We start from the raw sequence: 1,153,433 nt of genomic DNA, 5'->3' as shown, positions 1-1,153,433 counted from the left end.
ATTAAATTGATGTTACATGGAATTATGCTGGAAAGGAAGGTATGTATATTCAACTATGCAAACGATCTACATTTATTGTTACACACCTGACTCGGTATCCATATTCCAAGCTACCATGCTGCACATCAGCAATTCGATGAACAGCAACCATTTAAAACTTAATCCGGACAAGACTGAACTTATTCTGACAGGGGTTATGCATAACCCAATGAGGTCACACTTCTGGCCAGTTGAGCTGGGTTCTTCCCCATTTTATCCCCCTCCGCCAAGAGTCTTGTGGTGACAATCAATTGTGACCTTACGATAAAAACTCTAATTGGATCAGTAATCTCTACTTGCTTCTTTCAGATAAGGAAAATAAGGAAGATCAGCAGACTCCTCACTAGGAAAGGAATTATTCAGGTTGTTTTAGCCATGGTTATATCGCACATAGACTATACCAATTCCCTATACTTCGGCACACCACTGTATCTAACTAAAAGACTGCAACTGGTGCAGAACCAGGCTTCCTGATTGATCTTCCAACAGCCCTTATGGAAACACGTCTCCCCTCTCATGAGGAAGTTGCATTGGCTTCACATACCACAACGATGCCCCTCTTTAAAGGCATATAACTACCTGCAACCTGCGCTCAGCCAACATGAACCTTCTGGTCACTCCCTCCTACAAACTGTAGCAGCAGAGCGGATGCAGGTTTGCAGTGCTGGCACCTAGATTCTGGAACACCCTTCCACTGGACATCAGATCGCGCACTGACCTTTTGAGATTCAGATGACTTCTTAAGACATGGTTATTCACTCAGTCATACAAATAAATCAATGGGGCTCCGGCATTTCCTAGAACAGCGCCAAGAAGCCAATTGGTGTACGTGCTTTCTATAAGAAATTTTAACATAAAATAACATAACAAACAGTACCACGCACGGCAACAAACACTAATTTTGCTCAGCAGATATAGTCGTGAATAGTGACTACAAACATACCGACCTACAATATTGAAGTCAAAATAGAGGCAAACATTATATTGACAATCTAATACTTATAATTAAAATAACACAAATATCGAAAACCACAATATAGAGTAAACAATGGCTAAAATATAGAAAAATCAAATATATTACATTTAAATTTATTTAAAATTTTGAAAAATTCCAACACTTCAAAACTATTTTTAATATCATTACAATGTATTTATTTTGTGACTATTGTTTTGGTTAGTCATGTTGACCTTGTAAAAAAAATTACAAGTTCCTGAAAATGTTTTAAATGAAAAAATATGTATATAAAAGGTTTTTTCTCTGAACTACACAAATATCTCAAACAATAAAGATCTTCTACTAATCTTAACCATTCTTTCCGGTATCAGAAATTCTAAAGTGAAATTAATATAGAGATAAGTGTAAGGTAAGTTAAAAATGGGCCTTTATGGTAGCTTCAGAGCAGATGGTAAATTACTAATAGACCACTTTAGTGATATATGATAGTTTTTAAAAACATATAACAAAAAGTCAATCTAGTTTTCTATACTTTTTCATTATCATGTTTCCACAAATGCGTGCAATTTGTACCTTATCCATGGCAGCCACATCTTCGGTATCAATACTTGGTTGTCTAAGTGGGACAGCAGTCCTGGAAATAGAAGTATTATTAGACGATAGAGTATTGCGTTGAATGTTTGCATTAATATAGTTTCCTTCTTCTGTTTTCTGATTGAGCATTTGTTAGTATGTCTGAAATTCATAAAAATCGATACATCTTCATATCATTTGAATGGACCTTTACATTCTTCTACTTTGCACGTGGTTTTAAATAGTTGAAAAAGTGCTAAGTAGTAAAATTCTGGGCCCGATTCACAGAACTAACACCAAATCCTAAATGTACTACCATTTTGGTTTTCACAGAAGGCACTTACTCATTTTGGTATTCATAGAAGGCACTTACTCATTTGAGTAAGTGCACTTACTCATGTTGGTATTCACAGAAGGAATTTACTAATCAATGAATAAGTGCCTTCTGTGAATACCAAAATATGTAAGTGCCTTCTGTGAATACCAAAATGAGTAAATGGCAGTAAGTTTAGGATTTTGTCTTAAGACAGTTCTTTTCTCCTGTTTCATAACTTAGTTTACAACAATTAATAAGAGCAGGTTTAGTATGACGTATAGAACAACCATTGGTACCTTCTACATGAAATTTACTACTGTTGATATCTTCCAAGAAAGTGTTGGGTGATCCATCAAGTGAGGGCCGAGAAAAAGGCAGGGTACCCAAAACATATTTTCCCCATTTATTTTCCATAGAGAAATCCAACAGCGTTGCAGCAAAAACTGCTGAATGGATTTACACCAAACTGGGCAAAAAGCTATATCTTGCTGCAGAAAATGTAATTTCTGTGGTTTTGTGGAAATCTGTTCAGTATTTCCTGAACAATTCAAGCTCAAAAACATTGTATATTTCCTACCGCGGTGGCTCAGGAGAACAGACAGATCTCAAGCTGTGATCTGATTGGCTGCCACTAAATCAAGAAGGATGTTGTGCCAGCCAAGTCCTATAAAAAAAATAGAAGGGCATAGGGTAGGAATACCCTGCCCCCCTAGGCCTGATTGAGGGGACCTAGAGGAAGCTACCCTGTCCCCATTCATACCAGGGCCAAAAACATTTTTTTTGTAATATTTCAGCACATTCACAACATTGTTACCCTTGGGCACAGTGTTCCCACAACTGATGCTATTTGAGAAGTCATGATTCTTGTTATGAATGTTAAGATTTAACGGGGGCGTGGCTGAGCACGTAATGGTGGTGGACGTGCCGGGGTAGAGCTCCAGGAGAAGCTCCCCTACCGCGGGACATTTCTCCGCTTCCAGCGCCCCAAACCCGCTGATATTTTCGGCGAGGGCGCAGGAAGCTCATTTACTCGTGCTGGCGAAGTTTGAAACCGGCAGCTTGTTCCTAGCCGCTCCGCCAGACGCGGCTTCTGCGTGCCCCGCTGGCGGACTCCTCCGGTTGGCGCCTGTGGCCAATTGAGGCCGGGGACGCGTCAGGCCTACTAGGACCCGGGGCAGGAAGTTAATACACGCGCCATCGGATGCCCTGATACTGTCGCCGATCCCCCCTGGCTGCATCTGCAACGCCACCGGAGCGGAGATTGGACCCCTGGGCGGCGCGGAGCAACGAGACGGCTGGAGAGCTGTGTGCAGAGGGGTAACGTCGTACGCTGGCAGAGATCGCCTCCCCCCCCAGCCACGGTGAGCCATATAGACTTTGAGTGAGAGCAGATGGGCCCGACGGTGAACTGCCCTAGATGTCATGATTGAGCCCTCAGGCGATTAATCCAGAGCCTTTCTGTTCACTGGGACAGCTCTTCACTGGCGCGGCCTGTTGTGCCCCAGCTCCCCCCTCCCTGGGCTATTGCGCAATCGTTACCAACACTCTGGGCTGGTACTGACGGGGCCTGTGTGCCTTGGGACACGTGTGAGATTCCTACCCAACCTCGGCGCTGCCAAAGCGAAAGAGAGACGCGCCTACAGTTGCTGGCTGCACTAGATCGCCGACTACGGACGCCTGGGGTGAGGAGAGGGCCATACCCGTCTGCCTGACATCTGCCCTACCCTGCAATTCATGGAGGGGGTTACGCTAGCGGATGCGCCAGCTTAGGGAGCCCCTGCCGCTAAGATCAACTTTGGAAGCCCCTCTAGATCCACCAACTGACATTGGAGGGGGCCGGAGAGGATGCGGGCCGTGCAGATTTAACACTGTCCCTCAGTGAAGCCTCTTTTCCTACTGGGAGACTTTTCCGGGACCCCAGGGGGTGGATGACCTGCGTTCCCCCACATTCGCCTTGCGTAGCCCTGGAGCTACGCAGTCTTTGTCCGCTACTGTGGAGTGTCCCGCCCCATCACACTGTCTTTGGAACACTAGTGCGACTTTCATGTCTGGGGGGCCCAAGACGAGAGCTGGTGCAGGCGGCACTCTGGTGAAAGGGAGAATGGCGAAACAGACGGAACATGACCAGACTGCCTCCAAACTGGACACGATGTTAGCAGCGATGGAGAGGCTGGAGGAATCGCTGCAGCAGACCCGCACGTCCCTAGAGACTAAAATTGATAAAGTAGCAATTGATCTGACGCACCTCCGTGCTGACCATAAGAAACTATCGCATCGGACGGCGGATCTTGAACATACCGTGGCGGATATGAACAGAGTGGAATTTCTGGAGGACCGGGCAGAGGAGGCGCAGGGACTTGCCCGGAGAAACAACGTTCACATAGTGGGTCTGCCGGAACGATGGGAGGGGAGAGAACCGGCGGAACACATGGAATATTGGCTCAAGACCTTACTCCCGGAAGGTACCCTCCCACAACAATTTGTGGTGGAGCGCGCCCACCGTGTACCAACGCGCCCTCCTCCTGAAGGCTCCAATCCGAGGCCTATGCTTATTCGCATCTTGAACTACAGAGACCGAGATACCATACTGCGTGAGCCTCGGAAACTGTCTGACGTCAAAGTTGAAAACGGCAGAATCATTTTCTTTCTTGATTACACTGTACAAGTACAACGCCAGTGCCACTCTTTCTTGGCGGTAAAACAACGCCTTCGATGCCTGGCTCTGAAGTATTCTCTACTCTTCCCGGCTCGCTTGCGTGTGATGGCGCAAGAGAAGACGCACTTCTTCAATACTCCGGAAGCAGTTGAGGCTTGGCTTGACTCCAGTGTCGATACGGAACCTAGAGAAATGCCGCCGAAGCCACGATGCGAACGTGGCTCCCGAAGACGGAGCCGCAGAAGACCCTCCCCAATGCACTCGTCACACACGGAAGTGGGTCCCACACCTGAACGCATGCAGAGCGAGCAACAGGAAGCCCTTCGCATGGCGGGTGAAATCAGCGGCTCACGCACGGAGGATCCCGTCATGGAAGCTAGTCCTGAGGCCCTTGCGAGCGACGATGAATACATCTACGGCTTACCGGACTCCCAAGTATCGCTGGACCTCCCAGATGTCACACCGCAAACTGCAGATATGTTCCACTGATAATATCCTGGGATACTTGCTTCATTACTTGGTCGCTGAGAGACCCGCAGGGGCAATGCTTACACAGAGTCCGGACACAGAGATGGATCTTACTACCTGGCTCTGTCACACTAGGGGTGCCCCCCCCTGCTTGCCTTGGACACGTATACTGCACTCTGCACTCCTGTTGCGCCATGGGGGCGATCACTGTAGGTGAGGCGTGGGACTATGCCAAGGGGTGGACGACTCCCCTTGAGGTGAGTGCCTTGCAGCAGACTGAGTCGCGGTGCCTTTGAGCAGCGGGTCCTTGGACACGCTGGAAAACTTTCCACTGACTTTGCCAAGCTTTGCCGGAACTGAACTAGTAATCACTACCTGCCTGTAGTGGGGGACAGAGCTTTTGTCTTCCTCGCATGTATACTCTGTAAAGTAAAAAATCACAACTTAGTGACCCCCCTTGAACTTACGTACTTTTAATGCTCATTAGAGCGTTTGGACGACAACATGTTATGCTGTTGACTTTGTGGTATTATGTTGATTTTTTTTTTTCTTGTTTGCAAGACAGGTGGTGTTTCTTTTTCTTCCCTATTTCCTAAATGTGTGTTCGTGGGACGCCAGCCGGGGACCAATGATATTTCAGAATTGTTGTGGATATCTAACCTGTAATGTACCTAAACTGTGTGCTGGGGGGAGGTGGCCGAGAGGGGCTATGGATGAAGGGACACACGATGACCATGGTTAAATTCTGTACTTGGAACGTGCGTGGTATGCATACACCCTCACGTTTATTCATATCTTAAACGACACCAAATACACATCGCATTGTTGCAAGAGACCCATTTGACAGACCTAGATGTGGCCACACTGCGCCGCAGGTGGAGGGGACAAATTTATGCCACGGGATTCTTGGCATTTGCACGAGGAGCTTTAATTTGGATTCGCCCGGTGGTCCCCTTTGCACTAGCTCATAGCACAATAGATATTGAGGGCAGATATGTACTTTTGCAGGGCAAGCTAGGTGGACAGCAAGTGATTATGGTTTCCATTTACGCACCTAATTTGGAGCACGGGAGTTTTTTTTCTTGACTGTCGTCGGCGATGGCGCCATGGCCGGGTGTCCCGCTTCTAATCGGAGGCAATTTTAACTGTGTGCTAGATGTTGCGCTTGATCGCTCGTTCCCCCCCTTAGCCACTGCTCCGACGCATGGAGCGCAGAGGGCACTTACTAGCTGGGCATCACAGTGGGACCTGCATGATGTTTGGCGTTCCTGACACCCCAATGTGAGGATTTATTCGTATTACTCGGGTGCCCATGCCTTACATGTTAGACTAGACAGATTTATGCTCACAAGCGACTTACTCCCCCATGTTACTGGCACTGAATATTTGGGGCGCACTCACTCTGACCACAACCCGCACACACTAGACTTTGCCTGGGAGCGCCCCCATCCGCCGGCGCCCATGTGGCGTCTTCAACCGGATGTTTTATTAGATGCCGCATATAGGGAGGCGCTCTCACATTGCATTTTGCCCTACTTTGAGGACAATACTGACACTGCAACTACCCCGCAAATAGAGTGGAATGCATTCAAGGTAGTTACGAGAGGCGACTATTTAGGCATGCAAGCGAGTATGCGACGCCAGGTGGAAAGAGACTTGACGTGTGTACAATCTGCCTTACTAGATGGCGAATGAGAGGCAGCTGAGGGTGATAACACGAGATTAATGGTGGTCCGTGAGCAACATGTGCGCCTTTTGGACAGATTAAAAAACCTGAATTATGCAGCCCATTCGGCACGCACACATAATACTGGGGACAAACCGGGCAAATTATTATCTTGGTTAATACGACGGGACACTCAAACGGCGCCAGTTCTAGCGATTAGTACCACTCCCGACTCCACAGTCTACACAAAGAGAGCCATACACGAGGCATTCACGAACCACTACGAGGGCCTTTATCGCTCCGGGCTGCGGGTTGCTGAAGATGAAATATCGGAATACCTATCTCTGCTTCCCCTACCAATCGCCACCAATGCACAAAGAGAGGAACTGGGAGTGCCACTTGCGGCAGAAGAGCTCAGGGCGGTCATTTTTTTCCTTTCCAATGGCAAGACCCCAGGACCAGACGGGTTGCCTGCGGAGTTCTATAAGGCCTACTCCGCTATCCTTATACCCGAACTATTGCGGATGTATAAGGCAGCAATAGACAATTCTGCTCTTTCCCCAACGCTGAATGAGGCGCACGTAATATCCCTTTTGAAGCCTGGTAGAGATGGCCTCAATCTGGGGTCATACCGACCACTCGCGCTCCTTAACACAGATTACAAGATCCTGGCGGCTACCCTTGCTCAGAGGTTGGCTCCCTTAGTGCCTGACCTAGTACACCCTGACCAAAACGGTTTTGTGCCGACCCGGAGTACGTCCTATAAATTCAGACGCCTCTTTAGAATACAAAACCTAGCCAAGTCTAAGTGGCCTCGCTCGGGGTGTTTGGTTCTTGACCTGGAGAAAGCATTTGACTTCGTGGAATGGACGTACCTGATGCAAGTGATGCAAGTTCCAATACACAGAGGCACTAGACAGGGGTGCCCTCTTTCCCCCTTGATCTTTGCTCTGATGATGGAGCCCTTGGCGACATTGCTCCGCGACTCTGGTGCCGCTTGGGGCATCCCTTTGGCTGATGGGATACACTCGGTGTCGCTCTATGCGGATGATCTACTGATCTATGTCAGAGACCTGACTCGCTTCCCACGTGAACTCACCTCCATATTCCGCGACTTTGGAAGTATATCAGGCCTTCGGGTCAATTGGGCAAAATCAGGAGTGTATTTTTTTGCCGCAGACACGCCGGAGCGTGATATTATAGTAATGGGTGAAAAACTCGTCTGTTACCCGACCGTCTTTCGTTATTTGGGGATCCATATTTATCGAGACCCAGCTGACTTACTAGAGGGTAACCTCACGAGAGCCATTTTGTCGCTCACAGCGCAGGTGGCCTTTTTTACACCCTTCCGTTAACTGTCCGGGTCGGATTACCCTTGCCAAGATGATTATGCTGCCGAAACTCTTGTACTTTTATGCTAACTTGCCAGTGTATGTTCCGACTAAAACTTTCTGAGAACTGGAATCATTGACTAGGCGGCTGATCTGGAATACATGGCGCCCCAGAGTTGCGCTGAAAACGCTCTATGCGGCAACCGAGTCAGGGGGGGTTATCTGTCCCAAACCAGAAGCTCTACTACCTGGCAGCGCAGCTGCAGTGGGTCGTCTACTGGCTGAGCGGTAAGAACCTCTGCGATACGACTTCGGATGACACCGTCATGTCGGTGGCTCAGATACTTGCGTTATTTCACCCCCTGACTAAGAAACGCTGCCCAGACCAGTTGCACCTTGCGGTGGCGAGGAGGTGTTATGGGAGGAGCCTAAAACTTACGAGCTCGGTCACACCTTATGCCCCAATCTACCGTTGCTGGAAACACCTTGGGAGAGTGGCATGTTCACGGAGGCGGCACTAGGCAGTTGGACAAATGTTGACTTGGAAACTTTGGGAGACCTTTTTGCAGACGGCACTTTACTCCCGTTTACTTCCCTGACAGCCAACACGGGACTATCACCTGGACAATTTCTAACACACGCGGCACTGCTTCATCTACTGACTCAGGCTTGGGGCGACCTCGCAGTGGAACTACCTCCTCACTTACTGATTCAATACTTGTATGTGATAGGAAACGGCTCTCATATAGTACACTGGCTTGCCCAAGCACTGCACACACACACACAATTTTCGCCACAACGCTTACGAGACAAATGGGCTGCAGACAAAGGCCGTGCCTGGACCGACAAGGAATGGACAGTGATACTGGCTGGGGTGACTAATATTCCGCGTTTCAAATTATACAGTATTACATAGTGCACCGCGCGTATTTGTCCCCGGACAAAATCAATCGATACTTCGGCCTAGACTCATCAGCGTGCCCCAGATGCGGACTTGTAGACGCGCACCTACTCCACATGCTCTGGCCGTGCCCTCTCCTGCACAATCACTGGACACTGATTTCGACCTCTTTGGCGGTGGCGACTGGGGGTAATTTGTCCCTCACCTAGGAGGCTTGCTTGCTGGGCCTGTTCAAGAGAACGAAGCAGAACAAGGTGCAGGCTAGATTCTGGGATCTGGGGCTGATAACTGCGAAGCGCCTCATCATCAAGCGCTTCACAACCCACAAATTGGCGCACCTCATTTGATAACTGGGCGAGGGCAGAAAGCGTGGCACTACACAGGGAGGAGACGGCTGGACTGCGCAAGTTCCCCATGGCGCAAGACTGGGACAACATCCTGGCTGCTTATCACCAAGTGTACCTGCAGAAAGGCAATATCTAACTTCGGGTACGCAGCAGTCAACTCACCCAGTCACCCCTACCTTTCCCCCCACCCCTTCCCTCCAACTTCCCCCCTCTTCCCCTCCTCCACTCCCCTTCAACCCTCTCCCCCTCTCTTTCCCCTCTCCTACCCCTACACACCAGTCTCACACCTTTGCACGCTCCAGATTAGCTCCCTGATCAGCCCTCCTGCCTCCCCCCCTCCAGTTCATTGTTAAGCCCACTGCGTTTTGCATCCATTGGCCCTCTCTGCGGCCGTGGTACTACTCACACCCGTTCCTGACTGCCCTGATTGAATCACACATCCCTAGTTTACCTTTGCCTAGTCTTGCAAACCCCCCCCGATCCCAGGTTGTTGTTCATGGTTTCCAGTTTAAAGCAAAAGATTTGAATACCTACGACATGTATGCCACGACTACTAATACATGATACCACAGGAATTATATAGCTGATACCCCTACCTACTCATTCCATTGGTATAGAGTTGGGAATTGTTTGGCGTTTTCAGCACACTGCTGTTGTTGATTTGTGACTTACCAACTGTTCAGTGCACTATACGAGCTTATGGCCGAGTCGCGATATGTACATTGCTTTACTCTTCATATACCGTTTATTTTTACCTGTAACCTACATTGTATCAATACGATGGGTAAGATGTGCACTGATGATGCTATGCCAACAATATGTACCTCTTTCATATATGTGTACGAATTGAACGTCACCTAACAACATAACTAATAAAAGATATTCAAACAAAATGAATGTTAAGATTTAACATGCTATAAGTGATGTAACATGAAAGGAGATAAACAGTGCATGGAGAAGGTGCGACTTATAGTTAGCATAGTCCACACCTAGCGAGTTGACAACACTGTGTATGGAGGTGCACAAGTTAAAATAAGTTTGGGGTGGGGCGTATATTATAACTTTAAGTTATAAATATAGAGTTAGAACTATAACTTTTGGATGTCTATGGTTTGTGTAGTTTAAGTTGTTTTTCTATAGAAATAACAAATACAATGTTCTTAACTATAACTAAATGTAATACTTTGTTATTCCATTGAATTTGTATGTTTTTTTGTTTTTTAAGTTGCTTTTTATCATATAATGTTTTCTATGATATTAATTTTTTGTCTTTTGGTACTGTGGTCAAAGTTAATTATAAAGGTTAGTGTCATCTGCGTGATCATCTTGCTTTTCACTTGTGCATCCTCGAATGTGCCACAGTATCTCAGCACATTTTGATGCATCAATTCTGTTTATTAGGTTTAAACAGCCAAAAGAACACATTCATCTTACATAGATCTGTCACTTGCAACCAAAGGTCCAGCAACTCAATGGCATAGTATAACTGATAAATAAAGCTTAAACCATATCCCAAAAACTTCTCCCCACCTGACCCTCCCGGTCACTCGTTTTTAAAATTGAGCATACAAGCTGGTCACCACTAAGCCTGTTGATTGGCCCCTGCGCATGTCTGTGATATGCACTTAGCTTCAAGCTTCACCCAAGGATGTTACTGGCAAGTGTTAGTGGGTCCTGCCAGGTGTGGCAGCAGGTTCATCAACTTAAGGTATTTAGGACAGGTCAGTTTGTTGAATTCTGCAGATAGGATTTCTATAAATGGGGTAAAGAGTTTTCGGCAGGTGTCCTTTTTGAGCTTGGCTGAGAGCGTAAGTTTCTCCATAACTAGTATGACCCTTGCTCACTGCTCCATCAGGATTCAAGCAAGCCGGGCCGACGACGCCTGAAATGGCAAGAACCGGTCCCCGGAAGCTTGTCTCCTTTCTGGTGAAGAATTGGCTTGGTAGTTTGGTCTGCCCTGTTCCCATGATGCACTGGGCCAGGGACAGACTAATTTGCATATAGCCAGGTTCTGAGCTGGTATGGGGCAGTGAGCTAAATAACGGTGATGGATCAAGCCCTGATCTTTGGACTGGGTAAGAGTGGTCTGCTTAATTCAGACACTCTGTTCATCACCACCCCCTTTTCTGAATCATTTTGTCCACCATAAGCGTGGAAGGGTATACTCAGACATGAGTCCCTTGCTCACTGCTCCATCAGGATTCAAGCAAGCCGGGCCGACGACGCCTTAAAATTGCAGAAACCGGTCCCCGGAAGCTTGTCTCCTTTCTGGTGAAGAATTGGCTTGGTAGTTTGGTCTTCCCTGTTCCCATGATGCACTGGGCCAGGGACAGACTAATTTGCATATAGCCAGGTTCTGAGCTGGGATGGGGGAGTGAGCTAAATAACGGTGATGGATCAAGCCCTGATCTTTGGACTGGGTAAGAGTGGTCTGCTTAATTCAGCCACTCTGTTCATCACCACCCCCTTTTCTGAATCATTTTGTCCACCATAAGCGTGGAAGGGTATACTCAGACATGAGTCCCTTGCTCACTGCTCCATCAGGATTCAAGCAAGCCGGGCCGACGACGCCTGAAATGGCAAAAACCGGTCCCCGGAAGCTTGTCTCCTTTCTGGTGAAGAATTGGCTTGGTAGTTTGGTCTGCCCTGTTCCCATGATGCACTGGGCCAGGGACAGACTAATTTGCATATAGCCAGGTTCTGAGCTGGGATGGGGCAGTGAGCTAAATAACAGTGATGGATCAAGCCCTGATCTTTGGACTGGGTAAGAGTGGTCTGCTTAATTCAGCCACTCTGTTCATCACCACCCCCTTTTCTGAATCATTTTGTCCACCATAAGCGTGGAAGGGTATACTCAGACATGAGTCCCTTGCTCACTGCTCCATCAGGATTCAAGCAAGCCGGGCCGACGACGCCTGAAATGGCAGAAACTGGTCCCCGGAAGCTTGTCTCTTTTCTGGTGAAGAATTGGCTTGGTAGTTTGGTCTGCCCTGTTCCCATGATGCACTGGGCCAGGGACAGACTAATTTGCATATAGCCAGGTTCTGAGCTGGGATGGGGCAGTGAGCTAAATAACGGTGATGGATCAAGCCCTGATCTTTGGACTGGGTAAGAGTGGTCTGCTTAATTCAGACACTCTGTTCATCACCACCCCCTTTTCTGAATCATTTTGTCCACCATAAGCGTGGAATGGTATACTCAGACATGAGTCCCTTGCTCACTGCTCCATCAGGATTCAAGCAAGCCGGGCCGACAGCGCCTGAAATGGCAGAAACCGGTCCCCGTAAGCTTGTCTCCTTTCTGGTGAAGAATTGGCTTGGTAGTTTGGTCTGCCCTGTTCCCATGATGCACTGGGCCAGGGACAGACTAATTTGCATATAGCCAGGTTCTGAGCTGGGATGGGGCAGTGAGCTAAATAACGGTGATGGATCAAGCCCTGATCTTTGGACTGGGTAAGAGTGGTCTGCTTAATTCAGACACTCTGTTCATCACCACCCCCTTTTCTGAATCATTTTGTCCACCATATACGTGGAAGGGTATACTCAGACATGAGTCCCTTGCTCACTGCTCCATCAGGATTCAAGCAAGCCGGGCCGACGATGCCTGAAATGGCAGAAACAGGTCCCCGGAAGCTTGTCTCCTTTCTGGTGAAGAATTGGCTTGGTAGTTTGGTCTGCCCTGTTCCCATGATGCACTGGGCCAGGGACAGACTAATTTGCATATAGCCAGGTTCTGAGCTGGGATGGGGCAGTGAGCTAAATAACGGTGATGGATCAAGCCCTGATCTTTGGACTGGGTAAGAGTGGTCTGCTTAATTCAGACACTCTGTTCATCACCAACCCCCATAATTTATGTAGCCATGCTGTATAGTCTGGTACCCTATTGGTGCCCCTTGACTTCGTTCCACCCACTGTCCTTTATAGCTAGTATGTTGTCTTGATGTGTATTGGACCTCAGGCAGTGTTCCAGCATCCATCCACATCTATTGCTCCCTATATAAAACATACAGTTGAGATGCATCAGGACATATTCTGCCTTTCTAGAGCTTAAGTTGTCTACATGCTTAAGTTGGCTACATGCTTTGTCAACTCGTGCCAGACCTTGAGGGCACCAGTAGATGGTTTCTAATTCCTTTACTGTCCCCTCTAACTGTTTCTGTTTGTCTCTCCAGTCGGTTATTAGCTGCCGATAGGGCAATCAGTTGCCTGTGACCGAGTGTTGACATAGGTGTCTCCTCTGTGCCATTATTTTGGGGGTATGCAGAAATCATGGCGTCCAAAGCAGCTTTGTTTCTTGGGTTCTGGATGAGGCTGTCTCGCAGTCTTCACATTCTTGGGGCTGCTTGTGGTCTGTCCAATTTCAGCACTAGTGTGAGAGTTGCATGATCAGATAATGACGTAGGGTTGATGCACTCTTCTTTGACTAAGGCCTGTACAATTGGCGTGGCTAAGAAATAGTATATGCAAACATATGTTTTGTGTGCTGTAGAGGAGTGTATAGTCCTTAACATTAGGGTGAGACTACCTCCATATATCCTCTAGGCCACACTGGCAGCCAAGTAAGGCCTTTTGCCGAGAAGGCTCTGGACTGGGCAAACCACTGGCCCGAATGGTCAAGATCATTGCTCATAACAAGGTTTATGTCACCTCCCGTAAGATGGTAGCATCGGGGATTGTAAGACCAGAAACAGAGCCTCCTCAATAGCGTGTTCCTGCTGTAAATTAAGACAGTACAGTCAGGCCATTGTTCTATGAAGGTGCCCTATATGTAGGCGATATGCCAGCAGGTGACCTCTATGTTCATGTAGTTTTCAAAACCCCTCCCCCTGAAGCACAGAGACAAAATATAACCACCCGCCCTTATTCGCTGCTCCAGATGACTTTTGTTTGTGGGATAACCAATGGAACCTCATCCTGTGCTCCCCCTTATTAGCGAATGTGTCTCCTGGAGTACTCATATATCACTACTGCTACGCTCCAGGAGACACAAAATGGCGGCCCTTTTTGTCGGCTCATTCAGGCCACTGACATTGAGGTAGGTTATCTTAATGTTCATAGTGGTATCTTAATGTGGTGGTGATTGTGATGACTCTTAGGGATAGCGTTCTGAGGAGGGGCCTGCGTCATCTCTCTCTATGTGACTCATAGGCCCTAACATTAGTGTACTGTACAGTGTGAGTGACCGGAATAGCAAGAGTAAAATTCAAAAGTAATCCCGAAACATTAACCAAAACACCATTCAGGTGAGGGAATCTAGGCCTCACGATATCTTTGGACACTCCCAAACTGCAACTACAACCTCGACTGAATTGGATTTAGCAAACCATTACACTAAAGGCGCATGAAAATCAACCCGCTGACAGACACATCTTAAGCTTCAGGTATCTGTCACAAAAGACATCAGTAAAGATTCACTTGGAAAGTATGTGGGATTAGTCAGGATATTGAAGGAGACTGGGACATGAACAGGTGGTAGAATACTAGGCTAGGTATGCTTTCATAGGGATATTGCATAGGTAGAAGGCAGATAGTCAAGGTAGCAAAGATATATATGTGGTCACTTCACCAAAGGACTCAACCCCATTGGGCAGCACTCACCCGGATAATCAATTACTCCCTCAATCCACTAACCAGATTACTCTCTAAACCATAAAGAACTCTGCCAGCAGGGTCACCCTCAACCCCATCATACATAGACTCTGCACCCCAGAGAGCTTCACTGGCTTCCCAGGATGCTCTCTTCAAACTCCTGAGACACATATTTAATGTCTTACAGAACACTGACCCAGCATATCTATATGACTTGAGACGAAACACGTGTTGGCGGCTAGATTTGCTACGAAGAATGACATCATAATAAATTACAAGACAATCACCTCAGATTTCAGAAATCTTCTAGACATGTCTGCTAAGCCAAACTCATACTCATACACACACCCCATGCATATGTAGCACCAAAACAGGCAATAGTGCTGTCTACCTCGTTCCGAAAGCCTAGAATACCCTGCCCCTCCAGATCTAGGTCCCCTCTAAGATTCTTGGATTCTTCAAGAATCTGAAGTCTTGGATCTTCAACAAGGTGAGTCTATGGATCAAAAAAGCAAAATATATCCTGAGCTAGTAGCAATAATCAATCAGGTCCTTTAATAAATCACAATCAAGATAGTCTTTGTCTTGTAATTTATTATGATGTCATTCTTCGTAGCAAATCTAGCCGCCAACACGTGTTTCGTCTCAAGTCATATAGACCACAGACTTCTTCAGGACTAGAACATCATAATAATCACAATAAAAACATCATATCAACCAAGTTTGACAATTTTCATCAAAGTGAATTGAATACAAAAGTGGCTGAAAAAACCAAGGTAAGTAGGTAAGAATCTAAAGTCAAAAGCAAAAACCCAAAATTTTAAAAATCACAAAAGAAACACCAATCATTTCCTAGTGTTAGCGAAAACAAAAGGATCTATGTGATCAAAGTTTAGAGCAAACTGTAAAAACCAAGTCAACCAACACCACACCAACAAATACAGTGCTAAAGACAGGAAAAAAGTGCAGTGACTGGAGTCAACCTGGCATTAGTTGCCCAAAGTTATATATCACAAAAAGTGATACACTCTAATTTATATCAGAGAGAAAGAGGAAAAAGGAAAAGGTAGAAGGAAGATGTACCCAGAGCAAACACTCACCTATTGCTATTCTAACAAGTTGTCGTTGAGAGGAGAAATCTTATCAACCTCTAAATAATGTATTGTCACAATCTGTAAGGAATCCAACCAAAACAAATAGTGTAAGTATAACAACCAAGTTCTCAGTGTTGAAGTCACCTAGTATAATCATAATGTGATGTCACTCACTATAGGATCAGGAGACTCTTGAAAAGCAGATCACGAATCTGGTAAATCTTCACAGTCACAAAAGAGCCCCTACCTAATGTTCATAACGAGAGAAACAAAACTCTCCATGAGTTATTGTCCTATCTGACCCCATGGACAAAATATATCCAATATTCCGTATTCAACTTAGCCTTAAAAAGTGACATTAGTCAAAATCTCCGACCTCATAGATAATAGGGTTGTGATTCACCCGAAGGTTAAAATATACATAAAAGTCTTGACGTAGAGACCACTATCCTGTCCCAAATATGTTAACTGTGCTGATAATTCTAGTGAATGATACCATCTGGCGAGTTCGACAAATTTCTTAAACAGAGAATTAATTATGTTAGAATATTGGTGATCTCAGGCTTAAAATTCTACCGTAAAATGTCCCGATAGAGCAGCAGCCTCATATTACATCGGATCAAAAACCCAGACTCACCTCGGAGACGTTATAGTCCGTCACATCTATCAGCAAACGGCGGGTAGCGTGGGCGCCATGTGGAATTGCAATTTATAGTGTCATGATCAAAAACATCAAAATAGGACTGAGTAGCTACAAACCATCACATCTATCAGCCACAAGGACTGCCTAAAATCCACGCCATCTTTAAATGAGGAAATATTCAGCGGTCACACTTACGAAAATAGCCATATCGTTAACAGAGTATATTTTGTATAGAATTATAAAAAGAGACATATATATAAAGTCACGTCAGGTATACATCTATGAAAACCTCGTAGTCATTTAAATAGTATTAATTCAAAAGGGAAAACGTGTCAGCTGTGTGTTATGTTGTATAATTCATGTAATATCACTTTAACAATGTTCATTCCATATTCTAATCTTAGAGTTCTTACCTATGTAATTCTAATGTATTCAGTTGCTACTGACTGCTAACCTGTCTGGCTGTGTACCTGCTCTGTCTTGTATTAAACTCGGATTCAACCTAATTGAAGAGTCATTCATCAATGTAACAACTGGCGACGATGGGGATAATTTTTTATCGTTTTGAGAAACCTGGAAACCGCTTTACTTAATTTTTTTTTCAAAACGAACTGACATGGAGCAGAGACGACGTTAGTGGTGTTTGAACAGCGCGCTGAGGACTACATACATGACGTGCGACCTATTCTGGTGAGCGACACCTTGTCTCAAGAAAAATATTTAATTTTGGATAAATTATCAGCATATATCAACGCTAGAGACATTAACGCTCGAGCGCTTACCGTTGCATTCTTTAATGAGAAGATTGAATGCGCGCGTCTTCTTGTGACGTCCTCAAGCTTGAAGATTCCTTACTGAAGCATCGCTGCTATTCCACTGACGTCAGACGTTCATTGTGAACGTGGTGCATCACGTGATGCGTGGCAGCCATTTTGAATTGGGCAGGCCTACTCGTAGTTTCTGAAACAACACGAAGGACGTTTTAATACCGATTTTGACAACCAGAAGTCGGCTTTTCATAGCGGTTGCAGGTACTTTTCTTGAACGCTTTAAACTATGCTATTGGATTTATACAACTGACACTTTGAAGAATTTCGACATTTACATGGAAATTGGTGGTGAAGATTGGACAGTGTAGAAAAAAGATTGCTACTTCCTTCTTAGTGGCTCACTGAACAATTCCACCATAAACAGCTTTACTGTCAACTGTAGCTTATTTTACCTCAACAACATCATTATTAATTTTTATTTTTAAATTTTTTAAATTTTATAACTCAACATGAGTCAACAAACATTTTCATTAAGTAACCCTCAAGAATTCTGGTGTAAAGGTTCTGAACCAAATTTAAAATGGTTGGAGTGGAAAGACTATTTTTTAAATTACATCGAGACTGTAGATTCAGATGGTAAAATGTCTGCTGATCAAAAGAAACGTATTCTTTTACACTCTTTGGGTCCGCAAGGTCTCAAATGCTATAACCAGATGAACAAACCCATTGTTGGGGGAGGGGATAGTAATGTTTTCACAGTAGCTCTGTCTAATTTAGATAAGTACTTCTCCCCAAAGGTATGTATAGGCATTACGCGATACAAATTCTTCCAAAGAAAACAATCTAAAAGTGAATCTGTTGACGACTACGTTGGGGAATTAAAAAAAATGGGTAATGATTGCGCTTTTGGTGGGTTACTGGAAGATTTAGTTCGAGATCAGGTTGTAATGCATGCTAACAATCCTGCCATTCAGGAACGTCTTTGGATGAATGGCGATGCTTGTTTGGAAGACATTCTAGCATTAGTCCGTAAAGCTGAGTCATCTAGCAGATGTGCTAGTGCTTTGAAATCTGACAGTGTTAACAAAGATGTAGTAGCTAAAATAAATTCCAATTCAAGAAAGAACAGTAATTTTAAACAAAAGAAAGAAACATGGGCGAAGCCAAGGTCTAGCGACGAATCTCCCAAATGTTATAGGTGTGGGAGTTCCGAACATTTAGCTTTTGCCAAGTCATGTCCTGCTAAAAAGAGTAAATGTGGTGCCTGTGGACTGTACGGTCATTATACTAAAGCATGCAGAAGAAGGACAAAGACTGTTAAATGTATTCAAGAGGAGGTTGCCTCTGATGAGAACACTTCTAGTGGTGATGACCAAGCTTCAGAATGTGCTGTAGTTTTGAAGAAGAAACTTCTTCTCAACATCAGGGATGGTTGTTTACTTGTTGACAACAAACCTGAATGTTGGATACACATAGGAGGTGTGCGTGTTAGGGTATATGCTGATTCTGGTTCACCCTATACAATTGTAAATGAAGATATATGGCGTAATACTTTTGTTGACAAGGTAGGTCCAAAACTGTCTTCTCCTGATATTGACCCAGAGGGTTATAATGGCGGGAAGATTGATATTGTTGGTTTTCGTTGGCTGAAATTTGAGTTTAAGAATCGCAATTCATATGGCAAGTTGTACGTATCAAAAAAAGGTCCATCAGTATTGGGATGGAAAGACCAAGGGGATTTACATATAATTCTTGATCCCAATTCAGAGGAAAAAGTGTTAGTGATGGATGAAGGCACTAAGACTGGTGGAGAACTTTAAAAAAAATTCCCTGCTGTATTTAAAAAAAAAACAATTGGCAAATTAAAGGATTTTGAACATAAAATAATTTTAAAAGATTCAGCGGTACCAAAAATCCACAAGGTTAGAAGTATACCAATTGCTTTAAGAAAAGACGTTGCATCTGAACTTGAAAAATTGGTCTCCTCTGACATAATTGAACCAATTGAGGCATCAGCTTGGGTTTCTCCTTTAGTGGTAGTAAAACGTACCAACGGTAAATTGAGATTATGTGTTGATCTACGCCATTTAAATGATAATATAATAGTAGATCAATTTCCTCTACCAAAAATTAATGAAATGTTAGCCTTGCTTGATGGTGCTAAGTGGTTCACCACAATAGATCTATCTGCCGCTTACCACCAGATTCCTCTGTTTAAAGACAGCAAACAATACACTGCTTTCATAACCCCCCAAGGATGTTTTCAATTCAAGAGAATGCCTTTTGGCTTAGCTTCGGCTGCAGCTGTTTTCCAGCGTTTAATGCACAGATTGTTTTCCACAGTTAAGAACACAAAGTTTTTCCAGGATGACATTCTCATTTTTGGTAAGGAAAAGGCAGATCACGACAGTACCTTGAACGAAGTTTTAAGCATACTAAATGAGAAAGGTTTGACAGTTGAATATACCAAATGTACTTTTGCTAGTGATCATGTCACTTATTTAGGCCATGTCATAGATTGCAACGGTATTAGACCAAAAGCTAATTTAATTGATGCAATCAAATGTGCTCCTTCTCCCAAAGGGAAAGATGATGTTAGATCCTTTATTGGTCTAGCTGAATTTTGTTCTAAATACATTCCAAATTTTGCAACCAGAACATATAATATTAGACAGCTGTTAAAAAACAAAACAAAGTTTGTTTGGTCTATAGAATGTGAACAGGATTTTGAAGACATAAAAAGCTGCATCACTAATATTGCTTCTTTAAAAAGTTTTAATCCTGAAGCTCAAACTATCATCACCACAGATGCCAGCATTAAAGGTTTGGGTTCTGTCTTATCTCAGGTTAGTTTGAATGGTAAGGAACAAATTGTGGCATATGCTTCCAGGTCACTCTCGCCTACAGAGGAAAAATATTCTACCATTGAAAAGGAAACTTTGGCATGTGTATGGGCGGTTAATCACTTTAGAGCTTTTGTATGGGGTACAAAGTTTATTTAGCGCTGTGATCACAAGCCATTACTCAGAGTCCTAACCACTGAAGGTACTGTGAATACTTCTGCGAGAGTTGCCAGACTTGCTATCAAACTGCAAGATTTTTGTTATAAAATGCAATATGTGCCAGGCAAAGAAAATTGTATAGCTGATTTCCTTTCAAGAATGCCAAAACAACTTGAGGAATGTGAGGATGAATTATGGAATTCTTTCCAAGTAGCCTATGTTCAAGACATGGAAGGTGCAGGCATTCTGAAGGAGAAATGGGATGATGAATATCTAAAAGATGAAGAATTATCTTTAGTGAAATCTCATCTAGCTGGGTCCTGGCCAAAGAAGGTAGATAGCCGGCATCCTTTGAAATCTTTTTGGGAGGTTAGATTAGATTTAAGTGTCCGAGATGGAAGCATCTGGTTTGGTGAGAGAGTCATACCTCCAAAGACTTTGCGTTTGCACATCATGGCTTTATGCCATGAGGGTCATTTCGGCATTGTCCGTTCTAAACGCACAGTTAAAACCTCATTTTGGTGGCCCGGTATGGATGTAGACATTGATAAATTTGTAAGGAGTTGTAAATCTTGTAAAACAGCTGATAAATCTTTGATTATGTGTAAGCCTTCTATGGGTAACATGACTGCACCTACTTCTCCCTGGGAACACACAGCTATAGACATTATGGGTCCCATTGGTAATGAGCAAAAATATATTTTGGTATTAATGGATTTGTTTTCAAGGTGGCCTTTTGTAAAAATTGTAAGTAAGGCTGATACAGAAACTGTTTTACAATTTTTGGATAAATCCTTCACTTTGGAAGGCATTCCTTCTATGTTGTTAAGTGACAACGGTGTCCAGTTTACTTCAATTAAGGCAAAAGAGTACTTCAATAGATTAGGAATCAAGCATAAGACCACAGCTCTATACAACCCAAACAGCAATGGAATGGTTGAGCGTTTTAACCGTGTTATCAAAAGTACCATCCAAATGTCAGGAAAGAATAAAGATTGGGAAGCTCAAGTTTTGAAGATGGTTTGGTCTTACAGAACTTCGATTTGTGAGGCTACAGGTTTTCCTCCTTTTGTACTTATGCGTGGTAGAAATCCACGAACAAAGTTTACACCAGGGTGGTTGTTCAAATCTAATGTGGTGAATTGGTCTGAGAATTTTGTGAAAGAAAAAAGCCAAGGTTCACATCTCAAGAGCAAGATGTGGTATGATTCAAAACATAAGGTAAAGGATGTTGATATGGTTGTTGGCCAGTGGGTGAGAGTCAAAAAACCTGGGAAATCTCCAAAAGAGGAAAGTAGTTTTTATGAACCTATGCAAGTTGTAGAAGTTTTAAATAATTCTGTTCGCCTTTCTGACGGACGTGTTTGGAACCTCAAGAGGATCGCTAAATGTTCTCCTCCTCAAGTAAATTCTTCCTTTCAAATATCTTCAGAGAAATCTTCTGATTTATTTGATTTAGAGGATTTGTTAAATACTAATTCACCTGATGCCATTAGTCAAGATATAGTTTCTAATGCTCCCACTTTTCCTATCTCGGATGTCTCAGATTTGCATAATTATGGTAAATCTTCTTATTTGGGCGCATCTACTTCTTCAAATAGGGTCAATAAAGATGAAATGAATGTTTTTAGGAACCCTAGACGTGAAAAAAGGCCTCCTGTATGGTTAGCTGATTACATCTCTGAAAGTTTTCCCCTGTGAAGTTTTTTTTTTTTTCCCTTTTTTTCTCATTGTTTTGCAAAAGTGGGAGGTGGTATCGGTTACAAGTTATAGTTTTTTATATTATATTGCAAGGGGGATGTGTTATGTTGTATAATTCATGTAATATCACTTTAACAATGTTCATTCCATATTCTAATCTTAGAGTTCTTACCTATGTAATTCTAATGTATTCAGTTGCTACTGACTGCTAACCTGTCTGGCTGTGTACCTGCTCTGTCTTGTATTAAACTCGGATTCAACCTAATTGAAGAGTCATTCATCAATGTAACACTGTGCCTGATGATTAAACCAAAGAACAATCAAAATATCGAAAAGGAAAGAGCGCAACAGTCAGAACTCATGAAACTCCAAGTAATTGGGTCAGACAGTAATATTTGCTTCAAAGAGAAAATATAGTCCTGCAGGTGAGTTGTTAGTTAAAAATAAAAAGTGACAGAGAACAACAAGTGTGGTTTATACCATATTAGTATACCCCAAATCTAACCTATCTTAAACATGTAGATTTACATGGAGAAAATTGCAAATGAAGTACTGTGTTTAGTAACAAGGTCAACAGTAAAGATGTTATATCATAAACACTAACAAGTATGTCATGAATACAGTGATTATGAAAAAACGAACATAATCAAACATCAGTAGCATCACTCACTCATTCACGGTCATAATAAGACCACTCTAGATACATCCAGGTGTATATTTAATGTGCCAACAAGTCAAAACAGAATTTAGTCAATATCAGACTGGGAAATATGCCCACTTTAGGATTAACACGGTAGTCATAGGAAAAGGAAGAGAGTGCTGGCATTAATTTGGCTTGTCAAGAGATGTACTGGTGGCATAACCTAATGTCAAACTGCTTATTACTGTATAATCACATGTCCAAAAACAGACAATCAAAAAAACACAAGAACAACACAAAACAAACTATATCATACAGACTGCAGTGAAAACGAACGCCACCATGTCCATATAGTCAGAGTTATGTGAGCAATTATTTCTAACATGAACCATACAATCATTATCAGTTCTCAATCAGTCAAAGGTAGTCACAGTCATGAATCAAATAATACATGAGACAAAGCACATGTTTTAATGACCAAGAAAATATTGTAATTCATCATCGAAATTAAGACCCCTTTCTACCGCATGCACTTGCATAATCCATCGTGCTTCTTTTTGTCTTAGTTTTAATTCGCGGTTTCCACTCCTAACATCTGCGTCTATGGATCACCCCAGACTGCTCTTGCATTGACGGGAGGATACCCTCCCTGGTGATAGTGCATTTTACAAATACACATAACACTACCCAGAATCTGCACCCAAAACTACACATATGGGTCATATCTGAGGCCTGCTTGCCATGTTCATCCTCTGTCTGAACGTAGTAGATGTTCAGTCTGCCATATGACAACTTCAAGACAGTCACCGCAGTGGATATATTGGTGAACTTGACACACGCCATGTTGTCACTGATTACTTAGTGTAATTAAAACTAACATCCGTAGTAGTTTTGGAGGTTCTCTTTAGAAACTTAGAACAGTCTACCCAAGCATGTTTACAATAGTTTCTTGGATATGTCCCTCAGTTGGAGTGGAGAAATCTAGGCCATGCGGCATCCTCAGACATCCCCAACTCACATCCACAAACTGGAATGAGTACGATTTAGCACAGAAAGTGTGCTAAAGGCGCGTGAAAGGCATGTCTTCCTGAGTCTCATGTGGCTCTCAGGGAAGCCATTAATAAAGGTTTACTAAGCAAGAATTTGGTAACGTTCAGAACGTTGACAGAGGTAAATACTTGACAGGTAGTAAAACCTTAGTCAAAGTGTCAAAGTGTTTTTTTTTGTGAAGCTTGGTGAGGCACCAACCATCTACGTGTCTGGCCATATGTATGTAGAGGTTTGTTTGTGGTTTGCTTATATGCAAGTTGCTTGATGACTGAGTGAGAGGTGGTTTGGTTGGTGACTCTGTCCTATGGCGTATGACTGTTATAGGCCCTTAAATGGTGGTACTATGTTGATGTGAGGGCACTGCCTTGGTACATTTGGCCCTTGGCTGGCACTATGGAAGACTTATGTGTGGTGTGGGAATGCCATGTGAATGGCCCATAAAGTGGTTGGTGCCACGTCGAGGCTTTACGACTAACCCTTAATAGACTTAGAGGTAGATTTACAAACATTTTTGGCTGGGTTGTCTTCATAAAAGTTACACAAACCAGTGCAAAATATTTTTTTACTCATTTACTTTCAAGGGCAAAACTTGTTTTGCACTGGAATGAAGTCTGAAAGTAAGTGTAACCAGTGTAAAATGCTGCCTTAGGTGGTACATGGGTATTCACATGCAACCACCCATAGTTTTTGATGCAAAACCTTATCTACAAACAACAGTGGACAGGGTTCTGCGCCAAAAATTAACACCATTTGAAAGCAGGCATTAAAATGCGAAATTATTTCATTTCTCCTTTCTTTTCCGACTCTGCGTGTGTGCTGCACTGTACAGCACACAGACATACTAAGAAAGTTGTCTTGGCATGGTATTTTGTACTGGAAGGAAACCCTTCCAGTACAAAACCTTTGCTAGACTCATGCTCAAACCCTTGCACGATGACGCAAATGCATGTGCATGGCGCTCAGCAGCAAAATTATGCGCTGGCACTAGGGAGAGGGGCAGAGAGTGTCATAACTCTGTAAATATGGCACTCTCCTGCTCTCCCTGTTACGTAGCGCAGCAGTATTATAGTATGAAATATGATTTCAATATTCTGATACTATGATTAGCATTTGTTCTTTAAAGCTAGCACTTCTGGAGGTCCAAAACCAGCCTGCATGAACCGTAGTTTCATTTCGAAAGCTGAGTGCAGGGGTACCTATGGCCCCATGTCTGAGGGTCATGAGGTAAGGAGGGTCTGCCACGGGCCCCCAATGTCCCTTGCTGCCAGCCTTTTCATGGCGGGTAAACCGACGTAAAAAGCTGGTGGGTAAGGACATCAATATCCCGACAGCTGTGCCTGGCAGGCAACGTCACCATTGTAGGGATTGTGGCTCCCTCTTACACACCAAAGGTCCGTTGGATGTGTGACAGTCGGTCTTTCTGACCGCCATCCATCGCCTGCCATTGTAATATGACAAGAGGTAAACTGTGTTACTAAGAAGGGGTCTGTATTACGGTCTTAATAAGGCCCTGATTTACAAGCCCCTTGCGCCGCTGGTTCATCAATCTACATATATAGGAAAAAGTGATGCACCTGCGGCGTAAGGGGCTTGTAGGTAAGCCCCCTTTTACTTGGTAGAGATGCCCAACCTGATTCTTTTATCCTTGCACAGCACCCTCAGGTAATTGATCCTCAGTGTGGGCAGGGTGGCCCAAGTCAATTTCCCTGTTCTCCAAACTTTTTGTTACTTCACAAACATTTACCAATCTTTTTCAAACGTTTGCAACCTTTGGCAAAGTTTTCTAAACGTTGGTAAAAACAGAACTTGACAGACTTTAAAAACTTTTTCTTGGTGTGAACTTTGCAGATTTTTCAGTGGTTACAATTTTATTAATTGCCTGGTACTGCTAAACACAAGTTGTGGGTCCCACCGCTAGGCACCAATGTGAGGAGAGTGGTGCATTATATGGTGAGGTTGTGTGACCTCACCGTGTAATACTCTCACGATACCGGCTTGGGTTCAGTCAGGCATGCTTGTTAAGCCTTAGCTCTACCCTGGGCAGCTGTGGCATTAAGCAGTCATGCTTAACCACATAAACTAGTGTAAAGCATTTAGCAGTACCAAAATAAGAAAGTCACACAACACAAAAGAAATGCAACATCAATTTATAAAATTAGACCTTATTTTGTATTAACTTTTAAAGTTCCCACATGTCTCCTCATAACAAAAGTATCCTACTTGTGTAGGTGGGCCAAGAGGCAGAGACACTAAAGACCTTAAAGTGTTGGGTGCAGAGATCAGCGATAAAGGTACTATGCAGTATTTGGGGCCCGAGTTCGCCCACCACCTTTGACACCTACCAACAATAAAAAAAAATTTCAACTAGACACGCAGGGAGATCCAAGGTGGTGTACCTTGCGTGAATCCCACAAAGCTTTCTTACACACTATGCCCGGCAAACTTCAATTTTTGCCTAAAATTATGCATTTTCCATCCATGATGGAAACATTCAGAATCTTCAGGAATCCACAAAATTCCTACCACCCAGGGAAACCACACTTATCCCGATAAAAAACGCTCCCCCCCTTGTGTGTCTGGACCTAGTGCCTTCGACAGGAACGGATCAAGCCAAGGTAAATTTGAGTCCCGTGGGCAATTTGTAGACCCCCGCAGATTCCGGAACAATCCCCCCCAAAAATGTGAGGAAAATGTGTGTTTTTAGCCAAAGTTTGTGGTTTGCTGGGGCTTCCAGATAAGACAAACTCATCAGATCCATATAAGTCACACCATCCTGGAATTGCCTATGTGTCTAGTTTTCAGAAATGTGCAGTTTGGTAGGTTTTCCGGGCTGCTGTGTAAGCTAGGGCCCTAAAGCTACAGAGAACCGAATTACAAAAAAATGGTTGGTTTCCAGTGGAAAACTTTTGATGTGTCCTTGTTCCATTTTGTGCCATTTGCTATTTGAGGTGCTAAGCCCACCCACAAAAATTGGGTTCCACTTTTATTGGAAAACTAGGCGGAATGCTGTGTGGCAGGAAATGTGTGTGTCCCTGCAGATTTTAGAACTTTCCATTAAGAGAAATGAGAGGAAAATTTTCCATTTTTAGACAATCTTTGAGGTTTGCAAGGCCTTCTGGGAAATCACCTGGTGAAAGTCATGCAAGTAATGTCACCTTGGACTCTCCTGGGAGTATAGTTTTCAGAAATGTGCAGGTTGGTTTGTTTCCTTAGGTGCCAGCTAAGATAGTGCTAACCAAATTGCAAAACAATTGTGTTTCGAAAGAAAAAGTTGATGGGTATGTGTTGCATTTTGGGCCTTTTCCTGTTGTCTGGGCCCACATACACAAGTGAGGTAACATTTTTATCAGGAGACTTTAAGAAACGCTGGGTGCTTGGAAATGTGTGCCTTCCCACAGATACAATAACTTTCCATCACAGAAATGTGATTAAAACCTCTGTTTTAGCCAAAGTTTGAGATTTGCACAGGCTTCTGGGCAAATAACCTGGCGAAAGCCATGCAAGCCTCACCAGCCTCAACTCTCCTGAGTGTCTAGTTTTCTGAAAGGTGCAGATTTTGTAGGCTTCTAGGTGCCGGCTGAACTGGGACTCAAAATCCACAGCTAACCAAATTGTTATTATTATTATTATTAAGGGTAGCTTATAAAGCGCTTGGTTACGCAGATGCGTGTCCCCGCGCTACAACTGAAGAACTCTGTGCGAGGTTGGAGACCAGTGATCAGTTATCTAGAGAACAGGTATGTTTTTAGGTTCTTGCGGAAGCTGGCTTCGGATCCAGACGGAGATGGAGAGGGAGGGAATTCCAGCTCTTCGCTGCCAGATGACGGAAGGAGCGTCCGCCCATACGGGCCCTTTTGACCCTAGGAACCTGAAGTAGGCCCCCATAAGAGGAGCGCAAATCGCGTGCAGGTGTATACCTTGTCACTAAGTTCAGGAGTGGGATAGGTGATTTCTTCGCTAGGATGCGGTGGCATGTGCAGAGGGCTTTGAATTCTACTCTGCTTTTTACTGGCAACCAGTGGAGGGTTTTGAGAGCGGCTTTGGTGTCTGATCGTTTAGGAATTTTTAGGATGAGACGGGCTGCCGCGTTCTGTATTATCTGAAGGCGCCTCATAGATTTGCAGGTGGTACCCAGGTAGAGTAGATTGCCGTAGTCTAGGCGTGATGTCACAAGGGCGTGTACAAGTGTTTTCCGTGCTGACATAGGAAGGAGGTCAAGAACCTTCCTTATGATTTTTAGGACACCAAAACAGACACCTGCAACTCGGTCTATTTGGGGTCCAAAAGATAGGTCAGCGTCGAGCCATACGCCAAGGTTTTTTACTCCCTGGCGAGGTATGGGAGCTTCACCCAGGCATGGTGGCCACCACGCCGATGACCATGCAGATGGGTTCCTCCCCACAACGAGCACCTCGGTCTTGTTGCCGTTTAATTTAAGGCAGTTGGTGGACATCCAGGTTGCAAGTTCTTGCATGCAATCCCTGAAACTGTCCATCGCAAGGCCGGTTGCACGCGATAGGGAGATAGCCAGCTGCGTGTCATCGGCGTATGACACGATGCTCAATCCGTGACTCACGGCAATTGTGGCCACTGGAGAGACATAGAGATTAAACAAGGTTGGGCTCAGAGACGAACCCTGGGGAACGCCCTGTCCCAAACCTATGTCTCTCGAGTAGTGGTCACCCTGGCGAACCTGGAAGCTTCTTCCTGTCAGGAAGGATTGTAACCATTGGAGTGCAGCTTCGGATATTCCTCCGTTGTTCAGACACTGTAGCAAGTTGTCGTGCGCCACAGTGTCGAAAGCTGCACTCAGGTCCAATAGGATGAGGGCCATGGTATGTCCCTCATCCACCCCCTGACGTAGGGTCTCAACTGCAGTCAGCAGTGCGGACTCTGTAGAGTGGCGGGGGCGGAATCCGAATTGGGTGTCATGCAATAGGGCAGCCTTTTCCACGAAGTCCATTAGTTGTATATTGACCGTTTTTTCAGCCACCTTGGCCAGGTAGGGCAGGAGTGAGATAGGGCGGAGATTGTCAAGTTTCTCAAAACTGATGGTAGGTTTCTTCCTGAGGGGCAGAACAACCGCCTTTTTCCAATCCCTAGGTACTGTCCTGGTGCTAAAAGATACATCAAGTAAATGTCTGATGTATGGTTCTAGTACCCTTAGACTGTCCGTCAGGCGTTTGGGTGTGGTTGGGTCTCGAGGAGAGCCCGACTTCACCGACCTACAGATTTTTAGAAGATCTTCCGTGGGAGGGGTAACAAAGTAGGTAAGTCTTGGTTTATCTCCCCACTCCCTTGGGCTTTCAACAAAGTCTGCCCCGGTTTTAGGCTGCGTAGGGAATGCTGAGTAGATTTTTGTTATTTTTTCAGAGAAAAAATCAGCGATTTTGTCACACAATTCTGGCGAGCAGTCATCGGGGTCAGTAGCTGAGTTTCCGCTTGAAAGAGTTTTGTAGAGTGAAAACAGCTCTTTCGTCGAGTTACCAGCCTCACTGATCCTAGTCGTATAGTATGCTGTTTTCATCTTTCTGATTAGTCTATGGTAGGTTCGTCTCTCGGTTAGATAATTGGTTCTGGTTTCTTCAGAGAAAGTCTTGCGCCATTCTCTTTCAGTTCTTTTCAGTGCGGTTTTCTGAACTCTTAGTTCCGCGTTGAACCACGGGGCAGTTTTGTTTATGCGTCCCCCAGGTGTGGTTTTTCGCAAAGGGGCTGTGCAGTCCAGTGCCTGATTAATGCGTGTGTAGAGGTTAGCATTGGCCGTGTCAGCATCCTTCCCTCCTGGGCTTCCTCCTTTCGTTAGTTCTGCACAGAATTTAGACTGAGAGAATGTAGCCCATTTCCGTTTGAGATGGTACATGACTGGTGGCTGTGGGGGTCTGCTTCCAGGGATTCGTATGGAAAAAGGGACCAAATAGTGGTCCGACCAGGGAATGGGAATTGGGGTCATAGCTTCAGCTTCCCCCCAGTTGAAAAATATGTGGTCCAGCAAATGACCCAGTTGATGGGTAGGGCCTCTTACAATTTGGGTAAGTTGGAGGGCTTTCAGTGCCTGACCAAAATTCTTACTGACGTTGTCTGAGGGGTTATCGAGATGTAGATTGAGATCCCCGAGTACCAGAAACTTGTCATTGCACAGTGCGGTTTCTATGATTCCTTCAACCAGACTCTCCTCGAACCTGGCTATGGGGCCTGGGGGTCTGTAAATTAGTATGCCCTTTAGCGTGTAGTTATTGTTCACTTTGATAGTGAAGCTCCCTGCTTCACTGTCCAGGATGGGAGAGCTGTCTAGCTGGCATCGTAGATTTCCGCGGGCTATAATTGCGATTCCACCTCCTCTGCCTGTGGGTCTATCCTGTCTATGTATTGTGTACCCTCCTGGAATTGCCTCAAGGGCGTAGGGTGTAGACTCATTATCTAGCCATGTCGCTGTAAGAAACACAAGATCCCATTGGTTCTCAGTAAGTAGATCATATAGGTCTAGCCTGTGTTTTCTCAGTGAGCGTACATTAAGCAGTCCGCAGTGCAAGGTATAGCCCATATTGATTGTATTCTTACCATGGTCAAATGAGAAATGACAGTGTTCGCAGCCCATGTCGTTTTCCACGCATAAACTATGCTTGCAGGAATCGTTGATATTGTGGCATAAGTTCAGTAGATCCTGCTTGCTCCACCGTATGTGGCCATCTGGTGGAGCAGGGGTTGTGGCCCTGGACCGCGTACGACCGCGGACGGGCGCAGATGGGCTTGCCCTAGGCGCTCCCGCTGCGCTCGTCCGCTGCGCTCGTCCGCTGCGCTTGCGTAGGAAGCACATTTATGGAGAGGAAGGGTGGGCGTGGCCTAACGAGTGGGCGTGGACTCGCGCTAGCGATGGCGGCCGTGTAATCTGGTGCAAGGAGCAGCGCTCGATCCGCTGTAAGTGCTTACAGGAGTTTTTAAAACGCAGAGGAGATCTCTGAATGGGCACAAGTTTTAACAAATGAGAAATAATCACAGAAAAGCAATTTTAAAAACACGATTCACACCACCTCCGGCTTCCGCCTCAGAGGTCTTCTGTTTCTGTGGGCGCGCTTGTAATCAGCGCTTTTAATAGGCTGGGAGGGTGGGCGTGGCCTAACGAGTGGACGTGGCCTCGCGCTAGCGATGGCGGCCGTGTAATCTGGTGCAAGGAGCAGCGCTCGATCCGCTGTAAGTGCTTACAGGAGTTTTTAAAAAGCAGAGGAGATCTCTGAATGGGCACAAGTTTTAACAAATGAGAAATAATCACAGAAAAGCAATTTTAAAAACACGATTCACACCACCTCCGGCTTCCGCCTCAGAGGTCTTCTGTTTCTGTGGGCGCGCTTGTAATCAGCGCTTTTAATAGGCTTTGCAAAAAGGGATTGGTTTTGAGTAGAAAAAGTTGATTTGTCCATATTGCATTTTGGTCCCTTTCCTGTTGCAGGAGCTTAGCATCCTCACAAGTGTGGTACCATTTTCATTAGGAGACATGAGACTTGGGGGATGCTGGGTGGTAGGATATGTTTGTGTCTCCTTGCAGAGTCAAGAACTATTAGAGAAACATGAGGAAAATGTGTTTTTCGACCCGAAGTTTGATGTTTGCATGGGCTTCTGGGTAAAATAACCTGGTGAGACAAATGTAACTCATACCACCCTGGTGTGTCCTGGGTGTCTGGTTTTCAGTCATTTGCAGGTTTGATAGGTACCGGCTGAGCTATGGCCCAAAATCTGCATCTAACCAAATTGCAAACATTTGGTTGGCTTTCAATAGAAAAAGTTGATGTTGCAATGTTACATTGTGGTCCCTTTCCTGTTGAAGGCCCCCTACACAGGTGAGGTACCATGTTTATTGGGAGACTTGGAGGCTTCTGGGTTAAAACTCTTTGTTAGAATCACAAAAGTCTCATCAGCATGGACACCCCTGCATGTCCAGTTTTCAGTAATGTCTGGATAGTGTAGGTTTTCCTGGGTTGCGACTGAGGTAGGGCCCAAAGTTCATAGCTACCCTCATAAAAAAAGGATGGATACTGCTGGGTAAAATATGCTGCTTCCAGGTTATATTTTGAGGTCTACTGGGCCATATTGCTATGTTAAGTCACACAAGTGGGTTACCATGTTTGTTGAGAGAAGTCTGAGAACACGGAATAGTGGAACATTTGTTATTACCAATTAGATTTTGTTGCATTTCTGCTAGTATATAAGAAAGTTTTTTGTTTTTGTTTTTGTAAAATGCCCTCTCAGTTGCATGCTAGTATGGGTACCCACAAATCCAGAGTTGTCCAAATAACCACTGCTCCTAAACTCGGTATCTGGTGTACATTTCAGATATATACAGGTTTGCATTATACACATTTTCACATTTTATATTGTATCCTATGAATTGCTCTATACTTGATACACAATGAAAGCCATTGTAAGGTGGAGCTCATATGGTGGGTCTGGGTACCTAAGGTTCTTGGAAAATCTGCAAACTCTATATAGCCCCGGAAAGAAAAGAGTCTAGCAAGCATACTGTTGTATTGCTTTTTAAAATCAGTTATTGTGACAAGAAGTTACAGATGAAAGCATTGCAGATATACCTAGAGTCCTCACTAATAAAGGGGATAACCGAGGAATTCTATGGTATTTTTAGATTGTCTGGATCCCGTCTTTGTCCAGTAGTTTTATTCAAGACCTCCCTCCTTCTGCCAAGTCCCCGAGGAGGTTTACTCTGTCCTGGTGATACCACCTTACTAGGGTGGGGAGAGGATGCTGATGATGAAGCATGTCACTATTATGTGTGTGAGGTATCCTCTTAAATAAAGAATGGCTTTCCTACTCACTTAAACAGAAATCCTGACACATATATAAAATAAATCATATACAAATACTGTGAACTTTCCTGAAATTTAGCAACCGGTTTCCCTTGAAAATCTTTTGCGTTCTCTGATGTATGGTGACTCCCTGTACCTTTTAAAATACCGAATCGGTAAATTTACCGAATCGGTAAATCCAGATGTAGGTGGCACTTCAAACAGTGCCACAGGCCATTACCGATTTGTTATTTACCATGTAATTCAATTGCATGGTAAATAACAAATTCCTGTGTACATGCACATCTGTGCATGTACACCTGTTCCATGTGGCACACATACATGCCCTAAGGGGTGCAAGCCAAAATCAGGGGTGCAACAGGGTGTCAAAGTGACACCCTGTTCCCCTTGCAAAATCGGTAATTTTACCGAATCGGTATTTACCGATTCGGTAATTGACATTGATTCCTATGGGCCTGTAGGCCCATAGGAATCAATGGCAATTACCGAATCGGTAAATACCGATTAGGTAATTACCAAATCATACAGATTCGGTAAAAATTACCGATTTTTTACCTACATCTGATTTACTGAATCTAGAATACCGAATCGGTAAAATTCGGTATTCTAGAGTCGGTAAATCAGATTTACCTACATCTGGGCCTAAAACCCTTGCCTACTTTGGTAATCCTTGAGATTCCATATAACAAAGTACATATCTGTAGGTTTTAATACAGAGTAATAACAATCTAGCCTTAAATGCCTATTGACTAGAATTTAAGCATTTCAAAATCAATATGTCAGGCCTACTGCTTTTATCATAACTTTTCATTATAAACAATCATAACCTTTATCATTGGCTTACCCATACAAACTCAGACCTACAGTGTTTGTTCCTAAGCCATCCCAAAATGCAAAAATCAGGTATACTGTAATACAACTACAAATATGTTTAAAATAAAGTTATCAAAATGATTTTAAATCCCTCTACAGCCTAATAAGGATTACAATACTGTAAATCGTATTCCTATGGTTTGTTCAGGTGAGGCGCTAACACTCTTGCCTATCACAGAGAGATTCCATAGAAATATCTGCCCACCTTGAACAGTGTAATAACAATGCACCCTTAATAGCCTATTGCCTTTAGCACATCCTTTTCACAATAGGAAAGTAGTGCCTACTTGCTTTATCATAGTTTTTTCATTATAAATCAATGGCTTGATAGAACCCAGGCTGATCATGGTGCACATAAACTGGCAACCATCCGGCATACATTTATACAACTACTAATGTGTACAAAATTACAGTTGACAAAACAGCATACAACCTCTCTCATTGATACCTAACAAGAATCATCAGTCAATTTGTCTCCCAGGATTTGAGTGGGTGATCAACACCTTAGTCCTTGCCTACTATGGTAATCTGTGAGAGATTACATGTAATCAAATGCCTTTATACAGCCTGTAACATAACATGATAACCATCCACTGTTAGAGTCCTACTGGCAAATGTATGTACAAATGTATGTTACAAAAAACTCTACGTAGTTCCGCGAGTGGCGGAGTGCCATGGGAACTGCAGTTTGTGTTTGTATTCCTGCCGCTCGGGTAGAAATTCTACCAGAGCGGCAGGAATACAAGCACAAACTGCTCGTGATCGTGAACTTACCGTTCACGATCGCGAACTCACCGTTCGAACTCTCAAACTTACCATTCGCGATGGCGAGTGGGGAAAAAATTCTGCTGCACATCGCGAAGCTAGTGGAGTGCGGAGTGCAGAAAATTCTGCAAACTATTAGATCGGAGCGAAGTTCACATTTAATCTGTATTTTTGAATAAACAATTTATTTGTAAGTTGAACTGTATATGTTTAGTGTAGACTAATTTTTTCTTTTCCCTTTTCTTTTCGACTAGATTTTACTTTCCTTTTTTAAAGGTGAATCCCTCTCTCGCACAGCAATGGTGTCCCTACCTGTAATGCAATGGTGGTGGCTACCTTTCTATCTGCGATTGGCACTATGACTTTTTTCAACAGGAGCGTAATATAAATGGAATATGTATGTAGTTTGCTCTACATCATGAGTGAAAATTTCTGCAATAAGTAGATTGCTGGTCACCCGTTAGTGGCATATGTATGTTCGTATTGGGTCCAATCATATCAAAATGATAAGATGCTTCCTTATTTAAGAATCATGTTGCTTTGTATAGATACAAAGTGTCTTCTCTATGTATTTATAGATTCCCTGATAATTGCAAGTTTGAAGTGGTTATGTGGATAGGTCCTGAGGAAGGTGGTCTTAACATCTCAACCCCACCGAAACACGCGTCGACCCTGCGTGGAACCCCGTGCTGTGTACTGTGGTTCTAGTGGTGGCAGGGGTTCTCCTTGCCATACATTATAGTCAACTGTGTACAGATATTGTATGTATGTGGTTGGTGTGAAAGTGGATGAATTTGAATGATTGTAGTATGGTTGTATTTCTTAGTTTCCAACCAGGGATATTGTGTGTTTTTTTCTGAAAAATAATTTCTTTGGTGTGTCCTTTTATGTAATCTCTTGATCTGAAGACTTACCAATCAATAAGGATGGATTTATAATCATGTAAAACTAAGAAATAACTATGTATAATATGCTCTTATAAAGAATTTAAAAAAAGAAAGAAATATCTTATAAAAAGAGAAGAAAGGTCTGATAAAATAAAAATAACAATGAGATGGTCACATGTGTCACTGTTGTATTGTGATGTTTGTTTAAATCAATATGAACAATGTTCAAATGAAAATGAGGTATAGGCTATGAGGGAAATATCTAGTATTGTCAGCTGGGGTAACCAACATCAAAACCGTTGCCTACTAATGTAATCTATGAGAATATATGTAACAAAATCCATACCTGGAATAATATTCCACTTTTAACTACCTATTGACTTTAACATTTGCTTTTCACAATCAATATGCCTGGTCTTCTGCCTTTATTATTACTTTTAACAACAAATAATGAGGCATATTGCCTTTATCTTTGGCTTGTCATTATAACTAACTCAAGCTTACTGTAGTGAGTGTAAACTTTCCAAAAGGCAACTAGCCGGCATGAAGTCATAAAAGTACAAATGTATACAAAATTACAGTTAGCAAAGCAAAATAGTATCTTTCCTACGAGAGACTATGAAGGACTATCGTAGTGCATATGTATCTCCACAGTTTTTTGGTAGATGAGTACAAATCTGCCTACTTAAGTAATTTATGAAATTCCATGCAACAAAATACGTGCCTATAGGCTTTAGCAAAGTGTAATAAGAATCCATCCTTAAAAGACTACTGCTTTAATGCATGCTTTTCGCAATAAGTAGGCCAGCCTTACTGGCTTTGTCACAAAGTTTTATAACAAATATATCAAACCTATCTAATCCTCATGACTTCTCCTGATCAACCTATGAAGCCTTTAACCTTTAACATTGGCTTTACAGTTTACCCAACACTGGCCTATTCAAGTGTACATAAACTGACAACCATCATGCATACATTTTGAAAATTACAAATATATAGAAAAAATGCAGCTTGTAAAACATTACACACCCATCTCAATAATGCCGGACAAGAATCATCATAGAGAAAATTCCCAGCGTTTGTCAGAGTGGGTGACCAATGCCAAAACACTTGCCTACTACAGTAATCTTTGAGATTAAATGTAACAAAATCCCTGCCTCTAGCCTGTGTGATAGCAATCTACTGTTAAAGGCTTACTGTCTTAAACAAAAGCTTCTCACAATTATTAAGCTAGAGTCTAGACCAACTGCCTTTGTCAGAATGTTTAATAATAATCAGGCTAGACCTATGACACCAGACATAGCATTTCCAGTGCACCAAACATGCACGTAACTTGTCGCCATAACCAACTCAGCCCTACAGTTTTGAGTGTAAGCTTTTCCACAAGGCAACCATCAGATACAAAGTCATACAATTTGAAATATCTGCAAAATTAAAGTTGGCTAAACAAAATACTGTCTCTCCCAAAATGGCCCAACATGGATTCTCATGGAGAAAACCTTCTATATCGTTGCTTTGTCACAGCGGATGATCAACACCAAATCCATTGCCTACTACAGTGATCTATGAGATTCCATTTAACAACTACATAGCAGTAGTATCTATAGGCCTGGGCGTAGATCAGAGAGTTTTGCAACACAGAACTCCGCAGAGTTACAAAAAACCATGCAAGTGGCAGAATGCCATGCGAACTGCAGTTCGTGTTTGTATTCCTGCCGCTCGGGTAGAAATTCTACCCGAGCAGCAGGAACACAAGCACAAACTGCTTGTGATCGTGAACTTACTGTTCACGATCGCGCACTCACCGTTCGCACTCTCAAACTTACCATTCGTGATCGCGAGTGGGGTACAAACTCTGCTGCACATCGCGAAGCTGAGTCTTCTGCACTCCGCAAGCTCCACAGAGAGCAGAGTGCAGAAAGTTCTGCAAACTATTACATCGGAGCGAAGTTCACCTCCCAGGCCTAATCTAATATAGAGTAATATCAATCCTCACTTAAAGGCCTCTTGACTTTAACATGTATTTTTCACAATACATATGTCAGTGGAGCCTAAGCCCCTGTCTCAGTAGGAATCTAAAAGCTCTTTTTTGTTGACCACATATGGTCAATTGACAGTTTCACTGTCTAGCCATACCTAATCATCTATGTAGATATATGTAGCCCTGGGCTCTCAAACATAAAACTGCATTCCGAAGTTTAAAGTTAATGACTGCTCTCCTTCCCTCTATGCTGCTGACACTGAACAACCAACACTGTAAATTATCTAGTTATTTAATTCACTTTAAAAGATTTACAGTGTCATGTATGTGCCCTTGAAAGTTCAAGCGCGGGTTTACAGCTTGTGGCTCAGGCGGGTGTATAAATTAACAAAATGATCACATTTGTGTGGACGGCAAGCACTTTATTGTTGAACCACACAACCACTGCCCAATCAAAACATATACTCCTGACTACCAATATGTGGGTGGAGTCAAATAAAACCTCCGGGTAGTGTTCTTAAAGCTTGTTTTTTAGATTTAATCACATAATGTCTGGTGACAGGTCCACTGGCAAGCAGAACTAAAAACAGAACTTTTGAAACTTTTTTTTAAGGGGAAGGAAGCGCTCCAGAGTCTCCAACTTCCTGTTCCTGTCCAGCTGGCTCCTCCCAGTGCTTTGTACTAAGGGTGGGCATAGTGAGCTACGTGGAGCATCACGAAGTAGGGGGGGATCTACGCACACCCACAAACTTCGCGTAGCTCCTCTACGCCCCACCCGTCTCTCTCCCGCCCTCTTTTAAATGACCTTATAATCTCTAAAAGCATAATAAAAGTAATTAAAAAGACTTACCAGAGATGCGGCATCCCGGGGCTCCCTCTTCCTGCTTTATATCCAACTTCTTCCTGACAAATGCGCGGGCGTTCGCGCATGTGCATTTCTCTCAAGTCTTTTTAATTTCTTTTATTATGCTTTTAGAGATTATAGGGCATTTAAAAGAGGGCGGGCGGGAGGCGGGTGGCGGGCAACTTTGCTCCCCCACGGTGTGTGCGCAGCCTGCCTACTACGCCTACTTTGCAGATCGCGAAGTAGGCAACACTACGCACACTCCGTGGACGGAGCGGAGCACTGCGCCCACATTTACTTTGTACATATCCAGTTCACTTTTCATTTGGATTTGGAGCTGGAAGGATCACTCTTTGTGGCTGCTGCATCATATATAATTGGATTTGAGGACTTTTGAATCTGAGATTTCACAAGTAATGTTGGAAAATTGGTGTTGTTTGCTTGACTGGGGCATTGCACCCATATTTTTTTGTACTTTTTATTGTTTTATTAACATTTATTGTAGTGGGTGGCCTGTAGTTTAGTAGGATCCTAATTGTGTCTTTGTAAGTAATTTTTTTACCTTTTATAAAGGAAACATGATTCACAATTCACTTCATTTTCTCCAAATTTTGAAATTAATTAATCTGCAATATTTATTCAATTCACTAGCCCAGTAGTCTTTCATCCAGTAGTCCCATAGCTAATCATGGGTGCATCAAAAACTGTTTCTGTGGTGTCTGTTGAATTTACAACCAAAAAATCAGGGGAGGTAGAGGTTAAGGCTGGGGTTTACCCTCCTTAATGTATATAGTTTCACAAAATTCGAGTATATCGAAAAAACTAACCTAGGATTCAATGAAAGTTCGTTGTAATCACCTTACTAGAAAAAAGACTCTTTTTCTAGAGACCCCTCAGTGTGGAGTGAAAGTGTCACACTCAGTTCAGTTCAAAATCTTTATTCGATTTGTAAGACAAACCATATAAGCAGAACAAATGTACATATATAACATACATTTCTAAAATTACATCAAAATCACTAAGTCTAAAAACTATCTAAAAACCGTCATAGGCATAGTGTATATTATTCTAAAAACACAATTTGATCGGTAAAATTTAGGATTTGGACGATACACATTCTTTTACCCGATAAAAACAAAATTCATTTATAGTAAATACATATATACAGACAAATATACAGACAGGAAGCCAAAATTAAAACAGAGCACAGTCAGATGTATCAAATGACTATGGCTTTCCTGGCAGCTGTACATTTTAGTATAAATGATGCTACAAAAAAACAGGTATCCAAATCCTTTAAGGAGTATAATAGAGTGTCACACTCAATGCTAGTGAAAACACTCTTAATGAAAACTAGTGAGAAAAGACACCACGAGACAAACAACATGTAGCATACAATGACACGTACTTCTATTTAGGCAATACTATTGCCTCATGGTCAACAACAGGGGTAGAGAGGCTTGTAGTCACACCCTAGAATTAGAAATATGCCACCTATTTAGCCGTTTTGTTCTAGAGCTATAAAGATAAAAACCGGAGGATGGCAATTCCTCAACAGAGTACAGTAAGGCCCCCTTCTCTTTGTACTTACTTCATAAAAGCACGCCTCTCGGTCCGTTACCTACTTCTGTCCCTGAAGACCGCATACTAATTTGTGTGTCTGCCTGGTTGCTATTTGAAGCAGTCGGCGTGAAAGTGCCTTTTCATCCTGCTGAACTACTAGACCGTGTGCTATCAAACACATTTTTGAATTTAAACATCATTTAGGGCCTGGATGGCATTGTATTGAATGGGAAAAATGTGTTTTTTCGGGGTATTTCACTTTTTTCGGGTGTGTTTGTCAAGAGGACTGTACCTGAACTCTGATATTCTGTGGGGACGACTTGGAGAGGGTCTTCAGAAGATTATTTCCCAACTCCCCGTCACCCCTGCTCCCAGAGGACTCTGAGCTCAGGAATGAAAGGGGAAGTGGATAACAAACAAGAGAGACTGCCACACCCAGGTGCCTTCACGATTAGTTGCTGCTTTGAAGACCTGTAAGAATTAGCACATCATTAATACATTCCCACAAGAACTGGCGTTGCTTCACTAATTTTAAACCACTCAATGAATACCTGCATTGGGTATGGATTTAGCCTCTCTCTGTATAGCTGGTAATAAGCTATTTTGGTAATAGTTGAAACACAATTCCAGAGATGAAGTAACACTGCTGAAGTTCAATTTTCAAACCACCAATAATGAATAGAGATATAAACTATATGCGCATATATTATACCCCTAGACAATACAATAAAGGTCTGCCAGGCAATTGATAGAAGGAGGAACTGAACTTCAATTATATATCACTGGACTCTTGGTTTGCTGCATTCCAACTGATAGTTCTCACACAAGAATGTAGATACTGTAGACTGCGCTGCTCGCCTTCTCTTGAATTGTCCCTTGAAATGACTTGTGTGCTAAGAGTTCGTAATTTAAGGGAACAATGTCTTTAGTTCGAAAAGGACAATAGAGTCCCTCTGAAATTACTTCAAAATATCAGATAGCCTTTTAATTCTCCAAAGAGAGTTGTACCTTCAGACTCAGTTCGGACTCAGGAACCATAATGGATTTCTGCAACAAGTTCCCAAACTAAAATGTCTATTTTCGATAAGACATCTTAGCGAAGCAAATTCACAGTTCAAGCACTGATAAAGGATACACTCTGAAGACCTCTGCTGCAGCTGCTGAAAAGCTCGATAGGGAATTCGAGCTCAGGAACTTCTTACCTCGACTCCGGAAAGAAAACTAACACCGGAGGAGATTCACCACAATGCCGAAAATACCTCTCGCCGCTACCAGGACGCTGATACAGATTCGGAACTCTTCTTAAGACGAAAATGAAGAACCAAGCTGATACGGTTGACAGGAATTGAGACGTCTCAACGGAGACTCCCAGGAACAACCGCTATCTCCAAAATCGGCAGTTGAAGTGCGCAGCGCTCAGGAAGCGCGCGCACGAAATGGCCGCTGCAAACTCAAAAGACTAGAACGCCAACCTCCATGCTAGCGTGGAACAAATACTGAAGGTCTTTTCCTACATAGTTTATGCCAAAAACTTCTTTCTCAAAGGATGAGAACAGTGGAACCAGGGAAACTTCTTCAGTCTTATACCTGGTAGAGGGGCAAAAGGTGATGGCACCAGGGTGGACTTGACAGTACCCCCCACCAAAGCCCCCTCTCCAGGTTTCTGCGGGAAAGATTTGTGAAAAGCTGTCACTAGCCGGGGGGCATGAACATTACAACTAGGCTCCCAAGATCTCTCCTCAGGACCGTACCCCTTCCAGTCCACCAAATAGAACAATCTTCCTTTTTTAAACTTGGAATCTAAAATTCTTTTGACCTCAAACTCTTCTGAGGACTGAACTATAACAGGAGCAGGTGGGGCTTCCTGCCTTAGCTGAGGTGGACTCTTTCTCACCAAGGAAACATGAAAAGTAGGATGGATCTTCATAGAACTTGGAAGAGTGACTCTCACACTAACGGGATTCACCATCTTTTCAACAGGGAAAGGGCCCACAAACCTGGGTTGGAACTTTCTATTCCCACGCAATCTCATGTGTTTAGTGGAAATCCAAACCAACTCACCAGATTCAAACTGAGGACTTTCCTTTCTCTTTCGATCAGTTGACCTCTTATAACACGCCTTGGCCTTAGAAAGATTAGAAAAAGCCAACTGATAGGACTGCTGTAAACTGAAAAGAACCTCTTGAGCTGCCGGAACCTCTACCTCAATCTTACCCACCATCATATTTGGATGCCTTCCCGAATTTAAAAAGAAGGGGGAGAAACCAGTGGCTGAGTGAATGGAATTATTGTAAGCAAACTCCGCTGTACTAAGTAAGGATGGCCACTCGCCCTCCTGATCCATTAGATACAGACGGAGATATTGCTCCAGGTCCTGACTTACACGCTCAGTCTGACCATCCGTTTCCGGATGAAAACTGGTGGACAGACGAGAATCCATTCCCATCCCCTTCAAAAAGGATCTCCAAAAGCGAGACACAAATTGTGGACCGCGATCAGAGATCACAATCTTGGGAATACCATGAAGCTTAACCACATGCTGAACAAACAAGTCGGCAAGTTGAGGGGCAGTAGGAAGGGACTTTAAAGGAATAAAGTGGCTCATCTTTGTAAACTGATCCACCACCACCCAAATCACGGTGCTCCCCTGACTGGAGGGTAAGTCGACAATGAAATCCATTGAAATGGTATGCCAGGGAGATGGGGCCACTGGCAACGGTTGAAGTAACCCCTGTGGGAGCTGTCTAATGGTTTTTCCTTTGACACATTGCTCACAAGTGGCTATGTACTGCTTAACCTGAGCTTCCATGCCCGGCCAAATAAATTCTCTCTTTACCAACTCCAAGGTCTTTGCAACTCCCTTGTGACCAGCCAATAAATTATCATGAAACTGCTGTATAACTTTGACTCGGAGCTCTTCACTGGGAGCAAATATCTTTCCAGATTGATAAGGTTTTCCTTCCTTTATCAAACGATCAGGACCTTCCTTAACCCAATTTTCAAACTTCTGTTGAGCAAACTCCGTACAAATTCTGTTGCCCAAATCATCCTCCACAGAAATAGCTACAATCTTCTCTTCCCGGATGACATGACGTTCCACCTGGTGCTCAGCTTCACTTCCTAAATCCAACCGAGATAAGGCATCCGCCTTTGCATTAACTGCCCCTGGCTTATAAGTGAGAACAAAGTCATAGTCTGCAAAGAAAAGGGACCACCTTAGTTGACGAGGAGACAAAGTTCGAGCAGACTTCAGAAATTGCAGATTCCGATGATCTGTGAAGACTGTAATTGTATGCCTGGCACCTAGCAAATAATGTCGCCAGACCTGAAAAGTATCCTTCACAGCCAATAATTCTTTATCAGCAATTGAGTAATTTATCTCTGCTGGAGTCAACTTTCGAGAATGATAGGCTACTGGATGCAACTGGCCAGTGTCCTTTTGTCTCTGTGACAAAATTCCTCCAATAGCTAAATTTGAAGCATCAGCCTCCACATAAAAGGGTTCATGCAAATCTGGATGTTGCAGGACTGGCGCAGTGGTGAACGCCTCTTTCAATGATTGAAAAGCTTCCTCCGTAACTGTTTCCCAAACAAATTTTTCATTCTTCCGAAGCAACCTGGTTATGGGACTCACTTTGCTTGAAAAATTATGAATGAACCGTCTGTAGAAATTGGCAAATCCTAAAAAACTTTGTATCTCTTTTACTGATCGGGGGGCTGGCCAATTCTTAATTGCTAGAAGTTTGGTGTCATCCATTGACACCCCATCTGGAGACAGAATAAAACCCAAAAACTCTACTTTGGAGGAATGAAATACACACTTTTCCAGCTTCACATATAACTGATGTTCAAGAAGTCTTTCTAGAATGATTCGCACATTGGTCACATGTTCTTCCCGACTGTTGGAAAAAATCAAAATATCGTCGATATACACAACTGCAAATCGATCCAAAAACTCGCGAAGAATATCATTCACAAAGTGCTGGAACGCAGCAGGGGCATTGCAGAGCCCAAAGGGCATCACTTGGTATTCAAATAATCCCAATCTGGTGCAAAAAGCTGTCTTCCATTCTTCTCCCTCAGCCATACGAACCAAATGATATGCTCCTCGGAGGTCTAATTTTGTATAGATATGAGCCTCCTTAACCTGGTCCAAAAGTTCTGAAATGAGTGGCAAAGGATAACGATTCTTTTTGGTGACCAGATTAAGCGCTCTATAATCAATACAAGTTCTTAGAGTTCCATCCTTCTTAGGGATAAAAAAGAGAGGAGATGAAACTGGGGACTTAGATGGGCGTATAAAACCGTTGGCTAAGTTCTGTTCAATGTACTCTTTTAAGTGCAGATTCTCCGGTTCAGATAATGCATAAATGCGACTGCAAGGAAGAGAGGCTCCAGGTTCCAATTCAATGCGACAGTCGTAAGCTCGATGAGGTGGCAATTTTCGAGCCTCCTGTTCGTTAAATACCTCTGCCAAGTCGTGATATTCTTCAGGGATCTCAGGAACTTCCAATGCGCAGATAATTTGAACTTGATCCGCTAAAGTAGACGACAATGTCTGATGAGGAATTTCCGAATGAGGATGAAAACAATGATCTTGACAAAACTTGGATGTCATGTCCAAGGTACGCTTGGCCCAGTCAATTTTCGGATTATGCTCCATTAGCCATGGTAATCCCAAAATCAATTGAAACTGGGGAGCATCAATTAAATTAAATCGAACAAAACTCTGATGATCTCCTGGGCCGTATATTGTAATTACTTCCGTGTCAGCCACTATTGGTCCAGAAGACAGATTCGTACCATCCACTGCCCGAACTGGCTCCGGTCTAGGCTTCCTTACAAACTGAATTCCCAAAGACTTAGCAAATTGGATATCACAAAAATTGCCTGTGGCTCCGGAATCAATCATGATGGAAATATTTTCATGAGTCGCCTCACCAAACTGAATTTTGCTGGACAAAATGAGATGAGGAGCCGAAGATTGCAAAGTATTTGCAAGAGACTGTGACTTTGGAGCTGACTCTTGTGCTGCTCCCACCAGAGCAACTCCGTCTACTGGTGGAGCCGATCTTTTACCCAAGCAGACTGCTTTGGCTTCTTTGGACATTCTCGAACAAAATGGCCCGATTGACCACAATACATACAAAGCTTGCCAGCTCGCCTTTTTTGTCTCTCCTCTTTGCTAAGTGGGCCCCGTACTGATCCTATCTGCATGGGTTCCTCGACTAGACTTCCCTCAATACTTTTACTTGCTTCTGGCCGAGCCCGATCCAATCTGGGTGGTATTACCCGATAATCCTTACGACGTTCACTCCGCCTTTCTGATTGTCGTTGATCAATGTGCAACACTAAATCAATTAGTTCAGACACATCAGTAGGTCTCTTCGGAATTTGAGCCAGCCCATCCTTAAGCTCGTCCTTCAACCCTCTATAGAAAATCGCTGCTCTCTTTGTCGTGGGCCAATTGGTTTTCACAATGAGTTTGTTAAACTGAGCAATATATGCCACCAGCTCTCGATTTCCCTGCTTTAAGTCTAACAACTCATTGTCTGTGGTTTGCGAAATTGTTCTTCTGTCAAATATTCGTAAAAATTCTGCTTTAAAGTCTTCAAATTTGTAGAGCACCGGATCATTAACTGATACCAAGGGTAAAGACCAAGCCGCTGCATCCCCACTCAGGTAAGACAGAACAAATGCCACTTTGGACTGATCCTCCTTAAACAAAATTGGTTTGCACAAAAAGTGCAAAGAGCACTGTGTCAGGAAAATTTGAGCCTTATGGGGATCTCCCTGAAATCTCTCAGGTGGGGCCAAAGGAATGGTGGGTGACATAGCATGCACCACTTGAGTTGTTAACTCTGTGGGGGACGAGGATGGTGCAAAACCCTGAAACTTGGATCTTTCAAAACTTGGATTGGGACTAATGGCTAACTCATCTAATCTCTGACGTAAATAACTAGTCTCCCTATTGGACTTCTTAATCTCTTCCTGAGTCTCACTCAGCTGTTTTTGCATGCCTTCAAGAATAGAGGTCAAGGCCTTGACATCCCAACCCTCCGCCATCTCGCCCAGACAGAAGGCACTTAGTAGGCACTTCAATCTGTCAAGAGGACTGTACCTGAACTCTGATATTCTGTGGGGACGACTTGGAGAGGGTCTTCAGAAGATTATTTCCCAACTCCCCGTCACCCCTGCTCCCAGAGGACTCTGAGCTCAGGAATGAAAGGGAAAGGGGAAGTGGATAACAAACAAGAGAGACTGCCACACCCAGGTGCCTTCACGATTAGTTGCTGCTTTGAAGACCTGTAAGAATTAGCACATCATTAATACATTCCCACAAGAACTGGCGTTGCTTCACTAATTTTAAACCACTCAATGAATACCTGCATTAGGTATGGATTTAGCCTCTCTCTGTATAGCTGGTAATAAGCTATTTTGGTAATAGTTGAAACACAATTCCAGAGATGAAGTAACACTGCTGAAGTTCAATTTTCAAACCACCAATAATGAATAGAGATATAAACTATATGCGCATATATTATACCCCTAGACAATACAATAAAGGTCTGCCAGGCAATTGATAGAAGGAGGAACTGAACTTCAATTATATATCACTGGACTCTTGGTTTGCTGCATTCCAACTGATAGTTCTCACACAAGAATGTAGATACTGTAGACTGCGCTGCTCGCCTTCTCTTGAATTGTCCCTTGAAATGACTCGTGTGCTAAGAGTTCGTAATTTAAGGGAACAATGTCTTTAGTTCGAAAAGGACAATAGAGTCCCTCTGAAATTACTTCAAAATATCAGATAGCCTTTTAATTCTCCAAAGAGAGTTGTACCTTCAGACTCAGTTCGGACTCAGGAACCATAATGGATTTCTGCAACAAGTTCCTAAACTAAAATGTCTATTTTCGATAAGACATCTTAGCGAAGCAAATTCACAGTTCAAGCACTGATAAAGGATACACTCTGAAGACCTCTGCTGCAGCTGCTGAAAAGCTCGATAGGGAATTCGAGCTCAGGAACTTCTTACCTCGACTCCGGAAAGAAAACTAACACCGGAGGAGATTCACCACAATGCCGAAAATACCTCTCGCCGCTACCAAGACGCTGATACAGATTCGGAACTCTTCTTAAGACGAAAATGAAGAACCAAGCTGATACGGTTGACAGGAATTGAGACGTCTCAACGGAGACTCCCAGGAACAACCCCTATCTCCAAAATCGGCAGTTGAAGTGCGCAGCGCTCAGGAAGCGCGCGCACGAAATGGCCGCTGCAAACTCGAAAGACTAGAACGCCAACCTCCATGCTAGCATGGAACAAATACTGAAGGTCTTTTCCTACATAGTTTATGCCAACAACTTCTTTCTCAAAGGATGAGAACAGTGGAACTAGGGAAACTTCTTCAGTCTTATACCTGGTAGAGGGGCAAAAGGTGATGGCACCAGGGTGGACTTGACAGTGTTCAATAAATGCCTTTGTTGGCTTTGTGTGGTGTGGTTGTTGTGTAACTTACAAACCTTTTTTAGCCCTTTTTAGTTTTTTTTGTTTTTCCATTGTTGCATTAAAGTTGTGTTGTTTAGCATGCCTCCTTTGTCTGGATATATGGGGCCTGCTTCTCATTGTTTTCCAGAACCCCTGATTGTTGTGACTGTGAGTGACCATGTGGCTGGTGGCCATTTTGTGGTGGTACTTAGTGTGCTGCTTTTTCCATAGCCCTGCATATCTTTCCTTTGTTCCTCTTGGCTTACTTCTTCTTGTTGTTATGGCTGGCCGTGTGGCTTGCGGCCATTTTGTGCAGGCAGCCAGTGTGCTTTGGCCATAGCACTGCATTGTCTGTCTTCCCTTTCTTGTTGTTGTGGCCTGGCCATGTGACTGGTGGCCATTTTGTGAAGGCAGCCAGTGTTCTTCTGCATTAGGCCTGCAAGCCTTCTTTCTGGTGCCCATGCCTTGTTGTTGTATTGCAAGCAATTTTTTCTTCTTTTACCCAGCAAAAATGCATCACAGTTCACTACACTTTCTAATACATTTGCAATATTATTGATTTGAATTGATTCACTATGTGACCAAGTCTGCCAACGAGTTTTCCAACCAATGGGCCAGAGCTCCTCATGGGCACATGAAGCAAATATTTCTGTGGTGTCTTTTGAAGGTAAACATAATTTAGGGCATGGATGGCACTGGAGTGAATTGCAAAATGTGTTTTTAAGAAGTATTTACATTTTTTCATGGGTGTTCAATAGATGCCTTTGTTGGATGTGTGTGGTGTGGTTGTTGTGTAACTTGAAAACCTTTTGAGGCCCTGTGCTTTTTTATTTTGTATTGTTGCATTAAAGCTGTGTTGTTTAGCATGCCTCCTTTGTCTGGCCATATGGGGCCTGCTTGAGTTCATTGTTTTCTAGGCCCCCTGCTTGTTGTAACTGTGACTGACCATGTGGCTGGTGGCCATTTTCTGGTGGTAGTACTAGTTAGTGTGCTGCTTTTGCAATAGGCCTGCATGTCTTTCCTTTGTTCCTTTTGGCTTACTGCTTCCATACTCATTGCCCGCTGCAGCTCCATGAATACTGCATCCCACGTGATGCATAATGCCAAACAGGTTCCATTACATTTGTGTTTTGTTTTGTTCTTCTTTCCTATCCTTCCTGACTGTACACAGTACACCATGGAAGCCCTTGTTGTCAAAGTCTCACAAATGGCTACACTGTTGTTATGTTTTGTTAATAACTAAACTGAGTTAATAAAATGTAATAATAATTAATAATAACACTAACAAGTGTGACAACACACTAAGTTATATATGTTTGTTTGTACTAGTAGGAATTGAACCACAACAACAAATGCCACGTGTCACTGGTGTTCTTCTGGCTTCTTTGCTTTTGGGTGCACAAATGACTGAGGAGGAGGTGTCATTATCACCTGTTGTCCTGCCAGACAGAAGTCCTGCTGTGCACAATGTCATGTGACGTGTGACCACAGACAGACATCTCTTCAACTTGTGCCACTGCGTGCTGCTGGCATCTGAAGAAGATGGGCCCAAAGAAAGGTACCAGGTCATCCTATACCAAGAAAGTTACCACTGAGAAGAAGGCACTGCCACTTACCAAGACTTGTGTGCCACCCAAGATGTTTTTGGCAAATAAAAAACTGTGCCTGAAGCAGCAGTGTCTGGGGAGCAAGCTGGGAGCAGCACTCCCGCATCAGTGGACCCATCCCTTAAACCTAGGCCGAAGCCCATGTCTGTCGCAGAGGCAGCCAGTCTAATCACCACAAAACACAGACGAGCAGTGATGTTGAAATTGACTTATTATCATCGCAAAGCAGTACCCAATCAATGCAGGAAACTCAGATAAGTGGACAACAACAGCTGCAACCATTGCCCACAATAGTAGTTGTTCCTCCTAAAGTAGGGGCAGTTCAGGAGATAGAGCTTCCTGCACAGGAAGAAGAGCAAGCCACTCTTTCAGAAGATCCATTGTCTTCTGGATCCACAGCAAGGAAAAGGAGGGTTAGTCCATCAGGTTCTTCTGCAATCCCCTTCTGATGGTCTGGATGCCAATTTGATGCAACCACCTCAGTCTGAGAGTGAGACACACCACAAGAGAAGGCTGGGGAAAATGAAGGTTCCAGAAAGTCTTAGAGTTATGGAGGTAGATGTAGATGAGGAGGATGATGATGAGCCAGTCATCATGGACATTAGTCCTACCACAGTGGAGACTGACAATAATACCCCATCCCAAATTGCTGTGAAGAATGTGGCATGGATACCACCAACACAGATAACACCAACACCACCTGCAGCCTCCTTATTTGCATTTGCAAAGGCCTTGCAGCAACCTACATCCAGCACAATTACCTCAGTAGAAGTAGATACAGCGTCTGCAGAGAATCAAACTCCACCATGCCCACCTTCCAGTTCATCCAGCATTGCAAGTGGCACCTCTAGCAGCATCAGAAAGTATACTTCCCCAGTTTGGGACTTCTTTGCGGTTATCAGTAAGGAGGAGAATGCTGCTATATGCTTCATTTGTGGATAAGGTGTTTGTCGGGGTAAGCTTGGTACAAACTATAGTAACGGAGGCCAAACAACCCATCTGAAAAAACACCATTTGATCCAGTGGGAGGCGTACCTTAAAGGCCAAAAAAACTACACACATTGCTGTTGGTGGTGATGAAGAAGTAGAAGAAGATACGATCGCGGTGGAAAGCGAACAAGAGGGAGACATTTTCTCTGGATCACAAAGTAGCCCTGTCCCTAGGAGTGCAGGGGTACTGCCCATATCCTCATCAACCTCAGCAACGTCTCATCATGCAGCGTTGAGCCTAACAACATCTGGCACCAAGAAGTCACCTGCATCATTGGCACCAGAAAAGAAAAAAATCCAGCCTACCATTCTCAGCATGTTTAGGTCAGGGGGGCAATACGAACTCAATGGAATGTTTTTACAATGCAAAGCTGGCTAAAATGCTACTGCTGGACCTCCTCCCTTTTTTGTGGAAGGAGTTGGTTTTCTTGAATTTGTCACAGCCATCTGCCCAAAATGGAAGGTTCCCATGCGGCCTATTTTGCCAGAGTTGCTGTTCCAGCACTACATCATGTTGTGCTGGAATTGCTTGGCCAAGCTTTGCAGCAGAGTGCTGTTCACACTATCTACCTGACAACAGATCAATGGACCAATTGCCAAGCCACTGATTACATGTGCATCACTGCACACTGGATCTCTTTTGTGGGTGTTAGAGTAAAGATATCCAAAGGTGTTGACACTGCTGATATTTCTAATGCCACTTGGAAACATGCAACTGTAGCCATGTTCGACATTGAGAAATCTCATACTGCTGCAAACATTTTAGAAGAGTTTAACGGAAAGTCTTTGATTGGCTGAACCCAAGAGGGCTTAACATTGGTTTTATTGCCACGGACAATGGGTATTTCAGGGTCCTCTGTTTGGTGCACTTCATTAACATTATTGTTCAAGACTATCTGAAAAAAGAAGACCGAGTCAGCAACTTACTGACCACCTGCAGAAGAATCTGTACACATTTCAGCTATTCTTGTAAAGCCCGGAAGCAGCTGAGGATCATTCAACCACTCATTCAGGAGGTGCCCACATGTTGGAACTCAACTTTACATGCTTGAACATCTGTTTGAGCAGAACAGACCAATCAATGAATATGTCATGCAAAGTGGGGATACTACTGTGAAAGGCATAACCATCAAGATGGACCAATGGGGCCTAGTTAAATGCCTGACGGAAATGCTACTTTCTTTTGAGCTGTTCATATGTGAAGTCAGCAAGGCAGACTGTGCTATGGGCAAAGCTATCCCATTGTTGCACATGCTACAGGAACAGCTGAAAGGGGTGTCTGCAATGTACGCAGACACTCCAGGTGTGGAGGAAAAAAAGAAGCATTTGAGTTGGTGGAGAGCTTAACCCTTCACATATCTGAAAATACAAGGGTGCAAAGAGAAATTGTGTCATCCAATCATTACATTTCTGCCACAATTCTGGATCCATGGTACAAATTAGTACTGAACACTGATTCCTTTCTCAGAAGTGGATGTTGCCAAGTAAAAAACTTGGATAGCTGTGGAAGCCATTCACTTAGAAAAAGAACGTCCCGCAATTAGAGGCTCGCTACTCCAGGCCACAGCAAGTACTGCAAGGCAGCCAGCATCAAGTTCAACTCAGAGCCTGAGGGCAGTGTGGTTGGCTCACAGCAGCCAAAACCACCAACAACACCAAAAACAACATCAACAATAACACAAACAGGAGCTTCGGCCCCACCAAAATCAGCCCAGGAATGGTTTCCGTAGCAAGGGCTTGTTACGTCCAGTGCTGAAGCTAAGGCAAAAGAGGCCAGGCAAAGCCGAGCACCCCTGAGCATTGAGCGGATAGCCCAGGCCTATCTGGATGACCCAACAGAGGTCTACATTGATCAATTCAATCTGGCCTGGCTGATGACGGCTGATTAGTTAGAAACCGGTCCCAGGATGCTTGTTTCCAGTCAAGGGAAGATTTGGCTTGGCAGTTTGGACTGGACTGTTCCCATGAGGCACAGGGTGAGACTGATTTGCATTAGGCCATGTCTGAAATGGGGTAGCGGGATGAGCTAAAGAATGATGATGGATTAAACCCAGATCAGTTGACTGGGGGTGAATGCTTGCAATGTTTAACACTCCGTCCATCATTCCCTTTGGTTCTACATTGATCAAAACCCATTGCTGTATTGGTATGGAAAAGGTGCCACTGGCCAGTGCTCAGCATGCTGGCAATACACTATCTGGCTTGCCCTGTCGCAACTGTCTCTTCTGAGCATGTTTTCAGTGCTGCTGGTGCCCTTATAACAGTGAAAAGGACCAGTCTTGAGCCCCAAAACTTGGAGAGGTTCATCATGATCAAAATGAATCAGCACTTTATACCACCGGATTATACCATACTTAAAGTTGCACAGCAGGATGATGATGGCGACTTAGGTCATGGAAGTAGTATGTTAGATGACCTACTTCTGGGTGAACCATACTTCTACAAAAAACTAGTGGACGACGTAGGGTGTACATGGGTGCACTAAAAGGGTTATTGTCAGTAAATATTTTAAGGTGCACTTCTACCAGCTACCAGCTACTAGGGTATCGTCCAACCCCCAAACTACCAAACTTCTTTGAGTATTCTGGGTGAACCACCAGAGTTTGAGGTCGAGCTCTACTTTCCTGACAGTGACAAGTAGGCTTTCATTTCAACTTGTGACTTTCTTCCTTATTTACTTTCATTATTTGTGTGTGTGTCTGTCTTTCTGGTTCCAATCACAATAAATCCATCACCACCATCTTACTCTTTTTATTGCCGTATTGGAGTTGCATCTGTGTGCATTTATTCAAGAAGTAAGTCCACTCCTCCAAGTCCTGCTTCATCCTGACTCACCCTAAATCCATTTCCCTCAAGCCTGACATTTGGATGGAGAATAGTACAAGAAATGTGTGCTTGCCTCGTCGAGTCCCTCCAAAGACCATGACTATAGCTATCCTCCTTTCCGAGATGAGAGGGACTACTCTATAAGAACAACAGGTAATGATGGATGGCATGCATTGGGCGCTGACACTGAGTGATTGGTGTTTGTGTTGTTTATGTTTTGCATGAAGTATAAAAGTATTATTTTATCTACACACAAAAGGTAACTCAAGTCATTGTTTCCCTTATTGTTGTTTAATAACAAAATTGCACTTCTGCTGCAGGCCGATCCATTGCATTTTTTAATTCGGAATGTATTCTGGACTCACTCTGTACACTACAGATTTGGACACCATGATGATGATGACGATACTATACTCATCGTAGTCAGTCAGTAGGATCGGAAATGATTGATGGAATAACTCAGGCGTTTCATAAAGTGGCCTAAAAGGTAAACAAGTCAACAGTCACAGCAGACCTACATGTCTGTGTAGTGGTGGAGGCGAATGAAGTGGTATGACTGACAGCAGTGCATTGATTTAGTTACTTAATTTGGAAAATGCTATTTTTCTGTATATGTGTGCTCTGTTTGGTTTGATACCTAAGCTAAGTTGAGGTTGGGTGGGCGCTGTAGGCCTGCTCTGTCCTGTTGTTGTTGTAGGTTAATGCTGGAAACATAGTAGTAGACATGATTTAACCAAGCCGCCTCTGAAAGTGTTCTTGTTGCACTCTTCCATAATTTATGCATTTTTTTACTCCTTGATTTTTCAATATCCCTTTGGTTTTTCTATCTACACTTACAGGCGGGCTTTTACCCTGTGCTATACTGGGAAAAACATCTCACACTACCTTACCAATCAGCATCCACCAGGCAGGCAGTGGCACCCCATAAATTGACACGGATGGAGCGTCCATGGAAGTGAGGACCAAGAGGAATGCTGAGATGCAACTCCCCAATTTGACCATGATAAAATACAGTAACTTAGTATCATTCATCATCTTTTAATTAATTTTATTCATTTTTCTCTTCAATCATTACGACTGCGTGTTGTTGTTTATTATGTTTGCTCTTGGTCTTTGCTTATAATTAGGGCTCCCGGTTTTATGGTATTTATTTTTTTGCCATTTCCGTCTGTATTTATCCATATTTATTTTTTGGGCATTTTTTCTGTATTTATCCACATTTATTTTTGCCACAAGCAAAAGACGCCGCTACAGCTAGTATTTTTCCGCATTTATTTAAATTGACAATGCACACCAGCGCCCGGTTGTTATTGGTCAAAACAATACATTCCTCTGAAAACTTTGCCATTGTACACATCTCTTCCGGAACTTTCCAAAGCTTCTGCCATAGTTGTCATCTGTACTTAGCAGAAGCAACACAATATTCCACACATACATCCCCATTCCCAGGCGGACTACCCAAATCACTCACACTGCGCTCGCACCAAGAGAGGGACGTCCCAGGCCCTCACTGCGGCTACGCATGCTATTTTAGCGCTGTGTGGCAGAGACACCGTTCCAGATAATGGAGCATGGCTACACTGTCTTTGAAATCTTCTGGGTGCCTCTCGAGTTTGTGTTTGTATCAGGCGGGCAGGCTCACCACGGCTGTGGTGATCCTCCAGCAGATGTCGCAGTGGCGGCTGCACTGGTGTCTAAGTAGCCCTTAATATTGATCGGATTCATGAAATGCCATTTATGACACCACACTCTGGACTCCCGACTTTTGGTTGTGCATGTCACTTCCTATCAATATGTCCCATCTTCCCCCGCGCTATTCCCAACTCCTAAAAAGGAAGGGACAGAGCAGGCCATTGTGAAGGGTTTGGCTACTGTCAAGGCTTTCAAATCATAGTTTGGGGAGCTTACACCCTCCTGAAATGGTTTCAAGAATTTGGCAGTGTTTAAAAAAATCCACAGCTTTGAATTAGTATGTATATAAGCAACTATAAAAGCATAGTTGTGCCAAGTGGTCACGGCCCATTTCAAAACCCTGGCATGTCATATCTCTCGGTTGTGAAACTGCTGTAAAGCAGAAGTTGTATTTTGTGTCCCCGAATGTGTTACAGACCTAGACTTGCTCGTAGTGCATCGGTCTGTTCCCGTGTCCTAGTTTTGTTTAAAACGTCAAATTAAGTTCGGAGTAATCTATTTGTCTAGTAAAACCTTTCCTCTTTTTTTAGTAAAAACATTGACATGGTTTTGGAAGCTCCATCGAAGGAGAAATGTTTTTTGGCGTGAGAAGTCTTGTGTTTTAGAAGTACTGTGACCCTTGAGTGACCCATAGCTTGGAAGAGTCCCTGTGGTCGGGAGACCTGCATCAAAGTCACACATGAACAGTTTTAACCTGTGAGGGAAAGCAGGAAACTTTTTTTCCACCCTAGGGGAATTCTGTTCACAAAACATTCTGTGTGAAGTTGGATCGCTTCAGCAACCCCCAATAAAAGAGAATTGTTTAAATGTGGTTCTATTAGGGGGCCGGTATGTGACACACTGCAGCATGAAAACTGCAATTACGTTCTAATCGCGCCATTCCCTGTTCACTTCAAAGAAGGGATCCATATTGTGTTGACTGTCACCCCAGCCGTCTTTTTGTTATGTGTGTGCAGAGAGCCACAGGGTGCCTTAGTTTATGGCGGTGGTGGAGGGAAAGGGCCCGCCGTCGCGCCATTCCACGATTGATGGCCTACTTAGCATTAACCTCATGCTAAGTAGGCCATCAATCGTGGAATGGCGCGACGGCGGGCCCTTTCCCTCCACCACCGCCATAAACTAAGGCACCCTGTGGCTCTCAGCACACACTGTAATTTCAAAATAAACAACAGCCCCCGCCTCCCCCTCACCCACATGATGACTGAACATGGATCCTCGGCTGTACTTCAAAGACCCTGTGCCAATTTGTCCACACGAGGGCGCCAAAAGACTGAATGGAAGGGATTAAAATGAATTCAGGCAGCGGCAGCGCGGCAACATTTGCCAGTGTTTTGCCGTTTCTATATATAAATACAGACAAAGGAAATATAGATTTCCGTCTGTATTTATATGTAAATATCCGTAAAAACGGAAAACCGGGAGCCCTACTTATAATGAATCCCTATAGCAATTTTTAATTTTCTTTGCTAGCTTTAAAAGGAAGCCCGGTACAACAGAACATGGCCATGTGGGTGGAGGTCTAGGGGCCATTTTGAAGCCAGGCTGTGTGCTTTGTTGTGCTGTAGCCCTGCACCCAGTCTGCCATGCTTTCATCCATTATGCCCAGGGGTACTCAGTGGTGCATGGACTGAGTCTTTCTGTCGGGTGTCTTGAATTTCAACATGATTGAGGGCATGGATGGCATTGGATTGTGGTGATTTTTGTGTGTTTTTCAATTTTTGGCTCTTGTTGGGCCTTTTGCCCAGGGGTACTCAGTGGTGCATGGATTGAGTCTTTCTGTCGGGTCTCTTTAATGTAAACATCATGGAGGGCATCGACGGCATTGGATTGTGGTGTTTGTTGTGTGTTTTTTGATTTTTTGTGGTGTTGATGGGGCATGGCCAAGTGGGTGGGGGCCATTTTGAGGACTGGTACAGGCAGGGCCTGGCCATGTGGTGGGGGGTCAAGGGGCCATTTTGAATCCAGGCAGTGTGCTTTGTGCCATAGGCCTGCATCCAATGTGCCTTGCTTTCACCCATTATGCCCAGGGGTACCCAGTGGTGCATGGGCCTAGTCTTTCTGTGGGGTCTCTTTAATGTAAACATCATGGAGGGCATGGAGGGCATTGGATTATGGTGATTTTTGTGTGGTTTTCGATATTTTGTGGTGTTGATGGGGCATGGCCATGTGGGTGGGGGACATTTTGAGGACTGGTACTGGCAGGGCCTGTCCATGTGGGTGGGGGATCTAGGGGCCATTTGGAAGCCAGGCAGTGTGCTTTGTTGTGCCATAAGCCTGCACCCAGTCTGCCATGCTTTCATCCATTATGCCCAGGGGTACTCAGTGGTGCATGTGCCTAGTTTTTCTGTGGGGTGTCTTGAATGTATACATCATTGAGGGCATGGATGGCATTGGATTGTGGTGATTTTGATGTGTTTTTCGATTTTTTGGCTGTTGTTGGAGCCTTTTGCCCAGGGGTACTCAGTGGTGCATGGACTGAGTCTTTCTGTGGGGTCTCTTTAATGTAAACATCATGAAGGGCATGGATGGCATTGGATTGTGGTGATTTGTGTGTGTTTTTTTGACTTTTTGGGGTGGTGTTGGGGCCTGTCCATGTGGGCGGGGGCCATTTTGAGGCCTGGTCCAGGCAGGGCCTAGCCATGTGGGTGGGGGTCTAGGGGCCATTTTGAAGCCAGGCAGTGTGCTTTGTTGTGCCATAGGCCTGCACCCAGTCTGCCATGCTTTCATCCATTATGCCCAGGGGTACTCAGTGGTGCATGGGCCGAGCCTTTCTGTGGGGTGTCTGGAATTTCAACATGATTGAGGGCATGGATGGCATTGGATTGTGGTGATTTTTGTGTGTTTTTCAATTTTTGGGCTGTTGTTGGGCCTTTTGCCAAGGGGTACTCAGTGGTGCATGGACTGAGTCTTTCTGTGGGGTCTCTTTAATGTAAACATCATGGAGGGCATGGATGGCATTGGATTGTGGTGATTTTTGTGTGTTTTTTGATTTTTTTCGTGGTGTTGATGGGGCATGGCCATGTGGGTGGGGGCCATTTTGAGGACTGATACAGGCAGGGCCTGGCCATGTGGTGGGGGTCAAGTGCCATTTTGAATCCAGGCAGTGTGCTTTGTTGGCCATAGGCCTGCACCCAGTCTGCCATGCTTTCATCCATTATGCCCAGGGGTACTCAGTGGTGCATGGACCGAGTCTTTCTGTGGGGTGTCTTGAATTTCAACGTGATTGAGGGCATGGATGGCATTGGATTGTGGTGATTTTTGTGTGTTTTTTTATTTTTGGGCTGTTGTTGGGGCCTTTTGCCCAGGGGTACTCAGTGGTGCATGGGCCTAGTCTTTCTGTGAGGTCTCTTGAATGTAAACATCATTGAGGGCATGGATGGCATTGGATTGTGGTGATTTTTGTGTGTTTTTCGATTTTTTTGTCTGTTGTTGGGCCTTTTGCCCAGGGGTACTCAGTGGTGCATGGACTGAGTCATTCTGTGGGGTCTCTTTAATGTACACATCATGGAGGGCATGGATGGCATTGGATTGTGGTGATTTTTGTGTGTTTTTCGACTTTTTGGGGTTGTGTTTGGGCCTGTCCATGTGGGTGGGGGCCATTTTGAGGCCTGGTCCATGCAGGGCCTGGCCATGTGGGTGGGGGTCTAGGGGCCATTTTGAAGCCAGGCAGTGTGCTTTGTTGTGCCATAGGCCTGCACCCAGTCTGCCATGCTTTCATCCATTATGCCCAGGGGTACTCAGTGGTGCATGGACTGAGTCTTTCTGTGGGGTGTCTTGAATTTCAACATGATTGAGGGCATGGATGGCATTGGATTGTGGTGATTTTTGTGTGTTTTTCAATTTTTGGCTCTTGTTGGGCCTTTTGCCCAGGGGTACTCAGTGGTGCATGGATTGAGTCTTTCTGTGGGGTCTCTTTAATGTAAACATCATGGAGGGCATCGACGGCATTGGATTGTGGTGTTTTTTGTGTGTTTTTTGATTTTTTGTGGTGTTGATGGGGCATGGCCAAGTGGGTGGGGGCCATTTTGAGGACTGGTACAGGCAGGGTCTGGCCATGTGGTGGGGGTCAAGGGGCCATTTTGAATCCAGGCAGTGTGCTTTGTGCCATAGGCCTGCATCCAATGTGCCTTGCTTTCATCCATTATGCCCAGGAGTACCCAGTGGTGCATGGGCCTAGTCTTTCTGTGGGGTCTCTTTAATGTAAACATCATGGAGGGCATGGATGGCATTGGATTCTGGTGATTTTTGTGTGTTTTTCGATATTTAGTGGTGTTGATGGGGCATGGCCATGTGGGTGGGGGCCATTTTGAGGACTGGTACAGGCAGGGCCTGGCCAATTGGGTGGGGGTCTAGGGGCCATTTTGAAGCCAGGCAGTGTGCTTTGTTGTGCCATAGGCCTGCACCCAGTCTGCCATGCTTTCATCCATTATGCCCAGGGGTACTCAGTGATGCATGGGCCTAGTCTTTCTGTGGGGTGTCTTGAATGTATACATCATTGAGGGCATGGATGGCATTGGATTGTGGGGATTTTTATGTGTTTTTTGATTTTTTGCCTGTTGTTGGGGCCTTTTGCCCAGGGGTACTCAGTGGTGCATGGACTGAGTCTTTCTGTGGGGGTCTCTTTAATGTAAACATCATGGAGGGCCGGGATGGCATTGGATTGTGATGATTTATGTGTGTTTTACGACTTTTTGGGGTGGTGTTGGGACCTGTCCATGTGGGTGGGGGCCATTTTGAGGCCTGGTCCAGGCAGGGCATGGCCATGTGGGAGGGGGTCTAGGGGCAATTTTGAAGCCAGGCAGTGTGCTTTGTTGTGCCATAGGCCTGCACCCAGTCTGCCATGCTTTCATCCATTATGCCCAGGGGTACTCTGTCAGCGGTGCATTTTATTGGTCTTTCCATTTTGGGGGGTGGGTATAATAAAAATGCTTACTTGCAAGCTATTAATTGAAGCGCTACATATGCAACATTTATTTAACTGATGTTCCTCTGGCTTCGTTTGCTTTTAGGAGCAGAAAGACGAATCATCAGCCTCATCGTTCCTCATCAGTGCCAGGAAGAAGTCCTGCTGCGGGGTGTGCAGCACAACGTCACGTGTGGCCACAGACAACTCTGCAACTTGTGCAACTGCGGCCTGCTGTTCTGACATCTGAAGAAGAGGGCCCCCAAAAAAGTTGCCCGTAGCTCCTCTAGCAAGAAAGTTGCCAGTAATGAGCAGATGAAGCAAGTGGCGCCACTTACCAAGGAGACTGGTGTGCCGACCGCCGCATTTTTTGGGGAAAAAAAGTACGCCTGCAGCAGCAGCGGGGTCTGCTGGGAACCAAGCTGGGAGCAGCATCTCCGCTCCATTGGGCTCAGTGCCGCCACCACCACGCCAACTTAGGTCCAAGCCCTTGAGTGCTGCAGAGGCAGCCAGAATAGTTGTTCAATCACCATCGAGCAGTGATGTTGGCTCATCGCAAGAAAGTAGCAGCATCCCTCAATCAACACAGGTTGTTGTAACTCATCTGACGAGTGTTCAACAACCACAGCCGCAACAACAACCACATGTGCAAGTACAAGCCCAAGTACATGTGGAAGGAGAGGCGGCGCAAGGAGAGGCGCAAGGAGAGGCGCATGGAGCGGCACAAGTGCCCACAATAGTTGTTCCTCCCGAAGTAGGGGCACATCAGGAAATCGACATTCAAGCCGAGGTATCATATGAGGAAGCCACTCCTACTGATGATTCATTGTCTTCCAGATCCCCAGCAAAGAAAAGATCAAGGATGGTGTCTACATCTTCTTCAAGCCCCCTTCCTTCTGATGATATGGATGAATATTGGGAACCACCAGTGCTGTCTGAGAGTGAGGCACACCATGATCTGGCAAAGGTAGCTAAGCGTAAAAGGAAGGTCCCCGAAAGTCTCAGAGTTATGGAGTGTGATGATGACGCTGAACAAGAAGTGGCGTATACTCCTGCTGAATGTGCTGATGAAGACTCACGACGACGACGCTGTCATCATAGATGTCACTCCAGCCTCAGCGGGCATGCAGCAAACAGACATTTTTACCCTATCCCGAAATGCTGCTGAGCGTGATGCTGGTGACGTGTCAATGGGACCACCACCAATGCAGTTAACTAGTACACCACCACCTACAGCTTCCATATTTTCTCGCCAGAAGGGACCTCCATCCACCTCGACCTCCATTTCCTCAATTAGTGGTGCTGTAAGTGCACAACGTACTAAATTTCGGCAACACACATCCTCCACTTCATCTGGCATTAGCAGCATTCCCAGTATCGCCTCCTCCGCCCCCCACAGACATTTGAAGTCCGCAGTTTGGGACTTCTTTAGTGTTAGCCCAACAAGGGAAAACATAGCCATTAGTACCATTTGTAAGGTTCGAGTTAGTCGTGGTAAGCTTGGTACCAACTATGGTACCGGAGGCCAGAGAGGTCATCTTGAGAGACAGCACACTGTCAAATGGCATGCGCACCTAAGGGAGATCAAGGCAGCTCGAATTGCAAGTCAACAAATTGTATCCGTTGATGTTTCATCTGCTGATGACCAGGAGGAAGAAGCGTCAAACATTTCTTCAGTTACACCCAGTACCCCTGTCAGCAGCACACCCGCTGGAAGATATATGAGCCAAACTAAGAGTGTGGGAGAGAGTGAGACACCAATGCGAAAAAGTTCATCATCACTGAGCGTAACTGGGTCGAAGAAGTCATCATCATCCCGTAAAATGGTCCAGCCTACCATTAGAAGCATGTTGTTTTCAGATGCGCCATTTGAACGCAACCACCCAATGGCGCGTCTGTATAACACTAAGCTGGCTAAAATGCTAGCGCTGGGCCTTCTCTCTTTTTCTTTTGTGGAAGGGGTGGGTTTTCTTGAAATGGTGGCAACGCTCTGCCCTAAATGGAAGGTTCCTAGCCGGTTCTATTTTGCCAGAGTTGCGGTTAAAGCACTACATGAAGATGTGCTGGAGGTGATTGGGGCAGCTTTGCAGAAGAGTGCTGTTCACACTATACATCTGACAACAGACATGTGGACCAGTTGCGCAGCCACTGATTACATGTGCTTCACTGCACACTGGGTCTCTTTTTCAGGGGTTAAATCAAAGCTAAACGCAGGTGTTGACACGGACAAAGTTTTTAAAGCTGCTCGGAAACATGCAACAATAGCCATGTTTGCCATGGAGAAAACTCATACAGGAGAAAACATTTAGCATGAGTTTAACACAAAGGTCTTTGAATGGCTGTCCCCAAGAAAACGCATGATTGGTTATGTTTCCACGGATAATGGCGCCAATGTAGTTAAGGCCATGGATAAGGGTAACTATTTCAGAGTGCCGTGTTTGGCGCACTGTATAAACCTGGTTGTTAAAAAATTCTTGAGTGAAGAAAGTCCAGTCTCCGAGTTACTGACCACCTGCCGAAGAATGTGCACACATTTCAACCATTCTTTTAAGGCCCGGAAGCAGCTGAGGTGCCTGCAACATGAACGTAAAGTGCCAGTGAAAGCACTCATCCAGGAGGTGGCAACACGTTGGAACTCAACCTTCTACATGCTTGAGCGTCTGTATGAGCAGTATGCGGTAGTCGATCAGTATTTCTTTAAACTGGGTATACCTATGATAGACATGAGGATACAGGTGGAGCAATGAGAGCTAGTTAAAAGCCTGACAGACATGCTTCGTCCTTTTGAGGTCTTCACGCGTGCAGTCAGCAGGGAGGACTGTCATTTGGGAAAAGCTATCCCATTGTTGCGCATGCTAGAGCACCAACTGAAGGCGGTGACTTCTAGGTTTGAAAAAGATGGAAAGGAAGAAGCATTTGAGTTGGCGGAAAAGTTATTACAGCGCCTACTTCGCGATGAACGTCTTGAAAAGATCCAGACAGAACAGCATAACATTTCTGCTACTATTCTGGATCCACGGGTCAAAAAGGCAGTGGCAGGTAGAGTATTCTTTCCTTTTGATGACGCAGATGTTACAAAGTACAAACATTGTCTAGCTGTGTCAGCCACTCGGTTTGAAAGAGAACGGCAGGAAATTGAAGGAGAAGGCAGTACATCAGCAGGCCATCCGCAGTCAAAAACATCCACTTTTGCATCTGTGGCTGTGGCAAAAGTGAGTGATTTTCCCTCTCAGCCGTTAACGACACCAGCAACCATATCATATGCACCAGACACAACAGTAATATTGTGTGAAGAAGAGGATTGGCTAACTGAGCTTGGGTTTGCTTCTCAAATGGTCTCAGAAAAAAGTAAGCAAAGTGGAGGAACCCTGGAGAACCTTGAGTCGATGGTGCAGGCCTATCTGAATGACTCAACAGAGGTCTATCTTTCTCATGACCCATTGGCGTATTGGCATGGGAAAACAGATGTGTGGCCAGAGATCACCAACCTGGCTATAAATTACTTGTCTTGCCCACTCGCAAGCGTGTCTTCTGAACGGGTTTTCAGTGCTGTGGGTGACATTGTAACTTCCAAAAGGACCCGCCTCTCGCCCAAAAATGTGGAGAGGTTAACAATGATCAAGATGAATCAGCACTTCATACCACCAGATTACAAAATACGAGAATGCACGCAGGAAGAAGACGAGGAGGACACCAACTTAGATGAGGGAAGTTCTTCCCTGTTAACTGACCTACTCCCGTCTGAATTAGCAGAGTTTGAGAACGAGCTCTTCTTCCCTGACACCGAGCCCTGAAAATGAGTCAATGAATCACTAACTTTCTTTTTCGTCCTTATTCACTTTTATTCCTTTGTGTCTGTCTTTCTTTGTTTTGCAAAATCTATCTAAAAAAAACTTTAATCACCTAATCACAAAAACAAGCCCATCAGCAGAACTGTCTTCACTTATTTGCTTATTGATTTGAAGGTGCCGCAGTCTGCATTCCTCAGGTTCACAAGTTCACAAGAACATGCTCCTCTATCCTCCTCCTCCAGACTCCTATTTCCCTCAAAGCAGATGGCTGGATTACGCCCAATGAAGAAAGACTCTGCACTTGTGGGGGGGTTCTACTTCTTTGCGGGTGAGTTGACGGGTCTGGGGCATTGCTATGAAGGTCTAATACCGGCTAAAAGTGGTTTGGAGAAAATCGGAGCAGAAAAAGTTTTTGCGCTTTTGATCACTTGCCTGTCTTTGGGGTGCTGTTTGGGTGGCTTTTAGGTTGTTGGGGGTGGGTTTTGGGGTCGGTGAGCACTGCTGGCACATTCTAATGTTGATTGCATTTGTTTTACAGGAAATCCATGGTGGAAAAGGGGAGTTAGGGCATAGCTGCAGAACTCATTTGGACTGCATTCAAGGTAGGCCCACAGTTTCCTAAGTGTGGCTTTTCCCGGTTTTGCTTTTCGGCTTTTTGGGGGGGGTGAAACTTGTTTTTGCCTGGGTTCACGGGTCTGGGGGCCTTGCTTGGAAGGTGTAATACCGGCCAAAAGTGGTTTGGAGAAAATCGGAGCAGAAAAAATGTTTGCGCTTTTGATCACTTGCCAGTCTTTGGGGTGCTGTTTGGGGGGCTTTTAGGTTGTTGGGGGTGGGTTTTGGGGTCTGTGAGCACTGCTGGCACATTCTAATGTTGATTGCATTTGTTTTACAGGAAATCCATGGTGGAAAAGGGGAGTTAGGGCCTAGCTGCAGAGCGCATTTGGCCTGAATTCCAGGTAGGCCCAAAGTTTTCTAAGTGTGGCTTTTCCCGGGTTTTGCCTTTTGGCTTGTTGGAGGTGTTAAACTTGTTTTCACCCGGGTTGACAGTTCTGGGGCTATTGCTGGGAAGGTCTAATACCCGAAAGAAAGTGTTTTGGAGACAATCCCTGAGGAAAAAAGTTTTTGCATTTTCTGAGATTTCGCTGACTCTACCGTTTTCGGGGGGCTGTTTGTGGGGGTTCCTGGTGTTTGTGGGGGGGGGTTAGCGAGTCTTGGAGCAATGCTGGGTATGGATACTTTTGCTTGCTTGCAAGTGGTTTGAATACAATCCATGGTGGGTAAGGGAGGATTTGGGCCTACTTTACTTTCAAAGTACGTTTGGTCACCATTTTCTACTAGGCCTCTGACAGGTAGCAGTATCGCACGTTTTTGAGATCTGATTGGGGGTCTTCTACATTTTTGCGACTGGGTTTAGTAAGGGTCTGGGAGCACTGCTGGGAAGGTCTAATTTTGTTCTTAAAGACAGTTTACAGTACACCTAGCTTGAGGGGAAAGATCCGCTAAATTAATTCACCCATACTTATTTATCCTTCAAAAGGAGACTCAGACAGAGTACACACTTTCAAAAATATTGTACTGTCTATTAGGAAACTCAAAGTGTGACTTTTTGCACTACACAGCGTACATACCTTATATTTATTTGTCAGTGGTGTTCTAATATCACTTCCTGTTTTTCCATCAATAATTACAGGCCGGGTTTCAGCCTGTGCAATGGGAAAAAAAGGATGAAGTCAGGCTTCACATTAGCGAGCCGCAATTCAGCATCTGCTAAGGCAGGCAGTGGACAGGGTGTCTTCTGGTCACCAACATTGATGGACGGAGCGTCAGATGGAATGGAGGAGTCCCGCTAATAAGAGGAATGATTGGATGCATGCAACTTACCAAATTCAACAGGACAACTACAACAACATACAGATACAGAATCCGTTCTTTTCTAATTATCTTTTAAGTAATGTTATTGCTGTGAACTTCTATGAGTGTGACTCTGCATTTCTTTGATCTCTGCTTCTAAATTCATCCCTACAGCCATTCTATAGGTTTTACTTCTGCTATTTTTTAAGCCTAATTTAATGTAAGAAGTGTTTCTCTGCGTGCAGAGATAGGCAAGTGAAAACGCATAATTATTACTGCAGCCCTGTACTGTCGCATTCTTTCATTCACGGTTGTCGAAAGTACTACTTACTTTTCAGTAACCATGCATGCAGTAGTGCATGCACTTCCTTTATGTCACTTAAAAGATTTATGGATAGCTTTGTACCCAAAGATTTGTTTATCTTCAATTATTGTTTGTCCATGCTGTGCTTTTTTTTCTTCTCTCAACAAAACTTTCCCAAAAAACCCCATTCCCATCCATCTTCCAAACCCTAACCCTCTTCCCCCGGGCTGTGTGGTTTTGATTGATGTGTGACTAAATGACAGCAATAATTCTACACACTTGCTGGGGAGGATAAGGTCATAGCAACAGGCTGGTGAAGGAATCCGAGGATATATTCTTACTCAGCTTGACACTGAGTCACTATTGGCAAATGGAAGCAGATTTTCATGTGCGCCATCAACTTGATTGGTCATCAAGAACATCCTCCTCCTAGACGTGGCAAATTATTATGCTGCTGTGTCCTTCACCTTCAGTACTATTTCTAGTAGTAGTAGCCAATGTCAAAGAAATTCAACGCAAGTACTAGTTATACTTTCAATACTTTACCATTTGTTAGGCTACATTGTGGCACTGTTCTAGTGTACTGTCACCTGCTATATTCTCTATCGTACCGTTCTAATGCTACGGTAAGGACAAACAAGGTTTCATTTTCTTTTTTTTCAGATGCTGCAACTGCCACTGTGTAACACCACAAGTACCACCGCAATGATGACATTTCATCCGCCCAGGATTGCCAACCTTAATCGCCATTTCCCGTGCAGCCAGTCCTGTGCCTAGCCCTATTTCCAAACACAAATTACAGGTAAGATAAGCGTTTGGGGGGAGGTAGTATAATGGAGTATTAGGAGAGACGAGAGACTGAAGGTCCTAGGACTATTGAATTCACTTACTCTGTGACAGGCACTTAGTTTTGAAAACATTTTGGCAATTACTAGTACTTACACTACTTCAATCAAGATGCCACTTAAGTTTCAGGAAAACAAACTTACTGTTAAACCCCCACCCACCAGCCTCAAAAGCAATAAAAAACATGTATGCTAAGATAAAGTATATTTATATATCCCTAACATAAATAATCTCCCGCAAGACCCAACCCACCCCCTCCCGAACCCCAACGAATGTCCGTGAAAACTAAGTCCAAAAAAGTAGAAAACCCAACTCCCAATTCCCACCCCCCCAGAAGTCTTTAAAAAAGGGGCAAGGGACAGTCTCCTCCTACTGCTGGCTGCTGTTGACTTTTCGGGCCAGGTCGGCATGCTCCTTGCGCAGGGTCTCGAGCAGGGATTTGGTGTTGAGGAGCTCCTGCTCGAGGTAGGACACCCTAAGTGAAAGGCGGTGCACACGTGCCTTGCACCTGCTGTGGGGGGCAGCTGATTTCTTTGCTGCTCGGCGGTGGCGGGTGGCTGCGGTACCCCGGCTCCGTACCGCTGGAAACCTGCTGCGCTGACTGGCTGACCCAGGGAGCGTGGAGGAGGATGCAGATGTCGCCGTGGATGTTGTCAACGTACTCTGCGTGTCCCCCTCCTCCTGGGCCACCAGCCGCCGATATTCGGCGACAGTGGCCTCCAGCCTCCGTTGCTGGGCATTTTTAGCCAGCTCCTTCCGTGTTGGTTTGGAAGGAGCATCTATATGAAGAAAGAAAGACATAGTCTGTAACCAATGCTCTTTAAGATCAACACAAAATGATTCAGCAGAAAGTTGTGTCACAGTAGAACTAGCAACTTGCAAGCGCAGTACATAACTATTGTGGCCAGTATCTGTCTAACCTCCCACTTCTTCATCCTTGCTCTAACATTAGTGGGAGTTTAAGGAATCAATTCTACGAGCACTATGGACTCACTCCATTAGAGTCGACTATGACAGTACACCAGTCTTATTCTTCTTCTTCTCTCTTGTTTAGCAAAATTGGTACGTTAACTTCTGCAAGCCGGCATAATGCCAGCGCAGTCAACTTGCACCCGAGAAAAACAGACGCCCGCCATGATGAGTGAGACAGACTTGCGTTACTGTACCAGTCCAGTACATGCAGATGGTGATGCTCTTACTTTTCTATTATGGGTGGCACTGAGAATACTCTGTTACAAGGGCTACTGCTTAATTAATTTAACTTTCACCCTACAGTGCCAATGAATACTAGAAAAGGAAAATGAAGAAGATAAATAATCTGATTATCTATCACTGCACATGGTATGTATTTGCTTACATATGGGATGACTTTAGGTGCTTTGCTTTTTATTGAGTCAACAGTGATACATCCACACATGAATGACCGAGTTCTACTAAACTTATTAAGAGAGGTAGTGAGTGGCCATCGTAATAGCCGGATATATGCTGTGCTTGCAATACAAACTACTGCTACTATTTATGGTAGTATTCAGACAAAATTACAACTTCTTTTCCTTGCCTTTCCTACACTTGAACGGACGTGCGGGTGCGGTGTTACATATTCTTCAAAGTAACACTTAGTTCATCCAGTGACCGTCTACTCTCTCTAGATACACATATGCTATCTAAGAGTCAGATAGTACCATGATCCAGGCATCCATCCATTCAAACTATATGTCAATCATTCTTCTTCATGTCTCTCATCTGGACAAACCTTACGTTTTCTCACGGGAAAACAACCTTTTCATTTTATTTGGGAAACTGCAAGCCATACATCTGTGCTTGACTTGCATTTGAATTTCAACCAAAGCATATATTGCGCACACATACAGTTTCTGTTTCACCCACCCAGGCTGTTCTCCTTTCACCCATCCTTGCTTCATCCTTCACCCAGCCATGCATCATATTCCTTCCCAGCCATCTCGGGCACCAATCAAACACGTATCATTCTTCTTAGTCAGTCATCATTATTTTTACCTTGCTCGTCCTTCCACACTTACTTACACCCTTATTCGCTTTTCGTTCATCCCATCCATCAAGTTCATCTCAGATCTGATTTGGATTCTTGGAAAAAAATTCACCGCTGAGTTGAAGTAAATTTAGAGGAGGCTACTACCTGGTTGATAAAAACTTTGTTCTAAATTTGAAAGTCTGCTTAACAGTATAGTAACTTAACTGTAGAACATATATACCACACCCGTGCAGAGAGCACACTATGCAGTCTGCAATCTCAATAAGTAAGGAATATAAGAGCTTACCACTGCCCGCCACTACCGTGGCAACCCGCACAGCAGTTTCGTCCGGCACTTGCACCGCCTCCTTCCCAGAAGTGTTCTCCTCCACCTCCGCGCTGGGCCCAGCACCAGATGTTCCACCTACAAAGTACATTTAAGAATGTTAGATGTCATAGACATACACCACTCACTAGTATTTTGTCTAGGAATGAAGAAATGTGAATACAGAAACCAATCTAATAATTTGTGACTGTCTACTCTAAAGTAAAAATGTCCCTTTTTCCAGGGAAGGGTGTTGTCTTGCTGCACTTTTTGGCACAACTGATGAATGCTTGCTTTTTAACACGCACCATTTTTCTCATAATAGACAGAAGCTTCACTTCTAAGAACAAATCATCATCACTAGGACGGAGTGAACAACGATTCAGCACCAAAAAGAAAAATTAAAGTTCAAACCAGGTGAGGGCTCGGCTCGCCCACAATAAATGTGTGAAATAAATCACTAAGCACTTTTCCATTTTTAATCAACCGTTTATGTTTTATGACAAGCTTGATTTTAATAAATATTTTTACTTTTAATAAAGCTTTAAAACTTAAATAGACTCTGTGGTTTTTGGTCAAGAGTGAATGAGCAAAAGGTTTTGCAATTTGCAAGCATGAGTCCGTGCCTCTGACACTTCTGGACTCTGACTCCGTACTCTTGTCCTGCGTTGAATATTCATCATTGGGGATCAATCATCGATGAATTCGGGAGCTAAATGACTCTGCCACACTATCTAGTCAGTAAGGAGATTGGGGGTTCTTCAAAGTCTGATAACACTGAGGTATGTGGAAAGTCTACCTGCGCCTATTGTAATTGATAAACAATGTACTATTTAGTGTCCATAGTTATGTTTGTGCAGATTTGTCCCTGCAACAGTAGTAGTATGGATTGTCCTCCTATCCAAACCAAAAGTAAAGTAGTATCTTATTCTTTCTTGGTGGTCATTCACCTTTTTATTGTTGGTAATTGTCAAAGCAAAAACATTTAGAAGACTTGAAAAGACATTATGGACAATCCCAGAGGACTGCACTCAGTGCATAGAGCTATTGCTGACTAGAATGGGAGTTTCGTTTAACACCTTTTGCCAAATGTTCAATCTTAGTTAGCTACACAGACAGACTAATAAGAAAAATCTAGTAATACACAGGGAGTCATAGTAGAGGCAGGATAAGAATTTAGATACAGTCTACAAGAAGATCAAAGACGATTTAGAAAAAATCGAATGAGGAACGCTAGGAAAAAATAGGTACTCTATATTAAAATTAAAACTTACCGGGGCCAGCAAAGGAGCCCTCGCCTGACCGATCCTGGCCTTGAACAGCAGCAGCAGCCGATAACCCCTCCTCCTCTGTCCTCTTGCCCCTGGGGGCAGCTGATGTACAACATGAAAGAAAGAAAGACCCGAAAACATGGATGATTGTTGTCAACCAAATCAAACATTTCAAAAGAACAATAACAAAATATTTTGGCGAAATAGCAAATAGACAACTATTCCACGGGGTATATTATTGACCTATCTCATGTGGTCTACTACGATATTAGTATTGCTTGATTTGCGGACCGTCGACTTGGAAAGTTATGTAACTCACTAAACAAACTACTAAAAAGGTTCGCCTAGGACTGGCAGGCAGCAGTCCGCAGCACGCGAAGTGACAGACAAACTCCATCGTGATTGCAGATCAGCGACAACACTAAAAAGTTTCCTACTACATTAAGCAGTCAATAAAATACTCAAACTATCAATCCACCACCACTATTTCTTCTTATTGTCAGGTGTACAAAGGAAGGACTGGACTTGAGTCTGTAGGGGTAGATTTACAAGCCCCTTGCGGCTCTTTTGCTCCATTGTTGAGTGACTTTTGTGACGCAACGGCAGAACAAAAGAGGCGCCATGGTGCGGCGTATATTAACAACGTGACGCATATGGGAGATGCATCACGTTGTAAAGCCCTGCGCCATCAGGGGGCGTTCCGGCGCAAGGGAGGGCGTTCCTGCACAGGAACGCATCCTAAAAGTGGCTGAGGGAAATCTACAAGATTTCAATCAGTCACTTTTAGGACAATGATGCGTCACTCAAACCCTGCGCCTGCTTGAAGCAGATGTACGGCTTGATGCAGCATTGGGGAGATAGGGCACCCCAGAGTATTGCTGGAGCTGCGCCATCGTTGCGACGCAACTCCAGCAATGCGCCGCCTTTACGGCACAGATGCGTAACGCTTCGGTGACGTTTTGGGCCCATGGTGCACCACATTGTAAATACGGCGCACCATGGGTGGTGGTGGCGTGGCGCACAATTACTGGCGCATCCCTGCTACTTTGCAGGGATGCGCCGGTAATTGAAAATCTGACCCTTAGTGTCTAGCATTACGCTGTTCTTTAAACTACACTCATACATCATTTCTCAGGCCAATGAAATGAACACAAAATCGAAAACAAATAAGCATAGAAGCAACGCTACTGAGAAGGAGAGCAGTGTACCTGAAATGCACAGAAGATTTTGAAATATAATTTACCTACAATGTAATCGGCAGCATTATTGCTCTTGGTAAAAAACAAAAATTTGCAATATAATAACACACAGAGCAGGAGAAAACAGAGTATTGATGAAATAGCTACTACTACTCACCAAGGCCGGGGATCTCGATGCCGAGCAGGTCGAGCAAGTCGCGTTCCCGGTCCAGGAGATCCGTCCAACGGTGGGTGGCCTGGTTGTAGGTGCGCCGGACCCGAGAGTGTTAATACATGGCCCGGCACACTTTCTCCCACCGCTTCCGGCGCTCCCAGAGCCTGTAGCCGCTAGCGATCTTGCCGCCTGCCATGATGGTCCTGGGGAGGCGGCGCTGGACATAATACACTAGTGCGGCCACCTCCTCTGCGCTAAAGATCTCCCGTGGCATCACTAGCTCCCCCCTCAAACGCCCGCACAGGAGCCGGGCACGGGGTGCGGGACCCTTCCCCTTCTCGGGCTGCTTCCCGGCTCCCTTTACCATGGTCTGGGCAGAAAGGAAGGTAAATAATAAATAAGAAATAGAATAGGGAAGAAGAAAAGAAAAGAGTTTAAAAAAGTAGTTTAAAATTAACCAAAAGTAGCAGAAAACACAAAAATATAGAGCTAGAAAAATAGAGGGATAGATAATAAGTAACTTAGATAAAAAAAACTTCAAACAAGCAAAGGATGGCAGAGATTGACAAAGGATACAGAAAGTATGCCCAGAATCATAGCAATGAATGAAAAACAAGATGGCCGCGCCCGTTCACGACCGCGTGGGTAAGTTCGCGCAAGATTTCCCTCGCAATCACACACGAACTTGTACTAGCGAGCCGCACACTTTGCGAGATTACACATAGCGCCCGGAAACGGAAATACATCACGCAAACAAGATGGCCGCGCCCATGTACGACCGCTAGGGTATCTTCACAACGTTGCGCTACAAGCGGCTTGCGAAAACGCAAAAATCACGCGAACTAACACGCCGCAAAAAGGACAAATCGTATATTCGCACGAATTCGCGGCTTCCGAATTAAATCTCGCGCGAATTCGCGCCCCGCGAATCGTGCGAAATTGCAGAAAAACGATTTTTGCAAAACTGAAAGCACTCAGCAGGTGCAAAAGTTCAATCTTATCATTAGTAACCATTCCCTGTAGTGCTTCCTGAGGGGCCCCTCCAGAGTTCAGTTGCCTACTTGTAACTATTCTATGACCCTGCACTGACCCTCACAGCAGGCTCAGAGAATAGCTACAAGTATGCCACAAAGGTCCTGTTAAAAAAAATTACACTGCAACAGAAAGCAATTACAGATAAGGAAGCAGGTGCCAGACTGGAAGTTCAAATTCAGTGACACTTTAATCAGCCCCTAATTCATTCATGTCAGTTGAGGCAGGGCAGGTGTGCTAACGAATTTTACAAAACTGAAAGCACTTAGCAGGTGCAAAAGTTCAAGCTCATCATTAATAGGAAGCACTTACAGCTAAGGAAGCAGGTGCCAGCTCAAATTCAGTGACACATTCATCAGCCCCAAATTAATTCATGTCAGTTGAGGCAGGGCAGGTGTGCTTTTCCCCCCATAATCTGCAGTGATGAACCAGAGGGTGGCATGGGTGAGCCAGAGGGTGGCAGTGGTGAAACAGAGGGTGGCAGTGGTGAAACAGAGGGTGCTGTGATGAACCAGACGTAGAAACAACATGGTCGCGACCGTTGCTACCCGACAAGTAAGTCCGCGTTTGCGAACTGGTAAAAAACCCTTGCGAAATGGCAGAAACACTTGCGAACACAAAAAAAATCCGCAAAATTCACGAGAATTGCGAATTTGCAAAATTCGCCCATACTTAATAATATACTGCTGCCCTGTACTGTCTACTAGTCTAGTTAGTACTACTTATCATTAACCTTCAAGTCATCATCATGCATGCATTTCCTTTTTCTCCTTTAACAGATTTATGAATATCATGGTCGTCTGCCACGATTGTGTGCTGTCCATGTGTAGTGTTTGTCTTTGTCAAACCTTTCCCTCAAATCCCCCTCCCCAACCATTCATCAAACCCTAACCCTCTTCCCCCGGGGTGTGTGATTTATATTGAGGTGTGATTAAATTAAATTTACACCAATAATTGATCACACACTTGCTGGGGTGGATGTGATGAAAGCAACATTAATTCAAGGTAGGGCGAGCATCTTCCTCTGCTCTAAGTATATATATATAAAATGTATATGTATAAAAGAGTGCTGGTGCAAAGGTGGTTTATTCAAATAAAGCCAGCGCTGCCACCATGACGCGTTTCGCCTTCGAAGAGGCTTGATCACATGACAATTATATATATCACCAAAAGACTCCTCCAATCAAAAAAAAATATATATATATGTCAAAGTTTGTTTTGACAGTGGAGCAAAAATATATATAAGCAAGATTAATGTGGTGCAGGTGGGCCAACCACCACTTGGAAAGGAGGAGCCAGCCAATATAAATTAGTAGGAGAAAAACGCGCTGCTTGAGAGATGCATATGATAAAGGCATCGCGCCGAAACCGGTCATGCAGCCTCAAAAATAAATCTACATCAAAGCCCTGCTGTGTCCTGTGGTTCTCTGTACACATATATATATGTGTCAAAGTTTGTTTTGACAGTGGAGCAAAAAAAAAAAAAAAAAAAAATTATATATGTATATATATATATATATATTATAGCTCCAGTCCTTTTAAACCTTTACCCAGCCGGGTCAGGAACAAAGACACAGCACTCCCGGGCTCAATTCAAACAGCGGAGGTATTTTATTCAGGCAAACGCGTTTCGGGACAGCGTTCCTTCGTCAGTGGTTCAACCATGAATCACGCAGTTACATCTTTTTAAATGAGACGCCAAAATTAGTAATAGACATTGAAAACGGACTATAGCGTCCATAATAATATGGCGCCATCTTAGACTGGTTTCAAACTGTGTTTTCTTCATGTTAAATCACAGTGTTTGCTAGTAATTACATTTTAACATTTTGCCGTGTATCGGCCTAAGCATGAGAAAAGCCCGATTTCATAATTCCATTCATGTATGGGAATTTACTTTCGCGGCAATGGTGTAAAGTATAAATTATTCAATAGTCTCAATGACAGTCAAGGCCCATCGACCTTGATACAGTTTCAACTGGAATTTACCTCAGACTAAATCTGGCCGTGTATCGGCAATGGCAGCCTTCTTGGCTGCATATACTTATACCATTATCCCGAGTCTTACCCAAACAATTATATCTAATCAAATTTGTTAAATGATAAAAGTCTCATTCTTGCATAATTCCCACCACCCACCCCAAATGTTCAATATATCATAAATATACAATCATTTCAAATTTTCTCAGTTCATATTTTCATTTCATCACAGTTTCTCAGTATTAGAAATTCCAGCTAACACAACCTTTACAGTCCATCACTCCCCTTTATCCAAGGTGAGTTGCCATCTCCTCTCCCATGTTCAGACCCCCTGGTGCCTTAGTTTCCAAATCAATAATGTAGCGCGATTCAAGCCTTCTAAGGATCTGCAGTCTGTTACCTCCCCTTATATTTTCCGGTACACAGTCTAAGCAGAAGAACCTAAGTAAATCTCTGTTACTATTGTGCTTGATCGCAAAATGTCTAGCGACAGGGTATGTAAAATCTTTGTTCATAATCGCTCTCATATGTTCTAAAATTCTTAATTTTACAGAATTGATTGCGCTGCCAATGTATTTCAGTAGGCAGGGGCACTGTAAACAATAAACTACATGATCCGTCTGACAGGTCATGAATTTGTTGATTTTCTTTTCACCTCGACAGCCTCTTACTTTATAGGTGAGTGTGCGTTTGCTGAAAGCACACGCTTTGCACTTCCCACATGGAAAGAAACCTTTAGCTTCCTTCAGCGTACCTTTGGTATTTCGTATAGGGTCTAGATGGCTGTGGACCATATGGTCCCTTAGGGATCTTGCCTTCCTAAAAGTGAATTGAGGGGTGGCAGGTATGTCCGACCCCACAATCTGATCTGTCTTTAGAATATGCCAATGTTTCGACATGATTGTCCTTAATTTAAAGGAGTTTTCTGAGTAAGTTGTTACCATGCGAAACTTCCCTTCCACTTTAGGCCTTTCTTTCTTTTGGAATAGTGTATCGCGTGGCAGGGCCTTTACACGATTGAGGGTGTCCTGTAAAAGTTTTGGTCTGTAACCCCTTTCCTCAAATCTGTCCATACTCTCTCTGACTGCTAGATCAAAATCCTCCTCATTGGTACAGTTTCGTTTCAATCTAAGAAACTCCCCATAGGGGATACTATTGATCAGTTTTCGGGGATGACTACTGGTGGCAAACAGCACACTGTTCCCGGCTGTTGGTTTCCGGTACAGGGAAGTTGATATTTTCCCACCCTTTATAGATACCTGTAAATCCAAGTAATTAACTTGTGATTCACTGATGTCTCCCGTGAACCTAAGGTTGCAGTCATTGTGGTTTAACGACCCAATATACTCTCGTGCTTCGTCTATGGACCCATCCCATACCAGGAACAGGTCGTCAATGTACCTGTGCCAGGTTACCACTTTGTTGTTCCATGTGGCCTTGCCCGGACCCCAGGCTTCCTGCTCCTCCCACCAGCCCACGAATAAATTCGCGTAGCTGGGGGCGAAGCAGGAACCCATCGCCGTGCCCGATCTCTGTCTATATAGAGTGTCCTGGAAAAGGAATATGTTGTTATTTAAACAAAAATCCACTAGTTCAAGTATCATCTTGTTATGCATAGCAAATTTCAGTGATCTCTTTCCCAAAAAATATGCGATGGCATTTATTCCCTGGCCATGCTCTATGCACGTGTACAGACTTGTTATGTCCAATGTTATCATTACATAGGAGGGTTGCCATGTCAGACTTTCAATCTTCTCAATGAAGTCTGTCGTATCTCGAATGTAAGACTTAAGTTCCAAAACAAATTCGAAGAGATAGAGGTTTAAAAACTTTGAAAGGTTTTCTGTTAAACCTCCTATGGAGGAAATAATGGGTCGTCCCGGTGGTTTATCCATACTTTTATGGACCTTGGGTAGGTGGTAAAAGGTTGGTATGGTGGGGTTAGTGGTCTTCAAGAATAGGTACTCTTCTAAGTCCAGCATTTGTTTGCCATGCCATTTTTTCAAAAGTTCATGGAGAGTTACAATGCTTGTTAGATATTCTTTTTTATCAATTTGACTGTAACATTTGATGTCTTGTAGCTGACGTGTTGCTTCCTCGATGTAGTCATTGCGTGACATGATGACAACATTCCCTCCTTTGTCGGAGGGTTTGCAAACTATAGTTTTGTCTTCCGCCAATGTCTTTATTGCTATTCTCTGGTCCTTCGTGATGTTAAATGTATTGGGTCCATTATTTATAGTTCTCATGGCCATCAGGTCCCTGATGACCGCCTCAGAGAATATGTCAATGGCATCCGTTGCAGTTTGAGGTACAAATTTCGACGATAGCTTAAATCCACTTGTCGGAGCCTTTTGGTCAATATCTACATTTATTAATCTCTGTGTGAGAGAGTTATCCGAAATGTTTTCATGTTCATTACCCTCTCGCAGATTTTCCAAGAGTTCACATGTGGTTAAGTCATTAACACTCAACAAATCAGTCCCCTTCTTGTTGCCCCGTAGGTACTTCATCTCTTTGGCTGTTGGTTTCACCTTAAAGTATTTGTGCAGCTTGATCTTCCTGACAAATTTGTAGAGGTCGATCCTCGTTTGTGTATATTCCATCTGCGTGTTCGGGCAGAAGGTCAATCCCAATTTTAAGACTGATTCCTCACTTGAGGATAGAGCTCTATTTGACAAGTTGACAATTGTTAGGGAATCCTTCTGTGTTACCATTTTTGGCCTCTCTTGCTTCTTGTTGGTCGCGAAGTTGTGTCGGCCTTTCCTCTGCCCCTTCCTCTTCCAGCCACCTCTTCTTGTTTGTCTGCCTCTTCCGGTGGCTTGTTTTTTCCACCCCTTAACCAGCTGTGTCGGATGACTTTGAATTCTTGGTGAAAAGGAGTTTTCTTTTGTGGAGTGGGTGAACTTATTGTTTCATCCCCAGAGGCTTCACTCAGATTAATATCTGATTCCGATGTTTCAACTCTAGATTCAGGTGGCTTTTGATCTTTCTTGGCCAATTCTTTTCGTGGCTGATCATATTTTTTAGCAAAGGTGAGTACTCTGCCCATGGCATAATCCCGCTCATCTCGATCAAATTTTTCCTGCTTTCTCATTTTGATTTTTAATTCATATTTTTGCAGTCTCTTTTTCATGGATGCTCGGAGTCGTTCTTGTTCATCCTTGTCGGTGTTTTTCTGTAGTTCTTCCTCCATTGCTTCAATCTCCTTGACCGTCCTATCCCGGTCACTCCATGCAAACTGCACAAGGATTTCAAGCATTCCTTTGCAGGATGAGGCGATGTGAGCAGCCCAAGCTTCCAGTAGGAGAGGGTCGGGATTTTCATAGGCAGGTATGGTAAATATTCGTAATCCCCTAGGTACACGTTGCACTTCAATATACCCTTGGAGTGATGTACCCTCCCACCACTTTCTCAGTTCTCTTTCGTAAAGTTTTTCTAACTTCTGGAACTGTGTGGCCAGGATGTTAGTGGCCACACAGTTCCAGAAGTTAGAAGGAATGCTTGAAATCCTTGTGCAGTTTGCATGGAGTGACCGGGATAGGACGGTCAAGGAGATTGAAGCAATGGAGGAAGAACTACAGAAAAACACCGACAAGGATGAACAAGAACGACTCCGAGCATCCATGAAAAAGAGACTGCAAAAATATGAATTAAAAATCAAAATGAGAAAGCAGGAAAAATTTGATCGAGATGAGCGGGATTATGCCATGGGCAGAGTACTCACCTTTGCTAAAAAATATGATCAGCCACGAAAAGAATTGGCCAAGAAAGATCAAAAGCCACCTGAATCTAGAGTTGAAACATCGGAATCAGATATTAATCTGAGTGAAGCCTCTGGGGATGAAACAATAAGTTCACCCACTCCACAAAAGAAAACTCCTTTTCACCAAGAATTCAAAGTCATCCGACACAGCTGGTTAAGGGGTGGAAAAAACAAGCCACCGGAAGAGGCAGACAAACAAGAAGAGGTGGCTGGAAGAGGAAGGGGCAGAGGAAAGGCCGACACAACTTCGCGACCAACAAGAAGCAAGAGAGGCCAAAAATGGTAACACAGAAGGATTCCCTAACAATTGTCAACTTGTCAAATAGAGCTCTATCCTCAAGTGAGGAATCAGTCTTAAAATTGGGATTGACCTTCTGCCCGAACACGCAGATGGAATATACACAAACGAGGATCGACCTCTACAAATTTGTCAGGAAGATCAAGCTGCACAAATACTTTAAGGTGAAACCAACAGCCAAAGAGATGAAGTACCTACGGGGCAACAAGAAGGGGACTGATTTGTTGAGTGTTAATGACTTAACCACATGTGAACTCTTGGAAAATCTGCGAGAGGGTAATGAACATGAAAACATTTCGGATAACTCTCTCACACAGAGATTAATAAATGTAGATATTGACCAAGAGGCTCCGACAAGTGGATTTAAGCTATCGTCGAAATTTGTACCTCAACCTGCAACGGATGCCATTGACATATTCTCTGAGGCGGTCATCAGGGACCTGATGGCCATGAGAACTATAAATAATGGACCCAATACATTTAACATCACGAAGGACCAGAGAATAGCAATAAAGACATTGGCGGAAGACAAAACTATAGTTTGCAAACCCTCCGACAAAGGAGGGAATGTTGTCATCATGTCACGCAATGACTACATCGAGGAAGCAACACGTCAGCTACAAGACATCAAATGTTACACTCAAATTGGTGGTATAAATCTTTATTCGGTAAAATTGATCACCATAAAAGACAACAATATACATTTTAAAATACATTTCATCAAGATATACTAGCAACAACAAGGGTTGACCATAATTAAAATACGACTGAACACTATCACAATAATAAGACCACGGACAAAAATACTCCGGGCACTCAGAGTAGGCGGCTTCAGATAGCTCCACTCTGGGTAGATAGTGTCCTTGCAATCATTCCCAAAGATCTTGATCTAGTAATCCAGGCACTACTTAAAAACGTTGCCACCCCGCATATCAATGAGGTAGATGATAAATCCGTTGTAATCACTCGTAGGGCCGAGCGATGGCACCTCATCCCCAGTCCTTTACAAACTGGTTTCAGCCAGTTTTTCCGAGCCACTTTATACGCGGGACAGGCAAAAAGAAGATGGGCCACAGACTCTTTAGGGGCCGCACAGCCGGGACAAGATCGTGAAGGGCCGTCCTGATTGGACCATTTTGAAGTAAATTTGTGTACCGGGAGGGTGCCGTACCTTAATTTTACATAGAGGGCCCTGTCTAGTGGCTTGGTTATCAAGTCAAGGAAGGGTTCAAGTTTCCTTACCCACTTACACTCAAGAAAAAACTCTGTAAGTGAGCCCCCTGTTATACTGCGTGATGCTTCGGCCTGTACCCACTCCCAATATAGTTTCTTGATCACCATTTTGGGCGGGGGCGCTTGGGACTCCCATATATCTCTCAAACCCAATTGGGAGACTAATAGCCTCAGATTTTTCAACCAGCCAATTTTGAACCCAGAATCTAGTAAAATTAGCTCGTCCAGACCTTCGGCGTATTTGGCTAGCTCCTTAGTCCTTCTCAGGCGGACCCAAAAGAGCAGTGGGCGCAGCCTCACTATATCCTTTAAGGCACGTCTACCAAGGTCTAACCGCAGGGGGATCAGCGGGGTGGAAACAGGCAGGGCCACCACATCTCTAAAAAACGTATTTTCTGCTAAGGTTAGCTCATTAACATTGTCGAACCCCCATAATTCGGAGCCGTACAATGCAGCCGGGAGTATCTGGCCATCATAGATGGCCATTACCGGAGACACTGGTTTACTAATTGATGCCCGGTACTCTCGTAAGGTCACCCCCGACACTCTTTTGTGGCCCAATAGCATTTTAGCCAAGTGATCCTTCCAGGTCATTCGGCTGTTTATCCGGACCCCTAAATAGTCGAATGCCTCGACCAACTCCAAGGGCGTCCCATTAAGCAGAAAATTATTTTTAACATTTTTGGCGGGCGAAAAGGCCATCAGTTTGGTTTTGGAGGTATTGATTGTTAAGCCTCTCTCTGTACAAAAAGAGGTGAATCGCTGCAGAAGTTTTTGCAGGCCTATCGGGGATTTAGCTATCAGTAAGGTGTCGTCAGCAAAGAGCAGAGTCTGAATCTTTTCCCCCGCCAGGGTTGGGGCATCCGTCTCTTCTCCCCTCAGATGGTCCACCACTCCATTCACAAACAAGGAGAAGAGAGTCGGAGCCATGACACACCCTTGGCGGACTCCACTCCTCACAGGTACCCTGTCTGTCAGTTGGCCCTGTGTACCCCATCTGATCCTAGCGTATGTCCCCTCATGGAGTCTTACAATTAATCTCAAGAGTGAGCCAGGAAAGCCCATACTTTTCAGAACCTCCCACAGTTTAGCACGGGGGACCAGGTCAAAGGCCGTTTTGAGATCTATGAAGGCCATATATAGGCTGCCCTTCTTTTTTTTTTTTTTTTTTTTTTTTTTTTAAAACCTTTATTGAAAAAAGAAAGCTCACAAATACGGGCCTACAACCCCACGGGCTGGCCACAACAGAATGGGCAAAAAAAAACGCAGCACATGAGAAGAAGATCTGCACAGGATATGACATCAGGAGCACAGGTGAAGCAATAAAAGGCATCGAGCGTTCTGCAAGAACAGGATAATAAAGGTTAATTTTCTAATACGGGTTGGGGAACAAAGGAATAACGGGCCGTATATGAGACCACAAGGGAGGGACCGCGGCAAGCCGCCATTTTATAAACACAGCGTAAGGAAATGAGGCCATATAATCAAATCTGGCAAAGGACATTAACAGAATCAGACCATCAAGTAGCGACAGTGGCATCAGTCAACCGCGCCCACTCACCACCGCCCCTACCCGAACAGAGAAGACGAGGTCAAAAAGCCCCATCACAAAAGCAATACAATATGCACCCCAACGGAAGAAAGGGACCTCCATAAAGGAGGAAGGGGAAGAGGGAGAAAGGAACGACAAAAGGGACTCCCGCCAAATCATGCACCCCCAGGGGGAAAAACAGGACAATAAAACCGGCATGCGATGTAACAGAAACATGATACCAAAAGAAGCAGCGAGCCACAATCAGTCACACACCGGGAGAAAAACAGGAAACCCCCGGGGGAGATACGAGGTGACAGAGTCCCGAAAAAGTGAATATACAAGAGCCATAGAACAAAAAGGGAAATTAAGGGGGGAAAAGACCCCCCGACACAAACAGACCCCCCCCACCCTCCCCTAAGCCCACCCTGCACCCCTGCAGAAGGCTACGGCCTACCCCCCCGCAGCGTGCCTGTCGCCCTAATTAGAACCCGAAATATAGTGGAGCAAGAAAAGTCGGAATTAAAAGACAAAAAAAAAAAAAAAAAGGGGGGGGAGAAGGAAGGGAAGAAGGAAGGGATCAGAGACATACATACATACACACGGGGGAGGGCCGGAGACAGGAGTAAACGCACCCATCCACCCGCCTGGGTTAAAGGTCCAAGTCCTCGGGAAGCCAAAGAGTATCAGGCCAAAGCCCAGGAGCACAAACCAATTACACAGAACCATATCAGGACACAAAGATCATCCAACCATTCATGAACTACCGCATAGAAAAGTCAGTGTTTATCAGCCCTGTCCCTTTTTATCCAAAGCAGAAAAGGTCCGATCCGACGAGGACCCCGCCACAAAGAACAGAAGGCAGACAGCAGGAAAGTCCAATGGCAGTCCAAAAAGTTCACAGGAGGAAAAGCACGGAAGATCCAGGAAAGTCTCAGAATGTAGCAAACGATGCAGGCACAGTTCCGAGGATATATCCAAAGAAACCAACCCATCCGGGCCGGCACAGGAGACATCACCGGGCAGTGGTGATTGAGAGGGACCAGGAGAATCATGGAGGTCCGGCAAGACAAGATCCAGCTCCCGGGCCAGGGGCAGAGGAGGCGGCACAGAAGGAGAAGGTGCCATCAGGTTGCGCACCTCCGGGGTTGCAGCCGGGGCCGAGTCCGCCAGGAGAATTCCAGCCACACCCCGCGACATCAATGCCTCATCCGGCCGTGGGGGCCCGGGAGGCCCGCAGTGAGGAATCATCTCCAAAGCCATGAGAGGCGTGGCCACCGAGAGCCGCCAGGAGAGCAGGATGTTTAAGATCCCCTTAAGTGCAGGAAAACCTTTACAGTATCCGACACCCGGGCCTTGCGGCGGGCCCCCAGCGCTCGTCCAGGCCCGGCCCAGGCAAATGGGGTTGGCCGCCATCTTGAAAGCCCAAACAGGCCGCGCGGCTAACAGCCTCCGCCGGGGCGGCAGTCAAGCAAATGAAGTCCCGCCGACAGGCAGTAGAACACCCCGGACAGGAAGGGGGGCCACCAGAAGAAGGGGATTCGCCGGCCCCCCAATGTCGCCGGTCCCGTTCTCCGAGTCCGGGCGGTAAAAACAAAATGGCCGGACCGGGGAACAAAGGGGGGGCAAGCCGGACATACAAGGAACCCCTACAATGAAAGGCAGCGCCACCATCCAAGGCCGCCGCCACACAGGAGTCTCTCAGCCAGGAACCTCCGGCTCACACGAACAGCGGTCCTCCGATCACCTCCAGCGCGCCCCGAAGGGCAAGCCCGCGGGCTGCATCCGGCCCAGGAGCCGGGAAGAAGAACCAGGCCAGTCCGTTCTCGAGTCCCCGGAATGAGCGGGGGCACTGCACCGGATCCACAGCAGCCAGGACAACCGGAACAAGTGGTAAGTGCCTGCAGTGCGCCGTAGTAGTACCACACAGCAAGGAGGGCTTCCCGTGGCAGGATAAATGCAGGATAAATGTGAAAAACACAGGCGGGCGAACGGAGCCGAGCTAAAGCGCGGCCATCCCGGTCGCGAGCTAGGCTCCTCCCTAGGCTGCCCTTCTTGATGGTAACTGCCTTCCAGTAGATCCCAAACAGCCGAAAGACCTGGTCCATCGTGCCCACCCTCTGGCGAAATCCGGCCTGCAGATGAGAGAGAATACATTCCTCCTCCATCCAGTCACCCACCCTGGCGATAATGACCCTGCCAACCACTTTCTGGATTATGTCTATCAGACTAATCGGTCTGTAGTTGGCAGGGTCGTCTCTTGCCCCCTTCTTGTACACTGTAACCACCTCGGCACCCTTCCATGAATCTGGCACGGGGTGTCCCTTTACTAACAAATTCATTATGGTGGCTATTAGATTTGCCCAGGCTAGGGGTTCAGCGATCAAGAGGTCCCCAGGGATCCCATCCGGCCCAGCTGCCTTTTTAGGGGTCAAATGTTTAATTGCTGCCACTACTTCAGAGGCCACAAACAAGCACTCAGTCTCCCCGCCAGGATCCCTTCCCTCCCCACAAGTAACCAAGGGGCCAGTTGTATCTTCACTGCCGCCATACAGAGATGAGAAGTGATTGAACCATTGCAGGCTGGTTATATGGGTTGCTAAAGGCTGGGTTTTACCCTGCCTAGCTCTATTAATTAAATCCCAAAATAACGTCGAATCCCTCCTGCTGACAGCGTCTGTTATTTCCCTCCAGTGCTCCTCCTCCCAATTGCGCTTAGCCAGTGCAATTGCTCTCAAGTACTCCCTCCTGGCCGCTCTAACCAGAGTAGGATTCCTTGAGCAAGGCTACTGACAAACTTTTCCTCTTCCCCTTGCAGTCCGCTGAATACCATGGATTGCTGGAAATGGGGGGGGGTCCTATTTAGTCTAGGGGTTTTCCCTTTAGAGGTGAAATAAAGACTCACTTGGTCTATCGTGCCTTTGTATGCAGAATCGAGTTTTGAAGAAAGGCAAGGAGAGCTAGCAGCCACCCGATCCATTGCCTCCAAGTCCCTATACAGGTCTTCAATGGTAGATTTAATGGTCCCTAGTTGGTCTACATTTAACTGGGCCTTATCCCACTTCAATCTACGATTGTTTTCGTAAGGGATGATCTCTTTGGTTAATTTCAACGGCGCACTCATCCCTTTCTCTTTAATTTTGCCCCATTTAAAATTGCAACAAAGCGGGTTATGGTCGCTATCCTGGGTGGGTACCACCTCCATATCAATGAGGTCAAGCCACATACTAACACTCATTAAAATGTAATCAATTCTGGACGGGGCCGATAGCCTGTTAAAAGTCATTGCGCCTAATGTATCAGACCGGGTCCTGCCATTAAGGGCTCTTAATTTGTGCTCCCTGGTAAGGGCATTCAGTTGGACTGCCCTAGCAGACCATTTCCGAATGGGGGGTACCGTCAGGGGGGGGATAGACCACCTGGAGTCGTCCTCCTCAGAACCTAGTGGATCATCACCAAGAAGGGGTTCGAACGTACAATTAAAATCGCCACCCACCATAATTCTGGCTGAGGGAGGGCAATTAGCTAGAGCAGAATCAAGGCTCGATATGGTTGCTGAAGTGTTATCCCCCGCAGCCCCTCTAGCGTACACATTAAAAAGTTCAAGCCTAATCCCCTCGATGTGACCCCTAGAAGAAAGGTGCATTAAGTCATTACACTGAGTGTCATTTGAAACCATGTCCCAATCTAAGTCAATTCTTAACCAGACTAAAAGACCTCCTGCTGGTCTACCCTTTCCTCTACTTATCGCTGGGGAAAAAAAGGTAGTATAGCCAGATTTATCAATTGGTAACAGGCACCAAGTTTCCTGAAACAGGCAGACATCGAACTTCTCGATGAATGCATGCCATTCAGGAATGTCTAACTTCCTTTTTAGCCCAGCTACATTCCAGGAAATAAGGTTTATTACCCTAGGACCCTTGTGCACTAAAGAGGGCCCATCCGTGATCACCCCCCCCAGCTCCAAACCCGCACAACTAGATTGGTGGCTATTACTCACACAACAAGATTGCCTGTCAGGTTCAGAACAATCAACAGCAATAGACATACCCGGGGCAGCAAAAAGAGGCATATTCGAGTGGATGACATTAGAGACATCTGTGGTTACCTCCTGGGAATTGTCAGAAATAATTCTTCCTTGCTGGGGATCCACTCCGTGTCGACAGCATCCCTCCTCCTTAGGCTGTAAACATCAATCGCAGTCCTCCATGCCAGTAAGCTGCGAAAACCTATTGAAGGTATCTAAGGGGGTGAAGGGTCTAAGATGCTCCATTGCACTATTGTGACTTAGGTGATGTCTCTGCGGAATCGTGGACCAACCAGACTGACCATTAGGCTGAAACTGATGCTGACCAAGTACCTGATAAGTACTATTGTAACCAAAGTGCTTGGGCCATGGGGCATAAGACTCTTCCCAATGTTTGGGGGGGTAAGGAACCGGCCTCGGGTAAAAATAGGTTAAGGGCCTAGGTGTAATAGAGTTTCCTCCTCCTGCATATGGCCAGTTTAAAATGTAGTCTACTGCCCGAGGATCTCTAAAATTGACCACCACTAGATCCCCTTCAATATCTTTCCTTGTGTTACCCAACCAAGGGATCCGTCTGACATGTACAATATCTCCATCCACATTTGGGGCTATGGGCCTGAAGGTCCTCAACCAATGAATTATTTTATTTTTCAATTGGACGTAACCTTCCTTCTTATTGTCTGCTAATGGGGGAACCCCGGTCATGACTACTACATAGGGCACCGCCTGAGGTGGAATTTCCACCTGTGGTACCCTAGTTAAGGGGCCTCTGGTGCGCACCCCTTCCCCCTGTCTCTCACTTCTGTTAACTGGGGGAGCCTTTGTCGTTGGCCTTTGAGGGCCACCTTCTGTCCCAGATACAGAAATATTCGAGTTCTTTGTGGGGTTTTCTTTATGAATAGCAGGCACCACGTTTCCCTGATGCTGAGACGACTGTTTAGACAGCTGGAGAGGAGCAGAGGGGGTATCTACTGGGGATTTTACAATCTGGTTAGACGAAACCCCGGTGCAAGGTGTTGGTTGTATACCCCCACTCCCCTGGGCCTTGGTCACCGTGGCCATACTATTTATGGCAGCCTCTACTAAGGTCAATCTATTTTCGACTTTCCTGAGACTCTCAATCACGGGTAGCAGCAGAGACCTCAGTAAAAGTTCAAAATCCCCTACAGATGGAGAAGAGATCAATGTGTTTGTAGATAAGGGCCCATGACTGTTATCTAATACTGCTATATTGGGGACCTCAACAAGCGGAGTAACCACCAGTGGTGATGCCTCAGATGTTACTGTGGTTGCACCTACCATGGTAGCCCTTACATGGGGTGAGGGTAATTTAGGGCTTTTGCCAAAGTCTAGATGGGAAATTTTAACTTTGCCTTGTCCCGCCCTTGTTTTCCTCCTTTTTTTATTTGGAGGTGGCCCGTGTATCTGTGCAACCACTAGTTGCTTAGATTTATTTGTTTTAAGCTTCGGGGGAACAGCAGTGTGGCATGGAATCTGGGAAGGGGGGTCACTCACGATAGAATCAAGGGGCATACCAGGGGAAGAGGTGCAGTCACGCAGTAAAAGTGGGAAGCCTTCTTGGCTAACGGTTTCCCCCCCAAGGTCAATTAAGTCCCCCTCAGTGAACAAAGAAGCAGGCGCAGAGTCAATAAAGGATCTGGTTTTCAAACTTTCGATTGAACGCCGCCGTTCAGCCCTGCGTTCGGCCATGGTCAATTCCTTCTCCCCCTCGGACAGTACCTTGGGGAAATAATTGTCTAGTGACCCATTACGAAGTTTGGCCTTCTTCCCAGGTGACCCCCCATCCCGTAGGGTAGCCATTAACTAACCTGTGACACAAGCCCACGAAGTAAATTTTAGAGAATGGGCCCAGCCCGGCCTACTCTGGCCTACGAGGGCCTCAGAGGGCCCGCCCTTTGCCCGGGCTTCGCCCCGGGCGCTCCCGCGCAGCGTGAATCGATGGATTAAATGGGCCTAAGACTGGAATAAGCTGGGCGGGGCGGTCAGGGAGAGCGGGCCAGGTGACAGGCCGGAGGATTGCCGGGACTCCTGGGAAAGCGAGTCCCGGTTCCTTCGCTCGCAGCCCTGTCTCTCGCTCTCACGCCCAGCTGGCTCCTGTGACTCCTGGGCTCCGGTGGCGGCAACAGCGCAGCGGGACCCGCAAAGCGGGTTCCGCAAGTAGTAAAATAACCTCCCAGCGGCAACAGGAACAAAGTACAACAAACGACCCCAATGTCAATGGAGGGCGGGGATTTTTAAAAAGGTGAGCTGGGCGGGGCGGTCAGGGAGAGCGGGCCAGGTGACAGGCCGGAGGATTGCCGGGACTCCTGGTAAAGCGAGTCCCGGTTCCTTCGCTCGCAGCCCTGTCTCTCGCTCTCACGCCCAGCTGGCTCCTGTGACTCCTGGGCTCCGGTGGCGGCAACAGCGCAGCGGGACCCGCGAAGCGGGTTCCGCAAGTAGTAAAATAACCTCCCAGCGGCAACAGGAACAAAGTACAACAAACGACCCCAATGTCAATGGAGGGCGGGGATTTTTAAAAAGGTGAGCTGGGCGGGGCGGTCAGGGAGAGCGGGCCAGGTGACAGGCCGGAGGATTGCCGGGACTCCTGGGAAAGCGAGTCCCGGTTCCTTCGCTCGCAGCCCTGTCTCTCGCTCTCACGCCCAGCTGGCTCCTGTGACTCCTGGGCTCCGGTGGCGGCAACAGCGCAGCGGGACCCGCGAAGCGGGTTCCGCAAGTAGTAAAATAACCTCCAAGCGGCAACAGGAACAAAGTACAACAAACGACCCCAATGTCAATGGAGGGCGGGGATTTTTAAAAAGGTGAGCTGGGCGGGGCGGTCAGGGAGAGCGGGCCAGGTGACAGGCCGGAGGATTGCCGGGACTCCTGGGAAAGCGAGTCCCGGTTCCTTCGCTCGCAGCCCTGTCTCTCGCTCTCACGCCCAGCTGGCTCCTGTGACTCCTGGGCTCCGGTGGCGGCAACAGCGCAGCGGGACCCGCGAAGCGGGTTCCGCAAGTAGTAAAATAACCTCCCAGCGGCAACAGGAACAAAGTACAACAAACGACCACTCAAATTGATAAAAAAGAATATCTAACAAGCATTGTAACTCTCCATGAACTTTTGAAAAAATGGCGAAGCGGGTTCCGCAAGTAGTAAAATAACCTCCCAGCGGCAACAGGAACAAAGTACAACAAACGACCCCAATGTCAATGGAGGGCGGGGATTTTTAAAAAGGTGAGCTGGGCGGGGCGGTCAGGGAGAGCGGGCCAGGTGACAGGCCGGAGGATTGCCGGGACTCCTGGGAAAGCGAGTCCCGGTTCCTTCGCTCGCAGCCCTGTCTCTCGCTCTCACGCCCAGCTGGCTCCTGTGACTCCTGGGCTCCGGTGGCGGCAACAGCGCAGCGGGACCCGCGAAGCGGGTTCCGCAAGTAGTAAAATAACCTCCCAGCGGCAACAGGAACAAAGTACAACAAACGACCACTCAAATTGATAAAAAAGAATATCTAACAAGCATTGTAACTCTCCATGAACTTTTGAAAAAATGGCATGGCAAACAAATGCTGGACTTAGAAGAGTACCTATTCTTGAAGACCACTAACCCCACCATACCAACCTTTTACCACCTACCCAAGGTCCATAAAAGTATGGATAAACCACCGGGACGACCCATTATTTCCTCCATAGGAGGTTTAACCGCATGCGTGCGGGCGGAATTCCGCTCGTACGCTGAGATTTTCTAAAGCGCACTTTACGTGACGAGCTGGGCTCGTCATGAGCGTGCGAGGAGGCTACGCGTCATCAGTGTCGAAGGGGTTAACAGAAAACCTTTCAAAGTTTTTAAACCTCTATCTCTTCGAATTTGTTTTGGAACTTAAGTCTTACATTCGAGATACGACAGACTTCATTGAGAAGATTGAAAGTCTGACATGGCAACCCTCCTATGTAATGATAACATTGGACATAGCAAGTCTGTACACGTGCATAGAGCATGGCCAGGGAATAAATGCCATCGCATATTTTTTGGGAAAGAGATCACTGAAATTTGCTATGCATAACAAGATGATACTTGAACTAGTGGATTTTTGTTTAAATAACAACATATTCCTTTTCCAGGACACTCTATATAGACAGAGATCGGGCACGGCGATGGGTTCCTGCTTCGCTCCCAGCTACGCGAATTTATTCGTGGGCTGGTGGGAGGAGCAGGAAGCCTGGGGTCCGGGCAAGGCCACATGGAACAACAAAGTGGTAACCTGGCACAGGTACATTGACGACCTGTTCCTGGTATGGGATGGGTCCATAGACGAAGCACGAGAGTATATTGGGTCGTTAAACCACAATGACTGCAACCTTAGGTTCACGGGAGACATCAGTGAATCACAAGTTAATTACTTGGATTTACAGGTATCTATAAAGGGTGGGAAAATATCAACTTCCCTGTACCGGAAACCAACAGCCGGGAACAGTGTGCTGTTTGCCACCAGTAGTCATCCCCGAAAACTGATCAATAGTATCCCCTATGGGGAGTTTCTTATATTGAAACGAAACTGTACCCATGAGGAGGATTTTGATCTAGCAGTCAGAGAGAGTATGGACAGATTTGAGGAAAGGGGTGACAGACCAAAACTTTTACAGGACACCCTCAATCGTGTAAAGGCCCTGCCACGCGATACACTATTCCAAAAGAAAGAAAGGCCTAAAGTGGAAGGGAAGTTTCGCATGGTAACAACTTACTCAGAAAACTCCTTTAAATTAAGGACAATCATGTCGAAACATTGGCATATTCTAAAGACAGATCAGATTGTGGGGTCGGACATACCTGCCACCCCTCAATTCACTTTTAGGAAGGCAAGATCCCTAAGGGACCATATGGTCCACAGCCATCTAGACCCTATACGAAATACCAAAGGTACGCTGAAGGAAGCTAAAGGTTTCTTTCCATGTGGGAAGTGCAAAGCGTGTGCTTTCAGCAAACGCACACTCACCTATAAAGTAAGAGGCTGTCGAGGTGAAAAGAAAATCAACAAATTCATGACCTGTCAGATGGATCATGTAGTTTATTGTTTACAGTGCCCCTGCCTACTGAAATACATTGGCAGCACAATCAATTCTGTAAAATTAAGAATTTTAGAACATATGAGAGCGATTATGAACAAAGATTTTACATACCCTGTCGCTAGACATTTTGCGATCAAGCACAATAGTAACAGAGATTTACTTAGGTTCTTCTGCTTAGACTGTGTACCGGAAAATATAAGGGGAGGTAACAGACTGCAGATCCTTAGAAGGCTTGAATCGCGCTACATTATTGATTTGGAAACTAAGGCACCAGGGGGTCTGAACATGGGAGAGGAGATGGCAACTCACCTTGGATAAAGGGGAGTGATGGACTGTAAAGGTTGTGTTAACTGGAATTTCTAATACTGAGAAACTGTGATGAAATGAAAATATGAACTGAGAAAATTTGAAATGATTGTATATTTATGATATATTGAACATTTGGGGTGGGTGGTGGGAATTATGCAAGAATGAGACTTTTATCATTTAACAAATTTGATTAGATATAATTGTTTGGGTAAGACTCGGGATAATGGTATAAGTATATGCAGCCAAGAAGGCTGCCATTGCCGATACACGGCAAGATTTAGTCTGAGGTAAATTCCAGTTGAAACTGTATCAAGGTCGATGGGCCTTGACTGTCATTGAGACTATTGAATAATTTATACTTTACACCATTGCCGCGAAAGTAAATTCCCATACATGAATGGAATTATGAAATCGGGCTTTTCTCATGCTTAGGCCGATACACGGCAAAATGTTAAAATGTAATTACTAGCAAACACTGTGATTTAACATGAAGAAAACACAGTTTGAAACCAGTCTAAGATGGCGCCATATTATTATGGACGCTATAGTCCGTTTTCAATGTCTATTACTAATTTTGGCGTCTCATTTAAAAAGATGTAACTGCGTGATTCATGGTTGAACCACTGACGAAGGGACGCTGTCCCGAAACGCGTTTGCCTGAATAAAATACCTCCGCTGTTTGAATTGAGCCCGGGAGTGCTGTGTCTTTGTTCCTGACCCGGCTGGGTAAAGGTTTAAAAGGACTGGAGCTATAATTTTAAACGCGACGCACTGGCGCTTTTTTTCGGCACCCGACACAAAGAGTGACCCTCGCAACGGTGCAAACTGGAGCCAGAATATATATATATATATATATATATATATATATATATATTTATATATATACACCTAATCTGCATAAAACTGCATACATTTCAGAAATATGTTTATTTGAAAACAGCTTGTTACTTATAGCACTTTATGTGGATGTTTTTTAGGCATTACTAGTCTGTTTATCATATCTATGCTAAAATGGGAGGAGCATGTTACATGATGAAATGTATTTAATCACTTAAGCGGTCACGACATGTCATGTGATCAAGACCGGGTTTCCCGGTCGAAACGCGTCATGTCTGCTTAAGGAGGAATAAAGCACTGAATTATTTACTTCACCGTCTGTGGTCAGTTTCCTGATTGGTGCCTGTGGGAGAGAGAGGTGCTCCGCAGTCGGGAGCTGTATGTTCATGAAAATTCGGTGGTTGTCTGATGCAGCTATCATTTAACGGACCCCTCCTCGCAAATTGGCTGGCTCGAGTGCAGTGGATACTGCTTTGTGGTGAATAGACTAACTCAGAAGGAGTAAGAGTGAGCCAGCCCCCCGGATGATACGTGAAGCAGAGACAGCTGGAAGTGATGTTGTCAGTGTGAACCGCAGGAAGATAGTGCGGGAGCCAGGAAGGATCGGAGGATCAAACCGGGCAGCCGCCGTTGTTTCCGAGGTGAGCCGAGGCGTTATCACTGCTGACTGCTAAGTAAAACTTTGTTTTAACAATACCAGGAGAGGAGTCACGGAGGAATATAAGAACTAGAAACTAAGCTAGTAAAATTCGTGTGTGTGAGTGAAATACAAACATACTCGTCTTAAAGGTGCATATCAGTTTTCCTGCATTCCAAGACGCTGTAATGGCAGAAGCAGCTGACATACTTCGTGATGGTGAGGCAATTGCGGACGCATTGTTCTCTAACTTACCTGAAACTACAGCAAGCAAAGAAAGTGGCGATGCAGTTGCAATTGATAAGCAAGTAAACTTGAAAACTTTATTGAAAAAATTAGAAAAATTACAGAGAACAGAACTGACTAAATGGTGGGAAAATAAGTCCCTACAAAAATACAAAGAAGCCGAGAGAGTTCCCAGGGGACTTAGGGTGTTAATTGCTCCATCTTTTGAAAACCCCAACCCTTTAATGCTGCAGGAATGGGCCACCAAAAATTTGGATGCATCCATGAATATGGTATGCATCCTCATAAAATATGCTGAAATCGACAGAGCAGAGGTGGTAAAACAGATTGCCAAGGTTAACCAAGAATTAGACACCATGGAACCACAAGACAGTATTAAAAAATAAAAATAAAATATCAAAAAACGACTGGAGAAACATGAAAATACAATTAAGGAGCGTAAAGTGTTTAAATTCGCCAGGGATAAAAGAGATTATGAGACTGGGAGAATTTTTACATTTTCTAAAAAATTTGAAAGTGTAAAAAGGAAAGCTATGATGCCTAGAACAACGGCCATAACAACATCAACACATGATATCAGCAATCTGACTGACACGGAGGCAAGCTCTTCAGTCAGCAGTGTGGAATCAGATGATGGCAATTTGGCAAATGAAGGGACTGGCCAGTCCTCCAGCTTTACTCCATCCGAAGAATTGGGGTTTATGATCGAAGATCGGAGACAAACCCTAAGACCCAGGATACCAGGGAAAATCAAAGAACCAAACGTAATAACCGCCGTCACCAAAGGCGCAAACGCAAGAGGCAACTGGCAAGGGAAAAGAGGAAAAGGGAAATCCCAACCGGATCAGTAAATGCAGAAAGTAAAGCTGGAAACAATACTGTAATCAATTTGACCGACCTCGACCTTGATACGGCAGAAATCCAACTTTTGTCGCTAGGTCTCTCTTTTTGTCCAAAATCCGGCTTTAAGTATGTACAGTCAAAAATAGATGTTTTTAAATTCATACGTAAACTCAAATTGGTCAAATTTCACAAATTGAATAAAGCAAACAAAACAGCAATAGCAATTACAACTGATGATCGACCAAGGGTTAAATTTCAAGTATTGGATATGCCAACACTGAGAGAGGCACACTCATTAGCTGGTTTGACTGAGGATGATGAGGAAAACACACAACAAGAACTGGGTGGAATGGGTATTTCAAGCACTTGTGCGGCTACTAGTCCGTTCAGGCCTACATCCATCTTTTATTCCAGTCATGCCACGAGACGCTATTGACATTTTCAGTGATTGTATCATAGAGGATTTGAAAAAATTAAACAGAGTTGTTGCAAACAAGAAACATAATAGGAGATATAGAGAACAATAATATACTAAACTCATGAAAAAGATCAATGAGAAGGGTAACATCATTGTCAAGAGTGCTGATAAAGAGGGAAATATTGTTTTATGGCCCCAAGATGCCTACATGGAAGAAGCTTGTAGACATTTGAATGATGAATCATGTTACAAAAAGGTCTCATTCAATGAGTTACGTGTAGTTAAAGATCTGGTGTTCAAAGAACTTGCCCAGTGGAAAAGAGAGGGTCTGATCAACAAGGAAGAATTTAACTTTCTAAAGACTAATCATCCCATAACCCCTACCTTGTATTTTATACCTAAGGTTCATAAGCAGATCAACCCTGTACCTGGACGTCCAATTATATCTGCACAGGGAGGACTACTTGAACCTATGTCTAAATATGTGGATTTTTTCATCAGGGGATATGTGGAGACCCTCCCATCATATATTAAGGACACCGGCCATTTTTTTAGAAAAGCTCAGTACAATCACATGGAGTAAAAATTATTGTTTCATTGTTATGGACATATGTGCGTTATATACCAGCATTGATCATGAACAGGGTTTAGAAGCTACCAAATGGTATCTCTCATATAGGGATATCAAGTTTTACGAACATAATAAGATGCTGCTAAACATGATTAACATTTGTCTTAAAAACAACTATTTTTTATTCAACTCTATGGTATATCAACAACTCCGGGGCGTGGCGATGGGGGCATGTTTTTCCCCCAGTTTTGCATGTTTAGATATAGGTTGGTGGGAGGAGCATGTCCTTCGCCATGTCCTGGAGAAAGATTTTACTGATAATGTCATTGCATGGTGGCGTTTCATTGACGATGTCTGTGTGATTTGGCAGGGCTCTGTCGAATCAGCACGCAGATTTACTGACATCATCAATGATAACAATTTGAACCTGAAATTTACTTCAAACAATAATAAGGAGAAGGTCGAGTTTCTAGATGTAGAGATCTATATCCTCAATGATGTTATCAACACCAAACTACATAAAAAGGAAACCGCGGGGAACTCGATCCTCCATGCAAGCAGTACGCACCCTAGGCACCTTGTCAAGAGTATCCCTTATGGGGAATTCTTGCGTATTAAGAGAATTTGCAGCAATAGAGAGGATCTGACTATCTGTCTTGAGGAGGCGGTACAGATATTTCTAGCAAGGGGATACAGTATGGCAGACTTGAAGATGGCTTTATCCAAATTAGACAGCTCTGAAAACACGGAAATTACAAACGACAACCATGCACCTAGTTTGAGAGTACAGGGTGAAGTGACTGGAACTGATAAGGCACCTATCAGACTTATAACACCATATAATTGTCAACATAACAAGGTCAGACAAATTATAACTAAAAACTGGCCTATTTTAAAGTCTGATATAACAATGGCACCTAAAATTGAGGACTCTCCTAGTATAACTTTCAGGCGAGCGCACTCTATGAGGGATTCTCTAGATAGACCATGTCCTGAAGTTCGTAAGAGAGAGGATTGGTTGTCAAAGAGAACTGGTTTTGTAAAGTGTAGCTCTTGCAGAGCGTGTAAATTTGGTATCAACAAAAGGGAAATACAAGATGCATTTTCCTTAGAGCCTTTCAAATTAAAAGGCTTCTTTACATGCAAAACTGAGTTTGCCGTGTACATCCTGGAATGTACTTGCTAACTGAAATATATAGGCAGTACAAAATTACCAGTTTTTAATCGCATTTTACAACATCTCCGTGCGATTGTCAATTCTGACCCCAGCTACCCCGTAGCGTGGCATTTTAAATGTGTACATCAAAATAATCTTAAGGATTTAACTTATTTTGTGATTGATGCCGTACCCAAATCCATGAGAGGGGGTAATAGAGAAAAAAGATTACGTCAGCTGGAAAGTCAATATATAGTACAGTTTGACACAAAAATGCCGAATGGTCTTAATACAGGAGAAGACTTATATAACTTTTATGAATAATATTTTTTATCTAAGAAACCTATTTATGTATTTATGGTCATTCTTGAATCTTGTTTAGAGTTCTCTGTGCTGCTATTTACAAAAGAAAATTTAATAATAAATGAATTGTTTGCTGTTCAAATTATAAAGAATGATTTTTTGCTTGTGCGGAGAGTTTTATGTGGGCTTTTTTACCTTATGTATACTGGATTTTAACTGGTTTTACTGGTCCCTTGGTTTTTCTAGTTTTTATCTGGTGTCTATGGGTGGAGGGGCTGCATATTGCTGTTTGCACAAGTTCATTAAATCAAGATTTATATGTGTTATACATTAATTGGTACCGTTTTGAGTACTATGAATTGTTTACAGGTCTTATTGCACTTTTTTTCTGCACATGTCACTTTATAAGCACTTTAATGAATATGTACAATAATGATTGATTTGTGGTTATTCAAAACCATTTATTATTGATATATAGGAATTCATTTGATAATGCAGGTTGTGCTTTACAACCAATAGATGAATATAAGGTCATTTTTTTGTTTATTTTATTAATTGTTTTGCACAAATTGGGTTCAACACCATGAAAATTGAATGTAAGTTCATCATTGATAACATGCCATCAGCAATGAAATAGGAGACAGCAGACGTATAATGAGATCTAACTATATAACAGACCATAGGGGCACTTGCCCAGTATACCTAATCTGCATAAATTTCAGAAATATGTTTATTTGAAAACAGCTTGTTACTTATAGCACATTATGTGCATGTTTTTTAACTCATTACTAGTCTGTTTACCATATCTGTGCTAAAATGGGAGGAGCATGTTACATGATGAAATGTATTTAATCACTTAAGGGGTCACGACATGTCATGTGATCAAGACCGGGTTCCCCGGTCGAAACGCGTCATGTCTGCTTAAGGAGGAATAAAGCACTGAAGTATTTACTTCACTGTCTGTGGTCCATTTCCTGATTGGTGCCTGTGGGAGAGAGAGGTGCTGCGCAGTCGGGAGCTGTGTGTTCATATATATATATATATATATATATATATATATATATATTACCTACTGGCGGTCGCCAGTAGGTAGTTATAGTTAGGATTGGCTACCATAGGAAATCCGCAACATTCTATTGGGAATAACTCTGGCGCCGCTTGAGGAATTTGCGTGTAATTTTCAAACATTTTGGCCAGCTCCGCTCCACTCCTTCCCTAGACGTTTCGGGGGGATTCGTCATGCGGGGGCCGAGAAAAAAGGGGGGTCCCAAAACGGGTTTTCCCCATGTTAATTTCCATAGGACAGTCTGACGAGTCTACAGCCCGAACCGCTGAACGGAATTACGCCAAACTTGGCAAAATTGTAGGGACAGGTATGCAGATGTGCCTTTGCTATGTTTGCTGAAAATTGCTCCAGTGGTTTTTTGAAAATTAACTTAAAAAACACATATATATCTATAAGCGCTCTCCGAGCGATCACAGGTGCGCGTACCGGGGAGCGCACCGGGCGCACTACGGGAGTGCGCGAGCGGAAAGCTGATTGGCTGTCGGGTGTCTGTCAACATTCTAAACAGTCCAGAGAGTCCGCCATCTTGTGTCTCGGTAGAATCGAGACACAAGAGGTGAAAAAGAAAGGGGGAAATAATTAAAAGGGGGCAGGGTAGACATCCCCAGACCCCCTAGGTTTTCTGAGGGGGGCCTAGAAGGACCCTGAAGGGCAAAAAAATGTTTTGTTTTTACATTTTTGCGGGGTAAGCGCTGGGTGCGCTCTCCGGTACGCGCATCCTGAGCGCACCACGGGGAAAATAGTGTAAAAAAATAGAGTAAAAAAATAATGTAGAGTGTTTAGAGGTAAGTTAGCTCTGAAAAGAGCTGTTGTGTTAAGTGGGTGTTTTTTGTACCTACAAGTAGGTACCAATGCAGAGTCTTATATTCAAGAGGAAAACTCTATTCCCCTCATCTGTAAAATGCACACCATCTCTCCTATAGATGTCTTGCATGTTGTAACGCAAGTTGTTGTGGTAAATGGAACCCATACCATAGTCTCTGAGGTAAGCAGAAACAGATTTATTCACATGTTTCCTTGCTTTCTCAATCTGTGGACAAAATTGGTTAAACCAGTTCCATTTTTGCCTTTGGCATATATTAGAAAATACCAAGGCAGTTTTTGGAAAAATTGCCCAAAGATGTCCTTTAAAAGCATTTCCAGACCTACACCAGTCAAAGTGCCTAAGTCATTTCCACCACAGTGCACTATTAAAAGGTCAGGGTGTGGTAAATGCATAAAGGATTTTACCAATGGTATCAATTGGTAACTCCTCAATCCTCTCTGTCCAAACCATACAATGTCTACATTTGGCAAATCAAGATTGTAAATACCTCTGTTAGCTGCGTATTTTTGACTCCAGTGGACATAGCTTTGACCCACAAACCAGACTTTTGTCATTGTGAAGGTAGATGTGCTTCAAGTCAGATGAGTTGTGGAAATGAAATGGCAGTTTGATTATGAAAAAAGTGGTTGTGAATCAGTGCAGTTGAATAACCATAAATGATTGGAGCTTTGTAAAAAATCTCCACTGAAAATTAGGGTGCATGCTTTTTTTTTGTAAGAAGTCATTTCAATGGTTGAGAAAAAGTCATTTAAAGAAACATTGCATTTCATTAGCTAGTAGATTGAGCGGTCAAACAGCCTTGAAGGATTGTTTTGCAACATAGTATGATGAACTTGTGAACTGTGTGCTGGTTTAAGAGGGAGTTACCATGGTTACAGGGTAAATGAGAACTGGGGGGATGGGTGAATGTTATGTGAGTTTCAAAGGCTTGAAATGTACAACCAATTAAAATGTGCAGTTTGGTTTTGAATTTGTGTGGGAACAATTTTTATTGGCTATGTACAAGAATATGGGTCTGAAATGAAAAAGAATCTGTGCCATTATTGAAAGGCTCCAGTGAAGGTAGCATTATTCAGAGATTCTGCTTAAGAATATCTGTTGACTGTGACTGACACTGTTTTACATCTTCCAAAGCATTTTTAAAGGTGAGTAATGATTATTTTAAAAAAGATAGAGAGCTTAAAGATTTTTGACAAGTATCATAGTGAGTGTCTGTGTGAATTAAGGAATTATATTTTTACCTTTTTCCATAATGTTAGCTGTGTGTTTATAAGGTAGACTTCTTTATAAATTGTTTTTTATGCTTGGATTCAATGCTGGTTTAGAAATTGTGTTATGGTTTCATTGGACTTGTAAATATGCTCTTTTTTTGAAGCGCCTTCTGCAACCTTTAGCATGGGTGGAAGAAGTGAATGTATGGAGAGGGATAGGAATAGCAGATAGAAAACCATATGAAATGGTGTGGGAGATGCATAAAGTATTTCAGTAATGGTATCAATTGAGATGGAATTTAAGATAAAGAGGGGCATATTTACAAGACTTTTGCGCAAAGTTTCACATGGGTGCAAGCAGAAAATGCATGCAGAATAATAAAATTGGCACCCAGACAAGAATATGAAATGCCATGAGAGATGTTTAAAGGTTTCTTTTAATGGCATAAATTGAGATAGAATATACAAAAAAAAGACAAGCATATTTACAAGCTGCGTGCACAATCTTTGACATAGCTGTGTGTTTAAAAGGTAGTCTTCTTTATAAACAGTTTTTTATGCTTGGATTCAATGCTGGTTTAGAAATTGTGTTATGGTTTCATTGGACTTGTAAATATGCTCTTTTTTTTAAGCGCCTTCTGCAACCTTTAGCATGGGTGGAAGCAGTGAATGTATGGAGAAGGATAGGAATAGTAGATAGAAAACCATATGAAATGGTGTGGGAGATGCATAAAGTATTTCAGTAATGGTATCAATTGAGATGGAATATAAGATAAAGAGGGGCCTATTTACAAGACTTTTGCGCAAAGTTTCACATGGGTGCAAGCAGAAAATGCATGCAGAATAATAAAATTGTCACCCAGACAAGAATATGAAATGCCGTGAGAGATGTTTAAAGGTTTCTTTTAATGGCATAAATTGAGATAGAGTATACAAAAAAAGACAAGCATATTTACCAGCTGCGTGCGCAATCTTTGACATAGCTGTGTGTTTAAAAGGTAGACTTCTTTATAAATTGTTTATTATACTTGGATTCAATGCTGGTTTAGACATTGTGTAATGGTTTCATTGGACTTGTCAATATGCTCCTTTTTTTCAAGCGCCTTGTGTAACTTTTAGTATGGGTGGAAGCAGTGAATCTATGGAGAGGGATAGGAATAGCAGATAGAAAACCATATGAAATGGTGTGGGAGATGCATAAAGTATTTCAGTAATGGTATCAATTGAGATGGAATATAAGATAAAGAGGGTCATATTTACAAGACTCTTGCGCAATGTTTCACATGGGTGCAAGCAGAAAATGCATGCAGAATAATAAAATTGGCACCCAGACAAGAATATGAAATGCCGTGAGAGATGTTTAAAGGTTTCTTTTAATGGCATAAATTGAGATAGAATATACAAAAAAAGAGAAGCATATTTACAAGCTGCGTGCGCAATCTTTGACATAGCTGTGTGTTTATAAGGTAGACTTCTTTATAAATTGTTTTTTATGCTTGGATTCAATGCTGGTTTAGAAATTGTGCAATGGTTTTATTGGACTTGTAAATATGCTCCTTTTTTTGTAAAGCGCCTTCTGCAACCTTTAGCATGGGTGGAAGCAGTGAATGTATGGAGAGGGATAGGAATAGCAGATAGAAAACCATATGAAATGGTGTGGGAGATGCATAAAGTGTTTCAGTAATGGTATCAATTGAGATGGAATATAGGATAAAGAGGAGCATATTTACAAGACTCTTGTGCAATTTATAAAGAAGTCTACCTTATAAACACACAGCTATGTCAAAGATTGCGCACGCAGCTTGTAATGCTGGTTCAGAGATATGTTTAAAGGTTTCTTTTAATGGCAAATTTATAAATTAAAAAATTAAAAAAGATAAAAAATGCAATAGATCTCGCCCTCGGTGTCAGACATACTGTTGGCAGAGACAGACATGGTACATTATATCTAAAATCCTATTAATTCACCTAAGATCATACTGTAAATGAAGCTTGATTCACCCATCATTGTAATCTTAGGCAGAGTAACACATACTGTTGGCAGAGACACAAATGGTACATTATATCTAACATTCTGATCATGTGCCTAAGATCACACTGTGACTGAAGCTTGATTCACCCATCACTGTGATCTTAGGGAGAGTCACACATACTGTCGGCAGGGACAGATATGGTACATTATATCCAAAATCTTATTAATCTGCCTAAGATAACACTGTGAGTGCAGCTTGATATAATGAGCAACTAGAGTGCTAACATTCAGAATTTATGGCAAATGTGTGACACATCTGAATGCCTTGTTGATGCAACTAAAGTAAACAAGCATTGAAAATGCAATAGATCTCGCCCTCGGTGTCACACATATTGTTGGCAGAGACAGACATGGTACATTATATTTAATATTGCGCACACGGCTTGTATATATACTAATGAAACCATTACATTATCTTTGGACCAGCATTAATGTCAAAGATTGCGCACGCAGCTTGTAAATATGCCTGTCTTTTTTTTGTATATTCGATCTCAATTTATGCCATTAAAGAAAACCTTTAAACATCTCTCACGGCATTTCATATTCTTGTCTGGGTGCCAATTTTATTATTCTGCATGCATTTTCTGCTTGCACCTATGTGAAACATTGCATCAAGAAGGCATTCAGATGTGTCACACATATTTCTAAAATCCTATTAATCTGCCTAAGATCACACTGTGAGTGAAGCTTGATATAATGACCAACTAGAATGCTATCATTCAGAATTTTTGGCCTCCAAGCGGCAACAGGAACAAAGTACAACAAACGACCCCAATGTCAATGGAGGGCGGGGATTTTTAAAAAGGTGAGCTGGGCGGGGCGGTCAGGGAGAGCGGGCCAGGTGACAGGCCGGAGGATTGCCGGGACTCCTGGGAAAGCAAGTCCCGGTTCCTTCGCTCGCAGCCCTGTCTCTCGCTCTCACGCCCAGCTGGCTCCTGTGACTCCTGGGCTCCGGTGGCGGCAACAGCGCAGCGGGACCCGCGAAGCGGGTTCCGCAGGTAGTAAAATAACCTCCCAGCGGCAACAGGAACAAAGTACAACAAACGACCACTCAAATTGATAAAAAAGAATATCTAACCAGCATTCTAACTCTCCATGAACTTTTGAAAAAATGGCGAAGCGGGTTCCGCAAGTAGTAAAATAACCTCCCAGCGGCAACAGGAACAAAGTACAACAAACCACCCCAATGTCAATGGAGGGCGGGGATTTTTAAAAAGGTGAGCTGGGCGGGGCGGTCAGGGAGAGCGGGCCAGGTGACAGGCCGGAGGATTGCCGGGACTCCTGGGAAAGCGAGTCCCGGTTCCTTCGCTCGCAGCCCTGTCTCTCGCTCTCACGCCCAGCTGGCTCCTGTGACTCCTGGGCTCCGGTGGCGGCAACAGCGCAGCGGGACCCGCGAAGCGGGTTCCGCAAGTAGTAAAATAACCTCCCAGCGGCAACAGGAACAAAGTACAACAAACGACCACTCAAATTGATAAAAAAGAATATCTAACAAGCATTGTAACTCTCCATGAACTTTTGAAAAAATGGCATGGCAAACAAATGCTGGACTTAGAAGAGTACCTATTCTTGAAGACCACTAACCCCACCATACCAACCTTTTACCACCTACCCAAGGTCCATAAAAGTATGGATAAACCACCGGGACGACCCATTATTTCCTCCATAGGAGGTTTAACCGCATGCGTGCGGGCGGAATTCCGCTCGTACGCTGAGATTTTCTAAAGCGCACTTTACGTGACGAGCTGGGCTCGTCATGAGCGTGCGAGGAGGCTACGCGTCATCAGTGTCGAAGGGGTTAACAGAAAACCTTTCAAAGTTTTTAAACCTCTATCTCTTCGAATTTGTTTTGGAACTTAAGTCTTACATTCGAGATACGACAGACTTCATTGAGAAGATTGAAAGTCTGACATGGCAACCCTCCTATGTAATGATAACATTGGACATAGCAAGTCTGTACACGTGCATAGAGCATGGCCAGGGAATAAATGCCATCGCATATTTTTTGGGAAAGAGATCACTGAAATTTGCTATGCATAACAAGATGATACTTGAACTAGTGGATTTTTGTTTAAATAACAACATATTCCTTTTCCAGGACACTCTATATAGACAGAGATCGGGCACGGCGATGGGTTCCTGCTTCGCCCCCAGCTACGCAAATTTATTCGTGGGCTGGTGGGAGGAGCAGGAAGCCTGGGGTCCGGGCAAGGCCACATGGAACAACAAAGTGGTAACCTGGCACAGGTACATTGACGACCTGTTCCTGGTATGGGATGGGTCCATAGACGAAGCACGAGAGTATATTGGGTCGTTAAACCACAATGACTGCAACCTTAGGTTCACGGGAGACATCAGTGAATCACAAGTTAATTACTTGGATTTACAGGTATCTATAAAGGGTGGGAAAATATCAACTTCCCTGTACCGGAAACCAACAGCCGGGAACAGTGTGCTGTTTGCCACCAGTAGTCATCCCCGAAAACTGATCAATAGTATCCCCTATGGGGAGTTTCTTATATTGAAACGAAACTGTACCCATGAGGAGGATTTTGATCTAGCAGTCAGAGAGAGTATGGACAGATTTGAGGAAAGGGGTGACAGACCAAAACTTTTACAGGACACCCTCAATCGTGTAAAGGCCCTGCCACGCGATACACTATTCCAAAAGAAAGAAAGGCCTAAAGTGGAAGGGAAGTTTCGCATGGTAACAACTTACTCAGAAAACTACTTTAAATTAAGGACAATCATGTCGAAACATTGGCATATTCTAAAGACAGATCAGATTGTGGGGTCGGACATACCTGCCACCCCTCAATTCACTTTTAGGAAGGCAAGATCCCTAAGGGACCATATGGTCCACAGCCATCTAGACCCTATACGAAATACCAAAGGTACGCTGAAGGAAGCTAAAGGTTTCTTTCCATGTGGGAAGTGCAAAGCGTGTGCTTTCAGCAAACGCACACTCACCTATAAAGTAAGAGGCTGTCGAGGTGAAAAGAAAATCAACAAATTCATGACCTGTCAGATGGATCATGTAGTTTATTGTTTACAGTGCCCCTGCCTACTGAAATACATTGGCAGCACAATCAATTCTGTAAAATTAAGAATTTTAGAACATATGAGAGCGATTATGAACAAAGATTTTACATACCCTGTCGCTAGACATTTTGCGATCAAGCACAATAGTAACAGAGATTTACTTAGGTTCTTCTGCTTAGACTGTGTACCGGAAAATATAAGGGGAGGTAACAGACTGCAGATCCTTAGAAGGCTTGAATCGCGCTACATTATTGATTTGGAAACTAAGGCACCAGGGGGTCTGAACATGGGAGAGGAGATGGCAACTCACCTTGGATAAAGGGGAGTGATGGACTGTAAAGGTTGTGTTAACTGGAATTTCTAATACTGAGAAACTGTGATGAAATGAAAATATGAACTGAGAAAATTTGAAATGATTGTATATTTATGATATATTGAACATTTGGGGTGGGTGGTGGGAATTATGCAAGAATGAGACTTTTATCATTTAACAAATTTGATTAGATATAATTGTTTGGGTAAGACTCGGGATAATGGTATAAGTATATGCAGCCAAGAAGGCTGCCATTGCCGATACACGGCAAGATTTAGTCTGAGGTAAATTCCAGTTGAAACTGTATCAAGGTCGATGGGCCTTGACTGTCATTGAGACTATTGAATAATTTATACTTTACACCATTGCCGCGAAAGTAAATTCCCATACATGAATGGAATTATGAAATCGGGCTTTTCTCATGCTTAGGCCGATACACGGCAAAATGTTAAAATGTAATTACTAGCAAACACTGTGATTTAACATGAAGAAAACACAGTTTGAAACCAGTCTAAGATGGCGCCATATTATTATGGACGCTATAGTCCGTTTTCAATGTCTATTACTAATTTTGGCGTCTCATTTAAAAAGATGTAACTGCGTGATTCATGGTTGAACCACTGACGAAGGGACGCTGTCCCGAAACGCGTTTGCCTGAATAAAATACCTCCGCTGTTTGAATTGAGCCCGGGAGTGCTGTGTCTTTGTTCCTGACCCGGCTGGGTAAAGGTTTAAAAGGACTGGAGCTATAATTTTAAACGCGACGCACTGGCGCGTTTTTTCGGCACCCGACACAAAGAGTGACCCTCGCAACGGTGCAAACTGGAGCCAGAATATATATATATATATATATATATATATATATATTTATATATATACACCTAATCTGCATAAAACTGCATACATTTCAGAAATATGTTTATTTGAAAACAGCTTGTTACTTATAGCACTTTATGTGGATGTTTTTTAGGCATTACTAGTCTGTTTATCATATCTATGCTAAAATGGGAGGAGCATGTTACATGATGAAATGTATTTAATCACTTAAGCGGTCACGACATGTCATGTGATCAAGACCGGGTTTCCCGGTCGAAACGCGTCATGTCTGCTTAAGGAGGAATAAAGCACTGAATTATTTACTTCACCGTCTGTGGTCAGTTTCCTGATTGGTGCCTGTGGGAGAGAGAGGTGCTCCGCAGTCGGGAGCTGTGTGTTCATGAAAATTCGGTGGTTGTCTGATGCAGCTATCATTTAACGGACCCCTCCTCGCAAATTGGCTGGCTCGAGTGCAGTGGATACTGCTTTGCGGTGAATAGACTAACTCAGAAGGAGTAAGAGTGAGCCAGCCCCCCGGATGATACGTGAAGCAGAGACAGCTGGAAGTGATGTTGTCAGTGTGAACCGCAGGAAGATAGTGCGGGAGCCAGGAAGGATCGGAGGATCAAACCGGGCAGCCGCCGTTGTTTCCGAGGTGAGCCGAGGCGTTATCACTGCTGACTGCTAAGTAAAACTTTGTTTTAACAATACCAGGAGAGGAGTCACGGAGGAATATAAGAACTAGAAACTAAGCTAGTAAAATTCGTGTGTGTGAGTGAAATACAAACATACTCGTCTTAAAGGTGCATATCAGTTTTCCTGCATTCCAAGACGCTGTAATGGCAGAAGCAGCTGACATACTTCGTGATGGTGAGGCAATTGCGGACGCATTGTTCTCTAACTTACCTGAAACTACAGCAAGCAAAGAAAGTGGCGATGCAGTTGCAATTGATAAGCAAGTAAACTTGAAAACTTTATTGAAAAAATTAGAAAAATTACAGAGAACAGAACTGACTAAATGGTGGGAAAATAAGTCCCTACAAAAATACAAAGAAGCCGAGAGAGTTCCCAGGGGACTTAGGGTGTTAATTGCTCCATCTTTTGAAAACCCCAACCCTTTAATGCTGCAGGAATGGGCCACCAAAAATTTGGATGCATCCATGAATATGGTATGCATCCTCATAAAATATGCTGAAATCGACAGAGCAGAGGTGGTAAAACAGATTGCCAAGGTTAACCAAGAATTAGACACCATGGAACCACAAGACAGTATTAAAAAATAAAAATAAAATATCAAAAAACGACTGGAGAAACATGAAAATACAATTAAGGACCGTAAAGTGTTTAAATTCGCCAGGGATAAAAGAGATTATGAGACTGGGAGAATTTTTACATTTTCTAAAAAATTTGAAAGTGTAAAAAGGAAAGCTATGATGCCTAGAACAACGGCCATAACAACATCAACACATGATATCAGCAATCTGACTGACACGGAGGCAAGCTCTTCAGTCAGCAGTGTGGAATCAGATGATGGCAATTTGGCAAATGAAGGGACTGGCCAGTCCTCCAGCTTTACTCCATCCGAAGAATTGGGGTTTATGATCGAAGATCGGAGACAAACCCTAAGACCCAGGATACCAGGGAAAATCAAAGAACCAAACGTAATAACCGCCATCACCAAAGGCGCAAACGGAAGAGGCAACTGGCAAGGGAAAAGAGGAAAAGGGAAATCCCAACCGGATCAGTAAATGCAGAAAGTAAAGCTGGAAACAATACTGTAATCAATTTGACCGACCTCGACCTTGATACGGCAGAAATCCAACTTTTGTCGCTAGGTCTCTCTTTTTGTCCAAAATCCGGCTTTAAGTATGTACAGTCAAAAATAGATGTTTTTAAATTCATACGTAAACTCAAATTGGTCAAATTTCACAAATTGAATAAAGCAAACAAAACAGCAATAGCAATTACAACTGATGATCGACCAAGGGTTAAATTTCAAGTATTGGATATGCCAACACTGAGAGAGGCACACTCATTAGCTGGTTTGACTGAGGATGATGAGGAAAACACACAACAAGAACTGGGTGGAATGGGTATTTCAAGCACTTGTGCGGCTACTAGTCCGTTCAGGCCTACATCCATCTTTTATTCCAGTCATGCCACGAGACGCTATTGACATTTTCAGTGATTGTATCATAGAGGATTTGAAAAAATTAAACAGAGTTGTTGCAAACAAGAAACATAATAGGAGCTATAGAGAACAATAATATACTAAACTCATGAAAAAGATCAATGAGAAGGGTAACATCATTGTCAAGAGTGCTGATAAAGAGGGAAATATTGTTTTATGGCCCCAAGATGCCTACATGGAAGAAGCTTGTAGACATTTGAATGATGAATCATGTTACAAAAAGGTCTCATTCAATGAGTTACGTGTAGTTAAAGATCTGGTGTTCAAAGAACTTGCCCAGTGGAAAAGAGAGGGTCTGATCAACAAGGAAGAATTTAACTTTCTAAAGACTAATCATCCCATAACCCCTACCTTGTATTTTATACCTAAGGTTCATAAGCAGATCAACCCTGTACCTGGACGTCCAATTATATCTGCACAGGGAGGACTACTTGAACCTATGTCTAAATATGTGGATTTTTTCATCAGGGGATATGTGGAGACCCTCCCATCATATATTAAGGACACCGGCCATTTTTTTAGAAAAGCTCAGTACAATCACATGGAGTAAAAATTATTGTTTCATTGTTATGGACATATGTGCGTTATATACCAGCATTGATCATGAACAGGGTTTAGAAGCTACCAAATGGTATCTCTCATATAGGGATATCAAGTTTTACGAACATAATAAGATGCTGCTAAACATGATTAACATTTGTCTTAAAAACAACTATTTTTTATTCAACTCTATGGTATATCAACAACTCCGGGGCGTGGCGATGGGGGCATGTTTTTCCCCCAGTTTTGCATGTTTAGATATAGGTTGGTGGGAGGAGCATGTCCTTCGCCATGTCCTGGAGAAAGATTTTACTGATAATGTCATTGCATGGTGGCGTTTCATTGACGATGTCTGTGTGATTTGGCAGGGCTCTGTCGAATCAGCACGCAGATTTACTGACATCATCAATGATAACAATTTGAACCTGAAATTTACTTCAAACAATAATAAGGAGAAGGTCGAGTTTCTAGATGTAGAGATCTATATCCTCAATGATGTTATCAACACCAAACTACATAAAAAGGAAACCGCGGGGAACTCGATCCTCCATGCAAGCAGTACGCACCCTAGGCACCTTGTCAAGAGTATCCCTTATGGGGAATTCTTGCGTATTAAGAGAATTTGCAGCAATAGAGAGGATCTGACTATCTGTCTTGAGGAGGCGGTACAGATATTTCTAGCAAGGGGATACAGTATGGCAGACTTGAAGATGGCTTTATCCAAATTAGACAGCTCTGAAAACACGGAAATTACAAACGACAACCATGCACCTAGTTTGAGAGTACAGGGTGAAGTGACTGGAACTGATAAGGCACCTATCAGACTTATAACACCATATAATTGTCAACATAACAAGGTCAGACAAATTATAACTAAAAACTGGCCTATTTTAAAGTCTGATATAACAATGGCACCTAAAATTGAGGACTCTCCTAGTATAACTTTCAGGCGAGCGCACTCTATGAGGGATTCTCTAGATAGACCATGTCCTGAAGTTCGTAAGAGAGAGGATTGGTTGTCAAAGAGAACTGGTTTTGTAAAGTGTAGCTCTTGCAGAGCGTGTAAATTTGGTATCAACAAAAGGGAAATACAAGATGCATTTTCCTTAGAGCCTTTCAAATTAAAAGGCTTCTTTACATGCAAAACTGAGTTTGCCGTGTACATCCTGGAATGTACTTGCTAACTGAAATATATAGGCAGTACAAAATTACCAGTTTTTAATCGCATTTTACAACATCTCCGTGCGATTGTCAATTCTGACCCCAGCTACCCCGTAGCGTGGCATTTTAAATGTGTACATCAAAATAATCTTAAGGATTTAACTTATTTTGTGATTGATGCCGTACCCAAATCCATGAGAGGGGGTAATAGAGAAAAAAGATTACGTCAGCTGGAAAGTCAATATATAGTACAGTTTGACACAAAAACTTAATACAGGAGAAGACTTATATAACTTTTATGAATAATATTTTTTATCTAAGAAACCTATTTATGTATTTATGGTCATTCTTGAATCTTGTTTAGAGTTCTCTGTGCTGCTATTTACAAAAGAAAATTTAATAATAAATGAATTGTTTGCTGTTCAAATTATAAAGAATGATTTTTTGCTTGTGCGGAGAGTTTTATGTGGGCTTTTTTACCTTATGTATACTGGATTTTAACTGGTTTTACTGGTCCCTTGGTTTTTCTAGTTTTTATCTGGTGTCTATGGGTGGAGGGGCTGCATATTGCTGTTTGCACAAGTTCATTAAATCAAGATTTATATGTGTTATACATTAATTGGTACCGTTTTGAGTACTATGAATTGTTTACAGGTCTTATTGCACTTTTTTTCTGCACATGTCACTTTATAAGCACTTTAATGAATATGTACAATAATGATTGATTTGTGGTTATTCAAAACCATTTATTATTGATATATAGGAATTCATTTGATAATGCAGGTTGTGCTTTACAACCAATAGATGAATATAAGGTCATTTTTTTGTTTATTTTATTAATTGTTTTGCACAAATTGGGTTCAACACCATGAAAATTGAATGTAAGTTCATCATTGATAACATGCCATCAGCAATGAAATAGGAGACAGCAGACGTATAATGAGATCTAACTATATAACAGACCATAGGGGCACTTGCCCAGTATACCTAATCTGCATAAATTTCAGAAATATGTTTATTTGAAAACAGCTTGTTACTTATAGCACATTATGTGCATGTTTTTTAACTCATTACTAGTCTGTTTACCATATCTGTGCTAAAATGGGAGGAGCATGTTACATGATGAAATGTATTTAATCACTTAAGGGGTCACGACATGTCATGTGATCAAGACCGGGTTCCCCGGTCGAAACGCGTCATGTCTGCTTAAGGAGGAATAAAGCACTGAAGTATTTACTTCACTGTCTGTGGTCCATTTCCTGATTGGTGCCTGTGGGAGAGAGAGGTGCTGCGCAGTCGGGAGCTGTGTGTTCATATATATATATATATATATATATATATATATATTACCTACTGGCGGTCGCCAGTAGGTAGTTATAGTTAGGATTGGCTACCATAGGAAATCCGCAACATTCTATTGGGAATAACTCTGGCGCCGCTTGAGGAATTTGCGTGTAATTTTCAAACATTTTGGCCAGCTCCGCTCCACTCCTTTCCTAGACGTTTCGGGGGGATTCGTCATGCGGGGGCCGAGAAAAAAGGGGGGTCCCAAAACGGGTTTTCCCCATGTTAATTTCCATAGGACAGTCTGACGAGTCTACAGCCCGAACCGCTGAACGGAATTACGCCAAACTTGGCAAAATTGTAGGGACAGGTATGCAGATGTGCCTTTGCTATGTTTGCTGAAAATTGCTCCAGTGGTTTTTTGAAAATTAACTTAAAAAACACATATATATCTATAAGCGCTCTCCGAGCGATCACAGGTGCGCGTACCGGGGAGCGCACCGGGCGCACTACGGGAGTGCGCGAGCGGAAAGCTGATTGGCTGTCGGGTGTCTGTCAACATTCTAAACAGTCCAGAGAGTCCGCCATCTTGTGTCTCGGTAGAATCGAGACACAAGAGGTGAAAAAGAAAGGGGGAAATAATTAAAAGGGGGCAGGGTAGACATCCCCAGACCCCCTAGGTTTTCTGAGGGGGGCCTAGAAGGACCCTGAAGGGCAAAAAAATGTTTTGTTTTGTTTTTACATTTTTGCGGGGTAAGCGCTGGGTGCGCTCTCCGGTACGCGCATCCTGAGCGCACCACGGGGAAAATAGTGTAAAAAAATAGAGTAAAAAAATAATGTAGAGTGTTTAGAGGTAAGTTAGCTCTGAAAAGAGCTGTTGTGTTAAGTGGGTGTTTTTTGTACCTACAAGTAGGTACCAATGCAGAGTCTTATATTCAAGAGGAAAACTCTATTCCCCTCATCTGTAAAATGCACACCATCTCTCCTATAGATGTCTTGCATGTTGTAACGCAAGTTGTTGTGGTAAATGGAACCCATACCATAGTCTCTGAGGTAAGCAGAAACAGATTTATTCACATGTTTCCTTGCTTTCTCAATCTGTGGACAAAATTGGTTAAACCAGTTCCATTTTTGCCTTTGGCATATATTAGAAAATACCAAGGCAGTTTTTGGAAAAATTGCCCAAAGATGTCCTTTAAAAGCATTTCCAGGCCTACACCAGTCAAAGTGCCTAAGTCATTTCCACCACAGTGCACTATTAAAAGGTCAGGGTGTGGTAAATGCATAAAGGATTTTACCAATGGTATCAATTGGTAACTCCTCAATCCTCTCTGTCCAAACCATACAATGTCTACATTTGGCAAATCAAGATTGTAAATACCTCTGTTAGCTGCGTATTTTTGACTCCAGTGGACATAGCTTTGACCCACAAACCAGACTTTTGTCATTGTGAAGGTAGATGTGCTTCAAGTCAGATGAGTTGTGGAAATGAAATGGCAGTTTGATTATGAAAAAAGTGGTTGTGAATCAGTGCAGTTGAATAACCATAAATGATTGGAGCTTTGTAAAAAATCTCCACTGAAAATTAGGGTGCATGCTTTTTTTTTGTAAGAAGTCATTTCAATGGTTGAGAAAAAGTCATTTAAAGAAACATTGCATTTCATTAGCTAGTAGATTGAGCGGTCAAACAGCCTTGAAGGATTGTTTTGCAACATAGTATGATGAACTTGTGAACTGTGTGCTGGTTTAAGAGGGAGTTACCATGGTTACAGGGTAAATGAGAACTGGGGGGATGGGTGAATGTTATGTGAGTTTCAAAGGCTTGAAATGTACAACCAATTAAAATGTGCAGTTTGGTTTTGAATTTGTGTGGGAACAATTTTTATTGGCTATGTACAAGAATATGGGTCTGAAATGAAAAAGAATCTGTGCCATTATTGAAAGGCTCCAGTGAAGGTAGCATTATTCAGAGATTCTGCTTAAGAATATCTGTTGACTGTGACTGACACTGTTTTACATCTTCCAAAGCATTTTTAAAGGTGAGTAATGATTATTTAAAAAAAGATAGAGAGCTTAAAGATTTTTGACAAGTATCATAGTGAGTGTCTGTGTGAATTAAGGAATTATATTTTTACCTTTTTCCATAATGTTAGCTGTGTGTTTATAAGGTAGACTTCTTTATAAATTGTTTTTTATGCTTGGATTCAATGCTGGTTTAGAAATTGTGTTATGGTTTCATTGGACTTGTAAATATGCTCTTTTTTTGAAGCGCCTTCTGCAACCTTTAGCATGGGTGGAAGAAGTGAATGTATGGAGAGGGATAGGAATAGCAGATAGAAAACCATATGAAATGGTGTGGGAGATGCATAAAGTATTTCAGTAATGGTATCAATTGAGATGGAATTTAAGATAAAGAGGGGCATATTTACAAGACTTTTGCGCAAAGTTTCACATGGGTGCAAGCAGAAAATGCATGCAGAATAATAAAATTGGCACCCAGACAAGAATATGAAATGCCATGAGAGATGTTTAAAGGTTTCTTTTAATGGCATAAATTGAGATAGAATATACAAAAAAAGACAAGCATATTTACAAGCTGCGTGCACAATCTTTGACATAGCTGTGTGTTTAAAAGGTAGTCTTCTTTATAAACAGTTTTTTATGCTTGGATTCAATGCTGGTTTAGAAATTGTGTTATGGTTTCATTGGACTTGTAAATATGCTCTTTTTTTTAAGCGCCTTCTGCAACCTTTAGCATGGGTGGAAGCAGTGAATGTATGGAGAAGGATAGGAATAGTAGATAGAAAACCATATGAAATGGTGTGGGAGATGCATAAAGTATTTCAGTAATGGTATCAATTGAGATGGAATATAAGATAAAGAGGGGCCTATTTACAAGACTTTTGCGCAAAGTTTCACATGGGTGCAAGCAGAAAATGCATGCAGAATAATAAAATTGTCACCCAGACAAGAATATGAAATGCCGTGAGAGATGTTTAAAGGTTTCTTTTAATGGCATAAATTGAGATAGAATATACAAAAAAAGACAAGCATATTTACCAGCTGCGTGCGCAATCTTTGACATAGCTGTGTGTTTAAAAGGTAGACTTCTTTATAAATTGTTTATTATACTTGGATTCAATGCTGGTTTAGACATTGTGTAATGGTCTCATTGGACTTGTCAATATGCTCCTTTTTTTCAAGCGCCTTGTGTAACTTTTAGTATGGGTGGAAGCAGTGAATCTATGGAGAGGGATAGGAATAGCAGATAGAAAACCATATGAAATGGTGTGGGAGATGCATAAAGTATTTCAGTAATGGTATCAATTGAGATGGAATATAAGATAAAGAGGGTCATATTTACAAGACTCTTGCGCAATGTTTCACATGGGTGCAAGCAGAAAATGCATGCAGAATAATAAAATTGGCACCCAGACAAGAATATGAAATGCCGTGAGAGATGTTTAAAGGTTTCTTTTAATGGCATAAATTGAGATAGAATATACAAAAAAAGAGAAGCATATTTACAAGCTGCGTGCGCAATCTTTGACATAGCTGTGTGTTTATAAGGTAGACTTCTTTATAAATTGTTTTTTATGCTTGGATTCAATGCTGGTTTAGAAATTGTGCAATGGTTTTATTGGACTTGTAAATATGCTCCTTTTTTTGTAAAGCGCCTTCTGCAACCTTTAGCATGGGTGGAAGCAGTGAATGTATGGAGAGGGATAGGAATAGCAGATAGAAAACCATATGAAATGGTGTGGGAGATGCATAAAGTGTTTCAGTAATGGTATCAATTGAGATGGAATATAGGATAAAGAGGAGCATATTTACAAGACTCTTGTGCAATTTATAAAGAAGTCTACCTTATAAACACACAGCTATGTCAAAGATTGCGCACGCAGCTTGTAATGCTGGTTCAGAGATATGTTTAAAGGTTTCTTTTAATGGCAAATTTATAAATTAAAAAATTAAAAAAGATAAAAAATGCAATAGATCTCGCCCTCGGTGTCAGACATACTGTTGGCAGAGACAGACATGGTACATTATATCTAAAATCCTATTAATTCACCTAAGATCATACTGTAAATGAAGCTTGATTCACCCATCATTGTAATCTTAGGCAGAGTAACACATACTGTTGGCAGAGACACAAATGGTACATTATATCTAACATTCTGATCATGTGCCTAAGATCACACTGTGACTGAAGCTTGATTCACCCATCACTGTGATCTTAGGGAGAGTCACACATACTGTCGGCAGGGACAGATATGGTACATTATATCCAAAATCTTATTAATCTGCCTAAGATAACACTGTGAGTGCAGCTTGATATAATGAGCAACTAGAGTGCTAACATTCAGAATTTATGGCAAATGTGTGACACATCTGAATGCCTTGTTGATGCAACTAAAGTAAACAAGCATTGAAAATGCAATAGATCTCGCCCTCGGTGTCACACATATTGTTGGCAGAGACAGACATGGTACATTATATTTAATATTGCGCACACGGCTTGTATATATACTAATGAAACCATTACATTATCTTTGGACCAGCATTAATGTCAAAGATTGCGCACGCAGCTTGTAAATATGCCTGTCTTTTTTTTGTATATTCGATCTCAATTTATGCCATTAAAGAAAACCTTTAAACATCTCTCACGGCATTTCATATTCTTGTCTGGGTGCCAATTTTATTATTCTGCATGCATTTTCTGCTTGCACCTATGTGAAACATTGCATCAAGAAGGCATTCAGATGTGTCACACATATTTCTAAAATCCTATTAATCTGCCTAAGATCACACTGTGAGTGAAGCTTGATATAATGACCAACTAGAATGCTATCATTCAGAATTTTTGGCAAATGTGTGACATATCTGAATGCCTTCTTGATGGAACCAAAGTAAACAAGCATTGAAAATGCAATAGATCTCGCCCTTGGTGTGATACATACTGTTGGCAGAGACAGACATGGTACATTATATCTAAAATCCTACTAATCTGCCTAAGATCACACTGTAAGTGAAGCTTGCTTCACCCATCATTGTAATCTTAGGCAGAGTCACACATACTGTTGGCAGAGACACACATGGTAAATTATATTTAAAATCCTATTTATGTGCCTAAGATCACACTGTGACTGAAGCTTGATATAATGAGCAACTCGAGTGCTAACATTTAGATTTTATGGCAAATGTGTGACACATCTAAATGCCTTCTTGATGGAGCCAAAGTAAACAAGCATTGAAAATGCAATAGATTTGGTGTGATGTTAGGCACATGTCCACCATATTACATGTAATCTACCATCTCTTTCTCTGCAAGCAGTATGTGTGTCTCTGCTCATATTATTTATGTACAGGCCGAAAACAGACCACCTATATATAAACAAGATATAAAAATTAATTAGTTAATCGTTTTTTACAGAAAAGAAAGCACATGTAATGTAAATGAGCCTTTTGTTGTATACTAGTGTTCATATTGTTTACTTATTGTAACTGATGTGTAATATGTTTGTAGTGGTCTATAATATGTTATTTTTTTCTTTACTGCAGATTATAGTGATCTATACAGACAAACTAAAAGATGCCTTCTAAAGAAAGAAGAGAAAAAATTCATAAAAGAAAATGAAGGACTAAGGGGAAAGAAAATCAACAACCAACCAAAATAAAATCTTCAGAGAAAAAGAAAAATGCTCCTGGTAAGCAAACTAAACATTTTCTCAGGAAGTTATTGAAATGCCAAGAATTTTTTTTTTTAAGAAAGAACAATGAAATACCTGTAATTTCGAAGAAAACAGGATGTCCTTCTAAAAATGTTATATCTGTACAAGGACATGACATTTTGCATACCAAACGAAGTAGCAAGCAGTTTTCTGAAATACGTAGACGAATGTTTTATAACAGAATAGTAACAAATGTATTAAAAAATGTAAAAAGGTATAAAAAAGACTGCTTTTTATAAGGAAAAAAAAACATAGTTAAGATCGTGGATGAAGCATTTAAAGTGAAAAATAAATTGTTTTGTTTAGTAATGAATAGAGTTCGTACACTTGATAAGATAATCAATGTGTTCAAATCAAAATGTAAGTGAAGGAGAGTAATTAATCAAACTAATTTCTGTGATGTTTTTTCTGGAGAATGGAAGCATAGTTCAAGTTCTGAGCCATTTTTTAATGAAGAAAGTTACTTTCAAGATAATGATTTTGGTGCATGCAGTTGACACCAGTGGTCGAGCATATGAGGTGAAGGACGGTTGTCCGGTTGAAAAAGAAGAGATTGTGCCTAGAAATACAGAAGAGGTGTTAGCTAATGAAGTTTTAGGGCGATGTCTTAAGGCTCCAGTATATACATGGAATTGTAGTAGTATTTGTAGTGTCCGACAGGAATCAATTGATTTGTTTTGCAATTTCTTACGGACATATACTAAAAAAAGCGCGAAACAAAAAATGAAAATTTTACAAGAGTTAGATCCTTGTAGAGTGAGAGAAAAAACAGGTTTGCAAGGGCATTCACTGGCTTGTCTTTCAAGAAAAGTATGTCAGAGTGTTTTTCACCATTTTAGGATGTTAACAGTGCATCATAATAAAGTGAGGAAATTAGTGAGAAGGTTGTACTATGCAAAAAGTCCAGCACTTAAACTAAAACAGTTAAACCGTGCTCTTTTGCATGGAACTGAATTACATGTCAAAAACATTTGTGATGAAATTGAGTTTTGTTACTTTGGTGAAAAAGAGGTTAGTGCAGAAATTGATACAGTAATAGAAGGTAATGTAGAAGAGAATGTAGATAATTTAAGTACAGAAAATTTTGAAAATGAAATTATAAAGTTTAAGGTCAATTCAAGTGAAAGGCCTAATTTTTCTTGTGTTTGTTGTTGACGGACTCATTATAAGCATCAGACTAGATTAGTTGATTTATATGTAAAAAGCGAAAAGATAAATAATAATGAGTGGAAGGAATTTGCAACTTATTTGTTGGTTGAAAATTGTTTTTATCTGGGCTCTGATCAACGTATTTGTACATATTGCTATAATAAATTAATTGAAAACAGAATGCCTGCTAGAGCTGTTCATAATAATATGGAGTTGGTAGACATTCCTTCTGAATTTGATGGATTTAAATACCTATGAGTCCATTCTGATTCAATGTGTGCATCCTTTTCAGGCTATTGTTCGCATGGAGCCTAAAACAGGGAAATTGACTCCTTCAGATTTACAGAGAGGATTAAAGGGAAGAATTGTTTATTTGCCTCTAGATTTTAAGAAAAATATTGATACAATTGGTGTCGAAAAAGTAGAAGAGGAACCTCTGTTTATTCTAGTTAATGGTGTTCAGACAAAAAGTAAGAAAATCTGGCAAGAATTAGAAAATGTTAGGAAAGTCAAGAAGGCAACGTTGTATTTGGTAAAAAATAATCAGTACTATAGAAATGTGTATGTGGGAGATGAGGAAACAACTGCACAAGACGACACAGATGTTTCTGCTGGACAAATAGAAAACGTTGATGTCTCTAGAAGTGAAGAAATTTACGAACATTATAGTGTTCATCCATTGCATTCCAAAGAAGTAATGGGGAATGCTATTGACTTGTTTCAGATGAAAAAAGCCGAAGGAAGTCCCATTAGTGTATGGGAAGAAAGTGTAGAAGCTCGTTGTTTTCCACAGTTATTTCCAACAGGTGAAGGTGGACGATATGACGACCGATCTGTTTAAATTCCTGCATCCGAATACCGGACTTCAAGATTATATGCAGAAGATCCAAGGTTTCGTCAATGCATTCCATATTTGTTCCATCTACTGTTTGAGAGTGACTTGTCCGGACTTTCCTATGCAGTAAACCATATACTGAAAAGTGGAGCACATCTACAAAATGTTTCGGCAAGGGATTTTATGGATAAAGTCAAACTGCAAGACAGTGTTTTGGAATCTCAGCTAATTAATCTCATGGCATGTCAGCGTGGTACTAACGAGTATTGGTACCGTCGTCATGGGGAATTGAAATGTATGCTAAGACACTTAGGAACTCCTACATGGTTCCTCACTCTTAGCTGTGCTGAGTATGCTTGGGAAGACTTACTTGAATTTCTACGAGAGGCAAATAAAAACATTCAAAATATTGAATACAAGACACCTGGAGAACTGTGCTCTTTGGATCCAGTTAATGTATGCAGGTATTTCAATCATAGGTTTGAAGCTATGATGTCTTTTATTGCAAACAAACAAAATCCTCCGCTTGGAGAGGTGTTGGATTTCTTATGGAGAAAGGAGTATCAAGCAAGAGGTGCTCCTCATATACATATGCTGCTATGGATTAAAGATGCACCTAAATTTGGAACAGATTCAGATGAGAAAGTGATGAGTTTCATTGAGCAGTATTCTACATGTGCTGTTCTGAAAAGTACAGAAGAAAACAATTTAAGACACAAAGTTATACGCTTTCAAAGTCATCGTTGTGGGAAATACTGTCGTCGAAAATACAAATCCAAGGACAAGTTCTACACGAAATGTCGTTTTGCATTTCCACGTCCAGTAACATCGAAAGGAAGAGTCAACAATTTTATTTCTTCTCTGCAACATACTGTGACAAGAAAATCACCCAAAAATACATACAACCTAAGAAGAAATGAGGAATCCAAATTCATAAATTACTACAACCCAGTCCTTTTGTCCATGTGGAATGCTAACATGGATATTCAATATGTGGCTGACAACTCTATTGCTGTGGCTTGATATGTGACGTCTTACATCACAAAATCAGAAAAGACGGAACTGAAGGAAATGTGGGAGGAAATTCCACATGAAAAGAGTCTAAGCAAGAAATTATACAGTTACAGTCTGAAGATATTGTGGCATCGAGAAATTGGAGCGTATGAATGTTTCGATCGGTTGTCATCAGCAAGTCTATATGCCAAATCTAGAACCATCATTTGGGTGCGTCTAGGTCTTGCTGCAACACGAAACCGAGTTTTGAAATCTGTACAAGAAATAGAGTATTGGGCAGGGAAAGAACTAGACAGTACAGATATTTTGAAGACAAACATGTTGGATACATACTATCCAAATAGAAGTACTCACCTTGAGAACGCTTGTCTCAATGAAGTTCTGCAAACCTACATTTTTAAAAAGAACGTCACAGAAGACATCAATAAAGGTGTATATGCTGTAATTGGATGTGAAGGCTGTCTAGTAAAACAAAGAAAAGGCCATTTGAATAATCAACGAAAAATGAGTTGTGATTCTCCAGACAAAAGGGAATGTTATTACTTAGCTCTTTTGCAACTCTTTCAGCCTTGGCGTAGAGAAGAGGAACTACTTAGAGATTTTCTTTCTTATGAAGATTCGTTCAATGCAACCAAGGATACGATAGAATGTCCTGTTTTTTCAAATTATCTGCAAATGTTGAACGAGGAAATACAGCAAGAAGCTACAATTGCAGCAGAGATTGCTAGAGACAGTTCTCAAGACAGTCAGAGTTCTGCTTCATTGAGTCAGGATCCACTAGGAGGACCAATTATACAAAATGAAGCTGCCACTGCCATGGATGAAGTTGAAAGAGCCATGGAACAAGCTCAGGAGGATGGAGTTGACTTAGAAGATTTGGAAAAAGAGACAAATATATGACCAAGTCACAGAACAAATTGAGCATGGTTTATCTCATGAGAAAAAAGAGTGCTCATGTACATCATTTGTACCTATCCGAGTGAATGTGAGTGGAGAAGCAGGAACTGGGAAAAGTTTCCTGATTAAAGCGATTGCAACATATTTGCAGAAAACAACGGAGTCATCGCTTTCTTGTGTTGTTACTGCTCCAACTGGGTTGGCAGCACACAACATTAAAGGGATTACATTACATCGCTTATTGATGCTGCCAGTGGAGCATGATAACAAATTACAATACCACAAGCTATCTGGAAAAGCTTGTTGTGAAGTTTCAAGAGTCCTAAAGAAAATGAAAATTCTTATCATTGATGAAGTAAGCATGGTATCACATGTAATGCTTGCTTTTGTGCATTTAAGAATGCAAGAAATTCTTAAAACAGACTATGATGTGTTATTTGGAGGCAAACACATCATTGTTTTGGGAGATTTACTGCAATTAACTCCAGTAAAAGGACAGCCAGTGTTTAAAATGCTTACGCATGAAGATACCAGGAAGTGCTTAGGAAGCATTGGAAAAGTTAACATATGGCTAAATTTCAAATATGCAGAACTACTTCAAAATATGCGACAGGCAAAGGATGAAGATTATAAAAATATTCTACAAAATGTAAGAATTGGAAAACTAACTGAGCATGGCAAAGAAGCTTTACATGGACGAATAATTTCAAATTTGTTTCCAAAGGAAAATATTGTCCCAGAGAATATTTTTAAGAAAATTCCTGAAAACAAATCTGTCATATGCTTGATGCCAACTCTGCAAGAATGTTCAATCTTCAACACCAAAATGTTAAAGTTGGAAAATCAAGAGATTGTGAAACTGGAAGCTATTGATAAAATAGAACATGAAGGAGCCACTATTATTTTGTCAGAAAAGTTGAAAACAAAATTGGATTCTTTAGAGAAGACAATATCTAAAACTGCTGGTATGGAAAAGACTTTGTATGCATCTTTAAATTGTCGTATAATTTTACGACGTAATTTACATGTGGAAAGAGGTTTAGTAAATGGAGCAATGGGTCAAGTTGTGGGTTTTGTGAATTACCAAAATAGAGATGGAATTGAAATTATAAAAATTAAATTTGATGGTATTGAAGAAGTACAACAAATCAGTCGTTGTTCTGCTCGCTTTTTGCTAGTGAAAGATGTATATGTCCACAGAAAACAGTTTCCTGTTTCTTTGGCATATGCAGTAACTATTCATAAATCTTAAGGATTAAGTGTTGATAGTGCGTTGGTGAATATTGGAAATTCTGTGTTCAAGGAGGGCATGGCATATGTTGCTTTATCTCGAGTCAGAACTTTATCTGGATTGTACATGATTGATTTTGATGAGACAAAGATTAATGCAGATCTAAATTGTGTAAAAGAATATAATAGGTTAAGAAGAGAGTATGCTCCAAATTTACCTCAATATCCTCTGTTTGAAAAGCGTGTGGTAGACCGAAAAAGATGAAATGAGAAAAATTGTAGTGAAGTTGTAGCAAAAAGAAAAAAAGTAGATGAAACAGTAATTGTAAGCAGAAAGGAAATGGATTCAGTTAAAGATGTTGTTGGATTTCAGTTTGAAAATAGTTCTGGTGTCAACTGCTATGCTAATGTAGTGGTTAATGTTTTTTTTTTCTCCAAACTGTAAAAACAGATTGCTGAAAATCGTGATCAAACACTTTGTTGTTTATTAAATTCTGTATTAGAGAAATGTAGCAGTGATAGAACAAAAATACAAAGTGTTTCTGAAATTCGGAAGGTTTTAGACATATGTTCTGGTCTAAATCAATTTTCACAGAATATTCAGCAAGATTGTCAGGAATTTCTAATGTATATGCTTGTTGTTTTGCAAGATGAAGGAGTAGATTTAGAAAATCTTTTTGACCTTTCTTATAAATGGCAACATGACTGTGACAATTGCTCCTTTTCAAGTAGTACTACAGTAGACACTGAAAGATTTATATATTTGACTTTACCAGACTGCAAATCAGTGTCTTTTAATAATCTAGTTAGAGCAGCAAATCAAAATATGGTCTGTAGTCAATGTAAATCTGAAATGCTATCAACTTTATTTTTAATAAGATATGGACAGTGTGTTATTTTAATGTTCCAACGATGTAGACCTGATGGAACTAAATTGACAACATTAATTAAAAATCTTGTGGCTTCTCAATTATCAATTTCAGGAAGAACCTTTACAACTGCAGCAATTATTTACCATGATGGTCCTTCAACAACATCAGGACATTACACATGTTATTTAAAATGTCAAAAAGGTTGGAAGCTCTGTAATGATACTCAATTGACTTTCAAACAACGTTTGCCTTCTGACTTACTAAATTCTTACCTAGTGTTCTTACAACCAAAATTTTAGGGAAGGTAATTGGCCTCTGAAGATTGCAGCAGTTAATATAACTTAGTTTGCTCTTCAAAATTACTTTCTGAATGAGAGTGATGAAGGTGATATAAATACATGTAGTTCTCATAGAGATAGTATATGTTTATCATATAGTGTGTGCTGTGAGTATTATAGAAATTATTTATAAAAAGTAAGCTAGAGGTGGAAGTAAAAGTCTTGTTTCATAATGTAAAAGATGTTGGAGCTTTTCTTTCAGAAAGTCGGGTAAATGAGACATTAAGAATACTCTGGACTAATTTCCATAGAAAAGGACTTTCCATATACTATTTGGCCTCGTGGAAAAATGGATGGATCAAAAGTGAGTTTTGATATGGTTTTTAAAACTTTACATTATTTAAGAAATTATTCAATGGGTTTTTTAAACACAATCATTTTGATTGTGTTTTTTTTTGCCCGCTGTTATATGATGAGTACTATTGAAGTCACTGTTTTAAGTAACATTCAATATATTCTGAGAACAGCAAAAATAAACCATTTAACATGTTGTTGAAATTATTTGGTATTTTCTATTATTAAATATATATTATTCTCCCATTCTCTTATGCTCACTTACCTATTTCCACCCTCTATCACTCCTCTTAACTCACCCTCACTGGTCTTTTTTCACTCTCCCTCACCTCCCTTCCCTTATTCCATTTTCCTCACTTATTCTCATTAACCACTCCTTCACGACCCTTTCTCTCTCTCCCATCCACCACTTTCCAGCTGTCAGTCACTCTACTTCACTCCCCTTCCCCTTGTTTCCTTTCTTTGTTCCCTCAATAATTCCCCCTCTCTCACTCACCTTATTACACTTCACTCACTCTTTCTCTCACTTCCTCTGTCCTCTCACATCCTCACTCCCTTTCCCTCACACCCTGTCTCTTAGCTTCAGTCTCTGGATCCTCTCACTGTCTCACTCCTCTTCCATCATGCTTACTCCCTAAAACTCACCCACACTCCCTAACTTACCTTTCTTTGCTCTCTTACTCAGTTCCTTTCTGTCACTCTTTCCTCCACTACCTCTATATTCTCACCTCTTCACTTCCTTTGTCTCAAGCTCACTTGCTTTTATCCTCTCTTTATTTTCCCTTTTTCCTCAACCTCCCTGCCCTTCACTCACCCTCCCTCACCCTTGTTAATCTCCTACTTTGTCTCTTGTATTGTAAAATATATAATATAAATATTGTAACTTATTTTGTTTTGTCTTTAACAGATATAAATTTAAACGCAAATATAAAACTAAGTTGACATTACTTATAAGGTAAGTTTGATGTACAATATTTATTGTCTCTATACTGTTTTCCATAACCTCACTACTCTTCTTTGATATTCCCACACCTCTGTTCCCTTATTGCGCTTGCCTCACTTATTCTGAATCCCCACATTTACTCTCTTTTTTCACACTCTTCTTTGTTTTATTTTTTCCCTTCCTTTACTCTCCTTACTCCACTTCATGAACTCTTTCTCTTAGTCCCTCTGTCCTCTTACTTCTACACTCCCCTTCCCTCAATCTCTTTCTGTTAGCTTTATTCTCTCCATCCCCTTAGTCTCTCAATGCTCTTCTCTCACGCTCACTGCCAATAACTCAGCCATACTCCCACACTCACCTTCTTTCAGACCTTCTTCTTTAGTTTGCTTCTTCAATCTTTCCTTCCTTACCTCCTTCACTCTTTTGTCTTCCCTTACTTTCTTATTCCACTGTACTAACTCCTTCTCTTACTCCTTCTGTCCTCTTAATTGTACACTCCCCTACCTCATTCTCTCTCTGTTAGCATCATTCTCTCTGTCCTCTTATTCTCACTCCTTTTCTATCATGCTCACTCCCTATAATTCAGCCATACTCCTACACTCACCTTGTTTCAGATCTTTCCTTTACTTTCCTTCCTCTGTCTTTCCATCATTCGCTCCTTCACTGTTTTCCCTTCCCTTACTCTCCTTACTCCACTTCACTAATTCCTTGTATTTCTCCCCCTGTCCTCTTCCTTCTACACTCCTCTTACCTCATTCTCTCTCTGTTAGCCTCATTCTCTCCGTCTCTTTAGTCTCTCACTCCTCTTCTGTCACGCTCACTCCCTATAACTCAGCCATACTCCCACACTCACCTTTTTTGAAACCTTCTCCTTTACTTACCTTCCTCTCTCTTCCCATCCTTTGCTCTTCCATTCTTTTGCTTTCCCTTACTCTTCTTACTCCACTTCACTAACTCCTTCTCTCAAACCCTCTGTCCTCTAATTTACTCCTGTTTTCTCACTCTTTCTCTATTACCCACAAATAATTTCCAGCGATGCATCCTTTCACATGGGGCAAATCCCATGTGAAAGGGCCTGCATCAGTCTTACGCCTGCTGTGAGGCAGACGCAAGATTTTGACGCAACGGTGTCCTAAAAGTGACGCAGTGAAATCTCATAGATTTCACTGCGTCACTTCTACGACCTTTCCTTGCGTCAATACGCCCCCTTTGCATACATTATACGTGGCACAGGTATAATGTGGCACAGGGGTTTACAAAGTGACGCATCTACCTAGATGTGTCACTTTTTAAATATGACTCAACAAGGTGCAATTTTTACACCACTGGTGCGTCACAAAACGTGACGCACTGGCGGCGTAAAAATGACGCATGGCCTCATAAATGAGGCCCTGAAGCGCACCACAGAGAAAAACAGTGTGAAAAATTATAGTAAAAAAATAATTTCTAGCAATGCATCCTTTCACATGGGGTAAGCCCCATGTGAAAGGGCCTGCGTCAGTCTTAGGCCTGCTGTGAGGCAGGCGCAAGATTTTGACACAACGGCATCCTGAAAGTGACGCAGTGAAATCTCCTCACTCCTCTTCACTCCTTTACTCACCTTGTCTCACACTCAATTGTCTTTATCCAGTCTGTATCTCCACTCTTTCCTAAACATCACTGCTCTTTTCTTACCCTTCCACACCACCGTTCTTTTACTACATTTTCTTCACTTATCCACATTCCCCATGTTCACTCTCCTTCTCCTCACTCTCCTTCCCCACGCTCACCTTCTTTCAGTCCCCCTACTTCACTTTCCTTCCCCTCTCGTCCCTTTCTTTGCTTTCTCACTCATTTTCCTCTCCTCTCTCACTGCACTCCTCCTCAGTTACTCTTTTTCATTTTTTTGAGAATACAGCTCTTTGATGAGAATTGGAGGTAGTTCCGAAAAGAACTTTTTTTTGTTTCTTATTTTTTTCCTTTTTTTGAACAAAAACAGGGAATGGGAAACTGCGCAACAGGAGCAAAAAAAATAATCAAAATTAGGACTGGGGACGGCAGCAGTGGTTCTCTATTGCTCGAACCATGAGCATAACACTTTGTTCCCCATAACAAAGTAGCTGATCACATTGTCTGCATTTAATTACGGCTTCATTAAAAGCAGGCTGAATATTAGGGATCAGCTCTTCTGGTCGCCCCCTCACCGATGTAGTTTGTCCTCCGGTTGAAGTAGAGGCACCATCCCTGGGAGCCTCTCGTGCCAGAGCCCTGACACTCTCCCGGGCACAGTTCTGGGGATGCCTTCTCTGCACGTGGCGAATCATGGTAGAATTACCAAAGCTGTACTTCTTTGTGGGGTCTCCTCTAACCCTGGGCGGGCGGCTACGTTCCGTGCACGGAGTGTGCGTAGTGCAGGCTTCTACGCATTTTGCGTAGCAGGCGTAGAATCCGGCACTATGCACGCTCCGCAGACGGAGCGTAGCTGGCCGCCGCCCTCCCTAAATACTTTAAATTAAAAGTGTAAAAGAATTAAAAGGCACTTACCTTGCCCGCCGCTGCCCGCCGCGTCCCCGGGGCTCGCTATCTTCATGGCTTCCGTCTTGTGTATCTAATGCGCATGCGCGAGCGGCCGCGCATGCGCATTTCTCACGAGAAATGCGCATGCGCGGTCGCCCGCGCATGCGCATTAGATACACAAGACGGAAGCCATGAAGATAGCGAGCCCCGGGGACGCGGCGGGCAGCGGCGGGCAAGGTAAGTGCCTTTTAATTCTTTTACACTTTTAATTTAAAGTATTTAGGGAGGGCGGGAGGGAGGCCTGCGGTGCGTAGTGGGGCTACGCGGAGTGCGGAGGTGGGCGTAGTTTCTCGCCCACTTCACGTAGCTCCACGAAGCCCCACTACGCCCACTACGCCCAGGGTTAGTCTCCTCTGGAAAGCACAGTATGGCAGATCTTACATTCCACCTTTGAAACATTTACTTTCTTACGTCCCTCAGGTACATCAAAAAATTTCCAGATAAAATGCTCCTTAACTCTAGGCTGAGGAACCTCTTCATCTATAAATCCCTCTGTGTCATCACTGCTGCTGGATGCTCTGGCAGCCATGATAATCCAACAAAGATTCAAGAGCAAAAAGACAGGTCTTGCAGTCACAAAAGTGAAAGAAGAAGTGAAGGAAATGGGTGGGGATTTCATTCTTTGTAAAAAAAAACTTAGCAACCAATGAAAAGTGTTATTTTAAGGTCACATGACTTGACGCACTTACGCTGCGCGCACCGGAGCGCTTCCGGGGGCGCTTACGCGGCGCGAACGTAGGCGCTTCCGGGGACATTTTGGTAGCTTAACGGAAATGCAAAATCATTTTCATTTCGTAAATCAAAAATATTGCTTTTATAAGTATGGTACTGAATGTCTTGAATTATTATTTACTTTTCATACATATTTTTTTTTACGAACGCACAAATAGCGCTCTCGCTGCGCTCTCGGGAGAGCTTACCGGTGCGCGCACCAGGAAAAAATGTTAAAAAAAATATATACATTGAACAAATAATTTTTTATTAAAAAAAATATAATTAATACTTATAAAAAACAGCTAATAAAAAAAAATCGTAGGTTACAAAGTCGATATACAAAGGAATTTGCTTTTTAAAAAACAATGAAATTCACTGCAAAAACATAGGTTTCACAATCATTATAGTTAGGAATTAGCTTTTAAAAAACCTTTGAAATTCACTAAAAAAACCATAGGCTTCACACTCGTTATAGTTAGGAATTAGCATTTAAAAAACCTTTCAAATTCACTGAAAAAACCATAGGTTTCACACCAGTTATAGTTAGCTGAACATTTTACTCATACAAAACCATTGAAATTCCCACGCTATAGTTAGTTGGACTCACTATAACTCGCGCGCCCGCAATCCACTGCTGATGATGTCACATATTACATCATTCATGACATGGTCAGTGACATCACTGATGACATCACTGATGACATCTCAAATGACATCACTGATGACATCACTGATGACATCATCCATGTAATAATACGATGCACCTCCTCACACTCTAATCTAACCTTTGATACACCCAGCGTAAAATACAAACTACCATTCCTGAAATTATTGACACACCAATACCCGTAACTACATACGCACTCACTGATTCCTAGGTCTACACACACACATCCACTCATTCACCCATTCAGTCACTCATACATACAGTCACTCATCAATAGAACACTATTATATCCACTCATACACCTATACAAACACTCACACGCTGACACTCATCCACAGAGTTACTAACACACCTAGTCAGTAATGCAATGAATCAATCACACTCCCATTTCCTCAACTACACAGTTTTACACACTAAACCTTACTTATTCAAACATATACTAACACATACTTACTCTCTTTTACAATCACTGATACAAGTACACATTGATCCATACAGTCACTTACGCAATCACAGGCTCTCATGTATAGTTATTTATATATGCCTACTCTCACATGCACTGTGTTTTACATATGTACTTACTTGGACATGGAGCACTGAGATCGCCATTCACTCACCAACACACCCATGCACACAGTTAACCACCCATACAGCTCTTTACACATGCACTCTTGAACCCATATACCAAGTGAATCAACTGCTCACACATATATGCACAGAGTCACACACCTCCCAGCCGCCCACACACACACTCACCCTCATATACAAATATTTGTACAAACAATCAATAACACATATAACCACTCATATAGTTACTGATCAACACATGCAGCAGCTTACACAACAACAGACATACTGATGCACACATTCAGACAGTTTAGTTACTAACCAATGCATTCAGTAAGACACATTTAATCACTCACTCATACAGTCAGTCACGCATCTACTAAATTCTTCATCCAGACACTCATACATACACTCATTCTTCAATATATAAAACATATTTTTACTTTTCAGAAACACACATTCACTGGATGATGTCACCAGTGATGTCATCAGTGATATCATTTGAGATGTCATCAGTGATGTCATCAGTGATGTCATTTGAGATGTCATCAGTGATGTCATCAGTGATGTCACTGACCATGTCATGAATGATGTAATATGTGACATCATCAGCAGTGGATTGCGGGCGCGCGAGTTATAGTGAGTCCAACTAACTATAACATGGGAATTTCAATGGTTTTGTATGAATAAAATGTTCAGCTAACTATAACTGGTGTGAAACCTATGGGTTTTTCAGTGAATTTGAAAGGTTTTTTAAATGCTAATTCCTAACTATAACGCGTGTGAAACCTATGATTTTTTCAGTGAATATATATATATTGCTTCAGAGAGGATTCTGCTCATATATATATATATATATATATATATATATATATATATATATTTTTTTTTTTTTTTTTCACCTGAATTCCCCTTCCTGGGGAGGTTCAACAGAGCACACTCGCAGAAAAGTTTTTCAAAAATTAGTTCAGCCTGTATTAAACACGGGCAATTCATCACAGCACAATAACCAACACGTTTCAATCTCCCTGAGACCTTGGTCACGGTTAGGTTTCGGCAATTCACCCGACTTACTTATTTTTAAAATTTTAGTCACATTACTTCCTGTTACTAAAACCCCTGGGCATTCTGGTACATGTAGTTTGGTCAGCAACAAACGGATTAACTCATCCAAAATTAAGACACTAAAGGTAGCAATTCCGCCACCATGAGTTACACATAAAATGACTTCAATATTCAATTAACTATGTTCCAGTACGTTAATTATTTTCAGCAAAACACACTTTTATATCTATGTATTTTCAAGACTTTTTTAGACTTTTCATGTTGGAAGATACACCTTATGGAAATAACACACAATCTACCCTTCCAGTGAAGTTATGACCTCATATCATGATTAGAGGCTAACATTTTCCCTTTGCTCTGTCCCTTCTTTCCCGATGGTTTTTTAATCAAAAGTAAAACCTTACTATTTTTTCTTATTCTGATTAGTAGTAAATCTGCATCTCTCCTTTTTCCTCTACAAATTATTAGTTGCTGACTTTACCAGTATTACCAGTACAAAAACAATAATAAAATTAAATTTCAAAACTTTACATTAAAAACTGATAAAACAGATAAATTGGGAAGCTTTTGAATGGATTATATTTTTCATAAATGTACATACAGTTCTTTATCCTGATAGAGGCAGTATGGGGTATGAGTTCGTAATGCCAGTATCTGCCTTGATTCTCTCTTTCACTTTTTTGTTCTTGGTTCCCTTCTCTTTCCTGTTCCACTGTTTCAATGCCTTAGAATTTCAACTGTTTCCAATCACTGCTATGCTCCAGTTCCATGTGTTTGGCCACACCATTGTTCCGATCTTTAACTATGGTAGCTCTTACATGTTCGAGAATTATTTTCTTCAATTCACAGATTGTGCTTCCGATGTACTTCAGGGTGCATGGGCACTCTATAACATATACTACAAACTGCGTTTTACAGGTTATTAGCTTCTGAATTTTCCACACCTTTTTGTTTGCCCATGTAACTTCCTTGGTATTCCGTGTAATTTGGCAAATCTTGCAGCTATGGCATTTTACAAATCCTGTTTTCTGTAGCCATTGAGATGTTCTATTTCTTCATTGCCAAAAATGGCTTTGGACTAGAGTGTCCTTCAAGTCTTTTGCCCTTCTGTTTTAAAAAAAAAATCTTTATTAAAGCATTTTCATCATTGTATCCCCTCCATAGTTTTACAAAATAATAAAATAATAAAAAACAACAAAAAAAAACGATCCACATAACAAAATTAGACCTATTATTAATAACCGCAACCCCCCTCACCTCAAGCTTGAGTATATACATAAGCAAGATAACAATAAGAACACGGTACATGGGACCTGACTGTTTTTATGTTCAAATTATAGTAAACATTATATGCATTTTCTGGATATATGATGGCAAACAAACTAAATTAAATAATTATCCACCCGGATTCTGTATCCAACATGTCAGTGGGTCCCACATTTTCAGCCCCATCTTTTGTTTCTTTCTGCCTTTCTTTTGATATATAGCCTTTTCTAGATTATATGTGGCTAAGAGTCTGGTCCGCTATTGTTCAAAACCCGGAGGGTTATGGTCTAAGCCGAAGCCAAACATAATCTGAATACAGCCGCAGAAATAAAGATAAGCCCTTGAGTTTCCTTTGGCCGGGTATCTCCATCTATACCAAGTATTAACTCTGTGGTCGTTATTTCAATTTGTAGGTTAAAGATTTTGGAGAGAAAAGTGGATATTTCCCTGTGTATTGTGCCCAGTGCGACACATGTTGCAAATATGTGTACGATATCTGCCTTGTGCTGCTTACATTGAGGGCATCCTGTACCTCTGCCCGATCCCCATTTGGCGATCTTGTTCAGGGTATAATATGACTGGAAAAAAGTTTTATAATATTGGACTTGTCGGTTGGCCGACATTAGCCATAATTGAGATGCATTAATTGATTTCTCGGAGGTGTCTTGTATCACGTCTAATTTTTCATGCCAATTTGATATATATTTTGCCATGTCATCTGGTAGAGCAGTTATAAGGTTATTATATATACCATGTATTCTTATTGTGTGGGTACCAATTATTGTGCCTATTGAGTGAATTTTTCTAAATTGTGCCGGGCCTCCCCCTTTCTTCATTAAGAAATCTCTCATTTGTAGAAATTTTAAAAAATCGGTTGGCTTAGTCCAAATTCAGATTTCAGTGCATCAAATGATTGGAATCCAGTGTTGGAATAAAGATTACCACACTGGGTGATCCCAGCCCTTTGCCACCTTTTCATGCACGCGTCATTAAATGTATCTGGTAGATTGGTATTTCCCTCTAGCTCTGTGTAGTATGAAAATCTACCAATCCCATATAGCTTTCGAACATTGTTCCAGGCTGAGTATACACCCCTTAGGGATTTAAATCATACTTTTTTGTAGTTGCAATTGTAAGTTAATCGCCAGAGATGTGCTTTTGTTTCATTACCTAATATTAAACCCTGTGGTGTCGAAATCGTTCCTTCGCATTCTACGTGGTTGTTCGAGGTCAGCAGTATTTTGCTATACTGCATGATTGTCGCCTACCAATATATTTTAAAGTTCGGTAGTGAGAGCCCGCCCCTGTCTTTCGGGAGTATAATATATTTGAGTGCCCTACGTGGTTTTTTATAATTCCATATAAACTGTGAAAATAAGTTATCTATGTCCTGGAATATTTGTATGGTGAAATCTAGACAAATGGTCCAGAAAAAATATAGAAATTTTGGGAGATATATCATTTTGATGGCATAACATCTTCCCACTAAGGTCAGATGAAGATTATGAATTCTCCGGAGGTTTTTGCTTGTTTGATTTATGAGGGGTTCCAGGTTACTTTTGACCAGATTGTCTAGGTCTGATGTTATATTTACTCCTAGATATATGGCGTTGGTGACTACCCGATCATCCAGAAATGTAATCTTATTATTGACGACTATCTGGGTTTTTCCCTGATTAAGTTTGTATCCTGAGACCTCCCCGAATTGTTTGGCATCCTCTTCCATTGCTTTCACTGCTGTGCTAGGGTATCCGGTAACTATTGCTATGTCGTCCGCATAGGCTAGCGTCTTAGTATTGCCGTTAGTTGTTTTGATTGCTGGTATTGCCAAATTGGATTCTAGTTTCAGAATTAAAGGATTAATGAAGATAGCAAACAATAAGGGAGAGCACAGAAAAACCTGTTTTGTCCCTCTGGTGATTCGGTCATCTCTCCGTTAATTGTGCTAACCGCTTCGGGGTTTGTGTATAACATACGGGTAGCTTGGATGAATCGGTTACCGATATCGCACTTCGACATTGCTGTCCACAGATATTGCCAGGAGACCCTATCGAAGGCCTTCTCAGCATCTAACAGTATTAGGGCCATAGGGTCTCCTGCCACTTCTGTAATGTCGAAGAGTGTGATGACCCTCTGAACGTGATCAATGGTTGATCGGCCCGGAATGAAGCTGTGTTGTCGTGGGGAGGTGATTTTGTGTATATATTGTGCCAGTCTTGTTGCAAGTAGTTTCGAGTATATTTTAGAGTCGCAGTTAATTAATGTGATTTTGGCGATAAGATCCCAATTGTGCAGGATCTTTTTTCTTTTTTGGGAAAACTACAATTTTAGCCTTGGCCCATGAGTTTGGTGTTTGCCCCCCGTTAAAAATATGCGTCTTTAAAGTTGTTATAATTTCCTTCATAGGTTTATAAAAATTAGCATAGAATTCGACGGGGATCCCATCCAGGCCAGCTGCTTTTCCCAGGGGTAGGCTAATAATTGATAGTAAAATTTCGACCCATTCAGGGCTTTTCGCCAAACTTTCTTGGTCTTCCATAGATAGTCGTGGGTTATTAGATTGTTCTAGATATCGTTCAATTTTATCTTGATTTTTATCAGTTTCTTTGTACAGATCCTGATAGTAATCGTGAAATGCATTTCTTATTTCTAGTTGATTTTGTGTAAGACCGTTTTTAGGATCATTAATTTCTTTGATTGTGTTTGCCATAGTTTCTTGTCTAATTCGCATCATCAGATGATGTCCTACTTTTTCGCTCAGTTCGTATATGCGTTCTTTATTCGCCATAGCTTTTTCTATGGCTTTTTTGGTAAAAATATCTGCCACTTTATTTTTAGCGATAGCTACCTTAGCCATGTTTCTTCTATTTTGTGACCCGCTTGTACTGCTCTCATCAGATCTTCCTCTGTATTGACTAATTTATCCTGTTGCATTTTCATATGTCTTTTTGCTTCCCGGAGAATCTTAGCGTCTCGCCCCTTATTCCTGCTTTCAGGGTGTCCCATACTATTTCGACTGGGGCGGTCCCCATATTGTGCTCTAGGAACTCTGGGATCCACTTGTTTAGACAATGACAATATTCCTCATTCGAAAGTAAAGCCCGCTCAAAAGTCCATTGATTCTGGCTATGGCCCGACCCTTCTATATCTAAATTGAGAATGAGGGGATTGTGATCAGATAATACTCAGGGGAGTTTCTCTATTGAGCATTTAGATGAGATTGTATTGGAGATCAGCATATAATCTAACCTTGTCAATTTATTGTGTGGGAGGGAGAAGAATGTATAGCCCGGATCTGTGGGGTGTTTCGCTTGCCAGCAATCCCCTAACCCGTGTGTGGTGCATATTACTTGTAATGTACTGCATACCCCTGGCTTCTTTCCTTTATATTTGAAGTCTGGCCTTGATTGCTAGTCCGGGGGTAGATTCAGGTTAAAATCGCCACATATGATGAGGGGTGGTGACCAGTGTGCTAGTTCATTTAAAATGAATATCCATAATTCTGGGTCATCTGATAATGTCCCATATATATAACAAATTGTGGCTTTCTTCCCTTGACCATAAAGGCATTCTGTTATTGCCCAACGCCCTAATTTATCGGCTCTAGACCTAGTGAACTCAATCCCCCCACCGGTTGCAAGGATCGCTAGCCCCCTTGTCTTTGTTGCCTGCGATGTTGAAATAATCAATCTGTAGCCCATGTTTTTCAATAGTTGTTGCTGAGACCCTTCCACATGTGTCTCCTGCATGCATATGATATTAGGACCTATTGCCTTGAGCCAGATTGCCACCCTTTGTCTTTTTTTACATCATTGAGACCGCAGATATTGATAGTTAAAATCCTTAATTTGGCCTTGTTTTTTGTGGTTTCTGGGTCAACCTTGTACTAGTATTTGTCTTGTTATCTTCATTTGTGTTTGCAATTTTATAGTGTTGATGTGTCATTATTTATTTTTCCCCTTTTCCCTATTTTTGGATCCTGGTTTACCTGTAATTACCCGTGTTTTATTTGCTTGTGTGCTCTTCCTGCCCTCCCTCCCCCTCCCTTCCTGCCCCCCCTAACCACCCCTTGAGGCTTCCTGAATCCGGAGGGATCCAGGTGTGGGCGTCGGTCTGGTCAGAGTGCCCCTGTCCGCCCCGCCTCCCGAACCCTGATGTGCTGGACAAAAAAAATACAATTTACATGTGCCAAAATAAAGTTCCTTGAAATATTAGCGGATATCCTTATATTACATCATTTGCCTTCCGAGTCTTGTCTAGCCGCTGGTTTTTGTTGTCTTTCTGTTTTGGAGTTGCTTGAGAGAGAAATTTATTTGAGGTACGCCTGAGCCTGATTTTCGCTCGTGAAGCTTCGCGAGGACCCGTTCATAATAATTTTTAGTCTGGCTGGTTCTTGTAAGAAGACGGTGGCTCCTATTTGCTCAAATGGTGTAATCAATTGCCGCAGCCTCCACCTCCGTTCCACTGTGACATGAGGGTAGTCAGGACGAGCAAAGAACTTAAACCCCTTATATTCTTTCTTTCTGTGGGGCCGTGCTAGATCATATATGGCTTCACGAAGCAGAAAATTCCCAAAGTATATCAGAACTGCTCTTGGGTATTGTGAGTGGTTGTTGACTCGCTTGTAAAGAGTTAGTGGAAAGCGGTGCACACGCTGTATGTCCCTCTCCATTTCCCACGACTGGAGTTCAGGGATAGATGTGTTAAGAAGGGAGATCATGAAGGCCCTTATGTCTTTTCCTTCTACACATTCGGGAATTCCTAGGAAACGGAGGATGTTTCGTCTCGCTCGGTTTACATGATCTTCAACCTTTTGCATTAGATCTTGTATAATACCATCTTGATCTTTGCCTTGCGTTTGGAGGTTAGCAACGTCTATTTCCAAGTTTTCAGTACGCGTTTCCACAGAGACCTTTTTGTTGTCTGTTTTCACTTCTTCATGCAAGCTTTTGATTGAGCTGAGTATTTCGCTTTGACAAAGTTATGTTTGTTTGCCCGTCTGCCTTGTGTGTCCCTGTTGGTTATGTCCACTCCCTGTAGTCTCATTCGTGGTTGTTTGGTGGCCGTCTGATTCTAATGAATATTTGGGAATTGGGCAATTTTCGTGTATTTTGGTTGTTCTGTATTACTCCCTGGGTCTGCAGTTTCTTCATATATTACTTTGTGGTGTCTTTTTTGTCTATCTCTCTTTTTCCCCAGTTTTTTTCTTATTATATTGTCAAAACCGGATTCGTTCACTTTCTTGAACTTTGCGCCAGCGATATCTGATAATTCTGAAAGATATGGGCTTGAAGGATCAAGGCTGTGATTATCGCTGGAGTGACTAATTTCACTAGACGTCGAGGCCCCGGTTTCATAAATATCTAAATCAGAATCATCACTAGCCACTTGAGTTTCAGAATGTTGTGCTATAGTTTTTGTTTTTGTTGGGGGAGAAGGGTAATTAGGAATTTGGCTTAGTATTTGACCTTTTAGGCCTGTTATCCAGACAATCAAGATGAATCTTGGCATTATTTCCCATTTTGTTTCCCGGAGCGTTGTCAGGTATTAGAGATCCAGAATCGGACATTAGACTTGTGACGTGGTTCCTTATTTTACCACCTTCAGCTTCTGCTCCAGGAGCTGCAATATCCTCCCTATTATGCCCATTGGTCTCACTGACTTGACCCTCAAGGTCCCCGAGTCGGACTCTTGGATTTGCTCTTGTATTTTGCTGGATTGGGTGAGTCGCTTATCCTATCTTTGGGTAGCGGGGCAAAAAAGTTTGAGATCTTTGGTTGAACCGCGAATGGCTGACCAGTGATTTTAGCAGAAGCTTTCAAATTCTTGATTGCTTGTAGTCGTTTTGCCTTTTTTGCCAATAGTTCCAGATTGTCATGGTCGCTACCTTCTGCATCCTTAACTTTATCCTTCCCTTCAGATGACCCTTTCCCCTTTTCTTTTACTTGCTTTCCTTGTTTTGTAGGCTCCTTTCAGAGTTTTTCTCACTGTATGTGTCTTTCTTATCTTTGTTCTTTTCTTTATCCTTGTCCTTCTCTTTATGGTTGTCCTTAGCTTTATCTTTTTCTTTATCTTTGTCTTTATCTTGATTTTTATTCTCTTTTGTTTTGGCCCCTCTAGTTTCGGGTCTTCTATGAGCTTCCGTAGATCCCAGAGAGCTTCCCGAGTTCTGGATGGTTTGGGCAACCTCTGTCTGATTCTTGAGCGTCTTGCATGTCTTGCATGAGTGCTCCTTCTGTATCTTCATACGGGGGTTGTTCAGCTTGATCAGCTTGATCTGACTTCCTCGAGCAGTGTTCGGACTCTATCTCCCCAATTTCAATCATTCTGCTCTTTCTTAAGTTTTTAGGTTTCTTAATTTCCTGTGGACTAAGCTTGAATCCACTGGCGTAGAGATATTTATTTTCCAGGGCTCTGTTGATTGATCTTGATCGCGGGTGCCACTGTTCTCCGGGAGCTCTGGGGGGTTTTGGAGCTTTTGGTACTTTTGGTAGCTAAATAAATATGGCTTTAGCCTGCTTTTTTTATTTCTCAGGGGCATCTTTTCGCTTCCCCACGCTAGAGACACCTGGAGGTACACAGGTACTTCCATTACAGCCCCCCCTGTCTCCCTTAAGTCAGCTTTTGCCAGGTTCCCTGCTCTCGTTAATCAGATCAGGTCAGATCAGGTCAGATCAGATGTCTGTCTAGAGCTTTGGGCCTTAGCCAGACCCTTAAGCCCTGGTGCCCTTAACTCTCAAGCCCTCAAGCCCTGAAGCCCTGATGCCCTGATGCCCTGATGCCCTCGTGCATTGATGCTTTTTTGTGCCGGCTCTCATTTGCAGACCTCCGTTCCTGCACTGTATCCCCGGGTCTCCTTGACGGCGGCCTGTCTGAATCAATTACCAATTTTGCTACGGGACCACGAGGGGATGCAGAAGCTGTCAGAGTAGGACGGAGCAGGTCGAAGGAAGATCGAGCAGCTCAGCAGCTCAGTGAGTGGTTCTGCGGCACAGCAGGAGAGCAGTGACTGAACGGGTCAGGATATTCGGGAGACTCACAGGAGACTCTCGGCGGAGACTCTTGGCAGATTTAATAGTGATTAATCAACTGTCGGCTAGCAGCGGTCAGGTTGGGTCAGGCCCGACAAGTCATTGAATCATGTTAGTGCCTTGTCAGACTGTGAGACCGTGATATTTACCGGCCGTTCCCCCTTAATGCTCCCTTAGCACCGCAAACTATAAATTGCGAGACAAAAAGCTGCGTGAGACTGTATCTTAGGCTGTACTTGCAAAAAGAAGCTCTGCTGTCACGATCGAGCAACAACCGGAACGCCGAACAACAAGTATTTGAGGTATTTCAGGTATTCAAGTTAATTACTGGGTCGATTGTCGCTCTCCTTCCCTTCCTTTATCTTCAGTCGGCACATCCCTCCTCTGTCAGTGCATTATATAACTATATATATATATATATATATATATATATATATATATATATATATATATATATATATATACATATATATATATAACGCCATTCACCCGTACTTGTAGTTTTTTGACTAGTGTCTTTGTGTCTTTGTGTCTTTGTCTTATCTTTATCTAGTCTTTGTCTTGAGTCAGATTAAGTTGTGTCAATTACAGCCAGCTTGATCACTGAAACCACTCCGATTGATTGATTGACTGACAATTTTTTTTTTAAATCTATTTTTCGAGCTACTGCGAGCTGTCGTGTTATCAAAGGAAGGTCTCCTTGACAGTCAAATTATGCTTTAGCTGTCCACACTACCACTTCTGCGTACAACTCTACTCACAGTGACGCCGATCACAGCATGCTCAGTTCCACTCAGTTTGTCCCGTCTCCGTTCTTTTTTTCCAGCTGCTACCTCACAGCGTTTCGCGGCATCTGTGCGTCACTCCTGCCTTTCTCAGTTTTCACTTTCACCTCCCAGTATATGGTTCAACGCCACAAAACCAGCATAATCCTCCGAGGATAGATAGGATGTGGTTAACCCATAACGGCACACTGGAATTGGCATTGGCGGCGTCTACCAGCACTTTAGGTGCGGGCTGGCGGGGGTGTTTTGCCCTTCTGAAGGTTATGATTGCCGATAAGTGTTGCTACTGTCGGATCCAAGCGTAGGATTTTCCAGTTCTTTTTCAGAATATTTTTAATTTGTTTAACTTCCTGCAAGTACAATGTTATCAGTTGGATCGTGTCAGGTTTCTCCACCGGTGTTTTTTCCTTGATGATTTCCTTTCTCTCCTTTGTTTCAGCTCTAGCGCAACATTTCTTTAATAGTTCCTTCAGTGTATCCTCTACATTTGAATCTTTGAGTTGTCTAATTTTGATGTTTACGCCACTCTTCCTTTTCTGAGCAAATTCTTTTAATTCTTAAGAATTCCCCATATGGGATGTTCTGAATCAATGAGTTCTGATGGAAACTATTGGCATGCAGTACTGCATTTGTTGCCGTCTTTTTCCTATGCAGAGTTGTTTGTATGCTTCCTTTTTTCACATATATCTCTGTCTCTAGGAAGGTTACTTTTTGCCCAGCTGATTTTATATGTGAACCTTAAATTTGCTTCAGTTTTGTTCAAAGTTTCAAAGTAACTTTGAAATTCACTCCCCGTACAATCCCAGATTATTAGAAGACTGTCAATAAATCTGAACCAGCTAGCAGTTTTGTTGACATATTGATCGTTGTTTGGGTGCCAGGCAAGGTGCTGGTCCCACCAGCATATTGTCAGGCACGTGTAGCTGGGACTTAATGAAAAACCTTTTCCAGTGCCTTTTGTTTGTATATATACATTTCCTCTCCAAATAGAAATACATTCTTTGTTAGACAATTTTTAATCATTTGTAACAACATCCAATTATGTTGGTAATATTGGATATTCCGTTTCCTCAAAAAGTACTCACATGTTGCCATTCAATTTGATTTTCAATAATGGTGTAGAATGAGACCACACCTATTGTGATCAATTCATAAAAATCCTGCCATGGTGTATTTTACAGAGGTTTTATTCCTAATCTTCTTCACCCTTGGCTTTGGTACTTTGGCATGGTTTAATTTTCTTTTACATTCTCTTCATCCAGTCTGACTCTGTTTTTACCTACTATATGATACCATCCAGGCATCCATCTATCCAAAAATGGCTATCATATACCGGCTTTCACCAACAACATATATTTTTCATAGATATAACCAACTACCACCTATGCCATGCGTCCTTGCTTGCCTTAGAGATTGACCCCTCAATCCCCCCAGAGGATTCCTTTCACACATACAGTTTCACCCACCCAGACAGGCATCCTTTCTGCTTTCTCTTTCACCTTCCACCCTTCAACTACCCATGCATCCTATTCCTATCATCTTCATCCGCCTCCTATGCATCCCGGGGCCCGTTCCTTTACCCACGCATCCTTCTCTGCTAGTCATACATGTCATCTGACTGTTTGTCTTCGTTATAAAACTGTCTTTGAAGATAGAATATGACATTATGACCCCGCCGCTAATGCTAATGTTTAAGTAAAGGGTGTCTTCTTCAACTGTTCAGTGTTCACAACAACTTAGCCTCAGCAGAAGTACAGTATACTAGTACTGAGTGTACACCCTTGCAGCATGCATATGTATTCATCATTCTCAATAAGTAAGGAATATGGCTTACCATCACCCGCCAATTCTGCTGGCTTACCCCCTGTGGCTGCTGCATCCATTCCCTCCAGAGTGGCATGGTGCCCTCAACACTGGCCCCAGCATTGGTGATCGGTACGCAGGGGAAAAAGAATAATTTTTTTTAGATGGCATATACGCATCCCCTATTTATTTTTTTCATTAGCAAGATTGAAAATACTTCATTAATAATACATATACACCACATACATCACTATCTACAATTTTGGTACTAGAGTACAGTAGACAGTATGTCCTATCAAAAATAACTAAATAATATTTGGTTGGGCATTTTGTTGGTGGCAATTTTTGAGAAGCCTCTCAAGAAGAGGACAACCGAGAGGACTGGACTCAGTGACTAGAGGTATTGGTGCATTTCTTTTTTTTTTTAAAGAAGAAAGAGTGGCCAACTGGGCGGACATAAGGTCTCTCTTAGTTGGAAAATAATGGTGCGGACCTACTACTCCTCATACTTCCTTCCAGCCATGGTGAATGGTAACCGTTGTTCAGTGTTCACCATCAATTGCTGCTACTATAAAAAGTACTAGGCCTGGATTAGAAAAAGTAAAATACACCCCTTTGGGGTGTCCTGTCCAACGTGAGTGACCACCATTACTGATTGAGCATGATGAGACAGTAAAATAAACTAAAGCCTTCTCATCTCACAATTCACAAACCTATGGATATCCCTTACTTGGGCATGTAATCTGCACAGCACATTAGTGCTACTGGTAGTAGTAAGGAGTCCTTACTAGTACCATTAGTAGCCTAGGACCATAGGTTCTCTGTCTTACAGTACCACTTCTAGTAAATCCACATAAGGGGAGAGAGAAAGCTCAGTGAAACCCAGAAGAAAGCAAGCTAAAGGCAGGCTGTCTAATATAGAATCAGAGCAGAGGTTAGTCAGATGCAATTTGATTTGTTGTTAAAAAAAAAACCAGATACTAGAAAAAACAATGTAAGTAGTAATACTAGAACGTAGTAGTAGTTAATGGAGCAAAAATAAGCATTTACAAACAGATAAAGGCTTTTGGAAAAATTAGAATTAGGAAATGGAAATAATAGAGCGGTAAACGTTGGGGAAATATTAATATATTACAACACCAGGAGGACTTACTGGGACCAGCAGCAAAACCATCTGCGCCTGAGGCCACTTTCTGCTGCTCCTGGGAGGCCCCTCCAGCTACCGCACCCGCTGCACTGCCAGCTGACCCAGTCTTCTTCTTGCCTCTGGATGCTGATCATCTAAAGAGACAAAAAATGATTTGTGTTAAATATATCCATATAATTGCTCTAAAAATATTTTTAGACAGGAAACGGCAATTGCAATAACATTGACCTATGCTAAATCAATGAGATCAAATTATTCGACTAGTAGTAGTCGACTAGTATGTATCGCAGTCGAGTACCATCAGCAGAGAACGAACTATATAGTAAACTACTTGCTTGGAAGAGTATGGGTTTAATCAATCAAGATGAACTTAATTTGACTACCCAATATTACCTGTGATATATTTTATCCCAAATATGCACAAGGATATTTTACGACCACCAGGCAGACCCATTATTTCTGCAAAATCAAAGCCTGAATGAAAATGTTTCTATATACATCGATTCGATTTTACAAGAACACGTAAAGTCTCTCCCATCATATATACAGGACCCCACAGATTTTTTAAAACAGATGAATGGCGTTCAGTCGCAAAGTGACTATTTGTTAATATCAATGGATGTTTGCAATTTGTATACATCAATCCATCATCATGATGGCACTTGAACATTTTCTAGGCATGAGACCGACAGAATTCCACTCCCATAACAAAATGTTGATAGATCTAACGAAATTTGTCTTGAATAATAATTATTTTTTATTACAGCAACAGATTTATCACCATCTGGCACATGCATCAAGGTAGGCTTTGCGATTCCTTAATTGCGATTATTAAGGAATCCCAATTAAGGAATCGCAAAAGCCTATGCATGTAGGAATCACTATAAAAATAGCGATTCCTAAACATTCCTTAATTGTGACTCGCAAATTGCGAGTCGCAATTAAGGAATGCCTTCCCATTAATTCCTATAGGCCTACAGACCCATAGGAGTGAATGGGAGGTGGCATGCGCTATTTGAGAGTACCAGTAGGTACTCGCAAATTACTCATGCAATTTCAAGGGTGTCAAAATGACAACCTGTTGCACCCCTGAAATTGTGATGTGCACCCATGTTGCGCCCCAAGGGCATGTGTGTGTAACCTAAAACTTAAAAAAAATGCATTTTAGTGCATTTTTCAAAGTTTTTGCAAATTACAGACAAGTTTGATTTGTCTGTAATTTGAAGTCCCATATAGCAAAATTGCTATTTGAAAGTGCTTCTAGCATTGCATTTAAGGAATCGCAAATTGTGAATCCTTAAATGCAATTGCAATTTAGGAATTCGCAAATAATTGCGAATTCTTAAATTGCGCATAGGAAACACTTTCATGCATCTCCAAAGGCCAATTTCCGATCATAAACGGCCGATTTTTGCAAATCGCACCAATTGTGATCGCAAAAACCTTTAATGCATGTACCCCCAAGTGATAGGCGTAGCTATGGGTGCAAGTTTTTCACCCTGGTACGTCTGTCTCCACATGGGGTGGTGGGAGGAGAAGGTCATAAAATCAAAATATGCAGATATATTGGCAAAAAATGTAGTAAAGTGGGTTCGTTACATAGATGACCTGTTTGTGATATGGCATGTGACAAACTGAGTGCAGAGGAGTTTATCATTATGCTGAATAACAATGACATCCATCTGCTACCTAGAAGTAGAGGTTTATGCACTTAACAACAAAATTGAAATAAGACTGCACCGAAAAATCACAGTTGGCAATACCATCCTACATTCATCAGTTTTCACCCTAAATATACAATCCATAGCATACCATATGGCAAAATGGTGAGGATACAGCATATCTGTAGTAGGGAGACAGAATTAGTAAAAGCACACGAAGAATGTAAATCTCGCTTCTTGTCCAGGGGTTACTCAGAACGAACGGTAAATGAGGCTATCCGCCAAACCATAGCCCGACTGCGTGATGACCTTTTGTCCAAACCATCAGCAAGCAAAATAAAGAAAACATCATCCATAGCAACAACTGAAAGTAGCCCCTGATTAATTCTCACATACAAAAAGCAAAGAGACAGCCTACGAAAAATAGTAAAAAAGAATTGGCATCTAGTGCAAAGTGACCCCGTTATTGGGATGAGAATGCCATCAACCCCTTCAATAACATATAGGAAGGCTCTGAGCACAGGGGATTGCTTAGTAAGTAGCAGCTCAGAAGTGAAAAAGAATGCCAATTGGTTGTCTGACTGCAAATATGGGAAAAGCAAGACTTCTTATCTAACATCGTTCAATGATAGCCCTACTTTTATTGAAAAAATGTTAACATGCAAAACAGAGTTTGCCGTGTATGTGCTGGAGGGCTCTTGTGGACTGGGTATGTGGGAAGCACTAAACTGCAGGTCCACAAGAGACTACTACAGCACATACGGGCCATAACGAACAATGATACTACGTATCCAGTGGCCCAACATTTTAGAGAGGCCCATGCAAAGAACTTAGACCATCTGAAATATTATGTAATAAATGTGTGTTCCCCCGTTGAGACGAGGAGGGAACAGAGATGCTGTACACCAAGGCGACTAGAAACTCTGCTTATCATTGAATTGGTTAATAAGAGCCCACATGGGTTAAACACCACAGAAGATTTGAATACTTGGCTCTATCAGCAGTTTTTTAATCACCCTGATTCTATACAAAAAAACTGAAAAACAGAGAAAAATACCATAAGGTTTTAATATTCTGAGCCTCTCACCCTTGTGAAAACTCTTTTCCCCTTTTTTGTCTGTTTTATGACATGGGCTTATGTCACAATAAATATTTTTTGGCTGGCACATTATTGAAGTGTTCACACTCTGGGAGTATGAGTAACACAGAATATTATCTTATTTGCACTGTCTTGTATTATTATTTGCACTGTATAAATAACAAAAAATATAGCTATATTTACATCAACAATCAATTTTGAATGTTGTCTAATATTGTCTAGGGTTGATTAGGTTTGGTTGGGTTGATGCAAGTGATAAAACCATGTCAGGAAATAACCGAGACATGATATTAAGAAATGCCTTTCTTTATGTGTAATTTAATTAAATGTATTTATACAGCCATATAAGAATTGCGTATTTTGCACATAACTTAAGTGTCGTGATTTAAATTTTATAAATTTTATAATTTTATATGGACATGTAATAGTAATAAACTTTATTCGGATTATTACAATCCATAAAAGCAGTACAATTTAAAAAATCTTCAAAGAGATCTAGTTATCAGTTACTTAAAAGGATCGCAAAAAAGGAATTTCATTAATATATACAGTACAAATATATTTTCTTAAAGGTTTTTCCTATGTCTGCATATACATTTCAGAAAATTAAGGACATGGTAACATGTGGCTTCGGTATCCAAAAGCTGCAGGCTCAACATGGCTACTCTGCATTGTCTGAGACCCCACGATTTTAAGAGGGTCAGTAGCCAGAGTTTGCGGTGTTCCTGATAAAATTTACAGAACAGAACTGTATGAAGCGTGGATTGACCTGATATCCCATCACATGGGCATGGAGGTGAATTTAGGTCCCAAACGTTTGGTGTTGGGAAAACCACCAGTTTGTGAAATAAGTTCAGTCTGAATCTTATCAGGAGGAATCGTTCAAAAGTACCAATGTCAAGATTTAAATAGGGCTGCATTGAAGGGGTAGATTGAACCAGCATGGCGTGCTGCGCCGACTGTTTCCCAGCCTCAGCCTGAAGTCTCAGTTTAGTCAAATGGTCCAACGCTCGCTTTTTTAGGTTCTCATTTGCGAGTTCTCCAATTTTTTCGGGATTAAGATAATATTTTTCCATTCCAAGCTCGCGAAGAAAGGTCCGAATGTAGGCCAGCCATTTAATTTTTAAAACATAGTCCAGAGACATTGCGTCCGCCACTATCGTTTTTGTGAGGGCATTTTTATCTGATGTCCAGATACGTCGCCAAAGTAAAAGTGGTTGTAACTTGGCAAGGTCTTCGATATATGGTGCCCCTAATTCCAAGTGGCAGGCGTAAGTGGAGGAAGTTTTGGGGGCAGATAGGATAAATCTGAAAAATTTATTTTCTGCGATTTGCAGAGAGGTGACGTCCGTATGTCCCCATAGTCCTGCTCCATATAAAGCTGTGGATTGGCACTTGGCTTTATATATAGTTATCAGTTCTCTGGGTGGGCGTTTTCCTAATTTTTGAGAGAACGATACCAAAGCGGCTAGTGCTCTTTTAAAACAATGGCTTCTGGCTTCTACTGCTGGTTTCCAGGAGAGTTTATTGTCTATCATGACCCCCAGATAAGAGTATTCTTTGGTTGAGTCAATTTTTTGACTGTCGAGGAAAATAGAGTTTTGCTGTTTTTTCCCAACCCCAGCATTCATTACAAAAGTTTTTTTCACATTTATGTGGAGGTCAAGAGTTCTCATAAACTGGGAATATCTATTAAGGGACCTTTGGAGTTCACGGGGAGTTTGTGCGAGAAGGACGGCGTCATCCGCATACAGCAGAGCGGGGATCGGGCGATGTTTTGCCAAGGGGAGATCACGGGCACCCTTTAGTAGCTCAACCTCCAAGTTGTTGGTATAGAGGGAGAAAAGGAAGGGTGCCAGGACACACCCTTGTCTGACCCCACGCTCTACTGCGAAGGACGCCGTCAATTCTCCCTTTATTCCGTAACGGACTCTTGCAGATGGGTTGGAATAGAGTTCCCTTAAAAAATTCAGGAGTGGAGGATCTACCCCCATCTGTGCCAAGAGGGACCACAATTTTGTATGGGCGACGCAGTCGAACGCCGCGGACAAATCTACATAAGTCATATAAAGTTTTGCTTTCTTTGCATGCACATATTTTCCGAAGATTAATGATAAATTTAGGGCTTGTTCCACGGTACCTAATCCTTTTCTGAATCCGAATTGAAGGTCGGATAAGATACCTCTTTCTTCTGCCCAGTCCTGAAGTCTTTCTAAAATCACTCTTCCTGCTATTTTTCCCAATGAGTCCAACAAGGAAATTGGGCGATAGCAGGCGGGGTCCATGCGATTACCTTTTTTAAAAATCGGCACCATAATGGACCTAGTCCAAGACTCCAAGATTCCTATTTTTGCTGTAGCGGTACAGACTCTTGTTAAAATTGGTGCCTAGAGATCTGTTTGATGTTTAAAAAGATCTGCCGGGACACCATCCGGCCCTGGAGCTTTCCCTTTTTTGGTGGAGTTCAATGCCGCAAGAATTTCAGGAATATCAAAGCTTATATCTATTGGGTATGGTGGGAGTGTTTTTTCCTCTTCTTCCAGGTCTTGGTCGTGGGTTGGTTTTCGGAAGATACTGGTGAAATGTGATACCCAAGTTACAGCGTCTATGGCAGCTTCGATTTTTGGGCAAATGTCGTCTGCCAAAAAGGGAGTTCTTATAATTTTCCAGAAGGCTTTAGAGTTTTTTTCCTGGGCGCTAATGTGGAGTTCATGCCACAGCTCTCGCTTCAGTTCCTCTTTCCTCCTTTTTCTTGTTTTTTGATATTCACTTCTAAGAGTGGCTATTGTACTGGGATCCCTTTCTTTTTTATTTAGGGCTAACTTTAGTTTTGTATGAGCCTTGGTGCACTCTTGATTGAACCAGCCATTAGGCTTAGATGAGCCAGGTTTTTGTTTTCTTGTTAGTAACACCTTAGTTTTTTCCATGATTTGGGCGAAGTTAGTTAGAAGATCCATATCATTGGTAGCTGTATCCAAACAAATTTCAATTTGGGGATGGACTAATCTTATTAACTCTTTAGTGAGTTCCTCTGGATTTATCCTCTCCCATTTTATAGTATACCCATTTACTTTATCCATGTTAATATCTTCCTGAGTCAGTGCGTTAGCTATTATTTCTGGAGAACATTTCTGGTGAGTTAATGAGACTTCCAGAGTTAGAATTGCATGGTCGCTTTGGGAATTTGGTATTACTTCAAAGTTCTTTACTCTTAGTTGTAAGGATGCTGATATAATTATAAAGTCTACCGTAGTTTGGTAGCCTCTTCCGATATAGGTGGGTGCAAGTGAGTTTTCCCCATAGTCCGAGGTGTTTACTATCTGGAGATCCAGATCGGATAGGAGATCATTCATTTGCCTTCCCATTTTGTTGTGGGAGAAATGGGTAAGTAAGAGGCCTTCTTCTGTCACCATGCCGGGGCATTTTCTTTTTGATTTGGTACAGGCGTGCAGATTGAAATCGCCTGCCCATAGTATGGTTACCGGGCCTCCTTCTCCTTGTTTCATTCTTAAATTAATTAGTTTTTCGTGGAGGTGGGCCAAGACTCTCTCGAAGTCCAATTCGTCCAGATTGTTATAAAAATTGATGATGATCATTGACTCTCTTTTCTGGAAGTAAAGACCAAGGATCTGCAAATTTTGTGCCAATTCGATAGCCTTTATTTTAACGTTTTGGATAGTGTTGGCTATAAAAATGCAGAGACCTCCCTTTGGTCTACCTGTGTGTCCCGACTGCGCGAGGGACGAGTACGTTTTGAACCCTTGCAGGTGATATTCTTGTAGGGACCATGTCTCCTGCAAGCATAGTACTTGATGGTTAAGCGTGTGATACAGGATTGTCCCATCCTCTATTTTTGTCCTTAATCCCGCAATGTTCCACGAGATCAAACTCAGGATTATTAAGCTGTCCCTTGAGCTTTTTGTTCTTTTTAATTCATTTAGGATCTCGGGAGCTGGTGGAGTCTCTAAGTCTGGGGAGACTGACGGGAATTCTATTTGAGGTTGGGAGTATTCCTGGGGTTGTGATTGTGGTAGTCAATCAACGCACTCCAGGGGACTGTATCTATTTACTAATTGGAGGCCATTCCAGCTATCCCAACGTGTGGAATCGTTGCACTTTATCCGATGGTCCTGGCCACTCCATTCGTCCCTATTTCTGCCATGATGATTTGGGCCTAGTGGGTTGAATGGGGGAAACCATCCTTGCCGCGGCTGTTGCCACGGGTGGATACTATAATGCATTGGTTGCTGAGGTTGCTGAGGTTGCCACCCTTGTTGGGTGGTGTGATATGGATATTGAGGTGGGTTGATGGGAGGTTGGGTGGCGTGGTGTGCAGATTGGGGAAATAAGGCAGGTGGTTGCCACTGAAAGGCTGATTGTTGTAAGTTTTGTGGGAAACAAGGCCTATCTGAATGGTGTTGGGGATGATATATGTTATTTTCAGGGGGATTCACAGGGCCGGGGTTTGGTGGGTATGCATAAAAGGGAAAATTTTGCCTTGAAGGTGAGGATAAAAAATAAGACAAAGGGAGGGGATTTATTTTTGTGGCAGGACCTCTGTTGGGCGAGTTACAGATATAATTTGATGCCCCTATCTCCCTGAATTTGATACTGATGACGTCCCCCGCTATTGCCTTCGAGGTTCTACCAACCCAGTCTCCTCTACGTACAGAGAAGATGTCACCCCTAATATGGGCGGGTAATGGTCTGTGGAGTTGGAGCCACTGGGCACATTTGTTCCTCAGCTCTGCAAAAGTTTCTCTTGTGCCCTCCTTCAGTGGGGGCACTGCTGTTAACACCACCACGAAGGGAGAGGCTTCCGGGGGTAAGTTAATTATTTTGGGCCGAGGTTGCTTTGTCTTCAGATCTGATGGTTTTTCCTGAGAGGGGGTCTCTGCTGGGATAGTGAAATTCCCTTTTGTTTGTCTATTATTTGTTTTTGATTGACCTGCTAAACCTGTTTGTGTGGCAGAAGGAAGAGCTACCACCTCCGGAGTATTTTGGGAGACTTCCAAATTGCTCCCTTTTTTTGCTAAAGGAAGTGTTTCTGCCGCTTTTTTGATTTGCGAAATGTTAGGATTATCTGTTTTACATGGACATGTGTATATCTATATGAATGCAAGGACCAATGTGCCGCAAATCCTTGCAGAAAGATTAATGGGACTACAATGCCCACAAGGCTATGTTGCAGACGCTTATTGGGGTGGGACCTTAATTTGAATAAATACTTGTTTACCGAACACGCCAGCTCCCTTCTTTCATTAAGCCAGTGATCAAGAGCATTTGGTGTGCTCGAAACGCGTTTGGCAGCCGATTTGCGGAACGTGATGGCATGCTGATATCTCTTCCGCCGCTGGTGTATGTGCACTTCTCCCCCCCCCTCCTCCCCCCCCCCCGAGAGTGGCGTCTTCAATGGGGCAACCTTGGTTTTGTGATTTATAGCGGCTTGTCCAGCCGCAAAGATGCCCCACTGCTATGGCGGGTCCTTGGTGCGTGGAACCACTCGCACCTGCTGGAACGTAGGGGCCGTGCCTGCGGTATATATTGGAGGGGAAGCAGCACAGACCTTCACGCTTCCTAAAAGTATGGACATTTTTTGAATACACTCACCCACTGTGGAGCAGAATATTTTTAATGAGGAGGCACAGGCATCCATTGGGGTTTCATTTGCGGCACATTGGTCCTTGCAGAAAGATTAATGGGACTACAATACCCACAAGGCTATGTTGCAGACTCCTATTGGGGCGGAACCTTAATTTGAATAAATACTTAGAAACCACTGCAATGGAGCGCACACCGCTAGCCCCTCCTCCGGATCGCCCCTCGGGACTCTGGTACTTGTAGTTCAATAGTGGATCACCCAGGTGGGTGCAAGTCGGTACTTGTTGGACTGATGAATCTCTAGACCCGATACATGTCCCGGGTTTTTGGGTATCACCCGAGACATGGCTCGGGTTTCGGGATAACTTCCCTCATCAGTAGAGAAATGGTTAGGGGTGGAGGAGAAGGCCGCCAAACAACCGTCAATGGCCTCGATGCCCGAACCGGCACGCAGGGCAGCATCCAGGAGCCTGTCGGCTCAAAGCTCAAGGGAGCCAATTAGTAGAAACCACTGCAATGGAGCGCACACCGCTAGCCCCTCCTCCGGATCGCCCCTCGGGACTCTGGTACTTGTAGTTCAATAGTGGATCACCCAGGTGGGTGCAAGTCGGTACTTGTTGGACTGATGAATCTCTAGACCCGATACATGTCCCGGGTTTTTGGGTATCGCCCGAGACATGGCTCGGGCGATACCCAAAAACCCGGGACATGTATCGGGTCTAGAGATTCATCAGTCCAACAAGTACCGACTTGCACCCACCTGGGTGATCCACTATTGAACTACAAGTGCCAGAGTCCCGAGGGGCGATCCGGAGGAGGGGCTAGCGGTGTGCGCTCCATTGCAGTGGTTTCTTTGAATAAATACTTGTTTGCCGAACACGCCATCTTCAAACTCATCACTGCCTGAAGGCAAACGCCGGCAGATACGCATAACTCACCGCTGCCCCGATGGCATAATAGCCTCGGCAAGCACCCAAACCTCAACACTAACAGAAGGTTCTAGACGGACAAAGACGAGACTCTCTGAGGAAACATGCTGACATATCTACGAACTCTACTGACCGCTACCAGCGGCCCATCACTTAGCTGACCATGTGATACAACCTCAACTGTGACAAAGCGTCACACACCAATAAGACAACCTAAACAGCGACTACAAAAATCTAAATGAATATGGAGTAATGAGGCTACTGCCTCGGTATCCAAAAACTCATCACTGTCAGAAGGTATCTGACAGGAGAAGACATGACTCAGACGCCATCTTCCTTCTTTCATTAAGCCACCTTAATTTGAATAAATACTTGTTTACCGAACACGCCAGCTCCCTTCTTTCATTAAGCCAGTGATCAAGAGCACGTGGTGTGCTCGGAACGCGTTTGGCAGCCGATTTGGGGAACGTGATGGCATGCTGATATCTCTTCCGCCCCTGGTGTATGTGCGCTTCTCCCCCCTGTGAGTGGCGTCTTCAATGGGGCAACCTTTGTTTTGTGATATATATATATATTTTTTTTAATTCTTTTTATTTAGTGTTTTCAAATAACATACAACCGCCTTCCATATTCATCTTACATTACAATATCGTATCGGTCCAAGTGCCCAATACAATGTCTCACAATGTAATAAGAACACAATACATGTGCAGGTCATCAACAATATCATATCAGTGGGATATCAGCGTAGCGGCTTCAACCCCCCATGCCCACTTCACAGTGTCCAAGCTCCACGAATCTTCTGGCATGTGAACGATCGAGCCTTCCAAGAGTTTATATATACACTTGCTAAACCACCAACCTCGAACAACAAAAACATGTCTGTGGCAATGTTACAGTATTCTTTGAATTCTGGAGGTCTAGAGCGCCACCACATACCCTCCATCTGTATCCAATGTTATACTCTCATGACCCCACATCTGCAGCGACCGAATCTCCGTTACCTAGGTCAGCTGTCTCCCTAGCAAGTAGATAGCACATGAGGGGGGTCCAGATATCATTCCGCCTAGAAGTCACCGTTAGTAATTCCGCATATGTGGCAAGCCTTTCTTGACAAGTAATTAGATCATCCATCCACATCTTAAATTTAGGCGCATGTCCCCTCCCCCATCTGCTGGCGACCCTTCGTTTGGCCATGAGAAGTGCCATAGCAACAAACCGTCTGTGTTCCGCCTTCACCGGAGTAAAAAACCCCAACAATGCCAATAAGGGGTCTGGTTCCAGTGTCGCGCCTATCATTTGCTGCAGTGCCTCAAAAACCCTATTGCAATAGTCCCTAACGCTTGGACAGTCCCATGCCAAGTGCAAAAAATCCGCACCAGGGGCACAACATCTGTCACACCTATCGTCCTCCCTCAGTTTAAATCTGTGCATCTTCGCAGGTGTGTAGTATAATCTATGGAGGAACTTGTAGTCTATAATGCGGAGTCTGCTGCTCGCTGAAACCCTCTCAGTGTGCAGGCTGCAGGTCTCCCATTGTGAATCTGTAAGAGGACGCCCTAATTCTACTTCCCATTTCACCCGCGCCTGAGACGTAGGTCTCTCTCTTTGTGCATGCACTGTGTTATAAATCAGTGATACTAGTCGTATGGGTTTGGTCCTATCAAGCATTGAATGCAACGGAGTCAGCCTTACTGGTTCTTCCGGAAACGTCAGGGTGATTGCTTTTACACTCTGCCTTAGTCGAATATACAGAAACACATCTAACGGCGTCTGCAGCTCTTCTGGACACATAGGTGCAAGGGCACGGAGCTTACTCTCATGGTACATATCTCCCCAAGTAGCCATGCCATATTTTCCCCTGAATCTCTGAAATACTTCCTCTTGAAGCAGTGGAATGTCCGGGTGATAAGTAAGGGGCATCAGCGGAGTATATGCCAATGGCACTCCTAACATCCCCATAATCTTGTGCCACTCTATGAGCGAACTGTAGAGTGCGTTCGGTTGTTGTTCTCTTTTCCCTATCTTGCTATATATTGCTCCTTCTAGTGGGACAGGGTGAGCTAGCCAATGCTCCGCCGCCACTTGTGGCATATAGCGAGGTTGTTTAATCCAATACCACACAAAGTGGGCCTGCGCCGCTATAAAATATAATTCAAAATCAGGGATCCCGAATCCTCCTTGGAATAAGGTCTAGTCAACACTTCCCATTGTAGTCGAGGCTGTTTACCTCCCCATACCAGTCGTATTAACTCCGATTTCAGGGCTTTAAAGAAGTAGGATCCCAGGTAGTACGGTATATTCGGAAATAAATATAACACATGTGGGAGTATCACCATTTTAATTAAGAAAGCCCGCCCCGCCATAGACAGGCGGCAGCTTGGACATGATAGTACCATAGTTTGCCCTCATCAGTTCCTCCCTATTCCTTGTAACTTTGGGGCATATTACCAACAACTAGCGATAATTATCGCTATGTTGGCTTAGCGGCAATAATTTTATCGCCGTGTTGTGGCGATTTTTATCGCTTAGGAGCCTTGATATTATCAAGGTTTATCTCCTAAGCGATAAAAATCGTCCGAAATGCATGAATATCGCAGTAAAGTCAGCGATATTCATGCATTACTGAGCTATTGCTCTTAGCCATGTTATCCACCTCCCATTGGATAATATGGCTAAGAACTGCTCAGGGCAGGTGTTAGCTTTTGGAGATATTTGCGCTTAGCGCGAATATCTCCAAAAGTTGGTAATAGGAGATAGCGATGTTAGCGACTGTTTCCAGTCGCTAACATCTTGGCACGCCCACTTTGCATGTCATTAGTGATAAATATCTCTGACATGCAAAGCGGGGCCCAAGATACTCGCTATCTCCTACTAGCTGTCGCTAACTGGTGTTAGCGACAGCTAGGTAATAGGGAGATAATTTTATCTCCGCTTTCTTGGCTTTTAAAGCCAAAAAAGCGGAGATAAATCCCTTGATAATATGCCCCTTTAACTCCTCAATATTTGAGCTCATCTGTACACCATTCTAAGGGTAATCCATCTCAAATCGTTCAACCGCCCCCGTGAGTGGAAAAAAGCTAGATTTGGCCCAGTTAATTTGTATACCGGACAGTCTCCCAAATACAATGAATTCCCGCAGTACCGGGTTCAGATTCTGTTGTGGGTCACGGATATATAAGGTAATGTCGTCCGCGTATAACAATATAAGTATCTGGTGCTGAAAGCACCGCAATGCCTTATCATTGTGACTTTGCCGCAGTTTTGCCGCAAGCGGTTCCACTGCCAGCGCGAATAGCAGCGGCGACAGAGGACACCCCTGTCTGGCTCCCCTCGTTATCTCAAACGTCCGGGAAGTGTGGCCATTGATCAAGACCTTGGCCACTGGTTTGGTATAGAGCAGTTCAATCCAAGCCAAGAACAAGGGTGGGAAGCCCATCCATTTCATCACCCCGAATAAATACCCCCATTTCAGCGAATCAAACGCCTTAGTAGCGTCAAAAAAGAAAGCAGCCATCGGGAGGTCTGGGGAGGTGGTGTGCAAGATCGCAAATAGCGTCCTCAAGTTATGAGAGGTCGCTCTGCCAGGCACAAACTCAGATTGGTCTGGCAGTATCAAATGTTCCAGCAAGAGAATCAATCTCGTCGCTATCAGCTTAGCTAGTATTTTTGCGTCGCAGTTAAACATCGATAGTGGCCTATAGGAGTTGCAGAGGTCAAGGGGCTTACCAGGCTTTGGCAATGACAGTATCAACGCTTCCCTCATCGACTGGGGCAAATGCCCCACTTCCAATGCGTCTTCTTAAACGTCCCTAAGTACCGGAGCCATGATCTCTATATATGTTTTATGAAATTCCACCGGGATACCTTCGGTGCCCGTGGCCTTGCCCGACTGCATGCTCATAATGGCATCCCACACCTCATCTAGCTCAAATAGCGCACACAAGAAGGTCCTCTGCGTATCGCTAAGCCACCCCAGTGCTACATCACCTAGGAAGTCATTCAGTCGCACATCCACGGTGCCTGTTGTGGTATACAATGAGCTGTAGTGTTCTAGGAACGCGCTAAGTATATAGTGTGTATCCTGGTTTATGACGCCTCCCGAGTCCTTTAATTCCGTAATGTAGTTGGCACATCGCGGTCTTTTCACCTTTTGGGCCAGCACTCTTCCAGGCCTGTCTCCCTCTCCGTAACTTCTGGCTACCCAATACTTGCTTTTGAATTTCGCTTCCCTCTGTGCTTCTTCCATGTACAGGGACAGTTTTTCCCGAAAGGCTATTTATGCTTCCGCACTTTGGGTCTCTGCAAGTTCAGCCCCAGTCTTTTAAGGTCCTTATCAAGAGCCCTGATCGCAGCCTGGATATCTTTAAGCACCTCGTTCCTTTACCTATACAATATCCACGTATTGTTACTTTAAAATCCTCCCAGATCAACTCCACGCTTGTCACAGTCTTTGTTTCGTTAATCTCCAAGGGCTACGCGGAACATTAAAGTCCGTGGATGAGAGCGCTAACAACACTCGGGCATGGTCAGAATAGGTTCTAGCAAGATGCCTCGTGTTTGTTATTGCGGGTGCGAGTCCTCTAGACACTAAAAAATAATCCAGTCTGGCCTATGAGTTTGCCTGCGCTGTAACGTGCGTGCCCTCCCTTTTCTGTGGGTGCCTATGCCTCCAAGCATCTATCAAATGGTAAGTCACCTTGATGTCCTTGACCACTGCCTGTACTTTATTGTAGTGGTGCGGTGCCGAGTGGGATCTGTCTGTGCCTGGATTGTACGTGACATTGAAATCGCCTCCCCAAACTATGTGTGTGGCCTCTATTTAAAAAATCTTGGCCCATAGACCTTCAAAATACCGGGGGTCGTCCACATTTGGTCTATCAAAACAGGCAAAAATGACAGACTGGGAACCCAATCTACCCAATGTCATACAGTATATCCCCTCTACATCGCATAAAGTGCCTGCCATTTGGAAAGGCACCTGTCTCTTGACCAGTATTGCAGTCTCACGGGCATAACTTGAATAGGAAGAAAAAAGTCTAGTCTCTGCCCATTTGCTTCCAAAGGTGATCGGCCTATTACGTTGGCAATGAGTTTCCTGTAACATAGCAATGTGTACATTATGTCTATCCAAATCAGATAATACCTGTCTCTTCTTTCGGGGATCCCCCATTCCTCTCACATTCCAAGTAAGTATATTAAGGTCAGAGCTAGGTGTCCCAGTCATCACCTCTACATAGCAACAGCGTAATCAATGGGAAACAGGATCGGCTCCACCACCCAGCCAGCATCCCACTGTTCAATCTCACAATACAATAGACCTCTTGAACCCGCTTGTACCACTGGACCTTCATGTGTTGTACCTCACAACTCGTAAACGTTAAACTCCCAAACAACACCCCCGTATTCCCCACCCCTTCCTCCCCCCACCCAGTGAAGCAACCCAAATTTGCCAGCACCCTTCACCCTCCCCCCCCTCCTCCCCAACCATCATGCCCATGCAAAGTCTAGTTCTATGGCAGCTTGACAGCCGCCAAACATTAGTGGGTTATACCCTCCGGGTGCCGACTCTAGAGGGCCTCACAATCTCTCCTCTCCCATTGAGGACCTCTTCGATGAACCTACAAGGTCCTCTGCTTTCGGGGGAGGTGGTCCGGAGTTCTATAGTATCTAACAACTGGTGCGTATCCGAAATTACTTCACAGTATCTATATACTTTGTCGACCTTATACTTGCCACCTGCGCATCTTCTATCTCGTTGTGTCCCCTGGATACTCAGTGTGGGTGACCATCTTCTCTGGCAGGAGAGGATCTCTGAGACCCATTGCGACTCTCTCGATCTCGGTTTTGCCTTTTCACCGACCTTAAGTAGTCTTCCACTTGACCAGGGTTAGTAAAGAATTTCTGTTTGCCCTGATGCGTCACTCGCAGACGAGCTGGATATAGCAGGGCGTAGTCGATCTGTGCTTCTCGTAGTTTTTTCTTGACATCTGTGAATTTTCTGCGCTCTTCTTGCACCATAGGCGTAAAATCAGGATAAATTGAAAAGTTATTTCCCTCGTAGGACAAAGTTTGCTTATTTCTGGCCGCTCGTAGAGCCACATCTCTATCACGATAGTTAAGTAGCCGTGCAATGTTGGGTCTGGGTGTCGCTCTAGGTCCAGGCCGCAGGCCTAGCGATCTATGTGCCCGCTCAACAATACATTGCGGGGAGAAGGCTTCCTTCCCCACTGCTGAAAGCAACATCTTCTCTACATATTCCTCCATTTTGCCAGTGTTTGTAGATTCCGGAAACCCCACCATGCGTATATTATTGCGCCGACTGCGCGCTTCCAAGTCCTCATTCTTGGCCGCTATAGTCCTCAGGATGTTATCCATTCATGCCAGTTGAGTCGAATGTCCTGCTGTGACGTTGTCATTGTCAGAGATGCGCCTTTCTACTTCCACGATACGTTCTTCATGCGCATCCAGCTTGTGCGCAATTGCATCCATTCTCGACGACATGCGGTCCACCTTTTCAACTACAGTCGCGAAACCTTGTCTCATTTCTTGCAATATGTGCCCCATATCTGCTCCCTGTTATCCAGCGGCACGCTCCTCCTCCATAGCTCCCGTCTCGGGCTGCTTACTTTTGGACCCCGATTTAGCGTTCTAAAAGGTGAGTTTCGGCTGTCTGGTGTCTGGCTTACCAATCGTTTCATTGGTCGTCGCACTTTGTGTGGAGTGGGAGCACTGTGCGGCTCTATCCTCCCCCTACTCGCTTCACCACACCACTATGCGCAGGGCCGTCGGTGAGTCCTGTCAGGATGCAGGATCTCCTTCGGGTTTGCCTCTTCTACCAGCTGGTTCTTGGGTCGAGGTACAGTCACCTAGACACTCCCACAAATCTATCCCGTGCCTGTTCTGTAGGGATAGCCCCCCTGTGTCACTCCCAGTCCTCTTCTCAAGCGTTTGAAGTGTCTGTGCCCCGCAGGGTGCCCCCAAAAGTCTATACCGTGGGACAGCTGCACCTCTGCAGTGTCCCCAATTGATAGTCCACCATTTTCGCCAGCACACAGCCCGCTTCTCACTTGGAGCTCGGCATACCACCTTGTTATCCAGAGCAGCAGGCGGGGGGGAGCTTCTGAACACTGGCACAGGTCGCAGCAGTCTACCTCAGGCACTAGTAGTCTCCCCCGCCAGTCGAGGTACAGAGGCGGCTCAGGTTTGCTGGACCAAACGTAGACGGAGGGGTTCCCGGTTCACAGCGTGGGGTATCGGGCATTCAGTCCCAGGGCAATCTATGCACAATCGCGGTCCGTTTCTCCCCGGGTCTACCCTCACATTTGGCCAGGCCTTTGTAGTTATTCCTGTTAGTAATGAGGCCTGCGCATACAGTCCCAAGCGCTATGGCGGCAGTCCTGGTACCGAGGCACCGGATCAATTCAGGCCGACTCAATGTGGTGCCGCGGCAGTCTAGTGCAGCTCCTCAGGCTTCCCCACCCCGCCGTGGATGGCGCAGTGAGCCCAAATGCCCCCCGGCGCACCAGGAGAGGCTTCCCTTTCACCGTGCGCCTGAGTCTCATCGCCTCGAGTTTTGCTGCACAGCGGTATCCACGTTGTCTTCCGTGTATGGCCTCAGCGTTGCCTCTTCCACTCCGGATCGCTGGTAGCCGGCAAAGCGCCTCGGTCCTCCCAGGATAACTGCCCCTCACGACACGATGCATTGCGGCTCCCGCATCACTCCACAACGGACCGGGCAGGCCGCAGCACCACAAAGGGTCCCCGCCGTCTCCGTGCTCACCTCACTACCTCGGGGCCTGACTTCCGCCTTCAAAGCCACGGGCTTTCCCAGTTTTTCCTGCCGTCAAGCTCTTCCGTCAGCTCTTACATCTGCACTCGGCCAAGTTTCAGTCGGCTCCCGTTGTCCCGTGCCTCACCCGTTCCGCACCAAACTTACTTTGGGTGCTCTTCAAGCAGCAAGGTACACCTCGCTTGTATTTTGAATGTCCGCACCAAGCCGTTAGCTGGATAAATATAGGATAATTATTACGGCCCTCAGGAGCCTCACGTGAGTGCAGTCATTTGTTGTGCGCCCTCTAGCGCCCCATATATATATATATAGGTGCACGTCAGGATTTTGCAGCATCTCCGAGCAATTGTGAATAACGACAATGCCTACCCGGTGGCGAGACATTTTAAAAATGTGCACAGTAACAACTTGGAATGTCTCAGCTACTATGTTCTTACCTCTGTACCCCGTCCCCGTAGAGGAGGAGACAGAGATAAGTTACTTCGCCAACTGGAATCTAGAATGATACTAGAGCTCGACACTAAGGTCCCGAATGGTCTGAATACCACTGAGGACCTATATCACTTTCTATAAGTCACTATATCATGTATATAGCAGCCTTGATCTGACATCTGTTCTGATTTGTACTAATATATGTCTATTGGTTTATAAATTCAGTCCGCCTCCCATCTTATGTCAACATACTGATTTACTTAGTAAATTTAATTTAGTTATTTCACACCCCCTTTTCTGTTCATTAGTAATAATTTTTTCTTTTCCCTCATTTTGCCCCATGTATATATTTCACGTTTTGAACTTTGAATTAAACCTACCATCATTCTTTTTAGATGAGCCAGGTTATATATATAAATATCACATTTAAAATGAAACATTATTTAACGAATTCGTTCGTCCATGTTTCATTTGTATAATTTACTCACTAGATGTTGGGCACACAATCCAATATTTTGGGAAGATGTACTATTAGACGTAGGAAATTTGTTCGGGAAACTAGGGGTTGCCATCGCATCTCAGATGTCCCCTCATTGAGTGCACCCAGGTGGGGTTGCCATCAATATATAAAGATGTCCCCACCAATATGCAAACAGGGTAAAAATTGATTTTTTGTATTTTTGTATATTTGTATAGTATTTATTGAGTATGAAGTTGGTATCTACTGAATATAGTATCTCCAACATACATGTACATGGTATATGATCTCCAGAACATATGTTCATAGTAATAATAGACAGTAACATTATGTATATACATGAGTGATATTTATATTTATGTATATATAATGACTATATTCTGTATTTATGTATTATTTAGAGTATGTTTAAAGTTCAGTATGTGACGATAACATAGCCTGTATATCACTCAATCAACTTATTCATCAAATATATGTACAGATGAAGATTATCATCATTCTTGCCCTTTTAACATTTGTAAATATGTGTCACTAAGCATTTATGCGGACAGATTTTTGCCACAAATTTACATGAATTTATTCAGCTATTTATTTGTGTCCGGGAAGCTTAAGTCACATTGTTATTATGTGTCTTTTTTTTCCCTCATCCCGAACTCATGCCATCATACACGTAATCAAAGTATGTTTTCAGTGTTTATAGGTGTCACATGGTATGCACAAGCAGTTTAAAAGTTCAGGTGTGAGGGGTTTACAATTGACTGTGATCAAGGGCATCCGCCCGAAACGCGTCAGTTTTCACTTTTTGTTAAGCGCTGCTTAATAAATAATCCTTTGCCTGATATTGGAATCGTGGAGTCTTCTGTTCTTCCTGGGGACCCGGGACGGCAGTGTGGCTTCCTCTTGTTTCTGAGATATATATATATATATATATATATATATATATATATATATATATATATATATATATATATCTTCGCTTCCCAATGTTGCCAGGTCGTGCACTCTTGCCACGGGTGCTTGTGCGCGGGTGACAACACCCCGCTATAATCCAGGCTTCCACTTTCTCACCTTCCAAGAAAGCACAGCACTCGCAGGAGGAGGGTGTAGATCTATTATTTCCCTCAGAGAACCAGACGCGTTTCGGCTACTGCCTTAGTCTTTGGTACAATAGCGCGCCATTTTTTTATTATTTAAATACCCTTCACGTGCATGTCATGGAGATAGACAAGGGACAAATCCATGGTCGCCATCTTATAATGGTTTGTTTGACATTTTTGACATATCAGTTTTGCCCTGAATGGACCTTCCCATTTTCCATATGCAATATATACAATACATTTTGGTTGTATATTCACAACACCACTTGACATTGGTTGATGATGTACATTACATTACGCCCTGGATGGGCCTTTTACGTTCGTCAAACATTTATTCACATTTTGCCCTGAATGGGCTATTGTTCCCTCCATCTATTATCTCCTTTCCCCAAAATACCATTATTCACATTTTCATCACCCACTGTGTGCCCCTCTATCATTTCCCTCTTCTATTTACAAAACTTAAAATTTCAACAGGTACTGTTATCAACATCGAACATTCTCACAGAGCAGGGAGCCCCCTACCCTAGATGTACTGTCATCTCTTCATGGCTATTCAACCCTCCAGGCACCTTTGTTCCAATGTCTATTATGTATCTGGATTCCAGCCTCCTTAATTTCTTCAGCCTATCCCCACCTCTGGGGCTCGCCGCAACATGATCCACACCAAAATATGTTATCAGGTCACTGTTATTTTTATGATACTGTTTAAAGTGCCTAGCCACTGGGTATGTGGGATCACAATTCGTTATCGCCCTTAGATGTTCCAGGATGCGTAATTTCATGGGGTTTACCGTACTGCCAATATAACGTAGTCCACACGGACATACCAGGCAGTATACTGCAAAGGGAGTAGAGCATGTAAGGAATACTTTTATTTTACGTTTCTGTCCCCTGACATCATAGAATAGTACTTTTTTACTTTGTTTGCACGCCTTGCACCTTCCACATGGAAAGAATCCCGGCTTATGTTCTCCAAATGGTCGGTCTACTATGCGTGCCCGATAACTCTGTGTCAGTGTATTCCGTAGTGCCATAGCCCTTCTATAGGTCACCATAGGTTGTTTGGGCATATCTGCACCAATGACTGGATCAGTAGTTAAAAGTGTCCAGTTCTTCCTCAAAATTTGTCTTAGGCTCCCAGCCCCCTCAGAGAAGGTGGTAATGAATCTAAACCTCCCCTCCTTTTCCGATTCTTTTGGTTTTATTTTCAACATCTCCTTTCGGGGCATTGCATCCACTTTTCTTTGGGCATTTTCTAGACATCTGTCATTGTATCCTCTTGTTTTAAACCTGTCTATGCTTGCTTGTGCATTTCTTTTGTAATCTTCCTCTAAGGTACAATTCCTTTTAATGCGAAGCAATTCTCCGTATGGGATACTGTAGATTAATTTGGGCGGGTGGCTGCTGCTGGAATGTAATATGGAATTTCCTGCCGTGGGTTTCCTGAATAGCTGTGTGTAAACTTTACCTTGTTCCTTTCTAATTTCTAAGTCAAGGAAATTTATTTGCTTATCACTTATTTCTGCCGTGAAGTGTAGATTATACTCATTCTGGTTCAACATGTCTATGTACTCTTCTGCTTTGCCTTTGGAACCCCGCCACACAAGTAGTAAATCATCTATGTACCGGTACCACACCAGTACATGTTGAGACCATTCTGTGTATTTCTCATGCCATGCCACATTTTCCTCCCACCACCCCACAAATATGTTAGCGAAACTGGGAGAATAACTCGTGCCCATGGCTACTCCAACTAATTGGCGATAGTACTGGTCTTCATACAAAAAAATATTGTTACTCAAGCTGAAATTTAGGAATTCCAATAGCATTGCATTATGATCTGCGAAATTCGCTTCTCTTGTAGACAACATTTCATTTATCGCAAGCATACCCTCCCCATGGCCTATGCTTGTGTACAGACTAGTAATGTCCATCACTATGAGCAAGTCTCCTTCTCTTAGTGTGATTTGTTCCAACTTTGTCAACAGATCTTTCGTGTCTTTGATATAACTACGTAAGTTCTTCACATGATCAATTAAAAAGTAATCAATGTACATAGATAAATGTTCTAACAGGCTTCCCTGTGCACTTACGATTGGTCGTCCTGGGGGTTTGGAACTGTTCTTATGTACCTTGGGAAGGTGGTAAAAACAAGGTGTCACCGGATTCAGATTTCTTAAGTAAAGATATTCCTCCGTTGCAATTATCCCCTTCGTATGCCATTTTTGCAACATCTCATGGCATTCCGTGATTCTTGGAAGGTGAGAAAGTGGAAGCCTGGATATATATATATATATATATATATATATATATATATATATATATATATATATATATATATATATATCCCACTCCCAGCATTCCCTCTAGACTTCCAATTCTGGTGTAAAAGAGAGAGCTGGGCCACAAGGTTCTGGCAGGAAGGTAATTTATTTAATCCTCCACTCTGCAACGCGTTTCGAGCACAGCCGTGCTCTTGATCACACACCTATATATATATATATATATATATATATATATTTATATATATATATATATATATATATATATCCTTTCAAAGATGCCCCAGGTCTTCGAAACGCCACTCCACCTGAAATGATTTTCACAAATCTTTATTCGCAGAGCCACGAACACAACCCCAGCTGGTGTCTGTCCCTACGTGTTTCGGTGCACCTGCACTTTATCCATGGGAGAGGGAGACAGGTAAAATCTGGATTGGAACAACACGCCATTTTCCCAAATGGCATTCACTCTCCAGTGAGTGGTATGCCGGGAAATGAAGTCTATAATTTATCCTTCCGGTAGGTTCCGTGATTTTTACCCCATTGCTTTAACTCCCGCTTTATTTACAGTGTTCCAAGCCCTCCAGTGGGCTTCAGGGCTGTCTTTATCAATGGTAAAAAAATTGAGTGTGTAACATTTTTTTCCTACTTAGGGATACATTTTGATCAGAACAATACCTGGCCAGCTGCAATATTAGCCCGGAAAACTATGTTTCTAAAAGCTACCGGGGCATTAGTCAGCATGTCAAGAAAATTGGGCTCTCGACCAGTCCCTGAATTGCTTGCAATTTATAAAACTAAATGTGTCTCTACAGCCACTTACGGCGCTGGGATATGGGGCTTTACCAACGCACAATGTATACAGAGCTGTGAAAATAATTTCTTGCGCTATCTATTAGCTGTGCCCATTTCAACTGCTACATATATATGTCATTCTGAGGTAGCCTTAAAGCACATTGTAGATATTATAAAGTCTGGCCCTTTACTATTATGGCACAAGATATGGAAACCCCCGAAGCAGTTTTTAACCGGGATGTCATCATCGACTGTTTAAAATTGGACAATGTATATTGCATTCCATGGTTACGACATATTAAGGATATTGCGGACGAAATTGGACATCCAGATTTATTTACAAATCCAGATTGTATGAATATTACCTCCAGGAAGCTATTAAAAAATGAATACTTGTCCTATCTGCAGGAAAAGCGATGGCTTGTGGAGAAAACGAAACATTCAGTTATGGAAAACCACACTATGCTGTCTTGCACTGGGATTCAGCCATATTTGTCATATGTGACGAGTCCCTTTGATCGGATGTTATTGACACGTTTTAGGCTGGGTATTGTGCACAGGGTCAGTACATTTCCTTGATGAATGATTGGTCACGTACTCTTACATTGTGTCCTTGCGATAGTAGCTCGACACAAACGACATTGCATGTAACTCTTTTTTGTAGGTTTTATACGTCACCGAGGAGGGTGTTTTTATTACCAATTTTAAAACAATACGGTCTAAGACATTGTAGAGCGTCATACTTAAAGTTACAATGTATGGAAGATTAATTGACAATGGATAGTATAATAAGATTATTTAAAATGTGTGATCAGATTAAGAAAGACAATTAGGTTGTAAAACTACTGTATTGCATTATTTATCTTCCTGGAAATGCTTTTTTATCTGTACTTTTATGTTTTTCAAATGAAATACGAATAAAGTAATTTGACTTGACTTAACTATATATATATATATATATATATATGCACGAATGCAGCTCTCTCACCAAACCAGCGCAGCAGCCGCCACAGCAATGATGGAAAAGAAAGCCACGCCACTCCAACGTCCGTTATGGGCTAAAAACGATTTATTAAGCGCTCAAGGCCACCAGATCTTACGCGTTTCGGGCGTCCGCCCTTGTTCACAGATCGTTAGTCAGTAAGTTCACAATGGCTTAAGTACAAAAAGTTTTTCCCGGGCATTTTTTTCTTCACAACCACGTGATAAATTGACATAAAAGACACACTACCTAGCTTAGGCTGAGGCAGTCTTTCCTCTAAATCAGTGCCATGATGGATATATACATAAGTAGAATAACAACATGAATGCGTTTTTTAAAATTACAATCAAAATACAATTCATTTTATAATTAGAAAAATAAATATATTGGAATCTATAAAAATATATATACATTTTTATAAAAAACATGTAATTTGAGACACTGTGCAAATATCGCAATTTTAGTAGTGGTAGCAATTGGTCACTGATACATAAATGGCATGTTATGTATAAAGAGAAAATAATGTCAAATCATTAAAATCTAATGCCAGTATGTGACCCCAATGCAGTCTCAAATCTATCTGACAATAGATTTGTTTTTCAAATGAAATACGAATAAAGTAATTTGACTTGACTTAACTATATATATATATATATATATATATATATATATATATATATATATATATATATATATATATATATATATACGTTTATATAGATATATATATCCAGGTTCCACTCTCCTCGCTACCACTCTCGCAGCGCTCGCCAGAAAATGAGAGAGACAGTCTCTTACTTTGTGCCGCAGCCGCTGGTATTTTTTATTGGTCAAATCTTCTGTGCATTGCTGTGGCAAAAAACCAAACGCGTTTCGGCGTACCCTGACGCCTTGTTCGCTGGTATTCCCAGATATATATATATATATATATATATATATATATATATATACACACACGAAATTTTAGCTGGTCCCTAGCCTCTGTTTCGGCGGGCTCACGGCAGGGGTAGCCACCCCCTTTAACATCTACACATTCAACCAGCGTGTTCCTCCCTGCGATCCCAGAAAAGAACAACACAGGAGCCGTGGCCTCTGTTCGTGGTGCAGTTTAATTCAGACACAACGTCCTACGCGTTTCGGAGTCAACTACTCCTTCATCACGGGCCTATATATATATATATACTTGTTGCCTTATTAACTGTACTTTATTCGTTTAAAAGTAAACATAAATTAGAAGCTCATTAGTCCGAGATGGTGGCCTTTGAATAGGTCTCGCATTTACAAGACTTTCAGCTATTGGCATTGTAAATGACAATGCCTTTTATTTAATGGTTAATTAACAAAACAGATAAATAAAAGGCATTGTCATTTAGAATGCTAATAGCTTAAACTCTTGCAAATGCGAGACCTATTGCATTGCAAATGCGTGTCATGCTAATGCTTTGTTTTTACCTCTTTGTGCAGTTTTCTGCAAGTTTTTATTTAGTGTGACCTCGACCTAGAGGTATTGAAGTGATTTACATGAACACCAGTTACATTACATAAGGTCACATTCATTTCTTTTGGCACTGGAAATGTACCCAGAATCTCAGGATGTTGAGCCATCTCTAAGATTTGAATCTAGCTTGTTCAGTTCCAACGTTGGAAGCTCTCGCAATAATGCCCTTCCTAGTTGAAATGAGTGTGGCAGGCAGAAGGTACATGAAAGCTCGGCTTGTATGGACTCAAACTTTCAAGATCACCTAAAACTGATCCACAGCCAGGGTTCAGGCACAAGCACTGATCAAGCTTTCAGTGGGTCTCCGATCTCTAGTTGGGAGAGTAGGGACAGAGGTTTACCTGCCAATGATGCAGCAGGTACAGTGACTCTGGGGTGACAGCCTATGAACAGCCTTCTGCACCTTCATCATGATCTGTGTAGGGGTTCTGAGAGTGTTTATGCATTTTAACTTGTGTAAGATGCATGCAGTAATATGCTACAGGTTGGGGCATGTATTATACCATTAGGATAGTAGCAGTGCATGCGTCAGTGTACGAGCAGCCACCAGGGCGAGGCACTCATAAACATACCCCTAGAATGAATGTGAAATTACAATGCCTAATAGAGTAACGGCTTGATTCACAAAGGTAAACGTACACTTTTGTGTAAGTTTTCTATTTTTTTGTATTCACAAACTATGACTTTATTGTTACTAACAGAAATTTTCTGACTCTGGAGATTCAGCAGTTGGAATGGAGAGCTCCACACATAAAAAGATAGGACACACCTTCATTTTTATAGTAACTGCTACGAGTGGGGATCTCCACAGTAATAAAATGACTATTCTTTAAATTAAACTTGTAGTTTGTGAATTCCAAAAAATAGTGAAATTACCAAAATTTTTGTTTACCTTTTCAATCAGGCGCTAAGCGTGTCAGTCTGTTTTCTGCCAGACGCTACAGTGAAGTAAATAACTGTGTTATCTCAAGTAAGATATTGTGTTTGGCTGAATTTGTTCTCAACAGTATGGCAGTGTTACAAATTGAGAGCATTTCATATTCTGATATCTTGTTACAATACATTGCACATTCTCAAATTATAGTTAATGGCACTGGAATTATGTAATTTTATGGCTGTGGTGTTGTCTACACATTTATGAATTTGCCACACAATCTATCATCTGCTGTGTATGTTTTAGATTTAAAAGAAAATGTTCTTAGCTCAGAGATCAAAAGTCACTAAAATTCTGCAATACATGTGTGGCGCAAAGGTAGACTGTTCCCTTTTCAGTTGCTTATTGCTATACTTGGGTATTAAACTTGTATGAATGAGATGCAACCTAGGCCAAGACAGTGTATGTGTATGAAAATAGCAAAATAATGAAGTAATACTATCACAACTTGTCCCCACATTACGCCACATAATTTGCCTTTTCTTGTTGCATGCTTTAGTCAACTCTGTTGCATAATTTGTTGCTCCCTACCAGATAACTTCAGCGGCCCTGGTGACTGATCATAAATCATTTCAATAAAGGGCCACCATGGGCTATGCAATGTGGGAAGATATACACAAGGTGGCATTAATGCTATTATCTAGATGTACTCAGAACTAAATAACCCTCGCCAAGAACCTTCGTCTCATTTTTGACTGCAAACTCAACACCACAGCCCAAGTGAACACCATCAGTCCCTTATGAGCTACACTGGCTACCTGTACTCAAACAAGCACATTTCAAATCCTCACTCAAACTTTAAGGCACTCTGGTTCAGCGTACCACAACAATATAATCTACTTTCTAAACCTTTCATACACCTTAGTTCCGCAAGGCTCCAACTTGCTGACACCCCTCACATATAGAAAACCAGTTCCGGCAGTTGAAACTTCTCCTACATCTCTCCTAAAGCATGAAATGATGTGCCGTTACACATCCAAAGCCACTCATCATTTCTTGAATTCCACAAGAAGCTGAAGACCTCCCTTTTCGAGTAACCACATTAGGCCCCAGGTTTGGCTGATCTCACACCTGCTCAGCACCAGGACACCCCCCTGGTTGAGAATGCTCTTTACAAAACCGACATAACATGACATGACGCAAGAGAAGCAAATGCAGTGTATGGATCTTTCAGTTCAAACGGGTACAAAACTCAACCATGGCTGTAGTATTCTGTTAGTGTGGATGATTGCTTTTGTTTTCCATGTTGTGTGTCTGTTTGCCTTTGCGCCTACATCCTTAATATGGATGGGCTAAGAGACAAAACATTTCCCTAGTGTGCGTGGGTCACGCCCTATTCAAATGAGGGAACATCCTATGAATATAGCACTGACCATACATACGGGCCAGCGGTTTAGTATTTAGTATACGGAGGGACTGCACAAACATATGTGGCCCCTTCTGTAACCATGGCACTGTGGAATACGGCACCGAAGGTTACTTGTTTGACTGCAGTTAAAGGTTTTACACATCTCAGGCATGAAAACTGCTCTTAGTGGTCAACAATACTGCTTTCTTTTTTTCCAAATGTGTTGCTGTCTTTTTTTTCTTTTTTATCAATGAAAGTACACCACAAGAGAATGACATGAAAATAAACAATGACAAAGTTCATAGTATGCAAAGAAATAAGTGTTGGGAAAATTGCAAGGAGTCCGTGGCCAGGCTTCCTAATGTGATATGTCAAGGCTTAGGTGTGGTAACAGGGACCTCCTTTACCTTGAACTACTAGTACAATCTGTTTGGAATCGAGGTGCTTCTTTTGAAGCGTGACCTGCTGAAATTAGAAAGGGTTGGGGCTGTTGAATATAGACATCAGCTCTTATCAAATAACTCTCTAGATGTACTGTGCACTGTATGCCTGTTTGGAAGAAGATATAATGTAATCTTGGGTTTGTAGGCTACCTCCAGAATTGACAAAAACAGGGATCACATTGGCCCACCCCAACTTGTCCTTGGCCCATCCAGACAAAAATTCCTGAAACCCGAATTGAGGGGAAAAGTTACAAGGATTAAGGAAAAGTCAGACCTGGGAGATAAAGAAGCAGCTAAAGGCAAAGGCATAAGGACTGTGGACAGAAATAATATGTCTGATTATAAAACGATTAGAAGAGGAGGAGTGAGGAAGAAGACTCGAGTCTTGGCTCCACGCACCGTTAGTCCACAGCCCAGTGGTTTGGGTAGAGTACCAGCACTTACTTTTTCTCCATTTACAGCTCTGAGGATGGCTGTTTTAAATGGTCAAGTCTGAAAAGAACTGGAACTTCGCATGCTTAGAAAAAAAGAGATTATTTCTCCCGTACAAGGCGGCATCTGCGAGACTGCAGTCTCGTGATAATACTTGCAAGAGTCGAGAGCCTGGAGCTTAGATAGTTGTCCCCGGAAGCCACTGAGTACTTCTCTGCGCTATGAATCCATCTCCCGCTGACACTGTTATCATTTTGCATACCTGAAATATGCACTGCTCATAAATCATTCTGTCTGAGAATCAAACAGAAGTCGGTGACATCGATAGCGCAGAGCTCCACGAGACAGAAAGGGCGCGAGTACGTGTGAGGATCCTGGACACGTTCTGAGAGGGGGAGGGAGGATAGGGGGGGAGGAGGGTTGTGGCAAGAGGAGCCTGGAGGTAGAATTCTGAAGTCATTTGGATTAAGACGCTTCAGAAACTCCACATAAGAGAACACATCAGGTGCCTAACTGAAAGCAAAGCGGTGCTCCCAGAGCCTGAAGCCTCTTGGCAGTCTGGAGAAAGATAGTGTGACAAGCAACCCACTCATGTATAGGACCTCAAGACCACTGGAACGTAGCCCGTACATTCATTGCATAACCCTAACGGAGCTACCATTTTCTCAATAATTTAAAACTGGAATTTCTAAACTGCTTTACTTCAAGTCTCACTGACATGAAATTTTGCACAGAGAAGAGACTTCAAGACACACGGGCTATAATCCTATGATAGAACGTAAAAATGTTCAACGATATGAAGCTTGCAAAGCATATTTTATGATGTGAAATAGAAGTGAAACAACAGTCAGGTTCACTTAAAAACATACACACTCCGTCCCTCTCAGCGACATTATAAGGGTATCATGTCACCGTAGATCCAACGCGCGCTCTGAATCATTCAACAAAAATGGTTGCGGCCCGGGGCTGGTTTCATTTTTCTCACTGTCAAATATGGCGGAAGGTGCAACAATCATTTGAGTGACTATTTTGTGCTAATAATAACTATGTAAGAGATCTTAAGAATATCAAGCTAGAAGCAGACAACCGAAGACGTGTGTTGCTCCGGCACTGTCAGAATTCAGAGATTGTTTGAGAGTCAAAGACTTGAGCCAAACATGCCCGTGCAGGGACAGGCTGGGCTCCATGGTTCTGCCGCGGAGTCTATGGGGACAGGCTGGGGTTCATGGTCCTGCCACAGCTTATATGGGGACAGGCTGGGGTCCATGGTCCTGCCGCGGTGTCTATGGGGACAGGCTGGGGTCCATGGTCCTGACGCGGCGTCTATGGGAACAGGCCGGGGTTCAAGGCCCTGCCGCGGCTTCTATGGGGACAGGCTGGGGTCCATGGTCCTGCCACGGCGTCTATGGGGACAGGCCGGGGTTCAAGGCCCTGCCGCGGCGTGTATGGGGACAGGCTGGGGTTCATGGTCCTACTGCGGCGGCTATGGGGACAGGCTGGGGTTCATGGTCCTGCCACGGCATCTATGGGGACAGGCTGGGGTTCATGGCCCTGCCGCGGCGTCTATGGGGACAGGCTGAGATTCATGATCCTGCCGCGGCGTCTATGGGGACAGGCTGGGGTCCATGGTCCTGCCGCGGTGTCTATGGGGACAGGCCGGAGTTCAAGGCCCTGCCGCGTCATCTATGGGGACAGGCTGGGATCCATGGTCCTGCCGCGGCGTCTATGGGGACAGGCCGGGGTTCAAGGCCCTGCCGTGGCGTGTATGGGGGCAGGCTGAGATTCATGGTCCTGCCGCGGCATCTATGGGGACAGGCTGGGGTCCATGGTCCTGCCCCGGCGTCTATGGGGACAGGCCGGGGTTCAAGGCCCTGCCGCGTCATCTATGGGGACAGGCTGGGATCCATGGTCCTGCCGCGGCGTCAATGAGAACCCAGCTCCGCTTTGCTCAGATTTAGCAGAAATGCTTACCAGTCCATGTATAGTCTGGGAGCAAGGACCACGGTACCAACTGAACAAGTGCAAAAGATGTAGCCCATGACTGTCTGAGAAAGAAAGAGTTGTCAGATTGTTACAACATTTCTAACCACGGGTGAAGACAATTCGCCTTCTTGCTCATGTAGGAGGACAAAGCCAAGCAGCCAATAACGACTACTGGCTGGTAACTGGACATCTAATCACCCCAGAATGTTTACTTAGTTTAACAGGAATCTGATTCTGAGGGGAGATGGTTACTCTTTTGTCTTTCAAGTAACAATGTTTCTGTTTATTTTTTTAACCTTAATGGACCTACCAATCCTGACAGTCACTTTTGGTCTGGTATCACACAAAAACGTTTACAATATCCAGACTATCTTTTTATTTTTGCAGGAGACTGTAATCCGATTGTTGACGCGTTTATCGATAGAGTTTCTACTTCTACATATGTACCTCATAAATCTCAGAACATTTTCTTACAAGCAATTTCACAGTGCACTCTGATTAATGCTTGGAGACTTTCCAATCCAACTCTGCGGGAGAGCACTTTCTATTCTCCCACACACCGTTCTCAATCAAGGATCAATTATATATTTATGTCAAACTCCTGATCACAAATCTTACATTCCGCTGACCTAGGTTCCATTTTAATTTCAGATCACCCCCCCCAGATCAATTCACTTAGTTATTTTACCCAATACTAATAAAACTGACGCTATCGAACATTTTTCCTTCTATTGCACTCACTGGAGTGGGAATAGTATTTTAGTCCCTCTGATATCCAACACTTTTCCTACTGTTGCACTAGCTAGAGCCGGAATAGTAAGTTTCACTCCTCCGCTATCCAACACTTTCTCTACTGTTGCAGGAGTGGGAATAGTAATGTTTTACCTTCTGCTATCCAACACTTTCTCTACTGTTGCTACCACAGGAGTGGGAATCGTAATTTATTCCCATCTGTTATCCAACACTTTCCCTACTGTTGCACTCACTGGAGTGTGAATAGTAATTTTATCTCCTATGATATCTAACACTTTCCCTACTGTTGCACTCGCTGGAGTGGTGATAGTAATTTCATCCCCTCAGTTAAACAAAGCTTTCACTTCTGTTGCACTAGCTGGTGTGGGAAAAGTAATTTTTACTCCTCCGCTGTCCAACACCTTCCCTAATGTTGCACTTGTTGGAGCGGGAATAGTAAATGCTTTCCCTCCACTATCCAACACTTTCCCTACTATTATATTCACTGGAGTGGGATTATAATGTTTACCTCTCCGTTATCCTACACTTTCTCTACTGTTGCACTAGCTAGAGTTGGAATAGTAACTTTTACCCCTCCGGTATTCAACACTTTCCCTACTGCTGCATTTGCAGGAGTGGGAATAGTAATTTATCCCCCTTTGCTATCCAACACTTTCCCTACTGTTGCACTCACTGGAGTGAGATTAGTAATGTTTTCCCCTCTGCTATCCAACACTTTCTCTGCTGTTGCTCTTGCAGGAGTGGTAATAGTATTTTTTTCCCTTGTGCTATCCAACACTTTCCCTACTGTTGCACTCACTGGAGTGGGAATAGTTATTTTATCTATAAACAATATACAATGGAGGGAAGGTTCAAGGGACAGTTTAACGACCTGTGCACAGTTATTATCCCCCTAATAAGCTTACTACAAAACAACGGATAACTGTGGGTCTTACAACAAGAAACCAAACTATGTGTGTGGAGGCTGGCTATGTGTCTACTTCAGAATTTAATTAGAAGACAACCTATTGGACATATACCCACTATGAAAAAATGTCCATCAGTTACTCGTTCTGTGTCACCCAGTACATCATTTGGTCTACTTCACAGTAGGTAGTCCATTTTATTGTCTCCATAAGTAGAGGAGATAGTTCTTGAAAATAGATGTCTGGTGGGTGTTATTTACTAGTAACTGAAAGCAGTGCATGAGTGATTAGTGAGAAAAAGAAGGTAAAGGTGTTTTAATAAAATTGGATAATGCATACAATATAACTTTATTCTGGAGTCATGCACATCCAAGACTAAAAACATTAAAGTGCAAAAAAGTCAGCTGGTTCAAACAAATAACTTCTGACTGGGTAATCTGGTCGACATGTTTCTGCGGACTCTAGAGGTCAAAAATAGTACCTGCCGCTTCCTCAGGACCCATTAACTTAATTGCTACTGCTTGTGTATGAAAAAATTACTTATAACAAAAGAGTGTATATTACAAGAAAGGACATAAGTGAACAAAAATGCTAAATGTCACCTGTTCACATTCAGTTTTCCTCCTTCTTGGGTCAGGAAATCCAATTGTCAATTCGCCAGAATGTCCACACACAGATAGAGGGTTTAAAATATGACAACACCATCATTAGTACGGGTTATGATTAGACATTGCTAAACTGTTCTTAGCATATAAGGGTCCATTGACCTTAGTATGCACCCCATTGTTCAGGAAATAACAAGGGCTCACCTTATATTGTAAGGGGAAAGTGCCTCGCCTCACCTGGCAAACAGCTCAGGAAACTGAAGCACCGCTCTGTGGTACAGAAAATATTAAAAATTGTGACGAAACATATAACTACTGGACAGTGTATGACCTAATTCCTACATATACTCACTAGCTTAATAGGTGTGTTAAAAGGCACCTCATGCTGTCAGTTTATTCTGATGCAGGTTTATTTTTGGCCAACTAGTATTTTTTCTGTTCAAATTCAAGTTGCTAATCCTCATTTTACACGCTAAGCGCAGATGGAATATAGCTCAATAGCTTAGACATCCTCTAGTTCCTGCCCCATCATTAGTGTGCAAGGGACTCAGCTTATGCATATAGCCATGGCTGTGGACCTAGATTCTCGAACAACGAGAAAGGGTCCAATGTCAGTCAATTTCACTTTGTTTATTGGTTGATCTCACTCTGACCTCGTTAAGCATGGAGACCGGGTGCTTTGACTATTTTAAACTTCACCACACACATCGCTTGTGATTATTTATACAGCGCGCATGTATCAGTGGGTTGGTCTTAATACGCCCGTTAGTCAGTGTCACTTTAGTTACTGGTTGATCACACTTTGACCGCACTACGCACGGAGACCGGGCGCTTTAACTATTTATAAACTAGGACCCGACAGCGCGTCTCTCTGTTCAACAGACACATACAGCACGCTAGCATAAGTGGGTTAATCTCAGTACGCCCCCTTGACCAAGCACCCTTACCTGTCCGTCGGTACTCCTTGCAGCCTACCGGGCTGTTTGGGGAGGTGCCGCGGTGCAGGCAAACTGCTTCCTTATTGTTTCTTGTCTGTCCGTGATTGGACCGCAAGTTTTCAATAGAACTACCATGACTCATGGGAAGTGTAGTTCTGTGTTATCGCGCATAACTAGATGTCGATTCTCCTTTATTCTAGCTTGATCTACACCAGTATAGTCAATGTCGATAATATCATATATCTGCATTAATCACCGGTTAACAGCAAGTAAATGCCTTCTTGTTTATGATAAACTTCTCATGTAGTCATGGTGGAATAATTATCGATCTCATGCCGGATGTCAATTACAATATGCATAACGGACTCCTCGGTGTCCGGCTAGGGATAACCTGACGTATTCTGTGATGTGTAGTCCACAATTGAGTTTAGTTGACGTTCGAAACTGTCATATGTGTACTCCTAAATATTCTTTATATTAGTAAACATTAAACACATATTCTCTAATTTATATTGCTACCTCGTCAAGATACCAATAGATGGCCAAAGATTCCATTGTTACAACAGGACGCCCTGCTCAATTGTGAGTCTTTTTAAGGGGTTGTTCAGATGTTGTATAGTCATAAAGTGACCTACCTCATTATTCATACATGAGGCAACTTATGCTTGTGGGCGGATCTACAGTGCCATCCACGGAATGTCTTCGTTGAGCCCGGCTTTGTCACAGTTAAGTTTGTACACCCACTTTTGTTCTATTTTGAAAAGATATTTGGGCACATCAGTGATGTGTGCTGGGATGTTGGGTTGTTCTAGCACAGTCCATTCAAAATCCGTATGTTTATGGCCCACCTGAATGTAGTGGTTCGTTAGACGGGTCGCTTGTTTTTTGTATCTTATTGTGCTTTTGTGTTCGGAAATTCGTGTTCTTATTTTCCGGGTGGTCATTCCGACGTACCTTAGTGTGCACGGACAAGTGATAAGGTAGATCAAGTTGTTGCTGTTGCAATTCGTGAATCGTTTTTGTACCCAATGACGAGTAGTCCCAATGTCTATCGATGTCGTGTGTTTGGTCTGGCGGCATGCAGCACAGTTTCCGCACGGGTGATGCCCTGTTACTGGTGGCATATTCCATAGTGTGCCAACTTGGCGAATCTCTCTCGCTACAGGTCTGGTGTGAATCAGTTGGTCTCTTAAGCTAGTTGCTCGTTTGAAAGCAAATAGTGGTTGCTCCAGAGAATCATGCCCAGTATTCAGAATCTTCCAGTGCTTGCGAACTATGCGTTGGATCGCATTCGACCTCGTACTGAAAGTATTAACGCAAGTCAATCTTTTGGTTTTTTCTTTGGGGACCGGCGGTTCTAATAGGGCTTCCCGGTTGTTGTTCGCGGCTCTTTTCACTGAGCGCTTGATGAGCCTCTTGGGGTAACTCCTATCGCCTAGTTGTTGAGCTAGGTCCTCAGAATGTTTCTTGAAGTCCTCTTTGGACGAACAGTTACGTTGTACACGTAAAAACTGTCCGTATGGTAAATTGTCTCGTAGAGACTTCGGATGACAGCTGGTGTAATGTAGCAGTGAATTTCGGGCCATAGGCTTCCTGTACAGTTCTGTTTTAAGACCCTGGGGTGTAGCTGTAATCAGTAAGTCCAGAAAAGCCAAAGAATGTTTGTTGCTTTCTATAGTAAAACGCAAGAACTCATTTTGATTGTTCAGCCACATGTGGAAGGACTGGAGAGAGTCTTCGTCCCCACGCCAGATCACTAAAATATCATCAATATATCTCCTCCACGTACATATTGATGATATATAAGGATTGTCAATGTTAAGGACGTGATCCTGTTCGAATTTGTGCATGTATAGATTTGCCAGGCTCGGCGCAAAAACGCTCCCCATGCTCGTCCCTGATGTTTGTAGGTAGCACTGGCCTTCAAACTCGAAAAAGTTCTCTTTCATTGCTATTGTGGCTATATTCATAATCATAGAGACCGGTGTTATAGAGTCGTCGAGGTCACGTTCACCCAGTAGGGTTTCAATCACTTCCAGCGTTTCATTTTGGGGGATGGAGGTATATAGTGCCTCTACGTCAAAGGATACTAGAAGATCCGTTGCGGGATCGAATTCTATATCGGGCAGAATTCTAAGTAGATCCTTCGTGTCCTGAAGGTAGGTTGGCATCAGTTTGACCATTGGTCTCAGAAAAATGTCGACAAACGTTGATAGGGGTTCTAATATCGATCCGATCCCCGAAATGATCGGGCGACCGGGTGGGGGTCTCTGCGCCTTGTGAATCTTTGGCAGGACATAGAAGTATGGCCTTATGGGATGTGGAGTTGTCAGATAGGCTGCTTCCTTAGTTGTAATCCATCCTTCTGTCAAAGCCTCCTCTACAATATGTCCAATCGTTGTTACTAATCTAGGAGTAGGGTCCTCTGTCAGTAGTTGGTAAGAACGTGCATCTCCTAGTTGACGTAAACATTCCTCTCTGTAGGTTGATGTGTCCAAAAGTACCGTAGCTCCGCCCTTGTCGGCTGGTTTGATCGTAATTGAATCGTCCTTCATTAGCTCTTTCAAGGCCTCTTGTTCAGATTTCGGGATGTTAATGAATGGTTTATGTGTTTGTTTAAATAACTGCTGCACATCATGCTGTACGGCTTCTTCGAAAGTAAGAACCTTGGCTGGCACCGTGCCTGTTGGAGGACTGAAAGTGGATGGTTTTTTCAGTCCGGTGTTCTGGAAATTCGTCTCAGTTTGGTCATTTTTGGAGAAGAAAAACTGAAGTCTCACCTTCCGAAAAAATTTGGATATTTCGATCTGTGTTTGGAATGGATCACCTACATTAGTGCCCACGAAGCCCAGGCCTCTATTGAGTACCTTCTCTTCAAGTGGTGTCAAAATCCGTGAGCTTAAATTGACTATGAGGCTGGACCCACGCTCGTCCCTGCCTGTTCTTGTGGGATCTGTTTGCCGCTCCGGAGCCCCATCCCTTGCTGGGGGAGGTTCCATTGTACTTGCCCCTGTGTCCGGCGTCTTCCGCGCGATCTCCCTCTGCCAAACCCTAAAAAAGGCACATTGTGGTTCGGTAGATATGGTCCTGGTCCAAAAGGACCCGTGTTTTGAGGGAATTGTGGTGGGCCTTGCGTCCAAGGATTGGGTGGCCACCAGGGATTAAATTGCCCTTGATTATAATGCTGTAAACCTCTTTGTTTCCACTGGCCTCTCCCTCTTTTGGTAGTTGTTGAGTTGTTCTGATTGGAGGAGTCAGAGTCGGAGGAGTTGTCTTCAGAGGAAGAAGTCCCATAGGTAGAGCCCCCTGTCCTTCCATTGCGATTGAATGGCATTGGAACATAGTTGGCACTCGTATACGGGTAGATCTTCTCTTTAGAGAATTTTGCTAGATCTTTCTTGCATTTCTCTAATTTTGTAAACAGGATGTTATCTTTAAAATCCTTATTCGTTTTATTGTTTTCATCCTGTTGTTTCGTGAATAATTTGCCCGATATAGTGGCTTTTATTTGTCCTTCCAGTAGTTGGATCTCTTTCATGATTTTATCTGCAGCTTTCTTTGCAGTCTTTATGATTAAGACTAGCCAGTCTCTTGTACACTTCCAGGCAATGAGGTACCAGTCTCTTATGAAATCCGGATCATCCAAAAAGAGTCTCGGTGAATTAACGACAATTAATCAAGAGGGTGCACCATTCCCTCTGAGATATTCTGCCATACTGATTCCATGTATACACGTTCGGGAATGACTTTTCTTTAACATCAAAATCTTTGGCCACCCATCCTGACTAGTATCTTGAGGTTTGGGTAGGTTTTCTAACATGCTCGGATTGTCATCCAGTATTGACTGTATTTCCGCCTCGTCATAGGCTAAACCTAGATTGGAAGCCATCGAGGTACAGTGACAGAAAAATTTAAGGTTCTTTTGGTTAGAGGTCAGCTAACATGTGGTGTTTGAACAGATATGTGTGTATCGTTGTCTTATGGTTATAAGCACTGAGCAGCTATCAACATGAATCTACACAACCCTCAATCCACATATACCTTAAAGAGTGGACCGTGATAATGTACATTTACCACTTTTCTTAAAAATGAACCCGCAGCCTTAGCTGCTCTAGAACTATAAACAATATACAATGGAGGGAGGGTTCAAGGGACAGTTTAACGACCTGTGCACAGTTATTATCCCCCTAATAAGCTTACTACAAAACAACGGATAACTGTGGGTCTTACAACAAGAAACCAAACTATGTGTGTGGAGGCTGGCTATGTGTCTACTTCAGAATTTAATTAGAAGACAACCTATTGGACATATACCCACTATGAAAAAATGTCCATCAGTTACTCGTTCTGTGTCACCCAGTACATCATTTGGTCTACTTCACAGTAGGTAGTCCATTTCATTGTCTCCATAAGTAGAGGAGATAGTTCTTGAAAATAGATGTCTGGTGGGTGTTATTTACTAGTAACTGAAAGCAGTGCATGAGTGATTAGTGAGAAAAAGAAGGTAAAGGTGTTCATAAAATTGGATAATGCATACAATATAACTTTATTCTGGAGTCATGCACATCCAAGACTAAAAACATTAAAGTGCAAAAAGGTCAGCTGGTTCAAACAAATAACTTCTGACTGGGTAATCTGGTCGACATGTTTCTGCGGACTCTAGAGGTCAAAAATAGTACCTGCCGCTTCCTCAGGACCCATTAACTTAATTGCTACTGCTTGTGTATGAAAAAATTACTTATAACAAAAGAGTATATATTACAAGAAAGGACATAAGTGAACAAAAATGCTAAATGTCACCTGTTCACATTCAGTTTTCCTCCTTATTGGGTCAGGAAATCCAATTGTCAATTCACCAGAATGTCCACACACAGATAGAGGGTTTAAAATATGACAACACCATCATTAGTACGGGTTATGATTAGACATTGCTAAACTGTTCTTAGCATATAAGGGTCCATTGACCTTAGTATGCACCCCATTGTTCAGGAAATAACAGTCACAACTCTCCCTCTGTCAGTCCCAGTTAGGAGGGAAAAGTAAAAAGGGCAGAAAAAAACTTCTGGGCCATATGGGCAGTACTTGATTGACGATAAAGAGCTTTACTAAAGTTGTGAAGCAAGGCGCCAAAACTAGACTCAGAGTGTAGAAAGAGCCTATTGTAATCTGTCTGGAAGTAAAATGCAATGGAGAAAAACAGCTGCAAATAAAGGAGCAAAAATAAGGAATAAAGAATTCATAGTGTAGTATCATAATGGATAATGATGGGGCCCTTCTGCAGAATGTGATGAGGTCCTCATGAGTCTTCCACATCTCACAGGTATTCATTGGCCTTTAGCCAAAGGAGCTCCTTGAGGGGTTATGGCACACTGCATCATCCTGCGCACTAGCATACTCCTACTCCAAAATTCTCAGCCTGACAGTCTAGACCTTGCGCATGGCCACCAGCATGCCAACGCCCAGGCGGCAGGTTTGGCTAAGCAGACAGGGAAACCTTTGTGCACACCAAGCGTGCCAACTCCAAAGGGCTGCAAGTTTCTGTGGCAAACATTTAACTAAGGGCCACATGTACCAACATTTGTAATAGCGATTACCTAATTGTGATTTTCTGCAAATCACAATTAGGCAATCGTTATTACAAATATTTGAAACTCATAAAGTTTCATTTACCAATTCCTAGGGGGTCACAAATTAACATATCTCATTAATGTAATAAGGTAGATCGCAATTTGCGACCCCCTAGGGATCACTAAAATCACAGGGATAATGGCCTGCTAGGGTCAGTAGACCACCGTGTCCGTCATGGCTTTTCAATGAAGCAATATATTTTTTTTAAAAGCAGAACTTTTTCCTTAAAAGAAAACGGGTTGTGTTTAAAAGAAAAAAATGTAATGCTTTCTTTTCATTTTTTAAGTGCAGGCAGTGGTTCGTGTGACCACTGCCCACCATTCCCAGAGCGGAAGGGGTCCCATGGGGAACCCATCCCTTTTGCCAATGGTTTACCACTAACTTGAAGTAGGTGGTAAAATGCGAATGTTTTGCAACCACATTCATGGTCACAAAACATACCGCTCCTATTCGGTATTTGGAATGGACGCCCTCAACACGCCACTTAAAAATACCAAATTCCAAATCTATTTTGCGATTGGGTAACAGGCTACCAAATCACAAAATAGGGTCTGTGACATGGGAAAAGCCATTTTTGCGTTCAGCCTGTTTGTGAATGCAAAATAGCTACATACAGGTGGTTCTAAATGAGCCGGCATGTCAGCTTACAAAAGTATTTGATATTTTTGGCACCATTAACACTAAAATGTGTTTAAGCAGTATTTTTGTAAGAATAGATCGACTTGAATGCACCAGCAAATTGTTAACAGCTTCACCAAAACACAAAGAGCTACTTACCAGGTTTACAAGTTGTGACCTATGGGATGTCTGTAACAAACCACATTAACCCATAGTGACATATTAGATTTTGCATTTATATGTTTGTATTTATCAATGTATTTTAGATTTTCTATACTTTTATGATTTACAGTGTTTACATTGAATAAAGTAGTTTTTTGATTTCATTTGACCTATGGTATGTCTGTAACAAACCATATTAACCAACAGAGACATTATGCATTGAGTTAAAAAATTTAACAGATCAGTCGCACAGACTGTTTTGCTCTTGATTTCTTAACTTACATCTTTTCAGCATGTGTCCAAAGTTTAACAACACATGAGCTATGGTAATAATATTATACTACAAGCCTTGCACAATATATATAACTGTCTGGAGAAGGTGCCTTAACATTCCTGATATATCTTGAATGCAGTCTTTCTCAAATTAAATAAGTCAAGATAGCTTTGTTAAAGCATTTTCCTTTTTCATAAAATAAATGCATATGTACTGCCATGCCACGGCCTACAATGTCATTGACAGTCGTAACTTGCGTGTAGGCGGACCCTCAAATGCCTCAGGACAAGTGCTACTGGCCCTGCTGGTAGTGAGACAAAATATCGAAATTAAAATATCGATATACAATAATATCGATGTTTTAATTTCGATGGTATAGAATATCGATGTCCAAAATATCGACAGACAGAATATCGTTTTTTTAAGGTATGTATGTTACTAATATCGAAATGTACTAATATCGAAATTTTGTTTAGTGTTATGTATTTTATTATGTTGTTTATATGTTTGTTAAATATGTTTTGTAATGTATGTTTGAAAATTAGTAAATTTGTTTACATTTTGCGTTTTAGTATCAGAGCGGGTTGTGGGTTTATAGGGGAATAGGGTGGGAAGTAATTTAATAATAATTAATTAATTAATATATTTTTGTAAATATTTTAATTAATAATTATTGGTAATTAATTAATATTAATTAGTTAATTACATTAATTAGAGTTAATGTTTTAATATATATATATATATAAAAATTATTGTTAATTAATTAATAGGTAATTAAATAATATTAATTAGTAAATTAACTTAATTAGAGTTAATTTGCTAATATATTTAATTTTTTGTTATTGTTAATTAATAAGTAATTGGTAATTAAATAATATTAATTATTTAATTAAATTAATTAGAGTTAATGTGCTAATATATTTAATGTTTTTGTTATTGTTAATTAATAATTAATTGGTAATTAATAATTATTAAGTGATTAAATGATGTGATTTATTTATGTGTAGTGGGTTGTGTGTTTATAGGGGGATAGGGTGTGATATAATTAAATGTAATTAATTAAAGAGATTGTATTTATTTGTTGGTATTTATTGTTAATTAATTAGTAATTAATATGTTAATTAGCTCATTTATAATTACATCAATTTAGTAATATTAATTGTTATTAATTGATTAATAGAAATTTATAAAAATTGTTTTTTTTGTATGTGTAGTGTGTTGTGTGTTAAAGGGGGAGTAGTGTGGGAAGTAATTTTTACCCCCATGCTATCCAACGCTTTCCCTACTGTTGCACCCTCTGGAGTGGGAATAGTAAATTTTACCCCTACGCTATCCAACGCTTTCCCTACTGTTGCACCCTTTGGAGTGGGAATAGTAATTTTTACCCCTACGCTATCCAACGCTTTCCCTAGTGTTGCACCCTTTGGAGTGGGAATAGTAATTTTTACCCCTACGCTATCCAACGCTTTCCCTACTGTTGCACCCTCTGGAGTGGGAATAGTAACTTTTTACCGCTACGCTATCCTACGCTTTTCCTACTGTTGCACCCTCTGGAGTGGGAATAGTAATTTTTACCCCTACGCTATCCAACGCTTTCCCTACTGTTGCACTCTCTGGAGTGGGAATAGTAATTTTTACCCCTACGTTATCCAACGCTTTCCCTACTGTTGCACCCTCTGGAGTGGGAATAGTAATTTTTACCCCTACGCTATCCAACTCTTTCCCTACTGTTGCACCCTCTGGAGTGGGAATAGTAATTTTTACCCCTACGCTATCCAACGCTTTCCCTACTGTTGCACCCTCTGGAGTGGGAATAGTAATTTTTACCACTACGCTATCCAACGCTTTCCCTACTGTTGCACCCTCTGGAGTGGGAATAGTAATTTAAAGCCCTACGCTATCCAATGCTTTCCCTACTGTTGCACCCTCTGGAGTGGGAATAGTAATTTAAACCCCTACGCTATCCAACGCTTTCCCTACTGTTGCACCCTCTGGAGTGGGAATAGTAATTTTTACCACTACGCTATCCAACGCTTTCCCTACTGTTGCACCCTCTGGAGTGGGAATAGTAATTTAAACCCCTACGCTATCCAACGCTTTCCCTACTGTTGCACCCTCTGGAGTGGGAATAGTAATTTTTACCCCTACGCTATCCAACGCTTTCCCTACTGTTGCACCCTCTGGAGTGGGAATAGTAATTTTTACCACTACGCTATCCAACGCTTTCCCTACTGTTGCACCCTCTGGAGTGGGAATAGTAATTTAAACCCCTACGCTATCCAACGCTTTCCCTACTGTTGCACCCTCTGGAGTGGGAATAGTAATTTTTACCCCTACGCTATCCAACGCTTTTCCTACTGTTGCACCCTCTGGAGTGGGAATAGTAATTTTTACCCCTACGCTAACCAACGCTTTCCCTACTGTTACACCCTCTGGAGTGGGAATAGTAATTTAAACCCCTACGCTATCCAACGCTTTCCCTACTGTTGCACCCTCTGGAGTGGGAATAGTAATTTTTACCCCTACGCTATCCAACGCTTTCCCTACTGTTGCACCCTCTGGAGTGGGAATAGTAATTTTTACCCCTACGCTAACCAACGCTTTCCCTACTGTTGCACCCTCTGGAGTGGGAATAGTAATTTAAACCCCTACGCTATCCAACGCTTTCCCTACTGTTGCACCCTCTGGAGTGGGAATAGTAATTTTTACCCCTACGCTATCCAACGATTTTCCTACTGTTGCAATATGTGGAGTACGTATATCTATTAATTTATATGTAGAGTTTTTAATTTATTTTAAATGTATATGTATTAGTTATCATTTTTTAAATATGTTTTAATGTTTTTATTTAATATTTGTAAAATTATATGTATTTTTAAATTATTTTTACATTATTATTAATACATTTAAAAAAACGATATTTTTAATTTCGATATTTTTGTACTACGATATTCAATTTTCGATATTTTTGTACTTACCTTTATGAAGATATAACTCAGATATTTTTGACTCCGATATTTTTGTGTCGATATTATTGTATGTAGATATTCTGTCTGTCGATATTATGTCATAGATTCGTCCCTGCTGCATGTAATCTCAACTCTCCATCCTTTTGACAGAGAGCAGACCTTAAATTGACTAATAGTGCACTTTTCATTAACAACGCTTGGAGGCGGCAGGAAAGCAGCTTTGTGCTCTATATCAAAGGAAATATGTCATGATTAAAATGCTAAAGTGATCAAGAAATGAGGGCCCTAAAGTTAAAAAAATGGAGAGTCACTAACCAGTTTGCGACGCAAACAGGCCTTATTGGCCACATGTATAAAAATATCATTTTGTGATCAACAAAAGCGAACCATGGGGCAATGCTGTAGCCATCCCCTTCAGTATTTCAGGGGCATACGGGTGCGGCACTCCCACTCTACGCTGGCTCAGATTCCAGCATAATCTCAATGTTTTCTCTTCCAGAGAGAGATCTCTAAGGTCAAGCCTTTGTTGTAATATTATAAAGGATAGGATGTGTATCTGTATTCCTTTACCTCTCAAGTTCTCAGGGCCCCTAAATTCTATTGCGACTGCCTGCGTAAGGACCTGTAGTTGGGCTGCTATATAGTAAAGCTCCAGGTCAGGAACCGCTAGCCCGCCCTCAGCTTTCGGTCTCAACAACGTTTTTAGGGCCACTCTTCGCCTTCCAGATCCCCATAGGAATCCTAGTATCATGGAATTCAGCAACTTAAACATGGAACTCGGTATCCATATGGGTAATGTTCTAAACAAATACAGTAGCCTAGGAAGTGCCACCATCTTTATTAAGGCAATCCTTCCCGTCACTGACAACGGAAGCCTACTCCAGAATGCCATGCTACCCTTCAGTGCTCGTACACATCTCCCAATGTTCCCTTCCAGAATAGCACTGGCCTTGTGGTAAATATGCACACCAAGGTATGCTAGACAAGCCGGCTCCCAGCGTATATTCCGTGGTGTCGTAGGTGCCGCTCCCCTGGGTTTCACTGGAAACAGGGATGTCTTAGCCCAATTTACCCTTAATCCTGAGATGTCTCCAAATTCTGAGAGCAATCCTGTCGCCCCCTCCAGTGTTCTTTCAGCGTACGCCAGAAACATCAGTAAATCATCCGCATATTACGAGATATATTGCTGTTCCCCTCTGAACGTCAAACCCTCATATCTCTGTCCCAACCGAGCTCGTGCTGCCAGAGGTTCTATTGCCAAGCAAATAATAATGGGGAGAGTGGGCAGCCCTGTCTCGTCCCGCGTCTTACTTGATAGCGTGGGGAAATCATCGCTCCCACCTTACTCTAGCCACTGCAGAGGTATACAACACTTTCGTCCATCCTACGAATGCCTCTCCCAACCCAAAACATCCCATTGTTTAATACAGGTAGGGCCATTCTAGACTATCCAAGGCCTACTCTATGTCCACTGAAAGTACCGTGGCCATAGGCGAATCAAGGTGGTCCTCTCCCAAAACCCTCATCAATCTCCATATGTTTGTGGCTGTATTTCTAGTTGGGATAAACCCAGCCTGATCCCCATGAACCAATCCAGTCATATGCTGTTGCAGGCGCGACGCCAAGATCCGACTTAAGATCTTATAACCCGTCAACATCAATGACAATGGGCGACAAGCTACCTTGTCTGTACTCTCTCTCCCTGGCTTCAGCAATGGGATAATGAGTGCCTCTCGCATAGTCATAGGGAGATGGCCAAGTTCTCGCGCTTCCCTATAGACCTCCAGCAGCCTCGGGGCCAACAAATCTATATACTGCGAGTAAAACTCTATCAGCAATCCGTCTACTCCTGGAGTCTTATTGCGAGCCATGTGTTTAATTGCGCTCCTAATTTCTTCAATTGTTATATCTCGACCCAATTGCTTCACTTGCACCTCCTCTAGCTGCGGGAGAGGCACGTTCTCTAAAAAGGAGTCGATGTCTACCTCCCCCGCCACCAGTGTGCTCTCATAATACTCCAAGAACCAAGTCATAATCTCTCTTTGAGTATACATTGGACTACCATCCCGCACCTTCAGTGCCATGTGGCGAGGGTTTGTCCAACCACGCCAACAACGTCCCTGCTTTGTCTCCTTCCACGTGAGCCTTCACAACATATTTCTTATAATCGAAGCACTGTAGTCTCTTTAATTCTGTAGCTACTGCTTCCTCAGCCTCCACTACCTCTTTTTGTACTTCTGGGCGCTCAGGTCTCACTCGCTCGGCCGATCGTAACCTGCGTTCTGCTCTTTCGACATCCTGCAGTAATACTTCTTACCACCACCTTAAAGGCGTCCTACTCCATTGCCCTAATGGAAGCCGTCCGTGCATTTTCATTAAAATAATGCACTATCCCTTCTCCGACTTCTCTTTGGAATACCGGGCTGTCCAGCGTTTTAGGACGCAATCTCCAAGTAGGGATTTCGGGCTTTTCCAGCATCCAATGCATAGTAATCAACAACGGGTTGTGGTCGGACAATGTCCTAGCAAGAGTGGGTTATGGAAGGCACTATTGACGTTGAACATAATATTGCAACTAGTCAAACATGGAGTTCATGCAATGGGCCTTAATGCAACCATGGATGGTACCCTAGACCGCCACCCAGCGAAGACACATGCACCTGGCATATCTCGCCTTGGGGGCTTTATGGAGGCACTTGGGCTTACTGACGTGTGGAGATGGCACAACCCCACGACGCAACAATTTACCTTCCATTCTGGGACACACAACAGCTTATCCCGGAGAGATTACTTCCTAGCTTCATCGGATTGCCTAAAAAACATTGACAGTATAGAAATAAGGCCCAGAGGTATCTCCGACCATTCCCCAGTGCTATTGTTATATACATATCATGAGAAGACTAGGCGACGCACTTACCCCATTTATTCTGGCTATTTACAGATCCCAAAAATTAAAAAAGCCATTCTCGCGGCGACAAAACACTACTTTCAGGAGAATGTTACGTCAGTTGACTCCCCCACTACTCTGTGGGAGGCGTACAAAACGGTCCTCAGGGGGCAGGCCATTGTCTCTATCACGGGGCATAAACAGGAGAAGCAGCAGGACTTACATGATATAGAACTAGTATTACACGACACTGAGGCTCAACACTCCAGAGACCCAATGCCAAATACAACCCAGAAATTGCACCTTACATAGCAACAGCATAGGAAATATCTTGAAGACCTGACCAGGTCGCGTCTGACGGCCACCCGACACAAGATATACAAAACTGGGGATAAAGCGGGAAGCTTCTGGCATGGCTAGACAAACGGGAACAGAGTAATAAATGGATAGCGAGGATTCTGCGGCAGAAGGGAAAATTACAACGGACCCGCATACAATAGTACACACATTGGCACATAATTTTCAGCAGGTGTATGCGTCGTCCTCCAAGATGCCAGTAGAAGAGGCGCTATCCCACATTGAAGATATTGCCATGCCCGGGCTCACCCCGGACGCAGCTCTCACACTTGAGGCGGACCTCACGATAGAGGAGCGGCAAGTGGCTATCGGATAATTACAATAAGGCAAAGCGACGGGACCTAATGGCATCCCTGTTGAACTATATAAAAAGACAAATGCAAAAACAACAGTTGATGGACAGAATGCAGAACAATGTCATACATTCACCCCAGTACAGAGATCTGGGCCTAAATCCATCGTTTTTTTGCTCACCATGCCATTCCAGTTTGAACCCAGCCATATGCAAATCGGTCTTGACCCTATGCCCCATGGGAACAGTCCAGCCCGAACTGCCAAGCCAGGTCCTCCCTGGACTGGAAACCAGCACCCAAGGACCGGATTCAGGCTTTCAGCCCTCATCCGCCTGGATAGCTTGATTCCAGCGGCATGGAGAGCACGGGACTCACGTCTGAGCATACCCGTCCCACTCGGGGTGACAAATGCAATAACAACAGTTGATGAACAGAATGCAGAACAATGTCATACATTCACCCCAGTACAGAGATCTGGGCCTAAATCCATCTTTTTTTTGCTCACCATGCCATTCCAGTTTGAACCCAGCCATATGCAAATCAATCTTGACCCTGTGCCCCATGGGAACAGTCCAGCCCGAACTGCCAAGCCAGGTCCTCCCTGGACTGGAAACAAGCATCCAAGGACCGGTTTCAGGCTTTCAGCCCTCATCAGCCTGGATAGCTTGATTCCAGTGGCATGGCGAGCAGGGGACTCACGTCTGAGCATACCCGTCCCACTCGGGGTGACAAATGCAAAAACAACAGTTGATGGACAGAATGCAGAACAATGTCATACATTCACTCCAGTACATAGATCTGGGCCTAAATCCATCGTTTTTTTGCTCACCATGCCATTCCAGTTTGAACCCAGCCATATGCAAATCAGTCTTGACCCTGTGCCCCATGGGAACAGTCCAGCCCGAACTGCCAAGCCAGGTCCTCCCTGGACTGGAAACAAGCATCCAAGGACCGGTTTCAGGCTTTCAGCCCTCATCAGCCTGGATAGCTTGATTCCAGCGGCATGGAGAGCACGGGACTCACGTCTGAGCATACCCGTCCCACTCTGGGTGACAAATGCAAAAAAAACAGTTGATGGACAGAATGCAGAACAATGTCATACATTCACCCCAGTAGAGAGATCTGGGCCTAAATCCATCGTTTTTTTGCTCACCATGCCATTCCAGTTTGAACCCAGCCATATGCAAATCAGTCTTGACCCTGTGCCCCATGGGAACAGTCCAGCCCGAACTGCCAAGCCAGGTCCTCCCTGGAATGGAAACAAGCATCCTAGGACCGGTTTCAGGCTTTCAGCCCTCATCAGCCTGGATAGCTTGATTCCAGCGGCATGGAGAGCACGGGACTCACGTCTGAGCATACCCGTCCCACTCAGGGTGACAAATGCAAAAACAACAGTGGATGGACAGAATGCACCCCAGTACAGAGATCTTGGCCTAAATCCATCATTTTTTTGCTCACCATGCCATTCCAGTTTGAACCCAGCCATATGAAAATCAGTCTTGACCCTGTGCCCCAAGGGAACAGTCCAGCCCGAACTGCCAAGCCAAGAATAGTGATGAATTAAACCCAGATCAGTTGACTGGGGGTGAGTGCTTGTATTGTCAACGCTCCGTCCATGACCACCTTTAGTTTTGCTCTATATAAAAAGACGGCGGGGACTATTGCCCCACACCTGCTGCACATGTATACCGAATGCTTACAGATAGGAGAGTTACCGCTGGATCAGAGAATAGCCACAATAGTGGCGATACCCAAACCAGGAAAGCCTGCCGTTGACTGTACCTCGTACCACCCAATTTCATTGATCAATGCGGAGGCTAAAATTCTTGCAAAACTGCTGGCGATCAGGCTGGCGCCGCCCCTTGCAACCTTGATACACCCGGATCAGTCCAGCTTTATGCCAGGCAGAAATACAGTGCTAAATTTGAGGCGCCTGCATGGAGTGATGGAGCATATCCCAGAGCGGTTATACTCTCCCTGGACGCTAGAATAGCATTTGATATGGTGGAGTGGCCATTCTTGTTTGCGGTGCTCCGTCACTTGGGTTTCGGCCCTAAATTCTGTGCATGGGTCCCCCTTTTATACACCAAACTGGTAGCCCACGTGACAGCTAATGGGCACATCTCCGATGACTTTCCTCTGGCGCAGGGCACCCGCCAAGGCTGTCCCCTGTCTCCGCTGCTTTTCGCATTGGTACTCGAGCCATTGGCGGCGTGGATTCGATGGGAACCAATGATACGGGGAATCAGATGGACGGAAGAGTGGGAAGACTGCATCTCTTTGTATGTGGACGATGTCCTATTATTTATGGCGTCTCCCAGGCGCTCCATACTGGTCCTCCTGAATATATGTGAACTCTTCGGGCGGGCATCGGGATATACTATAAATTGGTCCAAATCTATTTAATATGTACTACACGGCCCTCCACCGCAGCTTCCCAAAGACTGTCCACTCGTGATCACGGACGATACGTTCAAATATTTAGGGATCTATATCACAGCTAACTCAGATGACTTTTTCAAGAAAAACCAGTTGCCCCCCTGGGTCGCCTTAGACAGGACACAACACACTGGGGGATGTTACCAATCACACTGTTGGGAAGGGCAGTGCTTTTTAAAATGATGGCGCTTCCTCGTTTTTTGTATGTGCTGGAAAATATGCCATTCCTGGTGCCTCCAAGCTACTTTAAGGCGATAGCGGCCCAGGTTTCCAGCCTGTTGTGGGGACACAAGCCGGCGCACATAGTTCAGGCCAAGCTGGTTCGCAACTGGAACGATGGGGGGATAGCGCTCCAGAATATACAGTTATATTACTGGGCGGCGCAATTAAAAGTGATCAATCAGTGGATACATGCTCCTCAGGCAGACCCTGCGTTTAAGGCAGACAGGTTTTGTTTTGGTAACAGGAAGTATGTTGTCTCCTCTGTACAATAAGAAGCAAGCCAAAGCACTAATAGGATCCACGAAACAGACGGTTGCCATATGGCACGCTGCACAGGTTAAACTGGGCTGGCAAGGGATCATAACCCAACTCACTCCCCTTTGGGACATGAAACAGCTGGGACGGCTTAGAAATAGCAAGGGCTTTGCTCAGTGGGACGCAATTGGCATTTCCACGGTGGGGGATATGTGGCACAAGAGGGAGGTAGTAACATTTGAGCACCTCCAGCAACAGTACGAGTTAGCGCCCACAGAAATCTTTAGATACACACAGATAAAGAATGCTCTGGCGGCGGCCCCACCGCTAAGTACTGAGGTCCCAGAAGGTTCACCTCTCAAGGACAGGTTGCTGACAGACTGCATGCATGAGCCGGCCACGTCATTCACTTACGGGAAATTAATTAACAATCTTTCGGTCCCCACAACATTGCTTAGGGGAAAATGGTCTCGCGATGTAGGTGACATTGACGACACAGAATGGCAGGAGGCACTAGCCTCGCCAAAGGAGGTGGGAATACCCTCACGACTTAGGTTGGTGCAACTTAAAATTCTGCACTATAGTCCACTATACCAGACTCACCCTGCATACAATAGGTAAAACATACTATATGGCAATGCCCAAAAATTATGGAATGCTTGGCAAAAGTAATAAGAACGATATCGCAAGCAGAGAAGGTGTCGTTGATACCATAGCCCAAGAGATGCTTGTTAAATGTGTGGGAACTGAATGACCTTACTCATGCCTGGCAAGACTGGGCCACGCTGGGTATAATGGTTTCTAAGCGCAACATTGCGCAGAAATGGGGGGGCAGCAGAAGTACCTACACTCACCGCATGGTGTCACGACATGGACATGGCAATGATAACAGAGAGAACGGTGTTCGTTAATCGCGGGTGTCCCCGAAAATGGAGCAAGATCTGGGGGGCATGGAATACATTCAGGGGAAATATCTGTGAACCACCGCAGGAACACGCAGATGAAGGTTTGGAAGATGGACTTTAGAAAGGGTGGCATATGTGACAAGTGGGATACTGTTTGTGAACTTGATGTATTGCTTATCACATTAACAATGTACTGGAAATGTATTTTGCTGGTTTTTTAATGAGTATGTATACCATCTGGAAGAACTTTGCCTTGTTAATGCTGATTACAATAAAGAGTTTAAAAAATAAAAACATCCAAATTGGATATGCAAATTACCATAAACTGGAAGCAGGTGGAAACAAGGTGGAAGTTGTATCCCACACAAAGGGCTAATTAGCCCCTACCGACAGTCTGGCAGACATGACTGGGATGAAAGTGGGCCTGTGCACTTCAAGGGCCTGCTTTGAAGTCACCCCCACCTCAAGGACACATTTTGGTATAAGCACTGGGGCTCTGGCTCTAACAAGACAGAGACTACTAGATGTGTAACTCACTCTCTGCCAGAAGAACTACTGTGCTGCTTAAAGAACTCATCTGGACTGCTGATCTTCTCGCTCTCTGACTCTGCTAAAGAAAAGCTGGATTCTGCTTTCATTCCAAGTGATCTTCGAGGACTTGTTGACTTGCATCCTGTTGCTTGAGACTCAGAGATATTAAAGTCTCTGCACCTGTTCATGTGCCTGCCTCACTGGAAGAGGCCTAGATACTTGCAACATGGATTTCAATGCATCTCTTGTCTGCGTGTAGCAGACCTGGTGCAATGACACGGTTGCGGGAGAAAATTTGGCACATTGCCTTATTACCAGTGCTTTGACTGCAGAGATCGATTAAACGGACAACGTTTTGCCACCGCTGCAGCTTGGTGAGAGTGACGCATCCCCTCGACTGCGTGGCAGAATCTGGCACACTGCCCAACTCCTCTTGGCTCCGGCACACGTCTTCAGAACTGACTTATAACCTTCACTACATGGGGAAAATTGGCACATCCTGCACCTGCAGGCCTCGACATTAATGCATCTAGCTGTTTGCAACCAGTAAAAGTACTTTGTTCACCGGGGCCTGCGTGGGTCCTGTAGCCAGCCGGCGCTCCATCATGGTGGCCTGAACTTTAACTTTGCCCCGGTCCAGCACGACCTAAAGTAACCGTTTTAGCCCTACTTACTTTTAAGCGTTTTCCTGCATTTATTCCTTTAAAATTCCACATCTCATATTCTATACAGTGGAGTTTTGTCATTTGGGTCTTGTTTTGTTCAGAATATAATAATCTAGTTTTCTAAACCTGTGTGGAGTCTTTTTGTTGTGTATTCATTGTGTTACAGTGTGTTTTGCACAACTACTTTAGATAAGCCAGACTGTTCCATGCCAAGCTACAAGAGGGTCAGCACGGGTTTTCTTTTAGTGTGTATCTAACTTACCCTGACTAAAGTGGTGGTTCCTTCCTGACCTGGGTGCATATTTCAACCAACCAGGGATCCCATTTCTAACACATATCATTCATACCTATATCTGTATGTTTTGGTAAACAATGTGTATGCCATGCTCACACCATGTCTACATCCACAAACAAGGAGAACCACAACCACACAGCACACAGCCAGACAAGAGCAATCATTAAAGGAGCCTTTAGGTTTCTGTAACAATCTTTTGTGGGTTTTTATGTTGAAAAATTAAACACTTGAGGAGTAAAAACATGCGGATCATCACATTATACATTATTCCAGACAGTCATTATTAAACAGAGGTACTCTTGGTGGTGTGCAACGGACACCACATTTTGGAACTTTCCTCTTGTGTGGCCAATGTGCAGGGTCAGTCTTTTGGATCCCACCTGAGTTGGTCAATCTCCATGGTTGTAATCTGGAGCCCTGACAACTCTAGCAAACTTAATTCTAGGTCATGTATCTTGCACCATTTAACCCTTACTTTTTCGCATTCCCTTGGGCACTTCCAGCTCGTATAGATTTCTTTCTCAGTGATCATCTGCCAATCCATGTCTCTGGAGAACACACAGCCTTATATCTGTGCTGTAGAATCAGTTTGATGTGGCAAAAGAGATAGGTCAGAATCGTTCGCATTATCCAAAATTGCCCAATCCATGACATTGAATCGCATCGGACACGCCTTCTGCATCCTTCAGCTATTCACCATCATGACACCATTGACTTTGAAACATTGTTGCAGTGAGCCAACGGAATCTGTCTTCGCATGGGTGCGTACGTCTTGGTTCGAAAGTGTCCAACGCGTTTTTTGAATTGTCAACCGTGTCAGTCACCATTGCATTCAATGCCAATGCTTGCGTATGCTTGGGTTGAAAGTGTCCAAAGTGTCTTTTGAATTGTCAATCGCGTCAGTCATCATTACATTCAATAGCCAATGCGTGCGTATGTCTTGGTTCAAAAGTGTCTGACGCGTCTTTTGAATTGTCACCCGCGTCAGTCACCATTACATTCAATGGCCAATGAGTGCGTACTTCTTGGGCCCGGAGGGAGGACACGCTTGATACCGCACTCGGTTTTGAAAGAGTTTGGGCGTCCTCATTACTGATAAAGTCGCACTCGACTGGAGGCTCTAGAGTGTCTGAATATACACTCGTTGTTTTGGTTCCAATGCTTAACCAAGGAACCACTCGGACTGAAACATTGCAAAGTTACTGGAAGTATCTCCTCACGTCTATCACATATCGGGTGTGGAGACCAGTTTCTGATATTTTCCTCATTGATGGTCACGGGCACGGCTAGGTCGGAATTATCACCAGCTGTGCGACCTACTAGTATTTATACAGCCCTATTATCCCTTAGGATTCGCAAAAGCAATGAAACACGTGTCGGCTGGCTGTTTGACACAATAAAGGACTCCTACGGACAACTCTCCCTCTGGAGATTCCTAGAAACCTTCTGTTGCTTTGTGTTTTGTATAGATTCATGATTTGTTACTTAACAAATGTTTCACTGTTTTGAGTGCATTGGGTAACCCCGTTATTTCTGCAGTTGGTAGTTTTGACTACTCACTTTGAGTGGTCTCAAGGGCTCTCCACTCACCCTTTGCACCACCAGATACAAGCTTACTAAATATCAAGTGTGTTGATTGTTAGGCAGTGCACCTTTTCCTTTGACTACAAGCCCTTTGGTATTCTCACTACCAAGATGTGCCCTGTTACATGGTGACAAAAAGCATTGAGTGTGATGCACCTCACTACTGTGAGTGGGAACTTTGCTGATCAACATCCATGGCCTGGACACAGTTAGAGGGGCACATCGATTGACATGTTACAGACACCCTATATTGCACATGAAACATACTGTGTGTCACAGGGTGTTCCTGGGCCACCACTGTGGGGTACATCCCGACTATTTGCGTTTAGTGCTAGCACATGTATCTAATTGTATTTTGTTAATGTGAATCCCTTCCAACATCCATCTGATTTGGGCATGTGAGTTGCTGTTGTGTCTGAGTGTCACAGACATCCATGTATGCCCTGCAAACAAGGCTGTTAGCACATCATGTGTGTTTAATGTTTGTGTTGGTACGTGTACTTCAGACGTTACATAATGACTGTGTCCATGTGGCAATACATGATCCCTGTGTGTGCAACTTACAAACACCTGTCATTTTGCCAATACATCTATCCACACTAGTCACTGAGGTGTGTGTTTTGTATGTGACATTGGTTCAGATGTACTGTGACAGAGCCCATAGATTGTCGACAGCATAGCATAGCACTTGTTGTCTCACCATGTTTAGCTGAAATGTTAGTTGAAGGGCCCATAGCTGGCATATATGGCCATGCAGAATTGCACACACCTGACTCAATTGTGTCTTGATATGAAGTAGAATGTGCTATTTAGCATGGTCCTTGCCACATATTTAGGGGAACTGACAATCTTTCTTTGATTACCTAGATACTGCAGGAGGGCAAATGTCCACAGACCCTTCCCAGACCTTGCAAACATGGTTGAACGTGACTGCATCCGACGTTACCGCTTCACAAGACTGCTGATTGAGGATTTGGCGGAGCAGTTGGCCCCACATTTACAACCTGGACAGGCGTATCCTACTGCGCTGACCCCCAATGTGAAGATGATGGCAGCCCCACATTTCTTTGCCATGGGAACCTTCCAATACACTGTGGCTGGTGGGATGTCACAGACCATGTTCAGCCGTGTGTTACGTGATGTTTTGAAGGCAATGTTGTGTCATATGAACAGATACATCAAATTTCCAATTCCACAACAAATGCCTGGCATTAAGGGTGACTTCTATGCACTGGGAAGGATGTCAAATGTTATAGGCTCAATTGATGGTACACATGTTGCTTTCGTACCACCACAAGTACATGAGCAGACATACAGAAACAGAAAACATTACCACTCCATTAATGCCCTGGTGGTATGTCTTCCGGACATAAGAATATCACATGTCTGTTCCCGTTTTCCTAGTTCCGCACACAACGCCTACATCATGAGGAATACCAGGATCCCTGAGGTGATGTCACAGTTCCAGAACAATTGTGCCTGGCTTATTGGTGTGTTATTTCTGTTTACCTTGTGTGGTTTTAGTATCCTGGAATTTAACACTCTTTCCTGACCTATGACATGTTTGTTTATTTGTATGTAGGTAACTCCAGATACCCCAACATGCCGTGGTAGCTGACACCTCTTAGAAACCCAGTCCCACCAGTGCATCTACGTTTCAATGAGGCACATGGGCGGACCAGGCGAGTGATAGAGCAGACATTTAGACTCCTGAAAAGCATATTCTGCTGCCTGGACTGGACAGGAGCAACATGCCCCTGAAAAGGTGTGCAAGAAATGTATTGTGTTTTGCATGCTACACAACATGGCAGTGAGGAGAAGTTGCCTCTCATTGAAGATGATGACGACCATCAACCCCCAGCAGCGGAGGATCCAGACCTAGGTCATGTAGCGAGTGACGATGAGGGTGAGGGGGATGTCCGGACTCAACTCATCAACAACTTTTTCTCATAATTGTGACTATACAGTGATGAGTTGCCTACATTTTTGCTTTGCCTGAAATGTGTTTTTGTAGTGCAATTTGGGTGCATATGTGTGGCTGATTGTTACTTGACATGGTTGTTGTATTAATGTGTCCTTTGAGTTAGTATGTTCTCCCAAACAGTGTTGACATGATTCATAGGATGTTTTCACAACTCTTGGGGATTGTGTATGTAATGTGTATTGTAGATTTATGCAGTCATTTAGTAAGTTCAATACTGTTGTATGTCTGCCCTTCACATGGTTCTTTGGCTGTTGTCTGGTGACATGTGACCTCCAAAACACATAATCCAGTTACAGAGTGCAACCTTTCATGGAAGCCAGATGCATCATCCCACACACCCCAGTACTGGCATTTCTGATCCTCTAGGTCACTTTGTACTCACTGTCATGCGAGGATACCTTGCAAATGTTGTTTAGTTCACTAGTTGTGTATGTGTAATGAAGGTGTGCACCACTTTGTGAGGTGTTCCTCTGTATCCACACATCTGACATTCTTTAGCATACTGTACCTGTGGCATGATTACCACTGTCTTTGCATGAGTGTTGTGCATTTCTGTGTATTTTCAGTTCGCAATGTTGGGGTCAATGAGTATAATGGTCATAGTAAATTAGTGTTGTGTTGACCTAGTATTATGTATCTCTCATATGTGTCACATCAACATGACTCACATGACTGTGTTTACATTGCTGTAGTAGTTTCCATGCACAGTCTTTCTATAGCATATCATCATCACTGTGTGACAAACATAGTTTAATTTACAACAGAGTCAAGTCTTGTGTGATTATGAATTTATTTACATACATGTGTGAGAATAGTATACTTAATAGAAGGTGCTGTAAAGTGCAATATGAATACAAAATTCACAGAGGAGTTGGTAGTGTTGGTAGATGAAAATTCCTGAGTGAAGTCCACGGTCATTTGATTCATTGTTCCAACTTAGACCCTCCATCACATGTGGGAGAGTTCAGTGACAATCAACAAGGTGAACGGTTTGCACACAATGGAGGATATCAGGAGCAGGTGTTCACTTCCTGGGGAATGTGCATGGCCAGCTGGCTCTCACTTGTCCTTCTTTGGACGACTCCTCTTCTTCTTTGTAGGAGAACCCTCAGGTGCAGGCTGGGGTGGTTCGGTGGACTCTTCGCCAGAGTCCTCATCCCTCCCTGTGGCAGTTGCAGATGCTGTGACAACAGATGTAGTGGGCACACAGGGAGGTGTGGACATGTTGGTTGCAATCTGGCGGAGGGATGTGAGTATGTCCCTATGTACAGCCGTGAATTTGTCTAATTTGTCCATTTTGGACTTCATGCAGGACATGTGTGTCTCCACCCGGGACATGTGGGAGTCCAATCTGGCATGATGTTCAGCCTGCTGTTGTTTAATGTCCCTGAGGATCCCCACTACCTGGCCAAAGTCTCCGGTGCCTTCCTGGTAGGCTTGTATGATGCATCCCAACTGTGGGTCAGCTTGCAGTGAAGCGCCTTGTTCAGGCTATGGCCTTAGCCGGCCCCATTCCCACCAGCTGTACCCACACAAGTACGACATGCAGTTGCAGGCACAGATGACACTGGCCTTCCTTCTGTGTTGGCACTGGTGGCATTGTCTGCTACATCCAAGGTGCCCTGTGTTGCTGTTCCCTCAATGTTATGTTGACTGGTCTGTCTGTGTTGGTAGGGGTCATCCGGGTGTTCGCAAATGTAGCAGGAGTGGTGGCAGAGTGTGCTGTTGTTTCAACTGCTGGTGCTGCATGCTGATCCACACCGGAGGGGCCAGGTAATTTGTAGTCATCCGAGGAGGACTGAGAGGCAACCACACCAGGAAGTTCAGGGTCAACAAGAGTCTGAAACTGGGATTCTTCTTCTTCTGTACCTGCAGTTTCCCCAGCTGCCCCTGTAAGTGGAAGAGACACACAATGTATGTTGTGGTTGAGCACACATCAACGTATCACACACATTGAAGTTGCTACTGTGCTTCATTATTATTTATTATAATTAAGATTTGTATCGCGCAGCAAATCATCCCGGCGGGGATCTCTCGGCGCTTGTGGCAGGACAGTGCTAACGGCAAAAACAGGGTAACGACTTTAAAACAACAAGGTCTTTAACCGCTTCTTAAACTGTTCCAGACTGGAGCAGGTGCCCAGTTCTTCATGAAGACGGTTCCAATGAAGAAGGGCTAGATGAGAAAAAGCTTTTCCTCCCATTTTAACTTTCCTAATTTTACATGGGAGGAGGAGATTCCGGTTGCTAGGAAGCTTACAGGTGTATAAGCTATTATCTTCCTCCTTAGGTAGAGTGGGTCAGTCCCCTGCCGAGCTCTAAACACCATTACCAGAAGCCTAAACATTGCTCACTTCCTTATAGGTAGCCAATGCAGCTGTTGCAAGAGAGGGCACAAGGGGGTACGCACTGGTTTATTAAGAACCAGCCATGCCGCCATATTTTGCACTATTTGTAGCCTCGCCGCTAGGTCCTCCCTGATTCCTACTAGTAGCGCATTGCCATAATCTAGTCTACTGACGAGTAAGGCCTGTACTAATGTCTTTCTAGCCTCCACCGGGATCCAGGGAAAGATCTTCCACAGCATCCGCATGATGCAGAAGCATGTTCCTGATACTAATTTCACATGTTCTTCCAACGAGATCTTGTTGTCAATCAAGATACCCAAGTTCTGTGCTTGTGTGGTTGGATTTGGTGCCCCCCCTAGTTCCGATGGCCACCAATCAGAGGACCACATTTCGGTAGCCTTCCCAAATAGGAGGATCTCCGTTGTATTGGAGTTTAACTGCAGAAGTTCTCGCTCATCCAGGTAGCGATTTTCAACATACAGGCCTTGAACTTGGCTCTGGTTTCCTCTGGGTCCATCTCGATGGGGATTATCACCTGCATGTCATCCGCATACGAGAGTGTCTCAAAGTCACAAGATTTAATGATAGAGGCTAGCGGAGAACATAGATGTTGAATAAGGTGGGACTTAAGATGGAGCCCTGCTGGATCCCCTTATCCACTGCTGTGGTCTGAGAGACGAATGAGTTTAACTGGACCCACTGAGTTCTAATGTTAAGAAAGCTCTGCAGCCAGGTCAAGGGCTTGGCCTTTGACACCAATCTCCCACTGCCTATTTAACAAGACACGATGGGAGATGGTGTTGAAGGCTGCTGAGAGATCCAGAAGCACCAGCATAGTGGGAATCCCCCTATCTAGTGACATCCTGACAGTGTTCATGACTTCCACCAGTGCTGCTTCCGTGCCATGGAGTGCACAGAATCCTGATTGTAATGGCTCGAGTAGACCATGCTTTTCTAGGTATCCCGTTAGTTGATTGTTGACGACCAGAGTCTCCATGACCTTCGAGCTGCAACTCTGTCGGGTCTGCCTGCACCTTTTTAAGCAGAGGTTTTATATGTGCTTTTTCCATTTCCTTGGAAAAGTGGCCGTGGCCAAGGATATGTTGCATACCTCAGCTCTTGAGGGGCTAAGATCTGGGCTAGTTCAGTCATTATAAAAGGTACAGCGGGATCTGTGGGTGCTCGTGATTTTGTTTGTGCCACTAGAATTTCCACTTGTTCTATGGTGATGGGTGAGAAGGAGTCTAGTTTGGGTAGTGGGGGGTCTCTTCAACAGGGGCTGGCCGCTTCGAAGCTTCCCCTCTATCCAGGGAGCTATAGATCTTGTCAATCTTATCCTTGAAATGATTTGCTAGATCATTGCATAATGTTTGTGTCGGGATAGTGGGGGAGGTGTTTGCCTTGGGGTTTGTAAATTCCTTAAGTATTTTAAAGAGCTCCTTAGAAGAGTTCTTTGCTTCCCGTATTCGTGAGCCTAAATGATCTCGTTTCGTTGTATTGCAGTTTATTAAGTAAGCTTTATGTGACTCTGAAAAGGTCTGTTTATGCTCTGGCTGCTTGGTTTTCCTTCATGCTTGAGTCTATGTGCATTGCATTGTCCTCAATTGTCACAGGCAGATTTCAATGTTGGTTTAGAACATTGTCATGAAAACCTGATGAGGTTTTATGTGCACGTAGAGCTGTGTGCATGGATAGCTCATGTATTGATTAATTGATTTACATGTCCATTGCGACACAAGTGCACTCCCGTGCCTTACACAGGTGTGTAGTATGGTGGTGGTAGGAGTGGTATATGTGACAGGGCATGCTGGTGGATGTAGTCTGAGCTAGCACTCCTCCTCCCCCTTGGACCAGATAAGCCCCCATGGACCATGCTTCCATGACAGTGAGTCAAAGCTCATGTTCAAGTTGTCTGACACTGTTGTCTTGTTGTTTGTTGGAGCCCAAGTCCCAACAGGGCCTTGTGCTCCCCACAGCAGAGACCAGTGTCAGCCATTTTGGCAGTACTTTTCCACTCCCTGTGAGGTGAGCATGGTATATGGTGGTATTCCTGGGCCATGTAGGATGAGGACTATTGACTGTGACTTTGACTTCCATCATGCTTTTGGCTACACCCACCTTCCCAGCAAACCCAACCTTCCTTCCTGGGACTCTTCTTCCCTGTGAGTGAGTGATGCAGTGCTGGCAAGAAGGCTGACAGTGTTGTCCTGTTGTTTGTTGGAGCCCAAGTCCCAACAGAGTCTAGTGCTCTCCACAGCAGAGGCCAGTGCCAGCCATCTTGGCAGTACTTTTCCATTCCCGGTGAGATGGGCATAGTTTAAGGTATGCTTGATGGGCCATGTGGGTGGAGGATTGTTAGTTGTGACTACGACTCCCATCATGCTTTCGGCTACACACACCATCCCAGCATACCCAAACTTCCTTTCTGTGACTCAGCTTTCCTGGTAGTGAATGTGTGCAAAAAGATGGCTGCTGCATGTGACTGGTGTTTGGATCACATTGCCTTACTGTGAGTGTGTGATAAGTTTTGTGACATTTGTGAATGGTGAGCTTTCCTGTTACATTGCAGGTATGTTGTTAGTTACGATCTGAATTTGAACACATATCCCACCATGGATTGGTGTTCCTCACCCCAGGGCCCAGTGTCTGTCATCTTGGTAGTAGATTTACCATGAGTTTCAGGTTGTGCTTGGTCCCAGGTGTGGTGTTTGGTGTTGGTGGGAGGGGTGTGCATGTGACAGGGCCTGTTGGTATATGTGGTCTGAGCTAGCATTCCTCCTCTCCCACAGCCCAGATACGCCTTCACGTACCATGCTTCTATGACACTGAATCAAACTTCACATTCAAGGTGTCAGACAGTGGTGCCTGGTGTTTGTTTGAGCACTACTTCCAGCAGGGCCTTGTGCTCCCCACACCAGAGGCCAGTGTCAGCCATCTTGCCAGTACTTTTCTACTCCCTGTGAGGTGAGCATTGTGCATGGGGGTATTCCTGGACCATGGGGAGGAGGACTGTTGACTGTGACTACGACTCCCATCATGCTTTTGGCTACACCCACCTTCCCTTCAAACCCAGCCTTCCTTCCTGGGACTCTGCTTCCGTGGGAGTGGATGTAACTGTGCTAGCAAGATGGCTGACAGTGTTTGTAAGTGTTTGGAGCCAAATCCTTGCTTTATTTGTCAGTACGTTTGTACATGTATTGACATAGTTACACGTTTGTGAGACATCGCAGGTATTGTGTTTATCTAACTGCTATACACATCACAGGATATTTATGTTTGGTTGATGTGGCTTGATGACAGTGAATGGTTTCACTGACCCCCTGATATTAATGTCTGTGCGTGTGGATTGCTATTGCCTCACAATTTAGATTAGTTGTTTGTGTACTCACCAGGCTCTGGTATTCTGGATAATCCATGGCTGCCCACCAGTGGGAAGATGTCCCACACCTTCTCCTCCCAGGAGTGAAATGCGTAGGTTTGGCTGGAGGGCCACCGCCAGTACGCTGGCTCAGGACATGGTCTTTACCGATGAGCTTCTTGACCCTCCTGCATATGTCGTACCACCTGTTCCTGATGTCGTCCATTGTGCGCAGGCAAGCTGCCTTTGCATTCGCCTTGTTCACAATCCTCTCCCACATCTTTGTTTTCTGGGACGGGGGGGTGTCTGTTGGACCAATGTGCCAAACAACTGTGGCTCTACTCTGAGAATTTCATCGACCATCACTTCTAACTCATTATCTGTGAGCTTTAGATTCTTTTTTGGGGGCATGGTGATGGGTGGTGGTGGAGATTAATGTGTGTGTGAGGGTGGAAGTGAGGGCAAGTGGGTGTGAGTTTAGCTGGGTGTTGGTGTGTGTGGTTTTAGTGAGGTGCTAATGGTGTAAATGTTGTGTGTTATGTGAGTTGTGAGTGTGTCTGTTAGTGCAGTGTGTTGTGTTCCCTGCTGGCAGCTCTATGGAATTTGCAAAGGATCATGGTATGGATTTTAGCCCTTTATATAGGTGGGGTGGTGGGTGTGTCTTAGTTTGAAAAAAACATTCTATGGGCAATGCTTGTTTGTCTTTTTTCTATCTATTTTTGCTGATGTATTTTGAGCATGATGGAGACGTTCAGTTGCCGGAACAGACGCTTACAGCGTCAATTGTGGGGTGATAAGAGTCGGTCTCACAAACATTGTGCTATGTTGCAGCATTCGCCTACACATCGGGCGCAAAGGACTCTTTTCATAGCTATTCCCCATTTTCCGTACATTTCTGTTCTACGTCTTGTTCTCTGTGCGAGTCGGTTTCATTTCACACGCATTGCATCGTACTTCGCAAGCCGTACGGTGGATGTTCATGTCAGTCGGAACTATTCCCGGTACGTGTCAGTCATAAGGGTTCCGGGTCAGTTTACGAGCAAGCCAATGTTTTCCGTATATGTTTCAGTCAGACTGAATATACTCCCTGTGAGTCATTTGTATCTTTTACGAAACGCATCGTACTTCGCAGGTCATATGTCTCTTGTGTGCGTCGGTCAGAATTCTGTCCTGGTGCGTGTCGGTCGGTACGGTTTCTGGACCGGATCAGAATCGGCGCCCAAGAATTGAATAGGCTGTGTCCCATCTCCACACAAAGAGCTACATACCCCCTGTAGTTAGTCTGGAGCCATGAAGGCAGGGCATCTGTGCACTTCAGAGACCTGCCTCCAGAAGCTCCTACCCACTTCATAGGCATAGCTGGATATAAATACTGGACCTCAAACACCAAATCTTCAGTACACCTCTGGACCTCTGGATACTCTGCCAGGAAGAAGGACTGCATTGTTGCTGAATGGACTGCCACACTCCTGTATGCTGCTCTGAAGGACTGCTGCCTTGCCAAAGGGACACAACAGGTTTCCAACAACCTTGCACCTGCACCTGACCATCTGTGAGTCTACCCTGTCGATTGGTGCCCCCCCAATCCTGGACCCTTAGAAATTACAGCTACTGTGAATCCAGCAAAACTGATACATCTCTTCTGCTGCACTGTGCAACCCTGAGCAGAACCGATGCATCGCCAACGATGTATGGTTTGGACCCATCGTAAAGACACACATCGCCTCCGCAGCCTCATCAGAACCACTATGTGCAATGCATTCTCGGTGCAGGCCCTCGCAATACCTCAACAGCATTCTCAACAGTGACGCCAAACTCCACATTGCAGCTCCTTGGAACTGATGCAGTGTCCTGACTGTGTGCCACATCCCAGGTGCCAGAGTTCACATCCAGCGATCCATCTATGGGATCCTCGACTACGACATCGGTCCTTCACAGCACACTGCATCTGGAAAGTGATGCATCAATTCAATGTGGATCTTTGCAAAGCTCCGCAAACCAGGATTTAAGGTACTCTGTTCAGCAGGCCCAAAGGGTCATGGTAACCGGGCCGCACTCAATCGCGGTTGGCTGAACTTGTGACTTTGTCCCAGTTTGGAGCGACCAGATATCCACAGTTGACGCTTTGCGGTGCTATTTTCACTAAAATCTTCAAAACTGCATATCTCCAGTTCTTCTGATAGAATATTCGACATTTTGATCTTGCTTTATTTATTAAAGAAAGTCCTAGTTTTCGAACTTGGTGTGGGATCCTTTTTGTGTGGTGGTTTTCACTTAATTACTGTTTGAAGTGTATCGCAAATACTTTACACATTGCCTCAAAGTTAAGCCTGGCTACTCTGCGCCAAGTTACCAGAGGGTTGAGCACAGGTTAATCTAGAGTTGGCTTGTGCCTTACCCTCACAGTAATTGTGGTTGCTACTTGACCAGGCCTTACACCCCTGTCAACCAACAGACCATTTTTATACAGGGAACATTCCTCACACAGAGCAATGTATGGTATTATGTTGGTCATTGTTTGCCCTATGTACCTTGTACCTAGAAACATAATTTTGGTGCCCTACTACATCTGTATCTTTATAGCTTCAGTCAAATGTGGACCAATTTCATACCAGTATTTAGAGATGTTGTGGCATCCCAATCAAGTGTATAAGAAGGTTCCTTGTTTGTCACACTCCCTCAAACAGAGTCCTACTCTAAATTGGACCCTAGTGTGGTGTCCATTGTGGGGTACAGTGAAATATCTTAATCCCTATTAGAACATAGGAATGTTGGTAGCCCCATTTAAAACAATGGAGTGCTCCGGGTTTCTAATGGCTGGTAGAAGCCCGGAGCTCCAACATTGCAATGTTTGTTCAGACCTGTTGCTGTTAGCAAAAGGCTTCATGGAGCCCAAGGGAATTTTACTCCCCTCACGCTTCTTACAAATAAGAACGAACATTCTGCCTTCTAGGGATGGAATGTTCTAATAGCCTTAGAGCACTCCGTAGCGGGCTCTCCCAGCCATTATAGGGCAGCTCCCATGTTAAAGACCTCATCTCCCGCTCATGCCTTAATGCTGGATTGGTCCCCGCTGGACCTGAAACAAGCGTTTTGGGGTGTCATTACTACATGACTTGATTTTGCAAGACTCTGTTTGTGCCTTTCACATGAGAACAATCTGATTTCTGCGTTCTCTGCCTATTCCTGGAGTTTAGGCTGAAAATGGTGTACAATGTCCCTTGCTATTCTGTTCTGGTCAGTCCCTAGCACCCAGACAAAACATGCTAACACAGCTGCTACTACTGGAAACTCATGCTTTGATATTGTGGGGATGCATGTTGTTATAACACACCCTTGTAGAGGGACCTTTCCGGGGAGAAGAGCTATGCTGTTCCTATGATATAAAAATACCATCTAGGCACTAAGGTATGGGGTCTGCTTATAAAGCCCAGAGCTCTTCTTTTATATAATACTAGCAGCCTGTCCCGACGTTGTCCGGATATGAAATAGAATGTGTGCAAAGTGTGTATTTGGCAAGGGCAATTTATTTTAAAATCTCGCGGTAGACAACATTTTTTGTTTCATTTGAATCTGGACTGAGAATAAATTGGTTTTGAACGTTGCCGGACCTAGAGAGTGCGACATATAACTGTCCATGAGTGAGAACGTATAACAATTAGAATTGTGTGAGCCTTGAAAGTTTTTCCCCGCTCTTATTATTTGTTTAGGACCCACACCGACGGTCTTCGGCCCCAAGTATTTTTGATACGCACCCAGGGCACGTCCCACACTGCATTCGGGCCTTTCAGACGCACCCAGGCAAAGGCACCCACTACATTTGGCCCTTTGAGACGCACCCAGGCCAAGGCACACACTGCATTCGTCCCCAGTATGTGTGAGACAATGGGCAGTCCCCCAAGGGAGTTGAGCGAACGGTTACTTTCCACGCCTCCAGGTGAACGCAGACGCCCATTGAAGGCATACGACCAGGTGCGCAATTGGTATCCTATTTTTAGAATGTGTGGTGATTGGTGGCTGCCGATTGCTGCGCACATTGTGTACGCCCCTTGCACCCGTGCAATCCGCAATTGCCTTGCCCACTGTCGTTTGTGACGCCCATTGATGCGACACAATTACGTAATTGGCGCGCCTCCAGCTGAACCCAGACGCCCATTGAACGCTCTTGCTCCCGTGCATTTTTTGGTCGCTGTGTGTAAATTAATTTATGCACACAGTTGAGTGACAGCGCACCGGAGATGCTGCAGTAATTTTCCCCGCAGACACGCTCATTCGCGTGTGGTCTCGCTTGAGGTCCGGCGCAAGCTGCGAATGTGAGCCTTTGTATTATGTTTCCGATATGATTATTTTGTATGTTCGACCCACATGGCATGAAGGGCGGAACGTAGCACACGCCCCCAGCATTTGTCATGCCCCCAGCAGACGCCCAAAGCACACGATATGATTATTTTGTATGTACGACCCACATAGCATGAAGGGTGGAACGTAGCACACGCCCCCAGCGTTTGTCACGCCGCCAGCACACGCCCACAGCACAATGCAGACATGCCCACAAGGGACTACTTTGCTGGCACGGTTCTTTTACCTTTTAAATGTATATGGTGGGCGTCTGCATAGCCTATGTCCTTCTGCTGCAACGGCCCTTTCCAATGCTGTATTGGGTGTTGTGATTGGTGCTGTGGTTACTGAGATTACCCGCCTCAAAGGTTTGGGCTGTCTCTTTATAATATTAGTATGGAAACTTCTTCTAGCCAAGGGGAGGGTGGTTATAGTCCTTTATCCACTGCCTGTATACGAAGACATCCCCCTTTATAATCTATGGAATTGCAACAATTCTAACTGTTTTAGGTTTATGCGTTTTGCTGCTGGTAGTGGCTCATATACTGCGTAATAGAGCACTATAATTAAAATAAATATTTTGAACTATAACAGTGACTCTGTCAATTCTTATTGTGGACACGTACGAGTGAGTGAGCAAAAGGATATGTCTTGTTACCGCAATTCCTGAGAGAGTCTGGAGTGTTGTAATCTGGGTTGTCTAATCATGTGTAGCTTTGTGATTATGTAGGAGAGCGAATGAGAAACTATAGCTAGTTGGTTCTGGGATTTTGGTTACTGAGGTGGTAGAAAGGCTCAGCTCCTACACACTGAGGTTCTGTTTTCCTGCGCATAGTTCTGTGTATATGCAGAATCCCTGCAACAATCCTGGGACCGGTTTCGGGGTTTCTTCCCTCATCACCCAGGCTAGTGGTTTTTGTCAAATTAACATAAATAGTTGGAGGCTTAGTCCCTCCATCTAGTGCCTCTATACCCATTGCCATGCTTGTATGACTTCCCAGATATGGTGTGGGGTGTGGACTGTGCACTGTCCCTGGCCTGACCTCATGTGTCTCTACATCGAAACTCTGTGTAGACAGTTCTGTGTGGAGAGAGTTGTAATGGTCAGTGATGCCCTTTTTCAAATTGCATTTGACGTCATTATCTGTATACGTAAATACATTAACAATACAAATTACAAAATTGTCATGATTTAAAGGTCTAAACTTGAGTATGACTTGCAAGACGTCCAAGGCATTTAAATATAGTTTATGAAATATAGTCTATTTTGTTCTTTAATTTGACATTTGAATTAAAAGGATGGTTATGTCAGCACATTAAGTCCCATGATGTATTGTGTATTCCAGGTATATATGAAAATTTGAGATATAAGTTTCTATAAATGTGTGTATTCACAGGTGTGAGTTGTTTCACATATGCTTGAGTTTATTTGCTCTTCATACTTTATCCCCCATACTTGCCTACCTGTTTTGGTGGCCTCTAAGGTTGAAGTGTTATTGTTATTGATACCTGAGCTGAAATGTTCCAGTAATAATGTTTTCCTTTGGCGTGGGGGAGACTTCAGTTCTTGGGCCACATCCAGTGCCAGTAACCTCCACTCTTCTTGCTGCCAATCTTGAAACACATTCTAGTTTCTTCTATTGTGGATTTATTAATCCCACAGCATTATGGTAGTCACAAGTACCTTTTTAAATGTCAATTTATTTTTGGGTGGTTTTTGGGACATTGAATAGTGAGCTAAAGAGCTAGTCACTCTCAGGAACACACTCCTCCACCAGGATTTCCAAATCAGCATCACTGAACTTCCACTTTCATTTTTATGACCCATTCTCTTATGAGTCATGACTTGCCATATTTAAAGTTTTGTGCTGGCTCAATGACATTCTCAGAACTTCTGGTACTCTCCACTCTTCTCTAAAACAGTGTGACATTCACAATTTGCAACTTTTCTGAATCACTAAAGGTGATTCAGTATTTTTTTATTGAGAATAATCAGGTATTACAGTACATGCTACATATGTACATCTAAATTAAGGATTCCCATTTTGCACTTCACAAATTACGAATCGTTAACTTATACTTTGATACATTAGTGATAAATAGGGCTCTTCAGAGGAATGTTCTATTGGACATATGTTTTCCTGGAATCTTGATTGATTCACAGTAGAATTAAAATCCGATGGGATAGCCGTAAAATCAACTTCCTAAGACGAAAAACATTTCTGATGGAGAGATTTTGCACAGCCTGCATCTTTGCTACCAATTTATAAGAGAGGAACAGGTAGATTACAACACAATAAAATAACTTTGAAAATGCCACAAACTGAATCAATAGGCTCAAGGATGATGAATTCAGAATGGGGGCAATTTAAGACAGGTTACAGGACAGGAAATGTGCAGTTTTTTACAACAGCAAAAACCTGAGACTCAAAACGTATTTCGGAGCCAAATATAACCATAGATGTCTTGTAGACTGAAAAGCTAATGAGATGTTTCCAAAGATGATGGACAATCAAACTTTGATGAAGGGTATCTTTACTTAACCAGAAGATCTCCATATTTCCTGCATTTAGTTATAGATAGAAGTGATCCCGTTTTTCACTTCCTGCAGACAAGACATAACAGAGTAGCAGTCAAACATGGATTTACTAACATCCAACAAGATCAACAGCATATATTTGAAATTGCATACCACAAGCCACAATTAGTTGTGCTGGTGGGTTCATGTAGATATTAAATAGTAAAAGGGATTTTGCAGATCCCTGGGGGACGCCACAAGATACACAATAAGTGGGCTAAGAAAATATCTACCAGATCAACTCATTGAGTATGTGTCCCCTGAACCGGTGATTCCCAGCTGCTGAAAAGACCTTCTCAGGCAACACTGTTCGGCCACTCCTAAAATATTATCCAAATGAACACAGAGAAGGCGGTAGTCTACAGTATCAAATTACATCAAAAAACCTAAAAGAATAAGAGAGAGCTGCTGGACGTTTTTGACCACCCTGAGTTGATGAAGCTGTTCACATATGTCCAAAACAACTGCCTCACTGCTATTACAGTTCACAGAAGTGCTCAAACATAAACACACATACGGAGCAGCCCCATACATAGAATGACCTAATTATTAATGACTAGTGTAAGCTAAGATATATATGTATTAGCTGAACCTGTGTCATATGTACACCCTGAAGAGAAATTCTGCTGTATGAGCCTGCAAGACGTACACAAAAAAAGCATTCTCAATCTAATTACCTAGGATATGGAATCATATCCCAGCATACACAAGGAGCAAATCAGTCTCACCATTCAACTCTCAGTACATTTGAGTCAAGGGTATTGGCTGATTACTTATCCTCAACAGCGGGACATCCACTAAAAGCTACCCCATTTGTGGCATCAGGATCTGCTTTCTATTGGGCAGTTTAAAGAAATTGTCAGCACAATTACGTCTGGTTCTCTTCTAGCCCGATTCCTTCTAGGATTTGGAAAAAATCTTCTCAGAACTAGCTGAGCCTCTCTAAGTTTTGTGCAACAGTTTCTTAACTAATGCCCGGGTTCCTTAGAAATCAAAAAAAGACTTGATTCTTCCCATTGTTCAAGAAATTTAATGCTGATCCTTTCAAAATGTTGATGTTTGTGTTGCTTACCTTTAAAAATCCTTGAAAAGCATGGTAGTTTGATTTCTGCCTTTCTGGAGGTACCTCAGATTCAAGAGAGCAGACAGTGTGGCTTTTGACCAGCACAGAGTATGAAAACATCACTGGTGTCGGTTCTTGATGAGTAAGGATATTGGCAGATAAAGGAAATTCTGTATCCCTGGCGTTATTAGATCTATCTGCCACATTCAATATGGTATCATACTCTATTTTGCTTACCAGACTGGCAGAGGCTGGGATAAGTGGGTCTGTACTGCAATGGTGTGAACCTTAATTAAAGGGCAGATGTCAGGCAGTGCATTTGCCACCTTTCTAATTGGAATATAAGGTAATGAATCAGGGCATACCTCACGGATCGGCACTTAGCGGCACTCTTTTCAACACTGGCCAATTTCATTAAATCTATTAAGAATTAGCTGCATAAACTTTGCTGATGACACCCAACCCGATTAGAATTTTTTTTTCATCTCTCCTTTTCATCTGGATATCTGACCCTCGTCCTAGTCAAAATCCTAGTCAAAACCGCCTTGCCCAGCTGAAAGGTTTAAGGATGTTGGATTCCTTTTGGGTTGGAAATTTGTCTCTTGTGAAACAGGTAAACCAACTCTATTGCACGCTTCTTCTTACTCCAGGTGTTGAGGAACATTCTCCTACTTCTGCCATTCTCTGTGTGACATGTGGTGGTACAGACAACTATTCTGAGTCTCTCTACACTTTTGTAATGCATTTTATTTGAATCCCCCCTCTGGATTGCTGACAAGCCTCCAGCTGATTCAAAATGCGGCTGCAGAGATAGCCCTAGGTTTGCCATGCAACTCATCAATTTGCAGTGCCGGACGCCTTACTTTGGCTACCAGTGATTAACGGTAATAAGCTGTAAAGCCTTGTGTCTTATTTACAGAGTGTTTTATGGCACAGGGCCTAGCTGTCTTGAAAATAAATAATCTCAATATGCCCCTAGTAGTAATTTAATATCTTCCAATGTTTCTCAAGTAGTGGCCCCAAGATTTAAGTAGGCACGAAAAGCCCTTACAGTATTATTGCACCCGGGCAATGTCTAAGTATAATTGTGTAACAATACATTGTCATCATAAATACACATATCATCAGATCATTGAATCCAACTCAATATAAATAGAAATTATGATGACAACACATAGTATGTTGTAATAGGCAAACATGTTCTTCTCTGAACTGAGTAACACTACTTTCAGAAGAGACATCTGTTGTGGATGTGGATTCCAGGTAGATGGATGATAAGCAGACCAGAACTAATAAGCAGTTCTCATACTTGTGCCTTCAAGTAAATAGGTTACAAATACAGATGCTAAAAAAGAAAATGGATGAAGGAAAGGTTGTGTGCTTGTTAAAAGAAAATTGAGACCAAATATTAAAGAATAGCAAGTAAGTATGTGTGCCAATAACTACCTGCTCTCATGGAAAAAAGTAATCAGAATAAAGATATCTAATATTAAAAATAAAGAAAACTTTCTCGAGGAACATTTTTTAAATTCCCACTTTAAGTATGCAAAGAGAGAGATCAAGTATCCAAGAAATGTATTTGAACTTATGGGTCAAAACCAAAGCACCATGCAAGATATACTAATTTGGAAGGTGATCCGAACATCTTGTTTTAGTTTATTTGTAGGAACCTCAACAAATATAATATACAAACATAGGCAGGTGTGAGTCTGCAGTACTTCTGAGCATATGAATATATCTCAGACTTCAAGAAATCAGGAATATATTAGTACATGAATAATTGAAAAACATGTAGAATTCATTAATTTTTATAATGCTCTCTGTATTGTATAGTGTTTCTTAAAAAAACTCATTACTTTTATGTATTTTTGGTATAATAGGAACATATAAAAACAAATTCATCCAATTATAAGCCTGAGATGCTCTGAGATGCTCTCACACGATTAACTCTCAAATGGGACCCACCAGCAATAGATTTGCATAAAGAATAATAGGTACATACCATTATTCTATCAAAAGGCTTACACCGAATAACCATGGTTGACCTTATGAAAGTGCAGAATTTCACCCCTTGTTATCAAAACATGAACACGTTGCAGCAAATGTCCACTTCTTCTGCCTATCAACTTTGGGAAACCTTTTGAGAGAATTGATTCCCATCTCCCCGGAATGCTTTCACACTACCAACCCTAAAACTAGACTTTACTTTTCAATATTAGGTTAAAATAAAGAATAAAACATGTACACTGCTAATTCTGTAAAAGGACTTAAAGTGAAAAACCAAGATTGAACCTTCAAAGTGCCAGGGTGTATTAGATATGATCAAAACATGATTATATTATATCCAGTTTATTGTAATCATTTCCATGCAGCATGATAAAAGTGTCTTTATTGTAAACTGGCAGTGACTGCCTATATACATTGGTCTGAGCCCTGCTCTCACACCTGCCCAGGCCCCTTAAGGCCTTGCTGGGTGCACCCCAAATCATTCTCCTCCATCTTGTGAGTTGCAGCCTACATGTGCCCCAGATTGCAGTGAACAGAGTCCAGGAAGTGGTAAGGAGACAGAATAGTGCTGTCTCTTCCCAAGACAAACAGTTGTTTAAAAAACGATTTTCACTTTCTGTGTTTACTGTCTATGCCTGTGGTTGTTACAGTAAAAAATTGTAGTTTTAGTCGGCCTGTAATTGCACATTTTATCACCTGTGTTATGTTTTAAATTTGTGGTTTTCCCTGCCCATGATTGCCTTCATTTAGTGTGTTGAATTGTGGGATTTGCAGTCCAACCTTTGTAGTTTGTCCCTCTCATTCCTTGGTGACAAATCTGTTTTCCCTCCAAATTTCTCCTTTGCTCTGTGCTTAGGCCTGTGTGCTCAAACAGTGCACCCCCAGCCACCATTTTGTGTTCACAAGCCAGTGAGGCTAGCCCCCCTGCCTCCCCTCCCCCCCCAGCAACAGGGGTTTTCTACATCAGAGGGTGCTTCTGTGAGCTGTTTAAACTGTATTTACTGGGGCCTGTGCACTTCGTTTTTTGGCAGCAGGGGGAGCAAAGCTATGTAGCTAAAAGTATTGTTAGATTTCGAGTTAGTGAAGCCTTTACCTGCAGAAGTCCAAAGTTGTGGATTGAGCCTGTCTGTCTCCTAGGAGATTCTGAACAGGAGCACGCAGCTGCCCAGACCCCACCCCCAGGCTAGCAGACCATTGGCTATTCAGCTACCAGGAAAGTCTGAGCCCTCCTCTCACACCTGCCCAGGCCCCTTAAGGCCTTGCTGGGTGCAACCCAAATCATTCTCCTCCATCTTGTGAGTTGCAGCCTACATGGGCCCCAGATTGCAGTGAGCAGAGTCCAGGAAGTGGTAAGGAGACAGACTAGTGCTGTCTCTTCCCAAGACAAAAAGGTGTTTAAAAAATGATTTTCACTTTCTGTGTTTACTCTCTATGCCTGTGGTTGTTACAGTTAAAAATTGTAGTTTTAGCCTGCCTGTAATTGCATATTTTATCACCTGTGTTTTGTTTTAAATTTGTGGTTTTCCCTGCCCATGATTGCCTTCATTTAATGTGTTGAATTGTGGGATTTGCAGTCCAACCTCTGTAGTTGGTCCCTCTAATTCCTTGGTGACAAATCTGTTTTCCCTCCACATTTCACCTTTGCTCTGTGCTTAGGCCTGTGTGCTCAAACAGTGTACCCCCAGCCACCATTTTGTGTTCACAAGCCAGTGAGGCCAACCCCCTGCACCCCCCCCCCCCCCCAGCAACAGGGATTTTCTACATTAGAGGGTGCTTCTGTGAGCTGTTTAAACTGTATTTACTGGGGCCTGTGCACTTCGTTTTTTGGCCAGCAGGTGGAGTAAAGCTTTATTCAAACAGTATTGTTAGATTTCGAGTTAGTGAAGCCGTTACCTGCAGAAGTCCAAAGTTGTGGATTGAGCCTGTCTGTCTCCTAGGAGATTCTGAACAGGAGCAAGCAGCTGCCCAGACCCCACCCCCAGGCCAGGAGACCATTGGCTATTCAGCTACCAGGCAAGTCTGAGCCCTCCTCTCACACCTGCCCTGCCCCTTAAGGCCTTGCTGGGTGCACCCCAAATCATTCTCCTCCATCTTGTGAGTTGCAGCCTACATGTGCCCCAGATTGCAGTGAGCAGAGTCCCGGAAGTGGTAAGGAGACAGACTAGTGCTGTCTCTTCCCAAGACAAAAAGTTGTTTAAAAAACGATTTTCACTTTCTGTGTTTACTGTCTATGCCTGTGGTTGTTACAGTTAAAAATTGCAGTTTTAGCCTGCCTGTAATTGCATATTTTATCACCTGTGTTGTGTTTTAAATTTGTGGTTTTCCCTGCCCATGATTGCCTTCATTTAGTGTGTTGAATTGTGGGATTTGCAGTCCAGCCTCTGTAGTTTGTCCCTCTCATTCCTTGGTGACAAATCTGTTTTCCCTCCGAATTTCTCCTTTGCTCTGTGCTTAGGCCTGTGTGCTCAAACAGTGCACCCCCAGCCACCATTTCGTGTTCACAAGCCAGTGAGGCCAGCCCCCCTGCCTCCCCCCAGCAACAGGGATTTTCTACATCAGAGGGTGCTTCTGTGAGCTGTTTAAACTATATTTACTGGGGCCTGTGCACTTCGTTTTTTGGCCAGCAGTGGAGTAAAGCTTTATTCAAACAGTATTGTTAGATTTCGAGTTAGTGAAGCCTTTACCTGCAGCTTCCAACTCCCTGGCCAGCATACCCTGTCTGAGGTTGCTGGGACCTTATGTGGTGTGCTAGTGCTTGGCACATGTGTACACTGATTGGTGGTTGTATTTTGGTGTTTCTATTGGGTTAGGGTTAATGTCCTCATTGGTTGGGTATTTGAGGGTTCTGATTGGTTTCTCGGTCTGTGATTCAATCATTGCAGGTTTGGGCATAGGGCTAGGGTTAGGATTTCTATTGGAAGTAGGGACTAGGGCTTCCTATGTTATTGGTTGTTGGGAGTAGGGTGGGACTAGGGCTAGGGTTAGACCTTTAATTGGAAGTAGCTATTTAGGGCTTCTGGTGTGATTGGTTGTTGGACCAGTTGTGGGACTAATAGTAGGGTTAGGCTTTCTATTCGAAGTAGGGACTAGGGGTACCTGTACCATTGGCTGCTTGGACTTGGGTTGGGACTAGTGGTAGGGCTAAGGCCTTTATTGGACGTAGAGATCAGGGTTTTGTAACTGATTGGGTGCTTGGACTAGGGTTAAGATTGGCTGCAAGGTCCTGGTCTCCTATTGGTTCTAGATGTTAGGGCTAGTGTTGTGATTGGATAGTGTTAGGGCTAGGGTTCCCATTGGCTGAAGGGGTCACCTGATTACTAGGGCTACAAAAAAGGCCAGCCCGGGCGTCGAGGCGAAGGGCGAGAGGACAAGGGTAATTGCCTGTTTGAGCCTGTTAAGGGCAGAGAGGACAAGGGTAGTTGCCTGTTTGAGCCTGTTCGAGACTGGTCGGTACTAGGGCCAGAAATACTGCCCTTTTTCGCATTTAACAATACGCAGCCCACACCATCCACAACCACAAACAGAGCAACACACTCACACCAAATATACACCACGCACAACACTATGCACAGATTAATGTACCAGCATGCATCACCAACCCAACCAAACCACATCTACACACCCTACTATCCTAACTACCACACATATCCACCATTACCCACAAACAGTACACAACTCTATCCTATACCACTAACTAATACACTCATTACTAACACTCCAATCAACACCATACATAACTACATCCCACTCAGACACACTCTCCCTGTTGTATTTACACCTAACAGTCCACCTTTTATCACTAACAAATATATAATGATCCTTCCATCAGTTGTCCAACAAACACCCTCCTCTCCCTTCTACCATAATAACACTAACACACAACACACACACTGGACACCACCACACTTTGTAACTCTTGAAACAAACCAGTCTAAGATAAACACTCTCGCCTTTACTTCATTCCCTCCTACACACAACATACACTTTACACATAAACACATCACCACCCCCTCTACGTCACAACCTCCTCTCACAAACAATACTACACAACCAAATCAGGTGCATCAGCACCCCTTTTCAGCACACCACAAAAGCAAAACATATCACACACACCAGCCCAACAAGATCTTCAGAGCGCAACACCTCATAAATACTTACCATCACAAAATACATACATATACCCACCTTTCAAACCACACAAAGGAACAAACTCCAATGCCAAGCTTTCACTCTTCTACCACACCTAACACAGATACAGCAATACAGCACCTCTCTTCTAACCGCCTCTCATCCATTGGACAATTTAGAACATTACGACATGACCCACATGCTGCACCACCTTCCCTGACTCATACACCTTCCACCTTTAAAACACGCAAAAAATATAAGCAACATGCCACACCTCACAACTTTGCTTTCCCAAGTCTACCGCACAACAATGTTACACCACAAAAGCAACACAGCACTCCAACTCATTCTCAAACACCATCTCCAACACATAAACATGCAGACCCATCAAAATGTCTTCTTAGCATGCTGGAACACAATAAAGAACAGCTACACAATTGCTATCCTAATACAGCTAATACCAGCACTAAAAACACCCCTGCAACACACCCACACAATACTGATCACTCTTCTACAAAACAAAGTCCCACTATCACCAAAGGCCACTCTCTACACTGTCTACTAATAAATGCTCGATCCCTCTCTAAAAACAAGCATCACATCTACGACCTTCTCACCGATGCAAAACCAGACCAGAAATACTATTCATAACCGAATCATGGTTGGGAGAGGATATGGCTGCAGTCCTGCATGAAGCCATTCCTCTAGGCTATCAAATAATCACCCAAAATCGTATAGCCAAAAAAGGAGGTGGTCTAGCTGTTGTATTCAGGCAAACAATACATATCACTAAAGTTGACAACATCTCCATAAAGAATTGTGAGGCTCTTCTAACAAGATGCAATCCTACACCGTCTTCCACCTGTAACTTCCTGTTCCTTTACAGATCTCCACCTAGCAAGGCAACATTCCCAGATGCACTTCTAGACACAGTTTCAAACCTGATAACAATACACTCCAACCTATGCGTTCTGGGTGACCTTAAGATTTGGTTTGATAAAACCAATATGAGCCATCCGAAAACAATAATCACCGACCTAGACACATTGAACCTACATCAGATTGTCCCCAATCCGACACACATCGCTGGACATATCCTAGATGTCATTTTTGCTAATACTGAACTAGTTACCTTTCAAACTATAACTCCAGTCACATGGTCAGACCACCACTTGCTTGCTTTCCAACATAAAACAACACTAAGCGACTCACCTAAAACTACCTTACATCCTTCCACCTATCGGCCGTGGAACACTTGGGAACACTTGGGAACACAACTAACATCCAGTATAAATCTGGAAACCATAAATGTTCAGAATCTATATGAGTGGCTACAGAAAGCTTTTGACATCCTGATACCACTCAAAACCACACAACAGAACAGAAGAAAAAAAGCGCCTTGGAGAAACATAGAAATAAAATAAATAAAACAACAAATTAGAAAGCTGAAACGTACCTGGCTCAAAACAAACGCCAAACAAGACAAACTTCACCTACAAAAAATTTGCAGATTATATAAGTCGGTTATCAGAAAAGCTAAGAAAAGGTACTATTCAGACAGAATTCAAAACGCTAAATGTGCAAATAAAGAGTTCTATAAAATACTCAATGAATTTCGAAAACCAAATTGCCTAGAAGGAACTCATCCTGTTACTCAAGATTTCACAGAAAAACTGGCAAATCATTACACGAACAAAGCAGACACGCTGGACTCGTACTTACAACAGAAACAAAGTACCAGCACTAACCCTTGTACAAAACAACTATCCAAGAATGCTCTAATCAAGCCTCTCCGTTCCTTCCAACACAGCTCACACGATGAATTTATGGACCTGGTCAAAGCAAGCAGGCCTGCCGGCAGCCCTTCTGACCCCTGTCCGCCACAAAACTTCCAGACAATTCTTTTAACAACCTCTGCTGCCATTCCAGAAAGAAGAATCATCAACGATTCCTTAACTACTGGAATATTACCAGAAGAACTCAAAAAGTCATACATACGCCCTTTACTGAAGAAAACACACTTGGACCCGCTGAACCCCGACAACTACAGACCCATTACAAATGGACCTTTCCTGGGCAATCTGATAGAAAGAGCAGCGTTCGCCCAGATGTCACTATTCATTGAAGAGAATGACATACTTTCAGATTTCCAAACAGGATTCTGTCCGGGAAGAGGCACTGAATCTGCCCTCCTTGCCATCTGGGATGACCTAAAGAGTACAGTTCACCGCAACGGGGTTGCTGCGCTACTCCTCTTGGACCTCTCAGCTGCCTTTGACACGGTTGACCATGACACTCTGAAACAAAGACTTTATGAAGCCGGCATAGAGGGAACTGCTCTGGACTGGATCGCGTCCTACCTTCAAAACAGAACTAATGTCATCCACACCACACCTTTCTCGTCCAAACCGTACTCCACAAAAGCAGGGGTCCCTCAAGGTTCTATCATCTTGCCCATGCTCTTCAACATCTACATGAAGTCTTTACCAGTACTGATCAATAAATTTCACCTCACGTGCTACAACTATGCAGATGACACGCAAATACTCCTTCAAGTGGAATGCCCCAAAGACATTGGAAAATCACCAATTATCAGTTGTCTCAGAGCCGTGGATCAGTGGATGACTTGGAGCCATCTCAAATTGAATGCTTCAAAAACTGAAATACTCACGTGTGGCGATTGGAAAAATTACAACCCGCTTGCCGCATGGCCTGATGAACTGGGATCACTGCCTAAAGTATCGAAGGAAGTAAGAAACCTCGGAATGACCATGGACTCCAAGCTGTCGATGAATGTCCAAGTGAATAAACTAGCAGGATCAAGCTTTGCTACTATAAAAATGCTGCAACAAATTTTCCCTCATTTGGGACTTCCACACAAGGTCCAAGCAACCATCTCCCTTGTTCTATCCAAACTCGATTACGCCAATAGCCTCTACCATGGATCACCTTTAACGACCATGAAAAGACTACAACGGATTCAGAACTCGGCTGCCAGACTACTCTTGCATATCAAACCACGAGACCACATCTCCCCTGCCTTGAAAGCCCCGCATTGGTTACCGGTTGCCAGAAGATCCACGTTCAAGCCTCTTTGTATTACCCACAAAGCAATACATGGAATAGGACCACTCTTCATCAGGAATAAAATTACCAAACACATTCAACAAAGGAACCTCGCTCTAAAGGAGCATCTCGCCTCAAAATCCCACCATACAAGAAAAAAAACATAGGTGGCACATCCTTCTCTGTTCAAGCAGCCAAACTATGGAACTCTTTACCCCCAACATAAGATCCACCGACAACCACCTCATCTTCAGAAAACTACTCAAGATCTTCCCCACATAAGTTCCATACGGAAATAGAAATTTACAGCATATCCCTCTGTATATAAGCATTTGTTTTCACTATAGATATGTACCTATCTTTGTGTATTACTTTATAAAACATGTAAAACAATTATGTTGTTAAGAGAAGAAAAAAAAAATAATAATAATAATATTCATCAATAAATAAAAATCATCTTTGGTCTACATGTACATACTTCCATTGTACATCTATGCACCTTCTATGTACTTGGATCTGTGTGTCTGTTACTTTTCTCCTGAAAAAGCATATCCAATGCACTACCCTATTTCTCATCCTGTGCCTCTATCAATATATTTAGTCTAACTATACTTACTTCCTTTATGTATCTATATACTTTCAATGTACTTATGGATCTATATATTTATCACTTTCTTCTAATTTAGCATTTCCAATGCACTAGCCTATTTCTCAGCCTATACTTCGCTCAATATATCTTCTAGCCCAACTTCTGACTCATCTCAAACTTCTTTCTACTACTCCTTCTAATGCACTACCCTATCTCTCATCCTATAGATCTATCAATATATCCTCTACATCCACTCTCTCATTTATCCCAAACCCCATACCACTACTATGATCGCCAAAATAACCTTTTCTAGACTCTCTCCTGCTCTACCCCCTCCTTGCATCATCTAACACCTCTTTTTACTACACCGATCCCCTAAAACAAACATTTCTAAACTCTCCCTTCTGACTCCTTCCCTCCAAAACTCCTTTTTACTCATCCAAAAGCTTCTTCCTACTGCTAAGACTTAAAAAAAATTCCTTCACTCTTTTATCCCTCCACTATCCTTCTTCAATCAAAATTACCAGACCAACATGTCCACTTCTCAAATTCCATTTTCCATTTTTCAACTATACTAATATACTGCCCAAATAACTGAATAACATATCTACTACTCAAATTACTTCATATTTATACTATACTAATTTTCAACACTAATCCTTTATGGGTTCCGGAGTGGTGTGCTACTCGCCAGAAAAGCGCTTCAACACACATCAGGGGTAACAAGTGCTATATAAATGCAAATCTTTCTTCACCTTTTATCCATCCGCAATCCTTCTCACTCCAAGTAACAGACTAATATCCACCACTGAAATGACCTTATATTTCACCATATTAATTCACCACTAATCCTTTATAGGTTCCCTGAATAGCATGTGTCAACAAGCGAGCGATAAATAAATACAAACCTTTCTCCTACTCTATCCTTCTGCTATCATTCCAAATCCAAATAACTGACTAACCTATCCACCACTTAAAATGTACTTGCATGTTTCACTATACTAATTCAACACTAATCCTCTATGGGTCCCGGAGTAGCGTGTTACCCGCCGAAAAAGCGCTTTGATGCCTCGTCTGGGGTAGTAAGCGCTATATAAATGCAATTACAATACAATACAATACAATACTTCATGAGCAGTGCTGCATGTGTTTACACACTGTGGGCTTACAGACCACTCATTGCTTTCCATTTGTTATTCTGAGTGTCATTTGTAAATGTTTGCTTGTATGTGGTTATTCTCTTGGAAATGTCCCTCCTTATCATGTATTGTTCCGTCTCACAGAGATTGCCCAATTACTTGTAGTCTTACACCTTTTTGCTCGTAGGTTATTTTTGGGCACAACTTTTTTCTTTGCTTTCTGCAAGTGTTTCTTGAAGCTAGCCTTTGTTAGTGTCTAATTAGTAAAGCTTTAAAACCTCTTGCTGTTTTTTGCTGTTGGTCTGTCACTGCATGACTTGCTCGAGTGTCACCAGTAAAGCTTTAACATTTCTTGTTAATTTTTTTTTCTTTGCTTTGGTCGCACTACAAGGCTTGGGTGTGTGTTGTCTATAAAGTTTTACAACCTCGTGTCTATTAATTTGCTGTTAGTTTATCATCGGTAACCAATTCTCCCAGAATATTGGGACTTGTTCTAAACAATTTTTATTTGCTGGAGTTTATGTGTTTAACATCCATTTTCCTATGAGATAAGAAAATGTGCTTCCAATGCTGTCTTCAGTCGCAATGTTATGGGGAAATGTTGTTAATCTTTTTTAGCGGACTTTTGCAGGTTCCCGAATTCGAAGGCCCCTGATCTGCTGATAAGGAGGAGACCCACGTTGCTATGTGTTTTGTTATGTGCAGCGCTGTAGATGCAGGGATAACAAGAATTTAGAAACAGATAGTCTAGATCGAAGAAGATTTAGTAAAAATAGAATTAGGAAACCAAAATAACAGTTCGGAAAAAATAAGGTGCAGTAAAAGTTAGGTAAATATAATTATTAATATTAATCACTGGAGGGCTTAATTGGGCCAGCAGCAGTGCCCTCAGTAGAGGAGCGGTCATGGCCCTGGAAGGCATCTTGTTCTTGTCCCGCCAACTCTGACCCCATTCTTCTTGCCTCTGGGTGCTTATCATGTAAGATTTAATAAAGAAAGAGACAAACATTAATAATTGGTGTAAAACAAATAAAATATTTTTAAAAACTGTCAAAATACATTTTTGGGGACAACAATTGCAATGACCTATCTAATCGGATCGACTAGTAGTATTGTAAGATTCACAGACCGTCTAGTTATTATTTATGAACACTAATCCAGTGTATCATTCTGATTTCAGAATACTAACTAAGCCTAAGTACCACCTGACCTAGCCCACCTATTCCAGACGGGCCAATTGTTCACTAAGGGCCATATGTAGGTGGCCAAATACCGGTCGGTAAAGTCGAAATTCTGTAAATTTCGGCTTTACCAACCACTATTCAGCCCTGTGCGATGTACGTATTACCGAATGCCATTAGTAATAACGAATCGGTAAATAATTACCGATTCCTTATTTACCGATCGGTGAACACCAAAACAAACAATACCGAATCGGTAAAAATCCCAAAATGCGATGTAGCAAAAGTCGGTAATACCGATTTTGACCACATTCAGTATTGATGATTCAGTATTTACGACTGATCCTGAGCAGGTGGTAATCAGGTGCAGTGCTTAAAACCAGCCCCAAAATGCAACAGTATGAACACAATGGCGGGCCTCTACCTCATAGCAAGGCGGCTACATTTGAGAGCAGCAGGAGTGAGGATTTGGAGACGGGAATTGCGGGTGTACAGACTGCGCTTCACATTGTTCCAATTGACTGAACCAGAAATCCATGAGAGGTACAGGCTGCACCCACACACCATCCTTGACCTCATACGGGACCTGAAACCATATCTTGAGCATCAGACACCAAGGGCGCTCGCAATACCCACCCATGTACAGGTGCTCTATTGCCTGCACCTCCTGGCCTCAGGAAGTTACCAGGGTGTGATAGCCGCTGTAGGTGGTGTGTCACAGAGCTGCCTATCCAGATTTTTCAACACCTTCCTGGACGCCATGATGGACCGAATGCATCATTACATAACCTTCCCCAGTACAAAGGTGGAGCTGCAGAAGAACAAGCTGGATTTCTACCAAATGGCGCAGTTCACACACGTCATTGGCTGCGTCGATGGGACCCACATACCAATCTGCCCACCTGCAGCAACAGAATACATTTATCGCAACTGCAAATCCACTCACTCCATAAATGTGCAGGTGATATGGGATGCAAAATTCATCATAACTGACATTGTAGCAAAATTCCCTGGGAGTACCCACGGCTCGTGCATATTTAGGAACAGTGGGATCCATACACGTCTGGCTGCTGGTGAATTCGGAGAAGGATACCTAATAGGTAAATCAATGTGACACACCCTGATGTATTCTTTGGCTCGACCTATTGGTGACACAAATTAATGGCACTTTCATTTGCATTTAGGTGACAGCGTATATGCCCTCTGGTCTTACCTACTCACACCATACCTCAACCCAACCACACCAAGGGAGGGGAGATACAATGTGGCACATAAGAGCACATGGAACGTGATGGAGCGCACCTTTGGACTGTTTAAAAGCAGATTCTGTTGCCTCCACAAAAGTGGAGGTGCACGTCAGTACTGCCCCATCAAATGCTGCAAAATAATTGCAACATGTGTAATGCTCCATATTCTAGCCACAAAAAAAGGAATAGCAGTGGAACTCACTGACTCTGAGGACGAGGGCGAGGACAATCCCCAGCCAGAGCCCTGCGCAGCTGGTGTTGCAGTAGAACAGGATGGAAGACACAGACGGGCAGAGATAACGTCCAACTATTTCTGAGTGAGTAACGAGACAGAGCCAGTAACAGTTTTTGTGCAATGGTGTTTAATCAGCACACCACCAGGATTGAAAGCAGTGTCCAGAAAGACATGGGTTACATCACCCATCTAATGACTGCCAAATAGAAGTAGGACCTATTTTCTGCGCCCACGCGCTGCATGTCCACGTTCCCTGGCCACATTGTCTGTAGTGTCAGATTGTTCCTGGGCAGCGCTGTGGCGTTCGCTGCGCCTCCTGCCCTCGGTGGGAGAGGGCGTAATGCTACCATGGTTGGTAGCCTCCTCACTGTCCTCCCCCTTCCATTGTGGCCGTCTTCACGTTCTGCAGCAGTTCCAATGCAGAGGTCATCGAGACCATGCCCCTGGCCACGTCCCTGCTACAATGCGCCATCTCCTCCTGCATGGCGATAGACCTGCGACACATGAGGGAGGTAGCAGTGGCCGGCCGGTTCACTGCCTTGGTATAGGCCTCGAGTCTCTGCCTCTCCCTGCGCCTACAATGACGGTCCTGCTCCAACTGGCTGCATAGGTTGTCTACAGAGTTTGCAATTCCCATCATTCCCTCACACATGTTGTCGCCCATTAAACGAATGCCCTTTTCAATCCTGCACATGTGTTTGTTCATGTGGGCCACCTCTCTGTTCAATGTTCGCATCTCCCTCCATTGCAGACGCTGGACCTTGAGCATGTTGCCTTCCAGTCCAGCAAAGACACTTTCTTTCTGTTCGAAGCCTTGAGGACTGGCTGGCCTTGCCCTGCGGCGTCTTGATGAAGTGTGGGTGCCCTCAGATGGAGTACCAGCCCTCACTATGTTGCCCTCCTCATGGACTGGAGACTGTTGGCCCCCTGTGCCCTCCTCCTCCGACTCCTCCATCTGCTGGAGGGTGGCCACGGCATGCCTCCTACCTGACTGTGGTGGTGGTGGTGATTGTTGCAGTGGTGATTGCGTATGAGGAGATGGTGGCGTTCCCTGGTGCTGTGGTGATGTCGGTGAAGGAGTAGTTGGTGGTGATGGTTGTTGTGCGGAGCTTGTGTGCCCTGCAGGCATACTCTATTCATCATGTTGCCTCCCCTCTGGCCTGGCTGTCTTTGTTCTGCTCCCCTCTGCAGCACTGCGAGATGTCTCGCCTGTAATGACAGAATGTACATGTACTCACTTATCTGGCTGCATTTGCATTGCATTAAACATCATGCCTAAAGATCTCAGTAACTGTCCTGAGCTTGCCAAATTCTTTCACATGCTATTGTTTTTGCTAGGCTGACTGTCCTATACATCTGTTACCTAGGACTTCATCTCACACAATGCATAGCAGGTAATGAGTAAGACATGAAGTGGAGTGGGAGCCCCTATGCCACTATGGGGATTGGGGTTGGGGAGGGGGTAGCACCGCATGCTGGGCAGGCATCTTACCTTGTTTCCTTGCAGCTCTGGCAGAGTTGTTTGCGTCTCCCATGCCACTCCCACTCTCCAAGCTGGAGGGTGGGCTCTACCATCAGTTCCAGTGGTGTTGGTGCAGGTGCTTTGTTCTTCCCTCCGCCAGTTTTTGCCAGCCTGCCTCGTCCTCTCAGCCATCCTTGCCTTCGCCGTCTTCCTGAGGTCGTACCACCTCTTTTTAGTGTCCTCAATGGAACGCTGGGTGACACCAATTGCATTTTTCTTGCTCTGTATCCCACTCCAGATCTGTCTCTTCTAAGACTCGGGCACATGGAGGGACTGCTTCTCAAAAAGCTTGTCATGGTCCTGACTGACATCCTGAATTAGAACCTCCAGCTCCTTCTCGCTGAACTTCATCTTCCTTTTCCTTTCAGTTGACTCCTTCTCTCCCTCCTGGCTTGCCATTTCAAAAGTTTTTGGGGATTTTTTTGTAGCTGTGAGGCTACGTAGCTCCTGGATCCTCAGCTCACCTTCCTGCCTCACAGTCAGCTCCAGGTTCAGTGCAGCTGCCTGGGTGTGGCCACTTCCTGTTTGGGAGGTAATTGGATGACACAGGATTGGCTGATTCATCAAATTACGAATTTTTGAATTACCGAATCGGTATTTACCGAATCGGTAATGGATTCGGTAATTCCGATTCGGTATTGCTGTTTCAGTTTTCACCGATTTTTACCGAATTTTAGCGAATCGGTAAATTTTACCGATTTTTTACGTACATCGCATTTTCCGATTCCTTAATACCGAATTGGTAATATTCGGTATTAAGGAATCGGTATTCATAGTTTACCTACTTATGGCCCTAAGTTTGCATTTCGATTATTAGCACTCACTAAGCAAACTACAAAAGGTTCTACTAAAGACTGTGGTAAGCAGCACTCAGCAGCACGTGACGTGACAGAGGATGCGTCACGCAGGCCACTTAAAAATGACCAACTAATACTAATAAGTAACTAAACCTATCAATCCACCACTATCTCTTCTTATTGGCAGGAGGACAAAGGAAGGACTAGAGTCTCTCTAGCATTACCTAACTGAAGTTTTCTAAAGTAAACTCTTACATAATCAGTTTAAATTAGTAGCGCCAAGCACCTCTGTCATAACAATCACAAAAGATTTTTCAACGTAATTTACCTGCAATGTAAGCAGCAGCATTCTTGCTGTTCAGAAAAAATATATATTTGCAATATAAAACACAGAGTAGAAGAACACAAAGTAGTAATATTAAATAGCTACTCACCAAGCCCCAGGACCTCCACTCCTAGCAGGTCCAGCAGGTCCTGCTCCCGGTTCAGGATATGGGACCACCGGTACGTCAGCTGGTTATTGGTGTGCTGGACACCAGAGCAGCTAAACACTGCCCGGCACACCTTTCCCCACCGCTGCCGATGCTCCCTGGGCCCGTACCCAGACCCAGGCCTGCTGCCTGCTACCAGGGTTAAGGGGAGGTGGCGCTGGACAAAAAAAGCAAGTGCGGCCACCTACGCCTCACTAAACTAGGCCCATGGCTGTACCCCATGTGGGTCGCGGCTGTGAGCAGTCTTGCCCTTGGCCATGGTTCTGGGACTCGCAGAAAAGAAAATGGAGAAATTCGAAAAGTAAGTAAAAGAAATGAAAAAAGCAAGTTATAGAAAAAGAGTGAAAAAGTACTAGATAAAGTCACATTAAGTGGGAAAAACTAAAAATCATGAAAATATAGAGTTGGATAATAAATTAAAAAGATTTTTTTAAAAGTGTATAGAAACAAAGATAGAGGGAGGATAGCAAAGCAGGCACAGAACCATAGCAATAGAGTGAAAAACAAGATGGCCGAGCCCATTGTGACCGCATGGGTAAGTTTGCACGATATTTCCCCCCCAAGCACGCAAAAAGCATCTCGAACACGTAATTCGATTTCCCAAACAGGAAATACTCATCGCCAACGGGGGCACGCAATATGCGACCTGGAACAGGAAATAAGCATTGCGAGCGGGCGGTACAAGTGAAAAACAAGATGGCGGCGCCCATTAGCGATATATTTCCCCATTAGCACGCAAAAACACATCGCAAATGGACGGGACAAGCAATTCCGCGTGTTCACGGAATTTCCGCGTGCTCGCTGAGATTTTTTACAGTTTTGCTGAATTTTGCGTAAAGCGACTACTCAAATTCCCCCTACCCCTAAACAATATAACAAATGAATTAAAGAACCATTGCATGAGAAGCAGGACCATCATAATGAGGAAGTAGATGAGTCAAATTTAGAAATGAATTGTGTAGTAATGATAGCTCTATTGTAAATAAAAAAAATAAGGATTGCGTTCTACGAGCAGCTTTGTAGGTATTGAATGTTTTGACCCAAATTGTGTTCCAGAATTGAGCAGAAAATTAGATCAGCTTCCCATAATAGCACAAGAGAGCTTTTTATTCTAAAAGTAGTAGGTGACATTAATATTTTTTTTAGCTATACGAGCAGCTTTAGAAATAGAATGATGTTGAACCATATCTAAAGGTGTGAAAGTATTGGTGTAATTGTGGAAGGATGAAATTGGTTATTTAAAAAAAAAAAGAATAGAGAGATGAGAAAATTAACTGACATTCCTTCAAAAGGGAATCAAGTAAGATATGTTGTAATTTTACGTGCGTAAAAGGAACAATAGAATTATCTTTCATAAGTTGGTGAAAAAACATGATACCCTACTAGTTCCAGCGTTTAAAATAAAAAGATTTATGACAACATTTAAGAAACGTATTGTATCAAATTGAATAAGACAAAAAACATTGTTGAAAATCAGGATTAGTTGAGGATAATGTACAGGGTAAACGATGGGGGTATTTTTAAATGGGATTTTTGGATATAAGTACAGTTGAAATATGAATGATTTAAGGGAAAAACATTCAGTAAGGATCATTCAAATGTAATCCATCTTGGAAGGGGTGAATCTCGTGAATTGTTAATGAGAGCATAAAATTATTGAATCAAAAAAGCAATCATCATATTAATGGTATCAAGTCTACCCCACCATGATAAAAGCAGAGGAAACCAGCATGAAATTACTGTTTGTAATTCGGATTTTAATGTAACAACGTTATGGCTAAGTGTGTTAGGTATGTTAGGGAAAAATCAAACACCAAGAGATTTAATTTTGGTGGAACACCCTGAGAAGTCATCTGCAGGCGACCTAAGAAGTCACCTGCAGGCTACTTAAGAAGGATACAGCTGAGCTTTGTCCTTATATTGATTACAGTGTATTAAATCAGATGGAAATCAAGGATAAGAATCTTTTGCCTCTAATCTCGGACATCCTGGAAGCTGTTAGATAAGCTAAGAGTTCTATGAAATTAGATCTCTAGGGTGGATATTATCTATTTGGAAAAAAGGGGATGAATGGAAGTCTGCTTTTAGGACACCATTGGGACACTTTTATATGCAGGACTGGTGCAGTGCTCCATCAGGTTTTCAGGGATTTATGGATACAACCTTTTTCTGATCTTCTCTAGAAGACCATGGGAATATATTTAGATGATATTTTGATATTCACAGAAAATCTCGAAACACATGAGAAATATATGAAGGAGGTTCTAAGGCACCTGAAAAAGAATCATCCTCAAGCTAAGACTTAGAAATGTGCATTTGATAAGACTCTGTGGTCTACCCTGGGTTTACCTTGTCTGCTAATGGTCTGGTTATGGAAGATATGAAGGTTCAAGCTATCCTCAAATGAAAGAAACCCACTTTGCCCAAGGACACCCACATTTTAATTTGAGTGGTAAATTATTTCTGAGGTTAGTTAAAGACTTTTAAAAGACTCTGCTCCGGGACGTGGCCGCGCCAGCGGCAAAGATGGCTGCCAGCAAGTGAAGCTCCAGATATTTGCCGGCCTCAAGAGCGATATCTCCTGAATAGCGCCCACATTCAGCCCTCCAACGCTGTGCACCAGGCGGCATAAACAATGCTGCATACGGCGTTCTGAGCGCCGGACGCCTGCACCCATCTTCAGCAGAGATCCATCCATCCAATTGTGATGTGGTTCTGGCCGAGTTTGGCGCTTCCGGGCACAGCGTGAAGCGTCTGCCCATCACTGCTGGTGATCTTCGCTGGACCACGACTCGTCAGGATGGGTGAGTCGGGCCCGCGATTGTAGCGCTTCTTCCCCCTCCTCTGCTGTCCCGGTCTGCTGCGGCAGCTGGGCTGGCTGCTCCGCCCCTACTGCCTCGTTCTCCTGATCCCGTGAGGGGGATAGGGCCCTCCGGACTCTCTCATTGGCGGTTGGGCACTGGCCTGGCACTGCGGCAGCCGTGGCAGGGACGGATGTGCGCCCCCACAGCCTCAAGGCTGCAGGGGCGCCTGGAGGAATAACGTGACCACCAGGGGCGCAATATATAATGGAACCACCCGCATTTCACATTTACTGCAGCTTGACCTGAAGTGCTGGAAGGAGATCCATTGCTCTGTGCAGCCCCACCATACACAAACCTATAGCTGGTCCACCCTCATTTCATGGTTACCGCAAATCTGCTTGAGGGAGGCTGGTAACTCTGTGTAACCCACCTATTTGCACCTGAGATTTGGTCATTCACACGCCACCTGCACTGGGACGCCTTCTTAATGTAGCTTTGACTTTCATATCACCAGGGTGTTCTGCCACCATATTCCCTTGTCCTGGCCTGCAGAACTTCGCTCTCCTCCAGTTTTTGCTTTGTCTGGATTCTGTTCCACTGCGCTCTATAGGACCTGCTGCCTGCACAAATAGACATATTTACCACCAGCTGTGTGCTACTCATCACTAGCAGGAACCCCCCCCTTTGTTCCTCCACTCTTCATCCCCGGAATGGGACGCAAGAACCCCAGACAGCTAACCCTGCCTTTCGAACCAGTGAGCGACAGCACGACATCGCACAGCACAAGCATGGCTGAGAAGGGTCCTGCCACGGCGCCTCCTGAGGCCTCATAGGCCTCCGTCGCCTCATTGCTGTTGGAAATGAAGGCGGGATTTAAGGCGCTAGACTCCCGCTTTGACTCCCTAGACCAGACAATTGCATCATTGGGCGCCAAAGTGCAGGGTCACAACAGACGACTAGACGTGGCGGAGGCCCGTGTCTCCGATTTGGAAGACAGGACAGCACCATCACTAAAGCGGTTGGAGAGGACGGAACGTCTACTCAAAGATGTGGCTATAAAGAATGAGGATTTGGAGGCACGCGGACGTCGCAACAACGTCCGCATAATTGGGGTTCTGGAGACGACGTTGACAGGCAGAATGGACCTCTTTTTCGAGAAATTTCTTACGGACTTGTTTGGGAGTGAAGCATTTACACCTGGCTTTTTTGTTGAGCTGGCTCATAGGTCATTGGGTCCTCGGCTGAATCCGGGCCTCTCCCCTAGATCCATCAAGCGCACCTATTGAATTTTAGGGATCGGGACACCGCGCTCCAACTGGCCGAGAACGCGGCACGACTGAATGGCAGGGGTCCAAACTGGCATTCTACCCAGACTTCACTCCAATGGTTCAGGAAGCGCAACGCAAATTCCTGGTAGTTAAGGCTATGTTGCCGAACATTGAACTCAAATACGGCATGCTGTACCCCGTGAGGCTGAAGGTGGATGTGGGTGGCAGATCGAGAATATTTGATACCCCTACGGAGGCCCAGGAATTTTGCCGCACTCACAAGACGCGGAACTCATAGAACTCGGCAGGAAGTGCGATGGCTTCCCCACATCATAGTGGCTCTGACGCTAGTGCGGACCTATTTTCGAACGCTGGTGCTGAATGAGGGTACCTTGCACAATTATATGTGATTTACATTGGCCACTTGAGAAACTGCGTTATTTGATTTGATGTTTCATACTGATACGGCATTAGGCCGGCTTGATTCTGGGCTTTCACCCCCCTCTGGCGTATCCACAAGGTTGGTTTCTTACCTTTTGTGGCCCACGTCTTGGACCAAATCAGTTGCCCGGCGATCGTTATGAATCTCGAGCATGTTATTTTGCTAGGAGTGGGCCACCTTAGGGCTGGTAGGTGGCTGGGTGGGGGGTTCTGGGTAAGTTTGCCGATCACAAATGTTCTAATCTACACTTTTATTTCACATTGATTGCTGAGTTTATGTCACATTACAGCCATGACAGGAATGTTTTCTCGCAGACTCTTGATGTCTCGATTGGGTAACGTGCAGGGGCCATCAGCCCTTACCCTTATGACCTGGAATGTCCGGGGCCTTAATAATACTCGTAAACGGCGCCAGGTGATTCACTACCTCCTCCGACATAAGATCAACATAATCTACTTACAGGAGACACACCTCCCCCCGGCTCAATTTGGCACCAGCTGGGGCACACACAGATACTTTGCCAATTATAGTAATTATGCTAGAGGCACGGCTATATTGATACACAAGAGTATCCCTTTTACTCGCATTGATGTGACCCGTGATTGATTGGGTAGATTTGTGATAGTCACGGGAGCCCTGTACGGTCATAAAGTTACTTTGGCTAATATATACGCTTCTAATATTGACGCGCCAGATTTATTTCACAACCTCAATGCCTGGATTGCGAAGCATGATCTTCAGGCATTGCTCCTGGTGGGGACCTAAATTTATTAATGGACTCAACTCTAGATAGTTCATCCAACGCACCAGACGCTAAACCGTGGGTGAGGTGGGCCCTTATGGCTCTCGGTGCACAATACTCACTGATTGACATTTGGCGACAGTTCAATGCCACTCTCACTAACTACACTCATTACTACGGCCCACACGGTACCTGGTCAAGGATAGATTACTGGCTCCACTCTGCCTGCGTTGTAGATTGGTACAGTTTTTTCGCCACATTCCCCAGCACATATTCGGGCCACTCCCCAGTGACCCTGCACTTACTGCTCCCGCGCCCAGAGGGGTATGAAAGACAATGGCGATTCCCCAGTAGGGCCCTACTGGATGAAGTGTTTAAAGCGGAGGTGCGTGAAACAATAGAGGATTATTTTTAAATAAACACTGGCTCGGTGGACACAGCGGCGGTACTGTGGGAGGGTTTCAAGGCAGTCATTAGGAGGGTTTGCATCTCCAAACAAGCTGGAGTACTCCGGGTTCTCCGTAACATGTTGGCCCGGATTGAACAAGATATTGCCAGACTAGATGCAAGTCTCTCTTCCCTCCCCGATCCTTCCGACAGGGTGGAAAGACTCGCCCTACTGACAGAATACAGAGATACGGCAGAAAGGGAGATACTATATATGGGGAAATACCAGGCAGCCCGCAGGTACGGCGAGGGCGAATGTCCTGGCAGAGTACTGGGACAAATGCTGAGACCACCCTACAGCAAATCCTACATTACTGAATTACACTCTGCCTCCGGTGCCACGCTGTCCACTACCTCGGCCATTAGAGATGAGTTCCTGGACCTCTACACCACACTATACTCCTCCGGGGCTGACTCTGATGGCACTGCCCAGGCTGCTTATCTAGATGAGATCGGGCTGGTGTTCGACTTTATGGCAGAGCCCATTTCAGTCACAGAAGTCACACTGGCCATAGACACCCTACAAAGTTCCTCTGCCCTCGGGCTTGACGGCTTCACTTGGGACTTTTATAAAGAATTTAAGGACTTATTGGCCCCTCAGTTAATCAAGGTTTACGCGGAGGCACTGGAGAAGCAAGTTCTCCCCCCACGCTATGGGAGGCCGTAATCATACTGCTTCCGAAACCCAGCAAAGACGACAAACAATGCGGTTCATATCGACCACTGTCCCTCCTAAACCTGGACTACAAAATCCCAGCCAAAGTACTAGCCAATAAACTTTCACAACTAATGGAATATATAATTTCCCCTATGCAGTCTGGTTTCATTCCCCGGCGTTCTACATCCCTGAATCTCCGCACGTTGTTCGCTGTTCTGCACAGAATACAGCCCGAGGTCCCTGCGGCTGCGGTGTTATTGGATGCCGAAAAGCCATTCGATTCTTTAGAATGGCCTTTCCTCGTAGAAGTGATGCAGCGCATGGGTCTGCCTTATGGATTCATCTCTATGGTCTCCTTGCTATATTGTCAGCCAACGGCCCGTCTCCGCCTGAACGGCACCCTGTCCAAGCCATTTCAGCTATATTGCGGGACCAGACAGGGCTGCCTCCTGTCCCTGCTCCTGTTTAACCTAGCCAAGGACCCACTGGTCAGACATCCCCAGGAACGCCATTTACATAGGGGGCTTCAGTTTAACACTGGCCTCTTACTCGCCTCTCTAAATGCCGACGATACCATCCTTTACGTCCGGGAGCCACACATCAACCTGTCCCCTCTTATCCGGGAAATCATCCATTTTGGGCGGTTTTCAGGACTTGGTATGAATTGGCACAAATCAATCATATTCCCACTTACAACAAGCACTGCCTGATGGGAATGCAAATTTCCTCCAGAATGGTGCCAGGATTCGGTAAAGTATGTTGGTATACATATTCATCTAGACACCACTCAAATAATTCGCTTGAACTATGGGCAGACTTTTCAAAAGTTGGAGGAACAGGTCGAACGATGGCTGCGTTTGCCACTGTCACTGGCTGGCCGGGTGGCCATTTTGAAAATGGTGGTGCTTCCCAAATTTGTATACCTCTTCAATAACATCCCGATCCCCCTCTCTGGTGGTCTCTTCCGCACCTTGCAGACACTCATGACCAGACTGGTGTGGGGTGGGAGGAGACTGTGTGTTCGCTGGACTACAATGACACTACCATACGACAGGGGCGGGTTCAATGTGCCGGACTTCCATTTCTATTATTTGGTAGCGCAATGTCACTACGCATTTGCTTGGTTCCACTCTGATGCACGCATACCCTTCCTATGGCCAGAGGTGGACCTGGTACTCCCTGACAAATTAAGCAAGGGGCTTCCCGGGGGCTTTCGGAGTGACAAACATGACATACAAACAGTGTCCACTACTGCCTGTGCATGGAGTAAGCTGAAAAAGCATACGGGCACCCCATACTTATATTCCTCTGCTCTGCCCTTACCCAATGCCAGATGGTTCCCAATCACAGGGGAGAGACTAGTGCAGAACACACTGACTATGCTGGATATTACAAAAATGGGTGATTTGTTTCCAGCGGGCCACGTGTTCACAATAGACGAGGACGCCCGGTTCACCGATTGCAATTTCATGACGAGATTCCTGCTGAGCCGCATGAAATCTTCGCTGCTCGCTGCCTTCCCCACATTCCCGGCTGAGCCTGATTCTTTCCCTCTACTCACACTGGTGTTTGAGACTCCCGGTGGAAAACACCTTATTTCTAAAATGTAGAGTGTCTGCGCTGGAATCCTACCGGCGGACAACTCCAGCCTTAGACGGGCCTGGGAGGCAGACATGGGGTGCACCATAACGGACGAGCAGTGGGACAAATGCTGCGAGGCCACCAAGGACATTTCACTTAATAGTCGCCATAAGCTGTTACAATTTAAATTTCTCCGCCGGGCTTACTTTACCCCAGCCTTGGCACACAGAATAGACGCTGAACGCCCACACACTTGTATGAAATGTAACACACCACAGGCTGATTTTATGCATTTGGCATGGTCATGCCCCCGCTTGAAATCCTATTAGTCTGAGGTGCACGTGACCCATGGGAAGATAATCGGACTTCCAGTCATCCCAATTCCCGAGATAGCCCTGTTAGGGTACACTATACAGATTCCCAAGAAAGTCAGGAAGCTTGCATCACTGTGGCTGTTGTTAGCTAAGTGGGAGATGGCCTTACACTGGGGCAGAAAGTCTACTCCTAAGCTGCAGGATTGTCTGGGAAGCCTGGCACACTGCAACACCAACACTGAAATATTCACAGGTCTTATGCCGGCCACATCGCGGCCACGTGACATTTTGGGGCCGCTAAGCTCATACTTTGAGAGTGCCAGGCAGGCCTCTGACACACAGGTGGATGCTGGATTGGTGCCTGATGGGGTGAGCTCAAGGTTTCTTTGTATTTGTGACAAGACTTCCCTTTCAGACTCAGAAGATTTGCTTATGCCGTCTTTCATTGCTGCATATGGGAAATGCCGCTAGTTGGGACCCTTATACCTGATACGGGTGGCGAGGGGTGGGTGGTGGGGCTGGACTAAACCGGCGCTGGTCTGGACCAGGATGTAGAACACTATAATGTTCATCACCGTGTATGCACCTGTCAGGCACAATTTTATTGATATGCAAGTAGACTGTTTGCAAAGCAATGTGACTACTATTTCTAAAACTGAAAAATAAAGTGTTAAAAAAAGACTCTGCTCCCTTTACCCGGCTTATTAAGGAAAGGTAAGCGTTTTGTTAGGAGCCCTGAGGCTGTCCATGTCTTTGTGGAAATCAAACAAAGACTGACTGAAGAACCGCTACTTCAAACTCAGGATACTAGTATACAATTCACAGTCAAAATATATGCCACAGATTTAGCATTAGAGGAAGCATTTATCCAAGCAATTAAAGACCAGGAAGAACATCCCTCTACCTACTACTCTTGTGTTAACTCATTTACAGTTTGATAACTCAGTCCTTGAAAAAGAATTATTGACCAAAAAACCAGCTTTTTAGGAGTGGAGAATTTCTTTACTCTGGGTGCAACATGCTGTGATTGTTCAGACTGATTGCGAAAACACAGGCGTTCTTCAGCATGCAGATAGTCAAAATTGCAGATAAACCTTAGGCCTCTTTCCAGCAGCAGCATTTCACCATCACTTACGTTGCAGATTCTCAAAATATTGTGACAGTATGTCTTTCAAGAATATAAGAGATGAAAAATTCCTGCAAACAAAGATATTATGACATAAAGAAGTTATATTGTCCTTATCAAAGTCAAAAGCATTCTTAGATCTTGTCTGACAGGTAATCTTAATCCATAACACTATAAGTGGTCACATAAAAAGAATGCTCAATCCAAAGTAGTTATTTTACAAGTGAATAACTGATTGTTTAAACCAACAAACGGTCTACAAATAATAATCTTACAGGCTAATCACAAATTTAAGGGTCATATTTATCATTTTCCCCGTTTGCAAATGGGCAGATTCTCAGAATCTGCCGTTTACGAATAGGAAAAAGCCTTTTGGGATGTATCATCCCGAATAGGCCATCGCAAAATAGAGAATCGCAAAATTTGTGATTCTCTATTTTGCAAATGCAATTAAGGAATTGCAAATTGCGATTCCTTAAATGCAATTCTGGAAGCAACAGTAATTTGCTATTTGGCCTTAAGGAATTGCAAATTACCACCAACTTCAAGTTGGTGGTAATTTGGTATTTTCTTTAAAAAAGCACTTTTTTGATTTTTTAAAAGTGCCATATGTCGCACATAGTGTGCAAAATGTGCACACATGCATATTTCAGGGCTGAAACAGGGTGTCCTTTTGGCACCCTTGCAACCTTGAAATTGCATTCTCAATTTGAGATTCTCTAATTGGTAATCGCAAATTGAGAATGTCTTCCCATTCATTCCTATGGGCCTCCTAGCCCATAGGATTGAATGGGAAGGTATTCCTTATTTGCGAATCTCAATTTGCGATTCGCAAATATGGAATATGTACGATTCGCAAGATTTTTAGCAAATCCTACATACATTACATTTTGCGATTCTCTAATTGCGATTCGCTAAAAATAACAATTTGAGAATTGCAAAACTCTTTTTTGATGCATATGGCCCCAAGTCCGCAGGATATCGAGGTCAGAAACTAACTGAATAATTTATCTCTGGGATATTTTAGTGGCCATCCCTTAAAAAAGCTATCAAAGAATTTGTTAATTTGTGTGAAGTCTGTGTCCAGTTAAATTAAACTACTGAGGCCAAGTCATACAACCAAATGAAATTTCTAGTCGTCCTTGGGAATTCATCTCTAAGAAACGTGTTTCTGATAGAGGAGTTCAGTTTGTCTACAAATTTTGGTCTCAGATGAACAAGGAGTTGGAGGTTCATCACACCTGAGACCGCTCAGGTTAGATCCTCACTCTCTCATTCACCTGAGGCGGAAGCCGGGTGTGGGCGAGTTTGAATACTATTGCGCTGATTACTAGCTGTTTTTAAACATTTGTATAACTTTTTTAATCGTGTATTGATTGGATAAAATGTACCTATTTTAAAAGCTGACTACTAGCTTTGTTCTTGTCTCTGCGGCTGGCATTTGCACTTTGCACATTGCACCTTCTACTCCTTCAGGCACCTGAGGCGTAAAGCCGGGTGGTCTTAGGCCCCTCTACACTTATTTCTCTTACCTTTCCTATCCTTGGGTGTGCCGCGCTGCTCTGCCTGAACTGCTCCTACCCTTCCAGCTGGCACATCGAGGTGCGGGGGGGATACTTGTCAGGCGCGCATTTCGGTGGTGGCCATCTTGGGGGTAGGTAGGCTCGAGGGCGGCAGTCTAGTGGTGCTGACTCTCACCGGACGGCCAGCGACGCCTTAAAACTAGGACCACTCCTCTCCGCGCTGCGGGCGCACGCTGCGGAAGCGCCTAAGGAGCGCCAAAGGAAAGTGCCCGTCAGCGTCCCGGAGGCGCACGGGTGCAGGGCAGGCTGGCTCTTAGACGCTGGGATGCCCAGGTATACCCATGGTGAGCTTCTCGATCTCAAAGACCTTAGAAGCAACTGCTGTACGGTCTTTCCCACACCTCCCAAGGGGAATAGACGCTGCCCAGGGTGTGGATGGTCACCTGGCAATAGAGGCATCTCACTCCCTAAACTCCCCTCCACCAAAAGTAACTGTCTGCTACTTAACTAGATCCCTGGGAAAGCATGCCCTGGACTTACACGACTTACTTTGTGACAAATCTCCCACATGTCTTTTCTTGACTGAAACATGGCTCGGAGATAGCTCTGGTCCAGATATTGCCACCGCGATTCCCGCCAGTCATGTGATCTACAGGAAAGACAGAGCTAGCGGGCGGGGGGGGTCGCGATGGTGGTCGATAAGCGAACGGATTGTTCTATCATACCCATAGATGACATTCAGGGTTGTGAAACCCTGGGCTTCTCGCTTACCCTAACACCTAATCAATCATGCACAGGGCTTTTAGTATATAGACCCCCTGGCCCCCTGGGTCTCTTCTTTGAAGAACTCCATTCGGTTATCTCCACACTCTGTCTTAGGTCCAATCATTGTCTACTACTAGGAGACTTCAATATCCATATGGATATTGAAGATGCTATAGATAGCATCAAGCTGCTGGAAATTACCTCCTCTCTCGGCCTCATCCCGTATCTTTCTCATTGTAAAGGTCATACACTTGACCAGGTATTCTCCACGACCCCGATAGAGCTATCTTCCCTCGAACCAGTTCTTTGGTCCGACCATTATCTAGTGGACTTTCAGATTACACACTCCAAGAAAGCGCCGCCTAGTGGGCCTGTCCGCCAAGCGCAGAGTTTTAGGGCCTTTCATAGGGTCTCCTCTGAAATGCTGGTGCAGGCCTTATGCTCTCACCCTTGCCAGTTGACAGGAACCCTCGAAACTGATTTGGAGCTTCTCCAGTCCTGGCTCGCCCAACAACTTGATGAACTTGCTCCTATCCGTGTCCCTAAGACCAATCAGTCTAGAGTGTCTGCACCTTGGTTTTCTTCAGCGTTGGCGGAGAAACGGCGGCAATGCAAAAAAGCTGAAAGAGCATGGCGTAAGCATTATGACGCCAACTCTAAAGAAACCTATAGAGCTCTGCTGAGGGTCTATCACCAGGACATTAACGCCAGTAAGAAATCCTACTATGCTTCAAGAATTGAAGCTGCTTCCAACTCTTGCAAAGAGATTTTTAGAATAGTCAAGGATTTTACCTCCCCCTCCTGGTGCACCCCCAGGAATACTCACTCTGAGCTTTGGATCACTGAGCTAGCTAACTTTTTTGTGAATAAAATCCAGTCTATTCAAGCCTCTTTCGTTGTAGCTGCCGCTCCGGCTATCAGCGATTTGCCGGTGTCTCCTCTCTCTCCTAACCAAATGAGCCCCTCTTTTAGGGTTTTTCCACCTATTACCCACCAAGCCTCTTTTAATTTAGTGTCCAACCTAAAATCTGGCTCCCCCCTAGATCCCTGTCCGGCAAAAGTGATGATTGCACGATTGGCACATGTGCTCAACCCCCTAATTAACCCTGTGCTTAACCTTTCCTTGAGCACAGGAACTGTACTTTGCGGCGGAAACAAGCCCTTATACTCCCTCTTTTAAAAAAAACTAATCTCGATCCTAAAGAACATGCAAATTACAGACCTATTTCGCTTCTGCCCGCCCTAGCGAAAGTTGTTGAGAAGCATGTGCTTCTCACTCTGGCCAATTTTCTTGAATCCAACAATATCCTGCATCCTTCACAGTCCGGGTTTCGATCCAACATGAGTACCGAGACTGCGTTGCTTGAAGTCACTGAGGTCATAAGAGAAACTCTGGATGCGGGGGGAAGAGCCATGTTGGTGATGCTTGACCTATCGGCGGCCTTCGACACCGTCCCCCACGACTGTCTCCTTCTTAGACTCTGGGAGATTGGTCTAAGGGGGTCGGTGTTCGGTTGGTTTAAATATTTCCTTGCCGATCGCCAACAAACGGTCTGGGCTCCCCCTTTCTCTGCCATGATGCCGCCTCTGGAAGTGGGAGTGCCTCAGGGCTCTATACTAAGCCCCATGCTTTTTAACATCTATATGTCCTCACTCGCGGCTCTGGCAGAGACCTTCGGAGCTCAGATTGTGTCGTACGCTGATGATACTCAGCTTCTTTTCACGTGCGACAAAGGCGCCGACTACATCAGAGATTGCCTTGAGGCAGTTTTCGTCTGGTTTCAGCTGAACTGCCTCAAGTGCAACTCCGCTAAGTCAGAAATACTTTTTTTTGGCAGCCCCCCTGATCCCAGCTGGAAGGCGTGGTGGCCTTCCGCCATGTTTCCTCCGGCGAGTGACTCGGTTGTCGCCAAAAATCTCGGGATTCATGTTGATAACTGCCTGTCGTTCAAACCCCATATATCGGGCTTGGTGGGCAAATGTTATGCCATCTTAAAGATGCTTCGGAAATTTTTGCCCCTTCTCTCAATCGACCATAGAAGAGTCATGATACAGGCACTGATCGGTGCTCGCCTTGACTATGCTAACGCACTTTATCTGGGTCTTCCGGACTTCCTTTTATCTCGCCTCCAAGTTGTTCAAAACTCGGCAGCACGTGCCATTTTTGGTCTGACAAGGAGGGCCTGTGCCAGTGCTCTTCTCACCACTCTTCACTGGCTTCCAATAAAAAAACGGATTATCTTTAAAGCAATGACGTTGGCTTTCAAGGCATTGCACGGCCTGGGAGCCTTCTATCTCCGGAAACGGGTGAACTTTTACCTGCCTTCCAGGTCACTTAGATCGGCCTCCCTAGCCCTGGCCTTGGTCCCTACCACAAGGCGGGCCAGGTGTTGCGGTCGCTCCTTCAAACTCCTCGCCCTGCAGATATGGAACACTCTTCTTGTGTTCCTCAGAACCACAGGTAGTCTACTCATTTTCAGGAAGTGTTTAAAGACCTGGTTGTTCACCCAATTAAGTTATCCGGCCCTCCCACACCGCTGTCTAGTGTTGGATCTTAAGCGCCGGGACACTCTTCGGAGTATCCGAGCGCTATAGAAAACCCCCCACATAACATAACATAACATAACACCTTTTGTTTAGGGTATCACCCCCAAACGAATGGAGAGACTGACTAAATATGATCTTGGAGGAATATCTGCGATGTTTTATCAACTCTGCTCAGTCACATTGTAATACTTTCTTACCATTCCAGTCATTTCTCTATTGGATTCAGTCCCTTTTGTGCAATTTCTGATTATAGTTTGCATATCTTTCTGTTTTCTCCTGACCCTGACACTTGACTTGCAGCATCAGAGAATTACCAAAATACTCTGGGGCACATGTACAAGGACTTAATGCCACAGTAGCGTAATATTTTTGTAGTTACGGCGGCTTTTTTTTATTGCCTTATTTACAAGTTGCCGCTAACCTCAGATAGCTGCAGTTCACTGTTGAAAACATTCATTTCAAAGATCATCACTTCTGTTAGCTGTACTTAACAAAAATGAGATGCAAGGTAGGCTTTCCCATGCAAAAACAGCTGTTAACTCAACTTCGCGATATTTACAATGATTTACCAGTCCGGCGAAACTTCCCAAAAACTGCCTCAAAGGCCTGTTAGCAGCTGATTTTTATGACCAAAACAAATCTGGTCTAAAAAATTGAGAAAAAAACACCTGCAGATAAGGGAGACCAACCCAGACCCTCATTTACTTAGCGAATGACATCATGGAGGTGCTACTCTTGCAGCTTGGAGCTCCAAGAAGACCACAACCACTGCCACCAGCACCACCATAAAGGAAGCGCCAAATAAAAGATTGGGTCTACCGCAAATGCATCACCCTGATAGACCTCATGCCAGAGGATGTGATAGCCCACTACAGGCTGAAAAGGACCTCCATCCTATGCATATTCACCGAGATAGCCCCCAGGCTATAGGCACCATCACAGAGGTACACAACATCCCGTGGAAGACAAAGCTACTTACAGTGCTGCACATGTTGGATGCTGGTATCTTCCAACCAACCGCTGCCAGAGTAGATTGAGTCTCGCAGTCAGCCCTCTCAAGGTTCCTCCCAAATGTCTTGGATGCCATCATCAGCTTGACGCCCTAGCACCTACGCTTCCCCAACACTGTGCAATAGCAAATTGACAGCAAGCAAGGCTTCTTTGACATTGCTGGCTTTCCACTTGTGTTGGGGCAATTGACTGCACCTATGTCCTACTTGTGCCACCTGTGGACACTGCACACATATACAGGAACAGGAAGCACACAAACTCAATGAATGTGCAGGCAATTGTGGACCACCTGGGCCTGTTCATCAATGTTGTTGCCAAGTTTCCTGGGAGTGTGCATGACTCCTACATCTTTTGACAATCCATCATCGACCAGAGGTTTGAAAATTGCACATATGGAAATGGTCTGCTAGTTGGTAAATACAAAATGAACACACCACACACCTCAAGAATACAAGCATGTAGCCCAAATACGTGAGAATGCACATGTAGCTAATGTAACATGACATACCTTGGAACTGGTACCAGCATCATACACAAGCACACAATTAAAAATAACCAAGGCATATGTCAGACAGCACAACAAGGAAGTAGCCTACTAAATCACACACAAATCAATATGGCACACATAGAATATAGATTTTGCCGTACACATCAGATGACTGGTGAAAAACAGCGCAGCACATGACAAAGAACATATGCTTCTGCTGTGGTACATACATGTTGAAACCAACACATGTGCCATATGTACAAGAAGATGACTGATCCCCTCGGCACACATGTGATGGGGCAGAGCTAGCTGTCATGCAAAAACATAGATAGCCATGCACCATGCAGCATGTGTCCCTGCATCCTGGGATTACAAGTAGTGCTGATTGAGGGTAGCAACAACTGAAAATAAATATTCCCAAAAATATATTAAACATCACTCTGTGTCGTTGCAGAATGGAGCATGCATCGGAATAGCATGTAAACAATACAAATCCCAATCTCACTACATGTTGTGCATGCAGATGACAATCCTGGTGAGGTGTAGCAATATGATGCTCTAAATCTTATATTTCAATGTGTACCGTTTGAAAAATGACACACACAGAAATATCTATGGGTATAACTCAAACAAGCATAGAGTCAAAGTCAACTCATGCACAAAGACATCAATGCATATGTACGTTGTCATCACATGTTCCAGTAAGTTGACTGCACCAGATAGCAGTGCCGCTATCACTGAAACACTGACACACCTTGGGGGCAAGGTGGATGTAATTAGCCCACAATCAGTTCAGAATTTAGCTGACAAGGAATCTCTCCCACAGCTGCCCTCAGCACAATCATTCCCAATGAGGTATCTAGATGATGTTCAAACATAGTAAACGTCATAAACTTAAGGTGGATGTGTCAGCAGGCACATGTGCAATGGTGCACCCGATAAAATATGTGCACATGAGAGGATCAGTATGTGCAATGGACCTGTAAAGAAACTGTAATCTCTTTCCTAGTGACACCTACATCCTCACAGTCACAACATGGAGGTAATACACTGGATCCAGACAATGACATTATAGTGTCGTGTAGCCTGTAAAGTATAGGCCATTCAATTTACACTGATGCTGGTCAATTGTCTGAAGCAACAAATGACAAAACCAAAAGACCAAATTTGCACAATGCACACACAGCAAAATGGACACTCTGCAAACATAGCAGGCACAAATACTAATGTACACATTTCCCCATTATCTGTTTCAGGTGATCAAGAATATGCACTATCGCCATGGCTGATGATGCCCATCAAAGTGACACGCACACAGGCACAGAAAGACTACAACGTTGCACTGGGACGCACAAGGGCCATTGTTGAACGGACATTTGGAGTCCTCAAATCCAGGTCCCGGTGCCTAGACATATCGGATGGCAGACTCCTGTACAGACCAGAATTGGTTTGCAAGATCATAATGGCATGTTGCATTCTGCACAATATTTGTGTACCCACAAACACGCCAATTGGATGAAGACCAGGAGGAGCAAGACAATCCAGAGTATGGCCAGGACGAAGAGGCAGATGTCAGACACACCACAGCATGCTGCTGGAACTACAAGAAGGGATCAAATAATCAGGAATTTTTTCACGTAATCACAATTATCAAAGATCGCATCACATGGATTTTGCACACCAAAAATTCACAGAATGCCACTATGTCCAATAAAATATATTTTTAAAATAGAACTATTGTATGTTTGGTTCATTTCCTCAGAAGTTCATATATCTGTCAATTCAAAGGTAAATAACAAACAGTGACACACAGCTCTCATGACTAAGAAGAACTCGTTTGTGCAGCAGCCTGATACTGCTTTCTAGCGCTGTATTGCTAGCACGTAGCGTCTTTTTAATATTCCCTTTTGGGGCTACTTTATTTTATTTACGTTCCCTTAGTCCCTGTTTTTAACTTGGATTACTGGCCCTTACCTGCACCTTAGAGGAAATTGCACCGCTCTTTTAGCGGGTCCGGGTCTGGGGGTGCATCTTCGTGCTTCGAGCGTGGGCGCCATTTTGGTAGGGGCTCTTGACGCTTTCTGGGCGCCATCTTGGGTGTCCTAGTGGTGGCGGCTCACGTGGGAGGGCCCTATTTAAACCCTCTCTAACCGCGCAGCGGTACGCGCAGTAGGTTCGCCTGACTCGCGCCTGTGTCGAGCCAGAGTCCTGCCCGTCTGCGCCCGTCAGCGTCCCGGAGGCTGTCGGGGTGGCGGGTGGGCTCTGGTACCAGGCATGAGTATTCCCGGGTTACCCATGCTGCGATATACTTCTGAGGAGCTTCGCTCTTTATACAATCTAAAGAGCGGCTGTTGCACTGTCTTTCCTGGCCGCTACAGAGGGAAGTCATGCTGCCCTTGCTGCGGCTGGCGCCCCAATCGCGCTTTATTATCATCTCCCAACAATAACATCATCTGTGCTGGATATCCCTGCATGCTGTTAAATACTAGATCTGCGTGCAGACACGCACAAGATATTTTCGAGCTTCTCGATACGGAGAAGCCACTATGTCTCATGCTCACTGAGACGTGGTGGGGAGAGTTCTCTAACCCGGACGTCACCATGGCTATTCCGCCTGATTATAATATCTTCAGGAAGGATAGAGCTAAGGGAAGGGGCGGTGGAGTGGCACTGGTGGTGAAGAAGGGCACAGCATGCGCTATTTTGCCAGTGGACGATATCAGCGGCTCTGAGACCCTTGCGTTTGCGATCACTCTGGCTCCGCACCAATCAGTTAAAGGACTACTAGTATATCGACCACCTGGCCCTTTTGGAACTTTTTTTGAGGACCTTGATTCGGTTCTGCTGGGACTGGCCCTGAAGGCAGAGCACTGCATAGTAGCCGGAGATTTCAACTTCCGGTTGGATGATTCGTCGGACCCGGCCGCTACTAAGTTATTAGAGGCTATGGCCCCGCTGGGCCTTATTCCTTACCTTCAGGGGCCCACGCATGATAAGGGACATACCCTTGACCAGGTCTTCTCAACATCCCCGCTTGAGGTGAAAGAGATTCTTCCGGTGCTATGGTCGGACCACTGGCTCGCTAAATTCTCGATTAGGGGCACAGCTAAATCATCTACTTTTGTGCCACTGCAGCGGGGCCGAGAGCCTAGGGCTTACCATCGAGTGACACCTGCGATGCTGGCCCAGGCCGCCCTGGATCATCCCTGCCCTCTCACAGGTGACCTGGAGAAGGATTTGGAGTCCCTGCAAGCATGGCTCTTAGACAGGCTTAACGATCTCGCTCCGGTGTTGGCCCCCCGCTTGACATCGAAACGGGTTTCGGCTCCTTGGTTCACCGCAGCACTGTGGGCTATGCGGCAGCAGTGTAAGGTGGCCGAAAGAGCCTGGCGGGCACAATACGACGATGCGGATAGGCTGACCTATAAGTCGGTGGTTAAGGCCTATCACCGGGACATTCGTCTTGGAAAAAGAGCCTACCTTGCAGGGAGGATAGAAGCCGCCTCCAACTCCTGTAAGGAGATTTTCACCATAGTGAGAGAATTCATGGCCCCTCGGTCCACTACATCTGAAGAGAGGCCCTCTGAATCCTGGGCTTCGGATCTTGCTGATTTTTTCACTAGCAAGATCAGACTTATACAAGACTCTTTTCCACCGGGAGCATCGGCGGGGCCGATCAACTCTGAGGATGCTATGTTCCCTCTGGCCCCCCCAGATGTGACGTTGGCTGTGTTTCCACCTATTTCAGCCCCTGCTTCCTTAGTGCTTATGGGCAATCTTAAATCTGGGTCGCCTTTGGACCCGTGCCCTGCCAAATTCTTGGCGAAAATTGCGGAAGTGATCAATCCGCTGGCGAACCCTCTCCTGAATCTCTCGTTGAGCCAGGGAGTGGTTCCGCCGGCCTGGAAGCAGGCAATGGTTATCCCTCTGCTTAAGAAGCCCGGTCTTGACCCGAAGGCCCCAGTTAACTTTAGGCCTATCTCTCTGTTGCCAGCCCTCACGAAGATTCTGGAGAAGCACGTCCAGACGGTGCTCTCCAGTTTTTTAGAGACACACGAGATTCTGCACGCTACCCAGTCTGGCTTTCGTCCAAATCTCAGCACAGAGACCGCACTCCTAGAGGTTTCAGAAACCATTAAAGGGGTTCTGGACACTGGGGGCAAAGCCATGCTGGTGATGTTGGACTTGTTGGCGGCTTTTGACACCGTCCCCCATGATGGCCTTCTCGCAAGACTCTATGAGATTGGCCTACGAGGGACGGTGCTCAGCTGGTTTTCTTCCTTTCTTGCCGGCCGTCGGCAAACGGTCTGGGCCTCCCCAGATTCCGCCGTGATGCCGCCTTTGGGAGTCGGGGTCCCACAGGGCTCTATATTGAGCCCGACCCTTTTCAACATCTTTATGGCCCCTTTGGCGGCGTTGGCGGAGTCATTTGGGGCCCAGATCGTATCCTATGCAGACGACACCCAGCTCCTCTTCTCTTGTAAGAGTGGAGGAGACTTTGATGGGGAGAGTATCCGGGACTGCCTTGGGGCTGTTTTTAACTGGTTCCATCTGAACAGCCTCAAGTGCAATTCCGATAAGTCCGAGGTACTCTTCTTTGGGTGTGATACGGAGCCAGACTGGCAGGCCTGGTGGCCCATTAATATGTTTCCCCCGTCTTGTTCCTCCCAAATTGCTAAGAACTTGGGGGTCAAGATAGACAAGGGGCTAACGTTGAAAGCCCAGATCCTCGGTGTGACGGGTACGTGCTTCGGCCTCCTAAAGATGCTGCGGAGGTTTCTGCCCTTTTTGTCAGAGGAGCACAGGAAGATGACTGTGCAGGCTTTGGTCGGCTCTAGGTTAGATTATTCTAACGTTCTTTACCTGGGCCTACCAGAGTACCTGCTACAGCGGCTCCAAGTCGTGCAGAACGCTGCCGCTAGGGCGATTTTTGGATTGAACAGACGAGTAAGTGCTGCGGGTTTGCTGCAGACATTGCACTGGCTTCCCATCCGCAAATGGATTGCCTTTAAGGCATTGACTTTGGCCTATAAAGCGCTCCATGCGGTGGGAGCGAAGTATCTCCAAAAGAGACTTGCCTTTTACCATCCGGCTCGTTCTCTGAGGTCAGAATCTTTGTTCCTGGCGGCTGTCCCGCATGTGAAGAGAGCCCGCCTGGGAGGCCGCTCCTTTGGATTGCTGGCACCACAGATGTGGAATTCATTGCCGCTCACACTCCGGGGGGCCACCAGTTTACTTGCCTTTAGGAAAGGCCTCAAAACCTGGCTGTTTACTCAGTAGGCCGTTCCGCTGTTTTCTCTTTCTGTGCTTTTTTTTCCTCTCCTTTTTTTTAATGTGGTATGTTATTGTGCTGCAGTTCTTCTTACTTAAAGCGCCGGGACACTCTTTTTGAGTAGCCGTGCGCTATACAAAAAAATAAATAACATAACATAACATAACATAACATGTATAGCAGTGGACAGAACATCAATCCAACAAAGTATAGGGATGGAACAACAGATCGGGCCTATGACCTGAGTAATGTGTATGGTCCCACAGTGAACAGAGAACAGACACACACATGAAGGAAGTGCTACAGGAAAACTAATTATCAGAGAGAAAATTTCCCAGAAACATGCTGACAACCATATCACGAGTGGACAATATTTTGGGTGAGAGGAACATGACGACAAACAGTACCACAATGACATTGTCAAAAATGTCTGTGTTTTTTCAATACAAGTCTACCAATGGCAATTGCATGATGTGTGTCATGAACTAATTAAACCCAACTTCACAAATATACACACACACCAGCAGTCACATTTGAACACATAGACAAACATACAAATAAAAAAATGTGGCAATGTCATATTTTGATGTATCACTCCAGGAATGTACAACAGATTCTCTAGAATACAAGGTTGGTCAAGATGGCCAGAAACCATAAATGGAATGTGTTGCAGTCCTGTGTGGGCTACCCCAAAGCCTATCTCCGGACAAAACCAAGGCAAATCTACTATACACACAAGAGAATCATAACATGTGACGATGAAAAACTGACACACATGGTTTTGTCCTGGATGACAACTTAAGAAAACAATTCACATGTGAGACATATCGCCTCTAAGTCATGGTTGTACAAGAAGTGTGAACATGTATCTGGTGATCATGCCATTGCTGTGGCTCATCTCCTCGACACAAAACCATCTCACAAACATGGACAACAACACAAGTCCTCCAAACACAATGCAGTTTAGTGATCAGTGAGTGAACAAACACAATTCTTGCTCAACCGGGAGTACGGAAGCTTGAGTACAGCTGGGCACTCTGAGTCTGCTGGTAGAAAACACATGTGCTGGGAATGCAAATATGCCCACAGAGTTGCACAGTCACCGATACCCTGACATAAAAGCTGTTCCAAAGTCATGTGCCTCCCCTTTACCAGCTAATGGTCGGCACAACAACAACATGCCTAAAACAACACATTAAAAACCTATCCTGGGCATTGTACATGAGGTATAAGTATGGCTCCATTCCGTCAGTGCATTTGACCAGACTATGGGCACTCACAATTTTTTTAGACCCTTCAACCTCTGCTCTTTGTTTTGTTTTCTGGGCTAAAAAGGCTCTCTTTACGATCACTTTATCCTGGGGTACAATTGTAGCCGGATCGACAAAGAGATTCTTATAGTCCAGCGTTTCTAGGGTGGCCTTTACATAGTTGAGTCATGGAATGCTCATACATTTATCTCTTCCTAGGCAGTCACTTAAAATTTCCCTACTTAGGGCCGCCTCAGAATTTGTGCAGATCTTCAACCAAGCCAAGATGGGTCTGAGCTTCACCATATCTTCAAGATATGGCCTCCCTAATTCCCTGTGTGCTATAACAGCGGGGATACTTTGTGGAATTTTGAAAATGGATCATAAATATTTATTTTCTTCCCGCTGAAGTTGCGTAATCTTAGCAAAGCCCCATACCTCTGCCCCATAGATGACTCTGGAGCAGCACATAGAGCCATAGAGGTTCATCACCTGTTCGGGGCACCATCTGCCTACCCTCCGCCCATAGCTTGCAATAGCGCCATTAGTGGCAGTCATTTTACAGCAACGCTCCTCCACCAGGGAATTAAATTGTAGAGACCCATCGAATAGTAGGCCTAGGTAAGAGAATGCTTTAACCTTTTCTATTTTATGGCTTCCCATCCTGAATGAGGCTTTGGTGCAAGGTTTATTGCCTGCCAAGAGCACGTAAGACTTACCTAGGTTGACGGACAGTTCTAAGGATTCCATAAATTTAACAAATCGTCAATTAAAATTTGTAGGCTCTTTGGCGTGCGCGCGAGCAGGACCGCGTCATCTGCGTAAAGTAACACGGGGATGTAACAAGACCCTACTCTTGGGCAGTCTGTCTTCAAATTTAACAAAAACTGCTCTAAACTATTTATATATAGAGAGAATAAAAAGGGGGCGAGAATACAGCCTTGCCGTACCCCGCTCCTACATGGAAAAGATTCTGTCAGCCCACCCTCCTTATTGTACCGGACTTTTGCTGAAGTGTCACTATGAATTTCCCTTAGGATGTTAATCAGGCCAACATCAATCCCCATAAGAGTCATCATGGCCCAGAGCTTGTCCCTATTCACATGGTTGAATGCAGCTGCCAAATCCATGAACCCCACATATATAACTTTCTTTGTTGCTGGCCTTGGTGTATTTGGCAGTCAGCATATAGAGGTTCAGGCATTGGTCGCTCGTGGACCTCCCAATCCTAAAGCCGTACTGAGTGTCCGAGATGATATTATTTTCCTCGGTCCACTCAGCTAGGAGATTAAGGATTTCTCGACCCAAAAGTTTCGCAGACACATCGATCAGTGAAATCGGGCGATAGCACTGGGGATTGTCCCTATTGCCCTTTTTAAAAATAGGGACAATTATGGCCGTTGACTATGAAGATGGCAATCCATAGCTAATAGTTGCATTTCTAATTCTAGTCATTATGGGGGCCCACAGTTCCACACAGCTCAAAAACAAATCAGGCGGGATCCCATCTGGGCCGGGGGCTTTATTTTTTTACCCTCAATTCCGGCAATAATTTCCTTCATGGAGAAAACTACAGGCTGACCCTGCTGACCCTGCTGCACCGTCCCTACCTTCTCTTCAATCGTTCCTGCTTTATAGTTGTACAGTCCCTTAAAATGTGTAACCCACTGTTCCAGTAAAATATTTGTCCCTATTTCTGGGGCATTTTCCTCCTGGAAGCTTGGTCTATTAATGATTCTCCAGAATTCAGACAAGTCCTTTTTTTCTCCAGCCTCTCTTAAATCAGCCCATGCTTCCCCCTGTAGGGCTAGTTTTCTCCTCTTAGTCTCACGCTTGTAATTTAATCTGCACATTGCTACTAGTTGACTGTTCCTGGGCCTAGTTTTAAGGCTACTTTTGAGCTCCCTTAGTGTGTGGGAACAATCACTGTCAAACCATCTTGGTTGACAGTTGTTCCTCATCGGCGCCCTTGTTTTTAGCAACCCATCTATTAAGCTAGCGATCTGACCAAATGCTGAGAGTAACACCAAACCTTCTACTGACATATCTAAACAGTCATCAACAGCGGGTTTCCCAGTGTCCATCAAGGATTTGTAAAAGGTTTCCCCGTCTATTTTAGACCACCTCAGCCGTCTACCCTGGTCCGTTACCTTCTCAATGATCATACCCGGCTGTCTGCACCTGGGCCGAGCCAAGTAGGAGAACTTCAGTACTAAAGGGTTATGATCACTAAAAGAGCTCCATTTTATCCCTACACTTAAAATTCTGTTTATTAAGGCTCTAGAAGCTAGGATGTAGTCAATGTATGAGGAACACCTTCTGCCCTTAAATGTCGGGGGTAAACTACCATCCCTCTCAGCAACCATCATATTAATGGTGTGCTCTATATCATGAATATGTAGGAGTTTACTAAAGGCTAAACCTTCTGGTGTGTGATCAAAATGTGGCCCGTCCTCCACGGGGCAATATGACCATTACGCATCTATAGGAACTAGGGCCGGGCATAAGTGGCAGTTAAAATCTCCCATAATGAGTATAGTAGGGGCATAAGCCCCTTCCCTGACTGTAGTTTCTTGTCTCAATGTATCATCCAGTTCCCTAATAAATGTGTTATGATCTCCACTAGCCCCATTATTATAAAAATTAAACATGGTCAACCTTAGACCTTTGCCCCTAAACCGTACTGCCTGTAGAGCATGCGACCACCAGTCCGTATTGGACCATGTGCCCTGGAGGTTCAGGTCTACATAGATAGAAAGTCCTCCCATCGCTCTACCTGATCGTGATTTCAGTGCCTGGATAAAAAAACATTTGTACCCCTGGATGTGAAAGGGGCTGTTGTCAACCACCCATGTCTCCTGGAGGCTGATTATCTGGTACCTGGTGATGTATTGTCGCCACTCAAAGTTGTTAAATTTAGATGCCAGGCCAGCTATATTCCAAGAGATAACTCTCACTACTTCCGCTGCTTCCCCTGTTCCGCTAATAGTCCATGTTCCATCAAAGGTTCCGGCATACCCTGGGACCGACCCTCTGTCCCCCATAGGTTGTTCAGTGATTCTGTTCTCTATCTCTATTATTTCTGGACCCCCCTTCCCAGTGGTGATTATTGGTTGTGCTGATGGAATTTGAAACCCTGTTTCTACTGGAGAACACACTCTATCTACATCAACTGGACACACCCTTCTCTGATTCTTAATGATATCATCCTTGAGTCAGTCATTTGTATCCAGTGAGCTCAATGCCTCATATCTGTTACTTAATGTAACTGGGTCAATATAGGTAGCTATTTGAGGACTGGGCTGTCCCTTAACAAAAACTCCGAAGTTATGGTGGGGGGGGGGTAAAAAAACCTCAATGGGACCACGTTTACATAGTCATGGTGAATTCTAGATGATCCTGCCTCAAGATATCATCCACCAATCTGGGGGAGCCAAAACTCATCACGACACAATCGCCTTCCATACTTTTATTGGACTTGCCCACCCATGGTACCCTTCTCACCATTTTAAAATTATTGTGCAAGTGTTCACCCAGCACAGTTTTGGTGGTCAGGAAATGAAGGGCTTTATTCTTTAATGTAGTCCAATGTTCTTCACGACCATCCTGGGTTTTCGGGACATTTGCCAAAATTACTGTGTATGGGGATGCCTCCCGGGGGAGGTGCAATGAAAACTCTTTTTTGGGAGGCTTTGTCAGTGGACTTAATCTCCCCACAGGGCCTCGAGGGCCATGTTTTACTCCCTCTCTAGCTCCTGAAGCAGGAGATAATGTAGTAGATACTACTGCTTGGGTTGTAACTTGAGGCAGAGGGATCATAGAGTCCACCAAATCATTTACTCTGGTAGTAATTGTACTCAAAGTATGAGCTACAGATGGATCATTCCCAGGTGTTGGACTTTTTGGAGCTCGGAAGTGTTTTTTGATGACACTTAATCTTGCGTCTATTAGCTCGAGTTTGGCCATAAGTTGAGAAATAAAGGACCTAAGCCGTTCGTCCATGAGCCTAATAAACTCAGACATACCACATCCCTCATTAGCCCCTACTTCTTGCACAGTCTGTTCAATTTTACCTGGCACTCTGCATTCAGTGGCCAAGGGTGGGACTTTATCTTGCTGACCACCCCGCCCAGATGAGGAATTTACATTCCTCGGTTGTTTAGCTTGTTGCCGGCTTCCTTTGGGAGCATTACAGGCCTTTCTTTTACCCAGTATAGTTTTAGCATTACTCACCGGCATTGCCCGATGTTGCCTAGTGCGTGTTGCCGGGGGTGACGGAGGTAAGCTGGTAACAGAAGAAGGAACCGAGCTGATAGACAAGCTGTCGTCTAGAACTGACCCGTTAGAAACCTGCGGGAGATTTATGGGACCAGATAAAACAATAGGACAATCCAACGACTCTGGCATTAAAATAGGGGGAACAATATGACATGATGGGTTCGAGGACCACCTCCTTTCTACAAGTTCAATTTCCTTGGCCACAGCAGATTCAGCCCGTTTAAGGAAGGCATCCAAAGTCCCAACAGTTCCCCCCCCGAGCACACTTTAGGGTTAGCTTTGGCCATGTCAATGCAATAGAGTACACCAGAACGTTGATAAACCAAAATCTTAACCCAGGTCTATCAGAGCTAAAGCCCTAGTGTACCACTATCTAACAGTGTCTCGCACCTTACTTGTTAATGTCACTATTATTAGTCAACCGTGGATGTAAGAGGTGTGGCCCGGCCCGGACTCCTTTGGCCCCGGATGGCCACAGATGGTCTCGCCCTTGTCCCGGGCTTCTCCCGGCGCGCACCCGCGCGCGTCCCGCGGGACAAGGGACCGAGGGAGCCTTTATGCGCCTCCTGGTGCTTGCATGTGACGTCCTGGCCACTGGTGGGGCTGCTGGGAGTAGTAGTCTCAGGGGATGCAAGGGGCCCGGCGGAGCCAAGACCGGCCGAAGGAACGGGCGGAGCGAGGCCCGGCCCACAGGTGCTGGCAGAGGAGAGCTCGGTGGAGCCAAGCCCGGCCGAAGGAACGAGCGGAGCAAGGCCCGGCCCTCAGGATCGAAGACAAGTAGCAGGTGAAGTTCCCACCGGACTCTGCACCGAGGGAGCCTTTATGCGCCTCCTGGCGCTTGCATGTGACGTCCTGGCCACTGGTGGGCTGCTGGGAGAAGTAGTCTCAGGGGGTACAAGGGGCCCGGTGGAGCCAAGCCCGGCCGAAGGAACGAGCGGAGCAAGGCCCGGCCCACAGGTGCTGCCACAGGAGAGCTCGGCGGACCCAAGCCCGGCCGAAGGAACGAGCGGAGCAAGGCCCGGCCCTCAGGAGTGAAGACAAGTAGCAGGTGAAGTTACCCCCGGACTCTGCACCGAGGGAGCCTTTATGCGCCTCCTGGCGCTTGCATGTGACGTCCTGGCCACTGGTGGGGCTGCTGGGAGTAGTAGTCTCAGGGGATGCAAGGGGCCCGGCGGAGCCAATGTCGTGTTTTGGCAGCTCCTGAGTTAGCGTTTAGCACAGCTACACGGTCTTTTCTGTTAACTTGACCAAAACGAACGGGGGCCATTTTTGAATCCCTCTGACTTCCGTTTCCTATGAACGTTGCCTCATGGTCAGTGTGCCCTTTCGTCCTTTCTCGATACCCATGGTCACTAGTCTGCTCGGCAACAGGCTATTTTTAGTACTGGTCAAGCGCACATGCGCACTACGCACCAATTGGTCACTCTTTAGGAATGTTCACACTAACTGACCAGTGCTGTTGAAACTCCTCCCACATATTGGCTGTGTTCCAAAAATGACCTTATATGTACCTAAAATGTGTAACTTGTACCCGCCTATCTTTTTATTGCTATTAAACTGTATAAAAGAGGTCGCGCATCGATGTTCGGTGTGCTACTTCTTACATTGCCGAAGGGTGCTGTAGGAATGTATCACCACCCCATGGGGTCTTAATAAACTTGTCTTTTACCTTTTCCAGTGTCCGTGCCAACTTCTATACTAAGGTGTTCGAGAGTTTAGCAGAGTATGTAGGCCTGATTTGAACCCTATTACCACAATTGGCGACCACGAAGGGACTCATCGGCGACTCGGATGCCCGAAGGAGAGGTCGTGACGAAGGTCAGGGAACTCGCCATGGACGCGTACGCTGCCACTGAGTGACCCGAGTCTCGGCACCCACGGTGTGTTTTCCCGTCCTTCCGATCTGACCTTCCAGGTGGCGCCGGTCTTCGACTGAGATTCTGATCTTGGATTGTCGTGATGTGCCGTTTTGGCTGATTTGACCACAGAACTTGGCAGTTGGACTTTGGACGTTTGAAAAGAAAATTGGTAAGCTTTTGATTGGTGAGGTAGTCTACTGACACTTACTGTGGCTTTTTGAAACTTTGAATTTGAATTTGAATTTGTTAGCTAACGTTTTGAATCTTTGAATTTGAATTTGAATATGTGAAGTGCACCTCACATAGGCAGGCATGTAGGGATATTTCTCTGATTTATTTGATTTGAACAGTGCACCGTGTTAGGTGGCATTTTTGTAGTATCGCGTTTTCGTGGTACTTTTTGAAACATGCCTGTTTTTAGCACACTCCGTAGGATGTGCTGTTCTGAAAATGGTACCAATTATCGATTAAGTGCAAAACAGCCGGCTCCCCCAGAGGGGACTCTAAATCGTGAAATGTATGTCAAATTCGGTATTCCACCAATAATGTATAGTACATTATGGCATAAGTATACTAAAACTGATCGTGAATTACAGTGGCCACTATATGGGTCGTTTGACCTTCGAAAGGTACAGTATGTAGAACAGTGTTTGTTTCAGCGAAGGTCTAGGCAAGATATGTTTGATTGTGTGCGTATGTGGGAGAAAGAGGTGCGTGAACGAGCGAAGCGTGAGGTAGCCTTGGCGGAGAAAGTGCAGCAGAAGGCTGCACATGACAAAGCTTTACAGCTGCAGGAGAAGGAATTACAGGAAAAGAAAGAGAGGGAGAGACGAGAACGAAATTTACAGGTTAATGGTCAATTCCCTATCAGGCGTCCTCTTTATCCGGTCCTTACTAATGAAATAGATGATTTTTCCTTACTAGATCGTTGTCCGCCTCCGTACGTCGTACCTACGGCTCCGAACGAGGACTCGGACGAGGATAGTGATCGAACACAGCGTACCAGGTTACATGCGGAACGAGCTGCGGAATTACGCTCATTTGCACGAAAGCTAAATATTAATACTGTTACTGTTTCTGATGTTACTAAACAAATGGAACAGTGGCCTGATAAGGAACGACTGTATTTTCTAGATCATTTTGGAGATGAAGTTGTTGAGCGGTATAGAAAATATTCTCTCGAGTTAGAACCAAAGGAGATATCCAAGAGTCGTGAGAATTTTCGTAAAGGTCTTTTTGTTCTTTCAGATGCGGACGACTTCTTCAAGCGTTTGATTGAACTACGTAATGAGGCGACACGACTACGGGAGGTGGCAAAGTCGAAGAATTCGTCTGCGTCCGGAGCGACGGGGATATCCAAAGAATGCCCTATCTTTGAAACAGATAAGATCGCTGCGATTAATGTTAGACCTATGCGAGAAGCTGCGCCTTTATATGTCCCTCATAAAGGGGATGGCACAGATGATGATAAAAGATCCAAAGACGCGAAAGGGTATTTTGTATATAATTGGGTTTATACGCCTTGGAATAGAGCAGATGTCATGGCGCTTAAGAATGCTTTACCTGATCCCCGTAAAAACCCTGCGGCTTTTTATGAAAATGTTGAAAGTGCAATTTCTTCGTGTATCATGACGTTAGTTGATATTGATCTATTTTTCGGGTTGATATTGCCCCCTGATATGTGGAGAGCGATTCGTAGGTTTGATGACCTCACGACTCTCGGGGCCACTTGGAAAGATCTTGTTCAGGCTGATTTAGATAGAGAACCAGCATGTAAGCCGTGTCAATTAATATTAGACCTTCCAGGGGCCATACTGACAAAACTAAAAACTCTTGCCCCCGCTAAAAAGATTGATTGGACTATATTAGCCTCTTGTAAGCAGAAAGCGGATGAATCAGTTTCCGATTTTTTCTCTCGCTTCGAGGAAGCGTTCCATGATTACAGTGGTCAATTATTGACAGAAGATACTGGCAGGCATCTATTCGTTGATAAGTATGTAGCTAATCTCATACCGGAGATTGTGAAACGATTAAAAGCGAGTGAAAGTTCATGGACCACAGCAACCCCTGCTTCTTTATTGACTATGGCTCAATATTATGAAAGACAGGAATTGGAGGCGAAAGAAAGTAGTGAAAAGAAGGCGAAGGAATTGAAAACGAAGGTAATGTTAGCTCAGGTTCAGGTTACGAGAGGGAACAATAGAGGGGGGCGAGGATCGTACAGTAATGCTCCTCCCCCTCGTTCTGACATTTCTGTGAATCAATGTGCATACTGCAAACAGTTTGGGCATTGGATTGCAGACTGTCCGGTGTTTCGAGAGCAGCGTAATTTGAGGGGACGAGGAAGTGGAAGGTCTAGAAGTTATTATGGAGGGTCAAGAGGAGGTTATGGCACGAATGATCGTGGGGGATATGGAGCAAGGGGTCGTGGTCAGTCAGATTATAATACGTTTGATAATAGCAATCAATATCAGATAAATGAGGGTGGTCCTGCTGAACTACGGGATGAGCATTACGCATAGGATTGCGTAGGATGGGGTGTGGAATCGGTTGAGGTACCAGTTGATCAAAGGGGTCCATACATAGAAGCACATGTTCTGGGTTCCACTGATCAATTTCTGGTCGATACAGGAGCTACTCGTAGCGCTTTGTCCAAATACTTGGTTCCAAGGGCTCCCCTGTCTGGCGAGGTAATTACAGCAATAGGGTTCGATGGAACACCTACTTCTAGCCCACTGTCTCAACCAGTTACATTTCATGTTGATAAATTTGCTGCCCCTTGTCCCTTTTTGTTGTCTCCAAATACACCAGATAATATTATTGGACTCGATATGTTAAAACACTTTCGAGCTACTATTCGCTGTGCCCCAGAAGGAGTGCGAGTTGTGTTGAATGAGAATTACCCAGAATTAGAGCGAGTGTGTTTTCTCCATGAATCTGAAGTTCTGGCCTCCTTACCGAAAACGTTGTGGGCCACTTCCGATACGGATGTAGGGCAGATGATAATTCCTCCAGTGCGTATTACTGTAAACGAGGGAGTATCTCTGCCACGTGTCCCACAATATAAGATTTCTAGAGAAGGTGAACTTGCTTTGATACACATTGTAGATGATTTAATTTCGGCAGGAGTAGTTGAGGAAGTCCCCTACAATGTTTGTAATAGCCCAATTTTACCAATCCTTAAAAGAGATACAGATGCTAAGGTTTACCGTTTCATTATTGATTTGAGGGAAATAAACAAGATAGTAGTGCCTCAGTATCCGGTGGCGTCTGACATCACCACATTGCTTACGTTGGTTCCACCGACGGCAACTACTTTTACAGTCATCGATTTGAAGAATGCCTTCTTTTCGATCCCTGTACATCCTGACAGTCGATATCTATTCGGCTTTACATTAAATAATAAATCGTACAGATTCTGTCGAGTTCCTCAAGGCTATACTGAAAGTCCTAGCATTTATAGTCAGGCATTAAAAAGACAGCTTGATTCCTTTGACTTACAGGAGGGAGTGGTTCTCATTCAATATGTAGATGATATCTTACTTGCTGCAGACACGCCAGAACAATGTGAGAAGAGTACCTTTTCCTTGCTTTCCTTCCTGGCCAAACATAATCATAAAGTTTCGAAGAAAAAGCTGCAATATTGTAGACCAAAGGTGACCTACCTCGGTCATCTTTTGTCTAAGGAGGGCCGTGCATTGACACCAGATCGAATTCAAGCAATTCTAGATACTCCAGTCCCTCGCACTCAGAAGGATGTTCGCGCCTTTATAGGTTTGACGTCTTTTTGTAGGCAATGGATATTGGGGTTTTCACATATTGTTAAACCATTGTTAGCATTGTTGTCTAAAGATACACCGATTCCAATTGAATGGACAGATGAATGTCACAATGCTTTTGAACAATTGAGACAAGCTCTTTGTTCTGCACCAGTGTTAGGTACACCTGATTACACGAAGGTTTTCACATTATATGTACACGAGAAGGATGGGTGCGCATTGTCAGTCTTAGTGCAGACACACGGAGACAAACAGAGGCCTTGTGCATACTTCTCGGCGGTACTCGACCCTGTGGCTCGAGGATTGCCTGGATGTTTTCGAGCAGTTGCAGCAACAGCAGTTGCGATACGACAAAGTGAGGGAATAGTTTTGACGCACAAATTGTTGGTGCTAGTTCCCCATGCGGTAGATGCGTTACTGAATCAAACGAAAACGCAGCATCTAACCAGTGCCCGTCTCACAGGATATGAGCTAACGTTGTTGGCGCCTCACATCACACTAAAACGATGTGCAACACTAAATCCTGCTACTTTATTGCCGGACCCTGTTGCTGAGACCCAGAAGGAAGAACAACATGATTGTGTTTTTCTGACTGAGGAACAGACAAAGGGTCGTATCGACTTACAGGATACGCCATTTCCAGATGTAGATGGGGAACTGTGGGTTGATGGATCGTGCGTGAGGTTACCAGATGGTACGACTTCCGCAGCTTATGCGATCACGACACTTAAGACTGTGGTAGAAGCAGCACGGATACCCCAAAAATCGGCTCAAGCAGCTGAGTTGATAGCCTTAACGAAGGCATGTGAGTTAAGTGCTGGACTATGTGTGAACATTTACACGGATAGTCGTTACGCTTTTGGAGTAGTGCATGATTTTGGCCTACTTTGGAAGGAACGAGGATTCCTGACTTCACACGGAGTACACATCATGCATGGAGAATTGGTACGCGATCTCCTTAATGCACTGTTATGCCCAGAGAAAGTTGCAATAGCAAGTGCAGTGCACACAAAAAGGTGACGGACAAAATAGGACAAGGCAATGCTTTTGCAGACCGTATTGCAAGAGAGACCGCTATGCTGCAAAATAATTTCCCCATGTATGTGGTGAAGTCACAAGCTGAACGGTGGCATGATGCTAGAGAAGAAATATTAGATATACAGAAGTCAGCATCAGAGGCAGAACTTGTGAAATGGGCCACTGAAGGAGTATTGGATGATGAGGGTTGCTGGCGTAGTAAAGATATGGAGAGATGGAAACTACCCATGGCCTATTTACAAACAATGGTGCAAATGACACACGGGCTGGCACACATTGGAGCTCTCGCAATTACTAAATTGCTTACACGAGTTTGGGAAAATGCTGACATTGCTAGCACGGCTAAGAGAGTAGTGCAGACCTGTCTGATATGTTTGCAGCACAATCCTGGACAAGGGACTCATACTCCTAAAGGTGGGTTTGTTCCACCTACTGCACCATTCGAAGTACTACAAATGGATTATATCCAGCTGGAGCGCTGTAATAATCTCAAGTATGTCCTAGTAGTGGTGTGTGCCTTCAGCAAATGGATTGAGGCTTACCCTACGAAAGACAATACAGCATTGACAACAGCTAAGGTGTTACTCAAGGAATACTTCCCGCGCTACGGAGTTTGTAAACTTATGTGGAGTGATAATGGCCCTCATTTCATTGGAAAAGTAGTGGAATATGTCCTGAAGGGATTGGGAATCAAGCAACGATTCCATGCTGTCTTTCATCCGCAATCAGCAGGTTTAGTAGAACGATACAATGCAACTCTGAAGCTGAAGTTAGCAAAGATAGTGGCATCGACATCTCTGAAATGGCCGGACGCTTTGCCTCTGGCATTGCTGTCCATTCGGTCAGTGCCACATTCTCGATCTGGCCTCACACCCTACGAAGTGGTGTTTGGAAGGCCTATGAATATTTGGGGGGTTCCAAAGCCTCGTTTGATACATGATATGCCTTGTATAATGATGAACGATTATCTGGCACGATTAACAAATGATTTGCTTTCTATTCATCAACAGGTTCGAGAGGCGCTCCCTGATAACTCCACTGGTGAGGCTCACGATCTCCGCCCTGGAGACCACGTGATGGTCAAAGTATTTGAGCGATCCAGCAGTTTGGAACCGAGATGGCATGGCCCTGAGCAAGTGCTGCTGGCTACGCGAACTGCTGTGAGAGTCACCAACAAGAAGCGGTGGATACATTCAACGCATTGCCGACGTGTCTCTCCGGATCTGGTGAGCCCTGTGGTGCTATCCGACTACAGAAAGATTTTGGATACAGAAAAGAGCCCAGCTGTCACGCCTGATGAATTGGAGGGAGCCTTCCCGGACCACGTTGTTTCAGATAAAGTGAAGTACAATCTACGCCCCAGGAAATAAGATTCCTTTTGTGTTTTTGAAACTGGTTGGTAACCGCTCTGAGGTTTGTGAAACGGAAGCCGGGAATATCAAGGGGGGGGGATCAGTTCTGCCCAGTGTAGCGACACCCGTCTTGAATCCCGGAGAACAAATCAACGGCAGCCTCGGTTCAGAACCATCGTTTTATTTTTTTTCGCTTAGTGTTGCTTGTGAAGAGTATTGTTTTGTGAACTATAGCATCTCCTTCGACACAAAAAGGAAGAATTCTTGGTGCTGTTTTGTTTGTCTTGACCGTAGTGGTGATCGCAGTATTAGCCTGGACTATAGAACTATTGTTTCCTGTACGAGAACATTTGCTGCCCACCACTCCAAGTCCATCTGAACATTTTCATTTCACTCTGCCTTTTCACGAAGAAAGACATAGGCAGACTTATTTGAACAACAGCTTTATTAAGATTTTGCATCATACTCATAATATGACCAACACGTCCAATTGTTGGGTATGTGGAATGTTGCCCGGACACCAGAAGAAGGGAGGAACACCACTCATTCCTCTCCCGTTTTCTCATAATGGTTCTTGTCATGCTTGGTACACTCTTCTTTTTACTCTGCGATGGCCAACGAAAGGTGGATTACTTTTTCGGTTGAATAAAATATGCTATAACGATAAAGATGGCTATCCACACGCTGAAGGAACTAAATTCGAATGGGCAGAATATCGTCCGGACAATGTTTCTACACCTCGTGTATATACGAATCAAAGACTTATAAATGTGACGAGCATGCATATAATAACCGTTATCGATACAAAAGCAGATTTGTGTATTAGAAATAAAGGTACAATCCCTGTAGGCCGCAGTGAATGTAATATTACACTTACCTTTGATACACCAACTGGAATTGCATTTGTAGCTTCACGTAACACATATTTCATTTGTGGAAATAAGGGATACCATCGTCTACCGTTGGGATGGTTAGGAACGTGTTATATAGCTTTTGTATTACCACCTGTATTTATTGCTCCTCCCATGTACCACAATGATTATGTTCTGTACCATGATTTCATACTGAACAGAGTAAAACGAACAATAGATCTTGATGAAATAGACCAGACTGATACCACATTACAACAATATGTAGATTTCAATTTGGGGTTATTTTCATTCGTAGGAGCTGCACTGAATAGCAGGAAGATAAGGCGGCTTACACGTGTGGTGGAAGTCGTCGCTAATGAAACTGCCTCTGCTTTAGGGAATATTACTGAGGAATTACAAATTACCAGAATTGTGGCGCTCCAGAATCGAATGGTTCTAGATGTGATACTAGCTGATAGGGGTGGAGCATGCCGCGTCATCGGAAGTAGTTGTTGCGTTTACGTACCAGATAACTCACCTTCTGTATATGATTCGATTACAAAATTACATAAGATAGCTGCTGAGATCCACCCAGAAAATGGAACATGGACCTTTTCTGGTTGGTTCTGGACCCTGCTTAGTACTTGGGGTTGGAAATTATTAACGATTCTCTGTGTTTTTATTGGAGTACTATTTTTCCTTTGTTTAGTATTCAATGTGGCCCTACATTATGTTCTGTATGTATCACAGCCTGTATTCCGTCCAAACGAGCTATTGTCAAGCAAGAGAAAATGATCAATGATGAAGTATTGAAAATAATGGCTATTGACATTGAGGATGAACATTCCGACTACGTTCACTATGAGGTAGCTTTTGCTAAACGCTAAAAGGGCCGTCTGTCGTGTTTTGGCAGCTCCTGAGTTAGCGTTTAGCACAGCTACACGGTCTTTTCTGTTAACTTGACCAAAACGAACGGGGGCCATTTTTGAATCCCTCTGACTTCCGTTTCCTATGAACGTTGCCTCATGGTCAGTGTGCCCTTTCGTCCTTTCTCGATACCCATGGTCACTAGTCTGCTCGGCAACAGGCTATTTTTAGTACTGGTCAAGCGCACATGCGCACTACGCACCAATTGGTCACTCTTTAGGAATGTTCACACTAACTGACCAGTGCTGTTGAAACTCCTCCCACATATTGGCTGTGTTCCAAAAATGACCTTATATGTACCTAAAATGTGTAACTTGTACCCGCCTATCTTTTTATTGCTATTAAACTGTATAAAAGAGGTCGCGCATCGATGTTCGGTGTGCTACTTCTTACATTGCCGAAGGGTGCTGTAGGAATGTATCACCACCCCATGGGGTCTTAATAAACTTGTCTTTTACCTTTTCCAGTGTCCGTGCCAACTTCTATACTAAGGTGTTCGAGAGTTTAGCAGAGTATGTAGGCCTGATTTGAACCCTATTACCACACCAAGCCCGGCCGAAGGAACGAGCGGAGCAAGGCCCGGCCCTCAGGAGCGAAGACAAGTAGCGGGTGAAGTAAATTGACAGTCACTTCTGTTGTCACACATAATATGTCAAACACAATGACAAGCACTGATGCATGCATGTATAATCACACATGAATCAATGTAGATAGGCTGCAATGTGTGATTCAAGGGCATGTAGACAGCTATGTATGACTGCAATATAGACATTGCAGATAGAGTTAAGTGACCTACCTAACGCAGATCACATCCCACAAATAGTGTCAGCAGTAATGCAATTCCATGAAATCCTGCTCATCGGAGGAACAACTTGTACTTAGCGTCCAAAAATCTGCTGCTTTAACACCAAAGCGATCATTTTTTCATTACCACCATAGAAATTAATCACAAAATACATGTAACAACACTGATTTTTACCCCTACAGCCAATGTGTTTGCATTATCTTACTACATAGTCAAAAAATGGGCCGCAAAGACACAGGAAATGATGTCCGCATGCATCCTGTGTACTGTAGGAGTACTGTACACGTTTCTTTTCTCTGTTGAGCACACTGTTAGTAAATGTGGAGAGTGTTGGAGGTGTTTGGAGTTGCGTGCTGGTGTTTTTGGTAATAGAGAGTATTGTTGTGTCCTGTGAACTGTCCCTAGTGTGTCTGTGAAGTCCTGTGTACTTGCACTTATGTGTTTTTCTGCTTATTGTACCAAACCTTGTTGGGTGTCTGTCCAAGGTGTAGTTTACCATTATTAATAGTTCCTGTGGTATATATTTGGGCTTACCATTATTACAAGTGGGTTTAGGTGTGTTTTGAAAGATGGTGTTTGCTGGTAGGGAGGGCAGGATTATATCAAAGAAGATGGACAAGGCTGTTTCTAGAAGAAAGGTTGTGTGCTGGTCACAAGAAGGAGGAAAGGTGGTGGTTAGTGTGTGTAAACCTACCACTGAGTATCCATTGTGTTGGAAATAATTGCCTCACACACCTTTGCAGCAGTGCTCCTCGTTGGGTAGGCGGTGCAACACCCAACTGGCACACCTCAAAGAGGGGCTCTTTATCGGAGATCTTTTAATCCAACTGCCTATGGGTGAAGTGCGGGTGTGGGGCTAGAAAGTTGTAGACAGCACTGTGAATTAAAATGGAGACAAGGGTACCTGAGACTACTTTATTCTGGTGGTCCCTTGCTTCAATTAAAAGTGAAGCTAGTCTGGGCTAACTGGAAATTAATGTTCCCTTGCTCTAGACTAGACTAGAAAGTGTTTAAAAATCGGTCAACATGTTTCTCGCATCGGTACATTGACATGCGATTCTTCAGGACCTCTATGGTGTAGTCTACAAATGAATATTCTATATTAGAATTATGCGCTCATTACCAGTTGGATTGGGCGTTGAACCTCTGTTGCTCTGTTCCTTGCCTGAGATGGGGAACAAAAGGGGCTTGTTATGAGCAAGTATGGCATATTATCTTCAACAATAGTGACCAGGTGTACACACAGTGACATGCTAGATTGTGGATTTAAGCTAGCATGCGTGAGGCTAATGGGTGGACCGGGTGGCATGCTCTCGTGCGGTCCAGCGCATGTATTAAGAGCACGCAGTGAAGAAATAAGTGCTTGTAAAAGTCTTAAAAACAAAGTAGCAGCATTCTGGTTGTTCCCAAAACCTTGGGAACCAAACTCACCTATTGGTCAAGAACTATGTACAACATCAATACCCGGCGGGTCGTATATCAGGGATGAGGCCTCTGTGTATAAGGCAAGGCATTTGGGAATTAAAAGACAAACAAGGAGTACATGGTAAAATATGATCTCCTCCAAACTGTTGTATGTCAGAGTCCCGCCTATAGTAAGATAGTTACATAGAGGGGTTAGGAAACATTGTTCCAGTAAGTGGAGCCAACTCACTAGGTGGCAGACATGTCTCCTATACGTGAGTGGGGGATTGTACACACATAAGAACCACAAGGAGTATGTGCCATGAGTAATCGGAAGACACAAAGGATCAGAGAGGGCCTCAGACCCGGTAGTAAACATGGCCTCGTGTTATATTCAGATAAGGTATAAATGTCGGAAGCCACCCGATCTCATTAGAACAACATGCCTAGCTCAAAGGTTGTGCTGCAGCCCTCTCTGAACAATATACAGTTTTACTGTGTGAATGATCGCCTTTTAGTTATTCATTTTTTTAAATGTAATAATAGTTCAGATGTGGATCACTCCCGCTCCCCTGCCGCTATCGCTTCTAAAACTGTCAGAGGGGGCGAATGGTGGAGGAAGCTAAACGCTTGGCTGAGTGGAAGTGTGGAGAGGAGGAGGCGCGGGTAGTGGTGCTCGCGGATGCTCAGAGCGGTAAAGACCATGTCTCGTCTCATCTAGTGGGGGATGGCTTACCTCGAATCTCCCGTGTAGTGGACGATCGTCCTACCCCTCTCCGCCGGGATCGGGTAGATGCGGATGATCGCGCCCGGCTGCCATTATAGTAAACCTAAGGCGTGGCCCAAGGGTGGGGAGGCAGTGATCTAGTGTGTCACATGGCTTTTGGTCGGGAACGTGGCGGCCATCTTAAAGTGGTGGTGCTCATCTTTGCAGTGTAAGACTACTGGGGTTGCAATGTTATTTAGTATCATGAAGCTGATGAAGTAGTCTGTAGGAATTGAGTATGTTGAACACAAATACCATTGGGACGCTCCAATACAATTGAGACGCTCGCCGATATTGCAATACGAACCCAGCAGGTATAGCTGAAATGAAGATTAAGGCATCGCTGTGTGAAAATGGCAAAGATCTACCTCTAGCAATAAGGTGATTGTGTACAGTATGGTGGTGGCTGTAGGAGGGGTTTTACCAAGTCGTCTAATGGTGACTCTCTCGTGGTATTAGTAGTGATCTAGAAGGTCACATGGTTAGGATAGTTCTCGGGGTGGCCATTTTGTGGTGTCTTAAAACGTTGAACATCAGAACCCCTGTACACAGTGGCAACAACTGAGTTCCAAGGTCTAGTACCCATGACCAGTACATGCAAGGTGGGTCTCCCTGGCAACATATCAGTGTTGGGTGCGAGAGTAAATGTACGGCCCTATTTACAGTGAACTCCAAGGAATATCTTCGTTTAGCCCCCCTCTGTCCGTGGCCAATCTGTGTATCCACCGTTGTTCCTTATGGAAGAGGTTCTGTTTCGAACAGTGTGGGCTAGCTTCCAATATTAGCCACTTCAATGAGTCAGCAGTGTGGTTATGTTCAATGAAGTGTCTACACATTTTGGTGTTGTTCTTTTTGCAGCGAAAGGTGCTGCGGTGTTCAGTAATGCGTGTTCTGATAGGACGTAAGGACATTCCAACATATTGGAGTTCACATGGGCATCTTATTAGATATATGCAGTGTGAAGTATTGAAATTGGTGTGTCCCCTCAGTTCCCACAGGAAAGACTCTGTTAACTGTATTGTCTTGTGTACAGAGGTGTATGGGCAAACACTGCAGAACCCACAAGGATAGTGTCCTTTCACCGGTGGTAGGTGCCATAGGGTAGACTGCGAGGTTTTCTTCTGTGTACTTGGTCTGGTCTTGATCAGTATATCCTTCACATTTTTTGATCTTTTGAAGGCAAACCATGGGACTTCGAGAGATAGATCACCAGTATTCAAGATCTGCCAATGGCGTTTAATGATGTTTTTGACTTTAGATGAGACTGGTGTGTAAGTGGTTACACAAGTCATTGGTTCATTCTCTTCGGGGATTTTCACCCTATGTTCAAGAAGGGCCTCTCTGTGATTGTTTTTGGCTCTTTTTTGTGCTTTAGCTATATCTCTACAAGGGTAACCTCTCTCAGCCAGGTTCCTCGATAAGATGGCAGATCGGTTCTTGTACTCAGGGAGGCTACTGCAATTACGCCTTACTCTCAGGAACTGTCCAAAAGGCAGATTTGTACGTAGGGCTTTAGGGTGGTGACTGGAGAAATGGAATAGGCTATTGTGGTCAGTAGGCTTTCTGAACATGGTGGTACTCAGCTGGCCTTCCGTTAGTAGGATTGTCAGGTCCAGGAAGGGAATCTGTGTTGCAGAAACTGTCATGGTAAACCGCAAGTAGGGGTTGAGAGTGTTCATCCAGTCAAAAAATGCTTTGTAAGAATCACTGGTGCCTGTCCAGAACACCAGGATATCGTCGATGAATCTCTTCCACAATTTGATGTTGTTGTGGTAAGGGTTCATCTGATGGTGTATGAATTTCTCTTCGAAATCCGCCATGTATAGACAGGCTAGCGAAGGGGCAAAAGTGCTGCCCATCGAGGTGCCCTGTGTCTGATGGTAAAATTTCCCCTTAAATTCGAAGTAATTCTCTGTTAAGGCTAGAGTAGCGCATTCCATTAAGAATGCAGGCGGTGCATTTGACCCCCAGATTTCGTTGTTGAGAATTTCTTCTATCACCCCTAGTGTGGCCCTCTGTGGGATGTTAGTGTAGAGGGCCTCCACGTCCAGGGTGATGAGGAAGTTGACCTGACTGCTTTCCTGAAAGGTGTCCAGAAGGCGTAGTACATCTGTGGTGTCCTGTAAGTAAAATGGTATGCGCTTGACCAAAGGTTGGAAGAAGTGGTCACAAAATTGTGAAAGAGGTTCGAGTATAGAGTCAATACCCAAAACAATTGGACGTCCGGGTCCTGGGGTGGTCTCCTTGTGGATCTTAGGGAGTACATAGAAGTAAGGGACCCAGGGGTTCTATTTAGCTAGGAACTCAGCTTCTTTTTTACTGATCCACTCCTCACATTCTGCCACCTCGATCAAGCCTGCGATAGTACATTTCAGGTGGTCAGTGGGATCGGTCAGGATGGGGGTATAATATCGCTCATCCCCTAAATGTCTGAGGCACTCTGCATCGTAATCTATGGTGTTCATGAGTACAGTTGCACCTCCCTTGTCAGCTTGTTTGATCGTGATCGTAGGGTCATTGGCAAGGGACTCTAATATCAGCATTTCGGTTTTCGAAATGTTACTGTGATTGTGCTGATAATTAATGGTCTTGATTTCTTTAGGGGATGAGCGATATTATACCCCCATCCCGACCGATCCCACTGACCGGATCAGTAAAAAAGAAGCTTACCGTTTACCTTCCTCCACCATTCGCCCCCTCTGACAGTTTTAGGAGCGATAGCGGCAGGGGAGCGGGAGTGATCCACATCTGAACTATTATTAAATGTTAAAAAATTAATAACTAAAAGGCAATCATTTACACAGTAAAACTGTATATTGTTCAGAGAGGGCTGCAGCACAACCTTTGAGCTAGGCATGTTGTTCTAATGAGATCGGGTGGCTTCCGGCATTTATACCTTATGTGATCATAACACGAGGCCATGTTTACTACCGGGTCTGAGGCCCCCTCTGATCCTTTGTGCCTTCCGATTACTCATGGCACATACTCCTTGTGGTCATTATGTATATACAATCCCCCCCTCACGTATAGGAGACATGTCTGCCACCTAGTGAGTTGGCTCCACTTACTGGAACAATGTTTCCTAACCCCTCTATGTAACTACCTTACTATAGGCGGGACTCTGACCTACAACAGTTTGGAGGAGATCATATTTTACCATGTACTCCTTGTTTGTCTTTTAATTCCCAAATGCCCAGCCTTATACACAGAGGCCTCATCCCTGATGTACGACCCGCCGGGTATTGATGTTGTATATAGTTCTTGACCAATAGGTGAGTTTGGTTCCCAAGGTTTTGGGAACAACCAGAATGCTGCTACTTTGTTTTTAAGACTTTTACAAGCACTTATTTCTTCACTGCGCGCTCTTAATACATGCGCTGGACCGCACAAGAGCATGCCACCCGGTCCACCCATTAGCCTCACGCATGCTAGTTTAAATCCACAATCTAGCATGTCACTGTGTGTACACCTGGTCACTATTGTTGAAGATAATATGCCATACTTGCTCATAACCAGCCCCTTTTGTTCCCCATCTCAGGCAAGGAATAGAGCAACAGAGGTTCAACGCCCAATCCAACTGGTAATGAGCGCATAATTCTAATATAGAATATTCGTTTGTAGACTACACCATAGAGGTCCTGAAGAATCGTGTGTCAATGTACCGATGCGAGAAACATGTTGACCGATTTTTAAACACTTTCTAGTCTAGTCTAGAGCAAGGGAACATTAATTTCCAGTTAGCCCAGACTAGCTTCACTTTTAATTGAAGCAAGGGACCACCAGAATAAAGTAGTCTCAGGTACCCTTGTCTCCATTTTAATTCACAGTTCTGTCTACAACTTTCTGGCCCCACACCCGCACTTCACCCATAGGCAGTTGGATTAAAAGATCTCCGATAAAGAGCCCCTCTTTGACGTATGCCCGTTGGGTGTTGCACCGCCTACCCAACGAGGAGCACTGCCTATGATGAAGCATGACACCTGCAAAGGTGTGTGAGGCAATTATTTCCAACACAATGGATACCCAGTGGTAGGTTTACACACACTAACCACCACCTTTCCTCCTTCTTGTGACCAGCACACAACCTTTCTTCTAGGAACAGCCTTGTCCATCTTCTTTGATATAAACTTGCGCAGGGCACGGACTGCGGCTGGACCTTCCACTCCCCGTTAGTGGTACTTTCGCCCTCTCTGATCCCACCGGATCACTCTCCCCCATTTTTGTTTACAGGGAGGGCAGGGTGCCAGAGGAGGCATTGGGGGGCTTCCTCTGACTGGTTAAATTCCACCCTCCCTTGATGTTTTAGAGTGGAGTAAGGATACTTCAGGGATATTCCATACATGTACGAAAGGTGAGGTGGGAGCATGTGTGCAGTCAAATGCTGAGGATCTGCGGGGTGGAATGGACTGTCCGACAATGGAAGCAGGATTGCATGGGCCTTGAGGGTGACATGTTGGACCACCTGGGAGTCATCATTCGCCTACAAGATGGTAAGTACAACCTCAAAAATTAATAAATGAACACTTTTGTAACCAAGTCAGAAATACAGTCTGGGAACACAATGTGAGAAGTGCTACAGGATGATGTCAGTCATTCATGTTGTATGAAGATGCCAGCTTCCACACAATTACACTTGTACCATTGTACAAGTGAGACAGAGATCATGATGAGGTATGATTATGTGCAGGAATGGGTACACTCTGAAACACATGAAATGAAGTGCTGTGTCAAGGTACAAGGTGGGCTGTGCAGTGCATTCTATGAAGAGAGTGTATGAGGAAATATGTGTGTGTACCATTAATGTGACTGAGTTGGCCATGTGATACATGACATAACACACTGCCTCATGTACAAACATGTCTGGCACCACTGTGCAAGGGTCCAATCTCATGTTGACACTTCACTGTCTCACAATCACAATTGCACCATCAGGTGGCTGAGTTTGTGTAATGTATGATGAGATTAGAAAAATTGTTTTTTACAAAATAACCCATCTCCGGAGTGTCAGTCTGCCACGTGCAAAAAGTGTGATCATACAACATCAATAGTTGTTACACACCCTTGTGAGATTGGCAGCAATGATATTGGCCACGGACCATGGAGAACATGATGTTGATGGGAGAAATGTGGCCTTGGGAACGTGTCACACAAGTAGTGTGTGTAAAAAGTGCAAAGTTGCTAGCTGGATTGTCTTGTGTTGCCAAACTCATCATTGGGCATGTCTTGTGGGAACAACAGGCAAAGTAGACAAAATAATGTATACAACCCAAACTGCAACAGTACAATTATATGGCATTGTCATTGACATTGATAAATCTGAGGATGAATAGGACATGTGTGAATTCACTTCTGATACCAACACACGCTTCTTTTCATTTCTCACAGCTGGACGACCATTGATCACTCAGGGGGACATCTACACCTTCAGGGACCCACACCCCACTGGCGAGTTCATTCATTAAATATTGTCATTGTGAGATGTGATGAATGTCTGGGTACAAACCTATATGTAGTAGTATGCAGGCTGGGTGTGCATATTGCCTCCAGTGTGATGATATTTTGAAAAAGGGCAAAGTGTGAAGAAATCAGTAAGTACAGATGGTGCAATGCATATGTCTTCCGGATGTAATTTTGCACATCCCCAGTCAGTGATACCCATGAAAGAAATATCAATGGGTTATGTCCCTCCAGCACATGCATGTGGATTACGCAACATACACACAGGATAGGAGACATGTAAAGTGATGTTGGTGATGACTATGACCAGACATGGAATGCGTGTACATCCTTGAATGAGATGACTGTCAATGATGTCCAAATCTTTGTTGTACCAGGTGTCATTCACAGAAACCAGTACAAAGATTAAGTCACATCCACAAAATGTAAGCTTGTGTCCTTGATTACAAATGTATATCTGCATGATCCAGAGTCACACATCCTTTGTATGTGTCAACATCTCTGTAATGTAAAGTTAGGTCACAACCTAGGATTTCTGCCAATATTGTTTGTCTTTCATCTGAAGTGTCATATCTTTGCCATGTTGGTGCATATCACATGCACACCATTTAATCATCAATGTTACATTGTACAGCATTGTGGGAGCATGATTGCCTTAGCCTGAGTCACAGTGCTGCGTTTAGCTGGCTGCCTGAGAATGAAGCACAATAGGGCTCAAAACCACCTTTTCGCATCATAGCTTGTGTGCCAAGTTTGGGAGCTGAATACATGCACAAACATAACTTTAGAGGTCTGGACACTTTCTCCAAGGCCAGCTAGAATGTGTTGGAGTGCGTAATGTGTGATAACCGTGGCTTTTTGTAACAGAATATGCACAGTGGTGAGTTTTTTTAATTGGTTCACAAACATGCTGATCGAATGTGTTCTGTGTTGTGCGGTACACATGGATACCTTTAATTGTTCAATTGCATGAAGGTACGCCTCACATCACATGAACAATCACTGCTGAGAATGTCATCATGTAACTTCAATATGAGCTGCATGAAGCAGCACACCTTGAATAGTCTGCAGATATTGTAAGGAATGGTCATTTGCAGGAAGGGGTACTCCGTGGCCCATTCTAATCTTCCACATTAACGCAGAGAAACTTGCAGCATTGTGCATGTGGGCCTGAATATGCCCATGGAGGCAGCATTTCTCAGGCATCTCGGGGTCAGACACAGGTCTGCACAGTACTATTGTAGGTATGCTGCAAACCAGATTGCAGGGTGTATCGTTAAGCCCAGGATACGAATGGCAAGCTACCCAGCCACCTTGCACAGATGGCCCTAAGTATTTCATTGCCATGTTTTGGCTCAACAATGGTGTTGTCAAACTGCCTCCTTGGGCTCATTCCCCTGGTAGACTCAGGGGCAAATGTTCAAGATCTTCTCGCAACCACAACGTTACCTGTTGTGAAGTTGTTGTGGTGAGAGGGGCTGTGCCTTATGTACAAGTCAGCGTTCAGCCACCTAACATTGTTTTTCCATGTGTGCTGCCTTGTGCAGCACACATTGAAGAAGCACAATTTTTAGTTTCTATACAGGAAGGTGTCCTTTCCAGTCCATGTATAAATGAAGAAAAAATGCTATTTAATCGCTTCCATGTGTGCTGCATGAAGCAGTACGCATGGCAGTGACAGAAGGCCATTTCTAGGATTGTTCATGTGCAGGAAGAGACACCTTCCTACACATAAACAATAATCCCCTACACGTGGACACCCTTGCACTCTCTTGCAAGGGTGCCAGCGTTGGCGCTGAGTTGATAAACTTAGCACCATTGCAGGGGGACACACAGGGCTGCACCACATTCTTGCACATATGGTGCAGCCTTGTGTTTTAGAAGTGGAGGAGCAAGGCATTACCCCCGAAAGGCTAATGCCTTTCTCCTCCACTTCCTTGTATGCATCCCCTTCAGTCAGGGCATGTGACAGCACCATCATTTGACGCTGACTATCTCATTGTGTTGTGAGACTACATGTCACATGCCATGCACTGTCATGTCAGTGTCACCATCATGTTGTAACTGATCTTTCATTCTACATTGCATTGTCCATGTCACTTTTGAACTTCACAATCTTTCGTTAGAGTATAGGGTCCCATGTTTTACTGCCCTTGTGTTTCTGAGTTAAATGAAGAACATTGCCAGAGTTATCTAGACTCACACATGGTCATTGCTCCTATTTTACATACGCATTCCAGGTCCGTAAAGAGCGATATTAGCACATACGCTGAGTGGCCAAGGTATATTGTACTATGGCCAGGTGGTACAGAGATGACCAGGCAGCTGGGAGATGGAAGTCTCCACCTGAAGTTGGGCTGCAAAGACTGGTGTGGGACCCGGGGCCATACATGGCCCTTCTAATGTCAGGCGTGGGTCCAGACATGCCCAAAAAATCTGCCCCTAAAAATCAGACACCACACAGCTAATATGCTGCTACAGGATCAGGCTCACAAGCAGGACTGCCACAATGCCATCTGCAGCACAGACACGTGAAGTAGGGTTCATAAACAGGGACTGTCGGTGCATGATGGACATGAATGTCCAACTGGCCCAAATAGCAAGGGAAATGTCGGAGCAGAGCACGCACCACCAGGACATCGCAGCTGCCCTGGGTCTCCCATATGGAGTTGGACAAGTTGTGACCCTTCCTCTTTTTCGCTAGTCCCCCAATGTTTAATTCTCTAAAGAATTTGTATTAGTGTAGGTTTTTAAGTGTTAGGTAGTGTAGTTGTAGTGTAGGAATAGTTAGTGTAATATTTGCTACATTTTTTTGATTTTTTATTCTCATATTTTAGTATTCTGGTCTAAGTTCCTTCTCCTTTGGGTGGGGGGTTGATGTATTTGTTGTCATATGAATATATATATATATATATATATATATATATATATATATATATATATATATATATATATATATATATATATATATATATATATATATATATGAGCACAAAAACTCCGGTTCTGAAAGAAGCCGTCTTACAGGGCGGTCCGTGATCAGGGCACCGGCTGCCCTGTAAATATCGTATCCCAACGCTTCCCCACTTCGGAAGAATCACCACGGACACCTCGCATGTATTGCAGGTAATTTATTCAAATATTCGACTGCACCGCAACGCGTTTCCCCTTTCGGCTTGATCACGCTAAAGAAGCATTACAGTTTACACATTTAAATACACGTCAGTGATAACATAAACAAAGGACTTAACCACAGTGAATGTAAAAAACAAATCTACGGAAGTTCCGCCATTTTGACCTAGTCAGTGATAACATAAACAAAGGACTTAACCACAGTGAATGTAAAAAACAAATCTACGGAAGTTCCGCCATTTTGACCTAGTCAATATCGTCTTTCAGTGCACATAAGAAAGTACCACAAGTTGCTCATTCCTGATATGCTTTTTGCAAAAAAGATTATTTCATTAAATTCGGCATTGTAATTCGAAAACAGCCTTAAAGTTACCCAAGTCGGACAAAAATCACATAATCAGAGGGGTGCCGCCCAAGTGGGCTATCCATCTCTAAAGCAGTGCATATACAAATTTATACAAATCAAAAAAGGGGTTATATGCACCAGTGGGCTGAATCCATACCACATTCTAATGCCTAAATGAGAGAAAAGGCAGGAAAGTCTTGCCCCAGTGGGCCGGAGCACTCAGAGTTATTTCATGTTAAGAAGGTACAAATATTTACAGATCAAGGAAGGTCCAATTAGCGTAATTCACCATCACCAATAATGTGCCATCACCTAAAGAATGAAAATAGAATGAAATAATCAAACATACACTAGAAATTCATAAAATTCATAACATTCAAACGGCCGCAAAAATAAAACACATCATCTATATTTACACAGGTACATCGCAACCACATTTCCACGATCCTTAGTTGTGCTAATATGGCTACCTCAAGATATCTAGGTTCCCAATTTTTAATGCAAGTGGATTGACAACTCTTCGCTCGAGTTAAGACCCAGCGGGATGATGGTTTCCATGTCAATAATATATTTAGACTCAAGCTTCCGAAGTGCCAGCTTGCGATTGCCTCCACGAATATTATTAGGGACTTCATCAATGACCACCATTCTCAATAATTTTTCATTTTGGAAATGTTGTTCAAAGAAGTGTCGGGCAACAGGGTACTGTCTATTGTTGTGTCGAATAGCTCTAACGTGTTCAAGGACCCGTTTTTTGGCACAGTGAATCGTACTGCCAATATAGGCCTTGTTGCAAGGACACAGTAAAGCATATACACAATACACGATGTTACAATTCAATTTCTTTTTGATGGTCAGTTTCTTTTCAGTACCTGCAATTGACAGAATTCTGCAATCAGAGCTGTTACTGCAAGCCTTGCATTTCCTGCACCTAGTGAAGCCTCCAAGTACTACACTGTCACTCTTTTGCTTAGTAGTAATTAAGCTAGGACTTAACTCATCTCTAAGAGAGTTGCATTTCTGAAATGTAATCTGTGGTTTCACACTTAGGTGCTTCTCTAGGTTAGCATCAGTTAGCAACACATGCCAATGTTTATGTAATATCTTGCGGAGTTGTGATGCCTGTCCTGAAAATTTAGTTATAAACCGCAAGGTATTTTTCTCTGGGGCCTCAATGTCAGGGTAAAGTAATTTCGTTCTGGTTACCATATCCACTTTAGCACAAGCCTCCAAGATGTTCTTGTTACTGTAACCTCTTTCCAGAAAGCGGCTAATCATAATTTGTTTCTCTGATTGGTAGTTTTCATCCGAGCTACAGTTGCGTCTGGCCCGTAATAGCTCACCCTAGGGGATGCTATGCACTAACTGTCTCGGATGAGAACTAGCGGCATTGAGAATACTATTGCCAGCTGTACTTTTGCGAAATAGTTTCGTCTGCATGGTACTGTCTACAATCTCCACCAGGACATCCAAAAATTCAATTTTGGTTTCGCTCATATGTTCTGTGAATCTAAGATTGTACTCATTCTCATTGAGTCGTTTTACGAAGTCCTGTGCAGATTCCATGTCTCCATCCCAAATCAAAAAAATTTCGTCTATGTACCTCAGCCACAGGACACAACGATCGTGATCTTTCAACTGGGCGGCCACCCGCTCCTCCCACCAGCCCATCACCAAATTGGCGTAGCTGGGGGCAAAGCAGGGGCCCATCGCCGTGCCCTGTGACTGGTGGTAGACAACCTCATCAAAAAGAAAGAAATTATTTTCCAAACAGAATTTCATCATACTTAGAATCCTTTTGGAGTGGGACAGAAAGGCAATCGGGCGTCTCCTCGGGAAGTGTTCCACCGCTTTCAAACCCAAATCGTGTCTTATGGACGTGTACAAACTACACTCGTCCAGTGTAACCATGATATAATTGGGTTCCCAGTGGATTCCTTCAATAATGGTAAGGAAGTGGGTGGTATCTTTAAGATAGGCGGGCAGGCTGACAACATAAGGCCTCAGATAATGATCTATAAATCTAGATGTCATTTCTAAGAGGGACCCAATGGATGACACAATGGGTCTCCCTGGTGGGTTCGTGGGGTCCTTGTGTACTTTAGGTAACAAATACAAGACAGGAATACGAAGATGTAAACATTTAAGATAATTGAGCTCCTCCCACTCTAGGAGCCCCTGTTCCTGCCATTCGCCTAACATTTCACCATAAACCTCTGATTATGTGATATTTGTCCGACTTGGGTAACTTTAAGGCTGTTTTCGAATTACAATGCCGAATTTAATGAAATAATCTTTTTCGCAAAAAGCATATCAGGAATGAGCAACTTGTGGTACTTTCTTATGTGCACTGAAAGATGATATTGACTAGGTCAAAATGGCGGAACTTCCGTAGATTTGTTTTTTACATTCACTGTGGTTAAGTCCTTTGTTTATGTTATCACTGACTAGGTCAAAATGGCGGAACTTCCGTAGATTTGTTTTTTACATTTACTGTGGTTAAGTCCTTTGTTTATGTTATCACTGACGTGTATTTAAATGTGTAAACTGTAATGCTTCTTTAGCTTGATCAAGCCGAAAGGTGAAACGCGTTACGGTGCAGTCGAATATTTGAATAAATTACCTGCAATACATGCGAGGTGTCCGTGGTAATTCTTCCGAAGTGGGGAAGCGTTGGGATACGATATTTACAGGGCAGCCGGTGCCCTGATCACGGACCGCCCTGTAAGACGGCTTCTTTCAGAACCGGAGTTTGTGTGCTCATGTAAATTGGAAAAGGAAGCTGACCGCGTAGTGCCCCTGTCATCGGCATCCGAAGGAGCAGGAAGTGTTCTCACTCCTTGATGGGACCGCTGGATGTGAATCAGCAAGCCAGCAGGATTACCGATTAGACATTGTAACGGATTGCCGGGACGCGAACCTTGTGGCGTGACTCGTGAGTACCTGGGATACCGCTGTACTCCCGTCCGTTTGGCGGAGGAACGCGGCGCTCCATTGTTGCTCTTGGGTTCGGGTACACTAGCTCGTGATACCGGCTGGGCACTAACGCGAAGGGACCCACTAGTGCATTCTGGACTACGTAGTCCGAGTGGTGGCATCGCATGGTATTAGCAGGGATTAAACCAAAGAATGGCTGCAGCTTTGGAAGCGAGAAGAAAAACGGCAGCAGACAAATTGTTTTTCGCACAAGTAGGTACTATCGCTGAAAACACCACGGCAGAAGGCACCAATAGAAATATCTCAGATGAGATCAAAATTCAGGAACTGTTTATGAAATTGGAGAAGCTTCATTGTAAGGAGTTGGCTAAATGGTGGGAAGCTGAATCCCTCCAACGCTACATTGAGGCATCACGAGTACCACGTGGGCTGAGAATCTTTACGATCCCGACATACGAGGGTCCAGACCCCGAAATGTTGGACGATTGGTCAAAAAACTCCAATGCGTGCTCAAAGACAATGATGAAGATTCTTGTGAAATTTGCCCTAAAAGATCGAAAGAAGTTATTGGCGGCCATCGACGAAGTAATTAATGAGCTGGAGAAAGTAACTACAAAAGAAGCGATTGACGGCTTTATGGTGACCTTATCTAAGCGTTTGGAGGCTCTTGAGGCTGAAATCACCGCGAAAAAGCAAACAAAATTCATGAGGGACTACAAGGATTATGAGTCCGGGCGCACACTCACATTCCACAAAAAATATGACCACCTCTTTGAGAAAAATGGAGGGGGGTTGAAGAAATCATTTGTGAAGGATAATAGCATCACTGTCTCTGAGAGTGATGTATCTGACGGAAATATCTCTGATGGTTCTGCAAAGTCAACACCTGTTACACTTAAACAGAAGAAGATGCCGAATTTTTTAGATCAGTTCCAGATGATCTATCAGGGAAGGACAGAACAACACTCTCAACAACAGGGTCAAAACTTTCAGAGGGGAGGTGGACGAGGAGGCAGAGGCAAAAGCAGAGGAACAAACAAGCCAAAACACGACGAAAGAAAAGATGCAACAACCCCAGTGGGAATCGTAACAAGGGGCAAGAAAGCTCAAGTATGACGGTGATGAATCTATCTAAGCGGGAGCTATCAGCGGAAGAGACTGAACTACTGGGACTAGGTTTGTCTTTTTGCCCTACCTCTAACTTTAATTTTACCCAAACTCGTATTGACTTGTTTTATTTTTCACGGAAATTGAAGTTAAAGAAATGGTTTGACACTAAGCATCATTCAAATGTGGTTAAAGAAATTGAAACACACAGTAACTTGAATAGAAATGATGTTGAATTGTTAAATGTACTGACATCGCAGGAGGATGCGAACAATGATTATGTTGATTTGTTGCAGTATAATTTAAGTGGTGATAAAAACCCTTGCAGTGGATTTAAACCTAAGTCAACATTCTTACCTTTAGTGGAATGTGATGCAATCGATGTCTTTGAAAGAGGAGTATTGAAAGATTTGAAAAGAATGAGATACTGTAGAACATCAGGGGGTGAGAAGAATCTTTCGCTAGGACAGTGGCAGGCTCTGGACAATTTGAAATCAGATACATCCATTGTGATACGTCCTTCTGATAAGGGAGGTAATGTTGTGGTCCTCGACAAAGATACCTATTTAAAGGAAGGGCTCAGGCAATTATCGGACACTACATGTTATACTATATCCGACAGATCTAGTATCATTCAATCTAATAAGATTTATGGTGAAATGTTAGGCGAATGGCAGGAACAGGGGCTCCTAGAGTGGTAGGAGCTCAATTATCTTAAATGTTTACATCCTCGTATTCCTGTCTTGTATTTGTTACGTAAAGTACACTAGGACCCCACGAACCCACCAGGGAGACCCATTGTGTCATCCATTGGGTCCCTCTTAGAAATGACATCTAGATTTATAGATCATTATCTGAGGCCTTATGTTGTCAGCCTGCCCGCCTATCTTAAAGATACCACCCACTTCCTTACCATTATTGAAGGAATCCACTGGGAACCCAATTATATCATGGTTACACTGGACGTGTGTAGTTTGTACACGTCCATAAGACACGATTTGGGTTTGAAAGCGGTGGAACACTTCCTGAGGAGACGCTCGATTGCCTTCCTGTCCCACTCCAAAAGGATTCTAAGTATGATGAAATTCTGTTTGGAAAATAATTTCTTTCTTTTTGATGAGGTTGTCTACCACCAGTCACAGGGCACGGCGATGGGCACCTGCTTTGCCCCCAGCTACGCCAATTTGGTGATGGGCTGGTGGGAGGAGCGGGTGGCCGCCCAGTTGAAAGATCACGATCGTTGTGTCCTGTGGCTGAGGTACATAGACGACATTTTTTTGATTTGGGATGGAGACATGGAATCTGCACAGGACTTCGTAAAACGACTCAATGAGAATGAGTATAATCTTAGATTCACAGAACATATGAGCGAAACCAAAATTGAATTTTTGGATGTCCTGGTGGAGATTGTAGACAGTACCATGCAGACGAAACTATTTCGCAAAAGTACAGCTGGCAATAGTATTCTCAATGCCGCTAGTTCTCATCCGAGACAGTTAGTGCATAGCATCCCCTATGGTGAGCTATTACGGGCCAGACGCAACTGTAGCTCGGATGAAAACTACCAATCAGAGAAACAAATTATGATTAGCCGCTTTCTGGAAAGAGGTTACAGTAACAAGAACATCTTGGAGGCTGGTGCTAAAGTGGATATGGTAACCAGAACGAAATTACTTTACCCTGACATTGAGGCCCCAGAGAAAAATACCTTGCGGTTTATAACTAAATTTTCAGGACAGGCATCACAACTCCGCAAGATATTACATAAACATTGGCATGTGTTGCTAACTGATGCTAACCTAGAGAAGCACCTAAGTGTGAAACCACAGATTACATTTCAGAAATGCAACTCTCTTAGAGATGAGTTAAGTCCTAGCTTAATTACTACTAAGCAAAAGAGTGACAGTGTAGTACTTGGAGGCTTCACTAGGTGCAGGAAATGCAAGGCTTGCAGTAACAGCTCTGATTGCACAATTCTGTCAATTGCAGGTACTGAAAAGAAACTGACCATCAAAAAGAAATTGAATTGTAACACCGTGTATTGTGTATATGCTTTACTGTGTCCTAGCAACAAGGCCTATATTGGCAGTACGATTCACTGTGCCAAAAAACGGGTCCTTGAACACGTTAGAGCTATTCGACACAACAATAGACAGTACCCTGTTGCCCGACACTTCTTTGAACAACATTTCCAAAATGAAAAATTATTGAGAATGGTGGTCATTGATGAAGTCCCTAATAATATTCGTGGAGGCAATCGCAAGCTGGCACTTCGGAAGCTTGAGTCTAAATATATTATTGACATGGAAACCATCATCCCGCTGGGTCTTAACTCGAGCGAAGAGTTGTCAATCCACTTGCATTAAAAATTGGGAACCTAGATATCTTGAGGTAGCCATATTAGCACAACTAAGGATCGTGGAAATGTGGTTGCGATGTACCTGTGTAAATATAGATGATGTCTTTTATTTTTGCGGCCGTTTGAACTTTATGAATTTTATGAATTTCTAGTGTATGTTTGATTATTTCATTCTATTTTCATTCTTTAGGTGATGGCACATTATTGGTGATGGTGAATTACGCTAATTGGACCTTCCTTGATCTGTAAATATTTGTACCTTCTTAACATGAAATAACTCTGAGTGCTCCGGCCCACTGGGGCAAGACTTTCCTGCCTTTTCTCTCATTTAGGCATTAGAATGTGGTATGGATTCAGCCCACTGGTGCATATAACCCCTTTTTTGATTTGTATAAATTTGTATATGCACTGCTTTAGAGATGGATAGCCCACTTGGGCGGCACCCCTCTGATTATGTGATATTTGTCCGACTTGGGTAACTTTAAGGCTGTTTTCGAATTACAATGCCGAATTTAATGAAATAATCTTTTTTGCAAAAAGAATATCAGGAATGAGCAACTTGTGGTACTTTCTTATGTGCACTGAAAGACGATATTGACTAGGTCAAAATGGCGGAACTTCCGTAGATTTGTTTTTTACATTCACTGTGGTTAAGTCCTTTGTTTATGTTATCACTGACTAGGTCAAAATGGCGGAACTTCCGTAGATTTGTTTTTTACATTCACTGTGGTTAAGTCCTTTGTTTATGTTATCACTGACGTGTATTTAAATGTGTAAACTGTAATGCTTCTTTAGCGTGATCAAGCCGAAAGGTGAAACGCGTTGCGGTGCAGTCGAATATTTGAATAAATTACCTGCAATACATGCGAGGTGTCCGTGGTAATTCTTCCGAAGTGGGGAAGCGTTGGGATACGATATATATATATATATATATATATATATTACCTACTGGCAGTCGCCAGTAGGTAGTTATAGTTAGGTAGTTAGGACCTAGTTTCCATAGGAAATCCGAAACATTCTATTTGGAATAACTTTGGCGCTTTGCGAAATTCTCCAAGAAGATGGTTTGCTCCGGTCCGCTCCTTCCCAGTTTGGAGGTGATTCGTGAAGCGGGGGCCGAGAAAAAAGGGGGGTCCCAAAACGTGTTTTCCCCATGCAATTTTCCATAAGGACCTTTAAGACGGGCTACAGCCCGAACTGCTGAACGGAATTACATCAAATTTGGCAGAGAGGTAGAGTTTGGTTCGCAGATGACGCTTTTTGTTAAGTGGTGTAAATCCGTGCAGTAGTTCCTGAGAAAATCAAAAGGAAAATCATAGATATATATATATATGGACGAAGTACTGTCCGAGGATGATACGCGTACCCTTACGAGCATGAGCTGCATGCTAATTGGCTTTCAATTGTTTGTCAACACTCCAAACCAGGCAGTGTTGGCACCCATCTTGTGTGTCGGAAAACTGAAATATAAGTGCGCAAAAGACACAAAGGGGGCAGGGTAGAAACACTCTGACCCCCTAGGCGTGTTCAGGGGGTCCCAAAAGGATCCCCAAGTCCCAAATAAAAGTATTTTTTATTTTTAAAAATTGCGAGATTATGAGTCGTGTATCTAGGGCGTGCACAACAGGGGTCCGCACTGAGCTTGGTGCACAACTTTTACTTTTTCCGTTAAATAATTAGCCCCTATCAGAAGTTTCTAATATTCCTGGGGATCATATCCTCTGGGTCTTATAAAATATGTTGGGGACTGTGAGGGGAGCCATTATGCCCCCAGGGTCCGGCTGGCTTCCCGCGTTCTTCGGGAGCCGGCATTGCTTTTACACATGGGGAGATGCTAACTTGCATGTGGAAATGCAATATTGTTTGGATTTTGAAAGTGAGAACAGATTTCACTGCTTTGTCTTTCAAAATGCAAACTAAGTTTGCTATGGGAGGGCGGGAGCTGCAAGACTTCTGCCTTCTCATAGCAAACAGCAGTGTCCCGGGAATAGGCACCCCGGGACACTGCAGGGACCGGCTCTAGGCGTGGCGGTCTCCAGGGCCCTTGAGGGCACCTGGTGGAGGGTCAAGCAGCCTGCCTCCCACAATACACAAATCTCCGGGGGATGGTCGTTCCCGTGGTTTGAGGGGCGTCATTGAAGCCCACACACTTTTAATTTTGTAGGGGGGTCTTGGACGCGAAAGTGGCGCAAGGGGGTTGTAAATCTGGTACACAGTGTTTTGTTTTAATTTGCTTTCCTTTCTGTCTTGTAGAGGATCCAGGGTAAATATAATGGTTTTTGAACAGCCAGTGCCTTTTAACTCTACCTTCAAATGGTTTTCTGCCTGTTACCATAGTACTTCAAATTATAAATATTATTTTTATTGGGGACAGCTACCCTCCCAAAAAATAAAGACGTATATAGTTTTTTTAATTAACTTTTATTAAAACAATAAATAACTGGAAACGTAACTTAAAGATAACAATAAAATAAAGAACTAGAAACATAACTTTAATAAAACAATATAATAAACAAAATGTGCTGTGGACTTCAATAGACGTATGGTAGGTAATCTGCAAAACAGAAAAGAAAATTAGTGTTTAAAATTAGATCGATGTGACTAAATGAGGTGAAACATTACAAGACAAGGTACCACTAGGATTTTACGAGTACAGTGAGTCTGGTATATTTTACTTGTGTTATAGGCCCGCGTTGAAGCGGTGTCTGTATGAAAGTGCCTACTGCGTTAGTGACGCAAAAGTGGCGCAACGGGTTTGAAAATAAGTTCTTTTATTTCTAATGCATTTAATTGGAGGCTTTGTATATCTAGGCCGCTCTGCTTACCTTGTGTAAACACTGTGACCAGCAGAATTTACCAATTGAATTCAGCTTTGGTTCTACACGGCAGAGTGGACAGCAGCGTCCATTATTTTAAAAGTGAAACTATGTGAGAGAGAGAGTGAGAAAGAGAAATGGAGAAAAAACGACATTAAAACGCTGGAGAGAGAAAGTTATAGATGGAGCAGTTAAAACTGGAGAAAATACTCATAGCTCACCTTTTGCCTCCGTTGTGTGTCCAAGCACGTGCTGCTTCAGAGTGCACCCTCCAGTTTAGTGATCTGAAAGATAGAATAAAGAGCTAGTAATAGGTGCATGTTTTTGTCTTTATTTTTTTGTACACTCAGGATACTATATTACAACAAGTTCCACTGTAAGGAGGTGTCTGTGCGCTGTTTTTCTTCCAAAGTAGTATATCCCATGCATTCCCACTGCATAGCGGCAAGTTCTCAATATTGCATACCTAGATTGTTGCACCCCATTGACTTGCAGAATCTGGAGGTGAGTGTTTTTCTTGAGAAGTCAATTGCAGATTTACAAGCTCCTTGCTCCACTTTTCCCATGTTAAAAGTGACACAAAAGTGGCGCATGAAGCTTGTAGATCTGTTCCTCAGACTGTTTTAACCTATCTATTCTCACTGCCCGGAGGTAATTGTATATTTCTGCGCAGTGAAGCTGCTGCGAACCAGGCGGGCAACTAGAGTCAAATTTTGGGGGGGCTGAAAAATATTTGGGGGGGGGCTAATTTTTCCAACCATAGACAGAGTGGCTGTAAGAAGGTGTGAACACACAACAAAAGCCTCGTTTACAAGTAAATAGTATTTTAAAGACCTGTTAAGTACGGCTGCAATTAGATGCTCGCCAGTCTGCGAAGCTGTCTCCGCCCGTGCTGACACACACGACGGGGGGGGGGGGGTCTGAAGCCGTGTGAGCACAATTAGTGTTGCGTGTCTGGTGCACAATACCCACTCTCTTCTTTCACAGATAACTTGTTGTTGTTTCGGAAACAAGCTTGTTTGTTCACCTTGTGCCATTGGCTTGATTCAAAAAGGGTGCACTACGTGTCGAAGCAGTCTTTTCAGACGTTGTTACAATGGCCACGCTTCATCGCAGAATACACGAACGTAGAGCTTTGTAGGTTTTTTTTGGGGAGGTGACACCAATTTGTGAAACACAACCTGTAAGATAAAAAGTAAGTTAACATTGTGTGTAAGTTTTTTAATCGAAGGAGAGAGGAAGTGAGAGATTGACTAAAAAGAATACTCACAGCTCAACTTTTTGTCACCAGTGTGTTTTACACTACATGTCGGGACATAATGCACCCTGAAGCTCTACATCTAAAAGATAGTAAAAGAAAGATGTTATGATTGGTAATTGTTACTATCTTAATGTGGAGTTGAATAACATCGCCCTTTCGCACACGTTCCTCCTCACATTCAAAATAACTAATTGTATAGTTTATATTCCGGACGTTTGAGCGATTATGAAAACGTCCCTGCTATTGAAAAAAATACATATACATGTAATTTGATACACTATATAGCACTACGTTCGACTAAATCGCTGCGTCGGTTTTATGTATTCAGTCTGGTACAGCCCTTCGACTCCCTCCGATGCGCACCCATTCCTCACTGCTCACCTTTTTGTCGACAGGACACCTTCTACATCATGTACTCCCGATCTGTCACCAAGAAATCTGACATATGGTGCCAAGTCTTGATGTCGGTATGGCTAATGACATACTCGTGCACCCATCATCGCAGGTTCTTCACCCGTTCAGTGCTTCAGGTACTACTAACTCAGTGACCAAAGAGGCCAGGTACATGGTAGTGGGCCCCCTTGTTCGGTAGCTTGGGCCTACATGAGACGTCCGAAAAACTAAGACGGAGCATCACAGTGGTGCGGATGGTAGCAACTCTAAAATGGCGTAGAGCACGTGCGCCCTGTCTTTTTTATAGGTAGGGTCATGTGTGTTGTGACGCATCTGCTGGATGGATGTGGTGTGGGTGTATACTAGCCATGAGGGAGTGTGTGTGCCGTTCTGACAACTAGACCTGGAACTAAGAAATCACTACAATGGAAATCTGGGCCACGTAGTGTTGTTGTGTCTTCCTGGTCTTCCTGGTAGCATAAGCGGAGTGGGCTGGCGTGACGTACACTAGTGCTGCGCAATGCTTTGAAGCATGATTCCGGAGTTATGGGCGTAGTCACGTTGTGAGCTATATGAGAAATCATGTGATTCGGGTGACATGACATATTTCTGCGATTATGAATGTTTTTTGTACATTCAGTGGAGTGTTGTAGTTGTAGTAATATAGGGCTGTGAAAGGTTTAAGTTGTAGTTTTTGGCCCATGAAGGGCAGCTAATTTATATACGTATGTTCTCATTCAGGGACACTGTACAACTTGATTGTGGAAATGTTTGAGTGTCGGAGTTGCATGCACTTCCTGTTATTGTAGAGTAATCACTTAATGTATGCGTACCCCATTAAAAAGACCAAAAAAAAACGAAGCTCGCTTTATTGTTAATTATCCTCGGGGGGGCCAAATCCCGTGAGCAATGTAGTTATTTCTAATGGGGGGCTCAGAGGGGCACCAGGGGACCGCCACCCTCCGGGGCTTCTTTTTTTAATAATAATGGAGGGCGTAGAGGGACCCCCAGCCCCGGGGACTGCCACCCCCCGAGGCTTTGACATTATGTATGCAGCGGGGTCACCCCCCCCGCAAATCCGGGGACCACCACCCCCAGGGCACTAAATTTATAAATTGGGTAGTCCGTGACAGACCCCCCAGACCTGGGGACCACCACCCTTCGGGGCTTTTAAATATTGGGAGGGGGCCGTGTGACCCCCCTCTTGGAGGCTTGTGGTGGCCCTGGGAACCTCTGGTGAGCACGCGTTGGGTACACGTACCGTACCCTGTATGGTACTTGGTTTACAAGGCGTCCCATACGTGTACGCAAGCAACAAAGAGAAAAGTATTTTTCAGATATCTATCACGTTTATGTGTTTAGATGTTGGGTGGCTCTAAAAAGAGCCCTTGTGTTTATTGAGAGATTTTAGTACCTACAAGTAAGTACCGATGCAGAGTCTAAAGTTCAAGAGGAAGACTCTGTTCCCTTCATCTGTAAAATGTACACCATCTCTCTTATGGATGCCATGCATATTGAAACGCAGATTGTTGTGGTAATTGGACCCCATTCTATAGTCTCGTAGAAAAGTAGAAACAGATTTATTCACATGTTTTCTAAAAGGATTTAACCAATGGCAATAATTGCTGCCATTTTAACCCTCTCTGTCCAATCCATTAAATGTCTACATTTGGTAAACCTAGGTCTTTGTAAATTCCTTTCTGTTCTGCGTACCTTTGGCTCCGGAAAATATAGCGGTGTCCTACAATCCACACTCTAAGCATGTTAAAGAGAGGTCTGAATGCAGTCAGATGGTCTCTGAAAATGAAGTGGCAGTTTGAAAACTAAGAATTTTCTAAAATGTTGAATAAGATGCAGTTTTGAAAAAAGATAAGAAATTATTGGTTGTTTGAGAACATTCTACACTGAAAATTACGGTGCATGTTTCTGTTTTTTAAAAGCATGTTTCGTATTGGTTGGCGAAAACCTATTGAAAGGTACATTACATAAGATAAGCTGGTATGTTGAAAAGTCAAGCATACTTGCTGTTTTGATTAGTAACATAGTGTGATGAACTTTTGACCTGTGTGCTCAGTTAAGTGTTTTTATGGTAACAGTCAGAAGGCAGAATGGGGGTAGAGTTGAAAGTTATGTCAGTTGGTTAGGGTTAAAAATTAAACCAATAGAAATGTGTGTTTGCTTTTGAGTTAATGTGTGAAGAAATGTCATTTATTATTTACAAGTATATGTGAGTAGTATGAGAGGGAAATCTTGCCACTTTTTGGTTTTCTTAAGAACAGAGAAGTATAGAGATTTTGTATAAGAATATCTGCTGTGCGATTGACATTCTTCTTAATCTACAAATCATTTTGAAAGGCGAGTTGTTAACTTGTAAGGGGATGTATGTGGTGCATTTTCTTTTTAATAAGAGTAATGTGTTTATCGTTCTAAATTGCAAGTAGGAAGTTTAGTTGTGTTGAATGCCATTCTGTGTTTGTCTGCATTTCGATAACCATTGTGATAAAAGCATTTGGTATGTTAATGTGTTTGGTAAGTCACCTTTGTACAGTAAAGTGCAGTAGTAAAAAATGTAGAATGTGTGCAGTTACTTTTCTAGTTGAAGGGTCATTCAGCATTTTCTGGCTGGGTATTCACCCATGTGCTTTGTTGGGCATAGTGTTTCTAACTTACATGTGTCGTTCAGCACCCTGCATCTTCTGACTGAATCTGGTTTAAATGGTCTGGTTTGTTTTCTTTGGTGTAAGGTTTTTGTTAGTGTATAGGGTTACATTTCCTAAGTATTTTGGGATATGCACCCATGTGCTTTGATGGGTATAGTGTTTAACCGCTTCCGTGCAGCGCCGATTCCGACCCTGAGCTGGACATTCCAGAACAGGGTGTGGTCGTGACGGAACCGTTCCGTCATCAGCACAGCTCAGCCGTGACTGATGACGGAACGGTTCCGTCACAAGCATCGAAGGGGTTAATTGATGTTGTTACAGATCCGTAGTGTACTGGCCCGATTGGAGCCAGTGCTTGAGAATGATAGATGATGCTGGATACAGAAGTTTACAGATGACAGATGCAGCGTGGATGAATGATGGATGGATGGATGGATGGATTGATGAAAGGCTGGATGGATGAAGAATGTATGTAAGGATGGGAGGATGAAAGGGTGGATGAATGAAGGACGGATGGATCGAAGGTTGCAAGGATGTATGGATGTAGGATGATGGATGTGTGAAAGGGTGGGTGGATGAATGATGGATGAAAGAGTGGATAGATGAAGGATGGATGTATGGATGGAAGGATGAAAGGGTGTATGGATGAAGTATCGAAGTATGGATGGAAGGATGAAAGGGTGGATGGATGAAGGATGGATGGATGTGTGAAAGGGTGGGCGGATGAATGATAGATGGATGGATGAAAGGGTGGATGGATGAAGGATGTATAGATGGAAGGATGAAAGGGAGGATGGATGAAGGACATATGGATGGAAGGATGAAAGGGTGGATGGATGTGTGAAAGAGTGGGTGGATGAATGATAGATGGATGGATGGATGAAAGGGTGGATGGATGAAGAAAGTATGTATGGATTGAACGATGAAAGGGTGGATGGATGAAGGTTGGATGGAAGGATGCAAGGGTGGATGGATGCAGGATGGATGTATAGATGAGGCATTGGATGGATGTAGGGATTGCGCATTGGCTATCATAATGCGCATTCAAATATTTTCACTGTGCGGGATAAGTCCCTCTTTATCAGTTTATAAGAATAATTAAGTACTCATATAATCATATACACTGCGATCTTTTAGCTTTTCTGTGCCTATAGTGAAGACGTTGTTTCTGAGTTTTGAGTTCGGGTTTAGGGGGACGGACTTAGGGGGTGGGCTCGTGCTGGGTGTAGTGTGTGTTATTTCAGGGAAAAAATGAGATGTTAAAGTATGCGGGGTGTTTGTGTGCGTACTGGTTGTGTTTTGTATGCATTTTAATGGTGGAGCGAAGTAATGGGTTGCGTTGTGTCAGTGTGCTTTGTGAATGTGTGTGCGATGTAAAGACGGCGATGTGAATGTTTGCGATGAAAACGTACGTGGTGTAGTATTATAAATCCACAGTTTCTAGAGTAGTAAATGTGTTTTGGTAAAATGCAAGGTCTAATATTTTTTGTCTAGCATAACACTTAATCTGAGAGAAGCATTTTTGTATGTTTTGTGTTTGCAGCCATGCAACTGCTTAAAAATCTAACCTTTTTTCTAGTTTTCATAGAATTAGAAATTATTTACTGCTTTTGGATTTGGAAAATGACTCATGGTTGTACAGTAAAATGCAGTATTTATATTTCTGGAATGTGTGCAGTCATATTAGCCATGCAAGGGTAATTTTGTTGTTTGTCTAGAATGAGACTTGTGTTTCAAATCTACAATTCCCCAGTCAGTATACATACACTGCTGCAGACAGTCTGGGGCAGATTTACAAGCCCCTTGCGCCTCTTTGTGGTTGTATTGTGTCACTTTTTTGATGTAATATTGGTGGAAATAGTGCAACAAATTGCTTATGTATTTGCAAAATTAGTTAGGGTTGTACAGTAAAATACAGTAGTTAGATATATAGTAGGCCTTAGGGTATGGACTGCTTCAAATCCCTATGCACTATGTATGCAGTCTTGCATCTCCCTGCACACTTGTGTTTCACATCTTCAATTCTCCACTCTGTATCCTTACACTTTCTACAAACACTCTGTCACAGCTGTTGCACTATTGTAGTGACCCATTCAGCAGTATGTGCTTATCCATTCACTGTGTTAAAACTGAAGCACTTTTAAATTCAGTCAGGCACTCTCCTTGTAGAACTGTAATCATTCAGTCAGTACCCAAGTACTCATGCAGCAAAGTAGACCTTAGGGCATGGACTGGTTCAAATCTCTATGCGCTATGCATGCAGTGTTCTATCCACTTGCAAATTTGTCTTTTATACCTTCAATTCCCCAGTCTGTATCCTTACACTTTCACCAAATACTCTGTCACTGCTGTTGCACTATTGTAGAGACCCATTCAGCAGTATGTGCTTATCTATTCACTGTGCTAAAACTCAAGCATTTATAAATTTAGTCAGGCACTTTCCTTGCAGAAGTGTAATCATTCAGTCAGTATTCTAGTACTCATGCAGCAAAGTAGGCCTTAGGGCATAAAGCGCTTTAAATCCCTATGCACAATGCATGTAATTTTGTATGTACGCGTACACTTGTACTTTGACACTTCAATTCCCCAGTCTGTATCCTTACACTTCCAGTAAACATTCTGTCATTGCTCTTACACTGTTGTAGTGACCCATTTAGCGGTATGTACTGATTATTCAGTGCACTAGAACTCAAACATCTATAGTTTCACTCAGACACTCTCCTTACAGTACTGCAATTATTCATTCAGTACCCAAGTACTCTTGTAGCGAAGTAGGCCTCAGGACAAGGACTACTTCAAACCCGTATGCTGTATGCATGCACTCTTCTATCCACGTGCACATTTGTCTTTCATACCTTCAATTCCCCAGTTAGTTACCATGATGTTGCAGCAAATACTCTGTGTCTCACCTTGTACTGTTCTAGTGATGCATTAAGCACCGTGTACTAATCCATTCATTGTTCCAAAATCCAACCATTTATAAATTCATTCAGGTACCCTTCTTGCAGATGTAGTTCTTAAAACTCATATGCAGTATGTATGCACTTCTGTTATCAGTTACACATTTGTTTTTTATACTTAGTCATTGTAGATTGTATTTGTTTAGTAATAGAATAGTATATTTTATAGATTTATTTGTATAACATATATATTTTTATAACAGATTCTATTTATCAACTCTAAGAGAAATTCATCATGCCTAGAAAAAGTGAAAAGAGGAAAAAACGTAATAAAGCTTATTATTTCAAGAGAAGTCATCCACAAGATTTATCTGATCAACAGTCTGTGGTGAAAAAGAAAAAATCTCCTGGTAAGGATTTTTAAAAAACATTATCAAACACTAGGAGTAGTGTGCAGAATGTGAAAAATAAAAACACTGTATCTGCAACAAAAAAGAAAAACAAGACAAAACACAAAAATGATGGTAAATCATGTTCTAAAGAAACAATGAATACCAAAAGGAGAAAGAATCAATTTCAGGAAATTATAAAAAGAAGGTTTTACAATAGAGTTGTTTTAAACTTAATGAAGGATATGAAGAAATGTAAAAGAAAATCAGCATTTTACAAGAAGAAGAAATATATTGAAAGTATTGTTGAGAAGTCTTTTGAATTAAAGAAAAATGTATTTATTTTAGTAATCAATAGAATTCGATCACTAGATAAACCAATCCATTTAATGAAGTCCAAAAGTAAGTGGAGGAGACTAATTAACCGAATTAATTTCTCTGATGTTTTTTTGGGTGAATGGAAACACAGTTCAAGTTCTGAGCCTTTTTTTAATGAAGAGAGTTATCTTCAGAGTAATGATTTGTTGCATGCAGTTGACACCAGTGGTCGAGCTTATGAGATTAGAAATGGTTGTCCTATTGAGAAAGACAAAATTGTTCCCAGAAATGCAGAAGAGGTGTTAGCTGATGAAGTTTTAGGGAGACGTCCTAAAGCTCCAGTGTACACTTGGAATTGCAGTAGTATTGTTATTGTACGACAGAAATCTCATGATTTTTTACACAATATCTTACTTGACTATACTAAGAAAAGTGTTAAACAAAAGATTAAGATGTTGCAAGCACTAGACCCTTGCAGAGTGAGAGAAAATACTGGTTTGCAAGGTCATTCTCTGGCTTATCTTTTCTAAAAAAGTATGTTGAAGTGTTTTTCACCATTTCAGGATGTTAGCAGTACATCATACTCAAATGAGGAAATTAGTGAGGACATTGTATTATGCAAAAAGTCCAGCAGTAATCTTAAAAAAGTTGAACAGTGCTCTTTTGCGTGGATCCATATCAGATGTATTGAACGTTTGTGAAGAAATTGAGGGTAGTTACTTTGGTCCTGAGGAAGAAAGTGCAGAAACTGATACATTAATAGAAGGAAATGTGGAAGAGAATGTACAACATTCTCGTACAGAAAATTTTGAGCAAGAAATTACGAAGTTTAAAGTGATTTCAGGTGAAAGGCCAAATTATTCTTGTATTTGTTGTCGACGAACTCATTATAAAAATCAGACCAGGACTGTTGATCTGTATTTAAAAAGTGAAAGAGAAAATAATAATGAGTGGAAGGAATTTGGAACTTAGTTGTTGGTAAAGAATTGTTTTGATGTGGGTTCGGATCAACGTATTTGTAAATATTGTTATAACAAATTAGACAAGAACAAAATGCCTGCTAGGGCTGTGCATAATAATCTTGAGTTGGTAAATATTCCTTCTGAACTGATGGATTTATATACCTATGAGTCTATTCTTATTCAATGTGTGCATCCATTTCAGGCTAGTGTTCGTATGGAGCCTAAGACAGGAAAATTGCCTCCTTCAGATTTACAGAGAGGATTAAAGGGAAGAGTTGTATATTTGCCTCTAGATTTAAAGAAAAATATTGAAACAATTGGTGTAAAAAATGTAGAAGTTGAACCTCTAGTTATTCTTGTTAATGGCGTTCCTACTAGGAGTAAGAAAATCTGGCAAGAGTTAGTGGACGTCAGGAAAGTGAAAAAGGCAACGTTGTATCTGGTAAAAAATAATCAGTACTATAAAAATGTGCATGTGGGAGAAGAAGAAATAACTGTAGAAGAAGATACTGACTCGTCAACTGGACAAATTGAAAAAGTGGACATATCCAGAACTGAAGAAATGTATGAACATTACAGTGTTCATCCACTTCATTCCAAAGAAGTGATGGGGAATACTATTGAGTTGTTCCAAATGAAAGAAGCAAAGGGAAGTCCCATGAGTGTATGGGAAGAAAGCTTGGAAGCTCGTTTCCCTCAGTTGTTTTCAACAGGAAAAGGAGGACGATATGATGAACGACCTATGCAGGTTCCTGCATCTGAATACCAGATATCAATATTGTATGCAGAAGATCCAAGATTTCAACAATGTATTCCGTATTTGTTTCATCTTTTGTTTGAGAGTGAATTGTCTGGCCTTTCTTATGCAGTCAATCATATATTGAAAACAGATGTACATCTGCAAAATGTTTTGACAAAGGAATTTATGGATAAAGTACACCAGAAAGATAATGTTTTGGAATTTCAGCTGATTAATCTCATGACATGTCAGCGTGGTACTAATGAGTACTGGTACAATCGTCATGGAGAACTTAAATGTATGCTAAGGAACTTAGGAACTCCTACATGGTTCCTTACTCTAAGCTGTGCTGGATATGCTAGGGATGATTTACTTGAATTTCTTCGAGAGGCAAATCCAAATATAGTAAATATTGAATACAAGACACCTGGAGAATTGTGCTCTTTGGATCCAGTTAATGTATGCAGATATTTCAATCATAGATTTGAAGCTATGATGTCTTTTATCACCAATAAAAAAATCCTCCTCTTGAAGAGGTTGTGGATTTCTTTTGGCAAAAGGAATATCAAGCAAGAGGTGCTCCTCACATACATATGCTAATATGGATCAAAGATGCTCCCAAATTCGGAACAGATTAGGATGATACTGTGTTTGTCTTTTATTAAAGAATATGCTACATGTGCTATACCCAAAAGCACAGAAGAAAAGAACTTAAGACAACAAGTCTTACGATTCCAAAGCCATCGTTGTGGGAAATACTGTTGTCGAAAGTACAAGTTTAGGTTAGGTTAGGTTAATCGGAATTTATTTAGCGCACGGGCACCCAAGGGTTTCATGGCGCTGACAGTGAGGAAAAATTGATGACAGCTGATCTATCTGGAAACTTCCTTAAATAGCCAAGTCTTCAAGGCTCTCCGATATTCCATGAGATTAGTGCAACTCCTGATCGTCAGAGGTAGAGTATTCCAAACCTTCGGGGCGAGGTATGCAAATCGGCACCCACCCTGACGCTTCCGTTTGAAGGAGGGTAAGGTGAGAAGGGAGAGATGAGCTGAGCGAAGGTTGCAGGTAGGCTCATGCTTGACAATCAGGTTGTTTATGAACATGGGGCTTTTTCCGTGCAGGGCCTTAAAAGCCAAGCACCCTACTTTAACGATTACCCTTTGGGCCATAGGTAACCAATGGAGGGCGGCGAGCAATGGTCTAGCCAAACTCCCATTACGATGTTTAAAGATGAGTCTGGCCGCTTGATTCTGAACAATTTGTAGGCGTTTGGACAAAAATATGGGCAAGCCTAGGTAAATAGAGTTGGAAAAATCCAGTCGGGACAAAACCAAGGCGAGCACCACTTGTACAAGCGCAGAATGGGTGAGCAGATGAGCGATTTTTTTTATTTTACGCAATTGATGGAAACTGGAGGAGATTACCGCTCCCACCTGTCCTTTAAGGGAAAGATCAGAATTAATGGAGGCTTTTCACCGATAAAGAGGGAGAGGGAGGTGACCCCATAGTCAACGGCCAGAAGTGGGGACCCCAACTAGCCGCACTTTTGCCTGGGAGTAACAGCTCTGTCTTCCCTGGGTTAAGTTTTAGATGGTTCAACTCCATCCACCGCTGAATATGCAACATGGTGGCCTGGAATTCTGTGACAGAATCTGAGGAGTCCAGTGGGAATATTAACTGCAGATCATCGGCGTAATTAAAAATAGTGACCTTCCTGTTTTTTAGAGAGTGTAGTAGGGGTTTGAGATATAAGTTAAACAGGAGAGGAGACAATGACGATCCTTGCGGGACACCGCAGGTAGTAGCCAGTTTGGGCGCAGTGAAGTTCCCGAGCCTAACTGCCTGAGTACGATCGCTCAGAAAAGAGTTCAACCAGCTGAGAGCGGAACCCCGCAGGCCAGCCTGTTCGACACGGTGCAATAAGATGGTGTGATCCACCGTGTCGAACGCCGCCGATAAGTCCAGGAGCACCAGAGCCTGATGGATACTTCTGTCAGCGTTAAATCTCATGGTGTCAAGGACTGCAAGGATCACGGACTCAGTTGAGTGCGCTGGACGAAACCCGGCTTGATTAGGCTCCAGGTAGTCCAACGATTCGATGAAATTAGAGATGCATCTAGCCACATGAGCCTCTAGGATCTTTGCTCCAAAAGGAAGGAGGGATATAGGCCGATAATTAGAGAGATTGGAAGGCTCGGCCCCAGGTTTTTTTATGAGCAGAACCAGCGTCGCATTTTTAAAAGTGGTGGGAACCCTACCTTGTGCTAATGACTCATTAAGGAGGGGAAGTATGCAGAGTGGAAGTGCCGAGAAGACGTCCTTAAAGACGTGAGGGGGGGAACAATCGTTTGGTGAGCCAGATTTCACCGAGTCATCAATTCAGCTAGCTTAGGATAGTCAATCGGGGCGATAGCATCCAGTACGGAAGGGTTCCTAGGGGAATCTTCAGTAGAGACCATACTAGGTCTTTCCGGTACGCTTTCTTTTATGGTGACTATTTTATCCATAAAGAAGTCGTTATGCGAGTTGCAGAGCACTTGCGTTGGGACTTGGGGAGGAGATGTTCTTACATCGTTACTAAGGAAAGTCAAAGGAAAAGTTTTATACCAAATGTCATTTTGGTTTTCCACATCCTGTAATATCCAAAGGAAGAGTAAACAGTTTTATGTCAGCTATGAGACATACCATCAGAAGAAAGTCTCCAAAGAATATCTATAATTTCAGAAGAAGTGCAGAGTCAAAATATATAAATGATTATAATCCAGTTATACTGTCCATGTGGAATGCTAACATGGATATTCAATACATTGCAGACAATTCCATTGCTGTTGCTCGATATGTAACATCGTACATAACAAAATCAGAAAAGACGGAATTGAAGAAAATGTGGGAAGAGATTTCCCACGAGAAGAGTCTAAGTAAGAAATTATACAGTTACAGTTTGAAGATGTTATCTCATTTAGAAATCGGAGCGTATGAATGCTCAGATCGCTTATCATCTGCAAGGCTACACTCCAAATCTAAAATAATCATTTGGGTGAGTCTAGGTCTTGCTACAACACGAAATCGAGTACTTAAATCTGTACAATAAATTGAATACTTAGCTGAAAAAGATCCAGAAAGTACAGATATTGTGAAAACAAATATGTTGGATACATATTATCCAAATAGAAGTCATCATCTTGAGAACATTTGTCTGTATGAAGTGCTGCAAAACTATACTTTTAAACGGAATATTACAGAAAACATCAGTAATGGAATATATGCTGTGATTGGTTCTGAAGGATGTTTGGTGAAACAAAGAAAAGGACATTTGATTAATTATCGAAAACTGAGTTGCGATACTCCTGACAAAAGGGAATTTTACTATTTAGCTCTTTTGCAACTCTTTAAGCCGTGGCGTTCAGAATTGAAATTACTTGGAGATTTTCAGAACTACGAAGTTTCGTTCAACGCTACTAAAGATACTATAGAATGTCCAGTTTTTGCTAATTACGTGAAAATGTTGAATGATGAAATTGAGCAAGAAGCTACAATTGCAGCTGAGATTGCTAGAGACAGTCCTCAAGACAGTCAAACTTCTGCTCCGTTGAGTCAGGATCCACTAGGAGAACCCATTGTTCAAAATGAAGCAGCAATTGCCATGGATGAGGTGGAAACAGCAATGTATTAATCTCAAGAAGATGTAACAAATTTAGGAAACTTGGAAGAACAACTAAATGTTGAGCAAAAACAAATATATGAGCAAGTCAGAGAACAGACTGACCATGGATTACTTCATGAAAAGAAAGAGTGCTCATGCACGTCATTTCAACCTATCCGAATGTACGTGAGTGGACAAGCTGGAACAGGAAAACTTTTTTTAATTAAAGTAATTACAACTTTTCTACAGGAAAGAACTGAGTCTCATTTGTCTTGTGTTGTCACTGCTCCAACTGGGTTGGCAGCTCACAATATTAAAGGAATTACTTTACATCATTTACTAATGCTACCAGTAGAGCATGAAAACCAATTGGAATACCACAAGCTGTCTGGAGAAGCTTGTTGTGAAGTTTCAAGAGTCTTAAAGAAAATTAAACTTCTCATTATTGAAGAGGTAAGCATGGTATCAAACTTAATGCTTGCCTTTGTGCATTTAAGAATGCAGCAAATTCTTAAAACAGAGTAGGGCGTGTTATTTGGAGGAAAACACGTCATATTTTTGGGAGATCTACTACAACTTACTCCTGTAAAATGACAACCAGTATTTAAAACACTTGCACATGAAGATACGATAAAGTCTTTGGGTAGTATTGGAAATGTTAACATTTGGTCATATTATAGATATAAGAATTGGAAAACTGACTGAACATGGAAAACAAGCTTTACAGAGACGCTTACTTTCCAATTTATTTCCAAATGAAAATATTGTTCCTGAAAAAATATATATGAGAATTGCAGTAAACAAATCTGTAATCTGCTTAATGCCAACACTACGTGAATGTTCTATATTTATTGAAGACATTTTAAAGTTGGAAAATAAAGAAATTATAAAATTGGAAGCTATTGATAAAAATGAGCATGAAGGAATCACTATTATTTTGACAGAAAAGTTGAAGACAAAATTGGATTCTTTAGAGAAATCGATATGTAAATCTGCTGGTTTAGAAATGAATCTATATGCATGTATAAACTGTTGGGTAATTTTACAACGTAATTTGAATGTGGAAAAATGTTTAGTAAATGGAGCAATGGGTAAAGTTGTTGATTTCTTTAATATTCCAAATAGAGATGGTATTGAATTTTTGAAAATCAAATTTGATCAAATTGAAGAAGTACAACAATTCAGTCGTTGTTAAGCTCAGTTTTTGCTTGTAAAAGATTTATATGTTCACAGAAAAGAGTTTCCTGTTTCTTTGGCGTATGTAGTGACCATTCATAAATCTCAAGGTTTAAGTGTAGATAGTGCTTTGGTGAATATTGGAAGTACTGTGTTTAAAGAGGGTATGGCATATGTTGCTTTGTCTCGGGTCAGAACATTATCTGTATTGTACTTGATTGATTTTGATGAGAGAAAAATGAGTGCAGATGCAATTTGTGTGAAAGAGTATAATAGGTTAAGAAGAAAATATGCTTCCAATTTAGGCCAATATCCAGTATTTGAAAAGCGTGTGGTAGGTCAAAAAAGAAGATATGAGAATATCTGTTTTGAAGGTATAGAGAAACAAAAAAAACAAGATAAAGTTGTGATTGCAAGCAAAAAGAAAAAGGACACTGTTGAAGAGATTGTTGGTTATGAATTTGAAAATAGTTCTGGTGTCAACTGCTATGCTAATGTAGTTGTTAATGTTGGTTTTTTTCTTGAAAGTTTGCAACAGCAAATTGTTGAAAATCGGGAAAAAAGACGTTGTTTGTTGTTGTGTTCTGTTTATGAGAAAGGTAGTAGTGATAAAGTGAAATACAAACTATTTCTGATATTCGAAATCTATTGGACATATGTTCTGGCTGTACTCAATTTACACAGAATATTCAGCAAGATTGTCAGGACTTTTTTATATATATGCTTGTTGTATTAGAAAATGAAGGTATAGATATTGAAAATCTTTTTGGCCTTTCTTATAAATGGGAACATTATTGTGAAAATTGTTTGTTTACATGTAGCACTAACATAGACACTGAAAGATTAATGTATTTGACTTTACCAGACTGTGAATTAGTTTCTTTTAACAACCTAGTTAGAGGAGCAAGTCAAAACATGGAGTGTAGCCAATGTAAATCAGAAATATCATCAAGATTATTTATACAAAGATATGGACAGTATATCATTTTAATGATGCAATGTGTAAAGCTGAAGAAAATTGGAAACTTTAATTAAAAATGTTGTAGCTACTCAAGTATCAATATCAGGAAGAACTTGTGTAGCTGTAGCAATTATTTTTCATGATGGTCCTTCTACAACATTTGGACATTACACTGCTTGTTTAAAATGTGAGAAAGGTTGGATACATTGCAATGATAGTCAATTGGTTTTTAAACAACGTTTGCCTAAAGAATTACCAAATTCTTACCTAAAATTTTTAAAGCCAAAGTTTTAGGAACAAAATTTGGCCTTTCAGGATTACTGCTGTTAAGGTAGGCTGGTCTGGTATTGTGGAGTGCTTTGTGAGCGTGGGTGAGGAGCTTGAAGGTGATCCTCTTGTCGACATGGAGCCAGTGTAGGTCTCTCAGGTGGGGGCTAATGTGGCTGTGGCAGGGGACATCAGGCGGGCGGATGTGTTTTGGATTTGTTGTAGTCGTTGTAGGTGTTTGGCTGGGATTCCTGCAAAGAGTGTGTTGCCATAGTCCAGTCGGCTGCTGACGAGGGCCTGTGTCACTGTTCTTCTTCTTTCGGTCAGGATCCACTTGTAAATCCTGCGGGGCGTGCGGAGGGTGTTGTAGCAGTAGGAGGAGATGGCGTTGACTTGCTTACACATGGAGAGGGAGGAGTTGAGGATGAATCCTAGGTTGTGTGCATGGTCGGTGGGTGTTGGTACTGTTCCCAATGTAGTTGGCCACCAGGAGTTGTCCCAGGCTGAGGGGGACAACTTCTTGTCCGAGTTCAGCTTCAGACAGCTGCTCCTTATGCAGTCGGCGATGGCCTTCATTCCCTCATGGAGGTTGGTTTTGACGGTGTGTGGCTCCTTGGTGAGGGAGAGGATGAGCTGGGTATCGTCAGCGTAGGAGATGTTGTTGAGGTGGTGATGGTGGGCCACTTGTGTGAGGGTGGCCATGCAGATGTTGAATAGCGTCGAGCTGAAGGGGTGAGCCCTGGGGGACGCCGCAGATGATGTCGGTGGTTTCAGATCAGAAGGCTGGTTAGGTTGTTCTAACTGGTATTGGTATCTCCATAGTTTTGAAAATGTTAGTTTCTATTTTTCAATGTGTGTATCAAAGGTTATATTAGGGTGAGAGGAGGTCTGCCACTCTTTCACAAGGATGATGTCATCATTGATGTCATCAGTCAAGTAATTTGAGATGTCATCAGTGATGCCATGAGTGATGTCACTGACCATGTCATGAGTGATGTAATATGTGATGTCATCAGCAGTGGATTGCGGGCGCGCAAGTTAGTTAGCTGAACAAACTATAACGGACAAATTTCAATTGTTTTGTATGATTGAAATGTCCAGCTAACTATAACATATGTGAAACCTATGGTTTTTTCAGTGAATTTCTAAGGGTTTTTAAATGCTAATTCCTAACTATAACGTGGCTGAAACCTATGGTTTTTTCAGTGAATATATATATATATATGTTTAGCTAAGATGTATTTGTCCATCTTGGCTGATGTGCTTCAACGGTGGTAGGGTGGTTGATGTCTCAGATATGTTGTTGTGTGTTTACTATTAGTTAAGGTAGATAGTTTAGAGCAGCATTTAGTTAGTACCAGTTATTTAAGATTAGGCTAGTTATAGTGATTAGTGTTAGTTTAGGCTAGGTAATTTTGTGAGATATGAATAAATGGTTACTGGTTTGGAATTGTGGTTGCACTTATGTCAGACGTGAATTGGTGGAGTGGCGCTTTTTACCTAGTATGCAACTTTTTCAATCACAGAACAATCTTTTGAATGTGTACATGTGGTCATGAGATGTAATTTAGCTGGACGTATAGTCTCAGGATCCAGTTGATTTGTGCACAGGAAACTTGCATAGATTTCAGGATGGCAAGTAAGAGTTATGCCCCAGGCTATGGACACTCTTTTGTAAAGTTTGACATCTTATGTGTGACTCACAGAGCTGAAGACTAATTGTTGCCCGTATATGACACAATGTAGAAACATGCACTTAAGCAAACATTGACATTGCAATGCTTATCCATCATGAAAATGGATGTTTGCTCTGTGTTCCCAAGATAATGGCCCCACCATACATTTCACATGAGCCTGGTGCAGAGTACATCTGCCTTTGCACAGACGCAGGCACACTTGCTACATAGTGCAAGTGTGTCAGCAGTAGTGATACTGGATATTTATGTGCAGGGAGGCTCACCTTCTTACACATACAGAATGTTGTCATTTGGAGGATCAAATGTGCGCTGACCAAGGCAGGACTCAGGTCAACAGCATACAGGAGGGAAAATTAAGCATTTATACCTGTAGTGCCAGTGTTATATACCCACTTTTCCCAGCTATTTCTTTGGTATTGCCTCATGGTGATGCCACTCTTGAAATAGTGGTACATCATCTCACTCAATGCTAATTGCAATGCACTACACACAACTAGACAAATTGCCCTCCCCTTTCACAGTGAGCACAGCATGAGAGGGTTCCTTATTTTCAAGGCATTGTTAAGCCACGGTAAGTGGCTGACTGAGGACTTGCACTTTAGGAGAAGTCTCTATTGCCAACACAACTTCACTGAAACAGAGATTGTGGTTCCAATAGCAGCATGTAAGTATATGTCATTATGCGTCATCATCTATGAGAATATGGTGTTTGCTCTATCTTGAAATGTGACAAGCCATGTAACCCATCACAACAAGCCTTGTCCACCCCGAGTGTGAGTAGATCTGCTAAATAAGACTTGCCAGTCAGTCAAATCCACTTTATTCAGTTAATAAAAAAACATAAAAGTGCACAACATATACCATATACAACATCATCTAAAAAAGTCATGTTAAAATAATCTTAGGCACAGTAAAATTGAAATTAATTAGTTTAAATTTGAGTAAAAAATCTTTGTAAATTCTTACAAACAAAGGAGCAATCACAGAAAAGTGGAAGTTCTTCTTTACTCAATTCAGTAAAGATACATCTCAGTTAAAAATAGCAAACATTTAATCATCTTTCAACCTAATTCTAAAAGGACTGCTGCGTTACTGTGCCTGCTATTTCTTCTGTTCCTTTCCCTGACGACAGTGACTAATAACTAGCAGTATTACAAATTTCCCAAGTGTCATTCAACATCTGAAGTTACACTAATGCCTGCTGTACATGGGTAAAACCTTTTCCCTTTAAAATTGGCAGTAAAAACTTCCTACAGATTTCATGGAAATGATCACAGAACATAGAGTGCATAGTATCTTGGGTGGAAAAGTTGTCACAAGTGCAAGGACCTAGATCTTTCACCTTGCTCCAACCCTCTGGCTAGGCCAGTAAACAATCAAGAAAATGAAAACGAAATCTTGTTAAAAGATAGCGATGGTGTGGCTTTATTACTACTTTCAAGTAAAGTTCTGTTGATGGTGATATTTTTAACAAAAGGTAGGCTCGTACCATGGGTTTTATTATCTCATTGCCCTCTCTCTCCATGTACGTCATGTGCAAAAAACTTTTTGGGACCAACTGTAGATCCTCTTTCCTGACCTTATCTGGAGAGTCAAAGAGGTAGGACAACCTAGTTTTCTAGTCATCATCCTTACACACTGTAACCATGGGATGCAACCAATTCTGCCCAAGGATAAAAAATCCCGAGCAATCGCTCTGTTCATCAACAATTCAGTGTTAATCCAACATACAAGGGGGGCCAGCCCTATCAGATCGGATACAAAACCATGACCTAATTCCTGATGAATGATCCTCTGTGGCCTTCTCCATCATCCTCATCAATCGGGCATGCTGAAACTCCTTTAATAATAATAATAATAAAAACATTTATTAAGCGCCTGGTTACACAGAGGAACAGTGCGTCCCCGCGCTGTGGATGCATACCAAAACAGAAACTCCAGAACAGAAAGACCCGCCGCCCGGGGAAAGGGATAGAGGAAAAAGGTAACTAGGCCTTGGGAGATAAGTACGTTTTTAGTTTCAGCCTAAAGCGCGATTCTGAAGGTTCCACCCGAAATTCCAGCGGAAGTTCGTTCCAGTATTTGCTGGCAAGGAACCTAAAGGATCTCCCACCCATCCGCACACGACGGATGCGGGGGACCACCATCTGCATGCTCCCCATGGATCTCAGTAAGCGATTAGGACGGTATATGGACATCATCTTCTGTAAATAGATGGGGCCACGGCCATAAGCAATGCGATGGGTGAGGCACAAGATTTTAAACTGAATGCGCTCCCGCATGGGTAGCCAGTGCAAGATATGAAGTGCCCGCTTACCCGATGACCTCCTAGGTATTTTTAGAACTAGCCTGGCCGCCGCATTCTGGACGCATTGCAGTTGGCTAAGGTCCTTTCTGCTGAGACCACAGAGCAGGGAATTCCCATTATCGAGATGTGGGGTGACAAGGGCGTGTACTAGGGATTTCCTAGCTTTACACGGAAGAAGATCCAAGATCTTACGAATTACCTTGAGTGTGCCATAAGATTTCCCGACTACATTCCTCACATGTTGGGAATAAGAGAGGTTTGAGTCGAGAGTGACCCCCAGGTTTTTCACAGTGGCAGATGGAGAGGGCACAGCACCCAAGTCCGCCGGCCACCATGCTGAGGTCCAGACGGAAGGAGATGGGCCGATGATAAGGAGCTCCGTCTTATTGCCATTGAGGTGCAAACAATTACCCTTCATCCAACTAGTGAGTGCTACAAGACAAGAGGAAAAGTTCTCTGCAGCCCCAACTGGATTGTGAGATAACGTGATCACCAGTTGGGTATCATCTACATACGAGACAATATCCACCCCATAGGACTCCACTAGTCTTGCCAGGGGCTCCATATATAAATTAAACAACGTAGGGCTTAATATGGAGCCCTGCGGAACCCCCTGTCTAAGAGATCTTGGTCTGGATTTAAATGGGGGGCAATGAACTTGAAATTTCCTGTCCGCCATAAAGGAGCTCATCCAGTCGTGGGCTTGGCCCAGTACTCCCATCTCACTGAGGCGAGCGAGAAGACCCGAGTGCGACACGGTGTCAAAAGCCGCACTCAGGTCCAATAAGATTAACGCTGCAGTGTGACCATCATAAGCTTTGCGGCGGAGCAATTCGGTGGAAAAGAGGAGAGCAGTTTCCGTGGAATACTTCGCCCTAAAGCCGGATTGAGAGGGATGGAGAAGAGAATTATCCTCCACAAAGCTGACCAGCTGGTTATTCACTAATTTCTCAACTACCTTTTCACAAAAAGGCAGAAGGGATATGGGACGGAGGTTGTCCAACTGAATCATGCTCAGATGTATTTTCTTTTTAATCGGCACAACTTGGGCCAACTTCCATTCCTCAAGCACCCGGCTTTCGCAAAATGATAAAGCGGCCAGATTACCAATGTGGTCACACAGGAGCTGAAGATGATTTCTGAGAATCTTAGTGGGGGGCCACGTCTATTGGAGATCCAGATTGGATGTCTGAAATGATCTTCAACAATTCTTCCTGCGGGGGAACCCTGAATTCCTCAAGGGTGCAGCTCACCCTGGGTCCTTCCCAGACGGCCATAACTGGGGTATCGGATGGTATATTCTGTAGAAAGGACTCATATATTTTTTCCACCATGCATACAAAATAATCAGCTATATTTTCGCACGTCTCTGAGGTGGGGGAGTCTTGAGGCATAATCGCCGAGAGGGAGGTGAGCTCCTTGTATATACGAGAGAGCTCTCTGGATGAATTACCCGAGTTCTCAATCCGCTCTTTGATATGATTCCTCTTAGCCTTTCTGATCGATTTATGGTATGCTCTAAGGCCGTTCCTGTAAGATTCTTTATCAGCCAAGGTGTAGGTTTTTCGCCATTGGCGCTCAAGAGCCTTACAACTTGCCTTAGCAGCACACAGCTCCTCATTATACCATGGGCCGATCGGGACCCACGTACCGGAGCTTTTTGGGTCCAGGGTGCAACCTTGTCTAAGGCCCTCGTTATCCAATCCTCAAATTCTTTCCAGGCTTCCCTGAGAGTATGATTCAGAGGAAGTATTTCCTGATTAAGGGCCGCACCAAATGACTCCTGGTCAAATTTTCTCCAGTTCCTACGTATGGGAAACGGTAAACGTTTAGGTTTGTCCCCTCTGTGTAGGCCCAGCACACTAAACGGGACAAGATAATGGTCTGACCATATTATCTTAACTGGGGTATATACTTTAATATCATCCCAGTTCGCAAAGATGGGATCAAGCAAATGCCCAGCTTGGTGGGTAGGCCTTTCGTCCAATAACCTAAACGTCATAGCTTTTAAGGAGCTAATGACAGATTGTGCCTCAGTGCAGCCAAGATCCTCAAAGTGTAAATTAAGATCCCCTACTATGAGGAATCTATTATACCTAAGGGAAGGCTGCATCACCGCTTCGAGGAGACTCTCCACAAATTGTGAAGACCCCCCTGGAGGGCGGTAAATAAGGTAGCCTGTAATAGTACACTCCGGGGAGACTTTGATGGAGAAGAGGCCCGCCTCACAAGAGCTAATCGATACTTGCTGTAAGGAGCAATCCAGGTCGATTGTATACACGATCACTATGCCCCCACCTATCTGGAGACCTCTATCAATTCTGATGAGACCATATGATGGTGGAAGGGCCTCCCGGATATCAGGGGCAGAGGCCACATCAAGCCACGTTTCAGTAAGAAATAATACGTCAGGACGGTAATCGATTAAGAGATCATAGATATTCAGACAGTGTTTTTTGAGTGAGCGGCAATTCAATAGGTACATGGGCTGGATTTAAATGGGGGGCAATGAACTTGAAATTTCCTGTCCGCCAGAAAGGAGCTCATCCAGTCGTGGGCTTGGCCCAGTACTCCCATCTCACTGAGGCGAGCGAGAAGACCCGAGTGCGACACGGTGTCAAAAGCCGCACTCAGGTCCAATAAGATTAACGCTGCAGTGTGACCATCATAATCTTTGCGGCGGAGCAATTCGGTGGAAAAGAGGAGAGCAGTTTCCGTGGAATACTTCACCCTAAAGCCGGATTGAGAGGGATGGAGAAGAGAATTATCCTCCACAAAGCTGACCAGCTGGTTATTCACCAATTTCTCAACTACCTTTGCACAAAAAGGCAGAAGGGATATGGGACGGAGGTTGTCCAACTGAATCATGCTCAGATGTATTTTCTTTTTAATCGGCACAACCTGGGCCAACTTCCATTCCTCAAGCACCCGGCTTTCGCAAAATGATAAAGCGGCCAGATTACCAATGTGGTCACACAGGAGCTGAAGATGATTTCTGAGAATCTTAGTGGGGGCCACGTCTATTGGAGATCCAGATTGGATGTCTGAAATGATCTTTAAAAATTCTTCCTGCGGGGGAACCCTGAATTCCTCAAGGGTGCAGCTCACCCTGGGTCCTTCCCAGACGGCCATAACTGGGGTATCGGATGGTATATTCTGTAGAAGGGCTCATATATTTTTTCCACCTTGCATACAAAATAATCCTCTATATTTTTGCACGTCTCTGCGGTGGGGGGGTCTTGAGGCATAATCGCAGAGAGGGAGGTGAGCTCCTTGTATATACGAGAGAGCTCTCTGGATGAATTACCCGAGTTCTCAATCCGCTCTTTGATATGATTCCTCTTAGCCTTTCTGATCGATTTATGGTATGCTCTAAGGCCGTTCCTGTAAGATTCTTTATCAGCCAAGGTGTAGGTTTTTCGCCATTGGCGCTTGTAAGACCTGGCATCATTGGCATGAGTCTCTCCTCCATTTTTTCTGTTTGCCTCCTCTGTTTACGATGTTTTTGCTGGTAAATGCTTTGGGCACTGTGCCACTGCTGATCAGTGCCACAGTGCAAGTGCTCCCTATGTGAAATTGCTGTATTGATTGAATTCCATGTTTGGCTTATTTGGTTTACTGTCAGTCCCTAGTAGAGTGCACCAGGAGTGCCAGGGCTTGTAAATACAAATGCTGCTAGTGGGCCTGCAGCACGTGTTGTGCCACCCACAAGAGCGGCCTAGTAAAAGTATGTCTGAAGGTCTACCATTGCTAGACCACGTGCAGTCTGGTACTGTCACGCAGACTGCGCAAGTACACCTACTTGCCAGTCCCTAAACCTTCCCTTAACTTCATGTTAGTCACTCCTATGGTAGGCCCACGGGCAGGGTGCATTGTAAGCATAAGGTAGGACAAGCCTGACAAGGTTGGCATGTCCTAATAGTGAATTACAGCCATATTAGTTTTTCACTAGTGTAAGGTAACCTGCTCTCCATCAGTTAGAATGGGCTGCCAGGATTATTAATGCTATAATCCTAGCGGGCTCGGGGAGCATGGTGCAATGTCGAGTTTGGTATCCCTGACTCAGGGTTTAATAACGCATCCGTTTGGGTGGATGGTTTTTGGACTCTGTGTTTGAAAATAGCACTTTTAGAAAGTAGCTATTTTCTTGTCTAACTGTCTACCGGTCTCTGCTGGTTCTGGTGTGCGTGTGACAGGAGCTGGGTGGCTCCAGAGGTCTGAATGAGTCAGTGTGGGATGAGTGGGGCATTTGCATTGAGAGTAGGGGAAGAGTAGCTCCTGATAGCCTGCCCTGCCTGATACAATGCTGGCTTCGCCCCCCTGCCAGGCGACTGATGACTCTGTGCCTGCCTGGGACTTTCCTGGCCCACCTCCTGCCGGTCAACTGATGGCCCTGCCCCTGCCAGTGACAATGCTGGCTCCGCTCCTGCTGGGCGGCTGAAGACTCTGCCCTGCACAGTGAATAGGCCAGGTGCTTCGGCCTGGCAACACCCACAACAAACCCAAGATGGGGGGAAATTCCCCTGTATGGACAAAGGGATCAAAGCCAAAAAGGGGTATAAGAGAAGGACCCCTGAACCAAGAATTTAGATCACTTCTGACAAGGAAACCTGAACCAAGGACAAGAAGCCTGCTGATCTAAGGACTGCCTACCCCTTCTGCCAGAGTGCTGTTTGTTGGGGGAATCCTGCATTGCTTCTTTATTTTTGCCAAGGAACCAGGAGAGAGGAACTGTGTGTGTACTCTCAATCTTTGCTAAGAAAATCTCCAAGGGCTGGAAGAGTGCCAGTCTCCTGTTGAAGTCACAGGGCTAAAGGACTTCATCTGCTTAAAGTGCTGTTTGCTGGAACTTGTGAATCCAGCACCTCTGAAAGAATCCAGCAATCTCCACGCCGACGGACGCCGCCGAATCCAGCTCGACATCGTGAGTAACGGCTCCAGTGTCCCGCTTTCTCGACGCCGGCCGCCGGGCCCGATCGACGCCAGCAACAACGCCAGTGAGTAGTGAGTTCGGCTCCAGCTCCAAGTGACCTCGTGTCTGCACCGCTGCTGATCGCATCGACTTCGAGCCCTCTCGACGCCGTGAGCGCTGCTCACTCTTGCAACATCGACATCGACGACGCCGTATCCTGCTTCATCTCGTGAGCGCTGCTCCCGCCTGACTTCGGTCGACGCCGCTGCAGATCGCCCCGACTCCGAGGCCCGATCGACGCCGAAGACGCGACGCCGGACATCTCGACGCCGCTGATCATCGAGTGCTTCACTTTTCCAAGGTACTGTGTTGTTGGGGTGTGTGCGACTCCGGGCTCAACGTAGCGCTCCTCGCGGTCGACGCCGAACCTTTGGATTAACTTTGCCTCGACGTCGTGTGACTCCCGTGTGGGTTACATTGTTGCCAAGAACTGTGTTTTAGAGAAGAAGAGTTGCTTTTGATACTAAAGACTTTGTGCTAAGAAGAAACCGTGCTTGAATTATTATTTTTCCTTCCAAGAGTATTTTAAGATTGTGGTATATTTTTGTGGTTATTTGGTCTTGTGCTAAGCCTTATATAAAAATCCTTATTTTTATAATACTACTGTGTCGTGTCCATTTGTAGTGTATTCACTTTATTACTGTATGTGGTCATAAATGCTTAACGCACTGCCTCTGAGATAAGCCTGTCTGCTTTGCCAAGCTACCAAGGGGGTGAGCTGGGGTTATCTAAGTGTGTGATCCCCTTGCCCTGACTAGAAAAGGTGTGTCGCTATTTGTCAGAAGTGTATACCTCTGCCAACTAGAGACAGCCGCTTCTAACATTGGTGGGTCAGCAGTGAGGATTTGAACTTTGCATTTATGACCCATGTGCAGTGATTAGTGTGCGCTACATAGTGAAAGCAGACCATAGCGCAGCCACAATCTACTTGGTTGGATATTCTATTTTTGTTCTCCGCTTTCCTGGAACTTGATTTTTGAAACTGCCAGTTTTGACCATGAGTGATGCCGGAGTCACTACCCCTGCTGTTATTGTGGAGGAATTTGATTGGAGTAAGATCAACGACTATCAGTTAAAGGATCTGAAATCCTTTTGCAAGCAATTTAAAGTTCCTACCACAGGCTGCAAAAACAAACCAGAATATCTCAAAGCATTGCAGGTCTGGGTAGAGGCCAGAGATCCCTCTGATGCGGTGGTGGTACCGCCAGGGGAAGGGGAAGAGGAGGTGCCAGTGAATGGGCCCACATCCCCTCCCGGCAGCAGTGTTTCCTCCAAAGGCCTTTCTCCTGAAGAAAGGGAAGAAAGGGCGAAAGAGCGAGCTTACAACATGGAAATGGCAAAACTTAAGATAAATGGGCAGTTGGAGATAGAGAATGCAAGAGGCAGGAGAGAAGCTGATCTGGAGATCAAAAGGATGGAGTTTGAAAGGGAAAAGTTAGCTTTGGAGCATGATACCAAGTTGAGGGAGTTGGAGCTCAAAGCTAAAAAGTTAGAATTGAATCCCTCTGGTGGCAGCATCCCATCTGTGCCTGCAGAAAGTAGGTTTTATTTTCCTAAAGATGTGATCAAAGATTTTCAGAAGAATGAAGATATTGGTCAATGGTTTAAAGCATATGAGTTAGCATTGTTGGCCCACCGGGTCCCTGAGAAGGATTGGGGAGCGGGGTTGTGGGGTCGCTTTGTGAATGAGGGAAGAGATACCCTGTTAGACATGCCTGTTGAGGATAGGATGTCTTATGCTCATATGAAAGATGCTTTAATGTTAAGGTATGACCTAACCCCAGAAAAGTACAGACAGGCCTTTAGAGAATGTAAGAAATTGCCTGGTACGACGTGGGTGGAATATGTGTCATATTTTGCAGAGCCATGGATGGTTGGGTAAAGGGCAGCAAAGTGGAAAGTTATGATGCTCTTTATGATTTGTTTGCTTGGGAGCACTTGTCTAATAACTGTTTTCCAGAGCTGCGCCAGCACCTTATTGATAGCAAGATATCTAACCCTAGAAAACTTGCTGAAGAGGCGGACCGCTGGGTCAGTACCAGGGTCCACAAGGGTCCAGTGGGAGACTCAGCCAAGGGTGGGCAGGGTCCCCAGCAGAAGAGTGGGGGGGACAAGGGTAAACAGAGGGAGTTCCAGAAAGGGCCCCAAAGTAATCCCCAAGGGAACCAAGGGAAGGGTTCCCAGCCTCCCCCAGATAAGAAATCAGAGGCCCCGACAGGTAAACCTGTTCGTAGGGGCCCCATGACCTGCTTCGCTTGTAAGCAGGTGGGACACCGTTTTTATGATCCTCAGTGTCCCTTGAAGAACTCTAGTGCACCACCCAGTGCACCACCACGTGCCGTCCTCCGTCAGTTGGCGAGTGTAGCCCTGGGAGGGGAGGAGATGGTTGCCCATGGAGGGGAGGGTCCCGCAGAGATGTCCCTGGTCTCTCTAGGAGACATGGAATTGGTCCCTCCACCCCCTCTGCCTAGTAACACTAAGAAATATAGGCAGTGGGTGACCATTAATGGCCATAGAGTGGAAACTCTCAGAGACACCGGAGCGAGTGTGACAGCTGTCAAGTGTCACTTGGTGTCCAGAGAGCAGGTTGTTCCCCACGCATTCTACCCTGTGATGGCTGCTGACAACTCCCAGAGAGAGTGTGAGGTGGCTTAAGTTTCCTTTGAATGGGGGGGAGTTTCAGGTACTCTTCAAATTGCTGTAAGGCCCGCCATGCCTGTTGATTGTCTCCTGGGCAATGATTTGGAAGACTCCCCTTGGGCTAAGGTGGAGAGGGAGACACATTTGAAAATGTTGGGTGTGCCAGAGTGGGTGTGTGCAACCACTCGATCCATGACAGCAAGTAAGGGTGTTGATGGGGTTCTGGAGCCTGAAAGTATGGCCCAGGACCCAGCTGTGAAGAGAAGAGGCAGGGGGCGCGGGAAACCGTCCCCCGTAGTTCCCGTGGTCCAAGAGGAGGCAGACCTTGAGGGGTATGCCCTGGAACCCACAGGTGAACAAGTTGCTGAACTGGGAGACCTGCCCGAGCTGACCCATTGGCAGCAGGATGGTGGTCCCTCCAGGGAGGAATTCTGTGCAGAACAGAAAGTGTGCCCTTCTCTTGTGGGTATGAGGCAGCAGGCCTCCACCCAAACCTCAGGTGATCAGTCAGGGTCACATTTTGTTTACTGGGAGAACGACCTCCTGTATAGCGAGCCTAAGGCTGCTGAGCCTGGGTCAGCCCGTGTGCTGGTGGTACCCCAGCGCTTCAGAGCCTTCCTACTGGGTTTGGCTCATGACGTACCTTTAGCTGGACATCTGGGGCAGGACAAGACCTATGACAGGCTTGTCACCCATTTTTATTGGCCTCAGATGAGAAGGGATACAGATATCCATTGCAAGACCTGTCAAACTTGCCAGGCAAGTGGGAAAAGCGGGCGGAAGCAGAAGGCTCCCCTCCAACCTTTTCCCGTGGTCAGTACCCCCTTTGACCGGGTGGGGATTGACATTGTTGGGCCCCTGGACCCCAAGACAGCCCTGGGCAACAGGTTCATCCTGGTCTTGGTGGACCATGCCACACGGTACCCGGAAGCCATCCCTCTCAGAACAGTGACGGCCCCCGTGGTGGGACGGGCACTGATGGGTGTTTTCTCCCGAATGGGGTTCCCCAGAGAGGTGGTGTCAGACCGGGGCACCAACTTCATTTCCAACTATATGAAGTCTTTGTGGAAGGAGTGTGGGGTAACCTACAAGTTCACCACTCCTTACCACCCTCAAGGTAATGGGTTGGTTGAAAGATTCAACCGTACCCTTAAAGGCATGATTATGGGTCTTGAAGAACCAATGAGGCGTAAATGGGACGTCCTCTTGCCATGCCTGTTGTTTGCTTACCGTGAGGTGCCACAGAAGTCTCTAGGGTTCAGCCCCTTTGAGCTTTTGTATGGTCACCCGGTAAGAGGACCTTTGAGTCTGGTCAAAGAAGGCTGGGAGCAATCTCCCAGGAAACCTCCCCAGGATGTATACAGTTACCAGACTAGGCGCTTCAGAGATCTTGCTCAGGCAAATCTGGAGGCCAGCCAGGAGGAGATGAAGCGGTGGTACGACCAGAAGGCCACTCTGGTAGAGCTTCAGCCTGGACAAAAAGTTTGGGTCATGTCCCCTGTGGAACCTTGTGCGCTCAAGGACAGATGGACTGGACCATTTAAGGTTGTGGAGAAAAAGAGCGATGTCACCTACATGGTGGACTTGGAATCTCCCAGGAACCCCTTGCGGGTCCTGCATGTCAACCGTTTAAAGCCCCACTTAGAAAGGTCCGAAGTGGGCATGCTCCTAGCTACAGATGCTGGAATGGAGGAGGAGAGTGAGCCTCTTCCTGACCTCCTGTCTTCAAAAGAGCAAGATGGGTCAGTGGATGGTGTTGTCCTCTCTGACACCCTGACCCCTGAACAGCAGCAGGATTGTCGCCAATTGTTGGGACAATTCCCTGATCTGTTCTCCTTGATTCCTGGTGTCACTCAGTGGTGTGTCCATGATGTGGACACCGGGGACAGCACTCCTGTGAAGCACAAGGCTTACAGAGTGACTGACAAGGTCAGAGCATACATCAAGGAGGAGGTCTCCAAAATGTTTGCCTTAGGGGTGGTTGAGTCCTCTAGCAGTCCTTGGGCCAGCCCAGTGGTCTTGGTCCCAAAGGCCGCAGCGCCTGGTGCTTCACCGGAACTTCGGTTCTGTGTGGATTACCGAGGACTCAATTCAGTCACCAAGACTGACGCGCACCCCATCCCCAGAGCTGATGAGCTCATAGATCGGTTGGGGGCTGCCCGGTACCTTAGTACGTTTGATCTAACGTCTGGGTACTGGCAGATCGCCTTGACTGATGGGGCAAAAGAGAGGTCAGCATTCTCCACACCAGATGGGCACTACCAGTTCCGGGTTATGCCCTTTGGGATGAAGAATGCCCCTGCCACCTTCCAGAGGTTGGTCAACCAGGTCTTGGCTGGACTGGAGGATTTCAGTGCTGCCTACCTGGACGACATCGCAGTGTTCAGCGCCAGCTGGGAGGAACACTTGCGCCACCTCCAGGAAGTGTTGTTGGCCCTGCGCAGAGCAGGCCTCACAATCAAAGCCAGTAAGTGCCAGATTGGGCCGGGTTCAGTGGTGTACTTGGGGCACCAAGTAGGGAGCGGCAAGGTGGCCCCCCTGCAACCCAAGATTGATACCATCCTGGCATGGGCACCGCCCAAAACCCAGACTCAGGTGAGAGCCTTCTTGGGTCTCACGGGTTATTACTGGAGGTTTGTCAAGGATTATGGTAACATTGTGCACCCCTTGACTTCGCTGACTTCCAGGAAGCAGCCACGACTTGTGATCTGGACTGACGCCTGTCAGACGGCCTTTGACACCTTGAAAACTGCAATGTGCACAGCACCCATACTCCAGGCACCCGACTTTTCTAAAGAATTTGTTGTCCAGACGGACACTTCAGAGCATGGCGTGGGGGCTGTTCTAGCTCAGGTGAATGAAGAGGGCCGAGACTTACCTGTAGCCTTCATCAGTAGGAGGTTACTTCCCAGGGAACAGAGGTGGAGTGCGATAGAGAGAGAAGCATTTGCTGTGGTCTGGGCGCTGAAGAAGCTAAGACCCTACCTGTTTGGGACTCACTTCCGGGTTCAGACAGACCACAGGCCCCTCAGATGGTTGATGCAGATGAGGGGTGAGAATCCAAAGCTGTTGAGGTGGTCCATTTCCCTACAGGGGATGGACTTCACGGTGGAACACCGCCCTGGCACAGATCACGCCAATGCTGATGGTCTGTCCAGATTTTTCCGCCTTAGTGATGAGGACTCCCTAGGGTAAGGGTAGTTCTCCCCACATTTCAGCTGGAGGGGACACGTGTTAGACCTGGCACGATTGGCATGAGTCTCTCCTCCATTTTTTCTGTTTGCCTCCTCTGTTTACGATGTTTTTGCTGGTAAATGCTTTGGGCACTGTGCCACTGCTGATCAGTGCCACAGTGCAAGTGCTCCCTATGTGAAATTGCTGTATTGATTGAATTCCATGTTTGGCTTATTTGGTTTACTGTCAGTCCCTAGTAGAGTGCACCAGGAGTGCCAGGGCTTGTAAATACAAATGCTGCTAGTGGGCCTGCAGCACGTGTTGTGCCACCCACAAGAGCGGCCTAGTAAAAGTATGTCTGAAGGTCAACCATTGCTAGACCACGTGCAGTCTGGTACTGTCACGCAGACTGCGCAAGTACACCTACTTGCCAGTCCCTAAACCTTCCCTTAACTTCATGTTAGTCACCCCTATGGTAGGCCCACGGGCAGGGTGCATTGTAAGCATAAGGTAGGACAAGCCTGACAAGGTTGGCATGTCCTAATAGTGAATTACAGCCATATTCGTTTTTCACTAGTGTAAGGTAACCTGCTCTCCATCAGTTAGAATGGGCTGCCAGGATTATTAATGCTATAATCCTAGCGGGCTCGGGGAGCATGGTGCAATGTCGAGTTTGGTATCCCTGAACTCAGGGTTTAATAACGCATCCGTTTGGGTGGATGGTTTTTGGACTCTGTGTTTGAAAATAGCACTTTTAGAAAGTAGCTATTTTCTTGTCTAACTGTCTACCGGTCTCTGCTGGTTCTGGTGTGCGTGTGACAGGAGCTGGGTGGCTCCAGAGGTCTGAATGAGTCAGTGTGGGATGAGTGGGGCATTTGCACTGAGAGTAGGGGAAGAGTAGCTCCTGATAGCCTGCCCTGCCTGATACAATGCTGGCTCCGCCCCCCTGCCAGGCGACTGATGACTCTGTGCCTGCCTGGGACTTTCCTGGCCCACCTCCTGCCGGGCAACTGATGGCCCTGCCCCTGCCAGTGACAATGATGGCTCCGCTCCTGCTGGGCGGCTGAAGACTCTGCCCTGCACAGTGAATAGGCCAGGTGCTTCGGCCTGGCAACACCCACAACAAACCCAAGATGGGGGAAATTCCCCTGCATGGACAAAGGGATCAAAGCCAAAAAGGGGTATAAGAGAAGGAACCCTGAACCAAGAATTTAGATCACTTCTGACAAGGAAACCTGAACCAAGGACAAGAAGCCTGCTGATCTAAGGACTGCCTACCCCTTCTGCCAGAGTGCTGTTTGTTGGGGAATCCTGCATTGCTTCTTTATTTTTGCCAAGGAACCAGGAGAGAGGAACTGTGTGTGTACTCTCAATCTTTGCTAAGAAAATCTCCAAGGGCTGGAAGAGTGCCAGTCTTCTGTTGAAGTCACAGGGCTAAAGGACTTCATCTGCTTAAAGTGCTGTTTGCTGGAACTTGTGAATCCAGCACCTCTGAAAGAATCCAGCAATCTCGACGCCGACGGACGCCGCCGAATCCAGCTCGACATCGTGAGTAACGGCTCCAGTGTCCCGCTTTCTCGACGCCGGCCGCCGGGCCCGATCGACGCCAGCAACAACGCCAGTGAGTAGTGAGTTCGGCTCCAGCTCCAAGTGACCTCGTGTCTGCACCGCTGCTGATCGCATCGACTTCGAGCCCTCTCGACGCCGTGAGCGCTGCTCACTCTTGCAACATCGACATCGACGACGCCGTATCCTGCTTCATCTCGTGAGCGCTGCTCCCGCCTGACTTCGGTCGACGCCGCTGCAGATCGCCCCGACTCCGAGGCCCGATCGACGCCGAAGACGCGACGCCGGACATCTCGACGCCGCTGATCATCGAGTGCTTCACTTTTCCAAGGTACTGTGTTGTTGGGGTGTGTGCGACTCCAGGCTCGACGTAGCGCTCCTCGCGGTCGACGCCGAACCTTTGGATTAACTTTGCCTCGACGTCGTGTGACTCCCGTGTGGGTTACATTGTTGCCAAGAACTGTGTTTTAGAGAAGAAGAGTTGCTTTTGATACTAAACACTTTGTGCTAAGAAGAAACCATGCTTGAATTATTATTTTTCCTTCCAAGAGTATTTTAAGATTGTGGTATATTTTTGTGGTTATTTGGTCTTGTGCTAAGCCTTATATAAAAATCCTTATTTTTATAATACTACTGTGTCGTGTCCATTTGTAGTGTATTCACTTTATTACTGTATGTGGTCATAAATGCTTAACGCACTGCCTCTGAGATAAGCCTGTCTGCTTTGCCAAGCTACCAAGGGGGTGAGCAGGGGTTATCTAAGTGTGTGATCCCTTGCCCTGACTAGAAAAGGTGTGTCCCTATTTGTCAGAAGTGTATTCCTCTGCCAACTAGAGACAGCCGCTTCTAACAGCGCTCAAGAGCCTTACAACTTGCCTTAGCAGCACACAGCTCCTCATTATACCATGGGCCGATCGGGACCCACGTACAGGAGCTTTTTGGGTCCAGGGTGCAACCTTGTCTAAGGCCCTCGTTATCCAATCCTCAAATTCTTTCCAGGCTTCCCTGAGAATATGATTCAGAGGAAGTATTTCCTGATTAAGGGCCGCACCAAATGACTCCTGGTCAAATTTTCTCCAGTTCCTACGTATGGGAAACGGTAACCGTTTAGGTTTGTCCCCTCTGTGTAGGCCCAGCACACTAAACGGGACAAGATAATGGTCTGACCATATTATCTTAACTGGGGTATATACTTTAATATCATCCCAGTTCGCAAAGATGGGATCAAGCAAATGCCCAGCTTGGTGGGTAGGCCTTTCGTCCAATAACCTAAACGTCATAGCTTTTAAGGAGCTAATGACAGATTGTGCCTCAGTGCAGCCAAGATCCTCAAAGTGTAAATTAAGATCCCCTACTATGAGGAATCTATTATACCTAAGGGAAGGCTGCATCACCGCTTCGAGGAGACTCTCCACAAATTGTGAAGACCCCCCTGGAGGGCGGTAAATAAGGTAGCCTGTAATAGTACACTCCGGGGAGACTTTGATGGAGAAGAGGCCCGCCTCACAAGAGCTAATCGATACTTGCTGTAAGGAGCAATCCAGGTCGATTTTATACACGATCACTATGCCCCCACCTATCTGGAGACCTCTATCAATTCTGATGAGACCATATGATGGTGGAAGGGCCTCCCGGATATCAGGGGCAGAGGCCACATCAAGCCACGTTTCAGTAAGAAATAATACGTCAGGACGGTAATCGATTAAGAGATCATAGATATTCAGACAGTGTTTTTTGAGTGAGCGGCAATTCAATAGGTACATGGTCTGGATTTAAATGGGGGGCAATGAACTTGAAATTTCCTGTCCGCCAGAAAGGAGCTCATCCAGTCGTGGGCTTGGCCCAGTACTCCCATCTCACTGAGGCGAGCGAGAAGACCCGAGTGCGACACGGTGTCAAAAGCCGCACTCAGGTCCAATAAGATTAACGCTGCAGTGTGACCATCATAATCTTTGCGGCGGAGCAATTCGGTGGAAAAGAGGAGAGCAGTTTCCGTGGAATACTTCACCCTAAAGCCGGATTGAGAGGGATGGAGAAGAGAATTATCCTCCACAAAGCTGACCAGCTGGTTATTCACCAATTTCTCAACTACCTTTGCACAAAAAGGCAGAAGGGATATGGGACGGAGGTTGTCCAACTGAATCATGCTCAAATGTATTTTCTTTTTAATCGGCACAACCTGGGCCAACTTCCATTCCTCAAGCACCCGGCTTTCGCAAAATGATAAAGCGGCCAGGTTACCAATGTGGTCACACAGGAGATGAAGATGATTTCTGAGAATCTTAGTGGGGGCCACGTCTATTGGAGATCCAGATTGGATGTCTGAAATGATCTTCATCAATTCTTCCTGCGGGGAACCCTGAATTCCTCAAGGGTGCAGCTCACCCTGGGTCCTTCCCAGACGGCCATAACTGGGGTATCGGATGGTATATTCTGTAGAAAGGACTCATATATTTTTCCCACCTTGCATACAAAATAATCCGCTATATTTTCGCACGTCTCTGCGGTGGGAGGGTCTTGAGGCATAATCGCCGAGAGGGAGGTGAGCTCCTTGTATATACGAGAGAGCTCTCTGGATGAATTACCCGAGTTCTCAATCCGCTCTTTGATATGATTCCTCTTAGCCTTTCTGATCGATTTATGGTATGCTCTAAGGCCGTTCCTGTAAGATTCTTTATCAGCCAAGGCATAGGTTTTTCGCCATTGGCGCTCAAGAGCCTTACAACTTGCCTTAGCAGGGAGGCGCTAGGGGGCGCACAGCGGTATGGCTGTGTGATTCACAGCTCCGTCGGGCGATCACCAACGATGTGAGCTGTCCTCGCCATTACCCCCGCCAAGTTGCCCACCAAACGGCCCAATGTGCGTGGGAAGGTAGGGTGCGCCCACAGGTATAATACGGTGCACGTTCCCCTTGTAGCAGTGGAGATAATTTGCAGCGATCACGGAGTGACACGGCTCGCCTGACGAAATGGCGGACTGCCGGCTCACCGACCGACTGGAGACCGCAGCGACTGCCTGATCGGTGAACGGCATGCAGCGACTGGGCAGACTAAATGCGGGTAAGAAAAGTCCTTCCGGACCTCGGTCAACAAAATAAAGCGCATTTCAACGCTAGCCTTGCCACCCGCTTTAGACGCTGCTCCGGACCACAAGCCTGACCAAATGGCGGCGCCCATGACGACAGCGTTATTATCCGCACCCTTGCGCTCCTGAAAGCGGACCCGGATTGCCAGTGGCGTCCTGCCGGCCCCGCATGCCTCACTGAGAGACACCGCATCACAGGCACTGTAACCGCGACGGCTCGCAACCAAGCAGTCCTGTGCAGCACCACACAGACGCACGGGAGATAAGGCGGACTGGGGGAAAAACGGCAAAAACGGACTTCTGCAGAGCAACCCCTGTCAGAGACTGCAGAACGAGGAGGGCTGGGTATCGATGACCGGCGACAAATAGCGGACTGTGTACTTGTACCTTCTCGAGGCATGAGACCGGACCCCCTGTGACAGCGGACTACTACAGGAGGTGGGTGGATGCCGTTTCTGCGTTGACCGCCGAGGTGCGTTGCCTAGCTTGCACGATTGCAGCTGATAGCCTCCATGAACACACCGGAAGAGTGCCTGACAAGATGGCCGCCCGGGGAGCCGGAGTTGGGTTGTAGCTGACATCGCGCCTAAGTACACAGACTGCACGGGACTAGACTCTCTAACTGGTGGGTCAGTAAGCGTGCTGCTGCTGGGTAGTAAACGATTGCAGCTGAACTGGAACGGCCGGCGGTTGACTCCTGCGGAGATTAATTAGCGGAGATCCGCAGTGACAGAGCGTGTAGCGTGTCCAACGCAGGCGACGTGGGACTCCTGTTACCGGAAGGGGGGAACTGATTCATACAACAGGTACTGCCTGGCCGTGCTGCACAGCATTGCTGAAGAGTTGGCCTGCCCACGCATCCCCACTCACAACAAAGACTGGCATGAGGTCATCGCAGTCCTAATCCTTGCGATCTGTGGCAGAGGCGAGTGAGAAGATTGGGCACCCTGGGAGCTGCATCACGACGACGGCGGTACGAGTAACAAGGGCGTCTGTGCCCATTTGCAGGAAACCAGCGTCCCCATCCAACAACATGGGGAAACCAGATAGGCAGTAGCCTAAGATCTCCTTTGATAATAGGAAGACGGCAAAATCCACGGAGGACGTGGTAGAAAGTGGAGACGCGGCTGCGTCCGTCCCTAACAGCAACATGGAGAAGATCCTACTAGCGATTCAATCAAACTTGCAGGACATCAACGGCAAGCTTGACAACCTGACATGCAGGATGGACAGCATGGCCGCCCGGCAAGAAAAACATGGCGAAAGGTTGGATGAAGCCGAGACCAGGATTGCAGCCGTTGAGGATGAGGCGCGAGCCTCCACCTCCAAATGCGCAGGCATGGAAAAAATCCTGGAAGTGATCAGAGCGAAGGAGGAGGATTTGGAAGCGCGCTCAAGGCGCAACAACGTTCGGATCACAGGCGTGCCGGAGACGACCAACACGGGGCGGATGGAGACCTATATTGAAAACCTGTGTAAGGATCTTTTTGGGGCAGAGGCCCTATCGCCAATCTTCATAGTGGAGCGAGCTCACAGGTCGTTGGCCCCCAAACCACCACCCGGCGCCACACCTAGACCAATCGTGGCGAGGATCCTGAACTATCGAGACAGGGATACAATTCTCCGGCTGGCACGTGAGAAGGGTAAAATTCAACATCAAGGCAACTCTCTGGAGTTCTACCCAGACCACACGGTAGCAGTTCAGCAGGCCCGGAAGGAATATGCCACAGTGAAAGCTAAATTGCGTGATTTGAACGTGGTGTACTCAATGTTGTATCCGGCACGACTCCGAGTGGTGTGGAAGGAGAAGGCGATTGTACTGGCTACACCTAGGGCGGCTCAGGACTTCATCAAAAAGGTACAACGTGAGGCGCGAGAGGCTGCGCAGAATGAACAACAGAGGGACTCAGACTGAAGCCATTGTACATAGCCTCGTCAGCCGGCGGTGAGTGATATAATGCTGTTGACAAATGAGTACTGTCACGTAGCCGCTAACGGTTGCAATAGGCGAGCTTGCTGGGTGCGCAGATCCACAGGGCGAACAATGGTAATAATACTGCGCTAACTATCTCTTTGCAAGGCTACCTTTCACCGGGGTACACGGATTTACTAGACTTCTTTAAGATTGTGCGCTGACTGGGGCCTGTAGCTGAAGTTTGCGATTGGACTCACCTTGTGCTGTGATTACATTAGATAACAAGCAGCGTAGAGGTGCTTGTGGGGCACTTGGACAATTTGGTGTGATCCTGCCCCGAGTATTCACTGACACGTTAAGAACTTGTGCACGAAGGTAAGCAGCAGGTGGGCGGCCACATTGTACTGAGTGAGACACGGACATACGTAATGGACTGGGGCGATTCTATACCAGCTGCTAAATGTCTCAATTATAAGACCCACTGTCAGTTCACTGCCTGCGATTGGATACGCTCCGAACATTAAAAGTGGGGTGGATGGGCAAATACGGCTGCCGTATGATGTTGTGGAGGGGATATACGGGCCCTAAATAACTGCAGTTGCTTATGTCATATTAGGATGTACTTGGAGAGTGGAGGGGTGGGCGGTGGATGATCACGTATTTAACGCATTTAAACAATTTATGTAATGTCGCCTGCACCCTTAATATGGGTGTAGTAGTGTGCTCCTGGCGGACCTCCGTAAGGGTAATACCCACTGTGAGTCTTAATAGGGGCACTGAGTTGATGGTTTTTTATTGTTTGTGGGACTGGTGCTCTGAAGGGATATGGCTTCGGCAGGTTGGGGTTGCTGGAGTGGGCGGGAAGAGGGGAGGGGGGATGTTTGTATGTTTGCATAGACCGACAGCTCTGCATATGGATATGTTCCTAGTTTCTCCACCGAAACTGCATGACAAGTATCTGACTGTTCATTGTGCCATGGGCGGGCGCGCATCAATTGCAGCACGGGATTGTATGAACATGTTATGTCTTAAATTATCTACTGTTAATGGGTTCTAGAGATACGGACAGGCGAGGCTTGAACGTTCTTACCTGGAACATACGGGGCTTCTCGAGGCCTCAGAAAATCAGACAGATTTTTGCCAGTCTTACCAGATGGAATGTAGATATCGCGTTTCTGCAGGAAACACACATTGCACCACATACTCACGCATCACTGGGAGCGAAGTGGGCTGGATTTATATACAGGGCATCTTACTCCTCCTACTCCCGTGGGGTGATGATATTGATTAGGAAGGGGGTCAGCTTTGAGGCACAACAGGTCACACAGGATCCCTCTGGTAGGTACGTGCTGGTCACGGGCACACTGAGGGGCCAGCGAGTAACTCTCCTTAACGTATACGGACCGAACACAGATGCCCCAGACTTCTACAGGGAAGTGTGGGACCACTTGCAAAAACATGCTAACACGTACATATTGTGCGGGGGGGACTGGAATGTTACACTGCAGGACGGAGTAGACCGATCCGCTGGTTCATTAGAGCAACATAAGCAATCAAGACAAATGGTAGGCCACATGATGTCAGACTTGGCATTAGCGGATCTCTGGAGGATACAACACACTGACACGCCAGGCGCCACGCACATAACAGCATCTCACAATAGCTGGTCCAGGCTGGATTACTGGTTGGGTTCAAGGGACTGGGCCTTATGGGTGCATCATATACAGGTACTGCCCCGCACACTGTCGGACCACAATCCGGTGCTGTTAAGCGTGGCCGTTCCACACTACACCCCTCCCCCCTTCCAGTGGCGGTTTAATTCTCGGGCCCTATCGGACATAGTGTATGCAGATACCATTAAAACAGCGATAAAGGACTATTTTGATATCAACACACAGGCAACAGACGACCCGTGCCTACTGTGGGAGGCATTCAAAGCCACGATTAGGGGGGTCTGCATTGGCACCACCATAGGGGTACTCAAAGACATTAGAAACCAGATCCGCCGTTGTGAACAGCAGATGAGGGACCTAGAATTGCGATATGAGACCACGCAGGATGTTTCATTACTGTCTGGGCTACGTGAAGTGCATACTGAACATGCAGGCTTCCTGGAGTCTGAAATGAAATACCTAGATCGCCCACAGGTAGCTAGAACCTTTGGAGAGGGGGGAAGGCCGGGGGCACTACTGGCTCGGAAAATTTGTGAGGGGCGGGGTCGGGCAGAGATACTTAGAGTTAAAACAAAGGAGGGGGTGATACAGACACACCCTGAGGACATACTGAAATGCTTTGTAGACGCCTTTGGCTCCCTCTATCAATCACAACCCACAGCGCCAGCGGAGGACACATATGATTATCTGCATGATGTAGCGATTGGGTGGCTATCAGATGCCCAAAGGGAATATCTAGCTAGGCCAATTACGGTGGAAGAGGTTACTGAAGTGATCGGCTCTTTGCAAAATGGCAAAGCTCCGGGCCCGGACGGATTCACCACCGAATTCTATAAGCAGTTCACGGACAGTCTAGCTCCTCATCTAGTGGCAATGTATGGCGCCTCCTTTGAAAAAGCATTGCTTCCCCCTTCGCTACGAGAAGCAATGATTATAGCTCTTCTGAAACCATCCAAGAACCCAGAGGACTGCGACTCCTATCGACCCCTATCCCTGATAAATGTGGATTCGAAAATCCTCGCTAAACTCATGGCAGGACGACTATCCCCCTTGATGACCCGACTGGTCCTTCCGGATCAATCTGGGTTTGTGCCCACCAGGTCCACCGCCCATAATACTAGGTCCTTATTCGCGCTATCACATTACTTACAACCCTCGGTTAAAGCAGTGGCAGTCCTGCTGGACGCCGCTAAAGCATTTGATTCAATTGAATGGCGCTACATGATTACAGTCCTAAATAGAATGGGGTTTCCGAAACGGTATGTGCAATGGGTCTCTTTACTTTATACACAACCGCACGCAAGAGTCAAGATAAATGGCTATGTTTCAGATCAGTTTAATATTGAGCGTGGTACACGGCAGGGCTGTCCTCTGTCACCGCTACTGTTTGCGCTGGCACTGGAGCCACTAGCTTGCATAGTGCGACAGAACTATAAAGAATCGGCGCTGAAATTCGTGGCCAGACCTCTCCACATATCACTCTACGCGGACGATATGTTGCTCTACGTCCGCGATCCGGAAACCAACTTGAACCCGCTGCTTAGGGAATACATCAGATTCGGCGGGCATTCAGGGCTAGCGATTAATTGGGCTAAGTCCTCTATAATACCTCTCACTGACACTACATCGACCTTTGAAGTAGACTTCCCATTGGAATGGCAACGAGAACCGATTCGGTACCTAGGGGTCATGTATCATAGAGATCCGGATGAGGTCCTAAGAGCGAATTATGGTGTGGTACTCTCTACACTGGAGGACAAAATCCAACGGTGGATCCACTTGCCGTTGTCACTGGCTGATAGAATAGCTATCGTAAAAATGAACGTGTTACCCAAGTTGTTGTACTTGTTTAACAACATACCGATCACACCACCACAAGCCATATTCCGCCGTATTGGTTCCCTGGTGCGGACTTTGATATGGGGGGGAAAGCAGGCTCGTATTGATTTGCAGACACTTACGTTACCATTTGCACTTGGGGGGTTCGGTGTGCCTGATTTCCTCCTCTATTATCTTTGTGCGCAGGCGCAATATGCGGCGTATTGGTACCACGCGGTCCCGTATCTCACGCACACGGCCATTGAAGAGGATGATGCCTATCCTGTCCCCCTCTCCGCAATCGTCACGCACACACGACCACCACTACATGCACAGGATATCAACACGGTGGACACAACGGTTAAAGCGTGGCAAAGACTTGGGCAATTGGCCCACAAGACACCGCTGTATGCACCAGCCATGCCTTTGCTGCACCATCAGGCTTTATCCGTAACTAAGGAAAAGGTAGGCATGTCTTTGCTGAGCAGGGCTGGTATTGACAGACTGGGTGATGTGTTTCAGGGGGGCACGTTCATTGGCCTAGACCAATTAAGCTATATTCAAAATCAAACTCCCATGTTTAGATTCACATACTACAGATTGACCAGGGCGTTGAGGGAACACTACCCGACATTCCCAACAGAGCCAGAAGGCTTAGCGCCGCTGCAACTGCTGATTACCACTACGGATCTTTCACATCTGGTGTCCAGATTATATACAGCTGCGCAATCGGAACTGGCGGGACACACACAGAAGGCTAGGGGGAGGTGGGATGCGTTAATGGACACGCCACTGACAGATGAGGAGTGGAGTAGCACCTGCGCTCTGACACAGATACTGACACCCAACGGCAATTTAAGAATTATCCATTTTAAATTTCTTCACCAAGTCTACTATACACCGGCAAAAATGCTTAGGTTTGGATTGCAGGAAGAAGACAAGTGTAAGAGATGTGGTGGGGAGGGTGCGGACTTTGCGCATCTAGCCTGGAACTGCGCTAGGGTGGCGAGGTATTGGAAGGAGGTGACTGACACGTTAACGGTGATGTTGGAAGAGGAGGTGCAGTGCACACCCAAAATCTGTCTACTGGGTATAGTGCCACAATTCAGGGCATTAAAGCGCAGGCTCTGTGCCATTGCCTTGCTGTTAGCAAAGAGGCAGGTGGCACAATGTTGGCACAGCCGTAAAGTGCCGACGAAGGAAACATGGCTTCATGACATGAGCATCTGCCGAGACAAACTGCAAACATATGAGGAGCAACTGCCAGCAAAATCTAGACCGAAGGACATTTGGTGTTTCCTCACAGACTACCTTACCTCAATGCGGGAAAGTGAGGAGGAGTAGTTCATATTGTGCAGCTCTACCGAGGGTAATGTATGGTGCACAAGCCCGAGGCTGATGGTGGAGGCACTAGGCTGACACGGGTACTGTTGGCACAATTGATGTCTAGGCTGTGTGGGGGGAGCTGTGAGGTCTTAGTTGGGGTATGTTGAATTTCTGTTTTCCTTTCTATAAAATGTGAAAATGTAAGGCTCACGTCATTTTTTCGGTTAAGAGACCTACGAATGTTATACGAGGTGGCTCGAATCTAAAATACTGTGCTGTTCTTCATAACACGTTTGAATACTGCCAGAGGATGGTACCAACGTAGCGGGCCGGCCCCAGGGTTGTAGGCTCATGCTGTGTACATTGCTTGGTGTTAATAAAGGTCTTACAAAAAAAAAAAAAACTTGCCTTAGCAGCACACAGCTCCTCATTATACCATGGGCCGATCGGGACCCACGTACCGGAGCTTTTTGGGTCCAGGGTGCACCCTTGTCTAAGGCCCTCATTATCCATTCCTCAAATTCTTTCCAGGCTTCCCTGAGAGTATGATTCAGAGGAGGTATTTCCTGATTAAGGGCCGCACCAAATGACTCCTGGTTAAATTTTCTCCAGTTCCTACGTATGGGAAATGGTAAACGTTTAGGTTTGTCCCCTCTGTGTAGGCCCAGCACACTAAACGGGACAAGATAATGGTCTGACCATATTATCTTAACTGGGGTATATACTTTAATATCATCCCAGTTCGCAAAGATGGGATCAAGCAAATGCCCAGCTTGGTGGGTAGGCCTTTCGTCCAATAACCTAAACGTCATAGCTTTTAAGGAGCTAATGACAGATTGTGCCTCAGTGCAGCCAAGATCCTCAAAGTGTAAATTAAGATCCCCTACTATGAGGAATCTATTATACCTAAGGGAAGGCTGCATCACCGCTTCGAGGAGACTCTCCACAAATTGTGAAGACCCCCCTGGAGGGCGGTAAATAAGGTAGCCTGTAATAGTACACTCCGGGGAGACTTTGATGGAGAAGAGGCCCGCCTCACAAGAGCTAATCGATACTTGCTGTAAGGAGCAATCCAGGTCGATTTTATACACGATCACTATGCCCCCACCTATCTGGAGACCTCTATCAATTCTGATGAGACCATATGATGGTGGAAGGGCCTCCCGGATATCAGGGGCGGAGGCCACATCAAGCCACGTTTCAGTAAGAAATAATACGTCAGGACGGTAATCGATTAAGAGATCATAGATATTCAGACAGTGTTTTTTGAGTGAGCGGCAATTCAATAGGTACATGGTCTGGATTTAAATGGGGGGCAATGAACTTGAAACTTGGCCCAGTACTCCCATCTCACTGAGGCGAGCGAGAAGACCCGAGTGCGACACGGTGTCCTGCCTACAAACAGAAAGTCATCCAGGTAGTGCAGCAGTTGTTTTCACTTCAAAACCCATCACGGGAAATAGCTGATTGTTTCAAACACTGTACATGCAACTGAGCAGCCCATAGGTATTGCCATTCCCCCAAAGTAGTTCCACTGAAATTGTATTCCCAACAATGGAAAGTATTCCGTGTGCACAGGTAAAAGCCTCAAGGCTGGCTGTATTGCAGTTTTTCCAATTCCAGCTACAATCCCAACAACCTATCACTAAAGCTATGGCTTCATCAATGCCTATTCATATAGAGCACCCTCCTTCTACTATCTGGTAATTTACAGAGTACCCTCCGGCCAAAATGGGTGATGTATTAACCTTAATTCAACTTGCATTTTTAAATACCACCTCTTGTGGGTACGAACCCATAACAAATCCTTTTACGAACGGGAAGCTTACGAAAATGTCATTCCATCCTGTCTGCCCCAACTTCCTTTGACAACTTGCCTCATACCACTTTTCCTTTTACCATTTTCAAATTGTCATCCTAACATCTCAAACCCAGCACACTTCTTCAAACTCCTTCCTCAACTTCTCGGCCACCTCCCTGAGTTTGTAGCTACCAGTGCCTGCAATGTCATCAGCATGCTGGCTCTCCAAATTTCCCTTTGCTCCTACCCTACCCTTACCTCCAATATTACCTTGATGTCCTGGGAAACATTGTTCCAATGGGTGCTGACCTCCACAGTTGGAGCACTTGTGTAGAAACGGACAATGAGCTCTACAAAAGGTTCCCTTGCTGAAGTTCACTGCAACGTTTTTGGCATAATTACCACTGAAGCCATTGTCCATCTTTGCTTTTTGCTTTCTATTCTCCTAGCTGGCTGTACTCTTGTGCACTTCGTTTTTTGGCCAGCAGGGGGAGTAAAGCTTTGTTCAAACAGTATTGTTAGATTTCGAGTTAGTGAAGCCTTTACCTGCAGAAGTCCGAAGTTGTGGATTGAGCCTTTCTGTCTCCTATGAGATTCTGAACAGGAGCAAGCAGCTGCCCAGACCCCACCCCTAGGTCAGCAGACCATTGGCTATTCAGCTACCAGGCAAGTCTGAGCCCTCCTCTCACACCTGCCCAGGCACCTTAAGGCCTTGCTGGGTGCACCCCAAATCATTCTCCTCCATCTTGTGAGTTGTAGCCTACATGTGCCCCAGATTGCAGTGAGCAGAGTCCAGGAAGTGGTAAGGAGACAGACTAGTGCTGTCTCTTCCCAAGACAAAAAGTTGTTTAAAAAACGATTTTCACTTTCTGTGTTTACTGTCTATGCCTGTGGTTGTTACAGTTAAAAATTGTAGTTTTACCGTGCCTGTAATTGCATATTTTATCACCTGTGTTGTGTTTTAAATTTGTGGTTTTCCCTGCCCATGATTGCCTTCATTTAGTGTGTTGAATTGTGGGATTTGCAGTCCAACCTCTGTAGTTTGTCCCTCTCATTCCTTGGTGACAAATCTGTTTTCCCTCCAAATTTCTCATTTGCTCTGTGCTTAGGCCTGTGTGCTCAAAAAGTGCACCCCCAGCCACCGGGAAACATCCTTTACAACGAAACTTTTACAACGTAGTGCTATTACAACGCAGGTTTTACAACGAAAACCATTACAACGCATTGCACTGGGGGGCGCTCTAGGATAGGGAATAGATTTAATTTACTATCCAACACCTTCCCTACTATCCACGGGGACTGGAGTTGGAATAGTAAATTAAACTATTCACTATCCAGCACCCCAAAGAGCTATGCGTTGTAACAGCATGCGTTGTAAAAACTGCGTTGTAACAGCATGTGTGGTAAAAGCATGCGTTGTAGTGTCATACATCCCCAGCCACCATTTTGTGTTCACAAGCCAGTGAGGCCAGCCCCCCTGCCTTCCCCCCCCCAGCAACAGGGATGTTCTACATCAGAGGGTGCTTCTGTGAGCTATTTAAACTGTATTTACTGGGGCCTGTGCACTTCGTTTTTTGGCCAGCAGGGGGAGTAAAGCTTTATTCAAACAATATTGTTAGATTTCGAGTTAGTGAAGCCTTTCCCTGCAGAAGTCCAAAGTTGTGGATTGAGCCTGTCTGTCTCCTAGGAGATTCTGAACAGGAGCAAGCAGCTTCCAACTCCCTGGCCAGCAAACCCTGTGTGAGGTTGCTGGGACCTTATATGGTGTGCTAGTGGTTGGCACATGTGTACACTGATTGGTGGTTGTATCTGGTGTTTCTATTGGGTATGGGTTAATGACCTCATTGGTTGGGTATTTGAGGGTTCTGATTGGTTTCTCGGTCTGTGATTCAATCATTGCAGGACTAGGGCTAGGGTTAGGATTTCTATTGGAAGTAGGGACTAGGGCGTCCTATGTTATTGGTTGTTGGGAGTAGGGTGGGACTAGGGCTAGGGTTAGACCTTTAATTGGAAGTAGCTATTTAGGGCTTCTGGTGTGATTGGTTGTTGGACCAGTTGTGGGACTAAGAGAAGGGTTAGGCTTTCAATTCGAAGTAGGGACTAGGGCTACCTGTACCATTGGCTGCTTGGACTTGGGTTGGGACTAGTGGTAGGGCTAAGGCCTTTATTGGATGTAGAGATCAGGGTTTTTGAACTGATTGGGTGCTTGGACTATGGTTAAGATTGACTGCAAGGTCCTGGTCTCCTATTGGTTCTAGATGTTAGGGCTAGTGTTGTGATTGGATAGTGTTAGGGCTAGGGTTCCCATTGGCTGAAGGGGTCACCTGATTACTAGGGCTACAAAAAAGGCCAGGCATAGGGCGTCTCAGCCCGGGCATCGAGGCGAAGGGCGGAGAGGACAAGGGTAGTTGCCTGTTTGAGCCTGTTAAGGGCAGAGAGGACAAGTGTAGTTGCCTGTTTGAGCCTGTTAAGGGCGGAGAGGACAAGGGTAGTTGCCTGTTTGAGCCTGTTCGAGACTGGTTGGTACTAGGGCCAGAAATGCTGCCCTTTTTCTCATTTAACAATACCCAACTTACACCATCCACAACCACAAACAGAGCAACACACTCACACCAAATATACACCACGCACAACACTATGCACAGATTAACCCTTTAAGTGCTGCCGTCGGCCAACGGTCGTCACGGGCACTACCTCCCCAGTGCTGCGTGCGACCGCTGGACGTCCAGTTCAGCACTGGATAATGGACAGCGCAGCACTGGGGAGGTTTATTTACAAGCTCCTAAGGTGTTAATGTACCAGCATGCACCACCAACCCAACCAAACCACATCTACACACCCTACCATCCCAACTACCACACATATCCACCATCACCCACAAACAGTACACAACTCTATCCTATACCACTAACCAATACACTCATTACTAACACAACGCCAATCAACACCATACATAACTACATACCACTCAGAGACACTCTCCCTGCTGTAATTACACCTAACAGTCCACCTTTTATCACTAACAAATATATAATGATCCTTCCATCAGTTGTCCAACAAACACCCTCCTCTCCCTTCTACCATAATGACACTAACACACAACACACACACTGCACACCACCACACTTTGAAACTCTTGAAACAAACCAGTCTAAGATAAACACTCTCACCTCTACTTCATTCCCTCCTACACACAACATACACTTTACACATAAACACATCACCACCCCCTCTACGTCACAACCTCCTCTCACAAACAATACTACACAACCAAATCAGGTGCATGAAACATATACATTTCTAAACTCTCCCCTCTGGCTCCTTCCATCCAAAACTCCTTTTTACTCATCCAAAAGCCTCTTCCTACTGCTAAGACTTAAAAAAAAAAATCGTTCACTCTTTTATCCCTCCTCTATCCTTTTTCAATCAAAATTAACAGACTAACGTGTTCACTTCTCAAATTCCATATTCCATATTCAACTATACTAATATACTGCCCAAATAACTGAATAACATATCTACTACTCAAATTACTTCATATTTATACTATACTAATTTTCAACACTAATCCTTTATGGGTTCCGGAGTGGCTTGCTACTCGCCAGAAAAGCGCTTCAACACCCATCAGGGGTAACAAGTGCTATATGAATGCAAATCTCGCTTCCCCTTTTATCCATCCGCTATCCTTCTCACTCCAAGTAACAGACTAATATCTACCACTGAAATTACCTCATATTTCACCACTAATCCTTTATAGGCTCCCTGAATAGAATGCGTCAACAAGCAAGCGATAAATGAATACAAACCTTTGTCCTACTCTATCCTTCTGCTATCATTCCGAATCCAAATAACTGACTAACCTATCCACCACTTAAAATGTACTTGCATGTTTCACTATACTAATTCAACACTAATCCTCTATGGGTCCCGGAGTAGCGTGCTACCCACCGAAAAAGCGCTTCGACGCCTCGTCAGGGGTAGTAAGCGCTATATAAATGCAATTACAATCCAATCCCATCTGGTACACTGACAGATGTCTATCCTCCACACATTCTTCCCTTTTTAATCTGTCCTTGGAACTTGGATCTGTGCCACCAGCCTGTTAAAGGGCCTTGGTGTTGCCACTTTTCAAAAATGTTATCCTGGACCCATTTCCTTACTCCCTGCACTACAGAAAATATTGCAAACACTGGTTAACCTTTAGATCACCAGACACATCAAAAACTGTATTCTGTATCCGTCTCAATCTGGGTTTCGCACAGGATTCAGCACAGAATAAGCCCTTTTGGAGGGTATTGATTTTAGCATATATAATCTACTGTTTACTTCTTAATTTGTCCGCCACTTTTAGTACGGTGTCTCACAACATCATTTTGCAGTGATTGGAAAAAGTGAGCATATTGGACAAGGAATAGAATTGGTCAGAATCTTATTTCCTCAATAGGAAACACGCTTGTTTTTCGACCTCCCTATACTTCATGCCATAGAGAATTGAGTTGTAGTGTTCCGTAGGGGTATGCCGCAGCTGGCTATTATTGTACAACCATGGCGCTTCAATAGTGTGTCTCATACTGATGATTCACAGCTGATGCTTGCATTTTACTCACTGAATGATACAATGACTAGCAGTTATCAGGTCTGTCTGTTGACAGTGGCAAATTGGATGCACGGCAGTTGTCTGAAACTCAATTTGAATAAATCAGAAATATTAGTCTTTTGAGATTCCTCTCCTTAGGATACTAAGAGAATATGGCCAACTGAGTTGGGTGCCCCCTTCCCAACATCAGTTGCAAAAAAATCCTAGGGGTGAAAGTAGACACAGCCTGATCATTGAAACCACATGTGAAGCCCCATGCAGCCATTTGTTTTTCTCTTCTCAAATTGTTGAGAAAGACTATCAAACACCTCCCAGCAGTCACTCGGAAAGACATTATACATGATTTGATTACATCATGACTGGATTATGCCGATATCCTTTATGTGGGTGCAGCACTGGAATTGACTAACTGGTTGCAATGTATGCAGAATACAGCAGCTTGGCTGGTATCAAATATCCCTAAATGAAAGTCCCCTCAGCACGGGTTGAAACAACTGCACTTGCTGCCTATTGAGCAGAGAAAAAAGTTCAAAGTTCTTATCTCTCATAGGGCTGTCCAAATATTCAGGAAACTGTCAAAAATACACGCCCTTTAGAGCCTCCGCTCATCTAATCAATAATTTTTATGCATTCATAGGGAGCATAAAGTGAGAGGAGGAGAAAGATCTTTCTCCTTTTGGGCACCCAGTTTGAGGAATTCCCTGCCAGAACATCTTTGGGTAATCCCTCTGGAACCCGTTTTTAAGGCCGTTTCTCTGTTTAGCGAGGCGTAAATAGGCCCTGCTTACTATCTTCAGCCTAGCTTTGAGATTCTCTTGTGGGAGCAGCTGTCACGGTTCAGAAATTTGTGTTCATTTATTTATTCATTCAAGTGCATTTATGGCATCACAGAAATTATAGCAATAGGCTTTTTAAGCCTTTCTCTGCTGAGCTATGTGCACACCTGTGTACTGGAGCTCTTTTAAAAGAAAAACATGTGTATTAGGTTGTGTAAACATATGTACCTCTTTGGTGTTGGGACAGATGTGGTTGAATAGGGCCATGCTCCGGTGGGTCAAATCTTCTATGCTAGCCCTGTTGCCAGAATTAAATAAACAGTCAACTATCCTCCCAAACTGAATTAAGCAGCAGCATTACTCATATGTATGTAACAATTATCATCATGATCCAAATCAATTGTACCTACTAATTAGTGTATTGTGGTATGCATAGCATTAGTATTGTTTGAATGATATAGAGATGTTGTCTCATAAACTGACATTTTTAGGCATGTGATATTTTTACTTCTTGCTTGAAAACAGTGTCAATAAAAATTGTATGCATCAGATCATATATTACATTCGGTGATTTGTTTGTCACTTAATTATACATATAATATTTTGCTAGAGTTGTTGTGGTGACCTTTTTCTCTTAGATGATCTCAGTCGACATGTGTTTCGTCCTTAAAGAACTTTCTCTAGGCTGATGAATGTGGTATATAAAAACAATATTTAGAATATACACCTCAGACAGGACTGTCCCTTAAGGCCGATCTTGTCTGCTTACCCATGAACCTCTCGCCTGCATCCTTAGTGAGTTCTACCATACTCGTGGTATAAGGTTCGACTGCTAGTTAAGGACCCTGTAGTAAATATGAACCCAATAATTAGAGAAATTGTGGCATTTGGAAAATGATCTGGTCTATTGATAAATTGGTCCATATCTGGAAACTGACAACATACTGACAAAGAACTACAGTTCACAGCAAGCCGTGATCTCTAGCATATGTTGGAGACATGTTGGCCATCTAGGATACTGGGACATAACTTCCTTCGCAATCCATAGCATCTTTGATAGGTAATCGTGACATAATGTTATTGCATCTGGGACCTCACTATATGAAAATTGCATTTCTTTGTCAAGAACTAACTGATGCAACAAACTTTGAATTACTTTTTGAATATTTATATGAACTCTTCTAGGACTGAGGGTTGTTACATTTACTAAATATTACCTGTGATAGAAAAGAAAGGATTCTTAGACTGAGCAATATTTCTCATGCTTTGTACAAATGCTAATGTATTGAAAGGTTTTACAATTCTAATATGTTTATACAGCTTTCTGAATTAGGCAGTAGCAGAACCGTGGCTCAGATAACTTTGAATATGTCCAGAATGTTGCTAGATGTTTTTGAAAGTGCAGATGTTGAAGGCCTTAATGACCCTCTTGAGTTCAGTGCCTTCATTAAAGGAAGCTTGAGCTATACTGTATACTGTATACTCTGTGCTTTTCAGCTATATGTGTATTTTTAAATTTTCTTCGCAGTTTTATTATAGCTCGAGCTAGACTGAATGATATTAGAGCACTTTACAACAACTAAAACTTTACAACTAATTACACATATTTTTTGCTTTGTTTAGCCTTGGGGAGCTCAAGTGATCTGACCAGAACTTCAGGATGTTGAGCCAAGATTGGGATTTAAACTTGATTCCAAGGTCAGCAGGTCACATCTACTCCCATCCTAGAGTCACATAATTTCTGTAAACTAACTCATTGAGCACAAGGCTAGATTGATGATCATTGGTTTGTTTTGCTTCTTTTATAGTGCTCTTGACCAGAACTGTTGTGATTGTGTTGCAGCAATGCACCCTAGCTACAATTGATCTTTACACCTTAAATGGGGCACATTTTGACTAGTGAAACCACATTGTTCGATAATGGACTGGGCGCACCTGCCTTTACGTCAGTAACAACTGTGATGCTGGAGGCAAAGGTGACCAGCATTGTTGCCAGATTGGCCATCTTCCCTCACAGATGTTTATGTTTTTTGCCAGTTGCGCAACCAAAAAAACAACAGGTGGGCCCATTTTGCATGATTTTTCCTGGTGAGGCACTGCCTCTTCCGAATGCACTGATAAACAACTTCAAGACACTACTGCTAGGCAGTCAGCCTGGGGATCACTCATACTGAACATGTCGTGCATGGGCTAGTATTTATGTATTTATGCGTTTTTATATAGCGCAAACTTTACCCGAAGGTGTCAGATCGCTGTACAATAGAACCAGTTACATTCCATGAGGACTTCAGGGTACATGAATTACATAAACAATACAAAACATATAAACTCTAAACCCACGGGGGCTGGCCGTCAGGGGGGACCCAGGGAGAGCCAGGCGCGAGCTGGTCTTTCCCTGGGTGCGTTCGCACGAGCAATCTGGGAAGAGCAGGTGAGGTTGATTAGGGGAGTTTATAAGGGGCGGTTAGGCAGGCGGTTGGGAAGTGCGTAGCGGGAGGCAAGGGAAGGGAGGTTCTTTTTGCTAGCCTTGCTCTTGTTTACCTACTCGGTGGGCCATGGAGGAGGCGTTGGAGGTGCGAAGGGCTGTACAGTTGCTTTGCGCTGCCGGGCGCGAGGACCTTCTGAGGCCCGGCGTGCCGGTGGAGGCGTGGGTAGGGTTGGCCCGCCCCCCTCGCAAGGCTGCCGAGGGCGTGTCGCGGGCGGTGACTGCCTCCTTGTCACCCGACCCGGAAGAAGACGAGGACGGAGAGGCTGCCATGCCGGCGGTTTTGTTGCTGTCGGCTCCGGTTCCCTCAGCCTTGGGGCCCCCGCCGGTTGACCCGAGCGCCCACCAGCAGGTATGTTTATTACCATTGGGGAGTGCTGGCTTGCGTGGGGCGCCCGTGGGAGGCGGGGGCGCTCTGTGGGCCGGCAGGCCCAGCGCTTGGGCGGGCCCCCTCCGGGCAAGGCCAAGAAGTCTTCTGTGTGTCCTGGCGGCTAAGCGGGGGAGGAGCCTCGATCCTCAGTGCCCCCCCGGGCCCCTTTTACTGCCCCTGTGCACGGGGGTCCCCCCTCCTGTGCCTGTGTTGCCTGATGGGGCTTCGCCCTATTTATGGGTTAATGGGCAGTGTTACCTGCTGTCTCCTGCCACCCCTGTGCTGGGACACGCCCCCCCCTTTACCCAGTGATGTAGTTCAAGGCTGCCCAGATTTTGCCCCCCCCCCCCTGTTGCGTTGCCTGTTTTTTCCCTCTCGGGGGCCCCCTCGGCCACTGACTTTGACCGTTCAGGTGATGTGTCCTCCGCTCCACCCCCCCTGGCACCCGGGTCCACGGCTCCTGGGAACGTTGGCCTTCCTTCTGCTTCGCAGCAGCCCCAGGCTTCTGGTGGGTTGGGTTTGGACCTCAGGGGGCGCCCCCTGCTTCCGCCCAGGTGCTGTTCCCGGTTCCTCGTGGGATGCCCGGTGTTTCCCAGGGTGGCTTGGCGGAAGGGTCAGGTGGTGACTCTGGGTTTGCGCCTGTTGCTGGATCTTCGGTGGGTGTTTCCCTTGGCTCTGTGGGGGGGGGGCATTCTTGTTAGTTCTTCACAGCCTGGCTTGAGCGGCCGCAGTTTTCGTGTTGTTCCTCCAGCTGGGCGGCTGTTGACTGGTTCTACGGGATTGGGGACTGTCCCTACGGCTGTTTCCAGTGGTGGGATCGCGGGAGAGTAGTCTGGAGCGGATCTCTCTTCTGCAGCTTTGCGCGCGCGGCACTTTAATGACATTGATTGGCAGTTTTATGATGGGGGAATTGGCGATGGGGCTCTGCCAAGTGGCAGTGCACAAGTTTCATTTTCTGGAGATGCTTTACATTTGGATATACAAGATGATCATTTGGAAGAGGGGGAATTGAGGGAGAAGGATGTTGGGCTTTTGGCAGCACGGGCCCAGGGGGGTGGGCTGGGGCAACTCCCTGTTTCTCGTATCTTGCAGGAGTCATGTGCGGACCACGCAGCGGTACGTGAGGCAGCAAGGAGTAGACCACCTCGAGGGGATCATGTTGATTTTCAGCAGAAGTCGGCACAGTTGCCAAGAGGTAAGGATGGATGGTGGGCTGTGTGGAATCCAGGGGAGAGTCTCCCGGCTAAGCGTACCAGATCAATCGGTACGGGTAATGGGGTTATTGGTGAGCGAGTCGCTCTGGCTCCGAGGCTTGAGCGGCCGGTGAGTTTGAATGTTTCTAATGTGCAAAATACAGGGGAAGTTTCTACCATTGGGGCTGGGGTGGCTGCTACAAAACCTGTTACGGAGGATAGATACTGCCTAAAAAATTGCCTTATTCTGGGGTGGGGATGCCTTTGGGGTCACATTTGTCTGAGAAAACTAAAACTCACATCTGGAGTGGTGAATTTGTGGATGTGTTTCGGCTTCTCCATAGAGATGTCCAAGCTAAGGAAGGGTCGAAGGAGGAGGAAGTGGAATTGGCTCGGAGGCCTCGAGTCCCGAAGTCTATTGAGAACTGGACTTCGGCCTTTTTAATTTATGCCAGCGTTTATTGCCAGCGTCATCCGAGTAAGGCGGTCGACATGTTTAAATATGCTGATGTCATACGTAAAGCTCATAGTTATTTTGGAGGTTTTGCCTGGTTGTCGTACGACGAGGAGTTCCGGGCCCGTATGAGCGTTTTTCCAGAGCGTTCCTGGGGTGAGGTTGATGCGGAATTGTGGCTACAGTGGATGGCATCTGCTCACCCGCCCGCTACGACCCACACGGCTAGCGGACAACCGGTGCATTATCGGCCCTTTCCGTTTCGCCCCGCTCTTTCTGGGGCGGGGGTTTGGGGCAGAGGGCAGTCCTCCTCCTCTGGCGCGTGCTGGCATTTTAACAGGGGTTCGTGTAACCGTCCAGCATGCAGATATAAGCATGAGTGTGCGCAGTGCGGGGGGCGACATGCTCTCACCCAGTGTTTTCCCGGACAGCGTTTTGGAGACCAAGGGAGGGGTTCTGGGGGCAGGGGACAACCTGGGGTTTCAGAGTTGGTTTCAGGATTGGGTATCAGGGCCCCCGGTTGGGCAGGTGGTCTGACAATCTAAAGTCTGCGAAGGAGTGCCCCCAGGTTGTGCAGAAGAAGTTGGATGCTGAGCTTGCAGCGGGCAGGATTGCTGGTCCTTTTCTTAGCTGTCCTCTCCCTGATTTGATAGTCTCTCCGCTGGGTGTGGTACCAAAAAAGGCGGCTGGGGAGTTTCGCCTCCTTCATCATCTGTCTTGGCCTGAGGGTGCCTCCATCAACGATTTCATTGACCCGGCTGATTCTACAGTGACATATGCTTCCGTGGACGACGCCTTGCGGCTCGTTCGCGCAGCAGGTATTGGTGCCTTGCTGGCGAAGAGTGACATTCAGTCGGCTTTCCGGCTTCTGCCCATTCATCCTTGGGATTTTGGTCTCTTGGGTATGCATTTTGGTGGCTATTTTTATGTGGATAAGGTGTTGCCAATGGGCTGCTCGGTGTCATGTTCCCTCTTCGAAACCTTCAGTACATTTCTGCAGTGGCGCTTCACTTTCGTCAGCGGCCACGCCCTGGTCTGTCATTACCTTGATGACTTTCTTTTCATTGGTGAGGGTCAGTCTGGGCAGTGTCAGTTAGCTTTGGAAATCTTTCAGGCTATGTCCAAGGAGCTGGGCGTTTCTTTGGCGCCGGGTAAGACCGAGGGTCCGTGTACATCTCTGACGTTTCTGGGGATTGAAATCGATACCCTGGCTATGATGGCACGTCTGCCTGCTGATAAAGTGCGGGAGATGTCTGATTTCATCAGGTTGGTGTTGGGTGAACGCAAATTGGAACTGCGGAAGGTTCAGAAGCTTTTGGGGTATCTGAATTTTGCGTGTCGGGTTGTTCGGGCGGGTAGGACGTTTTGTAGACGTCTTGGCCTCTCGATGTCCGGCGCCAGCCTTCCTCATCATCGTGTGCGCATTACAACAGCTGTTCGTGCCGATTTGAGTATCTGGTTGCGTTTCCTGCAAGATTTCCACGGCGTGTCCTTGTTTTTTGCGGATGAGGACATTGTGTGGCAGGTGCAGCTTTTCACGGATGCATCAGGTGCTAATGGCTTCGGCATCTTTTGGGACGGCCGTTGGTGCGCGGCTGGCTGGCCAGTGCATTGGTGGGACCAGGGTCGCAGCATTGCGTTTTTGGAGCTCTTCCCGTTGTTGGTCGCTCTGTACATCTGGGGGGCGGAGTTTCAGAATCGTTCTGTATTGTTCCACGTGGACAATATGGCTGTAGTTAACCTCGTTAATAAACAGAGGGCCCGTGATTTGCGTGTATTGAAGCTCTTGCGCACTTTCATGTTGCGGTGTCTACAACTGAATATTGTCTTTAAAGCTCGGCATGTTCCAGGAGCCACTAATTGCATCGCTGATTCTTTATCTCGATTTCAGTGGTCAGAATTCCACAAATTGGCTCCCGGGCGGACCTAGAACCGACGGCGATCCCACAGTACGTATGGGCATTGGGGGATTGAGGGTACACCATTTGGTCGAGAATTCAGTGGCTGCCTCCACCCGTCGGAGTTATTTGAAGGCCTGGCATGAGTTTTTGCAGTTTGGTGAGGAGATGGCGGGTCCAGCACGGGCTGTGTTATCTGATGAACAATTCTTATTGCAGTTTGTTTTGCATTTGGCGGACAAAGGCCTCTCCCACACGACCATTTCGGGCAAATTGGCTGGGGTGTCTTTTTACGGGCTGCTTTGGTGGGGGAGGGATCCTGTTGGGGGGGTGTTGGTACGGAAAGTTTTAAAAGGTTTGGGTAGGCTTCAGGCTGGTGCGCAGAAGCTACGGCAGCCGGTGATCTTTGATTTGCTTCAGCTGCTTTTATCGCAATTGGAGGTGTGCTGTTATGATGCATTTGAGTGCCAGAAATTTCGTTTGTATTTTGTGTGGTTATTCTTTGGGGCGTTTTGTGCCTCTGAACTGCTGTGTTTGAGGGATAGAGTAGGTATGACCAGCAGTGAGGTAGTGGTGGAGCATGACAGGGTGCGTATGTGGTTGTGTATGTCCAAGACTGATCAGATGGGGAGGGGTAAGTGGGTGTTTTTGGGAAGGAGCGGTGTGTCTTCTTGCTGCCCTGTTGGGGAATGGGAGGTTTTTGTGTCATCCCCTCACTTTGCTCCGGGGGCAATTTTTTGTCATGCTGATGGCAGCCCCATTATTGTTTCTCAGTTGTTGGCTGTCCTTCGCAAGGTTTTGTTGGGTCTGGGGCGGGATCCTTCTCAATTTGGTACCCATTCCTTCAGGATTGGGGCAGCGACAGAGGCCGCCAGGTTGGGGTGGGATTGGTCCCAAATTCGGCGTATTGGGCGTTGGCGCTCGAGATGTTGTGAGAAGTATGTGAGAAAATAGATCGCCTTTGCTTTGCCTAACATTTCTTTTTCTCCTAGGTCCTTGGCCCTTGGTCGCTGGAGCAAAAAGGAGGGTGTGGATTCTTGGTCACTCTTTTGTTAAAAGGGCTGCTGTAGCCGCTGCACGTCAGCTTTGTGGTAGATCCCTTGGTTTGAGCAGTCTGACCCATGAAGTCTCCTGGCATGGCACAGGGGGCATGCGTTGGGGCGGACTCTTTCCCGCCTTGGCTTCTCTGGTCTCAGGGGGTTGGGGGGGTCCACCGGATCTCCTGGTGTTGCACCTTTGGGAAAATGACTTAGTTTCTCTATCAGGTTTGACTTTGCTAAAGTTAATGAAACAGGACCTCGAAGTCATCAAGACCACCTGGGTGAGCACCATGGTGATATGGACTGAGTTGGTGCCTCGACTGAGATGGAATGGGGCGAGGAGTTATTCAGCCATGGAGAAAGCCAGACGCAAAGTGAATCGAACCATGAGACTTTTTTGTAACCATTTATGTATATACAGTTTGGCTCATCATCATTTGCAAGTTTCAGAGACGCATTTATTCTGTGAGGACGGTGTCCACCTGTCCAAATTGGGCATTTCATTTTACCTTTTGGAGCTCCGGGACTTGATAGCTAAAGTTCTTCAGGTGCAGTTGTGGTGTGCTCCTTCCCTTCCTCCTTGTCTTTGAGTGGGGCAGGAAAACGCTAAAGGTTTTCCTGGGTGGCGGTTTTTGCTAGTGGGGTGGGCAGCCTGGAGCGGGTTGGCCATCCTGAAGGGTAGCTCATTGGGGAATCCAGGGGGTATTCGGCAAGAGTTAGTTTCGGGTTCAGTTAGGTAGGGATGTTTAGGCATACTGTGCAGATTGGAATTTTATGAAAGAAATAAATAATTAATGTGTTAAAGAAATGTATTATGCACCTGTCTTAAAATAAAGTGTCCTTTCTTGCTCCTAGAAGAAGTGTGGACAGTGATTTCTTGCGCGAGGGGGGACCCAGGGAGAGCCAGGCGCGAGCTGGTCTTTCCCTGGTTGCGTTCGCGCGAGCAATCTGGGAAGAGCAGGTGAGGTTGATTAGGGGAGTTTATAAGGGGCGGTTAGGCAGGCGGTTGGGAAGTGCGTAGCGGGAGGCAAGGGAAGGGAGGTTCTTTTTGCCCCGCCCACCCTCCCCCTTTTTCTATTAGTTAGGTTTTTTCCTCTGCGGTGCTCTAGGCGCTGCTCTGGTCTTCGGGCCTTGCCACTGTTAGGACAGGTGTCTTGGTTCTTTCAGGAGGCGGTTTTTGCTAGTGGGGTGGGCAGCCTGGAGCGGGTTGGCCATCCTGAAGGGTAGCTCATTGGGGAATCCAGGGGGTATTCGGCAAGAGTTAGTTTCGGGTTCAGTTAGGTAGGGATGTTTAGGCATACTGTGCAGATTGGAATTTTATGAAATAAATAAATAATTAATGTGTTAAAGAAATGTATTATGCACCTGTCTTAAAATAAAGTGGCCTTTCTTGCTCCTAGAAGAAGTGTGGACAGTGATTTCTTGCGCGATCCGAACATGGCGGATGCTTGCTGAAGGAGCTCCGGACCCGAGCCCACATAATCCTGAGAAAAACCGGGCATACGCCCCATGCAGGCGGCTATAGCTGCAGTGTACTAATACTGATGCGGTGGTGGATACTCGACACCGCTCTGCGCCGAACACCGACGTGTAGGCTCTGGGGAAACGGCTGAGGAGACCCTCCGGCGCCCACGAGGGAGAAAACCACAAACGGGCCTGTATTTGCAGGGAGCTTATTATCGCTATGAGAACAGGTGGCGAGTGACAAACGGGTGGTGGAAAAGCGCTGTGCCCCGATAACGTAATGTGACCCGGCGGAGGAGACAACCGCTGCATTAAGAGACGCGCTGCTGGTGGGGGAGGCCCGATGCAGCTGAAGCTGGGGAGAGATTCTACGCGAGCCCGGGGTCGCGAGGCCTATGAATGCGGAGGAGGTCTACCGCTGGCACAAAGGACGGCGGACTGCGAAGGGCCTAGCTGCCCCTGGCCACAAGTGAATGAGGTATAAGTACATTTCTGTGCTGCACGGTCACAGCTGGCTTGGGAGTCGGAGCTCGACCTGGGAACATAGCCGGAGGGCCCCCCATTGAGCAGAAGAATTGATGCCCCGACTGTGAGAAGTTGGCCTGGTATATGATGCTCACTAGTTCTAGTGATCACCTTGTACCATGCCAAGCAACCCTTATGGTGGAGGTTGTAAAGTCAACCTTATAGACAAGCTATCATAGGGGTAGCATGGACTAAGCAGTCTTAGGCTAAACTCTGTAAAGGCATGTGAAGCAAGCTGTTTTACCATACACAATCCCCTTGAATACCAAATGAAAGGACACCACACAGATATATATTGAAAATATATAGGGGAGGAGCTTCGCGCGATTCCAAGATGGACGCGTGAGCTAAGGGCTCCCGATACCCCTTCCGCCTCCCGCGACTATCCTGTGCAAGATCCTGACTTTGACGATGGGTGCTCTTTATTGAAGCCCTGCTGATGCCAGCATTCTTTTCAGAAATCGATTTGGCCGTCGGATACTGGACCTGCTGCGCTTTGAACTTTGAGGCCTATATCGTATGCCAGCCGGGGGCTTGAGTCCCCGAGGTACCCAGGTGGCAATCGAACAACAACGGCGGATAAGCCACGCCCGCTGCCCCTGGTGTACTTTCGGTTTCGTTTCTTCTCTTTGTTGTGAACGCTCGCTTCCAGATCCGAGTTCCGATTCTGCTACCGTTGCCAGCCTGCTGCTTATGCTGCGCCCTTCTCCACTCGCAGTTCAGAGCCTGCCACGACGGAGTTCGCTTTGCCTTGATTCTACAATTCCCGTTGGAGCTCCTTCCGCGACATGACGGGCAGAACAGTCGTTGAGAGGCGCGGCGATAGAGGCTCGTCCCGAGGGGGGGTCACCCAATCTCAGACCATTGATCGATTTACTCGACCACGGGGCTCCCCGGGCGGATTGAGTGGTGCCCTGGAAGAAGCTGGGGATGGTGCTCCTGATGACGAGGAGCCAACGTTGAAGGACGTTATGGGCGCTATTGCGAGTGTCCAATCCGCCATGGGTCAGCAATATGAAACTCTAGCAGCTAAGATTGATACGGTGGCGATTGATGTCACCCTCATCAGAGCGGACCTTGGGAAAACGAATGAGCGTCTCAAATCTCTCGATCTCAAGACTGCTAGTTTGACCACGGATGTCTCGGACCTTCAGACCACGGTCCGCCATCTTAGGACTACTTGTGACCTGTTTGCCAATCGGTTGGAAGATTTCGAGGGCCGGGCCAGGCGCAATAACGTCCGCATTGTGGGTGTCCCGGAGACTTCTGCCGACATGCCTGTTGATATCCTGGTGGAGGACCTCGTGTTGCAGCATCTGGTGCCGAAAGGCCTCAGTAAATTCTTCGCTGTGGAGCGCGCCCACCGTGTTCCGGGTGGCAAGCCAAAGTCGGGAGCCGCTCCGCGGCCCATAATTGCTAGACTTTTCAACTTTCGTGATAGGGACGCTATCCTGCAAGTTTCGCGCACCAATGGGCCCACTAAATTTGAGAACGTTTCAATTAGTTTTTACCCTGACTTTACTCAGGCAGTTCAGAAACAGAGGTTGGGCTTTACGGGTGTGAAAAGACGACTCAGGGACCTGGGACTGAAATATGCTATGCTCTTCCCGGCCCGCCTGAGAATTGAACATGCTGATCGTGCATTCTTCTTTGACCGCCCTGAGGTGGTTAGTGAATGGTTGGGCACTTTGTCGACGCATCATGAGGGCCCGGAGGACTCGGGAGGCGCTGAGGGAGGCGTGGAGGGCCAGGAGCAGTGAGTCTACATCGGCGAGCCATCATCCGCTGCAGTGGCTTAGAGACTTTGTTTCAAGCATTGTGTGAATGCCCGGGGGTGGGGGGGGTTCGGGGATCTTCCTCCTCTGGGGACTTTTTCTCTCTTTCTGTAGGTTAGTTCAATGGGGCGACAGGCACACTGCAAGTTGGGGTGGCTATTAGGTCTACAGCAGGGGTGCAGGGAGGGGGGTTTGAATTTGATGGGTTCCTTGGGGGTGGTGGTGGGGTTATTTTCTCTTTGTTGGTTTCGAGGCTGTGCTTTGCTTTACAATTGCTTTCATGTGTCTGTTTCGGGATGGGGGGGGGGCGGTCGGTCTTCTTCCGGGATGGGGGGTAGGGGACTCAGGGTGTTGAGCTGGAATGTTAACGGTCTTGGGGACAGGATAAAACGTGGGATTGTGCTACAATATTTGAAGAGACACACCCCAGATGTGGTCTTGCTTCAGGAGACCCACTTGGTGGGCAATACATGTCATGCATTGGACAGAAGAGGCAATCGTTTAGTGGCACATTCCGGCTTTACTTCGGGATCAAGAGGGGTTGGTATCCTGGTCAGGAATTCCCTTCCCCTGGAGATAGATAGCACGGTGCTGGATGACAGGGGCCGCTATGCTGGCATTACGGGGAGATGGGAGGGGAAACTGATTTCCATACTGTCTATTTATGTCCCGCCTGGGCTGCAATCTACCACATTCACCGACTTGGGTGAGGTTGTCCTTGGTTTGCCCGAAGGCTTACTGGTGTTGGGTGGGGACTTTAACTCTGTGGCGAATGGAGAGTGATTGTAGCCCCCCAGGCTCCTCCCTGCCTCGCAGTTGTGGTTGGGGAAATTCTTGGATGCCTTTGGTTTGGCCGACTGCTGGAGGCAGCTGCACCCTGGCCGGCTTCAGTACACTTTCCACTCGGGGGCTCATGGCAGTCTCTCGAGAATTGACTATTTCCTCGTGCCGGTGGTGCAGTTGCTCTCTGTGCGTGAAATTAAACACTTGGCTAGAGGGATCTCAGACCACTCCCCGATATGGATCCACTTGGATATCTGTTTGGGGAATGGGGGCCGAATTGCCCCGATAAATCCATGGCATTTTCAGGACCCTAAGCTCAGAGCAGAGGTGGTCAAATGCATGAATTTTTATTTTGCTGAAAATGAGGGATCGGTGTCTCCCCAGTCTCCTTATGGGAGGCCTATAAAACTGTTATCCGTGGTCAGACTTTATCCCTAATTGCTGACAAGAAGCGGTGCACACAAGAAGAGGTGGTGCGATTGGAGTCTGAGATTATTGTGTTGGAGGAGCGGTTGGAAGCTGAGGTTACGCCTGAGACGCTGCATGTTTTGGCTCTTAAGCAATCTGATTACAGAGCCTTGGTTACCACCTCGGCTGAGGCACTGCATCGTATGCAACAGGGGCGTCTGTACGACGTGGGTGACAAAGCAGGGAAGTTGATCGCATGGCTGGATAAGCGAGACAGACTGAATCGTGTGGTGCCTGTGGTTGAGAGAATTGATGGAGTGCGAGTCGTGGACCCGGTTGAGATAGTTGAGGTGTTTGCCCAGCACTTTCGGGTTGTGTATGCGCCGGTTTCGGGCTTGCCGGAGGAGGACTCGCGCTTGCTACTTCACGATCTTGAGCTGCCCAGTCTCTCGGAATCGGACGGGGTTTTAATGGAGGCTGATTTCTCCATCGATGAGGTCGCGCTCGCTATTCGCTCACTTCATTCAGGAAAGGCTTCGGGCCCTAACGGCATACCGGTCGAGCTGTATAAGCTATGCCTGGATAAAATGGCGCCGTATCTGCTGTGTATGTTTGCGGCGTCGCGTGACCTCGGCTGTCTTCCTAGAGACCAGAGGCTGGCCTCTATTGTGGTCATTCATAAAGACGGCAAACCCCGTGAGTGCTGTTCCTCGTATCGCCCGATTTCGCTTTTGAACGCGGAACCCAAGATATTGGCGAAACTACTGGCAAACCGACTAGCCACGGTGATTGGCGGACTGGTTCACCCTGATCAGTCCGGTTTTATCCCCCAGCGTAATACTGCACTCAATCTTCGTCGACTGCATGGCGTCATAGCGAGGGCGGGATCTCTTGGTGAGCCGGCCATCTTGGTTTCTCTTGATGCTTCGATGGCTTTTGATACGGTTGAGTGGCCATACTTGTGGGCTACTCTCGCCAAGTTTGGTTTTGGCCCGAAATTTATTGCATGGGTTAAACTCCTGTATGAGCAACCGTTGGCGCAGGTGGTGGTAAATGGTAGAGCTTCAAGGCCCTTCACTCTTGGGCGCGGCACGAGGCAGGGATGTCCTTTGTCACCGCTGTTCTTCGCCCTCGCGCTCGAGCCGCTGGCCGCCTGGCTCCGGTGGGAACCCTCCTTGAAGGGTATTCGGTGGTCCCCTGATTTTGAAGACCGTGTTTCATTATATGCCGACGACATTTTGTTGTATTTGACGTCCCCCCGTAAGTCATTGGGAGTCCTCTTTGATGTCCTGCGTTCCTTTGGACGTAACTCCGGGTTGGTTATTAATTGGTCCAAATCCTGTATTTTCCCGCTTACCGGTGACCCTCTCTCTTTGCCCCGAGTGTGCCCGATCCCGGTCCGCACCGAGGGTTTTAAGTATTTGGGTATTTATATTTCACTTGACCCTGTGTTGCGCTATGATCGGAATCTGTTGCCTCCACTCGCCCGACTTCGGTCGGACGTCGCGGCTTGGTGTAATCTGCCCTTATCCCCCCTGGGACGGGCGGCCCTGTTTAAAATGATGTCTCTTCCCCGGTTCTTATATGCTGTGCAAAATACACTTGACCTAGTGCCAGCTAGCTATTTCCGCGAAATTGAGGGCCTCCAAAGGAAGCTGGTATGGGCTGGCCGGCCTCGTATTGCGTTGGCTAAGCTCACGTTACCCTGGTACGATGGGGGCATTGCGTTACCTGATATACGACGGTATTATTGGGCATCTCAACTGAGTGCTGTGAATCATGCTATGTATGGTCCAGTTCCGAACCCTGCTTACGAAATGGACCGGTGGCTCTTGCCCGGGGGAAATCATTACAGGGCGTTCTATTCTCGGGGTGCTAGGAAGAACTTGACGGGACCCACTGGAGTGGCGGTGCGGGTATGGGGCAGCGCGACCGCGGCTACCGGATGGACAGATAGGCTGACCAGAGCGACCCCTCTATTTGCCGCGGAGAGGCTGGGTGAGTTGTGGACCTCAAAAGGGTTTGATAGATGGGACCTCATCGGGATCAGTAAGTTGGATGACCTCTGGGTTAAGGACAGGGTCAAGTCCTTTGCTGAATTGCAACAGGAATATGGTTTGACTGATTCTGAGTTTTTCCGGTACCTTCAGGTTCGTCATGCCATTGGGTCGGTTTTTCCGGCTGGGTCTGCCATCCCGGAGAGCTCCCCCCTGGAAGACAGGGTGCTGGACGGACATGTGCCGGACAGCACTATCCCTCTTATATATAAGAAGCTTATTAATACTCGGTCGGATTTGATCTTCATCTGCGTACTTCCTGGACTGATGACGGACTGGAGCTGGATGATGAGGATTGGCAGGCCGCGATATCCTCTCCTAAGGAGGTTGCGATTCTGGCGCGTCTGTGACTCGTTCAGCTGAAAATTCTACACCGGGTCTATGTCACGGGTCCCAGACTGATGCATATGGGTTTTTCTGAGGATGGATTGTGTCGGCGGGGCTGTGGTATGCTTGCTACCTTTCTCCATATTATATGGGAGTGTCCGGAGGTTGTATCTTTTTGGAATGGAGTGTATGCAGTGATGAGTGAAGTTACGCATGTTCAGTTGCTGCCTGAAGCCCGGCGTTGTCTTTTGAATGTATGGGAGCCGACTGACTGTAATGTTGCTCAGACTCAATGGGTGACGCTGGGGAACATGGTTGCATAGAGGGACATTGCACAATTGTGGGGATCCCGGAGGGCTCCATCAGTCTCCGGGTGGGAAGATAGTATGGACTGGTGCATGTTCAAGGAAAAGATTGTGTATGTCTCCCGTGGCAGGCCCAAAAAATGGGGTAGGATATGGGGCCAATGGAACTCGTTCCGTGGGGATGTCTGCGACCCCCCTTTCACTGATCCCCCTGATATTCCTTGTTCCCCTTAGCTATGTGTTTCGGCTCTTTCCCGTGCTGTATTTTTGTTAGACCACTGGCGCTGGGTCCCCCCTGTCCCCCCTCCCTTTTTCTTTTATCCTCTGAAAATTCTCCTGTCTTTCCCTATTGTTCTAGGTCTGACTCGCCCCGCATCTCACGAAACGGACGTAACAACTCAGGCATAGCCTTGTCTTTTTCTTCTTCGTTTGTTTAGATGTTTTAAAAATGAAACCTTTTTATATCCTGTCGTTTTGTGATTGATCGATGTCATGCACCATGGCTGCCGGACCCCTGGTTGTCGGCTGATGAGCTGTGTACCTTAACGTTGTTTTGAGATGCTGCACCGGCCGGCCCAGAGGGTTGTAAGCAAATCTTTGTTTCTATTTGTCTCTTGCAAATAAAGTTTTTTTTTAAAAAAAAAAAAAAAAAAAAAAAAAAAGAAAATATATATAGATTTATTTCTACAAATATCCCCTATACTCTTTATGAGCACAGAAGCAAATGCGTTAAAACAAAACACAGGTTAAATATACAAAAGTTGCACAAATATGGATGAGCCCTAGGGGCCACCTAAACCATATACTAAAATAGTGGTATAAGAACCACTATGGGGAAAGGGAAGAGGCCTAGGGCCTGGGGAATCGCTGGAGCTGTTCAGGACTAACAGTGATGAAGTCGGGAAAGGCCCACGGGACTCGGGTGCAGTGCTTACAGTGCACGCATACACCAATGCAATGTCAATGGTGCGTAAAAGTTACAAAGTTAGTGTTTAAGGAACCTTCCGATGGACCTACAAGGATAAAACTTTAGACACAGGCACTAGAGGTGTACACCAGTGTGGGAACACTGGCGTTGCTGAGTTACCACACCCACAGGAAGCGGGTGCACAGGTGCGAAGTAGTGTCGGGTTTCGTCACGCAGGTCGATGGTGCTTGGAGCTGAAGATGCTGCAGGCGGGTCGTCGTGAAGAGTTCCGGTGGATCCAAGGGTGGATCTGTAGAGGTGAAGACCTGAAAGCAGAGGGGACATTGTTCACGCGTGGCAAGTGACCGGGATGGCACGTCGAGTGGCAAAGTGCAAAAGGGCCCCACGCAGATCGTGGAGATGCTGGGGGGCTGATCTTCGGTGCAAATGCTGCTCGGTGGTATGGCTTCTCAAACCCCAAAGGACAGCATCGAGGGAGCCTCGGGTGCTGCGCAGTCAGCTCTTCGGGGGTCTTCGAAGATGTCCGGTCCCACGTCTCTCGGTGCCTCCACGGGTCTCTTCTTTTCAGGGACTGTGGATCGGGCTCTGAGATGTCTGGGAGTCTGGGTCTTGTCAGGCTCTGGGCTCGGGCTCAGGCGGGAGGCGGCGGCAAAGCAGACGTCGAGTTGCTGGTTGGTGCCTGTATTCACAGGGTGGTCACTCCTTGGCCACAAGGGAGATTCTCTTCAGTCTTCTGTGCAGCAGAATGTCGAAGTCCAGTCTTCTTCTTAGTTTCAAGTCGAGTTCAGGATGATCTGAAGTCTAAGGACACAGCTCCTACTCTTATTCCAAATCTGGGGGCCGGATCACCTACTAGGTCCCTCCTCTGGGTGGGACCAGGAAGGGGGGTGGTTACACCCCCTTTCCTTTGTCCAGCTTCGCGCCAAGACTGGGGCTGGAAAGCCCCAGCACCGGTTTGAACTGGCATATGCACAGGGACACCTTGTGTGCCCCAGGCATGTCTGATTCTATTCAGCCCTGTCCTACCCAATACACCAAATCCTGTCTGGGGTGGTGCTAGCACCTCCCAAGGCAGGAAACCCTTTGTCCAAGCTGCCCTCGCTGGAAGGCCTCCCAGCAGCAGGAGGTCAGACTTGTGTCTGTGGTGGCAGCATCCATTTTGTGATGCTGAGGCTCTATTTAACTTTAACCGGGGTTCAGGCTAGGTACATGTCGTGTCCCTCTAGAAGGGTGGAATGCTACCCCCGTCGCCAGAACTGGCGAGGGGGTAGTATTCCAATTTGTATGACACCTTACTCAACATGTTTTGATAAAGCCAAACCAAAGATAGCATTTGACCGCGAGGTTCATAATGCACTTAAGAGTATATGGTATGGCAGTATCATGAAACAGCGCAAAGGACATGGTTCCGAAAGCTGCAGACAGGCTCAGCTCATGCCAGAGCACCATCTCACATATTTCCAAGCACTCTGCCTCCAGGATTGATGAGGCCTTCCATAGGAGTGGCTGATAGGAACATAGGTGTCCATTTTAGGTTAGGCATAGGCATACTACACCTAAGTAAGGGGTGGTTACACCGACTTACCCCAGCTGAGTGATCAGCCAGTTGTGTCAAATATGGAGGCCAGGCCAGGGGTGGCACAATACATGCTGCAGCCCCTGGTAGGCCTTGGAACCACCTATGCCCTGGGTACCTAGGGTACACTGTTACAGGGGCCAATAAGGTGAACCAGTTCCAATTGGTAATGTACCTAAGGTACATGGAGTCCATTTTAAGGAGAGAGCAATTAGCCTGAGGCCCTGAATAGCAGGATCCCAGGCCAACTAAGTCAAAAACCAGCTAAACACTAGGCAAAAAGTTTGGGGGTAACCATAGTCAGATATCCACCTTCCTACACCGACATTGACGCTGCTGAGCTGCGAAGCAGTGATAGGGTAACCAGTCTGCCCCCATGCTGTACGGAGATTCATCAATTATAACCGAGGCAACCCCAACAAGGACGTGGACCTCCCCCCCCAGGCATAGAAGAGTGGGGTGGCTCTACATCCTACGCGAAGCGCGAGGTGGGGCAGAGGCTGCATACAGCGTAACTTTGACGATACCTGCAGTGTCACGGATATAGGGTGGAAACCATGTGTAGGCGAAACCATTGCAACCCTCCCTCTCCTAGCCACGCAGAGACGGAACGTGGGGCAGCAAGCAGTAACCGGGAGGCGAGCAGTACAGGACCGTGTGCCTACCAATCTGCGACACGGGATTACGTTAGAATCAGCAGGAAGTGGACTATGCCAGTTAACAAAGAGTCAAGTTGTCCGCACCCCACCATACAGGTACCTTTACTGAACATGGTGAGATCTGCTAACCCGGCGCTTGCTCCTCCAATGCCCTGTGTGAGCGGCCTAGTGAGACTGCGTACTGCACAGACTGCATAAAATGGGGCACAACAGACCGAAGCAGCAGGGACAAACCGGAGTAGACCCCACGCACGATGAACAGGACAGTGCGGACAACACGCCAGTGACTAGTTGTGTCCCCCCCACAATGGCGCCTGCTCAAGACAACAAACTAGATCTTATCATGAAGGAAGTGCAAGACTCCAGGAAGGCGATTGAACAACAGATTGGAACCCTGACCACGGGCCTGAACCTGCTGAGGGCGGACCACGCGAAGACAGCGGACAAGGTGACAGACCAAGAGAAGACTCTAGCGTAGGTACTCCCACGGCACAAACAAACTGAAACTGATGTAAAACTACTACAAAAGCAGGTGACTACCTTAATGGACCGCGCGGAGGATGCGGAAGGGAGAGGGCGACGGAACAACATCCGGGTGATCGGCCTGCCAGAGAAAAGTGAAGGGCCCGACGCGTCTGGCTACATGGAGCAGTGGTTCATGGACCACGTCACGATGGAGGGACTCTCCTCACAATTTTGCATCGAACGGGCACACAGGATACCTACTGGTAGACCAAAGCCGGGTGCACCGCCGAGGCCCCGCATAGTGAAACTACTAAACTTCCGAGACAGGGCCACTTTATTGCAAAAAGCTCGAGAGGCAGCGCCAATAACGTTTGAGAATACGAGGGTCTCCCTATACCCAGACTATACGATGCTGGTCCAGCGACAACGATCCTCCTTTGTGATGGTAAAGAGACGCCTGCGACACCTGAACATACAGTATGCGCTATTGTTCCCGGAACGTCTAAAAATACTGCATGAACAGAAAACCTATGCCTTGCTTACTTTTGCTGAACTCACTGCGAGCACAGGCTTACCGGCCGGGCAGTTCTTACTGCATGCGTCGCTGATATGCACGCTGGCGGATGCCTGGGGGGACATGTCGGAGGAACCGCCGATGCACCACTTCATGCAGTACTTGCATGTCATGGGCAACGGCACCCACATAGTGCACTGGCTCACACAAGCCCTCTTGTTACATACACAGCCCTCCACCCTACAGCTGAAAGACAAATGGGCGGCGGACAGAGGGAGGGACTGGACGGACAAAGAATGGGCAATGGTGTTGAGCGGTCTGATCAATATCTCACGCAACCCCCGCTTCAAGATCATACAGTTCTATAACTTGCACCGCGCCTACCTGTCGCCGGATAAGATCAACCGGTACTTCATGGTCACCGACGCTGCCTGCCAGAGATGCTCCCTAGTGGGAGCAGACTTCCTACACATGCTCTGGCTGTGCCCCAGCATCCAGTCCTACTGGGACGCGATCACGACACTGCTAACGCAATGCACTGGCGAAAATGTACCGCATACATGGAAGGCCTGCATCCTGGGGCTCTATAAAAGGACCAAACTGAACAAGGTACCGACTAGGTTTTGGGACCTGGGACTCATAACAGCCAAACGCCTGCTCAACAAGCGCTGGAAGAGCAGCGAACCTCTACACATTCGACACTGGTATACTTCTTTTACTAACTGGGCACGGACGGAAGGCACCGTCCTATGCCGAGAGGAGACAGCGGGGCTCAGGAAGTTGCCCATCGCACAGCTTTGGGATGATACTCTGAAATCCTTCCAGCAAACAAGCCTGGATCACTTAAACTAGGACCCTCTTTCGACACAACCTGTGGACAAGTGTCACAAAGATGGCCGCATGCGCCCACCGTCCCCTTCCCTATCTGCACAAGGCACATGCCACAGCATACGCAGTCCTCATGAAGCACCAATGCGTGGATGTACACCACACCGTGCCTACCGTTCCGCATGCCCACGGGCGCTACCGCTTAGCTACATGCTACACGCAGTTACGCTGTCTTTTCACCTCTCCTATTTCCTGACACTAGGAGACCCCACCCCACCCCACCCCACCCTACCACGCGCTTTAAACATAGCCGGCGACTGTGCCGCAACCTGATGATATTACTCTAGCGTCTATACGCTGGCCCTCCTCGCGGCTCCTCCGCGCTCCCCCTCGCTCTCATCATGACTAGCCCTATCCTCAGTAGCAAAGCCCTCTCCTTATCTATACGCACACAGACATCCTAAACTGTTATTTGTCTTTCTCCCTATCTCTTCCCCCCTGATTTGTTTCGCATTCTTGTTCATATATCGGTTATGTTTATAAAACCAGAGTTCTTTCGCCGTTGACTCGACTCCACAAAATTTGCGTATATGATAATGGTAACTACACTTCGTCTGGTATTCTATAGTTCCTTTGCACTACCATGACACACGGTGTGCTGCAAGTAGACTGCGGAGAATGACCAGGGTACATGTTGCCCTGCACTGCGACGACACCCTATTACTGCTACCATAGACACGCTAACCCCCCTTGCAATCTCGTCAATATCGGGCGGCGACACACATACTAGGATACGAGGCACGCCGATAGCGGCTTCACCTGTCAGCTCACATGTTGGCACTGTCCACGACTACTCTCCTATCTTCACATCTATCACTGTTGCTCTATGCGGTCACTGTGTCGCATTTTAACTGCAAGTGATGTATGGTTTCTGTAATGTTGCATCCACCGCCTCTTGCTGACATATGTAACACGCATTACTACCTATGATGCCGAGATGCCAGTAGCATATATTCAACCCAAAAACAGCGAAAAAACATGAAAAACCATAGACCTGTAATTTATCTGATATGTAAACTATTTGATCAGTGCACGCTCTTCTCTATCACGCCGCCGGACCCCAGGGTTGTCGGCTGAACGGCTGTGTTCACCCACCATTGTTGAACAGAAACTGCACTCAACGCGGCCAGCCCCCTGAGGGTTGTAGGCTACTTGCTGTGTCACCTCAGAACTGTGCAATAAAGGTCTTATAAAAAAACAAAAACAAAAAAAAAGAACAGAAAACCTATTTCTTTGAGAGCCCCGGCGATGTGAAGGACTGGCTTGAGGTGATGGAATTAACCAGTGCTATGGAAAATGCGAGGTACATGGGCAGCAGGCTAGAATCCCAGGATAATGAAGCGACAATCCGCAGAGGAGACGGAGCGCGGCGACCTATTGCGAGTGGGCGAGTAAAATCACAGCAAATTAAGCAATCTAAGAAACAGGCGATCATCGCAACGGCAACTTTCACGAACGCCCTGCGAACGGAGGCTAAATCCTCTACTAACGATGAGGCGTCACAAGGATCGGACTCAGAGGGCAGCGTGGCCCTGTTCCCCTCTGCCACACCGCAGCTGATCACAGAACTGTTTGGCTGATGACATTGTGCAAGTATATCAAGTGTTTTTTTTGTTGTTTTTTTTGTTTCTTAACTGTAAGCTGTAGCATGCCTGCTTTCACCCTAGCTACCGCTACATATGTCATGAAAGGCACACAATGCATGGGTTCGGGTACCGTAGTAGCTCTAGTCTAAAGGACTGAAGTGTCACATATCCACCTGCGAAGTGCAGGTGCCGCCCCCCATATGGCGAAGGCCCTTGTTATGTTCTTTATGTTACATTTGATCCAATGTTATGTTATGGTCTGGTATGGTTCTGATTCCAGACCGTGTGTTGGGGAAGTTGGGGGGTGGGTTGGTCATTTTTTTAATGTACCTTTAGTCACATTGGCTTTCTTGCGACTCATGTTAGCACCCGTATGGCCTCAAAGAATGGACCGAGGCATGTGTTGGATAAATACACCGTAATTAACTGAAATATACGAGGTATGGGCACGATACATAAAAGGCATAGGATACACGCACACCTGTTACGCCGCAAAGCACAAATAGCCTATCTACAAGAAACACATATGGTGGAAAGTGAGGTGGTAAAACTTAAAAAGAAATGGAGGGGTCAAATTTTCTCTACCTCTTACTCGAACTACGCAAGGGGTTTCACGATTTGGGTGCGACATGGGGTTCCATTTGTAGCACATGAACAGAAAATTGATAAATGGGGCAGATATGTCTTTGTGCGAGGGGCCTTAGATGGGCAATTGGCAGTCTTGGGATCCATCTATGCCCCTAATGTTGACCAGGACAAATACTGGCACATGATAAGCGGAGCACTAGTGCGATGGAATACATGCCCATGGATCATTGGGGGGGACTGCAATGCGGTTATGGATGTGTCCTTAGACAGGTCACATCCACCACTACAAGGTGCGGGGGTGTTTAAACAGACTGAGGCATTGATAAGATGGACTGCAGGGTGGAGATTGTGTGATGTGTGGAGGATGCGACACCCCGGACACCGAGAATACTCATTCTACTCAGCAGTCCACGACCTGCACACTAGAATAGACAGAATCCTCTGCTCTGATAGCATAGCAATGCAGGTCCTCCAGTCTACATACCTACCCAAAACTTTCTCCGATCACAACCCACAAGAGATAAGCATTACATGGGGTAAAGTACCCACCCCGGTCCCGACATGGCGACTGTGGCCACTATTATTAGAAGACTCTGTGCTACGTAGTGACCTCTCACACACCATAGATTGCTATTCCGCGGAAAACAGTAACACAGCAACGAGTAGGCTAGTCGAGTGGGACGCCTTCAAGGCATGATTATGGGCAAGGCAATAAGTGTAACAGTGGGTGCCAGACAGGAACTCTATAGGTCCCTAATGGACACTGAAACTAAAATGGGCAGGCTAGAACAATTGGCCGCGACTGACGACACCCACAAAGGACCCCTTCAGGAGATAAGAATTAAGCACACTGAACTCCTAGAATCCCTTAGGGTGATAGATTACCAGGAATACACACGACGAACGCATGTGGAAGCGGACAGGGCTGGGACTCTGCTAGCTAGATTAATTTGCGACACCCCTCCCACAATAGTGATTCATGAAATCAGGACAGGGGGAGGAACAAAGGCCTCCACACAGGGCGATATTAATGAGGCATTCAGGACATACTACGCTTCACTATATAGCGCACCCATGGGAGTACCCACGGAGCAGACGGAAGCCTTCCTGTCTGCCTTGACATTCCCAGTGTTAGCGCCTTCGGCTCAAAAGGACCTGACAGGACCCATAACATCACAAGAAATAAAAATTGCTATAAAAGGGCTCACCCGTAATAAGACCCCCGGTATAAATGGCCTTCCCATCGAATTTTATGCTACATACGCGGAAACATTAGTGCCCAGATTAATGGACTTGTATAATGCAATATGGGAGGAGGGCTTTCTACCTCTTACCACTGCTCAAGCGATGGTAATATCATTGCCTAAGCCCGGTAGAGACCATACGGACATGGCCAATTACCGTCCACTGTCGCTGCTACCCACCGAGTACAAAATACTGAGTAAAGTACTGGCCAACAGGCTGCTGCCATTCCTGTCACGCTTGGTACATATGGACCAGACCGGATTCCTACCTGCGCGTAGTACTTCTCTAAACATCAGGAAATTGCACTATTTAATGACGGAAGCGCCCAAGCGGTTCCCCCACGCGGGCTGTCTCTCTTTAGACCTCAGGCAAGCGTTTGACTCGATCAATTGGGAGTATATGTTTCAGGCACTGCCGCACTTTGGGATACCGGAGGGTTACATGGCATGGCTACGGCTGCTGTACAAAACCCCAACAGCACGCACGAGAACAGGCAGACACATATCGGGTGAATATAAGATTCATAGAGGGACAAGGCAGGGTTGTCCGCTATCACCCCTGATCTTTATTCTGGCTCTAGAACCCCTGGCAATAGCAATGAGACAGAACCTCTTAGATCTGGGTATACCGGTAGGATGTACGACCCACCTCTTCTCAGCATATGCAGATGATATTATTATATATATCTGCGAGATCTTCGCCAACCCTTAAGACCACTCCATGAACTGTATGAGCGATTTGAAATTATATCCGGCCTCGCTGTAAACACCGCAAAATCGCATGCCTTTTTCTTCAGGGACCAAGCTGAGGACGCGAACATAAGCTTCGGGGACACACTACTCCAGGTAGCACCAACTACTTTTAAATACTTGGGTATCCAGATTTATAGAGCACATGCAGACATGCTGCAGGGTAAACTTGACAGAACAATACGATCTTTACGTTCCAGTGTTGTCTTTTGGACCTCATTGCCTTTGTCAGTTATGGGGAGAGCTGCAATAGCCAAAATGGTGCTCCTGCCACGCCTGTTATATTATTTCTCTAACCTGCCATTAATAGTGCCCTTATCCACCTTCAAAACACTGAATACCCTACTAATAGATCTTATCTGGGGTACGGGACGAAGACGCATCAGTTTGAAAAGGCTTCAAGTGGGCACCCATATGGGGGGACTGGGAGCCCCAGACGTTTGCGCGTATTATTTCGCCTGCCAGTTGCAATGGTTATCGTACTGGACGGCAGGTTGTAATCTCCAGGAAATAGGATACACTGATGCAGACATTAGCAATGGCACCCTACACGCCCTATTGTCACCAGGACACAAAACCCCGAGAGATCTGCCCCCATTGTTGAGTACTGCGATCGCGTGTTGGAAGGCGGCGTTGCGATACACAGGTGCGGCCTCCACATATGCTGGCAACATACCATTGCTGGGTATCCCGCTGACTGTTGGCATGCTCACCAAACGCACACTAATGCCCTGGACCGAGGTCAGTGTCACCACGGTCGCCGACCTCTTCGGACACGAGACGTTATTGGACCATGACACCTTTATTAACGAGATGGGTGCCCCAGCACACCTATATATAACACATGCTGCATTGGTACACTATATCAAAAAGCACTGGGCGGCACAAAGGCGCGAACCTGAACATAATGAATTGGTCAAGATGGTACACCATATGGGGAGGGGGAGACATTTGGTCCGCTGGATATATACTGGGCTCAGTACACACACTTGTGTTTCCCTAGACACGTTGAAAACTATTTGGATAGAAGAGATAGACAGAGACCTGTCGGAAAAGGAATGGGCGGTAATATTGGAGCATCCCAGGAAGGTGTCAAGGAACTCGAAATTTAAGTTAATCCAAACTATGATACTGCACCGGGCCTATTTGACTCCAGGTAGGCTGGACAAAATGTTCCCGCAAACACAACACTCATGCCCTAGATGCAAGGTGGAGGTGCATTACATATGCTGTGGTCATGCCTAATAATATTAGCATACTGGACCGCGGTTCGGGAGGTTACCGGTGAGGCAGCACATCATATGGTTCTAGACACAGTGGAAGAATGTCTGCTAGGTCTACATAAAAATAGGTCTAAACACAAGTTCAATACCGATTCATAGATCTGGCCATAATACTGGCTATCAGGAATATTACTATGCGATGGAAATCATGTAAACCTCCTAGGGTGTCCAGCTGGCTTGCGGAAATGTTGAGATGGGGCAGCGCAGAAGGCACAGCACTGCGCAGAGAGGAGGCGGGGGTCTGCGTAAGACGCCGATAGCAATGGAGTGGGAAGCTATGATGGAGGGGCTGAAGTCAGCGGAAATTAATCTAGATGTTTAAGTATGCCACATGTTTGACAGTGATATATGCTGCCTATGCCTTATCATCCAATGTACTGTACAGATACGGTGTATTACAACGCAAATACTTTGAATGAATCTCTGGTGCGCATGGTTCGATAATATTGATATGCAAAGGAAAAGTGACCAAGTTTGACGGGGAGGGGGGATTCATTTAAGGGAAGCTATTTGGTTTGTTGTTCTCTAAGATGGATAATATACTTCTCCATATACATATAATACATGTAACTGACGACTGTATATGTGGCACAGCGACGACTCTGCTGGTACCTTCGGACACACTTTCATGATGTAAGATATAGACCAATTATTATGTGTTCATGATGGCCTATGTTCATACATGTTTGCTGTTTTAATGGAATCATGATATGTAAGTAACATTGTGCGAATGTATATGGAACTTTGAAATTTGAAAATCAATATAAATATGTTTAAAAAAAAACTCTAAACCCACGTGAGAATGGGAATAATTACATATGCATACTATAGATACTAGTGGTTAGATTTACATATATACAATTTGCAAATTTCTCAAGATTACATTATAAGAAAGTTAAAGCGGTTATGGTTGGATAAAAATATATTACTTATTTACAGAGCATGATCTTCTCACAATTGCTGGGGTTCTTATGGTGCTTGTTCAGTCAGGCCTTCAGGGTGTTTTTGCGCTCAGGTGCAATAATCTTGGGCCTGGAGGGATCCCTGAGCCAGAGATAGCCAGATGTCCTCCATGCTAGTAATTCATTGGACCCACGCACTGAAGGGCTGTTAATCTGCATAGCATGCAAAAACAGTACACATGACGGCCCTGCTACATGCTGCTATCGGTCTGACCCTTGGTGACTAGACAATTGCTTTTAAATCATCTATTAGGAGCCAGACCTTTGTCTTATGAACAATGGAGTAGATAACATGACTTACAGCAGCTGCAGAGTGTCACAGATGAGGCCGCCCAGCCTCCATCACCCAACCACTGTCCAGACACACCAGAAGTTCTCGCGGTCAGGCTGGGCTCTCTGAGGAGATTCAAGTTCGGTATGGCAGGTCGACCGACCTTGCTTGCAGCAAAACCTGAGTCTTTGACTGCCAGCCCCACCCATCACCAACAATTGATCTTAAGTTTATAACTAAAATGGAGCACATTTTGGCTATTGGAACCAAACTGTTCGATGAAGGATTAGGCGCCCCCCATTACGTCAGTCAAAATTGTGATGCTGGAGGCAAAAACGACCCACATTGTTGCCAGATTGGACTTCCTCCTGCACAAATGGGAAATAGATTGGTGTAGTAGTGGGTAGGTATGACTTGTTCATTGTTCTCTTTAAATGGAACATTCTGAAGGTTTGGAATGTTAAAAGTGTTTCAGTATGTATTGGAATGTTATGAAATGTGGGGGAGGACTGGGAGAGAAGGTGCAGAACTGAGGAGCTGGTGTATATGTTTGTATGAAGAATGATACAATAAACATCTTCAAACTACTATGTTTGGTAGACATTGTTACTGTAGTTAGTTAACAGTGGGCCCATTTGTGCCCTGTGTTTGAATTTTTTTCTGGTGAGGCACTGCCCGCTCCACATGCACTGATAAGCAACTTCAAGGCACTATTTGCAAGCTTCATCACACATATGTTGCATAAAGACGCTCCAATTCCAGTCGCACAGCCAAAACACTGTTTGCGAAACTTTCTTTGGTCCATATTTATTCCATGTAATCAATGCTGCAACCAATTCTTTTCTTTATAATTCACTGTAAAGCTGATGAAAGTTCCAATTTTTCAAATGACACAATTATGCCCATCCGGGCCTTTTACAGCATCAAGCATCACGTGGGTACATGTTATTCACGATCAGAGACTCAGAATAGAATAATATCCCAATGCATTTCGGGCCTTCTTAGTGCCCTTCTTCAGGGGAGGCTGTCAAATTGAAATAACAAGCCGTTGTTAAGCCATATCTCAACCTATGGTATTTAAACATCCATACGTGCTGTGCACAAACCATGTATCCATACAATGAATCGTGAAAATAACCAAATTCCTTCAAACAATTTGCTTTTTTGTCCCTATATTTACCTTTGCGTCTCCTCAACCACCTTTAATAATAAATCCCCGTAAGGACTACGTGCAATGCAGTAACATCCCCTACGTCCATCCTTGATTTTATACCTGCCAGGCCCTACAACTGCTCACTACCTCTCCATACTGCCTACTTAAACTCATCCTGTGATGCATAGTCTGTTGTTAAGGTGGGATACAGGTAATGGGAATCAGGTGATTTGTGGCGGTTACATCACGGGATGAGTTTAAGTAGGCAGTATAGAGAGGTAGTGAGCAGTTGTACGGCCTCACAGCCACGTTGCAAGGAGTCATTGGAATCGTTATAAGTAAAGATGAAGGAGAAGCAGGTATATGGGGTTTCTGAGTGTGAAGTAGATCGTATAAATGAATGGGGAGCAAGAGTACAGTTTGGGAGGTTTAACATCAGGTGGAACATACAGTTTGGGTTTGTTTAATGGGAGGTGAATGAGCACAGTGGGTGGATAGGACTTTGTTTCGTAACGCGGTCGAAATTGGCAGGTATAAAATCGAGGATGGATGTAGGGGAGGTTACTGCATTGCACGTAATCCTTACAGGGATTTAATATTATTAAAGGCATTTGAAGTTATTCTGATTGTTCCTTTACATCCTGTCCTGCGACCAACGTGTCTCACGGTTATCCCTATAACTTTCCACCATTTCTATGTGGCAGTCACTGTAGTAATATGGATCCTCCCGGACCAGCTTATTCTAAATCCCCTTTTGTTGATTTTAGGAATTTCGCCCCTCATCCCAACCCTTGTCCTGAGTAAGACCCTCCTAGTAAGGTTGCATTACTACCTACCATGTCGTGGGGTCCAAACGTCGACAACCTTCCTGCCTACCATCTTCTACCCCAAGCATGATAACTACTATAGTTTAGAAGCATGGTACATGTACTTTGAACGTTGCATACATTTGTGTTTTGTGTCTCTGGCTCATTCCAGTAGCCAGAAGTGTAATTTGTCTAATGAGGTCGGTTTGACCTTTACTTTGTCACTTCCCTAAACCTTGCACTACTCCTTCCACTGACACCTTCCCTTCCTCTCCCTCTGGGGCACTCATGTTTATGATGTTTACATGCATTTTGTGTATAATGAATTTTGGACGACGTATTGTGATTAAATAACAATACGTCTTAGAAAATTTACTACATCTGTTTTTCATGTTTATCTATTTCTTGCATATAAACCAGTGTTCTGGGACCCCTCTCTCTTTTTGTACTGATATAACACCCAGGTCCCAGTGACTTTTCTTGGGTATACCCTTTTCCGTAACGTTTCTTGCTGCTTGCAGCATCCTCGAAGGAGGTGATAGGGGGTCACAGTTCATTCATAACATCTATTACAAACAAGTATTTGCAATGCAATAGGTTTTGCATTCACGCAAGTTTGAGCTATTGGCATTAAACTCTCACAAATGTAAGACCTATTGCATTGCAATAAAGGGCCTTCTTGACCACTTGTTAGATTGTAAATATCAGATGAAGAAACTGGCCTGCGATGTCTTCAAAGTAGTGAAAAATAGTGCAGTGAAGAAGAAGTGTAAGTGTTGTAAAACACACAGACACACAAAGCGTGAAGTGAGAGTTACATATGATCCGAGCTATAAACACTAACAAAGCGCTCCAACACCTTTCGCTCTGTGATTACACTGTCGCTGCTCAGGAGGAAGAGCGAGAGGGGGCTATTTCCTGCTATCTCTGTGATTAAGTGTGCAGTGTGGCATTGCGTAATGTCATTACTATCTTTCGCCTAATAAAAAACACTCCAGCTGTAGTAGGGCCCTGGCTTCACCTCCAGGTGCAGGGCGGGTTGTACTTTTTGGCAGGCATGGAGGGAGAGAGAGATGGTCTCGGCTACAGCTCTAGCTCCAGCCATGTACAGTGCCCCTGCTATTACTAGTGAGTGAGAGGCACTGAGGTGGTGGTATTGGTATTGGTGGTATTGATGGTGGTGGTGGTGGTATTGGTAGTGGTGATATTGGTGGTGCTGGTACTGGTGGTGCTGGTATTCGTGGTAATTGTGGTGGTGGTATTGGTGGTGCTGGTATTGGTGGTATTGGTGGTGGTGGTATTGGTGGTGGTATTAGTAGTGGTGAAGGTGGCATTAGTGGTGGTATTGGTGGCAGTATTGGGGGTATTGGTGGTATTGTTGGTATCGGTGGTGGAGGTTGTATTGGTGGTGGTATTGGTGGTGGTGGGGTATTAGGGTGGTGGTGGTGGTATTGCTGGTGGTGGTGTTGGTATTGGCGGTGGCATTGGTGGTGGTTGTAATTTTACTGGTTGTGGTGGTATTGGTAATGGTAGTATTGGTGGTGGTGGTATTGGTGGTGGTGGTATTGGTGGTGGTATTGGTGGTGGTGTTATTGGTGGTGGTGTTATTGGTGGTGGTGGTGTTGATGTTGGTGTTGGTGATGATCGTATTGGTGGTGGTGGTGGTATTGGTATTGGTGGTATTGGTGGTGGTGGTGGTATTGGTGGTGGTATTGGTGGTAGTGGTATTAGTTTTGGTGGTATTGGTGGTGGTGTTGATGTTAATAAAAAAGGCTTTTGAAAACAACCCATCAGGTGGCTTTAGTACAGATGCCATGTAACATAGATGTGCTCTTGTCAGCTTCAGCCCATTCACACAGGAATATGTGCTAGCTGGAATTCACATGACTTAATTCGCTAATCATTTCTAAATCCATTTTTCTTGGGTGGGGAGGGTTGATACAGATATGATATAATGCTGGGTTAAAGTGATTGAAAGCAGGCCCCACTGTTATGGGGGCGGCTGTGCTGCTTATAAAAACATAAGTGGCTTCAGCTAAAGCAGCGCATGTCCGGCCTGCAGGGAAACTCAATAAAGTAAATAGTGTTTACAGACTAAATACGGGGGCATGCGAGAAATATAAGTGAGCTGCCAAAGACAGAACAATCAAAAATATTTTGCTGACGGTATGGAAATTTCTGCTGGAGGTTAAGGTACATGCAGCGCACTCTTTTTAAAAAAAAAAAGCAAATATAATTGACAAGAATGATACCTTTCTCCCACAAAAAATAGGAACTGTCCATCGAATGTCGAGACAGGTGGTAACAAGCTGAGCAAATGCCCTGCGAAAAAAAGCATCAATAGTTGTTAGTTTAAGCATACGACGACAATCCAACACACTCCTATCATATCTCATAAAGTGGAGTTTATTTATTCATGTACGATCAAATAAAAACTATGCCTCCCATTTAATTATTAAATAAAAACAATTACATCTCTGTTGATGCTTTTCTCTAAATTCGCAATAGAAATGACATTGATGATCCTTCTGTAAAACCGGTTTCAGCACCACAATAAAGCTGATCAACAATAAAAATGTTGTCAAATTATCAGGACCCCCAAGGTGATATAAATCTCTTCTGGCAGAAAATGAAAAGGTCTCCTTTCTGGGTGTGTGGGTGGAGTGAAATTGTGTGGTGTGGGTTGGAGGCAGGGGTGTCACAGGTGAATTTTAAGTTTTACATACCAAGGGAATAAAAAATAAAATCCTGAAACGCGTAAGGGGCAGAAGTCTACATGCAACGGAAGTGGGGGCTCCTTTGCTCAGAGACAGGCTGTGCCATGTGAAGGGGGTACCCACAGGCTTCCAGAACAGCTCTAATTTCTGAGAGGTTTTTGTTTCCACACCTCAGATTCCTACCTAAAGCTCTGTGTCAATCATTGGTCTGCCATTTGGGAAGCTGTGCCCGAAGATGATTGCTTTGTCCTCTACGCACACCGTTCCTATCCGTGAAATAAGGTAGCGCTCCACAAATGACACCATGTTCCCATGTTGCAGCTTCTCCGGCACTCTGAGGAGCGGAGAAAAGGAAAACCTTGCTCAGAGCCTCCTGCCTTCATGTTTCTGTCGCTTAACTAAATAATTATTTACAATGGCATAGGTCTCGCATTTAAATGCAAGACTTATGGCATTGCAAACTGACGGCAGCCATTGTCCCTGCTTTGAAAGTGACAGCGGGCATGGCGCGCTAAATGTAAGCTGAGTACGTTATCGTGGCTAATGTAGGAGAAGCTCAATAAAGAGAATAAAGTACTGTGTAACAACCAAGTAAAGGGGGCAGGAGCGATGAGTGGATTCAAATGACAATAAAAATAAACAAAAGAAGAGAGGTTGAAATATCAAAAAAGCCACATAGATGGAGCGAAACAACTAGTGGAACTCACACCCTATTTGGGTGGAGAAGAAAGCCCTCACACACCGACCTAGTCAGTGTCATGCTTCATCATTGGGCCCCACCAAAGAGGCCGAGTGCCTCTTTGGTGTGCTGCGACGCCAGAAGACTGCAGAGCTGGTTGTGTGAAGTGGGCATGTTGTGAGATTAACTAAAAGTAAAAAGTGTCTAAAGGGTATCTACAAAAAGTTTTAATGAATGATCCCTAGGACACGGATAAAAGGTTTAAGTGTCTGAATTTTATTGCCAAAGGTAATGGATGGGTAATTCAGAGTTAAGTATTAAGTCAGTCAACATGTTTCAGCCTTACGGGAGGTTTCAATTTACCTAGGCATTCGTCAGGACAGAAAATAAACCCCGGCGGTATGGACTCTCTAATCGTCCACCCTGACCTGGGGGCGTGAAAGTGAAAAATTAACAAAAAGTGATAAAGTGCATAAAAAAGTGGAAGAGCACAATGCTCATTCCAAAAATACTCCTAATTCTGGAGTGTATCTGCACCTGCGGAGCACAAAAACAAACAAACACATAAGACATACAAACAATTAGTTGTAACGCTGTGTCATCACGTTTTTTTGACCATGGTGCTCCATAGTAGTGGCATAGAATGTGTTTCCCAAGTAAACACTAGAATTAACACCATCCGCACACCCTATGGGGATGATACCTCTAGCTCTGGGAAGTGAGGTGAAAATGGTGTTTATATTAAAAGCCAAATGAAGGGTTAAAACACGATATGGGTGCTTCAAGGGATCAATGGACCAAAGGTCTGTGACCCCCAATGAAAGGTTGCATAAATACCAACATATCTCACTTTAAAATATGGCGCTAATTGCTCCATGGGTCTCAAGAGGGGGGTAGGAGCGTCCCTGGCACATCCTAAAAATAAAATGGAAAGGCTAGAAATGCACAGAATCGGAGTTAGACTTAGCTCGAAAAAGTAGTTCATGTCCGGTCATCCTGGTGAAGTTACTCACGCCCTCAGCGCTCGCTGCCCACTTGAACACCTAGTATTCCCTCAAACCGGACCCCGTCGATGGAGAGCGGGGCTGGTAAATGAGTTTAAATGCTTGTTTCTTCCCTTCGGCGCTCTTCCGGGTGGGCGTGGCCTCGCGGGAGCGAGGCCTGGGAGCGCGCCACTCCGGAAATGGGGCGGAGTGCATCTCCACAACGAGGCTTGGATATTATAGCCTATGGGAGAGCTAGCTTCTAAACTAGTAAACAGAAGTAAAGTCAAGCAGCGAAACGAAGCCTGCATTCAGAGATCGTTTAGAGATGTGAAAATCTCACAGCATGTGTGTTTCAAGTTAATTCAATACAGATGGTAGACAAAGTGGAGTTATTCACTCAAGTGAATATATGCTGCTACAAACCTTAACTATATATCATTCATGCTAGGAAGAATTACAGTATCCATCGGAGTTACTACTATCGAAAAGTAAAATTCAGAAGACAAAGTAATGTCGCATATTTTGCAAAAAGATTTGCAAAAAGATTTCCGGGTCACTAGGTGTAAGAGAGAAGTATAGGTGATACATAGGTGGGGACTATCAACACAGAACCGTATTCCATGGAATATCATCATTGAGCCCAATGATGTTGGTCCCCAAGCGATACACCCAGCGCTGCTCTTTTTCAAAAAGCCTGTTGGCGACATTTGTGGTACCAGTGATTATCTCAATTATTGTCCATTTCATAGCATTGGTGGTATGATTGGACTCCAAAAAATGCCTGCTTAGTTTAGTAGTTGCTTTTTTGCACCTTATGTTACTCCGGTGTTCGCCAATACGCTGTTTCACTTTGCGTGTGGTCATGCCAACATAACGAAGGGAACAGGGACAAGTGATTAGATATACTGCATTGGTGGAATTACAATTGGTATGCGCAGTCTGTGTCCAGGTTTTTCCTTGTTCCAGCGAGAGTGTTTTCTAGGCTTCCGTTAGGTGGCAGACGCTGCAGTCTGAACATGGGTAGTGCCCTATGATCGGAGGCAAACCCCACGTTGTAGTGACTGAAGAGATTTTTGGGGTTATTTTCTCTTTAGGGCGGATGTGAACTAACGCATCTTTTAGGCTATGACCCTTTTTGAAGGAAAAAAGAGGTTTTTCCCAATCCTTCTTTACTGACGTTATAATGCTCCAATGCTTATTTATTGTTTTCTTCATGTGGTTGGAGAGACCATTGAATGTAGTTACACAGGTGAGTGGTACACCCTCTTGATTGTTGGTTTTTTCTTTTAGCAGGGCTTCTCTCGGCTGGTTTCTTGCTCTCTTATAGCCTTTACTGAGGGTTGATGATGGATATCCCCTCTCTCTTAGTTTGTCAGTTAGGCCTGAGGCTTGTTCCTTGAAGTCGGTTATTGTACTACAGTTCCGTCTCAACCTCAGGTACTGTCCATAAGGGAGATTCTCCTTTAGGGGGCGGGGATGAAAACTGTTAAAGTCAAGTAGATTGTTTTTAGCTGTAGGTTTGTGGTGAGTTTTTGTGGTTAGGCATGTGTCCGTTACCGAAATTACTACATCCAGAAAAACGATATCTGTTTTGCTTGTGGTGTTAGTGAACCTCAGATTGTGGTCAAGGACGTTAATCCACAGCAAAAAGGAATTAAGGTCATCGTCACTGCCTGTCCATAGAAGCAGAATATCGTCGATGTAGCGCTTCCATAGAAGCATGGAAGATCTGAATTCCGCGGTTTGTGGCAGGATGTGTTGTTCTTCAAAATCAGCCACATAGAGCCCTGCCACACTCGGGGCAAAAGTATTGCCCATGGAAGTCCCCGAGCATTGGAGAAACATCTTGTTCTTAAAGGAGAAAAAATTCTCCTTGAGTGCTATTGTTGCACATTCGATAATGAACTCCTTCGGTGTTTGATATTGCCATTCAATGGAGTCTAGTGCCTTAACCAGGACTTCGATGGTATCGTTCTGGGGGATGCTTGTGTATAAACTTTCAACATCCAAAGTCACCAGAGTGACTGAGTTTGCTTCGAATGTGATGTCTGCGAGGAGACGTAATAGACTCTTCGTGTCTTTTAGATAAGAAGGGGTTGCTTGTACTAGTGGCTTTAGGAATTGGTCACAAAAGCGCTATAGGAGCTCCAAAAGGGAGCCTATCCCTGACACTATGGGACGTCCAGGTGGCGGCAAACGATTTTTATGCATTTTGGGCAATGTGTAAAAATATGGAACAATGTTACTGTTGGTGTTGAGAAATTCCGCTTCATTTTTGGAAAGATGTCCCCTTTCTTCGGCCTGCCTGACCAGGGTGGTGATCCTTTTGGTAAGGGCAGCAGAGGGATCAGTCATCAGAGGAGTGTAGTTCCTGTTGTCTTTTAGAAGATCTTCACAGGTTTTGTTCGTAATCAATGGTACTTTGTATGACAATACCTCCACCTTTGTCCGCTGGCTTGATGGTTATTGAGGTGTCATTCTGTAATAGTTGAAGTGCTTGATATTCAGCAGTGGTGAAATTGCCAAACGTTTTAGGATTTTGGCTGGACTCTAGGTCTTTGAACACTGCCTGTTCAAAGGCAGTGATAGCTGCTGGTACAGCATATGGAGGGGGAATGAATGTTGAGTTGGGTCTTAACCCAGTGTCACCCCTCCTAATAGATTCATTGGGGTCTGGTTTTCCTTCAAAGAAGGCTTTCAGTTTTAGCTTGCGGAAGAATCCGGCAAGTTCGCAATGTAGTCTAAACTTATCGGGTCGTGCCGTCGGGACAAAGCCGAGGCCTTTCTCTAAGACCTGGCACTCAATTGGTGACAAGACTCTTTCCGACAGGTTAGTGACCAGGCTCACACTCCGCTCGTTCCTGGCTGTTGAATGCTGCTGCGAGTGTGGTTCGCTACAGAGTCGTCCTCTGTCCAGGAGACCCTGCTGTTGCCTCTCCTCTTGCCCCGTCCTCTCCGGCCGCTCTCTAAAAAAGGCGGTCTGTATTGGTTGTGGAAGTGGACCGGGGGCACAAATCCTGGATTCCAACCCATGAAGGGGTACTGGGGTTGTTGGTAAGGGTAGGGAGGTGGGCCCATCTCCATTTGCGGTAGCTGCCATTGCGGGTGGTGATTCGAGTTGCCCGGTCTCCCTCTGTTGTTCCTATTGCCAAGATTACCTCTTCTCCTTGGTTTTTTAAAGGAACCATTACTTGATCCGCTGGTGTTGGAGGAGTCATCATCAGATTGGTCTGATTTACTCGCATTTCTAACTGGGGGGACAAAGTCTGCTGCGGAGTAAGGATATACTGTTTCAAAAGCAAATTTCTTTTGATCCTTTTGAAATTTAGTTGCTTTCGATTGCATTAGATTATCCTTATACTCATTCATTTCTTTATTGAGTTCGTCCAACCTTTTCTTATACCCAGTTATTGTGGCCTTAAAATGAGACTCAGTCTCTCTGATTTCAATCATCAGTGCCTCTGATAGTCTGAGTGCAGTTTTTATAATTAGAACGAGCCAATCTCGCGTGCAATGCCACGCGATCATGGCCCAGTCTTTTCTGAAAGTCGCATCATTGAGGAAGATGCGAAGGGCGTTAGTGACTAGTAGGCCCCTCGGTGCTGTGTTTGAAATGAGGTACTGTTTCAGGATGGTACGGTGTAGAATAGTGCGGATATGATCGCGCTTTTTTTCGGTGAGATTCTCCCACTCTGTCGTATTTGCTATTGCTTGGGATATATGAGGGTCAGCGAATAAAGTGGGATCAGACATAAGCGCCTCCACTTCAGATTCTGAGTAAGTCAAGCCTAGGTTCGCCATGGTGAGACCAAAAGGGAGATAACAGTAAAACAGGCAACGGTACGGAAAAGTTACCTTGCCTGAAGTAAAAACAAACTCTCACAGCTGTGCGCTGCTAAGGTACAAAAGTAACAATGGGAGAGACAGGGAAAATCAGGAACACTCTCTTGATCCCCGGTTTCATGCAAATAAACAAAAGAAGAGAGGTTGAAATATCAAAAAAGCCACATAGATGGAGCGAAACAACTAGTGGAACTCACACCCTATTTGGGTGGAGAAGAAAGCCCTCACACACCGACCTAGTCAGTGTCATGCTTCATCATTGGGCCCCACCAAAGAGGCCGAGTGCCTCTTTGGTGTGCTGCGACGCCAGAAGACTGCAGAGCTGGTTGTGTGAAGTGGGCGTGTTGTGAGATTAACTAAAAGTAAAAAGTGTCTAAAGGGTATCTACAAAAAGTTTTAATGAATGATCCCTAGGACACGGATAAAAGGTTTAAGTGTCTGAATTTTATTGCCAAAGGTAATGGATGGTTAATTCAGAGTTAAGTATTAAGTCAGTCAATATGTTTCAGCCTTACGGGAGGTTTCAATTTACCTAGTCATTCGTCAGGACAGAAAATAAACCCCGGCGGTATGGACTCTCTAATCGTCCACCCTGACCTGGGGGCGTGAAAGTGAAAAATTAACAAAAAGTGATAAAGTGCATAAAAAAATGGAAGAGCACAATGCACATTCCAAAAATACTCCTAATTCTGGAGTGTATCTGCACCTGCGGAGCAACAAAACAAACGAACACATAAGACATACAAACAATTAGTTGTAACGCTGTGTCATCACGTTTTTTTGACCATGGTGCTCCATAGTAGTGGCATAGAATGTGTTTCCCAAGTAAACGCTAGAATTAACACCATCCGCACACCCTATGGGGATGATACCTCTAGCTCTGGGAAGTGAGGTGAAAATGGTGTTTATATTAAAAGCCAAATGAAGGGTTAAAACACAATATGGGTGCTTCAAGGGATCAATGGACCAAAGGTCTGTGACCCCCAATGAAAGGTTGCATAAATACCAACATATCTCACTTTAAAATATGGCGCTAATTGCTCCATGGGTCTCAGGAGGGGGGTAGGAGCGTCCCTGGCACATCCTAAAAATAAAATGGAAAGGCTAGAAATGCACAGAATCGGAGTTAGACTTAGCTCGAAAAAGTAGTTCATGTCCGGTCATCCTGGTGAAGTTACTCACTCCCTCAGCGCTCGCTGCCCACTTGAACACCTAGTATTCCCTCAAACCGGACCCCGAAGATGGAGAGCGGGGCCGGTAAATGAGTTTAAATGCGCGTTTCTTCCCTTTGGCGCTCTTCCGGGTGGGCGTGGCCTCGCGGAAGCGAGGCCTGGGAGCGCGCCACTCCGGAAATGGGGCGGAGTGCATCTCCACAACGAGGCTTGGATACTATAGCCTATGGGGGAGCTAGCTTCTAAACTAGTAAACAGAAGTAAAGTCAAGCAGCGAAACGAAGCCTGCATTCAGAGATCGTTTAGAGATGTGAAAATCTCACAGCATGTGTGTTTCAAGTTAATTCAATACAGATGGTAGACAAAGTGGAGTTATTCACTCGAGTGAATATATGCTGCTACAAACCTTAACTATATATCATTCATGCTAGGAAGAATTACAGTATCCATCGGAGTTACTACTATCGAAAAGTAAAATTCAGAAGACAAAGTAATGTCGCATATTTTGCAAAAAGATTTGCAAAAAGATTTCCGGGTCACTAGGTGTAAGAGAGAAGTATAGGTGATACATAGGTGGGGACTATCAACACAGAACCGTATTCCATGGAATATCATCATTGAGCCCAATGATGTTGGTCCCCAAGCGATACACCCAGCGCTGCTCTTTTTCAAAAAGCCTGTTGGCGACATTTGTGGTACCAGTGATTATCTCAATTATTGTCCATTTCATAGCATTGGTGGTATGATTGGACTCCAAAAAATGCCTGCTTAGTTTAGTAGTTGCTTTTTTGCACCTTATGTTACTCCGGTGTTCGCCAATACGCTGTTTCACTTTGCGTGTGGTCATGCCAACATAACGAAGGGAACAGGGATAAGTGATTAGATATACTGCATTGGTGGAATTACAATTGGTATGCGCAGTCTGTGTCCAGGTTTTTCCTTGTTCCAGCGAGAGTGTTTTCGAGGCTTCCGTTAGGTGGCAGACGCTGCAGTCTGAACATGGGTAGTGCCCTATGATCGGAGGCAAACCCCACGTTGTAGTGACTGAAGAGATTTTTGGGGTTATTTTCTCTTTAGGGCGGATGTGAACTAACGCATCTTTTAGGCTATGACCCTTTTTGAAGGAAAAAAGAGGTTTTTCCCAATCCTTCTTTACTGACGTTATAATGCTCCAATGCTTATTTATTGTTTTCTTCATGTGGTTGGAGAGACCATTGAATGTAGTTACACAGGTGAGTGGTACACCCTCTTGATTGTTGGTTTTTTCTTTTAGCAGGGCTTCTCTCGGCTGGTTTCTTGCTCTCTTATAGCCTTTACTGAGGGTTGATGATGGATATCCCCTCACTCTTAGTTTGTCAGTTAGGCCTGAGGCTTGTTCCTTGAAGTCGGTTATTGTACTACAGTTCCGTCTCAACCTCAGGTACTGTCCATAAGGGAGATTCTCCTTTAGGGGGCGGGGATGAAAACTGTTAAAGTCAAGTAGATTGTTTTTAGCTGTAGGTTTGTGGTGAGGTTTTGTGGTTAGGCATGTGTCCGTTACCGAAATTACTACATCCAGAAAAACGATATCTGTTTTGCTTGTGGTGTTAGTGAACCTCAGATTGTGGTCAAGGACGTTAATCCACAGCAAAAAGGAATTAAGGTCATCGTCACTGCCTGTCCATAGAAGCAGAATATCGTCGATGTAGCGCTTCCATTAAGCATGGAAGATCTGAATTCCGCGGTTTGTGGCAGGATGTGTTGTTCTTCAAAATCAGCCACATAGAGCCCTGCCACACTCGGGGCAAAAGTATTGCCCATGGAAGTCCCCGAGCATTGGAGAAACATCTTGTTCTTAAAGGAGAAAAAATTCTCCTTGAGTGCTATTGTTGCACATTCGATAATGAACTCCTTCGGTGTTTGATATTGCCATTCAATGGAGTCTAGTGCCTTAACCAGGACTTCGATGGTATCGTTCTGGGGGATGCTTGTGTATAAACTTTCAACATCCAAAGTCACCAGAGTGACTGAGTTTGCTTCGAATGTGATGTCTGCGAGGAGACGTAATAGACTCTTCGTGTCTTTTAGATAAGAAGGGGTTGCTTGTACTAGTGGCTTTAGGAATTGGTCACAAAAGCGCTATAGGGGCTCCAAAAGGGAGCCTATCCCTGACACTATGGGACGTCCAGGTGGCGGCAAACGATTTTTATGCATTTTGGGCAATGTGTAAAAATATGGAACAATGTTACTGTTGGTGTTGAGAAATTCCGCTTCATTTTTGGAAAGATGTCCCCTTTCTTCGGCCTGCCTGACCAGGGTGGTGATCCTTTTGGTAAGGGCAGCAGAGGGATCAGTCATCAGAGGAGTGTAGTTCCTGTTGTCTTTTAGAAGATCTTCACAGGTTTTGTTCGTAATCAATGGTACTTTGTATGACAATACCTCCACCTTTGTCCGCTGGCTTGATGGTTATTGAGGTGTCATTCTGTAATAGTTGAAGTGCTTGATATTCAGCAGTGGTGAAATTGCCAAACGTTTTAGGATTTTGGCTGGACTCTAGGTCTTTGAACACTGCCTGTTCAAAGGCAGTGATAGCTGCTGGTACAGCATATGGAGGGGGAATGAATGTTGAGTTGGGTCTTAACCCAGTGTCACCCCTCCTAATAGATTCATTGGGGTCTGGTTTTCCTTCAAAGAAGGCTTTCAGTTTTAGCTTGCGGAAGAATCCGGCAAGTTCGCAATGTAGTCTAAACTTATCGGGTCGTGCCGTCGGGACAAAGCCGAGGCCTTACTCTAAGACCTGGCACTCAATTGGTGACAAGACTCTTTCCGACAGGTTAGTGACCAGGCTCACACTCCGCTCGTTCCTGGCTGTTGAATGCTGCTGCGAGTGTGGTTCGCTACAGAGTCGTCCTCTGTCCAGGAGACCCTGCTGTTGCCTCTCCTCTTGCCCCGTCCTCTCCGGCCGCTCTCTAAAAAAGGCGGTCTGTATTGGTTGTGGAAGTGGACCGGGGGCACAAATCCTGGATTCCAACCCATGAAGGGGTACTGGGGTTGTTGGTAAGGGTAGGGAGGTGGGCCCATCTCCATTTGCGGTAGCTGCCATTGCGGGTGGTGATTCGAGTTGCCCGGTCTCCCTCTGTTGTTCCTATTGCCAAGATTACCTCTTCTCCTTGGTTTTTTAAAGGAACCATTACTTGATCCGCTGGTGTTGGAGGAGTCATCATCAGATTGGTCTGATTTACTCGCATTTCTAACTGGGGGGACAAAGTCTGCTGCGGAGTAAGGATATACTGTTTCAAAAGCAAATTTCTTTTGATCCTTTTGAAATTTAGTTGCTTTCGATTGCATTAGATTATCCTTATACTCATTCATTTCTTTATTGAGTTCGTCCAACCTTTTCTTATACCCAGTTATTGTGGCCTTAAAATGAGACTCAGTCTCTCTGATTTCAATCATCAGTGCCTCTGATAGTCTGAGTGCAGTTTTTATAATTAGAACGAGCCAATCTCGCGTGCAATGCCACGCGATCATGGCCCAGTCTTTTCTGAAAGTCGCATCATTGAGGAAGATGCGAAGGGCGTTAGTGACTAGTAGGCCCCTCGGTGCTGTGTTTGAAATGAGGTACTGTTTCAGGATGGTACGGTGTAGAATAGTGCGGATATGATCGCGCTTTTTTTCGGTGAGATTCTCCCACTCTGTCGTATTTGCTATTGCTTGGGATATATGAGGGTCAGCGAATAAAGTGGGATCAGACATAAGCGCCTCCACTTCAGATTCTGAGTAAGTCAAGCCTAGGTTCGCCATGGTGAGACCAAAAGGGAGATAACAGTAAAACAGGCAACGGTACGGAAAAGTTACCTTGCCTGAAGTAAAAACAAACTCTCACAGCTGTGCGCTGCTAAGGTACAAAAGTAACAATGGGAGAGACAGGGAAAATCAGGAACACTCTCTTGATCCCCGGTTTCATGCAAATAAACAAAAGAAGAGAGGTTGAAATATCAAAAAAGCCACATAGATGGAGCGAAACAACTAGTGGAACTCACACCCTATTTGGGTGGAGAAGAAAGCCCTCACACACCGACCTAGTCAGTGTCATGCTTCATCATTGGGCCCCACCAAAGAGGCCGAGTGCCTCTTTGGTGTGCTGCGACGCCAGAAGACTGCAGAGCTGGTTGTGTGAAGTGGGCGTGTTGTGAGATTAACTAAAAGTAAAAAGTGTCTAAAGGGTATCTACAAAAAGTTTTAATGAATGATCCCTAGGACACGGATAAAAGGTTTAAGTGTCTGAATTTTATTGCCAAAGGTAATGGATGGTTAATTCAGAGTTAAGTATTAAGTCAGTCAATATGTTTCAGCCTTACGGGAGGTTTCAATTTACCTAGTCATTCGTCAGGACAGAAAATAAACCCCGGCGGTATGGACTCTCTAATCGTCCACCCTGACCTGGGGGCGTGAAAGTGAAAAATTAACAAAAAGTGATAAAGTGCATAAAAAAATGGAAGAGCACAATGCACATTCCAAAAATACTCCTAATTCTGGAGTGTATCTGCACCTGCGGAGCAACAAAACAAACGAACACATAAGACATACAAACAATTAGTTGTAACGCTGTGTCATCACGTTTTTTTGACCATGGTGCTCCATAGTAGTGGCATAGAATGTGTTTCCCAAGTAAACGCTAGAATTAACACCATCCGCACACCCTATGGGGATGATACCTCTAGCTCTGGGAAGTGAGGTGAAAATGGTGTTTATATTAAAAGCCAAATGAAGGGTTAAAACACAATATGGGTGCTTCAAGGGATCAATGGACCAAAGGTCTGTGACCCCCAATGAAAGGTTGCATAAATACCAACATATCTCACTTTAAAATATGGCGCTAATTGCTCCATGGGTCTCAGGAGGGGGGTAGGAGCGTCCCTGGCACATCCTAAAAATAAAATGGAAAGGCTAGAAATGCACAGAATCGGAGTTAGACTTAGCTCGAAAAAGTAGTTCATGTCCGGTCATCCTGGTGAAGTTACTCACTCCCTCAGCGCTCGCTGCCCACTTGAACACCTAGTATTCCCTCAAACCGGACCCCGAAGATGGAGAGCGGGGCCGGTAAATGAGTTTAAATGCGCGTTTCTTCCCTTTGGCGCTCTTCCGGGTGGGCGTGGCCTCGCGGAAGCGAGGCCTGGGAGCGCGCCACTCCGGAAATGGGGCGGAGTGCATCTCCACAACGAGGCTTGGATACTATAGCCTATGGGGGAGCTAGCTTCTAAACTAGTAAACAGAAGTAAAGTCAAGCAGCGAAACGAAGCCTGCATTCAGAGATCGTTTAGAGATGTGAAAATCTCACAGCATGTGTGTTTCAAGTTAATTCAATACAGATGGTAGACAAAGTGGAGTTATTCACTCGAGTGAATATATGCTGCTACAAACCTTAACTATATATCATTCATGCTAGGAAGAATTACAGTATCCATCGGAGTTACTACTATCGAAAAGTAAAATTCAGAAGACAAAGTAATGTCGCATATTTTGCAAAAAGATTTGCAAAAAGATTTCCGGGTCACTAGGTGTAAGAGAGAAGTATAGGTGATACATAGGTGGGGACTATCAACACAGAACCGTATTCCATGGAATATCATCATTGAGCCCAATGATCTTGGTCCCCAAGCGATACACCCAGCGCTGCTCTTTTTCAAAAAGCCTGTTGGCGACATTTGTGGTACCAGTGATTATCTCAATTATTGTCCATTTCATATCATTGGTGGTATGATTGGACTCCAAAAAATGCCTGCTTAGTTTAGTAGTTGCTTTTTTGCACCTTATGTTACTCCGGTGTTCGCCAATACGCTGTTTCACTTTGCGTGTGGTCATGCCAACATAACGAAGGGAACAGGGACAAGTGATTAGATATACTGCATTGGTGGAATTACAATTGGTATGCGCAGTCTGTGTCCAGGTTTTTCCTTGTTCCAGCGAGAGTGTTTTCGAGGCTTCCGTTAGGTGGCAGACGACATGGCCACACTAAGGAGGGACTAACAAGCCTATTAAGGAATTAAACGCCAGCATTTACGAAGGACAAAGACGCAAGCCAATGGAAAATATGGGTGGGGCTTCTCCTCTGTACTCTACCTACAACAGATTGCGTGAGCAGCACTTGCGCCTGGCTCAAGCTCGACCTAAAAACCCACAGTGGCTCTAATTATGCAAGGCAGTGTGCTGAACTCATCACCTTTGTTTTAAGAGAGACAATGCTTACCCATTAACGCTTGTATGAGAGACCACAGCTGCACTTTAAAGCCAATCTCTGCCATCTTCCTGTGCTTCCAAGCAAACAAAACTGAAATTCCAAATTGTCTTGATTAGTAATTGCATTTATATATTTTTACTACTCATGTGAGGGGTAATAAGCGCCAGTGCTTACTTTAATCCAGTGGTTTCCAGTGCCCAGCACTGGCCCTTAATCAGCAACACCAGAGCTTTTCATGAGAACCAGTTAAGGACACATATATTTATGGTAGGCATGGGAAGATTAAGGTATTTGCCCAGAATCACAGGATTTTGAACCAATGCTGAAACTCAAACCTGGTTCCCTAGCTCCAAAGTCAGCAGCTCTGGCCATTACGCCACACACCCTCCCCACTTTTATGTTTATTAGCTGGTTCTGTTTTAGGCGGAGCAAGCTGCCTTCTCACGAGAGTCCGTCACTTTTTCCTTACAAATTAACAACTGATTAGCGCTAAATAAATAATAATAAAAAGAGAAGAAATAGTTTTTTGTTTTTTAAACACACAGCAGTCCAGACTTTTCTGTCAATAGCAAGGGAGAATCGGCTGGCTTTAGTTCTAAAAGTTCCAAGTGCTGACTTAAACATAAGAACATGCAAAATGGGCTATAGATAGTAAAGAGGGTCCGTGGGTAGCAGTCCTGAACCTCTGGGTAAAACTTTCTTGGTTGCCTATCATTTTTTTCATCTGTGAAGTTCTGTGAAGTTTTATATAGACACGGGGAGATTATGAGATCTGCCCAGGAAGTTAAACTGACAGTGAGTTTCAAACTTTGTTCCCAGAAACAAAGTTGTGTGCTCAGGCCATTTGGGCAAATCTCATCAGTGAGTATTGGCGTCAGTGGCAGCTGGAGAACTTTGAGAGTGGTGGGTGCACTACCACCCAGGAGTTAAACCATTTTTTTTTAAAGTGCCTCAGACCCAGATTAACAACCATTTTGTGCTGGGTTTGCATCACAAAAGTGAAGCAAATCTGCTCAAAATTTTCTATTTAATTTACTTTCCAGTACAAAACCTGTTTTTCACTCAAAAGATATCTAAAAGTACCACAAAGCATTGCAAATTGCTCCTTTGTGTTACTCTGCATCAGGGAGGCATTCCATGGGTAGTACATGGTCATTCCCTTGCCACAACCGATGGTTTTTTACATATACCCATATCTACTGACAATAGTAGACAGTATTTTGCATCAAAAAATAAACAACACATGAAAGCAGGCACTAAAATAGAAAAACACGTTTATTTCTCCTAACGTTTCTCACTTTGCATGTATACTGAACTGCAGATCACAAATCCAAGGTAGGAAAAGTTTTAAAATTATTCAAAATATAGTATTTTGTACTGAATGGCACTCTTCAATACAATATCTATGCTAGACTCACTCAGACACCTTTGCCCAACTGCGCAAAGGTGTGTGTGGTGCTCGTTAGCCTAATATTGTGCCAGTGCTAGGGAGCCATATCTTTGTAGATATGGTGCTTTCCTGCTCTCTCCCTCTCATGCAACCCAGCATTTTGGAGTGCTGTGCTGCGTTGTGCGAATGTTTTTATAATCTGGGCCTTAGTCCCCTTTCCCTTGCTCACTGTAACTCTCATTCCATCACTTGTTCTTTCTCCCTCATACTCCCTCCTAATCACTTCTACGTAAACACAAATGTACACCTTCTCACTGATTCTCATTCTCACTTACTAAAACACTTACCCCAAGTCACAAACTTGGGCCCTGGTGTAACTGAATCCGCTGCACTATTGATAGCTACCCTCACAATTCACTTCCACTTCCTCTCACAAGCTACAATCAATAACATGTTTGAACTCACTCATATCCTTAAATTGCTCCCTTGTACTCCCTTTCACTTGTTAATGCACAATCTTAAACTCTGATTCTGACTTTCACTCTCATTGACACTCACAAACTCATACACTTTCACTCAATCCTATTCACATTCAATCACTCACAAACACATACATAAGCGCATAGATAAATAACATTTGCTTTTACGTACCTTGCTTATGTAGCTGTTAACTTTGGAGGCTCCATAACAGCAGCAGAGCAGCAATTCGGTTCTGGGCATTTGAACCAGTGAGCCATGATTCCCAATGAGCAGCCAAGAGGAGGAGCGAGTGCAGGATTGAAAAGGGGAAGACCCAAATCAATTCCCCTATCAGCTTCTTGATAGGCAGAGTTACTGGAAGAATGCATCAGGGTGAGGGCCAAACTATGCAACAGGGTTGAGTAAATCATGTGGCAAGAAAAGCCACATTAAGCAGGGTAATGCGGCACATTATGTGATAGTATAATTTCATAATGTTTACATTTTTACACTTAACACTTTCTTGGCATAGGTTGCATCTCATTTGTACTAATGTAACACCTAAATATAGCAACAAGTAGCATAAATAACCAGTTAAGCTTTGCAAATAGACTTCAGTTATGCAGCAACATGTTGTTGGTTTTTAATAATTTTTGAATTATTTGAGTTAAACAATTCTTTTGTTAAAATATGGAGATTATGCAGCAGATGATGGATTATGTGACCACGTCACACCACTAGACAGGTTATAAATTCACCCTGTCTTGGCTATTTTTTAATATTGGTGCTAGGAGTTATACCTCATTAAATTAGTTTTTGCTCCTTAAAACCAATTTTATTCACCCCCTTATACTTTTCCTGGTTTTTTCTTGCACTGCACACTACACTTTTGTCAACCCTGTCAGTCACTTTACCAACACATATGGTTTCAACCATAACAATAACACTTACTGACTAACAGGAAGATTTACCCCTTTCTGCTAGAACACCAAGATCTGGTATAGTGTTGGTCCTCGGAGCCCCAAATGATGAAGGGCGGTTCCGAATGGTGACTGATGGGAGCCAGAGACCAGATACTGATCTTGATCTGGCACATTTTATAACCCTTGCCCCTCAGTCATATGGCCAGTGGGAGCGCCGCACCTGTTCTGTCTTTGACAATTCAGCCTGTCTCACTCTTGTCCCTCTGATACTCTCTTGTGATTACAAAGGTAGCAAAACCACAATCATGCAAAAAATTCTGCAACCGCACAACCGCTTAATTTCAGTGGGCCTGTCGATAGGTCTTCAAGCATAGGCCTACATCAAGCTGAGATAGTGCTGGGGATCTTGCCTTGCTGCACTTCGTGGCTTTTCATTGGCCTCATGGATGTACTGATATGTGCTCTGACAGCCCCGAAGCAGCTATACTGTGCTGCATGATGCACGCACAGTATGTGTGCTAAATAAAATGTATTATTCCTGTATGAGGGGAGCATAGTTAAACTACGACCCTTAGATATCTCACAGTCCACCTCCCAGAAAGTCCTTGTGTGCTACTTGCCCTTTTTTCTTTGGTGGATAGACACATAAAAGACTGAATAGGTGGATCAGAATGATACTGTGGATAAACATCTGGCACTTCTACCACAAAAGCTTTCTGCCATAGCAGCATGATTTTTCCCAGATTGTTCTGCGCTCACGTGTTCTACCTCTCTTGATCATCCTTACCATCTCCACAAGTGGCAGTTGGTGGTTGAAAAACCTTGAGCCAAAGGGAAAATGGTTCCAGCTCCAAAACCAAGACACATTCACATTTTAAAGGATCCAAACCAATAAGGGTAGACCCATGGGTTAATACACCTACTTCAGAGACATGGTCCACCTGGCTCCCCTCTTTTCAGAGTCAACCTATTTTAAAGCTCACACTTGGTGCTCATAGACAAGACTTCAAAGTTTATGTTTTTTCTTTAACTTTGCAACTCTTTCCTTCCTATGTGTTATAGTGCAGTTTAATGTATATTACATTTCCCATAGGTTGCCACATGGACCTCAGCATTGTTCATCCTAACCTTTGTCCCTCTTGTCGCTCAACATGTCACTGCCATCTCTCTTGCTCCGTGTAATCCTTCCTTTTCATTTTTATCAACCTGCCCCTTTTCACCCCATAAATTCCTTTTTATTTTTTTATTTTTTTCATTTATCTCAAGGAGTAAACATATAAGCCATATATCAAGAGAATAAATTAATATCTGTACATTGAGTAAATAAACTTGTAAAGGGAAGCCAAGAAATAAAGAAAAAAGAAAGTACAAAAAAGAAAAAAAATATTTTTTAAAGGTACATTGATATCGGACATTTTTACAATTCTAATTTTAACATAGGCACCCAAGTTCGATGAAACTTCTTTCCAGAACATGCACTCCTGCTCTTAGTTATAGCCATCTCTCTTTCGAAGGTCTCCCCTAGCATTACCCAGCATTCCAGAGCCCTCGGTGGTATTTTAAATATCCAAGCACAGGCAACTGCATAGTCGTGCTGTTGTTATAGTAATCGATAGAAAGGATCTTAATCCTAGGACAGCATCTGATTTGTAGCCAAACATAAGCTCTTTTTCCATCAATTGTGTATTAATCTTCAAACGATCAGCTATTGTATGCAAAACATCTTTCCAAAAAACAGCCAGACCTGGACAGGTGACAAACATATGCAGACTATCTGCAGCAACCAATCCACATTTTGCCCATTTTCATTTATCATTCATATTTATATCATTAGAATCTATCCATCTAGCTATTCGTTTGGGAGTATAATAGAGCATACATACTGTTTTAAACTGTTGTAACTTTAGATTAACAGAATATACTGCAGCATCTAAAGTCTCTAAAGCCTGTCCAATATCTTCAGGACTAATATCCTGTCCCAATAGCACAATCCACTTTGATGCTAACTTTGAGCTATCATTCTCCCAAGATTGAGAGAATAGCTGCTATGCCATGCTAATAGTCAATTTTGCCTCTGAGTGTACATAAGTCAATAAGTCTGATCCCATTGATTGTCTTATATCTCTATGTCCTAATAAACAGTCTCTAAACTGAAGATATTTATAAAACATATTCCTTGTGATACCGGAAATCATCTGTAAATCTGAGAACGTACGAAACCCAGTGCCATTATATAAATGGACCAGTTGACTAACACCGTATCTGTCCCAAGATTTAGCTTACATATCATGAAAAATCGCCGGAAGTATAGGGTTGTACCATAACGCCATGCTAAGATGCATCAAAGGCAAAGAGCATTTATCATTAATCTCACGCCAAATACACACTATATCCTTAAGAGACTTGAACCCTACTCTTTTGAAATAGTTTGGATCATTAATCCTATATAAAAACATGGTATTTTCACTACAAGAGACTATAACAACAGTGCTGTCTACTAGGAGATAAAAGATCTCGAAAATGACCAACAAAGGCAGCCCAGAAATATAGTTTAAAATCAGGTAACTGAAATCCTCTATATCTGTATGGAAGTTTTAGATATCTTATTGCACATCTCGCTTGTTTATAACTACATAAAAACTGCTTATAGCTCCCTCAGGTTTTTGGAAGAAATAGTTCGGGACTTGCAGAGGTATTGCCCTAAATAAGTAAAGAAATGTCAGCAAAGCAATCATTTTTATAAAATTGAAGTGTCCCATAATACTAATAGGCAGTCCCTCATCTTCAAAATCATTGTTGAGGTAAAAGATCATAATTCAATTTTATAATCTGTCCCAGGTCTGCAGTAATCCATACACCTAGATAAGTAGCTGATGTACATGCGCCAGTTACCACACTATCAGCTTGAAAATTATGAATGGTCTGTGTCTTGTTGACATTCAATTTGTATCCCGAGAAATTCCCATATGTACTACCTTCAGTTTGGATAGCCTCTATAGCTCTGACTGGATCTGTAAAGAAAACAATTATATCATCGGCATAAGCCTTAATTTTCAGTTCTTCTGAGCCTATTAGTAGGGATGGAATGGATAAGTTAGCAAGCAGTGATCTAATAAATGGCTCTATATATAAAGCGAAGAATAAAGGTGATAGAGGACACCCTTGTCGGGTACCCCTTAGTACCATAAAGGATGCAGACTGGTAGATAAGGTAGACTAACTTTGCTCTTGGACACTGGTATAATGCTTTGATTGTTTTTTAAAAAGAAAACTATATTTGTCTTATCCCACGAGCTAGATACCATCCCACTCACACATATATGATTCACGATCCTGGACATAGGAGTGATTAAACTGTCCTTGGATATCTTACAGAATTCTGCCAGTATTGTATCCTCACCAGTTGCTTTTCCAGGAGTGAGAGTGCCAATCGCATCAGATATTTCATCTGCCGTAATATCTAGGTTAAGAGAGTGTGTCTGATCTGTTTCACATCTATGAATACTTACACAAAATTTGCACTTTTCTATATAGTGGATGAATTTTAAATACGGGCGAAATTTGCAAATTCGCTGTCCGCGAATTCATGTGAAATTGCAAAAAAAGTCAGCGAGTTCGTGAATTTTCCCGCGAACTTGCGGATTTTTGTGCCATTTGCACAAATATGTGACCACGTGTGCCTGTAACTTTGCGGGCGTGCCAAAAGGCGCCGAAGTCCCTTGAGTGAGCTGGCCATTATAGTGGGGACGGGCGGCAAGACGTTTCATACCGCTAATGTGTGGTGGATGGGGCCTAACGGGCGGGGCTTCTATGCGAGTTCACATGCATCTTGTTTATAAAGGGTCAGAGACTGAGCAGAGCAGCAGATGAGGAGAAAGCATCCTCCTGGTCACAGGAGCTACACGGGGATGGCGCTCGGGAAACTCATGGATGCAAAAATACGTTTGGCACAGGACCCCAGAATCCTTCAGATGTCCAAGATAGCTCTGCTGCGTGTGTTGGTACAAAGCCATTCTGATCCTGCTCAGTGGGTTCAGGCGCCTGCAGCTGCTGCTGTTGGACAATGTCCCATCTCATACTAAACTGCCCCGTACAGGCATATGCTGGGCAGTAGGGTGCAGTGGCATGCGGGTGCTCCACGCCTGGTACATGCGCATACCGGTGCCAGGGGAGACACGTGTTTATTGGTGCTGTGTAGCAAGTTATGACTTTACATTTTGACTGCACCAGACGGTGGTACCACCTACATGGATCAGGAGCAGCCAGGCACCAGACTTCATGGTGCAAGAGAATAATGGTGCTGTGCGGTACGGGTATATATGTCCTGGGGGCAGGGGGACACTTAGCACAATGTGTGCTCACACCGAGAGGGCTCCCAGGCAATTGAGCACAAATGATTTTCACACTGAGAGGGCTCTGGGGCAGTTCAGCAGCACAGGGGCTCACACCCACTGGGCGCTGGGGCAGTTCAGTAGCGCGTGGGCTCACAGTCCCTGGGCAGCTCAGCAGCGCAGGGGCTCACACCCACAGGGCTCCTGGGCAGTTTAGCAGCGCCACCCTCTGGTTCATTCCTGCCACACCTCTGGTCCATCACTGCCACCTTCTGGTTCACCACTGCCACCTTCTGGTTCATCACTGCCACCCTCTGGTTCACCACTGCCACCCTCTGGTTCACCACTGTCACCCTCTGGTTCATCACTGTCACCATCTGGTTCATCACTGCCACCCTATGGTTCATCACAGCACCCTCTGGTTCACCACTGCCACCCTCTGGTTCATCACTGTCACCCTTTGGTTCATCAATGCCACCCTCTGGTTCATCACAGCACCCTCTGGTTCACCACTGCCACCCCCTGGTTCATCACTGCCACCCTCTGGTTCATGACTGTCACCCTCTGGTTCATAACTGTAACCCTCTGGTTCATCACTGTCACCCTCTGGTTCATCACTGCCACCCTCTGGTTCACCACTGCCACCCTTTGGTTCATCACTGTCACCCTCTGGTTCATCACTGCCACCCTCTGGTTCTTCACAGTACCCTCTGGTTCACCACTGCCACCCTCTGGTTCATTACTGCCACCCTCTGGTTCACCACTGCCACCCTCTGGATGATCACTGCCACCCTCTGGTTCATCACTGCCACCCTCTGGTTTGCCACTGCCACCCTCTGGATCATCACTGTCACCCTCTGGTTCATCACTGCCACCCTTTGGTTCATCACAGCACCCTCTGGTTCACCCCTGCCACCCTCTGGTTCATCACTGCCACCCTCTGGTTCATCACAGCACCCTCTGTTTCACCACTGCCACCCTCTGGTTCACCACTGCCACCCTCTGGTTCATCACAGCACCCTCTGGTTCACAACTGCACCTTCTGGTTCATCACAGCACCCTCTGGTTCACCACTGTAGATTATGGGGAGAAAGCACACCTGCCTAGCCTCAACCGGGGGCTGGTTAATGTGTTACTGAATTTGAGCTTCAAGTCCGGCACCTGCTTCCTTATCTGTAAGTGCTTCCTGTTGTGGTTTAATTTTTGTGACAGCCTGTAGCATTGTGCCATACTTGTAACTATTCTCTGACCCTGCTTCGAGGGTCAGAGCAGGGTCAGAGAATAGTTGCAAGTAGGCAACCACTCTGGAGGCGCCTTGGAAGCACTTACAGGGTTACAGCAGGTGCCCAAGTTGAAGCTAATTTCTTTGTAACCATTTACAAAATGGTTACAAAGAAATTAACTTCAACTTCAAGTTAATTTCTTTGTAACCATTTTGTAAATGAATACAAAGAAATTATCTTCAACTTGGGCACCTGCTGTAACCCTGTAAGTGCTTCATGTACTTCAGTTTTTGAAAATCCGTCCCGAACGCGATTTTGCGGATTTTTCTGCAATTTCGCGAGATTCGCGGACCGCGAAATTGCAGAAAATCCGCAAATTCCGCGAACGGAACGGATTTTACGCCCATGCTTAATGAATTTATCTTTATCAAATTCATTAGGGTTACTATATAATGACTGATAAAAAACCAAAGATTTGTTCTACTATCTGTTCAGGCTGAGTATATAGTAGTACCCCACCCCTCTTATTCCCTTTTATTTCTCGCTCCGCTCCTTTGTCCGAAAGTTGATGAGCGAGGACTTTACCTACTTGCTCACTATACTCGTATTGAAGAGATCGATTTTTATTGGAACTAGCTGCCATCTTACCTTTTATGGACCGTCCTAATGCAGCGCGTTTCTCAACTAAAAGTAGATATGTTTGTGAATATATTGGGGTTGCCATCTGCTGAGTAATACCATTTCTAATTTCATTCACATGTGCTATTTCTAATTGTCGAACGTCTTCTGTAATAGCCTTACTTGCCAGATGTTTTATACGATTTAATCTAAAAAGATTGCTGTGTAGCTCCTCTTATGTCGGATTTAAATGAACCACAGATAGAAAAAAGAGAAGCGGAGCCTTCATTATCTAAAAGAAAATTACTAATACTCTTTTTCATAAAAACTTGAAACTCTATATCCATCAACAAATAACGAGGGAACGAGAGTTGGCGTCTTTCTTAATTTAGTGGATGTGCTAAACGCAAGTTCCTACAATAAGGGATTATGGTCTGCAACTATCTTTGGACACACTTCGCACTTAGCAATATTAAGAATAGCGTTATTAGCAAAAAACATATCAATCCATGAATATTGCCGGTGTGGTGCACTATAAAAGGTGTAACCAGGTTGAAGAGGATGTAATGACCGCCAAACATCTTTCAGGCTGTGTAATCGAACCATTTCTGTAATGGTGGCCGAAACTTTCCTCATTCTAACTGAAGCACCTGGGTTAGTTGAATCTACACATGAATTGATAGTACAATTGAAATCTCCCATGATGATTAAGTCTCCTTGCCAATCGAAAAGATCTAAGGATAAAGTATCAAAAATGCATGGCTCATCCAGATTCGGACAGTAAAGAGCACATAGTACACATTTATGACCTTCTATAAGTAACTGTATAATTATCCATCTGCCACAATTATCATGAGAGGCTCTGAGCAAAGTATAGTCAACCGTTTGTCTATTAAAATAGCCACCCCTCTAATTTAGACCATCTGGGAAGTACATGCAATTATCTTATAATCCAATTGTTTTAATAGGTGTCTGTCTTTGTATGCTAAATGTGTTTCCACCAGGGCCACAACATGAGGTTTATAGCTTTGGAGTACTGCTCGTACCATCTGACGTTTGCTTACAGAGTTTAATCCAGCAAAGTTCCAATTTCCTTTATTATATAATCCTAATCTGCACATATTGCTAAAATTAGCATGGCTCATATCAAAAATAAATCTTCTGTTTGCTTCTTTTGATATTTTTAATTTAACCCCCACCACCAAAACAACCCAAGGCCTCTCCCAGCCATTCCAAAACCCTCCCTGAGAAGAACCCACCGACCCCACCCTGTTTCCTAGAGAAGGAATCACCCCAACCAGGCTGTCAATGGACCTAACACCCACTAGAGAGTTTATGCATCCCCCAGATGCTATCCGCTCAGTGTTAACCCTTCATAACCTAAGTCATACATGTAAGAAATAAAGAAAAGAGAAGTGAGAGATAACAAGTGAAATATCCCCGTACACAAAATATGTCATCATATAGTCATAAGAACTGTCATAGGTGGAATTGAGCCTATATTGCACAAAAGGCAATGGAATTGAACCCACATATTTATAATGAACCGGGGAATATGGAAAATATTTCACAATTATGTGGGAAATACAGATTTTGTCTAGACCTGGGCAGTGAACTCTGCTCCGTTCGCAGAGTTTGTGAGTTTTCTGCACTCCGTGCTCCTTGGAGCTCGCAGAGTGCAAAAAACTCCACTTTGCATAGTGTAGCGGAGTTTTCTTCCGAGTGGTAAGTTTACGAGCTCATTCTGCCGCTTGGGCAGAATTCCTACCCAAGCAGCAGGAAGTCCACTGTGAACGGCAGTTCGCAATGCACTCCGCCAGTTGCAGAACTCCGCAGAGTTTTTTTGTAACTTTGCGGAGTTTCGCGTAGCAAAGACCCGCGAACTACGCACAGGTCTGATTTTGTCGCCACTGTGCAAAGGTTTTACATTGTCCAGGCTGCTAGAATTATGCAGCTTGGAGGTTCAAGGTAACCGAAACTATGTGACAAAAAATGCAAATTATGTGGCCTTTGTCAGACAGTATTATTTCCATTCGTCTTGGCTGGAAACAACACTATTGGTAAATTCTGCATATTTTGGAAATTATGTGACAAATTCAGTAAATCAATATTTAGCTGTACACTCTGCATCCACAGAGTCCCATAAATCCACTGATCGCACCATTGTCTATTGTTTTATCAAGGTTTTATTTGTGAAAGGTAAACAAAACTTCAACATTTTAATTCCAGTCAATGCCCATTGTTAGCTACGCTTTGAATAAAACAGCATGTCATATAAAAAATACATAGCAGGTACTTTGACATTGCCATCTCAGACGCCGGATGATATCACCACAACTCTTCAATGGTAATATTGGAACAGATTACACAGTTACGTATTATGCATGCTCTGCATGTACTTACCTTTAAATAATTGTGTATATACAAATAGATAAACCTCAACCTTAAACAAGAGACAGCTCATTTAGGTGCTGCCCATGTATAAAACATAACTACCAAAATAATTTGCATTTGGTCCACTCACTAGACAGCATGGGGAATGTGGCCTAATGCCTATGCTAAAACATCAACAGACCATGAGTGTTCACAAGGAGTGGTGAAATTGATTGTTTGAAGCTCTTTTGAAAGTTATATTACATCCACTAAGGGAGGAAATGTATAGCAGCTAAGATGTCGATCTGAGGATTTTGATTTCAATCCAGCCTGGCATTGACTGAAAATTGTGCAGTTCTTGAAAATCACTTAATCACAATCTGCCTAAAATGTAAGATGTGTTAGATACTAGTGTGAGTGTGTGTAACAAAAAGATATAAGCCACCACTTGATGAATAAAATCTTGCATCCTTTTCCATCACTTACCATAATGGGCAATGCTCTGTTGCTCTTGGATTAAGTCCATGCTATAGAAATACCAACACGTGCATGCTTTTACATTGAGAACAGGTACCTAGCTGTGGATACCCCTTCTGAGCCCACCTTATATTGTGACAACCAAATAGAAGATCCCAAGATTTTATTTATTCCAGTTTATTCTTCAAACCTCAAGTCTATTCCTCAAGGTCTGTGGGAGCACTTTATTTGACACATTGGGAGATTCCTCCAAACACATCTTTTTCCCTGGAAGTATGTTATCATTATGCAGTTCATGCTATGTTTTATCCAAAAAGACACTTTCCCAGTAAGCCATCAGTGCTTTTATTTCTGACATGCACAGGACTCGCTTGGTACTAACCATCTTGAAGACACCTGATGCTCGCAGGTCTGGTGGCCACTCTCAGAGCTCCAGCAGTGCTCTAAGCTTCAGGGGAATGCAATGGCAAAGACAAACGATCTGGCTATAATGTGCCTCTCTAATGAAAGAGTAGGCATGGAGATATGCCTTTTCCTTGGGTTAGCATACTAATCCCGGACCTATTGGCCTTTCAAGCGTGTTGTTTAATCCTCGTTTGGTACCCAGTGTGTGAAATGGTAGTCCCACCAACACTGTTTAGTGTTTGTCACCCCCTCGAAGTTTGGATCTAGTTTTGCCAATGGTTGCTACCTAATTTTATGGCAAGACCCAAGGCTCTTATTATGCTCTTCTTATCTTGCTTTCTTACCACAGCAGCCAAGATAAGTGAAAAAAACTACAGTTCCCAGGGGCCCAGGTAAACAAACTGGCCAATGGGAACACCTAAAACACGAAACCTTATAGCCAATCAGTGCATACTAGCCTAGATAACGTCACTACTGATTGCGGAGCTCCCTCTTTTCTTGCTGCTCGCAGTCAGATAAGTGACTTATCTTCGTTGCTCTATCGTTATATGCTTTTATGCCTATCATTGTTTGTTTATATAGTATATTTGCAACCATTTACACTGTTATTGTGGTTATGTGCTTAGGGCTTTGCCTTTCAGCGCTTTCTCCGCTGCCGCTTTCACACCCTCTGTGTTCCCCCCCCTTGCGGGCTCGACTCCGCTTGGACTCTTCCGTTGCGCAGTGTCTTTTCCTTCCCTTAGTGCTCCCTGTCTTTTGCCCGCTTATCAGAGCTCGCGTAGGCGTGTATGTCCCTTTGCTCACCTCTCACTGAACTGTGTTTTGTTCCACTAATTTCTACTGAGTTCTGCAGCACTCTCGTCCCTGCCTCCCAGCTGCTTGACGGAGCTCCTGTGTGCTCAGGGGTTTGTGGCACGCCCCTAAAGGGAGTGTTCTCCTCGTGTACCTTCCTCCAGTAGCACAGTTAACCCTTGGTTCCCTCTTTTCGCCTTCACTTTGCTGAAAAATGGAGATTGATAGTTCTCCTGACCCAGAACAGCTTCATGAGTAAGGCGAAGCCTTCAGGCATGATTTGAACAGGTTTATAAATCCTTCTGTGGAGAATGCTGTGGAGGTGTCCATGAAGTTAGCTGTACTTTGAATAAAACAGCATGTCCTATAAAAAATACATTACAGGTACTTTGACATTGCCATCTCAGATGCCGGATGATATCACCACAACCTCTCAATGGTAATATTGGAACAGATTACACAGTTACCTATTACGCATGCTCTGCATGTACTTACCTTTAAATAATTGAGTATATTCAAATAGATAAACCTCAACCTTAAACAAAAGACAGCTCATTTAGGTGCGACCCATGTATAAAACATAACTACCAAAATAATTTGCATTTGGTCTATTTACTAGACAGCATTTGAAAGGGGAAACTGGGGCTGAGTTTTCGAGTGGGCACCGAAAACAGATTTTCAGAGTATCAAGGTGTCCATGAAGCGCATGTCTAAAGGCATGGAAAATTCTATGTTGAGTCTCTTGTCCAAAGCACTGGCCCAGTCTGCGGGGGGATGGTTTCCTCTGCTTCTTTACATGCTTCCAATTCTGCGTCACTTCTGAATAGCGAGGTTTCCTCGCGCTTGATTGAGGACCAAGTGCTTCCCAGGCCTCCTTCGAAGGAGGGGTTATTAGGTTCCGAGGGCAATCACAAATCTAAGTCGAAGCATACAGAGGTTCCCAAAAAGTTGGTTATTTCCACCTTTATGGATACAGATGACGACATGGATGACGCAGATGAACTGTTTGATGTTCCTTACCCTCCCTCCCTCCCCTCCTTCAAAAAAATTCAAGTCTAATTGCTTTTCTTATGAGCCAGTCATGGATTCAGAAGGCATGCTTATGTTTGATCCTTCCTCCATTCGCCACCCTAATTCCACCGAATGGTTTCCTGCCTCTCATGTTGGTGATTGTATATCGGCCAGACTGCGCCTTCCCTCGGATTCTTCTGTCAGGTCGAGGTTGAAGTCCGAGTGTCCTCAACCCTCTCTGGCTGAGAAGGTTGCCATGGTCCCTACCGCTGATCAGCCCTTACTTAACTTTTTCTCTAAATTTGACAAATACCCACGTAAAGGGGTGGACAAGGCTTGATCCACCTGTCAAGATAAACTGCTTAATGTGGTGGGTCCTTTGGCACGTATTTTTGACTTGGCAGAATCTGCCCATCTGGATGGCTCTGAGTTGTCGGTGGAAGACATCTCGAAGTGGGTCCAATGAGCTTTTTGTCTACTTGAGAACGCCAACGCCGCCATCACACATGAGCGCCGCAAAGGGCTTCTCATCAAGCTAGACCTCAAGTTGGCTAATTTAGCCCCACAAGATCCAGGTATTAAGGCTAATGGACTTCTCTTTGGCGATTCTCTGGTCAAAGATCTCAGCAGGTTTGTGTCTACCTACGCCTCTTTTGATAAGTCACAACAATCTATGAAGAAAGTGTTTTCGCCCCGGGTTTTTGGACGGGCCGACAGAGGCAGGAGCCGCTCTTCCGGCCGTCCCTATCACAACCAAGGCTCCAGAGGGTCCTTCAACTCCAGCTCCCAGGACTACAAGCCTCAATTCTACCCACAAAGGGGGCAAGGATTCAGAGGTCGAAGCCAGAAGAACTATCCCAACAACAACCAACAAGGTATGTCTATCTCCCCCTTCCCCTGTGGGAGGACGTCTAAAACTGTTTCTTACAAAATGGCAAACTATCAATACAAATCCTTGGGTCCTAAATACCGTTCAAGGTCATCTTATAGAGCTTTATTTGCTGCCTTCTCAAACTGTGTTCCCTCCTCCTCTGTTTTTTTCAAAGGAAATGTCTCAACTGATCTCGTTGGAGGTCCAGAACCTTCTTCAAAAACAGGCCATCCAGATTGCTCCCTTCTATCCCACAGGGTTTCTATGTTCAATTTTCCTAGTTCAGAAAAAGAACAGAAAGATGCGTCCTGTGATAAATCTAAAATGGTTCAACCAGTTCGTAGTGTATCGCTACTTCAAGATGGAGACTATTCTTCACTTAAGATATACCCTTTGTCCAAACAATTGGATGATAAGATTGGATTTAAAGTACGCATACCTCACCGTTCCCATTCATCCTTCTCATTCCAAATTTCTTCAATTCCAGTGGTTGGGCGTAATGTATCGCTTCACCTCTCTTCCTTTCGGCCTGTCTTCAGCACCATGGTGCTTTACGAAACTCATGAAGCCAGTGGTGGCCTTTCTGCATTCCCTCAGGATCCGACTTATCATCTACTTGGACGACATTTTGATCATGAACACGGACAAACAGCTCCTTCTGTCCGATCTCAACACCACTCAATCCCTGCTTCTGGATCTAGGTTTCCTTCTCAATCTTGAGAAATCGATGCTTCTTCCTTCCCAGAGCATCGAGTTCTTGGGTTTCCTGGTGGATTCCTCCTTGGCTTCCCTGCTACTCCCTCAATCAAAGGTCTCGACCATCAAGTCAGAGATTTCTCTCGTCCTTTGGATCTCCCTCATTTCTCTCAGATCTATTGCAAGAATAGTCGGCCTGCTCTCCGCTTCCATTCAAGCCATCTTTCCAGGTCCCCTCCAATATCGGGCCCTTCAACGTCTAAAAATCAGACATTTGCGTCAAAGATTGTCCTATGCCGACCTTATCGCCTTAGATCAGGAATCTCGAGACAAACTTCAATGATGGATCGACCATTTAGATGCTTGGAACGGGCAAACTATCTTTGCTTCTGCCCCAGATCTTGTATTAGAATCAGTTGCAAGCCTGTTGGGTTGGGGCACCGTTGTGGACCAATATCAACTGGCGGTACATGGTCTTGCGAGGAGTCGAAATTGCACATCAATTGTTTAGAGATGCTTGCAGGCTACTTTGCGATTCAAAGCCTTTCAAAGAACAGAGTGCGGTGTTCCATTCTTCTGCGTATGGACAATGTTTCTGCGGTCCACTATATCAACCATTTCGGCGGTACCAAATCCAAACCCCTGGCAGAATTGGCAAAGAGCATCTCGGTGTATTGTCTGTCAAACAAAATATCCCTGACAGCGCAATATCTTCTGGGAGACCTCAATTCTATGGCAGATTGGCTATCGCTATCTTCGAGATACCAGCGACTGGAAGCTTCTTCCATCCGTCTTTCAATCCCTTTCTCAAAAATGGTGTCCTTTCTATATCGATGTCTTTGCCTCCTGTCTCAATGCTCAGTTGCCTCGATTCTTCAGTTGGCGCCCAGATCATTTGGCCATTGCAACGGATGCTTTCCTCCAAGACTGGTCCCTTTACCTCAACTATGCATTTCCTCCTTTTCTCATGATCAGCAGGGTGCTTTCTCAGGTTTGTCGTCAGTCGACGTCCCTGGTCATTGTGGCCCCCTTTTGGCAATCTCAAATTTGGTTTCCATCCCTGTTGGAAATGGTGATGGATTGTCCAGTGCTTCTCCCAGCACGCGAGGACTTACTTCTGAACCCACTAGGCCTTCCACACAGTCTCATCCTGAACAACTCCCTGGTCCTATCCGCTTGGAAAGTTTCCAGCCTGTCCCTCCTAACCTCCTCCTTTCGCAAGAGGCTTCTCTCTTCATCAGCAAGGCCTGTGCCCCCGGGACCTCAAAAGCTTACAAATCCGCTTGGTCTCTTTGAGCAAGCTGGTGTATGGAAAGGCATGTCGATCCCTTTTCAGCCCCTCTGAATTTTGTGGTCAACTTCTTGGCCTCTGAGGCTAGTGCAGGCAAGTCGTACAGGACAGTCAACTTGTACAGATCTGTCATTTCTCTTAACTACTCACCAATCGACAGCAAGCCAGTGGGCGTTCATCCTTTGATCTGCCGTCTTCTGAAAGGAGTTCGGTTTTCCAAACCTCCGTTGGCTAAGTATTCTAGTTTATGGGATGTTAATGTTGTTCTCAAATTGTTTTCTGATTGACCAGATAATTCTGCTCTTTCTCTAAAGATGTTGTCTGTTAAGCTTACCATGCTTTTGTGTCTGGTTTCTATTAAACGTGTTTCAGATGTTAAGGCTTTGGATATTTTTTCTTGTCAATTTTCTCCTACAGGTGTTTTGTTTCAAATTAATAGGCGAACTAAGACAAATTTGAATTCTGTGTTTTATCCTTATTTTCCCTCACATCCTAAATTATGTGTAGGCCAATGTTTGAAAATGTATGAACAAAGGACTTCTGATCTCAGGGCGCCCTCTCATTCCCAACTCCTTATTTCTTTCCGTAAACCGCACCTTCCTGTCTTTTCCGGTACCCTGGCCCATTGGGTTAATTGTGTTATGTACCTTGCGGGTATTGATGTCTCCGTTTTCGGACCTCATTCCACCAGTGGAGCCATGGCTTCTAAAGCCTTTTGGGCTGGCTCCCGCCTTGAGGACATTCTGAGATCAGCAGACTGGACTAATGACAATGTTTTTCGTATGTTTTACTGCAAACCTGTTGATACTGTGGCTTCGTTGGTGATTGATATGCTTTAAACAAGCATAATAGGAGCCTCCGGTCTTGCCATAAAATGTAGATTTTCCTAGTAGTTATGACGGAAAGTCTTAATTTTATTAAAGACAAGGAGGCGAGTATTATCCCACTGCTACACTACTAATCTGTGTTCTCCCTCCCTTCAGCGACTCTGGTTTTGCCGCCTGCATCTTTATGATGGTTCTGCTCAGCACCGGATATGGTCTTCTCCTCGTCAGATCATCTCGCCTTCCCATTTGGAGTCTTCTACGGCGAGTCCTGCTGTTGTTTTCTCCTGGATGGATTTTACTCAAGAAGTTTGTTCCTGGACATTAGCTCTTTCTATTGTTTTGGCGATTGTTCCACTGTTCTTTGACTGTATCTGAGCTGCTCGCCAGCGAAAAGAGGAAGCTCCGCAGTCAGTAGTGATGTTATCTTGGCTAGTATGCACTGATTAGCTATAAGGTTTCGTGTTTTAGGTGTTCCCATTGGCCAGTTTGTTTACCTGGGCCCCTGGGAAATGTAGTCTTTTACTTCTCGTTGCTGCTGTGATAATAAACCATGATAGAAAAAGCATAATACTCACCTCCGTGTCTTTAATAAAATGAAGACGTTCCGTCATAACTACTACAAAAATATACATTCTGCTCCATGATTATGGGATCAGTATCCATTCCAGAAAAAAAATATTGTCTGGAGATTTGATCTGACAAGCAGAGGCTCTGTATTAATGTCCAAATCAGTAAGTGTTTAAGTCTGAAATTAGTAAAACCTTTATTAAGATTACAGTACGGAACTGGCAATAAGGGGAGCGACCTGCACAGTAAACATATGTGTACCTGGTGAAAGATTTGATCTGGGAACATACCATCATATTTTGGATTGATTATTCTGATTAATCTAATTGTGGAACATCAGTCATGACTTGCACGTACAGAGACGATCAGTTGGAGACTTTGTATGGTGACGTCGGAGTGCAGTGGGCCTTATGGTTTGAAGTGGCTTGAGCATTGCAGTTAAAGGAAGGCAATGGTTTTCAAACGTTCCGGCGACCAGCCCTGGCTGCTGCAGGTAAGAGCGGTGGAGCTGGCTGGGGGGAGATATCAAGAGACGACCACGAGGGAAAATTAAATAAATATTTCATTTTCTCTCATGGTCGCCTCTCGAAATCCCCCCAGCCGGCCCCACCGTCCCACCGCTCTTACCTGCAGCGGCTGCCGGCAACTTCTGTTTGTGGAGCATGAGTTTACTTCCTTGTGTTACAGTCATGTAAGGTGAGTGCACTGCATCACGTTCTACATGACTTGATGCGTCCACCATATTGAGAAAGGCATATCCAAGTCAAGAGCTCTCAGAGTCTAATTGGGATCATTTTTACTTCCTTACACAAAAACTGAGGATTTCCAGATTTTTTAATTTTTTTTACCTATTGCTCTGTTAGATTTAAGGTACAGTTCCTTTTTGATATTTACCAATGGTTATTTTTACAGTTACATTCTGGAAGTTCTTGTCTCCAAGATATCTTTTAATACACTTTTTATAGTTGATATTAATGGGTTACATCTGGTTATGAGTGGCTAACTAGAAACTTCCTATATGGAAAAGAATGGACAGTGAACCAGTCGTTTTTCTTGGATGGGACAAGGACACTGAACTAATCCAATCGGTTATTCAATTATGGCTTCACAACGTTTCTCAATTTACCCATCTGAAGCATTCTGGCTAGCTTGCACAGATCTTTGTATGAAGTGGAGTTGAAAGTTTTGTTTTCACTTACTTTGATACTGTGGAGGAAGGGAATGTCATGTCTGCTGAACAGAGAAAAAAAACTTGCATCCCATTGGTCCTGTAGGTTTAAAGGTTTACAACACAAGGACTAAAGAGTGTCAGGATGGTGACAGCAATGTGTTTAACAAAGCTATTGCTGATTTTGATAATTACTTTGTGCCAACAGAATGCATGTTGATCACATGATACAAATTCTTTCACAGGAAACAAATAAAAGAAGAGTCAATTGATGAGTACATTTCATCTCTAACAGCCTTCATTGGATTGCAGATTTCGTAATCTACAGGAAAGGAAGAATTATTAAAAGATCAAGCTGGAATGCATACCTATGACCCCAGAATTCAGAAAAAGATTATGGAGAATTGGAGATTCACACTTAAAACACATTTTTAAATATTTTTAGAAAAGCTGTTTTGAAAGAATCAAGAACTAGCCTGAACTAGCGTGAATGACTCTGTAGTCACTGAGAAGGTGAAAGAGACAGAAAATGGCAAACACTTTAAACCTATAAAAAGTACAATGGCTGTGAGAATTAAATTAGGAACGATGTGAGGTGTTGCATACATGACTGTAGAAAATATCGTGCCTACTGCAAGATCCGTCCAGCTTTGAAACTGAAAAATGCACACGTTGTTTGGTGAGCCGGTTTACAAATATTCGTAGAAAGAAAGTTCAGTATTTAGAGCAGAAGAAGAGGGCAGAAGATAGAGGCAGTGTAGTAAGGGGTGAGACTAATGTTGAAAATAATACATTTGTTTTAATCTGTGTGGCAGGAAAAATAAGTACATTTGCAATATGAGCCTGGAAGTGTATGTTTATAAACCATGATAAATGAGGAAGTATGGAGAAATAAATTCATAAGGAACAATGGACAAATACTACATAAGCCACATATGCAGCCAGAAGTGTATAGTGGTGAAAAGATTGATATGTAAGGTTTCAGAACGTATATATTTAGGTTAAAAAATAGAAAGTCTGTAGCGAAGCTTAGTGTAGCTAAGAAAGGAACATCAATTTTAAGGGGAAATCGGAGCTAAAACTTCATATAGTTCTAGATCCTAGAGACGAAAAGGATTTTAAAAAGAATGTTAGAAAATGTTCCCAGAGATTTTAGTTCAGTGGTTAAATTGTCAGGTTTTGAACACCGTCATTTTAAAAGAGACTGCTGTGCCGAAAGTTCATAAACTTCAGAATGTTCCTTATCAGTTTGGAATTAATTTTCTAAAGAGCTAGAAAGATTAGTGGAGTCTAATATTATTAAAGCTGTGGAAACCTCCGATTGGATTCGTCCTTTCTGTAGTGGCTCACCAGAGTATTGAAAAAGTTAAGCTTTGCATAAATCTTCGCCATTTGAACAACAACGTTTTTGTGAACTAGTTTCCTCTTCCAAAACCTTCTGAGATTATAAATGTATCCAAGGTTGCCAAATAGTATTCAAAGATTGAGCTGTCTTCCATTTAGCACCAAATTACATTGGTGAGACTAAATTGTTTATTGCCTGATGCAAAATGTGAATCACACTTTCTATGAGCAATGCCTGAAGGTAGCTGACCTATTTAAACCAACGACATGAAAGGCGCTGACCTAGAGCACCTCTCTGGTATGTTTTTGGTGTTGATGTGAAAGCACTGTACTGTCATTGGGTCATGCCAGAAGGGCACGGAAGTAACATGGAGGGTCCCCCAAAGAGCAATACATTGTTGTGAAGTACTCCACCATCCTCTCAAGCACAAGATTATTGGATCTGAGGTGCTATACACATAATTGCGTCATTTTGATGGCTGGAGGGGTTTTCTTGTTGAACTGCAGTGCTGGGATGTAGAGTTGAGCAACAGGCAGATATTGAGTTATTGGCTGTTAAAGTTGCTGTGGAAACATGGGGGCATGACAACACTTAATGGGTATTTGATAATGTCTAGTGGAAATGTATTCAACAGGTTATTTGGCATACACTAAAAGGATCCTGCTGTGGGTTAGAGACGGGTTCCCTTTTAAGGCTAACACAGTGAAGGTAGATAATGAGGGGGATATCTCCTAGTGGAAGGCAAATTGGAAGGCATCCAATTGGTATTTTGTTCCATAGTTCCATATGTGCTTGGAATGTAGGCCAACACGAATTGTATGCACTACTTTCCAGACACTTCACAAAGTGAACAGATATTCTGTTGATGTTGGGTGGGCATCTTTAATAGTGTGTTTGACATACAGGTGGATTATCTCTACTCTCCACTTTGAAACACATCCATTAGTAAAACGTTTAGTGCATAGAAGAACTGGTTGACAGGTTTGTCCCTTATGGATGCTTGGCCCTGCAGGAAATTCTTTGGTAGAAAACAGGAATACTTCTTCTACTCAGCAGTCCAGACGTTAAATATATGATTGGACCAAACAGTGAGCTTCAAAGTGCTACTAGCAGCAGTATGCCACACAATATATTAAGGTAAAACATTCTGAAACTACAATCCACTATCACTAGGAATCTGGTTCCGTAGCTACATACCGTTGATCCCTTTGTAGAGATTGCAAAGTTATATGATGGAAGACCCACATTTCAAGGTACCTGTCAGAGGCATCAGAAACATACTTTCAATAGAACTCAGGGACAGATTACCCTCCATTGGTTGAATGAGAGACCTTCATGGTTGTGATTAGGGGGCATTTTATAAAAATAACAGGGGGTGTGTCGAAGGATTACTTCCTGGGTGTAAAACGTCCATGAAGAATGTTGGGCACGGTTGGAATGTGAAGAGATACAGCACTCTAATAAGAGGGAGAGATTAGTCGGCGCTATGAAGGAGCACACCATCCTAACGCAAAGGATACATTACCTAGGCTATAATACATAAAGGTATCACACAGGCATACTGAGGGGGATCGGGAAGGGAGACTACTTGCTTGGTTGATCAAATCTCATAACAATCATACTTCTAGTATGGAGATTAGAGATGAGCAGGGCAATACCTCGCACTTGCAGGAAGCATCAATAGAGCATTTTTGGAATACTATCTAACTATAACTCCACAATCTGATAATTGCCCTAATAAACATCACAAATTATTTCTCTAAGACAACGCTGCAAGGAAAATAAATGGTTTGGGACCAAGTTAGACAAATAAAGGAGTCCATTTTGGAGATGGCACTTGGTAAAATGGCAAGATTGGATGGCCATACTTCAAATATTTTGTGAAGCTTCATGTGCAACATTACGTTGCAGCTCGAGGCTGTTAATGCAGTTTTAGAAGTGAGCCAGTTGTTTCCCTACATTCAGAGGCACAGGTGTAGTTTTTGCTTAAGCTTTTGGTATTAGCTAGGAGACTTTTAGCATTACTGCTGGATTTGGTCCATTCTGACCAGAATAGTTTACACTAATCATAAAACCACTTTAAATATTAGGAGAATGTTTTGTGTAATAGAAAAGACTCCAGCAACATGTTCTGACTCTGTTTTAAAGCACTTCATCTAAAGCAAAGGTTATTGATTACCTGAGTTGTCAATATTTGCTCCAAGCCCTCGAGAAGTTTGGTCATGGAACAACTATGATCATATGGATCTCTATATTGCACATTAAGCTGATGGTTAGGGTTCTAGTGAGGAGGCTCATACCTGCAACATGAGACAGGGCTGGCTTTTGTCTTGGGTGTTATTCGCTATGGCAGTCGAATCCTTTGTGACAAACCATGAGCCAATGTGGACAGTGGGATATTACTTTACATGATGGAGTTCAACGCAATTTCGTAATACGCAAACAAAATATTTTATATTTGTAACAGATATAGGAACAGACTGAACAACTATTTCTGCAGCTATGTGTCATTTTGAGATCACTAAATTGAAAGATAGTTGGGCAAAATCCTGTATTTACCCCACCTGACAGGGTCTGTACCCAGGTATCTTTGGGCTACACTATCCACACTGTAAATGGGAACCATGCTTGTTTCTGTATCTGGTTGTCAGCTTTTTTGATTCAGACTTGGACATATGGGGTGGAATCTACCAGTTCTTTTGCCAATAACTACATTTAGGGAGCTAAATATGTTAGTGGGTGGCATGATATGGTGCTTGGATAGGCATAGAATGGTGATGTCCAATCTCAAGCTACTAGTGACACAGAGGGGACTCGGAGCCCTTGAACTCGAATTACAATTATAAAGGCATATCATAAGTCAATCTTCATGAAGTCATGAGGCACAATTAATTCATTAGAATCTCCAATACATTTAGGTCCTTCGCCGTTTACTGAGATAAACTCTGGGGTGTCAGAGATCATTCCATAGAACACAACAAGTGAAGCCCTACCTCCGAAAATGCCCCATAGATTGCTTCCTAGGCACAACAAGGGGTATCAACCATCACAACAACTAGGTAGCAGTGTAAATTAAAAAGTAGGTAACATGTTTGAGGGTGGTTCCATGATGAATTTTGAGTCTTTTATGACAGATTATAGGCTCCACGGAGGATCATTTATGGCTTATAGAGGAAATTCAAGGCATGTGGGTATTCAGAGACAATGAGCCTCAAAAACAAAGTGCATCTGTTGTAAGTGTTTAGGGACGGAAGGTGAATTGCTAAACTGGGCATTACTGGACATCTCTGTTACCTCCGTAGATAAATCCAAGGATTTATGGGAGACAGGCCTATGGAGAGAGTTCAAAGACATGTAATGGACCTGTGTACTGGAATATCACCAGTGTTCAGGAACACTAAATTAAATATATACAATTTAAAATAGTACACAGAGTCCTTATGCCACCATAGAAACTGAATAAAATATTCCCCACAGCGACCTCAGATTGTGCCCATTACGGTCAGTCACATGCGGGTTAATGGCACATCTTATAGGAGTGCTCAGTAATAGCTAGAGACTGGAGGGAGGTAACTGAAGGTCTGGCAAAATGGAAACAATCAGTTACGCAAAGAGCAGTTTCAGAGAGCCAAGCACTCTATAGGAAAGAAAATAGAGGTCTGAGTAAGTAAGTGATAGCACTATCAAGGGATGAACTGCTTGTAAAAGTTACAAGCGCAAATAGGAAAGAGGCTAGAATAGGGACCAATGTGATCGTAGAGCATTACAGCCCGAGTGCCCGCAAACGTCCCTCTGGCAAAGAGGATAAAAAGAGTTCAATGAAAGCCTCCTACCTGTAGAAGTTATTATGGTTCTCCTGTTCATCTTTTGGGGTTTTGTTGATAATAGTAACTTAAAATAGAGGCTACAAATTTGAGGTTAACTGTACACATAAAAAAAATCCCTGGCCGCAACCTGAGCAGGGAGTTGTGGCTGCCATTTTAGAAAATGGGACACGGTCCTGGGGATGAAAATTGTGGTTTAAGGGGGTCAGGGTATAGGTACCCTGATCTCATTTTCTATATATAGGGGTGTTAACGAGACAAGCTATGTGTCAAAAATGTTTTTTTTTCCACACACGATATTCGCAAAGTCGTCACAACCGTCAGTAAAGCCCCACATGTAATGGCACAACAAACTAGTGATATGGGTGTGTGAATGGGTTTGAGAATCGTAGTGTGGAATTTGGTGTGTGTGTACGAAAGATTGTATAGAGTGTGAGTGGGTTTGTCAAATATTCTATAGATGTCATCAGTGATGTCATTAGTGATATCATTTCAGATGTCATCAGTGATGTCACTGACCATGTCATGAGTGATGTAATGTGTGAGGTCATTAGCAGTGCATTGTGGAGGTGTGAGTTATAGTTAGCTCAGCTAACTATAACTGCTGAATTTCTCTGGTTTTGTACGGGTGAAATGCCAGGCTAACTATAACATCTCTGTAACCTTTGTTTTTTTCTGTACATTTCTAAGGTTTTTCAAAATATATTTCCTAACTCTAACATCCCAGTAACCTTTGTTTTTTTCAGTGAATTTCTGTGTTTTTTTTTTAATTTGCTAGCTGTAACCTTTGAGAGTGAGTGTGCACTGTAGTGGCAATGAACTAGGCACATTAACTGGAGTAGGACTGGAAATCCTAATGAAGGATACCTTTGCTGAATTGATCATGCTTTTCCCTTACACTGTCTTGGTGTACTTTAACATATGCCAAAGATTGAAATGGAAGTGGTCTAACCAATTTTGTCTAATGATTGACAAAGCCAGGACACATGTTAACAAAACTGTTTCTGCTTTCCTCTGAGATCATAATATTTACTCAATCTAAAATGAAAACCTGCGCTTTAACATGCATGTTAATCTAGAGAAGTGATGGAGTTCACTTTACAGACTATGGGAATAGGGCGTTTCTAAGCAACCTGAAACTCTGCACACAGTTTTATCTGTAGCTGTCTTAAACACACTCTCAAGACAAAGGCTCATGTCAGAGGCACCCAAAAGGCCAAAGGTTTGTTCATTTTGTTGTTAAAAAAGATAAGGGGGAAATTTTTTGAAATTCGTAATGATGTTGTGATGATCCGGACCACGTCTCAAAATCATAAGGAAAAAACAGACATTCAACGATCACCACCACATTTAAATATTTTAATTTAAAAAATCATTCTTAGTATTACAAAACACATTACTCACTACATTACTGCGCAAAAACATGCTTGTACACATATTCTTTTAGTACGTTTTTTGAAAAACTGTGTTTGAACCCAGCATTCCAGCTTCTCAATGACGTTGATAGTTATGATGCCTTCCGTAACTGCAACAATCGTGTCTTTTTAAGAGGTGTAAAACACATATATGCACACATTTTACTGAATTTTAGATACAATGGGTTTATTACTGTACTGTTTACAATCATATTTTTGTAGGTAGTTTGTATAAAAACAATCTTTGAAACCGATTTTTCTGTTTTTGCAATGATGCCGTCGCTTCGATGATATCGGTAGCCGTAATCATCCAATGCGAATACTTCACGAAATGGCAAAACAAAAGCTGACATTCAATAGCCGCCACCAAATACAAAACTTATAACAGCCAAAATGTATTATAACCAACACACTAAGCACATTACTTTCTAAAAGACTCTGTAATATCTCCATAACACAGCGTATAACTCTTTCAGTGGGATCTGTGACTGCATACTTCACTGTATCAATAGGTCTCTCATTCAATATATAGGTATTTCAGTGGATTTGTGAGATGGTGCATCAGTCTATCAATGTTTCCATAATGAACTGTGTGAGTGTTTCAGTTCATCTATGATGAGGTATCAGTGTCTCAATGGGTCAGTGATTGAGTGTATGTGTATCACAGTCAATCTGTGAGTAGGTACATGAGTGTGTTTGTGCATTTAAACTAAGTATACAACTGTCTAACTAGATCTGTGACTCAATACATGAGTGTCTAAGTGGGTGTCTGAGACGGTGAGTGAGTGGGTGCATGATTGGCCTGGGTGGTGATCTCTGCTCCTTCAGCTTGGTTTGTGCAGTTTTCTGCACTCCGTGGAGCTCGCGGAGTGCAGAAAACTCTGCTCTGTATAGTGAAGGGGAGTTTTTCCCCTACTCGCGCTCGCGAAAAGTAAGTTGGCGACCATGAGCTGCTGCTCCGGTAGAGTTTCTACCTGATAGGCAGGAAGATCTGTGCAAACTGCAGTTCGCACTGCACTCTGCCACTTGCTGAACTCCGTTGAGTTTTTTGTCACTTTGCAGAGTTCCGCATAGGGAAACTCCGTGAACTATGCCCAGGCCTGGTGCATGACTGTCTGAGTGGGTCTGTGAGTAAGTGCATGAATCTCTCAGTGGGTCAATGACTGGGAGCATGAGTGTCTAAGTGGTTCTGTGAATGGGTCCTTGGGTCTTTGAGTGGGACTGTGAGTGGGTGCATCAGTCTCTGAGTGTGCCAGTGAATGTGTGCATTTATCTCTGAGTAGGTCTGTGAGTGGGTGTATGAGTGTCTCAATGGGCCTGTAAGTGAGAGCATAAGTGAGTGAATGGGTGCATGCAGGAGTGTCTGAGTAGGTCTGTGACTGGGAGGGCGAGTGATGGGGTGGGTCTGTGAGCAGATGCATAAGTCTTGGAGAGGGTGAGTGGGTGCTTGTATATCTGAATGAGTCTGTGAGTGGGTATGTGAGTCAGAGTGTATGAGTGAGTGACTGAGTACAGAAGTCTTCCAGAGGGTCTATGACTAAGTATGTGAGTGACTGTATGGGTGTATGGGTGGATCTATGAGTGGGTGTATGAGTGTCTCAGTAGGTCTGTTAGTGGGTGTGAGTGTCTCAGTGGCTCTGTGAGTACATATGTGAGTGTGTGAGCGGGTCTGTGAGCGGGTCTGTAAGTGGGTATCTGAGTCTCTGACTGGGTCTGTACATGGGTGTGTGACTCTCTGACTGAGTCTGCAATTGGGTGCGTGAGTTTCTGAGTGGGTCTGTGAGTGGGTGCATGAGTGGCCAGATGGGTCTGTAAGTGGGTATAAGAGTGTCTAAGTATGTATGAGACTGTGCACATAAGTCTATGAGTGGGTCTCTAAGTAGGTGTGTGAGTCTCTTAGTGGTACATGGGTGCATCACTCTCCAAGTGAGTCTGTAGGCTGCATGAGCACCTGAATGGGTATGTGAGTGGGTCCACGAGTATCTAAGTAGGTATGTGACTGGATATATAAGTGTATGAATGGGTATGTGACTGGGTATATAAGTGTCAGAGTGAGTCTGTGGGTGCATACATGAGTCTGTGACAGTGACCGGCAAGTGTGTACAAATATATAGATATATTTGATATTTTTCACCAATATTCGCGATGATGTAGCGATATTCGCACTGCCCCTGCGATGCTACACAGGGGGGCTGTGTAGGTGGTCGTGACATTGGCGCTAATATCGTGTGTGATTGAAAAAATCTATTTTAGACACATAACTTGTGCCACTACCACCCCATTTCTTAAACATGAGGTGAGAGTACCTCCACCTTGACTCCTTATGTTAGCTATAATACAATAATTTTCAGCCCCAGGAACCATTCGTGAATGATAACGTGGCAACCACAGCCTACTGTTCAGGTTGAGTCAAGCCAATCACAATATTTCTGTTGGCACACACAATTTACCTTAATGTCTCCGCGAAATATCGACAATCATTGCGAAATATCCTTGGCCATAGATTTCACTATATGGTTCAGTTTTATTCTCAAATACTACTGAATGGATTTGCACCAAATAAGAAAAAGCACGATCTGCGTAACAACATCTACCTTTCTGTCAAATTTGGTGTAATTCCGTCCAACGGTTCAGGCTGTAGGTTCAACAACACCCTCCTACGGGAATTAACATTACAAATGCCCCCTTATTTCACACCCCTATTTCTCATTCCCCACTGCACAGAACACCCCCAAACTTTCCGCGACACACAGAACCTACTTTACTCTTTTGTGGGAACATTTCATTAAGATTGATCAAACTACGCCAAAGTTAAAGCCAAGTCAAAAAATGCTTTTCCTACAGAAACTAGGTCCTTCTGGTAAATGCTAGTAGGTAATATATATATATATTCACAGAGTTTGCTGCTTCGGCAGTTCCCTTCCTCTCAGAGTTGGCGCCACATGTGGTAACAGCAACCACCAAATATTCCAGCAGTTTCTTAATCCACAAACAAAATTCGGCCAAGAATGAAGAGATAGCACACCAGGAGATGGCACAATAGTTTATTGTGCACTCAAAATCCAAGGATGACGCGTTTCGGTGTTAGCCTTTGTCAAGTTGCTTCCTGATCCCCTAATTCCAATAGAAATAGACTACAATGTTGCCAAACATAGAAAAAATACTTCACGACTTCCGTGCACTGCAATTTCAACATTGCCTAAGCAGCAATAATAAATAACAAATAACCATATTTACAGTCATTGACATTATTATACAAAGAAATTACTTTGAATTGATTCACTGCAACCACAATCACTTTTGGCAATTAGCGCGCCACTATTGCGTGATGCGATGCCTGAATTATCTTGCTTGTATGCCATATTAGTTTACAGGTGAAACAGTCTGCTTCACAAAAGCCAAAAGTAAACTAGTTTACAATTTTATGGCATTGACAGAATTCCCAAACATATACGAGGAGGGGACCGTGAGAAACGTCTCAGGATTCTAGAATCAAGATTCATTATTGAAATGGACAGTAATGTCCCTAAAGGACTAAACAGTGGTGAGGAATTGGCTACACATATAGGCCGTTAATTTCCCCTTACTTGAATAGCTGTAACACAATTTTCCTCTTAAAAATGATGTGAATTTTTAATGAATTTAAATTTTTGTTAATGTCTCAAATGGGGATCACTAGTGATCCTGATTGCTATGATCATAGGCGTATAACTGTTCCCTAACAAGCACTATTGCATTCTGATCAAAATATGCACTATTGCACTTTTCTTGCACCACCTTCTCTGATAAAATCTCCTAAGGATGCGTTCCATTCCCCGCCTATTCCCTATTGATGTACAATGCCGATAATTAATATTTAGTACGCATTGCACTATGCGCATGAATCACAGCATGGATTTGCGTATTGCTGAAGGCCTTCTCTCTGTGCTGTGTCCATCATGGTATGATGCCGATATTAATTTGAATGTTTGGTATTGTCTGTAATAAATTCTTGATGGACTCATAGCAAGCGCCAAAATGCGGAGTCCTTGGATTTTGAGTGCACAATAAACTATTGTGCCGTCTCCTGGTGAGCCGCCTCTTCATGTGTGGCCGAATTTTGGTTGTGGATTAAGGAACTGTTGATATATATATATATATATATATATTTCTTGGATTCTTCTCACCTCGCTCCCGGCGATTGAAGTCACGGCACAGCAACAGGTAGATTTTTGAACAAAAGTATATTTATTTACACACCATGTGCAAAAGAACGTGCAACGATTAGGACGGCCTACGCGTTTCGGCTACTTCAAGCCTTCCACTGGACCATAGAGTCCTTGATGTCTAGACCCTTTTTAAAGTGCTATGTGCAGTACAAAAATTAAGTCCCCTTTTCCATTTCAATTAAACGTCTAGACTGTCAACCTTGTATTAACTTTTAGAAACAGAAATTGTCGCCATTTTGTAGATGGTTTGAAAGTGCATTGTACTAACGCTTTACAAATCAAATCAAACATTGCTGTGAAGTACTTGTTGTTAGATTGTTGCATTATATATATATTGCACTTGCATATTTACAATCTATATACAGTGTATAATTTTCTATTTATGGGGTGGTTGTTTTTTACGCAACATTTGGTTCTAATAACCAGTTGAGTGCTGTAACCCTTCCCTTTGTTAAAGTGCGAGAGACAAAACTAGGTGTAAAGTACACTTAAACTGTACATATTTCACATTATTTACAAGACGATTCAGTCATTTTTCATTACCAATTCCCTGATGTGTTCATTGCAATCTACCCTCTCAGATAAATATCACAGTTCAATATTTTACCTGGTATTTGTAATTTTAAATTTTGTGAAGTACATTTAAAGTTAAATCATAGTACGGGGTACTTTGGATTTTGAATTTCACTGAATTGTAATCTTTCTCTATGTACAGATTATAGTTTTGTCCAAAAAAATAGTATATAGATTGAACAAACTTAATCTAATATGGCGATCTTTCTTATTGAATAATTTCACAATATTGCAGATGTTAAAATCAAGATATAGAAGGGCTCTTGGATCAGCAAGGCATTTAGTGATTTCATACTTATTTCACAGATGTACGTGTAGTTCGGCATCCAAGTTGTGCCCAAAGGGATGTTCTGTGCCCATTGCTAATATCATTCGTGACTCAAGTTTGCTTAACATTAGTGTTTGGTCTCCCCCTCCTTCAGATAATTTGCATAGTTTTATTCCAGCATATCTCAGCAAACTTGGATTAGATTGATGGCACTTAGCAAAATGTGTTTTGCCATAGGGTAACTCGTGTCCACATTCTTTATCGCTCTCAGGTGTTGCAAGACTCTGAGTTTAAGTTTGTTGATTGTACTCCCTATGTAGAGTTTTTCGCAAGGGCACGACAGTCTATATACCACACATTTAGATTCACATGTTATGTGGTCCCTTATTTTTTCAATCCGCCCGCACTGTAATCTGTATTCTGTTAAATTCGTGCCATGTTCACAGGCCTTGCATTTGGAACATTTCCAGAACCCCGGTGTTGTAAGCCATGCTGTTTTCTTGGGGATTTTTAGCTGTAGATGACTTTGAGTTAAGATGTCGCCTAGTGATGAGGTTTTCTGTAACAAATGCTGGGATAAGAGGTCAAATTTTCTTTCAATGTTTCATCAAGCATTAAGATGTTCCAGTTTCTTTTCAAAGCTTTTTTGAGTTCCTGACTCTGGTTGTTGTAGTCGACAATTATTCTTGTTACATTTTCCTTCTCCTTTCTGTCTGGGTTGTGCTTCTTGTCATTGTTTTTATTCTCCTTAGGTAGAAGAAGATCTTTTCTTTCCTTCAGGTTCATCCTTTCTTTTGCTGCTGTAATTACTTCTATAGGATAACCCCGTTCTTGGAATCGCTTGCTCAGTTCCTCAATTTCCTTTACCAGATCAACATCTTCTGAGCAATTCCTTTTGGCTCGAAGCATTTGGCCATAGGGAATGCTCCATTCGAGTTTACTTGGATGTCCACTGTTCGCATGCAACAAACTGTTGCAGGACGTTGGCTTTCTATGAATTTCTGTACATAAAGTTTAATTTCTGATAAAAACTTCAACGTCAAGGAAGATCAGAGTAGTTGCACTGATTGATGAAGTAAAGTGGATGTTAAGATCATTCCTCTCCAATGAATTTATGAACCTTTGCAAGTCATTGATGTTACCTTCCCAGATTATGAATAAGTCGTCTATGAAACGACACCAGAATTTGATTCTTGCTTTGTGCTTCTTCTCTTCTTCCAGCACTCCAGTCTCCCACATGGCCATCAGAAGGTTCGCATACGTGGGCGCAAATGATGTACCCATTGCGGTACCCTGTTTCTGTAGGTATAAATTGCCCAAAAATAGAAATGCATTATGCGTTAAGCAATACGTAAGCATTTCTATCAGCATTGCCGAATGTTCCAAATGACTGATAGATCTTGTCTCCAGAACTTTCTTAATGGCCTTAATCCCGTCTACATGGCATATTGACGTGTACAGTGATGTTACATCTATACTCGCCATTAGGTAACTAGATTTCCAATTGATCCCTGCGATTTTATTGAGGAGGTCCATTGTGTCTCTTAAATAGGACGGTAACGTCATTACATAATTCATAAGAAAAATGTCAATAAACCTTGATGTCGTTTCGAGTAATGAACCAATCGAGCTCACAATCGGTCTACCTGGAGGTTTTATAAGTGCTTTATGTACTTTTGGTAGAAAGTAAATTGTGGCTGTGATGGGATTGTCCGTTTTTAGATAGGAATATTCATCAAAGTCAATTAGACCTTTTTCTTTCCATGCCAACAAAAGAGAGTGGTATTCATTCTTCCAAGTTTCTAATGGGTTATTCTTTAGTGGCTCATAGTGATCTTTATTTCCCAATTGTCTATTTGCTTCTGCAATGTAATCTGTTGTGTTTTGTACCACGATGTTTCCACCCTTGTTGAATGACTTTATTATGACTGTCGGGTCATTCTTCAATTCAGATATTGCACGATATTCCTCCGGTGTTATATTGTTCTTTTTGTTATTGTTCTTTTTCAAATTCAACGGTTTCCCTGAGATTTTTGTGATTTCCTCAATCATTACTTCGTGAAAAAGGTTGATTTTGTTCCCAGGTGGGAGTTGTGGACAACATCTGGATTGTCTCTTTAGGCCACTTTCTCCACCTCTGTTTGTGCTTGTGCCCATTTGTTTACAGAATTCAATGTCACTTGAGAGTGAGTTTGTGGTGTCTGTTTGATCCAGCGATGGTGTTTCTTCAATTGATGCTAATGTCATTATTGCTGGTAGATCCCTGTGTGTTATTGGGGATATTTCTTCCACACATTTAGTCGTCAAGGGTTATATATTCACTGAAAAAACCATAGGTTTCACACCAGTTATAGTTAGCTGGACATTTTACTCATACAAGACCATTGAAATTCCCCCGTTATAGTTAGTTGTACTCACTATAACTCGCGCGCCCGCAATCCACTGCTGATGATGTCACATATTACATCATTCATGACATGGTCAGTGACATCACTGATGACATCACTTATGACATCTCAAATTACATCACTGATGACATCATCCATGTAACAATCAAATACACCTCATCACACACTAGTATAATCTTTCATCACTCACTGTAAAATAGAAAGTACCATATTTGAAACCATTGACACACCAATAGAAATTTCTAAACACCCACTCAGTTATTCATAGAACTATACACACATCTAATCACTTACCTATAGATTCAGTGTTATATACAGTGAATAATCAACAGAACACTATCAAATATACTTATACGCCTATTTCAACATTACACACCAGCACACACTGTATTCACTTATACTTATGCAAACAATTGATTATACTTACATTTACTCACCTACACACTTATACAAACACCACTTCATCTATTTATATAGATAGTAACTCACACTTAGTGTGTTATAAAATCACTATTACAAGTATACAGTTATCCATATAGTGACTCATACAATCACTAAGTCATAGGCACACTTAATTAGATATAACTGTCACATACACTGCCTTTTTTTTCAAGTTTAATGGAGATGTACCATTGAGGAAAATATTTCATCACCACCACACCCATAAACATATACACTCACTGAAACAACTGTTATAACATGTAGTCTTAACCTCATATACCTACTGAATGAACTATTCACACATTTTTTGGCAATCACACACCCCCCACCAAACCACATAGACATTCATTTGCCCATACTAATACTAATACTCAGTTAAGAAACCAATAACAAATATATAGTCTTTAACATAGCAATTAAGACAAAGCAATAAAGACTTTCACACAGTTTAGTAACTATACATTATATATACTGAGACTCTACAAATTAGTCAAGGAAACAATCAATGACACTGTTACTAAATCCACCATCCACACATTTATATTTATATATCCACTCATTCTTCAATGCAAAGTAGTGTATTTATAATACATATTTAAATATCAAAGCAAACCACATTCACTGGATGAAGTGATCAGTGATGTCATCAGTGATGTCATGAATGATGTAATATTTGACATCATCAGCAGTGGATTGCGGGCGCGCGAGTTATAGTGAGTACAACTAACTATAACGAGGAATTTCATTGGTTTTGTATGAGTAAAATGTCCAGCTAACTATAACTGGTGGGAAACCTATGTTTTTTTCTGTGAATTTCAAAGGTTTTTTAAAAGCTAATTCCTAACTATAACGAGTGTGAAACCGATGGGGCCTTATTTACGAGCCCCTTGCGCCTCCGGACCGTCACTTTTTGTGATGTTCCGGTGGCGCAGAAGACTGAGTGATATTTATCAGGCAGGACAAAGCCACTTTTTGTGGCGTAATCCTGCCTGATAAATATCAGTCCCTTTTACGCAGTGTCCTGCGTTAAAGGGGCGTGTAATGGGTGTTGCTGGAGGCGTTCCCAGCAGCATCCATGGACTTGAGTAATTTATAGCATCCTCAAAGTCAGTCTTTCAAAAATTCCAAAGTATAGGACATGATAATGCAAATCCAAATGTTTCTCAAGAAAAGTCATAAACCGTGTCCGTGGGTCCTATCTGCCCAAACGCCGATATTCCGAACGATTGAAAATGACTTTTCTTGGAAAACATTTGGATTTAGATTATCATGTCCTATACTTTGGAATTTTTGAAAGACTGACTTTGAGGATGCTATAAATTACTCAAGTCTGCCCGAATTGTGTGGGTAAAATTGATACCTAGTCACTTTGAATAAGAATGTACTTACGACTCGTCTAACATTTGGAAGAAATATCTAGTTATATGACAACAGGATACCGACATAACTTGAAGCAAATAAGAACGCCCTGAAGAAGTTCTGTTGTACAGAACGAAACGCGTCGGCTGGCTGTGGTACATAAACGTAAGGAAAATAAAAGCATTTGAATATACACCAAGTTTCAGCGCTTCAATAAGGACTCTGAGTGACATGATTTGATTGGACTTGTTGTGCAAGTGGTGCTGTGCCAAACTTTGGAATATTCTCCACTATTCTCTACTACTCACTCTCTACTACTCCACTACTCTCTAATACTCACTCTCTACTACTCATTCTCTACTACTCTACTACTCTCTCTACTACTCATTCCCTACTACTCACTATCTACTACTCTTTACTACTCACTCTCTACTACTCTCTACTACTCACTCTCTACTACTCGCTCTCTACTACTCACTCTTTACTACTCACTCTCTACTACTATCTACTACTCACTCTCTACTTCTCACTCTCTACTACTCTCTACTACTCACTCTCTACTACTCACTCTCTACTACTCTCTACTACTCACTATCTACTACTCACTCTGCTACTCACTCTACTACTCACTCTCTACTACTCACTCTCTACTACTCTCTACTACTCACTCTCTACTACTCTCTCTCTACTACTCTCTACTACTCACTCTACTACTCACTCTCTACTACTCTCTACTATTCTCTCTCTCTGCTACTCACTCTCTACTACTCCCTCTCTACTACTCACTCTCTACTACTCACTCTCTACTACTCACTCTCTACTACTCACTCGCTACTACTCTCTACTACTCACTATTTACTACTCTCTACCACTCACTCTCTACTGCTCTCTACTACTCACTCTACTACTTACTCTCCACTACTCTCTACTACTCACTCTCTACTACTCACTCTCTACTACTCACTCTACTATTCACTCTACTACTCTCTACTACTCACTCTCTGCTACTCTCTCTACTGCTCTCTACTACTCTCTACTACAAACTCTCTACTCTCTATTACTCACTCTCTACGCTCTACCTCTCTCTACCTCTCTCTACTTCTCTCTGTACTAGTCTCTACCTCTCTACCACTACCTCTCTACCTCTACCTCTCTACCTCTACACCTCTACCTCTACACCTCTACCTCTCTACCTCTCTCTACACGCACACATATACCCATATATATATGCATATATATGCATATGCATTTATATATATGTATGTGTATATATATATATACATACATATATAAACATATATAATCTGCATATCTATATAAATACAAATATAAATGCATGCATACATATACATATCTGCATACATATGCATGTTATTTACATGAAAGTTTGAAAAACACTAATAAAAGCAAAGCTAAAAAGCCACCTCATTACAAACAGAATGGCTTTAACTTAAACGAGGGCGAGATCTATTGCATTATCAATGCTTGTTTACTTCAGTTCCATCAAGAAGGCATTCAGATATGTCACACATTTGCCATAAATTCTGAATGTTAGCACTCTAGTTGCTCATTAGATCACTGTAGTAAATCTATGCTCACCAGGGAAGTCTGCTGCTGGTATTCAAAGTGCATGTTTCAGTCTGCATGTCAGAATTTTTTTAATGAAATAGAAGAGGATTTGAGAAGTCAAAATGTGCCCTAATTTTTCTTTCTTCAGCACTAATCATAATTTTTATGGCAAAATTAACCCCCTCATTTTGTTCCTTTGCAAATTAAATGTTTTAAGTGTTACCACTTTATTCCAATCAAGGTGACTTCAGGTGTGCCATACTTTTGTCATAAGTAAGACTGTTAGCGCTCTAGTTGTTCTTTAGAACACTCTGGGACATTCTGTCATTGGGCTATACTTGGGCTACATCTGGGGGATATTTGTGCTACATTTGGGCTCTTTTGTCTCTGGTGGCCATCTTGGGAGACTTATTTGTTATGAAGTTTCCTAATTTCCTCATTTACTACAGTCTCCTCAGTAGGAAATACTTTCAGTTTTCTACTTTGATTCCATCAAGAAGGTATTCAGATGTGACACACATTTGCCAAAAATTCAGAATGTTAGCACGCTAGTTGCTTATTAGATCACTGTAGTAAAGCTACTGCTCACCAGGGAAGTCTGCTGATGGTATTGAAAGTGCATGTTTCAGTCTGCATGTCAGAATGTTTTAATGAAATAGAAGAGGATTTGAGAAGTCACTCAAAATGTGCCATAATGTTTCTTTCCGAAGCACTAATCATACTTTCTATGGCAAAATGAACCCCCTCATTTTGTTCCTTTTTAAATTAAATATTTTCAGACTCACCACTTTATTCCAATCAAGATGGCTTCTGGTGTGCCATACTTTTGTCATAAGTAAGACTGTTAGCGCTCTAGTTGTTCTTTAGACACACTCTGGGGCATTCTGTCATTGGGCTATACTTGGGCTACATCTGGGTGATATTTGGGCTACATTTCGGCTCTTTTGTCTCTGGAGGCCATCTTGGGAGACTGCATGTCAGAATTTTTTAATGAAATAGTAGAGGATTTGAGAAGTCACTCAAAGTGTGCCCTGATTTTTCTTTCTGCAGCACTAATCATATTTTTTTCTATGGAAAAATATACCCCCTCATTTTGTTCCTTTTTAAATTAAATGATTTAAGAGTTACCACTTTATTCCAATCAAGATGGCTTCAGGTGTGCCATACCTTTGTAATACGTAGGACTGTTAGTGCTCTAGTTGTTCTTTAGAACACTCTGGGAAGCTGCAGTAGAACACAAAGGAATCAACTGACAGTCTCTGTCCTTGTTGGATGTACATGTTTTACTGAGAATGTCAGACTTCATTCTCACATGACTGAGAAAGATAATGTGAATTTACAGAAAATATGCTTTCAGTTTAGCTTATAGATCCCCTTCCAAAGCACTGTGGGAAAAGCATGAGATAATAGTTTTCTTTCAAACATGATTCATGATATCCCAACAGAAGGCTTTTTCACATGGTAAAATCACCTTAGAACACACCACAATTCCTAAAATGAGTATGGTACCATCAACAAATGATTTATAATGTAACTAAAGTCCTAAAACCTTCTATTAACTGTAATGCTTTTTAATGAGGTGCTATCATGTATATTGGTCCCAAGATGGCTGCCAACACTTCTTGGATGAAGTTCTGACAGCCAATCAGATCTCACGATGAGATGTGTGGTTAGGCTCCGCCCAGATATATAATTTTTTTCACATTTGATTTTCTCAACAACTACTGGAGGGATTTACACCGTTTAAACAAAAGGGCGATCTGCGAATCAGACTCTACCATTTTGCCAAATTTCTTGGAATTCCGTTCAGCCGTTCGGGCTGTAGCAGTGTCTAATCGTCCTATGGAAATTAACATGGGGAAAACACGTTTTGGGACCCCCTTTTTCTCGGCCCCCGCTTGACGAATCTTCCCAAGACTTTCAGGGAAGGAGCGGAGTGGAGCGGGCCATCTTCTTTGAGAAATTTGTGAAGATTCAACAACCGGTGCCAAAGTTGTTCCCAATAGAATGATGCAGATTTCCTATGGAAACCAGGTTCTAACTATAACTACCTACTGGCGACCGCCAGTAGGTAATATATATATATATATAGATATATATATATATATATATATATACATATTCACTACACAACAGGAAACCCAATTCGAATGAAGCCACCACAGGAGTTTGCTGAATATGCTCGTCTCTTTATTTCATCTTGCTGGAAGGCCCCCGATCCAGAGCCCACACCCAAAGTTCATAAACGCCAGACGCGTTTCAGGAAATGAATCCCTTCATCAGCGGCGAATGTTCAGAGGAAACTGCAAGCGCCATCGGATTTGCACACCTTTATGTTGAACGCATCCGCCCCAGTGGGCGTGGCCATACCTGTTGGCTTCTGGGATGCGTAGTGTAAGTTCCTTTCCCCTCGTGGGTGCACTGCAATGTCCTCAATAAATGAAAAATTATAGTAAAATCCCCAGTGGGTTGATGTGAGATACTGGTAGGGTGCCCACCTTGCTTTATAGATGAAAATCGAGCGTCAGGCTGACACCCCCTGCAAGGCATCAGCTTGTCTCCCGTCGTTGTGCAAACACCGGGTGATGCCTGCACCGATCCGCCACAGCGGCGGGCTTCATTCACGACCCGGGGAGGCCGTCTTTAAATTCACTACACAACAGGAAACCCAATTCGAATGAAGCCACCACAGGAGTTTGCTGAATATGCTCGTCTCTTTATTTCATCTTGCTGGAAGGCCCCCGATCCAGAGCCCACACCCAAAGTTCATAAACGCCAGACGCGTTTCAGGAAATGAATCCCTTCATCAGCGGCGAATGTTCAGAGGAAACTGCAAGCGTCATCGGATTTGCACACCTTTATGTTGAACGCATCCGCCCCAGTGGGCGTGGCCATACCTGTTGGCTTCTGGGATGCGTAGTGTAAGTTCCTTTGCCCTCGTGGGTGCACTGCAATGTCCTCAATAAATGAAAAATTATAGTAAAATCCCCAGTGGGTTGATGTGAGATGCTGGTAGGGTGCCCACCTTGCTTTATAGATGAAAATAGAGCGTCAGGCTGACACCCCCTGCAAGGCATCAGCTTGTCTCCCGTCGTTGTGCAAACACCGGGTGATGCCTGCACCGATCCGCCACAGCGGCGGGCTTCATTCAAGGAACTTACACTACGCATCCCAGAAGCCAACAGGTATGGCCACGCCCACTGGGGCGGATGCGTTCAACATAAAGGTGTGCAAATCCGATGGCGCTTGCAGTTTCCTCTGAACATTCGCCGCTGATGAAGGGATTCATTTCCTGAAACGCGTCTGGCGTTTATGAACTTTGGGTGTGGGCTCTGGATCGGGGGCCTTCCAGCAAGATGAAATAAAGAGACGAGCATATTCAGCAAACTCCTGTGGTGGCTTCATTCGAATTGGGTTTCCTGTTGTGTAGTGAATATATATATATATATATATATATACATATGTTGATTAAATCAAATCAATCTGTTGCAATGCGCTTCCCTGAATTGAGCACAGAACGCTAACGATGCGCCACAAATTTTTATGGAATTTACATGATTGCCTTTAAGCGTTTTGCATCACATGAACATATATATTACCTACTGGCGATCACCAGTAGGTAGTTATAGTTAGGACCATGTTTCCCTAGGAAAAGGGATTTTGATTTGGCTATATCTTTGACGCTGTTTGACGAATCTTCACAAATGTTTCCGAAAAAAAGTGGCCTGGTGAACCGTGTTATGCATGGTAAGTTTTGGTTTGATCTCTCAAGCTGGGTTGGAAAAAAAGTGCATTTACAATGGTAATTCCCATAAGACCTTTAGTCGAAGCAGGAGCCCGAAGCACTGGATGGAATTACATCAAATTTGTCAGAAAGTAAGATTTGTTTACACATATCACGCTTGCAGCTATTTGGTGTGAATCCATTCAGTAGTTGTTGGGAAATTTAAGAAAATAAAGAGTGATATCTGTGGCCACGGCTAATTCGCAACTGCTTTGCGATTATTCACGAAGGCGCACGCCAACAGAAAAGCTGTGATTGGCTGGCCTCAATCAGACCAGAAAATTGCGGCCACCATTTTAGAAAACGGGACAGCTATGTGTCCCAAAAAATGTTTTTCCACACACAATATTCGCAAAGTCGTCACGACCGGTTGTGCAGCCCCCTGTGTAATAGCACAACAAATTCGCAAATATGGCTGAAAAGTTTTTGAAAATACATTCACAGACCCTTTCAGACAATAATACATTCATTCAAACAAGCACTCAGAGAGTCATGCACCCAGTCAGAGACCCACTCAGAGACTCATGCACCTACTCACAGACCGACTAAAAGACACATGCACCCTCACACAGAAGCACACGACTCATGTACTTATTCACAAACCTACACAGAGGCTCCTGCCCCTCTTACAGACCCACTCAGACAGTCATGTAGTCACTCAAGACTCACTGATATTCACAAACACCCACTGACAGACCTACTGAGAGACTCATGTACCCACTCAGAGTCCCCCTCAGAGACTCATGCACCCAATCACAGACTCATTCTGAGGCTCATGTACCCACTCCCAGACCCACTGAGAGACTCATGCACCCATTCACAGATACATTCAAGCCCTCATTTACCCACTCACAGACCCACTGAGAGACTCACATATATACTCACAGAACTACTTAGAGACTCACAAACCCACTCACTGACCCACACTGAGACACACTGAGAGTCACACATCCACTCACAGTCTCACTCAGACAATCACATCCCCACTCACAGATTTACTCAGACACTCATGCACCCATTTGCTGATCCACACAGAGACTCCACTACCCACTCACAGTGTGGATGAGTCCCATTCAAACACTCATGTTCCCATTTATTGATCCACTCTAAGACTCAAAAAATCCACTCAAAGACCCACTCAGAGGCTCAAGCACCCAAGGCCTGACCCACACAGACTCAGTCATCCACTCACAGAACTACTCGGAAACTCACCCAACTAATCACAGACCCACTCAGAAAGTCACACACCTACTCACTCACCCACTCAGGTACTCATCCATCCACTCACAGACCTTCAAAGACACTCATGCACCCTGTCATGGACCCACTCAGATACTCATGTACCCACTCACAGACCCACTCAGATACTCATACACCGACTCACAGATCCACACAGGCACTCCAACACCCACTCACACATGCATGTACACACCCATACAGTCACTCACATACCCACTTAGAGACCCATGCAGTCACTCACACACCCACTCACCTACCTACACAGTCACTCACACACCCACTCTCAAAGGATACAGGTTACAGTTAGGAAATAAAAAAAATTGAAATTCACTGAAAAAACAAGTGTTACAGGGATATTACAGTTAGGAAATATATATATATATATATTTTAAATGTAGAAATTCACTGAAAAAATAAAGGTTTCACTGACATTATAGTTAGGAAATAGAATAAAAAAATCTTAGAAATCCACTTAGGCTGAGATGTCACGCACACAAAATCAGTGAAATTCAGCAATTTTAGTTTCCTGAGCTAACTATAACTTACGCTCCACAAATCACTGCTTATGTACTCACATATTACATACCTCATGACATAGTCAGTGACATCACTGATGATGACACTGATGACATCTCAAATGACATCACTGATGACAACATCCACAGAACTACTCACACATCCACTCAGACCCCTACATAACCTCTCATACACCCACTCATACAACCAAGCACATATCCATACATAGACCCATACCCCTACTCACACACGCTCACTCTCTCATACAAATGCAAAAAGAACAATTGATGGACAGAATGCAGAACAATGTCTTACATTCACCCCAGTACAGAGATCTGGGCCTAAATCCATCGCTTTTTGGCTCACCATGCCATTCCAGTTTGGACCCAGCCATATGCAAATCAGTCTTGACCCTGCACCCAATGGTAACAGTCCAGCCTGAACTTCAAGGCCCGGTCCTCCCTGGACTGGAAACAAGAATACTAGGACCGGTTTTGGCCTTTCAGCCCTCATCAGCCAGGAAAGCTCGATTCCGTTGGCATGGAGAGCACAAAACCCAAGTCTGGGCATACCCGTCCTACTTGGGGTCACACATACAAAAAGAACAATTGATGGACAGAATGCAGAACAGTGTCATACATTCACCCCAGTACAAAGATCTGGGCATAAATCCATTGTTTTTTTGCTCACCATGCCATTCCAGTTTGGACCCAGCCATATGCAAATCAGTCTTGACCCTGCGCCCAATGGGAACACTCCAGCTCGAACTGACAGGCCAGGTCCTCCCTGGACTGGAAACAAGCATCCTAGGAACGGTTTTAGGGTTTCACCCCTGTTAAGCCAGGATAGTTTGATTCCAGTGGCACAGTGCGCCCAGGACCCACATCTAGGCATATCTGGCACACTTAGAGCGAGAAAGCAAAAGACACACAATTGATGGACGGAATGCAGAACAAATCAAAACATTCTGCCTCAGTCAAGAGATCTGGGTTAAATCCATCATTCTTTTGCTTGACGGTACACCACAAAACTTTCAAGACAGCAGCTGAAATGAGCATCAACTAGCTTTGAAAATGTCGCTAAGATTCATCAAATGACACCAAAGCTATTGGCAAAGCAAAAAACGCTCTTCCTATGGAAACTATATCCTAACTATAACTACCTACTAGCCCCCACCAGTAGGTAATATATGGTGTTATTCGCCTCTTCTGCATTTGGTGATGAAAGAACAACATTTACATTTTAAAGAGTGATAACTGAGAGACAGTAGACATCAATGCTATTTTAAAAACAGCAATGAATTCAAGTTGGTGGATGTTTGTATGTTGCAAAATCAACCACAAAAATACTGTGATGCTAAAATATCATTGAATAAACACTCGCTACCTAACTATCAAACTTTCTTAAACACCAATGAAATTATCATTAATATTGACTACAAAAATATGGCACTCAAAAATGTAAAAACAGCAATACCTAGATCAAAAATATTAAAGCAACCAAAAAATGTATACTCAAATTACCAATGTCTAAACCATCATTTTAAATTACTAAAAGGTATTAAACATGGTGGTGCGGCTTAACTGCAAACATGGTGGACGAGCTTTAGGAGAGCTTCCGACAGTCACCAAATTATCCTTCCTAATCCTCTCCACACTCCCAGGGACAACCCAGGTGCATCTAGGGATCTGCCACAACTCGGAGACCACATCAATTATCCACGTAGCCACCTGCCGTAAGAGGATCACCTGGACCAATGAGACTGAGTGGTCGAGCCTCACTCAAAATTGCAGCACCACCCAAGAGAGTCGAGCATGGATCTGGGGTTCGACACCTACCCCCTACTCCCGGACATGTGCATCACTCAATAGACTGGCAGGAGAAGTGAGGGAAGGTGCCACCACCAGAACATTTGCCCCATCTGGATTCACGCCCAGAATGTGAGCTCAGGATCACTGTGGCAAGGAAGGCTCGAGAGTCCTGCCCGGCCTCTGGAGATTGCGGCGCATCACTGCATTCAAACCACGGCAGCGGGAATCAGTGCCCCAATCTAAAGGTATGAAAAGGCTTGTATAGGCATATAGCGATCATTGACTTCTCTGGGGGCCAAGCCAGATGGAGCATCGGTTCAGTGACAAAGGCTTAGAGCCATGCATGCATTTCAAGGGCCACACTCTCAAACTTGACTAATTCTCCATGCCCCACACTGGTCATTGCTGTGCTATGTGAGAAGATGGAAGGTTTGCTCCCCCCTCTTGCCCTACCCTCCCTCCTCTCAGGGGATCTCCAGCCAGCTGCGGGGAAGCTGACCTATGTTTACTATCGGGATAGTGGGAGACTGAGGAGGCTAGCAACAGTTCCTGGATATAAGTGCATTGGGGCATGCCATGCCTGGCCCTGGGGGTTCTTCATACGACAGTGGCATCTTGGGGCCCTCAGAGGGCTGTTGCAGTGCATAAACAAATAGGAGCGGGTGCCGATGGCCTTAACACACCCGCTTTTCATGTACTCTTTAACACGGACATGCCGCTTTCAGGGATGTCCCCCGCGTGCCTCCCTTAGGGATCCACACATACTGTGGGCGTCGATGCCGTGGAGGAAGACAGACTAGGTACTGGTCAGGTTTGTGATAAGGTGCCCAGTGTGATCTAGGGAGTTAACCCTGGCCCAACTGTTGTTTGCAATCCTACCCATCAGCACAGTCTGAGGCTCTACCACAAGCTGTCGACTGAATGTGCCACCTCTTACAACCTCCTGGGGAGTCTGGCGGGTTGAGCCGGGTGCCTGGCCAGAACATGAGCCTTGTAAATACCACAGCGACCATAGCTGAAAACAAACAACCAGTCGGTACGAAACAGAGCACCATGAATAAATGTACACAGCCTGGAGGCACTGCACAGTCCCCAAGTGTCAATGAAACATCAACTTCAACTCCAGGTAATACAACAGTCTTGGCAGCCATAAAACAATCACACAACATGTTCAATGCCAGAATTGGGGCAGTTGACTCAGACATTGCATTGCTCCGTCAAGATCTCAGGAAAGCAGTGCAGAACATAACGGAGGCCAAAACTAGTGTTTTGGGGTACAAGATTCGGTAACTACTCTCCAATAGAAGGTGACTAAACTTGAAGCAGTGACCAAAGAACTAGTTCTATGAGTCGAGGACGCTGAGGGAGGAGCCCACCGGAACAACCTATAAGATTTGTCGGCTTCCCTGAGGACTATACGGGCCAATCTATGGACACCTTCTTGACACAAAGGCTGAGCTCTGTGGTCCCTGCAGAGGCCCTCTTCTTTTGCTTCATGGTTCAGCACGCCCACAGAGCGCTGGTCAAGGAACCCCCTCCAGAGGTATGACCAATACCAGTGATTGCCAGAATCCTAAGTTACATGGAAAGGACACTTTAATTACATTTGCATGCCCACAAGATAAGATCACCTACCAAGTCTCTTCCATCATGATTTTTCCTGAATATACAAAGGTGGTACATCAGCAGCGCCAGTTCTTTGTTGCTGCCAAACAACGCCTTTGCAGACTTAAGTTGCAATACATGCTGCTGTACCCAGCCTGTCCAAGAGTGGTCTTAGATTAAGAGAGACTAAGCTCACAATAGCACTGTTGGGGCTCCAGTTGGCCAAGGCCTGGGGCACAAATGGGCTCCCAGGTGAATTTTTTAAAGCCTTTATGCCTAAACCTGGGAAACATTTTCTAGACGCGATTCACACCACCATGGATGCGGTGAAACTACCTTCAGGTTTGCGTCATGCCGAAATAGTGGTCTACCTCAAGCTGGGCTGGCCACCAGATGAATATTCCTCCTATTGCCCGATATCTCTCCTGATTGTGGACCTGAAGCTCCTCGCCAAAGCTCTGGCTAATAGACTGCTTCCTTATATCTCAGATTTGATCCACCCGTATTAAGAGGGCTTCATACCAGGCCGAGCCACACAACAAAATGTCCGGCTTCTCTCAAACACCCTTGCCGGACACCTGGGGAGGCCAGCAGTGGTGCTCCTAGAAGATATGGACAAGGTGTTTGATACCGTTAGTTAGGACTACCTGTTTGCCCTTCACTGGAGACTAAATATTGGTCCCAGTTTCCTTTCCTTTATCAAACTGTTATATATTGATTTGACGGCAACTGTGTGAGTAGCAGGTGACATGCCTGGTGTGCCCTCTCTTTAGTTGTTTGCATTGGTTGTCGTGCCCCTGGCAGTATGGGTCAGATTGAATTCCCAGGTGTGGGGTTCCAAGTGGAGCCCAGAGTGTTTAGACCAGATGGCCTTATATGCAGATTACATTCTGTTTTTTATGACAGATCCGGGGGCCTCGGGACCATGTCTACCCCAGATTATGCAAATCTTTGGTAAATGATCTGGCCTCTGGATGAACAATTTGAAATCTGTGATCTTTCCCCTGAATGGATATGCAGGACCTACCACCTGGGCATCAGACTTATAGGCAGTGATTGGAGGTATTAAATATCTGGGGGTATATCTATCACCGGGTGACGGAAGAGGTGAGAACATGGTCTTTTCTTCAGCTATCCCTAATGGACAGATTGGCCATAGTCAAAATGGTCTCCCTGCCAGACTATTGTACCAGCTACAAAATTATCTACATACCATCCCCCTATGCTGTTTCAGACAGCTCAACTACATCCTTTCTGGGTTCCTCTGGAATGGAGGTACCCTTCATATTGCACTTGCCGGATGTTTTCAATCTACCTATAGTGGGGGTATCACAACTGCGGACGTATACTTCTACTACTCTGCCTCACAATTAATCATAATCAACGAGTGGTGGTATGATTTCCATGGGGCCCTGTCATATGTGGTCGAAGAGTGGGCAATGGTTGCTACGCGCTTGTTGGACTACCTCTATGGGAAAGCGAAGGTTGATTCTTCCCCCCAACGAGACAAGTGATCCTAAAAGCATGCCACAGATCCCTGTGGCATATGGGGGTGTGGAGGAAGCTAAGTAGACGCCACTGGGGCACGAAACGGTGTTGCAGCAGGTGGCCTGATTGGAAGGTTTTGGGAAATGGGATGTTATAGCTATCTCAACCTTAGGTAATGTAATGAGCATTGAGGTTCTGAAATCATTTCAAGACCTGCAACTTGAATATCAATTACACCATAGCCAATTCCATTGCTGCTTATAGCTTCAACATGACATTTCCCCTTACATTAAACACCTTAAAACACTTTCAGAATTCAACCTGCTGGAAGGCACAAAATCACCGAGACATATTGCTCATTAGTGTTACACAACATGCACACACACTCTGCTGTTAGTTCATGGTAGATGGATATCAGCACTTTAGATGACAATGACTGGTCAATAGCTTTGAGATCATCCCGGGAGGCGGCTATATTGGCTCGTCTCTGCCTTATCCAACTCAACTACCTCTATAAGGCTTACTAACTAAGATATTGCGTATGGCACAGGGAGATGCTGAACTCTCCATTATGTCTACGTTGCCTGATGGGAGATGGCATGTTCCTACACATTTTGGAGCTGTACAATATTGAACCGCTTTTGGTCAGGAGTTGCCTCTTGCCTTGACGAGGTTCACTCCTGTACCATTCCACTAGACCTGAGACTGATTAACTTTGGCAAAGGGAGATATAGCTAAGGCATGGAAAGCAGACCATGTCCCTTCCCTGACCGTGTGGAAGCAGGGATTAGACCATTGCATGGGGCTGGATATTGTTGTGTACCAGGTGCGATATGCCCCAGAAACATCCCAAAATCTGGCAGAAGTGGGTAGGCTATAGGGTAAATTACTCTAGAGCTGGCCATCATCATTAACTCTTGTGATGAAGATGAGATTTTAACCTAGTAGGACAAAAGATGTGGACACAGGGAGCAAACATAAACTCTCTTTCACTGAGAATTCTGGGAATTACTGTTGAGTGGTGGGGTGGAATGGTCGGAGCTTTCTGTGCATGTTTTATGCTAATGTTTATGATTATTTGGTATGCTTTTTTTTCTTGCATTCATTGGTTTAAGGGGTTCTGTTTTCTCAGAAAACTCTAATAAAATCTTTATGAGAAGAAATGCATTACACACACATGAAATAATGTATTGAAACATTAAAAAACATACATCTCCCAAAAATGTGCTCTAGGGCATGGCCAGCCATGAATGGAGCCAGCCGCATGAGTCTGAGCTCCGGCACCAAGCCCCATGGAGGACTTCTCGGGGGGCCCCAGAGCTCCAAACAGAGACAGTGATCCACAGGGGGAGCCCCCAGCTACCCTGGCAAGCATCAGGGATAGGCTGGGTGGAGACCGGAGGCGTTCACTGCATTTACGGTGGCCCCATGGTGAACGCAGCCACAGCTCCAAAATGGCGGAGGCTCCAGTGGCCTGAGTAGAGAGGACCTGGCCTGGTATTTCAGGCTGGATTGTTGCCATGTGGAGCAGGATCAGGGCTGATTTGCATGATTGCTGATTTGCATGCAGCAGGGTCCAAACTGGAATGGTGTAGTGAGCAAAAAACAATGTATTTAGGCCCAGATCTCTGAGTGGGGGTGAGTGGTTGGCATTGTTCAGAATTGCGTCCATCGTTTGTTCTTATATTCTTTTTACATTTGTCACCCCCAAGTGGGATGAGTATGCCCAGACGTAGGTCCTGTGCTTACCATGCCACTGGCTTCAAGCTGTCCTGTCTGATAAGGGGTGATACCATGAAACCGGTCATATGATTTTTGTTCCCAGTCCAGGGAGGACCTGGCCTAGCAGTTCGGGCTGCACTGTTCCTATGGGGAGTAGGGTCAATATTGAGTTGCATATGGATGGGTCCATACTGGAATGGTGTGGTTCTTTTTGCTGAGTAGGGCCGACACCACAGGCAGCAGCCGGGCTGAAAACAGACCAGAGGGCTCTGAGCAGTGACTGAGGAGCCCCTCCTAAGGAAAGAAGGGCCAAACTGGCAAACAGATACACAGAGGTGGGAAGATAACTGCTGCATTGGCCGGGTGAGACTACCTGAACGAACAAGGGCACCTGCATGCCCCTAGTTGTGTACAAGAGGGGTCCCCCTCCCCACAGGTGACTGGAGACCTACAATTCTGGAAGATTGCGCCCAGTAAGCTGCCCTGGGGATTTGCGCTAGGGTGGCAGAATAATGGCACTGAAAGACAACTTGGGTAGAGATTAAAGGGCCCTATCGAAGCAGTGAGCTGGGTGCTTGTGCCTGTTTATGTCACCTATGCCTAGTCCACTCGACCTCTTGGGTCTTGCCTCTGGGTAGACCATCTGGTTGGCTATCAGAGGCCAGGGTAAGGGGGGCTGGTGTCCTCAGGGGCACAGCACCCAGTGTAAGGTGGCCATGAGCAAGGAGATAGCGTGGTGATTGGAAACCCTATTTATATGACGCAGGCAACAAGGGAGCCACAGGCATCGGAGAGACCATTGCAACCATTGTTAGGCGCAAATCACAGAAAATTGGAGTGATGATGGACAACCCTAGACCTGGGCAGGATTTGTGGGGCCATGCCTCGGCAGAGGAGTGCATGGGCTGGCGGCCCACACCATGGCAATACTGGAGGTGATCTGCAATAATAAAACAGCCGGGAACACAAAATCAATTTGGTGGCCCGTGACCTGGGGTCCTTCATGCTGACCATAAAAAACTCACAGAGCATTTGAATGAGACAGAATTCTCACTGGCCTGTTGACCATCTCTAGTCTCAAGAGTACCTTGAGAGAACTGTGGGCCTCATTACGAATTTGGCACAGTTGCGCCGGTTCTCTGCCGGCACCGCTGCACCAAAGCCACACAATGACTGCCTTATTATGAGTTGAACTTGTGTTCCCATAGCGGTGGCTGAAAAGCAGGCACTGCAACGGCAAAAAAGTTCCAGTACGGCATGGAGAGTGACATCCATGCCGTGCTAGGACTTTGGGGGAATAAACACAGGAGAGCACATGTGGTTCCCCCCTTAATGTATCTCCCATGGCAGTGGCAGAACTCGTAATATAAGAGAACTGTTTAAGGGAAGTTGGAGTATGAATATAGTAATTGAAGAGAAGTAAACACAATGTTCCCTGCATCAGACAGCTCTTCAGATAATGGCCGCCACCCTGATTTATCTCTGATACTTGAACAGGAACCTTTCTATGCAATCTTTTACCTTACCCATGCATGTGGCACCACATTGTGTGAAAATATTGGCAAACCTTTTACTGCATTACGTGGTAAATGTTTAAAAATAAAGAGGTTAGAAATAAATTACTGAAAAGGATAGTTGTTCACAGTGGTAGTGCAAGCTGCATGTACCGTTTACTTCTCATGATGTACTGTAAATAAAAAAATTTAAACCATGAATACATTTATGTTTATATATGAATTTACCACACTGGATAGTAGTTTTGGATTTATTTTTGTTTCTGGTTTTCTTGAACGTGCTTGCAGATGTTTATATATTTTATGAATCCTATACTGCACTTACTGGAGGTATTGGAAACCTCTGCACTTACATCCCATTGGCATGTGTCACATAATATTAAATCCATTTTGAAGCAAATTCTCCATCCAACATCTCTCCAAGTTTCTCTATTGCATTCTCTCCCACATCCAACCCCTCCTCATTTTTCCATCCATGCTGACTTTGACCTGGACCCCACTCTCTGCTCTTTAGAAGACGGTTAATAGCATTCACGTGTCATTCCTAACTCCATTCAACTCAGATAAGAGAGGAATAGAATTTCCTGTGCATTATGTTATGGAAAAGGTGGAGCTGGGTGAAATGTGATGGAATAAAAAAGATGTGGCCTTGTTATCCATATTGTATTGTATTGTAATTACATTTATATAGTGCTCACTACCCCTGGCACGGCTTCAAAGCGCTTGTTGGGCAGGTAGCACACTACTCGGGGACCCATTAAGGATTAGTAGTGAATTAGTATAGTGAAATATGAAAGTAATTTGAGTGGTGGATATGTTAATCAGTTATATGGATTGAGAAGGATAGTGGAGGGATAGAAGAGAGAACAGGTTTGCATTTATATAGCTCTTACCACCCCTGATGAGGTGTTGAAGCACTTTTTTGGTGGGTAGCTACTTTGGAACCCATAAAGGATTAGTGGTGAATTAGTATAGTAAATATGAAAGTAATTTGAGTGGTGGATATGTTAGTCTGTTATTTGGATTGAGAAGGATAGTGGTGGGATAGAAGAGGGAAATGGTTTGCATTTATTTAGCGATTGCTACCCATGATGAGGTGTTTAAGTGCTTTTCGGTGAGTAGCACACTACTCCGGAACCCAAAGAGGATTAGTTGGGATTAGTATAGGGAAATATGCCATTAATTTGAGTGGTGGACATATTAGTCTGGTATTTGGATTGAAAAGGAAATAGCAGAGAGAAGAAAAGACGGAAGGATATAGACTTTCATTGTTTTAGACCCATGACAATCTGTAAACTTGAATATCTAATTATAAATCCAATACTCCCCACAGCAACACACATATATATTATATATAAATATATTTAATAATGTAATTATATTAGTGATGTCATTGTGCCCTACAGCATGAAAGGGTTTTTAAACAAGTCACAGACTACTCGTTTCATTGAGGGCACATTTTGAGCTGATTTGCCTGTATGACATAGAGAAAAATCGGTCGCAAGCAAAAAAGGATTGGGGGACTTGATGAATAAAATCCTTTTCGGGCTATTTCAGACAGCCTGTCATTTGGTTCTCAAGAGTCAGTGAGGGTCGAAAAGAACATCTGTAGTAGTAGGCCTTGAAAAGCAGACATAAGAAAAAAATATCTAGCTTTGTCCACGGCCAGCAAAAAGTAGTGGAAGTGCTGCTCTCTCAGCGGCACCAAAGCCTCAAACTCCCAAAATTTATAAGAGCAAGTTCTGGGCAGGACACTTCAAACAAGGGTGGATCTAAAAGTGCTCTGAATTCAGTACATGACCCTTTTTGTAGGACTTCTTCCAAGTCAAGCTAGGAACCAAGGGGCATATTCACAACAAAAGTGGTGGAGCGTGGATTAACTCCAAAATAGCTAACTTTGCGCTCTGTCATTTTAGAACTGCAAGGATGCACTGTATTTACAAAAATACAGTGCACCCCTGATTTTCTCCCAACACTGGGGCTAAATTCAGCTTCTTAGCACCAACGCAGGCACCCTTGTACCATGGTGCAAGGGTGCCTGCACAGACGACACCCAACTAATCCTCTTCCTATCCAACGAACCGAACACCACCAGACACAACTTTCGAGAAGGCATCGAAGCCGTTGCCAAATGGATGAAAAACAGCTGCCTACAGTTAAACACAAACAAAATGGAAGTACTCATCATGGGCCCAAACCCAGATGCCTGGAATGACACCTGGTGGCCCCCTGCCCTCGGAAGCACGCCTACCCCCACGGACCACGCACGCAACCTGGGAATCATCCTGGACTCAGAGCTCAAAATGGACCGCCAGATCAACTCCATCTCGTCCTCATGCTTCCACAACCTGTGCCTCCTAAGTAAGACCTCCAAATGGATCCCCTCGAACACAGAAAGACCTTCACTCACGCCCTGGTCACCAGCAGGCTGGACTACGGCAACGCACTCTATGCCGGAATAAACAAAAACCTCACCCGCAAGCTACAGAACATTCAAAACGCCAACGCAAGACTGGTCCTCAACCTGCCAAGCAACAGCCACATCTCCCAGCACCTGCGCACACTCCACTGGCTCCCCATCAAAGCTACAGTCACCTTCAAGATGCTAACCCACGCTCAGAAGGCTCTTCAAGACACCGGACCAGCATACCTGAACAGCCGACTCAAATTTCAAGCACCACAAAGGACCCTACGATCAGCCCAGCTCTCCTACGCCATAGTCCCCCCAACCAGAAAGACCAGGTCGGCAGGCCGATCATTCTCATTCCGCACGGCCAGTGCCTGGAACGACCTTCCGCTCCCCCTCAGACAGATAACATCGCTACCCATCTTCACAAAAAACCTCAAAACCTGGATCTTCGACATACCCCCTTCTTGATGGACTAGAACCTGTGAAACCCCCCAGCCACTCTCAGTCCCTTGAGACCCTTACGGGTGAGTAGTCGCTCTTAACAAACACCTGATTTGATTTGATTGTTTATGTGCAGGAAGCTGTTCCTTTTTTGCACATAAACAATCCAGAATGGCAAATTGTAACTTCAATGTGTGCTGCTTTGTGCAGCACACATAAAAGTTGCATATCGTCATTTTTTTTAAATTAAGGGACACCTTCATGCACATAAACAATCATTCATGGTGTTTTGCTGTTTCTATGTGTGCTGCACAATGTAGCACACATAGAAACAGCAAAAACAAGGAGAAATAAAGCATTTCTCCACATTTCGCCATGTTAAGACCAGGTTTTCCCTGGTCTTAATTTTGATGCTGCCTCCTATTTATGCCAGGAACTTCCATAAAAGTGACGTTCCTCTGCGATAGAGGCTTGTAATTATGCCCCGTAACATGGGAGATTGTGCGCCTTTCTGGCCAAGGCATGACTCCCCTCGGAAGCTTCTGCATAGTTTGGCAGTCCTTTACTTTGCTGTGCTAGTATTTGCTGAGGTATTTCTGCAGGATGACACCAATGCACTAGGATAAATAGGCAGATTTACAACTATTACTAAGTCCACCTCTTGGGGGAAACACTTTGCACAAAGAATTACCATGCTACAATTGCATATGGATAATGAGCAACGAAAGACCAAGACGAAGAAAAGGCACAGAAAAACCTAACACTAAATCTCTCCCCAAACAGGTAAGGCCAAGAGCTGCCCCATTACCCAAGCCTGCCTGGGCGGGGCAGGCTGATTTCATCGCCTCATCACTCATCGAGGAGGAGTACTATTACAATGAGCCACCTTTTGTGCTTCACAGGGAGGGACGGCTCTGAGGTTCAGCAGACTACTAATTACATGATTCAGTCTTCCTTCGCATTAATTGCTTCTAAATTATTTAATCTAACGTTGGCTTGGAGATATTCCAGTTACATTCTGAACGATTTTTCCTATCATTAACTTGTTTATTTAATAGCATGCACAGTACATGACAAAAAGGGCACGTGACAAGAAAAAGCTGGAATAATATATGATTTTATTTTACTGCCTTATTGAACATTAACTTGTTTTATTATTAACGCACAATGTATGACTAAAACGGCACGTGACAAGAAGAAGCTGAAAAATAAAAATATTTTGTTACTTATTTATTGAACACTCTATAACACATGTAAACTCTCTTGCCAATGTGTGAGGTCTGAATACACCATTTGAGTAAATACATAAAAACTAAGAACATAATATTATGTTGTGTGTATTAATATAGCGCACAACTCACCTGGGAGGGTACCCTGGCGCTGCATTACGGAGAGAGAACCAGGGGACTCTAGCAACTGCATAAAGTAGCATCTTTATAACCGCTTTTCTAAAACATCGCATCTTAGTAACCAGTGGGTGTGGGTCCTGGCAGCACAACCTTGTTTGTCCAGCTAGAAGTAGGCCTTGATTAGAAATTCCCCAGAGGGCTTGAAGAAGATTACCGCAACCCATAAAATCCAGTACCCAGGAGTTCTATGTTTATCTGGCGTGATAATTATCGCCCATTGAAAGTCTAGCTTTTAAATATGCTAACTACACTAAAATTCCCATGTTCAGATATTTATCAGCCATTTAGCTAGTGTATTTGTAAAGAGCACTGTAACCTATAAGGCTATTCTGGTGCAGAGCAGGTGTGTGGGCCTAGTCCTGACTATGGTAGGTTGGTTAATTGAAAAGCAAGGGTTTCAGCTTCTTATAGAATTCAAGAAGAGAGGAGAAGGCTCTAATGTGGAGTGGGAGGCCATTCCATGCTTTAGGAGCAATGTAAAAGAATGCCTGACCGCCTGAACTGGTTCTCTGTATACACGCGGGATGTGTGCGAGTAGAACTCCTGCCGAGGAAAGGTGTTTGTTGGAGTGGTTGGTGGAAAGAGATGCACCTCTTCAAGTGGGTGAGGCCCAAGTTATGTAGTGCCTTGAATGTGTGAGTGAGGAGTTTGAAATGAAGGCATTTGTGTATGGGAGGCCAATGGAGCTCAAGGAGGTGTGGTGTGATGTGTGTGTTCTGTTTGGTTGGTTGAGAATGAGTCTGACTGCCAAACTCTGAATGGTTTGTGGTCTTCTAGTGAGTTGCTTGGTGATACTGGTATAGAGGGTGTTCCTGTATGTCAACTTGATGGTGATGAGGGCATAAGTAACAGTTCTACTTGTGTTGCTTGAGAGCCATTTGAAGATATTCCTAAGCTTCTTCAGGGTGTGGAGCAGGATGCATTGATGGCATTGCCTTATGTGGTTGTTTCCAGTTTGCTGTCGATGATTATTCCAAGGTTCTTGGTTTACTTGTTGGGTATGGGTGAGAGTTTAGCCAGCCACCAGTTAGTGTCTCATTGTGAGGTGTTCTCGCCGAAGATCACTACTTCTGTCTTGTTTGTTTTGATTTTGAGACAGTTGATGCTCATTCAGTTAGTGATTTAGTCATGCAGGCAGTGAACTTGTTTCTTGTGTTGGGGGTCTAACCTGAGAGGGAGAATACAAGTTGTGTGTCATTGACATAAGAATGGATGTTGATGTGTGCACAGATTGTGTTAGCCAGAGGGATCATGTATGCATGGGGGATGAGCGACGAACCATGAACCATTCCACAGATGAGTTTGCAGGCTTTGAGTAGGAAGGTGCCAGGCTAATAGACTGTGTTTTATCCGATCCGTTAAGAAGGAACAGATGCAGCATGGAGCAGGTCCTTAGAAGCCAATCTCATGCAGGCGCCTGATGAGGATGGGGTGTGAAACTGTGTCAAATGCCGTGAGGAGGTCCAGGAGAATGAGGGTTGCTGTATCTCTTCTGTCAAGGATCATGCAGATGTCATCTGTGGCAGCGATGAGTGCTGTGTCTGTACTGTAGTTGATTCCAAAACAATTGAGGAAGTGCAGAGGTATTGACAGAATCACCCTCCAAACTGATTTTCATAAACAAAGAGATTCTATCAATGTGTAGTGATATATTTGTATTATTTGTTTTTTGGTGATGAAATAAATAGTGAAAATACTCTCTCTTAGGGTGGTAAAGATGAGAGCGCAATGTGCTTTTTAAAATACCCCTCACACACTAAAAAAATCCAGTAGTGTCATGCTTCATCATTGGGGTCTTCCCGTCCCTCTACGGGGCGGGGCGTGCTACGACCTGACCGACTACGCGGGAGCACTAGTATGGTGACAGGACTATGTGATGGTGCAGGGTGGGTGGTGTCAGTGAAGTGTAGGGACCTAACGATGTGTGGGAATAAAAAAGTTAAAAATCCTCTGGCTAGTGGAAAAAAACAATGTATTCACTTCCCTAGCTGGGGACGTTAAGAAGGGGGTTTTGGGGTTGAGCAGATCGCTACAACCTGGTCTACATGTTTCGTAGGCAGTCCCCTACTGCCTACTCATCAGGACCTTCTAATGGTCCCTACTGGAACAAAGCTCAGTTGCTAAGTGTTGTCAGCCTGTCTTCCTAAAAACTAGCAGCAAAAATCCGCTGTTAGTTTATGCTTCAGGGCATGAGCTGGCCCCAGGGAAGCAAAAATATCAAAAATGATGACCTGAATGCGGTCTCTGTAAAGAAATAAAGAAAAATACAGATATTTACATTTATAGCTGTTGTTTTTTTCTTTTTTGCGCTTTCATCATTGTTTGCGCCACAATTCCACTCATCATATTCATTTACCCATTACATAAAGAATAAACTTAAGACTTTATGGACAGAATGATGGTCCAATCTGCCATCCCCTGGTTGTTCGTGAATATTGCCGAACATAGGAGAAAAACACAGGAGTTTGCATCGGTAGCTGTGGTTATTCTCAGCGCTTTCATTATTGTTTGCGCCACAATTCCACTCATCATGTTTCATTTGCCCATTGCATAAAGCCTAAACTCAAGACTTTATGGACAGAGTGATGGTTCAATCTGCCATCCCCTGACCGTTCGTGAAGAATCCCCGAACATAGTGGTGCCCCTTATAATTAGGACCGTGTCAATCTCCACACACACACACTCTCATAACTCAATGCATACAGCGACACTTCACAGGGTTAAAAACGAGGATCCCGATTTCTTATACTGGTCTTGGAACTTGTCATTGAATCAATAAAAATCCCCAAAACGGGGCACACCCCAACTTCTAAATGTTTGACAATACATACTGCTGTGGCAATCGTGATAAGCCCCATGAGCTGACAATCTGTAGGAAATCACCGCGGCGCTCTGAAAGAAAGAGAACCACGCCCTTAGCGTCATAAACAAACACACTCTGCGAGGAGTGAAACTCATATTTCAAAAACCCAATTGTTTTGAGACCTTGGTGAAAGTCTATGACTTACATTGTCCGCATAGTCCAAAAATCTTACTTCTACCCGTGTTGCCGCTCTGTAGAGTGCTCGCGTGTGGGGAGCGGTGGAATATTTAAGCTGCACTGCGCGCTGGTGAAATCTTTGCTGAAACACTAGCGCGCTAACCCAAAATGGCCGCCCGCAATGGAACGCGGGTGTACTGTTGTGGGAGTCTTGCTTCTGTGTCCATTATTGCTCACCATTGGCCCACACCTCAGGGATTAGATAGCATTTAAATATCAGTGAGTGTTTCAAAGGAAGAACGACAAGCGCTCCGTGAACTAAGTAATAACAAACAATTGGTCATTAAACCAGCGGACAAGGGGGGTGCAACTGTACTAATGAACAGAGAGCAATATGACAAGGAGTGTACCAGGCTGTTACAAGACAAAAGGAACTATGAAATACTTCCATCAGATCCAACTGAGAGAATTTCAATCAAAATCAAGACAATGGTAGAGGAGGCACTGTCGCACAACTGGATTACCAACAAAGAAGGGGATTTTCTGTGTCAAAAGAACCCAAGGACCCCTTACCTGTACATCCTACCCAAGATCCACAAGGACCTTGAGAATCCACCGGGCAGACCGATCGTATCGGGTATTGGGTCAGTCCTCGAACCAGTCTCTAGGTTTGCGGACGCATTCCTAAGGCCCATGGTACAAAGCACATCAACATACCTTAGAGACACAAAGGATGTGTTAAATCTACTAGAGGAGGTGTCATTTGATCCCAATACACAGCTACTAATCAGCTGTGATGTGGAAAGCTTATATACGAGCTTGCCTCACAACGAAACGCTGGCAATAATTGAAGATGTCCTCTTCGCAGACGATTGGGAGTACCAAACCCCACGAAATGTGGTGATGGAATGCTGTGCTTTGGCCCTCAAGGAGAATTTCTTTGAGTACAATGGCACTCTGTACCTCCAAAAACATGGGACCAGCATGGGAAGCACATTTGCTCCAAGCATAGCTGGTCTCTATGTTCACCACCTTGAGGCAACGAAGATACTGAGCACTAGCAACCCATTCCGGCAAAAGATCTTGACCTGGAAGAGGTACATTGATGACATCCTTATCATCTGGGATGGAGATGATAAGACCGCCCAACAGTTCCTGACATGGCTGAACTATCAGGATGAATTCCTTAAATTTACCAGTGTCACAACAAAAACCAATCTGGTATTTCTGGATCTGAACATCTTCCCCAAGAATGGCAGACTGATGACAACAACCCATTTTAAGAGCACCTCTAAGAATTGTCTCTTGATGTACCAGAGCTTTCATCCGAGACACCTGAGGGACAATCTACCCTACGGTCAGTTCTTGCGACTCCGTAGGAACTGCACGGAAGTTGTCAATTTCAAATCACAGTCAGACGATCTACGGAAAAAGTTGAAAATGAGGAATTACCCTCCAAAAATCATCGATCAAGCCTACAAGAGAGCAAGGAACAATTGTAGAGAGAGCCTCCTGGAAGAAAAGGTAAAAAAAGTGGAAGTGCAGAGACCAATATGTGTCACCACGTATAACACCAACTCTGATCAAGTGAGTAAAATCATTAACAAGAATTGGAAGATCCTAAATAGCGGGGGTCTGGAAATTCCAAAACCTATGTTTTCGCACAAAAGAGCACAGAGTGTCAGAGACATATTGGTACACACCAGACCCAAGGACAATAGAGTCAACAACCTAAGCAATCCAAACTTTGTACAAGGGCACTACCCGTGCGGCGGATGCAAGGTATGCTGTCTGACCAGAAAAAGTAAGAAACTGACCTTTAACAACGGGACCACATGGGAACAAAGAACATTCAGTAACTGTAACAGTTCCAATGTCGTGTATCTCATCACCTGCCCCTGCAAGCTCGAATATGTTGGTATGACGAGCAGGGCGGTAAAGTTGAGAATAGGCGAACACAAAAGCACAATCAAGTGTAAGAAGTCCAGCACTAAATTAACAAACCATTTCTTAGAGAGTGGCCACAAACCTGAAGACATATTGTGGACCATAATCGAACAGATTGACAACGAAAAACATCTCCTGGAAAAGGAACAGAGATGGGTTTTTCGTGTCCAGTCCAACAAACATGGGTTGAACGATGAAATCCCATGGGGTCAGTTATAGAATACCTGTACCTATCCCCCCCCCTCTCAAAGGCACCCCCACAGCCGTGGCTGATCTAAAGACATATGTCCCCAACACGATACTATAACTATCTGCCGGCGGAGACTACACCCCTCAAAACGAGTGTGACTGTGGTATAACTACTGGGACATAATTCTCCAAGTGGTCATACTCTAAAACCCCAACCAACTATGTCTACCGCAGCTCATGCTATTAGCTAACCCCCGCTGTCCATCCTAGATACCCAATACTGTTTTTTTCAACATACAGGAGTAAACCGGCAACATAAATAGGGCAGGGGTCCTAGTACTAGATATACTAGATATATTGTTCCCGGGATTTGGCCACCCAACCTAACGCAGTTCAGGCCCTTTTACATCAAAATGGCTTTTTCATCAGTCTAAGAATATAGGAATATTACTATCATTGTGGGCTCAACAAGTCATTTTATAGCGATCCCAGCACTGATAACCTAAGCTATCAAATGGCCCTTTCACAATTCTAAGGATATAGGATTATCATTATTATTGTTGGCTCCATCAGTCATTTTATAGCGATCTCATCACTGATATTTAAATGCTATCTAATCCCTGAGGTGCGGGCCAATGGTGAGCAATAATGGACACAGAAGCAAGACTCCCACAACAGTACACCCGCGTTCCATTGCGGGCGGCCATTTTGGGTTAGCGCGCTAGTGTTTCAGCAAAGATTTCACCAGCGCGCAGTGCAGCTTAAATATTCCACCGCTCCCCACACGCGAGCACTCTACAGAGCGGCAACACGGGTAGAAGTAAGATTTTTGGACTATGCGGACAATGTAAGTCATAGACTTTCACCAAGGTCTCAAAACAATTGGGTTTTTGAAATATGAGTTTCACTCCTCGCAGAGTGTGTTTGTTTATGACGCTAAGGGCGTGGTTCTCTTTCTTTCAGAGCGCCGCGGTGATTTCCTACCGATTGTCAGCTCATGGGGCTTATCACGATTGCCACAGCAGTATGTATTGTCAAACATTTAGAAGTTGGGGTGTGCCCCGTTTTGGGGATTTTTATTGATTCAATGACAAGTTCCAAGACCAGTATAAGAAATCGGGATCCTCGTTTTTAACCCTGTGAAGTGTCGCTGTATGCATTGAGTTATGAGAGTGTGTGTGTGTGGAGATTGACACGGTCCTAATTATAAGGGGCACCACTATGTTCGGGGATTCTTCACGAACGGTCAGGGGATGGCAGATTGAACCATCACTCTGTCCATAAAGTCTTGAGTTTAGGCTTTATGCAATGGGCAAATGAAACATGATGAGTGGAATTGTGGCGCAAACAATAATGAAAGCGCTGAGAATAACCACAGCTACCGATGCAAACTCCTGTGTTTTTCTCCTATGTTCGGAAATATTCACGAACAACCAGGGGATGGCAGATTGGACCATCATTCTGTCCATAAAGTCTTAAGTTTATTCTTTATGTAATGGGTAAATGAATATGATGAGTGGAATTGTGGCGCAAACAATGATGAAAGCGCAAAAAAGAAAAAAACAACAGCTATAAATGTAAATATCTGTATTTTTCTTTATTTCTTTACAGAGACCGCATTCAGGTCATCATTTTTGATATTTTTGCTTCCCTGGGGCCAGCTCATGCCCTGAAGCATAAACTAACAGCGGATTTTTGCTGCTAGTTTTTAGGAAGACAGGCTGACAACACTTAGCAACTGAGCTTTGTTCCAGTAGGGACCATTAGAAGGTCCTGATGAGTAGGCAGTAGGGGACTGCCTACGAAACATGTAGACCAGGTTGTAGCGATCTGCTCAACCCCAAAACCCCCTTCTTAACGTCCCCAGCTAGGGAAGTGAATAAATTGTTTTTTTCCACTAGCCAGAGGATTTTTAACTTTTTTATTCCCACACATCGTTAGGTCCCTACACTTCACTGACACCACCCACCCTGCACCATCACATAGTCCTGTCACCATACTAGTGCTCCCGCGTAGTCGGTCAGGTCGTAGCACGCCCCGCCCCGTAGAGGGACGGGAAGACCCGAATGATGAAGCATGACACTACTGGATTTTTTTAGTGTGTGAGGGGTATTTTAAAAAGCACATTGCGCTCTCATCTGTACTGTAGTTGAGCCTGAATACGGACTGCATGGCTTTCAAGGATTTGGTGGTTGCTGAGGTGGTCTGTAATGTTTTGGTTGATTAGTTTCTTTAAGACGTTTGCCAGCTACGGCAGGAGGGAGATGGATCTGTAATTGGAAAGTGTGGCTGGGTCAGCATATAGGGCCAGATGTGTTCTAGTATTATCACTCGAGAGTCTATTTTTGAGGAATCCCACTTGTGAAGGGTGTATCAGTCGGGGTAAGACTAGTTGGATCCTTTTTGCCAAAACCGCTGCGTAGATCTTACAGTCAAGGTTGATCAGAGATATGGGCCTATAATTCTTCGGGGCAGACGGGTCTTTCCCGTCTTTGGGTAGGACCGCAATAATGGCTTCTGCCGGCGTGCCAAGGACCTGACCACTGGTACTGAAGTGTTCATAGAAGTCCTTGAGTGGTTCCGTTAGAACATTCGAGAAATTCTTATAAAATGAAGCACTGAACCCGTCGGGGCCCGGAGCTTTCCCTGTATTGAGGGACCTAACGGCCTCTAAAATTTCTGGTTCGGATATGAGACGGTTGAGTGCAACTTGATCTTGAGCTGAGAGAGTTGGGAGTTTGCATTTATCAAGGTATGTCTTAACCTTGGAGCTGTCAATATCTTTGTTTTTGCTGTATAGATCTTTGTAGAATTCTTTAAACAATTCGGCTATTTTGTTGGGATCTGAGTGCGATGTGCCTAATTTGTCTACTATGCATTTGATATTTGATTGCTGTAGTTTAAATTTCAGATAGGCAGCAAGACTTTTATCCGCTTTATTAGTTTGGCACAACCTAAAATTTTTATGATGTTGAAGCCAGACACCTGCTCTCACTAATGATTTTATTATATTCATATTTTTTATTCATTAAGGCATTAAGGACTGAAGGCTCTTTGGATAATATATGTTTTTTATCCAGGGCAGTTATCTCTTCTTCTAGTCGTGACAGGTTGGAGTTTGCGTCTTTGTTCATGGCCGCACGAATTTTGATTATTACCCCTCTAATCGTTGATTTAAGCGCTTCCCACCTTGTGAGGTCTGAGGTGTCTCCTTTTTTGTTGTGGCTAAGGTAGTCAGTGATTGCTGCTTCTATGGCTGACCTGTTTGTTTCTTTTTTTAAAACCGCATCATTGAATCTCCACAAGGTCGTTTTCCTACCCGCTTTGTGCAATGTCAGAGTCATTGGAACGCATGAGTGATCGGAGATTACTCGCGCTTCTATAGATGTGTGTTCAATATCTCCCTTTGAGTGAGCTGATGTGAGCAGGTAATCTATACGTGAGTATGAGCCATGCGGTGGGGAGAAGAAGGTATAGTCTCTGCCTGTTGGGTTCCTCAGCCTCCAAGAATCTACTAGATTAAATCGGGTACAGAGATTGAGAAGTGCTTTATGTGAGTTGCTTGGTCTGAATTGACATTTTGAGTCTCTGTCTAGGAGGGGGGGTAACTGCAATGTTTAAGGGCGGGGCATAGAACTCCGCTACGCCAGAAGAGTGTGCAGAGATTTTCCTGCTCCGCGTTCCGCGGAGAACGTAGAGTATAGGGCAAAACTCCCACTCTGCAGTGGAACAGAGTTGGCCAGCCCTCGCCTCCACCCCCCAAAACAAATTTGTACAAATTAATGTCAAAAGAAATAAAACACACTTACCTGTACTGCAGCGTACCCGGGCTGCCATCCTCCATCTCACCATCTCTCTCCTACATCAGACTTACATCTTGCAAGAACTACGCAAAAACTAAGATATGGGGTAATATTTTTTTTAAGATTTTCAAATGGGCCTACGACCAGGTCTGATTTTTGGTAAATGTATTATGTATTAGGTTTCAAATTTTAGTAAGGCTCTTGCTGTATCTTTTTCGGCATGTAGCATATTATATGCTCACCTAATTGTATTGCCAAGTGAGATTGTATACGCACTTGTCAGAGACAATTCAGATTGAAGAGCCTGAACTGCAGTAGCCTGACTAGTATTCGATATTTTCCATAAAAGTTTCCCTTCACATTTATGCAAAAAATGCCATTTTGTTCCTGGAAAATATTCTAAAGCATATGTCCAGGTAGGTGGGATCTTTATTTGATAGATTTCTAAGAGGGCTGGGAAATGTCTCTTTCCTGAATAGGTGTACAATAAGTGTACACATTTTTTAAAGCACTTACATGGGATGTAGCTTTTGATTCTAAGTGGCAGGGATGAGAGTTATTTTCCAATCTCTGAGAAAATATTCTCCTTAAGTATACATACTCCTTTACCTTCTGTACTGGTTTACCACCTAGTTTCCAATTAAAGTGGATATTATGCTTCTTTCCCCTAAAAGGGATCACTTTTGTCTTTGAAATATTAATTTTCAAGAAGTTTTTTTCAGTGTAAGCGAAAAGAGCATCTAAATTATGTTGTAGAAAAGGTAGAAAATGACAATATCGTCTGCATACATTAAAGTATGTTTTTCATAAGAAACTATTTTAGGCAGGAAATTCTTTATACCTACTATGCATTTTGGTAAATCAATTACATACAGGGAAAAGAGTAAGGGGGCTAACAAACAGCCTTGCCTAAGACCGCTCAAGGTAAGGATCCTATCAACTAGGCACTTTTCTCCTCCCATCTATACTCTACACTACATAGCAGTATGTAGGGCCACAATTAATCTTAATAAGGCAAAAGGGATCCCTATTTTCACCAGCTTCCTCCTCTATTATGCTTCTTTGAGCTCGTTGCTCACATTTATTTTGCCTCTTCCTGCTCATTGCTGACTTTTATTTGGCCTCTCTCTGCTCATTGCTGACCTTTGTTCTGACTCTTTCTGCTCATTTCTGACATTTATTCTGTGTTTTTCTGCTCGTGTATGACCTTTAATTTTCCTCTTTTACATCTGGAAACATGGGAACCTTAAGGCCCCCATGGTCCCAGCTAGCTCCACACCTCGTGCAGAAACCAGCATTGCTCTCACAGACAGAGAGTTGCTAAACATGAAGCTCTGTGAGAGCAATCATTTCATCTATTTTCCTGGCCGCTTGTCAGCGGGCAGGGAAACAGATGGAAACTCTGCTCTCAGCAAGCAGGAGTGGTTTCACAGCTCTCACTTCGTGTGCATGAAGTTCGTGTTTGCTCTGACTCTGCTGGATCTGTCAAAGCTCACACCAAGTCAGAGCAAACAGGTTGGCACCCTGGGACATAGCAGGAGCCGGCCAAGGGTGGTGGCGGTCCCCAGGGCCATATATGGCTCCAGAAGAGAAGGCCGCTTGGTATTTCCTTTGCTCTGCAGGGCCGCCCCGAGGAGGTGGTGGTCTCTGGGGCCGTATAGGGCCTTGGAGATGGGCTGTGTGGCCCCCCTTCCAGTTTTAATTATATTATAGGCTCGGGAAGGTGTTGGACTCTAGGGACCAGGGTGTCCGTGCAGCCACACCCCCATTGTTTTAATTTAGCCTCCGGGAGCTGGTGGTCCCTGGGGCTTCAATCCATATGGCCTCCTTCCAAATTTAAAATAAAGCCCCAGGGAGGTGGTGGTCACCGGGGTTCAAAAGAGCCCATGGAGGGGAGTCTGCACTGCCCCTCTCCATTATACTATAAAATCCCTGGGAGGTGGTGGTCCCCAGGGCTTAAAAGAGCCTCAGGAGGGGGGCTGTGAGCCCCCCCCCCATTTGTTTTACTTGCATGCCCCTGGGTTCTGCCCACCCGGGGGCTAAACAGTGGAGAAGCACAAGAGCTTGCACTTCTTTTTGGGAGATTTTTCGGGGGGAGCTGTAGATCCAGCGTGACTCCCATTGAAAAACAAAGTCATGCTTTTTTGCCCTGCAGGGTCCCTTTGATGATTGCCAACACTTCCTGGTGGAAATGTTGGTAGCCAGTCAGATCTCAGCACGAGAGCAGAAGTTTAAAAAAAAAAATCTGTTTATTCACGTTATGAAGCAGTACAAAGTAGCAGTAGCAGTAAGGCAGGATAATATCTACATATTCCACAACACTTACACCTGTCAGGCTCACTTCATATGAGAAACTTGGTATCAGAATTTATGTTCATCACTGATTTCTTGTATTGACTTAACTTAGAACAGTAAGTACGGAGAATCCAGAGGAAAAGACAGTCTCTGAAAGGAAGACGTGAACAAAAAAGGGGGTGGAAGGGAGCTGCATCAAAGCATAAGTCATTCAGAGAGATCTACAAAGCTGAAAATCGTTCCACCTATCATCCGAAAGTCACGCATATTAGGGGGGGCTCCCCTACATCTCTCTCCAGCTAGTTATCACCTGTGCTCAGGGAAGAAGGGCTATTCATCTACCGCCCAGAAAGTGGACTGACTCCTGTCCTGCCCCCACAGTAGCAAGTAATCTTGGAGCAGGCCTGAATGTCTTTTGGGCTATCTGGTCTGCAGTAACTCCCAGTATGTCTCAAGCTGACCTTGGCAATATATCATTTATTTAAGCCAATCCTCCAGTCAGGGGTCCATGCGACGCGCTAGTACATCACCACCCGTTGCTTGCCAAGCAGTAATAATAATGAAATCAGCTTCCGTCTCTCCAGGGGGACCTCCTTAACATATCCCAACAGAGCAGTCGGGGAGACGCTCTAGCTGCAATTCCTCATCTCCTCTATCGCATTAAAAACAGACCTCCAATATTGTTATATATCAGGGCTCTCCCTGGACAGAAGCAAAAAACATATGCAAGGGGATTAGCATCGGATGCAGTGCCATTTTTCTATTGAGCCCACCTTTTCAGCATCTGGTACAATCTATGCAGGAATTGAAAATGTATCAGGCGAAGTCTGTAATTGGGTGATAGTGTCCATGCTGTATCTAGCAGCCTTCTTTACCTTTTCCAATAGTACAGGAATTAACGGGCGCGGATAGCGGTTTTTCACGGTGATGTTATTCAACGCTCTAAAGTCAATACAAGCTCTGAGCTCGCCATTCTTCTTTGGAATAAAAAATATTGGATAGGCAGCAGGGGATTTCGACAGTCTAATGAATACCGTTTCTAGGTGTTTGTCAAGATACAAGCGAAGGTGTTGGTTTTCAGGTTCCGTTAAAGCATAGATCCTCCCACACGGTACCACCGCTCCAGAAATCAAATCGATTTGACAATTGTATTGTCTGTGTGGAGGAAGAACTTCTGCTTGTACATCGTCAAACACCTCAGCATATTCCTGGTATTAAAGGGGTAGCTGCAAATCTTTTTCTGCTGTGGTGGCAATACATAGTCCTGAGGCAAGAGCTGCTGCAGATTTTTCTGGACACTTGATACAATGTGCCTGACAATATGACGATGTCAAGAAAACTTCTTTGGTAACCCAATTGATTTCGGGGTTATGCTTTTGCAACCACGGAAGTCCAAGTATGATACCATATTGAGGTGCCTGTATAATATTTTCTGTTGCGCAATCAGTCATGGTGTTCCGGTTGTTTCCTTCTTGAAGTTGTAAGGTCCCAATTCCCCCATGAACCAATTAGCCCAACAAGGAAGTGAACACTTGGTGGACCGGTTGATCCACAAGGGAAAGGGGAAGTGGAGAGAGAAACAAACAAACACTGTATCTTCATCTAAAGGAATACCTATGGTTTCTCTTGCTGAAGTGCTCTGGACCTTCCTTGATCAATCTATCGGCGAAGCAAATTTTGACCTATTGAAACAACACACACCAAATACAAACAGCATTGTAATGACTTCTCAGTTTTTTAAATACATTCTTTTGTTATTCCTCATTTCTCTATATCATACCTCATGTCTGAAGGCCCATGCTAACACTTCTACAGTTTTCTGGTGATTCGATAGACTTTACCACCTTAAATGACACAAAACAACTGTAGTCTCAGTAAACACTCTCAAGTACTGAACAGTTTAATAAAGGTTAGTCAGGAAAACGGTTTAACACCCACACTAATATTCATACCTTTCTAACTGTACGTAGAGTCCTCAAAAATGGGGTTCTGTGAACATAAATGTAGGGAAAGAGGAAAAAACAACAATACCCAAAAACAGATTCGGTAATTAAGCACACTCTGCTTTGGCTTATTATCCCAATCTCTATGAGCAGTTCCACGTGGTTGATATTTCTTTTAGCGTTTAAACTTCTATTAAATACATCACAATTACAATGATCACCAAGCTTTTCCTATACTGCAGCAATATCCAAGTGGCAACTATATTTAACAACACGATGTTTATAATAAGTATTATCCAATCACATTAAGGTCTCTGTGACTAAATACAACAAATGTTCGGTATTTCAACAAAGGTCAAAAGACTCTTCAAAGTCTGCTCATCAAAAGCATGGCGCACGTTATTTCAAAAACTTTTGAAAGTCTATTTAAAATCTGCCCATTAAAAGCATGGCATATTATCCTTGTTCTTAAAAGTCTTACCAGAGTGTTTGCACTTTGGTTTTAGTGTCCGGTTACCTGGTAACAAGAAATCTGTTTGTTTTCCTTTAGATCATGCAGGAAGTCGTCATGACCGCGATCGGAACAAGAAGAACCTGAAGGAAGTTCCGATTCTCCAGGAAATGAGAACCGGAGTCCGGAGTACCAGGAAAAAGGTAAGAGGGAGCCGGTGAAGGGAGGAGGGAAGGGGAGATACTCGCTGGTCTCAAGATAGTTGTTTTGCTGAAGGAACGGGTCTCACTGGTGGAGGTATAAAGCCGGCTGTCAGCTGGTTTCTCACCTCGGGACCGCAACGCTCGTGGTGATATGTATCAGAGAAAGTGAAGCGCCGTCAAGTTCCTAGGCACGCCTTTTATAGTCACAGTACGTCGTGCCCAGGAACATTTGCATGCGTCTCACGTGGGTTTTACTAAGCCGTTAGGCGGTATACTCACGTGAGGCAAGCAGTTGAATTCTCAAAGGGTAACAAGCACTGCTAACCACAAATAAGCATTGCTGACCATAAATATTCACAAGAAGGCAATAAGCATTTGTTTTGTTACAAGAATTCTTATGGCAACTTTAATGAATACAAATAAACCAAGCTGATGTCTAAGGAGAAAACCATAACACTGTCTATGAGGGGTCACACTTAGGTGATTGCGGCAAATAAACCCTTAACAATTCTCTGCCAGTGAGAGGGTCCGAGCATGATTTCTAGCCTCTCTGACAGGTATTCTAAGGGTCTGGTGTTGAGCTTTCTTCCATCTACGGCAAACACCTACTCTGGAGTGTCTTCATAACAGGAACCGGAACTCGCTCAAGCTGGAGTAGTAACTTAAATTCATCAAACAAGTGGCCCTGGTTCTGGGTATTTCCGTCGTTCAATGAAGGGATATAAGTCTGACTCCAAGAATCCCTTTTTCGATCCTTGAGTGAGTTAGTTTTCTGACTGTTTGTTAGTGTAAGTCTTCCCAAACTGGTTGGTTTTATGTTTCACTAGGCATTCTTTTGCAAAATGCCCTCTTTTACTGCAATAGAGACAGAGGCCTTAGTTCCAACAGGTCTCCTTTTCAGCGAGAGTTAGCGTGGCTCGTACTGTACCAATTTCCATGGCTTCAGGGGCGGGCATCTAGGGATGTGTTCTGAGGATTTGGGTTTGTCAACTCGATACCAATTTCTTTGTCTTCTTTTGTATGCTCCCTTTCATTCACTCAACCTGTGATCAAGTTTTAGCGCCAGGTTGATGAGACCTTCGCAAGAGGTAGGTTGTGGATCAATTTGCATGATCGCATCCTTTAGTTCTTCTCGGAGTCCCTGATGAAAGAGCGCAGCTTGCTTGGCTTCCGGCCATTTGGTCTCGGCATCCAGCTGCCGAAAGGAATTGAGGTACACCAGCAAATACTTGTTCCCCTGTCTCAACTCCAGGAGTTCTCGATCTGCAGTGAAGGATTCTGCCCGTCTATTAAACACTCTGAGAAATTCCTCCTTAAATGCATCCCAGTCATGAATCAGAGGGTCGTCTCTATTCACTAGAGGTATAGCCCATTGTGCAGCATCCCCAGTTAGGTATGATATGAGGAAAGCCACCCTAGCCTGGTTAGTGGGAAAAGATCTTTGCTTACAGGAAAAATGTAACAATATTTGCATCAGGAATACTTGTACTTTATCAGATTTCCCATGGCATTTCAACTACCACTGTGCTAGAAGGGACAACTGGCGTGCTACTTATGTCAAATGGATTTCTTTGGAGATGTTCTACACGCGCCCTTAAATCTGCGGTTTCCTGACGCGATGCCGCCAGTTCCGCCTGTACTCCTGCAAGGACTGTTATCACATCCTCAAGAGTGGCCATTCTCATACAATCCGACCGGGAGGATAGGTATTGGTGGGTAGGAAATTCTGTCACGGTTGTATATCCTCAGGATCGGCTTGCAGCTGAGAATGGTCCACCTCTTGATAGCCCCAAGCCAGAAGAGCCGTAAAGGCACTGGACAGCGAGGTGATCAAGCGATGGAAGGAAAAGAAGGGAACTGCGGGGAGGGAGACCTGAGGAGACAAGAACACACTTCAGCTTCCCAACCACGCTAAAAGATCCTTCCAACAATCTAGCGCTCAATATGTATATATATATATACAGCAAATTGATGCATTGATTAGTTCATATGTAACAATCATAGCGAGTGCACTGTCGCTCTTTTCTGTTCTTGGTATTTTGCAAATTGGATTATCCAATTAAATGTATGTGCAATTCCGAGTAACAGTTTATCGAATTTCAATATCATGTTTTCAAGAATTATGAAAAATTTCTGATGCCCAATGATAACGCACAAAGTCATTTTGATGAATTAATGATATTTTCATTGGATTAACCAGTGATTCACAACGTGTTAACAGTCTGTCTTCGATATCTTTCTTGAGGACTAAGTGGTGTCCAATCAGATGTTGTTGAATACTAGCACTAACACTTTAAATTTTGATCGCGCTCTCTGTATGTCATGTGACCAAGGCCTTTCGGAGGCCGAAACGTTATGTTTGACGAAGGTGCCAATTAAAATCTTCTCACCTGAACTTTGGGTCTCGTGTTCCCTGCTGCAGCGGCTTCCAGGAGTGTTTGGAAGTGCCCTCCAATTTTGAGCGTTTTTCGTAATTTTGTTAGCCGGTTGTGCGTTTCTCCGGCGTGAGAGACCCCTCCTCTCGAAGTGGCAGAACGGCAGGAAGCTGTGACCCCTGGTGACCCGGAGGTCGTTTGTTGCTCCCGCTGGGGAGAGACTGTTCGAGCCCCTGGACCCTCGAAGGAACGCTGAATACTGAAATCTGGCTGGGAGCGGTGGGACGGCTGTCCAAGACCGAGTCCGTTGCCCGTTGCAGTTCGGCGTGCTAAGGAAAGTCCGGACGAGGAGTGCTGTTCGTGTTTGGCGGTTCTTCCATTTGGTGCTTGTAACCGTCTCACAAGTGAGTACGCAAATACGCGTTTATATCTATTGAAGGCACCATGTCAACTGGCGCAAGGAGAGGGAGGGAGGTGACTGCCCTCGATGTATTTGACGATTCCCCGGCCGGGGGATCGACTGCAATTGCTTCTACAGAGCCGACTGTAAGCGCTGGTTCAACTGCTCGTGACAAGTTCAAATTACTGGAGAAACTCACAAAACGTGAGCAGTCCAAATGGTGGGAGCATCGCTCTTTGAGTCGATACTTGGAAGTTAACCGCATCCCACGAGGGCTGAGAATTATGCTGGCTCCCAGCTACGAACAACCAGACCCAGAAATGTTAAGGGAGTGGGCCGAATGTAACCTTGACTCATCTCGCAGACTTGTAGAAATTCTAATTTGCTATGCAGAATCTGACCGCAAAAAAATTCAAACGCTAATTGATGAACTTAATGAGGAGATAGACAATCTGGGGGCGGATCTATTAACGGAATGCACTAAACTTAGAGAGGAAATGTTGGTGCGGGTCCAGAAGGAGGAAGACATTATCATCAATAGGAAACAGTATAAGTTTCAAAGAGACAAAAATGACTATCTACAGGGGCGCATTTTCACGTGTGCGCAAAAATACGATGCAATTAAGGCAGCTAAACCCACTGTGTCTCAAGTAACCTCCGATAACCATTTAACCCTATCCTCCAGGCTGTCTCAGAGCTCGTCAAATGCGGATTTAAGTTCAAACATAGACAGTGGTTCAGAATCAGAAGCTGGCGCAAATAGGTCTCAGTTGGGGTTTACCCGGCTTACCCTGGCACAGGAACTGGACTGTGTTCGACAGGACAGACGCGACACTCTACGTCCCAGGGTCAAGCCTCAACCAAAAACAAAAACCTCAACTACAAGCGCAGAGAGCGGAGGAAAGCCAACGCAAGACGCCAAACCAAAATGGAAAAAACAAAACAACAAAAAATGGAGCAACAAGAAGTAATGGGTGATGTACCAGCCTGGGATTGTGGTCTCTCAGTGTTAAATCTTACCCCTACAAAACTTTCAAATTCGGATTTACGCACTCTGTCAATGGGCCTATCATTCTGCCCACCAAGAGATTTCAACTATGCTTGGACACGTATAGATCTGTTCAAGTTTACACGTAAGTTGAAACTAAGGAAACATTTTTCCAGCAGTAAGTCACGTAAGGGGCAGGAGATACAAGACAGCACCACACTAAGAGTGGGATTAACCGTTAATGATGCACCTCTTTTGCAAGATTTGGAGGAATTGAGAGTTGAACAATCAATCTCACAAAGCACACAAGACTTGCCCATCACTAATTTGAACTGTCAATCTAAATTTAAACCACGGTCAACTTTTACACCTCTGATGACCTTTGACAATATTGACATTTTTCACGAGGCTACTACCAAGGAGATCAAAGATCCATATGTCAAAACACTCAAAACCAATAAGCACAAGAATAGGCAGAACCATATGTACTCTGATCTCGTAAAGAAAATCCAGAAAGATGGAAACATGATTGTCCGCCAATCAGACAAGGGCGGGAATGTGGTGTTGTGGCCAAGAAGTTTATATTTGGAGGAAGCCCTCCAGCAACTGAATGACAGCAACTGCTACAGACACTGTGACGTGGGAGTGGTCAGGAAAGCTCAATTTGAGTTCTATTCCATGCTAATGGACTGGCGATCATCAGGCCTTATTAGCATGGATGAGTTAAAATTCTTGAAAAATGACCACCCTGTTACCCCAGTCCTTTATCTCATCCCCAAAATCCACAAAGACGCTTTTAAGCCTCCGGGGAGACCCATTATATCAGCTTGCGGTAGATTGTTAGAAAAGACTACAATCTACGTGGACTCCTTTCTTCAGGAGTACGTCTGTGGGCTTCCATCATGTATTCAGGACTCGAGTGACTTCTTAAGAAAGATCAAAGAGGTGGAATGGAGTTCTGAATACTTGTTGGTAACATTAGATGTTACATCGCTATATACCAGCATAGTTCATGTGGATGGGATACGGGCGGTGCAATTTTATCTGGGGCAAAGGCCGATGGAACTGTTGGAACATAACAAGATGCTTATTTCTATGATTAGCTTCTGTCTTCATAACAATTACTTCATGTTCCACAAACAACATTACCAACAAGAGAGGGGTGTCGCCATGGGGGCCTGTTTTTCTCCCAGTTATGCCTGCCTGCACATGGGCTACTGGGAGAGACAGGTCCTCTTTGGCGAACACCATGAGATCTGCATGAAGAACATCATACGATGGTACAGATACATCGATGATGTTTTCCTAATATGGCAGGGAACTGAGACAGAAGCCAACCAGTTCATCGAGGCACTAAATTGTAACAAGTACAATCTATCATTTACCTCAGAAGTGAGTCACAATAAAGCACACTTTCTGGATGTAACTATCGAAGTGAATGAGGGTCAGTTAGAAACCACCATGTACAGGAAACCTACTGCGGGTAATACTGTCCTGCACGCAAGGAGTCATCATCCTCCCCACTTGATAAGGAGCATCCCCTATGGGGAAATGCTCCGAATCAGGCGTGTGTGCAGCACGGATAACCAATGCAAGCTGGTTCAAGAAGCCAGTAAGCAAAGGTTCCTGGCCAGAGGATATAGCGTTAACATTATAGATGCTGCTATGAACAAGGCGAACGCTATATCCAGAGATACTGCCCTCTTCCACAAGAAAACCCTGAAACCCATTAATGATACAAACGAACAACCCACCAGATTGATCTGGACCTACAACAGGCAGCATGGGGCTTTGAGAAAGATAATCAACAAACACTGGGATCTTGTGAGATTCGATCTGGTGATTGGAGAACGCATGCCCAGGGAACCTGTAATCACTTATAGGAAGGCACATTCCCTGCAGGACGCACTAGTAAATTCTAGTCCTGAAGTGATTGTGCCAAATAATTGGATGTCAGGTAGTAAGGGCTTCAGGAAATGCTCTAGCTGCAAAGCTTGCTTGCATGGAGTGAGCAAAACTGAATATACCACTCCGTTCTCAGTAACGCCCCGTAAAATCTTGAAGCAGCTAACCTGTAAAAGTGAGTACGTGGTATATGTGCTGGAGTGCCCTTGTGGACTGCGTTATGTTGGCAGTACCAAACTGCAGGTTCACAAGAGGGTGCTCCAGCACATCAGAGCTATCAATACGAATGATGCTGCGTACCCAGTTGCTAGGCACTTTAAGGAGTATCACAGTAACAACAGTGCACTCCTTAGGTACTTTGCAATTGACACAGTGGGTCCTCTCAGAAGAGGTGGCAATAGGGAGGGTATCCTCAGAGCATTGGAGACAAAGTACATCATTGAGTTGAATAGTAAATCCCCTTGGGGATTGAACTCCATAGAAGATCTGTATACATGTCTTTAAATATACCATGACATAACAAGATCAGTGATGTCTTTCTAACGTTCTAACTGTATAGTTCTTGGTGCCAGGTATTGGTCATGACACTATCCCCCGCTATATATCCATTACACTTGTAGCATATAAATGATTTATTTTGATAGGATTGGGGATTCTTATTGACCTTTGCTAACAACCGTCTCTGGAGGCAAATGCAAATCAATAACATCTAATCATAGGTTGGGATCAGCCTATGAAATAGGATTTAACTAATTTTAATTCACATACATACAATTTCTTTGTTTGTATGGGTTCTCACATTCACTGTTTTGCTATTTAAATTTTTACACAATCAATTGAACATTTCATATGTGACCTTTTGGGTATGTTTGCTCCTTTACTTTTGGAATACTTGATACATTTTTGACTTGCTTTACTGTATTTATACAGCAAATTGATGGATTGATTAGTTCATATGTAACAATCATAGCGAGTGCACTGTCGCTCTTTTCTGTTCTTGGTATTTTGCAAATTGGACTATCCAATTAAATGTATGTGCAATTCCGAGTAACAGTTTATCGAATTTCAATATCATGTTTTCAAGAATTATGAAAAATGTCTGATGCCAATGATAACGCACAAAGTAATTTTGATGAAATAATGATATTTTCATTGGATTAACCAGTGATTTACAACGTGTTAACAGTCTGTCTTCGATATCATTCTTGAAGACTAAGTGGTGTCCAATCAGATGTTGTTGAATACTAGCACTAGCACTTTAAATTTTGATCGCGCTCTCTGTGTGTCATGTGACCAAGGCCTTTCGGAGGCCGAAACGTTATGTTTGACGAAGGTGCCGATTAAAATCTTCTCACCTGAACTTTGGGTCTCGTGTTCCCTGCTGCAGCGGCGTCCAGGAGTGTTTGGAAGTGCCCTCCAGTTTTGAGCGTTTTTCGTAAATATATATATATATATATATTGACACATCTATATTCGTAAACATATATAATGTACCTGTAAAGCAAAATAATACAAAGCAAAGCGAGGTTCATAAGAAGGTCATTCAACTATGTTTTCTTATGAGTAGAGGGAGCGCTGAAACAAGCCACATGAAACCATCTGCATCATTAAACATACGCATTCATGATTACACCCACATTGCATTTTATGAAAATACATTCTATTCTACACCGTAACACACATATCCTTCTAATGACTCCTAACTGCTTCACAGGGAAACGAGGCTAGTCCATACCTCACACGTGAACCCCTGTTAATGAGAGTCAAAGAAAACAGCATACCAAAACATCAGAACAACATCATGTAGAGCAGAACATCAATAAAGTAACTAGCGCAGAACATTCGATTCATGGTCCTGTTTTTTCTCCAATTGATTATCTATACAGAGCGATATGTAAGTCTCCGCCGAGCCGGCAAGATGCTAAGATCCAAAGTAACAAGACCTTTAAAAGTCCCAATCATGAGCAAAGACAATACTATCCAATGGAAAGGAATACCAGGTCTCTGTTCTCCCTGGATGAGAGAACCGTTGCTGTAAAAAACAAAGACTAGAGCAAGAGCCCCTGCCAAGGGGGCAGACAAAGTCTATGAGTATGGTAGTCCTACCACATGGGCAAAACCAAGGCGGGAGTCTGGGGAAGAACACAGAGATAAAGCAGGGCAGGAAAAAACCCGGTGAGGGGTGCCAAGCACCCCTACCTCACCGGAGCTGGAATCACGGCATCCTCCTTCCGCAGCTTCACAAGAAAGAATGGCCGACGTGGTATCTTGGGCCGTCCTCTTTTTCTAGCCATCCCGGAAGCACGTCACGTTTAGGACTAGAGGCTCATGGGGGTTGTAGTTTTGGGTCCTGCCGTTGGCCTGCTATGCCGAAATACTTTCTGTATACGCTATTAATCCTATGGACATGAAGCGCACAAGTGGTTTTCAACAGTGGGAGGTGGAGGTGAAGATTTAGAAGAAGAGGGCCTCCACAAAAGTGAGCCAATGTAGCATGGGATTTTTTCAAAATCCGATCTGAGGAATCTAAAATTGCTACAAAACTAGTGCGATGCACAATCTGTGACAAGACACTCTCTAGAGGGACAAACAAACATTATTCATGTGGAATGACGTCCATGTTATACCACCTTAAAATCAATCATAGAAAACGTCTCCAACTGGCAATCAAGCAGAGGGTAGCTGAAGGACCATCTACATCAGTGGCAGCAGCAACAACTGCCATCCAGAAAGACTCTCAGAGGTGCAGACTACTAAAACAGATATCACTCCAGAGTTTTCAAGAATGGCTAACTACTGCATGTACTGTAGTATTGGTGTAAATGCTGGTGAGTAGTGTGTTACAGCTATTCGCAATGCTGCAAAACATCATACATGCTAAAAAAAATCCCCTTTTATATTTTTTGCACATTTTTCAGTGCACACTTTAGAATTCCTCCTGTTCCAAATGCCAATTTTGTTATTATAAAAATACTTTTTTTAAACTTTACAAAGTTGCTAAAAAAATCAAAAGCACAAAAAGTTTCCTGTTGGAATTGCCTTTTACAGTGTAAAAAAGATAAAATATGTATATATGTTGGAATGTGTGTATGACTGGTACATGGATGATTTACTAAGCGCAGCAGTGGTGCCTGAGTGGATTAGTGCATGGGTAGTGCTTGGGTAATTGGATGACTGCAAGGGTACTTCCTGGGTAATTGAGTGAGTGCATGGATAGTGATTAGATGAGTGCATGCATAGTGCCTGAGTGATTGGATGAGTGCATGGGTAGTGCCTGCAGGAATGGATGAGTGCAAGGGTAGTGCCTGAGTGAATGGATGAGTGCATGGATAATGGCTGGGTGAATGAATGAGTGCATGGGTAGCGCCTGGGTGATTGTATGAGTGCATGGGTACTGCTTGGATGAATAGATGAGTACATTGGTAGTGCCTGGGTGAATGGATGAGTGCATGGGTAGTGTGTGAGTGAATGGATGAGTGGAAGGATCATGCCTGGATCATTGGATGGGTGCATGGCTAGTGCCTGAGTGAATAGATGAGCATGTGTAAAGAGCCTGAGTGAATGGATGAGTGCAAGGGTAGTGCCTGGGTGATTGGATGTGTGCATGGGTAGTGCCTGGGTGCATGGATGAGTACATGGGTAGTACCTGGGTGAATGGATGAGTGCAAGGATGATGCCTGAGTGAAGGCATGAGTGCAAGGGTTGATCCTGTGTGATTGGATGTGTGCAAGGTAGTGCCTGGTTAATTGGATGAATGCAAGGGTAGTGCCTGGGTGGCTGGTGAGTACATGGATAGTGTCTAGGACATTGGGTTAATACATGGATAGTGCCTGTGTGAATGGATGAGTATATGGGTATGCCTGGGTTGTTGTATGAGTGCATAGATAGTCTCTGGGTGATTGAATGAGTCCATTGGTAGTGCCTCAGTGAATGGATGAGTGCAAGGATAGTGCTGGGGTGATTAGATGAGTGAATGGGTAGTGCCTGGGTGTTTGGGTGAGTGGGTGACTAGATGAGTGCATGGGTAGTGTATGGGTGATTTGATGAGTGTGAGACTAGCACCTGGGTGATTTGATGAGTGCATGGGTAGCACCCAATTGAATGGATGAGTGGAATGGTAGGGCCTGGGTGTTTAGATGAGTGTATTGGTAGTGTTGGGGTGATTAGATGAGTGCATGATTAGTGTGTGAGTGAATGGATTAGTGTAAGGGTAGTACCTGAGTGATTGGATGAGTGCATAGGTAGTGCATGAGTGAATGGATGAGTGCAAAGGTAGTGGCTGGGTGATTGGATGTGTGCATTGATAGTGCCTGGGCGAATGGATGAGTGCATGAGTAGTGCCTGAGTGAATGGATGAGTGCATGGTGAATGCCTGAGTGAATGGATGAGTGTGCAAAGGAGTGCCTGAGTGCATGGATAATAGCTGGGTGAATGAATGAGTGCATGGGTAGTACTTGATTGATTGGATGCTTGCATGGGGTTAGATTTGGGGCTCTCTAGTTGGCACAGGTAGGTACTTGTGACAAATAGGGACCCTTGGCTCTAGTCAGGGTAAGGGGGTACACTCCTAATATAACCCCTGCTCACCCCCTTGGTAGCTTGGCACGAGCAGACAGGCTTATCTCAGAGGCAGTGTGTAAAGCATTTGTGACCACATACAGTAATCAAGTGACAACACTACAGATGGACACCACACAGGCTTTATATAAAAAATAAGTATACTTTATATAGACTTATCACAAGACCACAACCGACAAAAAACCACAATACTGTACTTAAAATGGTAGTTTTGCGTTAGTTCTGTTTAGTTCTTAAATTGTGACACTGAGTCAATGTACCTTACAATGCGTTATGCTTCCACAACAAAAGTGTTGCAGTCATGGAAATGCGGCAAAGTTCCAGTGCAAAGAAATAAAGACTTGAAGATCTTCCAGATGTGGCACGCTTCTCCGATGATGCGAGAAGTCTCGATTTGATGCATCAGCTGCAGCGGGGACACCCTTGTTCTGCGATGCGACAACAACAGCTTCGGTTGAGACACTCTTGTCCGACGTTAAGAGACACTTCGGCACAATGCGACAACAGCAAGATGCGACGGCAGCAGCTCCGAAAGCGGTGCGCTTCTCCGTGGATGCGAGGCGCTTTTCTTGATGCTGTGCAATACGGCAGCTACAGCAGCGACATCCAAGATGCAAGGGCAGCAGCAGAGACGGCGACACGCTTTCCCTTTATTGCAAGACGCTTCTCTCGATGCGGTGCAATACGACAGCTACAGCTGTGACATCCAAGATGCGACGGCAGTGTCAGCGACTGTGACACACTTCCTCTTCATTGTGAGACGCTTCTCTCGATGCGGTGCAATACGACAGCTACAGTGGCGACATCCACGATGCGACGGCAGCAGCAGTGATGGTGACACGCTTCTTCCTCTTGAGTCACGCTTCCAGCTCCTTACAATGCACAGTCCCTCAGAAGGCCCAAAACAGCAACATGCACTTCCAAAGAACTCTGGGGAGCTGGGGGTTGAAGTCTGTTGTCCCTGAGACTTCAGCAAGAGGCAAGCTCTGTTCCAAACCCTTGGAGATCCTTACAAGTTGATGAAAGTACACAAAGTCCCTTTCTCCTCTCTTTGGCAGTCAGGCAACCACTGCAGGCCAATCCCCCAAGCAGTACTTCAGCTTAGGGATAGTCTCTCTTCAGTTTCTTCTGGTTCCACTCCTCAGCTAAGGTTTCTTCTTGTTTGTCCAAAAGTGATCTAATTTCTTGGGATCAGGGTCCCAATATTTATACCTCAAAATCATTTGTCCTCTCAGGGCAGATGGGCCTTTGCCTAGTCCAAACCAGTTCTGGAGCACTCTGTTTACATGACTCCTTTTTTCCTTTCACAGTGCAGAGCAGAAACATCAGACGCCCCGCAGGAGGTGGAGCCAGTATTGTGGAGGAAAGCCACAGTTCTGGAGCACTCTGTTGACATGATTCCTTCTTTCCTTTCACAGTGCAGGGCAGAGGCATCAGATGCACCACAGGGGGTGGAGCCAACACTGTGGGGGGCAGGCACAGTCCTATTCAGGTCCCAGGTGCAACTCCTCCCTCCCATCTACATGCAGATCTTTCTATTCACCACTGGGCAGACTCACCCTGTCTTCTGGAATCCCCCAGCCCTGTCACTCAAAGTCCAGGCAGGGAATACACAACCTAGCAGAGGCAGGCTTGAATAGTTAGACAAGAAAATTCCTCCTTTCTAAAAGTGGTATTTTCAAACACAGAATGTTAAAATCAACTTCACTAAAAGATGTATTTTATGATTCTGAGTTCAGGCATACTAAACTCGAATTTCTACCAAGTTCTCTGAGTCAGTTAGGATTATAAAATGTAATAATATAACTGCCCATTCTGGCCTATGAAAAATAGGTAGCCTTGCAATAGTGAAAAACGAAAATGACTGTAATTCTCTATTAGGACATGCCACACACACCAGGGCATGTCCTACCTTATACCTATAATGCACCCTGCTGTTGGGCCTACCATAGGGGTGTCTGATATGAAGAAAAGGGAAGGTTTAGGGACTGGCAAGTGGGTGCACTTGCCCAGTCAACATGGCAGTACCAGACTGCACATAGGCTCTCCAATGGCAGGCCTTAGGCACATTTTAAAAGGCTGCTTATGTGGGTGGCACAACCAGTGCTGCAAGACCACCAGCTGCATTTGAATTTACAAGCCCTGGACACACTCAGTGCACTGTACTAGGGTCTGACAAGGAAACCAAACAAGCCAATCATGGAATCACTAATCCATACATCAATTTCAATAGGGAGAGCATATGCACTTTAGCACTGATCAGCAGTGGTAAAGTGCCCAGAGTCATAAAACAGCCAGCAACAGGTCAGACAAAATAGAGGAGGAAGGCAAAAAGTTCAGGGATGACCCTGCAAAAAGGGCCAAGTCCAACACATAGGTACTTCTTGGGTGAATGTATAAATGCAAGTGTAGTGCCTGGGTGATTGGAGATGTGCATGAGTAGTGCCTGGGTGAATGGATGAGTGAATGGGTAGTGCCTGATTAAATTGATGAGTGCATGGGTAGTGCATGAGTAAATGAATGAGTGGAAGGGTCATGCTTGGGTCATTGGATGAGTGCAAGGGTAGTGCCTGAGTGAATGGATGAGCGTATGCATAGTGCCTCAGTGAATAGATGAGTGTAAAGGTAGCGCCTGGGTGATTGGATGTGTGTATGGGTAGTCCCTGGGTAAATGGATAACCGCAATTGTAGTGCCTGGGTGATTGCATGACTGCATGGGTACTGCCTGAGGAAATGCATGACTCCATGGGTACTACCTGGGTGATTGGAGACTGCAAGTGTAGTGCCTGGGTGAATGGATGAGTGCAAGTGGAGTGCCTGGATGAATGAAGGAGTGAAAGTATATTGCCTAGGTGATTCCCTAGCTGCATTAGTAGTGACTAAGTGAAGGGATGACTCCATGGTTACCGCCTGGGTGATTGGATGAGCACCTGAGTAGTGGCTGGTAGATTGGATGAATGGAAGCACAGTACCTAAGTGATTGGATGACTGCCTAGGTAGGGGATGATTGGATTAGTGGAACTGTAGTGCTTGGGAGATGGGATGAATATATGAGTAGTTACTAGATAAATCCAACAATACATTAGTGATTTGACACACGTAATATATCCCAACCTGCAACCCAACCTGCAATGTATGAAGCATCATCATTTAACAGTAGAAAAAAAAAACAATCAATGGATTGTAAAAAAATAAAAACTAATGTGCACAGTACATCGTTACAACTATGACATACTGTTCACTGCCCTCACTATAAGTTTTTTTAATATTGGCTTGATGATAGATGAATACCTTAATGAAAGCAACTATATGTTAAAAGTGTTTCTGATATTTTTATATCTGGTACAAAATGTCCAACAATTATGAAGCAGTCTTCATTTTTGGATATCCTTTTGTAAACATCATCCCTGTTAGGCTAAATGATATCTAAAATGTTCTAGGTCCATGTACGAAAATCATGTCCATTCCACTTTACCTTTTACCTCTTCAAAAACAAAATTCTGATCTGCATTCAATTGCTGTATTAATAGTTCTAGATCCACAGTTTCCTGCCTTACTTGCTGCATTGCATTCTCCACCTCACTCATAGCTATTGAAGCTTCCTTTTCTATGATTGGCTGTCCAAGCAGGTATTGACTTTGACTGCTATGAGAACTCTCTGTTGCTACCTCAGCAGCAATTGTTTCTTCTTGTTCAATCTCTACTTTCAAAATGTGAAGATACACTACAAACACAAAGCACTCAATGCTGTCTTTCATTAAATGACTCTTCATAACAGTCATATTCTCCAAGTAGCTCACTATCAGTTTGCCATGGCTTAAACAACTGCAACAAGGCTAAATCGAAACACCCTTTTTGTCAGCATTTGGCAACTTAGCTCTCAATGGCTGATTACGTTTCCTTTGTTCTCTAATGCTCTAATCTCTAATCTCAACTTAATCTCTAATGCTCAACTTACAATCATTGGCCCCATCGCATCAATTAGGGCATCTCCTGGACCCTGTTTTTGCTAATTGGGATGGTATTAAGGTCTACACTCCGATTAGAATCACTTGGTCTGACCATTACATTATTCCCTTTGTGGTAAATGGTACTCCTCAGGAAATCAGGAATACTAAGCCCAACTCCCACAAACGCAGAAATTGGAAAAACTTTAGCCTAGATTCTTTTAATCTTGCCCTGCTAAAGGAACCCCCTCCCCGTGGTGACACCCTTCTGGAAGCATGGCATAACTATGAGAGTCGGATTTCCAAAGCCCTGGATACAGTAGCGCCTTGGACACTGAAACCCCCCGTAAGAAATACTAAAACCGCTCCTTGGTTCTCCAATGAGCTCAAGGAGGTCAAAGCGAAATGTAAAAAGCTTGAACGCTCCTGGAGAAAAAACTATGATTCAGAAAGCAAGCTTAATTACAGAGCAGAACAACAAAAATATCATAAACTCTTGAGAGCTACTAAAGGCAATTATCTCAGGGAAAGAATAGAACTGGCAGACAACCCCACCAAAGAACTCTTCTCAGTATATAAAGAACTTACGGTACCCACTAGACTAGAGGCCCAGGACATCTACTCCAATGAGCTATGTGACTCTATTGCAGACTACTTTGTAAGCAAAGTTGAAAAAATACACACCACCTTTACGAGTGGCACTGAGACACCGTCTGATCACGGTGCGACAATGGATATTTCAGATAATAAACCTTGCCTGTCGTGTTTTAAAGTCCCTGACAGACAAGACCTGCTTAGCATCGCTAATAGCATTCAGTCCGGCTCACCCATGGACGTCATCCCTCCAAAACGTTGTAAGGGAATTTTAGAGAGCACTATTGATCATATTGGTCATATGATAACTCTATCCTTCCAAGAGTGCCATGTGCTGGATGCATGGAAAATGGCCCAAGTCATCCCATTAAAAAAGAAACCCAATGTGCAAATTTCCCAGTTTCAGAATCTCTGCCCTATCTCCCTCCTCCCCTTCTGTATGAAAGTGGTGGAGAAGATAGCCAACATTCAACTCATGAAACATCTTGAAGATGAGTCTCTCCTTCACTCCACACAGTCAGGGTTCAGAGCCTGTTACTCTACTGAGTCAGCCCTTCTCTTCTCTACAGAATGTCTGAGGCAAATGGCGGATGAGGGGCAGACAGCAGCGTTGGTACTTCTAGATCTTAGTGCAGCTTTTGACACCGTGCTGCACACAACGCTGCTGTCTCGCCTCTCGGATATGAGAGTGGTAGGATCTGCCTTTGAATGGATTAAATCTTTTCTTGAAAACAGGAGTTTTCAAATGCATTGTCCTCCATTCAAATCCTCCCCCAGGAAGCTGAGACATGGGGTTCCACAGGGCTCCAGTTTGAGCCCTACCTTGTTCAATCTCTATATGGAACCCCTGGCCCACATTGTGCAATCTTTCGGAGTGGATATTGTCACGTATGCTGACGATACCCAACTCATGATTGAACTCACGCACAATCAGGAAGATGCCACCAATTTCTCCAACTGCCTTCTGTCAGTAGCAGGTTGGATGAATAACAACTGCCTACGCCTTAATGGCGACAAGACGGAGCTTTTAGTCATCGGTAAATCCTTTTGTGACTGGTCACCTGAGTGGTGGCCAACTGAACTGGGCGCAATTCCTTCTCCATCGGAATCAGTCAGGAACCTCGGAGTTATGCTTGATGCTGATCTCTCTTTTAAACACCAGGTCAGCAAAGTCACGGGTAGATGCTACAGCATACTCAAAACTCTTTGCAAAATCCTCGACCTTCTTCCCATCAACGCTAGGAGAAGCCTCATCCACGCATTAGTCACACCTCATCTTGACTACGGTAATGCCCTGCTTTTAGGTTTAAGTAAGAAAGGCTTACACCAACTGCAGTGTGTACAAAACGCTGCTGCACGCCTGGTTCTCAATCTGCCCCGCAGAGCATCTGGGAAGTTGGCTCTGTCAAGACTTCACTGGCTCTCCATCAGGGAGCGTATTAAGTTCAAAGCGCTTTGCTTTGCCCACCGCATTGCCCAAGGAAAGGGCCCAAGATACCTGCAAAAGCTCCTTACCGTCCATCGCCCCATCCGGAACCTGAGATCGGCCGGAGCAATGCTGTTTAAACTCCCTCGCATTCGCAAGGCCAGGATGGGAGGCCGTTCCTTTAGGTTTTTGGCAAGTAAACACTGGAACGAACTGCCCATAGATCTTCATATGGAGCCCTCAGAAACAAGATTCCGTTCAAAACTTAAAACCCATCTTTTCCCTGCCAATTACAATTAGTGTTTCGAGCTTAATTTTCCCCCTCCCTCCGGTCTTCTGCCTTCTAGGGTCTTACAGCAATTTATAGCGCGGGGACACACTGTTTTAGTGTAACCAGGCGCTCTAGAAATGGCTATATTATTATTATTATTATTTTTGTTATGTCTCACCAAACATCCTTCATATCCAGCCACAGCAAATTTACATTCATCTATGTTTTCACTCACATTACTTCTGAAAGGTTAATGTTGAAGTATTTCATAGAGATACATCCTTTCCAGATGAGGAGTTCTTGGATAGTGTGTATCAAACATGTTACTCTTCAGAATATCTGTACTGTGTGGCTAAAATTATGCAAGATATTAAATTTCAGGAACCAAGACTTCAGTACTCTGTTACGATTATTAGCAAGCCTAAACTCACCCATGGAACTCCTCTAGATTTAGAAAACAAACTAGCTGTTCTTAACCGGTTTACACATTCATAGGAGCCTATCTCTCTGTGAGAAAGCATTTGCAAACTGAAACTGTACAATTTCTACGTACGACTCTTTTCTGCTAAAATGTCCTCCCATATCTCCTTCATCTCAATTTTTTCTGACTTTGTTTTATGAGATGTAACATACCAAGAATTAGCAATTGAGTTTTTGTGAGCCGCCTGTGGAACAATATATTTAATCTCACCTGCAGCCTCAGCTCACCGCCCGACTTGCAACCGGGGCCATAGTGCCGGTTTCAACGCTGCCACTGGTGCCCGGACGCCACAATCTTGCCACCATTGCCGGGGCCGCCGGAAAGGAACCACATCACCCAGTAGCCCACGCGGCAACCTCGTCGCCTATCGCAAGAGCACCAGGAGGTGCTCAAAAGGGTACCAGGGCTCCGGCAGCGCGGGAGTCGGTTTTTGCGAGCCGCCTGTGGAACAATATATTTAATCTCACCTGCAGCCTCAGCTCACAGCCCGACTTGCAACCGGGGCCATAGAGCCGGTTTCAACGCTGCCACTGGTGCCCGGACGCCACAATCTTGCCGCCATTGCCGGGGCTGCCGGAAAGGAACCACATCACCCAGCAGCCAACGCGGCAACCTCGCTGCCTATCACGAGAGCACCAGGAGGTGCTCAAAAGGGTTCCAGGGCTCCCGCAGCGCGGGAGTCCGTTTGTGCGAGCCGCCTGTGGAACAATATATTTAATCTCACCTGCAGTCTCAGCTCACCGCCCGACTTGCAACCGGGGCGATAGAGCTGGTTTCAACGCTGCCACTGGTGCCGGGACGCCACAATCTTGCCGCCATTGCCAGGGCCACCGGAAAGGAACCACATCACCCAGCAGCTCACGCGGCAACCTTGCCGCCTATCGCGAGAGCACCAGGAGGTGCTCAAAAGGGTTCCAGGGCTCCCGCAGCGGAGGCGTGACCGGGCAAAGCCCGGGCCAAGGGCGGGTCCATCCACACCCATCAGAGGCCGGAAGAGGCTGGGCTGGGACACCTCTCTAAGACTCTGGATTGAGTATGGTGTATACGCTTTGTGGTATTGTATATTTTTGCAACATTTGTTAGGTAGCTGTTATATCTCCTAATGGTTTAAGTATGAGTAAGGGCAATACTCTCAAAGGCAGGTCTGTGGCAGGGACCCTAGATGCCTTTTTGCTAAGAGCAGAATCTGCCCTTATCCATGAAATTCAGCTCACGGAGCGAAGACTGTCCCTTGAACCTTCCCACAGTAGACTCTCTTTGACCCCTATGATTTCGGCATCGAGTGTGATAGTTAACAATGAAGTCCCCTCTTCACTCACTGGTACTCCGGTACAAGTGGGATTAGATTCCCCCATGAACACTGTTTTATTATCATCATCAGGACATAACACTATAGGCTCACATGTAATAACTAGAGGACAAGAAGCAAAATGCAAACATAATCATATACATAATGAGGAACTTCCCTCAACCCCTTTTAAAGGGAAGTGTAAAAATAATACAAAACAGCGTAAAGCTGCTATTAATCCCACAGGGAGGAAAGGGAAAAGGGCTACAGGTGTAGGTAGTAGCTAGTAACATCGAGCAAAATAAATTAGGTACACCTGAAGAGGACGAGAATTTTTGGGTCAGACTTGAGTCACTGATGTCGACTCTTTTAGAACCTATTCACTTAAAAATGACTATTATTGAAGCCCGTCTAGCAAAAATGGAGGAGTTGGTGCATAACACTTGTCAAACTGCACCGACGGTTTCTACTAACACTCTAACAGATCTACCCCTTTGTAAAACGATAGACAATGCCAAGAGTTTGATCTCCAACCCTGCAAATGTTGGTCAATTGAAGAGCAGGGAGGCGAGTACTACAATAGAACACAATAACCCTGCCCGTATAATAAACGGATCCAGTAAAGCAAACTCAGGAGGTATGAACAGGGGAAGTAATGACGTAGGCGAATATGGTATAAACCATCAAGGCCTAAGGGATAATTCCTACAATCCTTCGTCAAACCTAAATCTACCTCTGGAAGCCACACCGTATACGGTTGTTTTGGCTAATGTTCCAGCTTCAGCCCCTAATGATTTCGAACACTGGTCAACGCTAAGTAACAAGTCACTTCATTTCCTTACTAAAAGGACAGGGTTTAAAAACTCTCTGTTCTCTGATTTTAAAATGGCCAGAAGGATTAGCTGGGTTGACACATCACCTAAATCTTTAAACGGAGATTGTGTTGTTTTAATTTTTAGGGCACCACACTTGGTCCGCACTATCATTGAGAGGGGCTTTAACGGGCCTGTCAATGCTGATTACAATAATATCCTACCTTTAGGCTTTTTCTATCACCTTTTGGAATCTGTAATGAATCCAGGACCCCAGCGTCTAGCGGAAAATTATTTGGGTTTCAGGCAATCCAGATATTGTATTCTCGCATTCAACCATTTTGAAGCCTTGAGCGGTTCGGAAAATAATGATTGACTGCACCGCGAGACGCGGGTAAATTCATCCTGTGAAATAGGTCGGCGTAATAATGTTTTTAACTACATCCAACCCATGGGCAGAGGAATACGTCCTACATCTAAACGTATTAAGCAATGTATAGGGCCATTGATTAGCGGGAATAGAACCCCCACAGCTGGTTACCAAGGAGAAGCCTAGAGGTCTCGCATCTGAGTGCCCCTTTTAAAGTTGTTCTAATAAGGCCTTGGGGGACCTTGGGAGTGAGAGGGTGGATGGATCCAGAACCGTTGGTACTAAGAGTCCAATTAATGAGCAGGCTGTCCCTGAGGTCTCTTTTTCGACAGTGCAACTTAATAGGACCTCATTGGAAGGTGTTAATACCCCTGTTCCTGCCCCAACCACATTATGGTGGGATTTTGTTCAAAACCAAGAGCTACTTTGTTTTCAGGAGACCTGGACCAAGGAAGCAGTCCACTTAAACGGGTATAGGACTCATCATACCCCTTCAGTTGAGGGTTTGAGTGGGAAAGCAAAGGGAGGGCTGTGTGTATACCTCTCAAATAACTTAAATCTAAAACTAATTACAGAGCCTGTCAAGGATATCTATTACCAACTTCTTGTGATTGATTTGGATTCTGTTTTTTCTATTGTTTTGGTCAATTTTTACAATAATATCCCGCTAGGAGCAGTATGTAATGTTATTAAGAATATGTCTCATGCACTGACCCACCTAGGTAAAAGCAAAAGGAAAGACATGATGATACTTTGGCAGGGGATTTTAATTGTACACTATGTGGAAATGCAGAAGATAACTTATGTGGAGCATTGTGGGAAGAGGGTACGTGTTCCTCTAATTTTAGTCATACTGTTTTGGGTGACCAATTAAATGAATGTATTAATAGTTTTGACCTTGGTTTTGTAAATGAAATATGTGCACTGCCATCTTCGCAACCTACAACATTCAATGGTAGAGGTTGCTCCTCTACCATGGATTATGATCTTGCTACTAGTAATCATGCCCATAGAATCTGTTCTTTCCATGTCTCTGATAACCCGCTAAGTGATCATTTTCCTCTCTGCCTGGCTGTCACACTGCCAACGAAGAAAAGTATAGGGATAAATAAAAGAGACCGAGTCTTAGAAAGCCTATCAATTGGTAGTGTTAATGGTTATTCCCTACGATGGGCCATGGTTGATCAATCGGAAATACTTATATTAGTAATTAGTAAATGTATGTTAGAGTTTGCAAATTGTCTGAGTGAAGATACCACCCCTGCAACTCTTTTAGCCTCTTTCTAAATAATTACAAACACAATAAGGAATTCCCTTATTAGGCAACATAAAAGTAATAGAGTTCAGAAAGGATGGTTTGACTCTAGATGCACTCAAGCTTACGCACTTTTAAAGAAAGAATTACACGAAAACCCTAGAAGTGTCTCTGAGGTGAGGAGAGTCAGGAACTTATATAAATTAGCGGGTCAGAGACAGGAAGAACACGATAAAGCAAGAGGCCTGGCAGGCCTTGCACTTAGCCTCAGTAACTAACGACAGTGCAGGCTTCTGGAAGATTATTAGAACTCCCTTTTTAGTCGAGGAAAGTGGTCCTAAAATTGAGATAGCTACCCCAGAAACTGACTGGATTAACCATTTTGTGCAGGTATATGAGGGAGATGAATCCTCAGCTGCTCCTTGCCCCATTAACTATCCTCTTAACTCAAGGGATCTTGCGTTTACCTTGGAGGAGGTTGAAAGGGCCCTTCATGCCAGTCAGGGTGGTAAGTCTCCTGGCCCAAATGGTGTCCCCATAGATATATTTAAGGCAAGTGTCCCCCTGTGGGGGCCTCTTCTGGTCCAGGTGCTTAATGCAAGCTGCAACACTGGTTTCTAATCCACCTGGGTAGAGTCCATTATCGTGCCTATCTTCAGAAAGGGGGATAGACATGATCCGGGATGCTACAGAGCGATTTCCTTGTTGGACTCTTTTACAAAGGTAGCTGGTAGGATTATTTTGGAACGTCTCCTGGAATGGGCTGACAAAAACTCCATTTTATCTGATTTGCAATATGGATTTAGGGCCGGTCTAGGAACAGTAGAAGAATGTTTAAATCTTTTATTGTTGGTGGGGAAATACATGAGGGCCAAGAAAGGAAACTTGTTTTTAGCTTTTGTGGACCTCTCGGCCGCATATGACTGTGTGGTCCACTCTAAACTATGGAAATTGCTGGGTGACTTAGGGGTTGATGAAAATATTATTTATTTTCTTAAGCGTTTTTATAGTGACTTCTCGATTCTGGTTCGTTATGGCATGAAGGGTGAACGCATGGCCGCAATCCCGATCAGGAGTGGTGTCAGGCAGGGATGCGTCCTGGCTCCATTCCTTTTTAATTTGTATATCAATGGGTTGGAGGCTGCTCTGTGTAGAGATAACTTAGATTCCCCTTATGTATCAGGCCGTTCAATTCCAGCTCTTTCATATGGAGACAATGCCGAGTTGATGTCACGTACTCAAGTGGGCCTACAACGCCTTGTGGATAGTTTTACCCTCTTCATGAAAGATCTTGGATTAAGGGTAAACTCCTCAAAAACTTTTATTATGCGCTGTGGCAGGGGTTTTAAGGTTAAGAGAGCTATTTTTATTGCAGGACAGAAGCTTGAGGCCACGAAGAAATTCTCTTATTTGGGCATACTGTTTGCAGAGAACGACCCCTGGGTTTAAGCTGTAGCAGCAAAGAAATTGGCGCTATTACGCTCTACATCCGCCTCACCATTTATGCCAAAAAACTGGGTAAAAGATCACCCGTAGAATTAATAAAAATATAAAAGGCAAAATGTGTATCTGCTGCCCTTTATGGGAGTGGGGTATGTGGGTTTGCTGACTCTACACATATCCAGTCAGTTGAAAATACCTTCTTATAATATATTTTAGCTGTCCCAAGTAGCACCTCTGGTTATATCTGCCATGCAGAATTAGGCCTTCCATTTATATCTGATTTAATTAAGCTTGAACCTGTGCTATCATGGCACAGGCTTTGGACAAAAGAGGAAACTAAACTGAATAGGGATATCACTCTCAGATATTTTGAAACTGGAAGGAGTAATGAGAATTCCCTGGTTGAGTTATGTGTATAAATTCTGTAAGGATCTCGGTAAACCAGAGTATTTTTTAAATCCTCTTACTATTTTGGCAGTATCCAGAAAGGACTTGAGGAAAGAGGGCTTGTTACTGTTGGATACTCTAAGAATGTCAACAGAGTTCATTAAGCCCACTGTCCTGCATCATCAAATGTTATTAATCACTTGTAATGTTCAACCTTACTTAACTTTTTTTGCCGGAAATTATGATAGATTTTTATTAACTCGTTTCAGGCTGGGGGTCTTTCATAGACTAGTCAGTTTTCCGGTTATTAATGATTGGTCGCGAGATCTCCAGCCTTGTCCCTGTGATAATGTGTCTCCACAAACTACGATACATGTTATTTTATTCTGTAAATGTTATGCTACTGTTAGACGATGGTTGCTGGTGCCTTTTCTAAAACAGTTGGGACTACGTCAATGTCGCCCAGCTTTATTATGTTTATAATTTTTGGACAACGAAAGAGGCGTTCTAATAATCACAGCCTTCTTGAAAAAAGTGGTATATTGGAGGAAATGTATGTTTACTTAATTGCACTTTTGTACAGTGATGATGATATTATGTAATATGGAATCAGTTAATAATGTAATATTGAATACGTTTTTATAATGTGTTCTCTTTTGTGATTTTAGAATATGAAATTAATTGTGGATATCTTAATTGTATGCTTTTATGATTGCTATTTAACAATCGAATAAAGCTATTTTTGATTGATTGATTGATTGAGTTGTCTGCAACAAACTGTACATCCATCTTTGCATTCCACATCTTCAGAATCACAAGTTTGTTGTCATTAATGTACTTGAATGCCTCTGTTCTTCTAAGGTTGTATGTATTTTACAGTGATTTTCTTTTAAATGTATGTCTGCCTGCAGACAAAAAGCTCTGGACTCTTCCTTGTGAGATGACAGGTTATAGGAATCCGAAACGACATCTTGTAAAATATTTCACTTTTGCTCTGTATGTTCGCTGACAGTATTTTCAGCATCTGTGATTTTGAAATCATAGAACTTGTTGTCTTAATATGTTGTCACCACTCTCCTTTGGGGTAGAGCAAGTTATATACTGCTCAATAAAAGACAACACAGACTCATCACTGTTTGTTCCAAACTTTGGGGCATCTTTTACCCACAACAGCATGTGAATATGGGGAGCACCTCCAGCTTGGTACTCTTTACATCAAAAGAAATCAATCACTTCATCAAGAGGAGGTTTTGTTTTGTTCAAGATGAAAGATATCACTGCTTGAAATACATGATTAAAATATCTGCAAATATTTTTAGGGTCTAGTGAGCAAAGTTCTACTAGCGTTTTCAAATGAATGCCTTTTATATTTGAATTTCCCTCTTGCAAGATTTCTAGCAGGTCATCCCATGCATATTCAGCACCATTCAGTTTCAGGAACCAAGTAGGTGCTCCAAGGTTCCTTAATGTGCACTTGAGTTCACCATGATGCCAATACCAATATTCATTAGTCCCATGCTGACATGCCATTAGGTTTGTTAAATTGCATTCCAAGTGTTCATCTTTTCTTTGAACTTTCTCCAAATGTTCTCTTGCTGATATATTCTGCAAATTAACTCCTGTTCCTAGAAAATGATTTACAGCATTTGAGAGACCAGACAAGTCACTTTCAAATAATGGGTGAAATATATATATATATGGAATACACTAATGAAATCCAGGGTCTTCTGAATTTAGTCTAGTATTTCTGTACTAAACTGCCGATATCTGTACAGGCCACTCGTAATACCTGCCACCTCAAGTAGGAAAATTATGTGGGGAAACACTGAGTTTCTAAACTTTTTTCCCACACACTTAATGGAGCTCCTTTTGCCTCCTTTATTTCAAACAGCTCAACGGCATCACCAATAACCTCTGTATAATGCAAAGGGTGGATGTTGTAATGTTCATAATATTCTTTTGTTCTGGACTGATCCCCTTTCTCATTCTGGCCTGTTGATGGAAATGTCTGATCCTCCATATGTTTGATATCTTGCAGGCTTTACACAATTCTATAGCAAAAATTGCTTTCTACCAACTCCTGCCACATCTTCTTTTTCTTGGTAGGCACACCGTTAACAAGAATTCCAGTCCTGCCTCTAATTCTCTATTAACCTCTACAGTTTTAATGTTTTTCTTGACTTCTGATGGCAAATATACCACTCTACCTTTTAGCTCTTCCTACAGCTCTGTTGGGGGTAACTTGCTTGTCTTTGTCTCCATATGTACTATAGCCTGACATGCATGTACAGCTCGCATTGAGAAACTGTCTTTTTGTGTTGCGAAAGCTGCAGCTCAAGCAAAAATCTACTCCAGCGGCAGAAAGGAAAAAGCGCCCACTCGCGCTGTGCATTGTGCCATTTGCGATGATTGCACAGTGCAGACAAGCATCTGACACTGAAAATCTCCATGAACGGCATTTATTTAACGCTCTCTGCTTGCGGAGCTCCGTGTAGGGCGGCGGAGTTGTTTTCGTGCTATGCATAGTTCTGCGTAGAGTAACTCCACAAACTCTGCCCAGGCTTAGTCACAGCGTTCTTCTACAAATAAGTACAGTGCACACTTTTACCAGTTACATATATCCACATATATTACAATATTTTACCCACTACAGGTTTCTTACTATATTCTCTAAAATCATGTTTTTCTAGAGAGGTTCTATAAAAATCATTCCTAAAACCTATTTTCTGTGTTCGGAGTGATGCCGGAAATTGCGATGACGTCAGTAATCACGATCCCCACGGATACATCATGAAAATACAAAGCAAAAGCAGGAATTGAATAGCCACCACCACATTCAACAATTATAACTATCTTTCTCATTCTAACCGTCAAACTAGATAAATCACTATCTAATTAACTCTATAAAAACAATTATCAATATCTCTATAACACTGTATTAATGATTCACTCGCTTATGTGACTGCATGCATAAGTCTCAGAGTGGGTCTGTCACTGCATATATAAGTCTTGGAGTGGACATCAGATTAGACTCATGAGACTTTCAGTAAGTGTGTCACTGACTGCATAAGTCTCTGAGTGCATCTTTCTACGAGTGAATGGATGAGTGGAAGTATAAGTCTCTCAGTGGCTCTATGAGTCAGTACATGATTGTCCGACTGGCTCTGTGACTGAGTGAATTAATGTCTCAGACTGTGTTTGTGGAATTATAAGTCTCTCAGTGGGTCTGTGAGTTGATGCATGAATGTCAGAGTGAGTATCTGACTGGGTAGGTGAGTGTCTGAGTGGGTTTCTGAGTGTGTGTCTGAGTTTCTGAATACATTTGTGAGTGGGTATGAGTCTCTGACAACAAATGTGAATGTGTACATGAGCCTACAAACTATCACTTAGTGTACTATTGTTTGTCTGCTTCGTACCTCCTATCGTCTTCCCTTTGTTTACTGTACTGCATTTGTGATGTATTTTTAGATTTGTCTTTTGCAAGCACATTCCCGCTTTTTCCAAGTTTTCAGATCCTAGTTAGTTCCAACTAGCTGCAGGCTTCAGCTTGTGTCCTTCCCTTCTCCTTCCAGGTTTTAGGTACTCCCTTGTATATGCTATAGCTCTCCGTCCAAATTCCCATAACCATGCAGAGAACAGTTATATACTTTCCGGGGTATTGTCCAGCAACAAGCTGGTGTACATATGCCAGAGTGGCAACCTGTAGCTGGTTTGTTTATTCAGGGGACTTGTACATATTCTTGCTATGTCTCCAGATACTTGGGCTTCTTTCCAATGCAGTAGAATATGTCTTAACCCTTCAATGAAACTGTCATCAAAGACTGGGCTGCTCCTAGTCCAGTCTAGTCTGCTGGGCTGTGATATTGCTGGCTCACAGAATGTTTTCCTCCAAATCACAAAAGTCTGCTTCAGAACCTATGGCTGAGTAACTAGTGTTGGCTTTGGGGAGAATGGTTAATGCATTGATGTCATGTTTTTCTGGCAGAGTCAGGAGGGCCTCAATAGGCAATATCGCCTTTGCCTTAACAAGGGTAGTGCCTAACTGGAAACAGTCCTCGTGGCCAGCTTTGTAGGCATTAGTGGGTGTCTGAGTCAGTGTTTAGTTGTCTCAACCTTTGTCTCTTGCGAGAATACACACCCAAAAATGGATCCCTATTAGACTCATCCCTCCACGAGGCACAGCTGGAGTTTGTGGTACTCAAGTGTGGACCGACAGCTGGATTGGGACTCACAGTGGTCGGTGCAGCTATTACGTTTGTGTTTTGGGCTAATCCACTAGTCTCAGGAATTTGGTGGAGATGCACATGCCTGTGTCTGAGCTGCTCTGGGACTTGAGGTTGAGGGAGTGGGGATATGGCTAACCTTCATTTTTGTGCTTAAGGTTTCTGGGAAGAAGTATAAGCTGACTAAGAAGGACAGCAAGTAGGAAAAACCTACAGCTAGATCTAAACAGAACTGTCAGACTTTAGTAACTTCTCAGCCTTTGCTAGGCTGAAGGATCAGTTAACAAATCTATCCACTTTAGGATTAACAACCCATTAAGTGGAACAGTGGGAGGAATGTTTGTAAGGGACCCAGTCTTAAGGACCTTGACCACCGATACCAGGAAAGCCTTGTTAGAGTCATGCATCTCTGCAGTATAAAATTATGCCAGCTATTGATACTACAGGTAATCGATCACCTGAAAAGGTGGCAAAGAGAAGATACTCTTTGTAGTGCCACAGTCTGATAATGAAAGGGGAGAGGTATGTGGGGGTAGTAACTTCGAAATACAGCAGCTTGAGAAGTAAAATCATCTTTAAAATAGCTGTGCGCTCAATAATGCGCTGTAGCAGGGATTCTGCTCATACACAGAACTGTGCATAGAGACTTGGAACCTCAGTGAATTAGGGTGTACCAAAACTCACCTTAGTAGCCAAAATCCCCTACCAGACTAGCAATCAGTGTCTCATTGGTTCTTCCATAACCCCAATAATTAGACAACCCAGAACATGGAACTTAGAATACCTCAGGCAATGTGGAACACATCAACACTCTTTCGTTATACTCTCATACCAGTCCAAAACAGGGAGTAAATGGAGACACAAACAAGTTTGAAATATTTATTTCTAATGCGGTGTTCTCATGCGCAGTATCTTAGCTAATACAAGAAAAAATATTATAAGCAACAAGATTATCAGCATAGTTACTATTCCATAAAATACAAAGGGAGAAAGCATATTACAATGCTAAATTGAAACGGGTTAGAATACACCTATATCTGACCCTCCCTTGCTAGTAGGTTATTTTATATCTATAGAATTTCTCTTGGGATTACAAGGGCGGCCCCATACCTTTGGTCCTAGCAAAAATGGATCACATCAGTTTCTGCCACTGCTCTCTGCATGCGAATGTTCTCCAAGTGTGTGTGATCATGCCTACGCAGTGCATTATTACACGCGCCAAATTCAGAGGTGGCCACAGCTGCATATAGGTTATGTCTAGAACGTGCGCTGATCAGTCCGAACAACAACTGTGTTGAAATAATCTTGAAGGCCTCGGCACTCACTGTTCAGACAAAGCTTACCAAGCAAGGCTGCTAATATAGAAAAACATATTATTCTCGTGTGAAGCAAAACACTCTGCTAAACTCTAAACATTTATAATAATGTGTGCCGTGTGCAAAGGCAGCAGAAAGGAAAAATGGCATTTAAACTTCTAATAAGCTCATGCCAACTTAACACAGTGTAAAAGCAAGGCTCCTCCCCATGACACCCTCCCTTGAATCGAGCACGGATAAGAAAAAGGGGGCAATTTTGGAAAGCAGAGTTCAAATACGATAGTCAGAACCAAGTTCAAATTGCCGCAGTGAAAAAAAATGGGAAGAAATTCCCAAAATTTTCAATTTTAGCAACTGAAATACGGAAGGCTGGGTGGAAAAAAGTGAAATCGAAAAAAACTTTTTACAAAAAAATATCCGAAGTCCAACATGTGACATCGGTCATGTGAGAGAGAGAGAAGCGATAAAACATCTCACTACAACAATGTATATGCAAAATATGCAGCAGCAGCCTCCAATAGGAAGTCACTGTCCTCATCTGAAAACAGTTCAGCCATCCAATTCAGAAAAAGGAAAAGAACAAACATGTTCCTTAATTACCGGAGCCTCTAGCACCATCAGAGGACAACTCAGTGTTTCTTCAATGAAGCTGCGTACCAAGAAATCTTGCGCCGCTGCGAAAACATTCCAACATCCCAGGACTCAATGCATCGCTGCAAAGGCCATAATCCCTCCGCCAGAACAAAGCAATTCATGAGCAACTAAGGAGCTCATAAGTTGATCATAATCCACATTGGGAGACACCGTATTGCAGAGACACAAATCCAGGGCCCAGTCGAAATCGCAACTCAGGCAATGAAAGACAGGCTGGACGCATCTGAAAAAGGAAAATCGAAACGATAATCCATAAGCCACACTCAAGGTAGCAAGAGGCAGCGCTCTATAATATTCAAGCATTCGGTTGCGGAGCAGCAACAGTCGTAACAGATCTTCTCGCAACACAGGACGTGCATCCATTTTGAAACAACAAAACAACAGAAGTACGCCTGTGCACCGAGCTAGCATTAAGGGAAATCCACCAAACAGGCCGGAAAAGATCGAATGAAAGAATGCCGGGAACACACCAAATATAGTTTGAAAAGAAGTCACAAGGCCACTGCTAACAACTTAAAAAAAGTGAGCCAGCCCTGTGGTGGAGGATGCATTAAAGATAGCGTGAATTAATTCACCAAAATGCAAGGGCAAATCCGTATTTAATAAAGCATGCACTTCGGTGCGGGTGTTTACCACGTGAAGGACAAATGTTTCACGAGCAGATAATAGGGCGACTTCTTTCTGGGACAATAGAGCTCTTATACGACTCATCTTGTTGAACTCTGCTTTCAAGGTCGGAATCAAGTTTCCCATGCGAAGGAGGAAACATTACATTTTTACAACAAACTACATGCTCACTGACCGTAACCACGTAAGAAATTCCGGCTACCATCCCACAACAATCTTCATTATTTAAAAGTAAATAACTCTCGTTTGCCAGTAATGTTAATTATGAGTATGATATCAGGTGCCGGTGTACCTTTCAAAATACAGGCTAAATTAGGCTTGTTCTGGTTACAAGAGCCATGTAATTGGATATTCCTACACATTAATGGGTGATCTGGCATTGTAGTGCAATCTTCACCATTCAAGTAAAACTTTTTTCCCTCCCTGAGGCACCTATAGGTAAATGGTAGTGACCAAGCTTCATGAAGATAAGCGGTGCCCAGAGATTCATATCTGCCTATTGTGTAGTACTTCATACAGGCCTCGAACTTGAAAAGGGGAAAAGGCAAAGTGATCAATTCATGGATAAGCCACATTGCAGAATTTGTTTTGGCCACAGTAAAAGGTAATGGATCTAACTTTTCAATGTGTAGCATAGAAAATGTTGCATCCTTCATTGACATAAAACGTTGCATGTCAGTCAAATTAAACGGGGCAAATAATGACGAAGTATTGCTGTAGTGCCATGGCACTTTCCCAGATTTTAAGGTCTGCAAGGTCCAGGCAAACTGCATAACAGAAGGCAATTGATTTTTACCATGGTACAAAACAGACACATCTTCTTGCAAAATATCAACAACAGATGAAACAATATTATCCAAGGTGTAAATGCGGGAAGAAAGCGTGTTAATTCTGTTATCTACAACTGCTAGCACTTTTTCTAAATTTGCTTGATCTATAGCTCTAATGCGGGAAGCCCCATCAATTTAGGACAGTTTCCAAACTTCGTTGTAAATAGCATATATCCATCTTTTAGATCTTCCGGAAGCCGGGCCCTTCACAAAATCATTCAGATCAACATCGTCAATCAATTTAGATAAATGCAGCTTAACTGACGCCAAAGTGGAATGTTTGAGCCAACTCTGACATAATTTGCCTACAGAATAGGTAGTCACAGAATGGCCACTTTCAAAACGGGGATCCACCCTGACCTATGTGTAGCTTGTAGCTAAACTCAGAAGACGATGCTGTCAAGAATCAGCACTTTTGTGCCAAAGCAACCAACCCTTAGGATCCAAACTGGATATGTTAAAGGTAGAATTCAGTAACAGAGTCTGTAATTCTCTGATGAAAAACCTGGTATTATTATTCCAACCCGTATATTCTTCTAACTCAGGAAAAGAAGGAGCATTTAATTTTTTAGTAGTAGCCAATCCAAAGCAAGTTGCTTGCGAAATTGTAGAATTAAAAAACAACATATGGTTCGGGATGAGGTATGCACGATGCAAAACCTCAGTGCCTTGAACTTGCCAAGTTTTAGAACCCCAAACAGATTTAAGATCAATAGTATCTTTCCACATCTCGTAGCCCCCACCCGCCAACTGTCTAAAAAGGACTTTGAATACAAACATTTTGTGTGGGTAAGTCTAACTTTGGAAGTGGATTTTTCGGTCATTGTAAAATAAAATGCATTGGGATTTGACTGATTAAAATCAGTAAAATTAGTGAACCTCTTTAAAAGTGATGTGGAACTGCCTTGTACAGGAGCGGGACAATGTTCCCATTGTGTATAATTAACCATATTCCTCCTGGTGTTAGCCTTATGCAAGTAGTGATTGCCAAAGTGTTGATAACAAAACAAATCATCATAATTTGCAGAATCCAGATACAAATCTTCAGCATCAAAGGCAGCATAATATTTCAAATCAGAAAACAAAGCTTCTACGGCCTGATAATCCCAATCATCAGAACGTATATTTTGTTTAATCACATCCCCCATAGAAACCCTTAGGATATTTGGGACATTAATAACCTCTGTGGGTCAGTGAATTTGAAATCTAATAGCATCCCACACAATCCCATCTAAGACGGGCCAAGCAGTCATATTAACAAAAGCCAGGTCCCTCTTGAATCTGTGTGATGAGGAATGAGGAGCCAATGTTTCATTAATATGTCTAATGCATGTTCTCTCTTCAACATAGTGTCCGTTGACAAGGCGGAAAAAATAGACCATAAATCCAATAGACATGAATAGGTAAATCAAAAAAAGCACCAACCAAATGTAGGTCCAAGGAGGAATCAAAAAATGTTTTTTAAACCATGCTGCAAAAATGGAGCTTTTTGAAGGGGTCTTCGATGTGTGAGAATCAGTGTCAAAGGAAAATCTGGACTCTGTAGCCAAACAGGTTTGCAAATCAGGCATCAATAAGTCAGTGGGGTAAGTATATTCGGTCTTATCAAGGTGAGCATCAGATGGAGAACTTAACAAAAGACTTGAAACTGCAGGCATCTCGAAGGCAACGTCAAAGCGATGGACATGAAACCGCAGGAGTCATACTAAGAAGAATCAGCCACTCTGTGTAGTTTGACATTGTCAATGGAGATGTACCTTTGTTCTTTACAACCTGGAAGTGGTGGTAAAATGACTGTTCTTGTGCCCTTCACTCCAAGCACAGGAACTGTAGCTCTATATGAGGGACCAAATTCTTTCTTGTTTTCGATCTTCTCTCGAACCAGTTCTCCAGCTTTGGGTAGCCAGCCAACTACCGGAATCTGCAACGCAGCATCAGATGTGGAGGGCAAGTGTTCCTTTGTAAGATTGTCTCTCGACTCTTGTAGATTGTGTACAACATGACAATGTTCATCTACGTCAAAGGGGGCAGCAACCGCCGCCTGCTCTAGACCATCAAGGTCCGGGACGAACATTTTGATACCAAAGAGCATTTCGTATGGGGTCCGCCCACCCAGAGGCCTTCTAGGGAGATTATTAAGGGCACGCTGCACACTATTGAGGTGGGCCAGAGAGTTCCTCCCAGTGCCTATAACCCTAGCTGTCAAAGACTGCTTTAAATCTCGGTTCATTCGTTCCACAACACTATTACCCTCAGGTCTGTATGGAGACGAAAATTTGACTTAGACCCCCAGCGAAGTCATGGCATCCTTATACGTCTAAGAGGCAAAAGCAGGACCCTGATCCGAATGGAAGGTGCCACAGGCAAATATCCCTACAAAGATACGCAAGTCAATCAATCAAAAAAGACTTTATTTGATTGTTGAATAGCAATCATAAAAGCATACAATTAAAATATCTAAATTTCATTTCATATTATAAAATCACAAAAGTATAGAGGAAACACATAAACAGTATTTCAGTATTTCATTATAAACTAGTTTCTGCTCAAATCATCATCACTATACAAAAAGTTCAACTAAGTGAACATGCTTTTTCTCCAGTATACCCGTTTTTCAAGAGAGCTGTAGTTATTAAAATATTGTAAACATAACAAAGTTGGGCGACATTGACGTAGTCCCATCTGTTTCAGAAAAGGCACCAGTATCCAACGCCTAATGGTAGCATAACATTTACAAAATAAAATAACATGAATCGTGGTTTGGGAAGACACATTATCACAGGGACAAGGCTGGAGATCACGCGACCAATCATTAATAACTGGAAAACTAACTAATCTATGAAAGATCCCCACCCTGAAACGAGTCAATGAAAATCTATCATAATTGTCTGGAACAAGAATCAAATAGAGTTGAATATTAAAAGTGGCTAATAACATTTGATGTTGCAGGACAGTTGGCTTTCCAATCTCTGTTGACATTCTTAAGGTATCCAACAATGTCAAGCCCTCTTTCCTCAGGTCCTTTCTGGTTACTGCCGAGATAGTAAGAGGATTTAGAAAGTACTCTGGTTTACCGAGATCCTTACAGAATTTATACACGTATCTCAACCAGGGAATCCTCATTATTCCTTCCAGCTTCAAGATATCTGAGAGGATAACCCTATTCAGCTTTGTTTCCTCTTTTGTCCATAGCCTGTGCCATAATAGCACAGGCTCAAGCTTAATTAGATCAGATATGAATGGAAGCCCTAATTCTGCATGGCAGATATATCCTGAGGTACTGCTTGGGACAGCTAAAATATACTTTAAAAAGGAGTTTTCGACTACCTGGATTGGTGTAGAGTCGGCAAACCCCCATACCCCACTCCCATAGGTAGCAGCAGATACACATTTTGCCTTGTATATTTTGATTAGCTCAACGGGTGGTCTTTTGCCCAATTTTTTGTCAAAAATGGAGAGGGCAGAAGTAGAGTGTAATATCGCCAAATTCTTCGCTGCTACAGCTTGGGCCCAAGAGTCATTCTGTGCAAACAGTATGCCTAAATAAGAAAATTGTTTGGTAGCCTCAAGCTTCTGTCCTGCAATAAAACAGCTCTATTAGCCTTAAAACCCCTGCCACAGCGTATAATGAATGTTTTGAAAGAGTTTACCCTTAATCCAAGATCTTTCATGAAAAGGGTAAAACTATCCACCACGCGTTGGAGGCCCAGTTGTGCACATGACATCGGCACGGCATTGTCAGCGTATAAAAGTGCTGGAATCGGACGGCTTGATAGATACGGGGAATCTAAATTATTTCTGCACAGGGCCGCCTCCAACCCATTTATGAATAATTTAAAAAGGAATGGACCCAGGACACACCCCTGCCTGACTCCACTCCTAATCGGAATTGTGGCCGTGCGTTCACCCTTCAGGCCATAGCGGACCCGAGCTGAAGCGTCACTATAAAAACGCTTAAGAAAATAAATAATATTTTCATCAACCCCTAAGTCTCCCAGCAAACTCCATAATTTAGAGTGGACCGCGCACTCAAATGAGGCCGAGAGGTCCACAAAAGCTAAAAACAGGTTTCCTTTCTTAGCCCTCGTGTATTTCCCCACCAGCATTAAAAGATTTAGGCCTTGCTCTACAGTTCCTAGACCGACCCGGAATCCATATTGTATATCAAATAAGATGGAATTTTTGTCGGCCCAATCCAGAAGGTGTTCCAAGATTATCCGCCTTTGTAAAACAAGGAGATCGGTCTATAGCATCCCGGATCATGTCTCAATTTTAGGACCAATCTCCTCGACTAGGAGGGGAGTTCTAATGGCCTTCCAGAAGCCTGCACTATCGTTATTTACTGAGGCTACGTGCAAGGCCTCCCAAGCCTCTTGTTTTATTGTGTTCTTGCTGTCTCTGACCGCTAGTTTATATAGATTCCTCAGTCTCCTCACCTCAGAAGTACTTTTTGGATTTTTTTGTAGTTCTTTCGTTAAGAGTGCATAAGCTTGGGTGCATCTAGAGTCAAACCATCCTCCTTGAACTCTATTATTTTTATGTTGCCTAATAAGGGAATTCCTTATTGTATTTGTAATTGATAAAAACGATGCTAGGAGAGTTACAGGGTCGGTATCTTCACTAAAACAAATTGCAAACTCTGACTTACATTTACCAATTACTAGTTTAAGTATTTCTGATTGCTCAACCTTGGCCCATCGTAAGGAATAACCATTAGTACTGCCAATAGATACATTCTCTAGAACTCGATCTCTTTTATTACTCCTTATAGTATTCTTCATTGGCAGTATGATGGCCAGGCGAAGTGGAAAATGATCACTGAGTGAATTATCAGAGACTTTGAAAGAACGGATTCTATGAGCATAATTACTAGTAGCAAGAACATAATCAATAGTAGAGCGACAACCCCTACCATTAAATGTTGGAGGGAGGGGGGATGACAGTGCACATAATTCATTTACAAAACCAAGATCAAAACTACTGAGTAATTCATTTAATTGTTCACCCAAGGCAGTATGACTAAAATGAGAGGGACACGTACTCTCTTCCCACAAAGCACCGCATCGGTTATCTTCAGCATTTCATCCATAATGTACAATTAAAACCACCTGCCAATAGAATCATCATATCTTTCCTCCTACTTTTAACAAGGCAGGACAATGCGTTAGACATATTATTAATAACATTCCATACTGCGCCCAAAGGGATATTATTATAAAAATTAACCAAGGCAATAGAGGAAACAGAGTCCAAATCAAGCACAAGAAGTTGATAATAGACATCTTTGACAGGCTCTGTAACCAGTTTTAAATTCAGGTTGTTAGAAAGATATACACACAGCCTCCCCTTTGCTCTCCCGCGCACACCCTCAACAGCTTGGGTATGAAACGTCCTATACCCATTTAAATGGACCACTTCCTTGGTCCAAGTTTCCTGAAAACAAAGCAACTCGTGATGTTGAATAAAATCCCACCATAGTGGATTATTAATTTTTGATTTGATTCCGGCAAGGTTCCAGAGACAATGTGGCATAATGAAGATTCAACAAAAGTTGAGGCATAAACAGGAGTATTAACGCCTTCCAATGATGTCCCATTACTTTGCACTGTCTGAGAAGCGGTATCAGAAACAGCCTGCTCAATATTTGTGCCCTCAATCGCAACGATCCTGGGCCCCTCCACCCTCTCACTCACTAAATCCCCCTGCTTGGGGTGCTTTTATGCTGACCTGTTTCACTAGGTAGCTTTACATACGACTCGAACTTCAGTCAGTCGTTCTTTTCCAGGCCACTCAAAACCTCAAAGTGGTTTGATGTCGGTATACGATATCTTAATTGTCTAGCTCCCAGATGATTTTTAGCTAGACGCTGAGGGCCTGGGTGCATTACAGGTTCCGAGGGGTGATAAAAAAAAAACTAAAGGTAGAATATTAATATCATGAGCATTGACAGGCCCGTTAAAACCCCTCTCAATGATGGTGCACACCAAATGTGGGGCCCTAAAGGTTAAAACAACACAATCTCCATTTAGGGATTTAGAGGATGTACCAACCCAGCTAATCCTTCTGGCCATTTTGAAATCAGAGAACAGAGAGTTTTTAAATCCTGTCCTAGTTAGGAAAGGAAGAGATTGGTTCCTTAATGTTGACCAGTGTTCGAAAACATTAGGAGGCAAAACTGGGACATTAGCCAAGACAACCGTGTACGGGGTGGCTTCTGGTGGTAAGTTTAGAATTAGTGAAGGGTTATGTGAGTTATCCCTTTGGCCTAGTTGGTTTCTGCCATTTTCACTTACATCGTTATCTCCCCTGTTTAACCCTCCTAAGTTTGCTTCACTGGTTCCGTTTATACGGGCAGGATTATTATGTTCTAATGTAGTATTAACCTCCATGCTCTTTCGTTGACCGGCATTAGCAGGATCAGAGATCAGCCTCTTGGGATTTTCTGTCATTTTACAGGGGGTTGGGTGTGCTAGTGCCTTAGTAGGAGCCGTCTGGGCAGATTGACAGATGTTATGCATCATCTCCTCCATTTTAGCTTACCGGACTTCAATAGTAGTAGTGCATAGGCTCTAAAAGAGTCAACATCAATGTCTCCATTCTGCCCCAGAAGTTCTCATCCTCTTCAGGTTTACCTGAATTATTTCGCTCTGAGTTGCTAGCTACTTGCCCCTTAGGTTCGCCTGCATTTATGGTCCTTTTCCCTTTCCTTCCTGGGGGACTGGCAGCAGCTTTGCGTTGTTTTGTGTTATTAAGAGGTGTTGCGGGGAGTTCCTCAATATGTGTGATTGCGTTTACATTTTGCATTTTGTCCTCTAGTTATTACATGCAGACTCCCAGTGTTATGCCCGGATGATGATACTAAAACAGTACTCGAAGAGGAATCTAATCCAACATGTTCTGGAGAACAAGTAATTAAAGAGAGGGTCTCATCAATGCCCTTCACATTTGATGCCAATATCGTGGGGGTCAGAGAGAGTCTACTGGGAGGGAGGGGGGGTTCAAGGGACAGTCTTCGGTCAGTGAGCTGGATTTCGTAGATAAGGACAGATTCTGCCCTTAGCAGAAAAGCATCTAAGGTCCGTGCCACGGACCTGCCTTTAATAGTATTGCCCTTGTTCATACTTTAACCAGTAGAGTACAAAACAACAACCAGTAAATTATACAATACCATGAAACGTGTACAGAGTACTGAGTCCAGCTTGTTAGAGGGATGGCCCAGTCCAGCCTCTTCCGGCCTATGACGGGCACGGACAGGCCCGCCCTTGGCCCGGGCAAAGCGCCCGCACGCGTCACGCGCAGCGGGAGCCCGAGCGTCCTTTTGTGCACCGCCTGGCGCTGTGTGGTGCTGTCAGCAGCGAGCACGGCGCAGGGGATGCTGGGAGGTGTAGTTCTCCTCCCCTCCGGCGTCTGTCTGCATGGAAAATGACCCCTGGTGTCTCTCAGCGGTGGCGGCTGTTTGCCCGCAATGCCCCCAAGTTCAAAGAACAGGTAACTGACTCTTGTTGGTGGTGGCAAATCCTTAACAAGCTCCTGCACCGTGGGAGTCCGAGCATCCTTTTGTGCGCTTCATGGCGCTGTATGGTGCCATCAGAGGCGTGTGTGGCACAGTGGACGCTGGGAGGTGTAGTTCTCCTCCCCTACGGCATCCGTCTGCGCAGAAAATGAACCCCGGTGACTCTCGTCCGCGGCGGCTGTTTGCCCGCAATGCCCCCAAGTTCAAAGAACAGGTAACTGACTCTTGGCGGTGGCGGCAAATCTTTAAAGAGTTCCTGTGCCTTGGGAGCCCGAGTGTCCTTTCGTGCGCCTCCTGGCACTGTGTGGTGCCGTCAGCGGCGTCCGCGGCACAGGGGACGCTGGGAGGTGTAGTTCTCCTCCCCTACGGCGTCCGTCTGCGCGGAAAATGACCCACGGTGACTCTCGGCAGTGGCAACAGTTTGCCCGCAATGCCTCCAAGTTCAAAGAACAGGTAACTAACTCTTGGCGGTGGTGGCAAATCCTTAACAAGCTCCCGCGCCACGGGAGCCCGAGTGTCCTTTTGTGCCCCTCCTGGCACAAAAGGACACTCGGGACCCCGTCAGCGGGGTGCGCGGCTCAGGGGACACTGGGAGGTGTAGTTCTCCTCCCATCTAGCGTCCGTCTGCGCGGAAAATGACCACTGGTGACTCTCGGGGGTGGCGGCTGTTTGCCCGCAATGCCCCCAAGATCAAAGAACAAGTAACTGACTCTTGGCGGTGGCGGCAAATCTTTAATGACGCAAATCTCTTATGACAGTTCGCGAATCAGCGCTGCAGTGTGGCCACACCTACATAAAGCGTGTGCATGAATCAACTGCAACTATACGCAGTATCAGAGAAAAAAGGACCGCAGTGATCTAAGTAAACACAACCAAGTGGTCTATTAGAAATATACAACTGTGTCTGGGACGGGCGCGCAGCAGTTGAAGGCTTAATCTGCTAGCAAATGTCACATTGAAGGACATAATCACGCGTCTGTTTGTACAGTCCCCGCCACCAGAAACTCTGTTGCAACTGAGATACAGTAGTTGAAACGTCCGCATGCGCAGACGCAACACCTTCGTGGGCAGCGGTAATCAGTGTGGACCTGCGGTCCGTGTTGGGAATCAGTCTTTCACCAACGTCCGGTATTTTCACATAAGGAACTTTATCAGGACTTAAGTGATATGAATACTTCGAAGGGAAACCCTTAGGATATTTACTTCCCTTCTCAGTAGCGGCTAAAGCCGCCAAGATGTCATCATCAATCTTACTTTTGGAACGTGTAACTGCTGCAACCAAATATGTAGATACTGCTGTTTTTGCGGGCTCATCGGCCAAACTATTGCCGACAGCTTGAACTCCCACGCGCTGATGACCGAGAGTGTGAATTACATACACAAGTGCCAACTGCTCTTTAAGCTCAGCCACTCGAATCCAGGTCATTTTATGTTTTATCATGCTACCTTTGGAATCACAAAAATCATTCTGAACCCAAAAGAACAGGTTTTCATTGTAAGACTGGACACAGTAGTAAGAATCCCTCACAATAAGAGTCACACTAGGATCAGCGTACTCTAATGCAAGCATCAGAGCACAGAGCTCTGCCAATTGTGCGGTACAGTCCCCTAATGTCTGTGTATGCACGACATCGGACTTGAATTCATCATTCACCATGGTACCTACCACAATGGCACAAGCTGAGACGTATGCGTGTTTAGACCCATGCACAACTTGCGCTGAACCATCAGTGTAAATGGTACAATAGAAATCCTCCAAAGGCCGCATAGTCAATGGCGCTGGATGAACAAACTCATACTGCAAAAACTCTTGCGACTGTAAGGAGGCATCAAAAATAAACGTGACATCCGCAGATGTCAATGATGCTGCCCATTGTATCCACCGTGGGTGCAAAACTTTAGAATTCGGTACACTGGCTTTCGTCACTGCCTCTAGGGCAGGATACGGCGTAACAACCAACATGCGTTTTCCCTGCGACAGTGCACGCTCCTTAAGAATTGCCATTTGTACTGCTGTCAAAACTTTATCCACAGTGGAAAACTGCATTTCAGCGGAAGTGTACAAGTATGACTTGTAAGCGATAGGTACTGTGTCACCTTCGTTAAAAGTAAGGTAAGTGAAACCCACCGCCCCAGGGATGATTCTAATCACCAGGTCAGTGTGGTTATCACGAGTCAGTAAGAATTTAGATTCTAGAAGATCAGCCTGCAAAGATTGCAAAATGGCTGAATGTTCAGGCAGCCAGCATGATTTGGTAAAAGTAGGTTGTATCAAAGCATACAAAGGCTTGATACCCTGGGCATATTCGGGAATATAGGTACGCCCGAAAGTTGTAGGAGCACGCAGCTGTGTGCATTTCTCCAAGAAGTGAGGAGCCAACCCTCGACCTTCATTGTTGAGCTTGTAGCCCAGGAACAACACTGTGTACTCGGCAATGTGATACTTTGCAAAGTTGAATTTGTAACCGAAGTCCGCAAAATTACAAATTATGCGGTCAACGCGATTCAGATGCGCCCAAATTTTGTCGTCTGTGAGATAAATGTCATCCACATACGAACACGCATCTGGGTCTACTCTCTCCAAGAGAGAGACAATGCGGGCAGCAAACACACCTGGATTATTCTTATAGCCTATGGCGAGGCGTTTAATTTGGCGTTCTTTGCCGCCACTGGTAAAACTGGTCCATTGGGAACTTAGACCAGACAGATTGTGGGCAAAAAAAACGTTGGATATGTCAAGTGTGGTTTTAAACCTTTTTTGCACAAGACCATCCACTAAAGCAGAGCCGTGGGTATTTTGTACTGCACAAGTACGGCAAAGCAAGTTTAAATGCCGATAGTCCAATACCAAACGGTACGAACCGTCTGGCTTGGTCACAGTAAAAAGTGGGTTATTCATCGGTGACCCGCAAGTTTCAATCACTCCTTGATATTCCAATTGTTCAAGGATTTCGCAACGGAAGCCTTAGCCTCACGCCGGATGGGATATTGAGGTTGAGGCTGTGGCATAGACCGTAAGGGAATCTCGTGGTGCGGGGAAAATTTATCCCAACCACAGTGCGCACAGTACAGAGCCGGCGCAAGGGCCTTAGCCCACTCTTCTGCAAAATTAAGCACATGCTCCTTAGACACTGTGTGCGTGAAACTAGGGAGGATCACCTCCTCCCCTTTTGGAGCTGCGAGAACAAAAGGTGGGGTCAGTCAGCCTCCACTAACAAAATGTCATAGGTAGTTGTAAGATTTTTCCAAAATACCCCTTTTATTGTACTTTGTATGTCACCTTCAATTAAAAGGACTATTTCATAAAGTCTATTAGGCAGGAGCTACTCTGGTATCAGCTGTCTCTACAACAACATATTGGTCAGTCGCTGTCACTTTCAGTAGTGATTGCAGGGCCTCTCGCACAGTGATAATCTCCGCCGCGCTGTCCAACAACGTCAGCGCCCATGTCTGATTCCGAAGCTGCCTTCTCACTATCGGTGGCATATCTCGCTGTTAAAGCGGCAACTTTCTTTTTCTGAAACTGGGGTCTTTTCTGTGAAGAATCATCCTGTTTGCCTTTGCCGTTTTTCGGGCGTGGCTGGTCGCGACTCTGCGGGCCACCCCAACCTCTGCCACCGCCTCCACCACCGGATGATGAGGCCGATGTGTCCTGTAAAGAACGAGGAGAGCATTGATCAGGAACCTGAAAGTGATCAGGCGACTTAATCGTAGTGCGGTCGCGCAATTCATAAACGCGTTCAGTAGACGCAGGCACTGGTGATGGGGGACGGGACTCCTGTTTCTGTTGCTGTTTCCCCCATTTTTTATTTCTGTTCCAATTTTTCTTTGGAGCTGTGGGTTGAACGTCCGATTCAGACTTTGAACCTTGAGCTTGTTTTTTATCTTTAGCAGAAAGAGCTTGACACCTAAACTATTGCGGCCAATGGTTTTATAAGCGCCGTAATCGGGGACATCGGGTAAGGCATTAGCCACTTGAAAGTTCACCGCATCTCCCTTAACATTAGAAAGGACGAGATCGGTGACTACGTCAAATGTGCCAACGAGTCTCATTCCCAATTCAACCGCAGCCTCAGGTCCGTGTTCATCCTGAACACGTTTAATGACCATCGGAAGGACAGCCATTGATGGAGTGCTGCAAAAATTCTCCCCCATGACTCGCAGTCACCGGCTTCTGGTACCAAGTCCTTGGGTAAACTAATTGTAAGAATCCTGTGTTTTTCTACGGGAGTCGAATTAGGAAACACTGCTTCCAGCTGGTCAAACTTCTCGGCAAGCCAAAAAGGCATATCATCCTTATCTTGGGGACGCTTGCCCATTACCGCATTGACCATCGCGGGAATAAGCTACATTTTGCTCGGTCCAGCTGGAAGGGCCGCAACACCAGGGGCCCGCCCTGGAAATTGCAGGTAATATATTGAACTAGGGCCCGAATAACACTAATAGAAGAGACATATAGGGTCCGTAACTCAGCAACGGGGACTTGCCGCGCACGAGGATGCGGGGTGAATCCAGCCAAAACCGGCCAAGAAGCACCTGGAATGGACAAAGGACCCAATCTAATCACCGTTACACAGAGGGGAAGGGCGCCATCAAACCAAACACGGTGCTGCCATGCAGAAATCGGAATCTCCTGTGTCCTATAAGGGACGTATTCCCCGGGCACGGCTGTGTGAGTGTAAGTGTGAAAAACCTGCATAGCCGCATCCACTGCAGGAAACGTCACCCAAGAGTAGAAAATCTCAAACGGGTAAGCAATCTCAGCACTCACTACCAAAATCACTGCCATTCCCTCCAAACCAACATTATAAGCTTGCAAATGATTGTGAACCGCAATGCGACTATGTTGCAGTATAACAATGTTAGCCATAGTGACACAGAGAGGAAAAGGTACAATGTAAAACAAAGTAGCACAACTGGGTAGCAATTTAAAAGGAAACCGTTTTGAAAGATTCAAGCTTGAAAAGACCTATGTAACTGTAGGTAGGTTTGTCCAACACCACTGTTATCTGGAAACAATAGTGAAGGTGCAAAGGACTGAATGAAGTACTACTCAAGCGTCATGTAATAAGACCACCAGCGTTGGGCGCCATGTAGCAGGGATTCTGCTCATACACAGAACTGTGCATAGAGACTTGGAACCTCAGTGAATTAGGGTGTACCAAAACTCACCTTAGTAGCCAAAATCCTCTATGAGACTAGCAATCAGTGTCTCATTAGTTCTTTCATAACCCCAATGATTAGACAATCCAGAACATCTAACTTAGAATACCTCAGGCAATGTGGAACACATGAACACTCTTTCGTTATACTCTCATACCAGTCCAAAACAGGGAATAAATGGAGACACGAACAAGTTTGAAATATTTATTTCTAATTCCGTGTTCTCATGCGCAGTATCTTAGCTAATACAAGCAAACATATTATAAGCAACACGATTATCAGCATAGTTACTATTCCATAAAATACTAAGGGAGAAAGCATATTACAATCCTAAATGGAAACGGGTTAGAATGCACCTACATCTCACCCTCCCTTGCTAGTAGGTTATTTTATATCTACAGAAGGTCTCTTGGGATAACAAGGGAGGCCCCATACCTCTGGTCCTAGCAGAAATGGATCACATCAGTTTCTGCCACTGCTCTCTGCATGCGAATGTTCTCCACGTGTGTGTGATCATGCCTACGCAGTGCATCATTAAACGCGCCAAATTCAGAGTTGGCCACAGCTGCATATATGTTATGTCTAGAATGTGCGCTGATCAGTTCGAACAAAAAACACTGTGTTGAAATAACCTTGTAGGCCTCGGCACTCACTGTTCAGACAAAGCTTAGCAAGCAAGGCTACTAATATAGAAAAACATATTATTCTTGTGTGAAGCAAAACACTCTGCTAAACTCTAAACATTTATAATAATGTGTGCCGTGTGCAACGACAGCAGAAAGGAAAAATGGCGTTTAAACTTCTAATAAGCTCATGCCAACTTAACACAGTGTAAAAGCAAGGCTCATTCCCATGACAGCGCAACAAAAGAGGGTTCTATTGAGCCAAGTTGTGTCTCATCACATATAGCATCAGGATAATAATGCCTAAGTGCCTGGGCCTTCCAATGTAGGTCCATAGCCGAGCCTTAGAGACACATCGCTGTAGCGGGAACACTACAGACATTGACCAGTAAAGTAGTAGCTAAGAATCCACAAGGAAAGAATTGACGAGCCACATAACTTGGCCATTGTGGTCAGGGTGACGAGAAAATAATACAAGGTTAACTGTGTAGTGTAAGGCCAGGTCCTCAAGGCCATGGGCCCAATTGAACTCCTGGACTGTCCTATCTACAGGAAAATGTGATGTGAGTGGCTTGATTGCCAGTTCAAACAATAAAGTTATATATATTATATAGTAGGCTTGCATAATGGATAATGCGAGACTCTAGACCCTTCTTCCTCAGGAGTCCAAGCCTACTAAATTGAAGGCCTTCTCAAAATTGACCTTGAGAATCACTAGAGGGCCTTTTTTTATTTTTTTTTGTCAAATGCTAATGCACTGTGGAAAACTGAATATTGTGGCATGTAAAACTGCAGTCCACTTTGTTCCATTAACAAGATACTGCACAACAGTCTTCAGCTGGTTGGCCAAGGCTTTTGTCTGTATTTGAATCTCAATGTTAAGGGCTATAAAAATAGCACTGATCGGTGCATACGTTATATATGAGGAGAATTGTGTGATTATCATTTTGCTGAAATCTAATGCAAGGATTGCATCTTCCAAGGGACTCAAGACCATCTTATGTACATTTTGGGTTAGGTGCAAGGCAAAACCTTTGAATAACTCAGCTGGAAACCCATTATGACGAGGGGCTTTCTGTGCCCCAATCTGGGCCATGGCCTGCCTCAACTCATCAACCAAGATTTAATTCTCCAGCTGGGCACTTACTAGGGGAGATAACTGTTGAACCCTAGTAGTGTTTAGGAAAGCACACAATGTCTCTAGGTATAGATGCTGACATTCGCAGTATAGAGAATACTATTGAACAAAAACCTTAACCAGTGTAAAACAATCAGTGACAAGTTCCCCACACTTAGTTTAGATCCCCCCTTACCCTAGATGTACCTTTTATGACTTGCTCTACTGCCCAACCAACGAAGCTGCCTATTTTCTTCAACCCTACCTTTGTGTAACTTGATTTTAGAGGTCTCTCCTGGTTTCCTAGATTCGCCAATCAGAAGATGTTCCAGAGTACCGGAGGGCACCCTAAAGCGCACAGTACTGGCTGATCCCTAGAAACATGTAGACGTAGCAAGGAAATCAGCCAAATTTGCCTCCAGATGGGCACATGACAATTCTGCCAAAATATTGAATTAAAAATACTGCAAAGAAATGGGGTTTCCATTATAATCTGATGTCAAAATATTGTTGACTTTAATATCGCAGGTAAGAATATTGCTTTTAAAGGTTTTTTTAAATATTGTTATAAATAATATGAGTGTTAAAAATGTTACTGCGCTTAATAGTGTTTTACGCTATGTTTTTTATGTATACATGAAGAAAAGAACTCAAACGTATTTTCTATTCTCCGGCATTACATCACTTTGAAATGTATTAGACTTGAAACAGTCCTTGATGGATTATCCCAATAAATCTAGACCATAGTAAAAACCATTGTAAAAAAGTATTTATTGTTTCATTTGGCTTTTACTCTATTTAATATCAACATATCAGCCCAGCCAACGCATTTCATACATGTAAGGACTGCATCAGGACAGTAAGAAAATACATACGCAAATAATATAAATGCTCATATTTACTATTAAAAAGAAAACAGAAAGAAACAAATCATCAATTCTCAAACTTTCAAAAAAGTGGATAACAAAACATCTATATTTTTGCATGTTATTCATTAAGTTACAAAATCCTATTTGCCACGTCACTATTGATCCACATTGTACACATGATTATCATCAAACATATTTGTACTGCACAATAATACACAATTCAACAGAGAACCCCATCTCAACATATATATTTGTCCATGGAAATTGCCAAGCTACCTAATCCCATTCGTCGCAACATACCTGTTGCACATTACATAAATGATTACCATGGAACCTAATGTATCACAACATCATATACAACTCTACGGAGGATCCCATCATTTGATATATATTGAAACATTTAAATATTCTCTTGTTTGAAAATGTTCATGTTGGAACATAAAAGCTACATAAAACCATTATTTAACAGTGCAATTTAAATTAACCTACACTAAAGTACCATTTAGAACTGTTCAGTTCAAATCATATTTTGAATACTATAAGCAAATTGAAAAGATTTAAATAGGAATTGTGTGTGGGTTGGTTTAAATTGGGCTGTTCCACTATGGATAGTGTCAATCGAGAGATAATTATAATTTTCAAATAAAGAGATGTGTATGATTTTGTACTACATTAATTGTGGAGGGGAGTGGGTCTTCCTGACAGGATGGCTGGTGGAAGGACTGAGACCCTGCCATTGATTGCACTTCAGAGACAACTAACCTGGGGGCTGTACCCATCACTTCCTGAGTTGAAAAGAAGTCTACACTTTCACTTGCAAGATCAGTTCACACCTGGGTACGCCTGCCCTTTGTTTCACTAGCGAGGCTGGAGCTAAAGCCAAGGGAAAAGGAAGAACTGACCAGAACCAGTTTAGGTTTAGACAAACATGGTGCCCCCGCCCACATGTTGTCACTGGGCATAAAATTGGCATTCCCGGAATCTGTGGTCAAAGCACTCCTGGACCTATGGAGATCAGAAGAACTGCCCTGAAGAAGACTGGACCTGCTTGCCTTGAAACCAGGACCGCAGAAGTGACTCCAAGGATCAGTTGGCTCACCACCTGTTTGAGCTATAGGGACAGAACAAGCTTACTGTCAGGTCTGTTCAATGTGAAACACCACTGACCTGCGTAGTCGTCTATTGGGGATGATAGAAGGCTGTGATTTCCCTAATTCCCCTATCCGCTGTCACATAGGGAGTGCAGCAAGATCGCTGCCCTGTGTATAAGCACACCGGGGAGAATAGGAAAGGGGAGAAAACAACAAATGCTGCCAAATGAGGAAGCAGCACACATCGAGAGACCTTCCGGATTACATGGATCACCAATGATTGGTAGGGGAACCTCAGCCTCATGGGAAAAAGCCTGCATACAAGAAAGGAGGCAAGTTAATATAAGTGTTCACACACATGCACCCTATCTCAGGAACACCCCTTAGTTCTGGTACTCACATTCCATAGCATGCAGTACACAGTGATTAGTAAATCAGGCACACCGTTGAGCCCCAATTTGTCCTTGTCCACATGAACCTGTGCCGAGACGCACCTCAGGGATATCCCACTGCAGTTGCAAAGTCACTTCTCTCTCCCACCAGAGTCCACAACAAAGGTCAAGGGAGGGATCCCAAGTAATACAGGAGAATGTTCCAAAGAAAAGAACAGAATAAACCAAAGAAGCTTTTCCCACTTATCTGGGTTTCAGACTTGTTACTTCACAGGAGCCGCTGATGCGTGTTCATAGCTCTCAAAATGCTAGCTGCACAGGTGTACGCACCCTGCACTGCCCACGACCTCCTTCGGCAGACAGGAGGGATTTTGTTGTGAAGCAGGAGACGATGGTGAACACTGCTCCCCTCACGGTCCAGAGACACAGAGCGCAACACAAGCTGCCGGTAATAGCAGCATGGCACCAATGCTTCTGTCCAACATTCAGTCCATCAATTGTTTCTTTTGCATATATTTTGTATTGCAGCAGGATGCAGTCAGCAGCCCCCAGCACAATACAAACAAACATTGGCATAGCCAATAGGTCTCGCCTTTGGGACCTTATAAGTGTTTAGCCATGCAACAGTTGTTGTTGCACCAAGGATATTGCACTGCATAACTAAATACTTATAAGGTCCCAAAAGCGAGACCTATTAGCTATGCCAATGCATGTTCTTCAAAGAATCTTGCCCTGATAACCTTGAATATTTCTCCTCAAACTGATTGTTTTAAATACTGTTTCCCTTTAATTTATTTTTAATGTGAGTGGTGTTGGGAGTCTATCACAGACATTTTGCAGAGAAATGTTGTGTTTATGTTTCAAGCAACATCCATAAAAAAGTTTATTTTCCATTAAATAGGACCTCACATATGAGAAGTGGGAGGGTGTCACCGTGATTATTTGCTGTGATATTAGTGATGTGCTGCTGTGTTACAAAGTTGAAAGAAACTAATTATCCCTGAATATTAGATGCAAACACATTAAGATTTGGATGAGTGCACCTGTGCACTGTCAGTGACCTGTACAAAGAGGGCATGAAAGAGCTGACATTGGATCATAAAAGCTGTTCTGTACAGGGGCCCCCCAAAATACGTTCCGTCCTGGGCCTCGAAAATCCTTATGATGTCCCTGCATCCTTCAAGGGTCAGGATCGTATGCTTCCTGTTCCTTCACTCACTCAGTGGCAGCCAGGTTGTTCAAAGTGGGGAGACATTTATTTCTCTGGCTACTTCTATGGCATAATATCATCTGAAGAGAGGGAGCGATGAACATGTACCACATGATCCCAAAACTCAGAATCAATTAGTCATGGCATACATATGTAACAAGGGTACGCCACCCACAATGTCACAAATAGAATTTGTGGGGTTTCGCGGATCCAGCACATAGTTTATTCTAGAATAAACAGTTTCCTCTGGGTTCACACCTAATGACGTAATAATGAATCATTTTTTTCCCAAAGATAGCTGAAATATGTTCTTAATATATTGTGCATGACACTAATGATGTTCCGTTTTGTACTGGCGTTGGAGTGAAATAAAACCATACTTCCTAAAAGTTGGGCAATTTCACACGTTGCAAAGAAATGCTTAGCCCCCGAGTTTTCACAGATGCATAGTTTAATTCTCCCAACACCCTGCCCTCCAGACAGATGTCCTCCCCAATATAATATGACATCTAGCTACAGGTATTTGCATTTCCTTGCTGTCATTGGGGCTGCACTTGCTCGGAGTGGCAGAAGATTTTAGGGCAACACAATGTCCTCTGATTGGCAGGTGTGACACGTGCTTTCCCAACTGCAGGATGTCCGGGAGCAGAGAAAGGAGTAAGGAAATGGAGCCACTTAGTTTATTCAACGACAGACGGCTGCGAGTAGCGTCCATTAACTGTGCGCATTCGAAGGAACATTCCCTTCACAGAGACCCTACCGTTTTTCTGCCCCAATTCATTTACAGTTTTGCCAGTTTCGCGCTTTACGACCGTGGTGATTTTTTTTTTTAGAACAAATAGCGCCCTTTCAAGAACTAGCAGTTTCCTGTTCCGCAAGCGCGCTTCTATGCTTATTTAACATACCTATTATACATATAAACTAATTAAGAATAGTGCTACTGTCCAAGTCCAATTTATCTCATCTCACCATTTTGGTCTTACTCGTTCGAGAAAAAAGAAAAATAACCGAAGCCACACACCTTAATGCTCTAGGGCAGAGGTCTTCAAACTTTTGTTGGCTGAGCCCCCCCCATCTAAACCTTTTTACACATCGAGCCCCCCCCCCCCCCCCAACCCCACCACCACCTGACAAAAATGTTCTGGAAGCTGGTACTTTGCATCATTGATGGCCATTCCCTCCTGCGGAGCCCAGGTCATAAGGTCAAATAATATTAAATAAATAGCTCCGCTTCCAATCTTGAGCAGTACCTGGAAACTGGAGGGCTCACAAAATGTAGTAATATATTTTTTGCAGTTTTATATAGAGCGAACATGACCCAAAGGTATTGAAGCACTTTACAGGAGCTTCTTTTACATTACACAAGCATACATTCAACATCTGCATGGCAATTTGAAATCATGGCCATCCCTCAGTGAGATGGGAAAGCGCAGCCCCATGCATCTATCTTACTAGTATTTCCAGGGAACACCACAAATTCCACTCAGTTTAATGATTAGGTTACAGACATATTGTTATGAACGCTTTCATTGGCAATGCAGGTTGCCCCAGGTGAATCCTAGAATGTCTCCCATCTTTTGGTCTCCTTGCAATTTATGCTCTCAGTATTCTGAGACCATCCCCTTCATTCCAGGTATTCTGCTTGGAGTTTGGTTCTTGGAGTGTGTGATATACTGGTTCTTTGGATCAATCAAGGTGGCGCGGGGTAGCTGTCATACACAGGAAGCCGTGCACTATCTGGCCTCTACCAGTGAATGCCTGATTTCTGCCTACAATTAGACATAATTCCAGACTGTTAGTGCATCATTTTGCCGAAATTCTAGGGCATTAAACTACTTGATGTAATTATCTTGTGAAATGAAATTCTCTGAAAGTCTTTGATGTCAACAGGTGTTATGTTTACTTCCAAGGTAGGGCTGGAGCTTGTTGCAATAGGTCCAACAACCATGGAACGAGGTAGAAAAGATGTATACGTTAGCCCCTCCTTTGCGAGAGTGGATTTTGCAAGTGTTTGTAGCGAAGTGTGCGCCAGTAGTAATAAAAGGAACATTTTGAGCCTTTAGAGTAGTCTTTTGGGAGTGATGCGCATGTCCCTCTTATGCTTAAACCAAAGTCCAGGGATGGTCCAAGCAATTAAAGCCATGGCAGTAATTCAGTAAGGCAGCAAGTTATCGTGCATTTTAAATGACTTGGATTCTATCTGTTCCAGGTCCTGTACAGTGCCTTTCAATTGAGTCACTAGTGCATCTACGTCTTTGCTTCCTGATTGTTTGAATGGTTATGTAAAGGTCTCTGGCCTGTCTGAATTCTAGACAAATGGCAGACCTGTGTAATCTGTAGAAATGTGCAATTGTATTTTCAGAAGCTGGGGAATAATTACAAAGGCCAACATTTGTGTAATTTCAAACTAAGGTTTTTACACCCATCATTGTTTCTCCTCCCATATGTTTTATTATTTTCCCCTATCTCTTTCGTCTTTCCCTTCTGCCTCCTACTTTTCGCTCACCCTATCTTCTCTTCTACAGTCTATCCCTTTTGTTCTTTTGCTGTTTCTTTCTCACTTTCTCACACTCTTTTGGGCTCCCTCCATAGTCTTAATATCTTGTTACTGCCTTAACCCTCTCTCCGTCTTACAATTTACACATATTCACCTCACTCCCTTTGTGCCCTCTACCGCTCTTTTTTCCAATCCATTTAACCTCCCTTAATGTTTCAATGCTTCACCTCCTAACTCACTGTCACCCTCTTACCTTCTCTCTCCCCTTCCTCTTATTCTTTTACTGCCCTTGTTAGACCTGTCTGCCTCTGTGAGTTCCCTTACCATTATTATTTATTTTGTCTCCCTTAGCCCCTAGTGTTATCAGTTTTTTTTTCTGTAATGTCCACCTGGATTTTGCTAGTGTTGTCTGGGGGCTAGGTGTTCCTTGACGCTATTCCTCCATTTTCTCTTTTTGAGGCCTAGCCTACCTCCTGGAAATTGAGGGAAACCAAAGGACCGAAAATGGTGGCCAGCAACTGCCATAACGGTTTACTTAGGGAGGCTGACCCATTGGACCAAGTGAGGAAAGTTCTGGAACCCTCTGGCATGTTCTAGTAGTCAGGGGCTAGCCTATAAAAGGCCAAGTCCAGGGCGGCCATTTGGTAGTACACACTGACCAGAGGAGAGTGTAGTGGTCAAGGACAGGAGGGAGGCAACTAAATGAGGAGGACAGCGCTTCAATAGGGAAAGATCGTCCTGTGGGCCGGCTATCACCCTATACTGATGCTGACTCTCTTGGTTTGACTGAACCCTGACCTGAAGGACCTATAACTAACTTTTAAGCAGGTCCAATAACTCTACCTCACCAAGGTGCTGGAGCGTGAAACTGCCCTAGAGACTGCCAGAAAGTGAGAGTTACGCTTCAAAAGGTGGTTGCCAACTTAAGAGAACTGGAACCTCTCACCGCTTTGCTGTGGGAGTGAGTATCCCCTCTGCGGGAGTGACGTTTTGTGCGAGACATCAGCTGTCAGCCCTGGGTCCGAACCCGACCGCTGTGGTGGAGGCGGGGCTCAGCAGAGGCCGGCTGACAGGAGGAGGAGATCCGCGGTGACACTGCGAGAGAGGCGGCGTCCGGAACCAGGAAGCCCCCTCTGGCGTCGGAGGAGGTGCGCCTGAAGCGAAGGAGGCTGGTCGGAAGAGGCGGAGCCTGTGTCGGAGGGATCGCGGAAGGAGGAACAAGCGCCGCTACGGTCCTGCCGGAGGAGCAACACGAACTGACAGACCATTCTGCAGGGCATGGTGTCTGTTCTGTGGTGCTTGGTTTTCTGCAGGTGGCTGCAGGGGACATCGCCTTCCGAACCAGGTATTGAATATACTGCTAGAGTAAGTATACATAGGGTCTGTCTGGGTTTGAAATAATTGCTTGCATTGCATACAGTGGGGTGATGGTGGTGTGGTCAAATTGAAATCACTTGTAATGGGAAGTGCTTAAATGTCGCACTGCTTGACAGACACTCATAAAGGGGTCCCAAAAAGCATTGGGCTTGCTTTTTGCAGTGAGACAAGTATCTGTGCCACCTCTTAAAAAGCTAAATGTCTCTCTCTCTCTCTCTCTCTCTCTCTCTCTATATATATATATATATATATATATATATATATATATATATATATATATATATATATATATATATGCAAAGCTCCGAAAATAAGACAGGCACTCGTGGGGGGTTAAATCCGGGTTGGATTTATTTGGCACAAGAAATCAAACGTACAAACGCGTTTCGGCGGGACGCCTTCGTCAGTGTAAGGCGGCCGCCATGATGCAGCTCATTTAAATACAAACACAAAGCATTGTTGATAAGATCACGTGGGAGATGGTTACCACTAGGCGCCATGTTGATGTCAGGCATGGCGCAAATTCAAAGCGAAATTAAATATAATAAATAAATCAAAAGTGCAATTCATAAGCCAAGCTCTACAATTCAAATCACAGTGATTATTGAGATATTCTGAACTTAAAAATTGATCAAAGTACAAATAACAATAGATCTGTGAATCATGTCAATCCAAGTCGCACTTATTTGCATAATTAATACTCGTGTTAATCCATTTTCGAGAATTTAAAAAAAAGTCTGTTAATCAACCAAAAAGGCATGCATTGTCACGTTATTACATGTTCATCATTCACGATATTGCTCTGAATAGGCCTCTTAAGTTAAATCCGATGCAGCCTATATTGGCTGGACAAAACACTCAATACGGCCCTGAATGGGAATTGTTAATTCAAAAAATGGAAAAAAACTCCTATTTACAATAAATCAAGTGCGAAAAACATAGAAAAATAATGATCAATGAGTTGTAAAGGTTGGCAATAATGGTTTGGCTAGTGACCTCCAATCTAGAAAGATGTGAAAACAAATGACTAAACAGAAATATATACAGACAATGTTTACAGGTGTACCCTGAGTTCTACCCCCATGTTCAGTCCCAAGGGTGTTTTGGTGGTCAGATCTATAATGTACCGAGATTCGAGTCTCCTTAAACGTTTTTCTCTATCCCCGTCTCGCGGGTCTCGGGCCACATGATCTAAGCAAAAATACCTTAGGAGTTCGCGATTGCTGTCATGATGCAATTGGAAATGACGTGCTATGGGATAATTGCTATAGTTGTTCTGAAAAGCCCTCTGATGTTCTAATACACGCATTTTGGCTGGATGAATCGTGCTGCCCACATACCTAAGCCCACAGGGCAGCTTTGGCAGGTAAGGTGTGTGGCAATTCATATATTTCTTAATTTTGATCGGAACTTCTTGCCCTGGTATTGAGTAAGTCAAAGTTTTCTTACTATCAGCACAGGCTTTGCATTTACTGCAAGGATGGAAACATGTGAGTCCCTGTATGCCTTTGTTTATGGGTGGTAGGTGGCTTTGGACTAGGTGATCTGTAAGAGACCTAGTTCTGCAGAAGGTCATGGATGGGTGGTTGGGAATGTCTTGGCCAATAATGGGGTCAGATTTCAAAATGCTCCAATTTGAGTACATGATTTTCTTTAGACTCTTGGCTGCATTAGAAAAATTAGTGATGAGTCTAAGATTAGTGTACTATTCTTCTTCGGGACATTCTTGATGAGTTCCGATCTGTTGATTGTTTCTGATTTTTTCCATGCCTCCTTCAAAACCCTCTCTTTGTAGGCACGATCCCTGAATTTGTTGAGACATTCTGCGCCAGCCTCTACAAAATCTTCTGGTCTAGAGCTGTTACGTTTTAAGCGCAGAAGTTCCCTGTACGGGATGCTGTTTTACAGATTACTCGGGTGGCTACTGAGTGCATGAAGCACTGAATTACCCACTGTGGGTTTTCTGAATAATGATGTCTGCATACTACCATCTGTTACAAAAACCCTGACATCCAGGTAAGTGACTTCCCTCGCACTGATCTCGCCAGAAAACCTCAGATCCAAAGTATTGCTATTCAGGTGTTTGATATATTCAGTGACAGATTCCTCACTGCCTCACCAGACAAGACAGAGATCGTCTATGTACCGCCTCCAAATAATGGTTTTCTCAACCCAGTGGTCACAGGAGTCTGACCAGGCCGTCCGCTTCTCCCACCAGCCAACAAACAAGTTTGTGTAGCTGGGGGCGAAGCAGGCTCCCATGGCAGTCCCCCGTTTTTGCCTGTATATCTGTTCCCGAAAAATAAAGATGTTGTTAAACAGCCAAAAACACAAAAAATCAATCAACATCTCACTGTGGTTGGCAAATTACGACGGTCGCTGTTTCAAGATTTGTTGAATAGCATCAATGCCTTGCTCATGTGAAATGCTAGTGTATAGACTGGCTATGTCCAAAGTAACCATGAGGAAGTCAGACTCCCATGAGCTTCCTTCAATGTAGCGCAAGAAGTCTTTAGTGTCTCTGGTATAGAAAGGCAAATCCTCAACAAATGGGAAAAGGAAAGTGTCAATGAATCGTGACATATTTTCAAGTAACCCACCGATCGAAGAGATTATCTGACGCCCTGGTGGTTTCACTGCATCCTTATGCACCTTGGGTAGATCATAAAAGGTGGGTGATCTTGGATGAGAGACCTCAAGAAATCTGTACTCTTCCACTGAGAGCATTCCACTCTCATGCCATTTGAGGATCAATGCCTCATATTCGGTAATGCATCTCCAAGTATGCTTTCATGGTTATGGGCACATAATTATCCCGATTGCTAAGTTCGGCAAGTGCTTCATTACAGTAGTTTGTCCGTGTCTGTAAAACTACGTTGCCGCCCTTGTCGGAAGGTTTAACTATTATGCTCTTGTCTGATTCAAGTTTTTTCACGGCTTGTCTTTGTTCATATGAGAGATTCCATCCTGGTTTAATGTTCCCTCTCTCATTTTCTCTCATTTGACGAACATCCAGTATAATTTTTTCATGGGATACATCTATCATGTCTACAGGTGTCTGTGGAATAAACTTGGACACTGGTCTGAAGGGACTTGCTTCTCTAGTTTGTAGGCTTTGGGAGCTGCTTTCGATCATTGTTGTTCCTGGAACATTTATTAGTGTTATAGAACCTTCCACATTCAGATCCTCTAACGTAACCAGGAGCTCTAGTTCCTCATCATTCATTATATATATATATATATACGCGTCAGCCTGAGACGCCATCGCAGAGTACCCCGCCTCACCTTGGGTTTGGACATTACAGGCTTGTGCTGTTTTCATCTCTTCGTCGTGCCAGAGGAATTTGGAAGGTCCTTCACCCGCCCCTGAGCGCAGGAAGAAAACCGGCAGTGGCGAGGTTAACTTAACCTCGTTGTGGGATGCAGGCACTGTCCTTGTCGCCCCTGCTTAATGGACTCCTGCAACCGCAGGCTGAGGCGTCATAGGGGAGCTGAGGAGGCTATATTGTGGACAAGCAAGCTGCTAAACAGAGCATGACATTTTGTTTTGTTTACACGGATTCTCTCTGCTCCACCCCGCACTGACGCACTAGGATATTCACGTTTTTCCATCCTCCCAGCACCAACTTCCTAGGTCCACTCACAAGGGACTCTGGGACCTGTAGTCTTTCCTACCACGCGGGATGCTACACAGGTGTGCTGCCATTCACGTAACTGGGGAAGATGCGGACTCGATACATCGGGTTCAAAGGAGAGGCGGAACATGCAGCTCAGTGACATTTTCCTGTGGAGGCTTTGGGCGCTGAAGAAGGCACAACACCAGTCAGAAATGCATCCGCCATTATCCGCAATAAAAAAGCCTCCAAAAGTTTCCCCTGGGTCTCTGTTTTCTCTTTTCTTGGAGGGAGTTTATGCCGTATATATATATATATATATATATATATATATATATTCACAAATCCTGTATTTACCCGATGATAAACAGGCGCTGACACCGTGGGATCTCGTTCAGGAACACGTTTTATTTAGTCAAATGAAAAGTTGACGCGTTTCGACAGACAGGCCGTCTTGTTCACAACAAAGAATTGAAGTAAGTGAGTGCTTTTAAACTTTTCACAGTGCTGTCACTGACCATGTCATGAGTGATGTAATATGTGACGTCATCAGCAGTGCATTGCACGCGCAAGTTATAGTGAGTCCAACTAACTATAACGTGGGAATTTCAATGGTTTTATGCGAGTAAAATTTGCAGCTAACTATAACTGGTGTAAAACCTATGGTTTTTTCAGTGAATTTAATAGGTTTTTTAAATGATAATTCCTAACTGTAACTGGTGTGAAACCTATGGTTTTTTCAGTGAATGTCATAGGTTTTTTAAATGCTAATTCCTAACTATAACTGGTGTGAAACTTATGGTTTTTTCAGTGAATTTCATAGGTTTTGTAAATGCTAATTCCTAACTATATATAGGGCCTCAAACCTAAGTTTTTTTCAGTGAATTTCATATGTTTTTAATAGCTAATTTCTATAGCTATGAAATATAATATTTTTTATAATAAATACTATATTGTATATTTATATAATACTTTTTTTTATGTAAATGTTTCCCTTTTTTTTCTTTTTTTTTGCCTTGGTGCGCTCCCGGTGCGCGTACCGGTGAACGCACGGGTAAGCGCAGTGTTGCGACGCGCCCGGGTGCGCGTACCGGTGAGCGTCCCGTTAGCGCTATTGGCGCGAACGAAACCAACATCGTGACGTATCGCGTAGCCGCGTGATGCGTCTTATGACGCACGGCGTAAGCGCACCCGGAAGCGCCCGAGCGCATACGATCGCGCAACGTAAGCGCCGCCGGGCTCGCCCCCGGGCGCGCACCGGGGCGTGTAGCGTAAGCGCGTCGGGTCATGTGACCTGAAAATAACACTTTTCATTGGTTCAGAACAGTTTTGGTTTCCAAATGATGAAAGCCCGGATCATGTGACTTGAAAATAACACTTTTCATTGGTTCAGAACAGTTTTGTTTTCCAAATGATGAAAGCCCCTACCTTTTTTCCTCATTCTCACTTTGTTCTTTGAGTGAGGAAGACCTGCTTTTTTCTTAGAGATATGGCTACAGTACTGTCAGCAGCTGGCGCATCTGCCCCACCACCACCACCACCACCACCACAAGGACCACCAGAACATCACATTGGTGGTCAAGAAGAAGAGGAGGAGGAGGAGGAAGAGGAGGAAGAGAGAAGGCAGTTCCTGCTAGAAGACAATCCCCCATACAAACCTAGGGAGCACTTTATATGGGAGTTTTATAAAATCCCAAGGGGTTCCAAAAAAGTAAACGCTGCAAAGGTGACCTGTCTCATCTGTGGCGCTGTACTATCCAGGGGGAACCCTGCCAAAAAATATTCATTTGGCAATCACTCAATGATTCACCACATGCAACGATTGCATCTCAATAACTATTCTGCAGCAGAGGTGAGAGAACTGTGCAGAAACCTTCCCCAATCGTCTTCCAGAACCTCAACAACCAAAGAACCCACTCCATCGGGTCCAGAGGCAAGGGAGATGGTGCCAAACATACAAACCAAGTTTGGTGGGTACAAAATCGTTTGCATTGTTTGTGGAAAAACAATTACCTATGGTGAGCAAAGTATTAATCTCATCAACCTTGCTGGTGACAACCACCAATGCCGAAAGAAGCCTTAATTTGTTCCTGTTTTTTTTTTGCTCCAGTTGAGCCGCTTACAATTCCCTATTTTTTGTTTGTCCCCATAAAAAATACAAAAAAAATATAAAATTGTTCATAAAAGCCAAAAAAAGTAAAAAATGTTCAAAAAAACAATAAAAAAATATAAAACAACAAAAAGAATAAAAAGAACAGTTCTTTTTAGAACTACCTCCAATTTATAAAAAAAATGCAAAATTAAAAAAAACTCTGTCATTCTTTTTTTTCCATGGTACGCTCCCCGGTACGCTCCCCGGTGCGCGTACCGGGTGCTCCCCCCGCGAAAATTTTATTTTTTGCCCCACGGGGCCCTTTTATGGCCCCCACATCAAACCTAGGGGGTCAGGGGGGGTCTACCCTACCCCCTTTTAGTCATTTCCCCCTTCGTTTTTGCCACCTCTTGTGTCTCGATCCTACCGAGACACAAGATGGCGGCCGCTCCGGACTCTTTGGAATGTTGACAGACACCCGAGAGCCAATCAGCTTTCCGCTCGCGAACACGCATAGCATGCTGGTACGCGTCCCCGGTGCGCGTACCGGAGCGCGCTTATAGATATATATACTTTTGTGAACCTAAATTACTCAAAATCCACTGGAGCACATATCTTGAGACATAGCAAAGGCACATCGGGCTACCAGTCCCTACAATTTTGCCAAGTTTGGTGGAAATCCATTCAGCCGTTCGGGCTAAAAGTGAGTCCAACCGCCCTATGGAAATTAACATGGGGAAAACACGTTTTGGGACCCCCCTTTTATCTCGGCCCCCATTTGACAAATCCCCCCCAAACTTTCAGGGAAGGAGCAGAGCGGAGCGGGCCATCTTCTTTGAGAAATTCGCGAAGATTCGTCCACCGGCGCCAAAGTTATTCCCAATAGAATGTTGCGGATTTCCTATGGAAAACAATCCTAACTATAACTACCTACTGGCGACCGCCAGTAGGTAATATATATATATGTCCTAATTCTGCACAATTTGAACAATGGTGTTTAAATAAACTAATTTGAAACTCACTTTGCTGCTGTGGTGCTGTGACTTTGTGTGGTCCACTCTAAGATATTTGGAAATGTGTGCTAGTATAGGAGGTCAACATTTATCTAATGATGGCAATTCTTCAGGACCAAACAACGCGATCTACCTACACTTTTTGATGGTGGTCAGGACCTCATTGAAGTATAAGTATGACCACCCGTACAGCACCCTAAAAAGTGGCACTGGTAGATCTAACCCCAACCTGCAAGAAAAAACATAATATGACAACAGTTAGATATCATAAACATTAGATTGTTGTCTGTGATGAGCACCATCCAAAGTACATAGTGCAAAACACAGGAGAGCTGTGGCATACGTCATCTGTGACCCGTGTATATTCTATTTCACATGGACAATAATAAAAACAATTTAAAAAGCAGAAAAGGTAGCGTCACTTGTAATTTCTGGGGTCATAGCAGTAATAATTCTCAGGCAAACTCACCCTAGTCGAGTCAGGAGTGTGTGTCATCCTGTGCTGGTAGAGGCAGACACTAATTTGCAGTGTCCTATTAGATGGAGATAAAGTGAACAACATGACATCACAAGACTGAGAGGCTAGAAATCTCAAGATGGTACTGAGGTGGTATCCATGATCGACATCGTACCCACTGTTGGCACCCGGGGACTCCCCGGGTACAGTGACACCATAGGAGGCGGGGGAGGGCGCTGTCATAAATTAAATAAATACAATTATTACTGGTGCCCTTCCGGGACCCCTGGGGACACTGTTGAGTTGGAGAGCAGGCAAAAACTGAATAAAATAATATATTTATTGCTGGTGCCCCACCAGAACCCATAGGGACCATTTAGGAGTTAGGGGGCAGACAGCAAAAACCAAATAAATCAATATAATTATTGCTGCTGGCCCTCAGGGCCCATAAGGAAGCTATGTGAGATGGGGGCAGGCAAAGATTTAATAAATGTATACAATTATTGATGCTTGTCATCCAGGGCCCATGGGGAACCTATAGCTTGAGATCAAAAATGTAATAAATGAATACAAGTATTGCTGGTGGCGATCAAGGATCCAAGAGATCCAATGGGAAGCAGGGCAGGTAAAATTGAATAAATTAATAAAATAGTTGCTGATGGCCTTCTGCGGTTCATCAGGGACCTTTGGTGGGGGGGGTGGAGGCAGGCAAAATGAAATAAATGATTCAAAAACAACAACTTTGTACTACAGTCAGCCGCAAGCACAACTAAATATATCAGGAAAAAGCAAACAAATGAACAAAAATGCAATGCGCTATTTCTATAACTGTTCCTAGAAAATAGCTTTTAAAGGTAGAATAAAAGGATTGAAGCACAGACTGGCTGCACAAAATATGGTAGCTAGCACATCCACCACATAACAAGTGAAGGGGCAGGCATAGAAATAAAGACAACATTTATTTCCCATACATACAAACTCTCTAGCTATTCTGCCTGGAGCACCTTCCACCAAACCCCCAAAAATGTTTTAGTGTTGCAGGGAAAGGACCGTGCATACATACCCAAAATTTTTCAGGCCCGGGTAGGCTTCACCATCCGTTTGAGTTGGAGGAAAATGGCGACTGACTGACATCGCCACGAGGAGGCTCTGCTGAACCTTCCCCTAAAGTCGAACCCCGTGCTGACTGGAGGAACGGAAGCACCGAACTCACAATCTCCTGAAAGTAAAATGTGTTTCCCAAGCAATACAAATCCAAAAATCTAAGAAGATCAAACATTGTGGCGGGATGCGGTGGAGTGCGTTGAGTGCGCAGAGCCCGCTGATTCTTCTCATCACCGCAATTGCTCCCGGCCGCGAGGACGCAGCATCTCCTGTTCGAAGCTCCTGGATGGGGCTCGACCTGCGTGGCTCTTCCCCAGCGTGTGGGTGTAGCAGAGATCCTTTGTGCGAGCCGGACGCTCTTTGTGTGGCCCGCAGGAGAGTAGCCCGAAATCAGTATGGCACCCGACCATGGATGAGAGACAGCACCCGATCCGGGCTCAGAGACACTAGCAACGCAGAGGGCTGGATCAGGACAAGGATAAGGACAACGATACTCTGCTGTATCCAGTGTATCCAGTGCACCTCCCAAAGTAAGATGACCAGCAAGTGGGTGAGAGGGGGCAAGGGCATAGCTGCTGCCCAACCCATTCAGCCAGGCACGGCCAAGCCAAACACGCTTCCAGGACCTACACACCTAGGTAAGAAGCTGGAGAACACAAATGTGGGATTAAAAGGCAAAGGAGGGGGCAAGAAAGCGGAAAGTATGGGCATAAATATGCCGGAAAAAGACAAAGAAGTATCTATGGTGAAAAAACACTATTACCAGGCTAACCAAAGAAACTGATAATTTGCAGCCATTAATCTCTAGCAGGTTTGCACTGGCTGGTCCCCCTGGGAGCAGTAAACAAAATATTGATAGCATACTGAGGGCAGACACTCCTGCAGACGCCCTCGCAAGAAAAGGCTCAGTGGAGGCAAGTTTGATAACTACAGGGGAAACTGATGGCCTCACCGATAATATTATAAGTAGCCTTCCCTTACAAACAAATTCCACGACCTCCACAACCTCTATCCAGGGCGCTATCGGAGGCACACCTCTCCCCCCTACAGGGGTGCACAATGCCAATTCAGCTTTAGATTGGAGCCAGATGACGCTAGATAATCAAGACAAGTTCTTTTCATTAAACGAAGAATCGGAAATACCTGACAGTAGCATTTCATTGTCAAACGGGGAAGAAGGCAAGAAATTGTTTAGCAGCCCTAACAATGGCAGCCATAGATCAAGATCCGGGACCAAAAAATGTCACTAAAAACGAAACAGTGACCGGACGCAAAGGGTCAATGACAATGACAATGAAGGGTCCGAGGAGGAAAGCACCAGTGATCTCAAATGGGACTTCAACAAAATCCCTCTTACACTGTTCCCATCCCCCTCTCTGACCTCAGGGGCTGCTCCAGCACCCAGCGGAGTGACTACAGTGAGCAGTGGTAATGGCGGAACGAGAACAGAAGAACAATCCGCTTTATCAGTTGTTCTCAAATCAATAAAAGTTTCCAAGAGGAGGTCAAGGCAGACAGCCGACGATCTCGCATGGCTGCCAAAAAACTGCAATGGGCCATCAGAAAGGTGGGAAAAACCTGTGCAGATATAGCTGAGCGAAAGTCCTTGGTGGAGGGCAGGACGGAACAACTTGAAAAGGATGTATCAACACTTCAGACGCAGCATGATGAACGCAAATGGTTAGTAAAAGACTTGATGTGGAAAATGGAGGAGCAAGAAAACTGCCAGAGACGCAATAACCTCCGCTTTCTAGGGATCCCGGAGGGGGCAGAACAGGATGATCCCAGGAAATTCATGATTAACTTACTAAAAGGTGCATTCCCAGAGCTTCTATCATGGGACCTGGACAGGGAGGTTCAAAGAGCCCATAAATTTACACTGGTCCCTGGCAAGCATGTATCCGCATCACAGCATCCTCGAGCCATGCTGCTATTCTTTGGAAACTTTATCCTCCGTCAAGCCCTGTTTGACCTGGCCAGACCAACAAAGAAACAGACATTTGAGGGAATAACCATTTTCACCAGACCAGATTTCGCACATGCTACAGTAGAGCGAAGGTGGAGGCTGCAACAGCTATATGACACATTCCAGAAACTTGGAGCTGAAGTGTATTTGCAGAATCCGGCCAGGCTAAAAATAGTCTTTAAAGGGGTTGTACGCAGTTTTGTTTCTGAAATACAAGCACAAAAATTTCTCGAGGAACTGTCTGGGCAAAAGAAACAATAAGCTTACTAAAGCTATTTTCTTTTACCCTGTGTTGAAAATGCTATTTGAATTCTAGATGGCTCCTATCCAGATATGGGGCGCTGCTCTTCTCACTTTCCAGGAGCATCTGTCACTTTGCCTGGTTACCCTTTTTGTTTTTGCTGTGTGCTTTGGGACTTCTTTTTTTTTCTTCTAGTTCACAGAGTGATACTTGCCACTTGCAGAGATTGTGCTGCTATAATATAATTGTGTGATGTAGGGATAAGGTTATGTGTAGGGGAGGGCCCAGCAGGCTCGCGGGGCTCTGCACGTCAGATGTCACAACCCTGGCTTTGCCAGGTAACCTCTAGAAGTGGTGGGGCTGGGTGGTGGGAAGGGACAGACAAGAAGGGTCACAGAACAGGGGGGAAAATGGGAAAAAAGAGTATAATTGGGAGAGCGGGGATAAAAGAAGAAACAGAAGGAATAAGAAATAAGGGGAGGCGAATTCATTATTTTTTGTATGGAACATTCTAAGAGAATAAGATGGGTCTTGTAAGAATACTATCGATGAACATCTGTGGTTTAAATGATGTCAAGAAAAGACAAACGGCATTGGCAGCACTATAGGCCAGGGGGACTAATATTGTGTATTTTGCAGGAATGTCATATTGAAGGGTCTCAAAGGGATATTCTGAATACTCTAGGATATCGGTTGATATGTGCCACATCTCAAGGAGTGAGGGTAAGGGGGTAGCTATTCTAGCAAAAGGAAAGGGGTTAATTTTTAATCATTCTAAAGCTGACAAATTTGTCCGCTGGGCCATGACAGAATGCCAACTTGAGAAAACGCAGAAGTTGACCCTATGTGCTGTTTCTGAAAGCAACCATGATGAGGCCTCTGTTATTGAAGAGATTTCGAATGAATTAATGCATCAGCCTTTGCCGCCAGTGATTTGCGGGGATTTGAATATTAATCTGTCTCATAATTGGTCTTTAAGCGAGGAGTGGCAATACACAGGGCAGAAACCTAAGGTTTTTAAAGCATTAAAACAGCTGTGCTGGAGTCATGGTCTGGTCGACGGTTGGCAGACCTCTAATCCTGGTGATCCGCGATTTACATATTTTTCTAACCCACATCTTACCCATGCAAGATTAGACTACTTTCTAACATCTAATTCAATTAAAACCAAATACCAGATAGCGAAGCTTCCCCGGATCCTTGCGTATCATAATACTCTTATCTGTTCTCTTGAGGTGGGCACTAGTAATAACACACCCAATACATGGACTTTCGAGAAATCTCTACTCTTAGACGAGGAGTATTGTAACCACATGAGGGAATGGATCCCAAGATTTCTAGCAGAGAATGAGGGTAGTGCCTCAATCGAAGTCATCTGGGATACGCTAAATGCTGGGATCCGAGGAGAGACTATACAATATTCTCTAAAGTCTAATAAACAAGGTCGGATAGCTATGCAGGGGCTGCAAGACAATCTGAAGAGGGCCGAGGAAGAACTAATAAGTGGCCCAATTGATAGAGGCTTAATCAGGACAGAAATAGTTGCAGAATTGCAGAATCAGGTTACAATTGCGAAAGCCCGAGTATTTAATGTTTTTACTGAAAAAGCAATAAAGAAAGATTTAGCCCAAAAAGCAGGGATTTATGAAGTGCATGAGCAAATAGGACATCAGTTAGCAGTACGTATGAGACATCAGGCCACCTCGAACCTGATACGTGTAATTCAAGATCCACAAGGGCTTAATGTGGAGGATCCCAAACTTATAAGAGAGGCCTTCTGGCAATTCTATTAAAATGTATATACTGGGAATGGGGAGGCTGAGTTAGCAAGCATCGAAGACTACCTGGATAACTCCAGGATTACTAAATTTGATCAAGAGGATGCAAAACACCTAGAGGAGCATCCTTCGGAGGAGGAAATTTTAGGGGTGATAAAGAATTTACCGGGAGGGAAAGCCAATGAGTTTTAGATGGCATCCCATCTAAATTCTATGCTCTATTTCTAACTCAGGTGAAAAAAGCCCTGGTGGACTTGATTACACATATTTTTAAAGGTGGCACTCCACCAAATTTGTGGTCCCGGGCTAAAATAATCATCTTTCTCAAAAAAAAGAAACCCCCTGAACAGCTTGGTTCATACCGCCCCATCACCCTCATCAACTCAGATTCTAAAATCTATTCAAAATTCCTAGCCAATAGAATTGCCCTGTTGATCCACAAAGTGATTTCGCCAAGCCAGCACGGTTTCATTCCCGGCATTTCTACCATAAACCATGTTTACCGGGTAGTCACGTTATTTGATGGTATTGAGGTGGCAGGGGACCCTATGGAGCTGATGTGGAAAAAGTGTTCGATAGGGTCTCCTGGCACTTCCTCCGGGCTGCAATGGCTAGACTAGGGATACAAAGAGGATTTATTCAGGCTATCCAAAAACTGTATGTAAACCTAGGGCTGTAGTGATGGTAAACGGTAACCTAACTGAAGCATTCATAATAGCTCGTGGAACACGCCAAGGCTGCCCGTGTTCCCCATTGCTGTTTGCAATTTATATTGATTCATTCATCAGGCGACTAGAAGAGAATAGAGCAATTAGACCAGTAATCTTAAAATGTTTCCCTACTAAAGTACTAACCTATGCGGATGATATCGCAATGGTAACAGTCGACCCAACCATGGCCATGCCCGCGATAGAGGAAGAGGCAATTCTGTTCGGACAACTGTCGGGGTATGCACTCAATGATGGGGAAAACCCAGATCATGTTAAATAAAAACTGTGGGATGAGGGATGATCGGGTGGTGGAACAAGCAAGGTATCTAGGCATTTGCATTACATCCAATGTTGATATCTTGGTCAATGTCAATTTAAAACCAACTACCACTGTAATACGAAAAGAACTTAAACGCCTGGATAATCTACACCTCTCCATTATAGGTAGAGTAAATGCGATCAAGATGGTTTTCTTCCCAAAAATTATGTACCTACTGAGAGCCATCTGTTTAGAATTTTCTGCGTCCTGGCTGAAAGCCATTGATCGGACGTTTTCCAATTTTGTCTGGGCCTATTCACAACCACGGCGTGCCCAGAAGCTCCTTACCCTTCAGAAAGATCGTGACTGGCTTGGTCTCCCGAATTTACAGGCTTACTATTGGGCTACCGTTCTGCGATACAGTACAGAACTACTGGGGAACAACCGGGAAAATGGGGAAGCGGAGGCCCACACACCATCTATTTTCCAATTACTGCTAGGGAGTGAGTGCGCTGGATACTGGTGGAGACATACACATGACAACTACCACAAAAAAGTTAAATTTAAAACATTACTTAGTGGACTCAAAGTTTGGAAATCCATGAGGAAACTGCTGGGGATAGGGAAATTCTCATTTTACACACCTATAAAAAACAACCCTGATCTGCTGACAATTTTTAATGGCAATTATATGCTTACATGGCACGAAGCAGGGATCACGCAAATAGGCTGTCTCTTCTCCCCCCCCCCCCCCCTGGGATATACTCCTTTGAAGAACTAAAAAAAAATGTTGGTTTAGAGTGGCACAACTTTTTTAAATACCTTCAAATCAGAGATTTCCTGTCACGAAGGACGGATGGGAGGAGGGCATGAGTAAGATAAATTTAATAGACACACTAGTATCCGACGCAGGGAATAAGATTGGGGGCATTTATCTATATATTATGGCAATGTTTCCTGATGATTTGAAAAAAAGTATCGCTGAAATGGCTAGAGAAAGCGGACATTTCAAATAATGAGTTTAACTATGCCTATGAAATGTCCCAAACAGTCTTGATGTCCACCAAACTCCAGGCACAATTTTATAAAACATGCTTCTTTTTATATTATATGCCGGATAGAATAGCGAAATTGGGGACCGGCCCGAATACTTGCTGCCCTAGGTGTAAACTGTATAGTCCTGATTGCATACATATTTTCTCTTCTTGTGAGGAATTAAAAGCAATTAAACAAGAAATAGAAAAATTCCTTTCTAAAATTTTAAACAATACAATTACACTATCTAACGGGAACATATTACTTGGGGCTGCAGATCCAGAAAGCCTTAATAACGGCCACAAACTCATTTTTTTTTAAATGGCAGTTTTCAGGCTTTGTATTGCCTCTTCATGGCGAGACAACAATGCTCCATCATTTCAACAATGGTTAGCAAGATTTCTTGCTATCGCCAATGTTGAAATTGCCATCTATAAACGCAAGGGAAAGATGCGACGGAGAAAAGGTCTAAACATTTGGTCTCCCTTGATAACTTGGCCCCAAAACCTTGGTCTCTCAGAGTGAACCACACCTATAAGAATAACTAAATAATTAGATCTGTGTATCCCAAGGCAGGATTAGGTGACCCTTGGTATTCTTATCTTCATTTTTTATTTTTACTTTTTTTTTTTTATTCCTATGTTTTATTGAAGCTTTTATGTTATGTCGAAACTACATAATGTATATCCCATGCTTTACATTTCTGTAAAAATTTCTGGTTGTGTGATATATATATTCCGCTTTTTCTATTGTATTCCCTGTGTTATAATGTTACATGTATCTGTCTGTCCTGGCGGGTGGAGGGTGGAGGGTGGGGGGAGCTTTGGGGTGTAATGCAGTGGCTGGAAAACTGAATAAAGATATTTAAAAAAATAATAATAATTTGTTCAGGCCCACACACAGGACGTCCCTTTTTCCCACCACTGTTAAATCAGCAGTATTAGAAAAGAAAAATAAATAATTAAATAAGACGAAGGCAACATTAATTGCCCCTCCAAAATACTTTTTAAAGTTGAAAAGAAAGAAAAAACACAATATCATTGATGTCACGCATACACACATCCACAAAAAATAGTGGGAAAACAAATTGATAAGAAGGTAGCTGAGAGCCAATGAACTTGCATGGCTACATGGGCCTGAACTCCAGGAGAAATCTCAGCTATATTCCCCAAAATGCACATGCAGACAAAACATAACCTACATTTTGCATTTCATACAAGTCCATCCACAATTCACTAAAATGATTAAAAGAACCCTACAGCACAGCAGCAGGGAGAATATGATAAAAACATTAAACGAATACATCAAGGGCCTGCTGTATCGCAAATTGGGCCCCAAAGAGTATATAACAGCCCTGTAAAATTATTAACACATTTGCACAATATTAACACAAAAACACAAGTGAATGTAAAAAGAAATATTCATAACCAATGGGCTCACATCCCAAAAATGTGCACAAATCGGGCCTTAAACATCAATAAACAACCAAAAAGATGGTGCCTTCCGTCAAAAAACAAACATTTTGTAAATTACTGCATTCAGCCTACTTGTTTTTTCCAACAAAGTAAACATTGTAAGGGTATGGATGCAGCAGGGATTGCAGAGAAATAGAGAATAATGCTCTCCCTTCAAAATCCAAATCTAAAATTACCAAAGTTTGGCTGGAAAAAGCAAAGGCATGAGCCTTCAGGTCAGGAAGAGGGCGTTGCTACTGTATTCGCAGTAGCTTCTCCATCGCTATGGCACTTTCTTCCTGTTTGAAAAAAATTAAAAATAGATTTCATATTCAAAAAAGTGCACAAAAAGTCTATTTGAGTAGAAATTCCTCTTGGAAATGAAACAGTGAGTTGATTTCCCAGTTGTCTTGCATTGGAAGAACTGACGTTTGCAATGGGTTTGTAGTTTGCCACTCAAAAATTACCTGAATGATATGCTTGGGGAAAAAAACCTACATGAAATGTTTGTTGACCTCCTCCGTTAAAGAAAGTGCCACTTACATTGGGAAAATGCCGCTCACATGGAGCAGGCGCTGCTCGCGTTTGTGATGATTGCATTGTTTCCCTGTATCTCGCATTACTATTTCTCCCTGAACAGGAGTAGTGTTACACAATGTGACATAATGGTTTAATCCCAGTAATTATGTGTAAATTGCATAACACAAAATCACTAAAATGATGCCTCTGTAATAAAATATTTGCCCATGCCTACCTAAGAGACAGGGCATCAATGCTTGGTGAAGGCAGGCCACATGCTTGACCTAATTTTCTCTAACATCGACAAGGCCATCACAGACCCGCCGCTACCATTGATATGGTCAGACCACTCCCTGATCCCATTTCAACTAAAATTAGCGACGGACAAACCTGGGAAAAGTAAACGCTCTTTTATGAAAAGACAGTGGAAGAAACTAACCCCTGCCTCTATGGGTCCAGTCCTAGCCCAGAATACGCCCACCCTCAACTGCAATGCCGACTTGGATGCCCGGATGCTCAATGACTGGGTTGGGAATATGGTGTCCTCAATCGCACCGGCTGCACTAGCCATATCTAAACGTAGCTCGCCCTCGGCTCCCTGGTTCTCGCAGGACCTTAGAGCTCAGAAATCCGAATGCAAAAGGCTGGAGAGGCTTTGGAGGTTAAACTACGATCCTCTAAATAAAGCCAGATATAAGGAAGCCAACAAAAAGTTGCACAAAGCGATCAGAAAAGCAAAAAAGCTGTTCTACGCGGACTCGATTCTGAAAGCAGAACATTCAAGTAAAGAAACATTTTAAATAGTACAATCCTTCCTCAAACCCCGCTGTATCGAGAGGGAGATTCAACCGTCAACCGTGATGTGTAACAGGATCTCAGACTTTTTTGACTCAAAAATCAAATTAGTCCATGAGTCCTTTGGGCCTGATAAGAAAACTCAAAAAACTGATCGAGCTGAATCAGTATCAGACTGCAGGACCTTGTCACAATTTCAGCCCTTAACCCTGGACACGGTCTTGCAAGAATTAAACCGTTGTAAATCAGGCTCACCGGATGATCCATGCCCGCCAAAAATATGGAGCACTATAGCTGTCTTTGTAGCCCCCACAATCCAGCAAATATGGAACACGTCCAGCTCCTCCGGGATCTTCCCGAATGTCTGGAAACATGCCACTCTTTTCCCACTAAAGAAAAAACCTAACGGGGACCCCCTGGACTTGAGCAATCTGCGCCCAATTTCTTTATTGGCTGCTCCAGGAAAAATGCTTGAGAAAGCAATCCAACGCCAACTTAACAACTTTATTGAAGAGAATAAAATTCTGCATGAGACACAATCGGGCTTTAGGCCCGGTTTTAGTACAGAGGTGGCAGAGTCGGTGAGGTGGTCGATGGATTCAGGTAACTCAGCAATGCTGGTGCTCCTGGATCTCTCAGCCGCCTTCGACAAGGTCGACCACGATAGATTGCTGTTACGCCTGGCTGAGATAGGCATCCAGGGTCGGGCTTTGAGCTGGCTTCAATCATATCTGACCCAGAGAACACAGAAGGTAGCACTGGGGACATCCTCCTCAACACCGAAGCCCCTTAGTTGTGGCATTCCTCAGGGGTCGTCTCTCAGCCCTTTGCTATTTAATTTATATCTTGCCCCTCTATTTACGCTGATTGCCAACTGGGGAGTCAAAGCAATGTCTTATGCTGATGACATCCAGTTGGTGTTCCCGTACTCAGAGGTGTCGGAAGCATCCTTTTTGCGCTTTAAAGGTTGCTTCCAAGATATAGCCTACTGGATGAACACAAACAAACTGAAACTTAACGCCAATAAGACAGAAGTAATCTTTTTTGGCAATGGCCCACCCCCTCCTTCTGATCTTTGGTGGCCGACGGAGATGGGAGAAGCTCCCTCACCCAGCCAGGCGGCAAAAAACCTGGGAATACGGTGGGATGATAAGCTATCCTTTACATCCCACCTCCAGCAAACAGCTGGCAATTGCCTATGTAAGCTGAGGATCTACGTAAGATTCTGAGACTCTTACCGGTAAATTGCCGAAAAACTGTAATCCATGCCACAGTAACATCTAGATTGGATAACGCCAACGGCTTGTACCTGGGCCTTCCCAAATGCCAGGTACAGCGATTACAACTGGTCCAAAATGCGGCTGCGAGACTGTTAATGCGAATCCCTTTCAAGCAATCAGTCTCTCCGCATCTCCAACTACTTCACTGGCTACCGGTAGCTAGCCGAATTAAGTTCAAGGCACTCACACTGGCATACAGATCGTTGTATGGCACATGTCCAAACTATTTGAAAACACGTTTACTGAGATACAGTCAAGCCCGTTCCCTCCGATCCAACAGTCGTGCTCAGATTGCTGTTCCTCGAGCAAAAAGAGCTCGGCTAGGAGGTCGGTCGTTCTCAGCTAACGTGGCAAAACTTTGGAACTCCCTGCCCCCAGCCCTCCAGCAGGCCCCCTCTGAGCCTTGCTTTAAACGTATGCTGAAAACATGGCTCTTCACCCAACCACGCTAGTCACTTACCCTGCTTAGTCCTCACGGTCAAAATGTGCTCTGTAGCGCCGGGACACCTCCTGGTTGAGGTAGCTGTTCGCGCTTTAGAAAATTCTATATTATTATTATTATTATTATTATTATTATTGTTATAAGGTGTGGATGGATGCCCATGTAGCTGCAGTATTCAGCACCTTTGGCAAGGCCATAGTGGCAGCCTTCCTCTGGTATAATGAGCCCGAAGCCTTCAGGAACGCTCATTTGTGACCAAAGTACAGCATATTTTTAGTCACAGAATGAGCCATCTGGACAGGGTCAGTTTCAGTACTGCTTTTCCCTTCTAAGCATTCCTAGCACCAGAGAATCCCCCAAAAATGTTTGTAATCCGCTCAGTGTTCCTTATTCTAGTCAATATAAAAGCTAAGAACTCTCTTGGGATCCAGCAGTACAGTCTTTCATTCTCCTTAGAGAGATGAGGTGAAAGGGGAGAAAGCATGGAACATGGTCCCACTTGAAGAGATAAAGTATACAAACAAGCATTTGCAATGCAACAGGTCTCGCATCAGTAAAAGTTTGAGATTTTGGCATATTTTGCTGGATTTGTTTGTTTTTGTGTACGGAATGTGTTTGCCAGCTGAAGATTTGCATGTATCTGTGGAGTAAGTTTGTGTATTATACCTTTAGTGGTATTAGTGTTGGTGGCAATAAGTGTATGTAGCAGTAGTGTGCAGGATTGAGTATTGCATTGAATATTTGCTGGTGTATAATAGAATATATAGCATTAGCTATGGTAGCAATAATGTGTTTTAATCAAATGAACAAGGAATATTCACAGACACCACCCTCATGGAGCCCCATCCATCCCTATGGACAAACCAACAACTGCAAAGGAGCTCTAGAGCAAAGGCAGAAATAACTATTAAACATGCTATACGAAAAAACTAACAATACAAAATGAACAAATGAGGTCCATGAGATTAGCAGCCATACTGTTGCTCTAGACGCAAACTATTTTGTAACACCACCATTCTGTGCCCACAACTCGCCACAGGAACTGTCCTTAGCTAAAGGAAAGGCCAACCAAACCTGACAGATATTTTTATTCACAGACCCACTCACCGACAGCTCGTTAAGAAAAGACATTCACTGATATTTTAAAAGCTGCGGCTTGGCAAAACGTTTACTGCGGTATTACATTTATTGTGCTTTCCATACCAGTTTGCACCGAGCCAGGTATTGTTGAACTTCTCTGACCCCTGCTTCTCGTGTTATGGACGAAGCTGCAGTCAGGACCCTATTTTAGTTGTTTTAACAATAAAAGACACAATAAAACTTAGATGTTTAGTCTGCTTGCGCCAAAAAGGTTAAATCTCAGTATCAGTGTGCAGAGCAGACAGTGAACAGCACAGAAGGAGAAGGGGCGCTGTGTGCGAGGAGGCAGTACATTTCAAATTTTCAAAATTACTTTATTAGGTTTTTGACAAAACAGAACCATAAAAGTTCACAATTCAATAAAAATAGCAATTCCAAGCTACTGTTAAAAAGCTTATAAATAAAATACATTATACAGGGAACCCTTAATTCATTACATACAGTGTTCTACTCTTGCACTAGTAAACAAAGCAATAGGTGAATTAACTCTAAAAGATTCTTACAGATCCAAACATTTCCTATACTTCATAGTACATTTTAAAAAGCCCGCCACATGGGGTATGTTTTCTGGATTCAGCATTAATAAATGATATAGTGCAGGCCGGGCTTGTACATGGTTCATCCTTTTTAAAATAGGTTTTAAATAGATATTTCTGGGGAATTCATAGTATTTACAAAAAAACATAGAGTGAAGCATATCCTGTGGAGACTGAAGGTCGCAGCCACAGGGTGCTAACACCATTCCCTTGTGGCAACCCCTAGGGACTGCCAATAAAAGATGAAACAGGTTAAACCTGAACCTGATTAAAAGAAAACGATCATATGCCGGTATAGGCCAGAGAAGGTATGGCTCCTCCTCAGGCGACGTTTTAAGCATAAGGTGGAGGCGCACACTGGGCTTCAGTAACTCCGTACCCTCTCTATCCATCTTTTTGTGGGTGATAAATGACTCTTTTATCAGTATAGACTCTTTAGCTGTTATACTTTCCGGATTTAAGAAAAGGTCTAATCTGCCCTCTTTACAAAAAGTATCTTTGAGATAGCTCAGCCAAGGGATTTTAGACATGTTGTCTAGGCTAAGAGATTCTGTTAGCAAGCTATGTGTTAGTCCTAGGTGTCTGTTAAGCCAACACTGCATCCAGAACAAAAGAGGACGCAAGGATAGAGTATCACCTAAAAAAGGCATGCCAGTTTCTTCATGTATGGTTAGGTTAGGGGTTCCCTGTGGGACACATAGTAATTTAAAAAAATAATAATTTTCCGCTATTTGTAAGCACCCATGATTGCTATAGCCCCAGAGTTCACTCCCATAGGAAGCTATAGCAATGCTCTTAGACCTATACACTTTCAGCATGGCTGCCACTGGTCTATTACCCATTCTGGCTGCAAAGTCGAAGAGCGCGGCATTAGCCCTAGCTACTTCACCCCTTTTCCTGTTCATACTGGCAACCCAGTTCAGTTTTTGATCTAAAAGTACCCCAAGATGGGAGAATGAGGTGCATGTTGGTACCCTGTTACAGTTGACCTTAAATAAGTGTTGTTTTCTAGCTGCCTTCCCTACCTGCAATACATAGGATTTAGTGTTATTTATGTGCAGGTCTCGTGTTAACATAAATTCATAAAAGGCATCCAGTAATGTTTGAAGCCCTTGGGGGTACGAGCTAACAAAACGTCGTCGTCTGCATATAGTAAGACGGGTAGGCCCGTCGACCCACATATGGATAATCGGCCCCCGTCTTAACCAGGTGATCTTCTAGGTCGTTGATATAGAGGTTAAAAAGAAAGGGGGCAAGGATGCACCCTAGCCTTACCCCCCGACTAATGCTAAAACTTTGTGTGACCTTAAAGGTCCCTGGAGTATCTGACATTAGCCTTGGTGTCCCTGTGTAGGTCCCTTAGGAAGTTCACAAGATGTTGCTCTACCCCCATGGCCTCCATGGACCGCCACAGGCTTCCCCTGTTAACACAGTCAAAGGCTGAGGAGAGGTCCATGAAGGCCATGTAGACTGTACCTGTACGTGCGATGGTATATTTTCCCAGGAGAAGGTAGAGGTTAAGGCACTGAGCCATGGTGGAATGCCCTCTACGAAACCCGTATTGGATGTCAGAGATGATCTTTTTCTCTTCAGCCCATACGGAGAGCCTCTTCAGGATAATGCCCCCTAGGACCTTTACGAGGGAATCTATCAGGGAGATAGGCCTATAATTCAGCGTGCTGTTTCTGTCTCCCTTTTTGAATACAGGGACTATTGTTGAGAGGCCCCATGAAGCTGGGCAGGCTTTTTCTGCGGCAGCATTTCCCACAGCTGTGAGAATAGGGGCCCAAAATGTGGGGTCAGATTTATAAAGATCGGGAGGGATACCATCTGGGCCAGGCGCCTTTTTGTTAGAAAGATTATTTATTCCCTCCAGTAGTTCGCTTACTGAGAAGGCCAATACCTCCTGCCCTTGCTTCTCATAAGGAGTAACTGATTGCTCCTTATTATCCTGAAAGATTGCAACAAAATAGTTCACCCATTCGCCCTCAGTAATGTTTGTCCCCACTACACTAGCCCCTGCCGGTTCTAGAGGTGATTGATTAATTATGTTCCAGAACCTGGAGCTATTGGAGAGAGTCAGAGGGTTTAAAAGTTCCTCCCATAATGCATTTTTCAGCTCAGACTTTCTTTTTGTTAACACCTTTTTATAGGTTATTCGCAGTGAGCTAATCAGGGCTTTATCTCGAGGAGTTATTTTGAGGGCTTTTTTCAGGTCTTTTGCAGCTTTGGAGCAATTTGCACAAAACCACTCGGGGTTATCCGAGGTGGGTTCCCCCCCCCCCCGTGCCTTCAACATTTTTTCTATGTTTTGGGCGATATTATCAAAGGCTGTTAGGACACCTTCCCTCTCAGGGGTGGGGTTTAGGCAGATATTAAAGTCCTTTACACAGGACTTTTTCAATTTCTCAAGAAAATTGGTCGGTACCACCTTATTCCATTTTAAGCGCCTCCCTCCGTTGGTAGGTTGTAGCGCGGTGTCTCTCAACGTATTACTATTATTTATTTTTTTCTTCATGAGGTTTCCACCTAGTAGGGCGCAAACGGGGTTGTGATCACTATAAACGCTACTGGTTATTTGAAAACCTAATAAAAATGTCAATAGATTTCTATCGACCAGGATAAAATCAATAAAAGTTCCATGACTCCCTCCTTTAAAAGTAGGTTCTTTTTGGGTGACCATGGGTGGAGCGATATTCATGGAAAACAGGAGATCTTCCTCCTCTAGTAGGTAATTCAGGTCGTTACCCTCTGGGGAATGTTCAAAATGAAGTCCTGATGACAGGTGGCATCCCATATCTGATAGGGTGTGTAACATGGGGTCACCACATAAATGAACGTTAAAGTCCCCGGCTAACAACACATTCCTTCTAAAGGGACCCCGGCATTGGATAATAAAATTATGTAAATCATTAATCCTACAGCCCTCCCCTTGACAAGTAGCATTGTAAAAGTTAATCACGCACATACTGTTCTCATCTTTCCCCAGCAGGATGGCCTGGAAATTTTTGTTGCCTGAGATAAGAACCTTTACGCTGCATCTTAATGCTAGGGAAAAATAAATGGCTAAGCCCCCACAAGCACGCCCACTTCTAGAGCGTGTTGCTGGGACAAGAAATGATTTAAAGCCCTCCATAGCGAGATTACAATCAATTGCCCAGGTCTCCTGGAGACAGATGATAGAGTAGTTTTTTACAAACTGGGTCCATACAGGGTCTGAGATCTTGCTTATTAACCCCGCTACATTCCAGGAGATTATATTATAAACTAGATTACCCTCTGGATTTTCCCCTATGTTTTCCACAGATCGAACGGTCTGTGCAGTGCTAGTGATGGGTTCCTCCCGTTCTGTGTCTATGTTTGATACACGGACTGAACCCACTTCTTCCATTGCGGAGCCGGCGCGCAACGCCCAACTACAGCAGGGTATTGCGGGACAGTCGGGGTTAGGGTCGGAACCATCAGTTATTGGGGAATGTACGGTGGTTACACTTAGTCAGTCACAATCATTTAGGCCCAATAGGATATTATATCTGTTTGTTACCTCCAGGTATGATAGGGTTTCCATGCCACCCCATTTTTCACCCCTAAATGACCTGACCGGAATTGTGTTCCACCCTTCTGGCCCATTACTACTCATGATGGGATACCTACTAATCCTGTTGTTGTTAACACGTATTTCCCCCGGTCTGTAGAAAAACCCCAGGGGAAGTATATCTATATCATGTCCTCTCGAAACAGTCCCAGTCTCTGCCTCCCTCATAATTCTTTCAACTGGTAGAGTGCTGTTAAAATTAACTACTATGCAGTCACCGTCTCCGCATTTCCTAGTGCGGCCCAACTATGAGACTCGACGTACCATTATAATATTGTACCCTATGTTTTGGCCGCTATGAGTGTTATTTGCTAGCCAGTGGGTGACTTTGTTTTTAAGCTGTGCAAAGTCCTCCCTCCCCCCCTGTGGCAGAGGTGGAACGTTCCCTAGAACTATTACTAGTGGGGCGCTCTGGGGAGGTAGGTCGACGATGGGTCTATTTCCTGAACCTTGAGTTGTTTGAAAGGGCTGTGTAGGTCCTAGGGGTTGTGTATGTGAGTGTGGGACCTCTGCTGGAGCTGGTCTAGGCCCCACACACGCGTTGCTGGTATCATCGTGGGTGTTAGCGCTACCCTTACTTCCTGCAAGATTACTGTACCTCGTGTCCACCTTTTTGGGTAATATTGCTATTGGAGGTTGGCTGGTGGGTGGACTGGCTAGTTTGTTAATACCATTCCTTGAGCTTGAATGGAGCACTTCTCCTGTCGCCCTCTTGTTGCCCGCCAGTTCTTGTAGCAAATGATAGTTATCTGTGGTAGTTTGCTGTAGCTTGTCTAGGCCTACACTAACCACTCTTAGTCTCTCTAACAGTGGGAGAGTAAAAGTCCTCAACAGGTGTTCTACCTGTGCGATCAAGCTAACCCCTCCCTGGGCAATCGGAAGAGAGCTTTTTGGTGCGGGATTATCCCTGATGTTAACTAGAGCTGGGGAAGTAATCTGCGGGGTAGGGACTTGTTTTTCTACCACTGGTTCCCAGGGAATTAACATTTTTGGCCGAGATCTTAGGAATTTTGGCCCTCCTGCATTTCTGTACCCCCCCACACCGTTTTCTTTTCCCCAGTTGGTTGCTTCGGGCTGACGTTGTTTCCACAATGGGGTTTGCTTTGATCTTATCTGGGGAGTTGTTACCCCGTGTTTTATTGACTTTACCAGTTAAACTATCTTGGGTACTATTCCCCAAAGTGATAATGCTATGCTCTTCTGAGACGGTACTTGTTTCTGGTAATCCCAGGTCAATGAGGCGTTGGCTAATTCGCCTCTCGGGGGTTACACTGTTCAAAATACTGCCCAGCGATGAACTTTTAGCATTTAGGAATTCAGTTGATAATCTTTCATCCATGAAGGCAATTTCTCTCTCTAGGACGGCTACCGCCCTGGTGAAGTAACCGTCTAGTGTACCAGCAAAGCTTACCCCACTAGGCTTTGGTGGAAGTGATCCCCCATTATCATTTGTCAAAGCCATCTAGTTTAGGCAGCAATAATGAGTGCTAGTTGTAATGGGCAAAAACAGCAAACAACCGTGTCATACAGGCAATCCGAGATTAAACGATTAATTACAGGGGGTATGTCAAAGTCACCTGGTCAATCGATTTTACAGGATCCGTGTTGTTAAGGGGGTGGCCAAGCCCAGCCTCCTCCGGCCTCCTCCGGCCACAGAGGGCCCGCCCTTTGCCCGGGCTTCGCCCGGCTCGTCCCGCGCGCATCCCGCGATGCGCGTCTCTGGTGCTGATTTAAAGCACCTGGTCGTTTCTGGGCTGGGCATTGCCGAAGGTGTGCAGGGTGCCGCTCTGCTTTGTGGGAAATGTAGTCAGCTGGCAAATGACTACTCGATGCCCCCTGATGCGAGCGTTTCCGCGAAGCAGGAAACGTGAGTAGTAGCGTTGTAGCACTTGACAGGGGGTTTGTAGTTCAGCCCCAGTCCTTAGGTCCCGCAGCTGCTGCTCTCAAACTTCACCACGCACAAGAAAAGAAAGGTCTCCCACAGTGTCTTTCTCTGGTGCTGTTTTAAAGCAGCTTGTCGTCTCTGGGCTGGGCGATGCCGAAGGTGTGCAGGGTGCTGCTCTGCCTTGTGGGAAATGTAGTCAGCTGGCAAATGACTACTCGATGCCCCCTGATGCGAGCGTTTCCCGCGAAGAGGGAAACGCAAGTAGTAGCGTTGTAGCGCTTGACAGGGGGTTTGTAGTTCAGCCCCAGTCCTTAGGTCCCGCTGCTGCTGCTCTCTAACTTCACCACGCACAAGAAAAGAAAGGTCTCCCACGAGGAGGCAGTAACAATGCACACAGTGTGTGATGGACTGGTTCAGAGGTCACTCCTGGGTCTAACAAAAAATATATTAGCAAACAGGTAAACTCAAAAACCGATGTTCTTATTCCCGAGGGCATGGAGAGGTGCTGCGTGTGTGGGGGTTATGGACTGGGACTTCTGGTTTCTCCTGCGTGCACATTTATGCAAATGTTTCCTTTGCTGCTAAACTAAAATCCGGGATTCAAATGTAGTGTGTGGTGTTAGTCCACCTGTTTGAAGTGGTAAGACCTGCATTTAACTTTGACACGCAGCAACTTTAAATATGTAAAATTATTCCGGCATGCTCTAAAGTAAAGTGTTTAGCCACACAACACCGAGATACATGTTATTGTCCAAAAAATGCACACAACGAACGCCGAGAATGTTTTCTCATAAGCGCGAGTGCATCTGAGCAAAATATCCATTCAGGGTGGGCGCAGCCTAAGGGAGACAGGGCGGACACCAACCCCGCTTCCAAAGAAGTCCGAAACAAAACCAACGATAATAGATCTCGCCAAGGTAAAGCAGCACATGCGCTACAATGCAGGCGAGACCTAAAAAGTGATGGAAAGAATGCTTGAATTAATTTCAGCCACTGGTAATTACTCTGGCTGCATCCCAATCCATTGTTCTGTTGCACAGTATGTCACCTCAGTTTGGACCCATCTATATGCAAATCAGTCTTGACCTGGCTCCATTCGGTGCAGTCCAGCCCACAATGCTAACCCAGGTCCTCTCTGAACTGGAGCGCAAGCAAGCTAGGACAGAGTTAGCCCTAGGTATGGGTCCGTCAGTCGGGTACAGCTTGGTTCCAGTAACATAGTGTGCACGAAACCCAAGACAGGGCATACCCCTCCCACTTAGGATGACACACTAAAGTATACAAAAAAGTGATGGATGGAATGTTTGATTTAATCTCAGATACTGATAATTACTCAGGCTGTATTCCAATTTTGAACACCATGTCACCTCAGTTTGGACCCTGCTCTCTGCAAATCAGTCTTGACCCTGCTCCAGTCGGAACAGTCCAGCCCGAACTGCCAAAACAGTCCTCCCTGAACTGGAACACAAGAAACCCAGGGCCGGTTTCACTCTAGTTATGGGCTCATCAGCCAGGTACAGCTTGAGGTGATATGGTGTGCAAAATACCAATGTATTGGGTTGTGGCCCCAAGTATTTACCAGTGGCTGAGATTGGTTCACGCATTCTATCCATCACTTTTTTATCCATTTGAAAAGATGACACCACCTTTAGTTGAAATTATGCCAGAGTCGAAGTATCAGCCTATCCTGTAAGAAGGTGGCATATGGTGGTTGCACAGACAGTGTACACTGTTCACTCTGGAGCTAATCACAATGAGGAAAATAGTTTTCAGGGTCAATAGCCTCATGGAGCAATTGTGCATTGGCTCAAAAGTTGTGCGCATCAAGAAGGATAGAACCAAATTAAGTTCACACTGCAGCATAACAAAAGGTACAGGAAAAAACATATCACAACCTTTGACTTAACCAATGAGGGCTGACCAGGCAAATGAGGTAGATTAGCCTCGGTGTCTACTGTTGGCAACTGCAGATCTAATGCTTCTGCTACCATGTGTACCACCACAGCAAATGAGGCACTTTTTCAGTTGGTGCCAAAAGGGCAGTCCAGATCTATCTCCGGCAAGGTATCAAGCTCACTGGCATTTTACAGGCCTAAGTATACTCCATTGAATAGTGAAAGGGCAACATATTATATGCCTCCTCATTATCATCTAGATCATGTGAAACATCCTGAAGGTCTTTAAAGGCATCCGAGCCGAATGAGGTCTCATGTTTTCAAATCTGCTGGTGTCAAAGCAAAGTTATCAAAAGGGGGAGGTTACGTCCATCTACAGGACCTGGTAGGACGTGATAAAGTTACGAAAAAAGGGGATGACCAGGCCGTCAATTTCTAAAGCTGCTATTTATTTCAGCAGACTAGGGGGCAGTGCAATTTGTCACTGTCTCCTGCTAGACAAATTAGCCTTATTCAAAGACAGTTATATAATATTTTTTACAGTTTTTAAATATGCCATACAAAGGGTACGCAACTCATAAAACAGTGCAATGTCACAAAACCAAAATCGTGATCATTAGAATTGAAACAGTGACAAGAAAAAAACTTAAAACATAATTGATAGTCATTTAAAGCAATTACACCAGTATGCAATATTTTTCTGAAACTGTCTCACAATGCCCTATATTTGGCTTCTTAAAGACCAGCTACCCTTGGGGAAAAAAAGAATCATATGCGTCTCTGTGGGGCTGTATCTGTATGTGTACCATCCTGTACAGAGTCCAAACAAAATAAGTTTCCCTCATGGGTGATAAAAGGAAGGGCCGACGCGTTTCCAACCCCCTGTTAGCTCTGGGGATTTTCACCGGGGCTTACACCACGATGTAATCTGTGTATCGGTACAGGTGGAATCTGTGGGCTGCTTGACGTGGGCTGGGTATTTCTGGGCTGCGACTTGTGTTTTAGAGCATGTCCCAATTTCTATTTTGTTTATCAGTCATGGGTACGTTTGAGTTCAGATTGTTGTTTTATAACGGTGTGGGCCGCTGGACGCTTTTTTGTACGACAACAGCCGAGCTTTCTGTTCAGGTAGGTGACAACCAGAAGTTTCATTTGAAAGTAGGAAAGCCTTTATTGCAATTTCTTTCGAGAGTCTGTGCTCCTCCACACCTGCCTTAGCAACCGTCACTCCAGAATGACCGGATAACCTGGAACAAACTAGAGTTCCAAGGATGACCCGTGAACCTCGCGTGGCAGGCCACAGACGAAAGAGAGAGAACCATCATGACATATCTTCTTTTCTTACAGAAAACAAAAAGAAACAAATAGTGATATAGTAAAAAATATTGCAATAATCAAAACTTGCCAAAAGAGAACATACGAAATATGAAAAATAAAGAAAAACAAATAGTGATATATATAGTACATAAATATTGCCATAATCAAAACTTGCCAAAAGAGAACAAAGCATCATACGAAATATGAAAAATAAAGAAATATATCAATGAAACAACATAAGTGAAATATAGAAAAAACAGTAATGATAAATTTATCATAAATTTAAGAAGCATCTTCTTTTCTAAATAACAAGAAAAAGGCAAAATCGATACCTAATAAAGTTATCATATCTCTTTGGAAAACGAATCTCTTGTATTGGTTTTGCTTGTTTGACCTCATACATTTTTTTACAAGAAGTAGATTGTTGCAAAAGAGGCCCTTCATTACAAGTACCAGAATCTTTCTTGGAATACAGAGCAATCCTTCTAAAATTCAAACATTGACCGTTTTCTAAAACAACATGCCATCTGTGAACCTCTTTAACTCTAAGAGGATATGAAAATATATTTAACCCAAACTCTCTTCTGCCTAATTTGACCTTGACAAGATGCAGCCAATGAGGAATTAACTTGGTTTTTGCCACTCTACCTCGCATTTTCTCAAAAGGAACAACATTGGTCACGCTATGGACAGTGGTATTATATGACCACAACATGTCCTCTACAGCTCTTTGAATGTCACGTCCACCCTGAACCGCTAATTGAATAGTACCTTTCACCATTCTATTTATGCGCTCCACTATGCCATTGCCTTGTGGATTAAACAATGAAGCACACATATGCCTTATTCCATGATTTGAAAGGAAATTACGCATGGCCAATGAAGTTAATTGGGTGTCATTATCTGTAACTAGCACACAGGGAAAACTCTCTTTTAAAAATATAGACCTGGGGGCGGAGCTAGCCAGCGACCGCGATGGCCGCCTAAACCGAGAGCTCCTCCGTCTCATCGTACTATCCTTCATTGATCCTTGGGAGTTGCGTCCTGCAGCCTCGGTAGTGTGGCGTTTTAGAGTACGGTGCTGCTGGGGACCCGTTATCTCGCCTCTTTCCCCTGGTAGTTAGCTCTACGGGAGGCGTGGAGAGAGCAGTTGCCTGGAGGAGCGGCGGCCTCAAGTGGAAGGTGCCTCATGGCCGGCGGCTGGATTTCTTCTGCCTGCGGCCCTCGGAGGCGCATTGGACGACTGAACTGCCCCGGCGGAAAGACGCTGTACCGGAGGTGAGCGCCGGAGGCCTCTTGGGGGTGTGCGGTATTGCAGCGGTGGGGGCTTTGTCTTTGGGGACCCCCTCTCCCCCCCCACCCAAAGGGACGAGTTTGGCGTTCCTGGCCCCCTGGGGTGTACACAGCCTAGGTGCACCCAGGGAGTGGCGTGGTGATGATGAGTTTGGTCCCGCGTTAGTGCTGCATGACAGGGAGCGGCTCCTGGAGCGTTGAAGTGCCTGCATGCCCCAGCCATTAAGGCCAGGAGAGGGGGGGGACCGGTTCCTCTTGATTACATGGGGCGCTGCGCCTAGGTGCCTGGACCACTGCGGCTGTGCTGGTGACGACGTGTGAAGCTGCGGGCGCGGGAGCCGCCATTTTTCCCCATCTCCCACTAACTGCTTTGGCTTGAGCTGCCGCACAACTCCACGGTGTGCTCTTTTGGGTGTTCTAACACACACCCCCACGCTTGGACTCCCCCAAGTTGGCAGGCCTGGTGCAGCGCACACGGGCAGAGTTGGAGTGGCCTGGCATTGCTGGGGAAGGAACAGGGCTGCAGCTTGGTCCCGGGCTCTGGGGGCGCTCTTTGAGACACGACCTATCTAGGCGCTGCTTCATCTGGCCCCTTGGATGATATCGCCCCCCCTTAAGTGGCCAGACAGACGATAGCGGCTGAGGGGGACCGATTCTGTTGGGATCGCTCTGTTAGGGACAGCCTGGGTGCGCCTTCTACAATCCACCCACAGGGAGCTTCTCCTGACCGACTACCTTCTGTGGCTTTGCGACATAGGAAGGCCGCGTGGCTCTGCGGTGTGCGGCGCTAGCGCCATCATCGCTTGGTTGCACACGAGGTGCTACGCCAGCTCTTGATACATCAGTGTAGTGGATTGGTCGTTGGCTGCTGACGACCCCTGAGCTGATTCCCGCCTAGTGGGTGTAGCCCTACTGTCGGAATCGTGCGCACGGACGGATCACAGCCTAAGCTCTCCTTTGGCCCCAAGGGGCCCAGGCCTGGAGACGACGCGGGAAGTAATGGCAATGGGGAGCGCGACGCGATGGAGGATGCCCAACAGCAGGACTTGCGAGGCTTGCTCATAGCCATGGAAAAGAACCTCCAGGGGGGAATGACCGCACTGGGAACGAAACTGGACACGCTCACGTACCGCATGGATCATATGGCGGAAAGGCTGGACAAACACGCATGGCGGATTGACATGTCGGAGCGCCGACTTACTGAGGTGGAGAAAGCGCAGACCTCTTTGGATGCTGAGAATAAACAGTTCAGCAGAGCCCCTACTTAACAAGACACGCTCTCGGCGATGCAACCGCCGCATTACGGGCCTGCCCGAGAACACTCAGACTGGGAATATGGAGCTCTTTGTTGAGAACCTCTTGAAGAAACTGCTAGGAGACACAGCTTTCTCTGCCATGTTTGTGGTTGAGAGAGCCTATCGCTCGCTGGGCCCGCGACCTAGGCCAGGGGCTCCCCTCAGGCCCATAATCGCCAAACTGCTTTACTATAGGGACCGCGATGTGGCTTTGAAGATGGCGAGGGATAAACAACCATTGCACTTTGAGGGCTCGGTGCTCTCCTTATATCCGGATTTCACTGCTAGGGTGCAGGAAGCCAGGAAACAGTTTGCGCCAATAAAACGGCAGTTGCGTGAATTGGGGGCCGATTACACGATGCTCTACCCAGCGAAACTGAGGATCAACAGGCAATGGAAATCTTTGATTTTCACTGACCCTAAGGCACTCCAGAGAGCCCTCAGGCACTGGCAGAGGGAGAACCGATCGCCCAGGAACGAGGAGGCTGGTGCTGTGGGTGAATCCTTGGATGAGCAAGAGTGAATGGACCTTGAACAGATAAGCGGCACGATTTATACTACATATTCGTCAGATGGGTGAGGGGGAGGGAATGTTGATGTGAGGATGACCATGCACGATTTTTGGGGGGTATATGGTTTTATGTGGCAGCAGCGACCCATAGAGTAGAGGGACAACATATGGTGATGCAAGGTAACTGTGGCTGCCTGAATGTCTATGCTACTGAGTGACATGATGCCACTTCTTCCTACCCAACAGGAATCCACTGTGATTCCGGCCAAGGCTTCTGGATCGGATATTTTATCTTGTTTCTGTTTTTTGTTGCAGCGCAGGACTACTGCGGACTATTGTCTCTTCATTGTGGGGCACAGGGTTTGAACTGATAGCTGCACAACTCCTAACTTCTTTTTGAGACAGGGGTGGCGGGGGGCAACGTAATGTATTCTTTCTGGTTGATTGCAGATCGTTTTTGCCTCAAGTCATGGGCGCCGCTTGTGACGGATAACACAGGGAGGTTCACGATCACTAGTTGCCACAGTAAGGGCTTGGACATGTGCATAGTGAATACTTATGGCCCCAATTACGACCACCCGGATTTTTATACAGACCTAGCAGCTAAGATTGTACCGCACGCGGGGGAGGTTGGTCTGCTGGGGAGGTGACTTTAACATGACAAGACATTCAGGTCTTGATAGGTCTGACGGCACGGCCCCACATGTGCACCATCGGCCTCTGCCAGGACACTAACTGCGCAACTGACTAACCTGGATTTGCTCGACGTCTGGAGACACAGGCACCCAACATTAGGAGGGTACACGCACTACTCGGCGCCACACAATATACATACCAGAATAAATTATTGGTTTGCTTCATCTCAATTAGCTACTGACATCCAGTCCTGCACTGTTCGTCCGCGCACTTATTCGGACCACTCACCAATCTTATTGCCACTAACCGCGCCGGCACGGCGTATTCCTCCATTCACGTGGCGCTTCCCCCCGTTCTCCTTGATGGATGCCCTCTTTAAAGAAGAGCTTGCGACGTTTATTGAAACCTTTTTTGAGGCTAGTGTGGGTTCTGTCGACTCCTTTCAGTCAGTCTGGGAGGCATTCAAGTTATATGTCAGGGGTGTTACTATTTCTAAACACGCTGGAGTGCTGTAATCGATATGGGGCAGACTTCAAACCTTAGAATCCAAACTCAAGGATTTGGAGCACCAGCGACTCCAGGCTGACAGTGAGGCTCTGACTCAAGCAATAGTAGGGGTATTGCCGGAGTATAATGAGGAGGCAGATGCTGAGGTTAAGCACCTGGGCAAATACGCCACGGCTCGGTCGTACTGTGAGGGAGAGCGCCCGGGCTCAGTTCTCACGCGACTCGCTCAACGGGGCAAGGTTAGGACGAGAATCCCGGTGCTGAGGTCCGAGACGACAGAGGAACCTCTTTCAAATGCACAGGTTGCGGAACGCTTTCGTGAATATTACACAGCGCTTTATGCGTCTCGCGGCCCAGCCCCGGAGGAAAGTATTGTCGATTATCTCTCGCATATTGAGCTCCCGTGGCTCTCTAACTTACACCGTGAATTCCTGGTCCAGCCGTTTGAACGCGATGAAATAGTTCTTGCGCTCTCCACTATAAAGGGAGGGAGCGCGCCTGGTAGTGATGGCCTCACGGTGGCCTTCTACAAGGCATTTTCGGACCTCCTGTTACCACACCTGCTCCCCTTATTAGATGACATGGCCAATACGGGAACTATGCCGCCCTCCATAAAAGAGGCGATTATTGTCACGATCCTTAAGCCTGGCAAGGACACGGGAGACTGCGCATCGTATCGCCCCTTGTCTCTTATGAACGTGGACGCGAAGATTTTCGCTAAACTCCTCTCCAACCGTCTTCAACCGTTGGTCACCACCCTGGTGGCACCGGAGCAGGCCGGTTTTGTTCCCACTCGTAATCTTACGTACAATCTTAGAACGGTTTTTGAGGCCTTTCAACATACGCGCCCGGAGGTGTCAGCAGTGGCTGTTTTCTTGGACATGGAAAAGGCCTTCGCCTTCGACTCAGTTGAGTGGCCTTTCCTTCGGCATGTCCTGGGTCGGATGGGAGTTGGACAATTGTTTTTACAACTCCTGACGGTGTTATATTCTTCCCCCATGGTCCGTATACGTATTGGCTCGTTAATTACTGACCCCCATCAGGATTGGTAGGGGGACAAGGCAAGGCTGTCCCTCTCCCCGATCCTATATGCATTAGCGGCCGAGCCTCTCGCCTGTGCTTTACGGGAATATCACAGCGATAGGGGCATTCGCTTCCCTACATATAATCTGATCGTCTCCACTTACGCGGACGATTGTATGTTCGCGATCCTGTGACACACCAATCTGCGGTCCTCCGTGAAGTGGTATTGTTTAGCTCCCTCTCTGGCATTCATGTTAATTGGAACAAATCCATTATGTTCGCACTGACGCCCGCTACGAAGAAATTTGACCCGGAGAACCCACTACAGTGGACTACAGACGCTGTGCGTTATTTGAGGATTCGCCTTCATACTGATTCGGAGGTCGTTATACGGGAGAATTATGGCACATCTATCTCAAAGTTAGAGGACGATGTTGAGAAATGGCTCACTCTTCCGCTCTCACTCCTGGGGCGTATTTCACTTATGAAAATGATTGTCCTACCACGTTTCTTGTTCTTGTTTAGTAACATTCCTATGGTTCTATCGACCCACTTCTTCCGGCAGTTAAAGGCGCTTATGGTCCGACTTCCATGGGCAGGGAAGCAGCCAAGGGTGGCGTGGAACATTTTAATCCGTCCGTATGCTGCGGGTAGGCTTAACGCCCCGGATTTGGAACTATATTACCATGCGGCACCATGTTCCCACGCCTATTACTGGATACATGGCCCACTAGATATCCCTCACGTGTGCATCGAAACGATTGTCGCAGACCCGACCCCTTGCCTGCGCTGTTATCGAAGCCTCGGGACCGACGTACGGGTATTCTGGACTCATTGAACTTGGTCACGCAGGCTTGGCACCACATGATGGATATCCAGGTGTGCACCCTGATGTATGCCTTGAAGGCGGCAATAGAATGGTGCGCCTGGCTGACCCCGTGTAGGGAGAAGGGAGTGATATCGGCAATGCGTATGTTGAATGTACACAATATGGGGGACCTGTTTGAGGGGGGAACAGTGCAAACATGGGATGGGATTGCATCTGGGGATGCTCCATTCCCGTTACTTGCACGTTTTCAGTTTCATAGGGTACGACACGCTTTGAGAGAGCTTTTGGGTGATGATATGGAGGAACCACCGGCATATGACTATGTAGTTAACTCCAAGTCCCCCGTTAAATTGATAACTAATCGGTATCGCATTGCCGTCTCTGAGAGAACGACGGAGTATGCGAAACCAAGACTGGCATGGCAACTCGATTTACAAATTAAGCTGCAGGAGGAGATGTGGCAGTATTGCTGTACTAGCGCTAGAAAGGTGTCTCTGAATCGACGTCACAGACTTCTACACTTTAAGTACCTGAACAGATCATATTACATTCCTGACAGGTTATACAGGTTCAAGTTGCGGGATAACCCGAATTGTGAAAGGTGTGGTGCTCAGATCGCCGATTTCCTCCATGTTGTGGCCTGGTCCTGTTCGGTCGTCCTCTCCTTTTGGCACGCGGTGTATGGGGAGGTCAACAGAATTACGCACTTGCCGCTGACCCCGGACCCGCTCTTAGCTCTATTGGGCTACTCGAAGCCCTTGCGCCCAGTACACAGGCGATTAATTGACATGGCTTTCCTTATAGCTAAATGGTGCATTGCGCGCACCTGGATGAGAGGCCCTCCCCCCACACTTAAGTCCAGGTCGAGGGAATTGACATACTGCTGCAAGCAATCTGAGCTTTATAGTGTCTTGATGCCACCGCGCAACAGGCCCAAGAATTTTTGGTCCTTGGTTTTGGACGGAATGCTTAATCGGGATGCCATGGTGAGGGAGAGTGCGTCTGACTAGGGGACGGGGGCTGACTCGGATGGGAGTGCAGAGTCGCCTCAGGAGACGTCCTGTACTGTGCCTCTATATGACCCTAAGTGACATACCTCGGGAGGGTGGAGACACTGACACTGGTCCATGGGAGGAATTGTACTTGTCTGCACTTTAGAGAGACACTCTTAGCATGCAGTTGCCTGGTGTTGTGGGCCTTGGATGTTTGCAGGGGCTTTGTACAGTCCCATTTCCCTATGCTGATTTGATTTATGCCTGATGTGCAACTTACCAATGTGCATGTGCTTTTCTTTTCTTATGACTACTGCCATAGTTTATTGCCAATTATGATGTTAAATTTCCTTGGTTTGTTTTCTCTTCTTTGAAATGCCAATAAAATAAATGATAAAAAAAATATATAGACCTAAGATGAATAATAACATTGTCAGAAGTAATATTTCTCAAAAACTCTACAAACACCCAACGTGAACATACATCCACTAAAACCATGGCAAATTGATACTCAGAAGAGAGAAAGTCCATCGGACCAATGAAGTCCAAACAAACCTTTTCCCAAGGCAAATCCGCACGAAAAGAGATAGATAGATAGAACCAGGAGTTTGAGAATTAATCTTCAACCTCTTTTCGCTTTCCTTATACAAAGAAAAATCCTCAACCCAACCACGAACATCGTCATCAATCCCTGGCCACCAAAAATTTGCCTTTAGACATTTGATGGTCATAGTTTGTCCAAGATGACCCTCATGGGCCAAAAGAAAAAGTTTCTTCTTGAGAGACTTAGGTGGAACAAATTTTTCATCTCTCATAACCAAATCATCAGATCTTCCGACACTCAGCTCATCTTGTAATTTGACAAAGCTACGCAGAGAAGGCTTTAAATCACCCTCACGTATAGCATTAATTAATTCAACAAAATCAGAATCTTCACTAACTGCTTGATGCCACTCTTCTCCAAGTATGGGCGAATTTTGCAGATCTGCGGTCCGCGAATTTAAGCGAAATCGCAAAAAAGTCCGCAAATTCGAGGATTTTCCCGCGAACTCGTGGCTTTTCCTACACTGCAGCTGCATAAAGGGCCAGAAGATTTGTCTCCACTGACCATGTGTGCCTGTAACTTTGCCACCGTGCCAAAAGGCGCCGAGGTCCCTTGAGTGAGCTGTCCATCATAGTTGGGAAAGGGCGGGAAGACGTTTGATACCGCTAGTGTGTGGTGAGGGGCTTCTTTGCATGTCATCAACATGCCTCTTGTGCATAAAGAGTCAGAGAGCGAGCAGGGCAGCAGGTGAGGAGAAAGCAGCCTCCTGTATTACCCGAGGGAGGTCTTTGCATCCCTGAGTTTCTCAAGCACAATCCCCGTGTAGTTCCTGTGACCAGGAGGCTGCTGCTCTGCTTTCTCTCTGACCCTTTATACACAAGAGGCATAGAGGGTATTGCAGCTAATTTTCGACTGCAGAAATGGAGTTAAAGCACACTTGCCCAGCCTCGACCGTGCTCACTAATGTTTTGGGCTGATTAAAAGGTTACTGAATTTGAGCTTCAACTCAGGCACCTGCTATATCTGTAAGTGCTTCCTGTTGAGGTTGTGACAGGAGCCTCGTGCCTGAATGAATCCTGCACCGGAGCCACACCGTAAGGCAAACCGGTGGCCGGGTCCTCAGCCGACCGATTAACTTGATAGAGATTGACTCTCCGAATATCCCAACACTCGGTAATCCAAAGTGACAACCTAAAGAAACTACAGCCAATGCAATATCTAGGACAGCTAAAGCCCTAAACAGTCCACAAGAAGAGTGAGCCGCACAGCACCATCCTCCATGTGAGTACCCGGCCGGGTCCTCACGTGAGTTCACAATTCCTTTTCTTAACCACTGACTGGACACTTCACAATCACCTACACTGCGCTCTATTGTAGAACCAGAAATCCCCACATCAACAGTCCTGAGGAGACCCAACACCCAGTAGAGGGTCGAAACGTCGTCAACAAAACTTACAGAAAGGAACATCTAATAACCAGTGGCATCATACACTTTGGCTTGTCGCAATGTATAATTGAATGGTCGCTTTTTGTATATATGGAAACCTTCTTTTGTAATAATCACTCACTGTATATAATCACTTTTGGTTCCATGCTTCACCTGGGGATACACTGCACCAAGAATATTGCTTTTTTGAATGTTGAAGAAAAGTGATTTATACCCTTTCTTTGCGAGTACTATTTACATTATATATATAGATAAAAGGTCTGATAAACTAACTGTGTAGAGAGTTCTCCTTGTTCACATACATTTCTTGGTCCCTTACAAACGTATAGCCATTGTGCATGTGTATTATATATATTGTTGCTCTATTTTTCCACTGGAGCCATTGTTTCTTTGTATAAATGTATTACCCTGGTTCCTTGTGAGTAGGGTTCCCCTGTAGCAAAAGTGTCATGCTCAATAACAGCATAGTTTCGCTCTGAACTACTAAGCGTTCTTGTGAAAGGATAGTACAAATCCCATGAGCACTTGCATCAACTGTAATGTAAGTGTCTCTACCAGGTTCTAAAGTAGTGAGGATACCTGCATTAACAATTTCATTTTTTATGTTATCAAAAGCTTCAGTTTGTTGAGCTTTCCAAGCAAACTGTACTCCTTTTCTAAGCAATAAGAGTGAAGCTTCAGTTTTATGAGCAAAGTTAGAAACAAATTTAGAATAGTATTCAACTAACCCCAAAAATGATTTTAGTTGATCCATGTTAGAAGGAGTAGGTGCAAGTATTATGGCTTTTAATAAATCTTCCTTTGGTTTGACTCCAGATTGAGAAATGGAATATACAAGATAATCTATTTCAGTCAATAGAAATTTACATTTATACTTTCTCAAGGTAAGACCAGCATTAAGTAAAATGTGTAATACTTTAGCTAAATTAGAATTATGCTCTAATTCATCATCACCAGTTATGATAATATCATCTTGGAAATAATGTACATGTTTCAAACCCTTCAATAAAGACTGCATCATATGTTGGAAAAGGCTGGCTGCAGAAGCCAGACTGAAAGGAAGTCTTTTAAATTGAAATACACCTTCAATTGTTAAAAATGCAGTTAACTTCCTAGAATCAGGATGTAGTATTACTTGATGATAGGCTGATCTAAGATCGAGTTTGCTGAAACATTTAGCCTTATCCATCAAGAGTACCATCTCCAAGATATTAGGAAGAGGGAATTTATCAACGATGATGCTCTGATTAAGAGACCTGAGGTCCACACAAAAACGTAGCTTACCATCTTTTTTTGGGTAACCACACCGGAGAAAGCCACTCTGAGGCCTCAACCGGTTGTATGATGTCTTGCTTCTGCATGTCCTCAAGCATTTCCCTAAATTCCTTTCGTATAGCAATAGGAATTCTCCTAAGGGTTTGTTTAACTGGTTGTGCATTGTCCTTAAGTTTGATTTCATGAACATACCCCAAAAGTTTACCCAGATCAGGGCGAAAAACAGCATTATATTTTGTCAAAACAGAATCCATATTGGGAAAATCTTCAACAACCAAAACTTTGTCAACAGATCTTGGATCTAAAATAATGTGCAGGTCATGTTGTTGAACCCAACCTAGAATTGCTGGACCATCTTCAGAAATGTAAACCTTTTCAAAAGCAGACCTTCCCTTTAATTCAAAAGTAGTTTCCATGACACCCTTAATATTAATCACTTCACCCCTATACCCTTTGGGTGTGATATCGCTATTCAAGAGTGAAAAATCAGACCAACAATTTTTAAAAATGCGAAAAGGAATAATAGTGAACATTGAACCTGGATCAACTAAGAATGTCACTGAAACACCATTCAAGACAAAGGAAGCTTTAGGTCTTTGTAAAACACCAGGACAATCATCTTTAATGCAAAGAGTAATGTCAGGGGAAACAAAGTCTTCATCAACAAAGGCAACCCTATTCATAGATGGATTTCTACACACTTTGCTGATGTGGCCTCTCTTCCCACATTTCTTACATAATTAATCTCGAGCAAAGCATCCATAAAAATCTGCAGCATGAGTCAAACTCCCACAATGATAACAACCAACAAATGTGTTTTTGTTGTCAGAGAAAGTTCCTTTAGACTTTGTTTTAGAAATAGAAATTTTAGGTTTAACATCAGTAGGCTTTGTATCAATGTCTAAAGAAGTGTCTTCATAATTTTTGTTGACACCATTTACTGTGTCTTCTTTCTTTGACTCAAGAGCGTGCATCTCTTTCATGCATTTATCTGATTCCTCAACGACTTTAGCGACAGCAATCGCCTCCATTAATGAAGGATTCTTAGCTGTCCAGAGCTTCTCTTGCATCCTCTTATTCTTACATTGTACTATCAATTGGTCTCTGATAAGTTGCTCAGCCATCGGACCAAAATCACACTTAACAGATAGTTCTCGTAAACGGGTTACCATTTGATCAACAGTTTCTTTATCCTTTTGAGGAACGGTATAACATTTGTGTCTTTGCATAACAATGTTGACTTGTTTTCCAAAGTACTTTGAAAGTCTCTGTTTTGCCTCATTACATGGATTGTCAATTGGTTGACCATCTGCCCCTATAATTTCTGGCAAAAACTTAAAGACGTGTTGACCAGCTTTTCCAAGTGAATTCAAAAGAATGGCTCTTTTCCTCGAAGCTTGAAATCTGAGACCATCAATAGGCTCCAGGTTATTTTCGAAGATACCAATCCACTCCTCCCATTCAATTGAAGGAGTGTCACCTTCAATAAGGAAAGCTGAAGGAGGAGCTATCGTTTGATTGGCAGCCATGAAAAATCAGTACACCACTGGAAGAAAGAACATGCAAAGCAATGGAGGTAAGGCAGGAGTAAAATAAATAAAAAATTATAAAGAAATATTAGATATTCTGTACAGTTCTGCTGGTTGGCAACAATAACTAAGAAAAAGTCCTCCAAAATAAATGATATCAAATGTAGTTTGTGGTTGGAAAGATGACTGTTGTATGAAAAACAAAAATTCTATTATACTTAATCTTGAGTCACCATTTCAATTTAAATCTGTTAACCAATGATGCTACTGTAAATATTCAACAAACAAGAAAGATAAAAGAACACGGGAATATCGTATAATCAAAAAAGTATATTTTCTTATTGTAGATCATATAAAAAAGGGTACATACATAATGAAAGATAACTCTCATATAGACATTTAAGCAAGGCAATTCATTGTGGAAACCTATGCTTCAAATGTCAAAAAACAACCAATGCTAAAAATATATATATTAAGTGCTGTGTTGCAAAAGTCAATCTACAAATACACTTAAAATATCTCTTGAGAACAAGGATTAGGAAGATAGAGTTGACGTTTAGATCTTCTTGGTGTAAATCCTTCAGACCATCCTCAGGACTATGAGACAATGTAACATAAGACCCCTATGGAGAAAATACAAATAAACCAAAATGTAATTCTCTATAAATGCCAATCAATTACAAGAAATAACAATGATAACCAGTGTTGTTAGATAACCTCACTTTTGGTCAATCCGACATATTCAATGATTAAAGTCAGTGACATTTGTCAATACAAATTTATTTCCAGAGAAAGATGTTATGCTAACCATCTTAAGGCTAAAAGTTTTTTAATGGTTCTTACTTGTGCTGGAAAATTCTTAGAAAATATGCTTCAATCAGATTCCAAGATAGGGAGCATATTGCTCCTTGAACCATCAGCAGGGCAATAAGTCATATTTCTGAAAATAAAATGAGTACCATTGATCTCATTTGCTCATTTAAGTTTACTTTGTCAAAGGATTTAAAATAGATGTCCATCAAATACCTGGTGGTCTCCAGATGGGACCACTATTGAGAGATCTTCAATTAACGCTCTTCACTATAGACAGGTCGAGTTGACAATATTCAGAATATAATCTGTATCACAATTCAGAATTTGTTTCACCTGAAAATGTCATATCTGTGACTCAATATTAAATATAGATATATTCTAAAGGAGTCTGAGCTTATTGACGATAGATTATTATCAGTCTCAAAAAAAGGGGGGGAAATTAACTGGCGTCATCAACTGACACAAAATGCAGTGGGCTGTTATTGTAAAAAATCACCTTTAGTGTGCGCGTTCACTAACCAGCCACATTGACTTCACACTAACTTAGAAACTGTGAACTTGATCTGGCGGCACTTGACATCCACCTACTCAACTCCGGAGCCACCCACATCAGGGGTCACCTACTGGACCCGGTGTTCACCAGCTCCCCCGCGATGCAAGCGAAGGAGGCCCTTCCCCTCCCCTGGACAGACCACTTCCTAGTCCTCTTCCAATTACCTGATACTCTCAGGAAACCCCAAAAACTCCCCACTTATAGCAAGGACAGGACCTGGTCCAGACTTTCCACGGAAAAATGGGCCAATATCCTCGAAAGGACTACCCCTACTTATACAGAAGACCCGGCCATCGCAGACAAAAAGTTCAGGGACTGGATTACTTCCTCCCTGGACCTAGTACTCCCACTCAGAACTAGGGAAAACAAAAATGGCAAACCTGGGTCAGCCCCATGGTTCACCGCGGACCTCCGCATACTACGCAAAAACTGCAAAAAAGCCGAGCGGCTCTGGAGGAGAAACTGGCAGCATGCCGACAAAAAAGTCTATCAGACCACAGTTAGACTCTACAAAGAGGCCATCAGACAAGCTAAAACCTCGCATTACGACACGCGGATACAGGAATCTGCTAACTCAGCCAGAGAATCCTTTTTAATTGTAAAGGAGCTGCTTAAAGTCCCCATCACACCCTCTCCCACTACCCCTATAGTCGACAGAAGTAATGAGCTAGCGAATTACTTTAATGACAAAATCACTCGTATCCTAACATCCCTCCCCCCCTCTGGTTCCACCAGTCACATGGAAAGCCGCCTACCCCTAGACCAGGCAGAAAGTAACCCTCGACCCATACTATCAACTTTCCGGCCAGTAACCAGCCTAGAAGTTGAACAAACCTTCACGAAAATAAAAAGCGGATCACCTCTGGACCCAGCACCACTCAGGTTCCTTAAAACCGTAACCTCAGTCATCATACCCACTGTCACGGAACTCATCAACAGCTCGCTCGCCCACGGATCTGTCCCTGACAACTGGAAGAAAGCTGTGGTAAAAGCACTTCTAAAAAAACCTCAGCTGGACCCAGCGGATATGTCCAACTACCGTCCAATATCCTTACTCCCGGGTATTAGCAAAATAACAGAGAAGCTGGTAAACACACAATTATCCCAGTTCCTTGAAACCAACAATCTGCTCAGACAATCCCAAACCGGTTTCCGCCCGGGCCATGGTACAGATACCGCACTTCTCGCCGTCATTGAAGAAACAAGGCGCATATTGGACTCAGGAGGATCAGTGGCAGTGATCCTCCTGGACCTAAGCGCAGCCTTCGACACGGTTAACCACCGTGTCCTTCTCAACAGACTGGCGGATGCAGGGCTCACCGGGATGGCACTCAGTTGGATTAAGTCCTTCCTTACAGGGCGCACATTCCAAGTGTGGGATGAAAACCACCACTCATCCATCCTTCCACTCACAAGCGGTGTCCCTCAGGGCTCCTCCCTGAGCCCGACGCTTTTCAATGTATACATGGCCCCTCTTGAGGATGTGGTAACACCATTCAACATAAAAATGGTAAACTATGCCGACGACACCCAGCTGGTCGTCTCTTTATCCCAACTGATCGACCACCCAGAAAACCTGACCAACTGTCTTACAGGAATCCATAACTGGATGAACCACTCATCCTTAAAACTAAATGGGTCAAAAACGGAGGTGATGCTCCTAGGAAAACAATGGACGACTATCCCTCCAGCACTTTGGCCAGACGTGTTTGGGGAAATCCCTCCCCCGAAACGTGAAATTAAGACACTTGGTGTGTGGCTCGAGCCAGAACTTACTATGATAACTCAAGCAACCAAAACCTCGGGTACCTGCTTCGGGCTGATGCGCACGACCCGCAAGATTCTCCCCCTACTGCCACCTACCTCCAGGAAACTACTTATCCAGGGACTGGTATTGTCCCGCCTGGACTATAGCAACCTGGTCTACCTGGGAGCCCCTGAGGCCACACTGACGAAGCTCCAGCGGACACAGAACGCGGCGGCGCGCCTGCTCACCAATACCCCCTCCAGAATGTCCGCCAAGCCGGCCCTCAAGGCCCTGCACTGGCTCCCTGTGCGCCAAAGGGTGCAATTTAAAGCAATGTGTACTACACATAAGCTGATCAACGGATCTGGTCCTGCGATCCTCAGTAAAATGATCACTCCCTATACAGCAGCCAGACCCTTACGATCCCAGAATGAAAACATGGCTCGCGTTCCTAGATTCAAACGATCTCGGACAGGACAACGACAATTTTCCGTCCAAGCAGCCGCTGGATGGAACGCTCTTCCCCGCTCCCTGAGACTGGAACCCAACTACCTGCCATTTCGCAAGAAATTGAAGGCACATCTATTCCCTAAATAGAATCCCCCCTTAAATATCTCTCCCCTCGCCCTCCCCCTCATCAGGATCACAACCCTCACAGCGCGGGGATGCCCTTGGGTCACCAGGCGCTTTAGAAATCGCTAAATAAATAATAAATAAACTTATTTAGACTCCATAACCAGTGACCTATTCATAGTTGTACATCTTGCAGGTTGAAAGGTGGTGTAAAGCACGTGAAAAAAACGGCTCACAAATCGCTGAATGAGACTCACAAACAGTGTCTTATTCACTATTCAGCGAAATAGCGTGTAACATCGGGCACTAGTCAAACAAGCATTCAATACTGCTCACAGTCACAAAACTCTTCAGTAGTACGTGAGACAGCGTGCTAACATTAATTCAAGCAGTCCTTCTAACTTATTCTAATCAAATGGATGAGTGGCAGGAACCGGCAACAATCCTTCGTTCTGCTTGCATAAACAATGCGAGCAGCGACGGCGTTTTTAAAGGTCATGCCCCGGAAGTACTATTGCGCTTACGCGAAGCTGCAATATCTTATTTTAAACAAAACAAGGGCAGTCGTTGATGATTTACGATAATATTAAAAAAAGAACTTCACTTTTACTGCTGTTGTTGACTTAAATCCTTTTTAGTTAAAGAAAAAAGGAGCTTTAGAGGGTAAAGCTAGTCAATAGGTCGCCCTCCACTCAATATGCAACTACTACACAACGAGACCTAGACTATGGGGGCACATGTAGAAATTTCACCCTTATTTAGGAATTTTCGTTTGTTGCTCTTCGTTAGCAAACCTTACTCCCCTTCTTAAATATTAAATGGGGTAGCCGAAATACCTGAGGGTAGTGCTAAATTCAAACAATTGCCTGATTCTCATTCACCAATAAAATACAGTTGTGAGACCAATCGTACCACACTTAATCTTTCTCAAATTCTCATAGAAAATCGCAATTTGAGAATCGCAATTCCAAGGATGCAAAGGACACCTGTTGCACCCCTGGAATGTGCCTGTAAGTACAGATTCCTGTGCGCCACATGGCACTTTGAATTTTTTTTTTAAAAATGCATTTTTAAAGGAAATTGCAAAATACCATCTACTTGGAGTAGGTGGTATTTTGCGATTCCTTAAATACTTGAGCAAAATAAGGAATCGCAATATTTGCGATTCCTTATTTTCCTAATATGCACCTACATATCAAAACGTCATTTGGGATTCGCAAATGCCAAAATTCGCCGAATTTCGGCGTTTGCGAATCGCAAATGGCTACCTACATATGCCCCTTTGTTCTCATAACACTCATAGTTCTAATTTACTATGAATATCAATATTCCAATATCCATGACATAACATATCGGAAGATTGATATTCAGAGGAAATTAGAACTATGAGTGTTGTGTTTTTAATATTATCGTAAATCATCAACGACTGCCCTTGTTCTGTTTAAAATAAGATATTGCAGCTTTGTGTAAGCGCAATAGTACTTCTGGGGCATGACCTTTAAAAACGCCGTCGCTGCTCGCATTGTTTATGCAAGCAGAACGAAGGATTGTTGCCAGTTCCTGCCACTCATCCGTTTGATTAGAAGTAAGTTAAAAGGACTGCTTGAATTAATGTTAGCACGCTGTCTCACGTACTACTGAAGAGTTTCGTGACTGTGAGCAGTATTGAATGCTTGTTTGACTAGTGCCCGATATTACACGCTTTTTCGCTACGTAGTGAATAAGACACTGTTTGTGAGTCTCATTTAGCATTTTGTGAGCCGTTTTTTTCACGTGCTTTACACCGCATGTCAATTTATAATCTTTTAGAATTAAACCATGCGGTTAGTCAGCCAGCAAGATGTACAACTATGAATAGGTAATTGATTACGGAGTCTAAATAAGTTCACAGTTTCTAAGTTAGTGTGAAGTCAATGTGGCTGGTTAGTGAACACGCACACTAAAGGTCGTTTTTTACAATAACAGCCCACTGCATTTTGTGTCAGTTGATGACACCAGTTAATTTCCCCCCCTTTTTTTGAGACTGATAATCATCTATTGTCAATAAACTCAGACTCCCTTAGAATATATCTATATTTAATATTGAGTCACAGATATGACATTTTCAGGTAAAACTAACTCTAAATCATGTTACAGATTATATTCTGAATATTGTCAACTCGACCTGTCCATAGTGAAGAGCGTTAATTGAAGATCTCTCAATAGCGGTCCCGTCTGGAGACCACCAGGTATTTGATAGACATCTATTTTAAATCCTTTGACAAAGTAGACTGAAATGAGCAAATGAGATCAATGGTACTCATTTTATTTTCAGAAATTTGACTTATTGCCCTGCTGATGATTCAAGGAGCAACGTGCTCCCTATCTTGGAATCTGACTGAAGCGTATTTTCCAAGAATTTTCCAGCACAAATAAGAACCATCAAAAAACTTGGAGCTTTAAGATGGTTAGCATAACATCTTTCTCTAGAAATAAATTTGTATTGACAAATGTCACTTACTTTAATTGTATTGTATTGTATTGTATTGTGATTTGTAAAGCGCGATTGCTGCCCAATGGGCGTCCAAGCGCTAAAGCATGGAGAGCAGAGCTGAGGGTGGCGGAGACTGAGATTTAAGTGGGCCTTGCAAACAGAAAGGTTTTCAGTTGTTTGCGGAATGAGAGTAGGTTAGGGTTGGACCGGATTTGTAGTGGGAGTGAGTTCCACATTTTAGCGGCCTTTAAGGAAAACATCCTTCCTCCGGTCCTAGCTCTCCGTACTCTTGGGACTACGGAGAGAAAGGCCTCCGTGGACCGAAGGGGTCTATTAGGGTGGTATTGAGTGACCAGTTTGTTAATGATCGCTGGACCCGACTTCCAGAAAGCTCGGTGGGCAATACATAGTGCCTTGAAAGCCACTCTCTGTCTCACTGGGAGCCAGTGTAGGCTGCTCAATGCGGGTTTAGCAGACTGCGTCCTTGGAATCTGTAGCAGGGCGCGGGCTGCGCAGTTCTGGACCACCTGTAGCTTTCGCATGGACGTCTCAGGGGCTCCCACATACAGGGCGTTGTTTGAATCCAGCCAGGACTGAATCAGGCCCTGAACTGCCACTTGTTTGGCTTCCATTGGGAGGAGGGGGAGGACTTTCTTTAGAGTTCTAAGTAAGCCAAAACAGATGGCGGATAGTTTAGTGGCCTGGGTGGAGAAGGAGAGGTTTTTGTCCAGCCATACTCCTAAGCTTTTTACGCTTTCTTTGGGAGTGGGAGGGGTGCCCAGACACCCAGACCACATGGAGGGAAGTGACGTGGGTGATGCAGGGCCTAAGAGCATGAGCTCGGTTTTGTCTCCATTAAGTTTCAAAGAGGAGCATGTCATCCACTTTTTAATGTCTTCTAGGCAGTTCATCAGACTTCCTGAGGTGTGACCGGCGCCTTCCTGAGTCATTGAAACCACTAATCATTGAATATGTCGGATTGACTAAAAGTGAGGTTATCGAACGACACGGATTATCGTTGTTATTTCTTGTAATTGATTGGCATTTATAGAGAATTTCATTTTGATTTATATGTATTTTCTCCATAGGAGTCTTATGTTACATTATCTCATAGTCCTGAAGATGGTCTGAAGGATTTACACCAAGAAGACTGAAACGTCGACTGTATCGTCCTAATCCTTGTTCTCAAGAGATATATTAACTGTATTTGTAGAATGACTTTGGCAACACAGCACTTAATACATATATTTTTAGGATTGGTTGTTTTTTGACATTTGAAGTATAGGTTTCCACAATGAATTGCCTTGTTTAAATGTTTATATGAGATTTATCTTTCATTATGTATGTACCCTTTTTTATATGATCTACAATAAGAAAATACACTTTTTTGATTATACGATATTCCCGTGTTCGTTTATCTTTCTTGTTTGTTGAATATCTACAGTAGGATGATTGGTTAACAGCTTTAAATTGAAATGGAAACTCAAGATTAACTATAATTGAATTTTTGTTGATCAACAGTCAAAAATAACTAGTGAAGTGAAATCCCTTGTGGCACACATTGCCTGCTAATATCATTTTTTGCCCAAGCCCTCAAGGGTGTATTAGGATCCCCACCTTACCGTGTCATCTTGCATGAAAAAGGCACTCGTGGTTGGCAAGACGTGGTTGGCAATAAATGAACCAAAGTGCAGACAAAATGGCTGCATGTTACGTTCTTTGCGTTGTTGTGAAATAAAGAGTCACACTTGGTTGGCAATACGCGGTTGGTAGGAAAAACCAAAGCGCATACAAATGGCGGCATGTCACTTCTTTACGTCCTACATTGTTGAGAAGTACAGAGTCACTGTTGTTGCATAGCAACACACCGTGAGGGATGTGTGCGCAACCAATTTCCACAATGTCAGTTTGAATGAACGAGAAACCGTGGTTGCCCAGCAACATGCGAAAGTGGATGCGCACGTAACCAGTCTCGGGCTGACAAAATCAGGCAAATCGGATATAATAAAAATAATGGACAATACCTCAGGAGAGTAGACTCGAGGTACGGTTAGCATCACGCTGAGCCTGCTAGAAAATCAACCATGAGATGGACGATGTGCTGAATCCGAGGTGATATAAGTCGTCGAAGTCACCTGAAGATCGTCGCCAAAATGTTCAGGTAGGTGACAACCAGAAGTTTCATTTGAAAGTAGGTAAGGCTTTATTGTAATTTCTTTCGAGAGTATGTGCTCCTGCACTCCTGCCTCAGCAACCGCCACTCCAGAATGACTGGAGAACCTGGAACAAACTAGAGTTCCAAGGATGACCCGTCAATCTCGCACGGCAGGCCACAGAGGAAAGAGAGAGAACCATCATAACACTTTCATCTGGTGGAGCTAGGGCCTCCCGCGCTGATATCTTAGCACATTTTTCTAGCTAATGATTCATGCCCCAACAGGGGATTTTTACTTAATCCGCTTCTTTCGGTGCAGTTTTCTTTCTTTCTGTAACTGGCATACACGGGAGGTCCTCTCGTCGGTTATACTTGAGCAAAGGCACTGCCAAAGAGTCTTCTAAAACAGTAACTCTGCTTTTTCCTTGTCTCCTATCTATCTATTTGTTTCCATTTTGCGCTCTTTCGTTCTTTGTCTACTTCCCTTGCTCCTATCCCCTCTCACCTGAATCTTTCCCCTTGCCCGCTACACCGCCTAACCCCCTGTCCTTTTGTCCCCTTTGACTAAGTATTCCTTCTCCCCTTTTTGGGGAAAGATCCAATATATATACTCTGGAGTCTCAGCGAACCCACTTAGAGAGTCTTCAGCGCCAAGGGAGCCACTCACATTTGAGGTATGGTATGGCACCCCTTGCCAAAGCACTCCCTCTCCCCTTTTTGGGGAAGGATCCAGTATGTAAGCCTTGGAGTCTCAGAGACCACTCTGAGAGAGTCCACCGTGTTTAGGGAGCCTCTCGGAACAGAGATGGGGAAATTATACCACTTCCCCTGGGATCACAGCTTACTGGACTTTGAACGCAGCTTTGACTCTAGCGGTTTGTGTCCCCGTCACCCTCCCTCTCCTCTTTCCATGCTGTGTCTCTCACCCTCCCCTCCTCTTTCCCTCCTCCATTCTCTGTCTATTTCCCCTGCTCTTACCCCCCTCCACTGAATATCTCCCCTTGCCTGCTTTTTCCCTCACGTATATGTCTTTTTTATTTGTCTCGATCTTACTTGTAACTATGTTGCCAGGCTCTAATAACCGTGTAACCTTTGTAATGATGTAACCTGCAATTATGGTCTGATACTCATGTAAAGCGCTCTGATACTTCCAGGTCTAGCCAGCACTATATAAAACCTTTTAATTAAAAGTTAGCTGAGCCCTAGTAATCTCATAGTAAGACACTGGTGGAGATCAAGCCGAACTCAGTTCTCGCTTACAAATCCACATTTGGGTCAGATCTGTGGCTGGTACTGGGAGAAGTGTGGCTCACCGGTTAGAAGCGGCAGACCTTGAAGCAGAGGTCGGCCCTGGACCAGGATTCAATTCCCGACGCGGCAGGGTCTTGGGTCAATGTCCGCGGACTCGATAATTCTCGCTTAGGTGCCTACGCTAACCATGGGTCCCACTCTGCAACTCTGGGCAATAGCTTGCTTAATCTCCACAAAGGCCCCAGCAACGCCGGGGATGCCTGGCTTCACCTTGGGGTGCCCTCTCACAGGGAAAGCCAGGACGGGTTCCCCAGCGGTATACAGCGCCAGGACGCCACGTAACGAGGTAACAGTGCGCTTTACAAGTATACATACATTACATTACCACTGGAACCAGGGCCAGTGCTAGCCCCGCCAGAACCAGCATAACCTCTAGCAAAGAATTGAGGGTGCAATCGAGAACCAGTGAGTGGCGAATTAGACGTTTACCCGGGTCAGGCGGAGCTGTGGCAGGATCTGCCGGTAAACGTTCGACCGGTAGCCCTAAGGATCCATGGAATCTGAACTCAGAATGGAAACATGCAATGGTCCTTCCCTTGCTGAAGAAGGCCATTGCTGACCCTGCCCAGCCCTCTAATTACCGGGCAATTTCACTACTCCCGGCTTTCTCCAAAATTCTAGAAAAAGACATCAATGGACAGCTATCTCATTTTGTTGAAACGCAAAATTTCCTACACTCTTCTCAATCTGACTTTAGAGCCAGTTTCTAGACTGAACCACCCTTCTGGGAGTCACAGAAATGTTACGACACCGCTTGGACACTGGACATACAGTTGCGCTTATTCTACTGGACTCGAGTGCAGCTTTCGAAATGGTGTCTCACACCGTGTTACTGAAAGCTCTACATTCTTTGGGTGTCGCTGGCCCTGCACTCAACTGGCTTACTTCTTTTCTCACTGACCATACATCCCAGGTTTTTTCCCCTACGGCCAGTTCCAAAACTCATTCCTCTCCCTATGGGGTACCTCAGGGCTCGATCATTAGTCCTCTGTTGTTTAATATTTACGTTTAATATTTACGTTGGACCCCTTGCAAAGAGGCTGGGTTGTCCCTGTTTTCCTACATAGACAACACCCAGATTATTTTCTCTCTTTCCTCTGTTCTCCGGCTGGGGTTGCATAAAATTCCATTGCGGATGCAAACCAATTTTCTTAAACTTAATTGTGAAAAAAGAGAGGTTCTGATTTTGGGGAAAACCAAAGATCTCTGGGGCCCCCATCACTGGCCTGCGGAAATGGGTGCTCTGCCTCAGCCCTCTCACCAAGTCCGCAATCTTGGCTTTAATAGTGATGACCAATTATCAATGCATCAACAAGCCGTGAAGGTAGCAACGACCTGTTTTACCATCTTGAAATGGCTTAAGTAAATTGTCTGGATGTTGCCTAGTTCTACCCAAAAAACCATAATCCAGGCTCTTGTTACCTCTAGACTGGACTACTGCAAAATTCTTTACATTGGGCTAACAAGGATGTGATACGTAAGCTACAGGTGGTGCAGAACTCTGCTGCTAGACTGCTCTGTCAAATCCCCAGAGCCGACTCATTTCTGGCTCCCTGGGGGACCTTCATTGACTCAGGGCTGAGAACCGGATCAAATTCAAAGCTTTGATTTATGTTTAAGATCAAATCGGGAATGGCCCCTCAGTATCTGCAAGCCTTAGCACATCCTTACCGGCCATCACGCACTTTCTGATCCACTACTCAGGCAAAAGTTTTGGTGCCAAGGATCATACTATCTCGCATGGGGGTTCGTTCTTTTGTCTGTTTAGGCCCTTCTTTGTGGAATTCGCTTCCCATGCCACTCTGAACCTGCTTATGGGAATTTCCGTAAATCCGTAAAAACATGGGTGTTAGATCAATAACCTTTACTTGCTTTGTTCATCTCAGGCTGGCGCCGGGAAACCTTTTTTGGGTAGCTGTTGCGCCTTACAAATCTAAAATAACAAAACATAACATTACCTTCTCTTCCAAACTCCTAATCAGCCTCATAATATTTTCTTTGCAGTGATTGTCAGCAGTGGTGGCACATCTGCTATGGCAGAGGATTGTCACCCAACCACTTTTGTGCAGTGCAGAGCAAAGGAAATATAAAATGCCCAAACCAGTCATGCGCACTTTCCCCGCTTTCCATGCAGGTTGCATTGCAGCCTGCAAGATGGGGGAGGCCTACGCCCCAAAAAGATGCCTCCCCTCCCTGATCCCCCCAGCTTTGCCCCTGGTGGTTAGGGGCAAAGCTTGTGCCTTTCCTGGGTGTGACTGGGAACGGCGTTGAATCTGAGGGGCATGTGTAACTATCAGTTGAGACAGCCTTGAAGCTGCAGAGAGTACCCTATCGTGAATTGGCATACATCGAATTTTAAAAGTTGTACCGTCTCTAGTTGGATTATTTTATTAAAAAAAGTAATTATTTTAGAACCCAATACAAAGATATGTTTGCAACTCACAGAAAATAATCACAATTTCTCTCCATACTGCCTTAGAATAACCATTAATATTAATAATTACATATTTAACATATTTACATTGCAAAATTAATATTTGTACTTCAATATTGACAGAAAGTCATTACTGGCGTATTATTTATCAAAGTCCCATGACAAACAATAGGACACAACAGACACAAACGCACACTCTAATCACGGAATTCATTCAAACAGTAATACATTATTACTTATTTCACCCAACATGCTCACTTTTTTAATTACCTTTTTACTTTTTCTGCAAGAAAAGACATCTACAAAATAGATTTTTTTAATGCAGGCATACCATCTGTTTTCTATTCTTTTAAAATGTGCTTTTTGAGCACAACTACATATCAAATAACTTACAATTTCTTAAGTAAACCTGCTTCCAACACTAACTTTTATAACTTTTAACTTTTAACTTTTATATTGTTTTTTTAAATTAACTATCGTTTTTTATATACCAATGTATTTGTATAGCATACTTTTATGATTTTAATATAATCTAATAAAGTGATTTTGACTGACTGACTGACTGATTTAACAGTGACAAGGGTGGCCAACCAATTTTTGCAAAAAGAAGAAGGTCCAATAAGATTTATTACCTCATAACTGACAGACTATACTTTCTGAGAGGCTCAATAGAATATGTGTGAAAGTCCCAAGGTAGGAATCTAGTTGGATTCTGATATTCTGTGTGCGATGCATTATACGTGGGTCATATGGTATTTCGGAAATAGTTGTAAAGCAAATGAAATTCTAATTTGAGTCTCTTAGCAGAGGCAAGTAGCACTTTAAACTGGGAAAAAAATTGTCCACTTAAAATTATTAATTGTATATTAACAGAGTACTTTTATATAGTGTGAATGCAACTCCACATATCAATAACAAATTAAGAAAATAGATTGCAGGTAGTTAGTCCAAAAGAATTATGGGCATGATTTAAAGTTTGGCGGAGAGGTTATTCCATAGTAACAGTGACAAAAGTACCCTATCTGTCAACCAGAAGTTTTGCCCACCTTTTTGACGGAACCTTAGTATATCAGTGATGGAGACTACTTTGTCTCCATCCCTGATCATACTCCTTCGACAGCCTGATAGAAGCAGGGCTATCAGAGGTTTGGTCATTTGGTTATCTGCCCTATTTAGAGTGGGCAGACAAATGTCACATTTTTACCTTCACACATCCAAAACTTGACGGTAAGCAAAAGTAAAAACATTTTAATGACCCCACACCTTAGGAGAAAATTCCCATGGCGAGGGGGGTCCTTGGTTTTTTTTATTTTCAAAAGAAAAATCCCACTTTAGGATATCATGTTTGAAAATAAAAAACAACATTGAAAGTGCGCCTTACGACATCGTCATGTTGACGATGCCATACACGTTCAATGCATTGACATGAATTATTGTGTCTGCGGTTTCTGCCAATGTAAGAGATGTCTCTGGTTTGCAGGAGAGTCGTGACACCAAGGCCAGTCTAGGATTTGTACATTTACCTACACCTTCTTCAGTTTTTTCCTCCTTTTATGCATGTCTGTTATTTGATTATATTGTCTAATTCATGGAAATGGTTAAATGAAGACAAGAGGTTTAATAAGGCTGGTGAGAAAGCCCATTATTTATTTTCACATTTATTTATTTAGTTATGTATTTAATGCAGTGTGGTGGAGACCTCGATGAGTCAACACAACAAACATTTGAGAATAATCTAGAATTCCTACAGGTTTTATATAGATATAAAACAGATAGCATGGAGTTGTTGAGTTATGAGATTAAACCCACAAAAGAGCTAAATTCTGTTATTGGAAGATAATTCTTGATGTGTAGGAAAGTGACACTTTTCTTACATGGTCACCTTCACTTTTTGCTCACTGGTACTGATGTTGGTACTGCTAATCAGGACCCAGTACTGGTGCTTTTTCCCTAAAAACAAGACAAATGCTTATATAAAGAGTTAACACACTTGTAAGCCCCTTTTAAATAGTACCTTTGGTACTCAGGGCATGGGAACTAAAGAGGGTCCCTAAATTATGACACCCAAAGCGACCCTCTGCCCATTACCTGTGTAAAATGCATAGTCCACTGCTGTAAACTCCAATCTCTTCAATTTATTTATTAACTGTACAATTCATTAAAATCATTACAGTAAAAGTGCTCATCTAGAACAAATAATTAAAAACTGTTATTTGTAACAGGGGGTTAAAATATGTTTCGATAAAAAAGTTTGGCTCCCCTCCCCAATTCCACCAAAGTCAAGCTTCCACAGAGTTTTGTGTTTATGGAGGTGTGGCTTTGGTGGCAGTTTGGAATCCCATGTTGTTCTTTGGGTGGCATTATAAGGCTATGATTCATTCCCCTTGGCCTCTGGACCATTAACAATGAAAGAGGCTTTCATGGAGGGGATGCTGGAAGTGCAGACACGCATCAATGCACGGACTAGGCCACCTCAACACCCTTACGCTGGTTTTGTAGTATTCTTCTCCAGGGTTTTATTACGTTCATTTGTCAGTTTTAAGGCAGTCCTGATATGATGGATACATTTCCCCTGTCTAGCTAGGATCATCATGCTAGGCTTGGAAAAACACTTGGCTGACACTGCGCCACATAATTTAGTTCTGTTGGTGGAGCAAATCTGACACAGTAATCGCTTTCCTTCCTTGATAAGATAGGGACAACAACATAGAAGGTGGAGCCACTATTCCCTCTTGTATGGGCAGAGTCTGCATTTAGTGGCTTCCCCTCTACGAGCCCACACAGGATTAAAATCCGTGATTCCTAAAGTGATTAGTTTCATGGACTCAAGCTGAAGGTGTAATAGCTTCATTAGATAAGCCTGGGCATTACCTGCTGTGTAAGAACTATTCAGCGGGTCTAAGAGTGGACTTGAATGTACGGATTTACTGTTCAGGTCAAATGAGATTTCGCACACTTGCTTGTTTATCACTTTTTTCCATGTGGTCAGGGGGATCTCCGGCCTCAATATGCTTTCTTCCACTATATTCAATTTCTCGATCACTTTATCGAGTGCAGAGTGCCAGGGCGTGCAAGGCTCTTCAAAGATTGATCTTAGTTGGTGTTTTAAGGAGTTAGCTGGAGCCCTTAAAATCCTGAGATAGAGTTTTATGATGTCACCCTGGCACATCAAGTCCGGCCTTGCCATTCCCAGCTCCATTCTTAGCCTTGCGTTCCTTGCTGCCCTTGGGTTTTGAAGCAATGTTTTATAGGCTTTAGATTGCGCTATATTTAGGCAGGCATACTGTGACCCAGGGAAAGCCTGGTGGTCATAGCTGATTGCTGGTAGCAGTTTCGCTTTCATAACTTTCAATATTGGGCGGCAGTTGGACTAATTAGATGATGGTTTAGTTGTTTGAGTAGATATATAACCCTGTTGGTCTTTGTTCTCTGCTGTTTCAAATGTGCAGTTGCCTTAGCCAGATCCGTCAGCCAGACCCCTAGGTAATTGTATGACTCCGCCGTCTTAATTTGCACATTGCCCAAATGCCATTGTGCTTTCTTTTTCTGATGGTAGGTCCCAAAGATGACAACCTTGGTCTTTCCTTTGTGTACTGTCAGATTATTGATATTATTAAATTGATGTAATGCAGTTAAGGCTCTTTGAAGACCCACCTTTGTGTAATCCATTGTGGCGGTATCATCAGCGTATTGAAGCACCGGCAGCCTCGTATTTCCAAGTCTTGGTGTTACTAGGCTGGCTCCTTTTAGGGCGTCCCCCAGATCCGCCGTATATAGATTGAAAAGAATGGGAACCAACACGCAACCTTGTTTTAACCCGTTCTCCGTGTTCATTTTCGTGGACACAGTGCTAGCACTGGTTTTGACTCTTACCCAGGTGTCTTCATAGAACGATCTTATTGCCTTCAGTAGGTTCGGTGGAATGCCCCAGTTTTCTAGCTTCCACCATAGTCTTCTGCGCACCACTTTGTCGAAGGCTGTGCTGTAATCCACGAAGCAGCAGAAGAGTGGGGGGATGGTTCTTCGTGGTAGCCTGGGTTGATAAGTAGGCCAATGCCAGTACATTATCCATGGTCGATGCCTGTGACCTGAAGCCGGTTTGATAAGATGGTATAATACTATTCTCTTCTGCCCACCCCTCCAAGTCCTTTAGTAGAAGGTGAGCGTAAGCCTTGGCTTCAAGGTCAAGCTGGGCAATAAGCCTATAATTTGATGGTTTCAAGCGGTCTCCTTTTTTGAAAATAGGGACCAAAATGGAGCCCCTCCAGGAATCGGGGGTAGTTTCTGACTGGAATGTATGGGTATATAAAGGAGTTAGCAAACCTGCCCAAAAGTCGGGGACCTTTTTAAAGACCGGTACTGGAATTTCATTTGGTCCGGGGCCCCATCGTTCTTCATGTTCTTAATGATCTTACTGACCGTAAGGGGATTTAGCTTGGCTGGTGTTTCATCATATGTTTCCGCTGCCGTTCTATTACCCTCAGGCCAGTTATCTCAGCTGACTTTCATGTCACCAGGAGCGATGTTTATTTGCCGGTCTGGGCCCTCTTTGCCGCTGGCCCCTTCTAGACTGTCTTTATGGGCAGCAGTAATTGTATAAAGCTGATTGACATAAATCAGCCAGTCCTCCGTTCTCTCTTGAGATTCCTCTGCTGCTTAGTTGATGTATATGTCTCCACAGGTGGGCTGGGTTCTTCTGTTTTATCAGGGCGAAGACTTTTAGCCATTCCCTTTCCGTGAGGGCGTTTTTGTGTTCCCAAATTTTCTTTCTTAGTGCTGTCCTCAGTAATGCAAACGACGGGCCCTCCAAAAATCTGCCCCCTCTTTTCTTTTTTACTCGGGCCTTACGCAGGAGGCGTTTACAGACTTGTATGTCTTTGTTTAGTCCTACACTGCCCACTCTTGGTTGTCCTTTGGGCCTGATGTATTTTGTCTGGGTGTTCTCAAACTTTTCTTACAGGTCTTCCATGAGATCTTCCCAGGCCTTTATGGGTGATATCGGCGTAGACAGGTTGCCTTCCTGTTTTTCTTCCAGCCATGTTTGTAACATGTTGCCAATCTTGACCAACCATTTGATCCTGCTCAGGACACTGTGTTTTTCATCCCCTCTCGATGCTCCAATGGTTTGGTAGTGTAGAGCTGTCCGAACTGTCGTCTGGAAGACCGCTCTCAGTGGCCTGTGGTCGCTTTCCGACCTATCTTCCACTTCAAAGTCATTCAAGCTGGCCGCCAGTGCTTCGCTGATTATGAGGTAATCAATTCTTGAGATGTCTCTGAAGGTAGGAGAAGGGTCCCATGTGTTCGAGTGGGCTTTTTTCATTGCATGAGTTAAGGTCAGCTTGTGGTTGCTGATGAAGTTGATTAAGGGTGCAGCCCTGCCAGAAATCAGGGGAGGGGATTTGTTAATGTCAAGGTCCCTCAAATTTATATCCCCCGCTAGGATAACCTGGTGAGATTTATATTTACACAGAAGGTCTTCTAATTTCCCCAGCAGCCCCTCCAACTTCTCTTTTATAATGAGCTGGGCTGGATTGAGGTAACAGTTAATTATTAGAAGAGGCATAGGATATGAGTTAATATTCAGGCCTTTGTTTTGATGAGCGTGCAATCCTGTTGTTTTCAAGTTGATGGTTTTAGCTTCGAGAGCACTGTCGTGCTTTATGAAAACTGATAGACCGCCGGCCAGTCGGCCAAATAGTGGTGTGTGATGTGATGTGATGTGAGGAAAATGTATATAGCGCACGAATGCCCAAGGGCATTTAGGCACTCCGGCAGAAAGAGGCCTGAATACCTGGATTGGATCATTTAGATTGAGTAAGTTAGTTTGAGAAAAGTCATGTCTTTAACAGCTTTCTGAAACCGAGTAATGTTGGACTGCTCTTGATGTTTATTGGAAGTGAGTTCCATAGCTTTGCTATGCCAAAGACAAAGGATCTTCCACCCCAGTTGTCTTTCCTGTATTTTGGGGTCTGGAGAAGTTTGCTCTGGGCTGAGCGAAGGTGTCTTGAGGGGTGCTACCAGGTAAGATGTTGTTTCAGGAAGGCTGTCCCTGACCATGCAGTGCCTTATATGCTAAGCAGAGATCCTTAAAATCTATTTTCATGGGGAGCCAATTAAGTTTTTTTAGGCATTCTGAGATGGACTGAAATTTAGGGATGTTCAGTATTACTCTGGCAGCTGCGTTTTGAGTCCGCTGGAGCTTGGCCAAGTGCTGTTTCTGAATGCCCAAATACAGGGCATTTCCGTAGTCCAGTCTAGCCAGGGCTAGAACTGTGACTAGCGTCTTCACTGTATCAGGGGGAATGAAGGTACGTATTTTTTGTATGGATTTTAATGTCAGTAATGTTGCTGGTACAGCTTTGTTGACCTGATGTTGAAAGGACAATTTGTCGTCAAAGATGACACCCAGGTTCCTTACTTTTGTAACTGGGGTGGGGAGCGCACACATGTTGTGGGGCCACCAGTTCTAAGGCCAAAAAGAAGTTACTGATCCAAATAACAGAACCTCTGTTTTAGAGCTGTTTAGCTTAAGACAATTCGACCCCATCCATAGGTTTATGTGGTGCATACATTGTCTAAAGTTATCTGCTGTATCTTCTGGGTTGCTTGAGATTGATACCACAATTTGGGTATCATCGGCATAAGATATTAATCTAAATCCACATTTCCTAATGATGTTAGCCAGAGGAGTTTCGTAAAGGTTAAACAGCGTAGGGATCAACGCGGAACCCTGCAGCACTCCACATGGGAGCGTAAATTCCTCTGAACGGGAGCTGTCAACCTGGACATATTGGTATCTTTTGTTCAAATAGGATTTGACCAATTTTAAGGCAGATTTCTTAACTCCTGCTTCTTCGATCCGTTTGATTAGTATATCATGGTTCACGGTGTCAAAAGCCGCCTACAAATCCAATAGGATTAAGGCGTCTCTGGCACAACTGTCCAGAATTGCCCAGATTTCCTCTGCTGCCGTGACCAGTGCAGTTTCTGTGCTGTGCCCTTGTCGGAAACCATACTGGGAGGAGTCCAGTATGTCTGCCGAGGAGATGAAGGCTGTTAGTTAAGAGTTGTGCATTTTTTCCAATACTTTGGCAGGAAAAGGAATTCTGGCTATGGGCCTATAGTTGCTGGGATCATAGGGATTTGAGTTGGCTTTTTTTTAGTAAAGGCAGGATTGATACCATTTTCCATGCATCAGGGAAGATGCCAGAAGTTATTACTTTTTTATAAAGTGGGTTAAGTTGTTCACTAAAAATACCTGGTGCCATGTGAAATATCATGGGTGGACATGGGTCCGATGGTGCTCCAGATTTAATGGATTTGATAGTTTGGGTTGTTAATTCAATGCTTGGTGGATCGAAGGAGTCTAGGATGCTATTGGGAGATGGGGTTTTTGAGGTGGAGGTGGTTATCATGGTGTCATCCGCGTTTGAAAGAGTCTTGAAGATGGTGAGCACCTTGTCCTTAAAATATACAGCAAGTTGATTGCGGAAAACTACGCTGGTGTCTTTTTTTGTGGTTCTGGGAGTTTGACAAGTTCCTTTAGTGTTGAGAATAGTTCTTTACTGGAATTGCCTGCTTGTCGATTCTTTTTTATAGCTGGAATGAAGTGTCGGTAGGGCCCTGCCAATGAGGTGCTGGCCAGGGCTCAGGTCTCTTGGAGGCAGAGTATGTCGGCAGTTTCCAGAAATTGCTTCAAATTTTCATTGCCACTGATTTGGCTTATTCCTGTTATTTTCCAGGAGATTATTGTTAATTTCTCTTTGTGGATTGCTCTTCGCCTTGTCCCTTCCCTTGCCGGCCTGAGTTCTCTAATGTTAGGAGTGCTGGTTCCCCCAATGTATCCTTCCTGGTTGATTAAGGACAGAGGGGCTGCACTGATGACCCGGTGGTTATTTTGGCAGGAAATCCTGATCCCCGTTGGGACCTCGGGGGCTGTCTGAGATTTTCCCAAAGCGCCCAAGCTATTTGTCCTGTGCAAGATTGACCACGGTGCCTTTGCTCTGTTATCCGGTGCCATGACATGAGGATATTTTGGATGCGGTACCGCCTGAACATCAATACCCCATTCGGCGAGTTGAATGGCGTTGTTTGCAATGGCTTGTTTTGTTTTTATATGCTTTAGAACCACCACTGTTGAATCACCGTGTGTGTCCCCCTTTGTACTCAGGAATTTCACCCATTCTATGATACCCGTTTGTATTTGATCTAGGGTTGCCAGATGTCTAAAAAGGCGGAGTAAATTGCTCCTGTTCAAGATGTCGTGCTGACCCGTGCTTTGATACCTAGGGGTGAGGATTATCTCTTGAACTATTGTTGGTGAGCCCGGGATTGGAGCCACTGTTCCCCTATATGGGGAGGGTTTTACCTGACCCAGTCCTGAGTTTTGGTTTCCTTGTTTACTCGATGAGTGTCCTGCTTGGGACCAATTGATGTATCCTTGATTGGCCCCAGCTTTGACCTCTTGTCCGAGTTCTGCTTCAAATGAGGGCAGGTCCGACAGTTACGGCCCTGTTGTGGCTGTCGTTGTCTGGGGCTTGCTTCATGTGGTGCCTGGCTTGTTGTATCTGTTGACACGTGTCTGGTTAGGTTGTCTGGCTTTACGGCAGATTCTGTGCTTGCTAAAGGTTTATGGTCCATCATAGCTGTGGTGCTCGGGGATCTTAATTGGCTTTGTGCTTCTGCCCGGGGATGAGTACCATGGCCCACCTTTTTGCCCCATTTTTTAGCAATAAAGATAGGATAGGGGGAGGATTGATGTTCCCTTTCAGGGGCTGGGGAACGCTCCTCATCAACTGCTATTGCCTCCCTCTTGTCTTTGTTTTTTTTCCGTTGTTTCCTTAGTTTCTTTTTTGCTCGCCTTGATAGAGTGGAGTCTTGTGCGTTGGTTGTACTGAGGGTGTGTTCCTGCAGGTCAACAACCAGGGTGTTGTACCCCCCACACTGCCCCTGGATTGTACTTGATGGGTCTTTGGCCTTTTAGGGCTGCCCATTTTGTCTTGAGACACTGAGTCTGGGCCCACTTGGGATCCTGGTGGCTTTTTTGCCTCCAGGTGTTTGCAGTTTATCAACTCTGAGTCATCAGTGATGGATGTAATTGATGTCTCCCAGCGTCCTTTGGCTATTTCAACTATGTCCGTTAGGATCTCGGGGAGCGAGGCCCATTTCTCCATAAGTGTTGAGCAGCAGTAGGTACAATCCCCCGATTGGTGGTTGAGAACAGATAAACCCTGTTGTTCAATTCATCCACCCTGGTGCTTATATTGACTAAACGGGCTGCAATAGCTTGTAGGAGGTCTATTTGGACTTGCATTTTGGATTACTGACACAGAAGGGCTTTATTGGTGGAAGAGTGTATCTTGGTTGGGGGAGATCTCTCCAAATCCACAAATGTGCTGACGTTCCTAAGGTTGTGGTCGGCTTTTGAATTAGTGTCCCATGAAGATGTTGATGGCAGCAGCAAATTAGAGGTTAATTCAAGGGTTCTTTCGATCTTCTGACCCAGATTATGGAGGAATGAGGCTGTTAGGTCTCCTCCCGCTGGGGAATTTAGCCCCTCTGTAACTGAGTGTGACCACGTGGTTGCGCAATTTAGTTCAGGGTCTGTGCTCTGGAAATCAAGATCATGGTCACTGACTTGATGAATTTTTGCATTTATCATAAACGTTGGTGCATCCATGGTTAGAGCCAGTTCGTTTGGCTTAGTGGGTGTGGCATCTTGCCCCATGACAGGGCTTTGGTGGGGAGATGGACATATAATTGTGCCTTTAGACTGCGTTGAGTCCGGTTGGAAGCCGGCTGTGCCCTCCTTTCTCTTCTGTTCCTTGGACTCCTTGCTCGGGAGTTGACCCTCCTTGTGTTTTCGGGTGTACTCCGGAATTGCTCTACCCGGCCTCTTGATACTGGGACTGCTGACTAGTGGCACTCTCAGGCCATGAGGTAGATCGCCAAGGGATGTCTCATGGTTTATTTCCTGGTCAGGGTTCAGAGTGTCCTTTTTCCTAAGGAAATACATTATCAAGCCCCTTGTGCTGTATCTTGCAGTATTTCCTTTCTGTTATCTGTGAGAGATTTACTCCTTGTGACCCTTGTAGTCCCCTTTTTTTGAGGAGTGGGCTTTGAGAGTTTCCTCTGGGGTCGTGTGTACTTGCCCTTTTCGTTTGGGGCCCATTGCCTGTTGAAGCACTGAGGGGGCTCCTCCTGTGGTTTTCTCCAGATACCTCTCCTACAGATCTCGCAACGCCCCCGTTGGCAGTGAGGGGCGGGTACTCCTTTCGTCTGTGCTGAGGCAAATGGAGAAGAATGCCAAGTGGGCTAAGACCGTTGAAGGGTCTTAACGTCTTGTTGTGTCTATTGATCCGCACTGTAGTCCCCCCGTGAACAGATGTCTGCAATATGCAAGAGAGTAGATGGGCACAGGTGGGCTCAGTAGGGGGGCACAGCAGTTAAGTAGTTAGGGAGCTGAAATGGTGCTGTAGGGCAGGAGAATATGGGAGCAGGCAGTGGCCGCAAATTGAATCGAGGATCCCCCGGCCCCGCAGCCTCCCCTGGAACACTTCCTCACCAAGCCTAATGCTGCCCTCGCCGGATGTAGCCCCTTTTGCTTACCTGTGCCCTTCTGCGCCAACTACTGGGGAGGTTAAGAAGGCAGGTGGCACTGTCTACCTGGAATTCCTGCTCTCCACGGTGCCTCCTCCGTGCCTCTATGCCTCTCCCAGCTGCTGCTGCTGCTGTAGTGATGCTCCGGGTTCATCCTGACTATTTGGTGGGCTATGCCAGGCCTTGAAGAGATGCTGGAGGGTACTAAATGCTGAGAAATGCGGTGGGGGGGCAGGCAGACTGCCTCAGGCCAGAAGTATCACAGAGGTATCCTGGGCATGGGAGGTGCAGAAGCGAGGAAGCAAGTCGGCCAACTGGCGTGTGGGGCTTTCCGGTCTGCTGTGCTATGCGACGTGCGGCACTCTGAGCAGTGAACAATGATGAGCGGGTAAGCGGGGTGCAGGGCATGCGAAGACCAAGGTAGGACCAAAGCCGCAAACAGATTCTCGGCATTCCCCGCTCTGCTCGCGTCCTCAGTGCTGTACTATATGTAAGCCACCCCTACAGCAGGCCATAGAGCCCAAAGGCAGAGTGCATTATATTACATGTGAGGGCACATCTGCAGGAGCCGATCTGCCCCTGTGATGTCTAGTTCCTTTGCTGGACATTGCAAGTGATCAGGAAGCCATTTTAAAGATATGTACTAGGCACTGGTCATTACATGTTACTCAGTTATATAATGGCTTTAATGAAAATACTGATGTTTGGTATCAAAGATCTCTTCATAAGAAATTTGTACTTACAGCAGTATTGGATTTATGAAGACATGCACCCTGCTAGTTACTTAGTATGTTGGTTGACTGGTACCTTCCAACTTGCCACTATAAATGAGTTTCTTCCCCCATGCCAGGGAGAGACTGTGTCTCAGAGGTAAGAAACAATGCCTGCTCGGCAGAAGGTGTTGTCACCTTCTCCAGCAGGATGGCTAATGAATTAGCATCTCAAGGCGTGATGTTTCAGAGCCTCTGCTGCCAGTGAAACACAACCCCTGCTTCGCCTCAGACTTGGAGAACACTAGCTCCTGCCCATAGGCCCATTTGGCATCAGAGCAGGCGGGATATTAGATATTCAGGAGGCGTGTTTCAGACTAGTCTCATCCCTAAGGTGGGCTACCTGAATTGGACAGTCAGAGGAGGGTTTCACCATCTAGGATTTTGGTGAAAATAGAGCATTCAGGATCAGGGTTATGCTGAAGTGGTCATATAGGGGTGCAGTCACCCTAGTGGTAGGTAGCCCATCAGCTACTGCTGTATACTCGCCCAAATGCCCCTAAATTGAGTATTGAGGGGTTCCTTGACAATTGCAAAGACATGACTCAACCAAAATCTGTGCATTTTCCTCAACACTTGGAGGACTGCCCAGCAGTATTAAAACAATCTAGCATCTCACTTAGGGTGGAGGAGCCAGCCCTCTGCATCCGCAGGCACAGAACGCACTTTTTCTCAACATTGACTGCAAGTATATATTTGCTATGTATTTATTTCCTCCCGTACCATACCATTACCACATTCAAGGCTCATACCTCAAAAAACATTATTCAGGACTTTTTACTGGTTTCTTATAAAATCAATAACTCAGAAAGTGCTTTGTTATTTTTGTAAATTGGTCTTGGATTCCTCCTTGAGTGTGTGTCTCATGTATTGACTCTGTACAATGTACAACAAATGCTTAGCACTCCTGTCTGGTAAGCCTAAGCTGCTCGACCACACTACTACAAATAGAGCATTTGGAATTATTAAAGTAAGCCTATCAACAGAGAGGACAGTCTCAGAATACTTCCTAGTCTTGGGACGTCCCATATAATAGCAAGGCACCCAAGAACCACTTCATATATGTGAGAGTAAAAAAACAACATCCTGGACCTATTGTCAAGTACAAAAGGAACTCTTTGGTGAACTGACAAGAGTAATACATCACCCAATCGCAAGCAGCCAAGGAAGTCTGTATTCATTTACTAAACTCAGAGAAAAAGAGAAAAACAACACAGACATACCTTGAATCCTTACATTGGTGTATTCCTGTGTACTAATCTGAAAACCCTCAAAACAAAGGAAATGTTCTACACTTTTACTTATAGATTTTAAACTACTTGTACAGTACTGCAGAAACTTCTAAAGTGATTCTTCTTAATAAAAGCACCCACGTTGTATGCTTAGGACCATGCTCTCATGTTATAGGAGCAACAGGAAAATCTAAAACTGCTAATTAACAGGGGTTCTTATCTATAAAACAACATTTCCTTCAAAACATTTTTGCTAAGGATCACATGGGCATCTTTCCTGCGTTCTACTTTTCATGATCCAAACTATGCAACATCAGCTCTAATAAGGACTGTCAGTTTATTTGCACGAACTAGCTAATAAAAAATTAGCAATGCCCTTGCAAAACTATTTAGCATGAGAATAACATACAAAAATGGTGTTATCACCTTAAGACTTGTAGAAAAAAAACTACCCACATCTAGTTCCCCTTAATGATCAAAAGAAGGGATAAACTATCTGGACTAATCATCCTGTCAATCATTTCATCAAATAGGATGGGTAACATAACATATATATTTATTCATTTTATTAATGCTAACAGTATTACTGAATAGCCAATTAAATGTCTCATTGCTATTTCACAGACAACTTAGAGAGGCTAAACAAAATTGAGATAAAGAGAGAGCAACATACATTTTAACTTGCCTTAATTTGTAGAGGAGATAGCCTCCTTCCCCCATTTTGACAGTAGGAAACCTGAAACAGGTTTCATTTCTGTCAACACTATCAATCCCTATTTGTAGCAACTGGGCATAAACAAAGTTATAGGAGGTACATAGCACTTTTGAGAGGGCTAAAAAAACATGACTACCCAAACCCCAATCCTTTTAGCAAATGCACAAGTGAAACATGAGGGCACATGTAGTCAAACTAAATTTCATTGCCTCAGCTTGTGTACAGTAATCCTCAGACTAAAAGCATTAGTGCTGTATGAAAATGACAAAGCTTATCTGTTAATCAAAGTTCACATATACCATTATATAGTTTTCTATCATATGAGTACATAAAGTGCATGCTTTTGCCAAAAAAAAGTAAAACTGACATTTAACCCTTCTCAGCTGTCCTATTCTGTATTCAAGGGTTCCCATGCGGCTGTCCCAATTCAAAGTCACCCTTGAGACAGAGCTGGAAAGCACTCATCCCCCTGTTTGTCAATGTAGAGTTAAGAGAATAACTTCTGCCGGTTTTATATATATTTTCAATTGTAAGCAGTGTGCAGTAGACTTGTCCAACAATATAGAAGTCAGCGGTTTGTATTATACCTAAATGTATTGATTTACTGAAGCCCAAGGCAGTTTAAAAGCTGCTCAGAATGGCAGAATTTGTTTTTAAATTAGTGAATTTTACCCAATTTCGACTTTGATATTTGGGGCACTTAAAAATGAATAGCCTATATTTTTTTGCATAATAGGAATCCCCAGAGTGTTCTCTAGATAGCCCAGGAATGGAAAATTAGAAATATATCATATAGACCCTTATAAAAATGAGTTTATTACGCCTGCGCAGAATGATATTTCAAATGCAAATTTCCTCATTATGTGGTACAACACAACCTAAATTAAATTTTGATGCTAGGAGGTCACAGTATGAGTATTAAGCTTTATACATATTAAAAAACTAATTTAAAAGGACTTATTATTTTAATAAATTTTGTCATATAATTTTGATTTTTAAATAAAACCAATCATTTTGATAATTCCACATATGAAAAGCAAGCTGCATCTCTTGCCTATCATATTTAAACGTATTCACTCATAAGCCTAAGCACAGAAGCCTAACTTGAAACATGAAAAGTTTTGCGCCACTTTTTAAAAGGACAATCAGTATTTAACATCAGAACCACAAATGTGCTTATGTAAAAGGGGTTTAAGAAAGGAAATCCTTACTTTAAATGTTTTCATGTTATCCAAAATAATTAACCTGATTTTTGTAACTTTTTAAAACAGCAGTCTGAAATGCAGGGTTTTTCACCATGTTTGCACTGAAAAAATCCCAGCTGAGTCAACATTCCTGTCTCTCCGTGGCCTACAATCAAAACGACAGCTGTTGCTCAGCAGCAGTAGAAACACAGCTGTTGGCTAGCTTTTTTTTAGTGTTGAAATGTAAGCACAGTGACAGTCTATTTAACACTGAGGCATTTCAAGTTATATAATGTGCGTTTACTTCAGCAGCATCCAATTTACTCAGATGATGTGTTTGCCTGTTAATATCTAATACAATGTATCTAAGGAAAATGTTGTAACATTTTATAATTGTTTATTTATGGCAAAACACACAATTTCGTTTTGAGGCCTATTTTATTCCTATTCAATGTGAATTCTAATTTTATCTTTTAATCATTGTGGCCATTTGTACATGTGCATATTTGAAACCACGAACCACATAGACATTTAAACACACATTTAACCCACAGATCAACAGTTAAGACAGAAACTAAGGACAGCCCACAGACTGTACTTAAACCAAACCATTTGTAAATACTGAGTTGTAAGTCATATTTACAAGAAGAACTTCTCAATAGTATTCCATAAGACTGCAAAAAACAGCCCAACAGACTGTTTTATTTTCAAGAAGCCAAAATACACTCAATTCGCTAACTTTGGCTGGCAGAACACCAAAAAATCCCTCTGCATATCTCCATTCATAAAAGTGTGCAGAAAAGGATCCTTGTTTATATTATTGTCATATTTTAATTCCATGGGGATACAGAATCACCAAGGAAGAAATATGTTTTTATACCTAAACCTATTTAGGTATTCCCTGAGGGGAGCCGGCTAATATAATTCACATCTCACTATGGTACCTCCAAAAAGCAACACATTCTTCGATGTGTGCTTGAAACAGGCATGCCAGAAATAGTGCAGAATATGCAGTATTATAACCAAAGTAGCACTTAAGGTACTCTTGTACTGTGTGCCGTTCAAATCAATTCAAAACAGAGGAATGCCTCCTCATTACATGCCTACATAAATTGCAATTTATATATTACAAATTACAAATACAAATATTGGCCAATCATACAAATCCAAAGCCACAGTAAGCGTTACTAAACTACCTTACCAATCCCAGGCATCAAAAACCAACAGCAAGTGTTGCATCAAAACAACCCTTACCAATCACTTGGTGTCCAAATTCTAACTGTCAAGTTCTGAATGACCTAACGGTTGTTTTTAGAATACTCACGCCAAAAAGGTTCTCAGTCAGGAGTGGTAAACATCATGTGGAGAATCAAAATCAGGAACATCAGAAATATACTGGGCTGCAGAGACAGAGAATCCCCAGAATCACCGTGCACAGAGCATCTCCTTAGTAGAGTCCTGTCCTGTCCTCCTCAGTAGATTTATGTCTCCTGACAAGACCACTCCCACAGATAGCCACTTCTCTGATGAGCCCCCCGTGGGCACCATTTGTAGAAAATAGAAACCTTCTCAGGGGTCACACTGATACTTGGTCCTTTTAAACTAACAAGGAAGAAATTGGCACAGAAGCTGTAATATAAAAGTAACATCTTTAATAACCTCAAATGAGGGAGACTAAGTCACACAGAAGCCTTAGCCACTGAATGAGGCAGTCTAAGGAGTACAGAAAACAGAAGCCTTATATATGCTTAGGGTTACATAGTCAGCATAAGACCAAGGGGAAGTCCTGGCACATGTAAGCATGCTAAATGACAAATATAGGCATACAAGATCTGCTTGCTCAACAAAGTGGGAGGAGAGTTACTTCTCCATACAGCAGCAAAAATAGTCTGACAGTTCCATACTAGGAGCAGGTGCATTCTACTAGTTTGGCCTCTCTGAGCATGTGCAAGGCTCTGAAGAAGGAAACAGCACATGGCGAGCACATGGCTACCTAAAATGGCTGCTAAAATACAAAATGGCTTTCAGCTCATGCTAACAAACCCCTGCAATCTTTAACACCTGGTGATCTGTTTGACCTGAGTCCTCAAATATGATGCATTCACACCAATCTCCTTTCAAATGCCATTGCTGCTGCTGGAGCAATTCCCAGCTCCTGGAGAGGACCCAAAATAATTCCTATTTACAAGAAGGTTGAGGCTGGCAATACATCAAATTATAGGCCCATTAGCTTAATAGACAACCTTGAAGAAGGTTCTTGCAGGGAGGTCCCTGATAAGTTTCTAAATTGGGTAGATGAGCTGTGTAAACTGTCCCCAATTCAAGCAAGCTTTCACATAAAAATTAGTACTATCAACCTGGTGTTCAGATTTAAAATCTTGTAAGGAAATGTGTTGATAGAAAAACGCATAGATTTTATGTAGCTTTCATAGATCTACGAGCTGAATTCGATCTTGTTCCAGATAGAAAATTATGGAGGGTCCTAGGTGAGATGAGTGTCCCTGAAAATATGATTCATATTATTGCACAACTTCATGACAGGAACTATGCGCAGGTGCGATTGGGAGACAAGGGAGAACTACAAAGCGAATCCCCACACTATGTGGTGTTTGTCAAGGTGTATTTTAGCGCCAACCCTATTCACTTTGTATATAAACGACGTATTAAATCATTTATTAGCCTAATTGAAAGGCTCCTTAGTTTAAAACAGGAATAGAATTCTATTTTTACTCTTTGCCAGTGATTCACTACTTAATTTTAAGACACCTGTGGACCTCCAAAACATAATTGATAAGCTCATAGTAAACGGTGTTCGGGGCCAGACCGGTTCGAAATTATATTGCTGGGGCTGTAATGAAATCTTGGAATGGGTTAAAAGTTTTTAATATTTGGGGCTAACATGATCTGACAAGTATGAGTGGGCCCCCAAATCAACAAGAGCTCTTTATTAGTCCAGCATGGATCTTAAGCAATTATATGGAGGCAAAACGGAACCTATGCCCATTCTACATATCATGCCTTGAAGTCTATCATGCCAAGGCAAAAAGTGCTCCCCTTTATGGCGCAGAAATATGGGGTTCTATTGATCTACAGAAATTAGCTATAGCATAGAACAATTTTCTAAAAACGCTTATCTCAGTTCCATAAAATACTCCCCTTGTTCTCTTTTATTTTTATTGGTATTAATAGAATTTCTGATGTGGCGAAATTGAAACCCTTGACTTACTGGGTACACTTATGGTCTACACCAGAGTTAATTGAGTACAGGCAGGGCCAGAATGGATACAGCAACCAGCCCTGGTGGGTTGCTGATGGACTGGCTCTGGGAGACTGGGAGGGAGCAAGAAGCACTGCTCCCACTTTTCTTACAGGGGGCTGATATTTCAGCACTGCTGCAAAACCAGCCTCCTGTAAGAAAAGCAGTCCCTGCAGCCACAAAACTGGCCCCCACTCCTTCTGCCCACTGGGGAAGTGCCCGGTGACCACTATGGCCAGTCGGCCCTGAATACAGGTAATCTTTAAAGGAACTGTTTGTCATACCCAATGCACTGAAAGTTCCCTGGCTCAAGTTTGTATTAGCAAAGAAAGAACAATAACTGATTTGCGGTCCTATTCTGGTCCCTCAGTGCTGCTCCAAAATAAATAACAGACAAACGGAGTCCATTGTCCATTCCATTGAGAACTTGTGTTATCAATCGCCCTAGACCCTAGAGCAGAAAACGGACCTATTTTATTGAAGCAATTCTTGTGGGCTCAACGGCAGTTCCAGTTTTGGTGCTATGATGGCCTAGTCGAAAGGCCAATCCAATGCGGGCATAAATAGCCCATTACCATTGCAACACCAGGAGTGATGCACTGGCAGCTTGCGCAGTCACCTTTCTTCTGTCCGCAGCCCGCCAAACATCCCCGCACTTGTGAGACAAGGAGCACCGAGCTGGAAGCCCAACCCTTGAAAGCCCCAACTTGAGGCATTTTTGGGGAGGGGGCAATAGAGTACTTTAATGGCAGCTGGTAAATATATCTCCTATTCTAATGACCCCCGAGGCGGCCCGCACCCCCCTTCCTATGCCCCTGGTTCTCTCTGTCCCTAGTCTTTATCTTCATCCTCTTCATGAGCCCACCCAGATGCCGAATAACATCACTTATATTCAGTTTTTAATTTGAGCCTGTGCCGGTGGCTTTCGGTGCTTGGCAGCTGCATCTTAATCTACAACACTGGAACTTCAAGTATTGGAGTGCTTTTCATGAGCACCAGTTAATGTATGCATTCAATTTTTGTAGGCACAGGGAGAGTAAGTGATTTGTCCAGAATCACAGAATGAGGATGTTGAGCCTAGGCTGAGACTTGAACCTCATTCCCCAGTTCCAAAGTCATCAGATCTTGCTGTTATGCCACATCCTCTCCCCACTTGTAAGGTTTCATGGTTAGTAGTTGGTTCTGTTATAGGTGGCACTAATAGCAGCAATGGGCTGGTTCAAGCTGCCTCCTGAGAAGAGCCCCAGCCCAGGACTTATTTTTTCATTAATGAACTACTGCCAACCCGTATGCTTTCACTAGCAGCTCCCCGGCCAAAGAATCATGAGAGCAAGGAAGGATGTGGGCCCGGAAGCCCAAAGATTACACGCAACGCCTCCTTTCCGCACTGTATTGGCATTGTACGTCACTTTTTGTGAGACCCAGCACCCCAAGTAACTATGTGAACCAAGACACAACGCCTTTGGTCTAAAACACCATTTTACTTCAAAATGCCTACTCACATTGGTCAGAGACAGATACTCTCTTTCATTGTCTCAATGAGCACCCTCCTAAATAGACTGATACACCTCCTGTCCCCTGTGAGACATCCACCTCACTCACTTGACTGATACTAGCCTGCCACTTCTCTTAAATGCCTACCTTAATATTGGTCAAAGACCTCTTCACTCAGCTGCACTCTTGTTTCACTGTTATCAGACTCCTTTCAGTTAGCCTAAGAGACCCTCAAATGACTGGGCCGAAACTTTCCCCTCACTGGACTGAGAGACCCTATACCACAATAGATTGATACCCTTCCTCACTTGACTGAAACTACCTTCCAATTGGACTGTAGCCCACACTGAACCGCTGGCATAATTGAATTGAATACCCCTCCTCACGGAGCTAAGACCGCTACCTGAGACCACCAAATAACTTAACTAAGACCTCCACCACGACTGTCAAAAATCCGATTTAACTTGATTGAGACCCCGATTACCTTGTTTTGAGAATTCCACCTCATTGGTCTTAGTCCTCCGTCTTAGTGGACTCTGTCACTGGACTCACTCACTGGACTCACTTTGTTTCACTCTCTGAGACTCCCATCCCATCAACTACAATATTAAGAGTAATCTGCTTATAGTACTTTTCCCTCACCTGGAATGACAAAAATTAAGCTGAAACCAATTGAATGGACCGATGGAGTAGAATATACTCTGGAGTAATTTCCATTTGTTAAAGTGAATTGAAGCATTCCAGTCTTCATACCAAAACATGTAACCAAGATCCGACTAGTGGTGGTACTAGCCTACTACTACTAGGAACGTCTTGGTTTCCTCCGCTACTTGCACTGATACCTGTACGATCTGTCTGGAACATTCAACACTTTGGACTAGTATGTCTTCTTGTGCAATCATGTACCAGTAGTCTGGGCATGGGGTGCAGCTCCCAAATGGTTTTTACCTTCCATTCCATAAGTAGCAATGGAGGAATTTGAGGTTGAGTTTATCTACTATTGTCCTTGTAGACTGCTGTATACCCCAGGGATTCACATCCCTGCCTCCTTTTAATATCTACCTAAACCACTGTTGGTTTTTGGTAATATTTTGGGAACTCTGTTGCCATTTCTTCATAGTAGAAGATATGATGTGTGTGTCATTGATGTACAGGACAGTTTTCGTGCAGTAATGGAGAACCTCACACTAAGTCATACAGCTAGAAACTCTCATCCCAAGCTAAATGAGCAACAAAGGTTCAGTACTTGCAGATGATTCCTGAGGCTGCGTTTTAGTGCGCACATCTTTTACTAAATTACAACCTTTTTATGGAAACAAGATTCTAGATATAGTGTAATGTGTCACACATTTGTTGTGCTGATGATGTCTTATGTTTTTTTGTGCTCCAGTGCGGTGCTTTATTGCAGTGTGATCTGTGTTACAGGGGGCAGGTTGGGGACCTCTGCAGCCTATGCCGTGCATGGGGCCCCATATTATCATTGGGCAAAATGCTCTAAGGCTTTATTAACCTTCTGTGTATGTCAATACCACTTATTAAAGGGTCGCCCTCTATCCCTTACAGGCCTGCGAGTTTGGCTTTTAACTCGGTTGGGGGGCCTTTAAAAGCAAGTATAGATGTTGATAGCAGGATACAATCTCTGGTGCAGGAGCAGCTTGGTTCCCTCGCAGGCAGAGGCAGGATGAGTAAATAGGGAACAGCCAGGCCTGAAAGGAAATGTTCCTCTCTTGGCAGCAGGGTCACAGTGGAGAGTTTAATTTGGTAGGTGAAGTTCTTCTGCTCTTGTTGCAGTGCAGTGCACCCTTCGCCCAGTGACACTGACACCCGCCCGAGGCATAGCTAATTTATTCCAAAATTGTGCTTTAAATGCACTTTTGATTTAATCTTTTTTGAAATTTTCACAGGGCAGGGTACCGCCTATCAAAACCTTACTATGAGGAAGGCTCCCTTGCTGAAATTCATTTTGGGTGATACATCTGACTTTTAGCAGTGCCAGTTGAGGATGTGGGTGGAGCTAATACAGAAAGGGGGTGGGGCCAGCGGGTGAAGTGGGTGGAGCCGGAGAAAAGTAGGAGTGGCCTCTGACAAACATTTGAGCACCTGCACTTCATATTTTTCAAATTAAGCACTGCTTTAGACTGGGGAATTTGCCGCTTAAAGCGCCTATAAATAGATTGAGAAAATGATGACAGACCTTAGGTTCATGTCCAGCACAGATCCTGAAACAGAGGAACGTATTCTGTTCTTCTGTCCGGTTTATCTTGGTGCGCATCGCAGGTGGATACGTCCTGTGTTTCTCTGGACCTGGGAGATAACCGTTATTTATTTTGCGTAGAGGATATTTAAAACTTATCCCTCCGGTCGTCACATAATATTTGCTGTGAACCGATTTTTGTTGGAATGTTTGGAACAAGCGTGGCAAGCTTTTGCCACAGTGATTGCAATCAATGGAATTCAAGAGCAATTAAAGTTTTCGTGGCTTGGCTTGCGTGTGTGCTGTAGTTCTTAGTCTGATCACCCAGGTATATATATATATTACTTTCCACTTTAAATTGCCCATGCATTTTATGAATCCGTAGATCTGTGATTGCTTGTCTATGTAGGTATTTATATATTTTCCCACTTTTTATTAAGGTCTTATTGATTTTTTTTCATTCGTACTGTCGATTAATTTGTCCGTTGATTATATGAAATACTTAAGTGGTTTATGCTGCCTGATGACAATTTTAATTTTTTTTTTTATATTTTATGAGTGGGTTTGCTCACCTGGAGGCTGGGATTAATGTGCCACTGTTACTCCGGAACTGTTACGCAATGTTCCTCGGAGAACATCTGCCTCTCAAGCCCTTCGCGATCTGCATTGGCTGAGAATAACGAATAACTTTAAGATAAAACAGGGCTACGCCCCGAGGTACCTACAGAACCTCATTCATGCTTATAAGCCCAGTCGCAGCTTGAGATCCTCAGGAAAAGGAGATTTTATTGTCCCTAGATTTAGGTTGGTGAAGATGGGCGGCCGCTCCTTTTCTCATCTAGGCACTAAATCCTGGAATACCCTGCCTGTGACCCTGAAGTTGGAGACAGATCTTCTTCGCTTCCGTAGGGGTTTAAAAACTTGGCTTTTTCAGCAGTAATTTGAGCAGTCTTCTTTAGTAGCTTCATTGACATAGGCTTGGTAGTTCATTCTTCTTCAGTCTATCCCTTGGCGCCGGGAAACCCACTGCGGGTAGCTGTGCGTCTTAGAAGTTTAAATAAATAAACTGGATACCATGTCCAGTTCATTGTAAAGAACGTCTATTCGTGTTGTCTGGCACCTTGGTTTTATGCGTATGTGGATTTAATTTTTGTCCTTGTACAATATGACTGGGGTTGGACACTCAATCGTTTTATTTTGTAAAAATCGATTATTGAAATTATGTGTTTATGTTGTAGTGTCTTCGAATTATACTTTGGCGGTTATGAAAACCAAATTAAGATAAATTGACCATGACTTGAAAAATGCACAGTTGCTAGCATATGTGTGTTTACAATTTTATGTTGATATAATGCAAAAAAATCCTTTCACCTTTGATGCTGTGAAAGCATCTGTTTTAGCAGGGGTAGCTTCAGTTGTGGCCAGTGAGACTGGTACACAGATACACAGATACAGAAAATAAATCAACTGCCCTTCGTATGTCTTTAGAAGATACCCTGCTTTCCAGAAATAACGTAGAAAAAAGGATGCATTGTTAGTTTCAGGAAAAGAAAAGGAGTAAACATCCTTCGTCATTCAGATCCAAAAGCAGCCTAAATCATCATGGCTGGTGCCATCATGGCAGCAAACATATTCGTTACGTATATCCAAGGCTAAAAGTGCATCAAATAAAGATTCACAGAAAGAAAGTCCTTCTCAAAAACAGTAGAAGTCCTGACTATGTCGAAGATGGCCTCAAGTTAGAGCTAGGAGGTCAAATTCAGGTTGGGAAGTGTGCAGAACAGATGGCAAGACTGACTTACGCAGGTGATCCTGTATAATTGCTAATGTCAACGGGGAATGTGTCACATGAATTTGATTGTTTTGGCCTATTACTGGGCGCTGCATATGAATATGATGTAAACAATAAAAAATGTTTAAAAAAAAAATAGGAGGAGGTCAAATTCAGCACTCCAAGGAAGATTGGGAGAATTCTGACCTGTGGGTGCGAGACATAATCAAGTTCACTTCTCTCCCTCCAGACTCAGGGGTCAAAGAAAACTCATTGGCTTCAACCTCAAGAAAAGTGGAAGGCATTCTGTCAAGTAATCTAAGACCTTTTAAAGTAAATGGTGATAACACTAATCCCATCCCTGCAGAGACGGAAGGGTGTATTTTCTATTACCTTCAGGATCCCAAAAGTGCTTGAAGGGTAAGGATGGTCATAAACCCAAAGAGGGTTTATAAGTAGGTGAAGGTGATACACTGCTGGCATTCCCTCCAGCATCAGCAAGGCTGTGGTTAAAGATCCATGGGCATATTTGTTCATTGCTTATTCATGGTTCCCTGGGCTCGGTTTCATGTTTGTCCTTGTTGAGATTTGTTTAAAATTATATATTCTAGTCTCTATAAACTGCAAGTATCTGCTTCCATCAGCTTCGGAGGACAAAGCATCTCTTTGATGGTATTTGGAGATGGCGAGTCCTATAAAAGGTCTTCTTCTACTTCTATATCCCCCCAAAGGCTTCGAAAACGGATGCCAGTTCCCTGCCCTGGGTAGCTAACTTAGTGAGTATATTAATAAAGGGTCGGCGATCAAACATTCTCAAACATTCTCATCACTCTTTGTTGCGAGTTGTATATACTTTCTATTTCATGTGAGTGCTTGTGGTAGTAGGCCACATCTATTTCTTTTATTTCCATGATTTTCTGTCTTGCCAATCTGTATATTGTGAGATCATCTGTAGAACATGCTTGCGTCATACTTAGAATTGTTTGATGTAATTTAGAATTGTGGGGGTTTGGTTGTTGGGGAGAAGACGGTTGGATCTGGAGGAGTTGGGATGTTGGTCTAGCTGTTCCTGTGGGTTTTGTGGTATATGAATTAAAATATACTTTTCTCAAACCTTTTCTACGCCTGATGCTCATCATTATATTGGCGACGAGGGAAACTTGAACAAGACCCACTGAACATGCCGGCTAATTGAAATTTCTGGACTTCGTTTTCTTCACGATCCAGAGATCAAGCCCAAAGACTTCTCCTCGATTTTTTTTAATTTATTCTAGCCTTCGGGCGAAATTTCTACTACAAACAAGGTATTTTTGCTGCAATTGTACCTGTTTTAAGCTTTCTGGCACTTTTGATCTGTCCGTTAATTCAACTGTGCCTCGGAGTTCCAGCGCGCTCTGCCAAGCCTGCTCTTCGTCATTGTGCGCTTCAACACTGCGCTCCAGTGACATCATCACACATCTACGTGGGGCGGCCATCTTATCTTCAATCACTTTCGTGCGTGTCAGCGCTGCGCTCCAGTGATTTCACCAAGCACGCTTCGTCGCTTCAGCCTTCATAGCGGTATTGTGTGTCAGCGTGTTTTCGCTACGCTTACTGGAACTGTGGTGAGATTCCTTTATGTATACTTGAGTACAGCGCTACATCAGTGACGCGCACACTTACTCCTTTCATTATTTCTTCAAGCCGTTTTGCGCAAACAAAAAATTTTTAACCGTCAGTGATGCGCACACTTTTACAATCCTTTTGATGACTGCAAGCGCATTTTCAGTGGTGCGCACACTTTAACCATTTCGTGGATAGCTCACCTCATCTTTACTATTCATAGACTATAATATTATTGCAGTTCTGTGTTACATATATAGCGCATTTTCAGTGGTGCGCACACTTTAAATTTGGTTGCATTTAAGACATTATTTTTCTTCTTGAGGTACATTTCCTTGTCCACGTGAGCTCATATTTAATTCTCTGTTTGGGAAGGTGATTTCAGATATTTTGAACTTGGCTCCTGATTGTTTTACAATTCCCTATTTGCGCATTTGCATTTATACCATATTCTATTAACTTTGTCAATATCTCCTTTGACTTTGTTTCATTTCTCCATTCATTCAGAATATGGCTAATGCGCAAATCTGTAATCAACCCACAATTTTTCTACAAATTCCAGGTAAGCCTAAATTGGAATGGAAGAAGTGGTTTGAAAGCTTTGAGAACTACATTGTAGCTATTGATGGTTCTAAATTTTCTCCAGAAAGACTTAAAGCCATCTTATTCAGTTATTTGGGCTCTGCTGCCATTGAAATTTTTAAAAACTTGATTCCCATTCCACCACCTACTGGCGGTGGTGAAGGATGGAACCCTTATAAAGAAGCCGTAGCCAGATTGGAGAAACAATTTCAAGATGAGCCTAATGTCCTTATTGAAAGACATGCTTTTCACAAAAGGAAGCAATTTCCTGATGAGACTATTGAAGAGTATGTCGCTGCTTTAAGAGTTCTAGCTGCTAATTGCGCCTATGGTGCTACTGTTGATTACTGTATTAGAGATCAGTTAATTTTTGAATGCGAATCCAAAAAGGTTCAGGAAAGACTTTTAGCGTGTCGCAATCCGACACTTAGTGAAGCTATTGATTTAGCCAAAGGTGTTGAGAGATCCATTTTGTCCTCTAAAGTCATATCTGCTGAAAGTTCCAAAACTATTTCACCTGTTTGTACTGTGCAATTTCCCAACAAAGGAAAGATGAGTTTGAAACAAGTTTCTAATAATAAGTTTTCTTGCTATAGGTGTGGTTCCAAAACACATTTAGCCAATAATGCCAACTGTCCTGCTATCAGAAAGAAATGTGTTACTTGTGGTAAAGTTGGCCATTTTTCTTCTGTTTGCCATGCACCCAAAAAAAATTCCAATTCTTCTAATTCAGTGGTTAGTAATATTGATGTTGTTGAAGAGGATTTGCAGAATATGATGTTAGCTATCTATGACAATATTTTTGAGTATTCTGTGAACAACATCAATCTACCGTTTAAGGCACCTTTAGGTATTGTGTTAATTGGTGACGTTTCGCTCCAAGCCATGGCTGATTCGGGTTCACCGATTACCATTTTATCTGATGTGTTTTTCAAGGAGAATTGGAAAAACATGAATCTCCATAAATCTGACATCAACCCCAAGGCTTTCGGCAACTTTGATATTACCATGTTAGGTTACTTTGAAAGTTCACTAGAATTTGAATCCAGGAAAATTTTTACTAAGATTTACGTTGCCATTGATGGTAAGAACATAGTTGGGTGGTTTGATTTAGGCAGACTAGGGGTAATTTTGTGTCCTGGTTCTGAACGTCCTCTGCAACTCAGAGATTTTGATGTTAACAATGTCTACATGGACAAGTATAGTCTTGATATTATTCTCAAAAGACATTCTAATGTTTTTAAAAATGTTGTTGGACAAGTCAAAGGCTACATGCATAAAATTAAGTTAAAGAAAAATGCAGTTCCTGTTCAACATAAGGTACGCATAGTTCCGCTTGGCATGCGTGAGAAATTGAAGGTCCACCTTGATACCTTATGTTCTGAAGGCATTATTGAGTCAACGGATAGTTCTGAATGGGTGTCAGCTATTGTTTTGGCACTCAAAAAGAACCAAGATTTGAGGCTGTGTGTTGATTTGAGGTCTCTCAATAAGAATATTATTGTTGACACACATCCTTTACCCCGCATTCAGGACATGTTGTCAGCTGTGAATGGTGCCAATTTTTTTTCTATTATAGACCTCAAATCTGCCTATCATCAGGTTCTCCTTGATGATTCTTCCAAGGATCTTACTACTTTTACTACACCCTTTGGTTTGTACAGATTTTTAAGGATGCCATTTGGTTTGGCATCCGCCGCTAGCGTATTCCAGAAGCTTATTGAGAATTTATTTCATGGCATTTCTGGTGTTCAATCATTCCAGGATGATATTTTGATTTTTGCAGAAACAGGTGATCAGCACAATGTTATTCTTAATAAGGTTCTTGGAATTCTTGGCTCTAAAGGTATGACTGTCAGCAAAGACAAGTGCAAATTTTTGGTTGAAGAGCTGAATTACTTAGGACATCGTATCACGGCTGATGGCATTTTTCCCAAAGAGGATTTAGTCAATACCTTGGATAAAATTAGCACTCCCAAAGACAAAGATACCTTACGTTCTTTCTTAGGTTTGGGAGAGTACTATTCTAGGTTTGTTAAAGGTTATGCGCTAGTGGTAGAACCCCTCAGACAGTTACTTAGAAAAGGTGTTCAATTTATTTGGAGCAAAGTTCATGATGAGGCTTTTGCCAGTGTCAAAAAACTCATTTCCAAAGCACCTGGTCTTAAGACTTTTGATCCCCAGGGCAAATCTTTCGTCACTGTGGATGCAAGCACAGTGGGCCTTGGTGCGGTGTTTACTCAAGTGGTGGATGGTAGAGAAAGAGTGATTTCTTTTATTTCAAGGGCTATTCGTGGTGCTGAGAAGCACTATAGTACTATTGAAAAGGAGGCCTTAGCTTGTGTTTGGGCTGTCGAAAAGTTCAAGAGTTTTTTGTGGGGCAGGCCTTTTATCCTTGTCACCGATCACAAACCCCTTGTTTTCATGATGGATGGTGTCAGGAGTGATAAGGCGTCATCCAGACTCGTCAGACTGATTGCTAGACTACAGGAGTACAACTTCGAGACACAACATATTCCTGGTGGTAAAAATGTTACTGCTGATTGTCTGTCAAGACTTCCTCCTTTTGAAGAAGACAATAATGACATTTTAGATCAGCATGAATGTGTTGTAGCTCTAGTTGATGCTGTGAGTTCCTTTGAATCTAGTGTTTCTGAGAAGGATTGGCTTGAAGCTATGGACAGGGATGTGCTGCTTAGTAAAGTCAAGAAATTTGTTAGTGAGGGTTGGCCACCCATTAGGAATTTGGAGGATAAGTTGAGGAGTTTTGCTCAGATTGCCGATGAGCTGAGCATTGAGGGTAATATTTTGTTACGTCAAGATCTGTTTATTCCTCCTGAAGATTTAAGAAACAAGCTTATCAAGCTTGCTCATGCTGGTCATCCCGGAATTTCTGGCACCAAGAGGATCCTCAAGAACTTTTACTGGTGGCCTGGCATGGATTCTGGTATTGAGAAGGTTATTGATGATTGTTCTGTTTGCATTAGAGCTGATAAACATTGGAAAGTTTCGACTCAACCTTTATCCCTCAGAGAGGGTGCTGTTGGTCCTTGGGATAAAATTTCCATTGACTTTTCTGGTCCCTTTGAATGTTTAGGTAGGGAGAAAAGGTTTTCTATTGTGGTCATAGATAATTTTTCAAAGTGGATTTATCTCACTTTTGTGGAACATCCCAATACTGATGCTGTCATTGACTTTTTGAGTTTTATTTTCAGTTTGGAAGGAGCTCCCAATCTCATCTTGTCTGATAATGGGGTGCAATTTGTTTCCAAGAAAATGAAAGATTTCTTGGAAAAGTTTGGTGTAAAATCTGAAACCACTCCTTTGTATTGTCCCAGGGCCAATGGTCAAGTTGAAAGGGCCAATAGGTTTGTTAAAGAGGGCATTCAGGCTGCTCTAGAGAGCAAATTGGATGTTCTACCATTTTTGAAAGAGAAACTGTGGAGTTACCATGTTACTCCTAATTCTTCTACGGGGTTTTCCCCTTATTTACTGATGAGAGGTAGACATGCTAAATCTGTTTTAAGACCTAACTTTGTCAAGGGTGTCAGGTCTGATGTCAATATGCGTAGCATCATTGGTGAGGTCAAACAGAACATTTGTGAGTCGCGTATGGCTGGCAAAATCTATCATGATGCCTCTCTCAAGTCTAAAGATAAGATTATCAAGGTTGGTGACTGGGTTCGTGTGGTGAAACCTTCTTTATCTAGTAAAGGTTCTTCTAAATTTTCCAACCCGTTTCAGGTGGAGAAAGTTACTGATTCTGCTGTTTTTCTTTCTGAGAAGGGTTGGTGGAGCAAGGGTTCAGTTATTCTTCTCAAACCTGGGCAAGAACGTTTTTTTGCTGTGGATGAGGATGGTGGTTGTGTGTGGAATGATCTTTTGCAAAGTAAGGTGTCTCGTGCTGCAGATGTATCTACTGATGGGTCTGCCCATGATGCTGGCTCTGATGCTGCTGTTTCTCCTGAAATTGTTGTTTCAGGAGAGGGTCCAGGAACTTCTTCTGTTCCTGTCTCTGTTTCTGTCCCTAACATGCAGGAGTCCTCAGGGTCCTCCTCTCTATTGGATTCCTCCTCTCATAAAAGGATTTCTAAAATTCCCAAGAAGTTTGATGATTATGTTTTGGATGTTTAATTTATTTTGTTGTTCTTTCGTTTGTAAAAAGATACATGTGGTAGTAGGCCACATCTATTTCTTTTATTTCCATGATTTTCTGTCTTGCCAATCTGTATATTGTGAGATCATCTGTAGAACATGCTTGCGTCATACTTAGAATTGTTTGATGTAATTTAGAATTGTGGGGGTTTGGTTGTTGGGGAGAAGACGGTTGGATCTGGAGGAGTTGGGATGTTGGTCTAGCTGTTCCTGTGGGTTTTGTGGTATATGAATTAAAATATACTTTTCTCAAACCTTTTCTACGCCTGATGCTCATCATTATAGTGCTTTGCCTGCCTGACAGTAGATAATGGTTAGAATGCTACAGATGTCATCATGGAATGTGGACGGCGTAAGCCTGTGTGAGGGGAGTCAGTTGGAAGCAATTGGAGGCTAAGCAGGGAAGTTATTCTGCTCCCAGTGGGGCAAACTTGATGGATTAAGTATTGCTTTTAAGTATATAGGTTATACAGGACACGCAGAGGCACCAAGTGTCAGTTGCTACATAACTAGATTTACACAAAACACCCGGGTAGGTTGAGTATAATTTGCCATGTAAGAGGTTTACATGAAACTCTCAGATGAGTTGAATGCCATTTACTACATTTTGTAGATTTGATTTGGATAACATTTGCCAGAGAAGTGATCTTGCTCGCTTGGGAAGGTGTCATGATCTTTCTAGAAGCAGTGAGTAGTATATTTTAATGGGCTGGTTTGCCAATCCAACCAGAATACATAATATGTACATTATTTCTTCTATATGAGCTCTGGTGTCGAACGTGTGGTTAGATAAATGTATTATGCTACAGTTTCAGTAGAATGGGGTTACCAATGTGCAACCTTTCGGTGACAGCATTGATCTTGTTGTTAACACTGTTTACTCTTTGTTGTTTTTCTATTAAAAGGGAGAAGTGCCTTGTGACTTGCATATGCATCCTATCTAACTTGTGTGCCCTGCCTGCCTGATTGTGTAGGCCTTTAAAAATCTAAAAATGATTAGCTAGCCACCAGGTTTAGTGATATGGATTTGCTACTCGATCTAAATATAATGAACTTGACTGATGACCTGGTTGCAAAATTTGTTTTAAAACATTAGCAGTTTAGCCATACCAAAAAAAACTGTATGCCACCATATTACTAGCAAACCTTAAACAGGAAATTGACTCTAATGTTCTTGCCTGAGAAATATACCCTCTGTTTCAGAAGCGTTGGCGATTTTCTGAAATATCAACATTTATAATCCACTATTATAACTAATATCACCCGTTTGCCAGAATTGTTCACACGCAGCCTGGGGCACAGTTGTTTTCTGTGGACCAACTTGATGAAGGCTACAGAATAATCTTTTAATTCAGCTCAAAAATGTAACTTTAGGCTATGAGAAGAAGTGTCAGGTGATACTTGGAGCTTGCAAGGATTGTTTGCTTTCCCTCCCTCTGAATTTGTGCGGCCGCTCTCCATTTCAGGCTGTAGACAATGATCACACTCATATTGCATCACATTGCTCGAATAGCTTTCGTCTTTGCATTTCGTGTCTTTTTAAAAGCATCAGGAAGCAAGAGGGCTAGCAGGATGCTTTGCCTGGCTCCTTTATCGACAGTCCAATAGGATCCATTAGTATTCCATCCATTCGTTTGTTGATCTTTTTATCTTTTTCTCTCCACACCAGCCATAGCGGCTGATTCCTGAAGGTGCAGAGCCTGCCTTTCAGGCACTAGCTCCTTCATTCAAAGTGCAGTTTTTTTTTGTGACAGCCTGTGTTCTCAGTGAAGAAGTGAAAGCCTGCAGTGTTTTTGTCCCAGTGGCACAGGCGCCCCAGTCCTATAATCGGAGAGTATCAGGCACTGGAAATACTGCTGCTAGCCATTTCTGTAGTAGTCTTCTGACTCCGGGGCACTAGTAACTCCTTAAGAGTTCTCACCCTGCCAAAAATTGGCTTCCCATAGCAAGCGGGTGAGTGGAATGTTCGAGGTCTGTTCCGCTACAGATGTCATCGTAGACTGTGGATGGTGTAAATTTGTGTGAGGAGAATCAGGTGGATGCTGATTAGGGTAGCTGTCCTGCTCCTGGTGGGGCTGATCTTTGTACATGTAGATCAATAAATCCTCGTTCCTGTGATCTGCTGTGTTCAGAGACAGATTGTTGCCTTCAACACTGCCTCTCTCCCTCCCTCTTTGGCTTCTTCGACCCCCAAGAATTCATACACACTAAATGAGAGAGAAGAGAAAGCATTGTGCCCCTGAGTTTGAGTATAGCCTAATCACTTGAGACCTTTTTAGATAGTGGCTTCCGTGCCCCTGTGTACCCGCAAAGTGTGGAGTGTAAGCCTTCCCGTCAACAGATGTTCACTGCTGCCTCTTACCTGTTATCCCTTTATCTGACATATCTGTACTAGATGTCTCCCTCTTTCTCTTTACAACACTCTTCCAACTGGAAATAAATTTCAGCAGTACTGAAATTATTGAATTACTTTTAGTATCATGGCTTGAGTCAATATGAAGGTGAGATCAGACAACATGGTGGCAATGGCATATATAAACCACTGAAACAGGCACAAGATCCTGGGCACGCTGATAGAATGGTTGGGGTACTCAGCAGAACATCATCTCTTATTTTTTAAAGCAGTCTACATAAGGAGAGTGGATCATTTTCAAGCAGATCTTCTGAGCAGGAAGTTTCCCCCATCTATAAATTTAGTTATTTCACCATCAATTTTCCAGGAGATCGACAGGTGGTTCAGGACCCCTTTCATAACTTTAAACACTGAAAGAATGCCCAAGTTCCACTGTTTTGTCCCAGACATCCAGTAGTGGGAGTCTGGCGGGCTCAACGTTTTACTGGTACAATGGGTTCAGCAGCTTCTTAATGCCTTCCCCTCCTTTCCATTGATTCCCAAGTAATTAACAGGATTCAGTGAAAAGAGAGGGATATGGTACTAGTAGCTTCATATTGACCTTAGAGTTCAATTGTCTCCCCTCCTGAAATTCATCGTCCTATGTCCTCCGTGGAGGCTCTCGGCCCTTGCATCCCCTTTTCTTTCCATGGGATTTCTAATTCCAGAGAGACGTTTCTGTCGGATTGGAAATTAAGATGAGGGGAATGCAGAGCAAAGAGATCCCTCGTCACTTAGTCAGAGCCATTCAGAATTGTAGAATGCTTTCTATCCGTAAAACCTATTCTCATCACTGGAAGACCTTTTAGAGATGGTGTAAGAGGCAGAATATCTTTCCATTAGAGAGTAGATTTTCTATGTTTCTTCAATACTTGTGGGATGGGTTTGACATCACCTCAACATCAACTCTAAGAGCACAACATGTGGCCATCAAAGCATTTACAGACTGTTGTACATCTCTGGTAGAAGGCTGATAAGATTCTGAAGAGTTTTGCCTGGTCTTGTCCATAAACTAGGCCTCTATTCCATCATTCGGATTTTGTTTTGCTTCTGAAAGCTCTTCAAGGGCATCTCTTTGAACTTGTCTACTTAGGATGTGAAGCTCTTCACCATGAAGACTGTTTTTGATGGAGCGTAAAAGTTGAATAACGGTTGCCTCTATCAATTCTCACCATAAAAAGAGATTTTGATGATTAATTTTTCATGGAATCGTGTAAAATGGTTGGGACGAAAAACATGAGATCTTATACTGCATCGTAAAAGCATGCAGAAGTGTTTAAACTATGGAAACGTGAAAAAGTAAACAAAGAGAGAAACAGATATTATTTACCTATGCATATAATCACGTGATTTGAAAAACTAAACTTAATTAACATTGAAAATGTGCTGACGATAACTATTAAGAGGTGTCAAAACGAAACAAGTTCTACATAACAAAGCACCGGAAATGATTAAAATGCTTAGCAATGACAAATAGTATGAAAGCTTGCAGCTTATTCTGGTACTGAGTGATAAAAACGTGTATTTTAGAATGGAAACGTAAATGTTTTGAAAATGATAAACATGCAAATAATTTTGGTAGTGCCAAATATTGACATGTAATTTCTAGAAGAAAATTGATGATTGAATTAACTAAGAAAATTGAAATACTTATATTAATATGTGATTTATAAATGTTCATAATGTGGTAATGATTCAGCGAATTTTCATGTAAGCCTCAGGTGCTTTTCTTTCCATGATCAAAAACCAGAATGTACCTGAAGTGTTCATTTTAACGCTGTGAGAACTTTTCATGAAGTTTCTTTCTTATGCTCAAAGACAAAGGACTCTCTCTTGCTTCAGCAACACTTATGACAGAAATGTATCGTTAAAATGCAAACCCAGAGACATCGTCTCGGAATGAACAGACAGTGAACAAAGTGAATCTTCTTACTTCCGAGGAAAGGATGGAAATATAAAATAATTGAATATGATGATTTTGCAAAAAGATTACTTAATGCTTCCTAATTTTCAGTGAGATATTGATCACACCACAAACAGCCCACTATGGATAACCAATGGAAATCATATGGGATGACAAGAACGGATACATTGTGGGTGTAAACTAAAACTTTTGGAAGTATAATTGCCCCTTGGAGGAGTAGTCGGGCTGGCTGCCATTATCCATTTTCCTGCGTGGCATGCTGTCAGGCTGAACTTTGATTTCTCTTTAATGCCAAACCCTTTTGAACTGAAATTTCCTGAACTGACTCGAACCTGAACCTCCCGGTGGGTAAAGTGTGCAGGAGGTAACCTTTCGGCTGAAGGGTTTACTGACTTTCCTGTGGGACGTTGAACTTTGACTCTGCATTATTTGGTTTGTATGATCTAAATGCTGAATCTCAATTTTCCCCATGTCTCTCTTTCATTTCCTTCCTAGGCAACCAGTAAATGTTATCCTTCTTTAAATCTGTATGACATTGTGTGGCTAATTTACTAATTGACTTTTATTAAATCTGATTACGAAATGCGATTTCATGTTTCCTGACCATTCGAATTGATGCTTTAGATAAATGATTTTCGTGAACAAATCTAAATGTATTTGAGTCAGTCTTGGAGTGAACCTCATGATTTTTTTTTTTTATTGGTGGTGACAAAGGTGAACTGGTACATGAAAATGTGCATGCATTTGGCATTTCTTATTCCAGGTTCTCATAAAGAATTGTCTCACGTTCTCTGAATATCCAAGTCCCTGTTAGCTCACATAAAAGATTCATCAGAGGACCAATGAAAGTAGTAGGCTATGTCATGGTCCCAGTGAGTTAAATGATCAATTTGGTAATTTAGTAGAAGAGAGAAACTTTTGCCCAGTCTAGACGTTGCATCACTTTCTTGATAGCTATCAAATCAACTAGGAAAATAGATGATTGGGGACATTTAGTGCTCTGCTTATTCACCCTCCCTTTAAATTCTTTCTAAAAGTAAAACTTGTGCTGTGACCTGATTCTTTGTTCTCGTAAAAAGTAGTTTATCATATGGATCAGGATGTTGTGCTACCAGTATTCTCTCAATCTCCATCTGCTCCCGAGGAAGAGCTCCTACTTACTCTTGATGTGAAGAGAGTGCTGCTTATTTATCTTGACAGGTCTCTCCTCTTCCGCCAAACTAAATATTTATTTGTGACATTAGGAGAAGGCTTCCTCCTTTGGGTCAACAATTGCTTTGGCTTACTCTATGGCGTGCATTCCTCTCCTGGATCGGGTTCAAGGCAGATCAACTAGAAGCCTGGCACCTTAATGGATTGACATTCTGGGGATTCCTGATGCACAAATTTGTAGGACTGCCACCTGGGTCTTGCCGTATACCTTTGCATGTGTTTACAGATCATAAGTGTTGGACAATGATGGCATAAGGGTAATTAGTTACACTTTGTCATAGCAGTCTTTAGCTTGTCTTGTTATAATTTCACTGGGTAGCATGAATTTCTTGTGGTGTGTGTTTCTTTGAAACAAAGTCCATTATTGCTTTGGTATTCCTCATGAATAATAACTGAGATGAGGTATGTGGAGCAGCTGCAGTCCGAGCAGGTAACAGCGGTGGGGCTGGGTAAGGGGGGATTTCGAGGACAATGCTGATGGAAAATTAAATAAATAATTAATTTTCCCTCTGCATCGTCCCTCGAAATCCCTCCTTACCGGGCCCCACTGCTGTTACCTGCATGGACCGCAGCTGATGTGGAGATAATGTTCCGATTACTTCCTGGTAGTCTTAATTATTCCTAAGCTTCCTCAGCCCAGGTATGGGATCGGGTCCACTGAGTATTTGCAGTATGTCATTCCCCATAGCTTGTTATGGCAAGAGATGGAGGGAAAGCTAGACCCTATATGTTACCCAGTAACGGGTGCAGGGCTTTCATTCTCAGCATTTACTGGAGTTTCCTTTCTTGTGGAGGTGAGTTCATCTCAGGAGTTATGACTGGTATAAACATGACTTGCAGTAATGAATACGACCCTGAAGTAATCAGGATATTAATTGGTATGGGACCCCTCGTTTAAGGAAATACTGAGGACGAGACAGATGGGAAGAGTCTGTACAGAGGTGGGGTGACGTGCTCATGACGTGCTCATTCATGGAAGAGTTTTAGTGGTGTTTAAGCTCTTAGAACAATGACTTGAATGTTGCTTCCGTGATATCCGGTTGTTCGCTTTACTGTTGCTAAGTGTGCGTACCGTGGTTTCCTCCTGAGCAGCCTGTTGAAAGCAGGACCGGAGCGCCCAGCCCCCCGACACATGTGTGCATTGTTAGGTCTTAGTTTGTCTCCAGTCACTTTTAAATTCCACTTCGGACCATTGTGGCAGTGCCAATAGAGGACGTGGGTTTTGCGACAAGGACTCAGGCGTAGTCTATATTTGGTGCTTTACTGAGAAACATGAGCGCGTGGCACGGTTAACTTTCCTCCTCCCCAAACAGACCAGAGTGCAGTTCTCTACGAAATTGGAAAGAAGAGCTTTTCTAATGAAATAATGCTGTAGTTCTTTATGATATTAAGAGTAAGGAGACGCGCGTGCAGCACCTGATTGAATACTTGTGCATATTTGAGATATTGCTGGGTCGCATTTGTGATTTTAAAACATTTGTTGCACTCGCCGATTTTTAAAACCAAACGCTGTGAGACTGCTGTGTCGCATTTGTGATTTTAAAACTTATGTTGCACTCGCCGTATTTTTAAAACCAAACTCACTCTCTCACCGTCACTTCCCCGGTCCACCGCTGACTCGGTAAGTTTGTTGTGGAGGGAAGCTGTACACAGGAGCACACCGGAAGTGATTAGACTTCCGCTGTGCATCCTGCTCCAGTTAGGGGCCTGACACTATTTAAGCAGCAGCAGCCCGCTCTCCCAGCTGATATTAAGAGTAAGGATACGCGCGTGCAGCACCTGATTGAATACTTGTGCATATTTGAGATACTGCTGGGTCGCATTTGTGATTTTAAAACATTTGTTGCACTCGCCAATTTTTAAAACCAAACGCTGTGAGACTGCTGTGTCGCATTTGTGATTTTAAAACTTATGTTGCACTCGCCGTATTTTTAAAACCAAACTCACTCTCTCACCGTCACTTCCCCGGTCCACCGCTGACTCGGTCAGTTTGTTGTGGAGGGAAGCTGTACACAGGAGACACCGGAAGTGTTTAGACTTCCGCTGTGCATCCTGCTCCAGTTAGACGGGCCCTGGGTCATTTAACCCGATGTCCACCTAGACGCGCAGCGGGCGCATGAAGGTCGCTCCGAAGACGCACCAAAGACTAGCCCGTCTGCGCCCATCCACGCCAGTACGTCGCCTCTCGCCAGGGACCCTGGTAGATTAATGGGGAATGGGCTTACTTACTCTAGGGAACATCTTCTAGACCTTAATAGCTCGAATACCCCCTGCGCCAGGACTGCACCTTAACAGCTGCGGGGTACACTAAAATGCATGTGTGGATATATTCTTCCGAAACCCACTATCCTCCCGTCTCTCGTGTCGGCCCACCCCCAACAACATATTCTGGTAGCACAGCTGAATGTAAGATCGCTCTCTCGACATCCTGTTCCTCACAGAGACATGGATGCAAGAGGATATGAATTCTATAGCCACCTGGCTACCCCTGCAGGCTACTCTATCCACTTATTAAATAGACATACCAGGGGAGGAGGCATTGCGGTAATGACCAAATCTCATTACGCTTGCCTGTTCACTAGACTCAATATTGAGGGAAGTGAATGTGCTCGCTACACTATTAAGATAAACCCCCATTTCTCGCTATCTGGAATTCTGATCTATTGACCTCCAGGGCCGGACAATAGCTTTGTTAGAGCTCTCTTGGAGACAGTTTGCTCCTTGGTAGTAGGGACCGCTAATTTTAACATCCTCGGAGATCTCAATATTCACTTTGACTTGATTACTGACAGTAAGATCAGCGGCCTGCTCGCCGACCTAGCCGCTTTCCAACTCTGCCAGCTAGTACAAGGCCCGACGCATAAAGGAGGACACGTTTTAGACCCCATCTTTACCAACTTAGAGGAAGCAACGGCAAAAGTGCCAATACCCAGGGGCGGTGGGTGACATTTGAAAGTGGTGAGGCGCAAAGTGATTTGCATACAGCACCGTAGCGAGCGAGCGCAGCGAGCGAGCCCGAACCCCAAAAGGAGGGTTTGGTGGGGTTACCCCCCCCCCCCAAGAACATATTGAAAAAAAAAACAAATTTGAGAAAGCAGGAAGGTTAATAAAGCAATTGTGAAAGTGCAGTTATTACATTAATAGATGGCATAACATAGGTAGCTGCTTATTCAGTATAACCACAGAGCTTCATACATTCACTGCCCATGGATGTGGCCTGCAGAGTGTCACGTGAAGTCCTGCGTACCCTCGTTCAAATGGAGTCCAATCTGCCCACCCCATGTCACTTGGTTCACAGCCTGCTTGACAAAGCATGCATCAGTCTTCTGATGCTCACTCTACTTGTTGGAATCTTCATGAGATTGTGTTGAGTCCAGTCAGTGGCGAAGACCAGATCCCCCATAGGGTTTTGACTCTTACACAGTGTTACCTCATATCCACGCCACAGAAATGAGACTCATGCAAGGTGTCCCCTCATGGCCACTCCTTGGGATGTCAATCAATCAATCAAAGATTTATAAAGCATGGTTCATACACTGCCACCTCATGCCCACTTCAAAGGGTGAGACTCCTACACAGTCTCAAGAGCGACAATCTGAGAGTCTCAGTGACCTCTCCATGGGATGTTACTCCTGCCCTGGACCACCCCATGTCCTCTCCTCAGATTGTCGCTCCTGCCCTGTACCACCCCATGTCCTCTCCTCAGAATGTCGCTCCTGCCCTGTACTAGCTCATGTCCACTCCTCACATTGTGACTTCAACCCTGTGCTATCTCATATCCACTCCCCAAGATGGGTTTCCTGCACCGCGAGACCTCATGACCCATCCTATGTGAAACTATTTTTTTATTTTTTTGCAGTTTTATATAGAACAAACTCGACTTGATGGTACTGGAGCAAAAGAAAAGAGAGCAGCTGAAGCATCTGGCGCCATCTAGTAGCATAATTGTGTTGGTTGTGTCATCATTAATAAACAGACCAGACTTGCTCCAAAATTCATAAATACATTGTGCAGTATGGGCCCTGGAAAAGCATGGGGCCTGGGGAATAATGACCACCTGTACCCACCCCATGCCCCCTGTCCACCTTCCGACCACCCTGTCCTTTCATCTTTCTTCATAAAATATCAGAGGAGCATTGTACAGCCTTCATGGCTTGCCTCACATCTGTCTTCAATCTGCATTATTTATCTTTTTGGAGCAGTGGCCCCGGACACAATACTCTAGATGTTCTCTCCATTAGCAGACAATGTTCTTACTTACGGATTCAACCTGCAGGTGCGACCTCCACAACCAGGGCTGGATACACAGCATACAAGACTGGACATAAAAACATCATCCAATTCTACAGTTACAAGACTGCATGACTAAACTATTAAACCTGTTGGCAACATACTTGGTTAATTTTATAGTGGCTGGTTAACAATTTGGGAGCACAGGGACTTGCTGCATATTAAATGGGCACAGCTTCCATCCACTTGGCCAATGGCTAGACTGATAAACAGGGAACTAGTGACCTCCAAAAGGGGAGGATTTCTGGTCAAGGGCAACACCCATACAGCACTATCCTATATATTTAATGTTTATGCATCTTCCAGATTCCTCGACCCACAGCAGTGTGGCGTCTCCATCAGTAGCTGGGAGGTTAATCTTGCAAGCGACATCCTCCTCAGGGAGCATTAAAAGACTAAATACTTCGAATATAAACAAATAATTTTAAAACCATGTCAAATAATTACATGTGTACAAAATATTACTTATGAAAACAAAAGCCTCACTGACATGAAAGTCAACATCTGTTTCAAGAATAACGACCATGACCTCAGCTAAAATTGGTAGAGACTATTTGCGACCTGCCGAGAAATTCCGGACTCTCGTATCTTACTTTAATTGCTCTATGCTTAAGAATCACATTTTCTTGAGAAAATTCACTGCCATAAAAATGCATGTTCAAGTACTATTTGTGAAGGACATCAAACATCACTGTGCGACACAAGAGATTTCAACGTAGCTTCTGTCCAGTGTAGAACCCCAATTACTATGAGCGCCATTAGCGTTTTCAAAAACTGGAGGTGATGCACATCTTCAAAGTATTAACACTGGAGTTAAAAAGCAATCCGGGGAAAGATGTCAGAATACATCTCAAAATCCAAGCTGACATTAAACAAAGTAACATTCTAGAATGCCTATAGCTAGTAGGTATTAGCGTTGCAAGCCTAGATAAAGAGATCTGATTTTCTTCTCCACACTGGACTGGCCACTTTAAGTGTGTGTAGTTCACCATTCTGAAACTCATGGTGGAAGGACACAGCCAACTGGATACGGAGCACTTCAACAGAAACCCAGATACATTTAACACACCTTTATAATATAATAATTCCAGATGACAAACTTTTTGTAAAAGACTTAAAAATATAAACTGCCACAATATTGATCTTACATAAAAAACAACGTAACATTTTTTCGACTTTTATTTAATTCCCATTTCAGATAAACACACATCACAAAACTCATTAGGACATGGTTAACTTTTTCCTCTAATTCCAGCCTAGTCACACAATGCAGGACCCCAGTTAAATGCCACGTTTGCATCTTAACAGACAACACAGGGGTGACAAAGATGAAGAAAAAGCTTGGATGGGCTTAAGTATCTCACTACGGGAGGTAATTATTAATAAGAAAATTAATTATGGAGTGTTTTTGGTCCTTATCAATCTTAAGGTGGACTCACAAAAGTCACGTGCATATTAACCAATGGAATGTTCCTTGCTGGCCACCTAGTCATTTTGTAGTTAATGTACAAAATAAATACATAAATCTCACAACATACGCAGTTTCAACATAAACCACTTGCTACGAATTTCAAGCACTTGTGTGCTGAAGGACCTAGACGCTGCAACGCTTCTCTGCAGCCAGCGCCATGCGCTTTTTAATTGCCCGTTTTTGTATTTGTGTTTATTTTATTTTTTCTTAACCCTGATTTTACTAGGGTCTTTCCGCCCCTTACCTGCACCTTAAAAGCAATTACACCGCTGCTTAGCGGGTCCGGGTCTGTGGGATCTCCTTTTCATTACTAGCGCCGCCATCTTGGGTGTGCTTGCGCCGTTCTGGAGGCGCCTGTCGAGAGCTCTAGTGGTGCGGCTATCTCACGGCGGCCCTACTTAAGTCCAGTCCTCTAGGGGGTCAGCTAGGATACGAATTTCGAGCACTTGTGTGCTGAAGGGCCTACACGCTGCAACGCTTCTCTGCAGCCAGCGCCACGCGCTTTTTAATTGCCCGTTTTGGTATTTGTGTTTATTTTATTTTTTCTTAACCCTGATTTTACTAGGGTCTTTCCGCCCCTTACCTGCACCTTAAAAGCAATTACACCGCTGCTTAGTGGGTCCGGGTCTGTGGTATCTCCTTTTCATTACTAGCGCCACCATCTTGGGTGTGCTTGCGCCGTTCTGGAGGCGCCTGTCGAGCGCTCTAGTGGTGCGGCTATCTCACGGCCGCCCTACTTAAGTCCAGTCCTCTAGGGGGTCAGCTAGGATACGAATTTCGAGCACTTGTGTGCTGAAGGACCTACACGCTGCAACGCTTCTCTGGAGCCAGCGCCACGTGCTTTTTAATTGCCCGTTTTGGTATTTGTGTTTATTTTATTTTTTCTTAACCCTGATTTTACTAGGGTCTTTCCGCCCCTTACCTGCACCTTAAAAGCAATTACACCGCTGCTTAGCGGGTCCAGGGCTGTGGGATCTCCTTTTCATTACTAGCGCCGCCATCTTGGGTGTGCTTGCGCCGTTCTGGAGGCGCCTGTCGAGCGCTCTAGTGGTGCGGCTATCTCACGGCCGCCCTACTTAAACCTGCCCTCTAGTGCGCAGCGGTGACGCGCAGCGGTCGCGCCTTCACTGCGCCTGAGTCGCGCTAGAGTCCTGCTCGTCTGCGCTCATCCGCGCTAAGGAGGCGCAAGGGCAGGGCCCTATAGCTTGGCTTCGTGCTGTCTACTCCATCTTTATTTCAGGCAAGAATGTATTCTAGCGCCGAGCTACTTCACTTTCGCTACATCACTTTGCCCTGCTCCCAGGCTCCCCTACACCCTCTTTGTGGCCCCTTTCAATGCCCTGGCTGTGCTTTCCATCTTACTCCCCCGGCCCCTATTTTTACTCACAAGACAGTCTCCTTTGAATCTCCTAACACCACGGAGCCCCCTCAGGTGATATCTCAGGGATCTCTTGACCTTAAGATATGCCATCTTAATGTAAGATCTCTAGTCAAGCATCATCTGGATATCTATAACTATCTTACGGAGGAGACTCCTGACATTTTGTTCATGTCAGAAACATGGCTTCATGAAGAGGCTTTGGTTGCAGTCAATCTGGCACTTCCCTCCGAGTATTCGTTTTTTTCTCTCAACCGTAATTCGAGAGGTGGGGGCACTGCGGCTGCTGTTAAGACCTGCTATTCATGTATTTGGAAGGCAATAGATTTGGCTGGTAGCGAATGTGCCCATTTTTCTATCACCATTAGCCATCATTTAACTTTTTCCGGCATACTCATTTACCGGCCTCCGGGCCCGGATGCCGCCTTTAGGTCTGCTCTCCCTGATATAGTAGGTTCACTGGCTTTAAAATCTGCCAATTTTAGTGTGGTGGGTGATTTAAATCTTCATTTTGACTCTCCCTGCTCTCCTGCTGTCAGTGCTATTCTTGCAGACTTGGAGGCTCTCCAGCTATCTCAATTGGTCAATTGCCATACCCATGTGGGTGGTCATATTCTTGACCCTTTTTTCACCAATCTAATTTTGGCCAAAGTACTGCCTCCTAGGCCTATGGCCTGGACTGACCACCACTTAATTGAGGTAAATCTTGCTATTAACACCTCCCCTCTAAGAATCCCGTCTCCTGCCACTCTTAGACGTCCCTGGAAAAAGTTGAAACTGGCCGATTTCCATCAGCTGCTTGGTCTTCACCCTCTGGGCCCCTTTACAGATGTGGAATCTGGCTACGCTCTCCTTTGTAATTGGCTTACTAAAGCCTTAGATAGATTGATTCCTATTTCGGAGAGTAAACATCGTCGTACCGATTCTAGCCCCTGGTATGATGATTCACTTCGTCTTCTAAAAAAATCCTGTAAACAAGCTGAAAGAGTTTGGCGCAAGTCTTATCAGCTTGAGAAGAAAATGTGATATCTTACTAGGATTAAGCAATACCACAAAGCGATCTGTAAGGCCCGTGCTGCCTACTTTTCCCTTGAATTCAGTACCAGCTCCAATCCTACCAAACTTATATTTAAGGTGCTCAAGGATCTTACAGCCAGTAGAGCCCCAGCTGCTGAGATCTGCTCCCTCTCACACTGAGGATTTGGCCGCTTTTTTTGTTAAAAAGGTGAAGGACATCTATTGCTCTTTTCCTACCACCACTATGTTAACTAAGAATGAAGAATTGGTCCCAAAACTACTATGCGCCTGACACATTTTCCAGAACTTATGATGGAGGAGTTTAGCAAATTTGTGGTGAAAGTTAAAACTGGCTCCCCTATTGATCCTTTACGACCAACTCAATTTAGAGAGTCCGCTCCTTTCTGTCTGCCTCCACTGCGAGATCTTGTTAATCTATCTCTATCTTCAGGTATGGTCCCGGCTATTTGGAAACAGGCTCAGGTTATTCCCATCTTAAAAAAAACGGCTCTGGATCCTCTGAAACTGGAGAACTACCGCCCCATTTCCCTCCTTCCCTGGGCTGCTAAATTGACCGAGGTCCATGTCAATGCCATCTTATCTACCCATCTTCACTCTGCGAACATATTAGATCCTTCGCAGAACGGATTCCGGCCCGGTCATAGTACCGAGACAGCGCTGCTCTCTATGGTCGAACATCTTCGGACTGTGGTAGATACTGGTCAGACTGTGGCACTGGTGCTCCTTGATCTCAGTGCCGCGTTCGACACGGTCTCCCACGCTGTTTTATTACAGCGGTTGGTTGAGGCAGGTGTCGATAATGTGGCACTTGAATGGTTTCGATCTTTTCTATCTGGTCGTACCTTCGAGGTTATCACCCCACCATTTGAATCTAGACCCTACTCCATTGACCAGGGAGTGCCGCAAGGCTCGGCCCTCAGCCCCACTTTATTCAACCTTTATGTGCAGCCGCTGGGTGCTGTCGCTAAGCGCTGGAACCTTACCATGGTGTCCTACGCTGACGACACGCAGCTGGCGGTTGCAATAAGTGGGGCCTCTGACCTAGAACTTGCCAGGTTTTGTGAGGGATTCCTCTCAGTGGCACATTGGATGACGGACAACTACCTTCAATTGAACGCCAAAAAAAACGAGGTGCTCATTGTCGGTAAGCAGAGCCATCTTTGGGGTGATAAATGGTGGCCATCTGAGCTCGGCCGACCCCTATTCCTGTCACCGAGGTTAAAAACCTAGGGGTCTGGCTTGATCCCCAACTTAATTTTGTCATCCATACAAAAAAGTGGCTGCCACTTGTTTTGGCACTCTCCGCAGACTCAGATCTACCTTCCGATTCTTTGATGCTCCTACTAGACAGCTTATTGTACAAGCTACGATCCTGTCTAGATTGGATTATGCAAGCTCCCTTTTGCTTGGAGCTAATCAGGCTGAACTCTTAAGACTCCAACGCGTGCAGAATGCTGCCGCCAGGGCTCTGGTTGGCCTACCGAGATTTTGTTCAGCCAAAAAAACTATTCAGAAGCTCCACTGGCTGTCGGTAGCCCAGCGAATTAAGTTTAAATCCCTCTGCCTCTCGTTTAATATTCTTAAACACTCGTCTCCTCAGATTTTGGAGCACCTCATTTCCCCTTATGTTCCCACTCACTCTCTGAGGTCTTCTAGTCTTTATTTGGCTACAGTTCCACACTTTAAGAGGACCAGAACCGGCGGCCGCTCCTTTCGTGTGCTTGCTGCTAAGCTGTGGAACTCCCTTCCTGTGTATATCCGCGCTATTGATAGTCTTTTGGCTTTCAGGAGAGCTGTAAAAACCTTTCTTTTCCCACTGGATTTCTAAGGTTGTTGTGTTGTTTTTTTTGGTATTACCTGTGTTCCGGATTTCTGTTCTATCAGCGTCAGGACGCCCCTTTGCTGGGGCATCTGTGCGCTCTATAAATACGGATAACATAACATAACTGCTCAACTAGACTATTAACTAAAATTACTATCATAAATACTTGTCGCCAGCACTAGTAAAAACTCAAACTGAACAATTACAGATGGTTTCTACTGGACTCACTTTTTAGAACGAGAGTTTGGGACAACTAATACGCTGGCGCTGCTGCAAGTTTAGTTGCACATTTGAACTGATTTCTAATTATGGCTATTTGTTGCAACTGGATTTACATTTCCCAAGTTTTACCAGCCGGCCATTAAAAACGAATTTATAAAAGCCCAATTGCAACTGGCTGACTAGGATTTCCAGGGAACAGACTAGCATCAGCTCAATCTTTATGGCAAATGTATTTATTTATTTATTTATTAATACAATTTGTAAAGCGCATACGTTTGCCCGTGGGCGTCTTGGCGCTATGAATACCAAAAAGGATTTCTGAGGGTGGCAACATCTGAAAGTAGAACCCATTACTCATTAAACAACCAGGTCTTCACCAGTTTCCGGAATTGAAGGAGAGATTGAGCTGCTCGGATTGTCAGTGGGAGCGAGTTCCAGAGTCTGGCCGCAGATACCGTGAAACGCCTGTCTCCCCAAGTGACCGTCCTAGTCCGTGGTACCGCTAGTTGGTTCAGTGACGTCGATCTCAGTGGTCTACATGGACAGTAGGTAGAGAGCTGAGTTTGCAGAAACCTAGGACCCTGGTTATGAATGGCTTTGAACGCTAAGCAGAGTGACTTGAATTTGATTCGATTTTTAATTGATAGCCAATGATAGCTTTTTATTATATGACTGACTGAATTAAATTTTGGAGTTTTGGAGAGTAGTCTTGCTGCTGCATTTTGGATCATTTGTAACTTAGAGATTACCCGGGCTTGTGCGTTAACAAACAGACCATTGCAGTAATCAAGCGAGGAGAGCACCAATGTACTCACCACTGTTTCTCCCGCACTATCCGAAAGAAAGGGAATGATTTTCCGAATTAATCTGAGTTTGTGATAAGCATTCGCCACTGTTTGATTAGCGTGAGCTACAAAATTGAGCTTGTCATCAAAAACTATGCCCAGATTTCTGGCCCTAACGGAAGGAGTTGGTAAAGCTCCTAAAGAAGGAGGCCACCACACCGGTGACCATTGTGGGGCGATCTTCCCGAAAATGACTACCTCCGTTTTCTCGGAGTTCAGCCTTAAGCAATTGGCTTGCATCCAATCTTTAATAGCCAGCATGCCTTCTTGAAACATGTTCCCCATCATTATTGATAGCAAGCACCAGCTGGGTGTCGTCAGCATAGGAGGTTAGGCTCATCTGGTAGGTTTTAATAACTCTCGCTAAGTCCAACACGTAGATATTAAACAGTGTTGGACTTAGCGATGAGCCCTGGGGAACTCCACAAGGCAAGGCAAGCTACGGCGATTTAAAAGGTCCCAACGTGACTGCTTGTGATCTGCTAGAGAGAAAAGAGGTAAGCAGCTCCCTCGCGCTGGATCGGATGCCCAAACTTCCGACACCGTCAATCAAGATGGAATGATTGACCGTGTCGAAAGCCGCCGAAAGATCCAGCATTATGAGAATGGCTGTCCCACCTTGATCCCTGATGGTTCTAATATCATCTGCAGCTTTAATAAGGGCCGTCTCCGTGCCATGGAGCTTTCGAAAGCCAAACTGCGTATCATCCAGCAGATTGTTTTGCTCAATATAGTCCGCCAACTGGATGTTCATGGCCTTCTCGAGTACTTTGGATAGATATGGCAGACTGGCTATGGGCCTATAGTTTGTCAACTGCTCCTTATCTAAAGATGGCTTCTTAAGGAGCGGTTTTAACAGAGTGGTTTTTAACGGATCACTGAAATAATATCGACTGCCAAAATATCGACTACCCAAAATATCGAGGAAAAAATATCTACAGCCAAAATATCGAGTTTGTATGTACAAACAGGTAAGTACAAAAATATTGAGTAAAAAATATCGTTTACAAAAATATAGTTTTAAAAAATATCGACTTTAATAAAAACAATGTTTAATTACATTAATATAAAAAATTAATTACTAAAATATAATTAACAATACTTAAAATAACTTTTAATAATTAAATAATTAATGAAAGTAAAAAAATAATATTTTTTTTATCATATTTCTTAAAACATATATATATATAGTAACAAAATTTAATTAAATAATAGCCAATATTATTAACGTACAAATACAAAAGAGTAAAAATTACTATTCCCACTCCAGTGGGTGCAACAGTAGGGAAGGCGTTGGATAGCGTAGGGGTTAAAATTACTATTCCCACTGCAAAGAGTGCAACAGTGGATATATGACGTTACAACACAACTTTTACAACGCACTACCATTACAACGTAAGTATTGGTAAGTATATAATAATTTTTTTAATTTAAATTATTTAAAAATATTTTAATATAATTTAATTTAATTTAATTTCATTAAATTAAATTAATGTAAATTTAATTTTACTTTATTTTTACACTGTACCCCTTTACCCCAAAAACACAAAACTGACCCTGAACCCTAAAAATACCCCTTTACCCAAAAACTAAAAACTGACCCTGAACCCTAAAAATACCCCTTTACCCAAAAACCCAAAACTGACCCTGAACCCTAAAAATACCCCTTTACCCAAAAACTAAAAACTGACCCTGAACCCTAAAAATACCCCTTTACCCAAAAACTAAAAACTGACCCTGAACCCTAAAAATACCCCTTTACCCAAAAACCCAAAACTGACCCTGAACCCTAAAAAGACCCCTTTACCCAAAAACTAAAAACTGACCCTGAACCCTAAAAATACCCCTTTACCCAAAAACTAAAAACTGACCTTGAACCCTAAAAATACCCCTTTACCCAAAAACTAAAAACTAACCCTGAACCCTAAAAATACCCCTTTGCCCAAAAACTAAAAACTGACCCTGAACCCTAAAAATACCCCTTTAATTTAACATAATTAGCAATTAATCAATTAAATTAAATTAATTACCAATTACATTTTAAATAATTAACAAATATATTTCAATTAACAATTAAATAAATATTACTACCAATTAATACATCTACATATTTAATTAATTATAATTAAATTACTTCCCACCCTATTCCCCTATAAACCCACAACCCGCCTCAGGAAATAAATTATTTTAATTTACATAATTAGCAATTAATTAATTAAATTAAATTAATTACCAATTACATTTTAATTAATTAACAAAAAATGTTAAATTAACAATTAATTAAATATTACTACCAATTATTAAATTTACATATTTAATTAATTATAATTAAATTACTTCCCACCCTATTCCCCTATAAACCCACAACCCGCTACAGGAAATACATTATTTTAATTTACATAATTAGCACTTAATCAATTAAATTAAATTAATTACCAATTAAATTTTAAATAATTAACATATATTATTTAATTACCAATTAATTAATTATTACTACCAATTAATAAATTTACATATTTAATTAATTATAATTAAATTACTTCCCACCCTATTCCCCTATAAACCCACAACCCGCTACAGAATAAAATTACACAATAATTTAAAAAAAATCATTAATTAAAAATAATTATAACATAAAATGACACTTTTCACACATATTATAAAATAAAAACACTATAAATAATTAAATATTATTTAAAAAATGATATTTTTTACTATCTAGATTATATACTTGGATATTTTCACTTTCTATATTATTTACAGTCGATATTACTTCACTTACCTTAAAAACGATATTTTGGCTGTCGATATTCTGTCCTGTCGATATTTTGTCCAAACGATATTTAAAACTCGATATTCTGTCCAAACGATATTTTGGAGTCGATATTATGTCTGTGCACCGTTTTTAACATGTTCGGGTATATCCCAGACCCAAGAATCACGTTACAAACTTGCGTGATAGGCATGCTGATTGTGTCAAGAACCGGTAGATAAACTCTGGGAGGGCAGGGATCCAGAGCTGATCCTGATTTTATAGACACCATGAGGTCCCTGATTTGTTCCTCCTGCAGTGCCTCAAATTGATCTAGTGTACAAGTAGGGGGCGTGGTATGTATAACTGGAGATGCTATATCATTAGTGGAAAACTCAGAGTAGATGTCGTGGACTTTGGTGAAGAAGAAGTTAGCCAAGGAGTCACAGAGAGCCTGCGATGGAATGGGGGCAATATCTGTAGACTTCCCTGCCAGATGTTTTACTACTTCAAACAACTGTTTACTAGAATTTTTGGCAGAATCGATTTGATTTCCAAAATACTTTTTCTTGGTCTCTAAAATCATTTTTTTATAAGTTAGTTGTGTTTCCTTATAGCGTGTTTTGCTAACTAGATCATAGGACCTTCGCCAGTGTCTTTCCTCTCTACGACATTCTTGCTTTTGTCTCCTAAGTTCTTCTGTGAACCATGGGGAAGATGGTGCCTTTCTATTCCTAGAGATAGTCTTGAGGGGGACTAGTAAGTTCACAGCATTATCTATCCAGTCTACAAACTGTTTAGCGGCTACATTCGGATCCATGGATATGGTAGGGCGGGACTTGATCAATAAGTCAGTAAAGGTTACATTGTCTATGTCCCTCCAGACCCTGAAAGGCTCCTGAGTTAGATAGGCTGGTTTAGTTGGAGGCATAGTGAGAGTTGGGAGGGCACCGAGAATGACAGAGTGATCGGACCAAGTGACCGGTAAAATATCCAAGATGGTTACGCCTTGTATGTTAGTAAAAATGCCATCCAGCGTATGGCCGGCCTCATGAATTGGGGCGTTAACCAGTTGAACCAACCCCAAGCTTTCCAAATCTCCATTTAGTGCTTGGGAATCAGCATTGTCCTGTTTTTCTAAGTGGAAATTCAGGTATCCCAATACAATAAAAGAGTCCTCAGTCACCAAAGATTCGATGAGCGAATGAAGATTAGCCAGGAACATAGATCGAGAACCTGGCGGTCTATACATGAGCACTCCCTTAAGATTGTATGAGGGTGTAACCATGATGGAGAATTGAAATGCTTCCCAACATTTGGACAGAATTGGAAATAATCTAACGGGGAAGTGATTCCGCGTAACAACCGCTAAACCGCCTCCTTTTTTTCCCTGTCTGTCAAGTCGATGTGCCGTATATCCTGAAGGTATAGCAACCACCAGATCAGGGTCGGATTCAGCATCCATCCATGTTTCAGTTATAAATAACATATCTATGTTTTTATCTAGTATTAAATCATGAATTTCCTGTCTATGTTTACCCAGAGATCTAACATTAATAAGTGCAATGATTATTTTACTGGTGTTGTTATTATTACAGGAGATGGCGCGCACTTTGCCGTTAATAAACGGCAAAGAGGAGGCACAATTGGGGCAGGTGGAGATAACCGATTGGGCAATGTGCTCTGGATTATAGCGTGGGCAGCTGTTACATGGAACTGGCCTTAGATGTAAAAGATCCATACCAGAATAATATCTATGGTCAACGTTACCGTTTAGACCAGGGGTAATGGCCCTCGGCCCGGGCCCGGCGCGGACGGGCGCAGACGGGTGTGGTATATAAAAGAGGTTCTTGAGTCATAGAATATATTCATGTAGATTTATTCAAGGTAGTTACAGGTCCAGTTCTTATGATGGTAATTAACAGACCCCAAAAAACGGTAAGGAAAGGCAAGTTTAAATTCCATAGTTCACAAACTAGTCGGGTATTATTTCTAAATGGTTAGCTCATGCTTTTCATGTTGAATTTGCAGTGTAAAATAACGTGTGCTGCTTCAAACATATATTTTCAATTAATGTGGAAAAACATGTCCGGTCAAACTCTTTTAAACTCAGCAGCTCATGTCTTTCATGTTGACCTTGGAATGTAAAATAACGTGCGCTTCTTCAAACACATGTTTTCATTCAAAGTGCATAATCGTTTTCAATTAAAGTGAAAAGTTATGCACGGTCAAGTTCCTTTAAATTCAGCTGTTCATGTATTTCATACCAGAGTGTATCCATATTTCAGCAGTAATAAGACGACTTAACATGCTTGGCTGTCTATTAACTTAGTGTTCAACTGCAGTAATTATTTTAAATTGAACTTCGAGTTGGGAAATGTCACTCGGTTTCAGTAATGCTCTGTTATTCAAATAGCAGCTCAAACAGCAGTCCATAAATATGCTTTTCCTCTCAGTATTTTAACAATGACACCTTAGGGAACAGGCTGTCCGGATATTAACGGACACTGGTGGGGTCTGGCAGGGTGTTTCCATTGTTATAATAAATAAGATAATTGTCTATGAGAGGTTTAAATTGGAAATAAAACAGAGACTTACTTGATAGTTGTGAGGTTGTTTTCTTTTGTAGTCGAGGTTCCTATTCTTTATGAAGAATTGATTTCTGTATCCTGTAGGTTTCTTATTTATTTCTTATTTATCTTTGGTTCTTTAATTTTCTTTTGCACGCTGTAGGTTCTTTAATTTTCTTTTGCACGCTGTATGTAGGTTCTTTGAAAATCCCGTCCAGAAGTCGCCAAAATGTGGTATATAAAAGAGGTTCTTGAGTCATAGAATATATTCATGTAGATTTATTCAAGGTAGTTACAGGTCCAGTTCTTATGATGGTAATTAACAGACCCCACCAGGAGTGACTGCCCTGTCACTCAGCCTGCCTCCAACTGACAGTAGTCTCAGGTCTAACTACAACATTCTATGATGTCACTAGGAATTATTACATTGGCATCAACAGAGCAACAAGGAAATATATAGTTAAGAGAAAGGGACAAAGTCCCTGTACAACAACGGGCTTGCCTTTGGCGCGCCTTAGGCGCGCCGCCGGCGTGCCCGCTGCGGGGACGGGCTGACATCGTCCTAAAATCCAGTATGGAAGGAGGGTGGGATGTGGCCAGCAACTCGACCGCCACCCTTTCCCCCACTCAGTATGGCGGCTGTGATCACTTCTGGCCCCTGTGTCAGCACATAGTCTGCTGCGCAGTGGGTAGCGATGTCAGCGAGATAAAGTTAAAAGAAATGCCAATTAAATGAAAATGATTATGCCGCAAAGTAAATACAAATGCACACGTTATAAAAAGATTCAGCCTCCGGCTTCCTCCTCAGAGGTCAGCTAGATAGTATTCAACCAGCATGCTTGTGCCTAACGGCGTTTAAATACCTTGGGAGGGCGGGATGTGGCCAGCAACTCGACCACCACCCTTTCCCCCACCCAGTATGGCGGCTGTGATCACTTCTGGCCCCTGCGTCAGCACGTAGTCTGCTGCGCAGTGGGTAGCGATGTCAGCGAGATAAAGTTAAAAGAAATGCCAATTAAATGAAAATGATTATGCCGCAAAGTAAATACAAATGCACACGTTTTAAAAAGATTCAGCCTCCGGCTTCCGCCTCAGAGGTAAGCTAGATAGTATTCAACCAGCACGCTTGTGCCTAACAGCGTTTAATTACCTAGGGAGGGCAGGATGTGGCCAGCAACTCGACCGCTACCCTTTCCCCCACCCAGTATGGCGGCTGTGATCACTCCTGGCCCCTGCGTCAGCACGTAGTCTGCTGCGCAGTGGGTAGCGATGTCAGCGAGATAAAGTTAAAAGAAATGCCAATTAAATGAAAATGATTATGCCGCAAAGTAAATACAAATGCACACGTTTTAAAAAGATTCAGCCTCCGGCTTCCGCCTCAGAGGTAAGCTAGATAGTATTCAACCAGCACGCTTGTGCCTAACGGCGTTTAAATACCTTGGGAGGGCGGGATGTGGCCAGCAACTCAACCGCCACCCTTTCCCCCACCCAGTATGGCGGCTGTGATCACTTCTGGCCCCTGCCTCAGCACGTAGTCTGCTGCGCAGTGGATAGCGATGTCAGCGAGATAAAGTTAAAAGAAATGCCAATTAAATGAAAATGATTATGCCGCAAAGTAAATACAAATGCACACGTTTTAAAAAGATTCAGCCTCCGGCTTCCGCCTCAGAGGTAAGCTAGATAGTATTCAACTCAGCAAAGGCTGCATAAAATGAAACCCTATGCGGCAAAGTCTCAACCAGTAAAATTGTCATTCTATAATATTAAATACAGTTTACTCTGCCACAGTATTTTATCTCGCCAGATCACTTGTGTGCATTATAAAATACATTTGCTCATACAATGCAAGCCAAAACACTCGCACGGAGCACGGAGGGTGACTCCCAGAACCGGTGTCTTCCAGGGAGGAAGGCGAGTGTCAGGCTTGGCCATGCAGCAATGACAGCAGCAGCAGATATAGTCAGCCTGGCCAAGCTGCAATATTATATATATATACACCCCGCAGATGGACTGAAACACACTAGCACAACACACTTAAGAGACGCACGTGAGGTAACCGTACAGCCCAGTGACGTGTGCTGCTTATCAAAGGCGCATGCTGTGGAAACACCGTGCATTACAAAAAGTTCGGAACATACTCACCCAGTACCAGACAGACCACATCCAGCAGCACAAAGGGTAGCCTACTCTTGTCAAACATACTGTCAGCTCCTCCGGCGCACACAACGTACTGCCTTACATAACGATGCTAACGCATATAATGCACTGACTGTGGCCTTACCTGTACCGTGACGACGGTGAGGTGGGAGTCACACACACGGTCTGCTGCCTGCGCACGAGGCGAGCTCCAGCTCCAGGCTACACGTCACAACGGCGGGCGTCCCGAAATCACACAGTGATTGGCCTGCACTGGACCAGCCAATCCTGGCGCTGCATGCAGCGCCAGGATTGGCTAGGGGGGCAAATTTGCTGCTCGCCCTGTCACCCCTTGAAACCCGGGCTAAGGCAGGCTAAGAAGTACCCCTGGGTCCCCCTGGGGAACTTTCAGTGCGCATACTTGGGAAAGTTGGATCCCAACTTGCACTTGCACACTATGGTCTGTCTGCTGCAGCCTGAGTGTACTGTCACTCAAGCTGCAGCAGGCCACCCCCCTGCACATTCCGAAATCGCCGGGTGTGTCCCGGCGGCTGACTCGTAATGTTGTACACACTTCTGTGAGTAATTTTATTGTAAGAGGATTGCGGCCGCGATGTGGGTCCATGTGGCTGGTGGTGCTACGCCTCTACGCCCCAATGGACGCACCGCGGCTGCCAATACCTATGACCTGGACTGACCATATGCTGGTGATCATGTCCCTACCCACCCAGGACACACTTAACCCGAGTCTTGCACAAAGGGTGCGTAAACGTCCCTGGAGGAAGTTACGACTTGAAGATTTCTACACCCTACTCAAAAGCAACCCCCCCACGGACAGTGAAAACACCGACCAGGGCTATGAAAACTTCTGCAACTGGTTAAACCAAGCTCTGGACACGCTGATCCCAGCTGACTGGATTAGAGCACGCTCCCAGGAGTCCAGCCCGTGGTTTAATGAGGAGCTTTCTGCTCTTAAAAAAGAATGTAAAATCGCCGAGCGTAAATGGAGGAAGGACTATGCCCCAGAGTTTAAAATCCAATATGTCCACACTCAAAAAAACTACCATAGACAGATTTGTAGAACCCGTGCGGCATATTACGCCAGCGAGATTAACAATGGTCAGAATCCCGCTAAGATCATCTTTAAAATTCTCAAGGAGTTAAGTGCGAAAAAAGTGATGGTGAATACAACTACCTCCCACACACTTTGCGAGAATCTGGCCTCCTTTTTTATAGACAAAGTTAGTAAGATCTACAACTCATTCCCGGCTATACCCACTCTCACCCCTTCCAACAATAAGATTACTCATAAACTTATGTCCATACCCGAACTGGACAAAGAGGAATTTCTTAGACTCTGCCGAAAAATTAAATCTGGCTCCCCAGCAGACCCCCTAAAACCTGCACAATTCAGAAAAGCAGACACCTTGGTTCTTAACCCACTAAGAAACATCATGAACTCTTCATTTGTTACAGCTATAATACCCACTAGATGGAAGCAGGCGTGGATGTCCCCCATCATCAAAAAGCCGACTCTGGATCCCACCAAGCCGGAGAGCTTTAGACCAATCTCCCTACTACCCTGGCCAGCAAAGGTGGCAGAGTCTCATGTCAATACCATTCTGACTAAGCATCTCTGCTCTAACAATATCCTGGATGCCTCCCAGCACGGATTTCGTGCTGGCCATAGCACTGAAACTGCACTCCTTAGTGTGACTGAACATCTCCGGGCCATCCTGGACTCCGGGCAGACGGCAGCACTGATTCTGTTAGACCTCAGTGCTGCCTTCGATACGGTCTCACATGAAGTCTTGTTACACCGACTGGAGATGGCAGGGGTTGTAGGACAAGCCCTGGCGTGGTTTAAAGCATTTCTGACCGGCAGATCCTCCAGGGTTTCCACCCCTCCGTTCCTGTACAAAGAGCAAGTCATAGAGCAGGGTGTGCCCCAGGGTTCCGCGCTCAGCCCTACTCTTTTCAATCTATACGTTCAACCACTAGCTGAGGTCGGCAAACGAAGGGACCTGTCCATAGTCTCATACGCGGACGACACTCAGCTAGTGGTGTTGCTGAGTGACGAAACCGGGGCGAATGCGCACAAGTTCAAGCAAGGCCTCACTGCAGTAACTACATGGATGACAGCTAATTACCTCCAGCTTAATGCTGATAAGACGGAGGTGCTGTTAGTAGGCAAGGAAGCCTCGGCCTGGGGGGACGAATGGTGGCCGGATACTCTCGGCAATCCCCCGGAGCCTAAAAGCGAAGTTAAAAACCTTGGAGTCTGGTTTGACTCTTCGCTGAGCTTTGTCGCGCATATGAAGAAAGTTGCCGCCACGTGCTTTGGAATTTTGCGTAATCTTAAGCCAGTACTGAAATTCTTTGACCCCCCTACGCACCAGCTCGTGGTACAGTCTGCCATTCTTTTGCGGCTAGACTACGCGAGCTCTCTGTTCCTAGGGGCCAATCTGACAGAGAAGGGGCGTCTGCAACGTGTGCAGAATGCAGCTGCGCGGGCCCTTGACCAGGCTTCCCCGGTTTAAATCAGTGACCAGCACCCTCTTAAAGCTCCATTGGCTCCCTGTGGAGAAGAGAATTCATTTCAAGACTTTGTGACTTGCTTTTAAGATTTTGAAAAATGCCTCACCGCCCATGCTATGCCCCCTAATGACTATGTACACTCCCCGGAGATCCCTTAGATCAGAAGGTCAGAATCTAGCTACGGTTCCTCGAATAAAGCGCGCCCGGATGGGAGGACGCTCCTTCCGGTATTTTGCCGCAAAACTCTGGAATGCCTTACCATCGCAGATACATGGCTTAAATGATCTCCTGGCCTTCAGAAAGGCAATCAAGACTCATCTCTTCTGCTAGGGCCAATCATGTTATTCACTCATGCTCATTGGCTGCGCCTGCCCCTTTTTTTCTCTTGCCGGGACGCCCCTTTGCTGGGGCAGCCGCGCGCTATATAAAAACCTATAACATAACATAACATAACATAAAGACGACAAATTAGCTTCCACTTTCCCTGGGGAGGTGGGTTCCAAATAAAGAGTAGAAGGACGGTGAGAAAATGGGATCCCCTTTCCTTTTCACAAAGGCAGTTCAATTCATCTTATTCAGGCTGCTTTCTGACACACTTTCTTTTGCGGTATATAAAAGGGAGAGAAGATCATCACTGCAATACCAGACATTAACGCAATATTACATGTTGGGAGAGTAGGCGGCCTGATGCAAGAGTACTGAGAGATTGCTAATGAAGTAATGCATTAACTGTCCACAAAAGTGCCACCTCTCCTATCACTGGCTGGCCTTATTCTTGAATTGAACCCTGTCAAGAGCTCCACCGCCTTTGAGCTAGGCTTTTATTTGTGCAGTTTTTATAGGGCAGACATTACCCAAAGATCTCAGAGTGCTTTACAATAGTACTGCAGCATCACATAAGTCACATAGATAACACAGTCATAAATAATGAGTAGAAGAAAGAGCACAGGTGCAAGGCTGGGAAGGTGCCAAACAATGCGCATTGATTGCACAGTCCCCTCATAATAATTGAGTGTCAGACTGAAAGTATGTGAAGTGTTAGGAGGGAGCCCAATCAAATCAAGAGAGAGGGTTGATTAGAGTAGAATAGAAGGGATTTCAGGCGCGATTTAAAGAGTGCCAATGAGGTGGTAGTGCTAGACTCAGAGGTAGAGAATTCCAGACCCTGGTTGCATTCCCTGAAAAGGATTGGGCCATAAATTGTTTCTGTTTAAAGGCCGGGAGGGGAATTTCAACTTTCTGCGATGGTCTGGACCCATCATAAATCTTTAACGTGGCCACCAGGTACTGTGGAGCAGATGTGTTTTGAAGATAATATCTCCTGAGGCGGAAGCCGGGAGCTTAACTTAGCGAGCACTTGGTTTTTTTAACTTTTGAAAGTCACGATTGTAATGTGTTGTTTTTAAAAACTGAAAGTCACGATAGAAGTGGGTTGATCTCAAGAACTCACCGTCTTGAAACTCAGTCTCCCGATCACAGCCTCGCAGCGGATCATAGCGCTGCCGAGGTGAACTCCTACAGACAACTCTTGCCGCCATTCCCGGCGCACCCTAGGGCCACACCCCTTCGCAGAGGCCACGCCCCTCACCCTGACTACAAAAGACGCTAAAGTCCAGCGTCTGTCAGAAGATAATATCTCCTGAGGCGGAAGCCGGGAGCTTAACTTAGCGAGCACTTGGTTTTTTTAACTTTTGAAAGTCACGATTGTAATGTGTTGTTTTTAAAAACTGAAAGTCACGATAGAAGTGGGTTGATCTCAAGAACTCACCGTCTTGAAACTCAGTCTCCCGATCACAGCCTCGCAGCGGATCATAGCGCTGCCGAGGTGAACTCCTACAGACAACTCTTGCCGCCATTCCCGGCGCACCCTAGGGCCACGCCCCTTCGCAGAGGCCACACCCCTCACCCTGACTACAAAAGACGCTAAAGTCCAGCGTCTGTCAGAAGATAATATCTCCTGTGGCGGAAGCCGGGAGCTTAACTTAGCGAGCACTTGGTTTTTTAAACTTTTGAAAGTCACGATTGTAATGTGTTGTTTTTAAAAACTGAAAGTCACGATAGAAGTGGGTTGATCTCAAGAACTCACCGTCTTGAATCTCAGTCTCCCGATCACAGCCTCGCAGCGGATCATAGCGCTGCCGAGGTGAACTCCTACAGACAACTCTTGCCGCCATTCCCGGCGCACCCAAGGGCCACGCCCCTTCGCAGAGGCCACGCCCCTCCGTCCCGGCGCCTATTCCCTATAAAATATGTGTATCTTTCTAACGCGCAGCGGGCGAGCGCAGCGGGCGCGATGTTTGCGCGCCTAAGGCAAGCCCGTCTGCGCCCGTCTGCGCCCGTCCGCGCCAGCTCCGTGCCTAGGGCCAGCCATGCTGTTAATCCTCATCCGCAGAGACTTACATGGACCAGCTCCCAGCTTCTAGACATTGGTAAGAGGTCTTGCACTCCCGCCACCACATGCTACCTTCCTCCACCTAGTCCACCTCTATACAAATGTCATAACTGCCAGTTCACTCTGCGCCCCCACTGGACTTGCCCTCAGGGCTTTACAACTAGTCGACCCACTCCCATCAAAACTTACTCCATGGGATTGGTGAACTGTCGCTCCTTACCCTGTCACGCCAGTGATATCTGGTTACTACTATCCTCCACCTCCTGGGACGTATTATTCCTAACTGAGACTTGGATTAAAGACTCCGCCAACCCAGACATATCTCTCGCCGTACCTACTGGCTACCGCTTCACAGGATTATGCCGTGAAGGCTCCAAAACAGGAGGAGGAATTGCTGTAATCCTAAAGAACCACCTAAACATCACCTCTAGGAAAATTACGAATATCAAGCCCATTGAAGCATTATACTTCTCGGTCACGGACTCTACAACAGCCATCACCTCAGGGATCTTGGTTTACAACCCCCCGAACACCCCCCAATCTGCCATCTCTGAACTACTGGCAATCACCGCAGATCTCTCTATCAAACATCCCCACTTCATGGTACTAGGAGACTTCAACCTTCACGTTGATATAAGTAGCTGCAACCGCGCCTCCCATTACCTAGAATCCATGGAAAATCTAAATCTGATACAAAAAGTCAAGAGCCCCACTCACACTGCAGGTCACACCCTTGACCTTATCTTTTCGAACCATGAAAAACTAAAAACCCTTCAAACCCTGCCGTTGACATGGTCCGACCATTTTCTAATCCCATTTGAGGTATCCTCAAACCAAATGGTTAAAAAGGAGTCTGCCATCAGAACACAAAGCAGAAAATGGCACAAGATTTCATATTCGACCCTAGAACAACATTACCACAACAGACTAAATCCGCTCCCCAACGATCTCAACGAAGCAGTTCTCATTTTTAGCAATGATCTCACAACTGCTATTGAGAAATTAGCTCCGTTACAAACCCTCTCCACCCGCAGACAAAAACCGTCAGCCCCCTGGTTCACTCAGGAACTAAGAGAACACAGAAGTAAGTGCAAAAAGATAGAACGACAGTGGCGGCAGACCTATGACCCAGAAGCCAAAGCTCACTACAGACAAACCCTCAAGGAGTTTCGTAAACTTAAACGTAACTCCATGAGCACCTATTTCGCGGACACCATTGCAAACGCAAAAAACTCTTCCAAAGCCCTTTTTAAATATTTTTAAAGATTTTACCAATCCCAGTGCTATGTCCACCTCAGCCCCCCCGTCCCAAGCACTGTGTGAAAACTTATCAGACTTTTTTGTAAAAAAAAATATCCAACATCGCGGAAACTATTCTGCAGAACACTTCCAATCCCATCAAGGAACCGGTCATTATCAGTAAGCATGCATTTACCACTTTCCACCCTCTTACTAAGGAGCATGCCCTGAACCTATTTGTGAAATGTAAATCAGGCTCTCCTCTGGATCCAGCCCCGGCCTTAATCATGAACGAAATTGCACCTCTAATTATTGACCCCCTCCTTGAAATTTGGAACTCTTCCCTACTCTCAGGTGTGGTCCCTTCCGATTGGAAACACGCTATGCTTATCCCAATCCAAAAAAAAAACTGGCATCGACCCCTCCTGCTTAAGCAATTACCGGCCAATCTCACTCCTGCCCAAGCCCGCCAAAGTGCTTGAGAAAGCAGTCCAAGAACAAGTTTCCTACTACCTTGAATCCAACTCTTTGTTCCATGATTGCCAATCTGGATTTAGACCAGACTTTAGTACAGAGTCAGCTCTTCTTGAGGTATCCGAGCTGATTCGAGAATGCACGGATAGGGGAGAGGAGGCCATGCTGGTCCTCCTTGTCCTATCCGCAGCATTCGATACCATCTCCCATGACACACTATTGGCTCGTCTGCAAGAGGTAGGGGTGAGCGGAACTCCCCTAACCTGGATCAAATCCTTCCTCTCGAAGAGATTCCAACAGGTGATGCTGGGCCCTTTCCATTCTTCCAAGAAACCTCTGATCTGGGACGTTCCGCAAGGTTCTGCTCTCAGTCCGCTTTTATTCAATGTATATTTAAAACCCCTAGCAAAAGTGATTGAATCATGGGACGTCAAAGCAACCTTTTACGCCGACGACACCCAACTAGTGTTCTCCTTCAAAGACCACTCCGAAAAATCATTCCATAACTTTTGCCAATGCATGATGAACATTGCCTCTTGGATGTCGGCTAATAACTTAAAGCTTAATACGGACAAGCCTGAGGTCCTATTTTTTAATCAAAAATCCCCCACACCTTCCACCCTCTGGTGGCCGACGGAGCTTAACCCTCCCCCGGACCCAGTTCAAACTGCCCGTAACCTGGGCTTCCAGTTTGACACTGCCCTCTCTTGCAAGACGCAAATCAATAAAGTTACCTCAGCTTGCTTTGGAAAGCTTCGCATGATAAAAAAAAATCATCCCATACCTGCCAATAGACTCTCGTAAAACAGTTGTCCATTCCCTCATCACAGCTCACCTGGACTACGCAAATAGTCTATATGTAGAGGCCCCAGCGAACCTCATAAACCAACTACAGAGAGTCCAGAACGCAGCGGCCAGGCTGATCTGCAACATCCGTTACCGCCACTCTATCACCCCCCATCTGATCAAGCTTCATTGGCTCCCTGTGAGACTCCGCATTCAATTTAAAGCCTTAAACCTGGCTTTTAGAGCCTTGAATGATCGAGGCCCTCTTTACCTGCGCCATAGAATTAAACTCTCACAAGCCTCTCGAAACCTTAGATCCAACCATCTCCGCCTCATGACCTGCCCCCGCTTTCGACTGGCCCGCACGGGAGGTAGAGGCTTTGCAGTGTCCACCTCCAAACTATGGAACTAGCTTCCCACAGAGCTAAGATTCTTAACGTCAGAGCCTCTATTCCGAAAAAAACTTAAGACCTGGCTCTTCTCCCTCCTCTAAATTTCCAATCCCCACATCATTCCTCGGACCCCTCGAAAAGGTAATATCTTCAGCGCCGGGACACCTCCGTTGGAGGTAGCTGTGCGCTCTACAAACTACTAAATAAATAAATAAATAAATAAATGTGTGAAGGCCCTTGGGTGTGATGCCAGCTGTGGCTTCAGTCAGCAACTAGTAATGTGATAACAATAACAGTGCCATGTGACATTTCCTTTTTGCTCCAGAGACCAAGCATGTTGACACATGTGAAACTGCTTTTCGTGAAGTGTCATGAATTTTGGGCACGCCAGTTAAGATAATTACAGTGATAGGTTTTAGACATTGACTATCTGTATTAATAACTTGTTCGCACTATAGAAATAAGTCATGCATTCCTACCACGTTTAAGGGGTCCTTGTGGGATGGGCTGCTCTAGTCCAAGTGTTTTCTTTGAATTCTGGAACTTGTAGTCTTGTTTATGCCATTAAAACATAGGACCACAAATCCCAGAATTCAATGGAAAAAAAACCTGGACTGGAACAGCACACCAGGCATGGACCAGGGAAACTTGCCAGTTATGCACGTACATACAAACAAGGAATACTGACCCTCGAGGGGAAAAGCACAACAGTGCTATGCCAGCGGCACGTCCTGGCTGGAGCAAAAACTCACTGTTTTCTTCACCAAACCCAGTGTTCACGGTGACGTCTCTCTGGTCACCAGGATGAAAGCAGCCCCAGCCGGCTTCCACTTACTCTTAGCACTGAGGCCTACATACAAGTGAAAACTTGCAAAAAGACCACAGGCCATGAAAGAGTGAATGACATAGATACAAAGACGGGAGGGAAGTATAAAAAAAGACATTACGCGAAGATAAACAGCAAATAAAAAAAGAGGTGGGACCGAGACGAACAGAAATGAGTGCAGTGGGCGAGTCATCGCGTTGATCACCTGCAGGACCAGTGTCAGCTCCCAGCACGGGCTGGCTGCAGAACTGCTGTAAAACTTGCAGTTCATTATTACTAAACGCACATGTGCCCGGGGCTGGATAGCAGCTGATATCATAATTATTGTCTCACCCAGGCAGCTGCCTGCTTGCCTTCACCTGATTTAATCACAGGCATATTTCAACAGTTTCCCCCAGCAGCTTTCCCAGCACTCGGCTCTCCGCTGACAGGGCTCCTGACTCCGCCGCCGCCTGCGCCAGAGCACGCCGATGGGCTTCGGTGGCCAGGTAAGACGAAACTTTCTCTCCTACTGCGCTGCCTCTCTCGCAACTCAGGTGTGAAAGCCAAAAGCAAAAAAGGGAAAAAAAGACGACAAGACACTATGATCCCCGCCCCCACCCTCTATTTAACGCAGCTGGCGCACTGAGTTACAAGAGGCTGGTGGCAATGTGTGGGTGCAGCAAAGAGCTTACCTTTGACCTCTACCACGCCTGGCCCCTGCTCGCACACTAGAAGGCCGGAATCAGGGCGCTGTAGCGACAGGTACGTCCTTCCTAATTCTGAACAGTGTACATATGATCAAGAGGCGTGGCGATCAGTGGTGCAGCAGGTGCAGTGGCACCGGGTCTAAGAGGCCCCGAGAGGCGAGAACCCGTTGAATTCCAACGTTGCTGTATTTTACTACCTAACCACTGGTTAAACAGTAGAGAGAGGGGAGGGTTGTACTTAGAGTCTCTGACTATAAGAAGCGTGGCTAGGACCCTAGGGTACTTGGGCTGCGGCACATTCGTTTCAGAACACTTCTTGTCAGGGCCCAGCTTCTTGCCAGGGGGGACGGCGTCCACCCTATGAAAAGAGTGGGGAGGGACGCCGTGTACCTCCGTTTACCCCCGGCTCGAGCCCTGCTTGTACGCAAGTTTGCAGTTCCCAGCGCGAGAACTCCGCGAGCTCCGTGTTTTATTATGAGATCAGCGTGAAAAATAAAACTAAACACCTCGTTCACTCGCTTGAAATGCGCGTGTTTGAAAAGATTCACAGAAAAGGTAGAAATAAGCCCCTGAACATACTCGGTTCTAAGCACTTGGGATGTGTGAACAGGGCTGAGCGCAAGACGCCCTCCCCAGACACAAACACGCGCACGTGCAGTTATCATCCAGTACATACACAGGGCAGGGAGGGAATGTAACCTGGTTTACGCATGGTTCTGTTGCTGGCAGATACGGGTCTGTTGTGGTTCGCCCTCCATCCCACACAGCATAAAAGCTGAGGTGTGTAAACTCAGACGCCTGGCTCCACAGTCCGCACCTTTCCCGGTTGCCCACTTGTCCCCATTGCTCACACATATCCCCACAAGGGCAGTGATAAACTGAGAGAGTTCTAGACTACAGTATAGTCTAAAGCTGCTGTTTGAGGCACAAACTTGGTGAGGTGATTCACCGGGCCTTTTTTTGTGATCGTTTTGTATGCATTTATATATGTATCACATGTTACCTGTTGCATGTGTTTATCAATTTTCATATAGACGAGACCGTATATGTAAATATCTGTAGGTGTGTACGCATATATGTTTAGGTGCGTGAGGGTATATGGGCATATATGTCTAAACATGCACCCAAGTGCATGTTTAGGTATATTCACTTATATAGATGTGTGTACATTTATGTACGCATGCGTTGTGTGTTTGTATTTATTTATATTAGTGCGAAGATAAATTGTGATTGGAATTTTATGTGTACGGGTTGCTGCGCCGAAGACATTTTCTAAATGCTTTTTTTTGTCTACAATTATTTTGCTGCAGTGAACATCAAAACTTGTTTTCCACTGCCACATTGTATCAATGGTCCCTGTCGATTCACATCCATTGTAGTAATTTATTTCTTCTAATTGATGGGTTTGGGAGCCATACCCAAAATAAAAATGCCCCTGGGAAACTGGGAATAAGCAAAGATTTCCACCTTTGTGTTCCTCATGACATCCTAAACAACAGAGATTACCTGCTATTGCCAGTCATAAATACATTTGAAACTTTTGTGGCTTTCTGTGACACTGTCAGATCAGCGCTGGAAAGCAAGAAGCACAGCTTCTGGGGAGAGGGAAGGGAAGGCACAGAGAGTGATGGGGTGGGCGGCAGGAGGCCATGTATGCTCTTTTGTGTTTTAATTTGGGACTGGGAGGAGAGGCCATGTTATGTCTGATTTACCCATTACTTCGCTGCACCAGTGTAGCAGCTGAAAGCAGGGGTAAATAATTTTGGGGGTCATATACAAAACGCATTCTAGATGGGTAAAACGTGAACTACAGAGATGTTTTTCACCCTGTGGTTCTGATTGACATAATAGAGCTTCCCTCTCGTTGTCTCGAAACTCCTTGTTAAAAAAAAAAACCATCATCTTAATTCACTGTTAACCATCTATAGCTCTGTTTATCATTATAGATTCAAAGAAGAGGACCTGTGGAATATACTCTGATAGCTGCAGGCTAGTGCCTCAGCTGATGGGGAGGTGGTGACAGACAGGTATAGGGCACATGCTGTGCTTCAGTGCCCGTCTCTGTTAAAGCTGGGAGCACTGAGGAACAGCAGACCTGCCAGTGTTGAGCGCTACAAAAACTGAATTTTCTCCAGGCGCTAGGTCTGTCGCATATCAATAGCTCATCAATATACTTTTTGGACTAAATGGGAATATCCTGAGGTTCATGTAAAAAATAATGTAAATATGTATGTACAGACAAGGCATAGTTTGCACCCGGGTGAAGGTGGAGAATTGCAAAGGTACAAGTAATTAAGAGAAACAATAGACCTGGTGTCACTGCTTATTTCTGATCCACACACTTCTGAAAACAACCATACCGGCTTCCTGATATGCAGCGCTTATTAGCAAGGAGGTTTGCTTACAAAAATTGCCATGCACTCCAATAACGTGACAGGATAAGCAAGGAGAATGGTTTCTTCTTCAAGAAGGGAAACTGGTAGTTTGGCTTTCGTGGTGATGGGGTGCTATGTATTTCAGTTGAACTATGCTGTATAATGGAACCCAGCATGACAAACCATGTGACAGATTCCATGGCTAAGGGTTTAGCACAGCACATACAGTTCTGCATGCCACAAACAAATCTATCAAAGTGCAGAGCTTAATATACCACACAACATCAACTTGTACATGGCTCTAGCGCGTTGCCTAGTCATAGAAAGATGATCATACTACAGCACTTGATAAAGCTATTTGTGCTACAGCAAACAAGACTAGATGATCCACCATGCACAACTCCAACGCACATCACAAATTCAATAGTCCTCACATTCCAAAAGAATGTCTCACAACACTTTATCATACCAAGTTGTACAAATTAACAGCATCACCGTTTTAAGATATTACACCACAGTTCAATTAGAATAGCACAATGACACACTCCACCAAGTCCTTTCATATAACCATAGAACTTCTACCATACCTCACTCATGCCATGTAGGATTATTGTGCACTGCAAACACATCAATCACATCTTCCTAACTCACAACTGCTAAAAACGTCACCTCATACAACACCACATGCCCTACCTCACACAATGCTTTTCAAAACCACCTGCCCATAACATGCAGCACCAGCCACTGTTATGTTATGTTATGTTATGTTAACACATATTTATAAAGCGCGCGGCTACTCCCTGGAGTGTCCCGGCGCTAAAAACATCCAAATATCAAGTAACACAAACACAACCAAAGACTGCTAACAACTCATAGCTGAAAGTTCCACGTTTTAAGTAAGAAGGTCAGGACTCTGTCTGATCGCGAAAGGGAGACTGTTCCACAACCGAGATGCAGGTGCGTGTAAAGATCTACTCCCTATGCTGGCCAGAAACACCCTGGGAGTAGCGATCAAAAGTTGAGATGAGGATCTCAGGGAGCGCTGAGGAAGATAAGGCTGAAATCTTTCCCTAAGATAAGGAGCCCCGATCTTATGAAAGGCTTTAAAAACCAAGACTAATGCTTTAAACTGAATTCTCTTCTGGAGTAGAAGCCAATGAAGGGAAGACAGAAGCTGGGAGGTCTGCGTTCTAGAGCCCAATAGAAAAATGGCCCTGGCTGCTGAATTCTGGATCACTTGTAGTCGGCTCAAAAGATATTCAGGCAGGCAGAGATACAAGGAATTGACATAGTCCAATCTGGACATTATCAACGCCTGAACCACTGTCTTCCTGTATGGGATAGAAAGCAATGGGAGGAAATTTCGCAACATTTTCAACAACCCAAAGCATACCCGGGCCACTGAGTGTACTTGGGCCTTCATGGAAAGGGTGTAATCCATCTTGACTCCCAGATTTTTCACTGCAGAGACAGCCGTCACAGTGGGGGACATATCGTGGGGCCACCATTCCTGCCAGATGTCCGGCGGCCAAGGTCCAAAAAAGATAATCTCTGACTTTTCAGGTTGCCTTTTAAATGATTGCAACTTAACCAAGAGAAGACTTTAGAAAGACAAGTGTTAATTAAGTTGCCATCAAACAATGCTCCCATCTCACAGGTAAACAACAGCTGAGTGTCATCAGCGTATGAGACTATTTTAGCACCAAAACTCTCGACCAGAGGGGCCAGGGGGGCCATGTACAAATTAAAAAGGGTCGGGCTCAGAATAGAGACCTGAGGCTCCCCCACATTCAGAGGGGGAACTGCTGCTGAGAAGGGAGCAGCCCAGATGGTTTGAGAGCGATTAGCCAAATAAGATGCAGACCAACTCAACACCGTGCCTCCAATACCGCTATCACTGAGTCTTTCCAGTAGTCTGGTATGGGGCACGGTGTTGAAAGCTGCAGAGAGGTCCAGCAGCACCAAAACGGCGCTGCCTCCTCTATCCAATGCAGCTTTGATAGTTTCTGCAACTTCCAATAAAGCCGTCCCGGTACAATGGAGTCATTGGGGACAGTGGGGTTCATACAATACCCACACCTTTCCTTGAAATATCACACCACACGATACGCCAGCGCAATCATCAACATACCCCAGGAAACCATATTGTACCAAACATTATGCATCATAACACATCACTCAATATAGCTTCATGTCACAGTAGTCCAGAGCATATAGGCTCCATCACATGACCCAAAATACACCATGTATACTACTCACAAGATGCCACAAATACAAACGGGGGTACCTATGGATTATCCCACAAAGTAACCACTTGAAGCCCACATTCTTCTACAAAATCACTGTACTATCACATAGAAGTCAACACACGACAACCTATTTAATTTTTTTAATTTATTTTATTTTGGCAATTTTGTATAGCGCGAACAAGACCCTTACGGCTATCAGAGCGCTTTACAGATCAAATATAGGTAATGGCATATACACACATACACATATAAATACAGTGGATTATGTGAATACAGTACTGTGAACAATTAGAGATTAGCACATAACTACAGGAGTGTATAGGACAAGTTCAAGTGAATTTGGACATGAGAATTGATTTCACTTCTTTTTTGAAAAAGGCCGCAGTTTACCTCTATTTACTCATATTCCCAACTGACTACACCAGACTTCCACATTACTCTTTTCATTTTAAGACATCATATGATACAACTCAATTTATAACACTCATAACCACCACACAAATCTGTAAGTACGTCTAACACACTTTCTTGCATAACCAGATGATAGATCAAACCAGGACAGCACATCTTCTAAGACCACCCCCACACACTACAAAGCGCACACATCAACATGTCTCACAGATCTAAACCTAGGTTTAGATGAAAGGTTGCAGGGCTTAATCTCTCCCTTCTTTGCAACCCTAAAATGGAGCTAGGACAGCTTATACACTGGGACAAGACAATGATAAGCAAGTACATAGATACCATAATCATTGACAAACTTGTGTACACCCAAGTTTGGGGAAGGTCTTAAAACTCGCATAATCTGGAAGACCCTTTATTTCCCTCTACAGACAAGATGCACACAGACAGAAACACCGACATGCTGATCAGTGATGCTTTTTGAGCCTGCCTCTAAGCTAAGCTAAAAACTGCATTGGACTACTCCAAATAACAGCTCAACAGTGCCAAGAGGCTGATTAATTGGAGAGCTCTATACAAAAATGCATATCATGACATAACTTCAATGTTTTGCATGGTTTGTTTTCTCCACCGTGTACAAAAACTGCTCCACTCCTCACAGTATGCGGGCATGGCTGACAGCAAAAGACAGGATTTTAGACCTGCTGGGGTCCTTGGCATCTTGAACCAGCCAGGCGACAACCTGCATTACGCGCAGCATCAGTGAATCGGACTAGTTAATTAAAGAATGGCGAGAACTCTGACGACTAAAGACTCTACTGTTTGCTGAGAATGACTCTGGCGATTTGGGCACTGGTGCATAGCTCCTGCCAGAAAATCAAGGTTTGCCCTGTCTGGAGATAAAATAAATGATTCTGCGGCTTTTGATTAGCTCCCAGAATAAGTCTACAAGCCATTTGTTTCTCTAGCCTGACTGATAGTCAAGACAATCAAGTTGGAGGTCTCCCTGGGGCATCCATTGGATATGTCAATTTGGAATCAGCAGAGGGCATTTCTCTGGGGGATCTGCAACCTGAGCAAAGACCAGCATGTGAGATCAACAATCATAGAGGCAAAGCTCTGTTTGACTCGGGCATGCCACACTCTTTTGATTGTCTCTTCCTCTACACTGACAGGCATGCATACCCCAATATGATCTAAAAAAAAGAAACATATGCTAGGCTTGAATAGCGTGGCAGTCACTTTTTCAGATAGTAAAAAGGCCTCTTCTTCGTTTCTGTGAGATGAAGAAAATAAAAGCAGCACAGATAATGGGTTCTGATTTGGAAGTTCCAGAGACTTTCTTCCTCACAATTTGATAACTCTGATATGAACTTGGACATTGGGGGTATTGTAGGTGCAAACTCTCACTCTTTCTTTTATTTCTTAAATTTTTTTTATAGGGTTTTAAAAATTTAAATCATCAACAGTAGCAACACAGAGACAGTGTAAAGCGTCATGTAATGAGGTAAAATTATGAAGATTACACAGGTTCACCATGCAGCAAGCACATAGGTAACATTCTGCAATCAGTGTATTAGCCTACACCGCTACATGAGCGACATGTGTGAGTGCAGAGTCTTCACAAAGAATCAGAAGATGAGGCAGATGGAATATATTAGTTCCAGCAGGATCTATCTGCATATATTTTAAGAGATACAACTGTTCTCCCACAACCATCACCACACTTAAACCCTGTCTTGTGTATGGCCTTGGAAAACAAGGGTCAGCAGGAACATCTTTTACTCTTGCATTTATATATAACCTTCTCTAAATACACAGAGAGGAGTACAAAAAATGTTTGGCTGCACATAAGACTTTGCAATGTAAGACCCAGACTGCAAGCCATAAAATATCCAAGCAGGTCGCAATGCTGGGCTCCAGAAAAGCGGAGGCAGAGCAACTTATCTTATCTGGAAGACACAACATGGACTGTGGCACAGTGTGTTCAAGGACATGGCAAAGGAATCCTGGATTTCACCAGGAAAATGGAGGACTTGAAAAATACCATGCGTAAAAACAATTTCCATGTACTGGGCATCATGGTAAGCATGGAGGGAGATTATCCTCACAGATTCATATGATATAGCAGGTATTTTTACATCTCAGAGAATGGGACATCGAGTGCCAAATTCAGCTTGCTCACCGTTTCTCCTTTGTTAGCTTAGTAATGTGGACAATATAGTACACTATAGAGCCATACTTACAGATGTGGGTAATTTCCTTTTTCACTAGTTACTTTCTCAGGCTGCATACTTTAAAAACATGGAAAGGTAGGCAAATTATCTCAATTTTTTTTGCTCAGATTTTTTTGTCCTGCTACAGTTACACGATGATGAGAACTAGGCCAGCTCCCTACACCAATCCAAGATGTTGGTTTACAGGAAATTTCTTCAAGAACCTACAAAACTTAAAATTATTTTCAAGGGCCATGCCCATTTCTGCACTACTGAGACTCAAGTTCAGTTGCTGTTAGCCCTTCAGGTTAATTATATGCTGCCAGAAAATTATTAATAGAATTAGGGATAACTTATTGATTTTTCTTTTCTTTCTCCATGGTAGTTTTACTACAAACATAAAGGGGAAAAAAATTCTCAATTCAATTCAAAAGTGCTTTATTCGAGTATTACTCATAAAAGCAAACAAACAAACACATAATAAAAATACAATTAAATTACAAAATCGAATATGACTTAAGCACAATACATGTTAAAAAGACAATTAAAATTCATTTCATCCAGTATATATAATCCAAAAGTGCAAAGTTCATATAATAAAAAACAGATTAAAACAGATAAGACACCTCGCATGGGGAACAGAGAGTAGATAATCTAGCAATCACTGTTCAACTAAGCAGAGAGTAGTTACCCTACTAGCAATCTCTGCCTAATTACCCACGCCCACCCCATAAACTTTGCGGTCGCTATTGTAATCCAATTTAAGGAGGTAGATTTTACTATGCATAGAGCTACCATGCTACTTTTAGTACCCAGATTTCTACACATGGGAGCCAACCAAACGCGTCTGGGAACAGTATATGCATAACAAGAAAACAAAAAGTGACCCAACGTTTCATTTCCTTCCCCACAAACTGGGCATATAGCTGGACATCCATCTCTCCATTTTGCAGTTAAATTACGTAGAGGTAGAGAGCCAGCCCTCATTTGAAAAAACAGTTTCCTATCCATGGGTTTCGTTATTAAATCCCAATATATTTCATACATGGGAAAAAGCTTTGCTTCGAGGAAAGTAGCCGTCATAGACCCATGATTGTTACTAAGAAGACTCCTGTTTTCTACCTGTTCCCAGAAAAGATTTTTTATAAATGTCTTACATGGGAAGGACGACCCAGTTGGGTCGGACCACAATTCAGTTAACCCTAGTTCACATAATGCTGCTTTTAAAGATCTGAACCATCTAATTTTATGGAATCGGTCTGCTTTGATGACATCAGCAAACCCTGCTGCATATTGTGACAACTCAGGGGTGGTCCAGATTCTACGCCAATATAATATTGGACGAAGTTTGCACATTGCCGATATTTCTTTCCTGCCAAGATCATATCTAAGAGGCAAAAGGGGACTGCTCTGTGGGGTGCCTGTTAATTTCCGAAGGAAGTTATTTTCTGATACCTGTAACTCCTGAAGGTTTTCTTGCCCCCACATCTCAGCCCCATACAAAGCTGACCCTATGGCCTTAGCCTCATATATGATCAAAGGAGGTTTGATTGGTTTGGTCAGAGATTTAAAATGCTCCTTAATGATGGTACCAGCCAGTTGTTTATGTCTTAAAACTGCAATGTTTATATGTTGGTTCCATCTGTTGTCGTTTGAAATTTGAATCCCCAGGTAGGTAAAAGAATGTACTACTTCGAGGCAACGCCCACTCATGGTTATTTTAGATTTAAAATTTCTACAAGGATTAAAAACCATGAGTTTTGTTTTAGCTGCGTTTACCTCCAAGCCATGGTCGCTACAAAATTTATCAAAAATTACCAATGCCTTTTGCAGACCGCTAGGGGATTTCGATAAAATTAAGGTGTCGTCTGCAAACATTAAAATAGGAACTTTTGCACCTGCAAGAGAGGGAGCATCCACAGACTGGGATTGCATGCGGGCAACAATTCCGTTGATGAAAAGTGTGAAGAGTGTTGGTGCCATTGAGCAACCCTGTCGAACTCCTCTGGCGACTGGAAAATCAATGGTATCGTTGCCATAGCCACCCCATTGGATTTTAGCGTAAGTGCCCTCATGGAGTCTCATAATCAAGGTTAGAATAGTCATTGGGACCCCTAAAGCTGCAAGCACCTCCCACAATTTTGCCCTTGGCACCAGGTCGAATGCAGCCCGTAGGTCAACGAACGCTGCGTACAGACTGCAACCCCCCAAAACCACGGTCCTCCATTGTATCAATTGAAAACGGAAGACCTGGTCCACAGTGCTGGTTGCTCTGCGAAACCCAGCCTGAAAAGGAGATAAAAAATTCTAGTAGGCTTAAAAAATCATAAAGAGCACAATATGTTGGGATTAGGGTTAGTTTGGTGGGAATCTCTCCTTCGGTGAGATTCTTTATTCTTCACCACAACATCACTACACTTTCCATGGGTGTGAGAAGGGTTGGTCTGCAGGGGTATTTCACCCACACAGGTCTAATGGGAGAGGATCAAGGGGTTGGGGTTGAGATGTAGGGGAGATGAGGGTGAGGGTAGAGTTTGTGTGGGAAGTTAAAGTATTGGAATAGGCAGGTAAAAAAGGGGAAAAGAGAAAATTGGTTGAGAGTTGCTAATGGAGTTACTGTCTTTAACAAAAATTATTACTTCGATGCAAACTTTAAAGAGTTCAGTTGGACAGGGAATTAGCAGCTTCTTTTGGAATATCAATGGCCCTCACGCCCCAGTCAATGCCTCCCAGTTTAGAATTTTATTACTACATAAGGAAATAGAAATCTTCAGCTTTAAGCAGACTCATTTAATCAAAACAGAAATCCATAGATTGCAAACCCTAAGGTAGAACATTTTCTCATCATTGTATGCTCCTACTCAGTGGGTGGTCATCTTGAAATATAGTAGCGCTTGGGTCCGTGCAAAGTCCTGCTATGATAGGCTGGGGCAATGGGAAATTGCAAGATTTAGTAGAGGTGGCAGGTACCTTACAATTACCACAATATATAGCTCAAATGGTGATGATCCACTGCTATTTCAGAAGCTTCTTGTAAAGGTGGTAAGCTGGGAAAGTCAGTTCATTCTTTGCAGTGACTTTAACTTAACTCTTGACCCAATGATTAATTCTACTAACTCTGATAGTGGTCATCGGGTTCATTCTTCACGCAAGGCAGCTTTATATCTTATGAATTTATACAATTTAATAGACCGCTGACGTCATACTAGGCTTTGCTCTTCAGGATTTACTTACTACTCTGCTGCGCATTAACAGTATTCTAGGCGTTGTCTAATGTTTGTCTCTCAAGTATTAGCCCCACATGTCACAGTCACTGTTTTTGCTCATCTTATCTGATCATGACCATGTTGCTATATTTATAAAATATATCTCCTCGGAATATTATTGTATGTATGTTACTGACCATCACAGATGTATGTTTGATAGATCACTTTTTACAAGATCCTAATTATTGCATTTATATGCTTGTTATGCTTTGTTATGCTTTACTCATTTTTGGAGAAAATAATTAAATTGATGATGTTGTTATTGTCTATGATACAATGAAAGCTGTAGTATGTAAATCTACCCTCAGTTTTACCATACAGAGATGTCAAGAAGCCTCTATCAACTGGATTCATTACATAACAAACTTAGAATACTGGACATCCAATTTGGCCTAATATAAAATGTGCGTTGATGGCCCAAATCTTCTTGACATATCAAAAGCTATACTTGGTAAAAATGGAGCTTTAGAAAGTTGTAAGCTGCCCAAACTTTATGCCATACACATCTAATTAATTTTGAGTATAGTGAGAATACGGGATGGAATCTATCCTTCTGAGTTAAAGAAATGGAGAAGAAGAATTGCATACATTCTGTATATGACTTTCTAGGTGGCTGGAACTGCAAAAGTTACATAGATTTTTCATTCCTTTTATACTGCCTTTTACAGAGCGGATCTGATGGCCTCATTGGTAGAGATTAATCAGTTTCTTTGTCCCGTTGTCACCAATGTAGTTTCTGAAACTGACAACTGTATATTAGGCTAATCAATTACGCTACAAGAAGTTATCAATGCATTCAATGCATCTATGGCTGGTGGGATGCTAATAGGCCCAGATTCTACCCCTCTAAAGTTCTGTGGAACCTTTGTGGATATTCTTTAAACTTGCTTTCACTGCTCCAGGCAATGGATGGAGTTTTGAAGCACCCAAGTCTTGGTGGGAAACCTACAATAGTATTTTCCAAACGGGTAAGGGTCCAGAGCAATGCACATCATATGTCGCTATTTCATTGATCAATGGTGAAGTCAAGATTTATTAAACAATCTTGGCCAGTTGACTTGCACCAAGAATTGATAAGTGAGTTGACACAATGTAGTATGCATTTATCCCTCAGCTGGACACTGCAGCTCATATGAACCATGCATTCTTGGTTTTTGATGCAGTAGCAACAATTGATACTCTGGCTGAAGGGATCCTGTGGGATGACACAAAGCCATTTTCAGGGGCTATTGCCCATTCCTGTGGGAAGCATTTAGAACTATGCGCTTCAGTTCCCAACTTTGTTGCTGAATTCATAGGCTTTATTTAGGACTTTCTGCTAGGCTGATATCCTTGGGAGACATCTCAGACACGATCCCCTTCACAAGGGGAACTCACCATGGCTGTCCACTGTCTCTTTACCTTATATTTGAAGCCATTTATATGGCATCTCTGACTTCTGCCTCACTTTTCCCACCAAGATTCAACTTAACGACAATTAGTTTAGCTGCCTACTCTAATGACATTGACGTTTTCCATCTAGTCTGGCACAGGTTATCCTTATCGTCAAGAAAGAAGCACATAAGGTCTACATCAGGGTACAAATTAAATTGTATCTAAGACGCTAATCTTATCCAATCAAAGTCAAGCCTTTGGTGATAAAAAATTTGCTAACTCAGCTGCATACTTTGGCATTCAGCTATCACCAATGATTTTAGCGCTTATTAGTCTTGTCTTTGAGGCGCTGATCTATACGACTAGAATTAGCATGCAGACGTGGAACGATCTTCGTATAGGCGTAAATGGATAAATTGAGATGATTATACACCCTTGATTCTTATATCTCTTTAGAGTTATACAGATACTGGCTTTTTTGCAGTCGAAGGCATTTGGAATGACTTCATATGAGAGTATGAATGGCTGCGCCATGCTCTCACCCACAAACTGCTTCCGATAAGATAAGGGTGCATAGTCTCTTCTAAACTTAAAATTCTATTATTGGACTGCCTTTGTTGACTGCCTCCTTAAGGTCTTATCTATCGAGGGAATGTGGCACCTTCATTCTCTTCTCTTTAATCAGATACAATATCTTTGTTTGGGTACTGAGATCCATCTTACTTTAAGCATACTCAATTTTAGACATTGTTTACATATGCCCTTATTTAGAAAAATACAGCAAAAAATATTGGTAATTCGGGAGTTACTATATATGAGAAATTATGGGGCAATCAAGATTTTTCCAATGACTTTTTATCAACCGCATGGTATAAACCAAGATTGCAAACTGTAGAGCAGCTATATGAGGGGGCTGGCATGTGGTCTTTAATACATTTCCAGCTTTAGTGTATCTTGCATTCTGCTTAATGAACTACTTAGGAGTTGCAATACCAGGGATTTAAGTGCTGATATATGTATATTTTTTTATCATTTTTACTGAAAAAAACAAAGATTACAGGAACGTTACAGTTAGGGTCAGAGTTTACTCGTACAAAACCCGTTAAATTCTGCAGTTCTAGTTACCTGAGCTAACTATAACTGATGCACCCGCAATGCACTGCTTATGACCTCACATATAACATCACTCATGATATTGTCAGTGACATCACTCCTGACATCATCAATGACATCTCAAATGACATCACTGATTTCATCATCCTGTCAGTGTGTTTCATAAACGTTTCTGAAACTTAAAGATATATTCTAAGCTACAGCATAAGTTAACTTACTCTTCTTTCTGTATTAATATTTAGTCATACTATTTCTAACAAATCTCATCGTTGTGGCTGTGCGACTGTATCAGGGTGTGAGTGGATGTCTGAGTGGCTGTATGGGTGTGTGCGTGACTTTATGTATGTGTTATTGAGTATGTGAGTAGCAGCGCCTGGCAGGTTCCCATTTTGATGGTTTTGCATAACTTGCTATTTTGCCCAAATTTTGTGTATGAATCTGCTGCTGATTTCGCTAATCTGTTTTAATAAAAAAAAACTAATGATATCATATTTTTAACTTGTTTTTTTATGCTGTGATTTGTTGCTTTTGATTCTGAGTGTGTTAAACTCAGCTGACGGCACTCGATTGAGGCCGAATTCCAGCAGCGGCATCTTTTTGCCACACGTTTTTTGATTGCGCGCACTAGTGGTTGCACGCCGCCCGGCCTCATTTACTATTTAAATAGGCATTGAGTGGCCGCGCAGTGCCTGACAGGTTCTCATTTTGATGGTTTTGCATAACTTGCTATTTTGCACTAATTTCTTGTATGAATTTGCTGCTGAGTACGATAATCTAATCTGTTTTTAAAAAAAACCCTAATGATATTGTTTATTAACTTGTTGTTTATGCTGTGATTTGTTGCTTTTGATTCTGAGTGTGTTAAACTCAGCTGACTGCACTCGATAGAGGCCGAATTCCCACGGCGCCCATCTTTTAGCCACATGTTTTTTGATTGAGCGCACTAGTGGTTGCATGTCGCCCTGCCTCATTTACTATTTAAATTGGCTGTGAGCGGACGCACGCAGCGGGTGCACCGATGGTGCACCAAAGGCAAGCCCGACTGCGCCCATCCACGCCAGGTGGGACCAGAGGCCATGAACCCTGGCCAAATTTCAGAAAATTTTGAAAACCTAATATGTTATTTGTCAGAGCAGTTGTTGAGATATCAGAGTATTCACCAATCCGAGTGTAACCTACTTTACCCTTTGGACGGTGTTACTAGCTGCTCTCATTGTAATTTTACTTTCTGTATAGTGCCCTCTTGAGAGCAAAGCAATCCAACCTCTGATACTGCCAATCTCCCACAGGGTAACCATTTTTCCCAATGGAGCCACTCACCTAACAAGGTTATTACTTTCTGGAACATTAACTGTCGTTCCCTCCCTAAACTCAAGACGGACATTTTTTACCTCTAAAGTAGTGAACAGCCAGATGCCATCTTGACTGAAACATGGCTGCATACGAGTTCGGGGCCAGGTATGGCCTCCGCCTTACCGTCTTATTATGCCATAGCCAGGAAGGATAGAGAGCTTAGAAAAGGGGGAGGCATTGCTATACATTTTAATAAATCCTACTCATGCAAATTGGAAGAGCTGCCTTTTATGGGTTGTGAGGCGGCCGTATTCAAACTTGGCTTGACCCCTCAATTTACCTTTTTGGGTATTCTTATCTACCGCCCCCCTGGGTCATCTGGCCCCTGGGACTCCTCATTTCCAGACTTAATCACTCCTCACCTTCTTAAAGCGGCCACCTTTACCATTCTGTGTGCTCTTAATCTTCACCTTGATAACCCTGAATGTACAATCAGCAGTACGCTGATCTCAGATCTTGCAGCGATGAATTTGTTGCTTTGTAACACCCGCCCCACTCACACGGCAGGCCTTCTACTGGATCCCATCTTTTCCAGTTTACCTAACATTCAATGTCCATCTGCTCTTCATGTATGCTGGTCAGACCATTTTGCAGTCAAGTTTTATTGCACAATTCCGGTGAATCTCTCTACAGCTGTATCTGGAACTCAGGAAAAATTTAGGAATTGGGGCAAATTGGATATGGAACTTGTTGGGACGGGAAGTCTCCTGCATGTCTCTGGAGAGAGTGCTTCCCCTGCCTTATGCTAATCTCCAGGCAAGTCACTCAAAAGCTACGGTATAGTTTCTTGATCCCTACCTCAGTGAGCATGACAATCATACATGTCCACTGAGGGTCTCCCTGTTTACATGGATTGAGACCCTAGAGCTTGGCTCTGAAGTCGAGGGGGCATGCCTAGTGCACCCCTATTTTTCAGAGTGGCTACTGCCCTCTCTATTAAGGTTGTGGTAGACTGACAGTGGTGGCAGCAATAAATCTATAGTCAGGAGGGGTGATTCCCTAGGCACCCTCCTGACCAAGTCTGTGCAGTTTGCCATGCCTGTGGGCCTGTTGCCTTTGTCTGACTGATGTGTGTTTGAGAGCCCGTGGGTGTACAGGGGAAGAATGGTGATTTGAGCCAGTGTGAGGAATGCGAGCTGTTCTGCTGGACATCCCAGCTCCCCCCGTGCCCCTCCCTATTTCCTTAGAAAGGCCTGGTGGGCTGGGGTAGACACTCTGCTCTTATCTGGGTTTAGCTGCACTAACTTTGTGGAGAGAATCCTCCCCCACTGGTCAGGGCCTCCTGGGCTGGAGTTAATTAAAATTCCTCTCTAGAGGGTTGCACAGCCTGATACCAGAACAGGACCTGCTACATGCTTTACCCATGCATTGAACACGCAGTGAATGGTCTGTGATTGGAGGTGTATTCAGAATGTAAAGAGTAGCAGACCCTCTGATTGGATGAGCCTATCAATCAGAGGTGATAAAAGTCTGGTCTAAGTGGTCAGCTGTTGTTCAAAGACTGGTCTATGACTGACGAGCGGCCACACCAAAGCCCTCGGACGGTAACCAGCCGCGACCCCGCGGTGTGAAGGCAGAAGATAAGACTCTGTTCACTGCGGTCTTTAAGGACCAGCTGTTTGTGAGGCTTGGAGGAGCGTTCGCTTTGGACCAAGGAAATTACAGACAGCTGCCCAAGGTGTGGGAAGGAAGCTTGCGGCACATCACCAAAGGTGTGGGAAGGAAGCTTACAGCACATCACAGAGGCTGGTGGAAAGAAGCTTGCAGCACATCACAGAGGCTGGTGGAAAGAAGCTTGCAGCACATGACGAGAGCCAGAGAGGTGGATACTTGATTCTAGTCTTTGAAGGTGAGATCAAATCCCCTCTAGGCTCCTCCCTTGCGCTGTGGGAGCCTGTACAAGCAGTAACTGGGAATTGAGGCCAGTGAAGCAGGCCCCCACCTTTCTTTTTGTGAACTCTGAGGGTATCAGGGTGAACTGGCACTCTGTCCAGCCACTACCCTTCTTCAGCTAGCCAGTGGCTACTGGACTAGTGGGACTCCAGTAAACTGTGCCAAGACATCCGGCACCTTTGATCAGATCCCTGAAACCACTAGAGCGGTGTCCTCACTCACAATGGGAGGGCACTTCTGTTGCTTTGGGTGGTGGGTTATGGGGCTGATCATGAACATTTGACTTCACATCATATGCTGAAACTATATCCTTTCAATACAAAGTTTGGTATCAAGGCTCTAGTGAATGAGAACAGCCCTGTGTAACATGATCTGTAATATGCAATGCTTACTGTGTGTTTTCATGTTAACTGTGTTTTTATAGTGCTTGGCGTCTAGGCGCTAAAATACTGTTTGGGGTCAGAACTCTGCCCCAGAGGGTTGTAGAGACTTCTGGTTTTCACTGTTTATCCTAGTTTTATGTGTAGAATAATTATCTTATGTGTAATAAAGTACTTTTCTTTTATAAAAAGTAAAGCACTGACTGGACATTGAGTTTATCAGCTGGTGGTACGGTTTACACTGTATTCTGAATGTCTACCCCCACCTCACCTCCTTGAGTAAGCCTTTGACTGCTCTGTCTCACTACCCTGAGAGAGTCAAGTGCTGGAGAGGAGTACTTGGTTATCCAGTTTTGGGTCCCTTAGTACTGAGGCCCCAGGACACCAGTGAGGGAACACTCCAGTTGATGCAATTGGAGCGCAGTTACCCCTGAACACCCTGGCGCCCAGGTAGCCGGGTCTAACAGAACTTTTCAATACACTCCTGTCTAATAGTGTCCCCACCCTTAATCAAATGTCGACCACCTCACAGGGCATAATCCACAATTGGATTCTTAAAGCAATTAATGACTGCCTTCCAGCCTCAGTTAAAAGGTCTTCTAATCATCACCCTGCTGCCCCTTGGTTCACAGAGAAACTAAATGTAAAGCTTTAGAAAGATGTTGAAGGAGGAACTATGCACCTGACTCCAAACTTAAATACAATAAAAGATTACCAAGCCCTTTGTAAATCAGCTCGCGTGAATTTTGTTTCATCTACCATTTCCAATGCGCAGAACTGTTCTTGTACCTTGTTTACAATGGTCAAAAAGTTGTCTAGTTCTGACACTCAGCCCATGCCCCCACGCCCCATCATAGATAGGCTGCAATCTGACAACCTTGCTTATTTTTTCCTGAACAAAGTGAAGCAAATACACTCTACATTACGCAATACTCTGTCAGTTTACTCTACTGAGCTAGCCTCCACCTCTGGGTTTACTTGTACGGTTGAACCCACTAATAAACTGGAATCTTAGTCGCTCCTAGACATTAATTCATTGAAGAAGATCCTAGATAGCATTAAATCAGGCTCTCCTTGCGATCTCCTGCCTACCTCGGTGCCACAGCAGCTTCAATTACCGTCTCTTATGTTAATCATGGAGCTACTCAATGCTTCCATAGTGGAGGCCATTGTTCCGCTTGAGTGGAAACAAGCTATGGTCCTTCCCCTCTTGAAGAAGGCTAACGCTGATCCTGCTCAGTCATCCAATTTCAGACCAATCTCTTTACTTCTGTTCTATTCCAAAATGTTGGAAAAGCACATACATTTACAATTAACCCAGTTTGTTGAATCCTCTAATTTCTTACACTCCTCTCAATCCGGTTTTAGAGCCAGTGTTTCGACCGAGATGTCTATTCTTGGAGTCACAGAAATGTTACGACATCATCTGGACTACGGGGACATGGTGGCCCTCATATTACTATATCTGAGCGCTGCTTTTGACGTAGTGTCTCACACCGTGTTAACAGAATCCCTTCAGTCCCTTGGCATCTCTGGTCCAGCTCTTGACTGGCTTACATCTTTTCTCTCCAACCAGACTTTTCAAGTCTTCTCATCTAGAGACACTTCCAAACCGTATTCCTCTCCTTATGGGGTACCCCAGGACTCTATTCTTAGCCCTTTACTCTTCAATGTTTATACCAGACCTTTGGTGACAATTGCTGAGGAGGCCGGGCTGCCCCTTTTCTCTTATGCAGACAATATCCAAATCATCTTCTCCCTTTCTGCCGAGAAGATGTCCGGACCATCAGCTCTTCAGACCGGTTTAAGGAAAATTGCATTTTGGATGCAAGTAATAAAGAACTTTGGGGCCCCCAGCACTGGTCTGCCGAAATGGGTCCCCTACCCCAGCCTACCCACCAAGTCCGCAATTTGGGATTCATTATTGATGGCCAATTATCAATGTGACAGCAAGCAGTGAAGTTGGCTGCTACCTGCTCTACTATTCTGAAATGGTTGAAAAAAATTATCTTGATGCTCCTCTGCTCCACTCAAAGGACCGTAGTCCAGGTGCTTGTGACTTCAAGACTGGACTAGTGTAACATCCTCTATTTGGGGGCAAACAAGGAAGTGTTACGGAGACTACAGGTGGTGCAGAATTCTGCTGCCAGATTACTTTGTCAGATCCCCAAAACTGCTTCCATTTCCCGCTCTTTGCAAGATCTTCATTGGCTCAAGGTCATAAATCATGTTAAATTTAAAGCCTTGAGCTACATGTTTAAGATTAAGTCTGGCACCGCCCCTCAATATCTGCAAGACTTAGTCCACCCTTACCGACCTCTACGTCTGTTACGCTCCACTACTCGGGAAATTCTTGGTTCCCAGGGTTAAACTCTCACGGATGTGTGGTCACTCATTTGCGTGTCTCGGTCGAACCATATGGAACTCTCTCCCCAAATCACTCTGGAATGAAACAATATATGTGAACTTCCGTAAATGTTTAAAAACTTGACTTTCCAACCAATATTTTCTGATTCTCTTGTTCCTTCAGGCTGGCGCTGGGAAATCTTTTTTTGTGTAGTATGCACCTTATAAAATCAATATAACATAATATAACTGTATGGGTGAGTAAGTTGCTGTATTAGTGAGTGGGTGTGTGAGTGACTGTATGGGTGAGCTAGTGGCTGTGTGAATTGCTGCATAGGCGTGTGAGTGGTTGTATGAATGACTGGGTGGCTGTGAGAGTGGCTGTATGGGTACCTACATGAGTGTGTGAGTCAGTCTGTGAGTAAGTCTCAGGGTGGGTCTGTGAGTGAGTACATGATTCTCTGGGTCAGTTGTGTAGCTAGACCATGTGCCGCCTGTCGTGGTACCTGCATTTCCTACCAGCGGCGGCATGTGAGTGGCCAGGGGTGCTGGTGGTTCCTGCGACGGCTGCAGGTTAAAGCAGGGTGGTGCTGGCAATTGCCTCAGGCATGGGGGAGGCTGCTGCCCCCGCCCCTTGCTACGTCAGCTGCTGGGTTTGTGAGTGGGTGTATGAGTTTCTCATTGGGTGTGTGAGTGGGTGTGTGTGTCTAAGTGCTCTTTTTAGCCCTCTTCTTATCTATTTTGCCTTTCCTGCTCATTTTTTTGCCCTCCGTTTTGCATTTTTTGCTCGTCTTTTCTGCCCTCTGATTTCACTCATGAGACCCCAGGCATCCCCACCTCCCTAGGGCTTTACTGATATTTGGGAGGCGGGCCACAGAGACTCTTCTCTGTTGAGCCCCAGAGACCATCATCTCCCTGGGGCTACCTTACAAATTATGTGGGGTGCCACGTGAACCCACCAGAGACCACCACCTCCCCAGAGCTAAATACTTTTTTTAAAGTGGGAAGGGGCCGAGTAGCCTCCCTCCCAATTTTCAACTGGTATTTTGGCCTCAGGGAGGTGGTGGGGCCCCGGTGGGTACGCACGGTCTCAATTACTAACAATTTAGCCCTGTGAGGTGAAGGTACCCTGGGCACGGGGATCCATAACCGATTTATTTCTATTTACACCCAGGGAGGTGGTGGTGCCGGGGGGGGGGGGCTCAGGTCAGCCCCAGCACAATTTAAAAAAACCCTGGGGAGGTGGTAGTCCCCGATGCCTGGGCGGAGTCCGTGCGGCCAAAGCATTATTTTAAAAAACTCAGAGGAGCTGTTGGTCCCCGGAGGTATAAAATTGCGCATGGAAGGGACCCATGTGCACCCCCTTTTTGAATTTAATAAAGCAGGCATGCCCCTTGGTCCTGGCCCACTCAAAGGGCTTAATTATTATTATTTTTTTATTTTGTGGTGAATTCACGGATCTCCCTGCGCTTTCACTGCAAAATTGAAAATGGTGACGTTTTTAAACCCCAGTGGTGTCTCTCTGGGACCCCACCACTACATCTAGGGGGCCAAGTATTCCTACTCTGCCCCCTTTTCTACAGTTTGAACCTTTTATGTGGGGCTCAGCTGAAGCCGAGTCCCAAGATGGATGGCAACACTGGTTGAAGTGTTGGCAAACAATCAGATGACAGCACGGGGACTGTCGAGTCCAAGCCCCTAGATATACAAATTTGGATTTCAGTTAATATCTCTTAAACTGCTAAACAGATTTACACCAAATCCATAAAAGGCACTTCTCTGGACCAAAATAAAAATTTCTGCCAAATTTGGAGTAATTCCGTCCAGCAGTTTGGGAAGTAGTTGTGTCTAAAATCCCTCTGGGAATTAACATTGGGAAAACGTGCTTTGGGACCCTCCCTTTTCTCTGTCCCCACTTGCCTAATCAGCCCGATCCTTTCAAGACGGCATCTGAAGTGACTGATCAATTAGTTTTTAAAATTTCAGAGGATTCATCAAACGGCAGCAAAGTTATTAACAAAACAAATCATGCTTTTCCTATGGAAACTAGGTCCTAACTATAATACTTACTAGCGACTGCCAGTAGGTAATATATAGGTGTGTGTGTGTGTGTGTGTGTGTCTGTGCGTGTGTATATATATATATATATATGTATGTTTTTTAAGAGGAAACAAATAACTTGTCCAATTCGTAGTGGTAAAAGATCTAATTATTTTTATCGACAAAATCAAAAAGTCCAATAGGCTCAATAATAAGTCGTCAAGACACACTACTAAGAAGTTAGCCAATATTTGTTTTGCACTCCTAAAAGATTGTTTAATTGGAGATGTCATCCTGGCTCAGATTGCTTTCAGTATGGGTCTCCTATGGCAAACACTATACTTAACTTTGACATATGCTCCCGCCTACACAATTTCTGGACACACGTATACAATTAAATCAACAAATTAAACTAACTTGGATATTAATTAATCCCCCTCATTATCGAATTATTTTAGGACTCTCAGATGTAATACTGTGTGAATTTATTGGCATTACATTATGATGATAACTGCTAGACTTTGATTGCTAGCCTGTCTGGATACAGACACTATCATGCTTTTCCAGATAAGGCACAGTTCTTGGCTATTTGTGGGCTTGAACCCTCTATTTTCAGCAACGCGGATCAAAAAACATTTCGAGAAATGTAGACCCCGATTCGCTTGTCTTGAATTGAAAGTTTTATATTTTTATTAATGTATATTTTAATGTATGAATCTCCTGATGTAATTTTATATATATATTTATTCCATTGCTTACTATTTGTACAATGGTTTTCTCTTTGAATTAAGTATAAAATAAAACAGTGTTAATCTTCATTGCTCCAAATATACTATGGTTTGAGAAGGAGCGGTTGTAAGTTTTTCTTTTTTTTTTACTTCGGTGGTTTCAATAAAAGGGAGTCTCCCGAGTTTTTTGGCCAAGTATACAGGAGTATTGTGATGGAGGGCCTTGTGTGTGACACATTCTCCATATTGCTGCGAAAAAACGTTATAATTACAATTCTGCAAAATATAAATGAAAAGGTTAATGGCCATCTGGGACATACCAGCTGTCAATACTCTGTACCAAACTCCAAGGTGGCATAATTCCCCACAATGACCTTTAACCGCATGCGTGCGGGCGGAATTCCGCCCGTACGCTGGGTTTTTTAATATCGCACTTTACGTGACGAGCTGGGCTCGTCATGAGCGTGCGAGGAGGCTACGACATGACGAGCCCAGCTCGTCATGAGCGTCGAAGGGGTTAAGGAGAAACAAAGCGAGCAGGGTTTGCCCAAGTGGCTGATTTGCAATTCTCCGGAATTGAAATTCCACATTCTTCTGTGTAGGATTCAGCCATGCCAGAGTGGATCTACCCTGAACGGATCTATGACAAAATATAGAAACCCAAAATATCGAGATACAAAAATATTGGAGCAATAATATCGATGTAAACAACATCGATATCCTATCTACAACAAGGTAAGTACTAAAATATCGAAAAAAATATATCGATGTCAAAAATATCGTTAAAAAAAAATATCGTTTTTTTATTAAAAAAATATGTAAAATTAATTAAAAAACACTTAAAAATATAATAAACATAGCTAAAATAATTTTATATTATTTGAAATTAATAAGTAATTTACATAATTTAATAAAAAAATAATTAAACATATACATATAATATATATATATACTTACTTGATAATTCGTTTTAATATTTATTGTAATGTATAAATAATAAAAAATATTATAAATTACAAATTCATCTACACACATAAAATTAATAACATAAATAAAAATAAATTAATTATTCAAAACATTTTTTATTAATTAAGTTACTTTCAATATTTTTAACATTAATTATATAATGCATTAACTAAAACAATACAAAAAATATTAAATAATAGAGGGAATAAAATAGTATTCCAACTCCAAAAAAACAACAGTAAGGAAAATGTTGGATAGCGTAGGGGTAAAAATAAGTATTCCCACTCCAAAGAGTGCAACAGTAGGGAAAGTGTTGGATAGCGTAAGGGTAAAAATTACTATTCCCACTCCAGAGAGTGCAACAGTAGGGAAAGTGTTGGATGGCGTAGGGGTAAAAATTACTATTCCCACTCCAGAGAGTGCAACAGTAGGGAAAGTGTTGGATAGCGTAGGGGTAAAAATTACTATTCCCACTCCAGAGAGTGCAACAGTAGGGAAAGTGTTGGATAGCGTAGGGGTAAAAATTACTATTCCCACTTCAGAGAGTGCAAAAGTAGGGAAGTGTTGGATAGCGTAGGGGTAACAATTACTATTCCCACTCCAGAGAGTGCAACAGTAGGGAAAGTGTTGGATAGCGTAGGGGTAACAATTACTATTCCCACTCCAGAGAGTGCTACAGTAGGGAAAGTGTTGGAGAGCGTAGGGGTAAAAAATACTATTCCCACTCCAGAGAGTGCAACAGTAGGGAAAGTGTTGGATAGCGTAGAAGTTACAAATAACATACTTATAATAAATCATTAATATTTTAATTTAAAAGATTTTATAATTCCTAAAAAATGAATAATTAATTTAGTATAATTAAATTACTTCCCACCCTATTCCCCTATAAACCCATAACTCGCTACAAACATAATTAACAATTAATCAATTAAAATAAATTACAAATTAATAAAAATTAATTACAAATTAATTTAAAAGATTTTATAATTCCTAAAAAATGAATAAATAATTTAATATAATTAAATTACTTCCCACCCTATTCCCCTATAAACCCATAACCCGCTACAAACATAATTAACAATTAATCAATTAATTAAAATAAATTACCAATTAATAAAAATTAATTACCAATTAATTTAAAAGATTTTATAATGCCTAAAAATTAATTTAGTATAATTAAATTACTTCCCACCCTACTCCCCTATAAACCCACAACCCGCTATGGTACTAAAATGCAAAAGTTACTTAAATTACATTAAAAAAATAATACATATTAAATACATAATAATATACATAAAAATAATATAAAAATCGATATTAGTAACATCGATATTAGTAACATCGATATTACTTACATCGATATTAACAAAATAGATATTACTTACCTCCGAAATTCTGTCCCTTCGATATTAAAAAATTCGATATTACTTACCTTCTATATTATGTCCCTTCGATATTTCAAACTCGATATTATGGTATATCGATATTAACACATCAATATTTTGTCTCCATACCACCCTGAACCACTCGTGGCAATACCATGTTTTGTGAAATATAGGGCAAGGAAATCAAATTCTTGATCTATCTCCTCAAGGTGGTAGTAGAAGCTTTATGACCATGATAAAAACACAAAAAATGACAAATTGTTATTGTCTAAATTTCAAAGTTCTTGGAAGCAGTAGTGGCTCGTTAAGTATGGGCAAATGGGATGTGTCACACCGGCCATTATTATACAGAGCAGCAGAGAGAAAAATGTTCCTGCTGCTACTTAATCACTGGGCATAATGTTTCTCTCTTTTTTTAAGTATTTTACACTCTTTGCTTAAGTTTAGTTCCACCAACAAACTGTTTTGTCTGCACATGTCAGAACGCTCCCTTTACCATACCCAACTCATTCAGGAAGATGTGTGATGCTCCATGGTAAAATGGGGAAGGGAAGCAGCCCAGCATAGCAGAGGCTCCATGGGTGCTTGGTCAAACAGCTGAGCAGCATATGGATAATGTCAAATATTATTGCCCCTGCTGAACTCAATAACATCAAATACATAAAGTCCCAGACAGAGAGAGAGTGCGCTCTCCCTGTTTTGTCCTTAATATTCTCTTACCACCATCTATTTTATAAGTGTTGCATCCTGTCTGTCACTAGAAAGGCTTTTGCTCTAAAATAACTTTAGATTAATTTTTAATGTAACTAAATTATCCCATTGTAGCTTCCATGTCACTGTAAGGGTAAAGACATATAGGAAACTCTCTAGATACAAACAGTGAACACACTGTGCTGCTTCTGCTTCCCACTCACACTCTCAACTCATGCCTCCAAACTAGATAGCTTGCAATGCTTCCTAGTTGAGATTATTTAATTAACACTTTTTCGTAAGATCAAGTCATTTAATTTTCTTAATCGTTTAATTTTTTCCCTTTCACTTTATATTGTTCAAATACACTTAAAAAACACATCTTCATGTTAATCGGACTACATGTTTGTGTGAGGCTCATTCCAGCCGCACTCACTAGCTACACATTACATTTCCAAAACAACTTATATTTGTTTATGTAAAAGTCAATATGCCCAAAACTATAGGTCAAAACATTCAACAATTTAAAATGTATATCCAACATGAACATAGATTCACTAATCCATATTACATTTATACCAGTCAAATGTTTTAATTGATAATGAGCACTGTTGTTAATCTTCTTTGTGACCCATTTTTTTTCAAGTACATTTAGAAGTGTTATATAACGCACATTGTTAGTGTTATTTTATGAGCATTTATTGAGCGCACATATGACCCCAAAGGGTCTCATGGCGCTGTTGCAGGGCCGATTGAGGAGGTGTTCAAGGCGGAAGAAGGTGGATTAAAATAGCCAGGTTTTCAGCTGCTTTGTAGGCTCCCAATATTGTTGTTTTCATTTTTTTCATGATAGTGCGCATGAAGTTGTCACAATGATTGCAAATAACTCCCATGAATGGTCGTCGACACGTTGAAACGTTTTTTTGGGGTTCCCATCAGGACCTGACTGGTTGATTCTGTAAAATAATGAATGAAGTAAATGTTGGATGCCTGTTACTCTAAATATAATGGAACTGTGGTAAATATTATTTGGAAATGCTTTTTACCTTACGGTCCCTGTTGGCTGTTTAAATCTGGTCAGTTCCACTAAAATCCCTTTCTTTGTGAGATCATTATTGTATGAATTCTACTTTGAGTCTGTAGAAATGGTAGACAATATTTTCATTAAAAATGACTTGTGTGTTCAAAGGTAACATGTTGACAACACTTTTGAAATCCGGCTTCACTCCTGTGTCTGGAGCATTTATAATGAATGGTTTCTCATTTTTCTGACTTTATTTCCACATTTAAATTAACTTCTCAATCTTAACTGCTTTCAAAATGCTCTGCTGTGTGATCAGTTCCTAACTTTGTCATAAGTCACTCTGACACATTCTCTAGTTAACTTTAAGGTCATGACTCAGTGCATTAAATTACTAATCTACTTAACTCTTCACATTACTCTGTGTGCACACATAGAGCTTTGTAGCTTCTACCTAAACATGAAATAAGACTTACTGAAAACGTTTTCTGCTGCTTGAAGAAATCTTTGGTGTCCTCCGGTGTGTCCAGCAGTTAAGAAATTCTGTTTGTTTGTCAGGTCTAAATGATTTTAGGCCTATTAGGTCAACCCATGGAATTCTGGTCTTCATAGTTATGGAAGTGTTATCACTCGGTTTAATGTTTCGTCTTTATTTTAAAAATGAAGTTTTGTTTATAAAATTGTGTCTTCCCAGTTAAATGTAGTTGCTTCTTAAAGTCCAGTGGCAATGTTTTTTTTAAAACCTGGCAGGCTGCAGATTTTTATGCATTCAAGGTGGGGCAAACTTTCTTTCGTGTCTTATTGATAGTGTACTGTCTCCAGTCTGGCACTCTATATATTTATAATTTATATATTTCTGTATTTCGTTAAGTCCTTTGGTCACTGTATTAAAGTGAAGTATCAAATGTGCTTCTTTCTGCATTAAAGAAGCTTGAAGGTCTCCTCCACGTGGGTTTGGTTGGGTAACCCATCATTTTGTCCACTGGAAATCTTTCAGTATGTCCAGTGGAACATTGCAAGCTTGTTTGATTTTATAGTGGCCCACCCCAGCTGATTCCAAAGCCCCAACCTCTTTCTACGATAATTCAAAGAGCAGGTAGGGCTTTGTGTACTAGGCAGAGTGCTTTAAAGTCAACCCGTAGTCTCACTGGGAGCCAGTGAAGTAGCTTTATGCTAGTGGATGTGGGCAACAAGACCTTCCCATAAGACTCCACTTGGTGGCCGCCCGAGCTTGGACCAACACCCACAGACCATGCAGGAAATCTAGGGCTCATTCAAGACCACATACTCAAAATTATGGCTAAAGTCAATGCAGTTTGCACCTCATGCTTCTACATCCAATGCATGCAGCGAAAGATCTTCAAATGGTTGCCTCAGAAAACCATATGGACCATCACACAAGCACTCTTCAGCAGAAGACTGGACAATGACAACACTCTCTCTATGTTGGAATCTCCAAACCACTCCTACGCAGACTCCAGACCATCTAGGAATCCGCAACACAACTCATACTTGACCTCCCACACAACACCCACATCGCTCTGCATATTAAGGAGGGTTCTCTAGCTCCCCATTCACAAGCGCAGCCAATTCAAAGTTCTCGCTCACACATACAAAGCCCTACATAACAGAGAGCCAGAATAGCTACATATACTTTCACTGACCTACCAGACACCTACTCTCTGCCTCACTCTCATACGCACATATTACCCACAACTGCAAAACTGGCGGTCACTTATTCTCCGACATCGCACCCAAAACATTGTATGACCTGCCTCAACATATCAGAGCCAGACCCTCATTTATTGAATTCCTCAAGAAGCTGAAGACTTGGTGCATCATATAAGCATCATGGGGACCACACATCTGCCGAAGAGCCTGATTACCCTCTCAGGTGATTAGTGCGCTATATAACACAACATTACCTTGACACCATTTTTTGATTATTATTTTTTGCAATGGTGAACAACAAACAGTTGTCAGGAGGGTGAGGTTTCCTGACACACCATGAAAGTATTGTAATATTTTGTTAATGTCTCTACAAAATCTCTGGATTTTTAAACGAATTTGTGTGGGGATAGTGCTGTAAAAAGTGCCATTTGTACCCATATTTTCAAAATGTTGTTGTGAACAAGACCCTCTTTCTACCTAACTAGTTGAGAGGAAGTTGGGCTTCTTGCTTCACTCACTTTGTCCAATTTGAGGCAGACATTAACACCTCACCACTATCAAAGTTCACCAGCCACCACTGCTTGAACGATAAATTTTGAATGCCCTTAAAACATCCAATATGTGTAATGATTCCTTCTCAGGAGTAAGGGGCACGGAGATAAAAATAACTTTTTTTTGCCCCTGATGAAACGAAGACATAACCTAGGGCAAAACTCCTGTTCCAATATATTAATTAAGTGATCAGAAAAGGTTCTTTAGTAAAGAAGTCTAATACAGAGAAATAATTATGTATCTAATCTTCGAGCAGATGTGTGGACACCAAAAAGAACATTTTCAAGGTTAGGTGTTTTTTTAATCCACATCAGAAAAGGGTTCCAATGTATGCCACTGAACAGCTTTGAGAACCAAAAAAAGGTCCCAAGAAGGAGTAGTTGATTTTAATCCAATATCTAATTGCCCAGTGCATGTCTGTCCGAATCACCCCTGGGAGACTTTATTGATGTCCGTTGAACCTTCAGTGTTGTGACCGCTACATTCTTCGCAAACTCTTCTTGTAGAAACTGATGTACACCTTTTGATTCACAACTAGAAGGGTTCAAACCTTTCCTAGTACACTAAAAAGGAAAATGTTGCCTAATGATTCTTTTAGGATTTTGTAGTGGATAACCACCTTGAATATTGCATCGATAATGCTGCTGGAAGTGAGGACTATGGCCTGAACTAGAGTATGGCAGTTTGGATGGTTCATGACAACAAGACAGTTATCCCGTATGTCTTATTACAAGTGCATTAAATCCTATTGCACTTGTAATAAGGCAGGCAGGATATACGTCACACTGTGACCGAGTAAATCATATGCCAAACTTTAAATCAGGTCCCTGGTTTCTTCAAACCCCTCACCTCAATAACCATGCCTTCAACCTCAAATTCTTGAACACTGGTAGTGGAAGAGGAGAACAAAGGAGGCATTGATCAAGCTGAAAAGTCTATTCTGGCAACGTGACCATTGTATACTGAACAATGGGAACAAATCCAACCTTGGTCAAAAGGGGAGGTACCAGCATAAGACCTACATTCTCCTTCCAAAGGCGCGCTAACAGTCTGGTGTTGGAGTGAAGGGAGGAGAGGCATACAGGAGAACAGGCGGCCATGGGCATACTTGTTTACACCTGTTCCCCCAACATCTGTTTTCCAGACACCTGGAATAAAAATTGGGTAACAGTATTTTCTAGACTGGCAAAGAGGTCCAAAACCTTTGACAAATTCCTCTATATACATGATTGGCTATATAAAAGTTGTTGGAAGAAAAACATCCTGCGTATTCTGTCAGCCACAAGATTGTCCTTCCAACGAATAGGTGCTGCAGACAAAAACAATCCGGTGATCCTCTGCCAAACTGATTATCTGAAAGATCAATGTTGCTATTGATTGAAAACTCTTTCTGACTGTTTGTGTAGGTAAAACTTTGTTACATTGTTGTCTGTCCTGACCAGTACTGCTTGATTCTGAATAAGACAAGAAAAGTGAGAGAAAAAATAAGAAACACTGTCCTCATGTCCTTCCAATTTGAAGGTTGAACTCTTCTGGGAGCCTTTTGCCTTGAACCGACCTTTGACCCAAATGTACCACCCCACCCCATCTTGCTGGAATCGGTAGTCAAAATTAATGACTGGGGCAAAATTAACATTATGCCTCTAGTCAGATTTACACGATTCAACCACCACTCTAGATTCCTTCAAAATTGTTTTTTTTACTAGTACCAAGTTCTGCAAGGCTGGCTCCCAATGGTTCACTTGCCCTCGATAGCACAAACACAATTAACACCTTATAATGGGAACCAAAGAGAACCTAGAGAATCATACATTTTTGAAACACCAACGCACCTACCAATGCCACTTCAGATCAAAGTACCTTTATTGTTTCATCCAAAATAGCCATACAATAAACATGAATTATTAATAAAGTGCAAAAATGATTGTGACAGTTGTTGCAATGAAAATAAAATGCACAAACTCCATAGAATATTGCATTCAAGGCAATTATAGAAGTACAATTCATGCAAAACATCTAATAAGAATCAATCTTAGAATGTGTTTCATGTTATAACCATAATGCGAATACAAACACTGATGTAATATAAATTACTCCGAATTTGGAAAGCTATAAAAGGTATGAATGTACACAAAGTCAGAAAAGATGCCGTAGGAAAAACGGTGTATACCCTTCAGCGTCCATGTAATACTGGCTTAGCTCTAATGAGATCTTGTTGCTGTCCATGCTGAGTAAATATATGATGCTACTGCAAGTTATATTTCACTCGAGTTCATCCTGTTTCAAAGTTCGAGGGCTTCCTTGCAACGCCGTTTGTTATATATTGGATAAACAAGGGACGTAAAAAGTGCCTACTGTGTTGCAAGGTGTTATTAGATAAAATCATGAAATGGGCTATTGTTTCTGAGCCTCCCAGGGCCCAATTACAGGTGTCTGATGATGTCCTCAGACTTCGAACATTTTTTAGTGAACAACAATGCCAGCAGAGTACCAAGCCTAAATGTAACTATATAGAGATCTTATTTCTACAGGACAGATCATATCAATGACAGATCATATCAATGTAAGGCTCAAAAGAAGGCACTGGTTTGCGATTTAGGTAAATATTGAATAGGAATTGTGTTTCTAACCACAGCCTTTAGCTTCACATGACCCTAAAATAGGTTTTTTCCCAATTTGTAGAGCATCCTTCTTCATCTGCTCAGGTTATTGCTGTAGAAGCTCACACCCAGTTTCGGTTAGAGTGTTCTTTATATGCGTCAAACCACGCCAAAGAGGCATATTTCCTGCTTCTTTGTAAATCCTGAAGGGCTTTCTGGAACACTGCCATTCCAGGGTTGGACCATGCACAGGTCACAAATTGAATGCGACCAAGGCTATGTCGTCTTCTAGTTTGGCCATGCCCAGTTCTGATGTCAATGCTGCCAGTGGCATTAGTAGGCCTATATAGAGCATACGTCGCAAGACCGAATTCTCAGTTGTTTATAAGGTCGTCCCATTCTTATAGCACCATATTTCTGCAACATATTAATACATTTTCTTACAAATGTCTTCTGCTTACATGCCTGCTGCCAATGCTTTTGCTTTGAATGCAGTAAATGGCGGCTTGACTAAACGATTGCCGGTGTTGCCTAAAAAACAAAGGACTGAGCCTCTTAATGACCATGGGTTGTTTTTTTCCGTATTTATTGTGAGTTTCTTATTGCAGCAAAAGTGCTCAAAGCCCCATAATAAACAATGAATTAAGTTTTCTGTAAATGCAAGGATTACCGCATCATCTGCGAAAAGTAGGATTGGCATGCAGTCATCCTCTATCTTTGGCACATGGAGAATGAGATCGATATGGGATTGACTTATTCCATTTATATAAATGTTAAATAATGTCGGTGGAAGAACGCAACCCTGTCTTACTCCACTGTGTATTTCAAATTCATCAGTACATTCTCCCTTAATTCCATACTTTACCCTCACTGTAGTGCCATTGTGCAGATCCATCAATATTGTCAGATATTTGGTTGTTAAAACCATGTTTTCCCAAGATATTTCACAATGTTCGTCTATCAATGCAATCAAAAGCAGCCTTTAGTTCAATAAAGAACATATACCGCAGACCTTCGCAGGACCACATACTAAGGACAAGTACTGCCTCGTCACCTGATCTGTTGTAATTTGCCCTTTGCTGAAACCTGCCTGTATAGGATATGATATGTTTGTCATCCATCCAACCCTCCAGGTGCTGAAAAAGTGATTTCCGAATATTTTTCCCACACCATCCAAGAGTGAAATGGGGCGATAGTCAGCCGGATCATCTTGCCTCCCTTTTTTATGGATTGGCACAAAACTATGGAGGTCTTCTATGAGTTGGGAACCATTTAGTGGCACCAGATTTCATTAAAGCGAGCTGTTATTACTTTTAGCCACTTATCTTGGTTATTCTTGAACACCTCAATGGGCATTCTATCTGGGCCTGTAGCTTTAGATGATTTTTGGGCAATGATAGATCCAGCTCCCTCTCTTTCCTGGAATTCTTCCAGAGTGTCATCAGGTGCTGTACCTCCTGAATTTGCGTGTTTTCTACCCTCCTCCGAATCATCCTGGTTCTCAGAGGTGGCTTAAATGTGTTTTGATACAAAGCAGAAAAGTGCGGGAGCCATATTCCTGGACTTGTATTTCTTCCACGGTTTTGGCCATGCCCTCCCTACCACAATGCCACTTAAAACTTAAACTCACTATATGGCCCTGGATTCTGCCCACTTGTTTGCTGAAGCTGCAGTCTGCTTCCCCAGGTTGTATTGCAAAGTTCGAATCCTGTCCCCTCTTACTTGCAGTAGACTCACCAACCCCATATGAATTGGAAATCAGTGACTAATTAATTCCAAGTCCTTAGTTGGAATAAGACCGGATGTTTCATTGTCGATAAGGAATTGTGATCCATTCAAATTTGACAAAATTCCTGTACAATGTTCCTCGATGATGAATGAATCAATGCACCAGGATCACTTTGCCAGAAAGAATGGCTTCAACTGGCACGAATACATTCATGAATCCCTTGGTGGAAACAGTGTATATAAACGGGAGTATTTGAAGCCGCTAATGATGGCATTGTACACACAATCTCAGGAAATTTTTTATGCGGAGGAAAAATCGGAACATGCAAGTATGGATCCTTGTGATCCAAAAAGTCATCCATTCCTTTGGGTTTATCTGAATAAATTCGTTGCTGTAATGTCTTTTTCTTGAACTTCGTCTTCTTCAAAAACAGGTTCATCTTCTTCCGCTTGCTTATTAGTCTGTAATCACCTGAAAAACATTGCACCAAAATTATAGTTAAATAGTGGCCTTGTTTTCCCTGAAACTTTGGTACTGGATAGGTCCCTTGGTCCCTTTTTTGTCAAAAAACTTCATTTTCTTCATTCAGTGCTAGCTAACTGTTTCAAAGAAACTAATACAATCATGGAATGCACCAGCCCTGAACTTGGCAGAGTATTCTGACACTCCAGAGAATATAACCTTTCTATTATTTTCAGCACCCAAGCGTCAAAGACAAGTCTTTACAATGTCTGGAGAAATAAAGACGGCCTCCAACTGGAGTATCGGCATAGTCCAGGCTACTTACTAGGTTTTTATGCAGGGGGAGGAGGTCTTAAATTTTGCCCTCTACATTACGACCACTTGAAAGTGAAGACCTAGCTGATGCATCTTCTTGGATGGTCTATCAGGAGGCTCCAGCTGGATCTATGAGGGTTTTTTGTTCTTTAAACTCATTTTTGTGTTTTTTTTCAACATCAAACATTGTAATCAGCAAGGGCAACGATGTATAAATGAAATTTCTGATAAGCGTTGATCACCTCCTTCCCCTTTATCGCCCTCCTGCCCTTCCAATTAGGTTTGGAGCTTGCAGCGACTCCTTACTAACGACCATGTTGTGGGCTTTCCAGCGGGTTGTCCTCTCCTGAGCCATCAGAGGTCTCTTAAAAACCGTAATATATATGCCATGGCCCCCAAACGGTATAAAAGTTCTTGGGGCCTCCATACACCTGGTCATCCATTCTTGCCACATGAGTTTTCTTGCCACATGAGTTTTCATCAGAAGTTGAGCCTGACCCCATTTTCTAGCCACATCACGTTTCGCTACTGTAGGAAGGTAGATCCCTGACTATGGTTGCCCCCAACTTTTTGCCTGGTGTTTTGCTGGTTTTCTGACTTAGTTGACCTGAGGCCCTGCTATTCAGGACCTCAGGCCTACTGCTCTCTCTGTAAAATGGATTCCATGTACCCTAGGTACATATCTAATTGGATACTGAGTCACCTTATCAGTCCCTGTACAGTGTACCTTAGGTACCCAGGGCATAGGTGTACCCAGGGCCTACCAGGGGCTGCAGCATGTATTATGCCACCCCTGGCTGGCCATCCAAATCTGACACAACTGGCTGCACGACAGCTGGGGCAAGGTGGTGTACTCACCCTTTGCTTTAGATATAGTATACCTATATCTAACCCTAAAATGGACACACAGATCTCCTATCAGTCACTCCTATGGCAGGCCTTAACAATCCTGAAGGCAGAGTGCGTGGAATCGTGTGAGATGGTGCTCTGGCATGAGCTGAGCCTGTCTGCGGCTTTCGGGATCCATCCCTTAGCCGTTTCCATGATATCGCATACCATATACTTTTAAGTGCATTATAACCCTCGCGGTTATATGCCAACTCTGGTATCGCTTTATCAAAACATGTCGAGTAAGGTGTCATACGAATTGGAATACTAACCCCTCGCCAATTCTGGCGACGGGGTTAGCATTCCACCCTTCTAGAGGGACACGACATGCATGTAACCTATAACCCGGTTAAAAGTCAGACAGAGCCTTAGCATCCACAAAATGGATGCTGCCACCGAGACACAAGTCTGCCCTCCTGCTGCTGGGAGTCCTCCCAGAGCAGGAGATAAGGACAAAGGGTTTCCTGCCAGGGGCGGTGCCAGCACCGTCCCAGACAGGGTTTTGTGTATTGTAGGTAGGCAGGGCTTTAGAGGAAGGTGACTGCACGTGGCACCCCGGTGCTCACTGTGCATAGGCTGGCTGGAACCAGTTCCAGGGTCACTCCAGACCCTGTGCTGGGGAAAAGCCCGCCAAGGAAGTGGGTGTAACCACCCCCCTCCTAGTCCCACCCCTAGGGCAGGACTTAGTCGCGTGCCAGCCCCTTTTTACAGGATAAAGGTAGGAACTGGCCCCCTTCCAAATCAGATCATCTTTGAATCCTGAAACTACTTTCCACGAAAGGAACTCAAGACTTCTTCCTAAGATTTCTCCCTTGTGACTAAGGAGTAGTCACCCTGCATCCGCAGGCACCATCTAAAGAACACTGCGGTCTGCTGCAAGTCTCTCCTCCGGATCAAGACTGCCCAGCTCGACGAGAACCGGCTTCCCTGGCACCTCTGACCTCTACCTACATCATCAGTCACGCTGAGATTCGTGGGTGTGACGAGACCTCGAGGGACCGGCCATCTTCAAGACTGCACGACTTCTGCACAGCAAACCCGCCGAGTAATTTCCTGGTGAGTGCTTTGGGGTCCGAGAAGCCCCCGCCCTGAGCAGCTCCAGCACCGAAGAGCAGCCCCCCAGCATCTCCACGATCGGCGTGGGGCCCTTCTGCTTTTTGCTGCTCACCCCGTTGTTTGGCTACTAGCCCGCTGGCTTGTGGCCTTCCGAACGACGCCCGACGACAACACTGCTGCTGGTCTGGTTGCTCCAGACTGGCCCTTGCTTCCCTCCATCGGAGAAGTACCCTGGACCCTCCTGGTCCGGCTAAGACGCCATTTTAGGTCCACCGCGTGGGCCTTGCATTTGCCAAGACTTGTTGCCCAATCCTGGGTCCAGCGACGTCGACAGCAAGAACCTTCGTGGGACAGCTCGCACCTCCATCCTGGTCGCCGACAACGCCTCCTGGTCCGAGAGACTGCAGAGCCCAGCAGCGCCCACTCACCTGACTGCGGTGACTTCGCCCGGTGCCATCCTGGTGCCCACTTAATCACTGGCTAGTGATTCAAGAACTTGGTCCCCTCTGCTTTCAGGTTTTCTTCTTCCTTGATCCAGGCTTGGATCCATCGAACTTTCCCTCACTGGTCGCCTGCCAGCAACTTCCTTCTTCCAGGCTCCTGGTCCGGCAACGAGATTCCCGACGTCTTTTCAGACCTATGCAGCTGCAGCCCCTGGGCTAGGTAACTTCGGCACTTCGGTGTCCCAGCATAGCCTCACTATCCAAGGGTCAGGATCCACTGTCGTTTTCTTCCTACCAGGTCGGGTTCGCCCGTAAACACTAACTTTGTGAAATCTAGCCTCCATAGACTTTGTCCCGCATCCCGCGTGAGAGTGCACACTCTGCACCCGAGTCCCCTAGGCCTCCTAGAAGTAATCTAACGATTCTATAGTCAAGTCCTAGCGATTCCAAAGCCTATTAGTACTGTACTTACCTGCTAGTAATTTCGCATTCCACTTTTAGAGTATATGGTTTTTCGTGCCCCTCGGGCATTTGTGTATAACGTGCTAACTTAAGTATTTTCATAAGAGTTTTGTTGTGTGCTTAGCACCCTGTCCTCATAAAGAGTACAGGGTTGTTGTGATTCTAATAAATACATTGTTTATTTTCATAACACTTGTGTGGTGTCCTTTCACTGGGTGTTCAAGGGGTAATGTGATGGTAAAACAGCTGGCTTAACACGCCCTCTAGAGTCTTAGCCTTAGACTGCTCGTATCCATGCTACTAGGATAGCTGGTCTATAAGGTTGACTTACAACCAATCATCAATAAGGGTTGTTTGGACTGATATATAGTGATCACTAGAATAGTGAACACTGCACATCAGGCCAACTTCTCACATTGGTGAGCAGCGGTTGGGATTTGAGCTTGCTGTTGTTTTACCACACATGCCCTAAGAATATCTTGTGAAAGATCACATAAGTACTAAAGGTACATATAACTTAGCTTAGAATACTCTGAGTTCTACTGAACCAGCTGTTGTAGCTCCTAGGGCCTAGCACACCCTAAACTACAACTCTAGCAAGGGATCAGTAGGCAAACACATAGTGTAGGTAAGTGCACCACTTACACCTCACTAGAAAAGCATGTCTACCCAGGGAGAATCTACTGAGACTCCCCTGGTCAGTGTTGACCCTCCACAGGTCACTTCAAGATATGCAGCTCTCAGTTTTCAGGAGATGAGACAAATCTGTGTCTCCAGAAAACTGAAGCAGGGGTCTAACCCCACCATTCCCTTTTTAATAGGTCTCTTAGAGACTTATGATGCGAGAAAGCTTTCTCAGCTAGATGGGAATATGCCAGCCTTAGAGGGAACCTCTGGGGATCCAGACCTCCCCAACACTGCTACTGCAGTTGAGGAGGAGGAGGATCAGGAGGAACTCTCTGGGGATGAGGTAGACAAAGGTCTTGAGGTAGTCAGAAGGCTAACCAGGACCAACTTAGACTTACTTGGGCTAGGATCTGGGGGACCCCCAGTACTAACCCGAAGTGGGCCTAACCTTGGAGTTAGGAGAGATAGATCTCTTTCTAGGGACTCCAATAGATCTCTGCACTCTAATGCCTCTTCTCAGGGGAGAAGGAATCCTCCACAGAGGAGATTTACTTCCCCTCAGAGAAGGGAGCATGAAGCTAGGATGAGACAAGCTGAACTGAGGATTGAAAGGGAAGAAATTGCCCTGGCCAAAGAGAAGCTGGCCCTGGCAAGAGAGCAGCAGATGAGTGGGTTAGCTCCCACTGGTGGCAGCAATCTCCCAAGAGATAGAGAGAAGGGTTTAGATACTAAACACCTGACTAAAATAGTGCCCCCCTTTAAGCAAGGGGATGACATCCAGAAATGGATGGCTGCTCTGGAGAGGGCCTGCACTGTGCAGTGCATTCCCCAGAGTCAGTGGGCAGCTATACTGTGGCTCTCCTTTGATGGCAAAGGTAGAGATAAGCTCCTCACTACTAGAGTTGAGGATGCTAACAATTACCAGGTCCTGAAAAATGCACTGGTTGATGGGTTTGGCTTAACCACTGAGCAGTACAGGTTGCTGTTCAGGGATACCCAGAAAACTCAGTCTCAGGACTGGTCTGACTTTGTTGATTGTGCCACTAAGGCTTTGGAAGGCTGGCTACTGGGTAGCAAGGTTACTGACTTCACAGGATTGTATAATCTTATTATGAGAGAGCAAGTCTTAAATAATTGTCAGAACCAGTTATTACACCAGCACCTGGTAGACTCTGATCTGACCTCTCCACAAGAATTGGGTAAGAGGGCAGACAAATGGGTCAGAACCAGGATTAGTCCCAAGAACCAAGGTGGTGACCAAAAAAAGGAATCAACCAAGCCTCAAGAGAAGGGTGGGAATAAATCTACAGATCAAACCACATCAGGGCCCCAAAAATCCTCTGAGGGGGGTGGGTCCCAGAATCCTTCCAACAACCAGAAGAAACCTTATTGTTATCCCTGTAAACAGGTGGGTCATTTAAAAACTGACAGCAGTTGCCCAAAGAATAACAATAAGGAAAACATACCCCCAAGTAACATTCCCAAACCTCCTGTTACTACTAGTAGTAATCCCCCAGGTGGTGGGAGTGCCCCCAAGAATTTGGGTGCATTTACTTTGGGAGTTCCTGGGGACTCTGGCCTAACCAGGTCCCCTGACTTAGATACTCTTGTCTGTGAGACTGGCATGGGGTTTGCCAACTTCACAACTTGTCCCAACACTTTGGGCAAGTACAGACAGGAGCCCCTCATCAATGGTATAAAAGTTGAGGCCTATAGAGATACAGGGGCTAGCATCACTATGGTGACTGAGAGTCTAGTCCCCTCAAGGCAACTTTTACCTGGTGCCACATACCAGGTGACCAATATTGATGGAGTACAGAGAGATCATCCCATGGCAGTGGTCAATCTCAGCTGGGGAGGTGTCACTGGCCACAAGAGAGTGGCAGTGTCACCAAACTTGCCTGTAGATTGCCTACTGGGGAATGATTTAGAGCTCTCAGCCTGGGCTGAAGTAGAGCAAGAAACCCATTCTAAAATGGTAAACATCCATGGTAAGGTTAGTGGGGCAGTGATAGCCACAGCCCCAGTCCAAGATGTCCTCCCTGAACAGGTCAGGAGGGTTGTGCCAGTCACAACCCAATCTCAGACAACTTCCTTCCCAGAACAGGTTGTCAAGGCTGTCATGGTAACAGCCCACACCCAAACTGAGCCCCCTCCTGAAAAGGTTGGGAGAGTTGTGATGGCCACAGCTCAAACTCAGACAGATGATAGTGTTGTGAAGCCTGAAACTATGGATCACTCCACTCAGACAGAGAGCATTGAGGAGAAAGAGAAATCTCCCTCCCACCAGACTTTAGGAAAAGATCAGCCGCCTCAGGGAACTGATCTGACCCCTTGTGAAGAAACTGCCACAGAGGTAGTCAGGCCTAGCCTGGCAGAACCCCTGATGTCAGTGGACCCTTCCAAGATGGGACCCAGTCTGGAGCAGGTAACCTGCCCCTCTCTACCCTGCCTCAGTCAGCCCAGGGCTGTAGAGGTCAGGGAGGCCAGTGGTGGACCCCAAAGGGCCCCCTGTCCAAAAGAATTCCCCAATCAGCAGATTAAGGGCACTGAAGCTAGTAGTCCTAGCCAAGTGAAAATAAAACCAACTCCTGAGGGATCCCCCTTAAATTTAGTTAGGGACCTCCCACAGATGGACACTGTTGGGCACAGCCAAACCTGGGACCTGAGGGCCCCAAACCTGACCTGTCCCTCCAGTAAGCTAAACAGAGGGACCCAACCTCCAGCTGTAGGTAGCCAGAGGTTGACCCTGAGAGCCCAAAACAACTCAGTCTTAGAAAGAAAGGCCTCTATGGTGGAAAATGATTGGAGGAAGCTGAGCCCAAAATTAGTGGAGCCTCACTTCAGTACTCCATTTCAGCACCAGCCTTTTCCTTTGCCAAAACACACCACAGGTAGAGATTCCCTATGGTGGAGACCCTCAGATACCCTTAGGGTGAGGGATTGCTTAGTGGACCATGAGATAGGGGGTAACCATGCCAGTGCTGGTACTTCCTTATATGGCCACTCAGGCAATATAGGCTTACCTGGCAAGGCTAGCCTTATCTCCTTTCGTTTGGGGGGGGGGGGGTTATGTAGGAAGGTAGATCCCTGACTATGGTTGCCCCCAACTTTTTGCCTGGTGTTTTGCTGGTTTTCTGACTTAGTTGACCTGAGGCCCTGCTATTCAGGACCTCAGGCCTACTGCTCTCTCTGTAAAATGGATTCCATGTACCCTAGGTACACATCTAATTGGATACTGAGTCACCTTATCAGTCCCTGTACAGTGTACCTTAGGTACCCAGGGCATAGGTGTACCCAGGGCCTACCAGGGGCTGCAGCATGTATTATGCCACCCCTGGCTGGCCATCCAAATCTGACACAACTGGCTGCACGACAGCTGGGGCAAGGTGGTGTACTCACCCTTTGCTTTAGATATAGTATACCTATATCTAACCCTAAAATGGACACACAGACCTCCTATCAGTCACTCCTATGGCAGGCCTTAACAATCCTGAAGGCAGAGTGCGTGGAATCGTGTGAGATGGTGCTCTGGCATGAGCTGAGCCTGTCTGCGGCTTTCGGGATCCATCCCTTAGCCGTTTCCATGATATCGCATACCATATACTTTTAAGTGCATTATAACCCTCGCGGTTATATGCCAACTCTGGTATCGCTTTATCAAAACATGTCGAGTAAGGTGTCATACGAATTGCAATACTAACCCCTCGTCAATTCTGGCGACGGGGTTAGCATTCCACCCTTCTAGAGGGACACGACATGCATGTAACCTATAACCCGGTTAAAAGTCAGACAGAGCCTTAGCATCCACAAAATGGATGCTGCCACCGAGACACAAGTCTGCCCTCCTGCTGCTGGGAGTCCTCCCAGAGCAGGAGATAAGGACAAAGGGTTTCCTGCCAGGGGCGGTGCCAGCACCGTCCCAGACAGGGTTTTGTGTATTGTAGGTAGGCAGGGCTTTAGAGGAAGGTGACTGCACGTGGCACCCCGGTGCTCACTGTGCATAGGCTGGCTGGAACCAGTTCCAGGGTCACTCCAGACCCTGTGCTGGGGAAAAGCCCACCAAGGAAGTGGGTGTAACCACCCCCCTCCTAGTCCCACCCCTAGGGCAGGACTTAGTCGCGTGCCAGCCCCTTTTTACAGGATAAAGGTAGGAACTGGCCCCCTTCCAAATCAGATCATCTTTGAATCCTGAAACTACTTTCCACGAAAGGAACTCAAGACTTCTTCCTAAGATTTCTCCCTTGTGACTAAGGAGTAGTCACCCTGCATCCGCAGGCACCATCTAAAGAACACTGCGGTCTGCTGCAAGTCTCTCCTCCGGATCAAGACTGCCGAGCTCGACGAGAACCGGCTTCCCTGGCACCTCTGACCTCTACCTACATCATCAGTCACGCTGAGATTCGTGGGTGTGACGAGACCTCGAGGGACCGGCCATCTTCAAGACTGCACGACTTCTGCACAGCAAACCCGCCGAGTAATTTCCTGGTGAGTGCTTTGGGGTCCGAGAAGCCCCCGCCCTGAGCAGCTCCAGCACCGAAGAGCAGCCCCCCAGCATCTCCACGATCGGCGTGGGGCCCTTCTGCTTTTTGCTGCTCACCGCGTTGTTTGGCTACTAGCCCGCTGGCTTGTGGCCTTCCGAACGACGCCCGACGACAACACTGCTGCTGGTCTGGTTGCTCCAGACTGGCCCTTGCTTCCCTCCATCGGAGAAGTACCCTGGACCCTCCTGGTCCGGCTAAGACGCCATTTTAGGTCCACCACGTGGGCTTTGCATTTGCCAAGACTTGTTGCCCAATCCTGGGTCCAGCGACGTCGACAGCAAGAACCTTCGTGGGACAGCTCGCACCTCCATCCTGGTCGCCGACAACGCCTCCTGGTCCGAGAGACTGCAGAGCCCAGCAGCGCCCACTCACCTGACTGCGGTGACTTCGCCCGGTGCCATCCTGGTGCCCACTTAATCACTGGCTAGTGATTCAAGAACTTGGTCCCCTCTGCTTTCAGGTTTTCTTCTTCCTTGATCCAGGCTTGGATCCATCGAACTTTCCCTCACTGGTCGCCTGCCAGCAACTTCCTTCTTCCAGGCTCCTGGTCCGGCAACGAGATTACCGACGTCTTTTCAGACCTATGCAGCTGCAGCCCCTGGGCTAGGTAACTTCGGCACTTCGGTGTCCCAGCATAGCCTCACTATCCAAGGGTCAGGATCCACTGTCGTTTTCTTCCTACCAGGTCGGGTTCGCCCGTAAACACTAACTTTGTGAAATCTAGCCTCCATAGACTTTGTCCCGCATCCCGCGTGAGAGTGCACACTCTGCACCCGAGTCCCCTAGGCCTCCTAGAAGTAATCTAACGATTCTATAGTCAAGTCCTAGCGATTCCAAAGCCTATTAGTACTGTACTTACCTGCTAGTAATTTCGCATTCCACTTTTAGAGTATATGGTTTTTCGTGCCCCTCGGGCATTTGTGTATAACGTGCTAACTTAAGTATTTTCATAAGAGTTTTGTTGTGTGCTTAGCACCCTGTCCTCATAAAGAGTACAGGGTTGTTGTGATTCTAATAAATACATTGTTTATTTTCATAACACTTGTGTGGTGTCCTTTCACTGGGTGTTCAAGGGGTAATGTGATGGTAAAACAGCTGGCTTAACACGCCCTCTAGAGTCTTAGCCTTAGACTGCTCGTATCCATGCTACTAGGATAGCTGGTCTATAAGGTTGACTTACAACCAATCATCAATAAGGGTTGTTTGGACTGATATATAGTGATCACTAGAATAGTGAACACTGCACATCAGGCCAACTTCTCACAGCTACTGTGAAGCCCAGCATGAAAATTAACATTGGTTTCCTCAGGAGGTATACGTTGTTTGTTTCCCATCCATCCCGGAGTCCCCTAAGGCTATCTGAGGTATTGCTGATTATCACCTGGTAAAGTTGTGAGATCAGTTTGGCCGTTATGGCTCCATCGAACACCGCGCCCTCCAGCGGACGGCGCTCGGGGATCTCTGTCCTCACCTAAAAGGTGTGGGCCAGGTGGAGGTTATGGTACTTTTATGATAGGGCATGACATACTCTCTCTGAAAGTCCTCAAATGGTTTAATGTAGTCTCCCACCAATAAGTCTCCCAGGGTTTCAATCCTGATCCTGTCCCACTGACAGATGCCTGCTAGTTTGCCTATTCCTTTAAATGTCACCACTTTACACTGGGTTGTAGCAAGAGTGAATGTGCCCTTCCAGCGCATCTCCTTTATGGTGTCCTCCCACACCCCCAGGGTCGCACATGTTGGCACGGGTAGATGTGCCCTGTTTTCCCCGATAAAGATAATGGAGGTATGTATTTGCCACCATCTCTTCTCTTTCTAGCTGAGTTTCTGGTTCATTTTGGGTAATAAAGCCCCATTCATTGATGGTTTGTAGCGGCGCTGCTCTGTAGTATGCCCTCACGTCTGGGACTACCAGGCCCCATTGTAAACTGAACGGTGCAACATTTTCAGGGCTGTTTTCGGGATGCCCTAGTTTCACAGGAGTCCTCAATATATTGTCCATCTTGTCAACTTATGTTTCTGGGATTGGGAAGGTTGCATTTTGCAACTCATACAGTCATTTTGGCAGCGTTATCTTAGAAATAGTGGCCCTGCTCATAAATGAAAGTGGGAGTGAGCCCCATCTCACCACATCTTTCCTGAATTCCCCCATCACTGTCTATATTCAATTCCAGAAACCATTTGTAACCCATCGTTATCTCTATATCAAGCTATCTGAACCTAGCCCTCATTGTTTTTAAAGCCTCCATTGGTATCTGTAGACCCTCCCAATCTCCTATCTGGTAAAGTATGTATTTATCGCAGTTGATTCTGTATCCAGAGTACAATTTGAAGTTGTGAAATATCAAGAGCACTGCTGTGATTGAGGTTTCCAGGCTTGAGAGGTACAATAGTGCATCATTTGTGTACAGAAAGCTCTTTTCTGGGCGTGCATCACCTTCAGGAACCCAACCACATCTGCATGTTTTCTCACCCAACATCCCAGTGGTTCCAGGCACAGCACGAATAACCGGGAGGAGGGGACATCCCTGTCTCGTTCCCTTTCGTAACTTGATTGAGGAGGTCACTCTATTTACTCTCACTGCCGCCGTTGGTTCCTAGTAAAGCTGTGGCACCCAGATGGAGAAGTTGGGCCCAAAGGCAAAGCTTTTTAGGATGCAAGGGACATAGAGCCAGTCTATGAAGTGGAATGCCTTTTGGGCATTTAGCAATAGTAGGGCCCTGGACTCCTGGTTAACTGTCATTTGTCCAGCTACAAATGAAAAGTTGTTGGAGGTTGAGTCCGGTCGCCCTTCCTGGAATGAGCTCAATCTGGTCCGAGTGTATAATGGAGGTTATCGCCTTGACCAGTTTTTGGAAGCTGTCTCTGTACATACTATACCAAAGTAAGGTATAGTGTGCACAGAGTCCAGTGGATCCCCAAAGGCTTACAGAGATAAAAGTTGATAAAACCTTACTCTCTATTTGTGGTAGTGTGGGCGAGCTGTAAGGCTTTATCAGAGGGTAGTGTCAAGCATTTATTGTACACACTCAGGCAAGAAATGATGTCACACTCAAAGACTGAACTCAGACCAATTGTTTGTCTTAAAAATGTTACTTTGTTGTATTTTATTTATAGAGTCCAGCAGGAGTTGGTACAGTTAAATATGTACTTTTCAAGACCGATTGTTCAAAATCAAGCTGGATGAATAATGACATTTCTTACAATACAATCAAAATGTGCAAATACAGTTGTAATTAATTTTAATTACTCCTTTGATTACTTTCAGAATTACTTTTTAAAACAGTTTTACTCAAAACATTTTCTTAGGTTTCCATACAAAACACCCTCAAAAAAGTAAATGCAATCCAATGGGGAACAACAGGGTTAACATTTTGCAGGTAAGTAAATGGTCTTGAGGGTTGAGTTTCTAGGGTTTGAACAAGGGTTTGCCCAGGGTCAAGCCAGCACTCAAAAAGCACCCTCAACGGCACTAGGGTGGCCGGGTGCAGAGTGCTGAGGCCCAATGTTAGCCTATGGGGCTAAGGGGGTAGTCGGTTGGGGGCTGCTTAAGAACAGGCCACAATGTTGAGGTAGCAAAGCTCCTAGAGGTGAGCTCAGAGCAAAGGGTGATCCAAAACAGCACACAAGGTGCATCCACAGTGGCACTGGGCCAGTCGGGTGCTGGATCGATGCCGTGAGACCTGTTGGTTTCAATGACGAAGCTCCGGTCAGAACAAACACTGCAGGCTTGGGCACGAAGATCTTCTGGAGGTGACCACCAGTTGGACAGGTAAGTTGGGATTTTGAGGGAATGCGGGACACAGTTTTAGGGAAAGAACACAGACCCTGGGTAACTTGTTGGCAGAACCCCAGTGAACGCTTAGTCAAAGTGCATCTTCATGATGCAAACAGTGGGGGAGAACCAAGCAAAAAGGGGCACTTTAATACACCAGTTTATTTGCCAATACTTTCAGCAGGATTTTGTTCTTAGTGTTGAGACAAGGTATTGGTCTATACGTGGAGCACCGGTCTGCTGCCTTGCCCTTCTTTGGGATAACTACAATGATTCTGTGGTTGATGTCCAGGGGGAGTGACCCCATGGCTATGGATGCATTGTATAAATTGAGCAAGTGTGGGTAGAGGAGTTGAGGCAATCCTTTGTACATTTGCACTGGAATGCCTTTGGCCCCCAGGATTTTTCCATTTGGCATGCTCCTCAGTGTATCTCAGACCTCTCCCAGGGATAGGTGGGCTTCCAGGGCTACGCAATCCACGTCTCCCAGGGCCTGGACCTGTACTTCTTCAAGAAGTGCAGCAATGCCTCCATCCCTACAGTCTGTGTCCATGAAATTAATCGAATCACTGTCGTCAAAATCACTCGATATGACCTCTCCAACCCGGGGTCATAAATACGTGGTAAGGCAGGCCCTGCAACCTAGGCCTGAGGCAACTAATTGACAGATCACACATGGGATGGCACGTAAACAGCAGAACAAATGGGTGAACAGAAAAAACCCAGATTAGTCCCACAGATGGGCAGTGACAACAATAAAACACACATGGCCGGAGGGATACGCGTTCCTAAAACATTAAAGTTAAATGTCACATGAAGTTAGGAACACTCAGCCAGTCAGGACACAACACATGCAGTGATCATGCACTCCCCATGCTGGACATCTTGGCACGTTGCCCACTGACCCTCATTGTGTCCACGCAAGGTTGAGACCCACCTACATTTGCCGTAAGGTGGGAGCAATTTATGGCTCCATGACTAGGCCATCCTCAGACCAGTTTTTGTATGCCGCAGTGTTTGGCAAAACAGGTACAATTGGTTTAATTAAACGCCTCTTTGCTTTGTCAAGGTAAATTCATATTTGAGCAACATTTTGGTGAGCCAGATAGAAGAGATTGGTGTTTCTAACCCGACTGCAGCCAAAGGAAAGGACACTGCTCTAATGGATACACATCTGCTCAGCAAGGAAGGTGAGCAGATGCCACAACTGACTGAAAGTTCTGCTCAATCCGCGGGATGGACGTCCATCCTGAAGCTGCCTCCGGAAAGTAAGAGACTACATCTGAACTTAGTCCCGCCATTTGGTGTATATCAAACTGGGAGAAAGTGCAAAAATGGAACCTGTGCACTCTGCCACTGACATAAATCTGATATATTGCCTTTTGTATGTGTCCGGACTGAGTAGTTGCAAAGTGGCCTTGGAAACAATTCAGCAGAGGTCATCTTTCTTCAATGGCCAGCACATTAGGAAAGGTGAAGGATGTTCGGTGCTTGGACTGCTCGACGTGATACAGGGTATGCTTGTCCCCTGTGTGTGATACACAGGTGAGGCCTCACCACTTGGATTGCTTGGCATTATACAGATGGGACACTTGTCCATGGCTGTGATACGGGGTTACCGCTTGGACCTCTGGGCATGATACAATGGTACCTGGGTGTGATATAGGGCGAGCATAGTGATCTTATTTTTAGTCTAGAAGGGTCTTCTTTGTGCTACCAGTTTCTTAACACTACTGGTATCTGAAAGAAGTGAAAGGTGTTATTTGCTTGGACCGCTGGGTGTGATACAGATGTTACGCATTACCCCTGGGTGGGATACAGAGTGCAATTCGGACATTAGGGAAAATTTGGACCTTGGAGATTAGGTGTAGTTTGTGCTTGGCCAAGGAGGGTCTGTGGTTGTTAATTTGTTCCTCATTACTGTGTAAATTGTTATCTTTGTCCCGGAACCAATATTGACAGACTATCAGGCTCACTTAGTTCAATGTACCGTGCAAAGATTGCCCTCCCCTCGTCATTGGGTAACAAGCGATAAGGAGCGAGCAAAGGTATTTTTGCCTCTTTATTTTGTGGAGAATGCAGTGAGAGAACAGCTAACTGCTTCACATGATATAGTCCAGTCCTGAGGCGTTTCGTGCTTGGGCAGCACTTTAACAAAGGAAAACTGACTTTGTGCAGGATATCTCCGGCATTCTTCGCGCACCTTATCAATGATTACTCTGCCTCCTTAAGTGCCATGAAAATCAAATAAAATGTGTTGAAAAAAGAAAAACAGCCAAAACACTGACCAGCCCTTCATGAACTGCCTTATTGTCCGATAGGCAATACCAACCCTGGTTGATACTGACATAGGTATCGGCACCTACAAAGATTGATCTGGAGATGGGGAATACCCCTTCGGAACAATCAAGGATGGAGAAAGCATCTGTCTTGGTGCTGGAGGCGAAGTCGTTGTCATTGCCGACATCTCAGTTGGAGCAAAGGGAATGGTGACAAGGGCAGGAAGACAGCAAAGGGAGCCAAGAGAAATGATACGCCCATAGAACCAGTGCAGCCCGATGGCATGATGGGTAGGACCAATGCCCGTGGAACACACAAAATATAGCGTTGCGGTACAACACAGGGTTTGCTTATGGAGTAGGGAACTCCAAGTGGAGCAGATCGCGCTGAAGCCTGAGTTTGGGAGTCACACACATCAATGGCCCTGGGAATGGCATGGGGTCCAAGGAGCTGCAAGTTCGCCTTCCTCTTGTGGGTATAGGGACCAGTTCTGGCTCTAATGAGGAGTCATTAGGCTTAGAGGATTGTCTCTGTGACTTACCTTTGGAAGCCCAACCCTGTTCAGTTTTGTTGTCATTTCTTTTTGTGTTTGGGTCAGGAGGACTTCCATAATGGCAACTTTTGTAACTTTGTCCTTGAGTGAACCTTCCTCCTGGCCAGTCAATCATCCTGGGCTTGCGCCATAAAAAATGTTAGCCTCCCTTTCTTTGATCGCACTAGTTAGCATTAGGGTGCATGCTCCTGCATGATGCACACAACCTCATGCTATGCTTCGACTCCAGGCACCAAAGACATATATTGTGAGGATCCGTGATGGACATTTTGCACTAAAGTCCCTCCAGGGTCTGCAGCCCAACGTTTGGGGGGGCAACATCCCTACAATGCACGGAAGATATGAGAGAATCTGAAGGAAAAAATGTATACAAATTCTGACTGCAATTGTGAGGAGAGCAAGCTCTGGAACTGCGTGGATGACATTGAAAAAAGGGATTTCACATCAGGGTTCCAGTGGGGGCACTTTACTCCTCCAAGGATGTCCCGGTGATGTGCCGAGGCAAAGAGCTATTGTAAAGATTCTGGATCCAGTCCGACGCATGAGATATTCAAAAGGTGAAGAATCTGTAGTTTGAAGTATCCATCAAAAACAAGAATACAAACAATAGGCTCACCAGTCTTAACAGCGGGTGTGACTCTAACGTTCATTAGGCAAACTGGAAACGACTGAGCACCTCAGGACACTGCTGACACCACACCAGTGAAGAGCAAATTGGGAGAAACAAGGCACAGCACAACAGACCAATAGACTAAGAAGAGGCATGGACTGGAAACACCAAGGGAACCGACCAGGCGGAAGATAAAGGTGAGCGAACAAAGCACGAGTGCAAACTAAGAATAAGTGACAAGTCAGTGGAACTAATGACTCGTTATGAGGCAAGGTAAACAAGTCCTTATACATCATATGTAGAGCTCTCTCACCAATAATCCAGAACAGCCCTCGGACCCTGTTTTTGTATGTAAGGGACTCTTCTACTAGCATATCTTTGATGTTCAACTTATGTTTTGCCTTTCCTCCCCTTTACTAAAACATTTGTTTTGTCACTATTTATTATTAAGTAATTTGCCTTGCCATTGTTCTTAAAAACTTTCAGCCACCTGGGTCACATCTAAAATAGCAAGGTCATCAGCATATAATAAACATGGTATATGATGACCGTCCATCCTTGTGGAAAAGAAGCGTGACATATTTGTACAAGCATTGGCAAAGCAATAGGTCTCTGCAATGCGCAAGTTATTGGCGTTGTCAATGGGAATGTCTTTTAGCCATGTTGTCTAGGAGCACATCTGCTGTTCAGCATGGCTGAAAGTCACATGAAAGCCCACAATCAAAGGATGTTGAGCTGATGCGGAGTCCCTTCCCCCCCCATGTTGTGTAAAAAATGCTATGAGGTGGCCTGCACTGGCCGCATCATAGAGCTTTTTTCAGTGTCTTTCAGCCATTCTGAACAGCAGATGTGCTTCTAGACAACATGGCTAAAAGGTATTCACATTGACAAGGCCAAAAGCTTGGGCATTGCCGAGATCTATTGCCTTGGCCAATGCGTGTTTGGTGTTGATGGGGTCTTGTTGAATAAATTTGTAAGTGATAGTGAGAAATATTTGAGGAGCTTTGAAGTGAAGCAAGAATGTGTCTTAATGACCAGAGCTGCCTACAGGGAAACTGCGGAACCAGGTTTGAATCTCTGGGTCGGCTGAACAGTTTGTGATTCTGCGCAAATGACTTACGTTTGCCTCTGTATATGACTATGAATGTGTCATTTTATAATGTGAATTATTATGTGCTTCTAAGCAAGCTTAGTTGCATCCCACTTTGGGCATTCCATTGTGGTGGTATCTGTTGAGATTTCCTAAAGTAAATGAATTCCAAAAATATTTGTCTCTTCACAAAAGATTATTTTATTCATTTGTTTTTCAATATTCTTTCATGATCAGTTTTTTTCATTTCATTATCGCCTCAATTAGTTTCAAAGACGCTTTATTTTTAAATTATAATCCTCCAATGCATTTCGAGTAGTTGTTGCTCTTCATCAGGGAGATCAATCTAAATTGTTAGTGCAAAGAAATATGATTATAAATACACTGTTCTCCACATGTATCATTTTCCATTGCAAACTTACTTCATTTGTCATACAGTGTTCAAGGGAAATAACGTGAAAACGATTCAAGATAAAATGAAATATGAAATACGATCTTAGATCATGCAGTGGCTAATGTTAGCCACTGCACGATCTAGGAACACTAAGATCCAAGATCCCTTGAGCACTGTATGACAAATGAAGTAAGTTTGCAATGGAAAATGATACATGTGGAGAACAGTGTATTTCTTTGCACTAACAATTTAGATTGATCTCCCTGTTGAAGAGCAACAACTGCTATTTGTCATTCACTAGTAACATATGGGACTAAATTATATTTTGTAGAAAAATTTTTGCTTCCCCCACAGAAGCGATTGTTGTTAAACACAAATGAGGCATGACCATGCATGCCAGGGGCAAATGATGACAAAGAATATGAGATAGCCTATGGAGCGAGCAAATGGGAAGCCTGTGGGCGGGCTGAAGCCCACAGATTAAACACGTCTCTTCAAGACAGCGCATGCACTGTCTAGCCGAGACCTAAAAAGCAGATAAATTGCCAAATATAGTGCCAACATGGGCACCAAATCACAACCCTGCCGAAGGCCATTATGTATTTGAATTTTTTTGTGAGAGGATCCTATTGGTATCCAGTTCCTCCCATGCTTAATTGTCATGAAGTAATTCTTTCAACATTGCAAGGAGACATGTGGAAATGCCCATCCCTATCAGTTTTGCCAAAGCATGTTCCGATTCACTAAATACTAATCTGAGCGAAAATGAACAAAATAGCTTACCTTTAGTTTCTAATGATATTTGGCACACATCCCAAAGGCTAAAACAATGGTATATATTGAAATGTGCACCCTTTAAACTCCCTTGTTCAATTGGAATTAAGCGGTTATCCTCAATTCAATCCTTCAAATAAAGGAGGATGTGTTTGGCAAATGTCTTGGCCTTTACATCGATTATACTAATTTGACAATTTTTGGGGCTAAATAAATCTTTTTTTATTAAACACTGGTTTATTTATAGTGCCTTTCCAACTCTCAGGAAATGTCCCCTCCTTCAGAAAACCAGTAGAGGTGATATGAAAAAAACTGGCCCACCTATCTGAGTTGGATTTAACTATAATTGGCGGATTGTTGTACGGACCGCATCTATAGTCAAATTTATACCTGTTATAGTATTTTTTTTATTGCATACAGGAGGTATAATATAAAAGATCTTTGTCTGGCTCAACCATATCTCTAATAGATACCTCTTTTTTGGCTGATGACAACTGCATCAAAAAATCAACCTAGGGTCCTTTCAAGATATTGAGACTCGGACCATTTTTACTTTTATTCCCTCCTTCCTTGACCAGTTCCTAAAATGTCTACATATCCTTTGTGATAGAATGCTGGCTGTAATATCTTCAATTTGCTTTGTGGGACTTCCTCTTCATTTCTTTAAATAATTTAGCATTTGCTGCTTTTGTTTTCTAAATAATTGCTTCCCTTTCTAGATTTCTTTGTACCCCAATATATTTCTTCAAATTTCCTATATATTTTTTCAGATCTCGTCTTTGCAAATCAAACCAGCCTATACTCTGCGTCTTATAGTCAGTGGGTCTTAAGTATAGTGATTTCCTCTTTAAAGAGACAACCAAGTATTCAGCCACCTTGGTTATGACCTTATTATACCAATCCAATATATCTTTACTTTCACATTAATATTTCCTGCATCAACAGCCAATTACAATTTACCTAATAGAGCTAGATGTGATTCATTTATATGAGTAGTTAACTTTCTTGGATATTCAATTCCTTGGGGCAACACTTGATCCCTATTCAAGATTCCAAATTGTAACCTTTTATATAAAGGCTAGTGCTCAATCCCTCCTACCTGCAAAATCTAAATATTATTGCAAAGATCATAAACCATATCGGAATAAAAATATAATCAATAGATTTTGACGAAATTCCTGTGGGGAAGGATTTACTGGCTGGATATCAGCTAAGGATCTACCATTTAAACAAATGAATTCCTTTTCCGATAAAAGTTGTTGCATCTTTGTGGCCACTCTCTGCAAAGGAAGCATTGGAAATTTGGCCCGTGGTATATTGTATGCCTCCAATAGACATTTAAATCCAGTCAGGAAAGAAACAGATCATGCAGATATGTTAAAGTCCCCCATTATCATGACCAAGACATGATTGCTATTCGCACATAAATGCCAGATATCTTCCCTGAACTGTGACACCTGCTCTTTGCTTGATTGCTTACTCACCCAGTCTACAAATAATTTTACTACCAATAAACAATCGTGTTTGATAGTATTAGTGTCAAGAAAGATCATTGTCGCGTGCAGCCATTCGCAATTTGTTTACAGTTGAAATTTTATTTTTTTATAGAAACAAAGGCTAATAGGTCCCCTGTTTGACGGCCTAGGCTCTTATGTTGTGTCTCACAGCTATTTTTCAAGGAACCCTTAAAAGGAGTGTTATCAGCTAGCCAGGTCTTCTGCAAGCAAATTACAATATTTTTTTGTAACATTTTGTTAAACTATAGTGAAAAGTTATATGCAATAACATTAGTAGTGTTTTAGCATTTTTTTGACAGATGTGTATCAATCTTTACCTTCATACGATGTATTTTTTCTTAAATATTTACAGCCTTGACAAAGATAATTTTCTAGAAGCCCCTGTTGGCTGTGGCTGTTAGAATAAAAAGAATCCCTAATGAAGAAATGTGTAAGAAAAGGATCTGGCCTATAGCTGATTTATGAATATGAACTAAACCATATCAGTTGGCATCATAAGAACTTTTTCTTTTATGATAATAACGAGTTGCTCTACCTCCAGTGAAACAGATTTACAATTACTAAAGCATCAGTGGGGACTGGTATTGCAGTAATCGGGGGCTATGCATCTCTATACCCAACTCTCTTGTGACACTGAAATACTTTGCTTTAACTCTTGAAGCGGGTACTTTGTAACATTCTTTAAAAACACTCCATATTCTTTACAGACATAACTTTAAAGAGAAATATGCAAATACTGTCAGTCTGGAACACAAAATATTTGTGTGCCATAACCTGTAACTCCTGAAGCAGAAGTTATTTCTACATTTGTTCTGTTCATTTTACAACACACTCAGTTTAATGTATGCACCCACGCTTGTACATACTTTTGTACATGTGTATATGCACTTACTTTTAAATTCATCACACACTTTACTGTACCCCTGTTACAAAATGTCCACCACACTGCCATTCCTTGGAGTACCTTTTTTTGTTCCTTTCTGGCTAAATGAAGTCCACTTTCACACTATTCGATGGCCGGTCAAATAGCGCATATTCGTTGCTATTTAACCGCAGCCAGATAAGCAGTGAAGTTTCAGATATTTAGCTGGCCTCTTGTCATATAGTTATGCTTTGCCTATATACTGCGTTAAGTTAGCATGAGCTTATTAGGAGTTTAAACGCCATTTTACCTTTCTGCTGCTTCTGCACACGACACATAACTATTATTGTAGCTTTGAGCCCAGTAGAGTGTTTTGATTCACACACGAATAATATGTTGTTACTCTGATATCCGCTTTGCTTAGTTAGCCGTGTCTGTACAGTGAGTGCTGAAACCTTCAAGGATATCTTGACACAGTTGTTGTGAGGTCTGATCTTCGCACCTTCCTAGACATAACATACATGCAGCTGTGGCCAAATTCAGGCTTTAGGCGCGTTTTATACTGCTTTGCAAAGAGCATACACACACACTTGACGGTGCTTCGCATGCAGAGTGCTGGTGGAAGATGATGTGATCCCTTACCACTAGGATCTGAGGTATGGGCCCGCCCTGCTAAAACCCAAAGAGACCTTCTTAGATATAATATAATATCCTAGCTAGGGAGGGTGAGAATTAGGTGTTGTTTAACCCTATTTATTTCAGCATTTTAGCATGCTGTCACCTTTTGCATTCTATGGACTAGTAACTATGCTGATTACTTTGCTTCTTATAATATGTTTGCTTGTATTACTGCGTTTGAGAACACTGCATTAGTAAATAAATATTTCAAATATGCACACGTCCTCATTTAGTCCTTGTTCTGGATTGAAATGATTGTATAACGAAAGAGTGTTCATGTGTTCCACGTTACGTGAGGTATTCTAAGTCCATGTTCTGGTTTGTCTAAGCATTGGGAGTTTGTAATGACCAATGGGACACTGTAGCTAGTCTGGTAGGGGATTTTGGGTACTAAGGTGAGTTTTGGTACACCCTAATTCACTGAGGTTCCAAGTCTCTATGCACAGTTCTGTAGGAGAACGGAATCCCTGCGACATGGCGCCCAACGTTTTGGTGGTTGTATTACATGACACTTGAGCAGTACATCATTCGGTCCTTAACCCCTTCACTATTGTTTCCGGATAACGGTGGTGTCGGACAAACCTACCTATTTTTTAAATAGGTCTTTTCAAGCTTGAATCTTTCTAAACGGTTACCTTGAATTACAACCCAGTTGTGCTACAAAGTTTCCTTTGTACCTCTTTCTTTCTGTGTCGATATGGCCGCAGTGAACATTCCGCAACATAGTCGTGTTGCGGTGCGCGATCATTTGCAGCAGTTTAATGTTCCCTTGGATGGCATGGCCGTGATTATGGTGGTGAGTGCACAGGTGGCTTACCCATACGAGATCTTTTACTCGTGGGTGACCTTCCCAGCTGGAAACGCAAATACTACTGTGTTCGACACATACACTGCCACAGCTGTGTCACTGGAATATACTCCATATAGGGCACAGGAGGTTCCTATTGATGCTTGGCAGCACCGCGTTTGGTTTGATGGCGCCCTCCCCCACTCTTTGACAGCTCCGAGGTTAGGTCCTTTGTCCAATCCAGGCGCAAATTGGCCTGTTTTGGCAGGATTTACACCTCATCTGTAGCACGGGGCATGTACCGTGGTTGAGTTACGACGACTACATGTAGTGGCGATTAGCGTGATTAGGTCGTTGTTGCAATACATTACGCGTAATCTCCCAGGCGGGGCCCCCGGAGGTGCGGCACTCCCAGCTGGACAGGGCGGTATGAAGCTCAGTCCCGTGATGGTCAACACTGTGATGGGCAAGCGCCCCCAAGATAGGCATGATTTTCCTTTCTGGCTTGCCCAGAAATTTGACCAGCTGGAAGCAGTATTTCCTAACACGACTGCTGGTGAGAAACACAGGATTCGGACAATTAGCATGCCGAAAGACTTGACCCCTGAAATCGGTGACTGTGAGACCTGGGGTAGAACATTTGCGGCGGTCTATGCGAGGTGTTACGGCACTCCGTCTATGACTGTTTTGCCAGCGGTCCTTAAGCGTGTTCAGGATGAGTACGGACCTGAGGCTGCTGTCGAATTGGGTATGCGCTTTGTGGCTCCTTTGATGTAGTTTACGATCTCATACTTGCTATTGTCAAGGGGGATGCGGTGAACTTTCAGGTTGCCAATGCTTTGCACGCAATTCCCGATGTCGAGAAACCCCAACAGTTAGCACGTATTATTGTGGCGGCATATAAAACAGTGGGCCGCAACAGTAGGGGTCTCAAGCCTTTTTCTACTAAAGAGAAAAAACAACCCCAAGGGCAGAAGTCAGAAACTGACGAACAGCCCAAGACCAAAAAACAAAATTGGCCGAAAAAACAAAAACAGGGTAAGCAACAACAACAGAGACAGGAGTCTCATCCTGAGTCTCCATTGCCTGCGCCTACAGAACGTGTTAATGACTTGCGCGACGATAAAATCACCTTGATCGATTTCAGGTTTCTGATTAACGCTCTCCTCGTTCTTTTCAGGAGTCATCTGTCTCAACGACCGGTGGTGGAGGAGGCGGCAGGGGTCGGGGTGGCCAGCAAGGACGCGACCAGCCCCGCCCAAAAGACGGTAAAGGAAAGCAGGACGATTCGACACTGAAGAGACCCCCAGTTTCAGAAAAAGAAAGTCACCGCTTTAACAGCGAGATATGCCACAGATAGTGAGAACGCAGCTTCGGAATCAGACATGGGCTTTGACCTTGCTGGACAGCGCGGCGGAGATTACCATAGTACGAGAGGTGCTCTGTCCACTACTGAAGGTGACAGCGACTGACCGTTATGTTGCTGTGGAAACAGCTGACACTAGAGTTGCTCCCCCTGACAGACTTTATGAAATAGTCCTGTTCATTGAAGGTGACATACAACGTACCATAAAAGGGGTGTTTTGGGAAAATCTTACAACTACCTATGACATTTTGTTGGCGGAGGCTGACTGGCCCCCACCTTTTGTTCTTGCAGCCCCGCGAGGAGGTTATCCTCCCCAGTTTCGCGCACATAGTCTCGAAGGAGCATGCGCTGAATTATGCAGAAGAGTGGGCTAAGGCTCTAGCGCCGGCTCTGTACTGTACCCACTGTGGTTGGGATAAATTTTCCCCTCACCACGAGATTCCTTTGCGGTCTCAGCCACAGCCTCAACCTCAATATCCCATTAGACGTGAAGCGAAGGCTTCCGTTGCAAGAAATCCTTGAACAATTGGAATATCAAGGAGTGATTGAAACATGTGTGTCACCAATGAATAACCCTCTTTTTACTGTGACCAAGCCTGACGGATCGTATCGTTTGGTATTGGATTACCGGCATTTAAACTCGCATTGCCGTACCTGTGCAGTACAGAATACTCACGGCTCTGCCTTAGTGGATAGTCTTGTGCGTAAGTGGTATAAGACCACGCTTGACATTTCCAACGGTTTTTATGCCCACCATTTGGATGGTCTAAGTTCCCAATGGACCTTCTTTACTTGCGGTGGTGTGCAAAAACAATTTCGATGTTTACCTATGGGCTATAAAATAGTCCTGGGGTATTTGCTGCCCGCATAGTCTCTCTCTTGGAGAGGGTCGACCCTGATGCATGCTCGTATGTGGATGACATTTATCTCACAGACGTCTAACTTTGGGAGCATCTGTGTCGAGTTGACCGCATCATCTGTAGCTTTGCGGACTTCGGTTACAAATTCAACTTTGCAAAGTCGCACATTGCAGAGTACACAGTGTTGTTCTTGGGCTATGAGTTCAACAATGAAGGTCGAGGATTGGCTCCTCACTTCTTGGAGAAATGGGCACAACTGCGCGCTCCGACAACTCTGAAAAAAGTACAGTCTTTGCTGGGATTTTTAAATTTCGGAAGGACATACATTCCGGAATATGCCCAGCGTATCAAGCCTTTGTATGCTGTGATACAACCTACTTTCACCAAATCATGCTGGCTGCCTGAGCACTCAGCTATACTGCAATCTTTGCAGGCTGAACTGCTTGCTTCTAAATACTTACTGACTCGTGATAACCACACCAACCTGGTGATAAGAATCGTCCATGGGGCGGTGGGTTTCACTTACCTTACTTTTAACGAAGGAGACACAGTACCTATTGCCTACAAGTCACACTTGTACACTTCGTCTGAAATGCGATTTTCTACTGTGGAGAAAGTTCTAACGGCTATGCAGATGGCGATTCTTAAGGAACGTGCTCTGTCACAGGGAAAACGCATGTTGGTTGTTACCCCGTGTCCTGCTTTGGAAGCAGTTACGAAAGCCAGTGTGCCTAATTCTAAAGCTTTGCACCCTCGGTGGATACAATGGGCAGTCTCATTGACGTCCCCGGATGTCACATTTATCTTTGATGCCTCCTTACGGTCGCAGGAGTTTTTGCAATATGAATTTGTACACCCTGCACCTTTGGCTATGAGGCCTTTGGAGGATTTCCATTGCATCATATACACTGATGGTTCGGCGCAGGTTGCGCATGGCTCTAAACACGCCTACGTTTCCGCATGCGCTATTGTGGTAGGAGCCATGGTGAACGATGGAGTTCAAATCCAGGGTCGTGCACACGCAGACTCTTGGGGACTGCACCGCACAATTGGCAGAGCTTCGTGCTCTGATGTTTGCATTGGAGTACGCTGATTCTACTGTGACAACTCTTATTGTGAGTGATACTTACTACTGTGTCCTGTCTTACAATGAAAACTTGTTCTTTTGGATTCAAAATGATTTTCGTGATTCCAAGGGTAGCACAATAAAACATAAAATGATCTGGGTCCGAGTGGCTGAGCTTAAAGAGCAGTTACCACTCGTGTTTGTAATTCATACTCTTGGTCATCAGCGCGTGGGAGTACACGCTGTTGGCAACTCGCTTGTTGATGAGGCAGCGAAATCAGCGATATCGACATATTTAGTTGCAGCAATTACACTGTCCAAGAGTAAGATTGATGATGATATCATGGCGGCTGTTGCTGCCACTGAGAAGGGAAATAAATATCCTAAAGGGTTCCCTTCGAAGTATACCTACCACTTAAGTCCTGATAAGGTTCCTTATGTGAAAATACCTGACGTTGGGGAGAGATTGATTCCCAACTCGGATCACAGACATGCATTGATCACAGCGGCACATGAAGGTGTTGCGTCCGCACATGCGGGCGCTTCTGCCACTGTGTCTCAATTGCAACAACGTTTTTGGTGGCGGGGACTGTACAAACAGACGCGCGATTATGTCATTCAATGTGACTTTTGCCAGCAGATTAAGCCTTCAACTGCTGCGCGTCCGCTCCAAACACAGTTGTTCATTTCTAATAAACCACTAGGTTGTGTTTATTTGGATCACTGTGGTCCTTTTTCTTCTGATACTGCATATAAGTATGTCTTAGTAGCAGTTGATTCATGCACACGCTTTGTATGGGTCTGGCCTCACCGCAGCGCTGATTCACGGACTGTCATAAGGGATTTGCGTGTCTTTGTAGGGATTTTTGCCTGTGGTACCTTCCATTCGGACCAGGGTCCTGCTTTCGCCTCTAAGGCGTATTAGGATGCCATGGCTTCGTTGGGGGTCCAAATCAAGTCTTTGTCTCCATATAACCCTGAGGGCAGCAGTGTAGTGGAACGAATGAACCGTGACTTAAAGCAATCATTGACAGCTCGAGTTATAGGCACTGGCAGGAACTGGCTGGCACATCTCAATGGCGTGCAGCGTGCTCCTAATAATCTCCCTAGAAGATCTCTGGGTGGGCGGACCCCATACGAAGTGCTCTTTGGTATCAAGATGTATGTACCGGACCTTGACGGTCTTGACTCGGTGGCTGACGCTACCTCCTTTGACGTAGATGAACATTGCAATGTTTTACAGACTCTACAAAAGACAAGAGACAGTCTTGCAAAGGAACATTTGCCCTCCACTTCGGATGATGTATTGCTGATCCCGGTAGTTGGCTGGCTACCCCAAGTTGGAGAACTGGTTCGGGAGAAGATCGAGAACAAAAATTAATTTGGTCCCTATTACCGAGCTCCGGTTCCTGTGCTTGGTGTGAAGGGCACAAGAACAGTCATTTTACCTCCACTTCCAGGTCGTAAAGAAAACAGGTATATCTCCATTGACAATGTCAAGATACACAGAGTGGCCGATTCTTCTTAGTATGACACTGGCAGTCTCCTGTCCTTCGATTGTGAGAAATTCTGTTTTGGCCACTACTTCAAATCCTGAGCCGGAGGTGGCCCTCGAGATGCCTGCAATTTCTAGTCCTTTATTGAGTACATTGCCTGGTACTCAACTTGATGAAATAGTCTACACTTACCCAACTGACTTGTCGATGCCTGATTTGCAAACTCGTTTGGCCACAGAATCCATATTTTCATTTGACACTGTATCACACACATCAGGAAAGCCCTCAAGGATTGCAGTCTATTCAAGTTTATTTAAAAAACATTTTTTGATTCCTCCTTGGACATATATTTGGCTGTTACTTTTTTCAATTTACCTTTTTATGTCAATTGGTTTTGTGTTTTATTTTTTCCGATTCGTCAATGGACACTATGTCGAAGAGAGAACATGCATTCGACATCTAAATGGAACATTGGCACCCCATTCCTCGTCACATACTGCACACAGATTGAAGAGAGACTTGGCGTTTGTTAACATCACTGCTTGGCCTGTCCTATATGGGATAGTATGGGATGCTGTTAAATTTCAAATTCATGGCCCCACTAAAGTCATTAATGTCCCTAATGTCCTTAGAGTTAACATGGGGGTTGTAGTTAAACAAAACATACGTTCTAATGATTGGGATGTTCAGGCCGTAGAGGCATTGTTTTCTGATTTGAAATATTATGCTGCCTTTGATGCTGAAGATTTGTATTTAGAATCTGCTAATTATGGTGATTTATTTTGTTTCCAACATTTTGGCAACCACTATCTACATAAAACTAATTCCAGAAGGAGTACTGTAAATTATACACAGTGGGAGCATTGCCCAGCTCCTTTACAAGGTAGTTCAAGTACGTTTTTGAAAAAGTACACTTATTTTACTGACTTCAATCAGTCCAATCCCGCTCGTTTTATTTTAAAATGACAGAAAAGTCCATGTCCAAGGTTAGACTTACCGATACTAAGTTATTGTACTCGAAGTCCTTTTTAGACCAGTTAGCTGTTGGAGGCTACGAGTTGTGGAAGGAAACAATTGACCTTAAATCTGTTTGGGGTTCTAAAAGTTGGCGTGTACAAGGCACTGAGGCTTTGCACCGTGCATGTCTCATCCCGAATCATATGTTGTTTTTGAACTCTACCATTTCTCAAACAACATGCTTTGGATTGGCTACTTCTAAAAAATTAAATACTCCTTTCGTCCCTCATTTAGAAGAATATTCAGGTTGGAATAATATTACAAAATTTTCCGTTAGGGAATTGCAAACTCTGTTGCAGAATTCGTCCTTTAACATATCAAGTTTGGATCCCAAGGGTTGGTTGATGTGGCACAGAAGTGCAGATTCGTGCCAACATCGTTTTCTGGGTTTAGCTGATGGTTTTACACAAGTCAGGGCCGATCCCCATTTTGAGAATGACCATTGTGTCACCACTTATTCAGTAGGCAAATTATGTCAGAATTGGCTCAAACATTCTACCTTGTCATCAGTTAAACTGCATCTATCTAAGCTGACTGTCGATGTTGATTTAAATGATTTCATCAAAGGCCCAGCTAGTGGTAGGTCAAAGAGATGGATATATGCGGTTTATAATGGAATCTGGAAAACGTCACAGATTGAGGCGGCTACACGCCTTAGAGCTATTGATCAAGCTAACTTAGAGAAAGTGCTTTCAGTTGTAGATAATAGCATTAACACGCTTTCTTCACGCATTTACGCATTGGATAATATTGTGTCATCTGTTGTTGATATTGTGCAAGATGAAGTGTCTGTATTATACCATGGTCAAAATCAATTGCGTTCCATTATGCAGTTTGCGTGGACCCTGCAGACGCTTAAGGCCGAAAGGTGCCTTGGAATTACATGAATGTCTCCTCTCTCTTTGCACCCTTTAATTTGACTGACAAGCAGCGTTTGCTTTCAATGAGAGATGCATCTTTTTCCATGTTACACATTGAACGATTGGAGTCTTTGCCATTCTCTGTGGTGGAGGCCACTGTTGCTACGTGGCTTATCCACGGGTTAATTACTTTACCATTTGCTCTATTTAAATTTACAAATTGTATGAAATATTTTGCCATTGGTAGATACAAGCCCCTGGGAAGTTCCTATCTCCATGAAGCCTGGTCGCTTTCTTTTACATACAGATGTCGTAGGGAAGGGAGGGAAGTTTATCTCAAAGGTGAGGAGTGCACAGAAACTCCAGATCACTCATTAATGTGTAGACATATCCAATTACACGGCTCTTGCAACCAAGAACAGCCTAATTTAGCCTGTGTTTTGAAAGGTACCCCGTTCCCGCAATCGTCCCTACATTCACATTACTGGCAAACGGCAGTTATTTACTTTTGAATAATGAAGATTGTTGTGGGTTAATAAAAGGCATTGCTTATGTGGTTACAGTCAGTGAACGTGTGGTTTGCTGTAAAAATGTTTTGTATCCACCCCGCATGAGAACTTGGATGTTTCCATCTGCCCGAGAATTCCAACCTTGAAGGCAGAGTTCAATGGAATGAGTAGAATAAGAGCCCTATTGTCACAAAAAGAAGTTGCCCTGACTTCAGCTCGTGAAACATTTGTCCTTCACGTAGCTAACACCCGCACAGAGGTGCAAGCTTTATTAAATACTGACCTACCATTGCATTTCAGTGAACTGATTCATACAATCTTTAACGGGTCCTCCACTTCGGGGCTGGCGCATTTTTTAAAAATAGTTAGCAGCAGTCTTGTGACTTCGTTTGAAAAGATATTTGTAGTCATTCCTGCTTTATTCCATTCAATCTTTTCCAGCCTCTTTGGTGGATTTCCCGTTTTTCTGGCACTGGCTGCAGGCGTTCTGGTGCTATTCTGTATTATTAAAAATGGATGCACGTCCTGTGTTCCAAGACGAGCAGTCGCGGCTGGCACTGTTTCGCAAGAGGATGCTTGAATACTGTGGCACGGTGCCGCTCACAACATTAAGCGCAGCGTATGGATTATCGTTTCGATTTTCCTATTTTACATGCGTCCAGTCTGTCTTTCCTTGCCTGAGCTGCAATTTTGACTGGGCCCTGGATTTGTGTCTCTGCAATATGGTGTCTCCTGACGTGGATTTTAATCACCTCATGAGTCCCTTAGTTGCTCATGAGTTGCTTTGTTCTGACAGAGGGATTATGGCCTTGGCAGCGATGCATGGAGTACTGGGTCGTTGGAATATATTCGCAGCGGCGCAAGATTTCTTGGCACACAGCTTCATTGAGAACCCACCGAGTTGTCCTCTGATGGTGCTAGAGGCTCCGGTAATTGAAGAGCATGAATGTTCTTTCCCGCTATTGAATGGGATGGCTGACTTGTTTTCGGATGACAACAGTGACTTCCTGTTGGAAGCTGTTGCTGCTTATTTTGCATATTCAGTCCTAGGCTGAGACCAATCGAGGTCTCTGTTGACTTTTAACTTTTGTGTTATTCTTTTTTAAAATTATGAAGAACTTTTTTGAGTCCCGGACCTATTGACTTTAATTAAAGTGAACACTAAATTGTCATGATGGTGAGATTTTGGTTTTTTGAGTGACGAAAATATTTTTTTCTCACTTACTCAAATTTGAACTGACTATCGTCCTTGAACTCTGCATTTCAAAACTGAGCCCCTTACCTTATCTTTTCTTTTCTTATCCGTGCTCGGATCATGGGGGGGGTGTCATATAGTTATGCTTTGCCTATATACTGCGTTAAGTTAGCATGAGCTTATTAGGAGTTTAAACGCCATTTTACCTTTCTGCTGCTTCTGCACAAGACACATAACTATTATTGTAGCTTTGAGCCTAGTAGAGTGTTTTGATTCACACACAAATAATATGTTGTTACTCTGATATCAGCTTTGCTTAGTTAGCCGTGTCTGTACAGTGAGTGCTGAAACCTTCAAGGATATCTTGACAGAGTTGTTGTGAGGTCTGATCTTCGCACCTTCCTAGACATAACATACATGCAGCTGCGGCCAAATTCAGGCTTTAGGCGCGTTTTATATTGCTTTGCAAAGAGCATACACACACACTTGACGGTGCTTTGCATGCAGAGAGCTGGTGGAAGATGATGTGATCCCTTACCACTAGGATCTGAGGTATGGGCCCGCCCTGCTAAAACCCAAAGAGACCTTCTTAGATAAAATATAATATCCTAGCTAGGGAGGGTGAGAATTAGGTGTTGTTTAACCCTATTCATTTCAGCATTTTAGCGTGCTGTCACCTTTTGCATTCTATGGACTAGTAACTATGCTGATTACTTTGCTTCTTATAATATGTTTGCTTGTATTAGCTAAGATACTGCGTTTGAGAACACTGCATTAGTAAATAAATATTTCAAATATGCACGCGTCCTCATTTACTCCTTGTTCTGGGTTGAAATGATTGTATAACGAAAGAGTGTTCATGTGTTCCACGTTACCTGAGGTATTCTAAGTCCATGTTCTGGTTTGTCTAAGCATTGGGAGTTTGTAATGACCAATGGGACACTGTAGCTAGTCTGGTAGGGGACTTTGGGTACTAAGGTGAGTTTTGGTACACCCTAATTCACTGAGGTTCCAGTCTCTATGCACAGTTCTGTAGGAGAACGGAATCCCTGCGTAACTCTAGCCAAATAACAGAGACTGTGTATTATTTTGCCCCCTGCTGGGAAAAAAGCAGAGATTATGTACTATTTGTCTGGTGGCCTGATAAATAGCCAACTGTATGAGCTCCTACATAAAGATACCTAGAGATTAGAATTTCTAGATTGCACAATCCCTACAAAGAAATTACCAGGTTGCCTTAAGCCCGTGTGTTCCAGTACATCTAAAATGCAATGCACAGGTCCCAGGAACCAGGTAGTTTTGAAATGAAAATTCCACCCTCTGACACTAGCAATTACACCGTATAGACCAATAAGCAGGGATTCATATTCCTAACCTCCATGGATCCAAGAGCCGACAGCATAGTTATCGGCGCACGCAGCGGGTGCGCCGAAGGCGCGCCTAAGGCAAGCCCGTCTGCGCCGTCCACACTCGGATCGCGCACAGCACCAGCCCCCTGGTCGTTTGACTCCAGGTGATACAAATGCTATAATTTATTCTAGCAGTCTGCTACATAGCTTGAATTATTCTAAGCCTACTTGCAACTGTATCCTTACTCAGCCAGATACTCTACCTTTAAATGATGACACATTTTGCCCTGGATGTAGTATTAAATTACCATACTTCATGTCCCAATACACTAACAATATACATAGTGCAAGTAGAGCTTTAAAAGGACAGGTAGATATAAACGGCTATAAATGTGTTCTTATTAATGCCAGGTCCTTGGTGAAACATAGCCTTGAATGCGCCCATTTAATTGAAGAAGAGGAAATTAGTATGGCATTCATTACTGAGCCCTGGACCGATGAAGCTTCCGGCCCTGACTTGGTTAAAGCTACACCGTCAGACTACCTTTGTTACACTGTTGACAGACCACTTAAGAGAGGAGATGGCCTAGCAGTTATATACCTAAACTCACTGAATGTATCTTTTAACTGTATATCTAATGCAGAATGTGAAGCATTGGATTTCGGTTTTTACCTCTCGCACCAGCTTACTTTCAGAGGTACCCTTATTTATAGGCCACCTGGCCCAGTAAGCCGATTTATTCAGCAAATAGGCAGTATGCTGGAAAGTGAGTTAAGTTCTCGTTCATATACGCTCTTGGGAGATTTTAACTTCCACTTGGAAGCCCATTCAGATTCAGACACCTCTAGCCTTCTTGACTTAATGAATAGCGTAGAATATATACAACATGTTACAGATGCGACTCACAAGGCAGGCCACACATTAGATGGCATTTTTTCGAATAATACTCAGTTGGTAGTCACTGACGTCCTCCCTGTGGTTTGGTTGGACCACAAGGCAGTTCTGTTTAAATTGACTAGACAAGACCATTGCTTTGGGAAGCCTGCCAATAAAATATCGATTAACAGAGCTTGGAATACAGTTAAAGCAGAGGAACTTCATGAACTATTAACTTCCCCTGCAATTATCCTACCAGATAATTTGGATGAGGCCACACTAGCCTACACTAGCTGGTTGGAAAGGGCAGGCAATAAACTAGCCCCGAATTTTTTTTTCCGCCATAACAGGACACGTCCTTCATCACTTTGGTATTCTCAGGAGCTTAGAGAGAAAAAACTAGCATGTAAACATTTTGAAAGAATTTGGAGGAAGGATTACACTATGATTGACAAAAATAACTACAAACATAGTTTAGGTTACTATAAGCAGCTACTTCTGAGGACAAAATGTGATTTTTTTACAAATAAAATCAATTCCGCAAGGAATTCAACTAAGGAACTCTTCAGAACAGTTACTGCTCTAGCATGTCCGACCCCACAGCCTATTCCAGCTAGTCAAGAGTTGTGTGACAATATAGCCAGATGCTTTTTTGATAAGGTTGAGGCTATTAGGTTCACCTACTAATACAGTCTTGACGAATATAGTAGATTTGAATCTGTCACAATGCTCTAGTCCTAAGATGGATATATTTTCTCCAGTCACTGATACAGAGGTTCATAAGCTTTTGATAGCAACTAAATCAGGGTCCCCAAATGATCCCTGTCCCCCTTCCATACTCAAACTTGCACCAGAACCCGTCACGCCTACTCTGACTTCTATTATTAATGTTTTGTTCAAGGAAGGGTACTTTCCCAAAATATGGAAAACCGTATCCATAGTGCCCCTCCTGAAAAAACTAAAACTTGATCCTAAAGATTCAAACAACTTTAGGCCTATCTCTAGACTCCCACTACCAGCTAGAATCACAGAAAAAATTATTAATTCTCAACTGAGTTTGTTTTTGGAAGAGGCCCAAGTACTGGACCCTACTCAGTATGGTTTCCGGGGGGGGGTCACAGTACTGAGTCTGCCTTATTGAAATCTACGGAGGAAATCAGGGACATATTAGATCAAGGAGGTAAAGCGACCGTGATCATGTTGGACCTATCAGCGGCCTTTTGATACGGTCCACCATGTTTTATTGTTGGACCGTTTACAAGAGATTGGAGTCAAAGACACTGCCTGGAAATTACTTAAATCCTTCTTATCGGATCGGGTACAGACAATGTCTCTTGGTGAGGTTACAGCTAAATCCTTCTCGCTTCCCTGTGGTGTTCCTCAGGGCTCATCTATTAGCCCAACACTCTTCAATATTTATGTTTCTAAGCTTGCTCCTTTAATTGAATCTTTTGGCTTTAATTTATTGTCGTACGCAGATGATACACAGATTGTGGTTTCTCTGCTACCAGATAGGGTACAAGGACTGGCATCTAGTTTCCATGATTGTATGACAGCAGTGGGCAGCTGGATGGTCCAAAACTGCCTTAAATTAAACTCCAACAAGACTGAGGTGGTTTTGGTTGGCAATGACCCAAACTTCTGGACCCCGGCCTGGTGGCCAGATACGCTGGGTCCTTTGCCAACTCCGATTAGGAAAGTTAAGAATCTTGGATTCTACATTTGATAACAAGCTTAGTTTCAAGGATCAAGTGAACTCGGTTATTTCTGCTACAACTTTTGTTCTCAGATCTTGCAAAAAAATCATGCCCCTACTACCTAAAGATAGTCAACGTATAGTTATCACTGCCTTAGCTATGTCCAGATTGGACTATGGTAATAGTCTGTATCTTAATATTCAGGAGGGCCTGATGAAGAAACTGCAGATTCTGCAGACTGCAGCGGCCAGATTACTTACTGGCCTACCCTAGCATGCTTCTATCTCGGCTGAGGTTAGAAAGCTTCATTGGGTGCCTGTAAAAAAACGTGTTACTTTCAAAGCCCTCTGTGTGATCCACAAATCCCTTCAAGGTATTGGACCCCTTCATCTTAAACTTCAATTTCAGCCCTACGTTCCAGGCAGACCACTGCGTTCCTCTACGGCCAAATTGATATCTGTGCACTCTGTAAAGAGGTCCAACTGGGGGGGCAGAAGCTTTGGACTGGGAGCATCTAAGGCATGGAATGATCTTCCTTGCAGCTAAGCTGACAAACCATCTGGACTTCAGGAAATCCCTTAAAACTTGGCTTTTTGCAAGTAAATAATGTTCCCTATGACCCCGGTCAGTAATCTCTTTAGGACATCATATGCAGCGCCAGGACACCTTCGGGTATTAGTTTGCGCTATAGAAATATCGATAACATTAACATTAACATCATAGGGCTAATATGCACTCTTTAACTGAGACAACATTTAATAGCCACCAAATGAAAAACACCTCAATTTCATGATGTGAGAATTACAGTTGTGCTGAGTATCTGTCTTTCAAACTACAAGCATTCAGTGTAGCAGAATGTGAAGATAGCTCAAGTGTAGTAACTGTATTGAGTCTTTATCTGTTCACACAGGAGGTAGAAGATGCACAGCGCGTGCTGTATAAAGATGGCTTCCAGAGGTCATAATTCCTTGTGAGATGATACAGCTGACACAGACATATGCATAACAATATCTACCGACTACTCTGCAGCAACATGGCCAAATTAGAGACAGGTAGGAACATGCAGCTTTCATTCCTTCAGCTTTAATGTATGAGCTCACCACATTTCTCTATAATGTCCATATGATAAAATATACACTGCACAGACTTGGTTATTCTTTAACGCTGTTCCATGCCAAACCCACCCAAGACCACAAACTCCATTATCTGCAGAAAGTCCCTAGAGACTATACAATTTTCATTTTGAAGCTCACGGGCCTGACACCATGAACCTTCGCCTGAAGGGTACACTTGCAAACCCTGGATGCAGTGCAAGGAAAGACCTACTGAGACCATGAAATGCAACATGTCTGGTACACAGCCCTGACGCTTGCAGTACAATTTAGGTGTGGTACACTCTCCTGAAAGTCTGCAGGGGGAAATGTGAGGTGCAAAGCCCCGAGCATATGGAATGTGGGTAATTAGATACACCTAACTGGGAGAATGTAACTGGGTGTATGGGGCACGCTCTATTGAGACTCTATAGTGAGATGTATGAGGTATTTTAGAGCATTCTATTGTGTGGCTTTTTTTTAAGTGCTTTCCATACCCATAATGAGGCTGAAAGTGCTTTGGATTGTTGAATAAATAGCTACAGCGTAAACATCAATTGTGGGCCTGCAGGCCCATAGGAATGAATGGCAATTACCGAATCGGTAAATACTGATTCGGTAATTACCGAATCATACCGATTCGGTAATTGAATCGGTAAAATTACCTACATCCCGATTGCCAGTTCTTAAATACCGAATCGGTATGATTCCGTATTTAAGAATCGGTAATCTGGGATTACCTACATCTGGCCCTTAATGATCTGCTGGTCGAGCTTGTGTGGTGGTGGTAGCCATAAATGTGGACTGAAAATACTGCTGCTCCCAGCGAGCTAGGGAGGGTGGTCCCGGTGCACTGGAGAAGGAACTACCTGTCGGTGGGTGGCCAGGTGGGTCTCAGAGGCGGCGGGAGCAGAATTACATTATGAAATAATGGGAGGGAAGGAACAAGGTCCCATTGGCTGCCTGCTAGATACAGTAAATATACCAGATTAACTCTGGTTAGAAGACACTGTATAGCCAGAATGCTAATACTCACTAAGACTATAACGCCAATTGCGCAACATACGTCTATTAGGAGGGCAACAGCCTTTACGACGCGGCTGTTACACCGCGTGCCGTTACAACGCGGTTTTTCCAACGCAAGTCGTTACCATGACTTGCGCTGGAGGGCGCTGCAGGACAAGGAACTTTTTAATTTAATATCCAACACCTTCCCTACTGTACGTAGGCTGGTGATAGAATAGTAAATTAAAAAATTCCGAAGTCCGCACCCCTCCAACGCAAGTCGTGGTAACGACTTGCGTTGAAAAAACCGCGTTGTAACGGCACGGGGTGTAAAAGCACGCGTTGTAAAGCCGTACAACCCTATTAGGACATTACAAGCTTTTCATACATTGATGTGCCACCTACAGACAAGTGCCTGGAGTGCAGCTGATATAACATCCATTGTAGGCCTGCTTGAAGGAGCAACGTTCTGCACATTTCAGGAACTTAAGCAATCATATAAAGTAAATGTGGGGAAATGTATGGCCTTTAATAATGTGCTTCATACAAAGTAGACTGTTGGTGGCTTAAGACTGGTCCCTCCGACCGCTCACATTGTATTGACAACAGTAAAAGGGCTGCGTATCTCACATAGGTCACTAACTCAAATATATGAAGTAAATAGGAATGACAAAAATAAAATTGGCTTCGTTAAGAGAAATGTGGGCAGAAGATCTGGTGGCAAACCCGCAGACTGTGGCACGAAATGCTAGGTTTAGGTTAGGTTATTGCAGTTTCATATTTTACACCGCACGTGCCTCACCCCTGGCTGACTCCATCCAATGTTTCCTACGGTATCTGATCAATTCCCTAGATGCAGAGAAAATGAAGCCGACCTCCTGTATATGTTCTGGTGTTGCCCGATGCTGTCTCCCTACTGGGATTGAAGACTGTTTAAAGCAAGTTACAGGTCTGCACATGCCTTCCTTCTGCGATGGTTACCCAGGTCAGGATCACGAAAGGAGACATGCCACTAAAGCATCTTGCTTTGCGACTGGCCAGATAGTAATGCGAGGACGAGTGTAGGGGCGCCATCGATGAAGGAATGGGAAAAAAGAACTGTGCAAGTGGGCGGAACTATGCAACAAAGGATCAGAGAGAGTGGGATGTTCTCTCGATTCATCATCGACGATGAAAGACTACCATGAAAATCTGTGATATTTACTTTGAAATGCGTAATGATTGTGGAAGCCAGAGATCTCCAAACAAGATGGTGGGTTTTAGAGTTTGCTCTGACGGCTGCACCTAATATCCATAAACTCCTTATTTTAAAGCAACCCATCTAACCATAATTGGATGATTTTCTAATAGTGCATGATCTGCAAAGCGAGAGGAAGCCCTTTCTGTGTCTGGTAGATATTGGGGGAGCAATTTCCTGGAGGAAGTTCTTACCTCTCTGTGGCTGAGTGCCATACTGGACCTAGTCCTGAGCGACAGAAGAAGAGTGAGCTTGCAGTGCTGAGTCACCGCACCCACCCCAAGAGCAATGCAGAGGATGAGGGGCCTGTTGCTGCCTTGGGATCGGAGTGGAGTGCTGGCGTTGAACTCCAGAAGGCGAAAACTGAGATTGCCGCTGCCTAACAGGGTGTTGGCCCTATCTACTCGGGCAGAGGAGTGGGCCCTGGAGGGCCCATCGACACCCAGCTAATGGTGAGTGTGGCACAGGAGGGGCATATGCAGATGGTGAAACCACAAGGCCAAAAGATGTTTTTAAACAGCTTGTTCAACACAAGATTCAGGCCCTGTAATGGGACTTTGGGAGCAGATGTGGTTTCCTTGGGTGAAATGTGCCCTGCACCTTGATACCTAATAAATGCATCAGAGAACATAACGACCACTGTTGGGTGGCATTGGGCTGATTAGACTCTGACTTTGCCTTCACAAAATGAAACTAAATGGGACTGGGTGGAAACTGGACGGGGACTGGATCATTTGACTTGGCAACAATGGGTGCCAGCCATTTCTGATTGGCTTTGTGTGTGTGAGCCTGACCTACTGTGCCTCTTATTCTCACACAGGGTGTGGGGTGACAATCAGTAGCCCTTAATATTTACTTGCATTAATAGATGGCTTTGTGTTGACACATAAAAAAGAGAAAGAATAACTCATTGGAGAATATCAAGTAAGTGTTAGTTGATTGATGTGATAACACTGAAACTGTAACATTGATTGCTTTGTGACTATTGACTACAGAACAATTTAAAAACACTAAAGAAGGGCAAAGGGGACCCCCCCAAACCTGACTTACATGCAAATCTCAGAGCGCTGCTAAATAGCCAAAGATGGAAAAAGCACAACAAAATGATAACCCAGAGTCAGTGGGAGCTGACTTCTGGAGGGCACCAGAGGTAAAAACATTACTTCTGGAGATGAAAACCATCCTCGTTGACTAGATGATATGAAACAGACTCGACAAACCGTATAACCTAATTGACAAGAGAGAGAGTAAAATCTCAGACATTGACTGTGACATTAGCATGCAGGCCAAGGAAGTTAAGGAAACGGTAAATGAGATATAAAAATATCAAGTTCAACAACAAAGACCTGGAGGCATGCTCAAAGAGATACAACTTCAGAATCACAGGAGTAGCTGAATCCACAGTGATAAAACACAGTGAGAACTTAGTTGAAAAAATTTTACTAATTATTTTTCGTGGTGACATACTCTCACGGATACTAAGAAGTGGAAAGAACGTTCCACTCCCTAGTGCCTATGCTGGTCTATAGGTATCTGCTCCACCATATCATTGCAAAACTTCTCAATGACCGTGACAATGAGAAGATTTTGTAACTCTTACTCAAAAGGAAGGTAATCCCATATGAAGGCATGTCTTTTTCCTATTATGTTTCAAACTGTGAAGGAAGTATTGTGAAAACCTGCTAGAGTAAAAAAAGAAATTACAGGAATGTGGCATTCAGTAGGTCCTGCTCTACCTTGCAAGGTGCATTTTTCATTTCAAAATAAAGATGCTTACCATTTTTTAATAGACACCCTATATCGTGCAGGAATTCTCCTGCTTCTGGCAGCCCAGCGGCGGAAGCTCTCCTCAGTGATGTGGAGTAAGTCTCCAGGAGAATTGTAGCCACACTCTAAGCATGGATCCAACAGTTATTAAAGCAAATAAAACTTTTAAATCATGGATCGATTAGACGTTGCTGGTAGACTTAAAAAACATGTCTGCAGAGAAACAGCAGGAGACTATGGACTCAGTAGGGACCGCTTGTCTAATTGTAATGATGGTTATCTCACTCAAGTTGTGCTAGTTATGTCACACATCAGGTCAATCATGATTTTTTTCCTTGCTACTCTATCCTTACTATGGTATATGCTAGTCTGGAATTTCATTCACTGAAAATGCTAGGTTTATTTTTGATCTGATGGTGTACTCTGTTAAAATTTTAGGGTGCTTTTCTTTTCTTCCAAACCGCTCAAACAATATAGCGTGCTACTGCTGGGCCCTCTGCTTTTTCTCATCGAATTCAACATATTCTATGGTGGTTGCTATTCTGTGGGTGTTATTTAGGCACCTTAGCACTCACATGATTGAGGAAGGTCTATATAGGATTGCATGGGGTATTCTGCACTAGACACATATTACAGTGCTAATTTGTTATGCCCATATGCAAGACTGTCCTGAATTATTTTATCAAATAATTGCAAAATGTATGTTTCGGAATACACAATTGATTATGTGGGGAGGTGATCACAATGTGATTCTCAACCTGGAAGTACCCCATGCATGGAGGGCACCAGGCAAGGGACACACTGCTTAATATTATGCAGCAACACAAACTACTTGACTTATGGAAAGTCAGGTACCCACGAGAGGGTGAATTTAAATTCCGTTCTACTGTCCATGGCTCATTATAATTAAATTATTTCTGGATAGGCACTATAAAATATAATGGAATGGGCCCAACCCTTTCTCACTCTCTCTAGGACATTATCAGACCACTCCTTGATTGTCCTAAGCTTAGCTATTCGTAGTGAATGGCAACCACAGTTTGTCTAGCGACTTCAGCCTGCTTGCCTCTTGGACTCGGTGGTCAAGAAGGGACTTAGAGAATTGATTGAAAAATGTATTTTGAAATTAAGAGGATCTGTTCACTATTCTCCACTAATGTGGGAGACCTCTTAATACAGTAATATGAGGTGAATGCATCTACAATGGAAAAGGGAATCTCAAATCCATAATATCCTGACTTGCGTGACTAAGAGGAGAAATATGTGATCTAGAAAAGAAACTTGGCGACTTACCTAGCCACACCACACCAACCTGGGATCAATCTGCAGCAAGGTAGAGGAAGAGGAATTTAAAGATGAAGCATGCAGGGATATTGAATTAATGAGTAAGTGTAGCACAACCAGAAGCAATGGAGAGGGAGAATACGCAGGGCATATATTTTGCTTCGGTTTCCCTGGCATTAAACAATGTAGTGGAGATCACTTGCAGGGAAGGAGATATATAATATAAGTCCAGAGGTATACTGGACGTCTTCACTAATGTTTACACAACACCATACGTCTCCTGATCTGCTGGATAAGTGATAGAAGCACACACCTTCCTAGATAGGCTAAACTGATGTGGCTTGAGCTAGTTGAATTTGAACCATTATACCAACCAATCATATTTTAAGATATTATGGGCCCGATGTAGGTAAATCAGATTTACCGCTTCATAAATACCGAATTTTACCGATTCGGTATTCATGAATCGGTAAATCTGATGTAGGTATTCATTCGGTAAAAAATACCGAATCGGTATGATTCGGTATTTACCGATTTTGTAATTACAGAATCGGTATTTGCCATTGATTCCTATGGGCCTTGAAGCCCATAGGATTCAATAGCAAATACCGATTCGGTATTTACCGAATCGGTAAAAATACCGAATTGCAAAGGGGGACAGGGTGTCACTTTGATACCCTGTTGCACCCCTGTAACTGGCTTGTGCGCCATGTGGCACACAGACATGCCCTTAGGGATGTCTGTGTGCCACATGGCACAGGTGTACATGCACAGATGTGCATGTAGACAAGAATTCGTTATTTACCATGCAATTGTATTACATGGTAAATAACGAATTCTAAAGGCCATGTAGCACTGTTAGAAGTGCTACCTACATATGAAAATACAGATTCGGTAATTTTACCAATCGGTAAATTTACCGATTTGGTAAAATTACCGATTCGGTAAAATTACCGAATCTGTATGTTTTCAGTGCCCCTACATACCAATGTCAAAATACCGGTCGGAAACGGCCGAAAATCTGTATTTTCGGCCGATTCCGACCGGTATTTTGACACCTACATCTGGCCCTTTGTAATTAAATTTATGAAGAATGGTCACGCTGCTGGGGTGAAACCCTTCCTGTGGAATTTTATAAGGCATCCAATGAAGAGCTAGCCACTATTTTACTAGTAGTGAATGAGGTAGCCTAGCAGATGGGAAAGCTCCCATACTTGATGAGAGACGTAATTGTGATAACGTTGCTAAAACCAGACGAACCCTAAACTTTGTGACTCATACAGACCCCTATCACTCATCAAGGAAGGTCACGAAATGGCTCAAACAGTTGGAAACTGCAACTACGGATTCAATGACAACGTAGTTGACCACAATAACTACAACACTGAAAGAAACAAAAATATTCCTCTTCCCTGAACACACCTTTCAGTGCAAGGTGTCTCACCCCCCCAAGTCATCCTCTGCACGTCGAGGAGTCGTATGATTATGGTCCATTCAGGACAGTCCACAGCCGGTTAGAGCTCTGCATAATATCGATAGTTTAGTAGTCAGTCAAGACTAGGGACATTGGCCTGTCAATTTTCAGGTGCTGAGCATTAGCAAATAGAAGATCCAGGGTATGGCCTGCTAGATGAATTGGTCCACCAACCCTCAGTTGCAGCCCTAGCATTTCCAAATCAGAGAAGAGTTGGCATATATAAGGGTCTGATACATTTTCCCCTGTGATATTTAAAGTCGCACAGTAACAAAATTATCTGTTGCCAATGAATATGGAGCAAGGTGCTCAACTGGATCACTGACAGAATATCGACAGTCAAAATATCGACAGTCAAAATATTGAGGTAAAAATATAGAATGCCAGAATATCGACCTACTATCTACAAACAGGTAAGTACAAAAATATCGACTCCAAAATATCGATAGGAAAAAATATAGACAGTCAAAATATCGATTTTTTAAAATATCTTGAAAGTAATTTTAAAGTACTACAATAATAAATATAACTATTTTAAACATACTTAAAATACTTAAATTAACTTGAAATTGATAAATAATTATTGTAACTTAAAAAAAAAATTAAAACATATATATATATATATATATATATATATATATATATATTATTAACAAAACATATACAATATTTTTTCCGTAACATAGCGAGAGGTTTAAATTTACTATTCCAACTCCAGTGAGTGCAACAGTAGGGAAAGCGTTGGATAGCGTAGGGGTGAAAATTACTATTGCAACTCCAGCGAGTGCAACAGTAGGGAAAGCGTTGGATAGCGTAGAGGTAAAAATTACTATTCCCACTCCAAAGAGTGCAACAGTAGGAAAAGCGTTGGATAGCGTAGGGGTAAAAACTACTATTCCCACTCCAGCGAGTGCAACAGTAGGGAAAGCATTGGATAGCGTAGAGGTAAAAATTACTATTCCCACTCCAAAGAGTGCAACAGAAGGGAAAGCGTTGGATAGCGTAGGGGTAAAAATTACTATTCCAACTCCAGCGAGTGCAACAGTAGGGAAAGCGTTGGATAGCGTAGGGGTAAAAATTACTATTCCCACTCCAGCGTGTGCAACAGTAGGGAAGACATTGGATAGCGTAGGGGTAAAAAGTACTATTCCCACTCCAGAGAGTGCAACAGTAAGGAAAGCGTTGGATAGCATAGGGGTAAATTTTAATATCCCCACTCTAGTGAAAATAAATTAATCTAAGTCACATAATTATAAATTAATCAATTAATACATTTTAATTACCAATTAAGAATTAATTAATTACCAAATAAAAATTAATTAACAATTTATTTAAAATAAATACCAATTAATTATCATGTTTAATTAATTATATTAAATTACTTCCCACCCTATTCCCCTATAAACCCACAACCCGCTACTACAAATAAAATAATATTATTCACATAATTAATAATTAATCAATTAATTAAAATAAATTATCATTTAACAATTAATTAATTACCAATTAAAAATTCATTGACAATTTATTCAAACTAAATACCAATCAATTAATTAACATATTTAATTAAAATTAAATTGCTACCCACCCTATTCCCCTATAAACCCACAACCCACTACAGAAAATAAAATATTATTCACATAATTATCAATTAAACCATTAATTAAAATTAATTATCAATTAAGAATTAATTATTTATCAATTAAAACTTAATTAACAATTAATTCCAAATAAATACCAATTAATTAATTAACATATTTAATTAATTATAATTAAATTACTTCCCACCCTATTCCCCTATAAACCCACAACCCGCTACAGAATGATATTACACAAAAAGAAAAATTAATATTAACTTACCTAAAATTCGATATTTTTGTTGTCTATATTATGTCTAGTCGATATTATGTCCATTCTATATTTTTGATTCGATATTATGTCCATTTTATTCGATATTAAAGTTTTCTAGTCGATATTTTGGTAGTCTATATTATGTCTAGTCGATATTATGTCCATTCTATATTTTTTATTCGATATTATGTCTAGTCGATATTAAAAACTCGATATTTTGACTCTATACCGCTCAACTAACTTGTGACTAAAATCTCTCCTTGGGCTTGTTGAACGATAAACTAAGACCTCGCACCAAAAATCTTCAGTGGGAGTCTCTATCATGACTACACACATTTCTACCCAGTAAGCGAGACCTTCCGGGTATCAGAAGAGGCAATCACTACTCCCTCTCCCATTTTGTTCTCTTTATTTAGCCTGACCATCTTATATATGTCAGGAAAAGGAATGGGAATACTGGGTATGGCCTAGGGATGAAGGCCCGTTTCCATAATGAACCACATGTGTGGGTTAATGGAGGACAGAAGGGCCCATAATTCAAGTACGTGTTTGGGAATGGATCTGGTGTTACTGTATAAACTGCTGATTATGGGCCCATGTGGGTTTAGGCGAGACATACTGCTCCAATTCCTGCCTGTTTCCCGAACACGTATTCTCCCCAAGGCACACTCGTACTCGTTCACATACTAATTTACAACGCAATTCCCCTCTTCACTAATGGGACATACGTTAATACTGGACGAGGTCCAAACCTTCTCATAGGGAAACCTGCCTTCAACCAGATTTAATTCCTCCCCAGAATAGGGCTGCCAATGACTAGGTATATTATTGCTGGTAAAAGGTGCAGGGGTCCTGGTGACTGGTGACTTTTGGGCATGGATGGGTTTGCCTTTGGCACGCCCGCTGTGCACTTCCACCCGCTTTTTGAGCCCCACCGGCTTCTAATGGCCGTAGGAGCACTAGACCGCAACTAAATAAAGATGGAGGTCATTAATGGCAACTCGGAAGAGAAGGTGTAAACTCTTGCTCTCTTTGTGCAAATGGTAAAAACTGAAGCAGACCTGAGAGCGGAGCAGGGAGCCCAGGAGTACAAAGGATGTATAGTGATTCGATATTATGTCCATTTTATTCGATATTAAAGTTTTCTAGTCGATATTTTGGTAGTCTATATTATGTCTAGTCGATATTATGTCCATTCTATATTTTTTATTCGATATTATGTCTAGTCGATATTAAAAACTCGATATTTTGACTCTATACCGCTCAACTAACTTGTGACTAAAATCTCTCCTTGGGCTTGTTGAACGATAAACTAAGACCTTGCACCAAAAATCTTCAGTGGGAGTCTCTATCATGACTACACACATTTCTACCCAGTAAGCAAGACCTTCCGGGTATCAGAAGAGGCAATCACTACTCCCCCTCCCATTTTGTTCTCTTTATTTAGCCTGACCATCTTATATATGTCAGGAAAAGGAATGGGAATACTGGGTATGGCCTAGGGATGAAGGCCCGTTTCCATAATGAACCACATGTGTGGGTTAATGGAGGACAGAAGGGCCCATAATTCAAGTACGTGTTTGGGAATGGATCTTGTGTTACTGTATAAACTGCTGATTATGGGCCCATGTGGGTTTAGGCGAGACATACTGCTCCAGTTCCTGCCTGTTTCCCGAACACGTATTCTCCCCAAGGCACACTCGTACTCGTTCACATACTAATTTACAACGCAATTCCCCTCTTCACTAATGGGACATACGTTAATACTGGACGAGGTCCAAACCTTCTCATAGGGAAACCTGCCTTCAACCAGATTTAATTCCTCCCCAGAATAGGGCTGCCAATGACTAGGTATATTATTGCTGGTAAAAGGTGCAGGGGTCCTGGTGACTGGTGACTTTTGGGCATGGATGGGTTTGCCTTTGGCACGCCCGCTGTGCACTTCCACCCGCTTTTTGAACCCCACCGGCTTCTAATGGCCGTAGGAGCACTAGACCGCAACTAAATAAAGATGGAGGTCATTAATGGCAACTCGGAAGAGAAGGTGTAAACTCTTGCTCTCTTCGTGCAAATGGTAAAAACGGAAGCAGACCTGAAAGCGGAGCAGGGAGCCCAGGAGTACAAAGGATGTATAGTATCATCAAATTTGGTATTGTAACGCCTGATATTTACTTTGAGAATGAAACTACAGTATTGAGCAGTATTTAAACATGCAAAGGCAATAGGTTTGATTTCTGCATGATGCTTGAATGCAGACACACAACCTCTACACATGCAGTGACACAAATGAAATATGCATGCACATAGGCAGAAAGAGAAACACACCTATAGATATCTATACGCAAGCAGCCATCCAGACTTGCAAATATGCACCCATGCGCACAGCCCAATAGGGCTCTTATATGTTTATTCATAGGATATCCAATCAAATATTAACACAAACAACAAGACATATATTCTATTGTTTGCTTGTTACCTCTGTAGGGCAAGCATTAGACATGACCGGAGAATGAAAACGAAAGGACACGAGAGAGCAAATAATGAAAGACCTTTATGAAAGGAATGATTTTCCCCAAACCAGAGTAGCAACCAGCAGGGCCAGCATTAAGCATTTGTGGTGTCTGGTGCGACAATCTCTGCTGGCGCCACCCCCCCACAAACTATTTGTTTATGTTGAGTTGTATGGTTTCCCACTCACATATTAAATATACACAGTATAAATTGGCTGTATGCTTGTCTTTGACACTGAACAGTGCTCTGCTGACTTTTGGCTAGGTTTGTGCTGCACAAGTACGACATATGTACCACTGCTTTACAGACCCCTTACCAAAAGTGAACATAACGGCCCACTCCCTGCTTACATAGCAGTACAAGACTACATTCAAGTCCTAGCCCTAGACATACTGTGAGACACAAAACCAATAAAAAAATAGCTTGTGCAGAATGTTCTAGAGAAATAGAGGGAGAGGCAGTGCACCAATGATCCTAATCAGCCTCTTACCTGAAACCCTCTGGTGAGAGCAGAGCTCACTGCTGCCTTTTCACAGGTCTTAGTGGGCGGGACCTATGGGGAACGATGTGCAAATGATATTTAATTTTATTTAAAAAAAAATAGGGGCATATTAGCAAGAGGGAATTATCGCCGTTTTTTCGGCGATTTGCACCGAGAAAGCGGCGATACTTCTAGAGCCCTATCCACAAGAGCATTTTAACGCCTGGCTCAAGCCCACTTTGCATGTCGGCGACAAACATCGCTAATGACATGCAAAGTGGGCGTTCCCACGTCCAATCACATGTAAAATGTGGTTGGAGGTGGGAACACCCTGTTACCAAGGCAGGCGTTGGGAGAGGGAGACCTGCGATAAACTTGTTTATCGCAGGTCTCCCAACGCCTGCTCTGACCAGGTGTTAGGGCATTGATAACATGGGGGTGTGGATCATAAAGCTGAATCCACCCCCCCATATTATCAAGGAACACATTAGCAAGTGAAAACAACGTTTGTTTTCATGTGCTAATGTGCCATATCGCCGACTATCGCCGGATTTCATTTCGCCTACGTGTGTTTTCTAACGCACTTCTAGGTAATATGCCCCATAGTTCCTGTAGTTTATGTTAAAGAACTAGTATCCGTGGACAGTTGGTGCTGACCTAAAAATGCCTCGGACGGAAAGGGAAGGGAGGAATGTGTCCTGTGTTGTGAAGCCTTTAGAAGGACAGAGAGCTTCAGCAAAAAAATCAGAACAGAAGCTTCAGCGAGTCTTCTCGCCATGCTCCCTGCTACTTAAAGACATCTAAATGTGTGCAACTTGTTAATCAGCAAATCTAAAGACTGCTTGGACGCTACTTTAAGCCTTAACTTATGGAATCACTTGATGCTTCATGGTGATGGTGACAAATAATTGTTCTTTTTGAGAGGCAATGTAAGGGCATTATCATCTCAGTTCTGTAGTGTTTCCTTTTAATGAACACATCAGAAATATTTGCACTCGGTGCAGTCTGATTGTCAATTACTAAAATATATATTTTGGAAATACTTGTTTTTTCATAAACACTGAATATTTTTTAACAGTTTGCTGCGGTCTATCTTATGATGTATGTAACACAATTTTAAAATAATAACTTACATATTCACGGTGCTTTCTGTAACACATTATAAAAATAAATATGTGTCACTGTTCCCCAATGCGCCAACCAGGATTTAATTATGTGACACTTTGGTTACACACTCAGACTCTGTAGTGATCACATTAAACAACTGAGGTTTCAAAACGTAAAAGAGTGCATTTCCCACTGATTTGTTTAACTTGCATTTATTTTCCATTTAAGGTGCGTATATTATTTTATATGCAGTTACCTGAATACCACCAAAACAGTTACAGAATATTTTGTCTTTAGTTATGCCTTTGACCACTTCACCTGCACTCGCTGACTGCATAGCGATTGACCTCAGGATCAGGCCCTGGCCAGTCTGCATACTTTTAAAAATCATTTGAGCCCCTGCTTTATCACTTAGCTAAGTTAGCAACCTTGAACTTTACTCCTTTCCTTTACCCCTTTGCTATGTGTCACGAGCTCTATTGAAAAAAGGAAATGACCCCTTGGGTTATATATTTCAGCAATAGCCACAATGATCAGGGTTCGGTGGCCTCTGGGCCCCAGTGCTACTGTGCCTGCTTCACTAACTGAAGTTGTGTTCCTGTGTTCTGTTTATGAGGCCAAGTCACAAAGCAGGGGTAGAAGTGCATACAAAAGCATTGGACACTGGTTGATGCCCATCCTTCCTATTGTGTTCTTGGACAAGGGCGACGTTGTTTCTGGGGATTGCGCTCCCCACCCGTTTCTGACAATGGCACGCAATGTCCCTCCCTGCACAACACCTATGCCTCACACTCAATAGTTCGTCCTTCTATCTCTTTAGCATTGTTCAACTATACTCCTGTCCATATGACTTCGCTTCCTGACATGGTACTTCAATAGATCTTTTTATATAATTCTCTGTAATCGGTTTCAACATGACCTTGCCCTCTTTGCATACTTAAATTATCAGTCAGTATGGATTTTTTACAGGGCATCTGGAGGTCACTGATTGGGGTACTAGCCGTTTTTTGAATCCACAGAAGGACATGTGCACAGATCGGCTCAGAGAAGGGCAGGAGCATCGCCCCACCAACTAAAATGCCCCCAAACCCCCCAGAGATTCAAAATAAAATAGTAATAAAGTTAATTAAACACCATTTTATTTTTCATCAACGCATCCCAAACCCAGTGTTGGGACGGGGCGGGGCCTCCTGTGTAGCAGCAGCAGGAAAGTGTGGTGAGCTGTCTTGGCACTTAAGTTTAAATTGTGCATGCCCCTTTAGCCGGCTGCCTTGCAACAGCAGGCCAGACATGCGCACTTTAAACCTCTCCAACCCACCTATCTGAAGGCAGCTGGCTTGAGAGTAGGCACAGGCCTGCATTGTCCTCGGGAGTGCCAAGCGAGGCCGCTCCGTTGAATCCTGGTGCTGCTCTCATGGTGTTAACAAGAAGGAGAGCAGCACCAGGATTGATAAAGGGAGTTGGCTGGGGCCCGTGCTGAACATAGGACTGGAGCGAGGAGGAGGACGTCTCGTGCATGCAGCATGCAAGGCAAAGCTATTTGCGTAACCCCAGAAGCCTGCCCCATAAAGGGCTGTGGTCACTCCTTTCTCTTTGTAAATTTCTACCATCTCACTAATGGGTCGATTGCCTAGTTTTGAAGAAAATGTAAAAATCTCTTGGGATGCCCTACTAATTTTAGCACTAGTTTTTAAAACACAAATACAATACCCACATAACAAAACGAGTTCACTAAAACAATTGCGGTGTTGTCAATAAAAAACGATTTACAAGATCTATGCTTGGGACCACAAGCCATGGTAAATGTTTTAGATTTGTTAATTACCATTTTCTTTTGGGTCATAAAATCTGTGAAGGCATTCTTCAGTCTCTGGAGACCCACAGAAGTCTGTGCTAATAATACAGCGTCGTCGGCATATAACAATACAAGCAGTGGGCGACCAGTCGCCTGTGGCGCATTAGCCTGAATCGACTGTAAATGATTATCTACCCCATTAATAAAAAGAGAAAAAAGTATTGGTGCTAGCACACACCCTTGCCGAATGCCTCGCCCCACTTTAAATTTGTGTGAATATTCCCCCGGGGGCCAAACAGAATTTGGCTGATTAGATTCTCATAAAGACGGGAGAGAAACCCGATAATTGGCCTTGGAGCTCAAAGGGAGGTCAAAGTTGACCAAAGTACGTTATGGTCGACCAGGTCGAAAGTGCTACTTAAATCAGCATTGTATAGCATAGACAGTGTCTCAAGTGGTATCTTTTGGTAGGAAAATAATTAAAGTATACAATGAATTGCAGAGAACGGGCAAAGGGGCGGAGGGAAACAAAAGACTGTGAAGCGAAAAGATTTAAGGAAATGCTTTCCACATATATTTAATTTTACCGTTAAAACATAAATAAATAAACAACCATAAATGCACTGTGTTATATTTAATGTCATGTAACCTGTGATACTGTGCACAAGTGCTTGTGAGAGGGGAACGGCGCTGGTGACACGTGTAGGAATATGTACAGCGGGAAAAGAGGCACAGACAAGGTTATATATATAGTGTGGTCATCTATAATACCCGTACAGTTGGTACATGTATGGACAAGTTAATTCTTCTGGGAAATCACAGAGAAGGCACCGTGAATTACACTGTGGGGGTCAACAGCGTATTGGCCAAATTTACAATGTTAGGCCATCATCAGGACCAGGTTACAGATTTGGGATACAGTGTGGACAGAATCTAATGGTGAGCCACGGCATGTATCCGGAAAGGCTGCGAGGCGCTTATCCAATGTTCATCTAGGGAAGCAGGGAATGGTAACAATTTGCATATCCCATGAGGCCAATAGAAGCAGGAACGTGGATAGGAACTAATCGTGAGCCACTGAGTGTATCTGGACAGGTGGCAGGTTGCAGGAAAGGTGGCGAGGCGCTGTTCAGAGGATCGTTTGTGTATACAGCAGAATAAAGATACAGACTCGTGGTCAACAAATGGAAAATTAAGTTGCGTGATGAGATCAACTAGAATCCCGTGGGTGATCTCAGTGTTCAGGAGCTTGGTAGGGAGGGGCGTCCAAATAAGTCATGGTGATCGCCGTGACAGCCGGAGTCAATCAGCTGGGGACTGGAGCAGCCAGGTTCAATCTGCTTGAAACAAGGAACGGCAATGCAAAGCATAAGTAAAGTTTGCCTCCCTTGGCCCTAGTACATTTATCAATAAGTAGCTCTAGATTGGTACATTGTTCAATGGTTCCCAACTGTTTTCTGAACCCAAACTGCACCGGAATAAAATAGATTGCTCAAGCACCCATTCCTCCAATCCTCTTAGCAGGACTCTACTCATTACCTTCAGACAGGAGTCCAGGAGGGAAATAGGGTAGTCATGTTTGGGTCTGTTTTATCCCCTTTATTTTAAATATGGTTCCAATAGTTGATTCACCCCAGGAAGATGGTATAGTATCTGAATTAAAGACCCTAGTTAGAATAGGTCCCCACAATTTAGGGGCAGAATTAAAAACATCCACTTGCACCCCGTCGGGCCTGGGGCCCGACCCCTGGCACTGGCCTGAATAGCCAGGTGAACTTCTTCATTGGTAAAATTCAAGGGGAGGCGCCCCCCCGCCCTCACCCAATGGCACCCAGTCTTGCTCTATGGCATTCTCACTACTTTGTCTATAAATTGCTGAAAAATGTGTTACCTATTTATCGCAAGGGACAAAAGAGCAGAACTCAGGGATATAGTTGTTCTTTAGAAAGGGTGCATTCACTGGATCCCAAAAAAGTTTAGTGTTCCTAGTTTCTGTAGCAATGGTCAAGTTTTCCCATGCTTCAGCCTGGAGTGTCTTTATCCCAGCAGTTATAGCAAATTTGTACTTATTTCGAAGGGACTTAATAGCCAATGTATCTCGTGGGGAATTAGATAGGGCATGTTTAAGTGATTGTAATGCTTTTGTACACACACTATTGAACCATACCCTTCTATTGTTCTGTGTATTTAGGTACTGAGTTAAAAGTGATTAAATAGCAGCAACAATATAGCTAAAGTTTTCTAACATTATTTTTGGGGCAATATAGTCCTGGAGGGAATAGGTTATTTCCCTATGGTTAGACATAACTAATCTCTGGAGAATCGTACCAGGATCAATGCCCGTCCACTTGATCTATAATAGAAGACAAGTTTCGCCCAGTGAATGTTGGGACTAGTTCCCCATTAACACCACAGCCACTAAGTAGGTGAAGATCATATTTAGAGATGATTGAGTTTGGTGCTAACCCATACTCATTATGACAAACATTATCGTTACCCTCCTCATCCTGGTAAATATGACCACATGCCTGGGTGATAGATACTGCCCATGGCTGAATATTAAAGTCACCAGCCCATACTAGTACAAAACCTGTATGGATGGAAGCTAGAAAGGCTCTGAGGCCATGGTCAAGGGTTGTGGCCACAGTACTGGTATACAACGGTAACCACGCATTTTTTACAACGCGGTACCATTACCACGCTACTTTTACCACGCAAGTCGATACAACGACTTGCGCTGGGGGGCGCTCCAGGATAGTAAATATATTAATTTACTATCCAACTCCTTTCCCTAGAGTCCACGGGGACTGGAGTTGGAATAGTAAATTAAAAAATTTACTATCCAGCGCCCCTCCACGCAAGTCGTTGTAACGACTTGCGTGGTAAAAGTAGCGTTGGAACGGTACGCGTGGTACCGTCATATATCCCACAGTACTACATGTTGAACCGAACATATTGTTATAGAAATTTACAATTACAAGGTCTCTCCCTTCTTTTTTGTTCAGCCACACTAATTATGAATGGGGGCCCACTGATGCAATCTTTTTGACATTTACAGAACTTTTATTAGAGATAAGTATTTGTAGCCCCCCTTTAGCCCGGCCAGCTTGTGACTTTAGAGCTTCTAAAAAATATGAGGAATACCCTTCTAGTGTACTGCACTTGTGCACCAGGTTTCTTATATACATATGATGTCATAGCTAGATATGGCGATGATCCAGTCAGCATTGCCTATCTTATTAAGTAGCTAATTCACATTCCATTTTGCAAGCTTGAACCCTCACTCTCAGGGTTGACATACAGGATCCATATATGGAGCCTAAATGGGTATATTACAGGTGCAAGGGTGTGCATTAAAATTTGCCTTAATGGCCTTGGCTACAGCCAATCTACAGACTGGGGGTATCCCAGGAGTAGGTTTATGATCTTCGGGGGCAGCTAACTAAATTTAATTAGTATGCAGTCACCCCCCAAAAAATGTTCTAGTGGTCCGATCCACCCCACTGTCCTTGTGAACAGGATTTCATGTGCCCTGGTAGGTAGAAATGAACATTTGGAGCTAAGCCAGCGGACAACCTTGTTCTTCAAACATTCTGTAGTCTCCTTAGCCCCTTGCTTCAACAGGGGACACTAACCAGTACTGCCACACCAATGGACAATAGGAGGTGGCAGATTAATGGTGACTAGCTCCTATAAAGGCATGTTGATATTGGGAGGGTGTTTATTATTTTGACTCTGTAAAGATTGGCCCACAGCATGTATCATGGTAACGGGCTCCATAACATACCCCCTATTCGTCTCTTGCACATTGACATTCACATTACACATTAGAACTTGACTAGAATAAGCCTAGCCTTGGCAGGAATGGGCATGCCTGCTATTACATTATCCTGTCTCAAATCTGGTACTCATGCCCCTCGTTTGGTGGGGTAACACTTGAGGAAGTGGCCTTTTTCAATTTGTCCTACAACTGCCAAGTTTTTTCTAGAGAAGCATTCGTTGGTCTTTAACAACAGTTAGTAGCTTCTCCCAGAATGGGGCCCAAGCCGGTTTGCCATAGGGTTACCATTGTCAATCATCCCTTGCAAGAGAGGTATGTCCGAGAAGCTCGAGGTGACATAGATATCATTCCTGATCTTTCTTTTACATTTAGCTGCAGGTTGTCGGGCTGTGGTTGGGGCTTTTGCTATAGTAGCCTGGCATGGGGATATAGGAATTGATACTGATTCTGTCACATTGGGTATTTGGCAAGCTGTCATACTCGATCCCCTTAATGCACCCTGTATTCTGGCTGGCTTGATCGTTACTCAGACCAGACTGGTCCTTAGTAGATATTACACCCTCCAGTGGCATATTTTGCCCATTTGCACTCAGGGACATGCGCCGTTCAGCTAAGTCTATTTCTTGAGATAGAGCTCCCATGGCGTGGGCGAGAAAGCTGTCTATAGTGGATCGCTTAGGGGTAGTAGTTGAGTCAGTAGAAAATGTTATGCCCCCAACCTTTCATTTACCCATACTACTGGCTAATCAGCTGGTGGAAACACCACTGAAAAACAAGAGAGCATAAATGGAGGAAAGACTTACTTCATGCTGGGCCCCTCACAGACTTGTGGCTAGTGTCTCCGACTGACGAGTTCAAGCACATCCTCTCTAGAAATTGAAGCCCAACTATTTCCCACAAAGAACCCCTAACACCCACTAATACCCTATTAAACATATAGTACTACTAGCCATTTGCCAATAACTTTCTCAAAGCATATGTTCATAATTATGCTTATATTCTATCCAATATTAACTAATGATACTTGACCAAGGCACTTTGTTATACACCATGTATCGCAAACGTTGACAAACCCACATGGAAAATCCCTAACCCTTCTCAGTTTTCTTTAAATGTTGACCATTTTTTGACTGAGTTTCATAATGTGTTTCATATATGCCAATAAATGCTATAAAACATAAACACATTACACTGCAAAACTCTGTAATAGACTCTCACACATCACCCACATTAAAAATAAATCAAAATAAAATGGTATTCATAAAACATTTATGTAAGAATTCCGGGCACGACTCTCTGCATGACAGGACTGGCTCTATCAGGGGGCCCCTTGAAAGGCTGGGGCCCTGAGCCAGAGCCCGTTTTGTCCATGCCTTAAAACGTCTCTGTTGAACAGAGAAGGAAATGCTGCGAAGCTCTTATTTTATCAGGTTTTTCCAAGTCTCCTAGTATTACACTAATGAACGGTGACAAATATATGGTCGATTACATAAACTTCCTTAACCTCCATATATACCATGGTAAAAGTAGCAAGCACGAAGTGGCTTAACGCCCCAGCTAAGTCACAAAGCAGCGAGATCTGTCTCCTTCAGGAACACACCAACTACAACAGAATTGGGGGAACCTAAAGGGACTATCACAAAAATGAGCTCAGAGGGACGAGGAAGAACAGGGTTGCCCTCCACTCAAAAAAACGATTGATGATCACAATCGGTTTGTCTGTGACATTTCACTTTTTGGTTTTGGTTTGGACACACTTTTATTTTTCTTCTGAACTGAATGACGACCAGTGATGAGAAAGGGGCCCAGTCTGGTGAGTACTTGCCAGTTGCCCCGAGGGTGGTGTTCCCGTGAGGTGTCATTCTGTTCTCTACACATTTTTTTGCAGAAATCTGTCTGCTTTCAATCTTATGTGGTGGATGCTCTGTATGGATTCAGGTCTCAGACATCCTATGTTATTGTTCTAGGCGACTGTCAAGAGTTGTTGGCCAATATGCTTTCTTTTTAACTTTCGAAAGAATTTTGGACGTATTGCAGTAAATACCCCCGAAGAAAAAACAGTGGATAGGGGAGTGTAACAGAGATCATGAACATGTGACTGATCTGTTACTAGATATACCGACGTTATTTACGCCCAAAGGACAGCGTTTATTGATTGTTGATGGAACCTAAAGGGAGTCAGAAGGGGTGGCCCCATTCGTAGGTAATGCTGCGTTCACGCATCCGGTCCGTGACGGACCAGAAGTCTCTTCTGCGTTTTAATGCTGTGGCTGGCAAGTCTGGTCATGAAATACTTGCAATTTATGACTATGAAAGATGATGACGTCCGCAGTGCATGAGGGTAATAATATCCTCTTTTTCTTCGTGGAAATGAACTCCATGAGGATGTCGGGTAGTGAGAGGTGGAGCCCTCCCAGCACCTCCAGTCTGTGTTCTGGTGGGGGGGCGGCGGCGTGTCTTCCGGTTGTTTTTGTTGGTTGGCACGGGGAGATTAGGGGGTAGATGTATCAATGTTTGCATTAGCGATTTCTTATTTGCGATTTTTTGCGAGTCGCTAATAAGAAATCGCAATATGCGATGTATATAGATTTTAGCGAATTTTATGCGATTCCTTAAACATCGCAGAATATTCTGCGAATGTCTTGCGATTCCTTATTTTGCGATGCGATTACTTACATACATCGCAAATTTCTATTTTCTTGTCGCAAACGGTGAATTTTAGCGATTCGCAGCGTTTGCGACAAAAAAATAGCTTGATACATCTAGGCCTAAGTGATTTGCCCAGAATCACAGGATGTGAAGTCGACCCCGAGGCTCAAACCTTGGTTTCTTAGCTCCAGAGTCGGTAGTCTAGCCGTGAGACCACATCCTCTCTTGGTTTGTGAAGGTGTTAAGAGATGTTTCCCGTAAATGCTCTGTCCTCCGCGTGTCTATGGACACCCAGGGTTCTTTGCACCTTAGACTGTTTTCAACGTCTTCTTGTTTAAGCGCTAGATCGTCACTTTGTTACCCCAAGGACGGGGCTGTATTAATGTTTTTCTGGCCTCTTCCTAACCTTGTCTAGGCCATCCAATCTCTTTCCCAGTCCCCCACATCTTTCTGCAGCTCTCAGAGACCATACATAAGGTTGTTTCTGATTGTGTTCATCTCAGGAAGTGTTGGAGGAACTCTTACACAATTCCAATGTCGATGAGTCCTAGAGTTACAATGTCTGCACGTATCTCCCTTCCTTCTGTCAGTGCATGTGTCATCCCAGCATGCAGAGAGCCAGTTTAATAACCGATGGATTCTGCTGTGGGGTCTCAACTCATATTTCCTTCTCTAGGCCATGGCGGCTGCTTCTCAGGTCCCCGTCTCTAATGAGCTGTCCCTGCACAGACTACCACGAGGATGTGGCGCAGCAGGGGTGCAGAAGGAGTTCCCTGTGTAGCCGGGGTGGAAACATGTCTCAATCAAAAATGAAAAACCATTAACTCTAAAAGTCCATAAAGATAAATTACAAAGATCGTCCACATTAATCAGTGACAGTATAAAACCCCTCCCATGTCAGGCCTGTTCTATTCTTGCCTTGGGCCAGGTCCCTTCAGCTTTTCGGAATTACATTAGCATTTGGGGAGGGAATCTAACCGGGACGAGCGTTGTATCTCCCCGGGCGATGTTCACTTTTATACATTTGTCTGGCCTGGAATTTTATTTGAAATGATTCATTTTTGGAGGTGTTGTGTTATTCTTCGCGCTTGTCTTACTCGTGATCTCCTCGAGTGATATGACTAACGGGGAAATTAAACTCTGACAGAAAGCTGCATTCCAAGCCCTGACATACGATCGTAGGGGCCGCTGATAAATGAAGTAGCTGATCAGAGGTGTCACGCCCCTCGTCAAAGTCTTGCAGAATAATTACCCAGGAGAGGTCGGATTCACTCACTCACTCACTCAGGCTGGTGAGCGAGAACGTTGGCACCTGTCTTCACATCTCAAAAGGGACGGATTCGCACATCAACCTTACATGTGGCCCACGGCATGCACACGAGCTTCCTCTGAGTGGGCATATTCGGCCTAAAACTTACATGGGCAAGGTTTCATTGTGCTGCAGTCGGCCATTAACAGAAGTAACCTCCCTACCGCTCACATTTGACGTCACCAGGCCAACAAACATCTAGCCTCCTGCATTCAAGAAGTTGCAACACGCTCACCTCTACAGTGCACACACCTCCAGATTCACACAGATGTTGCTGCCACTTACTCTTGTAGTACTTCTAGCTACCCCCTGATATCCAGAACGAAGGCAGGACAATCAGAGTAAGTCCCACTTACAGAAAACCCAATTCATGAACACTTTTCTATGAGTATGTTTAAGAACATCTTGCAGGACATGGACGCGCACCTCATTATGGCCCACCTAACATCCTGCTTCCAAAATGCCATCTCTTAAAGGCGGGAATTGGAACCCAGGTGTGCCTTACATTCACCTCTGAGTAACTTATGATGGTCCGCCCACTGGTTCCTGAGGGCGAGTTCTCTGCAGCTCCCCAGAGACTGGACTTATCTTTCGAATCTAGACTGGCGGCATCCAAGGAGATCTCATGAGAAGGTGAATATGATTCAAGCTCTCACTGCTTTCACTTTGAGTCATGCTGGTTGTCCACGCATGTCTCTCAAGCACCCCTTCCACCCTCCAAGACATAGAGACACTAAAGTGATAATGTGAAGGTCAGGACCATGCATGCCTGGTTCACTCTGCTGCTCCTCTGAAATCTCCCTGCCAGCCACCAACATGCAGGAGTAAAACAGGGCGCCCATCTGGTCCATCAGAACGATTACTTCAGAAGGCCCTCACAGCGCCACAGGTAGTGACAGCAGAGCACTGGTCTCCCATCCTTTTACCCACCCAAGGTCAAAACCCCAAGCAGTAGCACAACCGTGAAACTGATGGACAAGTCTCAACCCTGGTCTCTGCCTTACAAAACCCCTCTTCATCTCTCTTGCAACCAGCCTGGCACAGATCATAGGAAATTACAGCAGAACAATATGTACATGACCACTTTTTAAAAAGATATTTGGAACTGTCACTTGCAGCTGACAACATTGGGTTGAGGTTGATTTTCAACTACCAATGAAAACATTATTTAGCCAGAATTTCAGATTTGTTCTTCAAATAGTGCTTCAAATCTGACGCTGTGCATATTTCAATATAGCGTACAAACCCTTCATCTTCAGCCGTGACAATGTACAGAAGGATGCTGGCTAGCTTGTTTCATAGACCTGGGAATGACCGCTCTTACTCTGCGATACTCATCTCATTGAACCTGTGACTCGCTGCAAGGTACAAGCCTCATTCTGTAGCGAAACCCTGCAAGAGCGAATATTACAGCAAAAATAGGAGTAGCCCAATTGTGAGGTCTGTAGTCCAAGTTGCCCACAGATTGGTGTTTGCAGGGGATTTGCAGCTGGGTGGGATACAGCCTGACAGCATAGCTCAACATAGTTGGATCTAGCATGACTGACAACACCAACGCAGAGGACCTAGGGTGGGTGTGGACCAACCATCAACTGACTACAGTCAGGCTGCAACAGAACTTCAACAAAAGAAGCTGCTCTTAATACTGTGTTTAGTCAGTTCCAGTAAGCCCTTGTTGATTGACTAGCAGAAGGTAAGTAAGACTTGCAGGACACGTTTCAAAAATAAGTCGAATTCCACAATCTGCTTTCTACTACTAACTGAAGAGGTAATTTGTGTCACAATGGCCTGCACAATCCAGCTAAGATAACCACAATAGATTGACCCCTTCTAGTCATCGTTAGACTTGCAAACTGTGCACGCTGGATCATCATGATGCCTTAATATCAGAACATTGTTATGACAAATCAGACTGCAGCCACAAATATGTACCAAAGATGGGAAACATCCTTTACAACGCAACTTTTACCACGCAGTGCTATTACAACGCAGGTTTTACAACGAAAACCATTACAACGCATTGCGCTGGGGGGCGCTCTAGGATAGGGAATAGATTTAATTTACTGTCCAACACCTTCCCTAGTGTCCACGGGGACTGGAGTTGGAATAGTAAATTAAACTATTCACTATCCAGCACCCCAAAGCGCTATGCGTTGTAATGGTATGCGTTGTAAAAACTGCGTTGTAACAGCATGCATGGTAAAAGCATGCGTTGTAATATCATACATCCACCAAAGATAATCACTGGCTCCTGGGAGTGAGCTAAGCTGACCTTCAGCCATTGTCTGCATTGCAATTCAAGATGAATGCTCTAGTTTAGTGGTTCTTAACCTGGGGTCCTCGACACCTACTCAGGAAATCTGGGATTAAATAATATAAGCAGATTAATGAAGTACAGATTCATAAAAAGCAAAACTCAAATGTTAAAATGCTCTCTAAATATGAAACTGGATGCTCAAAATTAAGTTGGTATCCTTATCGTGATTCATGGGAGCAGTTTAAGCAGAGTAAATTGAATGTGGGGTATTCCAGCAGAATATTGACAACGGAATATTGTGGGGCTAAAAGATTGTGCCAAAAATATTGAGAACCAAAATAATGTCAATCTAAGTTTTGATAGGTAAGCATAGGTTCACTGTACCTAACTCCACATCTATGTACCTTGATGATGTATCTTACTTCAAGGTGTGGAGATGTGGAGTTGAGAATAGTAAATCTGTACTTCTCTATATTCACCTACCTTCTTGATATTTTGGTCCTCGATATTCTGTCACACAATCGGAACTAGTATGGGCAGCTCATGGCCTTAATTGCAGCACTGGCATACACCGACAAAAAGCATGCATTAGGGCAAAAAATACAAAGTGGTGTGCCGAAGTGTATCACGTCATGTTTTAGAAATAAAACATCATTTTAAAAAGCCTTCTCATGAAAATTTAGATATTTGCACTTTTTATTATAAATTAAATATTTAATCATATGTGAATTTCTTAAATACTTTCTGTATTGTCTTTCGGTTCAAAGCACAGAAATTGCTTTTGTGGTGATCCCTGGCTCCCAGCAGTGATTCAGTGGGGGTCCACAGAAGTCAAAAGGTTACGGGCGTAGTCTCAATATTCTGAACTATTCCTTGAAAAAGGTGGGCCCCGTTTTCTAGCAAATCCTCTGCAGATCATTAGGGGCAGCCACTCTTTTCTTTGTTGGAGCACTGTCATTAGTAGCAGCTTGTATAATTAAGTTTTCCAATACTACAACGGACTTAAAATGATCATAACAACAATTAATAATGTATTACTGTAGCTGGAGATTGCACCAGAAAGCTTAATATGAGTATGTGGCATGCAGATGCTCAAAAATCCAAAGGAAGAGTTACAGATTGCATCTAATAGCATTCTTGAAGTTGTATTGATGCTATTGGATTTTTAAGCTTCCATTCGCACTTTTCCTCAAGAAAATCCTATTAAAAGCTCCTTTGGTGTACAAGAATATATACTACCCTGGAGAGGAACATTTTAATTCATTATCAACACATCACCAAATGGACTTTGACTTACAATAACTTTAAAAACCATGCTCCATGTACAAAGGATACAATTGTGAGTTTCAAGAAATCTTCAATTATAGATACTTACCCCTAGGTTCATCAAAGTCCCGTTTTGCGAGTCTGTAATAGCGGTTATTAAGGAATCGCTATTACAGACTCGCAAAACGGGATTCATGTCCAAATCGCAATTTATTTTGCGATTCATACAGCTTCCTTATTTGCGATTAGGTAATTGCCAATCGCAAATAAGGAATAACTCCCCATTCATTCCTATGGGCCTAAAGGCCCATAGGAATGAATGGGAAGACATATCAATGTGCGAATCGCTATTAGCGATTCGCATTTTGAGTTAGCGATTTCAAGGGTGCAGGGATGTCCAAAGGACACCCTGTTGCACCCCTGAAATGATATTGGACGCTGGTGTTACGCACACACATGTCCCAAGGACATGTGTGTGTGTAACATACAACTTAGAAAAATGCACTTAAGTGCATTTTTCTAAGTTTCCGCTATTTACCACGAGGTTTGACTTCGCGGTAAATAGCGGCCCAAAATTGCGAATTCGCAATTTTTTAATGTTTCATGAATTGCATTTAAGGAATTTCAAATAGAGATTCCTTAAATGCAATTCCTCGCAAAATTGCGAATTCTATAATAGCGATTTTTGCATTTGGGATGATGAATCCCAAATGCAAAAATTGCGCTCGCAAAGGACCAGATTCTCAGAATCTGGCCCTTTGCGAGCCGATTTTACGTTGATGAATCTGGCCGAGAGTCATTTTTTAAAAAAACATAATGCATCCACCTTTAATTCATTCTTACAATGGTTGCATCACAACAGTCCGGTTCTGAAATCCATTTGCAATACACTGTTAAACCTGGCATCCTTGGCGTCGGTTTCCCTAAACATTTTGGCTTTCAGACATTGTTTTGCTGACTTTAGGACTCTGTGCACTTTACTACTTCTAACCAGTGCTAAAGTGCTTGTGCTCTCTTCCTAAAACATGATAACATTGGCTTGTACCCAATTGGCATATTTAATTTACAGATAAGTCCCTAGTAAAGTGGCACTATGTGCCCAGGCACTGTATGTTAAATGCAGCTAGTGGACCTGCAGCACTGGTTGTCTCGCCCACTCAAGTAGCACGTAAAACATGGCTCAGGCCTGTCATTGCAGAGCCTGTTTGTGCGGTTTTAAACTGCCATGTCAACCTGGCAAAACAAACCTTTTGTCAGTCTAATCCCTCCTTTTTACTACAAATAAGTCATTTCTACGGTATGCCCTGGACAGCCCAGAAGGCAGGGTACAATGTTATTTAAAAAGTAGGACATATACTTTTAAGTTTTACAAGGCCTGGTAGTGACAAACATTTACATTCATTTTTTCCCTGCTGCAAGGCCTATCTCTCCAATAGGATCACATTGGAGTTGCCTTATTATATTTTATAAGTGTAATTCCAAATGGGATGAGATAACCATTCATGTTTGGTTTCTCTGGAATCACAATTTAAAAGACTAACTTATGGTGGAGTCTGATTTTAAATTGCAATTCTGAGGATGTCACTTTTAGAAAGTTGGCATCTTATTGACTTAGCCATTTGTTGCCTGCAGCCTGCGTCTGGGTCACATGACTAGGTGTGGGTGATAGTTGGGCATTGTGTGTTCCTCCTAGACAGCCACATACAATGTGAGCTTAGGTATGACTGGCTAGACCACCAATGGCAGGATGGGAGGGAGGAACTGGGCCCAACCCCACATACACCTGAATAGGTTGTGTCCTGCCTCAACACAAAGGGCTGCATACCTCCAGTAGTTAGTCTGAAGACAGGGCCAGTACAAAAACAACATTTGTATGTCTTTTGAAGACGGGGCCAGGACAGCATGACATCTGTGACCTTCAAAGGCATGCCTCTAAAAGTTTCTCCCCACTTCAAAGGCACAACTCTGTATACAAGACGGCCCTCAGAAACCACCCCTTCAGTACACTTCTGGACCTGTGGATACTCTGCCAGGAAGTAGGACTGCCGCGCTGCTACAAGGACTGCCATGCTGCTACAAGGACTGCCACTCTGCTGGACTGCTGCTGTAAAGGAACTGCTGCTCTTCTGTGCTGACCTGCTGCCCTCTTGCCTGGGGAAGAAGAACTGGACCTGCAACTTCATGTTGAACCCAGGACTCCTCCTGATATGAACCTCCAGGACATAAAAGGCTCCCCAGCCAGCTTATGAACCCATCTGCAGCTTGTTCCTGACCAACCAAGTGGTGTTTCTCTGATCCTGGACCCTTCCTGTGGCTCACAAGCTCTTGAAGTCAAACGTTTGGGCTGTTCACGATCGGGACTTTCAGCACAAAACTTGAGAAGGTAAACCGTCAGCTGGACTAATCTGGGACCGTTTTCAACATGCGCTCCATTGCGGGCGGCCTGATCTTTTGCCTTTGACCCCGTCTAGTGTGACCAGGTAGCCAAGGTCAGCGATTTACACTTTTAGACGCCATTTTACTGTTTTTTGTTTTTTTTTACTGATTTTCTACTGATTGGATAATTGTCATTTTGGTCTTGTTTTATTTATTAAATTAAGCTCTTAATTCCGTACCCTGAAATGAAAACAAAGTGGCAGAATGTGTCAGAGAAATCCTTGGCTCTGTTCCTCAGTTCCTGTCCTCCTACTCTGCAACTAGCAGAAGAACTGAACATTTTGTTGTTTGATAGCTGGATCTCTAATTTATTAGACCACTTTGCTACCTTAGAAAACTATGTGGCAAAAAGATTGAGGTTAGCCGCATCGTGGTTTACCTAGGACATAAGAGTGGAGGAAAGCCTCTGCAAAAAATTAAAACGCAATTGGAGGAAATCATGATTCCAATGCTAAAACCCTCTACAAAGCGGCCTTAGGAGCTTCTGCAAAAATACATGCAATGCCATGAAAGAATATTTTGCAGTTCATATCAACATGGCGGATAATTCTTCAAAGGAAGTATTTAAAATAGTGAATGCTTGTGTTTCTCCTCAGGGACAAAGACTGCTATCATCCCCTCTGCAGGAACTTTGTGAAAAACTGTCAGTCTTCGATGAGAAGATTTATCATTTATATTCTTCCTTCTCGGAGTCTTTGTTGGAGGCTGTAGTCACTACCAAAGCAGCCACGGGGAAGACAGAAACCATCGCCTGTGCTTTCTCCTGTCTCAAACCATTCCTCTAATGAATTTGCCCCATCTCTGCGCATAGCTCCTTGAACGAGATATTAAAATGCAAGTCCCGAACCCTGGATGTTGTCTGCCCATCTGCACATCTTCAGACTTATGGCACAGCTCTTCATTCTTCCATTCAATAAGACATGGAATGCCTCACTAACATCTGGAGTTTTTCCCTCTTGTTGGAAACAGACATCACTGCTGCTGCTTCTAAGAAAGCCAAATGCTGACACAGGCGTGTTGAGCAATTATATGCCCATATCTCTCTTCCCAGGACCTGCAAAAATTCTGGAGAAATTGGTTAATTAACAGCTGTCCACTTTTGTGGAGGCCCATTCCATTCTCCATGATTCACAGTCGGGCTTTAGGCTTTAGCATGGAGACGGATCTCCTGGTCCTGGCAGGGTTCGTCAGGGATAATGTAGATAAGAGGATACCTGGGATGGTGCTGCTTCTTGATCTGTGAGCAGCGTTCACACTGTATCACACTCCATCCTGTTGAACAGACTTGGCAATCTGGGCATTCAGGGTAACGCTCTTTTGTGGGCAAATCCATCCCAACTGGTGTATTTATTACACCTGCATTTTTCATCACCTAAACCACTTGCACTTAAGCCTTCCAAAAATGCATCTATGTGAGAAACCAACATCAAAATGATTGGGCATGTTCTAAAAAAATAAACAGTACACATCACATGCTTTAAGCATGAGTAGTCGTCCATGCATAGGTAGGCGAATGAATGCCCGAAAAGGAACTAGTAGGCAGTCCGAAATAGCAGGTCACTGCCTCCATGAAAAAGTATGAGAAGGCATTCTGGAATAGTTTCTCACAGCATTCATGAAAATATATAAGCAGGCACCCTATAATAGGCAAGATGCAGTCTGCGTGGGACTGCACTCTGCAAAAGATAGTCATCACATGTTTGAAAAGGTATCTGCAGCTGCCCTGGAATCTATATGCCATCATATGCATGTAAAGGCAAGTGCAGGCACCATTCAAAACAAAATCATCGCAATAATGAATTTGGATAGATAGGTTGCTGTCTCCCTAAAAAGCCCCAAGGAGGCACCCTTGCATTTCCAGTTACCACCCGTATCAAAAGGCATAACTATGCACTCACGCATAAAAAGGTCATCGCCTGCTTGAAAAGCTTTGAAAATACACTGCTTAATAGAGCAGGCATTACCTGTATTAACACACATAAGCAGGCACTTGGGCAAGCAGCCACTTGCCCTAAAGGCATAAATACTAAGTCCACAAACTTGGATGTCAAAAGCCAGGCACAGCAGAAGTGACCCTTTGACCACCGGGTGACGTCACAGGAACTTTGACTGTAATGTCATCACAGGAAGTTATGTCAAATGATGTTTGAATCCAGTGAGGTACTGAAGTAAAGTGTGAGGTTAATAAAATTATTCAAAGACACAAAAGCAGAGAAAAAGCTTATATTAGATTTTAATATTATATTTAGTAGGCCAATTCAAAATATACCCAGATGCAGGTTCAGCCTGTAATGCTGAGTCTCGCATGTCTAGTGGAGCTTCAGATGCTCAGTTATAACATCTTATGATCAATGCTTATTGCTACCTCATAAATACAGACTTAGCCTCCTATGTGGAGATATAGACTCAAAAGCTCAGTCCAGTCTTCATACGATCAAATGTAGCCCCATATCACGAGTGCAGCCTCAAAGATCTAGGCATATTCTTGAATGAACAGTTATAGGCTCATCTAAACTGCGCACCTCCAGAGAATAGATGAAAATGCCCAATGTTGATTTATATGCTCACTTATATATGCTCAGGTATAACCCACACGCTCAGCACTGCTTCATAAAAGCTGGTTTACCCATGCAGAATTAGATGGAGTCTGATATGGTAATAGTTTCAGGTATAGCCATGAATAGGAAGGTGTAGATTCTTATATGCATGTGGGGCCTCAAACGTTTTAGTGTATGATTTCATTCTGCGACATATTCACAGGTTGGCCTCCCATATTCGATGTTCTCTCAGAAGCATTAGAACAGAGTCACAAAAAAAGTACAGCCTCGTATGCCTGCTGCAAGCTCATGATTTCATGAGTAGCTACGCATGCCCATTGCAGTCTAGCGTGTGCATGTACAGCCTCGTATGCCTGATGCAGGCTCGTGATTTCATGAGTAGCTACGCATGCCCATTGCAGTCTAGCGTGTGCATGTACAGCCTCGTATGCCTGATGCAGGCTCGTGATTTCATGAGTAGCCTCGCATGCCCCTTGTAGTCTAGTGGGCACAGGTACAGCCTCGTATGCCTGGTGCAGGCACATGATTTTATGAGTAGCCTCGCATGTCCATTACAGTCCAGTGTGCACAGGTACAGCCTCCCATGCCTGGTACAAGCTCATGATTTCATGAGTAGCCTCGCATGCCCCTTGCAGTCTAGTGTGCGCGGGTACAGCCTCCTATGCCTGGTGCAGGCTCATGATTTCATGAGTAGCCTCGCATGCCCCTTGCAGTCTAGTGTGCGCGGGTACAGCCTCCTATGCCTGGTGCAGGCTCATGATTTCATGAGTAGCCTCGCATGCCCCTTGCAGTCTAGTGTGCGCGGGTACAGCCTCCTATGCCTGGTGCAGGCTCATGATTTCTCGAGTAGCCTCGCATGTCCATTGCAGTCCAGTGTGCACAGGTACAGCCTCCCATGCCTGGTACAAGCTCATGATTTCATGAGTAGCCTCGCATGCCCCTTGCAGTCTAGTGTGCGCGGGTACAGCCTCCTATGCCTGTGCAGGCTCATGATTTCACGAGTGGCCTCACATGTCCATTGCAGTCAATGCGTGTACAGGTACAGCCTCTTATGCCTGGTGCAGGCTCATGTCTTCATGAGTAGCATCACATAAACATGAGTAGCTTCACATGTCCGTGAGTAGACTCACATGTCCATTAAAGTCCAGTGTGTACAGGTACAGCCTCTTATGCCTGGTGCAGGCTCATGTTTTCATGAGTAGCATCACATAAACATGAGTAGCTTCACATGTCCGTGAGTAGACTCACATGTCCATTAAAGTCCAGTGTGTACATGTGCAGCCTCGTATGCCAGATGCAGGGTTATGTTTTCCCGAGTAGCCTCACAGGTCCATTGCAGTCTAGGCGTGTACAGGTACAGCCACTTATGCCCACTACAAAGGTACATTATCAAGTAGAACTGATTATGCTTCTTAGGCTCGATGTTAGCTTCATATGTTTACATGCTTAAGCCCCTCCTCCTCAGGTACAGCCTGTATTGCAGCACAACAAACTAAACGTAGGCTTATCCTCATATTAGTAAGTATAGAGTTGTGTGTAGCGTGCAGTCATATCATTCTTGCATGCTCTGCTATAGATTCCCATGCCCAGTGCAGCATCATGTATTCTAGTACGGCCTCACATGCTTAGGCACAGTCACAAGTGCACAGAGTGGGTATTGCCTCTTTTGTGCAGATATAGACACTTAAGCACAGTGCAGTCTTGTGTGTTTGCATAATGCTTATTATGCCCAGTGGTGCCCCATAATTACAGATATAGCTTCACTTGAGCAGATTTAGCCTTAAGTGCTCATTGTAGCCCAATAGGAACATTTACACTTTCATATGCCCATGTCTGGATGTGCATGTATGAGTAAACACTTAAATGACCAGTAAATCTTCATGTGATTAGGAATGTTGAGAATGGCCATATGCTGCAGCCATAGCCTCCTGGGTTCAGGAAACCTTGCTCCTGAGCACTGTAGCTTCTTTAATGTATGACATTACTGTGAACTGGGGTGTTGAAGGGAGCTAAAGAACGATAATGGATTCAACCCGATCTGTGACTGGGGTCAGTGTCTGAAAAGTTTCAGCGCTACATCCATCATCTTCTTGTGTTTGCTTTGTTTGCCCTTAGTTGACGTGGGTCCCTTGCTCACGTTGCCACTGGATTCAAGCTAGCCTAGCTGAGGGGTGTTTCCCCGAAGCCAGTCCCAGGATGCTTGTTTCCGGTCCAGGGACGAACTGGCTTGGCAGTTCGGGCTGGACTATTCCCACAAGGAACAGGGTGAAGGCTTATTTGCATATGGATGGGTCTGGACTGGGGTGGCAAAGTGAGCTAAAGAAAGATGATGAATTCAACCCAGATCTGTGACTGGGGGCAAGTGTCTGAAAAGTTTCAGCGCTCGGTGCCATATCGCCTTGTGTTTGCTGTGGAATTTTAATACACAAAAGACTCATGTTCTGGGGTTAATTAACTCCAGTTTATTCACAAGAGAAGAGGGTCCATTGTCAGCCACCAAAGTAGTACACAGGCTAACCACATGCATGTAGGTAAAGGTAAAAAATGAGTTCCTAGTCCCAAGAGCACGGTAAAAAACCTGGGAGTGTTATTAGATCAGACACTCACTTCTAAAGATCATGTAAACCAAGTGGCTGGTACCTGCTTTCGGGCAATTGGAATGCTAAGAAGAGTGTTCCCCTATTTGCCAGACTGCCACAGGAAAACACTTGTGCAGGCGTTAGTTACCAGCAGAGTGGATTACTGTAACGGTCTTCTTTTAGGAGCTAATGAAGGTCAACTTAAAAAGTTACAAGTAATCCAAAACACGGCCGCGAGGACTGTCCTGAATGTTCCCCCTAGGACTCCATCTCGCCCCCTGCTGACTAGACTCCACTGGTTACCAGTAAGGAAGCGAGTACAGTTTAAGATTCTGTGTACCATTCATAAAAGCGTGATAGGTGAAGGTCCAAAATATTTGGCTAAAATTTTTCAGCCATATGTTCCTGGGCGCTCCCTGCGATCCAGCGATATACAGCTATTGCAGATACCCAGAATAAAGAAATCCAGACAAGGAGGCCGAGCGCTGGCCCATGCAGGACCAGTGCTCTGGAACTCTTTACCTCTTGAGTTGAGATCACTCACTAGCCATCTGGTTTTTCGGAAGACCTTAAAAACATACCTATTCACTAGTAATTAGCGCTTCCATTGTAACATGTAATACTCCCCTCTGAACACGACTATCTGGAGTTATATTCTTACTGGCAAAAGCGCGGAGATACCCCTTCGGGGGTCTATTCAGGCGCTATACAAGAATATAAAATAAAAAATAAATAAAATAAATAAATATGCTCAGTGCAGCTTCATATTCTCAGATGTAGCCTTGCATTACCAATATATACCAACCTGCATTATAGGGTGCAGACAATTTGCAATATGAAGTCATATGATACAGGAGCGGTCCGTGCAACTAAGTGCAGTGGGGCGGGTTGAGGAGGGAGTTGATAGATGACGACGAGAGAAAATTGAATTTAAAAAACAGAAAATCGCTTACCTTGTGCTCACCGCATCGCCAATGCCAGGTGTCACCTCACATGGCAAAAGTAGACTTATTTGCACATGGTAGTCCAACGCCCTGCTTCCAACTTGCTCCTCACTGCCCTCCTCTGATCTTGCTGCCCAGGTGCCTGCTTGCACAACAGGGGACGTTAGAGTTCAAGCCCCTTGAGGTGGTGGCTAGCAGGAGCGCAAGCCATGTATATGCTCCTTGGAGCATTGCTTTCATGAGTAGCCTCACATGGCAATTGCAGTTTAGGCGTGTACAGGTGCAGCCTCATACGCCTGGAACAGGGTCATGTTTTCATGAGTAGCATCACATGTCCAAGAGTAGGCTCATATGTCCATTGCAGTCCAGTGTGTACAGGTACAGCCTCATATGCCTGGTGCTGCCCAGGTTCCTGCTTGCACAGCAGGGAGCGTTAGTGATCAGGCCCCTTGAGGCAGAGGCTGGCAGAAGCGCAAGCTATGTATAAGCTCCTTGGAGCATTTCTTTCACTGTCTACCCTCAGGCTACAGTGCCAGAGCCACCAGTCAGATGCCTACTACATCACAGTCGGAAGTAGGAAAAACTGCGCCCAGGTAAGAAAAAAACAGTTTTTTCTGCCTGTACAAAATCTGAGTTTCTGCCAAAGTGGAAGCTGATGTGGCCCATCCAGTGGTGAGTTGGCTCTCTCAAATTCTGTGCAGCAGCAGGGGCAGGCACCCATGATGACCTTTTCCTCCCTCTACATGTCTTGGTGGTGGGACAGAAGGATTCTTTTGTCGCTCCTCTACCACCCTCATGGACATTGGAGAATCCTGAGAGCCTAGAAGTAGGGACAAGGGATGGAACTACAGACAGTATACACAGCTATCTGTTTCTGTTCCAGGCACTGCACTTACACGCAGAGGGTGTGATAGTAGCATCATGGGTACAAAGGGGAAGCCTGGGGAACTCCTACTCCTCCCAGTTCAGATTCTCCCCCCCCCCCCCCCCCCCCAGGGATCAAGCACTGGTAGGTTTGGATGAAAAGGCATGAGCAGGCAGTTACTTATAGGTGAACAATTGCAAAAAGGAAAATGCATGAGCAGGCACTGATGAATAGACAAATCACTGTTTGAATTAAAAGTCATATATCTGCATCAAAAGGTATGAGGTCACAAGCATAGGTAGGTAACCTCGGTTGTAAACAAAAGTATGAACTGTTGCATAGGTAGGCCCCTGCATGAATGAAAAAGAAAGAGTAAGTGCATAGGCAGAACATGATGTGTATAAAAAAGCATGAGCAAGCACTCAAAGATGGGAAGATCACTACTGCTATTAAAAGTCATGCGCACCCATTCTGATCCCTGCAAGCCCTTGAATTATGTCTGTACCTTACATCTGTGGTTCTCAAACTTTTGACTTCTAGGGTTCCCCACTTAATCTTTATTAATTTGGAACCAAGGGACCTACAGTGAATCATTGTTGGAATTTGGGGCCTAAGCATTGTCGATGATTTGAGGGGCAAAACAATGCACACAAAATATGGAAAAAAGCATTCATCAAACAAATAGACAAATGACTACACATTTAATTACATATCAATAAAAAGAACAGTGAATGTTCATAGAAAGGTTGGAACTTTTCTAAATTCCATTGAGGCCACTCATCGTCCATACTATATTCTGTTTAATGCACTAGCACTGCTCCCACAAATCAATCTGAGGATACAAACCTAATTTTTAACCTCCAGTTTCAAATACCGTCAGTATGTTTTTAAAATGTTCAAGTGTATATTTAGCTTCTTTATTTATGTACACTTTATTAATCTGTTAATATAATTTAATTTTCAAAGTAGTTGCGGACCCCCTAAAGAGGCTTTGCGGCCCCCCACGGGTTTCTGCACCACAGTTTGGGAACCACTGGGTTGGATGGCAGTAGAGTATGGTAATCAGTTTTTGTAACTGGCAAAAAGATGGATGGAATCTTAGCCAACAGTATCCAAGTCCCACCTATAATACTACTATTGCTTACTGTCACTATCTAATATTAAATCTCTCCTCAGGGGCTAAATCGCTCAGGTTGTAACTAAGAAAAACTGAAAAGTACTGTAGAGCCAACTAAATAATTCCCTGGAGCTTAACTAAATATCACAAGTTCTGGACTTGCCCAATGAGAACGCATGTGCCGTCGGCTACCACCATCTGACAAATAATAGCTTAAGTAAATTTGTAGATCATAAAATTAGGTATTTTTTGCCTCTTTCCACCAGCTTACTTTAAGCCCGGAGTGCAATGATAGACCCTGCAGCATTTGTAAGAAATCTCTAGGAAATGGACGGCAGTGAGTTCACATAATGAGAAATGGGTTTTCATGAATTTTTTTCATGTTTAATAGTGTGTGGTTCTTCAGCACAAGATATTAAACTGCAGGCTGCTGTTTGTATAAACGTGAATCAGGCAATTTTCTGAAGTAAAGTTAATGTGTCCGAAACTCCAGTATGTTTTTTTTTTTTGTTTTTTTTTTTACAGATTCATTGACAGCCATCTCCTTACAGAGCACCTCGATGCACACTCATTAAGAGTGCAAGATCAACTATTGTTAACACCAACTGAAGACAAAGACATATGTGCAGTTAATACAGTTAAATACCTAGATCCCCTTTATGGGAAAGAACAGCCAATGCAATTCATACCAGCTCTGTTAGAATCGACAACAATTAATACTGTTACAGTGCACTTACACCAGCAAACACATGCAAATAAAGACATTCTCTCTAACACTTACCAAAGAGAAATAATGTTATGTTATCATGTATTTGTAGCGCGCTCCGTAGTGGATGCTGCTTTTAGATTTAAAGAGACACAACCTTAAAACCTAACAGAGACTTGAGAAAAAGTTTGGAAGATAAATATTTAAAAGCCATGTTTTCAGCTGGCATCTAAAAGGGAGTAGATTTGTTTCTGCCCACAAACTCAAGCAAGTTGCACAGTGTGGCTTGTGCTGTAGAAAAAGCATGGTCTCTGTAAGTGAGATTCTCGTCCGACTGGTGACATAACGGTGGCGGCTCCTCTGCTAAGGCGGAGGAATGTCGCCCCACTGCTCAAAAGGACAAATAAAATGAAAATAATATATCATTATTATCTTTTATTTTTCCTATTGCAGTCAGTGGTGGGGTGGGCTGGCCAGAGCAGGGGAGCAGTGGTGTGCACTCCCTAAGTGTGCATGACTGTTTGCCAAGCCCTCTTGAGCCAGTCAAACAGTCATACACACTTTACATGTTCCCCACCAGACTGTATTACACAGCCTGGTGAGGAACATGCACAGGCTCCCTGTCTCCATCTGAGTGTCGAACCACGGCATTCAGACCAATCACAACGCTGCCTGTGTTCACCGGTTCCTCCTGCTGCCTGGAGGGACTGGAGACAGGAATAAGGAAGAGGACTGAGGAGAGGCAGCGGCCAGCCATTCCAGGTAAGTTCTACTTTTTTTCATCCCGCGGTGCACCACCCCTGTCAGGTAGCAGCCGCCACTGGTGACAAACAAGAATTGGTTTACAGGTCTCCGGAAGCATGATGGTTGACAGAAGGAAAATATATTGGTCCGGAAAGAGAGTGGTCTGAGGTTTAGGTGATCTGAGGTGTAGCCAGTGCTGACACTGCAGTATTGGCAACTCATAAATATATGATCTTCTGGTTCTAGTTATTGTAAGCACATGTGCTGCAGCATTGTGAGAGAGTTCCAGTTTATAACATTTTCTCAGACGAGTCAATATAGACTGGACCATACCAGTGATACCCATGGTATCCAGGTGCTAAGAAAGCTGTGGTCAATGGTATCAAATGTCGCTGACCACTCTTAGGAAGACTAGTGTGTCAATGTGTCCAATCAGGGGCCAATAGGATCATCTGCTTCATGTTCTGGCCAGGACAAAAGCCCACCTGTAGCACATCCATTATGATGGTAGATTCCGCAAAGTCCTAAAGCTAACACAAGGACTCTTTTTCTAGGTGTTTGTCCATATAAGGGAGAGAGATGGGATAGATGCCTTTTGATGCCGTGCTAGAACAGGATCATTTAGGGAACAAGTGGTATGGCTATTAGCTATGGTCTGCACTAGTTCATCTTGAGTAAGAGTCTTGATGACATCCTGTCTACAAAACAGATTTAAAAGATGAAGTGGGCACAGGAAGTGAATGATAATCAATGGTGTCCTGGAACTAATAAGTCGCCATGATCTAGATGCAAAGAAACAAGATCGTATGGCATGCTAATGCACATAACAAACCAACTAGAGTGCACTGATTATACTGAAAAGACTCATCCATCCTGAGAGCTATTAAGGCATACTATGCACAATACAGATCTTGCTATAAAAATATCAAGATGAAATGGAAATGTTGGAAAAAAAGGTTACATATCTTCAGGAGTTGAACAGTGACGCGCATACAGGATCTATTGTGCTATTTGATGTGATTACCATTAAAGAAGCTCAAAGTTAGTAAAATGAAGAACCAAACAAAACAGATTGAGACACAGTCTAATATTTGTGGAATCTGATGTTAAAACATATTAGCACAGATACATCTGCTGGGCTTCAAGAGATATTGGTGCTGCAACTGCACATTAATTTAATTATTGAATTCAATTTATTGTCTGATCAACAATCCAACTAAACACGGGACCTGATTTAGAGTTTGACGGACAACTACTCAGTCGCACATATGACTGATACCCTGTGTGCTTTAGTACAAGCGCATTAGGATATCATGCACTTATAATAAGGTGGATGTGATTCTTCTGTGTTTATGATTAAGTAATCCTGCACCCAACTCTAAATCAGGCCCATGGTGCCACTTTGGTCATGTTCAAAAGCATTGGATGCTAGACAGAAATAATTCAAAAGAGCTAATAATTTGAAAAGAAATCTCCTGACCTTTAGATGATATAAGCTTTGGTGCAACGCCAAGCCCTGCCAGCTGCCAGTGACCTCCAGAAATGGTAACTGGCCTTTGAGAAATAGCAATAGAATGCTCCTATTATCCAGTGCCATGGGGTAGTGGATACAGTTATAGCTGTTCCTGCTTTAGTACACGGCCGTTGCCATGGAGGTGAGCTAGTCCAGGCTACTCTTTAATTTTATCTGGCTCCCCTAAAATTTAAGGTCACGTTAGTTATATATACTTGGCGGATGAGTGCCAGACACTGTCATTAGTCTCACTGCTTGCCGGAGGATTGAAGGACTTGTTCATGCTCTCTCTTTGACCTGGTACTAAAAAGACAGGGTGGGGTCCACAACATTAAGTTTGCATTGTTAAGCGAGGCATCTCCCAATATGAGTTTACTCAGAGTGCAGGGGCAGACTGTAGCCACAGAGCTAGTGCTTGCTTCGGGGCCCCAATTCCACCTCTCAGCCTCTGTCCGCTGGCTGCACTCCCAGAGCCCTGCTGGGCAGTCTTGGAGTGTGTTTTTATGGTCTGGCTTGACAGTAAAGCTGTCGCCAGACAATTATGAGAGGGCCTTTGGCTCCATTCACATGTTGGGACCCAAGAGTTCATGTCTTGATTGGGCACAAGTTGGGTGCTTCCACTAAAAAATGCTTGCCCTCCACATTGATCCTTTTGTTTATTTATCCAGCTGCCTGAGCTTGAATTTTCAGGGGCACACACATACCATTGTAACGCTATTAAAGTGTCTTAGATAACTACATAATTTATGGTGTTTTTCTTGGACAGCAGGACATATGGGAGGAGGTCAATCACTAAACTACATGGATATTTAGATCTTGCTTAGCACTGCAATCCTCACTGTGGACCTTTTAACCTGCGTCAATCTCATGCTACAGTTCTTAGTTCCACACAAACACATACCTATTCACATGCTATTTACTAATAATGATTCACATTATCATACAACATGTTCTCAAAGCCAACCTATTGGCATTGTCAATTCTTGTTATAGTCTGACAGTGCAAATTGCTGTGTGTGTCCTCCAGGCCCAGGAGGCAGGCCACTGCAGCAAACACGGGTAGGTCGGTACTGCTGCATGCATGTTCTCCACCAAAATTCAGCTCATACTGAATCTCCTTCCATCGGTTAATAATGTAACACCTTTCCGCGCAGCTCAGAGTAGAAACCCCAGAATAATGCCCCCCAAATTGAATTCTTTGCTCCACTCACTGAGGAACTCCTTCATCCTATCCTTAATATGATCAAGAGTGGTTCCCCTTTGGACCCCGCCCCATTTAATATTCTAAAGTCCGTCATGCCTATCATCATCACTCCCATTGTCAATCTAGTCAACGCCTCTCTAGAATCTGGTTTAGTCCCCCAGGACTGGAAGATTGCTATGGTGAAAGCTCTTTTGAAAAAACCCCATCTAGATCCCAGGGAGCTGGCCAATTACCGCCCCATTTCCCTTCTCCCTGGAATTAGTAGGGTTGCGGAAAAATATGTGAACCGCCAACTCTTTGCACATTTTGAAACCTTCAAACTACTCCATTGCTCCCAGACGGGATTTCGTCCTGGCCAGGGCACGGAGACTGCAATAATGGCGGTGGTGGATGAGTCCAGAAAGATCTTGGACACTGGAGGGTCCGTAGCCATCATCCTCCTAGACCTTAGTGCAGCCTTCGATACGGTGAATCACCGTACCTGTTACACCGGTTCAAAAACAGTGAGTGACCCGCAGGGCCCTTTCCTGGCTGGAATCGTTCCTTGAAGGAAGATACTTCCAGGTGTTTGAAGGTAGCACCCATTCACGACCACTACCTCTGCAGTGTGGGGATCCTCAGGGCTCTTCCCTGAGCCCCACACTTTTTAACGTGTATATGTCCCCATTGGCTGAGATAGTTGCACCTTTTGGAATTCAACTTATCAGCTATGAGGACGATACGCAGTTTATTGTGGCACTGAACCAGGCAAAGCAGGCTCCCTTAAACCTGAGCTCCTGCCTTAAAGAAGTCGCTAGCTGAATGAGCTTGTCCCACCTTAAACTCAATGGCGACAAGACGGAGCTCATGTTGCTGGGTAACCAAGCAATTTTCAACCCACATACTCTGTGGCCGTCGTATATGGGACCCACCCCAATTCCTAAAAAGGAAATAAAGAGCCTGGGTTTCTGGCTTGACCACGAGCTCACTTTTAGAGCCCAAGCCAGAAAAACAGCTGCCATCTGCTTCGGCATGTTGAGGTCAACACGCAAAATACTGCACCTCCTACCTTAGAGCTAAAAAAAAATCCTAATCCAAGAGCTCATTCTATCGAGGTGGGATTATGGAAACGCCCTTTATTTAGGAGCCCCCACCTCAGTTATCTACAAACTTCAGGTGGTCCAGAACTCGGCAGCAAGACTCCTTACAGGCACAAACAACCGCTCCTCAGCCAAACCGGCCCTAAAAACACTCCACTGGCTCCCGATGCAAGAGCGAATATACTTTAAAGCTCTTTGCACCGCACACAAAAATTCCTATTCTTCACAACCTTATCAAACCCTACAAAGCAACCAGAAGTCTTCGCTCTAATGAACTACATCTGGCCGAGGTCCCCAGAATCAGGAAGTCCCGCACAGGAGGACGCCTTTTCTCCTACAACGCATCCAGGCTTTGGAGCTCCTTGCCTCTTCCCATCCGTCAGAAAACGAACCACCTCTCATTCCGCAGATAACTGAAGACATGGCTTTTCCCATAATTCCCATCTGCTCCTTACCGCACCTTCGCTGCGCTGGGATGTCTCCGGGTAGCCATGCTCTATATAAGAGCATATTCAATTCAATTCAATGTGCATGTGTGTTTCTCTGAGTTATCTGGTGCTGGCTTTGCAGCACAGCAGACCCTGATGTGATGACAAGAGAGACTGAGGAATAGTACGAAGAAGAAAGCATGGACAGTGGCGAACATGATTGAGAGAGAAAGAGTAGAGTGCGTGGACGAATAAAGCGAGCAAAGTTCTGCCGGGCTGGGTTGCAATATGGCATACTCTTTAAGTACACTTCAGTGATGCACAGATGAAGCAGCACACACTTGGTACAGCTGGAAATGAAAGTAGGTCTCTCTTCCATAGTGCATCTATGCTGCAGTAGAGGATGGGTCACAATTTGTGCCAGCAATGCACATGTGCTGAACAGAAATCTGCTTGGGCAGCGTTAAGATACTTTGATGCATCCAAATGCAGTTCATACTTCTGGAGTGAATAGATGTTGAAGCAAGGGTTAAAGAGTGGATATCATTTTGCATTCAATTTACATTTGCGTTTGTGTTTAACCATTGTCATCCCTTATGAATAGGAGGCCAATTAATGTAAAGTACCCACTTATAAATAAATTGTCACTCTCAATATCACCTTTTCGCAAGCATTGTTTAACCAATCTGCCCGTCAGTCCTTTGTTTGCAAAGAGTTAGGTACCACTCTCTTTTGTAATTATATCAGGTACCCAACTTCCATTGCCAATAGACCATGGTAAGCAATTAAATCAACACTCCTGTTTCCCTCTCACACACAAGGTACGTGTACACATACTTTGAACTGCCCAAGAAAAGCAGAGTGGAGCTCTCCCGGACATCTTCAAGTGCTGTCCATCTCAATAGATCAGCTGTCACTCCTGCTCATTAAAACCAGAAGTCCAGACATGTTGAAGGCATGGAAAAAGAAGGCAATTGCCCAGGGCCCCCATCTTACAAGGGCCTCATTGTAAAGTACTTGGGATTGTCAAGTCTTGGAGGTGTGCATAAAAACACGCTCTTTAAAAAAAGAAATTTGAGAGCTGGGCGTGCACTCACATATTCTTTTAACTTGTGTTTCACCTTGCTTCACCTCACCTGGTCTCCCTCTTTTCTCTCTCTGTACCTAACCCTACATATCTCTGTGCCTACAACTCTCACTCTAGCTCAACTATCTCCTCCTCGCCTATTCTTACCACTCTTCTCTCAATACATCACTCTCTAGTCCCCTCACAAACTTACCTCTCAGGCACTCTGTGCAAACCTGCACACCTCTACCTCTCCACCCCTTCTCTCATCCTCAACTTTCTCTCAAACTCTTCCCGCGTTTTGCAATTCACTGCTCTGTTTACATCTCAATATCTTTCTCTCTCCTCCATCGCTCGCTTCATATAAATCACTTCTTCCTCATACATGTCTTTCTTTACCTAGCATTGGTACAGCTCTCCACCTGCCTCTCTCAACATCTCAGCACTTTCTCTAACTCATTCCTCTATCTCATTTCTCTTCCTCGACCTTACCTCTCAATGTCCCTCCTCATTCATTTATATAGCCTCTCCGCCTACCTTCTCACTCTGTGTACCCTGTTTAGCTGTCTCCTCTACCTCACCTCTCTCACTAGCTTACTTGTTTCTCACTAAATCTCTTGGTTCATGGTCTCTACCTATTTTTCTTTAACATTACTTCCTCTCTCTTTATCTACTTCCATAATTCTGCTCATAAGTCCTACATCACCTCTCTTTCTACTTCTCTATAAACCTCTCCCTTTCTAGTTTCTTCTTTTTTTGTACATGTTTTAAATTAGATGCATTAAGTGTTTTTATTGTGGGACTAACCCTTATTTTAAACGTGTTTTTTAAAAAATTGTGTAATAATGGTAATACGTATGAAATGTGTATAAATGTGTTATATTGTACGTTTTTATTAACTGAACAATACATTTTTCAATCATTTTTCATTTCATTTCATTTCTCCCTTTCTACATCTCTGTCTCACCCCTCTCTTCCTATCTCTTTACCTCACAACTCTCCCTCTCACCTTCACTCTTTACCTCTGTATTAACCTCACCTCTTTTTCTCCACCCGACATCTGTCGTTCAATTTCACCTCTTCAATCTACACATACGCTTTCCACTCATCATCACTTTCTCTCTACTTCAGTATTAATTTTACATGAACAGTCTACTTCAGTATTAATTTTACATGAACAGTCTTTCTATAACTCCCTTGTCATACTACCTCTCTCTATTGTAGCACTTTCTCTCTACCTTGCATTGCGTTATGCTTCTCTCACTACCCACCTGTCTACCTCAGACTTGAATGCATTTCTCTTTTTGACTACCTCATCCCATGTTGTATTCCAACCCTCTCCTTCTCCCTACAGTTCTTTCCCCCTACCTCTAGCTCTCAGTCAATACCACCTGCTCACTCAAAAATATTACCTATCTCCAGACCTCTTTTTCCTATACCTACCTGTCCTCTTTCTACCTTTTTGTGGCCTTCTTTTTGGACATTCCGCTGTTTTTTCTTTACCTTATCCAACTCCCTATCCCACCTATGTCGCTCAAACTCTTCTCCGTCTCTGCCTTTTGTTTTCCCTCTAATGTCCTCTTGCTATATACTATATTATTTCTCTTTTCTTTCTCTGTCTCCAGTACCCTCAATTTCTCGTACTAATCTAGCAAGAGAACAGGGCCAGCTTTAGGGCTGTGCGACTGGTGCAGTCGCACTGTGCGCTGATCTGGAAGAGTGGCACTGACCTCAAGGAGGGGTGATGTGTTTAGCAATAACTTGTGATTTAAAAGCACCTGCTGCAGAGTTCCTTGTGGGTCTCGCTTCCAGTCAGCAATAAAAATGTAAAGATAACTCTTGTGATTAATGTTCCTGCTAGAGAGTGAGTGGCAGTTTTGACTTGCCATAAAGTAGCGCAGAGGGTTATTATGCCTGCTGCAAAGAACAGATCTGCCTTTTATGTGAATAGCTGAGTGATTAGTAAATCCAGCCTTTACCAGCTCTTCAAAATAAATAAAATGCAGGGGTTGCAAAATAGGCACCCTAAAAAAATGGCTCACATTTGCGGATTGCGCCTTTTTGCTAAACCCTGCTTCAGTGTTTTAAGTATTATGAAAAGAAGGGGGAGGATTGCCTAAAAGAGGCATGTTTTCTTGAATTCACTGCAAATACTATTAGGTCTCTTTGTGCGCGGATTAGTTCACACTGGTGAACCGCACCTTAATATATGTGAGGCCACGTTTGCTCAGGCCCCCTGCCTCTGCCCTGCTCAATCTGCATACATTAATGGGCCAGCCCAGCGAGTGACTGGGAATCACACCTCTGCCCAGCAGGTAATAGAGGCCCTTCTACCACCAGTGAGGCCACTCGGCCCCCAGTGGGTTGCTGGTGGCACCCTAAAAGCCCAGACACAGCCGGAATTAGCCTCCATGTTGCTCAGAAAGCAGCCCACAGTGCACCTCATATACCGGCCGATTGATGGAGTGCCCACCGCATTTGTATGTGAGAGAGGGGCTATGGAGACATGAGGGGCACTTTTGCTGGGTGGTAATAAGGGAATCTGAGGAGGAGGTCATGGGATGGAGGCGCCCAAAAAAGATTGTTGCACCAGGCACCACCAGCACTAAAGCCTGCCATGACAGAGAAGCATACACAAACAAAGAGACTGATAAGGCGGTGGTGAAAAGCCATGGAGCAATGCTCCCATTTTCACTGCTGCTGCGAGAATGCGAGTTTATCAGGAGGTTTTATTTGGGATTACCAATGGTTAGCAACCAAACCTAAAATTTGAAGCTCTATGTGTACATGCCTTATTTGATTAATATGCACTTACACCAAAATACCTAAGAAGTCTCTATTACAGAGAGCAAAAATGAATTACTTTATTAAAGCTTGCTCAACTTTTTTCTTGATATATTTGGCTTAAATAGCCTTTCATGTGTGTGCTCGATTTTGAAAGTTTAAAATATAATTCAACATTGTTTGGCATCAAGATGGGATGTAGTAGCTGGAATATGCTTTGAGCATGGATCCCAAAATATGCCTGCCCTGGGACACAAACAATCTGTAAAACGGCCTTGGTGAAGCCAGTGGGTCCACCATAGTGGCAAGGAACCTCGTAATTACCATTCCCATTATTATGTATTGTTATTTTAATTTTATAAGACGCACAGATACCCAGAGGTTTCACGTTGCCATCAGACACGTGCAGAATGAAGGAAGACTATTGATTGAATAACCAGGTTTTCAGGCTTTTGCGAAAGTTCATATAGATGGCCTCATTCCGAAGAGACGTAGGGAGTGAGTTCCACAGAGAAGGCCCTAGGCAAGAGAAGGATTGGCCACCCCTGCGCGACAGTCTTGTCCTAGTAACTGAAAATTTGGCCTGGGTGGAAAAGCGAAGAAGGTGAGGTGGATGATAGGGATGGACTAAGATGTTTAGATACTGTGGCACTGTAACAGATTTGATGTTATGCATATAAATCAAGGCTTTGAATTTGATACAAATTTCTACCCTGAGCCAGTGAAGGTCGCGGAGTGAGCCTGAAAAGGCCCTTCTAGGGATCTGACAGAGTAACCTGGCCTCCGCATTCTGCACTACCTGTAGTTTACGAATCACCTCCTTATTGGCTCCTAAATACAGGATGTTGCCATAGTCCAACCTAAAAATAATAAGGGCCTGTACCACAGTTTTTTGCGTAGGACCAGGCAACATCGGTAGGCGTCTAGGGTAGGTGATGGCAGTACCTGCGCAATCCGCTCGTGTTTTGTGGCAGTCTGCGAGTTTGTATTAATTTACTGCTGATGACTTTATTGCTGCGCTGCTAATCCCTGTCTTAATGTACTTTTCAATGTTTTGAAAACAAACGTCCTGCTTTTTAACTCATTGCACTTTGTATTGCACTTTTCACTTTGTCCCCTCGTACCTGAGGAGGAGGTGTGCTACCCCTGCCCCGTTCCATCACGGCTTCCAGTGCGATTGATTGGAGGGCAGGGCGCCATCTTGGTGCGAGTCCGGGATCCCAGCGGAACTGTATGCAGTGGTTTAGCTGGGGAAGGGGTTTCGCTATAAATCGACAGGCTGTGTTGGGCGCGATGCGGTGAGGGTAGGTGGTGGCAGTACCTACGCAATCAGCTTGTGTTCTGTGGCAGTCTGCGAGTCTGTTTTCATTTACTGCTGATGACGTTATTGCTGCGCTGCTTATCCCCGTTTTAATGTACTTTTTAATGTTTTGAAAACAAACGTCCTGCTTTTTTACTCATTGCACTTTGCATTGCACTTTTCACTTTGTCCCCACGTACCTGAAGAGGAGGTAGGCTTTCCCTGCCCCGTTCCACCGCGGCTTCCAGTGCCGATTGAGTGGAGGGCAGGGCGCCATCTTGGTGCGAGTCCCGGATCCCGATGGGACTGTAGGCAGCGGTCTAGCTGGGGGAGGGGTTTCACTATAAATCGACAGGCTGTGTTGGACGCGATGCTGCGAGGGTAGGTGGTGGCAGTACCTACGCAATCTACTCGTGTTCTGTGGCAGTCGGCGAGTCTGTTTTCCTTTACTGATGATGACTTTATTGCTGCACTGCTAATACCCATTTTAATGTACTTTTTAAGGTTTTGAAAACAAACGTCCTGCTTTTTAACTCATTGCACTTTGCATTGCACTTTTCACTTTGTCCCCACGTACCTGAGGAGGAGGTGTGCTTCCCCTACCCCGTTCCACCACGGGTTCCAGTGCCAATTGAGTGGAGAGCAGGGCGCCAACTTGGTGCGAGTCCCGGATCCCGGCGGGAATGTAGGCAGCGGTCTAGCTGGGGGAGGGGTTTCACTATAAATCGACAGGCTGTGTTGTGCGTGATGCGGAGAGGGTAGGTGGTGGCAGTACCTACACAATCCGCTCATGTTCGGTGGCAGTCTGCGAGTCTGTTTTCATTTACTGCTGATGACTTTATTGATGCGCTGGTAATCCCCGTTTTAATGTACTTTTTAATGTTTTGAAAACAAACGTCCTGCTTTTTAACTCATTGCACTTTGCATTGCACTTTTCACTTTATCCCCACGTACCTGAGGAGGAGGTGTGATTCCCCTGCCCCGTTCCACCACGGCTTCCAGTGCCGATTGAGTGGAGGGCAGGGTGCATTTTGGTGCGAGTCCCGGATCCCGGCGGGACTGTAGGCAGCGGTCTAGCTGGGGCAGGGGTTTCACTATAAATTGACAGGCTGTGTTGGGCACGATGCGGCGAGGGTGGGTGGTGGCAGTACCTACACAATCCGCTTGTGTTCTGTGGCAGTCTGCGAGTCTGTTTTCATTTACTGCTGATGACTTTATTGCTGCGCTGCTAATCCCTGTTTTAATGTACTTTTTAATGTTTTGAAAACAAACGTCCTGCTTTTGAACTCATTGCACTTTGCATTGCACTTTTCACTTTGTCCCCACTTACCTGAGGAGGAGGTGTGCTTGCCCTACCCCGTTCCACCACGGGTTCCAGTGCCAATTGAGTGGAGGGCAGGGTGCCTTCTTGGTCCAGGTCCATTCCCCAGGAGAATTTAATCTATGCAAGTTACCTCTGCCCCGTGACTCAGACAGTGCGCTGGGATCTCGGCCGTTGTCGTGTCCCTCTACTAATCGGAAGATTTAGCAAGCATTGTCAGAATTGGGCCCCCGTTGTGTACGACTGTGTTCAACTTTAGGCACGCACGCCACGCCTGCCCTATTGACAACTGGGCTGCGTGGTTGTAATTTCTACATAGATGGGACCGGTGTCTGGACGAATATCCCCACGATGCCTCTAATTGGTTTTATTTCGATTTTACCTTCACCATTAGGCATGCTAATTCCTCCTTAAAAGTCCTTACTAACACGCTGGAGCAGGCCCCCAGAGGCCCATGCTCAACCTTATAAGCACATTACTGGGTAAACAATGACTCCATCATTACCTGTATGTGAGCGCCAATTCATTACCACCAGGGACTCACACTCGAGACATGACATAGGATGTTTTGATTGGAATTAAATGTTAGTTTATCCAGATGGTTATATCTAAACCTTTTTTCTATGCAGAAAGCGTACAATTGAGTTGCACAGCGGACTGACCCTGGATGGGCTTCCGACATCCTTCAAATTGAGCCAGAAATCGGCACCACACTCCCGCATAGATCCACGAGCGAGTAAGCCTAACAGTTGGATGGCATTAGGATGTGCTATTTATAGGATGTTTAAGTCTGAATTTTGGTCTGACAGGCTTCTTTCTTCTCCAGATAAGGTACATTCAACCAGGGTTTGGTTGCCCCCTACCTTCCCCACTAACCCCGTCTTGTGGAAGACTCGCAGGAAAGGCTTACACTTCCTACACGCCACAAGTCGAGTCGAAACGTCGACAACCATATATCCCTGTGCCTGGACCCATCCTCCCAATCCCTAGTACGTGCCACAGATGACTACAATCTGTGATTGTACTAAATCAATGTAAATAGACCAGGTAAAATAGCATTGGGACAGACACCTAGATTGATACATCTGATCAATCTCACCGAATTTCTTTACTCTTTTCTCCTCTCTGGGAATAATTCCCCCACCCACTTACCTTTGAGCACCCTTTCTATTGCACGTTCCCCTTTGGGAGCAACCACTAAAATGTACAGCGATTTAAATCTATTGATGTAAATAAATTTGTTTTGTTACATATGAAGCCCATACTCTGCACATCCTTTCATGCATATTGTGAACAGGTTTATATTGAAGTACTGTGACTTATAAGGAGCGTGAATTCATTTTTTGGTCAGAATTAGGAATTGGAGAGTAATTCTGATAACGTGAATGTTTGGTTTGAGGACCATTGTTCTTCTATATTGAATGTCACCCAGGTCCACAAACTTGTAATGGGTCACCCCTTACCTGTAATGGTTGCCTGACCTTTAAGGGGCGGTGGATAGCTTGATTGCTGGACTGGCCGGGGGGGTTAGCCCCTGTGCCAAACCAGCTTACTTGGAAAAACAGCACGCTCCTCCCTCTAAGCCTTGGTTCTCAAATGCTCTTAAGGACATGAAATTGGGGTGTAAAAAAATGGAGCGCTGTTGGTGCCAGGAGTATTGCCCTTCAGCTAAGTCTGCTCTTCGAATAGCGCAGAGGGATTACTATACTGCTATCAGGAAAGCTAAAAGAGGTTACTATGCTGGGCGGATTGCGACGGCAAATAACAACAGTAAGGAGATCTTTGCCATTGTTAAGAACTTGTTATCGCCCTGTGTGGAGCAAAGGATTATTCCTGTCTCACAACAATGGTGTGAGAAGCTTTCCTCCTTTTTTATCGAGAAGATAACGAAGATTCAGGACAGCTTAGGAATACATTCCCCAGAACAAAGGATTCCTCTTTTGGTGTCTCCCTTAATTCCCAGCGTACCCACCCCCCGGTTTACACTATTCATGCCTGCAGCTGAGCCCAACATTCTGGCCATCCTTAGATCTCTTAAGTCGGGCTCTCCCACAGATCCCTGCCCGGCCTGAGTATTAGCTGGGGTAGCTGAGTAGGTCTGTTCTGAGGTAGTGGTGATTGTTAATCTTTCTCTTTGGACAGACACGGTTCCCGTGCGCTGGAAACAGGCCAAACTGTTACCCCTTCTTAAGAAACCTTCTTTAGACCCTTCGGTTCCTACTAATTACTGGCTTATTTCTCTCCCACCAGCTCTGGCTAAGGTTTGCGAGAAAGTGGTTTTCTGGCAGCTCGAGGCCTTTGCTGAAGCATCGGGTGCCCTTCACCCTGACCAATCCGGGTTTAGAACGGCCTATAGTACGGAGACTGCGCTGGTGGAGATGTCGGAGGCGATCAGGGAGTGCCTGGATGGGGGCGGCAGGGCGGCTTTGATTTTACTGGTCCTCTCTGCCGCCTTCAATATGGTGCCCCACTAGTTACTCCTTGCCCGGCTGTCATCTATTGGTGTTGCCGGTCCGGCATGGGATTGGATAAAATCCTTCCTGGATGAACGCACTCAGCAGGTCTGGATGTCTCCTTTCTCATCCTTGGTCAGGAAACTCTCTACGGGGGTCCCTCAAGGCTCTACACTGAGCCCTCTGCTTTTCAATATATATCTGACCCCTTTGATTTTTCTGGCAGAGGAGCTGGGAGCAAAAATGATAGCGTATGCGGATGACATCCAGTTGCCATTCACCTGGAAGGGTTCTGACTTGGACACTAATATCGCCCAGACGTGCCTTGCGTCCGTATTTCGCTGGCTTGCACAGGCCCATTTGAAGTGCAATGAGGACAAGTCGGAGGTTCTCCTATATGGCCAGTTCCCCCCGGCCTTGAGAGAATCTCTGTGGCCTCCAGATTTGCCTTGTCCTAATTCTGAGGGAGGCCCGGCAAAGAACTTGGGGGTGTGGTTTAGTGAAGATCTCCGGTTCTCAGATCATGTTAAAAAAATCACCGGAGTCTGCTTTGGCACCCTTAAGGCCTTAAGAAGGTTTTTTCCCTGCCCCCAAGAGAGGCCAAAGATACGGCAGCTCGTGCCCTCATCCTTTCCCGCCTCGACTATGCCAATGCTTTGTTCATTGGCATTCCTGGGTATTTGTTGAATAAACTTCAAATTATACAGAATGCCGTAGCCAGATTCCTGTTCAACATCTCTAGGAGATCTAGTGTTCAGCAGCATTTGCGGGATCTGCACTGGCTGCCGGTGGCCCAGCGGTTGCCATTCAAAGCCCTTACCTTATCTCACAGGGCCCTCCACGGCCAAGGAACTGGGTATCTTAGGAGGCGCTTTGCTCTGTATCTGCCCAGTCGATCCCTGCGCTCTGCCTCTCAACGTCGGATGGTTATTCTGCGGTTTCGCAGATCACGCCTGGGGGGCAAGTCTCTTTCTGTCAAAACAGCAGCTACCTGGAATGCTCTCCACATGGATCTACAGAATACCGAAAAATTTCAACTTTTTAAAAAACGTTTAAAAACGCATCTGTTTAGTCAGCTCATTTAATTGTTTCTTGCTCGCTCCACCTCAGCTCACTTACGCACCAGGACACTCCAGAGTATTTGTGCGCGGTATAAGCTCTTTATAACATAACATAGCATCCAGAGGATTTTTTTTGGGCCACTTAAGGATGGTGAAACAGGTTGAGGCGACTTTGACTGCTTGCTGCTTCATTGACAGTTGGTCGTCAATGATAATGGCTAGATTGCGAACCTGTTGTGCATGTTGTGGGAGAGCACCCATTTGCAGAGGCCAGTGCTGGGGGCCCCAGAGATCTTTGTTTTTTCCAAATATTAATACTTACTTTTTTTTGCCGTTAAGTTTTAGCTAGTTGGCTTGCATCCAACCTGCTATATAGAGAAGATAGCTTAGATGCTTCTGTGGTGGAAAGGGAGAAGATTAGTTAGGTGTCATCGGCGTAGGAAAAAATAGACAACCCAGCATCTTCAACATTCATAGTCAGAGGCCTGGCGTAAACATTGAACAATAGTGGGCTGAGAATAGAGCCCTGCGGTACTCCATGAGGAGAGGCATGGGGCTTGGAGCTGGCTGATGGAGAAAAGACCTGAAAGTACGGTAGGTCAAAAAGTCAGTGAGCCATTTGAGTGCTGTCCCGATAACTCCCAGTGATTGTAAAGCTTCCCAAGTAGGGCGGTGTGAGACACAGTGTCGAAAGCAGCACTCAAATCAAGCAGTATGAGTGCCACAGTTTCACCCATATCCAGGTGGCGCAATGTTTCCGTAACTCCTAACAGAGTGGTTTCCATGGAGAAACTGGTTCTGAAGCCACACTGTGATGTGTGTAAAAGTTTTTGGGAGTTAACGGAATGCGTCAATTGTTGGTTGACGTGTTTTTCTAATATTTTAGAAAAAGCTGAAAGTAAAGAGATAGGGCGGAAATTATATGGTTACGCCGGATTCGCGTTGGTTTTTTTCAGGAGTGGGAGGACCATGGTGTGTTTCCATTCAGATGGAACAACTGCTGCCTGCAGGAATGCATTGAGTAGCTCCATGATTAGCATTAGTGATGATGACTCGAGTTTCTGAAGTATGGCAATGGGAAGAGGATCTCTAGGAGAGACGGATTTTAGGCAAGTTAAAATACGTTTAAAAGTGCTGGTACCCATAGGTAACCAATTTCCTAAAGTATTGGATGGTACGGGGGTCTGCTTATCCAGTGGAGCGAGGCTGACTGATGTAGGGGGAAAGTTCACAGTTTGCTGCCCCATATTAGAAGTCCCGACGTTCAGTGCTGAGTGGATTTTCTCTACTTTGTCAATGAAGAACTTGGCTAAGCCCTCACATTGGCCGTCGGTGAGCACAGGAAGGATGGGTTGGCAAGCTGCGCCCGAAAGGTCTTTAACTAGTTTAAACAGGGTCTTGGAGTTGTTTTGTGCCGACGTAACGGTGTTACTCACATATTCAGCTCGGACAGTGTTGCATAGGGAATGGTACTCCCTTTTTGCTAATTTGCAAGCAAGTTTAAGTTCTGGCGCATAATCCTTCCTCCAGCGCCTTTCTAGCACTTTACATTTGGATTTCTCTGTTTTTCGCCTTTCAGAAAACCATGGGGCAGGAGGTCGGTGATTGTTCACTTTTTTAATGGATAGTGGGAGGCACGCATCAGTGAATGTAGCAATCCAGGAATGGATGGCGTCAAAGTTTGCTAGATTGACAGAAGATATAGCAGGAATGTTATTAGATAGGTGCTGGTTAAAAGTATATATGTCTAGTTTCTTCCAGTTTCTAGACCTTGATTTGGTGGCTAAGATGGACGTGTTAGCATACTGCAGATCCTGCCTCATGCCATGATGAGCCCCCCGTGAGCCGTAAGGTGTAGACCTTGATTCCTGAAAGGCAGCCACAAAGCTGATCTCATTCTGACCAAAGTCTCACAGAAAAAGGCAACACTTAGTTTTAAAGAGCACAATTGAGTACTGCTAAGAAATAAAGAATGCAAAATTAACCCTAAGGTTAATTTAAAATGGGATTAACGAAACATAAAATGGTTTGCCTGGGTTGATGTGATTTGGTCAAGTGGAGAAGCATGTACTCACGGAATGTGTCCCGGACACCTTCTACTATACAGGTAAAATATGTAACCCCTTCCTGACTCACCGGCACGCATAAACGTTTCAGTGTATTTTTATTTCAAGGGTTAAATTAATTTATAGTGTTCATCGGGGCATTACTCCTAAAATAAGTAAGGTGTGGGGGTCCAATTAGCATAATGCCTGTTGTCATCCTGAGAAGTGAAGTCAAGGTCTCGACAACTGTGAATTGAAGGTCTGTGCTTATGCTGATGTTGTGGTGACATTCTCCGTGGAGCCACTACTGCCGTGAGTGGCATTGTGGAGGAGGCCGAAAAATGTGGGATGGTATTCGGCTCCAAATTGAATATCACTGAGACTCAACTATGGTCGAATCATGAGCGGCACCATCAAGAGTGCACACAGCTGTGTATTTGAGAGTTAAACTAAGCGCAAAGGTGGATACAATCGTTAAACTCAATTATGAGACGTTACTTCAGTCTGTTATTTTGAAATTGCATTCTTGGAATGGGCTACCTATTAGTGTTTTAGGTTGTTGAAACATTATAAAAATGAATTTCCTTTTTCACCATTTTCCGTTAAGGGTTCCAACTGCTTTTTAAAAGAAGTTAAAAGGTGCATTATGTCGTTTTATTTTGGGGGTACAGGAGCTCACTACGTTCAATAAGTCTTCTGAAGTTACCCTATAGGCAGTGGAGGTTACAGTTGCCAGACTTTAAATTATATTTTTGAGCAGCGTTTGCAGGGCGTTTATGCACTCTGCTCGTTCCAGTAACACCAAATATATCTGTTTTGGGGTACTATTTAGAGTTACAGTCCGACAGCAGGCTTTGTTCTATAGGAATCTCAGACCAAACTATTACAAGGGAGCTGATTATTCAGTCAAATTCAAATTGCCACAATTTAAGGCAGTCTGCATTCGGTATTGTATTCCAGAAAAACTGATGAGCTAGGGGGCGAACCTTTATTCAGATAAAACAAGTTGCCCCAAGTGCAGATGTCATGAAGCAGACATTTTGCACGTGTTGTATATGAATGTCCTGTTTTGAAGGCATTTTGGAAGAATGTTGGTAAACTCGCTACTGCAAGATTGGGTTTTGAACTTCAGTTAACATCCATGGAAAGAATGTTTGCCTATAGTTTGGAATTCGACATTGGGCTTAGATGAGTATTGTCCATACTTATACTATCAGCCAGACTTTGTATAGACAGATCATGGGTCTCAGCAGTCGCACCGTGGGCTGCAGGACGATAGCCAACCATTCGGTAAATATATTGACACTGAATTGGTGTTGGCTAGAGTACGGGGTGTTCGATCATTTCAGAGGTTGGATAGAATCTGGGCACAGTTTAATTAGGATCTGTAGATCAAGGCACAGGAATGCTTATGGACAGGTAGGATGTGTGTACAAAATGTTTCCATTTTTTACGTTGTTAAACTTTGCCCCTAGTATTGTACTGTAATCATGTTATTTCCACACCAGCCTATGTGATATGGCATTTAGTGTTAATTTGGTTTATTGTTGTGCTCCCATTGGATGTTATGGGGGTTGTGATCTGATCAAATCTGATTTTTAAAAAAATTTAAGTAAAATCAGAGGAAATTGCACCATAGCTCTATCACTCCCTTGTCTTTAATTATAGTGAGTTTTATATTTTGCTATCCTTTGTATTCATATAAACTACATGCTGTCAGGTCTCATAAATAGAAACAGGTCTGTAAATCTTACACATCTTTTTTTCCTAATCCAGCAGGGTGCTGCCAACGTACACCTGAGCATTACTCAGATACATACATTGGCCTTTTTAATTTCTACATCGCCTCAGTATGCAAAACAAACCATGGAAATGACATTACTTTCTTTGAGTCTCCATGCACAGCATGCATTGCCATGAAAACGTCCACAGAGTGATCTTTTGAACAAAAAATTGTTACAGGAGAATCCCAAAATCCTTTGCAAAGTTGTTTTTAAATGTGATTAATGTTACCAGTCAGATGTTCTTTAAATGACCACCTTGCGCGACCCACCCCCCCTTGCGTGACCCACCCCCCCTTGCCCGACCCACCCCCCCTTGTGCGACCCACCCCCCCTTGTGTGACCCACCCCCCTGCGTGACCCCCGTGTGACCCCCGCCCGACCCCTGCCCGACCCCCCACCCCCTGCGTGACCCCCGCACCCTGTGCGACCCCCCCACAACCCCTCACACGGCCCCCCACACACGACCCCCCGCGCAACCCCCCCATGCGACCCCCCCATGCGACCCCCCCATGAGACACCCCCCCGCGTGACCCCCCCTCGTGTGACCCCCCCCTTAACACCCCCTTCACAATCATTGCCATTAGTATTCAGATATTGGTCACAAAGAATACCACTAGTCTTCAAATAGTGGTCACAATCAATGAGACTACCCTTCATTTTGCTCTTGAAATAGCACAAGAGCTGCAAATAAACCCTAACAGAATACTACTAAGCTTCAAATACTATTAATCTAGAATACTACTAGTCTTCTTTTAGCATTCAATTGAAGTGTTCATTATGTATTTGAAGGGTAGTTGAGTAGAACTAGTATTCCTCATTTGCATATTTCGGCTTGTGGGCATACTACTTAGTCTTCGTGCATACTAAATAAATACTATATTTTAATTGTAAATGAATAGTACATGAATACCGCTGTAACCACTGGAATCACACTAAATGAAGATCTTCCATTTTGGTGAGGGATTGCCACAAAACTAGACAAAAGTTCCGAGAGGATTGAACCCTGAGAAAAAGTGTCTTAAACTTCGATCCAATTTAAATTACTGATACTTTATACAGCACTTGACACTCGTATTTCCAATAATTATAAAGGAGAACTCGAAATTATCAATTTTTCGTAGTTTTGACCACTGCTACTGACCCAATTTGTTTAAAGCCCCACATGCTTCACTCAAAAAATCAAACCTGGGGATAGATATCATCCAAAATACAAAAGAAAACAAAGTGCCTGCTTTAAGATCTCAGTGTATTGCATTCATTTTCCCAAAAACACTGAGAGTTCAACCTTGCCCCCCAAGCCTTACTCCCCATGAATATATTCTCCTGACTACGGGCCTGCTTTGGATGTTGTACATGGTTCCTATAATAAGGCACAACACATAGATAGTAATCTCACTCTCATTACTCCAATTTGTTGCAGCTGTTTTACCACTTTTCTGGAATGTGGTCCACATTTTTCAAATAAAGTTTGAATTTCCAAACTAAGTGGGACCCTACCCTTAGACTTTTGGGATATGCTCAAATCAATTTAATCGAAAACTGTTATAAAAAGTTAAAGGTGCTAATGATAAGTAAAGTTACCTACTGTTAATAAAGATTGTATAGCACTGTTATATAACTTTTGATATACTTTGTTTAATAATTTACCAGCACAAGGCCAAAATCGGAAAGCACTTCAATATAATAGGACTCTCAAACTCATTAGGAATTATGGCCAGATTTCAAGTTTGACGGGTGGAGTACAGTTCGTAAGGATGGCCAAGTGCTTTAGGTCTGACACCCTGATGGATTGCCATCCGCCAAATTTAGAGATTGCCACTATCATGGCAGTTTCCTTCATGGTACAAAATGTTGGATGGCCCCATCTGTTTGGACAGCCATTCACCAAATTTCACAAAGTTTTTTCTTTCAAAACAAAACTCGCAGGGAGTGGTTCCCTCTGTGTGGGGGTGATAATTAGTTTTTTTCTGTCCCTCAATTCCAGGTATTTCCTGACAGAAATAAGGATATTATACCTTCCACCCTAAATAAGGTATAATGGGCCAGATGTAGGTCGGTCGGTAACGGCCGAAAATCGGTATTTTCGTCCGTTACCGACCGGTAAATAAGATTTGGTATTTAGGGCCCAGAATTTTACAGATTCGGTAAATTTACCGATCGGTAAATTTACCGAATCTGTAAAATACCGAATCGGTATTCATACCTATTCGGTATTTTTGCTATGTAGGTGGGACACTTCTGAGTCCCACAACCCTTACCGATTCGGTATTTTACCATCCAATATATTTGATGGTAAAATACCGATTCAGGTGTGCATGCACATGTGTGCATGCACACCTGTGCCATATGACAGGCAGACCTGCCCTTAGGGCAGGTATGCCTGCCACATGGCCCCCGAATCTTTTTTGGGGGTGCTAGAGGGTGTCAAAGTGACACCCCCTGCACCCTTGTCAAAATCTGTATTTACCAATTCGGTAAATACCGACCGGTAATGCCCCATTCATTCCTATGGGGAATGAATGGGGCATTACCGGTCGGTATTTACCGAATCGGTAAATACAGATATTTACCGATTCGGTAAAAGGAACATCTGGATGTTCCTACATCTCCACCCCTTAGATTTACCGATTTTTTAATTACTGAATCGGTAATTAAAAATCGGTAAATCTATTTTACCTACATCGGGCCCAATGCTCTTTCTTCACAGCTCCCAATCATGTCCAATTGTAAGCACTAAGAAAATGCTACATGTTGCATAAAATCACATAAAAAAACACAACTGGATAACAGATACTCTTAGGGAATGCAAGATGAAGTAAAGTGTGAAATGTAAACATGGACTGCATCACAGACATTTATGGCCTAAATGAGTGGTTTTAGCACCTTTTTGTGCACTCTGTATGAGGCCAGTGACTGGATGCACTGCAAGAAGCTCCCACTGCCCCCATTCTTAATTTCAGAGTTCTCAGTTGCGCCCTGTAACCTGAATGTATTTATAGAGACACCTGGAGGTGACAAAGTTTAATTGTATGTGCTATTCAAGAATCACATGCTGCATTGAGAAAACTAGAAAAGCACATATGCTCTTTGGGTATGTAAGATGCAGTAACATGTGAAATGTAAACATAACTGCATTACCTCTCGTGAATTTCCTGTTTTGAGCTTTGAGAAAGAGATCGGGCCACTGGCGACGCTGCAGTCTGGTTACATCGGCCTGGCTGCTGCTTTAGTCTTAGATTAGCGGTCCAAGCAGAGCACAGAGTCCCATGGTCTCCTGCTGTGGGCTCCGTGCGCCACTTATGAAAGCTGTCAAGCAGGCTGCCCCTCCAGGGATAGTGGAATTCTGGGGAATTGAGTCCAGATCCCAGTAGTTTAGCTGAGCATCCTTCATTGCGGTCTTTGTGCGACACAGATAAATGCTTCCAAAAGGTCTTCTCCCCTCCAAGGACAGGGGGTGGTGGGAGATTGAGTCCAGGTCTTAGTAGTGCAGAATAGCGTCAAGTAGTCTTTCTCTCACCACGGTAAAGCCCTAAAGGCAGTCAACTGGCAGTGCCCAGCCCCTCTCCTGCTTCTGGCATGGAATGCCCATCTGCAGTTCCAATGCAGCCTTCTCCAGCTGCTGCCAGGTAGCGGCTGAAGAGAGATGGCCGGACCACTTGAGGGTGATCCCTCGGAGTTTGCAAATGAGGTACCTTAAGTTGCAGTGGCCCAGAGTGGGAGCATCTTGTCACACACACATTCTGGTCAGCTTTGTGGTGCCAGCTTCGCCCAGACCCTGCTTCTATCCTCTAGGCTCCTTGGTGGAAGTGGCTCAGACAAGGTCTTCGTGTCTTCGGGTCCAGCAGCACGTGCAAGCCTCATTCTTCCTAAATACATCTGCATTTGTATTTGGGTTGGGAGATAGGTGAGCACCAGAGGCTCGTTCAAGGTGCATGTGAACATCCCCCATGATGAGGAGAACTGCGATGGTGAGTGAGCTTTGTGGAGTGGGAGGAGGGGTCCTTAGTTGTAGAGGAGACTTGGGTGGAGGGGCGTGGAGCAGGATGAGGTCTGGGGTTGAACTGCTGTCAAGGATGGGTGTGAGTGTTGATGAGTGCGATCAGAAAGACGTGTCACCCCGGTGCTCCTAGAGTGGTTTCATTGGTGCCTCAAATTTTGCCAGGGAGAAGGATGGCTTAGTATGAGGGAAGGTGACAACAAATTAGTACAGCTTTTTTTTAAAGAAAGATACTATTTGACTGGTAAAGTGATAGAAACTGTTGATGCTTAATAAAAAAAGACGAGTAAAAGAAATGTGCAATGTATTTGAATGTGTTGAGGATGAATGGTGTTAAGAGAATCATGAGATGCAGCAGGCAAAGTCACACTCCTGCTTCCTTATCCTAACACCGATGGGTGCTCCGGGCTTGCGTTCCTGGCCATGACCCTTTCAATCTCTGTCCGATCTTTGCAATATTTGAAGCCGCAATCTTCTTTCTTCCACTTATGAATGGCAGTAAGTGCCCTCGAGCACGCAGGCAGTCCCCACCTCACGAGATCGAATATTAGCGAATGGACTGAGGAGCTGAGAGCGCTTTGTGCAGCGCAGACTCGACGCTATGCCTGCCCTCTCGGGGGTATGCGCAGGAGATAACTACCAATGCCGCTCTTTGAAGAGGACGTTGTGTTGCTACCTCCTGTGCGCTTCAAAACGAAAACAGGGAGTGTGTGTGCCTTATTGGACAGGAGGCGCTTCTCGGAAAGAAGGCGGCCCTGCTGAGATGTGCTGTGCTGGTGCTGTCGAACTGAACGCACAGTGGTCCTACTGAATGTACGTCATGCCCCATTAAAAACCCAAGCCCTCCCCTGTGAAGTGTTGACATTGTCCTTGAAAAGGTAAATAAGCTGTTGATTCTGAGGCCTGGATCGTACCTTCCTTCCATATAAAACAGAGGTGCTCGTGTCCCAACACAAAGACAAGCATTGTAATCATTCAATTGCTAAATCCGCCATTTTAACATTACCGATCCCGAAGAGCCGGGTGATCCTAACCACCGTGACCGAGCCACACCCGAAGAAATGCCAGGTGTCGGCTGAATAGGCCAGTGTGCCGAGCTGGCAATCCCCAGACCAACAGGACACACATCCCAGGTGCCGGGAAGGCCGGCGTGCCACGGCAGGCCACCTGCTGTCTTTTCACCCACGGGCAAATGGTGCTCAGCCAGAAATATCAAACGTCAGCGAGACAGCAGTCAGCACTGTACCCACGAAGCACCCTCCGGCCTTTCTGCAGCCGACACCAACATCTGAGCATTACGCGCCAGTGAGATAACAAGCATTGGCAAAGCCAATAGGTGTGATGTTAGTTACCAGCCTTTTGGATTTGCCAATGTTTATTTTGCTTCTTCATAGATTTCGTAAATCGTTATTGTTGTGGCGGGTCTTATGGGTCCTCCTCAATATATGTATAAATTAAAAAATTGTCTAAAAACACAAAAAGCTGCAAAAACACATTCTGGATTAGTCGCCTGTAGCATAAAAGGAAACTACTTTAAGTGTAAATAAGCTCTTTGTAAAAGAGCAAGATGCCGTGATTCAAAGTGAACCTGGCCAATGGCTTAAGTAGGGTGATCCACTGCCTCATGCTGTATGCTGTAGGGGGCAGAATAAAAATGTGAATTACACAACCACAGACCAATGGATGAAGAGGGCTGGCTGAAAGCCCCTGTTAGTACATTATACATATATTTTTGTTCAAATCACAAAGCAGCGACTAACACAATACATAAAATGCCCCCACATACAAACACAAACTCTGATCTTCGCAGTCTTCTGTGACTTGACAGTGTGAACAAAAGTCACCAGGTGAACTCAGTAATGCGGAACACAGATAAGTCCCTCCCCAGTTCTTCAAAGAGAGAGCCCAGCCTAATTCATCCTTGGTATCCACTTGCTATACAACTTCTACCATTCCCATCCTCAGCTAACAACCTAAAATGTAACACCCGCATCCCTACAAAGGTTTTACAACATTTCCTGATCACCTGTTTGTTATCTAGTTAATATTTTGTTAATGCACATCACTAACATGGATGGCAGCTAGAGCATATGTCAGTATGGACAGAATCAAACCAAGCCATTTAAGGGAAGGCCATCATTGACACTGATGCAAAAAGAACAGATGATGGATGGAATGCTGAATCATGTGAACATTCACCCCCAGTTACAGATCTTGGTTAAATTCATCGATTTTTTGCACGCCACACCATTCCAGTTGAGACCCATCCATATTTAAATCAGTCTTGACCCTGTTCCCCATGGGAACAGACCAGCCCGAACTGTAGGGACCAGGTCCTCCCTGGACCAGGCACAAGCATCGTAAGACCGGTTTTCTAGGTTTCACCCCTCATCAGCCAGGATAGCTTGAATCTGGTGGCATACCGAGCACAGGCCCCACGTCTGTGCATAACCTTCCCACTTAGGGCGACAAATGCAAAAAGAATAGATGATTGATTGATTCAACATTCTGTCCAGCATTCGCCTCTGTCACAGATCTGGGTTAAATCCATCTTTTTTTTCATGCCACGCCATTCCAGCTTAGACCCAGCCACATGTAAATCAGTCTTAACCCTGTTCCCCATGGGAACAGTCCAGCCCGAACTGCCAGACAGGGTCCTCCTTGGACCAGAGACAAGCATCCTAGGACCGGTTTTGGGGTTTCACCCCTCATCAGCCAGGATAGCTTGAATCTGGTTGCGTAGCGAGCACGGCACCCACGTATGGGCATACCCTTCCCACTTAGGGCACAAATGCAAAAAGAATAGATGATGGACAGAATGATGAATCAATCAAACATTCACCCCCAGTTGCAGACCTGGGTTAAATCCATCGATTTTTGCATGCCACGCCAGCGGCAAAGTGAGCAAAGGACTCACGTCTGGGCAACTTAGTTGACAGGGTATGCCCAGACAGGGGTCCCTTTCTCACTTCACGACTCTATTCAAGCTAGCCTGGATGATGAGGTTTTACCCCGAAACCTGTCCCAAGATGTTTTGTTTCCGGTACAAGGAAGATCTGGCTTGGCAGTTCGGGCTGGACTGTTCTCATGAGGAACAGGGTCAAGACTGATTTGCATATGGCTGGGTCTTAACTGGGGTGGCAAAGTGAGCCAAAGAATGCTGATAGATTCAACCCAGATATGTGACTGGGGGTGAGTGTCTAAAAGGTTTTAGCGCTCCGTCCATCATCTCCTTGGGTTTATCATTGACACTGACAGCACAGTCAGAGACATGGTAGACTGAATCTGCCCAGGTGACATGTTTGTGCTTAATATCATATGACGTTGTGGAACGATAGCAATCCCAGAATTCCTTGCAGCCATCAATCTAGTATTTACCGTTTCCAGCCACCTCTGTAAAGGATCCTTTGATTACTATATTATATTCATAATGTGTGTTGCAGGCTAAATACACAAAGGCTACTGAATTCTAGCTTTCAGATGGAACAGCAGCTGTTATTAATAGCACATTCAAATATATTAATTTTTCTACCTTGAAAAGCTGAACGGATGACGTGGTTTTCCAAGAATTCAAATCTGTGGTCTGTTATTTATTTTTCCCAGCATCTCTTTATTGGTTTTCAAACTCAGCCATAACAGTTTTATGCAGTTCGTGAAAGCACACAAGCATATTAACCAACATTATGGTTATACACACAGGGGGATAACAATTTCGCTCATATGTTAGCAACAATTGAGTTATGTGACGTCTCCCCATCCTATAGGGTGTACAGAAGTGTACACAGCTGTGCTCTTCTTCAATGAGGAGGTACAGGAAGGCCCTGAGGCCCGCATGAAAGACATAACCATGACAGAAAACCATTACAACTCTCACTCATCCGGGGAAAAAACTATAATGCCGGGTGTTAGTCACGGTCGCAATTTCGAGGATTACCCCTTGTTAGTGATTCTGGGCGCTGCCCTCGATAATCCTTGATCTGATAGGTACTAGTCTCTCATAATGTGTGAGCCCGTCCTGTGTTATCTCTTCAGTGAGTGTTTGCACTGCCCAAGGGGTATCCTTGGTGCGATTACAGTCTATGCCCATGGGTCCTCAATGTGGGTGGGGTGTGGTGCGCTCCAGGCCGTGGTTCGATATCCACCCAATCATGAAGATTCAAGTCCTTCTGTGCCCTTCATTCAGGGCGGTTTGGGATTTCAGCGCTGTCAGGTTATCGACCGATGTGTCTAGGGGAGGGCTCTAAGGTTCTATGAAAGTAGTTTATCCCACGTATCTGTCCCCGCCGCCCCTCATTTGAGGAGATTATTGAGCCACCATGGCCACTGTGGGTACCTGGGTGACTACCAGGCAATCGCGATACTCCACTTAGCCAAAGCTTATACTAGGGCTTACAAAATTTGCTGCGTGGTTAGGTTTTTTGGTATTGGGCATCAGCCCTAAGAGACATTGGTCTGGGGTCTGTGGAAGGGGTTTGCTCGTGATCCCAGTCATAGTCTACACCATGTCCTCCCAGTACCCGGCCACAACGGTATGGGACCAAACCATGTATTGGAAAGTTGCTGTCTGAGTGGCATCTAGGGCATTCAGGCTTTACTCCTGGCAACAAGCGGTTCAACCTTGCAGGTGGGTAGGGTGAAGGTAGTTGAGCTGGGTATACTTAATTCTCGGGTTCCTAGGCACTGTTTTTACCTGCCTCATCACCCTTTCCCATTGCCCGTCTGTCAGTTCCTGCCCTAGGATGGCTTCCCATTTACATCGCAAACCAGGATACTCTGAGGTTGAGCTAACAGACGTCTTTTATGAAGATCTGCTTGAGGGAAAGGGTCCCTGTGCAACATTAACCACCTGACTTAGAGGTGGGCATTACATTCGGTCCTGCTTACCCAGTGCCCTGTTATGAAGTAAGCAAATGGCAGACAAACTACTGAGAGACCCTCTTATGGACCATCATTTTGTTTGCCATAAAGTAGTAGCAATGCCACCTGCAATGGTGGTAAAGTGGGTGCTCAATCTAAGGTCACAATCTACAACCATTTTTGTAGTCAACGTCACCATGAAAGTCCACCATGGATTGATTTATCTGTTGTTCTAGTAAAGCACTCAAACCATAAGATATTGACTCCAGTTCTTGCAGGTCAGGGATAGTAATGTTTATCTTTCACCAATGAGTACATAGTCCCAACCGCACACTGGTAAAACACTCCAGCATCGTAGAGACACCTGTAATGTGGGCATTGCAAATATACACCGCCTTTGGGGGGGGTGGGGGGAGCATTCCTGATGTGCATATATGCTGGCGAGTTGAGCTTGTGTCTCTGTAGTGTGTTAACATAGATTGGAAATAGTATTTTAGCATAAATCAATCAATCATGAATCTTGTATTGGGCTAAAAATGGCTGGTTCTTAAGAAAACAAGGTATGAGGTATCCTTACATCAAAAGATCTGCAACATTCTATCTCTTATATTGAGTCTTAATACCGCTTGTCCTTGTTCCCTTTAAAAGGGGTTCCCAGGGCTTTGTCTTCAGCAGATCCCACTGCACCACAACCGAAAGCCAGGAACCCTCAGGCCATTTCTATGATGTGTACCTCAACATTAATACGCAAAGAAGTATATACCAAATTGAACTCCCCACATCTAGAAAATCATAAGCAATTTAAAATTGTTTTGGTTAGACGCTGATTACAAACTCAGAAGAGAGCAGGTTTGAATGTGAAAAGTGACTGCATATTCACGCAAGTTTCGTCCTGAAAATAGCATTTCCCTTCTGACATTTTCTTTTTTACATGCTTAAACATATCTTTATTGCTTTTAATAATACATATATCAAAAGCATTGGGGGAGATACAGTAGAATTCAAGCAAATATTATTATCACCTGATGAAACTATTATCCTAATGGGGGCAATCATCTTAATACAGTGACTTGGCTCAAAATGCTTACAGCTATTAATAGAAAATAATGTTTATACATCATATGGGTACATGGACCACATAAATAGGTGCCGTCTGCGGTGCGTGCCACAGGTTAGATACAGCTGCCCCAGAAGAATACTAATGTAAACCCCCTTACACCAGAGCTTTTTGGGTTGCTGCACATTGTGTGGGTCTAGTCGTGCTCATCTTGTAGCTGCTGCATTTTTTCCTCTCAAGTTCCAACAGTGCTCAAGATATTATACTGACAAGTTCTAAGGTTCAACCTGCCACCAAGTCCCAGACCAGCCTAATAATCTCAACTAGCCCTGTGGCTGTCACAGGACATCTGGGTCGAACCTGGACCCAAATATCTACAGGTGGCCCACTTTGCACAGGTCTCTGAGGTTTTCTTATTTAGAGTTTGGGTGGGCGTTTTTCTGTCTACAAACTCCCCAAAAACGTGACAGTGAAAATCTACCATATTATAATTAGGAGAGCTTTTTCCACCGAGATGTCTGAATCTACCATCAGAAAAGCCATTTACAAGAGAAACACTCTACTGGAACTTCAGCTGGTGCCTGTCACTGAATTCCACCACAAAATGTAAGCACTAGCCATGAAACCTCAAATGTAGGGGCTACAACCTTCACACTGCCCACATATTAGATTGTTCTAACACGCTGGGGTGTTTCCCAGCAGGTTAGGGACATTATACTAACATATCAATGTGGTCAGCCTTCCTTTCCATGGAGGCCTTGCAGGAAGCTACTTACGTTAGACATGGTAGTAAATCAACCATTCAAGATCGGGCAGATGATCTGCCAACATTTCTGTCAGAGTTACCTCCAAAACATTGGTGATGCTGAAGGAACTCTTATCTCAACAAGGACAGAAATGCTTCGGGTGCCACAGAGTGAACATGGATTGGTATTGCCTGAGACTCTCTGTTTCTGCCCTTCTCTAAATCAGTGCCTCTGCTTTGTACTAAACTTTCACCTGCATTGGTTCCAAATCCCTGAAGCTCCTTAGCAACGAAAAAGAAGGTGGAAGACAGTTTTGTTGGTGGCATGGAATATGTTTGCAAACATCAAACTGTGCAGAATACACTGTGAGCGCTAGGCTACCTAGCTCTGATTTGACTGGGTACCCAAGAGATGTTGGAGCAATAACTTTTTAAAATGAGGAATGCTAAGAAATTTGTTGCAAAAGTTACTTACCTGTAATTCTCCATCATATTCTTCGCTAATTTTCTATGAATACTGAACAGATTCACATGAAGTGCAGGCTACTGTGATACTTTATAACAGAAACATCTATCTTCTTTTTAAAATATATGCATATCTGAAGGTACATTTTTTTTAGATAGCTAATTATACCTGTAAAAGTGAAAGTGGAAAAGTAGTGGCTGCTAAAGGTAACTAATACATCTATTTTCAGCTGACGAATTAAAGAGCATATGCAGGAAAATGAAAAGGCCATACTACGCCATTGAGCCTCAAGACTGACCTGACTACACTGGTAGACTTTGACCGGCAGTTCAGTCTGAAGCTGGAATAAAATTGTGAGTAGCTATTGGAGGACTGTCCACTTACATTCACTTCCCTGGTCTTCTGGGAGGTTGTTTGGGTTGTTTATAGACCAAGGGAACATTCTCATGGCTGAGAATTGCCTTTTCCCCTGGAAGTCTATGGCTCCTAAAGGGATTTGCTTACCTTTGGGTAACAAATTATGAAGCAGCATCTTATCCAGCAGTTTTGGACTGGTTAAATGTTGTAATCCCCATATGAGTGAGCACATAATTGATAAACCGTTTCACTGACTTCTAATCTATTTCGAGCATGAGCGAGCATTGGGCTGGAGAGCAAAGTTGGTGTCAAAAGTAGGGAGTAATAAACTCCAATTTTCATGGAAATCTAAAATCACGATAGAGAGGAGAGTTAGATGAGTTCTTAGGCTAGTCTTGCTCCTAAAAAATATCATATTGTTGGAACATAGATGTTAGCTCTAACAAGCATTGAAGCAGAAGTGATGACAAGCAGGAAAGCGTCTTTCCAAGAAATATGTTGCAAAGTGATATTGCTCATAATGAAGGTCCATAGTTTTGACAAGGTCACCTTTAAAGCTCCCGGAAGGGTTTGCTTTCTCACAGCAGGGAAAACCTTTTCAAGACCATCTGAAAAATCTTTTGTCAGTGGATTGCCGAATAAAGGGCCCTGGCAGGACTTTTACTGCAAACAGTGATAGTAGCTGAGATAACTTTTATTTAAGAAAACGATATATGGTATTTTCTCAGACCTAAGCAGTAGAAAAGAACCATTTCTTCTTTTCATGGGGGTCAAGGCATTTCTCCTCCCACCAAATGCAAAATCTGTTTTACTTAATGCCTGTGCTGTTCTAGTGGAGAACTGTAAATATGTTATGTACAGAAGTATCTTGAAGATGTCTATTTTATTGTAGTAGCTGATAGTAGATAACATCTCCACCATTCCTATTAATAACCCCATCATAAATAGAGGTTGTCTTAAAGTGAAGATTCTATATATTAACTACAAGCCAATATCATACAAAGACCCCTTGTCTTCCATTCACATGTTCATGGATATGGGCATAAGGATTAAATCTTACTATTTAAGGGATTTATTGATAGGCCTCCAAATTCAATGGGTTTGCTTTGCCAGATGCAGCACCTCTGGGAACCACAACAGGTGTGGCAATTCTTAGACAAATGTGCTCCTTCTCTTCTTGACTGTTTCCGGTTGATGTTTCTGGTTGATTATCACTTTCAGGATCAGATTGTGACAAGGATACAGAAATATAATTGACCAGGTTATCAAAAGCACACTGGCTCCGCATCTGATGTTCTGATACCTGTATGCAAAGACAAAGCATTCTGCATTTTCATTCTGTCATGAAAAAAATCTGGTTGAGGCTTTCCTCAATGATAGTATTTGGCGGCAGATGGAATTTGAAATGACTAAGATTTGACTCCCTGTGATTGTCCTCCTGGAACTATAGGTTTGGTCATTCTGTGCCTCGAGCAGATCAACCACATGTCATTTGCTGCTAGTGTCATACTCCTGGCGATAGTTCAGCGCTGGAGAAGCTCCTCAATCTAATTTCCCACTGCTTAGGCAGGGAGTACCTTGTTGTTGTATTGTATTCATGTGTGTCCTTCCAGGCTTGGCAAACGGATTTTAAAGGCAGGTGAATGGTCCTCAGTTACAGCATGTTTGTATGACTGGCCCAAGATGTTCAGGGACCGCATGTGCTAAATGTGAAACTCTCTGAAGGTCTCTGTGTGCGGAGGCATCCCTCAGTACTGTCTCGGATGACAGTAGTTGGTGTAATTGAAGTCTACTTATCGTGTTCATGCTCTTCATATTCTTTGTCTGCCACATAAATAATTGCAAAGCTGCCACGGCAGCATCAACCTGCCTTTCCAGTCTCCTGAGTATTGGCCACAATGGTGCTCACTGCAATGTTCTGTGGTCCTATATAAAGGCCTCCCTTTGGGAAGGTATGAGTGTGGAAGAAGACATTGATTAGGTGAAAGATGCTAACAGTCAAGCCACTGAATGAGCGTTTTAGATGGACCTTAGCTTTTCTTGAATCATCTTTTCTCCTAATGATGCACTTTTATTTTTTTGTTTCTGTCAGTCGTCCCAGATCATTAACTTTTTTAATTCAGTAAGCTTGTAGCACATGTGTATAACAAGATCTTGCACGATTGTCACTTCTCTCTGGAAACCACAGTATTATGGTCTTGTAAGCTGGCATTTAGTAATCAGTAAATCAGCTATTGATAGACAGATTCTTTCTCTTCACAGAAAAGCTGTTACTAGCACCATGCATTTGGTGAGGACTCCCAGAGTAAATGTCTAGATTTTCTGGTATGGAAATATGCACCCTGAGGGCATGTACTACACATGCATTGCCCTCTTGAAGTTGCAGGAAAATATGATACTGTCCAAACAACCTGAAATATTTTCTACTTCCACTTTTTTCCTGCCATTAAGTGGCAGATACGCCTGCATTTTCTTTACTGGGCTGTTGTTTTAAATCTCAAGAAATCCATTTGTTCTTTAGCGATCCCAGTGTTAATTGTCTTTTAGCTTTATTGCAAGCTGACTTCTTTCTGTAGCTTGTTCCAGATGGAATTGGTTGATCCATGGGAGTAGTATATTTGTGAACCTCTGATGAAGCCACTGCTAGCAGCAGGCAGTACTCATGTGTCTCCTATTATTATTTGTCAGCTTTGCAGGTGACTGGAAATGCTTCCTCATATTGAGTGACAACCCTGACGGTGAAGTAAGGAAGTCATTACTGTCATGGTTTAGGGAGGTTATCTGCTCAGGCCAGTGGCTGTTTGGGACATCTCCCCTTTGAAGATCCATTCTGGTAAAGCTAAACCATTTCTTCCTGCACTTGTTGTGATCAATGCTGCCAATAAGGCTGATGGTGGCAGTGCCATTGAGACGTTTTGAAATGTTGTCTGAAATGCCTCTTCCTTCTCTCCAGCCTTCATGCTTTAGGGTGTCAACCTCTTCTTTCTCTCCAGCCCTCATGCTTTAAGGTGTCAACCTCGACCTTAATCATCTGTGTTGGATCCGAATAGTGTGTTACCTGTGAAAGGCAGATTCATGTTTTGTTGCTGTGTGTTTTGCTTCAATTCTGTGAGTCTGAGCATGACTGAAGCATGGAGATACACTGACAGTCAGTAAAGCAGATATGTTGGACACTGATCACCTGAATACAGAAAAGCATGTCTGCATTCAACGCCTTCTATAGTCTTGCCTTTTATGGTTGAACAGGTATTTTGCATACTACACCACAGTGTCTGACATGGCACAATCATACCTTTATAATAGGGCTATCAAGCTAGTTGCCTTCGTTATTGTGGCTGAGGTGCTGTAAATTTTACATCCCACTATGTCTGGTTTGCATCTCTCTTTGTCCAGAAGCACTGAGGATGATTTAGAGGAAGGAGCACATTAGTTTACTGCTGGAAATAGTATGCGTGTGACTTGAAAATGCTTGATTCTATTATTAGAGACCTACACATTTTAAGAAGCCAAAGTACCTCAGCCTTCGTGTCAATATTTTTCTCAAGAACACCAGGGCCCTGTGGAATCTGAAATCTTCCAATGCTTTGTTCTTTGTCTCAAAAATGACTGTGGATTTGGTTTGAGAATGGGATTTTTAGTTTTGTAATTCCTCTTTCCAGAGCCTCTTAGAAAGTTTGGATCTCGTTAGGTGTGAATAGCAGTGAAGGTGAGCTTGTAGGAGCCGCAAGAGAATAGGTCCTACGGGACGACTCGGTGATATCCTTTCCTGCCAGAGGTCACTGTTATTAGAGAACTCTTTTGTGGTAGTGAGATGTGCCTCTTGCTCTGATGTTCTTAGAGTGAGCTGTAGCTTTCCTCTTTGAACATTTCCTTGGGGCGAGCATGAAATCCTACTCCTCTGCTGTTAGTAATAATTTAGAAATATACTACATAGACCTATTTCTTTGCTGTAGGCCCCTACAAGTTTACAAGAAGACCAACTTGGCATTGATATCTCCAATACTATGTCCCTGGACTTCACGTGAGAGTAAATCTGCTGCCAAATGCAGGAAGGAGACATTACAGGGTGAGGACGCCCCACAAAAGTTTGTGTCCACCCACAAAGTTTCCATTTGTGAGCATAAAATCCTTTTCATGGCCATTACACCTTGGAAGTAGTGCAGAAATTAGTAGTACCATTTCAAGAGCAGAAGTGAGAAGGAAACAGCTGAAGTTGTTGCTGGTGTATGGGGCTAGACCTCTTTCCAGCTAAATATATTTTTGTTTTGCTGAAAAAAGAAAGCAATAGGAAGAGATTTTGCACTTGCTCAGATTTTCGCATGAACAAATATACATAGGTCAATTGTGCTTGTGAGAAAACTGAAATTACAAGAAATTCCATGAGTTTAGTCAAAGCATTCAAATAGTACCCCTGGAAACCTTTGTGAATTCGACAAAAGTTGGCAATTTACTCCAAACATAACAGAGTATCAGAAAGATGGTCAATTTCTAACTCGTGTCAATCAGGACTACAGTGATTTATTTCCTTTATGTAAAGCTGCCCTGCATACACAACAATTCTGTTTCATTTTTTGTTTTAAAAGGAGGTATTTAGGAGATTAATCACTACTGCCACTTCATAGTCAAAAAATCTACATTATTTATGCTTTTGTAAGAAAAAGAGACTCTGGATATGTGAGAAATCGGGTTACTGGTATAGTGGTTTGTAACCTCATGTCAATCAGCAACCACAATCCTTGTCAGGGTGAGACACAAGCCAACCCTGAATTGACTTCTGCTCAACCCTCCGGTAGCTTGGCACAGAGCAGTTAGGCTTAACTTAGAGGCAAGATGTAAAGTATTTGTGGAACACTTCAAACAATAATAGAGTAAAAAAAAAACACAAAAAGAATGCCACACCAATTTAGAAAAATAAAACTTACTTTACTGAATGGAACAAGACGAAACAAATCTCCAATCAGTAGAATTGTAAAAGCTTGAGTGATAGAGGCATTTTCATTGTAAACGTTTGCATGGTAAAAGCATCTATGGTAAAGACGAATGCACTTTAAAGCCGGCGTGGTAAAGGCATGCATGATTACAACAGCATATTACAGAATCTTTACCTGGAACGTCCGAGGGATGTCCACAGAGTCTAAACAATATAAAGTACATTTGTTTCTGCATTGTTGGGGGTTCCGAGTGGCCATTCTCCAGGAGACCCAACTGGATAATAAAGAAAGGTGTTGACTCCAATCTAGATGGCAGGGCAAGTGTTTTCAATGGCATACTCATCATATGCTTGGGGCGCTTATTTGGATTTGCCATTGGATCCCATTTGTAACAAGTTGATAGACTCTAATGGCAGATACGTCTTTTGCAGAGGGTAGGTTGATTGGTAGATCCCTTTTATTAGGAAGCATTTACACTCCAAACAAAAGGAAAGCAACATTCTACAATTCTCTCTTCCTATTGATCTTGGGATGGCCTGGCCATCCTACTACTATTGGTGGAGATTTTAATGGGATATTCGATGTATGCCTAGACAATTCACATCCCCTCTTCCCAACTCTTCAGTGTGCCTGACCGCAAGGTCACTCAGACATTACATGGTGCAATGGTTCCTTGGGGACCCATAGTGGAACCAGCACCATTGCATAAATATTCATTTCATTCTGTGGTTCACAAAGTCCAAGTATGTCTTGATTGAATAATATGCCAATATAACCTGTACTATGAGGTATATCCAACCGAATCTTTGATACCTACTATATCAGATCAAAACGCATGTATGCCCTATATTTCCTGGGGGAAGGGTTTAGTGCCTACACCCACGTCGAGGCTTCAGGTTAATTCCTTAAGATTCTGTATTGAAAAAATCCTTACGGCAATTCATAGGTCACTTCTTTGAGGAAAACGAGGGCTCTGCCAGTTACTATGCTAATATCTGGGAAGCTTTTACGGTGACACTCCTCGGCTACTGCTTGAGAACTACTATAGGTGTCCAGAGACTGGTTGATGGACAACTCACTGCTCTTTACACTCGGATACTTGAACTTGAGTGAAAGGTGGTCTTTAATTCTAAATAGTCTGCGACAGCCGACTATGGCTTACCTGGCACGGAATATTGGAGCTACACTTCCCTCAAGCACCGAGTAATGCATCCTCTAGTACTCCCCCACACAAGCAGACCCCTCACTCACTTCACTAAGTGGCTCCTCTCCCATCATGATGATAAACACATTCTTTCTGATATCTACACCCTCCTTAACATGCTCCCCAATGCTAATACATCCCCTGCCCGCTCACACTAGGAATCTGTGTGCGAATGTCAATTCTTCGATAAGGAATAGGTAGACATCTTACAATGGGCCCACGCCTCCACCTGCAGTGACTCTGGGAAAGTAACCCTCCTTAAAATCTCACATTCCTGGTACTATACACCAGAAAGAACTGCTGAGTGGAAGCGGGGTAGTGATGCCAGCCGTTGGCACCAATGTACCACATAGGCACATTGACTCACCTCTTATGGCATTGCCCTAATTTACACTGTTACTGGGCTGATGTCCTAGCGTACATTGATAAAATGTTTGATACCGAGCTCCTCCAATTTTCCCACTACATCCTACTGGATCTCCCCAAAGCTATGACCTACCCCTCGCAGTCGGCCAGGGGGAGTGCCATCACCCTGGCATTATGCGCAACCAAACAGATACTCTTATCGAAGTAAAATGGAGGCAGCTCCAACGCACACAGAGTGGCAATATAAGCCATGGGCCGCCTGAGTATTGAGAAACTGGCAACCTTCGTCCAGTATAAGCTCCCTCAATTTCAGAAAACTTGGGGTCCTTGCTTTCGGCTCTTGGCACAAAGCTTTCAGGAGCTAACCTGCCCTGCGTATCTGCGAGTCCTAAGCCTCACAGCGCAGAACCCCTGCCAGACTTAATCATCTCCCTGTTGCAGCCCCCCGCTTGGACTGTGCTGGGAGATGTCCATGCTTGCAACCATCTCGCCCTCCTTCCTCGTTCCCGGCCTGTCCCACTCTAGGACTCCTTTGGCTATTTGAACACCCCTCCCCTTTTTCTTTCTCATCCCACCTTCCCAGTAGTTGATCTTTTTGGTTCTTTTTCCACGCCGGCCAGTGGTTGTAGGTGAGTCAATATGTTCTTAGGTTTTGCTCATCCTTTACATGAAAGTCAGTGAAATCAATGTAATCTTAAACAGACTGCCACCTTAAGTGTGGCCAAGGAGGAACATGCTGTCCTGGTCGAGTAGAGACGCTCTATGGATCACGTGGCATACCTTTCCCACCAACACACAGAGGGAGACAAAATCTGGGAGGCTTATAGCATGGTTGACGTGAGGAGAAGGATGAAGGCCCTCCCTGATGAGCGGAAGGGACCTGACGGGGCCACTCCAGCGATCCCAATGAGCATAACAAAAAGCATTTCTAGAATACTATGAGCAATTATGCCACAACAGTGACGAACTTGTGGACTAAAGGATAGACCAGTTTCTACAAAGGATGCTGCTACCAAGATTGGCCCCTCAATGTAGGGTAGAACTGGGACTACCACTCTCCCTCCAGGAAGCCAAGGATACCATGGCCATGGCCAACGTGGGACGAGGTAAGGTTCGCAGTGCACATGGCTTTCCTCGTGAGCTTTAAGCCACTCATACTGACCTCTTGGCATCAAAGTTTGTGCCCAATTTCTGAAATATCATAGAATCTAGAATACGCTTGTTAATGTTCTTCACCTGTACAATGTAGAAAAGCTCCTCAAAATATGACCCTGCAGTGAAGGATCCTGCATACGTTTGCCTCTGTGAGGACAAACGCTTAGTAAAAGTTAACCTAACTTGCAGAGGAGAAGTCTGAACGCATTTACCTCTTGGATGGGTTTGATTAGAGTAAACATTTTCAAAATGCAGTGAAAATTATTTCACAACCTGGAGAAAAACTGCACGAGCGAAAGCAAAGACACAGTAAGACATTTTGCAAAAGGAAAGTGGTGAGTTGTGAATTCGGTAAAACATCACAGTTAAAAAAAAGAAAATCGTTGTGTACCACTAATATGTGCCCTTGTGTGAACACTGCTCTGTTTCTATGATGAATAATGTCGCTGTCCAAACCAAGCGAAGACGGTCCTCAGCTGGCCAGGAAGGGCGATGAAAAACCGAGAGCGCCAAGAAACTCAGCACTAACTTGCTGCCTGACTAGTCGCTAAAGCCTCACGGCGAAAATGGCAATTTGTAAATCAGCACATCAGTAAAGTAGAAGAACTTTCCTTTGTTTAACCTGATTCCATTCAAGTCCAGCTAAGAGTGAAGAAGTCCTTTCAGGGAGGCCTCTTAGCCGCTGGGTGGAGGCATGACCAGCAGTCTTAGCTGAGCAGAACACTCTGGGACCCCTACAACCTCAAAGTTAACAAATGTTCGCAGCGCATCCCACTAAACTACCTCCAATCAGAGATGTGTTCCCTTCATTACAGAGAAACAGCACTCACACACGTATCTAACTTGATACCCACCGTACATGACAACCAGTTTTATTCCATCCTCGTGCTCTTAGAGGCACCGACTGCCTTTGCCACTGTGGATTATCTCATGCTACTCTCGCCTCAACTAACCAGGGGTCTCACTGGGATGGGACCATCGTTAACTGGGAGTAAAAACGTCACCTAGCCTCGCTCCCAGCGAGTGTCTCACACAGATCAGGTCTACGCCATATTTTCTTCTCATTAGACATCACCTCTGTCGGTGGCATTATTTATTTCTTCCTTTGTCTTCTCATAGCACCTCGACATAGATGACATTTAAATATTATTTTCCTTCTCAAATGTTACCTCCAGTCATGCATTTCTGTCGCAAGCATCCGCCAGTGGATGGGTCCAGGATTGTCAGTACTGAACCACAACCGAGGTCCTTTACTTTCCTGCCTCCATTACACCCTCCGCTCTCACCTCTTCCATATTATATTGGCCCCAGATTCACTGGATTTCACACCATCAGGTGAGAGCTCCAGTGCATCCATGAAGATGGAAGCCTTCATCATCAACACAACCGCAGCAGCATGCTTCAGCTGCTCAGGACTTGCTCGCTCTTACCACTTAGGGGAGCCTAAAGCGATATAACTCCCCGATTTGCAGCCCCCTGGATTACTGAACGCATTTTCCCATGCACTTTGAGGCATGGTCCTCACCTGCCAGACAGACTCTATTCAGCCTACACCGGTCCTCTTCACGTCAACACACCAACACCAAACGTCTCACTACCAAGTACAGAGCTCTCTATAAACCGCTAATATTGCTATTGCGATTAACAACCAATCCAGCATATAGCTACCGCTCTGCCACCTTATCACACAGTACGATAACTCGTAATCTCAGGTCCTCTAATCAAAATCTAAACGAAACCGCCTTTTATTATCTAAAACCCTTTAACCGGAAGCATTTTACTGCCTGAAATCCATGCCACCCGTTTTTAGGGCATGTTAGGCAAGTTTGTTTTAGCACATTAGAGTTGTACATAGGCACTATCAACGAGGTAGTAACTGCTGCCAGCACCTACTATGCAAACTACTCAACATACAGAAACTATATAGCACCATTAATGCTATGTTAACAATTTCTGATCGAAATGTTTCTGCTGCTTCTAAATAAATAAAAGTGCAGGTCGGTTTCTACTTGAAATGGATGCAGCTAGGCACAATGCCCACCTTCACACCCAAATGCAGCATACAGAGGATCAGTTTGTCTGCAGGGAGAAAGAGGAGCGATATCTAAGGAATGATGTTGATTTTGCTTACGGTTAGGAATAAGGATAACTTTGTGGGAGAGGTGAGGCAAAATAGAATGAAGCTTCACATAATGAAACACCAGGTCAAAATACGTTGCAACACCACGAGGAAGGGCTGGAGAGGGTACATTGGGCAAAGGGCGAATACTGCCTTTGTCACGACAAAAGAATGCCGATATCAATGAATATTGGTGCAGTGCACATTAGTGAAAACATCTCCATTTAATTATGTTTTGTTTATTATTGCCTCAGCGTATTGGAAGGAGGGGCACCGTCCCCTAAAAGGCCCCATACTGCCTCAGGAACACTTGAACAGATGACACCGCTTCACTCGTCGCCCACCAGGTAAAACTCAGTGCGCAGCAGCCGGACTCAGTACCTGTCCGTTGGTGCGCGTGGGAGGGGGCGGAGTCAGTTCTGTCTTCCATCCCCACCATGCATTGCTTTGCTGTTAGAAGCCGATTCAGGACCAGTTTTAGTCACTACTCTAGAATCTGTATGGTTCAAGGGCAATTAGGCAATCCTTCAACCAAGTATTGCCACTCTCCTCGGAAACCCAAAAGCCAAATACTAATGAAAGCTCAGAATATTGTCATGCACCTACTTGTTTGACCTTTACTTTCAAGGTGTAGCGAGGTCCAAAAATCAGACCTGCTCTTCAGCAGTAATGTGGGCAGGACCACTAGTTCAAGCAGCACATGGTCACAAGTAAATGAACATTATACACGTTTGTTAAAATTAAGTAAATCTATTTAGTACATTTAAGACATTTTATGCCAGATACACTTTGTGGTATTGTAAGGAATACGCTGTAACCTTCCTGTGCCCGACAAGAAGGGTAGCAGTGCACTGAAACCAAGGTTATAGTCACAGTTAAAGTGAACCCAGGGTAGGCAGGTGCAGACTGCTCAAGGAGCATGCAGTGTATGTATCTTGTTGTTCAATGTTCTCCAACATTAGCTCGGGATCTCTCAGTATGAGTACAGGCTGTAACAATGATGGCTGTGGTTCTGGGAGAAGCGGTTACATGTAGGCGGTGATGCTCTGTCAACCAGTAGGGCACATGAGCACCTGCCGATATCAGTGTCCACGTTCATGAGGTACAAGCTCTTCGGCTGCATATGTAGCTTGGGGTTGGATCCCCAGATTGCAACTACAGTGGGACTATGCTGATCTTGATGGGAATGGCCAGAATTCTGCAAAGATGTGATGTGTTTTTGCAGCTGGTGGTCCGTTTGAGGGGGTGCTAGCTCATACCTGCAGCTCAGGTTAGGTTTGCAGGGACTTCAAGCAGAGACGGTTAATTGCACTGGGTTGGTGCCACTCATAGGAACATATGCCGGCATCAAACGTGTGAGAAATGTAGTCGGGGAGCTTTCTTGCTCCAGGGGCTAGCATTTATAAGCCACCATACGGGATGCCACGGGCAGGGTAACAGTCATTCTCAGGCCTGCAGTGTTGCTTCAGCAAGCTGAATGCTTGGACTTTTGAGCAGGGCTGGCCAATAGAGGCTCCCGTACAATATAATCCGATTTAGCACGGCGAAGTACCTCACAGCAGCATAGGCACGATGGATCAGGACTGACCACCTACAGGCATTCTGAGGCATGCATATTGTCAGATTGTATGCAATCCTCCCTACACTTTAGTCACCATTGGCTGGACAGAAGTTCCAGCTCATCAGGAAAATGGCACTTGTCTTTGAGAAATAAGAAAAATGCTGACCAGACATCCATGCCACTCTGGCATGGCAGACTGGCCAACATTGCATTTTTTGCTGAAAATCCCTACTTGGATCTGGTGATTTGGTGGCCCACGTCCATGCCCCAGCGCTTTGGTAGCTGCCCACCGCATCATAAATGAGGCTGCTTGAGTCCTACTCCCACAGTTTGGTTCTCTCCCATTTCAAACTTTAGGACAATTCTGACATTACACGCACCTTACCCCCTCCTGAGGCGGAAGCCGGGAGGTCTCTTGTCTCTTCTTGAATTTTAATTGTGTTTTAACATTTGTGTTCGAAATCTTTTGTGGTCAAATCTGGTAATTTACTACACCTGATCTGATAGGTGTTTGGGACCCCTCAGCGCTCAGCAGCGCCTAGAAATCGCTTCTGCCCCTTCCCTACTGCTCCGGTCCCGCTCTCGGCCGAGTATTGACGCCGAGAGCGCTGGGCGCCGGTTTTGGCGGCCATCTTGGGTCGGGCTAGTTATCTGAGGCCATCGACAGCGCTATAAAAGGCGCCTGGGAATTGGCAGCGGGTAATTCTGACATTACACGCACCTTACCCCCTCCTGAGGCGGAAGCCGGGAGGTCTCTTGTCTCTTCTTGAATTTTAATTGTGTTTTAACATTTGTGTTCGAAATCTTTTGTGTTCAAATCTGGTAATTTACTACACCTGATCTGATAGGTGTTTGGGACCCCTCAGCGCTCAGCAGCGCCTAGAAATCGCTTCTGCCCCTTCCCTACTGCTCCGGTCCCGCTCTCGGCCGAGTATTGACGCCGAGAGCGCTGGGCGCCGGTTTTGGCGGCCATCTTGGGTCGGGCTAGTTATCTGAGGCCATCGACAGCGCTATAAAAACAGACGGTCATGACTCCGCGCAGCGGACGCGACCAGCGGACGCGCCGGACCTGTGCCGGAGTCGTGCCAGAGTCCTGCCCGTCTGCGCCCGTCCGCACTCGACCGGGCTCAGGGCTGAGGGACTCTGGCACTCGCACCTGCTACTCCTCAGCGGACCTTTTGGCTCTGAATTCTGACAGGTATACTCCATCTCTCACTATACGTACCATTCTCAAGGAAAATCATATATTGCACCCTCCTAGCGGTAAGAATTTAAATCGTTCAACCCCTTTAAAGCTAGCCACCCTCAATACCAGGTCACTACAGAAACATCATTTAGAAATGTTCACCCTCCTACAGGACGAGACTATCGATATTCTAACACTCACCGAAACGTGGTTGAGCGATGTCTCTCTCCCGGATATCATTGCCGCACTCCCCAGCGGGTATGATATGATCTGGCACAATCGACCTGAGGGGACCCGAGGTGGGGGTGTAGCTATGATTTTCAAAAAACTATTTATGGTAACCAAAATTTTAGCTGAGACTATAAACACCGTCGACCTACTAGGGGTAAAAGTTACCTCGAATAATTCCTGTCTCATTATCCTAACAGTATACTGTCCACCCCAAAGTACCTCCATGTTCAATGATCTTTTTATTCCCATTATTTCAGATTTAAGCACACGTTATAAAAACATCCTGGTAACGGGTGACTTTAATGTCCATTGGGACAAAAGCGATCAAATTCCGGCTGTCCAGACATTACAGACCACCATGACCGCCCTTGGACTGTTACAACTTGTGGAAGCTCCAACCCACATAAAAGGCCATATCTTAGATCTCATCTGGTCCTCGATACCAAAAGTAGTCATCACAAGTATCTCACCTTGTATTTGGTCGGATCACCACCTTATCTCGTACGATCTACCGCACAATATCTATCAGGCCAAACTACCGTTAAAAACAAAAAGGGTACGCCAATGGAAGAAAGTAAATTCCGAGACCTTAACCAAAGTCCTGCCCAAATACAAACAGAATTCCACTACCCTTGTTGATGGCACCAACTTGGACTCAAAGTATGATGCAATAATAACCACCCTTGGGCAATCAATCAATGAGCTAGCCCCTGAAAAAATACAAAAAGTCAAAGGTGCAGAGAAAGGAGCCCCCTGGTTCACCGAAGGCTTACGTGTACAAAAAAGGAAACTTCGCTATCTTGAAAGATGTTGGAGGAAATCCAAAATGGATACCGACAGGGAATCATACAGATTACTCTTTCAATCATATAAAAAGCTTATCATATCAGCCAAGAAGGATTATTATGAGACACGCATCAATAACGCTACCAACATCCAGAGAGAGACCTTCCAAATCCTGAAAGAGCTGAGTAAGAAGGAAGAAAAGGCAGATATCCTGATTGGGTGTGATACCTTTCAGGGTTATTTCCTTGAAAAAGTAGCGACTATCCTGTCTGATATTAAGAAGGATAACCCAGGCTCCTATACTGAACCATCGCTTCCTTCACGTCCTCCATCCCCTGTCCTCACCAGTTTCCCCGAAATTGATTCCACCATTCTGAGACAACTTGTATCATCCACCAAATCAGGCTCCCCCGCCGACCCCTGCCCACCTGACATCCTTCGGCTGGCAATACCGATCCTAGAAGACCAAATCTTAGACCTTTTAAACACCTCATTGGCCACTGGAACATTACCATCTACCTTCAAAGAGGCACGTGTCAGACCCCTGATAAAAAAGCCTGGAGCAGATCCAACTAACTTGAAGAACTACAGGCCAATTTCTCAGCTGCCATTTCTGTCAAAGGTACTTGAACAGCATGTACTAAAATCACTGTCATCCTTCCTGGAATCTCAACATCTTCTCCAGGAGCGGCAAGCTGGTTTTCGTGCCCACCATAGCACAGAACTCGTAATGCTGTCGGTACTAGATGAGCTAAGATGCATGGCTGACGGTAAAAAGCCAAGTGCCCTGATTTTATTAGATCTTTCAGCGGCATTTGATACCGTCAGCCATGCACTCCTCCTGGACAGACTGGCTGGGTTTGGGATAGGAGAGCAAGCCCTTAAATGGCTAACAGCTTTCTTGACAGGAAGGACGCAGAGGATCCAGTTGGCAGACCAGGTCTCAGAGGTGGGCATGTTGGCCTGTGGAGTCCCGCAGGGTTCGGCACTCTCCCCGCTTTTATTCAACATGTACCTACAACCATTGATTGAGTCCCTGGCAAATATGAACTGTAAAGTCTTCAACTATGCCGACGACACTCAGCTGTTGCTGAGTGTCGACAATACACCATCGGCTCAGTCCTTGGCCCAAAGCATTCTACGATTTACAGTGAATTGGATGTCGTCCAATCTGCTGAAAATCAATCCAGATAAGACGGAAGTGCTCGTAGTTTCAACTTCTACTTCCCCCTGGAATGATCTGTTTTGGCCACAAGAATTAGGTCCTACCCCTAAACCGTACCCTTGTGTAAAGAGTCTTGGCATGAAAATTGACCAGGAGCTCTCAATGGTCAACCAAGTATCCACCGTAGTTGGTTCCTGCAGCCACCTGATCAGGCAACTACGTAAACTTGCCCCCTTGCTCTCGAGAAACATGCTGCGAACCATCGTGTCAGCCACCATAGTGTCTAGAATAGACTACGGCAACGCTTTGTACCTCGGCCTTCCAAAGAATTCCATCACCCGTCTTCAGGTTATCCTGAACGATGCAGCACGCCTGATCTTTGGATTGCCGAGGAGGACTCATGCCTCCCCTCTGCTCTATAGGCTACACTGGCTGCCGATAGCGCAGAGACTTGAATTTAAGAGCATGTGTATCTGTCACAAAGCAGTCCACGGACAGGCGCCAGCCTATATAAAAGAAAGGCTCAAGTTATACGAACCAAAGCGCGCCCTGCGATCGTCCGGATCTTTTCTGTTATCCTGTCCACGCTTCAAGTTAACAACAAAAGGAGGCAGATCTTTTTCAGTTCAGGCCCCTGCCATCTGGAATAAGTTACCGGAGGCGCTTCGCAGAGAACCTAACCTCCTCCAGTTTAGGAAGTCCCTGAAAACCTTACTTTTCAGGGACGCTTTTCCATCCCAATAGTCGGCTACTAGATCAGACACTTTCATACTCTGATCCCATCTTTGTTGCTGTACTTGGTCAGTAGCGCTTTGAGACCTGTCGGTGAGTTGGCGCGATACAAAACACAGTTACAAATTACAAATTACAAATTACAAAGTTTGAACTGATGCAGGAAGGCTCTTCAGATTTGATTTTAAATATGGTATGCTTTAGATATGAGAGGAGGTAGGCTATTGTTATCTGTGTTTTTTTTATATCTTTTTATTAATTGTATTTATATGTGAAACAAATCAATTTGCTAAACGCCAACGTGTGTGGATTTTATCTTTGTTTTGAGGAATGTAACTGATTATGTAATCTATGTAATGTGTTGAAAAAGAGTTCTTAGTGTTATAATTAGGTGTGTGTACATTTGGAAGCGTTTTAGTTTCTGAAACAATAAATTACTTGTATTAATTCATTCAAATAAAATGCCCATATGGCACTCACTATGCGAGTAAGATCACAAAAAGTTTTAAAAATGAGGGGACCAAATACAAGAGTGACATCATAAATGCCAGTAAAAAAATCGTAGTTAAGGTTACAGGAGTGTGACCCATGGACCTCGTCGGGACTGGGTTAAGAAGGAACATAAATAAACAATATCCCAACAGGTAATAGTGAAAAAGCAAATACGCATGGTCGGGTATATACAGTTAAGGCAGCACTGTATAAAACAATTTCGATGACAGTGACAATAGTGCTAATAATATACAGTGAGTGGGTCAGGTACGGTGACAAGGTGACAGGTAATTTACAAGTTTTTATATTGAGCCACAGTAGAAGATGTGCATAGTATTGCGCTGTAGAGTCAATACTAGGCGCATCTTCTACCCTACATGAGCCACTCACTGTATATTATTAGCACTATTGTCACTGTGCGCCGTCCACGCTGTCACCCTATCACTTGCGTCACCACGTTCTCCACGTACACGTCCTTGAGCACCAAGTGCATTATGGTTGTCATATAAATTGTTTTATACAGTGCTGCCTAAACTGTATATACCCGACCATAAGAAACCTTTTCGAATTACAGAATGACTTACAATCTTAAATCAATTGTATAGTGGCCTCCTTATTTCTGTTTCTGTAATGCTTTTTGCATACATGCGTATTTGCTTTTCACTATTACCTGTTGGGACATTGTTTATTTATGTACCTAGTAAAAAAATTCGTAGCAAACACGCTAAAGAACCTAGATATGATATTAATGAGGTTTGTTTTCAAATCTTAAAAATCGTGCAAGATTTAACAGGATGCCCTAACAGTGAGATGAAAATATTCCAGAGGGTAGTGTCCTGGAAGGAGGTATTCGATACAATAAATTTGTAGTCTCTCACCCCCTCCAATCCTCCAGTAGACGAAGACTTTTTGGGAAGGAGTCCCAAAACTGAAGCAGCCAGACCCATGACTACATGACACTGTCCTCCTTGCCAGCTAGCCCAATCTTGGAAGGAAGGCATTTGCACCTCTCCTCTACAGTTCCAGAGTCACACACAGCCTGTGCCAGCAGTCCATCGCCTTCGGACTGTCATGGTTTCCTCCCTAAATAAAGTTGGAATCAACTTACTGGATTAGAAACAGCCAGTGCTTAAAATGGAAAAATAGCAGTGCAGGTACTGTGTACCAGAGTATCTGTTTGTTTCTGGGAAGTGCTGGTACATTCCTGTTAAAAGTATTACGTTTCTGTTGAGAAGTGCCGGTACTCTCCCTCTCAAATTAAAAGTGCTGGTACTCCGTACCGGACAGTACCGGCCCATTTCAAGCACTGGGGAGAACTGGATATAGAGCCTCTACCTGCTCTGCTCCTATAAGATCCAAGCGCAAGACTCGCCAACATTCTGTTGTTCCTCCTCTACTCAGACTTGATTCTGGACACCCCGAGTGCCAGTCTAACAGCCAAAAATACAGTTCTAGTGTCCTCAGGACCTGCTCCTCCCATGCCCTCGATGCAGCTCTCCGTGTCCCCAGTACTTAGGGTTTTAAGTGGGATTAAAAAACTGGGGTGTCTCAAAGGGGCATGGCCAATGTAATTAGGGCGTGGCTTAAAACACACACGTACATTAAAAATCTGTGCTTAGCATAGTGTGTCGTCTGACTGGTATTTTTGCTGCTTCCTTCACTGTTGTATCCTTGATTCATATGGGAGCCAATTTAGGGATATCAGCTCAGGCGTGATAATGATTGTTTCTTTTAGAACCGTTATGAGCCTTGCAGCGGAGTTGAGAGCAGCCCTAAGTGGAATCCTTTTCCATCTAGGAAGGCCGCACATGGTTGTGCTTCCAAAATCTAGCTTAGAGATCACTAGGCCTTGCACCGCAACCTTTAAGTCATTAGAGGGGAGCAAAGGTTTTATTTTCCTTAAGATGCTGAGTTGGAAGTTCTCTCCTTTGGTGAGTGCACTAATGTGCTTCTGAATGTTTAGACTCTTATCTAGCATTATTCCCATGGAGTTTGTGGAGTCAATAATGTGTGGCCTGCACTTAAGAGCTGTTAGTTGATTCATCTATTCATTGATGACTGGTGACTGTTTGGATGGGGCGATTAAGAGGAATTCGGTTTTAAGAGCGTTTCATTTTGGGTGGTTAAGTGTCAGCCAACTTTGTGTTTTCTGTAAAACTGAGTTGAGGGACCTAATGTCTTCAGGGGAGGAGACCTTCAAGTAGAGTTGGGTGTCGTCAGCATACATGTGATAGCAAATGCTGGATCATTTCATAATTTCTGTTAAAGGCTCCATGAACAAGTTGAAGAGAGTGGGTGAAAGCGTGGACCCCTATGGTACCCCCAAAGTGACAGGTGAAGGATGAGACAAAGACTGGTTCACCTTGAATCTTTGGATTCTATTGTGGAGAGAACCAGTTTAGTACTGCCCAGTCAGCCCCATCATGTGTTCCAATAGGTTGATTAGGTTCTTTTGCTTAACAGTATTAAAAGCTGACAATAGGTCGAGGAGGATCAAAAGGCAGGATTCGTTCTGATCAAGCATGCTTAGCGCATCGTCTAAATGTGAGTGAGAACGGATTCCGTGCTATGACCCTGATGGAAACCGGATTGGAATTGGTCCAGAAGTCGTAATTGATCAATGTGGTTCCAAAGCCGGACGTGTACACATTTCTCAGAGCTTTGCCAGCGTGGGATGTTGGAAATTCGGCTGAGGTTGTGTAGGTCAGAGTGATCTGCGGATGTTGTCTTTTAGAATAGGGGTCACCTGCCCAGAGTTTAGGAAATTGGAATAGCACCTTGCGCTAGTTAGGCATTGACTATAATTGTAATGAGTTATTGTCCCCTTGCTTCTAAATGCAGATGAAGGCTGTTGTGTTGTTCACATGGCCATGGCCACTCACACCTGACCCCTGAAAGGAAAGCTTTTAGGGTGAGAAAAAACACTTTCAGCCACTGCACATTTAGGTGGAGAGATTAATCATGTCTGTCAACGTATGCAAGACTGAAGAGATTCCTACCATAAGCTCCTGCAACCTCAAACTCTCATGAGCAATTTGCGACTGATTTGCGGCCCAGCAAGGAAGAAAGGGTACCCAACTAGAAGACTGAAAGTCCGCCCACCATCAGAGGGTTGGCTCTGGAAATGGAAGGACTAAGACAGGCTATGATTCACTGTACATCAACTGCTGTGCCAGGTGGAGCTGCAGTAGAGAGCGGATAGCTTTCCATGGATGACCACTCAGAGGCAAGATGCCAATTGCTTTGGAACTCTCTGAATCCACCAAGCAGACAGAGAAATACATCGCAGTAAGTGTTCCATTGCCTGACTAATGACTAATACCCTCTGAGTCTGAAGTAAGGCCTTTCTAAGCCCCGAGTCCTCAGTGTTGCCAATTCAACTGGGCGTTTTTGGGACCAGGGAGGATATTGCGTAGTTCTCTTACATCCTGATGGTTAGTGCCAGTCTGACACATGCTAGCTTCCTCTTCTCTGGTTGTATTAGGAAATAGCCAAGGAAGCAGTAGGACTTCTGAAGCAATAGAAAGTCAGCTTCCAAGGCCAGGATCTTGGTGCATATCAGGGCCTGTTTTAGATTTAAAAGCATCATCTTCCAGTGAGAGTGCTGTGTTCTGGCAGGATGGCTACATGGTAGGGAGCACCCAACAGGTTCACTGCACACTGAGGAAGGCTTGCACAGTGTTGTGTAAATTCGATCACATTTCACAAGCTCATCTCAATCTTGATTCGCTTCTGCTCTGTCAATTCAATCAATTAATTATTATTGTTGTTACATTACACATAGAGCCACTCATTCTGCACGCCACCATTATTAGCAGATAAGCTAAAACCCAACTATGCTTCTTCTATTCAATTTCACAAATCACTTGAATATCCCACAATATAAACATTTCATAATGGACAGTCACTCAGTTTTGGCTCGCACCCTAGAGTAGTCTATCCTGCTGCAGTTGGTCACTAGGCATTGTAGCTCTTTGTCCATATGGAGGAATGATGTCTTGCCCTTTAGGGAAGCTGACATCAGCACAATAGAGATGGGGATTTTCAGTGACGAAAAACGGGACTTTCCCCAGTTTTCAATATCTGGGGTCCAGACAGACTTTAGGATCACTGTGTTGAAGAGTGAGTTCCTCAATTATTCTAGAAGCTGCTTGAAGATCTGGGGCTTAATGCTAAGCACTGGCTTTGGTGAGATGACTATGGCTGCTATCAGCACTAAACAACCCTCATTTGTGGTGAGGGCACGTGCATCTAAACGGGCAGAGCCTCAAGGACTTAGGCTAGCACTGAGCAGTATACCCGATTGGGCTTAAATCCCAATGCTTACCAGAACTATTCTTGTGTCAGTATTCGGGTTGGTATCCTTGTCCCCCTAGCTTGTGGAGAGGAAGTCTGGAGGATGGCTTAACTTCAGCCATGTCTATTTCTCATGTCATTACTGGACTATTGGGTAGTGAACTGGGAATGGGTAATGGGACTGGTGTAGGTTGAAGAGAAAGGTGAGCTGGCATTGTGAAATTCTGACTCCCGGTGGCAGGAGCTGTACCAGGGGCTTGGAAGTAGCAGATCCTAAGGACACTAAACCATTTTCCTTGGCTATAATACTAGAATTCAGGATAACCAGGAGCACGTCCGAGCAAGGGAAGGATAACAGTATGTTGGGGGTCCTGAGCGTAGATCTTTGGGAAGCAGAGCAGGCAGAGTCGACTCATGATCCAGATGTGCATGATACAAGTTGGTGGTGCCACACTTGTACATCGTAAATTCCATACTCGCAAAGAGGGATCAAGCATGATAGTCTTGAGGTGAGGGACAGTAGCACTGGCTGTGGCTCCGTAAAGTCCAAAGCTGTGAACTACACTTGAGATTTTGGTACAAATACTGGTTGTTCCAAACAGAACTTTTATGCCCAAACAGGGCATGGGACTCGAGCCAACAGTCACCAAGGCTCTGGAGTCAGTCCTTAGCTCCAGGACATTTAGCAACATTGGACGTTGACAACAGAATCGAGCTGTAACAGATTACCACGTACCAGGAGAACAATGGCTGTGTGAACAGGTACTTGAAGTCTACCGGAGTTTCTTTGCACAACTTGATAGAAACACTGAGGGAGACATTAGCATTGGCGGGTGGAGTCCTTGGAGAGGCATCTTGCTTCAGTGACTGAATAGAGCTCAGTACTGCAACAGACTTTTAAGCCCATAATTCACTTCATGAATACTCTTTTAATCACGACGTCCCATATCTACGCTGGACATGTCCACCCAGGTTATTTTAAGCCTCTCCCCACTCCTCCTCCCCCCCTCCTTTAGCAGCTAGCATTCTGACTCCTTCCTTCCCACAAGTGGGCTTAGACTAGCGCATCGCAACGAGGACGGTGTGAATGTGTGTCCTGTAAGGCGGCCACTAACTGAACCGCATGTAGCAACTCCAAATATGAGTCCCGTTCAGGAGGCCGAGGCGGAAAGGACTCGGTTTCACTTCTGTCACTGAGCACGTTTCTGAGAGAGATGCCTTTCTTCCAGTGCCCCTGGGCGTTTTTATTTAAAAAATGAGCACAAAATTGGAGCCGTGTACGGGGGAAAAAGTGATCCGTGTTTGGACATACCACGGACTCAACTTTCTGTTGCCGAGCAGGCACGCACACGTTACAGGCTCAGTGCTGGAAGAAAAGCAGCGTATTTCAAGATCTAATCTAGCTGTCAAGTGTTTGACGCTGCGATCACGTGCGCAACTGCATGTCGATGGGGTGAAAGAGAAGTCACGCTGGCCAGCACTTGAGAGGCCGAAGCCTGCACCTCCGTCACATGCATGTCACATACATGCCACCATCTTCCAACTGGGATATTTTGCACAAAAAAGTGAGGGAATGCATTTTCGGCATAGGATTGTATTGAAATAAAGGCAATTTTTAGTCGGGAGACACCTACACCAAAACCAGTTTTGCTTCATAGATCGGGTCTATTCTCACCCATGCTATCAGTCACTAAAATGTGGGAAAGCAGAGAGCGCATCCCCTCACCACCATCACCCTTAGTTCCCAGGTACCCCCAGAGGCCCGTGGAGCGGGCGCGATGGGGAGCGCTCGAGCTCCGTGGAGCCCTCTTGCTTCTCTGACCCTCAAGCACCTTCCTTGCAGGGCTCTGAAGCCCTGGCAGAGTCTATCCTAACAAGGTGGCACAGGTGGTGCTGTATGTTTTATCTTGTGGTGCTCTGAAGGGTGGTGATGCTAATGGTGGTTGGTAAAACTGCCAATATGGGAGCACATTGAATCGATTATGATTTATTGTTTGTTGTAGCGTTTTACCTTAAACATCAACTGGGTTGTTGGAAAAAAAACGGTCGTGTCATAGCGGGGTATAACAAGTATTAAAGTGTCCAATGTCCCTGGTTCTTAAACACCATTTATGCGGTCTGGTATCAGGTCCTGGTGCCAGTGCTTAATTTGAGCCGGTGTTTGCAGGTGGGTCCCACGGACATTCTGTTCTTCATCAAACTTCGACCCAGAGCAAGATAGAAATAGAAATACATGGAGGAAAGGATTAGGAAGAGAAAGACGGAAAACCAGTGACAAAGGGAGAAAGCAGGGATGCAAAATAACCTGCAACAGAAAAATAAAGGGGCAGGGAGTGTACAGTGGTGAAAGACAGAGGCATGAGGTGGTACCCAAACATCGAAGAGTTGGTATTCGGTAATGCCGACATTCATCTGCACTAGCTGGGGGCTTCTAAACAAAACTTTGGGCACTGGCATTTATTATCAACTGCGACACCCCCACACCCACCACCAAGACCACCATCCCCGCGACCTCCACCCACACCAGTCGCCTGACCGCCTCGTCCAACGTCAGCGACGGAGACACCATCAAAAAAAACATGAACTCCATCCACTCCGGATCCCCATCCGACCCGTGCCCTCACCACGTTTTCAACATTGACAGCACAACCATCGCACCCCACATCCGGAAAACAATCAACATCTCCTTCGAGACACCAGCCTTCCCGGAAAGCTGGAAACATGCCGAGATCAACGCCCTCCTGAAGAAACCCAAGACGGACCCCAAAGACCTCAAGAACTTCAGGCCCATCTCTCTGCTTCCATTCCCAGCAAAAGTGACAGAGAAGATTGTCAACAAACAGCTAACCCGCTACCTCGAAGACAACAACATCCTGGACCCCTCCCAATCCGGCTTCCGCAGCACCCACAGCACCGAAACCGCCCTCATCGCCGCCACAGACGACATCAGGATCCTGATGGACAAAGGAGAAACAGCTGCCCTCATCCTCCTGGATCTGTCAGCTGCCTTCGACACAGTCTGCTACCGCACCCTATCAGCGTGCCTCCACGACGCCGGAATTCAAGAGAAGGCCCTGGCTTGGACCACATCCTTCCTCTCCGGTAGAACTCAGAACGTCCGCCTCCCACCCTTCTGCTCTAAAACCACCGAGATCATCTGTGGCGTCCCACAAGGATCCTCCCTTAGCCCAACGCTGTTCAACATCTAAATGGCACCTCTCGCCGCCAAAGCCAACCTTCACAGAGGTATGAAGGCCGTCGCCGACTGGATGAAAGATAGCAGACTGAAGCTGAATTCAGACAAGACGGAGGTCCTCATCCTCGGACTAACCCCATCAGCCTGGGACGACTCCTGGTGGCCCACATCGCTAGGCACAGCCCCGGAACCCACCGACCACGCACGAAACCTGGCGTTCATCCTCTATTTCACCCTCTCCATGACCAAGCAAGTCAACGCCGCGTCCTGCTTCAAGTTCACACCCTCCGGATGCTCGGCAGGATCTTCAAATGGATCCCTCCCGACACGAGAAAAAACGTCACCCAGGCCCTCATGACCGGCAGACTCGACTACGGGAACGCCCTCTACTCAGGAACAACAACCAAGCTCCTGAGACGACTACAACGAATCCAGAACGCCTCGGCACGACTGATCCTCCACATCCCCCAACGCAGCCACATCACACCCCACCTGAGAAGCCTTCACTGGCTCCCTGTCAACAAGAGAATCACCTTCAAACTCCTCACCCACGCACACAAAGCACTACCCAACACCGGACCAACATACCTCAACAACCGACTCAGCTTCCACACCCCCACCCGCAACCTCCGCTCTACCACCCTCGCCCTTGCCACAGTTCCTCGTATCCGGAAAACCACAGCCGGCGGCAGATCCTTCTCCTACCTCGCCGCCAAGACCTGGAACGCTCTCCCTACCAGCCTACGACAGACCCAGGACCTTCTGGCTTTCAGAAGACTTCTCAAGACCGGGCATGTAGCGCGCTTTACAAATGCATTGATTGATTGATTGATTGATTGATTGTACACATCTAGCAAAGCCTGACGTGTTATAAATTTAATATAAGTTCCCCTTTATTGTGCAAAATGTTGCTCAGACCTTTGATGCAGTAAATGATTGCATAAACCCTATACAAATAATATATCTACTTTCTTTGAAATGTTCTACTTTCTGGCTATCATCACGTATTTAGCAATGGCTAACATCTTAGGTCAAAGTTGACACAACATAAAAACCATACAATTAAAGCTGGCCAAAATATGACTTTTGCACAGTGCAACAGGTGGGGGTGGGGGAGGTGGTGATAGTGGGCTGTGTACATAGACGCATATTCACTATGGTGGCGTAACAAAACTTGAGAGGGGGGGCCCCCCTGCAAATTATATGGCAGGGGCTCCCCACTCTCTGGACCCAGTCAAAAGGTCTCAGACCCTACAATGCACAGTGCTGGAGGAGGCCCCCTGCAGCTCAGGGCCCCCCTCCGCACCACAGGGGTTGCTGGGGCTATTGTTACACCACTGATTCACTACAGCCAAGGTTTCAGGTTTGGAAAATGCTAAGCCAGGCCAATTAAATAAGTGCCAAGGTTGTGTATAAATTACTTCACTGGAACCTCTGCTGCGTACACTGTCAGAGCGTAATGCAGGCCGTTGTGGTGAATCACCCACATCCCCCACGCTTCAAAAGTCCCATTCTGCTTCAAGATTATGAATATCTGTAACCTATGCGGGTCCCTTAACCAGTGGTTCAAGAGGGCAGGATCTGAGGGGCGCTTTTTTGCCTTATTTTTTGAATCAAAGAAATACAGTTCTACTTTTTGTGAAAAGACAACCGTCCTGGTACAGTTAATTATGACAGTTGAAATGCTACAGCAGCAGTGTAAGGCAGGGAGTCTCCTGAGGTGTGAAATTGAGGGAGGGGCAGACAGCTAAACAAGCCATCTTGCCAGGGCCCCTGCTTGCCTGAAAGAAATGTAAATGTGCACAACTGATTAATCTGCAAATGTTAAGGGTGCTTGGAAGCTAGTATTGAATTTAAAAGCTTCGATGACACAGATTTATTATTTTTGAGTGTTATCGCAAAGGAGGTACAGCTGAGCTGTGAAGTATGTACTTTTTAAAGACAATCATAAAAGAAATTGCATTATGTCCAGTCAGTCCAGTCCACTTTTTATCTTAAACCTTCTTACACATTTTGTTGCAGCCTACTTTAAACTGTGTACAATGCAAGTTTTTAAATAATGACTTACATATTCACACTGCTTCCAATCACTGTCTGAGACCTCGTGCACAAAACATATACAAGACTCTATTCTCCACTGCACCAAGCAGGATTTAACTATGTGGCTCTCTAGTTACACAGTAAGGAAATCAAAAGGGGGAGTGAATAGGTGATGCCGGTGGGCACCGAGGTGGGCACGTCCTCCTCTTATCAGGGATATAAGTTAATCAAAAAGGGCCACCTCACAATGGGTGGGTCTATGTCCGGATGTCATTGGAATACACCTTCTTTGTTAAAATACCCCTCACACACCAAAAGGGCCCTTGGTGTCATGCTTCATCATCGGGGTCTTCCCGTCCCGCTGCGGGGCGGGGCAGTGCTGCGACAAGCGGATACGCTGGAGCACCTTTAGATGGAGGTGCTATGTGTTGGGAGTGAGTGTCAGTGGGGTCAGGAGTGATATAAGAGTGAGTCGTTAAAAAATACCTGGCCTAGTGGAAAAAAGAAATTTAATTAAACACTGGCTGGTATTATTAAAAGAAAAGTGAAGCGGAGAGATGGAGCTAATTAATGGGCTCTCTCTCCTATGTGGGTCAACATGTTTCGAGGCGCGGGGCCTCTTCGTCAGGACCTAGGGGAAGATCCCCCTGTCACTCACTAGTGTTTCTCCACAGAGGTAGAAAAAGTGTATATACAGTAAAAGTGAAAAAAAGGTTAAACTATGTGTGTAACTACAATTAATAATTACGACACATTTATGCTTCCACACTAATAATGTAGTATGCCTGCAAGATAAGAAAAACTAATTATAATTGCGCCGATCCCAATGTGCGCTTAACTCTAAGTCACCTGTAAGGGAGAAAGAGACACACAAACACATATACCAGTTTGGAATGTTGGGATCATGCGTAAGCGGTGAAGGATATCCAAGCACATCCTGAGAGAACACACAGTCACATACAGACAAGTTACACATAGGGGATGTTAATAGCCAGGGGTTTAGGTATTCAAATTCATACTTATCAATGGAGGAGTCAATGCCCCATGAGCCAGCTTGAGACAGAAGGGTAAGGTGGGGGTCCCAACTGCAGAGGGGAAGAAGAAGGGGACTGCATTGTAATTCTATACCCACAGATGTTGTCCAAATATCACCAGTTAGAGTGCTGGCTGGGATACAAGGTTCTTCCTCATGAGGCGGCTATGCCGTACTTACTAGGCCCCTCGCACGCTCGTGCTTCCTCCTTCGTCTGCGGCTTCCGTGGATATGTCGGAGGCTGCGGGCGGCGAGTATTTATGGAGGCTGTTAATTGTTTAATTGATCAATTAGGCTAGGAAAAGCCCGCCGAAATCACACAGGCCCAAAAGGTAAGTAATGCGGGCGGCCATATTAGAGTGGTAGGTAGACCCACCTCCTGTAGCTATAAATGCATTATCGATTGTAAGCCATTAGCCCCGGTGCTCGGAATATACCAGGCTTAGACTTAACCCTTGCGGAAGTTCAAGCTCCTTGTCCGGCCGATGCAGGTTCGGGTTGTGTCAGACCGCAACCGCGCTGAGAGGCAGTGTGTACTGCCAATGGACCGCGCATGCGCCGGATTACTAGCTCAACGCGCATGCGCGCAGACGTGATGCTGTACCCGGAACGCTTGCGCACATCTTCCCCGGTATTAGTATTGCAGGAAGACCAGCGTCTGTATGGCTAGAGGCCAGCATTGCTAGATATGGGATCATATTGTGGCTGGAAAGGTATTAGCAGTATAAATGCAGATTGCTGTGACACAAACATACATTTTAATTAATGAAGGTCTGGGAAAGGTAGGACTTTGAAAGAATACTGAAAAACAGGAGCCAGTTGCTTGCTGTTGATTATACACAAATGTACATTCCAGTTCAAGGGGGACTGGTAGAGGTAGACGCTAGCAAGATTAGCCCTGAAAAAACATTAAACTGAAAACTGGGAGTCAGTTACTTGGGATGTAAGTCACCCAGCAGGTCCTATGTGTTAAGTTGGGCCCACGGAATGTCATCATTCAGGCCTGTGCGGTGTGTTCCCAGACGGTACACCCAACGTTGTTCTTTCGATAGAAGATCTCTATCGTTTGGGAAAGCTTCGATGACAGTCCATTTCAGGTCATGGACACTGTGTCCTACGGTGGCAAAATGTGCTGACATTTTCGTTGTTGTCCTGTTGCAGCGTACATTGCTGCGGTGTTCACCCATTCGAATCTTCACGGGTCTGCTGGTCATGCCTACATACTCCTTGTTGCAGGGACACGTGATTAGGTACACCACATTGCGGCTATTGCAATTAGTGAAGGCTCGCTGTTCCCATGTAGACTGGTTAGAGAATGTGATACTTCTGCTCTTCTGCGTGTATTGACAGGACACACATGCACCACATGGGTGGTGTCCATTGACCCCTATGACTCTAGAGGGTTCAGTAAGACCAGTTGCTTTTGGTCTAGTATGGACCAGTAGATCCTTCAGGTTCATTCCTCTTCTATGTGAAAACATAGGTTTCGGAAAATTCAGTTTGCCACAGGATAACAATCTCCAATGTTTGTTTACGATCTTGGTGATCTGGTTGGAGTTTGTATTGTAAGTTGTTACGCAGATGGGGCGTGGATCAGGTTCCTTCAGTTCGGTGTCCTCCAAAAGCGCTTCCCTATTGTTGTTGCGGGCCCGTTTGAGGCCTTTACGGACAATGTTCGTAGGGTACTGCCTGTTCAAAAGTTTGCACTCCAAATCAGCCGCTTGTGTTTTAAAGTCACTAATGTTGCTACAGTTACGCTGTAGGCGGAGAAACTGTCCATACGGAAGGTTCTCACGTAGATGGCGTGGGTGGAAGCTACTGTACAGAAGCAGACTGTTCTTGGCTGTGGGTTTAAAGTGAGTGCAAGTTTCAAGTTTACCCTCTCTAGTTACACATACAGACCTCTGAAGCGTCTTAACTGACAGGGGATCTTTCCAAAAGCGAACCTGATGCCACATACCTTGATTGCTGGGGGCTCTGAGAGGCGGAACCTGCCGCCTCCTTGCTGGAATTCCCTCCGATTGCCGCAGCGCCTGCTCTCCCCCCGCCGCCGCACCTTTGCACCAGCTGACCGCGGCCGCAGTGTGGAGGGGGGACTATGGCGCAGAAACTACAACTCCCAGTCTGCAACGCGGCCGGAAGCCACATATTGGTAAATCGCGGCAGGAGGCGCTTAAATAACGCTGCTATTCCCCGCTACGCGGAAGCGTCCCGGGAGAAGCCCAGGCAAAGGGCGGGCCGTTTTGTGGCCGTTCGGTGGCTGGAGGAGGCTGGGCTGGGGCCATTCTCTTGCACCTGTTAAAGCCATCGTCCTCTTACATCCCTCGGCGAAAGTAAGGTCGTTGTGCATTTATATTGTTCATTCATTGCACCCTAATGGAATGTGTACACCTTCATCAAATACAGGATCTATCTCTCTACCGGCATAATTTACATAGACTATTTTATGCCGCTGCCAAATACAGTGATCGCCCCCCTTGTTGCACCTTTGAGTGAATTTACGAGCTGAGTGCTGCCGCTGTGGGGAGATTGCCTGGGGTTTTGGACTGCTACCATTGCATGCTGCTTGCGCTGGAGTAGATTAACCATAAAAACCATTACCAGCCCTGTTGTACAATTAGCTGATAATAACACCTGGCTGATCATTTCCCATGGATGCTACCCCTGAAACAACCACGCTGGCAAACGTAGGGGGAAATAGTAGAGGCACACTGGATAATTATTTTATAAAGGCTCCTTCTTATATGGAAAGGGAGTGCGTACTGGCCGAGCGCAGGGCTGAGCGACATCGCTCTATTGAATGTATTAAAAGTAGACCTCTCCTTCCACTACCTCAGATTAGCCCTTCTGGTACAGTTCTGGTCACAGAAAAGGAGGACTTGTTATCTACGCAGGGTATTCCCATACTTTTGAGAGATATACCTCTTACACCGGTTGCTCTTAACAGTATGGACAAAAATAACATATCCATCTCTAGTAACTCTAATATGGGGATAGAAGTTATACTCGACACCCCTCGAGTAGTAGCTGAGACTACCAAAAAGAAGGTTGGGAAATCAGATGTGCCCAAAGTTCATGGTCCGCCACCAAGTAAAAGGCGGAGGAGGGGTGGTGTTCCACAAAGAGGTAAGATCAGCCATTCTGACTTTGGCAAAGGCAGAATGGCTAGTGTAACACCTGCACCTACCATAAAGGCCAGTTAGTACCCGACCCAACCCAAATGGTCCCCCAAGAAACATCACCAACTTAAAAAAAAACCTACACTGATTGCACCTACATCTGGCCCAGCATCTCCCAGGAACTGCACGTCCAAGGATCAACCGCCTGCTGTCTCCCTCGATAGCATAGAACACCTACTTAGGGCAATTACATTACCCATACTAGAGAGGCTGAAGAGGGTAGAGCAATGGCTGGGGGACCTAGAAACGGCCATTACCAACAAAGCCAGCCTATCTAAAGATACTGTAAAGCCAGTCCCACCCCCCGCAGACGCAGTGCCGTCTTCTAACCACCAGGGGGTAAATCTATCTAAATCGGCCCACCAACCTGTCCCACACGTTCTCAATGAAACCTTAAAGGGGGTGAAAACATCCGCCACTGGAAACAAGCAGGAGGTAAGAGGGAGGGCATGCCCAGCTAGAGTAGAAAACCACAGGGGCCGCCAAGTTGAATTGCCTCCAGAAGCGATCCCTTATGTGGTTGTACTCACGGGTGTCCCCACATTAGAGGATGGCAGGAGGGAAGGCTTCACTCAGTTAAAAAACAAAACCATGCACTGGCTCAGCCAGAACAGACCGCTCCCTTGTAACATCAATGGCGAGATTGTGCATGTGCGGCGACTCTCCTGGCTGGGGAGCCGAGAGAAAGATATTAAGGGCGATCTAATAGTTATAAACTTCAGAGATCCTGGTGCGGTCAGACACATTTTAAATTGGATGCCAGGAAACGTTGGTAAAACCATCATTCCCTGTGATCTGTCCTATTTTTACCCAAGATCTCTGGTGACTCCTTTAATGCGTCCAGGGGTTCCTTCTGTCCCTCTGATTAATCCACCTATGACATTTAATAATCAGTATATGTTCCATGTGCCCAATCCTATGACTGCTAAAAATGCATCTGGCTGGGACACTGTACCTTACAGGGGACATAGTAATAGCTTTAGGGGGATGGACCACTTGCTTGGAATCAGGGGAATGGGCCACTTGTTGCCATTTACCCCGCTGGAAGTCACTAATAGATTTGAAGCCCTTTCAGGTTTTGACGACTGCGACTGATGCTCGGGGTCCCCTATTAACATGTCTCCGACTGGCAAGATCAAAGACGTAAAAGCAAACTTAAGCTCCGAAAACAAATCTTGGTTCCTGTACAAACTATTAGCATACAGGAACCTTATAACGTCATAGATCCTCAGCCTCAATCACAAGTACTAGGGGAAGAATTAACATCATTTCCCCAGCTGGCTAATACCCTGGGGACTAATCCTAGTGTTCCATTGGAGCTGGCTCCTGTAACAGCTATTGACCCAATACGGCTAATTAGCACTGAAACCCCCGGTAGCATAATTTCGTGGAATACAGCGGGTCTTGCCTCAAAAATCAACGACGCAGCCTGGCAATCAATAACCATGACTCACTCCATCATAGCTCTCCAGGAAACATGGGCCATCGAGCAATCCCATTTGTTAGGATATAAAACCTTTTTTACCCCGGCAGGTCCTAGCAAAATGGGTAGACATAAGGGAGGGCTGTCTATATATTTGTCGATTCATACCGGCCCTATTGTCCTTAAGAGCTTTTTGGACTGTGCATACTACCAAATACTAGTGGTAACATGGGGCTCTTTAAAAAATCTAGCTATAGTCAATTTCTATATTAATATCCCCATAGTCGACTTGGAAACCATCATTACGAAATTGTCAGGTACCCTTAAGAACATCGAGGATAGCTGCGTGGGGGATATGGCTATTATGTGGGTAGGAGATTTTAATTGTCCCTTATGTCCAATGAGCCTACAGGGTGTGTGTGGCTGGGAAGATGAAAATTTGGGGGTGTCTAGTCATTTTGCCCACACAAAACTCGGGGACATGCTTAATAAATTACTAGTGGATTACTCCATGGTATCTATTAATGAGGCTTGCTCCCAGCCTAAAACATTTACTCCCACCTTTAACGCAAGAGGGGCAAAATCAATAATTGATTTTACTTTATTTTCATCACGATATGCCCCACTGGTCACTAAATGCGAGACACTTATTAGCGGTATTAGTGATCATTACCCTATTTCAGTCACCTTTAAACTAAATCTGGAAGTACCATCCCATAATACTCACTGTAATTATGACCTTAATCCCACTCTTTGTCAGCAAAATGGATTTTGTATTAAATGGGAGAAGGTAATCCCAGCTAGTTTTCTAAAAAACCTAGTGATCAGTTCCCAAAAGGAAATTAATATGTGCCTGACCCTAGAAGAGGACGAAGACCTTGTTTTGGATTCTTTCAATAAAATTTGCTGCTCAATTAAAAAGCTCCTGACCAGAAACCCGCGTAATGTAGTCAAGAGAACCCCTGGGTGGTTTGACCCAAATTGCACTAGGGCATTGAGGGAACTTAAACAAGCATTACATGTTACCCCAATAGTTAGAGCACAGGTACAAATGGCAAGGCGTAACTATTGTGTCGCCCTGGCTAGAAGGAAGAAAGACATAAAGGCTGAAGCTTGGACAGCCCTTCACGCAGCCTCAGTACAAAAGGACACTGTTGTCTTTTGGAAGGCTGTGAATGCTCCCTTCTACCAAGATGACCAGAGGCCACGTTTAGATAATGCTATCACGGCTCAGGAATGGGTGGCTCACTTCCAAGCCCTCTATGGTATGCCAGTTCCACCTGTGGCTTCCCACCAAACAGCAATAACCACTGAGGGAGCAGATCCTTTGTTTCCCTTAGATATTCAGTTTGAACAGGAGGAGATCTATAAAGCCTTAAGGGAAAGCTCAGCTTCCAAAGCACCAGGACCCGACTGTGTCCCTATTGACGTGTTTAAAACGCATCCGGATCTGTGGGCCCCTTTACTCACTAGAGTCCTGAACTGCATAATTAAAAGAGGTTTTATCTCGACATGGAAGGAGGCAATCCTGGTCCCGATTCATAAAAAGGGGGACAGGAATGATCCTGCCTGCTATCGGCCCATCTCTTTGTTGGATGGCTTTATGAAGATGGCAGGTAGGGTCATTCTTGCCCGCATTCAGGACTGGCTGGAGGGCCAGGAAGTGTTATCGCCTTTCCAGTATGGGTTTAGGGGAGGGCGGGGGACAATTGAGCAGGGGCTAAATCTTTCCCTAATTGTCTCCAAATACATACATGTAAAGAAAACCAATCTATACGTGACATTTGTGGACCTCAGCTCCGCATTCGATTGCGTCCTGCATGATAATCTTTGGCAGACTCTAAGGGACATTGGTAATTGCTTATATCAGAGAACTTTATGCGGGGGCAGGTGCACGCGTAAGATACGGCCAGCGGGGGGAATGTACTGAGCTTTTTAAGATCAATAGAGGGGTAAGGCAGGGTTGCATACTAGCCCCCCTGCTATTTAACCTCTATATCAACGGGGTGGGTTCTTGCTTAACACAACAATATTATGATTATCCCGTAATCAAAGGCAAACCCATCCCCATTCTATTGTACGCTAACGATGCGGCTATCCTTTCGCAGACAATGGTGGGCCTTCAGAAAGCCGTACAGACCTTCTCAAATTTTATGAAGTCCAGGGGACTACGTGTAAATGTCTCCAAGACATTTACCATGTCATGCGGACCAAAAAAACAAAGAACACCATGTCCAATTATTTTAGATGAAAGGCGGGTGGAGTTAGCCGACATCTTTTGTTACTTGGGGGTTCATTTTGACAGGCAAGGCACGTGGAAGCCCGCTGTGAACGCAAGGGCCCTAGCATTTATTAGAGCAACTGGTGCTCTTATCAGATTCGCAAAAAAAATAGGGAATAGACCAGTCAGGGAGCGCCTCCAAATATTTAAAGCTAAATGTGTGGCCACTGGTACTTATGGGGCGGGTATTTGGGGCTGGCAGCAAGTGGAGGCAATACAGCAAATCAAGAACAGGTTCCTGCGATTCTTAATAGCTACATCGAAGAACACTGCTATATATGCCTTACACGCTGAAGTTACCCTCCTTCACATTACGGATATTATAAAACTAGCCCCTGTTTTACTTTGGCACAACGTCTGGACTAATACTGCTACAGAACTGAATAGAACCATTATAGAGGACTGCTTAAGCTGTGATGGGGCAAAAAACATTAAATGGTTTAGCTACATCAAGAACTTTGTTAGTGAGATTGGTCATCCTGAATATTTTACCGACCCGGCCTCACTTGAACAGCTCTCGCGATCCACGCTAAAAAAAGACTCTCCTAGAACATTTGGAACTGCAAAGATGGAAACGTGAAAGGACTAAAAAATCTGTCATGAGTCACGATGAGGTGACATCTCAAAGGGGTACTCAGCTGTATCTTGTAATAGATCAACCCCTGCACCATTGCAGGCTCCTGACATACTTTTGCCTGGAAACTTTTTATAGACTTGTTTCATTTCCGAATTGTAACGATTGGGCGAGAGAAAAAAGACGCTGTCCCTGTGATGAAAAATCATATCAATCAAATATACATTGCACTCTTTTCTGTACTTTATATAGCCACCCTAGACGACAAATCTTAAAACCTCTCTTGTTAGTTTGGGGTTTAAGAAAAGCTAGAGATGCCTATAATAAACTAAGGTCCTTAGACGACTGCCTTACCATTAGTACAGTGAGCCTCTACTTGAATACAATCTTAAGAGTGAGAAAGACTATAATCATGGGATAGCAATAGCCAACTAATTATAACTAATTAACATGTATCTCACCTGATTGCATTGTTTTTTATCTATTTTTTACTTCTTTTTAATAATTAAAAAAAAACTGCTTTTAGTAATGTTAAATCATGAGCGAATATGATGGAATTCTAATTTTGTTTTCATTTGTATACTTTTATGTATTGTAAATTCAATTCGAATAAAGTTTTTGAACTGAACTGACAGAGGTTTCATAATGTACGTTAGTGCATTTTCCACTGATTAACTTGATTTGCATTATTTTTCATTTAAATGTGCATTATTTTATATGAAATTATCAGAAGGTGAAAGATCTAAAAACATTACAGAATATTTTGTTTTGTGCTGGAGGTTTGCGGTGCACTATCTTATGCTGGAGTGCTGAGTACTCTATCCTGTACAAGAGTGCTGGGGTAATCGATACTAGTACCAGAGTTTCTGGTTCTTTATCCTCTGCTGGAATATTAGGATAGTCTATGCTGTGTCAAAGAAGGTGCATCCCAACGACAGAATGTCTGATATTTAATGTGCCAGTCCTTAACAGGTCTTTCCTATTTAGATCCTAGGGCATCAATATTGGATACAATTTTTAAAATCCACATTAGTACTCCCTCTACTGTCATCACCCTGTTTCAGTTCGCTCTGTGGTTTTCTACAGTTCATGTAGTACTTTTAGTAAGGGCTTCCTCTGCAGATCTAGAGCTTCCCGAGTACTGCTTCAGCACATCCCTGTGTTGGAGTGACTGTGGTTCAAAGAAATCCCTCTTCTTTGGGCCCTACAGTTTGCTGTCCTTCAAAGGCATGCTAATGGGAAAATAGTTTGCAGAAGGGAAGGCTGTCCAAGTTCACTCACTGGCAGGGTCTACTCTATATCTCATTCCACTCAAGAATCTGGGTCTGTCATCATCCCGCATAAAGCAGGGAATCCGACCTCTGCTCAATGGCTCCAGTCTAAGTCCTCCCAAGGCTTGTCTCAGAGGGGCTGGCCACTCACACTACCGCGCTTAGACTGTCAAAGCGAACTGGTCGATCCCAGTCTAATCATGAGTTCTCGAGCCATATACCCCCTCCCCCAGTTGTGTAGTTGCCTTTGTTAGAGCCGGAAAGCCTTGGTATCCAGGGGAGCGGTCTCTTCTCCGTCATGCTTCAGCACTGCCAGCATCTTGGAACCTGCTAAGAGTGGGCCTCACTCACTGAGCATAATTAGGTTTGACAAAATCCTGTAAGGTATCAAAGGCCTTCATCTGATAGACTACCTCCGCTTGCAACTTAATCTTGGACCAACATCCCCTAACTCCATCTGAGGCTGTTGAGAGCAGTCGACAAGGGAGCCCCACTGGAGGCAGGAAAATGTTGCCTTCCTACGCCCTCAGTTAGCTCTGCCCTATCTTCTCCATATTTTCTCGAACTCATAACACATTATTAAGCTTAGTTTATTTTTTTACAATAGAAGTATCGGGTTTTCCTGGGTTTGTGCTCCCCAAGGCTTAGCTGCAATTCTTCAATCCCCAAGGCTTAGCTGCAATTCTTAGTAAGAAATCATATTAAAGATTACATACCGATTGCTCTTTGGAAGATTTGTTATCAGAGTTGTTTTGACATCTGGCTCTATGTTAAGTGATCATTAGAATGTAGATAACAATTAAAATCGAAAAGATGAATGAAACACAGTAAAATTACAAAGAATGGCAAGCCCAGGACTCAAAAGGATGATAAGAACACAAAAGTGTGATTAGAGAATACAAAGTATAACTAGAACAGAGGTTGAAAGAACAGACTGTAGAATCCTCAAGTACAGAAGGCTTAGAGCAGAGTATTAATAGACTTCTGAATATTATTTTTTCAGCACATGTTCTTTATGAATGATTAAAAGGTATAGGTTGTAAAGATAGAAAACTTTAACAGGTTCACTTCTGTACCAACACGTAAGCATGATCCACCTGTCATAGCTCCTCCTCCTGCTTCAACACCCTCCGCATGCTCCACAAGATCTACAGAAGGATCCCGACAGATAAAAGAAAGACAATCACCCAGGCCCTCATCAGCAGCAGACTCGCCTACAGAAACGCCCTCTAAGCGGGAGCCCCGACCAAGCTCATCAAACGACTACAACGCATCTAAAACGCCTCGGCACGACTGATCCTCGACGTACCATGACACGGCCACATCACCCCCCACTTGAGAAATCTGCACTGCCCCGTCAACAAGAGGATATCCTTCAAGCTCCTCATCCACGCACACAAAGCACTCCACAAGACCGGCCCAGCCTACCTCAACAGACTGCTCTCCTCCGACATCCCCAACCGCCAGCTACACTCCGCCGACCTATCACTCGCCACTGTCCCGCGCATCCGAAGAACAACCATCGGCGGGAGATCCTTCTCCCACCTCGCCACCAAGACATGGAACACCCTCCCACTGAGCCTATTACAGACCCAAGACCTGCTGACCTTCAGGAGGATACTCAAGACCTGGCTGTTCGATCAGTAGCGCCCCCCCCCCTCCCCAGCACCTTAAGACCCTCGCAGGTATGTAGTGCGCTTTACAAATGATTGATTGATTGATAACATTTCTCATGTAGGCATCCTGTTTTCATTCCTTGAGTGTGATTAGTTTTTCCTTTATCTTTATTAGAAAGTCTAAAGTTCCTCAAGCACATGCATAAAATGCTGATATCATCATGGTGACGTGATTAGTTTATATTAATGGATGCAAGATGGCCCTTTGCAGTGTAAGCTAATTGTTTACAAAGATGGAGGCTCACTGTCAACATGTGTATGAACCGATTCATTTTTGTGCCATGTTAGGTTATTCTTAGAAATGCTCTACTGCCTCTAAACCCTGCTTTATTTTGTAAATATGAGATGCAATCAGTGATCAAATGGTACATAAACCCCAGGATTTGACCACTAATTAGAAGAGGTTTTCACACCAGAATTATCACCGGTCGCACCAGATTGCTGAACGCCTTACCCTCAGTCAGAAGTTGACTTCAGAAGCTGTGCAGAAGGTGTCCCCTGCTTTCGCTAGAAATAGCAGTAGTCAGCTATTGAAAGGTATGCTGTGCAATCCATCCATAGAAACTATAAAACTCAAAAGGCAGGTTTGTTATTGAATGCTTTAGCTAAAATTAAATCTTTAATCTGTGGGGTTTCCATTCATATTTTATGCACTAGACTGCAGATTTTACAATTAACATTTTAAACTACATGTCATTGTTTCTTAGTGCTATCTTTCATTGTGTTATTCATAAAGATTTAGATAGCCATTGTGTCCATCTCCTCTAGAGGGGCTAATAGTACAGAGGGTTTCTGTTAGGGCTGCAGTTCAACTGGCTTTCTAATTCAATGTTGGTACTTTGATCTTAGTTCATACATTCAGATGGTTAGAAATCTGCCCATTGCAATCCTGGCAACCCCCAGCTTTCGTTGTCATTCCAGATGGATCGTCAACCATGCCACAAGCACCACCAAAAAAATATTGTTAAAAAGGGTACCAACTAGTGCATGTTACAGCATAATACCTCTAACAGGATGCCTAAAAGCAATATGATTTAAAGACAGTCCAAATAAATACAAGACCATATGAAGGCTAGTGCAGAACCGCATAGAGAGTTTCAGCAATGTGTGGGGTCTCCAATAGTGTGCCTAGAGTAGCTGGAAGAACAGCTGGATTGGGTGAGGCACACACACAATTTGGGGATTATAGATGCGCTTCCAGCAGAAGAATCTGTGAAACCTAATGTAACAGTTGAATTCTTCCTGAGGTAAGAGGTTCCTCCATATATGGGTGGGGGCAGAGGGATAAGAAGGTGTCAAGAAGGTGCTGTAATTACTCACAAGAGGTGGAACATCTGACATGCAAAAAAAATCAGGGCTCATTTTAACCATTGTCAGAGAAGAGTCCAAAGTGGGGCCTACAGTTGACAGCTGATGCAACCTCTCCAGCTACAGATTCCATAAGCAATGGCTGCCCTAAGTTTCCCACCAATGTGAAGCTCCGACGGACTACTAGCTCATCGTGCCAACAAGAGTCTCCTTCATTTTAAGCCTATGACCAACACACAGATCTACATGCCAACAACAATCTCCTCGTGGCCTCCACCAATGTGAAACTAAGACTGAGGCTCCTTGTGGGCAACTGGACTGAGTTAGAAAGTACACTTTCCATCAAGATGAACCTGGTTCCTGCAACCTGACCCTTCTTATCTCACTTTTTACTTAAAAATTAAAAAATCCATGGGCCTCATTTATGAGGCCGTGTGTCACTTTTACGCTGGGTCACTTTTTGTGACGCACCAGCAGCGTAAAAAATGTGCCTTGTTGCACCATATTTACAAAGTGACGCATCTAGGTAGATGCGTCACTTTGTAAACCCCTGCGCCACATTATACCTGCGCCAGGTATAATGTATGCAGGGGGGGCGTTCTGACGCAAGAAAGGGTCATAGAAGTGACGCAGTGAAATCTATAAGATTTTACTGCGCCACTTCTAGGACACAAATGCGTCAATTTCTTACGCCTGCCTCACAGCAGGCGTAAGACTGACGCAGGTCCTTTCACATGGGGCTTGCCCCATGTGAAAGGACACATTGCTGGAGTTGCGTCACTTTTGTGACACACTCCAGCAATGAGTCACTTTTGCGCAATACAGATACGTCAGAAATACTGACGTATCTGTAACTTCTTGCGCCATGATGCGTCATACTGTAAATATGACGCATCATTGGTGTCGCAAAGGAGTGCGCAGTGAAAAGTGAAGCATCGCTGTTTTCACGCAGCGATGCGTCACTTTTCATAAATGAGGCCCCATATTTCTGGTTCCACCTATTGTATCTTTTTTGGAGTACCATTTTATGAAGTTTTCTAAATTGATTTAGTTTTTTTTTATTATGATGTGTTTTCACTTTACTACAGTTTGAGTGCTGCTTAAATATTTTACACATTGCCTCTAAAGTAAGCCTGATAGCTTTTTTGACAACCTACCGGAGGGTTAAGCACAGGTTTATTAATTCACTTTTGTAGTTCACTCTGACAAAGATTGTGTTTATTACTTGAGTGGAGCTGTGACCCTTCTGAACTCAATCTCTTACAGACACCTAACAAAAATTCTTTTGGGGCCAGTTGCAGGCTTACTCTGCTTCACATCAGACTCCTGAAGCCTAACTTCAGTTTTTTTCAGGAATTTTCACATTTAAAGAAAATGGGCAGCTGTCCTGAAGAATTCACCTTTAATGTGTTTTGCTAAGTAGTTCATTGATACACCAGCACAGCCCACTAGTTCCACAGTCAGTCCATGTCACGCAGCTGGAGGAGTGAAGCAATGGAAGTACCCGCCTTGGTGATGAAGTAGTGGGTATATCATCCCGGCAGAGAAGCAAGATGGTAGCCTCACACTTCATGCCCCACTGCACAGGCCAGATGCTTGTCCACTCATCACTGCCCGATTGGCGGAGAGGTGCGCCTCTTCACTTGCCTACTACTCCCAGCTACCTTTAGTGTGCCACATGGGTTGCTCTCACCCACCTCATCATCAACCTCTTCTATCATACATGCTTGGTGGGCACCTTCTTGCCTCAGCTCTGCCAGGTAGACTCTGAACTTCGGTCTCCTCTTTCTCAATAGTCCTCCTTCCAATCGTAATCACATAGTTTTGCTGGCTGCTGCTGACATGCCTAGGATCTAGATATCTTCCTATGAATGGAGGAGAGCCCAGAATAACAGGCCTTCATAATAAGAAACTGTTGCCGTAACCTTATCTTCTTTCTTTCGTACTTTCCTCTTTCTTCCTTTTCTTTCCTTTATCTTTCATTCTTGCCTTCCTCTTTTTTATGCTCTTTTCTTGCTTTCTTTTCTTCATTGTTTGTGATCTTATTTCTTTCTTTCTCTTTTGTTTCTCTTTTTCTTTCTTTCTTGCCTTCCCCTTTCTTTCATTCTCGCCTTCTCTCCCAATGGCAAAGAGGCTGGCAGCCAATGCCAGACCAACTGATCCGTGTTAGCCAAGACATTTTGATTTTACTAAAGTTATGCATATAACATAGTAACTATAGGGGTTTTCAGACAGACTTTGTCCCTTAATTTGCAGCTCTGTCATTCACATTTTTCTTCTACCCACTCCTCAAGCATTAAGGGGCAGGTTGTCAGCCCACTTCTGCCATTGGCTGACTTCATTGTGAGTTATGGCTTGCTGCTCTTTCACAAGAAGTACATCGACATTCAAAATTGTTCCCTACAGTGCCAGGAGTATCTATGGCAATGTGGGCTTTTTTGAGACCAAAACAACAATTTTGCTTTAGCAAATGTTTTTGATTAGATTGAGGGCACAACAGCTTCCTAAACAATAAAGTTTTGCAAAAATCATGACAAAACATAACAAGAATTACCAAAAGGCTGGCTGCCAATGCAAGACCTATTGGCTTTGCCAATGCTTGTTCTACATTTGTGTCTTGGCTCCCAGTGTTGTATCTTTTTACATGTCTGATTGTGCCATATTCAGAGTGCTGACATTTGCTTTCTTATGTCTTTGGTTTGCATGTTATGTTCCTCTGTTTGTGTTCAAATATGGGTGTTTCCTTGACCTTGTAGTGCTTCCCAGGTCTTTGTCCACATCCTTGGTACCTTTGTTTCACTTCTTGCAGGTTGCTGTTTCTGTCCTCTTGACACAGTTGGCCTTCCTTTTCTCCCCATTTTCTTTGTTTGCCATGGGTTATTATTCTCTTCCTAGTCCTTTTCTCCCCATTTTCCTTGTTTGCCATGGTATATTATCCTCTTCATTGTCCCAGTGTCAGTGAGTGTCTCTCTATTCATGTGTCGCACTCTAGCAGTTTATTGATGACAGATGTTTCCGTGTCTCAGTATCTTACTGTTACAGTGTTTTGTCTCCACATCCTGTCCCCTGTGCCTCCCCTGACCTCCATGTAGGCCATCCCAGTGTCTGCTCTCTGCTATAGTTTTCCTGCCCCTGTGCTACTGTTCCAATGCTCCCTTGTGCCACTGTTTTCATGAGCCTTTATCTACTTACCGTACTACCCGTATGTGCATCTTTCTTTGCCTTTGCAGGCGTCCATCACGTGTGACTGTCAAAGTCTCACTGTTCGCAATCTCTGTATCCCTGGTTCAGTCTCTTCCTCTCCCTCTTAGAAGAAACAAATGGGTTCCACAACAGAAATGTTGCTTTAGAATTTCGTAATAAGGTCTTCCGTCACCTGAAAATTACAAACAGAATGGCTAGAAGTCCTAGTTCTTGTCGGTATTCACCCCAAAAATGTCCTGTGAATGTGTCATGGAGAGTACACTGATAGGACCCTACACTAGCACAACTGCTTCACCCCACTCATGGCTCCTTCCCTCTGACATCTTAATATTACTCTCCGCCAGGAGTTAAAAAAAGAACGTGGGAATCCCCTGATGAAAAATATAATCCAGACCGAACACCAGTAGCAGCTCCTGGAGGGAGTGCTGCTGGGCGGTGACGCAGGGCGGGGAAGGGGCAGGACGGGGGCTAGTAAACTCCGTATTATGGCTGAACGGAGGTAAGTATATAAATAAAACAATAAAATGAATTTCATTGCTCGCGCTGCATCGCATTTGGCAATGCAGCGCACGCAACGAAATTCTTTGTATTTATTTATTTGTATACTTACCTCCGTTTGGCCATAATCCGGAGTTTACTACCCCCCACCCTGCCCCTCCGCCGGGTAGCACTCCCTCCAGGAGCCGCTACTTGCGAATTATGTTGGGTAATTACAAGTTCACTTCCAATCAATCTCCAGTATCCTAGAGAAAATTGTAGTTCAACAATTTCAAAAACATCTGGATATCAAAAACATCTTTAGTTTTTGCCTCTGGTAAATGGTAAGGTATATATTTATTGTACAGTTAATTAAAACCATTACAAAAAAGATATATGAACATCGTTTATAAGCAATAAAACATTAGTTTAAAATAAGCTTATGACCTTAATTAAAAAGCGCATATTAATGTCACGGAGCGGATCCCCTCCCCCAACCTTGATGACCCGTAGTGTTGTTTCTTCATTTTTATCAGTTGAGGTAAACAGCAGTTCATGAGGCCGTGATCAGTGCATGTTTGTAGTGCATAGTCCCGTCTCAACATTTATTGGTTTATACAGTGGTAAATACCCTTTTGATATTTTTCTTTGGAGCTTGTATGTGCAAAAAAAAATGCTTAAAAATGATATGCTTATGCTTACCTCTGGTAAATGGGCTTTAACATGATGTGTATTTATAAAGCGCACATTCACCCAGAAAGGGTATCGTGGCACTGAATAACAGATGTTTATTGTTACCCAACTCAATGGATTTAGATCCATGCATGGAACCAACATTCACTATTTGGTTCTTGGATTATATGCTTTTAAAATGAAGGCTTGGACTGCTACTGGAACATTCCTCTATCCTCGATAGATCAACTTCTGTAGTCCATGAGAAACCAGACTCACTGCAGTGGTATCAGTCCTTTTTACATTCCTGCGCAAAGAGCGTACCCATAAGGTTCCACAGGCCCCCGTCTGTCCTTGTGCTTTTTAACGTCTATGTAGTTCTTTTGTTTACTAGCTTGAATTATTTGAATGTAGGTGTGCAATTGTATACTGATTAAATCCAAAGGACATCCAAAGTACCTCAAGATAGTTACATTTTAACAAAGCTAATCGAATGGCTCTTTTAAGATTGGAAATGCATACAGAATAGCCCCTTGAGCTAAATTACTCCAAGATAAAGTTCATTGTGTTTTGCGATCAACAACTGCCTCAAGGTCACGTTTCTCCTTATCTCACAGGTTCTTGGCCAGGGCCTTCATGTGGACAAAACAGTAGAAAAAAAACCTGGACTTTTCTAAGATATTGGCATTATCCAGGGTCTTTTTGCGCTGGTAGGTGTGACGTGGTCCAAAAATTGTAAAGGTTTCTGCTATCAATTTTTCTTAGCACTCTGCCATATGAGTTGGTTGTGGCACATTCAGCTCTCACCACTGTTAGGCAGCTGTCTATCTTACTTAACTGTTTTCCAGAGGGTTTCTTTGATATTATCCATTAACCTGTTGTTGAATTGATGGATGGACTAGCAAAGGTTAAAAGAACGAATGAGTGGACCGGGGAGAAATATTGATAAAGAAAAACGATGAACTAGTGTATCTTTGCACTGCTCATCAGGAGAGGTATTTTGTTTCTATTTCATAATGGGGCTTGTTGCTATCTGCTGTTAGTGTTAGGGAGATGGGCCAATCTATAATTTAAAATATAGAGATGAATTAGACCGTTCAGTCTTGAATTTTTTCCAGGTAATGAAGGTTGGGCATCTGTCAGTAGTTGATTTGGTCTAGTGGGTCGAAGGTGAGTTTTTTACATCTTGCCTACAGATAGCTTTTAGCAGTCTGGTGTTGAAGACTTATTGTATATAATAACAATGTTTACTCTGGACTTTGGGTCAGCACATTGCTTACCGTTTGTAAGCTTTCTTGTCAATCTCATGTACTTGCTTCTCACTTGAATGGTTTGCCTTCTTTTCTTGTGTTTGTCCCCCCCTGCAGCATAAGTCTTTAGCATCCTTTTGATTGGATGACCTGCATTCTTCCATACCCCACACAGGGAACTACTTTTTCATTTACTTCGTGCCCTGCTCCAAGGGATTTTGTACTTGCTCTCTCCCCATATGCTGCTTCTCCCCTCACACCTAGACCCATATTCTCCATGTTGCTGCTTACCCCTCCCAGCTCATTCTTAAAGGCACAGCAACTTTATTTGGTTGTTTTTCCATTCGCTCCTGTGGAAGGCAGACATGTTACATGAAAATCCTGGGCTTGGCACAGAAATGCAGCCTTTATGGCGCTAAGAGAGGGGCAGGCTACTGCACTCATCCAGCCTGTACTTGAGGCAGAGGGTGTACTTGGAGTGACATGAAACGTCTCTTTTACTGGAGGCCAATATCTCTGCACCTCTACACTGCTGCAGAGCACCGAATAACAGGCCCACTTGTTCAGTTCTGAGTTATGTGCAAATTAATAGAAAGCATTTTCCTGTAAATGCTGACACTTCCTCAAAGAGCTTTAATGTTCTTCTAAGTGCCTGCAATGGATCATGTGCAACAGGCATTTTACATTTTGTTCACTTTCCTCTGTGAAATTTGAAAAATAAACCACGCCATGTATAAAGATTGTAAACGTTGACTTTAATATTCACTTTGTGATACCTAAAGATATGTTTGTTTCTTCTCCAGTATTTTAAAATCTTTTTTCTTTTACTTTTTTCCCCAATGCTTTACAAGTGTAGAGTGGCAAAGCCAACAACTTAGCAATTGCATTATCTACTGGTTTTGCAAATGCTTGTTTTTCCACATGATTTTATGTCTAATTGTGTGATACAGTCTCACTTTCCCATATGGTGACTATGATGAACTTAGCATTTCACATAGGGTTGGCTCTATTTGTTTAAAAAAAAATTTGAAATGCTTGAAATGACTCCTCTGAAATTCTTAAATTAATATGTTTTGGAACTGGAGTGTAGACATAGAGGTGATGAAGTGCAAGGGTTGTTTCGAAAGGTAACGGAGGTGGTTAAAAAGAAGGAAGGAACCAGGCCTATCCTGACCACGTGACACCCTCGTTCTTTCCTTCCTTCCTTTTCACTCTCCCTTCAACAGATCGAGGCAGGGTCTCTCTTATCTTTCAGCTCATGCTGGAAACATTTCTTGATCAATAAAGTAGCCCCTCCGATCCCCAGTAGTCCCATACATGCTGGAGGTAAGCTCTGTACTGCAATGTGGGCTCACATGCTTTGACTTGGTTGACCCACCCACAGATACCCTGCAGTTCCTTTGCATCTTCATCGAGATCAATCGGAAAGCACTCATGTGACCTCAGCTGTTGCATGGGGAGATAGGTAGTATAATACTTTCTCCATCTTCTTTCCTTTTCTGTGATGTAACAAAAAGTCACAACAAGCATGGGATCTTGGTTTCTTGTTAGATTCAGAACTCTCGTATGCACCATAGGTAAATACCTTGGATCATCCAGGAGATCACCAAAGCATTGGTGACAGCTAATTGAAGCTAATACAACATTTCTTTTACAGGCTTTTCCTAGCATCGGTTGTAAAAGTTGCATAAAACACATAATTCGGTGCCCAGAATTGGACTGATAAACCTCTGGCCAGCCCAACCTTCCCCAATCTGTGAGTAACTCCTTTTACTATACAATGAAATTAACACATTTGGCATCCATAGCATCAGTGCCATGAAAGGTCAATGGTGATCGATGGGAGCAAGATGGTGTCTGGGGTGCTGGCAACCACCTAAGCGCTAGAAGAGTATCTGTCAATATCATAACCCACTTAGTTATATGAGTTTCAAGCATTGCTTAATTAGTAAAACAATAAGAATGGGGGCGTAATATATATACATCAGAACGCCACTGCAGCGATTACCATCCACTGTCCCTGCCAGTGCTGGCAAATGCCAGTGCTACCTGCTACCCATCGCACTCTGAGAAATGCTGACATAAGTTCAGAGCTTGGGAAAAGCACAGTAAAGGTAAATCTTGGAGACCACCTGACCACACCACTGCTCCAGAGACAAAGTAAGATTACATCAGAACCCTTAACCTTTTCGACACTGATGACGGAACCGCTCCGTCAGCTGCGGTGGCGCTGTGCTGATGACGGAGCGGTTCCGTCATGGCCCGCCTAACGCGCCTGCGCGGCGCTGATTTCGCGCCTGCTCGGCGCGTTCTATTGAGCGGGCGGGACCATGACGGAACCGCTCCGTCATCAGCACAGCTCACCCGAGGCTGGTGACAGAGCGGTTCCATCACCAGCGTGTGAGCGCCACACGGCCCCCTCACCCCTTAGTTATTCAGCTGCAGCGAAGGTATTAAGGGGGGGGACGGTCCGTCCAGAAATCATGCCCTTTAGGCAGAGGATGAAGATGTAAGGGTCCACTTATGCGGGTAGATCATACTGATCTTCTACAATCATAGATGCAAATTACTGTAGTTCATATGTTTACATCAAGTACACCATATCTAACATGCCTAGATGCTGTGGGGAAATGTGGGATACATGGAGAGGCAAACAGTGTTTTTTTTTTTTTGTTGCAACTGTCGTGATTGACTATCATATAAACTAATTCTGCATATGGGTGAATAAGGAGTAATATGAGCATACCCAGAGAACCTTTGGTAATGATGCTGTGATTAAAGAAGCAGACCGACAATGTACAGGTGTATCATAGGAAAGAAGTTGCCTAGGAAAGAAGCTGTCTATCTCATAGTGCAGAATTGCCATTAGCTGGTTTAAAGCCTCCACACCAACACAAAAGACTGGCTATTGGATTGATCTAAATGCAATGAACCAGGGAAAACCTATTTCAGTATCAGTGTTGGTCAAGCAAGTCACAGGACCTCTGGGCCCCTCTTTCACCCAACCTATACAATAGTGGCAATTCATATTATATATCATATAATATGAGTGTGTGTAGATAAGCAAGGGGCAAGTGGCAGGAAGAGCAGGGGAGAAGTTATACCTTTTTCTTTTGGTTAATTGCCAGTAGATTCCCAAATATGGCTGAAGGGGGCATGTTATAAATGTGCAATAATATCTGCTGGCGAATGTAATGTGCAATAAATATAGTTTAAATAGATCTGTGAACTTAAATTCAAATGTGGCTAAACGTGGCCACAGTGAACTAACTCTAGAAGGCACTCAAGCCTTCTTTGAGCCTTACAAACAGCCATCTAATCTATAGAACAGCACTGACGATCCCACTAGACCATCTCCCTAAGAACCGAAATACCCAAAAGAGACATCAAATTGCACCTCCGCCACAATCGCATGTAGTGAGACACTAGTGTCCCTGTAATCAAAGTGACATACAGCAAATATATATCGTACAGTTCAACACGTCCCCTTTATACAATGCTTAATTATTACAGTGGTGATGAAGAAAGATAACAGGAGAGAGGAGGAGGCTTGCTTTTTTGAACCACCAAGGATTGCGGGGCTGATTTAGAATTTGGCAGACAGCTTACTCCATTGCAAACAGGATGAAGTGCCTTGGCCTCTGTCTGACAAACTCTTGCTCCACTCACTCCCTTTGGAGATAGGTGGAGCCTAAGCTTTCAGTCAAAGGAGCCTCCATTGTTCGAAACCATCTTCTGACAGCCAGATGAAGAAGGGTCAGTGGTTGAAAGGCATTACTCCATCCACCCTATTTAGGGTGGACAGTGGGATGTGCCTTTTTCTTAACACCTTCGACGCTGATGACGGAACCGCTCCGTCATCAGCCGCGGTGGCGCTGTGCTGATGACGGAGCGGTTCGGTCATGGCCGCCCGACGTGCCTGCGCGGCGTGTTCTATTGAGCGGGTGGGGCCATGACGGAACCGCTCCGTCATCAGCACAGCTCACCCGAGGCTGGTGACGGAGCGGTTCTGTCACCAGCGTGTGAGCGCCGTGCACCCCCCCGCCTCCTTAGCGCTGCGGCGGAATAGCCTCCGCAGCAAAGGTGTTAACCATCATCAGAAGGAAAAACGTGGCAGTGAGGCGCAGGAAGAACATGACCCCATACCCTGGGGGAACCTCCCAGGGTGTGGGTGAGTTATTAGTTTTAATGTTTTTCAAAAAGAATCTCTCATTTTGAGAGTTTGTTTTTGCACAACAAAACCTTTTTAAAATGTGATGGACAGCAGTTAAAAACAAGCATTGAAAATGCAATAGGTCTCGCCTTAGAGAGACTTGATAAAGTCGCAGTTCCACATAGGTTTGCAGTTTCCAATGTTTAAAAAACTGCAGATATCCCCAAACCTAAATTGCTCACCCTATTTGATGCTATCTCAATGTAAAACTGAGCGGAGGGACCCTTATTCACCCTATGATCATCTTTCTATCCTAGCCAGAAAAAGATGGAGAATCAGCAGTAACCAACAGACTGGACACTGTGCTATACGTTTACGGTATTAACAAAATTATTTGCCAGTCATCTTACTAAAGTCCTTCTAAAAATTGTTGATCTAAACAGAGTGAGAATAATCCCTGGCCAGTTGGCCAGTGATAAACTAGATTGTCCCATGGCTCCTTTTCATTCTAGCACTGGTCTGCTGTCACATGGGCCATCTGTCCGATCTGCAGGTCTTACCTGCCAGGTTGTGTTTACAGTGCATGGTTTGTGTCACGTGCTTCGTGTGAACGGAGAGCAAATGCTGCCGCCTTTGTATCTTGTGCTTTGTGTGAAACAGTGCAGTGTCTGCAGTGTGTGAGTCCACATAGCTAGCCACATGATACATACGTTTCTGTGTGTTTGTCTGTACATAAGTCTACATTAACGATGAAAGTATGTAAACACTGTACTATTTGTGTTATGTGCAAAGGCGGTCAATTAAACAGCCACTAAGCACTATGCTATTTATGTTATGTGCTTCGTGTGGACATAAATACAGACTGTTAACACTGTATTATTTATATCACGTGCTTAGCACTAAAAATGTGCGTTAAAACTGCTCTATTTGTATGTATCGTGTGTTTATTCCAGTCACACAGAATTTTAGCTACGTATTTTTGTATCAGGTTCTTAGTACATAAGCACAGACACCATGCTTAATATAGTTAGACACAGAGAATTTTAATGCCATATTGTTTGTATCATATACTTGGTACAGTAAACAAACAGCCTGTAAACACGGTTCTATTTGTATGAAGAGTTTAGCGTAGTAAGGTCCATACAATTATAAGACTGTATTATTTGTATAATATGCTTAGTACTGTAATAAACAGGAAGCATGTAAACAGTCCTATTTGTATTACGCCTTTAATACAGTAAGGCTTAATTGTAAGACTGTATTACTTCTATCATATGCTTAGTACAGTAAACAGGCAGCCTGTAAACACAGTTCTATTTGTATCACACTTTTAGCGTAGTAAGGTCCATAAAATTGTAAGACTGTATTACTTGTATCATATGGTTACTACAGTAAACAGGCAGCCTGTAAACACAGTTCTATTTGTATCACACCGTTAGTGCAATAAGAACCATTAAATTGTAACACTCTTATTTGTATTGCATGCTCATATACACACACACCGTAAACGCCTTTCTAGTTGTATTGTGCCTTTAGTGCAGTCAGAGAGATTTAGCACTGTTCTATCTGTGTAATGGGTTTATTGCAATAAAATACGTAGACTGCAAATGTTGCACTACTTTTATCGCATGCCTTTAATCGCCAGATTAACACAGTTAGCCAAGAAGTAGTGCTAAATCCCAGGGCGCCCTGATACCTGGAGTTACCTTTCAGGAATTCTAATCACAACACAAAGTGCCGTTTCTGCAGTTGCTTTCTTATTACCCTACCATCGGACTCCCTGAAAATGATACTAGAAGAGAAAATCAGAGGGAAGTGTATGATGAAGGTACTCGATGTAGACGTGAGAGTAAAGGCATGAAAGGCATGAAAGGGCAGCTGCAAAAAACGTCCCAAGAAAAGTAAGGCAGAAATAAAGGTTCAGGTGATGAATGGCTTAGGGAAGTGAAAGGAAAACCTTGTGGGCACAAGCAGGGTGGAGCATAAAACGCACAAACAAAATGCTAAATCAAGCCCAGTATATAATATTGTGTTTGAAGGAACACTAGGACCCTTACAACAAGTTTAAGAAAAAAAAAAAGTACACTGGGAGGGGGGAGGAGAAACACCAGAGACGGCCTGCGGCCGTCAAAGTGAAAGTACGGCCGGCGGACGGCATCGCTGTGAGGAGGGGGGAGGAGAAATGCGACACGGCGGGCAGGGGAGGGGGCGGAGTGGGGAGAGCGGCATGAGGGTGTGAAGCAGCAGGGGCCTTTGAAGTGAAGCTTAGCTTCACTTCAAAGGCTTGTTGGCACAGCGCACGCTGGGGGATGACTGTGGGAGGGGGGCTGGTGTCTGTGCACGCGCTTTTTATGGCAATGCACATGCGCATTGAGCGAGCTTTCACGGGCACTGCATGGAATCGCCCGATCTCGGTAAGCTCTGTTTAAGCCCCTTTATATCTCGCTCCGCTCAATGCGCATGCGCATTGATAGGTCGCGAGACCTAATGACGATGGCCATCACCTAACGTTTTATACCTTGAAGGGAACTTCTCTAATGGTGGCTTCTTTCAACTTGCAGAGATGGCCACTGCAAATCTGGTGCAATATAGTCTTTCAGATTAGAGGAGGTAATTATGACATACTGTACACCGCCCAACAAAGCCTAAATCAGTTCTTTAGTCAACCTACGTTCTTTTCACTAACATACAGTGCCTAAAGTGCAATTAAATACTAGGGTTAAAACCACATATTTTAATTTACATGTTAGAGGGATGGGGGGTGTGTCTGTATGTCTGTCTGTCAATAAAGTGGCCTCTCCACATTAGGAACACACTTCCCAGCGGGTGCTTGCATTGAGGCAGACCATCAACTCTCAGGAATGTTGAAAACAAAAGGTGTAGCACTCCAGGCACTACTACTATTAAACATTTTTAATTAGAAACTTAGGAACAGGATAAAAAGGCCAACGCGTTTTGACCTCAAGGGTCTTGATCATGATTATCAAGTCTCTTTTCTATGTCCACTTGTTAAATCATCCTCCCCATCCGACCTACAAGGAGGCGTTCTGGGAATTGTAGTGTCTTTAGTCCATTTCAATGTATTGAGCTCAATTTTACTAACTGTTCACAAATATATCATACTGTTTGTTCAGTCTTTAGTTCATTCTCATTGCTTTCCGATTATCCATTGTTTAATGTTCTCATTAGATATGGTGGTTGCTCAACACAATTTTTATATCCTGTGTGATTTTTCAAGGCAGTCAATGATATTCCAGAGTCATTCTTCTTGTTGGATACAGTCTGGTTCTTGGATTCTACAGACTTCTTGGCGTTTCTTTCTTTGTTTTATTGTTTACACTGTTATTTGTTATTTCCCCCTATTCAAAACCTCTTGCCAGCAATGATCCAATGTAATATGTTTCACATAAGGCAAGACATTTATTTACCAAATTCTTTTACACTGCTTAGTGCACTAAGGTTCTTGCGATTAGTGAGTAATACACCAACTGCTGCTGCTGCTAATATTTTAAGATGATTTTAATATTGTATACTGTTTGTGTATGTATAAGCACTTTCTGGCACTTGCACTTTATTAACATCTGCCTTGGTTTAACATCAACCAAATGATAGGAAATTATATAACAGCTTTTGTATTATAATTTATTTTTAACATTCACAATTGCTGAATCTGTTATTTATTTATTAATGTATCCTCTCTTCTTAAAACAAACTATGAGAATACTGATTGTCATTGGAAGAATATGGGTCCGATACGTAATTTAAAACTTTTTTATATACGTGTGGACAGTATAATTGGACAGTATAAACTTTTATCTTTTATGGTTTCTTAAACCGAATAAAGATTATTGATTTGAGTAATCCATTTTTTGTTTTTCTTTGATTTTTTTTTAATACGATAGGAATATTCCTCCAGTATAACATTGTCCTGAAACTGGACTTTCAACTTTTACATTTTCTTTGTTTTATGGCAGATTTTTGTATTCCCCAAAGTGCCTTCCTCTGTTCAATGAGTACTGATTCTGTATTATTTATATTCTTTTCTCCATTTCCTATTTCAAGGTTTTCTCCTGTTAAATGTAAACCTTCTTTGTGATCCACTTCATCCATTATAGATGCACAAGTAGTTCCTCATCATTTTTTAGGCCATATGGAGTGCGCATTTTGTATCTTATTATACCTTTGCATTTCAGTTGAGACAGCCTGTTCTACATCCCACTCTCATTTTTTGTAACCAGATCAATAGTAAAATATATAACTGATTGCCACCCTTTCCATGATGTTTCATGTAATGTTTATCAATGGAGTAGGATGTGTCTTTGTTCTGTCGCTCATATATCTTTTTTTTTTTTAAAGGTTTTAAACAAAGCTTTATTCAACCATATAGCATTTTACACAGCTTGTTGCCTGAACCCAGGGGCCGGCAGCGGACACATCAGTTGTATACCCCCATGGATCCGGTTGACACAGCCATTTAGCCGACAACCCGGAGGTCCGGCGGCACATGATCAGGAAAAAATGTATAAGAAAACAGAATTTTCTTTCAACCCATCCTCAGGGCATATGTTGAGGCTTGATGTACGTTGCGCTTCATGTTCTGGCTGCTCTCAGTACCAAATCTGTACTACATGAAAGGCCTACCCTGTGTGTCCCAAGCTAACTTCCCCGTTAACTAAACCCCCAACAGTCCCACTCCTCCCCCATGTCAAACCACCTCCCTACTCTGTAAACACCTGCTCTACTCTACATCTACCCGTGTGGCCCTGTGACCCCAGGGAGGTCCTCTGCTCTGTCGTAGTGGCTTAAGTCTCAGTTACCGCGTCGGCTACGTTTAGGTGCGCCTGGGCCTCAACCTCCTCCGTCCGAGCGTCCCCTTCCGCATCCCTCACTCTCAAATATTCCTGATATAGACCCCAAAAATTCTTAGCGGGGCTCACAGGTGGGAGAAGTTCGCTATAGCACTCTGTTTGCGTACATCAGTATAGCATGTCATGCGCCCCTCTTTTCATGGTAGGAAGTGGCCCTCTCATCCAACACATTGCAATCACTCGTCTGGCCATCAGCATGCCCATATCTGTCAACCGTCGCAGGACTTTCGGGAGGCCCCTGGAGTGGCCTAGAAGTGCCAAAGCCGGATCGGATGCTAGGTCCGTAGCTAAGACCAAGCTCATTTCGGCAAACACACTGTCCCAGAACTTGCGTATTCCGGGGCACCCCCAAGCAAGATGCATAAAATCCGCAAAAGGTTCGCGGCATCTATCGCAAGCAGCTGACTGTCTAAGGCCGTACCTATGCAGCCTCTCCGGATTTTAATACACTCGTTGGAGATATTTAGAATGAATCAGCCTATGTCTGCCGTTTAGTGATAGTTTCCTGGTGCTTGAACAGCAATATGACCACATACTATCATCTATTGTGATCTGAAGATCTCTCTGCCAGTCCAACCTTGCTTTCGAGATCGAGTGCACCCCTTGCTCTCTGTTCATGCTATATAGTTTTGCCACCAGTCTCCTGGGGGAAGACGTTTTAATAACATATGTAAGCTCCAGGATCTCCTGAGGCTCCGCCAAGTCCGGGCCCAAAAGGTCCAACATGGCTCTGCGGACTCTGTGATATTGAAAACGGAGTAGAAGCGAGGCCCCCTCCGGACTGGGCGTGGCTTGATCCCAGGTTTTCACTGCGCCCCCAAGAAACAAATCACCTGCAGTGTGGATGCCCATCGTTCGGAGTGCTTGTACTGTACTACTCCCCTCTCCGCTATAGGAGACAACCACAATGTCCACTCAATATGCATTAGGGGTGAATACAACAACGCTCCGTCGCGAGCACGCAGCAGCACATGCCATGCATGATTGGTGGTCGTGATCGAGTCTAATATGCCGATTCTGCGGTCCACCGGTTGGAAGACCATGGCAGGGAGCGGAATGGGGTCCACGAACAAGCGCTCCAATCGGACATGTGGTATCATCTCTTGCCCGTGTATCCACGTGTGCATGTGGGCAGCTTGAGCCACTCTATAGTATCGTTCCATGTCCTGGGCGCCAAGCCCCCCCAGTTCGTACGGGAGCATGAGAGTCATCTATTTCACCCTGGGCTGTTTGCCACCCCAGGCCAGTTTGATCAGAAGTTGCATCAGATTTTTGAAAAAAGCCTTCGAGAGCACTATGGGCAGTTTGTTAAATAGGAATAATAATCTAGGAAGTACTACCATTTTCATGATGGCCACTCGAACCCATCAAGGATATTGGCAGTTTACACCACACCTCCACTTCATCTTCCAACTTGCTGTATAAGGCACCATAATTTTCGTGTACGAGGGTTTCCGAGTCAGTATGCAGCATAACTCCGAGATATCTGACCGGTTCTGTCGTCCATTGCAGCGGGTACTCCATGTCGAACTGTGTCGTCTTCGGAGTCAGTGGGAACGCCACAGACTTTTCCCAATTTATCCTAAGACCGGAGAGAGCCTCGTAGCGCACCACCTCCCTCAGCACCGATGGGAGGTTCATGTCCGGGTCACGAACGTATAGCAATGTGTCATCCGCGTACGTTGATATGACAATTTTGTACGTAGGGAAGCTAATCCCTTCGTGACTATGATACTCCCTGAGGGCGCAAGCTAGTGGTTCAGCCACCAGCGCATATAATAGTGGGGATAGCGGGCAGCCCTGTCTGGTGCCTCTGCTAATGGAAAAGGAGTCTGACACTCGATCGCCTATGCGGAGTCTAGCCATGGGGTGGTGGTACAACGCCCCTATCATTTGTAAGAATGGCTCGCCCAGTCCCATCCTCCGCAAGACTCGTACCATGAAGGGCCATTCCACCAAGTCAAATGCTTTTTCCATGTCAAGGAAGATGGCAATTGCTTTTGTGTCCTGCCTGACATGCTGCATAGTGTCCAGTACCGTCCTGATGTTATAGGTGAGATTCCTGCCAGATACGAACCCTGCTTGTTCCGGAGCGATCAACTCTGGGGCCAGTAGTGCCAGTCGCGTCGCCAGCACCTTAGCATAAAGCTTGGCATCGACGTTGAAGGACAATGGCCTGTAAGAGCTGCATGAGGTCGAGGGTTTGCCAGGTTTGAGGATGGTTACAATCAGTGCTTCCCTCATGGATCGTGGCATACTGACTTCGACACACATGTCGTCAAACAACGTGGAAAAGTGGGGAAGTAGAATATCCTGAAATGCCTTATAAAAACTCACAGTGAGCCCGTCAGCCCCTGGGGCGCTGCCCGAACGCATGCTCGCCAGCACCTCCGCAATCTCATCCCTATGTATTGGTTGCATCAAGAATTCCCGGTCAAAATCCTTCAGAAAAGGCAGCTGTATATGGCCCATGTAGTCATCTATATCGTCCTCCATGTTCCCAGTTTTGGAAGTGTAAAGCCCCGAGTAGTATTTTTTGAACTTGTCCACTATCTCAGCTTCCTCCGTGAGGAGTAAACCGTCTGCCGTTTCCAGCTTGGTATCACCTGTGTGCGTCTGGAGTTTTTCAAAATCCGGGCCAGGAGGGAACTAGGGCGTTCCCCCTCGCCGTAGGACCGGGTGGTGGCGTACTTTCCCATGTGCCGCACCTCCCTGTCTGCCTCTTCGTTGTATTCCGCTATAAGGGACTTGTTGTCCTCCACCACGTTGGTGCTAACATTGCCCAGCTGTCGCTTTTCCAATTCTATTAGTTGCTTCTCTAAGTGTTGTAGTCTCTGGCGAATGGACTTGAGGACACTCGAATGTTTTGACATCACAATGCCCCGGATGTACACCTTGAATGCCTCCCAGACTGTATGGAAGCTATCAACCGACCCAATGTTAGTGTCAAAGTACCTCTCTATTTCTTCAGCCAGCTCCCCCCTAAATTGATAATCTAGTAAGGAGAACGGCGGAAAGCGCCAGGTGAAGGGTGGGATTCTTTTCGAACGGGTCTCCAGTGTCAAGAGAAGTGGCGAGTGGTCCGAAAGAGTTCGCGCCAGTACCGTGCAGGAGCTGACGCGTCTTGCTACTGGGGAAGAAGTCAGCCAGTAATCAATTCTGGTGTGGATGTTGTGGTAGGCGGAATAGTGGGTGAACCCCCCCCTTCCAATGTGTCTACTCCTCCACACGTCCACTAGGTCTAGTGTAATAGTTCCGCCTGAACTTTCAGTGCAGCGGCCGAAGCCTTACGTGGCGGGCCCAATGACCTGTCCAGTTCTGGGTCTAATACTAGGTTAAGGTCTCCCCCCCCATAGCATTTGTGCGTTAGTGTAAGCCCGGCAGTGTTGAGCCAAGGTATCGTAAAAGTCTGGGGAGTCATAATTAGGACCATAAACATTTACCACAATGAGATCGTATCCCTTCCCGGTGCATCTAGATATTAGATATCTGCCATCCAGTCTGCTCTCAGCAATGACAATGACAATTTAGATTTAGGGTTCACCCATGTCAGTACTCCTCTGGAATGTGTCATGAATCCTGCCACCGTGATGTTGCCCACAAGCCCCCTACTACAAAGCATTTTACTTGTGATCGGAAGGTGTGTTTCCTGGATGAGTGCCAGGTCCACGTCATGACGCTGTAAATAGTTCACTACCTTCCTAAGTTTGCGGTGGTCATTTAGACCCCTCACATCCCACGTCAATGCTCTGAATGACCCCACCTCCCTCTCCATAGTCACTTTGTGTGCTGTAGACATCTTAGCAGAGTGACTGATCTATATATGGAAACAGGAAGCACAAGACTAGCGCAGGCAGTGTGAGCAGACAAAAAACTCAACACTGTACCAAAAACATTCCCCAGCCCTAATCCCAACTTCCCACAGCAGACCCTCCCCAACTTGGCCTCGCCGATCCCCGACCCACCCATCCCAACCCATTGTCATACCACTAAACATGGCGGCTCGAACTTCAACAAAGCATTGCGCTCGGGGACCAAGGTTGCCTAACAGCTCATGTCCCTCAATATTCTCAGAGTGTTATGTCAGGCCCCCTCATCCCTCCGCCAAGCACTCCCTGCAGTATAGTCAGAGCTGCTGCATATTGCCACTAGTTGTCATACAGGGATGCCCTTTTCCCCCTTTCCCCCAAATCAGCAGCGTACTCCTCCCTTTTATGTCTCTATGAGGCATTATGTCTACAAGTCCGCCTCAGTCTTTTCACTTCTGGTCATCTACATATAGGTCCTTTACAATTCCCTTAATTCTTATCTTTACTTATCGGCAAGGAGTCTGTCAGTCTGTGGAGTGGGCCGATCAGTTATCTCCATCTCTTCAGCCAGACGGGGAATGTCAGCCATCGGCGATTGTCCGCATGTAGTCCAGTCTGCGGCAGAAGTCTGAGTCCTTGGTCACTCCTGCTCATCTAGATGGCTATTGTCCCCTTACCCCTGTACATCCGCAGTACCATTTCTCTTCTCTCTTGACCATCTCTTTAGTGCTTGCTGCAGTTCGTTAGGGCCCGTAAATATGTGCGAGCGGCCCTGTTTGTTGACATAAGTTTGGCAGGGTACAGCATCGCATAATCCAGTCCCAGGTCCCTGAGGCGTTTCTTGTGCGGGGCGAAGTGTTTACGTGCTTCCTGCACTCTGGCCGTGAAGTCTGGGAATATTGATATCGCCGACCCTTCATATTGTAGATCCGCCTTGGCCCTGGCCAGCCGGAGTGCCGTGTCCCTGTCTCTGTAGGTGAGCAATTTTGCTATGATTGGGGGGGGGGGCCAGAGACCGGTGCGCTCGTTCCACCTCGAACATCGTCGAGAACACCCCTTCGCCCAGGAGAGTAGTGAGAAGCTTCTCAACAAATAGTTCCATCTTGCCGGTCTGAGTGGACTCCGGCAGGCCCGTTATGCGGTGGTTACAGCGTCGCGAACGTGCCTCCAGGTCCTCCATCTTGTCTTGGAGGGATCTCATCAGGTTCTCCACTCGATTATGGGCCGTGTCCAGCTCTGTCTGCGCCTCCTCAACTTCCGTTATTCTCCTTTTCGCCATGTCATGTTTCTCTGCGTGTTTGTCTAGGCGTTCGGCCATGCGGTCCATCCTGTATGTCGTGGCGTCTATTTTGGTGCCCAACGCAGAGATGCTGGATTGCAGGCTCTACTCCATGGAGCAGAGCATGGACTTGATGTCGGAGTCCTCCGCTTGCTCCTCTTCCGGGTGTGTGACCTCTCCACGCTGCATAGGAGGACTCTGCACCTGCACTCGCAAAGGGGAGTCTGCTTTGCGTCTTGTCCCCTTTTCCCATCGTGATGGGCCGGTCGTTTCCCAAAGACCAGAACTTTGGAGCCGGCTTCACCGAAGAAACCAACGCCGCACCCAGACGTCACCCCCCGGATCAGGTCACTCCCGAGTTCAGCCCGGTGTCTGACGCAATCCACTTGATTTGGCGTTTCCAGCAACGTGCCCAAGTCCGACACTGGGTCGTCTCTGCGCATCCCGTTAGGATAGTCAAGGTCTTACCGTCTCACCGGGCCAGGCACCACGAATGCAATCAGCAGCCCTTCTAGCACGTTCCCAAGCACTCAGCGCTGCAGCTTGTGTGTGCGGTCCATCGTCGCCTCCACACGTCTGGGTTTGCACTGTTTACGGGTCGATAGCCAGGAGTCGTCGCCACAGTCACTCTATGGGCATCTCTAATTGGGCCACGGCTGGGGGAACCACCCTTAGGATATCCGTGCTTAGTGTGCGGCTCCCCGTATAATAAATGTCCCACCGCGTCAAGTTTATGTATTTTAGGTCACGCTATGTCCCCCAGGGGCTTCCAGATGCGTCCCCGGTCAAGCCTCTCAGACCCCAGCCCCGCCGATGCAGAGTCTCTCTCCTCGCTGGGCCTGCCTCCGATAACGGTGCTTCCCCACTGCGTTTTACATTCTCTGCCACCCGGGGCTCCTAGGGTGCCTACAGAGGTGATATCGTCCCTTACAGGACTGTGCTGTTTGCCTCCCACAGAGTGTCCCTGCTGGGCTGTTCAGAACCAAACAGCGTGAGGTCCGTCCTCAGGCCCCCGGGGCAGCCGCGTATCCCACAGCCGCATGTAGGGGCACGTCACCCGGATCAAAGTACTGCTGGGGGTCATGGCTTGCGGCCTACCGGCGCGCGACTCTCCACTGCTCCGTGTACTCGTCCCTCAGTGTCGGATCCACTCCGCTCTGGGTCCGCCGGAGTCCCGGTCGCTTCTGGAGAGGGAGGTGGGGGGTCCAAACCGCAGCTCTGTGCAAGGATATTTAAGGATGTTTGGCAGTTCCTGACGGAGCTTCGGGATTAGGCGGCCTTTGTAGCTGCCGGCAAGCTCCGCCCCCAGCTCATATATCTTTTAAAATTTGTATTCATAATAGACATGTAGTCCTTGCCACATATATAAGTTCACATTTACACTAAGACATATGCCACATACTGCGACACACAGATAATGTTTTTCTCAATAACAATTCTCTCATTATTTTTACCTTTGATGTCTTTGCACAGCAGGTAAAATTAGCAAAAACTCCATTGTCTGCATTTTATAAATTCCTTTTGGGATTCCTAAAGCTAATTTTGTTCCGATTTGTGCTCATAGTGACTTCTGATAACCTTATAATTCTAAAATGTTGCTTTGGGGAAAGTAATTGTGGGAGCATTGCCCAATCTATTGCTGATATCTGGATCTTCACATATTGAACTCCAATGTTTCTGGAAGAACTTTCTGGTCTGATTGCTTTGTTTACCAAAATCATGGCATCTGGAATTATGTGGCAGAGGTGCGTCAAATTAAGCAGCAGGGGTGAATAAATTATGCAACAAAAAAAGAAAAATTAGGAGGTACAATGTGGCACATTTTTAAATAGCATTACTTCATTATTTTTTCATTTTGACACATGGTAATTCTGTCTGGCCAAGTGTTTCACTTCATTAGTAACAGTTTAACAACAAACAACTGAAAGAGGACCAGTTAACCACTGTGAAGGGTCTTCCACTGCACGTGAAAACATGTCACCACGTTGTTAGTAACTTTTGATCCCTTTGATCTAAAAAACATTTTTTTTTTATTAAAATCTGCAGACTATGCAGCAGATAATGGATTATGTGTCAAATGTGGCAAATCCATAACTATGCGAAGAAAGTTTCAGAATCATATAATTTCAAGTGACCTGATGATAAATCAATATTAATCTGATCTCATTGATACCTGAATTCATTAGGCCTTTTCTTTCTTGTAATGAGATCTTCCATTCTTCATTTGTTTTTGATCTTTCTAGGCCATTTTGAAAAAATAATTTTTCGATATTCCCTTCTTTTGAACTGATGTTTGATCTCCTCACATTTCTCTTGGAGATTCTTTTCATTCAAACAATTTCCTTTCATCCTAAGGAATTCACCATATGGGATACTTTTCAGAAGAACTTTTGGATGAAAACATGTACCATTCAAGACTCTATTTGTGGATGTTTTCTTTCTAAATAATGTAGTTTCCATTCTGTCCTCAATTATGCAGATGCTCATATCCCCCCCAACAATTTTTTGTTTGTCATATGGTTGAACTTCAATCCATAGTCAATATTGTTCATGTTTTGTAAATATTGTTCAAACTCTTGCAGCAATCCATTCCAAACAATAAAAAGATCATCAAAATATTTCGTCCAGAACAATGTATACCAAACTGTGGGACAAAAGTCAACTTTTTAATAGCTCAGGAAAGCCCAAACAATAAATAAAGACGCCTTTAAATCATGTGTTTTATTTCTCACATTTGCCTGGTGCTTCAAACTGCTGCATATTCTTTTAATAGGGAATTGATGATTACTTTTCTCTCTCTGACTGAAAAGTGAGAGGAGTTGTTAAAGTGAATTATGCAATGATCTTGCTGGAGTACAGGGAAAGTGAAAAGAAACCCCCTCAGATGTTATTTTTTTCTGCACACAACAAAATGTAAATGAACTGTGTATATTCAGAACTTAGGAAAGCAAAATGATGCACTCTTTTGAAATTCAAGACACTTAACTTGTTGATCCACAAATGCAAACTAATCACAGAAACCCGATTGGTACACATTATCATTTGTATGCTATATATTTTGAGCAGCAAAACTGTATGCCTGTACAAAGTTAGTGCTTATTGCAATGTGCTGTCTGTAAATGACAATGTGATATCACACGGTGCTTTAGTTACATTCAAACTCGCCCTTGGTCATGTCCATTAAAGGTTGGTGGGTCACGAACGTTTAACGTTCTAGAAGGTCTGTTTTAGTTCTAAAATGGTTAGGAACCACTAGTCTAGAGAAATCCTGCCTATAAATGATGTTTATGCCTTTTTTCCGAGCTATTTCCTTATCCCACCAGTGAGAGTTGCGTATCTTGGAAAAAAAAAAATGCCCATGGCAATACCGAACCTTTATCTATATAGATCATTAAACAAGAATATGTTTTTTTAGACATTTCATTCATTTTAGCAACTTAGATTGAATAATCCATGAGCTATACCATGGTTGGCATATGTCCCCAACTCTCTTAAACGCCTTGGGTTAAGTACATTTTTCGAGGCCCCTGCAAATACCAACATTTGTGATAAAAAGCGATACTAAGAAGATTGTTTTTTGCACACAGGGAGATGGAGAATTGCATTATCTTTAAATATTGTCACCATCTCTCGATATGTCTAACTCTCCACTACCTTGGATATTAAGCCATATCTTAGTTGGATAGAGATCCCGGAGTTAAGATTTTACCTTACACGCTTGAGACCATGTACAGTACATTACCTAGTGGCCTTTCCTCAAACAAGATCTTGGTTTAAATCACACCAGTGTTTCCCATGGCATTTCGATTCAATCTACCTCACACTGTCTGCCTTTGTGCACACTATATTGCACTTTTAGAGCCCACTATTTATATATTTTTTAAGGAGCATGTATTTTAGAACATGTGAGGAAGGGTTGCAGTATATTCAGCGCCTACACCACCCTGCTTTTTGTAATGCGGTTTAAAACTTTCTTTTCTTTTGTCTGAAATTGAGGAAGATGTATTATAATCAATCGTGAATGAGGTTCACTCTTTGCACAAATGAGTTTTACAATAACAAACTTTCTTTTTTAATGGTACATAAATAGTTTTGCTGTCATTTGAGATTTTCTGATAACTTACCAAAGTTCCCCTGTATTTGTATGCTGTGGCCTTTTTTGCGAGACACCTTTCTAGTAATGGTCTCTAATGATTTAATTTTTAATTTGGTATTGATGACTAATTTCTGTCTGTTGTATGTATATTTTTTATGTGCTTTTGTAGTCATTCATTTGACCAAATAAAGAATTTTGACATGCCAATTATTTTATCAAAATTCTTAAATGTTCTAGTTTACCCACATTCTGCTGTTTCAAAATCTATTCACAGGCTGTTGAACCCATATCATATCTAAGTGATGTATACAATGACAGAACATTGATCGTTGCTAGAAGATATTCTTTCAGCTATTTTGTGTTTGACAAAATTCATAGATCACCAGTGTCTCGTATATGAGCTTAAGCTTTTAACTATTGGTGCCAGATAGTTGTCTACATAAGTACATGCTTTTTTAAACAAAGAGTCACATGCCAACACTATCGGTCTGCCTGGTGGATCAATCCAGCTTTTACTAATTTTGTGTAAAAAGAATATTGTAGGGATAGTTGGGCTGTCTGTTTTTTAAGTATCATATTCGTCTTCATTGATTAATTGCTTGATATGCCATTCTTCTAGTTGTTTTTCAAATTTCGCTTTTATTTTATTCATGGGGTTGTTTATTAGCTTCTCAAAATTCTCTTAATCTCATAAGTGTCAATTTGCTTCTCTAATATAATTTCTCTTTCAAGTACTGCAGTATTTCTGCCTTAATAACTGGCCCAATTATTTTCTCATTATTCTGCAGATTCTTAATTGTCCCTCTTTCTTTTTTTGACACATTTTCTTTCTCTCCTTTGTTTTTACAGTTCTTTAACATCTCAGTGTCTGCTACAACCAACTATGAATGTCAAACATATTCCCTGATAATTGGATCGATTTTTCTTTGAGATTACCTAATATACTGTATCCGTTGGTATCGGTTTCACACTCTTGGAACATCAGTTTGACTCAGGTTAGTTGATCATTTATATAGATTTATGAGATCTGGAGTTTGGTCTATTTTTTAATTTCATCTTTCACCGTGCAATTCTATATCTTGATTTTGGTGTAGCAAGTTTTAGCTTTCGGGCACATTTTTGTATGTTATCAATCTGTATTTTCACAAAAGCTAAATGGGTTTCCAGACAGATTACCAATTTCTCCATTTCTGTTAATGTATTGTTTGAGAGATTCACTACTAAGTTTTCTTTAACTATTTCTTTAATGTATTTTTTTCAAATTTCGGATATTATATACTTTAAGCCAAAAATGTTTTTTGAGTGAGCTGCTGAAAGACATGTGTTTTTTATTTTTTAGAACACTGACAACTATACATACAAACAAGGTTTAGGTCAAACCATCCCAATATTTCACAATGACATCAGACATATTTCCTTATTACAAGCACACCATGCATTCACACACAGATCTGTCAAAATATAAACTGCAAAGCATAATATTCACATTAAGTGTAAACACCTAAGCATAACAGTCACATTAAAGTAAAATGTAAGCACAGTGCAGCTGCAGCCTAAATCCACTACTATCAATTAATTTCCAAATACAGAAATCCTGGCCATGCTCCGCATAAGCATTCACACTGTTGTTGCAGGGATATGGAAACCAACAAAATAAGTATTTAACTTTAACCTTTCACATTTAGACTTCCTGTGTGCAAAGATCAGGTTTCAATTTCTTCTGCACAAAGCAGCTCCTGCGATTCTAAGACCAGTTTTTAGGTCTGTCTTGACAGAACAGTGGTCGAAAGACATATTGTGATTAACATAAAAAAAGCTTTTAAAAGCATTGGCAGGAGAGGGGTTTTAGCTTCGCCCACATGTTAGTAGGCTGAAGTCAGTCGCGTCCGCTGCAGGTAAGAGCGGTAGGGTGGTGAGGCCGACTGGGGGGGATTTTGAGAGATGGCCACGAGAGGGAATTAATTATTTATTTAATGTTCCCTTGTGGTCGTCTTTTGATATTTCCCCCGCCCCCCCAGTCCCCCCCCGCCGGCCACACCGCATTTACCTGCAGCGGCCGCGGCTGGCTGAAGTGCATGCTTTGATTGGGCAGAAATGATGTACTTCCATAAAGTGCTGGCTGTCCACACAGCTGTGAACATTGTGTTTATTTATCCAGCTGCAATATGTCTCAGCTTGAACTCTCAGTGGCACACACATGACAATTTAATGCTATTAAAGAGTCTTTTATAACTAGATAATTTACTGTGATTATTATTCTCTGGCAGCAGCACAGATGGGAAGAGGGAAGTCATTAATTTAAGACTTCAGAGTCTTGTATTGTGTTTGAGAGTCCAGGGCTTTAGTAACCTACATAGATTTTTATTCTGACTGAACACTGCAACTGTCACATTGCCTTATGTGATAAACAAAAAAAGCTTTCAGAGTCCTAGTGAAAGAGGGGGCTAGGCATCAATCATATTGAGCCTCCCATGAGTACAGAATTTGATTGGTCTGAATTTCTGTGCTTCCACTAAAAAGACTGATTGTATTACACTTTTAGGTTTTTGGCAAAGTTTATACTAGATACAGCAGGACTGAGCTGGTTATGGTGACAAAGAAAGTAATATAGACCCGTCTGTTCATTTTGAAATATTATTCTGTTACACTAAGAGAGATGAAAAGGTGGATGTGGACTTAATTACGTGGGGTTCAATGAGTGGAAGAAATGTGGAACCACCAGGTGGCAAAGCGCCCTGAAGTCAAGTGCAAAGCTTTGAGATCTGTGAATGGGAGGACCAAGAGGTGCCCTGGCTTGCAGGCTGATATTTAAAAGCAGTATTGAGTGCTCCACATTTTATAAATAAGATATGTATCTTGGTTTTTTTGCAGATCAGGAGCCATCGCGTATACTCAATTTATTTTTAATAAAAACACTACTAAAAAATATATGAAATGTTATGATAAAGTCACAAGGACTGACATATTTATTGGGAAAAGCATTTTTGTTAAATGTGTTAAATGTGTATTATTACTGGTCACCCAGTGTGTCAAACCGTGAATATGGTGGCAAGCCGTTTCCCAACCCCAGAGGCATGGCACGAGCCACCACGGCCCTAGGGCGGGGTCGTGGATGGATTAGCTATCCGAGGTGCAACCTTGGTAGCCTTTGAATGCCCTCCGGGTCATTGGAGTCACAGCGATGGCCATTTTCATAAAAGACGCTGTAAAACAGTGAGCGGGTCTCTTTTTCCTGCTCACCGCCTCAAAAGAAGGACACCAGCTGCAGAATTCTGCCCTTCCGGATCCCACACCAGTATGTTGTTTATTTTCTTTTTGTGTCTTTCTGCTATCCCTGGTATTGCTTTGCAGGCACAGCACGCTCCGCTGAAGACTCTTCACCACAGCCCCCAGCTGGTGCCTCTGGGAGGCACCCTAGGTGCCCTCTGCCCTGCCCTTACAGTCAGGGGCAGCTCCGTTAGCGTGCTAGGGCTGTGGAGGTGAAGTGACATGGGGGGGGGGGAAAGTTACTTAGAACATTGTTTCTAAGGGCAGAAAAGCTGCCAAATACTAGCCTGATCATATAGGGCCGGAAGACTGTGACTGTATTTTTACAGTTTTGTTGGAATTTGGTGTGTGCCCAGATGTACGTTATGAACATGAACAGGTGGGCAGGCATGTGCCGTTGGGTATAAAAAAAAATGTGGAAGGGGAGTTATGTTGACATTTGTGAGGTGATTGTGGATAGGCCCAAAAGGGAAGAAGGCAAGTGGTGCACAGAGTGATCCCATTCTAGGAATTGCAGTCATTGGCCTTGGAAAAAAAAGGCAGAGGAGACGTTAAGGAATTGGTTAAAATGATTCACTATTTCCAAATCTATCATAGTGGAGTACTTTCCGACCATGGGAGCACAACTGGCATGCTACCATAATAGAATAGGATGTGCGCATGATGAGTATGGTGGAATGGCCCGGAGGGACAACGATAAAGAACTTCATAGGATTAAGGCACCTAGGCCTTTGCTGGCATGGGATCAGATAGACATGAAAACCTGGTTATGTTTTATGAAGCCCCAGCACCTTGACACCATCCCTAGTCAGCCCTTTCCGGTGTGCACAGGTGCAAGCTGAAGCCTGGAGTGGGGACTCTTGTTGGGATTTCAATAACAGATCCTATACCAGACCCCCTGGGGACATGTACATTCAAACATAGCTGTTCGTTCAGTGGCTTGTCATCCAATTCGAAGACAAAATGTTTCAAAAGGTCTAAGGACAGAAACACAAAAAAGTAGAAATGCCAACTCCCTTCAAATCAAGCCTCCATCTCCGGTTAATTGTCAGGCAATGAAGGCATTATTTAATGCCTATAATAACCCCACGACAGCAAAGGCTCTGTATGAAGGTTTTAAGAAGGGTTTTAGGATCCCAGCAGCTAGTGTGTAGGGTTCTCATACTGAAAGAATCAATGGTCACTCCGGTCCATTCATAACGTTGCCAGGGCTATAGTTCCAAAAGAAAAGAACCTGGGGAGTGTAACAGGTCCCCACTTGAGAATTTTGTATGCTCCCCTGGGGGTAATCCCTAAGAAAAAGTAGTGAAGTACAGGTTGATACAATACCTTTCTGCACCCAAAGATCAGTCTGTGAATGAAGCTAATGATGAAGCCTTATGCTCAGTCAAGTATGCCTCCCTTGATGAGGCAGTCAGGATGCTGCTGGGGCCTGGGATGCTTCTAGCAAAGTCGGACAATGAATCTGCTTCCATGTTTCTTTCTGTGCACCCGGATGATTTCATCCGAATCAGTTTCCAGTTTAAGGGCTCATTTTATTTTGAAAAATGAAAGCCCATGAGTTGCTCAGTCTTGTGCATAATTGGAAAAGCTCAGCACACTTCTGGAATGGATTTTTAGACCGAGGACGGGACACAAATGGATGTTGCACTACTTGGATGACTTCTTGCTTTTGGGCCCTCCCAGTATGGTGGAGGGTTTGAGGGCTTTACAGTCCTTCCGCTGATGTGGATCTGTGGAATGCACCTGGTGGAGGGTAAGACCTATGGGCCTGCCACAACTATCCGATTCCTGGGGATTGGGGTCAGATTTCATATGTTGATCTGTTTCTTATTAAATGGTATGACAAAGCCAATATATCTGACCCACTTATTGTAAGAAGCATGCTTTAAAGATGAAAGGATTTACCGGTTGGATAATTATTACAAAGTGCTAAAGCCTGTAGGCAGCCATTTTCTTACATGGAATTTCACAGGTTTCTGTAGTAATCAGAGGATTAGGTGTTGGTGATCCACCCGCATTGACTGTGGAGATAAAAGATGTGCAACTAAAATAAGCTATTTTAGGAGCAATAGTGTATTGTTTTGCCAATCTGTAATTTTGTATAATTTGTATTTTATGACTGTGTGCTGGATTATTCCCATGTGGAATGCTTACATTCAGGACAATGAACTTGAGTTGATTATGGTGACAAGCCAATGATAGCATTTCCCTGCACACCAGTCAAGCCTTGAGCAATTATGCCCGATTCTATAGCTCCTTACTGTTTGTTATGAAAAGTTATTAAAAGGCAATAGATCTGACTTGTTTACATTAAAAAGTATATTGTAAAGCCAATGGGGACTTTAACAGTGGATTGTTATCACATTTCTATGTTACAGACCGTAGAAACGTATTTTGTTACTTGTATTACAATAGTAGCTGAGGATTTTGGTTTTGGTTTTGGTCGCCCACACTGACAAACCCTGGGAGTAAAAGTTCACTGTGATGAGTCTTATTAAGCCCTACTGAGATGGGCTGTATATTGTTTTGTCAACTGTAAATTTGTACTTATTTGTAAATTTATAAATATATGCCCCATGGTTGCCTGCTTATGCAAACTTCAGTAGGCCTGAGTTGTGTATATATTGTGAATTTATTGGGAAAGGCTAGCGACCTTAGTGGGTCACTGGGAAAAATGTCAAATTCCTTAGGTGTGATCTGTTTATAATGAAAAGTTATGAAAGGCACTACTTAAGGTGAAAATCAGTTGCGTAAAAGACAATAGCCATATAAGGGTGGATTGTTATTACACTGACCTAAAGTCTGTAGGCAGGCATTTTGTTAAATGAAATCTTGATTACTGTAATCAGAAAGAGTTTTGGTGCTGGTAACTCACATGAGCAAACTACGGGGATAGATGATTCGCACATCAGTAATTCCTATTAGGCTCTATTAGTAGGGATTTTATAATGTTTTGACAATTGTATTTTGTACATATTTGTGTAATTTTATTAATGTATAGCTGATGGGTGCCCCATGACTCAACACAGTAGGTCTGAGTTGGTTATGATGGCAAGTCACTGAAAAGGTTATAGCCCTAATTATTTTTAATAAAAGGTTACAGTAAAAGCAGTAGGCTTGGGAGATTGATATTGTTATTTCTCTGTATTAAAGCCTACAGATAGGTGTTTTGTTACATGAAATGTCTGAACACATTTGTAGGGAATGTCTTTGGTGTTGATTATTTCTTCCACCAAACCTTAGTAGGAAATGGGAAACAACCTTTACAACGCAGTCATTACATCTCACTACCTTTACATTGCAGTCATTACATCGCAACATCCTTTACATAGCATGTCATTACCACGCAGCCATTACATTGCTTGTCACTACACCGCATTTCATTACAATGCATGTCACAACAACGCAGGCATTACATCGCAAGTCATTACAGCGCATACCATTACCCCGCATAGTACCCTTACACTATCCAACACTTACCCTACTGCTGCACTCACCGGAGTTACAATAGTAATTATTACCCCTATACTATCCAACACTTACCTTAAATGCAATGTAATGGTATGCATTGTAATGGTATGAGTTGTAAAGGTACAATGCGATGTAATGGAATGCGTTGTAAAGGTAGTTTCTGAAAATGCAATGTAATGGCATGCTATGTAAAAGAATGCGTTGTAAAGGATGTTGCGATGCATTCCCAATGCTTGCTAGAAATGTAGTACTAATAGCAGGCACTTACACTCAAAAACCACGAGTAGGTCACTGAAGGATGACTGGAACCAAGAAGTATGAAGAAAACAAAGATTATGATTAAAACACTGGGGTCCTGATTTAGATCTAGGCGAACAGGTTACTCCATCACAACGTGAAGGATATCCCGTACCCGTACACCGAAATGTAAATCCCATAGGATATAATGGAATTTATATTTCGGTGGACGGCATAACCTCCGCAATTGTGACAGAGTAACCTGTCCACCTAGATCTAAATAAGGCCCCCGAGTGTGGTTATAATTAGAAGGTAGAAAATAATTAGAGTGGAGAGTGTGATTGAATATAGTATGATTAACATGCACCTTCCAACTTGAACCCTGACTGCATTTAAAATAATTAATATATTGTTACAAGGAAGTTCATGTTTAAAAGGCACTGTATTTGATACTTTTAAGCTGCAGCATTGGGTAAGTTTACAAACTAATGTCTACACTAATAATAGTACATTTAAAACACAGGATGTTTAGAACACTGACTATGTTTAGCATTTTGAGTACTTTAGGCTACAATGTGTATTTAGTACATAAGTGCGATTAGAATGTGAAATATCTTCCACACAATGCACAGTGCCTTAATCTTCTTATATTTAGTTTTGTTTCTTTTCTGGAGTGTTTAGAAAACGGACTATGCTTACAACTCTAATTCAGGAAAAATATATTTGTTTTGCTCCTTTTCATTAGTGATTCAGAAAAGGGGGTGGTGATGAACAGAGTGTCTGAATTAAGCAGACCACTCTTACCCAGTCCAAAGATCAGGGCTTGATCCATCACCGTTATTTAGCTCACTGTCCCATCCCAGCTCAGAACCTGGCTATATGCAAATTAGTCTGTCCCTGGCCCAGTGCATCATGGGAACAGGGCAGACCAAACTACCAAGCCAATTCTTCACCAGCCGGGCCGACGACGCCTGAAATGGCAGAAACCGGTCCCAGGAAGCTTGTTTCCTTCCCAGTACAAGAATTGGCTTGGTAGTTTGGTTTGCCCTGTTCCCATCATGCACTGGGACAGGAACAGACTAATTTGCATATAGCCAAGTTCTGAGCTGGGATGGTGCAGTGAGCTAAAAAACTGTGATGGATCAAGCCCTGATCTTTGGACTGGGTAAGAGTGGTCTGCTTAATTCAGGCACTCTGTTCATCACCACCCCCTTTTCTGAATCATTTTGTCCACCATAAGCGTGGAAGGGTATACTCAGATGTGAGTCCCTTGCTCATTGCACCATCAGGATTCAAGCAAGCCGGGCCGACGACGCCTGAAATGGCAGAAACCGGTCCCCGGAAGCTTGTTTCCTTCCCAGTACAAGAATTGGCTTGGTAGTTTGGTTTGCCCTGTTCCCATCATGCACTGGGACAGGAACAGACTAATTTGCATATAGCCAAGTTCTGAGCTGGGATGGTGCAGTGAGCTAAAAAACGGTGATGGATCAAGCCCTGATCTTTGGACTGGGTAAGAGTGGTCTGCTTAATTCAGGCACTCTGTTCATCACCACCCCCTTTTCTGAATCATTTTGTCCACCATAAGCGTGGAAGGGTATACTCAGATGTGAGTCCCTTGCTCATTGCACCATCAGGATTCAAGCAAGCCGGGCCGACGACGCCTGAAATGGCAGAAACCGGTCCCCGGAAGCTTGTTTCCTTCCCAGTACAAGAATTGGCTTGGTAGTTTGGTTTGCCCTGTTCCCATCATGCACTGGGACAGGAACAGACTAATTTGCATATAGCCAAGTTCTGAGCTGGGATGGTGCAGTGAGCTAAAAAACGGTGATGGATCAAGCCCTGATCTTTGGACTGGGTAAGAGTGGTCTGCTTAATTCAGGCACTCTGTTCATCACCACCCCCTTTTCTGAACCTTTTCATTAGTGACCAAAGGGCTCAGTGTAGTACTATTTGAATGGCCCACACTACACACACTGCGCCGTTATGAATGTTTCCTAATAATCCAATTAACGGATAAAAGGTGCGCTTTGGTTAAGAAAGAGGTGAACAGTGTCTTATTTTAGTATTTTAGACACATAATGGTTTTTTCAAAGTGTTATTCATTTATGTAATTTTAATTTGTGATTTTATATAGCGCGGACATGGCCCGTAGGCATCAGAGTGCTATATAAATAAGCAGAACGTATCAAGAGCAAATATAAAATATGAAATGTACATTAAAGGTGGAGAGAACACCAGGTTAGCCCTCCTAATATGTAGAGAGCTTCATACATATTCATTGTAAAACATAGCAATGACAAGCAGGTGGTACAGTACCACAAAATGTTCATCAATCATTTGTGCTGGTTGAGTTTGGTTTGCCCTTTGGCAACAGCATGAGGAGTTAGGAGCGGGTTAGGCCAAGTGACGCTCGAATAGAAAAGCTTTAAGGTGTTTTTTTAAGGTGATAATATGACGTGATCAGACAGAGACTCGGCAGAAGAGAGTTCCATGTTCTTGTGACGCTTTCAAAGAAGGATTGGTTCATGTATCTCTTGTGCTTGAAGGTTGTGGGCTTAAGAAGAAGCACCTTAGCGGTTTGTGAGTCTCGGGTGGCACCTGAGATTTTCAGTTTCTCATAGAGGTAGAAGGGTAAAGAGGAGTGAAAAGCTTTATGGGTGATGCAGACAGTTTCAACTTGAGCTCTCGCTTCAACTGGAAGCCACTGAAGGGGAGTGTAATATGGGGGAGATGTGATCACATTTCTTGTGTCATGGGTGCAGCATGTAGGTCTGCTCTGGGAGGACCTAGGTGAATTTGGGAGTGCCAGAAGGGAGTGTAAATCCATAGTTGAGTATTGAGAGGACAAGTGCCTGGGCAACAGATTTAAAGTTGTGTGCTGGGTGAGGTTCCAGATTCTACAAAGAAGCCTTAGCTGGAAACTGGCACTCTTAGCCATGGAGGAGATATGGTTCTGGAGGTTCAGACATCTGTTGAGGGTGAATCCAGGAGATCTGGCATTCTGAATGATGGAAGGGTGGCCATCAGTATCCAGGAAGAGATCCATCCAGACTTGGATTGGCGAGTTGACTGTGTATGCTTCTAACAAATAGCTGCACATTCCTTTTTACACAAGATTAATGCTTACTTTGCATTCTTTGACTTCAAAGTGAGAGGATTTTGAAAAGTGAACTATGTGACAATATTTCTTGCGTACAGGGAGTGTCAAAAGAAAGGCAGTAAGCTCTTATATTTTTCAACATAACAAAATTGAAATACCTGTAAATAGACTGTACAAATATTTAAAAATATTTTAGCAGCTAAGAAAGCACAAATTAAGCGCTTTTTTTGAAATTCTGAAGTGCGATGGAACAAACATTTTAGTCGGATCAAAACAAATCATGACACTTTCCTTAATGATGTGGATCAATAATTATTCCCAGAAAGCAGATTTCCGCACGTTGTTTGTGGGCTATGTAGTTTTATCAGTAAAACTGCATGTCTGTGCAAATTTAGTGGGCATTTCAATCAAAAATGAACTGTCTGTAAATAATAGTGCACTGCCACACCATGCTTTAGTAATATATTTGTGACAGTGTGTGTCCAAAATGTATTAAAGGCTAACAACACATTTATCCCTCTCCTAATGAATATGTGTGGCTCATTTGCTACACTTGTTATTTGTGTCGTGCTTGGATTTTTCACAATCCCAATGACTGTGATGATGTAGCCGTGATGGCAGCACCCCCACTATAAAACATTGTTCCTGCACGCCTGATGGGGCGGAAGTCAGGCCTAGGGTGTGACTGGAAAATTAATGATCCCAAATAGAAAGTCAACCATACCAAGAAATTATTGCAAATTATGTATTTAAACACTAGTAGCACACAAGAAAAACACTTTAATTAAAAGTGAGGCTTAGGCACTGGCAGCGTCCCTGATAACAACTATCATTAACACTGAACTTCTCTGACATAGGCAGAGGAAGAAAACTAAATTGCTAATAAAACTGAGAGCCCAAACAGTCAGCAGGCCAACAACAGGCTAGAGAAAAAAGTTAGCTGTGTAATTCTACTTTTCTATCATGGGTATTCTACCTTAAATCATAAATAATGTAATATATTAGAGCATGTGCAATATCTTAGCACAATTTCTGAAATGTAGGTACTTCAAAATTCTGAAAAGGGATCGGCCTGGGGGACTACACACAACTTGGGCAGGAAAGGAACTCGACACTAAGAGAAAGAAGGGGAGAGAAGTCAGAGGACTGTGTCCCCTGAGAAGGATGAGCACGTATGTGACTTGACAAAGGTGCAGGGAAAGGATGAGCCTCAAACAGAGGGCAAGTTAGATGGGGGGCATGTGAAAATAAGATTCAACTTCTTGTCTCAACACAGTGCTCAGTGCACCATGTTGGGTAATGGTGACGCAACAGAACTTTTTCACTGTGGTGGCCACGCAATCAGAGCACAAACGATTCTCGAAACCACAGCCAAATTTGTGAATCCTCAATGGACGAAGGGGAAAACAAGGGGTGCATTTTTTATTTTTGAATCGGATTTGCAAATCCTTCAAATTGGATCATTATAATTAATGTCCAAGATATCACTACAAAATGACCTCTTCATTCTCGGGCTAGAACATTTTTTACATAACAATTTCTCATAAAACTACTGAATAGATGTACACTAAACCAAGTGAAGAGACTATTGTCTCCAAGTTTGGTGAAATTCCGTTCAACCATTTTTTGGGAGGATCGTGGAACAAAGATTTATTAACAGGGAAAATGTATCTTTAAGGCCACTCCCTTTTTTGGCCTGTCTGTCAGATCTGCACAACTCTTGTCATGAAGAATCCAAAATGAATGAACCTTTAGTTTGCAACGCTGTGTGCACATTTGCTGAACAGTGTCAAAGTTATTAGCAAAACTGCTTAGGCGTTCAGCGCAAGCAGAAGACTGATGAAGCACAGCAGCAGGACCCGACTCAGTAGCCCACATTCTTTGAAATAAAGCCGGCACATGTTATTTAAGAGCCCTGCTTGACTTCTGCCCTTGTTTGTAACATGTTTAATCCTCCAATTGTAGTTCTTAGGTGTGGGGGTGGAGCAACCTGGCTCTACCTGTACAGAAAAGTTTACTCTAGGGCAAGGGACATGACTGTCAGGATCGAAGTGGTGTCAATGCAGAGGACCTACAGCTGGCTGCCTTTTCAGTTCATAGTATGTCTAGGGAATAAAACTTAGGCCCTCATTTACAAGAAACTTGTGCTGCTGGAGCTTCACTTTTTTATGATGCTCCAGTGGAGCAGGTCTTTCAATTATTTCTATGACATGATGCAAATCCACCCTGCATGGCTTTGCATGGCCTCATAGATATGGAGTAAGGCAAGGCAGCACTGCCTTGCCTTGCTATACATCAAGAGATGTTGCATGGGTGTTGTAGAGGGTTTTCCCATGCAACACCCATGGGTTTTGACACATTAGAAGATTTACAAGGATCTGTAAACCTGGGAATGTGTCAAAACTGTGTGCCTCCCCAGGGGAGGAGTAACAAGGAGAAATAACTTTATTTCTCCTAGCTTATTCTTCTTTCTATGTGTGCTGCATTCTGCAGCACATACAGAAAGAGGAAAATGCCTCCACTTGTGGTTTCTGTGCAAGAAAGTGTCCCATCCGGCATAAAAACAATCTTGCCAACAACACAAACATCCTTGCACCACCGTGCAAGAGTGTAGGGCTACTCACCATTTTGTCCCCCGGCAGAAAGGACAGTGATGCGCCATATTTTTAATATGGCACATTCCTGCCATTTCCTTTTGATGCACTGCAGGGCAGCAAGAAACCTTGTGGTGCTGCCCTGCGCCAAAAAGGTGTAAGCGAGACCCATAGTATCTCCCATTATAAACATAGGGAAACATGAAAATGTCGGAAAATGTGTTTTTTTCTTAGTCTCACTTTGTCAGGCTGTGGCATATGACTGCATCGAAGAATCATGCATGAACTGCTGTTCAGGTTAGCAGAGTGTTCTCACATCAGTCAGTGTGTTGACGAGTTCATAGTACTCGCCGAGTTCATAGTATGTGTAACTGTTCCTGTATACAATCTTCTCTTGTTAGTTTCATACTCACTTTTCCATATGAATAAAGTTCCATATGAAAAAGGTCAATATCAGACAAATCAGTGAACAATTGATTAAGAATTAGTGAACTCTACTCTCAGCGACTCCCATGCCCTTGAGAGACAAGCTCCCATGTTTCTTCTGCACCTTATCCGCAGAGACCATTCAAGCTCATTATGCAGGCTAGTGTGAAAGAGCCAGAAACCTAATTCTCCAGCAAAAAAAGAGGCTGAAAAAAGATGAGACCTGTATGGGGAGTGATCATCTCTGAGAAGGACCAACAGAGAAATACTGAAAGTAATATTGTATGTGAAAGAGTTGGTCTTCTCAACCCTTCCCTTCTTGGTATATTAATGTACATTTTCCTACATAGCTGAGAAATGAATCGGGAAACTATTTTGTCCTCCTCCATTTTCAGAATCGCTGTGCCTAACCTTGATAGTAACCTTGGTGTTGTATAGTATACAACATCAGCAGGAAATAGGTTCTGGGATTGACATGTCATGCTTCCTTCATTGTTGCGTGACAGCATAACAGACCAACTTCAGAATAATTACCTGTCAAACCCTGCAGAGAGCTACAAGGGATACTGGAAGGTTAGAGCCAAGTTTGACATCATGGGCCAACAGCTGATGAACTATTAATTCTGTGAGACTGAGAGACTCTGCCAAGAAGCTCCGAAGGAACAATACATCAGTTTGTGACTTTCTTGTAATGAACCATCCCCTTTAACTCGGCACCGGCACCATTGTGTCTGGTCCCGTTCATGGCTTTTTGACTAGACTTAATGTACTGCTCACACCACTTAGCCTGCTGCGATCGGGTTTCCCCAGTAGCAGGAAAGCGTTCATTGGAAGATAAACACACGGTAATCCATACTTCGTGATCTTACGTCATTCAGAGGAATACGCCAGCTTTGTCTCTAATACCCCACTTCACCAAATGATCCTTAACCGCATTCATCAACTTTTGCATTGATATACTTGATTAGGAAATATATTCTCCAGGGGCTGAAATGTGCAACCTGTCTTGACAGTCCTCATGTTTGTTCCATTCTATTGATTTGCACCTTTCTACCATGAATAGTGGCAAGGTACTGGGCCCCAAAGGACTCCGAAATAAATTCTTCAAGGGCCTGTCCTTGATTGTAACACAACATTTGTGGGCAGTGACAGAGGAGGTGACAAGCAAAGGTGACAAATATAAGGTGGGGGGGCACTGCTGGCTATCATCTCAGTTATCCCCAAACCATGCCACTCCACATAGGATTTCAGCTCTTACCCGTTTCCCATATTAAGAATAGAGCCAAGATCTTAGCCAAAGCCTTAGTTAGCTGCCGAGTTAGGGTAAGCTCCACCCTATTCACCCCGACCAAAGTGACTCCATGACTTCAGGATTGATTGGGAAGGTGCGCTTAGCCCTGGCCAATGCAGACATGATACCTGGGTGCTCAGCGATTATACTGATTGACTTTGAAAAGGCATTTGACTCCCAGAGCTGAAAAAACATGCTTTGCATTTTCAAATAAGCAAAGTCTAGGTCAAAATTCCCACCTATGTAAAATTTCTGTGTGAGTATGACTAAACAGGGTGATGTCTCCTTCTTTCAGCATAGAACGGGATACTGTTACATGTGTTGTGCATTTATATCATTTTTGGGGAAACAACCTTTACAATACAGTCATTACATCCCACTACACTTACAACGCAATCATTATATTGAAACATCCTTTACAACGCATGTCACACAACCCAGGCATTACAAGGCATACCATCACATCGCATGGCACTATATTGCATGTCAGTACAACGCAGGCATTACAACGCATACCATTACAACGCATAGCATTACAACGCACAGTACCCCTACACTATCCAACACTTACCCTACTGTTGCACCCTCTCCTCTAGAGTTAGAATAGTAATTTGTACCCCTATACTATCCAATACTTACCTTAAATGCAATGTAATGGTATGCGTTGTAATGGTATGCGTCATAAAGATAGTACGCGATGTAATGGAATGCGTTGTAAACGTAGTTTTTTAATACGCGATGTAGTGTCATGCGATGTAATGGAATGCATTGTAGGGGATGTTGCGATGTAAAAACTGTGTTGTAAGTGCATGTGTTGTAAATTTATGCATTGTAACGTCATAGATTCTAGTTTTTGTGGCTTCACTTTAAGAGCATTGTTATTTTTCCAACGTCATTGTTATGCCACTTTCTCTGCTGGATCTAGAAGGGGCACTGGGGAAGTTAACTGCCTGTACGGAAGGCTGGTACTGTGCTGTCTCTCCAAAAGATATTTTGTAAAATTCTCTCCTGGATTGCTGGATGTACTACAAAATTGGAGACGAACAAAACTGGTACCTTCTACTTATTGACAGCCCAGGAGTGGTGCCATTTTTGGTTTGGACCTTTCAAGAACTACGCATGCAGAATTGGATTGTACTGTATTTTAGTTGTGGCTGGCATGTCTCGCGGGTGGGGGGGTCGCACACCACTCCTCTCCTGCCCTGGCTGCTCACAGAGCAGCCCCGCCATTCGCCCTCCCGCCTGCAACCCAACATAAAATGGTAACTTAAAGTTATCACCGCTTCATGTTATTGCTTCTCGCACTGCGAGAAAGCATTGGGGCGACACTCCTCCGCCATAGTGGAGAAGCCCCCACTGCATTATTTGGCATTCTTTACCGGACTGTTTTCTACATTATTCACTATAACCATGCTTGCAGAAAGAAATCGGACTGATGTTCTACATTGTACGCTCTCAAAGCATGTGCAGCAAGGCTTTTAAGGCTGTTGGAGAAATAAATGGTTTGGTGCTGTACACGTGATAGCTGCTCTTTTTTAATGCTGCGCGTATTACTCACCGTCTCTTCTAGTGCTGGTTCAGCTTTCTGCCACATCACTCTAAAGTTCTGAAGAATTCTGTAGTTCTCTTACTCATGCTTCCCATCATTGTCAGGACACTAACGCTCTTCACTTCACCTGCACATTAACTGCCATCATTGTCCGGATGTACTTCATGTCTGGAACCCATCTTTGCTGCAACCTAGTAACCACGCCCTGGCATCTTTGTGTGTGTGCTGTTTCAGCACCAATGCTCACAGCTTATTTACTCAGTGGGTGTTCAACGCTGATGCGTACAGCCGGGAACAACTACATTTATACGAGTGATGAGTTCTTTTGAAGGTGAAGAGCGTGGGCTGTTCCCGCACCGACGAAGACTCATTTATTCCGTGTGTATTCAATGCTGATACACATGGCTGGGAAAAGGTACTTTAATACCAGTGTGTTTTAAGGCATAGCTAAACGTTCTTCATGGTTGGCGTGGTTGTAATATGTGCACAGTGGAGCTTTCCTGTTCATTGCTGCTGATGCACGCAGCAGGCTATTAACATTATGTTTGTCAGGCTGATAGGATTACATTCACTCTGTAAGGTCTTATGTATACTGTTCAGTACCTCATATTTGCAAGTTTTTATTGTACATTTGTAGTGGAAACATGCAGTTTGGACCCCCTCCAAAGATTTTACAGTGTAAAGGGGATCCTCCTTTACCTTGGGCAAGATGGAAGGATGAGTTCCTCACGTACATGAAACCTATTTATGGTGAAAGGATGGGTGTGGAGAGGAAGAATAACATACTGCTGCATTGTTTAGGGTCAGAAGGCTAGTTAGTTTTTAGAACTTTGCCACCAGTTCCTCCTCAAGGTGAAGGGGAATGTAATTTTTTTTGGGGAAGCCCTGCTACTGATGAAACTTAGGTTTAAGCCTTCCTCTAGTTTGGCATTGAACAGATTTAAATTTTATACCAGAGCTCAATGGGAAGGGGAGTCATTTGATGAGTTTCTGACCACGTTAACTGCGTTGCATGGTTTCGCTTTGCACTGCAGTTTTGGAGCCAATAGTGAGGAAATAAGGGATAAGATTATAGTGAATGTTATAAATAAAAACGTACAAGAACAGCTGTCGGTAATGGGGAACCCCAACTTACAGGACCCTGTCGCTACAGCTAAAGCTGGAGAACAGTCAGAAATGTGGATGAAGTCTGTGCAGGATAGTGCTGTTAAGAATGTCAAGTCTTTTGAGAGTGTGTTGTGATGGACAATGCGAACCGCAAGAATGTGTCACTAGGGAAGAAGTATGACAAAGGTCTTACTTGTTATAGATGTGGTAGCTCCAACCATATGTCTTTGTTGCCTCACTGCCCAGCGTGGGCAAAGAGTGTGGCAATTGTGGGCATAAAGGACACTTTTCATGCTTGTGTAGAAGTGAAAGGAAGAAAGGTGTGTGTCTGTTCAATAGTAAGGCTGGGACTACTAAGGAAGTGGCTTCAGTCAAGTGTATGTGTAGTTCGGACAAGGGTATTCTTTTATCTTTGAATAATCAGTAGCGGGTGGGAGAAGCTGTTAACCTCCCAAATGCAAAGTACAAGTGCTTAGTAGGGAATTGGAGCTTATGGCGAACTTGGGGTCTCCTTAGACTATAATTACCAAGGAGTATTTCTTACAGAAGTTTAGAGATATTAGAACTGTGAGAGACTGAAAGAATCTGACATAATGGCACAAAGCTTTGATGGGTCAACTATTGAACTGAGATGGTTTATGGGGGTGGATGTTATGTAAAAGGGTTGGATTATATTGTACTTTGTTAGAAAAGGTGTGAATATTTTGGGGTGGAAGGATCATTGGAAGCTAAGTATCATCCTAAATCCTCACAGTGAGGAATCTGTACTAGTGGTTGGTGCCCCGAAGGATTGTGCCTGGTACATTTCACAATTCCCTGATATCTTTTCAGGAAGGTTGGGCAAGTTACATGATAATTCTCATCGTAGTAAGCTCAAAAGTGGGGCCGTACCAGTGAAATAAAAATGAAGTGGGGTACCCATTAGCATGAAAGAGGAGCTTAGTAGTACTCTTAAAGGGATGTTCGATGGAGGAATTATCGAATAGGTAAAGTCTTCTGAATGGGTATCTCTGATAGTTTTGGCCTTCAAGGCGGATAAAACTTTGAGATTATGCATCAATCTTAGAGCATTAAATTCAAATATTCAGGTAGACTGCAATCCTCTACTCAACATCATTGAGGTGGGTAGTTTGCTGAAGGAAACAGCTGTTTTCTCTACGCTGGATTTGTGTTCAGCGTGCCACCAAATTGAGCACAGTGTAGACTTTAGGTCACTCACTACTTTCATTACTCCTCAAAGCTTATACCAGTTCAAGAGGATGCCGTTTAGCGTAGCGTCAGCGGGATCCATTTTCCAAAGAGTGATGTTTAAAATAATCAGGGGAATGGAATCTTTTGTCAATTGTTTTCAAGATGAAATTCTAAACTTTTCAAAAAACAATCAAGAAAATTTGGAGCATTTACATGTGTGCGGAGTTGAGTTTACAGGATTTGACCTTGAAGGAGGGCGAATACAAGTTGTTCAAAGAATGTGTAGAATATTAGGGACATACATTATCTAAGGAAGGGTTGGTATCAAAGTGGTCCTTGGTGGATGCCATGGTCAACACCCTGCAACTGATAACAAAGAAAAGTTACTCTTGTTTGCTGGACTCCGAGTACTAAAGCAAGTTTATTAATGATTTTGCAACAAAAAGGGATCCTCTAAGAACACTAACGCGGAGGAATGTGGAATTTACGTGGTCGGATAGACAACATCATGCATTTGATTTAGTGAAACCTGAAAATGTAGGAGCTCCTACTCTTAAGCCTTTCTGTATGAACAAAGAGTGCATAAATACTGTGGATGCCAGTCAATGTGGGGTAGGAAGTGTTCTGTCTCGGAAGTGTGGAGGTGAAGAGTGGAATTTGGCATTTGCTTCATGCACTCTTAGTGAGACAGAAAGGAGAAAAGCAGTGATAAAAATGGAGCTTCTGGCATGTGTGGGGGCAGTGGCATGCTGATGTCATGTCCAAGGATTGACGAGGAGATTTGTAAATTTGTAGTGGAAGAGGATCTGTTGTTGAAGGAAGTGTTGTTGTTTGTCAAAAAAGGTTGCCTAAGTGCTGGGAGATTAAGGCAGAGATGCATCCTTAATGGAGGGTATCTGAGGAGCTGTAAGTGGAAGGTGAAATGTTTTTCAAGGGTGTGAAGTGCATACCAATATAGTCAAAGTAACAGAGCATAGGCGTTTGCTTATGAAAAAAAAATGATGCTGAAAAGCCATTTTACAATACTATTCTGATTTCTAAACGCCGTCTCAGCCATGATCCCATTTTCCAACCTTCCTGCTGGCCCTAAAACCCCCTCCTCAAATTGTCTGTACTTTACGGACAGGTCTGGGCCCTCAAGAGGTCACCTCCTGCTGTCCCGATGCCTCTGCAAATAGACGTACTTGACTTCACACTTTTCTGTAGCAATGGTAACTTCCCCATATCAGCATGACACAGCGTGTGTGCGCTTCCTGATCTCTTCTCAGCATGCTGTGCTTTTAAGTGACGCAGAATGCATTCTTCTGTCGTGGCCCAAGGTCATGGCTCTTTTGTCGTGACCCAGGTACCCGAGTCATGGCACTGCAATTTTCTGTCGGAGCACACAGTTTGTCTTTTTCTGTCACACAAGAGAGCATGTTTAATTTCACTACATGATGGATGTCTCTTTGTTCTGTCAGGGCCATGCATGTCTTTCAGTCATGAGACAAAGCATATCTTATTTTCTTTCCCCCTCGACAAGTAGTACAGCTCTTCTTCTGTCACAATACACAGCATATTACCCTTTCTGTCACAACATACTGTCAACCCTTCTCCAGCCCACCACAGCAGACCCCAAGACAATAGCCTAAACTCGCATCTGCAGTTTACTTTTCTGCGTACAATCTGACACTGCATGATGCCCTTTATTTTGCCCAGTGCGATTCTAGCCGACGCTACACTGTGCTATGGCTGGGGTCTCAAACAATCGTGAAAGTTCTAATTTCACAATCGCTTATTTAATTTATTTGGAAAAAAACCTCTACTGAGAAAAAGAAAATGTGCACATGATTATGACAACCTGGTTGATCAGCAAGCAAGCCAATTATGCTTTTATGTATTTTTTAGTGTGAATGTTCTGTTTCTCAGTGTATTTTTTGGTACACTATATAGAGTACCGACATAGGCAGGGATGTGGTTTTGCTTGTGTTATGTTCACTCAGGTTCGTGACTGGGTGGTAGGATGGGGCGCGGCGCGGGTGAGGCACAGGAAAGCACTGCTGCCAGTTTCATGTCCAGCTCCGAAGCGCTAACCCTCCCTGCTTTCTTACTAATTTTAATTAATGGAATTGTATATTCTTTTATTAACCTTCTTGCTTTCTCAAATTTGCTTGAAAATGCACCATTTGCTGACTCATTTTTTCAAACTTTTCCTGGGAGGAGAGCCCCCAACCTCCCCTTATGACAGTCTGACCCGCCCGCTACACTTGCTTGCCACAGGGCAATTAGACAGAAATATATGTATTGCTGGAAATGAGGCAACACCTACCTTGACAGTGAGGACATTCAAATCAGTGACAGGTGTTTCGGAAAATGTAATACTTGTAATTTCTGCGCTTTGAGACTTAGATGCCTGAGCGCCACTAATGGGATTTTTTAGGAGTTAAAAAACAGAAGCCCCACGTGAGCCTAGGTCTTGTGGGACAGGCCACCTGAGAGAGGCCCTCACTCTCCCTTCACATGTATTCTTTCTTTCTGCCGCCCACGCATCTAAAGGTTCAGTCATCGGTGGTAAAAGTCACTTAGTGACAGCTCTCAAGACAACTCTTTCAGTGTCTCGAAAGCATAATCTGAACACTAATCCCCAACACTTTATATAAACAGCAAATCCCTAATACTCTCAGACACAGAGGGCAAAGTTACTTAAATGTGCTCAGTACTATATGAAGATATTCATCTTGCACAACAGTATGCAGAGAGTTGGTTGTTGCAAGGTGGACTACTGTGGATGTACAGATATTATGTTAATAACCCCTAAAAATAATGTACCCTGCCCTCGCCTGCTTCTACCCTCACCATTGCACAACCTACATTATCTCTAAAAACCCACTCTCCTCCACGTACAACCAATCCCTTCACAGCCCCAGACCAGTACTACTTCCTTCTGCAACTCTTTTTTTGTGGGTTTACTGATGACTTACTCATATGGCTGACCTCATGATGGACCACCACGGAAACATCCATCCCACAGCCGCAGAAGCATACCAGATAACTCACGCTCATTTGGTGGATGTACCTCCTTTTTCAATACTATCCACCCTCCACTTTGCAAACCTGAATCACTAAACAACATTTTTTTTTCTTCAGTTACTTCAACACGATCACCCTCTTAAACGTCTGCCCTCGTCTTCATTCGAGAGTCAAACGATGGGCAGCTATGCCGAAGGGGACAGTTACCTTATGATTTTCGACCTTATGCTACCTTGTGGTGAGCTTTTCTTGCATTCCAGAGAAAGCGAGAGAGAGAGAGAGACAGCAAGACAGAGAGAGAGAATTATCCCCTCCCCTTTCTTATGACTTTCCACAAGCCAATTAGTGTTTTGTGATTCTGAGCAATAGAAGAGAGGTAGGATATCTGGTGCTGGAACAGAGCCTACCAATTTGGAACAACAAATCCATATTTAAGGTTTATTTGAGGTGCTTTGATGTCTTCGATCTCTCCTCTTCCCAACATGTTGGTGGTGTAGCATCCTGCCCAGTATGGGTCCCCGCAAAGGGCTAAGCCACAGACGGAGCTTAGTAAGACACGTTTTTATTCGTCTATGTGTAACTACGAACTCAACATTCTAAACCAACCTTCAGTGCATTCTGCTCTGACACTTAAGTGACAGTTCTATGTAGTTCATGGGGAGCCAAAAGGGTTCCATCATTTCTAATTTAAAAGACACTATCAGCCTTATTCATCAACGGGCCGTTTTGCGAGCCCCTAATAGCGATTCATAGCGAATCACTATTAAGGACTCGCAAAAAGGTATTCATGTAGGAATTGCTAAATAAATAGCGATTCCTACACATTCCTTATTTGCGAGTAGCAAATTGCTAATCGCAAATAAGGAATACTCCCCATTCATTCCTATGGGCCAAAAGGCCCATAGGAATGAATGGGGAGTATTCCTTATTTGCGATTAGCAATTAGCTAATCGCAAATAAGATAGCGATTTAAAGGGTGCCAGGGGTGTCCAAAGGACACCCTGTAGCACCCCTCAAATGCAAATTGAAACAGGTGTTGCGCACACACATGTCCAAAGGACATGTGTGTGTGCAACATGCAACTTAGAAAAATGCTTTTAAAAGCATTTTTCTAAGTTTTTGCTATTTACCGGGAGGTCTGACCTCTCGGTAAATAGCGGCCCAAAATTGCATTTTCGCAATTTTAAAATGCTTCATGAATTGCATTTAAGGAATCTCAAATAGAGATTCCTTAAATTCAATTCTTCGCAAATGTGCGAATTCTTAAATAGCGAATTTTGCATTTAGGATGATGAATCCCAAATGCAAAAATTGCTTTTGCAAAAGGCAAGATTCTGAGAATCTTGCCCTTTGCGAGTGCAATTTAGCTTGATGAATCAGCTTCTGTTAAATAGAAAATTAATTTAAAAAAATTTACAAACTATTTACATAAATGGACATATACACTCAAATCTCTTCAATCCATCTCCTTGGCGCTTTAATTGTTTGACCTGATCTTGTTTTGGGAAAATAGGTGTCATAACTGATATCCAGGAATCTTTCATGGGCTACCTCAATTATTTTCTGTCACCAACTCTCCAGCATTAGGATTCTCGACTCTCATTATATAACTCCTTCCTGGGTTATGGACAGTTCATCCTTGACATTTTTGTATTTTTTAACATTCACCATCACTGGTGATCAGTTGAGTGTGTTGGTTCCATGACTGATGTGTAATTACATCCTTCAACTTTAACTTGTCACTGTCATGGCTTGTGACAGTGATAATGTGGACTAATGAAATGGCAGCTGGTGTGTTTGATTTTACAATGAAGTTGATATAAGCCTCATCCGTCTTGGACAGAGTATGAGCACTCTGGAAAAGTAGTCAGCAGAGTTCTGATCCTTCCCTGGATGATGCACAATGGTATAAATATACCCTTGTAACCGCGGTCCCCATTGTTCAATGCGAGGAGCCATTGCTTTGGCCTTTAGTGTTCCAAACATAGTCAGTAAAGCTAGATGATCAGTTACCATTTTAAAAGATTTCTGCACCCGAATACATGGAAACGTTCACAAGGCCATGCCACAGCTAAGCTTAATTTTTCAGGTTGTGAGCAAGCACGTTCTAGGGACAAATATTTACTTGCATGTGTCACAATATGCCTCTGAGCATTTGAGTGCCCACTGTGCTGTGCAAGGATAGCACCTAACCTGACTGGGATAGTTTCAACAACAACCTCTGTATGAAGCTTCGGATTGAAATATGCTGTTTCAGTAGCATTCTCAATTGCATGTTTGATTTTCTTAAAACGTTTCTCACATTCATATGACCAATGAAATTAAGTTTTTATTTTGTCGAATTTCTCAACGGAGCACTTACTGTGGCAAAGTCTTGTTTGTATCTGAAACAGTAACTGGCCATGCCAAGCAATGAACGCACCATGGAGACATCTTGCGGGGGATCAGCCTTTAACAGTGCTTATACTTTAGCAGTATTTGGTGTCATATCTCCATCAAAAAAGATATGACTAAAGAATTTTAGCTTTGTCTTACTGAACTCACACGTGTCTGCATTCACAGACACACCTGCTTTGGCAAGTTAACTACATACCTGTGTAAGAGCTTTTTGTCGTGTTCATTTTTGTGAAGCTCAGAAAACCTATATGTCATCGCTGTAATTGAACGCATTCATGACTGTATGACTTGTCAAATGACTTCTTGAAACAGTTCTGCAGCGGATGACACACCAAAACCTATTATTTTGTATCAAAATAGACCAACATGTGTAGAAGTGTCAGGACACACGCCGCAGGATCCAGATGTAGCAAGAATGTCCACCTCCTGACCTCACCAACACCCTGACATAACTAAATACAGGGTGTTCGAGCGATCGAGCGAGGGACGGGAAAGGAAGGGAACAGCAGGGAAGGGAAACCTGTAAAAGAAAACACACTATTATATATTCACTCAAATATACAACTACTCTCATACATTCTCACTAAGAAGAGTCCTATTCACCAGAGACCAATCTCTATGCTCCAATACCCCACATAGTCGTCAATGAACTCCTAATGTCTCCTCCCCTGTTAGACACAAAAACATATATTAATGATTGTAACAGAGTTGGACGATAAACACTATTGATGTGTGTGCACAGTGAACCTACCCTCTCTGCTCCCTTGTAAATTATAAAGAAATGGGAACTCTCCTAGTATTTGATGCTTTCTCAATATTTTTAGGCAGAGACCCAGTACAACGAAAAGAGAACTGAACAAATCTTTACAGCTTCCAGAGCCCAAGATAGCAATATCGATAGTTTCCTTTACCACGATTCCAAGCTAGTATCTGTATAGCTCCTTAAAACGATACAACATCCAAACACGGCAGAACGTAGTTCTTATCACCACTGTTCTCCGTTTTGGCAAATATAATCCCACGGGAGGATGTATGTCTGTAATCCAAAACACAATAAGCAAGATAACCATATTCGGAAAGACGTAGTAAGAATACCACTGTCCTCCGCTTTGGTATTTGTAATCCACAAGGTAAGGCAACAAGTCTCTGAATTCTCTATTCACCTACCACGGCAAAGTGTAGCATGAATACTACCGCTCTCCGCAATGGCAAACCTCCTGTCAATATCCTTTCATAATGGTAATGCGAGGAGCAAACGTCCGCATTCCGCTCTCGACAATTTCAAGCTAACGACTCCTCGCAGGTAACTGAAAGATACGGAGAAGCCTCTCTGCTTCTGAAACAGAAGATCAGCTAGCCAAGCCCCAACGGCCTTGAAACCGGAGCCGGTCCTCAATAGAACTAAATCGAGTGCTCTCGACGGAGAGCGCATTCACAGTACCTTATTCCTGAAACACTGGAATCCTCTGGAGCTCCAAGATTTAAAAACAAAACGCTTCGCAGGGCTGCCTCAGGCATAAGATCCACTCCAACAAACAAAATCACGCACAACGTTATTTAAACCCGCCCTCTATATATAGATTACAGCTGGCTGAGGCCTTCTGGGATTTGTAGTTTATATGTCAGGCAGGCGCGGCTGAGTCAATTCCTGACAAGAAGAGGTTGTAATGTACCGGCAATCTTCTCCAAGTTCTAACTGATGATAACCTTTATTCAAATGAAGGAAAAAGATCTTTGCACCATTTAATTGCGTTATCATGTCCTGGATGTCATTTTCATTCAAATGTCATGATAGCCTGGTGCATGTCAACGGATATGCGTACAGCTCATTCACTGTCCTTTTGAGCACTACTAATATGGGAGAAACACATGGCATTGGACCAGTTGATGGCTCAATAATATCATGCTTAAGTAGACATTCAAGTTCTTGCTTCTTGAAAATGAAAAGCAATTCATCTGTCTTTGAGCAACAGGACGGTTGTCCTCATTAATATGAAACTTCACTGGTTAGCATTCATGTTGTAATTCACAGAAATCAGTCCTATATCAGTGGCTGGCTGAAACTGAGTATATAGGCACTGAACGCTGTGCCATGAAACACATGAATGGGTGCTTATCCCTTAATTTTCTTATGTTTTATTGTCGCTAAAAATGAGCCATGACTTTTTAAAGGCTTTCATGCAGCCCATGTATGCACTTGGTGTTCGATGGCGTAAGTTGCAGTAATGGAGATAATTCATTGTATTTCTCCTCAGGCATAATGCTTATCTTTGTACCACTGTCTATAATGAAAGTGTTGGACTTTGGCCCTTAGGGCAGGTTCACCCCTAGACTTTTTGCGTGAAATGGTGAGCTGGCAATGGTGATTTTTGGGATTCTGCGCACTTTCACTGTGTCCCAGTGGAAAGTGCGTGCGCACTCTGAGTGCATGTGCTGAGCTCGGCCTGCCCGCCCATAGGAATGCATGGGGAATGTATGTGTCCCTGGTAGTTCCTGATGCGTGGGGTGTACAGGCTTGAGTCTGGTATGTGTGAACTCGTGAGAGTGAATGCTGCGAGATGGTGTATGCAGCATGTATGTGTCTAGTAGGGAAGCGCCATTTCTAGACATGGCTGTACGTGTGCAGTGAGGGTGCTGGAGCGTGATTGGCTGGAGCTGGCTGGCATGCCAGGCTCCAGGAAGTCTGGATGGGTCTGCCCGGTGGTGAGTTGGAGATTAGCATGAGTAATGTGTGGGAGGAGTGTACCTGTGTCCTGGATGGGCTGGGTTTTCCCCACACAATGCTGGCTCCGCCCCCCTGTGGTGTGTCTGATGACCCAAGCCCTGCCAGTGAATAGAATGGGTGGTTGGGCCATCAAGAGTGCTCCAGAACCAGCTGCAACTGGTTTTCCCCCCACCCTGCACCTTCAGACAAAGGGAAACGGTGTATAAAAATGGGGCTGTGTCCCCACAGAGGTTGTTCTCTTCCAGGATCCTGAGGGGGCTGTTGCTGCTGCTGGGCCAGAGGGCCGCCACTTGGGGTGTCTCCCTGCCTGGAGACCCAGTGTGCTGGCTCTGGGCCCAGCCTTGCCCCCCCCCCCCCTGCCTGCCTGAAGGACTTTTAACTGGACTTGTGCTCTCCTAAAGCACCTGGGAGCGCTTTAGTGTCCATAGCGCTTAGGAGCGCTTTATTTTGCATATAGCGCTTGGGGAGCGCTTTAATTGCCTTTTAGCGCTGGGAGCGCTTTATTTTCATTTGGGCCTTCGCTGAAACCCTAGACCAAGGGGAGCTTTATGGCCTGCTAGTGCTCGGAGTGCTTTTCTCACGCCTGCTTCTTTCCCCGGGATTTGCCTCAGCAGCGTGCCCAGAGCCAAGGAGGGAGGCTCGTCAGGGAGGCTGCTCTGCTATTGGCTGCCGAGTCAACCTATGCCCAGAGAGAGAGAGAGGGGCAGGAAGTCTCTCCCCACACAGCCCGGAGCCATAAGGAAGCCTACAAGCTGGTGAGTGGGGCCCCGGGGGCATTCCTTCTTTGAGCCCGGAGAGGCTCTGGCCTCATACTTGTTTTATAGCCCTGAGAGGGCTCTGGGGGCAGTTCCGGATTCCGAGTCCCAGAGAGGGGGACTCCAACGGCTGGGCACAAGTTTCACTCGAGCCCTGAGAGGCTCCCCACCCCATTTGGTGTTCGAGCCTAAGAGAGTCTCGAGGCACCCCCAGTGTTCCCGGGTCCCCCGTGAGGGACCCCAACAGCCCAATGAGGCTTCACCTTTCTGCTTTTGAGCCCTGAGAGGCTCGAGGTGGCAGATTGATGAGAGGCTCGGGGGCATTTTCTGTTTGCGAGCCCCGAGGCTCAAGGGGGCAATTATTTCACGAGCCCTGAGAGGCTCTGGAGGGCCACAGTCATTTCTTAGGGCCCGGAGAGAGGCTCCAGGCGCCAAAGTTGTGTTGAAAAGCCCAGAGAGGCTCAGGGGGACATTTTGTTGCTGCAGAGCCTGTGAGGCTTCCACATCGTGTTCGCCCCACCAGTGTTCTGAGAGCCCAGCAAGGTTCCCACATTGGCCCCATTGTTGTTCTTGAGCCCTGGCAGGCTCAAACATTGTTGCGCCAGTTGCCCAGCACTTTGTGAGCAACTGCTACGTTTAGGCTCCTGGACATTGGACACAGGGCGTCCTAGCCCCAACAAGGCCAGAGGGCCTAGGGACAGTCACAGGTGGTGACTTACGTGAGTTTGGCGCAATTGTACTTTCTATGCACCTCTGAATGTATTGTTTATGCGTCATGTGCCTTTACACCTCTGAATGAATGTCATGCATTGCATCATGTGTATGTTCTTACACCCCTACAGGTATTGTGATACATAGGTGGTTGTTTTCTCCCTAGTACAGGTGGTGCTAGTGAGGTCCTGTTACCAGTGATTACTGGTTGGGTGCTATTTTGTGCTATATTCTATGTACTAAGTGCTATTTCTGAAAGTGCTACTTCTGATTCCTGACAGTGGTTCTGGTGGCCCTGTCTTGTACATATCCCTTGTAAATTCTGCCCGTGCCTCTGGCACATTGTAAAGTGTGTGTTTTATCTAATGTTTTTGGTGTAATACAAAGGCTATTTTTATATAACCTTGTGTGGAGTTTCCTTTGTGGTGGGCCTTTGGTTGTTGTTGCTGGGGTGCGTGCGCAAATACTTAACTTACATCGCCTCCAAGTTTAGCCTTGCTGCTCGCGCCACGTTACCTAGAGGGTGAGTAGGGGTTATCTTGGCGTGTAACTCCCTTGCCCTGACTTGGGGGTGGTGGTCTCTGACTGACTTTGGCGAAAGCCCTGGCCAGCCGGGGATCCCATTTCCAACATTGGCGGCAAGCGGTGAGGATAAGGATTTGTGTTTGCCTTGTACCTTAGTAGCAGCTGGCTGCACCACAAAACTGCATTTTAGATGACCACATTTTAGGGGATTGTTTTTGAAATTCCATTGTTTCTTCTCCTGAAGAGTGTCATTTTATAATTGTGTTCAGTACATTTGTCCCCCGCCCTGCTTCCAGAGTTTGGTACCTGTGTCGCTTTTGGTCAGGTTGAGAAGTCAGGGGTGGTAGAAACTGCCTTACCGATCCGAGGGGAGGGTGTGTGTGGATGAATGGTGTTTTTTCCTGGACGCATGAGTATGAGTTCTCTCTGATAAGGAGATTGTTGAAGTTTTGGAATTGTGTACTCTTACTTCAGATTGTTAAGTCCCCTGTGTTGCACGTGTCTGTGAGCATCTTGCCAAGATGGAGTCTGCTTTTAATGTCTGGGGTCTGTTTTTGCATGAACTGAGAGAGTTTTGCGAAGAGAGAGACATTGCAGTGAATGAGTCAGACACCCAGTCCCAACTTAGGGGTAACCTAATCCAATGGCAGAAGGAGGACTGGGAGCGTGAGCACAGTGAGGAGAGGGCCCGGGTCTCACACCATGAGGGTGGTGGGTCAGAGGGGAGCCCTGAAGAGTCAGAAGAGGAGGAAGAAAATGATAGCACAGGGACGCCAGCAGATAGTGAGGACCCCATAGATAGGGAGTCCCTTGCTGGGTCCAGCGTAGGAGGCAGCGCCTCATCCCTTTACCTGTCCCCAGAGGAGCTGGAAGATAGGAGGAGAGAAAGGGAGCACCAGCTGGCTTTAGAGAGGCTCAGGTTGGAGCATGCCCAGGCTATGGCACAGCTGGGCGTTAGAAAGCAACAGCTGGATGTTAAGAAGCAACAGCTAGAGTCTGAGAGGGTCTTAGCGCAGGAAAGGATAGAGGAGGCTGAGAGGGCCTCCACCAGAGGCAAAGTAGCTCTGGAGGGTAGACTATCCCCTGCGCGCAGTGTTGAGTTTCTGGATTCTCCAGGGAGGGTTGAGTCCAGTGGTGGCAGCTATTTAGATTTCAGTGTAGGAAATCCCAGTCCCAGTTCCCCCAGTCTGGTACCTGTTTCCCAGGAAGAGGAGTATAGGTTGAAATTCAGGGGCAGTAGGAAGCTGCCTCACCAGTCGTGGGAGAAGTTTGAGGATGAATGTCATGGAGCACTGTGGGCTTGGGTAGAGGTTCACACTGACTCTGATTTTGAGAAACTGTTTGATATGATTGTCAAAGAGCAGGTGCTCAGTGGTTGTTGTCCAGAGTTGCGCCAACACCTGTTGGAATATGGGTCTCCTTGTTCAGAGCAGCTTGCTGCGGAAGCAGACCGCTGGGAGAGGGCCAGAGGTTCTTTAGAGTCCCTAGTGAGTAAGTCCAAAAGAAGTGGTTCAGGTATCTTCCAGCCCAGCGTGGTGGAAGAGGCTCAGTGTAGCCCAGCTAGGTCCCAGGATAGCGAGCAGGGTGTAGGGGCTCACTGTCTGGCTCAGTGGAGCAGGAGTGAGGGGGAGACAGAGGTTCCCCAGACGCCCGAAGCCCTGCCTCAGGACTTGGATGGTTTCTTGAGGGAACACCAGGTTGGGGACCTAGGCTGTCCTGTCAGTCCATTTGAGGAGGATCTCCTAGTGAGTAGAGGAACTGGAGCGTCTGTAAACAGAGCTCTTGTGGTTCTAGAGTCTGGCAGTACCGCTCCGGTAGGAGGGTACAGGAGTCCAGAGTGAGGAGTGATTGGGGGAGTTCCCCAGTGGAGGGACCAGTGGGTCAGGGACTACCCAGTTGGGCTAGGTTCCCGTGTAGTGACCCGGGTGGCGCCACTTCTGGTCTGGGGGATCGTCACGCACTGTCAGGTGGACAGAGGGCGGGAGATCTGCGCCAGACAGACAGTCACGCAACAGATGTGACATTTGTTAGCCTCAGGGAGATTGCGTGTGAATCCCCAGAAGTCCTGGAGTGCCAGGCAATTGTTCCACCGAAGGTTTTAGACCAGAGGTTGGAAGGCCAGGTTCAGGATCAGCCTGACCTGAAGGGTAGGATGACTGTAACCAGTGTCCTGACCGGTTCTTCTTCCAGAGGAACTTCTCCAGGTGGAAGAGGGCAGACCTCTGGAAGGGGGTGCAGAGGGTGGGAGAGCCCACCTCTGACCCCGGTGCAACCTGAGTGGATAAGCCCTGGGTTAGAATGGCGTTCTAGGTGTACCCCTCGTCGGAGGTGGAGGAACCCTAGGAGAAGAGGTAGGGGGAGGAGAGCCTTCCCCGAGACTCCTGGTCCGCCTGAGGTTGTAGGCCCTAGGCTGGAGTACCAGTGGCAGCCTAGTCCTGTCTTGCAGACAGGAAGAGTGGAGAATGGCTCCTATGTGCCAGGGGTTACTACCCCCCGCTCTGCGAATTGGCATGGACCAGTGGCACCTGGGTGGCCCAGGGCCTGGTCCTGGCCACAGACAGCTCGGGAGTACCAGTGGGGTAGCCCAGTTGGTCCGGATTGTGGTTCTAGAAGGAATCCCATGGGTTCACCGTGGCGTAGAACAGGAGGGTGTCCCTGCAGTTGCGGGCCCGCGTCCGTGTTCTATCGCCCCAAGCAGGGAAGTCCATCACGGTGGTGATTGGTCTCCCCTGCGTTTTGGCTGGAAGGGGGTTGTGTTGGACTTTGGCCCTTAGGGCAGGTTCACCCCTAGACTTTTTGCGTGAAATGGTGAGCTGGCAATGGTGATTTTTGGGATTCTGCGCACTTTCACTGTGTCCCAGTGGAAAGTGCGTGCCCACTCTGAGTGCATGTGCTGAGCTAGGCCTGCCCGCCCATAGGAATGCATGGGGAATGTATGTGTCCCTGGTAGTTCCTGATGCGTGGGGTGTACAGGCTTGAGTCTGGTATGTGTGAACTCGTGAGAGTGAATGCTGCGAGATGGTGTATGCAGCATGTATGTGTCTAGTAGGGAAGCGCCATTTCTAGACATGGCTGTACGTGTGCAGTGAGGGTGCTGGAGCGTGATTGGCTGGAGCTGGCTGGCATGCCAGGCTCCAGGAAGTCTGGATGGGTCTGCCCGGTGGTGAGTGGGAGATTAGCATGAGTAATGTGTGGGAGGAGTGTACCTGTGTCCTGGATGGGCTGGGTTTTCCCCACACAATGCTGGCTCCGCCCCCCTGTGGTGTGTCTGATGACCCAAGCCCTGCCAGTGAATAGAATGGGTGGTTGGGCCATCAAGAGTGCTCCAGAACCAGCTGCAACTGGTTTTCCCCCCACCCTGCACCTTCAGACAAAGGGAAACGGTGTATAAAAATGGGGCTGTGTCCCCACAGAGGTTGTTCTCTTCCAGGATCCTGAGGGGGCTGTTGCTGCTGCTGGGCCAGAGGACCACCACTTGGGGTGTCTCCCTGCCTGGAGACCCAGTGTGCTGGCTCTGGGCCCAGCCTTGCCCCCCCCCTGCCTGCCTGAAGGACTTTTAACTGGACTTGTGCTCTCCTAAAGCACCTGGGAGCGCTTTAGTGTCCATAGCGCTTAGGAGCGCTTTATTTTGCATATAGCGCTTGGGGAGTGCTTTAATTGCCTTTTAGCGCTGGGAGCGCTTTATTTTCATTTGGGCCTTCGCTGAAACCCTAGACCAAGGGGAGCTTTATGGCCTGCTAGTGCTCGGAGTGCTTTTCTCACCCCTGCTTCTTTCCCCGGGATTTGCCTCAGCAGTGTGCCCAGAGCCAAGGAGGGAGGCTCGTCAGGGAGGCTGCTCTGCTATTGGCTGCCGAGTCAACCTATGCCCAGAGAGAGAGAGAGGGGCAGGAAGTCTCTCCCCACACAGCCCGGAGCCGAGAAAGGAAGCCTACAAGCTGGTGAGTGGGGCCCCGGGGGCATTCCTTCTTTGAGCCCGGAGAGGCTCTGGCCTCATACTTGTTTTATAGCCCTGAGAGGGCTCTGGGGGCAGTTCCGGATTCCGAGTCCCAGAGAGGGGGACTCCAACGGCTGGGCACAAGTTTCACTCGAGCCCTGAGAGGCTCCCCACCCCATTTGGTGTTCGAGCCTAAGAGAGTCTCGAGGCACCCCCAGTGTTCCCGGGTCCCCTGTGAGGGACCCCAACAGCCCAGTGAGGCTGCACCTTTCTGCTTTTGAGCCCTGAGAGGCTCGAGGTGGCATATTGATGAGAGGCTCGGGGGCATTTTCTGTTTGCGAGCCCCGAGGCTCAAGGGGGCAATTATTTCACGAGCCCTGAGAGGCTCTGGAGGGCCACAGTCATTTCTTAGGGCCCGGAGAGAGGCTCCAGGCGCCAAAGTTGTGTTGAAAAGCCCAGAGAGGCTCAGGGGGACATTTTGTTGCTGCAGAGCCTGTGAGGCTCCCACATCGTGTTCGCCCCACCAGTGTTCTGAGAGCCCAGCAAGGTTCCCACATTGGCCCCATTGTTGTTCTTGAGCCCTGGCAGGCTCAAACATTGTTGCGCCAGTTGCCCAGCACTTTGTGGGCAACTGCTACGTTTAGGCTCCTGGACATTGGACACAGGGCGTCCTAGCCCCAATTAGGCCAGAGGGCCTAGGGACAGTCACAGGTGGTGACTTACGTGAGTTTGGCGCAATTGTACTTTCTATGCACCTCTGAATGTATTGTTTATGCGTCATGTGCCTTTACACCTCTGAATGAATGTCATGCATTGCATCATGTGTATGTTCTTACACCCCTACAGGTATTGTGATACATAGGTGGTTGTTTTCTCCCTAGTACAGGTGGTGCTAGTGAGGTCCTGTTACCAGTGATTACTGGTTGGGTGCTATTTTGTGCTATATTCTATGTACTAAGTGCTATTTCTGAAAGTGCTACTTCTGATTCCTGACAGTGGTCCTGGTGGCCCTGTCTTGTACATATCCCTTGTAAATTCTGCCCGTGCCTCTGGCACATTGTAAAGTGTGTGTTTTATCTAATGTTTTTGGTGTAATACAAAGGCTATTTTTATATAACCTTGTGTGGAGTTTCCTTTGTGGTGGGCCTTTGGTTGTTGTTGCTGGGGTGCGTGCACAAATACTTAACTTACATCGCCTCCAAGTTTAGCCTTGCTGCTCGCGCCACGTTACCTAGAGGGTGAGTAGGGGTTATCTTGGCGTGTAACTCCCTTGCCCTGACTTGGGGGTGGTGGTCTCTGACTGACTTTGGCGAAAGCCCTGGCCAGCCGGGGATCCCATTTCCAACATTGGCGGCAAGCGGTGAGGATAAGGATTTGTGTTTGCCTTGTACCTTAGTAGCAGCTGGCTGCACCACAAAACTGCATTTTAGATGACCACATTTTAGGGGATTGTTTTTGAAATTCCATTGTTTCTTCTCCTGAAGAGTGTCATTTTATAATTGTGTTCAGTACATTTGTCCCCCGCCCTGCTTCCAGAGTTTGGTACCTGTGTCGCTTTTGGTCAGGTTGAGAAGTCAGGGGTGGTAGAAACTGCCTTACCGATCCGAGGGGAGGGTGTGTGTGGATGAATGGTGTTTTTTCCTGGACGCATGAGTATGAGTTCTCTCTGATACGGAGATTGTTGAAGTTTTGGAATTGTGTACTCTTACTTCAGATTGTTAAGTCCCCTGTGTTGCACGTGTCTGTGAGCATCTTGCCAAGATGGAGTCTGCTTTTAATGTCTGGGGTCTGTTTTTGCATGAACTGAGAGAGTTTTGCGAAGAGAGAGACATTGCAGTGAATGAGTCAGACACCCAGTCCCAACTTAGGGGTAACCTAATCCAATGGCAGAAGGAGGACTGGGAGCGTGAGCACAGTGAGGAGAGGGCCCGGGTCTCACACCATGAGGGTGGTGGGTCAGAGGGGAGCCCTGAAGAGTCAGAAGAGGAGGAAGAAAATGATAGCACAGGGACGCCAGCAGATAGTGAGGACCCCATAGATAGGGAGTCCCTTGCTGGGTCCAGCGTAGGAGGCAGCGCCTCATCCCTTTACCTGTCCCCAGAGGAGCTGGAAGATAGGAGGAGAGAAAGAGAGCACCAGCTGGCTTTAGAGAGGCTCAGGTTGGAGCATGCCCAGGCTATGGCACAGCTGGGCGTTAGAAAGCAACAGCTGGATGTTAAGAAGCAACAGCTAGAGTCTGAGAGGGTCTTAGCGCAGGAAAGGATAGAGGAGGCTGAGAGGGCCTCCACCAGAGGCAAAGTAGCTCTGGAGGGTAGACTATCCCCTGCGCGCAGTGTTGAGTTTCTGGATTCTCCAGGGAGGGTTGAGTCCAGTGGTGGAAGCTATTTAGATTTCAGTGTAGGAAATCCCAGTCCCAGTTCCCCCAGTCTGGTACCTGTTTCCCAGGAAGAGGAGTATAGGTTGAAATTCAGGGGCAGTAGGAAGCTGCCTCACCAGTCGTGGGAGAAGTTTGAGGATGAATGTCATGGAGCACTGTGGGCTTGGGTAGAGGTTCACACTGACTCTGATTTTGAGAAACTGTTTGATATGATTGTCAAAGAGCAGGTGCTCAGTGGTTGTTGTCCAGAGTTGCGCCAACACCTGTTGGAATATGGGTCTCCTTGTTCAGAGCAGCTTGCTGCGGAAGCAGACCGCTGGGAGAGGGCCAGAGGTTCTTTAGAGTCCCTAGTGAGTAAGTCCAAAAGAAGTGGTTCAGGTATCTTCCAGCCCAGCGTGGTGGAAGAGGCTCAGTGTAGCCCAGCTAGGTCCCAGGATAGCGAGCAGGGTGTAGGGGCTCACTGTCTGGCTCAGTGGAGCAGGAGTGAGGGGGAGACAGAGGTTCCCCAGACGCCCGAAGCCCTGCCTCAGGACTTGGATGGTTTCTTGAGGGAACACCAGGTTGGGGACCTAGGCTGTCCTGTCAGTCCATTTGAGGAGGATCTCCTAGTGAGTAGAGGAACTGGAGCGTCTGTAAACAGAGCTCTTGTGGTTCTAGAGTCTGGCAGTACCGCTCCGGTAGGACGGTACAGGAGTCCAGAGTGAGGAGTGATTGGGGGAGTTCCCCAGTGGAGGGACCAGTGGGTCAGGGACTACCCAGTTGGGCTAGGTTCCCGTGTAGTGACCCGGGTGGCGCCACTTCTGGTCTGGGGGATCGTCACGCACTGTCAGGTGGACAGAGGGCGGGAGATCTGCGCCAGACAGACAGTCACGCAACAGATGTGACATTTGTTAGCCTCAGGGGGATTGCGTGTGAATCCCCAGAAGTCCTGGAGTGCCAGGCAATTGTTCCACCGAAGGTTTTAGACCAGAGGTTGGAAGGCCAGGTTCAGGATCAGCCTGACCTGAAGGGTAGGATGACTGTAACCAGTGTCCTGACCGGTTCTTCTTCCAGAGGAACTTCTCCAGGTGGAAGAGGGCAGACCTCTGGAAGGGGGTGCAGAGGGTGGGAGAGCCCACCTCTGAGCCCACCTCTGACCCCGGTGCAACCTGAGTGGATAAGCCCTGGGTTAGAATGGCGTTCTAGGTGTACCCCTCGTCGGAGGTGGAGGAACCCTAGGAGAAGAGGTAGGGGGAGGAGAGCCTTCCCCGAGACTCCTGGTCCGCCTGAGGTTGTAGGCCCTAGGCTGGAGTACCAGTGGCAGTCTAGTCCTGTCTTGCAGACAGGAAGAGTGGAGAATGGCTCCTATGTGCCAGGGGTTACTACCCCCCGCTCTGCGAATTGGCATGGACCAGTGGCACCTGGGTGGCCCAGGGCCTGGTCCTGGCCACAGACAGCTCGGGAGTACCAGTGGGGTAGCCCAGTTGGTCCGGATTGTGGTTCTAGAAGGAATCCCATGGGTTCACCGTGGCGTAGAACAGGAGGGTGTCCCTGCAGTTGCGGGCCCGCGTCCGTGTTCTATCGCCCCAAGCAGGGAAGTCCATCACGGTGGTGATTGGTCTCCCCTGCGTTTTGGCTGGAAGGGGGTTGTGTTGGACTTTGGCCCTTAGGGCAGGTTCACCCCTAGACTTTTTGCGTGAAATGGTGAGCTGGCAATGGTGATTTTTGGGATTCTGCGCACTTTCACTGTGTCCCAGTGGAAAGTGCGTGCGCACTCTGAGTGCATGTGCTGAGCTAGGCCTGCCCGCCCATAGGAATGCATGGGGAATGTATGTGTCCCTGGTAGTTCCTGATGCGTGGGGTGTACAGGCTTGAGTCTGGTATGTGTGAACTCGTGAGAGTGAATGCTGCGAGATGGTGTATGCAGCATGTATGTGTCTAGTAGGGAAGCGCCATTTCTAGACATGGCTGTACGTGTGCAGTGAGGGTGCTGGAGCGTGATTGGCTGGAGCTGGCTGGCATGCCAGGCTCCAGGAAGTCTGGATGGGTCTGCCCGGTGGTGAGTGGGAGATTAGCATGAGTAATGTGTGGGAGGAGTGTACCTGTGTCCTGGATGGGCTGGGTTTTCCCCACACAATGCTGGCTCCGCCCCCCTGTGGTGTGTCTGATGACCCAAGCCCTGCCAGTGAATAGAATGGGTGGTTGGGCCATCAAGAGTGCTCCAGAACCAGCTGCAACTGGTTTTCCCCCCACCCTGCACCTTCAGACAAAGGGAAACGGTGTATAAAAATGGGGCTGTGTCCCCACAGAGGTTGTTCTCTTCCAGGATCCTGAGGGGGCTGTTGCTGCTGCTGGGCCAGAGGACCGCCACTTGGGGTGTCTCCCTGCCTGGAGACCCAGTGTGCTGGCTCTGGGCCCAGCCTTGCCCCCCCCCCTGCCTGCCTGAAGGACTTTTAACTGGACTTGTGCTCTCCTAAAGCACCTGGGAGCGCTTTAGTGTCCATAGCGCTTAGGAGCGCTTTATTTTGCATATAGCGCTTGGGGAGCGCTTTAATTGCCTTTTAGCGCTGGGAGCGCTTTATTTTCATTTGGGCCTTCGCTGAAACCCTAGACCAAGGGGAGCTTTATGGCCTGCTAGTGCTCGGAGTGCTTTTCTCACCCCTGCTTCTTTCCCCGGGATTTGCCTCAGCAGTGTGCCCAGAGCCAAGGAGGGAGGCTCGTCAGGGAGGCTGCTCTGCTATTGGCTGCCGAGTCAACCTATGCCCAGAGAGAGAGAGAGGGGCAGGAAGTCTCTCCCCACACAGCCCGGAGCCGAGAAAGGAAGCCTACAAGCTGGTGAGTGGGGCCCCGGGGGCATTCCTTCTTTGAGCCCGGAGAGGCTCTGGCCTCATACTTGTTTTATAGCCCTGAGAGGGCTCTGGGGGCAGTTCCGGATTCCGAGTCCCAGAGAGGGGGACTCCAACGGCTGGGCACAAGTTTCACTCGAGCCCTGAGAGGCTCCCCACCCCATTTGGTGTTCGAGCCTAAGAGAGTCTCGAGGCACCCCCAGTGTTCCCGGGTCCCCCGTGAGGGACCCCAACAGCCCAGTGAGGCTGCACCTTTCTGCTTTTGAGCCCTGAGAGGCTCGAGGTGGCAGATTGATGAGAGGCTCGGGGGCATTTTCTGTTTGCGAGCCCCGAGGCTCAAGGGGGCAATTATTTCACGAGCCCTGAGAGGCTCTGGAGGGCCACAGTCATTTCTTAGGGCCCGGAGAGAGACTCCAGGCGCCAAAGTTGTGTTGAAAAGCCCAGAGAGGCTCAGGGGGACATTTCGTTGCTGCAGAGCCTGTGAGGCTCCCACAACGTGTTCGCCCCACCAGTGTTCTGAGAGCCCAGCAAGGTTCCCACATTGGCCCCATTGTTGTTCTTGAGCCCTGGCAGGCTCAAACATTGTTGCGCCAGTTGCCCAGCACTTTGTGGGCAACTGCTACGTTTAGGCTCCTGGACATTGGACACAGGGCGTCCTAGCCCCAACAAGGCCAGAGGGCCTAGGGACAGTCACAGGTGGTGACTTACGTGAGTTTGGCGCAATTGTACTTTCTATGCACCTCTGAATGTATTGTTTATGCGTCATGTGCCTTTACACCTCTGAATGAATGTCATGCATTGCATCATGTGTATGTTCTTACACCCCCACAGGTATTGTGATACATAGGTGGTTGTTTTCTCCCTAGTACAGGTGGTGCTAGTGAGGTCCTGTTACCAGTGATTACTGGTTGGGTGCTATTTTGTGCTATATTCTATGTACTAAGTGCTATTTCTGAAAGTGCTACTTCTGATTCCTGACAGTGGTCCTGGTGGCCCTGTCTTGTACATATCCCTTGTAAATTCTGCCCGTGCCTCTGGCACATTGTAAAGTGTGTGTTTTATCTAATGTGTTTTGGTGTAATACAAAGGCTATTTTTATATAACCTTGTGTGGAGTTTCCTTTGTGGTGGGCCTTTGGTTGTTGTTGCTGGGGTGCGTGCGCAAATACTTAACTTACATCGCCTCCAAGTTTAGCCTTGCTGCTCGCGCCACGTTACCTAGAGGGTGAGTAGGGGTTATCTTGGCGTGTAACTCCCTTGCCCTGACTTGGGGGTGGTGGTCTCTGACTGACTTTGGCGAAAGCCCTGGCCAGCCGGGGATCCCATTTCCAACAGAAAGGTATCAACCAACCATTTACTTTCAGTGTAATTTTAAGGCAATGTTTGAATGACGTTGGTGCTTTGGCATGTCGATCTTTCTTTGACTGACATTTTTCTTTACAATTGACCAGCCCAACATGTGCACACTTTTCTGAGGTAAACATCGACATGGCACAATAATTTTCTTCACTCTCACTTGACAATGATACAGAAGAACTGTTTGACGATGAATTGAATGATGATCAACGTTGTTCAGGGTCGAGTTGTCTTAACTGAAGTAGCGCTTGGCTTTATGGGTGCGTTTTGAATGTTGCTTCTGGAACATTACGATGGCCATTTTGTTTTCACGCCGTGATGCTCTTGCATTTCTCTTGGCTTTGTAAACTGTCACAAAATGATCCTCTTTCCCACAACCTTTACAGATCTGTCCAAACGTGTGACATTTACCTTCATGTGGAAACGAAGATCCATATCTAAAACAGAACTTCTTGTTATAGGAAGAAATTACCTTGTGTCCTTCAGTCTTTAGCTTTCGCTTACTTTTCACAAGCATGACTGATTCATTCTGGGCAACTCCAGCCTCCATGTCAGCCGCTTGCCTATCTGTATGTTTTTCAGGTCATTTATACTCATTCCAGACTAACAGATTTTCTCTCAGCATTTGCCTTCTGAATGAATCTGACAAGCATCCATCAATAACTCTCAGATGCATGACATCTCCATCATTAAATTCATTGAACTTACACAATGTCTGATGAATGTGTTGGATCTCTCCACAAATTCGTCAATGGTTTCACCAACTTTCTGGCATTCCTGGTTGTACCTGACTTTAGAGTTCATGCTCTGGATTATATACGGCTGTATTTTGATAGCAGCACAGTACCTCTACGTATGATCTGCCCAGCAGGTTCTTGGTCATCGATGCAAAGATTTCTTTGTACTGCTTTTGTAGTTTTTAACTTCTTTATGGTGGCTGGAGTTGCACTTTGAGTCCACGTGCTCAGCGTTGGTTGCTCAATTCGACTGAAACACATGTGGCATGCACAAGCAGTCTGCTTGAACCATGGCAAACTCTCTGGGAGAGCACTATTGATCTTCGGTTTACTTATTAACTAACTGGTCGCCAGTTGTAGGGTCCACCTCAGCCTGGGTATCCGCAAAGGACTTCGCCACAGACTGAGCTGAGCAATATACATCTTTATTAATCTATCTGTAACTGAGAAGTCAGACACTACAGGTAGGCTCCACCATAATATAAAAGGAGGCAGGAAGTAGGAGTAAGGTGTAATTTGCTAGCCAATTAAGTCATTGGCTAACAAACATTTTTCTTAAGATGTGTCAGCCAAACCGTAGATCACTTCATAAGGAAACATCAAGAGTATAAAGCTTGCAGAAGAATGTGGTGTGACCCCATAGCAGTTTCTCTGCAAGGCGCACACCTGGAAAATGCAAGAGAAGTTGCCTTAGTTTTGGTGCAAATGGAGAACAGCACAACACCCGATGGAAGGGATGCCCGCTACATGGAATGACAATGAGAAATAAAATAGTTAATAAATCAGGCAGTTGAGATTTTTTGAAGCAGTCTTACTTGTATTGATTCCACCATAAGTAACAAAAACCTTTTACCAAGAAGCAAGTTCCATGAATATGTGCAGATATTAAGGGCATGCTTAACATCAGGATTATGCAGCACCTCTTCAGACGAGGAGGTGTGAGGACACATTAGGAAGATTGAGAAATAGATCCTATTGGTTAAATTAAATCTAGTCATACATTTGGCAGTAAGGGTGAGTCTGTACACAACATTTCCCTTTATTGATGGAGTAAGGTTTGGGGGATTGTTGGTCTAGCAGCACTTTCATGAATCTTGTAGAAGTAATCACTTCCAATACAGCTATTTTACAATAAAGAACCTTTATGTTGCAGAAGGTTATCAGCTCAAAAGTGTAACATCCCAGTATGTGCCGGGCGCTAGGACCAGCACATACAATTAGAAAGTGGGAGGGGAGGAGAAAGGAAGAGGAGTGAGGGGCGTGAGTAGAAGAGCGGCAGTGCAGAGTAGGGAAGATAGGAGGAAGAAGTAAGAAAATAAAGATCCGTCAACATATCTCGTGGTGTCCAAGTTGTTTGTGCTAGGGCACCGATTTCACAACTGGCGAGGGCGGAGAGCTCCTGTGCGCTCTGTGCGCTGCATTCCTGCACTCCAGTGTGTGCTCCGCCGTCCCTGTGCCGTGCTGTGCTGCGAACCGGGTGCCAACCCCGGTCGCGCAGTCTCTGCCGAGTTTGGGATCTGCTCCGCTGCCTCGGAGCTGTGCTGTGTGCCCCACGCGCTGGGAGCTCAGCCCAGCTGCGCACATCCTGTGGAGCGAGTTGTGGCCACCGCGACCCGGGAGCCCACCCCAGGCGCGTGGAAGTGAGGGAGGTCACGCTGCTGTCGAGGAGCACCGGGAGCCCACTCCTGTGCGTCTGAGCTACTGCGGAGGTTTGCGGCTATTCCCCCATGTCGGCTGCCCACGTGTAATTGCTGCAACAGGTCAGGAATCGCCTGCTGCCAGTCTATGGCCGATGTTACCTTGTGACTGCCTGAACGTTGAAATCTCACTGCACACGAGATCTCGCCGGCGGCCATGTTTGAATCAGGCACCGTGACCAATCCCCTGCAAGTTAGGCCTGGCGGCCATTTTGGAGTCCGGCGTTTCCAGGAAAAGTCAACAAGCATTGGCAAAGTAAAGGAAAAAAAGTCAACAAGCATTAGCAAAGTACAGGAAAAAGTCAACAAGCATTGGTAAAGTAAAGGAAAAAGTCAATAAGCATTGGCAAAGTAAAGGAAAAAGTCAACAAGCATTGGCAAAGTACAGGAAAAATCAACAAGCATTGGTAAAGTACAGAAAAAGTCAACAAGCATTGGCAACATACACGGAGAAGCACCTAAATAATGCCTCATCGTCACAGAAGTCCACATCTAGGGCTGTCCATTCGCCTGGCTGTCTGCACGGTGTTTTTCTTTTTTTTTCTTGCTGGAGGTCCGTTGGTGACTGCAGTGTCTTGCGATGTCCGGATCGCCAACGTCTCGTCAGCGTCATGCCTCAGCCAGCGCATCCACCACGCAGGGGTCGCCCACATCCACAGAGCATGTGGGCGGACCTCGACTTAGACTGCTTGGGGTCTCCTTTTTACGCCCACCAGAGCCTCTGGTCCTCATTTCGGGAGGAGGTATGGGTCTTCGCTGGCAGGAATGGCTAAAAGATTTCAAAGATTTTATGAAAGGGTCTCACGTGAACGAAGAGGAACAACGACTGATTGCATTACGTAACCTGATTGGAAAGAATGTTGGTCAGATCATAAAGGAGCTCCCAGCTGACGCTGCCTCATCTAATGTCACCGTGCGGGAATGCGTTAAACAGGAAATTTCTTCACAAACGGAATGTCGACTATGAAAGATACACACTAAGGGGCCGATTAGGATGGCGGACGGACGAGTTGGAGGGACCGTCCGCATGGGCAGCGGCGGTCCCTCCATAGCAATTAGGATGTGACCGCCACCCTGGTGGTCACATCCTGTATGTTTTACATTGCGGCGGATGCTGCTTGAAGCAGCATCCGCCGCAATGCAAAAAACGAAAGGTGTGCATTTGCATGCACAAAGCGGCAGGCACCGCGCGGTGCCTGCCGCTTCGTGCACGCAAGGGCAGGGGGGTACCATAGGTACCCCCCATGTGCACCCCCCACGCAACCTTCACCCAGGGGGCCCGCAACGGGCCCCCAAAATGACTGTCCGTATGCTTTTCCACGGCGGAAAAGCCGCCGCGGAAAAGCATGACTCACCTTGCATCCTAATATGGCTGGCGCTGTCTGATAGACACCGCCAGCCATGTTATTGCTTTTCCGCCGTGGTCGCCTTCCGACCGCGGTGGAAAAGCGGCGGACGGATTGGGAGACCCACCAGCCATCCTGATTTGGCGGTGGGTTTTCAGGCCTCCTCGGCGGATTTCCGGCATACTCCGGGCCGGCGGTGGCTTCCGCCGGCCCGGAGTATGCGGGAAATCCGCCATCCTAATGACCCCCTTAATCTAGCTGCTCAAGAGAAAGATGAGCCCATGACTACTTTCATCACGCGACTGCGAAGTTTCGCCCGCTACTGTGAATTTGACTCGTTTTCAACAGAAGACGCCCTGCATCTAAGAATCATAGAAGGGTGTCAATCTGAGTTATTACGTAGACGCCTATTAAAGAAAAGCTACTCCCTGGATGAAATAGAAGAAATGACGCGAGTACATGATCAGGCAGAAGAACACGCCAAGAAGATCGAAGCTGGAAGAGGTGAAAAACGAGAACAAGCATTTCAGCTCCAAACACACAACAACAATAAGTCATTTTCTGCATGACAGCGATCATTCCGATCCAAAGTCTTGTCTCACCACGCGAGTCGATGACATCGCAACTCAAGCCACTCAGACAAAAGACAAGAGAGTCAACTCAAATGTTATCGCTGCGGATATGATTTCCCTCACACAGAGACATTCCCTGCAGTGGGTCAAAAATGCAGGAAGTGTGGCCGTGAGAACCATTTCGAGAATGTATGCGGAGCTTCGCGGACAGATACTCGCAAAGATAAGTACAGACCATCTTAGCAGTCCAACACTCGTTACCATGCCAACGCAGTGTGGGACTATAGAGATTCCTCAACCGGCTCATCACGGTCCAGCCAAAAATCTCGTGAGACGTATCAATCTCAAAGATCACAATCCAGTGATTCAAGGACGCTGTCACCAATATCTCAAGATAGCGATGAGTACGTATGCATGGTAGCAGATCCGGACCGGCTGAAGAAATACCCTCGACTAGATCTGAAAATGGACACTCACTGCGCCAAATTCGTCCTGGACAGCGGAGCATCTCTCAATTACATCTCAGTCGCAGAATACAAGAAGATGAAACCACCACCAAGATTACATAAAGCCAATATACAGGTGTACACATGGATGTCAAAGAAACCCCTTCCATGTCTGGGATATTTTCCAACCAACATCACATACAAAGATAGGACTATTCCAGCTCACATTCACGTCATTGATGGCCCTGAAGCAGACTGTCTCCTTAGTCTGCCCACAGCAGAAAGGCTTCGACTAGTAGACATCTTGTACAAAGTTGATGATGAACCAGACATTGTGCACAAATTTCCAAAATTATTCACAGGGCTCGGGAAACTGACTCACTGCAAGGTTCGATTACACATCAATGAACGAGTGACTCCGGTTGCCCAACACCACAGAAAAATTCAATTTCACCTGCAACAGGCTGTAGAAGAGGAATTGCAAGATCTTCTCCAGGCCGACATCATTGAAAGGACGTCAGGACCTACTCCCTGGGTCTCTCCGGTGGTCGTTGTACCCAAGAAAGGCTCAACCAACAAAGTGCGCCTCTGTGTGGACATGAGAGTGCTCAACACCGCCATTGAGAAAGACACCTGGGACCTCATATCAGTGATATGATTGCATCACTCAACAGAGCACAGATATTTTCCAAATTGGATCTCAACAAAGGATACCACCAACTGGAACTTCATGAAGAGTCGAGATATATCACCACTTTTTCAACCCATCAGGGCTTGTTCAGATACAAGAGATTCACTTTTGGGGTTTCCTCGGCCGCCGAGATATTTCAAGAGGCAGTTAGAAAAGTGATTAATCATGTGCCCAACACTCTAAATTACAGTGACAATATCTTAGTTTATGGAGCCTCCCTGCATTAACATGACACTGCACTAGATCGAGCATGTCACGCTTTATTGGAAGCCAACCTCACGCTAAATAAGGACAAGTGTGAATTCCACAAATCCATGCTGAAATTCTTCGGACACATCTTCTCAAGTGCCGGAATGAAGCCAGACCCAGAGAAAGTTGCCACACTAAATGACACACCGAGGCCTAGGGATGCGGGAGATGTGCGGTCCTTTCTGGGCATGGCAAGCTATTGTGCATGCTACATTAAAGATTATGCCACCATTAGCTACTCCCTCAGGAAACTGACTAAGCAAGGCCACCCAATTCAATGGACCACAAGATGTGATCAAGCCTTCCAAGCAATTAAAGGGGCAGTTGAATCTGCTAACAACCTGGCATACTTCAATCCGAAAAGAAAGACTGAAATCACAGTGGAAGCGAGTCCTGTTGGATTGGGAGCTATACTATCTCAGTACGACCATGACAGTGATCAAGGGCATATTGTCGCGTACAATACAGTACGGATACAGAGCAAGCTTATTCCCAACCGGAAAAAGAAAGCCTGGCGGTCGTCTGGGCTTGCAAACACTTTCACATATTCATATATGGGAAACATTTCACGCTGATAATGGATCACCAGGCGTTGAAACAATCTTTGGAAATCCCCGCGCCAAAATGCCACCCAGAATAGAGCGCTGGGGTATTCGCCTTCAGGAATACACCTACACAATCATTCATTAACCGGGAAAGGCTGCTAATTCTGTGGATTACATGTCCCGACATCCCAAAGCGACATGTGCATCCAATCCATCTTTGGCTGAGGAATACATTCACTTTTTTGTGGCTCAATCCAGACCACCGGCAGTCCTCATGGAAGCCATTCGGCAGGGAAAAAATAACGATACCACTCTACAACGCATCAAACATCTCCTCCAAACGAAAACCTTGAGACAATTGGACGAGCTCCGATCGGACGAGCAGAGTAATGACCATGAACTGTTGTCCTTTCGACATGTGAGAGATGAGTTGTCTTTCACCTCGGATGGTCTTATACTGAGGGACAAAAGGCTTGTCATCCCGAAGCAGCTGCATCAAGAGGTCATCAACTTGGCGCACGAAGGGCACAGAGGCATAGTAGCCACGAAGAGAGCCTTGCGGGAACGGGTCTGGTTCCTCATGTTGGATCAGATGGTGGAACTAACACTGAAGGACTGTGCATCGTGCCAGCTAGTCAGTCGAGAAAACCCACCGGCTCCACTTCAAATGTCTGAACTGCCGGAGGGCGTCTGGCAACATGTTGCAATGGACTTCTTTGGACCACTACAATCTGGCAAGTATGTCCTGGTGGTAATGGACGAATACTCTTGTTTTCCAATTGCACACCTCACAACGTCAACGAGAGCGTCCACAGTCATACCCATACTCGATGAGGTCTTCGCAGCATGGGGCATACCCAAGGTGGTGAAAACAGACAATGGGCCCCCATTTAATGGACAAGATTTTGCTGAGTTTACCAAACATGTCAACTTTAGACACCGGAAAATCACCCCCCTGTGGCCCCAGGCCAACGGAATGGTCGAAAGGTTCATGGCCACATTAAAGAAGACCATTTAGCAGGCTGAGCAGTCAAAGAGTGATGTGCAAGCAGCTCTAAATGAGGTGCTATGGGCCTATCGGACCACCCCACACAGTACCACTGGCAAATACCCGGCAACTCTGATGTTGGGCTGCACTGTACGCACCCGAATACCCGCATGGGAAGATGCAGCGAGTGATAGGTCTCAGGATTCCGAGCAAAAAGATCTAGTAGCCACAGACACACGGAAAAAGGAAAAGATGAAGGAATATGCTGACCGACAGAGGTAAGCTGTACAGCCCTCCATCCATGAAGGAGACTGGGTGTTAGTGCGACAGGAACAACAAAGAAAGTCAGATTGTCGATATCATGCATGGCCACTGCTAATGACGAAGCAAAAAGGGACCATTATCACAGCTGAAGCAGAAAATAAAAGGGTCACTAGAAATATGACACATTTTCAGAAGTGCACATCCAATGTCCGGGAATCATTGACGGCACCCCACCGAGTAGAGCCAGGAGATACACCTGAATCAATCAGTGGAGTTCGATCTCCCACGGCTCTTGAGACCAGAGAGCAGGCGCCTCCAGAGATCTTTCTCCGGCCGCAACAAACACTTCGAAGACCAGCTCGACTAATTCAAGAACTGTAACTATGATGCTTGGTTTGCTGTCAATTTTTCACGTCTGACATATGTATGTATGTATGTATGTATGTATAAACCATTTTATAGCGCGCTCCGTTACTTGAGAGTATCCTGGCGCGATAGGGGAAAAACAGAAAACAGAACAACAAGAGGGCGTTTTAAATTGTACTCATGAATAAGTGTGTTTTTAGATTTTTCTTAAATAGGGCCACAGTTTGCATAGAGCGCAAGTGGAGAGGGAGAGCGTTCCAGGCCCGAGCCAAGGTCACAGTATTCAACAGTTGAATTTGTTAAGGAAGGGGGAGATGTAACATCCCAGTATGTGCTGGGCGCTAAGAACAGCACATACAATTAGAAAGTGGGAGGGGAAAGGAAAGGAAAAGGAGGAGTGAGGGGCATGAGTAGAAGAGCGGCAGTGCAGAGTAGGGAAGATAGGAGGAAGAAGTAAGAAAATAAAGATCCGTCAACATACCTCGTGGTGTCCGAGTTGTTTGTACCAGGGCACCGATTTCACAAAAAGGTTTGAGAATCCATGTGAACTTTCTGTGATACTGACTAGGAACAACATCTGTATTTATTCCATAATATCTATGAAACATGACATATTACAATCAGAGTAATGGAGAATATTAGACAGGAATCGGAACGGTAGAAAGAAGAAAATTAGGTGCAAATTCACTCACCACCGACTGGAAATAAATTCTGGCCATCTTCGTACAGAGGGGAACAATGCTTAAGGTGAAAGACACTAGTGTTAATTGCAGAAGAGTAGTGATGGAAAAAATAAAAATTCTAGAGCAGCAGTTCTTAACTTTTTTACTTCTGTGGACCGCCAGTGAATCACTATTGGAAGCTGTGGATACCCCCAGAAGCAAATTCATTCAATTCAAAATAACACACGAAAATACAGCAACAGGTATATATTCCAAACAAATACAAAATATGTTATGAAATGTTTTATTTAAATCACAAAAAGAATAGGCAAAATTTCAATGGACAGGTTGGAACATTTCAAAAGTGTGTTTTATTTTTTAAAGATGACGTGATATTCTAGACTCTAGCATATCACTTTATTCTTCTTTTTTGCTCCTAAATAAAGCTTTGCTCTCTTTGTCAGCGCACACCAGTGCTTCATTTAAGGTCATCGACCATCCACCATAGATTCTGCTAGTCCTAATTGTGCTGCTACCATGAATCAATATCAGGATACCAACTATTTTTGGTCTCCCAATTTCAATTTTCGATCACATTACAAAGCGCTTTAAAACCTTTATTTTTCAATGTTGCCTTTTTATGTATGTATCCTTAATTAATCTGCTAATCTGCCTATTTAATTCTCAAAATGGTTGCAGGCCCACTGAGTTGGGGTCCCAGACCTCCAGGGTTCCCAAGACCACAGGTTAAGAGCTGCTGTTTTATAATATAGTTTCTAGGTATGTAAAACTAAATCTGGATCTAATGAACATGCTTTTTTCAATCACTAAGAGATTAGTAGCGAGTTAAGCAAGGGATGAGAATGAAACGAATCATGCACTTACAGCTCAGTTGTCACATAAATTGGTTAAGAATCCAGAGATTCTGAAGAGAAGGCACAAATTAGATTTTCCAATATTTTTGAGGTGTGCCAGATAAGCTTGTCTCCTCTAGACGTTTTGGAATTTATTCTGCATAAGAAAACTTTGAAAAATAGGTGGCAAAAAATTTGTATTTAAAGGCGGTACAATAAATATGGTTATTCAAGGTTACATACCCTATCATTTTTGAAAATGTATACAGCACAAATGGACATCATTGCATTTGTCCCTCCAGCTTCTTCCAAATAGATTTGCAGCCATATCTTATGGCTAAGGTTCTGTATGGAAGGGATAGAGTGAACAAATTGCGGGTTACCTAAATTGCAGAGTTGCAGGTCGTGGACAGCAGAGCAAGACAAAACATACCATCTCTCACAAAAATACTACTGTTCAATTTCAGAACGATGACAAGATAAGAAATAGAACTATTCAATGCTCAAACAGCAGTAGTGACACTATTTGAAAATCTTTATCACTGTAGAAGATATAAAGTCTCCAGATAAATGCTGGAAAAAAACACAGAAAGAAATGTCCACTGGTACAAAGGAACCAACATCAGCAATAATCTTCCTGAATTCAATATAAATTATTGCAAACATATTGAGTTTTATGTTGTAAAATGCAGTCATTTTGTCCAAAACATCAGCATGACATTCTGAAAATACAAAACTTCACCATGAGATTCAACATTTTCATTTTGCATGAACAATCTCAATTTCCCTAAACCTGTCATTTCTATGATTTGTTATTTTTGTCCAGAAATATATTTTTTAGGAACTAAAAACATTGTCTTCAAATTATTTTTTATCAACCACTTACATGCACCACTGTCAAAGCTGGACAGATTCTGCCTTTCATCCCCAATTACCATCATCAAATACCGATTCATGAAAAAAGGCAAAGGTTTACAACACCATTATGCCAGGGATAGCGAGAATTCTGTCACAAATGGACATCATAAGTAAAGGATAGGTCACTGTTAAGCCAATAAAACCAGGCAATGGGGCCTCGATCTTCATCTTTGGAAGCAGCACCTGGTGGTAGGAGAAATAAGTTGCAGGACCTGGACTAACCACATGGTACTATGTAGCTCTTAGGCTCAGCAGTTGGAATGCAGCACTGGGCAGATTTCGAGAGTCCCAATACCTGCATTGAGCAGGCAGGCCAGCACAGCTGACAGTATGGGGATGCAGCACAACAGACGAGGGCTGACAGAAGAGACTCGTTTCTGTCAGGCCAGCACTTCTGAAGACAAACTCTCCATCTGCAGTGGGGCATGTAAACACATCACAAGGAAGGTTGAGGTTGAGCACTTGGACTTCTCTTCTGACTTAAACTTATCCCAACCTGATCACAGGCTGTGTAGGCACAGATAAAGGATGTAAGAAATCGGGTTACTGGTTGAGGAAGGTGAAACCCTAATCAAGCAGCAACCAAAATTCAGGTCAGGGTGAAACAAAAGCAAACCCCAATTATTTTTTTTTGTGGGGGATTTATATTGCGCAACTTTGCCCAGAGGCATCAAGGCGCATCAGATGGAAACAGGTGAGTGAAAGGTGAGAACTGATGACGAGTTACAGGTAGGCTTCTGCGAAAAGCCAGGTTTTTAGACCTTTGCGGAAAAGGGCGGGGGACGCCTGGCCCTTAAGTTCAGCTGTAAGCATGTTCCAGAGTTTAGGGGCAAGGAAGAAAAAGGCCTTCCCTCCCCATTTGGCCTTGGCGGTTCGGGGGACAGACAGAAGGTTTTTGTTGGCCGAGCGCAGGGCCCTGCCGGGGGTGTAAAAGGACACTAGAGACCTAATGTCATCTGCACCAGTTCCGTGAAGAGCACGGTAGGTAAGAACAAGTACCCTGAAATTTATCCTGGCCTGCACAGGAAGCCAGTGAAGGTTTTTTCTGATCAAGGATCCTGAAGAACGTCTGGGGGCATCAACAACAAACCTTGCTGCTGCATTCTGGACAACTTGTAAACGATGGACCAGCTTTTTACTCATACCTAGATAAAGGGCGTTACAATAGTCCAGGCGAGGAGAGATGAGAGCCACCGAGACTTGTTTCCGGGCGTCCAGGGAAAGATAGTGAGTGAGTTTTCTCAGGATCCTCAGGACACCACAACAGGTAGAGACAGTTCTGTTTACTTGCTTGTCAAAGGCAAGTGTGGTGTTGAGAATAACACCCAGAATACGGGCGACTAGAGTGGGCTTGGGACATATTCCAAGGGTAGGGGGCCACCAGTCAGCCGACCAGACATCTTGTTTACCTCCAAAGATGAGGACCTCGGTCTTTTCCCAATTTAATTTGAGGTCATCCAGCCTGCCACCGCTTCCATGCAGTTCCTGAAGTTTGAGGCCGTGTTCTCCACAGATTGAGAGAGGGAGACCATAATCTGGGTGTCGTCAGCGTACGACAATACTTCCAGACTGAAGGATCTTACAAATCTAGCAAGTGGGGCCACATATATGTTGAAGAGTGTGGGGCTAACTTTATCCAGGAATGCGCTGAGATGGTGATTGAGGTGGGCCTCAAGCATCTTAGCGGGAGAAGGGAGTAGGGATATAGGGCGGAAGTTTTTTAAAATCCCTGGGTCCATGGTGGCCTTTTTAAGAAGGGGCTTAACAATGGCCATCTTCCAAGGCGCAGGGAAGACACCATTGGAGATTGCTAGGTTCATTACTTCCAGAAGAGGGGGAAGCAAGACCTCTCTGCAATTCTTGAGAATTTTTAGAGGGAAGGGGTCCAGTGGGGATCCAGACTTAAGTTTGTCGAGAAGCTCCTTAAGAACTTCGGAGGTAAGAAGAGGAAAGGTGGACAGTATTCCGCAAGGAGCCAGGATCGGCTCCTGCCTGGGGGAAAGAACAGGTGACGGGGCAGGCTTCTGAATAGGTTTGAGGGCTTCTAAGGCTGAGTAGATATCCACGATTTTGGTATGAAAAAACGTGGAGATCTGATCGCAGAGTTCTTGAGAAGCGACAATGGGATCGGGGTGTTGAACCAGAGATAGGGAGTCTATAACTTTAAATAGTTTACTGGGAGAACTAAGGGAGGTTGTCAAATTGGTGAAATAGGACTGTTTTTCCGCCAGGACTGCGGCCTTGTATCCTTTAGTAAGGTTTTTATGTTTAATCCTCTCGTCTGGGTCAGGATGGGCTTTCCAGAACCTTTCTTGCCTCCTACACTCCTGCCTAAGCAATTGGCATTTGTACAGTGCAACAACCATCTAGAGAGGCTTCTCGATACTAAGAGGCATCTGAGCACTAGAGGCATCTGGGTTTGGCACGAAAGCAGTCAGGTTTAACTTAGAGGCAATGTGTAAAGTATGTATGCAACACACAAATAAAGTGAAAACAAGTGCAAGAAAACCCCACACCAACTTAGAAAAATAGAATAAATGTTAACACATTTTTTTTAAACTAAATTAGTAGAACCGGAGATATGCAATTCTAAAGGTTTAGGTGAAAATAGGGCTTACAATCTCAAAGCACTAACTGTGGTTAGCTGGCTGCGCTGAACCAGGACAAAGTCAAAAGTTCAGGCCGATCACAATGGCATGTCGCCTGGGTACAGGGGCCAAGTTAGGCTGGCTGAACAAAGTACATTAAATCCTGGTTGTGGAGCATTGCAAAGTCCCGTGTTGAGAATGCATCATGAAACGGGGCTTACGAGGAGCTTCAGGGCTGTGATGCAAGGTCCTGTGTTGAGGATGCAACATGCAGCGGCAGTTCCAAGGAACTACAAGGCTGCCATGCGAGGTCTTACGTTAAAGATGCATCGCACAGCGGCGGTTAAAATGCCAAGCTGCGAGGCGATGCATCGCACAGCTTCAGTTCTGCTTGGACCACAGCTGGGCTTGGCACAGCACCTTCAGGCCCACATCAAAGGGTCCAGGACTGGGTTGGCACCACTTGTGTGGGTAGGACGCAAAGCAGACAGAGTACAGATGCTGGGTTCAAGGTGGTTGGAGCATTTTCTTTCTTTCCCTAGGCTCTGATCAGGAGGCCAACCAACTAGCCCTTGGAGATACTCTAGTAGTCCTGGATTCAAGATGCAGGTCTGGTCCTTCTCACTCAGGTCTGTTGTGTTGCTCTGCTGCAAGAAGGACTGCCACTCTGCTGTCTGGGTCTTTCACAGGTCCAGATGTGTACTGAGGAGTTTGGTCTGAGGGTCCAATATTTATACTTGTTGCCCACTTTGACGGAACAGAAAAGTCTGGAGTCATCCCCCTACAGAGGTGTCTGAAATTTCCTGCCTCCCTGCCACACTCCCAGATTGTCTAGGGCACAAAAGACTAGTGTGAAACCTGTTGGTAGTGTGCTAAGGCAGAGTCTTTGTGATGTGCAACTGTGATAGGTGACACCCTCCTCCCCCCCCATAAAATTAAAGATGACCCAGTCTGACAACAATTATTCCTCCTTTGTCTCTCTGTCTGGGAGTAATACAAAAAGACCAACTGCCAGCTACACCTAGTCATGTGGCCCATGAAACAGGTTGCAGGCACCAAATGGTTTGGGAAAGATAAGAAGTGTGATTTAAAATCCAACTTTAGCATTAAAGAGAGTTTTAAATTACAATTCTTTATAGGTCAAAGTCAACCTTCCTATCTGCTCCTAATTGAAAGATATCACTTATTAAATGTAATAAGGTAACCCAATGTTATCCGATGGAAGAGGCAGGCCTTGCAGTAGTGAAAACAAATTTAAGAGTTTTTCATTATCAGGACATGTAAAAGTTAAAAGTATATTTCCAACTTTTTAAATACACGTACACTGCAGCCTTCTGTATGGGCTGTTTATGGACTACCCTAGGGGTGAGTTATTTGTATTATACAGGAAGGTTCAGGCCCAGTAAAAGGTTTATTTTTCAAGGTCAAAATAGCAGTGTAAACTGTACACACAGGCTACAAGAGCAGGCCCGAGAAGCATTTAAAGGACTACATAAGTGGGTGGTACAATGAGTGCCACAGGCCCACTAGTAGCATTTAATTTACAGGCCCTGGTTACATGTAGGACCACTTTACTAGGGACTTATCAGTACATTAAAAGTGCTTATTGGGTGGAAGCAATTGTTACCATGTTTAGGGAGAGACAGCACAGGCACTTTAGCACTGTTCAGCAGTAGTAAAGTGTGTTGATCCTGAGGCCAGCAAAAACACAGTCCGCAAAAGCAGGAGTATTGAAGGCAAACGGCTGAGGGAAAACACTCCAAGGATACCCAGTCCATCAAAGGAAACCCCATTCCTTTTTTAAATGCACTGACATACACTTTACAAACACATGCATGGCTGATTTTAAGCCGGCAGAGAAGACTTTGGGTTGGTAGTGATGTTTGAACTTTAAATGTTGTCTTGTGATTGAAATGTTAAAGTATGAGTCTTACAGATATATGGAGAACAACCAATATCTCTGATGTAATTGTGGATTGATGTGATGCAGCACTAACCTTCTGAATTTCTTTCAGAATGTTGGCAATATTTATATTACAGAATGCGTCTGAATCCTTGTTTTGAACCTTTCTGTTGAACCTGAAAGTATCATAAATAGATGTCCTTGCCTGTTAATTGTAATGGTATTGGTTCTACTTCCTGGTTTTGCAAAAAAGTTCTGGATTCTGCTTGAAGATGGTCCTGATTGAATTTGTATGGTTCTGCAATGGAAAGGTAGATTGAGATGTCTTGTGTCCTAAACACAGGGACAGGGCCTTTTAAATCTCTTATGTTTATTTTATCATATACTTACCTGTAGACTCCTTTATCTAGACACATGCAGAAGTGTTATCATTATGTGAATGTTAATATGGACGGTTACAGTGGAGGCTAAAATCTCTAAATGTGAAGCGAGATGGCGCATTTATTGCCATAATTATTTTGTCTTGTTGGATCTGTAATGTCACCAAATTTATGAACATGCGATGAATTAGGCGACCAGATACTATAAAAATGTAGGTTCAGATTCTATACAAAATCAAGTATCTAATAATTTGAGAGACTTTGCAACTGAAATATCAGCCCAGAGGTCGTGCCATCTGCAACAAACTAGCCCCAGTCAGGGTTGTTCCATGGGTCCAAGAGCGGCATAGAGAAGTGGCCTTCAGCCCAGCACTGCTTACCACTCCTGGGCAAGGGCTGTGATAGAGAAAAGCTAAGCAGCAGTTTCTTAGAAAAAGGTATCCATATAAAGAAACACTATAGGCTTGCTATTTCTACTTATGCTAAAATTTAGCATAGCGCTTAAAAGTAGTGAAAGAGTATTAGGATGCTCGGGACTTGCAAACCAAATTAGGAAAGTTCATACTGTTTTCGATGGCCAAGTTACGGATTGCTGCATTTGATCTTTCAATAACGCCCGTGCTTGAATCACAATAGCAAGCAGTATAAGCAACTAACAATTAAAGGATAGAGGGAAGATGACTCACCTCATCAAATAAATGCTGTGAACAATGCTTGTTGCTTGTGGACTCCATGTTAAACATTAGTGCCTTATGTTCGTGGAGTCGTTCTTTAAGTAGGTGCCCAGCAGGAGTCAGTCACTGGGACTCCTTCAGAACAAATCTTGAGGAATGTGCTGTGACTCTGCCTGGTAGGTAGCAGTTGCCTTTACTGTGCAAAATTATAATTGCATCTGTACTTCATCGAAGCAATAACTTGTTTAGAGAAAGGCCCACCCTTATTGAGATATCCTAGACAAATAAAGAATTGATCTGACTGTCTGAGGTCCTTGCCATGTAGAATCTACCAAGCATCAATAACATCAATAACATTTATCCGTTCTTTGTACCATTGGAAAGATGTTATAACAACAGTCTGACAACAGGTTCTTTACTGAATTTCATTAAGGATTGCTTGATCTTAAACACTTGCAGCTTGCTGATTTTTCTGGCAGATCCTGGGGTAGAATCCGTGCTTAAGTTGTGAAAGAATAAGTGTTGGTCCCCAAAGTTTTGTTCAGAAGCTTGTGGCCTGTGCTATTGAAGGTCGTGGTGCCAAATACCAAACTGTGTTTTATTGATTCCACCTTAGGCGTCTTTCCTCCTCCACCAGACATTTCCTGCCTCTTTATTTCACTCTTTCAGGTTTTCATCTGTGCTTTCTCCCTCTGTAATTGTTTCCATCTTTCACTCCCCCATTCTTTCATACTTTTCTGTATTTCTGTCTTGCTCTAAATCAAGAGCTTGTTGAGCAAAATTGAGTGCCAGTGGGCCCCACCTGCTCACATTAAGCACTGCATTGCAGAGACAATGGCCTAATGAAATTTCTCCCACTGCACTAGGAGCAATCCATCTTAATTTGCTTACCGAACTGTTGTCTGAACATAACTACTCTTGGAAATTGAAAATTAAATGGTATTTTTAAGAGTACACTGTTTTCAAGTTGTTGGATCAAAAACAGTTGAGCACGTTTTCCTAACGCAACAGGCATAAAAAATGGGAATGAATGGATGACTCCCTATGTGTGGACTTACTTCACAGCTGCACCAATAATATGGCCATGCAGCTTAGTGCAAAGACAAAAGTCCATACCTCATGAATGAGTTACAATCAACCAATGAGTAATGAAAGTGGCAAATGCCATTTACAACAAACAGTAGCTGAGCTCAGTGCTAAGGGCACTTTCTATAAGAGCACCATGAAACAGTTAACGCTTTTTAAGCTCACTTTCTGCAATCACAGGAAATGTTCTTAGCGAGGCATCTGTTTAAATGTTTTTAAAGAGATGTTTTTCTTTAAAATGTCTTCCAGGATCAGGTTAAAGGCAGGAAGATCCCATAATAACGAAGCATATTTGGCTATCCAAAATTGCGTTGTGGAAGTTGGGTTAGATAGCTGGGTTTTTGTGAAGTAGCAGGGAGCACAAATGTTCTGTGAAATATCTTACAGCAGCCTACAGAAAAGGAGCTGCCAACTGGCTCTCTTAAGGCCCCAGTTCTTTCGATCTCCTGTCTATGATCTCTTGAATGTGCTTCCTCTCAGTGAACTCATGCATACATCTGCATTGATGATCTTCGCTCATTAACTGAAGGCATCTTACTTTTCTTAAGAAGCATCTCTTGCAATAACACCAAGGAAGCACTTTGTCCCATCAGCCAATCGAAAAGATCTCCATGCTTACATGGGTTATTTAACCCATTACCGTTAATAGAGAGTATCCTACAATCCCCCTCTACAGTCCAGCTTAGCATAGCAATATCTGAAATTCAAGGTCCTATAGCAACAGCCAATTCGCACTCCCCACTTGATTTGGCATTTCTCTGCCAGAAGCTCTTTTATCCCCATAAACACATTTGGCCCAATCCCCCTTCAAGGTTCTCAGTCTGCTCCTCACCCGTTACCCATATTCCTGTGCCAATCAAAAATTCCAACCATCTGCCTCACTCAAAGCCCATTACCCTCTGAAATAACTCCCACCCCCTTGCCATGACCTTGTCATTCTGTAATAAACTCACCACCTCCCACCTGGTGCATTACTTACTTGAGACCCTGAAAGTCAGGTCCCACCCAGCCCCTTGAAATCTCCCAAACCTTAAGCCTAGACACAAAAGATATGTAAAAAAACAAATCAATGAGAGTGGCACATCATTTCTCCATAGCATATGTCATTCATATGCAAGTAATTCTGGGCTGCCTGAACATCATTAAACACTCTAAATTCTCCTTTGTCCAAAGTTCTATGTCTGGCTGGTTGTAAACTTTTTGCATGACCGCCAGCTGCTTGGAATAAGGATTTCATTTTTTTAGATTACTTCAGTCGTTTTGAAATCTTTAATGACATTTATCAGGAAAAACCTGGATAACCTGTCCCTCTCTAAATGTAATACCTCTCTGTTTGATAACACACTTCAACACTTTCTGTCACGGGGTCTTCATAAATTGGAACATTCCTAAAATTGTACACGATGCTCTTGTGTTCTCATCAAGTACTCCGTGTTCCCTGATAGAAGATGAGTAAGAATCAAGTCAGCCATAAACTCTATTGCTGAGGGGCCCTTTCCCTCCTCCCTTTCTGGTATCCCAACAAACCTAAGATTACACCTTCCTGATCTCTTGATCCTCAAGTTGTTGGTTCATAGAGGCAAGTTCTTTTTGTAAAGTAAAGTTTGTTTTAGGAGTGCATGTTGGGTATCTTGTAAATGTAAATGTAGTTGAGCTTATATAGAGCACAGCTACCAGCAGTGGGTTTCCCGGCGCTTGCTTAGGGAACCCTTCCTGGTATTCCCCTGTGAGATAGCAGGGTATCCACAAGGTGAAAGTCAGGCATCCCGCCGCGAGGGGCCGTTGTGGAGATTAAGCAAGCTATTGCCCAGAGTCGCAGAGTGTGAACCCGTGAGTCGAGGAGGCACCGGGGCGAGAATTATCGAGTCCGTGGAATTTTTAGCCCAAGACCCCGCCAAGGCGGGGAATTGAACCCTGGTCCAGGACCGATCTCAGCTTCCGGGTCTGCTGCCTCTAACCCCTGAGCCACACTTCTCCACTGAAATTGTAGCAGTCACTCCTTTCAATGATATCCCCAAGGACTCACATTTTTTCCGTCTCCATTTTGCCCCAAGTGTATGTCCCAAAGAGATTTGAGAAGCTTTTACTTCCTGCAATTCTGCTAAAATCTTTAATAATAATGATTCATCTTAGCTTGAGCTAGACGATATTCTGTGACCTCGGTCACCAGTTGCGCAAAGGGTGAGAGATTTTTTAGAGGATGATAGGTATCCCAGCAGTTTCAATCTCCAAGGTGGCTCCTATGCTTAATTGGGAGGTTTGGTGGGCCTAAAACAGATTTGACTGGATGTTCTGTGTATTTTCAATCACTGAGGTACTGCTGCCTTCTTTTGTTGCTGGAGTATTTACAATATTGGAGGCTGAGAGAGAGGCTACAAAGAGCTTAACCCCTTTGCTAAAGAATGGGAAACGTTTTTCACCTCCAACAGAAAATTGTGTCAAGGGAGAAAGAGCAACGAATATCAGGGCCCCTGAATAAGCTGTACCCTCGTGTTCTCTTTTAAACTCCCCTGCATCCAGCAGATCTGTCACTTTTTTTTGCCCGCCCCCCCAGGGTTACTTTCAAGTTCCTGCCTCCAATACCTCTCATAGATAGTTCTTTTGAGGGGGGCCTCCCGAGTCATGTTGCTTGCCTGGGAGTAAGGGGTTAATGTTGCCCTACAAAGGACCTATTCATAACTGTCTCTGATACCCTGCTGCAGAGAACTATTGGTTAATAAGGGAGCCGTAGGTTTGGGGACCAAAGAAAGACTATCAGATATTTGGCCATTTCCTTTTCTGTTCTTGTTACACCCTTATTAGATACAATTTGCATTTCTGAAGCTACTAAAAGGGTGCGCTTTTCCCTGAAAGAGGTCTTCTTCTTAACATGGGGGTCCAAACTTGTCTGTGAGGCCCCCCTGAATTAAATGTGGACTTAAGTCTTGGCATATTCAAAAGGGCTTACAAACTAGAATGCTGATGCATGAGGCTAGTGTCCATATGGGAAACAGCAGTACCTGGGTACTGTATCTTACCTGAGTACACCAACGGCATTTCCCAACTCCTCAGGGGACAGCATCTGTTTCCGCAACGCAGATTAAGTAACACCAGGCAGCATCTCATCAGTTAGCGCTGCCTAATACAGAACCAACTACTAACCATGAAAGTGGGGAGATGATGTGGCGTAAAGGCCAGAGCTGCCAACTTCGGAGCTGGGGAACCAAATTTGAGTGTCTGCGTCAGCTTAACATTGTGTGATCCTGGGCAAATCCCTGTGCCTACCATAAATGCATGTAACCTTAACTGGTGCCCATGAAAAGTGCCGGTGCTGATGATTAAGTGCCGGTGCTGACCACTGGAAACCACCAGTTCAAATTAAGCACTACATGTGTCATTGCTTATTAATTTGTATTGTATGCTCCCTGAAAAGAACGGGTGTCGGAAGCTCTTCCTATTGTAAAGACATCATAGGACAGAAATTAAAGAGCAAATATTAAAAGAACAAATACAGCTCTAGGAAGCTAAAAAATCTAAAAAAAAAACTAAACTATTTAAGCATGCTTAATAAAAAGTACACTTATTGGGGCCTCGTGACAGAAACACCCCAACAATTTACACTGCCTTATCACATACATATCATGGGTGAAGCAAAAGGTAATTATTACCCACGCTGAATCCTATTAGGACACACTTCTCTAATCTGCAGGTATTAAACATTGATAGCCGGCAGAGAATATTCAAAGCATGCATGCCCAAAAAAAAAGGAAGCTGCATAAATGTGCAAATAGATTTGTTGACTTACTAATGAAGTTGACTTTGTCTTTTTAATTAAACGTTTTATTTACATAGCAAGAGCACTGTGTTTAGAACTGATTTCTTACTGTAGATCACAATCTTGGCCAAAAGTGAATTACAGAATTTGTTCTATCGTCAATAACCCTTAGTGTTCCCACAACGATGAGCAGGGTAATGCTTATTCTGTATAGGGATTCGTAATGCGCATAGCCACTTCAGTAGCATCCAACTTAGAGTAGAACAAAAGGTGAACAGACAATGTGAAATTATGCCAAGATCACACAAGGTCAGTGGGCAGGACAAGCAACTAAATACTGCTCGTTCCACTGTCTATGTGTTCCACTCCTTCCACCAATCCCCTAATCCACTCTAGGTCCTGCTGTTCAGTAACTGTACACCAGAAATATTTCTGATCATTCGAGGTTAGAGGAATTACCACGTTATCTTATTTCTACACTAGTTTCTTTTTTACTACACTTGAACTTTAAGAAGCTCAGACAAAGTCCTAGGGCCTTGTCGCCTGTGCAGGAATATCGGATGTGATGTCTGCAATAAGGATATTCACACTCAGAGAAATATGAAATACCAGCATTTGTAAGCGCACAGCTACCTCCGGAGAGGTGTCCCAGTGCTGGGGGCCATCAGGAAGATTAAACGAGCTATTGCCTAGAGTCGCATGGTGCTGGGCTAACCTATCACCGGTACCCGGGATCGAAGCGTGAACCTTGTGGTCCGGAGTCAGGTACCATGATCGCTGTGCCACTCCTCTTTCACAAAATATCTATCAGTCTGCCACAGAGTGCGGTTTCCGTTGTCTCTCCACAGGGTACACTGGCACCAGGACAGTGCTATAAAGCATAACTCAAACTAACGAGTTGCACAACTGCAGCAGGACTAAGCCACCAGCAGTTATTCTTCATTTGACATTCGCTTGACTCATTAACAATTAATAGCTTTGCCCGAATGATGCATCCTGCAATACTATAAAAAGAAAACTTTTATTCTGCAATAACTACCTACCACTCATACTTTTTTCTTAAAGTTAGCCATTTAAATTAAGTTTACAATACTGAGCACTGAGGCTTCTAAATCTCCCTAATGCTTATTTTTAAAACTAAAAGAAAGTGTGGAAGTGGGCATTCAAGCAAAACAGTTTTACACCGAAAAAATGAACTTCGCCCTTAAGGGCTAACTCAGACTGACACTACAATATCAGGGAGCACAGTTTTGGCATATGACTGACAGTTCATTTTGAAGCTTGAGAAAGCAATTTACATTTTAATTTAAGGGTGCCCATCAAAATCCAGTCTCCGGAGCACCCGGGGAGGAGAGTAGGTTGTTTATAACATGTCGTGAAGACTCATGTGTTGGAGAACTAGGATCACGAGAAAGAAACTGATAATAATTAACAATGGAAAAAACACCATCCCATTTCTGTGTAATAAATCTGCAAGCAGAAAATGAGTTGTCATTTAAACTAAACATATTTCGAAAAGACACTGCACCTAATTGAGAATCCTTTTTTAAAGTAGATGACTAAGCAACAATAGCCTGCAAATGTTACAAGCATTCGCAAAGCCACTCGATCTGACCTTTAACATAGCTACAGTATCTCAAGTATTTACCTTTTTTAATGCTGCAACACTCAACAACTTTACTAGATGTCCCTCTCAAGTGAGAAGAGAATACTTAACAAATCTGTTACAGAGCTGTAGTAAATCACATTTTTATTATATGTCTTTCCCGAATAAGATGCAACTGTTTGAAATGTCCTTCACAAAGTTGAGATGGTGTGGCTTCAACATAAAATGTACACATCTACTTTTGCTACCCAAATAAATTGTGCTGTGTTTCAATAGGATAAGTAAATATGCCAGAGCTGGTATATGCTAATGAGTCAATATCTCAACTTTCAGTAAATAATTTGTGAAGACAACCTGGTATATACAGGTACAAGCAGTCACTGGTTAAGTCAAGTGATTTCAACCGTATTTGTTGGGAAGCTGTTTTTTCAATGGCACTGTATTCATGTCACAGTAGAATGCCCGCTGCCTTACTTTTGGGCTGTGGTAGGAAGAAGCAAAATGCAAGCCAATAAATTAAGATGTTTAGTGAATGGTTCTTTCTATCTATCTATCTATCTATCTATCTATCTATCTATCTATCTATCTATCTATCTATCTATCTATCTATCTATCTATCTATCTATCTATCTATCTATCTATCTATCTATCTATCTATCTATCTATCTATCTATCTATCTATCTATCTATCTATCCATGTGCACATTCTTACATATATATGTGCACATAATTTACAAACCTGCAGGTCCTCAAGTTGATTGAATTTCTTACATGAAGCTGCATTTCCACTACTCGTTACTAGGTATCCCTATCCAGTCAGATGAAAAAGCATTGATAATCTTGCAAAAAACCACAGTTCCACTAGCTTATTCTCTGTGTCCTTCTCAAGTCAAAAAGAAAGGCAATTGAATTCTTATATGAAGCTGCAGTTCCACAAGTTGTTACTAGGCGTCCCTATGGAGTCACATTCAAAAGCCCTGAAATTCTTACATGAAGCTGCATTTTCCCTAGTTATTTCTAAGCGTCCCTCACAAGTCAGATGAAAAAGCATTGATATTCTTTCACAAAAGTGCAGTTTCACAAGGTGTTACTCGGTGTCAGTCAAATGCACAAACACTGAAGTTCTTTCATGAAGTCGCAGTTTCACTTGTTGTTATTAGGTGTCCCCCACAAGTCAAATGCAAAAGCACTAAAATTATTTCATGAAGCTGTATTTCTGCAAGTCATTACTAGCTGTTCGTCTGGAGTCAAATACAAAAGCACTGAAATTCTTTCAGGAAGCTGCAGTTCCACCAGTAGTTACTAGGTGGCCCTCGCAAGTCAGGTGTAAAAGCATTGATATTCTTAGATAAAGCAGCAGTTCCACTTGTTGCTAATTAGAGGTCCCACTCAAGTCAAATGCAACTGCTTCAAAACACCTGCACCAAGCTGATGGGGTGTGGCTTCAAACCTACAAATCTGCATATATACACTAGCAACTCTAATGACTTGTGTTCATTTTCTGTACAATAGATAAATACACGAAAACCAGTTTGTAGTGAGGAATCAACATTGTTTGATTGTAATGGAAATAATTGATAGTCCCTACGATACATAGGGATTATCAGTCATTGGGAACTGCAGTTTGACTGCCATTTCTACCTGGCAAAAGAAATCTTTTGTCCGGCCCAAACCTTCCTTTTGAAAACATACATGTCACACCTAGGGTAGACCCTGGACAACCCAGAAGGCAAGGTTAACTGTATTTGAAAAGTTGAACTTTTGAGTTTTACCTGTCCTGGTAGGGAAAAACTGATAAATTCATATTTTACTACCGCAAGGCCTATCTCTCCTATACAATAACATTGGGATTACTGTATTACATTTTATAAGTGCAATTTCCAAACGGGAAGAGAGAATCAGTTCACATTTTGTGTCTCTGGAATCCTAATTTATGGAAAATATGTATTTCAAATTAAAATTCTTAAAATGCTACTTGTAGAAAGTTGGCATTTTCTTGCCTTAGCCATTTAGGGCCAGATGTAGGACACCAAATACCGGTCGGTAACGGCCGATTTCGGCCATTACCGACCGGTAATTGGTTTTTGAGATGTAGGCGGCCCAAATTTTAACGATTCTGTAAATTTACAGATTCAGTAAATTTACAGATTCGGTAAAATACCGAATCGGTAAATTTACCGAATCGGTAAATCTAGATGTAGATGTAGGTGGCACTTAAAATAGTGCCACAGGCCCTTAAGAATTAGTTATTTACCATGAAATAGTATTTCATGGTAAATAACGAATTCCTGTGTATATGCACATCTGTGCATGTACACCTGTGCCATGTGGCATAAGGGCATGTATGTGTATCACATGGCACACAAGCCAGAATCAGGGGTGCAACAGGGTGTCAAAGTGACACCCTGTCCCCCTTGACAATTCGGTAATTTTACAGAATCGGTATTTACCGATTCGGTAATTGCCATTGATTCCTATGGGCCTCAAGGTCCATAGGAATCAATGGCAATTACCGAATCGGTAAATACCGATTCAGTAATTACCGAATCTTAACAATTCGGTAATTGTTACTGAACAATTACCTACATGGCATTTACCAATTTGTAAATACCGAATCGGTAAAATTCGGTATTTATGTATCGGTAAAGGCCATTTACCTACATCTGGCCCTTAGTGCCTGTAGACTATCTCTGATCACATGACTAGATGTGGGTGACAGTTGGGCTTTGTGCATTCCTCCGAGACAGCCATTTACACATTGTAGAGCTTAGGTGTGCCTAGTCGGGCCATCACTGGCTGGATGGGAGGGATGAGCTGAGCACAGTCGCACTTACACTTGAATAGGCTGTGTCCTGCCTTCACATAATGGACATAACAATCCTGATTTGTCGCCTCAACCAGCTTGGAGCCAGGGCAGGAGAGGCGGGAAATTTCATGTACTTCAAAGCTACTATCTAGAAGTTTCATCCATCTTCCTGAACCAGGGTATAAAAGAAGGACCTCCGATACCAACTTGTCAGTAAATTTCTGGACCTATATATATATTCTTGTAACAAGATTAATATGAAGTTCCTGAGGGGGGATAGTAGAGAAAGGAAGGGGAGCATGGGTGAGACGGACTAGACCTGCATGTCTTTTTTTTTTTTGTTTAATATTTTATTCCTCATATACCAGAAGTGGGTATTCTAGAAAGGGTATCTCCTCCTCTCCTCAGTGCGATGTTCCGTCCGACTGGGCCAAATCTCATTTGGCTCCAGATTGGGAGAGGAGGTAGGATACCCCGCCAGCCTCCACTGTGAGCTAGGTCCACTCCATACCCTATAGTCTATACAGCCCTCGGTTTGGTAGGATACCAAGCACCCACAGGACCCAGGTGAAATCACAGGAATATATCTCATCGGTTCCGCCAAGCCACCAGGGCCGCCCAAATTTTGTCAAGGCTAGAATTATCACATGCTATATCGGCTTCACTGATATATATAATATAACTTAAGAAATCTGCAAAGGTAGGAGAAATCTCCGACTTCCAAAGTTTACATATTTCTCATCTAGCTATAATCATTACATAAAATATAAATTTAGTCCTCATCTCATTAAGCTGAGATCCAAACTCTAACCCAAAAGAAATGGTCATTGGAGTGATTTTAAACCATATATTGCACACTTCTATTATAAATTCTTCTATTTTGGACCAAAAAAGAGATAGTTTAGGGCACTCAACGAACATATGTATATCGTCTGCCTTGGAAAACTTACAGCGCAAACAACAATATTCAGTATTTGTAAACTTGGATAGCTTCTTGGGTGAAAAATACGCTCTATATAATGTGAACAAGTGGTTTCGCGTTAAAGGGGCGGATTTAACAACCATATGCAACAATTTAAAAGAATTTCCCCAAAGACCTTGTAATTCGCCATGTTGTAGAGAAATTGCTTCTCCCCATAATTTATTAAGTTCAGGTTCCGTGACTTGATCTTTCTCATTTATTGCCTCGTACCAAAAGGAAACTTCTTTTTTCCAGCTCCTTTTTCTCTTTACTAGATCAAATTTAGGATTAGTTGTAAAATTCCAAGTTATAGTACTACACCAGCTGGATAACTGATAAAATTTGAATCTAGTAAGGGTTCCATTAGTTAATCTGGATAATGAGTCCCACTCCATTAGTCTTGAGTCTACGATGAGATCTTGCAACTGTCCAATGCCCGCTGTTCTAAGAGGAATCGATAATTGATCCCTGAGGCATTCGGGTGTTCCCGGCGAATCCCATATGGGGGCAAGGGGAGTGTAGTAAGGAATGTCCAATTTTTTCCTAACAAACACCCAATTTCTCAAACCTGTTCCCAAGACCTTTAATCTGACCTTCTTGTAGAACTTCGGGTCTCCGAACTTAAATAAAAAAAAGTCTTTACCTTGAGGAATGTTGTGTAACAAAGCTTGGAATAACTGACCCAAACAAGATGTGTCGGCTTTTTCGGCCATTGATCTAAAGTTTTTAAAATGAAAAGCTTGACAATAGTGGAGAATGTCTGGCAAAGCAAGTCCGCCTGTCTTAATCTTTCTTCTAAGTTTTTTCATAGAGATTCTGGGCGATTTGGAGTTCCAAATAAAGGACCCTATCCGTCTCTGTATTTTGGCAATATCCTTAGAGCTAAATGAAAGAGGTATCGAATTGAAAAGGAAGGTGATCTTTGGTAAGATAATCATCTTCAACAGATTCACTCTACCAAAGATGTTTAACGCCAGTCCCGACCAACGGTGTAAAAGTGTATTGATATCTTTAAGTACCCTCTCCAAATTAACTTTGGGTATTTCTGTAATGTTTTGTACAAGCTGGATGCCAAGATATCTCATACGGGTCTTTACACCAGGAAACCTAACCTCCTGATTCCATTGCATGACCTCAGTTTTTTCTTTGTTAACTTTGTACCCCGAGACTTCTCCAAATGCTTCTGCTTGATGAAATAATTGAGGGATTGACGTTTCGGGATTAGATGTAAACATTAAGAGATCATCAGCATATAGGGCAAATTTTAAATTTAGCTCATTCAGGCGAAAAGGTTCAATTAGAGCATCTAATCGTAATTTGATAACAAAAGGCTCCAAGTATAAATTAAATAATAGGGGGGATAGGGGACAACCCTGTCTAGTGCCACGTGTAATTTTAACCCAATCTGTAAGTAAGTTATTTACTAAGAATTTAGCTCTGGGCTGGCAATATAATGCTTTTATCGATGTTATAAAGTTAATCGGTATGCCAAACTTTGACAGAGCTTCCCACAAATACATCCAACTTACTTGATCAAAGGCCTTAGCGGCGTCTATGGCTACTATGCTTAATGGTACCACCCCCACTGAAGCAAAGTCAATTGCCGCAATGGCCTGAAAGGTCAATTCATTTAATTGTCTGCCCGGCATAAAGCCCCTCTGGTCCTCATGAACAATGGTCTTGATAACTTTGGCCAATCTCGCTGCCAAAACCCCTGCAAAGATTTTATAGTCCACGTTCAGCAGCGAGATTGGCCTATATGACTCAACCAATGAGGGGTCTTTATTAGGTTTCAAAACCAGGGTTACTGTGGCCCCTGACCAAGTCGGAGGTATAGGATCTCCTTCTAGATGTATTCCATTAAAAAGGGGCGTTAAAATGGGACCTAAAATTTCCGACCCTATTTGGTAAATTTCGACTGGGAGCCCATCTGGGCCTGCAGCCTTACCGGTGGCCATCCTCTTAAGTTGATCGTGTACTTCTCCCTCCTTAATTGGTGAGCTTAGGAATGAGCTATCCGTCTCTGTTAGGCGGGGTATACGTACTCCCTCTAGCCATTGAGCTACCTCTTCCAAAGTTGTTTTGTCGTTGCTCCCCATATATAGATTTTGCATATAAGTTTTAACTTCACTCAGAATCTCCCCGCTATCTGATGATATATCGCCAGAGCTCTGTATCTTCAGTACGGATATCTGGTTGCTAACACGATCTGCCCTAGCCTTCCAAGCTAGTATTCGCCCACATTTCTCCCCATAAGAAAAATTCTGAAGTCTAGTCGTATCCCACCTTAATTTGATAATTTTATCTAGGTTGGCCCGGTATTTAATTTTTAAGTTCTCTAACTCCTTTTGAATGGATGTCACATCCATACGTTGTTCTAAGGAAGCTTTCTGTAAATCTTGCTCTTTTTGCTTTATAAGAGATAAAGAGTCTTCATCATCCTTTTTTCTAATTTTATTTCTTCTTATCATTTCGGATGTAAGTATACCTCTTAAGAAAGGCTTGAAAGCATCCAATAATATTTGATCTGATACGGTGCTCTTATTTAATTGAAAATATTCTGTCATATGTTTCAACAGTTCAAGCTTTAGGTTCTCTTGTGATAATAAAGATCTATCTAAGGTCCATCTCCTAGCTTGTAAATTCTGTGGGAGTTTAAGCACTAGCTCCACTAAGGAGTGATCTGATAATATTGCCGGGATGTAAGCAGTGGAGAGGGTCTCGGAGAGAAGACTTTGATCAATAAGAAAAAAATCAATTCGTGAGTGGTGCCTATGTCTGTGGCTATAAAATGAATAGTCTCTGTTATTCCGATTTTTAGTCCTCCAGACATCTATCAAATTGAAATCTTTTATTATGTTTCCAAGCTCCCTTTTAGATCTAAGTAGTGGAGGTACAAGAGCCTTAGAAGTGCGATCCAATCTAGGAACGAATACCAAATTAAAATCGCCACCTAATATGATGGGGGCATTCAAATCGATAAGGCTAGTTTTCAGACTAATCAAGGCCTCTGGCGCATCTTGATTTGGGCCATAGTATACAGTACACGTTACCTTTATGTTTTTTACTACCAATGATGCGGTCAGCCATCTGCCTGTGTGATCTGTTTCATAGTTCTCAACCCTTATTCCACTATTAATTCTAATAATTATCATCACTCCTCTAGTATTATCGCTCTGCTGAGAACATAGAATGTCCTGTATCCATTTTTGGTTTTTAAAAGCCAATCTACACTCCTGTGAATTAAGATGGGTTTCTTCTAATAGAAGAATATGGGCGCCAGACTTATTTAAGAACTCACAAATTCTACCGAGTTTTCTGCTTTCCCTCAGTCCATTAACATTCCAGCTGATTATTTTTAATTTATTCTCCATATTCCTTGATTATCACCTAAGGGGAAGTGGCTCTTAGTTACATATTGACTCTTAGTGCTCTCGGAGTTTCTAGCTATATGAGGAAATTCTTTTTTTTTTTTGCTCCCTCCCTTCCCTCCCCTCCCTCCTCCCCCCATGAGGAACCTTCCCTTATTACCTTTGGCGAAGACATCGCCATTCGAGGCCCTTCCCCCTGACTGGAATTCTGGTCCTATCCATGCATACTATACAAATCATATGTACCTTCACCCATTTAATCCCAAAATAATGAAAATCTTTTTTTTTTTCCTTCTTTCCTGGGCTTTACATAAAGTTTTTTTTTTTTGTTTTTGTTTTTTTAGCTTCACTTTGTGGTTTATTTCTCCTTCATCTCCCCCTCATATACCGAAACAACAACTTTAATGTAACTATTTATATCTGTATCTTTACAAGGTGGTAATTCCATTAATATAATCCACTAAAGTCTCAAATTTAAACATTCCGTTATCTCAGACTTTCCGAGCCTCTTTCAGACTTATTACAAAGTCGTCTAATTCCTGCGGGGATGTGAAATTATAAGTCTTATTATTCCATACCACTCGTAGGGAAGCAGGAAATGTCATCATCACCTGAGCACCCAGACCTCTCAATTCATGCATCCTGGATCCCAGCTCCCACTGTCTTTGGGCCGTCGCTCTACCCACATCAGAACGAATTAAGTACTTTGAGGACCCTATCTGAAGTGAAGAGTCAATCAGAGCCCTGCCTAATATTAATTCTTTAACAGAATAAGATAGGAAGTTGACCAAAATTTTCCTTGGGGCATTTCTATCAGGATGTCTACGAAAGGGGTCTCTATGGGCTCTCTGTATTTCGCGCTCCAAGTCAATATCCGGTCTGTCTTTTAAGATACCTTCTCTCAGAAGCTTGCAAATCATGGTTTTAACATCGCCATTCTCGGACTCCTCCGGTATTCTCAAAATGTCAAATTATTGCGTCTTGCGTGGATTTCCAACCTTTCCATATCCTGCTGGAGGGTCTGATTCTTGGCTTTCACGCAGGGAGATGAGGAAGATGGCGGCCGGCTGACAGCGGTCGTGAGAGCTCCTTCCTGACTGGGAATGACTGGTCTCTCGGATTAATGTATCGTCGCCCTTCAGAGTCCATGCGGTAAGCGAGCGGGTTTTGCACTCTACCCTTCTTTTCTGAGTAGCTAACTAATAGGGGGTGATCTACTTTCTCTCCCTGAGGGACCTCCCCTGGGGCAACACGGCGATGCGGAGCCGGAGGCACTAGGACCCGGTCGGAGACTCCGAGACTGATGGGCGTGGACGTGGAGGTTGGAGGCGGATGGGGCGATTGTGCTCAGCGCGGACGAGGCGAGAGAGGCGAGAGAGGTGGTTTCTACGTGGCGAGCAGGTTTGGCTTTTGGAGGAAAATACGAGGGGCTGCTGCTAGGACTTATCCCAGAGGTCCCAGAGGTCACAGAATATTTGCGGTGAGCGGGTATTATGGTTGGGGAGCAGAGGAGAAGCTGGTTAATGATTGTGGCATATCCACATTAAAGGCACGGCAGAGTTTACGAGTGAAAGACTCTGGAGCACGAAGGGGGGAACTGGCTTGTTATACACTCATAGAGCTTAAGGGAATGGACTCGGCTACTGGTTTGAAGTCCAAGATCCCCTACAATACAGCGGAGAGAGCTTGTCTGCAGCAACAGGACTGCAACAAAATAAGTCCTAATCTAAATTCAAGTACAAGCGACCTTTTGCAAAGTGCTGCCCCTCCGGATATAAGGAGTAGGTACCTCCTCCGTTCTTTACCGGATAGAGAGTTCTCATACCCCCCCCTAAAACGAGATTGTGGGCCGATTCCTCTAACCACATTACGGAAAAAAGAGAAAAGAGAAAGGAATAAGAACGTAGAGGGGAAAAAGCAAAAAAAAAAGACATTCGCAGCTTCAAAACCAGCCCCCTCCTTAACGTCATACTTCAAAATCATGGAGAAAACAGTATCTAGCTCAGACCCCTCCACCACTGAGCGGGTTTCAACTCCTGTGGCCTCACAAAACTCGGTTGAAGTGACCTTGCAAAATAGGTATACACCTTTATTGACAGACCCAGAAATGGAGGTAATAGATGACGTCCCAAGCGTCCCAAGCGCTGATTTATGTAGGGATGACTCACAACCTGTGGTTTCCGTAGCTGGCAATACAACTCCTGAGGCAGCTGGTTCTCCGGCAGGAATTGGTTTAAGTGAGAATAAACAACATAAAGTAGGAGGTGAAAGTATGGAGCACTTGTTTAGATCTTTACAGGATGATCTTTTGGCAAAACTTTTACCCAAATTTGAAATCTCTGAAGGTAACCAAAGAGAAATCGCTCAGAAATGCACTATCTTGGAAGGAAAACTAGATGATGTATGTACGGCTGGCCTCCTGATCTGAAGCCTCAGGGACATAACAGGGTCTCCAACCACCTTGCGTCTGCACCTGGACTCTGCCATCTGCGAGTCTATCCTGCCAAGTAGTGCCATCCCAGTCCTGGACCCTTGGAAGTGGGCCTAGGGTGCTTGCCAGCCTCTGGGTATCTAGCGGAACAGGCGCATCTACTCTACTGCATGGTGCATCTTTGAGCAGACCCGAAGCATAATTGTCTACGCATGGACCAAACCGTTGCACAGACCCACTTCACTGCCACAGTTCTAAGAACTATTGCATCACCCCAGCTGCGCAATGCCTCTTTGGCGCAGCCCTCACATCTCTCATCGCCAGCAACCTCAGCAACAGACTGCACATCCCAGCCATGCAGCTCCTCTGAACTGGTGCGTCACCCTAACTGCGTGCCGCATCCTCGATCCCAGACTTTGCTTTGCAAGTCCCTGCTGAAGGGATCCTCGATGACAGTGCAGGACCTCACAGCGCAGCCTTGCTACATTACAGCACCGATGCATTGCTTTAGCTGCCTGACATATCTTTGACTCAGATCCTCGCAACACTTCAGAACTCGTATTTAAGGTACTTTGTTCGGTGGGCCTAACTGAGTCCCTGCAGCCGGCCCGCACTTCATCACATGTGCCTGAACTTGTGATTTTGTCCCAGTTTGGTGCAACCAGATATTCACAGTTGGCTCTTTACACCTTTTGGTGCTTTAAAATTTGATAACTCCGTTTCTACTAATTTGATTTGCTTTGTTTTGGTCTTATTTTATTGATTAAAAATCACTCTACTGTAAGTCTGTTGTGGTAGTCTTTTGGGGTGTGTTTTCAGTGTGTTGCTGTTTGAAGTATTGCACAAATATTTTATACATTGCCTCTAAGTTAAACCTGACTGCTCTGTGCAAAGCTATCAGGGAGTTGAGCACAGGTTAATTTGGGTTTTGCTTGTGCCTTACCCTGACAAGGATTGTGATTGCTGCTTGACCAGGGATTACACCCCAGTTAACCAGTAAAGCAAATTCTTACACTCCAAGTTAAAAAATGATCTCTGCCAGAGCTTGGCATCTGGCTCGAACGGGTTCCACTTACTTCTGTCTCGTGGGATCAGTCTTCTGCCAGCCAAAAGCCCAGTACTGCAAGAAACCAAAAGAGAGAGCAGCAGGAGCACTGTGAAGTGGCAGCTCCCTAACTCTTCCATTTAAAGCAGCTCTGTAACTCTTCCATTATAAAAACATTTGAATAGAACAGACAAGAAAACAAATGTGCTGGTCCTGGCGCTTACTGAAAGAGCAGCTTGAATCCTCCTACAACCCGATCCCTCTCCTGATGACCAGCAAACTGTTGCCACACACTGTCATTATTCCCATCGGCCTGTCCTAGACCCGGTCATTTAGAGGAATGAGTTCACCTTTAAATATGCACCTGAAAGGCAATCCTATTTATGCTTTTGTAACTCACAGACGTCCTTCATTATTACATCACTGTTGTAGTTTGTGCCTTCAGGTTGAGTAATCCCTTGCTCTGCTGGCACATGCATAGCAGCCTCATCCAATTCCACCCCCTCCCCAAACCAGGATAATACACAACCTATTTTATCACCGGACAATGAGTAACCGGGTAGGCATTTCTTTCAGCTTCTCAGTGCTTCTTTTGATCTACTTGGCTCTCCATCTATGGTGGCAGGGCGACGCCCATCATGCCCATTAACAGCAGCCGCTCGACTATTCCCCGAGATGAGAGAAGCTATTTAAATAATGGCAACCTATGGTCACATTTACGTTCCATACAACTATCCCTGCCACCGCTTGATTTATTGGGGCTTTGCGGGGGGTTTTGGGGCCTTGGGAGGGGGGGGGGGGGTTCTAGAGATGGCTGCACCGGAAGGGGTTGGTTTGCCTTTGCGCTTGTGGCGTGGGGTGGGCTGCTTTGGGCTCCTTTGGGCTTGTTTTGGGCTGGGGAGGGGATGTGTTCAGACATCTTGGGGACAGGGTCACCATTTTGTGTGAGAGTGACACTGCAGCCCGGGGGCCGTGGTGTTCGAGCTTTTCCCGCCCTCCCGACCTATGGGTAGGTAGTGGAGGGTGGGGTGGATAGATGTGGCTGGCAGGTGGTTCAGGAGGTTTCCTGGAGGGGTTTTGTTGGGAGCAGGTGCATTAGGGGAGCTGATTTTGTGAGGGTATTGTGTCGCTGGAACAGGTGCTGGTGTGATCGTTATCTAGGGGCGTTTATGCCTAGTATTGGGGGGTCATGTTAGGAGGTCTAAGATGTGTTTTGACAGAAGGTAGGGGGAAAGAATGCATATAACAAGTTATTTAGTCAGGCAGGCAGGCATTGTACAGTTGGGCAGTTGGGTTATGTTGTTATTTGGGGAACCATTTAGGGGAGGGGGTGGGGGGCTGTTAGGTTGCTCATATTTAGTGAGGTTTACTTTTGTACGGCACTGGCCAAGTGTTTTGGTGTTTTTGTAAGGTGCATATGCTTCCAATAAAGCGCCCTTTGTCACACCTCTTTGTGTCAGTGCTGTCTACCCCCCCACCCTCTCCCGATGGGCCCCAAAAGAGGGTGTAACTGATGCCACCCGAAAAGGAGAGTGAAGGGATGTGGCTTCATGAATGAAGAGGGATGACATGTACATCATACCCCACACTACTTTGTACAGAATGCTATGTAGGAAGTGAAGACCATAATGGGGTCTTTATAAATCGAAATCTTAGGAACACATAGGACTATCTTCCTGGAACTGTAACCAGTTGTTGTTGTGTAGGAAGCATGCAACTCTTGAATGAAATATCTTATGAATTAACTATGTGAATTATTTTTACTTTTAAGATGTTGGGTGCCAAAGTATTTCTTCAAAACACCGCCAAAGGCTAGGTATGTTTTATTATCACCACCACTGTTACAGAGTGGCTTAAAAAGAAGCACCCAAAGGCAGCTATTTACTTCAAAGTAAACTTACAGACTACAAAACATTGATTATACTTTCAGCCCATGTGTGTATTCTTCATTCTTCAGTGCGACCTGCAGCTCATGTTTTTACTAGGAACACAAGCTGTTTACAAAAACTGTCATGCACTTTGATTAGGTAAATCTGAGTTTGCAAGACCAAAATCTCTTCTGCTCTATAAAACAGGCCCAACATCACATGTTCTGAAATGGAGTTGCACGCTTTCCACCAAGATGGCTGCGAGCAATCACGACTGATATTAGCGGTTATCTATCTGGAGGTCATGAGTGGGAATCCCAGCAATATCATCTTTTGTACTTTATACAATCTAAGACACTTTTCTACGATCAACTTGCAATTTGAAGGGAACCGTCATGAAGCGTGTATTGGTTGCAAGCAAACTTCCCTTACTGTCAACAATCATTTCAGTTCATAGTTACTCAAGGACAGAAACTTTCTAGGTTTAAAAAAATAAATAAGGTGGACATAGGGCCCATGAAACAGACCAGGATAGGTGACAAAAGCATCCTTATTAAGCGAGTTGTGCTCTGGAGTGATAGCAGTGATAGACCTTACCCTCGTCTTAATACTGGTGGACCCTTTATGCAGTTCTTCGGAGCACAACAAGGTCTATATAAAGCTATTGTGATCATTTGCTTACGTCTAGGTTTCCTCTAAAGTCTTTCCGTTCCTGCAACACTTGCCTAAGGATTTCTATTTGCTATTGTGAAACTAGTCACTGCTTCTGTGGATACAACCACAAACAGCTAGGGAAGGAAGCTATTGCTCCTTAAAAACTAAGCTGCAGAGGTGCCTTTCGATTACCTACTGTAAAAGTAACAAGGGCCTCACATTTATAACCCTGAACCTCTGGCAGTAGAAGTAGTAAACATACAATGGTTCTTAGAGGTACAAAGGACACATACCTGCAATGCAATTAATGTAATAAACAATGAATATAAATTTTAGTCTTAGATACAATTATATACAGAACACAAAAGTTCAAACCCTTAAAGAGATGTATACAATTCCATTGCTCGCAACTGAAGAGGAGAATCAATTGTAATACATAGATCTCCAGAGGATCAAAATGATTAAATCAGACCCTAATTCATTTTAATCCTTCTGAAAATCCAAGTGTTCCAAAAGTCTCTATGTCCATTGCCTCACTCTTTATATACACATAGTTTGTTTATTTTAAACTCTATTCATGAGTGAATAATTGAGCACTAAGGACTTTTCCTTCTTATCTTTAATAGTGAGCAATAAAATTAATGACATTAATTGAATTTCAGATGCCTTTAAATAAATGAGACACAAATTTCTTTCTAAAAATTAAGATCACTGATGTAACTTCAATGAAATATGATTTTGAGTCAAGTGACAAAACTTTCTCGAAATGACTGGATTACATTGTGATAAATTGAATATGACTGAAAACACTTAACAAAAGAAGGAGAGAGAGGGGGGAACATAGGTGCTTGCTCCTCACCCCTGACCTTGAATTCAACAAAGAGAACAAGTTCAAAGCTAAGCCTTAACTAACCCAGTCATCAGGGTCATCAGGAAAAGTTTCCGTTGCAGGGAACCCATTTGGTTTATAGAAGAACCCTCTCCCACCAACCTACTTGGTGGCATGCTTCATCATAAGGTTCCCACCCAAGGGGCCGAGTGCCTCCTAGGTGTGCTACGACGCCTGGTTACAATGGAGCTGGTTTTTGATGTGTTTCTTTTTGGTGAGGAGTGAAGACCGTGAGAGTGAAAATTCAAGTTAACACTACCTCCAGGGTACCAAATTCTTTATTATGTCGTCCCTAGGGTAGGGCTAAAAGCCAGTTATTTGGACGTGAATGAGAGAGTGTAATCTCACACGTCTTTTATAGGATGTGAAATAATACCTAAAGTGAAATGGTCTACATGTTTCAGCCAATGTGTTTCAAATTTATTGGCTTTCTTCAGGACCTGTGGTTAATGGCTTTCTTCAGGACCTGTGGGTCAGAGTAGGATAGCCCTGAACCTACGTGAATTATGCCCACACGCTAAGGTGTGCATAGGTGTGAAAGGTGCATAACTTGCCAATTTCACCATCAGATTTTAGAATATCTGCAAGAGAAAAGGAGACACAACAATTACGAAAAATAAAAAGGTCCCCTATGGTCTGGACCTGTCATCCATGCATGTGCCCCCAGGCAGAGCCTTATACTCCACTGATAGGTGTGCCCATGAGTGTAGCGGTTGCATCATCTAGCATGCTGCACTAAATGCAGGATGTCTCTCAAAGGCCTATCTAATAGGAGGTAATCGGAAGTAATTCTGATTTTTGAGAAAATCAGAATTGCACCTCGTGTGCCATTGGACTGTCAGTTAGCCCGTTCTTACCATTTGAAAGTAAAACATCACAATATGCCAGCTCCTCAATTAATTAGGCAGGGTGAGTCAAGGAAGATGTGTCAGGATATTACAACAGACTGTCAGAATAAAATCTACCAAGTGTGAGCAAATAATTTGAAGTACCACCTACTTAATGCACAAATATTTTTTGTAATATAGATCCCGGTGGGAGGTGGTGCCTATTTGCACACTCTGTACATGGTGATAAGGGTAAAGAAAAAAGGAAAGAGAGTGGTATCAGCACAGTTGGCCTGTCATGCGGCTTCTTGAGCAAGCAGTATTCTGGTTTAATTACTCACCGCCAAGGTCAGCCGCCTGCTGAGTTATCTACTCATTTGTCTCTGCCGGAATCTCGGAGAAGCCATGTCCTCAGTCCAGGGAGGTTTAAAAGACTAAATATTCCTTCCTACATTGACGCCCAGTGCGTGTTGCAGTGGGGATGAGGCTCTCTGATTGGTTAGGGTGGGCGAGCCCTCTGGTGAATTAACCCTCACCTCTCATGGAGAGTGAAAAACCACAGGCCATTTGAAAGCATTTTTGGTATGTTTGGGGTATAGAACTGAAGCAGTTTGGGATAAATTAAAATTATAAAGTACACTGGGCATACAGTATCCAAGTGTTTATAATTTAAAAATGGATTCCAAATTCGTATAGGCACCTTTGTTAAAACAAGGGGACCATTACTAGTGAAAAAATTATTCTCTTTCCGTAATAGGCTGTACCATGTAATTACGAAAGATCTAGTTTATTTGGGGGGAAGTCCAGACTTTTTTCTTAAGATTCTCCTCTGTGAAACTAAAAGCGAGGGTATGCCATCATTTAGGCCCTGTTGGTGTGTGGAAAGGCTGTAAATCCATCTTTGTTCCTTTTCCAGGAGGACACTCTGACACCTTGATGTATATCTAGTTGTTCTATTATCACCCATTTCAGGTCGTTTATCATGCGGCAAGCTCTTCAGAAATTACCTGTCATTTTGGTTGTGTTGTGTTCACATCTGATATTACTTCAATGTTCCCAAACACTTATCTTGACCTCCCTACTTGTCATTTCTATGTAACACAGTCACAGGGGCATGTTAACATGTATACATGCCGTTGCTAGAATTACAATTGGTGTTTTTTTGAGGTGCCATGCATTATTCGGTTCCAAATCCAGAGTTTTTGTCCTGTAAGTGAGGTCACATATGCTGCAGTTGCCACAGGGATAGTGGGCCATTACGTCTGGTAACCCCCAAGCACTTTGTACTGTGTTCTCTCATGTAGGTTTTCTTGGGCGTGTAGAAACCAGGTGGTCTTTAAGGTTCTTGCTCTTTTTTTTTTATTTAAATTTGTTTTATTAATTTGTTGGTGCATCAAACACAGTACAATTTAGCAAACATGGTCTCTGAAGGCAACCCCACACGCAGTTGCTTTACCTCCCCCTGACAACAAATGGAGATCCGCGTATGCAACTGGATGGCATGATTTGTCCATGAGAGCAAGTTGGGGGTAGACCTCAACAAATTGCGCACCCAAGTTCCCCGTAAACAAACAAACCCCCCCCCAATTCCCACGCCCCTAACTTCCCTCCTCATCCCTTCCCCCCCTCCGGTGTGTCGCCTCTTCGTCCCATAGAGTCAAACAGACATCCTGCCTGCGTTGTCCCTAACAGGTGGAAGTGGCCCCCCTGGAGGATGCATCAGTAAGCCGCAGCAATCTAAGGTATCTCGGGCATGTGAGTTTGCTAAATTTCCCGGCCAGCAACATAAGGAAGGGTTGCCAAGTGGTGGTAAAGGAGGTTGTGGTCTGTGTGAGAGTTGCCTGAATCGGCTCCATACCCAGTATGTACCAGAGTCTGTGTAGCCATCCTGTGTGCGTAGGTCGTCTTGTGGTGCCTCAAAGCGAGAGGATATGGTGTGTCGCTGCCCCCACTGCCAACCCCATTTGTTTCCCCCGAATCGATTTTAGTGGAAAAGTGAGGGTGTTTGGGAGGCCTAGTAGTGTGTAGGAAGGTAAGCGGGGAACCTCTGTCTCGAAGTATGTGTTGATGTCATCTAGCACTACTTTCCAATAGTCCGTCACCTCTGCACATTTCCACAACAAGTGGATCAAGGTCCCTAACTTGCCACACCCCCTCCAGCATGTGGGGCTGCGGTTCGGATTACCTTGATGCAGCCGAACCGGTGTCGAGTACCAATAAGATGCAATCTTAACCGTCGTCTCTCTACTTGCCACGTTCCTGGCGGTGCGATGGGCCCTGTGGTAGATATCTTGCCACTCTTTATCTGTAAGGGCCCTCCCGAGCTCAGATTCCCAACGCTTCTGGCCAGCAGAGCGCGAGATGCAAAGGGGCGGACTTATCCTTTTATAGAGGTCTGTAATCGATTGCCTGTCCCTCTTTTTCATGATGAGCCATTTCTCAAATGTCGTGAGATGCCTGCCCACCAGAGGTTGCAGGTCCTTTTACGTTAGCCAATGTCGAATCTGGAAATATTGAAACCGATGCAGTGTTGTTAGGGTATACATCTCTCTCAAGGCATCAAGCTGGATAAAGCTGTCTAAGTCAAACATGTGACCTGCGGACCTGCATTCCGAGTCTCTCCACTGGCTGAACGCTTATGGCTCCATCCCAGGGGGAAACGCAGAGTTGTCGAACAGTGGCGTAATAGGCGATGGGAAAGTGGTGAGGCCCCTGCTAACTGCCACAGTGTCCCACACCTTGAGTATTGAGCGGGTGATAGACGACTTCTTAAGGTAAGGCGGTCTATTCGAACGTTTCAAAAAGGGGACCTTCCATAGCGGCATTTGGGCCATTGCTCTGTCCTGGAAAAGGCACCTCTTTTCTGACTCTGGGTGATTCATTCCAGGAGGTAGCGAAGCTGCGTCGCCTGGAAGTACCTAAAAAGATCGGGGATACCTAGACCACCTTCTAATGGAGCCCGTCGAGCCAAATCTCTACGGAGCCACTGGCGTTTCCCGGCCCATACTAACTGCAGTATTGCGCCCTGTATTTTCTGAAGCATCCCTATCGGAGGAGTGACCGGAATGGTTTGGAACACATAGAGGACCTTGGGTAGCAGGGACATTTTGACCGCCGCCACACGCCCCAACCAGGATAGTGGTTGTTGCCGCCAACTCTTCAAGTCCCCCTGAATTTGAGCAAACAAAGCCGTGTAATTCTGATCGGCCATCTGTGTTGTGCTTGGAGTCAGGGTGATCCTAAAGTATGGAAGCGACATGTGGAAGGAAAGTCCCCCAAACTGCTTGAGGCCGCCAGCGGACTTACGGGCGTTACGACCTAGTGGGAGGATCAAGGATTTCCCTATATTCATTTTGAACCCAGAGATCTTCCCAAAGGCTTCCATTTCAGTCAAAAAAGCTGGCACGGATCGTGTAGGGTTATCTACTGCCGCCAGTATGTCATCGATTTATTGGCTGATGGTATGTGGCTCACCTCCAAAAGTGATGCCAGTGATATCCGGGTTGTCCCGTATTTTTTGCACAAACGGCTCTATGTAGAGCGCAAACAATAGGGGCGAAAGTGGGCACCCTTGCCTGGTGCCCCGCCGGATCCCAAAGGGTCGCAAGCCAATGCCATTAACGCGGCTTGTTGCCAGGGTTGCGTCATAGCAACTGGCGACCCATGCTCAGAAACGCTCCCCAATACCAAAGCGCGCCAGAGTCTTGTCCAGGTAGCCCCAGTCCACCCTGTCGAATGCCTTCTCGGCGTCAACAGAGATGAGAGCCGCATCCGAATTGTTAAAGTGAGCTTTACCGATGACATGCAGAAGACGCATGGTAGTATCACTGCACTGCCTATTGGGAATGAAACCCGACTGGCCGGGCTCTATGATGCCCAGCAAGCATGGTCTGAGCCTCGCGGCCAGAATCCCTGTGAAGATTTTAAGATCCAGGTTTAGCAGGGAAATGGGCCGGTAGCGGCACACTGTGAGGCGTCCTTACCGGGCTTGGGCAGTACAATGATGCCTGCAGCAAGCATGTCAGGAGGGATTGGACCCTGTCCCTGGAAGGAGTTAAATAGCTTGGTGAGAAGGGGCGCCAGCAGTGGTCAGAAGGCCTTGTAGAAGCCGGCGGAGAAGCCGTCTGGCCCTGGTGCCTTCAGAGGCTTGAGGCGCGCTATAGCGGAGACCACTTCCTCCGTCCGTATTGGGGTGTCTAAAGAAAGCGCACCAGCCTTATTGAGTGCTGTGACCGCCACCTCGTTGAGGTAAGCTTCTCCCCCCTCTGGATCTAAAGCTGGGTCCGCAGCGTAAACCGAGGCATAAGATGCCCAAAACGCTTCCGCTATCTGCTCTTCCTCATGAAGCATTTGCCCCCCTTGACCCTGAATAGCGGAAATTTTAGATCTTTGGACCCGAGCCCTAAGCTTGCTCGCTAAGAGGCGCCCCGTTTTATCACCTTCCACTTAATATGTGTGCTGCAAGCATAAGCCTGCATATTCTGCGCAATCGAGATCTAGGTCTTCCAGCTGAGCCCTGGCTGCCTTTAGCCGTCGCCAGATCGTAGTGGCTACGGTGCAGCTGTGTACCCGTTCTAATTCCAACACCTGCGCTAAGAGTGCCTGCCTTCTGTCCTTGCATTCTTGGGCCTCGGCTGCCACTATTGCTATGAGGTCTCCACGCACCACGGCCTTGAGTGCCCCCGACACCGCCGTCACTGATACATCTGCACTGTCATTACGGTTAAGGTAATCCGTGATGCTTTTGTGTAATTGCTGCGTGACCCATTTGCATTGTAGCAAGGCCTCCCGTAAGCGCCATCGGCCTCTGTGAGGTTTCGTGCGAGGGATCGTCAACCTAAGTGTGACTGCATCATGGTCGGAAAGTGCAGCCAGGACTATGTCTGTGTCTGTTACTGAGGCAACCATGTCAGGAGACCCCAGGAAGTGATCCAACCTAGCGTATGTGTGGTGCACATGAGAGTAGAATGTGTACCCAGTGGAGTTAGGTTGCGCCTCCCGCCAAAGGTCTAAAAGGCCCCTGCTGGACAACCACTGCTTACCCTCCACAGAAATCACCCCGTGGCACCAAAGCGGCGGCCTGATCTGTCTCTGTCGTGGTCCATCACCAAATTAATATCGCGATATAAGATTCATATCGTGATTGAAAAGCAAGGACATCAGATAGGGCCCCTGTGAGAAAGCCTCCCGTCTGGAGTTGGGAGCATATACCGACCCGATAACCAAAGACGGGCCTCCCACGTGTACATTGTAAGCAAGGAGCCTGCCCTTAATTTCAGCGATCTTGTCGCCCACAAGGCCGGTAAAATGTCTGGCAAATAGAATAGCGACCCCAGCCTTCTTTTACAAAGTGGAGGAGTAATATCGATGAGGGAAAGCCCTGGAGCGCATTCGATGCCTGTCCCTGGGTGCGTTTCCTGTAGCAGGCAAATCGAAGCACACAAATTCTCCAGGAATTATATGACGGCCCTCAGCTTTATAGGATTATAAAGCCCTTTCACGTTCAGGGTGAGAACTTTCAAGGCATCATCAACCTTGTTTGTTTCTATTCTGGACTACGCGGATGTGCAGAGAAAGTGACCGTCCCCGCTGCCTTGCCTGAACCCCTCTGAAGTGCGACACACCGGAACCCTCCCTTCCCTTCATCCCCACCCCCCACCTTCCTCCCCCAACAAAGCTAACTGCCGGCCCCCTGACCCTGACCACCCACTCCCCCCCCTCTATGGCCAGAACTCCCAAACCCCAGGCCTCCACCCACCTCCCTAACCCTAACCCCAACACCAAAACCCCAACCTGTGAACATAGTCCCAGGCCTGATAGTGCATATCGCAGGCATGCGGAGAATTTACCTGTTGGAACGAGCAGCTGTGGCGACCTCTACGGCCCCCCGCCCACCCCCCCCGGACCTTGCAACGCATAAGTGCAAATGAGCCCCCCCTGTCTCCGACATATCAGTCTGTCGGTGAAGTATACCTGGAAACTTCCTGGATGGCTAGGGCCCTCTCTTGTGATATGGTGTGCGAGTCTGGCTTTAGATCCTTCGACGGAGAACGCCTGCGCGCAACCCTTTGCCAACCTCCCCTGGTATGTTGCTGGGACGGTCCTGGTGAGGAGGGCCCCTCCGGTGCTTAATCCCCAGCAAGCAACAAGTGTCCTGGAGAGACCGCAGTTGCTGCAAGGTGCCATTCCATTTGAATATCAGACGAAAGGGGTGACCCCAGGAGTATGGAATCCCTTTGTCGCATAAGAAGTTCGTAGCTACTTTGAATGCCTTCCTCTTCTGGAGCGTAATGGCTGATAAGGCCTGATATAAGGCCACTGGCTGTCCCTGATACTGAATGGGCTGTTTCCGCCGTGCTTCCTTTCTTTTAGTGGAAAATCTGGTAGAAAGGCTAGAATATCTGAATGGGGTGCTGGCGCCCGCCGCGCCAACCCCACCATGTGTGCTCTGTCGATTCAGATGTCGAAGTCCGCCGTTTCCCCTATAATGTCTCAAAACAAGTCCTGCAGATATCCAGCAACATTCATTCCTTCCCCCTTGAGAGGTATGCCCCGGACCCGTATGTTATTATGTCGGGATCTATTTTCTAAATCTTCCACGTGTGACTGCAGATCGACTTCCTGATCCTTCAGTCTGATGAGTTCTTGGTGGAGCTGTTCTACTTCTTCGCTTCTTGTTTGGTCCGCTTCTTCAATGGCCGCCACTCTCTCTCCTAGGCCGTCTACGTCTCGGCGCAGCTCTCGGACCTCCCCAGCTATCTCTCATTTTAGTGTTTGGAAGTCTTCGCGTAAGGAGTTGAACAAAGTCTCTAGAAAAGATTTTGTGATCGGCACCTCGCCATCGCCCAAGTCAGTGTGTTGCTTCGCTACCGCCGGGCAGGAAGGCCCCTTGTCCCCTCTAGTTTGGCATTTACCGAGCATCTCAGTGAGCGTGCGCTCCCCCTTCTTCCTCGAGCCGGCCATGCTTCACCGACCGTCGCTGCTCCTGTGACTCCTGCCGTGTCACTCTCCACGACCCTGCCACTGGATTGCCCCAGCCGGTCTTCCATGCTACAACTAACCACCCTCGCTGTCTCCGCTACTCTCCACTGCACTGCGGTCTGGGCACGCATGTCCTCAAGAACGATTGTGAGGCCCGCGCATGGCCTCCCCATGCCACCACTCCAAGTTCCTCCTTCTTCTGCTCTGGTAGGTCACTCCACAACGCCTCTGTCCATTTGGGGCTCTCTAGGGCCCCCCCACAGCGTACTCCGCTGTCCAGCGACTCTGTGGGTGGGCCTCAATCCAGGCCTCGAGCTCCAGGCAGCTCCGCTCCGCGTGATATGCACTGCGGGGGGGTCACTATGCCCGCTGCTAAGCCCGCTAGGGAGCTTGCCCCACAGTGCTATTATTTGTACCGGCCTCCCGGCCTCCCCCGGGGTCCATTCAGTGCACTCACAGCCCTTAGCTGTTTAGTCCCCCACTCCGCTCCTATGTCATCTTCAGGGAGGCCCACCAGGAATCCCCCTACCACCTCTTCCGTTGTTGGGGGCACACTCCAGCGATGTGGGACTTGCAGGCCTCCTCCTCCCCAGCCAGTCACTCTCCCGCTCTCACAAAATGGCGCTGAGAGTCGTCCCGGGGGGCCCGTCCTCTCCGCGCTGCAGCCCCCTGTCACCTCACCTCGGCTGCCAGCTGGTCTCCGTGCCCGTGCAGAGGGTTCCTCTCGTCCGGCAAAAGCCTCAGAGCGGGGGTGCTGGATACTTCTTTGGGTCACTGGGTGAGTCAGGGCCCCTCCAATCCAGGCAAGGCCCAGCAGCCCCGAGCTCAATTTTTGTAATGCCGGCACCCTTACCACACGGCGGCCTCCGGGCTGCTGCCCGCCGCTCTCTTCACCTTATGGGCTCCGCGACCTCTCCGATTTGGGCATAAGGGCAGTCAGTGTGTCTCCAGAAAGTTTGTGGGACCTCAGGAGCACTGGGCCGCTTCCACCAGCCCACAGCCCGCTCCAGGCAGCGTTCTCGTCACCAGGACGCCATTTCACAGCTAACGGCTGTGGGGCGCAAATCTCTATTACAGTGACACCCATGCCACCGACTGCTCTCCGCGGCGGCTCCAGGTGTATCACCGGTACTCCACCGCCCGCAATGCTCTGCAGGGGGGAAATTAAGTGGTGCTTAGCCCCCGGGGAGGGTTCAACATGGGGAGCCTGCAGGATCTGCTGCCTACTAGGTCGCCATCTTGGCCACGCCCCCCCTTCTTGCTCTTTTAAAGGAAAACCAGCTTTTCCCCATTTCAGGTAGCCATTTTGTAGGATCCTCCAGCGCTTATTTATGATCTTTTTAGCCTGGTAGGAAATACTACTGTATGTAGTTACACAAGTTAGTGGTGGTTCTGTTAAACTCCTGTCATCTTCCAGCAGTGCATATCTATTATGATTTGTAAGGTCTCTTGCTTGAATTTTGAAATCCTTGATTTTGCTACAGTTCCTTTGTTGTGTGACGTTTTAAGCTCCGCGTGAATTTTCCCGATTCATGCCCTTATATAGGTACAATTCACATTGCCCTTATATAGGCATAGAAATCAAACCCTTATTTAGACATAGCCCATGCTACCCAAATACAGGCATGGCTACTTCCACCCGTACCAAACGTCAAAACGTCTTCTTGGAAAACCAGCTTAAGCAGTCAGGGACTTCCCCTTGCTTGAATATTGATTTGTCCAAGAACTCAGTTACTTTACAAAGAACAACTATTCCTTAGGGGTTCGTTCCTGACGTTCATATGCCCGACTTTACGTCAAACTATGGCATTCCTAAACACCTTAAAGGTATAAATATACCTTCACTTGCTCTAGCAAGAGTCGGTGGTTTGGAGCAGTTCGAAGACCTACTTGCCCGATGCAGCTCGTTACAGAGGAAGCCGACTCTCCAGCTGACGCACTGATCAGGAAGCTGTCCTTCTCCTGCCGAGAATCCAGCTCCAGTGTTTCCGGCTCCCCTTGCAGGGTGTTGGGAAATCAAGTCCCGAGACAGAGATACCAGACCTCCTTCATTCTAACAAGGTATGGAGCTGATTAGAACCTAGAGACACCTTTGGTAGATTCTTGGCAAAAACGAAACCTATGCTACACAATACTTACTTCTTCCCTCACACAAGACTTAGGTTAGGGTCATTGGGGTAGGCGTATTTTAGAAGCACCAGTTGAGTATTTTAGTCAATGTTATTTATGTATGTATTTTTATATGGCTTAGAAACCATACAATGCTCTTACAGTATTTTCTCATATTACTGTTTACGCTGTACGCATTATACTTTTCAGTCTGCATAAAGATTGTAGCAGTTCACCTCTCTTGCATGAGAAAGAAGACTGTTCAAGAAACCCTTTTTATTGAAACGCCCATCTCACTATTTCTCTGCAACTCTGTAGAAACGAAGCATGCACGAGTGACTAAGTGAAATACTTATCTATTGTTTCCGCGACTCTGAGAGATATATTCTTATTCTTGGGAAATAAAGTTGTCATGTTTATGCTGTTGTCTGAAACTAATCCCTTCTTGTGTATTCGAGAAAGTTTCTAGTGACCTCTGAGTTAGCTGGCACACACACAATTAAGTGTAGTATATTCGATGGAGACCTAGTTGACCTCAGTCCTACGTCAAATCTATAGGAGATATTATTCCAATGTGCAGGGCCTACTGGGAATATAGAAACTACACTACACCTTCATAATCTTAAGAACTGGCCATAGGGTAAGTTTTCCCTCAGAGCCCTGGGGTGAAAACTTTCAAATTTCAGCAATTGGTTCTCCACTGTTGGTTTTTAATAGGTTTTTGTCTATAGACTGGCGTTCTCATTGAAAATGGAAGGCAATGTTGTCGGTATATACGGTGTAGGTAAATTTTAAGTTGGTGTCACAATTGTTCAGCCACCGATAAAATTCCAAGAAAGAGGTTTTTGGTCCTTCCCATATCATCAATATGTCGTTGATGTAACGTTTTCAGAATCATATTTCGACATAAAGGGATTAGTGGTGTTCAAGATTTATATCTTTTTAAAATTATGGACATAGATCCCTGCCCACTTGGCGCGAAGGTACACCCCATTGAAGTTCAATATGTCTGAAGAAACAGCATGTCTTCAAATTCAAAGAAGTTCTCATAAGGGCAATTCTGCACATTCATTTACAAATTCCTTTGGTGTCTTGGAATCCCATGTTGTCTCATCCAGGGTGTTCCTGATTACTTGAATGGTCTCATCCTGTGGTAGACTGTTGTAGAGGCTTTCGTTGTCCAGGCTAACGAGTAGGTCGAATCCAGGCCTAACATCCACTCCTCTCAATAACTACAATAGTTCTTTAGTGTCTTTTAGATAAGTGGTTGTCTTTTGAACCAATAGCGTGATAGGGGTTCCAATAGAGAATTGATCCCTGACACTATGGTGCCACCCGAGGGTGGTAATTTGTTATTATTGATTTTTGGCAGAATATAGAAATAGGGAATCCTGGCTTGTTAGGTACATAAAAAATCTGCTTCCCTCTTGGTGATATAACCATTCAATTCTGCTTCCTCCACCATGTATCCAATCTATTTCTGTAGGGACGGGGAAGGGTCCTTGGTGAGGAGTTTGTAGTTCTTTTTGTCATCCAACAACTGTTTGCATTTATTTTTGTAGGCTATTTTATTTAGCAGGACCACACCTCCTCCTATATCCGCTTGTTTGATCACAATGGTTTCATCTAACTGCAGCTGCTTAGCGCTAGTGATTCTTCATTTCTCATGTTGTGAAAACTGTCAGTAGGCTGTATCTTTTCAATATCATTCATCACTGCCTGTTCGAATGTTTGGAGTTCCACTGGTGACGTTGTCAGAGGGGGACAAAGGGTGGATATATTTCTGAAGTTAGTGGCCCCCATGATATCTGGGTTTTCCTTAGGTGTACTGTTATCAAAGAAGGCATTGAGTTTGAGCTTTCTGAACAATTCGGATGGTTCAGAGTTAAGATGGAATTTGTCTAAATTGGGTGTATTTACGAAACCCAATCCTTTATTAAGGGCTTTTATCTCTATTTCTGTGAGGGGCTGTGAAGATAGATTCATGATTATTCCCAACTTGTGCCTGAAAACAACGTCAATGAAGGAGATTAGGTACTACTTAACAAAGTCACAGTTATTTGAAACACTGTGAACCGAAAGACTGTTGAATATATTTTTAATAAAATATGAGATTAACGAAGGAAAGGGTAATAGTAAATTAGATCTTATCACAACAATACAGCTTTAATGTGCTATGCCATGGCAGCCTATAACCAAAAAACAGTTGTTTTAAGTCCCTTCTGAAGTCTTCATTCAATTAGACAAACGGGTATTAGGTCATGTATAATATATATAGAATGGTAAATACTATTCTCTGCTGACATAAACTTAGGGGCCTCTTCACAAACTGCATTTTGTAATCCTTCAATAGTACTACCCACATACTAAAAAATGGTATTCACAAACCTACATGCACATGTCTTTGCTTCCACCTTTTCTAACTTTTATGTATGTATATCTCTGCTAAAACTGCAGAGATCTCTGCACATTTACACCTTTGTTTCAGTAATAACATATGAAAAGGAGCATTCAATTCTATACAGGATTATCTGTTCCAGAATCACAATGGTTAAACTGTTCTCCAGTAATATATCAAGTAGTCATGATGTGAGGAATAAACGTTATTTAGGAGTCTTGCGAGTTGCTTTGAATCCAATTTTATTCAAAAAATGCCAATTTGACAGAAGCAATCCATTCGGACCAGCCAATGCGTTTCGTCCCAGTGGGACTTCATCAGGGCTTCATCAATATCCCAATGCTGTCATCCACCCAGTGTTGGCTCGGCTCCTGTTGTTGTCTGATAAATTCTCATGGATACAATTTTATACCACTAGATGGCGTGTTGTGCTCCCATCTTATCTTAATCCCTTCCGTTTCCTGGTTCGAATGTCCTATGAGTTAACACCTCTTTGTTTAGTAGTAATTGTGGGAGGGTTGAGGAAGTGGCTGAGTCCTTACTTCTAAATAGGAAGTTTTAGAAAGGAACAAAAAAGGTAAAGGGAGGACAAAGAAGCTTTTTTTGGGAGGGGCGTGCAGCCACCTACAAAACAGTGAGTTCATTTCTATTCACAAACTTAACTTCTACAGTTACTACAGCCAAAATAATAGTAAATGTACTCCATCTCAGGCCTAGATTAAATCCAGGACCACAAATGGCCAACCAGTGGTACACCCTACTAGAAGAAACAATGAAGACAGGGACTCAAAATAACACCCCATCTGAAATAATGTTAAATAAATACATTTGACTTGCCTTCTTGAAATATAGATAGATATATAGATATATATAGATATAAATAAAATTATTTTGTCTTCTTGAAATATATATTATTAAAGTGTTAATATATTCATAAATATTTATGTATATATTAACACATGAAATATTTTAATACACTTTTTAAATTTACAAATAAATGTAACTAATGTAACAAATAATAAAAATAATTACACCTGTACATACGTTTTAGTTATTCTTTTACTTTATATTAAGTAATGAATCATTTAATTTTAGGCATTTGGTTAAAATAAATATTTTTTTTATTAAACCTATTATATTTAAATTAATTACAAAATTAGGTTAATACATCTGTATCATTTTTGTTCTACATTTAAAATAAATATATAAAAAAAATTGCCAATACCTTTTAATATAAATATACTTTTAGTATTTTTTTTTAAGTGTACTAAACTATTTTACTTTTTCCGAATACTGTGCTAGAGGGAGATCTCTGCTCTGGTGGTGGAGATCTCTGCCTAGGAGTGAAAAGTTAATAGTAGTAACTAAAACTAATAATTTATGCTTCACCCCCTAAATTCTTGGGGTGGAGACCAGTAAGTCTCCACTTTGTAGTAAATTTACACTTGTGAATGATGAATAGCCAAGAGTAAATTTACCACAAAGTATAAGAGTACATTTTCAAGTGTCGATTTCCTCACATGTAGGTTTACCTCAGCGAATAAACCTAATACATTTTACCCTTTGATAATGTGCTATGCCAAACCTATGTATATATGTCACTGTGCAGGTTGTATTTACTCTTCAAGAGCACTACTAGACTTTATTTTCAAATAAATCGTGACATAATAAGTACTGAGTAAGACTTCCTTTCAAAACATTACACTGGCAGGTTAACAGGAAAAAGCTACAATTTCATTGTTCCTCAATTTCTGTATAGCACTGCAATTATCAAGATAATTCACTTTTATGCTGTAAATGTGTTTGGAGAGGAGGGTTGGTTTGGAAAGAGAAGAATGAGAATAAAATTCCCAATATGCTGGTGGAGAGTCAAACATATATGTACATATATATATGGTTGATATGTATTATATTATAATGAATGATGTACTGGATAATTAAAGATATATATATATATTTACATATTTATATATGTATATATATATATATAGGAACTGGTTGTTAACCTGAATTCGACTGTTGTGAATAATTCACAGATTTCTTATCTAAGTATTTCATCATTTGCATATTAGCCATAATTGAACATAGGGCATATTTGGCCTGCCAATTCTACTAAAGGATTACAAAATAAGGGTTTTTAGGGCTAAGTGGTGAAACAGATCTGGAATAGACACGATGGTGAGATATATTATGTTTGTGAAAATTACATATTAGACACAATTATCTTTAAAACAAGAATGCCCTCTAAAAATAGACATTAACTTGTCAGAGCGGTCATGGAAAACCAGGGAAACTTATTGAGCGTGGTACCCGTTGTTTAATAATGTTACTACTATTTTAGTACAATTTTGTTAGTAACACAATTAAATATTTAATTAACATCAATTATGGTCTTCACAGAAAAGGTGGTGTTTTCCTTAGTTAAGTTTCTGAGCGATATATTATAGTGTGATGTGGAAAAATGATCTGCTTACAAAAAAGGAGGAAGCTGCAAACTGCAGTAAAACCATTGTGATGAGTAGAGAGGAAAACTAAATATTTCAGTATATATTATCCAGGATTTGGAACTTAAAAATGCAGAATTTGACTCTGACAAGGAGAAGTGGAGAAGCAGGAATCTGAGTCCACAAAATATTTATATATTATATAAAAGTTTTTCTGAAAAGTGTCATGTTATGTCATTAATAATTTAAAAGGTAGCTCAGTTCATAAACAGAAAAATGTCAAGACAAAAAAATGGGTGAAAAACTGCTTGTAATTACTCTGAGTACATTCCATTTCATCGTTTAACATGTCTGGTGTTACTGGTGTCCATATTCAAGTGGTATTTAACTGGGCGTTTTAGGCTGGTCTGTGTGTTTTGGGGCAGGGCCAAAACGGATATACGTATTGTTGATTTTTGTTTGTAATAGCACGAGAGTTGGAAAGCACCAAACAGGAATGCCACTGGAGTAATCACATAAGGTTACGAGTGATTCAGTAATTTCCAAACACCACTTTTATGCAGTTTGAAAAATGGATTAAGTTTTGCAGAGAGCACAAGTGGTTTTAGTGAACAAGTGGTCAGCTGGAACTGGATCTCAAAATCGATGGCAGTGCACTGGAACATTTTCGTAAAATGTTAATATATAGCCTGTCAAGAGCTACATTTAAGTACTTACTTTTGGGCCAAGTAAAGCAAAAAACATGTTTTCACTCTTGGGTGTAGGATTTAATCACATTGTTCAAAATGGATTTAAAAAAGCATATGTTTAGGAATTAATGAGAAATACATCACTCATTTGGATTGGAAGATACATTGTGTTTGTTAGTATCCTCTAAAATTTAAATACACAGTGCCTGATTCACAAACTGCATTACTATAGTGATTCAACTTACCACTAAATGCAATTCACAAACCTGCTGTGGTAATCTCCAGCTCTACATTATCCTATATTTTCTATGTGGAGATCTTCACAGATGTAAGTTTACTACTTAGGGGCCATTTCCGATGTCGTTTGGAAACGGTTACGAACGTATCGGTCTCGGAATTGTTTCTGAACTAATCGTGTCCACCAAGTCCAGACGACCGATTACAATGCTTCCCAACATTGTTCGGTCGGACTCACATCGACTTTAATGGGAGTCTGTGTTCAGAACACGAACACAGGCGTGGAAAAACTGTGCACCCTGTGGCGGGCACCCAATGGTGCCTGCCACATTGTGCATGGTTGGGAAGAGGGGTCCCTTGGGTACCCCCATGGGCCCCATTTCGATGCCACTGGGTGATGGGGGACCGCAACAGGCCCCCTAAAGACAGATTCCCACAGCCGTCCTTCTATGCCTTTTCCTACTTCCTTAGATCTGAGTATTCTGCCTTTCTATCCTTGTTCCTCTATTTCCTAATTTTCAAATGGATTTGTTTGCTTGTGTACTGCCAAGTGTTCCATCTGTTTTTCCTTCTTTCTTGCTTAACACCACTCCTCTCTAGATCCTTGTCTCTGATGGGTGTGTATTTAGTTCTCCACCCTGTCTGATTCGTCCCTGTGTGTTCCTGTGTGATCGCCAGGATTTGTGGATGCAGTTGACAACCTAAGTGCTGTTTTCGTCCACTGTAAGTATAGACTTTCTATTACTTTTATAACATCTGCACAAACATCAGCTCCATAGACCCTGACTAACTGCTGATGTGTGTGAAAAACTTCTTGTTTGGTGCCCCCAAGTGTTTTAATATCACATCTCCTTTATTGTTAATGTTGTTACATGTATGTCTTGCACGCCATGGATGTTATTCTAAATGCAGTATTGCAGTATTGCCTTTTGAGTTCATTTTCCTTCTGATATTTGACTTTCATGTTATCTTGTTCAAAGATTCCTCATTGGTCCCTTTTCTCCTTTTACTCATTGTGTGATCTTGAGGAGATCTGTTATCAATATGCTCTTCACTTTGTCTACTATGCCCAGTCTGTAACTAGTCTTTGACAGAAACACTGACAGATTAAGAATCTTCTTTCTTCTCTGACAAATCCAGTAAATACTAGGGTTTAGAATATGTATTAATAACAATGTGGGAGAGAGAGAGAGAGAGAGAGAGAGAGAGACAACTATTTGTGCCTTTTCCCTAGGTCAGTTATTTTACCACTGGCTATCATGGGTGTAGCTATCAATGGTGCAGCTGGTACAGTAGCACCATTGCCCAGAGGAAAGAGTGGTCTCACTGCCTCAGCGGCTACTACTTTTTTAAATGCTTTAACAATTTCTCGCACAAATGATGCTGTGTTCCCCCTTTGGTTGCCGCCTGCCCAACATCTCGGGCAGCTCTGCACAGTAGCCCTGGAGTGATGAGCAATTCATTCCTGCTTGGCACCCTTTGCAGACTAGTCTGAGGAGGAAGGCAGGTGCGAACAGTGCAACGGCCTGATCGACTGCCATAACTGATAGGAATGCAAACTTGAAACCAGGTGGATCTCCATTCATTGCTGTCTGGTTGGTGCGCGCGTTTTCATTTTTGTTCTACATTTAAAATAAATATATAAAAAAAATTGCCAATACCTTTTAATATAAATATACTGTTAGTATTTTTTTTTAAGTGTACTAAACTATTTTACTTTTCCGAATACTGTGCTAGAGGGAGATCTCTGCTCTGGTGGTGGAGATCTCTGCCTAGGAGTGAAAAGTTAATATTAGTAACTAAAACTAATAATTTATGCTTCACCCCCTAAATTCTTGGGGTGGAGACCAGTAAGTCTCCACTTTGTAGTAAATTTACACTTGTGAATGATGAATAGCCAAGAGTAAATTTACCACAAAGTATAAGAGTACATTTTCAAGTGTCGATTTCCTCACATGTAGGTTTACCTCAGCGAATAAACCTAATACATTTTACCCTTTGATAATGTGCTATGCCAAACCTATGTATATATGTCACTGTGCAGGTTGTATTTACTCTTCAAGAGCACTACTAGACTTTATTTTCAAATAAATCGTGACATAATAAGTACTGAGTAAGACTTCCTTTCAAAACATTACACTGGCAGGTTAACAGGAAAAAGCTACAATTTCATTGTTCCTCAATTTCTGTATAGCACTGCAATTATCAAGATAATTCACTTTTATGCTGTAAATGTGTTTGGAGAGGAGGGTTGGTTTGGAAAGAGAAGAATGAGAATAAAATTCCCAATATGCTGGTGGAGAGTCAAACATATATGTACATATATATATGGTTGATATGTATTATATTATAATGAATGATGTACTGGATAATTAAAGATATATATATATATTTACATATTTATATATGTATATATATATATATATAGGAACTGGTTGTTAACCTGAATTCGACTGTTGTGAATAATTCACAGATTTCTTATCTAAGTATTTCATCATTTGCATATTAGCCATAATTGAACATAGGGCATATTTGGCCTGCCAATTCTACTAAAGGATTACAAAATAAGGGTTTTTAGGGCTAAGTGGTGAAACAGATCTGGAATAGACACGATGGTGAGATATATTATGTTTGTGAAAATAACATATTAGACACAATTATCTTTAAAACAAGAATGCCCTCTAAAAATAGACATTAACTTGTCAGAGCGGTCATGGAAAACCAGGGAAACTTATTGAGCGTGGTACCCGTTGTTTAATAATTTTACTACTATTTTAGTACAATTTTGTTAGTAACACAATTAAATATTTAATTAACATCAATTATGGTCTTCACAGAAAAGGTGGTGTTTTCCTTAGTTAAGTTTCTGAGCGATATATTATAGTGTGATGTGGAAAAATGATCTGCTTACAAAAAAGGAGGAAGCTGCAAACTGCAGTAAAACCATTGTGATGAGTAGAGAGGAAAACTAAATATTTCAGTATATATTATCCAGGATTTGGAACTTAAAAATGCAGAATTTGACTCTGACATGGAGAAGTGGAGAAGGAGGAATCTGAGTCCACAAAATATTTATATATTATATAAAACGTTTTTTTGAAAAGTGTCATGTTATGTCATTAATAATTTAAAAGGTAGCTCAGTTCATAAACAGAAAAATGTCAAGACAAAAAAATGGGTGAAAAACTGCTTGTAATTACTCTGAGTACATTCCATTTCATCGTTTAACATGTCTGGTGTTACTGGTGTCCATATTCAAGTGGTATTTAACTGGGCGTTTTAGGCTGGTCTGTGTGTTTTGGGGCAGGGCCAAAACGGATATACGTATTGTTGATTTTTGTTTGTAATAGCACGAGAGTTGGAAAGCACCAAACAGGAATGCCACTGGAGTAATCACATAAGGTTACGAGTGATTCAGTAATTTCCAAACACCACTTTTATGCAGTTTGAAAAATGGATTAAGTTTTGCAGAGAGCACAAGTGGTTTTAGTGAACAAGTGGTCAGCTGGAACTGGATCTCAAAATCGATGGCAGTGCACTGGAACATTTTCGTAAAATGTTAATATATAGCCTGTCAAGAGCTACATTTAAGTACTTACTTTTGGGCCAAGTAAAGCAAAAAACATGTTTTCACTCTTGGGTGTAGGATTTAATCACATTGTTCAAAATGGATTTAAAAAAGCATATGTTTAGGAATTAATGAGAAATACATCACTCATTTGGATTGGAAGATACATTGTGCTTGTTAGTATCCTCTAAAATTTAAATACACAGTGCCTGATTCACAAACTACATTACTATAGTGATTCAACTTACCACTAAATGCAATTCACAAACCTGCTGTGGTAATCTCCAGCTCTACATTATCCTATATTTTCTATGTGGAGATCTTCACAGATGTAAGTTTACTACTTAGGGGCCATTTCCGATGTCGTTTGGAAACGGTTACGAACGTATTGGTCTCGGAATTGTTTCTGAACTAATCGGGTCCACCAAGTCCAGACGACCGATTACAATGCTTCCCAACATTGTTCGGTCGGACTCACATCGACTTTAATGGGAGTCTGTGTTCAGAACACGAACACAGGCATGGAAAAACTGTTCACCCTGTGGCGGGCACCCAATGGTGCCTGCCACATTGTGCATGGTTGGGAAGAGGGGTCCCTTGGGTACCCCCATGGGCCCCATTTCGATGCCACTGGGTGATGGGGGACCGCAACAGGCCCCCTAAAGACAGATTCCCACAGCCGTTTTGTGTTGGGCAGGCTGAATCGGTATCGTAATCCCTCGTCCGTAAACCGTGTCTATAGAGCTGTACGAATCGGCTCTGAAAGACTTAGGCTGTCCGAATGCCTTTCACAACCGATTCGTACTGCTCGAACGGTTTAAGAGCATCATAATCCGTTGTTGGGAAATGTGTAAGATTCCTTCGGAAACCAGGGGTCCGCATCAGATTCTGCAAAACCGAATCGGAGTCTTTACGAGCAACATCGTAATCGGCCCATGGGTTTTGGCTGGAAAATGTGTTATGGAATGAATAAGGAGAGATGGATATGGGTGGTGCTGGGCATGAACAGACACCCATCCAGAAAAGAGTAAGTCTGTTGCTGCTCACAAACTACACTTAAATAATTTCTACATCTAAAGATGGACCGCAAACAGTAAAAAATGTACTCAACCGCAGACCTGGAGTAAGTCCTACACCACATATGACCAACCAAAGGTACTGCAACAGCCTACCATAGAACATATTGGACACACTGGCTAAAACTTAAATAATATTGAAATAAATAAGATGCTTTTAACTTTTTGTAAATAAATCATAATTTAATTTACCTTTAAAAAATATACATCAATAAAAAAGAAATATTATTCTGTTAAAATATTGCATAACCTTTTTCTGTTTAAAAATAAATGCAACTAATTTTGTTAAAAAAATCACATTAAAATTAATTCTATACATATAATTTTGTGCTATTTAATGCATAATACATTGATATAAACATCCCACCTGAGGTGCAATTGTTTTTAATAATACTTAGAAAAAATGAATATACTTGAATTAAATAAATATTTAATTCATAATTAACTAGCACTGTAGCATTTTTTTTTAGTTCTAAATGTAAAATATATGCAATTACTTTACATTTATATTTTACATTAAATATGTGTACTTTTCAATTCAAAATAACTTTGGGGGTCATTACGATGGCGAAGGCCCGCCACCGCCAGTGTGCGGTGGCGGGCCTTCCGCCATCGGAAAGCAATTTCCCCCCCCACATTACAGTCTGACCACGACTATGGCGGCGCACTATGATTGCCTGGCAGAGTGGTCTGCATACTTAAAATGGTGGTGGTGCCTGGCAGGCACTGTCCGCCAAATTACGATGCTGGATACAGCCAGTCTTTCCATGGTGGCAAAACCGCCATGGAAAGGCTAGCGGGGATTGGTTTTGGGGGGCTTTTGCTGGCCCCCCTTGTGTTGTGGGGAGGTGTAGGTGCACTGGGGGTACCCATGGTACCCCCTACATTTCACTGCATTAAGTGGCAGGTACTGTGTGGTGCCTGCCACATAGGGCAGTGAAATGCACATCCTGCTTTTTTGACATCGCTGCGAGTGTTGCAGTTAGCAGCACCCTCTGCAATGAAAAAATTGCAAGATGCAACCACCATGGTGGTGGTCGCATCATAATTGGGTGAGAAGGACTGCCGCATGCATGGCAGGCGGTCCTGATCCCCACCACAATGGCATCGTAATTATCCTGTTTATTCGGTTCCAAAGGCCATAAAAGTTTCGCACGCATACTTTCAGCGATAACATTTTCATATTGTATAGTTACATAGGCATAAATAAAATCAGTATGAAAAACGAGCAAGAGATGGCATTCATACAATTTTGATAGGGAATATATATAACGCCAAATGCCCACTGCAACAGTCTATAATGTCAACCATAATATTTCATAAATGAGGATAATTGTTATTAAAAGGTTACAAAAGTTCTGTTCATCTATATTGACCTATTGCGCTTTCTTATGGACATTGCAACTTTAATGTAATTAGACACTGCAGTGCAAATAGGTAAAGTAGACAAAAAATGAAAAAAATGAAAATCGTCACTATAGGTACATGGCCGGATTTCCCTCAAAAGTGGGACTAAGAATTTTCCCATTGGCTCATTATAAAGGGGACAGAACAATATAAAGTGTAAAGTGCTCTGAGCTGCCAAATTGTCACATGGACAAGGCTTTAGTCTATCAATCCATCCTGATTGTTTGGGAAATGCCACTAAAAAGTGCAAAGTGCTTAGATGAAATCTTATCAAAAAGAGTTGTGTTTGAGAATTGGTGGTAAAAGTTAGATAAAATTGCTGTTCTGCGGGGAACAAACATGATGGACCTGTGACTACCAGTTGTAAGCAGTGCATATTTGCCACAGAATAATGTGCCTCTTTTATAATGGCTTTCGCATTTGTATGGATACTTGCAGGATTGTCATAATAGTGCCCCAGGCCAAACGCATGAAATTTATTCTTCACGAAGGGGAGCCAAGGGATAGACAATAAGATATCTATATTGGTACAGTCCTTAATGACTTCCCTTGAGAATATTGATGTCCTTAGACAGATCTTTGCCCAAAGAAGCACTGGGGCAATATCTATTTGATCTTCAAGCCGCAGCTCACGATGACAAAAAAGTGTGGGGGCACTATTTGGGGTCAACAATAGCCTTTTTATAAATGTATTTTCCAAGACCTGCAAGTGTCAGCTTTTGTGGTAACCCCAAACTCCTGCCCCATAAGATGCCACAGGGTAACCAATTCTGTCACCGGCTTGTGGCCTAGCTTGCAGGCAAAGTAGAATAACCCCTCCACAACCCAACTAGCATGTGGGATCCTTGCAGTAATAAGGGAGTACCAATTTATAGTGTTATTAAAAATGCTCCCTAGATATTTAATGTTGGACAGCTTATCAATAATCCTACCCCCAGCGAATTTGCTTGTTTTAGTTGCTTTCGGTTCACACACCATAACATATGATTTAATAAAATTGACTTTTAGATCCGGTGCTGCCATAAAATCTGCAAAAGCATTAGGTGATTTTTGGAGGCTATTAGCTGTGAAAGTCATTAGCACTTTGTCATCCGCATAAGCTGGAAGTGGGACCAGATTGCCTCCAATTTTAGGAAAATCAAATTCCTTCTCAATTAAAAATGCCTCTAAGCCATTAGTATATAATAAAAAATGATCTAATATGCACCCCTGCTGAACACCTCCTGTAGAGACGATTAGCCCCGTACTTTCCTCCCAAGAGCTATATCATATGGCAACCGTAGTGGAAGTATGAAGCCTACTTAGAAGGGAGATGAGGGATTCTTAAATACCAATATTCCCCATCAGTCCCCACAATTTCTCCTGATTAATGGTGTCAAAGGCACTGGACAAGTCCATGAAAGCCAAGTGGATAGAGCCCCTCTTGGCCCTCATGTACTTGCCCATAATCGGAGACAAATTGAGGCACTGTTCTGTACTACCCATACCCCTTCTAAAACCGTTTTGCAATCTAGACATGATCCCGGTACTGTTCGCCCAGGTCTCAAGGCGCGCAAGAACGACCCTCCCCAATACCTTAGCAGTGGCGTCGATGAATAAAATTGGCCTATAACTGGCAGGGTCAATCCTGTTGCCCTTGTTATACACTGGGACCAAAAGGCCTACTACCAGGTTTTTGGGATGGGGCCAATCAGCACGGCTTTAAAAACATTAGTGAGCAAAGATGCCCACAGATTAGGGTTTTTGTACTTTTTTTTTTTTAAGTTTAATGAACTTTTCAAATTTTCCCTATACTTTACCCGATGGCGATCTTTTAACCCAGTGGTGGAGACCTCTTCCTAAAAGCGAAAAGTTACTTGTGGTAACTCTACACTTGTGAATTTGGCTCCACCCCATTTCAGAGAGTTGAAACATGTAAGTCTACATTTTTTTGTAAATTTACTGCTTTTGGCTATTCACCATTTCCAAATTTAAATTTACTACAAAGTGTAAGAGAAAATGTACACATGTTGATTCACTCAAATGTAATTAGCCTTTGTGAATAGGCCTAAAGGGTGCACAAAAGATTTAATCATCACTCCCTCCCTGCACTCTTGTGCCCACCACTAAGGGGCATCCCTGATGGACTTTCAAGTTTTTATTTAAGCTGCCTGGCAATATGCTATATCCGTATACTGACTACCAGCCTCTTGGACAATATTCTCAATTTTCCTTTCCTCCCAGTTCCATGCTGGGTTAGTGAATATTAGTTTGCTTTCCTGCCAAAGACTCATATTCCCAGAATTTCTTACTCACTGCTTCATCTGCACTCTTTCGGGCTAAATAAGGGTGGAGGAATCAGCACACCTGTGGCTGGCAGGTGCTCGCTTATTAAAACCTGAGCCATGTGATTAGTGCACTCTTTGTAGCCTCTGTTTTATTCAGTGCAGCACTAGTCATTGTGGCAGTCTTTCTGTCTGGCGGACCCTTTATGATTTTGTAGATTTCCATTTGTATTTTTTCTTAACTCACAATATCTTGTAGTGCATTCCTATTTCCAGAACTTCCACTCTTATGCAATGTCCTTGTTTCTTGAGTTCACACTATTTCAATACTTACTAAGTTCTTTAACTTTCACTACTTCTGTAGATTCTCTTTCACAGTCCTTCTATGCCTTTTCCTACTTCCTTAGATCTGAGTATTCTGCCTTTCTATCCTTGTTGCTCTATTTCCTAATTTTCAAATGGATTTGTTTGCTTGTGTACTGCCAAGTGTTCCATCTGTTTTTCCTTCTTTCTTGCTTAACACCACTCCTCTCTAGATCCTTGTCTCTGATGGGTGTGTATTTAGTTCTCCACCCTGTCTGATTCGTCCCTGTGTGTTCCTGTGTGATCGCCAGGATTTGTGGATGCAGTTGACAACCTAAGTGCTGTTTTCGTCCACTGTAAGTATAGACTTTCTATTACTTTTATAACATCTGCACAAACATCAGCTCCATAGACCCTGACTAACTGCTGATGTGTGTGAAAAACTTCTTGTCTGGTGCCCCCAAGTGTTTTAATATCACATCTCCTTTATTGTTAATGTTGTTACATGTATGTCTTGCACGCCATGGATGTTATTCTAAATGCAGTATTTCAGTATTGCATTTTGAGTTCATTTTCCTTCTGATATTTGACTTTCATGTTATCTTGTTCAAAGATTCCTCATTGGTCCCTTTTCTCCTTTTACTCATTGTGTGATCTTGAGGAGATCTGTTATCAATATGCTCTTCACTTTGTCTACTATGCCCAGTCTGTAACTAGTCTTTGACAGAAACACTGACAGATTAAGAATCTTCTTTCTTCTCTGACAAGTCCAGTAAATACTAGGGTTTAGAATATGTATTAATAACAATGTGGGAGAGAGAGAGAGAGAGAGAGAGAGAGAGAGAGACAACTATTTGTGCCTTTTCCCTAGGTCAGTTATTTTACCACTGGCTATCATGGGTGTAGCTATCAATGGTGCAGCTGGTGCAGTAGCACCATTGCCCAGAGGAAAGAGTGGTCTCACTGCCTCAGCGGCTACTACTTTTTTAAATGCTTTAACAATTTCTCGCACAAATGATGCTGTGTTCCCCCTTTGGTTGACGCCTGCCCAACATCTCGGGCAGCTCTGCACAGTAGCCCTGGAGTGATGAGCAATTCATTCCTGCTTGGCACCCTTTGCAGACTAGTCTGAGGAGGAAGACAGGTGCGAACAGTGCAACGGCCTGATCGACTGCCATAACTGATAGGAATGCAAACTTGAAACCAGGTGGATCTCCATTCATTGCTGTCTGGTTGGTGCGCGCGTTTTCAAGGGAAAGGAGCGCGCTGAGCACCCGCTGAAGCCTCTCCCAAACTAACTGGGCCTGAATTAGTCCCAAAACAGCAAAGCCAAAATCCTTGCAGTGCTGCACTCAGTCTTGCCAAACCTATGCTCAGTGCTGGAGCGGCTAGCAGTCTCTTCCCTCGTGACAAAAATACGCTTTCCCCAAAAAGCTGTGATTTATTTCTCTGTCTGAAATCTAGGACTGTATACCTGTACCAGTGTGTAGCATGTCATGGAAGGTTTTATTTACAGATCAGGAACAGCGGTGGATTCTTCTTCATTCCATTGACAATATACAATATACCTGGAAATGTTGGAAAATAGGTCCTGGTTAGTTGCTGTAAACCCATCAGAAGTATTGCCAGGAGGCACCGATGCTGGGGTCATTGAAGAATAGCAGGATGGAGGGCAAGAGGCCCTGCAGGTTTTACTTCTTTCCACTGCTGGAGACCATTGGATTCTGGAACATGTAGTCTCACTTCACATTGTCTTATAAGACTGGTAAAAATCCTAGCATGAGAAGTGGTCTTAGTTAAAAAGGCCGTGGCAACGAAAGGTGATGCACGGGGCCTGGAGCAGCTTGATAGCTATGTTCTTGAATACTTGCATACTTCAATAGGGTCCATTCTCTGCAAGCACCCCAGCAGGTACCGGCAGTCCTAGTAAGGCCAGATGGCTTTCTTATTGGGCCGAACAGCGGAACTTTCACAAACACTGTCAGTACTGTCACTACTATTAAAGTCCCAGACAGAATGGTTCATGAGATTTGTGACATTTTCAGTCGGTCCTAGTATTTTAGCCATCTATTATTTTCATCCTCTGACTTTTCTTTTCTTTTTATCAGTAGAAGTGTGAGCTTAAAACTGTAAGCATGCAGAGTGTTGTGGGTTATAAAGTTAAGACAGGTAGAGGGTGTCACACATGCCATAGGCCCAGCCAGTATTTTGATTATGGCAACTTGCAGGCAGCTGTTAATGGGAAGTTGTGATCCCACCCTCCAGATTGCAGATTTTGAGGACCGATGGCCCACTGTGACCCTCCATGCTTTCTGAATCCCATTAATGCCACCTTGAATATGTGTCTATGTTCTTATCTTAAAGCCCCCTGAATCAGGCCAGTGGTGGCGGCATCTTAGCACTATATAAAGCATTCGAACAAGAAAAACCATAGGCTGGCCAAATCAGCAAAACGACAGGCTTTCGAGGGTCATACAGCTGTCAGATTTCATTCATGTCAGGCATCGGTAGCTTCTCCAATCCTGGTTTTTACTTTACTATTGGTTTGTCTAGTCCTGCATTTATACTGAGCAAAGGAACACCAAAAATACAAGAATCAGAATGAAAAGCAAAACTCCGAGCTCAATAAAAAGATCACACCTAACACAGGGCTTCCTGAGAGTTTGTTTTGGGGTATGCAAAAAATCCCAGAAAGATGCATTCCAAAGGGGTGCTGGTGCGTCTGTATTCCTGGTCATTAAACTCTGAAATCTATATATGACACTTTGAGCCACCCTAGATATTTTATCAACAGTCCTTTATATGGTGGGACTTTAAATTAAAAAAAAGTTCAAATCCCAGAAAATAAAAGTGCCAAGAAATAAACACCAATGGCTGAATGCCTTACACGTGACTTTAAACCAATTTGCAGGTTGGCCTCTCCAAAGTGATAGCCTGTTATCTTTTTACAAAAGGATTTCCAGCAGAGTTGATTTGCTCTGAGCACATCGAGGATTTAGGTACAGTCTGTGAAGAAAATAATCTGGGGACCCCAGAGTGCAAATTAATTGCATCCTCATCATATCCTTGTCTGCACCTGAGTGGACCAACAACAACCATCAACTCCCTTTCATAGGTAGACCACAGCATCTAGAGACGGACTTGCCGTAAAGTATGCGTTAGGAATGGATTACTCACTCATTCGTTAAGAGATCTAATGTTGCCCCATGTTAGGTGTGAATGGCTGATCCTGTTTTGTTTTTCTTATGCATTCTGGGACTTGTATTTGCTTTATTCGTCATAGATCCAAGACTACCAATACTTCAATCAAAGGGAATAAAAGAACAGGAGTCAAACCTCTCCTACTATTTTGTTTTTTAAATATTTTTATAGTCCGTGGAATTGCCAAAATACAAACCAGTCCAGTAACATCAGTACTACATTACTACAATTTCATCTAATGCATATATTGATATCCTCTTAGCACCAAAACAATGGCAGTTAAAAATCTAAAGAGAGATGCTGGGGCAGATAAAAACTCTCAATAAAATGCAAAATAATAAGATAATATTTCATTACTTAGCTGATACAATTTTATCCACAGGAAAATACAAATCGGTTAATTCAGCGAACTATTCTCCATAAAGTTCAAAGGCATAAAATATTCTGAAATTATTGAATCTCTTCCCCATCCCCCACTCTACATATCCAAAACTGAAAGTGTCTCAAACAATTAAAATTATTAAGATCCTAAATGTTATTCATTGAGCAATCCATTTATATATTTAAAAACAATAGATTCACATTTTTCCATAACTATGTCCATACATTATTGAAAACACGAATAAGAAAAAACACATACATTCCAACTCCAAAACGTGTCTGCACTTTCATTTGTGAAAAATGGGCAAATTATAACGAAAATGGCTTAATTACTTCAATCCTAACATCCCCAAAATACCACAAACGTTTTACGGGCACCTACTCTAAATGTATAGATGCTTTCATTATTCTTTACTCTACAAATTTTAGCTAACCATTCACTAAATTAAGAAATATGTTGTGCCCTCCTATGTTGTTAACACTGATCTTCCCATTAACATGGTTAAATAGATTATTGGCTTTCGCAAGGCGAGAGATCAACTATAAAAGCGAAATAACCAAGCAGTGCAATCATATATATCAGAGAGAATGATAAATCTGTAATGCAATTTGGAGCTTATCCCCCATGCCTTTTAAAGTGTATATGACACTTTTTGATTTTATATTATGTAAAAACGTATGTAGGAATTCTAATGTTCAATAGATTGGTCATTTCGAGTAAAATGCAACCTTCTAAGATTAGGCCTGTACAATATCTGAAATTGCAATTCATTATTGTTTTCCAAGAAGTAAGTGTTTCCTTATGTCATTTATGAACTAATTTAATAAAACGAACAGCTTTTACCTCCTTCATTAGAACATTATGACATCGCTCCAAACTAAAACATGTTGTTTTACTCATTAAATTGTGTACTAACTCTTCTGCTGTATTAATAGATAACTGTAAAACCCGTATTCTTTCCAGATTTTTATTTCTTTATCTGGGACCAACAACTGCTACTAGATCTTGTAATTTAGTTCTTGAATGTTTTCAGGGAATAGCAAAGTATTTTGAAAACGATTCTTTCCCTTTTAAGCACCAGAGGAGCGTCTCGTACTTCACTTTATTGGGAAATCCGGAGATTTTCAAATTTGAAGTGATCACTTGGGAGATTTTTTTACTCCAAACAAATTTTGAAAACATACTTTCTGTTTGTTTAAAAAACTTTTCATACAGAATGCATATAGCTCCTGTGATGCACCATCAACATTTTAATAAGTGAAACTTGGCCTGTAATCATGGGGAAACTTACCAACGGTTTAGCAATGATTTTACTCTCTCCAGTGTAGGAAAGTAGTTTAAAGCCTAAGAATCTAACACATCAGAAGGGACCATAAAACCAAGGTAGCGCTTTGGTTATAGTTATGTCCTACGAATAATTTCTGGCAACATGTCAACAGAGGTATTCAAGATTATTGTTTCTATCTTTAAATAATTAATCTTCTAGCCTTCCAGATCTTAGAATAATTTAAATATATTTGAAGTTCTACCTAGTGTGTCTGAATCTGACTTTAAAAACAAAATAATGTAATCAGTGTATTAACTTTGACTGGTGAGGATTCTCTGGCGAAGTAGTGTGGACGTTTTCTCTGCAGCGCGAGATCCATGTCGGAATTCACCTGTTTTGTGCTGCGCCGGGGGACTGCAAGTTCCAGCAACACTCAGGGGGAAGAGGAGGCTGTCTGCTACATAGCGTGCACGTGTTCCCCAAAGGGCAGGACGCGCCAGGAAGCTGCACGGTTGAAGACCAGGCCAAGAGCATGCCCATCTGCGCTCATCAGTGCCAGGAGAATGCTAGGCTGGGCCTCCCCTCTATGGTGGTCATCTGGCAAACGAGAAGCTCTAACTTCCTCAAACATGAGAAAGAGCAAGACCATTGTACTTGGTAATAGTCGTAGCCTTCAGCAGAATTAAATCACAAATTTCTTCAAGGTACATGAATCAAATAGTCTAACATACATGTGGAGAGAACGATTCCTTACAGGGCTTCAGTACACCCTGTGACAAAGTAGGGATACAACATATTGGTTAACAGAATCCATCTTGCAACAGTGATGGCCCTTTGATGGCAATAGCAATAATGAAAGTCATTGAATCAACTCACATTTCACAATTCAAAATAAAACAATGAATCGATGTTATAGCATGAACAACACTGCGGCCCGCAGAGACGTAATCTCCAGCTCCATTTCGTCCGTTGGTAGTGAAGCACGAGTAAATCTCCCTATGCTTCGAATTTAGAATGAGTTTTTAATCGGAATTTGCCCACGTGTGTAAACAGTCAATTTTAACAACAGGCACTGTGTATCTTTACACTACTAACCTTAGAAGTTTTAACCTGGGTCCATACACTGATTGTCCCCTCCTCCCCTTTTTTCATTTTAGACTATTTGATTCATGTCCCTTGAAGAAATTTGTGATTTAATTCCACTATTTGACCAATGGTTTGGCCACGGCTTATCTAGCAGCATTGGCACTGCTTTGAGGAATTTGTATGGAATTAGTCCACTTTTTCTAAGTAAGTTGGAGTAGCTCTTGGACTGTCTTACGCGGTGACCTTTGTTATCACAAGGCCGTCTCTGACAGACACCCTATTTTTGCAGGTGTGTATCACTCTTGTCAACACCATTTGGAGCCTTTGATGACCCATCGTCCATGATGATCCATTGTGCCTATCAGGCCTTTTCTATACTCAGATACAGTAAATACAGTAATTTACACATGCATATTCTCTCTCGTCTTTAATTCAATTATTGAACCTGACATAGCCCCTATTCTACCCTTAAGTGCCCCGCTGCACTCACCTAAACTTCTGTCCTGAGTGAGACCCTTTCAGTAAGGACTAGAACCAACCCACATGGTTTCAGGGGTCGAAACGTCGACACACCATTGATGCCAGTATCACCAACAGCGCATTTTTGCACTGTGACCCTCTATTGTACATGGCTATAAAAATGAGTGTAATGTTTCTGCTATGAACTACAGTATGAATATGTGGCATTGAATAACATGCCCAACAATTTGATTGTGATACATTTTGTATAGTATTTGTCTCTTGCCTCACTACCTCACTTAAATCACTTCCCCTCTTCCCCCCACTCAGTTGGGCACACCAGTCTTATGTTTTAATGTCTTTTGTAAATTGTATTCAGACTAATGAGCATCAAGTGCTTGGTGTGATTGAATAACACTCTAGCACCTATCAATTATTTGTTTTATTTATTTTTCCTAATAATACCTTTACACTGTTTTGATCTAATAGTACTGGGACTACCATCTTCTCTACTGTATATTTAGGCTCTGCTGAATGTTCGTAGGATTAGCAGAGAGGCCCACAGAACTATGGTGATGAGTTTCTTCGAGGATGTTAGCTAAAGGGATGAACATAGGATTCCAGGAAGTTCCGGTTATCTCAAAAAGGAATCTATCTCAGGTTTACAACCCTATTTAGAATGGTTTATGTACAACCAAGAGAGGTTTTTATTGTGTAGTCTTAGATTAAATTTGATTCATAACATGGTTTTATTTACCACAAAAACAGACTGGTCACAAAGTCTTGTCAATTGTCCATGTGATGGGCTCTCATCACAAAGCACTGTGCACTTTACCCAGCTCTGTAATTTTCTTTATTGGGGCTTAGAAATTATAAGCCAGCACTTGCCTTGCTAGAGGCACAGGGATCTGAAAAAATTTGCATAACAGTTATTGTGAATTTTAAGCTGCTTTAACCCTTTACAAGGGTATTGGTCATTTTACTAATTTATGAAGAAACTGTACGGCTGAGTACGCTCTCTTAGCAATGTAACTGTAATTGAATCATACATTATTTTGACTATTTATTTCATATGTATTTTATTTTGTTCTTCTTTAATTGTTTGTGATATCTTTTATGATTGCCAAATAACGTTGAATTGAATTGAAATTATTTGACTTGTGTATTTATGTGAAGATTATAAATTGACCACATGAGATGGTACGGTAACCTAAAGTTTTCTAGGATTACCAATAGACTATTCCAACTGAAGAGGCTAAAAAACATTTCTGTATCAAGCCTCATGATGCAGATATCTTATTACAGGAAAATATGTCTGTGGCATCAATGGATAGCCACTAATCTCTCTGGCCTTTATAAATCAGTTGAATCAAATACTTGTTAAATCTAATTGGCTAATAATGTTATCACTGTTTTAAAATTTGTGTTGAGCAATGTTATTGGGTAATGGGAATTTGGATCCCGTGGACTATTTCTGGGACTCAACAAATTAACTATTGTACCTATATCACATTAATCTAGAACTGTATATCCTTTTAAAATTGCATCCGGTAATTTTTGTTCTGGTAACTGATTTTATGGATACATTTCGAATATATTTCAATGGGAAGACCATTATTTCTGTTAGCGTTTGCATTGGATAGACTCAATGTTACTTCATAAACTACATTTATTGTTAAAGTAATCAGCAATTTAGAGTCGCTGTCTGATGATAACTTAGCAAAGGGTTGCAAGTCCAATGGTAGTGAGTGTGTGTGTGTGTATATTTATCAATATATAAAAACGAAAGTATGTCCGTCTGTCTGTCTGTTTGTCCTTTATGCATTACTACACCATTCATCCGATCACCATGAAACTTTCGAATTGTACGCACCAGACGGAAAACAACAATACGTGTATACACAAGCACTCGAATAAATAAATAGAATTAAAACACCATTCATCCAATCGCCATGAAACTTTGGGAAGCTGTTGAGTACACTCCCGCAAAGGTTTCTGGCATAATTTGTTTTTAAATATCGGCCCCCCAGGGCCCTCATATTCTTTAGAATACTGATGTACGTACAAGACGGAAAAACAAAAAATCATGTATCCACAAGCACTCGAATAAATAAATAGAATTAAAACGACACTTTGAAATGTTTTCCGTATTAAAACGAATAAGTGTAAATAAAAATTACACAATGTAAATTAAATGTTATCATAACGGGTTTCCTTGAATTTCCTTTCTTCGGAGATCGCAGCAATGCGCGACGGGTAAGCTGGTATATATATAGGGATTTCTGTTCCAGATGCCTGATTTCACGCTGTAAAGAAATCGAATAAAGCAACCTTGGACCACAATTTTCGATTTATGGTGATGTTTGTTCTCGGAGCGGAGTGCATTGACGTGACTTCGTTACGTCCTGTGAATTTGGATAGTTAACAGGGAGACCTCTGACCCTGTGGGCACCGCAGTGAATGTGTCCCGGTGGTTCTTGGAGGACGTGAAACGTGAGATATATATATATATATATAAATATATATATATATATATATAAAAATATACACACACATAAATATATAAATATACACACACACACTACCACTGGACTTGTTACCCTTTGCTAAGTTATCATCAGACAGCGACTCTAAATTGCTAAACACTTTAACAATACATGTGGTTAATGAAGTAACATTGAGTTTATCCAATTTATTTATTTATTTATTTGTTTTGAAGCTTATAAAGCGTGCGGCTACCCCCAACGGGGGTGTCCCGGCGCTGCAGACGATCGATACCAAGGGGATTCAGTGAGCGCTAGATCATGGTGAAGAACCAGGTCTTGAGTTTACTCCGAAACAGAGACTCTGATGTAATAAATCTAAGATCCCACGGAAGGCGATTCCAAAGTCTGGATGTGGCCACAGCAAAGGCCCGACCCCCAGTTCGTGCAAGATGGAAGCGTGGGGCATGCATCAGGCGAAGATGGTTTGATCTGATGTCTCGTACTGAGTGAGTAACTTTAAGTCTATGCCTCAAATATGCAGGGCCTCGCCCATTGAGAGCCCTAAAGGCAAAGACAAGAGCCTTGAACTGAATGCGGTAGCTCACCGGCAACCAATGCAGTTTAGCCAAATACGGTGTGATGGAATGGCGATAAGGGATGTTACACATCAGTCTGGCCGCGGCGTTCTGCACTGTCTGGAGACGTTTAATGAGGTAAGCCGGGGCTCCCACATACAGACTGTTTGCATAGTCCAAATGGGACGTTATTAGGGCGTACACCACCGTCCTACGTGCCTCAAGTGGGAGGAAGGGCACAATGTTTTTGATCATACGGAGCTTACCGAAGCAGGCTGCCGAGACTTTGTTGATTTGGGTTTTGCAGGACAAAGCCGTATCAAATTGGAAGCCCAAATTACGGGCAGTTTGTACTGGCACAGGGGGGGATTGAGTTCTGCTGGCCACCAAGAGTGAGCTGCAACAGAAGTTTTTTGATTAAAGAATAAGACTTCCGTCTTATCTGTATTCAGTTTGAGATTATTGGTGGACATCCACGAGGCGATGTTCATCAGGCAGCGACGAAAATTAACCATGTAGTCATCAGAGTGATCTCTAAAAGAAAACACAAGCTGAGTATCATCAGCATAAGAGATGACTCCCAGGATTCCACCTCCTCCGCTAGCAGGGACAGATACACGTTGAAGAATAAAGGGCTAAGTGCAGAGCCCTGCGGGACCCCTCAAGTCAATGGTTTCTCAGTAGAGATGTACGGCCTGAGGAAGACCTGTTGCGATCAATCCTTCAAGAAGGATTTCACCCAGGCCAGCGGTGTCCCTCCAATGCCCACATCATGGAGACGATCCAACAAGATGTCATGTGACACCGTACCGAAAGCTGCGGATAGGTCGAGGAGGACCAACATGGCCTCCTCTCCCCTAACCACACACTCGCGAATCGACTCTGATACTTCTAGTAATGCAGACTCGGTGCTAAAGCCTGGCCTAAAGCCCGACTGGGAGTCATGAAGCAATTGATTTGATTCTAGGTATTCGGACAGTTGCTCCTGTACCACTTTCTCTAGGACTTTTGCAGGCTTGGGGAGAAGTGAGATAGGTCGATAGTTACTGAAACAAAGTGGATCAGCATCTGCCTTTTTCAAAATCGGTATCACCATCGCCTGTTTCCACATAGAGGGGAATAGGCCAGAACGCAGAGAGGCATTCCATATTTCCAGCAAAGGATTGATCAGTAGCAATTGATCCAATGCAAACGCTAACAGAAATAATGGTCTTCCCACTGAAATCTATTCGAAATGTATCCATAAAATCAGCAACTAGAACAAAAATTACCAGAGGCAATTTTAAAAAGATATACAGTTCTAGTTTAATGTGATATAGGTATATATATATATATATATATATATATATATATATATTATATACTGGCAGTCGCCAGTAGGTAGTTATAGTTTGGACCTATTTTCCATAGGAAATTCTCAACATTCTATTTGGAATAACTGTGGCATCGGATGACGAATCTTCGCGAAATTTTCAAAACTGGTGGCCCACTCCGGTCAGCTCATATCCTGAAAGTCTCGGGGTGATTTGTCAAGCTGGGGCCGAGAAAAAGGGGGTCCAAAAACGTGTTTTCCCCATGCAATTTCCCATAGGAATCTTTAATCGCAGCTACAGCCGGAACTGCTGAACGGAATTGCACCAAATTTGGCAAAGAAGTAGCCCTTGGTTTCAGAGTCGTGCCTTTTGCTTAAATAGTGTAAATCCCTTCAGTAGTTCCTGAGAAAATCAAAAGTAAAATAACATATATATCTATGGCCGCGGAGGATCCACACACCCTAAGCGCACCCTGCCGAGCATGTGCTGTATTCTAATTGGCTGTCAACACTCCAAATCTGGAAGTGTTGGCAGGCATCTTATGCCTCGGTAGAACCTAAGAAAAAAACTTGAAAAACATGAAAAGGGCCAGGGTAGAAACACCCTTACCCCCTAGGACTGCTCAGGGGGTCCCAAAAGGACCCCCAGGAACACCATTTTTTTTTTTTTAAATCGGCAAAATCCATGCAGGGTGCGCAGATCTTGCCGATTAAAAAGAAAACGAAGCGCGGTCTTCTGCACTTTGATGCTAATTAGCCCCCGGGGGCCAAGTCCCAGGGGCATGTGGAAAATAAAGTGTGGGGGGCCCAATCCCCCCCACACAGCCCCGGGGACCGCCTCCCCTGGGGCAAAGTATGAATAATTGCGGGGGGCACATGGCCCCCCCGCAGCCCAGAGGGCCGCCACCCCCAGGGCTCAACGTTATTGACATTGCAGGGGGTCACACAGCCCCCTCACACGCCCCGGAGACCGCCACCTCCCGGTGCTCTAAAGATTCAAATTGTGTGGTCCATGACAGACCCCCCAACCCCGGGGACCACCACTCCCCGGGGCTTTGTAAAATATAGGAGGGGGCCACGCCCCTCCTGGAGCCATTGATGGCCCTGGGGACCGCCACCCCCCAGGGCCGGCTCGTGCAGTGTCCCGGGGTGCCCACCCCAGGGCACGGTAGTTTGCAATGACAGGGTGGGAGCCTCGCTGCTCCCACCCTGTCATTGCAAACTGCTTTGCTTCATTGAAGCGAGAGCAGGAAAAACCTGCTCTCGGTTCAGTGAAGCAAAGCAGATTGCTTTTCCACATGAGGAGCAGCATTTCAGCTGCTCTCCATGTGGAAAAGCAATGCCGGCTCCCGCAGGACGCGGGGAGCCGGCTGGGACCGTGGGGGTATTGGGGACACCCCACGGTACCCAAAGGAGAGGGCCAGCCCCGTGGGATGGGGTCCCCGGGGCTACAAGTGGCCCGGGAGGTGGGCCACGTGGCCCTCCACCCAAAAAGTAAAAAAATAAAAAATAGAAAGGCCGGCCCAGAGGGATGGGGTCCCCGGGCCGATTAAGGCCTCAGGAGGGGGGCCACACGGCCCCCTCCCACATTTTTTTTAATAAAAAAAAATTAGGGGGAAGGCCTTGGGGGATGTGGTCCCCAGGGTCAAAAAAATTGAAAAAGAAGGGGGGGCTACACAGCCCCCCTTCTTAAAAAAATAAAAAGAGCGGCATTGTGCCGGAGTCCACGCCCCCTCCTTTCATCACTCTGCAAACACGCCCTCTGGCACGTTTGCAGAGGGGGGATGAATTCCCCTTGAATACTGAGGGTCCCTAGGGGGGCAAGTAGCCCACCAGGAACCTCCAGGATGGGCCAAGGGGCTGCATTGCAGAGAGGTGTTCTGAGGTTACGCCCCTTTTTACACCTCTCGATTCAAGGGGAGGTAATCCCCCAACTTAAAACGCGCCATGGGGTGCGTTTGCACAGTGGTGAAGGGAGGGGGCGGGGCCTGAGTTGCAAACAAGCCCTGTGGCGCATTTTAAGTTCAGGAATTAATTGCTCTTCAATCCCGAGGGTCCCTGTGGGCAACTAACCCACCAGGTACCTCCAGTAAGCGCCACAAAGCTACATTGCAGAGTGTTGTAAAAAGGGGCGTGGCCTCTAAACACCTCTCTGCAACGCAGCTCTCTGGCGCATACTGGAGATACCTGGTGGGCTAGTTGGCCCCTAGGGACCCTCGGGATTGAGGAGGAATTAATTATCCAACTTAAAACACGCCACAGGGTGTGTTTGCAGACATGTCACCTCAGACCCCGCCTCCTTCCATCACCATTGTGCAAATATTCCTCTAAAATCAGCCGAACTACGAATTCCGATTTACTCACCTGTTATCAGGAGAGACCTCAGTGCTGCATCTTTGAGCACAGTATTGATCCTGAAAAGTAATTCTAACCATACCAGTAACTTGAATTTCCTTCCTTAGGATATCATTGCCTGCTTTTTGCTGAAAAAGTTTCGAAGTGTCGATTTTTGAAACTTACAAATATTCCTCTTAAATCAGCAGAAATACGAATTCCGATGTACTCACCTGTTTTCAGGAGAGACCTCAGTGCTGCATCTCTGAGCCCAGTGTTGATCCTGAAAAGTAATTCTAACCGTACTTCCCAGTAACTTGAATTTCCTTCCATAGGATATCAATGCCTGCTTTTTGCTGAAAAAGTGTTGATTTATGAAACTTACAAATATTCTCTAAAAATCGTGCCAACGATTTAAACATAATTACTTGCCTGTTTCAGATAGAGGTCCCAGTGCTGAACCTAGGAGTCCAGCACTGGATTACAAAAGTAACGTGAACATACTTTAACTGCAAATTGAATTTACTTCTATAGGATAACATCGGTAATTCCAACTGTAGAAAAAATTAAGAAAATAATATAAATATATCAAAATAAAAATATATTTTTTAAAAATCTGTTTCAATATTTAAAAAAAAATTCTTTCCATTTATATTAAAAATGTATACTGTAATTTAAAAAATAAAATATATAAAATAAACAGTTAAAAAAACTGTACAAAATCAGTATAATCAGTAAAAAATACATATAAGTATTATTACATTTAAAAATTATCATTTAAAAAACCTTCGGAATTCACTGAAAAACCCATAGGTTTCAGACATGTTCTAGTTAGGAATTAGCATTTAAAAAACTTTAGAAATTCACTGAAAAAAACATAGGTTTCAGGGCTGTTATAGTTCGCTGGACATTTCACTTGTACAAAACCATTGAAATTCCTCCGCTATAGTTAGTTCTGCTAACTATAACTTGCGCGCCCGCAATCCACTGCTGATGATGTCACATATTACATCATTCATGACATGGTCAGTGACATCACTAATGACATCTCAAATGACATCACTGATGACATCATCCACATGACAATCAGATACACCTCATCATATAACCTTTCATCACTCACTGTAAAATACAGAGTACCATATTTGAATCCATTGACACACCAATACAAGTTTCTAAAAACCCACTCAGTGATTCATAGATCTACACACCCATCTAATCACTGACCTGTAGATTCACTCATACATGCTGTCAATGATCAATAAACACTATCAAATATACTTATACACCTATATCGACAGTACACACCAGCACACATCCCCATTCCTATTCACTTATGCAGTCCTCCTACTCACTTATGCCTAACAATGGATCATACTTACATTTACTCAGCTACACACTTATACAAACACCATTTAATTTAGGCATATAGATAGTAACTCATACTTAGTGTGTTATAAAATCACTATTACAAGTATACAGTCATCCTTACAGTCACTCATACAATCACTAAATCTTATGTCTACTTATTTATATACAACAACAATCACATACACTGCCTTTTATTTTTCTAGTTTGTTGGACATGTACCATTGAAAGATATATTTGCTCATCAACACACCCATAAATATATTCACTCACCCAAACAACTGTTATAACATGCAGTCTTATCCTCATATACCTACTGAATCAACTATTCACACATCTTTGGACAGTCATCCCCCCCCCCCACCGAACCACACACACATTCATTCTCCCATACAAATACTCAGTTAACTAATCAATAACTAATATAGACATTCACATAGATAGTAACCAACCGGTACAGCAGTTTACACAACAACTGACAAAGTGATACAGATATTCACACAGTTCAGTCACTATCCAATATATTTAGTGAGACACTATAAATTAGTCAAGTAAACAGTCAATCACATTGCTACTAAATCCTCCATCTAGATATTTATATTTATAAATCCACGCATTCTTCAATGCACATTGCTATATATATAATACATATTTAAATAACAAACCAAACCACATTCACTGGATGATGTCATCAGTGATGTCAACAATGATGTCATTTGAGATGTCATCAGTGATGTCATCTGTGATGTCACTGACCATGTCATGAATGATGTAATATGTGACAACATCAGCAGTGGATTGCGGGTGCTCAAGTTATAGTTCGCAGAACTAACTATAACGGAGGTATGTACGAGTGAAATGTCCAGCTAACTATAACAGCCCTGAAACCTATGGTTGTTTTTTTCAGTGAATACATATACACATTTCAGTTTTGAAAAGCACCTCGCTCTTGTTAATGCTGCTAAGGACCTATATACAGCGTTGTGCATTTCTGGTCAGTCATTCTTTCAAGTATTTAGCTAACTTGAAATTAAAACTTATATGTAAAACCCAGTCTATATATATAACCCAATGGCAGTCACTACTGGGTAGTTATACCTAGAACTAGGTTTCCATAAGAAAAGCATTTTGTGTTTACCTATAGCTTAGGTGCCAATTGACACATTTTCTATGCCATTTCCAAGTCATGGCACTGCTCTTTCTCTCTCGGTAGTCAGGCTGCAGCTTCACCACACTGACCCACAGACACATTTTATTCCCCGGCATCTCGGACGAGGCTGGGCCACTGCCCACTCCAGCAGCAAGCAGCAGCCATCGGAAGGCTCGGTGCAGCCAAGCTCCGCACTCGCCGCTCTGCATCATGCCCAGGTCTGCCGCAGATCCGGCTATCATGGCACCAACGAGCACTATAGAACCCACAACTCTGCAACACCACCCCCAGCACCTGTCGATTTCCAGGCAGATGGGGGGGCAAGGCTGGGGCAGATGGGTCAGGTGGAGTCTAGCAACAGCGGGCTGATGGCATGGGAGTTCTAGGCTAAGCGTAAGCGTCCATTGCTGCTGTTTCCACACACCCCCATTCAGCTTAAAACATTCGTGGGAAATCCGCCTTTAACAAGGGCAAATTTACGCATACTATATCGGACTTTAAAGAAGGGCATTTACAAGTAAATTCTGCATTACATGTTAATATAATATCAGCTTTTTAGAGAAATGCAATTGATATTGGAGTTGCCCTCCCTTTCTGTGATTGTGCTCATCAGAACGTCTTCAGTTTTCACTCATAACATTGGTTCCTACCTCTCATTAACAAAGAACTCTTACATTTATTGACAGGTTTTCAAAAGCCACTGAAGGTTTACATTCTCCAAGACCATTCCAATGAGGCTTCAGACTCTGTGGAGGAAGGCTGCCGCGCCAACCAACACCTGAACACGAACATGCAGATTCGAACAGACTCGGGCTCCCCAGGTTTACAAACAGTGAGTACACCCTGCCCATTGCGCCCCATGACACCTAAGAAAATTACAAAAACTGTGCACTCATAGGAATTCCCCAAGATGATATTTACTACGAGGCACTGTATTTCTTTTTCCTTTGCTCCACGATTTTTTTTTAACCAAAGTCATTCTTGAAACACTATCATTAACTTTATTTTCCATTTGCATTTTATACCTTAGTCTCTGACTCAAGATGCCCTCATCCTCCACCAGAATTCATTGCAGAGGTGTCATTTATACTCTCACAGCTGACTCCCAACAGGTCTGCTGTGACACTCTTTTCAATTTATAAAGCCACTTTGGGCACAAACTGATCAATTTGGGTCTGGAACGTTGTTAGAAATGGGGGTCTCTAGTTGGCAATGGTTTTCACCTTTGTCCAAGTAGGGATCTTTGCTTTCTGTCAGCGTAAGGGATGTACGCCCTAATACATCCCCTTCTCACCCCCTTGGTAGCTTGACATGAGCAGACAGGCTTATCTCAGAAGCAGTGTGTAGAGCATTTGTGCACACATACAGTAATATAGTAAAAACACTACAAAGGGACACAACACAAGTATAGAAAAATAGCAAATCTTTATCTACACCAAAAAAGACCTAAATGACAAAAATCCCCCAAGATATCATAAAAAATAGGTTCTTCACAAAAATAAAGCCAGTAGCAATAAATAGCTCCACCTGTGGCCATTACTAGGTCGTGACAGCTGAAAATCCCAAAGTACGGTGCAGATCGCAAGATGCATGGTGTCAGGCCCAGAATCAAATGAACCCCAAAGGACAGTACCTCGGTAAACGATAAACAAAGATGGTGCACAGCTTTGGGGAGGTGTTGCTTCATTGGTGCTCGGTGGCATTGATTCCTTAAGACCACAGGGGAGGTGAGGTGTCGGTTCCTTACTGTGATGCAGGAGAGGAGAGGCGTTGGTTCCTTACTGTTGCCATGGAGGTGACGTCGTGGTGGTGTTAAGGCATCAGCTCCTTACGACGATTCGGGGTCGATGGATTTGGGAGGTCACCCTCGTCAGGAATCGTCTCCGTGATGATAAAGCACCGGCATTGTTGAGGTCAGGTCTGCGGTGCAAGTCTGGGCGGAGTGTTTTGAGCGTCACAAGTGGTGCCCCCGGCTCTGGTGCGGGCAGCGGCCTCGGTGGCGGCATCAGAGTTGGTATGGTGCAGCGTCTGTAAGCGTTGGGCTACAGTGTAAGTCAAGGCGTTGCACCGTGAACCTAATGAGAGGTGCCAATGGCTTTGTTGCAGGTCACAGCATAGCTCGCCGGTGTCAGTATTGCTATTTCCCTGCGAGGCAGCAGACACAGCAGTTCCTGGAGCAGGAGGACAAAGGGAATGAAGTCTTTGTTTCCCTGAGAATTCAGAACAGGAGGCAAGCTTTACACCAATCCCTTGGTGATATTCTTCAGGCAGGATACACAGCACACAACAAAGTCTTGCTCCTCTACTTTACAGAACCATCCACCACAGGCCAGCCCCACACAGCACACAGCAGAGGGGCAGTACTTCTTCTTCAGCTTTCCTAGCTCTTCTCCTTGGCAGGAGTTCATCTTGAGTCCAGAAGAATTCTAAAGTTCTGGGGTCTGGGATCCAATATTCATACCCAATTTTATTTTGTTCTCTTGTGTCAGAGAGACTCTTTGCTCAGTCCAAACCAGTTCTGTCCTCTCTGGCTCAGCTTCCTGGCAGGAGGTGGAGACTGCATTGTCCAAGGCAGACTGGGCCCATTCAGGTGCTGGTAAATCCCCTTCCACTACTCTAAGTCCAGGTCTATTCAGCCAAACCCTGACTCATTCAGGAAAGGAAGGACACACCTCAACCCATCCAAGTGGCTATCTGAAGAGAATGCACATCTCTAGCCACTGTCACTCCAAAGCCAGACAGTCAATCCACAAACCAGCAGAGGCACACAGGATGGCTAAGCAAGAAAATTCCCACTTTCTAAATAGTTCATCATCATCATCAAAATTACTTTATTCGGTATACAACAATACCATACAAGTACAGCACGAATAGAAAATCACAAGGATTGGGGTCTAATACAAAGATGCCTATACAATCAGTGCAAAAATGTTAACAGATGTCTATACAATTCATCTCAAATTATAAGGGTAAAAAATTGGAGGATCTGGAACTCCTGAACAGGTTGCATTTGGGGTAAGCCGGGAATGGAACAAGGGAAGTATAAGACAGGCATGATGGGAGATGGACCCCCCTCCAACATAGTTCATTGTAAAAACCATCATGAGTACTAGTGCAAAAAAATTAACATCAAGTGCCATCATCCATCATCTTTAGTGTTTCTCAATCTTGCGGCCATCCTTAAAAAGTTAACAGTGCAGAAAAGTGTAAAAACCTCTGCGGACAATTTTAAAAACAACAGAGCCACCTTTGCCTGTTTGAACCTGTCATTCTTTAAAATACGTTTTAAAAATAGCTTCCTGTGGTAAGCATAGAAGAGGCACAACAAAACAAAGTGGAGCGTGTCCTGCGGAGACTTTTGGTCGCAGCCGCAGGGGCCCCTCAACTCAATAGATGCTATGTACCCAGAAAAATTCCCCAGTGTGTGGTGAAGTAAGTTCAACCTAAATAGAGTCATTAAAAATCTGTCCTGTGCATTATAAAAATAGGACAGGTACGGTTCCATACCTCTGCTGGATTTAGCCAGGAGGTGGGCTCTCACCGACGGTTTTGCCAGCTCCGTGTCTTCCCTAATGGAAGCCATTTTCTGTAGGAATGCTGACTTGATAATAGCTTTATCCCGGGCTAACAATTTTGTCGGATGATTAAAATAATCAGCATGGCCCTAACCTGAGAGGGTCTCCCTTACGTATTTAAGCCAGGGGATATTCCTGCCCGGGCTCCCGGGTGATACCATCTGTTATTATCTGCTGGCATAAAACCGCTTCAGGGTTGGTCCATATTTTAAGCCAACAAATAAGGGGTTTCAGTTGAATCCTATCTCTGATGTAAGTGAGACCCAGTTCTTCATGAATCGAATGGGAGGGTGTAATCTGGGGGACTCTGAGTAGCCGCCATAGGAATTTATTTTCTTCGATTTGGATCCTCGATGGGTCGATGAAACCCCAGACCTCACTGCCATATAATGTTTTGGCATAGCAGATGGAATTATACAAGTTCAGGATTTGCTCAGGTGACCAGCGACCCAACCTGTGTGCAAAGTTCATGATTGCCTCAGAAGAGCTGGTTAAAATTCTGCATTTCTCATCTGACAGTATTTTAAAACAAATGCGACTATCAAGTAAAATTCCCAGATTAGAAAATGCCTGCATTTTTTCAAAACAGTGGGTGCCGATCCTATAATTACATTTCCTGCATGACCTTTTTCCCATCTCCATAATATATGATTTGGAGAGATTGGCAGATAAATTCAGATTCTTTATAAAGTTGACAAAGCCATCTATGAGGTGCTGAAGGCCCCGCGCAGTGCGTGACAAAAGCACTGCGTCGTCCTCGTAAAGTAAGACAGGGATCCCTCTTCTTCCTATCCTCGGACAGTCCACCCCTAGTGCTCCCAGCACCTTATCTAAGCCATTAATGTATAAAGTAAATAAAAAAGGCGCCAGGATGCAACCCTGTCTCACACCGCTATAGCATGGAAAGGAATCGGAGGTATCTCCCTCATCGTTGTATCTAACCTGGGCTGAGGTGTACTGATGCAAAGTACTTAAAATGTTGACCAGGCCTGTGTTGACACCCAAGGCCCCCAGTAACTCCCACAGTTTCTTGCGGTTGACCCGATCGAAAGCTGCCATGAGGTCCATGAATGCCAGGTACAACGTCTCATCACTAGCGACGGTGTACTTGGCTACCAGGAGGTAGAGATTAAGACATTGGTCAGAGGTTAAACGACCCGGCCTAAAACCATACTGGGTGTCCGAAATAATATCATGTTCATCCGCACAATCCATAAGCTGATTAAGAATGGCCCTCCCCATGACTTTCACTGTTACATCGATGAGGGAAATAGCCTTTAACATTGTGGGTTGTCCCTATTGCCCTTTTTAAAAAATCGCCACGATTATCGCAGTAGACCAGGATGAAGGCATGCCTGACTCCACTGCTGTGTTTATCACTCTGGTTAAAATGGGTGCCCACATGTCTTCCTGAGTCAGTAGAATGTCTGGAGGGATCCCATCAGGGTCCGGGGCCTTGTTCCAGGTCAGGCCCTCAATTCCCGCTTTTATCTCTCCCAGGGAAAAGGAGTTTGGGCAACCCTTGTGTTTCCTATCTCTACTGGTGGCGCTAGATTGCTCATGCTATCATGATTATAGAGGCCTTGAAAGTGCTCCACCCAGGACTCTGGCAAGACAAGGCATGCAAGCTTGGATATATTCATGTCTTGGAAGCAAGGTTTGTTTATTATTTTCCAAAATGCGGTTGTATCCCTTGATTCGGCTGCTTCCCTCAAATTCTCCCATGCCTGATGCTGCAGTGAGATTTTGAGGTGTTTTAATGCCTGTTTGTACCGCCCCCTGCAGGTGGACACCATTGTCATGTCTTTGGGGACAGTCTTTAAAGCTACCTTCAGTTCCCTCAAGGCGCTGGAGCATTGCCGATCGAACCACCTAGGTATGTCCTGTTCCTCTCTTGGTAGTCTACACCTAAGCAGGCCGTCGATACATTGGGCGACACCTTCAAATGCTGTAATTAGGTGTGCCCCCTCTACTGTTGGGTCTAGACACTTCCAGACCTGCTGATCATTCTCCGTAAGTAGCACCCTATAACATTTTTCACACTTAGTGTTAGACCATCTCAGTCTCCTTCCTTGGTCGGTGGCTAAAATTGTACCCCCGATCTGCTTTCGGTGTGGATGCTTAATTGAGTCAGGGTCCCTTATGATTAACACCAGAGGGTTATGATCACTAAAAACACTAAATTCTACATTAAAACTTATGATCCGGCACTTTAAGGAGCTCAGAACAAAAATAAAATCAATAACAGGGGCCCCTCCCCTTGCCTTTGAAAGTTGGGTGAATCCGATGGTCCACACCCACTCGGATGAGGTCCATTGTTTGTGTGAGGGCATTTATGCCCAGGAGCTTGCTTAACTCGCTTCCCTCCCTAGTATGTTCCATATGCAGTCCCTCTTCCCTTGGGCAAGAGGACCATTCCCCCTCGCTACTAATCAAGTGGGGGCACAAATGGCACTTAAAATCCCCATGTCCTGCCGGTGGCCCCCCAGTCAGTCAGTCTAGATCGCTTAGAGCGGAAACACTTTGGAGTGGCGCATATCGATTGAAAGAAGAGGCTAACTGACCCTCCCAAGTTGGCCTGAGTGGATGTCGCCTCAAGTCTTCACGATTATTTAAATGCATCTAGTCCCTATAAAAGAAACTGAGTAGGAGCAATCTAATACTTGTGCCACCCCCTCCTGAAAGATCCCCTTCCGTTGGTTATTCAGAAGTTCTCTTGCCAACTCCGGGTACCTAAAATTTAAAATCACGCAATCTCCCGGAAAACCCTTCCTGTTGTTTCCGATCCAGGACACTCTTCTTGCCATGAGGATGTGTCTATGATTTCTGATATTGAAACCTACATTATTAACCAGCCAGTGGACTGCTCTATTGATCATGGAGCGCGCGGTTTCTCCCCTCTCATCGCTGCATGCCGGGATCCCTGTCAAAACCACAGTGTAGGGGCTTGAGGCCGGCGGGAGGTCGAGTACAGGGAGGCCCGGGTGTTTGGTGCCTGGTCCGCTATTAATTACCCTGTTTCATCAGGTATAGCGGATCTACCCTCAGGGGGTCTAGTTGCTATAAGGGTATTGGGTCTATGCTCTAACCTCTCCTCCCTTGTCTGCCCATTGACTTCCCTGTTGCTTGGTGGACCTGGGGCCTTTCCCTTGTTTGTTCCCTCTATTGGGCCCTTCTTTGCCGCCTCCTTCCTATCCATGGGCCGATCGTGTTCATTGTTTATCCCCCCCTGCGCTTTCTTTCATATGGGCTACCTTGGGCTGTGTGCGGATCTCGGCGTCCCCCGCCCGTTAGACCTTAGCCCCCTCATCAATGAGGACGGGATACTACCTTGTGCGAGTAGCCGGAAAAGTTGCCCCTCGATCACATTCAGTCTCTCATACAGAGGCCCCAACAGGGAGGTTAACATTATATCCAGCTTGGACCATAATTCTCTATCCCTTCCCTGAATAATCTCTGTCTCCCTACAGTTCTGACACTGGGTAGAGGTTGCAGGCACCCCTTCTTCAATGACCCCCTTCACTTTGGCTCCTCCCCTCTGTCTTGATTTTTTCAGTATGTGATGTTCCCCTCTCCTTGAACTATTGCCTGGGGCCTTGGCGTCAGCTAAAGTGGTGGCCGTAGTTAATATGCCCTTGGCCTGCAAGGCCTTTTTGGATCGGGCGATCACCTCGCCGCGGTCCCTTGGGGTGAGCCTTTTATCTGACTCATCTATAGGTGTCACGTCCTCCTCTTCCCCTGACCCTACTAGTTCAGGTGTCATGGAAATGCGGCCTGTAGGGCCCTCCATCTCTTGTATGATGTTCTGTGTCTGACTCAAATCGCCGTCAATGAACTCGATGGCTTGTGGCGATTGACCCACCCCCTGTGGTAATAAGGTGGCGTGAATTATAGCCTTTGTAGTGTTACTGATTACCATATTAGATTGGCCGGGGGGATCCCAGTGAGACGGGATGTACACATAGCTATAGGGCCCATGGAAGATCTCTTGTGTTCTATTAGCTTGTCCAGGGAGAGTCTCTTTTCTGTTAACTGGATTTCATGAGTTAAAAGGGACTCAGCCCTTGTTAAAAAAGCATCCAGGGTCCCCTTTACTCCCCCTCCCCAACCACCGAGCTTACGGCTTTACGTTTACTCATTTTGCGAATAGTAATTTTGTAACAGTCTCAATAAATAACAAGAATGGGGCCACTTTAGGATGACAGTGCTCAGCACCTTGTGGTAAGCAGAGAGTCTGGAGTGTCTCAGTCCTGTACGCCCACTCTTTGACCGCCTCCTATAACTTGGCGGTACAGTGCTGGGCCAATAGGTGATGATGTCAGGCCCAACCCCCGGTCTTCTTCCAGATATATTCTAGTCCCCAAGAATTCTATAGATCTGGGTAATTGAATAACTAAAAATTAAGGGGGGTGGCCCAGCCTGGCCTCTTCTGGCCCCTGATGGGCGCGGACGGGCCCGACCTTGGCCCGGGCACGCCCGCGCACGTCCCTTGCTGCGGGAGGGCTCCGCGTCCTTTGAGGGCCTTCGGCGCCCTCTGCTGACGCTTGTGACTAGCGCCAGCAGGGCACCCTGGGAGATGTGGTCCTTGTTGCGGCCGGCTCCCTTCTCGGCGGCGGGAGTCCAGCAAGCAGGGCAGAAGGCAGTGGGTTGATCCAAATGAAGCCATTTCCCTCACGGCAATAGCAAACTGGTAAGCAGAGAGTCTGGAGTGTCTCAGTCCTGTACGCCCACTCTTTGACCGCCTCCTATAACTTGGCGGTACAGTGCTGGGCCAATAGGTGATGATGTCAGGCCCAACCCCGGTCTTCTTCCAGATATATTCTAGTCCCCAAGAATTCTATAGATCTGGGTAATTGAATAACTAAAAATTAAGGGGGGTGCCCAGCCTGGCCTCTTCCGGCCCCTGATGGGCGCGGACGGGCCCGACCTTGGCCCGGGCACGCCCGCGCACGTCCCTTGCTGCGGGAGGGCTTCGCGTCCTTTGAGGGCCTTCGGCGCCCTCTGCAGATGCTTGTGACTAGCGACCAGCAGGGCACCCTGGGAGATGTGGTCCTTGTTGCGGCCGGCTCCCTTCTCGGCGGTGTGGGCGGCGGGAGTCCAGCAAGCAGGGCAGAAGGCAGTGGGTTGATTCGAATGAAGCTGTTTCCCTCACGGCAATAGCAAACTGGCCTTGCCCGTCCCCTAAATAGTTGAATTTTCAAACACACAATATTAAAATCATCTTTGCTAAAAGATGGATTTTAATATTTTGAGTTCAGTCATACTAAACTCCAGCTTTATACCTTGTCCCAATGAAAAGATATACTTATAAGATGTTATAAATATACTCCCACTCTATCCTATGAGACAGATAGCCTTTCCATAGTCAAAAACGAAATACACTGTATTTCACTATCAGGACATGTCACATACACCAGTACATGTCTTACCTTTCACATTCACATAACCCTGCCCACAGGGGTACCTTGGGTCTATCTTAGCGGTGACTCATATGTAATAAGAGGAAAGGTTAGGGCCTGGCAAGTAGGTGCACATGCCAGGTCGACATGGCAGTAGAGACTGCATGCAGACACTGAAGTGGCAGGTCTGAGACCCCTTTGGAAGGCAGCTTGTGTGGGTGGTACAATCAGGCCCACTAGCAGCATTTGACTTACAGGCCCTGGGCACACACAGTGCACTGTACTAGGGACTTACTACTAAGTCAAACAAGCCAATCATGGCCACACCAATCCATATGCACAATTTACATAGGGAACACCTACACTGTGGCATTGATTAGCAATGACAAAGTGCCCAAAGCATCTAGACCAGCAAAACGAAATCCAGCACACAGCAGAAAATAAAGGAGAATGAGGCAAAAAGACTGGGGAAAACCACGCCCAGGATGCCAGGTCTAACAAACGTGAAGACCTTATCAGCACAGTGGACGCATAAGAGGATAGTAAACCAGGAAATATTCTGGCCCAGGTCTGTTGTAAAGCTTTTGGGCGGGGGGCATCAGAGAGAGGTCAATGTGAGATGCTGGGATTCGCAAACACTGGCAGAACAATATTGTTTTTAAACACATTGCAAACTAGAGGAAGGAATGGGATAGTCTTTGGTCCACCTTACGAGTTAGCCCTGGGGATGGTATGTAGATAGGGGTGAGGGCAGGCAGGAGGGCAAATGTCCTTTAATTTCAGTTGGGGTAAGCTTTTTCGGCTCTGCCATGCTGTGGTTTGCAGGTGGGTTGGGGGACAGACAAAGCTGGTTTGCGAAACCCCCCGCAACTCTGCTGAGGCCCATGAAAAAATCCATCAAGAGGTATTACGTTTCCTTCATTAAAGTTATTGATAAGCAGGGAGGCCACAGCCAGATCAGGAGGAACAATCTATCAACTGACCAGAATACCATTTTAGTGTCTTACACCTAGCTATCATTCGTGAATGGGATGCACTCCTTTAAGTATTCCTTTTTCTCTTGTTCATCCTTAAATTTCGTGAAGCGTGCTGACTGGTTACGTGCCCAGCCCCTGTGGCACGCACAACAATAACTCGCGACATTGGGACACTATGTAGTGCCCCCAACCATAGCACAATTGCTACTGCATATGCAATATATAAACCAGTGTTCATCATTGTAAATCTTTTCAATCCATCTTTTTACATTTTCCATTGCTTTTAAGCGTTAACCATTTTCTTTCCACATGTAGGGTAATGCCAATTTTCTAAGTTTCAAGTATTCCTGATGGGCCATCCGAACCTCTTCATTCAAGAATATGCACTGAAGCAGATTTCATAAAATAGCAGTTTATTTGCAAACCCAATGCATTTCGGGCATCCGTGGGCCCTTCGTCAGGGGTAACTAGAAAATCAGTTAAATAAATGTTACAATACATCTCTCCACAGATTATATACATAGTACATGTTAATTCATTATGAACTGATCTACAGACGTCGTCAAACAGTTCACTGACTAATTATGATAAACAATCACCTCGTGCTGAATCTACTATTTTTAACTCACATTAATCACTAGACTCGTATCAGCTGAATATCTATTTAAACAAGATGTTCATGACATCGCCATTCGTTCCTCAAAGTGCTCTCACTATTATTAACCCTCCTTGAAACACGACATAGATCCGTGGGCTAAATGCCATAATTCTTGTAAATGAAACGCTTTCCCGTGGCTCACTCCTCTTCTACATGTTAACAACTCGGCTACCCGCCCCGAACAATTGCTGATCTTATCATTCACTTAGTAGCAATTGTGCTATGGTTGGGGGCACTACATAGTGTCCCAATGTCGCGAGTTACACTTAGCTATGACATGTTTATGATTCTTCAGAGGTCAACCAGACCACAGCCCAACTCATAAACAATACACACATTCCCCTTTCTTATATAATTGATAACATTTCAAATAATCAAGTTAGAAAAAATTGGAAATGGACAGATATGGAAATTCTAGTTCCAACTCAAGAAACAAAAATAAAATGAAACGGGAAAGGGAAATAATACAAGCAATGAAGATAAACCAAGAACCAATTAACTTTTAGGGTTACTACAGGAATCCTGTAGAAATAGTGAATGTTAACATGCATAATACAATTTTTAGACATTTGACTAATACTAATATCGGAATCCTGTAGAACTATATGTGGAACACATAGTTATAAATCCAGAACTTTTATGAACTGCAACATTGTCTACTGCTCCGTGATGAGTCAGTCTAACACACACACATGCACACACACACACACACACCGCCCCCCTTCCCAGGTAGTACAGCGGTGCTGTAACAGTTTTCTGAATGGAGGTGCTGCCATCATCTTACATGACTGAACTCATAGGGATTTTGAAAAATACAACTGTCATACAAAGAATGGATGTAACAAATGAGATACATCTGTTAATGTTAATGATGTAGGATGTATCTGGTGGTGCATTTTGGATCACATTGTCTTAAATATACTATAAACGGGGCCGAACTAGCCGTAGCGGGCATCAGGCATTTATTTGTGTGGTTGGAAGGGTGGGGGCCAGTTTTGCAGCTGTGTGGGGCCATTTTTGTTACTGGGGGCCTGTTTTGCAGCGGTGCTAAAATATTGGCCCCCTGTGACAAAAGCAACAGTGCTTCATTCTTGTAACCCCTGCCCTCCTCTATTGGGCTGGTCCACCAAAATTGCCAGGGCTGCTTTGAGTTCCCAGTCCGGCCCTCATTACAAAGCATCACTGTCATATACAGACAGCATATTCTCCATTGAAATGGCTCCTAAATTTGCGATGTACAGTTTTACTGATAAAACCATATTGCACATAAGCAATACGTGGAAATCAAGTTTCAGTGAATATTTATTGTTTGCGCATCACCAAGGAGATCATCAGAGTTCATTGAGCGGATTGTTAACCAATGGGATGGTCACAAGGAAGGAAGCAAAAGCCTCTTTGCTCCCACTTATGTGTGTGATTCACAATAAATTGCTCAGTTGATATATTATGATCCTGTTAAAATCTTTTTCATTCACACTTCAGAATTACAAATAAAATCTTCATTTGTGATTTGCTAACCACTAATATATTCATTTGTGATTGCTAACCACTAATATATTGCAAACAAAAAAAGCAGCAATTTGTCGGAAGACACAGCCCGACATTTGACCTCTGTCATTTAACACACAGCAAATATGCCCCTAACCCCCTACTTCCAGCTATCTGATATCATTGACAACCCTGCTAGCTGTGTTACGGCCTGCACATGGGAGCAATAGCCACCTATGTCAAAAGAATGTTCACTCCATGCACACCCCATCTAAAAGTCAAGTTGGTGTTAACAGTAGGCCTATGAAGTGAAGATCTTTGGAGGCAGATGATGGTAGATCATTTTCAGCTGGCCTCGTCTGTGCAGACAACCTTATAATTCAACATATAGTTTGGAATTGTGCACATCCTTAGTCTTTTCTAGGGTATTCCTGTGTAATGTATTCAAATTACAGAATAAAGGAACCCTTATGTCAGAGAACTAGGGCATCAGAAGAAAGTTGTAAGGACATCGCGTGGTTACAAAATGACTCTAGTTATAAAATGAGGGTGTATTCTCAGAAATGGCTTATTTTGATGTAATATTAGAAATGCATCATTTAAGCATTAAAATCAAAGCTTACTCATCCTCCTACTACTCACTTACAAGGAACTACCAAGGCAAGTGCTGATATTATGCTATGTACATAGGTTCAAAAGAGCGCGTCACGCTCATAGGTAGCAACGGAATTCAGTTTCAAAGAAGGGAATGGTCTCTTAACTAGTAAACCACTTTCAATAATCTGGGGAGGAAATCTTTTATGACAGCAGAATAAAGATAAACGCACCTTCATAGAAGAGAATTCCATTAGGGAAGACAGTGGCTACTATAAGACAAAAATCTACACCACAGAATGTGCCATAGACCAGGTAACAATGTGTTTTTAGAGAGCTGTTAAGACATTTAAGACCAAAAGCTGTTTCTTGAGTTCATCTATGCTCCAAATGAGAATACTGCAATCTTCTTGGCTAATGGCGAAGCTATTTATGATCCTCACAGAACTGCTTAAAGTAGGCGGTAAAATGCAAATGTTTTGCTACTGCATTTTGGTTACAAAACATTCACACATACTACTGCAATTCGGTATTAGGAAGGGATACCCTAAACACGACACTTCTTAATACCGAATAACGAATAGGGTTTTGTACATTGAAAATTCTTTTTTGTAGTAGCAAACAGCCCTATTCTGCGAATCGGGGTGTTTTTGACCTCATAAAAGATTTGTACATCTGGCCCATAGTGAGGTGCTCAAGTGGCCTCCACTTACCAGAATTCAAAATGTGGGTCTTGGAAATTTTTTCAACAAAAACTGCTCTGAGAACCGACAGGAGACCGAGACTTACATGCAAGCTGATCTGCTGCAGGTGCATCGCCGTTGGGATTTGAGATTAACTTTGCAGCAACTCCTGCAACATTCATCTCCGCAACAGAAAATGCTCTTCATTGGGGCCTCCTGTCGGCAGTATCTGGCCTCGTGCAGCCCTCTATGGCTTGACCCTGCAGCCTCATCCCATTGGGTGAATCTGAGTTCCAGAAAAACTTCTAAGTCCAAAGGTAGAAATCCTCATCAAACTTGACGACAACCACCACCCCATTGACGATGACCAACACCCCATAAACTACGACAATCTCCTCCGCCTGAAAACCCAGAACTTTTCCTGTCATCTTCGATGGCTTCAGGGAGACTTTGTCCAGTGGTTCCCTGTCATTGACAACGTATTCTCGGGTACAGCCCAATCTACCTTCTCCCAAATTTTTTCTAGGAATTCCTTCTAAATCTGCAGGTAAGCAGAGAATAGGCCCAATCCACTCTTTGTGTCTGACCCGTGCTATATCGTGGTTGGCTTTAACTTTGCTCCGCTGTTGATGCTTTGATCTTTTAGGCAATAGATTTCACTAAAGATTTTTTTTAAACATAATTCCGGTTCCACTGATTGGATAATTCATTTTGGTGATATTTGGTTTACTAAAATTTACTCTATTTTTTCTAAATTGGTTTGGGATCTTTTTTTGTTGTGTTTTTACGTTATTACTGCCTACGTGCTGCATTAATAAATACAGATTGCCTCTAAGTTAAACCTGGCTGTGGCGCGAAGTGCTGAGACCGGCCGGAGGTGAGGCAGAGTAGGGCTGTGGGCCTCCCTCGGCGACGGAGCGCGAAACCAGTGCTTCCCCCCCGCTCCCCCGCTTGGAGCTTGACCGGGGCCCGGGGTCCAGAGGACGGACTGCCGGAGAGGGGAAGGACACGTTGCTGGCGGCCGACTGGAGGGAGTTGGTGGAACCCTACAGGTGCCATTTCTGCTGTGAGGCGTGCACCCGCGGCGAGGACCTGGTGGCTGCGGCGGGGGAGGCTGGGGTCGGTGCCTTCCCCCGTGCTGGTTTCCGCCCGGATTGAGGCAGTGTGGAGAGGCGCTAAGGCCGGACTGGCGGCGCAGAGTGTGACCACGCCGAGGAGACTCCGAAACTCCCCCTTGGCGCCATTTTGAACGCACTGTGGATGGACAGTGCCTGGACTCCTGAAGCCTGGAGGTGAGGCGGTGTTACCGAGGGGACACAGCGTGAGCCCGGGGTGGCGGGACCTCTCGCCCGCCCCTGCATCTCTCTCTCCCCTCCCTGTCCCCCCCCCATTGACGGCTCTGAATGGCAGACGGGGAGTTATACATTGCTCCGGGAGGGGGCACGAGAACAGTAAGGTGCCTGGTGGCTACACCGTGGAGAGAGAGACCAAGGGTGACTGAGAAACGGTGGAGCACAGGAAGGAGTACTGGCTCCCTGATTTCGCCGGACGTATGGCAGGACGGTGCCTGGGGACTGCTGCGGATTAGATTGCTGCCCTCGACAGACCGCGGGGAAGTGGTCCCAGACAGGGAGGAGCCTCTGGATTGGGGAGCCTCCGAGGAGGGTCCGGACACCGGGCGCTCTGCTCTTGGATAGGCCTGGTGCGGGCGGTGCTGGTCCCCCCTGCCCCTACAATATAACGAGGCTGAATACCCTGGGGGACGAACCCCCCTACGCTGCCTGGGAAGTGGTACCCATCCTGCGGAAGCGGGACTGATGCTAAGACTACACCCTGAGGGGGGGCGACCCGGCTATCAGAAGACATGGTGCGTAGAGGACCGAAACCTGCGGAGGGTCAGGGGGACTCGGATGGGCCCCAGCAGAAGAATGGAGCAGGAGACGGCGGAGGCTGTCCGGGGGCGGCGGAGATGGCCCAACCGGGCGCACAACAAATGGACAAGCTTGACCTTATCCTTCAAGAAATTAGAGACTATAGAATAGCGATGGAACAACAAATGGGAAACCTCACCACCAATTTCTCCCTTCTAAAGGCAGACCACGCCAAACTAGCGGAGAAGGTCAAGGACCAAGGACTGGCGGTTGCGGACCTCACACCCACAGTGACGGAACACACAACCTCTATACAGGAGCTGCCGAACCAGGTCGCATCCTTGATGGATAGGGTGGAGGATGCAGAAGGGCGAAATCTCTGTAATAATATAAGGGTGATCGGACTGCCGGAAAGATGCGAGGGGCGAGTGCAGCGGAGTTTATGGAAATGTGGTTCTGAGACCAGATTGCGACTGAAGGAATATCCCCACACTTCTGCGTAGAATGTGTGCATAGGATCCCGTCCGGTCAGCCTAGACCGGGACGCCCACCGCACTCTTTGATAGTTCGTATCCTAAATTACCGGGATCGGGATGTCCTCCTTCGGAGAGCCAGAGAGAAGACCACTATTCACTTCGAGAACCAGAGAGTGTCCCTCTACCCAGACTATACGAACATTGTGCAAAAACGGCGGGCGTCGTACCTGGAGGTTAAAAAGAAACTTAGGAAGGCTCAGCTGAAATATGCCCTCCTTTTCCCCGCCTGCCTGAAGGTGATACATGGGCGGAAAACTCATTTCTTTGAAAGTCCCTCTGATGCTGATGAATGGCTGGAAGTGATGGGCATTGATGGCAGCCAGGAAAGCTCCCAGATGGTCGCTACTGGCAAATCAATGGACGACACGGACCGTGCCGACCGTGGATCCCTGGGGACCGGGAAGGAGGGAGACCGACGGGGCCCGTCCCGGACGCAACAGCAGAAGGACCAGCTCGAGGATCTGTCGATAGTTGGAAACTTTAGAGAAGATGCAGCGAGAATAAATACGGATTCGGAGGACGGTACACTGCCATCGGACTCGGAGAATAGCGTGATCCTGTTCCCCACGGTCACACCACAAGTTGCGGATGAGATAATGGATAATTGACTGGATGGCTAAGACGCCCTGGAACGGTCCCCTCGAATGCACTCCACTGTATCCTTTGCCTATATTACACCATGCAGACCCTGTAATGGTTTTGAGTAGTTATATGATTGTGGGGCGGGGGGTGGATGTGGACTCTGGTGACCCCACCTTATATAATGAGGCTGTATAGAGAGGACACTTCTATGGGGTGATGAGCGGGACCTGATAAGTGCCCCGCGGCGACCGTTTCGAATTGTGCCTTGATATTGTTTATGTGATTGACTCTCTGGCTGGACTACCGTCAAGCTGGCAGCGCCTGATGAGAACAACATCATGAACGTGTGTGTGCTTGGCCATCCCCCCAATGGCGAAAGCACAAGACTTCGGATTTTTATGTTACACTGTTTTGAGTTGGGCTCAGTTGGGTTGCACCGCTGTGCCGAGTTGGTTCTGTTTTTGTTAGATACTTTGGGGTATGAATACTCCTGGGCGCTTCTCTGTAGAGACCATTGTAAACGACTACTGACACTAATAGATCTGACTACGATTGATCATGGCTGAGAAGACTGGGGTGTACAAGCTCATTACCTGGAATGTGCGGGGTCTAGGGGCAGTGCAGAAACGACACAGAGTCCACTCCTTCCTCCTCAGACAGCAGACACATATAGCCTTCATACAAGAATCGCACCTCACTACTTCGGAAGTACTCAAGCTGAGGAAAAAATGGAGGGGCACTGTCTACTCCACGTCATACTCTGCTTTTTCTAGGGGTGCGACCATTTGGGTTCGCCACGGGACACCTTTAGTGGAACTGGACAGGAGGGTGGACGATCAGGGCAGGTATGTTCTGGTGAAGGGCACCTTAGATGGCACACTGATAATCCTGGGCAGTGTATATGCCCCGAATTATGACCAAGTTAAATTCTTACACCAGTTGGGGGTGGCACTATTGTGGAAGAGGTGTGGCGCCGCGGCCAGGGCGACTGACGCTGGAATCTGGGGACCACGGTTCGATCCCCGGCTCCGGCGGCAGGTCAGCCCAGCACCATGTGACTCTGGGCAATAGCTCGCTTAATCTTCCCGACGGCCCCCCAGCGCCTAGAGACCCTTACGGGTGATTGTGCGCTTTACAAATGTGGACTTTACTTTACTATCAGACTGGGCTGATATCCCCTGGGTACTCGGGGGGGACTGGAATGCTGTGTTGGATCTGGACCTGGACAGGTCACCCCCCCCCCTCCAGACGGGCGGTGCCACGAAGCTGACTGAGATATTCGATACATGGGTAGATGGCTGGGGACTGACTGATTGCTGGAGAACACTACACCCCTCCAATAAGGAATACTCCTTTTATTCCCCTGTACATGACTTTCACACTCGCATAGACCGTTTCCTGTGTTCCCGAACTCTGGTTACGTCGGTCGGCTCCTCGGAGTATCTGGCGAAAACCTTCTCGGACCATCGGCCCCTAACATTCACTCTTCACTGGGGTAGAGTGCCAACCCCGGTATCGACTTGGAGTCTTAATCCACATCTCCTAGAAGATGGACCGTTTCAGGCGACCTTATCGGACGCCCTGACACACTATTTAGAGGACAACTGGGATTCTGCTTCCTGTAAATTGGTGGTGTGGGATGCAATGAAAGCGGTGGTTAGCAGTGATAGGCCAATTAGTAGGGGCCAGGCAAGAAATACACAAGAAATTGTGCGAGTTGGAGGACCGACTGAAGAGACTAGAGCGAGAGGCGAGTGTAGATCCTGAACGGAAAAGGGAATTACAGGCGGCATACATCGATCACGCAGAAACGCTAGAGTCCCTGCGGAGCGTAGATTTTAAGGCATTCCTGCGGAGACAACACTCGGAGGCAGATCGCTCCGGGGCTCTCCTGGCACGCTTGGTTGGGGATAGACCGGACCCACCAACAATTACACAAATCCGTAACCCGATGGGCGCCCTAGTGCACACTCAATCCGACATTAACATGGCATTTCATGACCACCTGAAGGCGATTTATGCTCCTACAGGCCTAGAAGATTCTAGAGAGATAGCTGAGTTTATGCGCGATCTCCCCTTTCCAGCCCTAGCGGCGGACACACAAAAGGCAATTGAGGGGCCTATCACACAACATGAGATACGCGCCGCAATTAAACACCTAAATAGAAATAAGACGCCGGGCATGGACGGGCTCCCAGTGGAGTTTTACTCGACCTATGCTGACACGTTAGTGCCAGTCCTGGAAAATATCTATAGGACGGCGTTTGAGGAAGGACACTTGCCGAAGTCCACCATGCAGGCCCTGGTGATCTCCATACCTAAGCCAGATAGGGATGCACTGGAGCTGGTAAATTATAGACCTCTCTCCATGCTGTCTACAGAATATAAAATATTGAGCAAGGCTATTGCCCTGCGGATCCAACCGCACCTGCCTGCTCTAATACACCGGGACCAGTGTGGATTCCTCCCTGGGCGTAATACATCCCTGAATACGAGGCGCCTGCACGCACTGATGGCTGCATCACCGACGGAACTGAACCGAGTAGGGTGCATTGCACTGGACCTGAAGCAGGCCTTTGACCCCCTTTCCTGGCCCTTCATGTTCGAAGCTTTGAAATGCTTCGGTTTCCCTGCCTCTTTACTGCAATGGATTCGGTTGCTGTACACCGATCCCACCGCCCGGGCGAGAACGGGGCGATATGTCTCGGCGGAATACCTAGTACATAGGGGGACACGGCAGGGATGCCCCTTATCCCCAATGTTACTCGTTCTGGCACTCGAGCCCATGGCCATTGCCCTCCGCCTGCACACCGAACAATTGGGAATTCCGGTGGCAGGGACATCCCACCTACTTTCCGTATATGCGGATGACATGTTGCTTTACCTCCGGGATTTGGAGGCGGACCACACACAATTGTACGACACATTCCGCAGGTTTGAAATAGTGTCGGATTGGCCATAAACCCGGATAAATCTGTCGGCTTTTATTTCTGGGACGCACCGCACCCTCCTTCTATACCCTTCGATACGTACCAGATCCCAGTGGCACAGTCCACTTTTAGATACCTGGGGATCCGTATATATAGGGCACCAAAAGACCAGATAGACGGTAATATCTCCAAGGCCTTCACTGGTCTTCGCAGCAGCATTGGGTTCTGGACCTCATTACCTCTGTCCGTTATGGGACGCATTGCGATAGCCAAGATGGTCATGCTCCCTCGACTATTGTATTTTTTCGTCAATCTGCCGGTATGTCTCCCACAGCAGGTATTTAACACGATAAACACTCTACTGACCACTCTCATATGGGGGACGGGCAGGAGGCGAATAAGTCTCTGCAAACTCCAGCTCGGCACCAGGATAGGAGACCTGGGAGTTCCAGACTTCCGGGGGTACTACTACGCCAGCCAGCTACAGTGGCTATCCTTTTGGTTGGCAGGCAGAAATCTCCACGAGATTGGATTCACGACAGACCGCTTAAATCGGGGTGAACTACATAGCTTACTGTTGCCGAAAAGTAAGATACCGCAGACATGTCACCCGTTGCTTCGTACGGCCCTCAACTGCTGGAAGAAGGCACTAGCATACACAGCGCCAATAACACCCTATGCTGGTAATATACCCTTACTGGGCATCCCAACGCCACAGAGGAGACTCACAAAGCAGACACTGCGCCACTGGACAGAGAGCGGGGTTGAGGAGATAGGGAGCTTTTTCGGGGACGACATCCTTCTCGATCACGACACATTTGTACAAGTTACGGGGACCCCTGATGGACTGTATTTGTTGCATGCCACGGTATCCCACTATATCCGGACAACTTGGGCGCCACAACGAACCCAACCACCTAGACACGAGCTAGTACACCTGCTGCCCTACATGGGGACTGGAGGGCATTTGGTGTGGTGGTTATACACGGGGATCACAACACACGCAGCGATACCCCTCACCTCGTTGCGAGACACTTGGGCACAGGATACCGGAGAAGAACTACCAGATAACATATGGCGGACTGTGCTAGAACACCCTAAAAGAGTATCACGGAATGTGAAGTTTAACTTTATACAATCCATGGTACTCCATAGGGCGTATTTAACCCCGGAGAGGATCCATAGGATGTTCCCCGACTCTCCCCACTGTTGCCCTCGGTGTAGGGCGGATGAGGCGGGACTCCTTCACATGCTCTGGGCATGCCCATAACTGAGGGGTTACTGGGGGGGGTATGTCAGACACTAAGGGAGGTTACGAGTATGCGGATACAGGAGACTGCCTTGTACTGCCTAGTAGGAACCCGCCACCGCCCTAAGCCACTGAAAGCCAAACTGAGATTCGTGGATCAAGCGCTTCTCTTGGCAACTAGGGTGATTACCATGAGATGGAAATCCCCCAGAGCGCCCAGTATAGAGACATGGCAGGGGGACGTAGTTAAATGGGGCCAGATAGAGAGCGCCACCCTGAAGAGGGAGGAGGACACTGGGAGGCGGGAGAATCCCATAGCTATGGACTGGGAGGTCATGCTGTTGGAGTTAGACAGACAGGACCCGACACCATCCCAGGGAGAGCGACCACAGGATACACACTGAAGGAGGGAGTCTGGAGATAATGCTACCAAGGTCAGATTAGGAGCCTAGGATTCTGTATGAACACAGTGACACAGTAGTCGGCACTGATGACCGGAGAATCATACCAATGGGAGACTTTTGCAAGGGGGGTTGGGGGCGGGACAGTTGGGGTGGGTGTGGGAGGGGACGGGTCTTCTTCTTCAGACACGTGTATGGATGTAGACGTTCTATATCAACCTCCCCGTAGATAGGTGTGCATCGCCACGCGCCGAGGGGCCGAATTGAAGGTATAGATGTTGCATAACTTCGTGACTATTGAAGGGGATTACCACTGTCTTCACCTAATGTTGGGGAGAAAACAGAAAACCATGAATGTTAATAATAAGACGATTATAGGTATGTTGTTGCCTTGTATGCACATTCATGAATAAAGTTTTTGGAAAAAAAAAAAGTTAAACCTGGCTGTTTTTGTGCCAAGCTAGCAGAGGGTGAAGCATCGGTTAATTTAGCGCCTTTTGTGGTTCACCATGAAAAGTTGCCTGGGTGGGGCTCCCACTCCCTCAACCAATAAACCAATTTAATTCAGTGAAGTATTACCTATTACAATTGTTATCACTAACAGATCATTGAAAGACTATCCATTCATGAGCCCCAAAGAACCCTACCCACCTTGCCATTAAAATTAATGGGAGAGTGTAAAATATGGTATTGGACAATATCAAGCCTCTTGTTGAAAAGATGACGAACGACTTGGCACAATGGCCCTTACCACATCTATTACTATGTGGCATAGTTGAAACTGTTAAAAAGTGTCCTAGAACAAAGATTTAAGGCATTCTTTGGAATGCTATGTTTACAGATGCCTGAAACAGTGCTGCTAAATAGACAACCACACGTAAAAACTTATGATTGGGCAGGATGTAAGCAAAGACTTGAACGTTTGTACTTCTACGCTACTACTATTGTCAGTGGACTCCAGCTTCCTGGTATGAGAGTGTACTATAGGGCTCAACAGCTGTCACAACTGAAGTTAAATTTATTAAATCTGTGAACATATATTCCTGGTTTGTCAGTGAGGAACACTGGCAGGCAAATGTGTCAAAACTCACACTAATATGCTACAGGCACGGTAATCTTGATAACCACTAAGCAGTTACTCTGTTCTCTGTTTAACATCTTGAGTAATTCGCAACACATTTGATGGTCAACAGGTTCCTCTAAGGCAGAATCCGAGGCTCTGTACTGACCACTCCTTCGCCAGCCAGAAGTCGATCCCTATGGGAATTTCTAAGCTCAAAGATTTCATGTATAACTTGCTGTCTACATTCCACTTGGAAGACTCACAGTTGTGGAAGTAAATCCAGCAGAACTGGAACTCTTGAATCCATTTGTTTGGTCTTAGATGTATACAGAACGGATGTCTAGGGATCTGGCTCAGGGCGTGCTGGTGCACTCCAACATGCTAGGAGCCCTCCTAATGCAATAAGAAATGTGTGATACAATATAGCTTCAGTCACACCAAGAATATCTTTGACAATGAAAGCCTCCAGTGAGGCCGTGTTTAGCCTGCTGGATGGGGGGACTGAACAATTTTGTCTCCAGCATTTCTGCTTGCACTCAACACAGAAGCTTCCTGCGCGCAGAGAGATGGTGGGCGATGCAGTGGTAGCTGGTGAATGAATACTTTGCGTCTTGGTGCTCATCTGTTCCCAACATGGGCTTCTGCTACAGCAGCAAAATGCCATCACTCACACTGCCTGACACTCAAACACCCAATGACTAATCTGTGGGTTGCCCCCACATGTGAATGACACTAACCAAGCCAATGGCTGAAAGGAGACTAGCTCATTTTTCACTCCATGTAAGCCAATCGTAGGATAAGCCAAAATGTGACACTTCAAGCATCCATTTGAGGAAGGGTGTAGAGCCAAGGCCCCTTTAGGTATTGCTACTATTAATATGACTGTTATAATGTATTGAGTTTAAAAGTATTTCGGCTAATTGAAGTGGGTCTTTGGAAACTGTTGACTAAAATAGGCATGCTTTCTTTTATTGTTGTTTTCATTGGAAAAACGGTGTTTAAAAGGTGGTCGAGGTACCTCAAACATGTTTAGAGAGTTTATCCTGTTTAGGAATATCAAGAGAATTCCATGGAAAAGAAACTGTATTAAAAAAGCAGAGGTAAATCACAAGATGAATTGGAGTGTTTGCATATTCTCCACCTGACTCTTAACCTCAATGGAACTACCTGGTCTGCAGATGTACCTTTGCTTCTCTGGTTCAGTTGCTTCAACTTCAATATAAGCATCATTGCCAAATGTCAATTTTTATATCACTATAATTGTAAATATTTAATATATCGAATCGCAACAAACTGCTCATTTGCAGCGACCAAGCTGACCCCAAGTTCAAACATGCTTATTTCACTCTTCCAAGAATCCACCGTCTGATATGTCTACGTTATATGTTTGTTTATTCTTTCAGGATAAGACCAACTTCACCTGCCAGACCTACAGCTCTGAGTGTGAGACTCAAAGAAACATGTCGGAGAGCTCTCCAAGTTCAAGTCCCTCTCCTCCACCTCCTCCTCTTCCACAGGACCAAATGCAGGGGGCATTCCAATCTAACCAAGGCATCCTAGCCAGTGGCAAATTCAAGGTTTGTCATGGGGAAATACTGAGACGGTACAGCTGTGAAGAAACCACAGATGGACGCTATGAGCGATTCGGCAAGGATGGGCGGGATCAGTTTCACCCGTACAAGAGGCAGTTCAGCGAGGACGTTTTCCTGGAAGCTCACCAACCAATGGTCCTTGCACAGCACTCATTTAAAAATGAGGAAAGAGAAGCAAACTTTGAGATGATGGTCACAAAGGAAGCCAATGAGATGGAGCGGTTTGCTGCACGTGGCCCTGAGGGTTCTGAGCCAAACTGGTACCTTACGAACCATCACTGCAGTTCACAAGTCATGGTGAGCTATGATTCTTTACTTGCACCATTTTGGATGTCCTATTAAGTGAGTTTCAGACATTTCAGGAACACAATGTTTCGGTCTCCAGGTAGGTCTACTATAAATACACAGTTCAGTAGCAGACACATTGTCACTAATAGCTCCTAATTTACACAGATATACAAACCAACTCAGAGTCCCTAGATCGCCCCAAATGTACTTGCAGACTGTAGTTTTAAATGTGTTACACATGCTCAAAGTGGGCCATTTTGAAATATGGTTCAGGGCTAAGGAATAGCCATTGTCTCTGCATGACTTGCTTTATCATTAGGGTATTGCATATGTTCCTCGAAAAATCGCTTTGAGAATTGGGCTTCAGGTGAAGCCTGGCCCATTCATTGCCCCCCACAAGAGCCCAAAGGCATGGGGAGCAGGTAACGTTACCCCAGCCAGGCCACATCCCTTTTCTGGATAAGCTTCCACAGCCTCTTCACCCCGCCCTGCAATGTCCACACCCTAGCCTATTCAATACCTTCTCAGAGCAGACATTAAATGAGACCAATACTCCGCATGGAATAGGGAATATATTTCAACGCAAAAGGTACGCATTCCCCATTCCGTGAGTTAACTTCTAATGGATGGAATAGTTGTGGGGACACGGATTGGAATCGTAAATTCTATCTGCATGGTATCTCGACAACTAAATCCCTAACTATGGCATTTATATACAGGGTTCAGTGCGTTGTCCATGGATGCCACACTTTATACACAGAGGTTGGTGCTGTGTCCCTGACAGTACCCACTGGTAGGTCACCTTATATTGACTTGCTTCTGAAAGACCATCTTAAACAAAACCAAATCAGGCTTTGAAGGTAACAACCAGCACCATGTAGGCCTGAAGTTGAAAGCCACAAAAACTTAAGGAGTGGTGGATGTCGTTGTAGGAGGACAGAGGGAGCTGGGGGATTCAATCTGTTGGATAGGGCTACCTACTGCACATAAAGTAGGCCTTGGTCCTCCCAATTCTAAGAGTTTCTTAGGATACATAGGGGTAGTTAGGTGAGTGCCTGGGAAAGAAGGTCGAAAAAAGAAACGGGCGGAGGAAGTTCTTCTCCGAACAGAACATTGCACTAATGTATTTTTGCAATAATGCTACTGCAGGGTTCAGAAGTGAAGCTAACGGCAAGCCTCCTGGTGAGACCCCAGCAGGAAGCGCGGGCGGAGATGTACCGTTACCAGCCACCATCCCAGCAAATGTACTGCTCACCACCACCATTTCACCAGGTGAGATCAGTGTCTGTGCGCTTGGTACAACTGGTTGCGAGATTCCAGCTTCTCGCTATGCCTCTTTGACTGCCTCTCCTGGACCAGAATGCTGTTTCCCTTGTATATTCAACTGTTAATTTACTTCCACTCAATGTGTAAATCCTGCATCCTCCTCCTACCCTCGCCACTTACGTATGTGCGTCGTAAAGGTATGCGTAAAGGTATGCGTTGTAAAAGCATGCATTGTAACGACGTACATCCGTGTGGTACACTTCCAACTAAATCAAGATATACACTTCGTGACTCTCACTGCATCGAAGTGTGACCTCCGACATCAGAAAAGGCTATTTGTGCGTCTTGTGTCATATTGCGCCGTACTGTATCCATTCAGCAGTGTCTCTCAAGTGCATGGCTGCCTTATGTAGCATAAGTTATCCTTATGGTGACTTCAGTCCTCTTTGGTAGATCTGTTATATTTAAAATTATAATTTATATCACCTACTGATTATCAGGGCAGAACTGAAGATGTGTCTTGTACTCCCTATGACGTGTTCTTCCCATATAAAGTATTAATGTTTCACTACCAGAATTTGGTCAAAAAAATATTAACGAATCCCATTCAAATTCGGTATTTCAAATACCAAATCGTAAACAGAGATTGCAATTTCTGCTTTCAACATATGTAAAAGCATTTTTTGGTCAGAAACGGCCTGAACGGCCTGAGACTGCAAAAATGCTTTGTACATATGGCCTAATGCTACACCTAACTAAAGAGCCCTAACCAGGGAAAACCTGTCTTGGGTAGCTTTAGTTCGGGTTCAGGGAGGACCTGGGCTGGAAGTTCAGGATGAACTGTTCCTATTGGAGCAGGGTCAAATGGTTGGGTTCCAAATGCATTCCAAATGGTTGGGTTCAAATTGAGGTGGCATGGTGCACAAAATAACAATAGACTGGGATGGGGCTCCAAGTAATTACAAGTGACAGAGATTTATTTATTCAAGCATTCCACACATAGTGGTCCATTAGGATGGCGGACGGACAATGTAATCCTGTCGGGGCCCGGTACCGTCCGCCTCAAGGGCGGAGGAACCGTGCCCCCAATTAGGATGCATCCGCCACAGTGGCGGGTGCAGCCCGCATTTTTTACATTGCGGCAGACGGTGCTTGAAGCACCGGCCGCCGCAATGCAAAAAATAAACGTTGTACATTTCAATGCACAACATGACAGGCACCGCGCGGTGCCTGTCATGGTGTACATTGAAATGCTGGGGGGTACCATAGGTACCACCCATGTGCACCCCCCACGCCCCCATTCACCCTGGGGGCCTGCAACGGGCCCCCAAAGCAAAAACCGTATGCATTTCCGTGGCAGCATTGCCGCCACGGAAAGGCATTCCTCACCGGCCATCCTAATATGGCTGGCGGTGTCTGATAGACACCGCCACCATATCAGCCCTTTTCCGCCGCAGTCGCAAGCCAACCGCGGCGGAAAAGCGGCAGACGGTCTTCCCCTCAATCCATGTTACCCCCGCCAATGTAATATGGCTGGGGGAAGAAAGGTGGCGGACGGGCAGGGATGGCGGACGGATCAACCTTTTTTCACCTTCAGCTGTCAACCTACACCACTTTGGATGCCTCCCTGTTTATACATTTAGGGGCCCATTACGATGTCGGGCGGATTGCCTCCGCCAGGCTGGCAGTAGCCACCGCCAGCCTGGCGGAGGCAATCTGCCCGACAACCACACTAGTTCCCCCCTGCCATATTAGTATGGCGGGGGGACTTCGGCGGACCTTGCGGCCGGGGCGGAAAAGGAATAATATGGTGGTGGTGTCTATGAGACTCCGCCAGCCATATTATGATGGTTGTATTTAGGTGCCTTTCCGTGGCGGCATGCAGTCTTCACTCTAGGGGCCCACTGAAGGAGAAGGAGAGGTGGGGGGTGCACACGGGGGGTACCTGTGGTACCCCCCTTCATTTGCATTTACAAAGAAGCAGGCACCGTGCGGTGCCTGCCGCTTTGTAACTGCAAATGCTGAAATGCATTTTTAGCATTGTGGCGGGTGGTGCAGATAGCACCGCCCGCCACAATGCTAAAAATACAGGATGTGCCTGCCACTGTGGCGGGCACATCCTAATACCCCCCCATGGGACCCCCGCCCTTAGGGCGGTCCCTATTACCACGAGGATGGCGGGCGGGCAAAGTCCACCAGCCATCCTAATGACCCCCTTTGTGCGCTAGGTTTGTCAGCCTGGAAAGATGCTATGGACCTTTTCCGAACTAGCCCGCACCTTTCAGGCTTCCATGTTCTAGGTTAGGTGTAAAGATGGGACCTTTTGACTGCCTTCCACCTTATTCTCCCCATCCATGTAATCAGAGGACCCCAGACATTTGTTCTTCTTGACTCCTTACATTAGGTGTTCATTCTCAGACTATATATCACTGAATTTAGACACTCAGTCTTAGCGGGGGGAAACTTCAAAACCCTTTCCTACAAGTCTTCCTCCTCGCCACCACCCTTAAATAGAGCACCAGCTTACTGTCCCTTTTGCTCAATGTCGCGGATTCGCCCACTCTCCCAAAAATGTTGAATCCAAGATTTACCTTAGTATCAACTCGAAGCACCTGACTCATGCACTTACATCTTCACAATATTGCTGTGTCTCTGGGCACTCCATAAAAAGATGAATATATTCTGCCATTTCCAGACCACAGTTCATACAGCTCACTGGGCCCCTTTCCCCCAGTCTTAAAATCCTTTTCAGGGACCAAAAGTTTCTATGAAGGGAAAGGAGATGGTTGCTACTGAAATATCCTGGATGTGCTGTATCATAAAGTGTGCACATTGATGCGTGCCTTAGGTCTTGGATCTGTAGCTGTGGAAAGTGGCTTTCCCATAACTTCTCTGGAAGTACAGACTCTCCATCTACACTTTCCAGGATCAACCAGTACCAGGAAAATATCTCTCTTCTCTCTGTTTTCGCCCTTTGTAACTGTTCTTCAAGCTCATAAGAGTTCCCATTCTCCCCTCTCAAACCTCAGGACCAACTCCTTAATTGTAGCAACTTAAAAGCTGAAATTTTAACCTGAGCTGTCTTTTGTATGTCTTCCCACTGGAGAAGTTCACCACCCTGTAGTCTCTGCCCCCCATATTGTATTCCTGTCTCCCTAATAGAGGTTGCCAGGTGATCTCTCAGGAAATCTGGTGTGCCCAGGGACTGCCACATTGGTGCGAATCTGATGTAGTATGTTAATTTCATGGCACTTCTAATCTCTAACCATAGGGGTCAAACGGCAGCAGGTTCACTCACCGGACAGCACGCCAGCACGCAGCTCCTGCCCCTGGGTTGGGAACGCTGTAGGTCTCGCCGCCATCATCCATCCAGGAGCGGCCTGAGACTACAGCTCCCAGCGGGCTTTGCGTGTACTTCCTGTGTCCCGCTGTGTTCGCGCCCAGAGGCGCTACAAAGCCCAGCCTATCCCTCGGTGGAGCGGGGGTCAAACGGCAGCAGGTTCACTCACCGGACAGCACGCCAGCACGCAGCTCCTGCCCCTGGGTTGGGAACGCTGTAGGTCTCGCCGCCATCATCCATCCAGGAGCGGCCTGAGACTACAGCTCCCAGCGGGCTTTGCGAGTACTTCCTGTGTCCCGCTGTGTTCGCACCCAGAGGCGCTACAAAGCCCAGCCTATCCCTCCGTGTCGCGGGACGCGCGCGGGTGACACCGGGCGGAGCCCGGGCAGAGGGCGGGCCGTCTAAGGACGATCAGGGACGGGTCGGGCCACGTCCCTTTCATCATGGGTAAGCGCAAACTGGCTACAGCGGCGGCAGGTGAAGCAATCGCTAAGGTGCCTAAGTACACAACTAGCATTATTACGTACTTGACTACAAAGGTGGGGGAGCTATCGACGCAGATTGCAGAGTCAGAGCGCGAGTTGGGTCTTGCCACCAGCCCTGGGGCTGTTAACACATCCAATGCCACTGTTATAAATTGTATCCCGCTGGAGCCTAGGGTTATTATTGAGCCCTGTAGAACCACCCTGCCACAATCCTCCACAGCTCTTCCTTTCCCGGTGTTGCCTGAAACTGTGATACCATCATTCCCTATGACCCCGGGGGATGTAGGAAGGACTGCATCAAACCAGGAGGGGCCGCTACAGCCTATTTATGTTACTGAGGAGTGTATCTCGGCCCTGTTGGAAAAACTGTTTACAGATAGACTGGAAACCGCTTTAATCCAGATTGCCTCTGACATCACTGAGACACTGAGGGATTGTGTTAAGAATCTTATGGCAAAATGTGAGCGCATCAATGATGCCCTTAATACTCGGGCCACCTCTTCCCTTATACCTATGGCGCCATGTCCTACAGTTGAGCAGGTTTCTGCCCCTAAGGTTGGGGGTTCATCCACAATGAGGTCGGCTGTTAACTCTATAGTGATCACCGATAATCCTGTTCAAAATAAAGGGAAAGTGGACAATGGGATATATATTCCCACGACGATGGCTGCTCCCAGTGTCAATACCTCTGTAAGGTCTAGAGGTCAGCTGGGGGCTGTGGCAAGAAGAACACCTCCATTAAATCTACCCCCGGAGGCAACACCTTTTGTCGCAATCTTGGTTAACGTGCCTAAACTTGAAGATGGGGAGGTGGAACATCATGACACTCTTCTTAAGCACGTTAAAAAATGGTGTAATGCCAACTGCACGGGAGAAAGTAACATCGCAGATAATATTGTGACAAGCAGAAGGGTCAACTGGGTAGGCACAAGCAAGAAAGAGGTAGTGGGTGATTGTGTCATTGTCAATTTTAAATCTAGAAATGTTGCCACCCGCCTCTTCTGGGATGACTCCCCTGTGGACCCTGTAGGTAAGGGTGTTCGGGCGATGCCTCTTGGCTTTTTTTATCCCCGAGTCCATAGACCAGGTACTGCGGAGAATAACAAGTCACATTTTACTGAAAATACTTGGGCGGAGGACAAACTTATTTCACCTATGTTTGCTAATGATTGGGTGACAAAGCCTTGTAAGGGCAGTGGCTCAGTTAATTCTGTAAGGAATATTCCCCCAAATGATTTATTTCTGTCAAATAGGTACACGGCCCTAACCGATAGAATAGATACTGAATGACTAGAGCCTGAGTATGAAAACCTGACTGTCCCATGCCAAGGTTATGCAGAGGTTAACCCGTCAGAAGTCATGGTTAAAACTGCCATAAATGACCCATTAGAATCGAGCAGGGGGCATATCAGGTTATTATCATGGAACATTGCGGGTTTACGGGCAAAACAGGATGACCCGATTTGGCTACAACAATTGAAGGAACATGATATAGTTGCCCTATAAGAAACCTGGTCAAAAGATAAGGGTTTCTGGGTAGATGGTTATATTTCATTCTCTGTTAATGCCCAGAGCTCCACGGCGGGAAGGGATAGAGGGGGTCTGCTATTCCTTGTTTCAATCAAAATAGCAGGGACAGTTAAAGAAGTCCCTAGTTCCTCTCACTTCTTTCAGTTGGTGGAAATTAATTTGAAAGACAAGAACAAGTTTGTGTTTATAAATTGTTATAACTCCATGCAGGGGGGGGCCCCTAATTTTGTTTTAGAAGGTTTATCGGCCTTTTTAACAAATTATATGTCAAAACAAACCACTTTTGTTCAGCTAATTATGATAGATGATTTTAATGTTCACCTGTGTGAGTCTCACTGCCACATCATAGATGATACCGGCCCAGATTACACATCGTTGCCACATTTTGAACACAGCCCTAAGGGTGTGGCAATGGAAAACCTGTTATCATCTCATGATTTATATGAACCAGGATTCTCAGATCCAACAAATCGTGTGGTCACGTATAACGCAAGGGGGAGTGAATCGATTATCGATTACTTTTTCATGTCCCCGGGGCTTCTACGCTATGTATTGTTTTATAATGCAATTGTAAGCGGGTTCAGTGACCACAATCCGGTGTTGTTGGTTTTGGACGCCTACTCTGGCTTATGCAAAGGGGAATTGAGGCCCTCCTCTGCAAGGGATGTAAGGAGCAGAGATCAGGGAAGGCGCCTCAAATGGTGTAAAGTCTGCCCAGAGGACTTTCATGGTCTAATTGAGCAACATATGGCAGCCGAAATTGAGAAATGTAGGGATGGAGAGAGGAGGGGGGGGATGTTGTTAGTGCCTTCGAAGTGATTTGTGCCAGAGTAGAAAAAGAGCTCACAGCCAAGCCAAGGAGGGGCCCTGCACCAGTGTTTAGGTGGTTTGATCGCACTTGCTCGAAGTCACACTCGGCTCTTTTGAAAGCCCTTAGACAATCCCCTAGAGATAGGTCTTTGGTGGCACAGTTGAGAAAAGATTATGCAATGGCGATTAAATCACGAAAAAAGGCCATTAAAGATGAAGCTTGGGATTCTTTAATGGATCCTACAACTCTTAAACAAAGTTCCAAATTTTGGGCCATAATTAATAATCCTCTATTTGCTCAAATAAATAATATGGATCTTGAAATAAACATCCCTGAAGCAGACTGGATTAATCATTTTTCTAATATATGGCTCAAATGATATAGTCGAGTCGTTTGCAATACCCCACTCCCCAACCTCCCCTACTAAGTTAAATTTCAGTAAAGCAGAAGTAGAGCTGGCAATTGTAGGCTCTGCTACTAATAAAGCCCCGGGCCCAGATGGGGTACCTCTGGATTTTTATAAACTTAACCCTGAGTTGTGGGCTGAGTTTTTAGTCAATGTTTTTAACTGTGTGCATGAGGGGGGTTTGCCAAAAACCTGGGCATGTTCAATCATAGTACCCATTTTCAAAAAGGGCCAAAGAAGTGACCCCAAGTGCTTTCGACCAATTTCTTTATTGGATTCCTCCATGAAGATTTTGGGCAAAGTTCTGCTAGCCAGAATTAACAGTTGGTCCCTAGACAACAATATTCTAGCAGATGCCCAGTACGGGTTTCGCGCAGGCAGAGGAACAGAGGACCAATGCTTAAATCTTCATTTGATAATTTCGAAATACACTACTGTTAAAAAGGGGTCAATTTTTGTTGCTTTTATGGACCTGTCCACGGCCTTTGATTTGGTTAATAGAGCCCGGCTGTGGACCATGTTGTTAAAATTGGGACTTGATCCTCCCCTTGTATATTTCTTGGCTGAACTACACAAGGATTTAAAAGCTTCTATTAGAATGGACCAAGAAGGTAACTGCACAGCGTGGTTCAAATCAAGTAGGGGCGTCCGGCAGGGCTGCATTCTTGCGCCCATGCTGTTCACTCTTTATATAAATTCTTTAGAAAAGACTCTTTTAACTGCTACCTTGGATATTCCGCGTGCAGGGGATACTCGAATCCCTGTCCTTCTGTACGCGGATGACGCAGCTCTGATAGCTCGGACCCATTTAGGTTTGCAAAGACTTTTAAATGCTTTTAATGAGTTTATGTCTTCACTTGATCTAGTGATAAACAACTCCAAATCTCACGTCATGGCTTTTGGGGCTGTCAAAAATAACTCTAAACAGTTCTACTGCAATGGTGACGTGATCACTAATATCAAAATTTTTACTTACCTGGGTGTAATTTTTGACACCAAGGGCAGCTGGGCTCCCCAAATTATAGCTAAAACCAAAGCAGTTAGGAGCTCGGCTAATGCTATTTTAAGTTTTTCTAGGAGACTAGGTGGGAAACCAACTGGTGCTTTACTAAACTTGTATAGGGCAAAATCTGCGGCAATAGCCAGGTATGGTTCAGGTTTGTGGGGCTATGTGACTGCCGAATCCATTCAAAGGGAAGAAAATAAGTTTCTCCGATCGATTTTAGGGCTTCCCCAATCTGCAGCCACGTTTTCAGTTCACCAGGAACTGGGTCTAGGGTATATTTCCGATACCCTTTTAATGGCTCCTATTTTGTTATGGATAAGGACCTGGACCAATAACAATCTAGGTTTGAATCACAAAATACTGGTGGACTGTTTAAATTTGGATAATTCTAAAAAAATTGCTTGGCTCTCATACATTCATAAGTGTTCCTTGGACCTTGGTCGTCCCGATATTTTTTCGGTCCCTCATGGTCTAAGGAAATCTGATCTAGATTGGGTCAAGCTCAACTTTGTTAAATTGAAAAATGTGGAGAGGGAGGAACCCCAATTGACTAAACCCATGGTCAGAGCCCATTTTCTGACCCTTACCTGCCTTACTATACAACCGTATCTTACTATTGTGAACATCCCTTTTCATAGGTGGCTTCTGGTGAAACTTCGGTTTAATCAGATTTATACGGTCCTTTGTGATAATCAAGGATGGTATAAGGAGGAGGACGCCCCTGTTTGTAATTGCGATAATTTTTCTACGCAAGACAATATGCACTTTATGTTGTTCTGTCATTTTTTTACTGAGCCCAGACAGAAATACCTGGTTCCTTTACTGAAAGATAAAGCCTTTCATCAGGCAAAACCTGCCCTCCTGTATCTCCAATTATTGGATTCTGCTTTGGCTATGTTTAGTGTGGCCAATTATCTTGTTGCTGCGGTCCGGATCAGGAGGAGAAGACTTAAAATGTAACATAAGGGTTTTGCATGAAAGGATGAAATGGATAATGTTTTTCGTATTTTTACATTTTTTAGCCAAATATTTATTCCTTTTATTATTGAAAATTGTGAAGATACAAATTGCCTTTGATGCTCTTTTTAATTGTTTTTAAATTGTGATTATATTAATTGTTCTATTGATCTTTGTAATCTTCATGAATTTGTAATGCCCCTTTTTTTTTCTATTGTGATTGTAGAATGCTTTTATGATTTTTAACTAAATCGAATAAAGTGGTTTTTGACTTGACTTGACTTGACTTGACCTGACTCATGCACTTACATCTTCACAATATTGCTGTGTCTCTGGGCACTCCATAAAAAGATGAATATATTCTGCCATTTCCAGACCACAGTTCATACAGCTCACTGGGCCCCTTTCCCCCAGTCTTAAAATCCTTTTCAGGGACCAAAAGTTTCTATGAAGGGAAAGGAGATGGTTGCTACTGAAATATCCTGGATGTGCTGTATCATAAAGTGTGCACATTGATGCGTGCCTTAGGTCTTGGATCTGTAGCTGTGGAAAGTGGCTTTCCCATAACTTCTCTGGAAGTACAGACTCTCCATCTACACTTTCCAGGATCAACCAGTACCAGGAAAATATCTCTCTTCTCTCTGTTTTCGCCCTTTGTAACTGTTCTTCAAGCTCATAAGAGTTCCCATCCTCCCCTCTCAAACCTCAGGACCAACTCCTTAATTGTAGCAACTTAAAAGCTGAAATTTTAACCTGAGCTGTCTTTTGTATGTCTTCCCACTGGAGAAGTTCACCACCCTGTAGTCTCTGCCCCCCATATTGTATTCCTGTCTCCCTAATAGAGGTTGCCAGGTGATCTCTCAGGCAATCTGGTGTGCCCAGGGACTGCCACATTGGTGCGAATCTGATGTAGTATGTTAATTTCATGGCACTTCTAATCTCTAACCATAGATAAGCCATTGCCTGTAATGCGTTCAGTCTCACTTTTTTGTAGAATTGTACATCTCCGAACCTGTATAAAAAGTAAGATTCACCCCTTACACATCCTTCAACATGATTTTAAGTAAGCTTCCCTTGGCTAATTCATCTTTAAGTAAGTGCCTGAAGGTCTTCAACTGATAGGGCCACTCATAGATCAGAAAGTCTGGCAATGAGACCCTACCCTGCTCTTGTTTCCTACGTAGCTTCTTCCACGAAATTTGTGGGCCGTTTAACACCCAAATGAAGGAGTTAACAGTACCTTGCAGCCTCCACAACCACTCTTTTTTTAAATACATGGGGATAGAATTAAAGAGGAAGATGAATTTTGAGAGTATAGTCATTTTTATCAGGTTAACCCTCCTAAAAATAGTTAACAGTAAATGTGACAAGCTAGCTAGGAAACTGTTAGTATCTTGAAACACTTTTAAAGTTGAATTCTGCAGTCTTTCCTATATCCTGTGTAATTTTAATTCCTAGATGTTTCATCTCTCTTTTAATACCTTGATTTACCTCCCCCATTTTCCAAGCTATTGTTTCCATCTTTGAACAGTTTAATGCATATCCGGACACTCCTTCAAAATATGGTCACAGGTCCTCAATTACTGATAGGGAGGCCTGCAAGTCTAATGTATATATCATCAGATCGTCCGCACATAGAGTTATCTTTTTTTCCCATGTATCGTACTTAAAGTGTCTTACGTTTTTCCCTCCCCTCAACGTCATACACAGGTTCAATATATAAGTTGAACAGCAGTAGGGAGAGAAGACATCCCTGTTTCATCCCTCTCTTGATTTTAAACTCAGTTGTTAATCTACCATTAATAAGTATTTTAGTTGAGGGATTTGTGTATATTTATTGAATTACCCTCCGAAAGTTCTCATCCAGATGATTTCATCACAGCATTCAGTGCTCCCCACAACCCTACTCTTCTCTCTCCCCGTAGAACACTCTCATACTTTCTCATGGCCTATGAAAAAGCCTTTTTTTTAGTGCTCGCCATGGAATTTGGACTCAAGTAGAAAAAAAGAATAATAATTAATTGGGCAGATTGACTCCTGATGGGTTCTTTGCTTTCCATGTATGCTAACCCTCCTGTGATGCATACCCACTCTTCATCACCTCCAAGCACCAGATGCTCAATTTCATGCACTTACCAAAAGAATGCATATCCTTTTTCAGAATGCTGATGCCATTTTGGGAGAGGGTCAGATGATTTAATTACATGTACTCAAGAGCCAGGCAGTTACACCAAAAAATTGAGGATTGTGCCCATATATCCTGGACATAAATCCTGTAGATCTCCGGGCAATCTGAATCAATCTCATTTTGCACTGTTTCACTTTGAAGGTTGTCTTGGAAATAGGTTCCATCCATGGAAAGACCTGAAGCTGTTTCCCTGACCCGTTTATCCTTTCGACTTCTCCTTTCACGTTGACTTCTCGGAGTCGGTATGTGAGGTTTTGGCATTTTACAGTCTTTGTTGAAACCAACAAGCCGGTTAACCCCGGAGCTGAAGATGAATGAAGCACCTCATTTTTAAGATCCATTTGTGACCATTTTGCAGACACCTTCTTAGCTCTGCCTCCTTAGTGGTTTGCGGACGTAGTATATGAACCAATGTGATGATGATGATGATGATGATCCACAAAACGGTTGATCGCGTTATTGTTATGTTGTCTGTCTGATTTAACATTCACTCTGACATGAGGGATGGAAGGAAAATTACAGACCAAGGTGGCCTGCTTTGAGCTTTAAAGTGTTTAGGAGGTGAGACTGCTTACTTATACTATCTGATAATCCATGTGGGATCCCAACCCTTGTATCCCATGAGTTCGAGACATTGAACTGTGTTGAAAAAGAACTCCTGGTATCATGTTAGTTCTCTTCACAATAAGGCAACAGATTGTTTTGCAATCTGGTAAAGGATTATTCATTGCCTCAGGTTGGCAACTTCCGACTCAAATTGCCCTCATGCAGAGTCTGGCATTTGGCACTATGAAGTGTGCATAATGTCAGGTGAATCACTGTCCTGTGGTGATGAAATCTGGGGGCAGTGGATGATAGTCAGTCCCCGATGGATACATACTTACGAATCTTGCAGCAGGAAGCACATCAAAGCACTAGATTGATTTGACTGATGTCAACGTCAATTTGTTGTTTTTTACCTGCAGCCATGGATTGCGAAGGATATCTGTTGTATTTTGCAGCCTTGATCAACCACTCAAGTTATTGACGGATACAAATCCACGATAGACTGTAGTGTAGTTCTAATATATCCCTATAGGCTCTGCGCATTGGAATAATATCTTCAATAGTATAGACGTAGGACTGCGGTTAACTAAGTCTTCTACTGACGATATTAGACTTAAAGTTATGTGTGCCAGCTAGCTCAGAGTTCACTAGAAACTTTCTCGAATAGGCAAGGAGGAGTTTAACCTCCCTGGATAGACAAGAAGGGATTTAGTTTCTGACAACCATAGAACATGACAACTTTGCTCTCCCCTAATCAAGAGTATATCTCTAGAGTCGTGTGAAAACAAAAGACGACTATTTCACTCAGTCAGTACGTGCATTCTTAGTTTCACCAGTTTGTAGAGAAATAAGAGATGGGCGTGTTTCAATAAAAGATGTTATTTATTGATCAGTCTCTTTTCTCATACAAGAGAAATGAATCGCTATTATTGCAATACTTATAGTTAAGTAAAGTGCATACAGTAAAAACAGGATTATAAAATAATACTGTAAAAGCATTGATATGGTTTCTTAGCCATATGATACTTAAAATGGATAAAAGATATACATACATATATACATTTGACTAATCATACTCAACTGGTGCTTCTAACTACGCCTACCCCAGTGTACCTGACCTAAGCCTAATACGTGGGCGGGAGTAAATAAGTAGCAGTTTAAGTTAAGTTTGTTTTGCCAAGGATCTGACTCAAGAATTCTCTGCAAGGGTTTAGTCAGTTTAGTACCTGGGATTTAGAAGGCTGGAGGGTTGGTATCTCTGTCTCAGGACTCGATATCCCAGTTACCCGCGAGGGCGGCTGGAAACGCCGGAGGCTGGATTTCTCGGCAGGAGAAAAGGCAGCGTCTCTCTCAGCGCGTCAAAAGGGAGGGGCAACGTCCGTGGGCTTCTCTGCATCAGCTGGGCTCTCCGGCAAGTAGCGCTGCTTCAAGCTCGTCACCACCGTGTCCTTGCTTAGGGCAGCGTTGGTATATTTATACCTGAAAGGTGCCGAGTTTGACGTAAGGATGGACATAAGACGTCAGTAAGAATGTCATAAGGACTGGTCGTGCTTACATTCTTTTCAGGAGTTCTTGAGCGAAATCAAAACAATAGCTGCGGGGGATTTCCCAGGTCTGCTGGAGGTTTGATTTGTTTTGAGAACTCGGTGTGCTTTCTAGGGGGCTGGAGGGATAGTGCTTGCTTAATGTGACAGCATGCGCTATGACCTAATCTGAAAACGGGTTTCTGTGCCGTTGTATGGACATTAGTGAATTAATAACCGGACAAGGGTCAGAAATAGGAGTATCAATATAGGTACCTAGATAAACACACTACACCCACTCCACGATTTTATGTACATATTTACTAACCTAAGCAATAGTAAACATAACTAACAGTGCATGTGTATACCGAACCATCCCCAAAAACATTTTTTCTTTTTGTATTTGAAAAATGGCGTACGCGAAATGCACGAAATGAGTATAGGTACTGTATGCATTTAAGCAGTATAATCATTCAAAAAGGAGATGCATATTTGATATCAGCATGAATGATTGGCGAAATTACACATGAAATGGCTCTTGATACAGAAAAAAAATTGCGAGACCATCTCATCACATATAAACACAATTAATTGCATATAAACTAGAGGTTGAGGTAATGTAATGTCTCTAGTATGCCTAAAAATAGAAGTTCTGTTCTCTAAGAATAGTTTTACTTTAAGCAGAAGATAAGTGCCAAAAAAGGTAAATATTTTGGAATTGGGAAAAAAGTTTTTGTTTTTCAGGGGAGAAGAGAAAAAATAGTTCATAGTCACTTTGTTTTCAAAAACCGAAGGCCAAATTCAGAGTTCAGGGAACGCCGTGTGCAAGTTTGTTTTTAAATTCATTCTCTCTGTTCCGGTGAAAACATCATTTCAGACAGACTCTCGAAAAAACAGTCTACAGCTTCTGGTGAAAGTTCGACTAGGTTGGAAAATGTCGCTATCATGCAGTCATGCGCATGATTGCTTTCAATGATGGTTCGATCAGAACTGCTTACAGAAGGTCGTACCTGGTCGATGCTGCTTTCATCTTGTACTTCACTACCCTTCAATCGTAGTGGTGAAGTCTCCACGAATGCCGTCATCAGGATTGGTAGCCGCTGGGGACAGCACAATGCATGAGCCTTTACTGGACACAACAAAGTATCTGCATCCAATGGTACGTCCGATTGTAGTGTAAGACAGGTGTCCAACACGCAATCTTCGCCGCATAGCATGCACCTTAATACAGGCATCACACAATTCTGCCAGATGGGTCTGAATGAAAGAAACCAGGTCATATTTAGATCTCGTAGCCGGGCTAAGCCAAGGACTTTAGTTATGCGGTCCCGGTAGCGGATAGCTAGGATTGTTTCTTCCATTGTTGCTGGAGTCTTGTCTGTGACATGGCTTGCCATAACGAAGCAAGAGTAGCAAAAATAAAATGCCTGCTACGAGTCCCAACAGGAGTGGAAGTCCGCCAAAGATGGAATGGACGAAATTAGGAAAAATACCCAGGATCGCTTTGAATGGTGTTAAAGCTCCTGAAAAAACTCTCTTAAATACACTTGCGATACCACTTGTATCAGAAATATTTAAGATTTCGTTCAGCATTTCTGCGAAGTGTAGGGGGCAATTTGTTTATAACATTGAATGAATCTCTGCCGTTGTCCTTGCAACTTGGAGATCATACGTTTCTTTTGATGACGTCAACTGGGTTGGCGTCTGTAGGAGCACAGTCTTCATTCTGCTTAAAGTATCAATTCGAATAGAAGAGATTTTAAAACTGGGCCATAACCTTCCCTCCCTGTCTGGAGCATCATTCGGGAACAATACTCTTTCACAGCACATGACCCTGGAAGTCACGCTTACAAGATAAGGTTTTCCTGGCAGCAAGCCACAACATCTGTGATCTACAATTAGAATGGAACTCCCGTTCAAAAGTCTTCTAAAGAATGGTTCTATTTGTGTTGCAGGTGTGCCTAACTGGTGACAGGAAAGGTTATTTGAAGACCCTTCACAGGCCCCATGCAAACTTATACCCTGACACAGAAGTATGCCATTTAGTGATTTTTCGCAATTATTACCACTAAGAAATACACTCTGTCCTTTATTACTGACATGTGTGTGTATAGGGCAAGTTCCATGTTGACTTAATGTATCCTTTACCCAACCATTCATACTTGCCTGCCTGTATATATTTAGCAGTATTGAAACTGGAAAGTTGTTATCGGTATATTTATCATCCCTTGTATTATCCATTCAATGACAGGTCGTTCTGACATTGTCAATGGTAATCTCTCAAGTTTTTCAATGCTCAGAATTGTATAGTCAGCACCCTTTTGTGCCAAACTGATTTGTTTATCAGTAAGGTTAAAGATATTAAATAGTGACGTTGTGTTGATTAAACGCCAAGGCACATAGCCTGAACGCAGATTTTGTAACGTCCAGCCAAGCTGTACAATAGAACGTAATTGAGACTGACCGTGTTGCAACATCAGTAAGTCTTGCTCTATTATATCGATTGCAGAAGATACAATACTGTCCAGTGAATATATTCTGGAAGACAGAGTCATTAACCCATCGTCTACAACAGAAAGTGATTTTTCCAAATGAACACGGTCAATTTCCCGTATTTTTTCTGCTGTCTCAATTTGAGTTACTTTCCAAGCTTCGTTGTAAGCTGCATATATAGAGGCCGCTATGAAACGTTTTTGACGCTGTTTGCGTGGTCCCATGATGAAATCACGCAAGTCAGCACCTTCTTTAAGTAAAGTTAAGTGTTGCTTAATTTCTGACAGTGTGGATGTATGTAGCCATTGAAGGCAGAGTTTCCCCACACTGTAAGTAGTTACAATCCCTGGATATTGTCTCTGGAAGTATCTTGGGTCTGGCCTGGTCAATGTGAACCCCTGTATTTTGTTCAGGAATCTATCTTGACAGTTATTTGTGTCTGTGGGCCAGATCAACCATTGTTTCCAATCAGGATGTGTTCTGTTTTGGTTAAAAATATAGGATATGTCTATCTCAACATCCGTAGTGCTATTACTGTTAGGTGTTGGTTTTGGAATAGACGGTTTATTTAAGTCTTTGATTTTTGCTAGGCCAAGACAGGTAGTCTGTAGAATTGTGTCATTCAAAAATATAATTTGTTCTGGGATCATGCAGGCTCTAAATAATGATTCTATACCTTGCACTTGCCAATCTTTTGTGCCCCAGATCGTTTTCGTTTCAATGTTATTGTTCCAGAAGTCAAAACCGAATGTATTCATTTTTTCAGAAAATGAGTCCGAATATATCAATTTTGTGTTTGTAAGCATGGTTTTCACCCCTGTCTTATTTAACAATTTGAAATAAAATGATTCTGCATTACTTGTGTTAAACCCTGAAAAGTATGAATATTTATCAAAAAATGTCCTTGAACTGCCTTTTGGTGGAGTTGCACAATGTTCCCATTGGTTAAAATTTAAAACATTTCTAGGTTGAGAAGATTTATGCAGAAAATGATTACCATAATGGTTGTAACAAAACATTTGGTCGTAATTAGATGAACCTTGCAAATAATCATGTTCTGTAAATTTAGCTGACATTACTAGATCAGACATCATATCATTAATACTTTCAAAGTCCCAATCATCAGCGAATGTGCTTGGTTTTACAAAGTCACTCAATGAAATCTTAAATTGATGAGGATACTTCAGGAGCTCAACCGGACCATATATTTCGTAATCAGTTTTGTCCCATGCTACCCCACCGGGTATAGGATTGGCTGTGAAGTTTACAGAGGAAAGTTCTCTTTTCTCGATGTGTGAAGACTTGTGTGGTTTCAGGACCAAGTTGATATTCTAACTTGCTGTGTCCATTGTAGCATATTTTCCCTCAATGAAATGTCCCAAGCATAGTACCATGATGAGCCAAAGTATGAGGATGAATACTCCTAGTGCCACCCAAAGTTCAATCCATGGAGAAATCAGATAGGTTTCTTTTAGTTGATGAAAGAGTTCTTTTGCTTTGTCTTTAAGAGTTGTTGTTGTTGGCTGTTCCTCAGGTTCACTCAGATCCTCAGAAAAATCATCGAAGTTGATGAAGTAGCCTGATGCTGTTCTGTCAATAGTTTCAATTGCTTCTGGATTCCTTTTTGTTTTTGGAATTTTCTTTGTTTCATTAGCATAGTCTGTGGTTACATCATTGTAGACTGGTGTTTCTTGATTTAAGATTTTAATTTGGGTTTCTAGAGGTTTAAGTTCCATGGCTTTGTTGCATAGTCCTTTTTCTTTAACTGTAGGTTTATCGATTATGATTAGTCTTTCAGTTTGAACCTCTGTGTTTGCAGCAAACTTTGATGTTCTGCTACTTCTTGGGAGTCCACTTGGCCTACTACTTGTTATCGGCCACATGATTGTGGTTTAACCAGGTCGATGGATACAACTCGGTTCTCCTTTTTACCAGCAAGGGGCGGTAGTACTACTGATCTTGTCCCGTTGACAGACAAGACAGGAACTGCTTTTCTGTAAGAAGGCCCAAATTCCTTCTTCACCGCGATCTTCTCTCTGACCAGATCCCCGATTTTTGGAATCCAGACAGGCCTTGCTGGGACAGGTGGTTTCTCCTCAGTGGTTATTGGCTGCTGTTTCAACTTTATGTTGCTCAGGTCTTTTCTTGTTTCGTTTAAGTCCTGTAAAATAGCCAAACGATCTTTGATATCAAAGCATTTTTCTTTAACCACTGAAGTTTGACTGTCGAGGTCCTGGATTAACTTTCTAGTCCCAAACAATAGTTCGTACGGACTGAGACCTTTCAGATAATTTCTTGGTAGATTGTTAAGACTACGTTGGACACTTATTAAATGTTTGACCCACCCAGCTCCCGAACCTAATACCTTTGCTGTTATAGATTGCTTTATGTCACGGTTTTTTCTTTCTACAATTCCGTTTCCCTCAGGATGAAAGGGACAAGAGTACCGCAATGCAATGCCCATGCTGGTCATGGCCTCCTTATAAGCTCGAGAGCTAAAAGCAGGACCCTGGTCAGAATGTAGCTTGCCAATTGCGTATGTGCCGATAAAGACTCGCAAATCTTTTATAACAGTTCTGGCGTCAGCCGATCGCTGGGGCCACATCCATATGAATCTCGTGCATGAATCCACTGCGACCATGATATATTTATAGTTGCCGTCCCTTTGTAAGGGACCGCAGTGGTCCAGGTAGACACAGGCTAATGGTTTATCTGAGATTAGAAGGGGCGTCTGGGCTGGTCGTTTCACTGTTGATACCTTCATTCTTTGACATATTTCACATTCTAGAACATAGTTCCTAGTTTGTCTCCTCATTCGTGGCCACCAGTATCTCTGTTTTAATAATGATACTGTGGCTGAAACGCCAGCATGTACAGAAGCAAGCCCTTCGTGTGCCGCTATAATGAGTCCTAACCTATGTTCCATGTTCGGAATTGCCCTATCCCCCACTCCAGGGATTCGAGCAAATGGAACGTTATTAGCATCAGTTATGTATGAGTACTTTACTGGAAAGCCTTTCGGGAGTGTTTCTATCGCATCTTTTACCGTAGCACTGACAGCCTGTAATATTTCGCTGTCTATTTTTGTTTTTGACCGGGTGATGGCAGCTACGGAAGCCGTTTGCACAGCTGCCTTCGCGGCCTCATCAGCCAATGAATTCCCTGCAACGTGAACGCCATCACGCTGATGACTCAGTGTATGTATCACGTGAGTCTTTTGTAGTTCTTTTTGTAAAAGAACCACTTGTTCCCAAAGCATTTTATGCTTGATTGTGCCACCTTTTGCATCTTTAAAACCGTTCTGAACCCAGATTTGCAAGTATTCATTGTAAGACTGAACGCAATAGTATGAATCGCACACTATGAGTGTGGGGAATTCGCGATCTGTATTTTCAAGCGCCATTTTAAATGCCAGTAGTTCAGCTCGCTGAGCTGTACAGTCTCCTAGGGATTGCGTTTTAGTGACCACTGGTTTAAATTTTCCTTCGTGCCAGCGACCTTTAACAATCGCGCATGCAGCACTGTAAGCTTGTTTACCCCCAACTGCGGGTTGTGCTGATCCGTCCGTATATATTATACAGCCGTAATGTTCTAGAGGCAGAATTTCAGTTGGCAGAGGACATTCAAATTCATATTGGAGAAATTCCTGTGTTTTTAAATTAGGGTCAAATTCGTATACCACGTCTGTTGCAGCCAGGGAATTAGCCCACTGTATCCATCTCGGATGTAGTGCTTTAGCATTCGGAATGCTTGCCTTTGTTACCGCCTCCAGGGCTGGTATTGGTGTCACGATGATTATTCGTTTACCTTGTGCTAGGGCTCTTTCTTTCGCTACAGCAGTCTGTGCCGCGGTTAGAATTTTTTCCGTTGGGCTAAATTTCATTTCAGCTTTTGTGTACAAGTGTGATTTGTATGCTATTGGTACCGTTTCTCCCTCATTAGAGGTTAGGTATGTGAATCCGCATCTTCCTGGGATGACTCGGATTACAAGGTTGCGTGTGTTATCGCATGTTTGCAGTCTTGTTTTAACTAACATGTCTGTTTGTAAAGATCTCAAAATTTCTGTGTGTTTTTGAGTCCAATTGATTCTTTTAAAATCTGGTTTTATTAGATCATAGAGTGGTTTAACCCTCTCTGCATAATTTATAATGTAAGTTCTTCCGAAATTTAGGAAACCTAGAATTGATTGCAAGTTTTTCAGTGTTCTAGGTGCTTGGATTACAGCACATTTCTCTAGGAAATTGTCAGCCAGGCTTTTGCCTTCACTTGATAATTCATATCCTAAAAATAGGACAGTCAGATGGGCAATTCTTGACTTTTTGAAGTTGAATTTTTAACCCTCTGCTGCAAACCCAAGTATTATGGTGTTCACTCTTTTCAAGTGAGTATCCAAGTCATCATCTGTTAGATAGATGTCATCGACATAAGATAATGCCTCGTCATCATACATTTGTAGTAACTCTGTTACTCTCGCTGAGAATAATCCTGGGCTGTTCTTGAACCCCTGGGGCAAACGACAGAAATTTTTCTGCGAGCCATTTATTGAGAAAGCGGTCAAATATCTGCTTTCTGGTGCTATATTTTGACAAAAGAATCCATTAGAGATGTCTAATGTTGTTTTGTATTTTTTGCGCACTATGCTATTCATTAGTGCGGCACTGTGTGAGTTTTGTACCCCAAACGTTTTGCAGCATGAGTTAAGGTGTCTGTAGTCCAAAACTAGACGATATGTATCATCTGGTTTGGAGACAGGAAACAAAGGATTGTTCATTTGTGAGGTGCATGTTTCAATCACCCCCTGGTATTCAAGTTGATCTAAGATCTCCCTGACCTGTTTTTTAGCTTCTTGCTTAATTGGGTACTGCCTCTGTGAAGTTGGTTGAGATTTTAACTGGATCTTGTGAGGAGGAGAGTCCTCATCTCATCCCACATGATTTTTATATAATGCAGGAGCTTGGGCTACTGCCCACTTTCTTGCAAGTGTATATTTTTTATGTATTGGAATGTGATTTGAGAAGGCAGGCATAATCATTTCTTCGCCATGAGGGCACTTCCTGACAAACTCTGGTGGCCAGTCTTTTTCAGCTAGAAGGATGTCATAACCTTTGGAGAGATTATCCCAAAATAGACCCCTTATTTTCCTAGTCTTATCTCCCTCTATACGTAAAGGTATTTCATATATTTTATGAGGTTTGCTAACTCTGGTATCTGCAGTTTCCACCTGAATGTATTCATTCGTGTCCACTGTCTCCAGATGATTCATCAGGATCTTGCGAGCTATGCTCACTTCAGCTGCGCTGTCTAGCATTGTCTGAGCCCACTCTCCGTTTTTCAGCTGTGTCCTCAGGATCCTCGGCATGTTTGATTACTTTAATACTGGCTACCTTCTTCTTTGGAAATTGGAACTTTTTATTTTGATGAGCAGGTTCCTTGTATTTGGACTTGACGTGCTCTTCCCTGTGTTCTGACCGTCCTCTTCTTTCTGATTTCTGTGAGGAAGTCTGAAAAGATCGAGATGGACGTGTATCAATATCTTGATATCTATCAGGTTTTTTCAAATTATCCCTATTTCTAAGGTTGTATTTTTTCTCAGAGGGCTCCCTCTGGGGAGACTTGTGTCCTTGGTCTGGAGATCTTTCTCTCCGGCGAGGAGACCTTCCTCTGGACTGGAATTTCTTCTCTTTGGGGGTGGATTGTTTATTTCCATCCCAGTTCTTTTTTGGAGTGTTTAGATTATTTTTTAATAAATATCTTCTCAGGATTTTCAGTTAGTTGGGGTTTCACTGGTTTCCCACCCAAACTATCTCTTCCTAGTTCTTCATAGGATTTTTCTATGATTCTGGCGAGTTCAAAAGGTTGTTCTGCTATATCTGTTTCTTTCAATCTTTGGCGGATCGCCACAGTTGCTGCTTCCCCCTTTATGTTGGCTAGTAATATTGCCGAGACCTGCTTGAAGTCTTTCAGTAATTTCATACCCAGAGCAGGTTCTGGACCGTATTCATTTTGAAACTGTTTTAGCACCTCTGGTATTACCGCCATGGACGGAACACCATGTGTTTTTGTGTAAATTGAAGCAAAGACTGTACCCCAAGTGTCACAATCCTCCACATGTGGAGCGATCCCCATTGGAAGACAGATAGTCAGAATTCTGTGTTTCTCAGTAGGGGTAGTGTCCGGAAACACTGCCTCTATCTGAGTGATTTTTTGTGCTAACCAGAATGGAATTTGTTCCCTTTTAATGGGTACTTTACCTAGACAGGACTGTATGTTCTGTGGTGTGATTTTATTTGTGTTCCCCTGATGAGGGGTCAGCTGTGGAATTTTAATAGCTGTTTGGACTGTTAAAGTCCGCATTACATATTGGACTAATTGTCTGTGTATTTTAATCAGTTGTTTTAACTGTGCTAAAAGTTCTGGTATTGACATTTTTTCAATGTCTGGATGTGGTGTGTAGCTGGCTAGAACCGGCCACGTTGCTCCTGGTCTACCTAGTGGACCGAGCCTGGTGATGTGATCATTTTGTTTTAGGGCGCCTTTAAACCAGAGCAGGTGCTCTTGGTATTTGAGTGGTATTTCCACCTCCTCGAAAGGGGTGTACTCATCCGGAGGTTCCTCTATCTTGTAATAGTGGAACTCCTTTGTTACAGCGTTTGCTGCTGGAAAATTTATCCATGAATAGAATACCTCTGTCTGCCAATATTCGTGTGCCTCAATTACGAATATGACTGTACCACCTCTCGATGTTAGTCCATTTTCTATAAGTTTTAAAGTTATAGTTTTTCTTATGCTGACCGGGATGAGTATTGCATCCGGGTCTTGCTGTAGGAGACTTGTGTCATCCGCTAGGAGTTGAGCTGCTAATCTAGCTGTCTCCCTATCTCCTTCATTGTCTGACATTTTACTGACAGGAAGGTTTTTTGTTGCAGATCAGGTTTCCGCGGAAACAAAGATTAGATGCACAATATTATGGAACAGTGTATCCTTCAACGTTGAATAAACCAAAAACTATACATAGGAGTCTCCTCCTACTAAGTTTGGCGGATTTCACCTTTCACCCACTCCAGACGTCTTTGGAGGTTTATGGGAAAAAGGGGTCTGTGTGAAAAAGCACGACTGAGTTACTCTAATGTCTTGCGTTAGATTTATCGCCTATCCAAACCGTTGGGCACCATGTAGTGTAGTTCCTATATTCCCAATAGGCTCTGCGCATTGGAATAATATCTTCAATAGTATAGACGTAGGACTGCGGTTAACTAGGTCTTCTACTGACGATATTAGACTTAAAGTTATGTGTGCCAGCTAGCTCAGAGTTCACTAGAAACTTTCTTGAATAGGCAAGGAGGAGTTTAACCTCCCTGGATAGACAAGAAGGGATTTAGTTTCTGACAACCATAGAACATGACAACTTTGCTCTCCCCTAATCAAGAGTATATCTCTAGAGTCGTGTGAAAACAAAAGACGACTATTTCACTCAGTCAGTACGTGCATTCTTAGTTTCACCAGTTTGTAGAGAAATAAGAGATGGGCGTGTTTCAATAAAAGATGTTATTTATTGATCAGTCTCTTTTCTCATACAAGAGAAATGAATCGCTATTATTGTGCAATACTTATAGTTAAGTAAAGTGCATACAGTAAAAACAGGATTATAAAATAATACTGTAAAAGCATTGATATGGTTTCTTAGCTATATGATACTTAAAATGGATAAAAGATATACATACATATATACATTTGACTAATCGTACTCAACTGGTGCTTCTAACTACGCCTACCCCAGTGTACCTGACCTAAGCCTAATACGTGGGCGGGAGTAAATAAGTAGCAGTTTAAGTTAAGTTTGTTTTGCCAAGGATCTGACTCAAGAATTCTCTGCAAGGGTTTAGTCAGTTCAGTACCTGGGATTTAGAAGGCTGGAGGGTTGGTATCTCTGTCTCAGGACTCGATATCCCAGTTACCCGCGAGGGCGGCTGGAAACGCCGGAGGCTGGATTTCTCGGCAGGAGAAAAGGCAGCGTCTCTCTCAGCGCGTCAAAAGGGAGGGGCAGCGTCCGTGGGCTTCTCTGCATCAGCTGGGCTCTCCGGCAAGTAGCGCTGCTCCAAGCTCGTCACCACCGTGTCCTTGCTTAGGGCAGCGTTGGTATATTTATACCTGAAAGGTGCCGAGTTTGACGTAAGGATGGACATAAGACGTCAGTAAGAATGTCATAAGGACTGGTCGTTCTTACATTCTTCTCAGGAGTTCTTGAGCGAAATCAAAACAATAGCTGCGGAGGATTTCCCAGGTCTGCTGGAGGTTTGATTTGTTTTGAGAACTCGGTGTGCTTTCTAGGGGGCTGAAGGGATAGTGCTTGCTTAATGTGACAGCGTGCGCTATGACCTAATCTGAAAACGGGTTTCTGTGCCGTTGTATGGACATTAGTGAATTAATAACCGGACAAGGGTCAGAAATAGGGGTATCAATATAGGTACCTAGATAAACACACTACAAGACAAGTAGCAATTACTATAAAACTTGGAGAATGCCCTCTGAGTTGACTTCTGGCTGAGCCACAGCGCTTTGAATTGGAGAGGGCTACACCCCACTTTGGAGCCAAAACTTTTTCTGTGCTTTCGAATCCCTGGAAAATAAATATGCATACTGCAGATCTATGGCAACTATACAATTCTCCTAATGAAGCTGCAGGAAAATTAGTCGTAGTGCCAGCATCCTGAATTTTACTTCTGGTCAGTGCAGACAGTATGTGAGGTCAGTCGCCATTTTAGTACCTTTCTCTAACAGTGGCCTACATCTGACCAGAGCCTGTTGCTTGTCATTTATTATCTTCACAGTGGGAGCCCTTATTTCTCTTCTTCCTTCTAAGCGGCAGACTTCCTTGGAAAACATTCCCAATCCTATGCATCCAGATCCTTGGGAAATAGTCTGTGTAAAATATTCTGTTGTACTGATAGGATATTATTACCTACCAATCATATATCTTGGCCTCATTCTGGTCAGATTCTTCCACCATCCCCATGCCTTTTTCCTATCTCAGCCCTTGTTTATCTGAGTTATTAGTGTAATTAGTAATTAGCATCCATTATATCAGTAGGGGAGCGTTTTCATCAGTGGTCCTGAGAGGAGATAGCCCTCATTTGGTGAACACTCCTAGAACTCCCTAGAAATATCTGAATATTTTTTAAGCGCAAGGCAAACATGACTTGTGTACCCACTTAGATGTTCAATCGTTTCCATAGCAGTGGGTCCCTATCTATCTCTCAGTTCAGGCAGCCCAAGACAGATGCCTAATCCTTCCAAGTACTTTAAAGTCACCCATCCACTGAGGGTACTCACTGGTCGCCTTTCTCTGCTAAGCCACCTTTAGCTATGATTTAATTACATTCAGAGTGAGACTGGGAAGTTTAGTAGGCATCTTTCCATAATAAAGTGTGGGTAGATAGCCTTTGTCAACCAAAATATACTTGATAATTTTAAATGAAGGTCCATTTTGAGAAATGAATGACCAATCGTGACCAACTGGGACACAGAAAAGTGTTTGAGAATATGAGGAAGGGAAATTCCATCCTCAGATACAGTCTCATTAATGTGTCTAAGTATATCCTGGACACACCCTCATCCTAGAGCCTGGATATCAGGAGCAATAACCTTCTTGGACAAGTCATGCGGTATCGAAAAAGGTGTGTCCCGCATTATGTAGAGACATTTAGTCAGTGTGATGAGTTTGAACAGTGCCACCTTTCCATGTTAAGAGCGTGTCACTTTCCTTCAGTGCATTGTGACCTCCCTATAGTGATTCAATAGCGTGGCTAGATCACTATCATAACAATCGTCTTAATATTGTGTAATTATCACTCCTTAGCCTTTAAATCCTCTTATCAACATATAAAGAACAGGATAGCTCTATGCATTTGGCCTCCACCCATTTAGTAGGAACATCACAGATTTTTCACAGATGATTCTGAAATCATACTGGATACTTCAAACTCATATAATATCTTACTAAACACATCTTCAGGAGCAGTGATGTGTAAAAGAGCGACATCCACATAAAGTGAACTGAAATACTGTAATTCAAGTCTCTGTTAAAACTAAACATCGTAATCTATGGATCCGCCCAGATCAAACAGGCCAGTGGGGAAAGGGAGAGAGAACAAATAATCCCACCTGTTTCGCCACTTCAAATGAAAACTGCATCACAAGACACCATTTACCTTGATCAAGGTTAGTTGCAATGTAAAATATTTTTTTAATGTATTTTTGTTGTTTTTAGACATGAAATACCAAGAAGACAGGTTGACAGTTGTGCGCAACAAGCGGCCATTTCAGCGAATACATACTACAGATATGCAAGATCAATTCCATAGGGATAAGTGCCTTTATGAAGGCATAAAAGTAGACATAGCCAACACATGAAGGTATTACTAAGGCTATTTTGGATATCTAACCAACTTATCTCTAAAACCAGCCAGGTCCCACCATCCACTGCAACATAAAATGCATCAATACAGTCACCTACAGTATCCAATCCATAGTATGCCCTCCCCAGATCATAATGAATTTACAGGGGCAACCTCTACTCCGGTACATCACCTTCTCGGCCGCATATAGAGGTCCATTCTTCGTTGCCATTCCTGGAGGGAGGAAGTCTCCAGGGCGCCCCTGTACCTTGCTGTTTCTCTCTTCGCCAACATTAGGCCCAAAACACTAAACAGGAGTTTAAATTGTAGGAGGTCTACATCATTAGGGATTCTTAATAAAATGTATTTAGGGTCGAGTGGGAGCGGCGCATTCAGTATGTGTGAGAGGTCCCGGATGATCTTGTTCAAGTATGCCTGCATGTGAGGACAATCCCATATCATGTGCATAAAGGAGCCTATTGCTTATGACCATCTCAAAAATGCAAGTGTGGGAGCTCTACCCATCGATTGTAACTTTTGGCGATCTTGTATAGAACCTTAATTTGGATTATTCGTAGACGCATTTTGATCGCAACCTCCCGGGGATGCCTCAACTCTGCCTCCCAATCAATGCCCTACATTGTACCCAGATCCCGGGTCCATTTCTCCCTCAAGTGTTTCAACAAGTCGGTATGTTGTTGTTTATAGTTTTGTATGTCTGGGATATGGCGCCTCTGCCCAGTGCCTCCATCAAATTGCGCCCCTGAAGGTGGGCACATTCCGGGATGTCCTCCCCATCTAGCCGCTCTACCTGCCAAGCATGGTGCAGCTGTGCATACTTTAGAAATTGAGTATGCTGTAACTGGGATTCCCGCCTAATCAAGGAGAAGGACATGAACATGCCGTTCTCGAGTATGTGACCAATTCTAGAAATGCCTATTGTGTCCCACCTCTCAAAGTCTCGAAGCTTGGAGACCTCCCTCAACCACCTAGCCCTCCAGAACAGTGTTTTTCGGGTAATCTTGTTGGGACAGCCCAACGTTCTCATTGCCCTGTGCCACACCAGAAAGGACACCTGCGTTGCCTGTGCTAGGCTCTGAACACTGAATGCCTCCGCACCCATTTAGATAATATAAGTGTGTTCAATTCTCCAGCCCTGCACACTCCAGGCAAAATGTCGGGTGATCCTGGGAGGAGTATAACCAATCATTGATAGCAATTAAGTGCAGCACCCGTTAATAACCCTCAATATCAGGGAGTGCCAGGCCCCCGTTGTATTGGGACCATTGCTGGGTTCAGGGCAATATCTGGGGGTGACCTCAATCCCATAGCAGCGTCCTTAACCCTTTGTTGACCTTGGTGTACACCGATTGCTCCTCGGAGTACTCCGTATTTTGAAGCGCATAAAACAATTTAGATAGGGTGATCATTTTAAATAGGGCTGCACATCCCAACAATGAGAGGGGAGTATCCTCCCTTTGTCCACATCAGGAAATTTGTGAGTACTCTCCTAATATTACTTCTGGTGCAAAGCTCTTTATGTGTAATCATGAAGATCCCTTAATAAAGAAAGCCCTCCATGGATAATCAGAGACCCTGTGGTAAGAGAAGAGTGTCCGGGAGACTTGCAGCAGGTCTTGCTGCATAACACTGATTTGCTCAAGTTGATTATACCCTGAGTGGGCCCCATAGTTCTCCAGCACCTCAAAAAGGACCGGAATAGTAGTATCTGGATCTGCCACATGCCATCGGCGTAGAGAGACAGTCTCTCCACTGTTACGCCACTGGGCAAGATACGGAACCCATGTAGTGAACCCTCTAGTGTTGTTACACCTTGCAGGCCAGAGATTCCATTGGGAGAGCGAATAATAACGGAGGAGGGGTCCCTCTGTCTGGTCCCACTCCCTATAGGAAATTCCTCTGACGCATTCCCATTCACCCTGATTGTAGCCACAGGGATTTTATACAACACCGCTACTGAGTTCTGAACTTGTGGACCAAAGCCAAACTTCAGAAGTGTTTGCTCCAAAAAGTGCCAGTGGACAGCATCAAACGCTTTCTCGGCAGATAATGATAGAAATAAATGGAGAGGGCGATGAGCCTGTACCATTGTTAACCAGATATGTGTGCATTTTAGATTATAATGTGTTGATCTACCAGGCATAAACCACGATTGGTGGCAATGTACCAATGGAGTAATCACCTGCAAGAGGCGTGTCACCAGTATGGTGACCAACAATTTTGTCTCAACATCTAGTAGGGAGATTGAACGACATGATTTGCACCTGTCATTGGGTTTAAAGTCCTTGGGAAGGACTACTATCATCACTTTACGAAGGTCAAGCAGTAGTTCTCCTTTTTCCTTCCCTTCCCGAATGATATACAGCAGATATGGTCCTACTAAGTTCGCGTACCGTTTATAAAATTTGACTGGTATGCCATGGGGACCCAGTGTATTCCTTTTTCATAATTTGGCTATGGCATACTGTACCTCGCTTAATATGAGGTCAGCCTCCACAACCAGAATTGGTGTGGTAATAGAAGTCGGGCATGTTGCAATGGCCTGAGAGTTGCAGAGTGGCCGGGCGGCGTAAAATTGCTTGTAATACAGTGTAAATTCGACCACTATCAAGGTATTAGTTTGAAGACAGTCCCCTGACTGGTAAATTATGTCCTGTACTATACCTGGTGACCCAGCCATGCTAACAGTTTACCCGCCTATCACCTGTTAAGTACAAATGGTGTGAGGTGGCTATCATCTGCTGTTTGGCCTTCTCTTGCACCAGGTCTCGGTATTCTGCCTAGTATGACTCTATCTGCCTCAAAACCAGGGGAGTCAGTGGTCGAACCCAGGGACCTCTCAAGCTGCAAAATCTGGTCCTCCAGCCCTTTTAGCTACCAGGTTCTGAGCTATGTCTCTAAACAGTGCCTCAAAGGCCTCCCACAGCACAATTTTGGAATCCACAGAGTGTTTGTTTTCTGTGAAGTGCAATTCCGTATCTGCTCTAGGGCCCGTCACAACCTCCCTTTCCTTTAGGTCTGATGCATTAAGTTTCCATCCTTTAGCACTCCCACCCGAAGGCATCCCATTGTACCATAATTGCCAGAATGCCCACATCCATCTGGCTGAATCGATCACTGCCAGAAGGGCAGTCTCCGTGCTGTGGGAAGCTCTGAAACCCGATTGAGTTAAGTAAAAGTAGGTGCAGTGGGGTGGCTAGATCATTGGCCACCCGGTGGGGCCTCAGGGCCCCGGCGTTTGCCAGCCCTGTGGCCGCAGTGAAGAGCAGGGGTGGGTCTGGTGTGATTCCCACACTGCAAAGGCCGCTTATATGAGTGAGGGGGTGCGGGGAGACTGCGCCCCCAAGCTTGTGTTGCGCCGTGTGGTTTGCATCCCCCCCTTGCTACGCCACTGAGTAGGTGATTGTACTCCATGTATCTAGGCTCTCCAGGACCTTGCAAAGAAGCAAAATAGGCCGGTAGTTTGCAAGTTCATTGGGATCAGTGTTTATTGAAAAAAATTGGGATGACAAAGGCAGATTTCCTGTCCTGAGGCAATTTGGCTGAGTCAAGGGATAAATTGAAACGGTCTGAAATAGAAGGTGTGAGAAGTGATGACAGAGAGGAGTCTACCTATGTAGGGCAGAGATCAGATGGCAAACCCGATTTAATGGTGATTAGTATGTCTTGCAATTGTTCTGTGGAGATGGCAACAAACTTCTTCAGCAAAGCGGGTGCGTTCGTAGGAGGAAAGTTGAAATTCAGCGAGTCATTTGATCTCAATGTCAAAGTAAGAGAGCTCTGATATATCTTAGAGATGTTACCCTCTGAATAGTCGGCAAGTGAGTCGCATATCTCTTGTGATGCTGGAATAGCAAGCTTACAGGCTTGCTGAACTCATTAAGGACTTTGAATAATTATTTTGCAGAATTGCACTCTGTCAATAGTATGAAATCTATCTATCCTTTCTCAGCTCCACTGAATACCAAGGGCATGATGTCTGGTAGATATAGGGAGGCCTAGTTTGGGGGTAGCCACCGCATCAAAGGAATGAATGAGAGAATAGTGATAACCAGTTCAAGCATCATTTATTTCATCACATTTATGTAAGTCAGGGGTATGAAAGGCAGTTTGAAAAGTAAGGGGGTTGACCTGTTTCCCACAGTCTAATGTCCTACTGGCATCCCGACCTAGGCAGCTCAAAACTGATGGAGTAGGGGTCAGTCTAAACTAACGGCTTAGGGAAATCTATTTCCAGCTGCTTAGAGTTGGGAAATAATAAGTCCAAATTGTGCCCAGCTGTATGAGTGGTGGAAAAAACCTTCTGCATTAACTCTAGCATATCAAGATAAGTAAACAGTTAACAAGCATCAGTATCCAAAGCGTCTTCCCCATGGTTGTTAAAATCACCTAATAAAATAAACTTTTCCGACGCAAGCCAGTACAGCACGAAGCGCTCCGCCAACTTATGTCTAAAGTCTCTCTTGTTGCCCAGAGTGCAATAGACTAAGGCACCTTTCCAGAAATCCCCCAAGAGTCTCTGACTTAAAAATGCTCATCTCCATCCAGTCCCAGAGGACCGTGTGAATGATAACGACCTTCAGTGAGTCAGAGAAGGCTACTCTGTCTCCCACTTTATGTTCTCTATCCAATCTGAAGCCTGTATATTTCTCAGGAAAGGCCAGGGGAATACAGGGAAGGGCCAGCGGATGGAGCCATGTTTCCATAATGAAACAGGTGTTGGGTTTGGGGAGTGTAGGAGGTCCCATAGTTCATTAGCATGTTTAGGGATAAAGCTTGCATTGCATTAAGGAAATCTGATCATCTCGGATTTGTTAGAGCTTGTGGTTTGTAGCCCTGTAGATTCTGACAAAATGTTCTTCCTTCTTTGTGACCTCGATGATGATCTGGTGATAGCTTCTTTGGAATGCTTAGGCATAGATATGTATATGAATGTTGTGTCAGTGAATTTCCTGTGTCAAATAACTTGACTATGCTGTCCTGTGAATGTGTGGAACTAGTGCATTTTTGCTATGTTTACTGTGGAACAATTCTTCATTTGTTATATTTTCATATTGATGTTCTGCTTCGGGTTGTGCCTTGATCTTCTAATAGTGTTTGTTTTAAACTGTTGCCAGGCTGGATGGGCTCAGACATGTTTCTTTAGGAGCTTACAAATAGTTGGACAGATGATTTGCTGCAGCAGGTCTGAATAATAACATGACATTGGGCCTGGGTTACTATTCCCATTCCCAAACCAGGGATATGCAATTTGACTGGTTTGCAAATGGGAATGTACTTTCCTATGTAACTTATTTCTTAGTAGGTCGCATAAAAACTGTACATTCTCAGGGAGTTGCAAAATGACCTGTCTTTTAAATGTCAAATAGGCAGTTGACATTTTGCGAACATCTGCGATTGGCTGCAAATGCAGGGATGGGGCCTAAAAGGGATAAGCAGACCTCCCTCTCTGAATTTGCAATGCTTAAATAAAAATTAAAAAAATTTAAGTAGGCTTGGACAATTAAAGGGATCGGTGCTGCTTTTTAAAAAGAAAAAAATGTTTCCCATTCGGAACTCTGTCTGGGTAGCCTACCCCTTTTGAAGGCCACAATCAGGAATCTAATAGGGGAAGCCATGGACAGCTTCCCCTTTGCAAATCCAATACCACCCCTTTTGAGGTGTCAGTACCTGATCAATGGTTTGTGACAGTAATTGCAGTCATAATCCATTCGTGGATTTTCTCTGAACACCAGATAGGAGGTGGACACTCCTTTCACGTCCCCTCGTACTTGTGATACCAATTGGGCCTCAAAATGATTTTATGAGTCCAAAAGACTTCCAACCAATGAAATTGCTTTTGTAAAGAGCAAATATTTATTTTGGAGTCGTAAATCAACTGATTTACAAATCATAGCCCTAGCTACAACAAAATACCTTTTTACATCTAGCCTGTTCTTTTCTTAATAGCTGGTCCGCGTGCAAAGCCTGATCAGGTGCAGGCTTCCTGCATGCGTGGTAGAGTGATGCTTGCGCCGGATAAATGTTCGTCTGTGAGGGTGCGCTCATGTGGTTGTGCAGGCCTCTTCCGTGCGCCGCCTTCCAAGTTTTGTAGTGTGTGGTTTTAAAGTCAATTTACAGATAGCCTTAGCTGTCTACTTCACGTTTGGTTATCAATACTTTAAAAGTATATAGGGCTTATGCTCTGAGCCAGGGCCGCAGAGAAGTATTTCTCACTCATTTCAAGCTTTTGACTGTTGGGTGTATAGTTCTGTATGGTTCTGAGCAAGCATGGTTGGAGAAAGAAATGATGGGAAGATCTGCTGGGATGGACTTTGTTACTGTAATCTCATATTTGATTGTCATTGTGAGATTTAATAAGTGGTCATTGTATGAAGTTAGTTGAAAATTGCAGGGCTAGACTACATTACAGTCCTCTGCTGGGCCGGTAGAATATGGCAGGCCTCTGCAGTTACTCCATGCATGTACAGTTGCTGATGGATGTTGGACAAGACCTGTAGCATAGATTTTTCATGTGAGTGTAATTGGATTACGCAGTATATGGGAGTTACTTTGCAGCTTGTATGATCTGCAATTGGCTGCCTACTGCTGAGTGTTATGGTATTAGTATTAATGTGGGCCAGAAGGTCTATATATCAATAGATACTGCTGTATAATACCCCGGATAGTCCTAGATCAGCCCTCTTCACTAACCAGGATATAGAAAGTAGTGTGCTAGCTGAGCTGTTCCATATTTGTGGGCTGTAGACTGTACATTGTACTTGGAAGTGTCATTATCTTCGTAGGGTTTTGTCCCAGAGTTGTGGGATGAACTCATTTTGGTTATCAACATCTTTTTAACTGTCTTCTTAAATGAATATGCTCCTTAAAGCTTTGAATATTGGCTGATGATGAGCTCCGGAACTTGGTAGCTTGTACTGAGAAAGCACTGCTTCCTATGGATTTATTATTGTAAGGTGGTATGATGATTGTGGTGCATTCCAGGAGTGCAGTGACATATTTTGTTCATGTTGCATGAATTTAACTTGTAGGTATAGTGACTCTTCACTTTGGACATTTTATGGACAATAAAAAGTGCCTTTAATGTTGCTCCTATAGCTTTAGGGAGCCAGTGGACTGAGCGCAGAATTGGAGATATCCTCATCATGAATGAAGGTAGAGGACTCATGCAGCAGCATTTTGAATTAATGGCATTTTGCATATGATGAATGGTTGTGCTAAGTTATACATTCTTCGGATAGTCAAGCTTAGAGATCACGAGTGTAAGCATAACTTGTAGTTTTTGTTGGATCCCAAGGAATTAGAAGATGCAATGCAGTGTTTCCATTGTGTAGAAGGTATTATTTGCAACCTCTTTGACGTGTGGCATTAAGGATTAGCTTGAATTCATGATTATCTCTGGGTTTTGGACTTCTCTTGATTTTGCTGGATGAAGCTCAATCTCCTTGGGGCATTTAGGGGTAGGAGGGTAGTTTTGGCATTGCCCACAGGTCACGATCTCTGTCTATGCAGTGTTGAGCTTTAGGGGTGATTACTCCTCATCCATGTGTTTAAAGCAGAAAGCAAGTGTCAAGCTTTTGGTTGGAGAGGTCTTCCGGCCACCTATTTTTAGAACAACTTGTGTGTCATCTGCATAGATGTACCAGGTGAACTTGGATGATTTAATCAGGTCTGGTAAGGGGGTTAAGTAGATGTTTAAAGAAATAGGAGATATGATCGACCCCCACGGGATGGCACTGTGTTGGTTGAGAGGAGGAGATATGAAAGGTGGAAAGTATATTGCACTTTGTCTCTGAGGTAAGAAGCAATACATTTGAGAGCATTTTCAAATTATTTTAAGATTGTAGTGGAGTGTGGGGGACGACAGTGTCAAATGCTGATGATAGGTCCAGAGTCAAAAGGTCAGCCATTCCATTATTATCCAGTTTGAGTTTTGTCATCCCAGCCTTACATGAAGTAATTTCATCTGTAAATTTTGAAAATTGAGTAAACACTGTTTCAAATATTTTTCATAGAAATGGGCTATTTGATAATGGTCTGTTGTTGGATGGGTCTATTTTCTTTCTTTTTCAGGAGTCCTTTAAAGTAGGATACATTCAGCTTTGGATGGGAATCAGCCTACTTCAAGGGACTTGATGAGAAAGTTTCTAGATACCCTTGTCTGCACAGGTTGTGAAGTATCTTTTTGTAAAGGTTTTTGGAAGTGCCAGATCTGAAGATGATCCTGATGGTCCGCTTGCAATAATAATGTTGAGGAAATATTTTTCTCAGCGGTATTGAAAGTATTTAGTAATGGAAGATTGATTTTGTCTCTCTAGGGTGGTTGGGTTATGTGTTGGGTTGCTGCTGTCTGTATTCTCCTTAAGGTAATTTTCTGTCATTAAAGTTTTGAAAGTTGAGTAAACACTGCTGTTTCAAATATTTGTCCTTTGAATGAGCCATTTGATATTGGTCTGTCATTTGCTGGGTTGTTGGGTTTAGTTTTTTTCTTTTTCTGGAGTTCTCTAAAGTACCATATTTTCAGCTCAGGTGGAAATTAACCTAGTTCCTGGGACTTGATGAGTAAGCTTCGAGGTACTGCCTATGCACAGGTTGTTAAGGATATATTTTTAAAGGTTTTTGGAGGTGCCAGATCTGAAGGTAATCCTGATGTTCTGCTTGCGTTGATAATGCTGAGGAAATATCTTTCTTTGAGGGTATTGCAGTATCTTCAAAATAAATCCAAATTCTTGTAGTAATTGTAATTGTCTTTTTTTATTTTCAGCCCCAACATAGTACAAGCGTGGCATCATGTCCAGCAGCATCTGCCCTAACATTGTACTCCTAGCCCATATATGCACAGAACTTTAGAACACAAACAATAAAAGGATTCTACATGTTAATACATTCTGAATATTAACTATGTTTATACTATACAATCCCTTTTCTTTTTGAAAAAAGTTTCATAACAAGAAAAGCTAAAACAATGTGAACATAAATTATAGTAGGCAATATGAAAATAAGCATACCAACTGACCAAACAAAAAAAATCAATTGCAGAAGAATTAATTAAATCGCTTAGGTTTCTTACAAACTCTTCCACAAGCAGTTTTCACATTGGACGAACATTCAGGTTCATTCACCATGTTTTCTTCAGACTCATTGGCAACTACTGCCTTCGTATCACTCATAACTCCTTCCTTTTCCTTACCTACATCACCAACACAACTATGATCTCCATCATTCAACCACCAATAGTTACTGCAGGGTTTAACTCTCGCTTCATCACTCACAGTACTACTGCTTGCCAATGCTAAGTGACTCAAATGCCATACTTCATAATTTTCGAAAACGACTGAACTATTTCTCACCTATGATACTCTTTTAGGTTCACTGTACCTACGTTCTCGTTTTGCAAACTTTTTTGCACTTTTGACATGCACCCACTGACCCAAACTTACATTTACGATATTGCACCATGCTTAGCATCCTAGTACAGCTTGTTTCTATTTTGAGACTTTGTTAAAAAGGATTTGACTTCCTTAATATCACCTTCCACCATACCATTGCATTTCGTCCAAGCTGGATTAATTTTGGAGCAAGGAACTGTTCCCTCATTAAGGAAAAGGGACTTGTTCCCAGAGAACTATGAGATGTTACTCTATAAGCTCGTATCATTTTTCTCAACTCACCTTCCCAAGATACACCAGATTTGTTAGCAAGTTATATAATGCCCTTTGTCACTCTATTTATTCTCTCCACAATACCATTTCTACGTTGATGATATAGGGCAGTAAATCTTTGCTTAATTCCGGATACCCCAAGGTATTCTACCATCTCTTTAGATTTGAACTGTACTCCATTATCTATGAGAATGGATGCAGGAAAACCTTCACGTAAAAATACACTATCTAGAAATTGAATTATTGTTTTCCTGTCAATTTTATCCATCACACTCAATTCACACCATCTTGAAAACATTTCATTAATAACTAAGATATATTTACCGCTGCCATCCTCTTAAACAACTGGTCCCATTATATCTACAGCCAAATCCTCCCAAGGTAAATGTGGGGAATTCACAATACCTAAAGGGAGGTGAAACGTTTTTTTTAGATTGTCTGTAATTTCACAAGTTACACAAGATCCTACAATTTTTCTCAAAATTACTATCAACTCCAGGCCACCAGTAGAGATCTTTGACCTTCTTTTAGTACATGATATGCCTGAATAACTTTATGGCACAAATGTATACGTTTGTTTCTTAATAACCTGGGGAAATGATCCTTTCCGCCCTTAATAGTAAACCATCTGAAATGGTTAATTTATCTCTTACTTCCCAAAATTCTCTTAAATCATCTGGAATGCATTTCTTGTCTGAATTACTCCACTTTTTAATTACTTTGGATTTGACTTCTTTCAAAGTAGTTTCTTCTTTATCAGCATTTAACCATTCATCATGGGTTATGCTATCATGTAATTTATTAAATTGAAAAAAATGGCGACAGAAAAATAATTCCAGGAATTAATGTATATTTTTGTAAGAGGCAAAGCCAGTCTGCTAAGAAAATCTGCAGTAATATTCTTTGCTCCGAAAACATACTGGATGTCAAATAGGAAATACTGTAACCTCATTGAGAACCTGGCAATTCAAGCTGTTGCTCTGGTTAAACCATCGGTGGTTAATGGTTTGAGAGGTTTATTGTTAGTTCTTAAAACAAATTTCTTCCCCCAAAATAATTTCCCAAAATTTTCTAAAACCACACCACTGCTAATGCTTCTTTTTCAATAACCGAGTGTTACTCCATCGTAGGTGTAAGTGATCTGGAAGCAAAAGCAGTGATTACCTCTTGTTTGTCGTCATTTCACTGGCTAAGTACTGCACCTAAACGTTTGCAACTAGCATCAGTAGTAACCATGGTGTATGTATTGGGATCAAAACCCTGCAAATTAGGAGCTTTGCTCATAGCATTTTTAATATTGCTAAAGGCTTGCTGACACTTATCTAACCATTCAAAAGCTGACATTGTTCTGCTGAAAAAGGTTTTTTCTGAACATTTATCCACAAAGTTAAAATAATATTCAGCTAAATACAAGAATGACTTCATCCTTAGATTTGGGAGCTGGGGAATCAATTATTGCATTAACAAGTTTCTCTTTTCATTTGATTCCAGAGTCACTAACTTCGTGACCTAAATAAGTTGCATTTCTTACAGTCAATTTGCACTTTGAAATTACTGCAGGGAGACATTTTTGATCAAGAACATCGATACTTTCCTTAATCATTCATTATGGCCCGAGGAAGTGGATACAAATATGGGGTAAATGGAACAAGTACAGGGGAGTCATATGTATACCGTCCAGTTTTCCTCCGCAACCGTCCCCTGATGAGTCAGAGTCCTAGATCACAGAGACATTCCACCCAATTGAAGTATCAATCATCGAGAGTAAATCATATGTCCCAAACCAGGATTATTGTAAATCAGCCCATTTTCCTACTCACCGAAAGTTTGCTGCTGAAGGGTCCTGTATTTGCTGCTTACCTCGGGGACGACTACTTCTCCAGCATAATAATGGGACTCTGCTGCTGACCGGAGCAAGGCGCCTGGGGACCGCCATTGCCCGCCCACCTACAAACTACATTACCCAGCATTCCGTGCAGCACGCACGTCGGGCACCGCATCGCCGAGCGCTAGGAGCCGCTCAAAAGGGCTCCCGCAGAGGCTGGGCTGGGCCACCTTATGTTCATCTGCCCCTCAGACTATCCTTATAAGGTACTGTGCTGCTATACCTAACTTTCGGCAATGCCTCCCGTGGGTGCTGGTTTTAGCAAACGCAAGGTTGGGGTGGGTGGGGGTATGGTGGGAACGCGTGATGCCTTCCTTTCAAGAGCTGAAACCATATTGATTCACAAGATTCAGTTAACTGAGCACAGGCTTTCCTTAGAACCTTTGCTGCCTTCGCTCAGCGACTGCAGGGGTTCTATGCCCGCTCCAAGACACGCTGATATCCGCCCCAGCCCCTCTGCCCTCCCTTTCAAGTCAGCTTAGTCAGGGCCCTTGCACTCTATCACCAGGTATTTCAACTGGCCACGAGAATAGTTTATGTGCTTCGATGGTTACTACTAGGGGGAGTTCTGCCAAATATGCTGAGAAAGGGGAACCACCATCAAAGAAAAGGAAAGGCCGGGGACCCACCAAGGCTATCCCACAACCCACTCATGGGGCCAAACGGAAGGTAGTCGCAAGGGTTAGTGAAGGTAGCAGACAAACCATCACCGTACCAGTTGACGCTGCCAGCTCATCCATATCTACTGAGGAATTACTCCATACACGGATAGTGCAGGGATCTCTAATCTCCTAGACCCTTTGATGCACAAATTGTGCCAAATAGAGGAAAGACTCACAAAATTAGAGAAGGCTATGTCTCTCCCCACACCAATCTGTGCTGGAGCATGGTTGGATGTTGGGGCCAGCACCACCCATGCAGTAGGGGGGAGAATAGGGGGATATCACCAAGGCCTGGACTCCCACCAAACTAGCCCATATTGACAATCCCAGTGCAACCTCGACTCAGGGTAGCATTAGTACTCAGGGGATGCAGCGAGATATGAGAGAAACACACATACAAACACACTCCCCCAATCGATTGCACATGGAAGGGGCACAGAGTGTCCCTAACCATTTACATTTACCACCGGAAGCGGCCCCCTACACTGTAGTTTTAGGTAATGTTCCCGGGCTTGCCCCACAGGCAAATAAGGATTGGGCCACCCTGAGAAATAGGGCTCTCCATCTACTGAGTACAAGGACGGGGATCAAGGATCGATTATTCCATGAATTTAAAATAGCCCGCAGAATACCCTGGTTAGGGAAGTCCGCAAACTCACTCAGGGGTGACTGTGTGGTACTAAGCTTCCGGACACCTGGCTTAGTCCGTCAAATTTTGGAGAGAGCTGGGAATTTTGATGTTGGGGACAATATCTCTGTTCTCCCCTTGGGCTATTTTTATCGACCCCATAATGTTCCCTGTATGGTTGGAAGGAGTGGGTTTTCACATACATCTGGCCACCCTGTTTATCCTGTTTCCCTTAATAACTGTTTTGATGTTCTCACCTCCTTAGAAGACACTGATTGACTGACTAATTCCAACTGTTTGGCCCCAACTGGGTCCACCTTGCCCAGGGAGCCTGAGGCCGCTGGTAAGTGCACCCACACATGCCTGCCTCCGCACTCCCCAATAGGAATACGGGTTGATATGGCAGAGGAGGATGTCCCATGTAACAATTTAAGCCATCTCGGAGGAGGGTGCCTCCCGCAAGGGAAACATAGAACGTAAGGGTGGGATGACTTGGGCAACGTCCACTCAGCAGGTCTACCTGTTTCTAACTACCACTATGGTCCGGAAGTGTCAGTGGGTAACACATTTCCCCCCCCCCTCATCCACCTTGTGGTAGCTTGCACCAAGGATAGGCCATGTCTGTTATGACAGCAGGCTCCAGTAATATTTTGCAGGGCTCCGGCAGAAAACAGTATCCTGTGACTGGGCGGGGTTTATAGATCAGTTTGATCTTTTGGCCTTTCAGGAAACTTGGGCTACTGACCCGGTTTTTCACCGAGGTTTTTTGAATTTTTCCAAGACCCATAGGTGGCCTTACATGTTGGGTGAGACGGCAACAGGGGCGTAGGTATGAGATGGTGTTTATAGATAGTCCAGACATAATGGTATTACGGTTAGGCACGGATGATGACTGGGTCACATTGATAATGAACATTTATGCCAGAGGGCAACTTGGAGCGAGGTGTTCGGACACAGTTGCACTTTTAGATAGCTTCTTAGATAGCCAGAGGGGTGGGTGTTCTTTGATTATCTTGGGCGACTTTAACTGCACTTTCGAACCGCTTGACCAGGAGGGTCGGTAATCTAAGCTCCGATGAGGATTTGCAGTGGCATATCCGTCCCTAAATCTATGCCCTATTAAAAAATGGATGGAAGCTGCCCTGCAACTTAAGGGGTTATGCCTGGAAAGGGGGGTGCGAGCGGTTAACGGGAGGTCTCAATGTGATAGGGAAGGTGCCCACACATTTAACAATGGGCTGAGGAGTAGCCGTATTGATTTTATTATGCTTAACATCGAATCATGGCATTCCCTTCTCGACTTGAAGGTCCAGAAACACACTGAAAGTGACCATGACCCCCTTATAATGACAATTAAGGCCCCAGGTGCGTTAAACATCCCTAACAAGACTGATGTAGACATACGATCTGAAATCCTGCTTTCTAATGATATGAGGCGGGTCAGATGGTCCTGGCTTATTGAGAAGGAAGGGGATCTGGGTGCTATGAAGGCTTTGGTAGCCCATTCAATAACGTGCCTCCAAAGCTGTTCTTCACAGGAAGATATAACTCAGATTATCCCCCAGGTTCACAATGATATGTTTACAAACCTCAAAACCTTTTTTTATCAAGTCTAGTAAAAAGAAGGCAATGGATGGGGTCCCAATGGCCTCTTGGTATAATAAAACTTGTAGAGAGGCGTACCGAGTATTGGCAAAGGCGATTAGGTTAAAGGACTTGGGGAATATTATAAACGCCAGGGCCAATTAGAAATCAACCCAAATGATAGCAAAAAAGGAGTGGGATAACAACCGCTGGCAAGACCAGCTTTTGGCAAGTAATGATAAAAAATATGGCTAATTTTGGCAGCTAGTGAAGCGGGGAAGTGGTGGGTCACCTAATTCACCCATAAATTGTGTCCGGCCGGATCAGTGAGCCCGATACCCACTCTAACATTCAAGGAAACAGAGGTAGCGACAGTCCTCTCTCTGGTCCCGAGTGGTAGGGCCCCGGGTCTTGACTGTGTTCCTGCGGATTTATTCGCCCATGATAAAGATAACTGGGTGACTTACATTACTTATCTAGCAAGTGCCATTGCTATTGGTGGGAGTCTTCCTTGCTCTTGGTCTAGTGCTGTTATAGTTCCAATATATAAGAAGGGGGACCGTGCATTACCTGGTAACTACAGGCCCATTAGCCTCATAGACTCTGTCCAGAAAATAGTTGCGAGGCTAGTACTGAGCTGAGTACAGCAGTGGATAGAGGAATTTAACATATTATCACCTATGCAGGCAGGGTTTCGACCCCATACCAGCACAATCGACCAAGTGCTTAGATTTGTAATGATATTCTGACGGGTTGTTCCCTTAGGTGGGGGTACGCTATAAGTGGCCTTCATCGACTTGAAGTCTGCATTCGACCTTGTCCCTCAGAACAAAATGTGGCGGGCTTTTTTGGAGGTGGGGATGCCGACGGAGCTGCTAGCTATGATAGTTAAATTGCATGATCATGACTATGCCCAGGTCCGATGGGGCACACAAGGAGAAGTTACAGATAGATTCCCGGTAACCAAGGGTGTGCGCCAGGGTTGTGTCCTTGCCCCTACCCTGTTCTCACTATTTATCGATAGGGTGGAACAGTATTACTCCACATGCCCCACTGATGCTCCAACTTTGGGGGGCCTGAAAACACCCCTGCTCATGTTCGCGGACGACAACCTGATTTTATCTACGACCCAATCTGGCTTACAGGTAGCTCTGGCTAGATTTTAGGAGTTTTGCAGCGACCATGAGTTGGCAGTCAATGTGGACGAGACAACGTTTTGGTGCTCCACTCCAAAAAGGTTATGAGGAGCAGGGTCCATATGAATAATGTTCTTTTAGAGCAGACTGAGATATTTACCTATCTGGGGGTAACTTTAAGCAGGAAACTGCACTTGAAGCTCCAAATCGATGTGCTCGCTCTGAAACATGTGCAGCTGGCAGGTGCTCTTTTAAAAGAGCATTGGTTTTCCTTCACTAAACCCCTAGCTCCCGCACTAAAAATATATAATTCCAAGGTTTCGATTGCAATCCTATATGGCACAGAATTGTCGGGCCAGGAAGACATTACACCTATAATCACAGCCCAAAACAAATTTATGTGGGCACTGACAGGCTTGCCGCAATCTACCCCCTTGGTGCCCCTGTTTTTGGATTTGGGATGTGTTACTATCGAGGATCTGGCCCGATTTAGGCCGATAGCACTATGGAGAAGGCTGTGGGCTACACCCGAGCTGTCCTTGTATGCTAACTCCCTATGGACTTTAGGGGAGTTGGGTGCCTAAGCAAGATTAAGTGGCTTAGCCATATAAAAAATACTTTGAACTTAAAGCAGCCTACATGGACATGGTGAAGTCCAAACTGTTTTCCTCTACTATTAGGCCTACCTCGATTAGGGATTTCTTGTCATTGAAACATGAGGCTGGCTTTGAACAGTATTGGGACACCATCTTAAAACCTTTGGATAGGAAGCTTTACCACCAGTTTAAGGTAGGTTCCCTTCCTGCCAGGGTTTTTTCTGGCAAATGGCTAAAAACCAATGTCCGATCTATGTCCGCTGTGTTTAGGCCACCCAGAATCTGTTGCCCATATTTTATTTGCATGTCCAGCCTACAAGCCACAGAGGTTGAAATGGCTTAAACCCATTTGTTCCAAATTAGGCACGAGAGGTTCTGCAGTTGCTCTAAGGATCCTACAGACCTGCACACAGGAACCCATCGTCATTGCTATGGCAAAATTTTGGAGCTGGGCCTGGGTGATACGGGGCAATAAAATTAAGGGTTTATTATCCTAACTTGTCCTTTCTGGAATAGATTTGTAGTGGGACATGTGACAGCCATGACTACCATGTTGCTGGGTACCGAGGGGGGTTTATTTTGGATATTGATAGTACCTGGGTAATCCCTCCCCCGGAGTTTAGGTGACTTGGTTTTCTTCTTCCCGCCCCCTCCATGAAATCATAAATGGGCTGAGATTCTATTCTATAACTTTTTAATTGATGTTTTAACAGTCATCAGTGCTGGAAATTAATGGTCTAATGCTTTTTTTAGGTAATTTATTGTGATTTAGCTCTGTGTAATTTTGATATTGTCAACATTTATGTTATCATAGTCTGTATTCGCTCATTCTTTTGATAGTATGTCTTGTATGGTTTTACAATCGAAATAAAGACTGATGAAACTGTAAATCAATGGCTTGAACTATGTGATGTTTATAACGTTATTTTGCTGTCATCAATAAAAAGATTTTATTTGTTTTAAAAATCATTCCTTTTGCTCCTGAACATTGCGGGCCATGACTAGGATATCATCCTGGAAAAATCACAATCCCCAGCATATCACCAAATAACAGCGACATGAGAATCTAAAAGACAGCAGCAGCGGAAGCTAATCCAAAAGGCATGCAGCAGAATTTAAAGCAACTAAATGAGGTGCAGAAGGCTGTCACACTTCAACTGGATGGATGCAAAGAAATCTGTCGATATGCCGAATAAAGGTCGATGGTGGAATATCATTTGGCTCCACGGGTCAATGACAATAATGAATCAATTCTTGGCAACTGGAATAGATCTACCACCATAGTGTCATTGAGACTTCCAAGATCTACAGATAGACACATTTTTCCATTAGCATGTCTTGCAATCACTAATGAAGAAATCCACTCAGATGCCTCAATGGGTTTCATAATTCCAGACTCTTGTAATTTAATTAGCTTCTTCTTCACCCTATCTTTTAATAATACAAACTTTGTGTATTTTTGGTACTATGTTGCTTTTAACTTTGATACAATGAGTAAAACCCTTTAATTTGCCTACTTTACCACTGAATACATTGAGGAATTCATCAAGGACCCAATTCTTAATATTCTCCCCCTCACACGCAACAAGAACCTGTTCTGGACAGTTAGGGTAAAGGATGATATGTAATGCCCTTTGATCTTTCCACCCTAAAACAGATGGACCATCCACAGCTACATATAATTTGCATGTGGCTCTGCAATTCCTGAACTCAAAAACAAGTAATATATAACCTAACATGTCTATTTTATCACCAGTAAAACTTTCTGGAAGAACATGGGGAGAGGATGTAGCCTTACGGCTAGAGCGGTCGACTTCGAAGCTGGGGAATGACGCTCAACATCCTGTGATTCTGGGCAAATCACTTAATCTCCCCTGTGCATAACAAAAATGAATGTATCTATCTGTAATGATGTGAAGCGCTCTGATACCCAATGTCTCGGGTCTAGTTCATGCTATATAAAACTCTTTAAAAAAAATCAGTTGGTTCAATATGTGAGCCAATAAAACACACACATTTACTTTCCCAAACATTACATGCCATAATTGTAAAAAGAGATCCAGAATCCGCAGCAACCTGTAAAGGAATTCCTCCAAAGTTAATTGTACACGTTGGTTTGTTACTGTCAGACCCTTTGATGTTGAGAACAACACTCAACTTTTATTCGTCATTATAAGGATGATCCTAAAGCAAATAATTTAAATTGTCAACAGAAGAATTAGAGTCAGTTTCAGTGAGGCAAGAAACCCTTATGTATTTCTTTTTTTTCTTTCTGCAAACTTTCACAAAGTGATTATTGTACCACATTCCAAGCATTTTGCTGACTTGGTTGGACATCTGTTAGACCTAGCATTGTGTGCTTTACTACCACAACGGTAACAAGAAAAGGTTGCATGATCAACTTGCTAGTCTCTAGTCATGGGTTTCATTACATTTTTTTTAGCTAGATTTGTTTCTTGCGTAAGTACTCCTTACTTTTCTTCCATCTGAAATGTTGTTAGCCGTAGGAGAATCATTCTGCAGAGAAATTGCTTTAGAGCTCCTCTCCGACAATTCTGCTTTTTATTTTACGAAGGCTATGATGTCTTTTAAACTAGAGTGACCCTCAATCTATAGTCTATCTTAATTCCTTTGTTTTTAGTACAAACAACCATTTGGTCACAAATTAAGTCATCGTGCAATACTTCAAATTTGCACATAGCGACTAGCGTTTTAACAGCAGAAACATACTCTTCAATTGATTCATGTTGTAGTGGCTTCCTTTTAAAGAAAAAGCGTCTTGTAACTGCAATGCATACAGTAGGTGACTAATGTTCATTTAAATCTAAAATGGCACACTTCAAAACATCAGCCCTATCTGGTTTTTGTATATGGTTATTCACTCTAAGGCCTTCAGGACTTAAGCAATGCAAAATAATATTTTTTTTCTTTCAGGAATTAACATACTACTATTATCTTCAAAAGTAGCAATATGGTTTAAAACATATTCTTTCCACTCCACCCATTTTTTGATGGGATTACCAGGGCTGGTTAAAAATTATTTGTTCTTTGGGCGTGTTTAAGGTAATGTCCACATTAGGATTTGCTAAGATTGTAGTGGGGGAACTAGTATTGGTATCCATGTTGTATATACTGGAGGAAGAAATGGCAGGGCAGAATCTGTAGCAGAAATAAATAAAAAGAAAGAATGAAGCATTTTAATGGGGAAACGAGATAAAAAGCAGTGCAGAGATATTACCACGTTGTGCTTTCTTGTTTTGTGTAAATTCAAAATGGGAGCATGTAAGGTCACGTTGTGTGACCCCGTAAGACTCAGTGCTCGCCCCTGGAGTGGAAGCCCATCTGGAGTTTTGATGCCGATTTGAATCTCATAGAGCGGGAGCGTGCAGAGTGCCACTTTTAGAGGTATGAGAGTTTTGAAAGTACGCAAAGCCATTAAGGGTGGATAAAACACGAACAGGCTTGAGAGCTTTAAACGAAAATGCCCACCAACCTCAGATGATGCAAGGGAAAACTTAGGCTTCCGATGAATCCGATATCCTCAGAATCATATGCGGAATTTTCAAATGAGCAAAATAAGTAGAAAAACAGCAACAAGCAGGAATGAGCTGCAATTAAATTCCATGAAAGGCATGCACACATGGGTTCAGGGGCTGATAACATCTTCTCGTTGCCAAATCGATGTAGTATTGTCTTCAGAATAAATCCAAATTCTTATTGTAACTGTGTTCTTTTATAATCAGTACCAACATAGTACTAGCGTTGCATCAGCTCCAGCAGCATCTGCTCTAATATTCTACTCTTAACCCTTATAAGCACAGAACTTTAGAACACAAACAATACAAGGATTCTACATGTTCATACATTCTGAATATTAATTACACATATACTACAGGTATTAAAAGTATTTAGTAGTGCGAGATTGCTTATTTCTCTTTAGGGTGGTTGGATTTTTTTGGGTTGCTGTCGGCTGTATTCGCGTTAATGTAATTTTCTATCATTTAAATTTCTGAGATTAGTTTTGTGGAGATTTTGTCACAGAAGATTACTGATTGTGGTGTTTCTGTGTTTTGACATGCTGGATTGTGGAATTCTGCTACAATCTTGTGCAATTCCTTAACAAGGTCATCATCTTCAGCTATTCTTGCATAGTAGTGTTCTCTATTTGTGGTTCTTATGGCTCTTCTGTAGGCTCTGCCATAATGGTGTAGTATGATTTTGTCTATTTTATCTCTTGAGTTTCTCCACTGCTGTCATAGTTTGTTTTTCAGTTCAAAAAGAATGTTATTAGTCATACAATAAGGCATCAATACATAGTACATGAAAAGAATTGGGGGAAATAAGGGGAAGGGGAAACAAAGAAAAAATAATCAGGATATACTTTACAAGGGATTAAGTGACAAAAACTGATCATGGGCAGCAAGATTAAATATAAGGGGTGCAATAGTTAAACATCAAAAGCAGAGGTGAATGAAAACATATCAGGTAGTAATGCATAAAGAAAAAAAAGGAAATGCAAAGGGTATCAGGGGGGGTTGGGGACCTCCTGCTGGGCAGGTTGTGAGCAAAATGAACGAGTCGTACAGTTATCTAAATACATCGTAACAGGAAGCCATAAGTCTGCATGTTTTGCTGCCATTTGGGCAGGGAAAACGAAAGCAGTGTCAAGCCTGTGATTATGACAAACATTGTACCATCACGCTATAAAAGAAATGTTAGATGAAGCCTTCCAATTGATGGTAATCTGTTGGAACGCAACAGCCAATAGCAAGTCAACAATACGAACATGTAGGTCAGTCCCCTCCCAACAAGGTGAAAGACTCCCTAGAAAGAGATGAGTGTGAGACAGGGGAATACAGGTGTGGAAAATTACATTAATTTGAGCCCAGACCTGCAACCAAAAATCATGTACATGCTTGCAAAGAAATAACATATGAAACAGGGTAGCGTGAGGTAAAAAGCAAGACCAACAAGCATCCGAAACAGTAGAGAACAGCTTGTTAAGGGTAAAAGGAGTATGGAGCAGTCAGTTGTAAATGAAAAACAAGGATTGTGTCAAGGACGCCGCTCTAGACGTTTTACGAACCTTTGTCCATATCTTGTCCCACAGAGATACTGGCCATTATGTAGCAAGGTCATGTTCCCACTGCTCTTCCACCCTAGACGTAGGCCTAATAGATGCATTGGCATGAAGGTGCTTGTAAATAACAGAGGCTTTAGGAGTAGTGTGTAGGAGAGAGTGAAGTCGGAGAGCAAGGTCAGGAGAAGTGGGGGGAGGTTGTGCTAGCAGGAGTCGAGTGTAGACTTCCATGACCGCTGCTTTTAGTAGAAGATATTTGGGAGCAAAGGAGGAGGGCAAATCAAAGGAGGAACAGAGTGTGAAAAGGCAGAAAAGTGGAACGTGAGAATAACTGCGAGATCCAAATCAATCCTCTGCTCCTCCAAGATCTCCAGTAAAAGGGTTTATCATGAAGTAAAAGATACTTGTTATGCCAAATGGCGGAGGAGAGAAAGTCAGCAGTGGTCGCAGGGGGGGCGGGGATTAGAGGATAAGAGGAGCTTGGCAGTAAATTTATGAATAGGAGTGGGAATCAAGGAGGGTTTGCGTGAGAAAGAGATTTATTCAGCAAAGGAGAATGGGGAGAGGAAAAGGCGCTCAACCTTAGCCCACAATGGACAGGGGGAAGTGGGGTCTTGCAGCCAAAAGGAAGCTTGGCGTAACAAAAAGGCCTTTTGATAGGCTGGAAAGTCCGGAAAATTAACCCCACCTTTAGAGGTAGGACGAATTAGTCTGGCAAGGGACATTCTGGGTTTTTTGTTATGCCACAGAAAAGAAGATAATATCGAGTTGACTTTCTGGAAAAATTTGGCTGGGATGGAAACAGGGATATTAGAGATTGTGTAGAGAATTATGGGGGATAACATCATCTTAATGGTGTCGAGACGACCCCACCAGGACAAATAGAGAGGATGCCATCTAGCCGTAAGATCAGATATTTTTTGAGAGCATTTAGTCAAACAGAGGGAAATGGTGTCTGAGATGGAAGGGGTGACGTGCAAACCTAAATATTTAATATGGGAGGGACTCCAGGTAAAGTTGGAAGCAGTGAAATCAGGTTTAAAAGTGAACTTCGTAAGGGGTAAAATCTCACATTTGTCGTTGTTGAGCTTGTAGCCAGAGATTAAGGAATAGTTCCGTACTTCCTCCAGGAAAGCGGGGATGGAGTCTGTGGGGTTAGAGATGAAGAGTAAAATATCATCTATAGGCAGCAAGTTTTATGGGAGACTCCGCGGTCTGAAAACCATGTATGTGGGGATTCTGACGAAGCTTGGACAGAAAGGGCTCTAAAGCTAGGTTGAAAAGGAAAGGTCAGAGGGGGCAGCCTTGGCGAACACCTCTACCAAGGTCAAAATAAGAGGAGATCTGACCATTCGCACAGACCGCAGCACGCGGGTGAGAGTACAACAATGAAACTAAGGAAATAAATTTGGGGCCAAAGCCAAACCATCCGAGAGTATGGAAAAGATATGGCCATTCGACCCTATCAAACGCCTTCTCGGCATCTAGGGCGATCGCTGCAAGGGAATGTTGGAGACGCGATGACTTCGATAATATATTAAATAAAAGTCTGGTGGTATCGGTGATGTATCGACCTTTAACAAAACCAGACTGCTCTTCGCCTAAGAGGTCAGGAAGTAAATGGTCCAGCCTTATCGCCAACGACTTAGCGAAGATTTTGTAGTCAATGTTGACAAGGGAAATAGGCCTGTAATTTTTGCAATGCTTCGCATCCTTTCCTTCTTTGGGTATTAAACAAATGTGTGCATCGGAGAAGGTCCCTGAGGAGTTGCCTAGAGCAGCAAAAGTGTTGAGGAGAGAATGGAGTTTTGGAATCAACAGCTTCGAAAAGTGAAGATAGAACTCAACAGTAAAACCGTCTGGCCCAGGGGCTTTGTTGAGTTTGAGATGGTGAAGCGCAGTAAGCAATTCCTTCTGCGAAATGTCAGTCTCCAAGAGGGAAAGATCAAGAGGGAAGTGTTCGGGTTTTTGAATAGTAGAGAAGAAGTGTGTGAGAGATTGGAGAGAGGGTTGGGTTTCAGAGGTGTAGAGAGTTTTGTAAAAACGAGAGAACTCAGTAAGGATGTCGGCGTCTTTGTGCTGTAGGTTAGAGTTAGTGTTGTAAATGGATTCAATGTTCAGCTTGTTGTGCTTGACCTTCAAATAATTGGCAAGAATTTTCCCCGCTTTGTTCCTATCACCATAAAACTTAGCACTTGACTTTAGCAAGTACAAGGAGGCCTCCTCTGTAGATTTCTCATTAAATTTCATCTTGGCAGCGACAAGAGCCGTCAGACTATCTTTTAAATGCGAAGTGAAATAGGCGTGTTCCAATCTCTTAATGCCACAGAGATGTTTAGTGAATTGACGTGCAATCCTACGCTTCTTTCCGACATAACTGATAATAAAGTCACGTGCTGCTGCCTTAAAAGCATCCCAAATGGTATCTTTCGGGATGGAAGGGGTATCATTAAACAAGAAAAAATCATCAAAAAAGGCAGTGAAGGAAGCGGTGAATTTGGGATCCAGGAGGAGGGTATTGTTAAAGCGCCACCTTTTGGGCCCAGCAATCTGAGGGAGCACGTCAAAGCTGATTACAACAGGAGCGTGATCCGAGAGTAAAATCGGACCAATTTCAGCAACAGTAAGTGTTTGAGCAAGATTATGAGAAACAAAAATATAGTCGATCCGCGACTGGGATCGGTGAGACGGAGAGTAAAAAGTAAACTCCCGCAAGGTAGGATTACAAAGTCACCAGGAGTCGACAAGCTTATGTTGGGAGATGGCTTGAGTAAAAAGTCTGTGTGATTTGTTGGGAACATAAGTGGCATCGGAATTCCTGTCAACAAAAGGATCTAGGGGTTGGTTACAATCCCCAGCGAGGAGACAATTTTCATCCATAAATTGGGTGATACGTTGAGAAAAATCAGCCCAAAAAATAGGTTCACCATTGGTGGGAGCATAGACATTAAGGAGAGAGATTGGAACACCTCTAAGAGAGAGTCTGACTTATGTCCATCTGCCATTAGCATCCGACTCTTGAGAAATGATTGTGAGAGGGAGAGATTGACAACATAAAATTGCTACACCGTTACGTTTACCATCACCTTGTGAATAAAAAAACCTCACCCACCCAACCTCTATTAAGATTTGCAGACTCTATGTCGGAAAGGTGGGTTTCCTGGATGAACGCCACATCAACATTCAATTTGGCTAGATGTGATAAAATGCGCTGACGCTTAATTGGAGAATTAATACCCTTAACATTCCACGACACTATGTTCAATGACATACTAGAGACAGTAATACATAGGAAACATAGTAGGTAAAATCAGGATAAAGACCCATGAATGAGGATGAAAAAAGAGAATATAAATACGTAGTAGAAATTAAGAAAAGAGAAAGAGAGAAGAGATTGATGAGAATGTAATAATGTGCAGGAAGAGAGGGCAAAGTGGAAAGTGGAGATAGGCTCAAGAGGGTCAAATTGATAAGAGAGAAAGCGTAAAGAGAGGTACAACCTGAAAAAAAGAAGTTATCGCATCTGCACAAACAAGGAAGCTGAGACATAAGAGGAAGGGTAAAAAACAAAAAAAAACGAGATAAGAGGAAGAAACAAAGGAAGAACATACCTACAAAAGGAGAATACGAGAAGGAGCTGAGGGGGGAAGGGACCACATAGGTAAGGCAACACATCCGAGGTCGGCTGGGCAGGAAGCCAGGGAGACATCATCAGATGGGGAAGGATTCCAGGATTCCTGTGGAAGCAAAGAGGGGAGAGACGAGAACGAATTACAAACAGAGGTCAAAAGAGAACAGAGAACATTCAACAACAATGCAGCTTAAGGGGAGCAACAGTCGAAAGAGCAAAACGTAATAGAAAGGCAAAACATGGCCAAAAGCAAGAGCAATATGAAAACAGCAAAAACTTCAGCTCAGCCAGGGCGAGAGGAGGAAGGCCCAGAGGAGTCCATGGCGGTAGTCTTATGTGCATTGATCAAGCTCTGTAGTCGCACTGGATCTTTATAGATAGTCGTCTTGTTGTTGTAGGTGACTTTAAACAAGCAGGGGTGATACAGGCCGTAACTAGCACCCATGGAACGAAGATCATCTCTCATGCCTAGGAAGGCCTTCCGACGACTGGCAGTCGCCTTTGAATAGTCCTGAGCGAAGAATAGAGAAGAGCCAGACCATGTTAATTTTGGAGAAGCCTTGGCAGCCGATAGAACCTTCAGAAGGTCAGTGTACTCCAGAAAGTAGAGAATGACGCCTCTTGGTCGTTGTGATAGGGAAGCAGACGTAGATGGGCGACCTAGTCGATGGGCACGCTGAATGTTAAGAGTCGTACCTTCTGGTAGACGTAGTAATTTTGGGAGAAAAGATTTGAAGAAAGCAAGTGAGTCCGAGCCCTCAAGACCTTCCGCCAAGCCATAAATGCGAAGGTTGTTCCGCCTGTTTCTATTTTCCAACTCCTCCACCTGCCTCTGGAGAGTGCCCACCTGTGAGGTTAGATGAGAGACTGTGGTGCTAGTTTCCTGAAATGATGCGACGGACTGTTCAACTGAAGAGACTCTCGTTTCAATTTGTGACCAATTGTCCGTAAGAGCTTGAAGCTTGATATTGGTTTCCTCCATAAAAGGACGCAAGGTCCCGATTTCCTCCAAAAAAGGGCGAAAAGATCTTATCTCTTCCAGCAAGAGTTCCATGGATACAGGCGAGGACTGTTTGAGTGACGAAGGGGGATCCTTTTTCAGTCTTTTGACGTTGGTTTTCCCCGGTATTGGCTGAGAGGGTTCCATGGCTATGTCCGAGCCAGACGAGACGAGAGAATCCTCTAGTTTAGAAAAAGCAGAAAATACTTTGGAGTTTTTCACAAAGGCCACCTTGGTTGATGCTTTGGAAGGTAGGCGCGACATAGATTTGAGTCGTCCCATAAAAAGCAAACTAGAATGGAACAGCTGCGCAACATGTGCTGTCTGCGCAATGGGATGGACGATGACACAGGAAGGAGTGAGAGAGCTGTGAAGAGAGCCCCTGAAGCGAGGAGGAAGGCAGTGTTATCGTAGAGGGGAATCACTCGTTGAAAATGCCAAGCACAGGATGCATATGGGCGACTGACAGGGTAGAAGCTGAGACTAAAAGGTGATAATTATGTCACCACGCTGAGCCAGAGAACGTCGTTGATGGGTGCATATCCAGAAGTACACATGCGTAATTAAACACAAAGAGCCACACAATGGAGAGAAATAACAGCTCTCAGGCAGAGATATGTGCAGTTCACCAGGGAGTTGAAGAAAAATAAGCAGTCCAAAAGGTACTCCTGGTATTAGGAAGTAAAATGCCCAAATAACATTCAAGATATGCAGAAAGGTACAGTGCCAGTCATTCGTACATCTGAGAGCAGCAAGTCTTATTGAACATATACGCCAAAGTAAAGGCTCACCACCATGCGCAGAGTCGAAGTCATCACTCATCACGACATCAGCAGAGTCAAAGACAGAGTAGGAGGATGTTGGAGGAGGCATAAAATGGCGAATAAAAATACCGTTGAGGCGGTGAGAGTTCGTCGTATTCCTGAAGCGGTAGACCAGACTACATCCAAAGGGCAAGGAAAAATATCTTGGTAGCTCCTCCCACCTCTATAGCCAGTGAGAGGAAGCTAGGTTAAGTAGCAGGGCAAAAGCGTGCTGTCGTGCTAAAGGACAGAGTGTTAATCACCCAGTCACTAGTAAGCTCATAGCCAATGCTCTGCAACAATGCATGAAGGAAAGGCAGTCGCCATTGATCGGAGGCACTCCTACGCCATACCAGTGAGCAATGCGAGAGAATACCAGAGGCCTCGCAAAATGCCGGTCGGGAAAGTGCAAAGACGTAGCAGCCAGTCACAGCGATTTTGAGGTGAGGGGAGAGCCTGTAAGCCACAAAAAGTAATATGAGGAGTTTCTAAGAAGCATAGATGTTCCAGTAGGAAAGTAAATTCGGTCAGAGAGAGAGCTCCATGAGGTGACAGGGAAGGCTGGAAATGCGCGGCGCCTCAAAATGGCGGCCGCGCCGGTACCTGAAACGGAGCAATCCATTATGCAAAAGTTCTCCGTCTCAGAGCCGTGCAGCATAGATTCAGTCGTCGCGCTGGCATCCAGGAATGGTCCGACGATGGAATATAGCCGCCAACCAGGAAAAAACGAGCTGCAGGCGGTACGTCTCCAGGAGCTTCAGCAGAGCCTCACACGGGCGCCACCATTACCGTTGGGCGCCAAGCCACGCCCCCCGCTGTCATAGTTTGTTGAGCTAGGTTTTAATTCCTTTGATGCTGTCATTAACTAATGTAGTGTTTTTTTTGTGGTAATCTTAGATGTGGTCTTTATCGATATCTGTTTATCTAATGCATTGGGGACCCAGGTATAGAAAGTGTGTATATCTTAACTTTGCATATTTATTGAGGTTCAGAAATATTTGTTAGAGGTTGGAGGCCTCAAACATTGTTGTGATAGTTGTGGTTTTAGTTAAATTCTTCTTGTCAAGCCATATCTTGAGTTCTCCTAGAATGTATAGTTTTGGGTAGTTCGGGCAGGTTTTGGTCTTTGCATCCAGTAAGACATCTCTACAGTGTACATTGCTGAGGCATAGCCTATATTTTCAGAGGAAGGAATAAGTAAGAGTTGGAGGGGGTTATATTTTATGAGAAAGGATTAGGTATAGTCCACAGTGAAGTTTTGGATCTGTGTGACTTTAGGTGATTTTTTTCTTTATGGCGACTAAATTCAGGTTGCATGCCTATGCAGCATATGGATGCAGAGTCTTCACCAAGCCCGGTCTTGTAGTTTTTTAGAGAGTCCATCAATATATTGTGTTGTTTTTGTTCAAGGATCTTGAAGAGTAGGTATTTAATTTTTGTCACTTTCCACTTGATGCAATGATGCTTTGAGGAAGAGGTGTGGTCTAGAATGGGATAAGCAACAGGGGAAAGGATGCTCTGGTTCCAGCTTGAGATAGAGTTGGAAAGAAGGTTGTTGGTTTAGAGAATTTTGAGATTTGAGAGCTAGGTCGGTGGACTTATTGTGGAAGGTAGTGATGCTGTAGCTACTGTGATGACTTGTGGTTTTAATAGGTGGTGGAGGGCTCTGGGCACAAGGTGTGATCAGGGAACCTAGTGATCTTTTGCGCCTTGCCTTGATTTTTAATTTGCTCCTGGCAAGTGACATTGTATTTGTCAGCTGTTTTGGCTGTGGTTTTATAGTTTAATGTGTTCCTGACCGGGTGTGCAGTCTCGGTGTGGTGACTGGTTTGGGTGTTGAATAGGAAATATAGATGGATGTGGATGGTTCAGAGGTAGTTCTGTTGTTGATGAGTATTCGGAATAGTCTTTAGTGATTAGTAATAGATCTAGATTGTGTAAAAGAGTGGTTGCTTTTCTGAAGGTTGAAGATGGAGATCTAGAGTTTCTGGCCCTAAGCTCTTTCCAGGTCCTAAGACGGCCAAACATGCAGCACTCTTAACCTGATACCCAGGATGAATGTCCTATAGCCTCTGTTTAAATAAGAGAGGAAACCCTAACTATCAGGTAACTTGAACAAAAAGGTACCTTATGCCCAAGAAACAATAGGAACCCCAAACCTTAAGGGCTAGAACCAATAGGAAACCTAAGCCCAGAAACTAATTAAAAACCCTGAATTGACAACCCACAGACATCCTAGCCCTAAGTCTAAGATCTAATAGAAGCTCGAAGACCAATAGCGAATACAAAAAAACACAGGAAAACAACAAAGAGAAATCCTTGTCATGAGCCCAACAACCAACTGAAGCACATTGAGCGCTGACCAGTTGAAACTCTCACCCTAAGCCCTAGGGAGAGGAGGAGAATCCCTGATTCAGGTAATCCTGTGGTCAGTCAATCACTTAGACTGCAGCTGGTGTGAGGAATGGGCAGAAGAGTCTGTTCTGCTCAGGTTTCCTTAGTTACTGAACTTCATTATACATTGGAGTGGGTTTCTCCACTCAGGTTTCCTTAGTTACAGACAACTCTTAAATACACTTGCTTTTCCAGGGCTGGACTGCAGGTAAGTCAAACTGACTACTAGCTTTTAATGCTATCATGTACTTTGAAGAACCTTCTCGTAAATACTAACACGCTGCTACGCAACGTCAGATTTAATCCAGGCAAACAAGTTATGTTATGTTATGTTATGTTACATACATTTGTATTGCGCATAGCTGCCCCAGCTAAGGGGCGTCCTAGCGCATGGCAGGTAATATGCAACACCTACAGGGAAACACAACAGATAAAAAACAAAGAGCTGGTTTATTAAAACAAAAAGGTTTTTAAAGTTTTACGAAAAGCTAAAAGGTCATCTAGTAACCGCAACTCTACCGGAAGAGAGTTCCAGAGCTCGGCTGCTCTGACCCGGAAGGATCGGCCACCAACCCGACACAACCTGTATCGAGGGATCACAGTAAGCGCTTGGCCCAAAGATCTCAAGGACCGGGTAGGCACATACCAGGACAGAAGGTCCGCAAGAATTTGAGGACCCCCTCCCCTCAAAATCTTGAACGCCAGGCACAGCACTTTAAACTGGATTCTTGCCCTGATAGGCAGCCAATGCAGTGATCTCAATGTGCCGGAGACGGAACTTGTTCGGGGTAAGCCAACAATGGCTCTAGCCGCGGCGTTCTGAACGCGTTGGAGGCGCGTTGGAGGCGGGTAACCTCAGCCAGATTGGAACCTACCAGGAGAGAGCTTGCATAGTCCAGGCGGGATAACACAGTAGCCTGGACTATCAGCTGCCTGGTACGATGGTCAAAGAACTTCAGGATGGGACGCAGCGACCGTAAGATGCCAAAGCAACAGGCCGCGGTTTTCTTCGAGTGGCCCACAAAACTGAGAGCAGGGTCCATCCATACTCCCAAGTTCTTTAATTCAGTGACCGGAAGGGGGGCCGGCCCCAGCTCAGCAGGCCACCACCTGTCCCCCCATAGTTCCGCCCTCCTACCGACGATCATGATCTCGGTTTTCTTAGCGTTGAGCTGGAGACAGTTGTTCTTCATCCAGCTTGCCACCGCCCTGAGTCCACTCTGAAACCTGGGGGCATCCCGGTCCGGATCCCCGCGGATCGTAACCGCTAGCTGAGTGTCGTCGGCATATGAGACCATGGTCTTGTCCCATTGCTTGACGACCTCAGCCAGCTGTCTCACGTATAGATTGAACAGCGTGGGACTCAGCGAGGAGCCTTGCGGCACCCCCTGTCTCAAAGGATGGAATTGGGACTGGAACGGTGGCACGGCAACGCTAAAGAAACGATCGCCAAGGAAGGACCGGAACCACTGGAGGGCAGGGCCGCCCAGCCCAATCTCCTCCAGGCGATGCAACAGGATGGGATGAGAGACAGTATCAAACTCGCTCAGATCTAATAAAACGAGCGCCGCAGTCTGCTATATGTAGGCTATAAACACTTCAAGTACACTCCTTGAACATTTTTTATCCGTTTTTCAACATCAAACCCATCTGACACACACACACAAATAGATGCACAACAAAATGCTGAAACTAGATGCAAAACAACGGCACTACGAAAAGTCACTTGCCCTCAACAACTTCCCTCTGGCCTTTCTTCTTGGGCGGCATCAGCCCTGTGTTCATGTTGTATTTAGCATAGAGCATGGTGCAATAGTTGTTCCTGGCATGCAATGTACATAGGGTGTGGTGCAAAGTCATAGCATACCTGTGTGTGGGTAGGGTGACATTGATCACTTATCCACTGTTTCCTTTTGCTTGTATTACTTTACTGCTATTGCTGGCTTGGATGCCATGCTGCTGTGTGCAAAGTGGTTAGTGACGGTTCTTTTGAGCTTGTAGTGTTATGTCCTTACTGTGTCCTGTTTGCTTTTTACAATTTTTGGGTAGAATGCTCTTGGTTATAGCCCACTGACTGAAATCACCACACACAGATAGGATGTCCTGTTGGTTGCATCTGTGAGGATTCATGTGAGTTGCTTTGCATTTTGTGGATTGGTCTGTGCACTGGTGTCCAAGGTTGCGTGTTGCTGATATGGTGATAACTAAGCAGAAGTCCTGTACATTGCACCCCATTTGGTCTCTTTTTTAATTTCTTTTCATTGTTGCTAGTGACTTTAAGAGTGCTGCAGTGACAAACTCACTGGTTAAAGTTTGTTTTGAACATCACTACTTCACACACAGAGCGAATCCTCACACTATCCTCCTGTGTATGCGATGCCACAGTTTGAGAGCTATTGCTGTCTGTAAAGCTGTGCATGGTGCTGGTATGATACTAGAATATTGTGGACTCCATTTTGTCTCACCAAAATAATGTGTTAAAAGTTATGCACAAAAATATCAGCCCTTTGGAATTAATAACAGAAAATCTACAGCCAGTGGCATGACATTTTTGTAAACCATATATATTTAGGACACAATATTTTTGTCAATAATATTAGAACATACAACCAAAATGCATGCCTTTGTCCTAGATAGGTTTATCCTAAATATGTGCAATATTTAGGATTCTGTAATGCCCACTGTGGCTTGGTGTGGTGCATGAGTTCTTTGTTGCCCTGTAATGTGTGGGTGGAAAGAATATCTTGACTTGCTCTTCTATTTAAGTGTGGCATGTGTGATGTCACGTAGTCAGTGTGATTTAATGTAGTGAGTGTTCTTTATGGGCCTGGAGCCATATCAAGCTCCTGGTGGGGTTCTTTTACCTGTAACCTACTTCATGGATCAGAGGATACCGAATTCACCTGTCTGCCTTTCGCTCCCCGTGTGTACTGTGCAATTTCATAGCTTCAGATACTGGACAGGTTGTTATCCCAATGCACTTAGCGAATCTTCTCCTTTGAAAAATGTTTCTACACTACTGGCACCTGTTAAACGTACGATCCCCATTGAAATACTTTGCTCTCAGACTTTTTCCCAGTGGTGATATATGCCTTGTCAATTCACAGAGGGATCCCTGCAACCTTCAGGCCTTCTGGCATTCTCAATGTGAGCAGGTGTGGTCCCTCCAAGAGAGAGTGCCGCGCCCAACCCACAAGAAGGCCTTGGCTGAGAGCCCACCCTTTGACGTTTTACATTTCCTTTTAATCCTGTAAATAAGGGGGAAAAGGCAGACGATTCTGCCCACTGACGTGGCTCTTGTGTCAGCTCAGTCCCAACCCATTGGCACATGCTTTTCCAGCAAATGAAAGACTCATGACTGCCGGGTGTGGCCATGCAGGTTGGGACAAGAGCAACCCTCTGTAGCCATCCATCCACATCCACCTGTAGGAGATACTGCAATGAGAACGCCAAAGCACGTTCCTGCACGACATGGACTGTTTAGTCCATGCCATGCAGGAACTGGGCATGCATGCACACAGTGGGGACCATTACATTGGCCCCTCTGCAAGCATCCCAGTGTACAGGGGCAACAGTGGGCCCTATAGAGCACCCCTTTCTTTCACCATTGCCAGCTTTTTCATTGCATGCTCACCTGTATGAAAAAGCTGGCAGTGGTGAAACTCAGAATATGCTTGGCGGTGCTACAGCAGCACCGCCAAGCATATTGCTGCCCGAGACTGTCGCGCCACCACTCCCTGGCGATTGCGGCAGTCCTAAAACGGTCCAACCTTTATACTTGTAATACAGCAGTCTTACCACTAGTGCGGCAATCCCCGACGGCCATTGCATCTCCACCACTAGTTCGGCAGCTTGCTGAATTCGTAATCAGGCCCTATGTCTGCTGATGCAGTCTGATTACCAAGGGGGCCTTACTCCGAGCTTCGATATTGTTGTAGCCCTGAATGATGCTTTATTTGTGGATTTTCTCTCTAGAATATTTAAGGGCAACTGATAGTCAACAGTCCATTACCAAACACATAAGCTAACTAAAAGTCAAATGTATTGGGTTACCCAGTGCATACTGTTTTGCCTGTTATTACTTTATGGTTTCCACCCTTTATAGTAACAACAGTTTCTTTAATTGTACAGTCCGAAGAGAGCTTCGAGGGGCTTCTTACATTATGAAGTTTCTTGAACTACTATTAATCTCTGACAACAAATTCTGCCATTTTTCTTTGGAACTTGTCTAAGACTATATCTGATATTTTAATACATGTAAAGTGAAGTAATTATATTGCAAACACTTGGCCAAAGATACTGATAATTTACATTAATAAGCAATCCCATTTTATTGACATATTTATTAAGCACATGGCTGTGTCTTTTTAATAGGTTACCTTCTTGCACCTACTCCCTTGTTGTTCCAGTGTTTTGTCAGCTAGAGCAGTGATATCAAGCCCTGTTTATGTCATCAAACATGTTTGCGCTTTTCCAGTGCTCTCAGTCATTCCATGTTCTTCACTGTTATGTCTGTGAGTGAGACTTAAAACTCACCGGGTTCAGTGGTACCTTTAGGATGCCCAGTAGGTCATGATGTCTACACCATGGAAGCATGTCCAGGGGTTATTGCTGCTGTTTACTTTACCTCATTCAAATTTTGTATAGTTGTAGGCACCACCAGAGAGAAACTCATTATTACTATTCATTATTTTAATCCAATGTCCCATCCTCTTTCTTTTGATAAGACTTTGTTTTCAAGTTCGATAGTATGACCCACTACCAGCATACCTCCTTGCAGTTTGTGCTTTTTGGGAAGCCTGACTGCACACTCCAGTAGTACAGCCTGTGACCCCACCTCCTGTACCGAAACAACCCTCTTTATTGGTGTGCTTGGCTGGGGTACTGCATAGATATAAGCCATGGAATTAACTCTTCCAGACCTAACAACAAGAAACAACAAGCATTGCCACAGCCATTATTTCTTGTCTATGAGAAAGCTATTGGTTTTATCAATGTTTTCTAGCCATGTTATACAGCTGCGTGGCTGCTGTACATCATGGTTAAACACTAGGAAAAGACGCGCTATGATGCTGGTAGTGTCATTGCTCTTTTCTGGCAGGAAGGGACGGAGTAGGAACAAGTAACATCTGGGGAGAGGACAGGACAGGGGTCGTATTTGCATACATGCCAATATACCCGATTTCAAACCAAAAATGGCTTTATTTTAACTGTCTCCCGCCTAAAATTGCATTTTCTACAATAGAAGTCAAAGGGGAATTTTCATTCTCCCGATTTTTTATTGTAAATCTCCCACGTCCCTGTCCTATAATGTTGGCATGTATGTATTTGTGTGCTGCATATTTGCACATACTGCATTATGGTTGCCTGAAATGTTAGTGCATGCGCATGGACTGATTACATGCGTGTGCTGTGTCAATGCTCCATATCTGTCTAGTAAACACCAGTTTGTAGCCGAGCTCTGCTGCATGTGAGGCTATGACTGTGCAAAATTCAGTTTTGTTTCTTTGCATGGCATAGTGGCCAATGATCAAATCGGAGGATGAAATATTGCCATGTGAGTGAGATCCCATGTGTTTATCTGGATCTAAGAATTCATGTATCCATACAAAATCACAGCTCGGCTCAGACACGTAGTGTGCTCTTGATGGCAAAAGAGCTTCTGAGAATCCATTCCCTCATCAGCACTCACCTCTGTAAAAGGAAAAGTGGAGGGTATTAGTCCATCTTTTTGGAATATAACTGATTAGAAATGAAGGCAAAGCTTCTGCCCATCAATCATCTGAACAGAAACTTGCAAACAACTGTTGTTATGGACGTGCCTGGTGGCTCACTGTTAACATTCTCAATGGGGATTTGGGGGGGAGGCCGACCAGCGGGAGGCTCCCCCCCCCCGGGGAAGTTTGGGGCACCTGGGGAAGGGGGGGGGGGGGGAGGGAGGAAGCTTGACTCCCTGGGCTCGCCGTAGCTGGCGATATTGGGCTGGTTGGGCGGTTTGGGCTTGCTTTGGGCTTGTCTTGGGCTGGCTGGGTATTTAGCCAGCCATTTTGTGTCAATGCACACTGTTCGTGGTGCAGTGACACAGCAGCCAGGGTGCTAGGTTTTTTCTTGGGCGTTTAGGCATTTTCTGGGTGCTTTGTGTTGTGTTCGCGCGTTTGCGGGAGCCTTGGAGCTTCGATAGCTCAGTTGGGAGAGCGTTCGACGGCGGAGTGGAGGACCCTGGTTCGAGCCCGTTTTCGGCGCAGTTGCAGCGTGTGCGGTGATAATTCCGGAGGCAGCGTCTTGGGACAAGATGGCGGAGGGCGATGATCCACGGGTGGCAGAGGCTTTGAGGCTCTTGAGTGAGGCGGGCCGCATGGACATCGTGCGGCCCGACCTCAAGGTAAGGCCACAGCGGCGCGCTGCCAGCGGCGTCGGTGCGGCTGTGGCGGCGTGTGAGCCGCCTCGGTCATGGCCGGCTCAGCGGGGTGGGAGAAGGGGCGGGGGGGCGGGGAGCGGAGGCCGGCGCATGGAGGCAGGGCCGCGGGGGAAGGCGCAGGGTGGCGCCAAGAAGGCTGGTCTGAAGGGGAAGAAGCGGGCATTGGAGTTTGTCGAGGAGGTCGGGGGGTGGGGGGGGAGCAGGGGCGGCCCGTGTGGCAGTGGTTGTGCCGGGAGGGCAGGGGGGGTGAGGGTTGGCGAGGGATCCCAGGTAGTGCTGCAGGGGGAGGGGGGGGCAGTGGGGAGGGGGGACAGGGGGCCGAGGGTGGTGAGGGGACTGTGGTGGTGGAGGGAGGTGGTGCAGGAGGGGGAGGGGGGCCGAGGGGCACAGAGCAAGGGGAGCAGAGGGGGGGAGGGGGGTTGGGAGGGGCGGTTTCCCCGCTTTTGATTGAGGAGACTGAGGTGGAGGAGGAAGTGGGGGGGGAGGACACGGAGCTAGACTGGAGTTCGTCGACATCGGAGGAGGTGGGGGCAATGGGGGGTTGGCGTTGCCGGGGCTGCAGGGGAGGGGTGGGGGGAGGGGCCAGGCGGAGGGGCGTGCCAGACCTGAGGCCTTGGGAGGAGTGCGTGGAGGCGGCGGGGCGGCAGGCGGGAGGGGTGGGTCGGTGGGGGGGAGGCAGGGGGAAGGGGGGGCAGGGGGAGTGGCGGGCACTGGGGGGGGTTGCGGTGAGGGGGAGGGGAGCGGCATGTGGGGGGCCTGGGGTGCTGGGCGTGGGGGAGGGCGGGCCGTGCTGGGGTTCCTGGGTGTGGGGAGGGCCTGGGGGCTGGGCCGGGGAGGGGGGGTGGGACCTGGGAGGCGGGGGAATCCCGTCGTGGCGCAGAGGTCATTCGGCAGGATGGGGGAGGGGAGCGGCTCCGGGATGGGGGAGTTGGGGGGGAGCGGCGCGTGGGGGGGAGAAGGGGGGTTGTACCACCCTGGCATGCTGGACTCCACCTTTTTTCCTTGGCAGGAGCTGTTTGCGAGGCGCTCGGGGGAGCAGCATGCGGCTCCCACCCACCGCGGGGATGGGCCGGCTCTGTCTGGTGCGGGCGGCCGAGCTCCAACGAGGGACCTAAATCGTGACCGCGGCGACTGGAGGCGGGATGCGTCTCCGACAGCCCCTCCCCGAAGGGTCTTTACGGCCCCCGGGGGTGGGGGAGTGATGATGGATGCGAATACTTCTGTTTTGACTGCGCGTGCGGAGGATGGAGGGGCGAGAGTGGAATTGAGAGAGTTGATGCGGGTGTGTCGTGAGAGAGCGAGTTTGAGCCGGCTGGAACCCCAAGTGGGGGGCCGGGGGGGTGTGGAGCCGGCTGATGGAGAGTCGGAGGAGGAGGGTGAGATTCGGGAGGACGGGGGGGGCTTGTAACGTTGTTGACAGTGTATTACAGGTGCCAGCAAGGCAGGTCGGGCCCAGAGTGACGGCCCCCTCAGTTCCACTGGTTAGGCGGCGGGATCCAGCAAGGACGCCGACCTTGACGCCAGGTAAGACGGATGACGGTGCGGGGAGTGGCAAGCGGCGTTGTGTGGAGGTTTCCGTGGGGACGGGGGGCGATGGGGGGAATGGGTGGCGGTTGGTGCGGGGAAGGTATGTACAGGATGCAGGAGTTGGCACGGACGGCGCGGCGCAGGGCGGTGACGGGTCGAGCGCGGGCGGCGGGGCAGCGGCGGCTGGTGAGACAGAGTCGGCGGGGGGAGGAAAGGAGAGTTGTGTGGTGCCGGTGCGTAAGTTACCGTACATGGGGCTGACCAAGCCGCTGGGGGCCCACCTTTCTGCTGCAACGAGGGAGAAGATCTGGAAAGGGGAGTATATTGACATCTTGAAGCTTCTCCACAGGGAGTTGAAGTCCAAGGAGGGGTCGAAGGAAGAGGAGCAGGAGTTAGCTAGGCGCCCAAAGGTGCCCCTGACGTTAGACAACTGGTCAGCGGCGTTCCTCATATATGCGAGCGTGTATTGCGAGAAGTTTCCAGACCGGTGCGTCGCGCTGTTTAAATACATGGATGTGGTGCGGTGGGCCCATGTGACTTACGGCGGATATGCGTGGACATACTATGACGAGGAATTCCGGGCGCGCATGGCGGCGGACCCGGAAGCGCAATGGGGGAGCTGGATTCGGATCTGTACCAGCAAACGATGGGAGGGGCCAAGTTTGGCCGCACCATTACACGGCGAGCGGTCTGCCGCTGGTGTCGCCCCCCTTTGCGGCTCGCCCCACCCGCGGGGGGTGGGGCAGGGAGACGCTGGCAGCCAGGCCTCGGTCGGGGCCTGCTGGGACTTTAATAGAGGAGCCTACGGGCGGACGGCATGCCGGTTCCGGCACGAGTGCTCGTCCTGCAGTCGAAGGCACCCGGTGCTGCGCTGTTGGGGGCTCGGGGGCCCGCCGGGGCAGCAACCTGGGCAGTGAGGTGCCCCAGCCAGAGGGGGACCGAGTGGGGGGAGGGGAGGAGGCAGAGGGGGAGGAGCGGGGCTCTGGGAAAAGGCTCGTACGCCGGTTAGGATTGAGCGGATGGAGCCCTGGTTGGCGGCGTATCCGCGGGCGGAGGACGCTGCCATGCTGCGTCGGGGTTTTCATGAGGGGTTCAGGCTGGGGTACGAGGGCCCTCGGATTGCTCGCTGGGCGGACAATCTGAAGTCGGTGAACGCACATAAGGGCATTGTGCGAGAGAAACTGTTCAAAGAGGTCAGGGAAGGTCGGATGGCGGGCCCCTTCACGGCGCCCCCGTTGCCGGGCTTGATCATTTCCCCCATCGGGGTGGCGCCCAGGGAAGGCCGGATGGCGGGCCCCTTCACGGCGCCCCCGTTGCCGGGCTTGATCATTTCCCCCATCGGGGTGGTGCCCAAGAAGGAGGAGGGGCAGTTCCGACTGATACAGCACTTGTCTTGGCCGGAGGGGGAGTCGGTCAATGCCTACATTTCGGCGGAGTTGGCGTCGGTGACTTACTCGTCGGTGGACGTCGCGCGGAGGCTCGTCGCGGCGGCGGGACGGGGGGCGTTGATGGCGAAATGCGATGTCAAGTCGGCGTTCCGATTGCTGCCGGTGCACCCAGCGGATCACCAGTTGCTGGGGATCCAGTTTCAAGGTCTCATCTTTGTGGACAAGGCGCTGCCGATGGGGTGCTCCATTTCCTGCGCGCTATTCGAGCGCTTCAGCTCATTCCTACAGTGGGTTTTTTCCAGGCGCACAGGCTCGGAGTCAGTGACGCACTATCTGGATGACTTTTTCCTGGTGGGCTGGCCCGGTGCGGAGGACTGTCAGCGGCAGCTAGATGGTTTGGCCGGGTTAATGGGGGACTTTGGGGTTCCCCTGGCGCCAGAGAAGACGTGCGGTCCCAGTACGGTGTTGTCCTTTCTCGGTATCGAGCTCGACTCGGTCGCCATGGAAGCGCGCCTACCGGAAGACAAGAGGTCAGCAATGATGGTTCTGGTGGATGGAATGTTGTCAAAGAGGAAGGTGACGGTGCGAGAGGTACAGGTGTTGTTGGGGCATTTGAATTTTGCTTGCCGAGTGGTGCGGACGGGCCGAACGTTTTGCCGGCGTTTGGGTTTGGCGTTGTCCGGTTTGACTTTGCCTCATCATCACGTGCGCCTCTCTGTGGGAATGAAGGAGGATCTGCGCATGTGGCGGGCGTTCTTGGAACGGTTCAATGGTGTACCCATGGCGCCGGCGGAGGACTGGGAGTGGGACGTCACCATGTACTCGGATGCGGCGGGCGGCGGCGGTTTCGGTCTGTACTGGGAGGGAAAATGGTGTGCGGAGCGGTGGCCGGAACATTGGCAGGCGGGCAGGAGGAGCATTGCGTTCTTGGAGTTGTTCCCTTTGGTGGTGGCGGTCACGGTGTGGGCGGGGGCTTTGGCTCACAAGCGCGTGCTGTTCCGTGTGGACAACATGGCTGTAGTGCAGGTGGTGAACAGACAGTCGGCTAGGGACCCGCAGGTTCTGAAGTTGATGAGGGTGTTTGTCTTGCGCTGCTTGGAGAATGACATACTGTTTCAGGCGCGCCACGTTCCGGGAGTGGACAATGACATTGCCGATGCCTTGTCTCGTTCACAGTGGGAGAGGTTCCATGGGCTAGCCACGGAGGCGGAGGAAGTCAGGACGCCAGTGCCGGAGGAACTGTGGTCAGTGGGCGAGGTCGGGTCTTTCAGTTGGTGAAGACGTCGGTGGCAGTGTCTACGTGGAAGGCGTACGAACTAGCGTGGGAGGAGTTCCTGCAGTCGGGTGCGGTGAGGCACGGGGACCGGTGGCGGCAGAGGAACAGGTGGTAAGGTTCATGCTGGCGCTCATGGATAGAGGGCTGACGCGGATGTCGATTGCGGGCAAGTTGTCGGCTGTGGCTTTCATGGGAAAGTTGTGGTGGGGCTACCCCCCGTCGGCAGGTGAGTTGGGGACCCGGCTGCTGGAGGGGTGGGCGAGAGAGAAGGGGACGGAGGTGCGGCTGCGCCGTCCCATCACGGTGGATTTGCTGGAAGGAGTAATTGCTGCGCTCCCGGAGGTGTGCAGGGACGAGGGCGAGGCAGTGCGGTTTTCTACCTTGATGTCATGGCTTTTCTTTGGAGCGTTTCGGGTGTCGGAGTTGCTGGGTGCGAAGGGGAGGCAGGGGGTGTTGTGGGGGGAGGTGGAGGTGCGAACGCAGGAGGTGGCGGTGCATCTGCGGTGCTCGAAGACGGACCAGCGTGGGGTCGGGACTTGGGTGGTACTGGGACCGGGCGGCCGGGAGGGGGTGTGCCCGGCGGCGTGGGGTAGGAGGTTGATGGCAGGCAGTGGTGAGAAGGAGGAGGAGGTTTTTGGTCGGGGTGGGGGTGACGGAGTGACGGCGTCTCAGACGTTGGGGGTTCTGCGGCGCGCCCTGCGGTTCATGGGTGAGTGAGGACCCCCTGGCTTTCGGGACGCACTCCTTTCGGATCGGGGCGGCAACGGAGGCGGCACGGAGGGGTTGGGGTAAGGAGGAGATACAGAGGCTGGGACGATGGAAGTCTGATTGTTACAGGACGTATGTGCGGTTGAGAGAGGCGGAAGGGGTGTTGTCACAGTGATTCCCGATTTTGATATGTGTGTCTTTGCAGGTGCTGTGGCGGGCTGGAAGCGGCTGTTCTGAATGTATATATTGTGGGACATTCCTTCGTCAAGAGGGCAGAACAGGCGGAGTGGGACAGGCATCGGACACTCAATTTGGGATTGGATGTGGGGCTGTATCGCTGTCATTGGAGGGGGAAAGGGGGTAGGCGTTGGCATGAGTTATTGCCTTTGTTGAACACAGTGGTGAGAGGGGGGGTGTGCCCTGATGTGGTGGTGATTCATCTGGGCGAGAACGATTTGGTGCAGTGCAAGGGGCTGGCGCTGCTCAAGCAGATGAAGAGGGACCTGAGGGAAATTAAGAAGCAATGGGCAGGCTGCCATATTATCTGGTCTGAGTTTATTCCCAGGCGGGTGTGGAGGGGGGCGGAGCGCCCTGGAGCCATAGACAGGGCTCGGAGGAAAATTAACCGTGAGATGCGGGAATTCTGTGCCAGGGAGGGGGTTGGGAGGATGGAGCATCCGGAGTTGCGCTATGGCGCGATATATTTTTCCCGGGAGGACGGGGTTCACCTGTCCAGGTATGGCATGGAGTTGTACTTAGTCCAGCTTCGGGAGGCTTTGGCTGGGGCTTTGGGGGTGCTCAGGTATCCCAGGTGGCAGGAGTCCTGGGGGGGGGGGGTCGAAAGGCTTAAGCGACTTTCGAGTGGCGCTTTCCTATGGAGATAGGGTGGTTTTGCGGGAGGCCTGGGAATGTATGGTAGGCGGGGTGAGGTCATGGAGGTCACTGTGGCATTCAGTAGAGGGGTAGGTTGCTGAGCGGATGTGTTGTATTTCAGTTGCGATGTTGGGGTTAACTTTAGGGGTGGGGGTGGGGGGACTGTCAGGCAGTTGTTATTTAGTGAGCTGTAGTTTTGTTCGACACAGGCCAGGTGGGATTGTGTTATAGGTGCACCTGATTCCAATAAAGCGGCCTTTTTCACACATTTTGGTTGTCTGTGTCAGTGCTTCTCCCCCCCCCCTCACCTACTGGTGTGCCCCAAATGTAAGAGAGAGCTACAATGGTGGCCCTCTTCTTTGGCTTTGCTGGGGAAAGAGCAAAGGATGTGGCATTACGGCCAGCGGCGGCTCCTTCGCTATAGGGTTGTCCTCCTCCTGCCAACAGGAAAAAAAAGTAAAATAAAACGATAATAAACCCTTGTTTATTATCATTTTATTTTTTGCTATCAGGGCTGAGGATTGCGGCCGGGGCTAGGGGATCGCAGGCGGTAGGGGGAGAGTTTTGCAGTGTTATCTGTGCACAAAACATTTTGGCCGTCTCAGGACAGCCAAACCTTCATGTGCACTAAAGCTCTCTCTAACCCCAGCTGCATTGCCAGGTTACAGAGAGCAGGCACAGGTTCCCAGTCTAACTGGGATTACAAATCTAGGGCGTTCAGGCCAATCCTGACCCTGCTCTCATGCTGCCAGAAACATGAAGGCAGAATCAGGGTTGGTAGCAGCGAACACTGGGAGCCTGTGCCTGCAGTGGAGAGTAGGGCAATGACGCGATGTGGCAGGTAAGTGTTTTTCTGTTTTTTTTTATTTATCTCGTCACACGTCCGTTCCTCCCCTTCCCCCGCCCATAGGGTGACCAGGCGCCCCGGATTTGCCCGGACGGTCCCCGTTTTTCACCAGCTGTCCCGGGAGATTTCATGAAATTTAGCTCATGTCCCGGTTTTTAGAGCGCGTCGGCTGATAACTGTATAGGTGCATTTTTAGGTTTTACAAAGAAAGTATAGTTAGCAATTGTTTCAATAAAGTAATTTAATTACCAGGCATGCTTCTGGGTTTAAAAATGGCATTTTATGTATTTTCTAACTGCCTGTTCTGTAATTCGCTGCTGAGTAGCGCTGTCATTATGTGCGCTGGCTTCAAGTAAAACTGTAGTCCTTCTTCTATTTTAGTGAAATGTCCCGGTTTTTGGCTTTAAAATTCTGGTCACCCTACCCGCCCAGCCAATCTATCGAGACACCGGCTGCTACTGGCTACGGCCATAGTTTCCAACTTTGTTGTATACGCTGCATTGCTCTGGTATCACTGCCCTTGGAAGTCAAAGAAAGCACTTGACAATTGGGTGGGGATGTATTACAGGGGGGACTGTAGTGGGAGGGACATGGGGGAAACAGGACAGTTTTTTTTATTTAAAAGCGCTATGAAGTGGCCAGCACTGGCTGCTTTATAGCATATTTTTTTACTTATGTCAGTGGTAGAGAGAGAAGAAACAGGAATAGTAGGGGATGGGGAAGAAACATGATGAGTTAGTGAAAAAGAAAACACGCTGTGATGCGGCAAGCATTGACCGCATCAGTGTTTGTTTTAGAAAAAAAAAAAATAGTACCTGAATTCACAGTAGAGCAACGGATGGACAGTTGAGTGACACTAATTATTAGAGTTAATTGGTATGTGCTCGGTCCATGCGCCACCAAAAGAAAAAGGAATTGATGCATGGCAAGTGCTGCCCAATTAAAATGCGCCAAAGACGAGTGGCAAAAATGCAGACAAAAGGGAAGCAATAGGCCGATTTCTAAACCCATTGCAGAAGCAGCCGCAACCACTGCAGGTAAGAGTGGTGGGGCAGCGGTGGTTGTTGGGGGGATTTCGAGAGACGACCACAAGGGAAAAGTAAATAAATAATGAATTTTCCCTTGTGGTCGTGTCTCGAAATCCCCCCCCAGCAAGTCCCACCCCCCATCCCCCACTGCTCTTACATGTGGCTGCCCAGGCTTTGTAGAACTCAAGAGTCTCGCTCAGAAGAGCTCATGCACTAGCACATTCTCATGTGTGCGAGACCTAAAAATGTACCACTCAAACAAGACAGTAGGAAAAATAAACATCACATTACAGAAAGCACTGTAGACCGGGTTGGATTAGGATTCAAAATCGGCCTAGGCACGCTAAAAATAAAGTGGCCCACATTTGCATTTTGCCTTTCCTCAAAACACTGCTTCGGAGAAATGTTATAAAAAAGGGGGAGGAGGGGGTTGATACAAAAAAATGCACCGATTAGTTTACACTGGTGACTGAAAACAAGGCCACTTCTGCTCAGGCCCCCAGCTACGCTAGGTACGCATACATTAATGGGCCAGTCCTGCGAGAGAATGAAAGTGACATCTCTGCCTGTTGCTAAATAGAAGGTAATGAGCGCCCATCTACCTCCAGAAAGGCCACTCAGGCACCCACTGGGCCGCTGGTTGTATCCGAACAACAGCGACACCGCCCAAATCAGCCCCCCAGACTGTTCCAAAAAACAGACAACAGTTGGAACTCGGCCCCGGCCCCTCGGGCATTGCCTGAGTTCCCCCGTTACCAATTATTATTATTATTATTATTTAGCTTATATAGCGCCTGGTTACTCCGACCGGAGTGTCCCCACGCTAGAACACCACCAGTCCCGGACCTCAACCAAGCCAGCAACATTAACATTCACGATACCCCAGACTGCCACTCAGCCTGAGGCACTACTTACCAATCCAACGCTGACTGTAGAACCTTCCACATGCAGCTGCGGCAAATACTGCTAAGGTTAAGGAAATAAAAGTAATCATTCCGTCCTAAAAAATCCTTCATTACTTACCGATCAAAATCCTGACACAAGTCAACTATATTCTCTAACAAAAAGCTACATTTAAAAAAAAACATTCAAAATCTACACAATTATGCAAACCACCACAAACCCTTGAGTCAATGAATGTATGCCAATAACATGATTTTGAGATTTAATACCTCTTTTTGCGATCCAAGATATGTTTTGAAAAATAACTCAACCCATTCTATTTCTTTTTCAGCACAATTACCAGTCTCCTGGAGTAATTCTCGTTATGTGCTTTGCTTAAAGTAAAACTTCGTCCTTCCACGCAAGGAATTTTCATCTCCAATACTCACTAAAATCCCTGTTTTTTTTTTTTTTTTTTAAATAGCCCAGAAGGTTGCCAACACCGCCATGTACGTGACAACACCCTTTTAATGCTCTTGTTTAATAGCAGTGGATGATTCATGTTACAGGAACTAATTCTCAGCCCTACAAAAATGGCAGACTGTCATCTCCCGCCCATTATAAACTGTCTGATTGTTACTTACTCATAGTATTTTGAAACCAAACCGTCTGGCATAGACAACTAATCTGTTACCAGCATGGGAGAAACTAGTGTAACCTGCTGAAGGATGCACATTTTTCCTCTCTCGATGGTGGTTCACTGCAGGAGCCCGGAAGGTGATACATGCTACACCTAGGATTGATTGGTGGTCACTCGCCAGAAGCGAGTTCAAGTTTCTGCCAGCATATAAGATGCTTCCTGATCAGCAGGCTGTCGCAAGACCGTGCTACACAGAACTTGCTCATGCACTCAGTGGTGTGCAGGACAAAATTTGTTTATTGGTAGTTAATAAAAACCATGTAATTATTAAGCATTCTACTAAATTAATAATTATCAAATCATAGAGTGTCTGGTCATTACTCCTTTTGGTCAGCAGGTTTATGTTCAGGCTTTAATTTGTGGAGCATGTAGCCTACTCAGTGCTAAATTCACATAAGTTATTTATAAAGATGTCCTCTGTGCTGTGAAATAAAACAAAACTACTACTTTACAGAATCAAAGACCTGATTTCTTAAAAGATGGTAACATAAGCAATTGACATTGCGATAAAAATGTTGGGCCACAAAATATAATGTGTGCTAGATATTCAAGTGATAATTGCAAAAGTAAAGGCTTGTATTAACGCTTTTCCGCTTCCATGGTTGCTCTAGTTCTCCTAGCTCACAGAGTCCAAAACATAGTTGGAGGTATTTAAGTCGAAGTGTACACGTTATAGATAGTGCAGGGTGAGTGAGGTTTATTTATTGTATACTTTGCCTTAGTTATACTAGAAAAACAACGATTGACGCATTTTTGAAGGTCTTTACCCCGAGACAACATATTAATGTGTTTCTTCAAGAGACATTTAAAGTTCCTTTATGAGCCTGCTTGTTCCCATGGTTGTGCCCTTTGTAGCTCTTTTAAGATCGCACTAATTGCAATATGTCAAGGGTTCGTACCTCATTATGCAGGGTTTTCAAATTCATTACAAAGATTGTCCTTAAATTAATCTGGATGAGCTTGTTTCCTTTTGAACCAGTGTCTTAGTAGTGCACCATTTGTTCCTATTTGTTTATCAGTCAGGTCGCATTCAAGTCAAATTTGAGCTTGTTTGAAGTTTAAAAATGGTTCTGAATAACTTACTTTGCTGTAAGTTTAACCAAGAATTCAATTTTTCAACAAAGGCTTCCAGGCCGTAGCTTAATAATATTAGATATTTAGCTGTTGTGACCTTGAGGAGCAGTGTTCATGATGGACCATCTAGATTGCTTGACAATTTTAGGAAAGCAAACTTATTATTGTCGTTTTAGTTTTGATTGTCCACATATGGGCTTAGTGATGGACTTTCTCATGTAAGGTGATATGTATAGCTATCGATGGTACCGATAGTTTGACGCTGCAATACTCCAAGTTGTACCCATATCCTTTTCTGTGCTAAATTTTAAGACCTTTCTTTTTTCATAGCTAATCTGAAATTCATTTTGCAGACAACAAAGATGCAACTTTTTTAACGTTTGTTATAAGCTGATTTCAGTGCTCTCTAATAGAACTGTATCCTCTGCAAACTGAGTTATGCTTACAGGCACCTATTAAGCGTTGGTGGATAAGCTATTGAGGGGCATATTATCAAGGGGGTTTATCTCCGCTTTTTTGGCTTTAAAAGCCAAGAAAGCGGAGATAAAATTATCTCCCTATTACCAAGCTGTCGCTAACACCAGTTAGTGACAGCTAATAGGAGATAGCGACCATCTTGGGCCCCGCTTTGCATGTCAGTGATATTTATCACTAATGACATGCAAAGTGGGCGTGCCAAGATGTTAGCGACTGGAAACAGTCGCTAACATCGCTATCTCCTATTACCAACTTTTGGAGATATTCGCGCTAAGCGCGAATATCTCCAAAAGCTAACACCTGCCCTGAGCAGTTCTTCACCATGTTATCCAATGGGAGGTGGATAACATGGCTAAGAGCATTTGCTCGATAATGCATGAATATCGCTGACTTTTCAGCGATATTCATGCATTGCGGCCGTTTTTTATCGCATTTGCGATAAACCTTGCTAATAGCAAGGTTTATCTGCGATAAAAATCGCCGATGTGCGGCGATAATTTTTGTCTCTAAACAAGTTAGAGACAAAAATTATCGCTAGTTGTTGGTAATATGCCCCTGAGTTATAGCCTTAATATCTGCAACATATGGATTCAAAAGAAGTGATGCTAGGGCACATTTCTGCATTAGCACTGTGTTTAAATACATTTTAATTGTCAATGAAATGTTGTCTCCAAGTTTGATCTGGATCCAATTATCGGAGCTTAAAATCATGATGGCATTGAGCTATTTATCCGTTATACCCCATTTCACAAGTTTTGTCCCGTTGATGGCGTCAAATGCTTTTTCAAAGTCAACAGAACAGACATATAGATGGATGTGTTTAAATAGTGTTTTATATGCCAGTAGACTGTTTGCCATGATATTAGCTAAAGTCCTGGAATTCGGTTAAAAGTCCTTCTGGAATCATGGAATTAAGTTCCTTTCTCCTACTCAGTTTTTCACATTGTCTCACGGCTGAGATGTAAAATATTTTGAGTCTATGTCCTACATAGCAATTAGTTGGCAGAATCTTGGTTGTCGTCTTTCTTGTAAACTGATGCAAGTATGAGGCTAGCCTGGAAAATGGGATGGTGGCCATGCTTTAGCATCTCTCAATGAGACTTTTCAAAGTTGCGAACCAGTATGCGGGGTTCGATTTCAAAACAGCCGCTGATATCCTATTTTGCCCCTGAGATGTATCTTTCTTACTACTGTTTGTTAGCTTTAGTATCCGAGCTATAGTTGCCCAATCTAACGTGGGAGGGTTCTTTGATGCTTGACTAATTTGATCATTAGATAAAGATATGGGTACTGTTGAATATATAGGTTTGGAGCAACTAAGAAAGTACTCATCATTTATTGTTAGTTATTTGCTTTCCTTATATATAATATATTGCAAACATGACCCAATGTGCTGTATTTGCACTGCCACTCCTTAGAGTTACATTTATGACTGATATTTTGATGACATGGTTCCAGAGTTCCCTAGGCATCCTGGATTGGCATGCTTTAGGGAAGACTTCTCTTGTATTGTTGTCAAAGAGATCTTCGTGTTAAAACAAGATTAAAACAAGATTTGTGTTGTTGTTTGCACAATTTATCATCCTGCTTGCTTTGCAAGTTTTGTCTTCTTGTTGTGGAGTTCCATTGTGTACCATAAATCATTTTCTTTTTAGACTTTGAAAGTTGTTTTACTATTATTTTTAAAATAGTTTTTTTTGTATTTTTTATGAATTTACTTCAAAATATGGGATTGTATGGTTCTTCATTCTGTGCCTTGGAATCGAGAGATAATGTGTATTCTGTTATTGATATCCATGTGCCCATTTTTATTTCTATGCTATTAATTTGTCTACTCCTGCGATGGTGCCTAGAGATTTTATGAATGGATTTACATAATTCCTCATGGCTAAAGACAGGGCTTGTGGCAAATAGTCACTTTCCAACCCATTTTCTATCATGAAACTGGTGAAACAGTTCACAATTTAAATTGTGGTGATATAGTACAGTCTGCTCTGCTTTTTTCTTGATTTTGCAATATGCGTAACTGATATTGGGTTCAAGCAAGACATAGGTCTTAAGAACTGGGTCCTACCTTTTGATTCCAGTGACATTCTTGCACCTATGGTGTCGCTTGGGCCTCATGGTACTTGTGCCTTAGTGAATGTATATGCTAGAGCCCAGAGTGAGGGACAAAGATCAGAACCCATCAACGCCCTGGGTGAATTGTTAGAAACCCTCCCAGGGAATTCTTGTGTTGTAGTTGTTGGTGACTTAAACACCACTTACGAACCTCTCGATAATGAAGATAATGACCTAGCAAGGAAAGAGGATGAAAACTGGGGGGTTCCAGCATTAGAACTAAACCTGATTAAACGATGGACCGAGGCCGCAACTCAACTAAAAGCACTGTGCCTGGAGCACAGCCTTAGGGCAGCCAATGGCCGGTCCATCTCGGATAGACAAGGTTTAGATACCTTCAATAATGGCTACCATTCCAGCCGTATTGACTACCTCTTAGTCAGCTTGAATTTATGGTACACTTTCGAGGATATGACCATACACGCACGCTTAGAGAGCGATCATGATCTGCTCTGATAACTGTTTAGATTTAATGATCTTATTGTACCGGAGGCACCGGCTACCTTATCCACAGTGAACGATCTTTTAGTCTCTAACAATATGCGCTGAGTTAAATGGCCTAAAATCCTAACATGTCCAGAAACATTAACCACTATAAGCAGTGAGCTCAAATTTACAACTAAACTGATAGAGACTCGCCACTTTAACCCTGAATCGGACATAAAATTCACAGGGCTGCACACTTATTTTTTTTCAAAGATACGTTGTCACTTTCAAAAACAGAGCAAGTTCAGGATGAAGCATAACCTCCCTAAACACCAATGGTACAACCACAAGTGCAGAAGTGCACATAAAAATCTTGATGAGGCAATTAAGCCGGGAGTGGGGATTGGGTGAGAACTGCTAGGTTAACATACAAGAAAGCTATTAACTGCGCCCAAATATCCTGGGATGAGGAACTAAAGTCCGCCAGCGATAGCATTTACTCTAAATGGTTTTGGAATGTGGTTAAATGGGACAGGTGAGGAGTAGCACAGTCACCGGATAACCACATTGACCCCGATGTGTGGATACATTTTTTTGCCACACAATATGCCGAGGAAGACGTTGATGATGTGGTACCATCCCTAATCCACCAGTTCCCCTCTGCTATAGTTTTTAAAGAGGTAGACATCAGTCGGGCACTCTGGGCCCTAACTGGTAGCAGGGCACTGGGCCTAGATTGCATTCCAGGTTTAAGAGGCCATGAGAGCTAGACATATTGAGGCTTAACATAGGCTATTAAACAACCAGCATCAATATTAGTATGTGGTTGGCCCAAAAATCATTTCTTATAGATCGAGATTACCTCTGCTATAGGATTGTTTATTAACTTTGTGTTTGAAAAGCCTGGTTTGGCTATCTGTGGAGTTTTGGATGGTTTACTAGATCTTATTCCGTTTTCTCCTTTGCTTAACCTACAGTTGAATGAAGTTCAGAATCAGTAGCATCCACTAGTTTAGGTTGCTCAAATCCAGGAATGCAATTGTGTGTGTGAGTAAAAGTTGTAATTTATGACTGGGGATATTTCTTGACAGGACTAGGATTTATATTTGGCTTTAGTGATGTCAATGTATAATTAATTATTTATTTGATTTTCCCTCATGGTTTTCTGTCAAATCCTCCCCCTCCCAACCTCCCCCGGCCCCACCATTCCTACCTGCACAGGCTGCGGCTGGAATACAGCCAGAGTTATTGGGATGCTTCCTTTGCTGCTGAATCTGCCCAAACAGTCCGAGATCCAAGACCACTACTTGAACTCCCCAGCCCTAACTCTATGCTGTACCATGGCAACCCAGGACTGGCTTTTCTCTAGTTAAGGCTTATAACCCAGGTAAAGCTTGGTTCCAATGACAGTGTGCACTGGACACACATCTGGGTATAACCATCTTGTTTAGGGCGAAAAACTAAAGTATCAAAAATGTCTTGGACCCCCCCAGCCCTACCTCCATGCTGTACCATGACAACAGCCGGCAAAGTATGCCAAAAAAGTATGGAGCAGAACGCTTAAATTAAAGTCAGCTACTGGTAATCACTCGGATCGCAACCCAGTCCATCATTATTTTACACACCAGGCCACCTCAGTTTGGGCCCACCCACATGCAAATCAGTCTTGCCCCTAATCCAATGGGAACAGTCCAGCCCAAATCACGAGGCCAGGCCCTCCCTGAAGCTTAGCACAAGCAACCCAGGACTGGCTTTGCTCTAGTTAGGGCTTCTGAGGCAGGTATAGCTTGGTTACAGTGACAGTGTGCACGGTACACAAGTCTGGGCATACACATCCCACTTAGAGCAATAAATTAAAGTATACAAAAAGTGATGGATAGAATGGTTGAAATAATTTCAGCCACTGTTAATCACTCGGACCGTATCCCAGTCCACCAATGCTTTGTACACCAGGCCACCTCAGTTTGGGCCCAGCCATATGCAAATCAGTTTTGAACCTACTCCAATGGGAATAGTCCAGCCCAAACTGCAAAACCGGGCCCTCACTGAATCAGAGCACAAGCAACCCAGGAATGGCTGTGCTTTAGGTAGGGCTTACCACCAGGTATATCTTGGTTCCAGTGACACTGTGATCGGAACACACGTCTGGGCATACCCATCTCATTCAGGGTGACAAACTAATGTATCAAAAAAGTGATGGCTGGAATGCTTGAATTAATCTCAGCCACTGGTAATCAGTCGGGCCGCATCCCAATCACTTTTCATTTTGCACACCATCCCACCTCAGTTTGAATCTATCCATTTGCAAATTAATCAATAGGAACAGTCCAGCCTAAACTGCCAGGACAGGTCCTCCCTGAACCGGAACATAAGCAAAACAGGGCTGATTTAGTCCTAGTTGGGCCTCATCAGCCGACCTGACCATAGAGCACGTGAGGAGGGCAGGGCACTGGACGCAAGAACTCCCAGCCACTTCTACAGCATGTTAAAGCAGCAGCAACATGGTGCATTTCACTCAATGTCACCTAATATGATTACGTAGGGACTTTTGAGACTTCAAAGGTACCTCTATCACATTCCCGTATGCATTAGATTTAAATGGTGCTTCACTTTGTGGTGCTTCTTGTGCCATAGCCTTTAGCCTCTTAAATGTTTATGACACCTCCCTACTGAAGATGTTGAGTATCTGGATGGATAGTGTGCTTTCAGTTGCAGCATACCATCGAAGTTCACATCTCTCTTTCTCCCCCTTGTAGCCTGTTTCCAAACTACAGATGCCGCCTGGGTAGACTTTTGCTATTAAAACCTCGACTGAAGGTCCATTCAGACCACCAAAGGGTGTAAGTCTATGCTGATGGAGATTATCAGGCTGAGTCTTGTCTAAATCAAAATCTTGCAGGGGTCTTCGCTTACGGTATACTTGATATTAAGAGTTTGTTATAGGCACTATTCCATGACTATGTGGGACTTAATATGTTGGTAAGCTATTAGACTTGTAAAGACCACCAGTGCCAACACATTTTCGCAAAGTCAAAAATACCATCTCTGAAATGAGAATTCACAATACTAGAAAATTAGATGAGACGATTGAAATAAAGATACCATAAAGGATCGTAACATTGCACATCTTAATAGAAACTGTTCACATATATATAACATGCAGGGCTGCCAAGTTTCCCCCTACATATGTGTCATTCTTCTGTGTTTGTAGTTAGCTAATGTGTGGCATTTTCCAGTCTCAGTTGTGACACTTTAAGGGAAGCTGCATTGCAAATGTAGTCAATGACCAAAGCAGTGATCTCCCATCCACTAGTGGTCGAATTCTCCCCTCAGCAGAGGTAACATATCATTGAAAGGTGCCTGCCACTATCAACTGCCTAGTAAAAACACACACCCAGTGTCTTTCCCCAAAGGACTCCACATTCTGAATTGCTTTGGTGTCAATGATTGTGGATTGTGAACATTGAAAAGTACCTTGAAATACAAATCATTCAACAGTAGCTACCATATTTCCTGTTGCTCCCTTTTTATATTGTGAATAAATCAGAATGTATTTTGAACCAAGAATGTTCAGTTAGAAAGTGCCCATTTATAATGTGTGGCACCACTTGCCAGTTCTGACTTTTCAATCCACAGTCATTACATTCTAGGCATTGTAGTTTTACTTTTCCAATGTGGAATTTGAATTTAAATAACCAAAGCACCAAGTGAAGCTAGTTAAAACTCTTTTTCGGGACTGGTTGAAGGTGCTGAACAAACCACAGTCACCTGACAACTATAATAAGTGAGTGACTCTACATAGGTTGCCTTAGTTCTTCTGATATTGAGGTACTTTTTGCACTGACCAGCCCCTGTGGCCAGCACTCCACCTCAGATTAACTGAGTCTACCAGCTGATCTCTCAGCCAGTGTATCATCTGTTTCAAAATTAACACGTCTGTTAACAAGCAAACAGGGAGAGGGGTGGGTGTTGGGGCCTGGCATGTTGAGTCAGGGAAAGCCTTCAGCATTTCTGCCCAGTAAATTAGTCTGCATCTGTCACGAGGCACAAGCGCCTACCTATATGAGGGCAGAGAGTCACTATCTGATTCCTAATCTTGGTGTGAGAGCCAATCAGGACTACTTAAGTAAGCTGTCCGATTTCTGTCAGAGACGCTCAAAGAAGGCTCATGGTACCGGAGCTGCTGCAGTTGTGGTGTACTATGTGCTCTGAGGCAAGGTTCTATTCCTTGGCAGGCACAGACAGCAATAGTCACAACACACAGCCCAGTGGGAGCAGCACCGTGCACAAGCCCAAAAAGGGAGCTGGGTCCACAATCCACTGCCCAAATGAAGAGGAAGATAATGTATTTGCAAGGGACAATAGAGAGGTTAAATGAACACTCTTTCAGCTGTCGGCTGGGATCACCTAAATTGGGTGACTTATGTCGATGTTTGCAGTAATGCGCAAAATATTCTCATGAGAGTTAATATAGCTTTACATGCATGGCACTTGGCAGAACTGTATATATGTGTGTGTGTGTGTGTGTGTGTGTGTATATAGGACGCCCTATAGTCAGTTCAGTGAATTTGCTCTTAGAAAATACCTCAAGGTACATAGGTCTCTTTCTAGCACCATAAGTAACAACCCTACCATCCTATTCATTTACGAGACTCCATGGACTTCTTAAACAAAATTCAAGATATGCCTTGGAAGGGCTTGTATTTCATGGCTACAACTGATGTAGTTTAAATATATACCTGCATAGGGACGCAATAAAAGTGGTTCAAAATGTCTTATGTGACGGCTCAGTCAACAATTTGAAGCACTCAAATTTACTGATTGATGTTCTGTCTGACACATTACACATTTTTTGTTGAATGAAAGCCATTATTTACAATGACAAGGTACAGCAACGGGGACCTCTTTCGCTCTGACATATGCAAATCTCTTCATGGGCTATTGGGAAACGGAAGTCATTCAGACAGAGAGCAACTTGGTGAAACTTGAAAAGGTAAAGCTATGGACGCGATTTATTGATAATCTTTTTATTATATGGGAGGGGGACAGCAAAGAATTGGAGTCTTTCATTTTGTTTTTAAATGAAAATGATCTCAACTTGTCTTTCACCCATACCATGATCTCTGAACAAATCACGTTCTTGGAAAATGAAATCCACATAAAAGATATGAATATTTGCACAAAAGTACACAGGAAAAAAACATCTTGTAACAGCATCCTCCATGGCAACGGTGGACATCCAACAAAGTTGAGCTGGAGTATCCCTTATGGGGAAATGCTAAAAGCTAAGAGGAACTGTTCGGAGGATGAAGATTTTAGAATCAAAATGAATGAAATAAAAAGCAGATTCCTTGCAAGGGGATACCCACCGGCAATATTACAAGAAGCCATGGAAATAACATTGAAGAAACCTAGAAGTGAACTTGTAATCACAAAGAAAGCCTACCTGGAAAGTGAAAAAGAGAAAATTCGATGTATTATGGGTTACAATACTCAACACAAGGAAACAAAACAAATAATTCAAAGAAATTGGAGGATATTACAATCTGATGAAACATGTAATAAAGTTGTGTTAGATCATCCAAACATCACCTCTGGAAAGTTGCTTCATTAGGGAACATTCTAACCCAAAGCCATTACTCCACTGAAACAGGGGGGTAAATGAATTGGCTCAGTCAAACAGGTTTCTGGAAGTGTTTTAAATGTAAAACCTGTGAACATGGCATTAACCAAAAGGAGTACAGATTACATAATGGAAGATTTGAGAAAATAAAAGAACACATATTTCATAGTGTATACTTTGATGTGCCCCTGCAAAAAATATTATGTAGGCAGTAGTATAAATAAGGTCAGAGTAAGCAGTTTACAACATCTTCGAGTAGTGAAAAATAGAGTTACTAGTATCCAATTGCAAAACACTTCTGGGAAGAACATCAAGGTCACATAAAACATTTGGAGTATTTTGGGATTAAGCATATAAAGAAAAATGAGAGGTGAAGACAGGCCATTATTGCTAAGATGACTGGAAACAAGATTGATAATTAAAATGGAAAACGAAGTACCTATGGGCCACAAATTGGATGCAGAATTGCGCTCACAACTTTAGTACTGTTCCCAACCATATCAACTTGAATACTGAACTCATGTTGATTTCCAGAATTTTATGCATAGGGTGTAATACAGAGAGTAATTGTGACATGCATTATCTAACGGGGGTGTTTAGCAAGACAAAAGTAGAGGGGTGTTTTCTTCGACCTTGAATGAATTAAAAAGGGAAAGGAGTAATATCCATGCCATAAAGTACTGTTGATGCACATGCACTTTAGGGGATGATTGGAGGTCGTCTAAAAATGAGTAGGAATTGTAAATTAAAATTAATTGTGTATACGGCAAAAATAATCTTCTGCACAATTGTTAATTTAGCTAATTTTCAGGGAACCGCAATAAGCAACCCATAGAAGCTGGTCATGTACATACACTTCTTGCACATTACTTCAAATGGGAAATTGCTGATCCTTTAAATGAAATTCTTCAACCTTTCTGAATGCATTTTAACATAACCATCCATATCCTTACCTCTAACATATTTTCCAACTTATTATCCTGGTCTCACTCACCTCATCTTTTGAGTCATATAAAAAATACTTTACTACAAATTACTAAATCGACATGGTAACAAACACAACAGGACTGTATGAGAAGTTTCTCTATCATCAACAGTACTTTACAGTAATTTGGAACTGAAACAAAGAGGAATGAGCTTGTGAAAAAGGAAAGAAAGGAAAATAAAATTTTGCTGCCAACTTTCTGCATGATATGTTAAAACTAAGTCAAGTAATACATTGTAATTTAATGTACTTTACATGAGATTTAAATGACAATTGGGATAAAATTACTTGACATGGAGAAAAGTAAATGATAATGCGTGGTCTAGGTATGTTTTTTTTTTTAATATAAAAATGGATGATGGGCTAAGGTCACGGGCACCTGTAAAAGGACAAGCTAGATGGCAGGAATCTATGGTCCTGTGGAACAGAAGTGCTGAAATGCGTTGTCCTTCCCTTGTGTAAAGCACTGGTGTAAAGCACTGGTGATTAAACAATAAAATCAAAGAATACCAACCCCGCAGGGCATTTTTGATTTCTGTCGATACCGCAAGTTGAAAAAATGGACTCATGAAAAAACACACATATATATATATATATATATAGATCTATATATAGATAGATTTTATTTTATATATACATATATATGTATATTCTTTATGAGTAGCGATACTTTACAAGTATTGAAATTTCCAATTGGATGAAAATAAGAGGATTAAAAGGGAGAAAACGTGTTCCCATATCCTATTTCATAAAAAACATGAGGAGGACAAGGTGAAACAAACAAGAAAAGATGATGGCTTGATTGGACTTGATGAAATGTAAAAAGGTTTACTAGAATTACATAAAATAATATACTATTTCAGCTCTTGTAAAGTAAAAGAGAATTGAAATGTATTAGCTTCCCCATCTGTGTAATACTGGATATTTCATCCCAAACTGATTTCGAAGTCAACAACATGGCACACATATACATGCAGGGACATTTTTTCTGCCCCACCAAACTCCCAGGTCTCTGCCTCATTTGGAGTTGCAGGAATGGGTGATTGCATGCCAGCAGAGCCTATGTCCACGCACAATTATTGGCCACAATGCATCTGCCACTTGGCTGTCTTCTCCAGTGCATTTAGTGTAATCTAGGGTGGTACTCCTGATGTAGATTTACCATGCAGCAGTGGCGGCTTCTGCATTATGGGTTTGAAGCTTCGCCCCTCGGATTTTCTGGCCTGTAAAATGTTTCCTAGAATCTTATGGTTAATAAGGGCACATCTGCCTTATCTATTCTCTGAAGATCATAGGGCAGCTAAGCAAGTATGGAAATTTCTCCCTTAGGGTATACAGTTTTACAGCCCATGATTATAATAACAAAGGTTCTGCAGGCAGTTCCAGATTGCAAAGTAGGCACCGGCCTATGGGCCCCACTCTTTTTAGGCGCCTTGCGGCAATGGATCAAAATAATATGGATTTGAACTTGAAAGGAAATTACAATCAAGCTTTCTTCTGATTTAATAAGCTTTATTGAGTAAATAACAACCACAGACAAAATGGGCCTGAAATTGACAAAATAACTGATATGTTAGATAGGGAAAAATTGGCAATAAAACAGAGTGGAAAGCTATTTTCATTTTACAATATATTGGGAAAGGGGAATAGAATATGAATCTACAATTGAAGATCATGTAACAATAATACAAAACGACTTGAGGAATAAACAAATAATTAGAAACATCTAAAATGCAATTCGATAGTGACGAAATAATGTAGAGGAGAAAACAGAGACAATAGTAGTTTATGGAGGCTGAACATTTTCAGAACTATTACATAATACACGAGTTGTAACGTTAGTTAAATAGTTTGTTAATGGTGACCAAAAAAAATCCCTGTTTACAAATGGTTTGACAGAGGAGGCAAACATGATATCCAGTCTGTGATAGTGACAAACATTGTTCCACCAGGACTTTACTGAAAGTTTAGTTGAACATTTCCAATTTAGTGAACTTTGCTTGAAGGCTAAAGCCAACATCAAATCAAATAAACCTTTTTCATGTAAAGATATTCCCAACAACTCTGATAAACTTCCTGTAAAAAGAATAGTATTTGCTAGAGGAGTATGCAAGTTAAAAAAGCTGAGATGTGCGACCAAATATTCTTCCAAAAGGAAGATACAGCATGAAATGAAGACAGGAGGTGAAGCAAATTAGCTAAAGGAAAATCACAGGACCAACAAGCCTTATCAGTGTGTGTAAAATTACCTATGGACAAAGGAGTAAAATATAATCTATAGTAAAGAAAGAACATGGATTGATTGGTGGAGGAAGATTCAGAGATCTTCATAGACCTACCCCATAACTTGTCCCAGAAATCGATGCCCCAAACACAGCCCAAATCTATCTCCCATGCAGTCTCTATCTTAGATTTAAGACGGTCAGCAATTGGTGTAAGAAGATGTTTATAGATCAGGGATGCTTTAGGAAGCACAGCTAATACTCTGAGGGCTCAAGCTCATTTGTAGGTAGAGTATAAAAGACATCTAGAATTATTCCCATAAGAGTTGAGAATTTGTGCGAAAATGAGCGCAGGCATTTAAACGTGTCCTGAAATTGAGGAAAAGAACACCAGCAAACATGTCCTGAACCCAAATAATTCCCCTAATTCTCCAGGATTTCCAATAAAGAGGTCTATTATTTATGATAATGAGACAATTGCACCAAAGAGGAGACTGCAGGAAGATATCCCTAGAGACAGTTTTCAGTTCACAGTGAGGTCTTAATAATGAACATGTGTCTTTGAACAGCGGAAGAGAAGTGACATTGACTTTTCTAGTAAAGGCAAGAACTTCCTTTACAGAAAAAGGCGCATGTAAGGACCATTCAACATTGACTCATAAAGGTGTAATAGGGGAGACTTCAGTAAGGAGCCATTTAGAAGCAAATCTAAGACAGAAAGCCTTGTGATTTGGGTATCACAGTGCTTTACATAGCGCCAGTTTCATTACATGAGGACACATTCATTTTTTGGGTTAGGCACAGGGAAACTAAGTGATTTGCCCAGAATCACAGGATGTTCGGCATCATTGCCGATACTCAAACCCAGTTCCCCAGATTCGAGGTCCCCCGCCCTAGCCGTTAGGCCAACTCCTCTCCCCGATAGTGTCGAAAATAGGGAAAATTCACTCTTCCCATAGATTTTGTATTATTCCATAAAAATTTAGAGAAGAGGGAATCAATTTAAAAAAAATAGACAGTTAAGATATGAATGGGAATCATAGAGAGAATATATAATAAAATAGGAGTATCATCATTTTAATAGATTCAAGACATCCCCACCAAGAGAGAAAAAGAGGGTTCCAGGAGGAGGGGAGTTTAGAAATACGATCTAGCACTTCCTTCATATTTATTTTCACTAAATCCAATATGGAGTTATTAAACCAGATGCCTAAGTATTTGATTTCAGAACAATTCCATCGGAACTCAGTAGCATCAAAATGTTGTTTGAAACAAAGTTTGGTGATGAGGAGAATTTCTGTCTTGTCAGAATTTATCTTATAACCTGAAACTAGGGAAAAATCTGAGATTTCTTGCAATAGAGGAGTGATAGAGGTTTTAGGATGAGATATGAAGAGTAAGATATTGTACGCATAAGCAGATAACTTCAAATGTTCATCACCACAGATAAATCCAGAGATAGAGGTATTCTGGCTGATATGAGATAAAAAGGGTTCAAGTGATAAAATAAATAGAAGGGAAGAAAGAAGGACAACCTTAACGTACACCTTGTTGCAGATGAAAGAATTGAGATATACGACCATTAACTACGACAGAAACTTTAGGGACCGAATACAAGAGAGAGATCAGAGAAATAAATTTAGGACCGAAACCATGCCAATGAAGAGCTTTAAATAAAAGTAGGGGGCGTGGCCAAGATGGCGGCCGGGTGAGACTTGTTTCAGAGTCTCTCTGGTGCCACTGACAAAAGTGATGATTAGCAACCCGGGGTCGAGTAGCTCCCCGAAAGAGAAGTGCACCAGACGTGTGGGGCTCCCTGCTGGCCCCCTTTCGCAGACCCGCTGACTCATGAGGACAAAGAACTGCTGCCGTTCGTAGAAAAGAAGGCTTGAGGCCGGGTTGCGCAGCGCCGGGTTGCGCAGCCCCTGGAAAGGAGCCGCCGGGAGAAATCATTGCGGGACTCCAGGGCCGCTGTTCTGGACCTGAGTTGAGGAGCTGAAGGCCTGACAAACAGAGGTGAGCCGTAGCTGGCAGACAGCGGGCGCAAGGGACTGTGAGCAGCGGCCCCTTCCCAGGGCCCGAGAGGAGGGAGAAGCCCAACGAGAGATCAAGGCCTTCCTCGTGCTGCGGCCCATGCACTTCGGGCAGCGGCTGCGGCGGAGAGATCTGGCCTAGGGGGAGGCCCTCTTGTCGGAGAGACATTAAACCCGGAAGACTGGGAAGATTATGCAGGAGGCCACAGGCGGAGGCTGTAGCGGCCAGGCCATTTTACTACATGGCCTGAGCGCATCACTCTGAAACCTGCCATAGACAGACTCGGCCCGCCGGCAAGGTAGGGCTGGGAGCCTCGTCTCTCTTTTGGATTATCCCTTGAAGGCACATGGAGTGGTCTGAGTGAGGCCACAATAGCAGACGAGAAGGGGGAAGGCACAAACAAAAGGTAAAGAGACACTTTAAGGCACTTGGGAGCTGTGAAGACATCCCCAGACCAACAGCGTATGTGCATCGAGAAAGGCCCTTAGATTGGCATACAAAATAGAGCAATATAAGAGAACCCCTGTGTCCCGGACGAGGCATACATAGCCTGGAAAAGGATGATCAACCAGCTTCACGCTCAGAATCCGCAACAAGGGGTGGTGGGAAGGGAGAAGAAAGGAGGTCCCCTTACAGTGAAAATACGCTACACTGTGGATATTGGGGGGGGGACGCTGACAGGGCAGCCCCCTGAATCGCACAAACACTTGCGCAATCACTACAGGTGAACAGGAAGGCACACCAGAGAGAGGATAATCATTCAGACCTCACGAATCCTAGGATCTGGAGGCAAAGACCAGGAAGCAGCAGGCCTGACCACCAGACAGACCTACTGTCCTGGAGGTTCTAAAGGAATACATAGAGTGAAGGCGGAGAAGGACTTACCTGCGGAGCTCTTCCCATTGCCGGGCGCACAACGACAGGACTATACAGTCATGCACCCCCAAAGATGACGGCCAGGGTCAAGAAGGATCGCTCTGTGAAAGAGACGCTAAGAAAGCAACTTTGACAGGTGCCCCCACGTGCAGCCCAGTGGGAGAAGAAGACCACAAAGATGTAGCGGATGTAGCCGATGCCCCGGCAACCAAGGTCTTTATGACCTTGCTTTTCACCTCTCAACACAAAGATCTCATGGCGATGCAAAAAAAAAAGACCTAGATGATGTGGGAGACCGGGTCGCAACGCTGGAAGTGAAAGACAGCAGCAGGGATGAAGAGCTGGAGATGATGCAGCAGGAGATACTGCGATTAAGGGAGCAACATATTGATCTACAGGCAGCCACTGAAGATTTAGAAAACCGCTCAAGGAGAAATAACATGCGCATCCGGGGAGTACCATCACAGGCCGAAGGAAAGATATCCAAGCATATGTCCTCACGCTCTTCAAACAGGTTCGGACATACAGATTGACAAAGCTCATTGAGTGGGTTTACCCAGAGGCAACAAAGCACCTCCACCAGACATTTTAGTGTGTGTGCACGATTTTCAGATCAAAGAGCCTATCATTCAAGAAGTACGGAAAGCACACCCAGTACAAATCAGGGGACATACACTGCTCTTTTTCCAAGACCTATCCTTTACCACACTGTTCAAGCCCAAGGAATTTCGACCAATCACTGCACACCTTAGAGGAAAAGGGATCTCGTACTCTTGGGGCCATCCCTTTCGCATCATATTCAGGCTAGATGACAGGCTATGGCAGATCAAATCCTTAAAAGAAGCATGTGAGGATCCTGGGAATCAGCACAGAAGCCGTACAAGAGAAATGTGGCAGATGTCCTCGGAGAGCCAATTCAAAGTACACATGCTGGCGCAAGGTGAGGGTCTTCCCACCAATCATAGACCTGACCTCTAGACAATAGCAAGCAAAAGGAAAGCAGTAATCAATGCTCTGGCCGGCTCGCCAGAATGTTCGGTATCCACATAAATATTCCATGATGGCCCAGGGAGATCTTGGTCAGGGTGGTGCCAGAGGACACCTCACAGACGAGGCAGCTCCTCTCCTCTTATCGGAGTCAACAATGCTATTTGAGACACCATCCCATCGTGCAGGTGGCGAAGAAGACACCTGCACACGACCCCTGCAATCAGTTAACTTTTGACGGACTGTCATCGTTTGTTGTGATAAGAATGTTTCTTAGTTTAAGTTGGGTTTTGTTTACTTGGGAAGTGTGGGATTTGGGATTTTTGTTAGGCTACATTCTCCTCTGTACCTAAGTCCAATTATAGATCATAGAGACCTTAAAAATCAGGGCGGCACCCCACCCCAATCAGTGTGAACAGCTCACAGGTTACTGTGGTGCCCATGACTTGTTCCCCCGCACATGATTAATGGGTAGGAATCTGAAGATCGTAAACCTCATCGTCCAAGGCCTCAATCACCTGGTGTCTCTGTGATCCTGTCCCTGTTAGAAAATTCATGCGGCGACACTTGCCTCCAACAAGAAACACACAGCATGCGCTCCCAGATTTCTCCACCAATTATGGTCCTCTAACACATCCCAAAAGACCAACAGAGTAGCCACCTTCTTTAGTACAAGATTAAATGGTAAAATAATTGCAACTGTCACAGAAATTAGGGGAGGTTTGTTGGCCATCAGGATACGATGGGATTCTATGCATTTCACACTTGCTACCATTTACACCCTGAATACCCAGCAGGAGACCTTTCTGTGTAAAACCTTAGGAGAGGTTTGAACATCCCCGGATGCCGCTATTTTAATAGGGGGGTACCTCAATTTGGTTATGGATAACACTTTAGAAAGATCAGTGCAGCGTCAGGCGCAGACAGGATCCTCTTCTGCAGATGTTATGTTATGTTAATGATGTTTTCTAAAGTTCTGCATGATATATGGCGCATTCACCACCCGGGCATAAAAGATTACTTATACTACTCAGCATCTCATAAAACTTATGCATGCATAAATCACTTTTTAGCCACACCAGCCTTGACTTCTAGGCTCTCTGATCCTAACAGAGAACTGCGCTCTCTCTCCGATCATGCCATGATCACAGTGTCACTGCATCAGACTGCACGCCCCTCTAATCATGCGAGATGGTGCCTGAGGGACAGCCTCTTACAATCTAAAGAAATAGTTAAGAGGAAACTCATCCTGGAATATTGGGTACTATTGATGTACGGTCAGCCTCCTTGACATCCGTTTGGGAAGCACTCAAGTTAGTGATTAGAGGGGAATGCGTTGCGATCTCTGTGGGTGAAAACAGATTCCGATGGGAAAAACGCATATAATAAGAAGTAGCAGAACTAGAAACGATACATAAGCGGATAGGAGCTCCTAGAGTGTGGAGAGTTTTGGAAAACAAGAAAATGCTTCTGAAACGTCTTAACTTGGACAGAGCAGAGTATGCCCTCCTGAGACAGCGTCATAAATTCTTCCTAAGCAGTGATAAATGGGGAAGATTTTAGCGCAGAGATTGAGAGCAAAGATGGTAGCTACGACAATAAACTCAATAAAAGATGCTACTGGTAGCATAGTGACTGCTGACCAGGACATAGCAAGAGTGTTCCAAGATTTCAACCACACACTGTACTCTGAATTGAACGCAGACCAGGTCTCGTCTGAGAGATATCTTCTAGATATCCCAGTGACTAAAATACCAGAGTCGCTCGCAGAACAATTAGATCAGGAAATCCGAATATAAGAAGTAATCAAAGCATTTGCACACCTTCAATTACAAAAATCACCAGGCACCGATGGGTTTACAGTAACCATGGGAGGTTAACTCCGCTCGTGGAGTTTGCGGAGTTTCCCGCACGCCGCGTTACGAGGAGCTCGTGGCGTTCCAAAAAACTCCGATTCACACAGCGGAGCAGAGTTTTTTTCCTCGCTGGCGTTCACCAACGTCAAGTTGGCGAGCGCCGAAAATCTATCTCCAGGTGAGATTTTTCCACGTTCACGATCACCAACATCAAGTTGGCGAGCACGAGCATGGAAAATAAACCCCCCCGGCGAGGTTTCTCAATGTGGGGGGGTCAGGTTTCTTATTGCGAGTGATCGCGTATGCTCATGACCGCTCGCGTTGAAATACTGCCCGTTCGCGTTGAGAAAGCTGCAACTCGAGTAGAAATCTACTCGAGCAGCAGAAAAAGTAAGCTAGCGCTGTGCATGGTGCTGTTCGCAATGATTGCACAGTGCGGACAAGCATCAGACACTGTGCAATCACTGTGAACGGCATTTTTCTACCGTACTCCGACGCTCTCGGAGCTCGGCTTAATGCAGTGGAATTTTTCTTGCACATCGCGCAGCTTCGCGTAATGCAACTCCGTGAACTCCGCCCAGGGTTAGTATACAGCACAATTTTATAAAATATTTTACCCAGAGATCGCACCCCTATTGACCTGTTTGTTTAATTGTTTTTCAACTACAGGCTCGTTAACTGATTGCATGCTGGAGGTAGCGTTATCAGTCTTCCCTAAACCATCAAAGGACCCCACAGAATGTGGTTGTATCGCCCTATCTCCTTATTAAATATCAACGCCAAGTTATTTGCAGAAATGTCTAAGGAATTCCGCACACCCAAAATATGTATCAAATCACAATTATTTGTACAAAAATTATTGAAGATGACATGAATAAATTTCCAGTCGTGTTTTCATTTCTTTTAAACACTATTCTTTATTGAAAAACGATGATAAAATCCAATTGCCGACGCGTTTCGTCCCGTGCGGGATGTCTTCAAGGCTCGGGTTTGATTTCGGAGTGCATGTCCACTCTTAACATGTTATGTCAACTGTGGGGTCTGGATACATATATTTTATCTAATACACGTTTGCTATTCAACGAGGCATGGTGGCCACGAGCATCAATCACAGTGTCTATTTCACAACCGGATCAGGCAGCATGGTTACAAAAACTATGACTAATTCTAGCCATGGAACGAATGTCCATGGTAGCAGACCCTAAAGAGGATAAATATGTGGAATTATGGTCCCTATTTATACAGGTTCTGTCGGCGGAATTGTGAGAGTTCACCGGCCCACAATACCTGCGAATCCTACGCCTTCTACCTCCTTAGAGACAGTCGCAATAATCCACCTTTGCCGTATATTTGGCTAACCCCCACAAATAGGTAGGGACATACTATTCTAGGTACCACCCAGGAAGTGGCATAGGGCTTGGGCTGAGGGAATGTGGGAGGGCTGGGAGGGGGTGATAAAAGTCAGATTTATTTTTGGTTGATCTTTTCTTTTGTTATTCTTGGTTATTTCTTCTGTTCTGAAAACAATCTCTTAATGCAGCCGGCCCCTGAGTTGTAGGCATACAGCTGTGTTTTGCACCACTACTGACCACTGCTGCCAGCCCCAGGGTTGTAGGCACAAAACTGTGTATGAGGTAAGGATTGATAAATAAACAGAATGGTTCCATAAATAAAAAGTACCAATTTACTCTATCAAAAGCTTTCTCTCCATCAATGGAGACTGCAGCTAGAGAGTAGGAAAGCGTTGGGGCCTTATTCAAAACATTAACTAGTGAACAGGAATCGTCAAAAGTTAGTCTGCCTTTAATGAAACCACACTGCTCTAGACCAATTAGTTTTGGTTTAAGAGGTTCAAGACACAAAGCAAATAATTTGGCAAAAATGTTATGATCAACTTTTACTTGGGAAAGAGTATGATAATTCTTACAACGTTTGAGATCACAACCATCTTTATGAATTAGACATATTGTAGCTTCTAAAAAGATGCCATCTGCCTTACCAGTAGTATGAAAGTATTGTAAGAGCTGTTAGAGTTTTGGAAGAAGTACGTTTGAGAAGGGTAAATATAATTCTACTGTAAATCCATCTGGGCCCTGAGTTTTATTTTTTTTTAATAAGACTTAAAGATTGAGATGGCTCTAGGTTGGACAGATCAGATTCTAGAGGTGCAAAGTCTAGGTATACATGAGAAGGGGGTGGAATGTGACTAATATAGCTGACAATGAAAGAGGCAGGTGTAGGGGACTCTGGAGTATATCGAGTTTCATAAATTTATCTAAAATGTCCTGATCTTTAAAAAGAAGTTTTCCATCCGATGAGTAAATATACTGTCCCAAAACACGTTCCTTCTGAGCTTTGAGATAGTTAGCCAGAAGTTTGCCAACTTTATTTCTCCCACCATAATACCGAGCGCTAGTATGAATTAGAATAGATGAAGCCTTATCCGTAGTTGTTTTGTTAAAGTTGAGCTTCACACGAACAAGCTCCTGTAAGGTAGAATCAGACAAACATGTGTCAAATTGGTGTTCTAGGCATTTGATATTAGCTAGCAAAATTTTATGCTGATTAAGTAAGATTTTATTTTTTCTGGAAATAAAGTATATAATAAAGCCACGTGCAGAAGCCTTAAAAGCATCCCATATCAATGAAGGTGAAGTATTTGGAGCTGCATCTAGAGAAAAGAATTCCTCCGCAAAAGGGAATGAAAGAGGAAGAAAAAAGTGGATCCTGCAAAAGAGAATTATTAAACTTCCACCTAGAGGACTTGGGATGTGAGCGGAGCAAATCGAAATCAGCAACAACCGGGGCATGATCTAAAACAACAATAGGTTCAATTGAGGAGGAAATGAGGTTCCGTGTCAAGGCTTTATGAAGGAGGATGTAATCTAATTGGGTCAGGGAGCCATGTGGGGAAGAGATAAAAGAAAATTCTGTAGTATCAGGGTTACAGAGTCTCCAAGCATCTACAAGATGTGTCTGAGATATTGTGCTTTGGAATTGTTTAAGTCATGTGAGGGATGAAATGAACTTGGGATTGTCATCAATGAAATGGTCAATAAAGTGGTTACAATCACCTCCTAGAGTAAACAAATTGTCATTATATTGAATACACTTTTTTGTAATATTAGGCCAGAAAGAATAATCCAGTTGAATTAGACCATAAACTTTGAACACTTTTAGAGATATATTGTTAATGAGCAACTTAACTAATAACCATCTACCTTCCAAATCAGTGTCCTGAGATATAACAGACCATTTCAAGCGTTTATGGCATTAAATAATTACCCCATTTTTCTTAGTGGTCATAGGAGACACTAAGACTACACCAACCCAATTCCGTTTGAGTTTCAGACCCTCTGTCTCTGTCAAGTGGGTCTCTTGCAACAAAACTAAGTCAGGATTGTATGAGGCTAAATGGGATAGTAATCTCTGCCTCTTTTTTCAGTTAATAAAACCTTTCACATTCTAAGATACAACTCAGACTGGAAAGAGAATGAATTAGGTATACAACCACATGATCAAAATTGATGGAAAGAGATAAAAAGAATAATGAAAAGAGAAGTATATAGAATGAAATATTCAGTAAAGTCAGTAAAAGAAAAGTTGGAAAAGAAGAGTAGGAGAGAAAGAAAAGGAGCAAGTGAGATAATAGGAGAATACAGTACAAGTCATACCAAAAATGTCAACTGGGATACGTACCTTCAAGGGGAAACAAGCAAACAATAAGGACTGGGGACAGACAGTAAAGACAGCACAACCAACAGGGGGAGACATATCTCATCGGGAGACCAAAAAAGGACGGGTTATAAATATGTTGGGATTCTGGATGATCTACAATGATAGTAAAAACAAAGAAAGACAAATAATGATGACTATAAAATAGATACAACAACCAAAATATAACCTATAAAGGAAGTACAAAATGAGGATTAGAGTGAAATCTACATGGAACTCTCAAAATTCTTAGAGACTGTCACATAAGAGTCAAGTTATAGGAGGAGGACCAGATGTAGCCATGGTGGCCGTGGAGGGTGAATGAAGAAATTTTCAAAGATCTGCAGAGTCTTCAAAAGTGGAGAGGTGAGGACCCAGCCTATGGCCACACTGAATATTCAGAGACACTGAAGCAGGGAAGAAAAGAGGTGAAAAAGGTCATAGGGTCATCTCCCTCGACACCCTCAGGAAGACCATACAAATTAAGGTTGTTGCGCCTATTTCTGTTTTCAAAATCCTCAGCAGATTTCCTCAAGAGTATCTCATCCTTCTCAAGAGATGAGATTTGTGTAGAGATATCTTGAAGGTCACTGATGTGCTGTTCGACTGTGGACACCGTGGAATTGAGTGTAGACCATTGAGTGTCCACAACTTGTAGATGTGTATTGGTTTTCCATCTTGCTTAAGTCTTTTGTTAGCAGAAGAGGGCGAATGCAAGTTTGATGGCGCAATGGACAAAGACACTGCCCTTCAAGTGTTAGAATGAGCCATATTGACAGAGTTATGCAAGTCATCCATAGGGGGAGCCATGGAGACCTACAACACAGGCAATTCAGTGGTAGACTTTTTACCAGAATGTAACAAATGTTTAGATCTGCCTATGTAATAAAACTGTTCCAATCAAGCATGCATGTAAAAATCAAGTCTCCCTTTAATGAAAAATAAAAAGTGAAAAGGCTAGTGGCGTCAGTTTTTATATTTTTTAAAATAGTTGGAGTAAGCCAAAATGTATTGAGAAAGCCAGACCCCAAAGCCAATATGTGAGTAAAGCTGAGAGGAATTGTTTCAACAAGGAGGAGAAACAAAATGGCGGCCGGAAGGCAGGAAATTATGTCCCTCACTGTTTTCCAGAAGCAGGAGGCAGGATTAAAATGACAGCCTCATGCTCAGGGGAAGTTCCCGGTGGATCCACCAAAATCAAAGATGCATCTCCCAATGCAGCACGGAGCTTTGAGCTCAGGTGGCAATCAAGCTTTCCTAAATATTGTTTCCAAAAGATGAAAAAAAAATCATCAACTCAAAGAAACAAAAACTTGACATCAAAGACTCTATAGAGAAAATACTGTATTAATGTAATGTACCCATTAACTACTTAAAGTACGTAAACCAGAGACATCAGATTCACATAACAGTGTGTCTCTTAAAAGCTTCTCTTCTGGTAGCTGTCAGTTTATAACAAACAACTGTGCATTGGGTATTAGGAGAGTATTTGTTGGCAGGGCGAAATTTTGACTGCCTAGGGGCCTCCACACGGTTTAATCCGGCAATGTCTGCCGCAGAAGTGATCCCCATCTGCCAATAAAATACTGTCTCAGGTTGTTGTAGCTCTAGCCCCGCGTCATCATGCAGTCATGCTGCACGTCAATTGTTCAGTCAGACACTAAATGCCCCAAGACCAGGTACTTTGTGCAGGGATTAAAACTTTCTCTAAATTGGTGCTTCATGCTTCTTGGGGACAAGTACCGTTTATCCTTTTTCAGTAGGTGATGTCAGTAGGACGTTGAATGACTAGATTTAGAGAGCCAGTGAAAGCTGAAAGACTTCTTTCAATTTTTTGTATTGCTATATTTTACAATACCATAGTTCTCTTGCCAGTTACGTAAAACCATGTTGCTGTTCTGAAGTAGTGCAATCAAACAGCGCCACCTTCTGGAATCTTGCAACCGATGCTTAACTGAATCAATATATAATGACATTACTGCATGTTTGTCATCAGAACTGCCTGAAATTGTTATGGAGTGAGATACAGTGCAGTGTTTCTGTTGCATTTACAGACCTAGTTGAGCAAGCAGAAGCTGCTCTATGCAAAGCCTGCACCGTTCCTACCCTGGACTAGGGACGGACTCCATTTCAGCACATATGTTCTCACAGGAGCACTTTTCTTTGGCGAAAACTACTCCCCTTCCTTTCCTGCAGATGAAGCTTGGTTGTAATAGTGGGTATGGGTTTCATTTGCTCACTCGCTGGATTTCACCTTGGTACTTTCTGCCATATAAAAATTTCACCGGCTGCTATCGCCATGCAGAGCTTGGCAGCCTGGGCAGTGAATATCAACAGTGGTCGCAATGCACAGAAAGAAAACGCCATATACATTAGTGTCCTTGTCTATTTAATTTTTTTATTTTAGTAACAAAATACACAATTTGGGTGTTTGTTTCTGAAATGGAAAGAAATGCTGAGCGAGCCTAACCACATGTTCTGAGTGCAGCTTTGATATACGTGAGATCTGAACACCAGGAGAGGGGTCTTGCCATCTTGGGAAAGGGTAAAATGGTGCATCCTGAGAATTCCAGATGCCACATTACACAGGAAGTGATCACGACGTGGTAGGCAACCTGGTAGCCCATTACCTGCCAACCGAATCCTACACAGAGAGCACATTCTGAGCATAAAGTGGGGACCCCAGGCACCCAGACCTCCGATCTTGACCAGCCTGGGAGAAGGACAGAAGTACTGCCCTGCTGCACTGAGGGATCAGCAAAGAGAGGATGCACCGACGAGGACTGCATCTGGTGGCTAGCGAAGAGAGAGACTGTGCCTACCAAGTTCTGCTCAAGGATATGCTGTCTCCAGAGCCCAGTCAAGCCATGAGAACTTGAAGGGCCAGCTGACTGGTCTCTTGTTTGCAGCACAGGGACACAACAGCTGAAGAAGCCTACTGGGGCCAGTTGGCAGCCCAAAGTCTTCAAGCCATTACAACTACCACGGTGCAGCACCGAGGACCAAGTTATGATGCACAGAGTTGCACCTGAGTCTGCTGAACCTCAGAGTGTTGTCAGAGAGTTGCTGGGACCCTCAGACGGTGAGTTATCAATTCAGAAAGAATTGACCTGTAACCGCAAAATAGGGCGACTAACAGTCCAGTGGTGACTGAACTTCGGCTAGACGGTAGAGGACTTCGTGGAACATCAATCCTGCAACCCCTCACCATCTTCGTAGACCGAGGAATCCCTGCAGTAAGATCCCCATCAGCTGGGTCGCAGCCACTGCAACCTTCAAGCATCTTCAGCATCCTTCATCCCTTGCATCATGACCACTCAATAGGAATTCATTCTAATACAGATAAAGGGCCAGGAACTGTTGAAAGACTGCTTATCCTGTGAAAGTACTCTTCTTGAGGATCTTGTTGGTCCCCTTGACTTTCTCCCTGCCAGAGTTGGTTACCCCAAGTAACTTACCGCATTGACACATACCGCATTGTCACCCTAAGTAACTTACCGCATTGACACATACCTATCTTTTCTTTGAAAAAGTTTTGTGTCCAATTCTTTCACTTTGCAAAGGCTTGTTTGCATTTGAGTGAAATTGAACTGATTTATTATTTCTTTTAAAATCTATATCTCCGGAACCCTCCGGTATATTTTATCATTCTATGTCCTATTTTCAGAAGCTGGTTTCAGATTTCTTGAGTATCATGTCGATTTCTTCTTTAATTGTTTTGGTGCTGTTTAAATGCTTAACAATTCTTCCTTTATGTAAGCCTTGATGCTCAGTGCTGCAGCTACTCAGGATTGAGCTGAAGGTTGACAGATGTAACCCAAGGGTCCTAAAGGGGTTGTTAAGTGTATTACAAGGTGAGGTTGCACTACCACACCATATAATACACCCCATTTCCTCACAGGCATATTCACCAATTACTTAGCCTCATAGCATTTATTTGCATAACAGCAGTGGGTCTATGGTTGTTGGAATGCCTGTGGAATGTCCCTCTGCAGGGTGCATCTAATGGCCAGCTCTGGCATGAGCAACTAAGTTTAGTGTGGGATGTGTTTTCTTGCAACTGTGCCCGATAAATGGTGAGGTAACTTGCAACTTGCCAGGCAAACCTGTGTGACGGTGATATAGGTTAGGGTTGTCCCTGTGGAGTGAATCGCAGTGAGTTTCAGAGCAAAAGGCTCTCCAGTACAACCTGACTCAGCTACTGTAGCATGGACTGCTTATTTTGGGATACAGGCATAATTCAGATGAACGGACATTGAGCTCTACTAAGCTATAGAGATTGTGTGCCAGTATAAGTGTGCTACTCTGTTTGAGGCTGAACGATTCTATACTTGACTGTCTTGTAGCTTGGCTGAACAGGCTTCAGTCGTGAGTGCTGATACTCGGGGGCTGTCCTTTTCCTTAAGTGAGTTCTTGTTATTTACATGAACTTGTAATTTGTAATAAGGTGAGGCTCCAATTCATAACACATACTGAACTCTGATGCAGCTTGTGGTCTGGTTTGGCAGACGAAAACGAAACCAAAAACAAATCCATACAATTGCTGCTGTTCTTGTCATTTGCTTCCTGTCGGAACATAAATCCCCTTGAAGCTATCTTGTCTCGCTAAGCTGCTTGGGACACAGTCAACAAGAAAATAAAAGATCTCACAGAATGTCTGGTATAGTCAGTGCCTAATTTGTAGAAGAATACGTTCTAGGGTCCAAAGTTTTGCTCTGCATCCTGCAGTTGACGCTATCGAAGTTCAAGGTGTTGAATACCGAGGCTGCATAGTCTGGATTCCACCTCATGCTTCTTTCATCCACTAACAGTCACTCCCTGCCTCACTCTTGCAGGTTCTTTTAAAACCATACCCTCAGTCATTGTTTGTCCATCTTCCCCTTTTTTCCTCTTTCTGTGTTTTTCTCTATCTTGCTTTGGATCAAAGTTTTGTTGAGAAAAAATAAGTGCTGGTCCCCAAAAATGAGTGCTGTCTGGCTCCACCTGGAATCACAAGCTCAAATTAAGCAATGTGTCCATTCATCCCTCCTTTGCCCACCCATTGTTACTACCAAACTGGAACACATCTCCTTCCAGGCCCCAGACAGTAAGCCCATATTGTTACCAAAGTGCTCTAAGGTCTTTCCTGTCATGGGTTGCTCTTAAGGGATACCTTATCGGATCAATCATACCATACTCTTTTGTTAAAATGATAGATCTTATAGAAAGATTTCTACCCCAGGCTTCAGTGTTTGTGGGGCTTGTTTATAGCAGCATGAATCAGCCCTGTGGATGATGTGGGCAATGCAAGCGCAGAATATCAAATCCCGATATTCATAAGAGAAGGATTTTCCGACTTGAAACCCTGCGATTCACAAAATCACTCAATTTATGTACAAAACCCATTTTAAGAGTCTGAAAAGTTTTTCTGACTCCTGCAATGAGTTGTGACACCCACGCAAAATTATAATTTGAATGGGATGTTCCTTCCAAACAGTATGGTATGTGCCAATGGTTTCCAAACCTCGATCCTGGTTGTGAACCTTTGTTCAGTTACTGACTCAGGTCACTAATAAGAAAATCGCGTTGACGGACTAAGGAAGAGCAGGCAGTGCTCCAGAGTGCCCCTGACTGCCCCTTCTGATATTTTCAATAACGTTTTTCTTTTTTTTTTAGAAGCACCAGTTCCTTTAAGTTATCGGCCTGCAGACCTCCCTGTGTTTGTGGCCTATCACAAGGGTCCGAATGATGATTTTGTAAACTTGCCTAATAGTCCATAGGTCTGTTCACAGAACGTCAGTGCACAATTCTGAGCTTTTTGCGAACAGACTCTTAGTAAATCTAGCCCTTAGTCTCCCAGTTAAGGTAAGTGAGCCAACCTTCCCGTCTCTTCCAGTAGGAAGAACATGGCTGCCATGCACGAGCAATATGGCTGAAATGGGAGCGGTGTGAAGGGTGTGCAGGAAGAATACAAGTTTGGGGAAAAAATAACAAGTACTTCTATTTTTTTCAGGATTGTTACCCCCTTCACTTCTCAGTCAAACTTGTATGTTTGCCTTCTTGAATGCAAGCTAATTAATTGTTTTTTGTTCTTTTCGTCAGTATTCTTCGGGAGGGAATTATCCTCTGACTTACATCACTTCTGCACACTACCCATACCAGAGGATCGCTCCTCAAGTCAGCTTGGAGCCTCAGCAACCCCTGTTTCCTAAGCCGATCTATTCCTACAGGTAAGCCTAGTCCTGGGAGGTACACATTGCAGAAACATTACCACGTTCAGGGTGTGGGAGCCTGTAGATAAGCAGCACATCGAGGTCATAAACTGACGCAAAGATTGTAGCTTGTGGGACGTCTTGAGTTTTTTTTTTCATTTAGAATAAACAATGATTGCAAAATACTATACGATCAGCTATGGGTTATCCATCATTTGTACATCATGAAAATGCGTAACGTGTCCCTGGCCAAAGTACCTAATTTCCTCGATGCCATTGTACGTTGTGCCTCTCTGAACGCGCTTTTTAGTATTACGAAAAGTTTATAATTACACGTATAAACCACGTTTGTATGTCAAAAGAATCAATGTGCTTCAAGTATAAACCAACTACCCATCACACTTGGCTCTCGTGTCCCAACTCCAGGAAGGATGAGAGCAGCAATGGAAATGGAAACACGTTTACCATTGGCTCCCATAGATCAAGTGTGGCAGAAAGAGGAATGTGTTGTAAGGGCAGAGCCAATAACAGTCAACCTATGTGTTACATTTGACAAACTCAGCCCTTAAAGTAATTGATAACTAGGAACAATATGATAGTGAAGCTGTTCTGGTGTACTTAGTTGGTCACACACAAACTACATTTTAAGGCAACTGAGGGACGTAAGCAGCTCTTTGTGTGGGCAGAAAAGGGAGTGGGGGGTTAAAAGGGCGTACAGTCTACAAAGAATAATTAAGAACTTCTTTAAAAGAGGTGTTACTAAGGACAAAGTCTTACATGTGGCTTAGTCATATTAACCTCCTCGTCCTTGTACTGCCCTTCTTTCTGAACGTTCTCCTGAACATCCTCCTCCTGACCCTCCTCCTCTTGACCCTCCTCCTCTTGACCCTCCTCCCAATCTTGGTGATTCTACTCCTCCTCCTTATCATACTCTTGGTGTCCCTCTTTCCTGTTCTTCTCTTTCTTCTGCTCCTCTCCTGCTCCTCTGTTTGGCTTTCTTCCTAATACTCCGCATGGTCCTGGGTGTGTGATGGTTCTTCTCCTTGGTTCCCTGTCATAATCTCGTTTACCACAACATCGCTGCAAAAAGCACCTTTAACATCTTTTTATTTAATTTCAATTTTTTGTATCACTGTTATGTTTCTATTAGTAGATCTATTTCGTGTCACAAACATACATACACTATCAATCTAAATTGCTACAGGTTTTTTTGTCTTTGGGTGAGTACACGTGTGCCATTCCCGTATGGTTGTGTGTGTGTTTTATATAAACAACAGGTAGCATTGGCACTGTCTCCAAACTGACACCCACAACACAGGCACAGTGAGGTGCGAGGTTTCTGCACCTGGCTGTCATCAGCCCAACTAAAGTAGTAATCAGAGACGGGTAAAAGGGCAGGCCTGACCTAGAAACGTACTCACATCATACAACAAAGTGCCGCCCCACCCTTTACCTCTATCATCAACTAAATGGCAGTGCTGAGGAAGACTAATCAGCAGCTCCTTGCTAACAAACTGCATTCTGGAATTTCAAAAGGTGACTCTGTCTCCATCATGATCACTTCGGTGTCAGGAATGCAAGCAATACGCTTTCACTGTCTGGGAGAACAATCCTCACTCTTTATCTTGTGCAATACTAGGCCTAGGGCATGCCCATAATGAGGGGATGCTTGATACAGGACACTAATACCCATGGGGTTGGGCAACAGAAAAAAGATGCTGACATCTCGTGTCATTGACTTTCCTGAAGTTAAATCAACTAAAGAAAAAGCTGAGAAGATATAGGGAACTGGAGGACCCAAGAGGCTTTGATCGGACACTACATTTTTCAACAGAGACTGATTCTGTGAGATCGTGTTAGTGTCTGAAATGTTTCCAGGAAATTAGGCTTTACGGCCAGTGGAATGAGACTTTAAGATATGAAATTATGGCATATAAAAGACTACAGGTGAATGACATGGGTCACTTACTTTTGAACGGAGGTTCCAGGCATTAAGAAATAATAACTCCACTGCACCAGCGCACTTTGGATTTGCACACGAGGCTCCCTGCTTCAGTTGCAGCTAACTCCTCGCTGCACCCGCTTCGCGGGTGCCGCTTCGTTGGAGGGACTCTGTGTCTGCAGCGTCGTGGGAGTACAGGCAAGGTCCCAGGCGGCAAGGCGGTAAGGGGCGCGAGGTACCAGCGGGGCTGCGAGCGTGCAGGGACTTCGTTTCCCAGAAGTCCCTGCGAGACCAAGGAAGAGCTTCCGGTCCGCTCTCCCCGCCGGCCCGCCCCCCCGCCCACCAAAGGATTTTAAAAGCGTCCCTGTAACCCCCTCTCTGTGGGTCACTTACTTTTGAACGGAGGTTCCAGGCATTAAGAAATAATAACTCCACTGCACCAGCGCACTTTGGATTTGCACACGAGGCTCCCTGCTTCAGTTGCAGCTAACTCCTCGCTGCACCCGCTTCGCGGGTGCCGCTTCGTTGGAGGGACTCTGTGTCTGCAGCGTCGTGGGAGTACAGGCAAGGTCCCAGGCGGCAAGGCGGTAAGGGGCGCGAGGTACCAGCGGGGCTGCGAGCGTGCAGGGACTTCGTTTCCCAGAAGTCCCTGCGAGACCAAGGAAGAGCTTCCGGTCCGCTCTCCCCGCCGGCCCGCACCCCGCCCCAATCACCAACTACATAACGCCATACCACTCCCGCAGCGCGGGACGCAGCCCGGGCGAAGACAGGGCAAAGACTGGGCCGTTTGAGGCCGTTCGAGGACGGCCGAGGACGGCCGAGGACTGGACTGGCCCATCCCCCCTGGCCCGTGCGCCCTGACTCGTCCCTTTTCCTTTTAAGTAAGTACATTGTTGGGATTGATACATAAATACATTATGAATACTCGGGGGAGTCGTAGTAAGACTGCTATGGGGCTTAGTAAGCCCAGCGGGACATTGGATGAATTCCTGGTAAAGACCAATCTAGCAATCGACGCAGAAATCTCCAAATTGCAGACCAGGGTGTCACTTGAGCTTGATGCTGCACGCCGGCTTTCACAGACCTTTGCCAATTCTAAAAAATCTTCCCTAGGGAATATCGCGTCGGCTGTATCCCCACAATATCCGCCTGGCCCTCGCCCACTGTTAATCCAAGCTGACATTCATCCAGTTCCCCCTTCTGATCACTTCCAGATAGAGCCAACACCCATCCCGGTCATTACATCCCCTGAAACTCCTGAGGGAATAGCGCCTATTGGCACTGGCACTGGGCCTGGAGCAGGAACGGTGACTAATTTCCCGGTCACCTTTAACCTTGCCAACTGTTTTGGCCATGTTGAAAATCTTAAACATCCAGCCGGTCCCATTCCAAAAAAGAAAAATAGCACAAGATCTGCCTATGTTCGCAAAAGAACTGCCTATGCCCGTAGAAAAGCTAAAATCGCAAGGCTCCAGTTTTTCAATAAAAGACGAACACTACCAACAGTGGGGGACACCACACAAGCGTCCAATCAGGATAACAACACGATTGGCGGGGCCGAGGTGCACATTGAACCAAATGTGCTCCCTGACCACACCAATGGCCTTTCCGACACCCATAGCGAGAGCCTAATAGAGGGAGTACAAACTAATACCGGAAAGGGAACTGGTAGGGGGGATGATGACGAGGATTTCCTTAAAAAAGTCTGGGCAACATTAAAGCAGCTATTATCACCCCTAGAACTGAGACTCTCGCGCATCGAGAATAATTTACTTGACATGGACAAGACCTTAGTCTCCCTGGCTACCCTCAGCCTAAAACACCTGGAATCAACTTATCCTGACATTACTGAGGGTATTAACCACGTTGATGATGATGGAATTCATCCGGTCCCTTCACCAAAATCGAGTTCCCTTCCCCCGCAAACAATACCCCCGGTCTTGCCCTTACCCCTACCTTTACCTCCACCAAAACCAAACCCAATACCCAAACCACGGTCAAAGTTAAATGTTCCTCCTCCTTTAATACCAAGGCACCCAAAACCATTGCCAAAATGCCCTGAAAATCAGACTTCATCTAAATCCATCACTAATGCGGTCTTTAAGCCTAATAAGACCATCATCCCCCCTACTGACCTTATAGCTAACCAGCATTATGGTCGCCAGAATTTCCGGGGGGGATACATTGACCTCCCTCCTGAAGCGGGCCCTTATGTCGCCATATTGGCGGGTGTACCACCACTTGAACCGCTTTCTGTGGAGACCCAATGGTCCCTAAAAAATAAGGTGATCCATTGGCTCAACACAAATAGGCAGCCCCCTAATCCCGGTAGGACAGGGGTTCTAATGGTCAGGAGAGTCCCATGGGTGGGCCGTACTAACAAGTCCATCCCGGGAGACTGCATAGTGGTTTCATTTGCAGACCCCCACACAGCTCAATATATTACAAGATGGGAAAACCAGGAAACTGATCATTCCATTGTCACCAGACCCCTAACCTTCTTTTACCCCCCAAAACAGACCATTGACCCGTTTAGTGCATGGTCAGTAGTCCACAACCGCAGAGGGAAAGGATATGGGGACGGCTGGCAACCAATTAATAACTGGTGGGAAGGAGCGCCTACTAGGAACAGGTTTGACTGTCTCGACCAGGTGGATTGACTGGGAACCAGGGCCGCTGTTCTTCAAACCAATGCTCTAAATCCCCTAGCGGAGACCATTCTGAGCGAAAACCCAAACCCCCCACATCACATTCCTAGCGACACGGGGGCAGACTTAAAATCGTCTAAACAGCACGCTCCCCCTGTAGAGGTTATCCGACAGGCAGACCCAATGCACTTGAAAGATTTGAAAGGTATAAGGGGGAATACAGGACAAAAGCCACACTCTCTGGAATCTGGAAAACCTTTGCACTCTCTCCTTTCCTGGAATGTGGCGGGCCTAGCAAGTAAGATCACCCACAAACCTTGGTTAGAAACTGTGCAGAATCATGGCATTATATGCCTACAAGAGACATGGCTCATGGAGGAACTACACATGCTAGGTTACCGAACCCTTCATTCACCAGCGGCGCCCTCAGCTCAGGGGCGCAACAAGGGGGGGCTGTGTACATATATCTCAAACATGGGGGATGTCAAACTTTGTATATTTATATCTAACCGATATTTTCAAATCATATCACTTATATGGGGTAATTCGCAAAAGGTGATCCTTGTGAATTTTTACAACAACTTGCCGCTCAATGAAGTGGAATCCACTTTGAACACTATGACCCTCCACATTCATAAAATGAGAGATCAAGCCTCCGGGGAACACATAATATTGTGGGTGGGCGATTTTAACTGTACCGTCTGTCCGTCATCTGGGTTAGGTTTGTGCGGCCTATCAGATGTAGGGGAAGACGGTCCCTTGCACTTCTCCCATTCCACTGTGGGGTCCCTTTTTAATAATGTTATTTTTACCTTTGATCTCAGTTTTATTAACCAGGTATGTTCCCCCCCGGTCCCCTTCGTCCCAACGTTTAATGGCAGAGGTTGTGGATCCACAATTGACTTTGCCCTCATATCACCTACCAATCCTGATTTTGTAACTTTTTGGGAAACAGGGGAAGACCCTTTGTCTGACCACTATCCAATTAGCTTTGGGGTAAATTTGATGTACGCCAAGGAAAAGGAATCCAGTGGGTCCCCATACCAAATTGAGATTGCCCTAACCAAAACCAATGGGTATGTAATCAAGTGGGAGAAAATGGATCCAGCATCCTTCCTCCAAAATCTTATATGCTCTTGCCCTATGGACATATTTGCCTGCTTGCGGGAAGATACTGATGCAGAGAGCATCATGGCTGCTTTCTCTAATATTCAACGCCACATAAAAAATGCTTTGACTAGAAATTGTAAATCCAATGGGACTCAGACTCGAGGGTGGTTTGATTCTGGATGTACCTCTATGCTGAAAAATCTAAAGAAAGCCTTGTCTGCTGAACCGAAAGATAGGGTACAAATTCGCCAAGCGAGACGCGACTACAAGCTGGCAATTAATCAGCGGAAGGCGATTCTGAAGCAAGAGGCATGGGAATCTTTAGGGGAGGCAGCTAGGTCTAAGGACAGTAATGCCTTCTGGAAAGTCATTAGATCTGTGTACAATTTAAAAGATAGGGATAACTCCGTAGAGGTGGCAATAACGGCTGAGCTCTGGGAAGAACATTATGGTAACCTCTATTCAAATAAGACACAGGTGAATCCCCTGAAACCGCCGAAGGGGATTTCCCTCACAGACAGTACAACCCAGGACTGCAAACCCACCTCCTCCCCAGTATCACCTTATCCCATTGAATTAGTATTTACTATATCAGAAGTGGAAGATGCTCTTAGAGAAAGCCCATTAGGTAAAGCCCCAGGCCCGGATTTAACACCAGTGGATGTTTATAAATCAGAACCAGATTTTTGGGTCCCCTTGTTAACCAATGTATTAAACATGGGAAATAAGTGTGGCTTTATTCCCACCTGGTCGGATGCGATCGTAGTCCCCATTTTTAAAAAGGGGAATAGGGACGACCCGGCTTGCTACCGTCCAATATCTTTATTGGACGGCCTCATGAAAATAGCTGGAAGGATAGTCCTTAAGAGAATCCAACACTGGGAAGAGGAGAAGAGGGTTATTTCGGACTGCCAATATGGGTTCCGAAGGGGTCTGGGGACATTGGAGCAATGTTTAAACTTGTCCCTACTGGTCTCCAAATACACGCAGGCCAAAGACGGGCACCTTTTTGTCACCTTTGTCGACCTCAGCTCCGCATTTGATTGCGTGGATCATGCGTTGCTGTGGTCGACACTGGAAGACATTGGGGTGGACCACACCATCCTCACATTTATTAAAGAATTATATAGAGAGGCAGGGGCCAGAGTAAGGTTTGGGACCCAGGGGCAATGCTCACAGAAATTCGCCATAAACAGAGGGGTCAGGCAGGGCTGCATACTTGCTCCCTTGCTTTTTACATTGTACATAAATTCTATCGCAGACACTTTAACAACTCTGTCAAGCGATTTCCCGACTGTCAATGGAAGGCCCATACCCATCCTTTTATACGCCGATGATGCGGCCATCATGTCTAGAACCAAAGTAGGTCTGCAGAAGGCTGTAAATGAATTCTCATCATTCATGGGTAAAAGAAATTTAAAGGTGAACATATCCAAAACCTTCTCCATGCCCTGCTCTCAAAAGAAAAATAGACCAGCATGTTCTATATACCTAGATCAGCAGAAGATTGCAATTACAGATTCCTTTTGCTACCTGGGTATCGTGTTTGACAGGTGGGGAAGGTGGAAAAATGCAGTGTCAGCCAGGAAACTTGCCTTTGTCCGTGCTATAGGCGCTTTAAGAACTTTTGCTGTTAAAATTGGGGGTAAACCAACTAGAGAAATGTTACAGATTTACCAGGCAAAATGCATATCTACGGCCACATATGGCGCAGGTATTTGGGGTGTCGAGAATGTCCTCTCAATGCAAACATGTGAGAACACCTTTATTTGTTACCTATTAGGTGTTCCAAAAACTATGTCGACATTTATGACCCACAACGAACTCGGGGTTAAATACCTAAGTGATATCATAAAAATAGCACCCTGTCTCCTCTGGCATAAGATCTGGACCACAGAATATTGCAATCTGAATAGAAACCTCATTAAAGACTGTATGGCCTTGGATGGGGTTTCGAAAGTCAAATGGTTGCGATATGTCCAAACGATGTTTTGCAACATTGGACATCCGGAATTTTATGACGACCCAGAGTCTACACAAACCCTGACTAGATCTGCCCTTAAAAAACTACTAGTGATCCACTTAGAGAGTGTAAGATGGGACACCAAGAAACAAAATGATAACATTCTGACCTATCAGCAAATTACCCCAACTGAAGGCCTGCAATTGTATCTAGGGATTGAAAATGCAACCTATGCTCGCATGCTTTTAACCAGGCTGCGTCTAGGGATTTTCTTTCGTTTGGTCACCTTGCCAAAACAGAATGACTGGGCCTCATCGAAGTTAATATGCCCATGTGATGACCACTCTATACAGAGTAACATACACATCATGTTCTTCTGTAAATTGTATATTACCCCGAGGAAATTATTCCTCTTACCCTTACTTAAACGCTTGGAAATAAGAACATGTAAAGCTGCTTTTTCAAAATTACTGCACCTAGAAGATGTGAATGTTATCTTTGTTGTCTCTCGTTTTTTAATGGCAGTGATGAAACTTAGAAATACCATGAGCTAACTGCCATGGGCCGCTTTTGCGATTAGGGTAAAATGATGTCATGCGTTTCAGTACTGAAATAGACTCTAATTCTTGGAGCACTGTTTCATTTATCTTTGAAATCCTGTAATTTGTCAACATCTTACATTTCCTTATGTAAAAATTGTATTTCCATGTTTTTATGATTCCTGGAAAAAACTCATTTCTGAAATTTTGTCAACATCTTACATTTTTTTTTTATGTAAAAATTGTATTCCCATGTTTTTATGATTCCTGGAAAAAACTCATTTCTGAAATTTTGTCAATATGAACATTCTTTTAAATTGTTTGTATAATTTTATTTGTATGCTTTTATGATTTTTCGAAAATCGAATAAAGCTTTTTGAAATGAAATGACATGAATCCCTGAGAAACAAGTAATATACTAATTGTTCTATCATGTTAATTTGCCGGACAATAGCACATGTTTTCATAAGACTACTTCTTGCATATTAGTCAAGTTAAAACCTTGCAATAGGGCAACAGGCGCATGTACCTGCCATCCGATGATGCTGTATTGTGAAAGGACATGGTACGTGTTCATTTTTCGGGGGTGGGGGGCTGCAGAAATAACTAAGTATTTCTGGAGACTATTTCTTTTCAAGCTTGATTACTGAAAGTAATTATTTAACATATTAAAAAATATAAAATGGGTCGAAGCAATGTAGGCTGGAAGTAAAGATCTGGAATGTCGAAGCACTGTGTAGCAAAGTAAAGAAGAGCATGGTGATTAAAGTGCTAGTGTGTCGTAGTCAGAAGTGATTCTACCCCAGGAATCTCATTTAGTAGTGAACAACTGCTAGCATGTGCAGGTTTTTCACCTGCGACTAGAAGAATAGCTGTTTGGTGAATAGACTCTCCCTCTGTTATCAAAACATGAATGGATGCTTAAGAATGCTAGGGGGTGGTGGCAGGAAACTGGGACTGTGAACAGTAGCTGATTGTGTCCTGGTATCTGCCTCCTAGCATTCATCAGGGTAGGCTTAAGAAGGAGGTTCCCCGATGTCTGAAGATGTGGAAGTGGTGTTTTTGGTGGTGTTTGGAAACTAGTGATTGACAATGTTAGGCACTGGATGACCTTCAGGTCAGGTTTCTAGAGGACAACTTGAAGGCTAAATGTGTTTATATACATGGGCATTATGTTATGTTATGTTATGGTATGTTATAAGCTCTTTTATAGTGCACGACTCACGCTGGGGCATCTCGGCGCTGCCTAGAAAAACCCAATAGCGAAAGGTCAGGTTGGCGGCTATTTTAAAACAGAAAGGCTTTTAGTTGTTTCCTAAAGGTGGTGTAAATTGGAATTTCCCGCAAGGCCATGGGCAGTCTATTCCAGTAGTTTGGAGCAAGATACGAAAAGGCTTTACCCCCAGTGCGGCTCAAGCGTATGCAAGGGATCTGTAGAAGTCCTAATGTACCAGATCTCATCTCAGATTTCTACCTGGTTCGTGTTTTACCAGTTTCTTTCGTAGATAGTAAGGTCCTCTACCATTTAGAGCATTATAAGTAAGGCAGCATATTTAAAAAAAGGATCTATTCCTTACTGGGAGCCAATGCAGTTCTCCTAGCAAAGGTTCAGAGGGGGAGCCGGCTGGCATGTTTAAAATCATTCTGGCAGCGGTATTCTGAATCACCTGTAATTTATTAAGCAGGGTCTCACCCACTTCAGCCAGCAGGGCATTGCCATAGTCTAAACGACTAATCACCATTGCTTGTACCAAGGTTCTGCAGTAATCAGTAGGCATGTATGGGAGAATTTTACGAAGTAGTCGTAGGCTATAATAGCAAGAGCTCGTCATGGCTGCTATATGATCTTTCATTGTTAGTGATTGATCCAGTTTTAGTCCAAGATTTTTAACACTTTGTTTGGGCACAGGGGCTACACCCAACTGTGAAGGCCACCATTCGTTTGACCGGACCGCCGAAGCTTTCCCTAGTAGCATAACTTCAGTTTTTCCAGGATTCAACTGGAGACAGTTATCAGTCATCCAGTTGGAAATTGCCAAAATACCCATGGAGAAACAGACTTTGTCAGCTTCTGGATTAGGGCCGATGGTGAACATAAGCTGGGTGTCGTCAGCGTAGGAAATAGTTTCGAAGCCCATCTGTTCTGCTACTTTTGCCAGAGGAGCCATATATATGTTAAAAAGGGTTGGGCTCAAGCAAGAGCCCTGAGGTACACCCTTATTCAGAGGCATTGTCCCTGATTGATAGGGCCCTAGGATAACGGTTTGGGTTTGGTTGGACATAAAGTGCTGCAGCCATTTCAGGGCTACTCCTTGAATGCCACAGGAGGATAGCCTCTCCGCGAGCTTTATATGTGAGATGGTGTCAGACATGCAAAGCTTCAGACTCAGAGACACACAATACTGTTGTAGAGCCTAAGGATCACACTGAAGACCAGACTCTTCTTTTGTCCCAGGCATAATGAGCCACAAATGTACAAATATTGAATTCCTTGCTTGGGGTGTATTATATAAGGCGCCACTGATAGTGCGGATGTGTGCCCGAGAGAAGAGGACAATAGATCGAGGCATTCAGACCTAAGGGAACTACAGAAGCTTGAAACAATTGATTACCTATTAAACATAACGAATTAAACTAATATCCGTTGTCAGGACAAGACGTGAACAGTTCAGCCCAAAACTCCATTGTAGGAAGTTTATAAGTGAGGTAAGAGAGTGAAAATCATTGCCCTGACAGTGGTGAATATACGGGTGAGCATGGCAAATATTAGAAAAGCACCAAAGGACTTGTTCTAGTTAGAGAAGAGAGTGAAAACATTCTTGAAATTGCAAAGATAAATAGCAGCGAGAAAAGAATTAAATCAGATTAAAATTTCGTTCATGAGGACTCATAGACATATATGAATCGTAATAAGGAGGGCAAACTACATGTCTGGTTATGCAAGAATGGTCCAAAAGACAGATGGATTTTGAAAATCATGACTAGTGATGTGATGGTGGTCAAAGTTGGTCATGAAATGGCCTGGGTATCTGCTGATTATTTCCGAGCCATCTATGATTCGAGGAATACTTGAAAGATTCGGGAAATGTTACAGTTTCTTGAGGGCCTCTCAATTTGAAGTCTAAATGAAAACAACAGTCAAAAATTTGGAACTCGTTTCCAGATGAATTACTTAAGAGTTAGCCAAGTCATATGTCACTGCGCCCACCAAGGCCGTCTAGGACATTAAACCTAATCCAGAAGAATGTTAAGACCATAGAGAGATGCTAGCCTTAAAGCCCCATCTCATTAACATTGAAACTAATGTCCTTACTAAATTATTAGCTAAAAACAGATCATGGGCGTAATGGAGGCTTTAATCCACACTGAACAAACTTGCTTCATTTCTGAAAAAGAAACTGGACTTAGCCTTGGAAGTCTGCACAACTTCCAAGACATGTCTAAGTTGGTGACTAAACCAATGGCGACTTTGCCTCTCGATGGTGAAAAGGCATTTGATTCTTTGGAATGGCCTTTATCGTCTCAAAACTGAATTAAAAGGGATTGGGGGCCGACAATGTTGGGTTGATTGAGCTGCTGCATAGATTGCAAGTGAGCAGAGTCAGGGTTAATTGTGTGCATTCAGGTTCCTTTGCGTTAAAGAAGGGCAAGGACATTGATACCCACTTTAACCCTGATTCCGAAACAATTGGTCTGCTGAGCCTGCATTAGTAAGGCAGCTTTCAGATGGCGTTAAGGATGAGAGCACAGAATGATGTCACAAAATATTTTACTCTATGTAACAAGTACAGATATGGTCTAATGACGTTAGGAAATATACAGCCTTTTTGGCCATTTCCCTGGTATTCGGATTTGTACCAACTAAATAAATGGTGATCAGCGGTGCAACCAGTCTCTCAGTTGAAGACTAAAGCAGAGGGATTTAAACATTTCTGAATGTATGTATTAAGAGATGAAATAAAAGATTCCAAAAACATAATCTGGAGACAGTTATCAACAGGTTTCGAAATGAGGTAGTTAAGTGGGGGAATTGTTCTCTTTTTTAGTGTGAAAGCTGTTTTTGGATAATGGTTGAGTGTCCCAGGTTTTTCTACGTATCAAAAACATTCCCTGCTTGATCCCAGGAACTGTTTTCATAGCACAAGCAGCAGGTCTTTGTGGCTTCCTATGGTTGACAGGTACGCTTAGAATGTCCTTAACCATACTATAAAGAGGGGAGTATGAGGGTAGGGTCTCTCTTACAGATTTGTGCGGTTTGATCCAGCAGCACATCTGGTTGTGGTTAAAGAATGGGTCTTTTTGGTACAGGGCATACCTTCATTGAGAAGAGGCAGGTACAGGATAGGAGGTCAGGCCTTGCATTGTTGCTAAGAGGGGACACATGCAGCACACTGACAGCAAGCATCTGACTGTTGCCAGGATGAGGTTTGACAGGCTAGCCCATTCTCCCTACTTCTCTTTGACAGGCTAATGGGAGACAGGGAGCGCACATAGGACTTGGGCTGGGTGCTGAACTGTCACGAGGGACCCACACAAGAGTAAAGGGTTGGCCCAGAGTGTTCTGCCTGGCTTCCCAAATGCATCATCCTGACACTTGGCTCACGAGCTGGCATATAACAAGAGTATGATGAATGTCAACTAGGTCATAGAAAGAAATAAAGTGGGGCGCAGCCCTAAACAAAGCAAATTGGACAGGCACGTTCAGCATGGCCCTCTTTATGGCTGCAATTCCTGGCACTGCATCCTCACTTGCAGCAAATTAATCTCTTTGACATCTTAAGCATGAACATGGGTTATCTTACAGGCGATTCAGGCATCACAAACACTAGTTGCAGCAAAGCTATGCAAGGTGATATTAGATGGGTGGTTACTTAGACATACAGTTGATAGTGTCAGGTAGTCCAAAGGGCATATTTCAGAACTTGAAGTCGCTGTGAAATAACAACACTCCTCTGCAGCCGCGGTCCGTGCAGGTAGAGCGATGGCGACGCAAGGGCTGTGTGTGTGTGTTGGGGGGTATTTTGATGGACAATGACCCGGGAAAATTAAATAAATAATTACTTTGTCCTGGTCATCATCTGTCAAAATCCCCCCTCACCCGGCCCCACAGATCTTACCTGTACGGGCCGCAGTTGCTCCTCTGTTACTGTGAAGATGATGTTGGGAGGCCTGGAAGAGGGAGAGGGAAAAACATACTATAGCTAGATGAAACAACCTGCATTTCTTTGTATTTTTGGAAGGAGTGTAGAGCTCCAATCATGAAGACATTCTTAAACAGTGGCTACACAAGTTTGTACCTAGCAAACATCTCATTCAATGACCCATTATAAGGTGCGTCCCTCTTTGCACAAAACAACCTCCTGGAGGTCCAACCTCACCCACTAATAGCTAAGATACTCTACTATAAGAACACGTTTCTTGCCGTGGATAACGTTCTTTCTGGTGGATAAACTATCTAATGACAGAGTCCTCATCTTATGAATATTTCCAGCACCACTGGATCCAGAGAATTTTATCAGCAATTCTCTACTGCTTTGGTAGGTGGCATCATGTGGCTCCACATCGGGACTGCCCCTCCCCAAATGCGACATCGGACCCCCTACATAGCTCTTACCTCTGCGCACTTTGGTCAGTTTCTTTCTGAAATCTGTCCACTCTGTCGGACACGCAGATTGTGCCAGTGTGCACATCTCTAGATTAGAATCTTATTAGTATGGACGAAATTAGTCCATTCCACAGAGCTGGAAGGTGGGTGGGTCAGTGAGGGATCTGCAGTTAGAGTATCCACCAGAAAGTGCGTTACTGAAGGTAAGTAACTTTTTCTTCTGACAGGTACTTTTCACCACCTATTCCTCACCTTGTTAATAGATACCACAGCAGTCCTTCCCCAGGTGGCGAGTCTGTAAAATGGCTCAAACAAGGAAAATTTACAGGACCAAACAGGCAAAGTGTCTCTCTCGCCAGGCTCAGTTATCCAGGCAGAAGTGTTTCGCAAAAGTGTGGAGTGATGCAAACGTAGAAGCATGTCAAATGTCAGATGTTGGCACATAATGCACTATCAGTGGTAGCAGCCGTTATTCTGGTGGAATTATCATGTCTGCCTCTGGAGGATGTATCTTGGTGACTCCATAACAGAACATGATACACAAGTAATACATCTAGAGAGGGTTCTTTTCTCAACAGCTGACCACTTTTTTTGTCTCAGAGAACCCTACAAAGAGCTGTTTGTCCACTCAATGTTGTTTGGTGCGGGCTGATGCAAAAGCTTAGTGTTATCTTTGGGTCAAGGTGATGAAGTATTTCTTCCTCTTGAAATGGGTTTGAAGTAGCAAAGAAGACTGACAGAGTGATAGACTGTCCAAAATGGAAGGGCATGACAACCTTCAGGAGAAATACTGCCCTCATTCTGAGGACTAGCTTGTCAGCAGATAAAGGTGTGTGCGGCTACTGGACAAAAAGTGCCTGAAATTCACTCAAGCAATGAGTTGAAGTAATCACAATGAGCAATGTTGTTTGAGTGTAAGGAGATGTAGGGAACAACTGTGAATCAGTGCAAATGGGGCACACACCTCGTCAGTAGCCTGCAGCTAGCGCTTGGCAACAGCGCTTGCAGTTGGGTGCTGTACTGAGGGCCAGCCGACAGGTCTCTCATAGGCTACCTCCTAACGCATGAGTTAACAATGTCATAATATTGCGTATTTCAATGGATTTTGAGGGCCGGGGACTGGTGCTACTAATTCAAGCAACCATCTAAGCTGGTGGTTAGCCACACACCCCTCCCTTTTCCTCCCCAATCGCAATATCGTTACTTCAAACCTGTCATCCACCTGCATGATGTCTTTGCGATGCTTCCATTATGGACTATAACTTGAAAGTGCTGCAGTCTATCTGTATTGCTGTCTGATTAAAAAATCCACATTAAATGTATTATAAAAAAAGTCTATATGATGATGACTAACAGGTGTCTATAGAGTATCCCAGAGAAGATAGTGGGAGGTAAATTACATTTAAAAAAAAAAAACACACTTACCTGCAGGCCAGCCGGCTGCCGCCTCGCGGCCGTCTTCTGCTCTTCGGTCGTCAGCAGGAACCAGGACACACACGTTCACACACGTTCACAGACTCCCCAATCACAATACGGCCTTACAGCAGTATTGTAGTTGGTCCGAGCACGGTGGTTTGGTGATCAGAGAGGGGCTGGGAGGCTGTACATGTTCTCCACCCTGGCTGTACATTAAAACTGGTGGAGCGCATGACTATTTGGCCAGTCCACTCCTCCACCTGACCCCTGCTCTGCTAGCCCAGTCCCGCCCAGACCCGCCCACCCCGCATCTAAGCAGGAACGGAAAATGAAAATCATAATGATAATAACATTGCTTATTCTCATTTTAGTTTTCCTTTTTAAACTGCTCGCAAAGCAGTTGGGTGATGTTTCTCTGCATTAGCAGAGGAACTGCTGCTGATAAGATGGATATATACTACCATGGACAGCCTTGCAAGGCAGTTATTAATGATGATCAATCGTTCACATGAAAATTAGAATTTAGGATGACTTGAGTAATCACACTAAGCGTCCGTCATTGCTGTTGTAAATCAAAGTGCAAGTGCAAGTTAGACCATTAGCAGCCAAATGTTCTAAACACAATAACAGGTAAACTAACTTAATTCCCTGATTTGCTGTAACTGTTACTCTCACCACACTGCCTTTTGACCGGTCATCTTTCCCTCCAAGCAGTGTATATTTAGGATGCTGTAACCTAATACATTTCTGGCCTGTCTGCTCTATAACAAAGTGTTAGGGTATCCTTACATTTCGTCGTTCCATATTTTAAAAAACTGGGGACAAAGATAAAACCTTTGGCTCCGGCCTTTAAAGCTGGAGAGGGCCTTTAATTGCCCGTATAGCTGTCTACGGTGGGCTACAAGGCTATAACAAACTGCTGGAATTCCGGCTTCTCAGGATGTTGTTACAATGAAGAATGATCCATAGTCTGTAGGTGTAGTCAGGATCATAACTTTATTTCTTCTTCAGATCCATGAGATAAGTAGAGATAGTCTAGAGATAGACAAGAGACAGTTCCACTGCTCAGCCCTTCATGTTAACTGACATCTTCTTACTGTTCAAGTCACCCAACATTCTAATGACATCATTAAGGGCCAAGCAGTGTAGCAGGGGAAAGCATAAGGATGATGAACAAGACATGTTACATTACAACACATCCCCCTTTTATCAAAATCAACAATTTGAATTATAAGCATATAAACAACAGAGTCGACAGAAGTGTTGTTTCCATAAATTAAACACTCCTTCATGTAATTTCATCACGCAGTTATCTTGCTCGAGCATCAAAACCCACATAAACTCAATGAGTGAATTTCTTTTTTAAAACAGTAGATGGCAGCAACATCCCTGGATTCACTAGTTTGATACACTATGCAGGCAAAATGAAAAGTGAAGCGATCTCTTACGTTGATTAGCCTGAAAACATCGTCTAACTTCCAAAACATAACACAGCCTGCATTTACTGTTGTTAAATCCCAGCATACATCGCTGCTCTCTTGTGATGTGTCGAGACATTCACTTGAAACCAGAACAAGTGACAGGTGACAGTTATTTAATTCAAAATAAAGAGCATGTAGGAGCAGAGATGCTCATCCAATACTGGTTACTGCAAAACATCTCAGACCAATTTTTTTTTTTAGAGAAAGAAACTGGCACTTACATGAATAGGGCGACCGATGACGTGGTCACTGGTGGGGTCTTTGTGGTGCCAGGTTTCTTTAAATTCAAATCCAAGTCCAAATTCTTTAGTTTCTTGAAAGTCCAAAGTCTAAATCCATATATGTAGCACGTAGGTTCTTTTACAACGTCACCAGTGTTACAATGAAGAATGATCCATAGTCTGTAGGTGTAGTCAGGATCATAACTTTATTTCTTCTTCAGATCCATGAGATAAGTAGAGATAGTCTAGAGATAGACAAGAGACCCCACCAGGAGCAGTTCCACTGCTCAGCCCTTCATGTTAACTGACATCTTCTTACTGTTCAAGTCACCCAACATTCTAATGACATCATTAAGGGCCAAGCAGTGTAGCAGGGGAAAGCATAAGGATGATGAACAAGACATGTTACATTACAGCAGATGTCCTTCAAGTTCTTCTGGAACTCTGAGGGCAGGAGTAGTCCACACTCATATCCACTGGCCTACTGGACGGAAGGCAATATGACCAGTAGAAGAGGTCATTCCCAGTTTTAATCTGCGTATTGCCATTGGAGATCCTGAGCCTAAGTATAGTATTTGCCTCAAGAAGGAGTTTTCCACCTTTGGAAGCACCTACACATTTGTGTGTCCCCAAATTTTAGCACCACAGCAACAAGCTGCCACCACTTAAATTTTGTAAGAAGTAAGGGCATGCTTTATTGGGTGATTTTTATATATGTTGGTGATTCTTCAAACATTCCAGACTGTTGGCACAAGATCACTGTCGACTTGGTTACTTTGGCACCCCAGTGGAGCTAGTTGTTGATCGAATCTCCAAGTAATTATAGGTTTTGACCTGCTGTATTGGTTTCCCGGAGATCCTAAAGTTTGGCTTTAGCTTGGCTTTAGGTTTCATTATCATAAACTTTGTTTTCTATATATTGATTGCTAATTTCCTTGTTTTGCAAAAAGGTTTGAAGCCTTCAAGCAGCCATCTGTGCGTGCTAGGATGACTGTGCCATCTGCAGACATTAGGATCGAAAGATGCTCATTCCCCAGCTAAGGTACGTCATGGGCAAGATCGCTAGGAGACTACCCTCTGCCATTGATAAAGATGTTAAATGTCTGGGGCTATAAAGCAACCCTGCCTGACCCCTGAACCTATACCAAAAATGGCCGTACATTTGCCATTGTGACCGAATTGTATTGGTGCTGCATTGCCAGTGAGGAAGTTCATTAGCAAATTCATTAAGTATTTGGGGACAACTAGTTCCTCCAGGATACGTCAAAGTGTAGACCTATCCACCCTGTCAAAACCTGCCTTTAGGTCTATGAAGTCTAAGAAATTTTGGAGAGCCACGTACTTGAAACAATCATGTATAATTGCAGAACTTGATCAATTGTGCTCTGCCCCTTGCGAAAACCAGCTTAGAGATGAGATATTATGTGGTTGTTCCCCATCCAGGACTCCAACCAAGTGAGCAGCAACTTGCCGGAATTATGCCCTCAGCATTCAATAACACCATTTGCGATAATTGGTTGGATCAGCTCTCCTCCCTTTTTTGGTGAATTGAAAATATTACAGAGGACCTCCCGAAGTCTAGCACCTCACCTTTTACCAATATTGCGCTGAATGCTGCTGTAAATGGACCCAACCACACTTCAACTGGCTCCTTATCTGGGCCTGAGGCTTTTCCCGTTTTTATTATTGAATGATCTGGGCCTTTTCCATCTTGCTAAATGTGATTTCTTCATGTTGGTAGCTGTGCAGGGGGGGCAAAAGCTACGGCTTGATTCTTTAGAGCTCCATGCAGGTTATTTTCTGATTCCCAAATCAGCATCCGAAGGTTCTTGTTAGACCTGGTTTTTTCAGCGCGTTTTCTCCAGACCTTTTGCTTTTGGGCCTCTTGTTTATGACCCTGTTTTGTTGGTTTTAGGACTCTGTGCACTTTACCACTGCTGGTCAGTGCTAAAGTGCATATGCTCTATGTGTAAATTGTTAATGTGGAGTGGAGTTTCCATGATTGGCTTGTTTGACTAACTACTAAGTCCCAGTACAGTGCACTGTGTGTGCCCAGGGCCTGTAAGTCAAATGCTGCTAGTGGGCCAGCAGCACTGATTGTGCCATCCACACAAGCAGCCTTTCAAAGAAGTCTCATACCTGCCACTGCAATGTCTGTGTGCAGTCTCTACTGCCATGTCGACCTGGTAAGTGCACCCATCTGCCAGGCTCTAACCTTCCCTTTTATTCCATGCGAGTCACCCTTAAAGTAGTCCCAAGGTACCCCAGTGGGCAGGGTGCTTTTGGAAGCACCTGCACATTTGTGTGTTCCCAAATTTCAGCTCCACAGCAACAAGCTGCCACCGCTTAAGTTTTATAAGAAGTGATGGCATGCTTTATTGGGTGATTTTTATATATGTTGGTGATTCTTCAAACATTCCAGACTGTTGGCACGAGATCACTGTCGACTTGGTTACTTGGGCACCCTAGTGGAGCTAGTTGTTGATCGAATCTCCAAGTAATTATAGGTTTTGACCTGCTGTATTGGTTTCCCGGAGATCCTAAAGGTTGGCTTTAGGTTGGCTTTAGGTTTCATCATCATAAACTTTGTTTTCTATATATTGATTGCTAATTTCCTTGTTTTGCAAAAAGGTTTGAAGCCTTCAAGCAGCCATCTGTGTGTGCTAGGATGACTGTGCCATCTGCAGACATTAGGATCGAAAGATGCTCATTCCCCAGCTAAGGTACGTCAAGGGCAAGATCGCTAGGAGACTACCCTGTGCCATTGATATAGAAGTTAAATGGCTGGGGCTATAAAGCAACCCTGCCTGACCCCTGAATCTATACCAAAAATGGCCGTGCATTTGCCTATGTGACCGAATTGTATTGGTGCTGCATTGCCAGTGTGGAAGTTCATTAGCAAATTCATTAAGTATTTGGGGACAGCTAGTTCCTCCAGGATACGCCAAAGTGTAGACCTATCCACCCTGTCAAAACCTGCCTTTAGGTCTATGAAGTCTAAGGAATTTCGGAGAGCTACATACTTGAAACAATCATGTATAATTGCAGAACTTGATCATTTGTGCTCTGCCCCTTGCGAAAACCAGCTTAGAGATGAGATATTATGTGGTTGTGCCCCATCCAGGACTCCAATCAAGTGAGCAGCAGTTTGCTGAAATTTTGCCTGCAGCATTCAATAACAACAATTGCGATAATTGGTTGGATCAGCTCTCCTCCCTTTTATGGTGAAAGTTAGGACATGTCCTGATGTGTGCAATATGTTCTGATAGTGAACTAAAGGGAATTTCGTTTTTCACTATTGAAAGGCTATCTGTCCGACAGGATAGAATGGGAGTTTATTTATAAGATCTTATAAATATAACTTCCTTTGGGACCAGATAGGAAGATAAAGTTTTTAGTATGCCTGAATTCAAAATATAAAGATGCATCTTTTAGTAAGGATGATTTTTAGATTCTGTGTTTGAAAATACCCCTTTTAGAAAGTAGGTATTTTCTTGCTTAGCCATTCTGAGTGCCTCTGGTAGTTTGTGGATTGACTGTCTGGATGTGAAGTGACAGGGGCTGGGGATGTGCATTCACTGTAGACAGCCACTGGGGTAGTTGAGGTGTGTCCTGCCTTTCCTGGATGAAGCAGGGCTGAGCTGAATAGACCTGGGCTGCATTTAGAGTAGGGGGAGGAGATTTTCTTGCACCTGAATGGGCCTGGTCTGCCTTACACAATGCTGTCTTCACCTCCTGCCAGGAAGCTGGGTCAGAGAAGACAGAAATGGTTTTGACTGAGCACAAAGCCTCTCTGCCACAAGAGAACAAAGAGAAATGCTGTATAAATATCGGGGCCCAGACCCCAGAACTTTGGATTACTTCTGCAGTCAAGAGGATATAGCGAGGCAAAGTGATTCACCCATCTTGAGGGCCCTATGTTGGCCTGTAGATTTCTGGCGGGTCCTGCGCAGCCCCAGTCTGTGATTTCCAAGAACTTTTTTGGGTCCTTCAGGTCGATTGTATCTTGTAAAGCTTTCACGGGCTTCATCCACTGGTTTTTCTTCTTGTGTCTTATGAAGAGATTATAGGCACTTCTGCCTTCCAGCAGCTGGATCTCACCACCACGTGGTATTAATTCTGTTTTAGGGTCTGTTCTAAGCTCGTTCTTCTTTACTCAGAAATCGTTGTCATACCAATCAAGTTAGAAGTCTTGCACAGTTAGTTCCCCACTTTTTCTATGGTCCATTAATACTTGATTGGTGGCTATATGATTCAGCTTAAAGGATTTGATGGTCTTGGGGCCTAAAGCCTTAGCCTCCATACTCAACGCTACATGAATTGCGTTCACTGCAAATTAGTGGAGAAATCAACTGAATACCAATTAATGAGAACTTGATCAATTGTGCTCTGCCCCTTGCGAAAACCAGCTTAGAGATGAGATATTATGTGGTTGTCCCCCATCCAGGACTCCAACCAAGTGAGCAGCAGCTTGCCGAAATTTTGCCTAGAGCATTCAATAACAAAATTTGCGATAATTGGTTGGATCAGCTCTCCTCCCTGTTATGGTGAAAGTTAGGACATGTCCTGATGTGTGCAATATGGATAACTTTTTCCTGTTTCTGTTCCAGCTCAGTTTGCAGGAGTGTACAGATTCTATCTGGTGTCATTTTTTAACAGAGTTTCTGGAAGAACAAGCATGAGATAGAGCGGATCAGGATCACTTTCTAGTCCCTCTTCAACCCAAATAACGGTTACCAGATTTCAAGCCTCCAAATTGATAAAAAATGTTAAACGCACAACTGCCGTAAATATTGAAAATAGTTTCCACACCACGGATTGTGCTTTCGGATCATGCCATGAATTGTGTTTCTTAACTATGAATTGGTTTCTTTCCCAATTATGTTCTGAACATCCTGGCAATCAATTTTTATGATGTGTTTTTATAATTGCATTCCTTTTTTGTATAAATGTCTAAATGTATTTGTAATGTATCTTTTAGGGTCTAGATGACCGAAATAAAGAATTTTTGGATTGGATTGGATAAAAAATGTAATCATTAGCATTAGCACGCAGATGTTTTTGAGCACCACGTTAGGGACGTTGCTATTTCCCAAATGACTGTGTGTCTCTTTTTCTTTTAATTTATCGTGCTGCCTCATTTCTCCGTAAGACTATTCCTGAGACATATAGTCTGGACTCATATGACCTTTGAGTAATATGGGGGCTGGAGCTTCACAGCGTAGAGGTTACTTGTGTTAACTTATGTGACTATTCCTTTTGTTTTGATATTGGTGAACTTATCTATTGTGTTTAATAGTCTGGGCACAAACACTGTGTTATAAGCACCTGATTTTAATTGTGTAGTTATAGTTCTCAGAAGGGTACCGTGACCTCTCACGCTTGTTAAGTAATGTGCGTGTTTCTATGAGACAAGAATCTCATAACATGCAAGATGTTTTATTATGCCTTGATCAGCCTGATACCCCACTCCCTTACTTGTCTGCCACTGTTTAGCAAAACTTTGGAGTCAGTTGCGTCCCGAGAAGTTTGATTCAACATCTTGGATATGAATCTCATTTTATCACATCTTTTTGATACTCATGGTCTTATCACAGAACCCGTAATACTGGCACTTTCTTGTTTATTGATCTGACTAAGGAAAAGATTACTACTTCACAAATATCACAGGGCTTTACCATGACACACTAAAGATCTGGACCTCTTTTCTTTGTCGGACGGGCAACCACAACATAGATCTGAACTTGCCTTGGGTGAATTCTCCGCTAGCAACTTTACAATATGTCTGAAATCTGAGTTTCAAATGTATAAGACAACTTGAACTGGGAGTATCACAAGTTGATAGATTGTATCTGCTGCCCAGCGAATAATTGACTTCAGTCCCCAATGCCCAGGACAGAACAAGAGAAGAGAGGATCTGAGGCATTAGTTTTGACAAAGGATAGTCAATAGTTCAAGATTTCTGAAGCCAAAATGAGAGCAATTTCTCAGGCTCCCATGACACTACAATACAAGCCTTGAGGAAGTCACGGTGGTGACGAAAGGCATGTTGGCTGTTTTCGTGCTACAACGACAAGGAACTGGATTTCTATTTACATTACAGAACCTATCCTTTATAAATGTCAAGACTGTTTGAAAAACAATTTATGTGTTTCTGAGGATATAAATCACTGTTATGTATGCATAATTCATGTGACAGAACGTTTCTCTCGTTATCCTTTGGTGCTTTTATTGTTGTAATAATTTATCTGCAAACTGCACACAAAATATTTAGAGTGCCGGGGCCCTGTTTCTTGTGTATTTTGAACAAGTCACTTTGTGTTTTGTTCCAACTGATACTCTGGAAAGTGGGGTATCTTACCCTGAGTGGCACCTACCATAATTGTTGAGATATGAAGTAAAATCACTAACTTGTACCTGTATCTGATTACATCTTCTTTGAAGTGAGACACTATATCCACCACTACCGTGTGTGGTTTCTAGCCTTAGCACGCTTTTCTATGCAAAAGGTTGCTTTTGGGGGATTGTTGGAAGTATTCCGGCTATTCAGTGGTCTCAGGCGCACATGTAGGATGATCTTGCCTAATTGTTTTGCTTATTTTGTTGATCTGTAGCTTTTAGACAAAGGAGATGGAAGCCTGCAGGACTGGGTGAAGGCTGGTATTCTGGCTCACACATAGAATTATTATTCTTGCTGGTTGTCAGGATGAGTGGGAGGTGGAGCTTTCCTGGCTTAGAGTAGACAGTAGTACATTCAGAGAATTTGAAATGATTGAGGTTTCGACCTTCCCACACAGTGGTAAATAGATGTTGATAAGATCTATCACTCATGAGCCTGTTTCCAACCTCCGGTGTTGGATATTTTTGTTTATGAAAGAAAATGTTAATTTAGCGTGATCATAGCAGGAGGCTTTGAACAAAATATGAAGGCCATCCTTTTCCTTTCCGCTTGGCTGGATTGTGGCAGGTGTGTTCAAGGAAAATAATCCTTCTAGGTCTATGTTCTCCGATGACCAGGTTTCTTGCAGGTAACAGATGTCTTGTAGCTTCACATATTCTGTCCAGTCCTTATCTTCCAGCTTTTTGCCTAATCCTACTATGTTCAAGCTTGTTATCTGCACTGGGTTGGTGCCTAGATAGAGAGATGTCTGCTTTCTCTATAAATGACTGCTTGATCACCCAGAAGTGGCAGTGGGATCCTACCCAAGCTGCTGTTGCAGTCTGTTGGGATTAGGAAAGGCTCTGGGCTGTCTGCCTGGAAGCATTCAAGATTCACTTCTGCTGTTTGCCTTGTTGCCACGTGGAACTTTAGTTTTTTTAGATTTTCTTTTGGTGGGATAGGATAAGAGGGACCAAATGCTCTGTTCAAGATTGACTAGTAGTCAGACTATTCTTTGATCACCAGTTTGAGGATGTTACCCTTTTTAAAATATTGTGGTTCCCCCTTGACTGGTACATCAGGTTGAAAAATAGAGCCACTCTGCCTCTGGACGCTTTGTTGATCTGAGTGGGGCAACTGGGCTCTCTATGGGAGTACATTGGGTGGGGCAGGATGTCATACGGGCCAGAACCAGCATCGCTGTATTGACTACCGCGTTTGTGATTGTAACGTCCTTAGCACAACATCAGTTATCTGGGGCTTCTAGAATTGGTCTCAAGGAGTCTACTGGGTTCATAGAGTTATTGGAAGCAGTATAGAAGAGGTCAACATTATCGTCTTTTGCCACCATTCTCGACTTGGTCAGATTTCAAAATTGTAGGTGAGCTGCGTTAGAGTTCACTAAATTAACATGGGTCGAGCCACAGAGACGATGTTGCTTTCCTACGCTAACACAACTCCTGCACCAATTTTCATGATGCGTTGATTAACTGGTTGTATGTCATCTTTTACTGATTCCTTCCCAGTATCTCTTTTCACATGCCCACTTCTTGCATTTCCTAGAACCATCTTCAAATGTGGGCGATCTAGTCCCACTCCAGGGCTTTGTGGTGGCAGTATATCTCCTGGGGCTCTCCCGAGGATCCCATGTGGGGATACCTTATTAAGCTGACAGTAGCACACCTGTAAGGTCTGTGCTTGCTTTGGGTGAAGGCAGAGCATGGTTCGGTGGTCAGACGGGGGCTGGGAACCTGGGCATGTTCTCCAGCCAGGCTTTATTGCAGCTTGGGTGGAGAACATGCTAAGTGCACATGAATGTTTGGGAGGCCCGGCTGCCAAACATTCATGCGCACTTAGGGAGTGAAAACCACTCCACCCCTCCCCTGCTGTCAGCAGAGCAGACCCGCCCTGCCTGGCATAGCTGCTGCGCCCATAACAGGGAAAAAATAAAATGTTAATAACATTGAGTTATCATTTTATTTTTCCTTACACACACTGCTGAAAAGCAGTGGGGAAATGCTCATACCTTGGCAGAGGAGCCACCCCCCTTTATACATGGCACAAATGTTTCCACCGCTAAGTACGGGGTTGTAAAAGCATTGCCAGGGCTCTTAATAAGCAAGCCAGGGGTCGCAGCTGCGCCCCTTAAATGACGTCCATGTTGTTACACCAAATACGAGCACCAATATTGCCAACCTATTTACCAGGGGGCTGTATTTTGCCTCGTCGCTAACTGAACTAAACAGTAAGTCGCAGGGCTACTTTGTTTTCCTGAATGAATCAATTATTTTTATTTTATAATCCAACAACACATATTTAAGAAAAATCACATCATATTTTAAACATTGCTTATATCATATCACATTGAGTCAAATTCCTAGGTTAACCCACATTTCATGCATTCAATCATCCATACACTACACACACATCAATACAAAATAGTTTCCTCAGTTCCTAGACAATGTTATTTACAAATATTATACAACATAACAGCATTGGGAAAAAATTTCAAACTTTTTTCTTTTTTTGTAATCAAAAAGTACTCCTAACGCTGTGAGAATCACGGTCTACGCGTTTCGAAATCCCTAAATTAGAGGGAAATCTCATCAGGACCACGTAGCTGGAAAACAAAAAAGGCACGCTTGTGACAGTCTGTTGTGCACAGCCTTCCCTGTATTCCTCCAACCACTTAAAGATAAACACCAACTACTCCTACCTCCATCAGGTGCTCATGTTCTTTGAATGTGGGCTCTGAAACAGACAATTTAACCTTATGTAAAAAACTTTTTGTACACCCTTGACAATCCATACACTGCTACCGACTTCCAATTTGTAATACTCACATTTCTCCCTTTCACACCGCAGTTATCCTTGTGTCAGGCAGGCGAGTGTAAATACTGCTAGACAAAAGAAAGGATACCCACTGTGAGATTCCATTGTGCTATTCGTGCGCTGACTGATTTGAAACCCAGGTACAACTCCTTACTTTAATGGTTCGCGTATCGCGCCTCCAGCCGTGTGTAGCCAATATACCAAGCTGTAAATCTGCGCAGGAGAGAGGGAGACACGAGTCAACCTGTTGGGTTTCCAACCATCCCTCGTCTTGTATGTAAACCCCCGCTTTGGGCTGATCTTACCTGCCGTTTTTTCTCCGGTGTCGGCAAATGTTCCGACCACTCGCACTGCCTGCCTTCTGGTGTGGGCTGGCGAAGACAACAATGCTTGCGCCGTGTCACATGACGTATCCCGTATGGCGTGGAGTAACAAATCACTTCCTGGTTTACGTGCCTCTGGGAAATGTAGTTCCACCTTCATGGCTGGCTGGATCATGTAGTTTAATGGGCGAGATATTGCGGTGGTTTCCGTTGGCTGGATGAGCATTATTAACCGAGGCTGAATTTGAATATTAATGGAGGGTTAAAGGGATGTATATATAAATCCCAAGCTCTTCGTGTATGGTGCCTGCCTGGTTTGTGGATGTCCATAAAATCAGAACAATCAAGAAATCAAAATCAAAAAATCAAAAAATCCCCCATTTGGGATTCTTATAATCTATGTATCTCTGACATTTCGTTCAGGCCGTCCAATGCTGAGTTGAATTTAATGATAAGCATGGCTTCATTGCGTGCAAGTTTATCGTCAAGGTCTCCACCTCTCAAGTCTCTATCAATTTTTGCAATTACTGTCCATCTAAGCTCTTCCACATTATGGTTAAGCGTACTCCAGTGATTTACTAGGGGTGCAGTGATCACATTATTTCTTATCCTGCACTTATGTTGAGTGATGCGGCACCTAACTTCCTGATTGGTTTTGCCAATGTTTAATTTGTCACACGGGCACTTAATTCCATAAATCACATTGCGTGACTTGCAATTTGTGAATTTCTCATGTTTCCAAGAGATTTGTTTATGCTGGAAAAGTGCTCCTTCTTCTGTACTGTTACAACATACACATGTGCCACACTTGTGGTGCCCTCGGACTGGTGGGAGACCCAACATGGAAGTTAATGTCGGATGTTCTTTCTTTAGTGATGCTCGTACTAAATGGTTTGCCACATTTTGATCTTTTTTAAAAGCAAACAGCGGTTTTTCTTTCAAGGCTCTGTCAACATTTTCCACCAGATGCCAGTTTTGTAGTATGATCTTTTTTAACTGGTTGGAATTCGGGCAGAATGTAGATACGCAAACCATTCTATTGAGTGCCGGTTTTTCTCTTTTCTCAAGAAGTGCATCTCTAGGGACCCACCATGCTCTCTTCATCGCCCTCTTCATAAGTTTTTTAGGGTATCCTCTGGCTGCAAGATTGTCCGTTAAGTTGTTGGCATGAAGGACATACTCATCTTTGAAGTGGCAGTTTCTTTTAATCCGGAGATACTGGCCAAATGGAAGATTTTCTCTCAAATTGCGTGGGTGATTACTCCTGAAATGGAGAGCTTTATTCCGGTCCGTGTTTTTCTTAAACAGGGTGGTCACTAACCCCTCCTCTGTTGGGTAAACTTCTACGTCCAAAAAAGCCATTTTTATCTTTGAATGATTCATCGTGAATTTAATCTCTTGAGTTCTAGAGTTTAACCAAACCACAAATTCTTTAATGGATTCCTCACTACCCTTCCAAGTTAGAAAAACGTCGTCTATGTAACGACTCCAGCTTGAGATTTGTTCTAGGAAGGGATTGTTCTGGTAGATAAAACGCTCCTCATAGAGGGACATATATAGAACCGCCAATTCTGGGGCAAAAGGGCAGCCCATAGCAACCCCGCTTATTTGGAAGTAAAATTCGCTGTTGAAATTGAAATAGTTTTTCTTTAACGCAAATGCTGCTAGCTCCATGATGAATTTGGTTGGAACTCTTGTCGGTCTTTCTCTTTCCTCAAGGAAAAAGAGAATTGCTTCCAGGCCACCACTTTGTGGGATCTGTGTGTACAACGCTGTCACGTCCAGAGTGACAAGATAATCCTCATTAGCCTCAAACTGGATGGACGGAAGTTTATTAATAAAGTCCGTCGTGTCTCTCAAGAAGGACTTGACTTTGGGAAGGAATGGTTTTAGGAAGAAATCGACAAATTTCGATATGGGTTCCAATAGGGACCCACAACCCGAGACTATGGGTCTCCCCGGTGGTGTGTTGGAGTCCTTATGAATTTTAGGAAGGACATAAAAAAGGGGGGTCCTTGGATTGTTGCATTTTAAAAATTCATACTCCTTTTTGCCAATTATTCCATCTTCAAAACCTTTGTCCAGAATCACATTCAGTTGTTGTTGTAATTCAATGGTGGGATCTTTCGAAATCTTTCTGTAACATCTGGCGTTGTTTAATTGGCCTAGGACTTCCGTGATGTATTTTAGTGTGTCCCATATCACGATTGAACCACCCTTGTCCGCCTGTTTTATAGTCACTGAGTTGTCTTTTTTGAGGTCCTCCAACGCGGCTCTTTCTGATTGAGATATGTTGAACTTTGTCCACTTTCTTTTTTTCTCCATTTTTGAAATTGCAGATAGAATGGTTTTTTCGAAGGTGAAAATTTCTTTTGCTACTTTATTAAACGGAGGTATGAATGTGGATTTGTTCCTAAAGCCAGTGGCTTCAATGGGGGAATTGTTTAATTTCAACTTTCTACAAAATTCCAGTGCTTCTGTCTTCATTCTGACAAAGTTGGTGTGTCTCACAGGGACAAAAGTCAGTCCTTTTTCCAAGATACTAATTTCCGCGGGCGTTAAGATTTTGTTCGAAAGGTTGAAGATCGGTGATTCTACCAGTTCTTGAAATTTTTTCCCAATGCTGTTATGTTGTATAATATTTGTAAATAACATTGTCTAGGAACTGAGGAAACTATTTTGTATTGATGTGTGTGTAGTGTATGGATGATTGAATGCATGAAATGTGGGTTAACCTAGGAATTTGACTCAATGTGATATGATATAAGCAATGTTTAAAATATGATGTGATTTTTCTTAAATATGTGTTGTTGGATTATAAAATAAAAATAATTGATTCATTCAGGAAAACAAAGTAGCCCTGCGACTTACTGTTTAGTTCAGTTAGCGACGAGGCAAAATACAGCCCCCTGGTAAATAGGTTGGCAATATTGGTGCTCTTTTTTGGTTGGATTGAATAGCGAGGCTTGTCCTTATTGCCTGTGAGCCCAGACCTAGTGTTGGTTTTTGTTACACCAAATACAGCAGCCTGCTTTGTGCTAGAAGTAGGCTGCTATTGCCTCTTTCATTGGTTTTACTGCTGAATTCCCGATAGTCTCACCTCTCTGCTGCATACCAGGGGCAGTGCTGTAAAAACACGGGTTGACCCAATAAGTTGCTGGGACCTGGGTGAATTAGTGATGCAAACAGAGTGGTCCCAGATACTAGAGCAATTAAACCAAGATTAAATAATCTCTCAACTAAATTCAGAAAAGATATCACAACATTGTTTTTAATCACAACGTGTACAAAGATATTCAATAAAACACTGTTCATAAAACACATCAATATTTGATCATAAGTAATGCCCCTAACAGGATGGAGAGGGAAGGGTGGTGATTGGAAAGTGAAGGAACTATACAAATAACAGTGGTCACTTAGACCTCAATGAAAAATTACTAATAATTAGTTAACACAGGCTAAAGATCACAATTCATAAATTAATCAAACAAACTCATGCCTTGCAAAATAGAATCACAAATGAAGGCTGAGGATGGAAAAAGTGTCGACGTTTCGACCCAAATTGATGCAGGTATGCGGTAGAACCTTGCTAGAGGGTCTTCATCAGGACAGGGATGCAGGGGGGGGGCAATAAATTGGAAATGGACATTCCAACTTCGATAAATAGGAAGGAAGTGGAAATTTGGGAGTAACTGTGTGTAAAGAATCAAACTTTCTCCGTACCTTTCCCTCATTTAAAGGCCACATTTTACCACCCTGTGGACATGCCTAGAAAATGGAGTAAAATGTAACAGGCCAAACACTTATTGTCCTTATATTTTCCCCCATGTGTACCCACAATTCAATCCAGTATAAATGAGGGTGTTAACCTCAAATCAAGTGCTGTGCATATTACTTTATATTATTATAAATGCAAGTTTCTTTAGATCAATAATTGAGATCTGAGAGCTTTAAATTGAAACTTAACAGTGATCTCCATGATACATTCGGTGCATTTAGGTCTAGTTTATTTAGGTCTAGTTTATTTTGGTAATCTTTTCACTGCACATCATAATGAGAGTTGCTATGAACCAGAAACTGGCTGCTGTGGCCCTCATATATCAAAATCTGCAATTATTTCAACTAAAGCCAAACACTTAGGTAGCAGGCAGCAACATAAAGTCTCCCACTGTGCTCAGCTGAGCAATCATGCAGGACCTGGCAGCACTGGCACAGGCACTGCAGCTCTACGTGCAGTGTCCAGACTAAAGACAATACATAATACAGAAAGAGACCTTACCTTCTACATGCCTCGTGATTTCACACCTCTTCTCTAGAGGGCTGGCAGTAAAAGAATGTCCTCCTTAAGGAGTGGAAAGACCCGGACCATATTACTTTGCCCAGGTTCATGTCTAAACTGTATCCCTTGCAGGATGCGGAGGTTGCCCTGCCTGATTCGGTGCAGGTGGATTCTGTGGTTGCTTCTCTGGTTGGCAGACCTTCCATGGCGGATGATAATATCCTGAAGGATGGCGTTGAAAAAAAGATTGACTCTGCTCTTAAGAAGTCTTATGCTGGCTCTCACCTGGCTCTGAGGTCTGGGGTGTATGGTGCGTGTGTTGCGCAGTCCTTGTTGGCGGACTTCAAGACTCTATTTTCTACTATTCAGGAGGGGGGCTCTTGTCCTGATTTACTGGAGTCTATGGAACGTCAAGCGGAGTTCCTTTCGGACATTGCGTTTGACTCCGTTAGGGCTTCGGCTCTTTCTTGTGGTTCCTCTGTTGCTGCCCGTCGGAACTTGCTGCTGAAGGGTTGGAAGACGGATGCTGCTCAGCGTTCTATGGCCTTGCGGTTGCCGTTTTCTGGTACTCATCTTTTTGGGGACGCCCTGGAGGGCAAGCTCCATAAGGTCTTCAAGCAGAGGAAGCATTCGTTGTCTTTCCGTCATACTCCTGCTCTTAAGGGGTCCTCATTCTCGAATGCCAGGTCTTTTCGCCAGCCTTCCAGGTTCCAGCAGTCGTCATTTCGAGGCCAGCGTGGTGCTCGAGGGTCCTTTTCTAGGCGGTTCCAGAAGAAGTCCCAGCCGGATGGTGGTTCGGGCGCTCCTCGTTCCTGACTACGCCGTTCCGGTGCCCGCTCTCGCTGGTGGTCGGCCTGCAGTTGGTGGGAGGCTGAGGTTGTTCCTCCCTGCTTGGCTGCTGACGACCTCCGACCAGTGGGTGCTGGATGTTGTGTCCAAGGGTTACCGGATGGAGTTCCTGTCTCCCCCGCCTCCCTCGGGTGTTGTGGTGACCCCCTTGCCTTCGGATCCTACTCGCCGTCTGGCGTTGCTGGAGGGTGTCCAGGTTCTGTTCAGCAAGCTGGCGATTGTGCCAGTCCCCCCGCGGGAACGTGGGCTGGGGACTTATTCCGTTGTATTTGTGGTCCCGAAGATCACGGGGGGTTTCCGTGTTGTCATCAATCTTCGGGCCCTGAACTTGTTTGTGCGCAAGATCACGTTCAAGATGGAGACTCTGCAGAAGGTGATCCCCTTGATTCAGGAGGGCTGGGTGTTCACCTCGCTGGATCTCCAGGATGCCTACCTCCATGTTCCAATGGCGTTGGAGGATCAGCGGTTCCTGCGCTTCTGTCTGGGGGGTCTTCACTGGCAGTTCTGCGTCCTTCCCTTTGGTCTCCGGTCCGCCCCCAGGGTGTTCACCAAGGTGGCGGCTCCCTTGGTGGCTCATCTTCATCTCCTGGGGGTGTCCGTTTTTCCGTACCTGGACGACTGGTTACTGCAGGCTCCTTCTCCGGAGGTCATGTCTCGCCACCTTTCCTTGACCATGCATACGCTAGGGGTTCATGGTTTCCTGGTCAATCTGCCGAAGAGTCACCTGGAGCCCGCCACTCGGAGGACCTTCATTGGGGCTGTGTTCGACTCTGTTCTGGGCAAAGTCTTTCTCCCGGAGTCGAGGATTCTGCGTCTTCAGTCTATGCTGAGGACTTTGCTGGCCCGGGATTCGGCTCCTCTCCTGCAGTGGCTGGTGGTTCAGGGACACATGTCTGCCACTGTGTTCACGGTGCCCTGGGCCAGGGTTCATCTTCGGCCTCTGTTGTGGCATGTTCAGCGTTGGGTGCCCTTTCCTGTCCAGGACTTCTCGATTCCTGTGCCGGTATCTCCGGAGTTGGTGGCTGCTCTGCAGTGGTGGCTGGATTCTTCCAATCTGTCGAAGGGTCTCTGGTTCCATCCCCCGCCCCCCTTGGTGTTGACGACGGATGCCAGCGCTTCCGGCTGGGGTGCGACTTTGGGTCCTTGGGCGGTGCAGGCGCGTTGGCTCCCCTCGGAGTCGCGCCGGTCTTCGAATTGGAGGGAGCTGTCTGCTGTGGAGAGGGCGCTTCGCCTTTTCAAGGGTCGTCTTCTGGGGTGCAATGTGTTGGTGAGGTCGGACAACACTGTGACCGTGGCCTACATCAACCACCAGGGCCGTACCCGCTGCCTCTCACTGAACTTGGTGGCGTGTGCGATTGCGAGTTGGGCCGAGCGTCATCTGGTGGCCATCTCTGCCTTGCACATTCGTGGTGAGGACAACGTGGTGGCAGATTCCTTGAGTCGGAGGTTCCCGTCCTCTCTCTCCCTGTGTCTGGCCCCGCGGATTTTCGGGATGCTCTGCCGGAGGTTCGGGACTCCGGAGCTGGACCTGTTTGCTTCCCGGACGGATGCCCTGCTTCCCCTGTTCTGCTTCCGGTCTCCGGAGTTGGGGGCTTGGGGGGTGGATGCCTTGTCTGTCCTTTGGCCCCCTTGGCTCCTCTATGCGTTCCCCCCCTTTCCTCTGATCCCTGCTTTCTTGCTGAAGGTTCAGCGGGTGGGGGCTCAAGTGGTGGCTGTTCTCCCTTACTGGCCTCGCCGCTCCTGGTTTCCTCTGCTGCTGAGTCTGGCGGTGGGCCCTCCGTGGATCCTGCCCCGCTGCCCGTCTCCTCTGGGTTCCCTGTCTCCCTCCCTGTTGGTTCCTCTCACCTTGGCGGTCTGGAGGTTGAACGGCTGTCTCTTGGAGTCCGGGGTCTGCCGGATCACCTCATCACTGTGATGCAGGCTTCTCGGGGCCTTTCGGGATCCGGCTTCTCTTCTTCCTTCGGACGGGTTGTTGGTTTCCCGTCTGTTTCGGAGTTTCTCTCTTTCTGCTCCTTCTGTCCGCTCTCCGGTTCCTCCTTGGGACCTGTCTTTGGTTCTGGGTGCCTTGCAGTCCCCTCCCTTTGAGCCTTTGGATTCCGTGGAGTTGAAATTCCTGTCTTTCAAAGTTGCATTTTTGGTGGCTGTTACGTCTGCTCGGAGGTTGGGTGAGCTTACGGCTTTGCGTTGTTCTCCCCCCTTTTTGAGGTTTCTTGACGACGCGGTGGTCCTTTCCTTGGACCCCGGTTTTATGCCTAAAATACGTTCACGTTTCCATTCCTCCCAGGAGTTGGTTCTTCCTTCTCTCTGTCCTTCTCCTTCCTCTCCTTCTGATGTCTTACTCCATTCTTTGGATGTGAGGAGGGCGTTGTCTGTTTATGTTGATCGTTCTGCTGGGTTTCGGTCTTCTGACTCCCTCTTCGTGACCTTTGGTTTGGCTGGTAGGGGTAAGGCTGCCTCTCGTCTTACTTTGGGTCGCTGGATTAAGGCTGTGATCTTGTTGGCGTACCAGGGCTCTGGTTTGCCTTGCCCATCTGGGGTTCAGGCTAGATCTACCAGGGGTGTGTCTGCTTCCTGGGCTGCTTTCCATGGGGTTCCCCTTGAGGAGATCTGTAGGGCGGGGACCTGGGCATCCGAGTCCACCTTTGTGCGACATTATCGCTTGAATTGTGCTCTGTCTAGCCGCCCTAATTTTGGTTCTGGTGTGTTGCAAGCTGTGGGGATCCCCCCTTCTGTTTGAATCTGTTTATTTCTGTTTGTTAATAAACTGTGTCTTGCTGCACTCCTTGGTATCTGTTCTGTTTCTGTTTGTGGTGTGCCAAAGGCCTTTGTGGGGTTGCTTTGGTATGCCTCATGAGTGATGACTGGGTCGAGGACGAGGGACGTAGAGGTAATGCTCTGATTACATAAGGTAATCCCCATTACTCTTAGTCTTACTCGTCCTTGACCCAGTCATACGACCCGCCCGCCCTCCCTTTCCAGGCCTTTGGTGCTTGGTACATCAGGATTTGCTTCTGGTGGTGAGGTGCGTTATAGCACCTGACAGGAGGGTGGGTGGAGTCTAAAAGCGTTTCCTGTTTTGTTTCTTGTCGTGTGGAATACCTCATGAGTGATGACTGGGTCGAGGACGAGTAGGACTAAGAGTAATGGGGATTACCTTATGTAATCAGAGCAAGTGAGGAAAGCCACTGAAAGTAACTCATCTACTTGTATATAACTCCTATAAAAGAGCCTTAAAGCTTGGTTGCTAGTTAACAGCTGGGGCTGGCTCATGGTCGATCTGAAACCATTCATAACAGTTTGGTGCTCCAGATAGCACAGCCTGAAGTAGTGGCAGTTCTTTAAAACTCTGTTTGGTAAAATGTCCTTTGCACCCCCCTCGTTGAAGTGAAAATGCGACTTAAATTAATAGGAACAACACATTGTGATAGTTATACCAATCTCCAAATAGTAAATAAAGCCCATCTATTTTCTTTTTTTGCCCAGTATTCTCATTTTCATGGCGCTGAGGAACAGTAAGAATGGGAGCCTGCCCGTCAGCGAGATTTACAACTTCATGACCGAGCACTTCCCCTACTTCAAGGTGAGTCTTGACAGCGACAAACTTTTTTTTAGGGCACACGTTTTCCTTTTTTCATGTTACATATTTTGACAGTTATCAGTTGATTTCTCTAGCAAAAAAACAGTTTTCTTCAATATTACAGAATTCATATACATTTCATTGGCATTCATTCAGACAACCATCCAACAAATAAAAACAGTGCTAAAGCCACCAGCTCGGTAAAATCACCTAGCGAGTTAGGCCTGATGACTCTTTGGGCAGATGGCAGATGGTTGGTGCAAATTGAGCATCAATTGTTTGCGACCTATCTAGCATTTTTCCATGCGACTGATATACTAATCAGTCAAATCTCAAAATGTATATTTGAAGAGGCCTGCTACATGGGCATGAGCTCATTTGCAAGTTGTGACACTCTAGGAACGGCTCTGAAAAATGAGTTCGAGGCCTACCACTCTAACCCTGCCTTAGCATTCTCAGCATGTCAACACCCGAATTCCGATTTGCAAAAGCATTTAAGAATGCCGGAAATAGTACTTCAGGTTTTCTCTTTCAAGTACTCTTACACGACTTTGTGAATAGGCTGTGAAACGTCCAACACCCTATCACGAAAAGTACAAAGCGGGCACCATCCTGTATGTTTGTAGTAATTGTATATTAATATTCCCTGAATATTCCGACTTTATTACCATTTTTTATGTTTTGGGGCTAATTAAAAAGGCATGTAAAAGTCCGTAAAATAGTACTACAGGATTGCTTCTTTACGTACTTTGAGAATCTGTTTTTAAAAACAGTCTGTGTTCCTTAAAGGGGCAGGTGTTCCTTTAAAAAAATGTTTACATTTGGGGGAGTATGCACTGCTCTCCTAGACAACTGTCTTTCCGCCCACAAAGCTTTTGTGAATAAGTTACCATCTAAACTCAATAGTTTGCAACAGCAATGGCTGGTAAACCAATTACATATCCCATTGCATCTCATATATAGGAGGAGGATTACTCTTTAGGCCCTCTAGTTTTTTGTGATTCAGAAGCGGTTGTGAAAACATGTTTCTGACTCCTAAAAAGACTTTTGTGCATTACAAAATGATGTTCTGCAATCGAAAACTCTGTGATTTTTTTCAATTGTGGTCTTTGAAACCCCAAACGATTTTTGTACATCAAGCCCATAATTTGTTTAAATAAGTACTTTAACTATAGATAGTGAAAAAGAAACTGGCAGTAACGTCCCTCTAGAGGGGGAAAGGCAGGAGTAGGAGAATAGGAACGTGTGAGGGAGAGAACTTTAAAAGGTGGAGTGCATTACTCCATTCATGTAAGGTTCCCAACTGGGCTGAGACTTCTGTCTTGAGTTTGGTAACTAGCACCACTCCTTCCTGTAGCCACAATGCCATCTACACAGAACATCCAGACCAGGGAAATAAGGTGCCATCGAGAACCTTGCAAGGGAGAATAAAACCCGAAGGGAAACCAGCTCCAGAGACAGATGGAAGATGTAGAAGTTTGGAGAACAATTCAGGACTTGATGTAAAAAAAATCCAGAATCCGGAGAATAGCAGACGAGACTTGTAGAATATTTTTGATTCAAAGGAAAATCCTGAGAAAACAAAGAGGCAAAAATACAGTGCAAGGGGCAAATAACGAAATGAAAAACAGTGTTGGCTGTATTGTGGAACACCCTCCCCTGAATTCAGAAGCCTTCTATTCTAAAATGCGCCATCGTGGATTGAAAAACAGCCAAAGGAATCCACTATATCCACCATCTTGGATTTGGACCAATAATATAGTCCAGCTCTGCCTCTTCCTGGAGAACCATGGGTCATGCTTAATTAAAAAAAACAGGAAGTGACATCACAGGAAGTACCAAAGATGTCCTGGATTACACCACTGCCACAAGAATCCACTAGACCCCCATCCTGGACTGGTAATGATTCTGTCATTCACCTCCGCCTCCACCTGTGGGAAACTAGAGGAAAGGTGAAGAAATGTCCTCCTGAAATAGATACGCTTTTACAAACTCTTTTTTTCTTACAAGATATTGCTTGCCTAGAGATATTCTTGAGGCACAACTATTCACTAAAGACGCCACACAGATAATTGGATTTTAAGGTCATAAGGAAAAGATCCTCAACATTATCATTATATAATATATCTATAATATTTGCCCTATGGTGTGTTTTTTTAAATAAATCATCTTATGATGTAAAATCACTTCTAAGCACTAGGATATTTACATGAACATATGCAAATACCGTCTTTAATTAATATGTTGTCATAAAATAGTCACCAGTCATAGAAGAACATACATAATTAGCGCAAAGAGCAAATGATGCAATCCTGCAAGCGAGAATTAATTTAAATATTCAGTTTATCTTGTAAACGTTAATATAGCTATAATTTTAAGCAATGTTATTTCACCTATATGGTAAGGGGGTTCATTTTGCAATTAGATTCAAAAGATTATTGAGGTTTTTCTACCCTCATTTTACGTTTTGTACCTGGTGCATTGAAGGTTCCATTCAGTATATGATTCTAGACAACTGGTGCAAATTATTTTGTAGGCCAATCACTCTTTGTTAACTATAGCAGAACACAATTGTGCAACATTTTCAGAAATTGGTGTTGGATCTTTCTTTGGGCCCTAGTGTAGCAAGTGTCAATTAGGAAATATCCTTGGTCATAACTATAAATTGTCACAAGTGTCCAAAAGCCTTTCGGCATCATTGCGTGAAAGAAAAATTGCGAAGACTCCCTTTTCATACTTGACTGTCAAAAGCTTGCAACTTTACTCTAGGACGTAATGTAGGTTTGGTCCCAGAAAGAGTATGAGAAAATAATAACACAAATAGAGCAATACCCAATCAGTTGTACTCCTTTTTTAAAGAAATAATGTATTTGTTATTAAAAAAATGAATACAACTTCATTTCCAATCTGAAACAACAAAACAATCTTAAAGATCTTAGCACCATGAAATGCTGAGATAATCTCCAAAATGTATATTTTCATTTAGTGGTCTTCATTAAAGTTTAAGAGGGAGTCAAGTTTGGATTGATGCTGCTCAGTTCGATGGTTGTCTTGAAATCTCTGCTTGCTAGTTTTTTTCCCAAATGCATGATTACCATGCTTCTATTCAATGACCGATACAATTAATCAGACTACCTAAACAGGACAAATAATCCCATTCATGAGTACACAATTTCAATAAAATACACAATAAGGGGAGACAGGGAGTCGCAGAGAGGTCCAGTACGCTTGCTCCTAAGAACAAATAAGCAAATAACAATAAGGTAACTGTTCCTAATAGAGTGTGTTTTAGGTGGACAATAAGTACTAGGGAGAGGCTCTTCCTATTTAAGAAGCGATGCATGTAATAGAACAAGTCTGTGGATGACCACTTTTCCTGCACTGTCAGCTATCCTGGTGGGCATTTTATTGAGGCTTCTGTTACAAGTGATTGTAATGCCATTGAGCTTGAAACTTTGACTGGTGGTTGAGGAATTGGCCTACGATGGAGAGATTTTCAAAGGATATCCTTTCTGGTGGACACTTCTTCCCACACATTTTTCACCTTATCAATATTTCAGGCACCAGATTGGATCCAAACATATTCTCCAAGCAGTGGTGCCAAGCAACTCCAGTTGCATCTACCATCCCCTTAGACAGGTAAAACTGGGCAATGTACAGTGTTTCCTATGAATAGATGTATGTTCTGATTTTCAGCACCTAAATTACTTGGCTATGGAGCTCCTCTTCGATTATTACCAAATCACTCCAATTGCTTTTCGACTTAGTCAGCAGACAGATATCAAATGTCGCCTCCTAAGGTTTCATGATTTCAACTTTGATGAAAATGTTGCAAGAAGAAATCTTTTTATAACCCCCCACAAAAGCCTGCAATGGACATTGAAAAGGAGTAACACCCCAAGTCGGTTCTACATTTTCAGGCAGTGAATACACATCTCCAGTCTGAGTCTGTGGGGCACTGCTTCATGCACCTTGTTTTCTCCTCAGTCAACGGAAATTAAGTTCTAGAGATCCAACCTCTCTAAAAACAACGAGAAGGGGAAGATATTACACCTAGAGAGAATAATTAAACTGAAGTTTGTCAGAGCAGCTCCCATGGGTCGACCCTGCTAATGTATCCCATTCAGCTGCAATGGAACTCCATTTACCTCGTGAATGTTTGGCAGGAGTCTCCAGCCTTCCACTAGATCAGAGATTGCATTGTGCCTGCATGAGGCTCCAAGTTCTCAGCGCTGCCCTTCATTTTTAGGGGTCAAGCAATCTTACTTTCCCCACCACCTATAGCTCTAGCCTTTTTGTTGATGGTCACCCAGCTCACAATCATAGTTTCCCACAGCTTCTCTCTTTTGGTATCCTTCATCACCAGACATCGAAAGGGTGTCGTAGGTGCGACGGTGGCTGGTGGGCGGGGGGCACCATCATGTTCTCCTGTCATGGCAAGAGGAGAAACAACACATATTTCTCAGGCCAAAAGTCGTGTATCCCAATCAGCAAATGAAGAGCGCCATTCAACACCAAATTGCCCATGTCACAGCAATCATATTTTGCAGCTATTTTCTTACACATGTGTTGCAACATGGCCTGAAGGTGAACTGACCACCCCAAAAAATCTATCAAATTAGGCCTTCTTGCTGGGCACGCCCCTCCACCATCCAACAGTTTAATAGAAGCAAGGTGGTAAAGTCCTTTTTATGCATCATGGTGGAAAGGTTAAACATAGACAAACAACATAAAAAATATAAACAAGTGTGATAAAAGCAATCATTAATGAACTATGGTGTATTGCTTGTGGAAGACTAATACTGACAAAATGCATCTTGCAAAACTATTTATCAAATGTGGTACAAATCTGCAGGAGACAATCCTGAGGTCCATGTTCACAAACCTCAGAGACTTTGGGTATCGTTCTATCCAAATAACAGACAGTGTATTAGTCAGTTTATATGTGGTAGTGTGGAAAGACTTAAGTGTAGAGAGTACAGACTACTGACGATCTAGTAACTTGACAATAAACAAGCATTAGTTTGACATTCACTCGTGTACTGCCAAAAACAAAAAGGAAAACATATATGTTGCAGTACAGAAAAAAAGTAAAAAGGGTTTCTTTGTGTATACAATGCTTAGACGGTACTAAAAAAAAAAAAAAAAGAGCAGATGCCCAAAATGTTTCTTAGGCGCCACCCACCTGCTTCCCCCACTGGCACCATTCACCGGTCCTAGCCATGGGCGGTATGGGCAGCTGCTCAGGGCCTCGCGCTCAGGGGGGCCCCGCCGCCGGCCCCGCAGTTGCAGGAATAAACAAGCATTTGCAATGCAATAGGTCTCGCATTATTAAAGTTTGAGCTATTGGTGTCTCATTATTACGCAATGCCAATAGCTCAAACTTTAATAATGCGAGACCTATTGCATTGCAAATGCTTGTTTTGCTAGGCACAGGGAGATTAAGTGATTTGCCCAGAATCGCTGGACGTTGATGCTCCCTGCTGAGCCTCGAATCGGGTTCCCCAGCTTCCTGGTCCACCGCTCTAGCCGTTACGCTACACCCGCTCCCGTAAATAAGGCTTTCATGACTGACTGTGTATTTTAAAACGTTTTGTAAGGGCAAGAAAGTACTCAACCAAGAACATTGAAACAGCAGGATGAGTTATTTAATGCACATAGGCACTTTAGCACAATGTCAGATTCTAATTGTATGCCCAGCCTTTACTCCCATGCAATATTCAGGCGGTCGAAATGTCTCCTATTGCAAATTCTTTTGTCTTCATCGCAGAAGAAACCTTCCTATTGTTTTGAGGTTTAAATAAGGTTTAATAGGTCTTCCAATTGACTGTGAAGTATTAGGTGTTGCTAATGATTAGCAACTATTTATATAATGCACAATGGCAATTTAGTTATGTAGGAATGCGATGTAAAGAACGGAAGGTCTGATTATGTCATGTTAAGGCCAGTCAGGATCATGTGCATTCAAAGTAATCTGTTCTGTCTGAGAAATGTAGTTGCGATCGGTTTTCTTTGCCACAAATGTTAAGGTTTTAAATAACTATGCAATAAACTTAAACTTGAAACTTGGATGCACACTATATAAAAAACACACGTGTGTGGTTTGATGGATAATGTTCGACGTATACCATCGGAGGCCATATATACAGACTGACATCTCTTGGTTCGCTCGTAGAATTAAAATGTTAATCTGAAAGTCTTTATCGGGGTTTTACAAGACTTTTGCTGTATATTTTACATGCATAAGCTTTTATGACTCGGCTCGTGTTTTGGCTTTTAGAGTCTAGCCAGACCCCTGGCTGGCCCTGCCTCTGGTCTCTCTGTGAACTTCCTGTCTTGTCCACTTTTATGTGTACTGAGAAAAGCTTGCACCGTGGACAGCTGCGCCTGCTCATGCCTGAGGGAAGCTTGCTTTGTGGATGAGCTAAGTTTGGAGTGATGCTGTCAGTGCCACAACTCGTCTGTTGTGGTTGCATTTGATGTTTGCACTAGGTCTACCTCTGCTGGGCTTATCTGCACGTAAAGCAAGCTCACTCCACTTCCTTCTGAAAAACCGTTTCCGAGGGTGGGAAGCTTGCACCTCTGCTGGCTTTGCTGTACCTGTTCTTTGAGCGCTGGTGAGGTTTGATAAAATCTTCTGAGTTCCGACTTTACAACAGTCCGAACTGTTAACTTTGTCAATGGTTGTTTAAATAGTAATTAATGTACATTCATTATAAGGAAGTGCCATTTCTAACTGATTCAAATGTTCGCAGACTACAAATCTAACCCGAGTTAGACAACACACCCAGGGCCTTCTGTGATAATCTTACAGAGCAGTCCTGAATCACACAGTGCACTCTAGTGTGAATGCCGTGATTTTAAATAGTTTAACACTTAATAATTGTATCCGCTTGCCTAAATCACACAGTCATATATTCATATTCATCGGATAGGCTAACGTTCACTTACCACAGAGTTGCTAGGTTTGCAGATTACTTGTGTGTGACACCTGTACTCGTACGGGTGTCACTGTACTCGCACGGGTGTCTCCGTAAACAGCGCATAACTTAAAGCTGTTTACGGGAATAATTAGTAAAGCAACAAACAATGGTGATTGGCCCATGCTGCCGTTTTTGCTGGGGTGCATGACGCACCGTGCAGTTAAAATGATAGCGTACCAGAGAGGGAGCATGTCTGAAAGGAGTACTGCCTCCTGATTGGATGTTTAAATAAATACGGAATAGAAACTAGTGGTGCGTGCGCACCAGAGGAGCGGGGGCAAGGGAGCGCGAAGACGCCGAGACGAGGTAGGGGATGTGTGTGTAAGCGCTGGGTGTTCTCTGTGTATGTGTGTGCGTGCGTGTGTGTATGCTGGGGGGGTCTGTATGTGTGTGTGTGTGTGTGGGGGGGGCTGTATGTGTGTTGTGCATGTGTTGTGAAGAGCCTGCCGGAATCGGAGCACGTGTTGACGCGCGCGACCTGATCCCGGCAGGCTGCTGCGTGTGTGCGCGTGCCAGTCTCTTGTCCTCTCCCTTTGAGTCCTTGAAAGCCAGAATGATCACAATAGTCTCGCTCTGCGACAGCAGGCCTTTGGCCTGCAATCGCAGGGCGAGACCTAATAAATGATGATGGGGAAAAGCGCTGCCAGTGCAGTGAGCACAGCACTCGCGCAGGGGCAGGCCCGCAGGCAGTAACTAACTAAGGCAGGGAAGGAGGCCTGGGAGAAGTCAATGTTCTGGTTATGAAGGCAGTGGGACCGGAGAACAGTGATCCGAGGTGCTAGGAGGCGTGTCCAGCTCTGGTATTAAAGATAGAGGCATAGAATGCGAGGCCCCTAGGGCAGGCTAGTCCAGTCTTTATGAACGATGGCTGGAGCTGAAGGTAGAGAGGGCCGGCTGCTTCAGCTCTGGTATCAAAGGTTCAGATTTATTTCTACATGAATACATTCTCAATAATATCGAGTGTGTTTATTTTGCAGTTACCAGGCCTCGTTCTCCACACTCTGTTGCACGTGGCCTGGAGACCCGGGTGTGCCTAGAATCGGCATTTCTGTGGTGTCTGTTGGCTGCAAAGAAAGTGCGAGAGGAGACTTCTAAGAGCTCTGTATTCATTCAGCCATTATTCATTAGGCATCACTGCCCCCTGGTCCCCCTCTTCTCTCTTACTTCACCTAGGATCTCTGCGTCCCATCTTTGAGCAGAGCCTGCTGCTACTTTTAAGTCAGCACCTCCTGCACAATACAGGGAACAACACTGTCTGGGCACGCACGCAAAGACGCCTGCACGCACCCCCCACCACCTAGCTTGGTTGGTGGTGGTGGTGGTGGTGCGTGCCCTGGTGGTGACGTGACGCCGGTGTCGCCGGCCTTGAATCTTCCTCATGCCTAGTCTAAGGCCTAAACACCAGCTATATCATTTGTAATGTCTAAGGCATGAGAAAGTTGGCATTAGACTAAAGAGTACAAATCTTCTGTATAGTGAGACAAGACAAATTCTACAGCTGCAGCAATAATGAAAATGAAATAATAACTTAGCTATTATAATTTTATTTTTACTTAAGTGATACTTCTTAAAATCAGTGGGGCGACCCTCCTCCGCCACTGGATGCCGGTTTTCTATGATGTCACTTCTTGTGATGTCACATGCAAATTAGAGGGGCCTCGCATCTTCCATTTCGCCCAGGGCCCCACAATTCCTAGGACCGGCCCTGATGCTGCATAGTGAATACCAAAGGTAAAAGGTCAAGGGGAGCTCCGTGGTTGATCCCCTCCCCCCTAAAAACTTGCATTGGTTGGTGCTTTCCATATTTCAAAAGCTACGTGCCCTCTGCAGAGAGGCCAAACATGTGATGAGCTTGTAGTAGGAATACCTTTATGACACAGTGACTGGCACTGTCAGAAGCTTGCACGGCCTTCAATCTCAATTCCAGAGCTCTCAGTTGTGCTGTCTTGAACACCCATCCTCTTCTTGAACACACCCCGGCACCTGAAGGTAACTATGTTTCACTGGAAGCACTGTATAAGATTCATATGTTATATGAAAAACAAAATTGCAGATACATAACATCAAAACAATCTCAGGAAATAGAGGCATGTATACCGTACAACAGGACGTAAAACATGAAACAAACGTAACAGCAAATGCATCACTGACGTGGACTCTTGTTCACATTGTTGATGAAACAATCATTGCGTCTGCCTGTAAAGTTAAGCATTTGAAAGACATGACTCAATAGGTGCCCGTTTCAAAGTCTGTTTTCAAATACTGTCGCTGTCGAGCATCCATCCCATATAAAGACCTAACTCACAAATCTATCTCGTTTTCTCTTTCACTTTATCTCTTTCTTTCTGTAGGTCTGCACTGACAGAAAGCCCATTAGTGTTGTTTAAAGAGGTAACATCGAGGTCGTGCTGCTTGCACATTAATGGACCGTCAGAAAGAGCCCCAGGCACTAAAATGAGTGTTGTGGGGTCCCACTGGCACCTACATCACGAATAATCTATTGTGCTTGGATGAGATAAACAGTTGACTGTTCGATAACACTGTACTTTCCATATGTAAAATAGTGCCTCACACACCCCAAGGGAGGTGATAAATAAATGTTCGATAATACTGTACTTTCCACATGTAAAATAGTGCCTCAAACTATCCAAGGAAGTTGGAAGGATATATCCAAACAGCCGAGGTGAGACTGACGGCCACATGCATCATCCCGGCCGTTTGCGAATTCCAAATTGCGAAAAATAGCGAATCGCAATTTGGAATTCGCAAAACGGGATGCATGAATTTTTTCTAATAATATTAGCGATTCGGTAAAATTCGCATTTTTTACCGATTCGCTAATATTATGCGAATCCTAATTTGCTAATTCGCATTTCCCATTGATTCCTATGGGCCAGCCCATAGGAATCAATGGGAATTGCGAATTTGCAAATTAGGATTCGCACAATGTTGATGCATTCCATGGGTGCAGGGGGGGGTCCAAAGGACCCCCCCCTGCACCCCTGAAATGTATTTTTAAATGGATGTTTCACACACACATGTCCTAAGGACATGTGTGTCTGTAACATGCAAGTTTTAAAAATGCTTTTTTTTGCTTTTTGAACAATTTTCGCAAATTAACACGAGGGTCAACAATTTGCACTTCCAATTTTCAAATTCGCTATTTTTAAAAAAATGATGCATTGCATTTAAGGAATCGCACAAATGCGATTCCTTAAATGGATTCGCAATTTTTAGAAATGCTAAAAATAGCGAATTATGCACAAAAGTTTGATGCATCCCAAAAACGGATTTTGCATTCGCAAACGGCCGATTTTTCCGATTCGCACCGTTTGCGAATGCCAAAAACGTTGATGCATGTGGGGGTAAAATACTGCAGGCTGGTCCAAGAAGTGATTCTCAATGTCTCAACCCAATTGCCAAGGTACCTGAGCCAAAGAAGCACATACCTTAAGGCGGCTCAATTGAAGCCTCTGAGTATGCATAGAACAAAATATGTTTGCCATCATTGCCGCAAGTGCAATTACATATCGATTATAAAAAGATGACTCCTACCTCTAATGAATAGGTGAAACTAATTTCACCTTAGGCCTTCATGCTGGATCCTTACAGAGCTACTTCCCTGTTCCTGAAATATTAGTAAAGGATACCTTGCAATGCACAGTCACTGCTTTCCTATTGACAAAACTAGAGAACAATTTAAAACGAGTTTTATATATAAGGATTGCCCTCAGGTAACAAACTAATCAAGGCCATATGTGCACAAACCATGAAAAGGCCTCTTGTAGCGCTATTCCTTAAAAACCTTATGGACCAACTAAAGGGTAACTAAAACAGACTTTTAATACTAAGGAGAGGGAGCACGGACGATATGAGCAGTTATTACACCTGTCCTCTTATTATTACTAGCTACCTGCATTAGAGCTCATTTTGCCACCTACATCAGCTAACACAACCCTAAATTAAATTTAACCCAATTCTTATCAGCAGTGGGTTGCCTTACCTCCTGTGTTGTCGCATGAAAAATGATTACTAAAATTGTGTTATGGTAGACCTATTAACTTTATTCCTGTCTCCCGTTTACATGATTAAGAGAAACAGAAAGGAGATCGGGGTAATAATATCCTCCACAGGGCCAACATGATTCTTGTATTATACACCATCTAGGGGCCAATGCATCTGTAAAGACTTCTCAAGAGTATGTCATATTTTTACCTTAGTAGTCTACCATCCAGTGGTATAGGCGGTGCTACTTTTGCTTTGCATAATGAGCTCAATGTGTTTTTAGGAAACAAATAACAAAGTTGTGCCGGTGGCCACACATGATATAATTGTGTTGCGGTTATTGCTAAGACCACTGCCACAAAATTTCACCCGTGTGGAAATACCACCCATGTTAGTGTATTTTCTCGCACATGTACAGTTTTTTTAAGTAACAAGCGTCTGGTGTCAGAGGCAATTTTGTAGGGTATTTATTTTTAGTGTATTTTTCATATTAGGTTTTTAAAGGGGGCACCTTTTAATCAGTGTACAACTCTGCAGTGTTGTCGTTCGGATAGTGATGCACAGACAGGTGCCCGGGCGCGAGGACAGGAGTTGCAGATTGTTTGTGCGCCACATAAAAAAATGTCTAATAAAACAATATTAAAATACCAACAATTGTACTGCATCTGTTAACATACAAACACCTCATGCCTACAACACACAAAAACATACACTACACTATATACTGCTATACACAAATACATAACTACTTGTTATACCACTACACAGTACTACAACTGGTACTCTAGGACAACTGTCATTCACATTATTACTATCCTTGCTAATGCTACATATGCTTTCACCAACCCAGCAACTATTCATTGCAATACTCAAGCACTGCACACTACTGCTACCTACTCATATTGCCACCATCACAAGCTGCAACATGTTATACATCCTCATACTTACTACACACACATACATACCACTACTTATCTGTGAAATACATTCACTACACTCCAAACAAATCCATTAAGCTAGATTGTAATTACAACGTCATTAACTCTAACTAATGCGAGACCTGTTGCATTGCAAATGCTTGTTTGTGCTCCCTTCATTTGTCCAAACCAAATGTAGATTGGACGATCTAGTCATAGGCAAAGTGGTGAGCGGGGTTCAACTACCAGTCTGCATGTGTCCTCGAGAGAGCGGCGTATGATAGACGTGCATTGATTATTCCATTTTACTTCTGCAGACCGCTCCAGATGGCTGGAAGAACTCGGTGCGCCACAATCTGTCTCTGAACAAGTGTTTTGAGAAAGTGGAGAACAAGTCTGGCAGTTCTTCTCGCAAGGGCTGCCTATGGGCCCTCAATCCGGCCAAAATCGATAAAATGCAGGAGGAACTTCAGAAGTGGAAACGGAAAGACCCCGTGGCAGTCAGGAAGAGCATGGCAAAGCCAGGTGAGAAAAGGATGATGCCTGTATTTCAGGGGGAAAAAAACTGCCCCTTTATTCTGTCCTTTGGAAATGACAAGGCTGTTAAATATAGGCGCACTGCATTCTCAGATGGAAATCACAGTCCAGCGTCTCAGACTAATATAACACTAGCACGCTCAGAGAGGGTGTTCGGATTTAATGGAAAGGCAGTGGATTAATCAGGTCCTTCGATGGGTGGGATGATGCTTGAGGGACTCTGCAAATGCACCATGTTGAGGACACTAATCTTGAAATACAGACCGGACGCGAATAGTGCTGTCGCCAGGAAAAATGATATAATCTATATAAATAAAAATGTAACTGTTTGTTTGTTCAAAATCTCAAATCTCCGAAAGTTCTTCACCGATTGCTTTGAAATTTTGACACAACTTTGCATTTGAATAAGCGCGTGTTTTTATATGCACAACGTTGGATTCCAATACCCGCGTGTCAAATACGTGCTTGTTTTTAATCTGAAGGACGAACAGACCCTGTTGATTGGGTTGCTGCGCAACAACTACAATAGATGCACAGAGACAATAGTCTACATATATTAGGATGGGCAGTTGGTGTCAGGATGGCAGACTGGGAAGTGGGTGGAGGGAGGGGGGAGGAGTTGGTTCACTTTGCAACATTAGCGCATGTTTATATATACACAACCTTGGTTTCGAATACGTGTGTGTCTAATACGCTCGTGTTTTTAATCGAAAGGCCGAACAGACCCTATTGATTGGGTTACTGCGCAACAACTACAATAGATGCATTAGAGACAATAGTCTACATATATTTTGATGGACAGTTGGTGTCAGGATGGCAGACCGGGAAGTGGGTGGAGGGAGGGGGGAGAATCTGGTTCACTTTGCAACCCAAACAGACCCTATCGATTTGGTTGCTGCGCAACAAATACAAGGGACGCATATAGACAATAGTCTACATATATTTGGATGGACAAAACATATTGTATACCCACACGCATTGTGAAATTAAACATATTAGAAACGTGCGCTTACTCTTTTCTTTCTCTTCCATTTAACCAAACTGAGCCACAGCAACGCGTGGCCGGGTACAGCTAGTACGAAATAAAATAAAATCTGCCTAAATTTCCTTACACTTTAGTTTTTGTTCAAAGAAATAAACGGTTGTCTAACACTTCCCAGCTACCAAAGTATTAGATGGGTGTGCTAAAACAGCGGCTATAGAAACACGCAAGACTGATGTGCACATTTATTACTCCTCATATTTTGAATTCAATTAATGATAATTACTTTGTTAGAAACAGTTATGTGCATCTTTTCAGAAGAGCTTGACAGGTTGATTGGAAACAAGATTGAGAAGATGAGAGCTTCAGTCAGCCCTTCAGTTACCCTGCAGATGTCCTTGGAGACACAGCCACTTTGTGAGACAACTTCTACTGATCCAGAATCTTCACAGCCCATGCTTGTGACTGGTGCCCAGAAGGATGACCAGCAGCTCAGGAGGCACCACTCGGTAGGTGACTAATATTCCTGCTTCACATTCTTGCAACATGCGTTTTAACTTATTTCGGTTACTACAATAAAACAATCTCCTGGCATTCCTCAGACCCACTTCCCAACTCCGGATCACCAAGATGACATCAGAATGCAGCACAACAGCCCTCGGGAATCCCCGATCCCTGCTCACTCCCCTCCCATACACAGAATGAAGATGTTACCAGACCTCTCTTCAGAACGGATAATGCAGGACACTTTAATGGAAGGAGAACTCAGCAACGACATTGATGCCCTTAACCCATCTCTCACAGACTTTGAACTAAATGGTAAGAATCTGAAATGGTTCAAAAGTCCTGTTTTTCAATGTAGGTGTTCAAACTCATTACTATATTATTTTTTTAACATGTGAGCACATACAAGTGGAGGCAGATTTTGTAATATTTCTGCAGTTTTAGAAATACTTTCTGCTAGTGTGCAAGGTCTGAGGATAGGCCTTGTAAAAAACGGTTGCTTTTGTCTGCCCTCAGACCAAAATACTTGGCTGTCTTGGTCTTTACCAGTGGCCAGGAGTTTACATCACAACTCCATAACGTGGGATATTTGTCAGACTTGCTATTAATCAACATTAGAAGTAATCTGACCTTACAAAAGTGGTCGCCTATAGAAAGGACTGAGGCACAACATTTGAGAAAAGCCAAGATGTTTTAAAAGTGGCAGTGCACAGTCACAAATTTAACATGAGAAGCTTACACACTGGTGGTGGAAATTGGGCAAACTTGCATATGGAGGTGTGTACTGGGGAAACTCACGTGCTGAAGTGGTAATGCAAGGTCAAATGTCAGTGTTTGAGTCACAACAAGAAAGAGCTAAAGGTTTACATGCCACACATCCTCTATTACATAACATATATATCACACAACTGATATGGAAGGAATTATCTCCCTGCATTTTATCAGGGATAAATGTACACAACTGCACTAAAGGATAGTTACCATGAGCATGAAGATATTGTTCGGAAAGGCCTCACCCACTGTTAACAAGATATCAATACAATGGTCTCGACCTCATTGGGGAGGGGGATCATCAGACCACTGTCCGGGTCATCAGTGGTGTCCAGTTAATCCTAAAACAGCCTAAGTGTAAACCTAAAGATTTCCTTTATTATAGAGTACATTTGATTAGATAAAAATGTGAGGGTACTACTGAGAGCTTATGTCTCAAGCATTGCATCAAACTATAATTGCCAACATGTTTCGGCCTCATTTGAATCACTCAAAGGAGGGTCTCAGGCTTTTGCCAGGTCATCCAGGTAGCCCTAAAGTCAGTCATTCATGCACCCTAGGTAAGAGTAGGTCTTACCTGTCAGACTACCGTCTTCACCACATATTGTTCGTGTTGTATGCCATGCAGATACATCGGGGGGAGCCTCTCCAGCAGTTACACATTCATCAGTAGACCGTGCCGTCCCGTACATCGGGGCTCTTCGTTAAGATACTTTTAGGTCTGCTTGTTTTTAAACTTTTAAACTTATCTGCTCTTTGACATTGTGGCTACTGGTGCTTCTGCCTTGAGTAGTGCTGCCTCCTCGTTCCGCTGCAAGCATTTCCTGCTCGATTGTTGCAGATGGAGGCAGACTCCAATATAGTACACACTTCCGGTTTACCGGGAAGGAGGGACCAGTGGGTAGGCAGCGGTCTAGTATTCCCACTAGCACCACTATTTAATTCACATGTGTACGCGGACGCGCAGGTAGATGGTGCCATCCGGTACATCGGGGCTCTTCATTAGGATACTTTTAGATCTGCTTGTTTTAAAAATTTTAAATTTATCTGCTCTTTGACATTGTGGCTACTGGTGCTACTGTCTTGAGTAGTGCTGCCTCCCTGTTCTGCTGCGAGCATTTCCTGCTCGATTGTTGCGGAGGGAGGCAGACTCCGCTATAGTACACACTTCCGGTTTACTGGGAAGGAGGGACCAGTGGGAAGGCAGCAGTCTAGTGTTCTCATTAGCACCGCTATTTAATTCACATGTGTACGCGGATGCGCAAGTAGATGGTGGTGTCCGGTACATGGGGGCTCTTTGTTAAGATGCTTTTAGGTCTGCTTGTTTTTAAACTTTGAAACTTATCTGCTCTTTGACATTGTGGCTACTGGTGCTTCTGCCTTGAGTAGTACTGCCTCCCCCTTCCGCTGCGAGCATTTCCTGCTCGATTGTTGCGGAGGGAGGCAGACTCCGCTATAGTACAACTTCCTGTTTGCCGGGAAGGAGGGACCAGTGGGCAGACAGCGGTCTAATGTTTGCACTAGCACCGCTATTTAATTCACATGTGTACGCGGACGCGCAGGTAGACGGTGCCATCCAGTACATCGGGGCTCTTCATTAGGATACTTTTAGATCTGCTTGTTTTAAAAATTTTAAACTTATCTGCTCTTTGACATTGTGGCTACTGGTGCTACTGCCTTGAGTAGTGCTGCCTCCCTGTTCTGCTGCGAGCATTTCCTGCTCGATTGTTGCGGAGGGAGGCAGACTCCGCTATAGTACACACTTCCGGTTTACTGGGAAGGAGGGACCAGTGGGAAGGCAGCAGTCTAGTGTTCTCATTAGCACCGCTATTTAATTCACATGTGTACGCGGATGCGCAAGTAGACGGTGGCGTCCGGTACATGGGGGCTCTTTGTTAAGATGCTTTTAGGTCTGCTTGTTTTTAAACTTTGAAACTTATCTGCTCTTTGACATTGTGGCGACTGGTGCTTCTGCCTTGAGTAGTACTGCCTCCCCCTTCCGCTGCGAGCATTTCCTGCTCAATTGTTGAGGAGGGAGGCAGACTCCGCTATAGTACAACTTCCTGTTTGCCGGGATAGAGGGACCAGTGGGCAGACAGCGGTCTAATGTTTGCACTAGCACCGCTATATTAATTCACATGTGTATGCAGACGCACTCAGCGGGCGCAACACTGGCGTGCCAAAGGCAAGTCCGTCTTTGCCCGTCCGTGTCCGGATGGCACCCGGCGCACAGGACTCTGGCTGTTTGAAGACAGATCAATCCAAAACTCTCTCCTACTCTACTGGAGCCTTATTAAAGATGAAAAACGGTGAATTATTGTTTAAGTGCTATCTTCCCCTCTGAGATTGGGAATGAATATTCACATTATACTTGCACTTCTTGTGGCTACTCTATGCCCCTTTGCTTAAATCTCTCTAGGACATCTAGGACATACAGAGCTGGCAAATTTAATAACCACCCGGCCACTTCTAGCACTGTAAAAATAGAAGGCATAGGTGTCTACTTCTAAATGCTCGCTCCCTTATTAAACATAAAGTGGAGTTTGCTATTTTTCTATCAGAGGTTGAACCCGATTGGGTCTTTATTACTGAAATGTGGGCTAATAAAGCCTCAGGACCCGGCCTAATTGATGCTATTCCGGATAACTACTCTATTCAGAGGGTAGACAGGGTGGGTCACATGGGGGGGGGGCTGGCGATTGTCTTCAAATCACAGTTTAAATGCCTGATAGATTCAGGACTTAACCCTCAATCCTGTGAAGCCACTCATTTTAAACATATTCTTTCAGCCACCTCCTCATTCGGGGGGCTGCTGATCTACAGATCCCCAGCTCCAAGACTGCACTTCCTTCAGGAACTTAAACAGCTTCTAGAGCCTTTTATAGTGGAGAACTGGCTAACCACTCTGGGCGACTTTAATTTTCACCTAGAAGAAATGGATAACCAAGATTCTAGCGCTCTACTAGAGATGTTCTCTAGTCTTGCTCTGCGTCAACTAGTAACTGCTCCAACTCACAAGGCGGGACACACGCTGGATGGAATCTTTACCAATGATATAAGAAATGCTTATCAAAAAACTATTCCTATCTGTTGAACCGACCATAGCGCAGTTTATTTTGATCCCTCCCTTCCATCTATAGTTAGTACGTTCAGAACTCCTCACCCTCTGGACAAATCTAGAAATTGGAAAGGGGTCTCGGCAGAGACCCTAGACAATACTCAAAATAGTATTCCCTGTATAATTCAAGAGGATCCTAATAATGGGGCAGAGGCATTTGCGACATGTCTGGAATCTGCAATTAATACACTGGCCCTTCTGAAGACACATACCCTCAAAAAGGGTCTCCCTACGGCTCCCTGGTTCAATGATAGACTCAGGTTGCTTAAACCTGGATGTCTGGTAACTTCTTGAAGCTTAATGGGGATAAGACTGAAGTTACGATATTCAGAACAGGGACATCAAAGTGGAATAGCAAGTGCTGGCCCAGTCCTCAGATGCTGTCCTGTCCCAGGCAAGAAGACTAAGAATCTTGGAATTCTGATGGACACTGAACTTAACTTTAATGTCCAAACGAATCGCACCATCTCCGCGTGTACCTGGTTTATAAGGATGCTCAATAAAATCTTCCCCTTCATCCAACGGCCAGCAAGTATACAGGTAGCTCTTGCCTTGGTAATGTGCAGACTTGACAACTGCAACTCGCTGTACCTGGACGCGAATAAGAACACGCAGAATAAACTCTGGGTGGTGCAGAATGCATTGGCTAGACTTATTCTGGACATTCCCAAAAGACAATCTACCGGGAAAGGATTAGAATCCCTGCACTGGCTCCCCATCAATAAACGCATTAGCTTTAAGTCACTCAGCATGATACACTAGTCACTTTATCTCCCTTACCCTTCAAGATTAAAAACGATGTTCAGGGGGGGCGTGGCTAGCAGCCGGGAATGGCGGACGCGTGAAGGGGGAGCTCCCTGAGGCAGCACGGCCTTATGTGAAATCCGTCCTATCTATCCTTAAAATCCCCCCCAGAAGGAGCGGTAACCGGGTCCGGTAAGATAGAGGCATTTTCCGGTCCTACCCCGGCACCTCTACGAGGCCGACAACTGGACTTTTGTGCCCCGGAGTTTCGAGGCCTGCGGCTGGAGTGGGACCCCGACCTCGAGTGCCTCCCCGACCCCGGCGGAAGTGAGGGCTGGTCGGATCAGACCCGGAGGTGTCCCCCGCCCCCCCCCCCCCCGCCTGGAGCATCGAGAGGGGTGACACGGCGCCACGCAATAGATCCTGCACTACCGCTGGCGGGTGGACCAGCGAAAAAGCCCGTCAACGCCTGGAGGCATCACCGGAGAGTCGTGGTGAGCGCAGAAGCAGGACAAACGAACAGACGGTGGGCCCTGCGGAAGCGGAGAACCCCCGGGGGAGGTGAGATCTACTAGGAGGCAGTGCGGCTACTGACCGGGCGGCACCCCATCGCCGTCGCGGTCGGTTGACCTGTACTCGGACACACGTGGAGCCAGACACCGGGGCCGCCAGCGAGTCCCCCTGGGGTCCCGCTTGGGGCGAAGTCGACAAAGTGCGCATAGGAGTGGCCGGGAGTGAAGGAGGCGATAGCGGGAGCAGTGGTGGGCCAGCCTGGCCAGGCAATAGCGAGATGCTTCCCGGGCGAGGGTAGCCTCGCTGAGACACCGATTTACCGCGCGGCCTACAACGAACAGCGCCAACTACGAGGGGCGGGGCACACACGTGAGTGACCGAGACCACTGGTGCAGCGAGCAGAGCTGTGGCCACATACCGGGACATACACCGCCTAAGCGCACCCTGTCACAGAGCGGCACAGCACAGTGCGCAGTCACGACCGAATACGCCATGAGCGCTCTGTGTGGTTGGTGATAGAGCGACGGGCAGCGAGACTAACGCAGCATACCACCTCCCACGGCATCCACCGGACCACGGAGGGCCAGAAGCCCCTGCGAGCAGCACGCACAGCTTTCATCTCGACCTGTGGCCGACCGGCCCTCCACAGGCACGCGAGGAACTAGAGGACTGAATTAGTGGCCATTTTGAACCCCTGATCCGCATCATTTCACCGACAGCTGCGCATCATGGCGGGCAGGGGTCCCAGGGGTGGCTCCACGCAAGCTAAACTGGACAAATTTGCTTATGGCTCGCAGGGTCAATCGTCAGGGCCTGGAAGAACCTCAACAGGCGCCACTCCAGAAGTAGAAGGTACAAAGAAAGTCACGCTGGAAGACATTATGAAAACTCTCTCCGAAGTGCGGACTACAGTGGGCTCTATCTCCTCCGAGGTCACTCTACTGCGTGCCGACTTCCAGAAAATGACAGAAAGAGTGTCACAGGTAGAAGTGGTCACGAAATCTCTTGTGGAGGACACTTCAGAGTTGCAAATAGCTATGGAGCGAATGGACAAGTTCACTCGACAACTGCAGGACAGGCTGGACGACCAGGAAGGGCGTTCCCGGAGAAATAATGTACGCATCCTTGGTCTTCCGGAGACGGAGGGGAAGAGAGCAATGGACCTCTACATAGAGGACCTCATCAAGAACAAACTCCAACCTAAAGTACTGTCACACTTTTTCTCCCTGGAGAGGGCGCACAGGGTGCCGGGAGGCGAACCCAAGCCGGGTGCAGCCCCGAGGCCGGTGCTGGCACGTTTGTTCAACTTTAGAGACAGAGATGCGATTTTACAGGCGGCGAGAGTCTCACCACTAGTCAAACTCCACAACTCCACCTTGGCATTTTTCCCTGACTACACAGCGGAAGTAGCCAGACGCCGGAAATCGTTTACAGGGGTGAAAAAGGCATTGCGGGACAAAGAACTGCAGTACTCAATGTTATTCCCTGCAAAATTACGAGTGGTGGCCGACGGGAAGACGTGGTCCTTCGACAAGCCGGAAGTGGCACAAGACTGGCTTGATGGCTGGAGACAGGTGGGCCAACCTCGACGGCCACACAGAGATCGACATAACCAACGGAACGGCGACCAAGCAGGAAGGCAGACCGACCATCCGAAACAGCGGGAGGCCTCAGTGAGGGCGGAATCTGAAACGGAGCAGACTCCAATGGACTCTGGCCAGCCGGGACCCATCTGAGATTTAACATTAGGGGAGGGGGGCAGGATGTGAGAAAAGGACCTGGGCCTGGTGCCGCGAAGTAAGGTGGGCAGAGCCGGTGCCTGTAGGGGATTCACCAACCCCACAAGCAAGTAAGATAGTTTGGGATGGGAAAGAGCACTCTGCACAGTTGGGGGAACGGGCGGGGGTTTGTCCGTGGCGCAGGGGAGCAGGGAGGGGGGATGGGAGGGGAGTTACACGGTTATTGTTTTGGTTAGTAGTCATCACACACACCACAGGGTACTCTGACGCACACTACATTGTAAGCTTCTCTAGCTCTGCCACGAAATGTTGCGCATACAGTGAACCCCCACAGGGACTGGTGAGCCTGGCGACTGTCCATGGCATGCCGCGATGCGTGGGTGCTATGGGCTCTATGCTACCTCTACGCCTTAAGATTGGGAACTACATACACACCAAGACCAGCCCTGTGACACGCGGGGTGCCACTCAAACGATCCCATGGCCCGACACTTACATACTACGCCCGCTGAGGGGGAGGGTGGGAACCTTGAGGTGCCCCCCCTGCGAATAATTACGTGGAACGTCAGGGGATTGGGAGATAAAATAAAGCGGGGATTAGTGTTGCAGGCACTCAAACGTCATGGCCCTGATCTGATTCTACTGCAAGAAACGCACCTCACGGGACCAGCATGCAGGGCACTTGACAGGCGTGGTTATGTCATGGCGGCGCATGCGGAATTCACGTCTGGCTCCCGAGGGGTTGGGATACTTAAGAAAAAGACGTCGCCCTTCGTGGTGGCACACTGCAAAACGGACGACCAGGGTCGTTTTGCGGCAGTACATGGGCAGTGGGAGGGGAGACCCCTCAACGTAGTGTCGGTCTACATCCCCCCGGCACTCCACTCTGTGGCTCTGCCTGCACTGGGCGGCTTCCTTTTAGACCTTCCAGAAGGTGACACAATCATAGGGGGGGATTTTAATGCAATTATGGACCCAACCCTAGACACATTTCCCACTAGAGACCGCCACAGAGGGACTCCGCTTCTCCCGGGATTCCTAGAGGCAATGGGCATTACGGATGTTTGGCGTCACTTACACCCCACAGAGGCGCAATGCACATACTACTCTGCAGTACATAATAGCTTAACACGCATTGATTACTTTCTGTTTATTGGGGCAGGAATGGAGAAGGTGGACAAAATTGACATCCTACCCAGGGGGATCTCCGATCATTCCCCGATGTCCCTGTCGCTCACCACGAAGGAAAAGAGACGTACGAGGATTTACCCAATATACCCGAACTACCTCACAATCCCGAAGATCAGGAAAGAACTCCAGTTAGTGACCACACGATACTTTGAGGAGAATACGGGCTCAGTGTCCTCCCCCTCGGTCCTTTGGGAAGCTTATAAAACGGTCCTGGGAGGGGGAGCTATGGCAGCGATAACGGGGCATAAGAGGGAGTGCAGGAGGGTCCTTACAGAGATAGAGCTGGCACTTCACGCCGCCAACAATGCTCACATGGCAGACCCCTCCCCAGAAACAGCGCACGCACTGCATTTGAGACAACAGCAACACCGGGCCCATCTTACGATGATAGTCCGAAATCACATCACAGACACAACCAACAGAGTATACGACGTAGGAGACAAGGCCGGGAAAATGCTGGCTTGGCTGGATGGGAAGGGGAATGGTAAAGGTATTCAGCAGTTATACTCACACGACGACCGAATACAGACACACCCGGAAGACATAGTATGTACATTGGCGGACCACTTCCGAGAAATATACACCCCTAAGCGTGAGGTTACTGCCCAAGAGGCGACACTCGCACTTACACACATTGACATCCCCAAGCTTGCACCAGAGGCAATACAGGACCTAGAATTAGACCCGACGGACGACGAAATTCAACTGGCAATTCAGGCACTGCACTCAGGTAAAGCGGTGGGTCCTAATGGAATACCTTTGGAATGGTATAAATCGCGGGCTGACACATTAAGTAAGCCTCTGCGAACAATGTATATGGAAAGTCTGGAAAAAGGGATCCTACCACTGGACCAACGCACAGCCACGATAGTGGTTATACCAAAGCCGGGCAAACCTCCATCTCGGTGCTCGTCGTACTGACCCATTTCACTGATCAATGCAGAGGCCAAGATACTGGCGAAACTGCTGGCCACTCGCCTGATACAACACCTGCAATCGCTGATACACCCTGACCAATCAGGCTTCATGCCTCACAGAAGTACGTCTCTGAATCTCAGACGGCTCCATGGGGAGATAGCACGAGCGCACCTTCTCCCCGAGAGAGCGGTTATTCTTTCCCTCGATGCTAAAATGGCATTTGATCTAGTGGAATGGGAGTATCTGTTTGCGGTGCTGAGAAGGATGGACTTTGGACCAAAATTCATAGCCTGGGTGAGATTACTGTACACGCAGCCGGTGGCGCAGGTCGTGGCGAATGGCCACATCTCACAGACATTCCCACTGGGCAGAGGGACTAGGCAGGGTTGCCCGCTGTCACCCTTACTCTTCGCCCTGGTGATTGAGCCGCTGGCAATCCTGCTCAGAACTACACCATTGATAAAGGGAATCACGTGGGAGGATGGATGGGAAGACAGAGTGTCCCTTTATGCGGACGACATGCTGATCTATATGGTGGAGCCCGAAAGCGGCATCCCAGCATTGCTAGACTTCTGTGACATGCATGGTAAAGCATCGGGGTACACTCTGAACTGGACTAAATCGGTGGTGTACACACTACATGGTTCAGACCCGGAGCTGCAGGAGAACTGCCCTTTACAGTTATCTACTGACTCCTTTAAGTACCTGGGCATTGTCGTTGCTAAGAACGCAACAACCTTCTTCAACAGAAACTTGCAGCCACCCATGGAACGCCTTCGGGCGGATGTTAAACATTGGGCGGCCTTGCCGTTGACTCTCCTAGGGCGCGCTGCGCTCTACAAAATGATGGCTCTTCCCAGGTTCCTTTATGTGCTGGAGAATACTCCTTATCTAGTGGAACCGAGATACTTCAAGCAAATTGCGGTGTTGGTTTCAAACCTGCTTTGGAACAACGGCCCGGCACGTATAGCATATGACAAACTCAGAAGGAGCTGGTATGATGGAGGCATAGCCTTGCCTAACATACAGCTGTATTACTGGGCGGCGCATCTAAAAACAATCAACCAGTGGATACATGCCCCACGGTCCGACCCAGCGTACAAAGCTGACTGGGCGCAACTAGGTGCAGATGGCATGCTTGCGGTACTGTATGACAAGCCACAGGTGCGGAAACTATGGGGCCCAACACACCACACTGCAACCATATGGCACATTGCACAAAAGCGACTGGGTTGGCAGGGTAGACTCACCAAACTGACACCGCTCTGGGACACAAAAGCATTGGGGGCCCTACGCTCCTGCAAGGGATTCACGCAGTGGGACCGTATAGGAATATCCACTGTCGGAGACCTCTGGGACAAAGGTACGGTGATAGGGTTTCCACGATTGCAACAACAATACGACCTGGGCCCGACTGAGACATTTCGCTATGTACAGATACGGCATGCATTACTAAGAGCAATCCCAGCGGGAACGGACCTACCAGAGTCTTCGCCACTAGAGGACAGACTCTTAACTGAATTCATGCCGCAAAGCGCCACATCACTCACATATAAAAAACTGATCAACAACCTAAGAGACCCAACAGAAAAACTGAGAGATAGATGGGTGGGAGATGTAGGAGAGGTTACTGAATCAGAGTGGAACGAGGCAATGGCGTCCCCACGAGAGGTCGGAATCTCAGCAAAATTCAGATTAGTGCAGCTGAAAATCTTGCACCGTATTTATTACACTAGGACACTACTTCACAGAATACATCGAGCGTCACATCCCTACTGTCTACGGGGGTGTGGGGAGGAGGGGTCGCTTTCCCATACAATCTGGGAATGCCCACAAATACGAGAATTCTGGAGACAGGTTATGCGTACCATCTCGCAAACACTTGGGGTTTCAATTTTACCTGAACCTAGAACATGCCTATTGAACATTTGGGACCCTAATGACCTGAATAGACATGGACAGATATGGGCCACCCTGGCCATGATGGTAGCCAAGCGAGATATTGCGCAGAAATGGGGAGCGCCAGATACGCCTACAGAATTTAGGTGGGGTACCAACATGGATAAACTAATGATTACCGAAAGAGCAGTATACGTGATGAGGGCCTGCCCTCGTAAGTGGAATAAGGTCTGGACGGCATGGAAAACTTATAGAGGTGACCTTTGTGAACCTTTACCGGAGGACGAAGACCTAGGGTCTGAGGGGGAGGAGGAATAGGGGGCGGGGGGGAGGTTTAGTATTGGCCCTAGTGGCCTTCATGCAGCTCTACAGCTGACTTTACTGAGATGTGGCGTGGAAATGTGGAATTACTGTAAACGAATGTAAGTGTTGCAGAATTACCTAAGGTGGATGACTCTTTTACTGTTTTAATGGTTACTATTGTTTTATTGATGATCGTTGTGGTGCTTACAATAGTAGGTGGGGGCCCCGATGACTAAAAGTACAGGTAGAAATGATGTTAGATAGACAACAGAATTCACACGCTCGAGCAACGATAGTACAGTTTTCTTGATGGACGTCGGGAACTTTTGTGGTATATTTCGGGAGGAATGTTATTTGATGGTCAAATGCCCTGAAAGTAACCTTGTGATTGTAATGTAAGCTGACAACTTCAATAAAAAGTGTTTAAAAAAACAAACAAAAAACGATGTTCAGTTGGCACTCCCCCAGCAGATCCCTCCGATCATCGTTCCAACTGTGGCTGGTGGTACCGAGAACTAAAAAAAGGAAAGGGGGCGACAGAGCATTCTCTGTGGCTGCAACAAACGCTGGAATTCCCTTCCCCTTGCCTTAAGGGCCATCTCCCTTCTTCTACCATTCAGAAAGGCTCTTAACGCATGGCTTTTTTCTATTTCCTTCCGGATGGCTGGTCTTCAGCGCCTTGGGTGATTGCTGCGCTTTACAAATTTCAAATAAAAAATCAAGGTTCAAGTTCCTGCTGACAACCCATGCCAGCTGCAATCATGTTGATAGAGTGACACGATGCAAAGGTATGGTTTTCCTGAGTAATCCATTTACCTCTATGGGACCGTCTAAGGAACAAGAGGCCTATTTTGCATTGTTTGCTTTGTCTAAGAGTACTCCAGTATGTGTAGGTGTGACCACTTTCTCCACATAATACAAATGTGTATTCCTCCTCAATAATTTGTTTACCCCACCGGATCTGTCCTAGCAGCCTGATAGACATTGTAGACTGTTTCGAAGTATTCTTTCACGTATTGCCTAAAGGATGCCTTTTCAAAGCTCCCAAGAATCCATGGTTTCTAGGGAACTTTAGTCTGATGACTTTTGTCCTGATGAAACCCAAAGACTAACTACAGATCAAATCATCGACCTCCCCTCCCTATGTTGCTTTCAATGTTATGGTTTAGCAGGAGATACCATATATAAAAAGACAGGATCTCTGCTTATGTGTGTTTATTGTGTTTAAAGTCATTTACAAGCTTGGAATCTGTTCACTGTCTTGTTCTATGTTTTTGTGTATATATTAGTTTACTGTCTGCACTTTATACAATTTCAAAGCAAGTGTAAGTGTTGGTGAATGAGTCCCACAGGACTTTTTTTTTGTTGAGTTTTATATAGCAGAAACTCAACTTGAAGGTATCAGATTGCTGTACATGAGCACCAGTTGTGTGACAGACACACACATTCATTTCTGTTAGGCACAGAGAGATTAAGTGATTTTTCCAGAATCACAGGATGTTAAGCATCACTGCCAAAACTAGAACCCAGTTCCCCAGCTTTGAGGTCGACCGCTCTAGCCGTTAGGCCACAATTGATTGGCTTATTACGCTTCGTCAGGTTCTCCTGTGCAATCAGGGTGGTCCTTGTGTTGTTTACATAAGTTGCCTGAAAAGCACTTCAAAAACTAGTCAAGAAGTTTTTGCCACACAGTGTACATCATGAAAACGTGGAATGTTCTGTCCACCATTATGAACAATAATGCACTTGTCAATCGGCGAACAGAACGACTACAACATTCTGACAGGGGATAAAGGTGTAGTCTATTTCACTTTACTTCACTTTTGTACGATACAACATGAATCAAATAGGAAAACACAGGGTTGGCTAAAAGGGGCACTGGGGGCAATAAACTGACTCTCCTGCCTCTTTCCTTGCTTAGAGCAGAATCTACGATTACGACAAGGTCAAGTCTTTTTAGGTATTCCAGGAATACGATCGGCAAAATGCTGATCCTGCAGCCTTGCCACATCCTCCAGAGCAAATTAAGTTGAGGCGGCTGCTTTTGTAGCAGTAAGACTTTCAATGACCGTCAACTGAAACTCAAGGAAAGACTTGAGCCTTCCCTGGTAGTCTTGCAATAAACAACATGCACATTGTATGTTGCCATCAAGATCAGGGGGGTAATCAGCTTTTTATAACAAGTGCGAGTTTTACAACTCGCATTGTATGGCTGAAGAACTTGGTTTTCTTATCCACTCTGCCAATGTACTTTTACTCAAGTATACAGGTGGGCTTGTGAACTTCAGCTATCTGAACCCAAACCGTACTGGGTGAGTGCTCTCATCATGAAGTGTAGTGAGCACATACACATCACGCCTATTCGAGAACTTCACTGCGAGCAGGTCATAGGCGCAGAGAACTTTGAGAGCAGGTGAGCTCCTTGTGAAATCTCAAATTGCTATCACCAAAGTCACTGTAATAATGCGTAAGAGCACCAAATTAAGAGAAAGGGTTGACTAAATTATTAAGCAAAACGCGGCATATTTATTTAATACTATTACTTTTACTATTATCTTTTTCATTTGTATACTTTTAAACATGATAACACTGCCTGGCCAAACATTTCCCCTCATTATTACACACTTGGCAATCTAAAGCAGAAATAAGCAACTAAAATACGACGACCCCATGTGCAGTCCCATTCACTGCATACACATATATACTGCATGTGCCACATAAATCTACGATCTGCTGCATAATCTGCATATGGTACACTTATATGGCATATGCAGTATATGTACATATATTTTTAGAAATGTGTGCTTCCTCCTGGGGAGCACTATCTACCTCTCAGGGGAAAACACAAATTTGGAGATAAATATATACTGGCCCCCAAAGGGGGTCGACCCATGTGCTGAGGGGTGACCCGCTACCTGCTTTTTTTGTTTTTTGTTTAAATGTGTAGTTCCCCTGGGCGATTCCACATCTCCACAGCTCTATTTTTAAAAAACAAGAACTTCTCTGGTGAGGATCCCTTGGAGCCAATGGCTGACACCCACACTGGGGAGTACATGCAGCTGTCAGCCACTGTCCGACGGCCGCACCGAAAGGGTTAATATAGCCCTGATGTATACTTGAGACATGGAGAGTGAAAGATTTAATAAGAGATGGTAGGTATCATCTTAACCAACCACCCGTTTTTTTCATCATTGGTGTTAACATGAGTAGAATGAGGAGCAAGGTACAATCAGAAGGTTACGCATACAATTCTTACTAACCTTTAGTGAATCTGCTGTGGCCCTTGAACAAGGATTTCCTTTGCAGTTCTATATCCATTACAAAAAACCTTCACATTACTGTCATTAGAGCAATTCTGATTACCATTCTAAATGTTCCCCCCTCACCCCTTTGAGATTTAGCTACCTCGACAAAAGACTCAACATATTACAATCCCCCCACCCTAGCATAGAAAAATACACATTACATCACACCTTGATAATGAGCACATATTATAAATAGTATAGCTAATACTGCCTAAGTCCAGATCTAGTCTTGAACCTCCGCCGCAATTAAGAAAGACAGGAAGGTGACACCTAAATAGGCATTCACCCCAGGTACAGTTGGACTACTTATTATCTCCCAGCACTACTTATCACCTTGCACCACCAGTCAGCTGGCAGGGGCTAATGAACAGTTCCCAAAACAAATCAAAATTGGCCATTTGATCATTAATAAAAAATTTCTTTTCACAGGCAGCTACTCCAGATCTTTCTGACAGGCATTCATCAGAAGTCAGTATCGTTGTTTTCCACAAGCTGCGTAGAAGAATACAGATTTTGGCTACCACCAACGACGTTACCAACCACTGTCATCTTTGATTAGAAGCAACTGTGCTTTCAGACATGTTAAGAAAGGAGTGTTAGGCAATCTGGTGGCTCTAACACAATGGCATTGACTATTGCCAGTTGCAAACGTCTTTCCAAAACTGTTGGAGAGCAATGTCAGAAGATATGTACTATGTCACAGTTTTACACTCTGCATCCCCAACATTTGGCACGGGGCAAGAGCCACACTCATGCAGGCGCAGATGTTTCCTGTACTAGCTGAGTAAAACCTCAAAGTATGAGAACTGTGAGCTTCGCTCAAAAGTCTGTTGTGAAGTTTGAGTGGGTAGTCTTCCATAATATATTTGTACTGGAGTACCGTTTGTTATTGCCTCTTAAGTGCCTCTTGCAGCGGTGTGGTGTAAAAGTTATTGATACAATACGAGGACACCCCTTTCACCTTCTAAAATTTCTCCAAATAGATTTTGCTTAGTGAAGATTGAAAGGGTAGCTTGTGACCTGGTAGGCAGCTTCTTAAGGAGTGTGTAGCTGTATACATTTCCACAGTTGATTTTGACCCACGCCAGAGTTCTCCCTTAGTATTTGAAACAGTATTAGCGTGTCCCCATTAGTCAGTTGATCTACTCTGGTGACCCTGGCCCTCTTCTCCCTTGCCCTAAATTGTTACTTCCGATTCTGTCCCTGAATATCCAGTTGCAAGTGGAGTTGCCACATTTTATTCATGACTGATAAACTGTGCCTATCCCTCTAATTGGTGAGGTGCACGCTAGGTTTCACTACTTGACAGGAGTCTCCAGAAAAAAAATGTAAACATGGGGTCAGACAATTACACACAAATACTTCATGAAAAGTGTATCACCAACTCACAATAGCACCCAAAATATGAAAAAAGTATCAAAAATATAGCATTAAAAAATGTCTTCATGTTTCTCCACCTACTATTCACAGAGTCATCAGGACAAACAGCAATAGGGGACCATTCAATGACATGTCCATAGGCTCATGAATGAGTGATCAACTTCACGGACACTGATATTGTCAAACCCGGTTTAGGAAGTCAAGGGGCAAGCAGTGGCTACGGGTCCAAAACCATGGGGGTTGGGGTAATTTAGCTCTGCTGTCTTGGGGCGTACCCTAGTATGTCTCTGAAAACTTGGCCAAGTACAACCCTTTCCACACTTGACTCTCAGTACTAGGAGGGAGAGCAGTCACAGAAGTCTCAGGGAGATTAGGGTCTGGGTTACACAAAAATCAAACCCCACCCCAGCAGCTACGTAATAAGATCAATGCCGAGCCCTGTGAACCTCCTTATAGAAACAAGTACTTTATTGCACAGAAAATATAGAATTCCACTGCGCAATCAATAATATTATTGCACAAAAGCCGACTAGCCCTCCACCTGCCGCCCATGGTTTCCCTGTCTCTGTGCTCCCCCTTGGTTTCAGTGCTCGAGGAAGAGTGGTTGGTGCAGCTTGTACTTCCCCCTACCACCACTTTGATCTAGTCTGAGCACTCAGTCTCTCAGGCCTAAGCCTGTTTAGACTCTCACAAAGTTCGTTGTAGCTGTGCTGGGCTGCATTCAGGCCTCATGCAGCAGCGGATCTTATCAGTAACAGGAGCCTCACGGTGGCATCCAGAAGTCTTCACAGGAGCTGTGCCACTCAGAAGGTTGCTGCAGGAGTGGTGGATTCTCACGAGGACCTTCATTGGGCAGCACGCTGTAAATCATGGCTCACTCCCATGCTCCTGTGGGTATTTAATTCATGACTTGACTCACTCCAACACTCCGGTGAGTGCTTGGCGCTTCTTCTTGAACGCCAAGGTCACATGCCCTCAGATGGCGATTCTTCTTTGTGTCAGATGCCAGACACTATTTTTGGCACACAGTGCCTTGAGGTCCTCAATACTTCATGAGGCGCAACAAGGGCACTTCTCAGGTCAATTAATCTTGTGGACTGACTCGGGCAATGGCAGTTGTCAGTGCCATGGTCATGCAGACTGCAGTCCACTTGTGGGGTACATGGGGCACCAGCAGGCGCTTATCCTGGGGACGGGGTTAAAAGACGAAAGTCTCGCTGTTTATTCCATCAGTACAACAAGTCCTTTGGCATAGCTGCTTAGTGAGTCTGTGTTAGTCAGACTCTACATGAGGGTTAATTACAGCAGTATTTTCTGCAATCCGCTCCTTCTGCAGGGTTGGTGCTTCCTTCCCTCACTTACAGGTAGGATATCTTGGTCCCTAGGACAGTCCACTAATTCCACCTTCAGATTGGACTCCAGGCACTATTCCTTCGCCTCTGAGGAGTTGGTTGTCAGTGCAACACCAACCCTTGGCTGCATGAGAGTCCCCAAGTACTCTGTGGAGTACCCCCTTGTCAGTAAAAGGGAAGACAACAACAAACAAAAATGGATCTTAAGCAAATATCTTTATACTGATTTCTAAGACTGAGGATATCTATTCCAGGTCTGTTTTCTTGGAACGAGTCTGCGTTGGTTCCCCTTCCATGTGTCCTGTCCAGGCCAGTTTCTAGGCCTGGCTTCTGATTGCAGGGACACCCCCGCGCCGCACGGCCACCAGCTGCTGCGTGTGCCCCTTGCCTCCCTGTGCCTCGCTGCTGCCTCGTTTACCGATTGCCGCCGCTGCGGTTGTTTTGCCCTTTGTTTTTACGTGAATTTGTGCCTGCTTGTCTTAACCTGATTTTTCCCTTGTTTTTTACGATTCTTTGTGCCTGTTTTGTTGAATCTCCTTTTCCCCGTGTTTTGCCTTCCTTCCTTTGTTGCCCGCCGCCCTCCGCCCTCCCTTCCCGCCAACGCCGCTTTTCCCCGCCCTTTTTGTATTCTGTACCCTCCCCGCTCCCGCCTCCCAGCTGCTCCGCCCACCCGCGCACTTGGCCTTAAATGGCGACCGTGCGACGCAGGTGAGTGTGACCCACTTGTGGGACACCCCCGCGCCGCACGGCCACCAGCTGCTGCGTGTGCCCCTTGCCTCCCTGTGCCTCGCTGCTGCCTCGTTTACCGATTGCCGCCGCTGCGGTTGTTTTGCCCTTTGTTTTTACGTGAATTTGTGCCTGCTTGTCTTAACCTGATTTTTCCCTTGTTTTTTACGATTCTTTGTGCCTGTTTTGTTGAATCTCCTTTTCCCCGTGTTTTGCCTTCCTTCCTTTGTTGCCCGCCGCCCTCCGCCCTCCCTTCCCGCCAACGCCGCTTTTCCCCGCCCTTTTTGTATTCTGTACCCTCCCCGCTCCCGCCTCCCAGCTGCTCCGCCCACCCGCGCACTTCGCCTTAAATGGCGACCGTGCGAACGCGCAGCGTTGACGCGCAGCGGGCGCGCCAATTGTGCGCCGAAGGCGCGCCAAAGGTAAGCCCGTCTGCGCCCGTCCGCGCCTGGACCGCGCCCAGGGCCAGGACCCCTGGCCCACGAAGACCCCGACCGACCCGCCTGACATACGCCGCCGCCTCCCTCACCGCTCTCAACACCGGCCGACTTCCAGACTGCCACCAAGCCACCCCACGACGTACCCACGGACCTTTCAGCTGCCACGCCTGCAAATTCACCTGCATCCGGACCTGCCTCGCACCAGCGCCCGCCAAGACGAACACCAGCAGCACCCACCTCAAGTGCATCCTGATCAACACCCGCTCCGTCCACAGACACGCCATCGAACTCTGGAACCTCCTAGACGCCACAGCCCCTGACGTTGCCTTCCTCACGGAGACCTGGATGAACGCATCCTCAGCTCCCGACATCGCCATCGCCATCCCAGAGGGCTACAAGATCGTCCGGAGGGACCGAAACGCCAACCAGATGGGAGGAGGCAGCGCCATCATCCACAGGAACACCATCCGTCTCACGACCAGCACCGACAACACCCTGACCAGCGCCGAACACCTGCATTTCCAGATCCACACCAACCCGAACACCACCCTCAGAGGCACACTGATCTACCGACCCCCCGGACCTCGCACACAATTCAGCGAGGACATCGCCGACTTCGTCAGCCCGCATGCCCTCCCCTCCGCTGACTACATCCTCCTGGGAGACCTCAACTTCCATCTGGAAAACAACAACGACCGCAACACCACCACCCTGCTCGACAACCTCGCCAACCTCGGACTCAAGCAACTGGTGTCCACCCCCACCCACCTCGCCGGACACACACTCGACGCAGTCTTCTCTTCCAGCACAGACATCGAGTTCAGCCACGCCACAGAGCTTCAATGGACGGACCACAGCTGCGTCCACTTCACCTTCAAGAGAACGACGACCCACCAACACCAGCAACAGGCCGCCCGCAGAAGCTGGAACAAGATCACAGCAGACCAGCTCGCCACCTCCCTGAGCCAGCACCCTCCTGCCAGCTCAGCGAACCCCAGCCAGGCCGCCGACAACCTCACGAAGTGGATCAGCAACTGCGCGGACGAACTCGCCCCTCTGAGGACCCCGCCTAGCAGACCCGGCAGCAAGAAGGCCCCATGGTTCACCAACGAACTCAAGAGCTCCAAGAAGAACTGCCGAGCCCTCGAGAAAGTCTGGAAAAGGGAACCGACACCGGACAACAGGACCTCCTACAAACTGGCCACCCGGAAACACCACCAGCTGATCCGCGCCGCCAAGAAAACAGCATTTAAGGACCGGCTGGACAACAACGCACACAACAGCAAGGAACTCTTTAACATCGTGAAAGAGCTTTCCAACCCCAGCGCAGGAAACAACGACGTCACCCCATCGCAAGACCTCTGCAACTCCCTCGCTTCATACTTTCACAACAAGATCAAGGACATACACAGCAGCTTCAACAACCAACCAACGCACACCGTGACCGAACAACCACCCCCCACCACCATCCTCCACGCCTGGACCCCGATCAACACCGAAGACACCATCCGCACAATGAACTCCATCCACTCCGGATCACCGACCGACCCCTGCCCTCACCACGTCTTCAACAAGGCCGACGCCGTCATCGCACCCCACCTGCGAGACATCATCAACACATCCTTCGACACCACCATCTTCCCGGAGAGCTGGAAACACGCCGAACTCAGCGCTCTACTCAAGAAACCAACAGCGGACCCCACCGACCTCAAGAATTACCGCCCCATCTCGCTTCTCCCGTTTCCAGCCAAAGTCATCGAGAAGACCGTCAACAAGCAGATGGCCGCCTTCCTCGAGACGAACGGATCCCTCGACCCCTCACAGTCCGGCTTCCGAGCCAACCACAGCACCGAGACCGCCCTCATCGCCGCCACCGATGACATCCGAGCCCTGATGGACAATGGAGAAACAGCGGCCCTCATCCTCCTGGACCTCTCCGCGGCATTCGACACTGTCTGCCACCGCACCCTAGTGCAGCGCCTCAGCAACGTCGGAATTCAGGAGAAGGCTCTGGAATGGATCGTCTCCTTCCTCGACGGAAGAACACAGAGAGTCCGCCTACCACCGTACAAGTCAGAGGCCTCCGAAGTCATCTGCGGCGTCCCCCAAGGATCATCTCTGAGCCCCACCCTCTTCAACGTCTACATGAGCCCCCTCGCGGCCATCGTACGCAAACACAACCTCAGCATAATCTCCTACGCCGACGACACCCAGCTGATCCTCTCCCTGACCAACGACCCCGCCGCCGCCAGAGCCAACCTGCACGAAGGGATAAAAGAGGTAGCCGAGTGGATGACGATCAGCCGCCTGAAACTGAACTCGGACAAGACGGAGATCCTCATCCTGGGCTCCTCACCCTCCGCCTGGGACGACTCCTGGTGGCCTCCCGCCCTGGGCACCGCACCCAAACCGACAGACCACGCACGCAACCTGGGCTTCATCCTGGACTCCTCCCTCTCCATGACCAGGCAAGTTAACAAAGTCTCCTCGACGTGCTTCAACATCCTACGCATGCTACGGAAGATCTTCTGGTGGATCCCCACCGAGACCAGGAAGACCGTCACCCAGGCCCTCGTCACCAGCCGTCTGGACTACGGCAACGCCCTCTACGCCGGTACCACCGCCAAGCTCCAGAAGAGACTCCAGCGGATCCAGAACGCCTCAGCCAGACTCATCCTCGACATCCCACGAACCAGCCACATCTCCGGACATCTGAGAGACCTTCACTGGCTCCCCGTCAACAAAAGAATCACCTTCCGCCTCCTCACCCACGCACACAAAGCCCTACACGACCGAGGCCCGAGTTACCTCAACAGCCGAGTCAACTTCTACGCTCCCAAACGCCACCTCCGTTCAGCCAACCACGCCCTCGCCGCCGTCCCCCGCATCCGAAGAGCGACCACAGGAGGAAGGTCCTTCTCCTACCTGGCCGCCAAGACCTGGAACTCCCTCCCGACCGACCTGCGCCTGACCCAAGACCACCTCTCCTTCAGGAAGAAGCTGAAGACCTGGCTGTTCGAGCAGTAGCGGCACCCCCAACCCCCCCCCCCCCCAGCGCCTTGAGACCCTACGGGTATGTAGCGCGCTCTACAAGTGTCAGTGATTGATTGATTGATTGATTATCTGCCTGCAGTACAGTCTTCAGATGGCATGCACACCACAAAAGTACAAAGAAGTGAGAGCAGGCTGCACTGAGCTATTAGCAACCTCTCCTCTCAGATATCAGGAAGAGAATCAAAAATCTGAGCCTCTTCAAAGAACGATTTTCCCTAAGAACAGATACTGCAGGCCTCACCCTGTACCACCAGCCATCTACATAACAGCAACTGCAGGCAGAGTCATCTATAGTCCAATGTATCAGGAAGGGCCTTGGCACTTCTAAGAAAGTCGGTTTCTTCTTTCCTCACCATAGAGTCTGGTGATCTCGCCTCCCATGTAGGAGATGCCAGCACTACACATGTGCTGCCTGCAGAAAGCAACCTCTCTTCAATCTTATACTTTTTTTTACCAGGCTGTGAGCTTCTAAAATGGAACCTGCTGGCCTGTATTACTTGTGCATGGCACACTATTACGCCTATTATATCTAGCACAGACACACATACAATGCACAGGATGTTGCATTTATGAATCCTGGTTCATTGTGAGCAGTAGAACTTAATATGAGTGGGCCTGTAAATACGCATTCATTTCTTACAATTAAAAAACCTGTCATTATAATTCCCCAACCATGGTACATGGCCACCACTGCGCTCCATGCATGAAACCTGCGACAGGTAGTCCTGTGTCACAATGAGCTTGTGCTTGATGCCCCCTCCCAGCCAGTTTAGGACCAGGTCTAGAACCTATCATTGTTAAAAGACCGGATCTAGGCCAATGCTCATACACTGAATTTGCATGGCAGAACCCCAAACAAAAAGTAGGATCACATGTCTGAAGTTTGGGCACGCAGGGAAGCGAACATGCCTGTACACCATGCAGAGGATATTCCTGTTCCAACGGTATGCTCTTATATATTACAAGGTTATAGGACTATTTTTCTCTTGAACCCTCATTACCATCCAACTATTACTGATAGTTACAGTATTCTATGTTTTACATGTATATAAGTGACTGCATTAATAAGTAAATCTTTTAACATAGCTATCTACAATTGATTCACTATAGAATTACAACAAAAAAAATTGTAAGTACAACAACACTTGAAAGCCGGAGTTTCTTTAATGCATCTTTAATCTACATATACTACCTTCCTTTCTGCATCTTTATACCTTCCATGTACTTATGGATCTATAAATTAATTACTTTTCTTCTGATTCAGCATAACCAATGTGATACCCTATAACTCACCCTATACTGCTCTCAATATATCCTCTACCTCAACTCTGACTCAAAGCAAACCTCTTTCTACTACTCTTTCCAATGCACTACCATATTTCTCACCCTACACCTCTATCAATATATCCTATACCTCCATTCTCTCATTCATCCCAAACCCCATACCACTACTATGATCCCCTAAATACCCATTTCTAAACTCTTCCCTACTCTACCCCTCCTTGCATCATCTCATTCCTCTTTTACTATTCTGATCCCCCAAAATCAGCTTTTCTAAACCCTTCCCTCTTACTCTTCCCTCTCCACCTTCCTTTTACTCACCCTAAGCCACCTCCTACTGCTATGAGCTCCAAAACAAACAAAACATCTAAATCCTTCCTTCTTCTATCCCTCTACTTTCCTTTTCAATCCAAATAACAGACTAACATTTTCACCACTCAAATTAATTTCATATTTCACTACACTAATTCAACACTAATCGTTTGGGGTTCCAGAGTAGTGTGCTACTCGCCGAAAAAGCACTTCAACACCTCATCAGTGGTAGCAAGCGCTATATAAATGCAAACCTTTATCCCTCTTCTATCCCTCCGCTGTCCTTCTCAATCCAAATAACTGACTAACATATCCACCAGTCAAAATGCGTTCATATTTCACTATACTAATTCACCACAAATCCTTTATGGGTTCCAGAGAAGTATGCTACTCGACGAAAAAGCGCATCAATGCCTCGTCATAGGTAGTAAGAGCTAAGTAATACAATTACAATATAATAAGTAAGGAACCGCATCCCTTCCTATTGGGAGTAAGGGTGACAAGATGGCAAAATAATCACCTGTATCAACATCTGAACAGGGGCTCAGTGCAAACGTCAAACTATTCTTTATAAGGTACTGTGAGTGTATATAGCATACCTAACATCAAGATGTGAAACTGAAACAAATAAAGGTAGACCATCTCATTAAATGTTAAGACAGAGAAAGAATGTTAAAATATTTGATCCCAACGAGAGCTATTTGAAATGGCACGTTATCTTCATTATCTCAAAACAGAGGATTTGTTCATGCTGGTCACAACTATTCGCAAGATTGAAACACACTCTTATCTGGATACTCATTATGCCCAACATGAGATAAACTGCTGGGTTGTTTTGTTTTAGTGCCTGCCTACTTAATCATACTCAATTTCATTTAGGATCATTGGCTTATAGCAGAGAATGACATGCCAGAAACGTCTCCATCTTAACCCCAAAAAATTAATTATTCCAGTTCCTGAAAATAAAGCAATGAAAAGTCTCACTGAGAAGATCACGAGCTCAAGATGTCTTAGGACACAAGCTGCATTTCCCTGATCTGACTAAGCTTGATTTTTGGTAGATACATCTGTTTACTAAGGCCTTATATGGCATGTAGGAAACCACCTTTTTTGTCAGGTCACCCAGGACTTTTTGCCTTAATCTAGATCATATTTAGCATGCTTCCCCTATCCCTTAAAACGGTACTGTAAATTTGGTGCGGTCAGCCTTCTTTTAGGCCAACGTATATGGTGCAGAAAATGCACTAGTGAAAGCCATATATGGGCTGCAGTGTATATATACACTGCATAGATGACAAAAATAAGGTTACAAGGAGGACAGCTGTTCTCTGAGTGGGCAGTAGAGTAAATATACTGCACTGATACAAGGGAAGGAAACATGCATTTGACATGTGGGCATACCCTTTAAAAAAAAAATTAACAATTCACCTCTAAAGCGTGCCCCGGCCCCATTCCACATGCTCAATACACACGGCTGAAAGTTAACAACCCTACTTCTAAGGGACAATGGCTTGGCCTCTGGGCACAGGAAGGCAAAGATGTTTTCAACACCTGGCCACCTAATAGGGCCATCAGGTAGAGTGATGGGAACAGTTGGCAGAACAAAGGACAACATACACATTTCCGCTATCGACTGTGAGATGCTAAGTATGGCTGGCAGAATTTGTTTACAATAATTCCCAGGAAGCTCCTAGACTTTCAACTCCAACCCCAGCAGGAGTCTGCGTCGATGTTTTCCCTTTTAAAGAGATCCATTCAGATGGTAAAGGGGCTAGACATTTGTAATTAGGGCTTCTGGGAATTTTTACACTAAAGTCAAGTAGAAGTGCTGCAAATAGAGATGGGCACAGAGCAAAAAAGTAGACAAGATTGGATGAGAAAATTCTTCAATCAATGACCAGTCCACAGGATACAACTAGCACCTCAACATCACCTCCACAGAGCACCAGTGGAACAAAGACAAGGACTCAAGACAAACAAGCATTTGCAATGCAATAGGTCTCGCATTCACACAATTTTGAGCTATTGGCATTGTAAATAACAATGCCTTATATTTATGTTTTGGGTTTTAAAACATAAATACAAGGCATTCTTAATTACAATACTAATAGCCTAAAAAATACAATGACCCTCACCATCTATACCAACAGAAAGGGCGCTTTAGATATATCAGGTCAAAGGGCAAACACTCTGACTTGCGCAGATGAAAGCACCTTAGAATACTGAACGAACAGCAACTTCACCTGAAAGCAGACATCGTTTGTTACAAAATGAAGGGACCCATGAACCGGCGGTATTTCATCTGAATGGAAGAAACAGGAGTTGTCAATAAAACGTACAAACAGCAGCTGCTCTTCACACAGTTGTGCTGGTGCTTTTATTGGCAGCGCTGGCAGGGGCAATAGGTGGTGCAATCTGCAGTGGTCTCCTGACGAGGACCCCAACACTTATTGTTTTTACAAATTAAGCACTGTGCACGCATATGAAGCATGAAAGTCGAGTCAGCCCTGTTGGATTTGAACAGTGAGCGACCTTCAAAGTTGCATTCGGCACCAAGGAAAGTGCTTCCTGCTCCATTATTATTTGTCAAACAACTATCCACTGACTTCACTGTCCGGGAAGACCCCGTTTGACGTCACAGCCAGGGCCGGACTGGGAACCACAACTGGCCCTGGCAAAGTGCTCGGCCGGCCCCCCTCCCCACTTGGGGGAACGGGGGGGGGGGGTTGGAGGTGCCGGCGAGCTTTTTGCCGGGGGCGATTTTCGGCCGATTTTGTTACAGGGCCGATAGCTGCAAAAACGGCCTTGTAACAAAAACGGCTCGGGGGGGGGGGGGGGGGGCACAAAACCGGCCCCACCCGTGCGGCGTACCGGGGAATTGCCCGGTGCCCACTATGGCCAGTCCGGCCCTGGTCACAGCTCTTAATCACATTACTAGGTGTTTTGAGAGCTAACAACACAATCTCATTCATTAGCTTTGGTCTACAGCAGTGTAGTTTCTGACGGAAATATGTCTGAATGACAAGACCGCTGACAAAACCACGCTAAAGGCCATAAAATCTGATCACAGTGCAGTAGATAATATTAAGTTTAATACCATTGAAAAGACACCTAATACTACGTCAGCAATTTACAATCCTGTTTACCGCCGCTGTATGAAAAGCTAGCTAAACGAGCAAAAAACGAGTCTGCAAAGACTAACTAAATCCAGAAAACGATTTGCTTTAGACAGAAGTAAAATCTAAAAAATAGCTGCCTGCTTTAAAGCAATTTGTTTATCTTTCTAAGAGTTTATTAGTTTTTGCTATATACACTTTAAATGATCGGAGCATTTTGTTAAAAATAAACAAACAATTATTAACATAACTGGGAGGTTCCCAATTAACCTCGTCGAAGTGTAAGCAGATGTGATACTCTGTTTTTTACCCCAATATATACACTTAGAACCTATTTAGAGTTGTTTCCTAAACATATAACAGAAACTAATAAGCCAAGGGCGCACATCTTTATTTAAACGCACCATAAGCGATACACCAACTGATCTCAGGACCCCGTACCTCATTACAATGCAAAATTAACAAACGACCACCTATCTACCTCGCCTTTACCCCGTGGATAGTTAGCGCACCCCCAAAATGATGATAATCTATGAATACAAAAATGATTCGTCATTAGCTACCATAAGTGAAACAATGTGACCACAATAGGACATCAGAAATTCATAGATCAACCCCCCCATTAGTTCAAATATATGCCGATAACCACCACTTGTCAGGATACGAGGATGAGATATAATTTATGCTCACCTGCAACAGCATTTGCGAAGAATACAGAACCACACACAAGAAACCCGCAAGGAAACGATACAAAACTCACTCCACGTTACCAGCACTCCAACGACAGAGAATCAAACTCCCGACCTGCACATTGGTATACAGATAATCTAGACCTCTCGGCTCAGCGAAAAAAAAAATCTCACCCGAAAGCATGCTATGGTATTAGGAGAGAATCCCTTCCATCAGCAAAACAACGAACACATATACTTCTTCTGACAGCATTCTATGAAATACAGCTACGACCACCTTTAACAACAAACATACAACAGAACCAGACAGACTGAACCCCCTTGCCCGCGCCACCCTAGAAAAACACAAGCACTAACGAACAGCCTGGAGTATATGTTCAGCCTAACTCCAAAAGACTGGGGGAGGGAAAAGGGTGTTACCTATTACATCCAAGTTCTTCTTTGCACATGCAATGCCACCAGTACTTGAATAGCTATGCCGCCAATGCCAACAAAAACATTAATTTAGTCCATTGCAGCTCTATTGAAAACGAGACCATTGCAAGCATTTGAATGTAAAGTGCCCACAACATTTAATCTATGTAATCTCGGAACAATGTCCTCCCACCAGCCCAGGAAGATCTAATGGAATTAGGGGGCTTCGAAACCCCCCACCAGGATTTCAGCTATTGTCTCCTGCAGCCATACGACCGGCGCAACCTTCTCCAAAAGCGCCATAGCCTTCTTCTTGTGCGTCACATTTGCCGTGCTCTTAGCGTTCCAAGCAGTTCGAATCAAAAAGCTACTATTGCCTGTCGGTTTTTATGCTATATACATACGCATCGCTTCTTGAGAAATCGATCAATCTGCGCTTTATTATCACTCGACAAACGAAAGACTCGCTCTTAAGATATGTACAAACGTTGTATCTCTACCGCAACCGCCACCAAACCAACGTTTATAGTAACACCAAGGCATTAGGAGAAAAAAGGCGGGAGAAAATGGCTGGCGTTGTTAATGCTCCGCAGACCTCATCTGCCACGTCGAAACAGAAAGAGGATGAAGTTTTAAACAGTATTTCACCGTACTAACAAAACCCGAAGCATTGTTTGGTACCTCTAGTTAAACGTTAGTGGGCTTGTAATTAAACGCTGAAGCACAAAGCAAAGGCCACATAACCAAAACTAATTTTAAGTTTATTACCTAATTTCGAATACATGGTTTTGTACATGAAAAGCCCTGCCTCCTTTTGGGCGGCCCATCCGGACTGGATCCTTTGCTTCACGTCTATATAACACACCTCCTTTAGATAACCAGTCCTAAAGTGCTTGTGCTCTCTCCTTTAAAGCATGGTAGAAAATTGGCTTATACCCAATTGCCATATTTACTTTACCTGTAAGTCTCTAGTAAAGTGGTACTACCTGTACTCAGGGCCTGTAATTTAAATGCTACTAGTGGGCGTGCAGCATTGATTGTGCTACTCACTTTAGCAGCCCATTAAACATGTCTCAGGTCAGCCAAAGCAACTTGTGTGTGCAGTTTTAAACTGCCATCTTCACCTGGCAAAATAAACCTTTTCCCAGACCTAAACCTTCCATTTTAATGCATAGAAGTCACCCCTAGGGTAGGCCATGAACAGTGCAATGTGCTTAAAAAGTCGGACATGTACTTTCAAGAGTCACATGTCCTGGTAGTGAAAAACTCCTAAAGTCACTTCTTGCTACTGCAAGGCCTACCTCTCCTCTCTTGAGTAACTGTAACTGTTTAATTAGCGGTAACTTACAATTAGGAGCAGGCAGAAAAGTTGAGTTTGCTGTCTAAAGAACTGTAATCAAAAGCCTTCTTTAATGAAAAAGTTGTATTTTTAATCCCAATTCTGAATATAACACTTTTAGAAAGTTGACATTTTCTTGTCCTAACCATTTGGTGCCTTGAGCCTGATCCTGGGTCACACGACCAGGTGTGGTTAGCAGTTGGCTATTGCGTATTACTTCTAGACAGTGAGACAAAGGGAAGATTGGTGAAGGCAGGATGGGCCACCCTGAGTTAACAATCGGGAGGAGTTGTCACCTACTACACTTATACATCACAAAGGCATTGCCTGAGCTCTCTCACAAAGCGATTGTCACTAGGCTATTGTGGCCCCTCGCCAGCTGGGGCTAGGACAGGGAGCAAGGGGATGCCTGACATCTCAGGGGGTGGAAACCTCTAGAATCTTTCTCTACTTCAAAGTGGACACCAGGTATAAATATTGGACCTCAGACCCCAACTCTTCGGTACACATCTAAAACTGTGGATTCTGCCAGGAAGGACTGTTGTGATGCTGAAATAACTGCCACTCTGCTGGACTGCTGCACTGAAAGATGTTAGTCCTGCTGTGCTGAACTGCTGCCTGCTGCTCTCTTGCCTGGGTGGGAAGGACTGGGCCTGCATCTGTTGAACCCAGGACCAAAGTGACTCTAAGGACTAGTAGGCAAGCCTCCTGACTACAGCCTCAGGAACAGAAAGCTCCAACAATCTTGAAACCAACACCTGGCCATTCATGAGTCCTACCCTGACAAGTGGTGGCATGCCAGGCCCTTGGAAGTTGGCCCAAACATGCTCTGCCAGCCATCTGTGGATCCAGCAGAACCGATGCATCTCCACTGCTGCATGGCGCAACCCGAGCAGAATGACACATCACCTCTGCTGGGTGGACTTTGACGACGCAAGGACTTCGCATCGCAGCCCCAAAAGAACCACCGCTAGATGAGGCATTCCCAATGCAGGCCCTTGCTTTGCAAGCCTCTCGTCGATGACGTCGCAGGATCTTACATCGCAGCCTCGCAGATCCTTGGAACTGAAGCCACACGACGCATCCTCAATGCAGGACTCCGCAACTCTTTCCAACCATGATTTATGGTACTCTTATTCAGCGTGTCCAGCTGTATCCCTGTGGCTGGCCTGCGCTCCATCTCGGTAGGCTTTAACAGTTGCCACTTAGTGCTTTTTGCCGCTATATTCCTTGCATTTCTAAATTGGTGTGGGATGTCTTGTGTTTTCACTTTATTACTGTTTGAAGTGCTGCATATATTCTTTACACATTGCTTCTAAGGTAAGTCTGACTGCTCTGTGATACGCTAACAGAGGGTTAAGTACAGGTTAATTTGGGGTTTCCTTGTGCATTCATCCTGAATTGTATTGCGTCTCCAGCGTGAATAGGGTTTCACACCCTTCAACAAATAACCCAATTTCTTACAGTCATTTTACACCTCTGGAAGATCTGGACAAGGTGCTGAGGCTTTCCCAGGCAGGGTGTACAATGGGCAACAAAGAAAACCAGGTGCATCCTCCATGCAACATTTTTCAGCACAGAAATCAGGATCTGAGGGACTTCGTAATAAAGGTATCTAGTCTTGTGAAGTGTTAACCACTTGTAGCTTGCACACTTACCCCCCGGGAGGATTTTGAGACCAAAAACAGACTAAGTCCGGAGGGAAAAACTTGGAAGGGTGCGGCAGCAATCTATCCATCAGTACTGCAACCGTGGTAGCTATAAAATTCAGCTTTGTTCACTAGGAGCTTTTAGGGCCAAAAGCAATGGCTTTGTCAGGAATTCAACAATAAATGACTTGCATCAACTTCAGTCTTTGACTTTGCCCCACTATAAGACTAATTTAGGGGCAGATGTATCAAGCGTTTTGCGACTCGCAAAGACCGAAATTCGCCGAATTTCGGCCTTTGCGAATCGCAAATGGTCTTTTTGCATGTTTTTGAATGTATCAAAAATTAGCAAATTAAGAAATCGCAAAGATTTGCGATTCCTTAATTTGCCATAGCATTTAAGGAATCGCAAATTTTGCGATTCCTTAAATGCTATGTAAGAAGCATTTTTTTTTGCGAATTTTGGTTAAGGAATCGCAAATTACCACCGACTTGTAGTTGATGGTAATTTGCGAAGTCCTCAACAAATGCACAAATTTGCATTTTTTAAGGTGGCATGTGACGCGCACACATGCCCATGGGGCATGTATGTGCGCCATATGCACACATATGTACATTTCAGGGGTGCAGCAGGGTGTCTTTCAGACGCCCCTGCACCCTTGAAATAATTCTCAAATTACGATTAGCAAATTGCGAATTGGCCTCCTGGCCCATAGGAATGCATGGGAAATTAATCCTTATTTGCGAATTCGCAAAATGCGAATTCGCAAATAAGGAAGTGTAAGGAATCGCAAAAAAATAGCGATTTTTTTCATACATTCCATTTTGCGATTTCTCAATAGCGATTCCTTAAAAATCGCTATTTAGGAATCGCAAAATGGAAGCTTGATACATCTGCCCCCAAGCTCTAAAAAAGTGGCCAAAACTCAAAAAAACTTTGAATGGTACAACTTGCTTGGTGTACCCAACCTCCACTCCATTAGGGTTGGCATACATTTGCACATAGATCCTGGTGTACTGTGACTTCATACTTTTCAAATGTGCTTTACTTTCTCATTGAAGTATTGGTCTTAAAAATCTTAAAATTCATACCTCTCGTTTCCTCTAACCAGATTGAATTGTTTTGGTGTCTGTTTGCTTATTACAATTTTCTCTATTTTGATTGATTGGTTTTGAAATTTTATTTTGTTTTCTTACTTTAAAAGTGTTAGTACTGTATGTACTCAAAAAGGAACTCTCAGAAGAATTGCTCCTGCTTGTGCCACAGGTATCAGAGGTTGAGCTTGGACTTGTGTTGAGACCTCACTGGGGTGTGTTTATCTGATAGAGACTTCTGGTCGCAGATTCCTGACCATAGGATTATCCTGAGGCGAAATGTAATAGCAGTATCCTCGCGCTGGTAGGCGGCTTCGTTCAGCCTACTGTCAGCAGCATCATTGGCGTTGTCCATGCCAGAAGTGATGGGCCCAATGCCTATTTAGGTGCCACCCCAGACCACCGACATCAGTTCTTTCTGCACCATTCAGTGCTGCTCTGGAAGAGCTAACTCAGTCACTTTTTGACAGAGCTTTTTTTGACGTTTTGTCGAACATTTTTGGGGAAATCCTTACTCCTAGAATGCGAGGGATATACCCCCCAAAAAATTGGATTTTAGACCAAGTGGTGTCTGTTATAGGCAGATGTCTGAGACAGACCCACACTTAAGTTTGTTTGTTACGGTGCTTAGAGCATGACCCCAACTCCAAGGCCTGTGAGGACTGCCATGCCATGATCCTGAAGCCGCTGAGGGAAAATTATCTGAAGCTTGCCTGATGACCCTGTCACGCTGTCGAACCCGGTCGTGCGGAAAGTTACGGGAACTCAAGCAGAGCCGCTCCCGAAAATCGTCATCCCAGTCTAAATCTTCAGGTAAGTCCCACAATTGCAAGAAGCCAAAATCATTGAAGCATTCTTCGACTTCTCTGAGCCGGAATGCGTCATTGGATGAGGCCCCGGAACAACAACACCACTCGAAGCCACACTCCTCCGCTGATCCTGTGCCTGGATGTGTTCCGTGCCTCTTATAATTTCCCACAATCAGACGGACCCTGGCCAACTCAAGGAGTTCTATGAGGTCATGCACTTCATATGTGGCCAGCTCAACCCCTCTGGAGCACCTTCGGCTCCATGGGTTCAGGAGGGTCATCTACTAGATTATCACAGGCACGTTCACCCTCAACACCTTTCGGGCCCTCATGGATCTGGTGCTTGAACCCAGAGCGACACCACTCACAAGACGCAACCTTTCACGGAGCCTGCTCCAGTGCTGTTGTTCCTGGTTCTGCCAAAGGCCCGCAGCAGCGCTGAGTCCATCATCATTCCCAACACCTATACGGGCCCGGATCAGTGTCACCTGACATCGACTTGAGCCAGTACCATGCCATCTAAGTCGGAGCCTTTTTCGTTTGATAGGCCTAGAGAAGGAGACAACTGAGAGGGGTCTGAAGACTCTTATGCACTGTATCATCCCCTAAATGAGCCAAAGGACAACTGGTACGAGGAACTGGTGGATGCCAGTGGGTTAGTCACCTCACCAGACACTGGATTGGTCTCTCCTGCTAGCATGGCTACCGAGGAGGGAGACTCCTTTGCAATGAGGGTGCAGAGAGCAGCTGAGGTCCTGGACCTTCACTTGCCTTAGGTGGCAGTTAAGACGAACCTATTTATGGAGATGCTTCTGCAGAGTGTAATCCCTTCAGAACCTCTCCTACCATTCAACGAAACTCACTGATGTCCTGTTTGGAGCCTGGTTCAAGCTATGCACAGGGGTTCCTGTGCACAGGATGTTTCCCCACCACCATCATCCTGCTCCTGGGGACCCCAGTTTTCTCACCCAGAACCTCACCCCAGAGAGCTTGGTGGTCCAAGCCACCCCCTCAAGAATCAATCCCAGCATGTTCCCTACTATTCCCCCAGTTAGGAAATCCAAAAGGCTGCATACCTTTGCCAAGTAATGTTCTCTTCTGCCACCCTAGCACTGCGCTTGATGAACACTGCATACCTCTTGGGCCAATACACCCACAATGTGTGCGAATCGGTTGCACAAGTCGTGCCTGTGGTATAGTTTCACGCCCATGCAATACTCACTCAAGCAGATGCTCACAGGCAAGATGCAGCAAACTTCACCATCAGATGTGTGCTGGAAAAGACTGACTAGCTAGCCAGAGTGAGTGTGTTGTCAGCGGCACTTAGAAATCACCGTGGTTGAGAACCACTAGCTTTCAGAGGATGTCCAAACTTACTCATGGACATGCCCTTTGATGGCTCTTGCCTTTTTGGTAAAAAGGCAGGCTCAGCGCTGGAGTGCTTTAAAGACTGGAGAGTAATGGCCTAGGTCTTAGAGCCTCTCCATAGCCCCTGTCAAACGCAGTCTGCCTTTAGTCCTAATATGGCTACATAAGGGGCTACCAACTGCATACTTTCCCACCCAGCCACCATGGCCAACATGCTTCCCAGCCTTTTCGTGGCCACGGAAGTGGTTCACACAAACTATGTGGGACCACTAGCCAGGCCAAGTTTACCAACCCCCCAGCAGCATATCCTCAAAACACCTTTAGTTTGCCCTTATGCCAGCACAAGCACTCAGTGTGAGTCGGGATCCGCCATCACCTGCCCCACTTTCAGTCCATAACATTGGACAAGTGGGTTTTATAAATCATCCAGAGAGGCTACTCTATCCCCTTTCTGGAAACCTCCCCACCCATGCCACCCATTATGACCGGCTGATGGAGGGCCATCTTTCCTTGCTCTGTCAGGAAATGTTGGCCATTTTGGCCAAAGGGCCACGAGAAGGTGCTGGAATCAGAAGTAGTTTGTGGTTGCTATTCCCACTACTTTCTGGTGCCAAAAAAGGATGGAGGTCTCCATCCTGTTATAGACATGCCCTTTCTCCATTTTTTCCTGAAGAAGACGTTCAAGATACTGACATTAGCTCAGGTCTTGTCTGCCCTGGAGACTGGATGGTAGCTTTGGACTTGAAGGACGCATATTTTGACATTCTCGTCTCTGCCTGTCCACAGACGTTACCTGCGGCTCACGATGGGACAAGAGCACTTTTGGGTCGCTGTACTTCCCCCATTGGCCTTACCAGAGCCCCTGAGGTGTTCACAAAGATGATGGCAGCAGTAGCAGCACATTTTTGGCAGTCAGGGGTAACCAGTCTCTACAACTTGGCTTTTCATGGTGGGCTCGCCCCAGGCAACCTCCTGCATTCACTGGTGTTCACTATAAACGTGCCTAAGTCACACCTGACTCCCTCTCAGATGCTCCCTTTCATCTGAGCTGTTCTGGACCTATCCTTCTGAAGGGCAAGTCCAGGATATTAGGGTTATGATTTTGAAGTTTCAACCTCTATTCTTGATTTCGGGGAGACTGACTGTGAGACTGTTGGGCCTCTAGCCTCCTACATCTTGCTAATCACATATGCCCGTTAGCATATGCAGGTCCTGCAGTGGTACCTGAAGTTCCAATGGTTGCAGCATCATGGAACTCTCTAGGATCTGGTCCAGATCTTGGAGGGAACTCCAAAAGACCTGCAGTGGTGACTGATGAACAGTGATTGGGACAGGGGCAGACTCCGCTCCGTCCTTTAACTGAAGCTGACTGCGGTGACAAGATGATTCACTCCTGGGCTGGGGCGGCCAACTGGGAGAAGCGGAGATTACAGGACTCTGGTGGAGTTTGAGCTTAACATTAACTTTTTTGAGCTTCGGGTCATCCGGTTGGAAATGCTTCCTTCAATCAAGAGAAGGCTAGTGCAGGTGTTCACGGACAATACCACTGCCATGTGGTATTGCAACAAACAGCGGGGAGGGGTTGTGGACCCTTTGTCAAGAGGCTCTGCATCTCTGGACATGGCTGGAACATTCAGGCATTTCCCTGGTGGCTTAACACCTGGCAGGCTCTCTGAATGCCAAAGCAGAAAAACTCAGATGTCGATACCTAGCAGACCAAAAATGGCGTCTCAGACCAGAGGTGGTGCAAAGTCTCTTTAAAGATCGGGGAGAGCCTTTGTTAGATCTGTTCACAATCACCAAGAATGCACAATGTCAGCAGTTCTGGAGATTCCAAGTTGGCTCTCACTCAGAGATGCTTTTCATCTTGAGTGGAGTTCCAGCCTCCCGTGCGCCTTTCTGCCAATACCACCAAACCACTCCTGCCCAGATTTCTTAAGAAGATCAGGAATGATCGGGCCAAGTCATTCGTGTGTTTCTGGATTGAGCAAGGAGAGTTTGGTATCCCAAAACACTGAGCATGAGCATCGTTCCTCTAATAAGGTTGCCCTTTCGGGGGGATATTTTGTTGTAGCAACCGTGCAGGGTTTTGCACCTGAACCTGCGCACCATCCACTGTCATGCACGGAAATTGAGCTGCAACTGTTGCGAGCTTTTGACTTTCCTTCCAAAGACTGTGATGTTATTCTGGCAGCCAGGCATCCCTCCACCAAGAATGTATACGCTTGCTTGTGACATGATTTGCACCCAAGAACACTTTCTTTCTGCACCCCTCTCTCAAATGTTATTGTTTGTTCATTCTCTGGTCCAACAGGGCTCTGCTCTGGGACTATTAAAGATTTTTTGTCTGCCATTTCGGCTTTCTTGTGCTTTCCGGACCAACCTTCTTTAATTCATCTGTTATAACTCGGATTCTTAAGCGACTTGAACATCTGTTTTCTCCAATACTATTCCTCATGTTCCAATAGGATCTCAATCTGGTCTTAACATTTCTCATGTATGCACCCTTGGAGCCCCTGCACAACTGCCCAATTTGCCTATTCACCATCAAAACAGCTTTTCTGGTGGCCATAACTTCGGCCAGGAGGATCAGTGAACTGCAAGCTCTTTTTGTGCACCTTTCTTACAAAACCTTCTATCCAGACAAACTGGTCCTGAGAACTCATGCCTCCTTCCTTCAGACGGTTTTGACACCTTTCTATGTAGCAGCACACAAAGATGATGGATGGAATGCTGAACATTGCCAAACTTACACCCCCAGTCACAGATCTGTGTTAAATCCATTGTTTTTTCCTCAACACGCCATCCAGTTTGCACCCAGCCATATGCAAATCAGTCTTGACCCTTCTCCCAATGGGAACAGTCCAGCACGAACTGCCAAGCAAAGCCATTCCTGGACCTGAAACAAGCATCCTGCCACTGATTTTGGGGTATCACCTTCTCATCAGCCTGGCTAACTGGGGGTGAATGTTTAATTTGTTCAGCATTTCATCCATCATTTCCATGTAGGCCAGGATATCAACTTGCCTATCTTCTTTGCTCTGCCTCACTCTTTTAAAGTAGAGGAGAAACTCCACCATCTGAATCCAAAAAAGGGTTTTTCTATCTCAATCGTACCAAAGAGTTCCAAGTCGACTATTAACAGTTCATTGGGCGTGTCTGGGCAAAGAAGGGAAATGCTGCGCAGAAACAAACCATCTCACAATGGATAATGCTCTGGATAAAAATCTGCTGCTCACTAGCCAAAAAGCAACCCCCTAAGGCCTTGAACACTCATTCAACCAGAACCAAGGCTATGACCACTGCGTTAGCTTGTGGAGTCCTATCCTAGACGTCTAATCTGTGCACAGACCTTCCTAGGGGGTATTGCTTGGGTATAAATTCTAAGGTAAGGAATATGAAGCTAGAAGTCTATCAGATGAACACGTTACTTCTCTTCGGTAATATCTTATGTAGTAGAGACTCCACCTAGCTATAGATTCCTTACTGACCCTCCTATCGTCCCCGCAAACTAATTTCTGTATAGCAATACACTTTTGAGGCATTTAGCACTGCATACCAGAGCATCAGCATTTTGCGTGGTTCCGCACTTCTGGTGTGGAAAGTTGTGAAAAGAAACTGAGATCAACACGCTGGGGTGGCACCGATATAGGCACCGCGCAAGTTACTTCCGGCCCAGACAACGCAAGAGGAGAGCTGATGGACGCTGGGGTACTGCTCAAAATTTTCTGGATCCAGTCCGACTCCTGGGGATAGTTATAAGGTAAAAAATCTGCGACTTTATTGAGTCTGTACAAGACAAGGCATTAGGGAAGGGAAGTAGCTTGTTCATTAAGTTCCAAAGAGTTCCTCATTTTCAAAGTCATAATCCACTGTATATTATTATTGTTCAACAGTGGCATAGTACTTTTTCTAACAGTTCTCATTCCTTTTTAACAGTTTGGTAAAAAAAAAAAATCATTGGGAAGGTATTTTTGATGAATTTTTTAGGTAGATCTTTATCCCGTTTGACCGTGACAGAGGGAAATGTCCCTCATCCAAGTAGGTGAGTGGCTAGGGATGAGCTAGCCTCCCTCTAGATGGATGAAAGTGTTAGCCATTTTGGATTTAGGGCTTCTGGAATTTATTTTTACAACTTGAAATACATTTCACCAGGAAAATATTTGCTCCTTGAGCCACAGCTACAATGGGTTAAGCAGACTTAAACTAATAATTACGCTGAGATTTAAGTAGGGTCTGTTTATTAAGCTTGTATGGTTCACCTATCAGTACTGGTTTCCCATGACACTTCATCTGTGTTCCTTACACAGGATATGCCCAAAACCCTTGTGTTAACTAGCTGAATCCAGAAGGTTGATGATCGATAGATACACCAATCATGAATGTCTCCCTGTGTGATTTACTAGATACCCACAACTCTGTGCAGCATAGCAAAATCAACTTCCCAATACTGACACTCTCTCTGAGAGGTTTAACGTAAACAAATCAGGTTTTATGTGCGCATGGGTGAGTCATTGGGCAGGTGTGAAAGCTCTCCCACTGTGCAAAAAAAACACCCTTCAATAGGTTTGTAAGGGCAGCATTCGGACACTCCACTTCCTTATTGGGTTCACCACACATACTTAAAAGATTCAGCACTATTTCCTGGTTAGTTGGAGCAGAAACTTCAATTCCATCAGGGACTGCCTTAAATCAGAAAAGTCTGCAACCAGGTCCATAACTGTAACAGGTCTGTGCGTCAGTGACCAAGGGTAGTCCTGCTTTACTATCTTGTCCATTATAGGTATGAGGTGACCCAAAACAAAGTCTGTAGGACCTGGGTAACATATGGTATAGAAAACAGTGGTCCTCAAACCAATAGTTTAAACAATAGATACTAATCAAATATTTCCACAGTAAAGAGCTAGAATCCAGTTAATGCTCTTTTCGGCCAAAAAGTCCATCCATATATCAATCATTGTTTTATACATACAAAAGTTATCAAAAACACTTTTTTGGTTTTATTATATATGAAGGAGTGGATGCGTAGAGACTTCAATTAAGTAAGTCAGCAACATGAATTTATTTTCATTCCAAACTTATTTGCACTTGTCATCAAATGGTAAACGTGGTTGCTCCAAGGGGAACGTGCAGGAGAAAGAAGTCCTTGAAAAGTTTGAGTGGGTAGGGAAGTATTCCCAACGTGAATTGTAGAGAAAAGTAGAAAGATTCAAAGTGAGATTGATCAAATGTATCAATCTAGGTGTCCTGACCCAGTGGTCTATTTTACATGGTCTATTTACAATAGTTTATACAATCACAGATTGAAATCATCCGTGGCACGTATTCGTTAGGGGTTCGGTGGGTCCAGGTACAAGGGGATGGGTTCGTCGACGTTTCGACTCGAATTGTGGCTTGTGGGAGGGTTAGACATTAGCCTGTGAGTCTTCTTCAGGACAGCATTTGGGGTGGGAAGGGGGGCAACCAACTCGTGGTTAGGTGAGTCGTGCTTTTGCTGAGTGGTGAAGAAAGCGGGCGTGGCCTCTGACAACTTCTCAGCAATCATGCTGTATGGGACTTACTGAAGGTAACAGGAGGGGTAGTTGGCCTCCAAGGACATCCTATGGGGCCAACTACCCCTACTGTTACCTCCATTAAGTCCCACACAGCGGGATTGTTAAGAGGTCTTTGAGGCGACACCCCCTTTCTCCACCACTCTGCAAATGCGACTCCTGGCACCCTACTAGTTGGGAGATGAAGTCCACTTTACTCCTGAGGGAATTTGGAGGGCAAGAAGTCCTCTAGGTACCTCCTGTAAGTCCTACACAGCGGGATTCCTGAGAGCTGGTCAGAGGCCCGCCCCCTTTCTCCACCACTCTGCAAACATTACTACTTAAAAAACCGCTCGCTAGTCGTCTCTGACCTGCCATTTCCAAAAGGACCCTTGACCTGCAATTAGTAGCTTGGGAGCCCGAGTGCTCGGCTGCTAAAATCACTGGGCAACGTTACTGGGAGAGCCTGTGCTGCTCACGCCGGGAGCGGGACTGCGAGGACCAGAGGTGCTTGCGCCAGGAGATCGCGCGCACCTGGTGCCTCTTCCCGCCCCCTCCTCCTATTAAGATCAGCCCCCTGACGCGAACGCGGGACGCGCGCGGACGGAAGCGCGGGCGAAGACCGGGCAAAGAGCGGGCCGTTTGAGGCCGTTCGAGAACGTGAGAGACTGGGCTGGGCTATTCCCTTTGTATTTTTATTTGTATTATTGTGTCCCCCATTAGTATAATTACTCTTTATAGTAGAAATGGTAGTAACTAGAGGAAATAAGATAAAGGCCCCGGGTAGTGTGGGGAAATTGCTTGGTCCGATGGACGATTTTATAACTAAGGCGAACACATTCATTGACCAAAGCATATCCTTGATGGAAGAACGGGTATCCTTAGATTTAGCCTTCGCCAAAAGATCCTCTCTGGGAAACCTGGCGGACGCCCGAACACCCAAAGCAGGGATCACAAATGAAGGGACGAGGGTGGGGCGTGAGAGATCTAGTTTGCCAAACACCGTGGACTTATCTGTGTCTCATCTGGAAGACACACAGTTAAGTTCTGATTTAGAAAGAACACCCGATTTAGCACCCCAATCCCCCTTACAAGTGACTTCCCTAGGAACAATTCAAGAAAGGGGAAGGAGGGAGGGTGCAATAAGTAAGAGACAGAACAAGCCAGAAAATCCCCTCCCTATTAATACAACCCATACTTCTGGCGCTCCTCAGGACAAAACTACTAGAGTAGAACAATTAGTAGTTTCTGCGCAATTCCATCATATTGAGAACGACTCCATCACCCTCATTAACTTGGATTCCTCGGTCCCTCCAGTTACTAATATGGGGCCATGCGAGGGCGAAAACACACAGTTGCTAAATCAGATTTCCAGTCTATTTAAACTTTCCTTGCGGCCATTAGAACAAAAGCTAGTACAGCTCGAGCTACAGATATCAAAGCTCGTAAAACCCCCGCAACATAACCAAATAGTAGGGGTTCAAAAAACAGGGATCAATACTAATAATACACAACCATCTAAAAAACGCACAAATACAGTCCCTAAACCACCAACTGCCCAAAAGAATGTTCCCCAGGTAGTGACTCCTACCTTGTCAATGCCTAAAAATATACCAACACCAACTACAAAGGCACCCTTTCCTCAGTTACAGGGGAATTTACAGACACCAACCACATCTGCACCAAAAACAGCGGCAACAAATAATAAGACTACAAATAAACCACCACCTAAAACATTGGTCCCTCAATCATCATTGGCCCCAAAAACCAATAGAAGCACCTGGAGAAACACCGGGGATGTTAGAATTCCACTTGAACTGCCACCCGAGGCTTCACCTTTTGTAGTGGTCATGACTGGCGTTCCAGAGTTAGAAGGTCATACTGTGGAACCTGGCTGGTCTCTGAAAAACAAGGCACAACATTGGCTACAGACCAATTGACCCATGCCTTCGACCTGGCATGGAAGCATTCGGTCAGTACGTAGAACATCATGGGTGGGCAAAACTAGAAAAACAATCCCAGGGGATTGCATCGTGATCACTCTTGAAGATCCCCGCATAGCAGACTATATCTGCTCGTGGGAAGACACGGATGCAAAAGGTGGAATTAGTGTTAAGCAACTCTCCTTCTTTTACCCCTACAGACAAGCAAATGGTTTCGCCCAGGATAACGATTTTCCTTGGTTCGCACCAGCTCCCCGACAGGTCGACGCTCGAAATAATAGATATTGTGGGGCCCCCAGATATTATGAGCAAGGAGATTTTTGGCAGCAAGTGGGACCACGCCACCAGGGTGGAGGCTGGGAAGAATGGAGGCCACATCTCCCAAGGATGGCACACCGAGAGCAACCCAGGTGGGATTCATGGTACAATATCCCGCTGTCCAATAGATTCAGTGGACTCGAAATGGTTGATTGACCATTAACGGGAACTGAACCTATAAGCCAGAATCCATCCGACCCCATTCCTAACATGAGCCATCCCCCGTCACCGAAAATAGGAGTAGCACCAAAAGATGAGAAACAACTTATCCCAATCCTATTCTGGAACGTAGCGGGTCTGCGTTCAAAGATAGAGGATGGGACGGCCCAAAACTTTTTAGAATCGTACAAAATAATCAGCCTCCAGGAGTCATGGCTAACAACTGAGCTTCATTTACCAGGTTACAAAACATATTTTATACCAGCGCTGAGTAGTAAAATAGGTAGGCCCAAAGGTGGGTTAATAACGTATATAGCAAATACCCTGAATAATCTAAAAGTATCGATCATTCACTCCGATCCTAATTATCAAATTCTCTCTCTTTCCTTTCCAAACAAAAACAAGGAGACTGTTCTTTTAATTAACTTTTATAATAATCTACAGGAAGATCAATTTATGATTCTTCTTAGAAATTTAAAAGAGAGATTAAGTCAATACCATGAACGGAAAGGTAGAAAAGGGGTAATTCATTTATTATGGGGAGGAGACTTCAATCTTCATCCTTGCCCACTGGTGAATTCACACTGTTGTGGGATAGTTGATGAAAATGAGGCGCCTTTAGTCCATTTTACGCATTCTAAGGCGGGGAACGCCCTTAACAACGTGCTCTCTGACTTGGATCTCCAAATTGCTAACCAACCAATGGCGGATTTAAATTCTCTTAATCCAACTTATGTGGGTAGAGGCCACCAAACTACAATTGACTTTATCTTACTGTCCCCTGGCTTATTGGATACAGCCAAAGATTTCCAGGTCATTGAAAACTTATTGAGCGATCATTCTGCGCTGAGAATCCACCTCTATTTACCTGGTCATAAGATACAAAACACAGTCATAGCTAATATACTTGCCCAGAATAATTTAGAGTTAGGAAAACAGAATGGCTATACCATTAAATGGGATAAAATAAATCCCAATGAAATCACAAAAAAATGGTTGAGTCTGCCTATACAAATATAATAAAATGTTTAGACCTTTCGGCAACTCACAAAGAAGTTTTAAATAATTTTAATCAAATCTTAGAGAAAATTAAAGAACTATTATCACCTAAAGTAAAGTCTAAAAAAGCAACAAAAAGAGGGTGGTTTAATCATAATTGCACTATAGCCCTCTCCCAATTAAAATCTGCCCTACAAAACAAACCTAGGAACACTGGGCAGATTCAACTTCTTAGACGTCAATACTCCGGGGAACGTAAGTTACGAGTTAAAGAATTGAAACAGAAACTCTGGGAAGATCTGCACAAGAGTGCTGTTTCAAAAAATAGTGAGGCTTTCTGGCGAACGGTCAGGGCTCCCTATCTTACCGATAACAACCTCCCCAAGATTGAAGTCGCTATTGATGAAAGTACATGGGTGGCTCACTTCTCGAAGATTTTTAAAAATAATTCAAAAGTCGTTGAATCTGAAAACATGCCCTCAATTGTTCAATACCCAATCTCTCTCCTTTTTGATATACCCGATCTGGTAGTGGCCCTAGAATCAAGCAAAATAGGGAAAGCCCCAGGGCCCGATGGAGTCCCTGTGGACTTCTTCAAACACAACTTAGATCTTTGGGCACCTATCATTACAAGAGTATGCATAGCTGTTGTAAACGAGGGAGTCTTGAACTCGTGGACCAAATCCATTATGGTCCCCATCTTTAAAAAGGGGGACCGCCAAGATGTGAAATGCTATCGCCCCATCTCACTGCTGGACTCGATCGGGAAAGTTGTGGGGAGAGTAATCTTGGATCGACTTCAGCAGTGGGGTGAGGAGAGAGGCATTATTTCCGAACTCCAATTTGGCTTCAGAGAGGGGTTCGGAACGGTTGAACAGGCCCTTAATCTCAGTTTAATAGTGGGTAAATACACGCAGGCCAAGGAGAATACGATATATATGGTTTATGTGGACCTGTCCGCAGCTTTTGACTGCGTTTCGCATTCAAAGCTATGGACGGTTCTACGCCAAATGGGAGTCGATCCCCCCCTCCTAGATTTCTTAAGAGAACTCTACACAGGAGCCTCGGCCAGGGTACGCTTTGGCCTAAATGGCGAGTTGACAGCACCGTTTGGAGTGGAGCGGGGAGTCAGGCAAGGATGTGTCCTGGCCCCCTTCCTCTTCTCGCTTTATACCAACGGATTGGAGGAGGGGTTGTTGAGGGGGGCTCAGGACCTCCCACGCATAAGACAGCGCCTGATTCCCGCTCTGCTCTACGCGGACGATGCTGTCCTCCTCGCGCGTACCCCGCGAGAGCTTCAGAACTCCCTAAACAGATATACCACCTTTATGGGTGGTCTTGACCTACAGGTAAACGTCAAGAAGACGTTTGTCATGATATCAGGTAATAGGAAAAAAAGAGCAAAAGATATTTACCTTGATAAACAAAAACTCGAGGTTACGGGTCAGTATCCGTACCTTGGTATCATGATAGACGATCAATTGTCATGGAAACCAGCTGTAGAGTCAAGATGCCATCTGTTTAAAAGATCAACAGCGGCCCTAACGAGTTTTTCCCAAAGACTGGGGAGAAGGGCCCCCGTGGAGTTACTGAAAATTTATAGCGCCAAATGTCAGGCCATAGCCTTGTACGGAGCAGGAGTCTGGGGACACACTGATATTAGCCCTATCCAGGTAGCAGAAAATACTTTTTTAAGATTTCGTTTAGCTACGCCAAAAGGCACTTCCTCTTATGCTTCACACCTGGAACTTGGAATCCCATATTTGGAGGACTTGATCCGGATTCAACCGTTGATGCTGTGGCGGCGCATCTGGACATCTGACAAAAACTTGTTGACCCAGTCTATTGTACTGGATACAATGACATTAGACAAGTCTTCCAAAGTAAGATGGCTTTCCTACATTAGAATTTTTTTTAAAGACATTGGGCTAATTAAATATTATCTCCACCCAGAGTCCATAATTGATATCCCGAAGAACGAATTAAAACAACAAGCCCTCCGCCACTTAGAGACTTTGAGATTGGCAACTGAATCCTCAAAACCCTCGGTCATACATGCTAACATGGTTCAAACAACATATGGCATCCACCCGTATTTAACACTTCAGATAACAACTTATGAAAGAATGTTGATGACCAGATTTAGGCTGAACACTTTCTTTAGATTAGTCACGTTTCCTTTGAATAATGCATGGGAGTCAAGTCTCCCCCCTTGCCCCTGCGATGAAATATCTAATCAGTCTAATCTACATGTGATCATGTTTTGCAAATTTCAACATTTACACAGAAAAATTTGGCTACTGCCAACAATGAGAAGCTGGGGTTTTAGACAATGCAGACCGGCATTTCTTAGACTTCAAATGCTTGAAACCGAAACTGTCTGCTATGTTGTTCTTAACTTTTTAAAATGCATCATGAAGCATAGACAAAATTTATAACTAACAACTGTGTAACCTCACTTCTGACGAAATGAAATGGTCCTTTGCTTTTGTATGAAATTCAGATTCAACGTTTTATATTGGTATTGTAGAGTTAAAATGTATGTTGTATTTTCTTTTAAAAATTGCTCTTTTATGGTTTTTCTTGTGAAAAAGCCGAATAAAGAAGTTTATATACTTAAAAAACCATAGAAATTCACTGAAAAAAAACAAAGGCTACTGCAGCGTTATACTTACAAATTAGCACATAAAAAAACCTTAGAATATCACTGGAAAAAACAGAGGTTACAGGGACGTTATACTTAGTCTCAGGTTTCACTCGTACACAACCAGTGAAATTCAGCCGTTATAGCTAGTGAACTAACTATTTCTCGCACTCCCGCAATGCACTGCTTATGACCTACCATATTGCATCACTCTTGACATGGTCAGTGACATCACTAATAATATCTCAAATGACATCACTGATTACATCATCCACAGAATCTCTAATGCACCCACTCACAGCCCCATATAACCTTTCATACACCCACTCCAACTTTCACACTACGATTCTCAAACCCATTTACACACAAATACCAGTACTTACACAGCCACTCACTGATTCATAGATCAACACACACATCCACTCACTCACCCACTCAGCCATTCACTCACTCACTCACTCACTAATACAGCAATTGACATATCCACTCATATACCTGTACAGCTACTCAGTCAGTCACCCATAGTCAATCACACAGCCACTTACTCATCCATACAATTACACACACACTCACTTACTCATATAGATACTAACACATACTCACTCACCTATACAGTCACTGATACAAGCGCACACTCACCCATACTCTCACATTCACTCACTCACCTAGTCACATACATACCCCTTAACTCACCTATGCTGCCTTTCACATACCCAGTTACTCACCCATATACCACTGACACGTGCACTTACTCACCCATGCAGCTCCTCAGACAAGCACTCCATACAGCCAACAACTCACCTACTCACTCATCCATACAGGCAGTCACACACACCCTCACCCACCCAAAATGATACTCACTCATCCATACAGAAACTCATCTACCCACCTACACACCCATACAGCTACTCAGACACCACCAGGCAGACAGAAACAGACATTCACACAACCAGTCACTCACCCATACATTCACTGAGACACCTAATCACTCACTTATACAGTCAGTCACTCACCCACTGAATCATCCAAACTGGCACTCATTCACCCACTGATTCACCAATACACCTTGGAACATATATTTAACACACACAAACTTTTTTTAAATGTTCAGTCACTGTATGATGTCACCAGTGATGCCATTTGAGGTTTGTCATCAGTGATATCATCAATGATGTCACTGACCATGTCATGAGTGATGTAACATGTGAGATCATAAGCAGTGTATTGCGGGCACGAGTTATAGTTGGCTTACTAACTATAACAGCTGAATTTAAATGGTTTGTACGAGTGAAACCTAAGCCTAACTATAACATCCCTGTAACCTTTAGTTTTTTTTAGTGAATATATATATATTTATATTCATTTTGTTTGCTGGGTAAGATCCCCTTAGATTGGAATATGCCTGCCTGCTCTCTGGAAGCTGGAGTATTTACATGTGAACATGAAAGTGGAGGTCGGAACATGCTGCTGTGCTGTCTGATTCAGTACTGTGATTTATTCAGCTGTTAACTAAAACTTCACAGGTCTAAATCTGAACAACTGAATTAGTCTTGCTAAGCAGGGATCGTTGGGAGTTGAAGTATAGATATTTTTAGTAAAGTCTATCTGATTTATTACGAGTGGCCTGGAGGAATTTGAAGTAAAAACTGCACCAGGTGAAATCCGATACCCGAAATTTATCAGGTGCAATAAGTACTTTTAACTCCTGTGCTCCCTATTAACAATTTAGACTAATGTGAAGTTCGTGCTTTTTGCAGCAAATTCTGCAAGTCTTGGAGTTTGACTGAACTTTTTCCCCAGATAATTTTCAGTCGTTTTGACCTAAAAGTGCTGTATTATTTATCATCTTAATCCCTAAGCAAACAGGTGTTTACAAGGGATTTGGAAATAACTGGGGCAGTTGTAAGAGCCTATTAGGTTTATTACTTTGTTGAAAAACAGAACATAAAGCGGACATCATCGAACAACAATTTACCTACTTTGTAGATTTTCAGTGTGTTCTTGGGATTTGGAGCACATTTCAGCCACTGAAGCAGAGGAAATGTCCAGGGCCATGGTGGTTGATTTTGCCACTGACGTATTTATGGGACATTGTCTAGACTCATCTGTGGAAGAAGCTTATAGTTTTAAAAGGTATTTGAACATTTCCTAGGAGCAAAGTGTTCTCCTGGGAGTTTATCATTGGCTCTTTCAATACGGCCTGTAAGAGGAACCGTTTCTCCTGATAATACAGAGCTATAGAATGTCTCACCTTCGCAATTCTTATCAATTTTGAAACAACTCTCCTGTAATCAAGATCTGTATAACTTGCTTATGGCAGAAATAAACAGAATATGATGTGATTGTTTTATCTTTATTATTACAGGAAATCTTTGGGAAGAACTGAAAGATGACAGCCTGTGCCTTGATCCTCTGATCCTTGCGCCACCTTCACAAGCCTCCTCACACTACCCTCCAAACTACATGAACTGCTTGAGCGGGACAACCATAGGGAATGTCAACGACATGAGCACACCAGTTAACAGAGCACTTCTGGGCTTACCAGACCTGCACCACAACAGCGTTTACTCATCCTTTATGGAGCTGGATGGAGTGTCACCAGCTTACCTGAACAATTCCGGATCCAAACCTGTTGCTTTAGTGTGATACACTTTGTCGTCATCCTTTCGGAAATGAATGTCTAGCTACTGCCTCAAGCCACTCTAAAGTTTAAATGACTGAACTGCGTGGTTCTAAAACACGTTTCTGGCGGGGGTGATTACAAATATATTGTGATTAACACTTTTAAACAGACCACAGAGTGTATGCTCAAAGGACACAAACAATCGGAGATAAAAGTGGCAAATCAAGTGTTACGCGTGGCAGTAAAGACATGATATGGCTGAATAAAGGTGAATATTTCCAGATCACTAATACCCGCTCCAAAAATGTACATCCTCAGCAATACTTCCATCTGGGTCCTCCACAACCATGTTTTACATGAACGGCCTACAGCATGGAGAAGAGTTCATGAATGAATCTGATATAAGCCACATAGTGCCTTTACCATTGAGGAACATGAAGCCTTTTCTTTGTTATCAAAGAACCGCATCATTTAAATTAAAATGTAGTTAGCTAGAGCTGTTATTTTATGAAACATCATTCAGATCTAGGTTTTCCTTTCATTTCACGAAAAAGAGTGAAGCTCTTAACATGTATTACACACCCTCTACACTCCAAGGGCTAGAGGAGCTAATCGTTTTTACAGTTACATTTTATGACTCAGTACATTTTTACCAACTTTCAAAAGTGGTTTGCAATATTACCAATTCACAATTTGGAAGGGGCGTGTTGTACAAGTCTCTACCAATTTGCAAGTCGGTATGTGTTGTATCATTGTTTTACGACTGTAATCCAGTCACAAAACATTGAAAAAATTACTGACTCCCTAGTTGGAGTCGTAAGTTACTTGCAAATATTACAAAAATGTTTGCTGGGAAGTAGGCAGTGGTCAAGAGGACCATTGACATCTCTTAAACAAACTTCTTTAAAAAAAATTGTAAGTGGGCTGCAGATTCAAAAAATGTTTTATTTATTTAAAAGCCATCACATAAATGGTGGTCTCTTGCATTTGCAGCCAGCTTTTTAAAACAAATTATTACAACATTAGTACATCCGGCCCCAAGATAGTAAATACCAAAGAATGCACGATACACAAAAGCTAAGGGGCCTTTTACTATTAATTTCTAATCAGCTTTGATTTCAATTGTGGTCGAAAAAGCATTATATTTGAAAACTCTTAAACATTTCAATGACAATGATCTGGTCAAAAGGATAGAAGGTCCTGTTAATGTATGCAAAATATCAAGAGGGAGTGATCTTGTCATTTGCAGAGCAGCCACATGGATTACAAGATTGTCAAACACTCATTTTGCAGAGTTGAAGTCCGCTCCTTATCATTATGAGTATCCCTGCATCACATTTCACTGGTTACGAGTTTACCCCCAAACTGGGGAATAACTGCTGGGACCCTGTCCTTTTCCAGGTAGTTTTCAACAGTGCCAGTGAAAAAAAACAGGCTGGTGCCTGTCTGAGGGGAGCATTGTTTGCTCCCTCTATACTGCTGCAGTGTTCAGGCCAAGGCAGGGCTGTGGTGTTGCTCACAGTCCCAGGCCCCATTACTCACATACCTCTGGACATATGTACAAGGCCCTAACGCCACTGGAGGGTCACTTTTTCTGACGCTCCAGTGGCGTTGCGCCATTCCCCATACTTACAAGGTGGTGGTAGGCCACTTAACGTGGCTTACCGTGACCATGTAAATATGCCTCTTACTGACGCAGTCTGCTGTGGCAAAGTGGTGGGCAATGGGTGATGCTAAGGGCGTTTCATCGCAACACCCCATTGCGTTTTTACACTGCCCCAGATTTACAAAGCTGGGGCAGCACCAAAACCTGAGGCCAGGTAATACCTCGTCTTAGAATGGTGATACAAGAAGAAATTATTAATTTCTCCTTGGTTTATGCTCTTTCTATGTGTGCTGCATTCTGAGCCACACATAGAAAGAGCAATTCACCATTATTGTTTAATGGTTTATGTGCAGGAGGTTTCCCATCCTGCACATAAACAATTACCCCTTCAGAGCAGACGCCCTTGTAACAAAGTGTATGGGTTCCTTGCACTGGGCGCTTAGCAGCTTTTTTAGCACCAGCCCTAGGGGAAACACAGGGCTGCACTGTATTTTTGTTAATGCAGCGCATCCCTGCATTTTGGAAATGGCGGAGTGTGGCATTGCCAAATTTGGCTTAACACTGCACTCTGGCATTTTCTTGTAAATATCCCCCCAGGTGTCGAAAAACCTGGAATTGCAATTCCGGGCCCACAGAGACTCAGAATTGCTAGATGCTGAATTTCACTTATAATTATCACTTCGGGTGAAATACCACAACTTATACTGAGGGTTTTAAGGCCATATTCGCACTTGCTGCATGCTAAAGCCTCTCTACCGAGTGCCTCATTAATTCTTCGATATTTATTGCACCAGTTAAAAAACAATACCTTAAGGATCATTATTTATCAGATCAGATAAAGAGAAAAAATTATTGAGTTTTCCTGCAATACTGGACAACATGCCGATTTTGATGATTGTCCACAAAAAATCCACACGTCCTGGTATTTTCCAAGCCTTCCTTGATAAATCTCAGCAGTTCTGCTGTGTTGATATTTACTATGGAAGAACTACAATCCATTTGTAATTGCGACGCTGTGCAAAGGAGGTTTTATGGGGTGCCATAATTTAACAAGGCACTCGCAATTGAGACAAATGACTATGATTACATGTTCAGCGTTGAATTTTGATACTTGTGCGAAAAGATGTGTGCGTACTGTCCAAATTCCGAAATATCTCATTGTTACTGTTTTCCGGGACATATTACGACAAATCTAGCCTCCTGAAATGTAAGCAGGGAAATGGCCAGAGAAAAAAGGCAAAAGATTTGGAGCTAGAAGTAGGTGGGCAAATACCGGTCGGTAACGGCCGAAAATTGGTAATTTTCCCGTTACCGACCGGTATTTAGCCCTTTGTGATGTAGGAGGCTGGATTTAAAGATTCGGTCATTAAATCCAACGACATCCTGGCCCTGAATATTAGATGGCCTAATGGCCAAGAGCTAGCCTTGTATAATCTCTATGCTAGAGGGGTGGGTACAGGTATTCCATCTGAGGTTTTCACAACATTAGAACAAGATTTTGAAATTCTTCCACCTATCTCCCATGTTGTTGTGGGTGGCGATTTCAATTCAACTTTCGAGCCCCTGGGAGAAGAGGATAGACGACTAACGGAGGAGGAAGATACCAGGTGGGGAATACCGCAATTAGAGATTCCCCCCATAAAAAGATGGAGTGCCACGGCTATCAGGATTAAGAGTCTCTGTCTCTTCAGAGGATTAAGAGCCACGAACGGGAGGACATACTCTGATTTAAATGGAAATTTTACCTTTGATAATGGTCGTGCAACTAGCAGGATCGATTATTTTTTAATCGATCTTAGAGCATGGTCCAAATTAATAGACATGGCAGTTGTACCACGCTTGGAGAGCGACCACCATCCTTTGCATATGTCATTTCACCCCTACTATGAAGCTAATGCACCCATAAACAACAAAGAGATGATAACACAAGATGTTGTGTGTTCTAATAACCAAAGACATCTGGAATGGGGTACGCTTCTAGAGAATGAGAGGAAATTAGAACAGTTGAAAAACTTAGTAAAGGATGAGGTTGGTGCTATCAAGCTGCTCCATGGGAATTCTAACTTCGTGGAATACATGATGGAGGCCCACAAAAATTTGTTTATTAAACTTCAAAGCTTTTTTCTTAAAACAGTAGACCCAACTGCCCCTAAAAAATCCCAACCCGTTAAAGGCTGGTATGATAAAAACTGCAGACTAGCAAGGCAAAATCTAAGTATAGAACTGAAAATAGGAAATCCTATGGCCGTTAGAAAGGCAAGAGATATCTACAGGCAGACACAAAAGCAAGCAAAGAGACGCTGGGACGAGGAGGGTTGGAGCGAGCTAAAACAGGCCTGCACTAACAAAGACTCAAAGCGGTTTTGGGCCTTAGTAAAATGGAACAGATGTGGGGAAGCAGCCCAATCACAAAACCACGTGTCCCAGGAAGGATGGAATGATTTTTTCCGACCTCAGTATGCCAGAAACCCGAGATATGCAGCCATATCTCTCCCAGAAACTGTCTTTTATAAAGTTCAAATATTTACTGAAAAGGAGGTTAGCCTGGCACTCGACTGCGTGTCATGCGGAAAAGCACCAGGCATGGATGGCATCCCAGCAGATGTTTTTTTATCCGATCGGCCATCATGGTGCACATATTTTAATTGGTTGGCCAATGCAATAGCCATGGGTGGAGAAGTTCCTCCCTCATGGAAAGGGGCTGAAACGCTCTTTTCAATTTATATAAACGGAATTGTGGAATTCTTAAATAAATCCCCAACTGACGCCCCATTGGTAGCAGGTTTACACGTCCCCGTACTAATGTTCGCGGACGATACGCTTTTGCTATCACGTACGCCCAGTGGTTTGCAGAAAGCGGTGGACGCTTTTGGGGACTTTTGTGACAGCCGTGGTTTGGAATTAAACACCAGTAAAACCAAATTCATGTGTCTAAGTTCCAAATCGGCTTTCAATGGGGTAATAAAATATAAGGGTGAACCACTGGAAAGGGTAGATGCCTTTACTTACCTAGGCATTATTCTCCAACATGACATGAAATGGAAATCACACACTGACATGGCATTATTGAAATTTAATCAGCTAGCAGGTGCGGTCTCCATCAAACATAATACATCTTTGACAAGACCCATTAACTGTGCGCTCGAAATTTATAGCATGAAGGTACTGAGTGCATGCTTATATGGGTCTGAGCTTTGGGGATTTTCGAACCTAGGTAATCTGGGGCGGGCGGAAAATAGATTTATGCGAGGGCTTGTTGGGGCCCCACAGAGTACCCCCATAATCCCATTAAAGATGGAATTAGGTAGGAGAAGCATTGAAGATATTGCTCGCCTACGTCCTCTGTTGTATTGGAGGCGCCTAATGGTAACCCCAGAGTTAAGCCACTATGTATCAGCTTTCCTTGATGTTGTGAAGTTTGACCGATTCCACTGCATTACTTGGCTAAAAGAGCTCCGGGGTACACAAGGGAAACTGGGCCTAGACCATTTGTGGGGTAACACGGATGTTGCCTTATTTCCAACAAAAAAGCAACTGAAGGACATATATTGGGATTCAGTGCATGCTACAATGTACCGTAAAGGCCTGCAATCCACCCTGTCATCTCGCTTCTTGGACTTTAAACAACTTCCATCATATGAAAAATATTGGGATTTAATAGAACGTCCGTTTGACAGGAAATCATATTTCCAATTTCGTGTGGGAACACTCCCAGTGAATGCTTTTAGACAAAACTGGTCCTCATCGCAGGATGCCTACTGCGATTATTGCAAAAATCAAATAGAAGACATTGCACACTTGTTTTTTGTCTGCCCCCTATATGTTACCCCCCGGCGAACATGGATTCGGTAATTTACAGATTCCTTATTTTAAGGAATCTGTAAAATACAGAATCCTTAAATCCTATGTAGGGAGCACTCAAGTGAGTGCATTTTTAGGTTAAGGATTCGTTATTTACCACCAACTACAAGTTGGTGGTAAATACAGAATACCTTTAAAAAAGCAATTTTGTGCTTTTTTAAAAGTGCCATGTGGCAGACATACATGCTAAACACCTCTTATTCTAATTAATAAACTTGGAACTAAAACATAATATGCCTATTCATTATTAATAACTCTAATCTCCACATAAACCATTTTTTTCCCTGGCCTTTTCCTCTGAATGAATTGCCATGCTGGAATCAATCAAGCGAAAACTAAATGGGTGTGATATTTATCAAACAATCTGTAATTCCAAATCCTGTGCAAGGTCCCCTTTGCATGCAGATCGGAATGTAGTCCTAAAATTGTAAATAGGGTCTAGGACCGCAGTCAATTGTGTTTAAAAAATACTGGTATTCAAATCAACTCTGTCTTTAAAACCAACGTAGGTCTCTGAGAAAAGGGCATCAGATCACTTTTTTTTTATAGCTGTTGGCGCAGCTAATATGTTGAAACGTTGTAAATATAAATGTTTTTGACGTTCAAATAATGGAACCAAAGTAGAACAGGGCACTTCAAAACTAACATTAACAAACAATGCACCTTTGTCCTTTAAAAGTGATTCACAACATAGAAAACACATTTGGGAGAATATGTTTCTTTCTGTTCTATTAACCATCAGCTAAAAGCTACCCGCTTCCTTGCCAAGTCACTTGCTTAATGCTTTTGTGTTTGCGTTCGGATGTTCCCCAGTAGGAAGGCTGGCTCTAAGCTTTGCTTAACCGCTAGATAATCACTTCCCTAACTGTAGGGTGTTCAGTTTTTATTTAATTTTTTTATAACAAGAGCAGATGAATTCTCAATATTTTTGTGTACAGGCACTATATAAAAAGAGAGCACATGTACAATTGCTGCACCTATATACTATGCTATTTACAATAAATGAAAAACATGGTGGAAAATGGAGAACTACTATGCAAATGTGTTTTGTGTGAAAAGGGAATGGTGGATCCTTCCCTTTAGCTTTTACAATAAATACCACTTTCCCATTGTCTCTGGTTTATATGGTAATTTCGTAAAGAAGCTGGCATTTTTCCTATTCAGCCTTGCTGACCCCACCGATTAGGTACACTATCAGAAAAACCGACCCAGACAGAGCACATCAACATATATAGTAGCAGAAAAACTGATTTGTAGATTAGTCTTCATCTTTCAGCTACCAAACTTCTTTAAATTGAAGGTAATGTGCAATGTGATATACGTAATGCTACGGTAAGTAACTTCATTTCAAGTTGGCATCTTTTTTTCAAACAAACCTTGTAACCCAACATTCCCTGGTCGATGTTGAAATGTTACTAATTATATATGTGACACTACGAAGTTGTAAAGCAAATTGCATGCATTTAATGACATTGTAGGTATACTAATCTGCCCCTTGCTCCCAACATCTTCCCATTTGACAGGTCATTAGAACTATTTCAGAATTATTATTCAGTAAGGGGTAGTTATTCACCTGTAGACAGAGTTCTGCATCATAGGTAACTTTGCTGAAGTCATAAAGATGAGAATCTGCCCAGAACACTTCCTCAATACATACATGCATTTACAAACATACCAATTGGGCAATAAATTGTATATTTAAAAGAATTCAAAGTACTCTACAGTCAGTAATTTAGTAAACAGCGGCCCAGACCCCGGATGGATCAGTAGCCCTGACCCCGGACCGATCAGAAAAAGGAACACATGGGGAGACTGAACAAAATCAAAATCAAT

The 1,153,433-nt window shown here is 44.2% G+C and overlaps 1 protein-coding gene across 2 annotated transcripts; it reads left to right on the top strand.

The window, feature by feature from the left end:
* Positions 1-612,593: 612,593 nt before the first annotated feature.
* On the top strand, positions 612,594-1,152,712 carry FOXN1 (forkhead box N1). 2 transcript variants are annotated; one of them, XM_078680115.1, is made up of 11 exons: positions 612,594-612,728; positions 810,881-811,026; positions 925,841-925,986; positions 948,564-949,049; positions 950,190-950,312; positions 1,049,191-1,049,318; positions 1,084,371-1,084,467; positions 1,096,687-1,096,894; positions 1,098,207-1,098,397; positions 1,098,491-1,098,707; positions 1,145,876-1,152,712. In XM_078680115.1, exons 3-11 carry the CDS (start codon positions 925,945-925,947, stop codon positions 1,146,154-1,146,156), a joined length of 1,773 nt encoding a protein of 590 aa, XP_078536241.1. In that variant the 5' UTR covers positions 612,594-612,728; positions 810,881-811,026; positions 925,841-925,944; the 3' UTR covers positions 1,146,157-1,152,712. The 2 variants fall into 2 exon arrangements, with proteins under 2 accessions (XP_078536241.1, XP_078536242.1); XM_078680116.1 differs by lacking the exon at positions 950,190-950,312.
* The last annotated feature ends 721 nt before the right edge of the window (positions 1,152,713-1,153,433 follow it).

Source organism: Lissotriton helveticus, chromosome 3_1 (assembly GCF_964261635.1).
Source record: "Lissotriton helveticus chromosome 3_1, aLisHel1.1, whole genome shotgun sequence".
In the NCBI taxonomy this organism is placed as follows: Eukaryota; Metazoa; Chordata; class Amphibia; order Caudata; family Salamandridae; genus Lissotriton; species Lissotriton helveticus.
Note: the sequence above shows the minus strand (reverse complement) of the source record. Positions and strands in the feature narration are given on the sequence as shown.

Excerpts from the sequence above, each read along its gene's own strand:
- FOXN1 (XM_078680115.1), top strand. The coding sequence starts at position 925,945 with ATGCAGATTCGAACAGACTCGGGCTCCCCAGGTTTACAAACA. Across the intron at positions 1,096,895-1,098,206 it reads GAAGAGCATGGCAAAGCCAG|AAGAGCTTGACAGGTTGATT; the intron begins GTGAGAAAAGGA and ends GCATCTTTTCAG. Across the intron at positions 1,098,708-1,145,875 it reads CACAGACTTTGAACTAAATG|GAAATCTTTGGGAAGAACTG; the intron begins GTAAGAATCTGA and ends TTATTATTACAG.